Here is a 1,147,773-nt window from a genome sequence, read left to right as displayed (position 1 = left end):
TGCTATAGTGCTCTAATGCCAGTGAGCATCCCAAAAGGGATGACTTGTTTACCAGCTCCCTTGAAAACATGGAGCACATCTTTGGAAATGCAAACCCTTCCAAGCTGCAATGAATCACCAGCCACAGAAATTACGTACTCCTGGACTAAGCTCTCATGAAAACATGATAGTTTAACCTTCCCTCCACAACCTCCAGATAACCTTTTCTAGATGGATCACTTCAGCCACCATTCTTTCACACCTAATTATATCAGGCCCAATTATAACATGTGAACCAAAGTACTGAGCTCCCAGTGATGATGATGCTGAAAAGCTGCAGTCTCCTGAAAAAACAGATTGTTTGAGATTGTTGAGTAATTGTCTAAATCTTCTGTCATTGCTAAGGTAAACAGATGAAACCACAAAAATGTTCAAGCCTCCTGGCAAAGTTTTCAGCATGCTTTCACCTTCCCAACCTCAAAGTGTTGAGTGCTGCACTACTCCCCTGTACTTCCTTCAGCTCCTATTTGTTGTCAGTGGAAGGGAATCCCCCTTAAACACATGCAAATAAACTAGCCTGTGGAAAAAACAAATACTGTGTGATCTCTTCACCTTTAGTTGAGACAAAAAAACGTAATCCTTTCTGTTCTAGAAGCAAAAGCTCCCTATCTCCTTCCAAAAGAGTAGTTTTCTCTGGCTTGTGAAAAGCTACATGGCTCTGCACATTGTGCATTTCTTTTCCTCAGTAAACAACTTCAATTCCATCATTCAGTAGCCCTGTGTATTACACAAAGGAAAAACAAACACATGCAACCAATTTATTCCCATTTTCCCAGCTGTTGATCAGGCATTGTTTTCCCTACTGTACCAAAGTTTCAGTAAAGCAGCAAGAAATGGTGCTCTCATGCCAGATTAAAAACTGTTCTTCACTGTACAGGCAGGATGATAACATTTCATGGCCTTCTTACAGTTCTATAACATGATTACAAATCACCTGCAACACTCAATACCAAACTTCATTTGTCTTTGCTGACTCACAGGTTGGAGCTGATGGTTCTCTGCTATCTTTGCTGGAGCAGAGCATCTGTACTGTATTACTATGATTTTCAAATCAGCCCTTAAGATGTGATCAAGTGAATATCAAAAAGCTCTGTCAGCCAGCTAGAAAATGACTTAGGAAAGATAATTGCTATGTAGAGTACCACAAATGCTTTGTTTATTAGTTATACTGGTTACCTACCCAATGTCTCTTTTAGTATGCTTATAAAACAAAAAAACAAAACAGTAAAATGTATTTTAATGGCCTAGAGTTAATCCAAATGTTATCTGCAGACTCAAGTCATGCTTATTTATATATAGCCCAGTCTTAAAAACTGTCTGTTCTTCACTGTACAGGCAGGATGATAACATTTCATCGCCTTCCTACAGTTCTATAACATGATTACAAATCATCTGCAACACTCAATACCAAACTTCATTTGTCTTTGCTGACTCACAGGTTGGAGCTGATGGTTCTCTGCTTGCTGGAGCAGAGCATCCATAGTCCAATATTGTGATTTTCAAATCAGCCTTTTAAGATGTGATCAAATGAATATCAAAAAGCTCTGTCAGCCAGCTAGAAAATGACTTAGGAAAGATAATTGCTATGTAGAGTACCACAAATGCTTTGTTTATTAGTTATACTGATTACCTACTCAATGTCTCTTGTGGTATGCTTATAAAACAAAAAAACAAAACAGTAAAATGTATTTTAATGGCCCAGAGTTAATCCAAATGTTATCTGCAGACTCAAGCCATGCTTATTTATATACAGCACAGTCTTTCTGCATATTTGCTGTGCAAATTCTACAAGCTTAGGATCAGCTACTACTTGTTACCTCAGCTTACCATGGGATGCACATGTACATGTATGTGTGAGAGTGTGTTAAAGAGTGAGTAAAACACTGACAGCCCATGTTGATAAAAGGAGAAGAACAAGAAGAAAGGGTACGTGCTTCCCATGTGAAATGGTAATTGCAAGAGGCCCAGAGAATTGGAAAGAACATAAAAGGCACTATATTTGAACAAAAATTATTTAAGACAGCCGTTCCCAAACTGAGATCCAGGGACTAGCTCCCTCCTGGGGAGAGCAGCTGGCTGCTTGCCTCAGCATCTTCCACCAGCAAGAGGAGCCAGCAGTCAGCCATAACAGCAGCTTCCACTGGTTTAAACATGCTGCAGTCCTCCTCTTATGAATTTCAGGCCTTTGAAATCCTTATTCATTTCAGTGAGGCTTGAAAGGCATCAGAACTGAATGCTAGATAACTTGATTTGGTAAAGTTTACACTGCAGAAGTCTTTAGAGGAAAAAAAAACAAACAACAAAACCAAATTACTGTCTCTAGGGCAATAGCAGCAGGGAAGAATGCCCTTGGATTAAAAATAAATCTGTTGTCTGTAATGTTTGCAGCCTCAGTTAAACTACTCAGTCTACAACTGTGGCCAAACCAGCCTGGATTTAGGGTACATCCCAAGGCACCCCCCGTACACCCCGAGTGCCGTGACCGGACTCGCACAAAGAGCCCTTCACTCGCCAAAGGCTTCCAGGGACTGGGGCTTCAGACCCCACTTTTTTTGGGATCCTGTTATTGTTTTTCCAACCTTCAGCAGTATTTTATAGCATCTGCCCTCTGAACCACTAACTATATTTACAATATGGATTAATTCCTTTTCCAGTTTAAAGAAACAGCTGAGATAGCAAGCTTCAGCAATTTGGTGTTCTGAACTCTAATTAGTTTAATGTAATGTTATATGTTCAGAAGTTCTGGTCCTTTAGTCAAGTTTCAGTATAATCCCTCATTTTTTTTCCTCTTTTACATCTCATGCTTCTCTGAAATATTTTTAAATGTTCTGATCTACTAAACACTTACTGTGTGCCTTGTTTTGTTCTACAGTATTTACTTTGATCACTTCAATGAAACTCAATCCAACAGGTGTTATTTTAATTAAAAGCAAGTCTGTCATCATTCTTTATAATGTTAATCTCATTTCAATGATACAGGACATACTTTATTTGCTTCCTCTTGCAACTCCTTAATTTAGGACTCACATAGTAAGTATGATTGTTATATTTACTGTTTGTTATTTCTGCACCTAGAAATATCCTTATTCTTCCCATATCTCAGTGTTACTTGATATTAGTGGGATTTCCTCTTGGATTTAAACCCTTGAAAAGGGATGGGTTTTCTGAAGAGCATAAACTGACCAATTTAAAGCAGTAACAGCAGCAGTTCTTGAATGCAGCTGTGCCCACACATGGAATTAAATTCAGCCTCTTGCAGAATGACAGTGAAAGATCATGGGACTTGTCAAGACATCCAAATGAAGATGAAAGCAGCCACAGGAAGTTCTTGGAACAAAACTCTTTAAGCTACTTTACTTTTCTCCAGCAAACTGTACAACTACTACCTGGAAAAGAGACATTGTTGAAAGCACTGACAAATCCAATAGAGCCTGCATAGAAAAAGATCTTCCTTTAGACATTTTGCCTTTTCTAAATGTGTCAGGCTTGACTGAGCTGAAAAGAAGGAGTAAGAAAAAGCTGTACTCTACACCACTAACCCACCCACCACAGAGAAGTCCCATGCCAAGAAGCTGTTACATTCTCCCAGGGAAAAGGAATGGGCTTTGAAATTAGGTGTCCTTTTATTTGTGGGTACCCATTTTGCCAACCACAGGCCCAACCATTCACTGCATTTCTCCTATAGCCAAAGTGGAATATGTAAAAACACAAAAGACATTCTCTCATGAAAGGATCCTTTTCATTTTCTCACTGTTGTATGGTGTGGAAAGCAAAGAGAAACAAGCCATGGCAAACAAAAGAAAGCTGAAATATAGAACATTGCATGTCAGGGATAAAACACCACTGAGAGCCAGGGAATTGTCATCACACTGGAGTTACATCAGACTATAACCATCTCCAGCACTATTCCACTGGCTCTCCCCATACACATCACTGTTGCACAGTGATCTGTCAGTCAAACAACTCCAAAAATAACAGCCAAACACTCTTGCATTTATGGCACTGCTTCCTTCCTTGATCTGCTGTGCTTTCAAGATTTGCCATGTCACACAATCCATTGGACTGCTCCTCCCTTTTGCAGTGCAGAGACTTCCAGCAGTTTAGCATCCTGCCTTTCTCCTGGTAAGGCTCCAAAATGGTAGTCTTGAGGAATTAATAACAAAGCACTGCATCAGGTGAAACCCAACGGATGCAACTTCCAGAAAATAAGAAAGATTCTTTGTCTTATGATTATAAAAACCCAGAAATTGCTTGGCAAAAAAATATGTAAATTGGCTTCCATATCCAGCAGTCATCCACCACATCCTCTCTCCCACCACTGCCATGAATCCACACTACTCAGATTTTCACTATTTATCAGTGTATATTCCCCCTACAGACACTGGCTAGGGAATTAGCTGAGGATTGAAGCTTTGGAAAGCTCATCAGTGGGGTCAAACCTTGCTGTTACTGTTTCTCTGCTAAAATAAAGTGAAACATAAAAGAATAAAAGAACTTCATGTTCATAATGCTATTAAGGAAACTTTAAAACCAATTTTCAGTCATAAAAAATGGTAAGCAAACAACCTAGAGGTAAACACTATTAAAACAAACAAAAAAAAATCACCACTTACTGTAATCAGATATTGGAAATTACATGTAACAGATAAAAAAAAAAAAATCATCTTTTGCAAAGGGATCCTTTTCTCTCCAACTGAAGCCCTCAATCAGAAACCATCCTTCCTTTGCTGCCTCAGTTAATCCAACTATTCCATAAATAACAACAGAACTGTTTCAAGAATATCCAGGAAAATTTCCCTATCCTACCCCAGACTTCTCATGTAAGCATTTAAGTGGTATCCTTCAGTCACAGGAGAAAACACAGAGCAGAAACTGCTGCTAGTGAAATACAGCCATTCCTAAATTATAGCCATCCCTTTAAACATGTTTTTATTACTGTTGAAAAAACCCACAATAAAAAGCAGCAGCACAGGAGACACCATCCTTTTATTCCCATCCATCACAAAGATAAAATATGAGATCTCTATAATATTTTTATTTCCAGTTCCCAAGGTGAAAAAGCAATTATCCTGTATATCATTTCCAGTTCTGGAAAGTGTTTTACAATATAGGAATGCAACCTACAAACCCCTTTCCCCTCAGTCCTTTTTGGCCTATAAGCCAATGGCTCTGGTATGGTTCAGGTAAGCAGCAAGAGGTTGAGGACAGTGCCTGAGACCCACTTGGGATTCAGGGAAGGCACAAGTACACCTCCCACTGAGGTGGGAAATTTATACCAAGCTCCAAAAGCACTGATTACCAGAGGTAAAACTCAGCAGATATATGGGAAACAAAAATATTGTCCTGTTGACTAAGTCTTGTCCTTCACCAATCAACTTTCATTTTACTCCTGAAAAGGGATGTGGGACAAAAGTAAGATTTTGGAAGGTGCACTTTTCTTCTACCCTGCAACCCCAACCTTCATTTTTCTTTTACACAAACCAACATATCTTTGTTTTGCAGGTCTATTTGTTCAGTGTTTACCCTTCCAGGTTTTAGAAAACACAGATGTTGTAAATCCAGAGATAGCATATGCATAGTAGTAATTAAATTTACTTTTTAGAACCAGGGGGATAAACACTAAACCATTGTTTGAAATAAAAAAAAAAAGACCACAACCAAAATATTAATTTCAGTGGAAGTTTGGAAGTTGAAGAATTCTCCTATTACTAAAGCACCAGCATTTCTGCCATGCTTAGAACTATCATGACATAGAACACTACCACTCCTTTGAGGTGCCATTTAAAGGTAGAGGCACATTGCAAAGAAAGCATTTAAAAATATGGCCTTGTTTATCCAGAGCATATTTGGCTTTTTTTCTCTCCAGACTGGGGTAAGCTATGAGCATTCTGCAATTCAAAATTTTGTGAACAGTGTTCAGGAAAGGTGAGGTGCTGTAAAATTGGAACAATTAGACTTTTTCCTCTCTTGGCAATTGTTATTTTCTGAACACAGGTTTTCATTGAGCATCTGACTTTAGACATAATATTTAATCAAGTGTTTATCAAACACCTGGAAAATCATTCTCCAAAGCAATTGCCCTATAAGCCATGTTGCAAAGTCACTTCCCAAGAACCCACTGGAAGCAAACCTCAGCTTCCTCTCCTGCTTAACACCCACTATCACCCAGCAAGAACATAAACTATTGGTGATCCTATTCTTTTAGGCCCCAGTGACAAATGAGAGATAATGAGGGGGTTCCATGGGTATTATTAACTGAAACCCTTAAACACACAGGGATGAAGTTAGTTTCAAATATTTCTACTCCTTACTGATCTTTAAATTTATACAACTATGAGAGCCAAGTATGTCTTAAGCTTTTTCCATACACCAAAATCAAATACAAAATACGAGTCTAAGGCCTTGAGATTCCAGGTGAAAGAAAAAATAAATGTAAAAGGCTGTAAAATTTACAGCAAGGAAATTTTAAAACAAACAAACAAACCAAAAGACAAGGCAACAAGCAAGAAATAAGCCAACAACACATATCTGACAGCCTGTTCTCATCTGAATAGAGAAAGCTCCCAACCATAAAGATTTTGAAGGTCTGGTACACAGTAAGCAAAGATGCAGTAGCTTCACACAAAGGATTGCACAGGCACATCCAATGATGAGAATGACTTCATTTTACTCCATAAGCAACATGCAAAGGCCTCTACATCCATAACATAAACCACTGTCTTGGGGGCATTTTGAAACAGGGATCAAAGTTCAGTTTGACCAAAACCAGCAGACAGTCAAATCCTATTCCCCATTAGTATCCCAATTCACTCAAAAATATGTGAATAATGTCTGGTTTGTGCTAACTCATGATGCCATCGTATTTCTCACAAGGATTCCTATTAATCAGTACTCACCCACTCTCTGATCTGGGCACAGTTAAAAGCTGAGTCAGCCTCCCACATTGTGACCAAGACTGGAGGGAGCAGATTCTTCAGCCAGGCTTTCATTCTTCCACCCCAAATGAATGCTGTGAAAAGCAAACAGAAGGGACCACACTTCAGAATTACCTTATACATGCCATACACCAACACCTGAGACAAACTTTTATACAACCTTCTGAGTTTAAAAATGTGCATGTTATTTTGGAAAGGCCAGGTGGGGCTGGGCAGGTGTGCAAAAAGCCTCTTTGGAGCAGGAATTTCTTTACTTTTCATTATGCTCTGTCACATCCTTGCACCATCATGATAAAGGATGCTGAGCTGGGAGGCTGTAGGGCCAGGGAACAACAAGAGGTGCTGCTCAGTGAACAGAGGAGCCAAGGGGAACCACAGCACCATCCAAGCAATTCCATTCCATCACCACCACCACCCCAGTCCCCCACAGCACCTGAACACAACAAGGAGAGCAAGGTCCCTCGATGGCTCTAGACAAACCAAAGGGTAAGACAAGGGTGATAAAAGGCATGCCTACAGAAAAAAAGATGTTCAGACCTGGCCTTAAATACCCCTGGCCCCAGGGTAGGGGCTGGCTGAGGCCTCCCTGGACAATTAAGGTTCATTATCCTGCTCAGCTGTTGGTACTAAGGGGGAAACTCAGAAGATTATTGCAAGAGAAAAAGTCATTGCTCAATTTACTATTTTGCATGTGAAAGCTACCTTCCAGAAAGGCAAACAAGAAACAGCTGAGAGTCTCTCAAGTTCTCAGGTACAACCTATCTTACTTGATTTGCCCTGGCTGGGGAAGACTGAGAACACTTATTCTGCAGGCAGCTTCTCCAGCTGTAACTGGAGTATAAACACATAAAGACACTGTTAACTTCTTCTTTTCTTTTCAAGAAACTGTGTTTTAGTGTTCTGAAAATCACTGAGTTTAAAAGCAGCAGACACTTGTGCTGGGGCAGTGAAGAGAACAGACTGTGCTGTGTAAACTGGCATAAATAAGCTTGGGTGCCTCACAAAGGACATAAGACAATTTAATTTTTTTTTTAAGTTGAACTTCTCATCCACCATCACCCCCAGGTCCTTTTCCTCAGGGCTGCTCTCAAGCCAGTCCCTGCCCAGCCTATATCAGTGCTTGGGATTGCCCCATCCCAGATGCAGGACCCTGCACTTGATCCTGTTGAACCTCATGAAGCTGGCATGGCCCCACCTCTCCAGCCTGTCCAGGTCCCTCTGGATGCCATCCCTTCCCTCTGATGTGTCAGTCACACCACACAGTTTGGTGTCAGCAGGGAACTTGCTGAGGGTGCACTCGATGCCACCATCCATGTCACCAACAGAGATGTGGGACAGGACAGGTCCCAACACTGATCCTTGAGGGACTCCACTTGTCACTGGCCTCCATTTGGACACGGACCCACTGACAGCCACTCTTCTGCACAGACTTCTCTGTACACACAGGGTGCTACTCTCCATGAGATGTGGAATGTTGGATTCTCTGAGTTGAGCATCACAAAATTTTGCATGCTTCATCAGCAGTAATATCTAAAAAAAAAAAAATCCAGAAATACTACAGCCTTTCCACAGTGCTACCATTTAGAGAGAGTCCCTCATCCTGGACTAAGTTTTAAGCTATTTTGAGGAGGAAATTGGGTGTGTATTTCATTATAAATTATTTAAAGAAAAACCTCACATTTGCTTCTCTCAAGAAATCCCAGCATAAAGCTCAAATCATCCAGGCCCAAAGAAAGGACTTAATCTTTTCTTATGGAAGTAAAAAAAGGTCTTCAGCACAAAAGATGGAGACACCATTAGCACCAGTACAATCTGCTGCCTGCCTATCTGGTGGGGATTTTCATGCTCATCTATGTAAAGCCTGCACTTCCATCCAGTGGAATACATGCACACATGTACATTTGCTCTCAAATACACACTCTTTGTGCTCTATATTCCCAACATATTAAGATGCTTCCTGTCTAGAGCATTTCAGATTGTACTATCTTCTTTTATTAGGATCTGCACATGTCAGCAAATGACTTATCACCTCATCAATGGGCTCTGCCATGCTAGATTGTGCTTATAGGGTTTAGAAAATTTAAATCCTCTGGGGATAATTTTGCTTATCCCGAAGCATCAGCAACTTTCATTGTGTGGGATTATTCCCACAGCCCTGAAGAACAGTTTTTCTGAAGCCTTATAGCAAAAGCACCTGAGTGATCCTGAAAAATCATTAAGCATGAATCCATCCAAAATATTTCCTGTCATAATCACTTCTCAGCCAGACACTGCATATTCATCCACCCATGCCTGAGGCAGCTGACAGGGCAGCTCACCCATTTTCCCCAGCCCAGGAAACACTTTGCACCACACCCAGGGTTTCTTACAGGTCAAAATTTTTTCTTTCAATTATGAACCTTGGGGAGAATGTCAAAGAAAACAGTTATTCTCTTAGCTTGGGCTACCACCCTGCCTCTGAAGCTCTTTTCTTTCACTTTCTCTGTTCCAGAGACTGTTGCATGATGAAACTCCAATGGTTGCACCTGGGTCAGGTTTCAGACAGGTTTTATGGGCTGACTGGCCAGAGGTCTCTCCAGCCTGTATGAAAACCTGCATTTTGGGGTGAGAAAACTCTGTTTGGCTCAGAGTACTCATCTTTATGTGGACTGGACTCTCATAGATTCAGAGCTTTGTCTACTTGCTTGCAAAACTGGGGAAGAAATGTCCACACATGCATAGATGTCCAGACACCCTTCAAACCCTCCCATCTCTCCCAGAGACACCAAACCTAACACTGTACCAGCTGGAGTAATGACAGAGTCAGAAGCTATTCCTACACACCTGAGGAAGCCTCTATGGACAATTCTTTGACAGATTTGGGAGCAAGAACCAGGTGTGGATCATCTGGCCCAATACAGCTACCTTTATTTTCCCCTCTTGCTATTGTGTGGGCCATCACTGTTTGGGAAATGTTCTCATTTTATCTTATGCCATAAAGACTGTGACAGCACTTGTAGTGAAGATCAATAATTCCAGTGTGCCCAAGTGCTTTATTTGACTTACATGGATCTTCTTAGGGAGCAATGGGTAAGAAAACATTGATGAATAATATATAAAAGGTCAGACTGTGCAGTCTGCATTTTCAGATAAAAATTAGGAGGATGGATTTTAAAAAAAAAAATAAAAATCGATCACTGTCAGCATTTTCTTTTGTCCTGTTCTGGAAAAACCAAACCAAAACAAAAAAACAAAAAACTGAACAAAAAACCAAACCAAACCAAAAAACAAAACAAAAAAGAAACCCACAAAACAAACAAAAACCACCAAAAAACAAAACAAAAAAATAAACAAAAAAACCCCCAAACCCAAAAAAAACCCCCAAAGACCTGGTTTAATGTTTGGTGTCCCTGGAACCTTTTGGCTTTTTCCCTCATCCTAGCTACCAGAACCTGCTACAAGAACTGTCTGTGAAAGCAGGACACATCAGAAAGGCTTTCTGACCCTATTCTGCAGCCACATCACTCAATCTCTTAGCTACATAAAATAAAAGCTGCATACAAGGAAACCAACCTAAATAAATACTTCGCTTAAGTTAAAGGTGATGTCTTCAGGGGAAGGCCAGAAGCTTTGATTTTCCAAGTACTTTGCTTGTCCAAAGCACTTCCAGTATTGTGCCTCCATTTCCCCCTCTCATCCATCTCTCTTCTCTGTCCCATGTATAAATTTGCTGGGTAAGGAACTCTCTGCATGCCTTAGCACAGGACCCAGACAAAAAGAGCTCTGGTCTTTCCAAGAGAAACCAGGTAACAAATAAGAAATATTTGGCAAGAATCTTGCTTTGAATTCACTAGCATTTGGAAGTTTGTGTTACCATAACCTCAGCAACAGATGCATTGCTTTTATTTTCTTTTTATCTGTTAAAAATGAACACGGAACCATCAAGGGACCAGCTACTCTACTAAGACTGTAATATAGCAAGTTATCACAAACACCCTCTGCCCTCAAAATAAGCACTATTTTAGGTACATAAAATAGTTTTCATGAGATAAAAGTCAATTTTTCCTGGACTGTGAGACAGGACAATACTAGGATTGTCCACTTCTGGCTCACAAGTGACAAATACACAGTGTCTGGATGTGGTTTTTTCATAAGTATATTGAAATTCTGATTTATATTTTTGTCTCATGAATATGAGCATTGACAAAAAGCACCTTCATAGCTCTGTGCTTGCTCTGACTTTGCTCTTTATTCCTAAAGCTGCTTGTGACAGCTTATTCATTCCCAGAGATTGTTTATTCCTGCTAAAAAGAGCACACCCAACCCAGTGCAGATAAGTAATTCTCAACCTAAAAGGGTAGAGGATTACTTCTGGAGGACCACAAAGGGATAACAAAAAAAGCAGTTTCATATGCTCTGATCTAAAATGTGCATAAATTTCTGAAAAGATCCTCATTATGACTGGAGAAATCTAGGGGCTCAACAATATTCAAAATATTGCAAAGTTCTGACAAAGATCAAGCAGTGTTTTTGATGCACATGAAACACACCTTTGATAAGAACATCAGCTATATCTGCTAAACATAAAATCTGGGGCTACTGGCTTACCTAATGATGTTTCTTGAAGCCAAGGCCACCAGATAAAATACTCTAAGAGAATCTGGCCACATGGCAACTTCGACTTAATAGTTTGCTTTTGTACTGTTTGGGTGTATAGTTTGCAAACTCACACTTGTCCTCACAGTTTGACAACTGTCAAGGTGTTTAACCCAGCAAAGTCTGGAGTCCAGAGCCACTGAACTCAGAAGAAAAACCTTTCAAATCATCCAGATGATGGCATAAGACCCAGAACATCACGTGAAGAATGCCAGCCTGGTATTCTTGGTCCACCAAACTTGTATTCTTACCAGAAAACAAGAATTGCTACCAGTGAAACTTGAGTTTCTGACTGTAAATCCTTCTCCCCCTCCTCCTGTTCCAGAATCATAGAATGATTTTGGTTGGGAATAATGTTTAATATAACTGAGTTGAACCATTAATGAACTCTACTGAGTCTGGTGCTAAACCATGAAAAAAGAAGACCATCCATAGTATATAAAAGACCTTGTTTCTTGCTTTGCTCAAAGGAGGAGTCCCAGATAATATCCCATCAAGTCAGTAACTTGGCAGGAAGCAAAGAGAATAATTTGCCAGCTTTGGAAATTCAGTAAGAATTGTACCAGAAAAACTCAGTACACCCTGATGAGATCTTTTGCTCCTGTCTAGCTGTTAGTAATTGAATTTGTTGTTTTATTTTCCACAGTGGAAGAAGATAGATGAACTGAGAGAGTGTGTTCATGCAGCTGATCTTAAATTACTACAATGTGGATTCATTATCTGAATCAAAGGCTATACACAGCCTCTAGCTAAAACAAAACCTTCCAAGTGTTTGGGTAGCAGCAACAAAGTGTCCTCACTTTTGGGCTTGCAGAGCTACTTTAAGCAAAAAATTTTGTCTCAGTGTATGGCCAAACTGGGGGAAACTCCTTGCTGTGCTTTACATATGGGAAAGCACACAAGCTGGGCTATGGAAGTGTTGCTTTTTCTGCTCCATTTTATGACTCAACAATCTTTACCTGAAAATGAGATCTAAACAAATCAATTATTAATGAGTAATCTTAGCATACAGCCCTTAAAACAATTCAAAGCACTCTTTCCAACATGCCCTCTGTCTCCAAAAGTGATTCACTTCCAGCACAGAATTCAACATCCCAGTATCTCCTTCTGGCTTAGCACTTGTGACAAATTAGCTGGCTGCAGTTTATATCATTCCCAGTATTAATTCCCCAGTTTGTCCCTCCTGTCTGCCAGCCCAGGTTGGTTCAACTTACTCTTGATATGTGATAATTGGAGTCACCTGAAACAAAAACCCCAAATAACCAGAGTGGGAATCACCAGCTGAGCAGCCCTCTGCTAGTTGCTACATGCATATCCAGTCATCTAACACAACACATACCATTATCACATTTAGATCTCTCAATCCTCTCTTTTCCAACAGAAAACTTATGACAAACACACCAGGATCTTTTATATAGCAAGGACTATAACTAAATTTAATTACTTAATCTAATAGCTGAAAAAAACCTTGTTCTCCAAGTGGTTTCCTTGTGCTTTTCAGGTTATTAACCTCTTTAGCTGTGAAAGAAGTTGAAAAGCACAGTTCACTTAGGAAGGATCTCGTTTCACATCTGTGGAATGTGGAGAATTTCTGAAAGGAGGAAAAGTATTAAGCACAGATGTTCTTCCATTTATTATCCTCAAGACAATGCACACAGTATATTGGGCAGGTTTTGAAAACTTCTTGCCAGCTGTTGATCTCCAAGAGAAACCTGCAAATCATTTAGTAAGGACTTGGTATAGGACTGACTGTAGTCAATCTGTCACACACTAACATCTGCTTGAAGAACTCTGGCATGCAAATCTAAGGGTTAATTTGTGCCTGCCTCTGCAAAACATGGTGATGGACTAAGAAGGAAAACCCTTCCTTCCCACCATGGTTACACCCGGAGGGCATAAGGATCTCTGTCCCAGAGTACAATTCTGGGATAGGTCTCTACTAGCTGAGACAGATGAACGACTGTGGTCTGTAAAGCCTCATGGGACAATAAGCATCACCACTGATCACCAGCACCTCACCATGGAGTGAGTTTGGTTTATCCAACAGACAGAGGAAGCTCAGAGTGGTCTCATCCCACTCATAATTTACCTTTACTTGAAAGGTTGCCAGCTTAAGTAGGGTTCCTCACATTCAGCAGCAGAAGATGGCTTGGAGCAAGAAAAAAGAAAGTCTAGGCACACCTATACACACTAAAGAACTCAGCTATGCAACTATTCCAAGGACTGCTTGTTGTAAAATATGAAAATTATCTGGGATGATATAAGGATCTAAGACTTTTCACATGCTTGAAGCTCTGCTCTACAGGCTATAAAGACACACATCTCACCCAGGACAATGATTCTGGAATTATTTTTTTGTATTTTGCTCAGAAGCAAATTAAACCACAAGAAAACATAAAGACCTAGTTGTGACATTCTGGTCTTGGATTCCTATCAGTATAAGAAGAAAAAAAGGCATCCTCTCACTCTTTGAATAAACTGATCAGGATGTTGCCATGGAAATTAAGGCCTTTTTCTCTTCCTCCAGCTATGTTTTAAAAGGCAGTGGCAGCTGTGACTTCATTTTGTATGGAACCTAATCCATTCAGTATGTATGTAGCATTTTCTGGTAATTCCTACAACTGGGTAAAACCATTAGTGGGACTTTTTTGTTTATTTCTTTCTTTTTGTTTGTTTGTTTGAGGCTTGGGATTTTTGTTTAAGGGTTGAGGTTTTTTTTGAGAAAATCACTTTTTATGGGAGTAGGCATCTCCACTGCTGGCAAAACCTGCCACCTCCATTCAGACCTGTATAGCCCTTTGAACTGGCTTGCACAAACAACTGTTATGCTCTGTTTTGAGGACCTCAGTACTACCAGATGAACCATTCCTGAGGAAAACATGGGAAAAAAAAACCACTGAAAATCTTGATGTGTTTCCCTTCCATACCAGCAGCTGGGTTGCTCAGTCCTGTGAAGATTAGGGTGAAATGTACAGCCCTGGGCACCTGGAGGATGTAACACAAAGCAGGAAAGCTCCTAAAAGTTCAGGTAGCTCCAGAATCCAGCAAGCTTAGCTTGCTTTTTCAGAGCAGTTTTGAATGGAGGCTCCTAAGCTCTTTCATGGCTGTTGCCACTGCCCTGCTTGCTGGTAGCAGTAGCAGACAGCTGTCTTTTGTAGGTTATTTTATATAAAAAAGATGGAAAAAACATCATCCCAGTTTTTCTCATAAGTTCTTTCCAAGTTTCTGAAGTGTTCAGCAGTTGGCACCCTGATGAGCATTGCCACCTGTAACTTCTTTCTCATTTTGCCAGCAGTGGAAATGAAAACCCAGACTACAGTTTCAGAGCCCCTCATTCAAAAGCAGTGCTCATCCTGGGCTGATTAGCCACAAGAGCAGCAGCATTACCTGTTTCAGCAGCACAGCAGCCAGAGAGAGGCTGCTCACAGTGTGTAAATGGAGAAACTAGGTTAATATTGACAAGAGCTATGGCTGTCCTCAGGGAGGATAGTCCTGAGTTGTGCTTAGGCAGGAAAGGATTACCACGACAGTGTGTTAGTGCCAGGACAAATGCTTTCTCCATCATTCTTAAGGTTTGGGAGGCCAGTTCTGCATCACACCCCTTCAGAGTCCCTTACATCTGGTTTTGGTTGCCACCACAGCAGTCATAGAGTGGTGGCTATCAAGTCACCAATACTGTAGCAAGGAATCCTGTGTCACAGGAGATGCATCTGCAGCTCATTCCTAGGCAGTCATCTGATGCCATTAGATTACATAATGAATTTAAATCTGCCAAGAATGAATAAGAATCCTATAACAAAAGCAGAAACCTGTTTCACATACTAGATCAAAACAGGCACGAATGATGGAAAGAAACTGTTTCTAAATTGAACTTCACACATTCCAGTTGTGAAGCTTGGCAGACTGTCAAGAGACTGAGTGGAGACTCCAGTCTGGGAAAAGGGAGTACCCTGTCACAGCAAACTCCACAGCATCACAGCTGGTAGCCAATGGCACAGACCCCTAATTGAAATAAGGCTTTCAGTCATGCATTAAAAATGACAGTTTCTAAGATGGCAGATTCCAAATGTCAGCAGGAACCTGATGGTTTCTTTCATTTGCCCAGCCTCAGACTGACTCTTCATCAACAGCACATGACTTTTGGGCCCAGCAGTCAGCAAAAGTTGATACGCTGTGATTTATGAACCATTATATTCTACATGGCAGATCCCAAGCATGCAAAGACAGACAAGGATTATAGCTGTTCCTGAGGCAGGGAAGCCAGGGACAAACAGCTTCTGACCTGCTTCTTGGCTGTGCGCTGCCCCACAGCTTTATGGGGAAGGTAATTCTTAGGTGGAACAAGGCTTTGTGCCATTCCAGAGGGGAGGGTGTTTGACCAAAGCTGTAAAGAATAAATCCTTAGAAGGGAAAAAAATAGTTGATGCTGTAATTACTCATCTCCCACCAGTTTAGGATGTTATGTAGTGTGAGTAACACTGCAGCCTACTCATTTGCCACCAGTTTCTCCTAGAACAGATGCACAAGTGGTGCTTCATTCAGCAAACTGAGTAAGTGGCTTCCTATATATTTTGCTTCCACTCCTAACTTCTTGGATATCTATAAATGTATGCATTTATCTGTACATCTGTACACAAGTTCATAAATTTTATATATGCTACATGGATGTTAATGGCACACACTGCAAATTCCTGAATGATCTTTTGCATCATTAGAAGGTATCCAAAATATAATAGAGTTACCTTGGACATTTTGTTCAATTAGAGGGCAGCCATCCTCAGCAGGGGCAGAACAGTAGAAAATATATCTTTAATACTTGTCTCTTTCCAAGCACTGGAACTTTTTACTGGACTTTTCCCATATTTGGGAATAGGGCTGATTTTGAAATAGCTGGTGTGCTGGAGTAACTGGCTTTTGACTCTGCCTTGAACACTTGGGAGTCTTTGGACCATTTGGATACCAGTCCCCAAATACTGGTCCTGGTTATTGCTAATACTCTGGGCTCTGTAATACAGTTGCTGCATTTATCATTTTGGTGTAGGACTCAAGCACTGATCTTAACAGCATCTGTTTGAACCTCTGTGTTCTGTATATGATGAAAGAAGAGGTGAAAGAATCTCGGGTCAAGCTGCAGACCTGCTGGTTTTCTCCATCTACAGAGTTCCAGCTTCTCAGCACTATTTGGAGGAGGACTTGCAGACTACAGGATAACAGTGCTGCTGGCCTCTTGCTATGTCTTCTTTGCCAAAAACAGAAAAAAAACCCCAAAACCTTGCAAAATATACATAGCAGTGAAAAAAAAAATCCAAATGGTGAGGTGCTTGTTGCTCTAGCTGCCTCCTTGGCTACTGAAATGTAAAGCTCAGCAGAGTCAGAAATGAAATCTGAGTTGTTTTAACCATGAACCATTTCTTTCTATGGAGCTGTGCAATAGACTGGAACTCAAGCACTATAAAAATGTTTTGCCACCCATCAGATGTATAGAAGGTGGTCTACTAGGTACATACTCACTGAATTAAAAAGATATCTATACTTAGAAAACTCAGATGCTGATGTCTGACTTCTGCATACAAGCAACCAATACTTCAGTACAGCTGCTTCTTATGTTTTTTTAAATTACATAGAATCATAGAATCAGAGGGGTTGGAAGGGACCTCAGAGATCATCAAGTCCAACCCTTGATCCACTACTGCTGCAGTTCCCAGCCCATGGCACTGAGTGCCACATCCACTCACAACTCACCCACAGAATTCCAGCACGCTACAGATTTCAACAAGCCATCCCCTCCCTCCTTCTCTCAAACATACGACTGATGATTAAGTAGGATATGAAAAATCTCCAACCAATTTTTCTCTTTTTTCATCCCTCACCTCTCTCTTTCTACCTCTTTTCCCTTCAGACACGCTCTCTCCAAGAAAACTCTCCCTTTTCTTCCAACATTGCACGCTAGGTAGAAATCCATAGGGCTGGGAGGGGGTGTGTGTGTGGGGGTTTGTTTGTATTTAAAACAGTAACCATCTGTTACTTGCAGGAAGGCTGCCTCTCCTTCTCAGGTTTCTTCAGCTTGAGAGCTCTACCCTCACAGAAGAGCATGAGGTTAGCTCTAGGCTGGGAAAGCTCTCCATGAGGCACACGAGAAGAACAGGAAAACCAACAGCATCAGGAGAGACCACAGCCATTGGGCTGACTGTTCACAGACAATGCAAACAGAAAAAACCCAAACGTGCAGATTTCTAAGCAATCAGACAGCTACAGTGGCAAAGAGGGAGCTGGGTGAGGCAAGGATGCAATCAATACTCAGAGAGTATGAGTGGAAAAGCAGTTATCTCCATAGTAGGCACACTGGATTTCTCCTCACACTGAACTGTGGGGTCATGCTTACTGGCAACACTGAGATATTCCATTTTTTGTCATAAATAAACACATTCAGAAGAGAACAAACCTCTGGGTAAAGAGATCTCAACATGCTTAGCAGCAATGTTGCAAACAGGCCTGAAATCATAGAATCATAGAATTGGCTGGGTTGGAAGGGACCTCAGAGATCATCAAGTCCAACCCTTGATCCACTACCGCTGCAGCTCCCAGCCCATGGCACTGAGTGCCACATCCAGTCTCTTTTTAAATATCTCCAGGGATGGAGAATCCACTACTTCCCTGGGCAGCCCATTCCAATGTCTGATCACCCTCTCCATAAAGAAATTCTTTCTAATATCCAACCTAAACCTCCCCTGGCACAACTTGAGACCGTGCCCTCTTGTCTTGCTGAGAGTTGCCTGGAAAAAGAGACCAACCACCCCCTGGCTCCAACCTCCTTTCAGGGAGTTGTAGAGAATGATGAGGTCTCCCCTGAGCCTCCTCTTCTCCAGGCTGAACACCCCCAGCTCCCTCAGCCTCTCCTCATAGGGTCTGTGCTCGAGTCCCTTCACGAGCCTGGTTGCCCTCCTTTGGACCTGCTCCAGGACCTCAATCTCCTTCCTGAACTGAGGGGCCCAGAACTGGACACAGTACTCGAGGTGTGGCCTCACCAGCGCTGAGTACAGGGGCAGAATCCCTTCTTTGGACCTGCTGGCCACGCTGTTCCTGATACAGGCCAGGATGCCATTGGTCTTCTTGGCTACCTGGGCACACTGCTGGCTCATGTTCAGCTTCCTGTCAATCCAGACTCCCAGGTCCCTTTCTTCCACTCTGTCCCCAGCCTGTAGCTCCCCATGGGGTTGTTGTGGCCAAAGTGCAGGACCCGGCACTTGGCCGTGTTGAACCTCATCCCGTTGGAATCAGCCCAACTCTCCAGTCTGTCCAGGTCCCTCTGCAGAGCCCTCCTGCCTTCCAGCTGATCCACACTCCCCCCCAGCTTGGTGTCATCTGCAAATTTGCTGATGATGGACTCAATCCCCTCATCTAAATCCTCAGTGAAGATATTAAACAGAACTGGGCCCAGCACCGATCTCTGAGGGGACACCACAGGTGAGCGGCCGCCATTTTGAGGCAGCCGCCATTTTGAGGCAGCCCCGTTCAGCACCACTCTCTGGGGGCCTCCAGCAGTTCCTAACCCAGCACAGAGTGCTCCTGTCTGAGCCCTGGGCTGACAGATTTTCCACAAGAATGCTGTGGGAGACGGTGTCAAAGGCCTTGCTGAAGTCCAGGTAGACCACATCCACAGCCTTCCCCTCATCCCCCAGGCGGGTCACCCGATCGTAAAAGGAGATCAGGTTGGTCAGACAGGACCTGCCTTTCCTAACCCCGTGCTGGCTGGGTCTGATCCCTTGTCCATCCTGTAGGTGCTGTGTGATTGCCCCCGTGTTGAATCAAGTACAAATCATAATATTCAACTGGCAGAATACCTACACATTAAAACAGGAATTATCAGTGGTACAAAGAGAAACACGGGCAATGCACAGGATTTTAGAGACTAATATGTTGCCTTTATTTTAAGCTCAGAAATGTACTACTTCCCCCATTTGTAGTATATGAGAAAAATCCAGATTCTATGCACTTCAGTTTTCATCTGTTTCATATCAAATAACTGTTCCTTTATATTTGGTGTCCACTCCACTTGCATTTCTAACATAATGGTAAAAATAAGACTAAACTATTCAGTAACTGATGGCACTTCTGGAGCCTGAAATTTGAATCTTGTCTCAAACTATGTCTCATTACAACTAAGATAATTGTCTGAGAAGCAGTGGATCAATCCCTTAAGTATTCAAATCAAAGCTATACTTTTTCTATTGCACTTGTGAAAAACAAACAAACAAAAAATCTCAAAACCGATTTTGTGCTACTTAAAAGTTGCCAAACCAATTTCTTTTAAATTTAATTAAAGAAAATTATTTGCATTTTAGTGGGGCATTTCTATAGGGACGCCCACTGGGAATGAATACACGTCCAGAATACAAGCCCCTGTGGGTACATAATGAAGGATTGATACACCTTTAATGATGAGAGTGCCAAGGTAATAAAACCTAACATCATGATTTTACCTCTTTATACCAAAAATATACAGAAATAAACAAATAGAACATGTTGAGAAATTATACAGAAATTCTGTTAAACATTTTAAAGGGTAATAAAAATGCTTTTGGCTCATTAAATGTCCTCCACTGACTAAATGAACTAATGCCAAAGAAGTATCAAAGCTTTGACAAAGAGGAAGAAGTGAAAGAAAAGCCCAAAAACTTGGTAGTGCATGTCCTTGCTGAATACTTAAAGGAATGTGCTGGGCATAACCCAGGAAAAAGTATGTAGGCCACTTAATCTTACAGAAACCCATGTGCACACATACAGACATATACATGTTATCTATATGTATTTATACCCAACAAGCCCACTTGATATGGGAGTAAGAACCCATGTGATAATTTTGTAGGGACATGATACAGTCAGTAAACATTCTGCCCCTATCTATTCAAAACCATAATTCTTTTGACTTTTCTTAAAAACATGAAACTTTGGAGTACCTTCCAATGTTACTGTAAGAAAGGTGAATCACCTATAAAAAAAAATCTCCTTCTCCATTTCTTTCTCTTTCTTACTCCATCTGTATTAATATGTATTGGTCCAGCTCTTCTGCAGTGAATTCATAAGGCAAAACCTTAATCCCAGAATCATCTATTAAAATGACACCTATTGCAAATGCTTTCTCAAAATTAAATTTTATATCTAGTGCTCCCACCAATTGCAGATGCTGTTCTGTACCTAAGCCTAAATCACTACACTTTAGCTCTTTCCAAATCATTACACTTTTAACACTATACATAACCCTAGTTGCAGTAATGCACACTTCAAACCTTTTGAATCTCTTCCCTCTGCTCTCTTTTAAAGCGCCCAAGAGAGATAGGACAGGCCCTGAATGCTAAATAGTTGCAGGAAAAAAATAAAAAACCAAGTTAATCTTTCCTTCAAGCTTCTCTGCTTCACATTTTCCTCATAAAGATTGTCAATCTTATATCAAATTTTCATAAACACTATTAAATGTGAACATTTACAACAGCCCATGATACACCAACCATTCTGCCACATTTGGAATTGCAGTGCATCAGATTTAACCTCTCAGAGGCTAAGAAGGGGCAATTCTGTCATATAATTCTCAAGTCATCTTTTTAAGGACTCCAGCATCTCCTGGAGTCACTCTAAGTAAAGTTTTGATCCTTTTAATATGAGTATTATAAAATAGATTAGTAGTGGGAAGTAAGAGTATTTGTGTAGCTCTGTGCAGGTGAAGGGGAAATTGATGAATTGCTTGGAAAACCCAAAGGCAGGAGAAATGCATCTGAAGATTTTCAATCTTTGAAGCAACCCCAAAAGCTTGAGAAGTCAGCAGACTGGGATTACTCCAGCAACTGCATACACTCCTCTCTTTGTACAAGAATGTTCATTTAATCTGTTTGCAGAGACTTCTCCTGTGACCTCTGGAAGGCGTAACAATAAGCTGAGAATGGATCTATGAAAAACATGTTTGAAAAATTCATAGCTAGCCAGATGACAAAAAGTTTGGCTTCCTGTTTGAACCAGATGGAAGAGATTTCACATAAAGCCCACATAGTTTCATTTTCTTGTGTTAAACCCCAAACCAGCTGGGGTCTAAGTGACTTTGAATCACAAAATAGTTGGCTGATTTTTCCCTTTACCTAATTTCACTTTTCTCTTGCTGCTGAATCAACTAATCTTTGTAGAGTTTTCCATGAATATTACTATGTAGGGCTGCAGTCAGCTTAAAATAAGATGTATGGACAATTGGAGGCAGGAATGTAGAGCCTTTTCCCTCTGCTTATTCTAACAGCTTTGGCCAATTGAAATAATATTGTACTGAAGAGCTGAAAATACTGAGTGGCCCAAGAGTAAGATTTCAGATTCAATCTCCTGAACATCCATTTTTCTTAGGATTAATTAGTGGAAACGGGTAAGTAACAGTAACACAAACTGATTGACAGGAATATAATAAAGATTAGCAGCAAAGACATTTTCTTATCAGCTAAATTAAGAATAAGAATAAAGACATGAGTAAGAATTTCATATAGTACGTTAGGCAGCTGGCATTAATGGGATAAATGATGCGTCCTGGGATTATTCCAGATCAGCTCTTTTGCTTTAGCAATAACTGCAGAGCCCATAATGTTGATCCTGCATTGAGAATTATCAAAAATAGACGTGGCTCAGCCTACTAAACTAATACAGTTCACTCTATCCTGTTATTTCACTTGCCAATTAACTGCTTCATTTGCATTAACTGCTCTTGTGTATCCTCATTTATTTAACTTCCACATTTTGTAATATTTTCATTCACACCTATCATCATAGAAGGTTATTAATGAAATGGAATGGGGTTTGATGTGATATATTCAGTGGCATTTCATGGGAAGTAGAATTATATATTAATCCAGTTGAGTCCTAGCTTTCCATCAAGAAAAGTATTTCTCACACACAGATGCTCAAAATTTTGCCTAAAAGTGTGAAATAAAAATCATCCTTCTTTTTCTCCTTGATAGGATCACAGGATAATTCTGTTTGGAAAGGACTTTGGAGGCATCTAGCCTGATCTCCTGCTCCTAGTGGAGTCACACCAAGTTGCTCAGGGCTTTTTTCAGTATGGTCTGAAAAATCTTAAAAAATGAAGACTAGACAACCTCTCTGGGCAACCTAATATCACCCAAAAAAAAAAAAATTATTTAAATACTATGCCATAAATCTCATGGGGAAGCTCACAAATTGCAGTCTTATTAAGATGTATGTCCCCGTACTACACGACCTCAAAAGCCAAAGAATCAAAAAGAAATTAAAATGTTCCTATCTCAGGTCTTTTATTTCCATTTTTCATGAGTTGAACTCTTATTAAAATTATTAATTTCAGGGTTTTCTTACTTAAGAGCCAAAACATGCACGTTCAAAAACAAGTAAGTTGGGGTTTTTTTTTTTCAAATTCAAGATTTATCTCTCATCAGTTGGATATGAACTTACCTGAAACCCCTTAAGTTGCATACCCTGGTTCCAGATGTATCTCTAGATGTATCTATCATGTTGTATCCACAACATGTGTAATAGCAATAAAAACAGGAATATGGACATCAGCCTGGGGTGTGTGCTGAGATTGCTGCCCTTCCTGTAGCCAACTGTAAAAGAACATAAATGCTCAGATAAAGTTTCCAGCATTCTCACAAGCAAAGTCCAACTGGACCATTTGGTCAATCAAACAAGTTACCAGAAAACAAGAAGTTAATTTCAGCTCTTTCTGCTGTAGCAGACTTAGTCATCTATAGCACTTTTATACAGCACTTCTATTGTTAATGTGTGATTTGTTAATTATTAATTATTGTGTAATTAAGTGATTATTGTTAATGTGACAGGTTTTTCTGGTTTTCCCCAGTGGTGGTAAAAAAAGGACCTGATTAGGGCTGTGAAGCTTCTGTTGGGTTGCAGAAGAATTTGGAGGATAGGTCCTGCTATAGTTGGCTATTTTTATTTTTCTGGAATCATTAGATATATGGAAAAATGCCTTGAATAATTGAGTCCAGGCACATTGACTTTGGAAATTGTTATATATTAATCAGAAATTTCTTCTTTCCCCACCTACTTTTAAAATTTTTAACAGTGGAATATATTGAGACATGCAGAGAACTGTAAGACAGCCAAGTGGACTTAATAAAACTTACTGAAGTAATCCACTTCTGTAGGGGAATAAATCGGAGGAACTATCAGCTAGGAGAGCAGATATCCAAAGAAACTGACTGCAAACTGCTAGTTAAAGCTGAAGTGTGATCTCTTTAAATTCATATTTCTCTATTTTTGAATAGCACGACACTTCCTAAATAAAGATTTCTCTGCTAATTGATTTGCTTTCAGAAGAAGTCCTGTCAAATAAATTTTCTTTTCCATTCTCAAGAGGAAAAAAAACAAAAAAAAAAAAAAAAGAAAAGAAAAAGAAAAAAAGAAAAAACAACAAAAAAAGTCATTCTTCCTCTTGGACCAGCACAGAATGTTTGCAGGCTCATCACTTCAGGGGCACCTTTGTCCTTTGCTGTTGCATGCAAATGCAGTCACTTCAAGCTGGCAAACCAGCATCTCCTGGGAGATGTGGCAAGCACTGAAATGCATATGAGAAACCTCATTCTTGTGCCAGATCACTGCTCCCTGCATTTTATAGCCTGACATCTTTTTTGTTTTCTGTGAGAGGGAAGGAAGCAGAGTGCCTGAAAGAGGAAGGCAGGATTGGAAATTGAGATCAGAGCCCAAATGCACTGGCATCTGTTACAAGTGCCAGGGAGCTGCAGTGATATTTCTGAGAACTCCCATTATTGTTTATAACTACATATTCCAAGAAAACTCTCATTATAGAATCTTTGTGAACAAAGAGTGCAGGCTATAAGCAACAAATGAGCTAACCTAATAATGCCTTTTGGGGCATGTTCTCTTTGGAGTGGAGCTGCAGGCAGAGCCAGCACCCCTGGTGCAAGGTGCAGGAGGCAGCAGAAGATGCAGGGCGTGAAGGAAGGCTTCTTCCCTGCCTCAGCATCCCAGGATGCTGCTGAGAGAGAAGGACTGAAGTGTTCATTGATGAAATGGCAATCAGCATCAGGCTTCTCCCACCTGCCCCACTTCCACAGATTGTGGGACACACTGGTGATACCAGTCATGAGGTTTGGCCTTCAGCCTCTGCTGCCAAGGAATGCTGTGGTAAGGGGCAGTTTTAAGCTCTGCCAGGGAAGGTTTAGGTTGGATATTAGGAAAAAATTCTTCACAGAGAGGGTGATCAGGCATTGGAATGGGCTGCCCAGGGAGGGGGTGGATTCTCCATCCCTGGAGGTTTTTAAGAAGAGGCTGGATGTGGCGCTCAGTGCCATGGGCTGGGAACCACAGTGGTAGTGGATCAAGGGTTGGACTTGATGATCTCAGAGGTCCTTTCCCACCTAAATGATTTTATGATTCTATGACATGCTTCTTTTTGGCTCTGTTTATATCAAGGACAGGCAGAGATGGAGCCCCAGGAGTTGCTGTGCACATCCCAACCACCTCTCTTATTCCAGATTCTCAATTTTAGTGATAAAAAACCCCCAAACAAACAACAAAACCAAACCACCCTTACTGACAGTCTCAGTGCCCAGCAATCAAGCCATACAGTGATCACTTTAACTGCTTCCCACAAAACATCCTAAGAGCTTGAGTTTTGGCTTCACTGGCTCTTGAGTAATCATATCAAAGTCCTTACCTGCTCTTTCATGCCTATTTTTATTTCCCCCTGTAATATTAGCTTCAGATTTCAGTGGTTTGTTTGCTTTTCAATTAAAGACCTTGACATTTTGAAGCCATTTTATATTTCCTATTCTGGCAATATTCAAAGAAACACTACACAGATGGGCAAATAATCCTATCAAGATCTGAGGTAACGCTTCTCTTCATCTCAGACCACTTGGGTAAACTCACACCACATGCCAGCAGGAACTATTCTTGCAACAAGGGCTGTAAATCCCTCCTGAAACTTATTTAGGAAGGGTAATTTTGGCAGTGCTTAAGGGCCATATATTGAATAGGTGAAATCTGCTGGGAAGGGCTCTGACATTTATAAATTCTATAGATGGTGTATATTACAGAGGACCCAAATTCTGAGCAAATGTAATAGAATATAATTTTATATAGCAATTTTACCTGCAGCTTTTTAAAAAAGAATCATCAACCCCTCTCAACACTACAGTTTTTGTCTGTCTTGTTTTGTCTTGTTTTATTTTAAACATTTCTCCAGCCTCTACGATTCATTAATTTCACTTCAGTTCTTCCTAGCTAATCCCTGGGGAAACGCAGTGTAATGCAATCTCATTTCTGAAGAGGAGTTTGGGAAGGCCTGGACAGCACCTGTAACGTGAGCTATGTAATTATGCAAACATTTGCTGTCTCCTCTCCCTTTTCACAGGGCTCTGTGTGCGATTTCCTTACACTTTTCCCAGAGGACTGAAGCCAGGAGCCCCTTCAAAGGCAGCCTGAACCAGCCCTGGAATGAAAGCATACTGGAAGTGTGATGGGCCTAATCCTGCTTTGCTTGGACATGAATTCGGAACCACAGCTGCAGTTTGTTCCCAGGTATCCATCTCCTTTTTGCCTTATTGCAAAGGTTTTATGCTGAAGTTGGCAATTTATCCCAGCAAGACCTGGGATACTGGTTTTGATAGAGTTATTTGCCACTGAATTCAATTCCTCTGTAAACCTTTTAGTTCTTATTGTGCTTTGGTGCACTGGGAGCACTTGAGACTCACTTGTAAAACTGCAGGCAATGCATTTCTGACACACAGTGTAAATCTCACCTGGGGTTTTAAAGCTTAAAACCAGCCCTCCCACATGAAGGTGATCTATCAGTTGTAGCTACTGACAAATAAATTGCTGCCTGGCACTATCTGTGTACAACCTATTTTGACATTTTGTTGGACTCCTCTCCACAGCACTGCTTTTGTCTCCTCCCTGGCACTGGAGAATTGAAACCCCTCCTGCCACGGGCAGATGGATGAACAAAACCAAGGATGCGATGTGTGGAAAACATCCAATGGAGGGGGGAAACTGACAAAACACAAGGTGCTTGAAATATCCCTTAGAAAAAGAGCAACTGCTTTCTCATATGAAGGTGCAGCAGCTCCCAGTTGCACCCATGCAATTGCTGCTGAGCCCTGTGGAGCCCCACACTGCCAGGGCACAGTTCCCTTCTTGACTGCTCTATATGCACCAGAGTCCAACCTGATCAGCTTCAGAAAGAAATAGCACCAAAAAGGGACTCAGCTTGAATCAGGATAATTCCTGCTCCTGCAGTTGTTTTTCCATAACCCTTTAAAAGCCTAAAATACAGGGATCAAAATGGTGTGACACCGTTGGGACAGTGAAGAACACTAGTGCCATGCCACAGCTTTATATAGGTCAACCCATCTGTGGTGGGTTGACCATGGCTGGACACCAGATGCTCACCAAACCCCTCTATCACTCCCCTTTTCAGCAGCATGGTGGGTTACTTTCTTACAACACAGGTTGCAAGGCATGTAGGGATGGAGCTGGGCAGCAGGATAACACAGTCCCAACAACTGCATCTATATTTAGCTATGCAAATATCATAATATGTCAATGGTCCAGCATTAAAAATTGCCACTGCTGGCTTTTAGGCACTTGTAGCTTTGAGAAGCTTCATCCTGGAGCTAGACTCACATAAGTAATTGCACTGATTCAAGATCACTAAAAGTTGTTATGTTCCACAAATTCACCACGTTACTATTACTGGTGGTTGAATCTTTGTGATAAAATGCACCCTTTACATGAAGGAAAAAATTAAAGGAGCTTAGAAAGTATGCATCTGGTCTGAATCTGCAAGAAGCAGAAGTAGCCTGCTCAATTGCACAACAGTATTTTTTTTAAAAAAAGCTAGGAATATAAACATTGATAAACTTGCCTTACAAATATTATCTTGGAGGTGTCTGTCACAGACTGCTTGAAGTCAAAACCTAATAAAGCAGTTATCTTCAAGGAGACTTCTTACATGTTAAGTGGAGGCACGTGCCTCAGGGCTTTGCTGGGTTCCAGGCACTGAATATTGTGTTCTCAATATGTGTTGTGCTACCTCCAGTCTTGGGCTTATGCCAACAAGCATCTCCCTGCGTCCAGATCCCAGGTCCCAAGGCTGTACAGAGAGCTCTAAAGGAGCTCCTCTGTCCAGAGCCAATGACCAAGAAGGAGAGAAGGGCTGCAGGTTCCATTTTATGTTCAAGATCTCTGCGAGTGAGAGTGTGAGGTTTTGCACTCTTTGTATACATCTGCATAGTATTATCCATATGACAACCATAACAAAAGATAACTAATAGCAGACTGGTCAGAATTAACACAAAATAAATAGTTTGTGTAATATCTGGCTAATTTATTTTATGAGAAAAGTGAAGCAGATGCTTCCACCTAAGCTCTGGGGGGGTGGAAAATAGAACAAAGAATCAAAATATCTAGCTTACCTCACCTGAAAGCAATCTCCTCTCTGATCCTGTTTTTGATCCTCCAGTGTCATTAAAATTCTTTTTCCATCTCTTTGCTCTCTTCCATGCATCTCTTCTGGCCAGCTGTCAAGAGTCTTGTAATATCAGGATGATTTTTATTAAATTAATTTTAAAAAAGCAGTTAAGTCCTTACTTAAAATTGTCATTTGCAACAAAAAGCCCCAGGAGAAAGAAACCTGGATGAGGAGAGAAAAGCAGAAGCTCCTAGAGGCTTCCTCCTTCCATGGTCCAAGCCACCAGCCTGGCAGCTCTTCCCTCATCCTTGACCACACAACTGCAAATACTGCTGGAGCTGGTAGCAGGCAGGAGGTGAAGGGAGAAGGATGGAGAGGAACTCCAAACAAGGCAATGACACTGACAAAAATGACAAAGCAGGGTAACAGACTGTGGATTAGTTCTGCAGACCCTCACTCAGCATCTACATCAACTCTGTCTGATGTAGAGGAGGATATGAAGTCTAATGCTGGACAAACGAGGTAATCCATGGACCAGAAGAACCAATAGAGAACAGCAGCTCCAACCTTGCACACAGCAATAGGTAAAAACCTTAATTTTAATGATTAGATGAGATTTTCCAGTCCATTTCACCCCCTGCAAGGTGTGGTACTGCAGAGGGTTTCAGGAGTTCGGGTTGCTCTTCCCACTCACAGACCCAGGGAGCTACTCTGCAAATTCTCCACGTGGACATGAGCAGAGTTGGCCATGCCAGAAGCTGGAAGAATTTTAGAGAAGTAAAAGAACTTGAGATAGGACTGCTGCCTACAGAAAGTACAGGATGGGAACATGTAATCTGGGGCACTGGTCATGTTAGACAACACCAGCTTTAGCTTCTGGGTAGTCCAGGATCAGTCAATATCAAAAAAGGATTTGTTTGTGCTGCCAAGCATATAATGAAGATGAAAAAGCTATTTGACCTCAAAGAGAAAATCCAGCAGAAGAAAAATGTGCACAATTTCGTGATAAATAGAAAAATGTGCACAATTTGGTGATAAATATAAATGCAAACTAGAGAGGGGAGCAAAGTTCCCTCCCCTGAGTGACAAGGGACAACAGGGTGTGACTCCCACAAGCTCTTGCCTCTTCTCCTAAACACCCAAGCAATTCCTCCTGTCACTTCCCCTTTCCTCCTGTCACTGTGTCCTGTCCCCAGGTCTCTGCTGCATCTTGCTTTTCCCTTCTGTCTCTACAGTCACTGAAAGCACTACTTCAAATTGCTGCCCAGGAGTATGACAGGAGCTTACCATACATCATGGGGAGAAAGGACAGAATAACAAATACTGCTACTGTTCAGAGAAACTAATTTGGAGTGCCAATTTCCATCCTGGTTTTGTTGCAAACTCCATCCAGGAAGAAGTCAGAGTCTTCTCCCAGTATGGTCCCTGAAAAGAGAAATGATTTATTACTATAATTTAACTCATACTCACATTGACAGAGTAGGCTCACACTTGCAAGTCAATAGTGACTATTGCTGAACTTAATTAATATTTAAAAAATAACCAATACCTAAGCCTCCAAAGATGGATTTTTGGATCTCTGGATATGGGAGAGCAAAGCCTCAGTGCCATTAGGATGCTTCTGGGCAGAGGGATGGGACATGAACAGCAGAGATGCATTGTAGAGGGCACATCTGCTGGGATGAACTGGCCTAGCTGGCTGCTCCTGCCAAGATCTCTGCAGCAGCAGGACCTATCCAAGGAAAAAAGCTGGAGCCTGGATTCCAGAGGTGGCAATCCACATATAATATTGATTTTTATTTACCTCTTTGCACCCTTTGTGCAGTGCAGCTATGATTACCACATGTATCCCATCACATTCCAAATTACAGCTCTCATTTTCACCATAGAACCACAACATCATCTAACCAGCAATTGACTGCTCCCTCAATATACCCCTGTTCTTGAATGCTAATTGTCACTGAGCAGAAAAATAGAAGATGCTCCCATTTCAATCATGTAACTGCCTAGAAAATTAATATGGTATTAGGAAATCTATGTCAAAGTTCTACAGACTTTGTAAAAGATAATTTTTAAGCTAGAAAATATGTTATTGCTTTTTTTTTGGGGGGTGGCATCATAGACTTCATCAGAGCATCCTCAGAAAATTATCACCAAGACCTCAGAGACATCCAGTTGGGAAAAATGAGAATAGAAAAGCATTGAAAAAATAATAAGTCTCCAAATGTTTCAGAAGGAGCTTCTGGCCAACTGTGAGATGTGTTCTATTAAAAGTGGGGGAAAACACATCCAATTAGCCATATGCTTTGGAAAATATGTAAATAAATAAGGAAGGATATGCAAAATTTAAAGGCAAATTTGCAGCCTTATTGTAGTATGATTTTTCTTTCATTGGTATACTCTGAATTATTTCTGTTCAATATCTTCATTGATGATCTAGATGAGGGGATTGAGTCCATCATCAGCAAATTCACTAAGCTGGGGGGAAGTGTTGATCAACTGGAAGGCAGGAGGGCTCTGCAGAGGGACCTGGACAGACTGGAGAGTTGGGCTGATTCCAACGGGATGAGGTTCAACACGGCCAAGTGCCGGGTCCTGCACTTTGGCCACAACAACCCCATGGGGAGCTCCAGGCTGGGCACAGAGTGGCAGAAAGGGACCTGGGAGTCTGGATTGACAGGAAGCTGAACATGAGCCAGCAGTGTGCCCAGGTGGCCAAGAAGGCCAATGGCATCCTGGCCTGTATCAGGAACAGCGTGGCCAGCAGGTCCAGGGAAGGGATTCTGCCCCTGTACTCAGCCCTGGTGAGGCCATACCTCGAGTCCTGTGTCCAGTTCTGGGCCCCTCAGTTTAAGAAGGATGTAGAGGTCCTGGAGCAGGTCCAAAGGAGGGCAACCAGGCTCGTGAAGGGACTCGAGCACAGATCCTATGAGGAGAGGCTGAGGGAGCTGGGGGTGTTCAGCTTGGAGAAGAGGAGGCTCAGGGGAGACCTCATCACTCTCTACAACTCCCTGAAAGGAGGTTGGAGCCACAGGGGGGGTTGGTCTCTTTTGCCAGACGACTTTCAACAAGACAAGAGGGCATGGTCTCAAGTTGTGCCAGGGGAGGTTTAGGTTGGATATTAGAAAGAATTTCTTTACAGAGAGAGTGATCAGACATTGGAATGGGCTGCCCAGGGAAGTAGTGGATTCTCCATCCCTGGAGACATTTAAAAAAAGACTGGATGTGGCACTCAGTGCCATGGGCTGGGAACTGCAGCGGTGGTAAAAGGGTTGGACTTGATGATCTCTGAGGTCCCTTCCAACCCAGCCAATTCTATGATTCTATGATTTCAGAGAAAGCCCAATCTATTTGCTTCTCTAGATATTACTGGTCAGAATTTCCCAGTAATCCTCAACTGATTGCCAGTGGGTACCACATGGAGAAAAAAAAAATCACACAGCAGATTAACTTCACTGAGGTTGTTTAAAGCCAAATATAAGTTCAGTATTAGACCCTAGATAAATATTAAGCTGATGTATTTTTTAGCCTACATGCTTCTCACAGGCTCAGGTTGAAAACATTCAAAGACAATCAGGCCCTACAGAAAAATAAAAAATACAATAAAAATGTATAAAATTTAATTTATTCTTTGCACACAGCAGAACAGGGTGATTACTTTATGTGTCACTTTCAGCAATGGGAGGGAATTTAAAAATATATATACTACAGTCATTTTTAAGATATTTGAACTATTCTCAATTCACCTTCAGAGGATACTTTGAAGGGTTTCAGTAATTTGGGGAAATGCTTTTAGGACAACACAAATGGCAAGAAAAGCTGAGGAAATCTGATGTGGGTAAAACCTGCAGAGAAGACCTCAGTTTAGTGCAAGTACTTATAGATCATATTCCATGCAGAGCCAAATTACTTATAAATTGACCATAATTTTCCTTATCAGACGTCATTAAAAGCACAAAATGAGGATAAAAAACTTATGTTCTATTTGATCAGAAGTGTATAACAATTCAATTAAATTTCATTAAATCATCATCAAAGAAAGATTTTAACTTTCTTACCTAAATTGTTTTGGTTCATCCAGAGACACTGAACATCTGAGATTTGAGAGACAAAATACAGAGTTAGGAAGCAGGGTTATTTCTGGTAGTCATGTTCCTGACTCTGGGTAGCATGGTACTCAATTGCTTTGTCATCTATCAAACAAGAGCATCCTTCAAGCAGATTTGTGATAACACTTAATAGAAATCCTGCTACAATCAAGGGCCCAAATCTTTAATTTAATTCTGATCTCACTCACTGGGCAAATGTAAGCATAAAATTAATTTAGTTTTGATACTAGGAATTTCTAATTTGGAAGAGAATCAGTTGAAATCACCGAGGCTGCATCTACTTAGTTTATCAAGGATTTTGGCCTTAAACTTGTTTTCATGCATTTCCCTTTGCTTGATGAAATTCCTGGGAAAGAAAGAGTTGATGTGGGATACAATTACCCCTTTGGTCTAGTATCTTGAATTACTTTTCCAGCAGAAACTTCTGGGTGGGAAAACTTGACACTTCAGAAAGTGTGCCAAAATTTAGTGCGAGTTTATATTTACCAAAGGAACATTTGAGATTTCATTGATGCATCACAAAGGGAAATAAGGGACACACCTGACAGGATTACCTTATCCTAAAATACTTTAAAAACAACAGCACTGCCCAGTTAAAAAAAAAAAACAAAAAAAAAAGCAAAAGCACAAGTACTGAAAGGAAATAACTGTGATCCTATGGAAAGTGTGAATATTGCTTAGAGCACAATGACACAATCCTTAGTTTCAAAGTACAGGAGAACCACTTTAAACATTTTAAAATATTTTCAAATATACCCCAAACACTGGATATTTTAAAAGAGTTTAAAGGATTTCCATTGCAAATACAAAAGTGCTTTAGTACAACTTGCATACCTTACCATCTTCAATATTTTTGTAAACAACTTCTGGAAAATATTTTTCCAAACAGCCATGACTAAATTTTAGCCTGGTGATTTTAAATGTCTTTTGGGGACATTTTGGCTTCCATTACATCGTATTCTAAGGTGCCATTCTCACACAGGTAGAATTTTCCTGATACCCCTAACAACAGACAGTGATTTTCTACCCCCCAAAGTGTCCTAGGTGAACTTGATTTGAGCTTACCAGAGATGTGAATACCTTGCCATATTTTTGCTCTGTGTTAACCTCAACTTTCATGGCAAATGATAAAAAAAAAGACCTTTAGGGAAAGCAAGAAAGAGCAATGTAAAAGCTCACTATAAGCCCAATTCATAAAATTACAAGCTCGAGTGTGCAGTATGCACAAATCAAACAGAAAACAAAGTCCAAGCATACCAAATTAGATTATAAACTGGCTGTTGTTTTTCTGTCTATGAAAAGCAATTCTTTAATGAGCTTGGAAACACAGCTAAATATTTTCTTTCATAAATTCAAGAAAAAGGCACGCCACTTTTGAGACTTCTGCTGGGCAGCTTTTTCTCCTCTCTCTTTTCCTCTTTTAAATTTTAAATACTGCAGAGGAACCATTTGCTCTGTGAGGTTCCCATAGTTAGGACCAAACCCTTCTCTGAGGAATTTTGGCACCTTATTAATTAGTTGGTTATGAGAAGGAGCTGCACTCTTTCAGTGACTCCTATTTTGCCATCAGTAGAGTGTGATCCCATAATAAATTTCCATCAAGCAAACTATTTCTGGTAATTCCCTCTAATTAACACCAGACTGCTAATAATAAATTAGGCCCTATGTGTTTCTGATATAACCAAGATCTTGTCTGAGCACCAGATATTAAGCAATGTCCTGAGAAAGTAAAACGTGAACCTAAATTAAGCCTTTGCTGGTAAAAGGATTTATACGTAATTTTGTGAGAAACCCTTTGAAGATCTCATACAGGGCATTTTGACCAGCAAACATTTTGAGTGACAGAGAGATTTGTTCTGTGCTGAGCAGTGAAAGTGGATTTATTGTGAAAACACACCCTTGAGTTTTAAGCCTATAAATCTTACACTGGATTACAGTGTCTTAATGAATGAATGACCGATCTCTTTTTTGGGGATTTTTTTTTTTTTTTTTTTTGTCGGTGCATTTTAATGTTACATGACGTTGTGATTGATAGAAACCAAACCTTTGCCATTAAAATGTCAAATGCAGACTTAATGCCTTTAAAAATTTGGCTTCTGGAGTTTAATATACTGTTTGCAAATAGACTTGCATTTGTCTCATTCATAGCCTAAACACTGAAGGAGAGGCGAGTTTTTCTGTAAAGTTGCCTCTAAATTTTATAGAGCTATGTGCAGTGTTTCCCTTTGGTTGTGTAAATAAAGGTAGAAAACAACAGTGCATTTGCTTAGTTAAGAGATACTCAGCTAAAGAGAGACTTCCCAGGCTGGTATTATCATGAAATTGGCCAGGTTTTAGGAGATGGTTAAGTATCCCCTGGTGAAAGTGGAGACTGCTGCATGCCAAGGCTTAGCACACCACCAAATCCTGGTTGCCAGAGCAGGCAGCAATTCCTTGAGCTGTCTCAATTTAGGAAAAAGATGAAACACTTCTAAACAAGCACCACAAAGTCTTCTAGGTGGCCAGCAGAATGAAGTAAAGAGAGCAAATAAATAGTAATCGTCCGGTATTTAGTTTTACATCTTTATATATTCTACAGTGTTCAATTCCATATTTCCATCTTTCATTCCACCTTGAAAAAACTTGGAGAATCAGAGACTCACCGAGGCTGGAAGGGATTTGTGGAAATGGAGGAACCTTGTCAAGTCCAAGGGTTGTCTCCGGTTGAGTTCTGAATAGCTCCAAGGACAGAGACTCCACAACCTCTCTGAGCAACCTGTGCCTGTGTTTGATCATCCTCACAGCTGTCCTGTCACTATGTACCACTAAGCAGAGTCTGGCTCCTTCTTCTTTACTCTCCTCTTCTCTTCTTTACTCTACTTCACTCTACACATGCATGAAATCCCCCCAAAGTCATCTCCAGGCTGACCAGTACCCAGCTCTCTCTCTCTTCTTGTATGACAAATGCTCCAAGCCTTTAATCATCTTTAAAACTCTTCACTCCAGGATGTCCATGTCCTGAATGAGACCATCACAGGACCCTGCACTCCACATGTGTCTCACCAGTGCTGAACAGAGGGGAAGAATCCCCCTCCCTCAGCCCACTGGCAACACTCCATCTGATGCACCCTAGGAGACCTCTGGTCTTCTTCATCATAAAGGGGACATCACAGGCTCATGGTCAACTTGGTGTCCATCAGGACCCCCAGGTCCTTTTCTGTAAAGCAAACATCCATTCTACCCCCAAAAACTGAAGAACAAGCAGCTCAAGTGGTATCTATTAATGTGCAACAATCATGTCTCTCTTTTACTGTGATTCAGGAAAAGAAAACATCCAACAACCACAAAACAACCGAGGACAGAGAGTTCAAAGCTTTGTGTTAGGTTTGTTTTGTTTTGGTGGGTTTTTTTAAATTATGATTTAAATTAAATTTGCAAATGTGTATTGCTGAAATTCGATGCCAATTATTATTAAACACAAGCAAGGGAAATCACCAGGACTTAAGAGCTGGTTGTTTAGCATAAAACAGTGAAAAAAAGGAAATTCAAACAATCTGTAAAGTGACATAGTTCCCCTTCTTACACTTTGGCAAAGCCACTCATGATATGAGTAGCTCCAGGAAGAAACATGAACACACCAGACCAACACACACTGAGTGGCAGCTTTTGCTTTTACGTTTATTGCATTGTTATACTAAGCATTTCTATTTCCACATATTTCTGAATTTAGTTACAATATACTGAAACTGTCATCATGATTCAATTATCCACTTACAAAGACCTTCAGAGTTAACCCTGATTTTCTTAATCATGAATCTATGAATGAATGAATGAATGCATGCAAAAAAACTACAGTAGTAAGGTTACCAAGATGTCTCTCCTGCCTTTCTACCATTCCCTCAAAAACATGAATCTACACATATGTTGTATGAAAACCAGTCAGAAATCTCACAAAACCCCCAAATGATGATGATGGAAATGATGATTTTTGCTATGTCTTCAGTCCAATCTGTATCTGTGCATATATATTTATGTCTCTCAATGCATATGCATCTGTGTGCATGTATAGAGACCTAGATATCCAACACACACACAGTCACACACCAGAAGATTCTAGAGGTAAATATGCAGGCTTACAAATAAAACAAAATACAAAGATATCAGTATGAAATAGTTCTAGACAAAAAAAAAAAAGTAATAAATATTCAGTGAGATATATGGCATTATTATAAAGTGCTCTACTAAAATCTCACTTATTAAAATAACAATAAAAATTATGTTCCTTTTAGTTGATTTATATAATTTGGTAGATCCATTAAATATTCCTTATGTATCAGTGATTCTATGCTTCCTTTAAAATTTTAAACAAATAGATAAAAGGAGAGATTTAAAGGCAAAGCAGCTAAATGAAGCAGTACTAATGGAGCCTTTGAGGCTTTTGTCCTCAAATTCATTAACAACTGGAAAATTTCACACCCTAGACTACATGGATTAAGAAATACAGTTCCAATTAAAATTATCAAAGTAAACATAACATTTGATTTTAAGGACAAGGATAAACTGAAAACCTTCAATTCTACTTTTAAAATAGCAATATGTGAATTGCAGAAATTATTGAATCCTTATCCTCTGCATTTCCATCTTTCCTCACACATGTGCAACACAGCTCCATTGAAACCTAGTCTCTAGGTTTCATTTCTCCACATTCCACCCAATGTAAAAAGCAACCTGGCTTGTATATATATATATATATATATATGTATTGCTGTATCTTATATATATACCAGCTGCTTCCACCCTTCTGATTTTCAGGCAAATTCACAAAAGGCTACACCTATACTACAAGAGTGTAAACATTTTCAACAGATTTATGCAATTTCTTCCGTACCACCAGAAGTTAAAAAAGAAACGTGGCAGTATTGAAGAAAAACAGCTTCAGAAAATATTGTGAAATATAAGTAAAATAGCTTCATAACATGAACGAATATCTTTTCATATTTCAATATGGCACTTTTGGTATACGGCAGTTTTGGTTTTCTTTTCCTTCTCTTTTGTTGACATTCCTTTTTATAATTGCTTTACTTAACCATGGCAATTTTTTTTTGGTCACTTTCCTCCATGGTTTTATGGATAAACCTGTCCTTTGTATCAGTAAAAATGAACCCATAACAACAAACCCCATAAATGGTTACTTTTAATGTCTACAGGAAAGAGCACTGAAGACAAAGAATTCAGCTCATACATGGCAGATGAATCAAATAGCATTCAAATTCAGTTTCCTTCAGGCATCTAATCCAAGTCCTGTTGTGCAACTCATCCTGAGCAGAGTCACTACCACTTAATCCCTAATTTGAAGTTAAGTGGGATTTAGCTCAGGTCTTGCCCTGAATATCTATCTGCATGGAGGTGAAATTCTTATCAAGCCAAAGAACTGGCTCTGTCACAGTAAATGACAGCATTGTCTCTCTGCTCCTTTGCAAGAACTGAGTGATACTGAGCTGCCCAACTCAGTATTCTATCATTCAACAATATTTTCCTTACATCTGGAGGAAAAGAGAGAAATGAAACCTTACCTAGTAAAAACCATAACAGCTGAGAAAAAGAGTAAGTTTTTGATACACTACCTGGCACACCACCAATATACATATTCATGAGCTCATGGTAAAGAATGTACTGAGAGAAAAACAATGTCCTCAGCTGCACTTAAGCAATTTCCTCTCATTCAACACCAATCTCACGTTCTTTATATAAAACACTGTTACCTGCAGATTTAGTGCAACTTCCCCATTCCAAGGCACTTAAAATTATTTAATACCTGAACAGTGAACATGAGTGTAATTCCCTGCCCCCATATTTTTAAGGTCTGATCTGACATTTTCGTTTGTCAAATCCACCTTTCCTAGCAGGTTTTTAGGCAAGTGTTCAGGTAGTAAGGAAGAGTATCCCATTTCTGTTTTCTTCTTCTAAGTGGCATCTTCTAAACTATTCTTGTTCACCAGTGTAGCCACTGCCCCACTCAACTCCTTTGTAAAAAAACTCATCAGAGATTTAACTGCAAGGCACAGGTAAACATAATTTTGGCAAGAGGCTTAATGGATATGAGTGTCAGATAAAAATATCAGTTGTTGAACTACATATTCTGTGTAATCTCTCTGCTTTGAGTTTCTTTTAATGGACTTTCGCTGCAATACTTCTAGATATGCTTTAAAAAACATCAGCACAATAAGTTATTGGGATCGTTGAAGCTCATCTTTTATTTGTTGAGTAGCAGCAAACCCAAGACTTTTAGTATCAGCTATCTGTTTTTATATATGTTTCACTTCTTCTACTGGACCAGATATAAAAGTGGTCATAAAATCATGAACCAATATGGTAATGTGCCAAGGGCAGGGGTAAAGACATTCTAATCATTTGGCTTGGGTGCAGTTGAGGATTCCTACCCTTTTGTCAAGCAAAAATCTGATGACATCCTAAAAAATTAGTTTCCATTCCAATTTGTCTTACATTCTAGAAATTCACATATAAATAATTTTAACCAATTACTGAACATAAACATTTTAACCTTCTTTTCTGCTCAATAAATCTGTTACACAAAACAAGCTCCGAGCATCAGATGTTGATAGAGTGAGCATGTTTCTTGCACAGTGGCTTGTCCTTCTTGGAGAAGAAAGTCTGACCCTCCAGACTGTCACTACATACCTGAAATGGGAAAAGGGAATCCAATTCAGATGGATGAAGTACATCATACATTATTCAGAATGCTGAATCATGGCCTTGTTCTATGCACAAGTGTATTTAAAAAATAAGATCTATTATCTTTTTCTTAGGGATATTCTTTTTATATGGCACTGGTTGATGTAAGCATAACCTTTCTTTCTTTAAGTCAACAAATTCTTATGTGAAAGCAGAGTTAGGTTCAGCATTTTCAAAAAAAAATTAGGACTGGGGCTATTTTTTTTCCAGTCATACAATATTCTCAGGTGATATTTCAGTGTCTAGGTCAAAAGCACTCTCCCTACTGTAGAAATACAGCCACTTCTTGCCTTGAGGAAGCAAATATCAAGGGTTAAATACTAGAACACGTGGCTGCAATCCAGGCCAACTCCTCTGGCCCAGTGCCACGGGCTCACAATAGCAATACACCACCTTCCAAATAACTGGGAAAGTGCTTTTTGTTTGGGCTCAGAGGACTGAAAGAGGTTATAGTTGTTAAGTGCCACATCAGTCAGGTTAGCACAAGCACTGCTGCCATGGGTTTGTTGAAAATGTAGACTGGCTTTACTTACTGAGCATACAAAGCAAGTGTCATGCCAAGTGTGGCCCAAGGCTTCAAGAAACCTGTCTCCAGCTTCAATGGGAAATTCACAGCCATGGCACATAGTACCAAAGAGGGCATAGTAATCTGCAAACAAATACAGAGATTTTAAAGGTGAAGCATATGCAAAAAGGCAAGACTGACTCTTCGAAGCTTTTGTGCTTTTCTTTCAATGGCAGTGGGTTTGTACTTGTCAAGTTTTAGAATACTGAGCACACTGAATAAAGAGCTCCTAGATCAAAAGACTGGGGTGCTCTGCTTTCCTCACTAACTCAGTTCTCATCCCCTTCCTTATCCTATCAAGTGAGCAATGCTTCCATCTTCCTGGTGTTTCATTTCCTTAAGATCAATACTGGGGGGCTGGGATGGGGGAGGAAAAGCACTCTATGCAGAGCACCCATGCAGGCTTTACATGCTCCTTACCTTCTCCCCAGCTCTGCCTTGAAACCATCCTCTGCCTGTTCACATGCCAGAGCTTCTCAGCAAGTAATGAACCCCTGCCTACATTCTGCCACAACATTTGCTCCAGACTGCACTACATAAGATCAGGCAGTCATTAGGCTTCTAATGTTTCCTAAACAGTCCAGCAGTTGGGATCAAGTCAGAATAGTTTTCTACATGGCTTTAGTTTACTACATGGCTTTAAAACAAGCAAGCAAACAACAAACAAACAAAAAAAAACCAAAAAAACAAACCCTGCACGCCATAAAAGCCAAACCAAGCCCAAACCAACCAAACAAGCAAAGAAACCCAACCAAAACCAAAGCAGGAATCTTAGGCAGTATATTTACTTCATTCAACAAAAACCATCAGTAGGAACAGGATGGTTATTAGTAACTGGAATCACTGAAGGGTATTCACACCATTCAATTTTAGGCACTGGATTGATGTGGTGCCTCTGGAGGTTGCCCTGGAGTCAGCAGTGAGTTCATCTGACAGTGTCAGAAAACAGGGAACAAAATCAAGGGCACCAGGCCATTCACATTCCCCATCAACTGCAGAACTTGAAAAAGAGAGCAGGGCAGACTAGCAGGATAAAATACATGTATAACTTGGACGGGAGAAACTGACCCCTATACTTACCCCAGTGTTTGAAACATGTCCCTGTGTGCAGAGCCATAGGAGGGGCTACAAGTGACCACCAGACTCTGCTCCCCATTTGGGCAGACCTACATTTCACCCCACACTGTCTGGTCTTTTCCACTTATTTCAGCTCTCAAACACCCCACTCTAAGAAGGAATTTTTTTTTTCTTGCACAGAAAACAACAGCATAAGTGATATGACAGAATCTGGGATGAGCACACTACAGTGCCAAATACACAGTGTCATACAACATTACAACCTCATCTACAGAACTACACGGTGACAACTACAATGAGCCACTGGACTCATACTTTATATTATGAGTTGAGTTATTTATTTTATATTATATTTATCTTAATATTTAACATATATTATATTTATCTTAATACTTAACACTCTGGCTCAGAGAAGGAAATTAGATGTCAGGGGTTGCTTTCAAGCAGGGTATAAAATGATTGTTTCCTTAGAAGATTATAGAGAGATCTGCTGAAACTCTACTGCTTACTACAGCAAGCCAGGATTCAAACCCAAGAGAAAAGTCCTGTATTGATTTAATAAGACTTTTTTTTTTGTATGGTGACCTCAAAAAGCATCACCATAGGAGGCATTTCAGCAGGAAGGGGAACACAAATGCTCTAGAGAAGCACAGGCCTTTATTGCTGCCAGTGGCAAGAAATAGCCTCACCAATTGTCTTCATTAATCCATCCTTCTGGGATGAATTTATAAGTGTTTAAGCACAAGAAAGACAATAAAAATATCAAAAGCCTCTATCCAAACCCTTGAAGGACGTGGCCTCATGACCATACTATTTCAGCTCTTTGCCTTCATGTTCATACAGAACCTTTCACTGATATTTTCCTGGTGCCAGTAGTTAAAGCCTTTTGTAAGTTGGCCTGTCACTTGTGTTGATAAGTTTATTGGCTTTTCTTCTAAAGAAAGGGCAATAGATAAGGCAGAATGAAGGGCACCAGCATTCTTTTGCTTTTGTGCGCTTGAACTGTGATACCACAGCAGCCTTCCAAGGCAGCCTTCTCATACAATTGCATATCAAGGCTTCCTGCATACAAGATTTTCAAATCTAGGTTCCTAACAGCATTTTTTAAAAGTTCAAAGTTGGAGATATCTGCACTTTGAATTGAATATAATTTTAGAATCAACATCCAAAATCAAAACCATTTTGTAGATCAAACCCACTTAAGAATAATAGCTGATGCTGTTATAATTTCAAATACAGGTTTAAAATTAGAACCTGCCTTTGCACCAGGAAGAAGGAAAGTTGGCAGTGACATTTACTTCTTATTTCTTTAAAATTAGTCATAGACTCTTAACTCCAGCTGGACTGCAAGTCTTTGAAGAATGAATGTCTCTAATTAACATCTAGCTGGAGAGCCAGAGCCATTACAACATATCACTGCCAATAACACCTCCCAGAATGTGTCTACATTAACTTGTGCTATCTCAGAAATAAACATTATGAGGAGTGGAGTATTCTTGACACTTTTATACCAGTGTTTCCTGCTCACAGTATAGAAAAGTGCACATTTGTGCATGGGGGTTGTAACAGTAGCACAAATCAATGCTCTGCAAAACACATGGGTCATTTGGTGGCAGGAACAAGAATTCAGTATTAGCAAAACCAACCAAGTCATGAGCTTTTCCACACAAAGGGGAGGTATTGATTCCTCCAGTACTATTTTTGAATCATCAAATGGGCCCGAGATTAGGGGCTTCAGATTGCTTCAGGATGAAATTTCACCATGCTGTCACACTGGAGGAGGATGCTGATTTATCCATTTCCCTTGCTGCTCCACAAATTCCATAGGAGCAACACATTACTCTGCTTGTGTCACTGAGTTAGCAATAACCTATCCTGTCCTTTCATATCTGCCAACACCTCATTAAAGCCTCTCTGACAGAGAAAATTCAGATAAATTATTCCTGTTTTCCTCATCATTTAAGTATCTAGGACTCTCCAGAGCACCCACTGTGTTCAAGCCAGAAGGAAATCTTAGCTCCAAACAGGTCACTGGGGTTTCCTGCTAAATCTCTTCCTGGTCAGTCCACTTCCATCTCTACTTATACTATAATACTCCTTTTAGTAAAAAAAAAAAACAAACCACAGAACAGGTCTGAATGATGGTTCTAACATGGATGTAAACAGCATTCAGTGTGAAAATAAACAATTCTGATACAGTTTTGTGTTTTTTTTTTCTTTTCCATTTTGTGGGGATTGTTTTACAAATACTATCTATTTCTTTCCTAGTCCAGAAGGGTGCATGGAAAGTTTGCTTAAAACTACGAAACTGACATAAATAAACACTGTTCATATATTAATCAAAATGATACTAAAAGTAAAGTGCTAAAACCAAACCAGAATCCCTCTGAACCTCTAAGCTGCATCTTTCATGTTACATTGCTCATCAGGCTTCCAAGTGCTAAAATTGTATTGTTGCATTTTTCCCTTGACACTTTTTTTTTTTAAATCTCAAACTTATGTTCAACAGATGTTATCCTTGATACTGCAAAAAAATAAAAAACTTTCTAGGCAGACATCTTACACTTGGACATCCGTCCTGGCTGTGAATAAGGCTACTCAGAGTAAAACACACATTACTTCACTGGCATTTGTTTAGTAAATAAGTAATTTACATAAACTTCAGATTATTTTCAAGTCAAACAAAGTCAACCTAAAATTAACACTTTGCTGTATACTTACAACTGAGGGCTTAACAGGAACAAGAAGTAAAAACAGTGACAAGAAGACTGCTCTTGCCTAAACTGATGAAGAAATTCTCACCAACTTCTACCGCAAACTCAAACGCCTACAGCATTTCTTGCTCTGAATTGACATACCAAAGCTGCATGAATTTGCTGGGACACTTCCTCTGAAGTTAAGCTTGAGAAAAAGGAATTTTTAAATTGTTTTTTCCCCAACTTTATAAAGCTCTGCTTCCCTGAAGAGCTGCAGTAAACTTTGGTAATGTTGCTTCTTACCCGTCTCACAGTAGGGATCGCCGTCTTCTAAGTGGAAGACGTTATTGCGGATGGGGTTATGACAGGCCACACACACGAAGCAGGAAACATGCCAAGTTTGTTTCAAAGCATTTATTACTTCCTGTGGGGATTAGAACAAGTGTTTTAGCACACTATTTGGATGTGATGACGAGATTGTGGTGACTGTGCCTCCACACTTGTTTCAAGAAGAATCTGTTGGCTGCTGCTACTTTGAACACGGGGCGCGGATGCAATCGCTGCAATGTTAAACTTAACAAGGTACTTTATTTATGGTACAGCTCCTTCTTTGTCATAAACAACATTTCATATTTTGGAAGGTTCGACATAGAGTTGTACAGATTTGGATCTAATCCTGACTGGCCCCTGAAATAAGAAAAGCAGCATCTCTGACATCTCCTCAAGTCTCGGAACAGTTAATCAGAAAGCATCACACAGAAAATTATGACTGCTCTGTGTTGTTTTGGAAGATGCTATAGTGCCAAATATGACTTGAAAATCATGCTGTCAGAGCCCTGGGTGACCCCAGTTTCACAAGAGTCCAGAAACATTGCTGTCTGCAGTAAAGCTGGCAGGCTCAAATTAGCAATATTAGTGTTGAGAGGGATAATGTGTCTTTCTATCTACATTACCACTGGGAATATTTCAGTAGTTCAGATCTAGCCAATCAGCATTTTCTCCAACACTCACTTAAGGAGGATTATTTATTTTTCTTCCTGAAAACCTTCCAATTTTGTAAAAAAACCTGCCAATTAAGAGTCTTTTTGCTCAAGAAAATTTAGTAATCACAGCAGCTACGTAACAACTTCATGAAAGCAGGAGCTGAACTTGGAAGAGCCAAGGAGACTACAGCACCTTTTCTCAAAGGGACTGAAAAGACTCAATATTAGAAGAGCCAAAAACATACTCTGTATGTGATAGTAGCTGAAAAGTGTGTCAAGAGTACATCTGGAAGAATGTAAACTGGGCCACATAAAAGGGAATGTCATTACAGCAAAGTATTGAATACTGTGGTTATTGTTCCCACAGGAACAATAAAATAAAAAAATAAAAAAAACCCCAAACATCAAAACAAAAACAAACCAAACAAACCAAACAAAAAAAACCCCAGGCCACTTGCTGGTCACTTACCCCAAGGATCTTCCTCTGGCACTTTGAACACTCAGGGGCAAAGAACTTCTCATAGCAGACCTCGCAGTACAGGGCCCCTTTCTCTTCCACAAATCCAATGTAAGCCATGGAGGTTTTGCAATGAGCACAATTAAACTCCTCTGGATGCCATGACTTCCCCAAGGCTACCAAGAAGGGTCCTCTGAGTAGAAAGAAGATATATTGTCAGAAAATGCCCCTGGGTTGGCTCCTGCAAACACTGTTAACAGGTTTAACATTTGATACCTCTGTGCCCTTCTATACTGCTCCATCCCTCTTTCCTCCTGCAGAAGTTGTCAAGTATCAATTGCATATATTTTTATTGTAGTATCTCCCAGAAACACCTTACTACAATAAATACCAACTCTCTTACTGCATTTTGGAAATCTTATTTTAGAACTACATTAAGTGTAGTGTTGAAGTGGCTGCTCAGAAAGAGAAAAAGGATGTCTGCTATGTTCCAAATTATTTTCATCTATTCCAAAGAGATATTTACCTCAGTGATAGGATCAGCTTTCTCTCCATCCCTGGAGATATTTAAAAAGAGACTGGATGTGGCACTCAGTGCCATGGTCTGGGAACTGCAGCAGTAGTGGATCAAGGGTTGGACTTGATGATCTCAGAGGTCCCTTCCAACCCAGCCAATTCTATGATTCTATGATTTGTATTGAAGTCACAAATGTTCAAGTAGACTTTACTCCATTATGAGCCAAAAATGTCAGTTTCTTGTGAGACAAAAATTCAGTCACTGTTCTTGTCCAACAAGATTGCTACAGGATAACCCACCACAGCTGTAGAGGGATTTTCCTTTTATTTTTGTTTATTTTTGTTTTTGTTATATACTTAGTTTTATAAAGTACCTCAAGGTCCCACCAACACTCATTCTTCCAGAATTTAGGTTTTAGGTTAACTTTGTGGTTCAAGTTCATCTCCCTCATGTGCTTTTCTATTATTGCAAGACCAACAGAGAAGCTGTTCCTTCAGCAATGCATCACTGCTTCTGATCTAATAATTCAACACAAAGCATCATCTTTTAAAATCGAGTAAGTTGCAAGAACATTTTTGTGTAAAACTCTCATAGGAACAAAGAAACAGCAATAGAGGAGAAAAAAAGCCCTAAAGTTTGTTTCCAGGGTTAGATGGGAATATAAGCAGGTAGAGGACAGAGGGCACTTTCAGTGGGAGTAGGGAATAATCATTTTAATTTCTTTTAAATTCAAAGACAAGGGACTCAGAACAACTCACACAGCTTCTGGGATGACAAACCTATTTAACCTGAAACAGCTTCTTCTACTCACAGCTGATTATTGGAGAGAAAGCAGTAAAAAAGGGCTCCTGGAGAGCAGCTCGTAGCCCTTTAAGAAGGGAGCCAGGGTGGAGCACAGCAAATGTGCCTGAGCAGAGCAAACACTGACCTAACCTGATACCCTACAAGCACCTTTTTACATCAATGCCCTTTCAGTTATGTCCTGATCAAACAATACAAGCCCTTATGTACAACAAAGTGCTCTCAGTGCCCTGTGTCAGCACAGCCTAATTGAACAGCTTCATTAACACAGGGCTGACACCAAAGAGGCTCTCCCACCTCCAGGTAGGATTGGGTTTCCAGCCAGCTGCACTGAAATGATAGGCAGTGTAAGAAAGTGATGGGAGGGGAAGGTATTTTTACAACATCTGCTGCATTTAGCTCTCCAGAGTTAACAGCTCTGACACGTTGTGGTTTGCTGTTCAGGACAACAGGAACCCAGATGGATGGGGAGCAGCCCAAGAGTGCATCTAATGAGTTTTTTTTTCCCTGAAGCCCTCAGACAAGTGTGGCTGTGCCCTGCACAATGTCTCTGAGGTGTTCCATTAGCAGGCTGGCTCTCTGTGCACATGTGTGCAGGAGAACACTTTCTAAATACAGTTTTACATTTAATCAGGCTGTAGTATAAACATGTCAAGCTGATGCTGCAGCTTAATGATGCCAGTGACTTAAAAGTTGCCCAAAAGCATGTGGAAGAAGAAGAAAAAAATAAACACCTGTCATGTAAAATACACTAAAATACACTAAACCACGATACTCAGAACTTGGAGGTGTTCCTGGTCTCTGCATATTTTTGTGATCTAAATGATAGCTTCCCCTAATGAAAGGTATTTATTTGCTGTATTCATTTGAAAAGGCACTTAAAGCCCTGACTGGAGTAAGGAGGCTGCACCCCACACTCAGACAGCCTGATGGGAAGTAGCTATGGCATGAAATGTTTGGAAGATGGCTGGAGATGGCTTCACCCTTCCTTCACCACATGAACCAAACTCACAGACAGAGGCAAATAGTGGCACTTGCTTTTTGGTTTTTTTGGGTTTTGGTTTTTTTTGGTTGGTTGTTTTTTTTGGGTTTTGCTTTGTTTTTAAAGATTCTGATGTGTTTACAACAGTATTTATAGGATCTTATGCCCCAAAAGGTCACCAGGTACAATAAATTTTGTAGCCATGAAAATAGGGGCAAATTTGAAGTAGTAAATAATATACAGGGAATACAAGTGTGTTTTTACTATATTTACACTTGTAATTAAATATAACACTTCATAAGGATGGTCATGATGACTTAATATGCCAGTAATCTAGCTTCTCATGTGGCTTTTATTATGATAGCAAGCCAGAGCTGATGAGAGATCAGGGTAAGTACAGTAATCACTTTGCAGTAAACTGTACAGCAGGCTACTCTAGGAAGTTTCTTTTTTGCCCCTCACTTGAAAATGCTACAATTTAGAATTTGTGTACAGGAGAGGCAGAAGGGAAGCACATTTGTACTTCCTCTTTTGTGCCTTTAAGATAATGAGGCTGTATGAAAACTGACAAAGTCAAATCATCACTGACATGCAGACACAGCAAAGAGCATATTCTGACCAGAGATCTGGGCAAGCCACATCTGAACTTCAAAGTGAGAGCCAATTCTGCACCACAGCACCCAGTGAGCCCAAGAACCAGAACTCTACACCAGAAAATGTCAGGAGTTTGTCAGATCATTACACCAAGTAGACCAGAGGAAATAAAATTTGCCTCCACCTTTGATTCTTTTGGATGTGGGAAGAAAAGCTGGCATCTTCAGATGATCATGCTATGAATGATTAAATATAAATTAAGAAGTTATGTCTCTAAGAAATGGTTTTGGGTCAACCAGCCATGGTTATTCTATGCCTGAGTGTAAAGTAACCAACTCCACAAGGCATTTTGGCTTAAAAACAGATGTACAGTGCAATGCCACTTGATCCTCCTACCTTTTCATAGGTAACCCTAACCCTTGAAGGCATGAACTGTAATTATGCTAAAACTTGAACTCCAAATGCCATTGCCACCTTCCAAATCACTCTATGTTGTAAATAGGAGGCATAAATGTCACACATCAACTCATCCTCAAATGAAACAATACTTTTAGTAATCTGGGTGACATTTAACATATGAATGAATATAAGGGTTTAAACACTACTAACAAACTAGTAAAAAAGCTAGAGGTAGGTATCACTTACTTTTCAGGAAAAGGATTCACTTACAATGGCTTAAGTCACTGAATGGCCTAAATACTGTCAAGCAGGACTTCATGCAGCCACCAAAGAAAAAGGTTGCCCTATGGACAGTCCTCTACTTACAGGGCAGCAGTCACCTCCTTTCCAGGGGTGATCAAAGCAGGGAAAAGCAGCAAGTGATAGAAGGTGCTGAGAAAAGAGGTTGTCTGCTCAAGAATCATCTACAAACTCTGCTGTGAGATCCCACGGCACAGAGCACCAGTGAACTCTGCTAAAACACAAGTGGCTTAAAAGCTGCTGAAATTTCTTGCAGGGAAGATGCAGCATAGAGGGGATTTGCTATGTTCAGATCCATTTTTTAACTGAAATGATGCCAGCAAAATGAAGGTGCATGGTTGCCTGTGTAGTATTTATTAGACACAAATCCAAAGCTCCTCACTGCCCAGGGAACAGAAAAGCTAGAAAAGTAAAATAGATGCACTGACTATATGGGCCAAATTGTTCAATACACCACATGATTCTCATTCAGAAAGTGTGAAGACCATTTATATATTAATCTTCCATTTTGCCAGAATGCAAAAGACCTGGATTAGAAAGATGTACACTTTCCTTGTGTTGGGAAGTTGTGTAAGTTCTTTTATATTGCCTCAAGGGGATTCAGATCATATATTTTTATTTGACATATACAATGGAAATAAGAAAAACTACAAAATATCACAGGTCAGTTAGAAAAATTGTTCTAAAAAATTAACCCAATTTTAACTGAACTGACAGTGAACTATCAGCAAGGGAATCTAATGCAAGTAAGCAAGCCAGACTCAATTCATCCCAACAGATCAAGTGACTCGAATTAGCTGCATCTTCTGATGCATAATCCAAGCCAAGGCTCAAAGACTGTAAAATGCTAAAGCAGAAAACCTGATTTTGTTATTTTGTAAACTTACACAACTTATAGAGCTCACTTTTCTAATCAGACAGGTCTCTTTCTTTAACCATGGTGAAAATTGTTCACTGAAAACATAGGGCATAGATGAATAAAACCAAAATATTACAATGCATTCATTTCCCCTTGTAATTCAGCAACTAAACAAGCATGAAAATGCTTTAAAAGAATGAATTTCTTCCCATAATCCCATTCAATATCTCTTATGGGGAAGATATAAAATGCAAGGTAGATGAAAAATCAGGATTATTTAAATATTGACATAGAAAGTGCTTACAGTTCCCTGGATGAGACAGTAATGACTGTCAGAAATTACTGACTGAACAAAGCTACTCAGATTCAATTCTTCCTCCATCTGAAATTCTGGCTAACAACAGTATGTTTTAGGCATTCAGCATAATTTGTTTAACTTAATCTCATTTGGCAAAGTTGATTTGGTGTTGTTTAAACCTTTTACAGACATGCCATACAAGTCAAGGACATTGGCTACATAACACCCAAAGGCCAGAGAACCCACCAAAGAGCTTGAAATCTAACATCCCAGATAATTACTATTAATCCAGTCCTAGCACTTATTCCTTTCCTTTTTTATAGGGATGCAGCCTGCTACTTATCTTCTTCTCAATTAAAAATTCTGTTTATATCAACATTTGTGACAAGTTAAGTCTTTATGAGACTATACTCTTTCACTGGTTTCCAGTTTGCTATTCTCAGTTTTATTGGAATGGGTGTGTAAGTGAAAACCAAACTTGCTTACTTTGCTTTGCTTTTCCTTTTGCCCTGCTCCACCCAGCTTTCAGGTTTTCTGTAAAACAGCTTGTAAGGCTGACTCTTAGCAGTTCCCAGTGTTTTATTAGATAAACCATGCATGCAAACAGTGCTCTGTATTATTGAAATGGAGCCTGAAAACACTTGTGACTAAGGAAAGCCAAGAAAGCCAACAAAATCCTGCTGTCAGAAAGTCCCCAGGAGGAACAGATACAAACCTAATGACTTGGTTACAGTGTGCACACATAGGAGTCCTCTTTCCTGCAGGAATATGCTCTGCCCTCTGAACCAAGGTGTCTTGCTCATTTAGCTGAGGTGCTGGGGCAAACTTTTCACTTGGGTCACTTGTTCCAGGTGGTTTAACACTGTTGGATGTCCATCCACTGGCAGGAGCTGGAGAGAGAGGGCCCAAAACATTTAGAAGACAACCAGCAACATTTCCTTAACATCTCTATCCAGTGTATACCTGCTGACTTCAAAAAACAAACCAAAGAGCCTTCATTTTTCCCTCCTCCACCAATTAAGTCCTAAATACTTCATGAAACTTCTGAGAAATAACATGGAATGGTTTTGGCTATCTTCTAGAACTAGTGTACAGAGTTCACCATACTAAAGCAGTTAGGCAAAAGAACATAAAATCTGCAAAGGCATTATTCTGCTTCAGACAAAAGCTGAAGCCAAAAATATCAGTGTAGGAACAGAGACAGGAGTATCTGTCATACATACTGAAAACATTTTACAGCAAGTTCAATAGATGATACATCATTACTAGCAGATTAAAAAGGAGTATTCATTCAATACATGTAGAAGAACTTAAAATACAGTGCTGTATAAGGAAAACATATTTCTAATTCAAATTTAAACAGTAGTCTAGATCGTTACATACTGCCAACCCACATTCACATCCCCTTTATAAAAGTTCTGACACTGAAACAAAGACCTGACATTCTCAGAAATGTATACATGCACATATTCCCATTTGTGTGCAGGTTTTTGCAGTCCAAGAACAGACATAAGCTTTTATGGAGTATAAAAAATGCATTTACAAACATGAAAGGCACAGATGATACTGTTGCCATGGGTAATGAAGAAACAAGACTGCTTTTCTTTCTCCTCTATTGATGTGTGTACCTTGGTAATGTACAAGCTACAGCAACAGGAGTTTATGGGAGCAGTTTTTCCTCTCAAGTGGAGAATTCTTTTTCAAGTATTCTAAAACCCCCTGCATTTCCACAGGGGTTCTTCGTAACTACAGGAAAAAGACACCCTGAGTGTTCACTTGGTGTCCTGGCTGTAGTGCAGCCATCCTAAGCTTGGTAAATCCAAAAGTAAAATGAAGATCCAAGTGGAAGCTCAGAGAGAACCAAGCAAGCAATGACAGATTGACAGATGCCCGGCACTGCAGTATGATGCTTCTGTTGCAATGATGCAACACAAGGTCAGGACATCAGTATATATCTTTGCAAAAAAACCTAGTTCATGGAGCTGTTAATCTTTGTGCTAGTCTTCATAGAATCATAGAACTGTCTGGGTTGGAAGGGACCTCAGAGATCAAGTCCAACCCTTGATCCACTACTGCTGCAGTTCCCAGCCCATGGCACTGAGTGCCACATCCAGTCTCTTTTTAAATATCTCCAGGGACGGAGAATCCACTACTTCCCTGGGCAGCCCATTCCAATGTTTGATCACCCTCTCCATAAAGAAATTCTTTCTAATATCCAACCTAAACCTCCCCTGGCACAACTTGAGACCGTGCCCTCTTGTCTTGCTGAGAGTTGCCTGGGAAAAGAGACCAACCCCTCCCTGGCTCCAACCTCCTTTCAGGGAGTTGTAGAGAGTGATGAGGTCTCCCCTGAGCCTCCTCTTCTCCAGGCTGAACACCCCCAGCTCCCTCAGCGTCTCCTCATAGGGCCTGTGCTCGAGTCCCTTCACCAGCCCAGTTGCCCTCCTTTGGACCTGCTCCAGGACCTCGATATCCTTCCTGAACTCAGGGCCTAGAACTGGACACAGTACTCAAGGTGTGGTCTCACCAGGGCTCAGTACACCCATCTTCCTCACCCATCTTTCATATCATCTTGCATGAAAAAGATGAAAAATTGTGTTTTGTTATAATTGTTTTTTATTATTCTGCTCTACAGAAAAGTTGCAAACACTTTTCAGGTAAAACATTGCACTCCCTGCTCAAATGGAAGTGGCATAGTAATTCAGAGAGAAGATAAATCCAAGTGAATACACAAGAAATTCAACAGAAATACCAGTTCTTTGCTATTTGCAGAACTAAAATAGCCACACACTACACAATGTAATCAAAACAATCCAGTAAATATTAGGTAACAAAAGACACCTCTAGTCAGGCATATTTGTAGGCTAAGGCAACACAGCTGGAAAAGAAATACTTTTTGACACCAATACTTTTGTACTAAAATTATGTTTCCAACTAATCCACTGGGCTCAATAACAACTTTTGCTTATTCTTTCTCTGCATGAAGAAGCAATATAGTCATACATCTTTTTTTTGTCTAGGTGGCTGGTTCATCACATTTTCTCAAATAGGGGAATTTCAAATGACTGATAAACACTTGGATCCTTTTCAGTACATGAAGTAGCAAAACCACACCAGTTCTTCAGGGTTTGTTTGTTGGGTTTGGCATTTGTTTTGGATATTTTTTTTTTTTGGTTGCCTGCTTGTTTTCGTTTTATTTTGCTTTATACAAGACTATTGATTATATTTTATGTACAACTCATTAATTTGTAGTATCTTGGAAAAATAACATCTTCATTCTAGAAGCATTCATTATCCCTGAGTACAAAGCACTTAGGAATAAAAGCACTTGATCTTGAAGAAGTCACTCTGCTACTGTAGATTTTAGATTATAAATGCCTATTTAACTGAAAGCATAGGAACAGGTAAAAACAGAAAGGGTGGCAGAAAGGCTTTGAAGACATTAAGAAAAGTGGTCTTGATTAATAGCACTTTCTTCCTCCATCACCACACAGCCTTTTAATTTTCAGGTCCCTTTCCACAAGAAGACAAAAATACACACTAAAACCAAATCTCTTTGAAGATTGCTTTTGCCATAAATCAAATCACAGTGCAGCTTCTAGTGCATTGCTAATTTCTGTTTGAGATACCTGCTGAATCCCAAAGCCCATTCAGATACAGCAGCTTGCTCTTGTTTGCACTGTGTAGCTTAAAAAAGAATTCTGCTTGCTCAAAGGGGGAAAAAAACACTACCAACACAATTGTTTCCTTTTCTTTGGTCTCATTACAGCTTTCATTAATGCTGGTTTTATGAATAATGGTTTTCTGAACACTACCCAACTTTTAAATGACTACTGGACAGGAGGAGGATTCGTCTACATAAACTTTTTGTCAGAGTTATTAGACAAATCAGTCATTTCTGAGTTACTCAAAGCACTAAAAAAGGAGAGAAGGAGATAGTCCACCAGTTTGGCAAATAATTCTGGTCTATTAATGACCCCATGTTAAAACAAAAAAATCTATTTTAAGCAAACCATATTTTAAAGCCACATAAATTAGTATTGTGTTAAGCAAAAGGTGTGGCTTAGGCAAAACCAAAAGTTGGGCATATAATGTTGAGGACCAGTTAATAGTCCCATTCCACTTCCACTGAAATTGGAACTTAAGATCCTTAAAGGTTCAATGCCCAGACCTCCAGCAGATCAGAAATCCCATGAGATCACAGCCACAGTGCAAACAGAATAAAGGGAATAAAAAAAATAATCCCTAAACCTTCAAATACTTGTATATTTCCTGGAATATTTTTTGGATACTGGACAATAATTATGTTCTTAAAGGCCTTTCATCTCTCATTTGTAAACTTATGTCACTATTTCATCAGACCTCATCAGTCTTGCACAGGATTATTCCTCTCTAGTCCTGTTCTGAAATGAACTCAAGTTTCTTTCAGACCAGATTGTTCATCCTAAAGAACAGGACTCAGTCTGTTTTCATTGCCTTTAGCTCCATCCTCTTAAAGAAAACACACCAATAAAGTACAGTAATCACTACTTCATCCCCTTTATTATATCAGTTTCCCTGTAAACCTTTTATTAGATTTTTTTTTTTCACTGCAGATCATTCTCCCTTACTCACTGCTTGATTTCCTTCAGTCTTTTGTCTTCCTCATTCCCATCTGAACACCAGCCTGAAACATCTTTTATTTCCCACTGGTGTCTTTCTGTAGGCCAGAAACTTGCCTTTAACACACCAGTAATTTTAGAAAATGTTCATGACTCTCACTTCAACCCACGGAGCATTTATTTGTTGATTTTTAAAATTATTTTTAAATATAAAAAATTCCCACTATTATTTCCTGCTTAAAATCTATATGGATTCTCACTATTTTCTTCCAACAACATCCCACCTCTTGTAGCTACAGAATTTAAAGCACTAGGTGATTTTTTTCTTTTTTTAGAATGAACATTTCCATGTTTCCCAGCTATCCCTTGTACTTAAACAGCAAGTTAACTCCAGTGCTGGACAATATGCATTTTTTGCAGGCAGAGAGAAAGAGGACATTCTCAGAGTTTCTGGATTTTCCTCCTTTTCTTTCTCTTCCCTCTTCCCTTGGAAACCTTTCTGACTGAAACATAACCACATGATTTAAAACACCCCATGAAAATTTATGCAGGTGTTTTTCCTTGCAATGAGGAGCTTTTAGCAGGACACACCAGTAATAACACAGTAGGTAAAAAATTATTATACTCACTCTAAGGAAAGACCTCTCAACTTGGCAATCAGTTTGAGCCCTCCTGTCTTTTGTGCTCTATACCCTGCTTTTTACATTTTACAGAAACAATTTGGGATCCCATCAGCAGCTCTGTTCTCAGAATGCTGGAGAAATGCCCTGGTACCTGAGATCTGGTGAGGTGTATGCACAATTTCCATTGACTGATGGCTGAGTGGGGATGGAAAAGGAAATGACTCTAGCTGCATCACACCATAAGCTCACCACATATGTTCTAGGCACTGTTACATGAAATAGGACAGAGTGCACCAACTTGTATCAGTGTAAGATTTAAATATGATAAATAAAGAAATCAGTTCAAATGCAGATGCATTATACACTTAATCAGGAGCTATTCTACCCTGGATGCTGGAGACTTTCAGGTCCTTCGCAGGTCATGGAAAGATCTCTGTGGCCAAATTTAGGAGTTTTGCAGGCTTCACTTCACCTTCACTCTAATTAAACCTCCTAAAGCACAGTTGATTTGCACTTGTGTATTGTCATTGCTGGCTTTTCTAAAACAGAAAACACTCTGTACCTATTAACTTTCTACTTTATTAGGTTTAAGTTTAGCAAACCCGCAGTGTTTGCTTTCACAAAACCCCTTGGTATGGCCGGGTTAATATTTAACAAAGTTTTAGGCAAGGTAAAGAACTGGCTTTTTTTTTTTTTTCTTTTTTGCTTTTTTTCTTTTTTCTTTTTTCAAAAATCCCAGTGTGACTTTGCCCTCGTTAGACTAACAATAGGCTGTTCCATCGCTGAGCACATGGATAACTGCAAACACTGGTGAAAGCTTTGGAAGACAAAGGGAGAAAGGCGGATATGTGGTGGTGCCAAAGTCACTTTGACAGAGGTTCTCTGGTGCATAGCAACAATACAACAGCCTGAACTGTTTAACGCTCACTTAAACATAACATCAGACTTCATGTAATATCTATAAATAACAATGCTACTTCATGCGGGGGGGAGTGCCAGAACTTTAAGGTGTTCTAACTCAGTGATTTATATGCTGCTATCAAACTACCGTAGTAGAAATGGAAAATATAAAGCTTCATCCATCCAATTTTCTGTCTTTTCTTAATGTATCTGTACAGTAAGAAATCTTTCTGTTCCTTCTCTCCAAACCAAACAGATGGCCGGATGAAGCAACACGTCTGAAAAGCTAGGCTGTCAGCTCCTTAAATGACTTCTATACAAGCCCCATCCACTCTCAGACCTGCGTGGAATCACACAAGTTCAATAGAGAAAGCTACAGGACAGGCAAGAGGGGATAAAAAAAACCAACAAACCAACAAAAAACCAAAACCACAAAAAAAAAAACCCAGACAACCCAAACCTCTGTGTTCAGCAGTTCTCCTTTTGTTTCCTACGGAATCTCCGAAGCGCGGCCGGAGCTAAACCCCCGCCACTGATTAAAGGCAGAACAGGAAGGATTAAAACATTATCATGTCTTTAAATGGAGGCAAAGGCTGGTATGTGCCTCTTGGAAAATCACAACAGGTGCCACCCAGGCCCAATTTCAACAACCCTTGCAACTCGAGGGGCTGGTTCCTGCACTAGCAACCAGCCTTTCAACTGGAAAGGCTCCGGCTAAATTAGCTGTAAAGCCTCTTAATTAAAATGAGTGTGGTTTTGGCTCACTGAGCCTGTCTCCTTGTGATTTGTTACATCACATATCATCATAAATTTGGCACAACTGGCACTGCTTTTACCAAAAACTAGCCTCAAGGAGGAAGAGATAACAAAGACCTGTACAATAGTATTTAATTTCTCTGCAATGACTGTTTGGAAACTTCTTGAGTAGCTTTCTCCCAATGACATTTTGCCTCCCTTGTTCTTAAGCTCCTAGTTTGACCTCAAGAGCTTGACTATGCCTGCAGAAAATGTGACTGTCCAGTCTCACTCACACACAGATTGTCTGCCAGTTTCATGGAGCTGACGTTTAACACCAAATTCTGATAAGAATGCATCTACATCTACTATTGATTTTTCATTTGTTGAACAGATACTAGGCATATTTTTTAAATTTCCTACACCTGTACATTTGAACAGGACACATCACTGCTCTAAGCTGGTGCTAACAAAAGAAAGGGACCTGATCTGGCTTGCCAGTCTCTGACAACATGTTAGTTGCTTTTTAAGAAATCAAAGATGATGAGCATCTAATTTTGCAGGAATTTTCCCACTTGATGGCTGTGAAATAACCAGAGACAAATAAACTCTTCACCTCTGCTTAAACCACTAGAAAAAGAAACATGCATCTATCTGATTTATGCATGCAATTAATTGAAGTGCACAGCTTGGTGCAATAGCACATGAATTTAGCAACACCAAATCACACAAAAACTGTCAAAGGTCAGATTTGTAGCAGAGAGATGAGTTTCTGTTCCACAGATCCTTACTCAGGTGCACCAGGTCATTCTGCCTCCAACAGGTAGGTTGTACATTTCTGCATCATTTCTATGACCTGGCCCTTCTTAATTAGAAGCATTCACTTTTAACATTCACTTAATTATAAACATTAACTTTTTCACCATGTCTGCAGGAGTTAAAATTTCATACTACCATGAAATTAAGGTTGACATGTATAAATTACTCTGGTTTCACAATGGGTTTTGCTTGGCTAAGTGATTTCACATTATTTAACTGGTAAGAATGAATTCTTGTGGTTTGCTGTCACATGATGATATTATAACCATTTAGATTAGATGAAAAATTAATAAGAATAACAGCCCATACAGCAGGATCAGGAAGCTTTTGTGTTCTGACCTGTCAATGGTATGGATGAGGTTTTCTGGTTTTATGAATGGTGACTCCATGGTGGAGGAGCAATCTTTAACTTCTTCAGTGAAAAATACTGGAACTGTTTATGTTTTGGGAATGTTTCTAGCAGAGGCCAACATAAGGATTTCCCTTAACATATTGGCTTGCCTTTAATTTCCTGATCCACACAGGAAACAAACTGGGATGAGATGGCCCTAAAAACAAAAACAAAATTGTAGAACTTTATGAATGAGGTGATGCTGACAAAATATTTTGGGTGCCTTTTTCATGCAAAAGTAGCCCCCAAAACTGATGGGCCATCAACTTAACTTACCCAGTAAGTGTGGCCTACAAGGTCAAGAGAATTGAGATACAGGATGGGCTAACTACAAATGAAATACAGCAAAACAAAGGTGAAAAGGACAGAAGGTGCCACAACACATTCTTTAAAATTCTTAGTAGCACAACAAGCATTTTGTGATAGCAGAATAATTCTTGGTGTCTGCCTCCCTTCCTCTCCCCAGCTTCATACTGGTGATCTCATGACCAAACTCCCCAGTTTGATATGGTCTGGATTATTACCCCATTTTCCTTAGCAAACCTCTACAGAGTAAGTCACAAAGAAGAAGACAAAGACCCAGACTGTCAGTATAAGCAGAACAGGATGTCAAATCAGACCTGGAAATGAACTTGTATTTTCTTCTGCTTTTAAAGTCCTAATATTATCAAGGGAATAGGAAATATTAATAAAAAAAATGCACAAGACAGCACACTAAGGATAACTCCAGAGATGGTAAATGTAAGTCTACCAAACATATGAAAACAACTGCAAGGAAATAGTAGAATTTTTCAAACAAAGTTGCCTGGGGAGCAATTTTTCTGTGCTTACAGTCAGCTTCCAAGTGTGTTCTCTCTGCTGAAAGGAGCATGTGCTTAACACATGTGCTGGCTCAGGATTAGGCAACAGACAGTATTGCAGAATATGCTGACACTACTGAGCAGCTCTACTGAAAAGGGATCATATATCCATCCCAGTGGTGTCAGGCTGAGAGAGACCCTAGGAATAAGGAAACCAGCACGTGCAGGTAACTGGTCACTTAACAAGTAAGCTTTGGACACTTCCATTGCAAACCCTCCCCATCCTGTCCTTGTACTCAGCTGCCAAATGCGGGAGGAATGAAGTTCATCAGTGGCAGTGAAGCCCTTCTCTCCAAGCAGCAAACCAGATTTTCTGGCCACCAGCTGTACCAGCTCACCACAGCACCCCTGCTATCCCACCAGGCTCCTCTGAGTCAGGCAGGATGTTCCCTGGGTCCAGCTCCTGCATGGCAAACCAGGACATCATGCTGGGAACGCTGTGCGTGGCATCTGGCCTCTCCTGTCCCCACTTGTGGCAGCAGCTCTCCCTCCAGCAACAGTGTTCTGAAGGTGCCAGGAAAGAGGAGTCAATTTTGTGTGAAAAACATGAGATTGGAAGCCCAAACCACTTCTGACCAGCACAGATTTTGCTGCGTTTCCTACATGAGCAGTTCATCTCCTGGCCAAACTCCAGTTTGTGTAACTGCATTTATTTGGTAATTACACTTTCTTAAATTGTCCCAGCAGTTTCCATTTGCCACGGTGCTATTCAAATCCTTTCAAGATGCTGAGGAGGGTCAGAGTGTCACAGCTGTTATGCTTCACCCAAGAAGTGACTGCAAGGCAGTGGTGGGTGAAAGCCACCCCTGTGCATACACGTGTGGTACCAAGGACTGAAAAATGCTTTGGGGTTCCTTGGGGGTGAGCAATGCTCCATAAGCACAGGGTAATAGGCTATCAAATCTAAATTAACTCATTGTGATGTAGCTAGGATATTGTGGGCAAGCTTTTTAGAAATTTAATATAATCTTTTAAAAAGTAACTCCTTCTGGTGGGCGAACAGAAGTAAAGAAATAAAGACTATAAATTCTAGACTGTGCACTTACCACACAGTAACAGACACTATTTGACTTATTGCAACACCTGAAAAAATTAACAATACAGACAGGAGAGGCTGATAGCAAAACATATCTCATTTGGAAACCTCTGTCCAAGCAGACACCACCCTTGCACTCTATGCAAACCCTACCTGATCCCACACACCCTACCTGACCCCACCTTCAACTCCTTGTGCATTTCATGTGCCAAAGATCAGCCAGTTTTTTGGTGCACTTGACAAGTCAGGCTTTTATCCTGCTTATTCAGCTTCTTACCCAGCACTTTCCCATTTTAGGAAACTGAGTTTTCAATTTCTTTTTCTCCTACAGGTTTTTTTCTGGCTCTGCTAATATTTTTGGAGGAGGTGATGCTGCTTCTTTGGAAGTTAAGCACTATAGCTCAGGATGCTACAGCAAGGCAGCACAGAACTGGCATCCTCATGACCAGCTTCTCTATTTCATCATTTTTTTTGTAAGCTACTCTGGAACATAGCAAACAAAAATTACCTGGGTGGCTTTGCCCCTCACCAACCTCCATGGTACTTCTAATGTGGAAAAAGATTTTCATGTTATCTAAGAGTATAGGTATAGATTTTCAGAAAAATATGGAATCAAATATTTCTCCTACCTGTGTCCATCATTAAAAAAACCACTATATTTCAAACATTACTCTTGTGTTAATACCAATACAGGATTTAGCTGTGAAACACCAACCAACGCCCTGAAAATGGGAGTGTGATACAAGAGAAGCCCCAAGCTGAGAGGTGTTTTTTGTGCAAGTGAAATAACTTGATCACTTGGTGAGACAGAAAGAGTTACATCAAACATGGAACACAATCACTCAATTACAAAAATGCAGACTTACCATATTGCCACAAACATTTGCCACAGGGGCACATGCTTCCAAAAATAGAACTCATTTAAAAGGAAAATAAACCCAAACGTCTAATGATAGCTAAGTTAAAGAAGTAAATAAATTCTAGAATTAAATTGATCTAAATTTCACTAAGTCTTTACTTCGTCCTTAAGAATATACTCGATATTTGAGAGGGAAATATGACAGTATGTTGCCACCTCGAGGCTTACTAGAGAACTGCATGTGCAAAACAAAATCCATGTATTTGTTACCTGGCACAACAGTAATTTAGCCAGATGTACCAAAGCCATTTTAAAACATACAGCATTAACATGATATGCTTTATCTTCATTTTTATGCCAGGATCTCTTTCCTTGCTTTTCTGGACTGGGTATACTTTTAAGGAGAGAAAACTCTTAACAGAAGAACAAAAGAAAATTAAAAATGTTATTTAGCATCTTAGATCCTGCCAGAAAGAGAAGAATATTCATCTCATTCTTACAAGAAATACTTGCTATTAAAGCTCACTTATTTGTACCATCTCCCAGATCACTTAAAATTATTACTCCAGTTCAGCACCAAAGACTGATACACTTTAAGAAACAAATTAACAGTAGTCCAAACTACTGCATGTAATATTGCAAAAATAAAGGTAAACAGTAACACATATTTCATGTCTAAATATAGATATGGATATAACACAGGAGTGTTCATACAGAAAATGGCATGCTTTGCAGACATAAGATATGTTGTTGGGGGGTTTAAAAGGGTGAGAATCACCAAACTATATTCAGAGGCAGTAGCTATGTAAATTATCTTTTCAAGACCCCACTTTTGAACCAATCTCTTTATCACAAACCTATGCAATACTCTGGTGCTGTGTTAAAATAAAATCTACAAATATCAAATATGTTAAGAACACAAAACCAACCAAACAAAAAAAGACATAAGCGTGGTTATTGGGGTTTTTTAAAATTAACATCCACTTCAAAAAAGATCACTTAGAAAACACAACTGTTGATATTCCCAGCCCTGAAATAGCATGGACTCCAGTCTGCTGAATTTACAGTCTCATGAGAAGTGTCAAGTTGAAAGTGTGAGGTGTGTCTTTGATGGGTATATATGCTTTTAATAGAGGTAAGAGACAGCTGATTGCTTGTGCAACCTACTACATCTGAGGCTACTTCCAAAGGACTCGTGGGTCACTACACCAGCTAAATCTGTTTGCTTTCTCCCCGCTAAACAAACTGGCTTGTACTCAAAGCACACAAACAGCCATTTGAAGGCTGCTGTTTTATACACCCAAGGTGAAGTCTATTCACCCAAAAGTCTTGAAGTGAAGAAGAAAAAGCCTCACTCCGAGTTACCTGTTTGGTTTGCAGGCTGCCAGCCCGTGTGCTTGGCAGCACCTGGGGGTCCCGTTGGCTTCAGGGCTGCAGCCGAGGCGGTGCTGGAGGCAGCAGCTCTCACGTCGGCGTTTTCTTGGCGGGCTGGCATGCTCCTTGTCGAGGAGGCTGTAAAAGCAGCAGGCTGGGTGGCTTCCAGGGAATCACTGCTCAGAAACGAGGGAGGGAAAGATGAAATGCATTGCACTGCTTGCTAGGAGAGCATTTGTGCGAGGGAGATGCGGAACGACATCCCCGCAACACAACGCGGTACCCACGCATCTCTCATCACTGCTGCTTGGTTGAGCACCCCAGGACAATGCTGGGGATGCTGTGTTTTCAAGTTGTCCCTTTTAAGAAATGGACAATGGAGTAATTTCTCCCCGAAAGTCAATACAGACAACTAAATCCCTTCACAATTTCCACTTAAAACAACTAAGTGGTGGTGCGATAACAAGTTAAAGCAGAATCCTTACTGTAAACTTGGTACACTTCTAGACTTTTTCAATACTTTTTTTTTGTTGTTGTTGAGAAGCAGCAAATATTCATATAGTCAGAAAATACTTGCAGGTCTTAATAAAAATCCCATCAATACAAATGTGACCTAATTATATGCAATTTTCTTCTAAGGGACACTGCTCAAATGTTTGAGTTTGAGCTTTAAGTTTCTTTATTCATTAAACATGCACAATATTTTATCTTGCCTCTTTAGAGCAGTTTACAATTGCTTTTATATTTTAAGGTTTAAGAGAACTCTTCACTGTTTAGAAACGTGCATGATGCAAACTGCATTTAATAACAATTTACAGAGTGTAGGTACCTATGAGCTACATTAGCAACAAGAAATGTTTTCATTTTTCATTTCCAGAGCCTCCTCAAGAATGAGAAAATTATCATAACAAAAAAACCATGATGTAGTGTACCAGTATGTGTATAATGCATATTTGCCTTTGGGAAGCTGAAAACAAGTATTTTCATTAAGAATCTTCAGGGTAGAGGAGTAATTGCTGAGGAAGGTGATATGCAAAATAAAGGGGAAGACAAAGCCAGTAAGTAAACAATATTGCAAAACACAGCCAAATCAATTATATATATAAAAAAAACCAAAACCAAAACCAACCAACCAACCAACCAACCAAAAAAAAAACCAAAAAAAAAACCCAACCAAAAAAACCAAAACCAACAAAACCAAAACCATTTTGTGCCAACTGGAAACCCATCAGTTAACACAAGAAGCCCTCTGTTCTTTTCTCTGTTGAAGAAAACCAAATTTACAGCACATGTGCATCGTGCACATTTCACCAGACTCAGTCACGGATTTACAGATTCTGCCAAGTTTATAAAGTGAAAGTATTTGAGCTATTTTTACTTTTATGAGTACTACACACACACACACACACACACACACAATATTCCTCTGGCCATGTGACATGTAAGCTCTTGAACACACCATGAGGGCAAAATGCAAGGTTCATAACTTCGTTTTTTGCTCTCTGAATCTACAGGGTTAAAAATCAATATGTTTAGAATATTTTCCTGGGTAAGGAATAAAGAAGGATTTAGTTTGGAGAATATATCTGACTGCTCAGTGTAATGAGGAACAGCTTTGACCAGCAGTAACTGTGCTGAGCTGACTCTCCATGGATTTTCTATCCCCTTCCTGAACAAGCCCAGGGAAGCATAAAGTAAGACCTTGCATTCTGCTACTTTCAAATGTTAAAGATATTTAAAGAGATTTGTACAGGGCAAATGGAGGTATTTAAGGGAGATGTTAGACTCCTTTTCAACAGATTTTGAGGCAGCAGACACACACCACATAGCACACTGAATGAAAAAGGAAGGCATCCTCTGACATTGAAGTAGCAGGCTCAGTACTTGAAGACAAGGTAGTTTAGGACAAGCTTCTATTAAAAAAAAAGTCTGCAACTTCACTGTCACAGAAATCTCCTGTAGTGTTGAGTACATTTGACACATAACCCATCAAATCCACTCTAAGTCAGAGCCCTGTTACAATGTTAAGAACTCCTCAAAACACTGTTAGTCCTACAAAAAGTCCATCCAAAAGTCTCACCATTACTTTTCAAATCACTTTGCAAGCCTAGCACCTCTTTCCTGCCTTTGTCTGGAATACATAAATCCTAAATCATGTAAATCTTCTGTCCTAAATAAATAAATCCTGCTGAGCCAGCAGCTGTCTTTACACAGAACAGGGTACATAACAAACAAAAATGAATGCAAGGCAAGCCAGAAGAGTACCATTCAAGTAGAAAAAATGTAGAAAAATGTAGAAATGGCTGAGGTGCAGCCTTGGAGTAGGTGAAAGCAAGGAATTCCACTGGCACTAAGCACAAAGCTTGTTCTAATGCCAGTTTCCACCTCCACTATTGCCATCTTTGTGGTTTAATGCTGAGCCTTTGAACAACATGGCATTAGAGTTCCTGGAGCAAGAAATTACTGAAGACACTTAGGTTTTCATTTAGAAAACAAACAAAAAAAAAAAGACTGGAAAGGTGAATCCTAACGAGCTCCAATGTAAAACCCAGATATAATATTCCCTGGGACTTCTGAGCACCTCTGGTGGCTTATGTGCTGTAGAGAGAAGCTTCCCAAGGGAAAAGCTTGAAGCTGACAGTGACAGAGGGGACAGTGTTGGCCTCAGGGCAAAACTTCTGACAGGTCTTGGGCATCTTTGTGTGGTCTTTTCAAGCCTAGAGTGAATAAACTCAACTCAGCACCAGAGTTAACTTAACAGGCAGGCTGGTACTGCAGCTTGGCAAGTGTTTCCAATGGAATATTGCCCACCTACAATGGGCTGCAGGGAACTGCTCACATTATTTTTCCTGAAGTGAAGCCTCTAACCACACCATTGCCTGGGAGCCCAAATGAAGTGTTCTTTATGGAGAGAAAGCTAAATCCACCTTTGTCTCACTTGGAAAGAAGTGCTGGACTCTGGAGATGTGCAGCCTTTTAAGTCAGTCCTAGAAGCAGACACTGACTGAGAAACATGCCATGAATTTTCAGCAAGTGCAGCTACCTTGAAGAGATATAGATGAAAGTAAAATTACAAGAAAATCGGTTCTATTCTGGCCCAAACCAGGACAAACTGCTACAAGATACTTCTCCTAAGCTTTACAGCAAGGTATTAGCACAGCTGAGATAAAACTTGAATTCCAGATCTCAATTTCTTGTTTTAAGCTATGTTAAGTCAAACACATCACATGTTATATTTTGTCCATTGTCAAAATACTCATTAGCTAAAGATATATATATAGCAGACCAGAATAAGCCAGGTATGAGAACGATGATAAAACCCCATGAATGGGAAAAATACATACACCTTTTTGGAAGGGCTTTCTGCTGTAGCAATAGAGAAACAGCAAGACAAGAAATCCTGAGTGTGGACCTTGTTCTCACCTCTACTGCAAACCAGTCAAGTTTTTAAAACCTAGCAGCATTAGAAAGAAGAAAATGCAAAATAAAATAATAAAAAGCAAGATCAGAGGAAGTCGTGTGGGTGGCAATATTTCCATATATACATAAATAAATATACATATTTATAGGGAGGGTGAATGTAACCCTAAGCACTAAGCAGTGCTCTCACAGAAACAATTCCAAGCGTCTTTAAGAATAAGAATTATCTCAGAGTCAACATCAGTGTTTAACTTTAAAAAGCAGATTATTCTCTTTTAAAGCAGATTATTCTCTTTTAAAGTAACTGTACGTGGTGTAGTGTCAGGTAGATAAAACAAAAGCCATGCCAACACCCATTCTTTTTAGCATCTCCCAAAGTTCCATAGATTTTCTGCCATGTGATCTCATTTTCTAGCAGAGCTCCAGTCCTTGGAAATGCAAGGTCTTGAATACATCACTTGCTTTGCTGCATATAGGTATCGTATAGAACCCCAATGCCCCATAAGGCCATCACTGTTGCCATCAGGAGGCACACTAAGCTTAATGAAAACTGTATGGCTGTATAACAAGAAAAGTTCATTTCTGAGGAGTTTGGGAGGGGAAGAAAACATGTACATGTTCAGGACCACTTCAGGGTATTTCAAAACAGATATTAAGCCAGCAAAATGCCAAGTTCTCTGGCAGCTACCCAGTGCAGATAAAGCAGATAACATAAACCCCAGAGATGTTTCAGCTTATTTACTTGGCTTTCTTGGTTAAGCCAATTGTTTTTGGAGGAAGTTATCCTACTATACAATGTCACATACTCATCTCTAGTTATGGAACATAGTATTTCAGCTCTACTTATTAATAATTGTGTTGTGGGATGAAATAAGTTGCTACTTCAAGTAGCAATTCAGCAATGCATTCATGGACATATTGCAATATGTCATTAGATGGGCAGTATTATAATATCTACTTTCTCATAGTCATTTGATACATGTCTCTCAAACCTTTTTTTTTGGTTTGTTTATGGTCTGACAATTTATTTGTTTTGATTGATCTTTGTTGACTCTAAAGGAGAATATGTACTTACTGACAGTAAGCTGGAAACATAATTTTTCACCCTCTATCTTTCCTATATTATTCTTGATCCATATAATATGGCTGTGCTCCTTTTTTTACTAGGATGAGGCAGCACAAAACTTCCTTTCTATAGCTTCATTTACTGGCAACACCTTCCTCTGTACCAGTGCTGGCAGCTCAGGATTATAATAAGGAAAACATAAATCATTATCTGATATGATGTATGATAACTTAGACCAATACCACTTATTTTAGGGGGAAAAAAATCCTTCAGACCCACAATGAATGCATATATTCTCACACAAATGCTACTGCTATGTCAGGTTTTCCAAATTTTAGGTCATAACCTATTTGGGATCCCAAATAGCCTGAAAATAACAGGATTCCTGTATGGCCTTATGTCACCACCTGTACACATCAATCTGAACCATGATAACCTGGCTATTGCAATTGTTTAAGAGAAAATTTGTTTTTCACACGATTAGAAAGAACATTTTAAAAACCCTAATACTCTTTATTTCAAGCTCTTCAACCTAGGATCTGATATATCTAACACCATAAGGTCTTTTGGGACAACCTTATGTGGTCTCCCTGTATTCCTGCTGGCTCCTTGGCACAGTTCTTTCCAGTTCTACCAGCTCGAAGAGTAGAACCGTGGAAACTCTTCAGAACTGCACTTTGACTATTGACTACTGACTATTTGACTATTGCCTTTGACTATTGCAGATTATTTGGCATTAATTTTTTCCTTTTAAAGTGGACGTACTACAACATCAGCAAGTCTGATACTACTTAAGATTGTCTGTCCATGGGCACCTAATAACTACCATTTTCCTTCCCCAAAGTTAGGAATACCTTAGCCTTTTACAGTGACCACGGAAGCCATGAAACAGGAAGGAAAGATCTAATACTTACTTACTACATAGAAATGTTTCACAAGGAGAACCCAGCTCTACTTTTAATCGGGCCTTATCTCTTAAAAGTGTTTTACTCCTCTGAAAATGCAAATAAGTACACAAAGGCTTACAAATAATTTCTTCTTGAGGACAACTTAATACACACTGTCCTGTAAAGTAACCAAATAGATTTCTGCCCTTGAGGTTGAAGTCCCTTACATAAAAGCAGTTTTCACAGTGTTAACACAGCTGCGGTCAGGAAAAGAGAACAAAAAGTCCTGGGCACTGAACAGAATCCCTGCTGGAACAAAGAGCCTAGACAGCAAATAAGTCTTAAAATAGTTATTTCCTGCACCACACATCACTTATTTGATTTTATAGTCTAGAAGTGAGCTTGGAAAAATAACAGCTCTTTGTTCCCAGAGCACCCTTGCAGCCTAACATGCCGCTTGCTTGCTCAAGCAGCTGTTGCAAATAATTCACCTGGATGGAGGTTTCCAGCCAGAAAATCTTGTTTCTTCTCCAGCCAGCTACTTAAGAGTGATGGAGCCTTGCTTGGAGGTTTGTGACAATCAGAAGACCACCCGGTGCAAGTGAAGAACCCTTTGCTTAGTATGGTGAACTTGCACAAACAGCATCAGCAGGACCAGGCAGTGCAGATTAGTTCTGCAAAGAGGTGAAAACCACCAGGACTTGGGGTTGGAAACCTCATGCCAAGAACCACGGCAGGAAAACTGCTTCCAAAGTGTGCATACAACAGCCACAGAGGTTTGAAAGGAGCAGCCAGATTCTTGGGAGTGGTTGGTGCCAACCAGGTGCCAAACTCAGACAGTACCTTTTGATTTTTGGCAACTCCAGAGCACTTGGGGGCTTCCTGGAGAGGCCGGTGGCCTGCAGAGGAGGCTTGGTGACAGGGGTGATGAAGAGGGCATCCAGGAGGGAGTGGTAGGCACTAGGATCAAAGAGTCTAGCAAGCATTTAAAATGATGACAGTAAAGAAATGAGCGAAACACACAAAGTTCAAGGTGGCCAGAGCCACAGAAAACCCCAAAACCTTTACAAAAAGCCTGTACATTCTGTAGCAGTAGGAAAAAATTGAACCTAGAATAAACGATTTAGAAATTATGTCTAAATAAGTGGAGATCACATAGCACAGCAGGTAAGACAACCCACTGGGGTGTGGGAAGAAATTAATTTTATTTTCATCATTAGTAAAGTAAAATAGAAATATTTTTTAAATAGTGTTAATTTTATATCTTCCTCGTTCTTTTTTAATTTCTAGTTTTTCTAATTTCTAGTTTCTAATTTCTAAGTCTAATTTCTAGGTTTTTTTCTAATTTCTCCTCCTGCAGAGGAGGCTTGGTGACAGGGGTGATGAAGAGGGCATCCAGGAGGGAGTGGTAGGCACTAGGATCGAAGAGTCTAGCAAGCATTTAAAATGATGACAGCAAAGAAATGAGCGAAACACACAAAGTTCAAGGTGGCCAGAGCCACAGAAAACCCCAAAACCTTTACAAAAAGCCTGCACATTCTGTAGCAGTAGGAAAAAATTGAACCTAGAATAAACGATTTAGAAATTATGTCTAAATAAGTGGAGATCACATAGCACAGCAGGTAAGACAACCCACTGGGGTGTGGGAAGAAATTAATTTTATTTTCATCATTAATAAAGTAAAAGAGAAATATTTTAAAATAGTGTTTATTTTATATTTTCCTCATTCTTTTTTAATTTCTAGTTTTGTGTATGGTTTCTAATGTATGTAATATATTAGAACATGAATATAATTTAGATGTACCTAAATATACATATATTGGACATACAGGCTCAACATTTTTTCAGTGATCTAAGTGCACAACTGAAAAACTTGAGACCACTGGTCTAGGGAAGCCTCTATAAAAAGCAACACAATAAAGATTTAGATGCAATGCAGAGAGTTATTCCCTTCAAGCATCCAAAAGTTACTCAAAGATGTAGATTATCCTTTGTCACCCCTGCAACAATTATTTTTTACAGCTATTTTTCTGACTGAACCTTAATAGGGATCACGAGGATCAGAAAGGTAGAATTACTCACTAAGTTTCAGAGTTTGTAGCAAAGCTAAAAATATGGCTTGGGCACCTTGGGCACATTCCATGACTTTCCCACCATGCTACTGGGGAAGAGCTGATGGTTCCACAACCTCACCAGGAACTGATTATTCCTGTACAAGTTTAAACTGTCTTAAACTGAGCTAGAAAATGTTAATTTTAAAGCTGATGTCTACCTGGCCCGGACAGCAATGGCAGCAGACACTGCAGCAGCAGCCATGCTCTTGATTTTTGATCTCTGCTTGGATGGAGAGATAACAGGAAGAGGAGCAGGTCCAAACTGGGGCACACTTCCCAAAGGATTTTCCAGCAGTACTTTACTAGCACAGAAGCTTTGAGCCAACAGAGGAGAAAACAGAGAAAGATTGACAGAAACACAGGACAGTACCAACCACTGCAAATTATATGAATGCAGGTTTCCAGCTCACAAAAGCATCAGGTAATGTATTAGATAGCTGAATACTAATGTAAAAAAAAGCAATTTTAATTTCACCCACAAATAAAACTCTCCCCTCATCAAGTCAGGATTCAGCATCTGTAGTGTAACAAGGCAACCAGGTGCCACTAATTGCCAGGGAGTGAGCATGAGCTTCTGTCTCAGGACTCACCTTTTATTGGCCCCCTGGTCCTGCTCATGCGCAGTTGGGGCCCGCCCTAATCAGGCACAGGTGGGCTTGACACAAGCTCATGCCCACTGCCTGGTAATTAGTGGCACCTGGGTGCCTCGTTACACTACAAGCATCTATCAGCCTTCAAATTTCCCATCTCAGATTTTGCACCCTTGGATCATTCCCACTGAACTCCAGGACACTCCACATGGATCCATCTAAGTCTCCATGGTGCTGACAGGAAAAGGCCCTAAAGATCATTCAGTTGCTTCTCTTTTTCATAATAAATAATAAACGTGGAAATCTCTGAAATATTTGGTGACATAACTTCAGTAGGTCTACTGCCTTTATTTTCATTTTCCCTAATTATTAACTGGTTTGGGAGGAATGCAAACAGGGCAGGAAAAAAGTGAAAAAAACCATATTGGCTCCAAAATTGTTTCTAAAATGGTGAATCCACAATCCAGACTCTATTTTAAAATGTCAAGATTATCCACAGAATTGCTGTGCATTTAAGAAAAAAATCACTTCAGAGCAAAACACTCCAAGCACACAACTATAACTTTATGTTACTTTCAGGTTTAAATGCAAAAATTTTGTCTGAAATCCTTGCTTACACCTAGCAGTTGCTGTAGATATAGCTGGAAAGATTTACCTTGTCTGGCTTACAGATGTTTTAGACTGACAGCTTAAAGACCTTGTTTCACAAGGATGCAGAGATGCACCATGCCTGCCCAAAAGCAGCAAGAAAAGAAAAGTCATTAATCAAATACTTACTACACTTCCAGCAATGCTAACTAAAGCCCAAGAGTTGATGTAAAGATTTTTAAAGTCCTCTTTACATATAAAAAAGAAAAGAAAGGAAAAAAGGAAAGGAAAGGAAAGGAAAGGAAAGGAAAGGAAAGGAAAGGAAAGGAAAGGAAAGGAAAGGAAAGGAAAGGAAAGGAAAGGAAAGGAAAGGAAAGGAAAGGAAAGGAAAGGAAAGGAAAGGAAAGGAAAGGAAAGGAAAGGAAAGGAATGATTTAGTATCTGGATGTCCTGGCAGTACAGAAATTAGTGCTTGCATTTTCCTCCAGAAACTTTGGGTTACTGGACAATTAAAAAATGCACATTTTATAGCAAGGGTGACTAAACTTTGAATGCCAGGTGAATGAAATATATCATACATTATGTTCACTGTGCTGTCCCTTTCCCAAAAAACCTTCTTCCACACTTTGACACTGCATATTCACCCCACATCACCAGCTTTTGACATCAGTCACCTTCCAACTGCATCTCCTACCCATGACTGGTTTCTCCATCTCCATCTAAAGGTCCACTTTGATTTTTTTAATTATTTTTCTAACTTCTCTCTGACAGCTATTTCTGATTGCTATGCAAATTCCCAAAGCAGCATCGAGGGCTTGGAGCCTCCTGTAAGCTGCTCCCCTCTTGCTAGCATCATCATAAATAAAAAAAAAAGTCAGGTAAAAATGCATCTTAAATTGTATTTTCTGAAAAATAGTATTTTTCTAACCCAGCTGGCTTGGATGTACCTGGCAGGAACAGGAGGCAGCTTGAGGGCCATTTGCACAGGGGGAGCTGCAGAAGGTGGCCTCACAGTGACAGTGGTGAGCACGGGCATCTCTGAGGTCTGCGTGGCCACTGCACCCGTGGCAGGGAGAGGAGGGGATTTATCAGCTGTCAAAAAGTTTGCTGCATCTGGAGTTATTTTCCTAGTTGATAATTCCACATGTAATTTCAGACGTAATTACGAGACAACATATGAAGAAGAAATCTCTTATTAGATTAAAACCACCAAACAAACACCAAAACTCACAACTCTTTTTAGCTTCTTGCATCTTTCTCAAGAACAGGCAAGTAGCACACGATGAGGTTTATTTTTATTCCCTAGAAACCAAATACTCATTTCCTAGGACTAAGGCCATGCTGAAATGAGTTCTTTGTGGTATTTTTATAGCTGAAGTTTGTGAAATTAGAACCAGCCTTGTTTAACCACAAAACCAAACTAAATGAGTAGTTTAAAGTAATTACTCAAAAAATTTAAAACAAACTTGCACAAGAGCACAACCAATAATATTAGAAATTCTGCCCAGTATAACATCACTCTTTAGACACTGCAGCTACTTGGTTGCTGGTATTTAAAACCTGAACAACTGCAAGTTCATGAGGTGGACACTTGAATAAGGCTTCCAAAGGATTCTCTAACAGAAGCTCTTTGAAATAAAAAATAAAAAAAAGGATGATAAGTAGCATTCACCACAGGATAGCAGTATTTCTCTCCCATATTTTAATTCCTTCTGCTTGTAACCAAACCAAACAGCTGGTAAAAGATACAACAGTTTGAGGTCATTAAGTCCAAGACCTCCTCCTCTCCCAACCTGATGTTCATTTGCAACTCCTGACTTTGCAAATTCCCTTTTGCATGATGACTACATCCAAAGGAAGTTGTTTGGGAAAACTGATGCAGGAATGTCAAACCTGACAAAAAGGAGATTTGGCTGAGTTGAGGAGAGTACAGCAGCAGTTATAACAATTCACAGCAAAACACAGGATGCAGAGAATGTACCTCAAGTTCTTCATGACTTCATATTGCATCTTTATGAAGCATAAAAGGGGTCTTGAAGAAGGCAAGGAGATGGGGAATAAAGCACATTGTGTATATGTTCCAAAAACAGAGCAAGTGGAATCCATACCTTATTAATTCATATATATATATATATATACACACACACATATAAATATATATATATATATGCACATACTCAGTGTATTTTTCACTTGCTTGGAGAGTAGCTAGAAAACTGAGATTATAATTTCTGCAGAGAATGTTCTTGGCTGTACATGGAAAAGAAAGAACTGGGCAGGGACTGGCCTGAGAGCAGCCCTGAGGAAAAGGACCTGGGGGTGCTGGTGGATGAGAAGCTCAGCATGAGCCAGCAGTGCACACTTGCAGCCCAGAAAGCCAATGGGACCCTTGGCTGCATCCAGAGAAGCCCCATCCATCCCTGGAAGTTTTTAAGGCCAGGCTGGAGAGGGCTCTGAGCAACCTGATCTGGTGGGAGGTGTCCCTGCCCATGGCAGGGGGGTTGGAACTGGGTGATCTTAAAGGTCCCTTCCAACCCTGAAAATACCATGATTCTATGAAATTGAGTAGCATTACACAATTATAGTAGTTGGCTATATTGCCACAACTCTAGTTTGAGCTTTCAATAAGGAACTAAAGCTATAATAAAAAAGCATTACACTTTATGTTATGGAGTCTGCCTTACAACCAAACATAACTCTAATCCAGTAATGAAATCCAGATCCTTCACACATTTCATACACATTGCTCTTTCTCCTCCTTGGTGGTTCAGGAGTGGGTGGTACAAATCACAAAGTTTCAGCAAAGAAAAAATATTTGAAAAAATAAAGACCCATGCCAGTCATTGACTAAAATCTGGGGCTTTAGTGGCAAAAGCAAGTCTGCTGACCTTTGGATATCCCAGTTCTGCTATGCTCAAAGTCTGATATGGCACAGACCAGTTACTTCCTACAAATTTCTGATAGCTGCCATTTTATAAAAAGGGACTTTTAGGATCAGATTTGGATTTATTTCCCACTAAAAAGACTGTAATAAAAGTAGCAACATAACTAAGTAACAAAACAAACACCAAATATAGTTGCTACACTGATGACCTCTCATTTCAGGAGAGAATTGAGACTGTCTAGCTGTAGCTTTATGAAATAATTTATGTTTTCCTTTCTACACTCAATGCTAAGCTAATTCTTCCTTCTACAGACTTGCAGAAGTTGCTCAGATTTCTGCCCTTCATGAGCAGAAAATACTTATCATCTATTTTTTTACCTATTTGTATAAATATTCCAGGTTTCACAGCAAACCACCATAAATGTAGCTGCTCTTTCCAAGTTCCCATGGCCCATTTTAAAGCTGCTCTCTTCCTAGGTTAATTTTGCCAAATAACAATCTCAGAGCCATAGATCTTGATCGAGGGTAGATTTAAATTTCCTTGCCCTGGACACAGATCCAGAACTAGGATTTAGAAAAAACTCCTTGGTATGCAGAACAGAGTAGTTGTAGTAGTATCTGCAGCTCAGTAGGTGTAATCATAGTAGAGTTTCATTGGCAGACATGAAAAATCAACTATTAAAGTAGTACTTTTGCCCCTGGCTTTCTCATCCCGGGCTTTCTGCATTAAAAACCCCCAACATCATGAGTTTTACCATCCACGTTTTGTGTGTATTTTTCATGTTTGGTGATTCATAACTACTCAACATACCTGCTTCCTGGGATTTAAGAGAACATGATGCTGAAACCAACACAACCACATCTTCTTTTCTGTACTGACTCAAACCAAAGGTTACCTGGTACTGGCCTGCTGTCCAAGCAAACCTCTGTCATCTCCCACCATCCACTCCTCACTAATCTCATGTTAGCTTATAAAGGTACATTCTTCTCTCAGACATCAAAAAAAAAGCCCTCAAAAGATGTTGCAATGAAACAGATTTGATTTTTTGTTGTGAGGTTTCACCTCACCTTTCTCAGCTCATTGGGACTATTGCTTTAATTACAATAGTATCAGATTTCTAGTTGCAGAGCCCATACAGGTATCAGCAATAGTATATTCTTGAATGTTTTTTACATGACAAGTCTCTGCAAAGGGGCCAATTCATCAAATTCTCATTTTTAAAGAAGCTTTGTTTCATGTCATAACTTTGTGCTTTTGCACATGTGATGAACACTAGCTACCTGGAATTAAAAAAAACATCCCATGCTATGAAATACAAACCATCAGAAAATGTTATTTACTTTCAGTAATAGCATCATAACCTTCCAAATTACTGTCAATGGCTCTTACACCCAAAATTACTGTAAATGTTTAGCACTCAGAGATAACCTCGAAAGTACCACCAATCTGGCAAGTGCTGGTAAAGCTACCCAAGGCCACTACAGGATATTTAGTAGATAATCATCTACTTGCCTTTGATGGAATCATACAAGAGCAGTGTTACAAACAAAAGAATCCACTTTTTAAAAAAAGCTTTTTAAAATGGACCTTCCTGTTTGTTGAAAAAAAATCTGAGTACACTTTTGAGTTGTGGAGACTGCTGAACCTCCATTCAGGTGACAGGGTGGACACTCACTGACAAAGTACTGACACCCAGTATTTGGTGTCCTAAATACCAAAGTATTTTGTCTTATTTTAAGTGGTATTCACAAGCTCACTCATCAATCTGCCCAGCTTTATTTTATTTTTCTTCTCCTTCCCCCTCCTCTCATTTCCAGGAAAATCTCTAATCACAGCAGGTTGATAAAGTTTAAGCAAATGACAGACAATCCTCTCTCCCCTAAGACAGACAAATCTAGGCTAGAACAACACAGAGATAGATAATTTACTGAATTAAAAACCTCTCTGAATGATTTACCTCCCAGGAGCTGCTGTGGCAATGTGTTCAGAAAGCCTGGGTGAGGGGATGCTGCCAAGGGAGGACTCTGTTACCAGCGAAATAGCTTCTTCAGGTTCTGGTCTAGCCCCACTTTCACTCCATTCACAGTAAAAAAACCAAATAGAAATATACAGAGAAAGATATTTGTAATCCATAATGAAACTGTATGCTGAAGAGGAAACACTGTGCAGGAAAGTGTTAGTAAATTTGGGAAAAGAAAATAAAAATCCCAAACCTATAAACACTGCGTTTACAGCAAAATTCAAATAGGGGCAGACTTGCAGGAAGTGTCATGCTTTTAGTCAAGGTTGAAAAGTCTCCTACTGTTTAGAAACTCAGAAACCTAAGTAGCATTTCACAGCTACTAAGGAGAAACAAGTATTTAGTATTACAATATGTGACAAGATTTTTAGGAAATATCAGATAAAACACAAGTGTTTGTGGGCATCACTCCCGAAGCTTTAGATGCTTTCTGCTGCAACTTTTTTGGTGAAGGTTAGACTGTATTTTGAGTTGAGATGGGGAAAAAAAAATAAATCTAGAAAATGTCTTAAAGCCTTCTACTAGAAGAAAGGCACCAACCAAACATCTCATTGTAACACATAAAAAGAAAAGTTAATGTAGGAGGTAGAGAGGAATTACAACCACAACTTGTAATTAAATTAGCCACAGAAGTAGGCATTGCTGCCTTTTGTTGGTTTGGGTGTTATTTTGTTTGCTTTGTGTTTGTTTTTATTTATATTAGCATGCAGAATTAATTATTTTAATAAAGTAGGGAGGTGCTGATAACTATTAAACAGACTCAGGAATAACCATGGAGCAGACCTCATAGTTGGTAAAGTTGTGGGTGAAAACTGTGGTACAGGTGGCATCTCCAAAATCTGGGTAGCTACAGAGTTTTTATTCAGATTAATACAGGTATCGTGGGCTCCTGCTCCATTAGGTAGATCTGAAGTTATGCTTTACAAGTATTTATAACACAGAGGGGAAAAAAGAAACAAAACCAAAAACATTATTTATGACAGGTTGTATCAGGACTGACCAAGAGTAAAGGACAAATATTTTTGAGTGGCTACGGATTAACTGAAATATAAAACTGGAAAATCCAAACACATCTTTACTCAGGACAATGAACTGACTCTAAAGACCAAGACAAAACCTGTACCTGGCTGCTTAACAGGAGGTGGTTAAAACATCTAAGAGTACTGGAAATAGGAAATAGGGTACTGAAGAATTGGAACTAATCAGTTACTAAAGCACATAAATATGCTTAACATAACAGATAGACTTTGCCTTTCTAAGCTTTAAAGAAGTGCTTTAAGTACTGTGATTTACACATTTCAGTGTCCCCCTTTTTCCAGCTGGTCAAAAGAAAAATCTATTTTATCCAGAAAAATTCCTAGTGGGTTACAGTTTAGGGACAAACAATAATAAAAAATCCACCTGGGCATTTGTCATGGACAATGCCTACCTGAAAAGTTGAATATTATTAAACTGGGATATCCATATGTAGATTACTGGTGGAAGAATAGTTTCTACTTAATTGCTTGTCATATTCATCCTTCTGGGTGGCTTCTTAACTAAAAACTTATTCAATTATTTATAGAAAACCCACTCAGGATATATTTTCAAAGGTAAGATGTATGCTGAGAACTGGACGTGAGCTGGGGCATGCTATCCATAAATAGAAAAGCAGTTCATAGATTGCTTCAGAAACAGTTATGAATTCCAAATTTTATCAACAAGTGGTGTAAAATGGGGATATTGGGCAAAGAGATGACACTTAAAACAGGAAATGAAATTAATTTCACACTTATACAAAACAATTTTTGAACTAGTGATTTATTAATATGAATTTATAGAAAACTAAGGATCTTGGCAGCCTTTCTCAAACTATTCTCATATCCTCAATAGATAGACCCTATGACTGCTTAATTTTAGAAAAAACAGAGGCTTCTATACTTTGGATTATTAGAGATACTTTTAACGTCCATTTCTTACTAAAGCAACTTGTCCTTCAAAGGGTTAAGAGCTGGTAAGACAGAGAAACATAATGGTAAGTGAAATAATGACATGAAGATATTTTTATTACCTAGGGAAAGTTTCAAAACAGAAATACTTGAAGGTTAAGCCATTCTGCCCTTACAAAGACAACTTTAAAGTGTTTCCAAGTTATAAACTCTCCTGGTTTTCATTGCTCTTACGTCCTCTGAAACTCCCATCTTCCTTTCTACCCATAAAAATCCAGCAAAAACATTTTAATTCCCTACTTCCTATTTCTACTTTGATTTCTTTATTATGTAGAATTATTATATTGTGCACTCAGTAACACACTTGAGTTTAGTAATAGAACACTCACTACTGAGTTATGCAATGGAAATGCAGGGGGAAATTACTGACTGGCTTTTCTCACCTTAACAGTCTTAAGTGAAATTATTAGTCAATATTTTCCCCTACTGTCCATAGGAAGTTAACCCAAAAAGTGTGCAAGATGTGATATGCCCTGGTCCATCATTCCCAGTGCCACTCTACTTGTACTTTATGCTGTGCATTGTTAGGCATCCACATAAGTGACTGTTAGTGATGGATAACTTGGCTGTTACCTGAAGTCTCCATTTTCTGTTTGGCTTTTCCTAAAGATAAAATGACAAATACCATAAGCTACTGCTAAACTGTATGACAGTATAATCCATCTGAAAAAGAAACTCAAGCTTAAATTACTTTCAAAGGTCTATTCCTTTTTAGTTTCAAAGTTGTTGAACAAAATAAAAATAAAAATAACAGCCCCCTTCATCTGTAGAAGCATTTGCAGTGGACATTCACTTCTTTACAGGACCAGTTCCATCAGAAGAGTGTTCTGCCAATTGCAATGGTTCTCATTAAGCAATAATGAAAGATCAGGCTTTTATATGGGCTTTACAAAATTCACCTTTGAGCTCTGAAACTTCTCTGATTCAGTAAGTGTTGCAAAAGCTGTGAGCAAGTTTTCCTTGGTAAAATACAACCCCTCAACAGGTCACCCATTTTACTGATTGCTGCAAATCCTGTGTCCATCTTGAGAATACAAAACACATGCCCCATTTTTAACAAGATCAGGAACTCTCCCTAGCTCTGATACTTTTGTACCATTCAGATTCTTTCTTCTACAGAAGAGGGATTTAATTCTCTCACTATGATCTGTGAAGGTGCAATGCAAGTACAGCTGCATGCATGAGAAGACTGTTCAAGGAGTCAGAGGGACTCAAAAGAAAAAGAGACAGAGGTAAGATAAAAGCAACTTTTATTAAAATACTCTTCAAGCTTCAGAAAGCATAAATTAATGAATGTGTAGCTACTATAATACATTATTTTACAGGAGAACCATAGGGCCATGAAGCTTTTATAAACACAAGAAAGCCTAGAAGCTTCACTCTGCAATAAATAAATACTGCCATCTTATCTTGTTCTTGTTAGAGGATGTGCTGAAGCTCTTACAGGTCCACAGCAAAATTCTGCTCAATTTTTTCTACATTTTCCACAATATAAACATGTTACTAGCTTAAGCAGCAGAACCATTATAATGAACTTGCACTCCGATTCACAACATCAGATTATTATTTTTTTTTCATTTTGTGTTTTATTTGCTTAAAAGCAGTCTGTCTTCTTGCTTTACTTTGTAAAACATTTACAACCATTCTAAAACTGACCTGCTGAAAATCTAGTGAAATCCAGGATAATTATCCTGTTAAGTACAACAGTCTGAAATAAGTGCATACAGTCCCCTCTTTGTCTTCTTTGTCCCAAAAATCAAAGTAATACAATTTTTTATTCTTTTGTTCATAACTTTCTGCTTTCTAGCAGCCTACAGTAACTCAAACTCAGCAACGTAAATGGCTCCTTGGAGGCAAAAAAGAATTGCAACAGCCATCTCCTCCCCACGTTGGGAGATTCAGTCACCCAAGTTGTTCCGTTTTAAATAAATGTTTTTTGTCAACTAGAGATTAGCACAAAATCAATTTTTACACATCAGTAGGAAAGTGTTAGAAAAGTATAGAAAAGGCTAGAATTTCTCTTGCAGTAAGGCCAGTGAAATATGCTTTTTTTTTGCCTTTTTTTTGTTTTTTTTCTCAAAGCAGATGGAAAAGAAGAAAAGAAGAAAGTGTTTGTATTTTGCTTTTGCAACTTGGGTAAAATCACTGGACATTAAGAACACGTGCTGAGACTTCATGGTGCCAGTCACGTAATTTTGTATATTTGGGGCTAAGGACGTGGATGGGAACCTTTTCCCTGTGGAAAGAAGTGATAGAAGAAAAATAAGAAAGAAAGAAAGAAAGATAGATTGTGGTCAGCAGTTTCACAAGCGAGCATGCACTGTCCATGCACTATTCCTATCTGCATTACTGCCTTCCTCTCTTGTCAAAAATTTGGATCCAGTGTTAGGCAAATAAAAAAACTCCCACATAGTACAAAAACTATTGGGTTTAGCCTCTGGTTGGTCCTCATTTTGAACAAAGCTTATCCCAAAGCAAGGAGACAGCTGACCCTCGTTTGCAGTCCAGAACAGGAATACTTCCCAGCTCTGCCCTGCAATCTGATTCACACTCACAAATCAAAAACACCTGGGTAAATGCAGGTAAAGGGAAACACATCCACAAGCTGACCTCCTACACAAAAGCAAATCAGTCCAAGTTTAGGGAAAATCCCAAACCTCTGTGCAAAAGTTAGGACTGGAATGCATCGACACATTTATGCAGAAAAAGATCTGGATTTTTACGTGCTGAAGTAGCAACATTTTTAAAACAGCCATACATCACACAAACACACCAAAACTCATCAGTTAAGAACTGAGACATGCAAAGTATTAAAGTAAAAGAAAAACATTAAACATCAACTCACTTAGTCTTCTTCGGAGCTTCACTTTCTGATGCTTTCGCTGCAAGAAAAAAAGAAAAAAATTATTTTCTCTGGCACTAAAGACATTTTACCATTTTACCATGAGATTCTCCTCTGTACTAATGCATTCACCACTGCAGGAAATGACAAGAAGGCTTGAGAGGATTCTGCAGTTCTAAATATGCCCCTGTGGAAATGAGGTATGTCCATAAAGGGCACTGAAGGGCTCTTCGAAGGGCTCCTCTGTCAGCACGGTTGCTGAAAGACAGCTCTGCTGGTCCCTGCTCTTTCCCTGAGCCCACCCTCTACACTGGCATGGAGAATGTTGAGTTGACAAAGGGCAGATGAATGGAAGCTAGATGGAAGCTTGAAGGCATTTCTTTTGGACAAGCATCCAGTGTGTTTGCCTCAGATGATGCTCCAACCATGTTTCTGCAGCCAGTCTGCGACCCATCGAGGTGCCAGAGGACTGCACGTGGAATAAGGTAAATTCCCAGCCCTGATTTTATGTTTGGCAAATGTAGTTGCTGTCACTTTCTTACATTATTTCTCACCAGGATTAATTGATCAGGTCTCAGTCTGCTCTTACAAGTTTTAATGAGATAATTCAAAGATGCACAGTGATCCATTAATAGACTGGTGGAATGCAGGACAATAAAGCAATCACATAATTATACAAGTTCAGAACGTTTATCCTGCCTGGACAATAATCCTTATTTAGGGAAATGTTATAATTGGTTTCTAGACTAGATAAATGATAGCTACTTCAATGAAATAAGCCTCTGGGGAGGGTGGTCTGATTTCCTAGCTGCCTCCTTTATTGTAGCACGAGCTGTGCAAAGCAGAAGAATAAAATCATCACTTCTCAATTAACTACCTCAGTCTTAATGTGACTAAGCTTACATCTCCTGATGGCATCTATAATTGTTTTTACACAATATAAAAGATCTCAGGCCACTTATTATAAATGGCAGGATAATAGAAAATTGACATTTTACCATAAAATTGTCAGAGGGACATGACCTTCTCTTCATCACCTGTGCCAATCCACAGTGCATGCAATCACACCACAGCATAAGCAGAAGATGGAATTTTGTGCTAGGAATAAACTGTGGAACTATGGATTTCTGCTGCTGATTGGTTAATTCATTACAGATCACATACCTTTGTATGACTGTCAAAGATCTTCTACATGCCTAAAAACACCTTAATTTTGGGGGGGGATTATGTATGAACAGGAATATTGCCATTTTGGTGACAGAAGAGGGGAAAGAACAGATATATATCTGTCCATGTCTTTGGAAATAGAAATGGAAATTGTACAATTTAGCTAGAATGTATTAATACTCAACTCAACCAGGAATAATGCCCAGGAATGTAAATGTTCCGAGCTACTTAGGAACTGTAGGAGTTTTACAAAAATATTTTTCTATTCTGGTCCTCTTGAACTTTTTTCTTTTAAAGAGCTCAGCAAAACTCTGCCTACCGGATTTACTATGCAAGAGGGAAAATCCCAGAGATGTAGCTGAGTCCTTTTACTACCCCCAGCATTTAAAAACACCTATTTGTCCAAGGCCCTTCCTTTTATTTCATTTATACCAAGCTACTCACTGTGATCGGTGCCGGTGATTTGGGCAAGAATTCGGAAGGAGCGGGACTGGGTGGTTCCGGTCCGGGGGTGCCAGTCTTCAGTGTCTTCAATCAGTCTCTTCTTGCTGGCATCACTGTGGGTGGGGGTGTGGTAAAACTCTGTATAGGTGTCCACGATGTGCTTCCGTGGAGGGCTGCATCAAAAAGAGGTGAGCAAAAAGATTCAGGGACTGCCCGGGCTGAGGTAGCTACAAAGACCCAAGCAGAACTGCATCTTTTCATAGAATCATAGAATCATAGAATTAGCCGGGTTGGAAGGGACCTCAGAGATCATCTAGTCCAACCCCTGACCCACCGGAGCAGTTGCTAGACCATGGCACTGAGTGCCACATCCAGTCTTTTTTTAAATGTCTCCAGGGATGGAGAATCTACCACCTCACCAGGCAGTCCATTCCATAGCCTAATCACCCTCTCCGTGAAGAAATTCTTTCTAATATCTAACCTAAACCTCCCCTGGCACAACTTAAGACTGTGTCCTCTTGTCTTGTTGAAGGTCGTCTGTGAAAAGAGTCCAGTTCCCACCTCGCTACAGCCTCCTTTCAGGTAGTTGTAGACAGCAATGAGGTCTCCCCTGAGCCTCCTCTTCTTCAGGCTGAACAGCCCCAGCTCCCTCAGCCTCTCCTCATAGGGCCTGTGCTCGAGTCCCTTCACCAGCCTGGTTGCCCTCCTTTGGACCTGTTCCAGGACCTCTACATCCTTCTTAAACTGAGGGGCCCAGAACTGGACACAGTACTCGAGGTGTGGCCTCACCAGTGCTGAGTACAGGGGAAGAATCATGTCCCTGGACCTGCTGGCCACGCTGTTTTTGATACAGGCCAGGATGCCATTGGCCTTCTTGGCCACCTGGGCACACTGCTGGCTCATGTTCAGTTTCTTGTCGATGCAGACTCCCAGGTCCCTTTCTGCCTGGCTGCTCTCCAGCCACTCTGTCCCCAGCCTGTAGCACTGCATGGGGTTGTTGTGGCCAAAGTGCAGGACCCGGCACTTGGCTGTGTTGAACCTCATCCCGTTGGAATCGGCCCAGCTCTCTAGTCTGTCCAGCACAGCATTTAAAAGCAGCATCTGTGCTTGGATGCAGATGTGCAGCACTGAGCTCTACAGGCACCCCTACAGAATCATAGAAAGTTAGGGGTTGGAAGGGACCTCAAAGGGTCATCTGGTCCAACCCCCCTGTCAGAGCAGGGTCACCTACAGCAGGAACACATCCAGGCAGCTTTTGGATGTCTCCAGAGAAAGAGACTCCACAACCTTCCTGTGCCCCTGCTCTGGACCAGATTCAGTTCTCTGAGCCAAACACAGCTTTATAATTACTCTAACCTGACTGAAATAGTCTCCTTTGTTTCACTGCAGGAACATTAAGAAACAGTAAAAACCAATATTATCAAGATACATTCAAACCTTTACCGTTTGGGTGGGATTTTCCTTGGAGACGACAGAGTAAGACAGCAAGAGAAAGTTTCCCCAGCATGAACAGGAAAAGGAGAAAAAGGAAGCAAGAAATAAAGTCAGAAACTTGTAAAAAGAAGTGCAGCTAATTATTCTGTTGAATTATTTTTATGGGAAAGGGCATTGAAATCCAATTAATAGTGATACCCTCATTCTACTACCAAAACTGCAGCACAGAACTCTGCTCCTTTAAACTCTCAGTGATTCCCTTACAAGGATGAGAGGGGAATTTTATTTGGTAAAGCAGGGCAGTCTACTTCTTTGAGATAAGGTGCCCCTGAAGAAAATCTCCCCTTGGTTCACAGGAGGCAAAGCAGCAGCTCTGTAAAAGGGCCACTCAGTGCAGACCATAACGTTTGAGCTTGGAAAAGCCTCAATCAGAATCCAGCCATTTGAAAGCATAGGAAATCATGCTCTGAGCATCACCTGGAGATACTGATGCTTGATACCCTCTCAAAGTAAAAAAACGGGGCAATCATTTGGGACCAAAAGATTAATACTATATATATTGCACAAATTCTACATTTGTTATCCCAAAACATTCATCTTTCAGACCCTTTGTACACTTTTTTTACATAATTTACAAAATTATGCCCCAAAAGTACCTCCTAAGACATAAAAATTATAATAATGATTTCATTAAAAAACCACACACACAAAAAAAATCAAACCCCAAAACTTTAAAAGTCACTTTTGGTTTTGCCACTGCTTCCCCAGTGTACTTTTAATGCCCAAAATATTTCTGGTGAAAGGTGGAAAATATGAATAAAGTGATGTAAATCATTAATTGTCAGCAAATAAGGATTAGGCCCATGCCATAGAATGCATTAGTAAATACTTAAGCTCAAAAGAATGCTGGGCAGAATGATGTAAAAGGTATCACACAAAATTATATCAGAAGATGGGATTAATTGACACACAGCATTAGTGTAGTACACGTACACATATCAAAGTTAGTAGAAGAGGAAGAGGTATAAAAACAAACAGTGGTATTTCCAGGAGGAATACAACTAGTACAGAGAAAAATGAAGTAAAGCATCAAAGCAGTTAATAGGGAAAAAAAAGAAAGAAAATTAAAGCAGTAATGAAAGGCATAGGACTATATGGAAATGCAATTATATAAAGTGCAGTTGAGTTCATTGTGAAATAAAACATCTTTCACATTTGTTGAAAGTGGTATTAGAAACAACACAGCCCGCTGACTTCTCTTATGGATCCTAATGGCCCCTCTTTAAGGCTTGAGTCTTCTTGTAGTAACTTATTGAGGCTACAAGGTGGTGCCAGAGACAAAGAAAAAAATCAATGAAATTGTCTGGAAACTGGAAACTCTCTCTACCTTAACTCAGCCTTGAGGCAAGGAGAGAAAAACCAAGAGCTCAGATCGTATTTATCCTTCCTAACATGTACGAATCAAAGTATATTAATTGTTAATCTTATTTTTGTTGAATTAATTCAGTATTAGGCCTTTCATTCCATAGTCCTCAAACCATTTTTGCTTTTATATTTCAAGGTTTACTAGCTGTATTACCAACACCAATTAGCCAAAGGAATTTACCAATACACACAAACATGACTCAAATGTTTTGCAGAATAAAAATAAGCTGCAAACTGTAGCACAGTGAAAAGATCACATCACATCCAAGGCAGACAAAACCATTTAACTACTTTTAAAGGCACTAAGAAAAGCAGAAGCTGTTTTGCAAAATTTACATTTAAAACCTTAAGAGCTATGATTTTGCAAAACAAGAATACATGCTGCTTATTCCAACAGAAAAAATGACCAGAATTCAGTTCCAGTGCTGGTGATACTAACTTTGTCATTGTTGTTATCTGCAAGGGAAAAACAAAAACAAAAACAAAAAATATTTGACGTGTTAATACATTTCTTTGCTTCTTGAAATATTACAGGAGTTTCCGAAACCAAGCTCTGGCAAAGCCATATATCATGGAATTCAAACTTACAGTCATCAAGAGAACCTACAAAGGAAAAACTTAGCCCTGCTGAGCTTAAACTGGATGAAGTCTGTGGACATCTTACCTGTTTTAAGCAGCAGGCACTTTCTCATGCAAGAGTTGGCAAGAAGATCTTGATAAAAACAGAATTGCACACAGCCTAATGACAGCAAATCACTTCCTTTCGAAGCCAGGACTAAACTAGGGAAACAAAACTTCCTTCCTCATCATGAAGTGAAGGCAAAGAGTTTATATCCTGAATGTGGTTCAAGGGCAGCCAGGAAGAAGGGAAGAAATTCTGAGAATGACTATGTGCACGTCTGAAGAATTACATTTGGTCAACAGAGCCACCCATGAACAAGAATTCTATGTTTTTTTGTTTTGAGAAAATGAGTAATACAAAATGCAAAAGTAAAATGGAATTTTAGATCAATTATTTCTAATATTTCATAAATGTCATCGATTCCATTTTAGATGGGGAGACAGTTAATCCTCATTGCAGAAATAAAATTTTTCTAAGTAAAACCAAGTAGTGTAGAGGCAGCCCAGCATAATCATTTCAGGGAGTTTGTTTGCTTGGTTTTGGTTCCTGTCTTAGGACTGCAAGACAGGTAGCCCAAACACATGGCTCTAAGAAAGATGGCAAAATTAAGTAGGTTTTTACAGCTCTACATTTTCAAGACTTCTCAAAACCCATCTGCAAGGTTGGCACCCAGACCAGGATTTCTTCACCCATCTGCTGTGATACTCTTCAAGTTTTCAACCCCTCACAGAAAGGTAGGGCAGGTAACAGCCTTCACCCAGTCATCCCATCTTAATTGTCAAGTGCAGCATTTCCTCGCCCCTCAGTTCAAGAAGGAGAGGGAAGTGCTTGAAAGAGTCCAGCGCAGAGCTACTAAGATGATTAAGGGAGTGGAACATCTCCCTTATGAGGAAAGGCTGAGGGAGCTGGGTCTCTTTAGTTTGGAGAAAAGGAGACTGAGGGGTGACCTCATCAATGTTTTCAAATATGTAAGGGGTGAGTGTCAGGGAGATGGAGTTAGGCTCTTCTCAGTGGTGACCAGTGATAGGACAAGGGGTAATGGGTGTAAATTGGAGCACAGGAGGTTCAAGTTGAATATTCGAAAAAATTTTTTTACTGTAAGGGTGACAGAGCCCTGGAACAGGCTGCCCAGGGAGGTTGTGGAGTCTCCTTCACTGGAGACATTCAAAACCCATCTGGACACGTTCCTATGTGATGTACTCTAGGTGGCCCTGCTCTGGCAGGGGGGGTTGGACTAGATGTTCTTTCGAGGTCCCTTCCAACCCCTAGGATTCTGTGATTCTGTGTGATTCTGTGATTCCTTCTAGGACATTTAATTTTGTAGCTATTTTTCATCTTTTACAATATTAATTGATGGGTTTGAGTAGTCCTTACACTGTATTTGCTAAAACATCCCTGGAAAGACAGGGATGGTGTGCCACAGTCTTTCAAAAAGTCTACCAGCATGGAGCAAGTACTTGGGATCCCCAGATTCCATCCAGATTCCATGTGGTGTGGACTCCAGCCACCAGCTGTTTGAGAAAGGGCTGGAAGTCACTATGACAATGGTGTGATATAAAATGCATATGGACTATATTATATGAGCCCACATATGGAAAATATTCATACTGCAATATAAAGGGAATTGTTACCTAAAGAATTCCACACACACCCTCCCCTCCATGAGAAGCTCAACTGAAACTACAATTTGTTCTGCAATTTAGCTGATGTGGATATTTACCTTTCTGTAGGGTTTTTCATACACTGGGAGAATAACATAGGAGAGAGGCACTAGGCCTATTCCCCCAGCCCTTTCCTTTGAGGGATGGGCAATAGCAACCACAGCTTGTAGGTTTTAAGCAAGGTTTTATGTTTTAAGAATAAAGAGAACCCCACAGTTCCCTTCCTTTCCTTTTTGTTACTAATTCAAGCTGCTGGACACTGCTGCTGGACACAGAGGCCAACTGGCATGGGGCTGCTCATGACCAGTGTCCTCCTCTTCCTGCCACACAGCAGCAGCTGGGAACTGGTCCCTGCCCAGGAATTTCTGGGAGAGTCCTAGGCAGCCCTGGCCAAAAGTGTGCCACCAAAACAGGGCAGCAGTGCAGGTCCAATTGCTCAGGATTGCTGCTTGTGTCACTTTAATTTACTATTATCTATTGTTTAGTAGTCTAGGTGCTACAGCAGATACAGAATATGCCTTCCATGCAGCCTTGCAGTCCCTTAAAGGTTAGGTCTCCAATATCCATTGTAATGCAAACAAATACTTGAATACTGAAGTTATTCAAATTTTAAATCTGTGTTGGTTTTTTTTTTTTTTAGGGTGAGGGTAACAGTTATTGAGATATTTACATTGTAAAGCTGCAAAAAATCTGCTCAATCCCACCAGATGAATTCCCTGTGCTGTTGTGCAGAGAAGTAATGCAACATCTGTCCCTTTGCCTCCCCCTCTGGGACTTTGCTTCACTGGTCCTGCTAGGGCCATGGTCTTTCAGAACATCTCATTCCAGGCCACTACAATACCCCCTGACCCTTCCTGCCAGGACCATGGTCTTGCACAGCATCTCATTCCAAGCCACCAAAATACCTCCTGACCCTTCTTGACAGACTGCTCTGCATTTTCCAGTGCCTGCTGCTTTAAGTACCCATAGAGGGAATAAAAAATACAGTGAGACACAGACATTGAGATTAATACCAGGCTTGTTGTAAGGTCCAGAACACACCGTGATACAACCCATTACACAGAGCACTTTGTGGTTCTGATTCAACAGAGCTGTGACACTCTATAAACTGAGAAGTCACAGCTGCAAAAAAAATTATCACTGAAAATCTGGCTCAGCACTCTGGAGCATCCTTTTTAGGACGCCATCCTCGCTTTTGAGCTGTGTTTCACTCAGCCCTTAAACAAGCCCAGTTTTGGGTTTTTTTGTTTGGTTTTTTTTTTTTTTCTGCGAAGAAAGAGCCTCACAGAAAAAAAAAACAAAACCAACAAACCACCAAAAAAAAAACAACAAAAAAAAAACCACCACGCAACCCCCACCTACCCATTTTGCTGTTTACTCTCCCCCTGGTTTTCTCTCAATCCTCGTCGCGGCCCCTCGGCTCCGTCCTGGGTGCCGTCGCCGGCAGAGGCGCTGGGGGCGGCACTGTGCGGGCCGGGCTGCCGTGGGACATTAACTGCAGGTTTAGGAGCGCTCGGAGCTGGCGGCCCCTGCTCAGCGTTAGGCTTGGCGTTAACATGCAGTCCGGGAGCAGCGAACCGGGCCGGGTTGGCAGAGGCCAAGGATGGAGCCGCTGCTTGGGCCGGGGTGAAGGCGGAGGACGGTGATGGGATGGAGGTGATTTTGGGGAAGGTGACAGCTCCGAACGGCCTCGGGGTCTTATTGAAAGCCACGCTGGCCGCGGCAGTGGGTTTGGGTGCGGCAGCAGAGGCAATGGGCACAGGCTTAACTACTTCTGTAGGTTCCCCCTATGCGAGATGAGAAAACAACACACAAAAAAAAAAACCACACGCAAACCCCACACCAAACGCTCTGCGCATTCCGCGGCAGGGATTTTGGCTGCTCGCAAAAGGGGGTGGGGGGTATAACCTGCCTAGCGTGAAAGGAAGCACAAGAAGCAAGCGACACGAAGACTGCACCCGTGAAATGGATGGAAAAAAACCAAAAAAAAAACCCCAAGCCATGCGTTTTTAGGAAAGGGAAGGATCCAAGTGTGCACGATGGACGTGAAATCCCACGATGCTGACTCCTCTCAACACATCCAAACCAGACACCCCACAAATCAAATGCAAGACAAGCTGAAAAACCACTCTGTTGCAAAAAGCACTGCTTAAGCCAGGTGGAAAAAATTCGTGTTTTTCATTAAAATCCACATTCCACCTCTCAAACCCAATTTGAGATAATGCAGGTTCCCCATACACAAATTACACGTGTGTGTGTGTGTGTGTACAGACACACTGTGTAAGATACTCATCTGTTCCTGTGGCTCTGGAGAACAGCACCAGAGCCCTGGAGAACAGCACCAGAGCCCTGGAGCTTATTTATTAAGATGCCAGAGCTTCAGGAATCTGAGCTTTTCCCAGTCGCACTTCATCGATGTGCCCCAATGTGTTTATATACCCTTCTCAGATGAAAACAGGCAAAAAAAGAAAGGTGGCTTGGGTTTTTGTTTGTTTTTCTCGGGTTTTTGGGTTTTTTTCTCTCTGAGAGCTATGTATTAACATGTTAGTTCCAAAACTGTGGCCTTTCAAAATCATGGTCAGCAGAACAGTTATATACTATATATTTCTTTGTTCACTGGAGACCATTTTCAAGCACAGGCCATTCGTAAGAATTTTCAGGTTTGTAAATGGTAAAATGGAGATTTTGGAACTATTGCTTGAGAAGATAATATCAGAAGAACTCAGGAACAAATAATTCCCCAGGGCTCTAAGGAAAGCAAAGGGAATTGTTCTCTGTAACTCTAATATTAAGATAATCTCCTTTCAAATACAAAGAATGATTTTAGCAGTCATTAAAAAAATATCCCACCACCAAAATCCCTACTACTATTACTCTCTTAGAGATAGAAAAAAAATATTCAGCAATGTGTTTCTAAAAAATAATAAAAAAAAGAAAGGTCTTCTTAGAGTAGATTTTTATGGTTTTGGTTGGTTGGGGTTTTTTTGTTTGGTTTTTTTGGGAATGCTCATAATCTTAACATATGGAAACAGAGCATGTTATATTGAAAGGAAAGTTTGAATTACAAGGAAAGTTTGATTGATTGCTTATCAACAAGAGGGTTTGACAGCTGGGTAAGTTAGTGCCACATGCTACATTTCTTTGTTGTGATGATGAACATACCTTTGATACATGAATAAGATCGGGTTTTGATCTGGAAGAGGAAAAATATGCACATAATCATTAAAAAGTTCTTTAAGCATTTCCCCCTTTCAACTGGCCACCTCCACCCACACATGTATAAAACACACAATTTTGTTTCCTCTAAAGCAAACACCAAGTACTCAAGTCGAACCTATAACACTGTTGATAATACAAGGAAAAGGCATTAATTCATCCAGATATAACATTAGGAACTCTAGCATCCATCATCAGATGTTATTTGATTTATAAATTCATAACACCCCGTCATCACTTCGAAGATTTCAGCTTCAATTTTTTTGCTTTTCATCAAACACTCACACAACTCAATAATTCAGATAAATTGCATTTTAAACAGTGCATAACCTGCTCTTGGGCTTAAAACAGACAACCACCTTTTAGAACAACCACAGCCAAAATTCTTCTGAGGGACGAGTTAAATAACAAAGAAACTTTTTGCACAGTCTTTGGTCTTCAAAGATCATTTTTTAGGGAGAATGGGTGCACTGAAACTGCTGTAGGGTGGGGGGGAAGAAAGTAAGTATCTCAAACAGAAAGGATGAAGAAGATTAAGAATAAACGTATCTTGCTACACCTGAAGTGAACTGGCAACATATTACAGGTAAAGGCATCTCATTTGATTATTTTTGGGTTGGGTTTCTTTGTTTTGTTTGGATTTTTTTCCAGATTTGCACACACATATGTGCAAAAATACACACACACCCCCTAAAAAAAAAATCAAGGAAAAACCTGACACACTGACATTTTACCTGCAAGCATTGCTGACGATGTACTTGAGTATTTTCCCACTATTTTGGTAGGAAAGTGGCTTCTTGCCACATTTCTAGACAGATTTGGTAGCTGCTCAGAAAAGCTGGCACCAGTAATGCTCCAGGACCCAGCAATCATATCCTGCCAGAAATCACACAGCCCTGATTTCTGACAAATCTTCTAAATAGGGTTTTGAAGGACAGAAGCCAGCTTCTCATTTGCCAAGAGATAATTTGTTAGGGAGGGGAAAAGGGTTGTTTAGTTGGAGATCAGCTAACAGTGGCAGCAATTTAATTAAAACACCTCCATTGCAAAACTCAGCTTTTTTATTTTACGCCAGGAAAACACAGAAACAGACCTGAATTAGGCACACTTGGCCTATTTAACAGCAGCTGGTGGTTTTTTTACCCATTCAATTCAAAATGATAACTTCTTTCCTTCAACTGGCCCTCAGGACTCATCAGATTAAAGCAACATCATCAGTCCTGCTTCAGGTTGAGAAGCTGTCTTTAAGAGGGACACATAGAACCCACACACTTTGTTGGCAGAAAAAAAAAGCAGCAAAAAGCCCAAACGAAAAAAAAATTAAATAAAAAAAAACCAAAAAACCCCCAAAACAAAACAAAAAAACAACAACAAAACAAACCAAAAAACCAACCAAAAAACCCTAAAAAAACCCCAACCCAACAACCCAAAACCATCTCATGAGAAGATCATCTTCTGGACTTTGCCTTCACCATTTGTGCAGGGCTGCAGACACACATTATGTCCACATCAATGGTAATTCTCAAGAGAGAGAGGGTTTTGTCCACCCTGGAGAACTGGTCCATTCTCCCCTTTCCCACATTGTGTGCAGCCCAGGAGTAGCCCCGACCTCCAGCCCTCCAAAGCTCTGGGGTGCATCATTAATCACTCCTAATTGCAGAGCTGTCAATTTGCAACAACAAAAGCAACCAGAGGGGGAAGGGAGAGGGAAAAAAAAACACCAGTCTAACACGAGTTAGAGGAAAACATGCATCTTGCTCAATATCTTATGTATATGTTTTTACTGAATAACTTGGAATGTTGTATTCATTAGGCTGATTTAATAGTAAGATGTAGAAAGACACTAGGTATCCAAGTAAACAACCATATTTCATTCTAGAGAAATAAAAATTCTCATTGCTAATAGTGGACCTTGAAGTTGCAGTCTTGAAAAAGAAACATACTTAATGTGGGTTTTTTTGGTTTTCATAATATAACTGAATTTCAGTTTGCTATGGATATGATTGCTCTGCATTCATCAAGTTATTTCAAACCACTATTTCCAGGTGATCTCAAGATATACTGCTTAAAATTAACCTTCAAAACAATCATACAAAAAGAAGAAAAAAAGGGGTGGAAAATAGGCTTGAAAACCAAATGTTCCCAATGCTCTTTTAACACTGGAGTCAGACAGCATAACATTACTTTATTTCCCCAAAACATGCTTGAAACAAGGACATAAATTTGTGTGTTCCAGACATACTTCCAACAGTTTAACTTGGACTTCTTGACTTTAGACCATAATCAGAAAAAAATCTGTGATTGTATGAAGAAAATGTTCATCCAGCAAACTGAGCCACCAAGATCTGAACATAAGAAATGTGTGGTGCAAAAGGAATTGCACACTTAAAGTTGAAAACCAAAACATGTTCAACACAAAATTGCTCCTTCAGGGCTATTTCCAGTAGTTTTTTGATTGATACTATCAAATTATACAGAAAAAAAAATAAACTGCAGAATTTTGTACACTTTCTTAGCTGTTAGCTCTTTTCTTGCCACCTAGTAATTAAACACATCAGGATTTCATGCTGGTTTGGTCACATTGAATCTATGAATAATTAAAGATAAAGGCTTTCAAAATGACATAAGAGACTCTTGCCCTGTTACTACTTACTAGGAAAGTAGGGTGGCTTGAAGCAGGATATTTTCTGAATGATTTAAAACTAGCAGTTCAGTTTATTAGTTCACACAGTATTTTCAATAACAGACAAATAAAGCAAAGGCATAAAAGCTCCATTAAAATGCTTGGGATAAACAACACACACAAAAGGCCTTGGCAAATGGTTACAGTTTGGAGCTTCTGATGAATTATTCTAGACAATGAAAATAGAAGCAACAGCCATCACTTACTGACAGCCTCATACTGGAAATTAAAGTGCAGAAAGGTTCTGCACAGGCTTCTCCAACCAAGCCCTCTCAGAAAAAGCTGTATTTATCCTGTGTACACAGTTCATTTCCACCAAACATAATTAAATTTGCTTTCTAAACATACCACAAGTCATTCCTCTCCGATGAATACTTTTGTGACATTTAATGCAATTCAAAACATTCCAACTTCCAGTGCAGCCTTATTAGGAAAATGAATGAGGCTTCTCTTTGCTGTAAGCAACAGGCCCAGAAAAAACTATTCATTCTTCAAATTCTCCTTTATTCATTCCTTTTCCAAGAATTTCACCCATAAAAAAACCCCACAAGCAGCTCAACAGAATCTTTTTATAACTGCCAATAACTGGAAAAATCCATTATTAAAAGATAAAGCTACAGGACTGCATGTTTCTGCAATGAAAACAATTTGATACATCATCTCCAACGACAGATCAAAGAGAACACTTTAATCTCAATAAGCAGCATTATGAAAGGAAATTCAATGCAAAGCTTCATTTAATGGATAAGTCTCAGCTGTCCTGCATGTATAACCACACAACAGAGTTCTCTACCCTCAGTCAAGATATCCCTAAGGCTTCATTGAACCTAAAATCCAAAAGACATTTCAGACTCATCTCTTGCCTGAACACCCTTTAAAGTCCAACATCTACCCCTTAATAAATAAATATACTATATTGACAACTTAGAAAGCAGATGTCAAATGTACTGAAAAAAAAATAAATCACAAGAGAGTAACTGTGCTTTTGAGCCCCTTATAAGCAAGTAAAGCACACACCCCATTATTAACATAGGTCTTATGATTGGGGTTTTCAGATCTCTGTAACTTCTAGCATCATCAACTCTAGTGTGAGACACAACTAGAAGCTGCAAAACTTCCCTTGCCAAAGCAAAGTCAAGGCTGGAAGATTTTTCCATGAAATTGTACTCGTTGTTGTAAACTGAACCTTTCCAAGAGGAGGGAAGAAGAAAGGAAGGAATTTTTCCCAGCCCTCTCATGTTCAAAACTCCTTTCTCCTAGCTGATGGATCAGAATGCAAGTTTTATGAGCACATAGTACAGCCCTGAAAAGCCATTGAGCAGATCTTTCTTCTGAAAACCTAATTTTTGAGCAGTTTTGCCACTTCAGTCTGCAGTTCTGTAAGTTTGCTTCATTTTTTTTCTAGAGAGCAGTCAGTTGGCAGGGCAGAAAACTAAATGGATCTGTTTTTCATTGATCAGCCAGCTCATGAAACATATAACATATATAACAAGCCATGAGCTTCACTAGGGGTTATCTGAAGAAAAACAAATGCAGATGTAACTTAAAGCACAGAAAAAAGAACAACCCAAATATATTTTTCTTCCATAGACCCTTTCTTCCACAGATAATTTCTTACCAACCTGGCTATGGCTCACAAGAACACAAAAATATTCTGAAGCTTGCTTCTTGTTGCAGCTTTTCCACCATCAGAAATTGCTGCCTTACAGACACCAATATAACCTACAAGTATGTTTCCCAGTTCTATAGGAACATACACATGGCCCTAGGCAACAGCAGTCAGTAAAAATCAGCACTTCAGCAGTCAGACTGAAAACTTCCACACATTCCAACACATGGAAAAGCAGAGGTAGCAAAATCATCATTAAGTACTACTTAATGAGAACTGGAATTTGTTGCAGTCACTGCAAAAAGCAGATGACTTTTTTTTTTTTTCCACTTAAGCTTTCAGATCTATAGCTGAGTCATTTGAATTGCTCGCATGCTGACAGACAGCTGTCAGCAACAGTTATTTCTTAAGTAATTTTCTTAAGTTTATTATGATAGTTTTCATTTAGATTATCAAATTGTGGCAAACATGGAAATATTAATTACAACCACAATGCATATTTCAGCACTGATCTCCTGCTTAAGAGAGCAAATGACAACTTTAAACCAGAGAGAAGATGGGATGCATAATGGCATTTCAGTTACCATACATCTCCAGGAGCCTTACTACAAATACTTCATTCAGCAAACCAATTCTTACATTATTTCTGTCCTTTCCTAGTAATACAAGCTGTAAACTTGTGATAATTCACACACTACAATTCAGTGTGAGAAACAGTTCTCAATATTAGCAAAATATGGAAAAGAGTTTCTGAGGATGCTTAATTTTTATCTGAACCATCAGCAAAAGATCTCAGTCAAATGGGCTATTTTTAGGTAAGTTATATCTTTGAGGGCTTCATGCCTTTTGATGAGGTTAATGGAATATTCTAAACAGTATTTAATTCTTGACAAAGTAGTACTGAGCTAATACTCATCACTTTTCTTCATTATATTTAGCCTGGGAATATTAACTCAGGAGTCACTCTCAACAGATTCTACATTTTCAGTAAATTTAAAGAGGGAGAATCAATATAATGTGCATGCCAGCATTTTACACTTTGTATACACCACCTAATACCTTTACATCCTCACCCCGTGCTCTCCCCCAGCACACCAGATTATGATGAAGCCCTAGGTCAGATAAAAGCAAGAAAAATTATGTTCTTGCTTTAATATTTGAGAGCCTGCCAAACCAAACACAGGTCCCTCTCTCTTAAATTTAAATAAAAATTGGGATTTCATCATTATGTGTTAAAATAAACAGTGCTGACATTTGAGGAGGGAAACAAGCTGCCCTGTATTTTAGTGTTCCTACCCACAAAGGAGCAGCTGTTTTCAAGACCTCCCAAAGGCAGCCACTGCTCATAGTCTCATTCCTGTGGTCTGTGGCAACCCTGCTGAATGCATTTGTGAAGAGTTTAAGTGCAGGCAGATAATATTTTATTCTACTGAAGCAAAATGCACACACAAAAAGAGAGGAAAGAGGAAAAAGAAGGGAAAAAGGGGAAAGGAAGGGAAGGGAGAAGGAGAAAGGGAGAAAGGGGAAGGGGAAAGGGAAAGGGGAAAGGGGAAAGGGGAAAGGGGAAAGGGGAAAGGGGAAGGGGAAAGGGAAAGGGGAAAGGGGAAGGGGAAAGGGGAAAGGGAAAGGGGAAAGGGAAAGGGAAAGGGGAAAGGGGAAAGGGAAAAGGGGAAAGGGAAAGGGGAAAGGGGAAAGGGGAAAGGGGGGGAAAGGGGAAAGGGGAAAGGGGAAAGGGGAAAGTAAAGAGAAAGAAAAAAAGGGAAAGAAAAACTCAGGAAAAAATACTGTGGATGTGGAATTTCTCACCTTCTGACTAAGACTTTTAAAAACATACCCACGTTTAGAAACCTGGAGAGCCCACATGTGACCACATGGGAGGGCACATCTGTCCATATCCAGGACTCCCCTGCTCAGAGCCCAAACAGGTAAAGAGCCCCCAGTACCAAGCATGGTTTGAGCCTTACAAATCCTGTATGGCAAATCGCTGCCAGGTGTCCTAGAAATGTTACAGAGGAGCCTATATAAACAGTGGTAGCTCAGCATGTCTGAACAACCAAATTCTGTAGGTAGGAATCCCATCTTGCCACTGCTTGGCTGCTGACAAGCCATAGGAAAACTAAAATCTTATTAAAAAGTCCCTCTTATACATTACCTTTAATGATGGCAATGATTTCTATCAGTTATGCCTTGTTATTATCTGATTTTTTCTCTTTCCTTTAAGATTTCCTTAAGCTTTACAAAGCAACAGTATCCACGTAACATTTAAGTGCAACTAACAAGTTAGACCAACTATAGACAGGCTTTAATACAGTGGGATTTATACATTCTATTTTCCTTAGAAGTGCTTATTGGATACTAATTCTAACACAGCAAGCTACCTTTAGAAAACAGCCAGCTTAATAAAAAGCATAGGTCTAAATGATTTGCAGACCTAGTCTAGTTCCAAAGCCCTCAAAAAACCCATTCTGCTTCATTTTTACATCAGTCTGTCATCAAATCTAGGTTATAATTTAGGAGACTCAATGCTAAACACCAAATTATTTTTTCCAGTGCTTTATGCAAGATGGTGACTAATGCTGAAATTACCTCCTTTATCTAACACACAGCCCAAAGAAGCTAGCAAGTGCAGTCATATCTATTTTAACTGGAAATTCATGACAAACAGATCCCCAATCCTCCACATATCCTTATTTGGGATTTTTCATTTTTTTCCCCTTAAGAACATGCTTGAGAATGAGCTTTTATATTTTTTTTTTTCTTAAGTGAAGAATCTGGCAATGGAGAGAGGCATTAGATTATTATATTTTATTTCTTATGGGACCTAAGTACATCATCTGCAAAGCAGCTCACCCAGCCACGGCCTCAAGAAAAACTGAATGCAGCAGAAGCACAGTTAACAAAATGAGAGAAAAACTCTTTCCAAAGTGTCAGGCAGCAATGTCACACAAGAGCCATGTCCTTTACCAGGAGGTCAGCAGCACAGGCAGGGACATCACTCACCCAGAACCCAGAAGCAGTGCCCAGGCATCCTTGGCCAAATCCCAGCTGCTGCCTCGCAGCTCCTGGTTCTTAGCAACTCAGGATGATACAGGAACAATACAAGCACCCTAATATTACAACTTCTGAACTTTTATCTGTGATGTTTGAAGCTGTACATTGTCTCAACCATGTAGACATGAGGAGACTCTGCCCTAAGTGCATGGAAGTCAGGGAAAATGCTAAGCCTGGGGCTAGTCCAGAAAAGCCATGGCAGAAGTCACCAATAAAGAAATACAAAGCTAAACACATTCCAAAGTTTGAACCCTCTTTGTTTTTATAGGTATGTTATGGTTTTAATTCTTTCCAGTTAAGGTCAGGATAGCATTAAGCATTTGTCTGACTCCTGAGTGTGACCCACCAGCAAACCAGCAAACTTTCTTCCCTTCTCCTCCACTCAGACACCTTCCCCCTATGCCCCCCCACCCCAGCAATGGATAAACATCCACCTCTGTGCACCAGGGCTGCAAGGATGACCATGGACTTTTCCACCAGTGGGACACGGAAGGAAGCACATCCCTGTATCAGCCTTCACTGCAGAAGCTGTGATTAGAGAGGGGTCCCCAAAAAGCTGTCCCCAAAGCAGACACCAGAGCTAAAGGATTATAAACCACATTACAGGATTATTACATGAAGGATTTAATGAAAATGCACTTGCCAGAAGCAGTTAACTATTCCATTATAGGTCCTCACATTTGGTGCCCTTTGTCATTTCCATATATTGCTTATATATTTATATATTTATAGATTTAAGGTCACTGGCTTAGCAGCACATTTTGCAAGTCCAGCATGCAGAGAAAAGCAATTTGTCACAACATAGATATCTAAAGCTATAGCAGACAGCCAACAACTTCAGTTTGAAAGCTGTCTTATAAGGAAGGCTCCAAGTATTGCAAGGAGAAGATCTCAATTTAGCCTGGGCAGTAGATCTCACCCCACCTTTCAGGGAAAGGGAAGTCAAAGAATGACTGCCAGAGTACAAGCTGTAGCTGGAAATTATTTCATTTATTGCAAGAGCTAGGCAACAGAGATTAAAAAGCAGCAGTGATCTCAGAGAGTTAATTCCTCTAGACAATAAAGTGGACAAGGAACCAATTACCCTGGAAACTCTAACACTGATTAATTAAGGTGCACAAACCGAGAGTTTTCTGGGCTATAATTCTTCTGTTGTTTGCAACAACGAGAGAGAAGTCTTAACAATCCCATCCATCTGATTCTGACTGATCCTGCCAACCAGAGAGTTTTTTCCTTCCCACAGCCTAGCTTTAGAAAAGAAGCTTTTACCCTTCTCAGCTACAAATACTAAGGGAATAACATTCACAGCATGCTCACAGCATCTGAAGCAATTAACTGCTTTTGTGGGCAACTAATCACTGATGCAAAACAGATGCAAAACATCTCTCCTGGTCACAAAACCTGTTGAGATTTTTCACAATGCTGAAACCATTACTTGGGCTAGGAGGCAAGACAAAAAGTAAGTGAGCAATGTTTGACAGGCACAATATGTGTTTTTATTACCTCCTGGGGTTCTGTGGGTCTGTGCCAGAGACATGACTTTCTACTGACAATACCCTGGATTTTTTCATAGGCAGTAATTTAAAAAAAAAAGGGGGAAAAAAAAAAAAAAAAAGACACCAAAACAGTGCAGCTGTGGAATTCAGTTATTAACAGATACTTGACTCTCCAGCTACCACTTACCTTTCTATTAGGTGGTGTAATAAAATACCATATCTATGAAAACCTGCTTGGTTTTTCCTCCCATTACCAAAAATCCCATCTGTCTTATGCTGTTACTCTTTTATGATACTACTGCTATCTTTTCTAAGCAATCATTAATTTATTCTCATTCCATTCTACCAGAGCAATGTAGCAAAGCCCTGCTGATGAGTCAGGACACTGCAATTTTTATTCTCAACAGCTGAGAGATGATCTTGCATGGCAGAGGACAGGTTTTATTTAAACAGTGTCTCATTGGTTCCTCTTGCCTGATGCTTAGGAACAGTTTCTCTGACAACAATGGTCAGTTCACATATTTACTTTAGGGTTTTTTCCCTTCTATTCCTCACATTCCACATTCGCAGAGGTGCAAAAGTACCTGCATGAAATGTTGATACTGTAAACGGTTACCTGCAAAGCTATTAAATACACATTATTAAGTTTGTTCAAGCTAACTTGAACCATTTTCAGCATATAAAGGGCACAGCCCATCCTTAAACCATGTAAGCTTTTTTTAATCCATTTAGAGACAACTGTCCCTTGACAGATCATCACATGCCCTTTTATAATTAAAGAATGCCTGCAAGTTAGCATCATAAACTGTGCATATCAGAGATGAGTTTTCCAAAGGAAAACAACAGGTGTGGGCCATATTCTGTAGCTGCAAAATAAAAGTGTAAACAGAGACAAGCAGCATCACTTGCAGCACATAAACAATGAGATGAGTGTTTATGAAGGAAATAATGACATGGATTACACAGTGGACTGAGATAGGATGGACTTGAGTGTCACTGGATCAGGTAAGCTGCCTGTACAGCACCTGATTTGGAGCAATAGGAAACCCATAGTAGAGAGCACACCATGAAAATTATTCTTTTCCAAGACTTGATATTGGGATAACAGGAGAAAGACCAAGTCAGTTTTCAAATGATTTGATATAAATGCCATTAAGCATGTCATACAATCCAGATATATTAAACTTTAAAACACGTATTTTATGAAAAAGGGGACAAATGTTCTACTCTCAAATATATTCACATACTATTCAAATTCACAGGTAAGAAGAGTCGTATTCTAAGGAATGTTTCAGCTTTCCAAAAGGCAAGCTTTTCCATTTATCCAGACTTGGCCAGGAGTGCAGGAAGCACCACTGCTCATGCATGACTGCTGAGCAACAGCCAAGTCCCAAGGCTTCTTCAGGTTCTGGGAAGTAAACCAACTGCTTTAGAAAGACTTTTTGATTAGAAAACTTTTGGACAGGAGTCAAATGACTATTATTCAAGCTTGCTGTCTTTCTGGCAGTCTCATTAAACTATTTAATTCAATGGACATTTGACAATACTAACACTGGAGACTCAAAAGCAGCAACAAGAGAGTCATCGTTATCTTGACTTGATAGCATCTTCCTACTAACACTTTTATTTACATAACTGATATAGGAAAAAAATATATTGATCAGGGTCCCAAAGCAGTACAAACAGCACAGACCTGCCAGCCTCAAGCTTTTAATCAGGCTGTTTGTAAATTAGTAACCAAGTCAAAATGAGATCTGTGCTGTATTCTTTAGGAAATAACAGTGCAAATGAAGCACATCAGGTCTCCAATGTGAAGCTCCTCATGCAGCAGTGAAGGCTTCCCCTATATTTCCCAGTTTGAAACCTTCACAGCTTTGGTCTTGGTCTCCCTCTGTTTGACATAACTTTCTGCAGGTGAAACAGAGGCTGCTGAAGGCTCTCTCTAACAAAAAACCCAAGGGAAAAACACCACACAGCATGATGACAGTGACGATGACAACACTGGTTTTCATCTTGGTGAAAGGATTTCTTCAAGTTTATGTTCCAGTACTCAAACACTCACTGGCATAAACCATGCCTCAGCAACAGGCACAGAATAATATTAGCTGTTACTACCAATTATTTTTATAGCTATGCAGTAGGATGCTAGAAGAGGCTAAAGTACTCCCAGGATTCTTGTCTCCTTATTGCTACTGGTTTGTTATGGCATAATGATTAAGTCACCATCAGTTTTTTCATCTTTAATCATCTCACATTTAATACTTTTAATTTAAAATAAATGCAAAACAAATAACTGGCTATTTAAATGTAATATAAAGCAATTTGTGGGAAATTAAAGACACAAAATATCAATTAAACTACCTATGTAATTTCAGTCATGAGACAAATTCAGCATGCTTGATGCTGACAGCAACACTATGTATTTCTTAATAAAAGTATGCCATCCAGATAATTAAAAATATTTTGGCAATTAACAGCTAATGTTTCTCAAGCTAGGGTTGAGCACTTTATACCTTCATACCACAAAATCCTGTCCAGTTGCTGGATTAAGGTGCTGGTACATACAATTTAAAGGGTCTCAGTTTTTCAGTGAGTCAAATGTGACAGCCCTTCCAGACTGTCCATATAGGCCAGGCTTGCTCTAACCTAATAACTGTGGTTGGCATAAAAATAGTGGGCAAAATTAGAGAAGTAATTTATTACCCACTAAGACAGGAGCAATTCTTCTGAGGAAGAAAAAAAAAAACCAAAAAAACCCCCAAAACCAAACCAAAACAAATCTAAACCTATTCTTACCTCTTTTAACAATGCCTCATAGAGCCAAGATTACTGATTCCATTGAAAAGGGCCAGGAAATTTTCTTAACACACAGACAGCTTACCTTGACACATCCAAGTGTCTTCAATATTTTCCCTTGTAAACTGTTTCAAGATTTATCTAGGCATGATTTCCCCTTTAGAGAGTAGCAAGCAGCCAAACACAGCATACAAACAACAGTAATCAAAATGAAATTGAGGATTATTTTTTTATGCAGCAGAACTGTGTATTTTGCTGCTAGAGCTCCAAGGAGGTAGCACTGGTAGTTATTAGACACCATACAAAAAACATACTTTTTTAACAGCAGGGTTTTCAGACACCAAAGATCCTCAGGGCAAGACACTGTTCATTCGCTGTGGAACAGTGGGGTTGGATTATTTTTTCAGTGGGGTTGGATTGTTTTTGCAAATATCCATGAGTCTGCTTATACCTTCCACTCCCTTGATAGAAGATAATGGAGCATTGATTTCCTCAAATGATTCCCTGTATCCTCAAAAAAAAAAAAAAAAAAAAAAAGAAGCATACAGATATACCCATGAGTAATATTTGGACCGGACAAATCCATGTATTCTGGGGTGTGCAGCTTTAACAGCTGCATTGTTCTGATGCAGCTGTTCACAATTAGTGGCAAGCATTGAAAGGCACTTCTGATGACTGTTTTATCTATATAGAAATGTATTATCTTGCTACTCAAAAGTTTGGCAGTTAGATGGTATCTGCAAGGCTTCAAACCTGAAGTCTGCCTGGGATGCCCCAGCTGGCTATTTCAAAGTGTTCCAGCAGAATGAAAACGTTACTAAAGATGATGCCACTCTCTGAGTTATCTGGGTTATTTTAAGAAGTGAAGATAAACTCTGGCCAACTTAAATCTTGCCTTAAATCTTTCACTCTGTTATTTCAGACACAGCTTAAAATAAATGAGCAAGGTCGATGGCACCACAATTAATGTGACAGCTAAGAAGCACCTTTCAGAAAGGATGGGTTGCACAGGTCAAACAAGAAATACAGAAAAAAAAGTTTAACCTAAGACTATGAATGGCAAATTGCCACAGGTTATACAGGAGAACCCACACACTCTTCCCAAAGGCATTATTCAAGAGAACTTGCAATGTGAGAGTGGTGTTAGGGGATCTTTTAAATTATTTACCTGACACACAAGAAATCTGAAAGCATAGGACCACTAACTGCAGAAAATACTCCTTACAAACCATTACTTGTTAATGCAGTTCTGCAAATTATTGTTATATGGATGCTGCTTAAGAAAAAGATTCTGTCCGAGTAAGGTGTGGTGAGGAGTACAACCCCATAGCCTATTACTGAAGGCATTTTTTAATATTAAAATACAATATTTTAATTTAAAAATAGGTGCTTGGTTCTCAGCTGTTTCCTGCAACAGTTTTCAGGCATGTGTTTGACTTGGAGCTGTAAAAACATGCTGTGAAACATTGGCTTTTGCACCATAAATTGCACTATTTGAGCAATCTATTTGGGCAGAGATGAAAAGCTCAACTATCCAGACATCTTTTCTTAATAATGCATTCATGTCAAGTAGTCCAGGGACCCATATTATTTTTCTTGAGCCAACTGCTATCTCCAAAAGGAAACATTCGTAAGAAAAAAAAAAAAAAAACCCAACACTTTACTGACCTAGGAAAGGTTTAGGATTTCTACAGTCTCATGCAAAAATGAGATGTCTTCACAGTCCTGAAAAATTCTTTGTGTAGCTGAAAAAAGCTTGGGTCAGGTACCATGGCTTGGAAACCAAGAAACAAGTGCTAAACACCTTCTATTCTCTGGATATGACATCCCATGGTTGTCTTAGGCAGTATGAAGTTGCTTTAGCCACATACAAAAAGTCTGACTGTTGATAAGTTCTCAGAAGTGCTACTCCTTGCCTACCCAAGCCTTTCCTCCAGCCTTCCCCAACCCCAGAGGTGCAGAGAGTTTGAAATGATTGTGCTCACAAGTGCTCCCTAATCCCACACTGAAACACTTCCACATCTCCCATCACAGAAATCAAATAATCTTATAAATACTGCCCATTTCTGCCAGTTTTTCCTTTTGCCTCCCTATCTGACATACAGTGACCTAAAGCAAGGAATAGTATTAGACCATGAATGGCATATACTTTATCTTTCTTTCCACATTTTTACAGCTCTAGGTCTGACAGATCCTCCTTAGGAGGACTAAAAAAAAACAGAGCAAAACAAAAACCCACATTAAACACACTTGTGGGATCAACAGACAAGATATAAAAGGAAAAAATGCTGAAAATGTCAAGAGGTAACAATGATTTGGTGACTCATCCCAATAGAAGTCTTCCTGGGCGTTTAAAAACCCAAAAGCAAACATCAGAAGCATGGCACATCATGAGAAGGACCAGATAAATTCTTAGCATTTTTTAAAAATAAAATCATCTGGGCCAATTATAAAACAAATAGGGTAGTGAAGAGTAAATGTTTGCAGTTGCTCCAGCTCACCCCCACATTTCCTTTTGGCCTCATCCACAGTGTGCAGATATTCAGGATATCTCATCTTAACAAAGAGACATTCTCTAGTGCTAATGTATTGGGGAAAAAAAGGAAAAAAAAACCAAAACACATCATGATAAAAATTAAATGTGTATCTTTGAAATAAAAATTTGCCATGAAACTGCATTTTCAGACAGATACATAGCAATCATCTCCACCTCTCTTGTAAAAAAAGAAAAGCAAAAGGAATAGTTTCTCATTAAACAAAGAACCTTTTCAGAAACAAAACACTCTATAACTGTTTTATTCCAAAATGCATTTGTTAATATAGTATAAAAACAAATATAAGTTAGAAATCCATCCTCCCTACCAAGATCATACCCTACCAGATTATACCATGTCATGATTTCATGGGCTATAGTTCTGATTTCTTCAACCTCCCCCTTTCCCTCTTTGAATTGATCAGCAATAACACTGAACTGATATATTGCTACTTTTAGCACTTCTGTGCCTTTTACATAAGAGAAACTGTAAGCAGGATTTATTCTTTACTATTTGGGACAACTACATGGTGTGTCACTAAAATGCTCAAGCTAATGTAAGTAATGACCAATTGGTTTTGTTAAAACAAAACAAAAACAGTGACCCACAGATTTTACTCATTAGTTTAAAATATTAAATGGAAATTTATCTGGATCCTAAAAAAAATCCCAACCTTTTCACAAAGGTGAGGGAGGACGTGAAGTAAGCAATTTTCCCTTACATGAGACATCTAATTCAAGGTCAAAATACCTTCTGTATGATAACTGAGATTTAATATTGACTTTTCTCTGCTTTTTGGTTTTAACTACAGTATTGTTTACCTGATTTCATCCCAAACTTCCACATAAATCCAAGTCACCCATTCCCAGCACAGTGCCATGAGGGGAGGTTCAGTTTGCCCTTGCTCCAACTCACTCAATTTGCCCTAGAAGTTTTCAACTCCAGGAAAACTCCCTCCAGCCAAGTGCAAGACACAAAAAGCCCACAACCATCTCTTCATCATTTAGTTTTTCTTTTGTAGGTTGCTGCAGGAGATGCAGCACAAAAGCAGTCTCAGCATTTACCATCCCATTTATGGGGTGGTCTCTTACGGGTTAACAGGATTTTGTGGAAAATTACTTTCTGAACCACTGCTTTCCTTCCAAAACTTGGAAAGAAGGTAACTGGCAACTCTTTTGGCCAAGGGACTCCAAGATCACTACCGACAAGCAGGCACAATTATAATTTTCAGTACTTGAGAGGCCTTGTATGGAAAATATTACATATTTTTCTACTTGCAAAAACTGTTACACATTATACTTAGCACAGGACGTGTATTTTAGTGACTCCATGTGTCACTGAAACTTATAGTCTGGTCATGTGGAGAGGCTTTGTATGTAAAGGAAAAATAATCTGCTAGTAATCAAGAAGCATCAGCTACCTCTGAAGTCACTGTGCTCATTAAAACTTTGGCTTCCTAAACTCTGTAATGCATTTTAAGAATGTATTCTACATTCCATTTTTTCACATGGAAGCTAAATGGGGTACTGTATAATCAATAGACTATCTTGGGTTTGATCATTTTCCCTCCTCAAAACATTGAGTGTTAAAAGTGTCCTCTTCCAACGCTCACATTATTTCCATAATTTATTCCCCTGTGCCAAGATGTTCTTTATTGTTCAGCAGGAAAAAAAAAAAGGAAAGGAGAAAGGAGAAAGGAGAAAGGGAAGGAAAGGAGAAAGGAGAAAGGAGAAAGGAGAAGGAGAAAGGAGAAAGGAGAAAGGAGAAAGGAGAAAGGAGAAAGGAGAAAGGAGAAAGGAGAAAGGAGAAAGGAGAAAGGAGAAAGGAGAAAGGAGAAAGGAGAAAGGAGAAAGGAGAAAGGAGAAAGGAGAAAGGAGAAAGGAGAAAGGAGAAAGGAAGAGAGAAAAGAGGGAAAAGAGGGAAAAGAGGGAAAAGAGGGAAAAGAGGGAAAAGAGGGAAAAGAGGGAAAAGAGGGAAAAGAGGGAAAAGAGGGAAAAGAGGGAAAAGAGGGAAAAGAGGGAAAAGAGGAAAAGAGAGAAAAGAGAGAAAAGAGAGAAAAGAGAGAAAAGAGAGAAAAGAGAGAAAAGAGAGAAAAGAGAGAAAAGAGAGAAAAGAGAGAAAAGAGAGAAAAGAGAGAAAAGAGAGAAAAGAGAGAAAAGAGAAAAAAGAGAAAAAAGAGAAAAAAGAGAAAAAAGAAAAAAGAGTAGGCAAAAAACCCCAAGCCCTCTCAAACCACCTGGCTCAAAAAATTCATTTTATTGTCTAGTGAAGACTCCGTTCTAGACAGAAAGCATCACCAAACACTTTCATGCTCAGCCACACCCACATTAAATTGCACTTCTAAAACCTTTGGTGTTTTTGTTGGGGTTTTTTAAGTAATGTTTTAATTGTCTCTTGGTAGGAATTAGAAATGTTAGGAAATTAAAGCTCGCCAAAACCATGAAGAAAAATCCTCAGCAGACACCGTAAACTTGAAAGTTGTAAGGCATGAAGAGAAATATTGAAGATTCCAAAATATGAAGGCATATAAATCTGTTGTGAATTTAAGCATCAGAGAGATAGAAATCATTTGCAAATTTCATTTTAAGAGACAGAGTCTGCACAGCCCACGCAGCCCACAAGAATGCTTGAAAAAAGCACACACTTGAACTTGTGCCAGCGTTTTACAAAGTATGCACCAAACTCATCACGTCCAATTAAACCTAAACTGAGAAAACAAACAAGAGGAAGAATAATTTACTCCGTTTATAAAAGCAGTGGATATCATTAAGTAAAAAAATAAAAGAAATGCAGTTCAGTTCTGGTTCAAGCAGGCACAACCTTGCTGTAGATACACGGGTCCTCTTTTGAGCATCTAAGGCAAGTGAGTGGACTTACACGAATTTCAGTGAGCAAATTGTTATCCCAAGTGTTGCTGGAATATCTGCAATAACTTCGGTTTTTTCTTTCATCCCTATACATTTATTACCTTAAACTTCTGTGAGGCAGAAACAGAAGCAACTCCTTGTCCTCTTATATTTTGGCAGAAGACCACAGTCATGCAACGATACAAAACCCCAGCATCCCTGTGCTGAGGATGTGCCATGCCATCTCCAGCTTTTTCCCCCCATATTCACTATTTTGATCTTCCTTCTTCCTCCAAGAGTTACACACTCTTTCCTAAAAAAAATTCCTGATTCTTTGAAATCTAATATTCCTCCTGACAACTGTTTTCATCTTGCTCTGCACTCATCTTTATTATCTCTATTCCAATGCCCACATTCCCACTTCTCAGAGCTCTCTGAAATGCGCAGCATCAAGCACTTCCCCTGTATTGATGAGTTGCCCCAGGGTTGGGGAGAGCAAGGCTGTGGCATCTCCAGCAGCAGCCAGGAGTGTCAGGTCATGCCTAAAACAGAGGGGTATTGTGGAGCTAACACAAACCAGACCCTGCAGGTTAAAAGGGCAGTTCAAAACCTTTCTAAAGTTGAGGTAGAATCTCTCAGTCCTCCTTACCCATCACAGGAAGGAAGGCAAATTTTTTCATCCAAGCAATTTTTGGCCAAGCTCAAACAGAAGGGCTCCACTAGAAGTGCCCAGAGGTCAGGAGGGAAGGTGTCCTGGGGGTTTGCCTTAGGGGGCACCCAAAAACCTTTCTAGATCAGAAATTTGCCTCAGCTCCACGAGTGAAAGCATTTGCACATGAGCAACTGCTAAAACTGCTGGTTTTTTTCTTTTTTTTTCTCCTTTTTTTTTTTTTTCTGATGGGAATAAGGATTCAGCTGTGACTAATCTAAAGTACCAGTTAAATCCCTGATACTTCCTAGCCCAGACCTCAAAACACTCAGTTGACAAAGGCTCAGATCTGGTGCAGACCCTGCCAAAAATGGAAGAGTTGGGAGAGTGGGTAAAGAAAATACAAGGTTTTTTCCTTCATAACTCACCATGCATCCAGGTGAAAGTGGGGATACACTGTGCACAAAATAGGGAGGGGAAAAAAAAAGAAAAAAGCAATGTGAGAAAATACTTTCCATCTGCACACAGCACAAACACCTTGATGTTGTCAGCCTGTCTGGGATAAGAGTCATGTTGATAGATCTATGAAGCTACACCCACAAGACCCCGATGTAATTATTAGCTACAACTGTTCATGATAATCAAACCCACATCTCTTGTGCAAGCACCCAGGTTTTCACCACAGAGGGGTTCCAAAGCCATGATTTGCTTCTCACACCCCTCCTGTGCTGAATCATCACTTACGAGCCACAACGGGTCTGGATACCAGACTAACAGGTTCACTCATCCAATATGCTCTTCTAAGATAAAGCCATCCCTAGATGGCTTCCAATTCTCTTATTATTTTTCAGGCTTAATGTTGAGAGCAGAACACGTCCACTGAAACAGATCCTGTTCAAGTCTCAGGCCAAAACACATCCTGTCGGAAAATGTGAGGTGGTGGTGGGGATGTAAAAATTGATGTACACACAGGTTTTTGTTAATCAACCACCAGGCAAAGCTGGACTTGACTTTGAGTATTGAATTAACAGCAGCATTAGAAGATGAAGCTCTCAGAGATCTGTTTTACAGGGCAACGAAACTCTACTGTGTGTTTGGCACCAAAGCATGCAAGAAAACAGCTTCCTCATTTTATTTATTTATAAATATATATATATATAAATATATGTATTTTATATTATATTATAATTAAATTTAAAATATTTTATTATACTGTATATTTATATTCCTATTTATTTTATTTATTTATTTCCTTTATTGATTTTATTTCTTCGTAGGAAACTTCAGGAAGTGAAACTCCCAAAGCTAAATATTGTTTACCAGGTCAAAGCAGAATTGCCCCATCGTGGAAATGGAAAAGTAAGTGCAACAATCAATATTGCACAGTGGGGTTCTTAACAATATTTGGGATGAGAAAACAGACACTTTGGCTCACAAGGAATTAAACAAAAATGATTGATTGGTAGCAGTCAACCCTAACTGAATGGTCACCCTGATGTTTCCATTTTTTTAGTATCTTCTGTTGAAGTTCTCACGAGTCTCAACAGATATCAAACATCACAGATCATATCTGACTCTGTGAAGAGGGGATAAAAGTTATCTGTGTGAGAAAAGGAGGAAACTTCTAGTTTTAGGAAATAAAACATGAAATCCAACCACGTCTGCTGCAAATCCAGCAATGGAACCAGAAATCAGGAATGCAGACATTGCACTTAACCAGTAAATCAGTTCTGACAAATAAAATAACAGCTGAAATATCAAGATCACTCATGGAAAACATTTTGCAAGTAATACAACAACTTTAAAAAGCTCTAATTACCTGCCACACATCTTAGGTAATACTACTAGAGAAACAAAAAAAAAACTCAGCCCTGGTGAGGCCACACCTTGAGTCCTGTGTCCAGTTCTGGGCCCCTCAGTTCAGGAAGGAGATTGAGGTGCTGGAGCAGGTCCAAAGGAGGGCAACTGGGCTGGTGAAGGGACTTAAGCAAATATCCTATGAGGAGAGGCTGAGGGAGCTGGGGTTGTTCAGCCTGGAGAAGAGGAGGCTCAGGGGAGACCTCATCACTCTCTACAACTCCCTGAAAGGAGGTTGGAGCCAGGGGGGGGTTGGTCTCTTTTCCCAGGCAACTCTCAGCAAGACAAGAGGGCAGGGTCTCAAGTTGTGCCAGGGGAGGTTTAGGTTGGAGATTAGAAAGAATTTCTTTATGAAGAGAGTGATCAGACATTGGAATGGGCTGCCCAGGGAAGTAGTGGATTCTCCATCCCTGAAGATATTTAAAAAGAGACTGGATGTGGCACTCAGTGCCATGGTCTAGCAACTGCAACAGTGGTTCAAGGGTTGGACTCGATGATCTCTGAGGCCCCTTCCAACCCAGCCAATTCTATGATTCTATGATTCTATGAAAATAAATGGTTTTGCTGCATTATGCTGCAGTGCTTATGAAATATTGGTGACTCCCACCATGAACACTGTGGAAGTGCATTAGAAAATAAGGAAATGAAAGCCAGAATTGCACCAAAGGCCTCCTGGAGAATGGTACTCCATAAAGACCTCTTAAAATTAAACAAAATATAACAGAATCCTAAGAATATCACTTTTCAGATGGCTTGCTGTAGCTCATTAAAGACAAAACAAAAAAAAAACCAACCTACAGTTCCCTCTGAGGATTTTTTATAAATGGGAGGAAAAGAGTTACCAAAAGAGTTTCCTGAAACACAGCTATAAAACTTTCCCTGAGAAAAACTAAGTGAAACTTAAGCAGGAAATCACACGAAGAGCTTTGCCTATCAGCCATCAAAATCTTAAGAATTCAATGGCTTGATTTCTGCCTTTTCCTTGAAACAAACCCAAACCAAACCTGAAAACTAACTCCCCTCCTCCATGCCAAAAAACATACAAAAAGAGGAAAAAAAAACCCCAAAATTAGAAAGAAAACATAAAATACTTTCTCAGCATCATGTCTGTGAGAAGAAGAGATAATCAAAAACAAAAATTTTGGAGCAAATTATATGGCCACTAAAGGTCTTGAAAATCGTGGTGTAACCCAAAGAACGTGGGATATAATGACTACCAAAAGGCTTATTTGCTATTGTACTGTCAGCTAAAAATAAGCACTTTCTCCCCATTTAGGAATTTGGCACTTCTACATATTGAAAAGAAGAGGTTTTATTTTAGATCACATAGATCTCAAATGTCAGCAAAAATAACTCCTTTGCTTTTGAAGAAATTTTTATAGACTTTCATAATGAAAATTAGCTCGGTTTTGTTACTGCATTCCCAAAATACATATATTTAATGCTTTGGAAATTGATTCAATCTACTTCTATGCTAGTAAAGGTTGCTTAGGAAGAGTTGGAGCTCTTCAACATGGAGATGTCTGTCTGAGCATCTTCTGCTTCCATCCTTCAATAGCAGCAGAAGGTCTTTTCAACACCAGATATAGAAATCAACCTAGAAGACAAGCAAAACTAACTCTGCAACTTCCACATTACTGTTAGGAAATGCTCAGACTTCCAATAAGGGTAGTTACCCCTGCAATCACCTTAGACATATCTTGGCTGTTACATTTCAGCTTGCAAATGGTAGTTCTTGCTTATAGTAAGAATACATAAATGGAACCATGTGGAGTACATTAGGTGACACCCACAAAGTTGCTTTTCTCACCTTGGCTTTTTTGATTTCTGAAAGACAGGAGAAAACTACTGGCCTTGCAAAAAGTTATTTTCAATCACAAGCAATAGTTTATCACTACCTTATCTTCTACCCAGTAGATAGAGCACTGCAAACTGGTCCTCACCTTCTGTACTAGCATAATGGCCACCCAGCACACAAAAAGATAAAGCCAGTACCTAATTTCCAGATATTTCTGGCTTGAAATACAAATTAGATTGCTCCCTGGTTCAGCCCACCACGACACAGCATGCAGACAAAACCTCAAAAGCACACTGGTCAATCTGCTGCAATTCAAGGGGTGATATTTTGCATTTCCTTGGAAGCAAAAAACTGAGAATAACCACCATACCTTCCCCCACATTTTGTGTGTCTTGGCTTCATATTCTTTGCTTTTTTTTTTTTTTTTTCCCCCTCCTCTTTCTTTCCCCTGTGCTGCTCCTAATGATGGTGGGCAGAGGGGAATGCAAAATTAGGCTTAGAAATGCCTTTGAACTTAAAGCTGAAGAAAACATTTTGGTGTTCAGTAAATAGTGATCTATCTTTGGCATCTGGCATTGTCCATTGTCTATATTTACTGTATCAACCTCAAAAAAACTGAACACTCTTTAGAAATTCCCATCTTTTGCAGCACCAGAGATCCTTAGGGATCCAGCTGCCTGCCAGGCTGACCCCCCCATTACAGCCCAGCTGGCACAGCTCTCTCCATCCTTCCACCCCCTCCAGAGAAATTTCTGACAACACAGGAGCTGAGTGAGAATCTGGAGATCATGGGAGGGATTACAGAACATGTCACCAGATATTTTTAACCAGTAAAGTCCGAGGGCTGTACGAGATCCTTTCCCTTATTAGTTTTCTTGCCTGGTCATACAGGTCCTTTTCTGCAGGCCTGAATGCTACATTTTTGGTTTTAAGACTCTTTCATTACCACATTTCTGCATACCTGGATTTTGTTTCTTTGCAAACACTTTTCCATTTAATTCCCAAAAAATAATAATAAAAAAAAAAGAGACTCGGGAACTCTAATATGGTGGGCAAGGAAGATCTGAACCCGTATCACTAATCTGGTTAAATTCATTCCCCAAACTTCCACTGCTTTCAGCTTACAAGTTACTGAAAACTTTGACAGCTGATTCTTTTTTCTTGGGGAAGAAAGAAAGAAAAAAAAAATAAATAAAGTTCAACCAACAGCTTGAAGGCTTCAAGTTGCTGAAATGCTGGCATGTGGCAGGGGCAAGGCCATGACCATTTAGGATCAGCAACAGATAAGTAACAGGTTAAATGTTTTCTACTCTGCTCAGTAACAGAAAGTTCAACAAGAATGTGTAAAGTCTCACAGGGTTATATTCTGGCTCCACTGAGTGAACTACATCTGGAATAAGCACCAGCTCAAAGCTTAGTGACATAGATAAATAAGAGAAGTGAACCACTGTTTGGGAGGCACTATTTTGCAGTTTATTTTCAGGCATAATTACTAGAAACCAGAATTAAGACTGAGGGTAACAAGCTAAGATTGAGGAATGGGTTGCTTCAGGTTTTAACTAGCAGCTAAACCATATATATATATATATATATATATATACACACATATATACACTTTTACTTCATACTCTCTGCCATATGACCTCTGCTGAGCTTTGTAATTTTCCTGTGTCTCATCTCTGTCAATGAAAAGCAAATAATGGTGCTTATTGCCTCAAGCAGACAACACTCAGTTTTGGCATCCTTGAAAGAAGAGTTATATACAAACTAATATGACAGAAAAAAGATTAAATCAAAAATTGTTTTCAACTGATTTACTGCTGATGTTCAACTGGCACAGGACAGACAACTGCCTGCTATATGCTAAAAAACCAAATTGCTGAAGTACAAAACTAAGGGAAAAATGCCTCTAGTAAGGGAAATGATGATGACAAGTAAACCAAAGTTGGACAAAAATAAGACTTCCGAATGCATTCTTACCATAGCTTTCTTAAAGCTCATCCTTATAAGGTTTATGGAAACAAAATATCTGCCCCAAGGAACCCATGACTCATAAACCTGAAAGCATGAGTTTTAACCATCATCTCAAGTGAAGACTGTATTGTTAGTAGCTTGAAATCCTGTCTATACTTGTATTCTTCTACTTGCTCCTCCTCCACTTTTTCTTGTAATAGACTCTCCTGACATTTTGTTTAGTGGTTATACTATTTTCTCACATTTCTATGGAGACAAAATTTAAACTTCATATCACCCTTTAGCAGTCTGTCTCAGGCTGGCTCTTGGGGTTTATGATACCATTCCCTGCACCGCCAGGTTTGATTTTGGCAAAATTAAATAATTTACAACTAACCTATAGTAGGTGACTATTGCAACACCTAAGAAGCAAAGGGCTCCATTTTCTTAAAACATGAATTACATTGAAGCATCTCATTTCCCAGACTCCAGAATAGGATCAAGAGGATCCATTTGGTCCATTTACCTTGTACATGTACACAAAATCCTCACACAGCAAAATACTCTTCCTCCTGTGCATTTCCAAAGCAGAGCAGGGCTCTCAATGCAATAAATTCTAATATTCTGGGAACAATAAAAATAGTAAGTAAAAACCACACTGAGTTAGCAGACAATGCTTTCTGAAATGGATAACTTGAAGTTACCTTACAAAAGACAAATCAAATGATCCACAACATTTTTTCACCATTACCCAACCTCAAATCATGAGAATTTCAGCTGTTCTTAAGCTAAAAGTCCAGACTTCATATGTACTGAATGTAACTTTTAAAGATGAAGTAAAATGGTGTGATAAAAGATTCACACTCAGGCAGGCAGATAAAATAAGCATCAGTTTTAAAAACTTGAGGTTACAAACTGCAAAACCCAGTCTTAAGGCTCATCTGAATTTTGGCTCTGAGTCTTGTCAAGAAGGGCACTGAAAATACCCAGCAGGTGACATTTGGGCAACCCTGTGATTTTAAAGGTTTAAGGGGAAAAAAAAAACAAAGCCAAAAACTATATGCTGAAATTCATCTGTTGTTTTATAACAATATAAAACACTTGCATGTTCACTTGCAAAAATCCTTGGTCAGTCATTGAAGAGCTGGAAGTAGAACTGTGTTAACTCTTCATTGTTCAACTACAGCATTTAGAAAGATTTTTGAAGAATCCCTCCTTTTCCTTCTCAAGATAAGCAATCCCATCCTATAAATTAGACATTTATCTCTACCTTGACAGGGAGAGGTGAAAGAAAAAAAAGCACACTATCACTTTACAGGTTTATTTCACAAAATACTGATCTAAATAAGGTCTGTAATACAAACCACTCCTCCCAAAAAAAGATAAAAATCCAGAGTCTTCTGTATTTTTTCTTTTACCCCTGTATTCCTTACTGACACTTTTTTCAGAAGTTTCATGGATATCATGATCTCATATAACAGTAGAAATACACATTTCTTTATCTTTCTTTCTTCCAAAGAATCATTAAGGCAAGAGTCTGGAGAAACAGTCCCCAAAAACAATATTTAAAATAGGTGGTGGCTCTTAGCTGTTCAGCAACTTTCAGATTTATTTATGGAACCCATGCTAAGTTCCTGAACTTGAAAATATATCCAAAAATCAAGCATCTGGTTTTCATCTGTCCTCATGGGAACCAGCAAAGAGCTTTTACTGAAAATAAAATATTGGGGTGCAAAAGAGCAAGATCTCAGGATGGGAGGGACACATACAAAAAAATTCACTATGCAATACATTTTACATTTAAAAACACCCAAGCAACTAGGAACCTAAAATTGCATGTAGAAAAAACCCAAACAAACAAAACACAAACTCCCCCCCCAAAATTTTAAACCACAACTAATACTTAAAAAAGAAAAAATAGCACACAAAAATTGTATTTTTTTTTACAATTTGAAAACTATCATTTTCATAATAAATTTTCATAATAAATCATAATAAATAATTTCTCACAGCATCCTTGCAGATAAGTTGACCAAGTATGGGTTTGGTGATCAGGTAGTGAGGTGGATCAGGAACTGGTTGAAAGGAAGGAGTCAGAGAGTTGTAGTCAATGGGGCAGAATCTGGTTGGAGGTGTGTGACTAGTGGAGTCCCTCAGGGGTCGGTACTGGGACCGGTGTTGTTCAATATCTTCATCAACGACTTGGATGAGGGTATAGAATGTACCCTCAGCAAGTTTGCTGATGACACTAAGCTGGGAGGAGTGGCTGACACACCGGAAGGCCGTGCTGCCATTCAGAGAGACTTGGACAGGCTGGAGAGTTGGGCAGAGAGAAACATGATGAAATTCAACAAGGGGAAGTGTAGAGTTTTGCATTTGGGGAAGAACAACACAATGTCCCAGTATAGGCTGGGGGCTGACCTGCTGGAGAGCAGTGTAGGTGAAAGAGACCTGGGGGTCCTGGTAGACAAGAGGATGACCATGAGCCAGCAATGTGCCCTTGTGGCCAAGAAGGCCAATGGCATCCTGGGGTGCATTAGAAAGGGTGTGGTTAGTAGGTCAAGAGAGGTTCTCCTCCCCCTCTATTCTGCATTGGTGAGGCCGCACCTGGAGTATTGTGTCCAGTTCTGGGCCCCTCAGTTCAAGAAGGACAGGGAAGTGCTTGAAAGAGTCCAGCGCAGAGCTACTAAGATGATTAAGGGAGTGGAACATCTCCCTTATGAGGAAAGGCTGAGGGAGCTGGGTCTCTTTAGTTTGGAGAAAAGGAGACTGAGGGGTGACCTCATCAATGTTTTCAAATATGTAAGGAGTGAGTGTCAGGGAGATGGAGTTAGGCTTTTCTCAGTGGTGACCAGTGATAGGACAAGGGGTAATGGGTGTAAATTGGAGCACAGGAGGTTCAAGTTGAATATTCGAAAAAATTTTTTTCCTGTAAGGGTGACAGAGCCCTGGAACAGGCTGCCCAGGGGGGTCATGGAGTCTCCTTCACTGGAGACATTCAAAACCCGTCTGGACACGTTCCTATGCGAAGTGCTCTAGGTGGCCCTGCTCTGGCAGGGGGGGTTGGACTAGATGATCTTTCGAGGTCCCTTCCAACCCCTAGGATTCTGTGATTCTATGATTCTATGATTCTATGATAAACGAAGCAAGACTCGCTTACGGAACTATTTAATTTTAGAGACACAGACCTAAAAATTCTTGACAACATATGCAAATGTTAGTTACACAGTGTACATGGCTGGTAAGCACAGTTTTATATAATCCTACATAAGAACAGTGGTCTTGAAATTGTGACAGCTATTAGTCCAGTTCCTTTCAGAGGCAGAGAACAATTCCATATTTAAAAACCCATCATGCAGCATTGCCTTACAGGAAAAAAAGGGAGGTTTTATTCTCCCTTCAAATATTTTGCCAACATTCATTTACAAGTTACAAGACATCTAAACTGGTTTTCCACAAGAGGTTAGTGCATATCTGCCTCCATAAATATACTGCTTTTAACCTGGAAGTAAAGTTTGATTTAAATATCCATTCCAACCTCCTAGGCAAGCTACTTCTTGCCCCTTATTTTAATTCTTTTTTTTCCTTTGTACATAAGGAATAGAGCAACTTGATCAAAAGCTGATCAAGCCAAAATACATATAATAGTGATGCATGTTGCCACTGTTTTCACATTACACTTAAGTCTGCACCACTATACAAATGTTCATGTGTTCTACATGAATTTGTATCAAATTATCACTGATCAAGTGTAATCCAGGCATCCACAGATGAATGCACAGGACTCCTTCGAGTAAAGGTCACTTGGTGCTACCACCAAAAACATAGCAAACTGAACTTATAAAATACATCCTACAACTAATATATATATTATATATATATATATATATTTATATATATAATATATAAAATATATTTATATTCTACAACCAAGCACATAAACATAGTCACAGTGCAAAAGCCATTAGCTCAAGCTCATTCAATTATTTTAAACCTCAAAGTAACACTACTAACCAACCAACCATTGAGTTTCTTTAAAGCAGCAGCAATCTAGAGCAGTCTCAAAGAATTTATATGTGTTTTAAAACTACCCTCAACATTTCTGCACTTTAGCTCATGCTATTAGTTTTCTGTGCGGAAGTAGATAAAGTTCAGGAAAGTGTCAAGAAAACCAAAAACCCTGAAGATAAATAAAAGCAGTTAAAAAAAAAGTTAGATAAGTTTTAGGCTTTCCTAGTTATGGGAAGAATTCTTATTTTGAAGGCCAACACAGTTTCCCATTGACAGCATCTCTTCAACCTTGCTCATGGAGAGTAACAGCTTAAAATATTTCATTTAGTTTGCTTTTGTTTTTAGGAAAGATCATGAGAATTTAATTATGGAGATCCCTCAATATTCAAATAGCTTATCTTGCCAGCCTGTTTATAGTCTCAAGCCCTTCTTCCCAGGGGCAGCCAGCATCTGCAGTGAGTGTGAGCCAGCCTGACACCAAGGAACCTTTTCTCCCAGGCTAAAAAGAACAAATAAACAACTGCAGCAAACCTCCTGCATAAACAGCAATGAGAGCAGCAAGCAGAGGAGCTATGGAGAGCAGAGTCTATGCCTTTGGTTTCATAGGATCCAGGCAGAATTAGAAACAGCTGAGCCCATGAGCCAACAGACCAGCAGTGCCACCAGACAGGACATCTGTCCCACCCCCAGATGCCAGGACTGAGAATATTCCTTTGATTTCTGCTGCTCTGATCCTGGTGTAGCCTTCAGCTGTCATTTACCCCACGCCAGTGAGTCAGTGCAAGGAGGGTGAGAACAGGAGATCAGGCTAACTCATGATTAATACAATTTTCAAACCACTGAACCCAACCAGAAGCAGCCTCAGACAAGTTATTGCCTGACTGAGACACACCTGCTGTTTCCTTTGCTCTGTCTGGTATTAACCCTGCCCCTCAATGTATGGCAAGAGCAGAAAGTGGGCCAAACCCCTCCACTCCCAGCTGCCTAATGGAGTGACTCAGTGATGCACTGGGAAGTGCATTTCTAAACCACTGCCTGCCTCGCTGGGAGACAGAAAAGCAAGTGTCACATTAGATACAACACATTATTCCTCTGATGAGCTGGTATAATACCTCTGTTTCATCAAGGAACTTCTGATGCCAACTTCACGAGTTTCACTCGAGAAGATGCCCTAGGCATGAACCATACCACAAGTTACTCCTTTCCTCAGAGGCTGAGAAGAGGAAATCCCTTATTGAGGATACCTAAGGACCAAAGGACAGAAAGACAGCAGGAAAAACAAGAATCAACAAGCAAGGCTCAACTGTAGCCTCTGAGAAAAGGAAGCACTTAAGCAACCATTCAGCTCCATGTCGCATAGGGCTGGGAAGATGCATCACCACCCTGGGGAGCTGAATGGTTTTCAGAGCTACAACTGTGTCATCTTTTATTCTTACACTGATGAACTCTCAGAGAGAGGTTGTCCTTTTGGTAAGGACAAGACTGTTTTGCCAGTAAAGTTAATAACTGGTGAGGAGATACTCAACAACCACACACTGAGGAACTTCCATTGCTGCTCATGCCTGCCTTCAGCAGTGCACAGGGTGCAACTGCCTCTCCTTTCTTTGATAACAGGAAAAGATGGTTCTCCTTATGTGAAGTCTTCAGACAACAACCCTCCTCCAAGATGCTCACTCACATGTTTAAATAAAAACAGCAGTTTTCCAATAAACGCCATTATTTAGCTCAAGGAGACTTCTGAAAGCTCGAAGGAAATTTCTTGCTCTTCCTGCTTCAGATCCAATAATCTGCACATGCCCATCTTGCTCCCTTTTTCCAGCCCCTCCCAAAACAGGTAACAGAGAGATGCTGAGACTCAATATAGCTATCAGGAGTGGAGGGACTAGACAAAGCTGTAACTTCTATAGTAGAGAAGGGAGGCAGCTGCTCTGGGAAACAGTAGCATTGCTTTGGGAAACACCTCTCCATGGCTTTGAGCTGCAGAGTTTTCCTACATATAAATTGTGAGTTAACTGGTCAAATGCATCATTCTGTTTGCCAACAAAAATTATGATGTAGGACTTGACCTAAAAAAACAAGTGCCCCTAGTCAGTCAGCCAGGAGAGGGGGAGTAAAAGACAGCCTGGATAAGATCTGGTTTTAATTAAGCAAGTGCTAGCAAAATTCAGACTCAAAAGGAAGAGGAACTAAACCTCATTCAGTGACAGAAGGTTGGAAAAGGTCTTTGTCAACTCACATAATTAACATCTAATAAGTTTTCTAAAATGCTATAAATCAAGCCACATTTCAGACTACATCAGCGTATCTTTCAATTGTGACTACTGAACTCTTTGCCAAACCACTTACATGATTTTATCCTCCAAACAACTGTTAATCATCATAACTCTATAAAAAAAAAAAAAAAAAAAAAAAAAAAAAAAAAAGAGAAAAGGTATCTTACCTTTGCAGAGTCATATTCAAATTGCCTGTACATGCCTTGATCTTGTTTTGTGCTTCTAGATGAGTCATTCCATCTGTACTTATCCCATCGATGGTGAGAACAACATCACCTATCCCCACGTGTGCTTGGGCTGCTTTACCACCGTCATTGAGCTGAAATGTCACAAAAATGGCAAATTAAAAACTTGGGTGGCTTATATTCTCTGAACACAGGGCCACAGGATCTTATTCACAGTGTTTTTTCATAGTAAGAAAAAAGAAAGCACCATACCTTCTTCCCTGTGAATATCTCACTCTGTGAAAGTTACTACGCTATCTTACTGGTGAAGCAGCATTTATTGGTTCTGTTCTTATTTCACTTGAATGACAGGGAAAAGTATTACACAGTATTGCTTATTTTTCAAAATCAACCTCCACTTCTACTGTACTGGATGGAAGTTGTGCACGTTCACCAAGAAATACAAACAGGCACACACAGTTTACTGGATGCCAAGTTCCAGCCTCTTGTATTTTTTTCACAAGAGCTGCTTTTTCCATTTCAGCTGCTTTTTCCATTTTAGATTTTACATCTAAACAATCTCTTCAAAGTTTATCTACTTGTCAATGACTGGTTATGTGTGTGGAAGGCTTCATTTAAAGTGTAGCTGACTTTTCCCCATCTGCAACTACTAGAAAGTCAAAAGTTCAGCATTACAGACAGACCAGTTACACGACTTTGTTTTGCCTTTCTCTCAGGAGGTTTCTAGCCTGCAGCAACCCACAGTATATTCAGACCAGAGTAAGAAAGGCCTCTTGAGCATTCTGCCTTTTTGATGAAGATCACTGCCAAAGTTCAGCTCAACTGCTTTTGGTCCAACTGAACAAAAGTCTTGCAACAGAAACCTTTATGAAGCTCACATTATTGACCTCGATTGAACAATAAATTCATCTTTTCAGCTGATGTCTCTGAATTTCAAATAACTTCATTCCCAAGAAAAGAAATAAATAAAGCAACACATGGCAAGATCTATGCATGATACATACACCTGGTCCTCAACATGCTAATCATCTTCAAGCTGCCTGCAAAAAGTCTTTGATAGTGCAAATTCCCTTTGTTTCCTGATATATCTCCAAATCTTACTGCTGAGAAGTTGGAGATGCTTGTGCTATGCATACAAAACTCTACAAGCCCTTCCTTTGCTTGCAACCCTGATGCTGTTTCTTGAAGCAAGTTCTACATTGGAGGGAGGTGCTGCAAACAGCAGAATTACTTCATCTTTATTTCTAAAGGTGGAGTTCACCTTAAGCCACAGCCATGCTCTAGTAATCCACATCTCAAATGAAGGCTTTCATCTCTGTTGGTTTTTGACCACCTCTGTTTCAGCTCATTTGGTAGGGACCAAGCAGTTTTGGTTCCTTGTGGTTCCTTTTGACAATGAGCATCCATAAAGTACAGTCAGCAGTCTCCACAACATTCACCTGCCAGCAAAGAGGTGTATGAACAGTCACATGTTGGTAAACCTGTGGCAAATGTCCCATCAGTCTACCTGATATGGTTAAGGCTTTCCCAAAATCTCAAGAGACTGTAGTCCCTGACAGCTGTGACACTTATCAAACAGCATTCAAAGACAGAGACTTGAACAGAGGAAAAAGTATTGCCTGATGTGCAAGACCCATGCAAATGTAATACTTCAAAAATGTATAATTTGACACCATGTAGACTGAAAGCAGGAAATTTCCCATTCAGTGGATCATGGCTGGTATCTGTCAACATCAAATGATGCCCCACAAACAACCGCAGTATCAATCATTAATAACCAATTTAAAAAATGAGAAAAATCCTTCCATTTAGTGTTAATCCTATGCTAGCAAACACATCATTCTGGGGAAAGAGAAAACCTTAGACCTGTCATCTTTCAGATTCCAAATAGCAACCAATGCCTCAGCAGTATATAGGTCAACAGAGCGATTTTACCCAGTTGAAGCAAAAGGGTGCTAACAAGTGAGTTAGTAGAGAAAGTCCCATGCAAGGAAGAAAAGTAGAGGACAAAGAAACAGATACAGTGGTTTCAGAAAACCTTCTTGACTTGCTAAACTCATAATACAACTTGTTTGCTGCCTCCTTTTACAAAGAGCTTCAAAAACAAGGACAAAATTCCTCCAAAATTTGTCCTCCAGACAACTGAATTAAGAGACCTGGTTTACAATAAAAGACAGACCAGGGAACCCTACAAGCACATAGAAAGCTATGACCAGCATAGCTATTTATAGGAAAAGATCCTCAGTGCTTTGGGCAAGGAGTGGAACCTGTCATATAAACAGCTCCCTAGAGCAATACATTATGGCATGCTGACATTTGTCAGCAAGGTCTGAAAAAGGGAGAGGAATGGAGGGGTGTTAAACCTAAAGGTCAAACAGATCACTACTGTGCTTTGTGATTGGACTGCTGAAGTTAATAAAAATCTAGCTTTCTCTGAACACACACAGGTGTGCTTGATGGTCACACGTTGTCATTCAGGATAAAAAAGCAACCAGGACATTCAGCAGTAAGACTGCAGAGCAACTGTTTTCATGGGGATGAAGGGGGGAAGCCTCAGCATGCCAAGAAGTATAAAATAAAACAAATTATTAAGACAAAAAATAATGGTTTTGTTTGATTCTGATAGCCAAAACACAACAGCCCTCGACTAATCACCAAACTTTCTAAAGGTCACTCTTAAATTCTTGCCTGCTGGGGATGAAATCCTTTGCAAGCACACGTGGGAGACAGTGGTAAAATCATTTCAGCCAAACCCCAGGCTGGAAATAGCTGAAAAATATGGTTGGAAAATGCACCCTGATGGAGGGCAAAAAAACCAGGCAGGTACTGAGAAACACAATGAGCCCATGGCAATGTCCACAAGATCTGCTGTGGGGGCAGGGGACTGAATCTGCCTTATCCAGAGGAGGCTGTGACAGACAAACCAGAAGGAACAAATTACTGGACAAGAGTGTGAAGCACAGCATGTGCAGAGGGATGCCACAGAAGTAATCTCCTTATCTAGATACAGCAAATAAGACTTCCAAGTAACACCTACTGATGATGGATAAGAGATCTGACTAACCAAGAGATAAGAGGTTGGTGCTTCTAGGAAACCTCAGCTAGAGCACAAGTCCCTGAGTGGATCACTCAGCATCTGTAATTCCAGTGGGACTGAAGCTACAAGGGCAGCTTTTTACCATAGAAGTGAGAGGAATATAATCACAAGAACATGTATTTAAAATAAACAAATATCTACATTGAACACAGCAGGAGGACTAAGTGTTCTAATGAACACTTGAAATAATTAAGGATCTTTTCCATACTGCAGACATTACTTATACTCCAGGTGCCTTAGTTCTGGCAATTCTTAGATTCTCTAACTGTGCATTACCATTGCAAACAACAATTTCTTATACATACTTGGGATTCTGTATGCAAAGTTGTGTACATATCTGAACCAAAGCCATGTACATATTCAAATGAAAATGGAAAGAAAGTTTCCCCATATTCCTTATCATAATGGTAATTAATTCCATTTCTTTCTTTTATTTTTTTTAAACCTAGATTTTGAAAAATTCAGATGCAGAAGATATAAAAAATATAAGTGCTAATGTATAGTAAGTTTTGAAATGTTTTTTTATAAATCATTACTACCTTTATACCATAATTTTTTGTCTTTATAAGTCAGTCTTTATAAGTATACAGTTGCAAATTTAACCTTCACTTAATAAAATAATCTGCCACCAGTCACCAGGAAACCACAGCATTACCTATGCTTAAATACCAAAAGAACTGGAAACTGATGGACAAAACAAAAAAAGCACCTAATTTATAGTAGGAAAAAAGCATATGCTTTAAATATGCCTTTCTTTATTCAAGACACATAGGCAAACAAAGGGAATCAAAGCAACTAAATGTATGCAGAAAAGAGTACAGCATTAAAATGATAAAACTGGCTCCCTGTGAATCAATCATAGAATCATAGAATCATAGAATTAGCCGGGTTGGAAGGGACCTCAGAGATCATCTAGTCCAACCCTTGACCCACCGGAGCAGTTGCTAGACCATGGCACTGAGTGCCACATCCAGTCTCTTTTTAAATGTCTCCAGGGACGGAGAATCTACCACCTCACCGGGCAGTCCATTCCATAGCCTAATCACCCTCTCCGTGAAGAAATTCTTTCTAATATCTAACCTAAACCTCCCCTGGCACAACTTAAGACTGTGTCCTCTTGTCTTGTTGAAGGTCGTCTGTGAAAAGAGTCCAGTTCCCACCTCGCTACAGCCTCCTTTCAGGGAGTTGTAGAGAGCAATGAGGTCTCCCCTGAGCCTCCTCTTCTTCAGGCTGAACAGCCCCAGCTCTCTCAGCCTCTCCTCATAGGGCTTGTGCTCGAGTCCCTTCACCAGCCTGGTTGCCCTCCTTTGGACCTGCTCCAGGACCTCTACATCCTTCTTAAACTGAGGGGCCCAGAACTGGACACAGTACTCGAGGTGTGGCCTAACCAGTGCTGAGTACAGGGGCAGAATCACCTCCCTGGACCTGCTGGTGACGCTGTTTTTGATACAGGCCAGGATGCCATTGGCCTTCTTGGCCACCTGGGCACACTGCTGGCTCATGTTCAGTTTCTTGTCGATGCAGACTCCCAGGTCCCTTTCTGCCTGGCTGCTCTCAGCCACTCTGTCCCCAGCCTGTAGCGCTGCATGGGGTTGTTGTGGCCAAAGTGCAGGACCCGGCACTTGGCCGTGTTGAACCTCATCCCGTTGGAATCGGCCCAGCTCTCTAGTCTGTCCAGGTCCCTCTGCAGAGCCCTCCTGCCTTCCAGCTGATCCACACTCCTCCCAGCTTGGTGTCATCTGCAAATTTGCTGATGATGGACTCAATCCCCTCATCTAAATCATCAATAAAGATATTGAACAGAACTGGGCCCAATACTGATCCCTGGTGGACACCACTATTGACCGGCCGCCATTTTGATGCAGCCCCGTTCAGCACCACTCTCTGGGCCCGGCCCTCCAGCCAGTTCCTAACCCAGCACAGGGTGCTCCTGTCCAAGGTGTGGGCTGACAGCTTTTTCAGGAGAATGCTATGGGGGATGGTGTCAAAGGCCTTGCTGAAGTCCAGGTAGACCACATCCACAGCCTTCCCCTCATCCACCAGGCAGGTCACCTGATCATAAAAGGAGATCAGGTTGGTCAGGCAGGATCTGCCCTTCCTAAACCCGTGCTGGCTGGGTCTGATCCCTTGTCCATCCTGTAGGTGCTGTGTGATTGCACTGAGGATGATCTGTTCCATGACCCTGCCAGGCACTGAGGTCAGGCTGACAGGCCTGGAGTTTCCCGGGTCCTCCTTCCGGCCCTTTTTGTGGATTGGCGTGACATTCGCCAACTTCCAATCGTCTGGGATGTCCCCCGTGAGCCAGGACTGTTGGTAGATGATAGAGAGAGGCTTGGCGAGCTCTTCTGCCAGCTCCCTCATCACTCTTGGGTGGATCCCATCCAGTCCCATAGACTTGTGGGGGTCCAAGCAGCTCAAGAGGTCACTGACTGTGTCCTTCAATATTACAGGGGGGGCTGTTTAGATTTTTATCACCTTCTATAGGCTCCAGAAGCCTGCTGTCAACAGGATAACCTGTCTTTCTGTTGAAAACTGAGGTAAAGAAGGTGTTAAATACCTCAGCCTTTTCCTCATCTTTGATAACTATATTCCCACCCATGTCCAGTACAGAATGAATGTTTTCCTTGCCTCTTCTTTTGCTATTGATATATCTGTAGAAGCATTTCTTATTGTCCTTCACAGAGGTAGCAAGATTCAGTTCATGTTGTGCTTTTGTCTCTCTGATTTTCTTTCTACATGACCTGACTATATTCCTAAATTCCTCTTGAGAAGTTAGCCCTTTTTTCCATAATTGATAGGCCCTCTTCTTAATCCTAATTTCTTTCAGAGTCTCCCAGTTCAGCCAGACTGGTTGCCTTCCCCGCCGGCTCGCCTTCCGGGACTCTGGGACAGCCTGTTCCTGTGCTTTCAGAATATGCTCTTTGAAGTATGTCCATCCCTCCTGGACCCCTCTGTTTTCAAGGGCTGTTTCCCAGGGTATACTCTGAACTAGTCTTTTGAATAGTCCAAAATCTGCTCTCCGGAAGTCCAACACAGAGGTTTTACTGACAACCCTCCTTGTATCCCTTGTAGTTATCAAACTAACCTCTAAGCCAATTCTCCAAATCCTTGATGGATCTGTTTTAATGTGGTATGAGGAAAGTTTTAAAATCACCCAGGAATCATAGGTATAAAAAATGGGACTCTTTTTTCTGATATTACACAGCAGACTTGAAAGCAACAAAGATTTCAAAGCAGAGATTTCTTGTCTTACTGGAGTTCCATACTCTGGGAAGTTCATTTAGAAAGAGAGGAGGAGGCAAGGAGAGAGATTTCATTATCAAGCACCTGCTGAGGCCAATCACTCCCACAGCCCCCAGCAGCAAACATCTTTTTGGCCCTTCAGTAGCAATCATCTGCAAGGCCAAAAGCCAACCTATGCCATCCAGGCACTTTCTAATAAACATAAATAAAATCACCCATTTAATACTACATTTCAGTTTTGTTTGACAAAAAAACCCAAACCAAACAACTTTTTGTTCTTGTTGTTTTCAACCTCGTAATTCCAAACATGCAAATACTGTCCTAAAATACATTCCAAACAGAGATACACACCAGGGTGTACTCTGCTCTTACACCTGAACACCACTAATGTTATCTCCTGCCAGGAAGGAAGCAACACCCAGCTCACATTCTGGACTCCCAATGGGTTTGGGACACTTGGGATCTAGCTTATCACTTCTGCACGAAAAAAAAAAAAAAATTAAAAAAAAAAAATCCATGGAAGCACCTTCTCTTTGTGGCAAATACACTTCCTCTGTGCTCACTGGAAACTGAGAGCTGTATCATATTCCTCTCAGCCTTGACTACACACTATTATTTACATAGCCAACAGATCAGCCAGCCAGTCTTGATACTTGCTTCCAAATCAAGAACATACATACCAATTTTAAAGTCCAGATCAAGTTTATATAGCTGAGTTATGAGAACCCTAATGCAGGGTTTGCAGTGGAAACCTCTGACACAACCAGCTATAAAAGGGGTTATGAAGTAGTCCTGCAAATAAGCTGAAGGTTTTCCCAAACCAAGGAAGGATCCAAAACAGCTCAGGTCAAAAAGCCCTTTTGATTAATAAGATATCTTGCTACATATTACTGACAGAAAAACCTGCCCTCACCTTTCTCCATGTGGCTGTACTCCCATGTGTGCTCCTTTAAGTTTTCATTTCCCTCCTTTTTCTCCCTATAACTTTAAAGCTGTTTCCAGACTGATTTAAAAAGCTGTAACCTAAGGCACACAGGGCACACCAATAATCATTTAAAATAATGTGTAAGGAAATAAATGTATAAACAAAGTATCAGGCCACCATACTTCTCAGCTTGGCTGTGAATCCATCAGCAGATCCCATCCCAGCCTTGCCCAAAAGGCCACCTATGCCTGCAAACTTCTCCTCCCAGGTCCTCCAGTTCTGCTTCATCCCTTTCCCTCCAGGCACGGATGTATCTTGGCTGTAACAGCCAAAAAAGAGCTCTTCATCTCATCACAACCTGCAGGAAAAGGATGGGCAGAGCCCACAGGCATTCAGTCATTTTGCCAGCTAAGAACTCACAAAACCACCTCTTGCCTTTCATTCTTGGGTCTGCTATTTACCCTCATCAGTAACCCTGACAACACACATTTTAATGCAATTGTGCTGTGTATCCTGGTAGTCAAACATTCAGAAACTACGTCAAATAAAACGTAACACAAAGCTTGAGCTTTGCCTCTACACAAGCATGGCTGAACATGCCTGTGGATTCACCCATTCTAGACAAGACACACGTAGCTTCAGCCCTCTTCAAATTTTGTTCTTACTGTATTTCAGTCCTCAATACTTAGGCTAAACACCTCCAGAAAGAAAAAAAGATTAAGTTGCTTTCACAATTTAAATAAATTACATAGACACCCATCACTCACTGTCCATCCTTGCAGCCTCCACACCTACAGAGGAGCAAGAGGATGTCAGCTGCTAAGAACAGGAGAGGCACCATATAGTGTTAATTCCTCTTCCATGAGATTGTGCTGATGCAGAAAAGGATCCCAAATATAAATTAGGTTTAAAAAATAGAATAACTGCACAAAACATAGGCCTTTTGGACACACCTCTTTTTTGTTGTTGTTGTTTTTTTCTTACTCAGCTTGGGTACCAAGAAGGTAAAGCAGAAGCAGCAGCCCTCTGCTACCCTATCCTGCATCAGAACAGGTTGCTAATAAGCAGGAATGGTTTTCACCACACACCAGTGCCAGAAAGGTTATTAACTGGTGACTGCTCTCACTTGGCACAGCTTGACTGATCATTATTTCCTTGCATTTCTCTTCCATGAGTAGGTTTCATCTTTACTGCCTCTCCCTCCTCTTTGCTTGCCTTAAAACGGAACAACTGCTGCAGGATGTAAGGAAGCAGAAGCAAAAAAACTTCACCAAATGTGCCTTCAGTTTTAATTTTTGACATAACACCAATAACATCACTGCTGCAACTTCAGTAGCAATTATTAGAAAGGATGATCCCTGCTTTTGAACTTGCCCACATGATGTGGAAGCAGTAAACTCCACAACAAACACTCAGTTCTGATATGTGTTTAACATGTAGCTTAAGCTTCTTCATGTTCTGACATACAAGTTAAAATTGAAACTCAAAGGATTATTGAGCCAAAATTCACACTAATTTGCACAAGGAATAAAGTACTTTCTGTAATTGTGCCTCTAACAAGGCTAAACATCTGGTTAAAAAGATCTTTTCCAAGCCATATGAAGCACTGACAAGAACAAAGAGGTAAAAGATTCTCAGTGAGATGGGATGAGCATTATCTGTGGGTCCCCTGAATAACAGGAGCCAACTAAAGCTCTGATTTGGCGAAGAAATAATGTCACAAAAAACCAAACTGTCAAAAGGACTAAGGCAAAATAATTCAGACATTGTGGTTAAAATCGTATCTGCAAGAAGAACGTGGGCAATTCCAAAAATATATGTTTCCCAAATACTTAAGTGATGGAAAATGATTTACAGTCAAGTGCCAGAATGTCTGCAGATATTTAGGACCTGAAATTAGTAGCTCTCACCAAGCCTTCTCCCAAGGAGCTCGGTCATGTTCTCATGCTGCTGGTGTGCCTCAGAGCCCCATTTATTTTAACTGGCTGTCTTCTCCCTAAAGATAATTCTTCTGTTCAGAGAGTTTACAGAACTAATCCATGTTTCTCCCTGGGAGACTATATGCCAGTGGGTAAAAATTACTGCCTACTTAATATCTCCTAGAGACAGAAAGAGGAAATGGAACAAAAATGCAGCTAGAAAAGCAATGCAAACTTTGTGTGGCTGCTCCAGCATTTGAAGCTGCAAGTCTGGGGAGTCTCTCTTCTCAGTTATAAGGCCAGGGGTGTTTGGATGGCCCCCACAAATTAATCCCACTACCATAGCATGGGAATACGTGGGACTGTTGAGGAAGCATCACCTTGGGAGCAGTGTGATTTGTGTAAGAACAGAATTTTCAAGTCTCTTTCTCCGGAATAAACAGTTTGGAAAGTTACTGTGTCAGTTGTGCTGCTAGGGCATCCTGAACAAATCCAGACCAAAGAAGAATTATTATTCTTTAATGGAGTCTAAATGTGAAGCAGGAAAAAGGTCTAAGCTCAGCTACTTTCAAGGAAGAAATTAATTTCCATGCTGTTTAGGCCATATATATGAAGATGTCTGCAGTGAATGTAATAGCTTCCTTACCCCCTTCCTAGACAGGATTATTTTGATTCATTTACAGATGACAAAATTAGTTCAACTAACGGAACATCCATCTCCTTAATAACCTTAGTAGTGTCATCTGGTTTTCATAAGATTTTAATGGCCTATGATTTAGTACCTCTTCCTGGGATTTACTCTTCCCGTATCAAACGTGATGTAATCACCCTCTGCTTTCCAGAACATCCAGTTCAGGAATACAAATAAAATATTAGAAGTTACACTGTGTAATTTAAAGGTATCCTGTTTGTTTTGCCTTGGAGTCCCCCTGACAGGAAAAAGAAGAGCCTTGTACTTGGCAGCAGTGAGAAGGAAATGCAACTAATGAAGCAACACCACATGTGAAAGCAAAGCAGAGAGAGGCTATTGGGGAACCAAGGAATAAAAACTCACCTAAAAAAAACCAAAACTAACAGCCAGTGGCAAGAAAACACTACTACAAATTGAATCCCTCATGATATACCAGTTCTTTCACTTCCACCTATCCAGAAGCAAACCAGGCATGCATAAACATGTAAAAACTAACTGGCTTGCCTCAAAGAACTGACATAATTATAACCTACACCAGGGAGTAAAGAGGAAAACAGAGGCAAGCTCAGGCACCATGGGTATGACTTCTTGGCACAAATCAGCTGTCCAGGAGCACAGCTCACCTGAATGCCAGCCCAAACTCACTCTGCATAAACTGGGGAAGTCCTCTTTTAAGGTAAAACCTGAAGCACAGCAGTGAGAGCTGCCACACCTACTCCCCTCAGTGTTTGGCAATGTTTTAATGGTCACTAAGTGGAAAAAGAAAAGGTGGGGGCAAAGGAAAAAGGGGGGGAAAGGAAAAGGGGGGGGAAAAGAAAAGGCGGGGGAGAAAGAAAAGGCGGGGGAGAAAGAAAAGGCGGGGGAGAAAGAAAAGGCGGGGGAGAAAGAAAAGGCGGGGGAGAAAGAAAAGGGGGGGGGGAGAAAGAAAAGGCGGGGGAGAAAGAAAAGGCGGGGGAGAAAGAAAAGGGGGGAGAAAGAAAAGGGGGGAGAAAGAAAGGGGGGGGGAAAAGAAAAGGGGGGGGGAAAGAAAAGGGGGGGGAAGAAAGAAAAGGGGGGGAAGAAAGAAAAGGGGAGGAAGAAGAAAAGGGGGAGGAAGAAAGAAAAGGGGGAGGAAGAAAGAAAAGGGGGGGAAAGAAAAAGGGGGGAAAAGAAAAAGGGGGGAAAAGAAAAAGGGGGGAAAAGAAAAAAGGGGGGAAAAGAAAAAGGGGGGAAAAGAAAAAAGGGGGAAAAGAAAAAGGGGGAAAAGAAAAAGGGGGGAAAAGAAAAAGGGGGGAAAAGAAAAGGGGGGGAAAAGAAAAAGGGGGGAAGAAAAAAGGGGGGGAAGAAAAAAGGGGGGAAGAAAAAAGGGGGGGAAGAAAAAGGGGGGTGAAGAAAAAAGGGGGGTGAAGAAAAAGGGGGGGGAAGAAAAAAGGGGGGGAAGAAAAAGGGGGGGGAAGAAAAAGGGGGGGGAAGAAAAAAGGGGGGGTGAAAAAAAATTTAATAAATAACCATGCTCTGAAGTGCATGACAAGTAACAATTAAACCAATTCTGGCTCATGTGCTAATGGCACTGAGACCTTCTCCAGATGAAGGAAAGCACAGCCCTGGATGTCTTTACTGAAGGCAATAGAGAGGGAACTCCTCCAGGGTTAGGCCAACACAAACTTCTAGCACAAAGAAATAAAATAGAAATAGTAGATACTAGTAAATCCTGGTGGAAATCTTGCCTTTTATATGTCTAGGGTATGTTATAGTAGACTTTTATTTTAAGCCAGACACTTACCAAAGCTCCAAAGTACAGAATGGTGCCAAAAGAGGAAAAAAAAAAAAACGCCAATAAAAAAACCCTCAGAAAACAAGAAACACATTTTAAAGGAGTTGCACATTGTTTAATAAATTCATAACAGCTGTTTATAGTCAAGACACAAAAATCTTTACCACCACCTAATAAACCTCATGAGAATATAAACCAATTTCAAATTGAATTTTCCACTTCTAAATTATATATATATATATACACACACACACACACACCACTGTTTTAATTTACTTGACTTTAAATGGTCACTTTTACATTATTTGCTTATACAGTTCCAGGTGTGAGATTTCTTTTTACATATGTATTTAAAACTCTGGATGTATCATTAAAATGTAGATGTATAACACCATCTACAAAGTAAATATTTATGTATAAATGTTTAATTTATACACACACACATATCTATAGTAATAAAAAAGCATTTGTGCTCTGCTGGGGGGCCTGTATCAAAAGATCACACACAGATTAACAGCCTTCTTTTTTTATACAACACATGACCAGATAAAATATGAAGCTCTTCAGGACAAATACTCTGCAAAATGAAGACCCTCATTTTAAGTAAATAGCCAAATGCAGATATTTAAGCCCAGGCAAAACATCTTTCCTAAAGCTGTAGAAAAAACAGTGCTAGAGTAAGTGTTGCCACTATGACCTTAATCTGAATCTCATGCTGCTGTATTCTCACGATATTCTGATTTTGCTGCAATCACTAATCAAAATAACCTGAAATCTGAGTGATGCTGCAACATCTTTCTTCTTACCTGGACATCTGGAAATCTCAGTTACAATAAGGCTGATTATCAAATAGCTCTGAAAAAATAATGAAGAAAATGCAGCCCTACCAATTTACTCCCTGCCATTGCTCTCAGACAGACACTGTGCAGCAGAAAGTGTCCCGCAAGTCCAGGCTTTGAATGGCCAAGGAATCCTATAAAATTGAGCCTGTTAGTCATGTCAGCTCTCTGATGATTTCTTTTCTCATTTTATCTTTTTTTCTCTCCAATCCCCAACCCCAACCTCAGCCCCCCTTGGTTTCCATGTCATGATTCCTGACCTCTATTTTAACAGAACTAAAATCAGGACGTTTCAAAAGTAAGAGCTAAGAAATTCATCCTAATCAATCATTGTACTCTCTACTTCATCACCACACCTAAGGAAATAAAAAATTAGATAATTTACAGTTTTAAATTTTAGGACTAAACCCAAGGCTGCTCTAGCATTAGGGAAAAAAATCAGCATGTGCTGCTGGTTACAGACAAAGCTAGGAAACGATTCCAGGTTAAACAATGCAACACCAAAACCCAATTTCCATTCCACTCCAACTTGATCAGAGGCAGATGGTATGGAAAGTCTGGAGGCTGAGCTTGTTTATTTTTATAATTGTTGATACCAGCACAAAATATTGATCACTCACATAAGAGTCATTGGACTCTGAGTGATTTGCACTCTTATTGTAACCTCCATGACCTCCTGAATGCCTCCAAAGCTATTTAAGAATAAAAGCCTGACCACCACTCAAGGAGGATGCTTTTGATAAACATGATGATAGCATCTACCCTTCAGGTCTGCTAAATCCATGCAATTTCTTTTTGAGCATTTCACTTCAGATTTTCCAACTGAGTAGCCAACAATAACAGAAAAAACTACTCTAGGAAGACTTGTGCTAGATTTCAAATTATTTCTAGGAATACAAATATTATTTCTAGAACAGCTGGAAATAACAATTTGGAAACATTTTATAAATAAGTAAACAAATAAAAATCAGCATTAAAGCTGCTTTTTTCAGCTTGCTTTTGCTTGAATTCTGCATCAACTATACTAAATGAAGACTGAAATTCCTGGCCCTTATTATACTGCTATTTTGGAGACAGCAATGATGACTCTCACTGTACTGAACATTGCTGAATTTTTATATACTTCAGGTTTGTGTAGTATACTCGTGAGCAGGGCTCTGGTGAGAGGTGGAAGTGTGAATGAACCATAGAATCATGGAATTGGCTGGGTTGGAAGGGACCTCAGAGATCATCGAGTCCAACCCTTCAACCACCGTTGCGGTTGCTAGACTATGGCACTGAGTGCCATGCTTATGTCTCATTTGGCAGAAGTAAGATGGGAAATATATTTTCAAATCAAAAAGATATTTAGGATAAGCCAGAGATGTTCCCAGCTGAATGCTTAACCTCAAACGAGATTCTCCACAAGAGCCCATATGCAACAAAAATGATGCCACTAACAGCCTCTCAAAACCAATGAATATCTTTTCATCTGACTGGCATATCCAAGAAACACAGACATGGGGCAGGAGAAGTGTCTTGGCATGGTTATTCTGCCTTTCTCCTAGAAGGCTTCCCACAGCTGGGACTGCTGGCAAGGTCACTACCAGCATGCAGGGGATGCCAGCACCTATTGCCCAAGGAGGGGAGGATGGCAGAGAAGCATCTGCAGCATTTGCTCCATCCCTATAGCTAACAGCATGGTGCATCCATCAGCTGTGATTTGAAATAATCAGGACTTAACAAGACAGATAACTTCAGTGGGACAGAAAACTTTGTTGAGCAGTAGTGCACAGAGTGTTTGGAAAAGCTTTTTGAGACAGTATAAGCCAACTTCTGGCTGCAAAACTTAGGAGGGGGAGAGGAAGCCAACCAAGCAAAACAGATCCCATGAAATGAGGTGGGAGAGGGAATGCCATGTTCAAAAAAGCTGAGGCTCCACCTTTAGTTTATAGGAACATAAAAAAAGTTAGATATGTTTCAGTCCTGTCTGTTTAGCCAACCCCAAACATCACCATCCAGGGTAAGAAGTATTATTCAAATACCATTGCAGGACTGAGCCACCAGAAGAGGCTGATGGCTTCCTACCCAAGACCACTATTTAAGGCACATTTTATCATCACCAAATAGCAAAAGCATTCCCAGTTTTGCTTCTGCAGGTGGAATGCAGGAATAACCACATGCTTGAAAGCAGAAAGGGAAACCTAACATGTAGCCAGTGACCTTTGGCAAGCCATTTCTTCATGTCATATGAGCTGATGACATCAAGGGTCATGTTATTCCAAACCTAAAATGCACCGTTTGCATATTTACTGCCTGTTTAACAAACCAATTTTAGGGGAAGGCTTTTTCCTCATAAATACATCATTTTTACTCAACCCGATTCTAAAAGCCAAATGGGTTCAGTGGGACAGTGAAAAAGCTACAGAGGGATCAGAGCTCTTCACAAAGACATCCATCATGCTTTCCCTGAAATTAACACCTTCAGCCATTTCTCTCTGGCCACCTACTAGAAGGCATCAGGTATCTTAAATTTATGCAACCTACCAGGGGGAGGCCCTTGATTTACTGCATCTCTCTGAGCAGCTCTTCCAGAGACTGAACTGTCTGGAAACGTTTCATCCTCTCACCAGTGTTAAGTTACAGTCTGGCCACTAAAAGGTTTGCTTTTCCAGAGAGCAGAGGGATGTTTTTTCTACCTTTTAAGTTGCTAGATTTAAATAGCAACTTAGCACAATTATAGCACACCTCACCATATGTTTGATGGTGTTTTTCTACATTAATAAAAGCAAGAGCACATAAGCACTGCCATGAATAAAAATATTAAAATCTATCCCTACTGGATTTTGATACTGAGATTAATATGCATAAAGCCTCACTTTGAAGTTTCATTTCACTGACATAAAGTAATTCAAGCTAACCTGGAATGATCACATGCAAACTAAACTATTAATGTCAGCAAGAGTCTTGCAGTAAGTCACGAAGAACAAAAAATCCTCAACAAGAGAGGCCTCCAATATTGACAGAGATGCTTTTTCTTTGTCTTCCACCTTTACAATGAGATTGTCCTTAAACCTCTTCAGGCAGTAACTGGAGAAGGATGTGATACCTTTTTATGCACCAAAATACTCTAATCTCTGTAGCAACACAAACAAGAATCACTGAGGCATGAGAACTTAGAGACATATTCTGCAATCTCTTCTTGACTAAAATCAAACTACATACAAGCAGAACTGCTATTCAGCAGGGCTGAGATTTCACTTTAAAATACAGTTTTACCAGAAGTCTTCTTGCAGGCTACACTGTGCACTGCCTTTTAAGTGCAGGGATGAAAATTGGAAGCAAAATGCACAGGGCAAGAGGAGAGGACAAGCATGACTGAAGCAGAAAAATGAATAAAGCTGGAAACCTTTGAAATAAAACATCTTCTCAAACATTCCTTTATTCCCACTCAGAAACAAAGTGAGGGGACACTAGGTTAGCATGATTTTACAGGTTTTTCTCTTTTCCTATTCCTGTAAGGGAGCAATTAGGTCAAAGACACTGCAGTTCCTTCTAAGAGAATGTAGATGACTTGGAACAAGAGTTCAGCTTCTTACCACAAAAAAATCCTCTTGCAGTCTCTGTTGCAAGGGAAGGATTTGAGAGTAAAGTCATTACAGAAGTAGATTGCACAGGTCTGAGCACTTTCCATGGGATCATCACAAACTGCAGACTTCTAGAGAACACTGCTTGATGTTATGCACGTTCATTTTAAGCAATTAATTTTGTACAAAAGGCTCACTGTTCACACCTGTGAAGCAGAAGGCAACAACACAGGGCCACAGACAGACACGTGTGTTGCTGAACATATTCCTAAAGACTGGGAATAGTAGCATGTAAACTAGGATTTATGGAGAAGGGAAGGGGAGAACTTCAAGTCTTGCAAATGTTTAAGTAAATACATTAATAGAGTAAGCAGATATAGAGAGAGCATGACGGATATGGGTACTTCAGCATTCTCACTAGGATGCTTATTGACAGGAGAAGGAGTAACAGGGTCCATCCTACCTTCTGTGCATGTGTGATTGAGCTTCCACAATCATTACTAGTGTAAAAAGTCACTTATGCAGCAATGAATGGATATTTGTTGGCCCAATCAAAAGGTACTAGCTAAATGTAACCTTTTGTCAGTCACAAAAATAATTCCCATCACACACTCAGACCAGGCACCTGGTCAGTTCAAAGTCTCTGTCCCAGGTGTGTGCCTTGGCATCTCCCAGATGCAGACAGCATCCCCAGGAGACCTCCCTGAGAGCACAGAAACTCCTTTACCCACAGGAGACAACAGCCCAGCCACCCTGGAGCACCCAGAAGACTTCAGTCTCCCATTTATAGGAGCTAAGGGGTTTAATTATCTAGGAGATGCTCCTCTCATTCACTAAACAAGCTAAACATGCCAAGGGAAAGACTAGCACTGGCAGCACTATGTTTTGTGGCAATTACTCATATGGAAGAGCAGGATACCACTATATCAATTGCTGAAGAAAGTACATTTCAAGTCCTTCAGATGCACAAGCAAACCAAGTTCACCCCTTCAATCTGCAGCACTTGAGTGAGGAAGCCCAAACCTTTGAAAACTGAAAGCATACAAAACTAAAAGAAAAATTACAGCAGCACAAGATTCGAATTAGAAGAGATATTCTTCCACATTCCTATTAAATGGGGAAGAAATAATAATAATAATGATAATAATGATGCAAAATATTTCTGAATAAGCAAAGCTTAAAGAACATGATCCTTCTTCTTCCTTCCAGACCAGACCAAGATACTAATGCAAACAAAAACCAAGAGAAATACTAAGCAGACATATGAAAAATCCCCGTGCAGCTGAAAGTTTGCACTCAAATGTCAACATGTTCAGTGATTAACCTGCCTGAGGTTACACCAGACCTCCCTGCTTTGCTGTTACTGTCACACACACTTCCTAAACACTAACCACAGAGCCCACTGAACATAAAATAAATGTCATTCCTCCCCCTGTTACAGAGAAGACACAGGCAGGCTGGTTTTCATCATCCTGAGGAGTACAAAACTCATGGAGAAAGCTCAACAAGAGAAGGGGCACGTTGGAACAACAGTGATCAAGATGAATCTGATGGAAAACAGAATTACTTGTCACATCCATCATACCCTGCTAATTCCAGTTCAGGGAAGAGAGGGCAACACAAATAACTGCAAGTAAAAGGGTGCACAGGGAAATAAAGGAAGGTAACAGAGGAAGTATGTATTCTTTAAGTGAAGTTTTAGCAGTGCTGTGCAGCATCTCCCTTTATATCACTGAATTTAGCACAGGCCATACAAGTGGAAGTTAATTTTTCAGTATAGGTGGGAAAACCAATATCCCTGGGGTGGGATTAGGTAAACCTCTCCAAAACAAAACAAGAATGTGTTTTATCCTGCAGTTTATATAACTAAACCTGGCCCATTAACAACACAATGCCCTGTAGTTGCAGGTAATTCTCCTGGAAATAATTTTTTTTAGGATTCCCTAACACTAATTTAGCATAACCCTAACACTAATTGAAAAGCAGATGGTATTATCCAGCAAAAATAAAAGCAAAGTATATTTTTCTGCTCTTTTAGCCCATCATGTAAGCAGATGAGCAGTGGCAGCAGTATAGGGGTTGGGGGTTGTGTATGGGGTCAGTGGAATGGCAGAGTTGAGGGAGCACTGACTTAAATCTGTGTTTAGGACTCTATCTCCCTACTCAAGTTTATTGGAGATGGGGCTGAGGAATACTCTGAACCATAAATGCAAAACTTGCCATGCCAGAGGAAGTCTGGAAAAGAATTTTTAGTAACATTGTGAACCACATAAATACACACCATTACAAAGGCAACCCCAGACAAGTTCCTCTTTGTTTCTGGGACACACTGCCTGAAGAAACTGGTACTAGTCACAGATCACCAACACTGTTTCTCAGTGAAAAACCTTTCTATTTATTTTTCCAACTAAATTGATTCTTTCAGTTGATGAACTTTACTAGCATAGAAGTCTTCTGGTTAGTTCCGCATAACTAAATACTTTTAAATACTGTTTTCAGATTTTTAAATCATCCAGTTAAGACATTTTAGTATGCCCCAAAATCTAATTTTGGTCTAATGCTGTTTCCCTTCTATGAAACATATGAACCATCTGGAAGTGCAAACAAAATCTCTAACTAAGTTTTACCAAAGACAGAAGGGTGGTGAGGAGCAGGAATGAAAAGGCTCACAGCTGTTTGATACATCATAGGAAATAACAGCTTTGTCTCCAACAGAGTTGTCACTTGAATTTGGTTTTAAACAACAAATCCCAAGTCTGATTTAAAAAGAAATGGAAGAGCCAGAGGTAGGGGGAAGCCTCCAAAACAGACACATCTGCTCCAGAGCCTACGTGTTGAACAGCAAGCTCCAGCCATGGTGTGGGCTGCTCAGTGAGGGGCTAAACTTTCATCTGGTACTTGAAGGAGATGCATGCAAGTTATTTAAAACCACAGCACATCGAGCTGGCACGTCACTTGAGTGCAGTGCCTATAGATTATGTTACAGCTCTGCTTTATAACAAACCCTAAGCTTTATCTCCAGCTCCCCAGTGAAATGGAGTTGACAGAAGGCCACAGCTCTAAGGTTTGAAGAAGTACAGCTTTAGTTAATGGTTCTGCCAAATCCAGATGTGGCTCACAACAGTGAAAAATGACAGAGGTGCTTGACAAAGGGTCTAAGATTAAACAGAGATAAAATTTCCAGTGGATAAATGAACCAAACTGAGCTTGCAACTGATTTTAACTATTATTTACAGACTCTGCATCTGATTTACAGTTTCGGTCTTTACTGTTTTCTAACTGCAAATGGAAGCCCCATTTCAACGCAGAAATAAGTCAGGCATCCAGATAAATACACCTTGTACAAAAATAAAAAAAATTTTAAAAAAAGGGAAAAAAAATCAAGAGGACAGAAGAGGCAGGGCAGGGGGAGAGCCAGCAGGGTGCAAATAAACCCAGGATAGGCAGGACAGGAGTGACAGGTTATCCAATAGCAATGGCATTACCAGCACACAAATTTCACATTAAAGGGCAACACAAACCCAGAACAAAATACCAAAATGCTGCAGACAACCACTGCTTCGTGTGGCAGGTACCAAACACTGTGGTTCCACCAGGTATGTACAAAATACCTTTTTTCTTTACTCCCTCTGGTTGTTATCTTTGTCACTCATTTGCAAGTAGCATTTAATGTGACAACTCATCACTCCTTGTTCGAAACCCCAGTGAGGGGGCTTGAAACCATACAAACCAGGTTACTTCCTATTTTCCCCACAGTAAATTCAAGCACAATTCAGCAACCACCATTTTTTTGCAGTGTAGAAGGGTCAGGCCATAGCAAATGTCTGCAGGACACACAGCCTGAGTCCCACCCCCTCCCTCCAGAAAGTTCCCAGCATCAATAGTGTTTTTCTTGGGAACAAATTTTTGATCCTGGACCAAGGGTTGCAGTGGGTGCTTGCAGGAACTGAATCTGAGAAGCTCTGGCTTAACAAATATACTCCTATACACATCATCCCCAGCCTCCACTTCTTCAGGAACAGATTAGATTTAATACTGCTCCTTAAGATTTTGGTAATTTAAGATTTGGTAATTTTATTTCCAAGGTTTTATTTCCCCCTGCAGATGTTTGTTAGCACCTGCTTCAGGGCTGGTATGCAACAATAAAAATCTGTACTCAGGAAGCCACTACTGATTTCTCTTCAAGCTTTGCATGACAGCTTCCCAGTGCCTGCTGGCAGGAGGTCAGCTTGTACTTTGGATAAAAAATTTAGTGTTGCAACATCTCTCTCTTCATCATTCTGCAGCACTAAAACAAAACATGTGGAAAGACATGCACATACACATTTTTGATGTCTACATTCAAACATACGTAAAATCCTGCCTATATCAACATAAACCTGTTTCATCCTTGCAATCACTTACAAATTAGCTTTTGAAGAACTTCAAGAAAAAAATAACTTCTTGAGAAAAGAAAATCATGTCCTAAAGAAAGTTTCAAACTGCATTAAAACATTTGCTGTGGAAAATCAAAGTAAATTTTTCAAGGAACCACTGATGTGGAAGAGTTTGTTGAAAGACAACACCTCATCCCCTCCTCAAGGGTGTGGCTGCTTGTACTTTAGCCCTTACATATTTTTATTACAGTTTTGTAGCCTGGCTCAAACAATAGAAGATTTTCTTTATTTTTTTCCCCCAAAGTAAAAATATTTGAGGTCTGAGGAGAGCTCCAACTCTTAGAGAAACTGAAGAAGAGACAAGAACAGGAACAAATTACAGTTCGAGCCGTGAAATTAAAGGGCAAGGCATAGTTGAAAGAACCACCTTCTTATTTCAGCTTTGCTGTAAAGGGGAGAGCAGAAAAAAAGTAGCTTTTACAGCACGAAGGCAGAGTAAAGAAATATGTGGTTTTAGTAAAGAAAATCTTACTGTGCAAAAAATAGCAAAGCCTTAAAGTTCTGGGTTCAACGCTGCACGTTTTTAATAAATAACTTGCTCAAGTGTCTTAGCCAAGTAAAACTTTTAGACAAGACTGTCCACCTGCAGTCAGAGAAAAAGGTCTGCATACTTCTCCTCCCTGCACTGTAAGCACTGGAGTTCATCTGTGTGCTGAAGGTGGGGACCTCTTGAGTCCCATTTCTGTGCTCTCATTGCTTTGCCTCCAAAAAATCCCTTTGTACGGCAGCAAGCCTGCAAACTGCTGTGCTGAGAAAGCTGTCATTTGTTGGGCTGAACTATTTATGCTTGCAGTTAGTATTGAGTACAGTGGAGAAGAAGGTAAAAATCAGTTTTGGCATTGCTTACAGTCAGCAACTGCTCTGTGTTTATGGATCCCTACAGCTGCAGGGCTGAGAGCTCCAAGTACAGAACCTGCTCAGGTGGGCAGAGCTGGCTGGAACCTGGCAATTGCCCAACAACAACACAAGATTCTTCATGCAGCCTGAATAAACACAAAATATTCACTCGACAGCCAGATCAGCTCTATGCCATCTTCATTTGTCTGTAGGTTTCTGAAGCCAAAACATTTATACCAGCAAGGAAAATCCTCTGGAATACAAAGGTTCTATTCATCACTTATGAAAATATTAGTTTACTAGCATCAAAATACATTAGAATGTGGAGAGAAATAGGATTATCTAAGCTTTTCTTTTCTAAGCAGTAACTCTATGTAGACAGAGTTCTGTTTGACCAGGAAATCTATGAAACTCTGTGAAGATCTATAGGAAACATCACCAATGCAACAACTACACAAAGCGAAGCAGTTTTCCAAGTTTTGCTTCAGATTTTATTTCAAATTCAGGGAAAATTCCCCTTCCTGAGGTTGCACCCTCCCAACTACCTGCAGTATGCAGGTCTGGGTTGTCCTAGGGATGCCCCAAGAAGGTTGGGGATGAGGCAGTATATTGGTGGAGCTCTGAAACACAGTAGAGATAGAAAACACGAGCTCTGTACGAAGAGACAACACAGAGGAAATGCTCGAGTAAATTACTGTCTGGGTGAGCCAAAGGAGGAAAGTTCGGGGGTATTAACATTTTTCTATCTGATGAAAAACAGACTACAAAAAGTATGAGAAACAGATTTGTCACTATACAGCTTTCCCTATGTATCCAGCTGCCAGAAAGGCTAAATGGCACAATTCAAAAATGAGGCACCATGCCAGCTGTCATATTCCTGTATCTAGAGTGAACCAAATGAAGGCAGGAAAATATATTAAGGTTAGAGTTTCACTTGAGAGGAACGTATTAGTTCCATTTTCTTTCCACAATGTGTTACTTAAAATCTAAAAGCTAGTTTAATTTACTATGTAAAGTCCATTCTTACACTTAAATTCAGTTTTCAAAGTAAATGCACCAGACATGCAGATGGTCAATCAAAATCATGTCCCAGTGATAACTGTGGAGTACTGTGCTTACACATTTGTTACATGCTGCTCTCATTTTAAACAACAGTATATGGAGACATACAGTACATATTGTAAACATAATTCTTGCTCCTCTGCATAAAAAAAAAAAAAAATCATGACCTTATCTATATGCCAATAATATACAGTTTAAAATGACTGGGCCCAGCCCAGATATTTATGCAGTGATATAGACCTATTCTATACCTTATTTCAGCATCTTTATATTTTAGTGCCTTTTAAAAGTGTTGCAAATTTATAATCAAGCAACATTTCCTAGGCATCTACCAGAGAGGTTCAGGTTACCATTATTTTCATATCTTATTCTGACAGCTCTATCCTCTGCTTCCATGGAATTTCCACACATGACACATACTTGTTTAAACAACAGCAAACACAACAAGCAAAGCAGGGGGCCAGAGTACTTCCCTCTCATAGTTTTGAGTAGGAGAAACTAAAGCAGGAAGGCTTTCAGACTCCCAGAGGGGCAGAACACAGAGGGGTCAATACTCCCTCCCATTCCCTGCCCATGCCCTATGACCTTCCCTCCCATTCTAAAGCTCAGGCAGACCCCAGCCCCTCCTCTCTCTCACCTCTCCTCGCTTTGCTGCTGTTCCCCTGTCCTCCTTTTCCCCCAGCTCCCTCTCCAGAATTCCCAAATTCCCATCCATCAGGTGCTGGGAAGAGCCATGGAGCCTCCTCCTCAGTCAGCCCTGCTGCAAGGGGCCCTCAGGCACCTATCCCTGCCAGCATCAAGATGGGGTTGTATATTACATGTGTATACATTTGTATTTGTGTTCTTTATGCCATATGTTACTGCCTTTCCCCTGTTCTAGTAAATGTTTCCAACTGTTTCTTCTTTTTTTTGTTTTCCAACTTTAAGTCTCTCATCTTTATTCCCATTTTATCGTCCCTTTGGAAGGGTGGTGGAGGGGTAATAGAGAATATTTCTGTCCTCTGTTTTTTGGTCTGCACAAATTGCTAAGCCAGGACAGAATAGTTGGTGCCTCACCTGGCTCAAGACCAGTCCTCTCCAGAGCACAAGAAACCAGTGAAGCTGGTCTGGGAATTACTGAAGGACAAAGGAAGCCCAAAGCTTTGTTTATCAAAGGGCTTATTCCACATGGCACAGCACTTTGGATTCAGCACACTCATGATGGTCAAATTACAAATTTCAAATTACAAATACATTCCTGCTCCATCATATGGATATATTCCAAGCAGAAGAGACCCACCACCCACAGCTTGCCATCCAGAGCACTCAACCTCATTACTTTTACCACTGCACAGAACAGGGCACTGGGCAGCTTATTCACACCCACACATCCAGAAACTAGAGAAAACAAATTAGCACTTCAGTTCTCACTTTAAAGCATGGAGGGACCTTGTTTAGATTTTCTGGCAAGTCACATCTGAGAAATTCAGGAGACCAACACTCCCAGCTACCCTCTCCTCCCCATGCTGACCCATAGCAGGTGATGTGCTGGCTCCTGGTGCATCCCAGCATCCAAGGCAAGACTTTCCTGCACACTTCTGCTGAAAGCCCCCTCCTCCCTTTAATGCTCTGGACTTGTAGCAACTTGCAATGCCTCATGAAAACTAATAGAAAAATATTTCCCCCAGAGCACAATCTGTCAGAAGAGAATTAATTTACAGCTTGGCTGAACGAGTTTCAGGGCACTGAGGTCTTCCTGGCAGGCAGGAAGAATTATTCAAATCCCACTTGATTTCCTCCCCTCCCTCCTCCCCCGCCTGCCTTTTGCTTTCCCTATGCTGCCACCAGAAGCTGCAGCCACCTTTAATAACCACTCACTTTGCTTTACTTATTTTCCTAACAGAGTCCAATTCTACTACACATGCCCTGTGTTGCTCATTTCTGAAGGTTTCTAGCAAGCCAACTGCTCTGCAATTCAGTTTCCTCCACCTCATATACAAGAAACTACATACAACATCTCCCAGTAAAGCAGCTTCTAAAGTCAGCAACACTTTGGTCACGATGTAATTGATTTAAATACTCAGATTTGATGCACTGTTTTTTGAAAATCTGGAAATTTAACATGTTGTCTGCTTAACTACCATGCAACTGAGGTTATAAGAGATCTGCAAAAATTTGTTTCGGGAATTAAGGAAAAAACCCAAACACAAGAAGAGCATTTGGCACAGCTCTGTGCCCTGAAGTCCTGAAATATTTATAATGCTACTCGACCATAGAAGCTAGAGCTGCCACCCTCACACATTCAAAAACCATGAGTCAGGCCCTAGAATAAGAAGTGTTTTTTAATCTCGCAATTTTTAATGCCAAGATACACTTGGAGGTTTCACTGGGTTTTTTAACTTACTTTCCATTCAATCTCCAATGCAACACTGAGGGATTATTTCGGTGATTTAAAATTATTCCAGATTTTGATACAAGTGCACCACTGCAAAGTACTGGGAGCTTAATAACACACACATCCCACCACCCTCCCCATCACTCCCTTCCCCAAAGTTGAGGTACTGTGACACTTAAGAATGGCACCAGCAACTCCAGGTTCCACTATAATCTGAAGTGGAGCAATCTTCCAATGGACAACCCCCCTCCTGCCCTTGAAAGGGTTGACTTAGGAATATCTCTTCAACATGCAGGAAGACAGCAAAAGTAATGAAAAGAGAGCTATGTGTGGTCCCTAAGTAGCATCGCTGGGGTTACTGGTGAGTACTCAAAGCCCTTCCTCCTCCTTATGAGACAACTGGCAAAACAAACCTGGCTCTGTTGGACTGTAGTGTGGCCCCTCTGATGGATTAGGTTTTGGCTTTATTTTAGTTCAAGCCTTTCAACAACAACTCAATCTTTACTCTTCCAGTGAGACTAAAAGGGATGGGGATGGCCAAAGTGGTGGTCTTGGGTGGTTTTAAACCAACACAGTTAAGTTCAGTAGTAAGTGCTATTGAAAAGCAACCAACTTGAGGAAGTTGCTACTTCTTTACAAAGCAGTTTAGCCCTATCACTCATGGTCAAGTGACACTCCAACCCTCCATCCTCTCCTGAATCTGAAGGGCTGGACAAGGGAGAGAGGTGCTACTGTTGCCATGAAGGCAGGAAAGCAGCAGGGATCTTGTGGCAGGCTCCAAAACACAGCCCCCACAAACTGAATCAAGGCCAAGTGCAAGGTCTTGCACACGTGTCAGGGCAATCCCAAGCACAAATATAGGCTGGACTGACAGTGAATTGAGAGCAGCCCTGAGGAAGAAAGACTTGGGGTTGTCAACTGATGAGAAGCTTAACATGAGCCAGCCCAGAAAGCCAACTGGGCTCTGGGCTGCAGCAAAAGAAGTGTGGCCAGCAGGTCAAGGAAGCTGATGTTCCCTCTATTCTGCTCTCACCAGACCCTACCTGGAGTAATTATAATAATACTTATAATGCAGTACTTCTGCAATTCAAAACAGAGGCAAGATATCCCTATAAATACTTCTACCACCTGGTAGACAGAGTCCAACGTTTTCATAATTTGTCACTTGGAGCTACCTGACAAATATCCTATATATTTGATTGTATTCGTTTTCTGGGGCTTCATAGCTTGGATTTTGTTTTGTTTGTTGCTTGGCTTCTTTGGTTTTTTGCTTTGTTTTTAATATACCTAGCTCTTATTATTATCTTCATTCCTAAGCCATCATAAACTTTTCCATACCCTAAACCCTGTTAATGCCACAACTAATAACTGCTTCTGAACAGCATTTTCTTAAATGATAACTAACAGCAAAAACACCTAGTAGACTGATTTCAGCAGTAAGCCAGATGTCTTCAGGCTAAGGAAAGTAAAGGGCAAAAACCCCTGAAAGCAGCAGAAATAGTGTTGTTGCAAAACTGCCTTCCTCTTTTATCATGAATTAAAAATGGGCAACAAATCTGAAAGATTAAAACCTATTTGGCAGAAACTCAAAAAAATGGCCCTAGAAAACCATCTCTGACACAAAGTGAGTGGTTAGCACTCACGAGGAGGTCACCTCTCCCCCATATTCAGCCACATTCTCCTTCCCCAGTCCCCCAAGTCATGCAGGAGTTTCTTTCAAGGGAAGAGTCATGCTATAGGATAAAGGGTGACCTGTACCAGGTAACCATCATCAGGACAAAGCTGGACAGCAGAATCTTTGCAAGACCTTTTTTGGGACACTGGGGGTTTGCTCTTTGCTAAAGAGGACAATAAAAGTCAGAAAGGAGAAGTGGGGTAATTACTGAGGTTACCCAACAGGCTTATGTTAGGATATGCAATAAAACTGAGTGCAGAATTGCATTTGAGAGAGTGACAGAGGAGACCAGGAGGGCTGTTGATGAGATCAAGAACCAATTGACATTAAAGGCTACAGAGTCCAAAATCATCTACTTACATTCATCCCCATCACCATGACAAAATCATGCTGCACGTCAGTATGGAGGAAAAAAAAAAAAATAAATCCCAAAGTTCAGCTTTCTCCAGCAGCAGAAGGTTGCAAAGGAAAGCACTGACGTGGATTGCTTTGCTCTAAATCCTTACCTGACTGCTATAATCAGTTTCCTGTGAGCAATTTCCAGATATTTAATCCCACAGCAACCGGGACAAAGTTATAAACTGATCTGGGCTGTCAGCTGCAACAGCAGCAGTTTTCATCAGCTCAGGTATCAAAACAAATTAATGCCATTTGAAGTTTTAATAATCAGCAGTTTCTATGTTTTAAAGTTCAACTGTAGATGTGTCAATGGAAGAAAATACTCTCACAGAGAAGCTACTCAACCAGCCAGAGGGTATCATGTTCCCTCTGGCATAAAAGGGATAGTGATGGATTTATCCAAGAGAGATACTGAAAGAATTCAAGTCTCCAGAATTTAAGTGCACACATCAAGGAAACTATTTTAGGTTTTCACACTGAAAGTGAGCTACACTTCTAGATATAAACACAAAATGTATTCTTTCAGTCAAAAAAACTACTCATCTATCTTTTGTTCATAAGCTCAGTTACTTTAGTCAATAGTTCAAAAGAGTTTAACAAAATTACCCAAGGAAGGACCTAGTCTGAGGTATTAATCTTCATCATGAGAGCAAAAATTGCATACTGCAAGGAAAGAGAAGGGATCTCTACAGCATGATCAGATTAAGGAGTAGTAATATACAAGGACTCCTCTTCCCTGAATGCTCCTAAACCACTTAATTGAGCCCTACAATTAGCCCAATTTTAGTGATGCAGATTGACTGGCTAGTCAAAGGTCATACAAGCATTTCTACTAGGTGGTTCTGTTACAGCTAACAATCACTGGCTAATCCAACTTGGAGAGAAAGTAGAAAATTGGTTGGGAAAGATCAATTTTCTCCTCCAAACAAGTCAATTTTTCTTTCATTCTGGTAACAACAGTCTGAAGAGTCAACACTGCAGGGATTGGACCAGCATCCCACAATCAACATTGTCTGAGCCTTAAGCAAGAGGCACCTTGTGGAGACAACTTTTCCACCTAAAATTACACTTTTGCTCAAGTGTTTTTGCAGCATCAAGGCTTGGGTTCATAGCATTTACAGGATTATGCTCAGTCTGCACAACAGCAAAGTAATTAAATTTGCCAATTGAATATGGTCTCAAAGGAGATTCACAGAAGCCTTTGCTGCAATGACTTTTGCTTATAGACAGTTGCCAAAATATGACAGCTGGAAAGCAGAGAGAGTAGAGACTGCACCCATAGCTGACAAAAGCTGTAATTTAATAAGCATTCAGTGGCAGTATTCACAGCTTAATGTATGGACAGACATGCACTAACAAGTCTGGCTTTGGCACTTTTATGTGCAGGCAGGTATCTGCCCCCAGCATTGTGCCAGGTCCCACCTACTATCCCTGCTTAGGACACCAGTGAAGGAAGACTTTAATCCATGGAGGTGGCTTTTAGCTCCAGCATGGAGACACAAGCACAGGTTTTCTTCTCCAAGGGATTACCACTGACAGAGAGGTGGGGGCCAGTTCACATTAAAAAAAAAAACAAAAAAAACGTATAGGCATTGCACAAGCTTCTTTGAACTGCCAGGGCTTTGGGATTATTTCCCACTCATACGTCTGTGCATGAGGAAATGATTTAAAGACAACAGGAACTGAAGTTACCAGAGAGAATGCAATGCTGCCTGTTCCCCAACAACTACAGCTTTACTACTGCTTCCTCTGGGGGGCTGATTGTGTCCCCTGATCACTATCTACACATGATTAAGCCATGAATCCAGACAGCCAGTCTCTCACAAAGAGCTAGCACAGTTACCTGTCAGAATACATATTTTGGAGGATGCCTTCTCCCTCCCGAATAATTGCTAACAAGCCACATTATAAACAAGGCAGAGAATACTCAGTGTGGAATAGGAACATTGCAATTTGACAACAAGCTGCAGAAAACCAACAGGAAACAAGAGAATTTACTCCACCAAGATGTATTTGATGTTTAAAGCTTTACAAGCCTTCCATTTCCCCATCCATATAAGAAAAGCAAGGCAAACCCAACTTGCACAAGCTCTCTGACTTGTATATCTTGCACTGTTTTGTTGTCTGCTTTTACTTTTCTTCTTCATACCCACATTAATCCAGGATTAGCACCTAAATCACTATTCAAGCCTCCAGACGACCTATGAAATAACTGACACAAAATAAATGTTTCCACTGCCTTCCCAGGGTAAGTACTTCACATTGTTCCATCACTTGTTAGGCAAAGAACTAGATATCACATTAAGTCATCCCTTAGTATAGACCAGAGTAAGCCTAACTTCTTTCATATCCAGTTGACAGGCAAACCATTTGACCTTTCCAACAGGACTACTAAAGACCTGGCAAGATCCACTTTTAAGCCTATGGGGCTTCACACAGGGCATTACATTATACTTCAGGGCTTTGCTACAGGCACAGCTGACAGCAATTGCAAATACCTTCAACTATAAGATGCCATTTCCTTGCTTTTATTTTTATAAAGCTTAACTGTTTCAGCTGAAGTTTATAATGCAATAACTCAAAATGAGATACAAATCATAATAATCAGCAGCATCATCCATAATGAAAAAAATATTATCGACTATCTACTTGAAATTTTCTGGCCTATATTAAAGTTAAAAAAACCCCCCACACCATAAGGATGGCTTTCATTCCCCAAATGGAAGCCTTAGGTCTGTTCCATAGAAATATTTAGTGGCCATGGGCATATGCAGCTGGCTGGTGCTTGAGTAGCAGTCAGTGTCAGGGTAACACCTGCCCCATCCTCACAGCTGTACCAAACCTAACAGCTTTATCTCTCTTCCCCTGCTGTGTTTTCCTCCTCTTCCCAGGACATCATTTCCATATGTATCTAGCTTTAAGCAAGACATTAGAGAGGATACTCTTACAGCACAAGCTCCTAATGCCTTCTTTTTTTCCTCCTCTTAAGGAGACAGAACTGCCACAGCACAGGATTACCAGCATCACTATGCTGCTGAAGAAAACTCTCAAGAACAGTTCCTGGAAAAACATAATTACAAACTTTATCTCCCAGTACTAATGTACTTAAAAAAGCAGCTTTTCTGGATTTAAACCAGGCTAGCAGAGTTAGTGACACTCAACCCCTTACCTCTCAGCTCTGCCTTCAGCATCACACATCAGAGCAGCAGGAAAGTATAAATTCCTTAACACAAGCAAGGCTTTAACTCCACATGGTAATTGAAGGTACTTGAATAAAAAAGGACCCTGTGCCCAAACTTCATAGCCTTTTTATTCCACCCATGCCAACTCTTCTAAGGGAAGATAGTATCTCTGCAAGTTCAGCTTGAGGACCTCTTGTAGTAAGGTAACTTAAACATACTTTTACCATATTATCCCTACTTTTGCTGCCCTGAAAATGAGCCATTCAAAGACTTGTGCAATGCCAGCCTTAGCAGCAGCCTCCTTTCTTTCCATCTCTGTTCTTATAACAGCCATCTCTGGAAGCAAGCATACTTCCACTTCTCATATTTTTTTCAAGCAAACCTCAGCCTCCATCATTTTTCTTTCTGACCACTGGCAGGAGAAATATTACCTTTCCCATATTTTTAGGCAAAGGAGAGACAGCTTTCTCTCACACTTTCCCTTATATTTATAACATATGAAATCTATTCTTAAAAAGTCAAAACAAATGAAAAAGAAAACCCAACAATGTTATCTCCTGGCTCCATGCCCAAGCCAAACAAACAAACTTTTCAACACCACATCTCTTCTCACAATGCCTTTTGATAGCCATCGGCCAATGAATAATGAGAAAAACAGTTACCCTAAAAATAGCATCTCCAAGTGGTGGGGGAAGTCGACAGAAGTTGTCAGGCCTCCAGGGCCAGATACTTGCAAAGAAAACATGCCTAATATTTATGCTGTTACTATTCAATAAAGGGACCTACTTTTTGGTCTCTGGAAGGACTGCCTGTTTTGCATCTGCTCTGAATATCTAATCAGAGTTTGTTTTTTCACTACATCTGTCTTTGAGAAGCAGACACTGCAAACAAATACTTTAGTTTTTTCCAGCATAAAATATTTATCTTGTACTCTTCATACAGTAACTAAACTGTCACTTATAAGGGGAAAAAGACTTACCAGCATTTTTCAGTGTAGAAGGAGTATGTTCACACATCACATGAGATATCCCTCAGCTACAATCTCATTATTCTCTTTTTCCTTCTTCACTTTTGGGGGAATTACATCAGTAGAGGAAATATTTTAAAATAAGTAAGCTTCCTACTCAGTCTGAGGAAGCTGTCTGACAAATAAGGTCATGAACAGATGAGATGCAGACACTTTTCTACTGCCTCTTCTCCAACACACCCTCCTCCCTTCCTCCCAATCCCTCTCCAGTGATGCTCTTTCTTGCTTTAAATTGCATAGTAGAATAGACAAAAAAACCCAAATAATTGGGCTGCCAATTTCCAGCCCAAAGAGGTTAAAAAGGGGTGGGAAAAGAAGCAATCAATCAGAAAATCCCAGCTGTACCTACTGATCTCTTTTTCCATCTTCAAGTTAATACTGTGGAGTGCTCTATAGGAGAATGTTGCTTGCAAGCAAGTATGCAAACTCTGAAGCACTAACCAGGGCTCTTAGGACTTTTTAAAAATTCATCCATATTAAATCCATTATATTCATATCCATCCATATATTCATCCATTTGTGCAGCTGGGAGCTTTACAACTGTTCACATTCCACTATTCCCAAATAGTGAGCTCTGCTCCTTCAGGACTCAGTGTGGAAAAGACACAGACTTTGGCACTGGCAGCTCATTTGTCACTCACAGTATTTTTTTCAGTAAACCACAACGTGTAAACAGAATTAAACACAACAGAATAACACTTCTTGCTTTATGTCTTGGCTAATCCTACTGATTTCTTAAGCACTCATAGCTCCTGTAAAATACAGCATTTCTTGCCCTAGGAGTGGGATCAGCAGGTGGCTTCTGCAGGTACCCCTGACCCTATGCCAGGAAGCTGCAGTAGTGGAATTCATCTTTAGCTGCTTTTTGTGCAAACCTTCACAACTTAGTAGCAAATCAAACCAGCACAGCTTTGCCAGCAGCTGCCAGTTAGGGCTTAGTAGCTTTCTGTAGCTTCCAGGATGAAGCATAAAGTTACCAACACAATTATCACTGGCCAGGCCAGCAGTTGCTGTAGTGGTTCTCTTCTATTTCATGTTCCTGCTTGAAATATCATTTCCCCAGCCCCCCTGCAATAACTTATTTTGTATTTACACAAAGATTGATTTTACTTAAAGTGACACCTATGGCTTAATAAAATCATACAGACAAACTCAAGGGCAAGAGGCTCAGCCAACTCGAGTCAATCAAAGCTGACATGCTCGAGATCCATTCAAGACATATTTTTCCTTTATTCACTTCTCATTAACATTATTTTCACAGATGTTAATGACCTTAAAATAGCTTGCTTCCAAATATTAAGAAAGCCAAAAGCCAAACCCCTGAATAAGCAAACACTTTACCACACTAGTAACAGATGCTGCATCCGTGTGGGCAACATGTATGTACCCGAGGAGGAATGGAAGTGGATGAGCAGATGACAACCCCCCTGGTATAAAAAGTCTTCCATCAACTGCAAGCTTGCAGCAACAACAGCACAGGAAAACATACTTGAAACATGAAATAATGAAAAATTAAAAACTGCAAAAATAAGAGGCTATTTCTAAGGGTTTGGGGTTTTTTTATTTGTTTCCTTGTGGCAAAGCAACAAGTGAAGCTGAAGAAACCTGTTGGGGGCAGAGAGGGAAACACACTGAAAGAAGTTGCAGTAGAAAAACATAGGCAGGTCAAGCATTCCAAGAAGCCAAGCCCTTAGTCCATTTAATTCTTACAGGAAAAGAAAGACAAAAAACGAAACACCTCCTGCAGGAAGGTGGCTAGAGTCACTGCCAGGACTGAACAAAAGAAGTAACTTAAATACAAGAAATGTTGTCTATATTTCCATTAAGTTGAAGGGTATATATTGCACATCAACTACATTACTGTTCAAAATATAGTTTCATTTTAGCATTTCTTTACTTCTAGTGGCAAATGCTGTCATAAACCAGAGACAAGCACTGTTTAGAGACTGCACCTCAGAAACTCTGATAGGCTCCAAACATTTCAAGCCTACATTTAGAACAGATAACTAAACCTCTCACAGGTCACACAGCACAATGAATCCATCATCAATCCCAAATACTATTTCTTTTTTCTAACTGCAGGGAACAGCTTTGACAATTTTAATGCTTCAGCTGCACGTAGTGAGTTTATTTCTGGTTTAGTTAATAAAGCATTAGGACCTAAGCAACTCTCCAAAAAAGTAAAGCAAATACAATGTTAATTCCAGCTCTAAAGTGTGTGCTGTTTGGAGCTACTGTGTTGCATGCAAACATGTAGATGTCAAGGCAAAATTGTATAAATATAATATTTAGCATTCCCACTCCAGGAAGCCTACCTCACAGTGTGTTTGAATTACTTTATCTCTAAAGCAACATTCCTTTATTCTAGTTCAGAGGAAGAAAAACTCTTTGACAAACAAACCTATAAGACAAATTTCTATTGGGCATAGACCAATATTATTCTCAAATCGGATCTATCTCTGCATCAGCAGGGTTTATCCAGCATCACAGATCAACAAGGACATCAGCAATGGCTGATGTCCATCAACAGTGATCAAAATGAAAATATTTTAGCTGCAATCATTTTTGTCCAATTATTTATTTTTTTTCTTTAGCAGAAGATCCTTGGAAATAATTTTGCTTCAAAATAATTCAGAAACAAGGAGGACTCGTCATGTAATTCTTGTGGTGTAGCCCACAAAGTTAGTCTGATGCTTCCCAAATCTGCCAGGTAGAGATGAAGATGCCTATTAAGTAGCTGCCTTTTCAGTATCTTCTGTTCATTCAGAAGCAATCAAGACAATCACATCATGGCAAATGTCAGTTCACATGACTACAAATACTACAGATACACATTAAGCTTTTTCCTCTATAGGGAAAAAGTCTGAGTTTGAGTCATTTTCTACAGTAGCTACTTTACAACTACCAGAACTAAACTCATGTCTCAGTAATTTGTTCTTTCCTTGTCTTGCTTTCCATGTCTTCAGTTTTGCATCACAACACACATCTTGAGGGAATAAGGAGAACAGCTGCTTCTTTAATTCATGTACAAAGTCAGAACGGCAGATCAGAGTAATCTGATTTCTACCTTCACTGCAAGCTAACTGGTCACATTTTGCAATCTCTCATTATACAAGGACCACCAAAGAGTAAATGACCTCGAAGCCCTGTAGTACAGCTACCACAAAAGGTGTGCAGCTGTGTGTGTAGCAACTTTAAAGCAGTAAGAGAGCTGTATTAAGTGACTGACATACACATATCAGTCACTTCAATAACCATTACCATGGGGCTATGATGCTGCCACTAGTCTACAACATACTGGCTTATGAAAAACCAAGTCTTGTTGCTACCCCTACATTAATATTAACCTGTTACACCTAAGCTGACATTAAGAATTTCAACTGAAAAACACTAAATAGGCTTGTTTTACCTTATCATAGAATCATAGAATTGCTGGGTTGGAAGGGACCTCTGAGATCATCAAGTCCAACCCTTGATCCACTACCGCTGCAGTTCCCAGCCCATGGCACTGAGTGCCACATCCAGTCTCTTTTTAAATATCTCCAGACACGGAGAATCCACTACTTCCCAGGGCAGCCCATTCCAATGTCTGATCACTCTCTTCATAAAGAAATTCTTTCTAATATCCAACCTAAACCTCCCCTGGCACAACTTGAGACCGTGCCCTCTTGTCTTGCTGAGAGTTGCCTGGGAAAAGAGCCCAAACCCCCCCTGGCTCCAACCTCCTTTCAGGGAGTTGTAGAGAGTGATGAGGTCTCCTCTGAGCCTCCTCTTCTCCGGGCTGAACACCCCCAGCTCCCTCAGCCTCTCCTCATAGGATATTTGCTTAAGTCCCTTCACCAGCCCAGTTGCCCTCCTTTGGACCTGCTCCAGCACCTCAATCTCCTTCCTAAACAGAGGGGCCCAGAACTGGACACAGGAGTCGAGGTGTGGCCTCACCAGGGCTGAGTACAGGGGCAAACCTTACAGAGGCAACAGTGAATACACCCATCTCAACGCCACTCGGTACAACGCCGGCTGACTTACTAAAAAACTTTCTCTAAAGAACTACATGAGATCTTAATTTGTTTAAATCATTAGTACAAAGATATTAGCTTTTCAGATAAATAGCTCTAGAAGCTAGTATATTTTCTGTGCTTCATAAACAGCACTTTATTTTATTGAATTCCAAGGAGTTTAAACTCAGGCAGGAAATTAGCTCTCAGCAGTGCAGCCAGATTCACCCTCAGCCTCTAGAAAACAAATTAAAACACACAAAAAAAAGCCACCCAAAAAAGTCCTCCTTGCCAAAGAACATAATTCTGCTGTCTCATTACTGTTGTGCTAAAATAATGTAATTAGCAACCTTCATATACAGGAAGACATTTATGCTTCATCAAGAAAGGAAAGGCTGGGGGTGTGAATGGTACACACTGTTCTAGCATACCAGAAACATGGTGTTGAATTCTTCCAGCTATGGGGCCAAAGCTGGATTGGCATACCAGAACTAAGCATGTTTTTGACACAAAGGAAAAAAAAAAAAAAAAAAAAAGCACCAGGCAGTTTAATATTTGAATACTCTTAGCTGCAAATAAAAAGCAACAGTTGAGCAAAGGAGCAGCCCTGAGGTATAATAATGAATTGGTTACTGTGCACAAATTAAAAGTCCTAAAACCACCCTGTATCCCAACTTTCATTACATTCTGCTCCCACTGACATTTTTTTCATTAGGGAAATCCCTAACGAAATAAATAACAAATATTTAGGCCAGTTGCCCTAGGCTACTCATTGCAACAGCATATTTGACTCCTGCAATAAAACAGTAGAAGTTTGGGTTCATTTCAACATGCTTCCTCTTTAGAAACCTTTAGACAGAAAGCCTACTTACAGCAGGACTGCACTCTAAATCACTAAGACAGCAGAGGCCCCAGCAAAAAAAAAAAAAAAAAAACCCCAACAAAAAAAACCCTTTTCCTAAAACTGGTTGTTTATTATGGTTTACTGCCTGCAGCACATCATTGCTCAGTGGTACCACACACAAGTACCTTATCCAGGCACGAAGCTACACTGCTGCAAATCCTTGCCATGAGAGCACTTCTACTGTCAAATCAGAAGAGCACTACTTGCATTCCCAGTTCAACTTTCTCCTTAGCATAGGAGTAACCAGCTACTGGTTACTGAATTACAGTTTAGCTTGAAAATCCCTGGAATTTGGGAACAAACTGCTTCTCAAGCCCTTTTTAACACAGGTATCAGCTGTACTCATCTGTACATAGGCATTTCTACAGCTCTCCAGTCCCTTTTAGCTAGATAAATATAATTTTGTGGAGCCAAAATGTATTCAAAATTCACCACCATATTCCAAAGGTGGATAGGATAAGCCAAATCTAAATGAACTGGCAGAGCTTGAATAGCTAGTTGAGATTAGCTAAAAATACTGCCATGATGCATAAACCCAAATAGAAATCTGCTCTGTTTTCCAGGGCAGTATCAATTCTGCAGTCCCAACAGGTGTAAAAAATAATTCATCTTTGTCAGTAACCTACATGAATATGCAGGAGGGGAAGGAGAGCTGTTACAGAAGGGGTCATTTGCACATAAAATGCTTCTACCTTGGAAACCAGATTTATAGGTGCCAGGGTAAAGAACCACTAGAAGTCAGTTTCTTCACACAGAACTCCAATGATCCTATAAATTAAATACTGCAAAGTTTGTCCCTATATTTTATATGTGAAGTGCTTCAGCCATCTGAGGAAACCTTTTGAAACTCAGCCCAGGTTGGAAAGACAAGCCTTTCCTGAAAACGTAGTTTTAAAGTAGGAAACCAGTTAGATAGTGCCTGGGTACAAAGATCACATTTGTTTTGACCTCAGTTCCTTTGAACACCAGTTCAGAGCACATACTCTTTAAAACACTGGGGAGAAACTAGCACTGGCACGTTCACTCAGGCAGATATTGAGGAACCACTATTTACAAGTACTGTCATCTAAGTGCCTTTTTATTGTAAATAGTGGGATATGCAAGACCAGACACCATAAGATCTCCAAGCTGCCAAGAGCTGCTGAATAAACAATGGTAACAAGAGTGATTTTTTTTTTCCCCCAGCTGCCTACTGTTTGAACTGCACAGGCTCAGGTTTGTGCAGAAAATTGCTTGTTTCCTGCCAGCAATTCTGTATCTCTGTTTTCTGGGTAGGAGCAGGGAGGGGGGAATCAAAGGTAATTCCTTCTGTTTGTTGCATAAATAAATGCAGATAAAGCAACATTTCAAATGAAGAGCTCCTTCACAAGACGATTTTATTTAGACAATAAAGAGGATTTATTTTCCTAGGTTCACTCCAACCCTGCTCCCCCCAACAGCTCTCTATGCCACAGGGCAAGCTGAGCCCCAGCAACTGCAACTAATGGTTATGCATACTCAAATCTGAAGGTTTGGGTCGACCACAGGATAACAGATACCCATATGCAGGCAAAGAAACAAAGGCACTTACCCGAGAGATAGACAGAGGCATGTTGAAATCCTTCCCCCCTTGAAGCCTGAAACCCCAAGGAGCTGGGCCAACCAAAGACACGCTGTAGTTGCTCATGATGTTTAGTATTCAAGGATCAAATCCAAAGAACTGATGCCTGTGGAAGAGGATTAGAGTTCTGATTTAAAGATGGGGCAAAGAAAAGGTACTATCTATCATTTTGAAAGCCTTCTTTGTCTGTGTTCCCCTTCATAGTATAAGAAAAAAAGGCCAAAAACCCCACATCAGGTCTATCATTACTTGTGCTATTATTCCTCACATGTTGTTTTCATCCAGAAAAGAAACAGCTAAGGAACTGGTAATATGGACTCTAGGGCTTCAAGAACTGAAATGTTTGACATCTACTTCTCAGTAATAAAACACTATGTGGGGGGAAAAAAACCAATAAAACCAAAGACCCAAAATTAAAGTTCATCTTCAAAAGAAAATCAGTGTTAAGACAAGAATGAATTGATAGCATCCCTTAAATCCAAGTATGGAAGAAATTAGCACTACTTGTACATTAATTTCTAACAAAATGATTATCACATGCTGCTATGTCACCAGCTCAAAGCTTATTTCTAATCACATTAAGCCTTGACATTTTTAACCCCATGTCAAAACATCACAACTCTGAAGAATCAGAAGTGAATCATCACAAATCAGAAGAAGATCCCTGTGACTTTTGCATTTTTATGGCACAGCTTCATACTGGTAGAACAATGCTACAGACAACACAGATACTAAAACCAACCCTCTAATGAAAGCTGGGAACCCAAGTGGAACACCCACAGCCACAAGTTAACTCCGAGGCAGCGAAACCCAAGCGTTTCCCACCCCGCCCCACAAACGTGGGCAACAAATTACCTTTAAAAGGCAAGCCAGGCACTGAATTGCCATTCAACGTCAAAGATAAGGGCTTCAGTTTCACCTCAGATAAGTAACGTTACGATGACATCTTAGGTAGTGGATCCCATCTATTTTTATAGGGTCAAAGCCAGGCAGGATCACACCAGGGCAGGCTGGTGTAAGACTACACCGGGGCATAGCCAGATTCCACATTTGTATAGGGACATTTAAGGTGGACATTCAGTCAAGCAGAAGAAAGCAGGGCTGCAAAACCCACCGAGCTCTGCAAAGCCTGGTTTTACCTGCTCGTAACACTGCAGGAATGTGAGGGTGGCTTTTTTTTTTTTTTTTTTTTTTTTGGAGATGGTAGGTTTTCACAAGTGCAACCCAGCCTTGTGGACCTTCAGAGCAAGGCTGTCCCACAGTTCCCATGAGTGCAAGGGAGGACATTTAATGTCACTCCCTGAGAAAACTATCAGTAACCCATGTTTCTGGGTTCACCTCCCAGACTGGAAGAGATCTGCTACTTAGAACTGGTTTCAAATCAAACAGCAAACTCTGCTCACAGCAACTACCACTCAGGTAACCAGAATGAGGCTGCTGGCACTGGGCAGAACAAGATTTATATTAGGAAGCAGAATTTGGAGCTAGCAATAGAGGTGCCAGGGTACCTGGGTAGTTCCTGACATACCTCTGCCTGCTGTCCTCCAGCAAAGGGGCAGCTCTGACCCCAGGTACTGACTCACCAAACCCTTAAAAGTCTCAACAAGCATCAACATACCAAGGGGAAAAAGAACATCACTGAGCTTTCATTTGTCTGGAGAGAAGAGGGAAGGGAAAAAAAAAAAAGCCTCCAGCAAGTTTGATCTAGGACTCCGTCACCACTACAGCGAGTACAACCCATTTCATTGCTCTGTGCACTGAATTCCATATATTAAAAAAATAAAAAAAATTTAAAAGGATGATTTTAACTAGTCACAGATTTCTATCCATATAGAGATTATCATTGTCCCTAAATGAAATTCACCATAGTGACAGGTCACTATAAATTAAAGATTACAGAAAAAACACATCTAGTGACTAGCACATAGAGAGTTCATGGACACAGGCAGAAGGCTTTACCTAGTTAAAAAACTAAAGAGCTCGAGTAGCCATTTTTTTTTCTCCAATTTCACTGTGCAACAGCTGGTTACAGGAACAGATCTAGGAAAAGACTGTTATACTCGAAAAGGATAGTTTTTCATTTGTAGCATCTACAAATAGGAGGGAAGTGGCTGCATGCCATGCAGCTCTACCAGCATCACTCATCTTTCCTTTTTCACCCCCTCGATTCTGCCGTGCCTGCATCTCTAGGCACACAGAGGCATCAGGAAGGAACAGCAGACAAAGGAGATCTCTTCAAAGTTTAACACATTTCTTAAAACACGCTAGAGCAACACCTAAGAGAAAGTATTACAACCCACCGATCCCTTGTCATGCGGGGAACCTTGCTCAAGCAAGCCGGCTCCGGGTGAAATTGAGCAACTATCATTTAGATGATCCAACACACTCGGTGGACCTACTGCTGGAAGGGGGAATTTCAAAACTCGGGCAGAAACACTCCGCTTCCCCGCTGCCACCAGGACGCAGAGCCCCAGGGATGTCTTGTGGGGCTCTCCTGCCCCCTAGGAGTGCTGGCTGTGCCCGGAGGGGGAGGGAAGGCAGCACCAGCACCGGCCCCGGAATCCCTTTGTCCAAATCCCCCTCCGGAACCCTCTAACCTGCTCGGGACCAGGAGCCCCACGGCTACCGCAGGCTGGGGGACCCGACAACCCCACGGAGCTCTGGGTCTGGTGGGGGGGGGCAAGGCACCCCCACAGCCCCAGGAGCCTCACGGCTTCCACAAAGCCCCCCGGAACCCTTTGCCCGAGTTGGCCCACGGGCACCCCAGCACGCTGGGCCCAGGGCAAGGAGCCCCACAGGTGCCCCACAGCCGTGGGACGAGGCGCAGCCCTCCGGGCTCCCCGCCACACCCGACAGCCCCGACCCGGCTCCCCCCGAGCCCTCCACAAGCCGCATGCCACGCTTAAAGAAAAAAAAAATAATTAAAAAATAAAATAAAAAAAAAATCAGCACCGTGAAGCTTTAAAAACCCAGTCCAACCTGGTGACTTTCTGCTTTCCCTCTCTTCCTCCTTCTTTTCCTGTTTTGTGGTTTTTGTTTTTGTGGTTTTTTTGGTAATTATTTTGTTGTTGGGTTTTTAGATTGCCCCCCTCGCCCCCGGGCCGGGCCGCCACTCACCCCGTAGCGCGGCGCGGAGCGGCGAGGACACCCGCGGCGGTCTGTGAGGCAGCAGCCCCGGCCCCCCGGTCTTGTTTTCACTTCCGTCTGCAGCCGCTCCTCCCCCGGCCCGGCCCGGCCCTGCCCGACCCGGCCCAGCCCGGCAGCGGCGGGACTGAAAGCGCCCTTCCCGATTTATTCCTTTTTTTTTTTTTTTTTTAATACAGAGAAATGCGCGCATTTCCCCCTTTTGCTTGACGAATAATCAATGCGCACCTGCGAAAAGCAAAGGCGAGCGTCTGCCAGCTCTCCGTGTGCCTCTGCTCCTCCGGACGCGGAGGAACCGGGGTGGGAAGCAGAAGGGCTCGGTCCCCGAAGTGTCCCCCGGGAAGTTCCCCCCCCCTGTGTCACACGCACAATCTTTTCAGCACAGCCCCACGCACGCTGCTCCTGCGGCTGTAGGGGAAGCGTGGAGCAGAGCAGGAGATTTTTACGAGAAGGGAAGGAGTTGGGGTTGCTGAACGCGGGTTTAACGTGAGGATTGATAGGGATGCACTCACCGCCCCTCCCCGAAGTACATCAAAACGAGGAAGAGCAGTGTGGCAGAAGAGCTGTTCGGGCTAAACGGCGATGCTGGCAGAAGAACAAATGGCCGCAAAGCGGTCACGAATAAATTCCGAGCAGAAATCAGCACGGGGCTGCCAGTAAAGGAGAGGAGGGAGGTTTCTGGCACGGCCTCTCCGTAGGAGCCGGTGCAAGAAATCAAACTGGTTCTAAGGTGAGGCTTGATGAGATTAGGTTATACAATATGCTTGCCTGCGAGCAGAGTAATTATTTAACACGGAGGCTATCAGCTTGGCAACCCACAAGCTTGCCGAGTGTGAAGCAGGACAGACTGACAGAGCTGGGAGTGCTTTGCGGAGCCAGGAGCTGCTGCTGCCTCCCAGGAGAGAGGACCAGGGCGAAGATGAAGAGATAGCACTGCAGTTTCGTATGGAGCTGCAGTTAGGTGAGGCTTGGGGTTCCTGTCATTCTTCACATGTATTGGAATTCTTTACAAATAAAACCGGCTGTGAAAGAAAGGGACAGTACCTTTAGCACCACAAATAAAAGGATTTAAATTCCTACAAGCCTACACAACAGACAGTCCTTATCATGAATGGCCCTGCTTAGTCCCCCAGTAATCACTATTTAGGAGGAAGGCTGCACCCTCTCTGTTGCCACCTTCACAGGCCTGGAGCTGGGTTTGGCTCAGCTCTGCCTGTGGCCACACAGCTACCCCATGTATGAGCTGATGTATCATAGAATCATAGAATTGGCTGGGTTGGAAGGGACCTCAGAGATCATCAAGTCCAGCCCTTGATCCACTACTGCTGCAGTTCCCAGCCCATGGCACTGAGTGCCACATCCAGTCTCTTTTTAAATATCTCCAGACACGGAGAATCCACTACTTCCCTGGGCAGCCCATTCCAATGTCTGATCACCCTCTCCGTAAAGAAATTCTTTCTAATATCCAACCTAAACCTCCCCTGGCACAACTTGAGACCGTGCCCTCTTGTCTTGCTGAGAGCTGCCTGGGAAAAGAGACCAACCCCCCCCTGGCTCCAACCTCCTTTCAGGGAGTTGTAGAGAGGGGTAGGACACCCAAGCCACAGATGCATGAAACTGGGGCTGGCCCAGTCCTGTGCATACCAGTTGCATGCACTTTATTTTAACGTTTTCTTGCTGTGAGTTTTGCCAGCTGCCACGACCAAGCCAAATGCATCTCAAACCTCATCTCAGTAATAAAAACATCTATACCCCCTTATTAATATATCCAAACCACTCTTCGAGAAATCTTCCTTCTTTATTGTGCTCTTTTCTTATTAAGTCTCTTGAATCAGGCAAAACTGAAAACCCCCATTATACAGATTATACAGCCTCTCATGTGATTTTAATTCATGGAGGTAAAAATTCCCCAACAGAGGGATTTTTCATTGTGTCACAAGGCCCTGAGATCACTCCCATACTGTTTCATTTATTAGAGGAGAAAAAGCTCCAGGACTCCACTTCCCAACATGATTCACATGACATCTCCAAAGTCAGCATGTCCCTGTCCTGACTGCTTGAGGAGCAGCAGTGTGGTCTCACCTCATCAGAGTGCCCAGCCTGCAGCTAGCCTGGAATAGCAGCCAGCCAGGTTAGTGAGAAACATCCTGTTCCACTTTAGCTCTTCATAAGCTTTCATTTTTTCTTGATGGAAGAGTAGCTTACCCAAGCTACCTGGACACGCAGCATCTCAAGACCATGTTATGCACATTCATCAGGACTAAAGGAGACCTTGAAGGGAATTTTCTGGCAGGCACTGCAGTAAATTTCACCCTTGATACTACAGCATGCACTCTGCCCTGTACCTACCCATTGCACCCAGGCCAGTGCCACTCCCAGCTCATAGCTGGCAGGCTTGTCCTCAAGTCCATCATCACTTTCCTGCGGAGTGATGAGGTTTTTTGCCTGCAGAGACAGGGAACAGAAAGTATGAAGTAGCTCATTAGTTCAAGATCTCTCCGTTCATGGTCACTTTTCAAATAATCTGCCCTTTGAGAAAAAGCTTTTCATTAGAGCTGAAGAGGGAAGTAAGAGATAGCAAGTTGAACAAGAAACCTCAGGAGCAGCCAGAACTGTGGCCTGCCTGTTCTTCCTACCACCACCGTATTTCAGACAGAGCTTGCATTTTCCCCTCTGAACAAAGAAGGAAGGAGCCTGGAAATTAATTAAATGCAGCAGTCTGTGAGACTTGCACATACAATCTCAAAATTACTCAGGCACTTCAGTCTTGTTTAAATGCTAATGAAATGCCTTACGTGCCAGATAAGGAGCATTGCAAAACAGAGAATATCACCTGTGGTCCTGAAGTACAAAAAGGCAACTCCTAAATGGCAAAAGCAGCCCATAAATTTTGAAGTTATTAAGAATGCCTTGTAAAATTATTCTCAATTAAGCAGCTGTTAATTTAACATTAGCTTTTCCTGTGCTAAGGCACTGAACTACGTGCACTGTTACTTTCACTTTTGCTTTTCTTCCAGAGGTAAAGCTAATGCAAATATTTACAGTCCACCTATAGCTGAGAGTGCAGTGTAAAGTAAACCTCTCTTACAAGAGGGTAATATGAAGATACTCTGTAGCCTCACAGCTTATTTCCACTTCCGAGATAGCTCTCTGGCCAAACAGTGAAATAAATGAGGTGTGTTCTGAGTGTTTCTGAGAAGCAGGGGCTGCAGTCAGCTTTTGACAGCTCCAGAGAGGAAGCTGCGATCTTCCAGTCCTGGTGAAGCCCAAGCTGCCTCAAACTGGTATCACAGAGGTGCTTTGACTTTTCTCCTTGTCTAGTGTTTTGTGGTTGCTTTCATGGGTTTAGTTATTTCTTGGGTTTTTTTGTTTGGTTGCTTGGTTTTTGTCTTGGTTTGTTGTGGTTTTTTTTGTTGTCTTCATTTTGGTTTGGGGTTTTTTTGTGTGTTTTCTTTGTTTGTTTATGGGTTGTTTGTTTTGTTTTTCCTGTCCCTGGTTTGAAAAGATACCCAGTACTGAATTACATCCTCTTTCATCCATCCTGCCCACCACAACAACTCCTGTTAGCCCAAGGACTTCCTTGTGCAAAGTGTTGGGGCACAGAGGAGCCAGCCAGAGAGGGGGTCAGGATCTGACCATCTTCACCACCCCAAGTCTATTCAAGTCAGCTTTGCAAACCAAAAAAAAAACAAACCCAAAACCCACCTGTGCCTGATTAGGGTACCTTTTATTGACCCCTAATCCTGCTCATGCGCAGTTGGGGCCCACCCTAATCAGGCACAGGTGGGCTTAACACAAGCTCATGCCCACTGCCTGGTAATTAGTGGCACCTGGTTTCCTCATTTCACTACAAAACCCCCATGGACAAGTTTACTTTTACTTGTCACCTCTTCTTTTTTCCCCTCTTAAAACCCTGATTCTTCTTCCAGCTATGCCAACCATCTCCATCAGCCTGTTTTTGCATCAGGCACTTTGTCTCCTCCTTCCATACCTGTTGTCCTCTCTGTCTTCCATTCACTCATCATCTCAGTGCTCAGGTCAGAATTAAGCCTGTGGGTTTCATCAGATTGAAACATTAGCAGTGTTGGTCTCCCCCCTGTAGATAGCACACCACTAAATCTCTTAATGTTATAAATGGATTTATGGGGGGTTTTTTGTATACTTTCTTCTTTATTCCAGTTTATGAAGCCTTCTTTAACTTTTATTGGTGCTTTTCTTTTTATTGAAAAATGTATTATTTACTAATAAAATACTACTTATTTATAATATTCCCCAGAATTTTGGTAAATAGGGTAAACAAAGGGAATAAGTGTATGTTACTACTGGACTCCTTTGAGTGACTAAGCAGATGCATTCAGAGTCTGGTTATTAATTAAGGAGCTGTAATTTAGGCAAATCTGGTGTATTCCTTCCTTCTCAGGTAAAAATAGCACTGAATATAAGGAGGCCACAGGCTGTACTACAGATTAAACATGTCCTGCCCCCGAGTCCAAAGCAATGAAACAGCAAATAAACCTTTTAGTTCTGGGAAACTTGAGATGCCTTTTGAGGAACCACTTTAAACATGGCATCTTTTAAGGACTGAAACCAACTTGAATCTTCTCAGTAGATCACAGCCTGTATAGCTTTATCCTCAGGCCTGCTGTGAAGCATTAGCCTTATTTTACAGATGGTAACCAGAGTCAATAAACATTTACACATGTGAGAAATCAACTGTCAGATAAAGAATTGAAACCAGTTCTTCCAAATTCCTATGCAGCCTCTAACTACTGGATTACCCTGCCCTGAGGGCTGACATAGCCCTTTCTGCTTCTTCAACCACAGTGATGCATGGGAAGAAAAAGAAATATTCAAATTGAATATTGAGAAGAGACCAGAATATTACAGGAGTAACACCTTCAATCGTCCATGCTTTTACCTCCTGAAGCAAGCTGTATGCTTAAATTACATTTTCCTTCCTGGCAGGGAACAGTTAATGCAGAAAACTGTGGCTTGGTGTGGTTTAATTACAGTCCATCAGCTGTGTGGGAAGGGCTTGCTGAGGGATGTCTTTGAGCTACGTTTTACATACACCACAAACACCAAGTAAGTGGGATTTGGCAGGTAAAGAGCCATACTTTCAGAGTAATTATGTGATATTAATTAGTGATATGGGAGAAGAGATGCATCTTTGCCTATAATCACAGAATCATCAGGCTGGAAGGGACCCCTAGAGATCATCTGGTCCAACCCTTTCATAAAGCAGGATTGCTTAAAGCACATTGCACATTATTGCATCCATGCAGGTTTTGAACATCTTCAGAGAAGACTTCACAACTTCTCTGAGAAGCCTTGTTCCAGTGAACCCTCACAGAGAAGTTGTTTTTCCTCATGTTTAAGTTGAACTTCCTGTGTTTCATTTTGAGTCTGTTGCCCCTGTTGCTGGGCTCTACAGAGAGGAGTCTGGCTCCATCCCCCTTACACTTGCTCTTTAGATATTTATAGACACTAATACTGTCTCCTCTGTCTTCTCTCCAGGCTAAACAGTCCTAGCACTCAACCTTTGCTCCTGAGAGATATCTCAGTCCCCCAAGCCATCTTTGTTGCCCTCCACTGGACTCTCCCAGTAGATCCCTCCCTCAACCTACTGGTCATGCTCTTCCTACTGCATCCCAGGGTACCACTGGCCTTTGTGGTCCTAAGGACACAGGAGATGGCTCATGGTTAACTTACTGTCTAGCAGGGCTCCGGGATCCTTCTCCTCAGGGCTGCTTTCCAGCTGGTCTGCCCCTAACCCTAATGCATGGTCCCAGTTGCAGGACCTTGCATTTGCCATTGTTGGACCTCATTAGGTTCCTCTCTGCCCATCTCTCCAACCCATCCAGATCACTCTGGAGGGCAGCAAAGCCCTATGGCGTGTGTCTGCTGTTCCTCCCAGAGAACTTGTGGATATACTGTTACCTCACCTAGGTCACTGGTGAACATGTGGAACAAAACCAGACACATGTCTGAGCCCTGGGGAGCACCACTGACTCTTCCAACTCAACTCTGCACCACTGACCACGACCCTCTGAGCTCTCTCATTCAACCAGCTCTCAATCCACCTTGCTGTACACTTCTATCATCCACACTTCCTGAATTCCTTAATGAGGATGTTATGGGAAACAGTGTCAGAAGTCTTGCTGAAGTCAAGGTAGATTACGTCCACTGCTCTCCCCTCCTCTAAGCAGCAAGATGGGTCATCACAGGTTGGACATCATAGAAGGTTATCAGATTGGGTCAAGCAGGGTTTACCTTTGGTGAATCCAAGGTGTTTTGCCTTTGTTTTACCAAGCATGATTTCCCCTTGGTGACCACTCCTGATAACTTCTTTTCTTCCACACATTTGGAGCTGGTCTCCTCACTGAGTGACCATTTGCATCTCCACACCTTATAGAATCACAGAATCATAGAATTAGCCGGGTTGGAAGGGACCTCAGAGATCATCTAGTCCAACCCTTGACCCACCGGAGCAGTTGCTAGACCATGGCACTGAGTGCCACATCCAGTCTTTTTTTAAATGTCTCCAGGGATGGAGAATCTACCACCTCACCGGGCAGTCCATTCCATAGCCTAATCACCCTCTCCGTGAAGAAATTCTTTCTAATATCTAACCTAAACCTCCCCTGGCACAACTTAAGACTGTGTCCTCTTGTCTTGTTGAAGGTCGTCTGTGAAAAGAGTCCAGTTCCCACCTCGCTACAGCCTCCTTTCAGGTAGTTGTAGAGAGCAATGAGGTCTCCCCTGAGCCTCCTCTTCTTCAGGCCTCTCCTCATAGGGCCTGTGCTCGAGTCCCTTCACCAGCCTGGTTGCCCTCCTTTGGACCTGCTCCAGGACCTCTACATCCTTCTTAAACTGAGGGGCCCAGAACTGGACACAGTACTCGAGGTGTGGCCTAACCAGCGCTGAGTACAGGGGCAGAATCACCTCCCTGGACCTGCTGGTGACGCTGTTTTTGATACAGGCCAGGATGCCATTGGCCTTCTTGGCCACCTGGGCACACTGCTGGCTCATGTTCAGCTTCCTGTCAATCCAGACTCCCAGGTCCCTTTCTGCCACTCTGTGCCCAGCCTGGAGCTCCCCATGGGGTTGTTGTGGCCAAAGTGCAGGACCCAGCACTTGGCCTTGTTGAACCTCATCCCGTTGGAATCGGCCCAGCTCTCTAGTCTGTCCAGGTCCCTCTGCAGAGCCCTCCTGCCTTCGAGTTGGTCCACACTTCCTCCCAGCTTGGTGTCATCTGCGAATTTGCTGATGATGGACTCAATCCCTTCGTCTAAGTCATCGATAAAGATATTAAACAGAACTGGGCCCAATACTGATCCCTGGGGGACACCACTATTGACCGGCCGCCAACTGGATGCAGCCCCGTTCAGCACCACTCTCTGGGCCTGGCCCTCCAGCAGTTCCTAACCCAGCACAGAGTGCTCCTGTCTGAGCCCTGGGCTGACAGCTTTTTCAGGAGAATGCTATGGGGGACGGTGTCAAAGGCTTTGCTGAAATCCAGGTAGACCACATCCACAGCCTTCCCCTCATCCACCAGACGGGTCACCTGATCATAAAAGGAGATCAGGTTGGTCAGGCAGGACCTGCCCTTCAGGTCCTGCTGGCAGCACTGCCTGCCCACAGGCTGCTGTTGCCCCAGAAGAGGCTTGTCCCTTTCCCAGCTTCCAAAAGCCTCCAGAAGAACTTTTTGATGGCCCTTTTCTCCACATTCCCCTTCTCCAGTGAGGACTTCCTAACACTGGAGCTAGTCTCACCAAGTTAATAATCTTTTATGTAATAAATTGCCTTACTGAGGGAGGGAGAAGGAGCAAGCTGTGGCATGAAGAACACTTTTCCCAGCAGGTCAGGAGCAGCCCAGCACAGGAAAGATATCAGAGGAGGAGAGAAAGCAGAGTTATTCCTACCACTAAATCACAAAAGCATGGCACAGCCTTCTCACCAGACAGGTCTGCACTGGCACAGGTACTCAGGAGATGCCATTTGGGGTTCAGCCACTGTGACTCCACATCATCTTCACCAAGGCAAATCACTACAGTCAGTTCACATAACAAAAATCACTGCAGTCCAAACCAGTCTGATTCCAGTGCATCAACAGATCTAGCAACACATTTACAAATGTAAAAGAAAATAAAACATAGCTTCCCTGTTGCATTGATTTAACTGACCTGGATTTTGTAACTACTTAGGTAAACCATACAAAAAACTCTGCATGCAGAGAAACCTCTTTGGGCCTTTGTAACCACCTCTAAATTTATATTTCATTGGGAAAAAAAAATTAAACCAGCCATGAGAGCAGAAGGCTCTGAAAACACTTTAAGGAGATCCTATTTTAGCTGCTGCCTACAAAAAATAGTAGAGCAGCTAATAGTTATTCCCACAGTAAATAAAATACAGCTAAACTTAACTGACAGAGGGGAATGGGGAGAAAAAAGAAAGTGTATTTATACACTTTAAGAATTTGTAACAAATTTACATACACCAGCAGCATGTCTATGTGTGAATTATATTATAACTGATTTATATTCCTCTTGCTGTTTGGGATAACACCAGTTCCTTGATGGCTTAGCAAAGCTGGCTGCCACATAGATCTGGGTGTCACCAGCAAAAGAATAAAAACTGAGTCACAAGAATAAAAACTGGGTTTTGGGGTGGGGTTTTTTTAGTTTGTTTTTTTTTCAGAGACACCACACTGAAATCAGGAAGAACAGAAGGGAGGGAAGAGACCACTGGCACCTAAGCATCTTGTGTCTGTGGCTGGCAGTCAGAAACTGTCACCTCTCTACACACTCCCTGGGTGAATCCGGAGTCACACAAACATTAAGTGTCACTGAGCCTCCCTCCTGAGGTGCTACAGCATTTCTTCCCAATTCAATTTACATTTTAAAAGAGTTTGTGGTTTTCTGGTCACAGCTGTTCCCATTGCAGGGCTGTCCTGGCCTCTGCTTGGCTTAACGGCCTGCAACCTGCATCTTTTTTCCAGCCTAAGTTTAGCCACAGACAAGTTTAAATAGTTCTTCTTCCTCCCTGCTGTTTCTCTCCTGTGTATTTTTAGATGGAAACCATATCCTCCATCAACCTTCATTTTCTTGGGTTGAGCAAGTCAAGCTTGCCTTGCCTCCATTAGTAAGGAAAGATTGTGGCACTCCTGGTGACCTCAGTAGTTGTTCTTTACACCTGTACAGATTTGTATTCTTCTTGGACATCTGACATTAACATCATACAGAGCATCTTGAAGACATCTTACTGATGTCCACTGGAAACATATCATTTGACATGTCCCAGAATGACATTTCCTTCTCCTGCTTCTGGTGCTTCAGAGATACCAGAGAGTTACCCAGTTGATGTCTTTTTTCCTGCTTTTCTTGCATTTTCATCTTATTGCTAAGTATTCTCCATATGTGTGCTTTTGTTATGCATGCTTCTGACTTTACCTTCATTGTGGTTTTGTTCTTCCCCTAACATTTTTCAGACATTTCTCCCTTCTGATGGAGCTTCCTAACTTTCTATCAGCCACAAACGTCATCAGCAAACTTGTAGTTTTTGTGCCTAGCTCACTGATGGCAACATTAAGCAGGTATGATTGCATCACCTTTTAATTTCTATAACTATATATTTATAAAGCTCTTCACCCATATGCATATAAACTCCATTAACTCCCTTTCCTCCTGGTGCTTTCTCTTGCAGGATTACCTGCTGCAGTCTTCCTGCTTACCTTCTAAAAAATGATGGCTTTCAGCAGCAGAAGGATTAGAGCAGAGCATCAGCTGCTGTCCTAAAGACCAGACAAATGGGAACTGACACATTCCTTGTGTTTATAATCACAGTGAGGAAGAAAGCTGTGAGATCAGACCAATGGAGCTGCCCTTGCAAGCACTGTCTCCTGTAATGTTCAGACTGGAGTGAGAAGTCGAAGAGGCCTGAGTGAAGAAGGGAACAGAGTATTAAAATGCAGAGAAGTTTCATGTTGATCTTTGATTAAAAAAAAACATTATCACACCCACTCTGGCAAGGCAGCAGAAGCAGAGAACTGAGCAGTGTCAACAGCAGTTTGTTTCAAAACAGGGTGGGGAGCAAAAGAAAGGTGGGGAAAATGATGTTTGTGACAGCAAGGTTAAAAAATTCCTTTACACAGATAAAGGAAAGAAGAAGAGAAAGAAAGAGCTGCTGTTGAGGGGCAAATCTCTCTCACACACAGCTCCTGTCAGCAAGGGGATGGCTTAACATGGTAAAACAAAACCTGAGATATCTGAGTTATTCTTTAAGAGGTTAATGACTATATTCACCTATGGAAAAACATATAAGCCAGTTCCTATAGAGGACAGACAATACACAACAACTGCAAGTGATGCAGGACCTAATGAAATTTGCTTTATGAGTTGCCTTGTGCTGCCTGTAGCACCTGTGCAGCTCCAGGTGGGATATGGAGTCAGATGAATGAGTTCAGGGATAAACAGGAGCTGACAGTACTTTGGAGGAGTGTGAAGTGTCTGCAATGTATAAGTCAGGCACAGGCCTCTTCATATGAGGAGAACCCTCCAAAGCAGAGAGATACAATCCTCTCATTCTCTAAGCTAAAGAAAGTATGACAGTGGCAGGAGGGTGGCATCAATCACCTTTGGCATGGCACACACATCAAATCTGAGACCCAAGTTGCACAGCAGCAGCTGCAGTGTCTGTGCTACATGATAGAAACATGTATTAGAGACTAATTAAATCAATAGCTAGAGAGCTAGGGGAAAAAAAAAATAGTTAAAATAGGAGGGGGAAGAACACAATATTTTAGCCACTCCCCATTGCCTCTAAATTAGTATTATTTCTAAAAAATACAAAAGCAGAAAGCCAGTAGAAAATTTTGATGCTGGTAGAAAACTCCCAGCACACAAAGGTCCATCCCAGCACCCAGTGTAAAACTCCTGAGCCCCGGGATTGAATCAGCCAGCCTTGTCCTCATGCTGTCTCTCCACCATCAGCATGACTGAGACTTAAAAGCCTCTTAAAATCAAGTAGAATCTTTCTGCAGCTCCAGCTCCTCAATTTAAAATTGGCACTGGGCTTTGTCTCACATTTCACCTCTTCCCCAGCTCTGTAGCTTGATACCCCTTGTTAGCCCTCCCGGGATGGTTTCTGTGCAACTCTCTGGAGAACATTTGTCACCCAGGACTGCTCCAGCCCCTGCTCATTTAGTGGAGAAGGAATTTTGGCAGCAATTAGCTGAAGTGAGTTTCTGGATCTTCAGCCTGTTTGTTTGACCTTTGGGAAGTAGGTGGATAAGTCAAGGACAATGGGAGCTGTCGTGTTACCTGTTCCCAACATGAAATAAATCAGCAGAGAGCAGGACTGACTGAAGTCAGCCTTTCTGTTTTGATAAAAGGGTGGCCAAAGATTTCTGGAATGAGAGGCACTCCAGCAGCCACCCGGGCACAGGGACGCCTGCTATTTATACACCCGAGGGCAAGGCTGGGGAACAAAGTGGTTCTTCTACTCCCATTTTATTTTTATTTTCCTGAAACTGAAGAGGAAGGGGACAGCTTTTATCACCAAGAAACATGCACAGGCAATGTTATTTCCCTTTTCATATTGGTGAAAAAAAAAAAAAAAAAAAAAAAAAAAAGAGAGAGAGAGAGAGAGGAGCTGTCAGTTGTATACATACCAGATATACTATTATTATGTATACATTTAAATATTGTTTCACCTTTTAAAACCAGAATTACTCCAAAGGTAATTTAGGACTCTACAGGTAATCCTTTTCCTTTTTTTTAAATGAAATTAATTCTGTAACCCCTGTGTAATAGTGATGTAACTGATCTGTGCTCTGCAGCTCAGCAAATAGAAGGCTGCTTCAATCTGGAGCCAGTTGCCTGAATGACACAGAGGGAGGGCATTAGCAAAGCAGAACAGCTGATGGAGATGGGAGGCATGCACAAGTTGAGCTTTTATGTTATAAAAGTCAAATTAAGAGTGTTTTGTAAAGTCTAATTCATGGGCAGCACTATGTTTGAAACTCACTTGCACACATACTTTTGCCAAGCCTCATTGGAACCAGGTTCAAGTCATCTCAAGGGTTGGGATTTGTCAAATTAACCTGAGACATAACTTCCACTCCCTGCAGTGTTTTTTTGCCTTTGAGGAAGGGAGCAGTAGCACTTAATTTCATTCAGAAGTGCCCTTTTCCTGTTGACAGAGATAAGCCCCGAGGGAGTGACATCAAATTCTTCTGTGCTAAATATGACAGAAAAGAGTCTTTGGGAAAAGAACTCCCACACAAAACCCCAGGGAACACTAATTGTGAGCTTATTTTAAGCATCTTTCATGGTCTGAATAGTTTACAAGGCTGTTCCAGTTGCTAAGAAGTCAGAAGTCTTGATAATAAAGACCCTCGGGAAACTGATCCATCAGATTTACAAGTTTACAGCACTTCTGGAAAAGGGCCAGTAAACTGGTCCCTGAAAATGAACTAAATAATTCTGTATGACCTCATATAGCTTGCAACACCGTAGTAGCTGAATAACTTGCAAGCATTACTTCATTAATCACTGCAATATCTGAATAATCCAGGGAAGTACAAGCACCTATAAAAATAGTTTCACCTCTCTTTTGCAGGCAGGGTTTTCAGCACTCCTAGCCTAACAGGGAAAAAAATCTCCTCAAAAATCTCTGTGGGCCATCACCCAGACCCTAGCCATGGAACTTGGCCTTCTCCAGGGCACCTTGTTCTCCTGTTCCCACCCCAAGCTGCTACCAGACAGGGGTCTGGTAGCTCACCTAACCTAAATTCCTGGTTCTCAGTGGACTAGCCAGTGGATTAATGATAATATGAGAATTACCAGATTAGCCTCTACGGGCTGATTTCCCTTATCCCACATACCATATGGACTGAAAGAACATGAATCAAACATGTAGCAAAAGGCACTTAAAAGCCCTAGAAGCTTCCCACTTAATAAAGCTTACATGACCTATAACTTAGGCCTTCTCATAGATTATTCCCATTATGTTATTTTTAACATTAGCAGTCACTGGGTATATATCTAGGTTTTCAAACAAAAGCATGGCTCCAGCCCAGAGGCTTTTTGCAAAACAATTTGCTGCTCCTTCCCCTCCACCTCCTCTTTTCCTTCCCTCTCCACCCATAAACTTTACATCCAGATTCAGTTGTCTCTGTTTAGCTGATGGGAAGGGCAGAAGGAAAAAAAAAAAAATAATTGATGATAGTTTTAAGAAAGGAACACATCGTGTATGCTGTATACACATATCATAAAACACTTCAAAATGTGATAAGCCAAAATAAGTGCTAAGAGCAGGCTAATCAGACTGATTTCAAAATAGCTGCTCTTAAAACTAAAAAAAAAAAGATGAGATGAGCCAATTGCAAAAAAGGGAGAACAGAGCACATTTTCCATGCCTCACCAAAACTTCTGGAAAACAAATGCTTCCAGCCAGCTTTATTTATGAGAGGGAAAACAGCATGAGAAATTACTTTTTTCCTTCTCGCACAAATCAGAACTTGAAAGCTGAGAACAATATGCCCTGTCCCATGGTGTTAACCTTACAGCCTTGGGCACTCTGCTTGCAATGCCTGATAAAGCATTTTATCAAACAAAACCCTTCTGGAGTGAGCCACCTCCTTATCTGCTCAGGGAGAAAGGAAGAGGCAAAGGATGAGCATGGCAGGAAACCAGTTCCATCCCAGTGAGGAATTTCACCCAGCCTTTCATTCCTGTCCCTGGAGTTATGAGGACCACAAAGACAGGGATGAATGTACACAACTCCTTGTAAGGAGTGAAGCTCAGTTTTTTGGCAACTAGAAGTGTTTCTTCCGTTGTTCAGGATCACCAGACAGTGGGTGGGGGCTTAGGGTTCTTTGCTTTTTTTTTTTTTGGTCTGTCTAGCCAGACCTTTGCATAACTTCTCTCACCCTGCCTGGCTCATCTCTCTTCAATGGTCTGGGCAGTCCTCTGCACAATGTGAATGTTTTGGCTGACCTGAGGAGTTATTTCCTAGGAAATTGGCTGTGTCAGGAAAGCCTAAATCCCTGCTTAGGTGCCCATCCAAGGGCTGGGGCTGTTCCTTGCATTGCCAGGGACAGCTCTCATCGCCCATGGCAGGGGGGGTTGGAACCAGGTGATCTTTCAAGGTCCCTTCCAACCCAAACCATTCTATGGTTCTATGACCAGAGCAGCCTTCTCCCTCCCAGACAACATTCTTAAATGTTGTTTCTGAAACATCATCAGTTCAGTGGTACTATTGTACACATATTTTCCCTTTATATGCATTAATTGGTTTTGGAGGACAGCTATTTTCAAAGGGGAATTGTAACGGGAGGAGCCTTTCTTGCTCCTGAGGCTCGACGAGCTGCTGACCTCTCCATTGCCTCTCACAAGAGTGAGCTTCCTCCTTGTGGGTGTGTGTCCCACCTTTATTGGTCCCCTGGTAATAGGGGGCCTGTCCTAACCAGGCACAGGTGGACTCACACCCACTCTTTGGCAACTCGAGGCACCTGGTTTATCTTGTTTCTCTACAGGGAATGGCCTTGAATAATTTTGCATTTCCTCTTTGCCTTCAAAAATTCTGATATTGAACATACTCTTTAATCCTTGAAACTTTTAAAATGCCAGGAATACATTTTTAGTTTAAGTCTTTCCCCTCTTTCCCATATCTTTGGGAAGTATCAATTTCTCTAGCTAAGGACAAAATGCAGGGTGTATAATTCCTGTAGTAGTGCTCAGCTTTATTACAGGGGCTAGAAACCTGGCTTGACCCTATCTAAATTAAAAGGAGGAACTAAACCAAGCAGGAGTTTTAATAAAAGTAACACTACATCAGGTGCACAAACTTTCTGGAACAGCTAAAGTTTGCAAACAGAGTCATGGATTTTGGCAAGGCACTGGCATGCTTTGATGGGGTCACCGAAGGTGTAAAGTGACTGTAAGACATTGCATTTCATTATCTCTTAGATTTATGGAGGATTTGCTTGCTTGGAAAGAATTTTTAGAATGAGTGGCATACACAATTTGTGTAAGCTAACAGTGTTGGGATTTCATATGCAATTCTATTTATATACAAACAGGGGGTAGTTCTTCTGCTTGATCTCAGCTTGTGCATAGGCAGGGGTTGTGAGTCCCCATTTGCTGCTTGCACATTCATTTGTGAACATCCCCAGAGCAAGTGCAAAATGATCCCACAGCAGAAGGATAGCATTTTACCCACACTGCAGACTGGCAGAGACACAGAGACAGCCACCACACGGCAATAATGAAATTGCTCTACTGAGAAATGCCACTGGCCAGCAAGGAACAGAACAAAAGTTTTTAGTGACCTTTATGTAATGGAGGCAAAAGATTTTGTGTACCTTTATTCTGAGAATAGTCTATCCAAGTGATGAAAGGGATTTAACAGTTATCTCTATTTATTTATTTTTATCTATTATTTATATTTATTATCTATTTATGTGTCTATTTATTTAACAGATATCTCCAGGATCTCAGACTTTATCTCTTTTCTTGCTCTCACCTTTCAGTTCCACTCAAGGGCATGCTTAGGCCACGTATATTAATGCCCATAAATTCCCTGTGGCTTACAGTAAAAAGTAAGGAAAAGGGTATTTACTTTAAGATTTGAATGGGGACTGGGTGGAGTTGCTCAGCTAACATTTGGTTATGAGCCCTTCAGGGTCTCCTGGGGTGGATGAGGTGAAAACCAGGTTGATGTGAATTCTCCCTTTTCCCAAAGCGTTCCTCAAAAATGGATCTTGAGCACCTCTAAAAGTGGCTAAGTGCTTTCTTCTTTCTGCATATGAGTAAAGCTACATCTAAAGGATCAGAGAAACCCCAGCAGGATCAAAGAAACAATGGCAAAGGGCTGAACACAAATACTTCCTACTGTATAAGTGTGCAGGAGGGAAAGGGAAGCAGAGTGAAGATGGAGAAGCTGATGAGAATCAGAGAAGCAAAGCTTCTTACCTGTGCACTGAACTTGGCAGAGGCAGAGAAGAAATCTCAGGTTTGTAGTGAACTGGTTGGAATAATTACAGTACCTGTAGCTCTTCAGCTGGGACACCCAAGTGAGGGCCAACCCTGTAATTTCTGGAGATAGAAGAGTTCAGAGCAATAGAATTAAAAAATTTATTCCAGCTCAGTTTAAAGGAGAAAAAAACAGCTGACCTAATGCATACTGTGGGTCCACGAGAGGTTTTGTGCATCTCATGCTTTAACAGTGATTTTTAAGGTACTTCATTTGCTATGAACTATCTTGAGAGCTGAATCAGAGAAAAAGATATGGGCAAAGAACTGAAAAAATGGCCAGCTCGACAACCAAGGACAAAACATAAAGAGTGAAATATGATTTCTTTCTAATCCTGTGTCTCCAGAAGCACTGACCTTCTCCCAAAATTAACACAGGGTTTAGCTGCAGCCATCCTGAGGACCACATTACCCACCTTCCCTCTGGCTTTGGGAAGCAGAACCAGCACTCAGAATGACCACTGAAGGGAAGCATCCTATGGAGAAAAATCAGATGGAGGGAAGGGGGGTGGGTCAGGAAACTGGAAGGGACTGGATACTAACTGCAAGATGTGACCCACAGTCACATCAGCTGGCACTGTTCTGTGTGGTGGTCCCTTTCCTGACAGGGTCAACCCCAAACCTGCTTCAGTGCTCATAGCATAACAAAGCTATTTTAATATTTGCAGCCCTCTAGGTTTTATTTTGCTGATTTCTATTTATGGCAGCATTCTCTCCCACAGATGCTGCCATCTCCTGCTGACAGCTAATTCCTCATGCTCTGTATTTTCTTGAATGGCTTCTTGCTTTTTACATAAATTCAGTGTATTCTTACTGTCTAATCCACGATTTACACCAGTCAGCTTAGAGGAACTAGTCTAGGCTCTATAATTTATTTTCAGATTCTGTGAAGAGACTCTGCTTTAGTTTTATAGATGATAGAATAGATTTCATCTTAAATCAATATCTTAGTTTTGGAGATGCTACCTCCTTTTACAGAGGGAGTCTGAGGTATTGCAAAGCTGGTAGGGAAAAAAGCAAAAGGGTTTTCTTCTAGCCCAGTGTGCACACTGGCTTGCAAAATGTGATGATGGAGAGGTTTCTGAACCTAAATCATGGCTACACTGCATGGGTGCCAGGATTTGGAAGTCTCTAGTGCCACTACAGCTGACACCTGCCAGAAATTAATTTGGATAATAAAGATTTGGAGTGACTGCAGGGAGTTTAATCCCCCAAAACAAAGAGATGAGACTTTCTTATTCTTCAGAGACTTTCTTATTCAACTCAGAGAGGGTTTCTCCAAAAAGGAGAATAAAAATCTTAGCTACCTAGAGTGTACTGGAAAAGACTCTTCTATTTAGTATCAATAATTCACATGCATGTCTATGAAAATAAGTGGAAAATAGATAAAATTAATTTCCTCTTTTTGGAGTTTGTATCGTTCTGGCTGTCACCTCCATCCTTGTAATCTTAGCACTGGGGATGTCCAGTGAATGGAATGGAAAAAAGTCACCTCCTCCTCATGATCAATAAACCCCCCCTTTTTATCTCTTGGGACTGGAGGACTAAGCAGGAGACAGTGAAGTCAAAGCAGAGGCAAAAAGACTTTTTTTCCCCTTCTTGAGGAATTTTAACCTCTTGGAAAGTTTCTGGGACAGCTTTGGCTTCTTGCATTTGTTTCGGTTTTCCTTGTAATTCTTTTTTTTTCTGGTAATTTTTTCAGTGAGTTCTCAGCCCTCTGGGGGCACAAGGTTCTCCTTGGAGCAGAGCTGTGCAGGTACACTGCTCTTCATGTCTCTAAGATAGAAAACAGCCTATCTGAACCACCAGGGAATTGCCATTTTATTTTAGGGACACAGTACTGCAACAGGGGGTCCTGCAGAGAGGAGAAAGGGCAGAAAAGAGAAAAAAAAAATCCTTAGCAGGATCTAACTGATAGCTGAAAAACAAACAGAGGAAAAATGCTATTTCATTTGTTATTTTAATAATATTTCCATTCTTTATAGACATGGGCTTTAAAAAATAGCCTTCCAAATCACTTAATAATCAAACTTAATCCTGACATGGCTTTTGCTGGAGAACCTGAACTCTTGGCTAGACTTGTCTGGGACAGGGATTTCAGAGCCTCTTACTGAGGCTTTGCTAAAATGCATCATGACATTGGACAAATATTCCATCAACAACCTCCCTCTGGGCTTTCAAAACCAGATGTTGCTGCTGGAAAATGAAACCTCACTGATGACACCTAGTGTTTTCCCAAATCACAGGAGAGGAGACCTCTTCAAAGGGCACCCAAAAGTCCTCTCCTGCTGTGGGTGGCTCTGGGTGCTGTTGGGTGAAGCTGCAGTTGATGCCCAAGGGCAGAAGAAAAGCTACCAAAGCCACTTCTCTTCCATCATGTCAGCAGGCAGAGAGACCAAACCAGACTTGAAAGGTCCAACATCTATGTACAAAGCACAAAACCCTGCTGATTCCCAGCTTTGCCACTTTCCCAGCAAATTGGCAACAACTTTTCCTAGGAGATGTTCATGCAAACAAGTTCACTTCCATGAATAGCAAATCCCAGCCTTAGACACAGCATTTCATGCAACTTTCAAGGTGACCACATTTGATGTAAACCTGTAACAGCATCTGATAATAAAAAACCCCCTGGAGATTCAAGAGGTGGTTTCTACTGCTCTTCAGTAGAAGAAATGAACTTCCAGCTGGGGTTGTATAATGAGCTAAAGAATAGAAACTTCTCTCTTTACTCATTTGAAGGAGCAGCTGCAATGAATTTAACAGCAACCCCTTTTTGCAGCAGTTATACACCTGTGTTTCCTAACAGGACCTATTTAGCAGCTGTACAAGAGCATGGTAGAAAAAAAGTCAGATTTTTCAGCTGCTGTGAAATCCTCATTATCAATTCAAAGTTCAGAGTCACATCTAGGAAAAATTGTGAGGTGCAAGCCCATCATACAGGAGTCCTGCTGGTTCTTACCAAGGGACAAGTGGAAGGTTTTGCTGGTTGTGAGAAACCCAGTGTAAGGGTCACACATCTTTGTTTCCAACTCCCTGCTTTGTGCAGGTGGAAAAGAATCCAAAACAATTGAGAGGATCATGAAAGAGTGAATGAGTTTTCCTAAATCTCTTAATCCTCAGACAAAACTCCAAACAAACAGGACCAGTCATATCCCAAAAGGCCACTACCCAAACTAAGTCCTGTAGAATTACAGTGGATAAAGCTTTACTAACATAAAAAAAAACAAACAAAAACCTAAAGAAACCAAAAAAAAAACAAACCCAAAAAAACTAAGCAAAAGAAAACAACCAAACAGTGCTGCACACAGAATCCTGGAAAATTCAGCTCAGGTCTGAAGATCTTGAAGGCAAAGAACGAAAGACACAGAATTCCCATATAGGGACTCAAATGCTGAGAATAAATCAGCAGAGACATTTCAATAGAGGTCTAAGGCTCTCAGAGCTACATGTTGGCATGGCCTCTATTTAACAAATGAATCCTCAGGGCAACGTATTTCTTGGAAAGCTTTTGGTCATTCCTCTCTCATCACTTCTCTGCACCCCAAGGGATGTGATGACCGAGTATTTCCAGCCTGGCTGTGTCAAGGGGTTGACAGTCCTGCTGATTTAAAGCATGGTTCTACTAGGAAAAGTGACTCTGTGAATAATAACCTCATGGCTTTCTATTTATTGCATAGCACCAATTTCCAGATCAAGTAAAAAAAAAATAAATTCCATTTAACTGCCAGATTGAGTTCCTTCTTCTTTGCCTGTCAATGGCAATTAACAACCCGTGAGCCAAGCTTTGTCTAACAACCCAAATCTGAAAGGTTCAGTGTAGCTTTTATACATTTGACATTTAAATGAAAAAAATGCCTCCTTCCAGAGCTTCCTTGCCTGCCATGTACAGCTCCTCCTAGGTAGAGAGGTGCCTTAGAGCTTTTCTCTAATGAGAACCCCCAGCATCCCCCCTCCCAGCTGAGCAGAGGAGGGAAAAGAGGATTCTGTACCTTCTCATTTTTTTCCTGTTGCAGAGAGAAGTGAACTGCAAGCACAATTTAATGAATGTATTCCCCTCTACTACTTTTTAAGCTCTCATCTCTTCCCTGTCCTGTATATTTGAAATGCCCATTGTTCTTTTACTTTAATACTCTGCTAACTATACATGTTGCACAGCAACATAAATCATAATTCCATCAAGGTACATGGAACCAAGCCAGGAGAAGAAAAAAATAGTTCATTTCCCCTCCTATTAATCTGGCCCATGTATTCTTAATTTTCTTTTCCATTAGGCAAATAGTCATCAAGTGTTCAATGCTGTATATTAAAGATTGCAATAATGTAACCTTACTTCAGCTGCTCAAATTATGTGAGGCAATCAGCATTTTGAAACTGCCTCTCAGTTTGTTCTTGGTCAAACTGTAAGGGGCTGAGATTTCAAGGCCCAGAACCAAAGATGACCCCAGAATTTCAATTTTTTGGGGTTTCTTTTGTTCCATTTTTTTCATGAAAGAAATGAATGCCAAAAACTCTATTCTGAAGAGATCTTACAGCTTTGTTTTTTACTGAAAAATAATAGTCTGGATTTTCTTGTGTTTTCTAGCCTCCTGCTTGCCCCCCTTCATTCTGCCATTGGGCCCAGGGATCTTTTTCCATCAGTTTGTTTTGTTATGCTGCAACTTTTCAAAATTTGGCTGTGTTTTGGGAAGTGTTGAAAAGCAGCAAAAGGGAAAATAAAATATAAAAAAGGAGAACTGCCAAGTCATAGATGCAACTTACTCTGCTACCTTCAGTGAGGAAGCATAGAAAACAAATCTGAAAAGAATGCTTTCCTGATGGAAATACTTCTTTCAGAAATATGTCATGAGAACTGGGAAGCAAACACTCCATATAAAGCACAGCTTTAACATGTTTAAGGAATCTCAGCTCTGCTTTCTCACTAAACTCAAATTTTGACCTCCAGTTCCTCCCTCTAAGCTCTAAGTAAGAGATGGCATCCTGAGACACTCTGAGAGCAATGTTTCCATTCTCACCAGTTAAAAATTCAAAAGAAGGAGGCTGTGGTAATCCCCAAGGAGGGGATGCTTCTCTTATATGCTTGAATAATAGCTTATAAAGAAACAGAAGAAGAATCATCCTTTAAGAGCACAGAAAGAGCAATTTGACTTCAACTTTTCTTGTTTGTGCTCACTTTGTATTTAGGTTGCATGGTCACTACCAGTTCTTCTGCAGGTTAGAGCACATAAAACTAGGAATAAAATGACAAGCAGCACTTAAAGAATGTCTGGTTTTACAAGACTACTGGCTCTCCAGTTAGCACACAGCTCTGCTCTTGATGAGTACCCTTGCATTTCCAAACACAACTAATGATGAGCTGCAGTCTCTCCAAGAAAAGTCTTGGAAAACAGTGGGAAAATTATCTATACCTACTGCTTTTAGAGCAACTCCTTCTGCTATCTCATCCATTATATTCTAGCAACATGATGGGTGGCCACAGATACTGATCCAACTGGGATTTTTATACCACACTGATGAACCTGATCATGATATATGCAGAGTGGCAGAGGATCCTTTCTGTCTTTTATAAAATTTTGCCTATGTCTTTCATCTTCCTTTTGCCTCTTCCTAGACACTGTCAGCAGGCTTTCCATTGGTAAGACTGCAACCATGTGTTACTGCCAGTAATAATATAATAAGGGTATCAGAAGTGGCAAGACAGTGTTGGCAAAGCACATTAGATGCAACCAAGGAGTGGCTGGATTAAAAGCTTAGTATTCCTGTACCATCTCACAGTTACTGTGTTAATATTAGGATTTTGAATGCAACTTTTTAAAACCACAGCAGAAAAAAAAAAAAAGGTATTTTTCCTTGTTTATATGATTTAATAGTTTTTATGGTAATTTTTTTCCATAGTGCTTTCTAGTGACAAGGTTGTTAGAAGCCAGTTCTGTACTTCCTGCAGCAGAAGTTATCATCAGCAGTGAGTTTGCAGAAGAAATTTAACTCATCTATCATCTGCAGCTCTGACAGCTGAGGATATCTTATTCTCAACTGGTAGCAAACACCAAGCATTTTTGAATCTGGATGCAAATACATAATGTCCAGGTATAACAAAGTACCAAGGGCTACAGGGCAAACTGGAAAACAGTGCTAGAGCTATTTTCCAGGCCTCAGAGTTGTGTCCTATTAGTATCTGAGGTTGAAAAATACACTAGACCTCTTCAGTATCTTCTACACTAATAAAATCAACTGTGAAGTCCCACAGATGCCTCTTATACAACAGAAAATAGGCTCAGCTACAGCTCTCAACTGAGGATTTTCTCCCAAGAAAATAGAATCACAGAATTATAGAATAATTTGGGTTGTGAAGGGACCTCTAGAAGTCTCTAGTCCAGCTTCCCTGCAGTAAGCAGAGACATCCTCAACTCCATCAGGTTGCTCAGAGTCTTGTCAAGCCTCAGATTGAATATCTGCAGGGATGAAGCTTCAGCTACCTCCTTGGGCAACCTGTTCCATTTTTCCACCATGTTCATGGTAAATAATTTTTTCCTAACATCCAATCTATCCGTTTTTTGCTGGGCCTCTGGGACTTAAGTCTAGGCTAGGAAGAGGAAAGCATGAGGCACAGAGCCTGGTGAAACTGGGGGAACAGCAAGAGGCTCTGGTGCCCTCAGGTTCCCCTTGCTGCCTGCACTGGGCCAGAGCAGAGGGGATGCCAGGGCTGGGACAACCACCAGTCCACAGTAGAATGACCCAGAGCATGTTGCTTAGCCAGACAGAGCACCATGGGGAAATCAGTCCCTCCAATACATTGTCCCTCCTTGAATCCTTTGAGCACACATAAATATATAATATATACATAGGCAGAGCATTTAAAGGCCCTCACTGGCAGGCACATCCTTAAACTGCTGCCTACTGAGGGCTGCTGTCTGCAGTCACATCATCTGCCACTTCAGATTTGCCTGTTCTTTTGAATCTTTCCTTGCAGTATATTTGAAGGATTTCTCACTTGTCACACCTTGTTCTCTTCACTCTGAAATATTCCATTATTTCTTCCTTGAAGGATCTCAGAGAGTTAAAACAAGTGTTACCTGACTCAGAGCTGTTTCTACAAAGCTTTCATTTGCAGGAGGGCTCCTCCCAGTCCAATTTCTAAGTGGGATCAAAATCACTCTTGAGACATCTGCCATGGCATCAGAGATGCAGCAGGGAACAATCTGAAAGAAGGGATCAAGAGCTGAAACCAATTGTGAATTATATCCCAGGTAACCCTACTGTGCCAGTTTCAGGCAGGTTTCATCCTGCTTCCCTTTATTCTGCAATTGCTTTTTACCCACTTTTTTCCTGCTCACTGCTCTCTTCTCTGCAACATTTCCAAGTTTCACACCTCGAAAATTCTGTCTTTTATTTCTTGGTCCATACATTTCGTGCTTTCAGATGCCATTTTTTCTATTTTTCTATTTTCTATTATGCTATTTCTCTGTCCCTCCCCCAAGCCCCGTGTGCCTCTGCAAGACGATATCTTTAGTTCTGTTGCCTATTCACCTTAAAACTAAAAAATTTAGAAGGCAATGATCCTCGCTGCTTTTCCGCTGGGCCATTATGTCACTCAGATTCAATTTCACTTTCCTTGGGACTAAATATTGCTGCAGATGCCAAACACTTTCACTCTGCTGTATAAAAATAGCAAGACCTTTCCTCCGCTTTTGAAAAAAATTCTATTGCGGTTCCTGTGCAATTCCACAGAAACCTTTGCAGCGTTTCTGGTTTCTCCCCAAACTACCAACCAACTGCTTGCATTTGGATGGCTGGAGCCTAACCCTCCCTTATTCATGTGGCAAGAAGTGTTTCCATTCACCCGGGTTCCAGGGAGCTGGATATAGCCTCTGCGTCACCTGAAATCCAAGAGCACCCCTGTGGCATGTGGCACAGGACATTCCTGGGAGCTGCAGGCCTCTGCCTGGTTTTTAATGCTCTTGTTTTCCTCTCAGTGCTTTGGAGCAGCATGAGAATATAAGGTTATATTTTTAAAAGATGCCGCTGCTTCAGATTGCTGGAACATATGTGGCTTTTCCCTGGATAGTGCCACGAAAGGGCCTTGGAGCTTCCCTTGTCCTTTATCTATAAAACAGCCTCCTTGCTTTCACTGCTCCCTCTTTTGCTGCCAGTGGAACTGGGAAAAGGTGTTTCCACTAGCAAAAAATCCCATGACGTAGGTATGGAGATGAACTTTGTGTAGAGTGGGGCTCAGTCAGACATAACTAGGGGCTCAGGGATGATATAAATCAATCATGAGGAATTTTAAAAATATCCCAAATATCCTTGTTATGGATAAGGAAGCCCGTAGACCAGCCTGCCTGCTGGCCACAGGGGGTGCAGAGGTGGGTGAATCTGGTGCCATGGCAGCATGGAAACACCCCAGGATGTATGGGCCACAGCAACTGAAGTTATTGATGGAAAAAAGCTTTTAGGTAGATTTTCTGTTGAAAATACTTCCCCTTGGAAATGGTGGCAGCAATGGGATGGAGGCAATAGCCACAATATTTGGCAGTCTGCTCAAAAGCAATCCCTCTTCCCCAGTGCTGAATGACCTTCTTTTGCTCACCCTATGGTTTTGCTTATGGGGCAAAACCAAACCTGACAATACCAATAAGCCCACTGCAGCAGAACATATCTGTGAGCATTAGCCAGGAAAAACAAGGAGGCTGATGACTGACCTTATCACTCTGTACAACCACCTGAAAGGAGGGTGTGGAGAGGTGGGGGTCTCTCCTCTCCTCTCCTCTCCTCTCCTCTCCTCTCCTCTCCTCTCCTCTCCTCTCCTCTCCTCTCCTCTCCTCTCCTCTCCTCTCCTCTCCTCTCCTCTCCTCTCCTCTCCTCTCCTCTCCTCTCCTCTCCTCTCCTCTCCTCTCCTCTCCTCTCCTCTCCTCTCCTCTCCTCTCCTCTCCTCTCCTCTCCTCTCCTCTCCTCTCCTCTCCTCTCCTCTCCTCTCCTCTCCTCTCCTCTCCTCTCCTCTCCTCTCCTCTCCTCTCCTCTCCTCTCCTCTCCTCTCCTCTCCTCTTTCTAGAAACAAACAACAGGTTGAGAGGAAATGGCCTCAAGTTGTGCCTGGGGAGGTTTAGATTGGATATTAGAAGAAAATTCTTCACTGAAGAGGTTATTGAATGCTGGAATAGGCTGCCCAGGGCAGTGGTTGAATCAGCATCCCTGGAAGTGTTTAAAAGATGTGTAGGTTGTGGTGCTCAGGACTATGGTTTAGCACTGGGCCCAGTAGGGTTAGCTTGATGGTTGAAGTCAATAGTCTTAAAGATCTGTTCCAACCAGAATGAGTCTGTGTTTCTGTGTATGGAGAAGAACCACTCATTAATTAGGCTATTACTTCATGTAATGAATTCCAGGAAAACGCGTTATATTTTGATTACAGGCATTCAGAGCAGGAACTGCTAGTACAGCACTCGAGATAAGGAGGAGGCCAGATAGACTGAAATAGGAAATCTTAGTGTGACTTTTTATGTAATTATCTGCTCCTCATCACTGTGAGGTCTGAGTGCCTCAGGCAGCTAAAAATAGAGCAGCCTCCCCCCCATCTTTCCCTCCATCCAGGCTTTGGGAGGAAAGATTTGACTCATTTGTGTTTGGGGATGCCCTGCAACCTGCATCAGCAAAGGGAAGAGAGGGTCACGAGTGCTGGAGAAGTACTGGTCTCTCCCTGAGCTGCAGGAGGCAGACAGACAGAGCAAATACATTAAAAAATTACCAGTTAACCTGAATGGACTAGAGGCTGCCTCTGGGAAGTGTTGCCTTTTCCATGCCCCAGCTCTGGAGAGAGAGATACTTTCCTGCTGAGGAACCCCATGCCACTATGGGCTACAGAAAACCAGCCAGGGCTTATAAGCACTTACCTTTTGGATTTTGGGGGTTTGTTGCACCAAAACCAAGCCAATGCTTTTCCATATCCACCCATCTGTGAGCCTAAAGGGGATGATGCCTACCTGCAGGGGTGGCACTGGCAAGGCAAGCTGTGCTGGTGGAGGCAGAACAAGCACCATCAAAGGACAGCATAAAAGGCAGATGTGTGTCTTTATCCTTATGCCACTCTCAACTGTTTCATTTTAAAGATAAAAATATAAAGCATCAGAGTGATTTTCTCACAGGACATTCCATATAGCACTCTCACATGATGCTGGGACTTTCACAATCATTGCCAATGTTTTATAACACTGAGACTAGAAAATCCAGTTACTATGCAAAAAGGAGACCATCCTAGAGGCTGGAAGAGAAGCACAGGTAATCCTTTTTCCACATTGGTTACTGAAGTCATATTCTTTGGGAGAGAAAGCTTGGAGTCCCTGCATTTAGAAATACCATTTTAATGTTAAGGATTAATGTTAAGCAGTGAAGATATTCCAGCTGAGATTCAACATCTCAGTTGTTGCACTGTTCAACCTAGGGGTTGTTTTGTATTTTTCATGTAATACCTGCAGCTAAACCCCAAGTACTTTGGTGATTTGGGGTACATGAAGCAGTCAGGGAGGATGAAGGATCAGAGCTTTCATTATTTGGACACTTATGACATCCCAGCAGTGCACAACAAGGTTTTTATGAAACAGAAGCATATGAAGAAGAGAGATTAAGACCAACACACTTTATGGGGTGGCTAAAACCACCCCTCCAAATTTTTCATTTTCAGCCTCTTAAGCAAGTTTGGAAACAGCATCTCAATCAAAATGGAAACACACAGTGAGAGTTTCTCCTCTGGAAATCTCAGTTGCTAATTCCTGCTGGACAGGAAGAGCTTCACCCAAAAGCAAAAGTCTGGGTGAATAAGTGGCTGGACAACCCAACTGTGAAGGACCATCTGCCAGGCACCTTCATCAGTGCTCAGAAGCTGTGCCAGGAAAAATCATCACGTGGGGAAAATAAATCCAGCCCAGCACAAAAACAAAGGCTTTCTGAGGAAACATCCTATGCCAGCAGGGATACACGCCAAGGCATCCATGAGAAAAAAAATAAATCAAAAAAGAAAGAAGGAAAGAAAGAAAGAAATAAAGAAAAAACCCATCTGATCACTCTGAAAATAGGCAAGACTGTGAAACCAGGGAAAACCACAGAAGACTCCTTTTCACTTGCCCATTTCCCTTGGCCTTACAGACCAGCACATCTGGTAGACTTACGTCTGGGAAGATAAGGCGTGGAGTGAAGAGCCCCAGGGGCATGGCAGGGGGTTCAGCACTTACTGCTGGATGCTCTGATGCTGCAAAATAAGATGGCAAGCTACACTATGCCTGCCAACAGAATTTAGGACAAGGAGAAGACCAAACTAACTTAAGTCCCAGGCCCAGAACAGAGTGTGGCTTTTAGGCAGTGTCACAACAAGGAGGGAAGCATAACAAAGCACAGGCTCGGCCCTTCCAGGCAGCTGAAGCTGAAGTTATTTCCACATTACAAAATACCTTAGGGGATAGGCAGTTTTTCCACTCAAGTTTGCAAGAAGGATGACAGAGATCCTACTTGTTGCTTGGCAGATTTTGCCTTCAGCAAATGGGAAGCAGTTATTTGTCTGATGGCTGAACATTGTCAGTAAATTTGCTGCATTTCTCCAGGGAGACTCCTGTCTTTTTGCACTATTCTGACAGTCACTGAAATTCAAAACAACCTCAGCCTATTAAAAAAAAATAAATTATTATTCTATTAATGCAGCTAGCATCTGAGACTGGACATGGATGGACTAAGGCTGGCAGGCTGGTACTGCTTGCACAAGGCTTGAGCTCACCATAAATTGCAGTGGTTTTCTTTGTGTCCCCAGAAATTGCAGTAGTTTTCTTTGTGTCCCCATAACACCTATGCCCCAGGCTCAGAAAAACCCCCAACCCAGCAACACTTAAGCACACCATGTAATTTTCAGAATCCACTAATTCACAGTTTATGCTTATTCCTGTGCCAAAACTGACACTTTGAGCACACTGTTTTCCTCCCCAGACACAGGTGCAGTTACCAGTCATATTCCCCTCCCCTGTTTTTCTGCTGGCTTTAACAAGGCCAATAAGGTTTGCTCTTGTAAGAAAAACTTTTCATTCCCCTTTCCTCCACATGCAGGTGCCAGGATGGCTGAGTCTGGTAACAGTGAACCAAGCATGACAAAGTTGTCAGTAGCTCCAAGTTCACTTCTGTTGGGTTGTCTGTAGCTGGGGTTAGTCAAAAAGACCTGGGTGTATTAATTAGCTAAAAATTATTACATCTTTCGTGAAGATGGAGTTGGAAATTTTGCAACACTCTTGGTTGCTCAACAATTTCCACTATAAGGTGATGGTTTAGTTTGTTTTACGTTTACTGAACTCAGACGTGCTCAGTCTCACATTTTCCACACTTGTAATCTGCTCTGGGATGAATTTTTTCTTCTCCATCTCAGGAAATAAGGATCACTTGTTTCCAAGAGCACACCAGTGGAAAATTAGTTGTTAATGCTAAATACATCCATCTGTTCCTTTGAAGAGCTTTACCACCTGTTTACAGTGAAAGGAACATGAAATTTGGCAAGGAGAAACCCTAGGGAGGCATCTTCTGTTGTCCCCATGAAAATTTACCCTCACTTAATTCCCTAAAAAAATTGTGGAAAATACCTTTTTCATGTGTATCCACACACACATGTGTCTGGTTGTTCCAGGAGGTCAAACTTGCTCCTCAGCATGGAGGGAAAGGGCTGGGGCACATCAGCCTAAGGACCAGACAGCACTGGCAAGAGCAGCAGCACATCTCCTCACATCTGGTTGCCTACATCGGTGGTTCACTCAGTCCAACACAGGATCCTGAAGATGACAAAGGTCTTCTGAAGCTTGGCTTAAAGCTGAAGAGTGCATCTAACTTTTAAAATAAAAAAGTCTGCATGATACATAACCGAAGAGTAAAATGCTTCAGAATAGAAATATCAATATTTAGTAAAAGACAAGAAAAAATAATTAAAAAAAAACCCAAAACAAAATGACTTCCCTAAAGAAATTTTCTCTCAGAAAATTTTACCATGAAGTACTGGCACCAGGATTGCTGGCATGCAGATACATGCCTATGCTGGTACAGGAGAGAATTAGTAACAGTGGATTTACACTTGACTGAGATATTTTGCAGTTAGTTTTTCATGTCCTGCTATCCCCTGTAGCACTTAGGAGTGCAACCAGAGTCCAGAGAGGAGTACAATTCAGGCTCATCATAGAGCAAGGAAAATATATGGGCAGGCATCTGAAACTTTAGTAAGCCATAGGGTATATATGCTCAGGTAAATGTGAGAGGCATGGCCAAGGCACCTCAGCACCAAACTCACCATTAAATACTTGTCCTTTCAAGGTGCACAGACAGAACACTGATGCACAAACTGGTGCTATAGATGAGGTGAAAACCAAGAAAGAATCATCAGTTTTTGTTGAGGTGACTCAAAAGGAACAGTGATATCTCAGTTGCTTTCAATGAGTCCAACTTGATCCTGCAGTTACCTGGTGTGTGCACTTGCTGAGCCAAAACACTGTGGTGTAGTTTTGATTTACTCCTATGTTAGAAACACTGTGTTAAAACACTGTAAAGTATACGTCAAAGTTTCCAGCTCTCCATTAGCTTTCATGGCTTTCACATATTGGTGACAAAAGCAGGCAAAAAATATCAAGGGTAATATACAAAGGGACTCTGTTGAGAGCAGCTGTGGAAAAAAGAGGGGGTGGGAATTAAAAATGAGGAAATTATAGGAGATTTGCCTCCCAGTGTTTTCCAGTTTTTCACATCACAATTTAACCAGTTTTTAAGCAGCCATGTGGAAAGGTTTTCTTCTTCAGGAGTGTCTCCTGAAAGGAGGGAAAGGGGTGGATATCTGGGAACTGAGTGAGCTTTCTGGAAGAAAGTGGTATTAGGTTTATTTCCAACTAATTCAAAGCAACAGGATTCAGTAAGAGTCAAGTAATTTTTTTCTTCTTATTCAAAACCTTTATCTAACCACTGATTTTACTATAAAAGAGTAAATTCAGGGATATTTACCTTTGTGGTCAGAATCTTCTGTCACTCATGAAAACTGGAGCATTTCCTATAACTATGATACACAAAGATTTAACAGAAACAAACAACTGCTGCTTAAATGGCATTCACATTTAGGAATAAGATGAAAGGCTGCAGTCACAGTTCCAATGTACTGACTTTGGTTATTTTTTTTTTCCAGTTTTGTTTGCTTGAGTCCTGACATTCCTGTTGAAGGCATTCTAGTTCAAAAACAACTTCAGATTTTACCAAGTGAGTGAACCCCCAATTTTATCTGTTCTGCACCAAAATAGGCAAGTGGTTGGTTGATGTGAGCATCTAAATGACTTGAAAGGAGCTGCTCATGTAAATAAAGCTTTATTTGTTCCTTACTATTAACTGGATCAGAAAACTGAACCAGAAATCAAAAGCTTTGACTCAACTGTTTTCTTCCTCCCTCTGGCTGCTGAAACCAATGACTGAAGAAGAAAAATGAAAAACTGATAGTTTAGTTTAACTCCTAAGAATTTTTTATTCCATTTGAGTGAAGCAATACATTCTTTTGTGAAATGGGAAGCAACAGTTAATATTGTACATTTTTGATACCATCCATTCTAATGTAGCAACCATAGTATACCATAGTTTTCTGCATTATGGTACTTAAGACTGACTGCTTTTTCTGTAAAAATATCACAGTGAAAGTCATAACTCCATCTGATATTTCATACAACTTTTTTTTTTACCTCTCTACTGCTATCTCATTTGACATTCTAGCCTACATCACTTGAAGTAAACAGGAATCTTGACATTAGTTTCAGAAGCAATGGTACTAATAGTATATGACATTAACAGTGTAAAATTGAAACACTTCTTTGCACATACCTCAAGCCCACTAGAAACATCTTATTAGTACCAGCACATGCACAAGTGATCATTGGAAAGTTATTCTGTAGGCTAAGAAGCAGAATACAAAACTTTGTCTGGATACGGAGGAGTTTGTTGACTGCTCTTTAGGTCTTACTTTCTTCATTCCCTTGGAAACTACAGTAATATCCTGCCTACAGTCTTAGCAGTACAAGTCTGTCACCATCAGAGTGGAAAATCTGCTCCAGGGCCACATTTTTATATCTTGGAGCACCAAATACATTTTCTTGTTGTTATTCAGAGTAATTACAAGAGAAAAGTCAGGTATGAGACTTGGAAGCCTTCTAAGAACACTTGCTTCCTAACATCTGGCTCAAGAAGAACAGAGATAAAACAGCTGAGAAGATTAAATGCCAGAGGTAAGGTCAGTGACTACAGAGTTGATGTAGAGAAAAAAAAAAAAAATCAGAGAAGACAGGTTCAGAAAAAAAAAGAGAATGATAAAAAGTAAAATACTTCAAAACAACAAAAGAGAAATTACTTCTGAGACCAACCAGTGCATCCACAAAACTTGGATATGCTCTCAGTGGTATCTGCATAATCTTGGCCACAATCAAGGAATAAAATTTCCAAATGCTACAAGACTCACTGGACCAAATATTTGTGCCATTATATCCAGAGAAAGACCTCCTTTCTACTGAGAGACACTGATGTTCTCTGGAGAACAATCCAGCTCAACTTTTCTACATTTGAAAGTCAGGGGCTGAAAGGGAGGATTTGGAGAACATGTTATAAAAGAGGAAAATTATTAATGCAAGGAAGAATGCAGTTAGGAATAAAACTCCTGAAGGGTCTGGTGAGCCTGAGCCATAGTGTGGAGCACGGATGAAATAAACACAACCAGCAACCACAGAAAAGAATGGGACATCGAGTACTGCAGCAAACATCACTGTGGGCTTCTCTCCCTGAGGTGGTTTATCTGCTCTGTAGGCCTCTGGCAAGGGACCTGTAGGAGAAGACACCTGCTGGGGCATTTTAAAGGAGGAGAGAAGAATCTCCTCTGAAAGGAAGACCTAAGGTATAGCAGCCAAGGCTTTATTTTTAACAGTGACTTGTCAAGCCAGCTATGAATGTTCACCATCTTAATCACAAAGTCGTTAGGATCCATATGTATTTAATCAAGACTTTTAACTCTGAAGGTGGTCTAAATGCCTCTAGAGGTGGCAGTGTGTGTTTTAGCATTTAGCACCTTGCATTTCAACATTCAGGTGACCATGCTAATAGTGAGGTAAGATCCCAGGCTTCTAGTACTAAACTTTAAAAGCAAGCAGATACTTCCCAGTTATACCATCAGCTTGTTTAATTACATTTGGCAAGCTGCCTGTTGAAAATAAAACACACAAAACCAAAACCAACAAAAAAGCCCAACAAACAAACCAACCACAGAAATACCCAAGCCAAAACAGGGCTGAAAATACTTTGGTAAAAACATAGTTCAGATCATCTATCCATCCGTGTTACTCCTGGGGCTAGCAGAAGTTGTGTTCTCATGGTGCTTCCTATCACCATCCAGAAGTAGAGCTGCCAAACCAGGAATGATGTTTTATTCACAGGTAGCAAGAAATAGTCAGCAGCTGCCCTTGCTCACCCCCTCAGTCATTTTTCCTTCTGCTGGCACCTCCATCTGTGGTTACAAATCAGGGCCCCCCCAAAGCAGGTGGCTGACTCTCCCCATGCCACTCCGCCGTGCTGCCAGATCTTCCACTGCTCATTTCCTGCAGAACAATCTGCAAAAAAAGCCTTTTTCCATGCCTGAGCTGGTCTGCACAAAGATAAATCTGCAGGCTGCCTAGTGACTACTGTATAAACATAGAAAAAGTCTGATGATCTAACCTAAAAAAAGGCTTTGGTTATTTGGTATAATTAAGCGGAGAAGACGCCAAGAAAATAATTACCGGAAAGTTTTCTTTTGACAAAGTTATGATAGAAATTTCTCAACGGCTTCAAGGAACTCCCTGGATGAGCTCAGCCCTTCCAAGTCCAGCAAATTACCCTTTTTGTCATGAAAGGGGAATAATTCAGTCTCTTCTTCTTCCAGTTCCTCTTGAAATAGGTTGGACTCTGAGGTAGGAATGATGACAATGCGCGGGAGTGCGTTAGGAATGACAGAGCCCAGGACTCCTTTAATTTGACTTTCATGAGTTGCCATCTGTGGAATACCTGAGTCTCCTCCTCCTCCTGTGCTGACACTGCTGCTGTTCAAACCAACAGGCAGAGAAGCTGCTCGTAGCGAGCTGGCCACAAGGATTGCAGGGGGGCTGTGTAGGACTGGCCACCCCAGCACCTTTCCCAAACAGCTGGACGAGAGTGAAACCTGGAGCAGAGACATAAAGTTAAGTGTTGTTATAGAGAACATGGCTATAGAAACCAGTATTTGAAGTATTTGTTACCACTAGTCATTATTTAGGAGATGTTTCCTGACACTTGATTCACTAACAAGAGGGAAAATCATCATATGTTAAAATCTGCAGCTTTGGAAGGAGGATGTTAAATGAAGCAAAAGAGGACCAAGAAAAAAAAAAAAAAGAAAATCTCATCCCTATAGATGACTTATGTTTGAAAATATATTTCTTCATTGTTAATGCAACTCAAGGTCCTGGATAACTGTACTTCACTCTCTTTCATGGAAGAGCACATTGTACTATTCAGTTGCCAAAAGTTTCATAGGTGTGACAACATCTATGATGGCATCCCCAGTGGCTGCTGTCACTCCCTAGGGCAGGTCAGTGGCTTTGCATTCATATATTGGGCAGTATTTCCACCAAGGAAGAAGGGAAATACAATGGTTGTGATTTTGCTTGGTTAACCATTTCCCACCTGCATATTTGGAGAGAATTCTAATTTCTAACTTGGCCAGACTGCAGCTCCCCTGAGACCTTTCCATAACTTTATGCACAGTAGGCAAATCCAGCATAAACTAAGTAAGTTTTGAAAGTGTTAGTTGATATTTAAGTACACTGACAACAGAAGGTGTTCAATCTTGGCTTGCTTTAGAAAATGACAATAAGGTTATAAAATCACCATGCCAGAATTAGAGAGATGTTTCCTGAGGAAAATAAAGATTACAGCAAAATTCAGTTTTAATTTCATTATTATGTCAGTTCCCATGAAGCCCTATGGAATTCAGAGTACAACTAAGCTTTCATGAGATTCCTATAAAGCTTTTTTCAGAGTTATAGTCCTATTTATTTCTCTTGTAAAGCATATTAGTTAGCTACACCAAGTCCCTTCATAGCTTGAGCTTCCCATAACAGTTCTATAAAATTTTTTGCTCTACTGCAGATTTCCTCTTCTAATCATAAACATCATTGACAAACTTCAGTCTTCTTCAGTTATAGGGATTTAGTGCTGAAACATCTTTAAAAAAAATGTTAGATCAGTTTCTAGCATATAATCTTGGCCTCCTTTGTTTTCACCTGTTCCATGGTCTGTGACAATGCTTTTGTGCAGACAAATGCTTCCTTTTGTGTGGTTTTGTTTTTGTTTTAAGATTTAGGGGTCTATATCTTCCAAATCAATGATTACAATAGAAAGAATTCAGATGCACTTTGTTGTTTGGTTTTTGAGGTGGTTTTCTTAAAGAAAACAGGAAGTGAAAGATTTCTCTTCTGAAAAAATATGTGTATTTTGTTTTATCAAAAAGTTCAGTGGCCACTAAATTGATGCCTGTATTTCCATAATTTAGCATTTTTGGAAGTAGTGCAGTTGGGATTCAGTCACAGGCAATTCAGTAATGCTATTAAAACTTACAATTAATATCTAAAAATGCTTCCTTAGGCTTGGTTGGGATTTTTTTTTAAGGATAAATGGGTGGTCTCATATTGAAACACTCTGAGCTTGCCAAATAAAGATTTATCCTGCTAGGATGAATGCTGATGCTCTTAATTTATCCAGCACACAAAGGACCTTGACATCACACAGGTACCTTTGCTCAAAATATTATGGAAAGCAAATGAGGCTTTGAACATTCAAGGTAAATAAACTTCACACATTTTGGTGAACAGCACTGAAAGCCTCAGCATGAAGGTACTCTGTTTAAAGGTTATTAATCAAAAGAATCCCATAGACATCTTTCACAGGTTATCAAAACAACCCAAGAGACATCTGAGCCTTCTGATGCAGTTTTATGCAGACCACTTTGGGTTATTTTCCTTCTTCCTTGTGAGATGGTGGCTCTGTAGAGATTGGAGAGAATCCTTGTCACATGCCTATGGGCTTGGACACACTGCTGTGAAAAGCAGCAGAGGTGAAGAACAGATTTGAGCCCATGGTGCCTGCCACCCTATTTGAAGCCATTTTCCCATCAGTGCTCTTCACAATCCTTATAGGAAAAGACCAGGGTTCCTCAGGACTTGACCTCATGGGGACACACGACAGAAGACAGGGCAGATGCATGCAGGGACTTGGTCATCTCATGGCTGCAAATTTCCAGAATAGCTCTTGCTTTAAACTACCCTGTCTCTAGACATTTAGCCTCAGAGGGAGCACAGGGGACAGAAGCAGATGCTGTAAAGCTGCCCGAGGGGTGGGTATTCAGTTAGACACAACACCATGAGAGGTTGTCTCCACCAAAAAGTGGGTACCACTCCATCTAGTCACAAGGACTTGTAAGCCTAAATCTGTCTTTTCTTGAAAACGCAGCACTGGCACATCTTGACATTCTGCCACACACACAAATACCCATTTTGGAACTGGTACTATGTCAAAAGCTAACTTGCTGGTGACCTACTGTTCCTCAGGGCATAGGATGCTCCTCAACAGCATGATGCCAAACCTCAGCAGTTTGGGCACTGAGCGTGGTGCATCTCCAGAAGATGCACTGAGTACTCACCATCTCCTCTTCCACTGAGGGAAGGGTGGCACCTGCCAGACTCTCCCACCCTTAGGGAGAAATGCGAGTTTCTGTCTCATCTTCCCCCTCAACAAAAATAAAACATTTCAATGTACACAGAAAAGAAGGAAAAAAGGTGGCTTCTCTCATGTCAAGTTCTGGTTTGCAGCCCTGACTTCATAAGGAAAGGAAGCTGCAACAGTGTGGACACAGGGGTCAAGGACAGGAAACAGAAGAGCCAGAATGGAGAAACCAAGAGGCAAAAAGTCATCTCCTTACATTTGATGCTACTGACTGTGCCTTGGTGCAGTTTTGGAGGTTCAAACTCTTGCTGGCTTTCCAAAACCAGGCAACATGTTAGGGAAAAACATCAATAAGACATCATCCACGTTCTCATCAGTCACCAAAATACAGTAACAGCAAGGATGAAGAGAATAATGGAATCGGTACAAATAAAGCCTACAGATGAAACAGATGGGTAGGAAGCTCTTAATTATTACTCCAGAGATGATGTACCATAGCAAAAAAAAAAAAAAAAATTCTAAAATGCAGGCTTTGGGAGAGATTTTTTTTCTTTACCTTTTTTGCAGGTGCAGCATCACAGCTGCAGGTTTTTGGCAGCAGATCTCTCTTCTCCTGTCTCAGACTTGTAGAGAAGGAATGACTTCGGTGAGGTTGCAGTTTCTTGTGGGCTGGCTCTACAGGGTCAAGCTCTACATCACTCCAGGTCTTATTGCAAATGATGAAAGAATTCAGACAATTAATTTCTCAAATTCTAAAAGTTTTCAAAAGCCAGCAGAAACCAGACACACTTGCAGAAAACTAAAGCTGTTCTAAAACAGGTGTCACACTTTCAAGCCTTCTGGGGAAGGGCTTGATTTTTAATCTTGTAATTTAACTTGGCCTATTTTTCTGAACAACAACAAAAAAGTTTTTGAAATAATGAAAAATTATTTAATCTCTTTTCACCAGGATCTTTTTCCCCTGTTTTTATCTCATTGCTCGTGCTTCATCTATAGCTGCACACCACCTGATGTCTAAAGTTGGTTTTAAAATGGTTTATGGCATTTGACATGACCATCAGCTGGTACAAAACCATGGACATGTCCAAAACTACCTAAGTGTACATCCCAGCTGGATACCAGAACACCCAGGGCTCCCCAGGCCCTGTGAGCTTGCTTCTTCTCTGAACCATCATCAGTGGATGGGAGGCAACAGGTGGGCTCTGCACCAATTTTTTAAGAGCATGCCAGTAATGGAGCACAATCGTGACATTGCAACCATGCTGTTCCATTTACAGACTTGGGCAGAGACCATTCATCATCCCTAACTTTGTGGTGACTTCTTAATTGAGTACCAATGATGAGATCATTCCACTATTTTCCACACCAGCTTTCAGATATGAATAGTAGATAGGGCTCCACACAAGTGGGAAGCGAGCGTGTGATTCCATTGCATCACCTTGCTCAGACATCTATGTATGGCCACCAGTTTATTTCTCCTCCCCTCCAGAATCCAAGTGTAAAGAGAAATTTACGTGACTCAGGAACACGGAGTCTCCCTGGGCTAACACGTAGGGAACATGCAGGGGGAAAGTGTTGGTGGCAACAGCTGCAGCTTTTCTGGTGTCATTTCTTCCTGTCAAAACTTTATTGGGGCATACCAAGATTTCACTCATTGCTGCTGTCATCCAAGAGGGGCTGAGCTTAGCTTTGATTTCAGCAGCTGCTCTTTAGGCTAAAATCTCTGCAGCTGCACTGAGCTGTCACTTGCCCCCAGAACAATTACCTTTGGCTGCATCAGCCCAGCACAACAGGGGGCTGGGCATCCCTAACAGCAGGTCTTTGATTTGAGACTCCTATTATCCAAATTGTGCCAAATTCTGAAGCCTCTTACTCACATCATCCTCTCTTTTTAAACACCAGCCCCAGCCAAACACACACAATAACCTTCTCACCTTGATCAATCAAAACCAGGTAGTGACCAACAGTGAAGAACAATAATAAAAGAGCTTCTTGGAGAATCAGAAGGTAAAAGGAGGGAAAAAAGGTTGGAAGGCACTAAGTAGGAAGCCTTGATGTTTTAAACTATGCAAACACGTTCCTGTGTTGCTACACATGCCATCTACATCCTACAGCTACTGTAAGCAGACAAGTAGTTGCCATCACCTCAAGGGGGGGATACAGGCATGTGAGGGTTCTCTGTTTGCTCAAGAAATACCAACCCAAATATATTCATTTTAAAATGAAAGGATATTGGCATTTTGCATATACTAACCTCATGTTGCAAGGGTAATCTGGGTATTTTACAGTTCATGAAATCATCACAGTTGACATTTTCCTGCATCATTGTGTAATCAGTGGTCTGTGAATGGAATAAAATCATAGGATAAATGATCTCAGTTTCTTTTACATTGCAACAGTAATATTTATGCATTTATTTGTATCTTCAAGACCAACCTAGATTTCATAGCCTATACAAAGTGAGCTGCACCTTTATTCTACCTCATTAAGATATTTCTTTTTGTCCTAATTTAGCAACAACTAGAAAAACATGAAAGTATTCCCCATGCCTTGGAAACTGTGAGAGCTTAGGCAAGCAAATTTGGAGGTCATCATGTTGTGTGGTGTGGTACAATAATGTCACACTCTGCAAGAGTCCCATCACACACTTCAAACTCACTTGGGCTTAAATTTGAACCACAGTCTACTAGAAAAGGCTTTGCCAAGGCTGAAAGAAGCCCTTTCACTCTTCTACTTAATGTTTTAATTAAAAAAATTGAAATAAAAATTGTAGTAGACATATTTTACAAGGCACTATAGAAAAACTTGTCACTTCTAGTCCAGGTCCCTCCTGAGAAGCAGTCTGCACATTGCATGGTACTTAAACATCTAATTTTGCATTACAAAACACAACCCAATTAATAGATTTCATAATATTTAATTTCATCTGTAATAAAGTAGCCTGTAGGGTGTTTTTTAAGAGCTTGGAATGCTGCTGGGATACTGGGATACCTGGTACACAGTCACAGAGTGGAAGAAGAAACTTGTGCCCAGAGAGTTCACAGCTTCACAAGCTGTTTGGCTGAGGCCACCCAGTAAAGCCCAGTCAGTCATTTTAACTGGAAATGTACCTGATGCAGCTGTATGGCTGCTGGACAAGAGAGACAGCAGCATTAAACCTGTCTTTTGTAACAGGAATAATTTTATTTCATTAGGACTCAGGCTGTGAGCCTTCTCCTCAGGCAGCTCAAGTGTGTGTGGGGGTTTGTTCTGTTTTGTTTGGTTTTGGGTTTGTTTTTTTTTGGCTCAGGTGCTCTGCTTTACTGTCTGTCTGAGATGAAAAAGTCCAGAAATCTTCCTGGTGCTGCTACCTGAGAGAAACAATCTCCATTCTCCAGCAGAAAATTTGTGCAAAATTATCTTAAGAAGAGTGCGTTGTTCATGCTGGCTTAACAGATGGTCCTAGGTCTGTTTCCACATCAAAGACCCCAGTCTTGCCCAAAATACTCAATATAAGTGAAACAGCCCAATGGCACTCTGTAAAGCAGCGACCTGCGGGCTACAGCACACAGATACTTGAGCCCCATCCTTGCTTAGACCTCAGCCACTTGGCTCAAGAGGAGAGCTAGGAGGTTGCCAATCAGCCTGTCATGGTGATTTACACCTTCACGAGAGGTTACTGGCTGCAGCCAGTCCCCTGTAGGGATGTTTTGGTAGGTTTCTTATGCTCAAGTATCGTGAAGAGCTGCCAGATCCCCAGGAGGGTCAGCCCCAGCCACAGCTGCCATCCCTCCTCTGGGACCACCTTGCCAGGATCCCTGTGGGTAAGCCCAACTGCTTGTGACTTGAAGAGGTAGTGAAGGTCATGCCAAGAGGGGCCATGTAGAATCCCAAGGGATACTTTTATTTCTAACCCCTCAACCCCCAGCCCTACTGAGACTGGGGGTACTCTGCTTACAAAGCATCCCACCTCGCTCCAGGTGCAGGAGGTTCCCACTTCTCATGGGTAAAATCCAGGGAAAACAATCAAAATATTTCCTGTTCTATAGGAAATATACTTCCTTTAAAATAATAGGACAGCTTTTGGATAGGTTAGAAAACTTTGGATGGGCAACTGTTTCCCTGTGTTCCTGCCCCCTCACATAGGGGATTATAGGGAGCTGCAGGGGACATGGGCAGTGCCAAGCAATGGCTCTTTTTAATTCACATTAAAGACTTACATGGAACATCCAGGGTCCCAGTAAGCATCTGAGCCACACAGATATGTTGGCCTAGGCCCTTTTTCTGATCAGAAATCATCATACATCAGCTCCCAGAAAAGACTTTGCAGAAGTGACCTCACATGACCCAAGAAACCTAGCTACCTTGCTCTCTTTTCCATTCTGATTTTGAATTTTATTTATAGAGTCACTTCTTTTGAGAATCAGAGAAACATTATACTTGCTTTCCTTCACAAAAACAAGAAAAACTTACAGCTTCTCCAGTGGAAATTGATGAAACACAAGTGCCTTTGGTCCTGCCAGCAAGGGACTGATGGCTGGAGAGTGAGGTCCTGAATGATGATTCATTTATGGAGCTTCTCAGGACATCATTCTTTGATATTCGTATCAGGAACCTCAAGCAGGGAACAGAATTGTGGATGGTTTTTCTGAAGGGAAAGGGGAAAAGAGAAAAACAAACAAAAGGTGCATTGATGCTGCTTTGAAAATCATATAATAGAAGTAACATCTCTTTTCCTAATGTCAGGATGGATTCTGTTGTGCTTGAGGAGGTTGTAAAGACTACATGAAAACATCATGGTGTATCTAGTGGAAGCTGCTCAGGGGCTAAAAGGAAAATAGCAGGTGGCAAAAGACATATGGAAGAGCTGCTAAGTAGTAAGAATTGAAAAGCATAATTGCTTTTGATTTAATTAAAAGATTAACTGAGAACATTTTCAAGTTAGCTGGTATGAAGGTCTTCACTGTGCAAAGGCACAGGATGAGTGGAAAAAAGGAAGAGGAAAAGGCCATAAGAATCAGATGTTGGTATCTATTTGTAGGATGGCAGCTCCTGCAAACTCCTGCTGGGAATTACCACTTCATACAAGCACAGAGGAGAACATCTAGGCTCTAAAGAACTTAGAACTTGCCTTATTCATTAAATAACCTCAGTCCTGGTTCTATGAGTCTATTCTTCCTTGTCCTGGCCCTGCATGGAGCAGAAGAGAGAGCCCAGGAGCCTCCCTGGCACAATCACAGCTGCCCCTGAGGACTGGTGGGGCAATGCCAGAGCAATGGGTTTGGTGTAACACCTCACCAGTAGCTCCCAGTTCATTAGGGCAACTAATTCATTCCAGTTCATTTAGGGCAACTAAGCTGGTGAAGGGACTTAAGCACATATCCTATGAGGAGAGGCTGAGGGAGCTGGGGCTGTTCAGCCTGGAGAAGAGGAGGCTCAGGGGAGATCTCATCACTCTCTACAACTCCCTGAAAGGAGGTTGGAGCCAGGGGGGGGTTGGGCTCTTTTCCCAGGCAACTCTCAGCAAGACAAGAGGGCACGGTCTCAAGTTGTGCCAGGGCAGGTTTAGGTTGGAGATTAGAAAGAATTTCTTTATGGAGAGGGTGATCAGACATTGGAATGGGCTGCCCAGGGAAGTAGTGGATTCTCCATCCCTGGAGATCTTTAAAAAGAGACTGGATGTGGCACTCAGTGCCATGGGCTGGGAACTGCAGTGGTAGTGGATCAAGGGCTGGACTCGATGATCTCTGAGGTCCCTTCCAACCCAGTCGCTGCTATGATTCTATTCTATGATTATTTCAGCCCCACAGACAAAGCTAATCCTGGCAATGATGAATACTTCTTGAATAAGTCAAGAAGCAAGGCAGCAACAAGGCAAACGTAAATCAAAATTATTCATCCTTATACAGTTATTTAGGATGTAGCAGTTTTGAACAATTTGTTTTTCTATGATTGTGCTTCCCCTTGGGAGCAAGCTGGAAAAATGGAGATGCAGAATTTCCCTGCTTGCTGTGAACAAAGTATTACAAAACCTAAAGCTTCCAAAATCTGAGGAAGGAATCTGAGGAAGAACTCCAACATAATCAAGTGACATTTTCTCACTTACAGGTTATTAAAGGAGTTACCACTTTCTTCCCCCACAAATCTGCTTCTCATGAATTAAAACTTAGCATACATTTCAGTGCTTAGATTTGTCCCTTTCAGTGACACTTATCAGGGAGAGAAGTGTTTTTCTCCTTTATAGTGGTGAGGATTGGGTGAGCAGGGGGATACATATCACAACTAATCCCTCAAAGTGGTTCTTAAAAGCCAAGTGCTAGCACAAAGTTTGCCATTACATTTTCAATGACATTTGTTGCAATGTGTTGCTTTTTTAATTTTTAATTTTTTAAAAATTGCTTAAGGTAAGGAAACCCCACAAATAACTCACTTGATTTGTTGGGATGTTAAGACACAGTGACAAAAATTCTCTGTTCAAAAAGTATCTTCCTTTGGTAGTGGCACATTATTGGCCCTTAGATCCTTATTTCTAGATGTCTCCCTTCTAGAAAGATTTGGAAAATAGATTTAACTTGGTTCAGTAGTTCCAATACAAAATGGCAATTCATCCTCTCCCCATACCCTTAACTCTTTCTTGGCTCATTTTTCCATCATTAGAGAAATTACTTTACTAAGGTGAATTACTTGAAGAATTTTAAATTATTCCAAACCCCTAATCTTTACATATATATTCATTATTCACTGTTTAAGCAAAATTGGTCCTGCCAACATATTTTATCAGCTGACTTGGTGTTCTGTCACTGCTCTTCAGGTGTAAAACTGTGCTTGCTTCATCACAAGGAACCCAGCATTACTTCTTTTCCTGACTGGAAGACTCCTAAGTCTGTGAAATGTCTTCACAACAACTCCATAAAGACTTTTCTTAATGATATGTCTAGAAATACAGATTAAGAAAATAACAGGAAAAGGAAAAATATAAAACACTCCTTGAGAGAGTGGCTGAAATCCTGTTGAGGACTCCATTCTTACTGTTAAGCCTCAGATAGAAAAGCTGATGCTGGCAGGAGAAGGAATAATGGAAGCAATTCACTATAGAAATTCTGCTTTCAAAACACTCACTTGATCTTGGAAAAATAATACAAGAAATCACTGTACACAATAACTTTGGATCAGAAAAAATACTGTTTTCATAAATATCAGCCATGCCAAGCAGCATGAGTTCTGAGAGCAGACATTTTCACACAGAAGAGGTTTTCACCATTTCTGGGTCTATTTCCACCAACTTCTGAGAAACTTCAGCTGTTCTTCCAACCACGCTGTCATTTATCAGACATCCAAAAACAATGAACTCAATTTCTAGTTCCCAAATCTTAACTTTTCAGGCAATGGAACTTAGCAGCTGTTCCACCTCTGGGTGAGACCAACCTCATACTAACTAACCCTGCCATCTAGTGGCATTTTTATATTTATCATCAGGGCACCCCAGTGTTACCCTGTGAACCTTTGCCATATAATCCCTCAGTGAAAGATGTGCTCTGAGACTTGTAGAAAAGCCTAGAGAGATCCCGAGTCTCAGTTCTGCTACAAGCAAATATCCTTTTATATAATAAAGTATTTTCCACTGCCAGTGTCTGAAAAAAAACATTGCATAGGGCTACAGGAGAAAAATGCTTGCTTGGAGCTATATGTCCTGTAGTATAGGTATAGCTGATATTGAGTACACTGATAACAGTGAAAAATAGTACTTGGGAGCCCAGCTAATGATAGAAATAAGACTGAGAACACAAAAAAGTTGTTTCCTTTTCCTTACATTAAACAAATAAACAAAACACTCAAAAAAACCCCCACCCCTCCTCAACACTACTTGTGCTGCATTTTTGGAAATTGAGTATTTTAGAAGTTTTAACAGAAGCAACTTGCTTTGCTAGGACTTGAACATGTTTCTCAGCTGGAGCTGGGAGGACATTTCTAAATAAATGTTAATAACAAAGCAGCAGGAGAATGATAATGCTGTATCTTGGTGAGCAATTACAGGATACATAAAAAGGGCAGACCAGAAAGAAAAACCCACTGAAAAAACCTAATGAGTTGGCAAAGGAGGCATCCCAGGTCAGCTGAAAGGAAGAGTCAGTAACTCATTTTTTACCCTACCTTTAACTTGAGTGACTTCTGACACAGCACACAGAGCAGGATTTCCAGAAGTAAAAAAAAAAAACAAGTTTCATGTTGCCCAGTGTCTGGGAAGAGCAGGAAAAGTTTGTCCTTGTTGGAAACCACTCAGCATAGAACCACCCAGCTTATTCCCTTGCAGACATTCTTTGTAACTCCTTTTAGGTCCACAAATTGAGGACACAATCATTTTTTCTGTGTCCATATTATCAGATTACCTTTCTGAGGTGCAAAGTGATTTCTTCTCACGTTGTTCCTAAATGCTGAGGAAGGGTGAACTGGTCTCTGGAGACCAATACTCTAAAGAATTTATTAAAAGATATGATAATGGACTTTCTTCTGCAAAGGGAAAGGTTTCTGATTCTTTGAATGAATGTCTTTTATCATATTATTAAATTATAATTCTACTCACTTAATCTTGTAGGTTTCTGTTCAGAACCACACTATGGAAACTTTTTTACATTGCCATGTTATCTTTCTAATCATTTACCCCAGGGGAACTCTCTACCCCCTACATTTATCCAGTCATAGTGACTGGATAAAAAGCAGAATTTAAATTAAGTTCAGAAATTAAGAATTGAAGCTCAGAAATTTCTTCACTGCCTGTGGGAAGCATCAGAAGGAAATAAAAAGGTAAGAAAAGTTGGCTAAACATGTAGTTTACTGAGACTGAATAGTGCTTGAGTATTTGTGAAACTTTGCTGGGTTTGGCACAGTGCTCTGCATTAAAATATACAGGAATTGGTATCTGTAGTAATAAGTAGATGATTATAATTGGTCTATGAAGGAATAAGTTCAGAAGTATTTCATATCTTGAAAAAAAAAAGGAATGTGTTTCAGAGAAGGGAGCAGGGTTTCATTTTGCCTACTTAACCCCACTTTTAAAGCTTTCCTTTTTTTAAGTCAATGCTAATATTTTTGGAAAAGGTAAAGAATGGAAAGTTTTTTCTCTGAATCAACTAAATGAAATAATTATGAAAACAGCCTTCAGAAAAGCAGAATATTTCAGAAATGTCTGCTTTGTTTTTGCAGGTAAGTACCTTTTGACCAAAGGTAGCAAGCCTGCTAATGGCAAAGCAGTATTTTCAGTATATTTGGAAAAGTTTCTCATTTGCAAGGAGCTTTGTCTGGACTACTGGCTTCCTACTGCTCTTACTTCACACAGGACTTCTACTAAAAAAGTTGTTTGCTTCTTACAGATCTTCTCCCAAGGGTCAGAAAAATCTTCCATTAAGTGCTTGCTAAAACCAAACCTGAAGTATACACTTATATAGCTTCTTAAATTGGTGATGATGCCATTTTGGGAAACAAAATGCTCTTTAGTGGCCACCACTTATATGGCAAAATACAACCCCAGGGATCACCCCCTTCTGCCAGGCAGAATGTTGTACAATTCCACAGGACGCAGCAGGGTTGTGAGGGGGGAGAAAGATGAGGTGATGGACTGTTCTTTTCTGTTTAACACCCCAAAAGAGTTTTAGGAGCTCCAGATGCCTTCAGGACTGCCCTGGACCAGGTGGACAATGCAGAAGCATCACCTGGTGCCCATCATGGGGTTGTCAGGGCAGGATTACACAGTGCTTGTGGTAAGGCTGAAGAAAATGAAGGTTGTTCATTCATTGTAAAGAACACTTTTTGCACGTATGTTTTTACACATACCTATATGTTTACTGTACCTGTATCTTGGGTGAATTATGGCATATATGATGGGATTGTAGATTGCAGAAGCTTTGGCAATAATTGCTGGCACAGATTTGGAGTATGGTGTTAGGGTGCTGCCCCGACTAAAACAAAGCAGAAACATTACACACAGCTATACCATGGATTAATGCTAAGTTATGAAAACCCATTTTTCTTTTTTACTTGTCTTTATGTTGTGATTTCTTTATATTTCTACATATATATTTATATACCCCTGAAAAGTGAATTTATTCAAATGCATCATTTGCTCAGATGAAAGGTGTTTAATAATGAGCACTTGGAGTCATCCATTTGGAGAAGAGGAAAGGCATGCAAGTAATTAGTGACATATCTGAGGATGACCAGGAACACACTTTCCTTTTTTCTACACTAGGCAAAACCCCCCCTGAAAACACAACAAAAAAAATCACCAGAATAACCCCTACTGTAACAAGCTGGGAAAAAGGAATGGTGATAAAAAAGAAAACAGAATCAAACAGAAAAATCTTTCAGCAGCAAGATCCATGCTGCACAGTAATGGGTGTCAATGGCACGGCTGCAAACATTGAAGAAGGAAGAGAGTTGTGTGAAACAAATATTTCTCCCTTGAATTTTAGCTCCCACAATCAATCATGTAATCATAATAATCATAATTAGCATCATAGACTGAAAAAATGGTTTGGATTAGAAAGAATGATCTAAAAAAAAATCATCTAACCCAACCTCTCTTCCATGGGCAGGAACATCTTTCATTATATGAGGTTGCTCAAAGCCCCATCCAGCCTGGCCTTGGAATCAAGAACACGACAACAGGACACCTTGAAGCAGAGCTGTTGGAGGATGACAGGAGCTCAGGGGTGAAATCAGGGCAGGTAAACTCTTTTCTGCCCTCTGTCTAAGGTAGCAGTGTGTGAAGGAAGGTTCTTTAGAGAGCAGGTATTAGGAGAGAAAAAGTAAGCCCTCCAATTCATACATAGAAAGTATCATGGGACAGAGGAAAAATATTCAGCAGAAACACAGATAAAAAGTCATAATAGTTTTAAAATACATAGACAAATAGTCCCTTGTCTGACTTTACTCACAAGGATATAGTGAAGAATGCAGCATCATCCCTGATGTGGTAACTATTTAAAAGAGTTTCAAGAAAGTATTTTAAAACACTTATTTTTTGCTTGTTGTGGGTGACATTACTAATCTTACTTATCTTTCAAAATAACCCGTGCTCTTTGGATTATGTTTCCACTTACCCTGCCCAGGCAATCAAGGTGACACAAGCATATGGAGACCAGGACAAGACAAAGACAATGATGACCACAAAAGCAATTTTTGCCAGCTTCCATTCATTCCTTATGGACTGAGAGAGGCAGGATTTCCGGCTGCAGGATCCCAGCTTTTGAACATCTCTTTGAGGGGAAAAAATACAGGTATATTAGCAGGAGGGTGAAAAGGTGAGGTGCAGCATCTCCAATACATTCTCAACAATGTGCAAAAACTAAACTGATGTCATCTTTCCCTGCTCTAACTTTTGTTCTCTGATATTAAAAACTATAGGAGGTAATTAATAGAATGAAGTTATATCTGTATGTCTGAGATTTGTGTATATATCTCTATATCTTTATGTCTGGGATTTGCTTTTCTGTGGAACTGAGATAGAAGAAACCCTGGGGCTAAAGGACTGCTATGTGCTTATCCAAACAGAATTAGGGTTTTCATTTGGTAGGATGAATAAATTGGTACCCCTTGCCCTTCATTGCTCTCAGAGGTGAAGCAAACTAAGGCACATTTGGATGAAAACAGCAAACCTTATTCCTTTTCTTTTACAAGAGAGGAGCATCTCGCAGAAATTCCAGCTCATCAGGTTAACATGTGCTGGAATACCCTGACTGCTCTGAGGAACCTGGTCCCACACACTTACAGAGACATTTTTACTTCCCTGCAGAGCAGGGGTGAGGAAAAGACTCAATCCTAATATTTCTGCCACAAAAATGTCCCATCACATTCCCTTGTCACATCACAGAAACACCCCACACATTTATTTTTAAAAAATTATTTTATATGATTCAGAATTTTGCATAGTTTAGCACAGAAATCACAATTTTCATATATCAATAATTTTAAAAGATCTATTTCATGATGAGATGATGGTAATTACCAGCCAGCAGGGTAAGAAACTGCTTCCTAATACACTGTAAACATACTTGTAGGGTGATTTTACTATAGTAGTGAATAAAAGGCATAGAAAAAACTTGTGGACACTGCTTTGCAGGTGTACAAGACACCATTATTTTAGGGATGCATTCTCTGCTCCTTCACTTGGTATCAAATATGTATATACAAAGCATAGGAAATAAAACAAGACCAAGGCCAAAATACAGAGATCAGTACAAACTTCAGTCTAAGTGTACAGCTTGGAAAACTGCTTGGAAAATTGGAATTTAGCCTTGTGGAGGCAAATGAATTGAAAAAGTGCCTGCAGGTACATGCAGGGAAAAGCCACCAGAGCTGGTAACACTGTGAGCTGTGGGAAGAACCCAGGTCAGCAATAAATCATGTGCTCATCAGTGGAAAAATAACAGACAGAATGAAGTTACTTTACAGGTCTCAAACCCTGCTGACATTTATTTCAAGTAAAGACCAAGAATTTGGAAAAAACCCAAAACAAGTGGCCTAACAAGCATTGCCAGATACATGTGTGTGGTTGTGATGCTTGGGAGATCCAGAAGGATTTCTGGGATGCTTGCCTTAAATAAAACTGTCAGAAAATACGAGGACTGTTGTGTTTACAGAACACCCCAAAGGCAGATGATGCCCCCATTGCTACATGTGATTTATCATCCCTTGGGGCTGAGAACTAGTCCTGGAATGCAGAAGACCATGTTCCTAGTATTGTGTGGATTGAAATACCAATAGTCTAAACTATCAAATTATCTCATGTACTATCAATTACCACACTCTGGGATAAGATTAGAACCACCAGAGTCTTCTTTCCCTACTCCAAAATAGGTACATCTATTCCAGCTTTTACATTGGCAAAAGTATTTTTCCAATTACAGCTGTTAATGACCACTTTGTGGTCACTAATGACCACTGATTGCTGTTCAGATGAATTTTGGATTTAAATTTTGCTACAGCTAAAGAAATTGAGAAATATTAAAAAAAAAAAAAAAAAAAGAAAAAAGAAAAAAAAAAAAAAGAAAAAAGAAAAAAGAAAAGGGAAGATTTAAGCTACTTTTCTTACCTGCCAGCACGTCGTATGGCCAGGAACATAAATAAATAGCAGTGGAATATTATTATCAGGGGAATAAAAAACACACAGCAACATAAAATCATGGTGTAACTTCTGTTTGAAGGGGAGTAGGTTACATAGTCCCACGTACAGGATATCATCAAGCCCTCAGGCACATAGGAACCTGTAAAGTACACGGAACACATTAGTGACACATGCACCTGAAGTTTGCTGCAGATGCTGATCTGAGCACTTAAAATAACCCCCTTAATAGTCTTCAAGAGCTATGTCAGACATATTAAATGTATGGTGTGAGAATGGGGGTGCACAGGTGGAGGGGAGATCCTGACAGACTCTCAGATACACCTAATCCTCCTTTTGGAATTGTTCTTGAATGGGAGTGGCAGGGAGGAAGATGTGCAGGCAGTCGGTGCTGATATGTGGTATGACAACAAACCAGCAGCTGGGGGCTTATCTAAACCTCCCTTTTTTTTATACTCAGGGAACACCAGAAATAAAAAAGAGAGCAGGCAACATACTCCACCCAAGGAGAGGAGCCACGCTCCATGCCAGCGAGTACAGCCACACGATGGCGATGACCTGCAGGGTGTGCTTCTTCGAAGTCCACCGCAGGGATTGCAGGGGCTTGGTTATCACAAGGTACCGGTCGATAGAAATCGCCAGCAAAGTCATCATCGAGGTTATTCCAAAGAGTGCACCGCAGAAAGCATACAAGTTGCAGCCTGAAGCAGAAAATGGCAATATCAGGGTTTTTTTTAAAAAAAAACATGCCTGTGTTTTTTCTCAGATAAAGCTGGGAGCGTTTTTTTCTGGCTCAGGTGTTCTCTCCCATTAGAAGAATTTTCTTAGCCTCACAGTTTCATGATTATTCATTGTTTATTAAAAGAAAAAATATGAATAAGATATAAATATATGTCTTTAACAAGTCCTATTCAGTTTCATAGTTATTAACTGTTTATTAGAAAAAAATATGAATAAAATATAAATATATGTCTTTAACAAGTCCTATTCAGCTTCATAGTTATTAACTGTTTATTAGAAAAACAACAAATATGAATAAAATATAAATATATGTCTTTAACCAGTTTCATAGTTATTAACAGCTTATTAGAAAAACAGCAAATATTAATAAAAATATGTCTTTAACAAGTCCTATTCTCTGCTGTGGGCTGCGACTGGGAACATTTTGTCAATGGAAAACTGCCTCAAAGAAAATCCAATTTAATTAGAGTTACATTTTCCTGGACTGTTGCCTGATACATTGATCTTAACAGGCAGTAGCAGACATATGTCTGTTAATGACTGATGGGTACTTAAAAAAATGGCTTTGATTTATGTGGCTTCAAAATGTAAAAGTGGTTTAAATTTGATGGCTGAATGATCAGATGCAAAACATAGCTACAGATATTAAGTTTTGGAGCAGCACTGACAATTCTTACATAAACCAGGTTCCCCTCCTGTTGTTTGCATTCAGACGTTGGGCTAGCAGATGAAAACTTGTGGAGTTACACTGTCCTGAATTTGATTCAGAAATCCATGTCAAGTAATCATTAATTTTTTTGAGATCTTGCATCATCCCTTGTTGTTATAAACAGCCCGACAGGAATGGGAGGCAATTAAAGTACCAGACTCAACCTTAAACCAGATTTCTTCTCAAGTCTTTATAAGCAACCCACAATTAAGGACCAAATTGCACTCAACCCAAACCAATTGCTCCACTTGTGGCAGCATGACAGTTTGCACTGATTTTATCCAAGGGGATGAGCAAGTCTAAAAACCAAAGAAGAGCCCCTTCTGTGATGCTAAATAATAATCTGGGCTTGTTCCACCAATACACAAGTACTTGGTACAAATTTTCACCCAATGATGTGACAAGCAGTACCAAGCAGAAATTCTGAGGGACTTGTTATATTCACATTTCAGCTGTAATTTGAGCATGCATTACCTTTTCTTTCTTGCAGCTGGAAAGAGATTAATTCTGCAGTCCTTTAACTGCCTATTATTATTTATATCTCTTAAATAAATGTGTGATTCCTAGAAGGAAACTGATGTATATCAATCACATTTCAGCTGTAATTTGAGCATGCATTACCTTTTCTGTCTTGCAGCTGGAAAGAAAAGAGATTAATTTTGCAGTCCTTTAACTGCCTGTTATTATTTATACCTCTTAAATAAATGTGTGATTGCTAGAAGGAAACTAATGTATATCAACATACATTTCTAATAAAAACATTAAATCCCTCTTAAACCAACAAACCAGAAATATTTAAGACTTAATAAAACTTTTCTATCCATCTTCATCCGTAGTATCTGCCCTTACAAGGGTAAGGTGATCATATGTTGATGCTGTCTCCTTTCTTTCCAAAATATGTAAGGGGAGAGAATTAAAGCTGTAATACAAAACATGTGTCACCACAGAATCATGGAATGGTGTCAGTTGGAAGGGACCTTCAACGTCACCTAATCCCTACCCCCCTGCATGGGCAGAGACAACCTCCCACTAGACCAGGTTGCTCAAGGCCCCATCTATCCTGGCCTTGAACACTTCCAGGGAGAGGACATCCACAACTTCCCTGAGCAACCTTGTTCAGTGTCTTACCACTGAACCTCACAGAAAAGAATTTCTTCATAATATCTAATCTGAATCTAACTTTTTCCAGTTTAAAGTCATTACCCCTTGCTCTATCACTAGATACCCCTATGAAAATCAGGGCATGCTGACCCAACGATGCCATGAACCTAAAGTTTGTCACTTCAGAGTCTTGTGCTACTGTCTCCACAGCACAAGCCAAGACTGTCCTGGCTAAAATAGGCTGCAGACAGTGTAGAGCTGGACAAGTATGAATGAGTGTTGAAGAGTACCTATATTTCCAAGTATCCACTCTTTGTGCAGGCTGTTGACAAAGCACATGGGTGCCTGAGAAGCCGACATCAGGAAGTCGCTCACAGCCAAATTCATAATAAAGAAGTTCTGGGGTGTCCTCAGCTTCTTGTTGCTTAAAAACATGAGAAATATGTGGTTTTAAATGGAAAAAAAAATATATAAGTTAGCTTTAGAACTTTGCTTACTAGCATAAACAAGTCTTGTCCAGGTTGGAATCGGTGGTTACTTACAGTCAATCAATTGCAATCATCAGTCAATTACTGCAACAACAGATGTATTAATTTTAAAATTATGACTGGCAATAGCAGAGGGGATAAAAAGGACAGTTCTTCAAGCTGAGGAGAATTCCTGCTGTCTTGAAAAATATAGATTTGTTTGGATAAGAGAAGTTCCCTACAGGAGCTGTAACACCGAGTGTGCCCTGCACTGCGCAAGATTTCAAGCAAGTTACAGAGCCCAAGGACCTGATTTTTGGTGAATATTTCAAAGCTTCTGTCCTGAAAAGTCACCAGATTACCATTAACTAAATGACCCTTTGCAAAGTGCTATGGCACAAGCAGAGCATGCACAGAGATTTGAAAGCAATACTTTTGTTCACATATATCTCATAAGAGGGAACAGAAGCTCTCAGCTGCAGAACAGGCAACATTAAAAGGATGTGGAAGCAGCGGCCAGGCTGCAAGCAAAGTTTATCCAAAGAAAACAAACAATTTCCACTTTTCTCCCCACACCTCACCACCTCAGGTAGTCTCATTTCTTAGGGATATCTGGAGTTACAGCCTCCTTGGAAAACTTTCAGCTGGTGTTCAGCTTGGCTTTGGCTAAGAGGAGTAAAGATCCTGGTAACACAATAAAGAACCTCTCACTTTTACTTGTGGTTACCTGGTTGAACGTGCCCTTCCTTGTATCCTGATTATGTATTATGTGCCACTAGGAAAATTAACATAATTTGTGAGTTGAGCTCACCAATATTTACCTTAAACTGGCACTTTTGAGAGATATACTGAGGTGTAACACTGAACTCAATCTATGGTTGCATGGTGAAGAGTTTTGATACCCAGAGTTTGAATTCAGGACTTTTCAGTGTTAGGTCCATATAATACAAATAGAGGGGACTTGGCACATCTTGTGAGACAGAGTGGAAGCTCTGTTTTATAAATTATTCTTGCAACCTGCATGCAGTAATTCTCAAGAACTTGAAATAATTGTCTCTTTTCCTCAAACATCTCCTTCAGTGTAGGAAGTTGAACAACTAAGGCCTTCTGATATGCTTTAAAATATCAGTATTTGAAGCCAACATTGATTTCTTTCCTCATGTTGATAAAGAAATACTGGAAAAGAAACTGAGGAAGCCATCTCAATGCTGCTACAATTCTAACAAAATCTTGGGACTTGTAACTGCCTGCAACAAGTGGGTGAGAGCAGAGTTCACACCTTCACAGGTGCTCATCTACCTACAGAGATTTTCCTACCTGGACAATTAAATGCTTTTATTACATCAGCTAGAACAAACAAATTTTAAGAAAAACTGAGAGCTTACACTGCATTTCAAAAATCATAATGGTACCTGCAGTTGCAGGGAACCCAATTACTCTTCTATCTCATATTAAAAACTAGTTATTAAAAGACAACAAAAAACCAAACAAGAAACAACAAACACAGAAAGAAAAAAAGAGGAAAAAAGACCAAACAAAAGACTCCACTATATTAATTTAGTTATATTAAACATTTATAAATAGGGAACTAACACTTGGATTTTAGTCTTCTCAGTATTTCTAGCATCAACATGCCTGATCACCAGCAGTGAGCAAGAAGGATTTTGAAATCCATCATCACAGTGTGGGACAGAAGGCAGCTATTTATTTTTTCCATGATTTTTTGCATACTCTAGCTGCAGTAGCTTTGGCCACCCATTCTACTCTCAGCAGCCAGACAAGCACATGAACTGACAAAAATCCTATGATCTGCCTCAAGCAGGGAATACCCTGATGGCACTGATGAGCTCATTCCATGCAGTGCATTGCTTTCTTGGTTCTTCCAGAACATCTGAACTGCTGGGAAGATCACCAGGTTTTGTCAAATATTTCTGCAAATTGTACAGGGTGAGTGATGAAGTCTGCAACAGGTAGCACTTGGTTTCCACCTTTAAAAGTGTTCAGCTCTTCTTTAAACATTTAGTTGGCATTCTTCATAGAAAAAGATATTTATTTTTTCATTTTCTCTGATTCCTTTAAAGCTGAGAGATTCGCACTGAGGTTATCAGTGATGTGCAAGGATGGAGCAGCCTTTTCCCTGATGTTTTTTGCCATCTGCTTTTCCTTGTAAGTTTAATCCAAGAGTCAACTGATGCAGGACACCTGCACACAGGCACACGTGAGTCTCAAGACCCAACAAATGAACAGTAAAAGGGATTTTTGTACCTGCAAAATGCGTAGAGAACCAGGAGGTTTCCAATGATGCCAATGGAGCCAATAATGAGCACACAGGAGCCTACGGTGTAAAGAACGTAGTCGGGGATGTCTACCTTGGTCACAGTGTGTGCCTGGATGCCCATGTTCAAACCCTGGGTGGAAAGAGAAAAAGGAAAGCTTAGTCTCCTGAGGACACTTAGATAAGAAATGCAGACACTACAGCTCCCTCCTGGGACAAGAGTTCTGTCTCTTACCCTCTCAATTGCATGATCCCACTTGGGGTGCTCCCCAGGGCATTTGGTGAAGGGGAATGCCAGGTGAGATGCAGAGCACAGCCTGAGCATCTGCCAAACAGCAGTTCTGGAGCAGAAACACTGGCAGCAAAGCTCCTGGGACTGATAGAGTAAATGGTACAAAAGCTATGGCTTCAGAGCAGAAAGCTGCTTTCAAGCCTCAGCAGTCTGAAAGACTCTACCCATAAAACGATGGCTCCAGCCAATGTAAAAGTAAAAGGAAATCAAATGAATGGTGAATGAAATCAAATGAATGCTGGTGCTGCCCACACCAGGAGGCTGTCATTGCTTTTCCCAGCCATTAGGCAGCCAGAAAAAAACATCACCCAGTGTAGAATTTGCCCTTAAGAAGGTGTGAGAGGCAGTGTAAGAGGTAGCAGGGTTGCCTGGGTACACAAATTCACCACCTTAAACTCCTTTCCTCTTCCCTCAAACCTCAGCAGGGGTGTGCACTGAATTGGAACCTCACTCATTTCACAATTCACACTGAAGAGGCTAGACTGGGCAGAAAAGAAGAGGATTCTTTTTTTTTTCCTTACTTTCCAATTTCTCTCCTAAGCATGCTCAGGATTTATCTCTATATAGAGATTTAATATATAGAGGGTAGCATATAGTTGTAATTCAGAGCTAAAAGGACTTGCCTGCCACACACATTATGCCTTCTCTCACTATATGGAAACTCACTACTGCAAAAACTCATTTGAGAAATGGACTATGAATTTCACACCCAAAGGTGTCTTGCTTCATCTCTCTGCTGAAGTGAAGCCCAGTTTGGTGTTTTGGCCTCATTTATTCAGTTATGGGTGCAGAGCTCTGTCAGAAGTGAAAAACACCTCACGAGACACATTTGTAAACTCAGATTATAGCTTGCTGGCAACACTGGGTAAAATATAAACTATTGATACTTACAGATTGGAATCTGGAAGGCATTAAATACTAGAGATTACAAGGAGCATGCAATAACAGCAAGAAACTGAAGTGAGTGATGTTTGGATTAAACAGGTTTCGTGGAAGGGATTTTGCCTTCAAGGGAGTCCACAAAATACCACAGCCACTTTTGCTGCAATGTTAATAGCAGTAAGAACAACTTCTAAGATCTGAGGGAAAAGACAGCTTCTTAGTCACTGTGTCTGTGTTACCCTGAGGCAGCAGAATGTGGCAGGCATCCAGCTCTGTGCAATGTGGGAAGCTGATCAAGGCACAAACCAGTTAGAAACACTAATTTGGATCTAAAAAGATGAATGTGCATATCTATGTGTGTCTGAATGTATGCATTTCAACAGAAAACCTTATTTTGGAAAAAAAATAGTTTCATGGAAAATGTCTAAATAAACCAGAACAAATAGCTGCAAGCTAATAAAAGAGAATTTTTCAATCTACTTGATTGTACAAATCCTGTTTTTCTAATATAGGCCAAATCTTGGTAAAGAGACAACCCATAAGTATCAAGGCTTTAAAGTATGCTCCAAATTTAAGCTTTCTTCTTTTCCTACAGAATCACCTCTGAGAAGCTCACCTTTGGGGTAATTTCATTTAAACAGCTAAATACTCACTTATGTAAATATTGTACTGTATGAAGATGAGGACTAGAAATATGAAAAAGAATTCTAAGCTTGGTGACAAGCTCTAATGAGAAGCTGTTTCTTTCTGATAGTCTCAAAATTGGTGCCATTTTTTGCATTTCTTTGGTACTTTTAGTTTCTCTCAAGTAATAAGAAGAAAATAAACTCTAGGAGAATGTTCCATTTGGCTCTTTTCAATCAAAAAAAAAAGCCCCAAAACTATAACAAATCTTTCCAGATGATTTGGTAAGCAGGACAGCAGCTAAGTACAGCAGATTGCACTTGCTATAGTCACTGCTGTGGTCATTGACAGCTGGTATGAACCAGCAAAAATCACTTTATACTAGTGGAAGGATTCTGCCTTTTAGGCTTCCCAAAGCACAGATTAGGGATCCATCTCATGCCACTGCTAACACCCAGAGTACACTGTGCACTTATACTTCAGGCTATTAATTTTCATTTTATTAACAGAGACCTCACACCCCATCCCATTCCCCTCGAGAATGTGAGCAGAAAATTAAAAAAGACAAATGACATGTTTTGAGAGGAAACATGGCTGTTTCCTACTGTCATGGCAAGGCACAGCTGCCCTGGATTCAGGACACCTATCTCAACAAATTTGGTTTATGGGTGCTCAATAGCATCACAGCCACATAATGTAGAACCAAAAGTCTTTGCTGCCTAAGCTACTGCCTTGCACCTTCTCTGTTATGATGTGTTTAATATAAAGAATATAAATATAAAATACACGAATAATATGTATTAACATATTAAATAAAAAGGGCATTACATTTTATCCAACCAATATATTGAACCTTGAGTGGGTAAAGGAAGTTTTCAAGGGCTCATGTGAGATAAATTCACCTGTCCATTTTGCCTCCCTTCCTTTGTGGACCTGGGACAGAATCTCAAGCACTCTGCTGGGGACACATCCATTGCCTAAGTGAAGATTTTAAAGACACATCCAGAATGACCTGATTGTTTCACTCAAAAACTCAGATGTAAACAAGAAGCCCACGAAAATGCCAGTAATTGCAGCAGGGCCAGCTTCTGGCATACTTGCCTATCATAGAATCATAGAATCATAGAATTGGCTGGGTTGGAAGGGACCTCTGAGATCATCAAGTCCAACCCTTGATCCACTACTGCTGCAGTTCCCAGCCCATGGCACTGAGTGCCACATCCAGTCTCTTTTTAAATATCTCCAGGGATGGAGAATCCACTACTTCCCTGGGCAGCCCATTCCAATGCCTGATCACCCTCTCCGTAAAGAAATTCTTTCTAATGTCCAACCTAAACCTCCCCTGGCACAACTTAAGACCGTGCCCTCTTGTCTTGCTGAGAGTTGCCTGGGAAAAGAGACCAAACCCCCCCTGGCTCCAACCTCCTTTCAGGGAGTTGTAGAGAGTGATGAGGTCTCCTCTGAGCCTCCTCTTCTCCAGGCTGAACACCCCCAGCTCCCTCAGCCTCTCCTCATAGGATCTGTGCTCGAGTCCCTTCACCAGCCCAGTTGCCCTCCTTTGGACCTGCTCCAGGACCTCAATCTCCTTCCTGAACTGAGGGGCCCAGAACTGGACACAGGACTCGAGGTGTGGCCTCACCAGCACTGAGTACAGGGGCAGAATCCCTTCCCTGGACCTGCTGGCCACGCTGTTCCTGATCCAGGCCAGGATGCCACTGGCCTTCTTGGCCACCTGGGCACACTGCTGGCTCATGTTCAGCTTCCTGTCAATCCAGACTCCCAGGTCCCTTTCTGCCACTCTGTGCCCAGCCTGGAGCTCCCCATGGGGTTGTTGTGGCCAAAGTGCAGGACCCGGCACTTGGCCGTGTTGAACCTCATCCCGTTGGAATCAGCCCAACTCTCCAGTCTGTCCAGGTCCCTCTGCAGAGCCCTCCTGCCTTCCAGCTGATTCACACTCCCCCCCAGCTTCGTGTCATCTGCAAATTTGCTGATGATGGACTCAATCCCCTCATCTAAATCATCAATAAAGATATTGAACAGAACTTGGCCCAACACTGATCCCTGGGGGACACCACTGGTGACCGTCTGCCAACTGGATGCAGCCCTGTTCAGCACCACTCTCTGGGGGCCTCCAGCCAGTTCCTAACCCAGCACAGGGTGTTCCTGTCCAAGCTGCGGGCTGACAGCTTTTCCAGGAGGATGCCTATGTTGTGCTAGCTTTGTTTGACTCTAAATGAATGCTACCATCACTTGTATTTTGACTCTATGAGATGTTGGAGCTGACAACTCACATAAATCATGTGATGTGACTCCAGCATCAAAATGCTGTCACCTACGTGGCTGCTTGGAGGGTTTTCCTGGCAGGGGAACTGACAGATCTACAGGCAAATGGAGGAAAAACAATTAACAGCTGTCCCTCAAGTAGCTGGCAAAGGAAGGAGGACACAGATATAAAAATAAACTCAGTCTGTTTCTCCTAAAATAAAGATGGAAAATTTAACAGTTGAGGAAAGTTATTCCATGAAAGCTTTTGTAATTTGATTTTTAGTGAAAAAAACAAGTCCAAATGCTTAGTGACATCTGGTTTTGCTTTCTAGCTGGTAAGATTAAAAAAAAAAAGATTGCAATGCAGAAGAGAAAAAAATTGTTTAAAGAAGAAGGGCAAGGGCAAGTTCATTCAATGAGGATAGAAGATAATGGGTTGCATTAAGAAACAGTTATATGATTGCTATTAGCTGGATATAGGAGTATCTAAAGCTTAATTTGTGCTGATTTTGGTCATTGATGCAAGCTCATCTCATGGAAATGATTTACACTCAAATGAGCTTAAGTAAGGGATTGTTTACATGTGGGATTAATGTAGTTTAACAAGGGAGTGAATTAACAACATAGAAGCCTCCTTGTCCTGACATGATACAGAGATTTACAACGTAGAAGCTTGATTTAAATGCACAAAAAGCCCAAAACCAAACCAAAACAAAAAACCCCCTGTCTTCATACAGTTATGCTTGGAAATTTTAAAGCAAGATATTAAATAATACTTGGGTATGATGACATAGGATGCCAGCTACCAGGTGACACTTGCCAAGTTGCTTATAATGTGACTGATGGCCAGTGTAAGAGGCAACTTCAGTATAAAGCACCATCTGGTTTCAAATTATGGCAAAATCTGGGGCTTAATGAATATTTTGTACACAGGAATTCTTGAATCAGCAAACAGATCATCACTATGTGGGGACTATAGTTAGTGATGGTCATAGTTATAGTTATATATAACTATATAGTTATATATATAGTCATATAACTATAGTTATAGTTAGTGATGGTCAGATATTTTTCAAATAAAATTTAGTTAAATTAACACTTGTAGAAAATATTGCTAATTCCTCTGAGTATTAGGAAAAAAAAAAGGGGAGGAGGGGGGGAAAAAGAAAACCACAACAAAACCAAGCCAAGCTTTCCTTGTTCTAGTTATAACACCACCCAGTAAGAAGCATGGATTAATTTGGTCCCCTGAAAGTCAAGTCAAGCTGCCATCAGCCACAGGTGGAAGTTACTTTTGTTATCAGTCTCCAGGCAACCCTCTCCTTCCACAGCTCATTCCCATCAGTTCACATGCTGAAGCCAGGAGCCCTCAGACTTATCTTTATAGTGTGCATTTAATCAAGAAGACAATTCCTTCAGCAAACTGAACTTTGAATTTGATGCAGTTCATCTCAGTGGCAAACATGAACAGGAAAAGCCAGGGCTGCTTACAACAGGACAAATAGCAAAGGCAGCTGGGTACCAAAGCCAGGCATCTGCTCCAGACCTAGCAGGTGTTTATCCAGATGGAACTTGTAAGTTGGTGGAAAAATCTTAAGATTTTTTTCTATAACAAAGTACTTATCTAGTTCATTCCATTCCTGAAAATACTTCTGGGCCATTGCTCAACAGAAAAAAAATATTTAATATTTGACTTCAGGACTTATTTGGGGTATGTAGCCTTAAAATCTCACATTTAACACAGCCTCTGCTTTGACAAGATGCTTTCTTTTGGGTCCTTGATGTCTACACTTAAACTTCTCCTAATAGTTGCAAAAAATCCAGTGGCATTTGCTAGCTAGCTAGGTGTAAAAAAATATCAAGAAAAAAAAAAAAAAAGCCAAAGTCAGAATAGTCAAAACCTGCTCAAGTTCTCAATATCATGAGAATAAACCAATTAGATACTCAACAAGGTATGCACACTTAGATGTCTACATATCCATAATCAAGTGGTATTAATATCATGTTTTTTATAATTAATAGGACACGATACAAAAAGGAATCACACAAGACCAACACAGAAACCAGAAGTAAAAAATATAAGTGAAAATAAGTAAAGGGGGCAGGAACACTGTGTTACTGGCTCACCTGTTTCTGTAGGGAAGCACTGGCAAGTAACTAGCATATTTTTTTTTCCCCTGCCTTAGGCCAAGTTACTATAATTAAACACTGAGGCAATGGCTTTTTATTTCAAGACCTGGAAGTTTTAAAACAAAATACCAAACTCATTTTTTCACAGAATCACAGAATGTTGGGGGTCAGAAGTGATCTCAAAAGATCAACAAATAAAACGCCTCTGCCAGATCAGGAAAACATCAGCAGGGAAAATACAGCAGTTTGCAAACACTGCCTATGAGGACATTTCTGTTCCAGAAGTGATGGACTTGTATAACCAAGACAGGCAGCACTAACCAGGTCTTTACAACATTTTCCCTTAGAGAAATTTTATATTCTATTTAAATGCATCCAAGTCTAATGTGAGAGCTCAAAAAAACCCAAATAGAACCAAATTCAACCATGACTTCAGTGTTTTTGAAAAACGAGCAAGTAAATGCCAGCTCCCAGAAGCTGTTAACACACAATCAAGTTGAGGGCTCAGCCCATCTTCCCCTTCTCATCTCTCACAGGCTTGCATGCCAGCACAGCCAGTTCTTTAACATGACCCCTGAGACACTCACCATGTTGTTCCCTTGGACCCAAATGCCTTGTAAATTATCTGATGCTATGGCCAAGTGCATCTCAGGTTGCAACACAAGATGTGCATGCTTAGGCAAGCAGTATGCTGAATAAATATAATTCCTTCAATCACTGCATCAAAATTAGCTGGATTATTACAATTCAGTGCTTTCTTTTTTTGGCCTTGAGGGAATGGATAGCTGTTAGCACAGTACAACACAAAGCAGTAGGAAAAAAATCCCAGGATATGCTTTCAGAACATTAGAGAACATTAGAGAAAAATGTGGCATAGAAGCCTATCAGTTATTTCCTTCAATATAAGAAGTCTTGCAATCTTGAGGCAGAAATGATTGACAAGTTAAAGCAAATATTTAAGACTTTATCTTATTATGCATTGAACTTTCAGACCAGTTAAAAAAAATATCCCTTCATTCTGTGTTTGACACTCAGCAGAGAATGCTCTGAACTCCCTAGCCCTCTATGACCCTTTGCCATAACACAGGCTCTTCACCTGAGCAGCTCTTCATCTCTACCTCCTTTGAGCTCTTCTAACTTGTCCTGGTCCATTTTGCTTATCCCATAGGATGCCAGACAACTGCTGCTCCCATTTCACCAGGCGTGGATGCCTCTGACTGGGATGCTCCAGCTCCAGCCTGTCCACCACCCATCAAAAGTGGTTTAGTGGGCACCACTCTGGTGCCACAGCACCCATCACCTGCCTGGACCAAGCTTTTTCCTGCTCCTGCAGCCCCTGGCTTCAAGCCAAGCAGCAATGAGCCTGACTGATGAATTACACTCACATATTGCTGCTTTTAACACAAGCACACCAAAATGTGTCTGCCTTTCCACAAACTCTGGCACTGCATTTTGAAATTCTCATCTCTGCCAGTGCAAATAATATCCTGCCCTTCATTTTCAAAGAGCTTGAACACATATTTTGGCTTGTGGGCAGCTAGATTTCTATACTTTCTTTTTAAAAAAAGAATATTTCCTTTCTTAATGTTGATAACTCAGGGCAAATCCTTCATGAGCCACCTCTGGCTTTATGCATCCCATGTAGACATCAGCAGCCTTTTCATGGCACTCTTCTACTTCTCATGGAGTTGTACTCAGCTGCTGCCAAAAGACATGGATGCAAAAACTGCTCCAAGAAGCAGTCCATGCACTTTAAATAGTACCATGAAACTATATTCTTATTTTTAAGGATTGTGAAAAAAAAATATTGTCAGTTGACATCAGATTAAAAAATTAATACATCTTAATAAACCAGTTAAAGCAAGATGTTAATAACATACTAATTCCATATATTCTTTATAATGGTACTTTAAAAATATATATACAGCTTCTATTTTTCATCAGTGTGGTCATTTAATTCCTGGTGGACTCTCTGCTCTATATTTTTTCTATCCTGTCACCTATGATGAAGTGTGGTATCTGATGAAGAAAGCACTCTAAGAGAAATACATCCCTCTATTAATTACATTTCAGTGAAGTTTTATTCACACTTTTTACAAGTTGAATATAAATAACTGCAGTTTCACTAAAGAATCCATCTTGCTCTCTACATTTATTTAGAAACATTTTTTTCTTCTGCAGGAAATACTCTTAATTCAAGGGCTGAAACCAGAGACATTCTTAATCAACTTGGTTAATTTCCAGATATTAACAGGAAATTTTGGTCCTGGATATTAGGGCAGGGGTGGAGGACAATTTAAAGCAACCCTCAGCTTCCTGATGCCATTTTCATCATTTGTTCATGTACATTTAGGTACAAGAAAACTGCTAAAAGGAGTCATACCAGTGGTTCACGAGCTCCTGCTGATGGTCTGGCAACAGATGCTTTTAGGGGAAAACCATGGAATCCACCAACTGCACATCCTCAGTCTGTTAACTTTAAGCACATTTGCACTATTGGTATGCACATGGTAGCATTCAGTTTCTGATCTGATCACAGAAATGCCTCATCACTCTAAACTGAGAATTATTCCCATGGAATATCTGCTTTTTATTCTTTAACATTGCCCCATGTGTGGAAGGGGGGATGCAGAAGGAGCAGAACTCTTCCCAAATGTACACAGTGAGTGAACAAGAGACCACAGACCCAAAATACTGCAGCAGGCAATATTTTCAGTGCAATAAGTGAAACACAAAAAGGCTGCACAATCTTTATGGAGAATTTCCAAATGGTGATGTTAGCCCTGCTTGAAGCAGGAGGTGGGACTTGACAGCACCCTTCCACCCTAAAATAATCCAGGATGCTGAGAAGAGTTTAAACCCCCAGTAAAATGAAATATTATTTCAGTTACTTGAGGACAGGAAATTGGAAATCTTCTTACCCTACTTTCTTCTACTTTCACAACTGGGAATACCAGAAAGCAAATGAACCTACACACACTTTTTGCTCCTAGATGCTGTAGACCAGCTTTACTAGATATATAGATTGTACAGATTGTACAGGGATGACATTTTTTGAATAGGAAGGCTGCAGTAAGTGCTCCACTCCATTTGTAACAGTTTCTTCTACTGTGGCTTTAAGTCCCACATGGAAATACAGATTTCCAAAGGTTTTTATGCACTTCACACATATTGATTGTGCTGGTGGCAATATGCCTAACTCTTCTCCAGTGTTGTTGAAAATATTCTTTGGTGTTTATCTGCACTGTGAGATGCCCAAGTATCATGAAAAGCTGTCTGTGGAATATTTTATGATGAATTTTTGGGACTGAATTTTACTGGATTGCAGATACATTGTTCAGTCCAATGACCTGTGTATTTTAGTCTTACAGATTCCCACTAGCAACTTAAAATTCCATGTGCAGAACAAAGCAGCTAAAAGAGATAATGGAGGTGAATGAGAAGAGAAGGAAATTATCAGGTGAGATATATTCAAGATCCCTCATCTCAGCTGTGAGAGTCAAATCTTCATTGCCAAATAAAAACATTTGCAACCTCCCTTAAGTTTCCAGTACTAAAACAACCTCTAATCCATCTCATCTCATCATTGCTTTGCTAATTGCCTGGAGGATGAAGCCCTTACTAATTCCTTGTGAATTCAGAATTGCTAAATGAACACCAGCAATGAATTAGTGACCCTAGAACCTCCATTTATGATGAACAAGCTACTGGAAATTTGAGGAGAAGTGAAGCAGTGCTGGCTGACTGCTTAGGAACTACAACATGGGCGTAATGAACAATTACATCAATCAAAAGCCTTGGATTTATAAAATGCTAAACTAATGGAGCATGCTTTGACAAATAGTATATTAAAATAGTATATTGAAAGCAACTTCTGTATCACTCAGAAAACTTAATCATCTCATGGAAGTGCTGATCTTGGAGGGATAAAACATATCACATGAAACCAAGTACCTTTTCTTTGGTCTGGAGAATCATTAAGAGAACTTTGCTACAGCAGTGAAGAAGATTGATGTGTTTCTTCTCCACTGCCATGTGTAGCACACTGGAATTAGGGACATTGTTTAAATGTGGTCTCTTATTTTAATTCTCCAGAGACTCTCAAGAGTCTATGAAGGGTAACAAAAGTTTTAGCACATCTATATTAGGAAATGTCATCTCCTTACTCTTAGTCTCCAGATACTGGGTGTATTGGAAGCCACCCCTGCACTGCCTTTGCAACATCAGCAAAGTGCTCAACTACCAGAGAAGAAAATCTCAGCACAAGGCAGCTTCTTTCCCTAAGTTAAGGAGAAAGGAGCATTTCACAAAAAGTGAAGCCCACAAGCCACTTGGCTTGAAAGCTGTTTTTTTACTGTGCCAAGTTAGAAAACCTCAGAGAGTCCCCAGGAGGATTATCAACAGTGGTCTTCCTCTCACCTCAGCTCCTTCTGAGCCTTTATATTAAAAAAGCACATAGGTGAGCTAGAAAAGTAATATCACAGAATCACAGAATTGTGCACTGGAGAATCTTGCAAACCAAACAAAATTAATCTAACAAAGCATTGTGTGTGTCTCAAGTCATGTCCATGCTAGTTTTAAACCCTCACTGGGTCTTTCTCAGCCCACTCAATTCCATAAAAAATGATTGAAGGGGCAAATCTGCTCACAGAATCTTGGAGGTAAGATACACATTTAGGATCACAAGTAAAGGGCTCACTGGAAATAAATAGTTTCTATTAATTGCAAGCTTGTACTGAACTTTAAATGTAGCTTGTTGCTCTCAGATTTGTTCTGAGCAAATGGTACACATTGAGCTAGTAACAGAGTTGAAAAGCAAATTCATAGCCTTGAGCACTCATTACAGCTGAATACAAAATAATTCTATTGCAAATGGATTGCCTAAGGGTTTTGACCACCCAGAACACCATAAGGCAACTACCTCGTGGGATTTGGAGCCCATTATCATAGCATCAGTCATAGAATCGGCTGGGTTGGAAGGGACCTCTGAGATCATCAAGTCCAACCCTTATTATTGCAAATTACTGCAAATTTTGCAGACCCCCAGCATCTGAGCCAGCCTGCCTTCCTCTAGAGCTGTTTAAGAAGGAACTCAATGGCACTTACCTGCAGCAACACTGCAAGTTTTCCAAAGCATCAGCATTAATCCAGGGGCTCCCTAATGCTCTTGCTGTCACTTGTAACCTTCCTTTGCTAACACTCATCTTCTCTGCAATGCTCTGCTGCAATACCATAGAGGGAGGGGCCTTTTTTATCAGCAAGGGCATGGTGAAGCCACTACTGCATATTTCCTCGTTTGTTCTTTCTCTATCATGGAGAAAGTTCAGTCAGAAAGTCAATATTATTTGAATATTTCCACAGATTTCAGTATAGGAATTGTAGCAAAAGATATCAGGTGTGTCAGAAATTACACACGCTTTTCTTCCTAAAGAAAAAGGAAGTATTTTGCTGCTCAGGAGTGTTACTCTTTGTAGAACATTCAATAGAAGTGATTTGTCATTTTTATAATTAAGAAAAAACAAATAAACAAACAAACAACAACAAAAAAACCCCAAGACAACTCCACAACAACAAAAAACCAGCACAAAAATTTTCCTTCTCACTTGAGCACAAGTCCTTTTCCAGGCATTGCTAGCTTAACAGGGGACTAAGGAAGCACACTCCTTCCTGTTGCTATGTTACCTCTGACTATCTGTAGCTGTTTTTTATTAGGTTTTTATATTCAGCACCCTCATCCAAGCTGTGTGAAGGTGGTGGGCAGTCGTTTGGCTGGCAGCTGTGCTGATGGCAGTCAGTGTGGTGCCATTAAGCACATTTTATCACCTGGCATTCAGATCTTCTGGTCTGCATCCTCCATTCAAGTCAGCAGCTTCTCCTGGTGTTCTGGCTGCTTGCATGGCAAATATCAGAAAAAAAAAAAACAACCCTATATGCCTAGCTAGTGGGTTTTCTCCTAGAATGTGTTTTAACTTTGCAGATGTTGTCAAAAAAAGCAGCTGAAAGCATTCCCTGGGTCTGCTCTTAGCAGGAGAATCAGTGATTCCAAGCTCAGACTTCATTGCCAGGGGCTGTGATCCATCTGCACAGCAGCCCAAGTCCACATACCTGCCCCATATCATCAATTCTGCATTGATTTAATTTTGCATTGAACTATTGACTGCCATTTGGCATTTCAAACTGCTTGGGTATTTACTTGGTAAGCATGGGCTCGAGTTCCACTATCTAGTAAAGCTGCAAGTTCAGTTTGAACATCATTTTTTCATTTTTTGATGTTTCCCAAGGTGAAAGTCCTCATCAATGAATTTCTAGAAGGTTTTTTTGAGTGCTGTAGTAAAGTACAATTATTTTATTCAAGTCAGCCTGATGGCTTCTCAGCTGCATTATGAGTAACTCCTTCAGTTCACTTCTACACTAAAATTTCCTACTTTTCAGGGCTCAGAGAGCTTGGCTTGTATTGCACTTGTTATGCCTTGCAACTTGCTATTTTCTTGTTAAGTTTGCACAACTTTGAGAAACTCTTAGAATCATAGAATCATAGAATTGGCTGGGTTGGAAGGGACCTCAGAGATCATCGAGTCCAACCCTTGAACCACCGTTGCGGTTGCTAGACCATGGCACTGAGTGCCACATCCAGTCTCTTTTTAAAGATCTCCAGGGATGGAGAATCCACTACTTCCCTGGGCAGCCCATTCCAATGCTTGATCACCCTCTCTGTAAAGAAATTCTTTCTAATATCTAACCTAAATTTCCCCTGGCACAACTTAAGACCATGCCCTCTTGTCTTGTTGAAAGTCGTCTGGCAAAAGAGACCAACCCCCCCCTGGCTCCAACCTCCTTTCAGGGAGTTGTAGAGAGTGATGAGGTCTCCCCTGAGCCTCCTCTTCTCCAGGCTGAACACCCCCAGCTCTCTCAGCCTCTCCTCATAGGGTCTGTGCTCGAGTCCCTTCACCAGCCTGGTTGCCCTCCTTTGGACCTGCTCCAGGACAGGGTACATTGATACCAAACACTGAACCATCTCACCTGGTGACATTGCTTTGTCATGCTTTGGTGGGTCAGCCAAATTTATCAGCCTCTTTTTAATCACCTGCAGCAATATGCAGACACATGTTTCTAATCTGGCATGGGCAAAAAATTCCTTTTGAAACTCTGCTTGACCAAGGATTGCTGGAATTAAGCAGACCATCTTCAGGAGTCACACCCCCTTTGCTGGCAGCCCCCAAATGCATTGGAAATAGAGTACATTGTGGAGGGATTGATTTGCAACCTCTGAAGGCAGTCAATAAATATAAAAAAAATTCAACTTTAAATCCCTCAGCTTACTGAGACATATTGGGACAAATGCATGGTTTTATACAGCTAAGTTTGTGGCAAGAATAAGCAATAAATAATGTGAACTTTTTTAAGATTTGGTAAATATATAATGACTGGAAACACAATTTGGACTCTCTAGGAAACTTTAGATGAAATTTAACAGCAAAAATAACCCACTGATCTACCATGCAAAAGAAGTAATTAAAAAGACAAAATAAATCAGAAGTGAAGAACCTCAGCAGTGCCAAAGTCCACTCAGTGCATTTAAATGATATGGAGTTCTGAGCTGCATGCTCAAAATACTGCTCATTTGACACTTATCTAACTGAAGAAGACTCTACAAAAAAACTTGCCCAACATTTTTCTTTCTGATCTGTTCCAGGGCAGTGATCTGTTGTGAAGAGAGAACATTCACAGTTTCTCTCCCAAGCCAGAGTTTCTCCCAATACCACTCCCTCAACCCTTTCTCTTCTACTCTTATAGCTAGAAAAAGAAGCAAATATTCTAGGTAGACCTCTTGGAATACCAAGGCTGGGCTGGCTAATGAAGCTAAATACAAGCAAATTATCACAGATTTAGTAGGAAATCTTCTATCCTAAAATCTGTACAAAGTATTGTAATAGTCAGGGGTATACAGGGACAGGGGGGTATGAGGACAAGATTACACAGATTCTTCATATCTCAGTTTTCTGCCTCAAAATGCACAAGAAAATCCTCTTTTCCTTATGCAAGTTTTCAAATAATCCTATCTCAATATACAAACAAGTGACAAACCTTCCTACAGCATTTCATAGAGGTCACTTTGCTATATAATTATTGTATTATTGCATAATTATTGTATCATTGTACAATAATCTACAATAATTAGATCCACAAAAGGACAACAACTCTGAAATCTGCTCTAGGACTTCATTCATATTTAATTTTCATGGAAGTTTTTTTGCTAGGAATTATGAGATCACAGTAAGGTATAATCAAACAGATCTTGATGATGCAGCAAGTACAACCATAAGAAATTACCTGCTACATCCTCCCCTGCATACAGAGTTTTTCCATGAGACAAATCAGTCCTAAAAATCTAAAAACCAACCAAATAAACAGACAAACAACACAAAGAAAAAATACTTCCTTTTGGGGACAACTGGATCAGTTGCACAACAACAGCAATTAAACTTCATTACATCAAAAAGACTTCAATAAGAGATTTTTTTTCCTTTTAAAAGAGAAAGAATTAATTTAAACCATTCCCTACAAACCAAAGCAGAAGATAAACATTCCCTTTGCCTTCTCCCTGCCCAGCTCCCACTTTCCAAAGCCTTCCTCCTGGCACATACTTTTTGGGGTCAGGTGAAATCATCTCCCCTCCATCCCTCTGCCCATCCGCCGTGTGCGGGGCTGCCGAGCTGCGACTCATCCTGGGGAGCAGCTGAAAAATCCCGGGATTTAAAAAGCCACTCGGAAGCGAAGCCTCCTCAGCTCCCCGCCGGGCAGCTCCGGGAAACAACATCGAACCGCGGCACCAACCCCAGCAAAACCACCCAGCTTGTTATTATTCAGCCTGACTGGTTCCACCATGAGTGTTACAAGTGCAAAAAGATCACTTAAAAAAAAAAAAAAAAAATCGAAACCAACTGTAGGGTTTTTGTTTGTTTTTTGAGGTTTTTTTTTTTAAGGATGGGTTATCAGGAAGCTCCTTCCCAGCCCTGCCTCAGTGCATCCCAAACCCCTGAGGGTACCACCCCCAAGGCTGAGCATCCTCAGGCTTTCAGCACCCAGGGCTCTGCCTGCCCCATACCTGCTCCTGTGGGCAGCCAGGGATGGAAGCTGCTGTCTGGAATTCACCTCTCAACAACTGGCACCTGTGGCCTCTTATGTCAGGAGCCTGGGTCTGCCTCCCTTTGAGGTGTCTGAAAAAAAGCAGCCCCCTTCCCCCCCACCCTTCAGCCTCCTCCTGTCACTCCTGGCTGGTTAAACCCATTTCTGGCTTTCTCCTTGCATGCTCCATCCCCAGGGCCCATGAGATCCCATGCAGCCCTGCCCTGCTGCACAAATGAGCAGCCAGATGCTTAAACCCACAGCCGAGTTTCTTGCAGGGCTGTCAAGGAGTAGGGATTGGCTATGAAACAGGCACTTCCCAAAAACTCATCCTGGAGTGACCAAAATTTCATCTGCAGTGTGTGCCTCACCGCACAAGCATTGCCTGTCCCAGGGATGCTCCAATAACCACAGAAAATTAAGAGAATAGCACTGGAGAGGGTGTAGGAATCTCTTACCTCTCCAGCTTTTGGTGGGATCATGTTTGTAAAGCTGAGTTCTTCAGAGGTGCTGAAACATGAGAGTCTGCTGGCAGGGGTGGTCTTCAAAAGCCTCTTTTTTTCTCTTGCATTCTGGACAGAAATATATCCCCAAAATAGTTCCATTTCCATTAATTTTTTTCTTTCTTTTCTCCAATTAATTGACAATATGTTCAACTAAATTGCCTTCTGCATTCCCCTTTGAAAAGACAAGAATGAAGAGGATTTGTGGGAGCGAACTTTGTGAGGAGAAAAGAAGGCTCAAAGAAGTAGAGGGAAATGGAGAGCTAGCAATCTAAACATGTAATTTGAAGAACAAACATGTCCCCTGCCATTTGGGACATGATGGAAGACACAGTTTTGCAGGAAAACCTTGGAATTATTTGTGCCTACAAATTAGCTCTTTAACTGATGATTCTAAAGACATATAAGTTCCAAGTATGGCAAACCTTTGCCACATGTAAATGACAGAGGATACAGCAAAACTTCTTAAACTGCACGTCTGAGTTTCAAACCAGTTTGATTTTAACATCCCAAAGACATGATTCATATGTTACAAGATAATGAATAATGTGCCAAAACAGAAAAAAATATGTTTCAGTGCAAACATAAGATGCTGTTATGCATTGTATTTAAAAAGCTAAAATGATGCTATCATTGTCATGCATAAATGTTTAGATATTGGTATTGTATGTTGATCGTTATTACTTCATGTTTGCTTTTCATTCCTTGCTGAACCACCTGATTCAATGAAATTATTTGACTTGAGAAGTTCTACTTCCCTCCTCTGAAAACACCTCATAGATCAGAAGAGCAGCATTGGCTGTATTAGCTGCTGTCTCTTACAGTCAGCTGTTTTGTGGCTTCTTGATGCTTTATTTTTCAGGTCTGTTGACTTGATCATTGTAATCTGCTGGCTGGAGATAGGTTAGAGAGCAAATTATAGTTTTTTTCATTGCTTTATATGCTCTAAGCTCAAATCCACCAGTAACAGAGTTATTTCTTTGTTCATTGCATCTTTTCAGTACCTAAATTATGTGAACCATTAGATTAGCTTTAAATATTATGTTAAATATTTAACATAAAATTATGTTAATGTTCTAGATAAAAATATTATGCTAAAGTTATATCATGAGATATAATGATATGAGATCATGAGATATAATGATATATCACAGGGCACAAACTTTTTCCATAAAAATTATCTTTCAGAGGAACATTTGTATACACTTTGAGATGCACTATGTACTCTTTGCAGTTTCAGAATATGTAAATTCACAAAATTTCATCACTAATGTGCTCTAAATATTTTTAAAGGAAACAGAGGCTGCGTGAGAAATGATCAACATTCCAACATCCACAGGTGAGCTTCCTTTTTACATTTACTCAAAGAAATATGGAAAGGATGCTTTCTGAAACAATGAGACCCCTGACAAACTGTTCAGATGTCCTTTCTGAGGAACTGCTTGCTGTGCTAATGTTTTTATTCATTCCTGTATCTGCAAGCTGGAGCTGAAACCTCTCTGAGGTCAGGCCTCTACACATATCCCTCAGAGAGCTGAATGCTATTTTGTGTGAGATATTCTAATTTAAGTCAAGAACTGGATGCCACGGGGAAGTTAAATGCCAAATAAAGCAACTTTTTAAGCTTCAGACTTGTTTTGACTTTGCTTCAGACTGAGAGGGCTTTGATTGACAGCTTGAGTTGGCTCCATGAGTGAGAGCATTTAGGTGAAACATCCTCCAGCTAAAGGCCTACTGGACTTGTGTCTCACACATCTCCCTTCCCTGCACTCACTCCAAGATTAGTCCTTTATCAGGCCTTTCTGTTTCAGCTGTTTGTAATTAATCCTCAAGCATGGGAAAACACAATCCATCAAGTACAACCAGACAATATTTTGGACTCACTGAGAATTGTGAGTTGCATCAGCGTGCTTAAACTCATGATGTATTTGAGTAAAAAGCACTGAAAATCAGTGCCTAAAAATTAGTCACAGAAAACAGATTGCTCAAGAAAAAAGTAAAGTAATTAATTGCCTAAGAAAGGTCAGAGAGAAGTTCTTTCTGAGGATAGTTGAGATCCTAGCCTAAGGGATTAATGGTAGTAGTTCCATGTGAAGATGTAAAGAAACCAACCAAATGTTAAACAAAATCCAGGAAAGAAGTATAAATGATTTATTTATACATTTTAATAAACAGGACAGAGTCATTTAGGGTGAAAAATAGCACTTTACATTTCTATGACAATTTCCAATCCACAGGCAAATTTAACCAATTGAAGAACATATTCTACAGCACACCAAAATAGTTTTATCTGTCACTAAAGGCACAACAAAAAGCAGCATCTGTTCAACAGGTTAGGTTGCTGCACACTTCAACAGTCACCTTTTTTCTGAGCCTTCACCAAGTTCACCTTTCTCTCATTACAGCCTGACCATAGGCCCTCCAGAAAAGAAAAAACAACAAGAAAAAAGGCATTATTCTGGCAATGCAAGAAGACTAAGAAATTTTTCACAACCAACAGGTAATTCACAAGGGTCTGACAACAGCCTGACCAGCTCCTCAGGAATGCCTGAACACCAGCAAAACAGGGTAGGAAAGCAGGATAAATTCAGTGTACGTTGAGGATTAATATCTAGAATGGCAAAGGAAACAGAGTACGATCAAGAAGCTCCCCCAGGCTACAGATTCATTGGGATGGGAGTGAGTTTCCCACTTCCCCTCTCTAATAGTCATATTAGGGATCTCAGCCCTTTTAAGGATTTATGGCCATACTTATAGCCACCAATGCTCCAATCAATGAAGAGTGCAAAACAAGGAGAGCAGAGCGTGGTTATTAAAAGAAAAATAATGACAACCATAAAAAAACTGTCAGAAAGAAGACAGTGCAATGAAAGAGAAATACATGGCTTCTGAGCTGGTATGTGCTAGCATTAAAAGTAAAAGAAACAGCAGCACAAGACTTCCCCAGATTTGCTGTTGGACCAAAAGAAAGGTTAGGCTCTGCAAAGTCATATTTTATAAGGCAGCAGAGAGATTTTCATTGCAAAGGTAAGTGAAGTGTTAATGTGGTCCAGGCCAGCTTGTCTTGTGAATTAAAAAACTGCAGAAACTGGAAGGCTTGGGAAAACTCTCAAGAAGTCATCATGGCAAAAACCCAGTTTGCCAACTGCTGAACACCTGAAGTACAATCTAAGCCTTGGGATATGGATGAAACCAGTTAACACCAAGGTACTGGTTAGACTCAGTTGCAGGATTAGAATGTGTGTCTTGCTGTTACGGTTTCCTCAGGAGGGATAAAGTCATGGCACTGGTTATCTAGGATGATCTCAGGAATGATATTCTAATTTTTTACTAGCTCACAGTGCCATTCCACCACTAAGTTTTCTCCAAAAACTGATGGAAATACCCTAAAAGTCACAACTTTTGCTGTCAAAGTCATGGCAGTGCCATCCACACATTTTCATTATTTTATTTCACTGTTATCTTCTATACTGAAGTTTTCCATTTCTGGTGAAAGGTGACTTATTTCTATAAAAGGAAACATTTTCACACTTTAAATGCTTTAAACAAAATCCTTTTGTGTAAAAAGCCAGCCTGGAGAATGTAATCCTGGAAGGGGAATGCATCAGAGTCCTATCAATGCTTAAAAGGGCTCTTGGTAACAAGGTCAAAAAAAGAAAAAAACCAAAAGAAGCCAAACTTGGTATTGCCTCTCTAATTCAAACATTGTTTTAAGAAGCAGCAAGCAAGCCCTTAGGGGTCTCCAGCCTCTATAGACTCAAGAGGGGAAGGATACAGTTGGATGCAAAATAACTATGACCAGCGTGTCCTTGGAAAGCCTGAGGGACAGCTGTTAAAATCCAGAAGGAATGAATGTTAGGCAAGAGCTGTGCTGCTGCCCCCAACATCCCAGCCCCAAACACTTAGCAGAAAATGTTGTGTTCTGTTAAGTGTTGGCACCAGGGGACCCACCACAGTACCTAACACAGCTCCAACACCCCCTGATGATGCAGCAGCACTGGCTTTGAGTGCCCCAGACAGTGTCCTTGCAGGTGAAGGTCTGCCACCTTCCAACTATGGCACTGTGGTGATGGGACCACGTGTGATGTGACCTTCCTGAGCTTTGCTGTGACAGACAGCACCTCAGTGGTCAGATCTCAAGCTCCACAGGTCACTTCTTTGTGTCCTGTTCCCATCAGCCAACCCTCAAAACGAGGGAACCAAAATCCAGTCCCCATTGAAGCTGAGGTAGTAAATAAGTCTGGGAAGTTCTCAAGATGCACTGTGATGCTAAGACCAATACATAACAATTCCTTCTGCCATTTTAGGCCCACTAATCCTGTATTGCCTGTATTTTGAATTGTTCTTTTGAGAAAATTGTCCTAAAAAAAAAAAAAAAAAGGCTAGCCCCAAATAAAATAGAATTTAAACTACACATTTATTTATATTATTTTTGGAGCCTTGTCTGAAATATCTCCAAGACTCAATGGCACATACAAACCCCACTGCTGTTTCTTACCTCAGAACAGAGGAGCAATAGAGTACAGTGACTGAATTAGATGCATAATGATACATTTGCCCTGAGGTGAGAAGAAACTTTCATCTCCATTCTGAAAATAAGCCAACAGTCATGTCTCCTGGATGATAATGTGACACGTGAATCCGAGACTGGCCCTCAAGTGTAGGTGCTAAAATTAAAGAAAAATTAATTCAAATTGGCTAATCTTTCTTTCAGATGGGATCTCTAGTGGGTTTTATCTTCACAAATTTCAGCTCTGCTCCAGAACAAGAGGAACACACTTCAGAAGAAACACCTTAGAAAGAATTTGAATACCTAAATTTAGTTTTTTTTTTTTTCTTTTCCCTGTTTTTGCTTTTGACATACAATCTCCGGCCTCTAATCTCTTCTCTGTCACAGACTGAGCCCATTTCTGGGCTTTTTCTGGTCTAATGCCACACGAGTTTCCATAATCCCTCTCCCATCTGGTGCAAAAGCCATCAGGGTGCACTTACCTTCTTCAGCAAAATAGATATTACTGAAAATCCAGCACTTCACTAAAATGAAACATTTAGAATAAAACCCCTTTCCCTGAGAGCAAGGCATACCAATGAATGATAAATTCCAGGGAGAAAGATAGTATTGGATTCAGGTGTTTGGTTCTGCCACCAGCTGGTGTCCTCCTTCCCTTTGCAACCGGCAGAAGAAAGCTGCTTCCAGAGCTTCTTTCCTGCAATTCTCACAGAAACCCAACTTCAAATGTATATGTTCCCTGAGAAGCAAAATGAAGCTTTGCTTCCTCTAGAAATAACCCATGAGGAAAGCTTTGGTATGAGTTGGTTTTTGGGGTTTTTTTTCTCAATCACAGTGAATAAGGGATAGCCAGGAAGTAAAAGCAGCTATCAGCTTCAGGTGATTTCAGAGATAAAATTTGGAGCCTTTCCCCAAAGCTCTAAACTTCAGGATAGAGAGAAAAGCAGATGGAATAAGATATTAAAACAAGAGGCTAAAAGGAGATCTCTGTAAGGAGATGTGGAGAATCACATAGGGCTACTTTGAGGGCCATTTCAGGTATGCTTGAAACAGGGTTCATATTTATTTTAAGCTTTTCAAATGGGGTTTTAAAGACAATTTTATGCATAAGTATTATAGACAATTTTTATTAGAGCTACAATCAGGTCAGATTCTACAGACTAAACTTCTGGGGGTGCATGCATGCATGTGCATGTATATACACACTGATTAATTTCATTTAAAAAACCATTTCTTACTAGAGTGAATTTTTTTTTTTTTCTGAAATTATTTGTGCATTCCCTGATAATTTCTTCTGGCAATTGCAATTTTGACCTCTCCAGCTGACTGTTCAGCTGGCCTAGAGAAGAAAATATTTTTTTGCTCTTTCAGAAAGATAATGGGATATTAGACTCTAAAGTAAGCTTTGCTACAGTTCAATTCAAGAAATATAGAGGAACAGAGAAATTGTATTAAATACATTCTCCAGTTTTCTTATTCTTTTTAAGCTTTTCCCAATGCTACCAATCTTTTCCATTCTCCCTATCTTTTTTTCCAACTGATTTAAACAAAAGGAACTGTTTCTTTGTTAGTTGTACACTCTGGCAGCAAGGCAGAGTTTATGTCTTGGAGGTATAAACACTGCAGCAACAGCTCTACTTCTGTCCAAACTGAGTTCCAGATGAAAGGAGTAGAAAAGTGAGAAATCAAAACTTCAGAGGTGGAAAAGATTGAGCCAGATCACTCAAATGACACCAGCAGTCCAAAGAGGGTATTGCCATCAATTCAAGAAAGGAATGGAAACATTCGTTTTTGTAACTGAAATACAAGAAGAATTTACCAGATTTGCTTCATCCAGTGCTTAATATATCTTCTGGCAGGTAGCCATTCCAGGGTTTTGAGCTCTCAGGTATGTTTAGTGTATATTTGTCCAGCTATACCATTAATTCCAATGTTGCAGCTCTGTCAGAAACCAAGAGAAACAGATGAAGATGCCTCATGCAGCATCACAGCAATGGTGCTTCTTCAAAAGCCAAAGAAGAAAAAAAAATCAGTGCTCAACTGCTTTTCCCTGTTTTAAATTTTATTAATAAAATTAAAAATAAACTAAATTGTCACTCTATCCATCTCAAGTTAATAAAGCAAAATGATGACAAATGTGGATTTGGTATGACACACAGGAAAAATACTAAGCTGCTTTTCAGAGAAACCTCCTAATACAAATTAAATTTTGTCATTCCTCCTGTTGCTTTCTCTTTCAGCCATTGGGACCCGAGTTTCAAATCACTTTCCTTAAATCATGGAACCAAATGCTACTGCCATAACACAATCTTCCTTTGGGCTTATGTATTAGTGATAAAGTAGGGAGAAAAGAAGTTGGTTTACAGCACTGATTTTCACACATGCATTCAAAACACAGCCTTGTTCTCTTTTCATGTTGCTGAAGAGCTATTTCTGGGCACAGATCACTGACTGTTACCCTTTACTTTGAGAATATTTGCCCTCCTTTTTCTGCTTAATTTTTTCCCCTGCACAGTTTCTGAATTTAAAAGTCTGCTCAGCACAGAACTGTTCTCATCAAGCACCTGATAGAGCTCTCAGGGGTTGCAGCACCTGATAGTCCTGATAGAAAACTAGAATTTAACCTCCAGTTTGGGAGGAAACAAATTTCCCTGGAATCAACAGACCCCGAGAAGATACTGAAATGTTTTTAAATGTGACAATTTAGGCTAATACAGTTTATTGCCAAAAGGAATTAGAAGTTATTTCAGAGTAACACGCTGTGTTAGGAACAAAAAACAAAGGGTATTTGCTGGGGGCCTCTGAACTTTCAACACAAAGGTTAAATAAATCTTGGTCAGTCCTGCCTGCTCAAGATCCCTTAGGATGTCTAGAATGCTGCCCTAAATCTATATCAACTGACTGGAAAACAGTGCTTCCAGTAGAGGAAGCATTTATATAAAGGATACTTTTCCCCTCCATCACCCCTCCAAGGCACTTAATGTAGGAAAATCTGGTTAAGTACTGAAATAACAAAGTACTTTGGGAGAGTTCAGTAATTCAAGTCATGTGCAATTTACAGACTTTGAAGGATTAAAATATCCTGTTGAGATTGAAAGTATTCCTACATTTGAAAATCCTTTATTTTGAAGCACTTCAGCTTCTAGGAAAAAACTTTGAGCAGTGCATATCAGCAAAGCTCTGTATGTAAATTCCAGACTTTCTTCTCTTCCAAATCCTGCTTAGCTCTCATAACAGTCCCCTTCAGCCTGAGAAATATCTGTACCATGCATCAGGTAAGTATAATTATTGCTCTCCCAGAAATTCTTCTATTAACACTTTCTGCTTATTCTTCAAGATAAAAAACCATTTCTTCACCCAGGCTACTACTCCATGATGTAATTTCAAGTTCCTGGAGCTGAGGTGTCTGTGTATTACTCTATAAATCCAAGAAATCTTTTCAGGACATTTCTCAGCTACCTTCTGATTCTGCAAACACAAATCCATGGGGCACCAAGTGGCTGCAGAACATCTCCCGGGTAGAGAAGCCTTGCCCTCTCAAACTCAGCTTTTCTTTCTTGCCATTTGCATGGAAAACACTTGAGAGAAAACCAAAACCAAACCCCAGGGCAAAACCTGCTGGGCATTTTGATTTTCTTTGCATCTACTGTGCATCCAAATAATTTAAAATTAAAGAAATTCAAGAGTCTACTGTGTCTAATGTTTCTACAAAGTACTCTCATGGCACGATGTATTCCCCATTCCAGACTGGCAAAGAACTTTTTCTGTGATCAGAAGTTAAAGTATCCAGTGAAAATTTTTGCAGTCTCCTTTTTCTCCCCATGAAATCAATCTGGCCACATCAAAGCAACCACAGCACCCCAAATGCTGAGCTGTCACTTGTGTATCACTAAGTAAAACCTGTCAAACCATTCTCTGACTACTAAACTAAGACTAATGACTTCTTCACCAGCAGATATTGGGCTCTAATGAGCAGAAAATAACATTGATCTTAATCAGATCAGACAACAGCTTCTCTCAACTATATCTTAAAGTCTATTTGATTTCATTCTTCATTATAAAACCAATTAATTGTTTCATTGCCTGGTCATTTTATATGACTTATTATTTATAAAACATACTGTGTTTCAAAAGATAGGAGGCAGGCAGGATATTCTGGAGTAGCCTCAAAGAGTATGCATGGAAAACAGCATTATTTTTTTAAAGATGCAGCACATACAAACCAATGCTATGTACAAGTTCCCCTGATCATCCAAAGTGATTAATTGGACTAGCCAAGAGGCACCTTCTGAGCGCCTAAAAGCCCTGCTTTCACTGGGGCTTCACAGCTTTTGCCAAGGAGAGAAGTAACATCCACAAATCCATCCTCAGCAGCACCTTTTGCCAGTTGTCTTGGTTTAGGCCGGGATAAAGGTGATTTTCTGTCTTGTACTTTTGCTTTCAGCTAAGTCTCTTGTAAGTAGTTGCACTTGCTGAAATTCACAGCAAGTTTCTCAGACAGTGTGTGCTTCTGGGACTGATAACACTTGATGTTTATAGTTACTGCTAGAGACTGGTGTGCAGAGCCAAGGACACTGCTCAGCTCTGAGGAACATTTTACCCTCCAGGAGGATAAAGAGGTCCCACCTGCAGCCTCCTTTGGGGAGAAATGGACAAGACAGATGCCAGAATTGACCAAACAGAGGATTCCATCCCATATACGTCACACTCAGTATAAATTTGAGGGATCATGAGTGCCAAGCCAGATTTCCTGCTTCCCTTCCTTCACCCAGCATCCTGGAAGGATTCCATGCATTCCTCTGCCTGTGTTCCTGATCCATGCCAGCCCATATCTGTGTGTTCCTGCCTCCAGTTCCCGACTGCTGCCAACTCCAGGAGTCCAGCCTGGACTTTCCCAGGGCTGCCCTGCAGCCTCGGTGGTGACGTGAGAGTTATTGGGGGAAAAGGGGAGAAGGAACATGGGATCAATTTTCCTGTATATTTGTATATATTTGGTAATTTCCTATTTATCATCACTGTTTCATTAAAGCTGTGTAGTTTAGTTTCCAACCCATAAGTCTCTCTCCCTTATTCTCTCTCCTTTATCAAGGAGGAGAGAGAGATTAATAGAGAGCATCTGTCACTCGGTTTAATTGCTGGGCCAGCGTTAAACCGTGACACCAGTGCATTGGTGCTTCCCACAGAGAAGTTTTATCTCCTTAGAGCCAAAATATCTGCAGTGCAGTGAGGTATTTCACAAGCTGAAACCATGCATAGAACACCAAGCTGATGACTACAGACATTACAACATGCTGGACATGTGGGATATTTTAGCAACAATGATGTTCTTTTGTTGCTTTGCAACAACTATTTCATTTTCCAAGCAACTTGGAAATCTGAGTGAATGCTTATGGAAAATGGGATCTTACACTCAAGCATGAGCTTCCAAATTTTATTTTCCCAGTTTATTTTTTAAGGAAGTTATTTATAGTTTACGCTGTCAAGATTTTAATTTACAGCTAGATTCAGTAAAGAACTTGGCCATGATGTATTTGAGTTCAAGATGCACTTCCATGGATATATATAATTAGAAACATTAATTGCAGACAAACAGGATTCTAAAATTAGCAATATGAGAATTTGCTAAGCTTTGATCCCACAAAAATATACATGTATAAATATAAACATAGCTTTTCTACTGCAAATAGTCATTATGATGAGGGTATATCAACTTTTTTCCCACTTGTCATGCACATGCTCCAAAGAGCACTGTGCCTTAGTGAATAAATGCTTCTCTAACAAATATTTTAAGTTTTTACCCTGGTTTTAATTCTACAGTATTGTTTTGTCCACTTCTCCACAAGCGTTTTCACTGATAATCTGTTGTGTTCTCTTCTTCTATGATTTACCAATATTCTTCAGAAGTGGCACAGTGATTTTAACCCTGCCCTACTTTTGAAGTAGCAGTAATTTATATAACCCTTTCTTACAGCTATTCTGAAGTAATTTCTTATCCATATTGAAGCTATACAAGTCACAATCAGAGCTGAGTTTAACCCAGTTAAGAATCCCACTTTTGACACCAACCACCAGTGATTCTTTCAAAGGATGGGCATGAAGCACACAGGCAGATATGGAATAGCTTCCTGCCTATATAAAAGACTTTTTCCCTATTATTAGAAGCTGATTCAGGTCTCCTCCCACATTTATACTTCATTTATTCAACATCATGGCAGCTTTTGATGGCTGAATTATCTGTAAAAAACATTTCCCTTTTTTTTGAGCTCTAAAGCCCTGGGTGTGTAACAGGGTACCCCTGGGACACCCACAAAGTCAGGCAGCCCACTGCCCTTCTTAGTACATCTCCTGCCAGACAACACAATCAGCCCCATAGTCCTGACTTCAGTCTGGCAAATACCCTCCTGACAGTGCCTCATAATGGCAGGAATTACAAGTGACTGGATGGCTTTCAATAAGCTAAGTAATATTCACTCAGAATGCAGGTGTTGAAGGGGAAAAAAACAAACATTAAAACCAGCTTAAAGTACCTTAAGCTTCAAGTTTTCCTCTACCTTCTACACCGAGGCAGCTGACGTCCTGTGTTTCACATCCTCACCAGGTCTGGGTCTCATTTCTAACCCTTCCTGGAAAGTAATGACACAAACATTATTTCTTGAAGCTTCTTCACTACTCCTCTGTCCTCCTTTCCCAGCACAAACCTTAGTAACTGCAGTTACCTACATTGCTTAACTGCTGGGAAATTGCCTCAGTCAAATTTGTCCAACTAACAAAACCCCTAAGTGCCTAAGTTGGGGTCATATGTGTAAGACAAGACCACATCTTGTGTCAGAAATGCCCTGTGAATGGGATGAGCACACTGCAATGCTTGGGTGCTGACAGGGAATTTGCCTTCAAAGTTGATGTTCCCCCAGCTCAGATACAAAGATACAACCTCTGCTCTGACTCCCCAAGAAGCCTGAAACATTTGGGATGTTGAGTGGGGTCCCACCTATCCCATGGGCTCTCAAGCGTAAGGGTAGAAAAACTGCCAGCTGCAAAGGATTGGAAAATAAGGTTTAAAGGAACAAGTCTTACTCTGAACACCTGAGACTAGATAAGAAAATTTGACAAGTCCTTAGCTTCTGGAAAATGAAAAGTATGACTCTTCTGAATTGAAGATGTGCAAAATACAAAAAAACCCTTGGCCTCACCACATTACTGAGTGTTTCCATTGACTTAGTTTTAATAAAAAACTTACTATAATTCCTTACCATGTGCTACTAGGAGATATTTTTGTTTAAATACAATTTTGGTTTAAATACCCGTTTCCAGCATTTTCATAGAGGTCTAAAGCAACAGGATTACTGATTCATCAGTCTTTGTTCTGTTTCCTTAAGATACCTATCTCTGATATTTAGGTAAAATATTTCTTCTGGCAAATCTACTTACAACAGCACTTTCACAAGCTTCCCTAAGTTAGGGCAATTGTATACAGTACTCATAAGATGGAAATTACATTTCCTCATCTATGTCATCCATAAAAACCCAAAACTTTGCTTCCAGGCTTCTGCCTTCACTATTTTGGAATCAAATAGTGATTCAAGACTTGCTAAATAACCTTCCCATCTCCTGACTAGAAAGATAGTCACTGATTTTGAAATTCAGAGAAGATACCATTTTCATGACTGTGCCACAATATAGAAGAGGAGAAAACCAGCTATAGATCATAACACCAGCAGTTTTCTCATCCATGGTCTATCTTTTCTACTCAGTTTCTTGAAAATTAACATCACCATCTTTCCACTTAGGAATAAGCAGTATGAAGTCCAACTTTGGTAGCAAAATTTTTTCAGAGGATAGCACAAATCCACAAACAGTTTTAGGTTTTTGCCTCTGTTGAGGATACATTGAGGGTACCTTCACCATTTTTAGTCACAGTGTTGGCCTCCCCAGCAAAAGAAATTGACTTACTGGAGTGAGGAGAGCCCAGGACCACAAAGATGACTAAAGGACTGGAACATCTTTGGTACATGAAGAGGCTGAGGGAGCTGGAGTTGTTCAACCTGGAGAAGAGAAATATCAAGGGATATTTATCAATAAATACCTGGGGGTATTTATTTAAATCTAGGTTGAAGATCAGTGAGCCAGATTTTACTCATTAGATCCCAAGAAAAGAGCAAGGGGCAGTGGATATATATTAAAGTACATTAAATTCCATCCAAACACAATAATTCACTTTTTTTTTTGCTGTGAAAGTGGTCAAACACAGGAGCAAGTTGCCCAGAGAAGTTGTGAAGATATTAAAAACCCAGTGGGACATGATCCTGAGTAAGAGGGTATTGCTGCCCCTGACTGTGCAGGGGGGAAGATCTCAAGAGACTCCTTCCAACCTAACCAACTCTAATCTGCAGCAGCAGCAACAGTCAAAAATTATTCTACTACTGTTCTTGCACTTCTACCTTCAATTTTTGCATCATCTATAGTTTTCATTGGACTACAAGTAACTGCAAATAGTTCTTATTGATTAGCCTCTAGTTGTTGAGTAATGTGAGAAAATGAGGTCAAAGAGCTTCAGCAATGGAACACACACGTCATCTGCAGCATTAGTGGTTGGCTAAAACGTTTGCCACCAAAGTCATGGAAAGGGCAAATCCTCTTTGCAGCAACTCATTTTGCTAAAAAAGATAATCCTTGCATTATCTGTGATTGCTTTTTCTTCAGTTCTCTGCTTAGGAGTAGGAGGACATATGTAAAAGAAACCTTGTGAGAAAGTGTAAATTATTCTTAACTTAGATGCTGCTTGCCAACATTTTATACCTTATCTTTTTTCCCCCTGAAGAATGCAAATACATTCCTGACCCAATGAGTAACTAAATCAGCACATTTACTTCTGCAGGTGACAAAATCTTCCTTTCCTTTCAAACACTAACATCTATGTGTAGCTACTCCCAGGTAAACTCTTGCTGCATTTTCATTCCAGAGCACTGCACTGCATCTCTCACAGCCTCCTCACAGCTCTTACCCTTTCTGATTTCTATCAGAAGGTAACAGAGCCAGCTCAGACTGGAAAGAGAAATGTCAGTCTCCAGCTTCTGATGGGGGCTGGAATCTCCACAGACAAATCAGAGAAAAAGGAACTTTACCTCACTAGCCAGAGTCTGTTACCTGCAAACTCTTCTCATTTCCTTTCCGGCCATTGTAGGACATCAGAATTGCACAATGTGGACATATAATGCTGTTCCTTTTTTTTTTTTTTCTTTTTCATGTTGACTTCCTTAAATAAATGAACAACTTTAATTCAGTTATTTAAGTTAATCTTTCAATAGCTTGCAAAAACTTTCAAGAACACATAGCTACTTTCATTTCTTTCAATACTGTGGTAAAAAAGGTCAGAAGATCTCTCCATTGATCTTGCTGTACCTTCAGGGGAAAACCAGAAGTGTATTACTAAAAGCCTATGTAAGAAAAGAGTTTGGCTAGCAGAAAATCTAAAAGGAACTTTCAGCTTATGGGCATTCTGGCAAAAGTGCAAATTTCAAAGCAGAAAGTATTCAGTAGGGAATATTTTCGTTTGGAAGAAGAGCTGTAAGCAGTGTGGTGAACATACACTGCAATGTTTTCCTATTGCCTGAAGACAGGAAATCCATTTATCAGGATTATTTATGTATTTTGCAGTGAGAAGCAAACCATGTTCAGCACTTAAAAAGTCTGTGCTTTTCACACACGTAAATAGATTATATAGTATGGTTTTGTGCTGGGGAATGGGGCAATGGGAAAAAGAGAATAAGGGGAAAAGAGCATTTGGAAAGAGACATTGGTACCCACGGAGGTGCTCTCTGTCTCATGCCCTGATGGAGCTCCTGGCATTTGCTGCATGGTGGAAAAGAAGCAGCTCTTGCTATATGTAGATCAGGAGGGAAACTGAGCTAGAAATGAGAAAAGAATAGCCTGGATGACTTCTAAAAATCTCAGGAGACTACCTGGATGAGAAAAAATTCTCTCATCTGTCATTCAGACGAGTCAGGAGATGGGGAAAGAAGTGAGAAAGCTGCCTCCAGGCAAGCTGTAAGAGTGGCAGCAGAACATTTGGGGCTGGACAAACTCCTCTGCTTTATCTTTAGGCATGCAACTGGCCTGGTGCAACCCTACAGCTGATATTCAACCCCACCCTAACAACACATGCAAGCTCCAAGCCCCGTGTTGCAACCTGCTTTCCTCCCTCCCTTCCTCCTCCTCTCTGAATCAGGGGAAACAAAAGGGTGCATTGTGTGAGGGGGTGAGTGGTTTCATCACAACTTCCAGAAAAGCTGAGCATCCAAAAGGAAAACAGACAGATACATTGTCTGGTCTCAGTTTCACTCCCCTGCAGAAATGCAGTGGTTATTCAACATACAGAGGTCTTGAAGGAAGCTCCTGTCTCTTGCAGATAGCAATCTACTTGCAATTTTGATGCTTAGCCTAAAACCTTTTTGTCAAACCATATGCCATGCAATAAGACATTGCTGAAGAGCTGACAAAAAAGGTAAGAAATGATGTTAATTATCAAAATAATAACAACCCCTCTATCATGGAGACAACACCTTAGACAGATACCTAAGGCTCTTGGAAAAAATCTATTTTTGCTAAGAAAAATACACTTCCAGATAAAGAGAATATTGCAAAAGCCTTAAGATTACAGCAAATATTCTGGATAAGACATCAAAATAGTTGCAGCTCAAGCAATTTATGTTTTCCTATAATTTTATGAGGGTAGATGGAAGGGTCCAAAATATGTATGAGTAAATCAAATGTTTCACATCAACATCCAAATATTTTTCCTTCCCACAGTAGATGATGATAAACATATCAATGTCTACACCACTGCAGGACTTGGTGCACTTTTAACTCTTCTGTTGCTGCTGGTTTTTTGTTCCTTTTTTTTCAATAAAGGACTCTAAAATACCAGTTGCACCCAAACCCAGAAACATCTCTGGGCAAGTGCCAATTCTACTTAGTAGTCCTCTAAGTAGTGCAAGCACTTGCAGTACACACAGAAGATTGAGCTGCTCTGTCAATACTGCTGCAGTTTGCCACTAAAATTTTCTGTATTTCAAAATCAGCAATAAAAAGCTATCAATTTAACAGCAAAATAGATGTAGTCCCTTTGCAACCCTCCTAGTTAATATTTTCTGGATGCATGAAGTCAGTTATATGACAGCATTTGTCAAAAGCAGGAGGCTCTCTTCTGATCATCACCCCATAAAAAGTCTGTGGCATATGGAAAAAAAGGAGAGGAACAAACAACTGAAGGATGGTGGCCATTTCAAGGTGGCCATTTATATTTCTCAAAGACTGTTATGCTATCTGCATCTTCTGAGAAGAAAACTGGAAGGAGAAGGGAGGGGAGAACTAAACATTTTCACAACATACATGCTCATTCATTTCACATCATTCATGAATGATACAAGAACAAGCATGCAAAACCAGAAGCCTCTTAGGAACAACTCAATAAACAGGAATCTTGATCCTTCCAGGCTTCTGCCATGGCAGCAGATGGAAGATGTGCATATTCTGACTTTGGTGAGGCAGTAAAATACTGATACTGACCTTGAAAGGCTCATCTCTGGAAAGCTGGAAGCATTTCACATTATTTTCTGCTATGCTGAGGAGAAAAAAAGGACAAAACCAGGAATAATCCCAACAGAACAAGCTCCAGTCTACATATGAATTAAAGTTAATAATTTCATGCTAACACAAAACAATAATTTAAATATATATGGACTTCCTCTCCAGCTATGCCACTTTGCTCAGTGCCATCTCTGTCAATTTGGAACCTGTTTGGTTATGATCAAGTATCTGTGGTTGGTTGCAGATTATGGCCATCTTTTGTAAACCCAAATGTGTCTGAGGCACTTGATAATACCTCCAGATACCTCCCCAAATTTAAAATGAGCACCTTACCAGAAAACTTACCCTGCCACTTTCCCTGTGCAGGAGGAGTGTAAAGAGAAAGATTCTGCAGCTTGCTCTGCACTTTTATAGTGACCACAATGTCTGGCTATCTCAGTAGGACCACAGAGCAAAACTGCTCTTTGAAACTGCATTTTGCCTCAGATCATGCTCCATGCACCATGTTGGCACCTGCTCTCTAGGACCTGAAAGAAAAAAAAAAAAAAAAAAAAAACCAAAAAAAAAGGAAAGGGGCAGCCATCCCTGTGTTCTCTGGAGCTGTGAAAGGAGACTCTGATGCCAAAGGCAACCACTTGCTCTACCTGCAGTTTTGTCCCAGCTGATTCTCATTCTAATCATGCCTGTTACTTGTTAATTTTTAATTAACTTTGCACTTTGCACTTGTGTAACATCAAACAGTTACTAGCTTCCTTCCCCTCCTGCTCCACTTTAAGCCACAAAGCAGAGGATGCTGCCTTAATATATCCAGTCTCTGGACCTCAACAACTGCAGCCAGGCACAAGACAGAGATAGAATAGTGAAATACTTAGAGCTAGATTTAGAAATGGCCCCTAGGTCTATGCATCTAGCTTTGCTTCTTTGCTTTCCATGGGCAAATGAGGAAAGCAGCAGCCTACTACACATGGCTACCTGTGGTTTTCCAGCCAGAGCTTCAAAAGCAAGTGACCTTCCAGACATTCCCTCATATCTGAACACAGCATCAGCCCTAAAAAGAGGATGGGAAGAGCAGGCTGGGAGTCCCAGTGACTGTGCAGCACACAGGGGTTGAAATCTGTCTGCAGCTTCAGAAACCACCAGACAAATGAAGGGGGCAAGCAATAGAGGAGGATAGACCCTTTCCACCTGTCTGCCTTCTTTTTTTCCACACCCAGTATAAATTCAGACAAGAAACACCTGAGTAGCTTTAAGCACTTCAGAATATTGCTTGCTTCAGAGAGAAAGGAGAGCAGCTAGCAATTCAAATACAAGATTATTTTTATTTTGCCATGGTCTTTGAGCAGAACAACACAGGGAGTCCTATTCTTCTTAAGCACAAAAGAATAAATTGATTTTTTCCTTGACCTTGAATCCAAGGAAACTTTGTATTCACTCCTGTTAATTTTATATTGACTTCCACACTCAAAGCTTCCCTGTTTTTTGAGTTCATGCTTGTTTCTTGTGAACAGGGATTCACCATTTCTTCCTTTTGTCTCTGCATTTGGTTCCAACAATTGCCTCAGTTCCTTGGTGTCAATTCTTCCTCAGGATTAACTTTTAGTCAAAGACATCCAATGTTTGAGTTAAACAAGTCCATTCCTCACCTACTATTTTCAATAGGGTTTCTTATATGTTATACATATACTTCCTCTAACCTCCTTCAGTATGCCAAAACACTGGGGGCACAGTGAGCTTTAGATGTAGGTTACCTATGGAATGGGGTAAATTCTGTCATCTGGAGACAAATGCAAATATTTCCCTAGTGTGTTTGTTTCTACTGTGATCAGAGCAGTTGCTGCTGGAAAGTGATTACTGGAGTCATGGGGGGTGCCTGGGTTTTGGGCTGTATGAAGTATTTCACTTATATGCTTTGCTGAAACAGAAAGGATGGTGTGGAGATATTATTTGGGGGGGGGAATTCTCACATTTCTAAAGGTTGAAGGGAAGAATTTCTCCTCCTTCAGCCTTACAGTGCATACCTGTAAACAGAGATCGTGCCTGCCCAGGTTTCCCCAGGGTCTTCCCAGGGAGACCACCCAATATTGATCACAAGATGAAGTAGCTTAATGTTTTTAAGATAGCTTCTCTTTAAAAGCTCTTGATATTTGATTGTTAAGCAACACATTTTTGTAACGTTATCCCTGCTGGAACTGATGTGGAGGGAATCAGGCAGAGAGCACATGTTACATTACATTCCAAGGCTTAGAGTTTCACTAATTGCATTGGCCTATTTCTGTGAATCACAGATTATTCTCCTACCCATATAGCACATCTGACTCCTTTACGTAGCTGCTCATGGAATGTGATAGAATTGGAAGGTTCCTCAAGGGAACAAAACCTTGTGATTTATCTATCCAAACAGAAACAGGCAGCATCACCAACTTTCATCAATATTTTGACCACATGAGTGAAACGAAGAACAAAGCTCTCTTATCTTCTCTGACTTGTACATGGATACTTATTTCCTAACTCTTCTGTCTGACAGAGGATTAACAAAATATTAATTGAAATAAGAAAAGCAGCTGACTGGCCATGACTTGGCTATGGGTTTTTTTCAGCAGCATGAGGGAATTTCTGCAGGATGTAATGGCAAGCATCAGTATAGAGACCAGAAGTGGGTATGGGTCAGCTGTCAGCTGACATACCAAGGACCTCCATTTTGTGTCTTTATGCTGAACTGCATCTTCTGAATAGATGAATCCTCTTGGTATTCATCAAGAATTTGTGCCTAATTTCATGTATGCATGCAACTTGCTATGAGTTGTGAGTAGTGTTATTGTTTCTCTGCTTAGCTGGAGAAGCTATTAGGATAAATCCATTGGGGAGTGTAACTAAGTTTACCTCAGCTTGGCTAATTTCTCATAAATAGGAGTGCTAGGATAAAGAAAACAAATAGTCTGCCAACTAGCTCAGCATTAGGTACATGAAATGCTGAAGTAAATGCACAAAGTGATTTTAAATGCTGTAACTAAATGAGCTGTTGCAGCCCAGGTAATACTCTCAAGTGGAAGACCAGCACCAGAGAAAGGAGCCTGCTGAAGGTAGCAGGAGTTCTTAGAGCAGCTTCACTGGGCTTTGGATCAGGATCTTTCACATAGAATCACCTGTACTCAGTTGCTTTCCTACTTCTAATGACCGAAAGCAAGAGACCACTTCTGAAGAGGAAGAACTGTCTCTAACAGCTTCCTTTTTACTGATTTTGCTCTCCACGTAGCAATTTTAAGATTAATAATTCAGCTGATGCTTTTCACAAAAGCTCCCTGCTGCCAGGAGCAGAGGAAAAAAGTTATCAGTTGAACTCAAAAACCCCAAATTGCAGGCTTGCCTGGGGTTGATTACTTCTCTAATCTGCTCTGCTTCAAAAGCAAATCTCATTATTGCTTGTTTAATGATCTCATTGGTCATTAAATATTGCCTTTTACTAGAGCTACAGTAGCACTGGAAGGACATTTGAGTCAGAATGGAAAATTTCTTTCAAAAGCACTCATTTCTGTGGGACTTTACAACATATCATACTCAAATCAATGCATCCTGCATGAGCAAAGCAAGGTGCAAAAGTTAGAAAGTGTTTACACTCAAACAGATGGTGTTTTTATAGTACATTTGCCTCTTTTTATGGTTATATTTCAAATAAGGAAAAAAGCAATGAAAACATTAATTCACAATAGAAAATCTGTATGTGACAACTTAAAAAAAATAAAGAAAATAAATATCTGGTATTTTCAACAACCAAGCTCCCCCTGTGGCACTTCTTTGAACAAAACTGTTTGTAAACTTAAGCTGCATTTGCCAAACATTAGGTCTGTCCGAAGCTGAATTTCTTTGTCTGAAATTACTGCTTGCTAGAAAGGAAGGCAAATTGCCAAGCCCTATTAAATATAAACATAAAAGCTCAACTGCCTTTGCTGCACTTGCAAATTTCTAAATAGAGGCCTAATACCCCTCATTAAGGGGCTTACAAATTATGAAAATAGCATTAATCACTTTCCATATCTTATACTATTATGCTAAATGTTTGTTTGATCAATTCTAGAAGCATAACACTGTAACTAAAAAAAAAAAAATTGCTATTGAAGTGAACACAACGGATATATCTAAATTTATAGTAAAACTTCTGGTTCAAGTGTATTTATTCTTGTGGAAACACAAGTAGATCCCCTAACTGCAGGCTACCAGTCTCAAGAATATACTCATGTCATGGTTCACCAGGAAAACCTGGTTGGGATTTCCATCCCAGCAGGAAACCTCCTGCAGCATGGTCATGCACATACTCCCATTTCACCTCAGGGACATGTGGAGCCTTTGTGTTCCCAAAGCAAATTGCCAGAAGACCCTTCTGCTGCAGATGTTTTTACTGACACAAACAGCAAGCAAGCTTGTAGAGACTTGAAACAAAACACAGGCAAAAGCATGAGATGCTGGGTCTTGTTTCAGATCTTCTGCTTAACTACCAGCACTGGGGAGCAAGGTGGAGCTGTAAATGGTGAAGAGGAGATGGATAAGGACTGGCCAGAGTGATACCAACACACTCAGAGAATCATAGGGCAAGAGATCTGCCCTGTGCTGATACTGATTCTGTAATAGCCTGGGAATGCCCTGCAAGGGCCATCTGCTGAACTAAATCTTGAATTTCTTTTTAATCCACCTGCCTTCATCTGCATTTATCTAGGGCTTTCAAACTGAGAGGAGAACCTCCATATGCTGACCAAGTTATTTAGCGAGTGTCATTTAGTTCATGTCTTGAAGTCTCCATAAGACACACAAACCATCCTTTTGCTGACTTGTCACCAGGCACATACCTGGGCAGATGTCCAGGGGGCTCAGCCATCCACAATAAAACCAGATGTTGCTCTGTTCAAATTGTCAAAGTGCAAACTGCTGAGTCGTGTGTGTTCCACCACAAACCCTGCTTCCTCAGAAGGGAAGGTGCTGTCCTGAATGGATGTCCCTCCACACAGATTTTCCATGTGCTTCATTTAAGAGATGATGATCTTGAGCTATTTTTCCTCCAAGTCCTAAACCTTCCTGAAGTTGGAGAGAAGAGAAAGGTACTTTAGACAAAGAAGCTCCCTGCAAGAAACTGATTCACAGTCCTGGCCTGGCTGCATAAAACTGGTGGCTCAGAAAACTTTTGATGCCATCAACAGCTGGTGCAGGCTGAAAGGGCAACAGAAATGGAGAGCTTAATCAGTAAGAACTCATTAAGAGAAGGGCATAAGATTAATCAGTCCAGCACATTACTTAATTATTTTAAACTTCTGGGCACAAATCACTTCCCATTTTAGGAAGTACAGGAATTTATGATAGTTAACATGTGCATTAAGTAGAATCTAGCAGAGAATAATTCCTTTGCTCTTCAGGAAAAGAAACCTACCTCCTGATCCTGTGAAGAGCACCTGAGTAATAGGTGCTTTATAAATCCTACTGTTTGTATAACAGACCTGAAGGTGTTCAGAGCAGAGCTGAAGGGAAGGGATAATGCCTGCCCATGATGAATGGTCCAGGAAAGGCTTCCACTGGACAGAGACCAAGCCACCCTTTTCAAAATACCTGCATACACTTGGGTCCTCAGCACAGTTCTGCCACAGCTTGGAAAGCTAAAGCTTTTCTCCCTCATCCACAGTAAACATTTCTTGCAGGCAAAAAAAAAGAGGCTTTTTTATCACTTTGGCAGTCATTTGAGGGGTAATTGCAGTGCAAAGTACTTGTGCTTTCTGTCAGCTTGATGAGGGATACACTAGGAGAGAGGGCATGGTTTTAACTCATTAGATATCTCACACTGAAAGTAAAATATAGCTCACCAATGTTTTTGCTAATGTTTTACCAACTATTATCAGGAGCCACCCTGACAAGTTAGGAGCAAATTACTGTCTGTTGAAAGCAGCTCCCAGAGTTCTGTTTTCCCTTTGAGAACCAGAACCTGCAACCCACTGCTTTGGTTCAATACTCTGCTCCATCTTAAAATAAACTGAACTTCTCACAGGCTCAACACCCTGCATATATCTGTTTGTTTTATGTTACTTTCTTTTACAAGAGCAAAATATTTGAGAACCATGAATATTGCTTCAGGATTCTGCTAATGAAACAAGAGGGAAATCTCTTGATTCTCTGCAGCTGAAGGAGCTGTCATGCCCCATAGAGGCTGCTTTATGTACAATGAAAAATTTAAATTTTTTAAACAAAACAAAATTGTTTAAAAACAATCTTAGCATAAAAATTAAAAAAAATAGGGTTTCAGTCAAACCACTTGAAACTTCCCTTTTTGGGATGTACTCAAAACCACCCAAACCCCACTGACATGCTGGGAAAAAGGAATGTGAAAGCACAAACCTGAAAGTCCCAAAGCAATCAAGTGCCACCTTTTAGGCTGGCCTTGACAATTTGTCCCAAGACTCAGACTATAGCAGTCCCAATTATAAGACACCTGGAGTGGGTTGTGGCTTTTTTAAACTTTCTTAGTTGCAAAGGCTACTGGTAGCTGAAAAATTATCTGGGGGAAGGGAAGACATGTATGGCATGGAAATGAGTGGGCCTGCAGCAAAGGATTTGAGTTGCAAAGGAGTTGCCCTCCTTATCCCAGGGTAGAATACTTTGGAATATTCTGCTCTCTGCACCTGTGAGGAACACCCACAATGATTTGTTTGTGGAAAAGGCTTCAAAGCAGATTTCTGCAGTACACATCAGACCAGTCTTTTCAGTACTAGAAAGCTTTGCATTCTGGTTGTGCACAAAGAGAGGAAAAAAAAAAAAGCACAACAGCATTGAATGGACTTTGCTAAGGTCAAAATACAAATGAACTGGGAAAAGAAAAACAAACCAAAAAGCACAGCAATCCACAAGTGATAAGAAGTAGTAACATCACAGAACTCTAACTACTAATGCACATTACTCATGGACAGATATTGCTTGAATCCTCTTTCCCCTTCTTCACTGATAATGGAGAAAAAATTAAATCATTTTGTACTCTATGCAAAAGGTTTGGAAGATATTCATTCTCTTTTTCTCCTTTCTTTTATTTCTTGCTCCTCTTTTAATGAGGTTGCAGAAGGCATTAGTTAGAAATAATCTAAACCAGATGTTTCTTGGCTTGCTCCACACATTTTACATTTTAAAAAACCACCCATCATTTGACCCAGTTCCCCAGTGTCTATTTTTTCACTATTATTACCCTTTTAACATGACACTTTCAAGTATTTCTTGCCCTTGAGGACAAGCTGAAAAACTCCAGTGCTCCATTTGCTCTACTAGTCCAAAAAGCCACAAAGCTTGCTCCTTATCTGACAGAATGATGCATTTGCTCTGCGGGTGTTTGTATGTGTGTGTGTGTGAGGGGGGTGGGGACAGAGAGAGTCATGATGGCATATTTGTCACGGGGAGTGGTTTGCATATTAATAAACACTATATATCAGCCTTTTCCAGAGAGGCCAGTGCTCAGAGGGACTCCTGTGCACTGAGGAAGGGACCACGAATCACTGCGCCAGAGTGAGTTCTGTTGCGGCTTTGCTTACCCCCCACGTTCTGGCTTCTCTCTTTCTCTTTCCTTCCTCTAATCCCATTCTGCCCTCCCCAGGGCTGCTGTGTGACCAGCTGTGTGGGGTTTAGTCTCAACAAATGGTGTTACCTGTAAAGGAAGTACTGAGAGAGGTTTTTTTTTAGGGGTTTGGTTGGGTCTGTTCAACCCCTGTTTCTGCCCAAGGGATAACCATGAGCTCTACCCAGTGCCTGCAAATGGAACTCATCCATGTGCCTTCTCTGCTACTTCCAGGCATCTGTAAACTGCCTGCTGTGCTTAAGACATCCCTATGATCACACACACTGTGACAGTCAGACTTCAGAAATTATGAACTGCACTTTTCTAGAGGCAAATAAATCACTAGCCTGCTGCTAGAGCAAGCCCCTGTTCCTCACCAGTGTCTGATGCACCAGAGCTGCTTTGATAACCAAGAGTATGTGTCAGAGAGACATTTTCCAAAGAAAAGAATCTCATCAACACAGCAGGAAAAAAAAAAAAGGTGTGAGGAAGTGCCTGGCTTTCTGCAGGGAGTTTTCAGCAAGGGGAAAAAGCATTTCAAAGCATCTGCTTTACTTCTAATATTCTAACAGATGTAAAGGTTGCCTTACATGAATTCATCACATTACCAAGCCAAATCAAGGCTAATGTCAGAGGAATTAGATTAATATTAAGCAGCACCAACCAGTTCCTCCAGGTCATTTTGGTGCACTGCTCTGTTCATTCTCCAAATTTCTGTCTTCTGCTCCCCTGGTGGATTAACATACTTTCATCCTAATTCTCATGATTACTTTGAAAAGAAAAACCTCCTGCTTGCACTATCAACATTTCTCTCCTTATCAAAACTCACAGGGCTTATTTTGCTTTTTAGTCTTTGCTTCAAAATGATACTCTGCATATCAGAGTTCAGTTGCTGTGGGTTTTTTTCATTAAATTTCAACTGTCATCATCTGCCTGTGTGCATAATCCTGCGTAATCCACACATTTCCTCTTCTAAAAGCCATCCCTCATTCACTGCTTGTAGTGAACAAACCTTAGCTCTAAAGTATTTTTCCTGGGCTTCTACACTCCTTAGCATTGCTTGTAAACACTGGTACTTTCATACTCACAAGTTGTAACTTTTGTAAAGAAAAAAAAAAGAGACATCTTTTGTAAGTTTACTTTTGCTCATTCTTTTGTTTTCTTTAATCCAAAATAAAATCCACCTCTCCCTACTAATGCATACACAGTGTCAGTTACTCCCTGCTGCTGATGCACACACACCCAGACAAACAATCCAATCTGTTGGAATAGAAGACTGACACTCCAAATTTTAAACCAAAAATAAACACAGAGTAATTCTTAGAGTTCTGTTAGCCAATTTTCTTCAGTGCCACACACTCCTGTGCCACTGAAAAACACATCCTGTTGCTCTGAGGGTTTGCTCTGAAGATTTCTGGTTGCTATAAACAATCTTTTTCTAAGCAGTTAGAAGCAATTGAAGACAGCACAAAGTACCTTTGGTCAAAACCTGACCAGAAGTTAATTATGCTCTATAGGAGCCACGTGTTGGATTAACAAGTGCCATGCCATGCCACTAAAACAACTAAAATAATTATTCACATCAGCTTAAGACTTACCATATATGCTGCAAATCTCATGCAGGTGAATTTTTCACCATTTTGTCAATTAGTCCAAGAGGGGAAAAAAAAAAATCTGCCAAATCCCATGTATAGATTTTAAGGTACCACCATTTTCAAGAATATAATTGGTCTGGAGATAATCTGCTAGAGCTCCCATAAAATAAGCTACAGCAGGGGACTGAAAAAACCCAACTTGGTTAATTTTATACCTCTTTAGAAGTAGATAAAAATGATGCTGGAGTGATTCTGTGAAGAATCAGTATGAAATGGGATAGGAGAGAAAACAGAGATTTGGGTAGCACATGGCAAACAGAGAAGGAGAACACAAATACAGAAAAAACGTCTTGAACAGTTTCAAAAACTTACTGATGTTGTGACAAGAGGAAAGAGTTAAGTGTGTGCCTCAGGAAATGAGCAATGTTTTGTGCCAGGATACTCTGGGGCAGAGCAGGGAATGAGCAGCACTGGGCACTGCCCTGGAGCCAGACTCTGCCAGGTGTTTCTGGGAACAAAGGTGAAACTGGTTGCAAACTCTGCTTCTCAGAGAGTACTTTCTTCTTAAGTGGGCTGGGCTTTTACATACCAAGCAGTTTGTGACCACAACATTTTACTACTTACAGCCAAATCTAGGTGTTCCTGGCCCCCAGGCTTCAGGTGAGGTGTTGCTTAGGGCTGTAGGTCCACACTTGCCAGTGCTGGTTGTCTTAAGAAGACTGATATAATCTAAATATCCAAAGAGCTCTTTAACAAGGTCCTGGGTCTTCTCAGAGTCTCTCTGGCTGAGAAAATGATATAAAAATATTTGAAAAGACATGAGATCTATACCTAAGCCTCCTGGGCAGGACAATACATGCCAGGAACCCCAGGACAGAGCAGGACAACCAGGAATTTGTGACCATAAAACCTGTAAAGCTTTGCAAAGTGAATAAAACTTTGCTTGGTCTCACCTGTGCTGGCTACAGGGAACCTATGTGTTGCTGAAAATCCTACCTAATGCTTTTGCTTCCATGCCTGTCATTTTGTTTATTTTTGGCAAATTGTAAAGCAAATTAACAACAGTTCAAAATCAAAGTCATTTAGATGAGCAGGGGGAAGGTTTGGCATTTGTACTTCCCCTTGAACATATTCACACATTTACACGTGACTTGGACAGGGAAAAAAAGCTTCTTTTTTAACATCCAAGGAAAGATGCTAGGTGGCCAAGACAGCTGTTAGACAATTTACTGTGCTGGACAAGCTTGAGAGTTCAGGAAATGGACATGAAATCATCCTAGCAAAACCAGCAGCTGCCTTTGGAGAGCTGACTAAACCACTTAGCACACAGCAACATCACTGACGACTGCAGCCTTTACTTTGTAGGGATGTTGTCATGGGCTGTGCTGCTTTATCTTGTGACTACAGAGACAGATGGAAGACATGAATTTTACACAAGTGACTGGTATTGGCAAGAATAAAGATTATTTGGGCTTTTGTTCTACCACAAAATGCTTCAGGGAATTCTTAGAACAGCTGATGAGGAAATAGAAGATGCAAATAGTCTCTCCTGAGAAATTATCCTAATCACTCTTTAGTCTGTGTCTTTCCTGAGATCTCTCCTTTTGCAGTTTTAGTTGCCAGTATTTCAGTCTCAAGCATGCAATTTATTCATTCAAAGTTCATCATAGCCTGGGAGGCTGAGCAAAACGATTTTACAAGTTAATTACATAAAAGTGGAGCCAAGTAGCTGCAAATCAAAAGACTGAGGGTCAGACAGAAAGAAAGACCATCCCAGATGCTCAGGCCCAAAATGGAAGGGCCAGGCAGGAAGGGCAGAAGGGGGAGCATGATGCCCAGCAAAACCATGTCCATCACCCCCTTCTCTGCCTTCTTGTACCCCCTGTTGTCCTCTGGGACTGCAGTTAAAATGAACAGGGTGAACTTCAAATATCTGAATTCTTACTGTTTTGACCACAGTTGCCTGAGGGGCAGTCACATGAAGAGCAGCAGCTTTATAATCAGCTTGGAGGAACCCAGTGGACCCTGGTTTTCTGCCTTCAGTGATGGTCTTGACAGTCCAGTCACACTGGAAATGTCTTCAAAAAACTCTCAGAATAAATATTTTTCTAATCCTCCTCTTTCTCCCCTATATTCTTGAAGGATTTTTTTATATAGCTCTGGCTTCCCACATTAGCAAACCAAGTCTGGCATTTCCTTGGACCCATAATTGCTTCAAGCTTTCCTACAAACTCTTTTTTAAACCCACACACTGACAGCTCAGGCTTCCAAAAGCCTCTCTCACACAGCAGAGCTTTACTGATCAGGTCACCTAACATAGAATCATAGTCATAGACTGCTTAGGGTCGGAATGGACCCTAAAGATCATCAAGATCCAACCCCACTGCTTGAGCAGGGAAACCTCCCAGGCTGCACAAGGCTTCATCCAGCCTGGCCTTGAATACTTCCAGGGAGGGAGAATCCACAACTTCCCTGGGCAACCTGTGCCAGTACCTTATTACCTCATACTATTAGTGCTCCTCAGTAACCCCACAACAACAATTCTTCACTTGTTAGGAGGCTGATTTCCACCACCAGTTGCACACCAGGAAAAGATGGGCAAAAGTCCACCACCAAAACCAAACCAAACCAAAACTCAACCATACAGCAAATTCCATGAACATTTTATTCAGATGATTTCTGAATTAAACAGAAAAGAGTGTGATTTTTTTTAATCTTTACCTCCAAGGTCCAAATTGCTATCTGGCATTTAAAGAGAAGGTATCAAATTAAAATGTTTATTTTCTATAATTAGGGTGGAGCAGGAAAAGGGGCCATTAGTTTCCAGGAGGAGAGTTTATGTCAGGCTGAGAGATATTGGATAGAATTACTTAAATATTTTCACTTTATTCTCTCTTAAAACACAGTCTTTGCAATCTTCCATTAATCTACCAATATTCATAGAATAGAATTGGCTGGGTTGGAAGGGACCTCTGAGATCATCAAGTCCAGCCCTTGATCCACTACCACTGTGGTTTCCAGACCATGGCACTGAGTGCCACATCCAGTCTCTTTTTAAATATCTCCAGGGACAGAGAATCCACTACTTCCCTGGGCAGCCCATTCCAATGTCTGATCACCCTCTCCGTAAGGAAATTCTTTCTAATATCCAACCTAAACCTCCCCTGGCACAACTTGAGACCGTGCCCTCTTGTCTTGCTGAGAGTTGCCTGGGAAAAGAGCCCAACCCCCCCCTGGCTCCAACCTCCTTTCAGGGAGTTGTAGAGAGTGATGAGGTCTCCCCTGAGCCTCCTCTTCTCCAGGCTGAACACCCCCAGCTCCCTCAGCCTCACCTCATAGGATCTGTGCTCGAGTCCCTTCACCAGCCCAGTTGCCCTCCTTTGGACCTGCTCCAGCACCTCAATCTCCTTCCTGAACTGAGGGGCCCAGAACTGGACACAGGACTTGAGCTGTGGCCTCACAAGCGCTGAGTACAGGGGCAGAATCCCTTCCCTGGACCTGCTGGCCACGCTGTTCCTGCTACAGCCCAGGATGCCATTGGCCTTCTTGGCCACCTGGGCACACTGCTGGCTCATGTTTAGCTTCCTGTCAATCCAGACTCCCAGGTCCCTTTCTGCCACTCTGTGCCCAGCCTGGAGCTCCCCATGGGGTTGTTGTGGCCAAAGTGCAGGACCCGGCACTTGGCCGTGTTGAACCTCATCCCGTTGGAATCAGCCCAGCTCTCCAGTCTGTCCAGGTCCCTCTGCAGAGCCCTCCTGCCTTCCAGCTGATCCACACTCCCCCCCAGCTTCGTGTCATCTGCAAATTTGCTGATGATGGACTCAATCCCTTCATCTAAATCATCAATGAAGATATTACATAGAACTGGGCTCAACACTGATCCACCTGGTTTGCTCCAACTGCCTGATGGCAGGAGGGGCAGAGCTTCACCGCCTCCTTCTGGACTTCTTTTGGATTAGAAAGGGTGTGACTCCACCAGTCAATTTCCCTTTCACCATCCCTAATACTTCTTCTACATCTCTCTACCTCCTCCTTGAGCTCTGCCACCAGGCACAGCAAGTCATTCACCTGCTCGCATCCCACACAGACCCCACTCACACCGTCCTCTGGCGCCAACACGAGGCTCAGACACTCTACACAGCCAGAGGCCTGAACAGCTACGTCCCTCTTGCTGTCCCTCTTCAGGGGTTCCATCTGTGTGGACACACCCTGCATCTTAACAGCACCAGGTTTGGCTTTTTTGGAGACCATTGCTCCTTCAAGAGAGCTGGGAGGTGGCTGTACCCCTCCTGCTTGCCCTGCCTGAGCGAACTGCCACGCCACATTCCTGTTTACCTGCTCCTGTTTGCCGCCCTCCAGGTCGCTGTTGCTCTTCACGGCCCTTTTTATCCCTCTCAGCAGTGCCAGGTGCCACCCTCTTATGAGCTGATTCCCCTCACCTGAGAGCACCAGCAGGTGGGGCAGATCCTGGCAGCCCTTTATATCCCTCTCTACAGCACTGGGTGCCACCCCACTATCAGCTGATTCCCCTCACCTGAGGCCACCACCAGAAGGTGGGGCAGCTCCTCCTCACAGCCTTTTATATCCCTCTCCACAGTGCTGGGTGGGTGCCACCCCCTTATCAGATGATTGCCCTCACCTGGGACCACCAGGAGAAGGTGGGGCAGCTCCTGGCAGCCCTTTATATCCTTCTGGGCAGTGCTGGGTGTCACACCCTTATTAGCTGATTGTCCTCACCTGAGAGCACCAGCAGAAGGTGGGGCAGCCAATCTCCAATCCTTCAACCTCAAAAAGGGGGCAGAATTTTTCTTATTTTCTTTGCTAAAAAAATAATTAATAATAACAATTTTGGCAGGAAAAAAAAAATCACAAATCAACAAACGTTACTATTTTTAGTTTTCAAAGGTTGAAAATATCTCCTAAACCTCTAATATTTTTGACTCAGTATTAAAAGCAGAAGTTCATGCTCGAGAAAAGGAAAATAAGCATATTTCCTCTTTGCTGTGCAAGCAGAGAGGATGACCATGACTCTTCAATTCTGTTTCCTAATGGGTATCCCATTCAGCTTCCTCATTCAGGGAGTGCATCACCTACTGTACCCCTATTTTTTATTTTTTTTTTTTTTGAGGGAAAAGCAAAATTTATTTGCTTTAGTGTTACTGACATTTAGATAAACAGCTTGCATTGAGCCAGTTCCTTTGCCAGGCAGAGTCATTGACCTTTCTCACAAGAGAGGAGTCAGAAGGGATCAACAGCCACCCCATGGCTGGTTCTTCCTGGCATGGGCAGATTTCTTACCATTGAAATCTTTCCTCTCCAAAAAGGGCCAAGACATCACTATTTCCATTTGTAATTTCAACTCTTAGTTTCCACATAAAATGTAAACACTGAGAGTCTTTGGAGAAAATAATTTATCATCTCAAGGAAAAAATTTAAACCATTCCTGCAGCAACTGGAATCAGCAACCAGGAGAGCTGCACCATGCCCTGCAGACAAATCTTTCTTTGAATGTTTGGTTGGTTAAATAAAAAGGAAGAAATTAGACACAGACATTTTCTGTCTTTTCCACCTTGATAAAATTGCAATGTGTATTTTATAAAGTTATGGCTGTGGAAGCTTTCCTTTGTTTGCTTTCTGCAATACTCCTGTGTCTCTGGTTTCTTCCTCTGAAAACAGACAATTTTAAAAATCAAGGGAGGAAGACTCACCTGGGCAGAGAATTATTTTCTTTTAATTGAGGAAGGAGAAAGCTGCATTAATAGTCACCTCTCCAGTCACAGGGAGGAGGTGAGGAATTCACATATTTGAGATGCACAAGAAACAAGACAGGCAAAACTGAACTTAATATTCTTAATGTTCCTCAGGTGAAATAAGGCAGAGTAAGTCTCTTTCCTGGTTAAAAAAAAAATCTTTCTTTGTATTTCATAAAGTAACACAACTCTCCCCAATAACTAAGGATCAGGATGAAAAATCAATGATTCATACTTAGACAACTCCTGAGAAAACAGCCTAAGGAAAAACTCTCCTTTAACATATAGACTCTTTTGTCTGTATATACAAAGAAACAAAACAAAACAAAACACCATAGATCCAGCCAGCTTCTCTCCTTTCCCTTTCTAAACTGAGTTTGCTAACTGACACCAGTATGACTGGGCACCCTGACTGGGAGTAAGGAAGAGAAAGAATACTTTTCCCTCTGAAATCCCAATGATAGCATTCATGGAGAATGTCCAGCAGATCTGGGTTGTATATGGGGCTGGTACACATAGGACATCACAGGAATACAGGAGCAAATACATGAACTGTCTGAAATTGCCCCCTCCAGCCCAGTGCCATCCCCAGATCAAGCATCCATTTCAGGCCCACTCATCTATCTTCCAGGCCAACCTTACAGAACCACTTTGTAAAAGAAATAGCAGCTGGTTTAAAAGCAGCACTAAGGATGAAAACAAATAAAAATGTCAACCAAGCTTCTCAGTTGGAGTTAGATTATTGCTTAGAGAGAGGACAGACTGTTTCGTGCTCCATAAAACAAGATGCTGCTTGGCATCATCCCTGTAAGATGAGTGGAAGCTGAGTGGTTGTTACACTTCCATCCTATAAAACAATGAAAATGGGATATATATATATATATCAGCTCCACCAGCCCAAACACTCTGAATGGATGTAATAGAAGTATCTTAAAATACAATAAACAGAAGTATCCATTGACTGGGATGATCACTCAGAGGCACTCCATCACCTTGTCAGGCATGGCCATACCTTCCCTTCTCACTTCCTTCAGCAGGCACTGGCTTTCCTTTGGAAGGCCCTGAGGTCCAGGCTGCTCTCCTGGTGGGGGATGACACAAGGAAACCAAAGTAATAATTAGCACAGGAAAATTAAATGGTGCTTCCTCAAGGACCCCATTTTGGTCTGGCTGCAATTCCTGGGAGGCTGATGCCATCAGGTAGCCCAGACCTCCAGTTTCCCCCTTTTTGGCAGGCCCATGGCTGGGGAAGTGTTGTGTCAGGTGCTAGTTGGAGTGTTTTCCCAAAACGACTCCCAAATTAATGAAGAATCCTCATGTTAAATAAATATACACGCAGTGCATACATCATGTCTTCCAGGCAGACTGCTTGAGGCTCAGATTTTTAGAAATATCCAGGTGAACCTTAACCCAATCCTGCTGGTTTTGCTTGCTGGAAGGAACAGCTTTTAAAAATCTTCTCACAGAAATGAAACTTTGGTTTCTTACAGTGCCAAGTCCAATTAAAGGGAACTTTGCACCACGAGGTCCTTTGTCAGACTTTGGATGGATATGGTCAGCTCAGCTGGTTTCCCTCCCTCTGCCCCCAGCTTAGGGAAAAGCCCTCTGCTGCTTGTCACCTTAGATATTAATAACCTTATCAAATAAAATGAAATTTTCTCTTTTTTTTTTGTTGTTTTTTTTCCTCCTGACTTCATATACTGAGTATCTACATCCACATTTGGGTGTCTGTTGCTAGCCTGAGGAATATTTATTGTATTACCTTGTGGACTGAATTTGCAAAACACAGATGAAACCCTTTTTGTCTCCAAAGCCCAGCCAAGGTTTGGTTTTTTTTTTCCCAGGACAAAGGCTCAGACTAGGCAAGCAGGGCCTAGAGCCTGCAAAATGCAAGCAGATGAATTTGTGATTTACCCTTTAAAACAGAAAAGGGACATCTATACTAAATATATATATAAAAGCAAGAGTATTGCATACCTTGCAGACACTGGGACTGCTTGCTTCTGTTCCCTCCTGGTATGTTCATCCAGTTTCCAGTCTGCCACTGGAATGCCATTTTCATTTCTAGTGTTAACTGAAATTTAGCATTTTAGTTCTCAGCCAACAATGCTGATTCCTTCCTGGGTTCTGGTTTTTTTCATTCTAATATTGCTTCAAGTTTTTAAATTGATTTCTCAGTCCTGCTTCAGCTGGAATAAAAGCATCCCAAATTCATCAGGTAATACAGGATCTCCGTGAAGACATCAACAGTTTTAAATTATTATTATTAAGGCAACTTAATCTGACCTAAAATGTCTGAGCCATTTGTAACTTCAGCCCGAATTTTGGCTCATGAGTAATGTAGAGGTTGCTCCTTTTTACATGTATTTGACTTTCTCTCAGATTTTCTCTTTGACTTTGTCACTGAGTGGCTCCAAAAATGTAATTTAATCACGAGATCCACTAATCCTCTGTTTAAAGCTATGTTAAAGCCAGTTTAGCTGGCTTTAAGAAAGCTGCAGAGGAAAGCTAGAAAATCAGCTAAGCGGGTCAACAACTTGAAAGTATTAAAGCTAATTTAATAGGAAATTTAAACTAGTTGAGTTCACTGCTTTAAAAGTTGTATGCTATAAAAGCAGGCTTAAAGTTTCTGCAGGAGCTATCAAAGGAGGGCAGGGCAGGTGTACAGGGGGAATCTGGCCAGGTATTCATTGCTTTAGAAGTTAAAAAACAACTTCTTAGGCAGAAGATTTATTGGTGTAGGGTAAATCAGCCCTTTCCTGCACTATTACATACTTAGCTGTGCAACAAACTCACCTGTAGAGATTTAATAGCACTCAGGAGGTGGGTAAATGTTTGCAAGTCTGGGCATTAAGGTCCTCCCACTCATCAACATCTTCTAGTAATTTTAGGCCATGAATAAACCTAAAAAAAGAGAAATAATTTTAGAGTTTTAAAGATTTCCCTGCCCTTCCCCATTTAGAAAGGAAAAGAAAAGAGAACAAAATCAAAATGAACAAAAATAAATAAATCAAAACTAAAAAAAAAACAAAAGGAGGAAAAACCAGACCCCAAATAAGCTTTTTTTCCTGTAGAAGTGATATTTTTCAATAATAATTTTGGACATTTTAGATATTTTTTTATTCTGTTCCTCATGAACCATCCCTTTACAAACACACTGGGGAAATGCAGTAAAGGAGGATAAGTAAAAACCCAACAATTTTCTATGTTTGGCAAAAAACTATTGCAAACCCAACTATTTCTTTCATTGAAAAACCTATCTGTAACTGTTTAGGAAGCACTCCCCCTGACATTTTCCAAGGAATACAAATAAAACCTACAAACATTTACAAAACCATGTTTACAATAGAACTACACAGGCCTTTGAAATGTCAAGTATTTTTGGTAAGCTCCTTATAGGGCTGGGCCTTTTTGTTCAGAGGTGGAAAAACAATTCATAAAGCTTAAATATGCATCAGCACTGCAAATATTTGATCACTCCTGTTGCTGTATGCATTAGAAATATGTTTAGATTCACTATAGATGTTCGAAACAATAGTTTCCACTGCTTCCTTGTCAGACCCACATATTCCTCAGTCTACCACAGAAAGTCTTCCTGACCTACAGCCAAAATTCTCTTTTCTTTACATCACCTCAGTCCTCTTGATTATACGTGTCTTTGTGTATAAAGCTCCCCCACAGGGAGTATTAGACTTTTTCAAAATACCACCAGAAATCCAGCACTTTCCTCATCTCCAGCAAGCTCTCTATAGAGTCTACTCTCTTCCTCATGATTCTACCTTCAGAATTTCTATTCTTTGTTTTTAAATGCCTTCCAGCTGCCAAAAAGTTTCTGCTTACATTGGGATAGTGGAGATCCTGAAGCCACATGTGAGCAGTGCAGTCATTTCTGTGGCCATTTACACCCTTAAAGAAGGGAAGCAGTCACTGTGGGGTTTGCATGTTAGAGGTTGTATCCTCCCCAAACACATATTGACTCAGTAGTACTCACCCCTAAAAAAAAAAATAATCAGAAAGTAAGAATCAAGTGGGTTTTTTTTCCTCTATTATTGCTGAATTGTGGAACCATGGAATGATTTGGGTTGGGAGGGACCTTCAAGATCATCTAGGTCCTCTGCATGGGCAGGAACACCTCCCACTAGAATAAGTTGTCCAAAGCCCCATCCAGCTTGGCCTTGAACCCTTCCAGAGGCAGAGCATCCACAACTTCCCTGGGCAGCCAGTGCCACCTTCACAGGAAAGTATTTCTTCATAATATCAAACCTAAATCTACTCTCTTCCAGCTTAAACCCTTGAATTACCTCTCTTGGCCTGCAACCTCTAAGTCATATCCAACCTGAACATCAGGTAACACGTGCTCTTTTAAAAATACCATTCTTGCTCTTAAACAACCTCACAAAATCAGAAGCAGGAACAAAGAGAAGAAAAGAAATCTTATCCTCTCTTCTTATATTCACTTTGCAGACACATAATCCACTCATCCTGCATAAATAACTGCTGATAATAATATTATATAAGCATAAGAAAGCATAGTAAATAATAAATTGGGGCACACAATGTGAAAATAGAGTAGTGAAGATTTGCCAGTTGCCTCTCACATTCTTGAAACATTTAGAATTGTCAACATTTCTCTCTTTAGAGAAAGAAACAGCTACACCTGTAATCTGCAAGCTGCACTTGCCAAGCAGCAAGGAAATGTATTTGCTGATAATAAATTTGCTGATAATGCCTGAAGAAGAGGAGGCTCAGAGGAGACCTCATCACTCTCTACAACTCCCTGAAAGGAGGCTGTAGCGAGGTGGGAACTGGACTCTTTTCACAGACGACCTTCAACAAGACAAGAGGACACAGTCTTAAGTTGTGCCAGGGGAGGTTTAGGTTAGATATTAGAAAGAATTTCTTCACGGAGAGGGTGATCAGGCATTGGAATGGACTGCCTGGTGAGGTGGTAGATTCTCCATCCCTGGAGACATTTAAAAAAAGACTGGATGTGGCACTCAGTGCCATGGTCTAGCAACTGCTCCGGTGGGTCAAGGGTTGGACTAGATGATCTCTGAGGTCCCTTCCAACCCGGCTAATTCTATGATTCTAAACACATCCAGAAAACTAAACACATCCTAATGTAATGCATTTTGCCTACAGCTTCCCTCTTTTATACAGTGCAAAGCAACACACTTGCTCAACTTACAAAAAAATAATTGTAGGGGTGTTTTGGTTTTGAATCACTGACAGATATCTCCACCTGTAACTCTCCATCTCTGCTGCTGCTTCTCTGCTGGGCCATCAGCTGTGAAAATTATATAGGGGAATAGGTAACTTTCATGATAAATTAAGTAGCCTCCAAGGTACAATTCATTTTTTTTTAATGCCTTTGCTACTCTGAGGATGGAAAGTAGGTATTTTTATTTTTTAAAAGTGGCAAAGACAGTCTGCTCTTTCCAGCTTGAGTGAAATGTAAGCTTTCCAAGTTTCTGAACCAAGTCCTTCTCCCTCTGAAGTGAAAGCTCATGATTCATCTGCCCCCAAGCCTACATTTTCAGCTGCAAGGTGACTCAGTGGGGGCTGTCTCTATTGCAAGGCTAAGTAGTAGTACTTACTCATTAAAAAAAAAAAAAACAAAACCTGCCCTTCCTTTCCTAGTGTAGATGATATGTTACTACCACACCAAATCTGATGGATAAAAGAATAGTAAATGAGATGCAAAGTCTACTTTAAGACCAAAATAAAAAAGGGTTTTGCTTTGGGGAAGGATGTTGGTTTAGTTCTGTACATTTAATCACAGCAGAGGTCATAGAGGTGCTATGTACAGAGTTTAAAAGTCAATTTTTTACATAAAGAGGCCTTACCTTTTCATCTTTCCTCTGCCATCCTTGCAGTCCAACCAAACTTATGAGTATTTTCTTTCATGGCCTGTTACACCGAGAAGCAAATAGAGCCTTCCTGTTGCATGATGCTTAACTAGAACAGAAAGAAGAAACTCACATGAAAATCTGATAAAGTAATTTGAAGTTTTCTTTTTGAATCTGTACAAGAAACTGAGAATTTTGCTGTTAATTTTCTCAAGCCAACAGTGTAGACTCATTTCCTTAGCAAATCTTTGCTTCTAAAATAACTCAGGTCAGCTTCCTACACAACTGGGGTAATTGTTAATAGAGGAAAGAGAGGAAAAGAGTTAATAGAGGAAAATTACAATTTGGAAATTCTCATTATTTGGTCCTAGGTGAAGGCCTCTGTATGCAAGAGACTGAGCAGGGCAAGGACAGCTTGAGTAAAGCTTCTGCTCAAGACAGCAGCTATTTTATGATATCTGGTCTTAGGCTTGCAGTGTGACATTTTAGATATGGCCTGAGCCTGGAGCCACAGGAGACGTAAATGAAAGCTGAAAATCCTTAATATGTAAGAAGAAGAAGAGGAAAAAAAATCATTGTCTGACTGTTGTTGGTTGACAAATTCAGAGCAAAAAAGGGTGACTAATGAAATGATTGCAAAGTACCACACACCGTGGCTTGGTGTAATATGTCTTCTGCATTGTACAAGCAATGTGTTTCAAAACCCAGCATATGGGGTGCTTTTGTAAGAAGAAGTTGAGTCATATTTAAAGCAACATGGTGCCTTCACTTCCAGGGGTTCAGCATGCCAGAGTACAAGCTGACATACTTCAATCTGAGAGGACGAGCAGAAATCAGCCGCTACCTGTTTGCCTACTCGGGCAAGAAGTATGAAGACCACAGGATAGAAGCAGCAGACTGGCCCAAAATCAAACCTAGTAAGTTGTTGATAAAGGATTAAAAGAGGTGATGGAACACCTCTTCCTAAAAACAATCCTTCTGAGAGTACTCTGACGGCTATGCTACTCCATTGCATGATTTTAGTAAGAAGTAATTTCTTTCCAGCTCTTTATTATTCCTGTTCATTAAATTAACTTTAGTTTAAATGAAATAGATCTTGAGTTTGGAGCCTGGGGATATGAAACCAGAGCTATTATTAGGTTTGCAGTTGGGCTCTATGATCTTAAAGATCTTATCCAACCTTAACAATTCTGTGATTCTGTATGTGTCTTCATTTCATGGATTTGTCCTGTGCTTTGCTACACAGCTTATGACACTTTTTACATACAGAATGAAGAATAACACCTTAAATTGGGGGAAAATGCACAACTAATATACAATGTGATCTCCATTAATCAAGTTAAGTTTCTTGCTTCACCCCATTGAATAAACCCTGCCAGCTGGCTACCAAATTCTTTCAAGGAGCAGCTAAATTTGGTCTTTCCCATAATGTCCACGACAACTTGAATGGCAAATACTCACACAGTGCTGCTGTTCAAGTGGCAGCTGGAGCCCATCTGTGGTGCTCAAATCTAGAAAATGCTGGCTAACAACCTGCAGCCAGGATTGCAGAGGAAGCAGTGGAAACTGGATGTGTTCAGTTAGGGATGGCTGACTTTGTAAACTTTATTTTTTCAGGACCTTAAGCCTGTTGACCATGTGATATAGCTTATGTCTCTCCTACTGCAGTTCCGAGGGCAAAAGCTCAGTAGCTAAAGACAAGACTGAGAACTCAGAGGAATAGAGGAAAGCTCTGCATAGGCCTTTTTGATACTTAACTCTGCACATATTCCCACATACACATGCCCACCTCTGTCCTGAAACAAATTCAGAGTATTGCAGCAATGTAGAATTCTGTGAAGAGTTTTGAACACTGACATTTAAGTCAGACAAATGAAAAAGACAAAGCACAGTGACTTAAAGGCTGCAGAGCCATTCATATCCTAGGACAAAATATTCTAAAAGCAGATCTATTGATCCACATTGATGAGGTCCCCACCATCCAAGTGAGCACAAGAAACAATGCAGGAAAATCCCTCCTATGTTTTTCCTCAATGTTCCCATCTTGAACTCTCCAGTAAAGCTTTATATATAACAGTATGAGTTATATATAAGTGTTTGCCCAGCTACAGCACCAGTACCACCAGAACACTGTGAGGAGAGGTACCTGAGAAATCCTAAACCATACAGTTGGTAGCTCTACGTGCTGCATTAACAAAAATTTAACCTTGGGGCATCTTTGTTTGTCTTTCTGTGATGTGAAAAGTTTGTTAGCAGGTTTCCTGAAGATTAAGATTTTTCATTTGCTCTGCATAATGGCCTCTGCTATGACTGATCCCTTGATGAAATTCCAAAGCAATTAAGAAGTCTAGTAAAAGGTGGGAGCTGCTGCTCTCAGATTTGTGAAATCAGCTGTGCCAAATTTGTGCTGGCATGGGAGTTCTTTGAATTTTAGGCTGCTGTAGATCTATAACTTCAGTCAGTCATTGAAAGGGAACTGGAATGTATGGTGCTATTTGACCAGGAAATCTTGCACCTACAAAGAAATAGTTTGATGCATATCTAAAAGTGCTATTGCATCTCATACCAGGATGCTAAGCACTTGCTTCTGGAAGGCTCCCTGAATCCTAGCTCAAGCACTAATATAATGATGGCATTTGTCACCAAAACATTCCTTTTGCAGACAATATTTAAATTAAGAGGTTCAACAACAGTCAAGGTATCTTGTTTGTATGCATAACAGTGAAATGCTGCTAAGGAAATTGCCTGGACAACAAATAGCTGATGATTACCTCCTCCTCCTCCTATGTGAAGCAATCCTTACTCATGGCATTTCCAGACAAAGTAACCACCCACAGGCAAATCATTCAGCAAAACTCTAAATAAAAGGTAGCAAGAGGGCTTGGCAGTAAACAGCCTCACACTGCACTACAAACCAAACAACCACAGCCCCAAGGTACAGAAACACTGAATTTGGAGGCCAGGACTCAAGACAAGAAATGGTTGTCTGGTGGTCTCCTGGCTAAGGGTGAGGTGACAGAGGGTCACAGTGTTTTGACCTGCTGACTGTATTGCATGCTGTAAAATTCTTCATAAGGAAACCAAACCACTTTGACACATTGCCAGGAAGCTGAACATGAGCCAGCAGTGTGCCCAGGTAGCCAAGAAGGCCAATGGCATCCTGGCCTGGATCAGGAACAGCGTGGCCAGCAGGTCCAGGGAAGTGATTCTGCCCCTGTACTCAGCACTGGTGAGGCCACAGCTTGAGTCCTGTGTCCAGTTCTGGGCCCCTCAGCTCAGGAAGAAGATTGAGGTCCTGGAGCAGGTCCAGAGAAGAGCAAGGAGGCTGGGAAGGGATCCAGCACAAGTCCTGTGAGGAAGGGCTGAGGGAGCTGGGGGTGTTCAGCCTGGAGAAGAGGAGGCTCAGGGGAGACCTCATCATTCTCTACAACTCCCTGAAAGGAGGTTGGAGCCAGGGGGGGGTTGGTCTCTTTTCCTAGGCAACTCTCAGCAAGACAAGAGGGCAGGGTCTCAAGTTGTGCCAGGGAAGGTTTAGGTTGGATATTAGAAAGAATTTCCTTACGGAGAGGGTGATCAGGCATTGGAATGGGCTGCCCAGGGAAGTAGTGGATTCTCCATCCCTGGAGATCTTTAAAAAGAGACTGGATGTGGCACTCAGTGCCATGGGCTGGGAACTGCAGCAGTAGTGGATCAAGGGTTGGACTCGATGATCTCAGAGGTCCCTTCCAACCCAGCCAATTCTATGATTCTATGATTCACTTGCATTCTCTACTGTCCTGAAGTTTCAAAATGTGCCTCAGTTCCCCCCGTGGGGGATTTGAAGAGGGGAAAGCACTATGTCTTAGGAAAGCAGGTAACAGCATCCTTGCCAAAAAAGTTCTGTTGAGGGAAATACAAATTGAGGGAATCCATCTAAGACATTGTGATTAACTCCCAAAATTATCTCCCCTTAGAAATCTACACAACTAGCAGTCATATTCTGAATCCCAAGACTTTCCCCACCCCTGACCCAGCATTTTCCCTGAGTTGGCTCTACTTCAAAATTAAAAGATGTAAAGTAGGAGATTCCAGGCAGTTTCAAGCTGGTGAAAACCAAAGAGTGATAAGGGTTTAGCAGTGATAAAGGGAATTACAGCTGCATTTTTATTTAACAGCAGCTGGTGGAGTGGCAATTTGGTACATTGCTTATTCTGCAGCCCTCAAAAATCATTAAAATGGGTCCAGGTAATTGAATTAAATACATAATTACATATTGAAGTGACCTTAAGAAATACCCAAGTGTTATGTGCACTTGCATATGTCATTTTTACACTTAGCCACTTACCTATAAAAGATCTGAAACCAGTTTTGAATGCAGAGTCTGCAAGTACAACATGAGGTCTTTCTTTTGAAAAACTTTATGAAGCATTATGAAGATAAAGAAAAAAAACAGTTAAGGAAGAAGTTTGCACAAGTAGAGAACTACATGTTTCTTGAGCTACTAAGCAAACAAATCAAAGAACTGAAATCTGTCTAAGAACAGGGTCAGGTCTCTGCACAGAGGAGAGGTTCACTTTGTCAGTTTTCATGAAATTAAATAAGAATTTAAACCACAAACCAACCTCCCAGACAAACCATCACACTGCCTGGAAGCATTCCTGTGTGACCTCCTGTAGGTGACCCTGCTCTGGCAGGGGGGGTTGGACTGAGTGATCTTTCAAAGTGCCTTCCAACCCCTAAATTTCTGTGATTCTGTGATAGAAACCAGAAAATACTGTTATTATTCTAAAGAAAAGACTCCTTTCTTACTTCTCCTGTAAAATTGACAGGAGAACAGAAAATGTGTCATATCCAGAAAAGGCCATTTAGAAAGCTGACTTGCAGGTGTTTAATTTTAACCTTGGATGGGTTTCGTTGTTTGTTTTGGTGTTTCTCATGTGGCTGACCTCTTAATGGCAAATATGTAAGTCCTTGCTCTTAGATGTACTGTCTCATGTGATTTTGTTTATATTTAAGTGGTGCTTTTTTTCTCTTTTTATGAGACAGGCATATTATAATATAAAAACCTGTCATTTGGCTTATAGACTTTGAAAATAAAATGTGTGTTTCTCACTGTCACTGATCAGACCTTTTGTAAATATTCCAGTTGCTGATTTCAGGCAAGGATTGTAGTTTACAAGTCTATAATATAAATCATTAGCTTAATTTAATATAAATTTAAATTTAATATAAATATTAGCTTAGGCAAGCTAATATGTGAGTATCAGCACTATTAATCTTTAGCACAGAATTTTAGAAACAGAGGAGTATCAAGTAGAAACTTTACCTGACCCTTCACACTGTATCAAGAGTTGTTTAAATACATTGAAAAATTCATATTTTACGTTTCCTTTTTGAGCAGGCTTTGATTTGACCATGCCACCCCTGGAACTATAATCAAGATATGCATGCTATCAAAAAATAGACTAATTAAAAATCTGTATTGCCTCATATTAGGCTCCTCACCAAAAAACCATCATTGCACTGACATTAGTCATCACATAGCAGAAAATCTGCTGTAATGGTGCACAGAGTTCCCATCCCCTTGAGATACTGGGCTAGCTGGAAGTAACAGCTTTTGTTCTGTGGCTCGTTCAGGGAATTTACAGGAATGGCAATTACACAGATTTTATCATCAGAGCAAAACATGCTTTCATTGTCCTGACAGCTGTAAAGGTTCCATAAACTGTTTAGGAGGGGTGGAACGGTGCTTGAAAGGTCCTCAGGAAACCTGACAGACTAATTATTGCACTTAAAATACTTCCAGGATAGGAGATAAATCTTGAGAGGCTGCTGACAGCAGAGTCTGCTCAAGGGAGCAGCTGTCCTGTTTCCTGAGGGATTCCTTATTACATAGCTCTGGCTAAGATGCAGAAATGGCTATGGTTGGGTAAAAAGCTGGACTTAGCAAGCACTTCAAGGAGAATATAATATGTAATGGCTACAGCACTAAAGCTGGGCTGAGGTTGGATCCAAGCATCAGCCTTGTTCTCCCTTCCTAGAAGATAGGGATTCTGGATGCATCCAGCTCCAGGCCAATCACTTCCCAGGGGCCTTGCTCTTCTGCCAGCCTTATGAAAACTGCATCTTTCACATATTACTGGAAGATCCAAAGAGCCTCATATACTTGTTTCTCATAATCAAATGTAAAGATGAATGGAGAGGAAAAACAGTTATGGTTAGTTTTCAAGGCAGAGGAGGAGTTATTTTGACAGAGATATTGCAGTAAGAAGCATGATTGTGACACTTATTTTCCCCCATCTTTGACCAATCCATCTGCCTTACTATGGCATCAGTCTAGATTAGAAACATTAATTATTCTCAGGTATTGAGGAACAATCAAAGGATTAATCACAGGCTACTCAGTATTGATTTATTGGGTGATTTCAGCAGAGGCAGGAGGAAACATGGAGAATATCAGGTCAGCTCAGGGTAAAGACTCATGTCTGGGATAAAAGCTGGGATGAGTTAGGGTAAATGTAGGGAGGAAAGAGCAGAGATGAGGAGAAGAGCAATGACAAAAAAAGTTAAAATAAGTGGAAAAGGATGAAAGAGCTAATGGATAATTAAAAACTGCAATTAAGAGATAATTAAAACCTGTATCTGGATAGAGTCTGCTCACTGATGAGAGCACGGGTGAGATGCATAGCACAAGACCAAGCTCTGGTTTCTCTACCACAACCTAGCTGCCATGTTCAGACAAAGCCATGCTCAGCTCTAGGTTGTGTTTCCTCTCTCTGTCCCAGACACAGAAACAAACCCACATGAGCACAACCTGCTGGGTCGTGCCCAGGAGGATGATCAAAGAGGTCATGGTCAAAGGGAAGGCCTGAATACTAGTGACCTGTAGGCATGCCAGGATGGAAAAAGTTACCACAGCCCTTAGGGATTTCATGGGATGGAGACAATTTATACAGATGTCCTTTAACACACATCAGGTCTCATCTTCCCTGCTTATTATCCAGAAGAGATTACATAACATCACAGTTCTAGTCATAAAAGTCAACCAAAATCAAAATCTGTATAAAAAGAATTCAGCCACTATTAAACACTGTATGGATACTTCAGAGAGCCCTTCCTAAAATGAGTAGAGACTGCAGAGGAGTCTGGTGACTTCCACTCACTCCCTGGAAAGGTTTTCCTCAGGGGAAGTGTAAAGTCTGTGCAAATTTCATTCTAGCATGCAATACCAAAACCAATAACCAAGATAAGCAGAAAATCAAGAACTTCCTGACAGAAGTTTGGTTTGAAGAAGACTACAGGTTTAGCTATCCAAACAGCATGCCTTTTGAAAACCTTGTTGTGCTTTTCACTCAGTTTTTTATCTAAATCTGGAAATGAACAGAAGCATTCATAGTGCCTCCAACTTCAGGTGAGCAATAAAGCAAGCAGAAACTAAAAGGGAAAGGTCTTACATCTTGTGCATGCCTGAGAAATTATGCTGTTTGTATGATAAGGGCAACAGTCTTTTCTCATTTTTCTTCTTAAAATGTATTTGCTCAAGTAGGAGCTGGAAACTCTGCAAGAAAACCTTGTTTTGAAAGCCACAGAAAGGACATCCACAGGGGAACACAAGGGCATAAAGTGACAAAAATACAAAGCAGCCACCTAATAAATCAAGTTTAAAAAAACCTACCCAAGTGACACACTTCCAGTCTGGACTGCTTTGGTGAATTGTTCATTCAGGACTGTTCTCTGATGCAAGTTGTTTCATGCTTTGTTCCTAAAAACTTCATTCTACCCAAATGAGATCCCTCCCATATTCCAACTTTTTGTGCCAGCTCTTTCACTTGCTCACCCAGAGCAGGCACCTGGCAGGAAACAACCTCCATATTTTGTTCATCTCAAGCCACATGAACCATGGCTTTCACCAAAAATGTGTAAAATTTAGCAGTTTAAATACAATGCTTACACATATGGCACAACTGGACATCCCTGCAGGTTCTTTGAATCTATGGTGTTGATGAGCTGAACTGGGGTACCAGAGAAGGCTCCAAGAAAGCCACAGAAGCTCATATCCATGAGTAGAAGTGCAACACTGATTAAATTCATGCACAGAAAGATAGTTTTCTATTGCTGTTTGGAGCCCCTGAGTAGATGGCCCTATCCTGAGGGTTTTGCTGTGCTTAAGGGTTCAACATGGCCAAGTGCTGGGTCCTGCACTTTGGCCACAACAACCCCATGGGGAGCTCCTGGCTGGACACAGAGTGACCGAAAGGGACCTGGGAGTCTGGATTGACAGGAAGCTGAACATGAGCCAGCAGTGTGCCCAGGTGGCCAAGAAGGCCAATGGCATCCTGGCCTGGATCAGGAACAGCGTCACCAGCAGGTCCAGGGAAGGGATTCTGCCCCTGCACTCAGCCCTGGTGAGGCCACACCTCGAGTCCTGTGTCCAGTTCTGGGACCCTCAGTTCAGGAAGGAGATTGAGGTGCTGGAGCAGGTCCAGAGAAGAGCAAGGAGGCTGGGAAGGGATCCAACACAGATCCTATGAGGAGAGGCTGAGGGAGCTGGGGGTGTTCATCCTGGAGAAGAGGAGGCTCAGGGGAGACCTCATCACTCTCTACAACTCCCTGAAAGGAGGTTGGAGCCAGGGGGGGGTTGGGCTCTTTTCCCAGGCAACTCTCAGCAAGACAAGAGGGCATGGTCTCAAGTTGTGCCAGGGGAGGTTTAGGTTGGATATTAGAAAGAATTTCTTTACTGAGAGGGTGATCAGACATTGGAATGGGCTGCCCAGGGAAGTAGTGGATTCTCCATCCCTGGAGATCTTTAAAAAGAGACTGGATGTGGCACTCAGTGCCATGGGCTGGGAACTGCAGCAGTAGTTGGGGGGGTGGATCAAGGGTTGGACTTGATGATCTCAGAGGTCCCTTCCAACCCAGCCAATTCTATGATTCTAAAAAACTGGGCTAGGGGCAAGGTGTCTACAAGGCACTTGTCAAACCCTGACCTAGCCCCCAGCAATCCAACTGCTCCCATCCTGTGTGAAGTCTCTTTGCATTCTTCATTAAAGGAACTGGGTAACACAAACCCAATCCCCTTCTCTCCACTTGGAAATCTCCAGTTTTACAGACAACAACACACACTGCCCACAACACTAAAACTCAGAGATCCAACCCATCTCCTGCTATGAATTCATCAATAGAGAGAACTGTTCTTTTAAGTTAAAAAAAGAGCAAAAATTAACTTCACTACAGATTACTAAAAGTTTTGGTCTTGTTACATGAATTTTGCATAATATTTCAAATACAAAGAGATAGATATTTCTATTTTTTTCCAGACTGAAAATGCAACTTTAAAAGCCACTATAACTTCTCCTCCAATACTGAGATGTACTATAAAAATTTTCTGCCCCTTGACTGTTCTTTGCTATTTTCTACAGCTGTAAAGCAGCCTGGATTTCTGCCATATTTTCTGGTGTGCAAGAATAGGATGACTTGAAGCCAAGATGAAATGACAGATTATTTTGCTATGATCTGCACAGCAGAAGTGTGCTTTTTAAATATCTCTCAGAATTCTACTCTTTTAATGCTTATTAACTCAGTACTTGATAAAAGTTGGTCTGTAATCATATCCATACACTCTACCAGCAAGAAAAACCCCCAAAAATCTACATTTATATTCAAACCACGATTTTCTTTTTTCCTTTTATAAGAAACAATCAAATGGCATTTTGAACACATAGAAAAAAAGGATAATCTCCCATTTACCATCTGTTATGCTTTAAATAGTCCATTGTCCAGTAATGATGGCAATAGATATGCTGCCTTTAAAAAAAAAAACCCCAAACAAACAAAAAACCAAACCTGAGCCTCAATATAAATGTAAGCATAATGTCTTTTGGTCATTTAGTGCTCCTGGAATAATGTGCATTAAAATCTGCTTTCATTCATTAATTTTCTACTTGCATTAAAAATCAGGCAAGTGTGGGGGTATTTCTATTGCACACAAAACAAAGCTGCATTTGTATATTTTCCATGGTAAATTTAGTTTCTTTTCCAGGAAAGAATAACCAGACCCTAATGAAACTAGGCCACTTCTGAGGAGGAAGCACTTTGTGGGCATTAGGGATGCTTTCAAGAAAAGAACAGGAATTCTCTTGAATTATGGGCACTGCTAGGGAAAAAAAACCCTAAATAACCAAGTGAATCCAGAAAGAGTCAGACACCTGGGAAACAGATCCTGAGAGCTTCACCCAGCTGCCTTCCACACCTTAATCCATGTTCCTCACCTGCCAGCAAGATTGCTGGCCCCTCCTTTTGCTATAATCAAGTGTTTCTTAAAAAACTAGTATATTTATATAAACAAATCAGCTTCTATTTTCCTTGTAGTGACTGACAGAGCAAAATGCCAGTCCAAGCTGTGGCTTTTAGACTCTCCCCTGTATGTAGACATAGCAGGAAAAGGTCTTTTCTGTTTCTAGATGAACCAATCATAGTTTCCCAACCTGAGCATCCATCATCCTCTTCTGAGTTATTGCTCCAGAAGCTGCCTCAGTTACTCAGACTGAACCAAAACTGCATCAGCCCAGGGGCACAGCTCCTGTGGCCCCTGAGAAAACCCAGAAAACTTCTTCAGGGGCAGTGGGTCCTGCTCCTGAGCTGGCTGTACTTTTCCTGCTACCTGTTGTCAGGAGTGGGATCACCCACCCGCGTGGGCTGGGGGGGTCTGAAGGTGGCTGTGGGCTGACAACGTGGGCATCTCCAGCAGCTCTCATCCCCTCTGCTCACCCTTGTTTGAAAGATTTATATTCAAACCATGATTTTCTTTTTTCCTGTTATTTATAAGAAAAAAAAAAATCAAATGGCATTTTGAACATAGAGGAAAAAAAGATAATCCCCCATTTATCATCTGTTATGCTTTAAATAGTCCAGTGTCCAGTAATGATGGCAATAGATATTATAACTTTTAGAAAAAAACAAACCAAACCAAACAAAAACCCAAACCTGAGCCTCATTATAAATGAAAGCCTAATGCCTTTTGGTCATTTAGGGCTGGGATCCTGTAAAAACAAATGTAATTTCACAGCTCTGTGGCTTTTGAGGCAACTGCACAATTCTCATTGCAAAGCCACAGCTCTTCTTCTTTACACAAGCAGAGAGCTTTTTGGCTTAGCATTCAGGGATGTGTCTTTTTCTCACTGGACTCTCAATGAGGTGACACGTGGACCTTGCTGCTCTCTAGAAAATAAATGTATGAAGTGTTCTGCACATATTATTGTTCCAGTAACAGCAAGCAGTGCATGATTTCTCCCTTGGGTACAACAATTAATGCTCTTTGAGCTCTCCTGCTTCTGCTAGTCATCAGCATCAACATTTCTACTGGCCTCACAGCATGCTAAACTTGTGGGAAAAAAAAATTTAGGGTGGGAGGAGTATCATTACTGCTGTGTGGAGATGCAGAACAAAATGCTCAGAGGAGGCCTGGATGGCTTGTGCAGCTGCCAAATTAATTTTGCAGGTACAGATTTGACATCTAAGATCCTGCACCCAAGGTGATTCCCATGCTGAGTGCTAAACCACAGAGCCACACAGCAGTGCCCCTCTTCAATGAATTTTCCTTGATGAAGAGGTCATGAATGCCTGAGGTTTCAATATTTTTCTCTTCTCATTAAGAGCTATAAAACCTTACAGAATCCAGGTATTCCAGGACTCCCATACAGCCACTTCTACTGGATTTATCATAGAATCATAGAATTGGCTGGGTTGGAAGGGACCTCAGAGATCATCAAGTCCAACCCTTGGTCCACTACCATTGCAGTTCCCAGCCCATGGCACTGAGTGCCACATCCAGTCTCTTTTTAAATATCTCCAGGGATGGAGAATCCACTACTTCCCTGGGCAGCCCATTCCAATGCCTGATCACCCTCTCAGTAAAGAAATTCTTTATAATATCTAACCTAAACTTCCCCTGGCAAAAGAACCTTGAAAGCACCTTGCATGATTCCAATAGCAAATGCTCTCACTTCCCCATTACTGCCTTTTTAAATTACAAGGCATTCTTAAGATAGGAATGTATCTTACACACATAAAGTATAATCCAGATGAAAATCAGGAAAAAAGCACTTGGCTATCATCAGAACTTACAGCCACATACTTAGAATTTATGAAGTAGCATCCATTGAAACACAGAGATTCAAAGTTCCTCTGATGAGCAGCACCAGGTCCCCACCACCTGAGACATGCCAGCTTTTCCCACTTCAGCTTTGTTCTAAGGTTCGAGCTCCATTTGATGTCATACAGAAAAATCTCCAAAAATTGGCAAAAGAACAGATTTTCATATATATTATGCCACAAAATTAATGACTGAAAAAAACATTAATTTCTTATCTCAAACTCTCTTAGAGATATCCATGCTGCTTGCTTAGTTTGTCTTTATATGTCAAGTCTGGAGGCTTCTTCCCCATGACTGAATTTGGTTTAATTTTTCTAAAGTCTTTTTTTAGTGCTAAGTCAAGTAAATTTGAGTATATTCTTATAATTTGTAGTTCAGTGTGAAAGTTGTATTTTTTTCTTGGTGATGACCATCAAGTGAAACATCTTATCACAACATAAAGCTTTGAAATACGGATAATTTCTCTAAATCAGTTTCTGAATTTTAACAAGTGAAAATACCTTTGTAGTCTTTACCCAATCCTTTATTCCATACCCCAACTGGATCCTGCACTACAAAAATCCTCACTTACCTTGCCTACCCTTGGCAATCACTTTGCTGGTGAAGAGAAAGCAGGAAAGGAGAGGGAAAAAAAATCTGCTAAAAAGTTTCCCTGCATAAACAATTCAGCATATGGAGGAGCACATTGAGACTTTACAGCACAAGGCTAGGAAATAGGAAATGCAATACTTGGTTTCTATGCTACAGTTGGTTTATTGAAATGCAATCTGGTTAAGTCCCTTTACTTTCCCTTTCCCATTGCTTTATTTCCTTTTCCTTTTCTTTCCCTTCCCTTTCCTTTCCTTTTTATTTTTCCTTCCCTTCTTTTCCCTTCCTTTCCTTTCTTCTCCTTTCCTTTTTCCTTTTTCTTTTCCTTTCCTTTCTTTTCCTTTCCTTTCTTTTCCTTTCCTTTCTCCTTTTCCTTTCCTTTCTCCTTTTCCTGTCCTTTTTCTTTTCCTGTCCTTTTTCTTTTCCTGTCCTTTTTCTTTTCCTGTCCTTTTTCTTTTCCTGTCCTTTTTCTTTTCCTGTCCTTTTTCTTTTCCTGTCCTTTTTCTTTTCCTGTCCTTTTTCTTTTCCTGTCCTTTTCCCCTTCCTTTTTCCTTTCCTTTTCCTTCTTCCTTATATTTTCCTTTTCTTTTCCTTTCCTCTCCTCCACTTCCCTTCCTTTTTTCCTTTTCTTTTCCATGCATTTTTCATACAGAAATACTCTGAGACTGTTCAGTGTTATAACTGAGTAGTAAAAGTGCACTGTTAAGGGCCATAATTTAATTTTTCTGCTGTTGTTTTTTTTTCTCTTCTTCTTTCTCCTCCAAGCTATCCCATTTGGCAAACTCCCCATCCTGGAAGTAGATGGAGTTATCATTCACCAGAGCCTGGCAATAGCAAGATACCTTGCCAAAGAATCAGGTAACAGATGTTTGCCCATTTCCCTCCTCTGTTCTGCACCCACCTTTAGTGCTCAGGAAAAATCCTATAGCAAAAATAGAAACAAACAGCAAAAAACCAGAACCAAACCAATAGCTTGGGAAGCTTGGCATCCCTGGCACAAGGGGTTTTCCCAGGCACAAAGAGCTGAAAGTTATCAGCCTCTGGTTGCAGCTGGAAGTTCTTCTGCCAGCACCAAGTGGGGGGCACAGAAATAGCATATGGGGGGCAGAGAAACACAGCATCCCATATAGGAGGACATTAAATGTCCTGTTCACAGAGCAATAGTTTAAAACAACTATTGTGTGGTGGCATGCCCAAGTTTAGCAGCCTTCCTTACCATAATTTACATGCTGGGTTGGAGCTTCTTAGACAGTCCTGACAAGACCTCAGGCTACAAAGATCAGAAGGAAGAAACAGCAAGGAGGCACCTGCTAGGATGCTGTGTGACAGGGTTTAGAGTCATACAAATGCCACATAGGGAATAAAGAAAAAGACCAAAAAACCCCCCCAAAAAACAAAAAACCAAAAAAAAACCCCCCAAAAACCCCAAACCCCACAACCAAACAAAAAAACCCCACAAAAAACAACCAAACAAAAAAGAAACCAAAACCAAGCCTGTATGCTCAGAGCTGAAGCCACATAGCTGAGGTTCACAGCTGCACCATCAGTATGAATGCTGAAAGGGAAACTCAGAAATAATTCCACCTAACATCTGGTTGAGTTCCCCCTGTGCATACAATATCTGAGGTTTGGTGTGATTTCTCCAGCCAATAAACTTTATATTCACCTGTTGCTGGACAACAGAAAGAGTGCCCCTGTGGCTTCCCTAAGGCTCTCAGGGAAGTTTCTTTTTGGAGCTAAATTTTCAGCTGTAGAGCTAGCCAGGGGGAGGACCAGGAGGAGGAGGTTTTGGAAGCTTTATGGATTATCCCAGTCAGCAAGCAAAGCACTCTGAAGCAGATTTAAGCAACAGTTCTGAGCTGGCATAGAGATTAGATGAGATGGGGACATCACTTGCATCATTAAATACTTCCATGCTATGGAAGTACTCGACTGGTTAGGGACAGCAATATAAGACTTAGTAATGCTAGTAATCAAACAGAGTAGTCAGAGCTTACTTTAGGTCATTGAAAATGATCTGGAAAATTGTTGAGGTTGAAGGTGGCTGTGTTCATGTGTCCTGAATATCAGCAAATTGAAGAGGGGGGCTGGGAAGAGAGGAACTATCCTATTTTTTTACCCTCTGAGCAAAGAGGTGCAACCTGCCTGTCCAAATATCTCACATTTTCCAACTGAGGAAAGAGGCAGAAGTGCAGAGCATTATTCTTCAAGGCACTGGCACAATATATTTTCAAGAATTTCTGCTATACTCTGCTCCTGCCATTTTCCTCCCTCCTTGTCACAATCTAGCAGCAAGAGAAAACAATGTCAGCCACAAAGGCCAGGGTGCTGGCACATCCTAAGCACACCCAGACTGTGCCATTCTCCTTTTGGTGTTAATCATACTGGGAAAAAAAGGATACAGGGAAAGGAAAAAAAATTAAAAAGGAAAAAAAAATTAAAAAGAAAAAAAAATTAAATTCATAGTGAAAAGGTCTTACTGCTGTTGTTAAATCTGCATAAATGCCACTAAGGCTTTAAAACTAAGACACAGCATTTTTAGGTACCTGTCACAAGTCTTTACTGAAGGTTCACAGAACTTCATGCCCAAAAGTAGAGGCACAACCCTTGCCTACAAAATCATAGTTTTAGTAAGAGAGATGACTTGGCAGAGGAAGGGTTATGTTTTATGGGACCTACAGAGCTTCTAGCTGAGCCTTGAAGAACCAAGGGAGGAAGAGAAGGGTGACATAAACGTGCACAGAGGTGAAAGCATGAATGAAGTTCTACAGAAAAAGAATAAGGAGAAAAAAGTAGTAGCATTGAGAAGATTGCAGGCAAGCCAAAGGACTACTTGAGAGGAAAGCAGATTTATAAACAAGATTTACCATCTTTGGAGAAGATGCCTGATTACCATGAAGTAATCCAAAGCAAGCAGAATGTAATGAGAGGGTTCCAAAGGTTGCCAGCAGTGGGCCCAGGTGGCCAAGAAGGCCAAGAGCATCCTGGCTTGAACCAGGAGTCGCGTGGCCAGAATGGAAGTGATGGTGCCTTGGCATCAGACTTTTTGAGGCCAAATATTGTGTTCAGTTCTGGGCCCCTCGCTCCAAAACGGACATTGAGCTGCTGGAGAGAGTTCAGAGAAGGGGAAGCAAGCTGGTGAAGGGTCTGGAGAGTAAGTCCAATGAAGACAGGTTGAGAGAATTGTGGATTTTTAGTTTGGAGAAGAAAGGAGGCTGAGAGGAGAGCTTGTCATTCTCCTAAAACTGCCTGAAAGGAGGCAGCAGGGATGTGGATGCTGACCTCTCCTCTCAAGTAAATAAAGGTAGGAGTGGAGGAAATGGCCTGAAGTTGCAACAGGGGAGGTTTAGACTAGAAATTTCTTTACTGAAAATGTAGTTGGGCATTGGAATGGGCTGCCCAGGGAAGTGGTGGAATCACCATCCCTGGAAATAATTAAAAAACGTGTAGATAAGGCACTACAGGACATGCTTGAGTGGCATGGTGATGCAGATACTGATAAATATATTTTATTTATTTTAGGGGAGGGAGATGTTGACAATTGGATGAGGTTATCTTTGAGGTCTTTCCCAACTGTGACCATTCTGTGAAATGGGGCTGGACAGGCAGGGCAGAGGAAAAGCAAAGCAGACTTTCACAGCAGCAGTTATGAAAGTTGTGTTGAGAGATGGAAAGACCACAAGATGAAGCAGGACATTAAAAGCTGGAAGACTAAGAGAAAGGAATTAGTGCTAAATCTCACTGACTGTATAGGAATGGTGGGAAGGTAGTAGTCAGGTTATAGGCTCAGGTGATGGAAAGAATAACTCACCACCTTCAATGACTATATGAGGCTGAACAGGGTAAAAAAAGCAAAGGCAGATTAGGCTGCATCTGGATTCAAGGAGTCAAATGCATGCTGTTGGCATCAAAAAAGCTCTGGATAACATGTAGGTTTATTGAAGTGTTCACAAAGAATAGAGGGATGCATCAAAAATTCCTGCTGATGCTGTCACTAACCAGAACTCCTATGCTTGTTTCCCACAGGTTTGGCAGGTCAGACACCTGTGGAACAGGCACTGGCTGATGCCATTGTGGACACCATAGACGATTTCATGACACTGTTCCCTTGGGCAGAGAAAAACCAGGACGTGAGAGTAAGACAAACATTAATTAACTCTGTACCTGAGCATCACAGAATCATAGAATCATAGAATTGGCTGGGTTGGAAGGGACCTCAGAGATCATCGAGTCCAACCCTTGATGCACTCCCACTGCAGTTCCCAGCCCATGGCACTCAGTGCCACATCCAGTCTCTTTTTAAAGATCTCCAGGGATGGAGAATCCACTACTTCCCTGGGCAGCCCATTCCAATGTCTGATCACCCTCTCCATAAAGAAATTCTTTCTAATGTCCAACCTAAACCTCCCCTGGCACAACTTGAGACCGTGCCCTCTTGTCTTGCTGAGAGTTGCCTGGGAAAAGAGCCCAACCCCCCCCTGGCTCCAACCTCCTTTCAGGGAGTTGTAGAGAGTGATGAGGTCTCCCCTGAGCCTCCTCTTCTCCAGGCTGAACACCCCCAGCTCCCTCAGCCTCACCTCATAGGATCTGTGCTCGAGTCCCTTCACCAGCCTGGTTGCCCTCGTTTGGACCTGCTCCAGGACCTCAATATCCTTCCTAAACTGGGGAGCCCAGAAACTGTTGGGGGAAACTGTTTCTCCTTTGGGGAAACTGTTGTGTGACAGCCCTTGGGTTCATTCCCTCAGCTCAGCAAAGCTGAAGGTGCTCTGTGCTTCTTCCTTCAGGCTAAACCCATCCTTCTTGATCCCTCACACCTTCTTCCCAGATTTTTCTCACCCTCACTGGAAGCAGTGATGAGGCCCCTCCCTGGTTCATCTCGAATCAAGGATGTCCTATGTGCACACATCCAACTGCTCCCAAAGGATGAAAGGCAGGATACTCCATTCCCAGCCATCCCTCTGCAGCACCTGTAAACAGAATAAGTGGAAATCTTTGTCATCTTGCTAAGTAAACAGGATGAGCAGCTCCAGCCCATCTTCCTTTGCTCATTTGCATCTTGATCTCTACTTGCCTTTCGATGAGCATCCCCCTGCATAACATCAGCTGTCAGGGACAAATGCTCTTCAGTTACCAGAGTGGGATAGGACAGGGGGAGCTGATGAAGAAGGGAGGTGACACATCCCCCAGTGTCACTCTTATCAAGCTTCTACAGGGCCTTGGGGGGGCATCTCAGTCCTCTGCAAACACTGATGCCAGGCTAGCATGCTGCCATGGCTACGCTACATTGACACTCACAGTCATGGGCAAGACCTACAGCTATTTTATATTTTACATATTTTATATATATTATATATTTATTTTATATATGATATACTTTGTATATTATATATACATTATATTTATATATTTTATATATTTTTATATATTACATACTTTATATATATTATATATTTTATAATATATATATCATATATTATATTATATACAATATATTATATATATTTTATATATTATATATTTTATTTTTATGTTTTGTATTTTATATATTATATATTTTATCTTTTTAAACTTTTATATTTTTATATTTTATATTTCATATTTTTAATATTTTATGTTTTATATTTTTATATTTTATATTTTTTTTTATTTTATTTTTGCATCCATCTTGTCCCTCTCACCCAAGCCCCACACTGCAAGCATGCAAGTCAGCTGCTGGGGAATAAGGTGATGGATGAGTTAACTTCAGCATTTCAAAAGGCTCCTTGAAGCTCCAACCCAAGCAGATGACTTGACCCTTAGCCCGTGGTAGTGTAACAATAGGTTTCATCATTACAGTGCAACCACCTCCCATTTCTTCCAAAGAAACATATTAGAGAGGATACTTTAATAGAGGAACCACAGAGTTCACAGATCCTATGAGGAGAGGCTGAGGGAGCTGGGGGTGTTCAGCCTGGAGAAGAGGAGGCTCAGGGGAGACCTCATCACTCTCTACAACTCCCTGAAAGGAGGTTGGAGCCAGGGGGGGGTTGGGCTCTTTTGCCAGGCAACTCTCAGCAAGACAAGAGGGCAGGGTCTCAAGTTGTGCCAAGGGAGGTTTAGGTTGGATATTAGAAAGAATTTCTTTATGGAGAGGGTGATCAGACATTGGAATGGGCTGCCCAGGGAAGTAGTGGATTCTCCGTCCCTGGAGATATTTAAAAAGAGACTGGATGTGGCACTCAGTGCCATGGGCTGGGAACTGCAGCAGTAGTGGATCAAGGGTTGGACTTGATGATCTCTGAGGTCCCTTCCAACCCAGCCAATTCTATGATTCTAAAATATTGACCATACCCCACAAGAAATAATGAAATTGCTCTGAAAGCTGGGAAACATCTGGAAGTCTGCTTGGAGTTTCTATTATTAAATATGTGAATTACTCAATCTCCTGGTGATTTCCTGAGGTTTCCTCACTTGATGCCACTGACTCGTGGTTCTTACTCATTTGTGAACAGCCCCATTGCTGCTGATGTGCCAGCCCAAACCACTGCCCCTTCCAGGGAAAACTTCCCAAATTATCCCTCCCTTTACCCAGGCTCCTCCCCGAGCACCTCTCCAAAATAAGGACCCAGAACGTGTCACCAGTGATTTAAAAGGGAGGAGAATTCACAGGCAGCCCTGATATGCCTGGATGCACCTATACTTACCTGCAAGGGAGGGTTTTAGGGGCCAAGTAAAACCGAGAAACACTTTCTGGGAATCTTCTATATTTTCCACACCATTAGCGCTTCTCTTGAGTCCACTGCCACCACCTTGTGGTGGGAACTCTCATGGTCTCACAAGGCCAGGTGGAAGTAATCCCAAGCAGAACACATCCCCAGGCCTGGGAAAAGATTACAGGAACACACATCCCTCAGGAAAAGATGAAAGGATGTGTTACATGATGAAAAGAAAAAATGAAACCAAGGAAGGTGAAGGGAGCAGAGGTAGAAGTTGCCCATGGAAGCACCCTCTGTGCCAGGCACAGACTCCTTTCAGTTCACCCCCCACAAAAAAAAAAAAAAACCCAAACCCAAAAACCTGGTGTTACCACAGCTTTGCAGGCTGTCAAGGTTTAACACTGGCCCGGCAATTAAACCGAATAACAGACGCTCTCTTTAATCTCTCTCTCTCCTCGATGAAGAAAGGAGAGAGAATAAGGGAGAGAGACTTATGGGTTGGAAACTAAACTACACAACTTTAATGAAACAGTAATGGTAAATAGGGAAAAACCAAACCAGGACACAGGCATTGCTGGAGAGCCCCAGGGTTAAGACAAGAAGGCTGCAGAAATTGGATCCTGGTTGTGTCCCCACCAGCTTCATGGTTTGACTGTGATCTGTAGGTGAGGGATGTCACCACCCTCAGAAAAAAAAAAAAATCCCAAACTGTTGTGTGAATTTTTTATTTTTGTTTTTTTTTTGGTAAGGGGGGAGCAAGGAAACTTACCTAAAAAGGGAAATGCTACAGCACAGGGTCCAAATATGAAATTTCTGGCCTGCAAACTTGGTTGTTGCTTGCAGTGCCAGCTTAGAGTTACCATCACTTAACAGAAGAAAATTGTGTCAAACATGTCTGGAAAAATACTCATTTTATCTCAGCCTGCAATTTTTGGTACCATTTAGACTGCTGCCTCGTCTAAATTTTATTCTTCCATTCACTTAAAGTTCAAAGCTGTTGAAATAATTCTATTCTAGCAGTGCTTATTTAATAAACCCTGAGTCATCCAGCCCACTTTAGGAGTAATTAATTACCTCATATTCCCAACATTCTGTAGAGGAAAATGCATATATTCAAATGAGCACCCTTGCATTTCTTTACTTACCTTAAAGAACTGCTGCTTGCTGTATTAATCCTGACTTGGACATCAGCTTTCCTCCTTCCAAAGACATCTGAGAGAGAGGATGCTAAAAGTTGGGTCAGACCAAATTCACTGTCACCTTTTTCAGCTTTATTTTTCTCAAGAAACCCCTAGAAATGACATTTTCCTGAATGCTGTGCTTATGTAGTGGTGTCTGGTTTTTTTTTTTCTGTTCTTCCCCCAGAAACAAAAGTTTGATGACATCCTCACCAACAAAGCACCAGAGTTACTGAAAGACTTGGATGCTTTCTTAGGGGATAAAAACTGGCTGGTAGGGAAGTCTGTAAGTATCATTTTTGGTTTTCCTCTTCCAATAAGGTTGCCAGAAAAATAAAATCATAGCCTACTTCTGGATTTCATGTCAGCCTATGTAACAACTCACCCTATTCTTTTAACTTTATTTTTTTTTCCTTACCAGCACACAACTGGTGACTCAGTTGCAACGTGAAAACTGTTTTCTGCACTATTAGAAAAATGAGGCAAACTGCATTTTCTAACCCAGTTAAGATGTTGATACAAAACCTTAAAAATGCTATTTTAATAGTCAATACCAATGGAAGTTGTTTGCAGCTGTATTACAACTGGTAGGCAATATGAAAATACCCTCAATGAAAAAGCCATTCCCTTTTTTACCTGAAACTGCTTGGAAACTAAGCAGCAGTTTCAGCAGGAAAGATTAATATTACAATGCAAGTAATAATTGTGGCAAGTACTTTATTTAACCAATTTTTACTTAAAGCAAGCAACCAAATTACTAGTTCTGTAACTACAGGGTTTCTAATTAAAAAGAAACAAGCAAAAAACCAAGTCAAACCAACTTACACGAACCAGATCTATTGATGCTTCACTTCTGCACTTTACTGAAAACATCTGCACTCCCAGCTTTTGAGCTTACCAACTAAAATTTAATGCTTTCTCCCCCATTTCTGCCAGGTAACATGGGCTGATTTCTTCTGGGATGTGTGCAGTACAACACTCCTGGCCTGCAAACCTGACCTGGCAGACAACTTCCCCAGGCTTTTGGCTCTCAGAGACAGAGTGCAAGCACTTCCAGCTATTGCAGCCTGGATCCAGCAAAGACCAAAGTCTGTAATGTAGAGCAGCAGTTCAGACTGGCAAAAAAAAAAAAAGCATGTCTAGTTTTCAATATGACAAGTGTCCTAAGTTATTAATCATTTCAGATGGGTATGTTGCACCAAATCCGAATTAACCACTTGTATCCATTTATCCAGTCTAAAAAGCTGATTGAATAAAGCCTGAGGGAGAGGTGTAGTTTTCAGCTGTATTCCCCCTGCCACTAATAAAGTGCTTGATCAACCCAATTAATGTTCTGTGGGCTCTCAAAGAAAGATGAAGAAACTTCCCTTTAGACCCCTTGAGATCTTAATACTTTGTTTGTTGTAGAGAGATGAACAGAGAAGGCAAATGAGAGGCAGGACTAAGACCACTAAGCAATAAAGTAAAGAAAAAGACCCACTCAGTCACCAAGTGTTAAGCTCCTCACATACTTTCTTCAGCCTCTTGAAGTTTATTGCTGTGCCACTGCAAAAACACAAACCAAAAGGCACAAAAAAGGCACAAAAAAGGCACAAAAAAGGCACAAAAAAGGCACAAAAAAGGCACAAAAAAGGCACAAAAAAGGCACAAAAAAGGCACAAAAAGGGGCACAAAAAGGGCACAAAAAAGGCAGCACACAACAACAAAGAAAAAAGCACCACAAAAAATACCAAAAATACAAATAAACAGAAAAAAACCCCAAAAGACCACCAAAGCCTAACAACAAAACCCAAAGAAAACCAGAGATGCCCAGCTGAACTGGTACCCACAGCAGCACCAGTTCTCTGCAAGCATCCCAGCAACAAAACCATCCAGCAGCTCTTGCAGAATGTAGGAGGCACTAATTGGGGTGGTGGTTGGCATGGAAACCAGGTTTAGAAAAAATGAAATTTTTTTTTCCTGGCATTGGGGAAAACAGGCAGAGGGAAATCCTGGCAATGGAAATGGTTGCAGATGCAAGCAATTTACACAAGCTCAAGGGGAGAGGAGTGCTTGCAAGAGGACTCAGCTGCATGGAGTGAGCAAATAAACCACAACTAACTTGGGTAATCATAGAATCATAGAATTGGCTGGGTTGGAAGGAACCTCAGAGATCATCAAGTCCAACCCTTGATCCACTACCGCTGCAGTTCCCAGCCCATGGCACTGAGTGCCACATCCAGTCTCTTTTTAAAGATCTCCAGGGATGGAGAAGCCACTACTTCCCTGGGCAGCCCATTCCAATGTCTGATCACCCTCTCCGTAAGGAAATTCTTTCTAATATCCAACCTAAACCACCCCTGGCACAACTTGAGACCGTGCCCTCTTGTCTTGCTGAGAGTTGCCTGGGAAAAGAGCCCAACCCCCCCCTGGCTCCAACCTCCTTTCAGGGAGTTGTAGAGAGTGATGAGGTCTCCCCTGAGCCTCCTCTTCTCCAGGCTGAACACCCCCAGCTCCCTCAGCCTCACCTCATAGGACTTGTGCTGGATCCCTTCACCAGCCCAGTTGCCCTCCTTTGGACCTGCTTCAGGACCTCAATCTCCTTCCTGAACTGAGGGGCTCAGAACTGGACACAGGACTCAAACTGTGGCCTCACCAGGGCTGAGCACAGGGGCAGAATCCCTTCCCTGGACCTGCTGGCCACGCTGTTCCTGATCCAGGCCAGGATGCCATTGGCCTTCTTGGCCACCTGGGCACACTGCTGGCTCATGTTCAGCTTCCTGTCAATCCAGACTCCCAGGTCCCTTTCTGCCACTCTGTGCCCAGCCTGGAGCTCCCCATGGGGTTGTTGTGGCCAAAGTGCAGGACCCGGCACTTGGCCTTAATCCTGTGGGCTGAAAACAACCACTGGCAGGCAAGTATTTCTTGCTTTTGTCTCCCAGCAGTAAGTGTTACTCCACTGAATCATGAGTAACACCAGTCAGCCACTAACAGTTCAGAAACAACCAAGTATTGGCAGAAATAAATGCAAGGCACAGCCTTTTACTCATTCCAATATGGCATCTCCACTTGCTTTGCAACTCCTTGCATGATTTGTTCAAGCTCTGTACACGTTTTTCCTCCTTTTTTTTCTTTTCTCCCACTTCTTCAGCAAGACTTCAGATAACAGTAATTTTTCCCCTGTACATCCTTCCCAGTCAGAGACACAGAATCACAAATGGTTGAAGGGACCTCTGGAGCTCATCAGCTAGAATGCCCCTGCCCAAGCAGAGCCACCCTGCCCAAAAGGCTTTGGAATATCTCCAACATTGTGACTCTACATTCCCTTTAAGACCCCCAGTTCAAGAGGGTAGAAGGAGTTCCAGGAAACAAAATATGTCAGAAACACAGTTACACAGCACTTAAGCTCAGGTACTGACCCCAGGGATGTAAAATTGTTTCAGGAGTAACCCCACTGCTCAGCCAGACCACCTTCACTGGTTGCATACACAGAACAAATGGAAACACCCCACAAAACACCCCAAAACAGGGCAGGCATTTTGTTTCTTTGCACACTTGAAGCAAGCAGGTGAGAACATGCAAGTAAAACATGGTAAGAGTTGGAATAGGATCATGGTCAGCAAAAGCAGACAACCTAATCAACTGCAGCACAAAACACTTTTGGTTTTCTGTTCCATCCCATTATTTATTTTAACAAAAGAGATGGAATTAACATTGATTCTGTACTTGCAGAAATCATGCACACTTGAAAAAATACCCACAGTCATAAGAAACAAATAAAAAGAAACAAAAAAAAACAAAAAGGAAAAGCAACACATGCCCAACTTACTGATGACCAGCAGTACCTGAAGAAAGGCTGAAACACCAAGCAACACTGGACTCCATCTCCTCTTCCCTCCTCTTCACATAAACCTGTGTTAAGTTCATTCAAAAGGTGCAGAGAGTGTTTTCTGACTGTGATAACCACATACAGAAAATTGGTAGCTAATATTGCAAATTAAGAGTGATTTCTAGGACATAATCCTCCAAGAGATGCAGCCTGGTACAGATTTATTTGCTGCACAGTGTTCAGCAGCTGACACTTGAACAGAGAGCAGAGGCCATAAGGACTTTGCCAAAGGCCAAGCTTTGCCTTCCCCCACCTTCTAAAAAAGCACCATTATCAATCTTAACTTCTCTGAGTTAAAACACCAGATTACAACCTTTTCCTCTCTAGGGCAATGGCCACCCACCTCTCCCACCTCCTCAAATAACATCCTTGCTGGCAGATCATAAACATCAGGTGGGGGCAACCTCCTCCTTGATCCCACCTGAGCTCTTAATTTCACTGAAATGAATTCAAAATTCACTGAAACTTCAAGAATAGAGCAAGACAGAAGCTTTGTGTTCAGGGCATTTCATTAGCCGGGGTCTCAACAGTGAGGTCTGCCCAGAAAATTGAAACCTGGGTGGAAATTCCATCTGGCAAATATTCTGTTTTTATAATCAACATGTTAATAGAACTGTGATTAGAGTATAATGAAAAACTAGTAACTAACTACTACTGGATCAAGCCAAGTCAGTTCAAACTGAACACTGCTGCTACTTTAATAGCTGCCTGTTTCATTTATAACATTGCAGGCTACTCCCACACACCCAAATAACAACAAAATAAACAACATTTTGTCAATCTATGGAATTTTATTTGAACAAATTGATACAAAACTAGTACGGGACATCAAATGAACCAAAACAAGCAGAAACAGACTCAAGCATTGTCAAATAAGGCACATATAAAAAAATCTACACGCATAATCCAGTGAAACAGACAGTTTTCGTATCTATATATATATAGATATATATATATATTTGGAGGTAGAAATAATTACAAAAATACTGACAAATCTTAGGCAGTAGCAGATTTGTTAACAATTACTACTTAGGTCCCTGTTTTGAAAAATGATCTGAAAAATAATGTTTATTCACCATCTGATGTTGGCACATTTAGGCCCTTTCTATTTTTAAGCATCAGAAGAGTGCTGTCAGTGTTAAAAAAAATTCAATACCATGAGGAATACAATAAAGAAACTATAAAAAAGTTATAAATGTTCATAAAACTCATGGTCATCTGTAACATAAAAGTCCTTGGGGTAAAACATCACCTTTCTTCCTTTAAGTACACAACATATTTACATTTTAGAGACCTAAGGAAGCTTTTAATAGCGTGGCTATATCTGCTGGAATGGTTCCTTCTTCACCTGAGGAATAAAAACAAGCATTAGTACAGCTGAAAATATTTCACATAAACAGACACAAGTCTAAATTCCCAAAATTGTACAAAATCCTCTACTCATGGGACTCTCATTGATTTCTGGGGGTCAGACTCAGAGGATACTTCCTGTGAAACTGAACAATAATCAGCATAGTTTATTTAACATGAAAATAAAAACCCCAGAGTGTTGTGTGCATCAAGAACCTGATTATTCCAGATTATTATACTGCAGCAACTTTAATTCACTTAAGTGGACATCATTATGTGCAAGAGACTTACCAGAATCTGCTGCAGTCATATCTTGTTCTAACTTCAATTTCTGCTGGCTGATTTTGAGCATGGTTTCCTCAATAGTCCCCTTACTGATTAGCTTAATGACTTTTACTTCTCTGAAAACCAGAAAATAGGATAAACCCATTTTTATACTTTCTTTGGATTAACACGAAAGGGAAGGTTGCAATGCATTTGCTCAGCTGGCAGTGGTTTTAAAAAAGGAGGAAGAAATGAACAGAAGGGCACTAAAATGAGCTGCTAGATTTTCTGTTCTCAGTACTGCCAGAAGACTTGTCTTTTTCTGCACTCCAGCCACTGCAAAGTCTGGACAATCACAAAAACCTTCTGTAACAGAATAAACTCAACTTATCCTCATTCCATACTACAGTCAAAACACAAGTCTTCAAATATATTCTGTTGCTCATGGTAGAACATGCTGGTAGAGGACTCTAAAACACTCAACTGTTTCACTTTTTATGCTGAGGTGGCACTCAGAGCATAGAATTCTCCTGAAAAGAATAAAAAGTTTTGCCAAACAGTCCCAGAGACTTGAGATCTGGCTTGAAATAACTCCTAGCACCAGAAATTTGAAAGATGTAGAGAATTTAAGAGCTACAGAGAAAAGGAAAAAGGAGGAAAGTGTAAATAAGGTTTGTTGTCACAGTAACCTGCTCTCAAACAACTATAATTACTTAGTTCCCACACAATCCAGAAATGAAACTCTATTAAAAATTAATTTTTAATCATAAAATCATTCTATGCTCTTTTGAGACCTTGCCTCCAAGAAAAGCCAAGCATTATAACTAAAAAGTCTTACCTTGTCTGACCTACTCTATGGCACCTGTCTTCTGCTTGCTTGTCATTGTATGGGTTGCAATCAATGTCATGAAGAATAACAACATTTGCTGAGGTCAGATTGATTCCCAGGCCACCAGCTTTGGTTGACAGGAGAAATACAAATATACCCATATCTGTATTGAACTGATCTATTAGATGAATCCTGCAGAACAAAAGGAAAACACTCCTCAGGCTTTGGAAAAAACAAAACACTGCCTCCAGTGCTGAGAGTCAGGAAGACCATCTTTAGAAAGGGAGGACAGAGGCACTGCAAAGCAGCTCAAAAGTACTTAAAATTCTGCAGAAGGAAAAAAGGGACCAACAGCCCTCAGCAGTGACAAGAGAAATGTGCTCACAGTGATGGATGGATGGCAAAAAAACTAAAAGAGGCTTGGAAAAAGATTTTGGATGAACACAGAAAACAAAGAGCAATTTGGAGGGCAAGGGAAGACTGAAGTACTTGAAGAAAAAAGGGGGGAGAGGGAGGATTTAGCTTGATGGCTGTCTTCTGAACTAACTGCACATACAAAAGAAGTAACAGATTCCAGCTATAAGTAGGAAGTGATACCACAGCAGAAACAAGTTCTTTGAAATGAAGGAGTGAGCACATAAATTATATTTTCAAAAATCATGAAAGAGGAACCAGCAGAGTAACAGCACAGCTCAAATACTATGATGCTTTTAGCTGTGAAGGACAGAGTAGATGTTTGCCCAAGAGAAAGAGAGAGGCTTACCTGCCTCCTGTAACAAAGATGTACTACATTTTGAAGGAAAATCTACAGGTGAGCTTTAGCTATGGCATGCTGGGACACAAGCAAATCAGACACACCTTGAACTGCTGAAGACACAAGACTGTAGCCTGAACATCTAAAACTCAACTTTCAGCCTCATCCCTACCAGTGAGATGTAAAATTCAACATTAAACCCTTTCAGTAGCTCGTGACCACAGAATTCTGTAAGTTGAAAAACAAAGGAAAAAGGTTGTTCCCCCCTCCATGCACAAATCCATTTTTCTCTCATCTTCATCAAGAGAAACCACATACCTATCAGAAATTTGGGTTTTTCCATCCAACCTAAGATATCTATGCTGCCAGTGTTTTAGGAAAACTTCCAAGATATCCAGCATCATAGTGAACTGGCTAAACAACACAACTCTGTCACCCTGGAAATGACATAGAAAAACAAAGGTTTTAGAACATGTCAATTAAAGGTAATAAACTACACAGATACTTGATTGGTGCAAATATATGATTTTGATTGAATCCCTGTTTTCCAAACTAAAAGATTAAGCTGAAAATCATCAAGTCAGGACTGACTGTCAGTGAAGATACTTTATCCATTATTCCTGATGCATTCACCCATCTTTCATAAATGCAACACTCTTGTAGTTACTTTGTATTTAGGGGACTCAAGCAATCTATAAATCACATGTCAAATGTATAAAGGAGAGGATCTACTGCATCTATATGAACACTGACAAAATATTTTCATTTCAAACTGAAATTTAAGCTGTATTCCATGTGATACAGAACAGCAGCACTGCTGTCTGAAATAATCAAACAGATGCACAGCACACTCTTGTACAAATTCAGGATCCTCTGAAGAATTACAGTTATGTGGTTAGTTATAAAAAAAGCTGGCTTGAATTTATGACTCAAAGCAGTGACCTCTTCTTACCTTTACACTGGCTTAACACATGCATAAGCATTCTGATGTAGTACAGTCTTATTCAATTGCCAAAAGAAGATCTAAGTGCATGAGCTGTGAAAATGGTGCTAGCCCTCTGTGCACTGAGGAAGAAGTGTTATGAATATTCTGAATCTTGGGAATAGGAAAAAACAGGAAAGCTTATTTCAGCTGTTTCTAAAGTGATGTGCCTAGGTAGTCTGTACATGGAAAGCTGTGAGTATTGCTTTTCATTACTTTACATGCATGAAATGACACTGTAATACTCCAGTAAAAAGCAGTTGGGTTGCATATACAGCTAGGAGATGTTTTAACCAGTTATTTAGAGCCACCCTGGAGAGGAAAAGATGTTTCAGTCATCTGTAGTACCAACCTTCTCTTTAAGGTCAGAGAGAATATGTTCCAGTGCTCTGAATTTTCCAGAATCCAAGATCTGGTCCATGTCTAACTTGAAGTCACTGACACGAGAATATTGCTTGCAAAGCAAATGCAGCTCAAAATCTGTCATTACTGTCATATCTTCAAAGATAAGGTCAGGGTTTGCATCACAATGTGTGGGTTCCTGTTGGCAAAAATGAAGGAAAATAATGCAAGACACAATGTGGACAGAGAATAATAATAATAATAAAAAACCCAAACAAAAAACCAACCATCACACAATAACATCCAGAATTTCTGAAAGAACAAAGTAGCACAACTAGACATGGAAAAAAGCCAGAGAGGGGCTCATGCAAGCAAAAAAAAAACAACAAAACACAACAGATGAAGTCTGCAACCTCAGGCTTCTAGTTGAGGATCATTACTTCACAATTCAGCTTTTACAAGAACTTGCACTACCAAAAACTCAGAAGTTTTATGCTCAACCTCCATAGCAATTACCTAGTTCCCATCAAGCCCTATGACCTTTTACCCCTGTATCAGACCTCTTCCCCTGAAGACACATTCCCTAAAAAGGGGGTCCAATCCTTGGATAGATGGTAGAAGACATGGGAAGCCCAGCCCAAGATGTAGGGTGGGGTGGAGGGATGTCATGCCTGGAAGAAAGAGGAAAAGAAAAGCCACACCTGGAGACTACGATGGTATGAGGAGGAGTAAAAGGGGACAAAAATCTTCATAAACCAATGGGTCACTTCTTCCCTTCCCCCCAAACTTGGCTGCTTTTATTTTAAAAACAAAGCTGCAGATACTCAAAGCCAGCACTGCAACTTTCTTAGAGCACCCACTGCACCTTCAATTATTTTTTTTTTTTAATACTCAAAAAAAGTAACATTTTTTAATTTTTCCCAAACTCCACAGGCATTAACCCCAAATTAAAAAAAAAATAAAAAAATCCTCAATGGTTTACTACTTATGCCTTCCCTGTGTTAGTTCTATACAGCCTAGATTTCTTGCTGCTCTGAAAATGAGTAAACTCCAGTGCTCACCCAAGATTTTTTTAAAGACCTTTGGTTTTTAAAACCAAAGGAGTTGGAATGGAGGGAAGAGGTGTTAAGGGGAGCTAATGAAAAGGAGGTAACTGCAGTCCAACAACTTTTCTCTCTACTCTAGTATCTGATACAAAAAAATCAGTGTTAAACACACACAGAGATTGATTAGAATACTGGAAAGATGCACAGAAATAAAAAGCAGCAACAGTGAATTACATTTTGCAAAGACACACTTTTGACCAGAGGACTGACAATAAAAGAAATATCTTTAAGTTGCATTTAAAATTCTGATAAGTACAGGATTGCTTCTGAATCTCTGAACCTTACCTTGAGCATAAGCTTGGACATTGTCCTGAGCTTGTCATCTGTATAATACTGACGGTGCAAGAGTGGATGATTTGCCATTTTTCTGAGTTGCATCATCACATTTCCCATGTCAGAGTTTTTCTCTGTCAACAAAGAAATAAGGTATACTCAGAAGTAGAACACAGATCTGCCTGACACATCTTAGCCTCTCAGGAAAACTTTCTTTATAAGGATTGAACTTGGGCATTTCACCTATTACCTGAACTTAGGAAAAAAAAAAATCACAGAGGAAATACTTTTATGAGTGTTTCTCCATTTATGAGCATTTCTCCAAAGTAAGGGCTTTGTAGTCACATTCAAGGAATGTCTGGGCACAAAACCCCCCAAAAAATCCAGTAAAAGGAAGCAAGACTATCACATACCATTACTGCTAGTAGTTTTCTTGAACTTATTTAAGAGATCACAGTATAGTTGTTCCTGCTTCTCAGACATGGCACATAATTCAATTAGATCTTTTTTTGGAGGTAGTTGCTTAAGGACCTGACAAAATAAAAACATACAAGGTAAAAAGTATAATGTAGTGAACAGTCAGTAATTCCATACTATCTTATAGGCCTGCTTTTAAGCTGCTCTACTAATTCTCCTCATCTGAAGTGGCTGCAGTGTCAGCAGTATTGATTTAAAAAATCAGAGCTTGTTTTGGATTATACATCACTCTCATTATACATTACACATACACATATAACATGGTAACTGCACAGTAACATGGTCTGCACACTACAAAACTGCACAAAATAATAGTACATGCAACACATGGAACCTACACTCATCAGAGACAACCCCTTTCAAACCAATTACTTCAAGACTATGCAAATGCACAAAAACATGATTTGGATCACTATTAAGTTTTCCCTTTCTTTTACATAGAGAATTCTAAACAGAAAAAAAAATACACTAGGTTTTGGATTTTAGAATGAAAAAATAAACACTGTGATGCAAAGTAACTAAAACCACAGATTTCTAGTCATACCTGAACATTCACTGCCTTAATCCTTTCAGTTAAAATAAAATGTCATTGTTCTAAAGTCACAAATATTTTTGTGGTTAATGTATTTCTCACTTCTCCTCATTTAGTAGTGCACTGAATCATCTTTCTGGGATCTTTTTCTATCCTAATGAAAATTCTCAACTGGACACAGTCAGCAAATAATGAGCATGAAAACACATTGCTGCAGCAAGTCACATTTTAACTTGCAAAGTCCTGAAAGATAGCTTGTTTCTTGCTCTTCCTAGATAAACAGCTAAAACTAGCACAGACAGAACTGGATAATAAATTCTGAAGTTAGACTCACAAATTATCAGACTTTTTGATAATATGAAATAATTTTAAAGAGAAAGCATTACCTCATCTTTTACTCTTCTCAAGATGAATGGCTTTATTATCTGCTTTGCATGTGCAATCCTCTCTTTTTCATAGATGCTTTGCTCTTCAGCACTCTTCTAAGGAGAATATTGCAAGAATTCAATTACAGTGTGAAGTTTTCAGCTGTAACAGCTCTACTCTAACTACTCTAAGTTAATGAAAAACCCAGCCAGAACAGACAGATCCTATGTGTTCTGTATCAACCTGCTGCAACACATTTTTACTTTAAGTGGTTTATTTCACTATTTTCTAGACTTTCATAAATCTACTTCCGTAAGACAACATAAACCAGAAGTTTTTTATTATTAGCAACAGCAGTATTCTAGCAACAAATGTTACTTTCAAGAAGGGAATGTTTAGTACTTACTGTTTTTGAAGAGAACATCCTTCGGATTTCACTTGTGCTACTGCTGAACATTTGTGGCATGACAAAATTCAAGAGGGACATCAGTTCCAACAGATTGTTTTGAACTGGAGTCCCCGTAAGCAACAAGCGATTCTTTGCCTATTTGTTTGAAGAGGAAAAGAACAGAGAGAGAAAAAAAAACAACAGGTTAAAAATTAGTATTGGCAGAAAAAACACAGCTCTGGAGACCTGAGAAAATGAGCAAGGTTTAAATCATAATTATTTAAACGTACAATATATTTAGTTCTAAATAATTTAAGACAACAAAATGCTTTACACACCTGTGGGGAACTCAGAGTGCATCAATTTAAGACTCCTCAAGAAGCCTAAGCCAGATGTAAGAAAAGCCTTCCTGGCTCTGTTAGGGTATTTGTCTCTGATTGGATTTTTTTAAAATTAACATGGTAACTGTTGTGCCTATATTGTATCTTCCCCCATATAATACATAGGAACAAGTTCTGAATTCCTTAAAGATCACCTTCTTAAAAATGCTTTTGATGAAAACAGGATCTTGAAAAATAAGTTGTAATAAGAGCCCGTAAGTATGTTAATACTTTATCAGTACTACAGTGCTAAATCTCAATAGTAAAAGAACTGTACTCAATTTTTTTTTCAAAATGCTGCTGACTCAGAAGCTACAAAAAAAATATCTTAAAGATAGCTTTTCTTGCACAGTCCTATCAGAATAATGCTAGTGTTTCAGCACAAGCCACCAGAGCAGCACTTAAAAAAAAATCTTTACTACTGTAGGATAAAACTGCTTAATACTGAAACTAAACTACTGCCATCAATGTAATCACAGCATCAGCAAAATGATGCTATAGGAAATTTATTACATTTCTTTGGGAGCTTCTTTCCCTAAAAGAGTTCTCAATGCAGGATTCACTCTTAAGACCACATCAACACTAACCATAGAATCACAGAATCACTTGGGTTGGAAGGGACCTCAGAGATCATCAAGTCCAACCCTTGATCCACTACTGCTGCAGTTCCCAGCCCATGGCACTGAGTGCCACATCCAGTCTCTTTTTAAAGATCTCCAGGGATGGAGAATCCACTACTTCCCTGGGCAGCCCATTCCAATGTCTGATCACCCTCTCCGTAAGGAAATTCTTTCTAATATCCAACCTAAAACCTCCCCTGGCACAACTTGAGACCCTGCCCTCTTGTCTTGCTGAGAGTTGCCTGGGAAAAGGAGCCCAACCCCCCCCTGGCTCCAACCTCCTTTCAGGGAGTTGTAGAGAGTGATGAGGTCTCCCCTGAGCCTCCTCTTCTCCAGGCTGAACACCCCCAGCTCCCTCAGCCCTTCCTCACAGGACTTGTGCTGGATCCCTTCACAGCCTCCTTGCTCTTCTCTGGACCTGCTCCAGCACCTCTATCTCCTTCCTGAACTGAGGGGCCCAGAACTGGATACAATAGAATATCCACTCGCATGCTGTAGTTTTTGAAAGATTACATGTACGTGAACTTTACAGCTAATATTCCATTTTCCCTCAGCACATAAAAACAGGAAAAAACCTGTGCAAAACAGAAAAAAAATCCAACAATAACTCAACCTCTTACATTAATTGTCATAAGGTGCTGGTATCGTACAGAGCTCATATTCTTGAGCATGTGACCTTCATCAAAAATTGCATAGTTAAGCTTCAACTTGCGAAACAGTCCTCGATCATCTGAGCTGCTAATTGCACAGCTGTATCTGTTAGAGAAAGGTATCAGAAGAGACACTAAATACCAATTTATCATTAACATACTGCTATCACAATCATATCAAACTCTCTATCTGTTAAAGAGGTGTGGACAGCCCACATGAGGGGTGCTAAGTCAAAATGCCTAAAAGTACCCAATCACATCAGTTTGCTACTGGATAATAATTACAGTTCACTTGATGAGCCAGTGCTCTCCATCACACTTTCCAAAAACATGTGCAAATCTATTACAAAGTAATATATCCATTTGCATTTACTGCTTAGTACATAAATATTATCTAAAGCATCAGCTACACAGTAGCTACTAAAGCATTAATAAAATTTTTAGTAACCACCACCTCAAGCTAAAATGAAATTCCCTTTACACCTCACCAAAATCCAAACTTTTTATTTGTTGTACCAGTAGGGGTCAGTAGGACCCTACTGAATCTCCCTTGTTACTTAATTACCGTACTTACGTAGTTACTATCACATTGAAATCGACCACTTTATTAGTAATGTCCACTCTGAGATGTTTCCTATCTTCTTGGGATCCTATGAAAGGACAAAGCATATAATATATATATATATATAATTTCTGTGTCTATAAAAATGAATTCAGTACACAGAAACATAGTCAACAGTAAAGGTGTATTTAAACAACTCTCTTAAAATGCTTCGACAAGCAATTCACATTTCATTTGACTGACCAGGCAAGCAACAGTACTATTGGGTCAATTTCTAAACTACATTCCTCACCATAGTAGAAAAGGACATTCAGTTCAGGACACCATAGATGAACTTCTCTTATCCAGTTATCTGTAAGACATCAATAAAATAAAAAGCACATAAATGTAGTTTATAATTCATATGTCTTAAATAACTTCAGCACACTTCAATATTAAACCAAACATCTGATTTTAAAGCCTTTTAGATTCTCCTGAAGGTTAAGAAACTTACTGTCTAAATGCTGTAAAACTGGCAATATTTAAGGAAATTAAACAAATCACAAGTGGACTTTTACTAACTTTTCCTTAACCCAGCTTGCACGTAACCACCATGCAAAATAATACAACACTTTCAGCCTGATTCCTTCCCTAGACAGTTAATCCCTCGGAAAGCACATCACTTCATTTGTTGGTACTTGCATCCAGAAGTGTTTCATCAGGAGAGGCAGTGCCTCTGGGATTTGGCAAAGCATCCTGACAGCTCGACCTGGCTCCAGGTGTGCAGAGCGGAGCGGCCACCAGCAATGTCACCACTCCCAGGGGGAAGCTGCTTGGCAGCCAACAAAATGCTGACCCCAAACCACAGCAGCAGGGTGTCTCTGGGAACAGACACAGCACCCAGGCTGGAACCAGATCAGAGCTGAGGAGTCTTCTTCAGAAAAGTAGCAGGAAAGTTGCAGGTAGATGATATTTCCCAGGCACTGTCAGGTTGGACCAATCTGCCACTGCAATTTACTGCTCCCCATGATTCACTTCATAAAAGCACCTTCATTAACACCTTTATGTACATCTCTGTTTCCAAGTAACATGTACTTCTAAGAGTTATTTAAAAAAAAAAGTTTCTTGTGGATTTTAAAAGCACACTGAAAAAGGCAATTTCAAATGATGTTGGAACAACTCAACGCTTTTCTGATGTCTTAAAAAGAAATTTCTGAAGCCCAATTAAGTATATTAAAAGTAGCATTTTCTCTCTAAACCAAACTTGCTACTTCTTTTTAAAATACTTCAACGAAACCAAATAGAAGTGCACAGAGAATTAGTTTCTGCTCAAACTCATCAGCTCCATGGATGTATTTTTTCACCATAACCTTCCTGCTTTCGACTGAGATGATTAAACAATCAAAAGACACTGCTAAAAGACAGTCAGCCTCATCATTTTAGGATTTTGATCTGCTTTGACACATTCTGAGCAGCACAAAGGAAAAAAGACACTGAATGTCTCAAACGCACTGAAACCCAATCCTAAGAACAGCCTGAAGACTAGGAATGTCAGCCAATATTCACGACATAAAAAGTCTACTCTGCCAAACAAGTTCAAATTGTAATGAACACCTTTATTTCTTTGTGAGGCATATAGATCATATTAAAAAAATATCCATGTAAATTCTAATTATTTCAGAACCAGCATGCCTTCAGAATGGTTTGATTCCAGTTACCTAAGGAGTATAATATCATCATAGAAATCTGTTTTCTTTCACAAACTTATCTTTCTTTCATGGTCTGTCCATATTTTTTAAACAAAAAATTTTGAAGCTTGTAACTTACCTAATGTTGAAGCTGGCACAACTATCAAATGGGGACCCCTATTGCCTTCTTGGTAGAGATAAGCTAGAAATGCAATAGCTTGAATTGTTTTTCCTAAGCCCTGCGAGAAAACAAATCCATCTAAACAAAATTTGTAATTTTTAGAACATGATAATGCTTTGTATTCATAAGACAAGTACACTCCAGTCAATGTTAACTAAAGCTTACAAATCTGCATTAAAAATTGTTTTGAGTGTATTGTTTGAACTGCAGTCAAACTCAATTATCTCCTCAGCTCAATGTTTGAGCACCAGAAATTCATCTGTTGCATTTATGAAGTTTTTCTTTTTAGTTCAAGTTCATGCCTCATGTCTTCTTCAAAAAATTGCCTTCCTGAAACACTGCTGCAGACAAACAACTACCTGGAAAGTAACTATTTCTTCCCATTTGAGCCAGTTGCAAAAAGGATATTCCAGTTACCTCTGAAGTAAAATTTAATATGGAAATCAGTTTTCTTTAAATTATGCCAATGTTTCCACCCAGACTCACTTTTCTGTCTTCTGTATCACAGATGTAAACATTTATCTTACCTACCACAAATATGCAAGTTCTTACAAATAAAAACACATGGAAGTTGAGAAACATTGCCTAAGTATTAGTGAATCAAACCCACCCATTCACTCACAGAACATCACAAGATGAACAGCAGCCAGGATTAAAAGCCAATGAAATGCAGCTGCACCACTAAATTGGATCCATTGTACAATTACTGGTGGTGTCAGCACCATCCAAAACCTCAAACCCATAAGCTTTTCTCTCATTTTGATACTTTTGGGGAGCATAACAATAGGATACGGTCAAAATGCTAGAGAAGTAAAAACAGTTTTCACCCACGTAGGTTTTTCTATATTTTTAAGTAGTTATTTTGATACTGACAGAGAAATGTAGAAGACAAGGGCTCACTCTAACTAAATGCTGTATTTCTGGACAAGGAACTACTGAAATTAATAGTTTGAGGATAATCTGTTGTTGTATTAAGTGCTTCCACTGCATTGTAAAGCAACACTTGACTTGCCATTATCAGCACCCCCAAATCTTAGGCTTTCAAATAGAATCATAGAATCATAGAATCATAGAATTGGCTGGGTTGGAAGGGACCTCAGAGATCATCGAGTCCAACCCTTGAACCACCGTTGCGGTTGCTAGACCATGGCACTGAGTGCCACATCCAGTCTTTTTTTAAATATCTCCAGGGACGGAGAACTCAGAACCTCATACTTTGCAGAAGCTGTTTGCAATCTAAATTATATTAGACTAAATTACCTAAAATCTGCTCCAGGTTTCTAGGAAATGAAAGAGTTTAACAAGGTCTTTTTTGCAAAGCTTAAGGATTCTTAACCAGTTTCACACTTACCATTTCATCAGCCAATATGCCATTTAAGCTGTGTTTATGCAGCAGTGCTAACCAATTCAAACCAATCTTCTGATACGGCTTGAGTTCCAAACTGTTAAAAAAAATTAAAAAAATTAAAAAAAATAAAAAAATCAAGCTCAACATGTTACCATGTTTTATTTTTTTCTTCATGAAACTCAACTTTACAACTATGTTAAGCACAGCATAGTAAGTTAAATCTTGCCTATATTTCAACTTACTCTAGATCTCCTGTTTCACTGAAAAAACACCAAACTTTATTACTTTATTTAGTCAGCCACCTGAATCCCAAAGAGCATCTCTGAGCTAAATGGTTTATTTTAATTTTCATACACCTTCAGCAATAAAAATAAACATTACAATAAACACTTCTCTGGCCATTCCCTCTTCACTTCCTAACCCTTAAGATAATGCTCTTTATTATGCCTCCTTCCATTCCTCCCAAGCTCTCTATTCCCAACACCCATTTGGAGATCCTCATTAATTTATCTCCCTGAAAGGAATCCTCCCCTCAAACACATCATGGGTGCCTCTCCCACTAGATAAAGAGTTCCAGATAATTTTGTATGCCTAAAGATCCTGACTGAGGTCTTCAGTCCAGTTGATAAGCTTTAACAGCTTGCTCAGATTCATTTCAATTTTGTGTCTTTGAAAAAAAAAAAAGTTCCCCACTAAAGAAGCAGTTTTGTTTGGTCATCTGTTTGAAATAAATTTGACTACTCATGACCCCATCATTCAAGACTGGCTTCTACATTCATGAAACAGTGGTGAAAGTAAAACAAGGTATTGAGCACTGTTGCACCTTTCTGTTCCTCTGTTCTCATCCTCCTCACCAACTTCCCTGATTAACTTAAAATTATTAAAATTATATTTGTGGAATTCCTTCCGGCATTGCACATCACCATCTAGTTCACTGAGAGCTACCTAAATGTCAAACATTTCCAACTCTGCTTTCAGAGACTACATCTTTGAAGGTGCCATTATCCATTTATCCTTTATTATACAACACCTTACTAAGTATAGAAAAAGGAAAGATACCTCTGATTCAGAATGGAAGGCTGCTCTATGTTCCATCCACATTCTCCATCTTCAGTAATCCTGGTTACTTGTTTTGTCAGTTTTTTTGAAATTTCTTCACATTTATTCATAAGCTTTAGAACCACATCCCTCTCTTTCAGTAGTATCTTGCAGTTCCACACTATGTCTTCTGACAAACCAGCAGTCTTAGACATTTTTGTAAACTGCAAAATAGTAAAAGCAATTTCCTGTGAACACTGGTAATGGGAGCAAAGGTGCTATGGGGAAAATCCACAGCTGCTGCAGGCAGCAAGTAGCAGAGAGTAACAGCATCCCACTAGCCTCTCAAAACTTGAAATAATCCTTACACACTTGGCCCACTGCAGAACTGTGTGAAGACCACACTGGAGGTCAAAATCACAGCTCCTTGCATTGTAGAACCTATCTGTAATAAAAGAAAATTTCCCTGAAGAGCTCACGATATAAGAGCCAAGAGCTTGAAACTTAAAATCCTCACAGGGAGGCAATGCACAGCACAAAGCTGTACAGCAAGCTTTGGTTAGTTACCACTAACAGCCTTCAAGTATAATCCAAGCTGCTACTCTAACAGAAGAAAAGGAAGAAAAAAAATGTACTGATTATCATTACACCTCCTTTTAAGCAATATCTATCAGATACTAAAGATGTAAGCATAATGAAAGCATCAAGGCAAAGCAATCTATGGAGAAAGATAAAGATTTTGTAAAGAATCTGTTCAGAGTTCAGCATTATTCAGTGCCAGTCCTAACTCTACCACAAATAGCAAAACCTTCTAATACATTTATTTCTGCAGTAAACTGTGTCATATTCCTAACTGTACTTAACTTTCATGCTTATTTAGGCATAAGTAAAGGACAGACATATTGCTTTTTTATTAACAGATATAAAGAATTGAAGAATAAAACACCTTCTGGATTTGCTAGTCTTTCATTAAAACAGAATAATTTCCATACAGATTTTTCTAATTTTTAAATCAGGAATCTGTTAAAATTTAGCACAAAACTTAACAGGCACATATCCACTTAGAATTCCTTCCTTAAAAAAAGAAGGGGCCATTATGATCCAGCTACTTCATGTTAAGTAGCTGATCAACACTGCCACATAGCAGTGTAAAAGCAAACTTTGTTAAACTGAACTGTATAAGCAGGTTATGCTTTGACTAAGAAAAAACCCCACCAAACCCAACCAAACCATTAAAAAAATAACCCAAAACCTATGATGCCCTCTACTGACAGCATGCTGCTACAGTTTTGGGGAGGTTTTGGTTAGTCTGTGATTTTGCTCTGTCTTAAACTAAGCCCAGAAATGTTACCAACATTCACAGGTTAAAGCAGGGTACAGCACACTTGTCAACACTTGTGAAAATGTTTTCTACACAGACACCTCTATGTAGAAAGACAAAAAGAACTTTATTTTTTATAGGCCATTTAAAAATTTCAACATTTGTTTTGATGCCTCAAGCTCTGGTTGGCATGAATATAAATCCTGTAATCTATAAATGAAGGCGTGGAAAATTAAGCCATCTGCTACTAACAAAAATTCTTTTGTTTCTTGTCAACCTGTTAACATGCACCTCCAAGTTCCAACAAGAAAAACACAAGCCATAGGTTTGCATGTGAAATGCACCACGTTACCCTGCTGTGCAGAACATTTCCTCTGCTGGCCATCCTCTCAGCTTCAACAAGCTTCAAAAATGTGAGACCATCAAAGCCTGTAGAACCCACAAGCTTCCACAGCATAGAATCATAGAATCATAGAACTGGATGGGTTGGAAGGGACCTCTGAGATCATCAAGTCCAACCCTTGATCCACTACCACTGTGGTTCCCAGCCCATGGCACTGAGTGCCACATCCAGTCTCTTTTTAAGTATCTCCAGGGATGGAGAATCCACTACTTCCCTGGGCAGCCCATTCCAATGTCTGATCACCCTCTCCATAAAGAAATTCTTTCTAATATCTAACCTATAAAGAATGGTTCCCCAGAGCTGCAGGCTGCAGCAATGTCCCATGGTGCATAAATGCCAGGCTGGTGGACTCTACTCAGGCTTCCTTGATACCATACTTGAAGGCAATTTAGGATTTCACTTCACTGCTTAAGGGTGAAAGACTCAACCTCAATCGACAAACCTCAGCTCCAATTTAAGCAGGTTGCATTTCTAACCAGATGCATTTGTTGCTTGGGTCCAAGGTGCTTATGGATTTCCTGCCAGGCTGGTTTTCTTAGCAGTTTGTACATGTGCAGCCAAACAAAATGACAAAAAAGCCAAAGATGCCCTCCCTTGAGTTTATATCTCCTGTCTCATACAATTGCAGTACTCAGACTATGATGGACCAGCAAGTCCATCTTTGACTGCTCAGTTCTTCCATTCTCCTAGAAGCAATAAGCTAAATATATGTTGTGTCAATTGCTACATAGTACCTCATGTCAGTTTAGCTTAGAAATCTGGAATTTTTAAAAACAATAGACATTGTCTAATCTCCATGAAGTCTTTACATGTTAAAAGAGATGGCTTATTTGAAACAGAATAATACTGCAAATGAGATAAAGCAAATCTCAAATATGTTTCTGTGCTAAGATCAGGCAGTTAACAATTTATAAACCTTGAAAGTAAGAAAAGAGCCATCAACTCCCTCTAGTTTGTACCCCCTGCATTTACCAGAGGCAGTGTGAAATCACACTGGGCACACACAAGGGGCAAAGGAACAAACCCCACCCCCAGACCCCAGAAGCACAGCTGGGCTCCAGCATCTCCCACTTGGGCATCAAATCTTCTCTTCTGTCTTAATTCCATGCTTGGGCTTCTACAGCACAGGCACCTGGGACCCCTCTTCCAAACCTGCCCTCAGAAAGCAATGTGAAATTTTAAGCTGTGAATAGAAGGAGGACTCAGGAATGTGCTCTCTGTGTGTTGTTACCCACTGCTCTCCCTAAGCACACAACATACTCTGGAGAGGCCACAGGTCTTTGGCAAAGAAAAGCATCGTTTCTCCAAATGTGATAGATGCCTAAAGCCTCCAGAAATTGCCAATGGAATTAATTCTTATGAACAAGGATTTTTTCAGCTCTCTCAATTTATTTTTCAATAACCATGTTTGGTGTTTTTCTGTGTATTTTAAATGTTTGTAACTAGACCAAGTTAAACATCTGTCTTAAATAACCGCTCTAAAGAGTAAGTGCTTTCAGGCATTCTTAATGACTTCACAAGCTTGAAATGTGTTTAAATCCATCTGAAAATACCTTAGTCCAACTTAAAAAGCTTGTCTAGAATTAAAAAAGGCATTTTAATTTCAGTTTTCCTGGAATAAGACTTCCAGTTTCCAAGTAACTAGGTGTTAGTCTTAATCTCAGGCTGAGAGCCTTAAGATCTTCCTCAATACTTCTAATAATGAAAAAGCAATATCAACTTCTAATACTTTACATTGTGTTACAAAAGACATCACCAGTGTATAAAGAGACCTTAAAACCAAGCCAATTCCTTTAATCCTAAAACTGTTTCAGCTCACTCCATTATTCTACCTCTCTTATTAATTAGTAAGAGATCAGGTCACTGAGCTACTGGATCTATACAAACAATTAAAACCACATTGATACAAAACATCTGCTAAAGTCTGCTGCAAACTATTTCCACTCTGGGCAAGTATTCACAATGCTACATAAACATGTGGCTGTTGACAGCAGCAATCTATATGAAAGACAAATTTTGAACGCAAACAGGCCCATACAGCTTTTTTTCTCTTAAATATTTTACATGGAGAAGAACAGCCCTGTAGCAAATACTTCTGCAAAGAATTAAGCTCAGGCAAAATCCAACAAGTTGAGAAAGGAATAGCTGCATGGCAGATGTTTTGTGAGAAGCCAAAAGCTTGGGGCAAAACGGATTGCTTTTGCAGCATACCTGTACCTTATATTTTTTTTTCAATTATCCTCCTCCTTTCTCCCCCTCCTTGCAACAGGACATACGAAGATAATTTTGTTTTCCTTAAAAATCTGTTTAGTGTCTCTTACTGTTCTCTGGTCAAACATTTCACACACTGAATAATAATGTTATTGTTTACACACAGTGAAGAAGTTCTATTCTGCTCTGAAAAAATACAAGTGGACCTTGCACCCCTCAGTGGGGGAGGTTTCAGAATATACAATGATGAAAAAACATACCAAATAGTCTGTAAGAGGGCCTATGCATAGTTACTGCTTTAAATTCCAAAGCACCAGTAAATTAAACCAAGAAAATTTGCCGTAATGCACTTCAAATTTCTTTACCAGGACGTTGCTCTCATCCTTGTTCTGATGTCTTACAGTTAAGTGAAACTGCATGTAATGTGAAGGCAACAAATAAAACCATGGGAAACATTAGAAAGTAACAACCCAGTCATAGTAAATAATCTACTTACCAAGAGCTACTGTTCTGTTTTCCCTTCTGGTGTGCATTACGGTTTAGCATTCTGATGCTTTACTTTTTATTAATAAAAACACAGCAGCTCGCTCCAATAAAAAATGGCTGCAGTGCTCAGCAAGCAAAACCATGCTAGAAACTGAGCTGCAGTAGACTAAAGAAAAAAGCCAGGAAAAAAAAAAAAAAAAAAGAAAAAACAACGATGACTGTTGCTTGTATGAAACTGAAAATATCCATGCTGGCATCTTCAATCATGGAGTTACCCTGGAAGCTGCTGCTGCTGCTGTTATCCAAGCGTCTGCAGTAAAAGTCCTGCCACGTCCTTGCCTCCTGCATGGGTTTTCAGCTACAAGAGCTCAGAACAAGCTAGCAAATACCTCCTTCCCAAGTGAAAGCTCTAATTTCTTCTTCTGCAGTGAAATCAACCAAACTTTCTATGCTAGAGAGTGAGTGACAGTAATGTCAGCCAATCAGCTTGAGTTTTGCAGAAAAATCACCCCTTAATTCATTCAAAACCAGGTCATATGACACTATTTGAAATGCTATTGGCTTAGGAGGAACATAGCATTTTAGCCTGATCGGGATAAGGCCACCCATCTAAGCCTCCCTAGGCTGAAGCCACCTTGACTTTAGGCAGGCTGGGGGTAGGAAAAGAAGAATGCAGACCTACCAGAGCTTCCCAGCTGTTAAAGGGCCGGAGCGCTATTATCTTCTGAGCCTTTTTCTGAGAACACTGGGGAATCAAAGTCAGTTCGCTCGGAGAAGCATCCTGCAGGAAGCTGAGGATTTTGGCTCTGTAGCCATCCTCCATCACCTCATCCCCACTGCTGTAGTCCTCATCAAGGGAGCTGTCACCATCTTCGGAAGCTGACTTGTCCTCCGAGTCGTCTGTGTCTCTTTTAGTGCTCCAAATGCTCCTCTTGCCTTTGTCCTTTTTCTGAAAGCCATTCTGCTCCTTCCCAGAAGATTTCTCCTTCAGCTTCTCTGCACTCCCATCACTTCTGCTGTTGGCAGAGGCTTCACTCCAGCTGGAAGATTTACTTTTGGGATGATATTCCAAACCTGTGTGTGCAATATGGAAGAAAACAAGTCAACGCATACTGGCTAAAGGCAAAGATTAAAACCCTGCTGCTCTTCCAAAATAAAACCTGTGTAGATATAAAACACAACAGCAGGTGTTACTAAGAGAAAAGAAAGGGAAACACCACACAAGTCTGTTTCAAAACATGCAAATAGTACCAACATAAAATGAGCTATGCTGACTTGTATACTGCTCAAATAGTAGATGGTTTCAAGTATATCTTAACACAGAGTTACGAACATCATATAATGTGTGAGCACTGCAGAAACTCTTGAGGCAAGAGCAGGTATTTAGGAAGTCTGATATATCCCTGGGATGAGATTCCAGTCCCAATTCACATGACTGCAAAGATATGAATTCTATTGACTTCAGAAAACAAGCCTACTTTCACAAAGAAAATTATGCATTTCTTCCCTTTTAATGCATCTCAGTACAGCATTGGGGGTGGGACAACAGAACCATGCATTTCCTGAAGAAACCAAAATAACTCTACTGTCTTAAAGTTAAGATAGAGGTTACTTAACAGAATGTGAGCAAGTCACTTCCAGAAATTACTTGTATGGGGTTTTCTTCCTCCTTTGGAGGGAAGTGCTTACAATGCTTTCTTTTCTGCTAAGTCCCAGCTTGCTGCTGATTGACTCCAACCTTAATATCTTTTCAAAGGAGAAGCAGTAAGGACTCAAGCTCATGCACACTGACAGATCTCTCCTCTTGAAAAGAATCCATTTAAGAATACTGTCCAATCAGCTTAAAATAGCTGATACTGCAAAACATACACATATCTGACAGCTATGTAACATGTTCAGCAACCCAATAAATAGTATTTAGGGTATAACTCCCTGATTTATGTGGAATCATGGTTCTTGCTCCCCACCACATTTGATGCACTGGTATTTATAAATTGATCGCATAATATAAGCCCTCTTTCTAGAATTTTTCTCCCTTAGAATACATCTTAAAAGAATGAAATGGTCTATGTCAGTTGTCACCTATGCAGTAATAACTGACAATTTGCTCTATAAAACCCCAGACTTATTTTTAAACAAGCAGGAGGGAAGCAGGTGTCAGCTTTGACACGATTCAAATTATATTTTGTGATATATGCATACATAATTACAACTTCTTATGTAAATCTGTATTAGCAAGGCAAAGATATTTATCTCAACTTACAGAGCAAAACATAAATAATCATGACACTTAAAAATACAGCAAATCTGAAATTCCTTCTTTAATCTTTGCCATAATACTAGTTCCAAGTATCAGTGTGAGTCTCTAGGCATAGTGCTGCCAGGACTGCCATTGCTGGACATCAGAATATATTTTTATTGCAAGTCTGCTTTATCTTGGGGTAAAATGGATTATAAATTTATCTTTACTCTCACCATCTTCTGCAAATACTCTCAGGGTCTCCAGAGCTTCGTGAAACACCCAGTTATGATCCTGAAGAACCTCTCTCAGTTCCTAGTAAAAAGAAAAAAAAATTGTATTGTGGTAAGATAAGCAAAAACTATGTTTCTGTATATTATAATGTTATGGCACAGACATTTAATTTTCATTGCACAAGACAAAGAAAACTCCAATAAATCAACAACATAAAGGATCAAAAGGAGAAAATCCTTCAGCTTATGCTTATATACTCAGTTCAGGCAGAGCTGCACTCCACTTTTCAAAAGGGAGAAAGTGTGTTTCAAAAGAACACACATAAAGCAGCTTTGCTTTCAATAACTCAAAACCCAGTTGAAAAAGGCCCTGAACAGTTGCTGAGTATCATCAGGTACCAAACTAATGCAAAGCATACACTCTGAGTCTTCCAGGAAGGATGAGTGTGTGAGAGAGACAGGGATAATTTTCACGTGCATTTTTATAATAGGTCATAACTATGCCAGGCTCACCAAGGGACAAAAAAAGTAAGGTAAGAAGTTCCATACACTCCTGATTACATTCAGCTGCTCTTAATTTAGGGCAACCTTTCTAGCCTGGGCTCTCCCAGGCTGCTGATGGTGTAAGGAGTGTTATATTTGGACCAACAACAGCTGGAATTTTCTGAAGTCAAAACCTGATGTGCCATCAGGAAACATCAGCTCACCTCCTTATCCAGTCCAGGGAATGTATTCTGCAGCTTCTTCACAAGCATTTCTTGCCTTTCCCATTGTCTTTGGGGTTCTAGCTCCTCCAGCTACATTAAAAAGAAAGACATTTATTAGGTTTAATGAAAATTACAAGCATAGAAACAGAAAAAAACAACTAAAACAAATCAAACCTAATCAACATTGCTTACTTTCAAAAGAGCCACTCTAAATGACAAAAGCATTTAAGAAAAAGTTAAATGGCAGAAATGATTCCTCATACATAGCCAAAGCTCAAAATAAGACCAAAGCATTCATAAGCACAGAAAATGTCTTCAGTCATGAAAGACTAGCATTCTTTACTTGATAGACATACACAGTGCAAAGTTACCTGCCAAAATATAAATAATTTATAACTTTCTAGTTTGTATTTCCTTAAGATAAAAAGTTAGTAGTGATTCTGGTTGATATTTAGGACAGATGTCAGCTAGGTAAGATTACCAAGTATGCAGTATTTAACCCACCAGTCTATAAACCTGACAATTGTTGTGTTTTCACTCATAAATCCTCATATAAAAACAAAAAACAAAAAATCACCACAAATACTGGGTCACAGCACCATGGAATCACATCAAATTTTCTTCACCAACAGCTTCACTAAAAGCCCTGATCAGCCTTTAATCAGGGAGGTCTTTAATGGAGGAGTGCCAAAACCTCTACATGCCACAAGCTGCTCTCTTACGCATTCTCCACAAAATTATGCAAGTTTCTTCTCAGAGCTCTGAATGCAAAGTGGTTATAGATGTGCTTCTCTGCAACAGAGATGCCAACATGTTTGATTAATATTTACTTTGCTGAAAGAGGCCAAAACAGATCACCCAGAGGCACTCCAGCCAACAGAGGCCATGAGCCCATAGAATCATTAAGAGTACAGATACAGTACACTATAGGCTTAAAAATCAGCTTAGACACCAGAAGAAAGGCAAGAGCTAGAAAAAACTGTAAGTTTTCTCATCACTAACTTCTATTAAAAATTCTAAAAACCCTGTGTTTCAGCTTTATTTTCCCCAATCCTTCCCCCCTTAACTGCAATGGGGCTGTTATGCACAGAAATCAAACTGCTGGATGAAACCAGGTCCACTAAAGCAGTGTTTGCTATTTTTGGTTGGGTAATAATCCATCAGTTTCCTTTGTAAACTAACCCAGGGGTTTGCTGAGTAGGATAAACCCAAACCTCATCAAATCTTGCCTCACAAATTCACAGCTCTCCTCCAAGAAGTAGGGGAATATCTGAGTAATACTATTTTTGCTTTCAAGGAAAATTGCATTTTCTTCATTTTGTTCTGACCAAGGTCAGAATTTCAACACAAAGATAGCTACCACGCTCCATCCATCCTTCAGTATTTAGTCTGGAGTTCCCTTTACCTACCATAAATGGCTCTCATGGATGCCTACTGGGATTCCTGGGAGTTGGCCTCATGGCAGCATTGTAGTACTGTGTGTAAGATGTGCTAAATACCAACCTGAATGCAACCAGGATCATGACATGTTCCTATTTATCAGCAGCAAAGTCATCATTCCTTTAAACATAAACAATTCATTCCTTATAAAAATTCTCCTAAGTCACAGTTTCAAATGTGTCTGTAAACAACACAGCTTCTATACAGAACAATACCAACAGATGTTGAATTTCATCTGTTTGAGGAAAAATAAGGGATGAGGAAGAGGCAAGGTGATCCATAGCCTGTAACTCCCACTGATGTTCACAAGAACTTGATGGCACTCAGTGCCTCACATACTGCTACCTGCCATTAACCACTGCCACAAAAGCAGTGAACAGGCTACTGGGATACAAATCCACAAACACTCAAGAATGAAGCAGGTAATTCCATCCAGAATTGCCAAAGAGAAGAAGTCAGGAAAACCTCATTCAAATGAAAACATTTCAATTCCAAAGGATATTCTCATGAAACATGCTAAGTTCATCACATCATTGTCACTGACCAAGTTGATTAATTCCGCTTATTCTAAAATGCACACAGAGAAAAAACAATACTTACATAATTAGCTTTTGACTTTTTTGTGACTTGCTCATTTCTGGTTTTGCAATTTGTGGGAGAGCCTTCAAGTTTTCTTTTACGAGAGGAAACTTTAAAAAGAATTGAGGTAAAAGGAAGAAATTCATTACTTTCATTAAGTTCACCCCAAAACAGTACAATCATTTAACCAACCCCATGGTAGCTACTTATTAACTGCACAAGATTATTATCAGTCTCCACAACAGTTTCCTATTATAGCCCAGACACATTGAAACATGAAGCAAAGCAGCTGCTTTAAAATACATGTTTATTTAACTCTAGGTTTTCTGTAGTAATTTGGCAATTAATCAAGCAATCATCTCTCATAGAGAACAACTGTAATAGTTTTGTTTGATTGTTTTGTTTTTTATTATAATTGCCAAGTGTTTTACACACAAGTTGAATAAAGGGATAACCCTGTCTGTTTTTATTCAAGGTCACTGTTTTTGGAAAGCTGGTATTTAAGCAAGGCTGAACCCCAACTGTGAGCTGGAATATGTAAATCACTGTAAATCTGAGCGTGCTGATGACTGATTTCTGGCCCAGGTGCACTCCAGAGATGTTACCACAAAGCTGTTTTCAACATTAAAACCAAACGTCTGGAAGAAAAATATGCATATTAAGTTGGTGATTAAGTGTCAGTGGTAACCATATTGCTTATGAATACTTCATATGAGCCAGAACTTTCTGAACATCTTCAGGCCCTGGTGATTATCAAAAGATTATCATCATTATTATCACCAGATTATCATTAAGACCTGTCCAGTCAGGTGCATTTTCCAACTGCCTCCGTGCACAGCTCAAGAAGACAAGAGCACATTCCCAGTATTTCTGCACATTACCTTTGCTTGAAGAATTGTTAACAGACCAAATTATTATAAAAATTCCTATTCCATGATCTGAAATATTATTGCAAATTAAATCTTTTTTTAAATACTGCCTGCAGAGCTTTGATGTCTGATACCAGAAACTCTGTCCAGCCTCCTCCCAGAGGAGACTGATGAACAAGCACACACACCACACACAAAAAGCACACCAAAAAAAGACATTCTGTGTGGAAATGCTTCCAAATGAATAGTCTACTAGGCTTATTCACTTGCTCTGATGTAAAATGGAGAGGTGACAAAAATGTTACTTTAAAAATTAAAAAGAAAAAAAATCATGAAAGCATCCCAAAGGTAGAAAAGTAAATCATCAGCAATTCCTCCTTAAATTAAGGATCTAGCAAGAGATAACAGAAAACACTGACAAGATTTTTTCAAAATCTGTTTCTATGTTCAAGGATAAATTTATATACAAGAGACAGAGTTCAAAGCACTCAGGCTGTACTGATGGAGGGGAACCAGGTCTCCTTTAGAGCTTGACATTTCTGCCCAAGAACCTTTTTAAAACAATATTGCCAGGAAAAGCAGTGCTACTAGCTTAAGTCCAAGAAACATCCATTTGTCTTGGTATCAAAGCTAAGGGTTGTCAGGCTGCTGTTAAGTAAAGCACTAGGTAAAGTCACTGAGGCCCCATGCTATTAAGGCTTAAGGTCAATTAAAACTGCACTGAGGATGGATAATTCTGAATATGAACAGTGACACTCCAAACCTCTTTACCCTAAAAAACTACATGGGCTCCATAGAAGGGGATTTCAAAATCTCCCTGCTTTTTGAAGTCATGGGTTTGAGTACTCAATAGTCTGAAGAAAGTCCAGTTGTGAAAGTCCAATAGAGGCAATACAGTGGTAGTAAAGGATCCAGATAACCACAGTCTCTGGAAAATATCAACACAGAATGATTTAGAAATCAACCTGTGACCTGACATCCATCATATATGAAAATGACAAAACAAATTCCAACTTTCTGAAGACATTCAGCTTACAAGGAACACTTAATTATTCCTTCTTGTGCTAAGAGAGCATACAGGTGAGGGGATGAAGAAACTGCAGCACTGCTAGAAAGGGAACCATCCTTGGGGTGAAGGTAGGGCACACCAAGCCTTCCAGAGGAATCCTTGTTCTCACTCTAAGTTTTATGACTAGCAAGCAATGAGAAAAGCAGCTCGAGGGTTTCAAAATTAGGAGAGGCATCTGTAATTGGTGCCATAAAAAAAAAAAAAAAAAAAAAGAATTAAAAAGAATTACTGTAACTTCCCCCACCACTGCAAAAGAAACAGTCATTTCTGCCTGTTCAAAAAAGCAGGGAACATCAGACATGGTTACATGAAGCTTCAGGTCAGAAGCACCCTCACTGATTTCATTGTTTTCAAGATGTACAGAAAACACCAGAAACAAATCCCAGGCAGTAGGTACTACTATATATTTGTGACACAATGTTACATCTAATCTTCACACTTATAAGTAATTTGCCTTACTTGTTTTAGCTATACACCTCTACTGAATTCCAGCCTTAAATAACAAGTTTTCGTCATTCTGAAAGAACAGAAAATACTGACAATGACCTGGCCACACTTTTTTTTGCAAAGCCATGCTTCACAAAACTGTACCTTGTCCCTGACCTCTCACACATTCAACACTTCTCAACAAGAATATCATAAATTGACACCGATAAGCAGACATACAAGAATGTCTCAATTTTTAAAAAATGTGTCCAAAAAGGTGATTTATAACATCACTTTCAGGCATTCTAACAACTAACTAAATATTTCATACAACAGCTGTGATAAGTGAGAATTTTGCTGCCAAAAAGATTTTTCTGTGTGCTTGAACAGAAAGGATGTGAAGCAGCATTCATAGATCAACACAAAAATGGCCAAAAGGCAGGGCTACATACCAGAAATCAAAGTGGTTTAGTTCAAACACTGAAATGCAATGAACTTTAATAGTCTGTATCAGATTAAATTAGATTAATATTAATCAAATCCCTTGAAAAGTAACCACTGTCTTATAGGAAGAGACTTTCCAGGTGCAGCAGCACTTGTAAGCAGTGTGTCCCTCAAAAATATGTCAGCTTCAGTTTTCTACTGATAGCATCCAAGAATAAAATCTGTGATAACCTTAAAGTGTTGGTCTGGCTGGGTTAAAAGAAAAAAAAAAAAAAAAGGCAACAAAAAAAGCAACACAAAACCCCAAAAAACAAAACCACAAAAGTAATCACCTTCATTAAAATTAGCCCAATGTTTTAGAGCTTTCAAGTAACAGTTAAGATCTTTGAAGTTGTTTATATAAATCAGCAGATGAAAATATGGCAAGTCCAACAAAGGAAAGTGAAATAGAAAAAAATCTTCTATTTTAGAAAGAGAGTGATCACCAGTAGCTTTTTCCTTTGTATCTAAACCATGAAGATCTCTCAGAAAAACCATGGACAACTGAACTGAAAACAGATTAAGACTGCTGAAACAGATCAGCTTTTTATCATGATGTTAATATTCATACTAGCCTTCCACTCTTCCCCCATCAACCCCAGCAAACCAGTTGAAAAAAATTAATGCAAGAGAAGATATTTAAGCCTGGACTTAGGAAACTGCAAGAAACAAACCCAAAGCCCAGAAAGGATGATGCTTTTACATGCTTACCACTTGCTACACACTTCACACCATTTGTTGGGGTTTTGGGGGTTTTTTTGGTGATAGCATGAAACTGCAAAAATTCAGATGCAGACCAAAAAACTCTAAATAAGCTCACAGAGCTCAACAGCAAGGTTTGGAGGATGGTTTGTCTAACATTTAAGACTAACAGTTCTTATTCAGAGTCATGAGCAAGTCTTGAAGCCAATCAGAAGAAAAAAACCTGTGATGGTCCTTGCCAGAAACTTTGCCAGAAACAGTATCTAGTTATGAGTGGCTACATATTATTGGGTATTTTTCCCATACTCTAAGATTTCACACCCACAACATTTAGAACTACTATTGCTGACCCACTATTTGCCTCATCTTCCAGGCAAAGAAGGAACCAGGGAGAACAGAATTCACTCAAGGACCCACATGAAAAGCAACCCTGACCTTCACAGAAGAAATTCACCTTTTTTATTCTATCTCTGGATTTCAGCCTGCACCTTTTCATCTTTCCCCTTGCAAAGCCTCTAATATCAGTTTTGTGTTATTACAATAAGCAAAAAGTATTATAACTTCTAGCATATGCTTTAACACTTTCTAAATACCTCCCAACCAATCTTACTTCACTGAATTAACTACAGCTTCTAAGGTTTAGTTGTTGATTTTACTGTGAAACATACCTTCATCATTGAACTTCAAACCAGCATCTACTGCTTCTTCCACTGTGCTTGATGATTCTACCAACTGCAAAGAAAAAAGTCAACTGCTAAGTGGTGAGATTTCATCCAGTTGGACAGAGGAGCATAATGGCAGATCAGCATGACTGAAATATACTTCCAAAACCACCCAAAAACCCCATGTATTACGTGTATTATAAAATCCACATACATAATTAACAGGTACCAAATTAGCTCAGCTGAGCACATATATTAGGAAACACTTAAAAAACCTACTGGAAAACATTTTTAACACTATCTCTTACTATTGCTTTTTTCCTACTCCACAAACATACAGTGCAGTTTTATTTAAAAGTTTTTCTTCCAAAACTATTCAACATTGCTATTACAAAACCAGATGATCCAAGAAAATATTTTATCTTAAATAATGTCTGAATAATACTGTGTCACAATGCTCAATTTCCTGAAAGTATAGGCATGAAACTTCTAACATGCCTCTAAGCTTATCTATACTTCCTTGTAGTTCTGGATTCCTTTTCCATCCATGTCTAATCTCAACATAATTTTTTTAAAAATTAACTGGATGTAAAGATTTTTAGAATGCTTTTTGCAGGTGAGATAACTGCAATTGAATTAAATGGCCTAAAGGTTACAACTATAAAAAAAACCAAATACAACCCAAACCCAACCCACATAACAAAAAATATAGGTAATGAGGAATCCTGATTCCCAAGTATCTGTCCACATTTGTAAACAGCATCTTACAAGAATGCTATAAACAATTTCTTTTTCCAAAAGCTCAGGATTTTTCCCTAAAGCCTTTATCAGCTGCAAAGAGTTTGTTAGGACAAACTGTTCAGTTGCCTCATGAAGGAACAGTAGATTAGCCTATCATTCCTTTGTCTCCTTCAACACTGTTATGGAACCATAACTGTGGACAAAAATTTGCACAGCTTCTACATTCTAAAAATTCTGCTGATACAGAAGATCTTACCCTCTCTTGAGAATAAACACCATGAGCAGTACATGCCACCAAGTAGCTGAGAACACCAGTGAAGTCACAAAAGATCAATCACAATCACAGAATCACAATCACAGAATCCTAGGGGTTGGAAGGGACCTCGAAAGATCATCTAGTCCAACCCCCCCTGCCAGAGCAGGGCCACCTAGAGTACATCACATAGGAACGTGTCCAGACGGGTTTTGAATGTCTCCAGTGAAGGAGACTCTACGACCCCCCTGGGCAGCCTGTTCCAGGGCTCTCTCACCCTTACAGTAAAAAATTTTTTCGAATATTCAACTTGAACCTCCTATGCTCCAATTTACACCCATTACCCTTTGTCCTATCACTGGTCACTACTGAGAAGAGCCTAACTCCATCTCCCTGACACTCACCCCTTACATATTTGAAAACATTGATGAGGTCACCCCTCAGTCTCCTTTTCTCCAAACTAAAGAGACCCAGCTCCCTCAGCCTTTCCTCACAAGGGAGATGTTCCACTCCCTTAATCATCTTAGTAGCTCTGCGCTGGACTCTTTCAAGCACTTCCCTGTCCTTCTTGAACTGAGGGGCGCAGAACTGGACACAATACTCCAGGTGCAGCCTCACCAATGCAGAATAGAGGGGGAGGAGAACCTCTCTTGACCTACTAACCACACCCTTTCTAATGCACCCCAGGATGCCATTGGCCTTCTTGGCCACAAGGGCACATTGCTGGCTCATGGTCATCTTCTTGTCAACCAGGACCCCCAGGTCTCTTTCATCTACACTGCTCCCCAGCAGGTCAGCCCCCAACCTATACTGGGACATCTTGTTGTTCTTCCCCAAATGCAAGATCAATCAGACACACCATGTGTCATTTCTAGCTAGTTTCCAAACTAAGTTACTACTTTTTGGTTTAAATACACACTGTGTGGACAAAAATTAAAGTTTCATACATTCTGGACATATACAATGCAAATTTCATCACAACAGCCAGGAGAAGAACTCCAAATCTACTATCTGCAACTCCTTTCTTCCTGAAGCAGAAAGCCTAAAGATAAAGCTTGATCCACTAGGAAACCAACACCCAGCAAGGAGCCCCAGTAAGATTTCTGTATTTCTTAAATAACATTTCAACAACCATGAAAATTAATAAATTAAACACATTCAGCTTTGAAAACTAAAGCAAGTAAAAACCCAGGTATGTATCAGCAATGAAAATAAACCTTGCTAAAAATACTTTACTGAAGATGTTTTACTGCACTGAGTTACTGTAATGTTACTGTAGATTTGTACTGTACATTGGCCAAAGGCCAATACTATCTCAGGTTTCCGTGTCAGCATGATCAGAATAAATCATAGTAAGTTCAAACCTACTCTCTTTTTGCCTTGCTGAAAGTACTGAGGACTTTGAGTATTAAATTTCATAAATGCAAGCGTGCAACATTTCATCTACTGGAGAAGATGGCAATGATTTCATTCATTCTTCATTTAACCAGTTAGCTGCACTCCAACTACGGCAGTTATCAACCAGGACAGCTATAGCTACACTTCACAACAGAAAGAAATAATAAAGAAAGATTCTACACACTGGGATTCATTGTTGCTGAATTTATCTAAAGGGTTTCTGTATCCATATAGATAGACATAAATATCTATACCTGTATCTATAGATAGAAAAAGTGTGTATAAATGTTTTCACTTTTATAAATGCCTGTGCATTTATGTTCCATGTCTGTAGTTCCACTAGAATACATTATTTTGATATACCTATTCAATCATAAGAATTAAAGCTATTCCCTCTAATAAAGCTGAAGGCCTACAAATCAGTTGTCAAAGAAACAAAAATAAATTGTTACTTGTAGTAATTCTTGGTCACTTCTTTGAGGAAAAATATTCTTCAGTGTTTGCAGCTTTGTGTCTTTCATGTTTTCCTCAACACCCTTCACAGCTGGCAGCTGATCCCCACCATTTACATACGCCAGACGGGGTAGTTCATCTTCAGACTGTCCATCATCAGACTGTTCAGAGCTACAATATACAATTAAAATAATAATAAAATAATTTTTTTTTTATTATGAATGTTTTACTCTACCAGAATGTAATTGTAAATGAAAACTAATAGGACCAAAGTGCTGAGATGCATTCAGTAACACTGAATCCACTTGTACCCAAAGTGATGTCTCCTTTTCAGGACAAAATAAAGCATTTTTGATTACAATCTTCTGCTTGCAATAAACAGCTTTCAACTTAGCAACAGAAAGAAGAAAGGAGGAACAAACAAGTGAAACACCATGACATATGCTCATATTGTGCTACAGAAGGTTGCTTGTCAATCTACCAACAACCACATTAACACATTTGATCTGAATTTCAGCTACCTGAATTATATCAGACCATCTCAAGTTTTCCTTTAGCCTTGCTAATATTTATGTGTCCAACATATAAACAGATGTGGGTAAGTAATTTATAGAAACATTTCAGGTGTGGTAATAATTCTATCCTACTTCTCAGATGAGAAAGAAAATCCAGTATCCTTATGCAGCATCTTAAACAGATAAACATGGGAAGAAACATTATGGGAAAAAAAAGCAAAGTCCTTAATTTACAGGAAGATTTACTATTAGAGCTCATCTGCAGGAAATCAAGACTTGTATATTTTTCACTGTATTGAGGTATATAAAAAAACCCCAAAAAACCTGAGTGTAGGCATGTCTCCCATCCTATTGTCCTCCTTAAACAAAAAAATCTCCTTTCTTGAATAAAAATTAATTTAACTGTATAGACCTTTGTAATTTCCTCCATACTTCACCATCAGAAAGGCTTCTCCTTAAATGGATAGTTAGGAGAGTGGAAAAAAAAAACCAACTGTTTTTCCTCACCATATCTTTCTGGAGCACCTACAACAGGCAGAACAGATTACAGTTCTGAAAAAAAGGTAGTAACATGGCACTTATGTAGAAGATATACAGTATTTTCAGGCTACTGTTCATCAAATAATCCTTTTCTCCCTATCCCATTCAAAAGCCACACACTGCCTCATGGGTTTTCTGTTTGTGCCTCTCAGATTAAAGAAATTCTCAAAACAAAAAATAATCCAAATTTCTATTCAATTCACCAAGCCATCCAATTGCAACCTTCATAAGGCAATTCCATTACCCACTTGGAAAAATCACCTTAGTGAAGTGGCATATTAAGGTTCTATTAGCATATTTAAGACCTTTTTGACTTGATAAGGAAAAAATTTCCTTTATAAACTGTGTTTAAAAAAGAAAATCAATCCAAATGAAAATGTTCTCACTGTAATTACTGTATCCTTTCCCACTGGACATTAATATCTAGATATCTGTCAACAAAGCCAGAGTGGCACACATCATAAATCCTGTCCTCTCTGCATAATCACATTCTTACTTAGCAATCATGACAAAGCATTCATTTAGCTTCTGAACAAGCATGACTCCAACACACAAAACCTTGTGTTTGAGGTTCTACTTTTTTCCAGCAGATTCCAGGTACTGACTCTGGCTGTGAAGCTTATGGCACACCTGCTTGTAAGTTAGTCATGCTTTCTGCTCTGTCTCTTATTCAGGACAAAGAGGGATGGAATACCCTGCTAAAAAAATAATAAAATCACTAAACACCAAACACCATCTAAGCTGCACAGCACAAAGACACCAATTACCTGATCCTGTGCAAAGCCAGGCTCAATACAGCACAAGCCAGACAGAACTCATAAGCCTGGCCAGATCCAAGCTAACTCCTGCCACATTCCCAATTCCAGTTTATTAGCTGTGAAAACACCACTTGTGAGACAGCTGAGTACACATCAATTAACACTTGAGCCAATGCACCAAACACTGGGGTAAGTGGTGCACCAGAGACCAGTAGCTACAGAGGAATAATTAAGAGTACAACAGGATGTTCACATAACAGTTTATGTTCACTAGAACATGTTATGTTGCACTTAGAAGCCACTCTGCTGCCTGGCAATTGGAATACAGCATGGAAACAGCAAGCTGGGGCTCTGCAAGTTGGACCCTGCATAGTTTATTAGTGTCAGCTCCACATGGTAATGGTACAGAACTGCTGGTTCTCCTTCCAAATGGAGTTTGATTCCAGAAGCAGCACAATTACACAAACCAATTCAGTGCCTGCAACTAGCCTCTCACCTCTGTATCCTTGCATAATCTATAGCTTAAACCACAGAATCGGGAGCTCACCCTGCTAACTATTAAATTACTTTTTTCTCACCAAGTATCTACCTTAGTTTGTAACTTCATGGAATATGCATTCAAATAAATAAATCAATCAAAGAATCTCAGATAACAGCAGCCGGGAAAAGCATTATTCATTTCTGCTGACCAGCCCAAATAATTTCATGTTATGCATAAGGACTGAAAACCTGACAAGAGTCTGGGCCTGTTAAGGTTGCTATTGCTCTAAAAGTTTTCCACAGATTAGTTCAACCAGACTATCAAAGAAGCAGGTTAAGCCATCTTGTTTTTCTTAGCACAAGAATGTTTAAGGAGCACAGACAATCACATTTCAATCACAGACACATAACTACCAGGTAAAAAAAGGCAGAGGTTTCTTTAAACCATTCCAACTGGTTGTGCAAGATATCTGTCTACATCTTATCTCTCCTGCACTCGCAATGCTACCTTTTTGGCACCCATGCAGGTGACTCCTGAACTTTATTCTCTTCCCTCCTCTTCCCCCGCTTCCTGAAAAGTATAGATTTCCAAATCACTAAAAAAAGTTTTTATGAAACACAGCAAATGCATCAGGCAACTAATGTTTAATTTCAGCTCAGGAATTCTCATACCACACAATGAAGCTTTGCTTGCTTTCCTGTCCACTGTGGTTTCGTTAAAGAATGAAAAAAGTTATAACCAGCTCCCAATATAGTTTAATATTAATAAAGCAAATATTTCATGGTTATGCTTTTGGCATTGTTTGAATGGGAGGAACTAAAGAAGGAGGACTTTTGACTCTGAGAGGGGTGGAACACAACGGGAAGGGTCTATTCCCTCCCATTTCCTGCCATACTCTCTCAAGATTAGGAAAGACAGCAACTCCTTTTTCTTTCTGCTTGCTGCTGGCTGTGCTGCAGTTCCCCTGTGCTGCTTTACCACCAGCTCAGCACGTGCTCATCAGAGCCCATATCTATTGGGCTGTATATATCTATTTTTCTATATATTTGTATTCTTTGTTACTTTATCCCTTTTGTTACCACTCCCCTATGTTAGTAAATCTGAATTGATTGTTTTCAGTTTCCAACTCAAAGTCTTCATTCCCCTTTTATCTTCCCTTTGTTGGGGGCAGTGGGTAACAGTAATTCTGTCCTTGGGTTTGTGGTCCACCCAAACTGCTAAGCCATGACAGCTTTCAAGTGCCATTAAAAGGATTTCAAAGGGTCAAAGGCACAAACATGCACAATGAAGTCCACGGGTATCATTTAGGATCACAGAACTTCTCCCTTATCCCTTCTCTAGGAAAATGGCTTGAGTTGGACTCTCCTTCCCTGGAAATCTAGCAACGTTTAGTTAGGAGCAGGCAAACCACAAAACAATAAAGCAGAACCTACCCTCTTATTTTCAATTCAATGTTTCATGTTAGACCACATCAGTCTGCATAAACATTACAGAAAACTGGCTTCAAGCTTACATTGCAGTCACTTCTGTCCTTGGAGCTCTGTTTTCTTTCACAGCACCAAAGTTCCTTGGTCCTTCATCTTCACTGTCTGAAGACACATCAAGGAGCTGGAGCCCTCTTCGACGCCTGAGGTAAGATCGTTTCCTTGTTGTCTTGGCTTCAGGAGTTTCTGGAATGGTGGAGTACCCTGTGCAAGCCATTCCCACAGAAGAAAAGAAAGGAGACAACTTTAGCACTCTAAATATTTATCTGTACATATAGCAGTAGATACATATGGTTTCTGTCTCATACACAGCAGCCATTTAAACAGAATCCCCATCCTTATGTATGGACAGCTCCTGTAAGCTGTCTTCCTTAAAGTGAATTATCTGGCAAAAAAAAATCCATAACTCTTTTACAGCAAACAAGTATTTTTTACAACAAAACACTCAAGAGATCATGTATTTGAGGTTAATAACTACCGATAAATAACAATTAAAAAAAACCAAAAACAAACCAAACAGGTAATTAGGAAAATCCTCTGAACTGCTTCCAGACTGATCAGGACACGGATGGAAACATACTGGTGTATCTGATGGCTGACTTATGACCTGCTTATCTTGATAGCTTTTCAGAAATGCAACATCAGTGTTAATCTGCAGAATGTTAGGAAGCTATACCAAGGAACTTGACAGGTAAGTTGCAGCTTCTATAAAGATATAATGTGTTTAGCCTGTCTTTGTCACAGTATGCTCCAGAGATTCTTAACAAGGAAACTTAGCATACAGAAGGATGCTTTGGGTTACACAGGAAGCATCAGGATATGGCACTGTGAAGACATCTCACAAATCATACATTGCCTTCAATAACACCTGAAAAACTGACCCATTATGGAAACATTTAGCATGTATTAACCTTTCAGTTTTGAAGATGCCTGTAAGGCAACCAAGAGCATAAGCAGCCAGTTTATTCGTGTAATTCCTGAACTAGTTATGAATAATACATGACTAGATTCCAGGGGTAGCTGACACTGGGAGACTAACTCCACACACATACCTGGATGGGGGAAGCATTACCATATCAGGAACTCTACACAAAAACTGACATACAAAATAGGTCTTGATCCTGAAGTGGAGAGAGGATTAGAATACTGTAAAACAAAATCAAAAAGCCTATGGTTTATTATTTGCCTGTTGCTCTCTTTAAGCACAGTACCAAATGTAGCTAGGGCACAGGATTCTCTTGACTGCATATATCTGTATTTCCAGGTGGTTCTAAAATTCTGATGCTCCCATATAAGACTGGGCAAGATGAAAAATGGCTCAATCTGTTGCCTATGGAGGCTGTAACTATTCTACTACCATCTTTAGAAAACCCTGAGGGAAAAAACCTCCACTTTTTAGTTTGATACACGTGGACTTGAATGTGCAGCTTCTAGCTCTTCTGTCTTTAAGCCTGTGTTAAACAGATATAAACATCTGGACACAAGTGCCACCTATTAAGGATATTTCAGTAATTGGAGAAAAGCACTCAAGGCATTTAAAAAAAGCTGAGCCTTACTTAGGGCAGCAGTTCTATGCATGCAAGACTTCATTCCATCTACCACTGCACCATTTTAGAGCCAGTGTGGGAATGAACTGTTAAACACAGAACAGTTGGTAAACCAAGTCATTTTGTTTAAGGCCAGACAAACTATGGAAGCAGGAGTCATGGAGCTAAGAACATGACAGCCATGGAAAGCATTTGCTCTGTGAATGTAATCTTGCAGAAACAAACTTAAAATAACTCACTGTGGCAGCACATGATGGAAACAGAGATAAATTCTAAAAGCACAAGCAATGATGCAGCAAACTACCAGGTGATACCAGCTTTGAAGGAGAAAGGCACCAACTCAATTAAAAAAATATGGTACTGAACATGACATAGCACACTACCAAACAGGAAGAAAAGAACTTGAAAATGGAGCTTAATAGTGGTTAAAGGGATGGAAATGAGTGCAACTCCAACTTCTTTAATAACCATGAGGAAATGTAAATAGGGATTCGATGACAGTTCAAAAATGCAATCACTGAAGATTTAAGTCTTCAGATGACCTTAGCTATCAACCATTGAGTTGGAAGAGACCTCTAGAGATCACCCAGTCCAACCCCACAGCTAGAGCAGGATTGCCTGGAGTATATTGTACAGGATTGCAACCAGGTGGGTGCTGGACTTGTCCAGAGAAGGTGGCCCCACAACCTCTGTGGGCAGCTTGTTCCAGTGCTTTGTCACCCACACAGTAAAGAAGTTTCCCCTCATGTTTAAATTGAACTTCCCATGTTACAGTTTGTGCCCATTTGCTCTTTTACTATACACAGGAAAAATCCTATTGAAATAAGAAATACACTTCTAACCAGGCACTAGCTCACCAGTTTGGAAACAGGTAAGGGACAAGAAGGCAAAGCACATAATTAGTTATCCCAGCTTTTATTTCACAAAAGAGTATCAGTTTGTCAGAGTTATTTACAACACATAGGAACTGTCTTGTTCTGGCATCCTCTTTCAGCAGAACAACATACATTTTCATTTCCATCTAAAAACTTCTATCATCTCACATTTACTTCTTACTAGCCAGGTTTAAAAAGAAAACCTGTCTTTCTTCTGTCTTTCTTTTGTGCCTCCCAGGTGACTGGGAAATTTTACCTCACATCTGCTGCTCCTCCACCCATCCCACAACTGCTTCCCACACACATCAGTCTCCTAAGCTACAGCTACATCTTAGGAAGGCCTAAAAATTAGCATTCCTGCAGTAGTAACATACTGTCCCAACAACCTTCCAACAACCAACCAAGATCAACATGTTGGTAGGGGGACATTCCTCAGCAGTACTATCCATCTATCCATCCATCCATCCATCTATCCATCCATCCATCTATCCATCCATCCATCTATCCATCCATCCATATTCAGGAGATGTGTTGCCCTTAAGACAGTTGCTTTGCTTTATCTGAAAACCATTTAAGTTTTAAGAGGAACACAGGAGAAAAACAAGACAGATCTTTGGGAATGTATCACACATTTTTATCCGATTCAAACATAAATACACAGGCCAATTAATTTCAGCAATTCCTCTCTACCAAAGAAAAATAAAGCAGAAAAATTCTAAAGGTTATAAAGTTGGGCTAGCCAAGCAAAGGCTAGTACAATAGCACAGAAATCTAAGATGCATTAAAAAATGTAAATTAAAGTATCAAAACAGAAACATGAGATGCTGAGATCTTTACCGGATCAACAGACATGATCAAGTCAGTGTCTATGATCTTAGCCTTGTAGGTTAGACTATATTCCAAACAATTTTCCTGCAGGTGGGATTTCCTTTTTAAAAAATAAGGAAAGTTTATGAAAATAACAGAACATTAAAGATAATTTTATTCTTTACAATATAAACCTTGGAAGAGGTTTAGATTTGAATAAATGGAGTATTCACGGTTCCACTTGGTGAATTCTTATTTTACATTTAGCAATTACTGTCCAGTCATGAAGACAGCTCCACACTCCTGAACCTATGAAATGCTGAGCTGTCTGGATAGTGTTCTCCCTCTCAAAAAAGCAGTATTTCCTTCTCCTCCTCTACCTATTCCATCAAACTGCATCCCTTACTGAGGAAAGGGGGAAAGAGCACAAATTACATGTTGTCATGAAGACTGAACTGTTTCTGTAATTTTAGACTAAATATTTTGTTTATTAAATAAATGCATATTTGCAACTATTCTTGAAAAGACTTCACCTTGACTTTTTTGTTTTTAAATCACACTCACAAGTCATTTGGGAAGTGAGAGCCCTAATACACTGTCCTATAATTCTTAACATTCTAAATATTCCTACACAAACCATACCTCACACTCAAAAGAAAGCCAGCCTCTTCTCTGCCAAATAAAAGCAAGGCCAAGGCAATACTTGGAGGTTTACCACATTCATTAACACAGCACAACAAACATTGTCAAATGAAAACTAGTTTTTACCTTGTTTTGGAAAGCAGTAAAAAAAATACAGACTGCTTGAGTCTACAAGCTAATATTCCGTTTTCAAATTAAAGTCTCTCTCATTTGCTAAAACAACCCTACAGATCAGTATTACTATAAGATGTCTCAAAGGGACAGTTTTTAAATGCTGTTTACTTCAATGTATCTTCCCGTCAGTCCTCAAAAAAAGTTCACTAGGTACTAGACAGTATTTTTTTCCAGAAATGCTCTATTTATACTTTACCACGTATAACATACACGAAAAGATGTGACTTCCTTAAATCATAAAGAAAATTACAACAGATGAGAACACCAGAGAAGTAGTCCCAGTGCAAGTGAATTATGTGACACAGAACACCATAACCGAGCAGTGCAGACAGTGGAGTTGGAGACTTGAAATGTATGCAGAGGATACCAACAAAATCAGTCATCAAGAACAGGATTATATACAGTATCTTAATTTAATCTACAATTTCTATTTCAGTTCATTGTTGGAGCTTTGTAAGCATGTTCTTTGAATACAAATCTCATTTTGAAATTAATTATAGTAATTATTCTGATTTGTATAGTTCTAATAAAGTTCTGCTCCATTTCTATAATTGGAATAATCTCATTATCTTAGTATACCAGGCTATTCACACAACTAAAAGTATGCAACTGAAAATCAAGATAGCTTCATTTTTTCTTAACAGACTAGTGGAAACCAAATGTGTATATTATTTAGTAAATAATGATAATTTTTACAGAAAAATATATTAATCCATTCAACTGCATTTCTTCAACTTGTTAAGGAGGTCTTATTCAGATATTAAAATCAGTCCCACAGTCAGTTTCTACACCTCAGTTAAGTGATGTTCAGAATTACCACCCACAACTTGCCTGTCAAGTCACTGCAAACGTGTAATTTTGAATATAAAAGTGTGTAAGTCAACCAATCCTTCTGGTCACCATCCTGCAAGTTGCTTTTTAAAGCACAAGGCATGCATGTGTAATACAAAGCATTAAGAAGCATTACATACAAACATGCCCAGAGTGAAAAATAATCTACCAGTATTAGCTTGCTCTGGAACTTCAAAAATTGTGTCCTTTCTTTAGATGTGTATTTAGGGCACGTAGCAAAACAGAAATACCCAGGAATCCCTAGGAAATTATATCGAACCATTTGTTCAACATAAAGTCTAAAGAAAGCCTGATTTTAGAATTCTTTAATTACACAGTTAGACTGCAGGATACCAAATTAAACAGGCAATAAAAAACCATCACCAGCTATTAAAGAGTTTTGTGTATGGGAAATAAAGAACAGTCTCCTCATGTTTCCTTGGTTTCATTTACCAGTATTTTGTGAATCCACTCTGTCTTCAGAAGAAACACAGTAATTATTGTCCTTGCATGATTTATTGAGCATTAAGGCAAATTATTTTTAGTGAACTCTGTAAGCTGTGTCTTGTACAAAACATCTCAATGCTTCTGCTTAACTATTTAGCAGTAGAGAAAGCACACAGTGCCTTAAGATGCTCATCTCTCTACCTTCTCCAGAGTAAGAATTAAAAAAAAACAAACAAATAGGTTTATTTTTCATTTGACCCAAAGCAAGAACACTTCTGTCTTCCTGTTGCTAATTAAGAAACAAGGAGGACAGGAATCTGCTAAACAAATCTAGTTTTGCTCTTTTACATTTAAGTGCCTCATATTCTGCAGACAGAATGTCAGTGTTGTAATTCTGGTTAACTTCTACATACCCAGAGATGTTAATCACCAACTTAAAAAAAATCAAATAATTCCTTTAAAAGGGTTATATAACAATAATATGCAAATGAGTAAAAAAGTCACCAAGCCACTCCATCTTCTTTAATCACATACTATCTGTGAAAGATGAAGCATTACATAAATGCAGAGTACTAGCAATTACATCCCAATTTTAAATGTTAATCAGCACCTCAGTTCTACACCAGCACCTGTGTCCATGAACTCTTATATAAATCAACCATTTGCCGTAATTTTGGCTGCAGTTCTGTTCTAGTCTGGTTTACTGGTAGCTACCACCATCTCCCACCAGTTTTCCTCACAACTACCTAGCTTTTCCCTACAGTTCTAGACTTCACCTTTCCCTTTATTACCTCATATCTAAACTCACACTCACACCTATAATTTGGTTATTGCATTCCTTCCCTTTCTCAGTTCTACCCAGTAGAATAACCCAGGGGAGATCAGCATTTTGAACACCAACAGGCTCCAAAGTTTGTTGGCTTTGGTATTTATGATCTACCTACCTGTCTCCACTGACAAAAGTCAAGTCCATAGCCAGATTAAACAAAATAAAAAATAGAAATTAAACAAAACATGCATCACTTCACATTTATATTCACAGTTCAAAAAGAGTGCCTGCATTCATTAACTCCCACACTCAACAAAGATGAGGCTTACACAAACACGAAGATTACACCTGTTCCAAAGCTCACTTCTTCAGTGTCAATTTTCATTACAAAGTGCACACAAGCAGAAGCTGCAACTAAGAGCTACGTGTTTCCTAAGTCCTCCCTCCCACCGACACATCCTTTGCTAGTGGACAGGCTACTTCACTCCAGACTAGCAACTCTCAAGCCAGGATTTAGAGGGTTTGTAATGTTTCTTTTAAACATAAAGCACTGGTTAATATTTACCAATGTAAGCACAAGAGTCAACTGCAAGCAGTCAGCCTGCACAAAACCAAAATTCACAGAACAGTAATCATCAGTCTACTATGATATAAATGTGGCTCACCTTTAAATGAAGAACTCTGAGTTGTACATGTTTTTTATCACATAAGATACTAGAACTGCCTTCCACTAAGGCAAGGTTGTGTGCAAAATATAGGTCAACAACATAAACTGATACTATTGCTCCAGGACTAACTAAAAGCATAGACAAAGTCTGTCTGACCTCTCCAATAACAATGGTACCTTGATGTGCAAAGGAAGTGATATGAAATGTCCCAAATGTATCAAATAAACAGCAACAAATATTTTTTTGTTCTACCATTGACACCTTCAGTAATACACAAGCTACTGATGATTATGATTAAGCAGTTGACATTGATTACAGGAATTCATTAGCACTAACTGATCAATCCAAACAGAAACAACACACCCCTCCTGTATCAGCCAAGCCAGTGAATTACTGCACCACCAGGTTTTTCACATCTGCATGAAAACCACAAGCAACTGCCAGAAAAGGGAACAAACATTGCTACAACACTACTAACACTGATCAGCTCACAATAATCAGTGGCAGGCTTCTAAGCTCCTTACAAAACCAGGCCCAACTGAAAAGAAACTGTCTTCTTTTTTGGTTTTATCTGGGGTATTCCACATTTCCTTGGCCTAGAACACGACTGAAAAAAAATAAGTCTACCTAATGCTGCATTTAACAGACAAACCTTGCTTTTTTCTTTGAAAACTCTGGGATGCTGTAGTAGTGTAAAATACCAGTAAAAATAACAAACATGAAAGCTTAACATACTTCAAATGTTCAAACAGTAGCTTGCTCACACACCTGAAGAAAACCATTTCAGCTTTGGCTATCAGTTTTCCAATTTGACTGTAACTGGCACAGGCTGAATTCCAGCACACACTGCTAAAAATACAGACACTTTTGGGGAAATTGCTGTGAAATACGTGATGACAGGAAAGCACATTTGTCTATCATACGTAAAACAACAACAAAAAAACCCCCATGAAACCCAAAACCAACCAACCAAACGAAAAAACCAACAAGAATACACCAAAGCTGAAAGACAACAATTATTTATTTCCTGCAATGGAATAAATTACTGAAACTTAGCGCCTGCACTTCTTTATGCTAGATGCACAACACCTGACTCACCAGTTATCTCTGTCCCATCCGAAGCTGGGGTATCTGGCCTGCTGCTCTCATCTGTAGCTTCATCCTCATCCCCCACAGCAGCACCGCCACTCGCTGCCTGCACCTGGGCTGCCGAAGGAGCCGGAGTTTCCTGCTCCGCGTTTTGCCTCTTCCTCTCAAAGCGAAAGCGGTCCAAGTTGTAGAGACTCATCTTCCTCCCTCACCGACCCTGCCTGCGGGAGGGAAGGCGGACTCGGACGGGCAGATTCTGCGGGAAAAGCCAGGAAGATGCCGCAAGGCCCCTCAGATGCGCCTCACTCAAACACCGGAGCGCTGAGCGGCCTCCCCAGGGCCTTCCTCCCGCGGAAACGGGAGGCTGTCAAGCACCGGGAAGGCTCCTGCCTCCCGCTTCCCCCCCTCAGGACAGTCGGCACCCCCCGGATCCCGGCCACGGGGCCCCGCACGCACCTGCAGCGCAGCGGGGCTGACACCGGCGGGGCGCGGGGGCCGTGGGTAAAGGAACAAGGAGAGCGGCAGCGACCGTACCGTGTTGTACCGACCCTGAGACACCCGTCCGGAGGGAAGGCGAAGTCCGGGAGTGTGTGTGACGGAGGGCAGGGGGTACCGCAAGGCTCCGGGTGAGCGGCAATGGCCCCGCTCCCTCACGGAACCGATGCGCGGGGCCGGAGCTGTCTCGGCGCGCGGCTATGACGCGGCGCCCGAGCGCGTGCGCCTTCCCGCCTTTTCCTTCGAGCGGGGCGCATGCGGGCGGCGGGAAGGGAGGGAGAAGGGGAGCGGGGAGGGAGCGGGGTAGGGCGGGTTTGTGACGGAATAAATCAATAAATAAATAGATAAAGGGGATTTTGCGTCTTGAGATTTTCAGCTGAGTCCTTTGCAAGCGGCTGCGCTTGCTGAAGTTAACAGCAGCTTTCTCTGTCAGTGTCTGCTTCTGGGACTGATAGCGCACCATGTTTATAGAGTTATGGTTAGGACGCGGCTGAGTTCTGAGGAACATTTTGGGAAAAGAAAAGGAGTAAAGAAAAGGAGTAAAAAGGTCACACCTGCCACCCTCCTCTAAGGAGGAGCAGTCAAGATAAATGACCAAAATTGACCTAACAGTGTATTCCATCCATACACGTCATTCTCAGTATAAATTTGAGGCATACAAGAAGGTTAAGCCCCCTCTCTTCCTCCTTTCTCCTGTCCCTGTTTGCTTCAGCACCCTGTGAGGATTCCATCCTTCCCTCTGCCTGTGGTTCTGATCCATTCCAGCCTGAATCTGTGTGTTCCTGCTTCTAGCTCCTGATTTCTGAACCCAGGATTCCAGCCTGGACTTTCCCAGAGCTGCCCATCAGTGGTGATGGGAGAGCTACTGGGGGAAAGGAGGGAGGAACGTGGTATCAATTTCCCTGTCTATTTCTATATAATTAGTAAGTTTTTCCTTTTTATCATTACTGTTTCATTAAAGCTGTGTAGTTTAGTTTCCAACACCTAAGTCTCTCTCCCTTATTCTCTCTTCTTTCGTTATCAGGGAGGGGGAGAGCATCTGTCATTTGGTTTAATTCAATGCTGGGTTGGTACCAATGGTTCTGTACCCCTACAGCCCCCTCAGGGTGGAAACTTTGGCTGAGGGACTGCAGAAAGTCTTAGCGTAAAATCTCTGGAACTCTGAATTTAGAGCAGTTTTCAGCCAGTGTTCTTCATCACGCTTCCAGGGTAGTGTGCCTGTGGCAGGACAGATGGAAAAACACCTCCTGAAGTTTTGGGTGCTGCCTGACACTGGATGTCAGCAGATGCCATGTGGCAGTGGTACAAAATCAGCATGGTCTGTGCAGGCAAAGGGCATGGGGAGTTTGCTGGCATTGCAGTGAGAACATTGCCAGGGCTGAAATGAGGTGTCCTTAAATTTAACACTCACAGCAGAGAGGTACAGAAACCATCTTCGCATCTCCGTCCTGCAGACAGCAGCCACCTGTGACATAAAATGCTTCAAGGCCTGGCAGAGGTGAGCATCATGCTGGAGAGCCAGGTGCTGCAGCTATTAAAAACATCCAGAAGAGGTTGTGCTGGCTAACAGAAAAACCAGAAAAAAGCCACTTCCCCACCTGTCACAGCAGCACCAGCCCCTCAGAGAGCTCCTTCACCAGTGATGTTATTTGCCATTTAAACTGCAATAGCCCAAAGTAAGTGAGGATGTGGTTCTGCTGCACTGGGTTATGTCAGCATTGCTTGCTACCAGGCAGGGCTGGCTGTCTTGTCTGACAGACTTGCTACAGCCTGAAAACTGGAGGTGATCCAGGTGTTTCCAGAAATACCACCTTCGTGTAGATTTCCTTTGCCTGGAAATGTCTTTCTATCAAAACCAGTTTCTATCAACAATAGTCAGCAAATCTGGATCTCAACCACCTCACACTGAACCATAACCATCATCATGAAGTTGGGTTTTCTGCAGGGCACTCTCATCCAAGCTATTTGGTGCTCCCTTTGCCACTCAGCCTTTTACAACACATCATGGTGCTCAACAGATGCATTCACCCAGTATGAGCAGCTCATTTGTGTCTGGTTCCAGTTTTCCTGCCCTTTCCATGTAGCAAGTGGCAAGGAAAAGTGGTGCAGGCTTCAAAAGGTTTTTCTATCTCATGGAGCTAAGTGGCAAACACATCTCTTGTATTTGCCAAAATCTCTTGTATTTGTCAGTAGTGACTTCTGTTATTCCAGCCTCAGGGCTGTGGCAAAACAGTTTGTAGTTTTGATCTGCTATAGAGCAAAAACATAAAACTCAGAAGCTTTGAGGAGCAAGAGGATTTGGAGGAACCCCTTTCCAAATTAAGCTTCAGTGAAGACGTGTTGTTTCCAAATCAAACATTAACCTAATATTTGGATAACAGAATTGAAATGGTTGGAAGCTGCACTGTGTTAATCCCAAATTGAAATAATAAATTGCAGCTGGACATGTAAAATGAATGGAAGACAGGTTTCCCTCACAGAGGTGGATGCCAAGACAGGGGTGTTTTTTCAGGCATTGCTGGTGGTGGGACAGCAGATGCTGCAGGTTGTCCCCTGAGGGAGGCTACATTGTGCTTGAGAAGGATGTGTGGCTGGGCTAGAGACTCTTGACAGATAAAAAAGTAACTGGTCTAGGGCTTGCAGAGGAGATTTCTGCTTTGCAATTTCTATCTAATATATGCAATGCAAACAGCAGGTCAGTTTGAAAAGGGGAGAAGGATCTGCCTATATCAGCACAGGGTCAGGCTACTACCAACTCAGAATTCCATCCACTTGAAAGGCACGTTAGTTCCCAAAATGGGAATAACACAGTTTGCTGGTATATCAGAAGCTAAGCTGGTTGAGGATTAGGGAAGGAAAAAAGATGGGTCATGACACTGTCACTTGAGCATGTGTTTAGCTCCTTCCTAGGACCTCAGGACCATGACAAAGCTCATCAGCTCCTTTACAAACTGTGAGTGCTGGTGCTGAGCATCTCTGATGTGGGATTGCTTTACACAAACTTAGCAACACATATAGACATCTGCAGTTTAAGGATCCTCACAAGACTGAGTCCTCTTTCCATGAGGAGAGGGTAACAAAACACACGTGGGACGGATGTCAAGCCACACTGCTTCACTGACTTTGAGGACACAGTCTAACAGTGATGGCAAATGTACAGAGAAGAATACACTGTGAGGCTGAAAAGACATAAATTCCAGAACTTGGGAAAGAAAGTATTTACAAGGTAAGAACACAGAGAAAATGGAAGGGATTAAATACAACACTCCAGAACACGTCAGATTTTAACAGCATTGTGTTAACAGGAATTAGCATGAACCTGGAAAACACTGCAGCAGATCAGCTCAGGTTTTTACAGCACTTTGAACTTGAAAGGTCTAGGTAATTGGTAGGTATTAGTATTACTAAAAAGCTATCATGAATTCCTGGCAGGCAAGCCAGGCAAAACCTCTTTTTTGAGGAGGTAATGACACTGGTTAGACAGATTGAGCTTACTGGAGAAGTGACAGATTGCTGTCTGCTATCGTTTGAAGGTTGATTTGTGAGATTTTCAGAAGAATGGTAGCAGAAATTTGAAAATAATATATTTTGCTTTACTTGCAACATTAGAGCTGTTAAATTTGGCTTATTTGAACTTACAGTTTGCTTACTATGCCAGTGATAAAGACGACCACAGCAGATGGTGTGTAGGCCTTCTGACATAATTATGAAGGTTCATCAAGCAGTGATGTATAATGGTGGCCCAAACACTGAGAGGAGCAAAAGGAAACAAAAATACCAGGTTAAAATCACTCTATTTGAAATCAATGCAAATACAATCTGAATTCAACTTTAAATGTTGAAGTAAATTCAACTTTAAATGTTTGATAGTACAAGTTAAAATCTGTCCAGATATGAAGAGTTACATTTAACACTACATTTTACAATTTGATAAGGTATTAGTCAAATTTCTGCTTATTAGTAAACATTAAGTCAAGGCAAAATGTGTTTATAGCCATTCCAAGAAGTCCCTTCTGTTTCAACTATTGTTCTTTCATCTTTAATTCATGCCCTTTTTGTGTCCTGCCACTTCAAGGAATATTGGTAGGGATGCTCTCTGGTATTAGAAAAAAAGTGAGAGGGGAAAGTCTACATTAACTACACTGTGAAAGACACCAGAGTTGTACTGCTGTGTAAAAAAAGACAACAGCAAGGTCTGTGACACAGATAGATCCTGTTCACACATCTGCTGAGGCTTGCCCCCAAATATTGGACAGGATTGGTGGGAAGTGTTTCTGCTTTGTTAAAAAATTGTGAGCAGCAAGGCAAGCTGTTAAACGCTGATAGGTTTGTACTTGATCATGAACCAAAAAAAAAAAAGAAAAAAAAAAAAAAAAAAGAGGGGGAAAAAATTAATAAAACGTTGAAACTAGTTCAGCTGCAGCTGGAGCAGTGATGGAACTTGTACATAGTACATGGTGTTGCTGTAGCAACCTTACCATGCCTAAATATATGAAAATCCAAACTATTTTGATATGTGAGCTGCACAGTGATTACAGAGCAAGGCCTCAGGTCGGAACTGTCCCAGAGCTGTCTCTTTTCTCTCTTACCCAAGGGGGTGTTTCTCTTTATTGTGCACTGAATAGACAGCTTATTCTATTCAGCAGATAATAAAAAAGAACACCCTTTGGGGAAGAATAAGAGGATAAGACTGGTTTTGTATTGGTATTACTTTACGTGAGTCTCATTTTTTCTGTGTTTGAAGATACTTTAAAAGTGTTTTGTGTGTTTCATGTTTACTAGGAATGTGACAGTGTCTTTTTCTCACCTGAGGTTATTTGAGGTAGTTTACTTCAAACACTGTTATTTCCAGATCAGTCTCACAGATTTTTTGTTTGCTTTGTTGTTTACCTGTAAAAAAAAATAAACACATCTTAGCTATTTTTATTTCCTCCACTTCTCTGAAATAGTTAATTTCTCTTCTTGGTTTATATATTTGATGAAGAAACAGCAGGGAGAAAAACTGACTGTAGAATTTAGGACATTGTGCTTAGTAGCCATTTGGGCAAAAGCTAAAACCAACAAAGCTAAACATATTTTAAAAACTGGCATAGTTTAAAAACTCTCTCTTCTCAGAAACTATGCATTTATGACACCTCCACTGATTTTTTTTTCTTTTTTGGTAATCACAGAATAAGTGGATTCTCTACCAGTAAAGATGATGGCTATTTCTGCAGAGATCACAGAATTACAGAGTATTAGGGGAATGGCAGGTAGGTAGGAATAGCAGTGTGCTGAAGGATAATATGCCCACCTTTCAGCCTTTCCTTGCTGTGCTGCCCTCCCCCTGCACAGACTTCCATGCATTTAAATTAGTCCTGCTGCTTTTTATGTCACTGCAATGGCTCTGTGAGAAGGTAAACAACTTTATTTAGAAACAGTAGAGTTAATGAAGCTTGGATTCCTGTTAGTTTAGCTCTTTGTCCATCAGCTCCTCCTCTCTCTCTCTATGTAGTGTCCCAGACCCCTGGAGATAGCAAAGAGAGCTGTTTTTCCATAGTGGGTGCTGTATATGCTGAGCAGCTGACTGGGGAACAGAAAAGATCTGCTTTCTCCTCTCAGTTTCAGTTCCAAGAATATTCTTATTGTGAGGACTTCTGCTTCTCTTTTAAATTTGGTTGAAATTTGGATGCCTGTTTCAGTTTGCAAAGGGAGCAGGAAGGGAGAATTTGCCTGCTGAGGAAACTGAGCTGAATGTCACAGCAGACAAACAGTCCCCTGAAGTAAACTGCAGTCATTTGAAGATGCCACTTTGTCATTTGTGAATTCATGAACAGTAATAAATATAGAAAGAAGGTACTAATTTTTCTCTAAGCTCTTAAAATATTTTGATTCTTAGGCATTTCCATTCAAATGAATTTATATGTCATTTATGGATAAATGTCATTTTTATAAGAGAGGGTTGGATATGTATTTGGAAGGAGCAGAGCAATAAGGGGCTATTTTCAGAAGGCAATCTCAGAAAAAAGGCTGAGTGACATTTCTGGACTGTTTTGGTGCTGAGAAGTTGCAGCAGCACCTGATACCTTACAGGATTGTTGTAGTGCACATAACGTACCATGGTTAGGAATGCAAATTGGAATATTTGCACTCTCAGGCTCTCCTGGGACATCACCCTTGGCCTTTACATGCAAGGCCTTGGAAGTGACCCAGCAAGATCATGCCTACATCAGGGGAGTTCTTCAGCCAGGTATTACCCATTAATGCTCTGCTTGCTTGGGTAGGCTTTGCTCATCACTTTTGTATCTTACTCTTCTGATGTAATATGGTTTTTTTAAACTTTCCTACACAAGGTAGGAATTGCCTAACATTCTAAGTGGTACTGATCCAAAGAAGTAATACCCAATCTACTGGTGATTGCAAAAAGAGTAAAATTCTAGTCACTTCCGAGAAATACTTTCTATTTATGATAGAAGATTTTGAAAACATTTATTTTAGCTGAATATAGTGACACTTTTAAATAGTTTACTTTAAAAAATGTGACTATTACTTTTAACATGCTATTTCTTTTGTCTGGGTCCATTCATGGTCTTAAAGGAATTAAATTGTGAGCAATACCAGCACTGGAATAATTGTTTAAGTAGAGGATTCAGTTGGGGGGGGGGGGGGAACCAAACCAACAACAATGCCAAAATTTTACTGCTTTCCCTATCTCTTGGGGTGGCAATTTTATTGTGAGTGGCAGCTACAAAGATTGGTGCCACTTCCACTTTATGTACCTCTTCATGGTGGATGTTGTGAGATTACAGCTGACATTTCCTCTTCTAAGAAATGAAAACAGAGTAGTCTGAACGAGCCTTGTAGGTTGCCTGATGAAAACCTCAGTTTCATGAAGTACAATTAAATGTTTGGTTTATACCTGAGGACTTTCTTCTGCCCAGATGCGTTCCTTGCAAGCGTGTGCTGAGTTGTGGATAAATCTGTCTGAGGCTGGGATATCAGTTTCCTTGGAACAATCGAGGAGTTTCACATTTCATTCTCCTCCTTCTGGACTTGCATTTGGGCACAGCACAGCACTCGTGAAGAGTTTACCTCAGGACTGCAGGCTATCTTTAGAGCATATCAAACATTCTTAATAGGACATAGCCAAGGATGACCATCGACTGCATGAATTGCCTTCCCTCACCACCCCTGGATTTAGTGGCATCCTACGTATCCTAAGCACTGAGGATCAGATAGCCAAGAAGGCCCATGGCATCCTGGCCTCTATCAGGAACAGCATGGCCAGCAGGTCCAGGGAAGGGATTCTGCCCCTGTACTCAGCGCTGGTGAGGCCACACCTTGAGTCCTGTGTCCAGTTCTGGGCCCCTCAGTTCAAGAAGGAGATTGAGGTGCTGGAGCAGGTCCAAAGGAGGGCAACTGGGCTGGTGAAGGGACTCGAGCACAGATCCTATGAGGAGAGGCTGAGGGAGCTGGGGGTGTTCAGGCTGGAGAAGAGGAGGCTCAGGGGAGACCTCATCACTCTCTACAACTCCCTGAAAGGAGGTTGGAGCCAGGGGGGGGTTGGTCTCTTTTCCCAGGCAACTCTCAGCAAGACAAGAGGGCAGGGTCTCAAGTTGTGCCAGGGGAGGTTTAGGTTGGAGATTAGAAAGAATTTCTTTATGGAGAGGGTGATCAGACATTGGAATGGGCTGCCCAGGGAAGTAGTGGATTCTCCATCCCTGGAGATATTTAAAAAGAGACTGGATGTGGCACTCAGTGCCATGGGCTGGGAACTGCAGCGGGAGTGGATCAAGGGTTGGACTTGATGATCTCAGAGGTCCCTTCCAACCCAGCCAATTCTATGATTCTATGATCAATATTGGGTCAGAAGATTGCTGGAAAGCAAAGCACTAGTTGCTCTTTACTTAACGGGATACATTTGAAGAACATGCAGCTTTGTCAGGACCTTTGAAACAGTAAGAAGGGACAGATATATCTTATTCCTTGGTTGAATAATTCCTTATTTGTTAGTGATATTAAGTAGTGAAATGCACAGTATAATAGTAAGCCTTGCCATTCTTTTTTAAACAGCACTGAAGCCCATAGTATGAAGATTATTCTAAGTTTAAGATGTTATTTTTAAAACTGGGAATATTGCTGGCATTACAGATCTCTGTATGACAAAACCTCCTCTAAAAACCAAGTAAGTGTGAGGTTCCATTCAGCAGAATTATCTTTGCCTCAAATGACAATTGGCAGGTGGAATGTTGGACATTCCCTGGTGAGCACAGGGACTGAAAATGTCAGGTAGGGGGGGTGTGTCTCATCCAGATAAAGGTGGCAGTGAGCTGAGTCCCTGGGTAACAAGTGCCTGACAACCCTTGGGCTGGATAAGGGCCAGTCCAGACAATAGCTCTGGTCCTTACAGTGGGGGTGAAATAAGCAACATTCCCCAAGTTTGAATCAGCCATGAGAGTGATAAAACCTGCTGCAATGCTTCCTCAAGATACTTGACATATCTAAAAAACCAACCAGCCAGGTACTTAGGGTTTGGTTATACCAGATAACCACAGGATGCTCTGGCAGTGAGCTTCAGCTGCTCTCTCTAAAGCTCAGAATGGATCCAGAATGAAAGGCTTTGAAGATACTTTTCTACATGGCACCTTCATTTGCTAACTTAAATTGCAAAAAAAATGCCCACAGTTTATTAATTAGATACCACTTGACAGCAAGACTACTTCCACTGTTTATAAACACATTTTTTTTTTGTTTCTCTTTAAACTATGTTCAGATGTTGTACATTAAACATGTACAAAATGTACATAGCATCTCTGTCCATGGGCTCAAGGGTTTGCATAACTAAATACCAACATAAACAAAGACACATAAACAAACCCACTCTTGCACAAGCACACTTTTTTTTTGTTTGTTTTACAAATTCTATCTGTAAAACCTGATCCATCTATTTTTCCCCAGCTGCTTTTGAGAGATAGGAGGACTGGACTTCAGAAATTGTATTGTTCAAGGAAGAACTTGGCCCAAAGCCAATAAAATTTATTCACTGGCACATTGCTGATGCATGAGCAGGAACAGAGTTCTGTCATGTCCTGTTCCAAATCTCAAAGAAACTGTAGCAAGGCATATATAGTCTTTCATTTGATACAGTTATGTGTTACTTATGCCCTTTCTTGTGTTTTTAATTCATGTTTTTAAGTACTAAAAGCCCATTTTATGGTAGAGTGCTAAAAGAAGCCTTGCCTGAACTGTATAAAAAAATCAGCTAACTCTAAATATAGTTAGACTAGGTCTGTTCCTAAAAGAAAAACTTAAATAACTCTTTGCAGTGTTTTTATGCTTTCTTCAAGTTTCTTTATAACTTACTATATTTTTCCCTCAATTCTTGATATTTAAGAAATTGAGAAAAAGTTTGTGTAAATGCCTTATTTGGAAACAGAGATTAAATACAGGTGCACTTACACTCCTAGGATCAGTTTTGCTCCTTCATTTCTGTTTCTGTAAGTAGAGAAATGCATTTTATTTAATTTTATTTTGCTTTCCAGGAAAAATAAGCCTTAGTCATAAAACCAGGGGTAGGAACGTGGTATCAATATTCTGTATATTTGTATATATTTAGTAATTTTTCCTTTTTATCATTAGTGTTGCATTAAAGCTGTGTAGTTTAGATTCCAACCCATAAGTCTCTCTCCCTTTATCCCTCCTTTCTTTATCAGGGAAGGGGATTAATAGAGAGCATCTGTCATTCAGTTAATTGTGAGTCCACTGTTAAACCCTGACAAATGGAAACTCCAGTTCAGCTGCATGAAAATTAATACATCCCCAAGACTGTTCTTTGCTTGAGTAGAACTGTGATACCCAGTGCCCAGTAAGGCAAGAGCACTGTGTCCAGTTTGGGGCTTTTTTTATAGTGGGGGAACTGAAGATAACTTAGAAAAGACCTCTAGTCTCATTTCTGTAGGTCCTGGCCTTTAAAGAAAGATTAAATAAATGGGAGGTGCTGAATGTAAAGCAGAGAATACCAGGGAGAAATGTCTGCAAGTACACACTTTCCAGTATACTAAGAAACAAATATGTGCTAAAGAAACATCTGTCCCCTATTTCATAAAAAAAAAACAGAACAAGCAGTGATTGCATTAAGCTTAAGAAACATTTCCAAACCACAGAGATAATTAAACACTGGAGCATAACATCTGGTGAGGTTGTGAATTCGTTATCATTAGAAACTTCTAAGAACCAGGCAAAATCTGTCAAAGCTGACACAGGTATAGTTGATCCTGCCTTCAGGCAGGAAAAGGACTGTATGATCTCCTGCAGCCCATTCCAGCTACATTTTTATGATGATTCTTACTCTTCTTCTGTTTCATTAGTATGCTTTCCCCAGCTTCTTAATCTCCTTTCTTCCACTTGATTTTAACAAAAGCAACACTGGATAATTCAGAAAGTCATGTCAGACCCCATGGAGGCTTTTTTAGTTTAGCCTTTAATTGACTTTTTACCAAAGGTCAGATACTTGCTAGTCTGCAAAGGGCTGAGGCTGATGAGTTTTCTTACCCCTGCTGCTTGCCACACTTTGTTGTGAACATCAGAAACACAGGCAGACAACCATGGCCAGCACTGAACTGGTGACTTTCCTGTTCCTCCTGTGATCCCAGCAGCTACCAACTAATGGACATGACCCATACAAATGCAGTGTTCTCCCTGGTTTCTTCTCTGTTTTTGTATAACAGGTCACTTTTCTGACTGTGAGAAGCCCTACAAAAGGAGCTTGGTACCACAGGGAGTCAGTCTCCAGTGTTTGTTTCAATTTCTGGCATTTTACACTCACTTCTTGGAGGGCAGGGGAAGAGGAATATGTAATAAGTGTTTCTGAAGACATGCTTCACATTTAGGTCTTTGTTTTTCACCCAAACCTTTTGGGGTGAAAACAAATGGTGCCTTTGAATTGGCATGGCATATTAAACACAAATAAATACATCATATTGCAAAAGCCATGAATATATTTGCAAAGTATGACCTAGAAAATACTGTGGTGCCTTATTTTATTACTCTATGCTATGCCCAGCATTCAAATACTCATGGAGTGAGGGTCCTAATATTTCTGTCACTTGTAGCCTAATGAAGTTCAAGTACATTATCACCTTTAGAATCATAGAATAGGCTGGGTTGGAAGGGACCTCAGAAATCATCAAGTCCAACCCTTGATCCACTACCGATGCAGTTCCCAGCCCATGGCACTGAGTGCCACATCCAGTCTCTTTTTAAATATCTCCAGGGATGGAGAATCCACTACTTCCCTGGGCAGCCCATTCCAATGTCTGATCACCCTCTCCGTAAAGAAATTCTTTCTAATGTCCAACCTAAACCTCCCCTGGCACAACTTGAGACCGTGCCCTCTTGTCTTGCTGAGAGTTGCCTGGGAAAAGAGACCAACCCCCCCCCGGCTCCATCCTCCTTAAAAAAGACTAAGAATAATAAAATACACATTCTTAGGTCTTTTTTCTGTCACTATTTGGTCAAACAATCTAATCGTGGCAGAGTTTTCCACCCAAGCACATGAAGCTCCATTATCTGAATGTCAAGAATTTAATTACTGCTCTTTTATCTCGAGTGCCAGTCTGGAGAAATCTGTAGCCACTGCTTTCTGTAGCAAATAAAGACTTCTCTGCTAAATTTTGACCCAATAGCAATTTTAATTTCTGGCAGAAATCGGGTCTAAACTAGCAGAGCAGGGGCAGGGATGCTTCCGATTTTAGAAAGCCACACGAAATGATTCTCATGGCCACCAGAGGGAGAAAACTGCTGCTGGGATTTTGTGCTCAGCAAAATCAGTGTAAGGACTCACCTTCCTATACTGCTAAAAGTTTTCAGAGACTTAGATCTATCAATTGTAATAGCAGTCATACTGAGTACGTTTTGAGAAAATTATACAGTTAAGTTTTTCTTTTCTAAAGGGCTGTAAAACCTCAATGCAATAAATTTATACTTAATTCATAAATAAAACCCAATTTAATTAGGTGAACATGCCATCTCCTTCTGTTAATCATTCACATTAACTTCTTTAAAGATTATCCCTACTATTATTCCTACTGTGTGTCTGAGTGCACAGTAAGACATAATTTAGCATGACTAAGTACAGAAAATATTGCTCTAAGTGAAAGGAACAAATTTGTTGAAAGCAAGTATACAGCATAGCACATACACCTTGGCCTCCAGTAAACTCCAAATAAGAATATGAAAGAAAAAGAAATATAAATCATTTAAGAGTTGGCTTGATAATCAGAGGTATTCTATGAGCTCACATTAAATTCAGAACACAAGCAAAGAAGAAATTTACTGGGGTTTGCCATCTAGAAAGAGTAATAAAAATATAATTGACATTTAATGACAATAATGTGCTTTCTTCCCCTAGTACCTTTTATGGATATTGCATCTTGTATCTCTCATTCCAAGCAAGCATTCAGGATGATTTCCCCATGTTCTTACATTGTTTTTTCCACATTGTGAGGAAAAAACCCCAATAGAAACCAGGATATATGGCAGAAGAACAACTCCCACCCAGGACCTATTTAAAATACGGCTCAGCTGTAGCTTTTTAAGTTGCACTGCTCAACTATTAGAGGCAGAATGAATATTTACCCACAGTAGGGAGTGCAGCTCCCTATGCTGACATTCAGGGACAGGACCTTAGGGCCAAGATCAGTTTTGGGGTGGAATTTGGAAAAGCAGAAGAGCTGCAGCAGCTGAATGTCCACTAGATGCCAGGCTTCCTTTGCGGAGCGGAGCAGTCACATCAGCTTCCCCCAGGCTTTACACTGATACCCTCTGTGTTCACTCTCTCACTGCTGGGGTGGACACAGGCTCTAATGTTTAGCACCAAATCCTCATCCCATTCAGATTCCATGGCAAACCCTCTGGATTTATCCTTGGTATCTCCCAGAAATTTCTGAGAGAGGGGAAAATACTTTTTGGAAGGATTCGAGTTAGCAGTAAGAAGAACCAGGGGGGGGGGTTTCTGTGTCCCTCTTTTCTTTTTCAGCAGAAATCTCCCAGTGAAAAGAAGGGGATGAGTTCTGTGATTGACATAATCAGCAAACAACCCCAGTTGAACAGTGGCAAGGAAGATTGGTGACTCTGCCTCCTGTGCTCCTGGTGCTGTCATCGACAGGTAGGTGACCTCCAACCTCAAATAGGCCGGGCAGCAGCTCAAAATATTGACTTAACACTACATTGGGGCAATATTTGCTTTCTGATTATCTCACTTCTGTAGCTGAGAGAGGCTGCCAGAGTGCAGGCATCCATCTGCATGGGGTTAGCAGCAGCTATTTCACATGATGGGACACCCAGAGCACCAGCATGGGGCACCCAGGGCTCCAGCAGGACTGAGCACCTCTTCAGGAGCTCTCAGCCACTTGTGCTGCTACCCCCCTCACACTGGCACAAATTCAAGCTTTTCTCTTGGGATTTGTGTTACCTCTAAGAAACTGGCATAGTGATCAAAACCCACACTCTTTCAGGTTTCTGAAGAGACCAGAGTGTTTGTTGTCTTCTTAAGTGGAGGGTCTGGGGGTCTGATTCCCTCCCCACCAGTTCAGCACAGGAGTTGCTTGCTGTAAGTAATTAGTTCTTAACACCTTAATTTCAAAGGGTTACTTGCAGGAGAAGAAAATGTCTGATTTGAGCAAGGGCCTCTGGCAAGTTAAGTTAGGACAGTAGGTAAATTACCTAAGTAACCTAGAACACTAACTACTCAAAAATGCCCATTTATGTTTAACAGAGAGCCCTTTCTTGAATTAAGAATAAGGTAACATATATGAAATCTTTCTGGAAAAAAACCCAAACCCAAACAAAACGACAGCAAACGAATTAAATTGGGAAACATCACTACTGAAAAGGAAAACCTGAAAACACAACTGTTTTCTTCTGTCTAGGGTAAAATAATACAAATTGCTACTCTGCAATGACCACATTTTCTGAAGCTTAATTAAAAAAAAAAAAAATCAAACATTATTTTCATTCATTCATTAAAATGAACATTGGTGAGGATTTGGTATTCATATACACATTTCTCCTTTTGGCTCTCAGATTTTGGCTCTGCAGACCCCATCCTGCACATCTTCCAGGGATGCTGAGCGGAAATCCAGGCACTTGAGGGCAGTTCTCTGCTCACCTACCAGCTCTTCCTGATAATCCTACCATACACTCCATGCTGGAAACAATTAGGGGGGATAGAATAGGGCTCTCTGCCACTTTGCCTGTCATCAGCTTCCCTGTCGAGATCAAGTTGCATAAATGTTAATTGTCTGGCCCCTCTCCTGCTCCTCATCCTCGCATCCCTAAACCCAAGCAAAACTCTGCAGTCCTGAGTCTCAGTAATCAGCAGACATGAAAGAATTGCTGCAGTATTAAGCTGTGTCAGCACTGTAAGCTGGAGGTTTCTTTTAGAACTCTATTTTCCTTGTGATTAAAATGGAAAATTAAAAAAAAAATCAGCTACTACTGGCCCCATAGAGCAGAGAACGTCGTTCTCTAAACACATTAGAGGTAGCAGGCACTTTACAATGGGCAGATCCCAGTAGATAGAGACATTTCTTTATTCATGTATCTCAGTGAGTGGTAAATGAGGCATGCTCACAGAAGTTATTTGGGATGGAAATGAGTCTAATTAGTCTGTCCAACCTAGGAATAGCACTGTGAGGCAAGTCTGGGGAAGAAGGGAGCTGGAAACAGAAAGAGCAGTGGAGAAACAGAGTTATGCACTTGCTGCAGTTCAGCAGAATATTTGAGGTTTCACTTGACAGAATAAACAATAGATAAGAGAACAGTTCAAGCAGGCAAACGTTTCTAAGGAACTAGTTTAAAAACATTCTTTTCCTTTTTTTATTTTTTTATTACAGGGTCTATAAGTAGCCTCCTACGTATTAGCTGCTGGAATATGTACATGTATTTTATATACCGATGAATCTTTTAATCTTCAAGAATCACATCTAGTAATGAATCACATTCTTGGAGTGAATAATACAGCCCTTGACGCCAACCTCTGAGGGAGAATATTGTGGTCATGGTGTCTGAACAGTGTGGTAGCTATGGCTACCTATATAATTCTTAGCAATGGAAAAAAAAGTGACAATGACATTAAATTTAATCAGGTTCCCCTTTTCTGTGGTTCCCACTGGGATGAGCCACTAGTGTCTTGCCTTAAATATTCAAAGCCTTCAAAGTTTGCATGTGTTCATATACTGGGACAATATCCTGCTAATACAGAACAATGGATCTGTCATGTATTTCTCCTGTGAGTAGCCCTAAGTCTGAATTTAGTTAGTATAGGGTATTATGATTGCTGCTTCTTCAGTGATTGTCTTTACATTAGTCTTCACTTAGAAGGAAGAAGAGCAGTAATGAAATGTAGGCAAAAATACAATGAACTTGGCTATTTTGGTTTGGACTGTGTCTTCTTAAAAAGATCCAGCTTTATTTCCAGTCACACTTCATCTGATATGAATGAGCTGGTACTACATATCACATGGCTGAATACATTTGGGACATATATTTAGGAAAGAGAGCTTAGAATCCAACTGGAATATTTAAATGCGTGAAGTTCTTGAATTTTCATTTGATAATGTCCATAAATAATTTTTTTGTTTGGTTTACAGACCTGTGAAAATCTGACTTTCATTAATAGTTACTAGTGCAGGAACTTTCATTTGGATTTCCTTAATCTGCACTGAAAAAGGTTGAGACTGGCTCGAAATATTTGTCAGGGTTGATTTGAAGTAGATAGTTAAAATCATAATCCTCTAAATAAATTTAGTTTGTTTAATTTTAAGTGGTAAAGGAAAAAAGGAAGGGTATTTTTTGCTATGGATTTGGAGGTAAAAGTTTCACAGCAGGTAAATGTGCCACAGTGCAAAACTGGTGCCTGGATATTCACAGTTAACAGAAAACTGTTTCCTTGGTTTGTGATTAGAAAATTACTGGATCTGTGATGATTTTATGTTGTCTTTCTCACTTTTTTTGAAGCTTAATTATGCTTCTGTTTGTCTGGCAGAGAAAATGCCAGCCTGTTCTTAGTGCTTCCTCAGGTAACCACAGCCACAGTTTGGAAAGTGTCCCTGGTAAAGTGCAGCTTCTCACACACGCTGTGACAAAAGTGTTCTAGTAAGTAAGAAGGCACATAAGCACCTGCCACCAATTCCACAGGCAAACCAAGGCCTTTGAGATGAGGGGAATATCTCTCCATGCCACAGATCTTACAATAGTGTCATTTAATGCAGTGCAAATAGGATCCTATTTGTGCTACTGGAACTCAGACTAAAGAAAATGCCACTCTCCCCTGCAACACAGTATAGCATAAAAGAAACAGGATGTTATCGACCTTAATTTATTTTTCTGGTTTATTATATGGTTATATGATCTTGCTGCCTGAATGCTTCTCATATATGTTCATGTGAAAAAAAATAAATTTCTTTATCTTGCCTCTTCTTTCCTCCATTCAGAACTGAGCTTATTTTGCTTAGGTAATTTAAACATGTATTGATTGTGTAGCAAAGACTTGCCCTTCCCTTTATTTTTAAATCATAAAATCCATTCTCTAGGGAAAATAAGTTCCAAAAAGCTTTTTCAAGCCAATGCAGTTTGAGTCCTAGCTAGAAAACCAACCTTCATGGTATGACCATCAAACTCATCAGCTTCAGTCCCCAAAGCTGCAGCACCCTAAGCATAATCTAACAGCAGAAGTAGACTTTTAAATTTATTTGCAAATATCAGCATCTGTTTAGGCCTGTCCCTAAGGGGCCACAGGAATTTTTGCCCCAACAGTAGCAGGAGTAGGACTGTCTGTACTTCCCAGACACACTTGCTTTCTCCACATGGAGATTTTCTCCAGGTGGGATACAAAGACTTTGGCCTTTTTGTCTGGGTTTTTCCAGGTTTCCCCACTTTGTGCTAGCTTCTTGTTCTGAATGCAAATTTCACACCAGTGGCTTTTACACATGCCCAGACTGCTGCCACAGCATGTGTGCAGGAGTTACAGTTCTCCCTCAATTTAACACATGGAAGAAGGTCAGATAGCTCAGGCTCCCCATGGATGTGATAGGAGCACATGATTCTATCCAGGAGATGCCAAAATAAGATGGCAAATCTTACTGAGACTTCTGGTTGCCTTGAAGGATGAGGAGAGGAATGAATTCAGCCTGATCCTCTGTTCCTCCTTTTTTTGTTATCCAGAAGTGCTTGATGATGATTGCCCAGCCCTGCTGCATGCAACAGTGAGTTGGGCTTGACATCCATCTACCTTTTAATTCTGTGTTTAGTTCTGTTGTATGGACACCAATTTAGATTTTGAACAGGAGTAGCTGGATTTATCTTTACAAACATCTGTAGGACTAGTAATCCAGTTCTATTTTAACATCCATTTTACTTAAAATTTTCTTTTAACCAACCTACCCCTCTTACTGCTACTTGAAAAGCTTTGCTTTGCAGATGGTGTCCCTGATATGATCATATCAGAAAAAAAAAGCTTGGGAGTATAATTAACCCAAACCTATTGACATCACAAAGTGGTGTCTGTTCTAATTAAGACCTAATAATGAGCTACATGTAAAGATACAGAACAAGATGAATCAAGTCAAGAAAACTGAAGGAGTTTTACCTCCTGCTGTTAACCGACCACTCAACTGCAAGAGACAACATCTGCTTTGTCAAAACACCTTTTGTGCTTCCAAAAAAAGTGGTACCTGAATTTAATCTCTTTAAAGGAGTACCAGAACTTAAACAGAGCAGTAGGAAATACTGGACTACTAGTGACAAGTTAGATCAGAAACAAATAAAGAACTGGGCCAGTTGGTGAAAAATTACTGTGACCCCAAAACTCACTGCATGCTTCCTGGCCCAGGGTTTCTAAGGTGAGTCAGCTCAGTTTGCTGATCCTACCAAGAGCTAAAATGGATGGCAGGGGAAAAAAAATCCCATTTCAGATTGTAATACAAGATCTGGCATGGTAATACTATACAAGATGCAATTAAATGTGTTTTCTTCATCTGTATCTTTTTGGAAGTGTATCAGATAGTTTATGATGCTTTAAACTAATATTTTAGTTAGCATTTCCCCCAGGAATAAGGAAAAATAAAAGGCTATTAACAAGGCATTTCTGACCCAGCCACAAAGCAAATCTATACATTAGGACAGCTAGATCTGATAACTATTGCTTACCAGTATGTTCCTAGATGAATCCAAATAATAACAAGATGTTTCCCCACATAAATTGTGTAGATCAGGAGCAGATATTACAGAGGTTGAGAGGAACAAAAGTCTTGCAAGAAAGTGGTGTCAACAGGAGGGTTCACCAGCAGCAAGCAGGGTGTATGCAGCACACCTGAGCCTCAGAAATGTTAGGGGAAATGAGGCAAATCATTAAGATATTTAATCTGAAAAACACTATTCTCTCTTCCCTGGATGTAGCACATCCCTGACAGCCACACCTGGTCACCTGATGATCACTAATTGATATCTACTTGATACAGCTATACAACTATAATGAATTTATCATGAAGACTTTTTTTGTCTGTTGTTTTTTGGGGTTTTTTTGGTTTTTTTTTCTGCAGTAGTGTATATTAATGATATAATACATGCTGATAGGCTTAGTTCTCATTTGAAAGTGGAGGGTATACCACCAAGAAACAGCAAACTACAAAAAGAACAAATTTACTGTAGGAGAAAGTAGAGAAGTAAGTTGTGCCAATACATTGGCCTTGATACAGAGAGACATAAAGTCACATACTGGATATCAGTTTGAATTTTATCAGACATTCCTTCAGTGATGGCTACAAGAAAGCATAAATCACCATTATCAGTTTTTTCTAAAATTGGTAGAGGTCCAAAAGAGAAATGTCAGGGATTTATTTTTTTTCCCCTGTCCTCCTAAAAGTCAAGTCAGGATCTTAGCATTAATACAAAAATTACTCAGCTTCCTTTATATATCTAGAGAAACAATGCTGTTACCATTTATTTCCTTTCTGGTTGAGCAGTCAGAGCACAGTGTGGTGCTGTTAAAAAAAAAAAAAGTGTTTTTTTCAAGTAACTGCATACATTAAGGCATGGTTAAATGAAACTGTTAAAGTAAAACAGCTGTGAAAATGTTTAAATCATAATTGAAAAAGGATGGACACTGAGATTCATTATGCTGTAGCTAAACTTATGTTTGATGTATGTTTTATTTCCAGTGATGAACACAGAATACTGCACATGGTCCACTTACCCTCATTTGACTTTTAAAATTCCATCACTGTGTTTAATTATCATCAGATTTAACTTCAAAGTTATAATATGGGCCCATGATTGAAATGAACAGTGTACATATATTTATACTCTAGCATCTTTCTGTGTCTGCATAAGTTTTTTCTCCCAATAGATCAGCTTCACTCCTTGTATTTTCACAAGAGGCACAAAATGATAAAATACCCAAAGTGCTAAACCTGGTATATGTGATACCCTGAAGAGGTAAAGGGGAAGGAAATGCACCCACAGTGACCACTTTCAAGTCATAGTTACAATCTTCTTTAAAATAGTCACATCAAGCCTGACCAGCTCAAGATTGTGTTGCAAAAATAACATTACCAATGGAAAACCAAACCAAATCAGCAACAATAATATGACAAAGAGGAAGAGCCTTTCAAATCAAGGCATGTAACAAGAATCAAAGGATTTCATCTTGATTAAAAGATGTAGAGTCAGGCAGAAACAAGGGGCTGGATCTCCACCACCCTGCAGTAGCTGAGACACAGGATAATCCAAACTACAATACAGATTTCAGATTTAAGGCTTTATGGGCTACAGAGTAGCACTTTTGCCTTCAAGTGCTAGCTCCTCTTGTTGTAAATAGCACACATACCCCAGAAATCTTAGTGTATTTTAGATATATTCCCTTTTTCGTGCAATCTCAATCCATCATACAGTCTTACCCAGGTATGATTAAAATGGCATTTGGCCAAAACTGAAAGCTTTTCCTTTGACTTTCTGCATAACCATGGGGAAACCACCTGACTTACTTTCTGAGGTATAAAAATACTAACCCCAAAGGATGCTGCTCCAAACTGAGGCTATGCAGGCTCAGTGAAGGTGTGGGGGTTTTATTGCTCGATTCCCTGGATCCCTACAATAGCTCTCCAGAGAAGAGCAATATAATAAAAAGGGTAAGCTGAGAAGGCCCTTTAGAATAACAATCTTCTTAATTGCTTTATGCATCTCTGGCCTCAGGGGATCACACCCCATTGGCAAACAGCAGGTTCTGTGATGCAGGTATTAAAGGGTGATTCCAAAGTGCACCAACTTGCATGTGCCCAGCTGAGCTCAGTTGATGCTTTGTTGGCTCTACAGAGGAGTGATAAGGTTATTTATCATCCTGCTGCTCAGGAGGCTTAGTTGTAACTAAATCTAAAACACGTCCCTGCAAACCAGTGTAAGGTTTACTTTTGGGACCATGTTAAACCTGGGGTATGAGCTGGGCATCTGCAGCTCGGAATGTCCTGGTGAGCTAAAAAAAAGCTTCTGAGCTGATGCCAGGTGTGTCCCTGTTTAAAATCTTGAATCCCTTCAACATGGGGAATAGTTTTCCTGGGATGCTGGGGACCACAGGCATGCTATTGTTGTCCCAAACTGAAACGTACAATGTGATGTCTTGGGTGCCCTCTTTTTGGGGAGGATTTGGTGACAAGCAAATATTTTACCTTTGCCATATTGACAAAGACTCACTGTTCTTCACATTGCCCTAAAATAAACCAGCTAAGTCGGCACAGTTGGGTTTCAGATTCCAGGGGACAGGGAGTCTCACTTGGGAGAAAGTGTTTTTTATTTCACAGACTGACCGACACAAACAATATCAGCTGGGGACACACTGATTCTGTTTGGGGTTTTTTTTTTTTCTGATATTTGTGAAGCTGCTTGCTTCAGAAGCCAGGCACTCCTGAGCCTGTGAGATACATGGCTCCCTCAGTCTCATCAAGTATCACAGCCCTAAGCTTGCCACTATCAGGAACTTTTGCTGCAGTGTTTAAATTAAGAGTATCTGTGAGAAACCCAGGAACACACAAATCATTACTGAACAATTAACAACATCAGATTAATCAAGGGTCAAAGGGGAGAGGTAACTACAATCTGTAGTGATTCGAAGTGGTACTACAGGCTGAAATCCTGGTTTAAACAGTTTGCACAGATGCCACTAATACAACAAATAATTTACAAAACCCATCCTGTCAAAGCTGTTCTTCAGGAAAGTAACCACAAGAGTAAGGCTACTCCTCAAAAGACCCTTTTGAAAGGGGGACACTGGCTCTTGAGCACACTTCTTTCCAGTGGGATTTTAGGTTAAAATTAAGGAAGTAAAACTTAGAACTTCTCTTCTGGGCTTAGCATAATTACTGACTAGATGACTAATGGCTGGAATACATTTGCACTGCTCATGCCTCCCCATGACCCTGCAGGACTGAGGCAGCTCTGATGGGAGGAATGGATTCTTCCCTGTGCTAGTGGGCAGCTGGCTGTAATCTCCACTTCCTCAACCTCACACTAAATGTATTTTAAAGGAAAAAAGATCTTCATTTTCATGTTGGGTCCTTCTGACACTAAAGACAGCATTTCTTTTATTGGCTTTGAGGCAGTGAAATTATTTCATGGGTGCTTCTCTGGGAGAAAGTGACTCAGGATTGCAGTTTAAGATGTGATTGGGATCTGCTTCTGCATGGATGGCAGAAAAAGCTATGCCAGAAATAACCTTGTAAATGTTTTCACTTCCAGTGAAGTAAGAGGGCAATGGTATGGCTGAGTAATAAAAAGACTTTTCCTTAATTCTTTAGAAAGAAACATTTTATGTCCCAATGTGGACATCGGTTGAACTCTGAGAGATTTTTGCAGGTTTCATAATTTGCTGCCTTGCACCATAGTTGAGGATTAAATGTTAAGTTGTATGAATTTTGCTTCTGAAATTTTTTATTTTTCTTTTTCATGCCTCTTCATACCTGCAAGAGCAGATTTAGTTGAGGAACAGGGAAAAATTATCTTAGTAAGGATAAATAGAGAAAAAGAGGTTGCTAAAAACACAACAAGAGATCATCAAACAACACAAGGACACTTTTTCCTGATCTTGTAATAGCTTGATGATTTGCAAGTTTAAGAATCTGTGTTCCTTTACATCACTACACATTACCTAAAATATATATATATTTCCTATATTCAGAGTTAATATGAGCTAATAAAAATTTGTCTCATTAGGAATCTTTGATCTATTCCTCTATCATGTCGATGCTGTGACAGAGCAGACAACCACAGACAAATTGTGCCATTTCTCATATTGTGCCTTTGAACCTGAGACTTTGAAAAAGAGTGGCATGTGGCAACGTGGGAGGACAGTGAATCTTTGTCAAGCAAAATTCCTATTCCAAGGGGTTTTGTTGTTTGTTAAAGGCACCAACTTTCTCTCCAGCCCAGCTTAGTTCTGTTTGCTTTTGTGTGGTCGGGGAAATTCTTCCTGGTAAATAATAAATATTTAGTGAGCTTCCTATTTTAGGTAGATCAGCTTCTAGATGATTTTGCAAAGAATAGGAAAGAAGGTGCTCAGTTGTTCCCTCAGTAAAATTACATTTTAGAAGACAGCTTGGATCACTGAAAACAGCAGCAGAGCCTACAACTTTCCCCATGAGTTTTCTGGCGGCTTTCAACCTTTTTACCTCCGAAAGAGCCTCCCAAAGGGTGCAGATTAACGTGAGAAACCCTGCAGCCGAGTTGCCCTCTTTGCACAAACCCCAGAGAAGCAGGGGCACCTGCCTCCTGCCCCTTGCAGACATTGATGGATGTCCCCGAGCAGCTCCGGGTTCAAGTGCTGGGATTCCTGGCGCACGGAGCCCGCGCTGCTCCGCTCTCGGATGCCGTATCCAGAGCTAATGTGGCGACAAGGAGCCCCAATCCCCAAGGTTCAGTGTCTGGTAGTTAGACTCATTACAATTAGTCAACTTGATATATTGTTTACAATTTACGCCAAACAAGCTTGGGGCTAATTATGACTTTGCTAGTTTGTCTCTTTGATGTCAAGAGCCTCTGCAGGAGGCCCAGCCACTGAGCAGCATCCATGTTTAGGCTCAAGCTCAGGTACAGAGAATCAACATGGCCTTCAGATTCACTATGGCTATGCAAAGTCCTCACTCAGGCATTAAGAATTATATTCTTATGTATAAGATAAACTTACTTTGAATAGATTTATTCCTACAGTCTCTTAAAACACCTGCTCTCCAGTGGTGATTAAGAACAAAAAAGCCCACGGCTGGGAATTCCAGCCATTGCTCAGTGCATTCAAACACAGCAATGCTTCACCCACACAAAATGCAATGAAAGAGTCCCAAATATTATTTCAGTGCAGTGAAATTTACGGGTTGCATTCCCTGGTAAAACTACAGGTTTGTGAAAGCTGTATCATGAAAGATAGGTGGCTTGACCCTTTCACATGGAACTCTGGGCTTGCTCTACCTTTCTGTTGATAAAACAACATTCTGCCAAGGTGTTTATTCTGCAATTTCAAATGACTGAAAATATCAGTAAAGCTTTTTGAGGAAGAAACTAGATCTATTGAGAAGTGAAATAAGAAAGTAAAGTCTTTCCAATAGAGCACAGTACTCCTTCCCCTGATGAGAACCATGGGTCACAAACATCTCCTTTGCGTGGACACCACTGACCTTGACTCTCACTCTTGGCACTGGGTGCATAGAACCAATAGGCCCATCAGCATCCCCACAGTGGCAAGAAAAGTTATGGCAAGTCTAGTGAAATCTAGTGTCACATGAGCTCTCTGAACAACCCTTAGATCAAATTTGAATTTTATGTGGCTACATGGCTGTTTTACACTTCATTTTTGTAGTGCAGCAGAGGAAAAAAAAGGGTTCAGGTTTCTTTTGATTTCACAGCATTGCTAAAAAAACCTGCAGCTAGGTTTTAGCTGACAACTGTGGTGGTGAATCATGAGACAAAATAGTATTCCCTTTGTTCTTCTATACTTGAATAGAGTCTGCCCTGTTACTCACAGAAGTCAAAATGTATGTCTATTCCCACAGTTAAGGTGATGCACACGAGTGCAAGTTTATTAATTCATTTGTATTTTACACTTCTAATTGTCCTGGGGTGATAGACAACATTTAATAACTATAACCAGAATGAAAATGCTAATAACTAATCAAATTAATACCATTTGATCCCCTAAACCAAACCCAATGTGTTATAATAGTTTACTCAGCACATCTTTGATCGATTAGGTAAAATTTGCAAGTTACCAGAAATAAAATGAAGTCTGGTTCTCAGCAAGGCAGGTTTTAAGACCAATGGAAATTATGGGTTTCCTAGTCCCTTTGAAGGTTGGATTACTTATATTTCCATACCTCAATTTATGGAGTAATTATTGAACAAAATCAGAAAAATTCCCAGCCTGGACCTAAAAGACTGTTAATTTTGGGTGACAGCTCTCACCAGGTAGGGGGGTGAAGGAAGGGAATTCAGCTGAAAAAAGTCTAATCTTTCTCCCTGAATAGTTAAGGAAAAGCCATCAATAATAATTTAGGAGTCCCCAGTAAACTCAACCATGTTCCTGAATAGTAATGTCAATTAGTGTGTATTTTTAAAAATTGACAGATAGGTGAAAGCAGGTGTTTGGAACAAAACTCTGCATATTTTAAGTTTTCCAATAAATTCTCAGCCATTTTGTATTCTTTTAACTTTCTCAGTAGTTTTCTATAATGACAACATATGCCTAATTACCGATGCAAAATTGGATTAATGGACAGGATAAAAATTGTCATAATGAAAACATTAAAATAAGCTTGAGTAGTCAGAAAAGATATCCCTAAATGCCACTTTCTTTCCCTCAAAAAAAACCCCCAATCCTGTGTATATCACTGATGGGGGGAAATCACAGGTAAAGGCCCTAAAAAAATACCATGCCTAAAGTGAAATCAACTCCATTTTGCAGCCCTGGTCTTAAAAAGCCATTTTGGTTGTGGATTTAGCCCTTCAAGTATTAAAAGAAGATTTATACCCCGCACTTGCAGCCTGAAATTTGATGTGAATTTTTTCCAGCATTTTAGATAATCACTCAGCTTATCCACAGGGATGGGTATTAACCAGGGCTTTCTGAACCATGATTTTCATTAACCCATCCCAGCTACACAGAAAAACCTACAAACTGAAACACCAATATCAAAGTTCAAACCAGCTTCCTGATGAGACTTAAGTATAAAAAAACAGGAGCTTTCTACTGGATCCCTTTGGGGAACAGCCAAATTCTTCATAGGGACTGAACTGAAGTCCTCTTGAAGCCTCCTGTGCATACCTGAGAAGATAACTGCAGTCACAGGAGTCATTTTCAATATTCAGAGAAACGTAGTGTGGAAAGTTTACAAGTTACAGATGGGATTTTCTGTTTCTTTTGAAGCTGTGGGACCATTGTGTTGCAGCCATAGCTGCTGGTATCTGCTATGTTTATTCCAATTGAAAATCTCTGACCTCTGCCTTCCCTGTGTCAGAAAAAGATCAAAGCAATGAAAATTGATTAATAAAAGTCATTGACTCTACCAGCAAAGCAGTTAGGAGCCTGGGGAATTTATTGGAGTTGGACAATATGCTGTCTGAGACTAAACACCTCTTATTTCCAGTCTTTTGCCCCACAGAAACCTGCTCCTCTCTCCCTCCACTGAGTGAATTCACGGAGCGAATGCATCATTTTATCTCCATGCCTCCTGAGATGGAAGGATGAAGTTAAGGGAATGTGACAATGCCTCCATGACATGGAAACCATGGGTGAATCTGAACCACCTGAGTTCTGTCTCTGCAGGACAGTGATAAATGTCTGCTTGAAGTGCAAAGATCAAGTGCTGGGAGAGCAAGGTCAGATGCTTTACATGACATCTAATGTGACTGTCATTTCTCAGGCTCAGGAGCCGATGGAAATGTGGCGACAGGATGGACCAATCTCTAAGGTACCATGTCTGGCATTTAAATAGAGTGCAGTAATTCCAGCAGGGCCAAATGATTAGAGATCTAATTGCCATTGTCTAATGAATTCCTTTGTGGGGTGGCGTGTATGTTGAATAAAGTGGAAGAGTCTGGAAAGGTGATCTCACTAAAGCCTGGCTTTTAAAAGAGTAAATTCTGGTTTTGAACTCCTAAATAGTCTCATGAATTGATAAAAGGTTCCTCACAGACATACCTATAAATAATGGACAACTCTTTTGCTTTAGTATTGGAAATTACCTATCCATACATTACAAGATTTGGGTCTGGGGAATGCTGTTGTCTGTATTAAGTGCCCCTTGAAGATCAGGAGAATTATACAATTCAATTTTTTGTTTTCAAAATCATTATCAATTTCTTTTCTTTGAAGAGTACATCACCTTATGATTGCTTCAATATGCTGGTGACACATACGAGATACGAAGTATTGATTAAAGGAGTAGAAAATGGAATTTATTGGGCTACTGAAGACCTCTGTGTACGCCAGCTAAGGTGAACCTAAGGACTTGATCACACTCTGAGTACCTCTCAGTAAACAGAAATTTGGTAATAGACTTCAGCTGACTTAACTCAAGCCATTACACCACCAATGGTGTCCGATAAGAGGTGCAACTCATGTAAACTCACCCACAAAATTAGATGTCTCTTTTTAAAATGGGATAGTAGTTTCAGTCACACACTTCTCACAGCTTGTCATGACCTTTCTGTTCCTAGCAACGCCTAAATACAGAGGGATTTTCTTTTCCCTAGCAATTATGTTATGTTTCAAAGAAATATGAACAAAGTCAAGCAGCCTGTGTAACACCAAGAAATCCTACAGGCTGCTGTACTGCAGATCCCATCTTGTGTAATCTAAACATTTCCACTTGGATTCAGACTTTGACATTTGTCTGCACCAAAAAAAAAGAAAAAAAAATTTCCTCTAGAATCCTGAATTTTATTTGATCCTATTCCTGAAGCCTTTAAAAATCATGCAGATAAATAAAGATAAATAATTAAGTCTCATCAGCTGAACGTCCACTGATGGGGGGTTTTGTCTGCTACCCAAGTCCATCTCCTTCATAAATGGAGAGGTCCTCTAAATGCCTCTCCCCATCCCTTGCTGCTCTCCTCCTAAAGGTCAGATCAAAGTGAGCAAATGCAGGCAGATAAAGTTGAATGCAAAGTGGTCTGAGCTGTTTTTTTCAGCTCCTGTGACTGACAGCCAAGGCCTTGCACAGTGACAGTGTCACTTGAGAGACCCTACACTTTTTTTCCCAGGTTTTCTGCAGTCTCTGGTGTCACGAGGGGACAGCCCCCTGTGGTAATGCCAGGCTCCTCACTGTCAGGGGGCTAAGACCTGGACTAATTCATTGCAGTGCAGTTTAATTAAACTGCACCGGAGTTGTTTCCCTGGTAAAATAAGTGTGGGAAGAGAATGTGTGTCAAAAGAGACATGCCTCTTACTGTGTGTGCTTTATTGTTACACCACAGCTAATATATTGTGGGAATTCCCATGGAGTCAATGATAAACTATATTATCAAGCTCCATAAAATAGGCATTCTACTAGTGAGGGTTACTGTAGCCCACAATTCCATTAATCCTCCTAATTTATTATATTATAGCTGTATGTGAGGTCTCATAAACTTATTATACCCCTTTCATCCTGATAAAAATGCTTGTTTCTCCTCTCAAATAAAAATCCTTATTATTTGTTGTGTCTGTCTCTAAAATATAAATGTATCAGCCACTTGCAGGAAAATATGATTATTGGCTGAGAAATGTAAACTGCACTTGACATGTCTTCTGCCATAAAATTAAAGAATTTTATTAAACCTTGCTTTCTGAGTACAAACACCAGTATATGAAGGCCCATTGAATTTCTATTTGCTTTTGGGTTAGGGCATTGGATTATCTTTTATTTATATATATATATATCTTTTCAAGGTTTTTTGATTTAAAGGCACAAAACCTGTATCTGTCAGATTTGCCTTTTATGAAGAAGGCAATTTTGGAGACTCAACATTACAAGTCTCTTGGAAACTGATCTGGGGGGCAAATAAAATCATTTCCTCATTTAGGGCATTTCACAGACATGAAATATTTGTCAATAGGTTATGGTGCAGTAATCTATAGCAGAGTATTTGCTGTATACTAATATACATACTATGTTATGTAAGTCTATATGATGAAAATACCAAGCTTTTTCCATGGAGCTTGTATCCCTGGAAGGCATTCAAAGTGGCCTTCATCCTTCAACTCCAAATTAATGGGTGGGGTAGAAAGATTGCTTCAGACACAGTCTGAAGAGAGGAAAAAGTCTCCTATCAAGGTTCAAATCAAAATGTGAAGATATTCTTGATTTAGTGGAGTCATACAATGCAGGATGTTACGTGTGGTTGGGGAATGCAGGAAAGGCCATGCTGATTTAGCCCAAGGGCTCCTCTAGAGATGCTGGCCAGAAGTAGGGGACTGACAAAAGGGCAAAGCATATTACAAGTTCCCCAGCTATTATTTCATCCTCAGCCTGCTTTCAGCATGGGGGATTTCTTGAGAGTGGTGTGGTTTCTCTTACTTACTAATCCTCCATGTTTTTCAAGCATTTCTCCATTTTCCCTTTGAACCCAGGCAGATTTTTAAACCCACAACAACCTGGCAAGAAGTTCCATGCAGCTGTTTCATGTCCAGGTGATAAAACCATCTACTTGCATTCATTCTGGCCCTGGCTCCTCCCAACATCCTCTGACAGCCCTCAATTTTGTATTAGCTGAAAAAGGCAAGCTGAAGATTCCAAACCTGCTCAGTCATTCCTCATGCACTCTTTGCACACCTACATGTTATGAACAGGATTTCCTCACCCTCCTGTGTCTTTCTGCCTTTTTAGATTCTACTCCCAGACACATTATTTGATTTATTATGTGATGACCACCTGCCAACCCAGCTCTCCTTGTGAGCAGTGTGTAAGAAAAGTGCTTATCTGGAGCAGCCAAAACCTGTCAGCTTTCTGAGGACCCTGCAGGATCAATGCATTAAACCAGCTCAGACAACTCCAACAGGTCCCAGGCTTTAGTCAGGAGTAAACTGAAGCTCATTTCACCTGAAGCACAGGTAGCCAGTCCCTTTAATAGTTTTTAACACTGGAAATACATCCCACACAAGCTTATGGCCCGTGGCATTCACTACCCATAAACACAGTAAGAGGAAGTGATGCTGAAATCCTACTGATACTCAATGAACCAAATGTAGGTCTTCCCTAGGCCATACAAGGACAAATGTAGAAACAAGCATCTAACACAAATATGGAGATTTCAGAAAGTAGATAGTGCTAAAGATTACTTTTAAATCCAAACAAAATACTTATTCTGAGAGAAAAAGTTTGATATGGTCTTGAAAGAGGAGCAGGGATTTAGTGTAAGAAGGTTAAGTAGTGCAAGGCAGAAACTTGTATGTGAAAGAGGATTCAGTGTTACCTCCACTTTCCTCCATTTCAACACAGTTCCCTGTTCCAAGCTGGGAAAAGTCACTTTTTAGAAGACTATTATCCCAAGAAAAGAGAAGCTGTTAAAGTGTCAGATTTGATGTAATTAATGGCAAGTAATGAACAAGAAGCAAACTATTTCCTTGGAACCAAGAGGGGAAAAGAGCATTTTTTTCCCCAACCACACAGAAAAATAATTACTGGCAGGTATTTCCTCAACATGCCTTGGGTGAGATTCCTGGGAGAGAAAAAGATTGATTTAAAAATGCATTGAGACTGTGGCATCACCAGCCTGAGTAATTAATAAAACCAGAAACAATGCTAAGAGAACTCTCTATGCTAGCACATCCCTGGGCTTACCTTATCACAGGGTGTGGGGTGAAAAAAGCTCCCAGTCTCCAAAAGAGCAGATATGCTTTGTCACCAAGGGGGAAAATCTTTCCTCCTCATGCAGTTTAGAAAAAACTGATGAGATTTGCCCTGTATAAATCTTTATGAAAACCCTCAGCTTGAAGCATGTGAGCTGAGGAGCAGATTCACTCCCATCTGTGCTGATCTGCACTACAGGGCATCTCTGGAAAATGCTGCTAAAACTTCCAAGGTTGGAATTTTCTTGAGTTTTAGAGGTAAGAACCTGTTCCATGTTGTAAATTCTGCCTGTTTCCACTGCAGCCTGATAACTGGTCAATGATGGATTACTGGACTCTCAGCTATACTGAAATAACATTGGGATTGATAGGCAATGAGGTCCCACTTGGGTCATCTCTTGGTCTGGCCACTTTTAGACTCCCCTGTGTCTAAAAGCTTTTGATCTCATAAAGAAAGAACTTCTAGATATTAAACCAGGTAGTACATGCCTTGAAATCCAAGAATATGTTGTTACTGCAAAATTTAAACTCTTTGGCAACATTTCAGTTCTGAAAGCAAAGTGAAACACACTTTCCACAGCTGTATTAAGCACCACAAAATAGAGAAAGAGTTGTGTAAATGTGATGCAGGTCACAGAATTATAGGATTATTATGGTTGGAAAAAACCTTTACAGACCATAAAGCCCAACAATCAACCCAGGACTGCCAAGTCCACCATTAAGCCCTGAGCACCACATCTACACAATAGATAATAAAATGTGATGCTGCTTTGACTGCTTATCAACTCTGTTGTTGAAATATCATAAAAAATTGGAAATTTAAATAAGAGTGATGTCTTAACCAGAGTGCTGGGACATCCTAGGACACTGCTTCATGGGGACACTTGCTGTTGGGAAGGCAACGTTCTATACACTCTTCTCTGCCCTGCCCATCTCCTGTCTTTGTTCTTCAAATAAATACATTGCTTGGGATAATTTTATTGGGCAGCACAGCCCTGTGCTAAACTATTTTCTCAGTGCTGGACAAGATAGCTTCCTGCCTAAAGTTGCCTTTTGAAAAAATGCATTTATCTAAGAGCTGCCAGTGGGGGACAGTTCCTCATTCTGGATTGCAAAAAATGCTCCTGTGTCACAGAACAGTGTTCAATAGCTATTTTTTCAGCTGCAATTTAATATTTGCAATCCTAATTTCAATATTTCCCCTTGTTATATTTAGCAGCCAGGTGATGAAAACAATGGAAGCTTTGAAACCTCCATAATGTTCTCAAACGTGAGTGAATTTGTTCTATGGTATATTTAAAAAGATCAATTTTCACACAGAAAACAGATACATCAGAATTACCAACCTATCAAGAGGGTGTATCAAAAATTGGTTTTGTGTAACACTCACTAAATACAACCACAGCTTATGACTACCAACTGTTAGCACAGAAGAATTTCTAAGCTGTGGATATTCACCATGTTGGAGGGCATTTCACTGCTTTCACAGAGGAGTGTGAAAGTTTTTTGGTTTATCTTTTTTTAATTATTTTTTAGATTACATGAAATTTAATTCTAGATTTTAGCTAGTCAAAATCAGTATTAGAGACAGCAGAAATATCCAACCTGAATATGACATTTTATCACTTTTATCCTTTAGCATGATGCTAACAAAACTGAGTCAAATTCCCTTTTATTAATGGGCTTTGGCTGACTTGGGTGTAATTTGCACTGGTTAAATATTTTGGCATATTTGTATGACTATTTGAATATTTTGACTATTTGCCCAGGTGGCCAAGAAGGCCAGTGGCATCCTGGCCTCTATCAGGAACAGCGTGGCCAGCAGGTCCAGGGAAGGGATTCTGCCCCTGTACTCAGCCCTGGTGAGGCTACACCTCAAGTACTGTGTCCAGTTCTGGGCCCCTCAGTTTAGGAAGGAGATCAAGGTCCTGGAGCAGGTCCAAAGGAGGGCAACTGGGCTGGTGAAGGGACTCGAGCACAGATCCTATGAGGAGAGGCTGAGGGAGCTGGGGGTGTTCAGCCTGGAGAAGAGGAGGCTCAGGGGAGACCTCATCTCTCTCTACAACTCCCTGAAAGGAGGTTGGAGCCAGGGGGGGGTTGGGCTCTTTTCCCAGGCAACTCTCAGCAAGACAAGAGGGCACGGTCTCAAGTTGTGCCAGGGCAGGTTTAGGTTGGACATTAGAAAGAATTTCTTTACGGAGAGGGTGATCAGGCATTGGAATGGGCTGCCCAGGGAAGTAGTGGATTCTCCATCCCTGGAGATATTTAAAAAGAGACTGGATGTGGCACTCAGTGCCATGGGCTGGGAACTGCAGCAGTAGTGGATCAAGGGTTGGACTTGATGATCTCTGAGGTCCCTTCCAACCCAGCCAATTCTATGATTTTATGATTCTATTGCCATCACTGTCTAGGAGAAGCAGAAATGGTTTTCACAAAAATTTTAGAAAAAACTTGTCTTTTAAAGTAAAGCTACACATACTGAAGGAGAATTCAAGTACACTCACCAACAGGTTTCCAGAAACCTAACTTAGCTGTGTAGACTTGAGTGAGATTGGGACCAGGTGGAAATTCAAGCTTTAGCTTATCAAGAAGGAAAGAAAATTTAGTGGGATTTACTGTGCACAGCTATAAAAGCACAGTGAACTTCATGTAAGCCAGCAAGAGAAAGCAAACCCCCTATTTTCCACCAGTATTTAATTCAACTCACTGACACTTGTAATTTTTTTATCTATTGGAACAGATCCCACAATTAGTTCTTTAACTTAGGAAAATGAATGCTTAGGAAAAACAATGCCATATGTATTCCATAAGCACCTCTAAATCTGTAGGCTCACAAGACCCAAACCAAAACAGGGTAAAGAGATAAATAAGATGTTCAGAGAATTAATTCTATTTTATCTATAGGATGATTTGATGTCTTTTATTAAAATTAACCTGTCATACAAGATAATTTTCCCTACACAGCAGTGAACAAGTATGAATCCATTGTACATCCTGTGCCTTGCATCTTGTTGGCACGTAGAGAAACTACTGAAACTACTGAATCTGGATCTCAAAGCTCACCTCAGATACAAATATTCAGAAGGACTGATTTCAATCAGGCTTAGAACATGATTATATGAGAAAAAATGAACACTAATAAAGGACATTTCAAAGAAACAAACATGCCACAAGGTTCCTTGCTCTGGAAATCAAGAGATTTCTGCTTTGAGTCTATAACTTGGTTGAGTTTAGTTGTGACATGCTGGGGTGAGAAGGGGAGATGCAGGTTAATGGTACAACTTTTATGCTGCTTTAAACGTGGAGTTTAGAGATTTAATTGAGGAAAAAAGATCAGAGGCTTAAATAACTTGGCAAGGAAATAGAGATTTGGGGCAGAGAGGTGTGTAGGCAGGGAAAGGGCCCAAATGTGAATTGCTCTAATAAAGCTGAGAAACATACAGTTTGGACAAGGTTCTTCCATGGTTTTTGGTTGCACTGCTGAACTGAGAGCACATAGTGAAGCTTGAATTTGAATTGCCTCCAATGACATCTTAAAACAAAAGAAAAATAAAGCCATTACACTATTTGTTCATGGAAAAACAAGGGATGGGTAACCGTGCAGTTGGTCAAGGCTGGGAAGAAGATGTCATAGAAATATCTGACACAGTTTCTCAGCCTGAAGAAATTTCACTATGCTTCTGTGGGAATTTCACTGGACTTTGGTGGGTTTTTTTGTTTTGTTTTGTTTTGGGTTTTTTTGCAGAATTGCTCTAATTTGCAAGTGCTTATGTCCTGATTAATACCTAGTGAATAGATGAAGTGAATATAATTTTGCCCCTGCCTTCCAAATCTGTATTTTACTGTGGTGGGTTGGTCTCAGATGGCTGCCATCCACCCAACCTGTCTCTAACTCCCCCTCCTTAACAGAAAAGGGGGCAAAAATAAGATGGGAAAGCTCCTGTGTCAAGATAAAGGCAGAGAGATCAGTTACTGATGACCTCCATGGGCAAAACAGTCAGCTTGGGAAATATTAATTTAATTTACTGCCAAATAAAATAGACTTGAATGGTAAGAAACAAAGATGAAGTTAAAATAACACTTCTTCATTCCCACCCCCAGCTTTCCTCCTGAAGCAGCACAGAGGAGGGGATTTGGAGGATCATGGTTGGTTGATAGCAGTCCCTTCCATGTTGATCCTTCCTCTTCCCACTTTTCCCTTGCTCCAGCATGGGCCATCCACTGGCTGCAGTCCTGCAGGATAAACCTGCTCCACCATGGGCTCTCCATGGGCTGCAGGGGATACCAAACAGTTCCAGTGTCTGGAGCACCTCCTACCCCTCTTTCTGTCACATTGATACCTGCTGAACTGCTTCTTCCACATTTTTTTTTTTCAATCCTCACTGCTGGGCATCCTTTTGCTGTTCCTTAAATCCAATTTTTAGTAGCACAGCTGTACCCTGAGAAGTAGGTCCCTGGGAACCAGCTGGCACCACCCATGTCAAGGCATGGCTCATCCCCATGGGTCACTGCTGGAGCCTCCCAGCTCCTGGGCACCTGCACCCTATACTATTATTCATGCAATTTCAGTGGTAAGGCCAGAATCTGGCCTTTTCTTTAAAAAAAAAAAAAAAAAAAAAAAAAGAAGTAAATCCAACAGCTAGAAAGAGCCAAGGGACAGAAACTCAGATATGCAGGCAACCTCCTTGCAGTACCTCCTGCTTTTTGTGACCTTGGCTGCTAACACTTCAGATCCCTTTTAATAGGATCTTAATTTTATACCTGACTTTAATACATGACTAAGGATGTGTTAACACTTTTACCATTGATAACCAAAGCAATTACAGATTTAACAATGGGTGACAATCCTGCCTCTCAGCACTTAAAGAAACCTCTCCCAATGACAATTTAAACATCTCCTGGTGAACTCCAGGCTCCGTGGGAGAAGGCTGGACTCACCACTAGGAATTTCTCTGCTTGCTCTCAGGCAGGCTCCATTCCCATACTCAGAGCCTGTCTTGCAGCAACCCGAAATCTGACCATGCCTGATGCAACCCAAGTCCCAGTAGACATAAATTTTACTTTCCCATCTCCAGCCTGCCGCTGGGGCTGGTAGGAGCCTTGTGTCTCCACTGAAGAAGTGCTTCCAGGGGGTGGTGACAGCCCTCAGAAGAAAGCAGCAAGTGAAAGGGGAACATGACAGGGGGTTCTGTCTGACATGGACCTTCCCAGCATGGGAGGGTTTGCAGGGACGGCGGAGGGAGTCAGAGCAGCCTGGCAGGGGACAGGAGAGGCAGCATTAATTCTCACCCTCAGCCAGAGCCTGCTACCAGCAGCTCAATGAAAAGTAAAAAAAAGCAGAAGGGAAGTTTCAGAGTGTTTTTTAAAAAAAATAAAATAGTCCATCACATATAATGTAAATTACAATAAACCAAAATTTAAAATCGACTAAGAGTAGTCCAGAATTCTGATCAAAACAAAGGGCTGTTTACCTCAAGCTGCTCACACACAAACTGATAGTTTTTATGACTAGATCAACTCTTGCCTTGACAGTTTATGTCTTTTACTGATTTGTTTGGAACTCTTGTTGGGGACTTAAGAATTTGGAGTTAAACAGCATGTTGCAGGGAGCAGAAATACCATGTGTGTGAAGTAACCAAACGTGTCTTTTAAAACCTCAGGAAGAGCCTAAGAACTTGATGATCCTGATAGGTCCTTTCCAACTTTGCATATTCTACGATTCTATGACTACAGAATTTCTGTGTGTAGTGTCAGCAAGACCCCAATGACAAGAAGAGACCACAGTCCCTTTCCCAGAGAGATTTGCTCTGTCTGAATTAGTCTTGCAGGCACAATTTGTCAAACCCTGTGAGCACTTCCAAGTTGTCTAGCACATAAATTGCAATGTAACTGCAAAGCGATTATCACTAAAGGACAAATAATTACTTAGCAATGAGCTAAAGACAGAAGAAAAAATAACTGCTTTTTTTCTCCATAGATTAATTAGGCTGTAAAATAGAACCTTAGACAGAAAGTGTCATTCAGCATTAATTTCTAGCTCAGCAGATGCAAAGTATTTGTGATACGAAGTGAATGCCCTTTTAAAGCACATTATTTTCTCCTGTTTGTTTAACAAGATCAGCAAGGAAAGTGCAAAGTAGAAATGCCCCTAAGAAAAGCCACCTAAACTCCACACGTGATGAAAAGAGCCTGGGATATAATGTGATCCCAGTTCTCCCAACCAATCTTTGTGTGAGGAAGTAAATGCTAAGGCTTGAAATGGGAAACTGAAAGGAGGTCACTCTGCTTTTATTGAACTTTTTCCTTCTTGTCAAACCAGCAGGTTGTGTGCTATACCCCTTATGGGTCACTGATAACCTATCACAAAGCCCTCTCTGTTTGGATACCAGGCCCAAAACCCCACCAGCCAGCTGAGCAGAAACACTAAGGTGCAGGTACCATCCAAAAAGCTTCCCAGCACAATAGCTACTGCTGTCACGGGAGGACAATAAAGTGGGGTTTATGCTGGTATATTTTTCTCATCATATGCATGACAGAAAATCTAATGGGCCTTGCTAGTTTCTTAGTGGCTTTTAAAGCCCTATAAAATAGCCCACTATCAGTTCCATCTGTGTTCCCAAGATGTCTGCCTGAAGATCAGAGAGCTCCAGCAGGAGCTATGTTTTCATTCCCTCAACCTGCATGGAAGAGATAAGCTAATTATCTGAGAAATTAGAGAGGGAAACTATTAGCATCACAGAAGTGAAAATGAAAGAACTATAAGAATTTCTAGCTGTGGAGAACACCTACCCACCTACAGCTCTCTAAGGTCTGGAGGGGTTTTGTTAACATACGTTTTATTTTCCAGGGGAAAGCAGTTCCTGCCAACAGTCCTGATCAGCAAAGACTTGTTTGATGTTGATAAAGAAACACTTTATCCCTCAATACTCAACTTGCAGTCAAACCTCTGACTTTGCAGGCTTTCAAAAGGACCCCATTTCTAGAGGACAAAAAGTTTAGGCTTCAAAATTATTGATGACAGGAACTAGAGACAGATTGGGGTAAACAAGTAGGAGGGGTGATGCGTCTCTTCTGATCAATAAATCATGTTGAGCCACTGAAGTCACAGCATCCTCTTGCTCTTTGGCAGCCTGGGGGCCAATAAACACCACTCAAGCCTCACCTTTTACTGGCCCCCTAATCCTGCTCATGTGCAGTTGGGGTCCTGCCCTAATCAGGCACAGGTGGGCTTGACACAAGCTCATGCCCACTGCCTGGTAATTAGTGGCACCTGGTTGCCTCATTTCACTACACCCACTACTTCCCATCTTATTGTATACAAGCCCCCCTTGCAGCAGCTACCAGTGGCCTCTCATCAGTGGCAGGAAATAGGGAGCAGGCAGAGAAGCTCCCACCCATGGCAGAGGAGAGGTGTCTCAGTTTCCGCAGAGTACCTGATTCAGGAGGGATGAGTGTGCATCACAGCCTGGTGTGCCCTGGCCATTTTCAGGATAGAAAACACTTGTTGTGTTACCTAAACATATGTATTACAGTGGTACCTGGCTCTTTCAGAGATGTCTGGGAACAACTTGGCTTCTTGCACTTCCCACCCCTCTCCTATGCATCACAGTGTAAAGACACAGGATTAAGTGGCCCTATGCCCTACAATAGTCCCTTTGAAGAACATGGAAAAAAAAGTAGAAGTTAATAAATCTCTCACAATACCCTCTTTAAAAGGCAGAAAAGTTTTTCATCAGTTGTTCAGGGAATGTTTCTTCTGCTGACCAGTACCTGCACTAAACATATACATTTACATAAACATTTTGTATATTTACTGTTGGTTTGGAGAGACATGATACACGTGTCACGGAGGTCAATAACATTTTAATTGCTAAAGAAGGTTTTTTTCAAAGCCACCTGGGGATACTTAAAACAGGATATGGGGCTTTTATTCCTGCTTGCCTTCTCGAGGTGAGCTCTGTTCTCTGCTGTACACATGATAGTTGCTATGCATACAGATAGAGCCCTAACAATACTATTCTGACATCTAAGTATTTCACCCTCTGGGCAGGACAGCCTGTGTGTATTTTTAAGCTTGGTTCTTGGGCCAAATGCAAAGAGACCACTGTGTGACTCTGAGCTTATCTTCTGTACTCCCATCTGAAAAGTTAATGCTGGGGTGTGTCAGGTATCACCTAGGGATTTAAGCAAGAGGCTTTTTGCTGTTAACCCAATCCCAGGCCTGCTCTGAGTTACCTTTGATTTGAAGGCAGTTTAGTTAACCACCAAACTGCCTGTTCCATTACATGGAATCAAGTTCTCCTGAAATGTGGGTGTACAAGAATTCCTAATTTGCCACCTTAATGGCTCTATATACTCCTTATATACACCTTAGAGCAAAGGTACCTGTGAGGTACAGGTGGAAAAAAGTTATTTTGCTGTGCTCACCTTCTCAAATCCAGTTTGCTCTGCTGAATATTTTTGAAATATCAGCATCTAGTTATGCTGGCAGTTGTCTGTACAGAGGCTAGTGCCTCCCTGAATAAAGTTCTCATCTTCAAGAGATACAGCTTGTTCATCACTGGTTTCTATTTTACCTATCCTATCATCAAACTCAGTTTTGTTCATCTTCCAGCACCCAAAAAAGCAGGGTAATAACCATGAGTTCTGTCTCATTTCTTCTCATTACTGACTGCAAGGTTGGTCCAGCCTCTGTGAAAAGAGGTGGTCCTGGTCACTAGGCAGGCACTGTTCTTTTTTGTGGGCTAAATAAAACCTTATATATGTCCCTAGTCAGGGGCTACTGTAGGATTTTTTATTGACACCACAAGGAAACTGAGCAGGTAATATACTAATAGAAAATTGGACAAAATTCCATAGACAGCAGATGAGCTATCAGCTGGATTTTAGACTAAGAGCACCCTGGGGGATTTTTCCCAGTGTCCCTGTGAGCCAGGCTCATCACCCCACCCTGGGTCACACCAGACAGTCCACAGAACTTCATCCATATAAACATGACTCCTGCAGTTCCTAAGAGCCTCCGTGGGATCAGCTCTTCCACTCGAGCCAGGACCAGCTTCTCTTGCAAGTGGGAGTGCTCCATCATGTTACTGCAATACCTCAGTAGTTCTAGCCAAAACTATCATGTTGTACAGAGTGGGCAGCAAGGGTATTCTTAAAGAAGTTTTGTTTCAGGAAAGTGGGATGCTTGAATCATAGAATTGGCTGGGTTGGAAGGGACCTCAGAGATCATCAAGTCCAACCCTTGATCCACTCCCACTGCAGTTCCCAGCCCATGGCACTGAGTGCCACATCCAGTCTCTTTTGAAATATCTCCAGGGACGGAGAATCCACTACTTCCCTGGGCAGCCCATTCCAATGTCTGATCACCCTCCCCATAAAGAAATTCTAATATCCAACCCAAACCTCCCCTGGCACAACTTGAGACCGTGCTCTCTTGTCTTGCTGAGAGTTGCCTGGGAAAAGAGCCCAACCCCCCCCTGGCTCCAACCTCCTTTCAGGGAGTTGTAGAGAGTGATGAGGTCTCCCTTGAGCCTCCTCTTCTCCAGGCTTGATGTAACATTAGGACCAGTTGCTTTCAACATCTTGTGTTTTAGAAATCCTTCACTATATGTGCTGAATTTGCCAGACTATTGGAGACACATGGCATGTATCCTATCTCTTTCCTCTGCAGACTCACTTGCCCACTCAGGGGATGTTGTGTGTGATAAGAATTCTGTGTTTTACTTCCACAAGGGGTGCAAAGATCTGAGCACTACAAAATAATCACTTCTGTTGGCCTGAGGGACACGTGGACATACTTGTACACAGCAGCTGCTATCATTTTGTTACCTGAATAATTCCTTGAGCACTGATGCCTTTTTCCTACTGCCCTCAAGGTTTTCAGAAGAAGCAAGATTACTGGCTACACTTCAGGCATACATTAAATATAAATTTTGGTAAATGAACACCTCTTGAAAATCCTGCTAGGAGCTGTCCCCAGGGTATTTCCTATGGGAGAAAGTAACTCAATTTTGGTGATTTAAAGGTTCTGTCTAGTTCTTTTAAATATTCTTTTGACGTTGTATTGCTCTGCTTGTAATAGATTGTTATTGCCCTATATTGAGTTTTCAGAGTGAGGGTAAATCTTTTGTGATGTGATTGTGCTACCCCAAATTCAATATTGTTCAGAGGTCCTTTATAACTCTCAGGTTTCACCACAACAAGCGGGACAAATTTTCATTTTTACTCTTTTAGATTTTTATTCTCTCTTCTGAAACTCTAAGGGACTATATTTACAGTCCATGTCTAGTGGAGTTTTCATGAACTGAGAACTCAAATACCATGATGAAACCACTGCTATTCACTTTCCCTCAGCCCCTGATTTACTATATATATATATATATATAGGGAGAGAAAACACAATGCATGTCCTGGCATCCTATGGTAGTACTCCTGATGCTACAGAAACCAAACCCCACTTCCAGTTCTAATATCAAGTATATCACAGCTATTGTTGCTTTAGAAATATGTAGTGCATACATTTTCACCTAAAATTACCAGTCTAATGCCTTCTATGAGAACTACAGGTATGGTTTCTACATACACCCTACTAAAGACTTATCAACATAGGCAATGAGCAAACAGCAATGATTATACCATCCAAAATACTGTTATGCTTGTATCTATCTATCTATATAGATATAGATATAGATAGATATATCTACAATACATCTATATTGTATCTATCCATGCAAATGCATACAGAAACACACACACAGAGTGGAAGATTTGTCTGTTTTCACATCTGCCCAATTGGTTTTTTAAGAACTCCACCAAAACAGATGAGTTTGCAAGTGTGGTGTTAGGAAGAAGCACAAAATCCTAACGTCCACAGATCAGGAAACCTTTCATTTTTGGTGGTGTGGGCTCAAAATATTCATAACCTCCTTGTGGATGGGACTCTGGCACAGGTCTTGAGCTTCTTCCTAGGCTGCATGCACAGAGCCAGAGAGACCCCCCCAGTTGACTTCCCACTTCTTATCTTAGATTGCCAAGGACCCTCTGGGTCAGGGTGGACAGCCCTAAACCCATTTTTAAGTAGGTTTTGCATTTCAACCAGTGCACTCCCAGCTCCAGGGCACTACCCCTGTAATTCTTCCTCACACATCTTTTGTCCAAAAGGCTTCCCTCCCCACATGCCCAGTTTCCTAATAGGGGCTTAAATACAAGCAAGCAAAACTTTGGAAGCATTAAATGTGGTAAGGTACACATTAAATTTCCTCTCCCCTTCTTTTTATATTATTGGCAACAACAGTAAATGTAGGATAAGGCTTTAAAACTTTGTCAGAGAATTAGTGTATTTTTGTATGAGGCTATTTTCATATTGCATTCTGCCAAGAAGCTTACTGTACAGAAAAATAAATCAAATAAAACTCTCTGATTATGGAGAAATCTCTTTAAACATCAACTATTCCCAAAGTCTTTGTGTTGCCCTAAATACTTTGACCCCTTTAAATGTTCAAGTTTACTCTGGAAAGCCACACGTATGGCCAGGGCAGTGTTTCAGAAACTCTTTTCAGAGAAGAAGAGCATTCAGCATTCTTTTTTTTTTTCTCATCTTTGTATTAGCAAAAAATATCTGTACTGCCTAAGGCTATTTAGGAAAGAGACTCAACATTTATGCAGGTTAATAAAGCAAAGCAAGGAAATAGTTTGTCACTATTGTGCAACTCTTCTTGTTTCATTTCGGTTTTCAGCTGGGGGTCTCTTTTTTTGTGTGTGTGCACATACTTCTGGGGAGGTAGGATTTCATTAGAAATGCTAAAGAAAACCAACCTTAATTAGTCTGAAACACATCAGTAAACTCCAGCTAGCTGGCCCAGAGTCATGTAGTGTGAAAGGCAGATACACTGGGGTCAGTCATGGGGAGTAGGTGTGTTAGTAAGACTCCCATGACCCTACCTCTCAAAATGATGAGTGGTCAGCAAGACAAACCAGCCTTCATCAGCATTCAAAATCATCTATCTCTGGACAGGCTGGTTAGAGTTTTCTGCCAACTAATGCTGCAATTATTCCTGGTGCCCTTTTTATCCTGGCTCACTTAGAGCAAAAGGTTTTGCTCAAACCCTTTTCCCAGGTGAGTGTGCTCTGGCGTTCTCTAAGTTCAAGGTCCTTTGTGAGATGTGGCTTTGACTCAGAGAACATGATCTGCAAACATTTTCTAAGACATCTGGGGCTAAAATCTCCTCTGGCTTTCAGGCAGACACCCAACATAGTACGGGCTGTGCTGGCCAGGCCAACAGATGTATGTACCTGCAGTTTTCCAAAGACTTTGGGGTGAACTACTCTGAATCTCTTCAAAATATTTAGAACACAATAAGAATTTGAGGGTTTTGAGGTGTGATTTTTGTTTGGTTGGTTTTTAGTTTGTTCACCAGGAAATGAAGAAACCAGTGGGCAAGAAAATCCCAGGCTGGATGCAGTGAGGGTGTCTGTGTTTGGCATTGGGCCCCAGATGTTACCAAAGGGGATAACATCCTCACTCAGACCAGTGACTTGGCTAGATTCACTCCATTTCAAATACTGGGACTTCATTCCAAAAAGAAAAAGGAATTTGAAATAAAACTCTCTTGAGGATATAATTTCTTCTTTGGTGGCTTTTCTAAGACCAAGTGGTCTTGGGAGGGAGAACCAGAAGGTGTAGAGCAGATGATGCTGGGCATTCACACACATTTTGAAGAAGAGGCTTGGCAAAACAAATGGAAAAAAAAAAAAAGTTTCAATGGTACTCTCAGATTCTGAGTTTAGCAAGAATGTGAATCAACAGAAATACCTGATATTAGCTCAACAAGTGTCACCATTTTGAGACACAGAACAACTCTGCAAAGCATTGGCAGCTAATAAGCTAAACAGATCCAGGTAAAATCAGCATCCACAAAATCCCAAATGCATTCCAACATTACTTATCTATCTCCTGAACATAAAGCATCAGACTCACCAAAAAGCCCTGAAACATCTTTGCATCCTCAAGAGCCTTTCTTCCCCTAAGCAAGAAAAAGCATATTCTGGTGTTTCCACACTGACCTGAGTGAAGGAACCACAGAAATGACCCTGGAGAGACTTCAGGGGGAGGTTTATTGGATTACAAGAATCTGCCCAGATTATTCCAAGGAACATGGTAAAAGTGCAGGATGCTATTGGAGAAAACCCTTAGCATGCAGAGAGGAAAAGGGGCCCCAAAGCCAGTTTTGCCTATTTTGTTGGGGTTTTTTTTACCTCTTTATCTATGTGGAGATCTCTCTGGCTGATGTTTGGCTTTCTTTGTCACGATTTTATCGCTGCTACATAACACATCCCAATGCATTAACAAAAGAATAAAGCTGCTGGGACAACCTAGCTGATCCCCAGGCTCTGACACACTGAGCTGCCATCATCTGTCTTTTCACCGAGTGCCTTGACTGAAAGGGAGCTGGAAATAAGAGGCGAGAAGCCAGTGCTCAGTGACACTGCAGGGACCACAGGAGGAAGATCACCTAACACGTTCTGCTTTCTTATTGTCAGCCTTGTCTGATCCTGCAGTACAGGTGCTGGGAGGTGAGTTTTTCTGGGGTCACTCCCCTTCTTCACACTCTGCATTAACTCCTTCGCTGCCCCGTGGTGACAGTGGTCACGCACCCCACGTGTGGCCTTTTGGGACACTGTGCAAAGAGTTTCAGAAGGGTTTAGGAAAAGGTCTTCCAATAATAAAGGATTTGGGATAGCAGAAGTACGCTGGAAAGAAAATGTTTATACCTCCTGTGTTGCTGGAGTCTGCCTCCTTTGGGTCACAGAGGTGCAATGAGGCTTAATGGTTCTGTTTCTTAAGGAAAATTCTAGCATAATGAACACAAACTAGAATTTCTGAGCTGAGAAATGATTCTGTCTGCAATGAGCATAGCAGAGGACTAAAATAAAGCATCACCTTTCCCTCCTTTACATGTCCTTTCCCCCTCTTCCCTGGCCTTTGTGGGATCTGCTTTTCCAAAGAGTTAAACTGGGTGGTTCTCAGGGGTTTACAACAGGCAAAACTATTCCTGAAAACCAATCTGATACATTCAACTTAGCAAGGCCCTGCTCTCTCCCTCTAATCTTTCAGCAGGGCCCAAGGGAGGCTAAAATTGAGATCAGCCTATTCTCCCCTCCAACTTTGATTCGCTATTAAATTCCGCCTAATGACGATGACTTTGCCATCTCACGTTCATCAGCGAGCTACAGGCAGAACAATGTGGGTCCGGTGGTGTATAGAGGGACATTGTTCCTGCCTCCTGTTTGCTCTGTTTGAGCAGCATAATGTGAAAATCCTCATACATGAGGGACATGTAAAACCAGCAAGTGGTGTAAGTCTCTGGGGTGTGACCGTAACCCAAGTCATACCCGATGCATGGGCGTCTGTATTTGTGTGATCTCCTGTTGGGTTGGGAAAAACAACAACAAATCCTACAAGGGAATAATGGGGAAGGAAATACTGGAGAGCCTGAAGGAAAATGAAATGAAATGCAATGCAACGGCAGAGGAGTCTCATGCTGCTCAAGGGGCTTGATGCTCTGTGCTAAAAACCCTATACCACCAATTGTACATCTATGCGTGGCAGAAAAATCATTTTTGTATCCTTTTTGTAGTTCCTTACCAGTTTATCAATAGCACAGCAAGTTGGCATATACACAAAAATTCACATGCAGATTTCTATGCCATTTTTCTGAAGTGTCCTAGCCAGAAACAGCATTCATTACTCCAAAGAACAGCAGTTTTCTTTACTATCCTGAGAGTTTCTTGCTTTCTGTCTGAGATTTTCCAAGCAGACACATATGTATGTATATCTTAGGTGATACCCAGGGGGTGCTGCCACCCGCCCAAGCTGGTCAGATCATGCTAAGGGACACTGGAGGGACACTTGAGGTCTGCACACACAGCAGCACAACCCCTGGGTCTGTGGCACAGCCAGCAGGTCAGGCGGGTGACCCCAGTCATCTTCTCCACCAGGTACCAGCCCTACCATGCTGTAGACCACAGTTTACAGTATTTGTCAATCTTTTTTATTTGTTACATCCCTAATCTGCACTTCCAAGTTTCTGGAAGTCATCACAGCTGACTCTTACATCTTATTTTAGTAGGCAAGCCAGAAAACAACAAAAGCTTTGCATTTTCTAGGCTCATTTCCCACTTCACACACTATGTAACTCTTCCATTACCGTGCTCCTATGTGTAACATGCTCAGCACACGAGCATTGTAAACACTCTGGGAAAAACCAAAAAAGCCTGGGAAGCAACAGTTCTGACATGAAGACCTTTTTGATGCCAGCAATTGCTTGGAAACTACACGGAGTCTGTGTCTGCCCATCATTCCCTCCCTGTCTCTGAAGTACCCCTACACCTTCAATGGAAAATTAAATTCCATTATTTCAAATATTTTTCTAAACTACTTTTGCTGCTAAACTGACTGGTTTAGTTTTCTGTCCACTGATGAGGACACAGATACTTAAAGTAGGTGATATTTTTGAGCTGGAGCCTGAGTGTGTGTTTGCTCATCTTTTACCAATCCAGTTCAAAAAGTATCCTCTGCAAACAGGAGCTGCATTGCCCTTTATTTCTCTTTCTGCTTTTTTTTTTTATTTATTGAGGGGTGGTGGTGGTGGTGGAGTGCTTTATTGTTTGCTATTACAACAAGGAAGACAATTTAAAATATTTTGTATAAGATATTCAAACTAAAGTAGCAATTCATTACCCAGAGGCAGCAACAAACCAAACCAGAAGGAAAGTAAAAGAAAAATCCTAATGCCATGTATTGAAAAGTATCAGAGATTTTCAGGTTTCTCTGCATGCACACACATCACCTTGACTCAGGAACACAATGTCTAAAATCAGGCTTGCATCAACATTGCTTAGGGACAAAGAAATCCATTGCCCCAAGTGCAAAGCTTAATGTGATTTTGCTCACAAAGGCTGCTACAAGGTTTTCACTTGAGTCACTGGAACAAACTGATGTGGACATCAAATCAGGTACCAGAGACAAATTTATTGAAAATAAAATTTTCACAGGTTTGTGGAAATTTAATATGGTAATAATGTCCAAAACTGATGAGAAGTGGTGAAAAAAAACCTTAATCCATGAGAAAATCAACATCACTAAAATAACCAAGGTTGAAGCTGTCTGTTCATTTATGAAAGGAGCTAAACTTTGATCACATTTAGTGAGGGCACTGAAATGGGTGCACGTTAGATCACAAAATATATTGGTGATAATAATGCCCTCACAAGGAAAGAGATGCTGAACATCAGAAGCTGGCTCTGGTTTTATTTATTATTGGCTAAAGGTCTTTTAGTCCGTTTTCTGATCATACCAACAAAAGAAAAAAAAAAGACCTAAGTACATCGGAGAATGTTTTAATCCATGTTCCCATCAAAGGGAAACAAATTACTCTGCCTTTATCTCTGAAAGGAGATCCAGTCTCAGAGTAACTTGGCCTCAAGTGAGGATGTGCCCAGTACCAAAAAGGAGAGTTCCAGAGTGAAAAGGAAACTCTGGCTTCTTAATTTTTTATTTATTACCTGCTACATCCTTTTCCATATCAGGCACTCACATGTTAGGATTCATTTACCTAACTGGTTGCAATTCCTCTCCTTTTTCTAAGCCATCAGCAAGAAGATCTCAGCTCACTTTGTGTCTCAGCCATTTTGACAGATAAGGCAGAACCTTCCTTGTGGGATTAGCCTCAGGTGTTTATCAGCCAAACACCAGAAAAGAGGACACATGGACTAGAGAGTGTGAAGAGGAGGAGGAGGAGTGCCTGACCAAAACTTCCCTTTAGGAGGGAAGGGCAGAGCTCCCCTGAAACACTTGCTCCTGGGGTTGCCATTTCTTTCTGCTGTTTGGCTTATTTTGTCTGGTTTCTCAGGGGCTCACTCCACAACAAACCCCTGGTTTGGACTTTGGAAGGTGACTGCAGAACATCGTGCAACCTGTCAGGTCTGAGGTTTCCAATTTTAGCAATTTAAGCTGGATCCAGGCAGCACTGCTGAAGTGATGGATCTGCACATAGATGAGTCTCTGCTTGCAATGGCAGCAGCTTCTCACCCACCTTCCCTAGGGCTAACAACTCCCACCCTCAAAACACCCCAGGGTTCAGCCCCCCATGAATTACTCCCAGCAGCATCATTGGTGGCTACTCCATTGATGGTGGACCAAAAATTAACTTCCAGTTTGTCTTGCATTGATGCAGCACCCCTATTTTACCACTTCTGCTCAGCTCAAACCACCTCATAATTCTCCAATACCTTCATTTGTCATTGCAACAGAGTCAGAAAGTGGCCTTGGTTTACCTACATAGAAATATATAGGCAAAAGCCAGGTATAGTTACACAAAATAGTGATTCCTCAACATCAAAAGCCAACTCACTCTGTCACCCACCTTCCCTAGGGCTAACAACTCCCACCCTCAAAACACCCCAGGGTTTAGCCCCCCATGTATTACTCCCAGCAGCATCATTGGTGGCTACTCCATTGATGGTGGACCAAAAATTAACTTCCAGTTTGTCTTGCATTGATGCAGCACCCCTATTTTACCACTTCTGCTCAGCTCAAACCACCTCATAATTCTCCAATACCTTCACTTGTCATTGCAACAGAGTCAGAAAGTGGCCTTGGCTTACCTACATAGAAATATATAGGCAAAAGCCAGGTATGGTTACACAGAATAATGATTCCTCAACATCAAAAGCCACCTCACTCTGTCAGTTACATTCATACAATTAAACTGAAGCCAGAACAAGTAACAGAAATGTGAAACAACATCACCAACCTTTAAGAAATAACATAACTTTTAAATAAATACCTTTTTTTTTAAAATGGCCAGTGAACAAATTATAACTGCCTTGATCAAGAGTATGTCAACTTTTAAAAATTTATTTTTATTTTCCTTTTGCCACTTTGGTTTGGTTTTTTTTTTGGCAGAAGTGTTTTCAATCAATATTTATTTCATAAAGTAAATGTTATTTTGGATAGGAAGCAAATTTCAAGCCTCCAGCTGGCCCTGCTAATCATAAAAATCTAAAAATCTTAAACTTTGGGTCAATTGTTCCCTGTGCAGGAGAAGTAAAAAGATTGCTGTAATATCATGTTTTCTTCCATCTTTCACTCATCTTTCAAAACTCGGATGTGAATGGATTTTTCTCCTCTCAAAGCCTCTCCCCTTTAAATGCTGTTGTCTCTACCACTGATCAAGTTTCTGAGAAATGACTTTATGTAAAAGATGGAGCAAGATAAAGTTGCCACATTTCGTTTTATCTTTTTGGGTGAATTATTAGGACTTAAAGTTGTGGTGACAAGGCTGCTACCTTCTAATAGACCTTGTTGCCATGGGAGTGGGCTTTTTGAAAAGAACAGGGCCGACGGCCACCAAGACCTTTTTTTGCTATTATTTCCATCCTCAGCCAACACAGAAATCCTTGGTCACAGACAGGAAAATGCAGTGTAGTATACACAGTAACACTTGCTGACAGTGAAAAACAAAAGGAGTGAAAACCAATACTGCAGAAAGCCGAGTTTGCATCACAGCCTACAAGCAAAAGCATTTCTCTCCTGTAAAAGAAATGCTTTGTGCATCCAAACAATTCCCTCACTCTGGGTCTCTTCAGAGATAAAAAGCAAAGAGGGCTGTCATCCTACAAAGTAGGCATTTTGGAACCCAGAGGAATTTCTTTTCCTCTGGGAAAAGAAAACACCACGTGGCAAAACCAGGCAACCAAGCAAAAAAGCATCTGCCAGTGGTCCAGCACCTCCAGTGCTCGGCCACCACCTCCACCTGGAGCTGGGATAACCCCCCCAGAGAGCATCAGCAGGCAAGGACTGATGGTGGGAGAGCTGATTCTGCCACTTCCATACCAAGAAATTCCATCAGTCATGTAAAAAAGCATTTACAGCCCAGCTGGTGGACTCCATCCAGAATCACCCATGGGAATACAAAGATAGTGGGACAGGTTGGGGAAATCTTTCTCTAGGCAAAGGTTTTGTGGGTTTGATGTCTGCATCCAGTCAAATCTCTAATCAAAGAGGTCCATCGGATAAAACTCTGACTGCAAACTGAGTTTTGTAGTTAAGAACATTCTACATGGGTAAAGACTGAGATCTGACTGTGGTTCAGCAAAGCACATTGCAGACTTCGGGTGAGAGAGATGTAAATATAGTATGCTGGCTGCTGAAAACTAAACAGGTTACCTGTGTGACTGACATTCACTCTTATTTTCTACTTCTAGAAATTATAAAAAAACCCAACAACCCAGCTTTATTAATATCTAATCACTCTTCTTTTTGAGGAAGATAGGAAATTTGCTGCAGCCTGAGACATCAGGAAGCTAGAAAAGCTCCATGGATCCCGCTGCAGACAAGTAACTGTGCATTTCATCAAGTTTTTATAAATTCAACCAAAATTGTATTATGCTCCTCATGAATTTCCCATGTCAAAAATGGCTTTATAAAAGCACAGAAGTATTTTTTAGAGACTCCATCAGCAGTGAGCTTAGAGACTCCATCAGCAGTGAGCTTAGAGACTCCATCAGCAGTGAGCTTAGAGACTCCATCAGCAGTGAGCTGCAGCATACAGACTGACATAAATATGTATACTCTATCCAAAGGAAGTTATTTCTCCAGACAAAGGGTAAGAACAGAAATGCACAAATAAATTAGTTTGCAAGAGTATTATGGATATAAATAAATATGGATATATAAAATGTGTCTCATTTGGCAATGACAAACTGTTCTCAAGAAATATTCTATCCAAGTTTTATCAAGTTTTAAAAGGTGATGCACTTAACATTCCCTGCTCAGCCTCAGCATGGCTCAAATGGCACAGTTTGCTCTTATGGCATTTGTAAAAAAATGCAATAAGAAGAAAAACTCAAGCCAAATCACCAAGATCAGCATTGTATTGCACACCAAGATGCAACAGGAAAAAAAAAAGTCTATGACGCTGCTTTGTCTCCCTGCCTGTGTTTCTATCTAACTGATACATAAGTTACTGGGAATATAATTCCTAGTAAGAGCCATTCCTCCTTAGGCAACAATACTAAAAAATAACCAGAATATCAGGAAAACAAATCTTCCCAGTGCTGGCCCTTAGTCCCTACCTTTAAAGCAATAGCACCAAGAAAATAATCAAGAACCCTTACTTTGTTGTTACTCTTTGGAGGGTGAAAACTGTTTCACCTCTCTGGAATAATGTAAATGAAATTTTAAAACATCTTAACAAGCCAAGTTAAAGCCAGGTTTATCAAAAGAGAGAAATCTTGATTAATATAAAAGTAGACACTCATTGTATGCTATTTATTTATTGCAATGTGGCTCCTTAATGCTTAACTCTTCCCATTTTTGATGGCTGGCAGTGCTACTTCTTATCAACAGATGGGTTTTTTCCCTTCACATACCAGAAAATTTGCTACTGAGCCCTCTGAAATTAAATTGTGTACAGTGGTATTACTGCAGTTTGCACTAGAAGGAATTGTTTAGCATGTCATATAAAAGGAATCATCCTGGGAAAGAATTTAAACAGGCAAATTTACTGCTTACTCAGAGTTTGTAGTAAGTCCAAAGGAGGGCAACTAAGCTGGTGAAGGGACTTAAGCAAATATCCTATGAAGGGAGGCTGAGGGAATTGGGGGTGTTCAGCCTGGAGAAGAGGAGGCTCAGGGGAGACCTCATCACTCTCTACAACTCCCTGAAAGGAGGTTGGAGCCAGGGGGGGGGGTTGGTCTCTTTTCCCAGGCAACTCTCAGCAAGACAAGAGGGCACGGTCTCAAGTTGTGCCAGGGGAGGCTTAAATTGGATATTAGAAAGAATTTCTTTAGGGAGAGGGTGATCAGACATTGGAATGGGCTGCCCAGGGAAGTAGTGGATTCTCCATCCCTGGAGATATTTAAAAAGAGACTGGATGTGGCACTCAGTGCCATGGGCTGGGAACTGCAGTGGGAGTGGATCAAGGGTTGGACTTGATGATCTCTGAGGTCCCTTCCAACCCAGCCAATTCTATGATTCTATGAAGACCAAACAAGAATGTGTAAAGCTGTAAGTAAATTAAAATATTCCAATTTTTATTTCCTATGAGCAAACAAATAGTTGCATTGAAATAAGATACTCATTTTTAACTAGAGAAGCAAGTAGCTGATATTACAGACCAAGGTGGATGGATCAAGGCATCTCAGCAGCTCTGGAAAATGGGCCAGAGTTGGGATGGGAGGTGGATGTGGGTGCTCCAGGAAAGGATTCCTGGAATCATAAGGGTCTGTAGGCAATGCAGCTGCATTTTCTCCCTATCTCCCACTACTCATCTGCACTACTGCAACATCCTCCTCTTCCTCTTAACCCACTAGTTAATGCCTTTTGCTCAGAAAGGTGGCCACGTTTGCATTTCCACCCTTCCAAAATGCTCTCTTGATTCTCAGCCTCCAAGTGCATCCCCCAGTCACTTTCAGACATCTGCCAAGTTTTGGGGGGAAAAGATTATAAAAAGGATTTGGGCTAAGAGGAAAGGACCAGATATACTCTTAAGGGAAGGATCAGGACCACAGAACTCCCTTCTCTTGGCAGCCATGGGATATGGCAGCCAAGGGCTCATAGTACCTATCAATCTTTGGGATAAACTGTGAAATATTGGCTTTACTATCAGATGTTCTAGATGTGACTAATGGGAGCTTCAAGTGTAAATAAGTGCAAAAAAGCTGTCTCTGAACACTCGCATACTGTTAAATGAATGCAATGTTTAGTCAAAAAGTGGAAAAAGAAAGATGTTACAATGGGAAATAATTCTGATAGCTGGCATTATGTAATTTCAGAATGTTTTTTAAATGTTCATACAAAACAGTCTCTAAGTAATGGCAAAGCAAATCAAAAAAAGGGGGCTTATGACAGGTAAATCAATTAAAACATACTGAAATGGGATGTGTATTTTAAGGATTAAAGGACTGTATGGGGAATTGAAGACTACAAAGTACTGATAAGATATTCACTAGTTAAAGAACATCATGTTTCTCTACTTATGTTCCAACCACAAAGAAAAGTGTCAGCTCCTTTCCTGGAACATCTCTGAATACAATGTTATTCCTCGTATAGGCAGTGGTGTTCAACCTCCTAAATGACATATTTCATATTACAAATACTTGCTAATAGCAACAAAATGCCAGCAGTTTTCTTGAGAGGCCCTGGGAGGTGCCTCTAATTCTCTAATCCTAAATTACATAGACATCACATCAATTTAATTTATGTAGGAGAAATGTCAAGTGTCCATGAGAGGGGACCTCCTGGGAAGCATTCAGAAATGTAGATGGAAGGCCCATGCCTGTTCTTATTTAATCATATACAACCTCAGAAGCAGAGACTTGAAACTGAGTAGAGGTATTCTCTTGATCCTCACCATTTCCCAAGCATATATTTCAGAACTGCCTTCATTTTTAGTGCTCAGCTTACACTTTGCATCAATTTTCTAAGGTAGTTTCATCCGTGTCTGGATACAGCACTGCTTAAAGAAAATTGTGGGGCAGACATCTCTATAAATGTCACTGTAATAAGTCCCACAGATATTTCCAGCTGTGCTCAGGTGGCTAAACAATGATTCCAGACTCTTCCTCGTGAGTCCCAAGTAAACAGCTAAAGAGAGAGCCCCATTTCCATCTTACCTCCTGCCTCCACACCCCTCCAAGCACGTGTTTTAACCCTGACTTTCTTCTCTCCTCCGAGGGGATGGGGGTGCTGGGGGGAAGCACAAATAAAAAGCCATGGTCTTTAAATTTGATTTGAAGGTGGTGAGTTTTGTGGTTGGTTTTGATCTCCTCCAGGCATTCCATAATCGTGGGCCAAGTTGCCTAGAGATCTTTGTCTCCCACCCTTCCAAGTCTCTCTGTTGTGGCTGACAGATCCATTGTTTTGGAAGCATGTAGCTGTCATGGGAGGTCATGATCTCCCAGGCATGAGGCAGTCCCTTCCCTACTTTGGGTTGGGCTTTGAAGATAAAAATGGTAAATTTGAACTTGAGTGCCAGCATATTTGCTGGGAAGCCTTCCCTTTTGCTCCTTGAAAGCTTGTGCCAGCAGGCAGTGGGCATCACAGGTTACATTAACAATTATTAACATTACAATCCAACATTATAGTTATAATACAGTAAAAATTATTAACATTATGATTTAATAGCTGAAGTCAGCTGGGTCAGGCCCATAGTGCCTGTGACAGTACAAACATGTAGTAAGTGGCAAGCACTTAGCCAGACACTCACATTTGTCCTTTGTATTCTTTCTGTTGCATCCCCTAACTTGTCACCAAACACCTATAATGACATCAGTGTAATGTCAGTGTGATGCTGCCTTATAAATTTAATCTGTGGGTGAAAACTGCAAATTCCTAAAAGTGAATCCCACACAAATGCTTTTAGAAACACAGAGAAGAGGCTGATGCCTGATCCTATATGGTAAAAGTAAAGAAAACCTACAAGGAGAATGTTTATATGACACCACTGGTGTGGACTCTGTGTCTTCCTACATTTTATCTGTAATATCTGAAATATATCCAATTTATATATCCATTTCAGTGGATATTGCCTCTCTCTGCAAAGAGAAGGTGACATATAAATATGGGCAACATTTCTACCACTGGACTAATAGGCTGGAGCCCTTCCATATGGTTTTCCCAGGGACCTGCTGCTTGTGGTGCAACTTCAATTTTTATTTTTGTATTTATCTATCTATCTACTTTTAATTTTATTTTCCCTCCTACACCAATGCTCTGCCATCTATGGGTCCCAGCAGAGTGGATTAGAGCTGCCTGTCAGCTTTCTCTGCCTGTGTGAGCTCACAGAATAGCCTGGGCTCACAGCACGCTGGCCCTGCTCCTGCTCATCTTGGCAGAGAAATAAACTCAGCTTTCTGGCAGTGCATCCCCCCTGGCACATGACAGATGTGGGGCAGCTCTTGCCCTGGTGCAGCTGGGGAGCCTAACAATGGGACTAGCTGGGTGCTCCCCCATCTTTTTTCTGCTGTTGTACTGGTAGAGGAATAAAGCACATTTGTAGTGGGGTATCAGCATGCATAGGAAGGGCCTGGTGGAACCACACTGGAGTAAAGCAAAGTGAAACCAACATAAGTTCTACAAGGTCTAACAAACCCAAAAAACCCCAAACAAAGCCACATAAAACTCCCCAAACAAACAAAAAATAAAAACCAAAAAACTACAAACCCAAAAAACCACAAGCCCCCACCCCCAAACCAAGACAATAACAGAGAAAAACCAAACCAAAACCCAAAATAAACAAAACAACCCAAACCAAAAAAAACCCAAATAAAAAAAGAACAAAACTCAAACCACCTTTAAAGGCAACAAAATTGGGTTGTCTCAAAAACTGGTTGATGCTGCCTGCATCCAACATCACCTCCTCATCTGCTCCCCCATCCTGCACCTGCAGCTTGGGGTTCACTGAATGCTGACCCTTGGGGTCAGATTACTGACCCCAGGAGCCAGGATTGGGGCTGGCTATAGAAAAAGAAGGAAAAAAAGAAGCTATAGAAATAAGGATCTGTGATCCCTCCTGCTTTAAGTCACCTGAAAGAAACTTCAAGGCCACTTCCAGTTGAAGTGGCCTTCAGCTGGAACTTCCACTGGCCACTGTCACCCAGGAAAGCTGCTAGATCCCTGCTTTCCTAACAAGAGCCACATTAATCAACCAAACCTGCCTCAAATTGAGACTACTGCTGGAAAAGCAACCTGTAAGTGGCCTCTTACCCCAATGGGCAAACCCCAGGCTTCAGGCAGAGCCTCCCTGCACATGGCCCAGGGCAGTCGGGGTGCCTGGGACAGCCCTGCCCAGGAGGAGGCTGTGGGAAAGATCTGGCTCCTAAAAACCTTCTGTGTCCTCAACAGCACCCTGAACAGCAGCATAAAAAGGTTGAAATCTCCTTCAGCGAGTGCTGCTTTACAAAGCATTGAATAATAGCAGGTAAGCAACTAGGCTGGTGAAGGGACTCGAGCACAGACCCTATGAGGAGAGGCTGAGGGAGCTGGGGATGTTCAGCCTGGAGAAGAGGAGGCTCAGGGGAGACCTCATCACTCTCTACAACTCCCTGAAAGGAGGTTGGAGCCAGGGGGGGGTTGGGCTCTTTTCCCAGGCAACTCTCAGCAAGACAAGAGGGCACGGTCTCAAGTTGTGCCAGGGGAGGTTTAGGTTGGATATTAGAAAGAATTTCTTTACGGAGAGGGTGATCAGACATTGGAATGGGCTGCCCAGGGAAGTAGTGGATTCTCCATCCCTGGAGATATTTCAAAAGAGACTGGATGTGGCACTCAGTGCCATGGGCTGGGAACTGCATCGGTAGTGGATCAAGGGTTGGACTTGATGATCTCTGAGGTCCCTTCCAACCCTGCCAATTCTATGATTCTATGATAAGCAGAGTCATCTGGGGGAGCAGTTTGGATGAATCAGGAGGAAAAGAGCCCTATTGCCATCGTTCATCCTTTGTTCACCCATAAAAATCTATATTTAGCTAAGGTGACAGTCTTACTCACCTGGTTTTAAAAATGAAAAGTTGCCATTTAGAAATGCAAGTGGTAGTAATCTTATTAAAACCATAACAAACAAGGCACTGTGTAATTTCTCCTTGCCAAGTCCTACTTGGCAGATGCTGCAGGTAGAGGTAGTTCAAAGAGCTGAAGGAAGCCAAGTTGACTCAAGCCTACCAGGAGGAGCTCTTGCTAAACTTCTCTGGATGCAAACTGGTTCTTAAAGAGGGGGTAGGTTTTATGAGGCTTTGCCTTCCTCAAATGCATTTCTGCATGGATGGAGTTACTCTCACCAAAGCCCAGAGCATCCTTTTTCTCCCAACAGGCAGTGCTGGAAGCTCAGCATGCTTAGGATGAGGCTCTGCCCCACCACTGAAATATGACACAGGAACCCAAACTGAAATGCTCCAATCAGTAGGGTGCAGCCTGGGGAAAAACCCTGTCCCTCTATATTTTAATTTTGCCAAGATGTCAAAAAAATCACTGCAGAAGGTGTTAATGAAAATAGGAAATCCATATTGAAAAGAACCCAACAAAACACTGGCGTTTCTTGTCAGGTAAAGTAAAATAATGCATCTTCTGCCCAGCACTGGCACAGCTTTCTGCTTTATTCTTCTGATTTTTTCTGCTTGTACAGAACATCATCACTTGCAAGTACAGTAAGAAATAAAGAAACACTAGCAAAAAATTAATAGCTTAAAAAGTTGAATTAGTGCAAAAATTGTCATTCCTGCTGTCAGTTTTTATTTAAATTTGATTAAGTGATTTATTTCCTTTTTTTTAAATAAAACAAAGATTAGTAAAAAGGATTTTTTTAAAATAAGGATTTAGATTTTAAAGATAAAAATAAACTCATTGTTTAAATTATTAATGACTTGATGAGTAATACTCCTTGGAAGGTACTTCACTGCATTATCTCTGTGTCTACTTTGCATTCATGCCTTATCCTGCTTTTTTATGGTATGAGATCCTCTGAAAACGAGGGTCCAGAGTTTTCCAGGTGTGGGAGAAGACAGGAATTATCACTGAGAGTGTAAAGAAACCCTGAACACCAGGCAAAGAAGCCACATTTTAGTGGCTGAAGGGCAGAGATGATGCTTTTGTGATAATCTCCTGTGTGAACCAAGGGGCTGGGGCAGCCTGGAGAGCTCTCAGCTACATCTCCCAGTGACCCACTTGCTCTGCCAGGGCTTTAAGTTGTTGACCCTCAGCATCTAATTCAAATTTTACTAAACCCTTAGGTTTCATGCAAGGAGGACGTTTGGAAAGCTTTCCCCTTGGAATTTTTGTTTGGCCCACCTATTTGGTTCAGTCTCCTTGAGTTCAGAGTGTGGGGAGCTGTGAAGATGGGAACTGAGAAGCTGCAGTGTGAAAAGAGAAGAGGGAAAAAAAATAACTTCTTCAGACCAGAGTCTGGGAAAAGGGAGTCTTTCTTGAATACCATGGCACAGGAAAATGAAGAAAAAAAGTAGCTCAAATTCCAACTCAGTTTGTTTATAGCAATATATAAATGTCTTGGTCTCTGCTATAGTCTGATGTATGTTAAATGAAAAAATAATTTTCAAAACCACCAATTCTTTGAGAAATGCTCTTGGGTGAGAAGGAATCAGCTCACCTGACAACATACAACAGAGAGGTTCAAAAAAGAAGTGAAAGAGGGAAAAATCCCAGCAGAGAAGCAATCTACAGAGATCTTCCAGAAAGACTGATATTCTGATTATCTGGCTTTTAAATACCTTTTATCTACATTCCTTCTTTTTAAACTATTCTTTTAATAGCTAAAAATACTTCAGGAGTTTTTCATCCTTACCACTCTAGGCAGACAAAATGCTTTCTCCCCTTTAAATAGAGAGGAAAGTGATGCACAGGTGCAGTCATTTGTTCCAAGTCCCCCAAGGAAGTCACTGACAAAGTCAATTAATGTCTTAGCCACTCAAGCCCAGTGTCCTGCAGAGAAGGCACTTCTGTGTGACGTGGATCAAACTCATTGCCCAAGCCATACCCACAGACACTTTAAGTCTGTCCCTCAGGAAGATGGATGAAGCAAAGATAACTTTTTATTTTGGAGTATCCCCAAAACTTAATTCTGGATCAGAGTTTCGTCTCGTGCCAGAGTTTTATCACCCTATGTTATGTTTATGTAGATGTATGTATCTGGCTATAAAATATCCTGATGATGCAATATTTCCTTTGTTAAGCTGTCAACAAAACGTTGACCTTTGCTCCTTGGAAAACAAAACTTTCCTGTCAATCAAAACCTTGTTATACATGGATATGACATTAGAGCTACGAATAACAATCTTGTTGATGGACAGCTGGTCTGCAATGACTCTCTTTTTAAATTGCCCAGAGTTAAGAGGCTTGAACAACTAACTAATCATTCTCTCCTATAAACTGAGAACTCTACTTGAAAAAAATACAATATGTAGTCAGACAGACTCCAACTTCCCCAAAGCAAACAAGCTGAAGAGTTAGCAACTCGGGCTACACCTGGAGAGCAGAAAAAGCAAGAAAACAGCTGAAGGTTTGGAAGAGGTTTTTTTGGTTTTTTTTTTTCTTTTTCCCCATCCTAAAGGAGCTGAGATTTAAACTGGGAATTCTTCCTTCTAGTGACTACCAGCTTAGAAAAAGCAAAAGGTGAAAGAAATAGTAAAATTCAGATTTTAAAAAATTGCTGGTTTCAAAAGCAAGGTAGTGACAAAAATATCCTGGGACTACTACAGCATCCACGAGCTTGATGGAGTCACTTTCTAGGAGAGCTCAGACCTTCTCTATTACAGAGGTAGGAGGAAGGAGCTAGAACCATCATTTAACCTGTATTTGCCACTCCATTTCAGTGTGTGGTTACAGGCAGGTATCTTGTCTTCAGGTCACAGGGTAATTTGGTTTGGAATGCAAAGCAGAGGGGTCTAATCCAACCCCCTGCTCATATCAGGGTTGGCTAGAAGATCAGATCTGGTGAGCTGGGGCTTTTCCCAGCCAGGTCTTGAAAACCTGCTCATTTTAGTTAAAAATGATATAATGAATAGAGCACTCCCAGGGAGCACATCTTCCAAAGAACTCTGCCTCTTCTACATTTTATCAAACAAGGACACCTAAAATTACTGTGATAGAGAGGGAAGGGGGAAAAAAAAATCATTCATCAGGGTAAATTAGAAAAGAAATGCTTGTTTGAACCAATCCTTATAGCTTTCAAATAATTGTCTGATTGCATTTTGTTGTGTAGGATGCTGAATGATGCAGAATGCACCACATTTATCAAGCACCCTGTCAGACACTTACACCACCATCATTTACATCTGCCAAGACCATTTAACCCCACAGCTTCCTTTGGAGCACTGAGGGTTTCCTTTGGGTACATTGGGATTAGAAAGTGGATTATTTCCCACGGGTTCACAGTGTAGCTTTCCCTTCTCTGTTTTTTCCTTCTATTTTATACTGCCTTAGTTCTAACTGGAGTTCAAAGCTATGGGAAGGGAAAGCTTTAGAAAAGAGAACACAGGTTGCTAATCTGCTTTTCTCCCACTTCTGCTAAGAAACAGGATTTGGGGACAATCCTTGTGCAGGTTTTACTGTATAAAATGCTAAAAGTTGAAAACTACCTGGTGCTCTTTGACATTACCAGATCCTTCCCTGCTTGTGTGCAAGGCAACAAAAAACATGTTCCATCACCTACAACAGAAGCAGCCTCAGGTAGAGCCAGGTGGCTTGCAGGACAGATTTCCACACACCTACCCCAGGGCTATTCCATCCATTCACACTCTTTCCTTTCTGCAAACCTCTTCTCTAAAAAAAAAAAAAATAAAAAAGACCAAAAGAAACCCCAAACAAAACAATCTCCAAAGAACATAGAGTCTACATTATTTACCAGGGCCACATCATAGATCTGTATGATTTGTAGATCCTGTAATTAGGAAAAGGCAAGAGAGGGGGAATTTAAAATGGAATTAAGAAAGCATTATATATTCTACCTTTGGTAATCATAATGCTATAGAAATACTACTGTAAGGAGCAGTGTTTCCAAGTAACATCAGATGCACTATAGCTAAAAAGAAGTTTTAATTAATGGAAGTTTCTGGTGAAACTAAAGTTCTGCTGAACTATACCCCAACAAGGAACCCAAAACACCAAAAAAAAGTTGAAACCAGAGAACTCCAAGCCTGAAATATTAGAGTCAAAGTGTTGTTTTTATGGGTGTTACTTTCAGATTTGGGAAATTACAGGCACCGTGATAAATATTTCAGTCAGTTGATTACAATGAAAAGTAATTAACCCTGCTCCAACAACAGGTGTTGTATGGGGAGCTGCTGGCTTTTATCATGAAGTTGTGGGTGCACGTGCTAAGTGTGTTCCTCATTTTCTCCTCTCTTTTATTCAGAGAATGCCCTGGGGAAAGGATCCTAGTGCCAGCATTTATAGGATATAAAGAAACTCCATTAAATATGTATCTGCCTGCTAACAACTGTGTAGAGAAAGAATAACTATGGTTGTGTAAGGCTATCCATTCAGCCAGCTTTGGGAGTACTAGTAGTAGTAGTAGTAGTCCCATCTGATCTCAATTACTCTGTACTCAACTGCTGGTTCTGAGTAGGGGGTGAGAACTGGAGTTTTTATCTGGCACTTTGTTTTGTTTTCTAACTAACACATGCAAAAAATAATATTCTGCTTGCTTTAACAGAAAAAGTCCAAAATATCTGTAAGTATGAGCATGGCTATCTGTAAACAACCAGGGAAAAGATGTTCGAAGAGATACTCAGAGCAAAATAAGAGATGCCCAGAGCACACTGGGGTTTGAATGCATTCAATCTGCAGCACAGACTCAAGTACTTGCAAGGGGAGGATGTGCTAAAGTCAGAGTCAGAATCAGACTCAGGTTTTCTATTCTCTTTGCCCTCAGCAGGCATCCTCACATAGGAGGAAATACCCATGAACATACTGCAACCCTCTGCCACCCCCCAAAAATGCAAAATAAATGCAGTGGCTTCACTCTCCCCTTTCTATCTGCATTTGGGAGGAGACAGAGGAGCTGAGTGCCTGTTTTTCCTGTCTTCCTTTAGCCTTATATAATGTTCCCCAGGTTCTTAGGGTCTTGTACAGAAGATGAAATACTGGTGAAAAAACAAAGCAGCCAAGCCAGGTGAGCTTCTCCTGCTGAATGGCAGGGAGAAAAGTCCAGTGGCTTTACTGACCCGAGCTGGCTTCTCTTCCAGACAATGAAACCTCCCCCATCCTTTGATTTTTGTTAAGAGTTGTCTTGGGCTGCCTGGGCCACTGTGTGGGAAAGGGTCAGGGGCAGCAGTTTAGCCCAGGGCATCCTCTGAGCACATGGACTTCTCAGGCCACAGGGAGAGACAAGCTCCTGACTTGTAGGGAGGGAGAAACCTCTATGGTCAGCATTGGTGAGCAGCAAACTCTCTGAATTCAATATACTGCATTTCCTTTCCCTTTCGTGGGTTATTTCTCATTAAGACTATGCAGCAACATGGAAAAGAAAAACATTAGTATAGATTGCTATGGATTTCCTTGCCAATAATAAATGGAGCTGCGTGCATTCCCTAAGGAAAGGAGCGAAGAAAATAACATTTATGATGTTGCTTGTTATTTTTCTCCAGTAGGAATAGAGAGAGAGGGATGTGTTTGCAAGGCGGGTTTGTTTGTCTAAAGATAAACAGAATTGCCTCTCAAGCCAGTTGCATGATTTATGGGGGAAGACTTTTCAGCTTCTAAACAGCCTCTAAACATGCTCATAAAGTGTAATGTTCCTGCAGTCTGAGGCTGCGTGAGTTCAAAAGTCATCTCCTGCTTGTGCAGGGATCACCACTGCCCCATAAACTGAATTTACGGGGAGCAGGTTACATCCACTGACCCCCAGAGACAAAAGCCAAACCTGACATTGGTTATTTAATATCTTACTGACAAATGCAGCTTGGAACAAAAAAAAAAAAAAAAAAGAAAAAAAAAATTTTTTACTCCAAGCCTTTGTAAGGCTGAGCTTTCAGGTTTGGGTTGGACTTGAAAATCACAGGGGTTTGTGGTTTGGTTTTGGTTTTTTGTGGTGTTGTGGGGTTTTTTGTGGTGCCTGTATGTTACTTGCCATGATCCAATATGGACATGAGAATCTTACTGAAAAAACAAACCACTATTTCCTTATCACAGATAAGTTTCCAAAAAATCACAGTGTTTCAAAAAAAGCCATCTGAGAGTAATATGGCTGCTCACAGTGGGTCCAAGGGTACATTTTGGCAGGTTGAAAGGAAAGGGCAGACAACCTGAGCCAGGTAAAAAGGTATTTGAGGGTAAAAGGCCAATTGGCCACCAGAAGATTTGGATCTCAGTGTTAAGCACCTACCCTAAACCTGCTGCCTACATGGTGACAAGCAGCTTGCAATCCAAGTACAAACACATTTATCTATCAGAAAAGGCTTCCTGGGAAAACTGTGCCTTAGCACCTCCAGATTAACTGATAATTTTAATAAAGTCTGTTATCTGGCAGGGGGCTGTTTACCCCTGACACTCAGTATCACATGGCTGATACTGAGTACTGAGGACTTGCACACTCACCCTGCCTGTGTGCCAAAATTGTGGTGGTTTTCTGGCACCAGTGGCCTTTCCCTTGCTGCACTCAAAGATGTAGAAGGATCTTGCCCTGACAACTCTGCCCTTCTCATCCCACCAGCCCTAAGCTTGGAGCAAACCACGGTGCCATCACCTCCCTGGTATGTCTGGGGCTGTCAGGCTCCCCAGGAAAAGCTGCTCTCCCCTGGGGAAAAGTGAGAAACCCATCCTCAGGCAAGCAGCTCTCTTTATTTAACCTGAAATAAAATAACTTTTATTTATAACTTTTATTTAAACTGAAAGAGTCCCATTGGAAGAGGAAGGATGGATGCTTCCTAGGAAGGGTCCAGGTGCCCAGTGTCTCCTGCAACTGAGGCTGTTTTGGGACAGACCAAGTCAGGTTTATGCACATTTCTGCCTGGAGGTTTCTGCACATTCCCACATCATCCTGACAGCCAGAAGGGTAATGAATATACTTGCTATTCCTCTCAAAAATACACAAAATTAAACCCACCATCCCAAAAGCCAGTTTTACTATGAAAGCAACGTTGTTACAACAACTGGCAAATGTCAGGGTTTAAATAAATTCTATGATCTGCATCTAATAAACCCCAAGCATCTTTTCTCACACCTATAGAAGTCCACCTGACTTGACCAAATTATGAGCCACTGAAAAACTCTGCTTACAGAAATTAAAATTGTTGACAGACAGCCTGAGCTCCTGAGAGGAATACAGCATCCCACAGCTCTGGGGTCTGAGAAATCCTGAGGAGGAAAAATCCTGAAAAACCCTGCAGCTGAGCCCTGGGCAGGCTCTGGAAAAGCAGGGAGGGCTGAAATGAAGACAGCAGGCACAGCAATGTGATGGGAGAGGAGAGACAGGTCAAGGATGGGAAGAGCTGGGCAAGGGTGAGTGGTGGGCACTTGAAGTCCTGGCAGAGAGCTTCGGAGATGCAAACCTCAACACTCCCCTGGAGGCAGCACTGACTTCTGAATCCTGAGAAAATTGACCTTTAACCACCAGTAACAAGTTGCCTTCCAGCTTGAGAGCTAACTACTCTGCTGTAACCCATTAGCTCAAGCCACAGCTGCATCTAGTCCTCTTGATGGCCTAGATAAGGGGTCATTTGAAGACTCTTAAACTGGTTTAGATTACTAAAAAGTTCAAGGAATTAAACATAGAAATCACAATAAAGGCTTCTGAGGGTGCAGCATCACAGCCCAAAAATTCAAGGAGTCACTAGAATTGAAATTGCTCTTACAGACACACAGCAACAGCTCCTTCAGTTACTAGCAAGGACCATTTTCTATTTTTTTTCTAGGATAATTGCTTCATTTAGTGCATCTGGGGGGCAAATCAGGATTGTGTAGCAAGAAATGCTGTTGCCTGAAGAAAGGGTGGCAGAAATCACAACTTTCCACCTAGGAAGAGTTCTCTTCTGGTGCTTCCTCTAAATGCAAGGACACTCTGCCACCCCTTGACTGCTTCCTAGACCATACACACGGTGGGCAAGGAACACAGCCAGATTCCTCACAAGTGGAATGAGATTTCTATCCCTCTTGGAAAACTCTGCTTCTGAAAAGCTGAGTAGGAACAGCTGTACCTAAAGCTTTGATGATGCCTGCTGAGGGCCCATAAGCATCTTGGATTGACCCTCCCCAAGGTGCACACTGCAATTTCCTAAATCTTTGTCTGTCTGGCTTTTAAATTGTGTATAAAATACTTCATACTCCCCAAGTCAGTCCAGACTTTAGACACAGCCTCATTAATTCTCTTCCTGCCTCCAGCATCCCTAAAAAAACCCCCATAAACTGCCTTAGCCCAAAGATTAGTCTTGGATCTAAACTGGTATCTACTCAAGATGCTGAAAACAAAACTAACAAAAGCAAACAGCAACAACAAAACCCTGGAGAAAAAAAATAATTAAAAATTAGTTTTATATAGAGTAGGATAGAAACTACATACAGAAAGTAAGATAAAGGGTCAACTGAACCACATATTCAATAGGTCAGTACATACTCTCACACCAGCAGTTACCCAGCAAATTAACTAACTAACCAATATTGGCATCTTGTACAGAGGACTCTAGGATTACTCTAGGATCATGGAATTAAAAAAAAAAAAATTAAACTCTCATAAACATTTAGAAACACTATAACGAGCCTTAGAAAGTGAGTTTCCATGACAAAAATTAGGTTGGCACACTGCAGTTTCCTAAATCTTCGTCTGTCTGGCTTTTAAATTGTGTATAAAACACTTCAGAGGTGGTTACTACTTGTACCTAACATTGTGCAGAGTGACCTGCAGAGGATGCATCAGCTCAGCTCCCATGCACTGGGGGTCAGATTGCTTCTGGGAATCAACTGGTAGAAGACTGCAGAAGATACAGGTTTGTTTTCAGAGCATTTTAGGCACCAGTTTATATTTGAAGAGATCTTTCCTCATTTGTTTTTAATTATTCGAGTGGTAAAAAAAAAAAACAAACAAAAACCAGATCACTTCCTTTGGCCTAAGCTTTACATTTGTATTATTTAGGAAAAAAATAATTCAATAAACTGACAAGCACTTCTTTTGTGATACAGACTCTAATTTAAACCTCACTTTAAGCAGGCTGCAGGCACAGAATTTGTGGCACAAACTGCTGAGAGATGCTGAAAGTGCAGCTTTGGTGCACTAAAGGTTTGAGGGAGTCTATCTGCAGTATTATTTACAGCCAGGACAGCTCTGCTGGTGACTGAAGTAAAACACCCTGACTAAATATAATCTGAAGCCAGAGATAAGTAACTGTTTCAAAGCTATGTCCCTACAAGAGGCACATGTTTAGCTTTTCATGCATCACAATGGATGTCCCACATGAACTTTTTTCTTCTTCAGGTTTCCTTCAGCCCCCGACTGTCCCTGTCACCCTGTGCCAGATGGGAAGTGAGAGCTAAGCTGATCCACCTCTTTGTGGTAGAAACCCCCCGAGCTTCAGCTACAGGTTACTGAAGCCTTCATGAAAAATTCAGAGCTGGTCTAACAAGCTGCCTGAAAGTAAAATGCCTGTCACATTATCCACCCTCCCTTTTTTGCTAGCCCTGAGCTGCCAGCAGGGCGAGGTAGGAAACGTGCCTGGGACAAACTTGTGCAGGGAAATAGATGTAAAAATAAGCATGGCACTTAATGGTTTTCTTTTAAGGGTAAAATTAATCCGGTGTGAAAACTAAGGAGCTCTAAAAGAACACAAGAAATTGATTTATTGACCTGCAGAGGGAAAGGGGACACTGAAAACTGCTAGGCTGCTGCAAAGATTTGGATGTGGAAGTATCTTATGCCTCTCTCAGTAGCTAAATCTTTATTGCTGTTATGCATTAGATGTCATTTATGAGTGGTAATACACCAGCTAATTCCAAAAAGTTATTTCACATGCTAAACACTGTGTAATTTGCTAGAAGAGGACAAGATGGAGCACATAAAGGAAAGCAGAATTGCCTGAGTAGAAACTGGCTTTGTGATCTGGCCCAACCTTCCCATCTATGCTTCCATCCTGAGAGTGTGAGGGCTCACATACCCTTACTGCAGGCAAAGGTGCAAGCTCATCCTTGCTGTATCCCAGGCAAAATACTTGAGGTGGGCTGTGGAAGCAATATAAACCCAGCACCTGGCTCTAGTCATAGGAGGCTGCAGGCTCTCAGAGGGGGGAAGCAGCTTTCCTCTTTCAGCTGCCTGCTTGCCACCTCCGCCCCTTGAAGGGGTTGCTTCTTGTCTACACACTCTGTATTCAAGTATTTGTAGGGAAAAACATTATTAAGTAAGCCAGAAAATAGCTGTGTAGGGATATACCCTGCCTGGGATAAAGAAGTATTGTGTAGGACTTTCCTGATCAAGGCTCCAGCTTCCCTGACTTCACCCCGTATCCATTTGTCATTCAATGGTGTTTTAAAATTGGGTCAAGCACATCTCTAAGTGTCCCATCATAACATGAAAAAAGGCAAATGCAACAACTGACCTAGATGCCACCTCCAGCTCTGGGTGCCAATAACAGGGATGCAGCCACCTTGCCATGAGGCAAGCAGCAACATCTCAACTCTGGTCCCCTGAAGCAAACACAGCTCCTCAAAGATGCACCTTTTTCCTTCTCCTGTGAAAATCCCATGCAAATGAAATGTGGATTCATTATTCATTAAATGTTATTTCGTAACATTTGACAGAAATAAATGCTCCTCCAGCTCTGGTACCAACATGCAGGGTTCATTTGGGTCACACATGGCTATTTGTGGGGCTCAGGCACATCTCAGAGCCTTTGGAGTAATCACAGACTGTTGAGCTGTTTCAGAAATATTATCAAGCTACCCAGGTTACATGCAAAAAAACCCAAACCTAACAGCAACTCCATAACTTGAAAACTGATTCTCAGAAAGTAGCATTAGTAACAAGTGCTCATTCCAACAGAAATCACATTATTACAACAGAGAGAACAACCTCAGTGGGCCATTAACACCGGGCAGGACTTGGCCCAAGTAGGAGGGAGATACAGGGAGAACCAACACACAAAACATCAACACACAACCACTCTGCAACTTCCTTCAGCACCAGGAGTCTCTTCCCAAGTAAAGGGAAATGTGTGCTTCACCCACAGCTGCCTACAACACACGTGGGTGAGTGTTCTTCTTTTTGTCTGTGGTCATTTTAGCCCCTAAGGCTCCATCTTGTATCACTTGTATCACTACCTCTAGGTGTATTCAACCTCAAGAGTTGCAGCTCTAAGGAGAGAAGTTCTGAAACCACCTTTTTAAAATGGCAGAATTTAACAGTAAAATTACTTCCAGTGGGGTCAGCAAACCATGAAAAAATTTAAAAATTCTTGAGATGTTTAGATGTGCTACACAGACAAACTGTCTCTCTAAACATGCAGTAATCACCAAAAACTTTCCCTAACTAGAGAAACAAATACAAGGATACAAGGTTTAGGGATAAATATAAATATTCACACAAAAAGTAAATGGATATCATGGATCTCAGAGGATCTATTGATATATCAGTAAAAAGAAAAAAGAAAAAAAAGACCTATGCAGGGATCTTGTTACTTGCCACAGGACAGCTGTCTCTGGGATGAACCAGCAATTGTCAGTGCTGTATTGCAGCCTAACACAGCAGTTTGGGTCATGATTTACAGATGTCATATTGATCCAAAATGGCATAGATAACCAAATAGGTTAAAAAAAAAAAAAGAAAAAAAAGAAGCATAGATGCAATATAGCCATATAGCAAAATATAACAAGACCTTAATGTTGGTAATAATATGAGGACACCATTAAACACCTGAAAAAAAATGATCTCCAAGTCTAGTCATCACTTTATAAATCAGGTCCCAGACCAGGGTCCTCTCAGGACAGAAAGTACACAGTGAAGTTCAGGAACATGCTTCAACTCTCAGAGTCCTCATTTGCTATTTAGAACAGTAAGGAAAAAAAAAAAAAAAAAAGCAACAACCAAGCTCACCTGGAAAAACAGGAAAGCCTCCAAGGTATTTTTTGTGCTGTTCTCTGCTGTGCCAAAGCCTCACATCTCTTGGGGGGGTACAGATGTTGAGCAGAACCTTCTCACCATATGGGACAGGGAGACCAAGTATGGAAGGGCTTCTTTTTCCCCCTCCTTCCCCTTTATCTCCTTGCAGGGATGGGAGGAAATCCACAGCAGGTGGGAGGAAGGGAAGGACCCTCTCTGAAGAAGTGGTTTCAGCTGTACAATGCCCCAAGCTTTGCTGCCTGGGGAATTTAGTGGGAAAGGGTTGTAGGGCTGGTTGCCAGGGGTCAGGGCAGCAGAAGATGTTGCAGAACTTCTGTAGTGAAATGAGGCAGCCAGGTGCCACTAATTGCCAGGGAGTGAGCATGAGCTTGTGTCAAGCCCACCTGTGCCTGATTAGGGTTGGCCCCCTGGTCCTGCTCATGCGCAGTTGGGGCCCGCCCTAATCAGGCACAGGTGGGCTTAACACAAGCTCATGCCCACTGCCTGGCAATTAGTGGCACCTGGTTGCCTCATTTCACTACAAACTTCCCTTTCTCCTGGGCAAGCAGCATCACTGCCAGCCTGGGCAGCCCTTCACCTTGCCTTGGCCAAGCCAGAATCCCACGTACAACAGCCCTAATAGTTAAACTGTTCATTAAAAAACATTCCTGAAAGGCACCTCACTCCTTGTACATATGGGAAATAACATGACTTGTCCCATGTAATTTCTAGCAGTCATTTTCTCCTGGAAAAACAGACCTTTCCCTTTTTTTTTTTTTTTTAACAGCATTTGGATTAAAGCATAATTACCTGTAAAAATTATATGCTTGCTTGGAGAATTTAGAGAAGATGTTTCAGACTAAAGAGCACCTTGTGCAGATGATATGGTGTTTCTGCGTGTGTTTCTTGCTTTTCCAATTCCTTTTTGCTGGAGAGACTTCAGTGTAATAATTTTGGCATAAATACTCACTGATGGGAAGCCACGTAGGACTAGTATGTACACAGGTTACTGAGAGAAATTAGTAGTCTCAGACAAGCCCAGAAAGACCTAAAAATCTGCCTTTTTACTTGCTATTTCCTCCTCTTGCCAAATCCAGTATTTAGGAAAAAAAAAAAAAGGAGAAAAAATCCTAGGCATTTTTTGCTCCTATCAACTCTGAGATTTGTGACATGATTTTACTCAAATTTAAGGTAAAAAAAGCTTGCAACTCTTTTCACAGATGACATCTTTTCTATTGAAGTTTTGTAAGCTTTTTTCTGTCATATCCAACTCAGTTGTCAAACACTGGTACAATTACCTTAATGAAAATTATCAATATTTCACTGATATTTTCTTTTATGGTACAGGCAGCCTTATGACAGTTATGAATAACATTCAGTTTTATTTGCTAAACATTTTTTTCTTGTTTTCTCTATCTCTGCTATCTTACAACCTAATCCTCTGCCTACCTGCCCTGGCTGCTTTTACACTCCCTCATTGTTTACAAAATGAATAATTAAATGGTTGATAATCTGCAGCCAAATCCCTCCCACCCTATTTCTCCTGCCTGGTCTATGCCATTTTCTAGTTTATTCCAGCATCTTGGTTTACAGGCCTTGATATCACTTACATGTTTGGAGGAAAGAAATGGGAGCAAATAAAGGTGTAAAAAGGTGAGAGTTCATGTTAATGTAATCCATAATATTTATCTACTTGTAGGACATTTTTGCAACATTTGCTACATAGCAGAATTTGGTATATCTAGCCTCACCTTTAAAGAGTAATACAAAAAACACAAATAACATCTAGAGCAGCAAGAAACTCACTGAAAAGGCCTTTATCAGTTTCAAACATTTCCCTGTTTTCCAGCCTGTGTCATCCCTGTCCCTTTTGGGCATCTTCCCAGGATCCCCAAACGCTGCTTGAATTCTCATGGCTCAGCAAAACCCTGGAGTCCCCGTACCACTTGTATTACAGTATTTTGTCAGTCAGTGCACAAAGATCAAGAAAAACCCTGTCTCTTCCCCAAACAGCAAGTGACAGCTTCCAAAAATCCATGAAGCAGAGCCAGCCCAGGAGCACACACAGCCCTCCAGGCAGGACCAGCTTCCGCTTCCCTGCACAGCAACAAAGGCTGGGGTAGGGGATGCTCATTTTGTCTTTCCCTTTATGGCCCTGACTTCTGAAGACTCAGTTTTAATTTAATTTTCCAGCTCAGCATCTAAACTTAGGCCTGTCCTTCTTCTTGCTTCCCTTGCTTTGCACTAGGAGCAGTTTTGGTCAAGTCACTCGTGGGCATTGGAGCCCAGGTTCTGCTCACAGCTTGCCCTAGGTGGGTTCCTCAGCACCTGCACAAGGAAACTGAAGCTGTCCAAACAGCAGCAGGTAAATAATAATAATAATAATAATAATAATAATAATAATAATAATAAAAACAATAATAATAATAATAATAATAATAATAATAATAATAATAAATGTTTAAAGTACATCTAACCAAGACTAAGCATGCCATGAAAATGAAGCACTTTTTTTCTTTTTCTTTTTTTTTCCCCATCCATTTTTCTTTTAATTTTCTTTGGACAGCTGAAGCTGTCCAAACAACAGCAGATGGACAATAATAATAATTTAAAAGTAAATAATAATAATAATAAAAAAAAATAATAATTTTAAGTACATGGGACACAGACTAAGCATGCCATGAAACTGAACCACTGAGCATCCATTTTTCTTTTCATTTTCTTTAGACAGCTGAAGCTATCCAAACAGCAGCAGGTGGACAACAATAATAATTTAAAAATAATAAATAACAATAATAATAATAATTTTTTTTAAGTACACATGACCCAGACTAAGCATGCCATGAAACTGCAGCACTGAGCATCCATTTTTCCTTTCGTTTTCTTTGGACAGCTGAAGCTATCCAAACAGCAGCAGGTGGACAATAATAATAATTTTTAAATAGTGAATAACAATAACAATAATAACAATAATAGGTTTTGTTGTTTTAGGGTCTTTTTAAAAAAAATTATATGTGACCCAGACTAAGCATGCCATGAAACTGATGCACTGAGCATCCAATTTTCTCTTCATTTTCTTTGGACAGCTGAAGCCATCCAAACAGCAGCAGGTGGACAATAATAATAATTTTAAAATAATAAATAGTAAATAACAATAACAATAATAATAATAATAATAGTTTGTGTTGGGTTTTTTTTTTAGAAAAAGTACATGTGACCCAGACTAAGCATGCCATGAAACTGAAGTTCTGAGCATCCATTTTTCTTTTTTTTGAGCTAAAGTTTCATGAATTTCTTTCAGCACCAGAGGTGCCCAAACTTTGGCTACAGCTGTAACCAGGAGAGTTCAGATGGTGCATTAGCAGTTCTAACCAACTAAAGCAGCTTCTGAGTAGACAGAAGTGATGATGAGCTTCATGTCATTCACACAGTGCCCATTCAGTTGGGATTTTAGGAACCAAAACAATGAAGCTTGTGCTCTTGGTTATGTTGATGGTTCAAAAAGTTAGGGTGACACCTTTGCAGTTCTCCCACAGATACATATCACATAAAAAAAAAAACTAGAAATCCTTTTCATATTGTTAATATATGTATAAAGGCATCACACAGTGTTATCTTACCAACAAAGAGAAGAGAATGATAAAATGAAAGTGAAGCTAAGAATGTTTAAATGCATATAAACTGTGAAAACCTTTAACTTGGAGTTTACACTTTTCATCAGAAAGCCAAATTTATGCTCACTGACAAATGACCTAAAAAAAGGACTCTTATGATTAATCTTCTTATGATTAATTTGGCTCCTTATCCTCTGGGATGCCCTTGGCAGAGGGCAGAACCAGGTTTCTGTGTATTAGTGGCACTTTCACCATCACAGTTAGCTGGTGGTAAATCCTCTGTCTTTCAAGAGAAGGAAATTAGTCAAGCTGGCTGGAAGATCAATGCTTGGAGACTTGACTTTGTTCCAACACCCATTCACTGGAAATTCAGAAAGAGATGTGATTTCCAGCATGCCACCTCGGAGTGTCTGACATCAAATCTCTTTTGCCTGATGCCTGGGCAATGAGATGGCACTTTCTGCCCTGCAGAGTCCCAGGTTCTGGGCAGATCAGCCAAGGTCTAGACACTGCCACTGTTTCAAGTCACTTTTTTTTTTTCAGGCCCCCTCAAGATAATCCAAGAGACCCAAATCATCCCCGATGGTATTTCAGGTTTTTTCACTGCCCCAGGTTCACGATGGTTCTGACACTGGGGGCTTCTCCCAGGGCCAGGCACTAACATCTTAATTAATTTCATCTAACATCTTAACATCTTAACTTAATTTACTTAATAACTAACATCTTAATTTCATATAACATCTGAAAGGCAGAAGACTTTCAAGGCCCAGCCCCTCTGACAGCTCTACAGGTTCCTGGTAGCCTGCAAAACCTACCTACATCTCAGGAAATGCCACTAGAAACCCAGAGGTTCTCTGCAGAACAGTTTGCAAAGCACACTACTAAGCGATATTTTTTTCTCCACCAAGTTACTTAATTAGAAAAACCTGGCAAGTTTAATTGTTTGAAGTTAGGAATTAGAGAGATGCACTTAAAAAAGGTTCACAGAGCAAGAGGCATGAAGTTGCCAATGGGATGTGCAGGAAGATCTGGGGACTACCAGGCAACACAACCATCCCAGCCAAAATACCATTGCTGATGGTAGAAACTTCTGTTTCTATTTCCAGAGATGAGCTTGTAGCAGTAATGGAAGTCAGGAGGTGTTGTCTCATTCCTGACTCTAGGATAGAGCTAAGACAAGCAGCTGGGAACTGGGTGCTCCAAAAAGGAGATGTTAATTCCAAGCAGGATCCAGCATAGTAGTCAGGCTTACTTCAGCCATCTGCATTATAGGACTTGCAGTTATTGAATGGCAAGTGCTGTGAAACACAAAGACACACAAAAAACCCAAAAAAAACCTTAAGAAAATAGGGTGGCACTCTGCTGAGAGGAAAAGGAGAGAAAGAAGGTAGAAAGCATTCTGCCAATAGTGCATCCTGTGTATATGGCAGGTAAAGAGAGCCTGAATTTTTTTAAAAGGGAGATATCAGGAAACACATGAAAATTTGAGATGTGGGGAAATAAACAGATAATTGGCACCAGGTAACCATGATGCTGCTGGATAAATGAGAGAGGCAGAAAAGAAGCTGTTAAAGGGAGTCCAGAATAAGCAACACTATGACTAGGCTGAATCCCAGATGCTAAGGAAAAAATGGATAAGGGAACACCCTGAGGGAAGAGAAAGGAATAATGCTACCATGAGGGCAACATAATCAGTCAGAAATGTGTGTCTTTCTTATCCTAGCAAATAATCAAAACATCTCTGTAGGAAAATCTTGTGCTAAGAGAATACACAGTTACTTAATTGCCAATTAAATCATACAGCTAAACCTTTATCTTCATTGCATTAAAAAATTAAATACTGACAAAACAAGAACTGAAGAATTTAATACTCAAGGGACTTTTTATAAAAGGATTTTTAAAGACTCAACAGTTAAGCAATTTCCACTAATAAGTCCAGAAACATACAAACCAGAAACAGACAAAAGACATCTTGAAAAATTCCATATACCTGTGTGTCATATCCAGGGCTTGGGCCTTTTTTTATTATGATTATTTTTATTACCAGACTATCTGAGAAACAGAAGCAACCAATTAAGAAACATTTTTGGTTTTCTTTTCTTCGTGACGCAAGTTTTACACCAAGCTTCAAAAGGAAATTCTTTGTGTGTTTTATTTCAGCCATAAAATACACATTACAGCACCACTGAAATGCTGCAAGACATTTATCTTGGGCTCATGTGGCCTTATGCCACCTGGCCCAGGGACGTTGGTGCGACAGTCGAGCACACACCCTGTCGTGTGTGCTGAGCTTTTATTGCCCATTCAAAGCCAACATCATTTGGAAGAAAAGCAGCTGAGCTAATGGCAGGAAAACCCCAACCTGGATAAAATCAGAGTCAGCTACATTTACAGCCAAAATGTAAAGAATTCTAAATACCAGCCTTTGATGTAAAACTATCTAGCTGAATCCCGGAGTTTTCCATGGTCACACTGCACCTTCCTGTTTCAAATGGGATTAAAGCTTTCAGTGCAATTGGTTTCAAGTCAAGCTGTTCTTCAGTTACCCAGTTTATCACCTTTCCTCAGGAACAACTTACCACCTCTTTCCAGACTGAAGAAGAGCATGTAGCTCACGTGAATTTTCCTCATCACACACACATAGCTATGTGAATTTTCCAAAGAGGCTCAGCAAGAGGCGAGGCTCAGCACTTCATGCCAAGCTCTTGCCCACCCTCCTGAATCCCAGCCTGCCAACTGAATGGGTATTAATTTGTGCAAGGGGCTTTTGAAACACCTCTTGTGGCTGCATAGCAAAGGGCAGACACCCACTATAAGCACCATTGCTCTGGGGCCCTTCAGTAGAAGAGTCACACAGAGACGCAGTAGATGCTTATTTCAGTGGGTAGCTCCTGTGCCAGAAGAAATTGCTGTGCTGGCAAATGAAAAGGTGTGTCTGGTACAGAAATGGGAAGAAAGTAATTTATTTTTTTTTTCTTTTAAGAAGGAGATTGCCTTTCCCATTTTTCTGTCTTCTTTTTGTTAAGCAGGAACCTGCCCCACATGACCCAACCAGCAGAACTGAGCTTGGAAATAAGTACAATGATATTTAAATAAAAGCATGAATCTGATAAGGGATCTATTTCTTTTGTAAGGGGAGAGGTGTGGTTTATGACTTAGAAGATCATCCAGATTTCAGAAACCAAAATGGTTCTACAAGGTTCTCTCAAAATACACCACGAGTTGGCATTTGTGCAACGTGAAAGAGACCCTCAAGGCACTGCTCCTGTCACTGTTTTCAGGGACATTAAGTACAAAAATGATGACACCACATTCAGAGCCAGGATTTGCTACCCCTATCCAATTGACCACATAAGAGTCCTAAAGGAGACACCCATATGACTCCAGCTAAAACACACATCCATACATTTGTCTGAGCAAAGCCCTACAGTTGACCATGTAGAATTATCAAAGCTAGAAATATATAGAAATAGATATTTTTATTCAAGCACCAGCATCAACCTGAAACATGCCACGACTGTTTTAATAATGATTTATTACCTCGACAGCAAGGGCTCACCCTTCATGCACGGAGATCCTTGTTTTAATTGCACTGGAGAGTGTGGTTTGGTTTGGTTTATGGGCACATCCTGTGCACTCTTGCACAACTGAGCAATCCCATTCAATTCCAGAGGCTTATTTGTGAGCAGAAAGATGACTTACAGTAATAAAGAGCTACACCCTTGTCGTTCCAGCGCTCACCTGCTTGCCGAGAATGTTATCACAATACAAACAAAATAAAATTAAAAAAAAAAAATCAGATTCCATTTTCAGCCGTGCCTGAGCAAAGCACAACTACCCAGAGAAAGATAAACAAGCATCCTCTTACAGCCTCCAATTCCAGCACTGGTTCAAGGTGAAAGAAAGAGATTTGAACTACAGGTTTTAGAAGGAAGAAAAGTTCTTTTTTTCACTGGAAATCCAAGACATACAATTCTGCCTTTTTTTCTTCATAGGAATGAACCACCTGCTTTTGAATGGCATGCTGCTGTGTTGGTTTCTTTTGTTGTTGTTTGGTTGAGTTTCTTTTGGGGTTTTTTTTTCTGGGCAGGGGGAGGGGATGGTTAGTTTGTTTTATTTAATGCCACGAGCATTTCTTACTGATTGTACATTAAAACTATATTATGGAGGACACCTAATTTTATCAAGCATCCTGCTTTATAATATAACTGCAGGTTCTGACAGATTATAGTTGTGCAGGAACTGGGTTTCTTTAACACATGCTTTTGTTATATTTGTTTTGCCTTTTATACCTACTTATGTCATTGGTTTTGTTTCAACCCGCAATAAACCTCCAGGTCTCTGTTTCAATTTTTTTCATGGAAAATACCCAGTTTTTCATCTTGTTTGCTTCCCATCTCTTTCAGACAGAAGCCCTGCAGCAGCAGAGGGCACATTAACATCCTGGGGTAGAGTCATCTCAGAAGGAAATAGATCTTTTCCTGCCAGCCACAAACTCCTGGGATTCTCCCTACACAGAAGCAATTCAGGGAGATGCTTCTGCCAATATAAATCCACTTGGGCTGTGCAGACAGAGAGAAGGATCAGAGATTATGAGCTCTGAAAGGAGATTTCTTCCTTGTAACAAACTAAGCTAATAAGTAAGTCTTTAAAAGACCAAGACCTCAGAAGTTGAGAGCTTCAAGGAAGAATCAATTTAGACAAAAACTATGAACAAATTTCGGGGTGAAAACATTACTAGGCATCAACAAATTTCATCCTTTATTGGGGCCTCAGAGACTGATGAAAAGAGAAACCAGTTCCAGAAAGGATGAAGGGAGAAAAGCCCTTGCCTATAACTCCAGAGAATTCCCTGCAATGTGCTGCGCTGGCATGCCAGGGACAGACAGCAAGACACAGAAAGGGTCTGTCCTCTGATTTGTGCCACCAACAAATGTCTCCCAACTGATGTTAGCTCACAGCAGAAAGGGGCTCTCTCACATCTTCCAGCAGACTAAGGCAATGAGAAAAGCAAGGAGAGACTTCCTGAGATTCCAAATCCCTGTGCTCCTTTCTTCTGGGATGGGTGCAAGGTGATGAATTTTGTCTTGAAGCTTTAAATTTATCAGCTCTGTACTCTGAAAATTTTATCTATGCCACAGGCAAATAATTACTACTGTTACCAGTCCTGTCTAGTCTTTGTATGTCTCTCATGTCTGCTTCAAAACTCCCTCCCCCAGCTGCCCAAAGTGTTTTACTTTAACACAGTACCTTCTTTTTTCTTTTTTGTAGGAACAATATGAAAGCCAATGGCATCCTGGCCTGGATCAGGAACAGCGTGGCCAGCAGGTCCAGGGAAGGGATTCTGCCCCTGTACTCAGCCCTGGTGAGGCCACAGCTTGAGTCCTGTGTCCAGTTCTGGGCCCCTCAGTTCAGGAAGGAGATTGAGGTCCTGGAGCGGGTCCAAAGGAGGGCAACCGGGCTGGTGAAGGGACTTGAGCACAGGTCCTATGAGGAGAGGCTGAGGGAGCTGGGGGTGTTCAGCCTGGAGAAGAGGAGGCTCAGGGGAGACCTCATCACTCTCTACAACTCCCTGAAAGGAGGTTGGAGCCAGGGGGGGGTTGGTCTCTTTTCCCAGGCAACTCTCAGCAAGACAAGAGGGCAGGGTCTCAAGTTGTGCCAGGGGAGGTTTAGGTTGGATATTAGAAAGAATTTCTTTATGGAGAGGGTGATCAGACATTGGAATGGGCTGCCCAGGGAAGTAGTGGATTCTCCGTCCCTGGAGATATTTAAAAAGAGACTGGATGTGGCACTCAGTGCCATGGGCTGGGAACTGCAGTGGGAGTGGATCAAGGGTTGGACTTGATGATCTCAGAGGTCCCTTCTAACCCAGCCAATTCTATGATTCTATTCTATGATTATATGACTTGATGGGTGGATCATTTGGAACTGTTTGGATGGTTGTACTCACGAGTTGTGTTCAATGAATCAGTGTCCAAGTGGAGATCTGTGATGAGTGGCTTTCCTCAGGAGGCCGTGCTAGGACCTGTGGTTTGCTGGTGACCAAGCTGGGTGATGCAGGTGACACACTGGAGGGAAGGGATGCCATCCAGATGCATCTTGACAGGCTGGAGAGGTGGAGCCCTGCAAACTACATGGAGTTCAACAAGGCCAAGCACAAGGTCCTACACATGGGTTGGGGCAAACCCAAGCACAGATACAGGCTGGGTGGGAGAATGGATTGAGAACAGCCCTGAGAAACATGACTTGGGTAAGTAGGTTGATGGAAAATGTGCAGTTGCAGCCCAGAAAATCAACTGTATCCTGCACTGCATCAAAAGCAGCATGGCCAGCAGGTTAAGGGAGGTGATTCTACCCCCTCCTCTGCTCTTATGAGACCTTACCTGGAGAACTGTGTTCAGCTCCTGGGCCCCCAACACAGGAAGGACATGGAGCTGTTGGAGTGAGTCCAGAGGAGGGTTATGAATGCTACCAGAGGGATGGAGCACCTCTGATATGAAGGCAGACTGAAAGAGTTGGGGCTATTCACCCTGGAGAACAGAGGGCTCTGGGAAGACCTTCCCATAGCAGCCTTCCTGTACTTTTCTTGCAGAGGGACATTTTATAAGTGCATGTAGGAATAGGATGAGGGGTGACCATTTCAAGCTGAATGACTGTAGATTTCAGTAAGAACTTCATCACTGGATGAAGTGAGACACTGGACCAGATTGCCCAGAGAAGATAAGGCTGGCCTTATTCCTGGAAGGATTCAAGGCCAGGTTGGATGGGGCTTTGAGAAACTTGGTCCAGTGAGAAACTGGGTGGTGCTGGAACTAGATGACCTTTAAGATGCCTTCCAACCCCAAACATTCTATGACTCTATGAAAACTGTTGAATTAAATCCCTAAAACTCACAAGGCATCATTACTCTGTCAGGTGTGGAATGAACCAAGCCCCACTCCAGGGCTACCATGGACAGAGACTGGGAAGACCAGGAGGAGGAGCAGGACCGGTGATCCTGGAGAAAGGAAAGGAGGAAAGGGAAAGGTGCTGTCCCTGTTTGTATTGGCTCCCTTTCAAGCTTTTTCCTTTTCTTTTTTTATTTTTTATTTATTTTTTTTTATATAGGGTTGGCTCAGGGCATCCTTCAGAACACCTGGAGTGTTCTGAATTCTTACTGGGCAAGCACAAAAGCCCCGAAGTTCAGTTGCAATAAAATGTTAATAATTTTTTTTTTTTTTTTAAGTTTATTGCAGGCTGTGTAAACTTCAAATTTTAAATTAATTCAGAGAGCAGCTCACAAGCAACTTCAAAGGCTGTGTTCTTAAACACATCCTATTATTTGCAATACAAAAGCTTTGTTAAATACAGTTCAGTTTTGCCAAATTATTCTTCCTGCAGGTTGACCCTGTAGAAGGGTAAATCATGACCTCTCATGGATTTTCATTTTGGGTATATAATATACTCAACAGGAGAATTTCATATCACCATACCAACAATTACTTCTGAAGGATGGTTGCCATTAGCACCTGGCTTTCCTAGACAAAGTAATTCTAAAGAAGAATCTGAAAAGTGGAAAAGTTGAAATGGATCTCCTGACACTGCACTGCAATTATTCTTTGCAAAAACTCTAGAAACAAAGCTAATATCTTTAAACATCTTGGTATGAGCCAGATGCCAACACTGTTATTCAAACAAGTTAAATATCATCAAAACCTGAAAATGAAGTCAGAAGTAGAGATTAAAATATATAAAAATGAATAAAGTGCCTGATGCTGCCCATTACTAAAATAAAATGTATCATGAACCAACTAAAGATTTTTCCACAAGTATCAATTTTCTCTCCAAAAGATTAACACTCAAGTAACCTCAGCAAAAAACGTGATCTTAAAAACAAATTAACCAAAATGCAAAAATGCATTTAATTATCAGAACCAATTACCAGTTTGCTTCTTCTTACCATTAAGATTTGAAAGATTTGCAGGCAATACAGACTGAGATCAATATGTAACCAGGCCACAGATTTAGGTGGGGTATGACACTGCTAAGGATTGCCTCCAATTTTTTTTTTTCAGTCAAATAGATCTTTGATGTTTTGCATTCACATTTCTCAAAATTTAGTTTTTGTTAATCAAGAGGATCCATCAAAATTGATGGTTTTATGAAAAGAAAATATTCTCAACTTTGATAATTCCTTGGTGGTTTATTTGAATAACAAACCAAAGATCTGCCAAAGGAAGACAACAAGTTATTTGTTCCCAGTATTAGGTGCAGACTTCGAGGAGTCTTCCACACTCTCAGCTGCTGATTCTCTGGGTAAACTCTGACCCTGCAGCACCATCTAGGTCAGCAGGTCCCTACATCATCTCCACCAGTGGTGTTATGGTGGCAAAATGCTAGAGGCAGAGTCTTGCTGAAACGTTTTGTAAAATGAAAGCCTGAGTTTGGATGCTCAACATTCATTTTGCTTATTTCTATTTTGGGAAATGGCTTCTCTTGCTACTTGTTTTTGGAACGAGGAAATTGCAACCACAGAGTCTTTATGGTAAATGTTGACCCGTTGTTTTCTGTTGGGTCAGGACAATGCTCTTGTATTTGCTCTTGTTGATTACTTGGGAAAAAAGCAAACAACCCCCCCACCCAAAAAACCCACAACAAACAAACAAGCAAACAAAACCCACAACAAAAAAGCAAGCAACCAAAACCAAACAAACAAGCACAACACAAAACCACAAACCCAAACAACCAAGCAACATAAAAAACCAAAATGAAAAAGTCTTCTTTCCAGACATTACTTCCCCTGGGGGTGACATTACTAGTGAAAAAAAAACTATGAATCACTTTTTAAGCTGTTGTTTAATTAGGGATAGGCAAAGGTTAGTGCCCCATATGCACACCTCAACAGGTGAACAGCCACAAGCACAGCCAGAGACTGTTCAGCATTGGGGAGGTTGTGTTTCAGGTTGTGCCACCACCAGCTCCAGCTGTGGGAGTGCTGCAGGTGGATGCTTAGAGATATCTGCCATGGGGGGGATGTCACCCAAGTGCCACTGCCACTCCAGGCAGGTATGTGGCAGCCTTCACACCCCTAATGGAATTCAGCTGAGAAATGGGTTCCTTGCAATGGTAACAAGCAGCCTTTGCAAGATTTGGTGATGAAACCAATTAAAACTGCCTTTCCTTCTAAGCATGCAATATCTTTGAATATTACACATTACAATTCCCCTGCAGGATGATCAGGGATGGAGTCAGCAGCCACAGGCAACAACAGCATCCAAACAAAGTGATCCAATTATTTGCTAACTCCAGAGTTGCAACTAGAAATGTATATGAGCTTTCACCATCTTTCTCAACAGGCAAATCCTGGGACTCTAATGGCAGAGCCCTTCTATCCCAGTCTCCACCCTCACAGCACCACAATTCAGCTTTTCAAGCCTCTTAAAAAGTTTTCAGGATATTCCTCAATGCAGAAAAGGAGTCACCAAACTGTAGGGAGGGAAGAGGGTTATTTGGATGCAAACGAGTATACTATACCTTCCACAGTATGATTTATTTCATCCAGAAGCCTTTCGATGATCTGAGAAGAATCACATGAAAGTTTGCTATGAGAGTATTTTTGCAAGACAAAGTGGTCCTCATCAAATGTATGAGTCAGGAGAATGATTTTGCTCACAGAAACCTTCATCTAGTTGCCATCTACCCCCAGATGTTTCTCACCTTCACCCCACAAATGAAAATTACACCTCTTCCTCCTCCTCAAGCCACTCAACAGCCTACAGCTGGGCAAAGCACCTGCTCTGCATCCTGCTTCCCTAGGAACTGGAAAAGGATTGACCCTACGAAGAGGCATGGTGAATAACCTCTCTGCTGATGAAAAGCCAGTCTTAGGCTGAATACCTTTTGCTTTGAACAAAGTTTCTTTGCAACAGGAAATGCTCTGGAGTGGCTGGAAGAAAGCATGTGGCCCAAGCAGAAGGCAGCACACAGGCTGCACTCATGCCCTGCCTTTTACCCTCTGCTCCTGCTGTCCACAGAAAGTCACTTTGCCTTTCTGAGCCTCAGATCCTTCTCCACAGAGAGGATAATACATAATTTGCTGGGAAATAGAGCATTTGGGGGAAGCTTGCTATAAAGCTGCCCCTTGGTTAAGCATTAGTACTTGCATGAGAAAGAAACAAAATAAGAATAGTAAAAGAGTATGTGGGTAAACACAAAACAAATGCTTAAGGGAGGCTTTTGCCCACAGCAAATGAAATCCAAAGAAAACCAGCAGTAGAGAAGTTCTTAGCCCAGTTTCCATTGCTTTCTTAAAATGGAACACAGAAGAGCCCAGTACCTGCTCTGACAGAGGTCCCTGCTTCCCAGGGCTCCCAGTTTTTGTCTGTCCCACAGGCTGGTTCTGGCCCACTTCACTGGACACCAGCAGCAACCTTTCTCCTAGCCTCATCGCTGGCAGTGACACTCCCTGCAAAACGCCAAGATAACAGGAGCAGCCTTTCTGTGTTAAAAGAACTTTAAAAGTGCATCGACGCCATCCCTTTTTGAAAAGGGACTCTGGAGAAAAAAAGAAACTGCAGGAGGTATCATAGTGCACGACTCATTCAGAAGCTGGGCTGGGGGATTTAATAAATAAATAAGCAAAAATCTGGGCTCTTCACACCTCTCAAGGAGAGAAACGGGGGCTGCCCCGGACAGGGTTACCCGGAGCCCTTCCGATGCCGGGGGAGAGGCAGGAGGTCAGGGCGTAGCTGCTGGACGAGGATCCCACCCCGGAGCCGGGAGCGAGCAGGATCCCTCGTCGAGCAGGATAACAATATTAACTGTAGATAAGGGAGGTGCAGGTGGAGACTGAGGCCACGGTGACGGCTGCGGGCGGGTCTTAGCGGCTCTGACTCCTGCCCGGGCCCCTGGGGCTTGCTTCGGAGGTTTTTATGGGAAGCAGGTGATGTTGCTAAACGGTCTCGGGGTTATTGCAGAGCGTTCCCTGAACGAGAAAACTTTACGTCTGGGAAGGGGGAGCGAAGAAGACAACTTCGTCGGTTGTCCTGGCTCGGTAGAGCCCCGAAGGAAGGAAGCAGAGTAAATAAATAAAAGTTCATAAACTTGCAGAGCCAAACGCTTTCCCCGGCCCGGAGCTCCGGCAGCTCCAACTGGGTCGCTGCCGGGACGTAGCCCCGGACCCAGCAGCTGGGGGCAGGCCGGAGTCTGCCCCGTATCAGCCCCGGGAGCACCAGCCACGATGGGGGGGAGACCAAATACCCCCGGGCACCCCACCCCCCCGTCGTGTCCGTCCCCCCCCCCCCCCGGTGTCCTGCCAGCACAGCGGTCACCGAGAGCGGTACCCAGTCCCGCAGCCTGGGCATGCCCGGGGGCACCCTCCAGACACAAGGCACAGCAACTCTCTTAGGAAGAGGATTTTGCAGCGCGGTTTTTGCTGCTCGCTGCCCATGCTGTGCACCTCTTTCGCCTCTGGAAAAAAAATGGTTTGCTGAGCACTGGATGGGGAAAAAAAAAAAAAAAAAAAAAAAAAAAAGCAAAAAAACCCCCCCAAACAAACAACAACAAAAAAAAACCCAAACACAAACTACCAAAAAAACCAACCAGACAAAACAACCCAAACCCCAAGATCTTGGAGCATAAAAATATTATTGAGTGGGTGGAGGTGAAATGACATGCGCTGGCCCGGTGGATCGAGGGATTTGCTTGTCCCAAAGAGATCTTAAACACCGATCTGCCATGCAGAAGAGGGGTTTGCCGTGCCGGTGGGCTGGGTGTCTTATTTCAGCGAGTCACGTACCATTAAAGAGGCACTTTTACAAGTTTGCGGTGAGGCGACGAGGCATTAAAACCTGCTCTCTCGGTAGGAAAACCCGCGGTGGCAGCACTCGGGGAAAGGGTTAACCCGCTGCCCGCCTTGCCTGTGAAACGATGGTAAATTACCCGGTGAGTTCTCCCGGGGAAGAAATTAGACTTCAAAAGGGCTGGAGCCCTCCTGAATATATATCAAGCAGATGGGCTGATGCGCTGTCTCGCTGATGTGCAGTTGATTACCCGCCCCATAAAAGTGCATCAGCCCAGCTCACCCTCCGCGGGTGCGCGTCGCCTCCCGCAGATCTCCCGGGGACCCCGACAACAGCAGCAGCAACAGCGAGTCCCTTCCTCGGTAGAGAGGAAGGAAGGGGTGTCCGCCGGAAGGGACTGGGAAAAGAAGAGAAAGGAGCATAGGGGAAATAACGAGAGGAGGGAGCAAAGGGAAGGAGAAAACAAGAAAATAAAATTAGCGTGGAAACCAATTGGGATGAAATCCCAAAAAGAAATCCCTTAAACAGAGGGGATTTGCTCTCCCACTCCCAACCCTCGCTTTCCCTGGCAGCGCTACAGAGAATCCATCCCCTCCTCGGCTAAGTTCCCATTCCAAGTCCCGACTACCCGCCGTGCTAAAGTCTGTGGCGGGTCGCTACCCCCTCATACTGAGCATCCTCGGTTACACCGAGCTGGGGACGACAAGCTGCGGGGAAAGGCAGAGGAGCCGAACTCTTCCCCTCCTGGCCGCAGGACGGGCAAGGGACGGCCGCCCCACCGCTGGCTTCCCGCAGCCCACCCATTCCTGCGGCTTCGCACCCATCCCTGCGCCTGTTCCCTCCTCCCGGTCCTGAGCGAGGAGGCAGAAAAAAGGAGACTCCAGAAAGCCACCCATTGTAGCGTTTAAATGCCTCGCTGCTCAAACCGCCTTTGACACTCCTTGGCTGGGCTCCCGAAGGCATTCTGTGCCATTTGATAGCACTTCAGAAGAGGCCTCTCTCTGTCTCCCCCGCTCCGGGGCAGCCTGGAGGTGCCCAAGGCCGAAAGAGGACGCGCAATGCCCGCGCAAGGGCAGCGCAGTTAGCGGAGCCGCTCTCTCTCCTAACTGCCCGGGAACAGGCAAGATCAGCAGATCTTAAAAAAAAAAAAAAACCAACAAAAAAACACAAAACAAATAAGCAAATAAAAAACCCAAAACGAAACAAAACAAAATAAAAAAACCCCAAACAAAAAACCAAAACAAACGGGGGAGGTGGCGGCAGGGCAGCATATGGCTTGCCGCAGACAGACACCAGCTCAGGAAGGGCTGCTACCTGCGTGCCCCGGTCCCATCTCCGGTCCCGACCAACACTCAGCCCCGGGCAAAGACCATCGCAGCGTTGCAAGGACTATGCGAAGGCAAACAAACTTTCCCTCGTGTCCCCGGGGTGTGCCAGCGGGTCTTCTGCCCAGCCTGGACACTTGCAGGGCTGGCCTGACCGCGGGGTACATGGTCCCCACGCCGGGTCCCCTCCTCACCCACGTATAAGATGCTCCCCTCGCCCTTTTCCCCCTATTTTGTTTCTCTCCCTGCCTTCCCGGACAGGCACGACCCTAGCAGGTGCGACGGCAGGTAGCCGGACCCCAGGACGCCTTTTGCCGGGATTGGTGCCCGTGGGCGACAGTGCCAAAGGTGGAGCCACCTATGTCAGGGGGGCCCAGGACGGGAGATGTCCCAGAAGGGAACGGGACTGTGGGACGGAGAGGTGGGACCGGGGCGCTTTTCCTCGGTCCTGCAGGGTGGGAAGCGAGAAGTGACTGCGTGTCCCCATCCCTGCCGGCCTCGGCGTGGCTCGGCCGTCCCTCGGTGGGCGCCTGCCCCTCCGCGCTGTCGGAGCAGACACGCTGGGCCGTTCCTGCGTATCCTTTTCTCCTCCTTTGTCTCCCTTTCTTTGGCTTTGACTCTTTCAGGTGCCCCGGCGGTGCCCTCGCGTGCTGCCGGTTGCTGGGAGGTGGTGGGGCTGCCACTGCGCTGCTGTTGTGCGAGGGGAGGGAGGGAAGGGGGCTTGAATGCTGGCTGTTGTACTCGGCTGGGGTGGGGGGCCGCCGAGGAGGAGGAGGCCGGTGATGATGATGATGGAGGGGAGGGGGTGACGATGGAGCTCAACGCGGGCGCGCAGCTCCCTGGGGAGCCGCCTGAAAGGCCGCTGCGCTCACCAGCTGACAACGCGTGCTCTGCTCCAGACACGGCGCGCACCGCGGCCGGGACCGTGGCCAGACCCCCCCCGCCCCTCTCAGTCCCCCAGCCCCCTTGTCCCCCCCATTGTCCGCCCCATCGCATTGTCCGCCCTGCTCTAATTAAGAAGCACTGGCCCCACGACCAGCTCCCCCCTACCCCCCGGCCACCCGTGGTCCCAGCGCTTTTCTGGTCTCCCCTCGCCGGGTTTAACCCTTTTCCCCCCTTCCCTCCCTCCTCCCTCTCCGAGGCCAGAGGTTGAGCGAACATCAGCCAGAGTTCTGCAAGGCAGCGATGCGCTCCGACCGACGTTCTGCAACCACGTCCTAATCCCCCCCATCCCTTCTCCTGCCCCTCCACCGCCTCGCCTCGCCTGCACTCCGGACCCCCGAAATCCCTGCTCTAAACACATGATAACCTCCCGGCACCGGAGCCCACGGCTGGAGTTTACCCGGCCACCCTATCTCAAAAGGCGACGGAGCCTCCGTGCGCCTCGCACAAAGGCGACCACCCCCTCCAGACACCCCCACCCCCCCACCCCGCGCTCCTTTCGCACACCCCGGAGGATGTTCAGCGTTCAGCCAAAATTTAACGCTCTGATAGTGCGCTTCAGACTCGCTCTTTTCAAATAAAAACCCGTTTAAGATGATAAAACTCCACGAAGCAGCAAACCGCGCTAAACTGCTTCCAAGGGCTGGTGCGCGTCGCCGCTCTTGTTAAAAAACTTTGCTCTAGTCTATACAAAACAAACACTGTCGCAAGCTCAATAAAGCGATTTATCCATCTTCATTACTTAAATAAATGTTGTCTCTTTGTTTGTTTGGGAGATATTAAGCATGCTTAGCTTGCAACACATAGTTGATTCCTTTGCTAGTATCTTGGATACTTGGATCTGACTTTGGAAGGTAGGAGCTAATTGCTAATAATGGAGAGAAAGGAACCAGCCAGCATAGCGGGAGTGGCCTGGCATATGGGGAATGAGCAGCCTGAAATACTCAATATTCAAGTTTCCAAAATATTAATGAGATTATAGCAACCTGCAGCTATACGTTACAGCTTGTTAACGGAGTGTAAGAGAGGGGGGCTGCCAAGCAGTTGTTATGCAAACTCGAGAGCCGAACCTCAAAATGGAAATGCGGGGCTGGTATCTCTTTCAAGGAACTGTGGAAAAAAAAAAAAAAAAAGACCCTCGGACAGTGAGTGGTGACAGTGAGTCACCAACTGCACCATGCGGTGCTCTCATCCATCCGTCGGGGGAAGGGACCTCGTTCGAGGGAGCGGGTAGGATTTTGGTCTGCTCTCTTCAACCCCTTCGCACTTCCACAAACACAGAATCACCTCCCGGGACGGCGGAGACAAGGAGGGGTGCTCGCACCCCTGCAATTCCCTGGACCCTCTCAGTGGGGTGCTGCCCCGAGTCACGGCGGCAGCCGATTCACCCACTCGGGGCACAGACACGAAACAAATCAAATAAGGAAAACAAAACCCCCCATACCACCATCCCCCTGACCGAGGGCTCTGCTGCATCACTCCCGTGCAGAGGGCCCACGCGTGTTCCCAAAGCAGCGACACCGGCTCTCACAGCTCAGAAATAAGTGCCGTAAACAAAAGGCGACCAAAGAACCCACATCCAACCAACCGACCACAAAAAACTCCCACAACCAACCAACAAAAAAAACCCAAAAAACCAAAAAAACCCAAACCACCACCAACAAAAAAACCGCAATAAACCTCCACAAACAAACAAAAAAAGGTGGCCGTTTTTAGGAAGGAAAACTACCCATGTAGTTTTCACGCTGCCGGACCCTACACCGCCACTCTAAGGTATTGGGCGGGCGCGGGTGTTTGTAGGGCAGCCTGGGGTTACCGGGGGGGCAGGTGCCCTATTTCTGCAGGGGAACGTGACACGCTCATGGCTCCTGACTCCTGGCCGCTCCCGGTTAACTGATGGCCCCTTGGAATCCCCCCAAGTGTCACCTGCTGAAACTCGAGGGACGCCAGCACTGCCACTGCTCTGCTTTAGCCCCGGTTCTGGTGCCACGGGCAGGCTGGGCAAAGCATCAGAATCCTCTCCGGGGTTTAACCCGAGTCCAGGGGCCGCATCCTGCTCCCTCGGCCACCCCCCGGCTGTTCGCGTGTCCCCCAAACCCCACTGGCTTTCCCCACCTGCTCCCAGACCTCTCCGCAGGGCTCACACCGCTCCCCGAGAGACAGAGAGGGGGCTCCGTGGGGGGGATCCATTGGTTTCCCCGACCGGCGAGGGGGAGAAGGGAAGCGGCGATGCGGGAACCGGCGGCTACCGAGCTGCCCTTAGCCCCTTGCCCCCATACTTGTTGCAATTACCCCGTATCAGCTGTGAACGGCGGGACGGAGTTGGGAGGCAATCCCGGGCAGTCCTGGCAGCGGTGGAAGCCCTGCTCCCCGCAGGGTACAGACCCTCCCGGTCCCGAGTTCCGCACGCCTGCGGGGAGCCGCCCGCTCTCCTGGCGCAGTCTGCCGCTTCCAGGGCATAGCTTCCTGGGGTTGTCCCGCTCACCTTCCGCCGCCGGGTTTTGACCCCAGCTCGGAGCGTGTAAGGGGAAAAGCTAAACCCGACCACGACTTCAGGCTGGGGGTTGTTTTTTGGTTTTAGGGTTTTTTTTCCACGTTTATTTGATCTCTCTTTTTTTTTTTTTTTTTTTTTTTTTTTTTTTTAATTAAAATACATAAAACAATGGCAGCTTGCTTTGCTAAAATTAAAACGAACGATTCCCGCCGTAGAAAAGTTTGTTGGTTTTTTTTTTAAAAAAAAGAGAAGCAGAAATAGTAGCAAACACTCCATAATAAATACGTTTTCTATTATCACAAAAGCAAAATAAAACGGACATAAAAGTTTGACACGACAAAACGGTTTTCGTTTTTACGAGAGCATTGGGGTTAAGTGGCTTAATTAAATAATGGTCTCCAATTGGCAGTTAGCTGCGTTCCTCTTGAAACCGCATCTCCAGCCGCTGATAAAGTGCTTGCGCCAAGTTTCCCCCCAAAAGACGCCGACATGGTGCGCTAAGGAAAATCCACTTTTTTCCCACTATTTACAGGGCAAGACGGTTCGTTATTTATTGTGTATGTTTCCACAGCAGTTCGATCCAGGCAGGGCAGGATCAGTGTCCAGGAGGGCGCGGGTGACAGCGAGGGTGCACGATAGGGAGGTGGGGAGGGCACTGGGGAGGGAGCATCCCTGCCTGACCCCCGGACAGCAGCAGCAGCGGAGCCAGATTTCGGTTTTGTCAGTCATTTGCTCGCCGGGCTCCGCGCTGCAAGGTGGTGTATTGGCAGGAGGGAACGGCAACGACTTCTAGGCAAAATAAACTTTAAAAAGTGGAAACTAAAACTTAAAAGACGAAAAAAAAAAAAAAAAAAAAAAGCCAAGAAAAACAACCAACCCTTAGAGCGCGGATACAGTCACTCGCTAAACTGCCTGGAGAATCCCAGGAGCTGCCGGAGTGTGAGAAGAGGGGGCGGATATCAAAACGACAGAGGGGAGCCCCGTCCCATCCGAGAGGGCACCGCGGGCGGCTTGCGCACCCTACGGCGGAATCCGCGCTCCGAGGGAGCGGCCCGAGGGGTGCTGGGGACATTGCCCCCGCCCTAGCTGGCCTCGTCCGAGTCGCTGTAGTGGGAGCGGGGCGAGAACTCCCCGTCGCTCCTGTGGGACCGGGGAGACGTCTTGCTCCTCTCCTGCGGCTGCTGCCCGGGCTGCGGCATGAGCAGTGCGGGGGAAGGGGCTCTCTGTCCCATCAGGGCTCCGTCCGTAAAGGAGGGAAAGTGCAGCGGGTCGAGCTGCACCGAATAACCCCCCGCAGCCGGCGGCGGGGGGAAGCGAGTCCTGCCGTGCCCGGGGGGCGAGGCTCTCGGCGGCCCGGGCTGCGGCGCCGGCGGCCCCGGGGGCGGGCCGGCTCCAGCGGCGCAGGGAGACTCGAAGGGAGCCCCGCGGTGCTCGGCTTTGCCGGGGGTGTCTGGGGGGGCGGCGGGGCTGTGCAGCAGCTCAGCCAGGGCGCTGATGTAGATCTGCGCCATCTGCAGCGTCTCGTACTTGGAGAGCTTCTTGTCGTTGTTGAAGGAGGGGATGACATTGCGCAGCTGGTCGAAAGCGTGGTTCAGCCCGTGCATCCGCCGCCGCTCCCGCGCGTTGGCCGCCAGCCGCCTCTGCTTCTGCACGCCGCTCACCTGCGCCCGCAGGCCCGGCCCGCCGCCTCCCCGTGGCCTCCCGCCGCCCGCCGCCGTACCCCGCGTCCCGCCGGGGCTGCTCCCACCTCCCCGTACCGCGCTCCCCTCCGCCGCCGCCGCCTCCTCCTCCTCCTCCCCGGGCAGCAGGTAGCGAGGCGAGGCGGCGGGCAGGCGAGAGGGGCAGCACACGCCCAGCCAGCCCGAGGCGAAGCCGCAGCCGCCCCCTTCGGATCCCGTCGGTTCCGGTGCCACTCGTTCCACGCGGCCGCCCTCGGTCCACGCGCCCCGCGGCAGGCTCATGGCTCTAACGCGGGTGCCGTGAGCCCATGGGGGTGGGGGGGGCGGTGTGTGGAGGGGGGGAAGGGCAGGACCGGGCTAGCTCGCGCGTGGCGGCCCGACGGCTCCGGTGTCGGGGCGGGCGCCGCGCCCCCCTTTAAGGAGCGGCACGCGCCGGGGTCCCCCCCCTCTCCCTCCCTCCTCCTCCTCCTTCTCTCCCCCCTCCCTTTTCCCCTTTCCCCCCCCCTCCGCTCTCCCTTCTCCTCCTTCCCGCCCCACGCCTCCCGCAACCCCCCCCTTTTCCTCCCCCACACCCCCCCCCCCGCGTCCCTCCTCCACTCGCGCCGGTCGCGTGTCGCCGCGTCCAATGGCGCGCGCGCGCGGGGGGCCGGCGCGTGCGGGAAGCCAATGGCGCGCGGGGCGCGGCGCGGGTGGAGCGGAGGTTGGAGGGGTGCGGGAGGGGGGGGGGGGTGGGGAAGGTGCGGGGAGGAACGGAGGGAAAGGGAGGGGGGGGGATGGGGAGGGGTGGGTGTGGGGTGCGGATGGGGTGCGGGTGGTGAGCCGGCGGCACGCGCAATCCCGCCCCGCCCCCGCCCGGTGTGGGGCGGGCGCTTGGCGGGCGCTACCGCACGCGGCAGTGCGGGCCGGGAGGGAAAGCGGGAGGGGAGGGAGCGATGGGGGCAACGCGCTTGGCACACGCATCGCCCCGCACCGGGCGGCCCCGCCGACTAAAGCAGGAACCGGTCCCCGACGCCCAAGGAGTCTCCGTTGAACCCGACGCTCCCTTCCCCCGGGAGGCTCCGGTAAACGCACACCTGCCCTGCACTGCCTCCACGGGCGCCGGGCCGCCGTAGCCGTCGGTCCGCCCGGAGCTCGGTTCGGCTCAGCCAGCCCGGTGCCGAGCGCTGCCCGCCCCGCCACGTTGCGGTGGGGCGGCCCGGTCCCGGGAGGCGTCGGGGAACGGAGCGCCGCGTCGCTTTGCAGGGGGTTCGGCGGCCGTGTCCGCCCCTGGGTTCTAGCACCGTGATCGCCGGTTCAAGCCCGGTTGGGAGCCTCTAGGTGAGAAACGGCGGCGTTTTCCGCCGGGATAACACATCCCATCACATCTGCGTTGCACCCGGGGCTGCCACATGTCCGGCAGGGTCCCGGTCCCCCGCGAGCAAGGGCTTTTGTTGGGCCAACAATAGCTCCCCAAAGGTGGCGGAGAGGGAAATAACTCCGGGCACGCATCTTAACTTCCCTTCCGAGCAGCCTCCCCTCCTGCCACCGCCGCCCGCTTGCAGAGGAAAAGTGGAGTTTTACTCATCTGAATAGGCGTGTTGAGAACAAAGTGATGGGCACAGTATGAGGTAGATATGTTTTTTCAGACGTGAATAACTCGCAAGCCGAGGAGGGAGCGAGGGAGTGCAGCAGCTCAAAGCCGTGCTGCGGTGACATCAAGTGAGCAACCTTCTTCGTTTATGAGGCTGGCTGAGCAATTGCAGGCGCCTGGGGCCCACCTTCCACAAACAACTGGATGGTACTGAGAAAACGGGACCTTGATGGTTTGCTTCCTTCAAAAAAAAAAAAAAAAAAAACAGGCCAGCTTTCATTATTTTTGTTTTCTGTAATGATGTTCCAAAGGTGAAGTTGGATTTTTTTTTCCCCCTCCCTTAAACAAGTGGCAGATTTCTGAAAAATACAAAAATGCTCATTTTGTAAGAAAGATGAAGAGATGAAGAGGAGCAGAAGTTTCTGCCTCGTGTCTGTACATTATCCATGATGCTGGCAGGCCACCTGTTTGCAACTGGCAGACACTTTTATAAGCTCCTCTCATATTACCCCTCACACATAGATGCTTTTATAATGAAAAACCCCTCACTCCATCGTGCTGAACAGCACTGTTTGCCAGCCAATACCCCACCCTACGTTTTCTTTCCATCCCTTGGTACATCTTCCCTCCCCAGGTCCTGGTGGTACAAGCTCGCTTTGCCAGGAACCCCACTGCACTCCTTTCCCCTGGGTTAGGCCTGTGCACCCCCAGTTTGAGCACTGGGTGCTGTGCCTGAGAGCTGCTCCATGAGAGGACAGGAGGCCAAAGCTCAGAGATGAGTGGGAGCTTTGCCAAGCAGGAGGTGCTGACAGGTTTCCAGAAGCCCAGCAGGCTTGCAGGCATGGGGAGAACGATGACCATGAGTTGCTGAGGTCTTGAACATCTCTCTCCTGGACAGCAGGGCCTGGGGCTGTTGTTCCCTGACAGCAACCCCAGTCCTCCAGTCCACCAGCCAACTGCTTGCCAAGGCCACCAGGCCAAGACCCTAGGCATGGAGAGAAGAGACATCCCATTAGCATCCTCAGGTGGATGTGGGGCGAGTGGTACCCAGTAGGGCCCCTGGCCTCCAGGTACAGTGGCAGGGCCAGGGCTGGAAACAGGGTGCTGGGGGAGGCTTCCCTTATCAGGGGCACTGATTTTACAGAGCACAGGGGTGGTCATCCTAACACCCTGGGGCACCCCTCAGACAGTCAGCCCATCTGACAAACGCTGTCAGCTACATATTTTTTAAGCATGGGTGTTGGGAACGTGCTCTTTGAAACTGGAGGCATTTGCGACTCACTAAATAGTCTGCCTTTGGAAGGGCAGGCACAAAGAGCCATCTCCCCCACTGATACCACTGCTCAGGGGGGAAAAAACCCTTCCTTGAAACCCACTGCTCAGTGTGTGCCTGCACTGGAAGCGTGCACACATGAGCTCAGAGTCAAAGTCAAAGGCAAAGGGTGGTTTGTGTCCGCACCGGGTTTAGCTCTGCTCTCCCAGAATAAGATAAATGTAAGTGATGAAGAACTCCTGGGGCTGGCTGAACTAATTCTGTATTCAACACTGCCTGGCCCTTTTCTCTTCCCTTTCTTCCTCTCTTTGTATGTTCAAGCCTACTTGAGTTTCTTTTTTTCTTTTGTAGAAGTTGGTTCTTTTGAAGAGGTTCGAGGCACGCCTCGCCGCAAAGGGAACTTCCCGGGAGTCGGAAACACAGGCACACCGGTCTGAAATACTTACTGTACAATAGCAGGAATGTAGGAAGCCTTGAAAATGAAGCTGCTCTCTCTAAGAAAGTGTCAAAGCTTTCAGAGGAAAACAAACTGAACTTATCCCCCATATCTTTATGCAGATTTCCCCCCCACTCCTCCATTCCTGCCCCCCCCTCAGTCTGGTTAAGGGCCGAGGCAGCAACTCGGGGTCAGGCACGTATTAGTGTTACAGAAAAATGGGCTACAAAAGTGTGTGTGTGGGGAGAACAGGCTTGCAAAAAGCCTCCTTTTATCATTACAGCCGGAGACATTTTCAAAGCACACAAAGCACATTGGTCAGCCCTCAGTTTAATTGTACTCAATAGCCTAATTGCTCATTTAATCCCATTTCAAGATCAGTCAGCAGCTCTGCAGGCATCACCACGGGTTAGGAAGTATTTTAGTTCTTCTCTTCCTTCACCCCACTTTCTCCATATCTCCTCCTGTTTCCCCCCCTTTCTTTCAAAAAAATGGGGGAACCCTGTGTTTCTCCCCTGGCCCATGATCTGGCCTTCAGAGAGTGAAATGCAAGAGTGGACAAAGTTCTGAGTGCTGCGTGTCCAAGTCAGGTAATTCCCGCTGAATTCCTACCAGGACTGGCCCATACCTCCAGCAAGGGGAGGGAAGGGGAAATCCTGCCCACCTGGTGACCTACCCACACCTTGGAATGGCAAACCCTATCTAGAAGCTACTACACTGAGTTACAACCAACACATAAAGATGATGCTCAGCCTAATAATTTTCTGCCTCATCAACTGCATCATCAGAATATTCAGCCAAATAAAGAGTTGATATTTATGTATTCAGAGTGAATGAGCTTAAAGCAGAGGGTCCAGCAGCAAGTCTTGCTTTGGTAACTCCTATGCTCAGTGCCTGATGCTTTACTGTCAGATGTGTTTTATATATGCATTAGAGTTTTAAATATGCATTAGAAGTGATGACTGCAAGGAACACAGAAGCCCAGCTACCCGAGGCATAACTATTGACTCTCAGAAGGTTTGGGAAACCTACCCCTTTCTATTAGGGAAAGTCAGGACCACATTCTTGCTGAAGCAGAGGTGCCCTCATTTCTGCAATATTCCTGGGCAGATTTTTACAATGACTCAGTGTCATTTACTTCAGCTCTTTGAGGGTCTATTAAACTAACTCCCATTTCTTGGGGACATTTACCCCAGTAAAGATCTAGTGCAGACCTATGCTCTGAGCCCAATCTTGCAGACCCATTCTGCTGGTTACAGTTAATTTTAGTGCAAATACTCCCACTGCCTCCAAGAGAAATGCAAAGCATTGCTACAATACTTGCCTGCCTCCTGGGGTCATTGTAAGGCATAATGAATTCTGCTTTGTAATATATTTGGAAATCTTATCTATAGAATTTATACCTATATGCACTTTGCTCCTTTATTTACATGGCTGTAACTGCTACTGAGGATTTAATTTATGCTTTTAAAAAATCAACTTCATATTTAAGGAAGTACTAATAACAATTTTCCTTTGGGCACTTTGTTTTAAACACTTGGTTGTTTCTACACTCAGCTTGGCAAGGAGTTTTCTGTAAAAAACACTAAATGTCTCCAGTCCTACCAAAGTCTCCAAGAGCTGTGGCAGGTCTCAGTTATGGGACTGTTTCAACCACAGGCATCCAGGGGGAAAAAAAAAATTAAAAAATTACCAGGTATATGGTAGAAGTAAGATTTTGGAGGAAGAACAGGTAATGGCTTAAAAATAATTATATGCTGCATAGAGATGGATTTCTTTGCAGTACAAGGCTGCTTTAATGCAATGGAAATGGTAGAATCAGACCCAAGGGATTTCTTTGTGTCAGAGGCTTTCTACCTTCCCCATCCTTGACTTATTCATCTCTGTAATTCCAGGGGTAGTTTGTTTGTCCTTTGCATCAGGAACAGTCACTTGAAATGAGCAACATCAGAATGCTTGTAGCTGTCTCCTGCTTAACACATTGCATGTTAGGAAGTGCTGTAAAAGCAAGTGTTGTGTAGCATTCATTAGGCTGTTGTTATATTTTGCTGTTCTTATGTTTTACTCTTATAAATCCCTTAACCAAGAAAACAAGCAGTACCATCAACTGTTTCACAACATAAGAACTTCATCTGGTTTAAGACCGGGCAATTAACATCCATCCATCCTTCCATCCAAAATACTTCCTTCAAATCACTTCTGGTCACCACTATCCTCTGTGGCTCTTGCACAAGAGTATAAGTACTCCAGAGTTCTAGGCATGTAGCCTGGTATTAATTAATTAATTTAAAGTTATCACCACAGTATTCTCTTTTTTTTTTAACCTGTCACTTTAGCCATTGCACACACTATAGTTATAAAGGCTTGCTCCAGGAAATTCTAATTCTATTATATATATACATATATATATATACAAATATATATACATATTCTAATCATATACTTGATGTATAAACAAAAAATTTAGCTTGCAGACTTTCTGTGGCACATAAGTAACATATTCCAGTAGGAAAGTGAGAAAAAAATAATGATGTGTAAGCATGAGGAAAAAAAAAAAAAAAAAAGACATCTCTAACAGTCTGCATTGCCCCAGAACAACAACATTAATAGAGCAGTAACCTGGAAGCCTGGAGGGAGTTTCTTGAATCATACTGTGCCTTTGATATGGGGCACTTGCATCCAGCACCTGTAAAGCTCCTGGCAAGCAGGCAGCCTTGTGCCTGAAGGATGTTTCTGAGGAGTGGAAAAGCTAGCCTGGAATTTGAACCTCTGCAGATCTCCCAAAGAGAGGAGGTCTCTAAAATGCAAAGAGCAAATATTTAGAGTTACAGAAGCCAAAATAATGCAGAGAACGGAGGGAGAAAAGCGAGTCAATGGAACTAGGCTGGTCAGCACCTCACATCAATCCCCCACAACAGAATTTCCCCACGAAAGAAACACTTGTCCGACAAGAAAAAACCACCACATTGCTGCTGACAGGAAATCCTCCCATTGAATCCCTGATAGCAAAGAGCACAGAAGCTTCTGGGCAGAAGCAATTTCCAACACAACAGAGCGTGGCACCAACACAACTTCAGGAACTACCCTTGTGAAAGGTGGTGAGAACAAATCCCTCCCAAGACATCTTCATCTGGTCTGCTACCTCACAAATTAGGAGGTCTTAAGGATTTTTAAATACTTGTTAAAAAGTAACACCAGAATAATTATTTTTCTCTTTTTTCCTACCCCTTTCTACATGAGGGTCTAACACCATTCTGAGTGGGGTTGATACAGATACAACCCCCCCAGCACAGAAAGATTTTTAAATGCTCTCAAACAAATCCTGCCTATGACAAAAATAAAGCATCTCCAAACACTGGAAACTTTGCAGAAGACACTTTCCAGTATATGGGACAACAGAGAGCTTCAACAGAGTGTGTTGAGTGACAGTGGCACTGTGTTGCAGTGCTGTAGCTTTCAGCAAGCAGTTCTGAGGCAATAGGCTTACAAAATCCTGCCTCTACCTTTGGAATATCCCTGAGCTGCAGATCTGTTTGCTCCAGAGGTAGAGAAGGACTTGCTGTAGTTTGTAAGAATTGCTATTTCATCAGCAAGAAGGATGTTTTGAGCTCTGTAAAAGTTTTAGGAATCCCCATAGGCTATTATAGTTTCAGACAGTAACTAGACAGTGATAGATGCTTTCAGTTATTCCTCACTACCCTCCCAGGGGAAGATGAAGAAGGGACAAAGAGACTTAAAGGTTGGAAGAAAAAACTTGGGTAGGTTTAATGAAGTAGTAATAGCAACTTACAAATATGGAAACGTGAAGCTTGCTCTCCTCAGTTGGTCATTACTTCCCAGCTGGAAAAGTCCCACACTGGACCAGGCAGTAGATGGGGGTGCACAAGTCCAGAGTCTCAATGAGAAATTTGCAGCAGTCTTAGAGAAGCCAAGCTGGTCCTGCTTAGGAAGGCAGAAGGTGACTTGTCTTGATGAATGGCATCCTTCTCAGGTGAGGAGACAAGCAGCAGCAGGCAGACAAACCTTAACACAGCTACCATAGGATTCCTTGGAGGACTCTCTTGGGAGCAATTTTACACTGAGGACCACAGGAAGAAATACTGTGATGGGTCCATTTGGGTCACCTGAACCATCCTCTCCTCCCATAGCCTCAGCTGCTCCCTATTATCACTTCCACATCAAAACACTGGCAGCTGCTGGTGGGGTCCTAGGCAGGTGTTTTTTATTCAGGTCCTCTCAAACCAGGACATAGGCTGAAGCCTAACATCCATCTGCAATGTGGAAGAGCCATGCTGAGGCAAAAGTCAACCCCAGACACAGCTCATGGCCTGCTGAAGCCAGGCACTTGAGAACTTCCATCAGACACCCCCAGTTTTCCTTAGCCTGGATGTACAGCTCTGGCAGTCAATGTAACATCCCCTGGGTAGGTCACACAGGTGTTCAGCATGACGACCTGAGTGGCTTGGTTTTGGGGAGAGGGATGGCTGGAATAACCACCAGTCTACCCTGCATGGGTTATGTACAACCAATCACCTCTTGCTTCAGAGTGACTGCTGCATCCGTGCCATTAGAAATTATTTTTGCTGCAGACCTGTGTGCATTTGCATCCCAGTGGGAGCATGAGGTGAGAGCATCTCACCAGGTACACTTCAGGCAAACCACGTCCAGCAAGAGCTGCTTTGAACAAAAACTTGGTATCCCCGTATCCCCACAGGTCTCTCTGTGCCCTGCCGACAGACATGGTTTTTTTTTTTTTTCCTCTCCTACCAGCCAGCCGGGTGTCCCTAGCCCAGGGCACCCGCTTTGGTGGCCCTGTTGCTTGGCGAGTGCCATTTGCTCACTCAGGGAGCCCCTGGGACCCAAGATGCTCCCCCCGCCCCACCCCAGCGAGATGGCGTCGAAGGACACCGTCCCGTCCCCGTCCTCCCCCAGAGCCCCTCGGGTGGGGTGTGCGCCCCGGGGCTGCCCCGCTGCCGGCAACAGGTTGAATATTGTAGGTACGGGCGATTAAAGTGTCTCCGGCACAATGGCGGTCTGTGTCCCATTCGCCACGCCCGGGCTGCTCTTTGCAAAGCGCACACAAGAGGTGACACGGCGCTGGCCCCCGCCATTATCCCGGCGGCATAGCGGCGCTGCCCGCCCCGTTTCCCGGGAAATGGGGCTCCCCCGAACGCCGCGGGACTACCGCGGACGCGCACGGCTCCGCACGGCCCTCCCCAAAGGACCCACACGGGGAATTTGGAAGGGGGGGAACAGGACCAGACACCATCCCCGAAAAGCCACCGCTGGCGACCCGACGCGCTCGGCGGGGACAGCGCCCGCCCCCGCCACCAAACCCAGGCGAGACGGGGCGGACACCGCAGCCGCTCCGTGCGGTACCCGGAGGTGATGCCGCAGCGCCATCAGCCGGGCCCGGGCGGGAAGGACGGGAGAGAAAAGGCCGGGAAAGAGGGGTGGGGAGGCCAGGAAAGAGGGGTGGGAAGGGCTGACCGACACCGTGGAGAAAGTCACTCCTGTTCCCTCACCGCTGCTTCCCCCTCCGGGCTTCCCCGCCTTCCGTGATTCTGTGATAAGGGAAAATCCAGCGTTGTACACGGGAATCGGTTTGCTGGGTTTTGAGGGGCTTCTGACTCCAGTAGTAGAGTAACCGGGGCTAACAGGGGTTTTAATACCCACCCCCTCCGCACACCTATCCCCCTCGCCCATCTATCCCCCCTCCCAGTATTTTGGCCACGCAGGTGATGATCATTCACTGAGCAAGGTGAAATCTCAGCCATGAATGCAGATGTGCATTCATCTGCACTGCACCTGCACTGCACTGCACCTGCTGTCTCCTTACCTGGCTTCAACCTGTGAAATAAAAATTCACATCTGTACTCCAGGTTAAATTCTATTTATGCTCCAGCGAATGCTCATATATATCATTGATAATAACTGTCTGGCTGAAAGGTTTTAGAAGGGAAGTTGCTTGTATGTGTCAATATTTATGCAATAAATGTTTAGAAATATTTATGGGAATAAGTTGTCCCTTTCCAAATAACTAATTTAAAACATCACAGGGCTAATGTAGGTCTGAATAAGCCTACATTTGTCAGATAAAACAAACAAGCCTTTAAAACTGAAGATCACAGTGATGTTTATTGAAGATAAAATAGAAGTATCTTTCAAAAATCAGATTTCCAGGTATACCAGCTCTGTTTCTACCTAGCTTTCATCTTGATGTAGGAAAACTAAAGCTTCCTGTGTCCCTTACCAGGAACACCTTCTGTATTGTATGGATAGTCTAACAGGATTATTTTTTATCATATCAAGTGTTTTAGGGAATTTTTTCTCTGGGTGCGTGTGAGAAGAAAACTTGATCTGCACTCTTCTAAACTTGAAGAGATACCAAACTGATGCAAGGAACAGCAGGGATTATTCAGAAAGGTCAGTAAAAAAGTTAGAGCAAGCCAAACCATTCCTGTGTTGCCTGAGCCCAATTTCATAAAGCAGCTTTTCTGTTACACTACATCAACTTCTTGCTGTGTTCTCTGTCATGCCACAGAGACTATTTCTTAAAAATGTGGCAAGTAACCACTTTAGAGGTTTTTGCTTTCCTCCCTCCTGTTGCCTCACGTGTAAGCAGAAGAATTAATTAGCAGCAACGTGGGTCAGCTGTGATGACTTTTACTGTGGTCCACAGTGAATATTCATATACAGGGGAATATTCAAAACCAAACAAGACCTCCCCACTGTGTGTGTGAAGAAGCATGTCCTTGGACAGTGGAGGAGAAAGGAAAGCTCACCAGCAGTGGCAGGGCTACAAAGCACTCACACAGCCAGCTGCTCACCCCCACCCCCACCCTTTTTTTTCCTTTTTTTTTCCTTTTTTTTTTTTTTCCCTCTGGCACTTGACAGTGACACGAGCTAGACTGGCAGAGCATGGCAAATATAACATAGTCAGTAAAAAGGGGTTATTCTCCCAACTGTGCTTCTCAATTTCTAGCAGTCATAGAACATCTATCTACCACTTTCACACCAGGCTCCCGGGCAAGATGTTTGCCATGGCATCTTCTGGCTGTGCTGAGTGGGAAAGGAGTCTCTGCAGTTGAGTCTGGGCCTTTGAGTGGCAACAAAAGTTGGATTCAGATGGGACAATTTCCTAGATCTAGACGGAGGCTGTGGCATTTCCATTCAGGAGAAGGATGGCTCCCATGGATGTTTGCAGATGTATGGTACATCCCATAAATAGAGAGCTCCTGGGACAGCCTGTTTAGTTTGAAGGGGCTGCTGAGATGGTGGGAGCTGGTTTTCACCTCTCTGGCTTGCTAGCTTTTTCCAATGATGCCCCATCTATAGTCATGGACCAGCATGGAGGACTTGGATACTGCACTCTCCATAGCAATAATGCTGCCACAGCCCTGCAGGGAGGAAAGGGCAGGCAAAGCTTGGCTGTCCAGGTGTGAACCCTCAAATTAGGGATGGAAAGTAACTCTGCTCTAAAATAAACAGCCCTTTCCTTCCTCCTCCTGCTCTCCGTAGCCTCCCTGACTGTGGTTCTGGGTTTGAAAAAAAATAAAATAAAATTGCTGTTAATGTTTGTTTTGGCACTCCACAGGCAGTCCCAAATCCCATGTTGTGTTGGTGCATCACCCTCTTGGAGCAAGGAATGGTAAACAAGCATGCTTTTTTTCAGACAAGGGAAATCCTAGACTGAAAGAAAAGTTGGCTTTATTAGTGCTGGTAGGAATAATTACCTTAATGAGCTGTTGTGTCATGGTGGAGGGGTATCCTGTGCTTGCTGGGCTGCAGGGAGCTTTTGTTGTCCACTGGTATGGCCATGAATGATCCCAGGCACGGTGTTTGTGCCACAGTGCCCACGTTTGTACTTACATGGCTTATTTTGGGCAGCATGACCAGCACCTCTGGGAAAAACTCCCTCTTGTGGGATGCTAACCTGGTCCTCCAAAGGCCACCTGGTAGCTGCTCATATGGTGGGGCTTCTTCAGCCTGTTTTACCACTTTTTCAGGTGGCATTCCAAAGTGTGTGCCTTCTGGCCAGTCTGTTACCACTTCTACAATTCCTGGATGATTGAGTCTTTCTATTTTAGCTCTCTGTGAGAGTAAAGCAATCCATTTGCTCCAGGTAGCATCAGTAGCATGATGAAGGGAGGATTCTCTACCCAGGACAGGTAATCAGGGCATTAGGAGGAGCTGTGCTTCAGTGCCAATCACTTCTGAAACAGCTCTAACTCCTTCATATGAGGCCAATATCTCTTTTTCAGGGGCTGTGGAGTTGGCCTCGGAGCCTTTGTAGTTTTGACCCCAAAATCCTAGGGGTTGACCTGGAGTCTCTCCTGGAGCTTTCTGCCAGAGGCCCCACGTAGAACCATCACTCCTGGCTCGGGTGTAGAGCACATTTTTAACATCTGGCCCTGTTCAAATTGGTCCAAGGGCCATTGCCTGCACCATTTCCTGTTTAATACTTCACACCTCTCCAGCTGACCCTGTACTCATTGTCCCCCTTCTGGTGGGAGCTGGAGAGAAATGTGTGACCTCCATACATCCCTGCTTCTGTAGCCCTGCTCATGAGCCTCAGGAATGGGGGTAACAGCTCCTGCTGGTTTTAAGGACCCAGAAGGACCAGGGAAGAAACTGTGCCTCTGGTCTTTGACCAGCACAGACATTCCCTCTTCCCACTGCCGGCCCTCACAAGTGGTGCAACCCTCTCCTTGGCTCCCTGTTTGTCTCCCTCTCACTCCAGAACCCTCAGTAAATGTCTTTCTCTGAGCATTTGGAGAGGAAAGGTTTGGGTTTTTGCCTCACAGTAGTGAACTGGTGCTGAGACACTGAATTCTTGCTTCTGCCTCAAATTTACGGCGTGACCTGGAGTAGTTAATGACTTGCCAGTTCAGTTGCTTGGCTGTAATATTTTTCCTTCCTTCTGATTAATGCTAGAGAAATAAATTCCGTAGGACAGGCAAAGTGTCACGACATCGTGATGAATGGGGGGGAGGGCAGATTTTGTAATTCTTGACAGATAGCAGATTTATTTTTAGAACTGCACCTTTTGAAAGGCACTATTTTCATTAAAGTCATGGCTTCTGTAATTTGGGAACATTGCTACAGTTTTTTTGGTAATTTATTGGGCAGTGAATAATTTTACCCACATTGACCTTTCTTTGGAGGCTATTTCTGACCTCAGGAACAACATCTTGTGTGAGACATGACACATCATGATGTGTTCACAGTTGCCCACTGTGGATGACACGTGGATGCACGTGTTCATACCTCAGTATTTATTAAAAATAAACTTTGCCCATGACTCATTCTTAGGAGCAGATACTTGATTTTGTCATTGATTTCACAACAGCTCTGCAGAGTGAAGAAGAACCACAGATATCAGGAGGGAGAGAAAAAAGGGTAAAGCTGGGTTGTGTTGGGATGACCCCTTTATTGTTCTGGAGACTCTTTTTTTTTCATTAGCTACACTCACGAGCATGCACATGGGATGCTGACTTTCCATGTCATCAACATTGTGCAAATTAACCACCAGCAATGCCAGATTGACCCATCTACAAGAAGCACAGAACAACAGCTCTATGTTACCATCACTTTGCAGCATTCTACGTGAGTTGGAAAGAAAAAGATACTTCTAAAACATTGGATCTCTTTAGGGAAACAGTACTAGCACTTTGTTATATGAAGACAGGAGGGAAACCCAGGAGATTTTTGCTGTGGTCATGCTGCACCTGAGCCAGTGACAGCTGTAATCATTCACCAGTTTGGTCCAGCAGAACCATTTTTTATTTCCAGGTGTTTCACTGTTGCTCAATAGTAACATCTTACTAGGTGATTCCTTGAAACTGGATGTTTTTTCTTCCACTGCTTGCTTTTTTTTTATTTTATTTGTATCTGCTATGTCAGCATGGTTGTATGCCTGGATTACCATACAAACAACTCATCTTTATATAGAGCTAGCTCCTATTTCCAGTGGAACTCCTACAGCACAGACACTTGGCAGCCTTTCACACCATTACTTCAGTGGATTTTTTTTCCAGAGAAGGGGAGGAGAAGTGTCACAGAGGATCCACCTTAATGTAGCCTATTATGGAGAGTACAGAGTTAGTATCTGGAAAGCTACCCAGCTCTAGAGAGGTGTGGCTGTGAGTATAAGTAACAGGGACAATGCCTATGTTAAAGTGAATTACTGATGACACCAGCAGGACAACACTTTCCAAGAGGTCATGATTGCTTTACAGATCAGAAATAACCTAAAGCAAGGTCCTTGATCATGCAAGTGCCTTTGAGGCTAAGGGAACCCCTACTAGAAACACTGTAATGAGCTTGTAGGGTCAGACCCTCCATTTGACATATCAGAGAAAATGAGCAGAGCTTGTCTCCTGCATGGTTTTTATGAAATAATAAAAGTAGCCTGATGATAAAAGCTTCTACCATCCCATTGCTGGGCATTTAGTGGCCTTTGACATACAAACCTATTGGCATTAGTGTGTAGGGACCTGTAAATTTTAACCTCATCAGTTTCAATAATCTAATTTCCCTTGGATTTTCATGTTATCTGGATTAAGATTTTTTTTCTTAAATGTAGCAATGAATTGAAGGCTCCTTCCAAGGCATATTTTAAGCTATAAAATGAAATGCTCTGAATGCCTGCTAAGCTTAATAGAAAAATGTAAGAAGTGAAAAATATGAAGTGAATGAAAGATACTGAATATGAAAAGCCAGCAGACATGCTTCACACACTGCAAGCTGCATCATCTAACAAATCACATCCCATCTGTGTCAGTGCCAAGGAACTCTAAAATCACTCTAAAAAAAAGCTCTCCATGAATGGTTTCTGCAATCTAAGCCTGACACTGTTAAACATGGTAAATCTTGGGAATATCCATGGATGATCCACACTGAGCTGGCTCACAGCACCCTGGCAAGTCCATCCCATCTTCCTGGGCTAAATCCCCTACAATAAGTGTGTCAAAACCATTCCTAAGTGGAAACCTTACTAGGGACTGACAGTTCCAAGGAGCTCAGCAATTTAACAGGAGGAAACGCAAATTTAGAAAACAATTTTATTAGACAAATTATTTAGACAAATTATACACAGAAAGCTCTGCCACTTGTAACTGAGGCCTCCAAAAAGTGTTTTGTGTATCTGTATAATAGGCAACACATCAAAATAGGCCTATTTTAAATATCATACATGGTTAACATTTTTTTTTAATAGCTAAAATCACTGCAACATCTGTTATGTCCCTACATAGCTTGTTGGAAAGAAATGTTCTTTTTTTTTTTTTCTTTTCTTCTCCTTTTTTTTTATTTTTTTTTTTTTAATTTTTAAAATTTTACTCAGAAGTGTGGATGAGTTCATGAAAGTTACAAGGGGGAAGCAAGTTGTGCATGCTTTTAGACACTTGCAACCCTGGAAACAAAATGGCCTTTTGCACGATAAGAATTTGTTCTGCCTTACACAGTAGACAATATTTGAAGATTTAGTACAAAAAACAGTGACAGTACAAGATGCTCCCCCAGAACAGAATTAGCATCAAAATAGAGTAGATCTGAAGAATATACCTTTTAATTTATCCTAAAGCAAATCACATAGGCTGAGTCCTATTAATCCTAGCCAAAGAATGAGTTAGGTTAAAATAAGTGTATGGTTGCATTGAAAACAAAACCAAACCAAAAAAATCCACAGGATAAAATGCTTGAGTTCTACTTAACTGCATTTTTAGTTGTAAGGATTACAAATTGAAAGCTCTTCCTACATTTCTAACAGGTAACAGTGTTACTTAAAAAGCTGGTGCCAAAGTGGGCACTGGTTTTGCTCTCACTGCTGTTCTTTCTCTTGCTCTACATAGTTGGCATTAATGTAAAAAGTACACAGCTCCTCTAAACCTAACTTAACATATAAAGGGTTAAAATGAGTGCCTGTTCATATTTTTCTTCCCTTAGAACAAGGTGTGATTATAATTAAGGCCACATCTGTATTTCTCAAGGGCTTTTTTCTTTTCCTCCACTAACACCATTACTGTATTGATCAACTGGACCGATTTGGAAAAATAATTAATTAACCTTTGATCTATGTTTAAACTCCTCTAGAGCTCTATTAGTTGCTCATGAATGTGGTGTACCTACGAGAGAATTCCATTTCTCTTATTAATTAAAGGTAAAATTATCAAGGTTAGCCTTATAGAATAGCTCAATAGCCAATGCAAAACCTAACCAAAGGAGTTACATCGAGGTACAAATGTTAAATTGCCCCGGATGTTCTAATAAAAAAGTATAAAATATGCTCTGTTGGCAAACGATGCAAGCCAGAATAACATTAAAGCAACCTGTCTTTTCTAAATGAAAAGACCCCCTGCACTGTACATCTTCCCTGTACACAACACATTTTTACTAAAGCTTTATTAAATGAACTGCAATAGCAACGGCTGCCATTTTATAGCTATATATACATGTGTATATATATATATACATACCACCTGTATATATGTATATATATATATATGTATGAGATACTAACTTATTTAACACAACAGAGGCTTCTGCCATATGATACAGTTCACTGTACATAAGAAAAACTTTTAACACTGTACAATCACATAAAGGTCATATGCACTGGTGCAGTGCAAAAGTAGATTTAACTGTAGTCTTTACTGGCATAGTAATGGCTTTTTGTAATCCTACAAAATTGCATTCTCTTATGGTGGGGTCTGAACGGTCTTTTGATTTAATTTGCTTTGCCTTTTTTTTTTTTTTTTTTTTTTTTTTCCTTTTTGCCTTTTTTTAAATTTTTCTTTTTTTTTTAAACTGCAGGGTTTGCCTTTGGTCCACAGTTAAAAGGACACACAGCAGTGGAGCACTGACTGGATGCAGCAGAATCTATGAAAAGGACTTAAGTTATTGCAATTATAGTAAAAAAAGGCAGTGGGGGAGGAGAAGCGAATGCCCTTCTGTAAAGTAATCCTCAGGGTTTTTCTATGCATGAATTGCAGCACGTTTTCTATATTTAAGGTATATGAAAAGCTTGAAGTAACCAAAACCTAACGTGGTGATACTCTAAAGAATAAGTGATTCAAGTAGTAAAGAGAATAAGGGGAGACAGAGGAGACCAGGCTGAGAAAGGAGGAAGAGTTGTTACTAATAATCCTGATTCTTAAATAAAAATTAAAGAAAAAAAAACCACAGAAAAAAAAACCAAACCAAAATTGAAAATAACCCCGAAATTAAAAAAAAAAAAACCAACCAAAAGCAAACAAACCAGCCAGAACACACAAAAAAACCCCAACCCAACTCGGAAACAAAAAGTAAGAAAAATAAAAAAGGTTACATCCATGTTAGTCCCACAATATTACATCTGCTCCTTACAAGGGGAGTCCTAAAAAAGGAACAGTGAAGAAACTTGGTCTGATGCTCAGATGGAGGTGCCTCGGTCTGGGTCACTACCAATATTCAGCCCCAGAGTAGGAGTTGGTTGGTAAGGGATGGATGACATCGTTTTGATGGGGCTTCTGAAAAAACCCCCGTTGGGTGCCCTGTGCCTGAAAGGGCCAGTCCGGTGGTCGGGCACACTGCCAAAGGAGAAACCTGAAGCAGCTTTAGCAGACAGCGTGCGGCTCAGAGTCTGGATCTGTTCTGGTATGAAGGTGGTTGTGGTGATGTGAGTGTTTCTGAAGTCACTGATTTGTTCCAGCGCCTGACGCGTGGGCAAAGTGTCAATGTCCAGCGGGGTCAAGTCAATCGATGAGGTGGAGAACTGTTTATGGGGGCTGTCGTCGTCTGTGCAGAGGCTGTTCACACGCCTGTGGAGGTGCTCCAGGTCGATCTCCTTGTCATCCTGGGGGAATGAGAGAAAAACAAGAGGCTCTGCTCACCGCTTGCCACCCGCGCTGGCTCCGAGCTTCGCCGCGCGGTTCGAGCCGCTCGGGAAGCACAACGCGCGATGAACCACGGGTGGCTGTTGGCTGGCAGCATCTCTGGGTGCCACCAGCAAACACTTCCACCTCCTGGAGCTGGGGGGGCTCAGCCAAAATGAGGTGGACCCTTAGAGCACAGCTAGTTCAGACCCTGAGTCTGAAAAGAAATCTCCGAGCGCTACTGGTCAGTGTCCGTCAGGAAAAGCCAGGCTCGGAGTTAGATGGGTTGGAGTAAATAACAGCAAACTTTGTGCCATGAAAACAAAGTATCATCTCAGAAACCTGGGGACAATGCCAGGTCTTTAACTCCTCAATGAGGACTAAATTTGGATGTCAGGTAGGAGGCTCTGAGGGATCGGGCTGCTGTCTTTGTAACCCTCTCGGGGCTTAAAGAAGGGCTAAAACCACCTCAAATTGCTTTTTGCCTTGATAATACATATTGTGGTGGAGAAAAGCTGATCTTCCAGACCAAAAACCAAGTGCTCGTGACTCACTGACATCACACAGGAAGAAGTACACCAGGCAATTTTAAGTTCTGATGCCAACAGAGGGATTCATTCTCCCCTTACCTACAAAGAAGCCATTCCAGCAATTCTGGTGGAACGATGCTTTTGTGGGTGAGGAGAACGTGGCCTGGGGCATTTATTATAATGTATCATCCCTCCTCTTACCTCTGTCCCTTTTCCTTCTTAAATGTGTCCTCCCAGAGAACTCAATTAAACGAGTTTCTTTGTTATAACTGAGATTTTCAATGCAAAAAGAAAAAAGAAGAGAAAGTCCCAGGTGGCACAACAAATCACCTGCATTGCACATACATATTTCTGCTGAAATGCAAAGCTTAATTCAAAGCAGCATTAAACACATACAGGGCTGTTCCCTCAGCCTAGGTAGCGCAGCTCATTCAGAACAAAAATGAGTTTCAACTAACCTTAAAATTTACCTTAATCTCTGTGAAATCTACTGGCTCTTCCAGGCCACTAGAAATATCTCACACTCTAGGACCGCACAGAAGATAATTAGGCAGCTGATAGGTGTGCACTGATGACTTCCAGCCTTGATTACTGCAATTCAATGACTGGCTTGATCCAGAGCTCCCTGAATCAATGGGAAAACTCCTAGTATACCGAATGGGCTTGAGATCCCTCCTTTGTCTAGGAATGAAGTCAAGCACTCTGAAAAAGTCCACACCTAGAACAAACTGCAGGAGTTCATCTACTCAGCAAAATGGATCACCAAATATTTGCACTGGTATCACACCCAACACAAGAGCCCGACTGGAAGGAGACTGAGAGGCCAGATTCCCACTGGGATTTTACCCTCTGAGGCCAGGGACGGGGATGCAAACCAGGAGGAAAGGGGGTAGGGAATGGGATATCAGGGATCTCCCAGGGAATGGATGATCACTGACCCACAGAGGCATTGGTTTGGGCTCATCATGGGAGGGAAAAAATGCAGTGCTCATTTCTCAGACTGTAGTTTATTCACATGTGGACATAGACATGGATGCACATAACAACCACACAGGTGACACCAAAACCAAACGCATTCACCAAACGCTCTCTCCGAAAAACTTCGGAGCTGCATATGGATGCAGGAGAACTGGGGCCACATTGGAAGCTAAAGCAATATACAGAGGCTCTGTTAGCACGTGCAAGTCATGACTATGTCTCTGAGGGACAGTCCTAAATATTTTTCAATTTTTTTGTTAGCTTTTGGTTTTGTTTTTTTGAGGGTGTTGTGTTTTTTTTTTTTTTTTTTTCTTTTTAAATTTTGAAGAAACGAACAAGGACTTTGCAATTCACAGCACCAATCCTGAAACAATTGGAATTTCATCACTTCTGAGCCTCTATAAGTTACTCAAAATATTCCTCTTTCTTCTCTTTACAGAGATGCATTTGGGGCTAGGATCAGACCAGTGAAAGTTTAGAAGCGGTGATATTCTCCCATGCTTAGCCCACACCCCAATCTCCACCCAACTGAGACACCAAAACGAGACCCACTCACAGTAAGATTGTGCATATCTCCATATTATGATCTTTCCTCTTCTCTCTTGTGTGATCAGTAGTGAAACATTCAGCAGTTTTCACATTTAAATTATCATCAGGCTTCAGAGTCAACATCCCATTGAGATTACTGGGGCGGTTCATACTTCTCTCAGAGCTACTGTTTAAGGCTGTCTGCAGACTCAGGCAGACATCACTGAATGGGTTACTTCTGGCACGCAACTGAAAAGTTATCTTCACAACCATAAGACAATTTTTTTTCAGTGTAAATGCTTGCATTCTGGAGCACAAGGATGGCAGCCACCAGGAAAAAGGGTTGGCTTGCTGACCACAAACTGGCCCAATCTGACCCCCGACTCTGGACTAGTGGCCTGGAAGAGCCAATGGGTTTCATGGAAGCTAAAATGAATTTTAAGAAAGTTAGTTAAGAGGTATTTCTTTGCTGAATCACCCCCAGCATCCAGGAGAGTGGGGGCATTCAGCACAAACGTCCACGTTAAACTCAGTTTTGAGCCAAGCTTTTCAATTTGGTGCTGAGATTTGAAATGCTAAGCTAATGACCACATCACAAAGATCAAGGAGGCCAAATTATACCATTTGTGGCAAGTATAAATCAGAATTTCCCCATATTAGAAAACCAAAGTAGGGAATTTTATAGTTATATAAAATAACCAATTATTGTTTTCCTTTGTTAGATATTTTTGTGTTCTGCACCAGGTAAATATGAAGTTCTGAAAGTCTGGGTATATAGCAAACTAGTAAATTTTAGGTTTTTAAAATAATTTACCAGCTGAAACTATATGGTTTCCATTCCTGAGAAACCCAATTTTTTTATTTTTTAAATTTATTTTTATTTTCATTTTTTTTTTTTGTCTTTTAATAATGGTCTGGTCCAGATCTTGTACAAAAAAAAAAAGCTTGGGAATTAAAACAGGCAAGAAAAGTTTAAACGTATCGTAACATCAGTGCCAATGCTGTCTAATTAGGTAGGATAATTGTTCCTGCCTGATTCCACAGCATTAGATTAGCAGGAATAAACACAATGGAGAAACTGCAGAGAAGGTGAGACCACTCCACACAAATTAACAGCAATACCCCACAAGCTACACAGAGAGAAAAGCTGGAGTTGATAAAGCCACATTAAAGCTCATCTATAGGTTTAGCACTGGACATTGCTGCCAAGTATGTTTTAATAGTTTTGATTTTTTTTTCCCTGATGTCAGAATGTTTTGTAGAGCTAAAGACTGAATTGTAAAGGCAAGAAATCTGTTGTAAAACCTCGTAGGTTCAGATGGTTGGTAAAGGGATTTCCGCAGAAAGGAAATCATTACACCTTCAGGTCTACAACTCATCTTTGGTGTAAAATAAGGTTATCTCCCCATGGCTTCCATCCAAGACTTTCTGAAACAAGCCTGCTGTAGGTTTCAGAAGTAAGTCTGGCTTGAATCTGAATAATCTAAAGTACTCTTGCTTCCCTGGACTTCAGATTAAACAACAAGAACTAAAGTTCATGGAAGTCTGAAGAGATCAGCAGTTCTGAAAATGGGGACGAGATTATTTAAGAAGCTAACTGCTGATTAAAGGGCTGAACTTGGCAAATCTATTTTGAAAGACTCAGCCACTGAGCCTAGGGGACATTTTTTGCAAGAACCACCCAAGAAACTGTTGAATTTACTGATGAGAATTAGCTCTCACCAAAGGGAATAATGAACTAAATACTGATGTATTAATAATGTACTATTCTACATTTTGTGCTCTACTCAGACTAGCTGCATGTTTCTACATCATTAATATACTTTCCCCTCCCCCCCATTCAAGCTTTTCTGGAAAGAATAACTAATGAAAGAATAGCTCAAGAGATTTTGAGAAACATTTACCTTAAAAAAATCAGGAAGCTAAGTGAATTTTTTTTAAATTTATTTCCCCACCCTCTCTAATGCTAGAAATTCAAGGCAGCAACCTTTAGGCATGAAAATTCCCCAGGAGAAAGGGAGGGTCTAATACCTCTTTTGAAGGAACCCGGGAGCCTTTTCTTTTATTCCACCACGTTTCCAACATTGCAATGAAACAGGAGAGGACAATCCCAGCAGCGAGGATGCAGAAAACACCTGCAAAACTTTTGATGTCCAGGGCACCTCCTTTCTGTTTGGTATCCACAGATGAGTAAAGATCACACTGCCCATTCTTCGGCCACCACTTATGCTTCAGTATGTCCATGTCACCACTCTGCTGCAGCTCCAAAATCCTTGAGGAAAAAGCACAGAATCAGGGGTTACAGTGGGGCAGTGGAGGTGACACCTGAGAGTGTGAGGATGTAATCCCACTACTTGCAACCTTCCCATGTCTCTTGGAAAGCCAAGCAGCTGATGAATCCAGAGGGAGTGATTTGGGCAAAAAACCAAGCCAGAATATGGGGTTGTCTATAAGATTGAGCATATAGCTATCTATGCTCCAGTCCAGATCCTGGAAAATATGTAGAAGTTTCTCTTTTCTTCTTTTAAAACCCTTAATGAAAATGCTTTAGTTAATATACCTGATTTTTTTTTAGCTGGCTTTCACTACACAGTCTGCCCATTGACTTTTGTAGTGTATTAGACAATATATATTTGCATTTTAATTTCTGGAGAAGAGACACTTCAACTGGAAAAAAAAAAACCCAAACAAAAGGAAAATACAGTTTAGATGAACCACTGGATGCACTTTGTAAATATGTTGTAATGTAATATTGTAAAATGCTCTTTATAAGATTACCTACCTGCTGCTTTGGAGAGAGTGCAAAACTGTAAAGACCTAAACAGTCAGTAGAGACAGAGTGCAGCCAGTAAAGACTTAAATTAGTCTTGCTTAGGCAACCTACTAATAAGGATTTTTCTATAAGAAGGTGGTTTGCTGCAGAATCGCCTGGTCCTTGCACCTCTGTGCCCAGCTGATTGCCAAAGGTTTACTGGGCAGCTTGCCATGCCAACCTATCTAGCAAAACTTCAAGTGGAATGAGCAGTTTGAAAAATGAGAATTTAGCTTGGTAGATTTTCATATTTAGTTAATTTATTCCCAAGAAGAGTGTTTTCTAAAGAAACATTAGGAAGTGACTTGAGAAACAGCTGGATGCATCTGGTTACCCGAAATAAAAAAATTCAATGATTATACTTAATAAGACAGGGGGAATGTTTTCCTTCAGGTAATAAATTTGTTTTTCATTTCAGTGTTGAAAAGCAAACAATTCCTTGTGTAATCATTTGACACAGCAGGCAAGGAATCCAAGTGCACAGGAACCAGCAGAGCTCTGGAACGTTGCTACCAGAGCCTGCAGAGCATTGAAGGGAGGAGAAAAGCTGTCCCACTGACTTGGGACTACCACAACAGAGCAATGCAGTGTTCTACCTCAAGATCAGAAAAATACAGTGTTAGGAAAGGGTGTTTTAATGCATCCTGGAAGCACTGGATGACTGCTCTATATAGAGACCATTTAATCTGTAATACCACCTGAACAGTCACTGTTAATGAATCATAGAATCAGCTGGGTTGGAAGGGACCTCAGAGATCATCAAGTCCAACCCTTGATCCACTCCCGCTGCAGTTCCCAGCCCATGGCACTGAGTGCCACATCCAGTCTCTTTTTAAATATCTCCAGACACGGAGAATCCACTACTTCCTTGGGCAGCCCATTCCAATGTCTGATCACTCTTTCTGTAAAGAAATTCTTTCTAATATCCAACCTAAACCTCCCCTGGCACAACTTGAGACTGTGCCCTCTTGTCTTGCTGAGAGTTGCCTGGGAAAAGAGCCCAACTCTCCCCTGGCTCCAACCTCCTTTCAGGGAGTTGTAGAGAGTGATGAGGTCTCCCCTGAGCCTCCTCTTCTCCAGGCTGAACACCCCCAGCTCCCTCAGCCTCTCCTCATAGGACCTGTGCTTAAGTCCCTTCACCAGCCTGGTTGCCCTCCTTTGGACCTGCTCCAGCACCTCAATCTCCTTCCTGAACTGAGGGGCCCAGAACTGGACACAGGACTCAAGCTGTGGCCTCACCAGTGCTGAGCACAGGGGCAGAATCCCTTCCCTGGACCTGCTGGCCACACTGTTCCTGATACAAGCCATGATGCCATTGGCCTTCTTGGCTACTGCATTTTCCATGGCACATCTAAATGACCTTATACTTATTCTGTGGTCCTCCCAGGAATGGAAGCCTTCACACAGCCACAAAAAGGACCTTCTTGTCCATCTCTGTGCTGTCCCAAAGGGAACAGGGCCTTTGAGGTACAGGCTACAAGTGACATACGTGGCATTGGTGATGCCAGAATCACTTTAGTTGCATAGCTTTGTGTTTATAAGTAATGGAACAGATTCTGTGCAACACCTGCTGACAGTACATCCCTGAAAGTCCAGTCCTGGAGAATGGTGACCAAGGTCAGAGTTGCCTGGACTGTATTTTGAATTCTCCCATTCCCAATGCCAATTTACAGAAGCCCCATCCCAAATCTTCCTGAAATGGCAGGAATAAGGCAAGGATGGGACAACTCTCCAGAGTCTGTTGCAAGAGACAGAAAAAATATTCTGAGACATCTGCATTGTCTCAGAAGCTTTGGAGGCAGATCCTGTGACTGGAAGAGACACAACTGGGACAAACTGGGACTGTGTGCTGGAAACCTTTCCCACCATAATTTCTCCTCTGTGACTGCAAACACCACTCTCAACCATGGCATACAGTGCTTACAGACATAACTCACCATAATTCTGGTTCTTGCTGCTCTAGCATCCTGCATAAGGATTTAAATGAGGATTTTGGTCCAACTATTTTAGTAATTCAGGTTAGCAGGAGCAGCAGATAGTCAGCATAAACAGAACCCTTTCGTACAGCTTCTTCTGGAGTAACAGCAGATTAATTATTTATGCCAAATCCCAGCATTTGGCATATGTGCTTTTATATTTGGGAATTACTGTACTATCTACACAAGGCAGTAACAGAACAACATTGTGGGGCTTATTTCTCCCATCAGTAGCTTTAACCTCTGAGCAAGGCTATTTTCTATTCTGTTCCATCAGTAATAGAAGGAACCATCCAAATGACTGCTCTATTCTCATTAATTAAATGATTCTTCACTTGTCAGTATAATTCCTGATTACACAAGACATCTTTTCAGCAATAGGCATTTGCATAAAGACACTGAACTTCAGCTTGTTCCTTAACAGAGATTTATTCCTAATTGTACTCCTGGTAATTAGTTTCAATTTTCTTTATGGATGTAACATATAAGTTAAATTAGTTAAAGGAAAACACACACATATATATATATATAAAGCAGCAGAAACCAGGGATAGCAATTGTATTATTACACAGAAAAGCTTGAAAATAGAAAGCTTATAAGGTAGCCTTGTAAAACTGCAGCTGAAAAGAGATGTTGAGACATAGAAATTATATACATAGAAATATATACATAGAAATTATATACATAGAAATTATAAGAGCATGAATATCAAACTATATGAACTTCATACAGAAAAAAGGGAGACCCCACTTCTGTTCTTACTCAGTAGACACTGCTTCTGAATTCACCATCTCAGAGTAATAGCTGAGAAAGTTTAACCCTACTAAAATACTCCCAGTTATGAACATTCTTATTTTTGTAGCACCTTTTCAGAAAGGAAAACCATACTTTAGTTGAAATTCCACGGAAAACAAAAAGAGGAGGGCAGGGATACTGCAGGGATGCAGCACATGCGGGCAGTGCTCCCCTTGGATGGTGCAGGAGGTTCCCACACGATGGCACTCTTGCTATAAAAATATCTCCTTTTCCTGCAGCTCCTGCTGGGTGTCCTTAAACACCCCAACCAGACACCTGTTTGGGGAGCAGACACTGCTTGCAGTTTGATATTTGATTTCTAAATTAAAGAAGAGAAAAGAAAGGGAAAGGGAAAGGAAAGCGAAAGGAGGAGAGGAGAGGAGAGGAGAGGAGAGGAGAGGAGAGGAGAGGAGAGGGAAGAGGGAAGAGGGAAGAGGGAAGAGGGAAGAGGGAAGAGGGAAGAGGGAAGAGGGAAGAGGGAAGAGGGAAGAGGGAAGAGGGAAGAGGGAAGGAAAGGAAAGGAAAGGAAAGGAAAGGAAGGAAAGGAAAGGAAAGGAGAAGGAGAAGGAGAAGGAGAAGGAGAAGGAGAAGGAGAAGGAGAAGGAGAAGGAGAAGGAGAAGGAGAAGGAGAAGGAGAAGGAGAAGGAGAAGGAGAAGGAGAAGGAGAAGGAGAAGGAGAAGGAGAAGGAGAAGGAGAAGGAGAAGGAGAAGGAGAAGGAGAGAGAAGGAGAAAGGAGAAAGAGAAAGAGAAAGAGAAAGAGAAGAGAAAGAGAAAGAGAAAGAGAAAGAGAAAGAGAAAGAGAAAGAGAAAGAGAAAGAGAAAGAGAAAGAGAAAGAGAAAGAGAAGAGAAAGAGAAAGAGAAAGAGAAAGAGAAAGAGAAAGAGAAAGAGAAAGAGAAAGAGAAGAGAATGAAAGGGAAAGGGGAAGGGAAGGAATAGATAAAATAATAATGATTTAAATAACTGCTCTGATGTGCTAAATGCTATAATTCCATCAAATGCCTCTTCTCACAAGTCCATTTTTACAACTGAACTTTCCCTCAGTGGTCTCTGCATCTTTGAGCCTGCTGTATTGGGATGCAGTAGTAATGCAACACACAAGTCAGTAGTAAGAGTGGTGGAAAGTAATAAGTAGGGTGCATGAGTTCCTGCTGTTCTGACATACATGTCTTAAAAAGCTTACCAAAGCTTAGATATTGATATAATTTGAATTTATCAAAATAATCTGATCTGTCTGAAAACAGCAACCTTTAAAACTTGCTTATGTATTTTCTCTGGCAGGCAAACTTTTATAGTAACATTTTTAAAGTCAATGACATAGTTACTAAGCTGCACAAAAGAAAATATCTGCATGCACTGAAAATAATCTGGTCCTGAATTCAGTGCCAAGTGATGCCTTGTGGATAAACAGGGAAAACTAAACTGCCTGTGGTTTCCAAACCTGACAGTGATGTGAACAAATCCTGCTGAATCAATGGGAATTGGGCTGGAATCAGCTCAGTAACTACATACATTGCTGCTGGCAATGAAATGTAATTACTCCTGCAAAATATCCATAGATAACCCTCCCCCCCCCCACACACTTATTATGATAGCAAGGTGTCACAAAAGCTCCAAAATTGAGACATCTTGGACAACATTGTTTTTTCAAATCTTTCTGAGTTATCAGTGGCAAGCAAGGGATGTGACAGGCCATTTACAATGAGATCAAAAAAGGCAGTGCATGTTCTGACATGCTGAAGGGTACTGAATACAGGCTTGCTGCACCAGAAATGGGTTATCCAGAGGGATAACTTCACCATCAGCACTAAAAAAGAGGATGCAATGAGTTGCTAGCCAGACTCTAGGCTCCAGCATGGGTCTGCTGTGAAGAGGATGTGAGCAGAGACTTGACAGCTGCCCACTGTTAAAAGGAGAAGAAAATGCAAATATTTATTTATTTACTAATGAAGAAAATCTATTGGTGTGGTACAACCAACCCCTTAATGGACCATGCCTTGGGACCCAGCCCTTGTACCAGCTCCCAGGGACCTCCTGGGAGGGCTCAGTGACTGCTGCTGGGCTCAGGTTTATTTAAATTCACCAACAGGAGAGGAATATTCCCCCTGTGGTTTTGCCTCACCCAAATGCACAGAACAGAGAGATAAGGAACGGTCACAAATAAAACTTAGAAGTGTTTATAAAGCCAGTGGGAAGGTGTTCATCCAGACATGGCTGCTTGCCAAGCCCCAGCTGCCCTACTCAGTTAGCCAGCCCTAAACATGAAACTAGAATTAAAAAGGGCACTAGGATGATAAAAAAATATAACCCAGAGGCAAAGGAGGTGTGGGAAGGTGGAAGGCAGAAGTAGCTGTCCCAAGGGGAAAGAAGGGAGCAGTATCAGTGTCTGCTCCCCAACAGACTGAAGGATGGTAGGAAAGATTACAAGATGGGCAAAGCACCTGAAGGAGAGAAATCATTGGTAATCCAGTCCTCCCTTTGACCACACATCTTGATAGCTGTAAAAAAAAATGCTGTTTCCTAGAGACAGGATCCTGTGAGGCTTTTTTGTTGGTTTTTTTTTTTTTTTTTTTTTTTTTTGCCGTTGTTGCTTGTTTGTTTGGTTTTTTAGCTCATTTTGATGAGCTGCCAATCATGGGCTCCAGGAGAGGAAATTTTTCACACCAGTCAAATAGAGCTTGGGCTGCCAAGATTAAACAAAGTTCTGCTCCCTCCCCACCCATTCCCACCCCTCAACCCAGCAAAAGTGTCCCTGGGTACAGCTGCAAAAATCTGTTTTCTGGCAGGGACTCAAAGCAAATTTAAACCTGACTACTTTTGCCCCAAAAGGGTGAGCAAGTGGTTGCCATCAGATCTGCCCTTCAGCAGCACTTGGCATCACGTTGCTGGTGCTGGAAATTCAGTCCACAGAAATAAGAATAAAGCATCTCATCTCTGAGATAAGATAGAAGAATCAGACCTGCTCTTCAGCATTAAGGATTTTTATATCAAACAAAATTAAAAAGGAAAAAATAGATCTGGTTTGCTCTGGTATGAACCATTAGCTTCAGAAGGTCCAGCACTCACAACCTGGATCCCATAAATTAGTTATAACTTTGCTTAAATTAGTAAATGTTATGGGAAACACCAAATTAATTCATTATGGCAAGTCACAGTATGTTGTTAATAAATACATGTATTTCAAAGGTATATTTGTTCCCGTGCACTATGTGTACTACAGTCTTCTTCTAGAAAATTACTTGAAAAGTCACTGCCAGCTTTATAAAAAATTCAGTACTTCAAGCACATGAATGCCTGGGGTTTAATTTTCCTCTTTCTTTCACCATAAGAAACATCTTCTCTCACCATAAACCCAAAGCAAGTGAAGCCAGGATCAGTTAGTGGAACCTGCAGAAGAATGAAGGGAATTTCTCTGTGCTCCATGCAACCAGGACAGCTCTGTGCAATGTATGTTGATGAATCTGTATTCCTAACCAGTAAAATTCAGGAAAAGAATTAAACTGAATAAGAAGTGAATGTGGGGTAAGCAAAACAATTGAGACATGTAATTTTTCCAATGAAACAGTGTGAACAAAACAAGGCCCTAACGACACCAACTTCTGTCTCAAAGATAATTAAAAGTGTAGGTCCTCTTCTTAAAATAAGGCACTGCCAAGGCTAACTAGGCACCAAAGGAATGTGAACATCTGCACAAGAAGAACATAAAGATGTCAGAACCAGCAGATAAGAGGAAAATTATGGCTAGGGTCTGATATCCTGTTGTAACAATATAATGAAGCCAGTGAAATCAAGAAAGGTAAAAAAGTTCAAGCTTGAGGAAGACCTCTGGAGGAAGGGATTCTGCCCCTGTACTCAGCACTGGTGAGGCCACAGCTCGAGTCCTGTGTCCAGTTCTGGGCCCCTCAGTTCAGGAAGGAGATTGAGGTGCTGGAGCGGGTCCAAAGGAGGGCAACTGGGCTGGTGAAGGGACTCGAGCACAGACCCTGTGAGGAGAGGCTGAGGGAGCTGGGGGTGTTCAGCCTGGAGAAGAGGAGGCTCAGAGGAGACCTCATCACTCTCTACAACTCCCTGAAAGGAGGTTGGAGCCAGGGGGGGGTTGGGCTCTTTTCCCAGGCAACTCTCAGCAAGACAAGAGGGCACGGTCTCAAGTTGTGCCAGGGGAGGTTTAGGTTGGAAATTAGAAAGAATTTCTTTATGGAGAGGGTGATCAGACATTGGAATGGGCTGCCCAGGGAAGTAGTGGATTCTCCATCCCTGGAGATATTTAAAAAGAGACTGGATGTGGCACTCAGTGCCATGGGCTGGGAACTGCAGCAGTAGTGGATCAAGGGTTGGACTTGATGATCTCTGAGGTCCCTTCCAACCCAGCCAATTCTATGATTCTATGATTCTTACTTCATCCAAAGACCCCCTGACCACCCCCAAATATCTCCCCAAAAGAAGACTTCGCCCAGACTTCACCTATCATGAATATTATAATGACCTGATGTAATCCTATGAATATGTATGTAAACCCACCTCCTTTTGAATATTCATAGAATTGTAATCAATAAAAGGCAATTCCAGAGCCTTAAGTGTGCGTGTGCGAGTGTGGAGCGGAGACTCCCCACGCACCCAGCACTGTTTTGCTTCTTGCAATTTTATCAGTTAAATTAAACCATTAACAGAATATTGAGTCTCGATCATCTATAACATCTGCAATGCTTCTAACATCATCTCTGAGATCCAAAGATCATCTGTGCTGGAACAGAGATAGCATCTCTTCCTAAAAAAAAACCACTGCTTCTAACTATCGCCTCCCATGCTGCCACCAGAGGCAGGCAGGACTGACATGGGTGAGGAGACAGCATCATTACTTACATCCAGCTTAAGGACTTGACTTGCAGGTCCCAAGCTGCATGTAAACAAATCAGTAGCTCTTTTTACAGCTGAAATAATTGATGATTTCACCCCAAATCAGAAAGCCTCAATGCCTGGAGTCAGGGAGAGTTTCACTATGAACTTACAGAGAGCACACTTGGGAATGCAAACCTCCTGGCTAGGCTGTGACAGAAGTGGTGTTTTAATCCATCAGTACAGGATACCTGGGGTCACTAAAAATGGAAAGCACCCTTTCAGTCACCACTCACTTCTTGTGCATCTTCTCCCCAAAATCTCACCTGACAGAAGATTTCCTCCAGTGTCAGTTGTCAGCTGTCCCCTGCCTAAGAAGCCCTGTGGTTAACAAACCATGTAAAGAGCTGCTCCTCTGCTTAAGAGGAAAGAGCAAACAATTGAGAAAAAATACTTTATTTTTTTATTGCTTGGGGTTTTTTTTGTTCTGTTGTGTTTTTTCCCCCTCCCCAGGAATGAGATGCAAGCTGACACTTATTTGGGTCAATTAGTACTTAACCTATTTCATTCTGATCATTTTTTTTTTTTTTTTAAACACAAAGTGGGAAATTAAACACCAGAAGTTTTTAGTAAGAAAACACCCAAATTAAATATTAAAATAACATGAATATTAAACAACAGATTAAATATTGATATATAAATATCAAAATATTTGTCCTTAAAGGAATAGTTGTTTTTTTTTTACAAGTAGGTCATTAAGAATAACTTTAACTGAGCTGCTTAAACCATCTGCTGATGAAAAGGAGAAATGAATTCACTGAACCTGACCTAGCACTGAATGATTATGCAAGCCTCACCTTCAGCTAAGAAGCAATTACATGAGAAAACAAATTACTAACATGACTAATTTGAAGAGTTGGGGACCAGTGAACTTCATTTTTTATATATTGTATATGTTAATGCTACCTTTAAAAGTCAAGCACACATTACAGCTATGACGACGTGATAATTCCTAATATCAAAGTGGGGCTCCAATGGTTTGATAGCAGACAGAGGTAAAGCAAGCCCTAAAGACTCAAGATCTGCAAAGGAAAAGACTCAAAGTCCCAGAGAGACCCAGAGCAAATCTGCAGTCAGAAAGGAGCACCTGGGGTGGGCTTTGAAAATGTCAGCAGCATCCTTAAGCACACTGTGATATTTGGGTTACTGGGTGCAAGAAAAGATCTTCAATTTTAGTGTAAGAAACTGGAAATGATCCTCTTTGCTCAGTGTCATGCTTCAGGCAAAGCAAAGCCTCATCCTTATATACAAACTGCCTACCATCCACACTTTGAGAGGGAATAGACACATCACTCACACTAAGTCCTGGTAACTGACAGGCTGGAGCAGCTCATTTTTTAAAGAGATCTAGGTGGCACTTGTATTTCTGACATTTATTTGCTATTTACATAAGCAAGGATGACAAAATACAGGTGATGATTCTCTCAGGTTTTTAAACTGTTTATACAGTACTTTCCTAAGCCCTTAAAAATGAAACCCAAAGCCTTCAATTTTTTATTTCAGATAGTGTTCAAATGAATGATTTCTATAGTTTGATTAAAATATTACCATTTGGACTAGAAGGCACACAAATTAATAGTTTAAGGTGAACAGGGTTGTTGATAGAATAGGAAAAGCTAGACAGATAAATACAGTCTGAAGATCAAACCACAGCAACATGCTTTGTGTCTGAAATTTGACATTTAAAAATATCTCAAACGTTTTTATCTCCTAGATTCTTGGTTACATTAGTGAAACCTTTCCAAATCAGTTCCCATACAAGGTTTTTAAATGTACTGGGGTTTGAAATCAATACTTCTGACCATGAACACTGCCATGCCATAGAGCAGTGTTATACTGGGAAGAGCCCTCTCCAGACAGCCATTTGGATGCTGAGAGTGAAAATATTGAAGGTAACCCATATGATACATGAATACCTCAAAATTTAACTCATTCCTTTGATTCGTTCTCCCAAGCAAAAGCATTTGGTAAAAGAACCATTTCTAGAGACACCCACAATATACATTTTTTTTGCTTTCAAGCCTTTCTCAAGCAGCACTAATGGAGACTCTCCAAGAACACGGAGCAGTACAGTGGCTATCTGGGGAAGCCTAAGGAATTGCCACAATTCAGCCTCAAAAATTACAAGAGTCCCTGCCAAGTTCACAGGAGGCACTGAGAAGTGAATTCATCCTTTAAAAAAAATAAATTATACAAAATCTTGCCATTTGAGAAATAATATTCCTGCTGCACAGGCTAAACATGTGCCAAACCATCCTCTTGACAGAAGTCTGACCCAAGTTACAAACAGACCTGCTTGATGTGGGTGTCCCTGGAAACACTGCCTGGGCCATCTTGGGTGCTCTAGGGCTAGCTCTGCTTACTTTTCCTTCCAAGGTACATCAGGTAAATTTTCCTCAAAGACTCAAGATATTGTGAATTTCTCTACCTTGATGAGAACTAAGATTTTCTAACCACCCCTGGGGATAAAAGGAAATTAAAAAAAATATAGCAGTACAACTCTGCAAGCCAAGAAGGCGCCTGTAGTGTGCTACAGTCAACCTGTAGGCAGCCCTAACAAATGCAATTTCTGCTGCCTTTCATAACTGTGTTGCTCTTATCTATGGGGAAATATGGTAGGAAATCAATCTATTTGCTCTTCTTTACCAGTCTTGGCAATTACTTTCAATAATGCATCAGCGTGCCAGACTGCCAACCCTGTGCAGCTAAGTTTCTGCTGACAGATTTTTTCAAGACAGAGGACCTTTCAGTGCCCTGGCAGGACCCTCAGCAACACAAGGATGTGAAGAAACCTGGCACAAAAATCCTGTTAGCTATTGTGGGTTACACGAGTTAATAACTGATGGTTTATTGCCCACCTTCCAGTGTCCTGATGGGCTGCAGCCTCCTTTGCATGATAGGAATCAGGGCTTTAAGCAGCATGGTGTTTACTGGCAGGATCACACTACAGGAGATTTCCATGTTCCAGAGAAGTGCTTTGATAAGAACAGAGTGACATCCAACCTGGGGGAGGACCAAGGGCTTATTCTATTTATGAAGGCATCTCCCTGGAAATGCTGCAGGTTTTTTTCAGAGCTGCACCCAGCTAGGTTGGCTGATATTCTCCCAAACATTGCCTCAGCAGGTCCTCTGGTCCTTTCTGCAATAAGCAAGGGTAGAACATAAAGGGTGTAGGGGTATTTTGTTTGGCCTCCAAGTTTTAGTGCTTTGGAGCAAGGCAGGGCAACCCAGACCTACCATCACTCTGGCTGCTAGAGGAAGCAGAGCAGAAGGAATAGGGAGGAGGATTTGAAGCTTTGCATTTCAGCTTCTACTTTTTCCCTCAAATTTAGGCTGATGTTATTCACACAAACTTGAGGGATGGCTGTTCTGTGCAAAACAAGTTTGCTAGGCAAAGCACACACACATGAAAAAGCCACTAGCATACCCAAATCTTTCCTCAAAAATTTCAGCCCAGGCAGAAGTAGGAAGAAATAGGAAATCTGCTTTTCTTTGCAACTAATCCCTCCAGGACAGAACTGAGACTTTTCCACAGAGTAAGAAGAGTAAGTGAGTAAGTAGAGTAAGTTATTAATATAAGTAGAGCAAGTTATTACTACCCACAAGAACATACCCCTCTTTATACTCTGTATTTCATATTGGAGCATCCAATGATTACATTCAATAGCAAACATAGAGAAGCAGGAGTTAGATATATTGTAAAAAGGAGAAGTTTCAAGGAATGACCTCAAGCTTCTTAAATTTAATGCTAAAAGAGCAATTATTTTAAAGCATTTGACCTTGTGACAAAATGTAGTGATTTTCATGAGGAATTCTGCCTTCTTTCTCTGCATATCTTGATTATCAAAGTCCACATGATTAAACCAAGTAATTTTCTTATGATCTATTCCTAAAACCGAGCAAAACAATTTCAGTATTTAGTTTTTCAGTTTTAGAGCTCCTTATTGTTTCTCAGTGTTTGTGGGGTTTGTATGTTTCCAGAAGCACGTGGGGCTTTTTTTTCCCCTGTCACCAATCCATTGATAAGTGACCTGAAGATTACATTCCATTCAGCTCAGGGAAACCATGAGCTTGCATAGCAATGCCAGCACTTATCAGCACTCATCCTAAAAGTGTGTTACAGCTTGACCAACCAAATCTGATATAACAAGCAGTTCCTTGAAGCACAAATCTTTCACAGTCAGCCAGACCAGCTCATGGGCACACTTACCCTCTGTTATATTGCACCTGCTGTCACTTCTTTTATAAAATTATTAATCCCACTTGCAGTTATTCAATTTCTACCATCCAGATCTCAGAGGAGGAACCTCGGGAGCACTAAATGAACTTTTTTGTCCTCCCTCTCTACTAGACACAGCCCATGAAGCAGCTTCCCACAGGGGCTGCTGGGCTGGGCTTGCTCATGCTTTCATGACACTGTGCCACAGCAAGGACTATTATAGAAAGCAATGCCAGGGTTTGTTGTGTAATACTGCAAAATGTAGCCTATTATTTCCCTGGGCACAACTCACAAATAAACTGTGGCCCCCAAAAAATAACCCCACAAGGCATTCCCACGTGCTGTTCTACCAACCCCTCTCTGCAGAATGCCAATGGCTTTGTAGGGGATTTAACAATTTTATAGCTTAGGTCAAAACCAAGCCATTTGGTGCTGAGATTCAATTCGGATAAGCTGATGAGCCTGTTCAGGGGATCTGTCCATGTCTTCAAGATCAAGGGCATGAGGGCAAACTCTTTCTGATAGTCCAGAAAAGCAAACTCCTTTTTTCTGCTGGCAGAGGCTGATCCAAGAGCCAGATGAGGGCTCCTGCTGCTGCATCACTGCATCTTGTCCAGCACACAGCATGGGATAGGTTTGTTGATAACCAGGTCCTATCAGAGAGTGTCCTTAGCAATACCCACTGCAGTCAAAAGTAGAGTTTGGAGGAGAGATATAAGAAAAAGGGAGACGTAAAATAAAAAGTGAAGTCTCACAGGTTTAGAGGAAGAATCAAGACTGTTCAGACTTCTTGAAAATCTGTCTGGTGGGAGAGCTGGTATTATGAATGGTGGGATATTTCCAACCTGAATTTCCCAGTTCCAGAAACTGTAAGCCTATTTGTGGAAGAGCAAAGGAGGATATTAACAGGTTCTTATTTTCACCCAGCTTGTTTACCTTTCTCTGCCTCTGTGTCAGACTGAAAATTAGGATTCCAGTGATGGCCCTGTCACCAAACTGCAAATGCACAGCTGCAGGAGATGATGCACAGTAAATCACTGTCCTCTCACCAGGAGCTGCCATAAATAATGCCATAGGAGTTCTCCCCCTGCAACCAACATCTGGCTGCAGCTGCTGGGAGCAGAGCTGTAACGCAGCCCCCAGGTAGGCAACAGAGAGAAGGTAAAGGAGAACAGTCTGAAAAATAATATCCTGGCATTTATCATCACATTAGCTTGTAAGCCTTTCAAAATATTTGTCTCTTCTCTCCCAGAAGAGATTCTCTATAAGCAAGTTGTCATAACTCCAGACAAATTTCAGGAACTTGTTATGTTAATTTTTTTGAAGTACCTGATCTTAAAAGTATTTTCATTAACAGCAAGTATTATCACTCCACTTTTACAGAGGAGAAAGCTGAAGCAGAGACCACAAAACAGCCATGGCAAACCTCAGCTGAGTGGTGGAAGCAGTGGCTGAACTTTACTCTCTCTGTTCCCTTTTGCACTGGGTGTATTTATTTATTTTCCGGAGAGAAGGATGCAAAAAGAGAAGGCAAGGAGAAAGACCCATTTTGCAGCCCTGATGACAGCTGGAAAATCCAAAGGCATGAAAGCGCAGGTGACTTGCAGAGCAAGCAGTTAGCTCAGCCTCTCCATTAATGACAGCTTTTAAAAGCTTGTGCTGCACCACAGCTTCTCTACTGCTGGTCACAATTTCCCAAGCACAGGCACAGCCCCAGAATCATCCCAGAATTAGCCCCAGAATCCACCAGGGACGTGGCCCTTGTGACAGCCAGGCAATAGCCCTGACCCTCTCCAGATCTGCAGGGATTAAAGCAGCACCAGTGGCCAGGGACATGAGGAGGTGATGGAAGAAGGGGCTGAACTCCTCCTCTACCTTTCCAGCAAAGCTGTGACATTTTCCATCCTTTTCTAGTACCACTTAACACCTCGAAGCTCTGCACCATTCACCCCTTGTATAACTTGTTGACCTTAACTACAACTCTTCACCTAGGTCAGACCTTGCAAACACCTGGAGACAAACTGCAAGGGATCCTTCTCTCCCTGGCAACACTTGACTGAGGAGAGAGATCAAGAATAAGCTTTGTATTGCAGTGCATCTCCTGGGCACTGCTTGCAGCTGAGGGTAAATAGCTGAAAATCTAAGGTAATCTCATATTCATTCCTCTCATGCTAGGCAAAAAGTAGGAGCAGGGTTTTTTTGCACAGCACTCATGCTGGTGTAAGATTCACATAACTATGATCAACTATATAAAGCAGTTTTAATTAGGATTTCGATAATCACCAAACATCTGGTAAAGTTTCCCTTGAATATTTTTTCTAGCCAGCATGGAGGGAAAGTGGAATTACCAGAGTTCTGTAAATACTCTTTTTTTTGTTTGTTTGTTTTTTTAACAAGAATGTGCTCGGCCTCTGAGAATTGTTTAAAAAAAGCAATCAGACTACAAACATTCAGATATGGCTGTGACAGACTGTGGAGATAGAAGGAGTTTTTCATGGAGATTACTGTTCAGATATTTAGAGTTGAGCAGATTCCAATGAATCTTTTTCTGTTGTTTAGAGTAGTTTCTAATTCTGATTTAAATCATAAATTAAGACAATTTTTTTTCCTTCTGATTTTCCCTTTTGGGTTGGTCAAACTGGTTATTGTGGCCAAATTTCTCAGGCAGAAAGATACACGTGCAAAATGGAGGCAAACTGGGCTTCTACCCTGTTTGCCCAGTATAAAGCAAGGACTGGAAGCCAGATCTCCTTTATAATGGGGATTATCAGGTAGAGAGGAGCAGTCATGCCAGAGACCATGATAAGAGACTCCTACCCCTGCAAGAAAATCTCTAGGGTAGACAGGAGTGCAGGAAAATCAGATATAGGAACTTGTCTGCATTAAGGAGAGCCGTAAGCCTCTAAAAATCACCAAAGCTTGGGTTTCTCCTCATTTTCCCTCCCTCTGAATCAGAATTTTAATTTTCCAGCCAGCTCCTCCAAAAAACTAAATGAAATACCCAGCATAGCATTTCTCTGTTGGAGCAAACCACCTTCAGCTGTATTGGAAGAGAGCCTACCACTCATCCCCCTTTTTGGCAGAGGGAGGGAATGGATAGGAAAACACAAAGCTCACCCATGCTGTTAAAAATAAATTTAAAAAATCTTTGTGCTGGTTAGAAAGATGATGAAGGACTGGCAAACCTTCTATCTCCTGACACCTACTTTCCTTCCATTTCCACCTCTCTGAATAAGTGCTACAGCCAGAGAGATCCCAACCAGCAACACGTTGAGCATGAGGCCAGGCCTGCCCTGTGGGATGAACCAACAACTGGTGCCCAAGGAACCAGTAATCCCAGGTTGTGTATTTTACTTGTGTAATTTCAGCTACACACGAATGGGATCAAAAGAAAATGGAACCAGCTGCAGAATAAGGCAGCAGAGGTTCTCTCCTTGCTGCAAACAGAAGCCAGCACAGCAAGGAAGCAACCATCATACCAAAAATCTGATTTTGTTCTAATGCCATTGCTGGCAGAAGAGAAAGCCAGGTCTGGCATCCCAGCAGAAAAAGCTTTTGCAGACAGAAAGATACTTGTACTTGCTAATTTTCTTCTTGCACCCATTTTCCTTTAGAGCAGTGACACTGATAAAACAGTTGGTTCTTGTTGACATCTACAACAGAAGTCAAGTTTAACATATTTTCCTCATAGATGAGCTCCTTAAGACTGTGCACATATTTGCAAATTGATCAATCTTTAACAGGATACACTCTGAATTTTTTAAAATTATTTTTAGTGCAAAGTTTAAATAGGTTTCAAACGGAACCTTTAGAGCTATATGTTTTACTGCAGGAACATCTCAGTGGAGTGCCAGCAGGTTTGAGAAATACCATCAGAAGCTTTACATGTAGCTCACAAGGAGCACGTGTTGCACCATTTTCTCACGTGCAGATGCTGCTGTAAGATGGACATTCCTCTCAGGGGTGCTTTTTGCTTTTGTAGGATACAAGATCTCAGTGTGGGCATCAAAACCACCAGGCACACAGACAGGGAAGTGTTAGAGCATGGCAGCAGGGATATTCCATCATCTTTATGGAACATGCAGTACTGTGTAGGGCAGCCAAGCAGCCAAGCTATTTTTCCTCTTGTAATTACTTACAACAGCACTTCTGAACCTGGGCAGTACTGCCCCTTCCCATCCCACCTGCTGAATTGTTACCAAGAGCAAATGAGGTGTGAAGTCCTCACCTCACCTCAGGAGCCATCAAGTATGATAAGGTACAAAGAGCTTTTAATTAGGCTACCATGGTTTAGAGGAGTAATTTATATGGAAGCAGGCGTGAAGCTTTGGAGAGGTGCTGAGAGAGGTCCCTGTATCACATTGCTGGTACCACATTACTGACCTTGACAGAAAATCCCAAAACAGCTTCCCAGCTCCCTCTTGGGGCAGGAGGGAAGCGAAGCCATATGAAGCTGTACCTACAGAATTAGATTTTCCTCCAACATACAGTACCTACCATGCACAGGTAAGAGCAATGCAGCCATAGCCATCTCACTTCACTTGATGCCTTTATGGTTTGCATCTCATATAACTGCTGGTTCAGGAAAAGTCTCCAGTACAGCCACTTCTCATTAAGAATGGAGACCATGGCCTTTCTTATTCATTAGATTATTATCTGTTCCTGCTGGGCTAAGTTAAGCGAAAACACCCCTCAGATGATTCATTTTGCAGTGAGCAGTTTTTCTTATTAGCACCTTGTAAAATATTTCCCAACATGTTTTATTGCAAAAACAGTATTTGAAAAAAGCCAAACAACCCACAACAAACCAGTTAGAAAAATAACATAAAAGACAACTATGGAAAAAAATCATTATCTTAATTACAGAGCAGTTTTGTCCTCTAATGGGAAGGCAATTTCTTCTCAAGACAGCATTGCTCTATTAGAGGATGCACTTCAAACAGGACCCCAGCTTGCACACTGGGCTGAACTTCTAACCCCTCACAACTTGTGTTTACTCTATTTCAGAATTATACTAATGGATTAAAAAAATAATTTTTTTGTTTGTTTGTTTTAGGCTGAGATTGCAGATTCATTTTCTAGAGTTCCACTGATAAGGAGCTAAATATTCCATGAGATTGAAGAAAGTAAATAAATAGTAATGAACAATTTGCTCAGTGGGTTTTGGGTTGGTTGGTTTGGTTGTTTGGGGTTTTTTGCCACAGCACACATTTGAGTGTTTATGGATAAGGATGAGGAAGAAGGCAAATCAGGAGGATATCTTGTTGGCTGTCTGTTATAGACAATCCAAGCAGGATGAGGAGGCAGGCAAGGCAAGGCTCCAGAAGAGACCAATGAAAAGGAGTTACTGACAAATAACCTTTTTGTTCTGTGATGTTCTTCTGCCTTATTGCCTCCAGCAAAACAGAAAGAAAAAAACCCCACAAAACCAAAAACAGAAAAAGAAAGTAAAACCCCACAACACCCCTTGATATAGGTAAGTTTCCCTTTGCTCATACTGGGTCTTGCACTGCATTGTCCAGTAGGGAATTAACCTGATGTTAATTCTAAAAAATTACATCAGCTGAAGCCACAGAAGAAAAATTCTTGCTTTGTATGTTTGGAAATTCACTAACTCCATGGTACCCTGATGGATACTCAACTGGCTGTGGCCAAGGAGAGCTGCAACACTTTCCAAAGATATATCACTATTTTACACAGCTTGTATCCTAGCAGAATCATCATTAAAAGATGGCAGTCTACAAAAGCATAATCTTATCTAAAAACAGAAACGTACCACTATAACTTTGAGGAACTCACTGTCAATGGGATAAAAAAGCTCGTGTTCATGATTACAGGACAAAGAAGTGACTGAAAAACAGGAAAGATTCATAGCATGGTTTTGTTGCCACCACCTCACTCTGCTGAACAACATCACCACAAAGTTGCCTCCTTCCAGCAGACTCAGACATCCTTTAGCTGGCAGAAAACACATCCTGTCTACTTGCTGGTATATAAGTGGGACAGAAAAGCAGAGCTAAAGGGCAGAACCAAAACTTTCCAGTAGTATCTGTAACATCTGTAATAAGCCAAATGAGATGCAGTATGATGTTAATCCTCCTTGCAGCTGGGAAGTAGTATATTTGCCCCAATAGCTCTTGAAAAGTGTCTGTCAAAGCAGAGAAAGGACTGAAGCAGAAATCTGATAATCTGATATTCTGAGGGAGGATGCTGGATGAATGGTCCCAACACTGTCACCAGAGGTGCTCTTGAAGGTTTTAAAAGTGTCATTGTGGAGTGCCACAAGAGTCTGAAGAAGGCTATAGGTTTATTTCTTAGCAGGCTTGGGGTCAGGCTTAGTAATCCATCCTACTACACCTTTCTTAAATATGCAAAGAACCAGTGGAAGAAGAAAGGATCACTGGGTTTGGTCATGAGGGTGACCAAAACTATCACCAAAAAGACTTCCCAAGGAACAGCAGGACTCATGGAAACATAAAAAGCATGGAAGCACACTGACAGCTTTCAGACTTGTGGGAGCTCTGAAATAGGGTTGCCTAGATCACAAAAATGATCCCAGTGGCACAGCCATGGCACTGTCACAGGCAGAGATCCCAGACCAGAATCTTGGACATGACAGAGCCTCAGAGGTGACAGAAACAGCATCTCCACCTTCACCAGGGACAGACACAACTTCAGGTGTGGTTCTGTTTGGAGAAAGGACACCTCCTGAATTTAATGAGAAGAGTTAGGCCCAAGGGTGGTTTTCCCCTCAATTTCAAGGAATGAGGTTTTTCTCTCAGTGGTCTGCTTTGAGTTCACAAGATAAGTTATGACGAAGACATTTTCTTCTCTCTCAGTAATGTATCACTCACTGTGGACCCACTCTTGCTACAGACAAACCATAATAAGATTTATTTCTGCTCCTAAGCACTGCTTGGGAAAGTAGTTGCAATTCTCTTAATTTACCTGTGTAAAAAAAGAATTCATTTTTTAATTCAACATCTGTTTAAGATCCTTTTAGGTAAAACCTACATAGAGTGCAACATAAAGAGGAAATGTAAATGTTTTGTGCAAATGCCAAGACACTCTAAATATTATGATCCTACACAATGATCAGTGTCAAACGTGACAACGAAGGCAGATTTACTGCCCACAGTCCAAATACAGAAGTCCCCATTGGTTCAAGTGCTGCTAGGAGCTGATCTACTTTGTGCAGAAAAAATCCACTCAAATGTGTGTCCTGGTTTGGGCCAGGATAAAGGTGATTTTCTGTTTTGTACTTTTACTTTTAGCTAAGTCTCTTGTAAGTAGTTGCATTTGCTGAAATTAACAGCAAGTTTCTCAGACAGTGTGTGTGCTTCTAGGACTGATAACACTTGATGTTTTTAGTTACTGCTAGAGACTGGTGTGCAGAGCCAAGGACACTGCTCAGCTCTGAGGAAAACATTTTACCGTCCAGGAGGATAAAGAGGTCCCACCTGAGCCCTCCTTTGGGGAGGAACAGACAAGATAGATGCCAGAATTGACCAAACAGAGGATTCCATCCCATATACGTCACACTCAGTATAAATTTGAGGCATCACGAGGGCCGAGCCAGATCTTTTCTGGATTTCCTGATTTCCTGCTTCCCTTCCTTCTCGGCATCCTGGAAGGATCCCGTCCATTCGTTTGCCTGTGGTCCTGATCCGTGCCAGCCCATATCTGTGTGTTCCTGCCTCCAGTTCCGACTGCTGCCGACTCCAGGATTCCAGCCTGGACTTTCCCAGGGCTGCCCTGCAGCCTCGGTGGTGACATGAGAGTTATTGGGGGAGAGGGGGGAGGAACGTGGTATCCATTTTCCTGTATATTTGTATATATTTAGTAATTTTACTTATTTATTATTACTGTTTCATTAAAGTTGTGTAGTTTAGTTTCCAACCCATAAGTCTCTCTCCCTTATTCTCTCTCCTTTCTCTATCAAGGAGAGAGAGATTAATAGAGAGCGTCTGTTATTCGGTTTAATCGCCGGGCCAGTGTTAAACCGTGACAATGTGAATGAAAATTTGAGCCATGGAAGCTCAGCTTCCAAAAAAAATTGGAAAATATAGTGCTGAAATGGTAAAACAAACACTGTAAATTGTATTTTCAGCACCCAGCTTAGCATATATAATCACTCATTTCTGAGAAGGCAGTTTGGCTCCATTTGTTGATAATTTTAACTCAATATTTTATTCATCGTGGTGGCTGTGGAACATCAGTTAAAATGGGAATGCTCATACTTGCAGTTCTTTTGGTTCAAATAGAACTGCTTGTCCTTGCAATTCCCATTTTTGTTCATGTGCTCGCAGTCATAGCTTTTTTGCAACATTTTTCCTAGGAATAGGTGTAATATTTCTGAACATTAACATCCACAGAAGAAAAGTTGAGTCTGTGTTAAAGAATCAGAAGTAATAGCCAAGCAACACAGGTTCAGTTCTTTACCTGGGAGCAGCTTCCCTGTGCTCTCGTACAGAGGAGCCTGATTTACAACTTTGTTGAAGAGGAAGCAAAAAATGCAAAGTACAAATTGATCTTTTCTTCTGAGCTGCCACTGAAAAATGTATTTCCTCTACAAAAATATAATTCTTTTTCAGAGTTTCTTTGCCCTCATTCAAATACAATGAATAACCAACAGGCTAGATCTACTCTCCTGTCTCAATTCATAAATATCATTATGGAAAGTGGGTCAGCAAAAGAACTTTGTCTGAGGGATCCTGCAAAGCTTGACTCTCAATTCTAAAAATCTTGGTTCAAACCTTGGAAATTAAAATTTAGGCTGAATAATATTGACACAAATTACTTCCTTTCTGTACTAGCATAACTTAAAAACACATAGCCCCAAAATTGAGAAGACAGTCTCTTAAATCATGACTCAAGTCCAGATGTTCTTCATTTAGGCAAAAATCTAAGTTTTGACAAGAAGTAATGCTGATATAAGAAAGTAAAATACCCCTAAGAATCTAAGGCTACTGAGGCTGGAAAAGGTCAGCATCACAGCAGAGTCTCTTGCAGAACAGAGATATTCCACCCACAGCTCCCAGCACAAGCCCAGCTGGTGCCAGAGAACAGGTCCATCCTTCTGAAAAAATATGATTTCAAGTCTGTAACTAACAGAAAATCCTCCATGCCCCACATCCTCACCCATGGAACTGTTCCAAAAGTTTATTACCAGTGTTCAAAAGAAAAATATACACAAAAAACCCCCAATAACAAACTCCAAGCTTTAACTCCTAAATTAATCTGGATTCAGTTTCCAACTTTTAGACTTCTGTCTTTCAGATTAGAGTACTCTGTTATCACCATTTTCTTCCCATGTAATCACACTATAATCACACCACAACTGTTCACCTTTTCTCTCTCATTTTGATAAGCTGAATAACTTGAGCTCCTAACATCTTTCATGGTAATTCATGTTTCTCAGATTTCAGGCTGCTTTTATAGCTCTGAATTTACATCATGTGTCTGTACCAGAATGGAACTTAGTATTAACAACCAATAAAAATGTCACCATTGCTGCATACAGAAACAAGTCCTTTTTGCCTGCTCAGTAGCATCCAACTTGCATATTCAATTCCCATTATTTCTCCTTAGGACTCTAGAAATAATTTATTTTAGGGTCTGCTTGTTATAGGAACGATAATTTAATTTCTAACAAAATATTTCATCTGGACTGGAATAAAATGCTTTGTTTCTGACACCTAAGAACTTTCACTTTAAAAAAGTGAAATGAAAGACAACTAGAGATAAAATAAATTCTGAATAGAAAAACTGTTATTAAGATTTTCATGTCAATATTTAACATTCTTTTTTGGGGGCTCAGTCTCTGCAAGAGAAAGAAATTAATGTCCCCATTCCAACATACTTTGCTTGCTCTTTCCTTCTTTCCCCTCCTGAAATCATCTCAATAACTTCACAGTTTCTATGAAGGCTAATTTGGGTTCAGGTAAACTACAAAATCAAGACACAGTGACTTCAGAGGTCTCATTTCCATGCAGTTTGTTCCTTCAGAGGGAACCAAGTAAGCACAGGATACTCACCTTTCTGAGAAATAAACTTTATGTGCACAGTTATTTAGATGAAGATGGACTGCAAGAACCTGAATGCTGGGCCCCAGTAGATGGCAAAAGAAAAGGAGAGTCACTGAAAGCAAAATGCAGCTTGGAGAAACTTCATTAAGTGTAATGCTAAGTTAGCCCTGAATGGCACAGCTGGCAGCTAAGGAAGCAAAGAAATATTCCTGTTGGAAATGTGAATACCAGTGATTTGAAAAATTTTGAAACTATAAACACTGGAGCCAGAAATGTCATTTTAAAGTCAATTTTCAGAGAACTAATACAAGAGCAGTCAATGCTGGAATAAACCAACACACCTGACTGAGCTGCTTATTGTCAGAACAATAACTGTGATGCACACCACCACTATTCTGGAAAACAGCCTTAGTATTGCTTTTTAAAAGGGAAAAAAATGTAATAAAAGGTTCTCAGCCACTGCAAGAGCAATAACAATATTAATGTCATTTGAAAAGATGGTCAAAGCACTTTGCTAATACACAGGAATCCTCAGCTTCTTTTGTAGTGTATCTGCTGCATTTGGAAATTGCATTTCCATACTCATTCATATTATTCCAAGCATTCTCCCAATCTTCTTGGTTTTTAAAGAATCTCCACAACTCCAAGAAAAAAGTAAACATGAGCCTGGGATGTGTTTTTCTCCTGCTTTCATTAAAGAAAAGGAAAATTGGGTTGCAGGTGTCCCTCAGAGGAAGAAAAGCTGCCCTTCCTGACTAGCAGCTCTGCAATGTGCCCACAGGCTGCTGCAGGAGTTGCTATGGTTATAAAGAGGTCCATTAGGGGAGGCATCCTCACCCATGATTAGGTTTGGACAGAGGCAGAGGGGCACTTGATGTGGGATGGAAGAATGAAAAGCTCTTCAGACATTTTATCCAGCCATAAGTAGAGTTACAGTGCATCTGAAGTATTTTTGGAGAAAGCCCCCTTCCTTCTGGAGCAGTGCACCAGGACAAACCTTGTTTCTGACACAGAGGATTTCCACACGTGCCAGCAGTGATGACCAAACTCAAAAATAATACAAGCAGAAGATAGATAGATTTTCTTGCAATCTTATGGAAGAGATCATTATACTTTCTGAAGGGCAATAAGACTAGAAAAAAAGTGAATAAACAAGCACGGACCTGGATGAGGCAGGACTCTATAGTGAGGTTTTGTGCCCCTGTACCAGAAGCACTAAAGGAAAAGAGCATTTGGACTTTTCATCCTAGCTGCTCCTACCTTCACTCCTGAAACCATGAGCCTTCTTGCTAAAGAAGCCTTTTAATGAGGGGAAAGGCAGATGGGAGCTGGGGTGGGTAGCAATGGCCTGCCATGCTTAGGGTAGAATTTAAAGGAATAAAATGATCAGCATTGGACTAAAATACTTTCAGATCACAGAGTAGATTGCTTAAATCATCAAACATAATAAAAAAAGTCTTCTTACTTCATTTCCCCCCACCTCTTTTCCATCCTTAGGGATCCAGCCCTTTCCACTACAGTCCTCTGTCCTGCATGCTTCATCTGATCATCTGAGATAGGGCTGGAGGGGAAGAAATGTTCCAGTTTGCTCTTTATTACACTAATTGCCCCATAATATAAAATGTGTGAGGTTTGTAGGGCTGGAGGGGAAGCTATGTAGCAGTTTGCTCTTTATTACACTAATTGCCCCATAATATAAAATGTGTGGGGTTTGTTCCCTCTCCCCACACGCTCACCTTAGATCTAACACAGCAGCTTTTTCCATGGGAGAACGATGTGGGGAAGCTACATCTGCAGTTAAGAGAGATCCACCCTTGTAAAAAGTGGAAAAGGAAAAATCAACTGCTATTTATCTTTTATTTCAGAATGCCAGGAGAGCCAAAATGCCAATAGTGACAAGCAAAAATCTTTCCAAATGAAGTTTTAGTGAAATAGCAAAGGATGATGAGAATGCTTCAGAGTGTGAAATATTGTGAGTAATAAACAATATGAGTTCTGTTTTACTAGCAAATCTTGTCACATAAAAAAGTGAATCATCCTGGATGCTGGCTTGCAGTCTCTATGTTCACAGCATGATTCCTGTACTGTCTATAAATATTACCATGGCCAGTAAACTCAAGACAATGGCAAGGGGGCTGTAAAACCATCAAGGGTACCATACACTGCAGTGGCTGTAAAAAATGCTGTAAAAGAAAAATGATTTTTTTATTAAATCTTTTGTTTAGGACGAACTTTGCCTTTTAACAGGGCATTTAGCAATCAGAATAGCTATTCCAGAGCAGCAGTCTCTCTGCCCACAGATCAGATTTGGAGGCATGTGAAATCCCAAAAGGCTTTCAGCTGAGATGTGAGGGTCCATCCTTATCTGAAGAAGTAGGACATTCATTGCTATCACAAAGCTCAGTTTCCTATCCCCTCTTCTCTGGTCTTTTACAGCTTTTGTCACCCCTGATCTAACAGGGAAAGGAGAGATGCAGCCAAGTGCATAAAGCAGTTTCGCTGTTATAGTTTTGCTTTCAGCACATGAAAAACTCAGTGTGCAAACTCACTCTCTACCCACACGATGCCCAGAGGCAGAGGGAAGCTTCATGGGCAGGAGCTGGCCCCATGGCATGGTGCACAGTGTCTCTGTATGGCATGGCAGTCCATGTCTTTCCCTTGCAATGAAGAGTGTAGACTGGGAAGTCTACTTGTAGGTTTTTTTATATTGTCAGCGGAGACCAAACCTCTGTTACCTCGCTCAAATATTTTTTTTTAACTCAAATACGCACAAGTTCAGGAAAAAAAAAATTCCTCTAAAAGCTCAATACACAACTGTAAAAGCTCAGTATGGAACTGCAAGCCTGACATCTAAAAAGCTGCACACAAGCCAGCTAGAACTAAATCACACCCATTTTACTTTTACCACACACCTTAAGACAGTGGGAGTGTAAGTTATGAGGAGCCTGACAAGCCAGCTCTTGTGCTGTACCACAGCTGATAACCAAGCTTTTATTATTCTTTTGCAGCAATGGGATACATCTGAAAGCACTCTGGCATACCCCTAAAAATGTGAATAGTCGTGGTTTCTGAAGCTCAGCCATCTTACAAGATGAAAGGAAAATTTGGTCTTGACCTCGAGACTGCTCTCTGGTTTTGAAGCAAACACTGAAGGACTTTGGAGGCAGTGGCCAGGGTGGAGACAGCTCACATGAAGAGAGTTATTATAAAACTCAGTCAAACTGCCTTCAAATCAGGTGTCAGGACTCATGGGATCATGACTAAAGCTAGAGAACTTCAGTATTAGAAAGCCAAATTCAGAACCTTCTCAGACTAGATAAGAGGTGTTATTTCAATAGAATAAAAAAAGTATATTCCTTGCAAAATAAGTTAATATTTTAGAGTTCTGATAGCATTTGTCAACATGTACAATCATAACAGACTCTGCTACACCCTAAAGATTAAGTATGACTCCTGTGTAATGCCAAATGAGCACTCTGGGACTTGTTTTACATATCAGAGGCTTAGAATTCGTCCCTAAGGATATTAGGAGTTCCTTTAGGAAAAGCACATCGACAGCAAATCCAGCAAAATCCTTCAAGTGACACCATAAAACATGGCTAAAACAAATCCTACCTCACCCACAGAGAGGTTCAGTCTTTGGGTGATTCAACGCTTCTCATTCCTACAAAAAAAAAAAAAAAAATCCTACAGGCTGACACAAATTCAATCTGTATCATCTCTACTACAAGTCTCTCTATATCAGGACATGCACAGCCTAATCAAACACAAATATTTACTGAAACAAGTCAAGCTCTGTGTATTTTGTACTAAAGCCAGCATATGATATCCAATTAACTCTTCTGTTTCTGTCTGTGTTGCTTGGATTGTACCTACCTGGGTACTAAACCTGCTACACAGGAATTTGACTTAAGAGCTCAGGAGGGAAAATTTGGACTTGGTTCACCTTATCCTTTTGTGGCATCAGCTAGTAACATTTTTAATATCGCTTTAATTCCACCAAAATATACCCCACAAATACTCCTGCACCTGTGCAAAGGGGAGAGAAGGCAGCACTGCCACTACCCAAACAGGGCGTGCAGAATGTCCTGGTTTGGGCCAGGATAAAGGTGATTTTCTGTCTTGTACTTTTGCTTTCAGCTAAGTCTCTTGTAAGTAGTTGCACTTGCTGAAATTAACAGCAAGCTTCTCAAACAGTGTCTGCTTCTGGGACTGATAACACTCGATGTTTATAGTTACTGCTAGAGACTGGTGTGCAGAGCCAAGGACACTGCTCAGCTCTGAGGAACATTTTACCCTCCAGAAGGAACAAAGAGGTCCCACCTGCAGCCGTCCTTTGGGGAGGAATGGACAAGATAGATGCCAGAATTGACCAAACAGAGGATTCCATCCCATACACATCATACTCAGTATAATTTGATGGATCACGAGGGCCAAGCCAGATTTCCAGCTTTCAGCTGCCTGCCCTTCCTGATTTCCCTGCTTCCCTTCCTTCACCCAGCATCCTGGAAGGATCCCGTCCATTCCTCTGCCTGTGGTCCTGATCCGTGCCAGCCCATATCTGTGTGTTCCTGCCTCCAGTTCCCGACTGCTGCCGACTCCAGGAGTCCAGCCTGGACTTTCTCAGGGCTGCCCTGCAGCCTCGGTGGTGACGTGAGAGTTACTGGGGGAAAAGGGGGGAAGGAACGTGGTATCCATTTTCCTGTCTATTTCTATATATTTGATAATTTTCCCTATTTATCATTAGTGCTTCATTAAAGTTGCGTGGTTTAGTTTCCAACCCATCAGTCTCTCTCCCTTATTCTCTCTCCTTTCTTTATTAGGGAGGAGAGAGAGATTAATAGAGAGCATTTGTTACTCTGTTTAATTGCCAGGCCAGTGTTAACCCGTGACACAGAATCACACTCACTATATAGGACAGAAGAGCAATATTCTCTCCTGCAGGCAGTGTAACTGAATTTCCAGGCTATAACTGGATTATGCAGTTTGCAGCGTGTCCAGAACCCCCTTGATGGAATTACATCTGCCTGATAAATTATATAGTTTTCACAACTCTATTTAACACAGTACATGGAGCCCTGTGTCCTAAAGTCTTGATGGATATCATCATCCTTCTCCTGACATCCCATAAGAGGCTAAAAATACAATAAGCCACCCTTAGCTCAAACATGAGGCAGGAAGGGAATGCTCAGGAGCTGATGGGAGCCTTCTCCTTGCCAAAAAAATCCTTTCCTTTCCCAGGCTGCCATGAATTCTCCCTCTTAGGGATAATGAGAGAGATAGGAATTGACAGGGAAATGGGACCTCTTCTTCTGGCTGTAACTCCTTGTTTTCCCACAAAGCAGTACCAGGTTTTCATACTCTTGATAAAGTTCAAGATCAGGCTGTTGATTTTGGTTTGTCTCAGCATGTTTTATTAAAGAATCCCAACTTTTTTTTATAGCTGAAATTTCAATATACTGAAACAAAGTGGGAATGAAGCAGGATTAAATTTTGGGTTACTTTACACACCAAGTGAATGGATTTCCATCTGAGAATGTAGAAGGAACTGGGAAATAACCTATTTATACCCAAAGTAGTCCTAATGGCAGCCTAAACTCCTGAGAACCAACAAAAGAATAGGGTCTGCCTTCCTCTGTCTATCCCCTTAATAAAAGAGAATACACAACGAGGTTGGGCAGAGGATAAACGGATGAGCAAATAGTAATTTAGGATACTTATTTAATTAGTTCTTTCTGTTTCTACAGTAATGTGGCAGAACAGGGGACTCAACAGAACAAAAAGCTGCTGAAGACATAATTAGGTCTTTTAGGGAGGGAGCCTTAAGGCATCAGCCTGCACAGGATGGCAGAGAAGGGAACTTCAGTGAGCACCAAATTTCCATAGCTGGAAACATGCAACTTCTTTATTTAATGCATCTGATAAAGCATTTAGGTTTGGTTTGGTTTGCCTTAAGTGTTGAAATAAACCACAACCATTATCTGTCAGTTGAAAAGTACTTATTGGGTGTTCTTTAATGCTGATGGAGTTCCTAGACAAAAAGGTGCTCAATGGCCCTGAACGTGTAAAAGATAACCTTAAGTTTTAAATTACGAATGCTTTTGAAATAACAGAGTGAGTAGAGACACAAAGAATGGAGGTCACCAAAGGGAGGACTGCACTGAACTTCTCTTCCCCTTCAGAGCCAACAATCACTACTTTGGGTTTTGTCTGAGTGTTCTGGAGCTGGATGCTCTCCCTTTTCTAGCTGCACAGCAAGAAGCTCCTTAAAACAGCCACACACCTCACTGCCCCCCCACTGCCCCAAGGGATGCCTGGGGACAACAAGCACCTTTTGAGAGGTTATTCCTAACAGTACTGGAAACACTCAGATAATTTGGCTACCAGCAGCTTGCTAAAAAAAACTAAAAAAAAAAAGAAAAAGTAGAGTAGGATAAAAAGCTGACCTTGTATGAGAGCACGTTTGACACATACATAAATGTATCAGGAACAAACATGCAGTCAAAAACTCTAGTTACAATGAAGAAGCAGCCTTAAATAAAATTCTTTAATTAAAAACACAATTTTGGTCAAAACATAAATGTTTTCATTGTGCCAAAATGCACATTCATACTTACATATACCCATCTCCAGGTGAAGTGTAACTCTGGTATTATAACCCTGCATCTGTAGCACTAAAATCCAGAGCCCCACACAGATGGATTTTTTTTTTTTTAATGGAAATTTATCTCTTCAGAGAATACTGCCCCAAGTATCTTTCTCTGCTGAGATTTTTCTTCATATCAAGCCTCCAAACATGTATCACAGCTCGGCAGAACTCTCCCTTAAACTCAAAGTTTTTCTTTAACCTGCAGTTCTGTAATACACAGGACAAGCATTACCCTAAGTGCGATTGTACCTATTTTAGGGTACAATGAGTACAGACAAGCACAGATCAGGATTAAATCTGGTAAGAAGTGTTTCTTACTGAGGCTGATAAATACCTAGCAACCGATTTTAGTTGCAACTGATTGAACTACCCAGTAAAATTAGTATCTACCTTTAATTACTATAACCACGCCAAATTGTCTCAAAGAATTGCATAAAAAGAACACACAGGATCCAATGAGGAATTCATGCCAAGACAATGAAAACAGCTGAGAAAGTACTGTTAAAAAATGTGGATGGATATTGGCAAAAAAACTATTTAGTGTTCATGTTTTTCTTCATATTAATAAATCTACATTTCCTTACAACACAGAGACAGACACTTTAGAGGTATTTTGGTCTTATTTATCAGACAGAGGTCTAACCTTATTTATCAGGTAGATAAGCATTTCATCAACTCTTGTTTAGTCATGTTCTGCACACCATTGCCCTTTCATCTCTTTCAAGTGTCTAATCATGCAATTAGAGGCTTTTTTCCTTTCCTAATAATCAACTCCACCTTGTATTTCAGCACCTTATTTTTATCTGGGGAAAGGAGTAACATGTCTATTTAACTTTTATGGCTAAATTTACCAAGTCTGGTACTGATGGGGCTATTCCTGGCAGATGTTTGGTACTGGCTTGATCCTGTAGAGCTTGGACCTGGGTTTATCACCTGCCTCCTCAGCTGCTCATAAAGCTCTCTGTCAGGTATCTGAGAAAAAAAAATCCCTAGGAAACAAGCTGAGAAGTGACCAGGGACTGAGCTGATATCTATGAAACCCCTGGAATGGAATAACTGATTTTGGTGTGTTTTGGATCTCTCCCTCATTTTGCAGGATTCTTGTTTTATCTCATGCATGCAATGCTTTATATAAGCTTTGGGGCCACTTCTGCAAACACTCCATCCAATTTTGGAAAACCAGAGCAAAGCAGTATATCTTTGGAAAAGAGGGAGAGAGAATTTATAACAACACTACAAACCAACTGTGTATCTTGCAAAAAAAAACCCAAAAACAAGTATTTGAAGTCATTCCTCTAATCATACCAGTTAAGCTGGAATGGAGATTTTGTGATTTTCTGAGGGATATTTGCTCACTGCTGGGAGCAAAAAGTGAATAGGGTCAACATTAAACTGGGTACTGCACCTCCTGGGTATGTCTGTAAGCTTCCTACTGGAAGAAAATAGTCATATGCTTTTCCAGTCATGCTCCTTGAAGAAGGAGCAAGCTCTTCCCCCTTTCATATGGGTTTTATTTGCAATGACATATTTACTATTCCTAGAGGTAACAAAATAGTAAGTTTGTTTTGGTTTTTTTTTCCTGGTTGAAAACATCAATTTAAAACTGGTGCACCTAGTATGACTTTAAAACAACCCCACCATTTCACCATTGCATTAAAACTGAATTTGCAAGGTGACTTAGAATCATAGAATCATAGAATTGGCTGGGTTGGAAGGGACCTCTGAGATCATCAAGTCCAACCCTTGAACCACTCCCGCTGCAGTTCCCAGCCCATGGCACTGAGTGCCACATCCAGTCTCTTTTGAAATATCTCCAGGGATGGAGAATCCACTACTTCCCTGGGCAGCCCATTCCAATGTCTGATCACCCTCTCTGTAAAGAAATTCTTTCTAATATCCAACCTAAACCTCCCCTGGCACAACTTGAGACCGTGCCCTCTTGTCTTGCTGAGAGTTGCCTGGGAAAAGAGACCAACCCCCACCTGGCTCCAACCTCCTTTCAGGGAGTTGTAGAGAGTGATGAGGTCTCCCCTGAGCCTCCTCTTCTCCAGCCTGAACACCCCCAGCTCCCTCAGCCTCTCCTCATAGGGTCTGTGCTCGAGTCCCTTCACCAGTCCAGTTGCCCTCCTTTGGACCCACTCCAGGACCTCAATCTCCTTCCTGAACTGAGGGGCCCAGAACTGGACACAGGACTCAAGCTGTGGCCTCACCAGGGCTGAGTACAGGGGCAAATGGATTAATGGATTATTGGACTTAATGGATTAATGGACTTAATGGATTTTGTTTACAATCTCTATTCAATTTATTTATTCTAAATAAATACTTAGGTGAGAATGACCTAGTATCAGCAAATTGAAGTAATAAATTTTATAGTTAGTGGTCATAATGTTACTTCTCTCTTACTATTAATTCATCAAAATTATAACATGTACTATAAAAAATAATTTAAGTAGGTATCATGTGCATATTTTTAACACTTATAAAACAATTATAATTTATTACTGGCAGAAGTAGCTGCTACCAGGGTTGGTTTCATGAAGGTCACTGCAGAGCCTGGATCTAACCTGATTCAATCATAGAATCATAGAATCGACTGAGTTGGAAGGGACCTCAGAGATCATCAAGTCCAACCCTTGATCCACTACTGCTGCAGTTCCCAGCCCATGGCACTGAGTGCCACATCCAGTCTCTTTTGAAATATCTCCAGACACAGAGAATCCACTACTTCCCTGGGCAGCCCATTCCAATGTCTGATCACTCTCTCGGTAAAGAAATTCTTTCTAATATCCAACCTAAACCTCCCCTGGCACAACTTGAGACCGTGCCCTCTTGTCTTGCTGAGAGTTGCCTGGGAAAAGAGACCAACCCCCCCCTGGCTCCAACCTCCTTTCAGGGAGTTGTAGAGAGTGATGAGGTCTCCCCTGAGCCTCCTCTTCTCCAGCCTGAACACCCCCAGCTCTCTCAGCCTCTCCTCATAGGGTCTGTGCTTGAGTCCCTTCACCAGTCCAGTTGCCTCCTTTGGACCTGCTCCAGCACCTCAATCTCCTTCCTGAACTGAGGGGCCCAGAACTGGACACAGGACTTGAGGTGTGGCCTCACCAGTGCTGAGTTATCCAATAAGCCTGGCTAAGTGGCAGCAGCTTTCTGAAAAAGAAGCAACTGATGTCAACCCAGTGTGATGGTATAGGAACCCTATAACTGTTATCCTTTGAAAGGGATTTGTCCCACAGGTTTCCCATGAAGTGCCTTCATTTCTTCTGCCCTTCTTTCCATTGCTCTTGCTGCCTGCTGGAGCCTGGCAGTGCATGTGCTGTGGCTGTTCAATAGACCAAAGTATGAAAAATACTTCATAATGACATTTTCTCACCACAGTTAGCATGCCTGAAATGAATGAGGTTCCCTGCACAAGGTATAAATCTATAACTAAATGTCAAAAACTATAACACTCTCTGAAGGTAGCACATTAAGAATTTGCTATGGTTCATTTTACAGTGACACTTCCATATTCAGGAGTGTCAGAGTACAGAGAAGCAGCCTGGGATCAATGCTTTGTGACATGAAAAAAGGAGATTTAAAAAAAAAGACAAAAAAAAAAAGGGAAAGGAGAGAGAACAGAACTGATATCTAACAAAAGCATCTGGACTCATTCAAAGATAAAGCAGATTCAAGATTCATTATTGAGCCCCCCCAGTCCTGATCAGAGCAGCTCTGCAACACAGTCAGGGTGATTATAGCTCACCGGAGGAATGCATTGCAGGTCCAAAGCCCCATTTGCTTAACCAGCATGATGTAGTTCTTCCTCCCAAATCATGTATTAAAGCTTTATAGAGAAACAGCCTCAGAGTGTGCATACGTTGGAGGAGACCAACACTAAGGCTGTCAGGAGGAAAGTGATGACAGTAGTAAGCTCAGGTGTCTGACTGTTTTAAAAACAAGACTGGAAGCAGGGCAAGGTTTTCCTTACAAAATGCAGCCTTAATTCTTCAAACTGAGAGAAAGAGAGGAAGAACATAGGTTTGGAGTTAACAAACAAACAAAACGGGAAAAAAAAAAAAAAAAATTCTAGGGGCTGGCTAAAAAACTGCAAGAGAAAACTTCTCTAGAAAATAAGCTCTCTGTGGCAGTGTGCCAGACAGCCAGAACACTGATGGGGAAAGCTTCAATGCCACTGGAGAGGGAAATCTCTCACAATATTGCTTCCACCAACACATAAAAATGGATTACTGTTCATCACCATCTTTTAGCTGGAAAACAAGGAATGGGCACTTTCCACCTTTCAGACCTCTCTAAAACAGACAGATTGCAATGGGGGTGAGGTGCAGCTCCTGGGAGCAGTGCTCAGAGCTCATTTGCTGCTGCTGAACTGCACGGGAAAATGGTGAAAATGACAAGGAAAGGATGAAAAACCTCAGTGTGGTACTGCTGCCTCAGTGGGACCCCCCTGGCCACGTGTGTCACCAAATGCATCACCCTGAAGGTATTTATTTATGGATTTGCTCTCACAAAGCTGTCTGATAGCTGAGATGGGATAGTTACCAAACTACCTGGGTGCTTATTGCCTACGTACTCAATAAAATGCATTAAGACTTGCTCTAGCAAGTGATGTATGGGAGAAGCCCTGGGAGCCACCATCTCTGACTGCCAAAATTTTGAAGCCACCTTCTTCACATTCTTCCTGGAGCAAGCCTGAACCTGAGCTGTTTGCAATGTATTTTGGCTTAGTTCAGAGCTCAGGCTTCTCCAGTTCTGGGGCAAAGAGGTTCCCTGCTTCCATATATTATTTCCAAGTTTTTCCACTGAGCTACACTTGTGGGTGGTAGACATTCACACCTGCAAATGAACAAACTGAGAAGCTCTCTTCTCCTCTCACCTGACACCAATATCTTAGAATTTGTAAATTAAAACAATCAACCATCTTGTCATCCCTTTTTTCTTTTGGGTTTATTAGTGAGAAATTAAACCAATCCTCTAATCAGCTAAAAGCACCAGCACTTCCAGAACTGTGCATCTTTTACAGAGGTTTTTATGTAAGAGATTGTTTATGGGGAAAAAAATTACTGCCTGGCCCAGAGCTGGAACTTCTAGGTGCTGCCTGTCTATAAATTTGCAGACTGCATAAGAAAAAAGCATAGGGAGAAAAAAAATGTGATGCTCTTAAAGGGTCATAAGAGGAATGGTAACTGGGGCCTCCCATCCCATGTTGTCAGTGTCTCACCTCCAGAGCCCCAGCTTTGGTTATCAGCAAGGCTGGGCATGAGCTGGAAGGGACAGATGTGGCAGGGCTGGGGAAGGGGACTCTAAGAAAAAAAATCTGAGGAGAAAATTAACACTGGTGGTCTGTTCTCATTGCCTTTTATAAAGCTGTAAACAAATGGTAAAGCAAGGAAAGGCCTCTGACTTTCTGGAACATAAGATCTGGTCAAGGCTGTGAGAAATTATTTGTGATTTCTAGCAAGTGGCTTCTTTGATTTCTTTTATCTGAGAAGATGCCTCAAACTGATCACAGCAAAATTACATGGGCAAGAAGAGCTCATATGCTGCCTCTGCTGATTTTTTTCCTCCTTATGGAAATGAGCAAAACTTGAGGTAGGAGTCACCTGAGGTGCTGCTGCTGCATCCAGTGGCAGTTCCTCTGGTGCTTTACATTGTTCATGACCAGACAGAAGAAGTTCAACAAGTTTGAATGTTAAACGATGAACAAGCTAACAACTCACCATTGCAAGCAGCTCCATAAAGATCAAGTGAACACAGAAAGATTTTAAAAATCTTTAAAAAGGGATTTTAAAACATATTGCTAAGGAATCTCCTGATTCTTGGGCGACTCCCTGTGCTGCCATGGAGGATGCTGGCAGCTCCAGTGCTCAGGTACCTTGCTGCCTGGAGACTGTTGCTACATGGGCCATACTTAGATGCTCCCCATGTTTACTCTCCTGCGTGTCAGTCCATTAACCCTGGCCTCCCTTCTGGCAGCAAACTGCCCTGCTTGTTTGCTTGCTGCTCCTTGGTGGCAAGAGCTGACTGATGGGCCATGAAAAGCAACGTGAAGGTCAGCACTGGGCAGATTTGTCTACACTTTGCAAAACTCTTCCTGAGCAGCCACTGTGCCCATGCTTGGGTCCTGAGCCTGATGTAAGTGAAGTGAATGGAGAGGGAGATTAAACTGATAGGAGTGTGAGCACTTTTAATGCCCTAATACAGGCTAAGAGGCTTTTTCCCTCACTCCCAGGGAGTTAAATGAATGATTAAGCAACGTTAATTACATGAGCCCACGTTTCGGGACAAAGCTGAAAAAGATCAGATAAATACTTAATTTCAAACCTCTTTCCATTTCTATTTTTTCAGGTGGCTACTGCCTATTTTTACATTTTTAATCAGACCACTTATAAATGCAGAGAAGGAGGATAAGTAATATGTACTCTGTCTATATATTACATTTCATGTGAAAAATGCACCTCTGATGCACCCAATGTAGTAGGGGGTCTGTGCTCTCTCCAAGGGACAAGGTAAGAGATTTCTTCTGGAAACTTCTGGATGGGTGAGTAAACTGAGAAGCTCACTTATCCTCTTACCTGACACCATTTTCTGCCTGCTTTCTTCTGACTCTTTTAGAAGAGTTACTTTCTCTCTCACATAAAGAAGACATAATACCTACTATTATCCAGAAAAACACCCATTCTAATCACATTAGCATTAATTAGCAGGAAAAAAAAATTGTATTCTAATGATGATACTAATTGCTTGCAGAGATCTTAATACTTCCAAAGCATTGCATGAGAATGAGTAATGCAGAACTGTGCATGCCTTTTATCAGCTCCAATATTATATGATGTTCATTAAATATTTTCTGGAATTAAAAATGCACAGTACTTTGTAACTGAAAGCCTAATAGCTTCAGAGAAGAAGAAGCCACAGAAGCAGCTCTCTGTGATGGAAGCCAGTTCAATTTTCTCATCAGAGGAACAAAATATGTTTAGCTTAGCACATTTACTGTTTATTTCATTATATTAGCACTGTACATTGCAGTTGTGTGCCTGTTTTTCAGAGGGACTGTGGATAAGTACAGTTTATTAAACCCTGCTGAGACAATCTGTTGTGTCTGTCTGTTTTAATGTTGTTATAAGTCAGTTAAGCATGTACCATAGTTGTTAGCTGCATATATACTAATTTAATGTATTGATGGGCTGTCAGTACAAATAGCTAATGAATATTAAAATACAAACTCAGATACAGAAATGCAAAGCAGAGCCAGCATGTGGTCAGCATTTTGAGGGACAGGCAGAGAAAGGAAAAGACCAGAGTTCAGAGTAAATGACAGTAAACATTCATGAAATGATCCTGAAAACAAATTACTAGCAGCTTCTCAGAAAAGATGGAAGGAAATAGTAATTAAGGGTCTCAAAACCACGGGCTCTAAATGTATGCTGTGAACTTTGTCTTCTGCCAGCTGATTTCAATATAAATGAAACAAAGGATGGTTAGAAGACCAGTGTGCTGGTAAGACAAAGAGAACTAGAGAAATCAGAATAATGACACTGTACCAGGGGAGGGAGAGAGTTGGGGAGGGAGGGAGAGGAGGAGAAATCTCCCACTGTCTCGTCCCTGATGCTAATTTTCTGTTTAACAATAGCTCTAAAAACAGATAGAAGTTGCTACTTTGCATGCCCTGCATAATACAGTCTTTCAGCAAAAGCATGTATGTACAAATCTCTCCTGCTTCAAGTGAATGTGGCAGGAGTTTGCTGGGCATGTTTCTCCCTATTAGATCATATTGAGCACTGCAGCCAGCTGCTTGTTAGAGATTCAAAGCCCTGTGCACCATTCACTCTGAGCTCAGAGCCACCCTGTCTCTCCTTCACAAGGTTTGAAGTGAAAAGTGAATTACAAAGAGAAAGAAAGCCCTTGGGCCAGAGGAGAAAAGATCAAATTGCTGAGAGCTGGGAGGCAGCATAGTAGAGACATGTGAGCAGCCACAGGGATGGTGAAACCAGGAAAATCAGATCAAGTCATGCAGGAACTGCTTGCAGTTCAGTTGTCTTCCCCCTTTCCTACCTCTCTGAAACCATAAAAGTGTCTCAGTGCTGGGCAACTGGTCCATCTACCAGTGGCAGAAGAGTGAAAAAGAAAAGAGCACTTTAATAGGAAAGAACTCGTGGGCTCCCACCTGGAAACATCCTGCCAGCACAGAAAGGACCCCAGAAGAAGTCCAGTCTGAAAAGCTTCACCTGGAGCTATTAGCTTCTTCATGGGTGGAAAACCCATGTGGACCTTCTGCTCCCACCCTGCAGGGTGGTGGTGACCTCCCAGCACCCATCCCATCCATCAGGGACTGCAGGGATCTGCAGCATCCTGGGGATGAGGAGACTGCAATGCAGATGCTGTGTGCTCATCAGCCTGCGGGGACAGGCGGAGGCATCAGAAAATCTCTGCAGGTGACAAGGGAGATGCAAAGCTGAAGCAGGCTCCATCTGTGGTCATTAGGGAGAGTGGTCAGTGTTGATTTAGAGGTGAATGACACTTCTCAGTGGAGACCTTTGAGCAGGAGACAACAGGGGGAAAACCTGCAGATTTATCCACGGCAAGATCCTTCCTAGTTTGCAGCCAACAGCTGTGTTTGCTGATGGGGAAGAGGGGATGTCTTCACGGATTAAATGTGCAAGGGCTTGTCAAAATTTCAAGCACTACACAAACACTCAGTGGAAAGACATCAAGGTGTTGAAGGGAACAGGAAAATCAGTGAAATTGTGAAATTATGTTAGGCATCAGAATTCCACGTTACATTACATATACGCTTCCCTGGTGGCATCAGTCACAAAAATATTTAACAAATCTTCTGATTTAAATCTGATTTAAGGGACACGAAAATTATCAGAGGGCTGGGACACCTTTCTGACAAAGACAGGCTGAAGGAGCTGGGGTTGTTCAGCCTGGAGAAAAGAAAGCTCCAGGGACACCTAATAGAGACCTTCCAGTATCTGAAAGGGGCCTGGAGAGGAACTGTTTGCAAGGGCCTGGAGTGATAGGATGAGGGGCAATGGTTTTAAATTAGAGAAGAGTAGATTTAGATTGCATGTTAGGAAAAAATTCTTTATCAGGAAGGTAGTGGAAAAATGGAACAAGTTGCCCAGGGAGATATTTGAGGCCTCATCCCTGGAGATGTTCAAGGTGAGGCTTGATGAGGCTCTGAGCAACCTCATCTAGATGATGATGTCCCTGTTAACTGCAGGGGAGTTGGACTAGATGACCTTTAGAGGTCCCTTCTAACCCCAATTATTCTATGATTCTGTGATTCTAAATATAACCTCCTATGATTACTATCATTACTCACCTTTTTGTTTGAGCTAGAAGAGAAGGGTTAACACAGAGGTTTCTTTAACATCTCTCTGCCCCAACACTGCTTCTCTTCCTCTCTTCAAAGGACCTCAAATGTCTCTCTATAAAACTATGAGATGTGAAAAACTCTGTTTCTCTGATCTTTTGGACTCTGCCAGCTCTTTCACCCATCCAGGAGAGCAGATGCAACAGTGGCCATCAGAAATCTGCTTGAGAAAGCTGCCTGTCAGGATGGGATAGTAAAGCAGAGGAGCAAAGATTAATCATGTCTTGGCCAGAGGTATTTTCATCATTACCTTGACTGCACAGGTAAGCAACCTCTTCAGGTGAGCAGTACAGGCAGGGACATTCCTGGTAGAAAAGAACAACCTGCTGTGAAACTTCAGGCAGAAAGGACTTTTTGGTCCCGTGGATGATGTTGGGTAGATGATGGAAAACCCAGGTGAGGAGAATGAGCGTGTGTTTTGAATCCCAGGGGAACTACGATTTTGGGAAGGTGAAGAGCTGAAGTTTACAATCATTAGAGCTTCCACATCCAACCCAAAATGTGTGTTGTGGAGAGCCCAGTTCAAAGCCACCATCAGGCTTCTTCTGGTGAAGAAAAGTGAGCTCTGGACAAGCACTGCTACCTAGGTCCAACCAGTTTGTAAGTCACTATTTTCCTTCTATCCAGGTTTTTTTAAATTCACTTCCTGCCATCAGAAAAAGAGCTGGTACACAGAGGTAGATGTCAAGCAAACATTCAGTTCAGTTTAATATGATAGAGTGTAAATAACACATCTGATGCTCACTAAATAAGAATGCATTATTCCTGCTCTCTTGAGGCTTTTTTCATTGTTTCTGGCGAGAAAACACAGAAAGGCAGGAAATCACTTACTCTGAGGTAAAGACTTGGCTTCTGTGATAGCTCACTAAGGGCCTAATCCTGCTGGGCTTGAAACATTTTGGTGGGACAAAGATGTTTAAGTTAATCAAGTATTAAGGTCACACGCAAAACAAGAAATAAGGAAAATAAAGGAAACATAAAATGGAACCTGTCTGCCAAAAGGCTGCAGAGGAGAAAGAGAATTGTCTAAGTGATGGCTTCACAGATGGATGGCTAGAAATATTTGCTATGCCCAGGAAATAAGTGAAATATCTGAAACCAACCTTTAAAGCAGAAAAGAGCTCTTATTGCTGAAGATGGACGAGCCATAAAAGAGGATAAAAAAAAAATAAATAAATAAAATAAAAGAGGGAAGCTGCAGCCAGCCAGCACGTCTCCCAGAGAGAGAGGGGGTAGAGGGAGATGAGGCCAGGGCACAGTGAGGATGTGCTGAATGAGGCAGAATAAATCCTCACTCAGGCAAAGCTGACCTGGTGAGCACGGGGAGAGGTGTAAGTGTGCCCACTGGGGTGAAACATTGCTGTATTCGAGCAGCCATCCACACATCCATCATCCAGGCACCAGGGCAGGAAAAGTGACTGTGGAATGTCACCCGTTTCCCTTGCTCAGTCATCTTAACAGCAATAACAGTAGAAGAAACCACCTTGAAAGCTTGGCTGAGCTAATATATGCAACCTCAGGTTCCCATTAGTGTCACTGCTGTCTGCTGCCTCCTTCAGCCCTGCCATGTGCCACTTGTCTCACTTTGCTATTACCTGGATGCCAGGCATGCAGGTGAGGTTCTGTACAACCCTGCTGCTTCAGCTGCTGAGATTTTTTCAAAATACCTCTTTTTGCATTGCTCTGGTCTTGCAATTGACAAGGTTTTTAAAAGCCCAGAAAATAAAGTGGTGTCTGGCACTCTCTTTGGAGGAGTTGAGGGAATGGAAATGTAGCACAACTGAATTTCACATTTGAAGCTATGTAAACTTATTTCTAATTAAGCCATCACTTGTCAAAAATTAAGAGAAGGCCATTATTAGGCCTCATTTCAGCTGGTTTGAAATCAGTAATTAACTTCTCAGAGAAAACAGATATTTTGCATGGAAGCAGAGATGACATTTTTATGTGTGATGTACTTTTTGAGCCAAAGGAGGCTGCACACAGTAAACATTATGCCAACAAACCTCAGTAGGTTGAAACCATCTCCTTCTGCCCTAACTGGGGATGGTTTTCAACAGAGGGGAAATTAAAGCTGAAAGCAACACATTTAAACTGCAGTCAGAAAAGCATTAGCAATGTGAGGTGTTACCAGCAGAAATGACAGAGGAACACAGCCAGCAGCCCTGCCCTGTGCTGCACCTGGCTGAGGAGCCTTCATTTGGAAAGAAGGCAGGAAGGGAGGCAAAGCAACATCAGCTCATCAGAAACCCTAAATTATGGGGTTCATTGGTGCTTTGGTCTCGCTGGGATCTCCTGAGACCCAGTGCTCCCTGAGGAGCACTTTTAGGCTCCCAAGCAGATGCTGCACCAATTGGGCCTGGAAAAACCAGGTTTATCCATAGCCACAGCAGCCCATCACTTTTGCATTGCTTAGTTAGTTTTCCCTCATTTGCTTTTTTGAAAAAAGCTAGGAATTTGGGACATGATCCCAAGACCTATCTGACACTGGAAAATACTGATGCAGGCTACAATCAGCAAGCTCTGTAAAATGCCCTGATTCAGATAAAAAAAAAATCCCATCTGCACACACAAAGAGACCTCCTAAGAATACAGCTGACAGCCACGGATCATGTCAGCCCACTGTGCACAGACAGAGAAAAAGAAAGGTGCAGAAACCACAGTGATGGGCACCACACATGAACAGTGCTTATCCCATATAAATTAGACAGCAGACAGCTAAATGACTGCCATTGAGGAGCACAAAGCACTGAAACTTGGGGAAACCAATAATGTAACATTTTCTGAAGCGAGGAAGACAGGAGTGCCATGGGAGAGTGAATTTTTCCTTATTAATGATTAGATAAAACACTTGATTCATTCCACTTGGAAAAAACCAAGCCAGCAGAAGCTCAGGGAAATGCAGAAGGCAGATGAAGCACCAGGAAAGGCAGAGGACAGATTTACTGTGTCAGGGAAATTAACTGAGTTCTCTAACAAGCCCTTTCTATCTCCAGCTTGGTTTTCTTCAGTTTGCAAACCTGCTTCTGCCCCAGCCAAGGCAAGGGGGAAGAAAGGATTCAAGGGGGGGGGGGGGTTTCCTGGCCTCTTTCTTGCAGGGGAAAAAGCAGGGACAGATGGTAACCTGCACCCTTGCCTCATCTCAGAGGGTTTCAGCTGCCACAGCTCCATGCAAATACCAGAGCAGCCTCTGCAGCTCCAGCTAAGAACCAAACCAGTGGTTTTTATGTTGCAAAATAAATGTAATGCAACCAGGAAAATCAATTTTATTTTGTTTTGTTCTAAACTGGGTTCTACTTGCTGACATGGATCATTAAGTAAAGTAGAATGAAAAAGCCTGGGAGTGAATGAAAATGCATTTATCAGGGCAGCAGCACTACCTGAAAGGAATAAGAACAAAAAGAAGAATGCAGATTTTAAGGTGTTGGATGACATTTCATGTTCATCTCATCAGGCCAGCACAGCTCCTCTGAAATTTGTTTATATAATTCAAAAAGACAGACACAACATACTGTGGCAATATGCAATTTGATGAGAGAAAATTAAATTTCTCACAATAGCGACACCCAGCACCATTATGGATGGAAACCACAGGAATATTTTTTATTATAATATCTGTTATACAAGGCTGTGAAATGTGGCCATTAAAAAAACTGCTCCATAACAAGACTTGGCACACAGCATAAGAAGATCTTATCCTAGAAAAGAGTTGTTGATTTCCTTTCTTCTCCCTGCACAGACCAAATCCTAAATTCACTTACAAAATGAAAAGAAAGAAATACATTTCCATTAAAAATGAATTGAGCATGACAGTCTGGCAGGTCTTACATGTAAAAGAAAGAAAAGAAGGTTGTCCCTCCTTTAGAAATATTCTGCCTTCATGGGCCACAATAGCAGCTGGGACCTAAGCAATGAAATCTGGCAACTCTGTAGTCATTTAATTGCTCGGGGTATTTGAATAAATTCCATAGCATAGAGGACAGCTATCATTAAAAACAGAGTTTGCTTTCTCAAAGTTTTCTGCTATACTTAATCTAAATATGTAACTAGAACTGTCCTAGAGCCATTGAAATATATAAATCGATGAGTTTTGTGTTCCCTCTGAGCCAACCCAAAAAACAACCCCTCACAAAACCAAGGTGAGGGGAGGAATCCGAGATGCTGCTGAAACAGAGGAAGAGGTCCACTGTCCTGGTTTGGGCCAGGATAAAGGTGATTTTCTGTTTCTGTACTTTTGCTTTTAGCTAAGTCCCTTGTAAGTAGTTGCATTTGCTGAAATTAACAGCAAGTTTCTCATGCAGTGTGTGTGCTTCTAGGACTGATAACACTTGATGTTTATAGTTACTGCTAGAGACTGGTGTGCAGAGCCAAGGACACTGCTCAGCCCTGAGGGAAAACATTTTACCGTCCGGGGGAGGATACAGAGGTCCCACCTGAACCCTCCTTTAGGGAGGAACAGATAAGATAGATGCCAGAATTGACCAAACAGAGGATTCCATCCCATATACGTCACACTCAGTATAATTTGAGGCATCACGAGGGCCGAGCCAGATTTTTTCCTGATTTCCTGCTTCCCTTCCTTCACCCGGCATCCTGGAAGGATCCTGTCCGTTCATCTGCCTGTGGTCCTGATCCGTGCCAGCCCATATCTGTGTGTTTCTGCCTCCAGTTCCCAACTGCTGCCGACTCCAGGAGTCCAGCCTGGACTTTCCCAGGGCTGCCCTACAGCCTCGGTGGTGACGTGAGAGTTATTGGGGGAGAGGGGGGAGGAATGTGGTTTCCATTTTCCTGTATATTTGTATATATTTAGTAATTTTACCTATTTATCATTACTGTTTCATTAAAGTTGTGTAGTTTAGTTTCCAACCCATAAGTCTCTCTCCCTTATTCTCTCTCCTTTCTCTATCAAGGAGAGAGAGACATTAATAGAGAGCGTCTGTTATTCGGTTTAATTGCCGGGCCAGTGTTAAACCGTGACATCCACAGATCCACTGTAGTGTACAACAGCCCTTGCTTGGTTTATTTTCCCAACAGGGATTTTTTTGCAGAATTTGATTCTCTTCTCCCCACAGAAAGAATGTTCAGCACTTTGAAAGAGACCTGTGCCAAATGGCAAGAAATCTTGAAGGAAAAAACAAAGGAGGGAACAATGTTTTTTACAAATGTCCTCTGTGCAGGCTGTCAAATACTAAAGTTCTACTTTTAATATGATCAGGGCTTGCATACTGCTAACTAAAAATCACATTGGAGCACATTTATACTCACTAAAAACAAGGATGTCAAAGGCAAGTATTAACTTCAGCACATGGTTGCTTCAGTAACAAATTACACAAAGAACCCCTAAGTTTGCTGCAACAAGCCAATCCTCAGGGTTCTAGTAGATGACTGAGGAATAGCTGAGAAAAGACCTGCAAAATTCTGTTTTTTCCCTGCCTTTCATTCGGTCAGGCTGGAAGGTAATGCCCTAATGCACTCTGTTTTAAAAGGGACAAAAATTAAAGCTAAAAAGTTACTGCATACTGACACATGGAAAACATTTTCCATATTGACATAGGGAAAACTGTAAATGCTGAAGAAGAAAAATACAGCCCTCCTTTTTACCAATGTGCTAGTGCACAAAGTTAAATGCTTTCCATAGCTCCTCATGCTTGATTACAAAAGATTTAAATATCAGCTTTCTGAGTTTGAATGAAGGCAGAAGGTGTCCAACCTGTGAGACTGCTGGCTTAATCATAGAATCATAGAATTAGCCGGGTTGGAAGGGACGTCAGAGATCATCTAGTCCAACCCTTGACCCACCGGAGCAGTTGCTAGACCATGGCACTGAGTGCCACATCCAGTCTCTTTTTAAATGTCTCCAGGGACGGAGAATCTACCACCTCACCGGGCAGTCCATTCCATAGCCTAATCACCCTCTCCATGAAGAAATTCTTTCTAATATCCAACCTAAACCTCCCCTGGCACAACTTAAGACTGTGTCCTCTTGTCTTGTTGAAGGTCGTCTGTGAAAAGAGTCCAGTTCCCACCTCGCTACAGCCTCCTTTCAGGTAGTTGTAGACAGCAATGAGGTCTCCCCTGAGCCTCCTCTTCTTCAGGCTGAACAGCCCCAGCTCTCTCAGCCTCTCCTCATAGGGCCTGTACTCGAGTCCCTTCACCAGCCTGGTTGCCCTCCTTTGGACCTGTTCCAGGACCTCTACATCCTTCTTAAACTGAGGGGCCCAGAACTGGACACAGTACTCGAGGTGTGGCCTCACCAGCGCTGAGTACAGGGGAAGAATCACCTCCCTGGACCTGCTGGTGACGCTGGTTCTGATACAGGCCAGGATGCCATTGGCCTTCTTGGCTACCTGGGCACACTGCTGGCTCATGTATTAATAATTAATAATATTGGCAAGGCCTGTCCCAAAGCAAGCAGTTTCTAGCAGGACTGGGTTGCTTGGGATATCAGCTCAGACTTCTGAAAACCAAAACAAAAATCCCCTCTCCATTTGGTGAATTTGATTCCTGGCTATTGTCTCCTAACTTTGCCAATGGCCATTACATACAGGTATCCTTTATGTAACAGATACCTTTATTACATTTTATTTCCTTGGCTCACACCAACATTTTCTAGAACGAATGTGCTCTTCTTCACTTAAATTGGACAATTCAACAATAGTGGAGGGAATAATGAGAGGAACCACAATCCCTCAAAGTGATAATAACCTGCAGAGATATTTCTCTGCTCATTTTTTAACCAAAACCTGACATTTCTCATTATTTCAGAGTACAGATTGCCTAATCCAGAAGTATATCTATCACAAGTAATTCAAGTACAGAACTGACATTGCAATTATTTTTACTAGTACTAGCCAAAAATGAACAATGTCTCAATGGCCACAGATCAAATCTCTCCTACAGATATGGCACTATACCTGCACTGCAAACTTCCAGTTATTGGAAGGAAAACACGCAGTTGTGGATGCAAAGAAAGTGTTTAGGAAGGAAAGTCTCTCTGTTTGACTCCACTTATTACCTTCCAATAGCCCATTCCTGTCAAATAACAAGTATTTTATGTTATTTAACATGAAAAAATCCATCAGAAAGCATAATGAATTTACCATGCAGAGATAACAGTATTTCTAGTGCAAAATGCCTGCAATAAGATTTCAAGCCACAGGAAACACACTGGAGTCTGGCTTTTGCTGTAGACTCAAAAGCAAGTCTGGTTTTGCTAAAGAGTTCAGGATCTGGGTGAGGAGCACAGAGGCAATTTATGCTTTTCATCTCACAGCTCTTGCATGAAACCAGGCTCTTGGTGGCAATTACAAATACTACCTCTGACCACGAGAAAAAGAGAAAAATAGACTTGGTTCTACTTTCATCAAGGCTGTTCTACTTTTCCTTTTTTTTTATTTCTTAGTAAATCTCAATAGCACCATAGAAAAATCCAAGATTCCTGTAGTTGTCCTACTACAATGAATAATCAAAGTAAATGTTGTGTTATTATCATCAGCTACATCTCTTAAGCAATTTGCATTTATTATTCTCCAGGTTTGTAAAGGATAGAGACTTGCTTGGAAGAACTGGAATCTTTAGTTTACAACAATGGCATTTTCTTCTGTGCTCCCATTCTCTTTATGCTGAAGGAATGTGGGTGTGAGTAAAATGAATGTAATTGAGCTCTCTTCTAAAAAAATAATTGAGTAACCAAGTAAAGTTTGGTTTTTTCTGAACTATAGTAACACATTCACGTGATGCCCTTTCCTACACAGATGAAGAAACCAGTATTACTATATTGCTACTAAAAAAACCCCAAAATAATAAAAAAACCAAAGGTGTGTCATCTCAAAATATCTATCTGATCTGGCTGCAGCAATTACTTTAATGAATTTCACAGACACTGAAGGCAATTTGCCATGGAGTGACACCTCCACCTGGAAAATTACTTGGAATCACAGAAAGGTGTCACCATGGTGACACAGTATGGATACTCTTTCTAGTCACCCACCACAGAATGCTTTGGATTGGAAGGGACCTTCAAGATCACCCAGTTCCAACCCCCTGCCAAGGGAAAGGACACCTCCTAGGCCAGGTTGCTCAAAGCCCCATCCAGCCTGGATTCTTCCAAGCAGGGAGCATCCACAGCTTGGCAATAAAAGCAAACAGCTGCTGTCAAGAAATCCAGCCTGGGAATAACACCCTGGGAGCAACAGGAAGGAGGAAAAGCTTCCTAGCAGGAACAGCACCAGAAAGGCAACTGACCTCCCAGGATAAATACTCAAGTGAAGAAAAAAACCCCAGGTTTTTATTGAGGTGGTACTTGATGAAGTTACAAATGGACTCATAATGTATTTGATGACCTAGCAGATTCCTCCCCTCATTTAACAGCAATAAGGCAAATTGCCTGTGGCTTTGTCACTTGGGTATTCTCAGACAAATTAAGATCCTGAGCTGCAGATCTAAAACAAGCAGCCCACAGCAGCACAACAGCAATGGGTTTTGTGATGCCCCATTGATGCTTCCCCACTGGCAAGGGGGACATGTGGTGCAGGAAGGACACCAGAACCCTCATCTCACTGTTCCTTCCCTTCTCCACTCTGCTCTTCTTCTTCCAGTGCTCCTTGGAGCTCCCACTCCACAGCCTTTCCTGGGAAAACTGGAAAACCCATCTTGCCCTTCTTCAAACCCCAAGCCCTCTATAGACAAAATGAGAGAATTATCTCTGCTCAAAGACCACAGAACACCTAAGGTAAAGTAACCTTTTGGAGAGCCTTGTGTGGTGCACAGCAGCCAACAGCTGCCTTTTGAAGAGTTCAGCTTTCAATGGCCTTGAGTAAGCAGTCTTGCTAAATCAAAGTGGCTATATAATAGTAATGAAATATTAACCTTATTAATGCCAATGAAGCTTACTTAAAATCTTATTAGAAGTGAGTATATAAATAGCTAAGTAAATGTGAAATTATTTCAGAGCTCTGCAGGAGATATTGCTATTAATAACTTCACTCCAGTGAGATCATGAGCAGTCTATTCAAAACTTCTTCAGTCTACTCCAAAGCTTACTTAAGGCATCCTGGACCAGCAGAGATTTATTTACAGCAACTCATTTTTTTTACTAAGCTCTTATAATACTATTCCCCTGGCTTTATTATGAGTGGGTAAAACATGTATACTAGTGAGCTGAAGGTCAAATTTAAGTGTTTGATGGATGGGTCATTCAGGGACAGCTCCTCCTTTCTGTAAGGATTTCACACTCTGTACACTGTCCTAACACTGGGAAGCACTTACTTTTCACTCACTTGTTACATGTCCACAAAGGAGTCTAAGATTAACTCTTACTTCACTAGCCCTCTAAAAACCTGTTATCTGAAATCACTGCCCCTTAGTGTCTTGTGCTGATAATAATCCTTGATATACAATGTCAGCACAACTATGACATAAAGGATGTTATGGCAAAATGCAACCCAACACTGCTAAATGTTTTGGTCTCCCACAAGAAACGAATCATTCCAGTGTAAGTTTCCTTTTGGCTTTGCTGTCAAGTTCTCTGTAGCAAAAAAGTGCCAAGAGTTTTTATAATGGCTTCTGTCACCTTGTGTGCGACCACCTCAGAAACACAGAACATTGACTTCAGCCATTGCTTTATCCATAATTTCATTCTAAAGAACCCCAAGCCCATAAAAGCCACAGAAGAAAAATTCCCACTTTATTATCATATTGAACATGTCATGTTCTTGAAATAAACCAGCACTATGAGGCTTTAATCCTCTTTCAACTTCTCCTAAATACCATCAATCAGAAAACTGTCAGCTCAAGTGTGACAAGAAACCTGCTTCCATTCCCCTGAGACCCTGCTGAAATGATTATTATTAGCCCTTTTTTTTTTTTTTCCCCCCTTTAGAGGGGCTCATTACAATAGGGTGAAGCATCAAGAAATGCAGCCTGCAGCACAAGATCAATATTGATACAGCCCCTGTTGAGCAGTTCTAAACCACTACCCAACATGTGGCAAAAACCTTTGCTGTTTTCCAAGGCATGTAGTTAAAAAAGGTGCAAAGACTCCTTTTTTCCCTTCCATAATGACAGGCCAGAGCAGCAGACAACTTTTGCCCCAACTTTTGCCAATCAATAAGCTAAATGTCTTTCTCTTATTTGTCTGAACATAAAGTGACCATCAAGCAGCCTGGGATATTTCAAAACATCTCTTTCTGTGTCAAGTTGCTGAGCTAAATAACAAATTGATACCAAGATGTCCCAGAGACATTATTTCATCCTATTAGGTGTATCTAACTTAAAGGTTTGGGAAGCACTTTCTCCTATTTTTGACAGAAATTAATTTGATTCTGTCTACAGAGTTATGGAATGAACAATTTGATTCACACTTCTCCTTTTCAGACTAGTTTTTTTTTTAAGAAAATCCACAGAGAGCATATTCCAATAGATGTATATTGTAATAATGCTTCAAGGCCCCATACTACTAATTTTCCCTGTCACTGTTTTACTGAAAAGTACACTGACAAATTATTCTATGAACACCTGGTGTGGTCACATAGTTCTGTCACATAGTTCTCTTCAGCTTGTATTTTGTCTATCCATTTATTTGCAAGGATTTTTTTTTTTTTTTTTGGTGAAAAAAAGAGCCAAGTGGTTAAAATAAGTATATAAAGTCTCAGCTCAACAGGGTGCTGAGACATCTTACATACGCTATATTATTATCTAGAAGAATTGGACCAGATGATCTGGAGCAGGTCCTGGAGTGGGTCCAAAGGAGGGCAACGAGGCTGGTGAAGGGACTCGAGCACAGACCCTATGAGGAGAGGCTGAGGGAGCTGGGGGTGTTCAGCCTGGAGAAGAGGAGGCTCAGGGGAGATCTCATCACTCTCTACAACTCCCTGAAAGGAGGTTGGAGCCAGGGGGGGGTTGGTCTCTTTTCCCAGGCAACTCTCAGCAAGACAAGAGGGCACGGTCTTAAGTTGTGCCAGGGGAAGTTTAGATTGGATATTAGAAAGAATTTCTTTATGGAAAGGGTGATCAGGCATTGGAATGGGCTGCCCAGGGAAGTAGTGGATTCTCCATCCCTGGAGATATTTCAAAAGAGACTGGATGTGGCACTCAGTGCCGTGGGCTGGGAACTGCAGCAGTGGTAAAAGGGTTGGACTTGATGATCTCTGAGGTCCCTTCCAACCCAGCCAATTCTATGATTCTATGATCTGTGAGGTTCCTTCCAACCTGACATTCTATTATTTCAGCTTCTTCAGTCAATACAGACAAATTTCCAGTGGGGGAAGGTTAGTGGGTGGAGAGGTTTAGTAGGTGAGAGTATTAAGCCTTCTATTTTGTGTTTATCATACAGTAAAAATAATCCATAACTGAGTTAGTGGTAGTGGCATGCTGTTATCAAGCATGGCTCTTCTTCAAGCTTATGCAAAGAAGTTTTCAGACTTAGTTCTGCCTCCCTTTCATAAAAAAATAACCAAAGTAACCATGTTATAAATGTCAATAGGCAGGCCCAGTGTCCAAAAATACTGAGATGGAGACAGGCTGTCGGCCCTCAGAACCTGACACAGTCAGATGGATGAGATGTGCACAGTTGCCCCTTCTGTAGACTCTCTTACTACCTAGAGCATCAGGGAAGCTGGGGCTTTCACTGTGGAAAGATGAAAAGGCATTAATGAGAGCCCATGTTTTTTCAAGTATGCCTTTGGAACTAATTTGTAAATTATTTTCCACCAGAGAGTGGACAAATCGGATGCAGGATGAGCAGATGTATGGCTACTATAAGAACTCAAAGAATGACTTCATAGAGAATGACCCATTTCTTGTATCATTTTTTTCCAAATGTCATCTTGATTATTAAAAAACAATGATATTAATTAAGGAAGTCATTTGAAAGACACACAGGTTATTGATTCAAGTCAAACGATCGACCAACTATTACAGTCCCAAACATTTTGGTCACTAAGCAGTATTGGTAATCAATAATTTATGTTTCTTTGAACTGCTGCTGCTTCTTTTGGCCATCAGTTTTCCTACCCTCCTCCAAGCACACAACTTGCAATCATCTGGCAGCAATTGCCATGACAACTGATGCTGGTCCCAAGAGTAGGAAAGAAAATACTGCCAGCAAAATTCAATAAGCTGTGTAATAATGAAGTAGAAGAGATCATGGGGAGTTAGTTGTGGGTTCATGATATGGACAGTGAGCAACCTGGAGGACTCCCTGAAAGTTCAGGGGCTGGAGCATCCATATATGCTGCTAAGGATGACCTAAGTGCCCTGAACAGGACAGAGAGATGCTGCAAATGAGTGAATTGTAACCTTGGAGGAGAAAGGCAGGAGGCTGAGAGCAGAGGAAGAGCAGTTTAAAATGAAGTGAACAGGTTTGCAGACAATAGGTCCAGAAAGGCCATTACAACACGTAGTCCAGCATCCTCATCCACAAAGGATTTGACACTGATGTAGGAAAAGGTGAAGAAAGATTTTCAGAGCACAGATCAGGATGAGGCAGTCTTGTAGTGTAACAAGGCAACCAGGTGCCCCTAATGACTAGTGAGTGGGCATGAGCTTGTGTCAAGCCCACCTGTGCCTGACTAGGGCGGGCCCCCACTGCTAATGAGCAGGACCAGGGGGCCAGTAAAAGGTGATGCCTGAGACAGAAGCTCAGCTCAGTCCCAAGCTAGCCAGCAGAGAGGCCAATTGCTCTTGCAGCAACAGCACCAATCTGGGCTAGTCAGCCTGAGAGCAACTGGCCTCTCTGCAGATATGCTCAGGACTGACCTGAGCCTTGGGTGAGGCTTGAGTGGCGCAGCTGGCTAAGCCGCAGTACTGCAATGCCGAGGCCTCGGGCTGGAGACTCCTCAGAGCCTCACCCTGAGGGCGATGAGCGCTAGTGGCGCAATGAAGGTAATACAGTGCTCCAAGAGCAACTGACCTCTCTGCTGGCTTGCTCAGGACTGAGCTGAACCTGTGCTTCAGGCCTCACCTTTTATTGACCCCCTGGTCCTGCTCATGTGCAGTGGGGGCCCACCCTAATCAGGCACAGGTGGGCTTAACACAAGCTCATGCCCACTGCCTGGTAACTAGTGGCACCTGGTTGCCTTGTTACACTACACAGCCTCCTCTCATGAATTTTCAAGTCCCTAAGCTTTCATCTTACTGGTCTTCCCATCCATTCCACAAAGGCAAAAACCTAACATGCTCTTTAAAAATTGAAAAGAAAAGAAATAAGCACACTTGTTTTATCTACTCAAGCTCTAATAACTAAGGAAAAACCTTAATTAGAAGCATGGGTTAACTGCATGGCATTAATAGCACTGATTTGGAGTTGGCTGACTGAATTAATTGCATCCCTTACCTTCAGGTTTCTTTGATGTGGAACCTTAATTCAGACTTTCCTCATTTTATAATGATTAATTCTGGATTTATTATAAGCAATCTTTTCTATTTCTTTCTATCAAATAATGGGTTTCTACTTTCAACTTTAAGAAAGATTTCAGCTTAAGAGTTTCTAATGACATTTAAGTCTCTAACTAATACTAGCCAATTTAGCTAGCTACAGTGTTATTGTGGAGCAGACAGGGTAACACAGAGGAAATGGGTATGGTAAGCACAGTAGTTCTGACTGACAGACCTCCACCAATCACCTTATACTTTTGTAATTTGTTGCCTATTTTAAGTTAGAAAATAATCCCTGAGTATCTTACTGTTTCCACCTTCAACCCCAAATGACTCCATATCATTAAAAACCGAGTCAAAAATGTAGCTGCAATTTCTTTGAAAGAAAACCTTTCAGTGGCTCAAGTTCAGAGTGGATAATAAACCTCCAGCTAGGAAACAGTTCCATAGAAAAGCCAATGCTGTCAAGAAATCTTCCTGCAACCCTGCTGGCAAATCACTGTGACTCAAGGCAAGCACCACTAATGCCCCGAATGAAAGCAATGCAAATTCCCTAAAAGAACAGCAGACAGGAATGAGGAATATCTTGCCCAGATGCAATGTTAATATTAGTGCTGGTAGCATGGGAAGAGGCTCATCAAGTCCAGCATCAGGCCCCTGGAGAAAAAGATTTTGGTTTGTAGGCAGCACACCAGGTATATTGCCTTAGCCACAAAGAATAAATCATCAGTTTTAGCTGCAAGCAGCACAAGCTGAACTTCAAGAAGGAACTTCCAGATAGGAATAAACTGTCCTGTTTGTCCAGATCAATACATCAGTCAAGACCTGCAGTATTTCTCCTGCTGAATAAAGATGCTGTGCTATTTACACAGAGATAACACCACACCATTACTACTGAGGTTCAGCCCTGTGAATAATCCAGCTGTAAAGGATCAGCTATATATATATATATTAGCAATCTAAAGGACTGTAACATTAAAAAATTCTAGCAAGGAGCTTATCATTGCCTAGCTGAGATGAAGGGCTGGGATCTCTACTTTTTCCTTCATTTAAAAAAAAAAAAAAGATACAAGTGCCTGTGGGGGATGAAAAATCTTCTCTATGAACACAGAAATCTTCAGAATAGAACCTGAAATTTAGCACTGTGGGAATCATCTTGTATTGCAATAGGCTGAAAGGAGCACAGCATGGCCTGCTCCCAGTACTGCCAGCCTGGGACAGAAGTCTCCTGGGAAGAGTCCTTTTCTCAGGCTTTATTTCAAACACAAGCAAAAAGATGACGATGGTTCAGCCCAAGGAACAGAGAAACCACTCACAGTTCCTAGAAACCAAGAAAAAAAAAAAAAAGGAAATAAAAAAAATCCTCTCTCTTTTATAAGCAATGATGCCAACCACCAGGTGGTTTGGAGGCCAGCACCCCAAATGCTTATAGCCCCTTGGCCCAGGGCTTGCCCAGCACAACACTGAAGCAGCTGAGAGATCCATATTAAGTGAAGCAGCAGTAGGAAAGAGCTTTGGGCAGGGAAAAGGAAACAGCCAAAGCAGCAGGTAATTTGAAATAAAGCTGGCAGGAGGGAGAGGAAGGATGCTGGGTCTGTGCACAGCCCCTGGCTGTGCTGGCTCTGCAGCTGGTGGCTTCCCTCAATCTCACCTCTTGCAGTTCTCAGTGGAAGCAGAGAAGTTGCTTCTCCTAATCTCAGCCTTTAAAAAAAAAAACCCAATTCAAAACCACCCTGGGTTTCTTCTACAAAAAGAAAAAAAAAAAAAGGTCCTCAGAGGAGCAAGCAAACAGTTAAACCACGTGGGCTGTGCTAGGAATAAGGAAGAAAAAGCTGGGAAGATGGGCAGAAAAGGGGTGGTGGGAGGAGTGAGAGTTTTACTAGATGGCCAGGTGATTTGTGCAGGTATTTTGGATGAGCTTCCCAAGCTCAGTTCCCCAATAGCTTGGAGTGACAGCCCCTTTGCTAGTAAATGTTGCTACCTTTCTCCTCTGCTCCCTGCTGCCAGCCCATCTACACACACAAACATTTCATTTTGGGGTGAGAGGAAATATAAATGCTGCTGCCAGCACAGTCACCTGTTTATATATACAGCCATGGACACATTTTTCTTGGGTTAAACACCTGCCAATGGTTCTTTCTAAACCCCTTTATTTCCAAGAGGCCTTCTATACTCTGTGTTTAACTGAGAGCAAGATTGCTACTCTTAAAAATTAAAAATGGGTGTTGCAGTTGTATCTAATTTAAGAGGGACATAAAGAAGATCAACAAACCTTCACTTCCTCTGGGTTTAAACAATGCTTTGTTTTCAATTTCTTTTCTTCTATAGATTTTACACTTTTCTCCAGATTTATATAAAATCTTGGGGAATTTGATGCTGCAGGTGAACCCTTGTGGCTTTTTAAAGCCCTGCTCACTGCACAAGACTGGCTGTCAGAGCTGACACCTTTGATAGCAATGAACAGAAATTCTCTGTTTCATGGGGAGGTTAATCTTGAGCCTTACATCTATATTATGCCTTGAACATATTTATAGGATTAAATGCTCCCATCAGCTAAACCAGTATAAATCTGGCATAATTCCACGATCTGAGTTTCCACTGCTAATTAACTGAAGTCCCTCCAAACTCACAGAAATTGATACAACCATAAACTGCCCAAAACACTGTGCATATTTCTCAGCTAAGTCAAGGCTCAGTTCTCTTTGCTTCCTCCCATATGCTGCTCTAGGAATACCCCAAGCAAGGCCAAAGAAATTCAGTCCTGGGTCAGAAACTTCCAATCTCTGCTCTCAAGGTTGCAAATTTGTGCTTACTACTCTGCTACTTTTCTCTCAGAATATTACAGTCATGGAGGTTGAGTTTTTTTAATAAAAACCCATCAAAACAAAGCTTCTCTGTCTTATGGACTTTTTGTAGAAATCTGAGGGCTTTGGAAATACCAATGTGCTCTTTGGTTGTATGTTGGAAACCCACATATGGAATAAAATTATTTTGGCCTTTCATGCTTGTTACCAGTTGAAACCTTTCTGCTTTGGTAGGAGCAGCTGTGGTATTTAGTTATCCACAAAGTCAGGTAATTAAATGCCAGCTTTTCTCCACTGCTTTGGGAATTTGCCTATCGATCTACTTTTCTTACAGCTGAAGACAACAGTAGCAAATATAAGGGAAAAAAATGGTTTTTAATTACAATAAGAATAAAAGGATCATTAACTGTTGAAACGAGTGTTCAGTCCAAAATGTAAGGGCTTTTAGAGTGAAACAGCAAAGCTCCTGCATGCTATTAAGCACATGGAAGAGAGAGATGTGCTCATGTGCCATGATAAATTACTACCACTAGGACTTAATCAGAGTGTAAGCACCCTCTTGGGCTAGGCCAAGGCCCTCATTATATTGTGCTGTGACTCTAATGGACTGATTATTAAAATCCTTCTATTGAGAGTGATCATTTGAATAGGAGAAAGACATACTTTACTTCCTCACTACTATGCAGCAGAACAGAGCTATTTTCAATACGTTGCATATGAACTTAAAAAATTAGCTTTTCCCTGATTAATTTTGTTGTGTAGGATTATAAATTCTGTGTTGCCCTTCTCTCCTTTTTTATTTTTTTTCTGGTCATTTAAAACATCTATTTCTGTTCATTTAGCCTAATTTTATTGTGTTTGATCAATTGTTTTATTGAGCAGTTTCCATATTCTGGTTCTATACAAGACTTCCCTTAGTCAGGAACTGGTGCCTGTAATAACAGCAATCAAGGCAGTTCATTCTGACAAACGTATGTCAGAAAAAGACTGCTGTGGCTTTGAAATATTCAAAGTGACTGATAACATAATGTGTGAAGCAGAATAAATGCATACAAATGGAAGTTTTAGCTGAGCAATCAAAGTATGAACTAAATACGGTGTCAGAACTCTGCCCTGAAAGCTCGACGTGCAGGTGGTTGTAATGGCAAATTACTAAATGCACTTTGCAAAAGTGTTTTATGAATAAAGTGGCAAGTACAGCTTTTCCTTGGTCGTAGCATCCCTTTGTTCTGCTTGCACTTATAAAGAAGAACAAAACCATGTTTAAGTACAAAACCTGGGTCTAGGAAGCCACTTGTTTTTTATTCAAGTCCTCAGAGCTATCACAGCTGGGATTAGGGCCTTGCTGCATTTTGGAGTAACCTAAACCAATTGGCACTAAAGCAGCAAATAAAACACATTCTGCAAACAGAAGTCCCCAACATACTTGGCTGATTCATATCAGCAAATGTTTCTTTTTCTAGTGACCCCTCTGGAGAGCATCCTACCCCATAGGCTTGCTCTGAGATGCAACAGAAAGCTTCCCTGGGCAGTTTCCTTGGATTTCTCCTTTTGCTCATCTCCTCCCCACATGCAGCTAAGCAGTAAGGAACACTCCATTTATTCACCCCCATAATCATTCACAAGAACCCAGCTCCTGCCTGTCCTTGGTGCCTCTCCTCTCACCCCCTGTCCTTGCAACCAGTTTTCTTTTTCATTGCATCCTATCCAGCAAAGATTGGCACCTCTGCTACAAACCCTGCTACCATTCTTCCATGCCTGCATGCTCTTGAGACTTTCCACACACATTTCTTTTTGCTTTCCCTGCCTCTGAACTTGATTGAAATCATCAAACAAGGCTAACACCTTCCTTTGCCTAAAGACAATTCCAGGAATGGGTGACAAATAGCAGAGAGGTGCTTTGTGGCAGAAGAAATCTCTGCAGCCCCTGTTGCAGCTATCCCACACATGGAAGAAAAATTCTTAGCTTGGGTATGCAGAAATCTCCCCCCCAACCCAGCTGATGTACCACCAAGTTCACTATTTATTTCTGCTTTGAAAACAAGCTTTATTTTCAGGCAAGATTCTTCCATTTTTATCTGGTCCAACTGAACATTAACTCTATGGTCTAGCTAGAGGTTAATTACCTTTCAAGCCAATGAAATAGGTTAAGAAAGACCTATTATTCTCTCCTATTTTGCTACTCCTTCTCATTTTAACTCAAGTAGTGAGGTCCTGTAACTCATGTCAAGAGGCAGGAACCTTTGGCAGGTAGTGCTACTTTGGAGTAGATGAGCCTAAACCCTTTGAGGTTATTTTGGTTCTGTTATCAAGACAGTTGCATGGCTGGATCCTTCCCATTTGCAGAGAAAGCTTTGCACTCACTTTCCCCCCTGCTTTTAAGGCAATGCTGATACACAACTGAGTCAGAGCAAGTGGTTAAACTTGCTCCCCTTCAGACTGGTGCACACCAAGCTAATAAAACGTAGCCACAAACCCAAAGAAGTACTCCAAGGAAGTGTGTGTAAACTGTAAAGCTAATATTTCCTTTTTTTTCAGGAATTCAAAAGAAATCAAATTCTCAGAGAGGAGCCACTCACCGAGGCTTCTTTTAGCTTTACTTTCATATGATTTATAACCAAGTATTTTCAATTTCTGCAGCCATGCACTTACTCAGTCTGCAAACCTATAAAACACATGAACAGCTCAGCTCACAATAAATGTCACTTCCATATAGTTGGATGAGCAAAACTGCTTCCCCTGACTGTACTGCACACACACTGCTGGGTAATATCTGGTCATTTTACATGCCAAGTCTGAGGTGCCTAAGGTTATAGAAGTGGATAGAAAGCACTAAGAAATAGCTTGCAAAATGCTATCTACTGACAATTTAACACATTGCATTAGCCTGTTTTCTTTGGGTTGGTTCATGGGTAATGATGGGGAATAAATATGTATAAACAGCTTACTTGGCTTGCCTTTCTGCAACTTTGAATGCAGTGTCCTCTCTGAAAGTAAGCACTGATTAGGAAAAAGAGGGGGTATGGAGCTGTCTTTTTCATGGCACCTGTTTTCCAGCATGCAGCAACTCCTCTGCCATGGCATCATTTGGATGTGGAAATGCCTTTCCATGGTGAAGCCAGAGCAGGCAGTTCTCTGATTCTCAGCTCTATGCTGTATGAATGCAAGAAGACCTTGTGCCTTTCTCTTAGGACGTTTCTGTCTCATGTTTCATCTTGGTGCTGCTACTTCTGGAGCCTTACCCCATCAATTAATATTACAGTATATTTAAATATATTTAAAAAGCCCACTAATTTGCTCACTGCCTTCGTATGTCTCCACTAATTAATTTTCCATGTGCATGTTATAAACTTCAGATGCTGCAGCATTTTTTACAAGCACCTCATCAGTTAATATTACAGCATATTAAAAAGTTGCTAAACTCTGTGTTTCTGTAGGTGTCTCCATCTACTCCATCATCATAACCCTGCTGTGATACTGCAAGCACCAGATAGACACCATCAGAAATAAATAAAATCCTTTTTACTGCTCTCACAACCCAGTGTGTGGGAGTCAAGGTTCTCTGTAGTCTTTCAGCCAGCAGTGCCCACTAGCAAGTGAGATACAGAGGAATAATAAAGCCAGGAAACACTTCAGATAACTGCAGTAGTCTTTAAAACCTGCAGCTCTGCATTAGGCAGTTACTGGAGCAGGATGCAAAGGGACTTCAGATCATCTGCTCCTGGGGGAAAGCTGTTAGCAATGTGCTCCTGCAGGATAACACAAACCTGTTAGCTTGATCAGATGGTTGTGGGCTTGGTAGAAAAAAAGAGGAGAGAATAGTGGTGGGATAAAAGCTTTCTGCTAGGGTTTTATATGAAGTAAGAGATGCCTTTTTTAAAGTAAAAATGAAGCTACGTGTTTTCATAAAATCCATTTTGGTTACAGGTCTTCAGCCTGGATTAGGTTTTCTGGAGCTGTGCAGAATGTGACCACTCTGCAGCTCTGCAGGACAGGCTACCTAAATGAGAGCACTTCCACAAAGTGAGCATCCCAGCATGAAGCCCATTTGCAGTATATCTTGGAGGACTTGGGCCAGAGAAAAAGAATGTGGATGTGTTTAAGACCCAGGGCCTAATGCAGTTCCCAGTTTCACCCCCATGAGTCTGATACAGACAGCAAATAATGATAGACTGCTGTTTTGGATGATCAAGAAAATATTACATCAGTGTGTTACTACAGGGTTTTTTATCTACTATCCTGGTTACCTGGGAGTCTTGTCATTACAACTCTGAAATTAAGGCTTTTATTGACAGTGCCTATATTTCATAGAATCATAGAATTGGCTGGGTTGGAAGGGACCTCAGAGATCATCAAGTCCAACCCTTGATCCACTACTGCTGCAGTTCCCAGACCATGGCACTGAGTGCCACATCCAGTCTCTTTTTAAAGATCTCCAGGGATGGAGAATCCACTACTTCCCTGGGCAGCCCATTCCAATGTCTGATCACCCTCTCTGTAAAGAAATTCTTTCTAATATCCAACCTAAACCTCCCCTGGCACAACTTGAGACCGTGCCCTCTTGTCTTGCTGAGAGTTGCCTGGAAAAAGAGACCAACCCCCCCCCCCTGGCTCCAACCTCCTTTCAGGGAGTTGTAGAGAGTGATGAGGTCTCCCCTGAGCCTCCTCTTCTGCAGGCTGAACACCTCCAGCTCCCTCAGCTCTTCCTCACAGGACTTGTGCTGGATCCCTTCACCAGCCCAGTTGCCCTCCTTTGGACCTGCTCCAGCACCTCAATCTCCTTCCTGAACTGAGGGGCCCAGAATTGGACACAGGACTCAAGCTGTGGCCTCAACAGGGCTGAGTACAGGGGCAGAATCACTTCCCTGGACCTGCTGGCGATGCTGTTCCTGATCCAGGCCAGGATGCCATTGGCCTTCTTGGCTACCTGGGCACAATCATTTGAATCATTAAGACTGGATTCTGATTGATCAGAAATCTGAAATCAATTTGGATATTTTTTTCCTCTAACCTTATTTCAGTTATATGAACTTGTGACACTATCTAAGGGCAGGCTCTAAGAACTAAAGTTTTCTATTTAAACTGAGGAGTTTGCTTCAAGTCCAGTAATTGTCCCAATTTGCTGAGTTTTCTCATTTTCTGAAATAAGCAGAAAAACATTCTTTTGAGGGGGGACTTTACTAGTTTCTCTGCTGTATTTTTCGGAATGTTATATATAGAGCTCAGAATAGTATTTCAATTCTAAGCAACCAGGGCAGAGCAAAGCTGAGCTTTTACTAAGGCACCCAACACTCTGCAGATGATCACTGTATTTAATAATGAAAAATCCACTTAGATCATCATGGTCAGCCTTCTGACAGGTTGGGATGTAACCCAAATCTCAGTTTCCCCATTGCTGGTAAAAGTAAATCAGAGAGTAAGAGACACTCTCTTGGGTTTACACACACACACACACAAAAAAAAAAACCAACCAAAAAAAAGGATGGGGAGGATCTTGTCAAAGACAGGGGTGTATGGTTCCAAGGACTCAGAAAAAGAAATCAAGGTAGTTAGGAAGGAAGCAATTTTCCTTGTGTTGGAGTCCTTGCACATCAGTGACCTCCAAGACACAGAATGAAAATCTAAGGAGAGAGAATTAATAGTGAGGAGACAGGAAGAACACGTATTTATGACTCAGGGCAGGAACTTTCTAAAACTCAGGGTTTTGCTGATGAGATTAAAAAAAAAGGAGAAGAGAAAATCCATACCATTTATTTAAAGCATCTTGCTAATGATTTGCCAAGGGGAAGTCTGAAATGCTACATGTCAGCTCTTTTTTGCCTCCAAGGTTTTGAACATCTGAAAGCACACCACTTGCTGCTAGTAAGGTGTCCTTAGGCTTGCCAGGGGAAATCATTACAAGTCTCCATTTCTTTTTCTCCCCCAGGACAGAAAGAAGTGTCTGGTTTCTCTAAAAGCAAAGCAGTCTTTGTGACCTTTTGTGATTTAAGCCGAATTCCATTTGAGGTTTCTGCAGAAGCTATATTATAGTTGTCCCTCCCCTATGTTACACCATCACATACCCCACCTCTCACAGGTAACCAGAAGGATTTATGCAGCTCCTGCTTCTTTTGGCCCACAGACAACTTCAAGTGTCTGTCTGCTTGGGGAATCACAGCAGTTCATGAATAACAAGTAAGAATCCCATACTGTGGGCTCTGAGGGCAATCTTGCCTTTGGTGTTTTTTTTTTTTTTCCCTCTATTGTCTCTTTCTTTTATATTTAAAAGTGAAACCTTTGGGGCAGGATGCTCTTGGGATACGGTGAACACAAAACAACCATGGTTTGGCTTTTCAGTGGTACTGGATACTGACAGCTTGTAGTTAAGTGAAAAGCTCTCTGCTTGCCTCTGATGAGTAAGAAATTATTTTTCCTTCTCCCTCTAACATGCTGTGTGGCCACGACTGTAGTGGAGAAGAAGAGAGTCAGTCAGGGATGTGAGCAGGATCTGATCACTTTGCTGTCACCCCCTCCCTCACCCCCACCAGAAACCAGCACCTGAGCCATTGCTGCTGCACTGTAGGAGGCACTGACATCCTACAAAATACTCTGAGAACAGAGTTCACAATTATATTTATACCTCCCAGGGGTGCAGTGGAAGTTTTAAAGTTTAGGGCTGAAAAGACTTCTTAACAGGTGTCAGATTTAGTGTCAGCACACAGTTCTGCACGAACCAAGTGACACATCCTCTTCAAACTCTCCCAGGAAATTTGGCAGTTCCTATTATTAAAGCCCCTGTCATTATCTTGAAAGAAAAATATAGAGAGGGAAAACTGCCTGGGGGCTGCTGGTGCTCAGAAGGTTAAGTCTTAGCTGCAAAGAAACAAGGACAGCAATCTACCTGAGCACATCAACTGAGTGCCCAATGGCACAGCCAAACGTCTTGGTTGAGGTCTGCAAGACATGAATGAAGCCATCAGGACACTATGACAAGTCCATCAGTCAAATACTACCCAGATTATTTTCTGTCTTATTTATCCTAGGGCCACACACCTATTTTTAGGGTGGATTTGAAGCATGCATTTTCAGAGAGTGTGAGGAACAGAGTGGCCACAGGCACTATGTGGGACCCAGCTGGCCACTTTGTCATCCCAATTCAGCAAAGAGCCAATCTCATTTTCCAGCCAGAACATTGACTGCTGATCATGTCTTTGCTTTGACCTAGAAGAGACTTTCTGCATGGGAAAAGGAATGTTCTCTCAGAGACTAATTTCTTCACAGTGCTTTCAGTTGGCTACTTTTCTATTTCACCAAACTGTACCTGCATAGAATATTTTTTTGAAGGCATATTGATATGGCACTTTGAAAGGTATAACTTTTCCTATCAAACCCATTTTGCTCATCTCCACACGTTTAGATTTCATTTGAGTCTGGGAAGAATATTCCTGAGCAGGTTTTCACTTTCTGTGGTGTGGCTGGAAAGAATTTTTTAAAATCCCAGCTAATTTGCATGGAGTTTCTACATGATGTACATTTTGCCACACTCTCCACAATATTTCACTATACCCAAACTTCCATTTGTAGGAATAATTCTGATTTTAAATTGCATCAACTCAAATATGTGGTAGCACTCACTTCTCTCTAAAGGGTACAGGCATCGCTTTACAGTTGTAAAACAATAAACACGATTCAAGCAAGTACCTCAAAGGCAGCACATTCCAGTATGAGACTTGATTAATTTCATCAATTTAAAATGAAGTCTGTATAGAAACCTTTTTGTTAACTTAGCTGTAGCCTGATGTAAGCATTTTCACTCTCTTATTCCTTGAAAACTAGAGGCTCACTCCATACTGGTAGGACTGCATCCCACGCACATCCCCAGGCTGGTAGCACCAGTTTGAGGCTCAGGGTACCAGTGGGATGGGTACCAGGTAACCAGGTGGTCAGCAGCTGTAGCCCTGCATCCCAAACACACCCTTGGTCCATAACACAGCCCTAGTGGACCCCTGGGTCCACTAGTGGACAAATCCATCACTGCAAGCTTTGGTTTTCACAATGACCTCAAGTGTTTCAAGCTGCTTTTTTTTATCACCTCACAAACTGGATAAAGGGACAGGGGTTCATGAGAGGGAAATGGTAAATTATGGGAGGAAACGACAGCAGTGAGTTGAATTTTGCAAGGCTCTGCATGTGCTTTGATGGGCAGCTCAGCATTTCTTAAGCAGCTGAACTGATGGGTAGATTGCTGTAGAGACTGGAGTACATCACAGAGCAGATGAACATTGTTGCAGTCTCCAAAGGCTCACAGTGTTTTGCAGGTGTTAATCCCTTGGAAAACAACACATCAGACACCCTAAACACAGAATTATTGTGGAAACACCAAATGCCTAAACACTACCACTGAGTGCCCCTCATGCCCCTCTGCATAGGAGATAAGGGGTGGGTATTCACACCTCTGTATCTCTCTCCCTGGTTCTCTGGGAATGCCCTGGATGTTCAGAAAAAGTAGTGCAAAGCCTTAAGCTTGTGCTTGTGCTTCCTGCACAGAGACTAAAATCTCCTGTAAACTTGCCAGACCTTTTACAGCTGCACCCTAGGGATTTAATACTTATAGGTTTTTATGAAACTTCATAAAAGAGAAGCCCTGTGTTTTCACGTAAATATATTTATTTGGGGAAAGATCAAGAAATGCCAATATATTTCAAACCATTTCCTTACTGCATTACAGAATGTGAAATATTCATGTGAATATTTCCTAATCCTATATTGTGAGTTTTATTTCCCTCTCTATTTTGCATACAGGGTGCAGTAGCTGAAGGTCGTTCAGCCTTTCCATTAAGAAAAGTAAGGATGATTGGTGAAAACCACATGGAAGTAATCATAAGGAGCAGTACTGAAGGATTTTTTAGAACAAAACCTTGTAAGCACTCTTTCTCTTTCATGTGTTTGTTTCTTATATGGTGTTTGACAGCTTCAAACTGTAAATTTATATTTATGGGCATAATTAGAAGTGCAATATAATATGCTTTCACAATACAGAAATAAAAAATTAAAGGGCAGCACACACATATTTAGAAAATATATCCCAGGTACTCTAAGTTCTCCAGCACATAGCATTATTGCATGCAAATTCCAGTTTCTCTGCTCAACCATGGCTCCTGATAATGTAATGAGTTACTTTATCACCACTGCTAGGGTTTGTGTAGCCATCCAGACCCTCCTGTGGCCTCATATCACAAATAATCCCTTTCTTCACCCAACTGAATAACTATCATCCACTTTTGATAACTACAGCAGGAAAGGGAAAATGAGGAAATCTGAGTGCCTATTACACCTGATACCACCAGGGAAAACCATCTGACCTTGGGAATTCATTTATGTCTCCTTATGCTGCAGATTCCCTAAGCATTAAATGGAAATGACATTTACTTTCCACTGATGCTAATATTTAAATATTGCTTCAAAGATCCTCAGATAAAACGAGTTATATATGTGCAATTTTTATGTTTCTTTCTGCTTTCCTACACCTTCAAGATACAATAATACACTGAAATGCTGATTTTTTCCTCATGAAATAAACTTATACTTGGAAATGTCAGGTCTGCACAGCCCAATGATCCAGAAGTTGCTAAAGGCAATGCATCAGGAGAAGATGTAACCCAGCTTCCCCAGGAGCTGAATACTGGGATGAAGAAGATAATTGCTTACTAGAACCAGTTGTGAGTATCTGTCACACGTACCAAGAGCTGTAATAAGTATGCAAATGATGTCAGAAGCAGTCCCTGTGGGGCAATATGGACACATCCACACTGACTTGGGAGAGCAGGAGCAGCAGGGTGAAGAATGGTCCAATGTGCAGGCACTTGGCAGGTTATTTCCATTTAGTAACAAAGAGGCAGCCTGTGAAACTCCCCCATGTCTTCACAATGTTTTACTCAAGCTTACATGAGTGATGCTCTGAGGAGGATGATTTAACATCTTGAGTAGCACCTGAGATCCCTAACAGCTGGAAGCATTTCTTAGAAAGACTCCAGGAGGAAATTTGGACTCCTTTGTTTTGCATGCAGACCCCAAACACTGCAGAGCCAGAGATTTTTAGCAGAGCCAGCCTGGTCATGGTGGAAATATCAAAGTATTGAAGTGTTCAGTAAGTAACTGCCAATAGTTCTAATTGCAATATATAAAGCATGTATATGTTTCATCAAAATCAATTTTTTTCTTGATCCTGTGAATTTTTGTGTTATGTTACTATATGACAGCACAAAATTTAGCCAAACCACCCTTAACATAGAATTGATTCAAAGAATTCAAGCTTTCTCTTTTCATCCAGTATGTGAGCAGACAGACATTCCTTTGAAACTCCATATTGTTACTTACTGACTACTTTTTTTTCTTCCTGCCTCATTCTATAGACTGCAGGCAGAGGCAATAGCCTGAATAATGCATTTTGATGACACAAAGGTTCATATTCATTATGTCAACCACACAAAAGAAATTCTATCACAGCAACTTCAAAATTTTGTTATATGCAACTAACACAAACCACAAGAAACTGGGCTGAGAGAATAGATTCAGAATTAGAAAGGATCATGGGATTAACACAAGTATTCTTCTAAAAGCTAGACCCCAGATATTATGCTTTTAAAATATTTGGGGTTTGTTTTTTTTTTTTTTACATTTGACCAACATCCTAATCTAGGAATCAATACTAGTGTGAAGCACAAATACTACAAAGGCAAAATAAATAAAATTAATATAGAATTTCCAATCCTAATTGAAAGACAATACCAGAAGCATCTCTAGAGATCTCACTTTTGTAGCCCAAAAGATCGATTAGCACTGGGATAAGCATAAGTGTTTTTGGTATTAATTGGTGTTTTTTCACTGAAACATAAAATGGTCTTGTCCAAAAACCTTTTGGTTTTTCCATCAGTGTCCAAGCTTACTTTTTCCTCTTTAAAGAAGGCTTCTGTAACAGGAATGGCTGACTTATGCTGTCTCTCTCTAGCAAATGAATCAACTTTTCCTCATTTTCCTGCTAATGAAGTTCAGCCTCTCTCATTAGTGTTTTCCAAAAGGAAAAAGAACAATTCAAATAAAAGCAACGCAAAGTATTTCAAATTCATTTTCTAGGAAACTGAATGATCTCCTAGGAAATCAATGCCTCTGAGACAAAACGAAGTTGATTGCAAGCACAAGATGCTTTCCCTTCCCAGAAAGTAAAACTAAAAGAAAGGCCAAGACCTGAGAGAGACCTTTCAGTAGGGTCTACTCCTCCTTCTCCAAACCCTTACCTTTGGGAGAAAACATCTCTGTAGGGGCTGCCATGCTGCAGTGCAATCCCATATCCTCTGTCTGCAACAGTGTTCCCAACTGTGTAGAAGGAGCAGTCAGCATCGTTGATGGCCACGTACTCCAGCACTGCTGCATCCCACACAAAGGCATAGTTCCCATATTTCACCTGTGGGAAAGAGAGGGAGAGCTCAGAATGCAGATGGTCCAGTCCAAAAGGAGGTCAGTTTCAGCACGGTTTCTTGAAAGAAAGGGAAGTTTGGGTGCTCAACAGATGTCAGTGCACCCTGACCTGTGCCACGCAGTGGTTTTTGCTGAGCACCTCAGCAGAAATGGAAGAAATGTGATGTGAGAACAAGGTGACATCAGAGGAACAGCACTGTGCAGGAAATTTATACTGTCCTTCTTCAGGACACTCACTGAGTTTTTCCTTTGAGCCATAAAAATGACCATTTAGAGGGAAAGTGGGTGCTCAGAGTGAGAGAAGTGTGAGAGGATGAGCACATCTATCCATAAGTAAGGTCACTGCTCAAGAAGGTTCACATTTCATCATGCACCAGGGTGCCATAGACATCATGAACACCCACTTGTCTTTTGGGCTCTGGGTATGATGGTGTGAAAAACCACAGCAATTAGATTTTTGGGGGGTTGTTTTTCTCAGGATGAAGGGTTTTCACAGATCTTCAAAGACTTACAGTAATATCATGTAAGGCATTTTAACTGCTTGACTAAAATAAATCCAAACCAGCTCTATATACTGAAAAGCTTTAAAGTAGCATTTTACTATCCATTCACTTTTGAAACAAAGCCAGATTTTCCGTCCAGTTCAATATAGGGGGGTTATAGAAAATTCCAGCATTTATTCAGAAGCAAACTTTAAAGAAGAAAAAATCATTCTAAACAAACCCTCTACTTCACCAAGCTTCTACTTTCCAGTCAAATAATGTTTTTCTGAAAAAAAGTAATAACCTCTAGCAGATCTACCAGATCTTTTACCAGTTTTCTGTTTCATTGGTCTCTACGTCAGGCCTGAAGAAACACAAGGCTTTTTTCCCTGACCCTCTACTTGGCTCCACTCAGCACTTTTCCTATGCCATATTAGCCAACCAAGCTGTAAAACTAGGCTGAACCCATTGACTTTGTACATCTAATGGGAATAAGTATGTGACAGCTAAGTGAAAAGTAAACAAAACACAAAAAGGCCATCTGGGGCCAGGCAATCCAGAGAGAATTCAAAACCAAGCCAGCATATCCAAATAAGCAATGTCACTGCATCATTTAGATTAGGCTTTGACAATGTAGATTATGTTTTTAAAGACTGTTTACATATAAAAGTTACTGAAGCAAGGCACCCCGGCTGCTTGCTCACAAGATGTAGTGCACAAGGAACAATTGCATTTGGGACACATTCCTTTTCATGCATAATCAATCTGAATTAGACACTGCAGGACTGGAAAGAGAAGATTTCCTATTTCTATCCCTAGGCAGAGTTTGGGGAGGATTTGTGCAGATTTTTGAGCAGAAAGGGAGCCATATTATCTTCAACAGGATAGGGTCAGTTTTAATTTTTAGGCTCTGAACATGGTCAAGAATTTTGTGGTGGTTTTTTTTTTTTTTTTTTTTTTGCCTTCCAGGGGGAGTTTAGGCTGTCTAAGTGGCCAGGGAATAAGGGATTAAAGTGATTGTTAGCAAAAAATTCAACTTTTCTGCTTATCTTATAGACACTGCAACTCTAAGAGCTCTTTCTAGCTTGTCTTATTCTGATCTTCCTACAGGCAACAATTGGTTAAGAAATAGATAGCATGACTGAGAAAAAAACCCCTTCCTAGGAGCATTTAAAAGGGTAATGACTCAGCCTGAAAAAGAACCATGATGTGCAGACAGCAAGGAAGGGAAGTAGGAGACAAAACCAGAAAATCATAAGGGGAAATAATGAATCCTGAAAAGAATCAGATGAACTTTCCAAACAAAGGAATTAAGGAAAAGTGGAGTTCAAAAGACAAGCAACTTTACATGCAGGGAGATAACCTTTGAGCAGAGGGTTATGTTTTAACATTCTTTTTTGTCCTAACCCACCCTTCTAATATCTTATTGTACTGAATTCATCTAAGTGCTTGTAGAGAATCGTCAGCTGCTCAGGAAAAATTCTCTTGATTTGGCTGCCTTGCTGTAAAACAAGTCACAGTGAGAATATTTAAACAAGATCCTTAGAGCAGACCTGATCTTCCCTATGCCATTCCCAGTTTTTTGGTTTTTCTTTTTTTTCTTTTTGCATTTTCACTTTGGGGCTGACATCTTTCAAATATTGATGAGCTTGTTACTTAGCTGAGCTGGATACAGCTTTCTTTAATCTTACCTTGCAAATCTATAATTTTAGTCCTACCACTAGCAGTGACACTGCTTTTGAACTGTCTCCAGTTCTTAATTCTTATATATGAGGAAAACACCTGTCAGAGAGAACTGATTCTCTCACTAGGAGAGAATCAGTTATCTGGCAGCTCAGAAGGCATCTGATTCCTTTTTAAGCTGAGCCTTCTTCTAAGATTCACAGTCTAAGCTGTCTGCTCAGGGACCTTAAGACTGGTTTTAGCCTAGAGATCTAGGAAGAAAATTTTGCTGGAGTATTTATTGTGTATCTGAAACACTGATAATATTTCACAGAGTTGCAACTACAAATAACGGGGAGCTCTACTATGAAAAGGTGGAGTGAAGCTCTGTGTGAAAAGGAGTTTTAGAAAAAAAATGGCAACTAAAAATCTCTATCCTTCTCTCCCTCCTTTTTCTGAGCACCACATATTTTCTAGCTTTCCAACACCTGGGCTAAAGACTTTCACTTCAGGTTTCAAAATGAACAGCAAAAAATTCAGCTCTGCATTATGAGAAAGAGCTCAGGAGTAGTGAAATGAGGCAACCAGGTGCCACTAATTACCAGGCAGTGGGCATGAGCTTGTGTTAAGCCCACCTGTGCCCAATTAGGGTGGGCCCACACTGCACATGAGCAGGACCAGGGGGCCAATAAAAGGTGAGTCCTGAAGCAGAGGCTCAGCTCAGTCCTGAGCAAGCCAGCAGAGAGGTCAGTCACTCTTAAAGTAATGGCACTGATCCGGGCTAGTCAGCTCTGAGAGCCATGGGCTTAGAGCATTGCTCGTGAGTCTCTGCTGGAACACCTGGTTGGACCTTGAAGCGCTGTTCCCTAAGAGAGGTTCATCTTGCTACACTCAGGAGCTTACAGCCAGTCAATTATGAGGGCTAAATGAAAGCAAAGTCTCTTTGGACAAAAAAGGAGTTCTTGGTAATATCCAAAACTCACTCCTTCATCGTGGCAACCAGCCTGTCAGTACAGCACAGGCTAAAAAGATTTTTGGAGTATGTGATGACTCTTAACACAGAAAAAAATCATTAGAGGGAAAACTGAATCTGTTAGTTTGTCATCAGGGAAGTTTGAGCTCATGTACTATGCTGGTTGTTAAGTGAAACTGGGAGGTATGATACCAGACAAAAATGCTTGACTTTTTGTGAGCAATTCCAAAGAAGTTGCTGTAAAAGGGTTGTTACACAGCATAGAGGCCACCAGAACATAGATGGTAAAACTATCCTTGTGCAGCTGCTATATTTCTATTTTCTATCACTGCATGTTTTGCTTGCTGAAGCCCCACCTGTAGATACTATTTAAAACTTATCCTTGATGACTCCATTAAAAACCAGTTGAGTTACACAAGGAAAGCATTTAGAGACATTACATTATTGCACATATACATAATTTATCCACAGATGTGGATTGTATTTCTTCTTACAGCTAACCTGTTATGCTGAATAGGATGAAAACACTGTTTGTGTACTACCCAAGCATTCTAGAAACACATTTCTAGGTCTAGAAAATTATATATTTCATGAAAAAAATGTAAATAATTAACAACCAACTCCTGCAATATTTCATATTTGAATCCCTGGACAATCTCTTTTCTGTATTTTATATTAAAAAGAAATACAAAGAAACCTCATGAATGCAAAAACATACGGAGTAGTATGCAGGTTAAACCTAACTAATAGTTACTTTTCCTGCAGACTTCATTTAAATATTTCATCACATTTAAAATATGTTAACTGTTCTACAAACAACACAACCTTTAAGGCCAGGGAAACCTAAATTATGTTCCACCTGATTAAAATTTTAATTTTCTGGAAGAAAATATGAAAACCATTAGATAATGCTGTTGAAAGCACATTTTCTGAATATCCTTTTTCTTACACTGTGGTGATGCTTTTTCAAATCATTCCAAATATGAGACAGGCACCTTAGAATCTTATCATAGAATCATAAAATGGTTTAGGTTGGAAGGGACTTTCAAAAGAACCTAATTCCAAACCCTGCATGGGCAGGGACACCTCCCACTGGACCAGTTTGCTCAAAATCCCATCCAATCTGGCCTTGAACACATCCAGGGATGGGGCATTCACTATTTCCCTGAGCAACCTGTGCCAGTGTCTCACCACCCTCCACTAAAAAAATTCTTCCTAAAATCTAATTTAAATCTGCCCTGTTCCAGTTTGAAACACTTAAAGTCACCCTTCCCCTTCCCTGCCTACAGAGTTGTCATTTGTATGTCATCCAGGAAAGCTGTAAGAGACTTCCACAGCACAACAGCAGCATCTCCAGCTCTGACCTAAAATCAGTCAAAGACACTGCTCAGTGACTTCCTTCACACAGCACACTAAGGGTCATGTTCTCCTATATGGACCAACCTATTGCACTGACTACACAGGAGGAAACACCATCTGGTAGCTGGCCCTATGTCTGTCAGAGAAAATCTGAGATTTAAGAGTATTTAAGTACAGAAATTAATGTTTTGACATAATCTTTGACAATTTACTCAGCAATCAGGCAGTTGCTGCAAACTGCAAAGGGATGGACTCCATTTTACACAGCAGCTTCACCATGGCTGTTATTACATGAAGAATGAAGAAGAGGGGAAAAAAACCCCTAACTTCTGCAATATGTGAGTGAGAGCTAATATAAGCTATGTGGATATTGTGCTCCAAAATGGGAACAGGTAAAGATAAAATTGGCAAGTTTAAAGCTGGATTTTCATGTTGTCAGATGTTACCAAAAAGCTTGGTGGCATTCACAATGGAGTCATTTCCAGCAAAAGGGAATGGAGACATCCTGATCTCCATGATCTTCTTGCAACAGGCCAATGAAGTTGCTGTTTATTGGGCTGAACTAGTAGTCAGATTTTCTGCCTTCAGAAAAATTCCTCTTTGCTAATATGTTTTCCTCCAGGGACAAATGTTTCAAGTCTTGGTTTTGTTCACAAAAGTCACAATTCCAGTTAATTTCTCCAGGATCCCAGTGACATAAAATATAACATTTCAGCTATAAAACTAAGCCCCCTGATTTAGAGTTCTCTCAATACTAAACTTCCTGCAGTTCTGAAGTACAATTTTGGAGTTTCTTGCCCCATACTTTCCTATAGGCCAGAACGTGTGGCTGATCAGCATAATTTAAAAGGGAAATTAAATCATGCAGCAAGGAAGGCAGAATACAAATCTGTCTGACAGCTGTGGTGCATGACAGGAGCTGGATTCCCATGGTGGGATTAGAGCACAGAATAAAAACCCCTATATATGTAAAACTCTATTCAGGCATCAAGGCAAGAAGCTAATTAAAGAGTAATAATGGTAATAATAATGATAACACCAACAATTAAAGCAACAAATAAACACTAACCCTTTAGGATGTCATTTTGCAGGGTTTCTAGCAAGCTGTTTAAATTCAAGGGGCACTATTTGACAAACACTGAAACTTATTATTTGTCCTTATTCAAACAGAAATGTGCAGAATCATTTTTAGGAGTATTACTGAGTGAGTGCCCAGGAGCAAACAGCAGTAGGAAATGAAAGACAGGGGAGCTTAGGGGAAGAAAGGAGAGGTCAGAAATCCCGGTCTCATCTCCTCTTCAGTATAAAATTGATCTTTTGTTCCATTGTGATATGAACTTGTCTATTTGCCCCAGATAAATCTTCATCAGGAAAAGCATTAATTCCTCACATGCAACCTGCCATCAACTTCTTGAGGAAAGCCTCATGATCATATGTTATGCTGAATAATTTATCTGGAATTAGAAGAATTACTCAGGTATGAGAGCTTTGTATGAGGAGGGTGCCTTTCTATTAGGATTTTTCCACTGCTTTCACATTTTGCCACCATAATTAAAAGCATTCTATAAGTTACAAGAAAGAAAATAACAAGCAGATCAAAATAGAGCAGAGGCCAAATAAAGGTATAATTTCTGAGGGCAGTGGGAGAACAGAGGCTTCTTCAGGTAATCACAGCCAAGTACTCAGAAGGCAGCAGCTCAATCTGGTCACTGACATGGGACTGACCTGCAGGTTGATTACACCTAACATTAACTTCAGATGGAAGAGAAAATGGAGAAATAAACTCAAAATAAATAACTATAATTCTCACAAAGCAGACCTGTGAAAGATAAGGAACCACTTTTTTTTTTTTTTTTAATGCCTATTTCTCAGCTATTTTATTGCAACTTAGTGCTGCAGATACTAATGGAAACTGTTTTAAAGGTGTCATCAGTGAAGGTCATATACAGAAATTATATGAAAGCACTTTGAGTTTCTCAAAAACTTAGATCTCTGGTAGCCAAGTGGCATTCACAATAATGAGGAAAATTCACAACAAATGTCACTAAAGTGACTCCCTCCGTTCTGTTTTATTTGTATTTTTGTGAAAGCCATTTCTCAATAAAAGAGCATTTAAATGAGGAAATGTACACAGACCAAACATCTTATTTTGGGTGAAAAGGCAGCACTCTGAAGATTGATGTATCATGAAACAGGTGCATTAGAGAGAAAAAAAAGCATCCCTTTTCAAATTAAATAAATCCAGCTACTAACTGAAGGGATCTTGCTCCCATTCCTAAGAATAGAAGCAAAGTCAATCTGACTCCAATTCTTGGGCAGCATTCTTTATTCAAAGAAATGCTTATTGAACACCAACTGCAAGGACAGAAAAATCATCAAAAGTCAAAAGCTACTCATCAAACCCATTCATAATCTGAAAAAGGACTTCACCACAAGAAAATTCTTTGCAAAATTACCAACATGACTGAAAAAATCCTCCAGCAGAAGCTCATTTCAAACAATGAAGTTTCATTTCAGAAACTTATTTAAATAAAACTGAGGTAACTTTTAGTTTTTTTACATTCCTTGTACAAAAGCTCTGACCAGTTTCACAGTGCTAATAGGATTCAGGATGTCTCACTACTCACACAAAAGACTTTAACACTTCTTTTGAACCATTTTATCCCTTTCTTTTTGATAAGCACCTCCTGCCCAGGTTTGGATGGACCCAGATTGGCACTGCAAATCTAGACACAATGTCTTGAAGCTCCAAAAGAAATGTTTCCCAGCCCCCCCTTTTTTTTTTTCACCCTCTGAAATTATACTGCACAATAATTCAGGATGTTGCTCCTCATTTTGGTACCCTGCAGGAGAGAAGCAGCAATCTGTGCTGCACCTCAGAAGCCTGAGCTGGGATAGGAAAGAGCAGCTTCAGATCATAAAGTTCAGTTTTTCCACACCAGATTGCTTTCATAGAGACTTTGGTGATCTTCACAGCTACTTCTTCCTCTGAAAAACCTGCATAAAACCTTCTTCCTTAGCAGTGAATCACCCCTTTAAACACAGCAGTTGATGTGGCTGCAGCAAGATACAGACTGAGATTTGTCCCAGTCCCTTCAGAGTTCTCCTTTTCTGCAATCCCTTCCATCCCTCTTCCCTGGGAGTTCAGCAGTGGCTGCCACAGGAGGTCTTTAACTCAGGCTGTAATTTCAGCCTGCTGCACAAACTGGTACCGTGGATGCTTTCCAGTAAAGAACTCCAGAAAAGCTCCACAGAGAAATTTCTGCCCTGGGGCATTTATAGCTAAAGCAACTATTTTAAGCCCTACCAGGTCTCCTGCAGGTAGGTTGGTCCCTTCTGAACATGGGGTGCAAATGGCAACAAATATTCCTGTATCCCCAGATGCACTGCTAAGAGCTGTTATTCCTCTAACGTGTGGGTTCCTAATGCCACCAAAATGCCCCTGTCACTGGCTTGTCAGGTTTTTGGAGGTGCTGCTGCTGAATGCATCTTAACTCTTGCAAGAAGGTACCTTGAATTCACAGGAAAGGGAAACGTTACAAGTCTGAGCTAAGGAGTTTTTCTCTATCATTTTGCAGTTTAGGACCCATGTTTTCCATGGTTTTCCTCTTTGTGGGAGGAGGAAGACCAGTACAGATTTTTTTTTTGCTGTGTTCAGACTGCCCGCTTGCTATCAACACAAAAACAACGGAGACCATCACTCAACAAGTTGTCACAGATCTTCCCCATAGTCTACGAAGCACACTCTGTGATTCTGCTAGGAGCAGCTGGGTGCTGGGGTGGAAAATAGAGAGACAGAACATCCCCTGCAATCCCAAACATTTTGGAATCAGCAACTAGGAAGTCAAATCCTTCTTATAAAACAGCTATCAGAAAGAACATGGCATACAGTCACTCAAAACCTGTGAGGTGGACCAAGTCCAGGCAGAGCAGCAAGAGCCTCAGATCTTTATGGGCAAAGGTGCCCAGAAGAACACACTTAAGGTCTATCAGGTTGGCATAATCCTTGTTCCTTTAGGATGAATTTTTAAATGGAAAACAATGAACACAGTTCTCTTCTCCACTTGTTTAGGGAGGTATTAAAGGATGCTACACAGCTCCTCACAAATTGGTGATACCTGAGTAAGTTTTTAGGAAAAGCAGCTCCGTGCCTGCCTCTGCACACAAGCCACGTGAAGGGCTCAGCAGCTGTGCAGTGCCCTGTGTGTAGGTACAGCTCCTATCTGTGTTCACTTAAAACTGAATACTCTATAAAACATCATATAAAATGCAACTCCCCACACAAGGGTTCTTCTGAAAATATGATCCCTTCAGACACAAATGGAAAGCATAATTCCTGCTGATGGACACCTACATCAAATTCAGCGTGGTATCGTTTTGTTACACTATTCATGTTCAATTTTAGAAAAAAATTTAATTCACACAATGTAGAGTGGAAAGCCAAGGAAATAAAATATCAAGAAAATACATCCTTCTTTGTCTTATGTCTGAGGGATCTATGAAGTATATGAAATATACTTTATTATAGCTGAAGAAGATAAAAGCGCAACAATAAACTTTCTCTTGTCTCTTTTGACTTTTTAGCTGTGTTTATTCTGTCATATTTCAAATGATTTAGAGCCCAGTAAAGCAAATTCAATGGGAATCTAAGACCCAGTACAGGCATCTACATTTTGCAGATACTGGCTAAGTAGCAGTGTCATGGATGTCCTGCATACTTACACGTGCCATGCACTCAGAGCAGAACCTGGGCCTAGCAATGTTCAAGCTGAATGAACCAAGAGATAAAACATGGATCTACACAGGCATAAAATGCAGCAAAATTTACTTCTGGGTTTGTTTACTTTGATTCTTTGATTTAATTATTTTCAAAGTTGGATTTGTCATCTGACAACCTGTGGAGTGGGAAGCTTTCTCTGTGCAGGACATAGATTCTTTTTTTTCAGTGTCTCTGAGGTCAAATTCAGACTGTTTTGGACCCAGGTATGATCCAGGACATTGGATCAATCACAATAAAGATGTTCTTGCTATCCATCTCTGATGCAAAGGAATACTCAGGAACTGCAGCCTGTTCTGAGCAGAAGATTGGTGAGAAAGCTCTGAAGGTATTACAAGAAAATTCCATTCTGAGCTCAGAGCAATAAAACAACCAAAGCTTCTGTTCTTTGATTGATGTTATGATCAGAATCCCTTGGTAGTTACTTGTATAATGCAGTTGCTTATCTACTGCTTTGGTTTTTTTGGTTTTGTTTTTTTTTTTTTTATTACAGATGCATTGTATTTTCCACCCATCTTGATACAGTCTCTGGTATTTATATCCCTCCCTCTGTTATATTCAGCAGGGAATGGGGTCTGTTTTATTTCATGAACTATCCCGTCTGCCAACAACCACAAACACCAATCAATCCTGGTGCAGTGGGAAGGCTTTAGAGCTGGGAATGTTAAACAACCCTCTCCTGTCATTGCAGTCCTGGAGAGGGAGTTGTGCAGTCTATCTTGATCAGATATTTTATGCAAACTGATGGAAGAAAGAAATGTGATTACCACCTGGCTAAAATGCTACTTAGATACTCCACGGGGCACTTTAATTCCTCTCCACCCAAAGCTTGGCTATTACAAAGAAATTGATTTATTGTAGTCACACTTTTAAACTGGACAGCTCTGCCACCTAATTCAAATACAAAGAGACATTAATGGATTGCTGGAAATTTAGCTTAAGAGAACAAAATGGTGAAAAAAACACAGTTATAATTGCTTTTCAGCCTAAGGAAAGATTCTTCTTGTTTAACAGAACAATTGTAGCTTTATTTTTGGTTGACACACTTCAATAAAGTGAGCCTACCCACCTGGCATACCTTTTGCAGTGATATGCTATTACTTCTAATTTTACCTTGATGTCTGCAAAGTTCACTCCATCTACATTTCTTTCCAAGAAAAGCACTCAGAAAACATCTTCTCAGTCCGAAAAAAGAGGGATTGCAGTATGGGTTACAGAAAAACCACATTATTTTGTTTGGCTGTCTAAGAATTTTATTCCCTATGAAAGGAGACAGGCTAATGCCAGAGAACAAAAGGCCTCCTATCATTTTTGTTTCTTACTGCCTATTGCAAGCACACTTCTGGCACATGCCAGCCTTGCAGGTTTGGGGAACAAGAAAGAAAAACCTTTTTCTACACCCATCTGACCCTCAACTCAGGTGGGACACTGTGTGAGGTTGGTGAATCTAACTATGAGAGTTTAAAAAACTGTTCAGGTGTTGTTAAGAAAAGCTCTTCTGCACCCCCAGAAAGGAATCAGAGAGACAATGTCAGGAGGGAAAGCACAAATAATGCCCTGCTGGGTCCTCCCTAGTCCATCCACAGCCCATACTGACATCCATGGTGCACATGCATGTCCTGGTTTGGGCCAGGATAAAGGTGATTTTCTGTTTTGCACTTTTGCTTTCAGCTAAGTCTCTTGTAAGTAGTTGCACTTGCTGAAATTAACAGCAAGTTTCTCAGACAGTGTGTGCTTCTAGGACTGATAACACTCAATGTTTATAGTTACTGCTAGAGACTGGTGTGCAGAGCCAAGGGCACTGCTCAGCTCTGAGGAAAACTTTTACCCTCCAGAAGGAACAAAGAGGTCTCACCTGCAGCCCTCCTTTGGGGAGGAACAGACAAGATAGATGCCAGAATTGACCAAACAGAGGATTCCATCCCATATATGTCATACTCAGTATAAATTTGAGGCATCACGAGGGTCAAGTCAGATTTCCTGCTTCCCTTCCTTCACCCAGCATCCTGGAAGGATTCCACCCATTCCTCTGCCTGTGGTCCTGATCCGTGCCAGCCCATATCTGTGTGTTCCTGCCTCCAGTTCCCGACTGCTGCCGACTCCAGGAGTCCAGCCTGGACTTTCCCAGGGCTGCCCTGCAGCCTCGGTGGTGACGTGAGAGTTATTGGGGAAAAGGGGGGAGGAACGTGGTATCCATTTTCCTGTCTATTTGTATATATTTGATAATTTTCCCTATTTATCATTACTGTTTCATTAAAGTTGTGTAGTTTAGTTTCCAACCCATAAGTGTCTCTCTCTTATTCTCTCTCCTTTCTTTATCAAGGAGGAGAGAGAGAGATTAATAGAGAGCGTCTGTCACTCGGTTTCATTGCCGGGCCAGTGACAATGCAGAGTCCCATTTTAGCTGAGAACTCCTCCCCTGGATTTCAGAGCCTGGCACAAATGAAAGCTGTGTGAAACTTCAGCCTAAACTGGAACCTCCTAGAAATATTCAGGGGAATTAAAGAGGTGTGTTTTCATTTCACATGGCTCCACAGGAGGCAAGTGAATAAGGCTGAAGAGCAAAGCAACTGCAAGAACTGTTGATCATGTCCTACACCACATCTTTAGCACAACCTAAGAGCCTCCACATTATAGAATTTCTGCTTATAATAATTGTCCTTCAAAGAAATAGCCCCCTACATCCCAACCTCAGGATTTCATTGGCATGAATATGGTTTAAAGTGGAACACAAATTATTTTTGTTTAACAGCTTTTTAGTTTGAACCACCAGATTTGGTGCTTTGAACTGGTCTGCCTTCTCCTCTCTTCCTTCTTAAAAGCAACATAAACATAATTTTTTCCCCCCAGACACTTTGGATTCAATAAATTGATATATTTTAGCAGAACACAATTCTACTGGAATATTCCCCACTATCTATAATTAGATGAATAAGGACAATGCAAAAAAGCACCAAGAGCAAAAACCTACCCAGTCTCCAGTCTCCCAGACAAGATGTTTTAAGATTAGACCTGAGAGATTACTCTGGCTCTACAACTTGTACTTGCATTTAAATGTACACAGGTATTTTGAAGCACAGACCAGGCTTTGTAATCATCAACACCCTTTTGGGGATGCATTTTGATAAAATTATGGGTTCTTTTTTTTTTTTTAATTTGTGTTTGAAAAGTTTGCCTTTTATGTGCTTTATTTCTCTAGGTAACATCTTGACATCTTAAACCACAGTGCACTTTCTCCTCTCTCCTTGTTTTGAGACCAGGATGACTATAAATCCAACTGTCTTAATTAAACCTCCTACTTACAAATGCTAGAGGCTAGAAAGGTTGAATTTCCCAAGTATTTTGCTAGTGCTTTTTAGTTTATAATTTGATTTTCCTGCATTATCCTTATTACTTCACACCATTTTGTTGCTTACTTTTATGCTTAATAATGTGTTTAAGGGTGACAGTCTAAAATTTTTCTATCTGCAGGTTCTCCTTGAGCTATCCTCTCTTTCTTTCCTATGCTTACAGCTGTAAGAGTATTTGAACTAACATATTCTGACTGATTTAATGAGGGACTATTAAATGTCTTACCATGGAGACTTGCTACAGATCTCCTCACTTCAATTGCATTTGTTAGTCTCTGGAACAGACTTTGTTTGTTCAGTAACAAATTATGAAACAGCAATTATATAGATCTGTCAAACTGCTTTAGTCATATCAGCTGCAAAAATATGAAAAAAAGATTTCTCTGTTACTTCTTATACCTCTCACCATTTCAGATTTGCTGCCTCACAGTCCAAGCCATGCTTTAGGGTTGGAATATACAGCACATTTTATACATCCCTTTCTCATTACTTCTATTTATGTATTTTTTTTTTCTGTCATATATATCCTTCAAGCAACCTTACATTCAATCCCATCATTTGCATTTGTTAATGCACAGTGTATTTGGGTATTATTAAAATATGTTAATACCCAAAAATGATAGCTGGAAACACTTAAGTAGGAAAGTGAATAGATAACCAAGTTCTGTGCCTGATGCAAGTCTGCTCTCCTGTCTCCATCTATTGATCTGCATTTCCCCTGATCTGTGTGTGTTATGTCTCCAGTACAGCCCACCATGCTGTGAGCCTACAACTGGGCTTCAAAGGGACAGTCCAAGTTTGGGAAAGCTTCATCTGATTGAGAAGTGACAGGGGCAGAATTCATTGGGGTGCACCCTACTCTGGCAACAAATCCCAGAGTTGCACAAGGAGATGTAAGGGGGATAAACTAAGCCCTGCCAGCTACCAGCTCCTCATCCAGGGAGTCACAAGCAGTGACACTGCATCTTGTGATCCAGCTACAGTCCTTGTGAGAGCATGGTGTTATGATCCTACCTTCTCCACCTATCAGATATATCCAAAGTTCTCCATAAATAAATAAATTAAAAAAAAAAAGGGGGGGGAAACTCCCATTGTTATCTCTACAGGTAGAGACTGAGGGCTACTTAACACAAAATTACTTTCACTTTTTGTGTATGCATGAGGGTTCTTTTAGCCCAAATGCCTGGCAATGCACTGTATGCCTTATAGTACCATCTACCTGCACACTTCTACAGAGCTGGGCTCCTGCTGCCAGGACTTGGATGCCCCCCAGGTATTTCCCTCATTTTGTAATCCTAATCAGTCCACTTCCACACAAGAGATATCCCAAGTGAGAGCTCCACCAATATAGGAATAATTTTTCCTCTCTGGATTGTTTTACCATGTAAGAAGGTGGCTATAGGGTTAGAAACAGGCTAAGTCATGAAGTACTTTGTATTGAGGTGGGGACCCTTCCCATTCTGACCCTCCCTATTCCATGCTCATTCCTCAAATGACTGTCAGGCATCCTTTCTCCAGCTGAAAAGTCTGGACTCAGTTCCCTGCAGAATGCAATTCTATAGGATTCAAGCAAAATTAGTTCCTTGGGGTATATTTTGCTATTTTTAATTTTGACTGCCATTTCTAGTCATGGAATATGATCTTATTTTGATAAGTACTGCACAAAATAAGCTGTCAAGAAAAATAGATTTCCATCCTAGGCACACTCAACCTCCAGAGAAAGGTCTGTCTACAGTAGGTAGGAAAGAAAGGTGGGCACCTAGAGCTACACGTGATGGGTGTATACTTGTAGCCATGAAAATTTAAGGATCTAAGTGAAGCAAGGTTTTGAGACAGAATTACATTTAAGCAGAAGAAGGGGAGATCCTTAAATAACTATGTTTTCAGGCAAACAAACCTTATCTGAAAACAAGCTGTAAACCTCAAGATTGGGAAACTGTCTCTGAGATTAATGCAATCATGTTAATTGGTGAGACAACTCAAGAGAAATAGGTGGCTGGCACCATTGAAGCTGGAGAAAGTGAGAGATAAAAAGGAGTTACGGCTCAATAATTTCCCCCCCCCCTATATTTTTATATTGTATCACACTGGTATGCACTTTAGCTCCCATGCTCATCTTTTTTGAAGTTAGGTTGTAGTTCTCCTTTGAGGATGAAAGCTGAAAGGTCAGACAAAGAGAGGCTGCATTCTGAGAAACACCTTTCCTCTGATAATAGTTGTGTTCATCAATTTAGTTCATTCTGGGCTATTCTTTGGTTTCACCCCATCACATCTATGATGGTATTTACATGACTCTAAAGTGAGCTTTTCTCTCTTTTCTTATTTGGAAGTCATAAAACGAGCCAAATGAAGGTAAAGAGCATAAAGAAACAACAAAACAGGGCTGCAGAGTTGATGGGTAGTGATTGTAGTACACCAGAGACCAAGTTGTCAATGTTTTTGTTAGTGTAATATCAAAGGAGAGTGTTAAGGAGTGTGAAGACAAGACTACTGTCTTAAGGGAAAACTTACACCTTACAGAGGAGTCCTTGGAGAAGATATAAAAGTACTTGCTTGAAAAAGGAGCTGCACTGGAAGCTGACACAAATGATTTCCAATTCATAAATGAGGAAGCTATAGGGAGAGTCAGAATTGACCATGAAGGGTCTTGAAACTCAAGAAAACTGAGACAACATTTTTCTTTTGTTTTGGGTTTTTTGTTTGTTTGTTTTTTTTAAAGGAGCACTTCCAGCAGAACAAAAAGCAGAAAGAGTGCTAGTTAAAGACCAGATAAAATAATACTGGAAACTACTGAAGCAATGGACTGGAGGTTGTATGGGTCAATCATAGACATGTAATTGAAGGCAAATTGGCAAAACTTAAATAGACTCACTTTGAAGCAATAACTGAGCAATAGAAAGCCACAGGAAAGAAAATGAAGATGACAAGGTCAGCTACTGCAGGTTTTAATCTGAACTAAATTAGTCATCAGACATGAAAAGATTGTGGAAGAAAACACACAAGTTTTATTTGAGGTAAAAGGATATCAGTTTGGTGTGAGAGAAGCAAAACTGCAAGTTGTCTCCCTGGAACCACCAGACAAATTGTTTTGCACTTGGGAATACTCAGGGATGAGCTACAGATAGAAAAGCCTATGGTCTTGGAGAGCCCCCACAACTGCAGAACAATCTGGAAAATTCTCCAGAATAACAGAAAGGGCAAGAAAAGGCAGATATGGAAGGCTGAACGCCATGGTACCACAGCAGGACATCAGTCAGTGACATCTGAGGCTGTTTAAGTGACTGAGAGGCATATGCAGGCTAAACTTTGAACAATGAGCAACCTGGATGGCATTGCAGTAAGAGCAAAAGGTGGACAGGATGTTTGGGAGCATATTAGATGAAACAGGAGAAACTGAACTCAGATAAAATGTCCAGGAAATGTTGAAGATAAAAGGAATTTGGCACTAGTTGGCTGACTTAGTTGCTGCACTGAATACGTCTGTGTCGATCCATTTCTTCATCTGTAGGATGATTCAAATTTTGAGTTACATTTTCATGTGAATAAAGGCAAACCCTGCACAAAATCACTTTTACAGGTGTTCTACTCAAGTTAAAACCGTTGAAAACTCTCTAGAAAGTCAAAGTTAGATCTTAGGAGTGTTCCTGAGGGAGAGCAAAACTTTTGCTGCTTTGAATTCTGAGGAAATGAGGCAGCAGGAAAAGTTTTACATTTCATTTTCAAGCTATGCAGAGAATCTTCCTCAAGCTCTGTTAACTGTCACAGATCAGTTGCTAGATGTCCAAAACATGTTGACTCCCTAAGCTAATCCAGATAACTGTTACCCTTTTGATAATGCCTGAAAATAACTTCACACTGTGTTTGTAGTGCTTTCTGGTCAGGATCCTAAATCTTTGCACTGCTGCAAGTTTAAGCTGAAGATATGGAAATAAAGATACACAGGATTATAGGGGGACAAAAAGTCATAAATCTTTCTCCAGGCTGATTATTTCTGTGGCTCATGGAAACTGAAGCTGATTTGTGACAAGGCTGTGAGAAATATGCTTTGCAAGGTAATATACCCCACTCCTCCACCCCTGCAAAGTGACATGTTGACTACCTATAACTCATTAAACATTCTAGAGCCAGTGGATGAGGCTTTCCTCCTGTCATTATTAACAGCGCTTCACTGGTAAATGTGGTTCAGGTTTTATGTTGAGACTTGCTTTCCAGGGAAAGGACACTATATGATAAATAAAGATGCAGCCAGGCCACCCATGATAATACAAAGGGAGAAGACCTGGTGCATATGGCACCCTCAGGCACCTGTTGGCTCCAAATTGTGGACTATGCTTATTACAAAATAGTTAAATTGCACCTTTAGCTGTGGGGCTGAACCCATCGAGGTCTTAAGGGGACTCCTGAGCCTTATTACTTGTAGAGTAATAACACAACAGCTCATCTGCCCAAGCAGCATCACCTCTGGAGGCAGAAGGGAAGCAGTGTCTGGGTTGATCATTAGTTTGCTAACCAGCAGTTGCATAGTGTAGCTGATCCCTTGTAGAGAATTAAAATATAGGTAGGATGGGATCACGGTCTCAGCATTTTTACACACTCTTGCCTTTTTTGCTTCCCATCCCTTTCCTAGCCACTGTAGAATCTCTGAATCCTAGTACAGATCCAATATTCAAAAAGTCTCTTTTGGTTATCTCTTGTTTTCCTTGTCTTTTTCTTGGCCAGCTCCATGGTCAGAAATGTTCACAATGAAGTTTTCTAGACTTGCACATATGAGCTAGATCTTGCTGTGGTGTGGTCAGGGTATCTGCTATCAGAATTGCAATTCCAACTTCAAATTTGTGAGGAAATCATGATAATTAGTTAATTCAGGATTTTTTTTTTCAGTAGAAATCTTCATGCTGCTGCTACTGCTGAAAACAACTTAAGAATAACCATGTCCATTTATTAATAATTTGTTCTATTACAGAATAGCAAATCATTATTATCCCTTTCTTCCCCAGACAAATCACCTCAGCAAAGCTTTTTTATGGCCTATTCACAGGTAGTTTAAACAATATTATTACTATTACAGTACCCTCAGAAAGGTAAAAGTGCCATCCACAGTGTCCACAGAAAACAATTGGGCTCAGCATGTTTGCACTGGCAATGCAAGCAAGACCACAAGAAAATCAAAATCTCAAGGCAAAATTCCTTTTGATACTCTCTAGAAGTTGAAGGGGAAATATTATGAGAGCCTAAGAGGAGTTTCTTTTAATGCACCATCCAGAAGCATTACTTCACCTGACAGTCTCTCACAAGTTTCCCACCAGCTAAATATTTTGCAGCCAGAGTTAAATAGACAGAGGCTTCAAATGCATTTGGATTCTGCCCATGAAGCCTGGAATAGGAAATGTCCACTTTGTACTGTGAGAAAAATGTAGATGCTGTAGGCTATGGTATCATGTTCAGAGGAACAAGGTGGGGAGGATAGGGCATTAGGCACTATTATACATTAGGGAAGAAAGAGCAAACAGGGGCACAAAGGAAGTGCTTCATTATATTTTAAATGGGAATAGTTCCAAGGACAGGAAAGCCTGTGGTGCTTGTAAAGGATTAAGCAGGGTAATGTGCTTTTTAAGAAGACATAAAGAGGTATGTAATGTGATATGTTTAAGCCTAAATGATTTTTCTTGGATTTCTCAATGAATGTTTAAGCAGGCATGACTTAGGTCTCTGTAAATCCTCTCTGAATAAATAACTTCTGTGAAAATAGAGATTCCTTTGACAGAATGAGATGCATATTTCATAACCTATGCGAAAAAACAGAAAATCAATTTGAAATACATGAAACACTTATGAATAATAAAGAAAAAAAAATAAGAAAAAAGTGAATATTCTCCAGAATAATCCAAGCATGTATAGGAATATGGCTACCTCCCCATCCACGCTGATTTAACAGATCAGGAACACAAACAACTGCATGCTTTCCTCCCTTCAAATGCTTTTTGTTGTCTTTTGAGAAAGGAAGAGACAGTGAGTGGCAGAAAACATCTAAAGTGTCTGCTGTCTCCTGTTTGAGGTACTTAAAGCTCTGCTCTCTCTTTGGGGTAAATAAACCTAACCAGCTGCTCTCTAAGCAGACTTGATGGTGGATATTCACTACAGATGGAAAGGATCACATACAGTGATAAACATGTACCTGATTTATGAGAAGAAAAGAACCAAGAAATATCAACACCTGAAAACTTATAACATCATGATGACTCTACCTTATTTCTCTTGCCTCACCTGCTCTCTTACCAGGAAAAAAAGCAGGTCCAAAGGATAGATTGCCTGATGCAAACTGGGGCTACACAATCATTGTCACTTGGCTGTGTTTTATTTTCATTCAAACAGGTGCCATTCACATCAAGTCACTGGTGCAGTAAGCACTTAGTCTGGATGAATGACTGGGATCATGCAAGGAGTAAATGAGTGATGATGCCCCTGCTCTTACCCCTGTTTATATATACTTTGGTATTAAAATGCTATTTTATTCAAAATATCCACTGTAATGTGCAGAACAAAAGCAAGACAAAAGATTTTTAACATATAAAAAAAATGTTTGGCAAAGCCTCTTCTGGCTACTTGCAAGCCTACATTTAACCTTGGAAAGCACATCCACTGCATCCATAACATCCTTCCTGCACACCTCTCCCCCATCATAGAATCATAGAATTGGTTGGGTTGGAAGGGACCTCTGAAATCATCAAGTCCAACCCGTGATCCACTGCCACTGTGGTTACCAGACCATGGCACTGAGTGCCACATCCAGTCTCTTTTTAAAGATCTCCAGGGACGGAGAATCCACTACTTCCCTGGGCAGCCCATTCCAATGTCTGATCACCCTCTCTGTAAAGAAATTCTTTCTAATATCCAACCTAAACCTCCCCTGGCACAATTTGAGACCCTGCCCTCTTGTCTTGCTGAGAGTTGCCTGGGAAAAGAGACCAACCCCCCCCTGGCTCCAACCTCCTTTCAGGGAGTTGTAGAGAGTGATGAGATCTCCCCTGAGCCTCCTCTTCTCCAGGCTGAACACCCCCAGCTCCCTCAGCCTCTCCTCACAGGACTTGTGCTGGATCCCTTCACAGCCTCCTTGCTCTTCTCTGGACCTGCTCCAGGACCTCAATCTCCTTCCTAAACTGAGGGGCCCAGAACTGGACACAGGACTCAAGCTGTGGCCTCACCAGGGCTGAGTACAGGGGCAGAATCCCTTCCCTGGACCTGCTGGCCACGCTGTTCCTGATACAGGCCAGGATGCCATTGGCCTTCTTGGCTACCTGGGCACACTGCTGGCTCATGTTCAGCTTCCTGTCAATCCAGACTCCCAGGTCCCTTTCTGCCACTCTGTGCCCAGCCTGGAGCTCCCCATGGGGTTGTTGTGGCCAAAGTGCAGGACCCGGCACTTGGCCATGTTGAACCTCATCCCGCTGGAATCAGCCCAACTCTCCAGTCTGTCCAGGTCCCTCTGCAGAGCCCTCCTGCCTTCCGGCTGATCCACACTCCCCCCCAGCTTAGTGTCATCTGCAAATTTGCTGATGATGGACTCAATCCCCTAATCCAAATCATCAATAAAGATATGAAACAGAACTGGGCCCAGCACCGATCTCTGAGGGGACACCACAGGTGAGCGGCCGCCATTTTGAGGCAGCCGCCATTTTGAGGCAGCCCCGTTCAGCACCACTCTCTGGGGGCCTCCAGCAGTTCCTAACCCAGCACAGGGTGCTCCTGTCTGAGCCCTGGGCTGAGAGCTTTTCCAGGAGGATGCTGTGGGAGACGGTGTCAAAGCCCTTGCTGAAGTCCAGGGAGACTCCATCCACAGCCTTCCCCTTATCCACCAGGTGGGTTACCTGCTGATAAAAGGAGATCAGGTTGGTCAGACAGGACCTGCCCTTCCTAACCCCATGCTGTCTGGGTCTGATCCCTTGTCCATCCTGTAGGTGCTGTGTGATTGCCCCCAGGATGATCTGCTCCATGGTCCCTCCTTCTAAAGTTCCTTCCTGGTCATTAGGGAGCTCAGTGGAAATCCCTTTCTCTGTATCCATTGGGAAGCACTCAAGTTGCAGCCCTCAGCTGACACTCCAGGAATGTGTGCTGAGGTAGCAGCCTCTAAAAGCTTCAACAAACTGCGGTTCAGTCATGCTTAGCTGCTGATTAATGGTAGAAACAAAATGAAGCACAGAGGGACACCTCTTGGCTTAGCTTGTCCAGGGTTATAATCTGGCTAACAGCTCTGATGTGGCCAGTTAAATTTGTTCAAGACCCTGATGAACATTTCAAAGTCTATAAACAGGCCAAGGGGGACCCATGAATTCTTCTCCCTGAAATGTTTCCATTTTTTTGAAGTATCTTACAGAGATTACAATCTCTGCCTCTTATCAGCTACCTTTTAAAATATTAATTTTCCTTGCCTAAGATTAGCGGTTAGCAACTCATTCTTCATCCAGCTTTCTTCCTAGGCAGGACAAATACAATCTCCCAAGAGCTTCTGTGTGAACAGGGACTGGCAAATGATCTTTTTCTGTGTTATCTCTTCCTGTAAGGTGAAAGAAAGAGAGCAACTACACTCACACAGATGAATGTGCACGTTCATTACAATGGAGCCTAAGTCCTCTGATGTTTTAAAACAGGAGGGAGGTTGGCTGGATCACATGCTACAACTTGGTTTTTCATTTGTAAGTGCTTATTCCTGGGAAGCAGAGGCATGGGAAATTAAAGAACTCAGATATTGCTGGGTTTGTGGCTTTGTGAAAACAGCCATATTTCCAGGAACAAGAAATCAAAGACTCTAATCTGGAATTACCTGCCAGCATCATCCACTGGTTGGTTTTTTCAGCTGAAAGCCTAATGGCTGTGCTCTGTTTTTTGATTCTTCTGAAACCCTTAGTATAACTTGGGAAGGCAAACAAGAAGGAAGGACAAAAGGCAAAATCCAGCTTTATCACCCCCTTACAAACAGGGCTAAAATATATTTTCTCAAAAAACGTAATTTCCTCTAGCCAATAAATCTTCAGGCTGTCTTTTTTTTTCCTTGCTTCTTCAGATTATGCCTTATCTACAGGAGTTTCTAAAGTGCAGTTCCCTAGGGCCTCTCCTGCCTCTTCTTTCATACTCTTTAAGTCCTTCAGAGAAAATATGATCTCAGTTATACAGAGGGTGGATTAGTGATTTTTAAAACTCCAAAGAATGTTTGTTATTTTGTAGTTCTTTTAGTATCAAGAGGTCACCAGAGATTTCGTTGTTCTTTTTAACATACTCTCTTCTATGTTTCTATCCAGTGTTAAAATGACAGAAATTACATGTTTTCCTGGCAACAGATTTTGATGGAGACAAAAGGCAGAGTTTGTCTAGATTTTTAGAAGTCTCTAAAGCAAGCTTAAAGCAAGGCAACATACAATTTCATGGATATTTGCTCTAATCAATCTTCACATCTTGAAGTTTAAAATGAAATGTAGAAAATATGGTATTTCTCAGGTTTGATTTAAAAATCTGAATATGAAGACACAGTGTTAGGGAAAAAGTTTGTATAGTCACTCATTAACCCACAGTCACTCCCACAGAATTTTGTTCTTATAAAAGCTGTAGCTGTCAACCAAAGACATTGGAGGGAACTGCTGCATTCACAGATGTACCTATAAAAACTGACTCTTGCTCTCAAAGTATTTTCCTGCTGCTTAAGATGCTACAGAAAGTGGTTGCAAGACAGACTCTTCTTTAAAGCCAGACCATCTTTTTCTGCTTGCAATTCTCTAAAAATACATACATCAGAGCTACCACTGAAAGCCAAGATTTTCAGTGTCAGAAGTCTACAAAAATAAATTAATCAATGTCTTGTACTAAAAGTGCTTTAACCACTAGGTAGAGTACATAGCCATGTCTTCTGGGGTTAGAAGTCTGCTGTTCTTATTCCCATTTTGCATCCTGACAAATGCATTCATCTGTCACCCCTGTAAGTACTTTCCAGAGTAAAACTCTAGGCACTTACATTTTAAAATGTCATGGAAAACAAGCTGTATAGTCATAGAATCATAGAATTGGCTGGGTTGGAAGGAACCTCTGAGATCATCAAGTCCAACCTTGATTCACTACCACTGTGGTTCCCAGACTATGGCACTGAGTGCCACATCCAGTCTCTTTTTAAATATCTCCAGGGATGGAGAATCCACTACTTCCCTGGGCAGCCCATTCCAATGTCTGATCACCCTCTCTGTAAAGAAATTCTTTCTAATATCCAACCTAAACCTCCCCTGGCACAACTTGAGACCGTGCCCTCTTGTCTTGAGTGTCCCAACTCTCTGTACCAATGCAACGAGCTTGCAGAAATTCTAATCAGGCACAATCACCACTTGGTTGCAAATACATCACTTGTAGTTAAAAAGCAATGACTGAGTAAATGTGGTGTTAGAGCAGAGAGTTTCCAATGGGAAGCAAGAAGTAAGGCATGCCACTACCTTTTGAATTCCGGCGGTCGACTCCACAACGTTGTTCTCCGAGCTGTTGCTCCTGTTAATCATCCTCCACATCTGGGAATACATGCTGTCCCTCTCAAAAGGATTCATTCCTTTCACTCGGACGTGCTCGTAGACCGCGGAGTCCAAGACGGTCCCATAAGGAATATCTGTCTGCCTTGAGAGATCCTGGAAAGACCTGGATTGTTGGGGAAGAAAAGAGACACGAGAGACTTGAAGCCTCGTTTTCAAAAGGGAGAAGCTGCAGGCAAGCAAAAGGTAACACTTATGAAGATGGCTGTCAAGGCAGTTTTTTTTATTCCTTGGGTTTTTTTTTTTCCTTTTTTTCATAAAAGACAAAGTGAGACTGAAAAATTGGTTTTATTCTTTAAGGCACAAGGAGGAAGACAGAGTGAAAAGAAGAGGGGGAAAAAATGGATGAAACGGGAACAGAAGGAGTAGAGGATGCCTTTTAGCAGGGGGAAAGGAGAGGCAAGAGCATTACAGGACTTCCAGCCATACACAGCAAGCTCAATGAGAGCTGGTAACTGCTTACAAGGCTATGGTGCCACCACACACCCCACTGCTGGGAAGTGAGCACCAGGATTCATCAAATCTAACCCAAAAAGCATTTGGGCTGAGTACTTCTATGTGCTTCTGGGTTACACAGTGAAGAGCAGCTTTTTGGTGGTATTCCTGCACTGAACTATGCACAAGTCACACAGGTCACATCCTACATTATTTTTAGCAAAAGGAAGTTTTTGTTGTGATTTTACGAACAGCCTTTTCCTCACTGCCTGTTCATGTTACTTAGTCCAGTGAATTTGTTCTCCTTTTCTAGTCTTATCCATTCCCAACAAGAAAAATACACCAGTTTACAAATTTCTGAAGCATCCCAGATAATGGTATTGTCAACCTTGCTTGGAACTTAAAAAAAATTATAACAGAACCCTTTAAAGTCTTCTTACCTTCTAGCCTTTATTTTTCTGTCCTATAGAATAGGTCTGTACCTTTGGTTCTTTAATGGCATTCATTAAAGTTTCAAAATAACTACTGCAATCTGTCTACTCCCTAAAAGCCATTACAGCTTTCCCAGCACAAATTAACTTTCTATAAACTGTACAAATCTAGTGGTTGACACCTAAGAACAAAACAAGGGGCTAAATGCTGTCCTAAAGTAGGCAATACCAAATTATGATAGTCACAAAAAATGCAACCATAAATGTAGGAAACTCATCAAACTCTAAGTTGTGTTTCTGAAACATGTAAATATAGAAGCTGGTGAAAAAGACTATGAAGAGGGGAAAAAAAAAAGATTCTTAGGTGTTCTAGGGATGGCACTGAAGAAAAGAGGCATCAGATCTCAAAGGATATGTATGCCTCTGAACACAAGAGAAAGCAGGAAAAGAAGAAATCAATAGAGCTCAATGGCAAGAGGTTAGATGAGTCAAAAAGAAATCCTTTGAAATTCAGACACCCAGGCTTAGAAAAATATTGAACAGCTAAATTCTAAGCAGATAACATACAGCAAATATAAGAAAGGGATAACTTTAATTTTGAAGAGCAAATAACTAATGGTATTAAAACCTCCACAACCCTCTCCTCTTTCGCCAGCAAGATGGAATTCTTCTTCAAGATAATAAGCAGCAAATGAACCTGCAAAGGATCTGTACCCATCCGGGATTGTCAAAGGTGAGCTGCTAGATTAAGCTTTTCCTGAAATCAAGTATATTTGTCTTCTACCAGAGGACTGAGACATGCCCTTTTCCAGGAAGAAAAATGTGAGACTGCAGTAGACTGAGGTATCAGGAGCTCCAGCTAATTTCTAATTGAAAAAAAAACCAAAAAACCCACCCTAAAAATAAAAATTATCAAGTTCAGATAAACATATGAAATTGCTGAGCAGTAAGCAAAAATGTGGAACCTCATTAAAGCCACTGCATGACAGAGAAGCAGCCAATATTTTTTTAAGACTTTAGTGTAATCAGAGGAATTACAAAAGCAAACTGTTAAGAAGTAATACATAGAGGTTTGATAAACTGACAAGAGGATTTATAGAATATCAAAGATCAGTCATGAAGATTAGACATAGCCACCAGGTAAATTTCTCTAGGGAAAGCGGTTCAATCATCTGTTACAATCTGAAAGTTCTAAAATATCCCCCAAAATTCAAAAAGGCTTTAATCTCATCAAACAATGTAAAGAAGACAAAGTATGGAAAGGCTACAAAGTAGGAATTTAGAAGAAAATTCCTGGCAACCCAGGACAGCATCAGGAAAGCCAGTACTCAGTTTGAGTGGATGTTCTTGAGGGGCTTCAAAAGTAACAAGAAGAGATATTGTAGAAATAAGGGCTGAAAAAGGAAAGCATGGATGGTGAGGGAGACAGCAGACAGAGCTAAGGCTGGGGTACCCAATGTCTTCTTTGCACCACTCTTCCCCAACAAGGTCTCCCATATTTCTGTGACTAGAGGCAGGGTTCAAGGAGGCAACCAGCAATAGGTGGTCAGGTAAATCCCAACCAGACAAGGAAGGGTCTGATGGAGAGCACTAGACCCATGGAATTCCGTGGCACCTGGCAGGCTGCATCAAAGTAAGCTGAGAGACATGATCTTACAAGGCTGCTTGCCTTAATTTTTGAAAGGTGAAGGAGATTGGAGAAGACCCCTGACCACCAGAGAAAGTAAATGCACAGATTATATTGAAAAGAAAAGATAAAGAAGATGATTTATGGCATTAAGGCTGGTCAACTTACATCATGGAGTGAGTCCCCTCAGAGCACATTTCTGAGCACATGAAGGAGAAGAAGCTGAGTGGGAGCAGTCAATATTGATTTCTCAAAGGTAAATTCAGTAAGTCATGCCTGACCAATTTGATTGTCTTCTCCAGTACAATGACTTCTGTTGTGGACCAGAACAGAGAAATGGATGTAGTTTACCTTAATTTTAGCAAGGCTTTCAGTATTGTCTCCTGCAATATTCTTGTATCCAAATAAGGTAATTAGGTCTGGCTGGGTGGGAAATCAAATGGATAAATTCTTGGTTGGATAATCAGGCTCACAGGGTACCTAACCTGGAGGCTGGTATCAGGTTTAACACAAAGATCTAGCTTGGCAAATGTCTTTACACCTGGAGGAGGTAAGCACCCTCTTGTCCAGGTTGCAGACCAGGTGATGTTAGGCACAAGCCTATTGCTCAAGGACAGGCTGCCATCCAGGTGGACCCAGGAAGGTTGGAGGAATAGGCTGAGTGATGTGAAATTCATCAAAGAGAACAGCAAAGCCCTTCACTTAGGAGGAATTATTCCCCCTTGCAAGAAGCCAGGGTGGAGAGCACCTCTGCAGACAGGCATCCTGAGTCTTAGTGAGAATTTCTCCCTGCTTCCCCATTAGGCAAAGGCTGGCATAGAAGTAAGTGTGTTACTGCTGCATTGACAGTCTGTCTGTCATCAACATCACTGATGAAAGGCACTAATAATTAAATGCACCATACCAGAGTCATGCACTCTGTGTTACTGCTGCTGCCACCAAGACACTTCTGGATCTGCTGGCAGCGCTCACAAGTTCAGCAAACTGTCAGGGGATGCATCTTGTAATGTCCTGTAATTGCTGTGTTGTCAAATAGATTGCTAAAAAAGCCTATAAAATATTTACTGAGTCTCCAATTTCTAGTGACAATGCCTAGCAAAATTGCAATCCTTATTTTATAAGACTCTGAATAGACACATGATTTCTAATATAACAAGCGACAAAGCATTTTTCTGAAATACTATTGCTGCCTGGTATATACACGATACATATAGCTACTGCCACAAAACAGAACAGTTAGAAACAGAACAGAAGAGAGTTCCTCTGTGTATCCTGTGATTATAAAAGCAGCTTTGATGTTCTCAGAAAGGTAAAACCAACACAAGACACGATCTGTTATTTCAGAAGGGTACTATGTTTAGATATGAGAAGTGAACTATGAGCAGCCTGAGAAGAAAGCAGGAGTGCCATCACACACAAAAGCATCACCAGCAGGGAAATAACAACAAGGAGAATTATGTCAGTGCCTTCAGGAAGGCACGTTGAAGCTGCCAGGTTTGGCATTAACTGCAGTCTGCCCTTCTTTACTATCCTAAAACACAGGATGCCTCTCAGCTACCTTGCTCTGCCTCTTTTCACAGCTGCAGGTGCTGCTCTGTGCTGAGAAGGAAGGTGATGGCAAGAGGACAAGAGCAGGAGTGTAAGCTCTACAGATGCACTAAACACTGTTGGCAGCAGTAAACCCCAAGTTTTAGTTCACCTGACCCTCTGCTGAGGAGTGAGAAAAATTTTGCAGCCTCTGAAGGGTACATGTGTGTATGTTGCTGAGTAGGCAAGCTGCTAAAATGGAAAAATCCTATCACATCAGTGACTTCATCCCCTCACATGAACATGTGAAATGGGAGCATAATATATATATGACCTCCTTCAGAAATTGTTTTTTATAACCTGTAATTCTGCAGATTACTGGTATGACATTCACACCCTAGCAGATAAGATACAAGAAAACAAAGAGAAATGACCAACCTTGACACAACTAATAAAATTATTAAGCCATTGGGGTTCCTTTCCAGAAGAAAAGATGTTTATAAGTACTTTGCCTCCAGTATGGTTTGTAGGTTACACATTGCTTGATCTACATTTATTTTGGATTAAAACAGTCTCATATCAAGTACATCTAATGGAGGTATGAAACTCCATGCTCACTATGGCACCCTGTCTCACCACATAGCTGCCATGCCAGATCTCAAAATAAGGATAAAGTATTTGTTGAGTTGATTAATTCCTACAGGGTATCCTTTGATGCCCAGATTCTGATACTGTTATCCACACTGGATAGGAATTCAGTTTTGCAATGGACTCTAATTCTGTCCTAAAGGAATCAGAAAACACACTCATGGGAATACTGGATCAGTGATGAAATTCACAGCATCAGCATTTATGAGAAGTATCTTGAGACATCCCAATTTATTTGGCATTTGCCAAGACAAGTCATTCTTACTATTTATTCTTGTTGCATTTGAGACAATGATTTAAAGATTTAAGGAACAGAAATTATGCTTTGCTTTGCTGCCACAATGTTTTGCATTTGAAATGCTGACAGTTTTGATTTAAATGTCACCTACAATGTGGGTCAAGTGTGAACAAGAGCTGCAAGAAGGAACTGCTTCATGATTTGCCTGCCTCTACTCCTCATGCTGCCTGATGGCATAAGATGAAAAGCTGAGCTCCCAAAGATATTAAGAGTAGCCATTTGTATGGAAAAGGATCCCCCTTCATTCTGTTCCTCTAAGGTTGTTTTTAAATTGTACCAATTTGATCCATTTGAATCAATTAAGAAGAGGAAAATGTCACCAACTTTAAGTGAGGTTATACAGCAAAGATCTACTCCAATTTCTTTCCCTTTTTCTGACTTCTCTGAAGCTGGCTGAATAGCACTATGAGCAGAATCTGTTTTTTTTTTTTCTTTAAATACTTAAACTCATTTCCATTCTGGCCTTCAAAGCTCCCCAGGGTACAATTCGATTTGTTAAAAGAAATAATAAAGGGCATCAGCTTTTTTCTTTATTGCTTACTCATGTTTCCCACTTTGCAGTAATTCAGCATAGTAAACAAACAGCCCCTCTCTTTTGTGCTGGGTTGAATTCCAATTCTGGCAGTTTTGTAAACTAAAGTTTTACACTCCCACCATAGTTAGGATAACTTCATTCCCTAATGGATACTTAACAGATCTTATTATTGTATTTTTTGAGCTGCAAGAGCTGTTGAAAAATGTCTCCATTCTTTCATTCCAGGAGCTTTCCAGCTGCAACATTTTCTACTGAATAAAACATTTTCAGTGGCTTTGCCCATAAATAATGCAGCACGAAGACCAATGTAGTCCCAAATGTACATAATAAACTCAGAACTCTACTGAGGGTTTTCTAATGACATCGTAATAAAGTGCAAGAAAAAACTGAAGATGAATAAAATATACTCAAGCTATAATTTAATACTTTTTTTACACATAAGAAAACTCAGACATTTATCACAGTAATTTGGACATTTTTTTCTGGACTACTTCAAAGCTGGAAGTGATATAATTTCAAAGAAGGAGGCAGAGGTATATTTCATATTTGTAAGGGCAAACTGAACTACTGAATATATCATTATTATTTCTTTTGCATGTACAAAATCCCATGCTTTTTCTTGATGCTTGTTAATCAAATATAAAGCCTTTTAAACTTAAAAAATCAACCACACTCAAGCCTCAAGATCAGTGATGACAAACATTGATGCAGAACATAATTTGTAAAGGAAACAGAAGAATATAAATTGTAAAAGAATTATAATTGGGACTACACCAAGTCAAACAGTTAGGTTGAGTCAAAATACCTCTGCAGAACAACACAATCTCAAAGTTTGTTCTTCAAAGTCATGATCTCAAAAGAAGAGGGTCCTTGATTTAACTGGTAATGCAGCAGTATCAGGGGAATGATTTGCTTGCGCAATTTTCATCTGGTTTACATGGTTTTGTCTTAGTGCTCTAATAGATGGAAGTATTGAGATTGTTAGCCCAAAAAGGAAAGATAACAACCACAGACACCTATTTTTCAACTGGAAATGCATAAGGACTGGCAATGCCTGGGAAATCTGGGCTATGGGACTCCAGCTTCCCTCTCTCTACACCCCCCCCCAGCCTGAAGAGCAAGCAGAAAGAGATGGAGTTTATGCAGTGAAAGAGGATGCTCCTAACGATGCACTCAGAGCTGCTTCTGCTCATGGATCTGAGCTTCGGCTTTCAATCCCAAATATAACTTGGCTGGTATAGCAGATGTGTACTGGCCTTTGTGCTGGTAAAGCCTGGATTGGTTTTAGTATGTAAAAAACCCTGAACTAGAGGAAAAATGCCTCTGTGAGACCCTGGGGACTGGCTGGCAATGATTGAACTTAAACTATGAACCTAGAGGAGGCCAAGGCTCCCCTTGCCCATTCTACACGAGGGACTCAAGGTCTCAAGAGGCACTTCAAAGAGATTAGGAAAGCAGCTGAACTAGAGGTAGCAAGACTTTGAGTGATGATACACAGAAGACAGGGACTTGAATCAACTAATGAAGAGAGAAATCAGACTTTCCTTAAGGTCATCATTGAGCCTGACTTGAAGATCAAGTTTTTAACTTTCTCTAGGAAATAATACAACAGAACATGCTCTTTTCTTGAAGGTAATGCTGTCATTTTTGCAAAGAATGCTTTATGGAAAAGGCTAACTTTGTAACTTTCACATACTGTCATGGATTTATAGGCTCAAGATTAAAAGGAAAGGAAAAATGGCCAGCTGCCCCTTGGCATGCTTGGCTATCTGATGTTTCCCTGTATTTTCTGGTCTCTGCTCTGATCCAAGGATTCTGGGGTGAGGGAAGTCTCTGGAAGAGTGGGAGCAAGGATAACTCAGCATGCAGCTTGCTGAAGGAGAGGAGACTGGAGAAGACAAGGGCAGAGAAAGAGGGTACAAGACCTAGAAAGTTTCCTGTGGAATGGAGAGATAAAATGGTCTGGAAAAAATGACTGAAATGTGTGACAGAAAAACAGGTCACCATAAAAGGAATAGGAGAAGACAAGGAAATTCCTGTCAGGGAGGCATGAAACAAAATAAATGACAGACAGAAAAAAGAGAACATTATGAGCTGTAAATGTAGTAAGACAGCAAGCTGGGAGCAGAAGGAGCAAAAATTACTAGTAAGTGAATTTTTGTTTCTTATTAATAAACCTCTGCCTTGGCAATATTCAGTGTTTAGTTCCCCATAGACTTCTGTGCTCCTCCTGATCAAAGTGTCAGAGCACAAGTATTGTGGGATGCATTGGAATGGAAAGCATAGCCTGAAAACACATGGTAAAAATTATACCTTCCCATTTCAAATACTGATGCACTGCTTATCTCAAACTCAGTTACTGCTTTCAAATCCTGTCTGTGTGTATACGTGCCACAGAATTTAGCAGAGGCCAACAATTCTGATCCTAAAGAGAAAGTGTCCCCAGGGGACACTGGCAACATATGGTACATTGTTATTTTTTAGCTTTCAAACTACTTCTCAGGATCATAAGAATTTCTCTCTTTTCTCACATTTAAGTAGAACATTTGCATTCCTTTACGTGTGTGTGTGTCTGTGTGTTCACCCTCCTCTCCTTGAATTAAATCTTCATCAACTTACTGGATGGAGTTCTCAATGCGTGTGATGGTGAGGAAGGCTGCTAGGTTGGCCGTGTAGGAGGAGATGACAATCAAAGCAAAAAGCCACCAAGCTCCCATCATCAGTCGGGTTGCCAGGGTTGTGTAAGGAACCTCTCCTCCTGTGAGGAAGAAGGAAAAGTAAGAGTTTTCATTTGGAGAAGGAAACCCAGGTCCCCATTGCTCATGCATGGTGCAGGAGAACAAGCCCCCCAAGGTCAACTGAGTCAAGCAGTTTACTAAAGCTGTCCAAAGGAAAGCACTAAAGGAAGCCCACACTGTCAGTCACCATTCTTGGATTTAATCTCTTTTCCTATTGTGCCTTAAATTGCAATTCAGCTGCTAGTACTGTCCAGAAATGGAAATAGACTTCAGGATTTCAGAACAAAACAGCAGAAGTAAATCCTTACAATGTTCTTTCCTTAAAGATCTTATCTACAAACTTCAGGTTCTCAAGAAATCAAAAATTACTTAAATAAAGTTTAAAAAAAAACCCATAAAAACATAATTACTTTTCACAGTTCTGTAACCAAGCAGATGCTCATGGGAACCATATGTATGTATTCAACTTGCTGCAAGTGAACTTGGGCATGCAAAAAAAGCCCCCAGAACATGTTTTGAAGAACACAAAATTGTTTTCTGTATTCCCATAGTTACTTAATTTTAAACCCCAGCAAAACCTTAGCAACAATTAAACCTATCAGAATGAGCTGCATAACACTGCTTGTGTGACCAGAGCCCAGTTCAGAAAGTCATGAGAAGCATTACTTTTTATTTACATGTCCACCCCCAAAATCAGTGGTTCAAAGTCTTTGAAAGAACTCTTGCAGTTAAAAACATACAAATAACAGACATTTAGATGAAAGGAAATTCATCATTTTAAAAATACCCATTTTGTCTGCAACATAAATTTGACACAGCCACCAGTAACTAGTGGGAGCAGGTGAAGAGAAGAAAAACTCAGTCAGCTTCTCAAGAAATTCACCCTTTTCCTTTCCCCCTTATGCTCAGCAATTTGAAAAGTTATCATTATTTTGGAGACAGCTTTCTCAGATGCAAACTCTTATGATGCAAACAATGCCTTGGATTTGTAAAAGCAGCTTGCTACAGATGCAGCCATCTAAAAGTATTTTGTGCTGTCTCCCTACTTACCTAAAAACATAAAACCTACACATTTTCCCAGCAAGTTGATATAAAGGGAACAAAAATTAAAAGTATTCCTATTCTGCATACAAAAAATTATCAGTTATTTATACAAACTATATATTTAACCAATGCTTTGAATATGAAGGATCACCTTACTGTTTTGTTCAAAGTTCATCCTACCTGTACAAAGCACTGGGAACCTGCATCACCATACAGTAAACAAATTTGAAGCTTTTTTCCCTACTTCAGTGTTGTGGAGTTGCACCATATGTGAAATAATAACTGTTCCCATTAATTTATATTTTTGGTATATAATTATTGAGATTCCTTGCCTTTTAAGAATTTCAGTATTTCAGAGGGACCTGGACAGACTGGAGAGTTGGGCTGATTCCAATGGGATGAGGTTCAACACGGCCAAGTGCCGGGTCCTGCACTTTGGCCGCAACAACCCCATGGGGAGCTCCAGGCTGGGCACAGAGTGGCAGAAAGGGACCTGGGAGTCTGGATTGACAGGAAGCCGAACATGAGCCAGCAGTGTGCCCAGGTGGCCAAGAAGGCCAATGGCATCCTGGCCTGTATCAGGAACAGTGTCGCCAGCAGGTCCAGGGAAGGGATTCTGCCCCTGTACTCAGCGCTGGTGAGGCCACAGCTTGAGTCCTGTGTCCACTTCTGGGCCCCTCAGTTCAGGAAGGAGATTGAGATGCTTGAACAGGTCCAAAGGAGGGCAACTGGGCTGGTGAAGGGACTCGAGCACAAGTCCTGTGAGGTAAGGCTGAGGGAGCTGGGGGTGTTCAGCCTGGAGAAGAGGAGGCTCAGGGGAGACCTCATTGCTCTCTACAACTCCCTGAAAGGAGGTTGGAGCCAGGGGGGAGTTGGTCTCTTTTCCCAGGCAACTCTCATCAAGACAAGAGGGCACGGTCTCAAGTTGTGCCAGGGGAGGTTTAGGTTGGATATTAGAAAGAATTTCTTTATGGAGTGATCAAGCATTGGAATGGGCTGCCCAGGGAAGTAGTGGATTCTCCATCCCTGGAGATATTTAAAAAGAGACTGGATGTGGCACTCAGTGCCATAGTCTAGCAACCTCAATGGTGGTTCAAGGGTTGGACTCGATGATCTCTGAAGTCCCTTCCAACCCAGCCAATTCTATGATTCTATGACATTATCTATCTCTCTATGACCCTTTTATATATATGACTGTATGACTTTTTGCAGGATCATGTACTGATAGGATGGGGGGGGACAGCTTTACACTGCAAGAGGGTAGATTTAGGTTAGACATCAGAAAGAAATTCTTCACTGTGAGGATGGTGAGGCACAAGTTGCCCAGAGAAATTGTGGGAGCATCCTCCCTGGAAAGTTTAAGCTCGATGGAGCTTTGAGCAACCTGGTCTAGTGGGAGGTGTCCCTGCCCATGCAGGGGGGTTGGAACTGGGTGATCTTTAAGGTCCCTTTCAAATCAAACTATCTTATGATTCTATATTAGATCTGTGCAGTCAGAAATAAAGTTCCATTTCTTTCCAAGATGCCCTGTAATTAACTGAAATATGAATGTATCAATCAGATAAGGAGGAATTATTCCAATATAAGGGCCTTCAAAGCTAAACATCAATATCTGAAAATTTGGGTTTTCTCTCCCACATAAATTTTAAAGTATCTCAGTACAATATCTCTAATTTACAGAAGTTTCTAACAATGCCTTTGGAATACTTTATTTTAAAATTCTTCTTAATAAGAAGGAAAGATCAGGAAGCTCTATCAATTGGAAAAGGCTGTCTATCCTCTTAACTTTCAGGTGTCAGTCCCTGCAGGTAATCTTCATACTGAATTGAAATGGGTAGAGTGACAGAGAAGCAGGCAATGATCCTGGACATTTTTGCATTTTCCATTTTCAGCTTAAATAAGTAAAACTTCACGTTCTCACAATTTTTATTTAAACTGAATGCCCTAAAAAAGAGGACCACTAAAAGTCACACACCTGCCTCCTGTTTGTTAGGGGAGGATGCTGTGCAACAAGTGAGCACAAAAGCCATCACAGACCCCTCAGCCACAGAATTCCCCTGCAGTTCATACAGTGCAGTTTTCCCATACTTCAGCAAGGTTGCCCCCAGTATTCACTGTTGTCTTTCCTTTTTTAACACAAATAAACCAGTATCAAAACAATACACCTCTCCTGCCCCTACTCTGAAGTCTTCAACCATCTAAACTTCAGTCTAAAACAAGACTGACACCACACAGGTGTGTGATATTTAAGCAATACAGGCAGAGCAGTCCACTTTTCCCAAAGAAAGAAAGAAACAAAAATCAAGGGACATCTTTTCATGCCACAGTATCATTTCTTTGGCATCTATTCGGAGCCTCAATGAGATACAGTCTTGTTCTATTGTACTGATTGCTAAAATGCTTCCTGCACCCTGACAACTTACCCTAAGAGACCTCTTCAGTCCCTTCCCCCAGTTTTGGTTCCGGGGCTAAAAATTTTCCAGATCTTTCTTTCAGTCCAAAGGGACATGTTTTTTCAGGGGAGAGGAGCACCCAGTCATTCAGGAGAGCAAGAATCATTGGTTTTCTATCAACATTTCCATGAAAAAGAGCTACAGGCTTAACAGTGGCTGTTGTTGATGGTAAATCAGTATGCAGAAGGGACCTGCACGTGAACCTCCCTGGGCCCTGCTTCCTAATACCTACTATGAGTTTAAAGTGCACAGAAATCTTTATGGATAATCTACATGGAGCTATGCACAGGACATAAAGTGCAAGAGCAGAGGAAGCCAAGAAGATGAAACAAGTCTTTCCATGCTATTATTTTTTTAATCCCACCAACAAAGCTTAATAAGCCCTAAAAGGCAAAGGGTGACACACACACTGGTGACCAGAGTAAAATCTGTCCTGCCACACCTCAATCCTACAGCAAAATTCATCAGTAGGACCTCACGTGCTGGTTGTGGTCACACTGGAAGCACTCGTGTGCTGAGCAACACTTGAAAGTACTGAGCTTAACCATGAAACAAATGGAAAGCAGGCACTCAGCAGCCCTGGATTTGTGTTGTCACATTAAGAGTCAGACCTCAGATGAATACAGAGGCTGAATTATTCTTTAGGCTTAGAATCATGGAAATGCTGAGACTTGGACCATCCCATACACTGGCAACAGGGTATGATGAGGCACAAACACAACCATCTGTAGATCACCAATGTTGTGACTACAGCTCCTGATTTTATTCAGCTGAAGCTTTTGATGAGCACTAAAAACCATTTAAAAATCTAACCTGCCCTTAAAAATTTCAGATTGCATGTGCAGGAAAGGAAAAGGTATTTTCCAGAGTAAACAGAACTAGCAAAAAGCAATCTTACTGGGAGTTTTCTGAAAGAGCTGAATTACTGTAGAAGTGACAGTGAAAGAAATGACTTTTAGTCTCCCACTCTCATCTAATGCAGCTCTCCTTCATCAGTCCTAGATTGCTTTAATTCTGGCCTGCTTCAGATGACAGGGATGGACTAAAAGTCATGAACTTTTGTTTATCCTCATTTCTTTCTGAGTGATTCAAGCTAAATATCAGTCGGCGAGAAAAACAATGCATCTTGACAATGCAAACAAGATAATATTTAATTATGACAGACCTAAATACCAGAAAAACACCTTAGGAGATGAAATGTGAATCAGTACAAATCTCATACAGTTTTTCAATTCCTTTAAAGTTATTCTCCCTTGTTAGCAGTAAGTTTAAAGGTTTCTTCAAGTCAAAAATTGAGAGTGAGATATTGGTATTCTGCAATTCTGGACTAAATTTGAATAATTCAGAATGGATAGGCTGTTTCTCCCAATTTCTTGTTCTGAGGGGATTTGTCAGCTGCTTGCCTGAAGAAAAATCTGTGTTCATCTGCATAGTCTAGAACTATGAAAAAGTTTCAGAATTAAATGGAAAAAGCTATTTTTTGTGGACAAAAAGAAATGGTGAGACATTTCTTGGAGAAGTTTTAAGCACAGATGTCATTTCTGAGATCAAGTCTGGTAGTAGCCATCTTGCTGAAAAATGATACAACTTCTGTCATCCAGGCAGTCTAAATGTGCAAGAGTGTGTCTCTCTCTAATTAAATATCCATTTAACAGCTTCACTGGGAATGCACAATATTTACAAATCATTTGCTAAACAGCTCAAAAATATTTCTTTTGTAACAACTAAAGTAAACTTTAGTAATAACTAAAGGAAATAGCTTGGCATCATAGAGACCACAATGCAGAGAAAACTTGGAATTGATTACTGAGTGATGAAATGGCAGTAATGATGGAATGGGAGGGGTTGGAGGAGACCTCTGGAGATCATCAAGTCCAAAGCAGGATCACCTAGGGCAGGTCACACAGAAACACATCCAAATGGGTATTTAAAGTCTCTAGAGAAGGAGACTCCACAACCTCTCTGGGCAGCCTGTTCCAAGTGCTCCACTACCCTTATACTAAGGAAGTTTTTCCTCATATTGAGGTGGAGCTTCTGGTGTCCAGTTCATGTCCATTGCCCCTCATCTTATCAGAGGGCACCACTGAAAAGAGACTGGCACCTTCTTGAGAGCCACCATTCAGATATTTGTAAATATTAATAAGATCCCCTCTCAGCCTTCCCTTCTCCAGACTAAAGAGCCCCAGGTCTCTCAGGCTTTCCTCAGCAGATGGATAATGCCTTTTGAAGATTAATTCTTGAAATATAATTTTGAAGCAACTACACACACAGCAAATATGTGACGAGAAACTTGGATGAGAGGGCTGGAGAAAGGACACTGTAAGAATCATGGCTTGCAACTTCAATTTGTGATAATCACAGCTGCCACAGACATCCCAAACACTGGGTTCTTATTACAGACAAAACTCAGTTTGTCACTGATGCTTACCAGCAAGGCTACCCTACCATTCTCACTTTAGGAATATATCTCAGCTTCATAAAACTTCATAAAACCTCAGTCATTTAATCTGCAATAGTCTGTTAGAGGTCTGCAAAGAGAGGAATTTCTATGCAAGTATTTTTGGCCAGAATTTTTTCAGATAATTGTGAGAACTATGAAAAAAAATGTTAATTGTGACTGTTTTGCTGAGGCATTCTAATACTACCAAACTTGAAAGCAAGGATCTGGATTGCTCTTGGAAAAGGAAGGTGAAAAAATACTAGGGTGGGTTATCTGGGGACAGATTTTAGTTTTGCTTTTCCTTGCAAAAATTCTGTCCACATTCAGTGAATTGTTGGCCTTAAAAAAGAAGCACAAAGGACTGGGAGTTGGCTGCAGTTTAGCCTTTAGCTTGTTAGAACAGCCATATCAATTATCTTGTGCATCTGTAATTTCCACTTGCAAAATATAAAAAAGTGTAGAGTTCTGTTTCAAGCAGTTCAGATAAATGTACTACTTATGTTTTCTTTGTAAAAGGGACATTTAGTAGAGAGTGGGTGTAAGAGAAGTAGTTTGTATTATCAAAAAAAGCAAGGGCATTTTATATTTCAGCTATTTTTGCCACGAGAAACTAAACCTAAAGTTTGACTGAGCTCTGTTATCTTCACAAAACTCTGCAAAGCACAGCTCTTCAAAGGCAGAATCTTTTAGGGCATTAGCTGTTGCTATTGTTCTGTTAAAAACTTCCTTGATAATATAAAATCTCTCCTGTTTTCAATTGGAAATATTCAATTCAGCATAGGACAAAAAAAAAAAAATACTTTAGAGTCAATGAAGCCTGTACCTCTTTCTACCAGCTGTGAAATAAATACAGGTTGGAAGATGTTGCAAAATCTCTCTTCATGAATTTTTCTTCCTTTCTTTTCATTTTTCTCCCATTCTTCCTTGAACTGTGAAGGATGCATTCATTTCCTTAGTGTACAAGCTGGCATGTCATAACCTGAGTTTGTAATCTTACATTGTGTGCTGAAGTTAACACCCAGTGACCACAGCAGGCATGACATATTTTTCAGCAGGAGAATACAACCCCTTGAGTCAGTAATGCCTTCCTAACAGGCTTGTAAATCAGTGGCTGAATTCCCTACCCTTGCAAATACTGGCAGATTGCAGGGGATTGAGAGTAGGGAAGGAACTGAGCATGAGGCTGGCAGCCAGATTCTACAAGGTCTGGATAAGTTCAAGAGCCAGCTATTGCTTTTACTCACTACACCCCCTATTCCCCCCCTGGCATTTTGGTTTTATTAAAATGCAATTATCTGATTTAAAATATTATTTTATATATATGAAAAGAAAAAATCAGGTATTTCATTTTTCAAGAAACATTTCTTCAGGTCTTACTTCCTAAGGAGAGAGCACTACAACTAGATATTATTACTACCATTACTATTAACAGTCACAATACTACAAATATATGTAGTAGTAGGTAATATGTACTGGGGTTTTTTTTTGCTTCACTGGAAGTAATAGGATTGGAAAGGAACTTTTTTTTTTTTACTAAAGTGACTATAAAAGCATCCATCAAATCCAAAGGATCAATAAGTTTGGTTTTTTTTTAATAAAACCATAGAAGAACCAAATAAATAAAAATAAAATTTAAATAAATAAAATGGTTTTAAATAAAACCATGGGGATTTTCATTGTCAAGATACTCTCACATATTAGTTTTCTAAAAGTAAACATGAAGTCAGTGAGAAAGAAACCAAACACTTTGAGAGATACAACATTTGCAAATGTTCAAATATTTAGAAATTTTCATATTTCCTTCTATTTACCATAAAAATAATTTAGTGGAGCCACTGTCATTTCATGGAAATGTTGGTGTTCATTAAACCTAAAATACCAAATAAATTTTTGATGTTTTACCTTCCTAGTATACTACTGACAGTGATGACATTTTCATATGCATCCACCAATAGCAGTAGAACTCCCATGAGTTTATAGCTCTCTTATCATTTTTGCTGAATATGAATTCTTTATATATCAAACACTCTGAGCTTAAGGGACAAACCAAACATCTTATCTCTGTCTAGACTTAACATTTCCTTGTGTATCCTCTGTTATCAGCCTCCAGCAGCATCCTTTCTGCTCAGGTTGTGTTCACTGTCTGGCTCTGGTAAGGCTCCCAACAAGACATGAAAAAAAAAAGCATTTTTCTGTATGCCACTGGTGTACTAAACATGGACATGTACTAAACATTTCTAAACTAAAACTAAACATGTACTAAACATTTCTTATTATTTCCATAGCTTTCTTCCTTCTACTCTGGATGATTTTGAGAAGGATTCTCACTGTACTCTTCAAGAAACCCTAAGGACTTGTATAAATACCTATCTTCAATACCAGACTACTAAAAAGGGATATCTTTTGGAATTCTGAAGTGCCTGTCTTTATTTTTGAAATCTTTTGAGTTGTTGCATCCATATATTAAGATGGAAAAAACACTTGAGTTGAAGGTTCAGTTTGGTACTTAGGTTTTACATCAGGGTTTTTTTTTTGCCAAGTCTCCAGGACTCAGATCAACAAGCAGTGGTCCTGGAAGCTCCTTATCAAGGTCATTTAAAATGTATGGATTTTAAAATGTTTGGATTTACTGCTCTGTCAGAAAACACCTGACATTAGTAGCTGCCAGCTAAAATCCTCTTGACTTGCTCTTGACATACAAAGTATTTAGCTTGCTTTTTCACAAACACAGAAAAGATATTTATTGCCTTCCTGGCATAATTCTTTTGATAGACCCTCACCTAATGCAAGATTTTCATTAAGGTTTCCTTAGCTCCTAATAAAGTTTTCAAAGCCTTCCATTCCTTTTTTATTCAATTCTGGCTCACCTCTGTGTACACTCCATGTCATCTTTCCTGAAGTTCGTAACTTCTCTTTACTGTAATGTTCCTTTTTCTTTCCACCTCCTCTATATGTGCATTCAAGATGCTTCAGGATCACCAGTCTGAGACTTGAAACAGACATCATTCAGGTGGAATGACCCTATTATATCTCACATTTCCCCTTAGGAATCACAGATGCACTTGAGAAGCCAACACCATCCTCTGCTTCAGTGTGAGCTGGTGGTCTACAGAAGAGATTGATTCCCATTGCATTTTGTGACACTCTTTTTCCTTTTTTGCCCACCTTGTACATTTGTCTATCTGTACTTCAGTGTCATAATTCCTACTAGTTTTTAGTAACACCATGAAGACCAAATTTTGACTTGATTAATTCCAACTGTTCTTTTTTATTACTGGATTTCTTGCACCGGTCTATGGACAATTAAATAATGTATTCATTTGGTACCCTCATTTTTTCCCCTGATATCTTCTGACTAAACAATCACTTGCTCTGTCCCATTTGTTGTTGCTGGTGTCATGACCCTCCTACTAATCTCATTGCACTTGCTCCCTAGAAGACTGATTCCTTTCAGCTGGGTGTGAAAACACTGCCCTCATTACACTCCCAGAAGAGAAGCAATGATTCACAAACCAAAGTCCTCCTCATTTATTTCTCCCCATCACATGACAGGAAGAATATCTGAGACATTCCAGCTTCTCCTTCACGCTTATTTCAAATCATTCCTAGTCATGGGAAATCTGTAAAAGGGTTTGAGAAGCAGCATTTCACAGATGCTTTTAGATCCTTATCAACAACTCTGGAGGCAGTAAACCTGAGGGTCTATGCATGCTTTGGGCAAGTGGATGTAGACTCTCTCTAGCCACCTACCAAGGAGGCCAAACCTCTAGTGTGAGAGATTTACCTGGTAGCCCTTGGTTACTGCTGGCCAATAATCACCTCCAAGCTGCATTTCATACCTTGCAAAACACCTCTTGAAAATCCTCTGTTTCCTACTGCTGTGTGTCTCTTTGGATATGCTTTTGGCATTTGATTTGCACACCATGGCTCACTGCTCAGCTTTGTTTCCTCATTAATATGAAGAGATCACCCATGCTGAGATTTCAAATCCTGGGGTACATCAAGGAGCAGTGGCACTGCCACTAAACCTTCATCAAGTTGCTGCCCAGTGTACCCAGCATAAATCTGGTCAGAGGGCCTCAACACATAACCTGATGAACAAAAACAAATATCCAAAAGATGTCAACCTACTCAGAAGCCACACAGGACCTTCAGTCGTGTACTTTGAAACCTTCTTATCTGAAGCTAGGAAAAGCTCTAGCAGAGAAAAGAGCTAATGCTACCCAGTGCAAAGCATTTCAGCCCACTGCTTGGCTCTCCACTGGGTTAGTAACCTATGGAGTGTTTATAAGCTTGAATCTCTGTTACTTATATTCTCAAATTATTTTTCTACTTGTTTTCTAGTACCAAGCCTGCCTAGCTTGCTGTCTCCACTGTAACAGCTTCATTCTAGTGACAGAGGGCTAACCATTTGGCCACCAGACTTCCCTGTAAAACTCTGCCAAGATGCAGCAGGAGCTGTCATAGACACCCTGGATTAAAATTTTGTTTGGAAATTGATTTATCTGAAAAAGTCTGTGAGATACAGCTACTCACTACATGCTTCCTATCACTTGCTTAGGCAGAGATCCCATTTTCTCCCTGGATATAAGTAATACACAACAGTAGGCAGAGGATCTATAAAGCCAGAAAATAATTTCTGACAACAGCACTAAGGGCAAATGAAGGAGGGCAGTCTAATATCACATTCCTTTAGATACATGGGAGTTGTACCAATAAAGGTCAGCTTTAACACTGTCTGAATCCTCAGTTACTGAATATAAGCTTTCTATAATGTTCACCACTTCCATTATAAGAACAAATGTGTCAGTCTCTTTTAAAATCACTCCTAAACTGTGACTGGACTGTATAGGATTCAGCCTCAGAATAATCTAGACAGAACTAGGCTCTGTCACTACTTTTTAAAGATGCTGCATCTTATAACTTATTTACAGTTTATATTCCATAAACCAAACCTCTATTTGTCCTAAACACAGCCATCAGGTTTGTAGAGAAGAAAGCAGAGTCAAAACCAAAATCTAATGGACTTTAAAGTTATATTAAACAGAAATTCAAGCCTGTTTAAAAGTGAGTATAGTACAATGATGAATATTTTTAATTACTTTTTATGCTCAGAAACTCTTAGATAAAACCCAAACATTTAAATATACACTGAAAATATAAAAAAGGGTCTAATAACTGCATTCCAGAAGAAAGGAATTTAATGTGATAATGGAAAGTCTAAGCTCTTTTCAGCTGAGCTGAGATTCTAATTTTCTGCATCACTAGCAATGATAATGTTACACAAACACTGTTCAATCATTAAATTAATTCCCATTAAATCAATGTCCTTAAAGGCCGAACAGTCCTTTAATAATTACCTGATTAAAATGATGTTAGCATAACATATTAGTTATAGTATATTTATAATTCCCTTCTCAACAGTGAATTGTTTGTTTCCAGCCATCTTGCTGAAATGGTGACAATGAGGCAAAAGTTGGGTAGGGAAGCACATCATAGCACCACTCAGCAAAAGGCTGTAGTCCAGCCTCTCCTGGTACTGGTGATCCTTCAACAACATAAATGAATCAGATGTACATTGCTGTTATGCAGGATTTACAGCATGAGTCTTGAAGAGCTATAGGAATTAATTCCTGGCTTTTAAGTCGAGGCTCACAAAATAAATTACTTCTTTCAGATATCTGCAACTTTGCAGTTGTCAAATTCCATTTTTCCGTGGAATTAGCAAAATCATAGCATCAGCAGAGAATCACAGAAAGTCAGGGGTTGGAAGGCACCTCAAAAGATCATTGAGTCCAACTCCCCCTGCCAGAGCAGGGTCACCTACAGGAGGTCACACAGGAACGTGTCCAGGTGGGCTTTGAATGTTTTCAGGGAAGGAGACTCCACACCCACCCTGGGCAGCCTGTGCCAGTGCTCTGTTACCCTCACAGTGAAAAATTCTTCCTAATATTAATATGGAACCACCTGTGCTCCAGTTTATAACCATTGCCCCTTGTCCTATTGTTAGTCACCCCTAAAAAAAGCTTGGCTCCATCCTCCTGGCACTCACCCCTTAAATATTTATAAACATTAATGAGCTCACCCCTCATTCTCTTCTTCTCCAAGCTGCAGAGCCCCAGCTCCCTCAGCCTTTCCTCACCAGGAGATGTTCCACTCCCTTCAGCATCTTGCTCGCTCTGCCCTGGACTCTCTCAAGCAGTTTCCTGTCCTTCTGGAACTGAGGGGCCCAGAACTGGACACAATATTCCAGATGTGGCCTCACCAGGGCAGAGCAGAAGGGGAGGAGAACCTCTCTCCACCTACTGACCACCCCCTTCTAATGCACCCCAGGTGCCATTGGCCTTCTTGGCCACAAGGACACATTGCTGGCTCATGGGCATCCTTCCAGCCACCAGCACCCCCAGGTCCCTTTCACCTGTGCTGCTCTCCAACAGCTCAGTCCCCAGCCTGTGCTGGAACCTGGGGTTGTTCTTTACCAGATGTAGGGCTTTACACTTGGCCTTATTGTAATACATTATATTTTTTCCTGCCCAACTCTCCACCCTGTCCAGATCCCTCTGAATGGCAGCACAGACTTCTAGGGTGTCAGCCACTCCTCCCTGTTTTGTGTTATCAGCAAACTTGCTGATACTACACTCTACTCCCTCATCCAGGTCATCAATAAATATATTGAATAGTACTGGTCCCAGTTACTGACCCTTGAGAGACTCCACTAGAAACAGACTTCCAACTGACTCCATCCCATTGACTACAACTATTTGGCTTCTATCCTTCAGCCAGCTTCTGATCGACCTCACTACCCAATCATCCAGGCCACACTTCTTCAGTTTAGCTCCAAGGATGCTGTGGGAGATGGAGTCAAATGCCTTCCTGAAATCAAGATAAACTACATCTACTGCTCTGCCATCATCCATCCACCTGGTTATATCCCCATAGAAGGCTCTCAGGTTGGTCAGACATGACTTCCCCTTGGTAAAGCCATGGTGACAGCTCCTGACAAGCCTCTTGTCCTTGATGTGTCTAGAGATAGCACCAAGAATGAGTTGTTCCATCACCTTTCCAGGGATGGAAGTGAGGCTGACCAGTCTGTAGTTACCCAGGTCCTCTTTCTTGCCTTTCTTGAAGACTGGAGCAACATTTGTTTTCCTCCAGTCCTCAGGCACCTCTCCTGTTCCCAACACCCTACCAAAGATGATGGAGAATGGCCTAGCAATGACATCCACCACTTCACTCAGCACCCATGGGTGCATCCCATGATGTTTTCAATTGAAAATCAAAGTTTATAATAGATAAAACAAAATGTAACAAATAATAGTGTACAGTAACAAACTAATACACTGAAGTGACTTTAGCACCATAACTATACAGAGACAGGGAATGGATAGGTTACAGCCCTTCTTAAAATTCTGGAAAATACTTTGAAGTGACTTAAGCACCATAATTACACAGAGACAAGGAATGGATAGGTTATAGCTCTTCTAAAAATTCTGGAAAACACACCATAAAAGTTTATTTTGTTTCTCTCTTGTGCTGTCATTACAAAAGAAGAGGAACGACTGCAGCTAAAGTTTGGAAACTGAGGCCTCTACTTGCCTTTGCTGAAGTTACTGGGAAGTCTTAGATGTAGCACTACTAGACTTATACTACAAATATCCAGATGATGAAATATAATGAAGTTCTTGACATTTGAAAGCAAATCTTTTTACTGCTATAACTGTGAGGCTTGCTGCCTACCACTAATGAACAACGAATGGCAAAAATCTCTATTAATGCTACTGAAATGCATTGTTTTATCAGAACACTTAGCAGCACTGCAAATTAAACTTTGGGGCTACCAACTTTCAATCACAGTACCTTTCAATCACATAATCATAAATGACTGTGCAATAAGCCAGCTGCAAGACGAACCTCTCTTAGGGCAGGGCGCTCTGAGGTCCAACAGGGGTTCCAGCAGAAATGCACAAACAGTGCTCTGAATCTGTTGCCCTCAGGACTGCTCAGCCTGGCTTGATGCTACTGATCCAGATTCAACTGACCTCTCTGCTGGCTTGCTCAGGACTGAGCTGAGCCTGTGCTTCAGCCTCACCTTTTATTGGCCCCCTAATCCTGCTCATGCGCAGTTGGGGCCCACCCTAATCAGGCACAGGTGGGCTTAACACAAGCTCATGCCCACTGCCTGGTAATTAGTGGCACCTGGGTGCATCATTGCCTCATTGCACTACACCCAGCAACAGCTGTTCCCTCAAAAGCTCTGAGCAGGCAAGTCCTCATTGCCACTTTTACAATATAAGACAATAACTTCACATGATATAATTATAAGCAGACACCCATGGAGGCAAACGTAGAGCTCAACGTGCATAGGTAACAAACACAAGGAGCTCCTGGGCATCCCCTTCTATAGGGCTTTTCAGAATGCACCTGACTGCATTCCCATACAAAGGCATCACTTGCAGCCACTGTGAATACATCAAAATTACCACAGAATCATAGAATCACAGAATCATAGTATTGGCTGGGTTGAAAGGGACCTCTGAAATCATCAAGTCCAACCCTTGATCCACTACCACTGCAGTTCCCAGCCCATGGCACTGAGTGCCACATCCAGTCTCTTTTTAAATATCTCCAGGGACGGAGAATCCACTACTTCCCTGGGCAGCCCATTCCAATGCCTGATCACCCTCTCGGTAAAGAAATTCTTTCTAATATCCAACCTAAACCTCCCCTGGCACAACTTAAGACTGTGCCCTCTTGCCTGGGAAAAGAGACCAACCCCCCCCCTGGCTCCAACCTCCTTTCAGGGAGTTGTAGAGAGCGATGAGGTCTCCCCTGAGCCTCCTCTTCTCCAGGCTGAACACCCCCAGCTCCCTCAGCCTCACCTCACAGGACTTGTGCTGGATCCCTTCACAGCCTCCTTGATCTTCTCTGGACCTGCTCCAGCACCTCAATCTCCTTCCTGAACTGAGGGGCCCAGAACTGGACACAGGACTCGAGCTGTGGCCTCACAAGCGCTGAGTACAGGGACAGAATCCCTTCCCTGGACCTGCTGGCCACACTGTTCCTGATACAGGCCAGGATGCCATTGGCCTTCTTGGCTACCTGGGCACACTGCTGGCTCATGTTCAGCTTCCTGTCAATCCAGACTCCCAGGTCCCTTTCTGACACTCTGTGCCCAGCCTGGAGCTCCCCATGGGGTTGTTGTGGCCAAAGTGCAGGACCCGGCACTTGGCCGTGTTGAACCTCATCCCGCTGGAATCAGCCCAACTCTCCAGTCTGTCCAGGTCCCTCTGCAGAGCCCTCCTGCCTTCCAGCTGATCCACACTCCCCCCCAGCTTAGTGTCATCTGCAAATTTGCTGATGATGGACTCAATCCCCTCATCTAAATCATCAATGAAGATATTAAACAGAACTGGGCCCAGCACCGATCTCTGAGGGGACACCACAGGTGAGTGGCCGCCATTTTGAGGCAGCTCCATTCAGCACCACTCTCTGGGGGCCTCCAGCAGTTCCTAACCCAGCACAGAGTGCTCCTGTCCAAGCTGTGATATATGCTTGCTATTATTTTAGGGTATATTGGCACCCCATCTTAACAAATAACCTTGCACACTGGCAACCTTCTGATTAGATTTCTAGAGATGCTGAGACCCAATCTCCCTACTACTAATGGCTGGATTGAAAAGCTCCAAAGCCTCAAAAAATCAGCTACAATTATCATCTGTGGTGTATATTCATAAATGGTTAAGAATCTAACTGTCACATGTAGTTTGCATAGTGGTGGCCTTTCCATAGACAATGTAGTACCTTGCAGGATGGCAAAAAAACCTCAAACTGTGCACAATGAACTGAAAACAGGCCATCTGTACATACAATTAACATTAAACTGAATAGTGTCATTAATGAAGTATTAAAGTGCTGCTTTAGCTAAGAGCCTGTCAGGGAGGACATTATGAACATGAGAGAGAGAGAGTCCCCTCTGGCTGAAACTGAGCAACTATGGACTGAACAAAACAAGACAATTCAGTGATACCATAAGGACAAACAAGAACTGCAGTGTCTTTTGACAGGTGCTTTTTCCATAATCTTTTTTTTTTTTTTACCTCTACACTGTTCTATGACTCCAGATTTTGTGTGTGAAGGGAATTTTTAAAGAGACCACATACTGTAAGATAGTTTTTTGCTTGAAATTCCCAAGAATTATGAAATGTTTTCTAGTTCTTGCAAGATTTCCAAGTATCCATAATCACAGAGTGGCACCTGACTACTTCAGAGGCAAGTGGATTGCAAACAAGTCAGATGTTTAGGTTTCATGTTAGTAATTCTAGTTATCCTTTTAATTTTTAGAGAGTTTCTGTGCAATGAACTCCTAACCTTAAGGAACTCCCTCATCTCTGATGCAAGAGCTCTAATTATCTTCCTAAATAACACAATTTAAAATTTAGGCTCAAATTTCACTTCAGTTACATCCTGTAATATTGTTGTTAAAGTGATCTCTCAATCTCAGATGAACTATAGTACTATGACAGTTCTTAGTGAGCAGAAGAAAGAAGAAAACTCTTACCCTCTCAAGTTTCACTGAGAATAATGCTAGAATGTCATTTACTGGTGAAAATCACTAATAAAAATGCTTATGTTTGAAAGTTGAGTAACCTGGCTTTTTCTGCAAATCAGCTATCACCTTGCTTAATATCATGAGTCAAATGTGTTAGAAGTTAAAAGCTACTTCAAAGATGCCTTTACTGGGTAGCAAGGATTTTCCTCTTTGGGAACAGATACAGAAATGAAAGCAGATATTGTAAGGGCAGAATATGTGCTTATATTTAAAAATTTTCTATTAGCAAGTATATCTGAGCATGAACAACGAACACTCCCACTCAATAGATTTGTTACCACTGTTCCTTAACAGTGGCTTTGCAGAGGATTTTATCTTTCCCCTTCCCTGTTATCTTTATCCTAGGATGTGGGAAGCTGACTCTTCAGCCAAAACCTTCTCAGCTTTCGTTTGGTAGAGGAGGTATCACACATTTTTAGCCCAACACCATTTCACTAGCTTCAAAAGCACTGAAAAGGTAAAGTCTTCTTTATGATCTCTCCCTCCCCTATTGACAGTGGAAGAATAAAAATTAAGCAGCAGGAGGTTTCTACACCAGTGTGCTGCTGTAATGAAGGCAATTCCCTTAACTTGTATGCTGGGAAGCTGACCAAATATAAAATACAAATAAAGAAACCAACAGCTCTAATTTTCTCATATTTCCTGAGAGTGGACTTTCATCTCAGCCATCAGGGAAAATAACAGGTTGGTTAACTTAATCAACAGACTAATTTGGTACCTTATTTGCTTCCTTTCAATGTTAATTTTGGCCTATTATTCCTTTTGTACACAATTCAATATTACAAGAGGTCTGAGGAAAAAGAAGCCTCAACAGCTGAAGAAGGAAGACTTTCCTGTCAGCAGCTTCCAAACCTCTCATGTTCCTGCCTTTACAGTTTGCTGGCAATTTTCCTGGCACCTGTCCACCAGCTGGTATGATGAAGAAGAGCTGCAGGGGTGGATACAGCCATGGTACAGCTCTTGCAGAGGAGGGACTCCCCACAGACCAGAAAAGCAATGGAAAAATACCCCGGGTTCCCCTTCTAAACCCACACTCATCTGGTGTGTTGGATATCCTCTGCTGAAATAGGGTAATCACTTTGTAGAAGAAATTGCTCTCATCCAAGCAGAGGAGTGTTCTTAATAAAGCTAAAACTCATTTCTTACTTCTTCCCTACCTTAAACAGCCACAAGTGGTGACTTCAGTGTAAGCTTCTGCGCAGGGAAATCAAACAGCAAGTAGAGCTTCCCCCTTGAGCTTCTAAATGTCTTTGCACATAAAAAGGTGGGTTGCAGCTCTTGTTCATGCAAGAAACACTTTGTTCCTGGATAAATTGTTTTTCCTCATTCCTTCAGTTTAAATATATTATACACAGGTGAACTCTCAAAAGCCAAAACCCATTACTCAATCTGAATATAACTTATCCATTCTTTACAAAAGTTGTATTAGAAATATAACAATTAAAGAAGCAGTTGTGAGTAAAATATTCACCATAGGATGGTTTTGAAAGAACAGAGTAAATTTGATGGATGCCACAGACATCCAGTTCTGCTTTCCCTATTACCTCATTTGGTCTTGATCAGCATTTATACTATAGTCACTCAGACATTGCCTTCTCACAGTCAATTAATCAACCTTGGAGCTAGTCCTAGGAGAATGAAGGGGTTTTTTTGGGCTTTCACACTGCCATTCATCCTCCACATCCTCTCAGAAGGTGTGTCAGGAATAATATCTCTAAATATACTGCCTCATGTACCCAGTGCTATTACTCAAGGAAGCAGGTGCACACAAGATAGAGAAATCCATTATTTTAGATGCCTCTGAGAAGTGCCTGAGTCTTAACTTCAATTTACTGGAAAATCCAAGCATATCCCCTGGCAGTTAAGTGCTACTGATATCACATTGCTGCAGAGAAATGCCCAGGCTACTAAACATTTTACTTGGAGCATGATTACTCCTTGGAATTACATTTTCAAAAGGAGGCAATCAAATAAGCCATTGAAAGGGCTATACACATGAAGCTATATCCAACGTTTGCAAATGTGTACATGATAATAATTCTCAGCATACGTTGTCAGCTCCAGTGATCATCTGCAGCTTCCAAACACATTTGAGACATAGGACACACCTGTCAAAATTTACTTATTTTTTAATGCTGTTAGAGGGCTGGCCAAGCCATTGAAACATGAGGAAAAGGAGCATGGGTACCAAGGGCTGCAGTGGCTTTTTCACAGAGTTTTTATAAATATGACTTTATACAGTCATATAATATATGACTTTATATGTAGTTTCTATACAAACTATCTGTATATAAATAATACTTAATACACATTATTATATATAGTTTATATGTGACTTTATATAGTTATATAATATATGACTTTATAAAGGAACGTCTGCATGCTAATATGTAAGCCTAGACTTTACATAATAAAATGAGAATTTGGGAATTTGGTGTTTAAAGATGGAAATACAATGTCACAAACAGAAAAATATGGATACTGCTTTGTTTCCTCGTGTTTGGTATCTGCCTTTCATTTTCCTATCTTGGTGTGGGGGTTTTTTTTATTATTTTAGACTCAGCAAGCTTGTTCATCTTGATATAGGAATATGTCAGGAGCTGCCATTAATTTGAAGAGCAACTAAGGTTTTTAATTAATGAGACTGGCATTTCAGTTTTGTTTTCAATCAAAAGACACAAACCATGTTTTTATGAAATAAGATAGGTGATATTTCCATTTTGCAAATGAGAAGTGATACACAAGATATTAAATAAAGTTTTTGTAGTCAGCCAGCAGATCAGATGCACAGTCCAAATCAGGAACTAAATCTTAAAGCTTTTCTACTGGACTTCTGATTATACAAAAAACCTAGAAATCAGCTTTATCTTCACATGTGATATTTAGTAGTATAACATAATTTTATTTTATCATATTTTCCAAAATGCTTTTAGAATTTCCCCCAAATATGACAGACTTGTGTGTGGTCAATTAAGAGAAAATGTCAGTAGGAAAATACATTGAGCATAATGGTTTCCTGCTGATAGGGATATGCCAAGAGTGAGATAAGCAAGATGGAGTAATTTATTAAGCAACAGAACACTCCAGGCAGTGCATTTCAGGAGGATTATATCATACCTTGGGTTTTAATACAAAGAACAAGACTAAGAAGTCTAAGTGGCTTTAACCATCCGAGAAATATTATGATGACTTAGAAGTGCCAAGGCTTGGAGCCTATTTTATTACCCTTATGAAATCTAATTTAGACAAGGCAAACAGTAAGCTCATTTGCTGGGCACTATGAACATAATTGGCCATTACTGACACCACTGATGACCAACAAAAACCTCCAGTTGTAAACAGCATTTTAAACAAACCAAACCATATGGGGCTAAAATAATTGCCCACCAGTGATGCTTTCACATCATTCATTTCATAATTTTGCTAGGTCAAGCATGAGGATTATGATCTATGAAGAAAAGAATACTTTTGTGGGTAATACTTTCAGCATCCATTATTCTATGGTCAAATCCTGTTTATAAAACTATAATTAATGTTCATTTTGCTACAGTGATTGAGAATTGATTAAATCTTGAATGATTCAGACATTTAAAAAATACTTTCTGCTATAGCAACACAAATAAAAATAATTTTTAGAAAATCTACCTGGTTCTGTTCCTCAAGAAAAATCCTTGCATCTTCACCTGCATACTCTAAAACCCTGCCAGCCCAGTTCAGAAATCCTTTCTTTTACAGAGAAATAAAAAGCAAAATGAACAGAGTGGCATGAGAGACAAAGTGTTTCTATTTTGTATGTTATACTAAATACAAAATATTCTAATTTTGCATATAACTTCATTATTTTGTCTGCATTTAGTTGAAATGTATCAAAGCAATTTTTAACTGCATTCTGAAGCAAAATATGAGGGTCTACTCTCAAAATAAACTCCTACAGAGCATTAAGTAAGCTGGTAAAGGGTCTGTAGAACAAGTCCTGTGAAGAGAGGCTGAGGGAATTGCAAATGTTTAGTTTGGAGGAGGCTGAGAAGATCCTTATCATCCTCTACAACTACCTGGAAGGAGGTTGTAGGGAGGTAGGTGTTGGCCTCTTCTTTCAAGTAAATACTGACAAGACTAGAAGAAATGGCCTCAAGTTCCACCAGGGGAGGTTTAGACCAAGTATTTTCAGTAGATATATTCAGATAAATCATCTAATTTACATTTAATTTAAATTATCTAATTTCACTAGATAAATTCAGGGAATAATTTCTTTACTGAGAGAATAGTTAGGCATTGGAATGGGCTGCCCAGCGAGGTGGAAGAATAACCAACCTTGGAAATATTTAAAAAACATGTAGATGAGGCACTTCAGGATATGCTCTAGTGGGGAGTGTAATACAGATATGGATATATGGATTTTATTTATTTTACTGGGGTGGTGGAGATGCTAACAGTTGGATGCAATGATCTTAGGGGTCTTTCCCAACTGTGACCATTCTGTGATTCCTCTGGAAGTTCTGCATAGAAATTATGCAGCTTTTCACTTTCCCCAAAGAGCAACCTATTATACAAAAGGGTTTGGAATAACCCTAAATCCTGAAGTTCAATTTTTTAAATCATAGGTTTTCTCCAGTAATGGTAAGAGCAAAATGCTCTCTAGACCATTTCATAACAAGAGCCCATAAAGTTGTAGGAAGTTAATAGAAAACCTCCAGGAGACTAAACTAGGTTCTCAGCAAGTATAAATAGAAGTTGTGCCATTGCAGTGGGCTGATTCAGTTAATCTCAATGAAGTTTTAAGTCAAGTTTTTAGTAAACACAATTTCCTCTCTCAGGCAGTTCTTTTGTACCAGTTCACATGGCAGGTTTCCCACATTGCTATGTTCTATTTCCTATGTTCGAATTTTGGGAGCAAAATTTGAGGGAATACCAGGGCTGAAGAGATAGCAAAAAATGTATAGAATAGCACAAAAGTTGAGTGAAGTCTACATACTATAGCATTAAAATATCTCACACTGGTTGAGGTAGGAAGGGACCTCTGAAGGCCATCTTTAAACACATCCTGCCCAGGCAGGGCCAACAAGAGCCAGTTGCCTAGGGCCGAGTCAACATGGCATTTTTTTATTATCTCCCAGGACAGAGATTCCACAATCTCCTGTGCCAGTGCTCAGTTAGCTGAGTGGCCCACAGCATGCACTGGTGAATTGAGTTGTTCATCCCTTAGGGGCAGGACTTTGCACTTCTCTTTGTTGGGCTTTGCAGAATATATAATAAGAGAGGCCTGGGATAAAGCCAAGTCTATGGGAAAGAGCAGGAGCAGCAGGACATGATACTAGTGATTTATATATTATATATATCATATATATTATACATTATATTATTATCTATATTATTAGATATAAGTGACATGATATTCAAGAAGAAAGCTGCAGCAATGGGAAGCACCAGTTTTGGTGTGAGGAATAGATTTGAGAAGCCAAAGGGAAATACTGAAGGAGAGAAAGAGAGAGAGAAAGGAAACCCAATGAAAAGAAAACCTTAACAATATCTCGTGTCCAGCTGGCAAAAGCTGATTTTGAAAAGAAGCAAAATGCAGACCTTTTGGCAGTGTATGAGCAAGTGCAAAAGAAGAAATTCAGAAGATGCAACACTAAATTTCAACATAGCTGAAGCCCTCTGAATCTACAAGTTTTCTTCATTTTCAACAGAAATACAGAACTCAGAGATAAGAGATGTAACAGTCTCATGATGAGCAGTTCAGAGCCAGAAGCATTTGATTTTAATATAGTCCACAGAATGGCACGGCCAAGGCAACAATCACTGAAAAGCCTCTGCCTTCTTAGTGGTCACTGAATATTGCAGATTCAGTGGCTGTATTGCATAGTAAGACAAAGCATTTCAATGCACATAGCTTTTTGTTTAAATGAAGGGCTTGTGGACAGAAGGAAAAAAAAATATTAACAGCTCAAGCAATTATTGTCAATTGAGCCTCCCCAGTCACATTGCAGCCCTATCCTCAAACTCTCTTCCTATCAAAAATTACATGTATCTTAAAGTTAGAAAAATAATGAGTATAAACATATACACACTGATGGCTGTTATGAATTGATGTAAAATTAGAAGGACAACTGAGAGAAATTATACCTCTGTATTACAAGTCTCAAAATGATACTCAGACTGATCTTTCCTACATGAGGCAAAAAGAACCTGCACTCCAAGTTCAAGACCTAAGTTTTAATTATATAATAAACAGTGGTAGTCTACCTAAGGAAAGAACTAAAAATAAACTTTGCTACCACGTATGACAGTAACCATAAACCTGCCTTAAAAACTTACTGAACTGGAATGTGCTGACTCTATCCTACAGACAATGATACAATGCTTTTCTCTGATGTTTCAAACATTGCAAAAGGTTAAAACTTGTTACCACATTTTGATCCGAATGTCAGAGTCAAGGCTGAAAAAGAGATACAATGACAGGATGGACCAAAGCCATCTGCTAAAATTTCCACAGTTTTGGACCATTTCAGAAGAAACAAGCAAAAGAAATCATTTCTGTTTCAATCAAAAATAGGTCATGAGTTTCCTTTAAGACTGACTTGTAATTTTCCATCAAAGGTCTCCTTTGTCTACAGAGCCCTGGCAGGGCTGGAGCCAGCCTTTGTGGTTAGAGATCTATCCTCTAGCTGGAGGACAGGGAAAGAAGATGACACCAGAATGCAGTTGCTGATCCCTGACACAGAATTCAGTGCTATCAAAGCACCAGCAATCCTTGGTTCAGGCTGCTTTGTTTCTCCCAGTGCAGGACATAAAAGCATCTTTGGCTCTATGTTTTGATAACAAAAAATGAGTACTTTGTCATTTTTTAAATCAGCAGTTGCAAGACTTCTTAAGAGAACAAGACAGCATTTGAAATGTCCCATGCTGTCACACTTAAAATATGCCAATCACAATTACTAGCAACAGATTTGCTGCTCCAAACCGAATAAAACCTGCAGAGTTTTCAGCTGGATGATGAGCTGATGAATAAAAACAGAATCAAAATTACCACACTAGCCAGTTAGCCTGTCAATAGAAATTACTTTCAGGTGTCTGTACTCACAAGGAGTAGTAAATGGCAATGCTTCAGCTACTGTAGTTTTTGTTTTATTCCAGTTCAATGTGAAACACATTATAAATGGATCTGACTCTTTTTCATTGGATTTCTGAGGTCTTCTGAGCCTTTATGTTTAATTTGGTCTATAAGTTTTGCATATTTTGGTATAAACCCTACTGGATTTGTGTCATTTTTCCTTCTAGCAAATTAAGGACCGTACTCTTTATTGAAGGAGAGATGTATCAATAGCTTCCTAGCACTCAGTAGGAATCAAGTGAAAACTCCAATTGGCAGGGTGGTAAAGATCTCTCTCTGCAAATAAATGTGTCTAATCTTCAAAGTTCCATGAATTTCTTTTTCTGAAGTCCCCCAACAGTTCTGGTGCTGCCAGCAGCCATGTCCCACCAGCAGTTGCACCTCAGGACCCTATTCTCATGTGAAGTTGGTGCAGATCATCTTAAACAATTTCATTTCTTTTCCTTTTCCCATTAAATTATGGGGTTTTTTTGTCATTTGGTCTTACTTCTTTTCATCTGATTTTTTCACCTTCATGCTTAATTCAAGGCTTCCCTCTCAGGCTTGCTCTAGCACTCATTTTTCCTGACTGGTCAGAAAAAAACCTTCTTTGGAAGCTAACTGACCATCTATTGAAAGTCTCCCTTGCTGGCTACTGGACCTATGACTTTAGAAACTTCGGGACAGTGGGTGACACAGGCTTGGATGAACATCAAGCAAAGAATTCAGATAATAATTCCTGTGACTGAAGGGTGTGATTAAGCCAGCTTTGCCTCCTTTAGGCCTTTGCTGGGCAGTTTCCTATAAAGCTTTTAGGGACTAATGATGTTGAGAGCAAATCAGGGATGCTAAGGTTAGTACCAGGCAATAAATGTATGTAAAATTACTCACAGGCATGCCATAAGAAACTAATTCACAAGTTTTAACCTAACAGGCAGACAGATGTGATGAGTCTAGCTCTGCAATGGACCAAATGCTCTCTCACAGTTGGATTCCCCAAACAGTTACACTGGGAATATTTTGGATAGAAAGCAGACTTTATAAACCCACCCACATACATTAAAAAAAAAAAACAAACTTTTGTAGCTCTCAGCTGGCCCTGAAGTATTTATTTGCTTTAAAAAAAAATAAATCACTAGCAACATGAAGCAATCTCTTCAGCTTTCCTCAGCTGGCCATCATTGCTCAACACAAATGGTAATTTTAAAAGCTGATGAGTTCAAAAGCATACCCCTCGTGGAAACTGTCAACTTCAGCTTTTCTTCCTGTTTTGGACAGTGGTGTTAATTTAGCTTCTTTCCCTCCTAGGATTTTCATACTTAATTTTCATGCATACCTTTAGCTACTATGGATGTCATTTCATTGCTTCTAACAGGGAATAGTGTAATTTCTAAATTACACGTTGTCAGTGCTACATAAATACGATGCTTTTACCTACAGTGTTCCATCCAAACTCATGTTATAATCTATAAAACTATCTGGGAGTTCTGAGGCTGCAGAGGCCACGGCTCTGTATAGAGCAAATGCTCTGTGCAGTAACAAATGGGAGTGCCTGCAATGCCAGTAGTGACTGATGAGCAATTACATCTACATGCCAGAGAATTTCAGTTCTGTTTTGGTTTTAAGTATTACCTAAATCTTCTTTACTCTCATTTGAAGCTGTGTTTTGTTACTGTGTTTTCTTACTACACTTTGCACTGCAACTCTTATTTGTAGATCAGACTTTTTAGTCTATACCAGCTCAAGGTCTTTAGTCCCTGATGTATTTTGGATGCACGGCTAAAGCTCTGCCAGAAGAGGTAACTTGGGAATACAAACAACATTGGGAGTAGCCTGGGATACACCAGATGGGAGTGAGAATGCATCCAGGAAAGCCAAAGAAGATTGAATGTAAACATTATATAAGAAAATCGAGATAAATCAGAAGAGGGATGAAATAATATCAGATAAAATAGGACAATTTAGTACTGATGACTAGTCTAAATTTAGCTCAAATCCCAACATTTTCTGTCTGACTGCATAAGAACATAGGGCTCACATTAAATATGAACAATTATGCAGCAGATGATGAGTAATACGTTTTATTTCCAGAGAAAAATAATCTTTCTGTAATTAGACAACTACAAATCAAAACAAGCTCGCATGCAGTGCTCTGAACTTCTCACAATTCCCACCCTGGGCAGCAAAATGTCTTAGAAACCTTCTAGTACAGGGCTTTCTCATGCTCCCAGTCCCCTGTGGGCTGTGGAGGGGAGGCAGGAAAGAAGAAAGTCTCTATAGCAACAGGAAAGACAGATTTTTCTCTCAGAGGCAGTTTCCCTGTCTCTTACCTTGCTGCACAAAGGATCCGTACACGAACCACATGGAGTTGTAGAGGGTTGTGGAGGTCATGGATCCCATTTGAAGACGTGGGGGGTTGAGCCAGTTCAAGAGGTAGACCAGGAGCCCTACTAAGAGCACAGTGCCAGCTATGCATGCCCAGAGGGAGAGGTCAAAAGGAGCCAAGCAGGCAAACATGTCCACTGTCTTCTCTGCCTTCCGAAGCAGCACGCCCACCGAGTAGTCCATGTAACGCGTTGTGAAGTCCACCACGTTCTCCCTGTCAGGGGTGATGGTCAGGGCAGAGATCCCTATATCAGCTCTCTGAGGAAAGAGAGGGAAAGAAAAACATGCATAAGGAGGAGATACAGAAAAAAAAAGATCTTAGTTCCTCGTGATTATGGCAGCTAACTCTACGGAGAAGCAGGTGTCAAGGCCAATATCACAGAAATATGACTGAGGCTTGTGCAGAATAGCTGTACCACACATCTTAGTTTCTGTAGACACTTGGTGGACTCAGGCACAGTTTCCATATTGTTATTTTCCATGAAACAAAATACTTCAGATAAGGGTAACAGCGGGAGGAACTACACTTCTGGTAATTTTTCTCACTGAAGCCATCCTTGTCATTGTGGCAAGAGGCAAACCTTGTGTATAGCATTTCCAATCAGAGGAAATTAGTTGCCTGACAGCTGCATGATATCTAACATTTTGATGACATGATGATGATGACAAAGCACCACTTCATGATAAAGGGCATGTCATATATCTTGGGACTTTTGGGTCACTTAAAATTCTGAAAAAACATCAATTATGGATGCAGAGTCTGAAGTGCAGAAGATATTTCACGCAGTTCCTTTATTATTTATTCCTCTGTATCCTCCTGATAAGCAACTCCTCTGTATGCCAACTTGGCCTGCAGCTACCTTGGACTTGTTTTGTGCCATTTACATTTTTAGTAATTTAAAAAATACATTTCAGGCGAGAGGAAGATGAATAACATTTCTGGATGTAATCATTGTACTTCACAACGTGTCTGGGTTTTAGGTCTCCAGAGATACCAGGCACAACTACAGCAGGTGCTATTTTACTTATCACAACTACAATTAGAACTGTAGTGAAAACAAGAAAGGGTATTTAAAGCAGATACGTTAACACCACTTTAAAAAGCCCAAATACTGCACAAAAAGACTATATATTATAGATATTTTAATATGAAAAATATTATTTAAAATACTTTAGCTACTACTAGTTTGACTGAATCCATTTCTGCTCTGTCTAAAGTGGTGTGTGGTCCTTTAAAAGGGGGGGAGCAGAGCACAGAAGTTCCTAAGTCTCAGTTCTGTGTAAAATTGCATTAAAAATTTCATTCTTCTTGCCCAAAGAAGACAGAGATTGAATGCTTCTTAGAAATGTGATGTGAAATATTAAGTGAGAAGGTATGGCAGCTGAAACTGATTAGAATCAAATTTGCAAATCATCTGGACTCTTAATACCACCTGCAAAACACTGCAGCCTATGGTATGAACACACTTTTAGGCACAGTGCATTGAAGACTTCAGTTTAAATGATGTTACTTGAACTTTATATTAATTGTCCACTGTCTTGAGAAAGTGGTAGAAGATAGCTGGAGGCTAATGACTTGGACAAAAAGAATGTTTGAAAATATTGATCTGCTTAAAAGTCATTAATTGGAGCTTCAGCTTTCATTTGTGGATTGAATTCTCTGGTGTCCTAAGTGAAAATGTGCTGATGTGCACTACTCAAAGCACGGAACCTTGAATTCACATCATGTCCCTTCCTAACAATTTTTTGTGAGTGATGATTTAACTGCCCTTTGCCCAAGGAGAGGAGCAAATCAGTCAGGAAACCAAGTAAACATTTAATCAGAATTGTCCATGGAAACATTCAGACTCAGTCTCTATCCTCTGCTTATAAAACTTCAGTCAGGCAGTGACTCCAGTGATTCACAACATCTGCTAATGGTAAAGTCCTAGTTCCACTGAGCAAGCTGCAAAGCAGCCATAAGTTGTTTTCCACAGTGATGAAATGTTTATTAAAAATAATTTCCAAATATATAAATCTAAATGTTTCGAGGGTTTTTTTCCTCCATGTATATCAACAGTAAAGTAAGTAAAATAGGAATTCAGGATAAAAGGAGGACGCATGGAAACAAAAAGTCCTAGACTGTTTAACTTCAGCTGTGTTATTAATTATCAGCATGTTACTAAAATCCTTGCTTACCACATTATATCATTGTGAGGTGTCAGTTCAAGTTGTACTTGTAAGATGTTTAAGTCTCCACTGATAAGCAGCTTACATAAGAGACTTCTACCAAACAGCAGATTACTGTAGGACTGGGTGACTAATAGAACTTTTACTGCTTTTTATCATTTTCTTTTTAAGAGATATATTTTTCCATGAAATATATTGAAAGGCATTGCATGAAAACACTCAGCATGTGGTACTTGTGGAAATGCTGCTTCTATTTTACATCTCTGGGGAGCAGTCTCTCCAAATTCCCCAGCATTATGGTTCCACTCTGGTTAGCAGCCATCTATGAAGAGGAATAATGTTGTCTTAGTGGAAATATTGTATTTTCTTTGTCACCCTGCAGCAATCATCCTGATGTCACTATGTCTTATGATTAAACAGTGGTAGTAAAGTAAAAATATAGGAAGAAGAGAGGTAAGTCCTGACTTTTCAGTACTCTGAAGTCACACTGGAATATGACAATAATAATAATTTAATAATAACAATAATCTTAACCTACTGTACTCAGTCATAAAACCAGTCAGCCAAAGAGCCATATGTTTAGCACAAAACTAAGCTTAAGCTTAATGGTTGATGTACTGATGGTGAACATTCTTAATTATGTATAGATTCTGTCAACTTGGATCAAAATTGGGAGACAAAACAATTTAAATGCTTGTCATTAACATGTCAAATTGGATCAGAGAAGATGTCAGGATGAAGTCAAGGTTTACTTAGTGCTTCTGAGACAGAATGAAAAATGCTTGCAATTATGTCAATATTTAGATGTAAAGCTGCCAATCTAAATTATAATAATGTAAAACTCTTCACTCATTAAGTTTTCGCAGTGCCAAAGCCAACCAGCTCTCAGCATCTTACATGTCTAACACATTTCTGATGAATGAAAGTGTGATGCCTGAAACTGACTGACTGAAATAAAAAAACAGCAGAGGGCATTATTTTTCTTTATGTGTCCTGCTTAGGAATTTATATTCCATGACAGCAGCTCTCCTGTGTTCGTTGTAGAACACCATTACCAGGATCATAAAATCCAAATTAAATTACTAACAGGTACTGATAGCATTGTTACTGGTGTCACAGAACCAGCTCACCTGTAAAGCCTAGAAATCTCTGAAACACCTCTATGCTATTGTTTAAGAAAACACATCTTGTACATGTAGAAAGCAATCTTATTAATTTGTTTTGTGATGAAGAACAGGGAAAATAAATTAATCTTTTAAAATTGCTCCTGCAAGGCCCTTCATTTTATCCATTTTCAATAAAGTTTCAATAAATGCTGGAAGCAAGAAACCACAGTCCTAAATGTTTCACAGTTATTGATGTGGACATGAAAAATTAATCATAAAAACATTTTTGCTTTAAGTTAATACATATCCACCCAAATGATTCTCCTTTTACTCTGCTATTATTTTCTTGCTCTCATTTTGTCCTCCTTGTATACCTTCCTCCTTCCTATGCTACTCCCTTTAGCAACATGCCTTGGAAAACGTTTTTATTAAGAGGCTTCTACTTGGCTTGCAGTTCCTCTGAGAAATGTTTTGGTATTTACTTAGTTTTCCTTTTCTTGTGGCCCTAAGAGGAACCAGACAGTGATCCCTATGTTATTTGCTTCATAGAATCATAGAATTGGCTGGGTTGGAAGGGACCTCTGAGATCATCAAGTCCAACCCTTGATCCACTACTGCTGCAGTTCCCAGCCCATGGCACTGAGTGCCACATCCAGTCTCTTTTTAAAGATCTCCAGGGATGGAGAATCCACTACTTCCCTGGGCAGCCCATTCCAATGCCTGATCACCCTCTCCATAAAGAAATTCTTTCTAATATCCAACCTAAACCTGCCCTGGCACAACTTGAGACCGTGCCCTCTTGTCTTGCTGAGAGTTGCCTGGGAAAAGAGACCAACCCCACCCTGGCTCCAACCTCCTTTCAGGGAGTTGTAGAGAGTGATGAGGTCTCCCCTGAGCCTCCTCTTCTCCAGGCTGAACACCCCCAGCTCCCTCAGCCTCTCCTCATAGGGTCTGTGCTCGAGTCCCTTCACCAGCCTGGTTGCCATCCTTTGGACCTGCTCCAGGACCTCAATCTCCTTCCTAAACTGAGGGGCCCAGAACTGGACACAGGACTCAAGGTGTGGCCTCACCAGGGCTGAGTACAGGGCAAGAATCCCTTCCCTGGACCTGCTGGCCACGCTGTTCCTTCCTGATGGCTCATCATGGGTAAAAGATCCTCTCCATCAAGTTAGCATGATGAAATCTGGGAAACAATAGTTGACGGATGTGAATATTTTGGGAAGTTCAGAGATGTGCTAGAAAGCCTACTGTGCTCTCCCAAAAGAGGCATTAGCCACTCCTCTTGCCTGTCACACAGCTTTATTCCTCTGGTAATGTGGACTTGAGGGCAAATAAAGTCAGTACAGTGAAAAGACACAGGTAACTAACAGCAAGAGAAAGATTTGTGGCAAAGCACTGTCCTGCTGAGATGGATTTAGCCTCTACACAGAAAGCTGCTGCTCTCTCAACTAATCCTGTTTGTGAGCTGGAGCTCTACAGGATTCACTGAAAGCCCTGGTCATTTGATGGGAGGGGGGCAAGAGCACCACAGGACTCTCTTAAAGAGCACATATCCTCTGTAGAACTTCTGCTTCAGGTGCTTAGCAAACAGAGGGCTTCCCACAGCATGGTTACACTCAGTTTGACAGGATAACAGGGATGGAGCAAGGGTTTCCCTAATGCAGATCCTGAAAACCAAAGGAGAGGAGGTTTGAATCAGTTTTCAAATTCAAATCCAAGACCAGTTGCTTTCTTCCCAACTCATTCCTGGCTCAATGCACAAACAGGACAAGAGCCTTCCCTCTGTTTCTGGATTTCCTCCATATGTTGGCCAGACTATCATGTATGAACTGGTTAAAAAACAAGGAAATGCTCTGTTTTAAACAGGTTAGACCTTTAATTTAAACCCACTCTCTGCTCCTTTGCTTCCCCTTACGAAGCTGCCAAGCCAAATATCTATCCAAGGAGATAGATATTGAGTTCTGGAAGCAGAACTCAGTTCACAGTAAATAAGAAAGCAACCTTTCAAGAACAGCTTGCACTTGGTAAGGGGTAGATATACACTGGCTGCTTGCCCAGAAGTTCTCTTTTTCCTAAAGAGGGACAGAGAATGGGAGAGAAGAACACAGTGAAACTTTACTGTTAATTATATAAGGGGGAAGGAAAATAAAAAATTATACAATGCCATAGTATCATGAAAATGTGTTTTTTTTAATTCCAAATTAAGTTCCATTAACTCTTCAGAGTTTCTAATTATTCAGGTCCAAAGGAGGGCAACCAGGCTGGTGAAGGGACTCGAGCACAGATCCTATGAGGAGAGGCTGAGAGAGCTGGGGGTGTTCAGCCTGGAGAAGAGGAGGCTCAGGGGAGACCTCATCACTCTCTACAACTCCCTGAAAGGAGGTTGTAACCGGGTGGACGTTGGGCTCTTTTCCCAGGCAACTTTCAGCAAGACAAGAGGACACGGTCTTAAGTTGTGCCAGGGGAAATTTAGGTTAGATATTAGAAAGAATTTCTTTACCGAGAGAGTGATCAAGCATTGGAATGGGCTGCCCAGGGAAGTAGTGGATTCTCCGTCCCTGGAGATCTTTAAAAAGAGACTGGATGTGGCACTCAGTGCCATGGTCTAGCAACCGCAATGGTGGTAAAAGGGTTGGACTCAATGATCTCTGAGGTCCCTTCCAACCCAGCCATTTCTATGATTCTATGATAAAGATTTCATACCCACTAAGATTAATTTACAGCAAAATTGGAGCAGACTTTTAAATCTGTTCCACTCATGACCTCTATTCACAGAACTAGGTGGTAAAGTGTACTATAGGAGACAGAGAATACCTACTTTCTGTCTACTAAGGAGATAAGAGTGCCATAGATATTTTGCAGTGAGACATTTGATTTCAGTTCTTTCAAGTTCTGCCTTATGACTCGTTCACAGCAAATGAATAAAAAAATGTTCCAGATCCACTTGCATTTCCAGACTCATTTAGGATTAAGACTCCTTTAGCCTGGGTTTTGCAGTGGTCTCCTGAGTCTTTTGCTGATTATCACAGAGAGCAAGGTACAGTATAACATCAAATCTAAGGAGCAGGAAAAATTATTTAAAAAAATCAATGGCCTTTGTGGTGTTGTATCTCAAAATTAGACAAAGGATTTTTCATTGAAGTTTAGAAGATATAGGAAAATATAGGAAAACATTGTTCTATTGTATGGCTCCATCTTACCATTATAGCCACAGAATTCCATCTTTCAGCTTTGTAAAGGCACAGATGGCAAATGAAGTTTATTACTACAGTGCCAAAGCATGAAGTGTTCCATGGGTATGGCACATGTGACTGTTTTCTGACAGGCTTTCTGCAGGATAGGTTAAACCTATCACAATTTTTTTTTTTTCCCATTTTTTCCCTTTTTTGATATTTTTTCCCTTTCTTTCTTTACTGCAAGACTTATTTTCCATAATTTTACTAACTCCAGCTGATTTTTTTTCATTAATAGGCCTTGTATTTGACCACATTGCTCCTTAATTTTTGCTGTTATTATTGCTCAAATGCGACCTGCAGATTTGGAAAAGAACTTCCATAAACAACAAGTGAAGTTATACTGCAAATATTTAAGGAAAAACTACAAATGCAGGTCTCTGCTGCTTTTAAAAGTTGCCTCTACAGGTTATCTAAGTGCAAATAAAATATATACGTTCACAGTACAAATGAGACATCAGCAGAACAGAGGCTGAATAGCTCTTTGTCTCTTAATGGGAGAAATTGCAAACAGCCAAAATGTAAAGAGTGGAAAGAAATAGAGAAAGATGGCATGTTTATTTGGTTGATTCTACTTATGATACAATATTGAACACTTAATGTAAAATTAAGTAGGCTAAATGCTTTATTAATTACAGAATAGAGAACATACTACTCTTGATTCATGCATCTATGTAATATAAGAGTTGTTAGATGCCAATAAAACATTTTATGTTGATTATATACTTCGTGTATTCATCACACCAACAGTTTTCTCAGTGCTATACATTATTTATGTAATGTATCACTAATTACCGCAACACCAATTTTTCATCTTTCGAACAGCCTCTTCAGCTCATTTGTGTCAGGTCTTGCCAAATTAATTAGGACGTTGTGCATCCCATTATTTGACTGTAGTAGTCAGATTTCATACTGCAATACTGTGAGTGGAAAAATGAAATTGCCTTGCTTCCCAACAGTTACCAGTAAGCATCTTTTCCATCTTGTTTTAGCACCCAATGCACTCAGGCATCCATCCTACCAAACACTGGTGACACAGGCAACAAAGTGCTTGTGAAAAAGTTACTGGTGCAAACATAACACACTGCACACTACTTAGCTTTTCATAACCTTACCTTAAATACCAGTTCTCCTATCAGTCCATTCCATGACCCATCATCCTGTGGACTTCCATACTTGTGATCCGGGGCCACATAAATCTCATATTTAAATCCAAGGTAAGTGGCCAAGGCATCCAAGACATCTATTGAGAAGCCTTGATACTTTTTTGGTTTTCCCAGCACATTTTCAGACACCATGACAAAGGGCTCTTCCTAGAGAGAAAAACCAGGAGGCAACTGTTAGTAAAGAAATAATAAGCCACATCTGGGGCTCTACTACATAGTTCAGGAGTAAATCTTAGGCTGTAACACTGCAACTGGAATGCTTTTCTCTCTTCATTTCATAGAGTCATAGAATCATAGAATCCTTGGGGTTGGAAGGGACCTCGAAAAATCATCTAGTCCAACTCCCCCTGCCAGAGCAGGGCCACCTAGAGCACTTCGCATAGGAACGTGTCCAGGCGGGTTTTGAATATCTCCAGTGAAGGAGACTCCACAACCTCCCTGGGCAGCCTGTTCCAGGGCTCTGTCACCCTTACAGTAAAAAAATTTATACATTTATACTCAGCAGGACAGACAGGCACTCGTGTCTGTCCATAAATACAGAAAATACAGAAAATTCAACAGTGGTGCCAAGTTCCACTGGCTGGGCACTGTATCTGACAAACACAACTATTAATTCATGCTGTAAGGAATGAAAAACGTGGCAATATTTGTTATGCTGCAGAAGCATCAATTTCTCTTGTCCTCTACTGTAATCTGAATCAGACTCCATCTGATTTTAAATTTTCTGTCCAAAAAGCATCCATTTGATGAGTTTAGGGAGAATCAATTCTGGGGCTTAATTTTGTCTAGAAGAATAATTGGTGAATATTCATGAAAAAGATGACAACAATAATGGATGCAAATAGATACTGGAAGTGGGAATTGCTTGGCAAGTTTTCCAAACAATATGCCTTTCTTTCCCTTTTCCCCAAGATCTGGAATTCTTTTCTCCATTTTTAAATTAATATTTCTGGTAACATTATCAGAAAGAGATTTTTTTTTTTTTGCTAACTTTAATTTTTTCCCCCTTTTATTCTTCCTGTTGAGTATTTAATTTCTGGACACTCTCCTTCACATCTTTCTGAAACGAAACATGAAAACAAATCGTATTTCTGGGCACAGCAAAAATGTGTATATCACAGATGAATAATGATGGAGAATCCTTGTCTGATCTACCTAAGTAGAGCTAAAGTATCAAATCCCTCAAAAAGCATGAAGGCACTGTTGCACTTAGGTATTTGTTTCAAAATATTCTACATCTTCCTTTTAATTATTTACATAGTGCTGTAATTTAATACAGATTCATCAGAAAAAACTATTCTGAGGTGCAAGAACTTTCTTCTGGTCAAGCCATGACAAGCACATGAAACTACTTCCTGACCACCTCCTCCTAATTCACATAACCCACAAGCATACAGAAGAAAACAGATTTTATTTTCCATAGTATTTGTACCCCAAGCTTTAATTGTATCTCCAGAGGCATTTTTGGTTTTGTTTAAATGAATTTTTTTCTTTATTATTCAACTGCCCATCTCTATCAGTCACTTTCAGCTTAAAATACCTTTCAGAAATGATTCACTAATACTTCAGTAAATATTTTTAATTTCTTACTATGTCACTTGATATTAAAAGGTACCACTGAATAGCAGGCATGATGTTCTTAGAATAAGAAAGCATAATTTGTAAATGTTTCAGTTAACATTCACAAGGATGCTGAGGATGCTGCCCAAGAAGCAAGGATGCAACCAGGCTGCACTGGCAGGTTTTTCTTGGCTGACTACAAGAAATTCAGAGAGCCAAAAGAAAACCCCAAACCAGTCAACCCTCCAAACATAGAAACAAAAAAAAACCACCTGGAAAAACAAACAAAAAATTAACAAAAAAAATGCCAGGAAAAACAAACAAACAACAAAACCCAAAGCACCAGGATTTTGGATTTTTCATGTTATTATTTCCCAGTTATCAGACAGAATTTCTTTCTTCCAAGTTTTCCAAGATCAGTCAAATGGAGTAAAAATGGAGGAGAGCAAGTGAATTTTTAAGATTCTCAAGTACCTGGGTTCCAAGAAGCTGGGTACCAAGAATTCCAAGGAATTGAGTATTAAGTTGATGAAAGCCACTCCAAAATAAAAAGACAGAGTCAATTTAGCTTTTTGGATTGTTGTGATGATGATTATTCCCTCCACATAGACTCAAAACTGCTGTAAAAAATTACTTCCACACAAAAAAAACCCAAAAAACCACACTGTAATTTGTGAAACTAAGTACATTATGCATTAAAGATTTGTGTGTACAAAGGGTGTTTTAGAAGTTGATAATTTTCGTATTAGAAAGGATTCATTCTGTAACTTCAAAGTTGCTTATACTCTGAAATTTTATTCTTAGTTAAAAAGCAATTGCTAATTGTACTGATTTAAATCACTGTTGTGTTTTGTGGCTGATTTCAGTCTTTTATTAAGCTACCTAATCTTGCTTGCTGCTGAGATCTTTTATAAAAAACCCCAGTGTCCAGTGTGATATAAATTTAATTAAATACAATGAAACAGATTAATGCAAAGCAAGTAACACTTCCCAGTTTCTACTGAAGTCTGGATAAGGGAAATATTTAATCATATTCCAAACAAAACTTATCTATTTCTCTGTTTTTTGTAATTGTTTACATTTATCATACGACATTGAATGAGGACAAAAATATTTGTCTTCATTATTTTCCCTCAGAAATGCTGCAAGCTGAAAATACACCAGTTGTGTTTTTCTACACTAGGAGGTTGTAATGGGATCTCCAGTGGAAAGAGAGATATACCCTTATAATATTGGTGTTAAAATGACTGTCTCCATCTTTCAGAAAGCAGATGTTGCATGAAGAAAAAAATATCCCCAAACCAGGCAATGTATTTCTCAACTACTGAACAGAAAGAATAATGAGAACAAAAAATAAAGGTCAGAAACTCACAAGTTAACTAATGAGTTGGCAAAATTCACCTGGATAAAGAAGCTTCCATTTGACCCCAATAAATTAAAGAAAATTTTGATATATTTCCTCTCCAAAGCAAGCCTTAATTGACTATATATGACTGTATATATATATATATTTATATATATCTATAGCATGTCTTTGTCAGAGAAGCCACACAGCTGCCATCCTTTGAGGTACTCAAAACTCACCTGGCCACAGTCCTCAGCCACCTGCTCTAACATTAATCTTCACAAAGATGCCATCCAAAGGTCCCCTTCTAACCTAAACTCTTATGGGATGCAGTGAAGTGATGAAAGAAAGGCCACTGCTTCCTTCTTCTCCTTTTTTTTCCACTTTTGGAGACACCTTTCCAGGGGACTGATGAGCCTCTATGGGGCAAAGGCAGACTTCACAACCAGGGAAGTGTGGAAAAGCAAAAAAAATCAGTGTGTGTGACCAAAAAACGTTTTGCTAGAAGGATGATCTGCTTCACTGGAATCCATGGCCATCAGATATATTTAGGGAATGGTTTTGCAGTCAACCACAATGGAGATTAATTCAAGAGAGGAGCTACTTTCCTTCTACTTTACCCCCAAAGTGCCTCCTTGTCAACTGAATGCAGCATTAGGAGGGTTCTTCCTTAAAACAGCTCCATGATTCTCACTGTTTTCTTCTTGGCATCTAAGCAATGCTGCCCTGATAGAGATGAGGATGTGTTTAAGACTCCGTGTCTTAATGGTCAGAGGATTTTTACTCAGTGTTGTGGTTTAACCCTGGTAGAAAGCTAAGCACCACATAGCCAATACTACCTGCAGCAAAATGAAAGTCAGAAGCAAGAGTTCATATTGGATGAAGCTGTGCATATTGCTTTTTACAGCTCTAGGAAGGCAAAATTGAGTTCCAGAGAGGATAAGACCCTGAGCAAGAGAAGCTGCAAAATGTTAGCAGACTAGAACATCCTAGGAAGGCTAAAGGCAGACCCAAGATTAAGGCAACATGGCATAAAGAAAGGAAAGTGATGGGAAAGATGGCGTAATAGGACAAGTATATTGGAGAAGCAGCTCACAAAAACCATTCATTTAGCTATTATCACTAGATGTATAAAAGTTTTTAAGGAAAAAGTGAAACATGAAGACTGATATGAGTTAGTAGCATGCTACGTATTAAGATAGACATAATTTAATAACCTGCTCCCATCAGGGCATGTAGTTACCTCCTCATAGAACAGCTTGGGTGGTGCTTGCTTCCCTCATTAAAGTAATTCTACAACTCAGCCATCACAAATCCACTCAATTTAATTTTTTTTTTTTTTTTTTTTTTTTTTGAGGTGAGTTGATCTGATTGCCAGTTGTCCAGACAAATTCCACAGCCAGGAGAAGCAATTGAGTAAGGCTATACAATCAGAAGTGAGAAAGTACCAAAAATGTGCCCTTTTTGGTATCAGGGGATGGTTAAGCATCTCAGACATATTACCCAAAACTATCTTCAGATGTGCAACACAACATTATTTGAGTACATTTCAAAAATTAGGGTTTATCACTGAAATATTCAGTTGAGTAAGGAGTGTTATGAATATTTTCCGCATGCAGAAGTGAAGTGCACAGGTTTTATGACTGTTCTGTGTTGTCCTGGTTTGGGCCAGGATAAAGGTGATTTTCTGTCTTGTACTTTTGCTTTCAGCTAAGTCTCCTGTAAGTAGCTGCACTTGCTGAAATTCACAGCAAGCTTCTCAGACAGTGTCTGCTTCTAGGACTGATAACACTCGATGTTTATAGTTACTGCTAGAGACTGGTGTGCAGAGCCAAGGGCACTGCTCAGCTCTGAGGAAAACTTTTACCCTCCAGAAGGAACAAAGAGGTCCCACCTGCAGCCCTGCTTTGGGGAGGAACGGACAAGATAGATGCCAGAATTGACCAAACAGAGGATTCCATCCCATGCACATCATACTCACTATAAATTTGAGGGATCACGAGGGCCAAGCCAGATTTCCTGCTTCCAGCTTCTAGCTGCCTGCCCTTCCTGCCTTTCCTGCTTCCCTTCCTTCACCCGGCATCCTGGGAGGATTCTATCTGTTCCTCTGCCTGTACTCCTGATCCGTGCCAGCCCATATCTGTGTGTTCCTGCCTCCAGTTCCCGACTGCTGCTGACTCCAGGAGTCCAGCCTGGACTTTCCCAGGGCTGCCCTGCAGCCTCGGTGGTGACGTGAGAGTTACTGGGGGAAAAGGGGGGAAGGAACGTGGGATCAATTTCCCTGTCTATTTGTATATATTTAGTACTTTTTCCTATTTATCATCACTGTTTCATTAAAGCTGTGTAGTTTAGTTTCCAACTCATAAGTCTCTCTCCCTTATTCTCTCTCCTTTCTTTATCAGAGAGTAGAGAGAGATTAATAGAGAGCATCTGTCACTCAGTTTCATTGCCGGGCCAGTGTTAACCCGTGTGAATTCAAGTGTGCTGGGTCAGGGACAAATGCCTTAACCACAGACTGCTTTCCCTCTATCTTGTTTTAAAACCTGAACACTTTTGTACTTACACACGAATCTGTTCTAACAAACTATGAGAGTAAAAGCAGGAAAACCAATAGAAGAAAGCAAGCATTAGATAAGGACAAAGTTGAGATCCAAAAATGAGATGTTTAGACTCAGGAAAAAGCAAAGCCTTACTCTTGAAAGGACTCCTTGCCCGGGTAAAACCATGAGTGGACAACAGAGATTGTAATGTGCCCCAGTCCAGGTAGAATTGATAGCAGGGCAATACAGACACAAAAAGAAATGTCACATCCAAAACCCATCCCTCAGCCCCTGCCCTGAATTTTACATAGTGGAAAATAGTAGACAGATAACTCGTTTCATTTTATTTTAAACATATCTGTGGAAATCAGAGGTTGACAGTATAGCTTGGAGCAGGCTAGATTCAAGATTAGTGGGAAAAAAAATGCTACACTTCACTGCTTTTTTCAACAAGATAAAGGGTAACAGTTTTGACTATTCAGGCCTTAGGTTGTGGTTCACATGAAAATGAAGTAACTCAAGGCTTTGTAAGTGCCTTAGGAGTTGAAGATTAAAAGAATGAAGTATAATTATTTACTCTGATGCAATCCTCAGACATTGGCCAATAATTTGGATGTAGTTGAACTGTCATAATTTTTTATATAATTTACTAGACCACTTAATAAAGTTAAAAGGGAAGCTAAAAGTTTGAAAAAAGAAGGAGCAATACTCAAGCTAAATAGTGGAAAAGAAGAATTAGTCAGAGTTGAACTTGGTTTTGTTAATTAGTTAGACAATCAAAGAGAAACATTGGTTTGTAACTGTGCTACAGAGGTGGGTGATAAAATCAAGAATAAATCCAGGCCCTAGAGGAGGCAGGGAGGGAGAGCAAGGGATTTTCTACACTGAAAATCAATAGGCTTTGGGAATTTCTGGCAATTTTGAGTAGATTTCCTCTTTTGGGGCAAGCAATGGAAATGTCTCCTGAAACAACAGAAAAAACCATTCAAATCTTCAATACAACAGCCTAAAAGAGAGCAAGAAAATGTTGCATTCAGTGGTGTGTTTGCAATGAGGTGGTGGTCCCAGCACAGCATTTAATGACCCTAAGTGCACAGTGCATCATCAGGAGCCCATGGAATGGATAACAAGCCAGATTTCTCTGTAACTACAACTGCGGATCCTGTGGCTTGAAACTGAGATTCCTATCCCGAAATAGGATAGAAGCTATATGGAACCCCAGTATATTTATGAGAGTTTCATGCTCACTCTGAAGATAAGAAAGCTAAGAAAATGTGAGGATGTACTTTACACACGGAAAAAGCAAAACCAAATCAAAATGCTTGGGATTATTCTCCTGCTCAGCTGAATCCTCTTTTACCCTTAACACTGACAGGAAAACTTCCTGCCCAGGAAGCCATGCAGAAATTATTAAATAAACAAAAAGTTACTGGCTTGTGAGATCAGAGAAACTGATCACTGCTGGGAATTAAAACACATCTTAGGCCTTGACTCTAAAACTGCAGATGGATGGCCTTACGTGCTTCTCCTGTGTTTGGAAGAGAGTTGTGAAATTAGGTAATTATATGGATGGTTAGAATTCATAAAGCATATGAAAATGACCTCTGTGTCTACTCATTAGAAATTTCTGAACACACTGGGATATAGTACTTAATTTTGACACTCTGCATTCTTTCCTTATTCTTTGCTGAAAGTAGAAAGAGAAAAAAAAAAAAAAAAAAAAGAAATGAGGCTCAGGTGTGGGCAAGAGTGTTGATCTATGCTCAGCACTGGCTCTAGAAACAGTGGAAAGGCACACTGAATGATCACATAGCCATGCAGAGCCTTGGCAACCACATAAAGGAAATATTTACTGTCACACTTTAAAAATTTCATCATTGGCAAATGCTGAGAAACTACTCCCAAAAGTTAAATTCACTCTCATTTCTGGATCTCTCAGCTCCCTTCCAGTGGCTGCTGGATGACCAAGCACAGCAATTAGGATGCACAAGAAGCACTAAGTCTCAGAAAACACCACCAAAACATTTTCAACCACAGGATGCTATAGTACTGTCAATAGGCATAATTAGGTTTTTTTGTTGGCTCATAAAATAATTAAGCCCCACTTTCAAATGTCATCCATTTTGCATTTCTTTCCTTAAAAGATTTCAGTGAAATAAGCAGCCCCAAATACTTAATTTTCCCAAGTGCTTTATTGACCACTGTTTTGGGGATTTCATTTGGCTCAGAACAGCAGAGCAGCTTGTTATTTTTAATTGAACAGCAATGTACATTCCTTCATGATAGAATCAATGACCAAAGTTTAATCGAAACATTTCACTCTCCCAATACAGAAATTCTCCTGCCAGCAACAGTTATAAAAGTTGCTGCAAAATATAACAGAATCTCCACTCATTAATAACACTAAAACAAAGAAATAAGTTTCAAACCTATGAAATCTTGCATATCTAAGATGTTATACCCTCAATATCCTAATGTGTGTAACTGTATTGGCATCAAAACCCACTGTGCTTGGATTCTGCACCTTACAAAAGACTGATTAGAAAGTCACTTGTACTAAAAGTTGCCTTGCCTGCAGGATGAAGCTGGTTCATGTCCCAGAAGCTGAATACAATATTAAAGGGGTTTTAAATTTTGGCCTTTAATTACCACTGCCCTTATGCATGTGCTTGGTCTTCTCACTTTTTAAATGAAGGGTTTATCATCATCTATGAGAAATGGGTTTGTGCTTTCAGTTACAGTCTCAGAAAACACTTTTTTTTTTTTTCCCTGAACCAAACTGGATTTATTACACTATTTAGTTTAGTGATATTTAAAAGAAAGAGAAAGAAAACCCTGTTATCCACCCTTCCCCTATCTCTATCTCTTATTGCAGAGCAATGACACCAAGGCTGCTTTCAAAGCAATGTATGGCAATGGTTTGCTAGGATTCAGCCAAGCTTTGTGCATTGATTTTAATTCACAATAACTTAATGCACCTAATAGTTCTTTCTAAGCCATTATAGCTATATGAAAGGAATATGGATTAAGACTGGAATCAACTGGAGTGTTGTACAGTATGTTAGCTAGCACAATTCTAGCTTTAATGTAGCCAGCTCAGCTACTGGAATTTGCAAAAGTTTAGTCCAGGTACACTAACCTGCTGGGAGCTGCATTATACTTCTTCCAGCAGATATGCAAGAGCTCCTATTCATAATAAATTCACACAATAGTTCATGACATTGCAGTATCATGCAGCTCACCTCCCTTTTTATGTCACATAGTATGGAGGAATAATTACAATCAGAGTAAGAGCCTCTTTCTGTTTAAAAGCCAAATTTCCTGTGTGCTCTGTGAGCTGTATGAATCACTCTGGCATGCAGATATGCCCACAGAGCAGAAGGGGAAGGGGCAGTGAGAAGAAAAGAACTCAGGAGTCTGGAGAGGTAATCCCTGACATACAGATGAGTGAGTGTCCTGGTCTGGGCCAGGATTAAGGTGATTTTCTGTCTTCTTCTTTTGCTTTCAGCTAAGTCTCTTGTAAGTAGTTGCACTTGCTGAAATTCACAGCAAGTTTCTCAAACAGTGTCTGCTTCTGGGACTGATAACACTCGATGTTTATAGTTACTGCTAGAGACTGGTGAGCAGAGCCAAGGACACTGCTCAGCTCTGATGAGAACATCTGACCCTCCAGGAGGATAAAGAGGTCCCACCTGAGCCCTCCTCTGGGCTTTGAACAAGATAGATGCCAGAACTGACCAAACAGAGGATTCCATCCCATACACATCATACTCAGTATAAATTCAAGGGATCACAAGGGTCAAGCTGAGTTTCCAGCTTCCTGCCTTTCCTGCTTCCCTTTCTTCGCCCGTTCCCTGTTTCCTTGGGCATCCTGGAAGGATTCCATCCGTTCCTCTGCCTGTGCTCCTGATCCGTGCCAGCCCATATCTGTGTGTTCCTGCCTCCAGTTCCTGACTCCTGCCGACTCCAGGATTCCAGCCTCGACTTTCCCAGGGCTGCCCTGCAGCCTCGGTGGTGATGTGAGAGTTATTGGGGGAAAAGGGGGGAAGGAACGTGGGATCAATTTCCCTGTATCTTTGTATATATTTAGTAATTTTTCCTATTTATCACTACTGGTTTTTTAAAGTTGTGTAGTTTAGTTTCCAACCCATCAGTCTCTCTCCCTTATTCTCTCTCCTTTCTTTATCAGGGAGGAGAGAGAGATTAATAGAGAGCATCTCTTTCTTGGTTTCATTGCCGGGCCAGTGTTAAACAGTGACAGTGAGGTTGGCCCTACCAGGGTCTGCATTGCACCTCCCTTGCTGTCAAACTGTGGCCCCAGCCAGGTCCCCAAACGTTTTAATTCCTTGATATTTACCTCATCTAGTATACAGCACTTACTACTTTAAAGAAAATGAATTGGAAATATTAATTGAAAACAAAATGGGCTGGGTTTCCCAGCAGACTCTGAGATTAAAGGTTGTAAAACAAATGATCACAGCAGGCATGTGCAGGATGAACAAGTGTAAGGTTTATGACCTTCCTGTTCTCATACAAGCTAAGTGGATCAAAGAGATGTAAAACAGCTATTAAACATAACCTGTGCCCTGACAGCAGCAATTTCAATTTGGCCCTTGTACAGGTGTGGTGGGGAGAAAAGGAATGGACATAGAGGCTCTGAGTCTCTCAAGGGTTATTAGCTTCTGTTATTATAATAATAATTTAAATTATTAATATTTTGAGGAAATATCACCCTGGTACACTGCCACTTGAGAGAAACCCTAAGTATTTCCTACAGAAAATGAAATACATATGCGAATGTTTGCAGACAGAAGAAAATGGATTGGCAGCATTAGGGGGAGCATTACACAAACCCTAAATCTCTGGCAAAGTGAGAAATACAAAATAAAGGCACACTGTGCCCCAGTGGATGTTTTTGCTCAGTTACCAGCACAGATCAGCTGCGAGGGAACAGCTGAAATGGCTCCTGTTCCCATTTTCTGCTTAGTCAAGTAACCCTAAGCAGGGCTGGCAACCCTTGGAAGACAAAAGGGGCAGATGGCTGAGGGCTGGAGGCTCTTCAGGAACCTTATTTATGAGCCATATATAGTGATTTCCATCATTCTTAGTCCCCAAGAAAGAAATGCAGGAATCCCCCTCTTTACCTCATAGCTTTGATATTGCCACTTTCTCCGCAATGATGTTAGATTCAATTTAATTAAACATATTTTGCAAAATTAAACACATTGATGTAATCATGGCATGCTGTCTGCATATAGAGAAGGATGAGTAGTGTAGAAATATTGCTGATATAGCAGCAAAGATCAGGCTGCAGAGGTCTGTAAGGGATTAGCACCACAGCTGACTAGCAGAGTGGAGAAATTTGGGGCTTAATTCAGTGGATGGCACTAAAATGTATTCTGGAAATTTGTGTCTATGCTGCAAGCTAGGATGTGTACAGTCAGCTCCAGAAGGCATGAGAACTTAAGGAGCAACTTTTATATGCTAATTGCTTCTGAAATGCTGGGCAGCAACACAAGCTAAAAAAAATAGTGCTATTTAGTGTGCTGGATCAGTAAGGTAAAAAGGTGAACAGGAAGAAAGACACTTATCAGGTCTTCCCTTTAATGTTCATAATAATTATAAGTGCTGCATAATGCAATTGTTACCAACTCTCAGCCTTAAAGTTCCTATCTGCTTCAGGGTATAAGCTAAAGATTAGGGAACCTAAGGAAAAAGCTGTCTTACTGTGGAGCTGGTGTCCCCCAGTATTACCTTGCTTTGTAACAATACCTGGCTCAAATGAAGTGTAGATGTCTTTCCATATTTCCAGAAATAAAAGTCTCTGTGTAGAGCATGAGATCATACAATCAGTCTTAGAACTACAATAAAAGTGCTATTTTTTTACAATTAGTTTCTAACCAGTACCTTCATCAGATGACATCTTTAGTTAAGAAGCAGGATAAACACGTTACACTGAGTCTGGGGATAAAACCACTATTACTTTTCCTGCATACTTGATATTTTAAAATGCTGAAAGCAAAAATAATTTTGAGTAAAGTTTCTGAGCAGAGTTTGACATACCAAGGAGCAACTAGGTTCCATTTTTAATTTTAAAGAGATGATAATAACGTTTTTAGGAGAATAGAAAGTGATTCATATGGTCAGCATACATCTCAAGCCATTTAAAAATATCTTCCTTACACTAGGAATGAGCCTCCTATTATTAAAACCTGTGAAAATGAATGATTTTTCCTTAAAGTCACCATTTTAGTTCAAGAAATGCTTGTCGAGCTTCATGATCTGAAGTCTGAATTCAAGTTTTCAAATTGAGAAATCTGCTTCATGAAAAGATATTCCAATACCAACTGACTTCTCTACAGGTTAAAGCTGCTCTCATATGAAATGACAGCTTTTATGCCAGCAACCAGGGTAACTACAAAAACATGTAAATTTTGTGCCTAATCCTATGATGCATCATTACCCCTGCTGATTTCATTCATTTGCCAATGAAATGAACACCTCTAGCACTCTTGCTATAATTTACCACCATTTCACTGAAAGTTTTTCTTGATGTGTTTGTCTATAATAGATGCATTCTTTCCAACTTTCCTTCCAAGACAGATATGGGCAGACAAAAAGAAGAGAAATCAAGACAGAGGGACTTGTTGTTGGTTAGGAAATTATACGTTGTTTACAACTGGCTATGGAGTCTCCTAAAATTTCCAGTTAATTTTGAATTATTTGAACTACAAGACATCTGGCATCTACTGAATACATTGCTACATTTTAGAATAAAGAGATTTTATGACAGCTCATTTTATAATAAACCACATCACTCACAGCTTTTCTGCCATTCAAACTGAGAGCAAAAAGGCCATCAAAGAAGGTTTTATCCCTTATAGGAGAAGAAGTAAAAACACAAATAACTACAACTGGTGAAGATAACCAAGTTATATCTCTTTAACTTGCCACCCCATAAGGCACTTCTGCTGCTACAAGAATTCACTATGGTGCACTATAATCCAATATATCAAGAATGTTGACACAAAGAGCAACATACAATTTAATACAATAAGTCTTAATTAAAATTAGGTTTAAGATAGAATAGGCTGCATAGGAACAGAACCTGAGAGAATGAAGGACCCACAGGAGTGGGCGCCGTTCAATTGTGAAAGTGGGCAAAGGGATCAGGACTACGTGACAGAAGTGAACACCAAAAAAAAAGGGAGAAAATAGGCATTATCTATGAGGCTATTATGAATGTTCACTATCATGAAACATTTATTCAGTATTTCCTGAGGCACCCACATATAGCATTTGCTGCAGTTTATCTTAAAGTCATTCACTGATGGTTTTGTCCTGCCACTTTTTTATCCTTTATCACTTCTGTTCGTTTCCTTGTGTATGCTTAAACACCATCTTATTTCATCTTTCTAACACTTTTCCTTTTTCCTAAGGCTCTGAAAGCTACTCCATCTTCTGGGAAAGGGCTTCTGTTACTTTGTTTAACCAGTGCTGGAAGCCAAATCCTAAAGACACTCTCAGCTTTTACAGCCAGAATTTAGCTTCAACTGGAGATGCAGACCTCCTGCTACTTCATGTCCCTACAGATACTGCATTTTTTAAGGTTTGTTTCTTTCCTAATCTGCTCAAAAAGTGCTCATGCATTTAATACCAACCACTCAGAGTTAGTCTACATATGATAAATTTTTCCATGGTGCAAATGATGTTGGATTTTTTATTTTTTTTTAATATGGGTGTCCAGCCTTCCACCAGCCCTCTCTGTACACCATGTCCCACAGTGCCCACCTGGAGTCAGTGGTCATCAAACTTCCTCTGGCTCACCTAATTCTAGGTGAAGTAACTCTCAAGAAGCAGTACATAGGGCTAGATGACAAAGTATAATTAAGTTTCACTTGCTATTATTTTTCTTTCCTTCATCCTGCCTGAACTTTTGGAAACATCCAGATATGAAAATAGATGCCTCCTGCTCAGAACTGTATCAAATTCATATAAAGTCACAAATACATTTTGCAGCATGAGGAAGTTTTCTCTTACACACTTCCAGGAAAGGCTCTGTACTTTTTCATGGTGGTATCAGTTCTTTAAAATGGGGTAATTCAAATTTTTCCTTTTTCAAACAACAGGGGATTTTTAGAAACACAATTTTCTGAATCCATGCTGGCCTATTCATTACTGAACAGGCCAATTCCATTTCCAATGGCTAAACATTCATATGAGTAATCCACTGATTACCACTACTACTGAAATAATATTATGAGAGTGTGGCTTATATCCTGGCTCCTTTCAATAAAACTGAGCAGCTGAAAAAAAAGCAGTAAAAATAGTAATTAAAAAAAAGAATATCTGGCTGTCCTATCAAGGCATTCTGAATTTTTTTGGAGCTATTATGCTGACCTTTGCTGGAGCTACAGCTCAGAAACTAAGAATACATTTCAGAAATTTACCAGTAAGTCACTTGAACTTGAAAGTAACTTGTCAAACACAAAGTTCAAACTTCAACTGCATATTGGGAAGCAGTCCAAGACAGAGACGTTTGATATTTAAGTAAGATAAAATAAACCTTTTTCTAAAATTGGGGAAAAATGGGGTACTAATCCAAGTCAGAATATGCTGAATCATATACATACTGCATGACTATAGTTTCCCTCAGAATAAAACACAAAGGATTTTTTCTTATTGCTACTTATGCAAAGAAAAGAACTCCCATTATTTTCAGACAAGCCAGGTCTCACTGCTAAATGAATCCAGAGATCTCCATTTTGGGGACATGCTGCATTCTTTCATACTCACAGTGATTTTGGTTTGGAACTGCAGACACATAGCCCACAATTATTAAATTTATCTAAAAGAAGGAATTAGTAGATGGATGCAGATAATGGGAATTGTTTGGCGGTTGCTTTTTGAAGGATTGCTTTGGGGAAATTAGTCAAGATCATTTATCATTTTCACACTGCAGAATGTTTCATTTCATAATAAGGATAATGCAGTATAACCCAGGTATTGCAATTTACTATCCTCTCAGATTCTATTAAAAATTTTAGATTCAGTCCTTTTCAACCCAAAGGCATAACAAAATGAAATAGAATGGTCCCTATCTAGAAAGATTTGAGGGATTCAGAGCATTAACAGAACAAATTAACAAACTAATGTCAACTTCCCAAATCTTGATGACTAAGAAACCCATTCATATTCAAAGGTATTATTTAATTTAGCATAAATCTTCTTGTTTATCCTGATCATGACCATAGTCTTAAAGACTTGCAGAATTAATAGCAATAACTGATAATCAGCAAATAATACACTCTTTACTTTTAACAAAAAGGTATTAACTTAATTGAACTCAGAGACAGATGGAAAAGTATGCTGAAGTAAAGTTGATGCTTGAGATCACTCCTGCACTCACATCAAAGGCAATAATTGCACATTTTCAACATACAGGTTAAATCTGAATTTCTCTCTAAACTAAGTCTTTTCTTATCCAGCAGAAAGAAAACCAGATGAACGCTGCACTTCTACACATTACTATGGCATTGATATAACAGAGAGAACTCTGTTGCTTTGTCTAAACTATAATTTATTTTTATTCTCTGTGACAAAATTATGGCCCTAAGAGTAAATAGCCCTGGATAATAGGGATAATAAGGATAGGGTTTAATAAACTTATAGTCAGTGTCTTTGTTGACCATGTTTTTCTAAGAACAAGTTTTTCTAAATTGAATAACAGCAAATAGAGGGACTAAAAGTCTAATTTTAAAATAAGAAATATCAAGTATTACTACGTTTTTTATAGTTGTCTTTCATTTACAGTGGTATAGCATCCCAGCTAAGTCTCTGCTCAAATTCAAATGCTTTATCTATTTATTCTATTCCAGTAAAAATTATATAATTGCACCATTGTAACAAGCTATGTGAATAAAGACAGGAATAAGAAACAAGTTAAGGTCTATAAATTTATCCTATAGCAAGATATATGTTTGAAGTAAAGATATGCTAATGACAAGTATATTTTAAGGATTAGAACTAAGGATTAGAAGCCAGTATATCCCCATGAGTAACCTTTACTTATATATAGTGAAAGAAATTGCTAGAGATAAGCACCCTAAACAATGCTCTGTCACCCGCAGGGTAGCAGCAATAACTGCAGATATCAAAAGATGAGAAGACATTAGAAATAATTAGCAATTCTGACATCTGCACTGGCTTTTGGTTAGTAGTTTATCTTCTGTTTCAGTCTCCTGCCTCTCTCTAAGGCATTTGCTTTTGTGGATGAGGGAGAAATGGTTTTTCATCTTCCTGATTTCTGGTATTTTGGGGAAAGTGCCAACGCTCAAGGGAAATGCTACTGAAAAATACCATTTCTGGCTCATGATTTTAAATAAGTATTTGCTTCTTCCCTTTGTTCACTCAGCGTAGAAAAATCCCTGCCTCTCACCTTTGCTGAGTAAAATCAAATCAACCTTGATTTGCAGTGTGGTTCACAGTTGGTTTTGTCTAGATTGCTCTGACCAGCCATGCAAAGTTCTACAATTTTAAGAGAATAAAGGAAGTTTTATGTTACGAGACCAATATGAATCAAGTCCATCTCCCCATATCTTGCCTTCCGTGCACATTCTACATAAAATGAGTGAGTTAGCAAAACCATAAGGTAGCAAATTCTCACAAAGCACCATTCAGACTGTTCTGCACTAGCAGTGCACGGCTGTTGTCACCATTGTCACCGGTTGTTCTTTACAATGGGATTTTGTGCACTGCAGTGAGGTGACTGAACTGCCAAGTGCTGTGCACTGAACTCGAGATGTCTGCCTTCTGTTTTTATTATGAATACAGAACCCTATCAGCATAACTAATTACATCTTTGTAATTTTGCAAGTTGCTAAATATTCATGCTGTAACGACGTGAGGGAAGAATGCTCTCTGGCAAGCTAACTAAAACAACTGGGGATGAAAGCAGAATAGAGTGGGGAGAGAGGGAAGAAGAAAATAAAAATAACCTAAGACTTTAATTTGAATTTATTTTGCTAGACAACATCCACGGTTCATATTTGTCAACAGAAAATTATATTGAATCAATTTACATGAGTACCAGGCAAAACACAAAGATCAGCCACTTACTTCCACTATGATGCTATTTTGTTGAAAATGAAATTAAAGTGCAAAAGAACCCTACTTCACTGCTTTGTCTTTTTCTGTGCATCCATCGTTCCTATTTTTTTTTTTTTTTAATTTTCTTTTTGTAGATATTATCACAGGAAGTTCTCCAATAAAGTAAGAGCTGGAACAGACCAGAAACCCTGACAGATAACAGCTTCTAAAGACTCATAAAACAATTGGAGGGGTACAAAACTGCCTTGTCAGGGGCACTGCCATGCTCCAGTGATTTCACTTGCTACCCTTGACTGAGCTTTTCCCTTCATGAGGCAATGTCAGCAATACAAATCGTGGAAACTACTCTTGCCTTGTTCTTTACAAGCAAGTGGTCAGGCCCTCAACCACCAGACTGGGACTGAAAAACATGAGTGGAGAGCAGGAAATGGGAAGTAGATCAATATAATCTTTACAGTTCTGCAGACTTGGATCAACTTTGTGTTTGGGCATCAGTCCAAAGAGACCTCTACATCTCATATTTGTATCTTTTTCTTTATTTCTTTCTGGGTCTTTGTTTTATTTTGTTAAGGTTTTTTTTACCCATTTGAACAATTTCTGCTCAAAGTTATGGCACTGGCATTATATCACAGGATACGTTCCTATTCTAATAGATATTTTCTGTTCACCTTAAAACCAAAAGCTTTGCTGCAGCTGCTTAATGCAAGATGTCCACACAGGGGACAACCTGGCTGAAGAAGAGGAGGGGACAGTGGATGTTTCACTGAACTAATGCTACTCACTCTAGGCTGATCTTGAATATTTTTCTGAGTGTGGCAATACATGTCAGACTGCACTCAGTTTGGCAAGGTAATTGGAGGGCAGGTACATCTTATGAATCATTTAGAGTTTCAGCTCAGAGGGCACTCAAGGTTGCCCTTCATGAGTTCATATGGTTCTGTTATATAATTGAGTGTGTGCCTGTGGAAGGATCAGCTTTTTCATGTGTTTGATTCACTCTCAGAAATGAACTGCAATGATAAATAATTTGATTTTATGGGTATTACTCCTTTGCTCTGGAATCGGGCACTCAAACAACAACGTAGTTCTTGGTAAAATGTACTTCATAAAAAGGATGAGGCAGGGGAAAAAAATACATCCCCCTGATGCAAAAGGATGAAGATCTGCTTACCAGCACAGTCACCACACGCAGAACCACCCCTCGCATGTTGTTTTCCAACTTTCTGTCTGTTAGTGATCCATTAAGACCAGTGATGGGGTTCCAGCAGCCAAGCTGAAAGAGAAAAGAGAAATAATTTCACTGTTGTCCATAAGAGTTTTCCAACCATTTATCTGATGCAGATTTAAGCAGGAAGTCAAACAAAACTAACAGAACACCTGGAATGAACTGGATGGAAAGTCAGGAAAGGGCTTGCAGACAGATTCATCTTTAAATTGCAAATGAAACAATTAGGGGTATCAGGTTGTACTTTAAATACCAGTGTGCAAAGGAGGACAGCATCCAGGGAGGGGCTGTGTATATATTGCTTTAGAAGAGCTAGGGGAAAACTTCCATATTAATGAAAAGCACTTAAAAAGCAGTATGGCTGTAACAATTCTTCTACCTTACTTCCAGTGATACACTAATTGGAAAAAAAATAGCTCCCATAATTTAAGCACCCTGTCTGCTCCAGCCCATCTTTCCTTGCAGAACTCTGGTGAAAGGAATCACACTAATTTTAATTAAAGCTTCCACTACTCATTGATAATGAAACAGCAGTGATTTTTAGCCTACTTAAAAATCACATTTCAAGAGGACTGGAAAAAAAGACCACTGGATATCCAGGCAGATCACAGTACTGAGAAAGGACTGCAACACATAATATAGACAAAAGAATTCAGTTATGAGATGCTTTGCATTGGTGCTTTTGCATTTCTTGTGCTTCTTTGGACAGAATGTTTTTCTCAGGGATGTCTCTAGGACTGCTTTTCAATATGAATTTAGCAGACACTGACCTGCAATTTAGTTTCTCTGAAAATATAACTTGCCTACATTGCTATAGATATTGAGAAATATATTTTATTTTACTAAGGGGGATGTTGATGATTGGATGCTGGGATCTTGGAGGTCTTGTCCAACCATGACTATTCTGTGATGATATTAGATGTTCATGTTCAAACAGAGCAGCTGACAACTCAGCCCTACAAACTTTACTGATTTTCTTTTTGGAATCATCACCACATTCACCTGGCCTGTGCAAATCTAAAACCCAAACAGAACAGCAACTTTCTGAAGCAGAGACTCAATTACTGCATGCAAACTAATTGCCCATGTCAAGTTATTACACAGTTAAAGAAGTGGGCATCTGCAGGTAGCACTTCTTGCTCTGAACTGCCTGCTCCATGGACTGTGCATGGAGCCTATGGAGGGATGCTCAGATCTTCTGACATAGGTATAGAATTTAAGACTCTAACCCTAGGTGTTTTTTGTACCCTTTATAATGGCACAAAAGGTCTTGCTCTACCAAAAAAACATCAGTAGGTTACTACTGGACCAGATGACCACTACTAAGACTTGTCTCTCAGAGAACTGAACCATATAATCTGGAGAAATATCAACAATATAATATCCAAAACACTACTGTACTTGAATGCACAACCACCAAAATGGCAACGTGCCAGTGCCAGCTAAAGGGGTTTATGAAAGGATGAATGTGACTTAGCACAAATTGACAAAGCATTCTTTTCAGTCCTTTGTGGGAAAAGCCTTTGTATATATGTTTCAGAGATCTTTCAAAGTAGGACAGAAATCCAGGAGCAAATTCTGAGTACATACATTTAACATTTTTAAGAAGTGGGCCATGGGAAATATTTGTTTTCTTCATTACATTCATTGGCTGTTTTAGAGCAATTTTAAATTATTTTATTTTATTTATATATAATATTACATATTATATATATTATATATATTTATATATTTTTTATACAAACAATATATATACATATTTATATTTTTATATATATATACATAAATCTTTGAAGACTGTTCCTTAAGAAATAGGTCCCTCAAAAAGTAAAAAACCCAAACCTTTCTGCTGTGATGTAGAGGTCAGGTGTGACTCAATGATTTTAAAGGCTTTTTCTAACCTAAATGATTGTATGATTCTATGTTTCCCAAAAGAAGATGTCCTTAAAACAATGTAGTAATTTCTCTGCCATTTCAGAAGTGGCCAGAGCTGTCCTAATCCTTCCCATTTTGAAGTTAAGGTTATACTTCTTTTTCAGGGAATGAGTAAAGGTAATGCTGAGAATACTTTTAATCTCTAGTAATAACTAAACCAAGGATCTGCTGCTTCTCCTACACCCCCACAGCATGTCTAGATTTTCACAGCTCCATGGATGGGCTGCTGAAACATTCCAGGTCCTCATCACTCCTCTTGCAAAATCCTCCAGTGCTCTGAGCTGAAGAACCTAAATCCTGAGGTGTGGTATCTATAATAACACAGTGAAATATAGTGAATGTATTTGAAGTGTGTGCTAAACCACTGCCAACCTATAAACCAAAACTTTGAGAGTCTGCATTTTCTGTAAAAAAAAGCATTGAGAGCAGCACTAAGTTCAGAACAAAAGAGCATTAAATTAATTTGAGTATTGTAATTTTTAGTCACATAAAGGAACTAATTAGAACTTAGATCTAACTAGCATAGCCAAATGTGTTGGAAGTATAATTACTGCAGGAACTGTACTGCTTTTGCCAGATTTAAAACCCCAGGAAGTTACTAAAGAGCCTTTGTATTCTTTTGAGGTCAAAGCCCATTTTTAATTATGTATATTAATGTGTACATTTTTATATAATTAACATTTTAGCTCAACCCATTCTACCTTTTCAGAAGAAAACCTCCAACGGAACGAATTCTTGGTAATCTTGTGCAGCACTAATTTTCCTTTAAAAAGGCACATTTTATTTTCAATTATTGTTCATTTAATTATCAGCTCAATTCTTCCTTTATGCAGCACAGGCATGGGGAAGACAAATGTGCAGCACCTTGCCAATGAAGTTGAAATTGATTTTGAGTGGGAGCTGCTTACTGTTATTAGGCAAAAAACCAATCAGCATTTATTGATGACAATTTGAGCTTGTCACTGCAGCAAGGAGCAAATGTAACTACTGCTGAAGCAGCAAGGAGGGGGTAGGATGAAACCACTCCTTGCTCTTATCTTTTGCTTAACTGCTTCTGCAAAATATTTGTTGCCTCTGCATTTAATTCCTTTTTTCTTTTGTTCTGTCCCTAAGAGTTGAAACGAGAGAATAAATCAGACAATAGCAGAACCTCACACAATAATTCTGGTTGGTTTGTGTAGAACAATATGGGTGATAGGAACTCCCTGTTTAGCATATGAATTTTTTAATTTATAGTGCTTTGTTAATTTAAGTGCAGTTTCTTTTATTTGTTCTAATGACAGCATTCATTCTGGTACATTCAGATATAAAATGATGAAGATGGAAAAGTTGTCAATGTTCTTTTTCCTTTGATATCTGATTTACAATCTATTTCTGATCCCCCAACCTCCCAGCTTGTTATAGCCTCACCATTATTAGAATGGGTTTTGCTTTCATGTTTTGCTGGCAGAGCCAAAAATTCAATTCCCTTTGCAGAAGTGCTTCTTTAGAAATGTTTGTCTACATGAACTACACATTATGGAAGATCTGTGCTTTGTGTATCGATATTAAACTAGACAAAATCTTGAAATCTATTTCATGTGTATCTGCAATTTCCAGACACTGATTTATAAGGAACTCAGAACAATAAAATCTATAATGCCTTTACAACAGAGCTTTAAAAAATCTTCTCCCTTCTTCCTATGAAATCAGTGAATTCTGCTAAATATCTGAGAGCTTTCACCCTTTTTTTTTTTTTTTTTTTTTACCCCTGGCAGAATAAAATGCAGATTAAAACCATAACAATTAACTGAGCAAAACACATTGGCCTGGTGAGATCACAGTTCAGGATAATCACTGGAAATGAGTAAAACCTGAATATTGATACAAATACATTACTTAAGTGCTTGTGACTATAGAAGGGTGTGGGGCTTTCTATTCCTTGGATTAATACCAGTTCATTCAGCACTGCAATGCAACCACCTCTGAGCTCAGGCTGCATCCCAGGAACATTACAAAAGAGTCAAGAGCAGAAAACACTACAGAGAAGCTGCAGGTAAATCTGCAAGATAAAACAGCATTACATCTGCAAGTGGAATTGATCAAGACAGCAGAATTACTATCACTCCTCTTTCCTTTATTTCCCTGGCATTTAAAAGGGAAAAAAGAAAAAAAAATCTCACTTTACTACAGCCAGCCTGACAAAACATTCCCAGTGGAAATACCCTTTGGAGAGCACTGTTAAGGAACTGCTCTATTAGCAGCTCATAAGAGAGCTGGTGACCTGCAGCATCCTCACCTGCAGTACCAGGATGTTCTTTAGAAACTTCGTACTCATTTTTCCCTCTGGTCCAACCTGCTTTAAGTACTGACTTTATACCAAGATGACTTCAACAGAAGAAATGAGTGTAATAATGCTCTTTTTAACTCCAAAGCATAATAAGTTAACATGACTGGAAAAGATATCAAAAGAACCAAATAAAGTACTCACCTAGGAGATTCTAACTCCTAGGTGTGCTGGGAAGACTCAATGAAAAATAATGAAGAAAAGCAATTGAGGGGTTTTTGTGATGTGTGGATTTAGCATTTACATACTTGCTGGGACACCAGTTTAGGCAAAAATCCAAGCAGAACACCATAGATTTGCACAGGGTAATCTTGATGCCTCTTGCCAGCTATTTTTTAATATGTCCAACAGTGAATGGCAAATCAGACATTAGATCTTGTAGATGAAAGACTGTGTCTTACAGAAGAAAAGCCAGAAAATAAATGCTTTCCTTGTCATTCTGATACTACCAGTTATGAAAAAATTCAGTTAGATGCTGTGACCTGGTTAAAGAGCCCTTTCATAGAATCATAGAATCATAGAATTAGCCGGGTTGGAAGGGACCTCAGAGATCATCTAGTCCAACCCTTGACCCACCGGAGCAGTTGCTAGACCATGGCACTGAGTGCCACATCCAGTCTCTTTTTAAATGTCTCCAGGGACGGAGAATCTACCACCTCACCGGGCAGTCCATTCCATAGCCTAATCACCCTCTCCGTGAAGAAATTCTTTCTAATATCTAACCTAAACCTCCCCTGGTACAACTTAAGACTGTGTCCTCTTGTCTTGTTGAAGGTCGTCTGTGAAAAGAGTCCAGTTCCCACCTCGCTACAGCCTCCTTTCAGGTAGTTGTAGACAGCAATGAGGTCTCCCCTGAGCCTCCTCTTCTTCAGGCTGAACAGCCCCAGCTCTCTCAGCCTCTCCTCATAGGGCCTGTGCTCAAGTCCCTTCACCAGCCTGGTTGCCCTCCTTTGGACCTGTACCAGGACCTCTACATCCTTCTTAAACTGAGGGGCCCAGAACTGGACACAGTACTCGAGGTGTGGCCTAACCAGCGCCGAGTACAGGGGAAGAATCACCTCCCTGGACCTGCTGGTGACGCTGTTTCTGATACAGGCCAGGATGCCATTGGCCTTCTTGGCCACCTGGGCACACTGCTGGCTCATGTTCAGTTTCTTGTCAATGCAGACTCCCAGGTCCCTTTCTGCCTGGCTGCTAGCTCCCTAGCCAGTAACCAACAGCTGGTCAACCAAAACTGAAAAACTGATGGCCAAGGGTTGAGTGAGAGCCACTGATCCTAGAAACAAGGATTGGGTTTGTTCTTTATAACATTTTCCCAATAGGACTGGTTAGCAGGAAAGCTTCCTTCTACCTTTACTGGTGCTTAGGTAATAGTCAGCAAATAAGTTGTTAAAATCAATAGAAAATACTGTGTTCAACAAATTGGATAATGTATAGCAACACTTGATCTCCTGTATTCTCTGTGATTAAACCTATATAGTTTTGTGCATTTAGCTAATTATTTTGCACAGTATGTTTTATTGCTTTAATTTGTCTTTGGACTAGAAGGAATGACCTGCCCATGGATTTACTCTGTTGTTTTCAAGCTATGTTAAGAGAATGTGGATATCTAAGTTTAGCTTTATATACAGTGGTTTAAGGATTATAATAGCAGCAGTCAAAGGGGCCTATTTATTTTATTAACCAATCACAGACACAAGTGAAAGTGACCTAACTAAGATTTCATTTACTCGGAGCCAAAGCACATGGCAAAATAATTCTGCACACAGTTAATAAAATGTTGTGCTTGGGGGACTGCCCAAATTTCTTTTTCTCATTGAACTGAAATAAGGAAGTTGATGGAAACTTACTTGCTGGTAACCTGCTGTTTGTTTGCCTACCAGCTCTTGAATCAAGTATTTTCACAAGGACTCATGCATCCAGATTGGTGCCAAAAGTCATAATTGGATGTTTCAGACCACTGACAAATGTTGAATGTTTGGGGAAAAAAACACAGCTGTTCTTACACTGTGTGGATCTATTCACCAAGCTCATGCTTAGTGCTCAGGCCAAGCTTCCAGAGGAACACTCATGGTATGATTTTTGGCAAGTCCAGTAAATCACCACATCTTTTAGGTAATCTCCCCATGTCACTGGTGTCATTCTAATAGTCTCTCACTTTCCCCCCCTTCATCCCTAGCTTTCTCTGTTACTACTTTCTCTTTCATCTGAAATCTGGTGGTATTAATCTATCACTTCCCTTTTCTCTGTGTTTTCTCTTTTATCTTTGGAAAACACCTTTCTTTCCTTCTCCAGTCTACTCTGTGAATGCAGTGGTTCCAGGTGTTCCCTACCCTGTGGTTATCTTGTTCTTTCCTCTACATATTGCCTCTTGTCATTTCTCTCTACTTTCAGCACACTTTCTTTCCTCTCTTTCTTGTCCTTCATCTTCTCTGCTGTGCCTTTTTCCTGTCTTGTTTTTCCTTTCCTTTCCTTTCCTTTCCTTTCCTTTCCTTTCCTTTCCTTTCCTTTCCTTTCCTTTCCTTTCCTTTCCTTTCCTTTCCTTTCCTTTCCTTTCCTTTCCTTTCCTTTCCTTTCCTTTCCTTTCCTTTCCTTTCCTTTCCCTTGTTTTTTTCTTTGTTTAGGGCTAGGGTTGATAAAGGGACCTCACTTTTCACTTCACCCAGCTTTGACTCATCTTTCAAATTACTTTGGGTCCCTTTTCCTTTAGCTCTTGGATCTCCTGTCATCTCAAGCAGTCCTCTCCCTCAGGAAACTTCCCCTCAACTCCTCCCTTCTCCCCTTGTGTTATGAGGGACATGGGACTTAACAAATAAATCACTGTATGACTCTGCTTCTCTTTCAACCTTTCCTTTTTTTTTCACTCCTGTCCCCTGAAATCCTTACATAGCTCAGAGAAAAGACCCAGCAAGTCAATCAAAACTGTAATAGCATAGAAAGAAACCAGCACAGTTTCACTTGGAGAGAAGTGGTTTTAGAGAGCAGGATTCTGAGCAAATTCAGTCCCAATAAACCAAATAAGTGGATCCTTCATGGAAGGCCTATGCTGGCCTGGGCTTCTGCAGCTGAGTACCTTGAGGTTTTTTCTACAGTGAAAATCCCCCCTGAATATAATCACAAAACAAGTCTGGGAGTAAATCCACACAGAGAATTTTGTATTAGCTTCTTCACTCTCCAAGTTAGGAAGAAATCCAAAGGCTGCTATCTAGCTCCAGCCCAGGAGCTGCAGTGGTAGAGAAGCAGTGTTTCTATAGCACCTGTAGTAGAAGAATTTCTATAGAAATAATAGAATAGTAGAAGTATTTCTATAGTCCCTGTTCTATAGAAATCTGAGCTTATTTTAAAAGCAGCTGAGAAGGAATGTTGTGTTCACCTACAAATAGGACCAAGTGAGGCTACAGACCACTTGGACTAATCTCAGTGGCACCTTTTTAGCCCTATTTTTGAAGTGTAAGCAGAATTATCACACCACTTGCAGATTGCAGAGAAATCCATCAACAGTTTTTTTTAATTTTCTAATTTTATTTTTTTAACATGAAGCTCAATGTTATGAAGTATTTTTTTTTTTCAGGCATGAGAAAGGATTTTAAATGAAGTAATACTCTGCCATCACTTACTCAAAAGTAGATGTATTTAGTTAGTTAGCTACCCAGTGCTCAGCTGTATTGCTGATGTGGTTTTCCTGACACAAGAGTTGTATTCACAGGACTTCAATTAAGGGTGGGAAATGTTCTTAAGATGCACAAAAAAATACATGTTCTGAAAACTTCTGAAAGAAGATGCTCGTATTGTAAAATACAGACTTAGATTTAGCATGGTTGGCATTGCTACACAATTCTGAATGTCAGCACAAAAACCAGAATAAGGAAGAGACACAGAAAACTCATTCTTGCCTTTCTCAAGGCGCTGATGTACTGGCATGCAAACACTCCTTTCAAATCCCAGATACAAAGCTAGAGAGAGGAACATGTGAGAAGACACTATTTTTATCCTACAGACTGTGGGTCCCTGTCTCCCCAGACACATTCACCCTCTCATCACCAACATGAGAGGCAAAGGAATTACTGTGGAGGTAGTGCAAGAACATGAACCCCCATTCAGTACAGACAATATAGGTATCTTAAAGCATATTTGTACCTCTCTAGAAGCTGTCCAAACTTACACCACATCAAAGTGGCTTACATTCTCTGTTGTTCAGCACAGAAGGATTTGCAAGCTCCTTCTTAAATGTAGTATGAAGACTGAAAGGTCTGACAAGAGCGTCTCCTATTCATCCATGCTGGTGCAACGTGCTTCCCAGACACAGGGACTATGAAATGCCTGCTCATAAAGTATCCACACCACCAGAAAGGAAAAAAAATAATAAATAAGCTGATGAAGCCATGAGAAATTTACATAAAAGGCTCATTCAACTGATTTCCAATTTATATTTGCATATGTTAAGACACTCCTAAGAGTGCCTAAATAATGGAGACCTTTGGTAAAATGAGGCAAACGAAAAACAAGTTGTTACTCAATTATTGCCTTCAATTTTCTCACTACAGAGAAGCTAAAATAACAAAGCAGTAAGCATAGCACTAGATGATAAACTGCTTTCTGTTGACTGTCCAGAGTCCTGTGATGCTTCAATGGGAAATGCAGAGACTGAAACAATCTTTGCTTACAGATAAATCAATACTTGCTTCCTAAATCAAGGATTTCTTTTCAGCGTTGGCAGGAAAAAAAGAGGCTTGCTAAGCTGGATATATCACAAACTTACCAGCTTGATGCTGGCTAGTAAATTAAAGCAACATTTTGTCACTGATATGTTATAAAACATTATTCTCCTATAAGCCAAGCTCCCAGGGTATATGGCAAGAGTGCCACCAGTTTCCACTGCATTGTGGACTGGATCTTACAAGTGATTTACTGTATCATATATTTTTGTAACTTTGGTGGCAAAGCAAATAAGGTTGTGGGGTGTTTTTTTGTTCTCTCAGCACAGAGGAGCTTTTTTAGGAATCAGAGATGGCAGTGATGAAATAAAAAATCTTAGCAGAGCAGTGACCAGAGTACCAGTACAAGGAAACAGCCAAGAAATAACAGCTTCTTCTGAAGGATGCTTTTTGACCATGAGGCTTGGAGCAGGGGAGAACAGAAAGGTCAAGAATGAACTTGAGGAGATGGGTGGTCGTGACAAAAAACTTGCATTAGGAGAGGAAGCTTCTTCCCACTACATGCAACTGTAATGAGAGCAAATGTGTTCACCTTGAGTCCTAAAGATAAGACAGCAGCACTGAGCACTGGGAAATCTTTGAGGAACTGGGTCATGGTCTGTTTCATACCAGAGGTCCTTCTTCTTCCAGATAATCCTTTCTAAGACTTTTTGCTACCAGATGATCTAGCCTTAGTTCCAAAGGCACTGACCTTTTTAGCATCAGCAATCTGTTCTTGAAATTATTTCTGTGCTCCAGACCCTGACAGAACTGCTACACTGATCACCAAATGTTACACTGATAATGATCAAAAGCAATTTTGTCTCTGACTACCAATGCCATAAATTCAACCTCAGCAGAGGATACATACAGCTTCATTCCTTTCAAAACACCACAAGATGTGTGTTACATCCATGTGGAGCAGAGAGGCTGTTTGTAGGACAGACCTATACTCCTATGGCCTTCTGATGATGCTACAGCTCAGAGGCACCATCATCTGACTGACAGGAAAAGTGTAACTAATTACACAGTGAGTTTTGTTGGTGGTGATGCTGTTCAGCAATCACAGCTGAGAATTAGACTGCCTATAACTGTATGAAATGTTGGTGTTACACTTGTGTGCATTACATCAAATATATGGCTTAAGACAAGTTTGGTGCCCACTGTATTGACTACTGATCAGTGCAGGAGAATCTCAACCCTAGCAGTTCTCCTAGCAACAAGTTCAAGGGAGATGCATAGAGGAACAGAGGCACCAGTAAGCATTAAAAAGTCCCACTGATGTATGGGTGGGGAAAAAAGATTGCCTGCTACAGAAGGGCTCAGATGAGTAGCATAACAGTTTGTTAAAAAGTGATACATTTCCATATGCCTATTTTTGCTGTTGAATATGTAAAAATCCACAATAGAAGAGAATTACAGAGTTGTTATGACTTTTTGATGCATAAAAAACTTTTCTTGACAATTATACATGAAGTTTGGAAGAAGTCTTTAAGAAGTGTTAACAAAAACTAATAAAAAAAATCTGGTTTACTATCAGCTGGACAAAACTGGAGGGTTAAAGAATTTTGAAAAGGAAAAAACTGAATTTTGCCTACCCAGACAAAACCTTTTTGCAAAGCTGACAGTGTGAAAGATTTTTTAATATTGGTTGCTCAATACAGTACAGGTATTTTCTCCTATTATGGTAAATAAGCCTGACAGAACAATCTATGTATCATAACCCTTTAAATGGAAAACTATATGTAGTAGAATACCTAAAGGCTTAAATGATCCCTCTGGAAAAGGATCCTTCTGGAAAATTGTAAATCATTATTTTAAAAGATTGCCACTTCTAGGAAGCCCTATCTAGAATAGCTGAATCATTAAAATATGTTTTAATTACAAAGGAAAGTCACTGCTTTAACTAGAATAGGGATTTTCCACAAAAATAAATCAGCAATATATCTCAGTAATGAAAACTAGAGAAACATATCATAAATTTCTCTTGCAAAGGATGGGAACTATATTTGCCAATACACTGTATTTCCACAATAGATTCTGTTCAGCAGAAACAGCACAAAAATGTTTAAAGACACAAAGAACTTTAAACCACTGGGATTCTTTCTAGTTAGTTTAATATGGCAAAGCTCCTTCTAAAAAGAGACTGAGGCATATATTATGTCACGGGCTATTTAACCAGCTATAAGTAGTTACACCATGCTCATCACTACAGAGCTTTTACAATTTAATTTTAAGGGATAACATCAATATAAAAATCATCTTTCCATTTGAAAATACCTACTACTTTTAACAAGGAAGAAATGTCTACCTTAACATTATGTGAACAAATCAGCAATTGGGTTCAAATTACCTTCCTGAGCACATCCCTGCTTCTATACTTGCCCTGATTGCTTGTTGCTTCCCATTTGCAACAGCACCCACTTGATGGGACTGTAAACCACCTGAGGTAGGAATTACATTACTGTATGCATTAGTAACCTCTGTAAAGGAGATTTTTACAATAATCATAATTATAATTAGAGATAAAGCTGAAATCAAGTATTCTGTCCTCATTTTCCCTAAGTTTCAGCTACAGCTTGTTTACATTGTCTGACAGCTCCCAGGTTGTTTCTCTTGTATAACCAATTCCTGAAGGAGTGGAAATGTCCAAGAATTCTCTCTCTGTATGAACTACCTTTGAAAATGCCAGAATCACAGCATTTATGCTATGTTGATGAAAACAAGCCTATTAAACTCCTTTCCAAGAGAAGAGTGAAATTTCTTCAGTTGAAAAGGTGAATTAATAAAAATTAATAATAATAATAATAAATGGTAATTACATAATATATAATATATAGTAATGATGATGATAATAATAATAATAATATCCCTCCAAATGTCATTCGCAGGCTGGAAGCAGAATGCTGGAGTCCTATTTCTTGACAGCCTGTGGGAATCACTGCTTTAATCCCCAGTGCACACTGGAAACTTTTCACTAAGGATATTATATTTCAATCAGAAGGCCCTGAGGTTACCAGCCACACTAGAGAAGGTGTCCATATCTTTAGGGCTGAGACTGCTTGCTTGAAAGCTGACTCTTCTCTGTTCTTATGTCTAGAGTGTTCACCCCCACTATATTTATAAAGAATTTTACTCATCTACATAAACTTAGAAAGAAAACACTATTACTGTAGTTTCAGAATTTACACAAACTTTTCCTTCTTATTATCTTTTTCTTTCTCTTTTTTTTTTTTTTTTTAATAATATGGTCTTTTAAAATCCCACTGGCAGACTAGCCTGCACCTATGCAACCTTAGGTAACATGTTGTAAGTCCACTCCATCAGGCTGAAGAGAAAAAAAAGTCAAAAGACCCTGTTTCCCTGGTGTGACATCTATCCATTCTCTAAAGTGGAGCTTTTAGCCCATCAGCATTAGTGATGATTTAAACATTTTGCTCTCCACACTTTCATTATCCATGTTGACCCAGCCATGTATTATTCATTCAACCTGTACCTCTTAGGCAATCTTGTTTTGTGAGGGTGAATCTAAATATGAGGCATTCAAACCTAAAGTCTTGGTAGGTGTAACTCAGATTATTTCAGCAAAAATAGGTGAGGATACGGCCCTATCTCTACACCTGCAAATGCAGCTATATTTCTCCCTAGAATAAGCCCAGAATATGTCTCCATTTTTAGTACAACACCTGGGATTTATACTCAGATCACTTTTCATTGCATTAGAACACTCATTAAGATGAGAATTTTTACTGTTACAGGAAAGGCAAAATGCTTCTGTGCAAGATGCACTGAAACTAAGTGAATAATTCATCTATTTTTCATATCCAAATTTATTCATGGAATAATATTCTCTAATAGCTCCTGTTATGGAGATTACAGGCAGGTTCTCCGGAGCATTTAATCATCAGAAAGCTGTGCTGGTTTATTTGGCTAAACACATTATTCTCACAGAAAATCTTTGTCTCATGACTGGACTATCAGGTTTCTGGCATGAACATCTGCATTTATCAGCTAAACTCTTACCAGCTTTAGAAATGTGAAAATACAGACCAAATACTTTCTAAAGTAAGCATGAACAGTAAGGATTACACAGCACCTGACAGCCCTGATCTCAGAATTGTGATTCTTAGTTTTTAGCAAATTTTAAATCCTTAATCAATCAAAATAAAGTCAAATCAAATCAAAATAAAATCAAAATCAAAAAAATAAAAATCAAATAAAATCAAAATCAATCAAAATAAAGTCATTAGGCAAGCAAGCAGTGGCAAGTCCAAGCCCCTAGCACTAAAACAAACCCAAATCAGTTTTTCTAGTTGTTTTGTGGGTTTTTTTGAAAGAAAGATTTGAAAACTCAGAGTTCTATTAACAATGTATGAAACCATAATATATTCACTAATGCACTTCTTCTCCAGCTAATGGGATACATAACTATCCTACTTCAGCAGCTAAGAGAATTTCCTAAATATTTCTTTGCAGTTACTTCCTATATGCTGTTTCCCTGATGAAAACAAGTTTTAAGCCACTCCAACAGGTCTATTCTTACCTTTAATGCACTGGCATCTTCTATTCCCATCTCCAGATAACTATTAAGGCTATATCTCTTTTGAAAAAAAAAATATATCTCTAATCAGCCCAGTCTATTTCTGTGCTAATGATCACTATACCGAACAGATAACCTTAATGTATGCACATTATTTTGAATTGTGTAGGTTTCTGTCTCCCTGCTCATACAGAAGTGTAGCTCTGCTGGTGTAATGCTATGAATAGGATAGGTTTGTAGAGAAAAGTAACATCTTTTATTAGACTAAGAGATATAGTCAGGGGAAAGAACAAGCTTTGGGCTCAGAGAACTACTGAAAGTCTTTGGAGTTAAAAAAAACCCCTTCTTGTCTTTCCTCCATCTTTGTTATTTGGTCTTAGAAAATAAATGACCTTTTCCCTGTAGGCTGGACTGTCCTTGGTCATAATAGATTAGTCATGATTGAGCTAGGTCAAAAAGGAGTTGTAGATAAAATAAAGTAAACCAGAAAGCCAGAAACACAGTTATGGAAGGTAAAATCACAGCCAAGATAAATAGCAACTTCTCACATGAAATGTGAGACTGCCTGACAGTCCTGAAGATGGCATCTTCAACCTCGACACCATGCTAATTGTTTGTGAAGACTACCAACTTCTAGATCAAAAAACAATGATTATTTTTTGGGAGAAAGTGCACAGGCAAGACACTGTTATCTGTCTGCAGGAAGCATGTGGGCCATGGGATGGAACCCAGGTGAATTTATGTGCATATAAAAAATTTGAAAATATGAAGGAACCCAAAGAAGGTTTCACCATGTGTATCTGTAGCCAAGAGAAGGCTGCAGAAAATACAGACTTGCTGCTCAATAAGCAGGTGACCTAGAGACAACAAAGACAGCAAACAACTGAAGAAAATGTTCTCTTGGCCTGAATTTTTACTGGCAAGGTCTGTTCCTGGGTTTTCTAGCTCCTGTGCCTAGTGTCAAAGCTTGGCAGAAGGAAGAACTACCCACAACACAGGGATACTGATGCTTAACCAAGCAAATGAGTCCATGGGTCTGCACAGGATCCATCCATTAGGGCTGAGAGAGGGCTGGTGGACAGCACTACAAAAAAGCTGATGTTTGGAAAGGTCCTAATGACTGGACACAGGAACCATCACACCTGTCTTCAAAAGGACCACAAGAGGACCTAGTAACACAAAGACTGGAACCTAACCTCAGCTCTTTCAGAGACTACAGAGCCAACCCCTCTGGGAGGCTTTTCCAAAGAGAGAAAGAAGAGGCACATGCTGCAGGACAGCTGGCAGAGATTTTCCAGCCAAATAATTCATGATCTGCTGATTGCTTTCTGCATTGATGGATGAGGAGATGGCAGCTTGACTTCAGCAAGCCTGTTGACAGGGTCTGTATTCCGGGATTATCAGCCCTGTAGCCAGCAGAGAGCAAGATCTGTTCAGCCAGAAGAGGGGGATATTAAGAGGAATCTTACACCTGCCTAGAACTGATGGAGGGGAGGGCTACAGAGAGGATGGAACGAGACTGCTTGGGAGTGGTAAACAATGAAAGGCAGCAGAAAAAGGAATTATTTGCTGTTAGAGCAATGAAACCCAGGGAACAGAGGACCAAAGAGGTTTTGTTTAGCAGAAACATAGCAAACCATGATTTTCTCAAGAAAGGAAAATCATTGCTGTTGTCATTACTCAAAGGCCATATGGTTAACAAAAATAAGGATAGGGTGAAGAGGGGAAGGACATGACCCAGGTTTCCAGACAGTAGTGAGATGCCAGGCATAATTTAAAGAGAAGTGATTTAATAATTTAATAATTGAAAGAGAAGCCCTTTCCATCTGCAGGTGGTGGTCTCCAGGGATTAAGGCAAGACATCCAGTTTCTATGTTTCACAAGAAGTTGATACTTTTGAAATGGGAAAGGAAACTTCTGCAAGTAGAGTGAAGAAAAATGTTGGAGATTTTAAAGCATCTTTGTCATCCAAGCAATTTCTATACATATCTTTCATCCAGAAAATCCTCCTTTTCTATAAAACTGATTCTTTTAATCCCAATTTATCAGTCCAGGTTGTTTTTTACAGTAGACAACTGCTACTTATCTGCAAATTTTACCAGTGATGGTTGTCTGGTTTGATAAAATATTAAAAAGAAAAACAAGCCTTATTATCTGTAATAGAAACAGACCTCAAACCTAACAGCAGCTGAAATACATAATCATGGAATAAATTGTTGCATTACCAGATAGGTATAATGGATGGAGGTTCAATCAGTAATTATTCAGGTCACCCTACAATTTGTGTTACAAAGCACACTTTTTCCATTTGTTTGATATTGACAATTTGAATGACATAGGTTGAAGTTTTCTATAGCAGATGTCAGTTCAGGGCAAAATAAACTGATATAACTCATAGATACATACAATTTGAATTAGAAAAGCTAGTGTTCAAATAATTTGGTCATTTTCTAATTTGAGTAGCATTCAACTTTGGAAATTATTTATATCCCTTTTTAAGAAGTGATAATACAGTAGGTAGTGTTTTAACATAACTTCTACCAAGCTCCCCTCCTGCTATTTTTCTACTTGTTTAACACTTTCTAGCTGGAAATGCTCCAGGTTTTCTCTTTGACTGACATTTATGTTATTTTTCTTAAAATGAGGCCAGAATTTTTCCAACTCTTTGCAAAAGGATGATTGCAGGAAAAAATAGTATTATCAAAATAATGAAAAAAACCCCCAAACAAACAACAAAAACTTAGAGGTGTCACGACCTACTTTTAATGGGCTTTTAATGGGCTGCCCACTGAAGTGGTGGATTCTCCATCCCTGGAGATATTTAAAAAGAGACTGGATGTGGCACTCAGTGCCATGGGCTGGGAACTGCAGCGGTAGTGGATCAAGGGTTGGACTCGATGATCTCTGAGGTCCCTTCCAACCCAGCCAATTCTATGATTCTATGATTCTAATGCTTCTGGGGACAGGAAGCTCAGGTCAGAAAGGAAATAGTATGTGAAAAGTCAACATATGCCAGCTGAAGCATTTCTGAGATAGACAAACACCTCTGTTTGCTGTCTCTACTTTTAAACTGACCTCCAAATTCAGGTGTTAGGTCATCTTGGTAAAATATGCTTTACACAAACGTTTAAATCCTGCTAATATGCCTTTCCTTAACAGAATGGGACAGAAATCTTAATTAATAGCTCAGAACACTAGAGTCAGAACGTTAGATTTTAGGTGGCTTTTAAAACATTATTTTTAATCACAACACAAAAGGCACTTTTAGGAGTCTGTATTACTAGCACTGAAAACCTGAAATTTCCTGTGGGTTTCATAACCCTGTTTCTGACAGATAATGGCTTGCTTCTATTCAGTCATAAGAAAACAAGCAATATTATTTCCTTGGCTTGGTTCTGCTATTCTTTCTTTGATGAAACAATTCTTTGAGCATCAGGAATGACCCTTTGTTCCTTAAAGGAAAGAAATTTTTTATTTTTGTTTAGTAGAGCACAGGTTTTTCATATAAAGTACCTATGGAAAAATATCTGTTTGACTAGGATAAATTTGTTTTTTCTGAGGTAGACTTCACTCAGTGATTTGAAATGTCTCAATGCATCAGGCTGGCTCTTTTATTCTAATTTATACTCCCCTGCTTCGAAATCAATCAGGCACATTTATTAATTTGAATACCTTAAAAAACAACACATTCTTCCCTAAAAATACATCCTTCCTTAAATGGAGAAGAACAAAAGATAAAATAACTTCTGACATCCAAAAAATAGCATCTTTTCTATTCTTTAGCTAGCACAGATATCACATTGAAAAAGAATCTTACAAATATCTAGGAGTCTTTAACCCAGGTACTAAATCAAAGACCCAAGAAACTGATGAAAGTTTACTGACTTCAGGCATCTCTGGATCAGAGTGCTTCAGCTTACATGCCCAGCCCCATTTTGATTTTGCTCATCACAGATTTCTTAAGAAATGTGGCTAAAAATTTTTCTGTGAATAAATTTCTCAGAGAAGGAACTGCCCCAGTTCCCAGTGATTCATTCGTAGCTTTTAGGTATTGACAGAATTAATAAAAAACAGAGTATGCCAAAGGCTTAGACTGTCACTTCAACATGTCAATTTTTGGTATCTGAAAGGGTATCTGAAACCCTTCAACAGATCATCTAATGAGAAAGGACTCTGGGATGCATCCTTGGCACAAGTATTTAGGCAATAAATACCCAGAAAGGGAAAATGAGCTACAATGGATGACTTCAAGTCATCCCCACAGACCCTCAGATCTGGGCTCTGCCATGGTTTGGGCACCAGCATCAGCGTTTCTAGCAGCCTTGTGTGGGCTACAAAACCACAAGAAATCAAACTAATATCTTGAAATATTAATTTTGAATTTATATAGAATTTTTGAGTCACACGCATCTCTTAGTCCTGAAGTTCCTAGGCAAAACAAGTAGGCAAAACCTTAAGCATACTGCTAGAATTTAGGAAATGAATTAATAATTAAAAAGAATGAAATTTCACAGAAAATAGCAGGTGTGCAATGGGACCACCAAAGGATGGGATTAGTTGGAATACAGAAACGTTCTCTCCTGAATCTTTTATGTTACCAGTTTCATAAACCCTCTTATTATTACAGAACAAGACCTGCAATTCCAAAATCCAGAGTTTAATATTAGGCTTTTCAGATTTGCTTTTGTTCTTCTGCCAAACTGATGCATTTGCCATGTATCTGCTGTTTACTTTCTCTGCAACAGTGAAAGCAGCACAAAGAAAAAATATCAAAAAACCCCAGAATATGACAGAAAAGAGACTGTGTGTCACTAGAATAATTCAAGGCAGCTGCAGAAATCTGTATAATCCAAGCTAATCTATAAATGTAGAGAATATATGGGGAAAAGAAACACAACAAAACCAACTCAAACCCAGCCAGGACTCAAAACATGTAAATGACCTTGTTTTCACAGACCTATTCCTAAAGCTTACTGCAGCCATACCAGGTAGCTCCTTAATATTTTTGGATAATGGACATGATTTAATGCAATTTAGAAGTTTTTCTTGCCTCATTCAAATTATGGGAATCCAGCAGAGCCTAAGGGATCTGGACTAAATTAAAAGTGGAGTTGGGATTTTCTTGTAATAAAGCCACTGTCATGTTCCTCCAAAACACAGCTAAGATGAAAATGAAGGCACTTCCATAGCACAGAAGATTCTGCACTTGAAATGATTACGGTCCCAAGTGGGCTATGTGAGAGAAACTTAGGGTGATGAAGACCTCCCCACTGCCCCATATCCAATGTCTTGTCCAAATTAGCAGAATCAGACATAAAGGTGTGTTCCTGTAAAAGAGTAAAACACAAAAAAATCCCAAGAGAAGACAACAAATTAATGTTCTATCCAAGTAGTTCTGGAACCAATTAACTCAATGAAAATTCAGTATCTTTTCATAAGACTTCATCTTCTCCTTTGATCATAATTTCCCTTTTTATGATCTGTTCTACACCTTAAAGGGTAGGTTATCACCATTAAAGAATCACTGTTCCCTTTCCATCTCACAATCCTACTTTGGAAACCATAGGAATATAATAAACCTTCTAAAAATGTATGTAGTCAAAGGTAAAATGTTGCCAGCTGTGATGAGAAGAATCAATTTCCCTTTTTCTGAAAGTCTGGCTTTTTAAGCCATGTGCTGAATTTCTTCCTTGATGCAGTGTTCATATAGGAGCAGAAATTCCAAAAGCCATGGTCAACACTTGTCAGAACTGTAGTACAACACAGAAAAACTTCCAACAATTCTTCTACAGGACTTTTCTCACTCCAAATAATTTTAAAATCCAATAAACATAATAGGGGATTACAATAATTTGAATGGTCATTAAGGTGAGTGCTTGAATTTCCATTCTCTAAATTAGGATTAATTAGCTATCTTACTTCCTGAGGATGCCAAGAATACAATTTCATAAATGCCTAACAGGACTTAAAAAGAACTTTTATGAATACCAAACTAACAAAAATATTTCATTTGGATAACTACAGGTTTAGTGGAAGTAAAGTTTAAGTTTAAACTGGAAAAGTTCAGAATAAGACTCTAGAATTCACTTTCCAATAAAAATTTTCCATCTTTTTAGAGGCTGTGACATTCCAGTACTTTATTTGCCCCAAAGTCACCATGCTTTTTGCCAAGAAAATTTGAACCAGGTGATTTTAGAAGTCCTTTCCAACCTGGAATTCCCTGCTTCTGAATCATGACTAACAATAAGCCCTAAGATGACTGCCTACAACCTAAGCACTGCTTTGCTTCCCATCCACATTGCCAATCATAGAATCATAAAATTGGCTGGGTTGGAAGGGACCTCTGAGATCATCAAGTCCAACCCTTGAACCACCGTTGCGGTTCCCAGCCCATGGCACTGAGTGCCACATCCAGTCTCTTTTTCAATATCTCCAGACATGGAGAATCCACTACTTCCCTGGGCAGCCCATTCCAATGTCTGAACACTCTCTCCGTAAGGAAATTCTTTCTAATATCCAACCTAAACCTCCCCTGGCACAACTTGAGACCGTGCCCTCTTGTCTTGCTGAGAGTTGCCTGGGAAAAGAGACCAACCCCCCCCTGGCTCCAACCTCCTTTCAGGGAGTTGTAGAGAGTGATGAGGTCTCCCCTGAGCCTCCTCTTCTCCAGGCTGAACAGCCCCAGCTGCCTCAGCCTCTCCTAATAGGGTCTGTGCTCGCGTCCCTTCACCAGCCTGGTTGCCCACCTTTGGACCCGCTCCAAGACCTCAATCTCCTTCCTGAACTGAGGGGCCCAGAACTGGACACAGGACTCGAGGTGTGGCCTCACCAGGGCTGAGTACAGGGGCAAATGGGACCACTGACCTGGCTGCCTTCCATTACAGTGTCCTCTGAAGATGACTCCAGCAAACATTCACAGAAATTCTGATATAGCACTCTCAACAACACCAAATATCCCATTCTATATTTTGGTTTCAACCCTGTAGCTCTCTGTAGCAAGACAAACCACTTTTAGGGCACGGCGCTTCAAGGTCCAACCAGGTATTCCAGCAGAGACTCACGAATAGTGCTCTGAGCCTGTAGCCCTCAGGGTTGACTAGCCTGGATCGGTGCTGTTGCTGCAAGAGAGACTGACCTCTCCGCTGGCTTGCTCAGGACTGAGCTGAGCCTGTGCTTCAGCCTCACCTTTTATTGGCCCCCTGATCCTGCTCATGTGCAATTGGGGCCCGCCCTAATCAGGCACAGGTGGGCTTAACACAAGCTCATGCCCACTGCCTGGTAATTAGTGGCACCTGGGTGCCTCATTTCACTACAGCTCTCAACATTGTCATTTATTTCGTGCTGGCAGGCAGCTGACTCTATGGAAAATACAAGTCAAACACCAGGTTACTTTTAAGCAAGTCTGAAAACTGGAAAATAAATTTTTCCTCTCTTGTTGAAAATTCATCTCCCATTGCTATTAATGAGAACAGGGAACTTGATTTCTCTGCATGGTATCAACAATTTGATATCCCAAATATAACCCTGTTAAAAACTTCCTGCCCTGGATGCTGATTTATCAAATACACAAAACCATACCTGTGAGACTAAGTTGAGAGCTGTGTTAAAGAGTGCAGTATTTTAAAAGGCTAAATCCAAGAGGAATTGTGTAAGAAATTTCAGTTCAGTTTCACATGCTGAAATATGATGTTGATACAAATTCCTAATCTACACAAGTTGATATATATCTTATTTATATACATATTAAAATAAATGTCATAAATTGCTGTGGAGGCCAAGGAGATTTCTGAAAGTTTCCAGAGACAGTTCTAATTTTGTCAAGAGGTGAGATACATTTCTTTTGCAAGATTATGATCCATCATCATAAAAAGAAATCCTAAATGGTATGCATTCTTAGAAATAATGATCCAGTCTTAAATATTTCATTTACATACTCTATTACCTGGGAGAATTCTATGTAATGATTGAAGATTATCAATCATATCAAGTTGGTTAATTTTAATGGGGTACTAAATAAATCTTAAGAATTTTGGACAGTGCTTCTATTTTGATACAGTGATATTGACTAAACTCTCATCTCCACACCCTAAAATTAATAATATTGATGAAGAAAAAATCAGGGATCAATAAGACTGGAGAAGTTAATGACCCAGCACAAAACGTGCAGTCATGCAAGAAATGTCATAGCACAAATACCAAGGAAGTGGTATTATATATGTAAAATCATACATGTGAAACCAGAGTAAAGCACAACAGAGCTTACTTGCCTGGAAGAAAAAGTATTTTGGACACACTGAATCATTCAAGCAAGGCCTCAAAATCTATCCTGAATATATGTTTGAGACATAACTGATTTGTGTGATTAGACTAGATAGTCTTACTTCAAAGCTTGATGTAAAAAGCAATTAGGATTCACTGTGATTATCTCTCCCTTTTTGGAGATTCTAAAAGTGAGTGAAGAGGATTATTGGCATGGCTGTTGAGGCATTCCTCCATTTCTCTTTATTAGAAGTAATTGGTAATATCACCTTTGCTATTTATTATGTGGTGGCATTATTATGATTATTGCTGTAGTGTTTAGATACCTAATAAGTACTAATATTTTCATTATAATGGTGACTGGTTCCTCAATCATTTTGAGATGTCACTGTCAACCAAGCGATGCCTTACAGTTCAGCATCTGCTGGGAATATTTTTCCACTCAAGCTCAGCTCTACTACACCATATGTGACTCTTTTCCTCGTTCACATTCAAGAAATATTTCACTTCTAAAATGATTAAGACTCCAGTTTTCATAAGAATTACTTAGGGATGAGTCAGCCACTACTGGCTTGGACTTGATTCGAAGCAGTCATCTAAATAAGGGACATTCTGTAATTTGTCATCATCATTTCCTGAGCCAAGCACAAGGATGTTGTGCATGTTCACATCAAGGAAAAGCATGTAATTTGATCAAGCTGCAAGTGCAAACTTCTTGGCAGAGCCTGAGGGAAAGCAATGACAATAATAAAATGGATAGGCAGGTTGTCAAGAGAAATGAAAGTATTTCCAACTGCAGACTTTTAAAGAAAACCCTGCAGAGCAGGGGCTGAAAATGTCTACAACAGTGCACATGGCTATCCTGGAGCTGAACAATTAGTTTATGACATGATATTATTAAATGAACTTAGATAAGAATTACATTGATTCCTTTCCTTAACACTGTTGTTGGCAGTGGAGCAAATCCCCAGCGATGTAAATTGGAATTGAAGCCATGACAATTTCTGGAATGGGAGCATCTGACCCTAGAAGTATTTATTTTGCTTAAAAAAAGTAAAGACAGTTTGTATGTAAATGAGATACAGCTTTCCAGCTCTGTATAATTTGTCAATATGGATGTTAATTTCACAAAGACTGAGCAATCTCTGTTCTGGAATAATAATAGGACTTTATCCCACCAAACCCTACTTGTAGCTGTAATCTTATTAAGGTGGTGGATCAGAGGAACAAAATAAAGGCTCCTGAATGAACATTTGCAGGTAAATGCATATCAAATGGTACTTTCTTTTATATAATTTCTTTGATGTGTTTCCTGGTCTCTTTCAACAAACAGAGAGAGATGCTACAAGATAAAATGAAATACCAGGGCATCTATGAGACAGCATCTATCAGAAGTTGGATTCCTGATGGGTTTTCTAGAACTTGTATTTACAGCAACTTGATCAGGATGGTAAAAATATTATTTTGTAGGGGAAATCTAATCTCAAAACTAGATACTCTTTATTGTAGAGAGACAAGATAAACCAGGTGCCTTGAATTGCCAGTGAGTGGGTGTGAGTCCACCTGTGCCTGATTAGGACAGGCCCCTATTGGGCATGAGCAAGGCCAGGGGGCCAATAAAGGTGGGACACACACCCACAGAGGGAGCTCAGCTCACTCTGGTGTGAGGCATGGAGAGGCCAGCAGCTCGTCGAGCCTCTGGAGCAAGAAAGGCTCTTCCTGCTACACTTCTACCCTGGAAGTGCTGTGTGGTGGCTGGAGTCCTGGAAGAGACCAGCAGCTCGTCGAGCTTCAGGAGCAAGAATGGCTCCTCCCGCTATACTTTATTATAAAAGAATATATACCTGAATGCAGAAAACATTATGGAGCTTAAGCCTGTCACATGAAGTGTTTCTTGGGAAAGTCTACACTCCTGGGAGTTTCAGGTATAAATCCAGATTCTCTGATTAATTCCCACTTTACAGCACTGGCCTCAATCTGCAGCCTCTGCTTTTAAGAATTTGAAAGGAGCCTTAAAGCATCTTTAAAGGCGAGAGTGCTAAATCCATCTCCAAGTGTGTCATAAGATGATAATACAGGCTACAGGCGTAACATTTTTCAACAATGACACACTAAAAGTGTGTTCTCAGACACAAAACCGAATTAAATCACTTCACCTGAGAATTACCAAGACAAAAGTGACTGCTGCATAAGATTAATTACAGCATATTTCATTTCCATTTCTACCTTCTCCTTACGTTTGAGTTTATTTTTTCCTTTTCTTCTGACCTAATTAGCATTGAATTAATGATTCTTAGTTCTCTAAGTTGAGAACAAATCCATCCTAAATGCAACATATATGTTTTGAGACTTTTTGATCACATTGGCTAATAATACTTCTCCAAAGCATTGTTTGTAATAAAGTCTCAAATAAAAACAATCCCACAAATTTTGTCATACATGCAACCTGTGATTATACTTTAAATTACCAAGAACTCATCTGAAAATAAACTTTAGAAACAACTGCTCTGTTTCAATAATTATCCTTACCCCTGTGTTTGATGTATCAATTCAAATTGGTAAGCTAGTTACCTTAGTTAAGCAAAAAACACAGTTTGATTTTTATTTCTTTTAATTATTATTTTTTATTCCAAGTTCTTCCCTAATATGCCAGTGTTATTTCTGTCCTCTTTGGGTCTACTACTCTTTCTTTTATTCATTCTTCATATCCATTCCTCTTTTCTTCCTTATTCCCTGCTTTCTGGTAGACACAATCTCTCAGCAATATTATTCAGCAATAATAATAAAAGCACCAAAATGCCTACCAAATGCCACAGATATCACTGAATTTTAGCCTGTGCTTAAAAATAAGACAGTGTCAAAAGACCTGAGCGCTTTCCAGACTGGGATGCTTGGAAAATGGTAACCTAGGAATCACAGCACTAATAATATTTATCTGGACTAAAATGTAAATGTTTATAATCAAAAGGAGAATGGTCAACTTGTACCATACTGACAATATTTCACATGTATGTTCCAGAAAAATTTTGCATATTCTTATTGTCATTCCTCATCACTCTCTACAACTCCCTGAAAGGAGGGTAGAGCCAGGTGGAGGTTGGGCTCTTTTGCCAGACGACTTTCAACAAGACAAGAGGGCACGGTCTCAAGTTGTGCCAGGGGAGGTTTAGGTTGGATATTAGAAAGAATTTCTTTACGGAGAGGGTGATCAGACATTGGAATGGGCTGCCCAGGGAAGTAGTGGATTCTCCATCCCTGGAGATATTTAAAAAGAGACTGGATGTGGCACTCAGTGCCATGGGCTGGGAACTGCAGCAGTAGTGGATCAAGGGTTGGACTTGATGATCTGTGAGGTCCCTTCCAACCCAGCCAATTCTATGATTCTATGATTGAAGTATATGTAAGGTCATTTACCAACACTAAGAAAGATAAAGAAGTATTTGTGAGCCCCATACGGTTGCTTGAAAAATCTACAGAGCACAAAGCCAGAATTCTGGAAGACTTATCAATTATTTTCTACTAATTTTTCCTTCACAGCAACTACAGCCACTATCAGATTATAGGGTTAGGTGGATTTTTAGTCTATCTTTGTACAGCAGTTCTTGTCCTAAAAAAGCAAGAGACCTCTATGACAAATCACAAAGCATTGCCAAAAGAACATCAAACCTCATCTATCAGCCTTATTTAGGAAACATACTTTATACAGGAGAGCAAATACTACATAAGCTTGCTTAGTCTTGCTGGCACTTGAGCACATTTTAAACAGCTAAATACATGCTTCATTGCTCTATTAATATTTTAGTAATGATAAACCTAAGCATGACCTCAGTGATTTGCCTGAGTCTCCCCTTGTACATATTTACTTTTAACATCCTCACTTGAAACTTAAACCCCCCATAAACAGACTGATGCCTTCAAAAACTATGAAACATGAAGCATATAATCCAATGTTAGTTGCTTTCTTCCCTAGGACAAACAATGTTAAATTATGCTCAAAAGCCTGAAAGCACTTTTAATTAAATTAAAAAAAAAAAACAAAACACAAACCAAATAAAACCAAAACAGCTGTGTTTCTTTTCACTGAAAAGGGTGAGTAGAGCAAGGAAAATCTCCTTTCCTTTTCAGCCTCCTCTCCCATTGCTTTCCCTTCACGAATAAATTAGCAGCACTTATTTTCTCCAGTTTGCTGCACACCTCCAGGGGATTCATTTTACACAAGCAGCAACAGGGTCACAAAATCTGGAACCAGGATTTATGAGCCATGTTCTCCACAACTGGGAAAATGTTAATAGCTTCTAAAAAAATCAGGGAACATCAGCATCTTATCAAAGAGTATGTAGCTAGAACTTCCATGAGCCATGCCTGTAAAAAAATATTGCAAGAGTATAAAACCAGAAATCTGGGGATCACTATGAAATGCTATTTTTTTCCTGATTTTATTGTTCATTAAGTGCATTTTTAATGATAGATCTTGTCTTAGCAGGCAGCACAAACCAATTTTGTGGGGTTTTATGCAGACGTAGAACATTTGCCCACATTTTATTTTGCAGCCACACTTCAAATGTGCATGTTGTCAGACCTCTGTATCATTTGTTGTTCCTGCTGTCATCTCAGAATGTAACCAAGACAATTTTTTTTTAATCATCAGGAAAAAGAGCAAGAAAATACACCAAAAGGAACATTCAGATTTTCTGAAGTTTCACAAAACACAGGAAAAGGTGTCCTTGGTGTTTCTGAAATGCATGTGTTCTCTTGATACTCAAGTTTCAGTATCAACTGACTGGGAAATAAAAATGAAAAATCCAATGCTTCTAAAAAGACCTTTAGAAAATATATTTGTTGGCCAAAGATACACTTTAGGAAAAAATCTATCTTAACAAGTTTTCAAGTGACTAAAAAGGATTATATATCATGTTGATCCTGCCAGGTTATCACTCACTTCAGTTATTCCATTTGATCTAAGTGAAACTTACTCAGAAGAAACATAATGAAGAAAAAAAATTCTTGGCTTATATCATACATTTCACCAACATAAAGCTATTTGATCATCATGTAAGGAAGTGGAGAACAAAACGATGACACACAGAAACAGATGAAAATAATATAAAAAAATTACAGAGATGTGATTTAATTGACAGTTCTGAGGTTTATACTTCTGTTAGATAAGTTACAAGAAAGTGACTGACATCTGGTTTTGGGAGATGGTTATGGACTTGGCTAATAGGATCTAAGCATTTCTACTTTTATACAGATGTCTCATCTTTTTTCCAAAAAAATAACATCAAGTCAAATGTTGCCAAATTTGATTGCAGATGGTACAATGTAGTTAGCTCCATCTTTCATTTGATTTCTGACAAGAGCCCAAAGTAGATATTGTATAAGATATATAAAAGACTGGATGTCAGCACTGCAATCCACTTTTCTGCCTCCTCTCAGAGTCAGTTTGCCCACATTTCTTTAAGTGCAAGATTTTTCAGTTGACTCCACTGATTCATTTTTTTTCTGAAGGAAACTCTGCCCTTTCATTCTAACCCCCATCTTTTCTCTCAGGGTGTTTTAACATAGCCCTGTCCTTGAAAAAGTAAACCTCTTCATTTTAGCTCAGATGCCAGATAACCTGGCATTCCAAAATTAAGTATCTAATCAAACTGGGCTATAATCCCTTAACAGGGATGACAGGTAGCTTGGTCATTAGTTTGAATTTTGCTTACATTTCTTCTGGCAGGCATTTCAGATCTAGTTAAGGGGTATGTAGCTCTCTAGTCTAAGAAGTACCACTAAGTTCTGTGCTTGGGTGGGGAATATATGAGGAAAATGCCAACTGCATTGGGAGATGGGAGGCTGGTCTTCAAATGTTTTGCAGAGTTAAAAAGTATAATTTTCAGCACTAAGTTTGCATGGACATACTTTAAACTGCACTCTTTTGAGCTACCTTTCTACTGATGTTTGCAACTTGCTTTTGAACACAAGCCCCTTCAGTGTATCAATGAGGAATTTTTTTATTTTTATTTTTTTTTGCAAGTGGGAGAATGCTGCATTTCTAACACGATGTAGAATAATGACCTAAGCACAGCAGGAGGTTTACAGATAGGAGTAAAAATCTCCTCTCCATAACTCTGGTATAGCTGTGCATCAGGCTCCTTGACATAAGGAGAGAGCTCCTGTGTCTAACACCATTCCTTAAAATTGGCTGTCCAATAAAAGATAAGACAGTAATTTCTGATGAGAAAAAGATGGGATTTTTTTTCTATTTCAAGTGGGTGGAGAGTATCAACCTCCTTTGCACAGACTGCTAGAGGCCCATCAAATTATTTTAATTTCTGCAGCACAGTCTAAGCCAAGATTTAACTGTAGGCTAAAAGAAAAGCTCCTGTTGACATTCCATCTCTAATATAAAATCCCAATGCATAATGAAAATGTTTACATTTATTTCTTGGATACAGATTGCCTCTTAATCAGTGTAAAATTTCATTATGTCTCAAGGAGAAAATATTCCAAGTACTGTAAAAGGACAGATTTTACATTTATAGTACCAATAAACTTAAGGGAAGTTTACACAATTGCAGTTCTGTCTTACAATGAAGTGTCTTCAGCCAAAACTATTTAAGAAGAATATATACAATTCTTCATCTACAGTCAGACAAATAAAATTGCTTTTACAGTAAATAGGCAGCATAAGATATTTAACAGCAACTCAAAGAGAGGCTATAAAACCACCAATTCCAACTTTAATGGAGAAAGAAATACTGTGTTTTCATGATTATTCATAAATGTCATGCAGTGTGGAGGGCTTCTTTTACAAAAAAAGGATGACTCAAAATGAAACATAAAATCTTTCAGAACACAGCTAAGACAGGGAAAGATAGCACATGAGGAAAATGAAAGAAGAATCAAATATACAGTAAACAAACAAAAAAAAGATAAAAAAAAATTTAAAAAGGCCATTTAGAAAAAACTATGACTTTGCACATCAGAATGCCTTAGGACAAGGAAGAAATCACAGCAAGAGTTGCAACAGAACAGGCAGGGCAGGCTGCTCCACTCCACCTTGCCAAAAGCTGATGGGAACCATCAAAAATAGTGCAAAAAGTACGGGGCCACCTCACTTTTCCACAATAAACTGAAGAGCCAGCAAGCATAGAATCATAGAATTGGCTGGGTTGGAAGGGACCTCAGAGATCATCAAGTCCAACCCTTGATCCACCGTTGCGGTTCCCAGCCCATGGCACTGAGTGCCACATCCAGTCTCTTGTTAAATATCTCCAGGGATGGAGAATCCACTACTTCCCTGGGCAGCCCATTCCAATGCCTGATCACCCTCTCCGTAAAGAAATTCTTTCTAATATTCAACCTAAACCTCCCCTGGCACAACTTGAGACCATGCCCTCTTGTCTTGATGAGAGTTGCCTGGGAAAAGAGACCAACCCCCCCCTGGCTCCAACCTCCTTTCAGGGAGTTGTAGAGAGTGATGAGGTCTCCCCTGAGCCTCCTCTTCTCCAGGCTGAACACCCACAGCTCCCTCAGCCTCACCTCACAGGACTCCTGCTGGATCCCTTCACAGCCTCCTTGCTCTTCTCTGGACCTGCTCCAGGATCTCAATCTCCTTCCTGAACTGAGGGGCCCAGAACTGGACACAGGACTCAAGCTGTGGCCTCACCAGGGCTGAGTACAGGGGCACAATCCCTTCCCTGGACCTGCTGGCCACGCTGTTCCTGATACAGGCCAGGATGCCATTGGCCTTCTTGGCCACCTGGGCACACTGCTGGCTCATGTTCAGCTTCCTGGCAATCCAGACTCCCAGGTCCCTTTCTGCCACTCTGTGCCCAGCCTGGAGCTCCCCATGGGGTTGTTGTGGCCAAAGTGCAGGACCCGGCACTTGGCTGTGTTGAACCTCATCCCGTTGGAATCAGCCCAACTCTCCAGTCTGTCCAGGTCCCTCTGCAGAGCTCTCCTGCCTTCCAGTTGATCCACACTTCCCCCCAGCTTGGTGTCATCTGCAAATTTGCTGATGATGGACTCAATCCCCTCATCTAAATCATCAATAAAGATATTAAACAGAACTGGGCTCAACACTGATCCCTGGGGGACACCACTGGTGAGCGGCCGCCATTTTGAGGCAGCCCCATTCAGCACCACTCTCTGGGCCCGGCCCTCCAGCCAGTTCCTAACCCAGCACAGGGTACAAGCAGCCTCTGGCTTCAGCCTTCTAAAGAAAGGATTGCCATGCTTGTCCTGTGGTGAGCTGTAACATTCCTCTCTTGCCAAGTAGGATCTTGCCTAACCCTGTTCTAGAGTAGCTGTTGGTTTTGGGGTTTTTTATCTTTTATATGTATTTTTGGATGTTAGTTCAATGGTTATGGACACAGCTATAGTCACACCCAAGTGTACACCATTGCTGTACACAAACCAGCACAGTACGTAGACTGTTTTCTGACCATTTTACCAGTGAAAACAGTATTACAAACTAATTATACTTTTTCACAGAGTTCACAAGTGATTATCAGTTCTTATTTTAGTGCTAGAACAATGACTGCTGACCAAAAACATGTGGTGAATTTGTGTGGAGCAATGAGAAAGAATAAGCAACGATAAAGCCAGGAAGAAATCAGGCAATTTTTGCAGCCTATCAGATACAATTACAGAAGAATGAAGAACACTGGAAAAGCAAAGCAAGTGTAGTTGATCACTATATTCCCTCTTGCAGCAAATATCAAGTGTTGAAGATTGAGATTTAACTGTTGACTCCAGTCATTTGTAGACCCAGTGCTAAAAGCCTGAAGCCAAATATTGCATTTATCACTTATGTGAGTAGTTTCATTGATTTCAGCCACTGGAATAAATGAAGATAAATGACTGAAGATGTGTAAAATGCATTACACATCTACTTCTCATCATACTTTAGCATTTCTGATAGCCCACGTTACAATTCAGTCTAAAAACTAAAAGTCAGGGGCAAAACCCCAAATTGAGCTTTCAAAATCATGAACACACATGTCCATGCACATACACATACAGATAGATTAATACAGATTTGATGATCACAAGGAAGTCAAAGACCTATGCTTACAAACATGACCACATATTTAGGGTGAGTACACTTCCTAATACTGAAATTTCTGTAATCTAGACCTGATTATTATAGAAAACCCATGAAGAAACAACTGAAATCAATGCCTCATGAGATCAATCCTCACTGGGTAGAACAATTACATTACTTTAAAAACAGAGGACAAAACACATAGCTTTTTGACCTGTAAAAAAAACCCTGAAAATCTCCAGTGATGTCCACAGATTTGTAGTTCTAATTTGATGTAAAAGAAGCATGGAACAAGCATGACACAGAGCATAGGTCAAGTGAACTTGGGGAGATGGTATCCACAGAGACAAATTTCTCCTACCTTTCTTCTACCCATGTCAAATAGGCGGAACTCACATCCAGGAAAGAGGGGAAAGGAAGAGGCCAGGTTGTCAGTAAACCAGAAGAAAAAGAAAGAGATAGAAAGATTACTCCCTGGCTAAGCAATGAGGGAGCTAAAGAAGAAATAAATGAAGAAGAAAGTGGAAGACACCTTTCAAGGTCCCCTAACTTACCAGTTTCCACAAGGCAAAAGTAATTGTGCCTATCCAGACTTTACAGACAGACCTTAGCTCATAGGAGTGTATCAGCTCATCACCTTCCTGGGTAATGTTTGCTCAGGAAACTGCAGCTCACCAGGGTACAACATGAAGCATTTTATTTTGAAGCTCTGTGTAACCTTACTGAATGGAGGGGTTGGCTTCTAGTTGTTGAAAGCTGAAACACTTACTTTAAATATAAGTCAAGGGAGTTTAGAGCAGTCTGTGACTGGGTGCACTGAGCAGTAAGAAAAAAATTTCCTTTTCTTTTTTTCTACCTGGCTGCTTCTCCCCAGGGATTTTACACACTAAGTGTCATGTCTGAAATCACTGTATTCTTGGCTTCCTATGAATTAATCCGTTGGAAAACTCACTATCAGAATCATATTGGGCAGAGTTCCTTGTTATATGGTACAATATTCCCATCAGATGAATAGAAATGTCTACCTGAATCAGGCTTGCTTGTTAAAATACTTCATTCAGTTAACAGGAACACATTACTTGATTTATTACAGTCCCATGGCACATTAGTGGCCCCCAAGTGCCATGTTACAATATTTAACAATAGACATACTATTAAATAAGCTCTTTGTGAATAAATCAGCAGCTATTTCTTTGCAGTGTCTAAATATGAGCAAAGTGGCTGATGACTTTTTTCCTATTGCTACAGAGTGAAACTGCAAAATACATTTTAAAATCTTCAATTACATTGCAAGTTGCAGAGTTTGTCACCGGCATCATTAGTCTGACATTTATCCTTTTCTTCAAATAGCTCTGCCTAATAAAATGTCCATATCTTTTTTTTAACTACATAGCTTTCCTATACACTTGAGGCTTTAAATGCATTTTAAATATTAACAAAGCTTTCATTAAAATGCAGAAACAGGGATGGGAGAGCTACTAGGAATGGCTTTAGTCTGTCTGCTTTAGTTTTATGTGGAAGTATTAATCAAAACCTTCATTAATATTGTATGAATTCAGAGCGTTTGCACAATTAGTATGCACATTACTCCTTATTTACACTGCTTTTATTTTAGGGTACTCCATTTAACAAAAGATTTAGGAGTCTGAGAATATTTATGCATGTAGAGAAAACACTGCACTGGAGAAGTCCTCTCCCAGGCGAACTTTTGTATTGAAGAAATGGAAAATTGAAATTCAGTAGAAATCTCAAGCAACATTCCCAAAACTATGCATTTGACATGAGAACTCCAGCTCTGGGAAGGACATTACTGAGTGTTCAAGATTTATGGTTAAGGCGTCCTTTTCTTCCAAGACCAGGGGTGAAAAAAAGTTAACTGTTCACAGATAGAAGTATCCAGAGCCTTCAGGAAACAGGGAAAGGCTAAACAGAATTATAACTGCTAAGAACAGAAGTATGAGGGGAAACAACACAGGTATTAGAAAGTCACAAATAGCAGAACCTTTCATGGTGCATGAAAGAATGGATGAATGTATGATGCACCATCCATGCTCTAAGAACCAATGCATGGTTCTTAAATAATCTGTTGAAGGACAAAAAATTATAAGAAGAAACTATTTCATCGTAGTTGGATATTGCTAATATCCTGGTATCTGTAGGAATCTCTTGGGATCTGTGCTGTTTGACTTTTTATACATGCTCCAGAGAAGTTGATGAACAGCAGAATGCCAACGTTTGCATATTGTGCTAAATTGTTGGGGAAACAGTTCAGAAATACACAGGTTGTGAGCAATCCTGACTTACTTCAATTTAGGCCACATTGGGTTAATGGTTATTGAGGCCTAGTTAGAGGCTTTCTGAGAATGAGCTAATGAGAAAGAGATAACTTAATTGGCAACAGAAGAAGAAAATAATTATGTGAGAAGAAGGTTCCATGAGAATGTTATGTGTAATTGGAATACAAAGCCACCTGCATGATAAGATGGTGTAAACAAGGCTTCTCTATATAAAGTGAGTGCAAGTTGCTAATAAACGATTTCATACAATCATATTGGTGTGCACATGGAATCCTTAAGCCTCCGCAGACTGTTTTCCCACACTAAATAATTCAAAGGAATAAACAGCAAAATAGAGGACAAACAATTCAGATAGACCTCATGGTACTAAGTGACCAGGATGCAACAACAGATGACAGTCAATGTTGATACATGTGAGGTAAATATGTTGAAAAAAACTACTTTAACTATAAAAGGACAAAGCAAAGAGGGATGTGTATCCCAGATTTGCATAGGTACCACAACCTTAGAAGGCTTAAAAAAGCATAAAGAAAAATCCATTAATTCATTAAATACAAAAGCACTACTTTATTCTAAGAAGTCTTTAAAACTTGCACTGCTGGAAAGCATGATGGTTTATGGAGGGACTGCAATGTTTTCCTATTCTTCCTTAAGCATTCTCCATCAGTCTTCCACAAAGTGAATTGGACTAGAGGACCTTCCCAAGCCCTTCTTTTATTTCAAATTAATTTCTTCCATCCAAAATCAGACTTCTGTTGTTATTAAATGCTATTATCTTTTTTGTGATAATAATTTTATATTGCAGAACACTGCAACAATATGTGCAAATACTCACACTCATCCCTCCTCTATTCAGCTCTATTCATTCCTTATAGCACTGCCTCCTACTCTTCCATGCCTACAACCCCTGCATGCACAGACAGATCCACCAATTGACAATTTTTTTGGTTTTTGACAGTGGTTCTACTGGATTAGTCCATCTCTATTTATGAAGATCAGAAATTACTAGTTTTGAAAATATAAAACTGTAGAATTTTGTGGGAATCCCATTATTGAACTTCACTGAGATAAAAGTTTTACTTGTGAATTCTAATACATAGTCATGAATTTCACTAAACCCCTTTTTTTTTTTTTTTTTTTTAATCAAAGAAGAGGACTTAGGATCAGGGTTTTAATTGGGGAAAAAAGATTACACAACAAACAGTTTCCAAGAGATAAGCAGAATGCAGCTAAACTTACTGAAAATAAAATAAAAATCTATGCAGCTTCAAGTAAGACTTATTCACATCTTCTGGGTATGATATTTTTAATTCCACCCAGCATCACAAAAATAAATAAATAGCTATGAAACCCAGAACTAATCTGTGAGCTCCAGTCAATATTATGACTATACTGAGTGAGCTGAATGACATAAGTATATTAAATTTATATTAATGGTTCACCTGTATGTTGCAGACTTATTATTCAGTACGTGAATTTTATATACATTATGACCTGCTATTCACCTCTTCTAGAAACCCACTTGAACATTTCCATTACACCCTATGGTATGAAAGAATTTTTAAATTTATATCATCACATAAGGTACAGAACTTTTAATTTTCAGTATTATTTGTGTTTGTCAATTCTCTGAAAACATTAAGTACAAAGCTGACCTGTATTTACACTGAATGATGTAAGGGAGCTGCCTTGCTCATGCTCTAAGATGAAAAAAATGGAAAAAAAATTGCTTGTGTCCAGGAATTTTGCTAAAAATCAAGTTTACTCAGTTTGGGTTTGACTGCACTCATGCACAGCATGGATATTTTTCAGTTCAAAATGAGTTTCTATTTGCCACTCTAAACATAATAATAAAATCTCCATTCCAGAAAGCAAAAAGGAAACTGACTTATTAGTGGTTCCTCTTGAAAAACAGCTATTATGTTAGTGTGAATAAGATGATTAGGGAAAGACTAGAACATAATAAAATGATTCATTTTTCTGCAATTTTCCTTATTTTACAACAAATAAATGAAACTTTCCTACTCAAAATCAGCATGACACTCTGTAATACTTGAAATACATTAAATCTACTTTATAATTTCTGGGTTATAGCTGTCTGTCTTCTAATGCTGATGACCAAGGTGGTAAATCTGCAGGTGGAAACTTTAAATTGCAATGTACTAATAGACCCAAACACCATGTGTGTTGAAAATGGAATTGAAAATATCTTATAAGGCATGTTGGAGTGTGTAAAATATGTAGAATTGGTCATATAAGGTTGTTTTTTTTTTATAATATTCAAACCAGAGGTTACTTGAATTCAAGACATACCCAACTGCTGATGTTTGTGGATGTATTTCAAGAAGGGGCAAGACAGAAAAGCACCTTAAATTTAATCTAATTAAACAACTCATGATGTATATACACAAATCAGAGTAAGTCTGAGGGGGTTGACTTTTGAAGAAGATACAAACCTTATAGGAAACAGTGTCATGGTTTAGTTCAAGCTTCTTCCTTTGCTTTGTTATTCCTATCTATTTAGAGTTAAATTTGGGAACCCATTTCCTGGGGTCTTTTAATTACACATCAGACCCCCACAGTACCATGCATTCAAACTGTGCATTTAAAAGCACTTCTGCATTTAGTAACAGACCAGCAGGCAGAAAAATGAAGTAAAAAAAAAGAGAAACATGAAAAAGAGAAATGCAGTGTTACCACTTAAGAAATAGGTTTTACACTAAAACAGAGGCAATTTCTTTCTCCAGTCAGAATAAGAATATATAAAAGTACATGGTAAATCATGTACTTACCATCACATCACATCATGCATGTACCATCACATGGTAAATAAACATCTAGTATGACAAACATTAAAATGAACAGAGAAACTCATCTATTTGTGTGAACTTATATATGCATCTATATAAAACTGGATTCAGAGACCAGTGAAAGGCTATGATATACATGGGTCTGGTGTTCTGAAGTTGATATTGTGAATTTTGGGAAGTATGAAGTTTAATGCTACCTAAGGAATCACCAAGCTGCCATTTCTGTGAATCAAATACAAAAAGGAAACATCTCCATCCCAGGTTAGGGAACTACTGCAACCTGAGGATGTCTATTACAATATTTGATACCTCCTTGCCCCCATACTGCTGTGTAGATACTAACACCATACTCTAGACTTAAAATTTCCTCTGTAATGAAGAAAAGGAAGTTTTTTCCTCCATATAATGAAGTAGCTATCTTGCCCTGTCTTTATACCCCATGGAATAGCACAGTTGTATAGGTGGCCTTTGCCATTTATCCAAGGTTTTGCTGTATGTCACAACAGATTTAACATCTAATTATCAGGCAGGATAATTGAGGCAATCAGCTCAGTTCCTTAAAAAGAATGTTAATAATAAAAAAAAAAGATGATTTCCTTTTAGGTGTTAAGCTGCACACAAATTGTAGTGCAAGAGGACAAGAATGGGATTGATTAGAAGCTATGATATGTTCATAGATCATGCTGAGAATCTCTGGTAAGCACAATGCATCTTTAATGCAAATCAATATAGACAGTCTGCTGATGGCCCTTGAAAAGGGAAGTGCAATCAAGCTGCTGCTCCAAAAGACAGAGCCAGTCCAGCAGAAAGCACACAGGTTCCCTCTTCCCAGCATCAATGGGAGGGAAGAATTCATCTGATAATTACGACGCCTCAAATGATTTTTGCTGTTAAGTAGCCTGTGAAATTGGGGAAGATATTCTGGGGTTTGCCTCCTAATGGCACAATTACTCATGGAGAGAGCACAGTGGCACCATTGTGGGGAGCTGCCAGCAAATATCAGGCTCACAAGCTGCAGATGATGTGTAATTGGAACAGAAGTTGTGAAGTTTTCTCCATATTATCTTGGGAGGTTCAAAAAACCCCCTTCCAAACACATAGAGCTTTGCAGGAGCTTTTTTTAAGGAGAGAAGTTACAAGATGAGGGCAGGAATACATCTCCAAACTCCCCAGTCTCATTTTCAAATGCCCAGCTGTAATCACATTCACCAAAGAACAGTGGGTGGGAAGTAATTTGTTCATTTATTCATTTATTTCAACACAATACCTGGAGTTATACTTCTTTTTATGAAAAAGTATTCACCAGTCTTACTAACTCTCTCTAAAACATATGGCTCTAACCCCACTGTTTTAAATAACAAAATAGGAGGAAGCAGTGACACTCAGCAAGGAAAAATAAAACAAAACCAAAACACTTAAGAAGTCAGTAAACTTCTTAAATGTATTTTATAATCCAGATTCATTCAGGATCAATGAATGAATGACCTTGAGTGAAATGTAGACTTCAAAAATCTGCTGAACTAATTCCCCCTGTTCTCTGTAACCTAGTACAGACCTGAACTTGCAGGACTTTGAAATAAAAACTGGAAGAAGAAAGAAAAAAAAAAGCATATTGGTCCCCTAACAACCACATACCTGTCTGAAAACATTGATTTCTTAAAGGTGTTTCACTGACATTTTGAATGCCACAAACTATACACAGGCAGAGTGTTTGCAGCAAGCTCTGACCCTGCAGACCAAAAATGAACCCCCCCAAAAAACCCAAAACCAAAAACCACAACAACACCAGGTAAGTAATCAACAAATTACAAATGAGTATGTGGCTATTAATATTCACATGTATACATCATTCCTGGAGCTTAGATGACCATATGGTTCTGAACATTTTGTTAAATGGATTAAATCATCATAAAGTTGTAAAAGTTTAAATTCAGGCACTTAAATCTAATTTGCCATATAAATACAAGTGTTTTATTTAACTTTGTAAATTTAGGTCTCTCAACCACTGATAGTTTCCAACTAGAATTCTAGTATAGGGTGATATGGGATGGTATTTCCCTCTTCTATGAAAAACTATGCAAATAAAATGAACATATACATATTTATTTACATTGCAAACACAAAATTGCTTTTACAGTCTTTTGCTTTAAATTACTGATTAATTAACTATATAAATATCCTACCACAAAAAAATTAAAAAAAAAAAAAAAAGAAAAGAAAAGGAAAAAAACCACCAACAACTTTGGTTCTGGGCTCCGTGGGCTATTTTTTTTAGTGTACAATAAAATACGTATCTAAGGGTTTTCAAACAGCTTTTCTGAATTTTCTGGATAGAATTTAGTCTTGTTGGAAGAAAAAAAAAATATTAAAAGAAGCATTCCAGCAAACATTATATATATGTATCCACTTATTTGTGTGTATGAAGAAGAATTTCATCTAGCCTAGAGGAAGATTAGAAGAGCTTCCAGCAAAGATGTTCTATCACCAAGAATAATTCAAACCAATAGAAAAATCAATCCAATATGCCACAAACAGAGCACACAGTATAACAAATCCAGTAATGCTCAAATATCAGGAACAAAATTTCAAAAATGAACATTAAAGAGTACCACATGGAAAAAAAACCAACAAAAAACTAAAACAGGACAAAGATGACCATCATAAGAGATACCCAATCATGACCAGAGACCATAGAATGACATATGATAAAAGCATAAAATGAAATTGTCATGAATCTGCTGTCAGGACTCAAGGTATCTCTAATGAACTGCTCCATCAAAGCCTTAAACCAAACCTAAATGGCAAGTGGCTGTCTTCTAATTTCCCTGCAAGTCACTTGGCTCATTACACACTTATATTAGAGTGATAAAAGTCTGGTGAGTGAATCATTTGGCAGAGTAGGAAGAAAATAGTTTGATAGCTTCCCCAAGTCTGTCTGTCTATCATCATGTTGGAAGAGTGCAAACAAGGGGGAAAAAAATGATGAAAAACCATGAAAAGCTAAGAAGGTAAGGACAAAAGTGCTGGAGGCTAAGAAGAAATGGAAACCAAGAAGTAAATCAGCTCCCTGCAAAGCTATTGAAGAAGTTAAGCCCCAGATACAATTTCCTAGGACTGTCTAGGGCATAATAATCCATTATTGCTCTAAAGAATACTGTGATGGTGATGCTCTGTATTTACCACTGGCATTTGGGAATAGAGGAAATGGGGTGATTTCCCACTCTAAGAGAGTTCAAAGGAAAGAACAGGATATGCCAATAATATGTGTTATTATTGACAAGCAACCAGTGAGTCTTTTGCAGACTTCTAGCGAGAGATCCTTCCCAGAACCTTAGGCACCCTCTGAAACAGATCTCCAAAAGCTGTACAATTGCCAGGAGGGAAAAGCCTCAGGGCTTTAGAATCAGATAGAAAAACCTGGAGTCAGAAGTCAGTCTCACCTTTGGGGCATTCAGGTTTTCAAAACATCCTCTATTTGAGGCTGGGCAATCTATTTTTTTTTTTTACAGTGGCCTAGGGGTTTATAGAAAAGCTGAAGAGCATCAGGTTTTGTGTGCATAAACCTCTCTGTATATGCACACATATTAATGAGCTTCTCTATGACCTTAAAATGAAACTTAGCTCAACCATTTATTTTCCTCAACTACCCCAGCTCTTCTTAGTACATTGAGTTTTAAGAGAGGGATGCAACTTAAAGGCATTATAATTATTACTACATAAGTAAGATACACAAATAATAAATTATTCAAGTCTTAAAATTACAAGCAGGCACCCCACTGGGAATTCTTTTCATTTGCTGAATTACAGGGAAGAAGTTTGAGGGCAGTGGCAAAAAGAGAAATAAACTTTTATTCCTGGTAAGTTTTTCAATTCATTAGGAAATCAGTAGTAAAAGTCAGACAGTGATCTTCTTCTAACTGTAAAGGAAAGAAAAATCTATATACAGTTTTTGGCATTTCACACTAACCACGTGCACTTGGAAACTTTGGACAGCTAAGACAAAGCAAAAGAAACATGGAAAGCCAGCATGGGAAGCAGGTGTATTTATTCTCTGCCACACTTGTCCCAAAAGAGTGTTTCTCCCAAAACTCTTTGGTTCCCACACTGACAGATACAAAGGGAAATATTCTTGCTGTTGAACCACCCATAATCAGAAACTAAATTTTTAAAAAAATTAAAAATAAATAAAAAATAAAGAGGAAAAGAGGTGTCTTGCCATTCCACCAAATTATTGAATGGCTTCTTCCTACCACCCTCTTTGATCTTCCATGTGCTTGCCCCATACTCCTGTCTCTATTTTCCACAAGTTCTCTGCCTAAAGCTCACCTTCAAGTGCTGTGATCAAATCAGTCAAATCCCATACCCTGGCTATGTAGAGAAATGCACCATCCAGCCAGGTTTGTATTTCCAAATTAAAACTTTGCCCTTCTTATTAATACAGAAAGAGTCAGTAGAGAATACCAGCTAATTATGAATGTCTCCTACAAAAATGGAGTAGGGGATGGAACACATCCCACAAGACTGACTTGAAATAAGAAGAAAGAAGGCAGGGAACTGGGTGGCAGCCCCAGGGTACTTCACAACACTGTGTAGCAAAAGTGCTGCATCAAATACATTGCATTTTTAAAACGTTTCATGATTCCTCTTGTTCTCCTGTGTTGAAAGAGATAGGATTGTTTCCCCTCTCAGTAAAGACAAAGACCAAAAAATTAATAAACATCACTCAACCTGGTTCTTGATTTTTTTCCTCCTTCTAATTTCCTGCCAAAGCTTGTAGTCGCTTTGCAAGGTGACATTTGCAGAAGCTCCTTACAGATTGATTGGCTAAACTCCTGAGGAGCTGAGAGAATTTATATAAAGAATGACCTTCATTTATTAGAAAGTCAGACCTGCTGATATTGCCACATGCCAGAAAAGCCCACCCTCTCCTCACTCGATGCCCAGTGAGGGCCACTGCTGGATGCAGATCATAAGCAGGACAGAACCCAATGGGCTGAAAGATCTGCAGAGTTCCTGATAACCCTCTGGTGAAAAGTCAGCTCGTGGTGCTGCCTACTGAATATTACACAGGAAAAGAAAAAGCAAACTTTTCTTGGAAAAAATCCTGCATAAGAACAAAGAATTAGTTGGAGGGGAATTGCAGCTCCAGGCTCTGTTGGTCTTGCCACGACCATTTGTCTCCCTTTTCAGCTTTTCCTTGAAAGTCACTGCACTCTTGGGATAGCTGAAACTTTCTACCACTGACATGTCTATTCTCAGTCCTTCCAGACCAAGCAGCTCAGGAAAGGGACACTTGCCAAATTTGTATTTGGTACAGCAGAAGCCATTGCTCTGCATAAAAACATCCAACACAGATCAGTAATTTTGCTATGGTACCAACAACAGCAAATTGTGTTTTAAATATTTCTCAGTACAAAGTAGCATGGCTGGGCTTCAGGAAAGACTCTGAACTGCTTATGTACCAAATTTCTCTTTTCTTCTACTTCATTGGCTTGAAGAAACACAAATGGCAAGTGACAAGACACTTGTTGGCTGATTTTTTGCCATTCACCTCTTCATAAATATTGCCATGACACAGACCCCCTGAAGTATATGAGAAAACACAACTTCCACCACAAGTGATCCCTTTGGAAGTTGCAAGCTACATATAAAAAAATTTCTAAACATTTCTAAATTATAGTGACTCCTGCAGTATAAACCCACATCCTTTTTTAACCACAAATGCTATCATTGAAGAATTTGCTTGATTACTTTGAAGTAAAACACAGAATTGAATGAAGTTCAACCACAGTGCTTGATTTAATTTAATCAGATTTAATCATGGCACAGAAATCAAAGCTCATGTTTTGGTCATGTGTTTAACAAAACCTTTCATAATAGCATGTGGTTAGGAAATCAGTCATGGTTTAAGGCTCCATGTATGACTTCTCAATGCTCTCAAATACCAGGCAAGAAGGATAAGTTCAGGGGTAAGTCAAGAGGCTTGCAAAATATCTTCTTTTCACAGAGATTTGGAGGTGGAAAGATACTTACAGGCTTTGGAACTAAACTGAAATTAGCTTGCTGATATCTGCAGGTACCTTTCACAGTTTTTGACTGCCTTCTAAGGCAGCACTTCATTCTACATGTTTTAGAGGGAGATTACCAGTTAACACATGCACATGAATTAGCTGTCTAAATTTGATATATTCTAATAAAATACTGACTATCTCTATTACTACAGCAAGAAATTAAAATGTCATTAGCTGTTCCACTGGTCATGAGATGTATCATTTTTAAAGTGTTTTTAAAATATTTCTATATAATTATCATTGTCATGATGTTTGTGTAAGGTTGTGTAAGGCTGAATACATAGATATCCCTATATACATATGTTCACATATCATAGATCAAGCCAGCAAGTGAGCTCACAATCTTCAAGCTGACATACACAGTCCAACCATCACAACTTGTGGACAATTTTTAACCCATAATGATTGCTATCATTTTCCTAGCACCAAATTTCCTAGCAAATAACACTTGCACCAAAGAATTTTTTTTATTATTCTTTCTGTTCTTGATTTCAGGTCTGTAAAGAGACTGGTTTTAATTCTTACCAAGAGAGGGCAGTGAAATATCTGAAATTTTTAGAAGATCCCACAGAAGAGACAGACACCTTTATAGCAAGCACGACAGAAAACAATCTCTGCAGACATTTAAATTCTGGGGATCATTCAACTGATGCTGTATTATTTTTAACTAACATCATCCCACCCTTGAGTAAGTGTAATGTTGTGTTTGGAACTGAAGAAAGCAGAAAGATATTATGGACCCTATTGGTCCTCGTGAAGTAAGATTTTACTTTTTCTTGCATTTCAAACAGGTTTTTCAAAGCAAAATATTAAGAAACACATTCCTTCTACAGCCAGTTTCATAGCAGTGCGCAAGGTTTCTTTTCAAGTTTACCTGACTTCTCCAGAATTTGGGGACTTCTCTGCTTAACTGTGTCCCATACTTTCTCTTCTTTGAAAACCCAAAATAGCAAGTTAGAGGTCTGCTTATTTTCCCACCTCTTAATGATCTTGAAATAGGTTAGCAGCTGTGTTATACAGTTTGGGATGATTCATTTTTTTTGCCTAAGGTTATCTCAAGACTTTTAGGTTGAGAAATTGAAATTATCCTAGTCCAAAATCTTTCATTAAAACATCCGTCATAAAGCTGCTATTTGTGGTCTCCAAAGGACTAGAACATCTTCAAGTCACTGGCCTCTTGTAATTCTGAGTGTACTGCTATCCTCACAGTTTGAAAAATATAGCTGGAGAAAAGTTCATTATCTTCCACAGAAAATTTTTGGGTTTTATGTCCAAAAGGATTTAAGAGAGACCTCCCTAATCATAGAACCCAGGCAATCTGGCACAGGACTATGTATGATTCTATTTGCACCTGCCAAAGCACCTTTTAAAAGATATGGTAAAAGTGTTTAAAAAGAAAAAGACAGAGGGAGAACTTCACTTCCACTTCATTTTATCAGTGGTCTTTGGTGGTTGAAAGTGAGTTTAAGTCCTTTTTAAAAAAATTATTCAACTAGACCAGACACTTATATACAGGCTTTCCCTTTCTTTCTAAGGTAAATAGAATGAATATGAAAATAAAAGTAAAATAATGATGAGGACACACATTTTCAATGAGGTATTCTAATATTCTGTGTTTTATGTTTTCATTTCCTCCTGCAGAAATAATATGCTAAAGAGGCACAAGAAACTAGAAAACAGCCTCTAATTACTAATGGATTGGTTGACAATTCAGATGTTACAAAACTGTTAGGAAAGAGCCCAATAAACTTCAGAAGGAATATACAATCAGAAAAAAAAAATTGAAGAGCTCAATCTTTAATAAATGTGGGGTTTGATGTTATATACTGCACATATTAAGCAAATGGGAATGTGGTACACTACCAGGAGAAGATTGGAATTTCTTATTAAAGTTTCCTATTTGTTATATAAACAATAAATATATTTCTTATATAAAGTTTCCATTTGTTCTCATCTCTCCCCCACCCCAAACTGTAAAAGCAGCATAAAAATCTTTGCCATGAAATCAGCTGGATGTGAAATTCATTGCCCATTGGACTGAACAGAACTGCTTCAATATGTAAGGATGCTAAAAGCATTTGTATTCAGTGCATCAATCCCTGTTTAATGCAATCTGCTGGTGGCCCACAGTCACAAAATGACAAAGATTGTATTCTCATGTGGGAAGATATCCATCACTTCTTTGGTCTTGTCATGTTTGCTTTCCTGCAGACACAGTAAGTGGCAAAGGTAAAAGCAAGCAGTGTGTGAGGTCTTTAGCAGTAAATGTGGTAGTGAGAGAGGACAATAACTTCCACAGCCTCTTCAGCATACAGTGACCCCCAGGGCAAACAGAGAACTCAATTTAACTATCCGGAATTAAGCACCCCAATGAGAATCACTATCATGTTACTGTAGACCAAACCAGGTGTGAGTTACTCTAGTCTTTCAAGTATGTTTGAAAAGGTAAAAAAACAAGTCACAAGATGTTGGGGAAATAAAATTTACCTTAGTCTGCACTGACAAAAAAGGCTGTATGTACTTTAAAGCCTTTCTGCTAGCAACCAGACATACTGTCTATCCATCTACTGGACTTCCAGATAAAACATTTCCTATGATCACCACTGTAGAACAGAAAGCCTGCGTTGTCTGTGCCTTCCTCTACAACAATCTGCTACAGTGATAACAAAAATCAATCCATGTTGGAGCTCATTTTCCAGGTTGCAGCTCCACTCTGGAATAAACTCTCTGGAATTACACTCACCAACCCCCATCACTACATAAAATCCACTGTGTGAACAAAACTGCTCTGACAGTGAATGGGATTCCCTCTCTAATTCAAAGATCAGGCTACACCTTCCTGCAACCTTTTCTGAAGAGGTTGTTCCAGAATGCAAGAACCTTTCACACATTTTATGCCATTGGCTACATCCCTGCAGCAATAAATGGAAATTCTCAGATGTTATTCTTTGTTATTCTTTCATTTTCTTCAATACTACTGATGACTGATTTTGCAAGACAAAGGAGGCTCAAGCAGTCTCCAACCTCAAAAGCAGAGCTTGTGATTTGAAGAAAAAAAAATGAAATTCATGAAGCAGCAAGAAACAGACACTTAGCAGCAGGTTTGGATGGCTGGTCCAGTGATTACAAGGAAAGATAGGAACTGCACAGCAAAGATGAGTAGGAAGATAAAGGTAACTCTTAATGAAGACAGGAAAGGATACAAGGATAAAAGGAGTTTATAAAACTGTTTAATTGCTGTAGCATGAGTAGAATTGATACCCCCTTTAAGTAGTTAACAATTATTTTAACATAATTGCATGAATTGACACCAGTCCAGTGAGTGGATAATTAATTATGGAATTACACTATTTAACTACATCCTAACTAAAATATTTATTTTCTTACTTGGCATGTTTATGTCAAACATTTCCCTGAGGTAATATAATACACAGATTAAAATAAAATAATGACATCTCAGAAAATGCACATGCAATGGGGAAATCACACTTTTTATCAGTAGGTAACAAATTTAGAGAGCTAAGAGTACCTGAGTACTAATTCAGAATACTAATGAGCTTAGAGTACTGAAACATTGTTGAGCCAAATTGATGCAAAACACCAGTATCAAGGCTTTAAAACATAATCCTATTTATTTAAACAACATACCAATTTATAATGCAGAATCAGAAGAGGTTTATACAAAGTGGAAGTTGCATGAAAATAGTCACATAAAACACTAATGGCTTATAAAGGCATGCAACTAGAATGGATGCTTTAAATCAGATTTTTATGAACTACACAATAATTATTATAAAAGTGTTAAAAAATGTTAAAAAGCACCAAAATAAAACAATTCCAGCATTTTAGACTAATTGAGCATTATGACAAGATGAGGTATAGATGCAGCCTGGTTCAGCATGCATCAGAAAAATGCTACAAAGAGGTATCTGAGCTTCAAGGCAAAGCAAAGATGAGATGGAGGAAAAACAGAGGCAAAGAAGCAGGTAAATGAACTGAAAGCACACAATATTGTTAAAAATAATATACATAAAGAGTAGCATGATTAGCACAGGAGAGGAAGGTGTGGCAGTAACAGAAAAGAGAGAATTTTGGCAATATCTGCAACTAGTCTGTGATTGCTCATGAAACAGTGGACAGCCCAGCCATGGCAAAACAACCCTTAGTTCTTGCTCTAGCTACGTCTTGGCTCCTACTCTTTGGTTTTGCTTTGGCTTCTTTATCCATCTCTGCCAGATTAAAATATCAGGTAAGTCCATGAAAAAAAAAAAAGGAGCTTTATTTCCAGGGGTTTAAGGGACATGCCATTTCTTGTAGCATAGCATGCACTTTACTCTCAAAATATGTTTTTTCCAGAAAAAAATAATCAGAGGGCTGGACCAGTTCTCCTGTGAGGATGGACTGAGAGGTTTGGGTTACTCAGCCTGAAGAAAAGAAGCATCCAAGGAGAGCTTATTGCCACCTCCCAGTACCTGAAGGGGGCCTGCTAGAAACCTGGGGAGGGACTTTTTATTAAGGTGTGTAGTGATAGGACAAGGGGGAATGATTTTAAGCTGGAAGAGGGCAGATTTAGGTTAGACATTAGGAGGAAATTTTTCACTCTGAGGGTGGTGAGACACTGGAACATATTGCCCAGGAACACTGTGGATGCTCCCTCCTCAGAAGTGTTCAAGGAGAGGCTCGATGGGGCTCTGAGCAATCTGGTCTAGTGGGAGGTAGATAATCTTGAAGGCACCTTCCAACTGAAACCATTCTGTGATTCTATGAAATTGAAAAATAGCACTTTCTATCCATTATGCCACATTTTTCTAAATGAAGTCATAAACTGCTTTCCATACATGACAAAAATAACTTGAGCTCACATTTCAATAGAAGCCCATCTGCAATTTATCCCATCCTACCCTTTTCTGTTTACACATGAAAATTTCTATCCACTGCTATACTTGAAATAAAAGTGTTCATAAAAAGCTTCAGAGGTTTTGAGAAATAGAGAGAAGTAGAACTGGAATTAAGGAATAGACTACTTTCTAACAGATATCTTCCACAGGTGCCAGACAAACCTTGCCAAATTCCTTAAAATATTCCACCACCCTCATTTACTTCTAGCCTGAAGAGTTTCAAAGCTCATGATATCCTGAAAAGCATTATTTTTCAGAAAAAGTTCTCTCAAATTAAATTCATTCCCTTTACAGAGATGAAAATGTAAAATAGTTGACTCTTAATACGTATCACTTTTTCTACTGCTTCTGCTGTGCATTTTAAAGCAGGAATACACCATGCCAACATTGGATCACAATTTTAAAACAGCCAAAATCTGAGCACTGTAATTTTAAGGCTGAATCATAAAAATCTTTTCAACACTCTGAAAGAGCTATAGATATTATTAAGCCATCAAAAGTTCTATCATCCTTGTCTTTATCACTTGTAATGAACTCAAGAAGTACAAGGAGGTGGGGTCCTTACCAATTACACAGAATTTTTTACTTCTGGGAATCACTTTTCAGTGTCTTTTAACTGCAGGATATAGCTAGAACCTCTTCATGGGAAACATATCTCAGCATTGCCAAAAATGGGATATTGAAACCAAATGAAATGCCACTTCTACTTCAGAAGCTCTTTGGGGAGATAAGAAAAAATTAAAAAAAAACCTTTTACATTGTAAATGATAACATGCATAGTAAACTCTGCCATATTTTGAAATACATAAGCTGAGTAATTTAGCTAGAAACTACATTATAAATTATGATACAGCATCCAAGTTGAAATCACAGGGATGCTTCACAGATATCACTATTAGTTTCTTATCTGTCTTGAAACCACCACAGCAAAGATTCACTCTACTTCCATCTGTGTTGTCCTAAGAGCAGCAGAAAGCAATTTCTGCTGTTTGACACATCATTTCTCCTCTTTCTCTTTAGCCAACCACTTTACCCACATGCATTTTGTGCTCCAGCCCCAATGTCAGGCTCCCCACTGTCTCAAGCAGTTCTCCCTGGTGGGCACCACTCTCCTCTCACCAGGGGATATTGGCCCTTGACTCTTTGCTAACAGAACTCTTTCTGACACTTGCTTTTAGATGCCTAAATCCTCCTGATGAATCTGGGGGCCTTTAGCAGCTTCATGGATGTTTTCACCTTTCTGCCCACTGGAAATCTCATGGCTGTGGAGGCTGAGGTTGATAGATGAGAAAGAGAGACAGAGAGAGATACAGAGGATGCTTCTCCATAGGCTCTGAATTTTCATTTCAATTCCCTGTTTCCAAATCACCTTATGACTTGGCTACCTCCTCCAGATCCCACAGCCTAAGGAAGGAGGACTAAAGGGATTAAATTTTGGGGACTGGCATCTCTCTGTTCTAATAAAAAGTGAGACTGAATACACTATGGACACAGAGGCAAAAGTCATTTGGCTTATCAGGGCTGCTTACCCCACTTGTAGGAAAATATTGCTAACTGTTGTCAACAGAATATCATTCAGCATCATGCTTAATGACACAGTCTTTCCAAACAATTAAACAAACAAAATAAATAAAAGTTTAAAAAACACATACACACAGCCACACTAAACAAAAAACAACCCAGCTTGCTTTCATATCTGCTGTAAATGAATATTCAGTGTCTAATAAGACACATTTTCATATTTTCCTGCTAGTAGGCTGGCTTGGAACAAAGGAATCTTACTTTAAAAGAAGATAGTTCTGCCTCCTGTAAAACTTGTACCAGTAAAGTTTTCTTCAACGTGAGCCTTCTGGACCTTTCAGCTGTACCACAGGGGCTCATCAGCCTACAAGACAACACAGCCTTCAAGGAAAAGTCCCTCACAAACTGCAAATTAGGAACAATTTATTGAAAGGTTGGACCAGATGGTCCTGGGTGTGTAATCTGAGCTGTTCTACTATTCTGATTCCTTATAGTTGGGAGATGTGGTTGACAGGACATAGCAGGCCATCAAGGCACAGTCTTGCCTTGTGGTTCTTGAAGAAAAAAGCAGATTCTCAAATCCTCAAAAGCTAAAGAGAAATGACCCTCCTTCCTACTACCATCTCTTCGTGTCTCCTGTTAAAATTAGCAGCTCCAGTTTTCATCATCTCTTTCTCTTGTCTAGATGGTTTTCCAATTACTATTAATTTTTACATCCAAATTTGGATGGAAATAGGTAACTTCATGAAAATATGAGTATTATCTCTATCATCACATGACAAATTAGCCACAGCACTCCCTTCTTTTGGATTAATGGAGGGTTATTACTCCTTCCTACTTATTACTTCCTCCTCCAACTGGAAAATTTATCTTTGTTCCCATTACAAGTATTCATGAAATGAAGCAATTTTCATCAGAGATAGTTTTGGTCAAAAGCAAACTGAATCTAAACAGCAAAACAGACACACTGAAAACTTGAAGTCTACAAGGCACCTATGATCCACTGAGATTCCTCACCTTAAAAGAAGCAAATTCAAGTTGAGCTAAGTGTTTCATCCTATTAATTTCAAGGACGATGAACCACGTTTTTGAAGAAGCACCCACAGAGTGCTCCTTTAAAGATGAAGAGAACTCCCTAATGGGATTTCCAAAATCACACAGAAGCATTACTGCTGGAGAGACCAATGAAGCATTGAGTCCATTCTTAAAGGATACCCAGTTCCTTCTGACATTATTCAAAATGTCAGTTTTGAGGCACTTCAAAGTTCCCACGCACTTCAGATCTCTGAAGTGAGTACAAAGCTAATTTAGTCCATTGAAGTATTTGAGGATAAAACATCACAACTTGCCAGCCAGTTCTGCAAACCCATATTCACCAGGTGGCTTTCACAGCTACTCAAGCAGAAGCAGCCAAAGAACTAGAGTAGTATTACCCAGTGCCCTGACCTGGAAAGGCAGTGATGGGGAGCTGACTGAAGCCCCCATAATCCAAGAGGAGATGGTTAGTGACCTCCCTGCACCATTTAAGACATACAAAAGTCTACAGGGATACACCCAAGGGTATTGGGGCATAGTATTTGGACAAAAATGAGTATAGGTTTATTTATCCATTAACGAATTTGAAGGAGCTTGCATAATGTGAACAAAATGTGTATTAGTGACCTTGGATATTTGGACTGTGCTGATTCAATTGATCTATGAATGTTTGATTTTTGAATGAAAAACCCTGAACTTTTATTGTCTTTTCCCTAGGATTTTAAGGCAGGATTTGGTATTACTTTAATCCCTATGAGTGTGGCAAATGTGAAACAAGTGGATCGGACTGCAAAACAATCTTTTGAAATAATTACACCTTATAAAAGCTTTAGGTAAGAAATGTTATATTTACATTCAAAATATGCAAATAACTAATGCACTGGAGAAATACTTGCTTCATACTACAGTGACCTATCTGGTTTGGATGAATGGTAATTCTTTTATGGAGATAGCTTAGCTTTTTTATATATAAAAAAAAAAGAATAGGATTTTCTTGGAGCTGGCAGAAGTACTCCTCAAGCCAGTTTCCATCAGTCCTGGCTAACCTGGAGCTCTGAGTTGACTGGAGACTGACAGATGTGACCCCCACCTACAAGAATGGAGAGAAGGATGACTACAAAGGAACTGTCAGTATAACCTCAGTGCCAGGCAAAGTTATAGAGCAGACCATCTTGGATGCCATTATGCAGAACATGTAGGATGAGGCGATGAGGCCCAGTCAGCATGGGTTCATGAGAGGCTTGATGAACCTTATTTCCTTCTATAACAAGGCAGACGAGGGAAAGGCTGTGGATGTTGTTTACCTGGACCTTAGTAAAGCCTTGACACTGTTTCCCACTGCATTCTCCTGGCGAAACCAGCTACAAATGGCTTAGTCTGGTGGACTCCTTGCTGGGTAAAAAACTGGCTGGATGTCAAGGCCCAACGAGTGTTGGCAGAAGGGGTCAAAACCAGCTGGTGGGAAGTCACAAGTGGTGTTCCCCAGGATTCAGTATTGGGGCCAGTTCTATTGATCTTTACCAGTGATATGGATGAGTGCACCCTCAGCAAGTTTAGAGGTGACAAAAGTTGGGTGAGAGTGTTGATCTGCCTGAGGGTAGGAAGGCTCTACAGATGGACCTAGACTGGCTGGATCAATGGGCCATGGCCAAATTTGCATGAGGTTGAACAAGGCCAAGTGTCAGGTTCTGCACTTGGGTCACAACAGCCCCATGCAATGCTACAGACTTGGGGAAGTGTGGCTGGGAATCTGCCCAGAGGAAAGGGAGCTGGGGGTGTTGGCTGACAGCTGAGTGTGAGCCAGCAGTGTGGCCAGGTTGGCAAAGAAGGTCCACAGCATCCTGGCTTGTATCAGAAATAGAGTGGCCATCAGGGCTAGGAAAGTGATTGTCCCCCCTGTACTCAGCATTAATGAGGCTGAATCTCAATACTGTGTTCAGTTTTGGGGCAGAAAAGGTGCTGAAGAATGTCCAGAGAAGGGCAAAAAGGCTGGTGAAGAGTGTAGAGCACAAGTCCTCTGAGGCTTGTGGTTGTTTAGTCTGGAGAAAAGGAGGCTGAGGGGAGACCTAATCGCTTCCTATGGCTGCCTGGAAGGAGGCTGAAGAGAAGTGGTGTCAGTCTGAAAGGACAGGATGAAAGGAAATAGCCCCAGCTTGCACCAGGGAAGGTTTATATTAGGTATTAGGAGAAACTTCAGTGGAAGGGTTATCAAACACTAGAACAAGCTGCCCAGAGAGGTGGTTGAATCACCATCCTTGGAGGTGTTTACAAATATGTAGATGTGTTGCTCAGGGGCAGGGTTTAGCAATGGACTCAGAAGAGTTAAGTTCATGGTTTGACTCAATGATGTTAAAGGTTTTTTCCAACCAGAGCTATTCTATGGTTCTCTGATAGTAGTGGTCTTTCAAAAGTAGCCCAACAAATCATACTAGAAACAGGAAAATGTAACTAATTGCACATATTGACTTTGGAAAGACAAAAGTCATATAAATACCTGGCCTTCTTTACCTGTGCCCAACTGTTGGTAGTTCAAGAGGAAGAGAGGAACCAGAAAAATGAAGGAAAAATGTCTAAAGGATGTGAATCACAGGCTCTATTAACCTGACCAACACTGAAATCCAAATTCTCTTTTCCACTGCAGTTATTAAAAAAAAAAACACCCTATTTCTGCCATTCAAAATTTTTCAAGACATAAAAAATCTGTGCTGTGAAAAAAAAATGAATGAAGTTATGTATCATTCTTTGCTCTTATGCCCATTTTGAAGAAAAAAAAATCACATAGGAGCCTTTGTGGTTAATCACTTGCCTAGCAGCATCAACAGAAAACAAGAGTTGCTGATACAATTCCTAGCTTTTTTATTATTATTTTTTGACTGATTGTTCTCAAGTTTCCATTGCCATAACAAGATGTTAAAGGAAATTAAAAATGTAGCTTTGAAAGTGAAAATATTTCTCATGTTCTTTCCTGTCAAGACAAAAGCATTTCAACAGGAGATGGGTAAAATGTAAGCTCTTATCCCAATGAAGAAAAAAATAAAAGACATGAAAGTACAATTTCAAGTGCATAAAAAAGATTTGCCTGTTTCTGATGAAAGCAATAGTCAGTTCCCAGTCCACTAAAACTACTTTTTTGAGGAATTCATATCAGTTTTGAGGATTCATATCAGTTTTGACAAGAATGGAATTCTGAGCAAAAGAGAGATGGACTCATCTCTGCCAAAACTGCCAAGAGAAACACTACAGAGCAACAGGGTCCCAAGGGAAATTTCTGCTTTACAGAATTTCTGGTTCTTCCTGGGGTCCTATCACATTCAACCCTTCTGCCACCCTGAATTTTCCCTTTTCCCAGTGCAGGAGCAAATCCCTCTTCAGTCCAGAGTGTTGCAGAAGCCTGAAAAAAATATTCTGGAGGGTTCAAATCCCACTCCTCTAGCCCTGTAAATGTCACTGCTAAAATCTTAATTATTGGAGTTGAATTTTCAGCCAGGCACTTAACCTTATCATTTGAGACTGGGAAATCTGAACATCCACTTGTTTTGCAGCTTAAAATCACCTTTCTGTTTTACAAGTTTTGCTCTGTTCAAATGCCTGAGCAGACTGGAGCTGAGCTGACATAACTGCTGCTTCCAAGCTGAAAAAGCTGGGATAATGTGCATTTATTGCACTACAGTTGCTTTGGCTTTGTGGGCATCAGTCTGCAGGTTGAGAGTTTTGTGTTCTGGGTGACTTTGCTGATAAACCTGATGCTGGCTCTTATGTATACCTGCTGTATGTCCTGTATGTCCTGCTCTGCAGAGGGATAACTCCTGGGGAACAGTTTGCTCGTAGCACTGCCTGTAGTAGCACCTCTGCTCTGCATTTGTTCATCATTAGCACAAGGACTTGAACCTTAGGTCAAGTTCAAACTTCCATCTTCCTGTGGCAGCATCTACTGAATCCATTTCTGGCTTCTTTACTTTGCACTTGTTGGAAACACCAAAATGCTCACTCATCCAAACAGCCTGGGGTCAGGGCAGCCATCTGGACAGTCCAGCACCAAGATTAAGATTCCCTATTCCCACGTTTAATTCAGGGAGACCAAAACCTGACAAATTTGCCAAAGGGTACAGTATTGATTACTTTGAGTCTGTCTCTCTTTCTGCAGAACCAGATTTTCAAAGAAAGTGCTATAATCAAAAGCAAAGGAAGGGAATTTTTTTAAAGCTTTAAAATTATTTAAAATTCAGGGTTATAAATATGGATAGAGGTATATTTTTTATTCTATTACACTCAAACATGAATTTATATTTACTTTTAAGCTAAACAGAAGTGCACCTTCAAGTAAATCAGAGTACTCTAGTAACATCAGTTTCATTGTCATAACATTCAAATTCCCATCACTTTCCAGACAAATTAAATGTAGCTCAAAATTTCACTTGCAGAAACTAGCAGAAAGTATGTACTTACTCATTGTATCTTCATGCATTGCCATAGCACTAAATAAAGGAAGGGAATGGCAACCTGCACCAGGTTTACAACAGATTTAAGTACTGTGCTGAACTGTAACAGCAGGTCCTAGTTCACCAAGGCATTTAATTATCTCTTTACCACCAGTACCAAGGTAATTTATTTCATTTCTAGCAGGCTGCTTATGTATTTAAAGCCACTTTAGAGAGATTATCATGTTAATACTGTGCTAGGTCTATCTTTTCTATCAACACTAGAGACAAAGCATTCAGATAAAGAAACATTTCAACTCACTAGAAAATACACCATCAATAGAATGTCTCTAAATTATAAGTTTGTCTTTCAGTCACACCATAAACTTGCATGTAAGCCTTTAGAAACACCTGAAATGTATCACAGCTTAAAGTACAGGGTACTTGAATACACTTTACAAATCACATTACAAAACTCTGCCTTTGGTCAAAATTACAAAGGGAATGGATGAACCCATCATTTACCTCAAGCAGCTAACCAAGAAGAAAATATTATGTCTGCTCTTGGTTACTAAATAGTGTTAGCTAATGTGTCAGCTAACGTGTCAGCAGGGGTGTATAACTTCTCTTTTTACCTAATGAAGTAAAACAGGATGAAAAGATGCAAAAAATCTTTTAACTTTATAAGAGGAGACAGCAACTTCCCCAAGATCAAAACGTGCAATTAGAATATACGTTGCCTTGGGATGCAAATGCACGAAAAAATTATATACCAGAAAACAAAGCAATGCCACTGTTGTAATCAACAAATGTTTTCAGATGAAGTGGAAGTAGCAATTATTTTACTAAAATGAAAACAAAAAATGCAATTTTTTGCATCTCTGCACAAATAAAACAACTATAGAATGTTGCAGATAACCCATAATAATCTGTCAAATAAAAATCCATGTGCACTGATTCAATACGTTCAGTCCTGACAGCCTCATGGGCAGAAGGAGTGAGGAACAACACATCTTGGAGGCATTATGACCAAAAGACCTTCAGTCACATTCATATGAAATGCCTCGTGCTACAGAGATCCATCAGACTAAATTAGGTAACATTTCCTCATTAAGATCACCAAATTAAGATCATAGAATCATAGAATTGGCTGGGTTGGAAGGGACCTCAGAGATCATCAAGTCCAACCCTTGATCCACTACTGCTGCAGTTCCCAGCCCATGGCACTGAGTGCCACATCCAGTCTCTTTTTAAATATCTCCAGGGATGGAGAATCCACTACTTCCCTGGGCAGCCCATTCCAATGTCTGATCACCCTCTCCCTAAAGAAATTCTTTCCAATATCTAACCTAAACCTCCCCTGGCACAACTTGAGACCGTGCCCTCTTGTCTTGCTGAGAGTTGCTTGGGAAAAGAGCCCAACCCCCCCTGGCTCCAACCTCCTTTCAGGGAGTTGTAGAGAGCGATGAGGTCTCCCCTGAGCCTCCTCTTCTCCAGGCTGAACACCCCCAGCTCCCTCAGCCTCTCCTCATAGGATCTGTGCTCGAGTCCCTTCACCAGCCTGGTTGCCCTCCTTTGGACCTGCTCCAGGACCTCGATATCCTTTCCTAAACTGAGGGGCCCAGAACTGGACACAGAGCCATACGATCCTACTGGATAATATGGAGGGCTCAAAGCTCCCTGAGTTACCCAGATCCCTCACCCAGGGTATTTTCCCACATTCCTACAGCTGTGTCCTTGTTCAGAGGGATTCCTAGGGTGTCCTAAACTCAAAGGAAATATTCACACAGACATCCTAGGACCAAGAGGAAGAGATTCAAGAGCATGGCAGATCCTTTCATTCCCCTGCTTGGAGCTAATGATAGAAACCATCTTCACAAGAGATGAGAAACACACAGGAGGTGAATGTGGGCTAATAGGGATATGGAGGCATATCCCAGAGTCTTCAAATGTCCACACTCGGAAAACCCATGTAGGAACAGAGAGAAGCCCTCTAAACTTCAAATGTTGTAGCACAGAGCCTTTGAGCACAGCCCCACACTGAATGACAAGGAGCACTGGAAGAAAAGTGAAAGCCACTTGATTTCTGCAGTGCTGTTTTCTACCCCACTGAGCTACGAGACAGGAACCCTCTAAGTCACCAGCTCCCTTTTGTTCATTTGTTTGTTGGATGGTTATTCACAGGAATAGGCAGCTTTTATTTTAACAGTATAGATAAAAGTATTACAGGGAAATTTAAATGTCAAAGAATACACACTCAAATGCCAAATACCTACAGAAGAATGCCAACAGAGAGATGTCAGAAATACCCCCCTGGATCCCACTGAACATAATTATATCTGCACAAACACAAGCTACAGCACGATGTGAAAAAGCAAGAGTTTTTCTGCAGTCCCTTTGAGATGGGAACATGACTTCTGTAAATAAAACCAGTATCTGGCAGCAATCTGACTGTATTTCCCCAAGTACCTGACTCTGGCAACACATACAACCAAAGTGATCCATGGTCTACAAGGTGATGGATGACATTTACAGACCTTAAGGTACAAAATTGGTATTTCAGGCAAATCTGACTCCTGAATTTGCCAGCTCATCACTAGGTGAAGGACTCCAATAAAACGAACTTTCCCATCAATGCTTCCACCACTTTCCAGGTATTACAGTCATCAAAGTTCAAAGAGGAGATTTGCAGCGAGTTTCTGCTAGATACATGGTTTAATTTGGTCAGTAAAACCAAACACAAAAAAAAATTGTTGTTTGGTTTCCTTGGTTTGTTTTTTTTGGTTTGTTTTGGTTTTGGGGGGTGTTGTTTGTTTTGCTGTTTGTTTTTTGGTTGGTTGGGTGGGTGGGTGGCTTTGAGTCCTAGAAATACCTGTGAACTTTTCATAAGGAAAGAAATAAATCCAGAACTCAAACAAAACTGACTTCAAGCAGAATTTGCACTCTTGAAAAGGTACTCAAATTTCTACAATTTTACTTACTTCAATTAAAATCAATTGATTGTTCCTAAGGAAAAAGAAAAACATAATTCTTTATAGACTTAACAGTGTGAACTTCTTGTCCCAATGACTTCAATGGTCCTTTTGTCATGATTTCACCCTTCATTATCTCACATAAAAGTACTTGGAAACATGTTAATTAGGGAAGATGCATTCGTTTAGAAATTTCAGTCAGTCTGTTGACTGCAGCTGCTTCCACTAGAGTTAAGAAATAAAACTGGTTAGGTAGTTCTGTAGTTAGACTACTAAATACATGAAAATCTGAAGTGCACTTTAATTAGTGCAGCTAACAAAAATGTATCTGACTCCTGTAATTATTGCAAAGTGCTTCCAACACTAGTGGATCCTACACTGTAAAGTAATATATAATCAAAGATAAAATATCTGAAATTCTGTCAAGAGTAGAACCAACACGTAGCATTTTCGCCTTAAAAAATTTCTCTGTGTCTTAAAAAAAAATCTGTGATGTTTTAGGATCCCCAGCTTGTTTTTTGTTAACTTTGTGAAATTTACTACAAACACCATATTTTAAAAAAATTCTTTTACTATTCAACCTAATGTAAAAAACATACAATATTTAGTTGGAATTATTTTTCTTTTTTTGGAAAGATGTCCCCAGAAACAGCTATCACAGCCTCACATTGTTACCAGAAATCTCTTTCTAAAGAAAATTCCTTTCCCTTCAGCAGGACTCATCCCAAAGCTTTTTCTGGATCACTGAATGCTGTTTGGGAAAAAAAATTGGAACAAAGTGAATCTGTTCTGCTTTGGACACCTTCTTTTTAAGCAGCTGCAGCTCAACACAAAACTCTAAGGATAGTTATTTACATTGCAGCCTTCAATGGGAAAGATCTCATATAATCTCTATACTTAATTTTAAGAACACATCTTGGCAAACATTAAAAAAATAGATTATTTCAATATCTTACTTTTCAACTTTTGTCCTTGTAGGGTCTTGTGACACTGAGTTTCATGGTCTAGTTATATGCTGTGCAAAATTCTATTCTTTTTGACCAACTCTGACCAGGGACATAAAGGGCAACAAGAAAAACTATAGCTATGTCAGTGATAAAGGAAGACCAGGGACAACATACACCCTCTTCAGAAGGAAAAAAGGAGAACTGGTCATGAGGGATATGGAGAAGGCTTTTCATTATTTTATTTTAATTACTTTATTGCCCAGTCTTCAACAGCAAGGGCTCTAGCCACACAACCCAAGTTGCAGAAAGCAAAGGCAGAGGGAATAAGGGGGGAATAAGGACTGGTCCAACATTGTGGTAGTCTAAAGACTTTGCTAAATGCACCTCCAAATCTCAACAAGATCCAACTCCATTTAGTTTCTGAAGCATCTGTCAGGATTTCTGCTCAAGGTGACATAGCCATAGGCATGTGTACATTAAGGTACTGACAAGAGATGAAACAGCAAGAGCAGAATAACAACTCCAATGAAAAGCCAAGAAATTTCAGGAGTTCAGAGACAATTCTAACTTATTAGCTCTCTCCCTTCTCTCAAAGTACTTATCTGTTACTGCAGAAGGTATACAGACAAATGATGCAGTTCATCATATGGTGTCACCGACACACAGAACCAGTTCACAACTATTTAAAAAGCTCTCTCTGTAATTTACTTTCAGACAGTCACTTCAGGTTCCTCACATATCAAAATCAGTGTGATATGATACACTAAATGAAGAGATCTCATTAGTATCTTCAAAGATGAATGATACTCCTCTTTGAAGGAGAGTTACTCCTGGAAAATCCTATTAGTCTTTTCCTAAGAGGTACCATAAGATTTTTGATTCTTTTGCCATCCCAGATGGGCATTTGTCCAAAGTTTAGGGGATGCACTGGAAATAGAGACCTGCTTCCACCAGTCCTTACACAGGACACAAATGTATTTTTACATACTAACAAAACTGAAAAACCAAGAAAAAATAACTTTGAAAGAGATGTACACCATTTCCTCGAGCAGTATAGGTCCTAGTATTTGGGTTATGTATGGCAGCTGAGTATACAACATTACACTTATCCTGTAAAAGTTAATTTCTACTAAAAATAATGTAATTTCTTCATGAAGAGATAATAGACATTTTAGCTATGTAACATCAGATTTCCTCTTTCCATTACTATGAATTTTAATCATCTAATGGTTGCAGCATCCTACTTGCAGCGTAAGTATCAACCTGGGTGCTCTAAACATAATTCAATGTAAAATCTGCTGGTTTTGCAAGGGTTACAAACCAAAATCTTTCATTGGTCTTGTGGGACTGTCAGCCAGCAGCTTAATACACTATATATTACAAACAACATCATGATCAAGACAACAACCTACAAGGCCTCTTTACAATATTAAAAGAGACAGGTGTCTTGAAGTTCAAGAATTTTCTCCCATTTCTTCCTCCTCTTAGCAATACACAACAACACATTATCTGCTATCACATTTTCTGTTACCCTGGAACAAAACCCATTTAAAAAAAAAAAATCAATAAAAATAGTATCTTGTTTGAATATATGTAGCCTCACCTTGCGGATGCCTCTGCCAAGATCTTCTCCGTAATTTGTCCCCAAAATTTCAAAATGCACATTGGGATTCCCCCCATTTTCTGCAAACTCCAGTTCTCCAGTCAAGCCATTCACTCCACCCTATTGCAATAAAAAAAAAAAAAAAAAAAAGAATTGAGTGAAGTCAGAAGTTGCCACTTATACTAATCTGTTATTTCTCCAAGGGATTTGTGCAGTAACTATGCAGAATACATACAAAACTACCAAAGTTTTCTAAAGGCCACATTTTCCTAAAAATTCTGATGTAGTGGAACAAAGCAACCAGCTGCCTCTGATTACCAAGAAGTGGGTGTGAGCCGGTATCAAATCCACCTGTGCCCAGTTAGGGCAGGCCCCCTCTTGAGCATGTGCAAGACCAGGGGGCCAATAAAAGATGAGGCTCACACCCACCGAGTAGCTCACTCTTGGGCTAGTCACAAGAGAGGCTGGTAGCTCATCGAGCCACGGTCTGATCTTGCTAGTTCTGCTACGTGAGTGATAGACTTAGAGCACAACTCTCAAGTCTATACTGCTACACCTACTCAGACCTTGAGGCACCGATCCCTGAAGAAAGATTCGTCCTGCTACATTCTGAAATCTAAATTCTTCCTGCAGCATGTAAGTTCTTCACAGAAGAATCGAACTCAGTAATGCTAAGCAGATATAACACAATTGTCTTGATCTTAACTAACAGTGTATTTGCAGTCCACTTTTTGTTATTTGACTCCTCACTGTATACATAGATATTCTAACACAGACATTCTAGCCTCATGAAAAAAAAAAATTTTTTTGCCACTAATTTTATCTGAAGCAAAGCCAAAAACAAATCCATAAAACAAATTCCACAAAAATAAGGTTTATGTTTGCTCACTCCCCCTTCCCCCCAAAAAAAACCCCCAGCTTTCAGTTTCTTGCCCAAAAGAGATTTCCACATAAGGTCAGGTTGAGTTTTGAATCTTTAAGTATTTTGTATGTTACACCCAAGAGAAATTACCACAACTGAAGAGGGGTTTGTTTAGCTGAATACAGTGATTTTTCTGCTTTCCTCCACAACTATTCTACACTATTAAAACTACACAAGACGAGCATCAGTGCAGCATATTTTGCTTTTACTTTTTATATTTTAGTCAGAACATTAACTGATGAAACTGAACATTTACTATGCAGATCAGAGTTGAAAGGGTTATGTATGCCATAAAAATACTCAAAAGAGGATTAATCCAACATGACAGACATTTTATCTTTGTATAAGAATTGTGATGACCTGAATTGTAAAAATCAACAGAGACAGGTGAAATGTCTACTATGAAAACCTTTCACCTTAAAACATTTCTTCAGTTTTCAGATTCAGGGAAAACTAGATGTTTAACCCACTTCCTTCAAGAAATATATTTTAAGTATGTACAAGAAAAAAAATCTGCCTCTGGTCTAAAACCATACAAAATGTATAACTTCAAAACATAAGGCAAGAGTTCTGCAACTATGATTGTTCTTTCAGTTAAGAGATTCATTATTTAAACTAAAAAAAAATAAAAAAAAAAACAACCCTGCAAAGTAATCTCTTGCAATATAAGCTTCCCAAGTAGGCACATGTGCCTTGCTGAATCATTATTTTCAAAGTTCTATTCTTACACGTTCAGCTTGAAGAAAACCCAAGAAAGAGTACAAAATTTGCATCTCCACTGCAGATTAGAATGCACTAACAACATTTGGTCATCCATTTCTAAAACGTTAATAGTATTATGATAAAAATAAGGAAGCTGATTGTTGATACAATACTTTTAAAATTTAGTAGAGACTATCAGAAACTGGTGTTGTCAGGGATAATACATTATTATTTCCTTAAGTTCCATTGTCAGTTAAAAACAAAATAACATACTGTGTGTATAAACAAATATTAACATTTTAAAAATCTTGTATATAATATTTTCTTTTTGGATTAGATACCAGAATTAAAAGAAAGGAAAAAAAAAAATTTAAATTGCCTCGGGCTGGTGGAGTGGGGTAGTCTATTGCTTAAGAAGAGATTCAGGAAACTGTTCCAGTTTTTCTTCATAGTCTTTCACAGTGTGGATCCCTCTAAAAAACTTAATATGTGACACATTTTATTCCTCTACTAATGCATAGTGGAAGGAGATCACAGAGGAAATGGCCACAACAGCTCATGATCAGTATGACAGCTACTGATCCAGTCACGTCCTGATGAGATTTTTCCAAGTTATTTTAGCATTAATTATGACAATGGGGTAAGAGTCAAGGAAATCTTCCATTCCACTTAGCATGCAGAATCAACTCTATTTGGGGAAAAACAAAGACAGGTGAATTATTTCCTGGAGCAGGTCCAAAGGAGGGCAACCAGGCTGGTGAAGGGACTCGAGCACAGACCCTATGAGGAGAGGCTGAGGGAGCTTGGGGTGTTCAGGCTGGAGAAGAGGAGGCTCAGGGGAGACCTCATCACTCTCTACAACTCCCTGAAAGGAGGTTGGAGCCAGGGGGGGGTTGGTCTCTTTTCCCAGGCAACTCTCAGCAAGACAAGAGGGCACGGTCTCAAGTTGTGCCAGGGGAGGTTTAGGTTGGATATTAGAAAGAATTTCTTTACGGAGAGGGTGATCAGACATTGGAATGGGCTGCCCAGGGAAGTAGTGGATTCTCCATCCCTGGAGATATTTAAAAAGAGACTGGATGTGGCACTCAGTGCCATGGGCTGGGAACTGCAGCGGTAGTGGATCAAGGGTTGGATTTGATGATCTCTGAGGTCCCTTCCAACCCAGCCAATTCTATGATTCTATGATTCTATCTACTATCTCAAATTCCTCTAAGGTTGAGTTGCAACAATGCAATTTCCTGACACATGTAACAATGACGAGTGAAATTTCAGTTCTTAGGACAAAAATGTTTTACTTAAGTTTCTGATCACTGCTCTGGGCATTGCAGAGCTGATATAAAGCTTGGCAATATAGTTAAAGCCTACTGGAGTCCTATTTAGACCAGCAAGATAACCCACAGTTTATATAAGGTTAGGGACTACTATACTGCAAGTCCCTGATGAAGGCACTTTCTGAATAGGAACCTTTTCTTTCTGAAAAGAGTAATTTTTTTCCAAAATACTGTTATGCTCAGACACCAGTGAGTTTGCAATTAAGGCTGAAAAAAACCTGCTATAAGTATTAAATACAAATTTCACATTTTATTTTGGAAAAAACTCATACGGAAAACTTAACACACCACTTTTAGCTGACAGCAAAAAGAAGTAGTTGGCAATTTCACCCAGAATACATGATAAAGCATGAGGCACAGCTCATTTCCTTTAAGGGAATGGGCTCTGTGCTGCTGCTGCTAGCACTAGAAATTTGCTGTTTGCCAGTCAGCTAAACAAATGTGACAGTGAGAAGATCAGGTAAGTGTGAGAGAAGATTCATGCAAGAACTTGCTGTCATTTTTCTGAGTTGATCCTCCATATAATCCCTACTTACATTTATTCTCAGGCTATTGGGGAAGATTAATTTTTCCTACAGAATCATTTTCGAGTAATGCTTCGTTCTCTCACTGTGAAATAGCTTTGCTGAGAAATAAACAAGTTAGCATGTGGTTGGGGTTTGTTCCTATTAAATAAGTGAATATACAACTACTTGCCAGAGCTGGCCAAAATCTTTAGGAGTACTACATTTCCTGGTGAATTTAACAAATTAAATTCAGTTCCAGAACGTGTAGAAACAGCTACTAGATTTTAATAATTGTAGTGGGCTTAAAATGTTTTGGGGTTTTGTTTGGTTGGTTGGTTTGGGGTTTTTTTTTTTGGCTTTGAGTAATCATCTGAATTGACACAGAAAAAACAGCATTTCTTTGTAGTTATTGTGACACAGGAATCAACTTGCAATACTGAAAAGCAACAAATTACAACAGGGAATGACTCAGATGGCTATTTTGCCATTTCGAATAATGTTTAAAACATTAATGCCTCCTTATTCTTTATTCTTTCCTATTAGCTCATTAATTATGAAGAAATTACTATTTAACACCAGAGTGCTCCTATTTTTAACAAGTGCTGCTTCAGGTAGAGCATCAGCATCCCTTTCTTGCAGCCTGCAGCTTACAGAGATTTCCCATCTCTTATTTTCCCCTCGAGCAATCAAAGAGATTCCTTCTGCAGCTAAAACACTGTCTGGATCTGTGATTCTGGAAGATAGATGTTACTCTAGAAAGCCTTCCTCTAGAACTAGTTTTTCCTGCTTTTTTTACCAGCAAGAGCTCTTTTGGCAGCAATAGATGGCAACACCACCTCCACTTGGCTGCTGCCAGGAGAGCAGCTGCTTCAGTATTCCTTTTGTAAGGCAGGTGGGCTGGAATCAGCCAGCTCTTCCTGAACTCCTTCCTCCATCATTAGGAAGGTTGTTGTCCTGGTTCGGGCCAGGATAAAGGTAATTCTCTGTCTTCTGCTTTTGCTTTCAGCTAAGTCTCTTATAAGTAGCTGCACTTGCTGAAAGCAAAAGCAGAAGACAGAAAATTACCTTTATCCTGGCCCAAACCAGGACAGTAGTGTTAAAAGTCATGCAGGGGATGGAATTTCTTTTTCCAGGAGCATTTAAGAAATCTCATTGTATTTTCACCCTGAACTATAAGAATATCTACTTAATATTCTATTATATACTACATCTTCAAAGTAGTGCTGATTTCAAAATGAAAATTCAGAACCTTTTATTTAGGAAGCATTTAAATGAGGTATGTTAACTTTTTCCTGTTTACTTTCAAAATTAAGAAAAACTGGTGTGGTTTTGAGAAAAAAAAGTATTTCCCTTGGTTTTAAAGGACGTTCCAAGACAATGGGAGAGAAAACATATTCACAGGAGAAACAAAATTTTCCCTTTCATTACTTTTCAGTTTTATTGTTTTTCTGATATCTCATCAGATATTCATCATTGTCAACAGTCTCAAAAGCACACAGCTGAGATCCTGATGTTCTTCTACATAAACACATCAGTGAAACAACAGGGAAGGCAGCCCACAAAACTGCCTCTTCCTTGTGCAATTCCAGCTCTCAGCTGCAATTATAGCTTTTCTCTTCCCAGGGATTGAAATGGTACAGCCATACAGAGAGGAAATGTCTGTATTTCATTTTTGGTTACGTTTTGCATTATGCAGGAGGAAAAGATTGGTCTCACATCCACAAACAACACAAGCAAGGAAATAACTGTAATGAAAACAGTCAGTAGCCCTTTCCATGGTGGAGTACTTCTAAATTTATAGATGCTAGGAGGGCTACAAGACTTTTCCAGAAACTCGAGCTCCTACAGTAGTCTAATTCTTAAGTGGAAGTGACTTTGTTGCCTTTCTGGCCCGGGCATCCTATTTGGATTTGAGTAAGTAGAAAGAGCTTTTAGTTTAATAATGAAAAAGGTGTGCAATAGTATTTACAAAATGCAAGTTGAGAAGAAAAGTTCCAGAACCAGCCTTGCTTTAAACAGAGCTTAAAAACACGGGGCTGCCAGATGGGAATTTAAATGGGTCTGGTAGCTTAAGAGCAATATAGTTTAGAGTCCCTCAGAGACTGAACCTGAAATAAGAAATTTGTCCTGGATTATCCTTGCAGTCTCATGACACCAAACCATTAGACTGGAAACTGGGGACAGCCTTGAACTGTTATGTTGGAGCTAATGCAGATTGACCTGGGAGTAGGGAAAAAATGAACAGTTTTCAAAGAAGCCTTATATTTTGCCTGCATCATCATGATTTCTGGTGTATGCTGAATGGAATGTAATGCAGAGCAGCCATTTCTTGAAATACTGTATTTTATTTTTATGTCCTTTTAATGAAAGCCATAAGTAAACTTTTAAATATGTTTTTCTTTTTCTTTTTTTTTACTATCCTGGGCTTTTTTAAAATTTACATGGTAGGCACTGCCAGCACTTAGATTTAAAATATATGCTACCAGAAGCACATGCAGATAAAGGAAAAGGCAATTTTATGAAAGACATCAATAACATAAGGAGACTGAACTGAATTACAGGTAAGGGCATACTATCAACCTATCCATATTTTGGCTGAACACTGACCCAGAAGGCTGTGCTATTTGTCTCTTTAGTATGTGGGTGCTGTAAGTATATAATGAGAATATAGAGAATAACTAAGAGAATAACTAAGAAAAAATACCTTTAAAGACTGAAGAAAGGGACAAGCACCTTGGACATGAGCATGAATAAGGTGTGAAATAAAAATCACAGGGAAATAGTGAGAGCTTAACATTGGATAAAGCACTGTGGAAGAGTTACAGAGAACAGTCCTTTAATAGGATGCAGGCTACATGAGTTAGGGTTTTCCTCACTCTCACTACTTCACTAAATTAATGTCAACAGCAGAGCAACAGCAGACTCCACAGAACATTGCTCAAGAGTAATGCCAAATGCTTTTTTCTTTTACAAATAAAATAATGAATTTACCTGTTTTACCTCCTAACCTGTGACACTTTTTCAATAGGGTATTATTAGCACTTGGAAATCCCACTAGTTAGGCAGTTTTTGTAAACAAATTAATTAACTTCTATTCAAATATGCTCATTATGACATGGAAAACCCCAAAAAGACCATTTTCATTCATCACCTGTAAATACACCATAACTATTGCTTTGAAAAGAGACTGCTGGCACATCAGGAATAGTGTGCATCTCAGAAGGGAATGCTGCCCCATGCAAGTGATTTAGCAAAGACAGGAAAACACATGGAAAAGGTACCTTCTTGATGGTTTCCAACATGGATCGTCCTCCTTGCCAGGGTTTGGAGTTTTTCCTGATGCAGGTGAGGCTGGCCATGCTGTGCCACTTCCTATCCTCCAGCTTCTTATGAAAAGCATTTGCCAGCAGGAGGACAGTGTCATATATATACAGGTTTGAAATCTGCAAAGACAGTAAAAGGGGAATATGAGAATTTGTGGTCTGCCAGCAGCCAGAATTTATCAGTTGTTTTAGCTCACCCACAATCCTTTGGTAATTAAATTACTTATTTGGTATTAAGAGGCAACTGTGAGAGTAAAAAAGTTTTATCTTTGCTTCTGATGCAGCTTGGAGCTGTCACATTACAAGTAATTTGCAGCAACAGACTCCACACGTGTGAAATACAGGCAGCCCAATCACTGGCACAGATCCACTTGCAGGATTTGAAGCCCTGCTCCTGGGTGTAAACAGATTCCTTTTGGAAAACTCTGTTTTTTCAGTTACTGTGTATTTGAACACTATCAAATTGTCATCAAGGCTGTTTTGTTCTTTTGCAAAACAGAAACTCTGAAATTTTAAAATAATTTTATTGTGGGTTTTGTTTTTCTTGATTTGTGCATCCAGTTCTGACCGAGGTAATTTCTGGAATTAAATAAGAACCTGATTAAATCTTCCTCAGTGTGCAGTTGCATCTTGATTCTACAGTTTATAGTGTTTAATGGCAGAGTATTTGGCAATGTCTGTTAAATCCTTTTACCAAGCAAATGTGTGTATGTGCCACAGTAAGCACAGTTACACACCTACAGTGTGAGGAAGTTACCAACTGGCATCAAAGAGAGAACAGTTCAACTCATGGAATTACTTGTGTTGCAGCTCCACTTACCGATGCACTGTTTCTATATATGTATATATTACTATATATATATATACTTTTAAATGCTCACAGTTCAAAGTACACAGTGAAAGATCCAATGGAAAAGAGCAGAAGCTCAGAATTCATAAACATTCCTGAAAAAACTCACAGTGTAGTTTTATTTCAGACATTTCTGTCCTCAAATGGCAGGAAAAGTAAAGTTACTAACAGTGTTACAAAGGGAAACCATAGCTCTCCTGAACAGGGGCTTTTAGGAAGAGAAATTATGTTCAGAAATGAGAAGGACCTTTGGGATTCTTCTTTTCAGACAACCTATTGGCCACATGAAGCCAAGGGGCCTGAAATTACTAGGGAAATTGAGTTTCCTCAGCTGAACCATGAAGCCATGGGGCCTGAAATTACTAAGGAAATTCAGCTTCCTCAGCTGAACTATGAAGGGGACTGTAGAGCCTTCCTAGAGACCTAAACCAAATTATCCAGCACCAATTTTCTAAATCTGGCAAGGTTGCTGGGTTTTTTTCTCTCTCAGAAGATATTTCCCAGATTTCTGGAATATGTTGATTGCTATGTGTAAGGCTTTTCTCAACACAGATGATCTTTTAAAACCTTAAAAAAAAAAATAAAAAATCTTAAAATAGGAAATTTATGCCAACTTTGTGGAGAAGGCTCCTATTCTGCCCCTTAAGAATATCCAAAGACTGGGAAAATCCTGCAGCTATTAGGAGAGGGTATATGCAGGGATGCACAATAATGCTGAAGATGTGAGACACTGATTGGCAAATCCACATGCCATCTTAATTAAAAAAAAGAAAAAAAGAAAAGGAAAAAAGAATAGCCTCTCTTCCTGCCTAGTTAGTCCTTTCCACCTATTTTTTTAGGCTTTTATTTTCTTAGTAATCTTCATGCTGGCTTTGCCCATGTCATACTCAATCTGCTCTGAAGAGTTGTCACAGGAAGGTTTGTGACAGACTCCTTCCCTGCCTGGCATTCAGGAAAGAGGTCATCTTTCTTACCTTGCCAGAATTTCCTGGGGCACTCTGCCTTCCACATTTTATTGAAGGAGATCTAATAGTTTGCTGCTCCTGATAAACTCCTGGAATACTCTGTTGCCTTTACAACTCTGCACTGGTCATTGTTAGAACTACAAACACAGAGAAGTTCTGACCCTTATTTCCCTTTTTCTTTAAATTATAATTTTTTTTAATTACTACCTCTTTCTGGAAAACACTTCTTTGTTCTTACTGTGACTCCAGTGGTTGTGACTATTCCCATTTCAGTATTTGCCCTGGAACTAATTTACTTTCCACAGATGCACACACCAGGCATCACTGTGCATTACAGCATAAAAGGCATGGATTGAGGATTTGGGTTCAGATTAATCAAGCATTTTTAAAACACCCTGGATGATTTGTCTACCTATTGTAAACCTACAAAGAATTCAAAGCATTTCAGCTAAAACCATATTTCCCCAAAGAAGTCAGCACCACAGGGACATTTCTTTGAGGGGGAGACAAGGAATTATCCCTGTGCTGTGAGACAAGTTTATTTTACATAAGCCTCTGCCAAAGGGAAAAAATCCCTCAAGAGAGGAGAGACAATAAGGTCACTAATGAGACTAAATCAGTATATGAAGGGCTACAGGTGCCAAGTCATCATTTCCTAATAAAATGACATTGCTTTCAAGGTAGCTCCCATCCCTAATATCATGGGAATAGATACAGCTCATGAGGAAGGTGGCACTCAGTAATCTAAGAGCAATACATCTGGGCCTCCATCAAGTATTAACAAGGCTCAGGAGTACAGAGTTCAGCAATTATTAAGCATTGTTATTCCTTCACTAATAGTTCAGCACTTCCAGCAATCAATCCCTGATAATGCAATGATAAAGACACTACAATTAATTTCTGCTTCTCAAAATGACCCTTCCCTGTCACTCCCAGAAGCAAGCTTCATTAGTAGCTGTCCCAACTCACAAACTGGGGCTGTGATTTAAAGTCACTTTACACTTTTACTCATCTACCACATAATTTACTGGGACATTTAATGCATTTTCTGATATTCATTACTGATCTTTTATTTATTCTGTCTCTTAGACAAATGGCTGCTTGCATTACCAAGCAAAACCTCCTGTTGATGCAATTCAAAATTAAGAAATAATTTTTTTATTCCAAAGTGTACTAGAAAGGTATTTAGCAGACTATGATTGACTAATCTGGATCAATGGTGCTGGTTAATAAATAGCTAGACAATTCCAAGTAGTTTTTGGACAAGTGTTATGGTGGTAAATACTTCCATGAATTCCTTTTAAACTTCTTGCCCCCAAAATGACACACATTTATAGAAGCTGTTGTTCAGACTAGGCCAACCCCAGAAAAACAATGAAAGATCATCACCAAAATATTTTTCAGTGTTTTAATAAAGATGCTGAAAAAAAAAATTGCTCAGAAGGATTTTGGGGGGCAGCAATTCAGAAAACAAATAAATCAAGAAGAAATCCACCCTTATAATTTCCATAGAATATTTCTGATAAGCCACACTTCCCTGGTGTAAAGAAAAAGCATTAGAAATTTCAATTTATAAACTGAAGTGTGGAGCTCCAACTCCCCGCTTGAATAGAAGTTCATTCATAATATTGTTAGGGAGAACAAAGAAAAAGTGAACAGACCCCACAGATACTAAAAGGTCTCTGCTTCATACAGAGACACAGGGGAAACTGTGTCAGAGGTTTTATTCCTTTTATTCTTTACTATTGTCTCAGCTGCTAATGAAGTGCAGCCATTTTGGGGAAAGCATGAAAACAGCAACTCAGCTGTGCAGAACAGTTAAATCAGTCAAACTTCCATCATTCTTTTGAGCCAAAATGATATGAAAGCTTTCAATAGGAATACTCCAGCTCTGAAAGGTAGAGACTGATGAAGAAGCACAGGTTAACGTATAAGGTCGAATCTAACCCATAGAATGCATTTTGCCCATTTATAGAGTTAACTTTGATTCCTGGAACTTTCCTAGAGTCAGTCCACTGTTGAAGTGAAAATGAAATAACAGTGAAGAGGAAAATAAATCAAAATGAGAAGCCTCCCATCAATACATGAGTCTTTGTTTTCCACCTTACTGTAGTTTCTAATTTTGTTCATGAGAATTGGTCTTTTTGCCACCTCTGGAGGCTGCACATAATTACACCCCCAGTTCTTACCCATTATCCACAGACTACCAAGATCCCCCTTAGAACCATGCTGCCATAATAGAATAACACAACCTAAAGATTTTTCACAGTTCCTAAATAGCCTCTAGAGATATCCTATGCATGAGGAGGAAACTCTGAGATGACAAAAAGTAAAATTTATCAGTCCCACTGCTTGGAGATCATGTGGCTTTTTTGGACTTTTTTCTCAATAGCTGTGGAGCAGGCATGTTGTTCTTGTCCATTCCCTCCCCACCCAAGTTGTTCCCTGTCATCCCATGAGCCATTAGACTACATGTCAGAGAGGATATGAAAAATAAACATCAAAGTACACCAATCCTCTAGGGAAAAACCTTGAAAGTGTGCAGGAAGACAAGCCCCTGGTAAGAACAGACTGGTATATACCTCCATGCTTTGGGAGAAAGGGTCCTTTGGATCACACAGTGATGAAGATATTCTGTGATTGCCACGGAAGCAGCGCTGACTTATGTTCTGGGGGACTGGAAACGTCTGCCGAATAATGGTTAACCTTCCAATTGACCTTCTCACCAGCTCCTGCACATCCATGTCATTTATTTCCTGGAAGGTAAGAGCATATGCGTGAAAGTTAAAATGCACAGATGTTACCAGCAGATTAGAAGTAAAAAATAATAAAGGAGAGGACCACGAGATTGCCACACAATCGAGCTTTGCCATAACCTCATACAGAACGTGTGCATGCTCAGTAAAACAACAGACATACAACCCATATGATAATTGTAAAAATGTAAGATTTCCTATCTTTGTAGATGTAACTGGGTTTACTTATTTAATTTTGGGACATACAACCCATATGGTAATTGCAAAACTGTAAAATGTTCTATCTTTGTTGATGTAACTGGACTTAGTTATTTAATGTTGGGTTTTCTCTTCCTCTCCTTTTACATTTGATCTTTTACTTAAAAGTGTTTCACAGCAATCTTGGGAGGTAATGTGTAAATCAGTATGAAGTCAAAGCATGATGCAGTCTGTGTGTATCATGACTTCGGGGCCTTTTTCAGGACTTCTGTGTTCATTTGCTAGAAACAACATCAAGAACTGGCAAACAATGTGCAAGTTACCAAGAATCATTTACCAAAATAGCAAAGAATGAGCATTAGATCATTCTAGGTGTTTATGTACCTGTTTACAGCAAGACCCAATTTAAAAGTAACATTTTACTCCATGGGGCCTCTATTAAAGCTTGCAGATGAGTACCCAGCTCTATGGACACATGCTTTAAAGATAATTTTTCTAAGATCAATACATGAAATATTAAGCTTAAAATACTAACTCCAGGTTAGGAAAACCAGAAAAAAAGCAGTTCCTTACGTAGTATAAGTTCTGGCAATTTGGGAAAAACTGTTTTACATCATGGAACCTGAGGCCCTTAGGGAACAGGGAGCGAGAGGAGCGTGGGCTCAGGGGCAAAAGCAACTGACTACAAACTCCACAGAAGAACGTGAGCTTTACTTAAACCTTTTTAGGTTTTTTTAACCTTTTTAAACCTTTTTCAAGCTACTCAGAAAAGGTTCAGCTGGTCGCTTTCAAGGCAATTCAGTGTCTATATTTTTCTGTAAAGCAGGATATACAAAATTTCTCAGTCTTTTTACTAGAATCCTGTTTTCACCACGGTGAACGGCTTGTCCATAACTACAGATATTGATGTCCCAAACTTTCTAGCCAGCTAAATTTTTGGGCACCCTTCTGGGAGAGGACAAGCTTGAGGAGCTCCTCATTTGCAGCCTGCATGTAAGATACCTTTGCATACATACTGAATATTCCTGATTCTCACTTGTAGATTAAATACCTTTTCATTTTTCAAGGGCACAGGACATCTGCACTGCTACAATAAATAATCTTTTATTTATTGTATAAATAAATGAAATAATCTTTTTTTTTTTTTTTTTTTGCTCCTAGATTTTTGATCCATATTCATAGGATCATCAGGATTTGAACTCATATTACAGAGTCTTTCTCCTGAGAAGGAAGCAAAGCATTTTGAAAAAGCATCCCTTTAAATGTTAAGACAACTATCCTGGCAAACTTTGGTGCTTTTTTGAGCAAAGAAACTTCTTTGGATATACTGGTATTTGTTTATTTCTTTTAAGTTTTGGAAGAAAAATACATGAGATGTAAATATTAATTTCTACTCTTGACTACAATAAAGTAATTTATTATTTTTTCACAGATTGTCATAGTTTCCGAATTCATCTGTTATTAATGTTCTTTATGAAATATAGATTTTTCAGCAAACAAAAATAACACAAGGCATCAGCTGTGTCCAGTATAATATTTTGCATTTCTGGTCGATTAATTCCTAATGTACCATAGATAATGGTTTCTCTCAGCTTAAGACTCCGTCTTTTCATTTATTCTGTATCATTTCACTAGCTTCAAGTTATAAAAAATATGCTGTTTTAGCAAAATGAATATATTTTTTTCTATAATGCTTTGAGTATAATCACAAGGAAATGCTAAAGAAACTTTTTATCTTGGTTTTAAACTATATCCTGTCTCAGAGGATTTTAAAAAAGTTTGCCTGTTTTCATTATGCACTGTGCCCAAACTGTAACAGCAAGACTATTAGACTTGTTCTAATAATGAAAAAACTGATATCTGCATGGCCACATTATATTGCTAATACTTTTAAAGAGATTTTGACTTTCAGGTGCTCGAACATTTATCTTTTCTGCCTCAAAAGTGATTATTTTTTTTCCTTACTCAGCATTTTTTTCTGCGTCTCAAATACAGTGTTTGCATTCTAATCTTTAAGTTACTACTTCATATTTTCCTACACTACCTGGGAACTAATCACAGAATCCAAACACCAAAGAACACAACCTGATAGAATCATAGAACAGCTTGGGTTGGGAGGGACGCTAAGGATCACCTGGTTCCAACCCCTCTGCCATGGGGTCACTTTCATGGTCACTTTCTGCCATGGGACACCTTCCACTGGACCATTTTTGTACAACAATAGATCACTTGAAAGCTATCACTTTAAATGCTCTCAATTCAATTGATTATATAATAAATTCAGATTTTTAGGTTAACAGCATAGTAATGCCATGCAAACCCATATCGAACTTATTTGCTATACATTTCTTTGTAATTTTTTTTTTAATACTTGGCATTGACTGAGTGATGAGCCTTTTATATAATGACTCTCCAGTATCATCCCTCATTCTTGAATTTTGGATCTGACTTAAGAAAACTATATAAAGCAACTATTGTATGAAAGGAAACAATTTTCATTTGCACTTCAAAGGCGGATACAGTATAATGATATAAGGATGGCAGATGATCTGTTATACAAGCACCAAATGTCAAAAAAAATTGGAAAGTTGGCCAAGTTGAACTGAGTTGACACCTGTATAAATTTAGATTATCTTATGTTGGCTGTGGTTTTTTGTTTTGTTTTTTAAATCAGAAGTTCAATACATAGTTCCAAAGTTTGAGCCAAAGTTGCTGGTCTGAACTTGGAATAAATGGGAAGCTGCCCTATTTTTTATGGAACAAAGATAAAATTAGATGTGCATTTCATCTGAGTAAATGCTATTTTAAATTAATAGCTCAGATGAATTAGGAGAAGGGAACTGAAGAGGATCTTCTCAACATTAGGCAGAGACTCCAGTGGGAAGCAAGACTATATAACTGATTACCCAATATACATTGTTATTCAGCTTTGTCTCCATACATCTTCATGCCATCTCTCTGTCACAACCTTCATGACACTGAGGAAGGAGAGGATTTCTTCCTTCTCCAAAAGCCAGGAGCAATGAGCAAGGGGCAAAACAGAAAAGGGGGGCCACAACCCCTTGAGGCCTCTTGGCTTCCACTGTCCACGCAATATCATATTTGTGCTTTGCCCTTCCTGAATTTCTCAGCACTTTTCCAAGACCAGTAGTTGAGGTAAAGTTATAACTTGATGAAGCTCCAGGATAAGTAAAGGGAGATCTTGAACTGCTATAATTTGCTCCACTTTATCTCCCTTAAGTTTTTTAGGCTCTGAGGAGCATGATGAAAAAGAGAAAAAGGATACAAGAAGAAATCAGTTTTTAACTTTCACAGAGAAAAAAAATTCAAGAGTTTGGAGAAAGCAGGGCAAGTCAGTCAGTCTGTTGCCTGTCACCTGCAGCTTGGTTGCTGCCCTGTACCAAAGACAGAAGTATTTAATACCTGACCTCCTGTGCCCAATGGAAAATGCAAAGATTCAACTGAACCTCTACTACTACTATTAATCAGTTATCCATATTAAAATGTAGAATTATGTAAGCTCCTAGACCTAAGCTCTGATGTTAGGACTTGATCTAGCTGCTGGATCTTTAAATATAATTATCCTCTACAATCTTTTTCATGGCAGAGTGCATTGGGCTGAAACACAATGGAAACAAGCAGAACATATCAGCCAAGGACCCACCCTCTGCTTCAAAAAACCATCTCTAGATCTGAAAGCTGCCTTTGAATCCAACCTTGTGGATCCCCCAATTCACTCTTGAGCTATGATGAGCAAACCCCTTGGACTTTTTTCCATGAACTCTTCATTAAAAGAATTGGGTTGATTTGTTTTTCATTGTTTCCTCAAAGGAGTTTTTCCAGACTCTGATGTCTCTAGTCTTTAGAATCCTCCTAATAACTTTAGCCCTGAATTTATTCATGGTAATTTGAACTCATTTGTTCTTGTGCCAACCTTTTCCTCTAGCCCTTGACAACGATGCATTTATTCACACTCTGTATGGTTACAAACAGAGGCCATATCCTCTTTCAGGCTTTGTCTCCATAAGCTAATAAAGCCAGGCTTTTCAGTCTCTTCTCACACAAAACAGCTTTTCTGCACATCCATTCCCTTCTCATTTTAATAAAGTTGGTCATAATTGCTCACATTATTGCAGATGAAACTCAACCAAACCTTTGTACAGTAGCAATAATATTTTCACCTCCTGTATGGTAACTGTAGGCAGCAGAAAGTGGTTTGGGCTGTCCTTGAGTAAACAGCAGTAATAGGGAACTGGTGATAGCCTTGGGCATAGTAAGATGACCCTGAATGTTTTAACAAAGGAAACCACTTCAGAGAGACATGGATTTACAATAAAAAAGCACATTTCTTTAATTTAGAAAACAAGAATACTGATTAAAATCATACCAATGCCCCTTCTTCAGTTCTACTAAATAAAATCTAAGCTTACTGATTTAAGGACCATAGAAGAAATATAATTTTTCTATCCTGGGCTACTGTGCAGAGGGAAGAAGCAAGTGGAGACAGACAGACAGGAAGAGAGAGTGTGAGAAAACCATTCTCACATTTTGTTAAGGCATATTTGATCATGACTGCATTCAAATCTATGATTCCTGCAAAATTTAAATAAAGAATTGCACCATCTGCTTTAAGGCCCTGAAGAAATAGGTACATTTATTTGAAGAGTGCTTTCTCAATTGACTGCACTGATCTGCATGAAGATTTGTATTATTTGCAAATGACTACATGTTATTATGTTTGAGCAAATTATGAATCCTTTCATTTTATGGGAACAACCTCCCTCCTCCTACACATGCATTTCCATTATGATACAAAGTCTTCAAGCAAATTTGCTGCATTACATTAAATTGCACCTAATCGGACAATAAAAATTAAGGAACTTTTCCCAGACATTATAGCATTTAAAGTGAGCAATTAAATAGCAGATGTTACCTCACAAAGTCTAAACAGATTCCTGATCACAAAGCTGAAGGTGGTACTTGCTTTTGTATTGCTATACTGGGTGTGTTGTATACCCTCAACACAGGGATGGAAAGGGAAAGAGAATTCCAGTTTACTTGGGTATCAGAAGTGGATTTTGCAAAACAATGCATTATCACTGTAATAGATCATAGAATTTTGGATTAGGAGGCCAGAAAAGCAGTCTTACAGTTACATAGCTGACAGTCTGATTTAGCCAATACAGGCATACAAACACAGATGTCTGTGTTGTCACAAAATATTCATGTAAAAACCAAAACAGGCAGAACTCTAAGATCCTTTCAGAGTCATACAGAAGTACTGAGGTCATCAACAGCCATACCTGCTGGACTTGGATGTGAACATAACTATTTTATACACCACAGAGTAAGGGGACCATAAATCACTGCATTTCCACATCTTGCATTGCCAAAGTGCAAGCATTGCCTTAATACTAAACAGGCAAAATGTCACAATAAGCAAATGATGTTATGCAAGATACATCACTCAGGAAATATTTAAATTTCTTTTGTAATTTGAACGTAGTGATAAGAAAAACATGGGAAAACGAGATGCCTTCCATATGATTATCTACAAATTTTAAGTCCTGCTAATCTGATTTTTCTGTCGACAAAGTATTGAGATTATTCCCATTTGAAACAAGCAGAGCTTGAAAGTTACTGAAGTGGGAATATAGGTTTTGGTCCAGAAGCAGAAAATGTTGAGGCAGCATTAAATATATCCACTTTTTTCTTTTTTTTTTTTTTTTTTAAAAAAAAACAGCAACTGGAATGACTGAAAGACATGACTATGGTTTACAGCACCATTTGTCAGAATGAACTTAACTGCAGCTTTCACCTATTTTACAGGACACTAAAACTAAGAAGGGCCAATGTATGTTCATCTGCTTACATCACTCAGCTCTCCTACCTGTTGGGACCACAGCCCTGAAAAAGTTTTGAAGCAGAGGAGGCTGATGAGTGGCAGCCAATTCAATTGCTCTGCCATTTAATTTCCTGCATGTGCAAATAATGCTCTGAATGCAAATGCTTCTGAATAACAGCAAAGAGAAAGCCTGTACACTAGAAATGGATCCTCAGTTTTGTTTTGCTTTCTGAGGGTGGAGGAGCTGGACACAGCTCAAAGTAGGCAGCTTTTGAGCTTTCTGATTCAAATAACATTTAAAATGAAAAAAACCAGTGATAGTGCCTTCAACTTGGAATAGCAAACCAGTATGTGGGATCTGCATAATAAATTGTTGTCTAATCTACTGATATAAGGTTAATGGTGGCTTTAAAATAGTAATGTTAACATTGCAGAGTACAGATGAACACTCAGCTTCAGGATTCCACTAACTGCAAATTAATTCCAGTTTAATCTGGCAGGAAAAATAAAGCATGTATCCACATGACCCTCTGTAGCTTAATTCTGGTTCTTAACCAGCAAGGCCCCATCCAGAGGTAGAAAATACACACGTTATTGGCTATAAGTAATGCAGGGCCCAAACCAGTAAATCCTGCTGTATCCAAGTTGTCTTCACAACTAATTCTATCCAGTGAAAACTGGATAAAAATTCATTGCTTTAAATGGGTAGGCCAAAGTACAATTACACCATGGCACATTATGTCTTGCTATAACCATGAAAAAAATGCTTTGGATTAAATTACCTCACAGCTTTGAATGTTGTCAAATCTAAGAAAAATTGCATTGTTCCATGGTTTATATGCAAAGTTACTTCACATGTTAACTTGTCATATTTTAGCTGAAATAGGATCTCTATTTAACTTAGTTTGGTATACACAGACCTATTAGGAAAAGGTCTTTTGGTGGCCTTCTGGCTCAGGTGATATATGAATGTTCATTAAGGGAAAAAACCCCTGAGTTCTAAGGGAATTCTGAAAGGAAAGGGAAATACTGGATTTTGTTATTATTATTTTTATTATCTAAAAATAATTCAAATATAAACAAAACATGAGAAATCTACAAGGAAATATTACATTAGAGAAAAAAAGATTTAAAACAGTCAACTCAAGTAGAATCTAGATACTCTGAATGAAAGTTGTCTTTTTTTTTTCATTCACGGACTTCTATTTAAAATAGACAGGACAAAACAGCAAAGTCCAAGAACTTGTCATCCTACTTTTATTAAGGAAAATCTACTCTCTCAGCATGCCTGAACTTTGTCATAGCTACTGCTTCCTGTTGGCAAACTCAAGATCAGCATGAATATTGTCAGTAAGACTGAAAACAGGATTCATGGTTCACAACAGTGTTTACTTGACAGTTACCTCATTTATAATGATCCAGTGACAGTCAAAAGCAACCAGATTAGTCTCCACGACCTGAAATAGAGAACAAACCAGCTATCAGTCAGCTTGCTTGTGAAATCAAGAAAACAAAAAATTTCAATGGATGCTCTCTGCAAGTGACAAAAACCAAAGAACATGAGCTCAGAGACCTCTGTTATTCAACTGAGGACAGAGAACTTTTAGCAGATTTCTACAGAAGCATTTGTGTTATTGTTTGACTCGCTAATTAAACTTGGAAAATCCATTTCTTTGCTGGCATCCCAGAAGAGAAGAGGTTTTGGTTGACTGAGAAGAAAATGAAATCCTTTTTGCCTTAATGTTGTGTGTTGAGAGAGAGCAACAGAGAGGAAGTCAGAAAATGAATACCAAGTGACTCTGGTCAGATTTCTATAGCTCCTGCCTCTTAGGCTTTTCCAGGGCACATTCACCCTGGAAGCCTCTGAGTTAAAAAAAGGAAAACAAATCCAAACCAAAAAAAAACCCACCCCAGAAATGTTGGGGCTCACAGAAATTCAAGAAGCGGGGAAGGAAAGGGTTCTCTTGAGCAAGAGGGCTGCCACAGGGATGATGAATGCTAACCTGTCCCAGGGTCTCTCCTCTAATCCTCCTCCCACACATTTTGATGCTACTGAAAGTTTTTTTCAGGAGCTCCCTGTGTGCTGGACTGAAAATGTGCTTCCTACCTCTTCTTTCACTTAGCCCTGTTCTTTACCTCCTTTAATCTACTACACTTTTGTGATGAGTCACGTTGTCAACAGAGTAAAAAGAGGATATTCAGTCTGCTTTCATTAGATAGGAAAGAAATTATCAACATGAGAGGCCAGAAACAAACTATAAAAAGGCTGCACGACCTTATATGCTGCTTCTAAATTCAACTGAATTAACATTAACACTGAAATAGTTTTAAAACCAAATTAAATCAGTTTCATTTGTACAATCACCATGCTAATCTTGATTCACAATTCAAAACTGCTGGATACTTAAACACACATTGAAACCCAGAAAAAAACCCAAAACAACAAAAAATAAAGAAACCAACCTGCCCCTCCTCCCACAGAAACCCCCTTCCAAAATCAAACAAAAAACAAAACAAAGAAAAATTGAAACAAGGCTTGGAATTTCAGTGGATGACTGGTGTTGGGCTGGTATTACGTGGATCATTGCAGAACAGCCCTGCTTGGCTTTTATCAGCGACCAACACCACGAGCTGCTGCCAAGGATGGCTGCAAACTATACTGTGCCACGTCCAAACAAGAGCAATTAACTGGTCACAAAAATTAAGAGCAGCAAAAGACCCCCTCCTGATAACCTTCAGTATTAATTCAGACCATTGGAATTGGGCTGAGTCCTCCTACAATGAGAGGAAAGATAGGAAATTCTGATCTGGAGATACTGGGAGAGGAAAGTAAGTATATGAACTGGCTTCTTATTTGATACTCCAACAGCACCAATAAGAAATGAGGGGAAATGAAATCCATGGTTGCCAATGTGCACCTGGAAAATAAAATATTATTAGCAGTAGGAATCAGGGGGCCTCACTGAATGTGGAATTGAGACTCACTACACTTTTTTTGTGGTGACAGTAGTGTATTTTGTTGTGTTGCTTTGACATTTTCTTGCATTCTCCACAGTAGGCATCCCCATAGCACATATAAAGGAATGGGATAGAAACTCAATAACTGGGGGATGGGAAACATCACAACAGTCCCAGACAGGATGCTTTTATGGAGCATGGATGTTTTGATCAGATCTCTCACACAAAACTGGGTGGAAGACAAACACATCCAGGAACAGACAGAGGTTAGAAATGGACAGAAGTATAACAAAGTTCTCAAGGGACTATTTGCTCCTTAACCAAGAAAGGAAGAAAGTTTATGCCATTTACAACATAATGCCATTTAAATTTTTCATCAGACAAATCAACACATTAGTGAAGCAGAAACGATTTTGCTAATCACTCTACATACATTTCTGCTGAAGGCAAAGAGAACTAAAAAGAAAAAAAAGAAAAAAAGAAAAAAAAAGAAGGGAAAAAAAGAAAAAAAAAGGAAAAAAGAAAAGATAAAAAGAAAGGAAAAGAGAAAAGAAAAAGAGAAAAGGAAAGAGAAAAGGAAAGAGAAAAGGAAAGAGAAAAGGAAAGAGAAAAGGAAAGAGAAAAGGAAAGAGAAAAGGAAAGAGAAAAGGAAAGAGAAAAGGAAAGAGAAAAGGAAAGAGAAAAGGAAAGAGAAAAGGAAAGAGAAAAGGAAAGAGAAAAGGAAGAGAAAAGGAAAGAGAAAAGGAAAGAGAAAAGGAAAGAGAAAAGGAAAGAGAAAAGGAAAGAGAAAAGGAAAGAGAAAAGGAAGAGAAAAGGAAGAGAAAAGGAAAGAGAAAAGGAAGAGAAAGGAAGAGAAAAGGAAAGAGAAAAGGAAAGAGAAAAGGAAGAGAAAAGGAAAGAGAAAAGGAAAGAGAAAAGGAAAGAGAAAAGGAAAGAGAAAAGGAAAGAGAAAAGGAAAGAGAAAAGGAAAGAGAAAAGGAAAGAGAAAAGGAAAGAGAAAAGGAAAGAGAAAAGGAAAGAGAAAGGAAAGAGAAAAGGAAAGAGAAAAGGAAAGAGAAAAGGAAAGAGAAAAGGAAAGAGAAAAGGAAAGAGAAAAGGAAAGAGAAAAGGAAAGAGAAAAGGAAAGAGAAAAGGAAAGAGAAAAGGAAAGAGAAAAGGAAAGAGAAAAGGAAAGAGAAAAGGAAAGAGAAAAGGAAAGAGAAAAGGAAAGAGAAAGGAAGAGAAAGGAAAGAGAAAAGGAAAGAGAAAAGGAAAGAGAAAAGGAAAGAGAAAAGGAAAGAGAAAGGAAAGAGAAAAGGAAAGAGAAAAGGAAAGAGAAAAGGAAAGAGAAAAGGAAAGAGAAAGAGGAGAGAAAAGAGGAGAGAAAAGAGGAGAGAAAAGAGGAGAGAAAAGAGGAGAGAAAAGAGGAGAGAAAAGAGGAGAGAAAAGAGGAGAGAAAAGAGGAGAGAAAAAGAGGAGAGAAAAGAGGAGAGAAAAGAGGAGAGAAAAGAGGAGAGAAAAGAGGAGAGAAAAGAGGAGAGAAAAGAGGAGAGAAAAGAGGAGAGAAAAGAGGAGAGAAAAGAGGAGAGAAAAGAGGAGAGAAAAGAGGAGAGAAAAGAGGAGAGAAAAGAGGAGAGAAAGAGGAGAGAAAAGAGGAGAGAAAAGAGGAGAGAAAAGAGGAGAGAAAAGAGGAGAGAAAAGAGGAGAGAAAAGAGGAGAGAAAAGAGGAGAGAAAAGAGGAGAGAAAAGAGGAGAGAAAAGAGGAGAGAAAAGAGGAGAGAAAAGAGGAGAGAAAAGAGGAAAAGAGGAGAGAAAAGAGGAGAGAAAAGAGGAGAGAAAAGAGGAGAGAAAAGAGGAGAGAAAAGAGGAGAGAAAAGAGGAGAGAAAAGAGGAGAGAAAAGAGGAGAGAAAAGAGGAGAGAAAAGAGGAGAGAAAAGAGGAGAGAAAGAGGAGAGAAAAGAGGAGAGAAAAGAGGAGAGAAAGAGGAGAGAAAAGAGGAGAGAAAAGAGGAGAGAAAAGAGGAGAGAAAAGAGGAGAGAAAAGAGGAGAGAAAGAGGAGAGAAAAGAGGAGAGAAAGAGGAGAGAAAAGAGGAGAGAAAAGAGGAGAGAAAAGAGGAGAGAAAAGAGGAGAGAAAAGAGGAGAGAAAAGAGGAGAGAAAAGAGGAGAGAAAAGAGAAGAAAAGAGAAAAGAAAGAGAAAGAAAAGAGAAAAGAAAAGAGAAAAGAAAAGAGAAAAGAAAAGAGAAAAGAAAAAAGAAAAAGAAAAAGAGAAAAGAAAAAGAGAAAAAAAGAGAAAAGAAAAGAGAAGAGAAAAGAGAAGAGAAAAGAGAAGAGAAAAGAGAAACGAAAAGAGAAACGAAAAGAGAAACGAAAAGAGAAACGAAAAGAGAAACGAAAAGAGAAACGAAAAGAGAAACGAAAAGAGAAAAGAAAAAGAGAAAAGAAAAAGAGAAAAGAAAAAGAGAAAAGAAAAAGAAAAGAAAAAAAAGAAAAAGGAAAGAAAAGGGAAAAAAAAGGAAAAAAAAAAAAAAGAAAATTACATATTTTCTGGTTTCTTGACAAGTTTCTGTCACTAATGTCATTCCTAACTTCTGGCTCCAGCACGTCCTGCTGGGAATGTCTGCTCTGCCCTAGATGAGGTCTCTTGAGGTTCCTGTGGCTCGGAGGCAGCTTGCCAGAGGGATGCCCTTGGAGTCAGGGCTGGAAGTGGTGTTAGGGGAATGACCATGGTAATTATATTCCACAAAGAGCTTCCAAGCTCTTTCTCTGCTTCAAAATGGCAGTCAGCTGAAACTGCAGAATGAAGGAACTCACAAAATGAAAACCACATTTTCTGTTCAGTTTTTAATAACAGTAAAAGCAGGGTCGACCACTTTGCACTTGAAGCTTCAGCTGATCAGATTTTTATTCACTTTATCTTCCATTAACATTTTGGTTTCAGTTCATTTAGGTTTTTTATAAATACTTGTTTCTGTATATCTATTTTGCCCAAACTCTTGGATTTTTATTAGATAAGGCCTTTTCAAAAGGGTATGGTTCTAAGGGTCACTGTTTTTATTAGGTACAGCTCATAGACCACTTAAGCCAGACTCTGGGAGATGCTTACTGGTCTCACATTATTTCAAACATTATTTCAGGCTGCCTGGCACAGATTTATTCACAACTTGCAAATAATAAGATGAAATGCATCCATTTTTTAGTTACAGTTGAAACTCCTCGGCAGAAAGATCATGCTTTATCCATTACAGTTTATGCTATGCATCCATGAATCTACATAATACTAAAGGTATTTTCAAAAGCTTATGTCAAATTGAGATGAACTGGGAACATACACATAGATGCTCAAACTTATATATTCTAAATTAAGATGGGCTATGAATAGCCCCTGATTTAAGAATTCATTTTCTCTTCCAGTCTGCCAGAAGCTGCTTTTCCTTAGCCCATCCACTCAAACCATGTTCTACTATTGACAGTGGTTATGTAAAAAGATGACTGATGATGCCTGAGAAAGTTGCTAGATTATTTTAATTTATTTCATGAAATATAGATGATTCACATCTAAACTAGGACTCGACATTACACATGGATTTGAAGGCCATCTTTTCATCCTTGGATCATTCTGCTTTACCTGATGAATTCTGAGTCCCACTGATACAACAAAAAAAGAGCTGCTCATACCAGCTGAATCAGGATGCTGCACCTCAGTCCCTCACCTCTCAACATCTCTTCTCCCATTATGGTCCTATTGTCCACTTACAACATTAAAGTTGGGCAGTACATATTCTGACTCTGTCTGAGTATGTATTGAAAAGCACTGCATTATCATGATCCTCATTAATAACCTTCTGATATTTTCCAGTAATTGTGTTTCTTTCAATTTTCAATATAGAAAAATACACGGGCACTTCCACAGTTTTACAGAAAACAAATACAATACTATATAAAGTGTCAGGTTTGATGCTTGAAGGAAAAGGTTGTTCAAGGCTGAAGTTTTTCTCAAACACTATGAGTAATTGCATACATAATCTCAGAAGATTCTCACAATCAGCAGTTATTAAGCACAAATTTACAAGTTTGAGACTATATTAAATCAGTTAAAAAGAAAAATAAAAATCTAAAGCCAGCAGCAACACAACCTATATCCAGTTATCCATCAATAAAACAGTCATTACTTGGATACAGAAAGAATTTATAGTCATGACACAATGACCCACAATACTCTTTTCTCTCTGCTGAGTTTGCTGTTTGGTTTACCTCCAGAAGCCACTGCATTTTCACTTGGGAGGAATGATAACAAATAAGATTAAAGCAAAAAACCCAAAGAGCATGGCTGGTGCTGCTTAAAATTGATCAAAACCTAAAAGCTGATATAACTAAGCTTCAACAGAAGGATATCATAGAATCCTAGAATGACAGATTGGGAGGGAACTCAAGGATCATCTGGTCCAACCTTTCTAAGTAGGAACACAGTTTAGGTGGGATGGCCCAGCACCTTGCCCAGCTGAGACTGAAATATGTCATGTTGGGGATACCACCACTTTCCTGGGAAGATTATTCCAGCATCTGACAGTTATCATAGTGAAAAATATTCTTCTGATGTCCAGTCAGGATCTCCCCATGAATAACTTGCACCCACAATGCAGTTGTGTAGAAGGTTTCTATGACTAATGTGTACAGAGAGTTAAAACATTATTTGAGCTATGATCTTTTTCTGGTTGAAATCCATATCTGCATGAATATCAAGTGAGTTGGCATGAACTCATGTTGTGTGCCAGGGAATAATGAATGTACAAAATAACGTTTGCAGAGGCATAAGGAAAATAATGAAAAAAACCCCTGAAATTCTGTGTATTAGAAGCAATAAAACAATTTGTTGGGGGCATCTTGGAGGTAAGGGCTTCAAAACCCCAGAGCTTTTTAATGCAATGCAAGTTTAAGATTCAGTCACCAGTTCTGCTGACTCTGAGGGGAAGCAGTGCTGTGCACTCCTGAAAGGCAAGGGACAGCTTGGAAATTTCCATGCAAGACAGAAGGCAGGTGAAGGTTTCTTTATGCAGCTCACCTCTTCAGCTAAAACTGAGAAAAACTGGAGTGTGCATTCATAATGAGGGCTGAACACCAAAAGCCTGCGTGGAGATTAAATGGAGGAGAGGTGATGCCTTCCAAAAGGAGGAAAACTATGCACCTGACAAACTCTCTTTCTGCACTTCCTCTAGGGGAAATTGTACAAGGATTCACCTCTGAATTCACAGAGCTATACTCAGTGCAGGAAGCTCCCTAAAGCTAAACATGGTTGCTAGCTGGGACAGCATCCTATATGCCTACCCTGTTCTTACTGCTCCCTCAGGCATTGCCTTACAGCCCCCTTCGGAGATAAGGCACTGAAATGGTCTTTGGTTTGACTCAAGATGGTTGTTTTTCTGCTTCCAAACACATTTTGCTTTTTTATATATAACGAACCACACTAGCAGTAGCTAAAAGAAGAAGCGTATTAATTCTGTATTAGCTGTTGTGCAGTTCAGAGTGGTTTTATTTACTGAAGAGGTAAATATTTGAAGCAATACTAAAAAAAGGCTGTGGAGATGGCATTTCTGCTGGGCCATCCCCTGCTCTTGCCTCTACTAGGCAGGAACACACATAACCAAATGGACACCAATATGAACCATGGAGCAGAGTCCTTGAATTCTAACGCCCAGAGCAACTCCCACATTCCCATCTCATCCAACTAAACCACAGAATCACAGAATTGGCTGGGTTGGAAGGGACCTCAGAGATCATCAAGTCCAAACCTTGAACCACCGCTGCGGTTGCTAGACCATGGCACTGAGTGCCACATCCAGTCTCTTTTTAAATATCTCCAGGGATGGAGAATCCACTACTTCCCTGGGCAGCCCATTCCAATGCCTGATCACCCTCTCCATAAAGAAATTCTTTCTAATATCTAACCTAAACTTCCCCTGGCACAACTTAAGATCATGCCCTCTTGTCTTGTTGAAAGCCCACTGGCAAAAGAGACCAACCCCCGCCTGGCTCCAACCTCCTTTCAGGGAGTTGTAGAGAGTGATGAGGTCTCCCCTGAGCCTCCTCTTCTCCAGCCTGAACACCCCCAGCTCCCTCAGCCTCTCCTCATAGGGTCTGTGCTCAAGTCCTTTCACCAGACTGGTTGCCCTCCTTTGGACCTGCTCCAGGACCTCAATATCTTTCCTAAACTGAGGGGCCCAGAACTGGACACAGGACTCAAGCTGTGGCCTCACCAGCACTGAGTACAGGGGCAGAATCCCTTCCCTGGACCTGCTGGCCACGCTGTTCCTGATACAGGCCAGGATGCCATTGGTCTTCTTGGCCACCTGGGCACACTGCTGGCTCATGTTCAGCTTCCTGGCAATCCAGACTCTCAGGTCCCTTTCTGCCACTCTGTGCCCAGCCTGGAGCTCCCCATGGGGTTGTTGTGGCCAAAGTGCAGGACCTGGCACTTGGCCGTGTTGAACCTCATCCCGTTGGAATCAGCCCAACTCTCCAGTCTGTCCAGGTCCCTCTGCAGAGCCCCCCTGCCTTCCAGCTGATCCACACTCCCCCCAGCTTAGTGTCATCTGTGAATTTGCTGATGATAGACTCAATCCCCTCATCTAAATCATCAATAAAGATATGAAACAGAACTGGGCCCAGCACTGATCCTGGGGGACACCACAGGTGAGCGGCCGCCATTTTGATGCAGCCCCGTTCAGCACCACTCTCTGGGCCCGGCCCTCCAGCCAGTTCCTAACCCAGCACAGAGTGCTCCTGTCCAAGCTGTGGGCTGACAGCTTTTCCAGGCGAATGCTGTGGGAGACAGTGTCAAAGGCCTTGCTGAAGTCCAGACCAAATGCACAGCCCTCCCTCCCCTCATCCACCAATGTCAACCAGTGTCAGAGAAGAAGCAGAGGACAGCCAATACAGCAAACAACTTCAAAGTACACTTTTTCTGAATTCAGCAATTTTTCATCCATTGGCTGTGAGTATTCAGTTATTTTTAATGCCACATCACATAATTCTCCAGTACTAAGAATGATAGCAACAAGCTAGCAGGTTGGTTCTGAAATAGGCTTCATGAAATTGTGGAAAACTGAAAAAGAAATTCATTCTCTACCCACTCAAGCTCTGCTCAGACTAAGAGTTCACACCAGAGTATTTGAAAACATTGTGTCATTAGTTGCATAAATCCCGCAGCAAACGATGGAGTCTGACAAGCACATGGTGCCATTCACACAGAGTCAGAGAAACCCACAGCAATAGATATAAAATATCATTTTTAACATCTTGGTAACTTCAGAAATGTGTTCATGTCAAGCTCCAGCAGTTCTCCTAAGACTCCATTTAAATAAATGTAACTTCTCCTTCAGAGGGAAGGTGTTCCACCTAATCCAACACCGATGCTGTTGAATCAATGAGCAAGAACATGGATGAAGCAGAAAATAATTTCATTTTTCTTAAGAATTCAGCTACACACCAAGGGTTATTTTTTCAGAGAGCAGAAAAATGCTGTCAAATAGACAAGCGATGAGCAAGGACAAACCATCTGTCACTGGCAGTAAGTCCAGAATTTCTGAATCTTTCTAAGAGCCTGACAACTTATCTCAACTATTTCTATTGTTCGTGCTCAGACCTTCAAATGGGCACAATGCAAGACAATCTAAATCAAATACAATAAGTAATAGTGGCAACTTACAAGCTTTTCACCTGTGCAATAACAAGCAAGAAAGCAAAATAGCTTCTGAACTATAGGGGCACATAACTTAATGGAAAATGACATAAAAAGCTCTCTGCATCTCTTTTTCTTTGTTGCTATGGGTGCAGAGGTGTGGCACAAAACTAAAAGATAAAAATCAGCACTCCCTTTATAAAGGAAACCCTAGGAAACTCTTATGGATCATCAAAATTCACCTCCTCACATATGCAACAAGTCAGACAAGTCTTGCAAAAATTTAATGAGCTGTAATGTTACGTGTATGAAGGGATCTTCATACAGAATCTGGCAATCTCAAGTATCTCCTGTTTCAGACATATGAGAGAGTTCCTGGACTCCAGTTTTACCTTTCCCATAGCTGGGACTATTTTACAAGCTTCTTCTATGCTAATTTCTGAAAATGTTGATGAAAAGTCTCTCCAACTAGAGCCGGCCTTCCTGTTAATTTTCTGCTCCACCAGAAGCTATAGTAGTGACAATGAATCTCTTGTTGCTGGACCACCACCAAGAAAACCACATTTTCAATTTGATTTTTCACAAAAGCCAACAGATGGCATTGCATAATCCCTTGTTTTGGAAATGGTTGCTATTGAAATAAGTTAGAAAGTGATTTACAAAGTTCCTTTTCCCAAGAGTTCAGCTGGGATGCAACCTCTTCCAAGCATCCTGTCTACAATATGTCCCATTTATGTGATCTTGTAATCTGAACTGCACTTTTCCAGCTGGAAGACTGGTAAATTGTTTTTATCCAATACCACTACCTTTGCCACCAATGCCTTTTCACAAGCCAACCTCTTGGAGTCACCACTGCTCTTTTATAGATATTTACATAGACCTAATCTGCTCTCCCAGGGACACACCAATTTGCTGATCACTAAGATATGAGTAAATCAGGCTTCCCATAAACATATATGAGACAAGATGATCCATAGAATCAGAGAATTGGCTGGGTTGGAAGGGACCTCAGAGATCATCGAGTCCAACCCTTGAACCACCGTTGCGGTTCCCAGCCCATGGCACTGAGTGCCACATCCAGTCTCTTTTCAAATATCTCCAGGGATGGAGAATCCACTACTTCCCTGGGCAGCCCATTCCAATGCCAGATCACTCTTTCCGTAAAGAAATTCTTTCTAATCTCCAACCTAAACCTCCCCTGGCACAACTTAAGACCATGCCTTCTTGTCTTGTTGAAAGTCGTCTGGCAAAAGAAACCAACCCCCCCCTGGCTCCAACCTCCTTTCAGGGAGTTGTAGAGAGGGATGAGGTCTCCCCTGAGCCTCCTCTTCTCCAGGCTGAACACCCCCAGCTCCCTCAGCCTCTCCTCATAGGGTCTGTGCTCAAGTCCCTTCACCAGCCTGGTTGCCCTCCTTTGGACCTGCTCCAGGACCATCCACCAAAAAAACCCCCAATACAACAAACAAACAAAAAACTCCCACCAAACTTATCATTTATTGACATTTCCTTTAACATGAAAGAACTGATTTGACTGGTTTGGGTACCCAGAGCAGTCTCCCAGAATATAGATAGTTCCTCAAGTAGTGGTATAACAAAGCAAAATCTGAAAGATAAAGACTTTTAAATAGCTCATGTACATGTAGTGCTAAAGAAGGCAGGTGATTGATAAGCTGAAGACAACCTTATTATGCTGTACTATTTAAGCTCTGAAGGACTTGTGAATGTAAACCCTGAGTTTGTTTCAAGTTTGTTGGTTTTTTTTTTCCCCTACTAGCTGCTAGTTCATTAAACTACCACCATTTCAGCAGACTATCTGTACAATTTCTTCCTGCTGGTACCAGAGCAAGACCTTTCCTCTGTCTCTGCTCTTTGCCTCTGAGCTTCTCACTAAGGAAATCAATTGCTGATTTATAGAGCTCATTCTTGCACACTAGAAACAAAAGCTCATAAAACTTTCACTTCCCCGAAGGCAATATTTTTGGAATATAATTTTAATCTCTACCCATTTCCACTCCTGAGAGGAGAAAAAAAACCCCACACATAGCAATAGTTTTTTTTTTATTCTTATGGAATAAAGAATTTTTCTTTTTTATTCTTATGCTTATCTTTTTCTGAGGTTCCAAAAAAAAAAAATACACTTGGTGTATTACCTGACAGAGAAATCCCTAGGTGTCTAGTCATCTAGTTGCTAAGGATTAAAAAACCAAGCTTCTACATCACTTGGAGTAGTAGCACTTGACACCTTCTAGTCTCTTCCTAAGGAGAGGTGAGACAACTGACATGGTTTCATTAGTTTGTCTCATAAGGGAACATTTCTTCAAAAAAAGGAAGAAGTAGCTGAAGTGCTGGATCAGTTTTACCCTTTTTCAATTTAATTTCAAAATATTATACTCTTAAACTAAGAATGGGTTTATTCCACTAAATAATAAGTTTTATAATGACTTGGCTTGCCATCTTAATTATATTTACAACATGTCAAGCTTCAAGAAAATTTCATCTTCCTTGCCCAAAGATTTTAAGAGATGAAGGCAGTTCAAGTAGAGAAATCAGTCCAATGCAAAAGAAAACAAGTCAACGGTTAAATATTAAATAAACATAAAGAAATACAGCATTAATACTTCAATGAGTATGACCATAGGTGTGTATCAAGAAGATGAAATAGAAATGCATTCTGCATGGTAGAAATTGAGATTTTAAATTTTTAATTTCCTTCATCACTCCTAAAGCTAATAATGTATTTATTTTATAGGAATCCAAAGCCATGCATCCTCCTCTGAGGTCAGCCTGGAACTAGAGGTTAAAACCAATACTTACAAGTAATTTAAGCATCTTTCACTGTAAGAATTCTTTTGTTGTTGCAGTTGGTTTTGCTGTTCCCAAATGTATGAATTTGTGTTTTGATTTATATTCTGATTACTCTTATGAAAAAATACTTGCAATATGCACACTCGAACAACAAACAAACAAAAACCTAAATCAAAAACCAACTCCAGGTCAACAAAAGCACCACAGATCTGTTCTGAAACTACTTGGCTTTAACTCAGAACCCTGAGCACGTTATGCTACCTGCATGGGAAGACAGCAGCTATAAAGTAGAACAGTAATCTCAATGAACAACAATGCACTTCCCATCTAGAAAGTCCTTATTTCAAAGTAAGAAAGTGATTCAAACCTTCATGTAAATTCAAATATTCAGATTCATTGCTACTGTACAATTGCCTGTGCCTTCCTTTCTAAGTATTTCTTACAGTCTCTTTTATACATAACTAGATTTAATTCATACTGACAGCAATACACTAATGCTTGAAGATCTCTTCTTATCTGTTTCATTTTAATTAAAACAAAAACAACAAACAATTGAATTACATTTGGAAGTCTGAAGACACAGAACCTGAATATTTGGGTTGAAGGCAGGCTTTTAATCAAACTGGTTGTCATCACCTTTGAAGAGGAAGAACCAAACATAAGAAACCTACATCTATGCTGAAGTCTCAACATTTTCTCCTCTGTATGGCTTGAGAGGTGGAATTAGAGCTTGCTCCCAACTGTGTTGTTTGTTTCCAACACTTCACCATCTCCCACATGGGAACAAATTCAGGAGCTAACCTCTGAGTGAACTTGCTGGAGATTGAAGACTGTTGACAAGTCCTCCTGGAGAGGAAAAAATCATTGCCTTGCTGATTTCGACACCTTTGTAACCAACTTCACCAAAGACAGAATTCCTCCAAAAGAGAGAAACCTGGGGATTTATGGAGTTTTTTCGCAGATTTAAATTAATTCTATGTGTATACAGAAGTTCTTCTCCTAGCAAAATAAGTTCAGTTCCTACCTGTAACCCTTTTCAGGCTTTACAGGTAGCAGCAGGTTTATGCCAAGCCTTAATGATATGAAGAAACCTTTCAACTTGTCAACGTGACATGAAAGGCTCAGGCAAACAATGATTAATTCTAGGCTTTAACTTGTAGAGGAAAAAGAAATCAGTTAGATAATGGATCATTCTTAATGTATGCTTTAGATAATAAGGTTGCAAGTGAAGACAGCTTTAGGTGCTGAAGGAAAAAAATACCGATGATAACATGATATCTGTCAGAGTTTCAACACACGCACTTATAGCTCATATAAAAATTGGCAAATTCATATTTACTATCTCTTTAAACTTATTGCCAGTATGGAGAGATACACATAATGTTTCTAAGTGGGAAATATGGCTAAGCAGATAAAGTTATCATTTTAGTAAGGCATTGAACAGTTAAGACTGAAAAGAAACACACTTCTGAGGCACAAGATTCCTTCCCAGTGTGGGTTGACAGCACACAGCAAAAGGACCCTGACTCAAATACAGCTTGTAAAGGAATTTTGGAAGGGCAGTATTTGAAATAATCTTGCCCTTCTGTTGCAAGACGAACCTCTCTTAGGGCACAGTGCTCCAAGGTCCAACAGGGGTTCCAGCAGAAATGCACAGACAGTGCTCTGAGTCTGTTGCCCTCAGGACTGCTCAGCCTGGCTTGGTGCTGGTGCTCCAAATCCGACTGACCTCTCTGCTGGCTTGCTCAGGACTGAGCTGAGCCTGTGCTTCAAGCCTCACCTTTTATTGGCTCCCTAATCCTGCTCATGTGCAGTTGGGGCCCGCCCTAATCAGGCACAGGTGGGCTTAACACAAGCTCATGCCCACTGCCTGGTAATTACTGGCACCTGGGTGCCTCATTTCACTACACCCTTCTCATCCATATCTGATTTATACCCGAGTTCTACAGATTGTGGTGCAGTTACTCTTGCATTACACCAGTTTAAATGAGAGGAAGAATGGTTAATTAGAATGAAAATCACAGTCAGAAAGATGGTGAAAAACAAGGGGTTTGAGAAGAACTGGAAGGAAGGACTTGGAGAACAGCAATACACCTGGGTGACTGACTCACAAAGCTATCTGAACAAGTAATTTTAGATTGCCACTGTTTAAAAGCAAGCAAACAAAAACCCAAAACATCAGTTTTCTTGACAGCAGCCAACTTCAAAAAAACTTGCTGTCCACCCTTGGTACCACAAATCCAGATAAATTAAAATAAAACACCAAAATAAAATTGATTAAATTTAAAATAGTCATTGTGGCCTATGTTTTTGTTGATAGTTTTCTGATACAAGGTGTGGGTGCTGTTGTTTTAAAGGTTTGAAAGCATTTTAAGGAGGAGAATGATTGAATGTATAGATTGAATTTATACCTTTAAACTGAAAATGCAAGGCTTAGTTCATTTCCTTTTTCCAAGAGTACCAATGGAATATTTTATGGCTAGGTTTATTTAATTGCTCAGCATGGGTAACTTGGCCAGATTTTTCCTCAACAGGTTCTGCAGGATACAAAGTGCTGTTGAAAACTTGCCCATTCCGTTCAGACTTTTAAATATAAATTCAGTACCTTGAAAAAACATCCCTGATTATGCTGGCAGCATACTGTGTATTTTATTAGTGATAAGGAAATGTGTTTTCACCTCCTTTTGCATCTGTTAGCAAACTCAAGATGTAGTCTCACTGCATAGCAGGGAGAATATTAAACATCATTCACTACAGATCACAACAGTGCTGCTCTGGTTTTCTTCTTCAGTGTCCCCCTTAAAAGCTTTTGTGGCCAAGCAGAAGATTGACATTACTCAAACAGAAATTATTTCATTTTCCTATCATGGGCATTATTAATGAAGGTCACTGTTCAAGTGCTAAAATCACAGAATATCAGTAAAGCCATCAGCTCCCTTTGCTCTTCAGCTTTCTGGTGATGCCTCTCCTGTCATTTCACACATCTCTAGATAACAGAGGCAGAGGTTCAAGTGCAATAACTGCAACCCTGACTTGCACATGAAGTTACCATTGAGCTCCTCCTCTCCAAGTACACAGCCTGAAAACATTTTTCCTTCTAATAAGTGTTAGAGAAACAAAAGCAACTTACCAGAGTTCTAACTGGCTGCAGGCTTGAAACTCCCTATGCAAAAAGTCCTCTCAAAAGCCTGTGTACCAAAGCAAAATCTATTCTGAACATGCTGAAAATATTCTGACCAACAAATTGCAAGATCAGATGTGAACCCCATCAACCATTTTGTTTTCTGTGCTTCACAACAGATCAATAGAATGGATCACTCTGACTTAAGACCCTTAGGCACTGCAAGCCCAGAACATCTGCACAAAGATTCAAGTCTTAGGCCACGAATCAAAGCAGCATCTTTTTCAAATAACAGTTCTAAATTTTCCTAATGAAGTATCTCTAAACTTTGGGAAATTATGCTTTTACTCTACTTTCAGCCAGTCAACTACATGAACCTAAGCCATAATTAAAAACTTACTACTATCATAACAGATTTATGACAAGCAATGTCTGCCCTAACATCAATCATGCAACACAGTTCAAATTCAGCTTCTCCCAAAAAAACCTGCTGTCCAGAAATCTGTTTGCATACCATAAATTTGAAATCCTTCATTGAAAGTTATTTAGAAAAGAAGTTTCAGGATGAATACAAAATATTCTGTGCAATACCATAGCTGCTGATGGTTAAGACAATGAAAGACAACTCAGCAGAAATGTACAGGTTAAATTATATTTCAACCCTAAAAGGAAAGTGTGTACATTTTTTCCATCATTGTTTGATGTTAATTTAAAATGTGGTTCCATATTGTGATTGCACCTGGATTCAAGGTGTCCAAGAAGCATTTACTGTGTTGAGGGGCAGACACTTGGGATACAAACGAGCCAGAACTGCAGGCTCAGGAACACTTGAAATCAAGATGTGGCAGGGACATGAGCTCAGCTCTAATATGGAACAGATCTTAGCAGATTGGAAATGACAGAATCAAAGAACAGCACAATTGACCAATGTGTGCCATTTACAGAAGAAGGTGAAACTGTCTAGCTACTAGCCATAGGTAGATATTCTAAACCACTTTTGGTTTAAGGTATTAAAAACAAAAACGCAGAGCAATTATAGGAGAGGCAAAGACTTCGATCATAAGAGAAAGAGAAAGCTATTACCTTTTAAGATATAGAGATTAACTTGAGCCATTCTGTACAGTTCTTAAATAATTTATAGGGATTAAGTTTCTAAGAGTCATTTCTTCAATTTTTTGTTGTGGAACAGTTGCCTGTTTCTTTTGGTTTACTGAAAAAAGAGGCTTACATTAGATCCTTGCTATCATGTTTTAAAAATAAATTGGAATGCCTTAATGGAGAAAAATGAAAAAAGTGAGAAAACTTAAAGAGGATTTGAGCCTTCGAGAAAAGGAAAAACAGGTGGCACTTGGTTAGAAATGCAATTAGTTCTGCAGTTTAGGTTTGTGGCAGTGATGATAGCCTTACCAAAATGAGCTATAAAGAAAAGTGCAGAGCTTCTTAACTTTTGCCAAAAGAAGTAGTGAAGACCATTCTGGTCTAAGCCCACATCCCAAGTGGATGGAATAGAAGCTAAAAAAAATAGTTTTTAATTGCTTTTTTTGACTTCATACTGATCAACATCAGTAACCTGACTGTAACAGTGACTCTGAAGTCAGTGTAATTACTCATTTGATGAAATCACTCCTGTAAGGAAAATAATTCATATGTGTAAGAGCAGGTATCTTGAGGTACCAGCACAGGTATCTTGAGGTAAATTTTGAAAGACACATTACAGAATGTCATAATTTTTCTAGAATCATATTTCTTTTCCCCCAGAGGTGATGTCAAACATCTTTTTACCTTTAAGCACTGCCTTTTTGTAGTGTTCTTTGAATCATCCTTTTTGACTAACCTGAGCCAGAGCAGTCATATATCTCTCATATTTCAGCTATTAATATTATGGGCACATGGTCTTTGCCTTTGGACAGTGATAGAAGCAAACTGACAGAACCAATAGCCAGGCAATCCTTGAAGTGATACATGAGCTTTACACAAGAATGATCAACAAGATAGAGCACTATTTTCTCCAGAATGATTGATAGGGAAAACAAGTTGGCTATTAAGTGGTACTTTCAGCTGGGAGCAAGTACATAAGAAGTCCTCTGTGGCCTCCAAGTACATGAACCTGAAAGCTGAGCCAATCAGAAGAATAAAGAAAAAAAAAAAGGAGAAAAAAAAAATTAGTTATCTTGGAAAGTCACTATTTGCTCTGTTATGCTGGAAGTTGGAGAAATACACATCTGTCATGAGGAAATAAATTACAGTGAAGTTTACTGTTTGCCTAAGCAGAATTCTGAAAGCATGAGCATAATTATGGCCCATGTCAGGTCCAATTAAACCTCTTCCATTAGTTGTAAATCCAGCCCCTAAATTTATTTCCCAAACATTTTCCAGGATCCTGTAACAGAGAAAAATCTCCTCACAAACATCACAGAAAACTTCTACTGAAGAAAATACAAATTCTGCTCCAGAACCCCCTGCACACCATAACAGGGCTCCAAGTGGAAGAGAGGCTACCAAAATTGCTTATTGTGTATCTATTCTGCTGTCCCCTGGGCAAAAGAAAATAAAAGCAGAGCAGTACCATATTTCTGTTAAAATACAAATCTGCCTGAACCACTTAATGACTTCAAAAAGAAAAAAAATTATGAAAATAAAATATTTTTTTTCACTACTGTTTGTTCTTGTCTGATCCTGGCACATGACTAACGACTAAAACAAATTAGATACCTTCTCTAGCAACAAGTTATCACTGCTCTTATTGCTATACTTTGACATTTTAAAGAAAGGATTATATTTGTTGCTTTTACACTTTGAGAACAAATGAAACAAAAAACTTGGAATGAAATCTGCAGTGCCAGATCTCCCAAGCCTAAAATCAGATTTGATTTAATAGCTAGGATTAGCAGTACCATGACAAGAACTCCTTTGGTTTAGTATGAGGAGGTATACATGGAAATGAATGAAATGTCATACTGCTGCATCTAATGCATCTAAAATAAGGGTTGACATCTTGGAATATTTCATATTGTAAGCAAAAAACCTCTTTTCATTATATTCCAGAACCCAATCCATTTGTAGTATAACCTTATCCATACACCAAGGCTCTCCACAACCACTCACTCTGTTTCACTTATTTAAAGGACATTTAAAGTACAGATGTACTTCACAATACCCAGTTTAAAAGAAAAAAAAAAGTGAATGGGACTCTCCTTTGGGACTCTCTGAGGCTTTCTTCAGTCTGTGGCTGTATCCTTCTTGATATCCTATGGTGTTTTTTGCAAGCACATACATATTTAGGGAGGGGGAAGCACTGAAAACATTATGCTAGGGAAATCAGGCCTCTAAGTTCAGTTGTCTAGGCATAAAAATAGTGACTGACATGGTTTTTTCCTGCTCTTCCTCTGGTCTTAGAGTCACGTGGAGACAGATGGTGGTACAACACTCCACCCCATCATGTAAATCATGGAAACTTATTACTGCATTTAAAGTAGATAATCTCCAAGTGCTACTTAGAGATGAAAATGCTATGAAAAAAGCAACATTCTTACAATGAAAACAATCAGCCTGAAGTTAACCCCCCAGATAAAATATGATGCTCCCAGTGAATCACTTCTCAATAAGAATTGAAGCTTAATGTGAACTTGAAATTCAATAAACAAATTCTTTAGTTCATTGTATTGCAGGAAGCTGCACATCACAGGCCAGAGCAGTATCAATACACTAGTTTATATCTTACAAAATAAATCCATAGCACACCTGCTGCTTTTGAGGACATTAATTAGTGATGCACCATGGCAATACTTGGAAGACATGGAAAAAAAAAAGTTTGGGCACAAAGTGTTTAAAACCTGTTGATTTCCTTGCAGCTATTCGGTCCTCTCTATTCAGTCTCTGTGCAAAACAAAGTCCTTGGGGTGAAGTATTTGTTACAAGCTTTACCTGCCTAATTACAGAGCTAAATACCCTTCAAGAAATTGGCAAAGATTGAATGGGCCCATGCTTGACGTGCAACAAGCTGCCATCATTATTCCTGAGACAGGGAAGAGGACAGGGAAATGCTTTGCAAGTAGAGAGGCCCTGTGAATATGTGCTGGATCTCCTGTGTATTAGCTGTGGGTGCTCAGTGGGGCTTGGAGTCTGGACTTTACACCATTTACTGCCCTCCCAGTTCATTACTGACACTGGAAAAGGCTTTAAGGAGGAGTGCAAGCTCCTGTCTGCTCCCATGAGGTTGTCACATTATCAGGGCACATATGAATAGGAAAGGGGAAGGGGAAGGGGAAGGGGAAGGGGAAGGGGAAGGGGAAGGGGAAGGGGAAGGGGAAGGGGAAGGGGAAGGGGAAGGGGAAGGGGAAGGGGAAGGGGAAGGGGAAGGGGAAGGGAGGATGTGTGGCCCCCTGTCCAGGGGCAGATAATAGTGACAGCAACAATTGTGAGATCTGCTACAACACTTCCATGGATACTTAACATAACAGGGAATGCTTTTTATTAATTTTTAATGCAGTTTTGTCCTCAATGGCATTCTAGGCCTAGACTCAGCTGGAAAACACGTTATTACAAATAAATTATAATAACGGTGGGGTTAAAAAAAGATTGAATGTTATGAAAACCCACCTCCAGATTTGAAAAGAGAAAAAGAGAAGGTATTGCCTACCAGCTACATAAGCAGAGCAGGAGCATTCTCAGCTATCCTCACACTAGCAGAGGTAATATTCAGTTTCCAAGCACTGTTACAGCGGAGATGGGGGTGAAAGTGAGCACTTAAGCAGTGTTCAAACCTTATTCATGCTGACTGAACAATGTCTCTGGCCTTATTATGTTAGTTAGAGCATGTGTTGGTGATAGTATGAAGGCATCTACAGAAATCCTAAATCAGGAAACAGTAACCAACACCGATGCAATCATAACACATTTTTTCTATATTTTGGTCTGGAAAGCTCCTTTTGTCATCTCAAGCACATAAATTAACCGGAATTTTACTCTCTTTGCTGTGTATCCATGTAGGCAGCCTGAAGGAAGCCATAAGAAAAGGACAAGGATGAAAAAGTGATGAAAAAGACCCTATGAGGAGAGGCTGAGAGAGCTGGGGTTGTTCAGCCTAAAGAAGAGGCGGCTCAGGGGAGACCTCATCACTCTCTACAACTCCCTGAAAGGAGGTTGGAGCCAGGGGGGGGTTGGTCTCTTTTCCCAGGCAACTCTCAGCAAGACAAGAGGGCACGGTCTTAAGTTGTGCCAGGGGAGGTTTAGGTTGGATATTAGAAAGAATTTCTTTACGGAGAGGGTGATCAGACATTGGAATGGGCTGCCCAGGGAAGTAGTGGATTCTCCATGTCTGGAGATATTTAAAAAGAGACTGGATGTGGCACTCAGTGCCATGGGCTGGGAACCGCAACGGTGGTTCAAGGGTTGGACTTGATGATCTCTGAGGTCCCTTCCAACCCAGCCAATTCTATGATTCTATGAAGTCATCATACTGCCTCTGGATTAAATGCACACACTAATGAACCTCTGGTAGCTGCTCTGTAAAAACACTATTGATATATTATTGCTAAGTATCTATAGCAAGTGCCAGGAATCACAAATATGAAAGAACACATCCAAAAAATTGCATTTGATTAAAAAAAAAAAAAGCGACCTATAAAATAAAGCAAAAATGACACCCTTCTAAAGGGAATAAACAACAGGGAAAATCTGTGGATATCTGTGAAAATTAGCATTTCAAGAACCTTCTTTTTTGCACTAAAACACATTATGTTGTTTCCATGACAGCTTTGGAAAACCTAGTGAAAGGAGCTTATTTTATGTGAATTATTTATGACAATGTCCAAAACTTAGAAGTGAAGAATCTATGTGGGCTAGTGAGATAACAAAGCCAATATAAATTGATTAAGCTTTTGCCCTTACAGAAGCTGGAAAACTGCTGTGCAATGTTCATTTGAGCAAGTGACTTCTCTTTGCCCCAGCACTGTAAAAAAGGTCCAATAAGCTGATGTTTTCCCATCTGAGTTTCTCTTCCCCAAAAAGAGAGATAAATCAGCAGACCTCTGTCAGCTTATACTTGCTGAGCTTAGAGATCTATAATAAAAACAGATAAGATTTATATATATACACGTATATGTGTGTGTGTGATTCTGTGGAAAGCAGGCACTAGGAAATGCTTTCCCTAAAGGCTTTCCTCAAACTTGGCTGTAGAAACAAAACTTCAGCTTACAGACTCAGGACTTTTGTCCTGGCTTCATGCAGTGGAAGCTGTTTTCAGCCATTTGCTGCTATTTGCCAGAGCTATTACTTTATTTCCAGAATAACAGAATTTAGGATTTACTAGGGCAGAAGCACAACTTACTCATGGGAATGAAAATAATCATATGGAGATACTTTAAAAGACTTACAAATAATTTTGAAAAAAACCCAAAACCACAGTTTTGGTATGAAGGGTTCCTCTCTGCTTTTGTGACAAATATTTTCCCTAGCTGAGATTCAGAGAAATTTACCATCCTTGTCTTACTGTGGCTTCTCTTCATAGATGAATACTAATGCAAATTAATAAGGACAGAGCAGACTACAACAAATTAATTTCTTGAAGAGTATCTAGCTCTGTAATTAGGAAGGCAAAGCTTGTAACAAATACTGACAAAGAAAAGTTAGCTTCTATCATGCTTTTTTTAAATAGATAAATACAAATTCCAGTACCAGGAATTCAGATCCCCATGTGGCCATGTCTCATTTTATTAGGTTTGTGCTTTTTCATGGTTTATCCAGTTTCTTCTTGAAGGCACTAAATTCTTGTAGTGGATTGCAGCGAGACAGATGGTGGTACAGCACTCCACCCCATGGAAACTTATTACTTTATTTAAACTAGATAATCTGTAAGTGCTACTTAGAGATGAAAATGCTATGAAAAAAGCAACATTCTTACAGTGAAAACAATCAGCCTGAAGTTAACCCCCCAGATAAAATATGATGCTCCCAGTGAATCACTTCTCAATAAGAACTTAAGCTTAATGTGAACTTGAAATTCAATAAACAAATTCTTTAGCTCATTGTATTGCAGGAAGCTGCACATCACAGGCCAGAGCAGTATCAATATAGTAGTTTATATCTTACAAAATAAATCCATAGCACACCTGCTGCTTTTGAGGACATTAATTACTGGTGTACCATGGCAATCCTTAAAAGACATCGGAAAAAAAGAAGTTTGGCCCAAGGTGTTTAAAAGCTGTTGATTTCCTTGCAGTTATTCCGTTCTCTCTATTCAGTCTCTGTGCAAAACAAAGTCCTTGGGGTGAAGCATTTACAGTTAATTATGGAACTGGGATAATCTCTCTTGCTTCCAAATTAACAGTTTATCATAGTAACAAATTAATTCACTGGCTTTTTTTCTTTTTTCTTTTCTTTTTTTTTTTTTTAACAGTATATTAGCATATCAACCAGAGTGGTTAGCCTCATTTTACTTCCACTATTAAGACAGTTTTTCATTTTAATTTAGAGAAAGCATGACATTTTGCCATCATATCTACTATGTAGCTAAGAATAACTTGAGAAACTTTTAATTTCAAATACAAAATGAGTTACAGACATAAATCTGACCAAGACTCAGCCACTGTACTTAGTCCTGGTGATGAAACCATTATCTTTTTGGAAAACAGAACATGTGTTCTGCATATTTGTTTATATTTAATAATTTTTCCTTTTTCATTGTCACTTGTTCATTCAGGCTGTGTTGTTTAGTTTCCAACCCATAAGTCTCTTTCCCTTATTCTCTCTCCTTTCTTTATTAAGAAGAGGAGGGGAATTAATAGAGAGCATCTGTCATTCAGTTAATGGCTGGCCCAGTGTTAAACCCTGACACAGCCAGAGAGGAGAAGAGCAGCCCTGCATATGTTTATATGTAAATGAGTTCATGCTACACAATCTATTTTCTGGAGTATACTTGTAGCAGAAATGGGGAAAAGTCAGAAGAGTGAAAAAAGAAAATGAATGAAGAGCTACTTGAACGAAGGGCAAAAAGGCAAAAGTGTAGCATCCCTATATCCTGCTATTCAGGAGTCTCTCTGGTGCCTTGAGGTAAAATGAGTTACACAGAGTCCTGTACCAACTCCATAGCTCCAAATTCTCATGGCAATTTGTTAATCCATGCATAAGAATGTGTTATCTCGGGAGTTCACTTTAACCTTTCTGATAATTTAAAACAAAAAGAGCAGACAGACACACCTTTTGGCCCAAAGCCTGGAACCAAACACTATTAATTTCATATAATGACTGTGGCCTTTGCCCATTTGCTCTTTTCTAATCACCAGGCTACCTGTTGGTAAGCCCCTCTCTTATGTGCTCCAACCAGCACGCTGCACTTTCATGTCAAATCCTATATATCCAAAATGGAAGCTCTGTAACACCTTAGGGAATGCTTCCCCACAGCTTGACTCAATGGTAGCAACAGGCTGAGGTGTTCACCTGTATCCTTTAAAGAGCATCTTAAATAAAAACTACCTTCAAAATGAGAAATGAACTAGTATGAAACACAAACTTGGATGCTTCCACAACTGCATGCAAGATTATCTGCATCTGCCTTTACATGCCATACAAAACATCTTAACTTTCAGTAATAAAACAGATGGAAAATACTTGTTGTTGTCCTGGTTTGGGCCAGGAAAAAGGTAATTTTCTGTCTTGTAATTTTGCCACAGTTGTCTAGGGTCACCAAAGCTGCCGGGAAGGCCTGGGTTGGTTGGGAGGAATGTGGTATCCTGTATATTTGTATATATTTAGTAATTTTTCCTTTTTATCATAACTGTTTCATTAAAGCTGTGTAGTTTAGTTTCCAACCCAGAAGTCTCTCTCCCTTATTCTCTCTCCTTTCTTTATCAGGGAGGGGGATTAATAAAGAGCATCTGGCATTTGGTTTAATTGCTGGCCCAGTGTTAAACCCTGGCAGCTGTATGGCCAGTGTATCCTCAAAATGACCAAGTTCCCCACCCTCTCAGATAGCCTGAACAAAACCAAATATTGAAACACAAGAAAGAACAAAGGAAGCAATGACTGATAAGAAAGCAAGATATAGGGCACCTGTTACACTGATCATGTAAGGATGAGGACTGGAGAACCTTTACCTACTATTATCTATTATCTACTCCATTATTAACTATTATCTACTCCATTGTAATGATTCCCATAGGTTTATTATTAAAAAAATATGCTGCTAGATAATCCACATCAACACACATGAAAATGCAGATTTCTGTATTTATGGTGAGGCTTACTAACTGCTAGATTCCTTTAGCCACTACAGTGATGCTTTCCACCCCTCTCAGAGTTGATGGTGTCAGAAACAGAGAGGCTCAACAGATGAGATGAGCACAATTGTGTGGCACCTCAGGGTTCCCCCTTGTACCTCCCAACCTTTGCTCTTTTCCACCACATTTTCTATTAGTTTCCTTGCAGTGCTCTTCCTGAACTCCAGCTCAGCATAAAATCCCATTGCCAAAATGTCAAGGCAATAACTTTCTCTCTCTCTCTCTCCCTTTTTTTTTTTTTCCCTGCAAAATATACACACAGTGAGGGTGTTATCATGGCTCTATTATTTTAGGTAATTAGTAGGTCCAGTTCAAGGGAGGAATCGATTATGCTCCATATTCTGTAGTGCATTCTGGAGGGCTCACAGTCGATGTTAATATACAGTGCACATTAACAATTCTATGCAAAATACACAGTTGGTATTCAGTGGTGAAATGTGGAAATAAGAGTATGGCAGCTATAAGGTTACTTAAGAATCCTAAATCTTGTATAAATATTAGCATGTACAATTCAAATGCTTGAGTATCTCTAAGTTTATTTGCTAGGATAGATGGAGTTTTGAAAACTGATTTCTTGTGCTTTGCCTCAAACACTCAACACAGCTTTATCACTGTCTCAATCACTCCTTGCACAACAACAACCTACTGAATGCAGTTCTTTAAACCTCTAAATGCAGCTTCAGTCTCCTGCTGATACTGGTAACTCACAATTACAAACTGGGGAGGATCCCATCAGGCTCCTCTGTTGCATTAACAACATTTGTCTGTGATCTGTCCTGTTCACCTGTGAGAAAGCCCCCCCTCCCATAGTGCTTCCTCTCCCATCCTACTTTGGTGAACAAACAGAAGAACTTTCTCAGGTTTAAAATGATCACAGAACTCTTTGCATGCAATGCCTAAGCAAAGATTCCCGTTGTGGTTGGTTTTTAAAGCTTTTTCCCACACAACAGATGCTTGCAGGTCAACAGGAATGCATTGGTCAACAGTAAATGGAGGAGCAGATGAGGCCAGTTAAATATATATAGATCTATGTTGCATTTAAAAAGTCCCAATAACTTTTATCCTATCAGGAATGCAAAGCACCATTAAAAGTGGACTATGTAAAAAGCAGAAACCCAGCAACAGATTTTTCTGTCCACCTGAAATGAGGGAAAGCCTCTTCAAGTATTTATACTGCAGCTTTCAGAGCTGAAACAAGAGAGAAAATACAGCCAATTTTCTTGATAATTTGCCAGCTGTCCAGACACTGATAATGAAGATATTTCAGGTATAGGTTTTGGCATGTTTGTTTTTTTAAAGGAATGGATATGTCCCTGACTCACCCCCAGAACAGGTTGCTTCACTCAGTGCCAGGAACCTGTACACAATTCTACTTGAAAAGCCATGAACCCATCATTGTCAGCGAAGCATCCCTGCTGCCTCATGTGAACAAAGATTTTTTTTTCTGTCTTCCTTAACAAATTATAGGCAGAGGGCAAGTCCCTTCAGCCTTTAAAAATGAGTTCTACCTGGCAGAGCAGGGCAAAGGGACAGAATACCAGATCTGTAATTCTGCATTAAGAATTAATAAATAAATACATACATACATCAGGATTAATCCCCATGCCTGAAGAATTTAATTGTTCATTTTAAGACAGGCTTGCAGTTCAGCGATTGATACACTGTTCTGTGCCAGGCCACCTATAGACCCACCCCTCCCATTTCACTGCCAAGTACCAAGAAATGCTGCTTTTGAAGGTCTAACCAGCTGCACTGAAACATGGAAAAAAACCCCAAAAATCACTGGTGACCCACCTCTTCTTTCAAACTCATGGTTTTGTTTGCTTTGCCTGGAAAACAGGAACCATTGCTGGTTCTACAATGCAAAATTCATGGTGTGTGACTCTTGATCCACAGGTCCCACCATCTCTCTGACACCCACTTGGAAACACAGCCTTCCCTTGGGAGGGTGAGAGGGAGAGAGGATTCCCAGGACAGAGAAAGCCAGCAGACTTGACTGCCTTCCATCAGGACTGTTTGCATTTTCTAAGAATCAAAGGCTGCATGGAATTTGCTGTGCAAAATGACAGCTGAGCAGCTCCTTTCTCTCCCCTGAGTTAACAGCATCAGACACTTACGCCACTGCAGAGTGCAGCTTGCTTGGTGACTGATTTAAGTCTCTTGCTTTACACATTACCTGGATTTTTAAGGTTAAAAGGCTGTCACACTGCAGGGACTATGTAATTTTTTTGGATCTTGTATAGAAGCTCAAGTTGGCAGTATATTAAGCACAAGACAAGGACTGGAGCAGAACGCTGATAACTACCTGTTGTTAAAAACCTCACCTCAGTAAACACCTTTTCCAGTAAAAACAAACAAACAAACAAAAAAACCAACAAAAAGCCCAATAACAAACAACCCTGAACATTTGTTTTAAAACACTTCTTTTCCATTTTCTATTATGGTCTTTAGAGGCCATATACATCTTGGAGCCTCATTCTCTCAGCAGGCATGTGCCTAATAAGGCTGGCAATGCAATCCATATTAAACCTCCATTGTTTTAGCATACCAGGAAAAACAAACAGAACTTCATGCTGGGGATAAAAATAGGCCAACTTCAAGAGACTGGCAACATTTCTGTCTCTAATGTATGTTTATGAAAATTCACCTCAATTCTCATTCTCTCCCATCTCTTTCATAGCACACTGTTTGAATCATAAATGCCAGCAAGCACCTGAGAAATAAAGAGAAATCCTCTGTAACAGCAGTGATTTCTATCACTTCCCTGGCTCATTAATTAGCTAAAACTTTTTTTCTGAACGCCCATAGACTATGTCCAGGAGGGTGTCTTAGAGGAGCAAGTTTAATACAAGCAATGGCAGAGCTGCTGTAACAGCAGCTAATGAGCTGCTGTGAAACCCATAGGCAAACAATTCCCACTGTCTGCAGTTTGAATTGAAAATGATTTGCAGGATCAGAGCTTTTATTATTAGAAGCTATGAGCTATTAGCATTTTTGGGGAAAGTCATGGCAAACAAAATCTTTTGAAAGGTTTATTCTCCCACTTCATCGAGTGCTGCCTTGCTTAAACTTTGTTTTAAGGACAAATCATCTCAGAAGACCTGCCATCTGGCTATGTGAAAGTCTGTGCCCATATTCCCAAGAACTTGAGTTCACTAATTCCTGGGTATTGGAGTAAAAGCAAGCTGGGAAACACTTTTCTAAAGTTCCTAGAAAACTGAGTGCAAAGAGCTACTGGATTTCAGAATGGAGATCAGTACTGACCTCTATAATCCTCTGTATTAGTATCAAAATCACAGTAGTTTCACAGCACAAGTATTTGATCATAAAGCTAAAAAGAAGACAAAAGCTATTTAGAAAAGCAATATTAAGGAAATTATTAAAAAAGCTTGGAATTAACATCAAATTTTTATGTGGGATGAGAGAACTTTGTGTGCTCTTACACTGATGAAGTTGTATCATGTACAAACCTTAGTCTTTCATGTTGTAAGACTCTAATTATGTTTCCACAGATAAAGTCCTGAACTAACCCAAAATTAGAGCTCCTTTCATTTTAAGCTAACTTGATGCCATTCAGTGCAATAAAGCAGCCGATCACGAACCAAAGTAAGGTCCAGGAAAATAAAACTCTGTGTATTTATACCTGAAATTCAATATTGGGTTGTTTTTCAAAAACCATGGTACTATGCCTCAAGCATGGCTCTATAAGTTAAGTCCAAGATCTGTGTGTCTTTGCCTCTAGTTTCACCAGAAACTGAACGTGGCTGTGAAAACCACGTGAAGTTCAACAAGGCCAAGTACAAGATCTTGCACATGGGTTGGGAAAATCCCAAACACAATTAATGTGGGTGGGAGAATGGTTTGAAAGTAGACCCTGAGGAGAAGAATTTGGGGGTGCTGGCTGATGAAAAGCTCAACATGAACCAGCAATATGTGCATTCAGCCCAGAAGGTCAACCTGGGCTACAACAAAGGAAGTGTGGCCAGCAGGTCAAGGGAGAGAATTCTCCCTTTCTTCTCTGTCCTTGTGAGACCCCATCTGGAGTACTGGGTCCAGTTCTGGAGCTTCCAATACAGAAGGAAATGGAGCTCTTGCAGCAAATCCAGAAGCTGATCAAAGGGCTGGAACATCTCTCCAATGAAAAAGGGCTGAAAGAGTTGGGGTTGTTGAGCCTGGAGAAGAGAAGGCTCCAGGGACACCTTAGGGATGCTTTCAAATACCTGAAGGAGGAGGAGGGCATGAAAGCTGGGAAGGGACATTTTAAAAGGACATGCAGAAATAGGACAAGGGGTAATCATTTCAAACTGGAAGAGGGTAGATTTAGGTAAGACATTTACAAGAAATTCTTTACTGTAAGGGTAGTGAGATGCACAAGCAGGATGCCCAGCGAAGTTATGGCTGGAAACTCCCTGGAAGTGTTTAAGGGAGGTTCAAGGTTGGATGGGGCTTTGAGCAATTTGGTCTGGTCAGTGGAGTTGGAACAGGATGATCTTGAAGGTCCCTTCCAACCCAATCCATTCTATGATTCTATGATCAGAAACCTTTGTTTCAGATAGAATAAATTTGTAATAGAAGATGACATTCTATTCCAAGTGATAAAACAGACTGCAGAGAAATCAGTCTGGAATAACTTTTCTGGAACAACTATATAGAGTGAAAAATCCTTACTCTTCTCTTTTGCAAATTGCTCTACCAGCTTCTTCTCATACATTTTCAGTCACAACTGAGTGAGCAAAATGGAATATGAAAGTAAAACTAAGCAGAGTGTCTTAAGATGCAATTAAAAGGTGGTAAAAAACCAAAACTTGCCTCCTTATTTTGCAGCTTTAACTAGAGCTATACATATCATTAGCTAAGAAGACTGGCAGGGAAGGGGGAGAGCAGACAAGAAAGATGTCTATTTTCTGAAGGTGCTTGATGAATCCTGGCAAATTCCTTTGTTAATCAGACAGAAACCAAGGATGATGAAAAGGGCACTTCAGTTAACAAGAGAAGGCTCTTCCATTGCCTTTACTAAATCAATATCCCAGGAGAGAGGGAGTAGGACAGGAGTGTGAAAAACAGGAAATCCCAGGACAATATCTCAGTTCAGTCAGGTACAATATCATATCATAGCTCAGAGATGCTTGACTACCTCTAGGGTAGATCTCCTGCTTGTGGACTTCTTTTATCACAGCTGTAACCCAAAAAAAACTTTAAAAATCAACCAAAATAAAACCAAAAAACCCAGCCACAAAAACATCCCACCCCCTAAAGAAATAACAAACACTGTTCAGTAAAAACCCTGACAGTAAAAAATAGACCATGCCCAACTAGGACAGCAGCATGAGGAGGATGAAAAAATCAGTGTTCATTTTCTAAAAGTAATAATAATTTGAATCAGTATGTAAGAAGGTGGCTACATTTTTTCACTGGGTTGTAGATGTTTTGGCTACAATAATTTCAAATGGTTTCAGCCTACTCATAGTGCAGTCCAGGTACTTTTCACAGAATGATTCCACTGATATGATATTTCCAAGTGATTCACTCCTACTCTTTCATGAAGTTTTTATTATACATCTTTTAAATATTGCTGATATTTTCTTGTAAAATTTTTCCAATTTCAGAAAGTAATTTTAGCCATAACTTAGCTGGGATGCTACAAGTGAAGCCAGGAGATCTCAGAGGAAGACACATTCATTTTGGCTTTCTCTCCTGAGAATCTGGCAACTACTTTTCAAATCTTCAGAAACATTTGGTAGGGAAATGTTTGGTAAATCCAGCAAGCTGTTTGCATCTCCTGAACTGACCCTTCCTGAAATAAGGAAATCTCATGAAAAGCTGTTCACCAACTCCTACAGCCCTTGGATTTACACCATAATAATACAATCATTCCCAATTTACTGACAGCTAAAAAAGAAAACTATATGAACCTGATGTTCTGATCTGTGTAAAAATCCATTATGTCCAAATCTATGCACAAGATTATTTTTCCCCCATCACATGTGAAACAATTCTGCAGATAAAAATCTTCTTTAAATGCCTAAGGACATGATTACTTCAAAGAACAACAGAAATGTCAACTTTTTGAATAGGAATCTGCACCTACATTGCTATCTTTATGTCTTAAGTCTCCAAAGTTTCTTGAGTGAAATATCCAAAAGTAAGAAGTAGGGTCAGTCTCGTCAGGATGCCTGATACCTGGTTCAGTTCTTCCCTCTCTACTGCCCAGTGCCACCAATAAAACAACAAGCTTAAATAGTAAATCATAATAAAGCCAAGCTGAAAATCCTTCCCAGGGGCAGAACATGATGGCTCTGTATTTTTCCCAGATTTATTTCAGTGTTTTCTGTAATTGAAATATATGGTTGACTGGTATTCTCCAGAGAGCAAGTCAGTTATATATCTGACTTCTCCTAAATTCAGCTGTTGTATCTGTGAGGGAAAATAGGAACAGATACTTCATTACTCCATGCAAAGCTACTGCTTTAGCTGGCAATATTTTGACATTTTAATACTATAGATACTATATGGCATAGTACCTTTTTTTTAAGAATACTTACAATAGGATGATTTCTGTGGGAAGATACAAACTATACTATAAAAAAATATGTATTAAGAATAATACCTCTGTAGTTTTCAGCTTGCACAAGCTTCTTTACTAGTGGCAAGTGGATTCATTTGTTGCTCTGGATTTGCATGTTTGTGTTCTGTTTTCTGCAAGGTACCATTAATGAAAGCTTCTTTACATGACATTGCCAGTTTACAGGATTTGCTCAGGGTATTTAGTGTGCATGTAGTATCAGTATTCACAAACATTTAGATTATAGGCAGAACTAAAACTGCATAACTACTCAGCATTTTTCTTTTGTGCAACTATGCTTGCTAGAAGGAACTAAAATGTACAGTCAACAACTGCTTGAGCTGATGAGAAAAATATTTTTATTACCTAACATCAACAGCCATGTTAGGTAATCCACTGATGTAGAGGGTAGAAAATGGATAGAAAATGAGGATAGAAGGATAGAGGGTAGAAAATGGAAGGTATATAAAAGGGAGAGCAGCAAAGGCTTCATTCTGAAGGGACCATTTCAGTTCATGGCCCTCTGCTCTCAAACACAGCCAGGATAAAATAAAACAAGAAAGGAGGACCCCTGCACTGCTGCTTTCTTCTCTACCTTTAGTAAGCACATGACCTTTCCTTCAATAGTATAAAAGACAGGTGGAAATAAATTCTAATAGTCTATAAGCAGTACTTTATATCAGTAAGAAACAAGTGTTGTTCTAATTTCTGGTCCAACTTCCTCCCTTCCCCCAAAAAACCACAAGACAATAAACAACAACCTTTTGAGTGGTTATAACTTGCTAAAACTGTCTGAGTAGGTTTTTTAGGCAAGGACAGCAGGGATTCCTCTCCCCATCATAGTGATCACACTTGTGTCTCTTCTCCCACAGTGTCTGAGCATGTCATGACCACTTGATGTACACTTGACGTAGCTCACTGGGCCAGCTACAATCAAGTTAAAAGAGAGGGAAGACCCAGAAGACCTTTACACCCTTCTTGCTTGGCTTTGCCCTCTCCTGTAAGCAGTCACCTTTCTGATAAAGGCACAGCAGGGCTTTCCTTCACCTGGACCTTCTGTTATTGCAACTCGGCATTTTTTTTAGGGTAGAAAGAGCTTTCATAGAAACACAGTTAAGCTGCCAGCACTGTCTCTATCAGAAACTCACATTTCAACTCCAAATATGCATTTCCTCTAAAATGCTAAGCCCCTACCCAAAATGCAACTATCAGTCTTGTACTTATAAGTGTTTCTGAGAGGATCCTTCAGTTGCTTACCAAAAGCATTCTTGCTCTACAAATCCATAAAGAGAAATACAACAGAAATGCCAGAACTGGGTCTAAGAATTCCTTCTTTTATCCAACTTTTTGCTTGCACTATAATGTTTAAGCCATGTGACTTAAAAGGAGAGGAATGGCCAATGATTCCTCTGGGAGTTTGTTAAGATGTAGGAAAAGTTCCTGAATTACAGTGTTGACTTAAGATTTTTAAAGCAGCTATTCAGTAACTTTCCAAATAACAAATGGTTGTGCTTAGTCTTCCAGCTAGACAAATGCTCAGTACTACGTTTGAACTAAACACACAGTTCTGCTTACAAATTTTCAACAGTTTTTTTCCTGTTTCAAATACTGTTTAAGAATCCAGAGTGATAAAGATCATATGTCACTAAAGTGCCTCATTTGATGCACAGATCTTGCAAACTTTGAGAGAAAAAGCTGTCAGATAAGTTATCACAAGATGAATTATATTTCATGTTTGTATTATTTGAACACCTGAAGGTGGAATGTAAGACAAGGACATTTTGCTAGCAAACATTTTTTGTATTAATCTTAGTCTGGCTTCTTCTGCATGACAAAAAAATTGGGACTGATATTTGTAAATCGTAGAATCATAGAATCATAGAATTGGCTGGGTTGGAAGGGACCTCTGAGATCAAGTCCAACCCTTGATCCACTACTGCTGCAGTTCCCAGCCCATGGCACTGAGTGCCACATCCAGTCTCTTTTTAAATATCTCCAGGGATGGAGAATCCACTACTTCCCTGGGCAGCCCATTCCAATGTCTGATCACCCTCTCCCTAAAGAAATTCTTTCTAATGTCCAACCTAAACCTCCCCTGGCACAACTTGAGACCGTGCCCTCTTGTCTTGCTGAGAGTTGCCTGGGAAAAGAGACCAACCCCCCCCTGGCTCCAACCTCCTTTCAGGGAGTTGTAGAGAGTGATGAGGTCTCTCCTGAGCCTCCTCTTCTCCAGGCTGAACAGCCCCAGCTCCCTCAGCCTCACCTCACAGGACTTCTGCTGGATCCCTTCCCAGCCTCCTTGCTCTTCGCTGGACCTGCTCCAGCACCTCAATCTCCTTCCTGAACTGAGGGGCCCAGAACTGGACACAGTACTCGAGGTGTGGCCTCACCAGGGCTGAGTACAGGGGCAGAATCCCTTCCCTGGACCTGCTGGCCACGCTCTTCCTGATACAGGCCAGGATGCCATTGGCCTTCTTGGCCACCTGGGCACACTGCTGGCTCATGTTCAGCTTCCTGTCAATCCAGACTCCCAGGTCCCTTTCTGCCTGGCTGCTCTCCAACCACTCTGTCCCCAGCCTGTAGCGCTGCATGGGGTTGTTGTGGCCAAAGTGCAGGACCTGGCACTTGGCCGTGTTAAACCTCATCCCGTTGGAATCAGCCCAACTCTCCAGTCTGTCCAGGTCCCTCTGCAGAGCCCTCCTGCCTTCCAGCTGATCCACACTTCCCCCCAGCTTAGTGTCATCTGCAAATTTGCTGATGATGGATTCAATCCCCTCATCTAAATCATCTATAGAGATATTAAACAGAACTGGGCCCAACACTGATCCCTGGGGGACACCACTAGTGACCAGCCACCATTTTGATGCAGCCCCGTTCACCACCACTCTCTGGGCCCGGCCCTCCAGCCAGTTCCTAACCCAGCGCAGAGTGCCCCTGTCCAAGCTGTGGGCTGACAGCTTTTTCAGGAGAATGCTGGGGGAGACGGTGTCAAAGGCTTTGCTGAAATCCAGGTAGACCACATCCACAGCCTTCCCCTCATCCACCAGGCAGTCACCTGATCATAAAAGGAGATCAGGTTGGTCAGACAGGACCTGCCCTTCCTAACCCCATGCTGGCTGGGTCTAATCCCCTGTCCATCCTGCAGGTGTTGTGTGATTGCACTGAGGATGATCTGTTCCATGACCCTGCCAGGCACTGAGGTCAGGCTGACGGGCCTGGAGTTTCCCGGGTCCTCCTTCCGTCCCTTTTTGTGGATTGGCATGACATTTGCCAACTTCCAATCGTCTGGGATGTCCCCCGTGAGCCAGGACTTTTGGTAGATGATAGAGAGAGGCTTGGCAAGCTCTTCTGCCAGCTCCCTCATCACCCTTGGGTGAATCCCATCCGGTCCCATAGACTTGTGGGGATCACAATAGGTTCAATAGGTCACTGACTGTGTCCTTCTGTATTACAGGGGGGCTGTTTAGATTCTTGTCACCTTCTATAAGCTCCAGAAGACATCTGTCCTCAGGGTAACCTGTCTTTGTGTTGAAAACTGACGCAAAGAAGGTGTTAAATACCTCAGCCTTTTCTTCATCTTTGACAACTATATTCCCACCCATGTCCAGTAAAGAATGGATGTTTTCCTTGCCCCTCCTTTTGCCACTGATGTATCTGTAGAAGGACTTTTTGTTATCCTTAACAGAGGTGGCGAGAATCAGTTCACCTATGCCCATGTAGCTTATTCAGTGGGAAATTCAGATGAGTGTTTGGCCTTTCATAGGGCTGGAATCAGACCCAAGCAAATGTAATTTAAGCTCAACCTACATTCCATATCTTCAATAACCTTGAAAAACAGAAACAGGCTTTTGCATTTAACATCACTGACCAGCTTTGTTATTAGATCATTTTACCTGGGCTAAGCTAAACCAAGATATTAGCATACCCATAGCAAAAGGATCCTTTCCCAAGTACTTGGAATTTCAATAAGATGTAGGTGTGGCAGCCACCAAGAAGTGAAGGGACTTGCCAGCTTTTTGTAATCCAAGTCATTAGCAGGCATAGGAATTTAGATTACTGAACCCTACAATTAATTCAAGAGCTCATCATGTATCTTCAAGGTTTCTTTTCTCTATGTTACAAAACACCCCTCTTCCCTGAAAGTCAAAACTTGTGAATGAAAACAGCAGCAGACCTTGAAATGCAGCAAAGCTATAAAGCTTCTCTAATGACTTCATCTTGGCTACTGCCAGTCATCAGAGGGTAAAAATTCATTTTGTTATTTATGCTACATGAATAAAAAAAGTAAATTAGCTTTTTGCTCAATGGCATTAAAATGAATGTGCTGAATTTTTTAAGTCTACAAATCTCCCATGGGTTTCACCTCAGTTCAGATATTAAACTGGTCTTTGGAAATAGAAGCCTTTCTGTGAAATTTCCATAGAAATCCAATTTACCTACTTTATAATTTTAAAGGCTTAAAATACTTGGTTTGTGTTCTCTGTAGCCTTGAAACTGATTTGGTGTCTTCCTAAACTTTGTTGAATAGTTTGTGACCTTCCTCCTCTCTCCCAAATGCCTATCTTTAAAATATTAATACCCAGAAATGTCAAGGAAAAAACCCACATGTATGTCTGACAAAGAATTGAGGACAGTAGACCATGGGTCCTAAGATGAGAAAAAAAGACACCTGGGAACACCATTAAAACATCCTTAAAATTTAAAAAAGCTACCTAATGAGTAAATGTACTCAAAAAGAGGATTCCAATTTGTCTCTCTGCATTATGCAGTTACCAAGACTGGATTCAGAGCAACACTTTGAAATAGAAAAGTGATCTGGGGAGTAGGAGCAAATAACAGAATTTATTAGGCAGCTGAAAATAAATAGATTTAATGAAATTGTGGTACAGTCCATTAAGTATAAAACCTTTTAATTGAATTGATTCAATTTTAATTGAATTTCCAACCTCTCCTTTCTATTATAACACATAACTTCCTAAGACTGTAACCATTTCTGTAGATATGGAATTATATATTATTATTATTATTATTATATATTATTATTATTATTATTATTATTATAAATAAACTGGGTGTAACTTAGAGATTCTAAAACCTGAAGAACTTGTGATCAAATTTTAGCTGTCTCTAAAATTAAAAGACTACTTGAAAGATCCATTTAATCTGATCATAACCTCAGTAACCCAAAGCCACCTCTACTCTAGCAGTTTTTCCGAGTAATATTTTGATTAATTTCAGGTTTTGTATCTGCACAATATATTAAGAACAAATACAAGCTTGCTTCATCCACACTCTGACCTGAATGCAAGCCAGGATTTTGGGCACAACCCATTGGAAATTCATCACCAATCTACCACTCCAAAAGCACAGGCAGTTACCTACGTTACAAGAAGCCCAACATGTGTGTGAACTCACAGGTTTATGACATAGTGCTACTTTTATTATGGTCCCTCTAGTGAAATAGATGAACAATTTAATTTGACTTTCCCCTTTCATCCAAATCTAGACATCTTGATACTGTTGCTATGGATTTATGCTTTTATGCTTAAATATTTATCTTTAGTATTATTAATACGATACTGTATTTATAGCTTCAGTTATATTTTATTATAATGAAAGAAAATGCTACAGAACAGTTTCTTTTTCTAACTTTACATCTAAAATAAACTTTTAAAATATTTTTTCATTGCAGCTCATTAAAGTAGAGAGGTCACTAAAGTTATCTCTTCTGATCAGGTCCCTTCATAGCTAAAGTTGAAAACACTCTTTTCTTTATGTACACTTAAATACTTTATCATAGAATCATGGAATGGTTTGGGTTGGAAGAGACCTTCAAGATCATCAAGTTCCAATCCCTTTGCATTAGCAGGGACACCTCCTACTAGACCAGGGTGCTCAAAGCCCCATCCAGCCTGGCCTTGGACTCTTCCAGGGATGCAGCAGCCACAACTTTCCTCACCAATTTGTTCCAGTGTCTCTCTACCCTCGTAGTGAAGAATTTCATGTCTAACATAAATTCACCCTCTTCCAGTTTAAAGCTGTTACCCCTTGTCCTATCTCTACATGCTCTTGTAGAAAGCCCCTTCCCAGCTTTCCTGTAAGCCCTCTACTGGAATTCTCTTTAAGATATTCCAAATAGGTAATTTATAAAGTAGACAGTTGAATTTGCCTACTGTTATGTGAGGAGTATCTGTTGTCTCTCCAATCTCTGTCATCTCCCCACCAATGCTATTGCTTGATCAGGATGCCAACAAAACAGCAAAAGTTTGAGCCTTATGGCTTGAGGTTTGTAACCCCATGGATTTCACACCTACATTACAGGAATTGTCAGTAGCAATTTTGTTATAAATAAAACACGTATCTATTACATATAAAAATGAGGTACAGCAAATAAAACTCAGTAGTATGTTTAAGTCTAAGTGGTAACTAAGGCATTTGTGATATTTTGTATCATCTAAATTTTATATTATATTTATATCCTCAAAATACTATACCATAAAGCAAATACTTTTAAAAGAGTGCAGCCAAAGCAATACCTGAGTGCACACTTGCACATTAACCCACCTGCAGGGATTCAAAAAGGTCTACATCATATAGATTTCCACTGAGGAAAACTGTGGGCAAAATCAAAGGGAATTATAAATGTTTAATGCCCCTACATGTCAGCGATTGATTTTCAGGTACCAATATAAATTTAAAGGCAACATCTTAAATGTTTGGTATATTCAGAATTTCAACTAAATGTTGGCATGCATCTTAAGTAACTTTGCCTTCAGATTTTGAAACTAGATAATTTAGTCCAATCTGTAGGAACAGCTTGATGGAATATTGCCATTTCATAACATCAAGAGCCTACTGTGGGTATAGAAATTCAGATTCAAAGCTTACTTTCTTGCCTGCCTTGTAAAGCAGCAGTTACCTTATATATAATAATACAATTACTGGAAACCTCACTGCTCTGTGAGTCCAATGCAGGAACATATCTTGTCTCTTTCTGGTTCTGAAATTAGAAGCAGAACCTGTCTTGATTTCCTATCCTAATGTGAAGGTTGTGGAATTAATTGTGTCTGACACTTTTAAGTGAGTCTTTGCTCCCAGCCCTCAGTCTTTTCTAAACTAATTTCATATAATGTACATAAACTCATAGGGATGGGATATGTAACAGAGGTCCTCATCACTGTCAAATATGAAGGACAGATTCTTCCAGGAACCCCAAGTCCAGACTGGTAAACTGCCAGTTTTTTATCTCAGGGATATAAAATTCAGTAAATCTTTGAAGTCTCATGATGACACTGACAAAGTTTGAATTATTGTTGAGGTTCAGCCATATGAAGGGTGAAGCACAATTATTAAAATTACAACAAATGAGTTTAGGACAGTAGTTATCAATAGTAATGTATATGTATGTATGTTATGTATACAATGTTATATGTCAATATATGTCAACATATGTGAATATATATGCCAATATATATATTAATATTATGTATGAATATAATATTTTTGTCCTGGCTTGGGCCAGGATAAAGGTGATTTTCTGTCTTGTACTTTTGCTTTCAGCTGAGTCTCTTTAAGTAGTTGCACTTGCTGACATTAACAGCAAGTTTCTCAGACAGTGTGTGCTTCTAGGACTGATAACACTCAATGTTTATAGTTACTGCTAGAGACTGGTGTGCAGAGCCAAGGACACTGCTCAGCTCTGAGGAAAACATTTTACTGTCCAGGAGGATAAAGAGGTCCCACCTGAGCCCTCCTTTGGGGAGGAACAGACAAGATAGATGCCAGAATTGACCAAACAGAGGATTCCATCCCATACACGTCATACTCAGTATAAATTTGAGGCATCACGAGGGCCAAGCCATGATTTCCAGATTTCCTGATTTCCTGCTTCCCTTCCTTCACCCGGATTCCTGGAAGGATCCCGTCCATTCATCTGCCTGTAGTCCTGATCCGTGCCAGCCCATATCTGTGTGTTCCTGCCTCCAGTTCCCGACTGCTGCCAACTCCAGGAGTCCAGCCTGGACTTTCCCAGGGCTGCCCTGCAGCCTCGGTGGTGATGTGAGAGTTACTGGGGGAAAACGGGGAAGGAACGTGGTATCCATTTTCCTGTATATTTGTATATATTTAGTAATTTTTCCTATTTATCATTACTGTTTCATCAAAGTTGTGTAGTTTAGTTTCCAACCCATAAGTCTCTCTCCCTTATTCTCTCTCCTTTCTTTATCAAGGAGGAGAGAGAGATTAATAGAGAGCGTCTTTTATTCAGTTTAATTGCCGGGCCAGTGTTAAACCATGACAATATTATATATATTTATGCTAATATTATATATTTATTATAATTTATATATGTGTATTATATATTATGTATGTGTATATATATATACATATATATGTTATAATGTTACATATCAATATATGTGAAATGGGAGACCCAACAACTTAGTGACAAGGAATGAGCTTCTTCAAAGAGGCAAAGTAAATACAAAATGTCACCTGCAGTCTGAGGGCTATCATCAGAGTAACTGGCTCCATAACTATTTCAGACTTATGAACAGTTTTTGATATTATTCCACATTAATTAAAAACCAACCAAACAAACAAAAACTCTGAAAAACTGAAATGAATTTTTCATGTAGTAGTTCTCTAAATCCACTCTGCAATCTACACAGATTTTTTTTAAAGTCCCAGCTCCAGCCCACAGATTATATGCATCTAACACAAGATGATGAGCAGAACTGGGAGGTCTTTTACTAGCTGAATGACTGACACATGATAATTTGATAGAATTCTGAGCTACCAGATCTGAAACCATTGGGATCTCACGTTGGCTGCTTTTATAATGAACTTTACATTTTTCCAAGTACCTGCATCACTCATTCTTGCCCCCATTTTAATCTCTTTTTCCTAAGGCCTCCAAAATCAGTTTCTCTTATACAGCAGAAAGCTGTTGCAACCTCAATGCAAAACACTGAACTTCTTAGTTATACTGCTAGCCCTTGTGAAATATTTTAGGAGCATAAAAAGCCACAGATATAGCAAGTACTAAAAATACTAAAAGGGCATATAAACACTAAAATTATTTACTAAAATAATAAAAGGGCAATGGATATTGGCACTCTTATTAACAGTGATAATTGAATTACTGTATGTCTAATTATTTCAGGAAACAAAGACAGAATTGTGAAATCACTTTGTAAAATGAAAACCTTTATCAAGCCTCTGCCTTTCTTAGCCAACTGCATGGGTAAGAAAACTAATTCCAGTGTCACAGGACACCATAAACTAAATGTTCTCTCTGAAAAAGATGGACATTGTGTGAATAACTTCCTTAGCACGAGGGCTCCCTATATCAGACATTACCTGTTTTAGGTCATCTTCCCCTGTGGACTTAACGAACTTAGAGGTTTTTTTTGGTTTTTCCAACCAAAACGATCCTAAGATTCTATAAAATTATTTGTTCATGCAAATGAAAGTTACTCCACTGCAAAAGTGGAAACTGCAGATTGACAGAAGATGGTCCTCTCCTTTGCCATGTCACAAAGTTTCAGGTAGTCTGTGATCCTCACTTCCACCTCTGATTAACCTCTCCCTTTTGAGATGGAAAGTTTAACAAAGATGAAATAACTGTGTGCCTCAAAAGAGTTTGATTTAAAGACTGTAATTAAATGATGCTCCACTATTCTACAGGACCAGGAACATTTGTTGTTGGTTAACCAAGGGAAAATATTTACCCATCTGTTAAATAAAACAATGTTCCTGACATTCTGTGAGGAGCTAATTGCTACAGATATTTTGATCCTTAAAAATTAAAGATTTGTTGTTGCACAATTACCAAAACTGGAAACAGCAATTAATTTGGGGTGCAAATCAGAAGGAAACTGGCAAAACTTAGAGCCAGAGACATATTGTTGTCTGTTTATAGGAATATACAAATACTGAAGAACATACTTCTTTCTGGAAGATGTTAAAACTGAGAGCACAAAGAAACCCACATGTAACCAATATGTTCAGACTGCAGAATATTGAATGTTGTTATTTTACCAAAATTTCAGAAGTTCTCTATGATAACTTAGTTTATGAAAAACGCCAAGGATTTAATCTGAACAGATGTTTGTGATGTGTGGGGTTTTTTTCATTTGTTTGGTTTCTTCTTTTCTTTTTTTCTTTTCTTTTAGTAATCACAATAGATAGAAGGAAGATATAGGCAATGTTTTTGCACATTAGTGGCTATTGCTGTAAAACAGCACAAGAAAATAAATTAGGATGTGCACACCACAGAACAATTTATATCCAGATATAATGTTCGGATGTGTACAAATAAGACAAATCATGATTTAGATTGAAATATTGAACTAGGTCTTAGAGCAGGGGTATTTTATCCCTCTTATGCTTTTACGAGTGCAAGCAGGCACCCAGCAGGACTAGTCCACAAATACTGCATATGGAATTATAACATGTAGTGCCTTCTGTAGCTGAAATTCCATCCAGAAGAACTGGAATATGAGGAGTTATGAGCAGGTCAGGTGCCAGAGAGGTAACTGTCAGTGAACAAAACTTTAATAAATTAGAAAAGGTGCAAGTTGCATGGTGCAGTCATTACATCTAAACATACTTTTGCATTCAGTATTATTCAGCTCTTTTAAATATCATCCTTTATGTTACAAGATATTTGAATGCATTAACAGCAGGAACCAAAACCTCATTCTTCCTCCACAACGGCACAAGAATTTAATCTGCTAGTTTTATTAGAATTTCCTTTCACTTATATGTGTTACTGTCAGATTTTGTTTTATCTGAGATGTTTTTGGTAACCTATTTTTTCAAGGTTTTTCAGTAATAATTTAGCTTGTGAGTCCTACACCCATTTTAATAGCTCTCTGCACCAACCATTTCATACTAGAGCTACATTGAATATTCTTATTATTTCATGGCTTTATGCCAACATCAAGAAACACGCTTCACATTTCAAGTTTTAACTAGTCATACCGAAGCAGTAGAAAAAGGCATTTAATCTATTTGAAGACTGCTAACAGAAAATAACATTGTAGCCATCTTATACATTTAAAAAAAAAATTAAAAATTGGGTTAGAATGATAGAATCATAGCACTTTGGTACTGCTATGCAAATTGTTTAAGTGTGAGTTGACACACAAGAGCTGGAACGTGCAATTAAGGACAGAGAGGTGGGCAGGACCACCACAGTCTGGAAATCAGGCTGGTATGGATCTAAGCCCAAGTGAATTCTCACCATAATTGTGTGTTGCATGAGGAAGTCCTGTAGGTTCATACATAAAGATGAAAGAGAGAACCTGCCTTCTGACAGCATCATCTGAAGTGTAAAAAGAAGATAGATGGTTTCTGTAGGTAGACAGACAGGTAGACAGGTGGATGAGGAGCACAAAGAAGCAAAGGAATATTAGTCACCACAGTAGGCAGTTGTCTGAGCATAACAGCTGCCTGTACAATGTCAAGTTAATCTTAAGCAAGGTGACAAAAAAGTTCTGAGGAAAGGTTTGAAGCAGGATAATGAATTATTTTAGTGTGAATGAGTAGCGTGCTCTTTCCACGTGCAAGGGAAAGTCGTGGCAGAAGCAAGTCCACTGAGAAAGAAAGCAAGGAACAATAATAGATGGGCAAGACAAATAAGAGCTGACATTTGAACACCATTTAAAATATAAAAGGCAACACTCAATACTTCAAGAAAGGCTCTGAGAAAAAGTAAAAGCTCTGTGTTCTGCGCCGCTAAGAAGGCAGACCCAAGAACAGGTAGATGATTAGAGCAACAAGCTAGAAAAATAATCTTTCATCAGTATTCTGAATAGCTTCAAGCTGGGTGAGATTGTATTTATCAAGAGGAGAGATTTTGCAATTGCAGGGAACACACTGTAGCTGTGCACCTTTTATTGAGAAAGTTTGAACCTCGAAGTTACTTTCTAGACAGAATTAGTTCTATTTAAACACTGGGTAGATGTGGAGATCCTGAGAAAAGTCAAAATTGAGCAGTAAAGGGTGGATGAGAATGCAGTGGTTTGCCCAGAATTATTTGAGTAAACAAAGTTTAAAACTTGGTTAAGTTTAGGAGATTGGACATTGAAAAGATGTCTGAAAGAGGAAAAATACTCAAACTGGACAGAGAGAGAGGGTCAGTCTGTGAGTCACCAGTACAGGTCAGATCCTGAATTTATGTTCACAAACATAATTTTCCAGACATTACATACACAGAGAAGGCAGCAGGAAATAATTATGCTCAATTGCAAATCACCAGCATCCATACTGTGAGAGTCATCCATACAATAAAGGCTGAGTTATTAAGAGATATTCCACTGATAAAACTCAATATAGTAACCTTGGAGAGACAAGGACTCACTGATGATGATAAATTTTGTTGACTAATAACTATTAAATCAAAATCTTAATGAGAAAAGATCTTCCCTTTCAATTCTAAATTTTGTTCATATTTTAGAATTAATCATAGTGGTGTTGTGAATATATATTTATACCTTTGTGACTCTGAGTACAAAGGTAACTTCAGTTCATAGGGAAACCACCATTATGGAAAAACATCAGATATATCACTAATGTAGAGAAAAATGACATATCTTTGTGCAGCACATGCAGAAATGTGACAGAATTAATAAATCCATCCATTGATCAAAAGATATTAACAGCAAGGGGTTGAGTCAAACATATCCATCCTACAGCTATCATATGAGATATGAGCTCCTTGAAAAAAGCAACACCAGAAAAACCAGTGAAGTCATACAAAAGGAAACATGCAGGACTTTTTAAGAAACACATTAATTGTGGAAAAAGAGAAAAATGCTCCAGTTATTCAGTCTGTCTCAATCGCCCTTACTAAGCTAAACAGGCCTAAAATATGAGAGGATGCATTCGTGGGCTTGGGGATTCTCTCTCTCTCATGCCCCACTTCTTCTTCTGTCTCTGAATTGAATGGGATACCTTCATACTCCTGCTGATAACAGCTCTCCTCTTGGGGAGGAAAGATGGAAAAATGAGTTTTTCCTCTCCTTGGGCCAACAAAGGAGCAGTGAATCATTTGCCTGGAAGAGCAGGAATTTAGGGGTGTTTAAGCAACACGGAGCTTCCCATTTTGTAGTCTTCCTCCACTTATTCACTACCCTGCATCAGGCCCTGTACAACTCTGGACCCCTGCTGGTGACTTTCTCAAAGTCCCTCATTCTTTTCTTTCTTTCTCACTTTCATGCTTTTTTCTCTCACGTATCTTTCTCTCCCTCTCTCTTTTCCTTGTATCTTCTCCTTTTCTCTCTCTCTCTTTTGCCTCACAACATATTTGCCATACCTTCACAGGGTTATATCATTTATATTTCTTGTGCTGTCAAATAAAACTTTATGCTTGCATCCAACCCTTGGTGGTTGGGCTTTGTTCTCACAAATACAAAAATTTTAAGTTTATTTGAACTGTAACAGGCAGAATAAACTTTTATCACTAAGTGCTGCATTTTCTGACAAAAGTAATGATATTTTCCTTGCTGAAAATCTAGTAATTTTGTAAATCAAATTACGTAAATCAAATCAAAATACCAAAAATCAGGACAAGAATTAAAGCAAGTAAAGGTGCAGGACTAAGCAAACTGCAGAATGAACTCAGGTTAACATGGCAAAGGAGAAGCAGGATACAATGGAAGCTGTGAGGAGGTCATAGGGTTCTTCACCCTGACTCTCAAGGAATATGAAAACATGGATCAAAGGTGAATCAAACAGAAAACCAAAAACCCTCAAAGAACCATAAGCTAAAAGACACAGTTTAGTTTGACTGCAGTAAGTGTCATCACTTTGGGCAAGCAAGAAACGTGCACACAAGACAGAGAGCTGATCATCTTTAAACCCCAAATCTGTCTTGAGGTCAGATTCCCTGAACTCCTTGATACTCAAAAAGACATTTCTGAAGTTTGCAAGGACATCATAAAGCTGTCATATCTCCACCCTAGCAGGCTGTGTGCTACTAAGGAGAAAGGTCACCTCAAGTCATCAGGGCATTAATTCCTGGCAGAAAAAAGAAATGAAAAAAACCCTACCAAACACCAAGCGAGACTTTGTGTGAACACCACCAGATAAAACCCACAGAATATGGAAAATTTTACTGTCAGATGCAAAATCGGGGGCAGTTGCATGCTGGTTTTCCCTCTGATAATATGTGGTAGGCCCCACAAAGACAGCAAACTATAGGCTCCAGTCCATATGAGCAGGGCACCAATGTGCAGAAAGGGATCTATCCAGAGCTACATGGAACCAAGCAGTAAACACTTAAGACTGAGAAGCTTCAAATAATAACAGAGCTAGAGATGAAGGCAAACTACATATTCTTAAGAGAAGGAGGTATAGCAAAATCATCTTAAAAAATTGGCATACAAAAGGAACAAGACCACAGCCATATTACACATTTGTTTGCAAGCAAATCTGAGCAAGTCAGTAAGGCAAGAAGACACCCGATTTTAAGTAAGAACTGGTGTACAGGGCACCTCACAAATGTTGCTCAGTAAAAGATTTACCAGGTTACACATTAAAGAAATTTCATAATGTGCTGCAGTAAACAGAATATTTCCTATTATTAAGACTTACCATGAAAACAGAAGAAGATATACAAAAGAGCAGTCAAAAGAATAAAATGCTCTTAAATAGAAACGGAGTTGCATTGAAGTATAAACTATATCAAGTGCAAGCAAACTACAGAAATTCATTTATTTTGAATCTATTAACTTAAATTGATCCTCAACAAGCATTAATTTTCCTTGCCCTTCATTGACTTTTTCCACTTTCTCAAGTCTTTCTGCAACAGAGTAACCTAATCACAAAAGCAGCTTTCTGCATCAAGCAATATTACTTCCCAGCCTTGTGAAAAGATACACGTTTGCATCAGGCTTAAAATTCTATTACACACTCTTGCTACGTGTGGGTTTTTTTAACTCAATAAATCTACCCAAATTTATTTAAAAATTAAAAAAAAAAAAAAAGTATTTGTCAAAACTTAAAGTAGCATCAACAATTTTCCCCAGGGGAATTCTATACCTCTGTTTTTCTTCTCCCAAGGGAAAGCATTATTCAATTGAGGAATCCTCTTTTTCCTCTTTCTAACATATGTTAAAAGTGTCAAAAGCCTCACATCTATGTATCTTTTTAGTATTGTACAAACTTAAAAAAAAATAAATCCCTGAACAGTAACAGTTATTCCTCAGGGAACTTCACAACACAAAGAGACAGACAATATATTATAAAACCTCTTATTTGGCTGTTTAATGTAACAAGAACAGTAAAAAGGTAAATCAATGTGAGATTTCTAATTTTGGATTCAAATAAAAGTGCAGTTATACTCTTCTATCCTTAATACTGTTTTCTGAAAATAAAAAAAAATCAGTTATATTCTTATATCCTTAATACTGTTTTCTGAAAATAAATCTCAACTCATGCCTTTCAAATCTCCAATCTAGAAAAAAAATGTTTAAAAACCAGCACAAATGAAAGCAACTAAAAAAGCTGACCCATTATTTTATGTTTCACTGGGGGAACTACAGGCTTGATACCCTGACCCTGATGTCAGAGAAGGTTGTGACAATCTTGTGTGCCATCACATGGCATCTGTAGAACAACAAGGCCACCAAGCCCAGGCAGCATGGCTTTATGAAAGGTGGTCCTGCTTAACTAACCTGATCACCTATCACATGGTGACCAGCTTAGAGGATGAGGGAAAGGCAGCTGATGTTGTCTCCTAGATTAATAAAGCCTTTGACACCATTTCCCACAGCATTCTCCATGAGGAGCTGGCTGCTCATGGCTTGGACTGGGGTGCACTTTGCTGGGCAAAAAGCTGGTCAGGTGTTCAGGCCCAAAGAGTGCTGGGAAATGGGGTTAAATCCAGCTGGTGGGAAGCCACAAGTGGTGTGACTTCTCTTTAATATCTTTATTTCTCTTTAATATCTTTATCAATGATCTGGATGAGGGCATAGAGTGTACCATCAATAAGGCTGCAGATGACACCAAGTTGGGTGGGTGTGTTTTATCTGCCTGAGGGTAGGAAGGTTCTACAGAAGGACCTGGACTGGCTGGATTGATGGGCTGAGGCCAAATGCATGAGGTTCAGCAAGTTCAAGTGCCAGGTCCTACACTTGGGTCACAAGAACCCCATGCAATGCTAGAGGCTTGGGGAAGAGTGGCTGGAAAGTTGCCCAGAGGAAATGAACCTGGGGGTGTTGAACATGAGCCAGCAGTGTGCTCAGGTGGCCAAGAAGGCCAAGAGCATCCTGGCTTCTATCAGAAATAGTGTGGCCAGCAGGAGCAGAGAGGTGACCATCCCCTTGTACTTGGCACTTGTGAGGTTACTCCTTGAACACCGTGTTCATTTTCAGGCCCCACACTACAAGAAGGACATGGAGTTGCTGGACTGTGAGGTGAAGGGGATTGGTGTTTTTCAGCTTGGAGAAAGGAGGCTCAGGAGAGACCATATCAAGCTCTACAACTACCTGAAAGGAGGCTGTAATAAGGTGGGATCAGTCTTCTCTTAGATAACAAATGACAGCACAAGAAAAAATGGCTTCAGGTTATGCCAGGGGAGGTTTAAATTAGGTATTAGAAGATATTTCTTCAAGGAGAAGTTTATCAAACACTGAACCAGACTGACCAGGGAACTGGTTGAGTCCCTGTCCCTGTGGGTATTCAAAAGACAGGTGGATGTGGTGCTTAGGGACATGGTTTAGTGATTGACTTGGCACTGTTATGTAGACAGTTGGCCTTCAAGTTCTTTTCCAACCAAAATTAGTCTGTAATTTCATTACTAGTTCTTCCACTGAACTTCTGTATTATTAGTACATAAAGCTGTATACATTATATTTAAGTTCATTGTGGCAAAACAGCTGTAAGAAATCAGCTATTATTGGCCTTCCTTCTACCTATCAGTTTAGCTTTATACCCCCAGGAACTTTCACATTTCTTTCTTCAGTCTCCTCCTATAATGGGCAAAAGTCAGAAGACAACAGTGGTTTTTGCATCTTTGAGCACTCTTGGCTGTGATTCACCAAGCTCCTCATGGCTCAGCTACATAGGCAATGGCAAGGGTAGAGAGGGTAGTCTGAGGGCTTCATCTTTTCCCACACTTGAGGTGTGATCAGAAAGCTGGGATGTGCAGTATATTATGGGATCTCTCACCCCTTTCTGTCTCCTCTCTCATTCAATAGCAGATTCAGCCTGCCTAAGTCTGTCAGCTGGTTTGAAGTCAGCATTTAGCTTTCTCCATCCTCTCTGAACACTGGTTTGACAGTCTGCTGGGATTCACTGTTGCAACTCTAATTAGGATTCTCAGAAATGGCAGGCAGGCAGCCACCCCCTAAACAAGATTAAAATGAAGATTGATGAAAGGGACAATGAGAAAGTGCTCTCAGCCCAAACAGAGCAGTTGGCAATCTGGATAACTTAAATGCCCTCATCTGGATGCCTCAACAGGAAAGGCAGTAATGTTCCCTCTGTAATGAAAGAACCATGACCATAATACACCATGCTAAAATGTAAAGCACTTGGCTTGGAAGTGAATTTAAAAGCTAGCCAGGAGAAGAGCAGCAGGAAAAAAAAGGTCACATAACTCTGCAGAGGGTGTAGATATTTGAAAATCTGGTTTTATTCCAGCTTGGAATGAAATCCAAGAGTTTTGAAATTCTATGAAAGAGATTTGAGAGCCCAGGCTCTCAGGTAGTCTGTCCAACCATCTTGGAACCACTGAAAACTTGAAATTACTTGAAAAAAAAACCAAACCTCTTAGCTGGCTTCAGTCAGGATCTGAGCTGTTAAAGTCAATGAAGTTTTTTCAATATTTAACTAATTTACTGAATGGAACCCAACAGGCTTCATTCCTTAAATACTGATTCCAAGAGCTGGCATAATTTCTGCACTACAAGCACACTTTTTGGCTTATGTATGTGTTAGACAAATATATGTGAAACAATATATAAATAAAATATGTTTTTATCTCGTTATTATTACTTTCCACTTCCTGAAATAAAGGCAAACTGCTTAAGAAAAAAAAAAAAATCAGATCCATATTTATATAGCTACCATGAATGTGCCAGAGAAGTAACAGGGGGAATGAAGAAATGAAAAGTGGTGTAATTTACACATTTTAAGTGTACATTTTAATCAGTTGGTGCATTTATTTTGCAGGGTGTTCTCTGCAGAACACAGACAGGTTCTGAGGCTCAGCTTTTCCAACACCAGCTAATGCTCTTAGTCCTAAGGTGCACATTTCAAACCTGGAGGATGGTTCTTCACACTGGTTCTTTAAAGTTTCCCAATCTGGATTCTGACAGACAACCATAGTGCCAAAGAGCTAAGCACACACCACCTATCCTCCAGACTGCCATCTAATTTAACCTGAAACCAAACCACCAGATCACTCAGAGAAACAGATCTTCATTGAGAAGACAAAAATGATTCAAATATTTTATGAACCACAGAAATGGTTGATGCCAGACTGACACACTGAAAGCCACTCTGAAGCTAATGTACAGCTCAGGTTTGAAGTGCTCACAATTTGAACAGCTAGAGAAACAAGAATTAATATTTTTCCCTTGACAGAATATCAAAGCAGCTGGAAAAGTTCCTACTCAAAGTATTCTGAGGCATCTGTAAGGTGTGTCCCTACATATGCCATGGACCTCAGTGCAGGATTTGCCATGACCCAGAATTTCTGTAGATCCAAGAGCCCCTCTTCTCTGGAAAGAAAAATGCCAGCACTACTGTCTTCATTTAAGAAAAATATACCTATCTCTGAAAGCTCTCAGGATACATTATCTCTCTTTGTTCATACATATCTAGGAAATTCAAACATGAGCTCTGTTTTAAGGAGATCACACATGAAAAGCTTTCATTCCTCAGAACATCTCAAAATGCCAAATATGTTATTTTTGAAAGGCTCTGTTTACATTAGAGCTTGTGGGAAGCTGCTTTCATCACTGGTTCATTGAAACCAGAGCAAACTTGAATCCATCCACGTCCTTTTCACTTTCCCTGCCTCCCCTTGAGCACATCTCACTTCTTACTCAGTACAAATATGGCCAGGAACATATAGAATCATAGAATTGGCTGAGTTGGAAGGGGCCTCAGAGATCATCGAGTCCAACCCTTGACCCACCGTTGCGGTTCCCAGCCCATGGCACTGAGTGCCACATCCAGTCTCTTTTTAAATATCTCCAGACATGGAGAATCCACCAATTCCCTGGGCAGCCCATTCCAGTGCCTGATCACTCTCTCCGTAAAGAAATTCTAATATCTAACCTAAATTTCCCCTGGCACAACTTGAGACCGTGCCCTCTTGTCTTGTTGAAAGTCGTCTGGGAAAAGAGCCCGACCCCCCCCTGGCTCCAACCTCCTTTCAGGGAGTTGTAGAGAGTGATGAGGTCTCCCCTGAGCCTCCTCTTCTCCAGGCTGAACACCCCCAGCTCTCTCAGCCTCTCCTCATAGGGTCTGTAATAACCTGTGGGATTCTTTTTTCCCACTAAAATCCCACAGAGAAATGCCCAGTCACACAAAGAGAATCCACCTATTTCCCAAAACTATGGCAAGCAGGCACTGCCTGGAGGCCTTCTTGTTGTTTGTCCACAACTCCTCCAACTCTGAGGAGGTTTTAAAAAGGAGACACTGCTGTTGTGCCCTATAAATAAACAAATGTTGTGTGTGAACTACTCATTAAGGCTACTTCATTTACCAAATTCCTAAAGAAAGGTGAGAAAAATCTTTCTTTTGAATCTCTATCTTCTCAGCAGTGCTGGTTTAGAAGTCAAATAAGGAGCAAAAGACCAAAAAATCCAGACTCTTTAACACAGCATCATCTTGCTGTATGACATCCTTGTATTTCTGCTTGTGTTTTCTCCTTTAACCACTGCTTCTTAAATTACTTTGACAACATAAACTCTTACTGTTTTCTCACTCTTTGCTTGCTCAGAAATCCAGGAACTTCCATAAGATAAAAATGTTCATTTATCCGAAGATAAACACTGATTCCCCTCCCAGCAAATTGCACTCACCAGTGAGTAAACCAGAAGTGAAAATATGCAGTATAAATACTAAAAAAGAGCATTCAGTAACCTGAAAAAAAAAGTTCTGTCCTAGAGGATCCTGAAGAGGATGTGATGCCCTTGCTACTTTTTCATCTTACCATGGGTTTTCTGCATTCATCTGAGAACAATTTTTCTGGCAGCCTACAACAGAGAATGTGGTCTCAGAAGGCTTGATGACACCAAGGTCCAAGATATAGGTTACACACACATGTGAGTAATTGTGTAATTAGCTTCTTCATGAGCAATAATTACAGAAGTCTGGGTTTTTTTCATTGAGAATTTGGGTTTATTGACAGCTTTAGTAGCACTTATCTCCTAGGCACTTTTAAGTAGAGATAAAATGAGGAAACTTTCCAAGGAATCTCTTCCCAAGAGATAGGGCCTTTGGTGTGAACAACATAGGAAACCAATAGATAACCTATTTTTACAAAATCCAAGTGATACTTTTTACATCTGTTTTCACAATCAGCAGAAGCAGCTGTTATTTTAATGTATGGCAACTCTGAGATGAATACATCCAGGATAATAAATCAAATATTTTTAAACCATTTAAAAATAAGCTAGATAATATAAGGCTTAACTAGGGAAAAATTATGTGGAGAGGTGAGAAAATAATTTTGCCTAAAACTAAAACAGCTCTTGATATCAGCAGCCCACAGCTCCTTATACCCTGTGGAGACCACAAAGTCAGCTACTTTCTCCTGAGTACTTGGAAAATAGAATGAATTAGCTTACAACAATCTTCAAAAAAGTCACAGCTGATTATACAGCTGTCCTGGTTTGGGCCAGGATAAAGGTGATTTTCTGTCTTGTACTTTTGCTTTCAGCTAAGTCTCTTGTAAGTAGCTGCACTTGCTGAAATTCACAGCAAGTTTCTCAGACAGTGTGAGCTTCTAGGATTGATAACACTCGATGTTTATAGTTACTGCTAGAGACTGGTGTGCAGAGCCAAGGACACTGCTCAGCTCTGAGGAAAACATTTTACTGTCCAGGAGGATAAAGAGGTCCCACCTGAGCCCTCCTTTGGGGAGGAACAGACAAGATAGATGCCAGAATTGACCAAACAGAGGATTCCATCCCATACACGTCATATTCAGTATAAATTTGAGGCATCACAAGGACCAAGCCAGATTTCCAGACTTCTGGATTTCCTGATTTCCCTGCTTTCCTTCCTTCACCTGGCATCCTGGAAGGACCCCGTCCATTCATCTGCCTGTGGTCCTGATCTGTGCCAACCCTTATCTGTGTGTTCCTGCCTCCAGTTCCCGACTGCTGCCGACTCCAGGAGTCCAGCCTGGACTTTCCCAGGGCTGCCCTGCAGCCTTGGTGGTGACGTGAGAGTTATTGGGGGAAAGGGGGAGGAATGTGGTTTCCATTTTCCTGTATATTTGTATATATTTAGTAATTTTTCCTATTTATCATTACTGTTTCATTAAAGTTGTGTAGTTTAGTTTCCAACCCATAAGTCTCTCTCCCTTATTCTCTCTCCTTTCTTTATCAAGGAGGAGAGAGAGATTAATAGAGAGCGTCTGTTATTCAGTTTAATCGCCGGGCCAGTGTTAAACCATGACAACAGCATTCACAAAAGTAACCTGAATCTTGAGGTACCCACCAATATAGCAATTGTTTCTAATGTTGTGTTCCATATTTAGAATATTTATATTTATAATAATTCAGTATCTCTGCAGATAATTATTCAATTTGGTTGACCAAATTTTAAAAGAAAATTTAAATTGACACAAAGATTACTGAAGCATAGGTGGCAAAAGCATTACAGGAAGATCAAAACTACAACACAAACACTGAAAAAGGAAGAAAAACAGGGGAGACTTTCCTTAGCTAAGTTTCATAAGCAAATTCCCAGCAAATACTGTGAAAGAGGTGATAGGACATAAAGTTCTATCTTTACCTTAGAGCAAACTAATGAGACAGCGTAATCAGTGCCACAGGGAACATTTTTAAAATAGAAGAAATAATGAATATTACCTCTCATTTCAGTCTAATGAATGGGGAAAATTTTTTAAATATTAATTGATGATGAGTCAATTAATTGGGTGGCAGGGTTAGAAACATTCAACACTGAATTTCCATGGTAAGTAGGAAGTCAGTAGAAATTAGGGAAGCCTAGGGAAGCTAACAGACTTAGATATAGCTAACAGAGAAGCTATATCTCAGTTTTTTTGGTGTGAAGGAAGGAGGCAGAACAGTTCTGCCAATCAGGCAATGTGACTTTGTAGGAAGAAATGGATTAGAAATAGTTTTGTCAGATCTTATCTCCATTTGAAGTTAATCCTCTCTAGCTGTCATTTTATTTCAAAAAGACACTCAACCTGTAACAGGCAACTGCATATTAGTTTTGCAGATGTTCAGAGTGGGCTTTTTTATAACACCTACATGAATCAGCCACCCTCAGTTCTGTAGAAGATACATACTTCAATTGACTGTTTCTACCAACGCATATGTAATAGCTTTGTTTCATTATTGTGCTTTATATCTTCATAGAATCATAGAATCATAGAATCCTTGGGGTTGGAAGGGACCTCGAAAGATCATCTGGTCCAACCCCCCCTGCCAGAGCAGGGCCACCTAGAGTACATCACATAGGAACATGTCCAGACGGGTTTTGAATGTCTCCAGTGAAGGAGACTCCACAACCCCCCTGGGCAGCCTGTTCCAGGGCTCTGTCACCCTTACAGTAAAAAATTTTTTCCGGATATTCAACTTGAACCTCCTGTGCTCCAATTTACACCCATTACCCCTTGTCCTATCACTGGTCACTACTGAGAAAAGCCTAACTCCATCTCCCTGACACTCACCTCTTACATATTTGAAAACATTGATGAGGTCACCCCTCAGTCTCCTTTTCTCCAAACTAAAGAGACCCAGCTCCCTCAGCCTTTCCTCATAAGGGAGATGTTCCACTCCCTTAATCATCTTAGTAGCTCTGCTTCTTTCTTTTACTTTATTTTTATTTATTTATGCTGTTTGGCTGGTTGAAGCAATTTGCTCTCTATGGGAAGGTTTTGTCTCTCAAGAACACAACAGAGAGGTTATAAAGCTATAAAAGCAGAGAGGAAGGATAAGCAGTAACCAAGACTATCTGATCCAACTAAAATTGCTGAGAATGAGAACAGACTTAACTGCTACAGCAATTTAAGAAAGCAGGACAAAAAATACTGAACCCAAACAGAAGAAGAAAAGAATTAGTACATCTTTAAATACCATGGGAGAACAGACCCTCAATTATTTGTTTTAGTACAGAAAACAGCATAGCCAGCACGATCCCAAAGAGAATGTCAATGTCATTAAAAGACATGTAGAGGAACAGAAAGCAAGAAAATTAGAGGAAAGCATGACCAGTTGTCTGCACAACAGCAAATAGAGTGAGATTCTTATAAACTACATAATACATCTTCTGCTCACTAAAGCTCCTCCCTTTCCTCTCAAATAAACATTCTAGCAATTTATCTAAGTTTTTGTAAATATTTGTAATAAATGACTTATAAATCTTTATAAGTACTGTATAAGTTGTACTTGGACTCATGAATCTGCATTATAAGTTGCAGATTGCAACAGAAAATTAAGGATAGAAAGGATTTAAAACCTCATTAGTTAGCTCCAAAATTCAAATAATAGCTTCAAACCCTGAATACTGGCCAAAGCTTACATATAGCAGGGTATTTTTCTTGTTGTATTGCACTCCAGAATGAAGCATTTGATTGTATAACTGCAAAAAGTCTGACAGTGTAAATGTATGTACTGGCAACAAGACACAGAGCAATTATAGTCATGAATATATTGTAATGCATATTACAATCATCTTTTTAATGAATTTATGAGCATTTCTTATTAATGAAATGAGTTTTATTTTTAAAACACAATAATACACTATAGCTTTTGCTGTTGACACCAAAAAGGCAGACCTCGTTCACATGTCCCTACAGTGCTATGCTCTGCCATGGGCTAGAAACCAGCATCATGTGAATATCCATCTATAATACATGTCACATCACTGAACACCATAAAGCAAATCTTTAAAAAACTCAGAAAAAAAGGAAAAATTCAGAGATATGCTGTGACCTGATGTTGTAAAACATAGAAACACTCGTTCATATTGGCTTCAGACACAAATTTCAGCAACAATCTCCTTTTACCACCAACACCACAGTTAAGAACGTAAAAGTGAAGACAACCATGGCATAATCCACAGGGTGTATGGGATCCACACGGTGTATGGGATCCACAGGGTGTGTAGGATCCACAGGGTGTATGGGTACCACCAGATTTGTAACATCAGGAAGGCTTTTGTCTGACTTTTCCCATCACAAACATATGAGGTGTGGCTGATTGCAAGAGGAGCATGCCCATATCCTGCTTTTCCTTGGCTGCTCTTATTAGCAAAGCTTAATTAAAAAAAATACCACAAAAAACCCCAAAAAAACCCAACAACAAAACAAAACAGAAAACCAAACACCAAGCAGCCAGCACAAATGTGCCAGATGAGCTCCAGCCTACTAATATGGAACCTGAATTTTTAGAAATAGTTCTAAAATCATTCTAAAATTCCTATCAGTGCAAAGGACTTGCAGCTGGCTGCCACCTCTTGTTCTTCTAGATCTAGACACTCTGCATTGGGACAGATTTTCATGATGTTCCCTCTACATTTTAGGTACAAAGATAAAGCATCTTAGCTACAACAAGCACAATATTCTGCCCCAAGAGCTCCAAACACTTAATTGCTAACCTGATTTGCACTCCCCTGACATTTCACTGAAAATACAGAAATGATTTCTTTAGGTTACAGGCACAGCTCACTTACTTCACCAGTGAGACTTAGTTTCCTCTTTCACTTCTCTGTAACTAAAACATTTTACCTTTGAGCTTGTACCCTATGGTAAGGAAGTGGATGTAAAATCTACAGCAACATTGAAATCATCATTCTGTTGATGAAAAATAGGAAAATAACAGGATCAAATCATTCAGCTGTATGGACTACAGTCAAGGCCGCAAGAGCATAAAAAGCCAGGGGATTGTACTTAACATGAAATCCAAGAAATTTGTCACATTTTTACTGAAAGGTAAAATCTAGAATCCTCCAAGACCCCTGCACCTCCCTTCTTTCAGGTTAAAAAAAAAAAAAAGAAAAAAAATAGAAAGAGAAAAAAGAGAAAAGAAACTCTTTCTTCTGCTACATTTAAAGGATGGAAGTTTCCACTTCTTCAGCATTATGAACAAGTTTTTTGAGCATTGCTTCACTAAAGATTTAGAAGATCCTAAGAAGTTAAAAATTCTTGAAGCCTCTAGCTCAGTCTGCTCAGTCTGCAGCTATAAATTCTGTGTTTAATGCTGAAAAGAAAAAACTAAGAAAAATATATATTGCATTATGTTGTCATTACCAACAACAATTTACAGTGGAGCATGATGAATGGGATTTATTCTACCACAAGCTATGGTATAGAAGATGAACTCAAAAAAGTCAAATATGGTCTAAAGGAGTTTGCAGGTCTAAAAAGCTTCACTATTCTTCAAAAATACTTGGTGAGGAAAATAACCTTAAAAATGAGAAAATTTGGCTTGCTAAGAAGAAAAACAGGAACACACAGGGTCATGGATGGTGCTTTATTTATAAGAACAGAGAAAGAGAGAAAGAGAGAGAGAAAGAGAGAGAGAAAGAGAGAGAGAAAGAGAGAGAGAAAGAGAGAGAGAAAGAGAGAGAGAAAGAGAGAGAGAAAGAGAGAGAGAAAGAGAGAGAGAAAGAGAGAGAGAAGAGAAGAGAGAGAGAAAGAGAGAGAGAAAGAGAGAGAGAAGAGAGAGAGAAAGAGAGAGAGAAAGAGAGAAAGAGAGAGAGAAAAGAGAGAGGAGAAAGAGAGAGAGAAAGAGAGAGAGAAAGAGAGAGAGAAAGAGAGAGAGAAAGAGAGAGAGAAAAGAGAGAGAGAAAGAGAGAGAGAAAGAGAGAGAAGAAGAGAGAGAGAAAGAGAGAGAGAGAAGAGAGAGAGAAAGAGAGAGAGAGAAAGAGAGAGAGAAGAGAGAGAGAAAGAAGAGAGAGAAAGAGAGAGAGAAAGAGAGAGAGAAAGAGAAAAGGAAGAAAAGAACGAAAGAAAAGAACAAAACAGCTAAATGCTTTCATAACAATCCTTAGAACAAATGTAAAACCCAATGAGTACAGCATCACAAAAAAAGGTTAAAGAAATAAAAAAAAGACTGAGCTTCCATGAACTTAGGAAACAAAAAGGGCGAAAAAACTTGTGGAGAAGTTGGTGGTAGACTCTCCTAATTCACAGAAAATAAAGTACTTTAAGAAATAAACCTCTTTACAGTGCTATATAACACTAAAACAAATCCTTGTCTTTAGACTTGAATGATCTGTGATTTGCTGCATGATCAAATCTAAAGCTGAAACATGGTAAACCAATGTCACTATGGAAAATATTGTATTTTTTTCCAAATACTAAGCAAATACTTAGGTTTTAAATAATCTAGTATTTTCATGAGAGAAATAATAATCAAATAGAATAAAAGCCAAGACACTTTTCACCAAGAATAGTATCATTTCACAGAAGAAAGGTTACTTCTCATTCTATTCACAGTAACCATTAGGAAAAACACGGTGAGAGTTCAATATCATCAGGCATTTTAAAATTACATTTACTCCTTAAACATTCACTTTTCTCTTTTTCACGTGCCCCCTACATGCCAAGAACCCTTCAGTACTTTATCTGATGGCTTATTCTATTTTCCCTGTCTATTTTAACATTTCATTTACCAAGAGTTCCTTTATTCATGAAAGTAGTAGTGTACCTTCTCTTCTTCCGAGGTAATCTTATTTTAGTACTGTCCCATATCAGCCCAGAGTAGGAAAAACCCAACATTCAAATTGAAAAAATAAAGTATAGTAGATCATAGTAATGCCTGTAAGCCAAGCACTTTTAGTATTCTTTGGAAATTAATATAGAAAAATAAAAAGGTACCTATAGAGGTTGGGTTGGTATGATAAGCATGTCTGAAGGTCAACATACAGAGCTCACTTCCTACAACTCTCAGATTTGGCAGCTGCTAGGTTTTTTTAAAATATATTTTAAATAACAATAACCCAGTTCTGTGATGCATGTGAGCTTAAATTTAAACAGATGTTTAGCAGTAAACATTTCCAATATCTGCAGCACAAACACTTCCATGCTTGAAATGTTGACACCATGGGGCTCAGCAGTTTCAAGTTCATTGCAGAACAGAGTCTTTGGAATAATATTTTTTTTAATTCTACAAAATATATAGTATACACTGAGATGAAGATCAGTACTCTCTCTAATCTGGGATCTGACAATTGAAATTGCCAAGGGCACACAACAGCTTCGTTGGCTCATAAAAGATGCCAATGCTCTGAAATTTTTGCTAGATAAACTGCTGAATCTCACTGCTGTGGTTAAAAAGTCTTCTTACCTATTTCTTTAAGGGGTCACTACCCCTGCAAAAGAACCAGGAGAAGAGAGGCTGGCAAGGGGTAGCAAGGTATCCTGTCACACCTGCAGAATTTGCAGTAATCCTTCTGTCAAGGGGAAGAACTGACAGCTGAATGTGGCAGAGTCTTCAGCTCCTAGACTAAGACCTTCCAGAGCCTGCCTATCAAAACTCCAGCAAAATCCCCAGCTTATACCAGGGCTTTTTCACCCATGGCTTAGTGGATTTTCAACGTGTAAAGTCTCCTTGCTAGTCGAAATAATTTACCTCTATATCTAAAATACTGAATCAGCTGCATCATCCCTCCCTTGTAGCCTTGCTATCAGCTCCCAGAGCCTTTGCACAGAAGAACACATTCATATGCCTGCACACAGTTGATAAGGTGGTTTTCTTGGCTGAACAGAAATGAAGTTGTAAGATGAGATGTACTGACAGCATATTGGCTCCATGGAGGACTCCCAGCTTGCTTCCCAAAGTTGCTTTGTTATCATCAGAACCTCACTCACAACCTGAGTTTCATGGTCTGTTGTTCCACCTACCCAGCTTTCTATCACTTGCCTTTAGAAGTCCTCTCTTTGCAAGGTGGGCTCAACATAGGGGTGGTCTCTCTCCTCCCTTTTTTACTGCTGTTCTGAGACACCTTCCTCTGAAAGCTGACAGAGTAATAGAGACTTTCTTGGCCAAAATTGTCCCTGTCCTTTTGCTAAAGCTATCGGTGATTTTTTTTCTACTTTTGTTTTCTGCCACTTTAGGCTGGATTTTTGCTCTCATGCTGAGCTGGCAAGGACATCTTTTTTCTACAAGTTCAGATTACTTGTTCTGCAAGTTTGTCACAGACCAGAAGAACACGTGCAAAAAAACCCCATCCTAAAATAAAAAGTAAACAAGTGGCACACAGTTCACATCAGTCACCAGTGCTGTCAGACAGCAGAGCAATTTTTGTGCAAGATGGACATTTCTGAGGTGCTTTTCAGTAAGCACAGACTTGTCTGTAGGAATATTTTCCTTCACCTGTGGGACCTAGATGATTATTTGAGGGTACAGAAGGACCTCATCCCACTGAAAAAAAAAAAAAAAAATCCATACATCCACAATCTTTAGCCCCACTGTATGTCACTATTTCAGCAGCATTTTGTCTCTTCTGCCCCTTCAGCTCAAAGCAATGAAGGGCACCAGTGAATTTGGCTGGGCCATCTCTCTTGCTTTACATTAATCTTTATCCAGTAAGGTGAGAAGCTGTGATACCTGCTCCCAAGACTTCTGCCTTTCCATGCCCTACAGAGGGCAACTTAATCCATAAGGATTAAAGAAAGTGGGGTTTTATCTCCATAGCCAGAAAAGTGTATTGACACAAGTCAGTTTTCTTGAGTATACAAGTATAGATCTTTGCAAGCTCCAGTGATACAAATGCTTGAGATAAGGAAGGGATCTAACACACACAAAAATCCATGCTTTTTAAAAAAGCCCACAAAACCCCAAAAACTAAAGCCCAGAATGTTCTTGCTTAAAAGTAAGAATTTGAAAGAGTCAGAACAAAGAGAAATGCTACCACAGGGAATCTCCAAGTCACAGACTGCCTATTTACACAGGCCAGTGTCCGACTGTTTACCCTGGAAAAGTTGTTACTTGCATAGTAATCAAGGCCAGGCTCACTACAGCTGTTGCAGAGTGAATGAAGCCTCTTCTCAGCTACACAATGAGAGGGCTCAGCCAAATCATTCATCTCAGAAGGGATCAAGAAGCAGAGATTATGGGAAGTCTGGGGAGTGAGGCTGACAGCTGAATCCAACTAGGCAGCCAAAAGTATCTTCTGGGTGGAAAAGCCACAAAAAAACCAAGGACTTGTCTGCATATGCTGTTGTTTCTTACTAGTTCTGTTAGATTTACACTCTAAACACACCAGGTGAAACTGAATTTCCAAGCTGATCGTGTTTAAGGCACAGTCTTTGGAATAAGCATATCCAGACTTGAATTGCTTAGGAATATCTTGGGAATATCTTAGACCTCACAACTTTTTTGCCCAATAAAGTACTGGTTGAACTGCAAAATAGGAGTTTTCATCAGCCACTGGCAAAGCTATCCCAGCCTGTTTCTCCTTGCACAGACACAGTGTTGGAGCACAGTCCATCCACTGCCTCCAGAAGAAATAAATACAGCAGTAATCACACTTGTGGTTGAGTAATCACACTTCTGGTTGAGTAACTCTTCCTATTGAGAGGTTCCTGCTGTCAGTTTTACTGGGCACACATCACACTCCAAATAAATCCCATTATGCTGACTGCTGACAAGATCTTTAAGGTGGCACCCATTGTGGGACTCTCTCTTTGAACCTCACTCACAAGAGAAGATAATGAATGAAGATAACCTCTCCCAGTATTTTTACAGTCTCCAGAAAAGGAGAATCATCGGTAGTTTTTTTGTTGTTGGGTTTGTGTATTTAGTTTTGGAGAGGAGGGGAATTGTGGCTTTGTTGAGTTTGGCTTTTGTCTGTTGGTTTTTTTAGGTTTGAGTGGCCAACAGCAAGGTGAGAACTTTGAAGTTATCACCTACGAGTTTTCAAGAAAGCACACAATTTATTTTCAAGTTGACAATGACTTTGTTACTATGCACAATTGTGTAAAAACCAATTATGAAGCATGTGTATATTCTTTTAATGAAGTATTTCTCTTTAGGAACATAGAGAAGTTTTGTTTCACTGAGTTACTGTAATTAGAGCCCCAAGCCCCTCTGCTTTCAGGTTGAAATGTGAAATATCTTACAGTGCCACTTACTGAAAAATAAAACATTTGTAACTTTGGTGATGAAAGCAGTGCAGAACTATCTAAAACATACAGACAAATTGTTTACAACCTATAAAGAACTACAGACAGCTGGAAAGAGAAGCAAATCCTCATTACTTAGAATTAGTAGGCTTCAGTGTGTAGTGAGGGAAGCAGAATGCCTGGCTCAATAAGAGCAAACAAAAAAATTCAAAAAAGAAACAAACAAAAAATCCTCTTTTCTAACTAAGATTCCTATAAGGCATTCACTGCAGAATGAATACGCAGTTAGTTTTTAAGCCTCAGTTTCTGAAGGGATAGGCAATAAATTCAAAGAGAAACTGTTAGAAAGAAGGTATTTATATGGAACAGAAAACACATTTTTAACCATTGGTTGATGAGTATACACAGATTTAAAACACCACACAGTACAGTGCTGTGTAAAAAGAACCAAAGAATCATGCCACTCACTTTAAAAAAAAAAAAAAATGTTGAACAGAATATGCCAGTCTTTGGTCTCTCAATCCTGTCAAGCTTTCTGAAAATTCTGACCATACTGCTTGGAGTTTTTGTTTAAATACATACTTGTAACTTTAGCCTATCATCCTACACTCTTCATTCAGATCTAACTCTTCATAAATTCAATTTCCTTACTTCTATTCCGTGGTACGGAACAGATAATTATTGAATATTATTTTATATTAAAATGAAATGCCAAGCACCTAAAGAGATATTTAACCACAAATTAATTATATATCTATGTATATATATATAATAATAAGAAGAAACTGTCAATTGGAAAGATTTTTTTAGTGAGGGACACAATGAGCAAGGAAACAGCAACGCAGCAGCAACCAGCTTTGAACAGAAGTCTGAGGGCTAATTCTTCTGCATACTTCCTAAATGTTTTGCCCATGCAGAATATAGCGAGACTGCTCTGTGTGCACATTTATAAACATGTACAAACACCCTGGCATGGTGATCTTTGGAGAGAAGACATTTAAATTCTTCATTGGAGGTTTTTGGGCGTTGGTTGGTTGGTTTGTTTTTACCAAGTCAATTAAACTGAATTTTTTGGGAAACAGATGGACTCTGGGTCAAGAGATCAAGAAGTTAGCAGTGATAAACACTTACCTCTGTTATGAATGATTTGGCTGTCGAGGGGTTCATGATCAGAATTGCCCTCCTCAGAGTGTCCCGGTAGCGGTTCAGTTCTTCTATCCGCATGCTGGCAAAGAGCCCCGTGATCATTTTATTGATGTTGTTTTCCACTTTCTGCAATGCTACATCCATTCCCTGTTGAGATACTTTGTCCAAAAACTCTTGTATTCCACGGATATCTAGGAAAAACAAAAGCCAAACAAGGAGTTAATTGGTAAGTAGAAAAAAAAGACACAAATCAGTTCTGCTCACAGAAGCATTTTGTTCAGTCAGGTAGACAACATGTGGCCTTTCACTTAATATTAATTGGAGCACTTCCTGAACTATGCTCATGACATTTCCTAAAGTAATAAAACAGGAGAAAGAATCACCATACATCAGCTCCTGTCCAAAAGAATCACTAAAAAACAAACCAACAAATCTTTCAAGCAACTTTCCTAATTTTGTCATTCCATCATTACATGTGTTCCTTATTTTTCTCAAAGGATTTTCAGGCTAAAATCTTTAAAGAACAGTGAAGCTATGAAGACTCTTAACACACTTCCTTCAAATGAAGGTTGTGGGAGGGCAGCCAGGGGGGAGAATGACAAGAAGATTGTTTTCTTTTGTGGGATTTAAAATTATGTTACCCACTGCAATGCTGTGTAGCTTAATGTATATAAATGAAAATATAATCAGAAAATTTCAGTGTTGTTCCAAATTGCATAGCTATTTATTTTCTTCAAAAACAAACCAGACCTATTTCCTTCAAAATAACAACCAGACATGCAGTTGCAATGGTACTGCCTGCTCTTGTCTGGTACCTCCAGTGCCTGCTGAATTTAACAAGTTCTTTCATAACAAATTTCTCTAGCAGGGCTTCTGGGTTCATTCTACACAAATCCTTTTTTTTTTTTTTTTTTTTTTTAATTATTTGGAAAGGAAAAATTGAACAGCAAAATTCTAACTGTGTTTACCACCTAGCTATTAATACCTTTAATATCTCCCACACTGAATGTCTGGGTATTCTCACATTGTGGTGCTACCTCAAGCTGGCCCAAGGCTTTGAAAGCTTTTTTCAGTAGTGGATTCTGCAAAATCAAGCAAAACACTTGTTTGCTTCTTTTTCTCTTCTTTGGAATGGCTTTCTCTAACACATAAACAGTAAGCTTAAAATTTAAAATAATTGAATGACTTCATAAGCCAGAGAAGCGTCTCCAGGACCTCAAGAAAATCCCTACAGCATCACTGAATCAATGGAGTTTCCTAATGTGACTTATCTCCTGGCAGTCACTCAGACCTGCTCTCCCAGGGGATATTCATCAGGACATCCTTTCCTGCTAGATACAGACACTAACACAAACACTATGTTAAAAAAAAAAATAAAAAATGGGGCCAAAGGAAGAAAGGAAATCTGTAACCCAACCTAAAAAATTAACTGCTGATGAAACATTATTTTGAAAATAAAGGATCCTCAGGTTTAGGCAGGCATTTGTGGTTAAAACCTACAAAAAATCATTTCTCTTCCCATTAGGATACCAAAGCTGATCTCTCTTAGGTACATGGTTCTCATTCCCATTGCTGAGGAATTGCAGTTCTTGCTCTGTTTCCCTCCTACATCCCTGGTGCTCTGAGCTCCTTGTCTTGATAGCTTGTTTTCCAGGGGAATGGTCAGACCTGAGGCCAAAAACTGATCTCGTGTGAGACATCACGAATTGTCTTATATTTGAGAAAACTTCTGATTAGATTTTTTTTTCACAACTACCTCCCTGCTTTGAGAACTTTCATCCTACCATCCTCCCCTACTCCCTGCCCTAAAAAGGGATGAGTAAATATGGGATGAAGAATTTCAAAAGTGTTCATAGTACTGGAAGCACCTTAGATGAAGTTCACAGGTGATGAGAGAGGACAGCAAAAGTCTGGAAAATCAGACTAAAAAGAGACTGGAGGGATGCCTAGGCTGGAGGCATGATTGACTACAAGCATGGGATAAGATGTTGCACAGGCATTTACTCCACCAGGAAAGGGCCCTTAGGGTGGTTTATTTTGCAGATGGTACAAGTGGCACCATGCTGGCACACAGTGATAACAGCTCAGGGTAAACCCAAGACAAACCACAGAGAAGAGCAGAGCATGTAGCTGCTGCTTATCAGGACTGCAGTAGCTACACTCTCATAGGAGTACACTGACAGGTGACAGCTTACAGAGATACTGAAATTCATTTTAAGACCGGGGGAAATAATGAAAATAATTTCTTTTGAGGAAGATATTGTGAGAAAGTCTTCTAAAATTTCCTCCAAAAGCAGCCTAGACCCTGGCACTTTCCTCTGACTGTGAAGAGCCCTGTGCTACCAGCACTCAGTTACAGTCAGACCCACAAAGCAAAGCATCAACAACATAACAGAGACACCTGGATGATTCACCCTTGAGAACACATGTACCTATCATAGAATCATAGAGTTGTCTGGGTTGGAAGGGACCTCAGAGATCATCAAGTCCAACCCTTGATCCACTATCGCTGCAGTTCCCAGCCCATGGCACTGGGCTCTTTTGAAATATCCAGTCTCTTTTGAAATATCTCCAGGGATGGAGAATCCACTACTTCCCTGGGCAGCCCATTCCAATGTCTGATCACCCTCTCCGTAAAGAAATTCTTTCTAATATCCAACCTAAACCTCTCCTGGCACAACTTGAGACCGTGCCCTCTTGTCTTGCTGAGAGTTGCCTGGGAAAAGAGACCAACCCCCCCCTGGCTCCAACCTCCTTTCAGGGAGTTGTAGAGAGTGATGAGGTCTCCCCTGAACCTCCTCTTCTCCAGGCTGAACACCCCCAGCTCCCTCAGCCTCTCCTCATACGATCTGTGCTCGAGTCCCTTCACCAGCCCAGTTGCCCTCCTTTGGACCTGCTCCAGGACCTCAATCTCCTTCCTGAACTGAGGGGCCCAGAACTGGACACAGGACTCAAGATGTGGCCTCACCAGGGCTGAGTACAGGGGCAGAATCCCTTCCCTGGACCTGCTGGCCACACTGTTCCCGATACAGGCCAGGATGCCATTGGCCTTCTTGGCCACCTGGGCACACTGCTGGCTCATGTTCAGCTTCTGTCAATCCAGACTCCCAGGTCCCTTTCTGCCACTCTGTGCCGAGCCTGGAGCTCCCCATGGGGTTGTTGTGGCCAAAGTGCAGGACCCGGCACTTGGCCGTGTTGAACCTCATCCCGTTGGAATCAGCCCAACTCTCCAGTCTGTCCAGGTCCCTCTGCAGAGCCCTCCTGTCTTCCAGCTGATCCACATTCCCCACCAGCTTAGTGTCATCTGTGAATTTGCTGATGATGGAACTCTGTCCCCTCATCTAAATCATCAATAAAGATACTAAACAGAACTGGGCCCAGCACCGACCTCTGAGGGGACACCACAGGTGAGCGGCCGCCATTTTGAGGCAGCCGCCATTTTGAGGCAGCCCCGTTCAGCACCACTCTCTGGGGGCCTCCAGCAGTTCCTAACCCAGCACAGAGTGCTCCTGTCTGAGCCCTGGGCTGACAGCTTTTCCAGGAGAATGCTGTGGGACATGGTGTCAAAGGCCTTGCTGAAGTCCAGGTAGACCACATCCACGTGAGAAATATGATGGTGAAAGTATAGATGAATGCAACTGGGTTTAGCTAGTAACCATGGTAGATGAAGACTACCCAGTCCTAAGAGGGCTTAGCAGGAATAATTCAGCATCTAAACCTCATGGACCTTCAGAGAAAAGCTGGAAAAACCTGCACTAGAACTCTTCATGCTGACTTCGCTGGCAAAACTGTACCAAAACTAAATTTGAGCTTTCCCCTTTCTACTGAACTACAGAATTGAGGATTTGAGGGCACCCAGCGTACACCTAAGTTTAAAGATAAATCCCTCTGGTAGAGAAAATACTTCATCCATTGCCTCAGTAGAGATGCAGAAACTAGAGTGTTAGAGATAGCACGAGTTTACCAAGATACTTCAAATTTACAGGCTTGTAATAGCTTATAATCAAAGAGTCCACAACAATTATTCAACAGGGTTAGTCTGGGAAGTTAGATGGTCACCAGCAAGTTGAGTTTCTTGTCTAGAGCTTTAAAATACCACGAACTGGCAAGGAAAGGTATTTTAGGCATTGAGGCTATTTTAGGCATTTCAGCACTGCAAACCTATTCTTCACACACTGTTGAAATACCAGTATTACTGAACACTTGAAGAATAATTTAAACATGAATAAAATACATGCTTACCCTAAAAATAAATCTCCATAAGAGAATCAGATACTAATTACAGCTTCTATTTAATATCTAAATCAGGAAAATTAAATTCAATCTAATCAGAGATGTTAGAATGTTTTTTTAGATGTTTTTGGCACTTTAAATACCAATTTAAAAAGCAACAAGACTATTTGAACTGCTACAAATATGCCTAGTTTTATGCAAATGATCAAATAACTTCTTTCCACTTTAACCCCTTCATTCTAAAGTTCCTGAGGATCACTCAGTCTTAGAGTTGATCAGCATCCAGGCAAATGGAATAAAAACTGGATAAAACTGACCAGTTGGAGTCAAAATTGCTGAAGTACATGGAATGCATGACAGGAAATACATACAGGCTGCTTATGCCTCATCTTACCCAGCAGAAGAATGGAGGTATTGGTGGTGCTATGAAAAAACATATAGCACATAAAACCACCCTGCTATTTAAATGCTATTTAAACCATGATGGTGCTTCCAATATTTCAGCAGCAAGTCACCAGTGATGATCATATTCAATCTGTATGCCAAAGAACAGATGCTGCCTCTGAATGGGCAGCATTATCTTCCCTGCCTGGATTGTCTGAAAGTGGCACATATCCACCCTGCACTATGGAATCATCTTTCTAATAGATAAACTCCTTCTGCAGAGAAATCTGGCAAGCAACCTGTGGCACAGATGGCTCTGCCACAGAGACACAGGACTGTTCATGTCTGGAACACAGGTGTTTCTTGCCCTGAATTTCCTAGCCAACCTGTTGCCCAGCCAGAAGATACATTTCTATTTGCTATTTAAATTAGATGAGTCACTGTTATTTTTGGAAATGCAGAAGAGCAACCCATAATCACAAGTATTAATTATCCTCCTGAATGAAAAAAAGCCAAAGTTACCACATAGAGATAGACCAAAGCCAGAGCCCAAGTTGCTGTCTCCTCTCCAAACTCCCTGTCACTATAAGTTAGCCTTATCTTTTATGGTTTCCCACTATACAACCATCAGTTCTGCCCTATGTGTGTGCACAAGAACATAGCCCCACTCTGCAGTCAGATCCTCAGCATCAGGGTCTAATTTTAAGAGAAATGTTAGCAAACATCCTCTTTTTAACCAAAATTGCGAATGATTTAAGAGACTGGGAAGTTGGCTTACATAGTCTAATAAACAAAAAGCAAGGTAAGGAAAACTCAAAGACTGTAGGAAATCACCTTCCCTGGCTACCCATTCACAACCATGGCACTACAAGGCAGAGGGCTATAGGAAGGTCTATAGTGCTCTGCACCACTGGACACAGCAGAGCTACAGCTGAGATGCATCTGCAGAGCATCCCTGTGTGAGTGAGCACCAGACCCATAGCCTCCTAATCTCTGAAGACCTGACTGATGTATTCAAGATCAAGCTGAGATCTGAATTCAGATGCCAGCTCTACCACAGACTTCCAATCACTGTATCAGTTTCTGTGGACCTGACCAAAAAGAGGAACCTAGCAAATGAAGCACAAGTCAAACTGACTGCAAGCATCTAAACTTACACTGCTTTTTCACTGAATATTTTCAATACTGAAGGAAACACAAGAAGCAGGTATTTTACCTGTTCAGAAACAGGTATTTTACCATGCCCAGAGCATGCTCAGGGCAGAGAGAATTATTCTTTACAGACTATGGGTCCTACACCTAAACATCCTTATATGACAAGCTTGGTAGGAACAGACAAACCTCACCCAATATAAACAGCATAATTTAATGAAAAGTCCAGCAGTTGCATTGGAAAAAATATGCATAGCCAGGTGATAGGAAAAAGAAGCCTGTATTTTCAGAAGCTCAGGAGGATTTAAAATCCAAAGCTTTCCATGACACCATATTGGAAGAGAAATAGGATCTCTGCTCCCTTTTCATTGAAATTTCTACACTTTATTTGTAAGAAATGTGGAAGAAGAAGACTCCTGACTCCCATGACCAGATCTTTATATAAAAAAAAAAAAAAGAATAAAATTTCAACAGGGCCCATTTAAAAAAAAAAAATCACTGGATCAGATGTTCCTCTTACTTCTTTGCTCTCCTTGGCCCTACATAACTTCCTTTGCTATCTCTATTTCCATAGAGAGAAATTTCAGCTGGCAGAGGTCCCCTAATCCAATTTGAGGAAAGTCTAATGGTCAGGACAGCCTAGAACAAAACATACCTGGGTGCAGGCATCTCATATAGGAAAATATATGAGTAAAGATTTTCTAAGCGGTACAAAATGAACAGCAAACATTAAATAAACAGCTTGCACGATAAGTACCTCTTACACCCTTACTAAAACTGAGAATTTTACAGGTTAGAAGTGGATGCAAAGTTTTTTTAAAAAATTTCAGATCACACTATGACCAGGAGAAGAAAAAGCACTATTCACCAACTGTAATAAATTAACCCATCCACTTCAGAGATTCACAGAATTATTGAGGCTGGAAAAGACCTCTGAGACCATCAAGTGACCTGACACTACCACACTGGCCAGACCATGGCACTGAGTGCTACATCCAGCCTTTCCTTAAACACCTCCAGGATTCTCCAATCCTCCACTTCCCTGATCAGCCCATTCCGATGCTGATCAGCCTTTCCATGAGGAAGTGCTTCCTGATATATCCAACCTAAACCTTCCCTGGTGCAGCTTCAGGCCGTGCCCTCTCATCCTGTCACTTGCTGCATGGGAGAAGAGCCCAACCCCAACCTGACTACACCCTCCCTTCAACTAATTGTAGATGGTCATGAGGTCTCCCATAGCCTCCTCTTCTCCAGGCATAACCCCAGCTCCTTATAAGATTTTCCCTGTAGTCCCTCCATAGCCTCATTGCTCTCCTCTGGACCCACTCCAGCACCTCCCAAATGTTTCTTAAAGTAAGGGGCTCATAACTCTACACAGCCCTGGAGCTGTGGCCTCACCAGAACTGAGTAGAAGGGCAGGATTACATCCACACTATTTCTGACACAAGCCAGGATGCCATTGGCCTTCCTTCCAAGCACTTCTGTCATTGCATTCCACTAAAAATACAAGATGCTCTCTCAGCCCTTTGGCTGTCTCCGACCAGGTTTATAGTCATGAGGCTCACCCTCCCTCTGATACAATTCTAGATCTGAGAACATTTTACTCACAAAGATCAGGTAATAAATACCAACTAATTCAGCTGTGGCAGCAAAGGGGAATTCACCTGTCATAAATATTCACTGGCTGATTTACACAAAAGACCCCTTTATTTCTTCACTTGATGAGAAAAGCTGTGGTGTAACAAATTACACTGTTCAGTTCTTCTCAAGAAAGCTTTCTAAGCCTACCACAGTGATTCTTCCTTACACAATGATGCCTAATGTGACAGCAACTATTAATTATGGAAATGCACTGTACCCAAGGGAGATAAGCAGCTCCAGCCAGACTCTGGGAGTGCCACTGCTCTGCTTAAAGCCTTGAGCAAAGTGTTCACGTTCCTGTGCACATCCTGATATTTATTAACATAGTTAAGATCTAGACTGAGGAAAATAACAATTTAGCACGATGATTCAATAACAGTCCTTCATCCTACTTGCACAACAGTGGGATTTTCTCTCATTAGCCAGCTTATATGTTATTCAGTGAGCCTCCAAAGTAAAACAAATTAAAAAAAACAATCTCCACAGCTCTTTCACATTAGCATTTGGGAACTGAGAGGGAGCAACTACCTAAAGTGTCTCAGTTGGATGATCTAGCTTCAGAGAATATAGCAGTAGTTCAAATTTATTACAAGTAAATTCAAGCTCAGATATTGAAATGCACATGAATCCTCATTTATATTATCAAAATTGCTGGAACCTGACAAGAGGGGATGATATTTCTTGGGGGAAACTGAAAATCTCTAAGTGGTAAGAGTGACTCTTTTTCCTCCCTTGCTTGAAATTCTCTGAAATTTCACACTTCCAAAAACAACGATTTTTCTCAAATGTCTTAATGTCATCCTGCTGAGGAAAAGGAATGAAAATGTACTTATTTTTTTTTTCTTTTTTGAAGATGTTTCTATTTCAAACCACAATAAACCCAAGTAACTTCAGTCTTCTTGTTTGCCACGAACTATTGTGGCATTACTGAAATGTCTATGTCATCCTTATTTTAAAGGATGATCCAAATGTTAATTACATTAGTTACTTTTTGTTTCATGCCATATCTCAACTACTTGAGATTATCCTTCAAATATTAAAAAGCAATACAGAGTCTCCAGTAGCTGAATCAATGTTGGGGCAGAGATATTAACTTTTGCAGTTTGCAAATCCTGCCAGACCTAATTTTCCAACCTTAGTGATGATTGACACAATATTTTCCCTTGGAGTTGCTCAGCGTCTTAAGTGGAAAGAAAGAGGAAAAAAAAAAAAAAAAAAAAAATAAAAAAAAAAAATAAAATTGAAGCTAGAGCTAATCCTTAAGAGTACAGCTGCTACCTTAGCCTCTCAAAAATAGAAAACAAGTCATATTGTGATCACCCCACACTTGTGGAGGCTCACAAGACAATATATTCTATAATCAGGTACTTCTGACTGTGTAACTTGCTTTCTACCTCTTCATTCAATTTCATTTTGACTCCAGCTTGAACCAGAGATTTCCAAAAGGCTTCTAGGAGTTGTCTTTGAGTAAAAAAAAAACAAACCACCAAACCTTGAAAAGAACTAAATGTTCACTGCTTAGTGCCCCCAAAGATGATAATGGCTTAGAGGCAAGTGCTGTGTAACCCACTGTAAATGCTTAAGATAAAAATCATGCTAAACTTGAAAAATTATACTTAAATCCTATACAACTGTAAAACAGAGCTCTGTACCTCTCTGCCTAGGTATATACCTTTATTTAATAGCAAGTAATCTATTCTGCCTTTATGATACACCAACTCTCCCTGTGGGTTACTACATGCTCCTCTATAATTTTTTCAGTTGATTACAAGTTTACCCTACAGAAACAGGAATCTTTGAAGAGTGGAACTGCTGCTGTGAAGAACATAAGCTACAAAAGTGATGCTGATAAACTAACATTAAGAAATACTGTAATATTTTCTTGCCTTTTCCTGTCTCTCTCTGCTTCCTCTTTTTCCTAATTGGTAAAAAACCTTAGAGATGAGTTTTCTTTTCAAGTTATGATACTATCTGATATTGCCAACGTGATTATACTTAACACATGCTTTTTCTTCCAAAGATGGTATAATATCTCCCATTCAATATGCATAGTATGTTGTTCAGCAGTTTTCTTATTCGATAACTGTTCATTCAGTTTACAAACTCAATTTTGTGTTTCTGAGACTATAGTAAAACAATGAAAATGTGTTTGTATACTAAAACAATTGAAAATACTTAGCAAGCAGTAAGGTATCAGTACAAGGTAATAAAATATTCTTCAAATAAGTCACTTTTCTGATGTTTACAGAGTCTGCATATACTAAAGAAATCTCACAAATCTGTAAAACCTTGAGATAGCACCTCTGTTACAGCCCTTACCCATTACACAGATGCTAAGAGAACATCTCAGTTGTATTTTGACCTCAGCACTGAAAATCTAGATGCAATAGAAAAATTGATCTATCTTCTTTACTTCCTCATGCAACACAGAAAAAAGACAAAGACACCAAAATGAGCAAATGACAACCCCTCTCACCTAAGCTATATATTAACTTATAACTCATGAAATGCATGTCCCCAGCTATCATATGTTTAAAAAGAAGAGGTGTGGCCATTCCACTTGGTAAGTTTTATAGTTCAGTTATCTCAGAACTTGAATAGTTTTAGGGTCACCCAAAATAGATAATCAAATTCCAGTAGTAATGTCAACCAGAAAAAGCAATTTGTTTCATAAGGTCTCTCAAACAGCTGCTAACTTGCAATAGAATCAAGTAACATATCAAAACCACAGAGATGAAAAATAAATGTTCCTTTCCTTATCTGAATGACATAACAAATATTAATGGGGAAAAAAACGTTCAATAATAAGCTTGAATTATTTTATGTTTATTGAAGCAGAGTCAAATAAATGAGCACAAGAAGTTGGCAAGGAGCCAGATGAGCCATAAAGAGTTTTAAGACTATCTGGAGACAGAGTTGAGAATATTACAGTCATCAGGCAGCTGAAACAGCTTCAGGGCAATTATAAACATTTGCAATCGATTAAGGGGAGCATGATTCTTATGTGAATCTTTATTAAACTTGCATTAAAACTTTAAATTATTTGAAAATATTATTGTTTCAAGCACATCTTTGGCAGTCATCAAGATATATTTACTTCTGAAAAACGTGTGCAGGAAAGTGTCAATGGAATGACTTCCTCTACATGGTTTTTAAAGGAGATCTTAGGAATCCAGGGCCCATATGTAGAGACTGGCAGAATCTCAGCGTGTCAACCCCCTTGCAATACAGGAGGCAGCCTCTGCAAACTGCTCAGCCCTCCAAGTTCTAAAGGGTTCTAAAATCCTAGTGTCATCACTTCAAAAGAGAATTGGAAATAAACCAGAATTCATTCTCCAGAAACAATCTTCTTCCCCCAACCTTTTTAGATAAGGTGCAGAATCTTTCTATCTGCCTTGGCACCAACAAAACATCAAACACAAATGTTTTTAAACAGCTGGACTTTCTGCCTTTCTTATTAAAAATGTAGAGATATCTGCACTGTAAGCTGCACAAAATTCACAACTGTATTCTTGCAGTGACTCATAGGTTTCTTCATACAGAATTTCCTACTACAGAAAAGTATCTACAAATTCCTGGAAAACACTGTAAGCTGCCTGAGAAGTAAGACAGGAATTGCAAAAACCTTGCTCTTTGTTGATATACCACAGAGATAAAAAACCCCACAGTGTGCTGGATTCTAGGTCATTTACTCAGCTTACACTTAGCCTGGGCTTGCACGTTCAGATCTCAAATAACTTATCTGTTTTCCTCTCTGATTAAATGTGCAATGCTCTTTTTCATATTACTATTTGAGGACTGGCAATTGCCAGATGCCAGGCTGTGGGTAAGGCAGGATTGCTGCTTCAAACCCCATTTTGTTTGCCTTGAACTTGAAATCATGAAGTGAAGATGCAACAACTTGGCAAAGCTGGCTCAAATGGCTACAGATATAAGTGGCTCTTTTTAAAAACTGAAACTTTGCAGTTTTCAGAGGTGGAAGTTATATATTTAGAGTGTCCAGTGCAAAAATGCCTTCACTGAAAAGGATGCTGATGGCCCTTAAAAATTGTTCAGAGACTTAGTGATACTGATACTTTGCAGCACAGTGATCCCACTGTTTGAGCTGAACACTCAAAATGAAGAGAGTAGGAGATTATTTGGCTGCTTAATTCAAGCAATACGCACACATATATATGTATTAATATATTATATATATTACAATTATAAATCATATTACATTATAATTATAAATATAAATAAAATTATATATAATTGTATATATATTTCAATAGCAGGTTGAGAAAGGCATCCATCTAATACATAATTTTGCTGCATTTCATAGCAACTACTCTTTAACTCTCTACAGGTGACTGTCCTTAATGGCATTTGAAGAAGCACAGAATTGTCCTTCAACACTTTTAATATGCCCATATGAAATTTTCTTAAATAAACTCAGATTTCATGTCCTGGATAGGCCTTGGTCTTGTTTTATCTCAAGGAACAAAGCACACTGAATACAAGCAAACAGACTACACTACTACACCAGTCTGATCAAGTTAAAGCACCATCTTTTATTTTATTATCTTTCTAATTATCCTCTAATTTTTTTTTTTAATTTATAAAAAAATTTAAATTTTTAAAATTTAAATTTTTGTCTTTTAAAAATTTTACTTATATTTTTATAATTATCTTTTCTTATCTTTTTATTATCTTTATACTCACACATTAACTGCTACTCTGTGTTAGCTTCACATTTGTTACAAGCAAGGCTCCACTAGTGACAAAAGATTGTGGTTTTACCAGTATCTCTCATTAGCTTAACTAAGTCAACAGAAGGAAAAGACTTCTTGATGATTATCAAAGTGTCATTTGTTTTGTTTTATGTTAGAATAGCCTGCCTACCTACAATTTTACTTGGAAAAAAAGCCCCATCAATTAAAAACTTCAGTGTCAGTTATTTCAGAACTGCATTGCTACATCACTTCTTCAGCACCCAGATGGTTATGACTTCATGAAAGAACTGCTTGCTTCAGAGACTCAATTCCTTTGTTGGTGGAGAACCTTTTAAGTAGACTTTAATCTTCCAGCAGCTAGACAACTTTAAAATGGAACATACTCATCTACTCATATTTTAAAAAAAGTTAACTTCTTTAAAAAAATAACATTGGAGAAATAACACTTGGCCCTGCAGAAAGACACTTTCCAATTATAAAAAGTTTTCTAACTCACTGACAATGAAAAAGAATCTATGATAAGATAAAACCCAAAAGCAATTAAATTCATAGGATTATAAAAACAGGAGATTTATAAATTGACACATAAATGGATGCAACTTCTTTTGAAGGTGCAAGGGATCTGGTTTAGCACAGCATTTACTCTGGATGAAAGCCCAGTTTTCCTGTAGAAAAAAATATTTTAAATATGAAAGGCATGTTTTCTTAGAGGGCAATTATTATTGGAAATAGTTTCAGTAACAGAACTAAAGTGTTTTGTTGTAAATCTCTAAATTAAATCACTACACAAAACACTTTCTGAGAAAGGGAAGTGGAATTCTTCTCATTGCTGAAACCAATCAGTCTAACGGTGTTCTCATATTTTCTGACTTACAAAAAGATGGCAACAATGGGAAAAAACAAAGAATTAACACAAACCAGAATCTATATTCCCATTACTTCTCAAGCATCATTTACTGCTATAGAGGCATCAGTTAATGTTATGATACACACATTGAAAAGGAAACATCATCACATACCAAAAATGCCCACCAGGGTAATTGCTCTGTTTGCACAATGTCAGTTCTGCAGATGACTCTGAAGAAATTAACAATAATCTCTTCCTAATATGAATTTAATTCCAATGCCAGTGTTGATCTCCCACTTACTTTAATGTTTAAAACCTAAATGTTACATTAAAATGTCTAATATTAAGTGCTGCAAGCAGTTAAACTGAGCAAAGCTTCCAACTAGAATTTGATTTTAGGTCTCTATGAGGTGAGAAAAGAAATAAACCTCACACTGTGAAAAATCCTCAAACTGAGGAATGGGACCACAGTCTTCCAGAGGGAACTGCAACCACCCTTAGCTACACTGACTGATGAGATGGCTCTCCCCTGGACTTACACCCCATAAGTGCATGCTTAGTATTGATTTCTTTCTAAAGAAATAGCACAGAAGCTAGAGGCAATGTTCCCTTCCTGCTCTGGGGTTCTTGGGCCAGCTTTCCTTTATAAAACCTAAACTGATGGTCGAACCTTTTGATTGTTTTGTTTGTTTGGGTAGGGGGTTGGTGGTTGTTTTTTTTTTCATTTTTAAAAGTATTTCACATCTGTAGATACCCCCAAGTGAATGGTTCTTTCAAACACAGAGTCATAGAATAATTAGTGTTGGATGGGACTTCTGCTCAAGGCACAGTGAATACTGAATTCAGCCTTCTCCACTCATCAAAACACTCAGCTGGAAACAAAACAAATAAAAGATGCTCTCTGTTAACCCCTCCCTCCTCCAAAAAAGGGAAAGGAAAGGGAATAAGGGAGAGAGACTTACAGGTTGAGCTACAGAGCTCAACTAAAGGGCTTTAATGAAACAGTAATGATGAAAAAGAACACAGTGAAATGTTTGTATGTACATAGAAAACAAATATTGTGGTCCCCCCAAACTACCACATCACCACCACTGCTGGGCATAATACCAGATAATGCTGGGATAATACCAGACTCTTGGACACAGCAGCAAATGGGAACTGGATTCAGGGAACACAAAGCGGGATCAAAGGCAGAAGATGGAGTCCTCTAAGACACCAGCCATGGATGAAGAGAGGCCTCAGGTGGGACCGCTTTTCCTGCCCCTCATTTTCAGCACAAAAGAAGCTTCAGAAGCTTAGCAGAACCAAGCAGCAACCTTGGTTTCTGTCAGAATAAGAATAAGCAAGAGCCCTTCTGCACACCATAACTATAAACATCGAGCTTTATCAGTCCCAGAAGCAGACACTGACTAAATAAGATGCTGTTAACTCCAGAGGGTGCAGTTATTCAGAAGAGACCTAATGGAAAACTAAATTTTTTGTTCTATCCTTGCTCCAACCCACTCTATAATCACAGAATGGTTTGGGTTGGAAGGGACAGTAAAGATCACGCAGTTCCAACCTCCCTGCCATGGGCAGGGGCACCTACAACTAGACCAGGGTGCTCAGAGCCCCATCCAACCTGGCCTTGAACACTTCCAGGGAGGGGGCAGCCACAAGTTCAACTCACCAACCTCACAGGAATAAATTTCTTCCTAATATCTAACCTAAATCTCTCATTTTAAAAATTTAAGCTATTGAAAAGTAATTTCATCTCCTCTTTTCGTGCCCTGTCCCTTCCTCTGTGCAAGAACCTCTTTGGTCAATACAGAAACTGGGAAGAGAAAATGTGCCCTGCTAACATCCTAGAAATGCTTCAAATCTATCAATAAAATAGCAGGAAAGGGGGAGAAAGTGAGAGAAAGTGACATAATGTGCTATGATTCATAATAAGCTGCTGGCAACATTGCTCTCTAGGGACTGCTAAGAAAATAATGTCATCATGGGGATGAGGAAAACTACTGCCATATTTAAAAACCTAAGAGAATTAAGAACAGGCAAAATACTGTGTCAAGCTTAATGATTTCACCCAAAATAGGGTAATGGGGAACTAGGGAGGTATTTTGATATAAGCAAGAAGAGGGATTAGAGAGACCAAGGACAACTCTCACAATAATGGAAATAACAAGAGAGGCCCTGGGTTAGAGATGGTGATCTGAAACTTCTCCTCTCTTTTTCTTTATTAAACGCAGAGGAGACAGCCCATGAAGTCTGCAACATAACATTTTATAAAGAAACTGTAGGAAGCAAAATGAGAATCTAGAAACTGCTTGCTGCCCTGGGAAGGCTGTTGAAATCAAGGATTTAGGATAATTCAAAGCAGCATTCTTTCTTTGCATTCACCCTTTCCAGAGTTGCAGGTTAACTTAAAATTCAGGTCGTGTTTAAAACATTTCTATTCATGGGATATTCTCAAACTATGCACACACACACAAACAAAAGACAACACAAGCCCCCAGAAAACCTACAAAAACCCACCCAAAATACCCAAATCACGCAAATCATTAGAAAGGGAACAGAGTGTTCAGTATGTAATAAATGCAGAATTTTGTGGGTTTTTTTGCACCTTTTTCTGATGTAGGTGATAGTGATCTCTGATCAGAGTCTTCACCAGTATGGCATTACTTGTGGACTACTGAAGTCAGAATGTCACAGAAAGACTTAATATCTGCCACATGTCATGTCTGGGGAATGTGTCACTGAATGAGCTCCTGGTCTGAAACTTATTCCTTGCAGGCAGGCATCTGTGTTACATAAATCACACCACAGCAAGATTCTTACCCAGAAATCAAGGACAAAATTGAGCAGCATTCTCATATTAAATAATTAATTTTGTATTCTTTTCAACTAGCTTCTTCAAATAAAATTATAAAAAAAATTAATTTTTTTGAGGTTTTTCACTCAAAAATACATTTTTAAAAGATATCTTTTATCTGGTAAGATTATGGTCTTCTTCAGAGGTTCACTGGCATTTAAATGCACAAACTCATCTAGCACAAATAAAAATACTATTTGCTACAAGCTTTTTGGATGGATTTTTTTGGTGTGTGTGTTCGTTATCCTATGGCTGGTGCTTTTAGGTGCTGCTTTGTTGTAAACAGGAATTCTCCTATTCATCATTTTCCATCTTTCTAATTTAAGAATTTATTATGCAGCCAGGGAACAAAAATCAATAACACCCGACCTGCATGAACCAGATATTATGCACAGCAAATTGCTGAACTGAGCATTTCCCCATAACTTAAGGATGTAACTTTGAAAAGAAGTTTTAAAGTGTTCATCCAAACCAGTCATGATTACCTATGAATAATGGATGCATCTGAACAAAACAAGTCTGATTTTAAAGCAGTTTTCCACAGAAAGAAGAAAAATATAAAATTAGATATTGCACCTATACTAAAGAAATCTGTCCAGCTTTCTTCTCAACAGGAGTAAATATCTGTACCAAACTCAGCTAAGTCACTGAGCTGGGAGGTGCAGTCTTGTGATGCTGCCATCTGTGTCACAACTCCTCTATCACACAGAAACCATCAGTTCAGCAACACTGAATTAACTCAAAAAAGAAGAAACCTTGTTTTCTCCAGGTCTGCCTCCCTCAAGTTCGTCACTCTGTGAGTTTTGAGCTTAGGAATAGCAGCTTCCACTTGCCAAGGACTCTGACGTGTTCACCACTGCTACAGCTTCTGGCCATCAAACACATGCTAACAGGATAATTTTACCACACAATAAACAATTCTACAATGTTAAAAACTTATTTGTTGAATCTTGAGTTATCACCTTATAATTCTACACTCCAAAAAACAAGAGAGCTCGCTAATAATTTTTACGCTTCATAAACACCGGCAGAATAGAAGGCCAGGTAAGTTCTCCATTTATCAGCTAACTCTTAACAGGGAAATTATCAAATAAACCTGCAAATGTTGATGGATTTTAGAAATAGATTTCTCTGAGGTGCTGTGAAATGCTGCCAGAACCATAAACGTTCCTGAACAAAACATAATCTGTCAGAAGACTACCAAGATGTAACATGGCTGCTTTCAACAGAGTGATGGATTTGACAAAAATGCTCAAGAAATACTCACCATAGTCATTATCATAAAAAATAATGAACTTCTGCCAGGCATATTCCGTGACCACCCTCAGGATGACATCATTTAAGTAGACAGGGGGTCGGACAGAGAGGGTGTAGTCATCGTTGCGGTTGCTCCTGGTGAGCCCACAACCGCTCCTGGGTGTTCCTGCCGCCGAGCGCTGGATGAAGAGGTGAGGGATGTGCATGGCATCTGCCAGGGATTGCAGGGATCCTGCTGATGTGCAGCCAATGGAGCTGACAAGGGCCAAGATGCCTTGGTTCATCAGGTCACAGGCTGTAAGAAAACACATGGAGAGCCGAGGTGAGAGGGGTTGGGTGTGCGGCCCATTCGGCTGTTGAAATGTAGGTACTGGGAAGGGAAACAAAACAGGTCCTCTCAAGGGAGATGTAGACAAAATTTCAGACCTAAAAGTCATTCAAATCATGAGGCTGCTCTATTTACTGTCTTGTGGTGAAAGGTGGAAGGCTGCCCTGTCCACTTTGCCTAGAAATTAATTATCTCTTGAAAATGAGTCCCATTCCCAGGCCTTCTGAGGAACATTAAGGATGGGTTTCAGCTCATGCTTGCTGTCAGCTTTTGAAGAGAACTGAATATTATTTTGTACATTAATGTCTCCAAGAAAAATCTTAATTGCTTCTGAGTTTCAAGAGATATATTCAATATTCTAATGCAAATTATTTTATTAAACAACAAAACCACCACATTTATTCTCCTCACTTCCATAAGAAAGGCATGGAGTTGTTTATGAAAAACTAAAACCTTGTAACTAACAGTTCTGTTAATAAGGGCTGAGTTACAGCAGTTTCAAGTACAATACCAATGGCATCCACATTAATACCAAGGGTGTTTATCATGATTAATGTTAATGTAGTCAATAAAGATCAAAGGAATTAATAATGATTAGGTCTGTAATTTTTTAAATGGTTACCCTGTGCAATAAAGCAGAGTCAAATGTTTATATTTGGTTTCTAATACACTAGAGATCTTGGACGAAGAAAAAACACAGTCCTGTAAAGCATAATTCCCCAGAGCACACCCAAGGCTAGATTTTGAAATACTCATTTTACCACTGAGAAAGCTGCACCTGTATTTGCACATGTGAATTAGGTAAATAGACAGCAGAGAGTAATATGTATTTACATATGACTACCCAATACTAAACACTGCAATTACTTATTCTGCAGGAATATTCTGTACACACAACAGGTGCAGGCAAAACCAAGAAACCCACATCTTGTCCCTTAAAAAGATGAAAACATATTTCAGCACCAGACCTGTTGTCTCATATCATATGGTTCTTATTCGAAGCGAGTAATGTTTTGCTTCACCAAACACTTATTGATCTCTGTTGGATTTTTTACAGTGTGAGGAATGGAATTCTACATTCAGACCCTGGTGGAGATTTATTTTGTAGCCAGAGGACAGCACCAGAGGTCATGAATTCAGAGAACCAACTTCTCATAAAACCAGGGGTTATTCTTGTTAAGATACAGAGATCTGGAAGATGCCACTTGTGGTGGATTCCCAGGGCATGCTGATGCTGCTGAAGCTCTGTCCAGTGGGAACACTTCTGAATTCCTTCATGCAGATAAATATGGAAAACCACAGAGAGAGGTTGCAAAGTGTTTTGGTTTAGGACAAAGTTTTCCATCTGTATATGCTCTAAATATTCATTGGCTTATAGCCCTGATTCTGTGCTTCAGGTTAAAGGTTATACACTTTCAATAAGCACAAGTATCCTTTTTTAGAAAAGTACCAAGTATCACTTAATTGGAAAAATAAAATTATCTGCATCTCACAAGTTTCTAACGTTCAGAAGATTTCAAAACAATCTTGTTAGCTACTCGTCTTTTATGCTGCTTCTTACATTCTTCATCATGGCTTTCAACAAAGATAAAAGGCTTGTCAAGTTATCTTTTTAGGGAGGTGCAGAATCTCTTTCTGATAAAGTTCTCCTGCATTAAGTACTGCATTATCTAGGCTGTATAATCCAGTGAGAATGCTACTGTTTGAGAAACAAACTATTTTTACTGATATATTGATCTATCCATCAATAACTGCAGCTGTTTATATATTAATAAACATCTTTATAGCTAGATATCAATAGATGTTTGAAATTGCTGTTACATTTTGCAAAAGTCTCCTCTTAATTCAATGAAAATTCAATGAAAGTTGAATTAGGTCTACATGGTCTCCTAAGTCTACATGGTCCTGATGCCACCTCTTCAAATGAAATGCACAGTGTGACCCCTCCAGTCTCTCAAACACGACTTGAAAAAATATGGCAGAGTCAAACTGCATTACAAAAACTGCTTGAAAAATCTCTAAATTTCCAGGCACACTTTCAAACAGCACACTCCCTGTAATGCTATGAAGTGGGAAACATGCTTTTTTGTGAAAATTGATATTGAAACATGAAGGGGAAGAAAACAGCACGGAACATTTAGCTCCACAGGGCTGAATGCTAATACTGGCAAACAAACTCAATAAAGGATTAAAATCTTCTCTCTTGACACTGCACCACATTTGTTACAATAGCCTCAGGACTGAAGTTGCCCTGTGTGACTCTTTCTTCCATGATATGCTTATGAGAACCATATATGCTGGGTTGGGGAAATATGCACTTAATTACACTCTCAAATGGACCTTATTTCTCTGCACTTAGAGACTATTTAATACACTGAGAGTTATCTTCTGGAGAAAGGGCTGTTATCTCAGAGGCAGATTTCTCTAGGAAAGGATTCTAAGAGTTGCAGAGTTTGCCTCTGAATCAGTCTGCTTGGATTATTCTTTGAAAAGAAATGTAACTTCTACAATATATATGCATGTGAAGTAAAGTCTATGCCATATGTCAAACTATCATGTACAATATTCATATGTTCCTCAGCCAAGCAGAACTTCTATTGGCTCCAGTGGAAGAGTGGATTGGTAAAACACAGAAGACTGAATTCTACATGTTTTCTTAACCCTTTTTTCCCTTCACAAACAAAAGCTCTATTAAATCCTGTTCTTAGTGATCCAAATATTTCAATTTATCTTATCAACTGACTAAAAGCTGCAGTTCAAACATATTGAAATCCTGGCTTCATTCCCTACTTGAGCCTGAAATACTCAAGATACATTTGGTCCCATCTGCATTAAAAATCCCCCACACTCACATATGTGTATGTAGACTTAAATACTATGTTGTCATTCAAAGCAATTTCATTTACTATCATCTCCTTAGAGATTGTATTTCTAATATGGTACTTAGTCTATTGGTATCTAGGTATATGTACTATATATATATATGTACACACACACACACATATATATATATAGATTGTATTTCTAATATGGTATTTAGTCTACTGGAATCTAGGTATATGTACTCTCTCTATATATATATATACACATATATATATGCTGGTATATATATATACTGGTATATAAATACTGGTAATCAAGATATATTATTTTGCCATCAACTAAAGAATGAAAAATATTAAGTTTTCAGTGATGACAGTAGAAATGTCAAATTCAAAAGGATTTTCACACAGCTCCATTGCAAATTTAACAAAGAAGGAAGAGAAAATCAGTAAGTGTTTATAAAACACAACTGTTCTGTAACATAAGTTATGTTTAAACATGAGCTATCCAGATATTAATGAGCCCTCATAACTACCAAATAGCAAATCCTAATAAAAACTGGATCTTCACCAGCTAAAGTGATCACAAAATTTTACACATTATGTAGGGAGAATGTCAAGAATAGGATAATTTAAAATGTTTCTCCCTTATTAATATACATAGCACGTATAGTATGTAGCACACACTGGCATTTACCCACCACTACAGTTAACTCTCCAGTTTATTTTGTATACCACAAAATGCTGGTATTGAATTTCCAACACGGGTTAGCCAATCACCAGTAACATCTTTTTGAGATAAATCTTTTCTTAGTTTGGCAGCACATGTGAAAAAACCAACCAACCAACCAACCCAACAAAAAAAGCAACCTATTTTTTGTTCAGTATGCTGTTTCTTAAAATAAAGAGCATAGCCAATGCAATTTGAAATAAATAATTTACATCCAGGCTACCAGATTCTATAAGCACTTCCAGCAAAGCAGAATTTAAATGGCTGTGGTTATGAATGCATCTTTAAAATGTGTTCTCTGAAATGGAAACAATGGCAGGTCCTTAAATAACTACTACTTGCTGTAATTTAGGAAAAAAAACCCAACAACCTATAAATAAGAGCAGGTTTAAAAACAGATGCAGGAATAAAGAAGAAGCACACACACAGAAAAAGGACTACAGAGATTCAACTACTGCTACAAATCTGAGCATTTTCTTACTTGTTTCTCCCTTTTTCTTTCTGAAAATAAATCATAACTCACTCTCATACACCACAAACTGAAAAGCCAAATTGGAAAAAAAAAAAAAAAAAAAATACAAGAACTCTGTAAACTTGAGCAACAGCCTAATTTTACCTCCGTATAAATTGCTGGTTGAATAAAGTCAGACCAACACTTGATATTATTCTTTATAAAAAGCCAACTATTGTGCATAGAGAGCTGGTAGTATCCCTTTAAATAATCAGAGATGTACTCAAGGGTTCTTTTCATCTCCTGTAATTCAGAAACTACCAGGGCCCTTACAGAACAGTAGTGTTGTTTGAGGATATGCTGAGTGAAAATAAATGACATCTAACCTCCTCTTCACAGAGCCCTGGTGCCATTGGCCTGACTTGGACACCCCAATGTCATTCCCTGGGATGTCATTTTCAAAGCTGGCATCATTTCAGTCCCACTGCTGCTGGATATTTTCCACATATTACCCACAGAGCAGGGCCTCAAAGCTATTTAGCTGAATGTGAAGCTGGGGGAAAAAGCCTCTATTCACAGATATCTCTGAGGGTAGAGACTGAGGAGCTTTAAACAGGTTTTTTCCCTGTGCATCTGCTCTTTCAGAAGTGCTCCAGGGACTCTGAAACCAGGAGAGCTCTACACCATTGGGCCAAATTATCTTTTTCCTGGTTTCTGTAGAAGATGAGCAGAACCTTCCCACAGAAACATTTTTTTTTCATTTGTTTATTCTTTTAGGGGGCCTGTGCAATTCACCCCTGAGGTGGATCACAGGGTCTATAGCAGGATAATCAGGTTTCTTCCCCCTCCCAAGGTAACTCTCAGGGGTCTACAATGCAGTGAGAGCTCAGGGAGAAAAATTTAGTCCACAAGAACCTCAGGTTTTCCCCACATATTTACCATGAAGAAAGTATTTACAAACTTATTAATACATTCTGGAAATTCATCATCCCTTTCATCACCCTGTTCGTAACAATCTACATCCAAAGCAGAATAAACAGATGAATCAAGGGCCAAATACAAAATCAGGCAACTTGATCAGCTATAAATAGGTATTAGCCAATTAGAAAATCTACCTAGCTTTAAAAATATAACCTATTATTTCTTTTTACTTTGAGTATAACATGCTGCTGGCTGCTCCTCAAATCCTTAGTTTCAGGTTGCTGATGGAGACTGAGGGACCACAGCATGCAAATTCTCTGTACCAAAGGGTAAAGAATCCAAAGGTTTAAGTCGGGATTTCTTTCACTGAGATGTTCTGCTCCCTCTTCATCAAGTGGCCATGCTAACCCCAATGCAACTTTTTTAGTCTTTATCACCTTTAAACAATAGTCCCAAAACACCAATAAATTTGTTAAAGAAAGACAATGTATTCTCATGAAAAAAGCAGTGAGAACTTAAAAGAAGTTTTCTTGTAAGGAAACTACAGGTATTTTTGCTTGGTGTGCATATTTTCAGATGCTAGAAGTAAGGATTAAATGTGATTATGAGACCCATGATCCAGTGAGCCTGGCCTTAAATTTTTGATAAAGCTTTTTAGTCACATTTGGAGAGCAATTCTGCTCTTGCAAATTATTTTTCCTTCATAACACAATGGTTCATCCCAGGCTTAGAACTGAATTCTTTTGAGATGAGTGACAGGACATTTTTAATATTTCCTGAAAACCATTCAGAAGAAAATAAGGGTAAAAGGGGGGAGGGGGAGGAGGGAAATGTTACTGACTGGGTTTTAAAGAATATTCTCCTCTGCAGTGCAGAGTCTATCCTATTCCTTTTCTTGGTAAGGTTACAGAAAGCCACTTCATTTACATCTTCTCTGTAAACATTAGTGAACCTTCCCCTCCCCTCTACTACATTATACACAGCTCAGACTGCTAACAGTATTTTAAATTCACTTGTAATTGACCTTAAGGGGATTTTAGTTTGTCCTGACTGCAACACAAACTTGTGTATGAGTCTTAAGAGCTGTGCAGCCTGAGCCTTGGGATTTCTTAGTTTGGGAAAAATAATCCAAATTTCTGATTTCTTAAAGTAAAAAAGTATTAGTAGAGTGGATTTCCATCTTTGTCACACAAAATGCCACAATCACTTTTGGATATTTTTGTTGAAAAGCATTTTGTGACAATCTTTTCTGGGTCGGATTTCTTCCTGTTTGCCAATTTTGGTAATGTTCAATCCATCACATTAAAATTTAAGAATTCATCTGACCCTTGAAAAAAAAAAACCCACAACAAACGAAAACAAACCCTAGAAATTTCACAAGTTTGTAGTGAGGTAAGATTTATGCACAGATATTCTGAGACCATCTCTTGAAGGATGCACTGGGAGAGCTTGGAAGCAGCACAGCTTGCAACAGCTAACAAATGGAAGGTTCTGCAAGTTCTCTTTTTGGACAAAGGTCCAAATTCATTTATTTTTTTCCTGAAAGCCAACATGCAGCTCTTCTGCTCAATTCTAGAGAGGCCCAGAAAGGGCAAGTGTCTTGCCAGATTAGCACACAAGGCAAAGAAACAGTGGTAAAACTCATTTTTTTCAAATCTGTTTTCAGCTGGTATCCAACATGTCATGCACTCAGAATTTGTCTCAGACAGGTGATTATGGCTCATAGCCTCTCAAGAAGCCTGAACTGCTTTGAAAACCATTTAAAAAAACCACAGCATTTAAAATAAGCTACACAAACACAAATTTTCAGCTGAATAGCTTGAGCTTCCATCTCCTCTAGGACTTGAACATAGTCCCAAAAAATGTGCCAGAGCTTTTTAGGGTACCTATGGTTTAGAAGTAACAAGAGTATGTAGTGCTGACAGGTCTGGAAAGGGGACACTGTGTCAGCCAGCACTGTCACAGATAAAACCAATATGTTTGCTAAAGGGTGAAGAGGGGAAGAGAAAAAATGAGGTAAAATCAATTTAAGGCAGGCATTGGAGAAAGGGTTAGAGATGCATTACAAAATTGACCTTGAGGATCCTTCCATCCCAGCAGGGATGTCTATCTGCAGAGTTAAGGTACCCATTGGAAATCCAGGCCTAGACTTCCAGAATTATTCCAAAATCCTCCCTTTTATACTGATGCCTTGCTGACACAAGCCAAATCTCACCTACTGCCAGCATCTTTTCTCCAAGTGTTACATGAGCAATTTCCATTCATTCAGCAAAATGAAAACTTTTGACTCCATGTATAACCACTGATAGATTACACTTGATAACCTATTTAATGATGAAGCATCTATTTCTTTAGTGTACTGTGCAGCTTCCTCCATCCCTTACTTTGTTCATATTTGCCCTTGCACTGTTGTGAATCTTTTCATTTCCCAGCACTGCCTGGGAAGTTACTGAGCAGCACATGGTATCTGACACCCTTTTTAATAGCTAACTTGCCTCCTGCATAACAGCAATTACACAGAAACAAAAGGGCTGAGTTTTAAAGAAGATTAATATAAAATTAAAGACAATACCAAAAGATAACATCCTGATAAAATCATGGGGATTTACTCTAGTTCTGTATTCTCTAAGCGTCTGTATAAAAGCATTAGGGAAAAGACATCAACAACAAAGCCTGTTTAAACCTTGAGTATTGACAATTCTCATTTTATAGACTTGATTAAAAGAAGCCAGGGCAGCATTCTTGGTAAGAGAATAAAACACTCAACTTGATGCCATTTGTCCAAAATTGCACTTTCCTTGCCAACTATTGGTCAGATTATCAGGCAATTTTCCTTTACAGCCTTTCTATCTCAGACCTAACATTACCTTTCCTCCTTGTTTTTATCCACCCTGAACACTGCAGAATGCCTTTCATCCTCCCATTGTCTCTTCTCCCTCTGCTCTTAGGATCTGCTCCAGCCAGGCAAAAAAATTTGCTTTCCCTTCTCATGGTTCCTCCCCCATCTCTTCTTTTTACATTTTTTTTTTTCCTCACCTACTTCACCCCATGTCCTCTTATGTCAAGAAACAGCAAGGTCTAGAGGACTTGGCAGTGGACTGAGAAACTGAAGGCTCATATCCTGGTCACACCTCTGCCATTACATTGTTGCATGACTAATTTTGGGTGAGTAATCTGATTTCTCTGATGCTTTGCCTATTATACTTGACACCTTTGTAAAGCACTTTTGTGTGATCTAAATGCAAAGGATTCACTTCTTTGTTCCCCCCAACCATTTTTTATAAGGTCAGAAGGCCCTTTTCTTAGCATAATCCACATTCCCAGAAAGTTCCTTTATATCCCCTCTCTTTTCCAAATGTTTTCTCATGTTTCATAGCTCCACTTTCTTGCCCAACTGATTAGTATGAAGACAACAGGCTCTGCTAGAGAGATGCAAAGCAAGAGTACCACAACCTAGTCCAGGGCAGACAAAAGAACACACAGCTGGTAGCATCAGTTTAATTGAAACCCCTACAATGGAAAAAGCTGCCTGTGCTGCCCTGGACAAGCTTGGCATTCTCCCAATCCCAGATATTATGGAACAATACTGCTCAGAATAAGATTGCTCCATAAAGAAAAGAAATCTGTAAACAGCAATCTGGGGATAGCTTTCCCTCTTACAGTGCAAATAGCACTCAGGGCATGTTCTGCTAAGGGGACAGCAGAGAAATTTTTATTTTTTTATTAAATGTGGCATTGTAGAGAGAGAGAAAAAGTATATTCATAAGCCAAAAAAGGCACTTATTTCACTTTAAAAAAAAAAAAACAATTAAAAAGAGGCAATCGAACAGACAAATTTGAAGAGAAAACAATACTAAGCCCATATCTGAGGAAAACAGACTACATCAGGGTAAAAGAGCTTTGTATGAGAATAAAAAGAAAGTGAGGAAGACAGTTCATCAGTTGCAAAAAATACACAGGTGTGAAAAAAATGAGAAGTATGTAGGAGTTCAGAACATCAGTTCCATTAGTAACTTAGCCACTCAGAAAAACAACCACCACTATTGCCATTTACCAAGAATATACATTGTGCTTATTTCACTGACTGACACCCAGAATAACAATCACAGCAAAAATAGAAATATCAACTACCTTTTATAGAACACTTTTTTATTTGTAGCTCTGAAAATGCTTTGCAAAGGATCTCAGCACCTCGATCTCTGTTTCATAGGAGAAAAAACCCAGAGGTGCCGAGGGGCACTCGTCCAAGGTCAGAAAGGAAAGTAAGGAAGTTGTTTTCTACACCAAGCTAAAACATGCACAAAGACTGAAAATAGGCTTTTGTTGCAGCTTTTCATTGTTTCTTTTGCACATTGGTGTGCTCAATGTTCTGAGCCCAATAGAATTAAGCTTTACGAAGAGGAAAGATTTGAAAGACAAGGTGATGAGACCCACAACAAAAGGATTAAGTGAGAAAGAGCTCCAGGTGCCCAGTGACCCCAGAGTGAGAACGTTGCTGATTATGAGAGATGGGGCACGTGTGCCACAATATTGACCCTAAAGCAAGTAAATTAGGGGGGCAGAATGAAGTACATAAAAGCAGAGCTGCAAAGTCTTGGCAGATAATACAAGATGCCATCGGATAGGGGGAATGTATTATAGAAGTATTCAATAAAGGAGTAACCATTCCACAAGGAAAATTACAAATAGAGTGTTGAGCTGAAGGGTAAGGTACTGAGAGAGTAGGAATCCACGTGTGGAAAATTTAACCCCTAGGAAATAAAGATTCATGATCAGGTATTCTGGGGAAGGGCATATGCTTGCATAAGACTTAGTGTCTGATACCAGCAACAGAGCAATCCAGCACCTCACCTTGTATTACTTAAAAACATCCTCAACATTATTTAATATCTGATATGCAGCACGATTGGTCCTAATAACCTTTATAATTACTAACAAAGATAGTGAAGCCCTGAAGAACACATTTAAAAAGGGTTGTAGGTGCAATGCTTATATAGTGAATATCTGAATTAATACATGTTAAAACAGTACTAATGAAAGACATGAGGATAGCTAAAAAGACAACCCACTGGTACATCAAAGAGCAGCCATTAAGGAATATGAAGTGTAAAGGGATGTAATCACAGCTTTGAGGTCACAGAGAAGGATGTTATCCAGTAAGTGATGAGGCAAGTGAGATTTGCTGTTGGGAAGTAATAAGTCCATTTAGACATTAAGGAGGGGGCTGTGGGTTCCTGCAATATGGGAGTAATGGAAGAGAGCAGAAGAAATAGCAAGGAGGCAATGACAGTGCCACTGTACCAGCTGAAGTGGTAGATGGCCAATCCATTGACAAATGTGTCACTTAAAAGGGCACTGAGGAAAAATCAAGTTGGTGCATGCTCTAGACAAAGCAGGGCTTGGCAGCAGCACCAGTGTGTGAAGAGAGGGAGAGAGAAGACAAAAGGTGCCTTAGTCTGAGAGGCTATTTTTGCTCTCTTACTCCAGGAATAATAATGGTGCAGTGTTCCTTTGGTGCCAGTTGCAACCTTTTACTGAGATTACTTTGACTTTAATGGTTGCAAGAGATGCCAGGAAAAGAAGGTAATGCAGCTTTCCTATTCTATTGACTTTTGCAATGTCAAAGAAAAAGAAATTTGCATAATTCCAACCTGGGAATTGCACATTTTCAAAGAGGAGCATTTGGGTAATGCTGAACATTCAACCTTAACTGGAAGCAGCAGTTGTTCTAAACCATGCACACCATGGTAAAACAGGGTTGAGGAAACTTAAAACCCATCTCTGACAATGGAAAGCCATGTCCAACAAAAGACATACCAAATAAACTACCAGAAATGAACACATATCCTATTTGGAATATGAGGCAAAGCTTCCCTCTGCCTGTAAATACTATTTTAGAACTCTATCTCTGGCAAGCACCAAATCATGTGGGGAGGGAAAAACAAGTGGTCTCAGCTTCCATAGCTGGAGCTGAAGTAGTTTTCCATAGCCTGTATAGCATGAGGTAGCAATGCCACGTGTGGGAACACAACGTGGAGTGATGCAGCTGAATTTCTGAGCCTCCTTGCTTGCTTTTCCTTCAAATGAAATGTACAATTCTCTTCCTACCTCTCTGAAAAACTTTTCATTTATTTGGCTCTAAACCCTAGCAATCACTGCATTATTTCAGACACCAGCAACTCTATTCCTTCCTTGGCATTTTCAGTCCTGTGGGTGCAGTGTCTCATGGAGTGACTGGTATGATTTTCCTCCCCTTTCTCCATCGCTTCTATGAAACATACAGCCATAGTAACTCCTTACAACAAGAGCACTGACTCCTCTACATAATTCTGCCTTTTTGACACATTTACTCATTTTGTATTGCTATCACCTCCTGGGTTTCAAGTGATGTGGTCTGTCAGTACCAAATGTGAATGAGAGGGAACCAAGCTTATTGTGTATATTGAGAGCTCCTGGCTGTGGTTTGCACAGTGTCATTCCCTTCAGCCTGGGGTTTTTATACAATGTCATAGGAGAGGCACAAAACTCAGGGATGTTTGCTTCAGATGTCAGATGCCCCTGAGACATTTGACACGTGTGTTTAGCTGCAGCACTGAGTTCTGCACCCACATGGAAAAAAAAGGCTCATCATCATTTAGCTTGCATAGCTTGCAGGGATGCCCTGAAGCTGACACTAAACCAGAGTACTCTGTACTACTGTCTGACCTGCCATTCTGCAGACACCATGCTTTAGGAGAGCAAAAAGATAAAAGAACTGACATAAACAGAATTCTTTTCATTCAGGCACGTTCAATCCTTTATGAAAGCATGGAGGTACCATTATTCCCATTTTACCACAATAATTGAAGTATATAACAGACTAAACAGAATATCTGAAAAGCTGCAGTTTTTATGCTTTTATGCCTTTACTGAAGGAGTAAAAGGCTGGTCTGTATATATGTAAGTGGCACTCTAAATGCCTAGGTCTGCTGTTTGAATCCTGCACGCATGATAGAAAAAATGCTGAAGTTTCAAAACTGTTTCTTTGGGATTGAGTAAAGCTCAGACTTCTGAGTAATGTGAGCCCTGCCAAAGGTGCTGTAGTCATGTCTGGATGGTCTTTCTCCCACTGGGCTCATCTGATCAAAAAACAGACACTGTCTGCTTTCCCATGGCATCTCATTAGTGTGCTGCAAGAGGTGTCCATAGACAAAAAAAAAAAAGTAAAAAAGGAAGGTCAGTTTTCAGAAATGTAATTATAGGTGGCTACCTGCCAAGAGTAAATAACCTCAGAATGCATTGTAAAGTGTGACTTTGCATAATTCCAGCACATTACCCCATTGCCTCTAACTCTGTTCCTGCGGGACCTGTATAAAACAGGAGGCTTAAGCTTAGCAAATAGCCCTGGAGCACCATTTCCAAAAGGTGTGAAGTTTTCTGGTTTTTCCAAGAGTTATGCCTGATCTTTGCCCATGAATTTGTGAGGAGAAAGTCAAGCACACTTTGCCATTCTTCTAGTTCCCTACAATCAATTCTTCTCCTTTGTTACCAGGGGAATTTCAGACTGTTGTATACTAAGGGATTGTCAGCTAGACAGTGTAGTCAATATGCCAGAAATCTGTTTCAAGGATTAGATTTGAGCATTTTCTTACTTGGTATGTCTGCAGCATCCATATACACAAATATGGATGTAAACCCAAAAGGAAAAAAAAAAAAAAAATAAAAAATCACATGACTGTCTCCAACAACAAGCTGCATGGACCAAAAGCAAAATCTGAAGAAAATTATAGGCTTCAACTTTAAGAATTTAGTCTCTCTCTTTTATCGAAGCTGCTTGCATTTCTAAACCTTTAAGTCATCCAACCACAGAAAAAAATCTGAGGTCAGTGCTTTGTAAAGCTTCAATTAACACAGGTGCATACTTAGTGCAAGAGATGACTCCAAACCCAGTGATTTCTTCTTCACAGTAGAATATGAAAGCCCTTCCTAGCCTGAAATCGACATCTGAATTAATGCAGCTTTCATTCTTTGTTATTTTATATGAAAGCAATGCCAAATAGCATGGAATAAGATGATTCACACAGAAGTTTGAAACACATATAAGGACTGTCACATTATTCCACTTCCTAAAGTAAAATAAAAGCAGAGAGAGTAGGGAGGGGGAAAAAAAAACCCAAAACAAATCTAATTCTCAGTATCACTAAAATTTCAAGATCCAAAACTCTGAACGATGTTAAACCCCGGGAATGTTAAATGAAAAATGGCCAAAAGTAAGCTTAGTATCTTCATGCATCTCTAAACTTTGCAAACAGTAACTGGCAGAGTATTTAAAACACAAGAAAAAACCCCCAAACAACCAGAAAACCATTTTCCTACTAATTTAACATCTTCAGTTTCTTCCAGTGAGAAATTTCCTATCACCCTGTGTTTTTTGGGCTGCTTGGTTCCAGTTGGCACTTAAAGCATCCCCAGATCCTGAGGTTTTGGTGGCAGTCTAAAATTGTGATTACAGCTCCATTAAATGCCTTGGGACTGCCTCTCAGGTCTGGCATCACCAACATGCCTTAAGCCAACTCCATTTGAAAGCCATGTTTGCCCAAGACTTCCCTTCAAAGAGGATGCAGGGGTAGAAGAGACCTATATGAAGTGCTAACACCCATTTTTGACAAAATAGGTTCCTACCCTCCCCAGTGGAATGAGCTGCAGCCCCAGTTTCACCAGGGAACCTGGGTGTTAATCTCACTTCTAATGTTTGCCATAGAGACATGGAGATATGGAGATATCCCTCTATCTGCACTCTGATTTACAGCCAAGTTCTGCATGTGAACTTCCACAGAAAAGCCTGGAAGCTCAGCTCCTCTCTATTTCCATGTGCAGCTTCTTGGAAAGGTCTCCAAGTCTACCACCAAAAACCAGATTTGCAGATTTCATTGGAGAACAACAAAATGGACCATAAACGCTCTTAAGAGGTAGAAGAACATTTCAGAGGGCTGTAAACCTCAAGCCCTCCTCATACATCACCTCTTCTAGGATCTTTTTCTCAAAAACAACCAATACATTGTTCAGGCCATGGTTAGCTCTGAAATACTCCCCAGCGGATCATATCCCACTGCCTTGTAATCACACCCGTACTGAGATGTCATCACATCACAGGTTTCTATCAGCTAAAAGAGAGCTCTTTTCACATAAATTTTTTTTTTACTTGGGAGTATAACAGGAATAGAAACTCCTCTGGCTGCAGAATATGTGAACTGGCCTTTGGTTAATGTCTTTTTGCTGCTAATAGGAGCTGGCACAGGCTCAGGGATACACACGAGCACATTCTGCTGCAGTGCTAGGAACTGCTGTTATTTGTTAGGTGTCTTCTCCTTTCAGGAAGGAAGACAATGTTGTTCCAGTGGACTGATACCATTGTTTTATTTTTAATAGATACAACTGCAAAGGGAATTGTTAACAGCACTGTTGTTATGAAAAATAGATTAGACAAGACAATACACTTTCTAGAGCGTTTGGCTCACGTGAATGATAAAATCAGTGGGACAACTTTTTTAAAGTCCAGGCTACGGCCACTTTCCTGCAGCTGAAATAAAGGTGACTGGCAATTCTGTGAATAAAAAACCTGGCAACTTCAAGTGAGGGCTTTTTAAATAACATGACCTTCTGATGTTAAACTAGACTAGGGAAACTTTTACATAAAGACAAACAGCCTGGAGCTGGAGAGGCAGACATCTGCAAGAGAGAAGGAGAAACTGCTGGCTGGCAAAGATGACTTTTTTTTTTGACTCTGACATTGGTTGCAGATGGTCATGTTTCTCTCCACATTAATTTAAAACACCAACCAAGGAGAACTCCACCTTTCTAGATTTTTTTTTTTTCTCTCTGCAACTTCTACCTACAACTTTCCAAGCTGGTATAAGCAGGAAGGGGTCCCTGTCAAACATACTGTAAATTATGGCAATTTAAATGAAGTAAAGACCAGGTCCTACGAATAGAACTAAGCTAGCACATGCCCAAAGCAATCTGAATTACAGAGGAAAAAAATTCCAACCAGTCCAATGCACACATAATATAGTGTTATCACTTTGTATGCCATGCATCTGCTCTGTAATATAATATTGAAAGAAGTGCTATTATAGTTCATAACAATTGCATTATGAATTTTACCAATCTGGGTCAATCAGCACAGATGTAATTAAGGCTGGATGACACAAAGTGTAATTGAAAGTACAGCCTTGACTTCATCTTCTTGGGCAATGTATTACTACCATCAGCAATGTCTCTGGTACTATGGGTGAAACTTCCCAGTTCAGAGAGGCTGCTTCAGGATTTTAACTATAATGTTACAGACAGCGTTTTATAGAAGACTTAAGAAAGGGCCTCTGATGAACTCTTACCAGGAGTTGTCTCTACAAGCAAAGGTCACCAATTTTTCATTGAGAAGGCCATTAATGCCTCCAAGTCCCAGAATTAAATTGGTTCACCTGAATCTGGGCTCATAAACTTGTCTCTTTACCCAATTGCTCTGCAAAGTGCTAAATTACTTCTTTATGTGATTCAGCACTTGCAATTCAAATGCAGATATTCGTAGAGGACCTGAAGCATTGGGGAAAAAAACCACATTAATTATAAGCTTGCTGGAAAATATATTGCTGCTTACTTGAAGAGATTACTTTTGAGTAATGCCTACACACACAATCAAGACTATGAAAGTGAGCACTCAGGATGTAGAGGATTTGGACCCAGTTTATTTCTTAACAGCAACCTCATGTGCCCCAGGAAGCATAAATCTAGGGAGCATATGTCTAGGGAGCAATCTCCCCCCACAAGGAGTCTGTGACTACTTGGAGAGGAATACACTGGGTATGGTGAAGCCCCAGGCTGCCTCTCTCTGACCATTTTTTTGTGTAGCCTGTCAAACATGTAATGGAACAAGGACCAGGAGTGGTCCAGAAGCCTGCTGTTTTCCAGTGATTTCCTTATAGTGCAGTGATTATGACAGATTTAAGTTGAAATCTTTCATGTCAGAAAAGAACTTGCACCTTCTATACCCTAACTGCATGCAGAAATCACTCAGCTCTCATATAAAAGATAATATTCTCCCTTAGGAATTCTGCAAATCTAGACTCAAACCTGCCTTGCTACTTCTTACAAAAACTTCAGGCAAACCAGTTTGCTTCAGGTAGCGCAGATATTTCTCCTCTACTGGAATAATGTTGCTTTTCTTATTCTGTTCTTTTAATCTCTTGAGCAGCCAAGCCAAGAAGTCACAGGCATGAAATCCCACATCATCCAAGCTTTCTTTAGTAGACTTCTGAGAAGGCACATGGAACACATATCCAATTGGAATCTTAAACCAAAGGAACTGCAGTTTGCTCACTCCTCTTGAGGACAAATACAGCATTCAAAGGAGACAGGGTAAATGCCCATCACTACCATTGTAATTCATGCATTTAATTTTACCCTGTTGTGACCTCTGAGAGCACCAAGCTGACTTATTCCCTTTGCTACAGATGGTTACAGGACACTGGAAAAGTTTTACACTCTATTCTGGAGCCAGAATCCTGTAATCTTCTTTTCAAATGGAAATGAGATGTCCCTCTGAAATCTAGGCATAAAAACTCTGATACAGAACCCTCAGATCCAGCAATATAAAGAATCCTGTGGTGATACTTTGCAAACATTATTTATTTGCATATTATTTAATTTCATTTAGGGTAGATTATAGTATGAAAGCATATTAATTATTGTGTATTATTTAATTTAATTTAAGATAGATTATATTAAGAAATCAGTGAAAGCACATACCAGGATGTGATGTTTTACCAGTATTTTACCATTTTTCAGATTGCCAGAGGAACCCTGACAAGAATTTCTCTAAGAGGTCTCATTTCTTTGTGTTACTGAAATTTAAAATGAAGATCAAAACCAAAAGCCCCCAGAAACCCAACCTAACTAAAAATCTGCTTGGCAAACAGCAAATGCCAACAAGATAGTAAGAAGTTCAAACACAGAAAAAGAAACTGAAAATACACAAAGCTTCAAGGACTGTAAATCCTTCAGACCTTATGTTCCCACCCCAAATCTGCTTTTACAGAAACAAGGGACACTTCTCACTATACTTAAACCAAAAATTTAAATATGAAAACCCTAATTTTGGGAACATACACGAATCTCCCCTGTAAATCTCCAATTTGCTTTTATTCTTTGCCAAATTGAAATTTCTTGGCTCTTCTGGAGTTTGCAAGACAGACAGATGCTGTTAGGTGGGGATGACAAAGAAACACACACAACTTTACTCATGAGACAGGGGTAACAGATACTGAACTTAGTTACATGGAGACAATTTACTTCACCCACATCATTTGAGGTTTCAGAAATCTCTTCTGCTTTGTAGCTGAACAAAACCAATACATTTTGCTATCAAAATCATTAAAACCACTAAAATGACAAGGATAACCTTTAAACCTTGTCTATATTTAGTCAAAGAGAGCAGGTGAAAATGAGAACAGTTAAAATTATGGGAAAATACTTATTTCTCTAGAATAAAAAGGTTGAAACAGTGAACCACAGTTGTTCCAAATTAAGTCAGAAATAATGCTCGTGGCACTCATGAGGTATAAGAGGGAAACCAGAAGTTTGATATGTTAATCCAAAAATCACTAAAAATAGAAATAGCAAGGCAAATATTCTACATCCCATCACCACATTAACCTGTCTGGTTACTTTGAGACAAAAAACCCACAAAAAACAAAAAGCAAAATCCATTGTGGACCTGCATAAATATTTGAAAACCAAGTTCTGCTGGAGCATGTTCAGTAGCTCCATTTTTACATATAATGTAAAAAGGTGTCAGTGTAATTCCCATAAGAAATAATTATTTTTTTTTTTAGTGGAAAAACTGGGTCAAATTCAAAGCTAGTATGAACAAATGACTCCATGTTACAGAACTGTTAAAAAAAATGAAAATCCACTATATTTTAATTTCCCCTCTATTTCTTCAGTACCCTTTTTCCTAGAGGAAAGTTGCCTTTTCCCATAAAATACTAGAAAGATAAGAGAACTGCTAAACCTACCCAATACTACTGCTCTGTATTAACTGGGATGTACAGTTCAGTACTCTGAGGTTAAGAAAAAGACTGTGTAACATCAGGAGAATCACATCAAATTGCTGGGGGTGGCACCACTTCTAATCCTGACAGAGAGGCTTAATCACTCCTGGTTATCCCTCAGGAATCAGGGGATAACAACATCAAAGATGTTTTTCTCCATACTTGCTACACACAGGGCTTTTCAAGTTGCTGATTCATTGGATAGAATCTAAGCCATCAGATCATCCTTAAAACACCACATTTAATGTAAACTTTCTTGCCCCCTTACTTTTTTTTGTCATCCTTCTTTCATCACAGAAATCACAGAATGTTCGGTGTTAGAAGGGACCTCAAGAGATCATTGAGTCCAACCCCCTTACAGGATCACCCAGTGTAGGTCACACAGGAACGTGTCCAGGTGGGATTTGAATGTCTCCAGGGAAGGAGACTCCACAACATCTCTGGGCAGCCCTTTCCAGTGCTCTGTCACAGTGAAAAAGTTTTTTTTTATGCTTACAGGGAGCCTCCTATGCTCCAACTTGCATTCATTACCCCTGGTCCTATCATTGGTCATCACTGAGAAGAGCCTGGCTCCATCCTCCTGACATTCACCCTTTATGTATTTCTAAGCATTAATGAGGTTTTCCCTCAGTCCCTTTGTCACCAAGCTGCAGAGCCCCAGCTCCCTCAGCCTTTCCTCACAAGGAGATGTTCTACTCGCTCTGCCCTGGACTCTCTCAAGCACTTCCCTGTCCTTCTGGAACTGAGGGGCCCAGAACTGGACACAATATTCCAGATGTGGCCTCACCAGGGCAGAGCAGAGGGGGAGGAGAACCTCTCTCAACCTACCAACCACCCCCTTCTAATGCACCCCAGGTGCCATTGGCCTTCTTGGCCACAAGGACACATTGCTGGCTCATGGGCATCCTTCCATCCACCAACACCCCAGGTCCCTTTCACCTGTGCTGCTCTCCAACAGCTCAGTCCCCAATCTGTGCTGGTACCTGGGGTTGTTCCTACCCAGACTCTACACTTGCCCTTGTTGTAATTCATTAAATTTCACCCTGTCCAACTCTTCAGCCTGTCCAGGTCCCTCTGAATGGCAGCACAGCCTTCTGGGGTGTCAGCCACTCCTCCCAGATTTGTGTTATCAGCAAACCTGCTGAGCAGACATCCTGTCCCATCATCAAGGCCACTGATAAAGACGTTGAACAGGACCGGACCCAGCACAGCTCCCTGGGGGATGCCACAAGTCACAGGTCTCCAGCTGGACTCTGCACCACTGATCATCACTCTTTGGGCTCTACTGTGTAGCCAGTTCTTAATCTTTCTTCTATTGCACATTTCCTGAGTTTACTCAAGAGAATTGTATGGGAGACTGTGTCAAAAGCCTTGGTAAGGTCAAGGTAGATTATACCAGATGCAAGGCTGGATATTGAACCTTAAAATGGCATCTTTCTTTGCTGCTGACAAAATTAACCCTTGTACAAAGAATATTTATCCACATCTTATTGCTTTGCATCATCTCTCTCAAGGACTTGTAAAGCGAATGCTCTTAAAGCCCCTCTTAAATAAAGAACTTCAGTAGGTTGAAAGAAACACAGACACTAAAAAATGGAGCTGAGAAGAAAATGTTTTGTTTTTTTTTTCCACTCCCTTTGGCATTTGTAGACACTCTGTGGAGGAATCAATATTCTCAGACTGATAAGAAAAGCAAGCAGGGGGGCCCAAATTTCATGGCCTTTACAGAAGCAGACTTTCTGTTAAGCTCCACCAAGGAAATGTCAGATGACAATGACAGCCCCTATCAGCAGGTGCTGGGAGAGCCATCACACTGACTAAATAGCCTGGAAATGGGGAGCTGGGGGAGTCACCAGGTGGAAAGTGCTAAGAAGTGGAAAAAAAAAACAAAACAAAACAAAAAAATGAAACAAACAAACAAACAAAATCCCCCAAATAAATCCTAAATCCAAACACATACAAGATACTGTGGGGGTGGCTTTTTTGGGGTTTTTGTCTTTTTCTTTTTTTCTGTTTTGTCAGAAGAAGACAGAAATAGGTCTAGTTGTAAGTTATTTTTGGTGCTACAGAGAAGTGATGTGGAAAGCTGATCTCACTAGAAAACAGCCCCCTGCAGAGCAGAGGCAATGACTACTCCTGCTGGCTCAGTGGCTGTGGGGTGACTGGCCACAAGATGCCAAGTCCCCCTTCAGGAGCCAAATCCTCTCCCTGGGAAACAGTGACTGATGTTTGAACCACAAGCACTGCAGTAGCATTACCATAGAGAAAGCAAAGAGCAGGGATACTGCATCCCCTCATAATAAACTCAGGAAGCTGTGCTGATTTTTAACCTATCTAAAAGAAAGGGAGGAAAAAAGAAATTGAGGGGGAGAAAACAAAAAAAAACCCAACAGGCCATGTAAATGAGGATTAGTCATGAATGCTCTATTGGCTCATCTGGGCAAAAACTGTGAAAATAGCAGCTTGTGGGAATGGTTGTTGGCATGAGTGTGGGCCAATTAATCCATTGTAGTTTAAGTGCAAGCTGCCCTGATGGAGGCATTTAAGTTCCTTAGTATTTGCATTTAAGGGGAGGAAAATAATAAATAATAATAATATAAAAATAAAATATGTTGGAGCTAGAGACCTCTAGGACTGAGGCTTGCCAGTGACTTGCAGGTGTCAGAGAAACCTTGCTCGTCAGATGCAATGATTTGTCAGAATGTTCCATATTTATACCAAATGAGAAATGTTGGCTTTCCCAAATAAGTGATTTCCTAGGAGTAGGGGCTTCTAGATTATATCGACATCCTAGATTCCTAACATCTAGAATGGAAGAAATCAAACTAAAAAACCAGTTGCCAAGCCAACATGTACTAACTCTCATCTGAATGCACTTTTCAGACAGCACACCACACCCACCGTAATGTCAAATATGTAATAGAAATCATAGAATCATAGAATTGGCTGGGTTGGAAGGGACCTCAGAGGTCATCAAGTCCAACCCTTGAACCACCGTTGCGGTTGCTAGACCATGGCACTGAGTGCCACATCCAGTCTCTTTTTAAATATCTCCAGGGATGGAGAATCCACTACTTCCCTGGGCAGCCCATTCCAATGCCTGATCACCCTCTCCGTAAAGAAATTCCTTCTAATATCCAACCTAAACTTCCCCTGGCACAACTTGAGACCCTGCCCTCTTGTCTTGCTGAGAGTTGCCTGGGAAAAGAGACCAACCCCCCCCTGGCTCCAACCTCCTTTCAGGGAGTTGTAGAGAGTGATGAGGTCTCCCCTGAGCCTCCTCTTCTCCAGGCTGAACAGCCCCAGCTCTCTCAGCCTCTCCTCATAGGGTCTGTGCTCGAGTCCCTTCACCAGCCTGGACTCCTTGCCAGAATGACAGACAAATATTTTTCCTTTAAAAAAGAGAAACTGAGGGCAAGGTAAGGGATTTGAGAAGAATACAACCAAATAAACATATATATTATCCAAAGACTTCACTAAAATCAAAGTACAGGAAGAAACATCCACTCACCCAGAAGAAGATGGCAGCATATCCTGCCTTCATTAGCAGCCAGGTTATGGCTTTGCCAGCTACCTGAATTTTTTCCAAGTGCTTCATCTAGCTCAGATTTGACTGCAATCCATTTTGGCCACAAATTTCAAAATATGTCCTTCCGTTCATGTATCTTGCAATCATTTTCTGAGTGCTAAAGCCAGGCATTACAATTACAACATACATTACCCAAGCATTTATGTGCTCTGTTTACTTATTTTTATCACATTCATGCATGCAGATGTACAGCTCAAATCATACTGACCACATCAATTTCAATTAATTTAAAGCATTGAAAACCTCTCTGATAATTTCAGATATTAATACATCTAAGATATTCCTTATTCAGGAATGGGAAACATTTCTTTAAATGCCTTTTTTTAAGGTAATCTGTGTTTATTCTTTTGTTTAACTGGCTGTCACTTTTGTTTAGTGTGTGAAAGTTGTTTTCTACAAATAAACCACTTCAATGACATTACCAATCTAGGGTCTTTTTCCTACACAACCTTGATTTTTGGAGGCATATATAGATTATTTTAATGAAAGTATGAGTTTATATTGCCAGGATCTATCAGCCTGAATGATTTGTGTGGCACAGGGAAGAGAAACTGATATAAAAAGACCTAGTCCCAGTGTTTACTTTAGCAACCAAAATGCAGAAAACACACTTGCCTGCATGTCAGTATCCTCTTGATGAACATGAAGAAGAAATAATGCTTTGTTTATAAGTGCAAAAAGCAGTATTTTCAGTGTGGCATCCAACAGCCATCTCCTTTAACAATACCAATGTTGCATCTTGAATTTTTGTGTCTGTGGGTACAGAATACATGAAGCTACCTCCCTCATCTTTAGTCAAACCTGTGATTCTCCTGAGAAATTATTTTTATTACCACTTTAAAATAGCAAGGCTCTATTGGAACAGTTTCCCAATCATGTAGCTACTTGAGTTTTCTTGGCATGTTCTTTAAAACAAAGGAACCTCATAGAAAATTACATTTTCTAATGGGTTCCAGGCAATTCCAACTATCCCAGTGCAGGGCACAGCTGAGCCCCTCAGCCAAGGTGGTGATGCCTCAGGGAAAGTGTATTTAGGAAAGTGCAGAAAACACAGGAGTGAGCATGGAGGAAAATGATGAAAATATGAAGAAAATTATGAGAATAGTAGAGAAACTGAAGGGAGGAGAAGGTGGACCACGGCCAAGCAGACATTTCTGAGGGCCTATGTCTCAGGCAAGGCTAATACCTGATACCTGAAGGGATGAGACAAGGGTCTGATGGTCACTGCTCTGGGTATATCTGTAGCCTGCTTCCTTGTAGCATCAGATTGATCAAAGCACAGTAGCTGTGAGCATTCATTTTCATCACATGTATCATTACAAAACTCATTAAAACATGATTCTGACATTTTCTAGTAGAAATGCTCAGGTCTTCACAGATCTCTTCCACATCAGTAATGAGCTTCAGCAGTGACAAATGATACCCTCTGCCTTTTTTTTTTTCCTCACTCATCTTCTCAATACCTGTTTTCTTCTGTTTGCCCTGCTGACTACCCTTTAAAGGCCTGAATCATCTTTTGACATAATAGACAGGGGAGTCATTAAATAAAACAATACTAAATCTTGTAAGATCAAAACTCCAAATACTACTGGAGAAGGGAAGGTGGCATTTCATGGGAGGGATGACTACACTAAATCGAGTTATCTTGGGTGAGAAGCTCAGACAATTAGTTTGTTGTTGAAAATTTAAACATTAAACAGTTTTTGTGAACCATTGTACTTCAGAACTGTTTAAAGGCATAAGCATCTCCCAGTCAGTCCTTATATGTAATTCTTTTAAGGTATGGAAATTTCATATTAGAAACCTGTTTTTCACATTTATATACCTCTCATAGTAATAGTGAAACACATAAATTTTAATTTAAAAAAATTATAGAAATGTCAGCACTTCCAATAACTCTGTAGACCTAATTTTGTTTATTTTTACTAGCAGGTTAGATATTTGCATATGTTTATTTCTGTTAGCATATGTCTCCTTTGCCATACATCATTCCAAAGAGTATTTCCTCCAGTTGGTAAAATAAACCTAAAAATTTGCTGCCATGTACTGGACATGATGATTATCTGTTAACAATAATCACTTAAACAAAAAGCCAAAACTCTCTTAAGCCTGATGAAACCCAGATCCTTTTAACAAACAGTGCTTACCAAATACAGAACAGGCTAGAAATACAGATATGCCTAAACTTCTCTCAACATGGGGCAAAACATGGGTACAAAGGCCCCAGTTTCCCTTCTTCTTTATGAATATTTCTAAGCTGCCTTTCTGCTTGACCACCATATGTACAATTCTCCATATGTATTTCACTCCCAAAGAGAAGTGTCCTACTTCCCTAGTGTCACTTCAGTTTGGTCTATGTCATACACAGCCATGACAGTAACCAGAAAGTATTTTGCTCTTAGAGAGACAAAAGGAGATAGAAACAGAAATCAGATAACAGAGCTGTTTAGAGCCAGGTTTCTGTATTTTGAACACAACAAATACAGTAGCAGTTTAGTAATAATACAGGTATTAACTAACTGTATTGCTATATGCAATGTTTTACAATACTTTAACTTGGTGTTATTAATTATATCATGCAAACATATGAACTGTCTTGAAAAAATTACCCATTTCACTGGGCTGCAGCATTTGAAAGAAGACAAAGATTCAGACAGAAAAATGAGTTCCACAGAAGGCCATGGCTAAACTCTCTGCCTTCCTAAATCCTACTCCTACCAACATTCTCATTTTTCTTGGAAAGCAAAGGGCTGTTTGCTTACTGTCAGACTCCTGTAAAGTTTTATTTAAATTAAAAAAAAAAAAAAAAAAAAAAAAAGGTTTACAATCACCTACTCCCAAGGGGTACAGCTACTATGCCAAACTCTACTTTTTCTTTCAATGACACCAGAACTTTGGTTGAGTTGCACCTCAGTTATTATGGGTACAAAAGGAGACTTTTGTAATCTGCCATTCCTTCTGAACTGCAGTGGTAATTCCTCTCTCTTTACATGGTTGTAATAACAGCCAAACATACACTTGACATGTATTATGGAGAAGTTTCTGATGATTCAGAAGAACAATGCAAAACAATTAAACAGACCCAAAACCCAGGGTGATTGCATTCCGAGAGCATCCTTATAAAAAGTAGAGTCAGGTCTGAGAAATCCAATATCTCTTAACAAAAAGATCTGTCACTGAAATAGTGTTACAGTAGCCCTCCCTGTAATGAAGAAATCTTTCACTATTTACATGGTACAAAGCTATGAACTAGGAGTTCATAGTAATGCTAGCATTCCTTTCTATACCTCAGGAAAAAAGTAATTCATCTATTAAATAAAATTTATCCAATTTTACCAGCATTTTCTATCTCTGTTTCCCTTCCTCCCCCTTCTACTTTTTTTAATTAAAGCTTCTGAGGAACACTGATTGAAAGGTCTTTTATCCTCTTATTGCTTTTTAAATTCTTTACCTCAGTTCTTTTATACTCCTCCTTAATCATGAATGCAAATAAAATTCAAAGTGTAATCAGCAGCTGCCTAAGGAGAGCACTGAGCTCTGTTTCCATGGGAACACTCAAGTCAGTCCTTGACCAGAGGAAGCATCACACCTACCTTGCTGCCTTATTTCCTTCCCCATCCACTGCTCCCTTCAGCTTCAAACCACACATGCTTCTCTGAAACATGACATGTCTGACAACAAATACTTGCCACTGATCTAGGGACAAATGATCACTATCCTGAAGGTCCTTAACATACAAAATCCACCACCACTAGCAGTGCCTCATGTACCAGTCCTCCAAATTAAGCATCACCCTAGGGCTCAAGGGTACAGGGTAGTGGTCCTGAGTGCCAGAGATAACCACTCACCCAGATTTCAGAAGCAGTAAATCTTTTTCACTTCAACATCTAAAGAAATTACATTGCTGCCTTCCTACTTGAAAGTCTCTAGAAAGGTCTGGTCTGCTGTTAAAACAGACTTCAAGTCCCAAAACAGAGGAATTTTCAGATATGAATAGGAAAACTCACATAAACTCGTGACTCCTAATCTGAGTTTGTCAAAGTTTATCATTCATTACATCAACAGCAGCCATAACACCTTTGGTGCAGCTACCAACCAGCAATGTCACTGAAGTAACAGAGCACTAGATTTTAGTCCAGATATTAAGAGGAGAGGAAATCAGACAGGTCCTCCCGACAACTGCCTCTACCTTGGTGCTACTCTAAGAGGAGCCAGGTGTTGTGGGAGTAGCCATTCTTGCTCCTGAAGCTCGACGAGCTGCTGGTCTCTTCCAGGACTCCAGCCACCACACAGCGCTTCCAGGGTAGAAGTGTAGCGGGAAGAGCCTTTCTTGCTCCAGAGGCTCGACGAGCTGCTGGCCTCTCCATGCCTCACACCAGAGTGAGCTGAGCTTCCCTCTGTGGGTGTGTGTCCCACCTTTATTGGCCCCCTGGCCTTGCTCATGCCCAATAGGGGCCTGTCCTAATCAGGCACAGGTGGACTCACACCCACTCACTGGCAATTCGAGGCACCTGGTTTATCTTATTTCTCTACAGCCAGGTATAACAAAACTGCTCAGAAAGAGGAAAAGAAATCTTAAAACATCTTCCCCCCACCAGCCACTCCTTTCTTGGGCTCAGTTTCTCTCATTGGCATCAGTGCAGAGGGACAGGGAATAGGATTTACAGTCAGTTCATCATGGGTCTCTGCTGCTCCTTTCTCCTCAGGCAGAGGGCTCCTCACACTCTTCCTCTGCTTCAGTGTGGGGTCCCTCTCACAGGAGACAGTTTTCCATTAAATCTTCCAATGTAAGCTCTTCCTGCTGCAGTTTTTCATTAACTGCTTTGGTGTCAGATGCTCCAAGATCCCCAGATGGATATCTCTTCCACCTCCATGGGATGCAGGGAAACCCCCTGCCTCACCATGCTCTTAACCACAGGCTGCAGAGGAACCTGGAGCACCTCCTCTTCATTCCTTCTTCACTGCCCTTGGTGCCTGCACAGTTATTTCTCACATGTTCTCTCTCTTCTCTTCCAACTGCAGCTGCTGTCACACAGCAACTTTTCCCCCTACCTCAATATTTTATCACAGAGGCATTACCACTGCTTCTTGTGGGCTCAGCCTTGCCCAGCAGCAGGTCCAGCTTGGAGCCAGATGGAATTGGCTCAGTTGGACATGGTGGAAGCTTTTACCACCTTCCTACAGAAGCCTCCATAGCCCCACAGCTACTAAAACCTTGCCATGCAAATCCAGTGTGCATCCACACCTACACCTTGTGTGTACTCTTGGCTTTTTCCCGCCAAAGAGCACCAGGACCCTCAGCAGTGCTGCTAAAGTATGGGAAAAGTCATATATTTAAATAAACATGCATTATATTACTTATTTAATGTACAGGATAATAGTTTTAACAACCTGCATCTCCACCTGCTCACTGCTGAAGGTCCTGCCCTACTTTGATATTTAGCATCCTTTGTCATTGTGTACAGCTTAACCCAATGTTTCCAAGAAAGGAGAAAAAAATTAGAATGGATTGTTTCTGAAAATCCCCAAACAGGGCTGGTTAAGATCCACTTTAAATAAATTACAAAAGATTTGAACAAGTGGAAGGATTTGATAATGATGGACAGTTTTTTCTTATTTCTATACACTTTACCACTGCTGGAGCATTTGCCCAGCATTTGATAAATGACTGACTCTTCTGTTGCTTTTTGGGAAGTGCACTGGGACTCAGCAAACTGTAAATATGCTTAAGTCATTCAGCACTAATTAAACTTCTCAAAAAATAAATAAGAAACCCTGTAATCTCATAAACTCAGCCAAAATCCTCAGGGCACAGCCATTGTCCTGACTGAAGCAACTGGATATTTAAAGCACTTACATACATATATATGTACATACACACACACATTGAAGACAGTAAATGCAATTGATAAATATAAAAATAATAATTTATTTCCTTTAGCCTTCATCTGGATGCTACTAGAGTTTCATGCTTCTTTAAGACTTGGTTAATCATACTTTTACCCATATGCCATGTTTAATGCATCTTCATTAAGTGGAATTCTACCTTAAAGTGTCCCATTTAGGTGACAGCAATCTCCACTTAATTTCATTATGCCAGATCAGTCTCAGAGATGTCCCCACTGATGTCCCAACTCTAGCAAGTCTGTTCTAATGAAACAAAAGCAAATCACAGAGGATGCCACTGCACACATTTGGGAGAAGGCAAAACTGAACCACACCACGTTCCCCTGCTGACTGAATTTCATTCTGAGACATTCCCAATTATATCTCTGGGAACAGAGAGCAGCAGTTTGCTCCTTCTTTTTAAACCAAGATCTGACAATTAACTGCACATCACTACTTTCCTAGATCTTTATTTCTCTCTCAGTCATTTGAGAGCTGAACACAGCACACAGAACAGCTGCAAGAAAAAGGTAACTTCTTGAACAGAACCCTGTTCTTCCTAACATTTCATATAATTACCTGTGTCATATAAAGAACCAAGGAAGCCCTTAGGTATAAGGAAAGCTCAACATTAAAAATGCTTGTTAAACATGGACTACATGAAGCTTATGAAGCATAGAACAAGGTCTATGTTGTTCTTACAGAGTATTTTTTTGCTGGCAACTGAAAACTCAGTTTCCTTTTTGGAACACCCAGTATGGTAAGAAGTCTTCAAAAGTATACTTTGAATGTTTATCCTATTTTCAGCAAAGAATGTAGTGAAGAAACCATGCTATAAGAACGGGATCATAATGGGAGATAAATGGAAGATAAAAGCCAAGAAAAAGAAAAGCAGCCCAAGAAGAACTTGCTGATACCCTGTTAGAATGTCACTTGTTTTGGTACCTTGTCTTCCTGCCTTTATGCCAGATGCTTACTCAAAATATTGCTATGACTTGATGTAAATAGTAGCAACAAATCATAGAATCTCTTGTGGATGACCAGTGTCTTAATTAAGACAGATACTGAAAAAAGAAAATATTAAAGGGAATGACTATAAATGGTAATGAGGGGAAAAGGAGTAGATGGAAAGAATCTATAGAGTGTATAGCTTCATTTAAATGTCTGTGAGTGAGTGTGATTTCCCAATGAAGGAAGCACAGAATACCATTAGTATAAAGGATTCCTTGATGTGGTCAGTTTCTGTGTCTTCTAGCAGAGTGCTGAAGATGGAGAAAAGGGTGAAATAGGTTGAAAGTACATTTTATCTTCCAAGTTTTATTAAAAAAAGAAGACAACAGTAATGCACCAACCTCTCTGTACATACTTGGTTTGTTGAGGCAGGGGTAAATTGGGAAGTCAAACCTCTATTAATAGTAGTGAAAAAAAGTTTAATAAATCTTCACCTAGTAACAAAGTAAATGGGGGCACTCTGCCCTTCTCTTATAGTCTGAGATTCTTTTTTATTTAGGACATAAACCATGATAAAACATGATGTCTGTACCTACAATTATGCCAAAGCTGCCCCTGGAGGGACCATGAATTAATTTTCTCCTGTACTATTTACCATGTTGTATATTTATAAATCATGTCCTTTAATTATCCTAATATATTTTATCCAAAGCTCGCTATGGGGCTTGGTTTTTTTAACTCTCAGTCCTTCTTAATACATAATTCTACAAGCAAACCCAGATGCTCATGTCTCTTTTCTAGGCATCAAATTTTGAAGCAGGTTTGTTTGCAGTTAGTTGCACGGGGCTGTTATTACCCTCCATTTCACACTCTTGTGAACATCACATGTAGCACACACTCAGTTCTTACCATGTTTTTTACCATTCTGGTGCTGTACATTCTCTAAAACCAGCTGGTAGGAGCACAGAGAAGTTGCCTATACTGTAGAGAATCACATCACACAACTGCTGAAGCTTCAACTGGGTGCTAATGACTTGCAATTTACTTACAATTTACTTATTTGTACACAAAATCTAGAAACTGAAGCCCTTACATCACTTTCATCCCCAACCCCACTGGCCTGAGGCACAGAGAAGCTCCTGGGGGGTTTCATGATCTGAGGAAAGGAGAAGCAAACACTATTTTCATTACGAGCAATGAAGTTCTGAGCCTTCATTTGGTCCTCTTCAAGAAGACTGACTCACAATTTAGCTACTGATGTAGGAGCTACATTTTTAAGAATTCAAGTTTTTTAAGAATTCCAGAATAATTTCCTTTCGTGCTTTTTATTTACTTGCCTAAGACAGGTGTGAAAGGTGCTTTATCACATCTATGGAATATTTTAGTGCTTTCTGAAAACTTAAAATCAATATGTGGGGCTGCTTTTAGAACAAATCTCTGTCTCCAATATCTACAACTTTTTCCCTAGAAATGTTTCAATACTACTTAATATTTCTGAAAGTATTGCACACATACAAAACTCATATTCATGAGTTGCTTTCTGTGCATTGGGATGGTTGGGAGGAGAAGAGGGAAACATTATTATAACTTAAAAAAATTGTTTTAGGCTTAACTGTACTGTGCCCTTTTTAGGTAGCTTCACCTCATTTAAATCTCACATAAATGTTTCTTTATACCTATTTAGTTTTCTCTGAAAGAACCCTTTATACTTTCCTGTAAAATCTGATCATAAAAATTCTCCATCTTGCAGCAGAATGTGAGGTAGGCTGTGAAGAAAAAGCATCCCTCTAAATGAAATTAGAATGTAATAATAATTACAATAAGTGCATTTTAGTATGTATTTGACTGAATAAGATGTCAAAAATCACCACACGATTAATCTTCAATTTTAACTTCTGAAACAGTTTTGCTTTCCTTGCCAGTACCCAAATAAGCCAGTTATTTTTCTAGCCTAATAGCCTTCAATTTTTCCCTTGAAAGAAAATGTCACTTTAAAAGCAAAGGCTACTTTGATAACAAATTATTTTGTTCTATTTTTCCTTCCTGATCAAGCATGTCTCTGCAATTCCAACATGAAATTATCTTCATCGTCCAGGAGCAATCTGCATTAAATGGATTGTTTTTAAAATAATGTTTCTTTTGTTCTTACTGTGAAATGTAAAGGAGGATGGCACAGCAGTCAGATGCCCAGTGCAGAAGAACAGTTTGTAAGGCACTGAAAAATGCTTTAGTTAACAAATAAATTGTACTACTTTAAATAGCACAAACCTGATTGTAAGGTCAAAATAAAAAAAATAAAAAAAGAAAAACAACACAAAACCAACAAAAACAAACAATAAAAGACTCACATTCCAAACACTCAGCTTCAAATCTGCATTTGACAACTCCTTATCTGGCTGCCTCACAAAAACTTCCTCCTTTCATTTCTCTCTTACAAAAGCTGCTTCTGTATCAGACATCATTGCCCTTTTCTCCCACCCCAGAATTAAATGGGAAGAAAATATACTGCACTGTTGGTACCAAGGAAAGCTGATAATTAACACAAGCCATAATAATGTTACAAGTCCTAGTAAAGCAGTATGGGGTTTCAGTGCCATTTCTGGGAGTTCAAAGCTACAATAAGTACAGTCAATTGCAATGTGAATAGCTTAAGTAATTCTGGCTTAACAAGTCTAGTTCATTTAAATAAGATTTTTTTTCTAGTTACTTTTCTAAGTCAGAGCTGGGTGGAATTATTTGAGATAAAAGTAGAGTTTAGGGAGATGTCAGTATCGTAAGACAAGTTTGGGGCATTTAAATGGCTTTTATGTACTTCACAATTATTGCTAGCTTGCTTCATCTGGTGTTTGCATGCCCTCAGAAGAGAAAGCTCTCATCTACGTGTGGGGAAAACCAAGCAATTTATTTGCATCTTGTTTAATGTGACTACAGAAACTGCTAATATTTTTCCATTGTAGCTGCCTTTCTAGTTCTTTTATTCACAGGCTTCAGCTGTCCTCTTTAATAACAAAGTTAGGCTTTTATTTGGGAAGTAATGCCTGTACAGGAAATACTATGGATCAGATTTTTTTCCATGTAGGTAAAAGCATGACACAGTAAAATAAAAGTGGTAGTGTCCCCAAGAAAAGGAACTTATAACTCAAAATAATTCTTTGTAGTTAATGCCTCATTACAGCTATACTCATTTTTTTAAAGCAGAAATTAAAGCAGTATTTGAGCAGTTAAAACAAAACCTCCATTACAAGCTAAAGAAGTTAGTAAAGAATAAGGACTCTAATGACAAATCTAAACCACACAGAAAAATTACTCTCCACCACTGGAGGAGATATTTTAGATTTCATCCCATTAGTAAGTTTTCCTTTGCTTGCAAAATTCCTTGATATTACTCCATTCCTAAAAGCCACCTTCCAGCATATATGACTTTGCAAACAGCAAACTGATGTTTGAGGTTATTTCTGCAGAAGAGCAGAATTTTGCATCCATCTCTACCTAACCTGGAAGCCCAGGAGGAAGCCACCAGGCATGAACATAACTGAATGATATCTAAATTAATTAAGGTACATCAAAACAATCAAAAAACTGTGAATGAGAGGCCACAGGATCACGGCCACTAACCAGACTGCAAAGAGCAAACACAATTGTTTCACACCATAATGTAAAAAGGAAATACTTTCTGTTTCCAGGGACAGAACTGGCTCAGATCAGGCATTGACTTCAAATAATAATTTTTGAACTATTTCAACTAAACAGAATTGCTGTTTTTATGCAATATTCCTGACCTAAATCTCACATGTACCTGTCAGGATATACTGCTGAATCAGGCCCTTTCAGCACTTAGTCACTTAGAGCACTGATCTATAAAAGGAAAACAAGTATTTGAAACTATAAGAAGACCTAAATGTTTCTTGGTATATTAAGAAAAAAAACTACACAAACCCAAACAACCAACGATAAATCTTTAAAAGCACTTGAAAGATAATTTTCTCCCCATCAAAACTCATAACTGCTGCTGGAAGTTATGCAAGTATTTAAGCATAATATATTATCTGCCATGAGGTTCTAAGCTGTAAACAGCGAAATGCTTTCCAACACTTCAAATACACCACTTCACATTTATTTCATACCAGACACCTTATCTGGAAATGTATCTGTGCTCTTCTGCTATGGCATAATATGGTGAAGATCCCAGCTCATAGAAATAGATAGATAGTTTTTAAAGGACTGAAATGTCTGTATGCTTTGGTCTATTCAGCCTTCCCCCTTGTTGTCATTAAGTGTACAGAGACTTAATACACTGATTTCACTTTTAACTACTAGTCAAATGGCATCTTAAGTTCAGACATTTAACCAACCATCTCAGATGGTTCCCCTTCCAGCATTTCCCATGCTGACTCTTGGCTCAGCATCCAAACTAGCACTTCCCAGACAAAATGGCCATGCCAATACAGAGCATTGGGGTTTGGGTTTGTTGGTTTGGTTTTTTTCTTTTCCTTTTTCTTTTCCTAAGTGGGTGGGCAAAAAATACTAAGATAGAACTATCATGGTCCATAACTGTTGATATTTTATATTTTGTTTGTGAGGAAATCTGAGCCACTGAGCCTATACATCCCACAAACTAAGTAACGGGGTTTATGGTTTAACACACTACAAGGGTTTATTTCAAGGAAAATGACACCACCCTGAAAGGAGTTTGAGGATGGAGTTAAGAGTGGGAGAGAAAACAGGGTCTTAAAACAAATTCTTCACCCCAGGGAAAGGACTATTAAGAAAAAAAAGAGAAATCATTGTTCTTTTCCCCCTCTCAGAAGTGTCACCTCCTCACCACCAGGATCGCTGCCTCTCTTAAGTCACTGGTTGAGGTGTTGCCTGATGCTCCTTGGTTTTGTTTCCTTTGTTGGCTTCTGATCACTTCTGATTTTCGCCTATTTCCTCTTAATTTTTATAGTAAAAAGTTCCTTCTTCTCATCAATTATTGCCGGAGGTTGTAAATTGGTAAATGCAGGTCTGCTCTTTGTATTCAGGGTTTCCTGGAATTCTTTAATTCTTACATTTGCTACCAATTTGCATTAGCTGTCTGGCGGCTTATCAGGAGTCATTCTAATTAGCATTTTGATGAGATTAGTCTTGATACATTTAAAGAGTGTAAACAGGGAAAAGGCGTTGCCAATGTGGAAGGGGTTTTGCTAATGGAAATAAATTTGATATATTTTAAATGGAGCAAATTAACCAGCACAGCCTCATGCTATCTTGGATGTAATTTTGCTAATTTCAAGAGGATTTTTTTTTTAATTTTCAATGTATCCACATTAAAGATAGGTATTATGGTCTTATATAATCCATTTTACAATGGAGTGATTTTCAGGTTTTATTTATTAGGTTAGTTAGTTAAAGCAAAATATGGCATTTCTAACTTCACCTTTCATTTTACAAATGCTTAAGCTGTGACTCTTCCTCAAGGGTCTGAACTAAAAGAAAAAAAGAAGAAAAGGTTTTCCTCTCAAACAACCAAATGAGCAGCAAATCTGCTTGACAGGTTTGACAACTTTTCTGAGACAGAAATGCATCCTCCGAAAGTTGACATGAGGGTTTCTTTTAGTACCTGTTGCTCATCCTAGATCAACATCTTAGGCAAAAGAAAGACAACATAACTTCAAGTCAACGTGATAGTCACATTCATAATCTGTCAGAGAAAATTTAAACCTGCACAAGCCCAGAGAAACATCTGTCTGGTATCAACAGAGAGTGAAGTGCTTTAAGTAGGAATGAATACCTTGGAAAATACAGGTTGGATATTTTGTAGAAGACAGCCTAAAAGCAGAAATTATTTCCCTTATGCACAGCGTGGAGAAACAAAAACCCTTTGTAAGCATTGATGCTATTATATATTAGAGTACTTAATGTTTGCCTAGTTTATATTTGATTTACAGATAAAAATGTTCTGCAGATTTCTCCAGCTGTGCTCCCTTAGCAGATTGGGAGCTGCAGCAATCTGTTTGAGAGCAGCTGTTAGCTCACATGTATTTTTATTTGCATCAGTGTAATATAGCAGCTTGCAACATGAATAAAATATGCTCTCTCTTTGCCCTGTTCTGGAAGAAGGATTTATCTATTTAATTCAGTTTTGCATGGAGCAGAGGCTTATTTTTAAATAAGATTATTTAATTTCTGAAAATTAAAAGTAATTTTCAATAATTTCTTTTCAAACTCTGAAATGTAGGCTTTTTGGAATGTGTGGGATTTCATTTTTGTCTGAACAGAATTTTAAGCAAAATCAGTAAGAGGAATCAGAAGCACAACATTTCTTCTCACTGATCTATGAGATACTTTTCCAAATTGATTTAAAAGATGTTCAGACTCAGGTTTTAAAATGTTTAAAAGCCCACCTAAATTGGATTTATGCCCATCACTTTCCAGTGATTCTGACCAACGTTTTCAGGCATTCCCACCATAATCTGTAACCAGGCTCCAGCCAGGAAGCTTGGAGAAACTCTCCAAACAGATATTGAGAGCTATGAGCCATTTTCAGTGTTACCCCTGAATGCTTTCAAAACATCTCCCTTTTGTAGAGACCACCTACCATAGTGCCTTAATTTCTGCCTTATTTCTGTCTTAGGTTTGTTTATTAACTTTGCCTTTCTACGGTTTAGGTAGAACCATTTCCATGTGTGGCTCCAGAGTTTCTTCCTCAGTTGAGGAAATGTTTCTGGCAAAAACTGCTGGGATTTTTTCTTGTGCTGGAGGGGAGTTGCTGTTGTGGGGTTTGGGGATTTTGTTTGGTTGGTTTTTTAATGTCCTTTTAGTGCTAAAGATTGGTTAAATATAACTTAAGACCTCTCCCTCTCACTGCTGTTTCATGCTCAAAGTAGGTGAACCCAGGCCACCTCCTTTGTTTTTCAAATTCAAGGACTGAATTTCTCATAAAGCATTTTTAAACACAGAACACTACCTATTTGTAGAGAAGTTATTTTTCAAGAGATGGAGAACTGAGAATGAAATTAAAACGTGACCTTCACTGCACTAGCATTTACCTTTCCTCTGGATGTTGTAAGAGGGCAATAAGAAGGAATGATAAAAATATATGGAATAGCAGACAAACCTGTTGAGAAACACCAGGCCACAAGGGAAAAAAATAAAATCAGTATTTTGAAACTCTTAAGAAAACCAGCAAACATAAAGGTCAGCATCTTTTTCTCTTCCATATGAAATCACAGCTTTATCTGATTTCATGAGGCATTCTCCAATGTTTCTTTTATTTTTTAAGATTTCCATTCTTCCTCTTCCTCTTGAATTGCAATTGCTCTTACATTCATGAGATTATATCTTCACCATCTACAGCCTCCCCAGCCTTTACAAAGGCTGCCAGATAGTTTCCACAGATACAGAGCACCAACCATTTGTCACTTTTCTGCAACAGCTGAACTTTCAGATCGATTACAAAAGGAAGCAGTGATAAAGTAAACAAGATATGTCACCAGTTTGGATTTGAGAAACTAGATTTTGCCACTCTGACAAACAGCATTACACTCTCCCCTGGGGAAATAACCAGGCTATAACCATAAAGCAAGACACCTTCTATGCTGAACAAGGGGTACAGATCAGCTCTACATCACACATCCATGTTCCATGACACACTGAGAGACCCCTCCAATTATTCACTTCTCATTCTTGCTCTTCTTTCAAATTAATACAAACCATGCAATATCTATTCAGCATACTAGCTGGCTGCAAAGCTTGCCATCTTTTCATATGCCTCATTTGTCTCTAACTAGATTTTTGAATGGATTTTAAACAGGCATTAGCACACTACTCTGAAAAATACGCTAGACATTTTGGATCTGGTTATGGCATACAAATTGGATAAAAGCATTCACTTACTTCCCATGTCACTACCTAATAGGCAGATTTACCTCCTTTCTCCCCAGGCTTCTCTCCTCCCAGGCAGCAGGGTGTGTATCAAGATGAGTAAGCCCTACTTTAACTCACCTGAACTTGTTGCTTACCAAAATTTCTGGAGTAGAGAGTCTATACTGTCTATAGACTGTTTTGGGTTGTTTTTTTCCTTTAGAAAATCTCTGAGATTATTTCATGAACTTTTGCCCAGCATGAAACCTCCATTCAAGTACTGTGAGAAACAGTAAGTGAATAAATTATGATCTTTATTCATCTTGTTTATGCCTCATTATTTCTGGCAGCATGATTGTATTCTTCTGAAGAATCTTATTCAAACTCTGTGTCTAAAAATTGCAGAGTTCAGCTACTCTGAATTTCAGCTGACCATCTTTTTAACACTGCTGTGTTTCCAAAGCAAGTCACAAAGCCTCAGCTGAACCCAATTGCATTTGTACACTGCTGCTGTGGGTTTTACAGCCCCTTGAAATTTCTAAAAAAAGGCTTTTCCCATTTAATCACAGTGAACCTTAGGCTAGTAGCAAGAAGTTTCTTATAGTCAGTCTTCTGTCCTTTCATAGTTTCACAAAGGAAATACTCCTAAAAATAAGTGTGTAAAGTAGAACAGTAAACAGGATAGCAACAGCCTATTAACATCACTAAGTGATGGGAATAAAATGTATTGGTAACTTCATTCAAATAGTGAAGTAGCAGGAGTTACTCTAATTGAAGTGGTAATAAATCAGAATAATACATGGCTAAATATGAGTATTAATGAGTAATACAGAGAAAAAAAAAACTGTAAAGCAGACAGAAAAAAAAATATCTGAGACCTAAGGTTTACGTTGCTGAGGACAAAGAAAAGTCAAATCTTTTTACCAAAACCCTCTCTCCTACTTACTGCTGATTCTTTTTGCTGTATTTCTCTACCTGCAGCATTCAGCAGGCAGAAGCTGTAGAAGGGAATCTAGAGTTCACTGAAGCAAACTAAACGCCCAAAGCTGTTGTTTTAACTTTTCACAGCAATATTCAAGCCAATTCCTTATGGGTAATAAAGATACAGCTGCTAAAAGTGACTGAAAATGAGTTTAAAAAAATAACCCTGCTTCAAAGTGCTCAGGAAACAAAACATCCTTAGGACACACACTAAAAAAATAGTTATCACACTTTGTCCTGCCCCGTTTTTCAAAGAGAAAGCATTGAATTTTAGTTCCTTCCTCCAAAATACATCATCTGGTCTGGATCTCATGAAGCCTTAAGAGAAAGGAATAACAAGGTTTGAAATTGGATAGAACTCAAAGTAACAGAAATCTCGTGGGACAACCTCACTGGATAGACTGACTGGGATTCGACCTGAAAGCCACCAGAATCACTCAAGAGATTTTTTTGCCCTCCAGTTCAGACTAGACCACTTTCAAACCAGTTGAAGTATGACTATTCATTTCTCATCTGCTCTCACTTTTCCCCTAGCTTGTATTATCAGCTGGTTCTGCTCTTGAAGCCTGATAGCTGCTAGAGAGCAGTGTCACTCCCCAAACTGTGAAGAACAGACTTGCCCACTTAGTAAAATGGTGTATTAAAAATATTCAAATTATCATAAAAAACCCAAAACCAAACAACAAACAACCCTCCGTATCAGCCACGTGGCAATGTGTCCTGAAACAACCCAGACCATTGGAATTATGGTGTTTTCCCCAGCCTTGTTTGCTCTTAATAAAGGTTCTTTTCAAATCTCCATCTCCTTTCTCCTGAAACAGCCTCTATGCCACTGACATCCTCTCCATCATGCTCCCCAGATCTTGCAGGAGTTCAACTGTGCAATGCATGGTTGTGGAAAGAATAATACAGAGGTAAGATAAAGACCAGGAAAACATGATGCTAAAGCTAACTTTTGCTGGTTTCTGCCTTCAGAAATGATGTAAAACTCTTTCATCTTATGCACTCTACTGAAATTCAAACCAAGCTATGATGATACTACGGCAGCTTGGTTTGGTCAGACATCTGGCTATTGAGGCTGTGAGACTGGAGGTGGAGTGGCTGGTGTTGACAGCAGGAAAGTAAAAGCTCTGCCAAATTATTTCTTTTCAGTCTTCCTATAACCACCAGGCAATCTGAAAGACATCGACAGACTCCCACAAATAATTTTAACCAGACAGAGAACCAGCCCTATGTTTTACATGACACTGGGCACAAGAAAACACACAACTTCATTTGACTCAGCACTGGTAGAGCCACTGCTGCCTCTCCCTTCCCTAAACATTTCAGGAGAATGTATCCAGCTCAAAAAAGCACCCAGCTACCCTACTCTTAGGGATGTGCAAAGCAGAGCACCTCAGTTCTGAACACAAACCCATGCTTCTCCAGATTTGCTCCTCAGCAGCCGAGGGGTGATTCCCCCTGCTGTGACTTTTGCCATTTTTCTGCTGCACCTTAAGTGTAAAGATCAATGTCAAAGGGAATAGCTCAACAAGCAAAGAGGAGATGATAGTACTTTCATTTCTAGTGGCAAGATTCTGCCAGTCTGCATCAGAAAGAAATGTGCCTTTTTACTGTAGAAGACCATGAAGCCATACACAAGCTCAGGCATAGCTCGTGGCAGACCTCTGCTTTTTGGGAAGGTCAGTGAGAGATACATTACTGTAGCCCCACGGAGATACAAAGGCTCACAAAATATCCATTTGCATTTTTGTTAAAAGATTTCTTACAGCTATGCTCCAAATACACCTTTTTAAAATTTATTTGTTTAGTAGTAATGCTGTAAAGCTATACACACCACAGAGTAAAAATGGTTAGAGCTTGCAAACTATCCTAACATACACATTCTCCAAAAAAATCCATACATAAAAGTTTCCACAAATGTTCCTGTTCTATAATTACATGGAGTATAAAATAAAAAAAAAAACCTATCACAACTCCAGTGCTAAAATAATCCTACATCTGCACAGTGAACTGCTTGGCAATCAGCCAGATGTTACATTTTATTTAAGTGCTTGTGTAACAACACTGACAAAATCCCCCTATACCTTCTCTTTTCTTTTCTTCTCTTTCTCCAGTAGCACCAAAACTCTCAGAATACCTCCTGTGATTGATCCCAAGAGTTCAACAGCAGCTTCACAGTGGTGATGACTACATATTAGGCCTGGATCTCAGCCAAATTGGAATTATGTACAAAAAGTGCTGTACATAGCAACAGGAAAATGAAACAAGCACATGCTCTTCTCTTTAGGGTATAAGATTACATATGCACCTCTACATCTTATTACAGCATGAGTGACTTTTTCAGTCTCCTTCCATTAAAGGAATATAAAGAAATAATTAGAAGGTATCAATAAATGGCTCCCAATATTGCAATTAATACATTTTAAGTGCATAATTTAATAAAGCATCTAGAAAAATAAAAGAAGTATTTGTAACTGAGTAGAATCCATACACTAACCTGCTAGCAAATGTGTACCGAGATCTCATTTCATATCATTCAACAAAAAAGTCTTCCCTCTGTTTTTTTATAACCACACTATCACTGTACTTCTATTTCAATATTTATTTGAATTAACATTATCTTTTATGGTTTTCAAATGGGGGGAAAAAAGAAACAAAAACAAGCCTGAAAAGCACTATCTACCTTGTCAAGTGACCTTGTCATTTTCACGTACAACACGTAAATGTTATTCCAGAAATTTCTTAAATAAAAACTGTTGGAATCTGTGATTTGGAAAGCTACCTGTAATTAAATTATCTCAATTGGCACAATGATGTGTTCATAACCCAGTGAAAACCCCAAAAGGTGTTAAAATCACCCCAACCCTTTGGCTAAGATCAAATAGAGCAACAGTTGCATGTAAAATATACCATCTGAGACATGGCAGAAAACCAGCTTTTATAAATCTAATTATTTTTTTCTCTTACTCCAAATATTTTATAATTCTAAAGGTTCTGATTTTATGAGATTTTTACCAAGGTCAAGTATCTAAACTGAACCATTATGAAGGCCCATAAGAAGAAAAGGCTGAGACCTTCTCTTAACACCTTCTTTGCCTCAGTTTTTAACAGTAAAACGGGCTATCCTGAGGACAACTGGCTTCTGGAGCCTATAGGAGACAAGAATCTAAACACCCCCCCTGCAATCCAGAAGGAAACTGTCAGTGATCTACTGAGCTGCTTGGATCCCCACAAGTCTATGGGACCAGATGAACTCCATCCAAGGGTGATGAGAGAGTTGGCAGAAGAGCTCGCCAAGCCTCTCTCTATCATCTACCAGAAGTCCTGGCTCACTGGGGACATCCCTGATGACTGGAAGTTGGCGAATGTCACGCCAATCCACAAGAAGGGCCGGAAGGAAGACTGAGGAAACTACAGGCCCGTCAGCCTGACCTCAGTGCCTGGCAGGGTTATGGAGCAGATCATCCTCAGTGCAATCACACAGCACCTGCAGGATGGACAGGGGATCAGACCCAGCCAGCATGGGTTTAGGAAGGGCAGGTCCTGTCTGACCAACCTGATCTCCTTTTATGATCAGGTGACCCGTCTGGTGGATGAGGGGAAGGCTGTGGATGTGGTCTACCTGGACTTCAGCAAAGCCTTTGACACCGTCTCGCACAGCATCCTCCTGAGAAAGCTGTCAGCTTGGACAGGAGCACCCTGTGCTGGGTTAGGAACTGGCTGGAGGGCTGGGCCCAGAGAGTGGTGGTGAACGGGGCTGCTTCCAATTGGCGGCCGGTCACTAGTGGTGTCCCCAGGGATCAGTGCTGGGCCCAGTCCTGTTCAATATCTTCATTGATGACTTGGATGAGGGGATTGAGTCCATCATCAGCAAGTTTGCTGATGACACCAAGCTGGGGAGAAGTGTTGATCAGCTGGAAGGCAGGAGGGCTCTGCAGAGGGACCTGGACAGACTGGAGAGTTGGGCTGACTCCAACAGGATGAGGTTCAACACGGCCAAGTGCCGGGTCCTGCACTTTGGCCACAACAACCCCATGGGGAGCTCCAGGCTGGGCACAGAGTGGCAGAAAGGGACCTGGGAGTCTGGATTGACAGGAAGCTGAACATGAGCCAGCAGTGTGCCCAGGTGGCCAAGAAGGCCAATGGCATCCTGGCATGTATCAGAAACAACGTCACCAGCAGGTCCAAGGAGGTGATTCTGCCCCTATATTCAGCCCTGGTAAGGCCACACCTTGAGTACTGTGTTCAGTTCTGGGCCCCTCAGTTCAAGAAGGATATTGAGGTCCTCGAACAGGTCCAAAGGAGGGCAACCAGTCTGGTGAAGGGACTCGAACACAGATCCTATGAGGAGAGGCTGAGGGAGCTGGGGCTGTTCAGCCTGAAGAAGAGGAGGCTCAGGGGAGACCTCATTGCTCTCTTCAACTACCTGAAAGGAGGTTGGAGCCAGGGGGGGGTTGGTCTCTTTTCCCAGGCAACTCTCAGCAAGACAAGAGGGCATGGTCTTAAATTGTGCCGGGGGAAGTTCAGATTGGATATTAGAAAGAATTTTTTCACGGAAAGGGTGATCAGACATTGGAACGGGCTGCCTGGGGAGGTGGTGGACTCTTCGTCCCTGGAGACATTTAAAAAGCGACTCGATATGGCACTCAGTGCCATTGTCTAGTGACTGTGGCGGTAGTTGATCAAGGGTTGGACTCTATGATCTCTGAGGTCCCTTCCAACCCAGCCTATTCTATGATTCTATGATTCTATGAAGCATTTCAGATGAGTCAGTTTTCCTTACCAAATCAACAAACTGTGTATTAAAAAGAATTTATATCAAACAACACTTGCAGACTAGATAGTCAAATCCTCATTTTGCATGCAAAAAAGCCTCAAAATGCTGTCAAACCATAGTTGTGAACATTGCTGGCCCTAAAACTATTAGAAAATATATATACATTCTGGAAGTTCTATTTGTACTTGTTAACAAAAGGAAGAAGCTGTATTAACCAAGTTATATATATTTCTCAAAAATCAATTGAAGCTGCTCTTTGCCTTCTCCTGACTATAGAATATTTTTATCACATGTATTGAGATTCCATAAGGAAGCTGTGCCTTCAGAAAGTGTTAGGCATTTCATTTCTAAAAACGCAGCTCTCTGGAGTTTGCTGCCTGCTCCGAGTGAGAAACATCACTTGATTTTTGGGTTTTGGTTCCGTTTTTCTTTTGTTTGTTTGTTAAAAAAAACCCAAACAAACCCAAACCCCACTACCTCTTCACCACTTGGTGAGCCTCACTCCTGTGCCACCACTAAAGCCTGGGCTTTTACAGGTCTTGTTATTATCTGGGACTACCCTAGGTATTTCATTATAAAGCCAATAGAAATGAGTGCATTGTTCATTTTGCCCTCAAACTGAGATCCTAACTATAAGAAACATTGAACAGAGCAAACCTTTAACACTAAAAGCAAGCAAAACATTTCCTCTTTCCCCTCCGAGTTATTCTCCTCGTTACACTCAGTTTGAAACGTCACAACTTAGAAAAGATAAAGTACACAGCTCCTTGTATATTTACACTCTGTTATCAGCTTCTGCTCTCTTTCCTCCTTAATACCTACAGTACTATTAAATAATGCCCTCTCACTCAGCAGCTGATTTAAACTCTGTGAGGAAATCCTTGCATCTGCACTATCCTGTGCCATAGCTTAGCAGTTGTGAGAGAGATGTCCAGCTGAGGCATTACAACTTGACAGGACTTTTTTAAAAAGCCCAAACACACAAATAAACCCCATCCCAAATGGCAGAGACAAGTGCTGCAGCTCCACACATACTGCCAGCATCAAAAGAAAAATTTAGCAAAACATGTGCCTTTGCACTTTATCCAGTCACACATGAATAATGTGGTTTAAATGTTTGAATTCATAGTGCCTGGTACTTAGGTAATGCCTTTACCTATTTTCACTGTTTTATTTTTAAACAAACAAAAAAAAAGTTCCATATTTTGACATATCAATAATGTTGTGATATGTCAAAGGCCACTGTTGTATTGAGGGCTTTGATTTATGTCATGAAGAAACACACAAATAAAAAAATAAACCTTGGAACCTAAACTCTGCTTAACTAAAATGCCCTCATTTACCCATTAGAGTTCCTTAAGGAAACTGTACTCAAAGTCCATAGAGGGAGTTACACAGATTTTTCTGTACATTTTCCCACTGAAAACTTTTTTCAACAAAAGCACTGCACTCCTTCCTATTTTTGGGACACACTACATCATATTTTTCTTACATCAAACTCCTTTACAATCAGTAGTTAGCAATACTTAGTGTTAGCTGTCCAATGCCAAACATAACAGACATAACATGACCTAACATTATATATAATCCACTGTATTTTTTTTTATTTTGACAACAAAGATACAATAGGATATTTTTTCACCAAGATTCTTGAGAAATCCACACAATTTATATTCTTTACAAATAATGGGGAAAAGAGAGCTGGAATGGATCTTAAGAGGTCATTTAAGTACCCTCAGCAGGACTAACAATATATAAAGTATTCTGCCTTCAAAAGGTAGAGACACTCCAGCCCCAAGCCAATATATTTCAATGCTTCACAGTCTTTACAGTTCAGAGGTGTTTCTTAATATCTAATCTCAGACTCCCTTGTTGCAATCTACTTCCATTATTTCTTGCCCTAAGTACACTTGGTGACACCTTTGTTCCTGCACTTTTCCAGTCATTTTTGACATCACTGAACAGCATTACTGTCTTCAGTTTTTAAGTTAAATCAACCCAATTCCTTCACTTTGCCAAACATATTCATATTTCTAATACAGAAAATCCTTTTTGTTACTCTCTTCTTCATCCCCTCTCTAATAGTTCAGCTTGTGAAAGAACACAACAAAGGAACCTCTAAGCTTATGCAAAAGCATTCAGGGATACAATTTACTAGACCTCTCTCTGAACTACATTTCTGCAAAAGGACCATAAATCCAGGGACAACCTACTCAAGTGAGTCTTGTTACTAGTTCATGCCCTCTTTTCACTTCTACTAAAAACTTGTGAAGGAATTGCACCAAAGATTGAAAGAAAACTGTGCCAAGGGATACCCTCATGCCTCACTAAATGTGGTTCTTTTCCTATAAACCACAGTTCCTGAGGTTTCTGTGAAACACAAGCTCTCTGCAAATGAAAGATGAGCAGTGGCAATAATGTCTGGCATAATTCACTTCATGCTTCAAAGCTTGGAGGTGTAACTTAGAAGTGTGAATACCACAGACTCCTACAATCAGGAATCTCCCTAACTGCTTAGAAATACTACCCTCACAAAAGGCCCTCAAAAGCAACCTTTTCTATATTACTGATCTCTTAAATGCCCTTTCCACTAATTCGTAACAAGCTATGGAGCATTTTGATGTTGATTAAAGGAAGAGAGTTGTGCATGGTGTATTGATACCTCTGTGCAACAGTAGATATTCTTGCAGGTTAGCTAAATTCATTTACTCTACACCTCTTTTGTCAGTCATCAGAACTACCAAGTCAGATCCTTGAGACAGCTCTAAAAAACTGCAACACAACATCCTCAACCTCTTTGTAAACCACCTATTGAAGGCATGATGAAGGGTAGTTCATTTACTTAGACAGGGTAATTAATTTACTGTTCTTTAAGCAGTTTGATAAACAGTTATTTGAAAGCTCTTAATTATAGGAATGCTGTATACTTGCCCATTAGAAGCAAACAGAAAACATATTAACATATATAAGAGTTGTAAACAAAATCAACTAAACAGTTGTCATTTTTCCAGATTTATCTTGATTGGCAAAAAGGAAACAAATGATCCATGGCAGACATTACAGTCACTAGAGACATCTCCTCCTCCTCCTTCATAACCTATAGGAATGTTGGCATAGCCCTAAACCATCCCAGCCCTCTATCTGTAAGTCTAATTCCTTGGTTATGTGTTTAATAATGGTAATAAAAACTTGTTCTCAGAATTAATTGTATGCTCCCACCACTCTTATGCCAAAGCAGATCAGGGCTATGTAATATCACCTTTATAATTAAGCTGGAAAAGTGAAGTTCATTTCTAATAAGCACAGAAAAATAAATGTTAGAAGTGTATGCTTCAGGTCACCAAGGTGAAACCCCTGCTCAAGGCAGGGCTACTTTCAAAATTAGATACAGTTGTTCAGGGCATCATCCTGCTGACACTGGAAAACTTCCAGGGATTGAAATTCCATAATCTGGACATTGCTTCTAGGGTCTGACCTTCCTCAGAAGGAGGATATAAGGAAAGATGTTCCTCGGTGTAAAACCAGGATATAATGTGGGAAATAAAACAGAACTCCAGCTCTTATAAACCATCTAAGTTACACAAGGCAAAAGGAGAAAAATTTTCCCATCAGAAAATGGTCCCAGCAGCAAAAGAAAAACATAATACATAAATATTCCCATGTAAACAGTTTCCTTCCCTGTACCAGCCTGCAGAGGATTGCAATGCCATTCATTTTATAGTGCCCTAACATCATGTTTGAATTGTTTCTTTTCTATGGCAAATGGTTCTTAGAGAACATTTATCATACTCTGAAACAAGATCTCCTTCCCTGTTAGACATGTACTCCATTTTACACTAAATGGGATTTGGACAAGCTGGAGATGCTGGGTGAAGGAGCTGCCCTTGCTGTTAGGTCTAAGAAATACCTGAGAAGCTTCCCCATGACTGTGCCTTTGGTAGTGTGCTATATAGCACATATATATGCTATAGCAACATATATATGTTATAGCATTACCCAATAAATCGCTGACTCCACAAGAAGCATAAGCTGACAAGTCAAGAGTCTGCTTTTACTTCTCTTTCTAGAGCCTCATTTTATGTAGGAAAAAAAGAAGAAAGAAAAAGAAAAAAAGAAAAGGAAAGGAAAACAAAGTCAAAAAAGGAAAAAAAAAAGCAAAGGAAAAAAAGAAAAAAGAACAGACAAAAGAGAAAAAGAAAAAAGAAGAAAAATAAAGAAAAAAGAAAAAAAAGGAAAAAAAAAAGTGAAGCTTCATTGCTTTCTTCTTTCAGAAGAAAAACATAAAACAATCTCTAAGCATGACAGTTAGTATCATGATGCAGAGCAGCTGAACTGTACAAACATCATAATAGGAAGATAGTTTAGATAGTTTCCTGAATTGAGTTGAAAATTATTCCAGCCTTATCTATAGAAATTATAATACACACAGACTTAGCTATGGAAATTATAATACACATAATCTAATTCTTTTTAATTCTCAAAGGGATTCAAGCTACTGAAATTTATGTAATTCACCCAACTATTTTATTGAACAAGTTCCTGCCTTTGTCTGCCTTGCACATAACAAAGAGGACAATAGTTTTCATTTCTACTTTAAAAATTAAAATGAAGGTAAGAACGAGTTGTAGTTCTCCCAGCTATTATTGCCTCCCCAGCCCTCAGTGTGGAAGAACAAAGAGCTCAAATCTGCTCACACACCCCCAGCTTATTCAGCTTCAACTTTGTGAAGCAAGCAGGCACTGGCAGCACACAGAAGGAAAGCAGGCAATGCAGGTATTCAAAAGCTGTGCTATCTTTTCACTGAGAGAACTGAAAGTATTTCATTTAAACAGAAGATGAAACCGTTCCAAATATTGTGCAGAAAATTAATACTGACAGGAGAAAAGTGATTGCATTTACTTAGCCCCATTTGCTGATTTCTTCTAAACTGCAAGCTCAAATGCAATTTTTACAGAAACTCTCTTTGAAATGTGATCCTTGAAATGTTGCACATGTCAGAGGCACATTAACCAGCAGCCTCAGAGGACTCGTCTGCATTTAAAGCTACTCAGTTCTACTAAAAAGTACAACAGCTCAGGATGTATCTAAACACATCTCCAAACTGGACAGTTCAACAGATACCTGGGTGGTTTAAGTATGGAAAGAAATGGTTAAGAGGAACATACACATACTTTGAAAAGCAAGTAAGAGGAGACAATATCACAAAGCAATGAAGAGAAAATACATAGGGTATAGATTGAAGAGGAGTAGATCACGTGAGATAATGGCAACTGAAAACGTAGCAGCCAAAGCAACATCAGAATAAAAATAGAATAAGAAAAAAAGTTGGCATTACAACCAGAAAAAATTAAAAAGAAACAGAGGCTGCTAATACTGAAAACAAAAGAGAATGAAGCTACTGAAAAGTGCTGGGAGAGGGGAAGAAGTAGCGTGGGAGAATTGAAGAGACAGTGTAGAGACAATCTAGACTTTCATATTTAAAGTGGTTCAATTACTTTATCAAAAGAAAGACATAGGTTTATTACTTTCGGTAAGTGGAGGAGGAGTAGGGAGGGGAAGGTCTTCAGAGCAAGATCAGCTCTGAGCCTAAAGAACACCAGCTCTGATATTCTAGGAACAATTATTACATTAATCATTTACTGCAGCACCCAAGAAGTAAAAGCAGACAATCTTGCAAAGTGAGGAATCCTACTGAAGAAACCAGAGAATCTAAGAATTTAATGTAACACATTCAACATCAATTCATCAGGCACAATGGCTGTTTGTTTATGTAAAATAATGTATCAAAATCTTTATGAATTTTGGCTCAGGGATGTGGAATTTTTGATGCTTGGAACTTTTAATAGGTTTGAGAGAACAAAGCACTCCAATGAGTAACGCTGTTTTATCTCACTGGTATCTCATAAATTGTTAAATTGAATTTAAAATATATTAGCTATCAGAACCAAAACTACTTTAGAAGTGGACCTATGATGAGTTTACTGGTTATTTCCCCACATGAAGCTCAAATACATCACAAAAGTATTCTATACGGTATATATCAGCTTCTCTTGTAGCTTTTACTAATCTATTTCTTAACCTTCAGAGACCTTTGGTCCTGAAGCACACACTCCACCTTTCCTCTAATGCCATCTTAGGATGCCAAGCATTTTTAGTGTGGGAGGAAGTGGTGATGCATGTGGCATTATTATTTGGCTCAATGAGCTGTGACACAATGTACAGCAGTAATACACTCAGAGCAGAGCAGTGAAATTCAAGGCAAAACCCAGACTTGAGGGCAGTTAAAAGCCCTTTCATCACTTCAAGGAGAGCTCAGAGTAAAGGTGGTTGAAAGGAAAAGTGGGATGCACTGTTTAGAGGTCAGGCCTTGGCCCCTGGCAGGGGGTGACCAGAAGTGATGCTCACCAAGTCAGACCTTTTGCTGCCAGGATGATGCATCCTGCTTCTGAGCTTGAAACAGCAGCAATATCACTTCTTCAGGATGGGAGGAAGTGGACTGCATCTGGCTGGGATGGAATTATCCTATTTTGCAGCAGCCTGAATGGTGCTGTGCTTTGGATTTGTGGCCAAACCAGCATTGAAAACCCACCACTCTTTGGTGTACTGCTGAGAAATGCCTGCACGGTTTTGAGTCTCTCTCTTTTTCCTACTCTGCCCCCTTGGCTAAAAGGCTGGGAATGGGCAAGAAGTTGGGAGAGGATTCAGTTGACCCAAGCTGACCAAAGGAATCTTCTATATTGTATGAAGTGGTCAGCAATAAAAGCTCAAGTAAAGGTAGAGGAATTCAGGATGCTTTGGTCCTGCTCTCCTGTCCAGCCAGAAAGTGGCTGGGCATCTACCTGCCCATGGGGAGGAGTGAATAAATCCCTTGTTTTTCTCAGCTTTCACACACACCTTTAGTTTTATTTACTAAACCATTTCTATCTTGATCCCTCAGTCTTCTTGCCTTCCTTCTATTTTCTCTTTATCCTGTGGGAAGGGGCTGTAAATTAGCAGCTGAGTGGGTGCTTGGCTGCTGGCTGGGGCCAACCTATCAGAGGAACAACTTGTTAATTCTCCCAATTTAGCTTGAAATTACAATCAGGAACAACTTATTCCCCTCAGTCCACCATGAGAAATGAAGGAGCCTCTCTTATATCCAGATGCTGCAGCACAAAATATTGTAGCAGGTTGAAAATAGTCATATGAAAGCTCTTCCCTGTTCCAAAATTATGTACCACAAGGTGCATGGTTCTACTTGGGAAAACAGCTTTGGGCTTTATATATATATTTAACTTTTCTGATTTAACTTTATATATATATTTAACTATTCTATTAAATATATTAAATATATTTAATATTTCTGTAAATTAGCAGCTGAGTGGGTGCTTGGCTGCTGGCTGGGGCTGACCTATCTGAGGAACAACTTGTTAATTCTCCCAATTTAGCTTGAAATTACAATCAGGAACAACTTATTCCCCCCAGTCCACCATGAGAAATAAAGGAGCCTCTCATATCCAGATGCTGCAGCACAAAAATATTGTAGCAGGTTGAAGATAGTCATATGAAAGCTCTTCCCTGTTCCAAAATTATGTACCACACGTGCATGGTTCTACTTGGGAAAACAGCTTTGGGCTTTATATATATATTTAACTTTTCTGATGGACACATATATTTAACTTTTCTGATGGACTTGTTTGACAGATATTTGACTTCCAGAGCCAGGGGTAGAGAAAACCACGATAGAAATTTTACTGTGCTTACACAGCTCTGAAATATGATCCTGTGCTGGGGCAACCTAAGGGCTCAGGCTCCAGTAATCTATCAGGAACACTAATTAATGCTGAAAACACATGAAGCCAGTTTAACATTCCCCCTGGGTGGGCTTCCTCAGAGAGAAGGATTCAATCTGATATATTTGTATTGTATTTCTCGAATATATGGCATCTTCTCAAAACTAAGTATCAGCTTGCTGGGCTTCTGTGAACCAGGGCAGTTTTGCCTGCTATTTTCCTAGGACAGGAACATGATGAAACACTGATTTCTATGAGAGATCAATGTAGTACTCAGATAAAACCCAGTTGAAAACAACAGTTTCTTGCCTCCACACTATCTCTGCATTGATCTTAAAATTTTAGATCCTGGATTCAAATCTGGAAAGCACTTTAATTTCTAAATACAGCTGCCAGCAGACATCTGCCTGCCTTTGTATTGATGACAGCTGGTGTGGGAGAACTAATAACAAGGAAAAAATATAAAAGGAACCAAGTCCTCCATCATGGTTGAGAGTAAAATAATAATATTTCAGCTACAGACAAACCCAAAAAACTATAATTTTATTGATCAACACAGTCTTAATCCTAGGTGTGAAACTATGATATAAGAGACAGGGAGGGCCACGATGCTATACATTCAGCATGAACCTATGGAAAGAGATGAAACATATAAATTAAATGGCTATTTTCATCAGATCTTTCCTGGTTCCTTCAGTAAATATAAGGCACAGAAGTGAGGAACTTCAAAAGAATTGATACCATCTAAAGAATGGACAAACTGACAAAAGAGATTAGTGATGGGGTGTGAGAAATCAGCCTGGCCAGACAATATGAAGGAGAATATGAAGGTTATGTACAGGATTACTTTTACAAGCAAGAAGTGTCTGAAGGAGAACAAAAAAAAAAGATAGCACTGGAGACAGTTACTATGAAAAGGTTACCATTAAATGTCAAACAGCAGTCACTACTGCTTTATAAAGTGGGAGCCACATGCTACATGAACAGGACTTGAGACATATGAGGCAAGAGGTCTATTCCAGTATAAAAAATTCCACAAAGAAGAGGAAAAAAAAAAGTAAATTACAGGAGGTTGCTCGTTTTCATTGTCCCTTAATATTAGGAATCCTTCCCATCCACCAAGTCTTAACTCTATTTAATAGACTGTCCTGGTTTCGGCCAGGATAAAGGTGATTTTCTGTCTTGTACTTTTGCTTTTAGCTGAGTCTCTTTAAGTAGTTTCAATTGCTGAAATTCACAGCAAGTTTCTCAGACAGTGTGTGCTTCTAGGACTGATAACACTCGATGTTTTTAGTTACTGCTAGAGACTGGTGTGCAGAGCCAAGGACACTGCTCAGCTCTGAGGAGAACATTTTACCATCCAGGAGGACAAAGAGGTCCCACCTGAGCCCTCCTTTGGGGAGGAACAGACAAGATAGATGCCAGAATTGACCAAACAGAGGATTCCATCCCATATACATCACACTCAGTATAAATTTGATGGATCACGAGGGCCAAGCCAGACTTCTGGACTTCTGGATTTCTGGATTTCCTGCTTCCCTTCCTTCACCCAGCATCCTGGAAGGATCCCGTCCATTCACCTGCCTGTGCTCCTGATCCGTGCCAGCCCATATCTGTGTGTTCCTGCCTCCAGTTCCCGACTGCTGCCAACTCCAGGAGTCCAGCCTGGACTTTCCCAGTGCTGCCCTGCAGCCTCGGTGGTGACGTGAGAGTTACTCAGGAGGAAGGAAGGATGGATGTGGGATCCATTTTCCTGTCTATTTGTATATATTTAGTAATTTTTTCCTATTTATCATTACTGTTTCATTAAAGTTGTGTGGTTTAGTTTCCAACCCATAAGTCTCTCTCCCTTATTCTCTCTTCTTTCTTTATCAAGGAGGAGAGAGAGATTAATAGAGAGCGTCTGTTACTCGGTTTAATTGCCGGGTCAGTGTTAAACCCTGACATAGACTTTTCCCATTTTTTTTTTTCTTGCATGATTTTCTCAGTATGCTGTGATGCTGGTGCTGACTTCTCAAAACAACACTTTAATACTACATAAGGGAAAACTTTATAGTTCTCATAATTACCATTTTGTGTTGTCTGCAGGCTTGCCCAAACATCTTCAGTTAGGGCATAGTCCTTTTGATTTAGTGGCTATTGTGTGAGATACACAGTCCTATTAGAAATTCATAGTTTCTGCTGCTACAATACAGCAGCTGCACAAAAATTGATCCCCAATTTCTTAAGCTACATTAACACACCAGGAAAGGAACAGCAATTGTCCATTTTGCCACCACCATGTATCACAGTCTGACAGGTTGTATGTATTAACCAGAGGAAGTTAATAGAGCTACACAAAGACAGGCATTTGGGAAAGGAAATCTTGTGATATTGCACGTGCTTAGCACTTTGATGTGCATCACCAATTTGGGGCAGGTCTTGCAAATGAATTTGTGAATCAGTTCAAGATTTACTCTTTAGAAATCACATCAAACTCTAATGTCTTTCAGATTTTACCATGAATAGCAAAACATTGATCTTAATGACGTTGTACAGGAACCATTTACAGCTCAGAGCAGAGATTCTCATCAGTCTCAATACAGAGCCCACAGTGCTGCACGTGCCTTGCTCAGAACCCTGGGTCATTTCATGTCACTAACCCAGAAATGATGATGCCTGTCTGCCTAGCAGGTTTTTCCATGACTTAATGCACCAGTGTTCCTCGCATCTGTGGAAGCTCCTCAGGTACCTTGGTGAATGCTGCATTTTCCAAACCTGAACAGATAAGCAGATTGGTTATTAAGGATTGATTATTTAGCACTACATCTCAGCTAATAGCCAAGTGCTTTTGAGTTTCAGGGAAAGTTTGCATGTGAAGTAACCTGTATGAGCATTAGATATAGTGCATAACTTGAAAAATTACTTCTGGAAGAGGTTTGTTCTGTGGCAGGAATCAGATGCTGTGCTATCATCTTATAGCTATCATCTTTTACTTAATTGTTGTAGAAACAAGCTCATCAGACCATCAAAAAAAATTCTTTGAGAAGAACTGATATAAATCAGTGTAGCTTTACTGAATTCAATAGAACCACACCAATTTATGCTAGTTCAAAGCAAGGCATTTGGCCTTTTGTTATTGATGCAACTCATACTTGAAAAATAAATTATTTTACATGTAAGCTGTAACCAACAAGGACTAGAATCATACCACATCTGGCAGACAGAACTGGGTTATAGCCAGGCCTCAGAAAATCCCTAGTAAATCCCACAATGCTACAAAGCATCTCAGAGTATGACCCACTACTGGTGGGTTTTTTGTGTTGTTTTCAAATATATATGAAATGTTTGAGTATACCACTAGGTTTTCTTTCTATGGGAGCCAACCCAGAATGCAGAATTCCCCTGGCATGAAGTAATTTCTAGTGGTACATTACCCCCCTTTTAGTGAGGTTCCTTACATTCCTATACTAGGTCAGTTACAGGCAACTTCGACTGTTGATTTTTTTTTTCCCTGTGTCTGTGCTAATTCTTGAAACATAACTACAGATTCTCACTATACAGAAATATATTTGCAATCTTTTCCTCATTGGTTGGAGATCCCTTGCTTTTATCAGCCTTACCCAGCAACATTTTCCAGCTCTTTCAGTGTCTGATTACTGTTTTACAAAGGAAAGGGAATGAAGGAAATCTAGGATTTAGGAAAGTGTGAACCCTCTTGGACAACTAAAATATTTTTAAATGAATGTCTGAAAGAAATGTCAGTGATGCAAAAGCATTAAGATGAAATACAGTGTCATCTGGAGTGTCCACTGACCATACTTGGAAGCAGTTACAAGGATTTTCCTCTCTGGATGAACAATCCCTGGCAGAAGAATCCTTCACAGGAGGAACTGACAGTAATACAGATCATCTGCTTTTTTTTGAGGTCTAAAACTTGTGCCTTGCATACTGTCAACCAAAAAGCAGTATTAGTTTCCCTAAAGGCTCTCATGTGCCACAATAGGTAGGTGTATGCATAACCTGGATTCAAGTCCTTCTATTGCTCTATTCCTTTATTTTAGATTTCTGAAAATATGAAGATGAAACATTACCCAGTAATACAGTGTGTTGGAGGAGCTATCTGTGCCTGGAACAGATTGAAGATTTGTTAGCAATGGCTTCCAAATATGTAAGCAAGGCAAGAAAGCTCAGATTTTTTTTTAAAGATGATTCCTCAGTCCACTACATCAACACATTCTCATAAAAGTTTGCTATATAATTGCTTTCACTCCAAGCTTTAATTCACAAAGGAAAGCCTCTGTGCTTTCTACATGCTAATCATGAATGTCTTTATATATAAAATCATCAGAAAAAATAAAAAGGTCTGTGTATAAGAGAATTGACCAGAAAAAAGAAAGTTACTTTTGAAAGCAATAGCTTTGTCCCTGAACCCCTGGGACAAACGATTTCTGTGATTTTCATTTCTATCCAACTTTTCTAAAAATTTGGATTGCCTTCTTCAGAGAACTAGAATATTTTTTCACAACCTCAGTGTTCTTCATTGCTATTTCCAAGAATAACTTTCTTTTAAAAGTTTATAATCCTTATTTTTAAAAAGTTTTTTTCTCTCCAAAATTCCCTCCAATGCTAACACATTTTTAACATTAGTGTTTCAAGGTAAACAATTTATCATCAAAAAAGAAAAAAAGGGAAAATAATTAGAAAAGTATTAGAGAGGGAAATTTCATTGTATTGTACACTTATTGTACACTTATTGTATTTAGAAGAACATAAGGATATCAGAGAGAGAGCATGAAAGTCTTTAGATCTGTCAGTCTCACTGTGCTTGTCGAGCTCTACCAGTGTCATGACCTCAATTCCCCCATGATATTTCCATCAAGAATACTAAGGATGTGGGCAGAGTTTTCAACCTTGTCAGCTTTTTCTTCTAATTTGTCACTCTCCCAAGCCCTGCAGTTAAGATACTCCCAGGTTTTTTATCCTCTATTCACATTTATAACAAAGTTAATTACTTTTAAAACTTAGAAGTCAAAAAGCTTAATGAAGCTCAGCTGATTTCAATGCAAGGAGAATGAAAAATAATTATCTAATCTACAGCAAATTCAGTGGCATGGTCAGAAAAAAGATATAAATATATAATTGAAAGCATTTGGTGGCCAAATAAGACTGCCTGAAAATGTTTATCCAATGCAAATTAACTACCCAGCCTATACAGTTTCAGTACTTGGAATATACATCTAAAATGAAGTAAAAAAACATTTTAAAGCACCAAAACCTCACCACCCTCTTTACAAATATGTAAGCATATACCATCATTGCATCCTTTTTTTTCCTTTTTTTTTCCCCAGATATTCAGAGACATCTTTTCTGCTTTCTGTCATCTACTATATTGAGGAAACAGAGGGCTCTACATTTTTAATAATCTTTCTAGATGGAACTTCAGATCTTCAAAGGTGTTTAGATACCTAATTCCCTTTGATTTAAGTGAGAACTAAGCAGTCAAACAATAAAATGTGACTGAAGATGAAATAAGAAATAGTCATTTTTTCAGGGAAATTTCATGTAAATGTTTAAGACCTACCTTACATAACTACAATCAAGCAAACAAAATGTTATCACAACTGCACAGGAGGAAATTTTCAGCTGCTCAGGATGTTCTCTTTATTCAGTGTATTATTCAAATGGTCAATGAGAACATGGGGTCCATTCTGGGGGTCAGATTTCCTGGAGGCTGTTTAAGGGAAGGCCTGGATAATGAAAAATGGCATTATCCCATTACCTGAGAAAGTCTTCTTCCCTTCTAATCTCTTCTCACCTGGGATGCCTTCCCTTTGCTCTCTTTCCCAGTCAACTTTGTGTTACCCTTTCTCCCCTAGGTTACTCCCACAGCAGCTGGAAGTGATGCCCAGTCACTGCGCAGAGGATGAGAACTTCCAGGGGCATTCCTAACAGGTACTTTTATTCAGTGCCTTGCCTCTTGGAGTCAAGGAAACCTCATTCTTAGCACTTGACTCAATTTCTGGGCACACAGTGTCAGTGGCCTTTACATCTTCGGCTATGCTGACTCTGCCTGCCTGCCCTGCTCCTCAGTACTTCCACTCTCAGCTTTTACACATCCATATCCTTCTAGCACAGGAAAAGGAAAAAAAAAGGTGAGGGTCTTCTCCTGGGATTCAATAGGATAAGAAGGACAGGTAAATTGAAAAAGAGGAGGGCTGAGAAGTAGAAGAGATGAGATGATGAGGGCTTTCTCATCCTGCTGACACTGGAAAAGGGATAGCTATGGTGACCTCAGTGAAGATGCCACCCACTGCCACACAGGACATTGGCAAGTGCAAAGGGTTAAAATAAAAACAACTTTGCCACATTTGGCTTCAGCAACACAGTCATTCTGCTGCTTTTTTTCAGTACTACTGCCTATTTTGTCTCCAGTTTGAAGTAACCTTTCATAAGTAAAGAAATCAATGACAACAAAGATCTGAGAGCCGCAGGAAGGCTCAAATGTCAACTTAAGATAAATAATTTTGGGGGGTTTTTTTGTTGGGTATTCTTTGTTTATCTGTTTGTGTTTGGTTTCTTTGTTTGTTGTTTAGGTTTTTTTGGTTGTTTTTTTTCCCCAGAAATGAGTAACTGCCAATAAAATCTTGATTAGTCTCAAAAAGAAAGTGTCAGCATCTGAATGATAGATACAATGAATAATCTCATACAAGAAAATTCAAAATGTACATTTGACACATCTTTCTAGTATGTAAAAATTATATCAGTTGAATATGGATGGTTTAATGAATGAATAGGGGAAAACCATCACTTGAAGTGCTCCAAAATAGGTTTTAGCACTAATTAGTCTTCTGTAGTAAGATTAAAGATCCAGAGTTAAGGACAATTTAAGCTTACTTCACAATGATTTATTCTTAGATGGCATTGCTCCAAAGTCCCATTTCACCATCAACCTCTCAAGTTCAGTCAAACCAACCCAAAGTAAATCTCTACTAAACAACAGAAGTTCAGTTTCTTTCTTCTTGGTCTATTAGCTATATGCCTTAAGAAACAAACTAACCAAACCAGCACTATCCAAATTTGCATAGGTGTAGAAACGTATGGGTAAGAAAGCACTTTAGTAATGTATAGATTCCACTGGTTTAGATTAAACTTGAAGAAAGCCTAAGATTACAAAAGCCACTCATCTTATAAAGCAGGACTAACACTTCTTCATGGAACAATATTCAGAAATAGATCTAAGCAAGCCTAAGTCCACAAAAATAATTTCCTTTCAGGTTCTTTATGTGTGTCCAGCCCTCAGTTGCACAGGAACCCAACTTTGGCTTCAAGTACACATTCACTTGGTTGTGATGCAGCTCATCTGACCCCCTTGTCTGGACTGGGGTACAGTATGGGAAGTAATACAGGGTGGACCAGAGAAGGAATTATAGGCAAAAGCCAGCAGAAATTACTAAAACAGGCAGATAAAGCCCACAAAAAGAGCAGACTTCTACCATATCTTTAGGGTTTCTTTTTTTTAGGGCTTGAGGGCTTATAATTGACATTTCGATAAGCGGAAATCATTATAACATTGGAGTCCAAGTCTTGAACTGTATCACTTACATATCAAGTCTAAATTCATCTCTAATGATTAATATATTATCATAGTCTTCTATATAAAATACAGCCACTTTCAGAAAAAGAAAACAAACCAACAAACAAAAACCCACCAACACATAGAAAGAAACAAAAAAACCCTGTCTTATTTCCTCAAAGTTTACATACTGTTAGGGTTTTCCACAAAAAAAAAAAAAGAAAAAAAAAAGAAAAAAAAAAAAAAAGTAACAAGGCTGAGGCACAAAACAAAACATTCTCTTTTAAATCTCAACATATTCCGACAGCTTTGCCTGTTTTTTTCAAAAGCAAAGCTGGTAAGTCATGTGTCCAAGACATATAAAACCTTCTAAGACTTTGAACCACTAAACTTCTAGAATAGTATATCACAACAAGTATTGCTTTTAGGGTTTTTGTTGTTGTTGTTGTTGTTGTTTGGTTGGTTTTTTTTTGTTTTTTTAAGATTCAGGGAACACCTACTTAGCTCTTCTGGTTAATTACATTAAACCCACAAAAATACATCAATCTTTGAGGCAGCAATATACAAATCCCTTCTATATGCATGTAAAGTACCAGGGTTTGGATGTGAAGAAGAGAGTGGATCAGGCCAAACTGTTTATGTGAATTCCTTAATGAAAAATTAAGACTTGTAATATATGCTAATGAATTTGTGTTCATAACTACTAATAATTCAGGGTTAAACTGAGAAAGAAGCTAACAAAGCAGCCGAGACATTTCACTTTCCCATACAAAGCAGCTGAGACATGTCATTTTTCTACTAGAACAATGTAACCAATACAAGGTCCTAACGGGATTAATTTCTAGCTAGCAAATAATTAAAGTGTAAGTCTTTTCTTCTGTAACTCTTTTCTTAAAACAAGTTTTGTTCTAAAAGCAAGGTACTGCCAAGGCCAGCTGGACACTAAAGGATGTGAACATCCGCACAAGAAGACTATAAAGATATCATCACCAACGGATAAGAAGAAATTATGGCTGGGGTCTTGTAACAATATTGCTTTGTAACAACCTAATGAAGTCAGCAAGAACTGAGAATGTAGTAATGTTGTAACCTCCCCCTTTTACTGTATAAATACCCTAACCCCTTTTCCCTTAACCCTTCGGAACTCTTTGTCCGGCGCAAGCTGGGGGTTCCCCGGATCCGAAAATAAATACCTTTGCTGTTTAAAGACTCAAACTCTGTCTCTAAACAGTTTTGTTTGGCCTTTTTCGGCTGCAGATGTGCAAAATATCTTTAAAAAACAGAAAATACTGCTTGTTATATTGTAAGTAGCCATTACATTTTCTGACACAGAAAGCATGATGCTCTCATGTCTAGCAATATTCCAGTGCATCACTGCATCCTACCTGCATAAATTGCATTGGTAGTTTCCATTAGGCATCATGTTGCCCTATTCCCAGCCTCACACTGTTGCTTTATACCATTAACACACAGCTTTTTATGCTTCAGCTAAGAAGTGGCTGCATGTCTGTGAGGAAAATCCCTCATAGTGAGGGGAAAAAAAATAAATAATCCCTCATGAGAGGAGAATCCCTCAGAGACATTGTTTTTTTACTCATCCATTCCCCACTGTTCCCCCCAAAACCAATATTCCAGCTAAAACTGAAAAGCAGCTGTGAAATCAATGATATATTGCATTAAGTCTGTAATTTTACATCCACACACACACACAAACTTAAGCCTTAAGATAATTCAGCCTAAATCCTGAACCAGAACCCAAGCAACTCATCACCTTTGTTGATGAACTGAAAACAAGAGCAGTGATGCTGTGTATCCAATGCACAATCTGTCCCAAGAGATCATTCTGCTCATTTTGAAATGTCTCTGCAGATTTATGTCCATTTGACAAACTCTGCACCAAGCTACACTCTTTCTTTACAGTTATAATACTGTTACTTCTGCCCATAGATTGCAAGTGGTTATGAATGAATGCTTTTCAACTTTTCAGAGTCAATTAATTAAATGAATAATTAATAAGATAAGCATTAGACTCTCTTCTGATATATTTGTTGAGAATAAAGACTGAGCAGGTTTTCTTCAGAAAAATTGTCATCTCTCAAAGTTTTTGTTTCTATCTCTATGGCCCTTGCAATGGAAGCAAAGGATGAAGGCAGCATCAGCCCCATTCTGCAGCATCAGCAGCACAAATAAAAAGCCAACACAAGGCTGGTGCTCAGCTGTGGAGTCTTCACCACCCTTGTTCTGCCTGAAGTAGGAGTCAGATAAGGTAGTTTCATCTTCATTTATCCAAAGATTCTGTTAACATTCCATAACTAGACTCTTAGAAGACAATTTTTTATGATGAGCTGAAGACAGGAAAAAATGCTGCAGAGAGTTTTTCAGACCATCTACTACAATTCCATCAAAAATGATAACTAGGAGGAGGTTATTATTCTCTCTCCCTTCAAAAGTGTGATTAGCCAAGAAAATACTTTCTTGTATTAATGTACAAAACCAGTGCTGGATTTGGGGGAGAAGAAGGTCTGCAAAGCATAGATAATCTAATAATCAAGGCTTTAAGTACAGAATAAATAAATAAACAAACCCAAAACACACTACATGGAATTCCACCAGGCCTTGAATTAATTTTTTTGTCTTTTAGTATTTATTTCAGCAACTCTGTAGGATCTAACAGAATGACTTAATACCTCTTAGAAGATGTGCTACTGAGACATGAGCTCCATAATGAGGTGACAGCAATAAGTTAATTCCCAGGGCTGGAACTCAGAGCAAGAACACAAGATGGATTTGCACCAGCAAGAGTGAAGTTGCCCATTGATTCCTTGATGGAAAAATGAAGAAATATATTTTCTCTTAGTGGCATGAGATTACTGACACCACAAGAATGCCAAGGGCATTCTCTCATAGGTCCACTTTGCTATTTCATTATGTCTGACAACCAAGGCACAGAAGCTGTAAATATTTCCAGCAAATTTTTATCTTTGCCAATAACTTCTGAAGATTTCTATGAGATGGAGATGTCAGTGAAGAATGGCCATCACCATACTTAAGAATTGTGAAAGGCCTTTCTGGAGACATTCAAATAATTCCTCAGAGTGAAGAACCTAGAGAATTTAATTGTATGGCCTAATAAAGACCAGATAACATATTTAAAGGCAAGTGGGGAGGTTGGGTGTTACTGTGAAGGCTCCATCCACTGTTCTAAAACCAGGTCAATGACAACAATCAAAGTCAAAAGCAGAAATCAGTTCCACTGATACTTGATTTGGCTTAGAACACAGATGTGATTAAAACTAAAGAAAAAGTTAGAAAATGTGCTTACCAAGAAATGCTATTTCATAGCTAGCAGGTCAGGTGAGCTCTAAAAGTTATGGTGGTACAAAAAGAAAGGTAACTGATGGCCTGAAAATCTCAATGGCTTGGTTAGCAGTCAGCTGTAGTGCCACTGGATCTGCAAATCACTTTTGCCCATCAGTTACAAGAAGGTGATCTTTCCCTTTGGACTTTGCCTCAAGGGTGGGAATGAAAGAGGTCACATCTCATATTCTAGAAGTTGGAAAACACTTCAATGGTGTCCAGTGTCTGCAGTTTTATCTCTTTCTTTTAAATTAATTTTAAAGATTTTTTTTAAATTAATTTAAACTACAATTGTCTATCAGCAGAGATCTAACATTCATAATTATAGAATTCCACTAAGTAACCAAAGAGCTGTTCTTTTTAGCAATGGAAATGCATTTTGTGGTTCTCTAAATCTTAAAATCAAATATAATGACCATATTCTACATACAGGCTCATGTTTTCTTGAATTTTTACTTGAAAGAAAGCAAAGCTTTAAATCTTGTATTTATGCTGCCAGGGCAAGTCTCCAGAACTTCTGCAGATCAGAGAAATCAGTATGGTCAGTTAACCCATCCAGGGTACTGCTGAAACCTCTGTTTGAAATGTTTATCTTATTTTTTTCTGATAGAGTAGGATAAATACTTGTAATTCTACTCACTCCTGATAAAGTGAGAAGAATTACAGATGTTACTCATCATCTTACACAGGTGACTCCACAACTCTCAGCTGCCTCCCTGACTCAGGAAGGATGTGCATTTCCAACATCGCTCCAGTGGATGTCAGTGGAACCTACTATTTGTTTTATTGTGTTTGTTCAATTAAACAGTCTCAGTTTTATTGTGATTTCCAAGCTATGATCTTGTGAGGTTATAGGAAATGACAGAACCATTGAAATCTTTTCTAACACATCTTTGATAATGGCTCACAGTGGTTTGAATAGGTTTGAAAACCAATCGTAGTCCAGTCATTTGTAAAGTCAGGAAAAACAATTCTGAACAGATAATGCTTTTACCATAGACACACATATTATTTCTAGGACTACATGAATTCTTTGCTGGTAACAAAAATTAATGCTAGTGACTTATGGAGTGCATAAAAGATGAATTACTATCAGCAGACAGTATCTCTACATCAGTGAGAAGGAGCAATATTGAAAAAAGAAAAAAATTTAGGAAATATTTCAGTAGCAAAACTTGAAACAAAATCCCTCCCTACCAAATTTTAGTGCACTGAGCATGCAAATTAAATTTCAAAATAAAACAATTATAATAAAAGCTTTGTACTGTGCATCTGAACTTCTAAAGCAAACACAGTGTTTCAATGTGATGCCTTTGTTTTCTCAGTGTTTACTTCACAACACTGCCATAAAAATAAAACCATTTCCCTGTAAGTCAGTTTGCTCAGTTAGTAGCACACTAGGCTAAGAGCAGCTTCTTCCAAACTGGGAATTTTTACAAACTGGGAGTAATGCACTCATATCTTTTACTACAAATTCTTTCCATCCCATTTGTGCTTTATTTCCACTGAAACCTCTAAGGCCTCCTGTCTGCACTTCCAGCCCACATTCTAGATTTGATACTTGAGCTGAGGTGAAATTAGAAAAATTCACAAATACATCCCTAAATTCTGAAATGTGATTAGGCTGATACAAATCCCCCTCTCTGTCTTCCAACATGATCTGAATTACTGCTCTTGAGGTTACCTGATTTTTAAAAATCAGATATTCAACCATTTCAAAGCAGGTTTTTTGCCACTTTTGGGTGACTTTAGATAGAATATCCATCCAAAATCAGTATCGCTTTTGGGCTCTGGCCAAATACCAGAGCATTCATTATCTCCCACAGCTTGCAATTAGAGCATCTCTGCTCTCTTGGGGAAACTCAGCCCTTGGCAATGGATAGAACCAGAGCTCTTCCACAGCTTCCTGAAGGTGACTAAATGATCGGTCAACCCATGGCTTCCTGAAGTATCTTACATCTCCAGAAGACTGCTGCTTTTAGGACGTTTTCTTCACCAATTGTTTCATTTGTCTTCAATGAAATTCAGTTATATTAATTCTAAGCAGAGAGCAAACAAAGTTTCTTTGCTTTTGTAAAAGTTCACCAAATTTTTGCACAATAGCGTTGTTTGAATCCTTGACATTTATTAATGCAATGTGATTTTAATATCTGACTGATTGAAAATGCTTTTTCCAATACTTTTTTTTGAGACAACTTGCAGGCAACAGAAGAGCTTCAGATCTGCTTGGGCTTTCTAAGGCCACATGTATCAGCTACTGCTTTCCTGCCAGTTGTCTTTGTCATTGTCCTCAGAAAAAGGAGAAAATGGCCACATGCCTGTGCTGACAGCATACTGAGCCCAGCTCAGTGCTGCCCTAGGACTGAACAGGAGACATTGGGATTTGACTGTAGTTATGCATGCATGTAGGAGAGATGCTCCTCATGGATGCAGTTCTTACCAATTTAGAATATTGAGTAGCACTGCCTCACTAAAGTGTTCTGGCTATCTCCCTAATCCACCTTAAAGATGACATTATCTGGAAGGCTGCCATAACAACACTGCTCTCCCTGAATGCTCTGGAATAATGGAAGAAATCTCAACCCAGATAAGGGATAGCTCTTACATAGTCAAGCACCACGTCTTTGGTTATGTAGCAGTATGAAGGTGCTCACTCTTCCTATTTTTCAAGTACCACACTGTATCTGCTAGAAACTGAATTTTTTTGGCAAGAACAATTAATCAGAGGAATATTGGAAGGATAAACACAAAAACCCCTCACATTTTGTCTCACACCTGCTGCCATCACTGGATAAATAATGTTTACTAACCATATTGTTGGGTATACATTTACTACCTTCCACCATATAAGCTAAGAAGTACAGACCAACATATGCAAGCAGCCATACAAGCAATGGCAAGGATAGGCTACAATATTTTTCAGCATAAAATAGGAGGAAAGCTTTAAGCATTCAACATACTACAGTTCTATTTAATTTCAAGAGTTCTATTAAGCATTGCCCTAATTGTACATCACTTATAGTTCTTGATCTGTGGAGGGGGATAATAGATGTCAAGTCATTGTGGTAGTAGCCATGCATTCATTTTATATTTTCAAAATAAAAATCATACATGACTCAAAAATTCTTATGAGCACACTAAAAGCATCATCACAAAGCCATCTGTTTTAGGCCATGTAGAGCTCAGTAACAAATGTTGCATTTCATTTTCAGATCCAGGCATATTGATTATTTTATCTCCTGTGCTGCAGAGTATGCCAGAAGGCTCTGCTTTGGAGGCAAGTTGCAATGAAAAGAGACAAGAATTTTATTAGTGCTAGAAGACACAGAGCTCTGCTTTGGGAAAAATTACATAGCTTTCCAATGGAAAAAAAACAAAAAAACAAAAAACAAACAAAAAAACCCACAACAAATGAATGAGGCCTGACAAAAAATAGGAAAAAAGCCTGCAGCTTCCATAAAATTGATAAACGCTGAAAGGGATCTCAAAGGGAAGTTTAATGATGCTTAAGCTAATAACATTTCATTATTATCTCTCTGTAGCTGTCTAGGAGAGCAGGTAAGTCCTTCCTGTGCTCTCTACCATGCTGATCACCAGTTTGGCAACTAAATTAGAGATGAATCACTCACAGGACCTGCAAAACAGTCTAAATACAGCTCCTTTTGAGAGAACAACTCCTTTTGACCAAGCAACACCCCCAGTAACAGCCATTTTTTTATGTATTAGCAGCACCTAGAGAATTCATTGCCTTTATAAATCTGTTTTTTTAACAGGGAATGGCACAGGGAAGTGTTCAGTACTCTTTGGAGTGAGTGCAGTTTATGTCACTGGGATCTTTAAGAAGATGTGGCAGAGCTGAGTGGTTGTTCTGACCAACTGGTTTTTTTTTTTCAATGACAGAAAGAAGTCTTCAACAGACAGAGCTGGGAACAGCAAACAGAATAATGTCCTCTGCAACCCATCCAGGCATGCAGGCACTCCCCTTCCATCCCCATTTGTGACAGGGCAAAAATCAGTGTTGTCCCAGCAGGGAAAAAAGGGGTATTTAGATGAATGGTTACATGCCCCACGTTCCCAAGTAAGAGTAAAGAAAAGTTGCTGTTCCTGTCAGTTGCCTGGACATCAGCTCTAGTTTTAAGAAACCTTGGTAAGTAGCAAACACAGCTGTAAAAAACCCAAACTTGTCCATAAACTAATTTTTTTCAAAATCTTGCTTGGCTCCCTTCTGGACCAATTTACTGAATGCTGACTCAGAACACTGGGGCTGTTTTTCACCTACTCTTTGCATAGATAAAGTGATTCAATTTATGAATTAATTTCTTCTCCACAAATTCTTAGAAATCTTGATGGTTACTTATCCTCAATGATAGCATATTAGCATCAGCCCTGTCCACTCTCTCCCAGGGTTTTATTTACCTTGTTAATATCCCCCATATTCTAGTCCCCCTAGAGATTAACAGATCAAATTTGGCTAATCTTTCACATCTTGCAGACTGTAAATTAGAGGTCTCTGCTGCAACCTAATCTCAGCAACATCCTTCTTATCAGAAAGTCACTGAAAGTGCATAAATTACTCCAAATACAATTTTATTATTTCTTCATTTGGTGCCAAAATAATGCTAAATTAATTATAAGCATGAATGTGCATTTATGAGCCCTGATCAAGACTTGCCTCTTTTTTCTGCTGCCATGTAGCATTCTATTAAGTCTGTATTACCTACTGATAATATTTTAAAAGAAAAGTTTGCACTGCTCTCCCTTCTCCTATTGTAGCCTGTGTGTTACTACTTCTAGGTTTTGGTTGAATTGCCCTTTCAACTTCTTTAACCCATTAAAGCAATCCATTATGCCAGCAGCAAGCAGTTCTGGATTATTTTAACTGACTGTAGACAAAAGGACACAAAAGCCTTAATCATCATCATCATTCATAGTTTGGTTTTGGAGGTGGCACAACTTTTTTATCATATGCTCCTCTCCAGGGTCATTCACTTATGAGTTAAACAGAGTTTCCTCTAAAAATTACTGATGCTGCCCAGAAAGCCTGGCAAAATTTACTTGCATTTACCCATTAAAAGAAACAACAACCAAATCTCACTTTTAAAGAACTTGGAATCTTGCTATTTGTATAGCTTAATATAACTTTTATATAGTACTCCCCATTGCAATATAGTTAATAACATTTACTTAAATTTAGCTTATGAATACAAGATTAGATAGTCCTATAAAATAACAGTTCTGAGTATAGGCAAAAAAAAAAAAAAAAAAGGTTTTACTGACACCATAACTGAATGATTAAATTGTGATAAATTTTCTACAGATTCTTTCTACAATTTTCTAGAATATGACAAGAAGGATTTGATTCCCTATTAAATGCTACATAACGGTTAAAATATTCAGGCTGATGTACAAAGCATATCTAGAATTATAAGTGAAATTTCTTGCCATTCATGAGCAATTATGCCCTTAATAAATTCTGACTATTGTCAAAGCTTTCTACCTGTCAGGGAAGGTGTACAAGAGCTGATCTCTAAAGAAATATATATGAATTCAAAAAACTCTCCAGAAGGCTCTCAGTAAAATCCACCTTTATAATCTACCAATATTTTTTATGCACAGGTTTGTGACTATCACACAGTCTAGGGTCAGTGTGACTAATTTAAAGCAAACACATATTATTCATCTCTTTAGGAAAATATTTGTTAAGCATATCAGTTTCTCAGTGTATTTATTACCACACAGAACTGCAGTAAGCACAAACCCATCTATTCATTTTAGAGGGCTCTGGATTAGATGCTATTTTAATTTCCCCTAAATGCATTTAAAGTAGGATTTTACTTGCTTAGTAAAAAACTTTATAGAAACTGGATAGAGCTCATTTACAGAGCACTATTTGCTGCTTGGTTTATTTGGATATCATGTTGTCACTCATGTCAACATGAATGCCATGGCACCATTCTTTCCCATGAATGACTGTAATCCTAATGAAAAGGAGCATGTAAAAGTAATGGGAGATTGTAATCTCTCTAGAGACACCAGGGGATGAACTGGCTTAGGGTGTTACACAAAATTCCTACACCAAGCCAACGCTGCTTATCTCCAGAAAAACTACTGAAGTTGTACTCACAGCAATCACTATGTTATACTGACAGTGCACAATCTTTATTTTGAATTTATTCTATCCTTAGAATCATAGAATCATAGAATTGGCTGGGTTGGAAGGGACCTCAGAGATCATCAAGTCCAACCCTTGAACCACCGTTGCGGTTGCTAGACCATGGCACTGAGTGCCACATCCAGTCTCTTTTTAAAGATCTCCAGACACGGAGAATCCACTACTTCCCTGGGCAGCCCATTCCAATGCTTGATCACTCTCTCCATAAAGAAATTCTTCCTAATATCTAACCTAAATTTCCCCTGGCACAACTTAAGACCGTGCCCTCTTGTCTTGTTGAAAGTCGTCTGGGAAAAGAGACCAACCCCCCCCTGGCTCCATCCTCCTTTCAGGGAGTTGTAGAGAGTGATGAGGTCTCCCCTGAGCCTCCTCTTCTCCAGGCTGAACACCCCCAGCTCCCTCAGCCTCTCCTCATAGGGTCTGTGCTCGAGTCCCTTCACCAGCCTGGTTGCCCTCCTTTGGACCTGCTCCAGGACCCCTTGATGGGGGTTTGGCAGTCAGAGACAAAACCCATAAAGCAATGGTGAGGTGAGAGCATGTCACTTCTGAGGTGACAGCATTAGATTTTACAGGCAGAAATTTGGGGTCCTGCTTCTTACACAATATCCCACATGGAAAAACCCCATACACTTAGTGATTTATGTATTTTTCTCTACTGTGAGCCTGATAGTTTCTTACACAGATTATCAGCATGCTTAAGGTATACTGGATAGAGTGGACAGAGGAATACCAATACCATACTCATTTATGAACTCGGTGATGCTTTCAGGTTTCTGCAAAATCTTTGGGTGTGCCTACAGGACACAAAATGTACCTCAGCCTTGTATAACCTTTGAAGGAAGAAGTTTATCATTCTAGTCTACAAGAACAGCAGTCTATGCTATCACCCTAGGAAGACATACACAGTATTCTCCCACAGTCACATAAATTCTATAAAATACTGCAGTACTTTACTATATAAATTACTACATAAAACACATACTATAAAACTTGCATTTAACTTACATTAGTTCTGAATCAGAAAACTTCAGATAGCAAGTACTTAAATCAACAATTCTGTAAAACAGCTCCTCTCTCTATGCCCTCTTGTCAAATGGACAGAGATAGGATTAAAGGCATCACCAAGGTATATACAAAGAAAGCAGCCTTGGCTCTCCAATGCAAAGCTGTAAACTGGCCATTTATCCACTACATAATTTGTAAGATCACATATCACACCTACATTGTGTTTCTTAAAGATTCAAGAAATCTTCCTTTAATTTAGCTTTTAAGCTATTTGCTTCTTTTTTTGTTATGCTCTTGTATATGTAATTCCTCTTGATCTCAGCATTACCAACAGGTGTAGATGTTGATTTTATCTCATTTGTTCCTGTGTCACATTTCTTCTGGTAGCAGGATATTTCATGATCCTTTCATCCTAAACTTCTTCCCCCCTCACCAGTAATGATTTTGGATATACACATGACACAAAATCAATGCTCCACAAGCACTGGTCAATGAAAACTAAACTGCATAATGCTTCTTCAGTCACCTTCCCCCAAATCTCTAAGCACCTACAAAGAATCCAATTTTTTTTATCATATTTTCTTATCTACCAAAGCTGTGCATTTAGTCCATTTGAACTTTCCTGCAGAGTTGAAGGGAAACTGTGCAGAGACTTAGTTAACCAAAGCCCACTAATTGCACTGTGTATCCAGGATGTGATTACTGAGGTTGAGTACAGAAGTAAAGTATCTTTTGTTAGTTTTCTTTCCATCATCACATCACAAGAGAACCATAGCTAAGGTCCACTTGCATTTGTAACCAAAGACTACATTTCATATTGGAAATCATTGACAGCAATAATAAAGGAAAGCATCATTAAGTGGGTGTGGTTTGGTTTTTCTCCAAAGCTCCAGACCAGGCTTATTTCAGAGCTAGACACAACCTGTTGCAGCCCTCCGGGTCAGCAGCAGGAAGCACTTAAGTTTATAATTTATCTGGAACAATTACCCAGATTTTACCACAAAATTATGGAGTATTTCAGAACTGCATGAGATAGAAATACAATTATATGCATTACATATGCCTTAATGTCATAGGACTAAAACTGGGTAAGCACACACAGGAGGGGAAGTGACAGAGTGAATGAGGCTCTCTGCAGATTTTCCTCCTACTGTATGTATGAGAAGAGAGCAGATGCTAAAAGTGATAATGGCAAAAGAAAAACATGAGACAGGAAAGCAGCCCAAACAAATCATGTTTCAAATTCAGAAACTCCTACAACACTGGGGGAATATTTTTTTTAAATGAAGATTTTCTTAAGAATGTCAGACACATTGCACTGGGCCTGCTTGTTTGATCAGTGATCTCTCTAGCCCACAGAAAACTGGGTACACTGCTCTACCCTGTCCCTCACATTGCTTTCTGGGAGCAGGAACTGTAGTCTATCCATTCCCATTTCCCTTTCCCAGGCAACTCCAGTCACTCACCCAGGGATATTGGATGGAAAAGGCTTCTCTCCCCCTTCCCCAAGATGTCTACCCATAGATTTGATTTATCCACTGCAAACCTCCCACTCTTGTCTGTCTGCATTTGCTGCTCTGGCAACAAATTCCAGAAGTTCAGTACCATGGTTTTAAAAAATACAAAAAACCCACCAAAACAAAAAACAACAACAAAACCCTCTTCTCCTGGGTTTTCCAGAGATTTGGCACGTTCAGCCCTCCTCCACTTTCTGATTCTGTACATCTCAGTCACATCTCCATCACAGTATTTTCTTCTCCAAACCAGAGCTCCAGCCTTTTAAGTCTCCCTTTGATAGTTCATTTCTTATTCCAAGACAATTGTTACTTCTAAAGTTACTGACATCCTACATTCTGCCTAGCCTTGGGAAGGGTATTTATCAGCAAAGTAGAAAATACCATGGTCTGAGACTTCTACTGGAAAGAAGGATATTTGCTAAGTCTGGTATTATTTAAGTACAGAACAGCTATGAAATATCAGGACTTTTTCTAATACCTTGGAAGACAGGACAGCTTCATGGAACAAATCAGAGCAATAATTTGATCAGTCACAAAATGAGACATTCACAAGTTCAATAAACCGAATCACATTTTCAAGAAATAATTTTTATCCCTGGAGTAAATTCATATCCTCAAGAGCTTTACACATTTCTCATGGAGGGCAAAATAAGAAAAGAGTAATCCTGGTGAAACTGAGGGCTACAGAGAATTTGGTAAATTGCATTATCAGTGTCAATGTTGATAAACACATTAAAATATTCTCATTTTTTGCTGCCACTGTTGATTTTACCCTGATATAGTAGAAAGCTAAGCAGGCACTGTAGCTGTAGGAAACAAAGATTATGAAAGACACCCACAGTGGAGCAGTATAATGTAAGAACTGTGGGTCCTCCAGGTCAAGGATACATTACTGTGATAATAACTAAAATCCTAACACTTAGAGGTTCATTTGATATTCATGGAATACAACACGATACCTGATCTCAGGAGACCATTTCAAGACCTCAGCATTTTGACACTACTTGTTTAATAAAATAAGAAATTAAAATCAATGCAAATTCTATACAGCTTTCAAAGCAAAGAACTATGGGACAGAACTATGGGCTTACTCTGTCAAAATCAATGGATGCAAGTAAATCTTGGCCTGAGTGTTATGATTGGTTGGTTTATCAAATAGATCTGTTTTAGTGTAAAGTTAAAGGTAGCATCTGATTGGCTTCCAACATCAGTGCAAAGTATTTCTGTAGTCAATTTGCCAGTTTGTGACTTAAAATAAAGAAACTAAAAAATGATAATTTGGGAGAACTGTGTTTTGCAGGTTGCCAAAACTGGATAGTTCTTCTCTTAATTAAATGAGGCTATTAAATTATGCACTTTAAATTAGTTACGTACTTAATCTGATCTTTCTCACCGGTGTTGAAAGTACCCAGACCATGTAACTTATACATCCATTTCTTAGTACTAAATTGATGGGTTACAGTAACATGAAAGATGTTCTTTGCACCTATCTCAAAAAAAAAAAAAAAAAAAAAAAATTTCTCTTCCCAGTTTAATATGGTGACTCCTGAAACCATCCAATTGATCGACTGCCCTGCTTTGAGAGGATCAGGATGAAAACCTCCTACAGTAGGACTAACCTCAGACCTTCTGAGATGTCAGCAACAACTTCTTGATGTGGCAGCAATAATGGGGGGAGCAGCTGTGCCTATCAGGAGGAGGAGATGGGTCAGGTTACTCCCATGGACCAATCTCATCATGGTGCTCAGCATAAAATGGCTCCTCAGAAAACCATCTCCTGGCACCTCTGGCTGGTGCTGGCTCGATTGGGATTGGTTTGTTTGGTTTCTCATCTCTCCTTCTGCTGGTGTTCCTACATTCTGCTTTCTCACCAGAGAAGACCCTGCCCAGGGGACAGGTTGCCTCCCCCAGTAGGACCAGTGTGGCTACTCCAAGGCTTTTGTTGAGTCTCACTGGGGCCCTGGGCTCCCATCTACTGCTCCTGAGGAGCACAGGTTCCATTTTTTCATATTTTTAATTCATTATTATTATTATGCTATTACACCTACTGTACTTTTTCCCCACTTTATTCCATTTATCTTCACCTGGGAACGTGGTGGGGGACAGCAGGCTAAAACTGTGCCACTCACACTACAATACAGACAAGTTCATGGTTTTTTTTTTCCTTCATCATCCACACAGACTCTTGAGCTTTACTTAATGAAATGTCCACTGTTAGCCAAGTGTGATCCTGAGTAAATTAATGACAGACACTTTCCAGAAGTAAATAAATGAAACTACTGAAGTCTCCAGTACAAGATCTAATTATATACTTATCCAAGAAAAAATGGTTTGCTCCATGCCAAGATTTAAAAAAAAAAGAGTTCAGAAAGAGAACAATTTTAAACTAGAGTGAAAAAAAGAAAAAAAAAAAAAAGAAAAGAAAAAAAAAAGAGACAAAAGACAAACTTTGAAAAAAAAGCTTCATTTCAGATTTTCCTCATAAGGATGGATTTTAGTTGTGCATCTTGCCACCCATAAAAAAGTCACTGGTTCTAAACATATAGGATTGTTTTTGTTATGGACTTAAATTCTTTCATTATGCCCATGAAGTAAACTGGTGACAAAGAAACACCAATCCATACACTATTTTTAGTATTTGAAAAGAGACATACAGGAATACCATAAGGACTAAGGTAAATTCCTTTGTTAAATTCAGAGTGAATTTAAAGAAATGTGACCAATTTACTAGACTGGAGCATCACAGCAAGATGAATGATTGGACCATCAAAAAGCCAGAGAGACCTCATCCAAAATGAAGACCAGGAAGCTGCTGTATTTTTATAATACCTTTAACAAAAGTGCACTGTTTTCTGTCCTTATTCCACCTCTCCACCACTGGGCTCAGCTGGGACCCAATTAAAGCTGAGTATATGCTTTCTGAATACCCACAAGTTTGACCCCAGGCACACATTTCAAAGCATTTATTTTCATGTTTTATGTATTTCTAATTCATTTTCATGTTTCAAAATAACATAAATAATATTCTCTCTTTTAAAGCTGTTTTTGTTTTTCAAATGAATTTGTTCCTACTAGCAAAACTGGTAATCCAGAAAAGGGGAAGGGACACTGTGGCCTTGATGACTTATATTTAAGAAAGAAAAGGCTGTGAGCAAGAACTGTGCCACCGTAGTCTGCTTTCCTGAATTATCACTTCAAGAATTATGTTTGGTTGGGAACCTATATCTGTTGTAGAGCTGCTATTGTATGCTTTTCGGTGTATGACATTCTAACTTGATCAATGTACAATATGAGGATGAGATTTCAGCCAGAAAGACAAACCCATAGTAACTTTTGTTTAGGTAGTACAACGACAACAGCAAAGGTGTGGCCTTCATTGCATCCATCAACCTACCAGGTACTTCAGGCTGCAGACTACTGAAATCAGGGCTCTTTCAGTGGTCCAGCTCCCCTGTCAGGCTAGAAAAATGACTGCATAGTCCCAGATGGGATAATCACATGTGCATTTACTAGCTAGATACACCCAAACTGCTAAATCTGCTGGACAAACAGACATCTTTACTTCAAACATGCAAGGTCTTTGAAAATGTTGAGAAGTGAGCTAAATGTGCCCAGAGCTAGCAACAAATGGCTGATCCTTCAGATAAAAAGTCTGAAGTTAGGTAATTGTGTATTGTAAAAAAGGAAACCACTTTTGAAATGTTTTCTACATGATGCATAGCCTTTCCTTTCTTCTTGAAGAATTGACATCTTTGATTTTTACAATTCAAGCTAGCCACTACATTCACCAGTTTGGAGTACTCTGCCTTTGAGATCTCTGTATCTACATTTAAGTAAAACCTCAATAAATCCATGCAGACCAGGTAGTCAGAAGCTACTTATAATACCTACTTAAAATAATAGCAAGTGAGTTTTCTTCATATAAAGCTATAATTTAGCAATGAACTGTCTAAGTCTGGGGTTATTATCCCACTGTGCTGGTGCAGCTCCACTGTCTCCCTAGCAAGCATTAAAGCTATTGCCAGAGTTTTGTTGGAGATGAATGATACTGTACAATACTATTTGTATAAAACATCTTTCAGAGCACATGTTCTGAGTACAGGTCCTTGTCGTGATGGACAGAAGGTCACTAGGTCATTTTTTTGGCAATTAAAGTGTCTATCAAGTACAAAAGCTTGTTGATCAAACAAATCCTTTGATACTATAGCAGATTGCCCTAAGAGTAAATAATGGGAAACTGTACACTGCTGTTCTGTATCTAAACAAGATACTTGACACATGAACATCATGATAGTGGAGGGCTAATGCTGTTTTAATATAAACAGACTTAGCTACAGGTATACATTAAAATGTTTCCTGCATGTCAGCACCTCTGCCCACAGAAATGGGGATCAATTTGCCATTGTCTCATAATTAATAGAAAGGAGGGTGGGAGGTAGAATTGCAGGGAAATAGATACATTTAGCACTGAACTGTTTCATACAAAGCAGGAAACAGTCTCTTGCTGGAAGAAATACTTTTGTGAAACACAGATGCCATGCTGTTCATCTAATGACAAAGCAGTTGAACCAGAAAGATGGATGGATTCTCACTGGCATTTCCTGCTGACCACATTAAGTACCATAGCTGAGATTTTTAGACTTTCCTGGAATTACTTTCATAGGACTTGATGGAACTAAATATTCTCTATGCAAATCTCTGAGTATAATGAAAAATGGAAATGGCATAAAAAGATTTTCCTTGCACTCACTCAAACCACAGCAAGCACAGCTATGTAGCTGAAAATGCAGAAATAGTGCTTGCACAAAGACTTTGTGGCTGACAATAACCTTTCAGTGCATCATCAGGGATTCTGGTAGTTTTAGATTTTGCTCTGAATTACAGAGGAAATGAGGTTGAGTTACCACATTACTCAATCAATTACAATACTTTGAATTGAAGTAACTATCACTATGCTCATCACTACCCTGCAACATGAACTAGACATGCTAATTCCATTAGGGCATTTTGAAGCCTTAGTTACACATCTCTCATTGAAGTCCTCCAGATGAGCTAATCATACTTGCCTAAATTTGCTGAGAGAACAGTCAAAAAAATAGGATCAGAAGACAAACTGAGACCAACACACTGCTAAGGTCTTCAGCAAGGCAGCAATCCTGCCCCATCCCCATCCCAACAAAAAAAACCCAAAACAGTTTAACATGACAAAAGCCACTTTGTGGCTAGCTCATTGGCTAAAGCAACAATGCAGAATATTATTTCAAAGGCCTTTCAGAGCACAAATAGGATCACTATCACTGTTAAGACTATTGAGACTCTTGTTCTCAGCATACTGCAGCCTCACCCAGATCCACCTTTCTCTGTTAGTTTTTAAGTTCTTTTTCTGCTCTTTTAGAGCTGTAAATCAATTTGCACAAGCCTGCATAACCCTTCTCAAAGCACTGAAGCTTTGTAGATGAGATGCACTGATTTACATCCTTGCAGAATTGGACTTCAAGACTGTAAGTAGCATGCTGAGATCGGATATGTAACATCTATACCAGAGCATCTAGAATTTGATTGCAATATAATGAAGAGTCATTTAAGTAATTACTTTTGCATAAATTACTCTATGCTGGTATGTTCCAAACTATAATTGCTGCACATTACAAGCACCATGGTTACTAATCAAGGGGAGAAAGGAATCCGAGACCTGGAAAGAGCAAGAGAAATTAGGTAGGCAAATACACCCTTAGACTAAAGGACTCATTATTCATCTGCCATCTTGACACGTAGTATGTGCATAAACAGCAAAGTAAGAAACAGGACCCAAAAGTGACACATCTACCTACCCCAGCCCAGATACCACATGTCACAGAAAATATAAGCAAACTGACTAGATTTGACCAATATAATAAATATTCTCATCATGGTTTGAATTAAAAAAAAAAATCAAGATGCCACAGTTGACATGTTCCGTAATTCACAAAATCCAACAACCTTAAGATAAATTGTTCCATTCATTAGAAAATAAAGGTTGAATCCTAGATCTAGCATCCTCCCAGCCTTCCACTGTTTTAGGAAAGAAGTCTGTGCCCATAGCAGAAGTCCTTATGCTAACTTCCAACAGCAGAGGGAATCACCATGCAGGGCCCTTGGGCAAATGAAAGGAGAATAACATGAACTAGGGCACTGGTAACTTGAAAGAAAGCCCATCCTTTTCCCAGACAGCATGGGAGAAATAGTGGCTGCTGGCTTCTGCTCCACATTTGCAAGCTTTTTGTGATCCTGGCCCAAACTGCAGGTTTTGCAGTCAAAGCCAAAGAAGTTTTGGACTGGTACTCATTTTTTATTAGGAATACTTGGCACAGCTGCTCTCTTATGAAACTAAATGTCTTGTGACAGTAAGTGTAGCATGATGGAGGGGTCTGGCAAAGATTCTGAATGATCTTTGGCTTTTATTTATATGTGACATTTCCAGAAAAACATTGTATTAGATAAGTCACTACGGAGCAATCTTTCAATAGATGGCTATGGCTGTGTTCTTCAGGCAGAGATGAGCTTATGAGAATACAGACTGTGGATTAGGAGGGTACATTTTGCCAAGAAAAGTAAAACTGGAAGAATAGGAAGAGAGAACCCTCAAAGGGGAGTCATATTTTGCCTGAATGACTCCTAAGGCATCAGTACATTAAGATCTGACCACAGTCCCTATATTGGTACAGCACTGGTGTGAGCCACCAAGCTCAGCTGTCCAACAGTTCATTGACTGATGGTAAATTATTCTTCCGTATGTCCCCATTTTAACAAATAATGATTAAATACTCTCTGACAGTATCAAAAGTAGAGTGGAGCTTGATGGAAATACAGGTAAATAGAGAATAAAAGATGATGAACATAAAACACTGAATTTTCCACAACACCACAATTCAAGATTGTGAGTCAGAACAATCCTCACTATCAATACAGGCTGTGGGTAAGGTGACACAAAGCAGCCTTGCAGAAAAGGACTCAGGGGTGGAAGTGGCCAAGATCTGGACATGAGCCAACAGTGCACACTTGCAGTCCAGAAAGTCAATTGCATCCTGAGCTGCATCAAAAGAAGTGTCGCCAGCAGATGGAGAGAGGTGATTCCGCCACTTTGCTCTGGTAACACCTCACCTGGCTGGAGTAATGCATCTGGAGCTTCAACACAGGAAGGACATGGATCTGATGGAGATCCAGAGCATGGCCATGAAAATGATCAGGGGGCTGGAACACCTCTCCTAGGAAGACAGGCTGAGGGAGCAGGGGTTGTGCAGCCTGGAGAAGGCTCCAGGGAAAGCTGATAGTGACCTTCTAGTGCTAGAGAGATCCTGTTTAAAAGATATCTGTAGCAGCAGGATGAGGGGCAATGGTTTTAAATTAAAGAAGAGTAGATTTAGATTGGATGTTAGGAAGATGTTCTTTACCATAAAGGTAGTGGAACAATGGAAGAGGTTGCCCAGGGAAGTAGTTGAGGCCCCATCCTTGGAAATATTCAAAGAGAGGCTTGACAAGGCTCTGAGCAACCTGACCCACCTGAGGATGTCCCTGCTGAGGATGTCCCTCCTTACTGCAAGGGGGTTGGACTAAATAACCTTTAGAGGTCCCTTGCAATCCAAGCCACTCTATGATGCTATGAAGATGGTTTTCTTTCACAAAGCCCATCTCCAGTCCTGCCTCACATAAAAGAATGCAAGCTACACAGTCCATAAGTTTACAAACTATGAAAAAAAACATATGGGAGAACATATCCTGGCATTGATAACAGCTTCAGCTATCAGAAGAAATAACAACCATACATTCAGAAAACTGGGTCCAAGTCTGAATTGCTTCCCTATCATCTGGAAGGAAGAGAGATTCAAAGTTTCTGATTAAGGAATGGAGAGACTGATGAACACAAAGACAATGAATACAGCATTGAGGAATCCAGGAAAAAACAGTTTGGTTTTGGTTGTTGGTGGTTTTATTTTTTCTCCTTACAGGTTATGTTAGTGGGCTATGCTGTCTAGGAATCTGAAATGAAGTCTTCTGTGTGGGAATAGATTTATACACACATATCACACAGACAGCTACATAAACACATATGCCCAAACACAAGCTAATCCATTTAATGAATCCAGCCCACAACAGTCTAATAATTACACGTTCTCTTTATAACCAGCTATGTTCAGACATATAAGCACAATGTAATCTCTCTTGTAAAGTACTACAAGCTTTATTCTTTCAAAACCTTAAAATAAGGCCTGGTTATTGTTTCTCTGCAACTTTCAGGTCTCCTTGGGCCCAGATTTTAAATCTTCCTGATGTTAATTTCTGAGCCTTAATTATGCTACCATGATTCTTCTTCCTCACAAGATATATATGGTACAAATCTACAGAGAAGTCACCAGTTCCTGGGAAGAGATCTTGGCAAAATAGTGATCATTCTCCTTTTCAGAACCATTTTTAATATAAATATTATTCACAGAAATAGTAAAATTTGTCATGAGATGTTTAGGATTTGTTGAAGCCCCCTTTGATGCCCTATTAAAATACAAGTGAGGTTTTGAGCTTTGCTTTTTCCTTGAGATTAACAGAAGCGCAACAGAAAGATGCAGATGGAACAAAAGAAAATTACAGAAATGGAAAAATATCCTAGCAGACTAATCCTTCCAAATCTCTACCCTTCCAAAACTATTTTGAACAGCTGGATGAAGGTGAATCAAGTCAAAGCTGCTACTTTTAATGAAACCTGCATTAGTTTTAGAAGTTTCTGCTGCTTAGTAGTACTACAAATTGCACAAAGAAACAGCTTCCAAAATACTTATATGTCTGAACACTTCTGGCTAACATTGGGTATAGCCAGCTATTACAAGTTTCCACTTTTAATTAGACTAAATGATATGAAGGAACCTTGTCCCAAAATGTAAATAGGTAAACAGACTAATTAAGATGGTTGCAAAAGCAAGACTTCATTAAGCAAGTTTTGGTTATACAGTCATTATTCCATCTTGTAAAATTATTTTTTGATAAATACACATTTCTGAAAATGAAGAAATCAGTTAAATGGACAGTCACAAAACTTTAGCTCTTCCCTCTACCCTCCAAAATTAGTGATAAGCAGTGAGATTTTCTTGTTGTTGTTGCAAGTCTCCGAGCTGCATCCACCATTACACTTATTTATGTATTGAGCAATGATTAATCAATTATAATCAGCTTAAAAAAACCCAAACCAAGCAACCTAGAAAAGAGGTTATCAGGCTAGTCATGATCAGTAAAAATTATCACCAAGATCAGTATTTCTTTCCCAATACCTCTTTTGAAGGTATGGAAAATTCCTGAGAAATTATGCACTGCATGTGTAGATGATTTCAGTTGCCAGGCAGAGGAGGTTGTCAGCAGTTAAGAGGAAAAAAAAAAACCCCAAGGATTCCAGCTTTTACTAAGAGAAAATTCTTTGCTTTCATTCTTCTTCCCATCAAAAATACTGCATGACAATTCAACACTAAAAACATCTTTCAAAAGTACCAAATTCACTTATTAGAATAGAGGCATTTAGATAGTCAAATCAGGGTACAACAAATCATGGAAACTGTTAATTTTCCAAAAGGACAGAGCCCTTGTAATACGTTCTTCATCCTGAAATATGGTATGATCTGTAGACAAATAAATCAGACGTTATGGGGACTAGATACACTGCACTTGCAGGGAGAACAATATTTGCCTTATAAATTCTTGCATCATTCTTTTCTTCATCCCCACTAGCTAAGCACAGGCTAAATAAGATGAAATAAATACTGATATTGTTTGGCTGACTTTGTGTTATTAAGGCATTAAAAACCTTGTTATTACTAAGATGTCAAAAGCAAGACAAAATTATTTTCAGTTGCCATTTATCTTTCAGTGGTGGCAGTAAAAGCTGCTGAATTTTCTCTCAGTAACCATTTCAGCTTTCAGAGTATGCCACTGCATATTGTCATCTATTGTTTTCAATACCCACAACGAGCCACAAATGCTTTTTTAGCCCCAGAAGTTAAGGGTATCTAAAAATTCATTTTAGAAGAGCACAGAAAATAAGCTAAAGGTTTTTCACCTCCTTTTCCCTAGAGAACAACCAGCCTGCATGTCATCTCTACTTAATACCATTGCAAGCAGATTTTAATACACCATCCATGTTACACCTGGGACACAGATTTAGTGGCCACACAGAATAAGTTTCTAGGCCCTTCTGGTTTATATTGCATTTTTATATTAACTTTATATGCTCCATTACTAACACAGCAGTTTGGTCTGACCTACACAAGGCCACATGAAGTGTCAATGTCAGGTGAGCAAAGCAGATCTGGAACTGGAGGCAACCCCCCCATCTTGTCTGCATTACTCACATGAATTCAAATCTGACTTCCAGAATAAATCATTACTTCCAGTTTATGCTAGATACTTATTTTTCCAGATCTGCTTATTAGCAATTATGGCTATTTTATTTAAAAGAAACTTATTTAATATAAACTCATGGAGTATTCAGGCAGGAAACCATGAATTATATCCAAAGTGCTTCATTTAGATATTAGAAAGAATTTCTTTACGGAGAGAGTGATCAGACATTGGAATGGGCTGCCCAGGGAAGTAGTGGATTCTCCGTGTCTGGAGATATTTAAAAAGAGACTGGATGTGGCACTCAGTGCCATGGTCTAGCAACCGCAACGGTGGTTCAAGGGTTGGACTTGATGATCTCTGAGGTCCCTTCCAACCCAGCCAATTCTATGATTCTATGATTTCTCACTGGAACAGAGATTTGAATTTTTATTAACAAGCAGAAAGAGCTATCACCTAACTCCAAGAAGGAGGACTGAAATTTTGCTTCCACACTGAGACACAGTCAGACCCCAGAGCTATCACATGGATATTTCAGAATGTACCACTGCTAGAAATTATATCATAGTAAGTTAGTATAAAGCATATTCTTTAGAAATCTCAGCCTGGAAATAACTCATTTCCTCAGGCTCTAGAAACGGAGCTGGCTGGAGATTACCATACAGCAAAAAAGATCTCATTGGAGATTTTATCAGAGGACTGCCAGCTTACATTCTGGTGCAACAAAAGGTATTTTTTTGTTATAGGAAGGAGACAAGGACAAGATGTAGCCCCTGATGTGATCGTTAGCTGCCTACCTGTGTGCTTGCATTCCCCAGCTACATGCCAGGCTTGGGCATAGGGAAGGATTTAATACAAAATGCAAGCTCCAGTCCCTGTGGAAGCAATGGGCTTGTCAAAAGATGAAACATGGCTGCAGAAAACCTGAGGTATCTGTGCAGCCTCACTCCAACTAGAAAAAAACAGCTCTGTGAAAATGACACAGCAGCAAGGAAGGAAAGAGAAAGAAAACCAAGGAAAAAAAGAGTAAAAACGTGAAGAGTGTGACAAAGATCACAAAAAAGGACATCTTTCAATTACTTAACTAACCAGATGTCTAGAATTGCCCAGCTAGGACCCTTATATGATCTGTATTTTTAAAATCCATCTAAAATTTATTGTGGCTTTCTGTCTCTGTGGAGCACTAATAGACCAGAGAAGTGTTGCTCATGCTACTTTTTCTGACTTCTGTACATGGAGCAGCTGAGTGCAAACATCTCACTGAGGGATCAGGTTTTGCACAGGCAAACACTTGCTGAAGATGCAAGGAAAAAGATGAGGACTTAAAAACTCCCAAGAAAACAACCCAAGACAAAATAGCCAGCCCCAGATCAAAACCAAGACATCACAGTCAACGTATCCATCAGGATTTAATGTGTCAAAATAATAGTAATATCTCTATTAACCACTCTAATAACATTCAATTTATTTTCTTCCTTTTTTCCTAAAAAATATTGTCCAGTGCTAAGGCAAGTTTCCTATTCAAAACTGTAAGGACTTAACACCAAACAAAGAGAGCCTATGTTGCAAATAGAGTAGAACTATCAATCTGGAAAATATTTACAACTCCCAGCTGAAGATGATGCTTAATGAAGCCTGCAAAAATGCAAAACTGTCTTCTGATTGCAAACTCGCCAAAACATTTCAATGAATTTATGTCAAGAACAGCCTGCTTGCAACAGTTACTGATATAAACCATTTCACTGCAGGCTTGGAAACAGGCATTTCAGATTTTTACGGCCATATTTTCCAACTCAAGGACACTTTATGCTACAAACACATCTGGTTTAAATCAACTCATGAATATGATTATTTATTGTTCTCAATAAAGTCAAAGGGTCTAGCTGGCCATATGCTAACAACTGAACTGTACACCTGCCCTCAGCTCCACTAGAAATGAGTTTATGCATCAAACTACAAAAGCCTGGGATTTTGGGTTTGTTTTTTTTCTAGTTTTCTTTTTCCCTCTGTACACCACTGACTTACAAAATATAGCTAACTCTGAGCCTTAGAAAAATGTTTTCTTACATGGTCTTTAACACTTAGAGAAAACAATCAAGCAGGGCTGGCTTTTCAAACAACTCTGACAAATAATTGCCATCATGCACTTAAATGTAGTGTCAATCACCAAAAATCTCAGAGCCCATAAATATGAAGGAAAAAATAATAGTGTAATTTCATGTGAGACTACTCCAAATTCATAATCCAGAAAAAAAAACCAAATGGTGCCAGAGAAGCTATATTCTGTAATGATCTGCTTACAATGAATCAAATGCAACTATGAAGTTGTATGCTATCAAACATTAATGCTGATGTTTCGTGTCTTTCTGCAGCTCTTAACTAATTTATCAGCAATATTGTTTAGAAATGCCAGCACTACACTCATGAGCTTTGTTCACCTCTCACTGCTGAACTCTATGTTCCTAGAAGCAGTCACAAGTAACACCTTGATGTCTGATACCATATGAAAAGCCACTTTTTAAAAGATTTGCTATCCCACGGATACTTGTGAAGGTTAGGAATGAATAGCAGAATATTTGAGGTTTTACTTTAAAAAAAAAGAAAAAATGAAAGCATCACAGGGGTTACTTAGTATTTACATTAAATTTATCATCTGAATCTGAGATGATTTTTTTTCTTCCTTCAAAGTGAAAATGTGATCTTATCATTTCACTAACACACAAGGTAACCATATCCAAGTGTTTGGTATTTAGATAATTCATGATAGCATATGGAAACAGATTTTCTACATGTATTTTCTACATGTATTTTCTACATGTAATTCAGTATGGACTGAATTGCCCCTTGTCTAACTTCAAAAATCACTCTATCATTTGGATATGAGATCCAGACAAAGCCCAGGACACAGGATAACTAGAAAGTAAACACCCTGCTGGCAGATTTACCCAACCTTCAACTAATGTTAGCTAAAATTGGAGTTCATGTGCCATGGTTAATGCTCTTCCAGCAATTGTTTTGTCCTTGAATTTGTATAACTGCTTTGAAATTAAGAAAAACTAACCCAAACCTTATAAGCTTTAAGTATCTACATCAGTTGGCAAGAAGATACACAATATGAATACTCTTTTTTGCAAAGAAGTCACTACATTTTATCCTTGTGTGCAAGTTCAGCAAGTTCTTGGCTATTATTTAGAAGATCCTGAACATTCAACTGGGTGAAATAACAGATAATTGAAATAATTTGGGTTAATTCCATTCTGGACAATATCTTCTTAACTTCTAAACTCTAACTACTGGGACACTATAGTTAAAATCTGGCCCTGAACTGTGTGATAACAGTAAATTTTCTTTTCAAAACTCAGACTGAGGAGGATCTGTTGTTTGGAATGATGGCTATTCTCTGTGAAAGAAAATATTATAACATTTCGTTTACATGAAAGTAAATCTAGAAAAATCAATATATAGAAGTGATAATTCACATGTACTGGAGGACCTGACCCTTTCATATTAGAAGAAACAACAGATGTACAAAGCCAGTGCTTCATGGATTATAGCTACATGTTCTTAGGTGTTATGCTGTAATGAGGACAAAGTTGTTTAATATTCATTACTCCTTTTCTTGTTTGCTCAGTAGAGATGGTGTTTGAACTCTACAGTGTTCAAATGGACTTTACAGACTAATTTCCCTTGGGTAGTCTTTTTGTTGAAATTCCTATAAATTGATACCTAATCAAGGGAATAAAAGGGGATGAGGAGAAGTAAACAATTGCAAAGCTTGCTAGAGTCCATGAACTGAGAATTATTTTCTTCTCTGAGAGAATGAAGCTTCAGACATCATCAGAAGATTATTTGAAATTTCACTCTAAATTAAATCTGTCAGATGGTGTTTTCTTCTTCTATTTGCACAGGTGAGGAATAGACTAATTTTTAAATTATGAGTGTACTTACCATGAATAAAATACACGTTTATCAATGAGTCATTCTGTCAAGGAACATGAAAATCTCAGAGACAGAAGGCAGTCCTGCCATTCTACTGGTCTCAAAGAAAAAGAGGAGTCAAGACAAAAGATTACTGGATGAAGCACTGCCTCTGGCAGTAACCAATAGCTCAGGCTTTGAAACCCAATAAATAAACACAGAATGCATATAGCCACCCATGTAGGGTAGTACCATAGAGGAGGTTTGGAAGGTTTTTAACCTCTTCTTACATCAGTCAGCTCATATTGTCTAATGTGTGATTTGTTTGGTTTTGCTTTCACCCAAAACCCCCTCATAGTCCTATTGGATGTGCTAAAACACACAAGATGCATTCTTCTATAACACAGGAGCAAACCGAGGCAGGAAAAAAGTCAAATAATAAACCATCATTAATAAGGCTACAAACAAACATAGCAAAACAGCAAAAAGAATAATATTTTCTTAATTTCCTGGATGGAGAGGACCAGGATAAAAATTGCTAATGGCTCTACTGACCTGGGACCTCCTCATACCTCAGCAGCAGCCTCTTGATGGTGCACCTACAATAGGGGAGAGCAGCTGTGCTTATCAGGAGATGTGCCAGGTGCCCCAAATCAGTGTTCCCATGGTGCTCAGCATCAAATGGCTCCTTGGAGAGCCCTCTTGGCATCTCTGGCTTGATTGGGCTTTATCTGTTTGTTTTCTCTCTCTCTGCTGGTGTTCCTGTGTTCTGTTTTCTCACCAGTGGAGAACACCACTGATGGGGACAGGTTGCCTTCTCCTGCCTGCCTGAGTAGAATCATAGAATTAGCCGGGTTGGAAGGGACCTCAGAGATCATCTAGTCCAACCCTTGACCCACCGGAGCAGTTGCTAGACCATGGCACTGAGTGCCACATCCAGTCTTTTTTTAAATGTCTCCAGGGACAGAGAATCTACCACCTCTCCGGGCAGTCCATTCCATAGCCTAATCACCCTCTCCGTGAAGAAATTCTTTCTAATATCTAACCTAAACCTCCCCTGGCACAACTTAAGACTGTGTCCTCTTGTCTTGTTGAAGGTCGTCTGTGAAAAGAGTCCAGTTCCCACCTCGCTACAGCCTCCTTTCAGGTAGTTGTAGACAGCAATGAGGTCTCCCCTGAGCCTCCTCTTCTTCAGGCTGAACAGCCCCAGCTCTCTCAGCCTCTCCTCATAGGGCCTGTGCTCGAGTCCCTTCACCAGACTGGTTGCCCTCCTTTGGACCTGTTCCAGGACCTCTACATCCTTCTTAAACTGAGGGGCCCAGAACTGGACACAGTACTCGAGGTGTGGCCTCACCAGCGCTGAGTACAGGGGAAGAATCACCTCCCTGGACCTGCTGGTGACGCTGTTTTTGATACAGGCCAGGATGCCATTGGCCTTCTTGGCTACCTGGGCACACTGCTGGCTCATGTTCAGCTTCCTGTCAATCCAGACTCCCAGGTCCCTTTCTGCCTGGCTGCTCTCAGCCACTCTGTGCCCAGCCTGTAGCGCTGCATGGGGTTGTTGTGGCCAAAGTGCAGGACCCGGCACTTGGCCTTGTTGAACCTCATCCCGTTGGAATCGGCCCAGCTCTCCAGTCTGTCCAGGTCCCTCTGCAGAGCCCTCCTGCCTTCGAGTTGGTCCACACTTCCTCCCAGCTTGGTATCATCTGCGAATTTGCTGATGATGGACTCAATCCCTTCGTCTAAGTCGTCGATAAAGATATTGAACAGAACTGGGCCCAATACTGGTCCCTGGGGGACACCACTAGTGACCGGCCGCCAACTGGATGCAGCCCCGTTCACCACCACTCTCTGGGGGCCTCCAGCCAGTTCCTAACCCAGCACAGAGTGCTCCTGTCCAAGCTGTGGGCTGACAGCTTTTTCAGGAGAATGCTATGGGGGACGGTGTCAAAGGCCTTGCTGAAATCCAGGTAGACCACATCCACCGCCTTCCCCTCATCCACCAAATGGGTCACCTGATCATAAAAGGAGATCAGGTTGGTCAGACAGGACCTGCCCTTCCTAAACCCGTGCTGGCTGGGTCTGATCCCTTGCCCATCCTGTAGGTGCTGTGTGATTGCACTGAGGATGATCTGCTCCATAACCCTGCCAGGCACTGAGGTCAGGCTGACGGGCCTGTAGTTTCCCGGGTCCTCCTTCCGTCCCTTTTTGTGGATTGGTGTGACATTCGCCAACTTCCAATCGTCTGGGATGTCCCCAGTGAGCCAGGACTCTTGGTAGATGATAGAGAGAGGCTTGGCGAGCTCTTCTGCCAGCTCCCTCATCACTCTTGGGTGGATCCCATCCGGTCCCAGTAGGACCAGTGTGGCTGGGCTTTTGTTGGCCATCACTGGGACCCTGGGCTCAGGCGACCCCAGCTGCTACCAAGTTCAGTTTGGGACTTTCCTGGTTGAGAAGTGTTTACCAACTGAGTACTGTGAGTTCCATATTTACATTTTCGTATATATTTGCAATCCACCAGCATCATTATGATTCCTGGTCTAGCATCTTATACTATACTATATATACTGTACTAATTCTAGGTTTTTTCCCAACCTTAGTCTCTCTCCCTTATTCCCCTGTTTCTCTTCCCCTTGGGAGAGCAGTGAGAAGATAACAGAGAGAATCTGTCACCTGCTTATTGACCAAAACAGAGACAGTCAGTTATTTTGGACTGATGGTATTGTGATTTTTCTCATCTTCAACTTTTTCTTCCATTATTTCATAATTCATCATTTGCCTTGAAAAGTAATTTTTCAGCATTTGTAATGCTCCTGCAAGTAGAATGTTTGTCTTTGCAGTCTAAGATTAATTTTTCTACCCTACCAAAATAATCAGTTTGAATGAAGCAAATATTCTCTGAACAGCCATAGGGAGCAAAAATGTCATAAAACTGAAGGCAGGACTGAGGCCACCTGGTGAATGAACTACATGCATTCAGTTGGCAGAATTCCAAGGTAACTTACTGGAGAGACCTAACAAAATTATTAGATTTTCAACCATTATTATAAATTAATACTGAAACACTGAAAAGATTAACACAGAAGCTTCTGCAGTGACTTGCAGACTGTTTCACATCCCTAGATCTCCAAATGAGATTATGGATGATATTGGACCATACAGAAGAGTGCAGCACCAAAACCCCTGCAGTCATTTACATCCAGTTCTTTTCTCTCTTTTACCATTCAGAACTTGCACTAAGAGACATTCAGAGCATACAAATAGAATTTAGCAGCAGGTAAGCAAAAAGGCCAAGTGGCTGGAGCTGGAGCACTCAAGTGAAGAGATGAGAAGGTGCTTCTAGTACCACCTAGAGCCCTGCTACTTCCATCATCCCTTTCCTTATTCATCATGGTTTGGTAGTGACTCCGAAGTTTGGCTGGGATTAGTAATAGGGAAATATCAACAGCCTGGGAACTGAGCTTTAATTTAATATATTAAAAAAACCCACAACTTATTTATCATGCTGCACTAACCTGAAAAAGCCCTTTCTATTAGGCCCTCTTTTTGTGCTGCAGTCAGAACTCAGAAACAGATCCATGCTGTTGTCAACTCACACGAGTTTTTTACACTAAATTCTTCACTTTTCTAGAAGGACCATGACATTTCTGTTTGGGTTTAACTCTTATTACTATGATGAAGTTGGGAAAATAGTTCTGATCCTGGGCTGTTAATCTTTAATAAAAAGGCTGCGAAATGGATCTCAGAGCTGTGTCAAACATGACATGAAGGCTCACAGAGTTTAGGAATTTAAACCAGTCACTGAGCATGAGATTACAAGTACTTTTGCCTTCCACAAATCTGCATCGAGTGTCTTACATAAAGTTGTCTGGTAGGTCTCTTTTTATTTATCAACATCTCTATTGCTCTAACGTCTCATTTTCTAAAGAGAACTCAAGATAAATTCTGAGTATATCATAGAAGAATTTTGTCCCAAACCACTGCTGTATTTAAATCTGAACTGGCTACTGACTGTCTTTGAAGCTGGTGAGAAATCTGCATTAAACATTTAGAAATCTACCAGTTCTACATAGTCATAGCTGAAACTCACTTGAAATAAGTCTAGTTAGGGTGCTCCAAGTCTACTCCAGGAGGTGGGTGATGATGATTAGATGAGATTTGAAAGCAAAATCTGAATCCAAATAGAAAACTCAACAGTCTGTGGCAGCCCGCTCTGTCTTCCACTGCACAATGCAACCATGCCTCTCCCTTTCAAAAAAAAAAACAAACAAACCAAACCCCTAACAAACTTTAGTTTTCCCTATTGTACAGTGGATTTCAATACATAGTGATCCTGGGAAATACAACAAATTACCAAACAAGCCCAAGTCTACCTACATAAGTTTTGTTGCTGCATTATGTATCCTCTTAAGATCATGGTGGGATCATAGGCACTTCCTAAAAAATGTTGCAACTTGAACATAAATAAGAACTTGAAGATGGAAGGACCACTAAAACAACCCTATGTTAATCACTTTGTTGTCTGCAGAACCAAGGATGGAGATTCAATTTTCCAGTAAAGTTTTCCTATTTGATCCAGGTTCAACCTGGGGCACAATGCTGCAAAAGCCTCCATGGGATGAAGTGCTCTGATGAGAAAAGTTGTGCTGTTGGAAAGCACTCATGAGACAGGGCTATGAGAACCATGACCCATAAATTAGATGTCAGAGTGTATCCAGAAGACATCTTTCACCATAGGAGTGTATCACTGCTGAAGCAATTACACTTCAATGGGTTGTTGGGGAGGGTTTTTTTCTCTTTTAAAATAATTTCATAACCCAGCAGGGTCACATTAACTCTGAGTGCTGGTTCTGTTGGAATTTGTCCAGTTGGAAACTAAAATTCCATGACCTCTGAGGCTCAGAGCAGACCTGTTAACATCATCTACACTGATCACTTTTCCTAATTTAGACTGGTGGGGATTTTTTTCTTCGTTTTCTGAAAAATGACCATAGTTTGTGTAACAGACACTTTTGGACTTGATAAATTAACCTGGATTGACCTCCAGAAGAGAAAAACGTTTTAAAAGGGAGAAGGAGTAATTATTAAGCTTTTTGTTTGTGCTGCTTGCCAATTTGCATAGTGTTCTCTCTCATGCTTTGCAAAGCTTTTTTTGGAGGTCATCTAATCTTGTTTAATCTGTCACAGGGCTGCTGCTGCATCACATTTAAATGACACAGTTGCATGACACAAGAGGACCCTGGCAATGGTGATAAATGTGTTTGTTCCAGGCAGTCCTACCATGCAGATGCTTATTATGTATGTATGCATGCATTTGGATTATTTAATCAGCTTCAGAATGGAGAAAAAGGTCTCAGGCACCCAAGATATTTTCTATGCACTTGAAGCATGTTCATGGTATTTGTAAGCAAGCTTTATTTGCTGGCCAAACAAGAAAAATGATGAATTTCTTAAGGATTCCACGCAGTTACTGCTGTTACTGTTTATTTCCATAGATCTGACAATGCAGATGGAATAATAACCAAGAGTATCTCTAATCTGTGGAAAACACATCAACTGGAAAGTACCACATAATAAGCACCATCTAGGTCAGTGGAAGACACAAGTTGCTAGCTAGACTATTGGTATCAGAAATCTCCTGTGGCTAGCAAAACTGATGAAACTAGCAAGAGGACCATACACAACAAAAATGCTTTTACAAAGGATGAAGAACTCAATTTTCACTTAAGGAATTCAGCCCAAAGGAATGTCAAAGGAAAAAGAGTTGAGGGCAAAATCCACAGGCATGGGTCAGTCCTGTGAACGCACGCACACAGAGAGGAAAGAAAAAAGGTTTCAGGGACATGTAAGACTAATAAAGACAATTTTTTAAAAAAGGACACTATTCCTAAGTTGGCAATTAAAAGGTAAACTGCAAGCAAGCCATTTATTCTTTTTAATATGAGAAAAAGCAGCACGTCTGGGTGTCAACATTTCATAAATCCAAAAGCTAATATCAAACAACCTGTCTAAATATCAGAGTAAGTCCATAAACCGCTACCAATTGAGACAGAAAATTGCAGCTTAATAACTGTCCTGAACCAGCATTTCTCACTGCTAAATTTTAAGTGCTTGACCATGTTGATTAATACTGAACATGGTAGCTTTTATTTGGTCAATCTTACAAAACCAGTGAATGATTGTAATATATGGCAAATTAGGTTCAGCATCCCCATGCCATGATGCATTTACAGGTGCACAGTCTCTGAAAACTCATTACTGCTTGGAAATAAAACTTAATATATCAAATGGCTTCAATTTCAGCTCAAATTGATACACTAGCTGGAAAAATGGAACAATACTAGATTCTGTATAGGGAAAATATCACATCTGTATAATGTTGCCAGCAGTGAAAAATGTTTTAATGGCCAACTAATCAATTTGTTAGGATTTACAGTCATGATAAACAGAGGGGGACAACTTTTCACTGAATTAATGTCATTACCTGAAGTAGTATCTTAACCTAGTCTTGGACCTCACAATTTGAAAAATAGTTTATTTTTGTCATTTAGTGACAGAATATAAACAACTGAAAAAGAAAATCTTAGGGAGTGTGAATATTGTCTCCTGCTCCTTCATCTCCTGTGAGGAACTTGAGTGAATATATTATAGGACAAGACAGAGATACATTCTGGTTATGTTTATTCAGGTTAAATAATCAATACATATGGAGTGAAATCAATCAGTTTTCCTCTGACACAGAATATTCTGTTTCTACTTGTACTGCACAAAGAGGTGGTTTTTGAAAGAAACTGAGATATACAGATCATCAACAAATTCTGTTAAATGGTAAGATATGACATTACTCTCAGCACTTTGAAAATTGCCTACATGAAGTATTTCTACTTCTAAAATAAGAAGTGAAAATTAGAGTGTTTCCAGAGTAGCCTTTAATCTTTCTCTCTTGGTTATGATTACAAATGGATAAAATCTCTGGATATATTTTCTCAACTGAGAAAAAAAATATTAATTTGACTGAATGTACTTGGTCAAGGGACACATACATAATTTATCATTTGCCAAGGAAAACACTTTACTATATAAAAATGTGTTTGCAAAACTATATCAGATGGTGAACTATACAGCTTATTGTTTATATTATTGCTTTTCTGTTTAATTAATAAACCAATGTATTCAGTACTAAGCCATACAGTCCAAGTCTTCCTTGACAATCTTGATGGTTATTACTCTAATACTGACCTAGAATATCTCTTAACAGAGCTTTTCAATCATTGTAATACTCTAGAAAGAAAACATCACAAGAAAAAAAAGTTCTTGCTCAAGACACAGTCTTTATTCTTTGGAGTCATTAAAGCCCAAAGTGCTGAGGAAAGGAATGGAGACAATTACCCAAGTCTGACTGCTGTTTAGGAAAGAGAAACTTTTGTCCCATCTCCTTACAAAAAGGCTGGTGTGTCACCTTCTTCGAAGAAAGGAAGGAATGAAATCTTAGCAGTAATAACTATATAATGATGTTAAATAAAATTGAAAAGAAAATCTCAACTAAGGAAAATTATCAGAACTTTACTATCACTATTGAAGTGTGGGGGGGGAAATCTCCTAAATCTTCCATCTGTCAGACTACTACAGAACTGATTTTTAGACCAGGGTTATGAGCCATCAGCAGAGCAGGCAGAGATTTATATTTTTTTAACTTTGCCAATGTCACAGGTTAAAGTATAAACCATCTCAATTTTGAAGTCTCCAAGAAGACAGGAGAAAACACATTTCATTTTCAATACCACCGTTATATTTTTGAAAGGGCAAACTCCAAGAAAACTTCAAGAAGGTAATCTTTGGGAGATGATCTGAAAATTATTTTGAGAGATTTCCCAATTTTCTAAGCTGCTGAACTGGGGGTGATATCAGTTGATGAAGTATGTTCTTTGGTGATTTTGACAACATTGGGTCTTCCTAAAAAGGTCACTAAGCACAAAAGAAATGACAGACTCTGTTATTGATCAGCTCAGTGAAGATGCTACCAAAGTGAAATAGAAACTGAAAGATTCAAGAACAATTTCCAACAACTATTCTACTACAGAGATGCTCCATGGGATTCACCCTACACAGCCTCACATAGACAAAGCTACTTAGTCATTCCAGAAATATAGCACAATATGTACATAAATCTGTAAGAGAATCACATAAAATAAGTGAATAATTGAATGAAAAGTCAATTTTACCAGATGGCTTCACAGTGACAAAACCAGAGACTGTAAGAGAGAAGCAAGAAGCCATACAAACATTTAGTATTAAAAGAATCAACCCAAACTTTAATTCAAATTCCTCTGAGATTAAAGGAGTCTAATTAAGTCAGCAAATAATTGTGCTGAATCAGGTTAGCTGTGATGCTTGGGGGGAGGACAGGCTGATGAGTCTGTTATTATCCAGGCCCATGTGTGCTCAGTGAGGAGTGAAAGGTTATATTTTCAGGAGAAGGGCACAGCTCTGGCAGGGAGAAGGGTGAAGTTGATGCCTAAGTGTATTGTACTAAGTGTGATAGAGCAGGGGCTTTGAAGCTGAGAAATGTCCAAACCAGACTCTACGGAGCTGAAGAATACCTCTATTTATATGCCTTATTTATTCAGTTTAACTATGGATGGAGTCAGTGATCTGAAAGGACTTTTCCAATCTAAATGACTCTATAACTTTATATGTACTGTGCAGCATCAAGTGCCCACATCTCAGTTGCCTTTGAACTCAGCCACTTTGCCACTTCCGAGTGCTTGAGACAATTAGTTTCTGGGTGCTAGGAAAAAGCCATGATGCTGTACACTCATGTATAATATAATTTGTTTACACCTACCCAGTGCATATTTTTCCTTCCTATGTATAAAAGTCCCATTATCCTAAGAGACTACCTCACTCTGTACTCCTTCGCATTTTCTGTTTACATCCGAAGCTCAAATATGTGGGAGTGGTGGTGGAGATGGAAATCTAGTCCGGGGTATTTCTATTCTAGAAAAAGAAAAAAAAACAGCAGCAGCAGCAGTATACTTTGCAAAACAAGCTGTCCTTGTGAAATTCCTGCCTACTGCAGATTCAGCTGGCAGCTTTCAATAAAGCTTCTCAATTTTTAACATGCTTCTTCGGAAAGCTGCTGCACATCAGAGTTTCCAAACCTGTGCCAGACATACAAATTGTATTATTATTTTTCATGTCAGGATTATTCAGTTATTGAAATCTGGAAATAGATACTAGGAAAATATGTTTGTCTGTTTGCTTTGCTGTTTAGTCATTTAAAAAAAAACAACCAACATTTGATGCTGGAAGTTAATGACACCACCAACTAAATGGTCATACAATATATATAACATATAACATAACATATCTTAAATTACTTAGCCCTTAGCCATTGTCTGAATTCCACCTTCCAGAAAAGTCCTTCTGAGAGCCTGACTGCTTCTGTTCCAGAGACTTTTAGAACCCACTCCCAGAGTCAAGACACTAAGAGATACCAAACACATGATAAGAGACCTGGGTCACTGATAAGTATTTCTCTTGAAATTTGTCAAAGATTTTGATCAACAAAGGGCAAAACAGTATTCTAGAGCTCTTTAAAGGTTTCATAGAATCATAGAATAGGCTGGGTTGGAAGGGACCTCAGAGATCATCGAGTCCAACCCTTGATCAACTACCGCCACAGTCACTAGACTATGGCACTGAGTGCCATATCGAGTCGCTTTTTAAATGTCTCCAGGGACGAAGAGTCCTCTGCCTTCTCCATATTCTCAACTGTCCTGAAGAAACCGAAGTCTTTCTTCACTATTGCTACACAGGGCTCCAAACCACTCAACATGACTCTTTCCTCATAGCACTCTTAATTCTTTTCTTTCTAGATGAGGTGTCATTTACATTTTTATTTAAACAGGCAAAATTGAGAGCTAATAATGATGTAAGGGTCAGCATTCAACACTTCTTCCACCTTATTCTAGAGTCAATTATACAACTTCTTTGAATGAATGGCAGCTCTTGAGGAAGACTCCCACTTCATGTTAGGCTAAACAAATCTTTACATACCTTCATATGTAAAGATAACTAAAATTCACTGAAAATTATTTCCAGTTCACAAAACCACAGATGTCTGGCTTTGAGACTGGATAGAGGCAAAATACTCACAAACAGAAAACACAGATTTCCACAGCATAACATCGGCATCCAAATAAAACTGATGGTGGTGGTTTCAGCAAAGCACTGCAGGGCAGAGCGTCTTCTGCAGCCCCTGACCTTAAGGAGACAGTCCTTATGAGGATTTTTGTCTAATGTCCATCCATAACTGCTACAATACTTCTTCTAGAGTGTATATGCAGCATAGAGTTGCATCTTGTCAAATATTTGGAGATGCTTGACTGTTAGCTTGTAGAAAGTCCTGCCATGGCTAGAATGCCAATAATCCATATTACTCAGAGTGGAGCATCAAGGGATTAAAACATCCTCCAATTAGGCCACACAGCACAAAAGACTGTAACAGCTGTGAATGAGCCATTGTGTCACTATTAAGTGTTTTGTCATGGTGTGTCAGAGAATACTAAGGAAAATTCAGTTTGTAGATTGCTGGTAAGATTAAATGCAAGATCTCATTCAAATATATATCAAAACTCCTTGTGAGAGATTTACACGCAGAATTCCTCTCAGTGTCATGGGGATTAGCTCCATGAATTCCCCACACACTTATGGCAGCAGGACAGACCCTTGTGACAGTGGGCAACAAAGGATTGGGAAATTTGTTACTGAAAAGGCATTGAGAATTTACTGGTAGGTATGCTTGTCTGCCATTTGTTCTTTTCTTTGAATGAAATAAGTTGGTTTTAATCCTTTTGTACTTAAACACCCAAAAGGCACTGGTATTGAAAAACTTCAACTAAGTCCTTTCCCCCCCCTCAAGAAGTCCTTTGAAAACCATCTCTGCTTCTAAATCTCTCTTTCTCCCTCCTCCTGAGTACAAAAGGAAATATTAGTAAATGGGTATACACAAACTTATTTGTGCCATTTGTGTCTCAGGGCTTCCAACAGTGATAGAGAGGAAGGATTTCCTGACATTTATCAGAAAACAGAGCTGGTGGAGACCCCCTCCATCAGCAAAGCATGATTGTGACAGTAGTGCAAGCAACTCCATCAGCACCACCTTTACAGAAGGTCCAGGCTGACTATGCTGACAGCAGGTTGGGCTCCTGAGCCTTTAACTGGTCCCACTAAAGTCCCAGTAAAGGAAGATATTAAATTTTAAAGTGCATGAAACATGCCAAAGCAGAACCCAAAGTTGTTCCTAAATGCCTGTGAATGCTCTAAGACTATGACTGCTATAGGGTACAACAACCGCTATTATCACAGGCAAATAACATTCCAGGGAAGGATTCAGAGATATTCAGAGATTTGTGTCTTTTTGTATTCTCTTTCCTATTTTCAGTTACCAAAAAAGCAGCTATGTAAACAACTCTTTTCTATGAGAAAATATTGGGTTAGTCCTTGAGGGCCTCGTTCCCTTTCTCTCCCTTCCAGTTTATTCCTTCATATACTAATCTAATACGTCATTTCACATGATCAGAGGCTTCCAATAAGACTTAAAATATATATGACACCTCTAATAGAATTTTCCATCTTCCTTTAGACAGATGGTCACACATTACAGCCCACTCAGTTTAGATTCACACAAAACCTAAATAAATCCTGAGCATTGTACTTACTTTAAATAGTACCCAATCTTAAGACTGAGCTGAGGTAATACATATACAGGGTGATATTTTACACCAGATACAACATGACAGAGCACAGGCAACATTTCAAATGAGTCTGTAACTCATATCGGGTTAGAATTAAAACTGGGTGGTTTGCTTTGGGCACCCATTATTACAGTCTTGAATTTCCTTCTAAAAAAAAAGTTTGTTCCAAGCCTTTCCATCCAATTTTATGCAAACCAGAAACAAATATGTCATCTCATTTTAACTTGCAGATTTTTGATTCCTAAGAACAATGGAAAAAAGAAAGTTAGTTGCCACGAGCAGTCTGACAACACTAGACTGTCAGAAAACACATTAAATTAGAAGTTTGTATAGTTTCTGGCCTCACATAACGACGCAGAGAACAGCTTTGGCTGCAGGGCCATTCTAATACAGAAAGATGTGTTTTAATAATGGATGCAAAATATTTTATCAGCACAGCGAGGAGGGATGAGGGTAGGGAGATGATGAATGACTTAAAATTCTTCAGGGGGTTTGTACTGATGTAGCTGTTTAGAAAGATGCCATGCTCTGTCACACTGCTTTCCCTTTCTCCAGGCTATAATGAAATGAGTGCAGCTAGGGAATCATAACCTCATGCAAGAGCACAGCATGGCCTTATCTATCTTTAAGATCTAGTACTTTATTATCTGCAGTCACGTGCCATCAGCTCAGAAGACAAATTTCTTCAAAAGAACCAAATCAGTCTAGACCCTTTGCCTACAAGAAATGCAGTTTGGATTAGCAATCAAATCACCACCTTCTCACTTCACTGAGACAGGCAGTCTTATTAGGATACATCTTTGTTTCAGACCCTTTACTACCACTGCAAAACCCTAGGATCTTTTTGTTAACTACCTCAATACTAAATATTCAAGGGACTAATTATTTATAATTATCATTCATGTTCTCTATCAACAACACTAACCTTACATGCCTTATACCAAACAAAACACTGAGGTGTACTCAATCTCTTTCACAATTTATTCCATGGTACTCTTTGCTCTGCCTAGTGCCTAACCTAAATATTAACTTTAATACCAGCATAAAAAGCAGTTGAGCCAATATGTACATACATATTCTGTTCAGGACCAATACATATTGCTCCCAGTGATCCCAGAAACACACACTTTGATTTTAAAATGAAATGAACAAATTAAGATCTAAAACTTCAGACAGAAATACCTACAAGCTGGATGTGGAAATCTGAGCACCACAATTTTAAAAGTAGCCTGCTTCTAGAAAGAACATGTATTGATGAAATATAGAGATGTTTATACCATGTCAGCATCAATTTTTTATTTATTGTACAACAGATGTTGTAAGGAGTTGATTTTTTTCTCCTTTTTCCTCTGCTATAAGCTGAAGAAATGCACAACTGAATGATGTGTTTCAGTAATACAAATTCCTGTTCCAAATCACAGGCAGGAAGAGACTGGACTTTCACACTGATTTCAAAAGAACTGTAAGGTTTTTACAGCTTATTTTTGCTCATAATTTCTGAAGGATAATAGTCTTTCAGAAAGACTATACCACAGGTGTTCCAAGTAAACAACCAAAAAGAAACAAGACTAATTAACTTTGGAACGTGTAAGCAGTGAGACAGCTTCACATCCAGTACCATGGAGCAATGTCACTGTATTGCATGATACATCCAACACCCCTAAAATAACAAGCTGCAAATCACAGAATCATAGAATTGGCTGGGTTGGAAGGGACCTCAGAGATCATCAAGTCCAACCCTTGATCCACAACCGATGCAGTTCCCAGCCCATGGCACTGAGTGCCACATCCAGTCTCTTTTTAAATATCTCCAGGGATGGAGAATCCACTACTTCCCTGGGCAGCCCATTCCAATGTCTGATCACCCTCTCCATAAAGAAATTCTTTCTAATATCCAACCTAAACCTCCCCTGGCACAACTTGAGACCGTGCCCTCTTGTCTTGCTGAGAGTTGCCTGGGAAAAGAGACCAACCCCCCCCTGGCTCCAACCTCCTTTCAGGGAGTTGTAGAGAGTGATGAGGTCTCCCCTGAGCCTCCTCTTCTCCAGGCTGAACACCCCCAACTCCCTCAGCCTCTCCTCATAGGATCTGTGGCTGATGCACACAGACATCAGACAACAAACTAAATCAAAGAGGGAGAAGTGCTACTTGCTCTTTAGCAGGGAGTGAACCAGAGGAGCACCAAGTGTTGCATACAACAGAGCTCAGCTGTCAGGGATTTCACACTGCACACACTGAATGCAGATACTGGTGTCATTACATGGTGTCCCATTTATCCCTCTGCAAATCAGAGCCAGCAAGCAGATCCTGAGTCACAAACCACAACCTCCCTAGCAAACTAAGCATGGAATATCCAGGGGAACACCACCCTAGAGGATGATTCAGCAATATAGGAGATACAAATATTTAAAATTAAGCGAGATTTTGAGTGTAAAACCTGGAAAGCACAGTGAAAGCTGCATTACAAACATGTCAGAGACAGGAAGAAACTAACACAGAGAGCTGGAGGCAGCTCCCTTGCTTGTGCATCTGAGTGCCCTGCTCAACGTTTCACCCCAGCTGGGACTCTTGAATTCAGCAGATCCAGCCCATTATTTGCTTTATAAGTTTATCTCACAGAAAGAGCATGAACACAGCATCTCTAGTGAGAGGTTATGTTTTTGAGGGTCTAAATGGCCGTGCAGCAGGTCTTTTCCTGACTGAATGCATTGCGTTTAACTGGCTTTGAGCACAGCAGAAGAGGCAGCATTATTTGATCTATTGAACTCTTAAAGGTCGTTTATTACAAATTTTAGGAAAATACATGCTTAGATTAGATTCCAGAGAGTAAAAGGATGCATTGACAAAGGGCACATTTATTAGAGAAGACCTAATTCCATACTTAACCTTAGGTACACATTGCCTTAATGTCAAATGAAGATATGTCAAGCATGTTACATTTTTCAGAACAAGGACAAAAGGCAACAGAAGAATCAAACTTAGAACATAGAGACCTTTTCTTTTCTTTTTCCCATTTCATCACAGCTAAAGCAAGCTCTGGATGCCCTCAGATTAAAATACCTGCATATTCATAAATAAGATTCTTCACAGGAGAGAATCTCTGTTCTTTGCATCCCAGGTTGTCCCACCCACCACACTGCATACGTACTTCATTCTTATGCATCTCAGTGACAAAATAATTTTACTATGAACCAGGGGACAAGATTTGGTAAAAACAGTGTTGCATCTAACCTGTTTACACCCATTTTGTTGGGTGTAAACATCTGTTGGGCTCCATTTCGTTGACATTCCTATCAAACCTTGCCTTTCTTATGAGAGCACAGCAAAGGAAAACATCACACTGAGGGGAATTGTCTCAAATAATCTCCCATTAACCACTGTGCCTTCCAGCAGCTGCTAAAAACAGAGAGGCTACAGGGACCCAAATCATCCTCCAAGGTTTTGGAAGGAGGTGATGCATGATTATATACTGGGAGATCCTTTTTGAGAGTTAAAGGAAATGAAACAAAACAACACCCACATGCACCCACGCTGATGTCTCCTCTGCTTGAAGCTGCTCACCATGATCATGGACCATGGAAGCAACTCCTTGATCCCAGAGTCCTTCTGCTGGTTTAAGTCTTTCAAGAATCAGTCCCTGGGGAAGGGAAGGGAACAGAAACTCAGCCCACACTCATCTCAGTTTCCACTCAACAGCACGAGCCAGGAGTGGGTATTAAGAGGAAACCTGCTTGGAAGGTGCATGGGCAGCCAGAATTTTCCTCCCTGGGTGAAAGGGGAGGAAGTGAACTCCTTATTTACAGAAAAGACCTCATGTACTCATTGTTCTTGCTTGTGAACAAGGGTCATGTCAGTGATCACAACCTGTAGAAGCAAACACAAAAATTCCGTGGAAAACCTGTGTGACCCAAGACAAAACAGAGAAAACCCACATGGAGAAGAAACCAGATCTCCTTGTTTTTTCACATTACCAAAGTAAGGGCTCTTGTGTAAGACTTGTTACATTGGCCCACTGTAGCTCCTGACAACCTGGGTGTGAAAGAAATCCAAATATAGTTGAAAGCAAACCAGAACTGGCAAACTGGCAAACACAGATTTGGATCTTCACCCCAGTACATTAATATTTAGTATTGTCCCAGTCTTCTTCCCACATTCCTATTTACTCCTAACCTATAGGTAAGTCCCAGGAAATATTCAAATGGCTGAAGATTTCAGGAAGGAAGGAAAACTAACAAAATAATAAAACTTTTTACTGTATTCTCTCCAACCACTCGCCAGCTGTGCATGGGTTGTAGGGGCTCAAAAGTAAGAGACGCTGAAAATCTGTGCTTATAAATCCTCCTCCTGCTAAGCAGGCAGGTGCTGTGCATGCATCCTCCTCTGGTAACACAAAGAAATTCTCAGCATGGCAACATATTTGCCATAGTCCAACAGTAGAATATAAAGCAAACATCTGAATACTAGGAATAACCATGATAATTTACCCAATTGAATGTTACAGATGCTTCTTCCTGTGACAATAGAATCTTAAAAATGTTTTTCTTCCTCTTGAAATGATGTGAGTAGATACATAGACAGAAATTTCAGTATGTGGCAGAAATTGCATTTTTGTATTCTCAGAGGTGTGAAAGTGTAGAAAATACAAACAACCACAAGCGAATATGAAAAAACAATAATATTTGAGCCTAAAATAATGTTTTGAATTGTGAAAATACTACACAACTATTACCTAATTCTAGGAGCACTGTAATAAGCAAGCATGTACTTTCCTTCACAATTTCAGACAAGAAATGGAGGAAGAGAATTAGAGAATTGTGCTTCTGAAGTTGGACAGAGCCACCCATGATCCCAACTCATGTCTTAAGTCTCCTGGTCAGGTGTGTATTAACCAGTTCCAGGTATTTATTTGTTTTATTATCTCGTATTTTGAGGTTTCAAGCAAAGCAAAATCTTGCGTTGCTTTTTTTTTTTTTTTTTTTTTTTTTTAATACAGTTGGTTGGGCTTGTTTTTTTTTTTTAAAGGATTATCTGTCATTTGCATTATTTTTCTAGATTTGATCAGGCCTTTCACTCAGCTCTCTCATTCCACATTTACCCACGAATGAATGGGCAAATCATTTAAGAAAAAGTATGGATCATTCCCAAGATGGGAAGGGAGGGAAAGACTGAAAAGCCCTTTATTAATGATCCATGCAGTATTTATCACTTTTATGAAATCAGTCCAAACTATTCATTAAGATCCAATGAAATTTTCAAGTATTCTGAGAAAGATGAAAAACAGACTATGCAGAGGAAAAAAATGGTAAGGTTTCTACAACCATGAAAGAATACATGAAGAATACAGAACTGCACAAGGGGATTAAGAAAGTATTTATTTAAGGGAAGAATAATTAAAAAACTGACATGTGTCAAGGCTGGAACTGCAGCTTATCCGAACAGTCTTAAGCTCCTATAAATAAACAACCAGGCAAACAAACAAAATCTACTTGGAGAGAGTTTCTAATCCCCTAATTACCTGAAAGAAATGTGTTCACTCCATGAAAGTTCATTTAATAGCAGAATGTGTGCTTTGTGGTATAAAAATGTATTTCAACAAATCTTGGAGTTCTGAGAGTACCACTGAACACAATGTGCAATATATTGTCTGCAGGTAAAAGATTACTGTAAGAACTCATTTCAGATACTGAAGGGCTGGCTGAATAAAGGGAAGTTTGGCATTTCCAAGAAGGTCAAAAGTCCCCCAAAAGTTGGTCTCCCACGGGAGAAAAGCTTAATTTCTTTGGTTCTTTTTCTCTTCTTTAAAGTTTCATTTAAAACATAACTCAAAGCTAAATCAAGCCCTCAGTGTTTAACCCCTCAGGTTAAAAAATATCATTATCTCATCAGTCAAAATGGCTGGCAGAGCTCTTAGCCCAACTCAGCAAACTGAGATCATGATTTGAATCCTCTGTGGGTAGCTAAACCATATGGAGATCTTACCTGAGCTGAAGCTTAATTTAATAGATAATTAGCTTTCTTGCTAGGGGTCAATCTGAACTATGGATCTGATTTTGAGGAACTGCAGTATTTCATATTCAACTGAGTGCAAGCAATATTGTGAGATTTCAAATTCTCACTCCAAGGAAAAAAAAAAGCAAATTAAAACACCTTACCACCTGTGAAATACTTGGGTATACCCTATCTGCACTTTTCTTGCTACTCAAGAAGTGCTGTCCACTTATCCTTCCACTTAGTGTTATTTTGTAAATAATTTCCATTCATTTGGTCCAGATTCTGCTTTTAATACATACAGATTTTGTCATATTGTAAGGTACAAACATCAAAAGAAACATGGTAACTGAACTGTTCTTGCAATGAATGCTTTGCAGGATTAGATTTTAAAAACCCTTACCAAATTTTAAAATACACTTTAAAGGACTTCTATTTTCATTACAGAGTTTTCTTCCATGATGTATGAAGTCAGGCTAGTTAAAGAGGCTCCAAAAAAAAAATATTCTTCCATACATAAAACAAGTAGGTACAGAAAAGCTCCAGAAGAAACCTTTTTCTCAGCTACTATTACAGAATTCAATAAATCACACGAGTTTTTTCAAAGCCATAAAAACAAACCTGTAACCTCATTTTTCCTATGGAAAACTTTTATTTAAGTATAAATCAGAGACTTCCTGGAATATTATCATTAAAGCCTACTCTTTGTTACAAGTATTCTGAACGCATGGATTCAAGGATAACAGCTGAAAGTAGGAAAAAAAGATGTAGAATACCTTTATGCTTAAACAGTCAATAAGGGTACAAGCCTTTTAAAGTTATTTAATTGCAAATTGAAAAGAATTGCTTAATATAATCACTATAATTGTCTTATGCATAAATATGTCAAGGTCATGTGGTGTTATTCCCTATATAAGAAGCCATTTCAATATAAATATTGTTAATTGGGGGATTAGTCAGTCATACAGCAATGCTTAAGAAACTCCTCCACAAAGCTCATAGATTCAAGGGTCACCTCTCCAAATATTTTAAGAGGACAACTGCTTCTTTCCCTAGTTTATAAATCCCTTAAGGACACTTAGTTGGCCCCAGCTATCAGCCTTATGAGGAATTTCTGCCTCTACAGAGGAAAACACCTCATACTTTCTTAGCAACAAAAAATCCCAGTAGCTGTTACTACTTCTCTCTGTCCTCAATAGTTTCTCTTTTGCATGTCATTAATCAGAAGCCCTTCCCATGGTTTCATAAAATCAAGTACATTCAGCATCACCCACTTTAGCCAAGCGCCTTTAAACAGTGTACCATTTCCAGATGAACATTCTATAAAATAAAAAAAATAAGTAAGTAACAGCAAAACTCACTATAGCAAAAGCTTATCTTAGTTTAACTACCCTAGAGCATTGGCACAATGACAGACAGTCCTGTCTGCAATCATGGTGACAAAAAAACCCCACTGTGACCAAAATAATGAAAGATGCATTACTGAGAGATTTAAGGTATTACTGAAACTTGATATAACCTTTATGTTTTCCTAGTATTTAACAACTTTTAAAAAAAACCTCCAAGAGCATGATGTGGACAGAATTTTCTAGAAATTAATGAGAACCTTAGGACTTACAAATATTTTATTCCTATTTCTAACAGAATTCATCCTCTTGTTTCTTTCCAAAGGCTACTAAAATTGGAACAAGAAAACCAGCACAGATTTTAATGACTGGTGTTAATTACTAAATGCTATGTACTGAGCTAACACACTCCAGAAGATATTAGTTTAAATGTAATCTAAAAGAAAATACTATTCTGATTACAGGGGGTTGTGTGCATCTTTTGTTAAAACTTGATGAAGTTTTTCAGATTGTTCTAATGCATTTTTAAAAGGCAGTAAGAGAATTTTTAAGATATTTGACAAGTACTTTTTCAAAACCATGGTCACCAATGACTTGAAATTTACTACACTGAATTTGAATTAACACCTAAAATGAGTGATTATACTATAATCAAGGTAGAATGCGACAAGAGACTTATTGTGGAAGTTTGGAAACTGATCAAAAAAGCTTAATGTGTTCCTAGATTCTTACTGTGTTTGCTGCTAATACAAAATGGAGATGAAGAAAACATTATTAGGTCAAATAAAAAGAAGAACAACACTAGTTTTTGAAGCAGAAAAATTAGTAGATATTAGAAATCAGTTATTTAAAGTTAACTATTCTATTGTGGATACCATTCATTGAAACACCATTCATCTATTTTCTTTTCCCTTCACTAGCTAGAAAGCACAGAACCAATTTGTTTAGAGATTGAGAAGAAATTCATCTAAATTCATGTTTCTCATGATGCCAACAAGCCTTCATGCCTTGCTTTGGTTCCTCTGGAAATGTTAAATCATAGGATTTCACCTCACTCAGAAATGACTTTTTGGATAATACACACAGTTCCCAAACATTGGCAGCACCTACTCACAAGGAATATTAAACACCTTAAGAAATCAGATAGGTGTAATAAAGCAGTGATGCTTTATATAAAATGGATATGACAGTTTATATAGTCACGTGTATGTAAATAAAAAAAATTATATAGACACACTATATGTATTATTACCTACTTACAGTTTCCTACAGTTTATATAGTCACATATATGTATATATAAAAATGTATACAGATACAGTATATGTATTATCATCTACTTAGAGTTCCCTAAGAAGACTGGGCAACTGGAATATTATTTGATTTGAACTTGGCTGCCAAGTTACCTCTGTCAAACTGTTGCTCTCCAGCTATTTTTCTCTTGCCTGTCCCCACACACATGTTCCCAAAGACTGAAGCAGCAAATGCAACCCCATGATTCTTTTAGAGGTGGCTTTAAATAACTTCCCCCCTTTCCCTTCACCCAGCTGAGAGAAGGCAAAGGGTTGGAAAGCAAGGCATCAGCTCCTGGCCCCAGATACAGCTGTGAGTTCATCTCTCCATGTTAAGGCTCTATGTAAAATGAGACAACAGTCCCAGACTTGTGCTGTGATGTTTTCTAGGCAGGAAGATGCAGCACACGTGGAAACTATTACCTTTATAGGGCAAATCCTCTGAAAGCTGGCTGAGTGGGTTTATGGCTGCAATCCTTTTTCAGGATCCACACCTGAACTCAGCGTGGTGATTCATCTGCTGTTTCAGACAGAACTTCACCACATACAGCTTTACCTAGAAGATAAGCAATCCTGGCAGCATGAGACTGCTCTTCTTGGTCTGCTTTAATATATGACACAAAGTGGCTTTTTACTCTGAGGTGTGTTTGTTGAGGTGTTTTGGTGTTTTTTGTTTTTTTTTCCCCTGCCCATTTCACATCTACTTTTTAGAGTACTTGATGAGTCACAGCAAGAGAGACAGCTTAGATAAATTGGATCATAGCCAGTAAAACCCATCTCACAGCTGCTCTCTACCTCTGCAACAGAAACATCCTTCATCATAAGATCTCTTAAAATAAGCTGTCAATAAAAATTCCCCACATTTATCTGGAAAACAGCTCCTGGCAGAAAAGGCCAGTAGCAATAAAGTCAAAGATTAGGCAGTGCAGCATCAGTCAGGGTTCTGTGAGGAAACAGAATCAAACAACTGCATTACATTTCATTACAATCAGGCAGAGGAAAATCTGGGGCCAAATATTCAGCGTTTGTAAATCACCTGAGCTCCACTGAGAGTTACTTATTGACATCCACTAAAAACACAAAGCTCATTCTTTGGAAATGAAATGCCACATGCACTTATCTTGAAGAGATAGGAAGGTGTTTATATGCTTTTTAATATCCTATATATCCCCTCCAACGTCTCCCTCTCAGTGCAGTGCCACAAAGACATGTACCAGCCTATACTAAGCACATCAATAATTTCTACACAGAAAATACTCTGGTCCTGGATGTGGTTTGTAGCTTCATTGAAAGCAAGAAGCTGTATTGCCTGGGCTGCTCTAATGCTGAGTGGGAAACAATACACTATTTGTCTAAGCACTGCAGAGCCATGGGAATAACCTTAATGGTAATTCTTGTTGCAAAAGGACTAATATAGTCATTTTACATGTGATGGAAGTAAGGCAGTGTAAGTAAATTGTTCAGCCACAAGCAGAGCTAGAAGTAGAAAAAAGGTTTTAAAGTCCAAGTCCATTTCTGCCACTTCTACACCGTATTTTTTGTAGTCTTAATGGTCCACTATTGATCCCTATATAGAGTTCCTTTCAGACTCCATATGTCTTAAGCAGAAAAGACAAAACCAGATGATCTCTATTGCATGAAGACACTCCTCTGTCTCAAACTGATCTACTGAGAACAAAACCACAATGTTCAAAACAATGCAGCACAGGGCACTACAGCTGACAAAAAACAATTAATTTTCTATTCTTCCAAGGCTTCACAATACTTCTTTTTGCTTACAGAAAAATACTTACACAGCAAGTCTAGAGAAGCATCACTACTCTTTAGCTGAGAGCTAGGAAGAAGCAAAAAAAATTACCCTCAGAATTCCAGTTACACAAAGAGACTGTTTCAGACCTTTGAAGTACCTTGATGCTCTTACATGAGCTTCTGATGTCTCAACATTCTAGTAACTTATCCACTCTATACAAATTCTGTCAAATTGTGTGCGCAGAAGAGCTCTGCTTCTTTAAAAGAAGCGGAGCTGCAACCCTTTGTGCATAATGTAAGTTCCAGTGAAGTCCTCAAAACTGAATTTCAAGAATTTACTGCTCCTGCCTCCACAGGGGAGGGCTTCTCACACTCTTTCCCAGCTCCAGAGTGGGGTCCCTCTCACAGGAGACAGTTCTCCACAAACTTTTCAAACTTTAGCCTTCCCACAGGCTTCCCACATGAACTGCTCCAGCATGGGTCCCTCCTATGGGATGGAGCCCCTCAAGAACAGACATGTTCCAGCATGGGTCTCCCACTGGGTCCTAAGTCCTGCCAGCAAAACGTCATTAGCATGGGCTCCTCTCTCTACAGGAGCCTTCTTGGGGTCACAGACTCCTCTGGGCATCCATCTGCTCCACTGCTCCAGCATGGGGTCCTCCATGAGCTGAAGGGGCACAGCCTTCCTCACCATGGTCTTCACCATGGGCTGCAGGGGAATCTCTGCTCCAGTGCCTGAAGCATCTCCTCCCCCTTTCATTCTTCACTGTTCTTGGTGTCTGCACTTATTCACATTCTTTTCTCTGGCTGCAACTGCACAAATTTTTTTTTTTTTGCCCTGTCCTAAATATCTGATCACAAAGGCAAGTGATGATGGGTTTGGCCTTGGCCAGCAGAGGGTTCATCTTGGAGCCTGCTGACATTGGCTCTGTTGGACATGTGGGAAGCTTCTAGCAGCCTCTCACAGAAGCCACCCCTGTTGACCTCCACTATCAAAACCTTGGTATGCAAATCCAGCACAACTCTGTGCATAATCCTTACTCAAAGAGAGGAAAAAAAAAATATATCAGTGCTTTCTTATAATGCATTTTATTCTCGTACTGTGAATCAATTCTTTTTGCTTTAAGGCATTTTCCTTCACATTCTTCTAGCCAGCAATGAGTTGAATGTTCATTAGTAGCTGCCAGCAGACAAAGCAGGGAGGTGCACTGCTTCCTTAAGAATAAGGAATCAAACCAAACAAAGGATTTACACAATTTTAACTTTCCAATGACTGTGCCACATAGCACAAACAGCATTCAGGGTACCCTACACCCTGGAAATCAGCAGATTTCACGATTCCACTGACTACAAACTGAGCAAGAAATATCCTGATATTTGCAGATTCATCATACAACTGCCAGGAGTTCACCAGTGTGTCAATCCTTGTGATGCTGAGGCTTCCATAACGTGAGGCACCTTTGAAATGACATAGTCTTCCAGCTGCCTCCTTGCAAGGCACCAACCCATTCCCTGTGTGCCCAAGACTATATAATGTTCACTCTTCTAGATAAATAGTGAAACACAGCAAAGAGTGGAAGATGTAGCAGTGGTGCTGTTCCTACCCCCACTACATAAGCAATAACATAATGCTGTCAATTCACAGGTAGGAAAAGAAAGCTCTTGGCTCTTTGTCACTCCTGTGCTAGAAAAGGACTTAACTGTATCCCTACCAAGGGAAATATGCCCCATGCAGCATGCTCAATAAGGATCTAGGAGGTGCAGCACAGTGAAAATAAATCAAGGTTTACAAAGCAGAGGAAGAAGTGCTGCTTCACACTTGAGAACTCACAAGAAAGAAGTCGCTCTAATCCCTTTTTCTTAAGCTGTCCACATGCATCATCCAACAGCTGATTACCTGGGAAGTCTAAAGCAAAGCCAGAATAGCAGTCAGACCTCCTGAGTGCTAAAAATCAAACCCTATTCAGTGTGCCAGTGCTCTTTTATCTGCAGAACTGTTCCACCCCATAGTACCACTAAATCCCTTCTAGCCTCTTCTGTGATCTGAGTGAGGTCAATTCCTCTCATACCTTCCAGGATCCTCTTAATAATGACATTACTCAATATCCATTTTTCCCAGTAGAAATCTGATGGACTTAATTAAATAAATTTACAAATAGCTTACTGGAGAAAAATGTTGTGCCTTTGAAGTCTACAGCATTTCCAGTGAATTCCTATCATAATGCAGTATGTTTTCTACTTCATAATTAACAGAACTGTAAAAGTAATCTCCTGGTTTTATATTCAAGCTTTCTTAACTCTTATCTTTCATTATAACTAATAAGAGCCTTTCATTTACATAGCATTATTATATGAGAATTTTCACCGTGTTAAAATAAAAAATAAAAAGAAGAAGAAAAGAACTTTATGCAAATGCACAGGCATTTCTGGGGTCAATATATCACAGACAAGAAATATATTATATTTTCTTATTGTACCAAAAATCCTCTTGAGGATAATTATTATAAAAGGGTGCTAGGAAGTTTTACTTCAGACAGAATTAGTCTCTTGAATCACTCTGCTTCAGGAGGCTTCTTGTGTCCTGGACCCCTGTGAATAATGTGTCCAGAAATACATTTCCTATGGACATTATGGTAAAACTTCACTGAAGTTATGATTACATACACACGTGTCTGTGTGTGTATTACTAGAGACAATAACATAACATTTTGTATGTCCTAGTATATGACAAAGAAGAAAGAAATGGCAAGAGGTTTTATGCAAGGCCTCTGTCACTCTGAGCTACACCAAGAGTAGCAGACTTAGACACAGATGCAATGAATAACTGGGGACTGTTGCTACACATTTTGAAATGGCATCTAGTCCTGAGCAAAGACACTGGGTATTTCCCTTTTTGTCTAGTGGCTTATGGCAGCACCAACTTCACACATCATTATCATTGAATCTTTTTGAATTTACCTGCCTTGAGTTTTATATCCTTAATTTTTATGCTTTCCTTTTCTGATTACAAAAGAATATCCTGTATGTTACTTCTTGAGAAGGTGTTTTGTACTTCTGTATTTACCTCTCTATTTTCTTGGGAAAAAAATCCAGAAAAAAAGCCACCAAAACAAAACAAAAAACCCAACCCAAACCAAAAAAAAAACCCCAAAAACGACAACTCTGGTGGTTTTTCTTTTCTCAGTAAAATGATTTCTCTCATTTTTTCAACCTTTTTTTTAAATTTCATTTTTGGACTAAAAATTTAAGTCGTCAGTAGACTAGAAAACAAAAGTTGCAAAGGATTCAATGCAATGATTCAAAGTACGGGTCAGGAAATGCTCCACCTGGTAGAGAAGAAATATGAGTATTTGCTGCTTCAAGGGGCTAATTTCACATAGCTATTCAGTACTACTTTGAAGAGCTCTGAACAGAAGGAAAACTGTAGGAAACTCTGACTTCTTTAGGTTGGTTTTAGAAGACACCCTAAATTTTCTGCTTACTTTCAAATGGCTCCATAATACCATGTTGATGCAAAACCTCCCAGGCAGAAAGAAACATGGCCCCTGTATTTCTGACAGTGATTTTGTCAAACTACTCATGAATCCTTGCATCTTTTCATTTACTGTCTCCATCCTTTTACTGGAAAGCCCTTCTTTTCCTTGTTTCCCTGGGGAATCCATGCTAGTGAGAGATCAAAATACACATCAGAGGTTTTTGAGTCTTTCCAGAAGAGGTGGAGTGTAGTTGAACCCTGTCCCTCCAGCCTTGCTCTCCTCTAGAAGTCACACAAGAAAGGTCTTTGGTGGTGGGGGGGTCTGGAAGTAGAGCCCAGGAACTTCACCAGCAGGTTAAGCTGCTCATCACATTCTGATCACAAAGAAGGAGAGAAAGATGTGAAGAAAAGCACCTGGAATCAAGATATTTGCAAAGCCTTTGTCCAAGAGTAATGCTACTATGAAGTGGATCAGTAAAATCAGGAAATCTCACATTCCACCAGTAGCTTATGGCTGTAACAAGTTTTTATGATCACCCTGTGCCCTTACCTTCTGTAACACTATATATAAGTAGTGAGACACAACACAAAATTCAACAATATTCAGTATAAGCCTACTCTTTGCTATAATTTTTCACTACTAAGAACAGTACTTTGATCTAAATTGAGAGCAGAAGTTGGCATGAACTACCTGGACTACTTCAGAGTGTTTCTTTTTTTAACCTGAGCTCTGAAAATGCTGCTCTGTATTTTCACAGGAAGGCATCTGAGCAGCACCTGCCCAGCCAACTGCACTCCCAAGAGTGCTGAGATAGCCTTCAAAACAGCTTTTTGGCCAAGAATTCTCAGGGTTTTACCCACTGATTTCTCTTGAAAATAGATTATATATCTCAAAAGTTTGTCTTAACTTCCTCTGATCAAAATGTAGTCTGCAAATATACACACTATGAGTATATAAATTAATTTCCATATTGTCCTGGTTTGGGCCAGGATAAGGGTGGTTTTCTGTTTCTGTACTTTTGCTTTTAGCTAAGTCCCTTGTAAGTAGTCTCTCTGAAATTAACAGCAAGTTTCTCCTGCAGTGTGTGTGCTTTTAGGATTGATAACACTTGATGTTTATAGTTACTGCTAGAGACTGGTGTGCAGAGCCAAGGACACTGCTCAGCTCTGCATGAAAACATTTTACCGTCCAGGAGGATACAGAGGTCCCACCAGAGCCCTCCTTTAGGGAGGATCAGACAAGATAGATGCCAGAATTGACCAAACAGAGTATTCCATCCCATATACGTCACACTCAGTATAAATTTGAGGCATCACGAGGGCCGAGCCAGATCTTTTCCTGATTTCCTGCTTCCCTTCCTTCACCCGGCATCCTGGAAGGATCCTGTCTGTTCATCTGCCTGTGGTCCTGATCCGTGCCAGCCCATATCTGTGTGTTCCTGCCTCCAGTTCCCGACTGCTGCCGACTCCAGGAGTCCAGCCTGGACTTTCCCAGGGCTGCCCTGCAGCCTCGGTGGTGACGTGAGAGTTATTGGGGGAAAGGAGGGAGGAATGTGGTTTCCATTTTCCTGTATATTTGTATATATTTAGTAATTTTTCCCTATTTACCATTACTGTTTCATTAAAGTTGTGTAGTTTAGTTTCCAACCCATAAGTCTCTCTCCCTTATTCTCTCTCCTTTCTCTATCAAGGATAGAGAGACATTAATAGAGAGCGTCTGTTATTCGGTTTAATCGCCGGGCCAGTGTTAAACCGTGACACATATATTGTGCAATACCCAATTATTAACTTTGCAAAACTGGTAAACTCTGTTTCGTAAAATCTGCCCAAAAAGCAGCATTCAAATTACAAGCAGTAGAGCCCACGATGAATAAATTACATGAAACACCTTCTAGTTAGGCACATTAAAGTAAAAACCAGCCATAAAGGGCTTCCTGTAATTGTTTCACTGCTAAAAAAGGTTCCAGTCATAAAATGAGAAGTGTAATCTGAGAACATATCTTTAAAATTCAAATAAATAATTATTTGCAAGAGAGATTCCATACCAACAAGCCATCATCTGTTATTTGTGGTATGATAAAATGGTGATAATTTCCAATAGATCCATTTACCAACTTGAAGCTAAACCTTCTACACTCTTGAAGTCAGAAACTCATTTTTAAATGAACTGTTTTGTATGTTTCTCTATAAAGCCTATTCCAAAACAGAGGAGGGGATAAACGAATAATTAATGATATATAAATCATGATGAAAATAACAGTAATAAAAATATATAAATGATATATAAATGGATAAATGAATGTCATTACCCACAACCAAATACAATACAAAACTACTTACATTACCTTGCTTACAGAGCACAGTATAACATTTTTCTTCTATACATAATAGCATATTCTGCATTTACAGAAGATATTATGTGCTTTGAGAGAACTGTTTTATCCTGTTCAGAAAATTACACACATCAATGGGAATATATCAAAAGAACATAAGGAGGAAATTTTTTTTTTTTACTATTATAGACTTAATAGCACATCCTAAATTATCAAGGCCAATATCAGCCAGATCACCAATATATGCTCCCTGACAGGAGCTCATTTTGGAAGTTGTGACATCCTGATTCATGCTATATACTAGCAGTGCACTTTACATATTATATATGAATAGAATAGACAGGATTTCAGCCTAGTTCTTGTCAGCTGACATTCAGGAGCTTAGTATATACCTCAGTTAAATTTTGATAGTGACTACTAATTATCACTCAGATTAAGCAAGGAGCTAGAAGTCTAGTAACTGCTTTTTGGAAGAGTTTCTCATTTTTATATGATGGAAAAAATTGCACTAACCACATCTGTTGGCGAAACAGTTCAGAGATATACAGATTGTGAGCAATCCTGACTTACTTCAGCTTAGGCTACATTGGGTTGATGGTTATTGAGGCCTAGTTGCAGGTTTCTAAAAAAGAGCTAATGGGAGAGAGATAACTAATTGGCAACAGAAGAGGAAAATAATTATGTGAGAAGAGTGGTTCCATGAGAGTGGAATGTGTAATTGGAATACAAAGCCACCTGCATGATATGATTGTGTAAACAAGGCTTCTCTATATAAGTGAGTGCAAATTATTAATAAATTATTTCATACAATCATATTGATGTGCACATGGAATCCTTAAGTCTCCGCAGATTTTTTCCCACACACACCCAGTGATCTTAAGGAACTATTAAGTTTTCAGAACTGAAAACAACTGAGTTGCTTAAACACTGCTTGTGCCTGTAAGGTTTCTTAGATGCTGTTTGCTGGCAACTTGTTTCATAGGTTACCTATTTCTATAGCAGCTTCATTGTTTCATCTTTTATAAAAATGCAATACAGGGCTTTATGAGACAAGCTGCATCAGAGGTCTGAGACATTATACCCCTGGGTTGGAAACACACCATGTTTGGTAGTGCCTGCATTAAATTTGGAATTATTATTCTGCTCTACAAACATGACTGAGCTTGAGCTGCAGAGATAATGGTAACAAATCAGTAGAAAACAAGACTATAGAAAGAGATATTTTTAAAGATATTTCCTATTTACCTGCCACACCTCCCAGCAAGGGCTTCCTGCCATACCCATGCCCAGATTAGAATAACTAACAAGGAATGAGATACCATGTGCTCAATGCCACACACAAATCGTAGATTAACAAATGTAGTCAGAAATATAATTCCTGATTTAGCTGCCTCCAACTTCCCAAAACCATGGCCCTGATCCTCCCCTCATAGCAACAGCCTCATCTTGACAGCTGTCCTTTCCACCTCTCAGTCCGGATGCTAGAAAGGCAAGATCAAAAACATCCAAGTGTAGTCTGCCCAAATTCTGGAGAAAAATCTAATTTATTTTGCAGGAAACAAGAATGGAGAATTATATCTTTTAAAATAACATGGCTCTCAGATCCCTTCTACCTGCAGCCAGAGTAAGACTGGGTTGGACTAGATGACCATTAGAGGTCTCTTCCAACCCAAGTTATTCTATGATTCTACAACACTCACAAGCAGCTGAAACACTTCTGGGGTTGTCAAATGAAGACAAACCAGAGAGACACATCAGTGTACCTTAGGTGCAACTGCAAGCAGACCTGCATGATTTTCTTTTCAGTTCTGTACAGCAAATTCAAAACGAAATTTTAAGCTAATTGGGTTCATCAATTTTGAGAGACAAATTGTCTTTACATAGAGTAATTTATTTAACTGGAAAGCATAGAGCTCCAGTTGGTTTTGACTCAGGCACAGTGTAGGTTATATCCACAGATGGCAAGCAGGGTATATTGTGGTATGTAAACCTTGGAAATTCATGTTGCAGTGAAACCACCTGAAAACAGAAGCAATAATCAATTCAAAAGCAATTCCCAACCACAGTGTAGATGGCTGTGGATCTCACACAGTGTGTGCTATTTCCCTTACTCAAGAAAGAAAGTAGACATGAAAAAATTAATTTCAGTCAATCTGGAAAGTCTGATTTAGAAATACATAGCCATGCATCATCATGGTGTTTCTTTTAACTGCAGTTTTGTTTGAAATGCATTTGTTACTTCTTTGTGGGATCTCAAAGTCGGTGGCTCAAGACCTCAATTGCTTCACAGCTGATCTTGCCCTTGGACACACAGACAACGAGGGAGTTCTGCCTTCTAACTTGTGCAGGTAGGTCAAATTCCTAATGTTAGGTCAGCCCTGTGTACTTTTCTTTTTCCTGGGTGGATAGTGTCAGATGATGGGAGACAAATGTATTATCACACAGCTTTTGATTTTAAATTATCCTACCTATTGAATCTCTATCAAGTGGCCTTTTGGAAAAGGATAATATATTCCAGCCACCGAGCAAGACTTCTCCTCTGGCATGGACTGACATAAAAGAGCAGTTTTGCTTGAAGAGGATTCCCTTTCTGACCCCTCTTTCACTTTAGACTTTTTGCCTGCAATTTCAGTAACCTGGAGCAAATCTCTAGCATATAGTCATTAACTTCATGAATCAAAGAAGCCTGACACTGGGCAAAAGGCATATCTGTTCCCACACTTTCCTTCCAGTGGCATATCTCCCATTTGGCTCCATTTTTCATTGCTGTTAATTTATGCCCTACCAGCTAATCTCTCCACAAAAGAAATAATTAAATGATTTCATTCATGTACAAAGTGATTGTATAGTGTTCAAATTGATTGCAAGTGAAAGTCAGTTTTACTTTGACATAATTATTAAATGAGCACTAGAAAGAGGAGATTAGATAGGAGAAGACCACAGGTTTCCCTATGTAAGCATGTTGGCTTAACCCAGCTGGATTTGCTTTCTGCTTTGACACACCCATACAGAGAACTGAGAATTATTTTACAATGGAAAATCTTCATCAACCCCATTACAATTTACACTGCCTGACCATGTAGCCAAGAATACTATATACTAGAAATGCAGACTTTTCAATCTGAAGTTAATCTAACACACCAGAACAGCTCAGTAATTACTGCATGGATTCATTTCAAAACTCTCACTGATCATCCATACCCATGATTGAATAAAAAAAAAAAGAGAGAGAGAGAAAATTACATCGGATCCTATGCTTTTGATATACAGCATTTGTTGATAATTTTAGAGATGCAGGTTTCCTACTGCAATTGATTTAGGGCCAGAATTAACACTAGGTGTGCTAAAGACATTGAATGAAAATAAGGTTTTTTAAATGCCTTAAAAAAAAAAAAAAAAAAAGTGGGATGATGGACCCTGAACAGCAGAAAACTGTGAGGTACAGCATTTTTAAGATGCTATTGAAACTTTCTTCAGACTTTAGTTAGTGTTCAAGAAGAAGTACATTTACCACACCTCCAGTTGCCAGCATTATTGTCGATGTTTCTCATTTCTCATTGGGGCTACAGAAATCAGAAAGTGCATTGTTAGGTGATAGCAGCAGGAAACTTCAGTCCCATGGTGAAAATCCTCTATTTCCTTTGATAGACTAAGATTCAGAAACAAGAAAGCATGCCACTGATGACTCTTCAAAAGCACAGCTCAAGTGAAGGTGTTCCCCTTAAAAAGTGATGCCCTGCACCACTCTTCTCCAAGTAGACTGAGGATGCACCAAATGCTTAAATACACTGTGAAACATTCATGCTTGCTTCAGTCACAGCAAGCTAGTGAGATTCAAGGGCCTTCAGGTCTTAAAAGACCATCAGAAGTACTGGCTAGGAAAGGATTTTATTACTTGAAAAACAGACCTCCCAGATTCACAAGCTGCCCAGAGTAAGACAGCATAAAAATCTGCCCCCACCTCCACAATATCTGCCATGTTTCTTCAGCAGATAAAACTGGTTTTGCTTCCAGCATATATACTACTAATGAGTTTGAAGTTTGAGATGTTTTATCTCATGGTATTAGGTAGGCTTTAGCATTTTTAATGGAATAGTTGATTTCAAATGGTACAGAGTATTTCCATTTTATCATATCCTGTAAGTTACAGGAAGCTCCTCTTTAATTTTAATACTTGGTTTACTGTGATTTCCCAATTACGTTGTTTTTTTTTTAATCTTTCATTTCCAGCATTTTTACAATTATGTGTTTTAAGATTAATGTGAATTACCATGTGGTTGAAAATGCAACAGACTTCAGTGAAAATCTGCCTGAAGAACACCTGGCTAAGTTTGGATAATGGCATTTTTGTCTTTACCATATTCACTGCTTCGCTCGCAATCAAAGCCTGGTACAGATCACATAAAACTTGTGATGAGCTGTAAAATCAGCCTCCATCAATCCAAAACCCTAAAAGCAAATCCCACCGTGCTGTTTCAGCTTTGTAGGTCACTGATTGACCCCGTGACAATCAGGTTCTTTATACTGACTGCCTTGGAGACTCAGGAGTTGACTGTAGGAGCCAGAATGGTGGGGGTTATGTGCAAAGTGTATGTGATACAGCTCTCCCAGTCTGCACTCACATTTTGTATGAACATATAGAAATAATATTTCCTCATGCAGACTGACTAGAGACCTGTGCACAGAAGATCCACTCAGACTTTAGTGGTCTTAGTAAGTCTTACACACCAGGTTAAGAAACATCCTGCCCAGGAGGATATATGTCAAAGCATCAAAAATTGCCCAAAACTAATATGAAAATGCTGCTGCTTTCCAAGACAATTTGTAATTCCACATGACTGCAGGCACTGCAAGATGAGCCAACCTGTGTAAGACCAGCTGGGATTCATAAACTATGTGCCACTGCAGTAGTATCCTGTGAGTAGCTCAGCATATACCTGACAAGCTCTCAACACCCCATTAAGTGCAAAGTAGAGCAGCAGAAACACTGTAGGATCAAAATATGCATCTTTGAAATAACAACCTGGTGGCAGGTGAAGGACTGCAGGCTAAACTTCTCCCTTCCAGAAGCAGATCCAACTTTATTTATTCACTCGTAGTTGACACAAGTCTAAACTGAGTCCCTCCCTGGCACCAAGTGCCTGAGAAACCCTGCAAAATTCAAAGGGACAGAAAGAAAGAAGCCACTTGGTACATGAAGAAAAGGAAGAAATCTAGGTGCATGCCATTCATCCCATCTCTGTGAAGGGCAGAAGCAGTAAGAGACCTGCTGAACTCTTCCTTGGTACAAGACTTTATTTAATGGGCTACACGCATGCATTTTTATAGATATTCATGTATTTACAGGAAGGCATGCTATTCATCCCTCCTAAATATAGATGAAATTAAGTCAAAGCACTGCTTTGCAGCAAAAACTCTATCAATCCTAAGGATAGATAGATGTATAAAGATGAAATTAGGTAAATATAGATGACATTAAGTAAAAACACTGCTTTGCAGCAAGACTCTATCTAAGGACCTAATTACAGATGACCGAGTAAAGCTATATTTCAAATTCTACATTATGCCAAAATAATCATTATATGTTCCAAGATCACTTTTTAAGTGAATATAAAATTATGTAGACTTACCCAACAATTTTTTTTCAGGTCATCTATTTCCCTACCAACTATTTCTTTAAACTGGAAGAATAAAAGTAAAACTAAAATTAGAAGCCTCAACCTGTTTGTCTGTACACCACTTGGAGACTCTGCCAAACTGATGTGTTGACCTTTGAAATGCAAAATAGAAAGGGGTAAATACATGAGAAATCATGGGAATTTGCAACATTTTTAGGCTGTCTCTATTGTATGTGAAGTAGCACCTGAGTTCCCTGCCATACACTATCCCACCCAAGTCAGGTAACTGTTTCACCAGAATAAATGTAATGAGAAAATGATTTTCAGGACTGAAGGTGCTCCCGTGCAAACACTTCAGTAAGGAAGATCTCTGCAGGGAAAGTTCCTCTATTTATAGGTAAAAGAGCTAAACTTTAGTGCTGATCTCATATTTTAATTGCTATCAATAAAAAACACTTTGCATTTTTATAACACCTCATTTATAGGAATTTCCAAAAATTCCTCTGACATGAATAAATTCTGTTTCTTACTTCCTATCAAGTGTGAGAACATTATCCCCATTTTAACAAACAGAAGCTTAAGGTGTTGAAATTAAAGGAAGTCTAAGGAGGAGAGAGAAAAAGTGCTGCAACCTTCTAAGTTTCTCTTGCCCCCTGCTCTACACAATTGCAGCTTTGAAGTGTAATTTTAAAATATATCTATATTAAAAAAAAAATAAAGTGAACTCTATATTTGCTCTCAACAGTAAAAGAAGTATCTCTCTGCCATAAAGGGGAATACACAGCCTTAGCAAGAGAAAGGGATGTATCAGTATCTCAAGGTGTTCCTTTCATTACTCTTCTCCCAGCTGCAGAGTTCATGTCTTCAAAACATTCTTCCAGCACAACTAACTCCAAACCACCCCCATCTGCTGAACAAGAAACTCTTGTGTTCCTTTTCAGTGAGAAGACTGAAGCATAAAAGTCAAAGGTTATGCAAAAGTACCCAAGGACTCATTCTGAATCTTGGGATTACTCAGAACTGAGCAAATGTAATTTTTTTGTTCTGATGGTATAAGTAAAAAGTATTTTTAAAAATGTGTGCAATTTTAGTTACCTTTTTCTATATTATTGTAGTAGGAGAAGGAAGAAAAAAAAAAGGCAACAATAAATAGTTCCTCTCACCTGAAATTAAATACTACCACCTTTCAGTTACCTGAACTTCTTCCAAATTTTACTTTTTTCAAAACAAAAAATAATTAAAGATGTAATGTTTTGGGTTGGTTTTTTGGTCTGTTTTTCTTTTTACAAAATACACTAAAAACTATGCTCTAAGCAAGCAATACATTTGACACATTTCTGCCACCTTCACTCTAATTTGCAGTTTGTCCTCAAACATCCAACTTCCAGACACCACCTTCAAGGGATTTGGTAAGGGGGTTGCTGACTGAAGCAGCTGCTATCACAGCTCAAAAGGCACCTGTGCTTACCCTACAATCTCCTTCTTAGAGCAGTTTCTGTCATGTGCTGTGATAACCTTTGCTATGCTCTTGTGACAGCTTTCTGCACCAGGGAACCAGGGCAGCCCCAGTAAAAACCTGCATAAAACCTGCCTGTTGTATCTGGCCAGCTGTGAAAACAGAATTGGTACCATCTGGGCCTTCAGATCCAGGGTTGTAGATGTTAAAGTGTGGGCTAAAACTAATCTGGAAATCACCCCCGCACACACACACACTTGACTTGGATCCTTTTCATTTCTTCTGAAAATAGTACATTTATGGATAAGCAAAAGGAGCTGAAGGCAAGCCAAAGGGGTCACCTCCTTACTATATCAATTTTCTTTTGGATGGAATTTCATGAAGTACAGATTTCCAAGCGTGAATCAAAAAAGGCAGAAATACAGCTGAGATGTGCAATAGCCACATGAGCCAGAGAAGTCAGGTTATTTAGTTAAAAAAACAGTAAAGCCAAATTGAAGGGTTTTATTGGTATAGAATTCAGCCTAGTCACAGGCTGCAAAGATGCTTCCCAAAAATGTTTTACTGGCCACTTCCCTTATACCCAAACTAAGGGCATGTAGTCTGTGTGTCTCTTTATAACTTGATGAATCTGCTTCAAAAATTTCAGCTCAATTCCACCCTGAGTTTATGCCCAATAATAATACTAAAAATCTCTCTTCTGAAGCAACACATTCATTTGGAACCTCTTTAAGAAGGCCAGACCAAGGTTGAAAAGTCAACTTTCAGCTGCATTAATCAAATACAAAGATTACAGAGAGTAACAGAGAATAGTGAGTTTTGCTACTAAATATAATCAAATTCCAATTATTTTCTTTGAATTAGATAAACCACTGGGTTTCATTCTGTCAGAGGTAAGATTCAATTGTTGTGGACTGGGCTGAGAAGTGAGATGCTTAGCATTCGACAATTTTTAAAATTCCAAAACCATAGGAAGAATATATATATACAGGGAATTATTTCCATGCATTTAGGATAGCACCTCTAATCATCAACAGTTTTTCACAATGTAAATTTACTCAGGTCAAAATGATCTGTGCTCAGTTTATGAGGCTGGGCAGATGAAACTGTGAAGCTCAGTTTACCTTTCTCATACTGGAGCTTGCTTTCCACTAGTCTGGAGTTTTGCACTGTCCAATGTGATGGATTGCTCTGCATCCCCTGCTATCCATGTATCTCCCCTGCCCAGGAACAGGAGGCAGACAGAATTAAGGCTTGGGGAAGGATTTCCTGCATGAAACACCCTGTGCTATGCAAGCTTTGTGCTCCCATTGGGATGCTTTAGAATCACACCAATATCTGAGAGATGCAGGTCAGCTCCTGGGCATAACCCAGAGCTGCTGCAGCAATCCTGCAGCCTCCTGGGAGTGTGGCCTGCCTGAGTTCAAGCCCAGATGGTTCTGAGGGGGCTGTGATCTACACCCACCCCTGCAAAGGCTCCAACCATGCAAGTAAAGTGTGAAACACAAGCTGAAACTCAGCTTGTCGATTCTCTGCCCTGATCTCCTTCCCCTTCTGCCTACAGAGGACACGAAGAATTCTGGGAGGTAATCCTGGGAAAATCATGGATTTACAGAGAACACAGTCCCACAGAACCTGACCATTTTGCAAGACTTAAAGGAATATTTCTGATTTCTGCTAGACAGTCTTAGCAGCAGATGAATGCAGCTACTGCCCATCTAACAAGTGTCTCCCTCTTATTTATTGCTTGTAAACCAGACGACCCTTTGAGGCCAAAAGCAGTTGAAAAAAACCCTTTATTGCCCAGTCTGTATCATCACTAAAGGCCCCCAAAACACAGTGAGTTCCACCCCTGAGGTAAGTCCTACAGTGAATAACTGAACTGTATTGTCTAAAAAACCAACTGGACACTCTGCATCGTGAGCTTACTAGAGAAAACCTTTAAAATACTCATACTGCTGTTGTTTGAAATGAAGAACTTTTAAAAACTCAGTGAACTATTGGTCAGTTTTGCTCTCAGTCCACTTGGCTTCAAGCCCACTTGAATAGTTAAGCTAACTCCTTGTCATTCCTAGATACATACAATTTGCATGAATAAGCCAGTGTTACGCTGAAGATGATACCAACACGTGGCTGTTTTTATTTTTTTTAATTCTGTTCCTTAAAAATAAATCAGCATTTTTATATTCTTTTTGAACACTATTAAAAAGAATTTTGATATATAATTTATTTAAAGAAACATTTTCAAACTTGGTTTCATGTTTTAACACAATTTACATCCAAAGACTTTGATAATGCACTAAAAAGGAATGGACTGAAACAGCCCAACTCTAAAAAACATGCTTGGCAAGCACCTTCTACAATTACACTGGCAACCATGTAATATCCATAACTTCCCAGAGGTTAAACTTAGATGGAAAACTATGTTTTTTCAAAGCTAGATTAGTTCACTTTATACTGGAAGTATTCTGGTATTCTGGGAAGTTGTATAGCCAGTATTGTAAAGAATGAATCGTTCCTTTTTTTTTTTTTCCTTTTATTTTCTTGGGGTTTTTTCTTTTATTTATTTATTTGTTTTACCCTCAGTGCAAAGGAAAAGCAGTCATTTAAGTGTTCCCTGATGCAGGATCTCTTTTACTAATGCAAGACAAAGAGTCCCTCAGAAAACCAAAGCATGATACATGTGGATTCACTGTTTTAAAATGGTCTCTACTTCAAGAGACACTGTGTCTAATGTATTTCCAGTGTACCAAATTAGGGTACCTCAGTTTCTCAAAACACAGCAGGGGGGTTCTTGACTGTTTAAATATGTTTAAGGTCATTCTAAGTATTTGATGACAGCATAATGGGAAAAAGGAAAAGCTTTATAAATATTTTTATACAGTACCAGCTTTATGCATGTCTGTTTTAAAACTGCTTTGTCAGCAGGTGGTAGGACCTACCTTCTGCCTCCTTCCCCCACCACCACCCCTTTTCCCTCCTCATCATTTTAAGGCTAAAATACAATTAAATCTGTCATGTACACCTGAGAGTAGACCAAGGATATCTGCATAGGGAAGATACTGTTCTGAAAAGTAGGTGTTCCTTAAAACATCTTACTGGTTTTCACTCCCATAACTTAAAGCCTACAAAACAGAAACAGGAGGAAAGAAATATGGCATTGCTATAATTAGTGAGAAAGGATTTCATCCTTCCTGCACCTTAGACCTATCCTGCAGGAGATGACTTCAAGTGTCTCTTAATAACTGCACCGTGCCAGAAATCATCACCAATGTCAGTGCTGGTGTTGCTACTACTCCCCATCACTCAGGATGCATCAGCACCTTTCAGGAGTGGGATCTTCGTGCAAGTGGGAAAAAGATGATATTCTGTGTAGCACCCACTTTCCAGGGGCAGTGGAAAGGGTGGAGAAGGAAAGCAACATTACTACTACATTCTGGCCTTCAGATGGTTTATGCAAAGAGCAATGTTTCCAAAATGGATACAGCCAGTCCATTGCAGGAAAGTAATTAAGCCTCATGTAACTGCAAACCACGTTCTCTCTGACCAAACATTTCAGTTCAGTCATGTTTTGTAAATGAGAATTGGGTTTGGGGAGGATTTTTTTTTTCTTGTAGCCCCCCACAATTTCTATTTAAAGTCAGCTACAGAACTCTGCAACAGGGTTCCTAATACATGCTACCAAAATCACAAATGCAGTAAAGAAAATAAAGTTCTTTTGCCTGATCCCAGTTTGTGAGATGAAGCTACCTGGATGAGGAAAAGGGCTGATGAATGGGTTAAGAAAGTAGCTAAGAACAATCTTTGCTCATCATTCTGACTTGTCATAATATGTCATTGTTTTAGGAGGAGGCAGACAAAACAAATCATGTCCAGTTGTGTTGTTGATATGATTTTAACCTCAGGATAAACATCTGGACCATCTCTCACTACATCACTATTATTTGTTGCCACTTTTATCTCAGAATCTGCAGCTCTGGAGCAAGACCACAGCAATGCTAAACCAGTGGTTGGTGGGAAAATAAAGACTGCCTCTTTCCCTCAAACAAACACAGATACATAGCAAGACGACAGACATTATAAATAATAATAATAAAAAACCCTAAAGAAGACAAAAAACCCACAAAAAATCCCAATAATGACATCATGCAGGTGAAAATGGTAAATCTGCACCCTTTCTACTGTCTCCTCTTTTCATGCCTCTTCCTAATACACAGGAAGGCATTTGCAGTTGAGGGTCTTCAAGAAGAATTCTGCAATAGCACAAATTATATAAATCTATTCCATCCCACAGACAAACTCCATTAAGCACATTTGTAGGCAAAAACTCTTAAGAAACATCTGAATTGTGATTTGACTAAAACACCAACATGGGAATGTATCCAATTTCCCCTCCCAGAAACTGAGACAAAATTATAAACCCAAATTAAACACTCCAATCCCAGAATCATAACAATGCAGATACATTGGAGTCCTTAAGTCAACTGGACTTTAACTGAATTTCATATAACTTGGGAATCCATGTACAAGTATAAAGTCCTTTCTTTATTATGAAATCTCTACAGCATCACTTACTGAATTTGTTTATTACAGAAAACAAACAAACAAACTAAAAAACCACATTCCTTTCTTCCCTGTCCCTCATTTCACCTCCATAGCATCTTTACTCTGGCACAACAGGGGGGGGACACAGCAACTCAGTTTTGTCAAGTTTTTCTGTGGAAAAGGGATACTGTCATCATTAATTGCAGGACCAGATCTTGTCTCTGAAAGAATGGTGGTGTGTCTCCATCAACACTCACCAGAGTACTGAGAAAAGTGAAGGAAAGTATTTAGATGACTATTTGGTTTAGATGTTTGCTCTTTTCATGCTGTTAAAAATGAAGAAGAATTGATAAAGAACTTTCATAAAATTTGCAGTTGGGATATAATGGGAAGGAGAGAGAAAGACTGATCTTTGAGACCTAGGCAAGTAGGATCCATACCACTAAAGGAAGACTTGAGAGTCACAAAATGCCTGAGAAAAGAGCAATGTCTGCAGCCTTGCCTGGTGCAGCACTGTGGTAACCATAGAGGCCCTGCAATGTGACATCCAACACAAGAACATGGTGAGCAGGTAGTGACAGATTTGGAAGTGGATTTATGACAGATGATCTGTTACCTAAACTGTATATCCCATGCTCAAGAAAGGCTTTATTTCTTATATATATAGGAGCTCTAAAATTATGTTCTTGGAATTGACTTCTATTTCTTTAAGAAGTTTTCTGTCTGTTCCTTTTTTAATGTTCTTGTGCCACTGTTTTTGTGCTGATTCCCTAAGTTTTAGCAGCAGGACCACCTGTGTGACAGATTCCAGAATGTTTGTCTTGAAGCAAGCCAAGTTGCCCCCATACTCTGCACCTCCTGAGTGGTCTTTCCCCATCTATTCTGTGCATGCCAACCACACTGCAGATGCTGCTTGCCAAGACACTGTGATCCCAGGGAGATGTGTTATGGATGCAAATCTGCAGTAGCAAACAAAAAGGTCAGGATGAAGCTCCTTTGCTGCTTAATCTTGTTGACATTTGAATTATTACTATTGCTGATTCTTGTGTAGGTGACTGTGACTGCCACCTAACTCACTGAAACAGCTCTCAGGTGATTAGCTCAGGCCACCACTGTGAAAGGATTTTCAATCTAAGCCATGGTTAACACTTCACAGAAATCTGGCCTGGAATAAGCTTCCCTAGTTACCTGAGAGGGAGCACGTAGGGTGACATTGATATTTGCCTCCTCTGTCCTGGATGGAAAAGACCTCCACCAGTAGTGCTGAAATGAGGTGACTATTATCACCACATCACACATCCCCATCTCATTTCAAACCACATTATTTCTCCTGTTCAACAGCAAAGTCTAAAAGGGAAAATGGGACAGCATGAACTAAGTAGAACTCACAGGTTCAATTTAATAACCAAAGGTTTTGTTAAGTATTGTAAATCAGAGTGAGTCAGTCTTGGAGGACTTCTGACAAAAATTTCAGCCCTCCAAAAAGCACACTTGAAGAGATCAGTGAGATGAAACATTTTTGTGAGTACTTGTGAATACAAATTGATCACTATATACAGGGCAGGAGGTGTCCTCCTATGTCCATAAACACACATTTCCAACTATACTAATGGAAAGAACAGTCTCATTAGTGTTGTACATTTATCTGTTTATTTTTTTTAGTCTGGGGATTTCTTGGAAAAATCTAATTAAACTGTGCCTTTGCTTTCATGCTTTGAGAGCTTGGCATGGGCAATTGAAATATCTGTGCTTACTCCATAGTCTTCTACTTGCTTAACAGATTTGGAGGGAGGGGGAGGGAAGAGAGAAGAAAGCACGTCCTCCAAGTCACTTTGACTAAAACCTTAATTTCTTCTTCACTCAAGATTTACATAAAATCATTAAACTTGCTTGTCTGATTATAAAAGGACAGAAACTGCTTTTAATTCCAATAGCCTGGTCACTCCACTTTAGCACTATAGAGAGAGGACATGATGGCACCATTTTCCCTTTTATTTTGCATTTTGCAATGTAAAGTTGGTTACATACCATTTCATGGGTCTGTAACATAGCAGTACAAGCCAAGAAACTGAAAGCATGATCTTGGCCAGCAGGTAAGAATACACACTACAGATTTTTAATTTGTGGTTATCTAATTGCTGACTTTTTCTGGAACACCCATTATTTCCCTGTTTGTCAGGCTTTTTCCCTGTGAACTCCTAAGTGGGTAATCTCACATCTGAAGTGCTTATTTATGCTTAAAAAACTGAGGATGAAATTTAGGTCTTACTCTAGTTGAAGGGAGTTTTGTCACTGACTTCAAAAGTGTTATAATTTCAACCTTGTGAATTTTAAAATCCTTGCCTGGTGAATCTTGCATATGTATTCCATGAATACCCAATTCTGTCAGCTCTGAAATACTAAGTGTGAGTATAAGGGGATGCTGCAGGAAAAGTATAGGAGAGAAATGAAGAACTCAGTTTTGGAAGAACTAAATGTGTGTGGAGGACCTGCAGGAGAGGCCAGATTTTGGGATACTAGAAAAGAAATAAGGGAGAAAATAAAAAAGGTTGTAACATTAGCATTTACTCAACTATCAACTTCATGCACATATTATAAGCACACTGCATGGGAAGAGCTATACCCATTCCAGAGCTGGCAAATTCCTCTACAAAACTCTTTAAAGTTTTGGTTTTGATTAAGGATTTGATTAAGATCCTTTTCATCACTGAGAGACACACATAACACTCCTCCTTGCTGCTCATCCTATAACTGCAGCTAAAACAGAACTGCAATAATATATTGTGACCTTTTACTTCACTGAATTTGATGAGCAAATCTTTTCAATGCCTAATCAGTCTGCTGTACATTTGCAACCAGAATGAAGCTCTGGGGGAAAATAAACAAACAAAAAACAACACGTGAGCAAAATTTCACTACAAGAAAAACAACACTACTTTCATCCAAGAAACAAAAGACATGCAACCCTGGAATGTAAGCCCTTGTTTCACCAAATAGCATTTGAACCAGACTCTCCAATCTAATCTAGTTTGCCTGCAGTAAAAACAAAACAATATTCTTGTAGCCCTATTCATGCAGACTACAGATTCATAAAGAGGGGACACAAGGATACAAAGCAAGTTAACATGACATGTAGTTGCACAAATTAGTTGCATACACTTACATTTAGGTGGACTGTAAAATGAGTTATCTCTGAGTTTATCCCTGATTTCAGTTATGTCATCTGGTCTTGCACCTTTAGCACAAGGTCAAGTTTTGTATCCCAGTATGTATAAGGGGCTTATTTCATAGAATCATAGAATTGGCTGGGTTGGAAGGGACCTCAGAGATCATCAAGTCCAACCCTTGATCCACTACTGCTGCAGTTCCCAGCCCATGGCACTGAGTGCCACATCCAGTCTCTTTTGAAATATCTCCAGGGATGGAGAATCCACTACTTCCCTGGGCAGCCCATTCCAATGTCTGATCACCCTCTCCGTAAAGAAATTCTTTCTAATATCCAACCTAAACCTCCCCTGGAACAACTTGAGACCGTGCCCTCTTGTCTTGCTGAGAGTTGCCTGGGAAAAGAGCCCAACCCCCCCCTGGCTCCAACCTCCTTTCAGGGAGTTGTAGAGAGTGATGAGGTCTCCCCTGAGCCTCCTCTTCTCCAGGCTGAACTCAGCCTCACCTCATAGGGACTCACCTCGAGTCCCTTGTCCTGAAATTCAACCCAACTATTATATCCACATCCCAACAAGAACTTAGGTGAACCAGCACACACTTCTGCCCCTATAGGTAACCCAACACAATGTATGAGCACAATACAGAAGTGTGCAAGCAAACATTTGCATTGCATTCCCACAGATGCAAATTATCTTGACCTCCTCTTTCAACTTGTGTCAAGGAACAAGGACACCCCAGTGGGGCCTGCTCCTTTCTGGAATTACAAACAATCCTGATCTCCAGGCACTAGGATTGCACAGATTAGTTTTCTCTGGGTATGCTCTTATCAAACTCACATTTCTCTGTTATTCCTGAAACTTAACCCACACTACCCCCCCAGAACCATTTTCCCTGCAGAAAGGTGCTGCACCCAATATCCATCCATCTCTGCACTGCTGTAATTAATGCTAAGCCCCAAATTGGATTAGTCATGTAAGGCAGCTCTGTAAACAAGTTAATAGGATCTCCCTGCTAATAACCCTGTTACCAATATCCAATTACTGTAACCAGGTATTAATCTAATGCTGTTAATCTGTCAAATTCTAAAACTTAGAGCACACTACTGGAAGAGTTTAATACAATTTAAAAAGTGATTTTTTCCCTGTGACAAAAATATGTGTGTTAATTAATATTTTATTTTGATGTCACATCAGTGGATATGTAGAAAACAAATAAACAAAAAGTTCAGATCTGCTTAGGGCCTGGGACTTCCATTACTGCATCAATCAAATAGTGATTTTCACCTTTTTTTTTCCTTTTCCTGCTAGGTAAAATAATACCAGTGTGTCCAACCCACTTTGTTGGATAAATGGCAAGAGGCTTCTAGCAAGCCTTCTACATGCCCTTAAAAACAATTAATAAAAATAATACTGATTACTATCAGAATCCACTGTGGAATAATAAGGAAAAAAATTGCTCATTATTTAAAACTGTTCCCTCCTAGCTTCTTTTACCCAAATGTTTAATACAGTCTATCAAAGAAGAAATAGCAAGTTACTAAAAAGAGAGCCAACAGCTCATTTAGAATAGACTGTAAATTGTATCAGCCAACAGATTGGTTTTGATGTTCTGTATAAGAAAGGAACCAACCCAATAATTACAATTTGTGTCTGTAGATTCACTTACACCATGTTGGGTAAAGGAAGCTATTGGAGAACACCAAGATACAGCGAGATAAAAACAGAAGGAAAAAGCAAACCAAATAAAGAAAATAAAAACCCAGTTGAGTGTTAGTGCTGCCACTGAGAGGAGCAGTAGCTGTGGGCTCATTTCAAATCTCCTCTGGGGTCCATACTCAGAACTTTCTGGGGGCAATCATCCATCTCTTCCTACTGCAGTGAGGAGCTATCTCTGTACTTGTGTCCTCAAGGCTGATGAGGATGGTCAGGACCCTGCTGCACCCAGGGCTGTGATATTGCTGCTGATGACTGGGGATGAGGATGCTGGAGAGGCCAATGCAGAAAAATTGGTCACATCTTTCAGAAAACCAGATCATAGTGTGAGGTTTACACAACACAGTGTGGTTAAGGGATCCAGAAGGAGAACGAGCTTTTAACTTAGCATGGGATCAAAAGATTGATCTTCAAAATAGTCCAAGGGATAAAGGAGACATTAATTAGGGGTACAGCAATAGATGCACTCCTAGGTCCATTGTGAATTTTCTCTTTAATCAAAAAGATTAGTGTTTTTCTTTAATCAAAAAGTTCAGCCTAAAGAAGAGGAGGCTCAGGGGAGACCTCATCGCTCCCTACAACTCCCTGAAAGGAGGTTGGAGCCAGGGGGGGGTTGGTCTCTTTTGCCAGACAACTTTCAACAAGACAAGAGGGCACGGTCTCAAGTTGTGTCAGGGGATGTTTAGGTTGGATATTAGAAATAATTTCTTTACAGAGAGAGTGATCAAGCATTGGAATGGGCTGCCCAGGGAAGTAGTGGATTCTCCATCCCTGGAGATATTTAACAAGAGACTGGATGTGGCACTCAGTGCCATGGGCTGGTAACCACAATGGTGGTTCAAGGGTTGGACTCGGTGATCTCTGAGGTCCCTTCCAACCCAGCCAATTCTATGAAAAGAGAAAGCAAAAACTAGATGGCAATTACTAAACCATAAAACACTAGCATGATCCTGGTGCAGAAGTCAGAAATCTGACACACAAAATGAGATGCAAGTAGAGATATCAAGGGTAAAAGCAAACAAGTAGAAGGAACTAAGTAACATCAGCTTCAAGCATGTAAAACAGAGAAGGATAAGAGCACCTTAGGAGAGACATAGAAAACTTTTCAGTCCATCTGATCCAGCTACCCTAAAGACATCCTTGCTAGACAATGAAAGAAGTGATGGACACACTCTCATGAAGAAACATGGAATTGGTGAAAAATAAAGAATTATCTTTACAAGCCAGGGACTTACAGACCAGCAGGATATTTGCATGGCAAATGTATCTAAGCCAACACAAAATCCAAACCTGCAGAGTTACATTATCAGTGTTGTGAGACACAAATAATATTTCCTGTCTGCCAATTTGCTTACTTAATGTGGCTTTAGCACTTCTCAGTCTAAGTAGGTGTATTCAGTTTAGCACTTATTCTTCTGCTACAGACTTCCTGACACTAAGGTCTCTGCTTGATCTGAACTGTTATGCCCTACAACTCTTTATATGGAAAACAGCTCTATCCATTTTGACGTTCTATTTCCCTTATGACAAATCAATAATTTGAGAAAGACTTCAATACTAGTAATATAAAGAGAATAGACATATCATTCATCAGCTTAAGTGCTAATAAAATTATAGATAATAGTATACACTGGTAAATTCCCAAACAAGTAGTTCCAGGTTTCTCTTTTATGGGAGAAACAGCTAAGATTTTTAAAAAATTGTAAATAAAGTGAAATCACATCATTATAAGTCTGAGGTACAAATTATCAGAAGTCCATCAGCTTCTCATAGTTGCAAGACTGTGACTTGTTGGTCAGTCTTTTCTGTCACCCTGTATGGACTCATTTGACAGTAATATGAAAAACTCCTCAACTAACAGAACCACACATCTCTCAGTGGTCTACTAATAAGACTCAATTAATCTTCCTGAGAGCTTCTACATGTTTTTCTTCATATGCTAAAGCTCATACTGCTTTTATATACATATAAATATATATACATACACACACTATAATAAAAAGTGCAGTTCTATATTTTTAAATGCCTGATTAATTCCATTTCTTAGAAATACAGCCCAGACTTTGTTTCATTTTATACTTCCTTAGCTAGCACAGCTGATTGAAAGTGCACTGTATTTTAAAACTATCAATATATAAGCTCCATATTTCATAAATAATACTGGTGAATTGTAAATGAAATACAATTACTACTTATTTGGGATCAAGAGGAAGACTGTAGTAAGTACACTCAAAAAGAATGTGAAGGATGTGCAAGAACAGAAACAGAACTAACATGTCAAAAGAGAGATACCACAGGTAAATGGCCACATTTGGCCATCAAGCATAGATCTCACACAGAAAAAAGATTTCATAAAACTTCTTCTCCAACACACCATTCTTCAATGGACAGTTTTTGCCTTTATCTCCATCACTCAGTAATGGGAGGGCCTATATTTTATTTCAAACAGTTGCTACAAAGCAGAGCCACTGAGACACCCACATTCAATGTATCCACACACACAGATATACAAAGCACTGATTCTTCCAGGATGAATGAGTAAACTGTATAGGTGGCACAAGTTCTCTGGATTTGAGATGTCTTGCTGCCTGCAAGAGAACAGGTCAGTGGTTCAGAAATCTTTTCCTAACCCTTCTACAGTCCCAAAGCTCCCTACCTAAGAACTCAGAGGGCAAGCTGCAACATTTGCCAGGGCTTGAAGCTTTTATTTTAATTTTTTTTCCTTCTCCAGGCTGAAAAGCAAGCAATGGGAGGGGAGTTCACTAAACACCTAATGATTCTGCAAACTTAAAAAATGAGACTTACAAATGCAGTACGAAGTTACCCTTTCTGAACAAATCTGTATTATTTCCCCATCTATTGCAGTAAGTCTGTTGGCATGAGAAGTTACACAAGAAGTTATACAAGCACTGGCAGCCAGACTCAGGGCATTATATACCAGTGCTATCCCTCCAGAAAGGCACCACAGTCTTGTTGGTCCTGTTTTATTGCCTGCACTCATCCTGTGGATAGCCTGAGACATTCCCCGAAGCATTTATAACCTGAGATATAGCTCTCCAGGTCCTATTTCCAGATTAAAGTCCAACCTGATTGACAACAATCAAGGAGAGCACAGTAGACACCACTACTTCTGCAGTCTCATCCTGCACTAAAGTGAAAAAGAGATTACAAGGTCAGCACAAACCCTTGTTCTTGACATGCAGTCTTTTGGAAAGCAAAAAAGGCTGTCACTGCCTAAAGAGGTCACTAGAATGCCTCAGCATTTTTATTTTTATCTTTTTTAAACCATGCCAGTCTGGAAGACAAGAATGTGTAGATGAAGTTTGGGTCTGAGCACACCCCTTGCACAGTCATTGCCTCCTAACTCTGCAGCCCTTTTACACTCCTTTTACAGAATCCCTCACCCAGTTCCAGCACATTCATAATATAAGGTGATCCAGAAGTGGATTCACTGACATGCTGCTTCTACTCCTTAAGGGGTTGGTGTGGGTTCCCTAACAGAGATTATTGGGCGGGCTTTCCCTTTTTATGAAGGGTGAAAAAAAGGTTTGATCAGATGAACCCTTGTGGATTCCTCCTGGCTGCCCTGCAGCTGAAGGGAAGAGCTGGTGGAGGGAGATACCATGGCAGCTGCCTCTTTCTGGAAAGAGGCTTTCCACCAGTCATACAACATTTCTACGGCTGCCTGAGGACCTTTTTAAGAGAAGCTGGCAATTATGTAAATGTGCAGGATGTTTGACAACTTTTCTTACAAGGTTCTACTCTGTTCCTGATGTCTGGTGTGTTTCTTTTTCCTCTCTTCTCCTCCTAAAGATTCACTTATTCAGCCACTTGCTCAAGGCCCTCTCCAAGAGGAGTAGCTCCATGAAGAGCTGCCATTACTTCAGAATAGACCTCCTTGGCATTCCAAGTGACTTTGTGAATAGCTCTTCTAAAAGTGGTTTTTGGGTATACTCTCTGTGTTGAAAGTAAGGCATAGATCTCCCTGAGCTTTGGGCAGAGCAGCACTCCAAAGAAATACACCATGGATGGAAGCATCACAGCAGCAGTAGGAGATGGATAGTGTGAGCCATGCCATATGTCCTTTGGAGAGATGTGTTGGCAGAACCAGATCATTCCAAGTAGGTCCCTAGGAGGTGCGAGTCATTGAAATGGCCTGAATGCACTGACTGCACTTGGGAGGGGGGATGCTCCTGAGGTTTCCCCCCCAGGCACCAGATGGGGCAGCCAACCAACACTGCCAGGCACTTGTCAGGGCAACTGGATCCCTGTGGAAGTCTAGAATCACAGTACAGACATGTCCAGGAACACCTTAAGTCACAGTAGAGGCATTTTCAAGACTGGTGGATGGTGATGACCGACAAGAAATTATGGCTGATTTTACAGCATTTCATATTATGGTCACTGGTCAGCAAAAACAGCCAAAGGGACTTTTCTTTGGGCATTTTCCCAAGGTGGTGATTATGAGCACGGGATAAACTGTCATGTCCATTAATAAATATTCATCAGCTACATATTCTATTTTTAAAAATGCTTCTTCAGTATCCAAAAGCCTTAGTCAATAAATGTTCAGAGCTGACACTGTAGCAGGTAAGATTGAAAAGGGACATTTCTAATGCTTCCTATAAGCCCTTAAAATTTTCAGTTAATTTAGATATCTTTAAGAGCAAATATAGCAAAACCACAATACACTCTGAATCTGCAGATAGCAAATATGTAACTCTGTTGTACAGTGCTTAACATATAGGGAAAAAAAAAATCAGTTTTCTAGTGGCTTGCTAACACAATGAATTAATAACTTCTGGGATAAATAATGGAAGATTCTTTCAATAACAAAACACTTTTCATACAGCATGGTATGTAATGGGAACTACAGAAGAAACTGATCTATTCAAGCACTGCATGTATTTTGGTGACTGATTTATCAGTTTTAATTCATCTGAGTTCAAAAACATGCAAAAAACACTTCTATTTGGGTCTACAACAAAACATTAATTCAGGCTTGTTTTTCTTGAGATTTATCAAAATAGTTTTATGACCTCATCAAGATGCTTATATTAATTTAAAATTAGGTTGAAAAGAAATCCCTGACCAAAGGTGCACTGTACACTTCATACCAGAATTTCAGGAAAATCGATAGTTTAAACTATCAGTTTAAACTGTCTATACTGGAATTTGTCAAAGACATTAAATTTAACATACGTTTTACTGCAAAAGTACCACAGGTTTTAAAATTATCTGTTCAAATCTTTAGCTTGACCTCTCACTGGAAGCACAGCAGCACAAATAGCATAGCACTTTTAAGCCCCATTACCTTATAAAACACAAAAGAAGAGGACATCTCACATTATTTCCAGCAGATACCAGAAGTCATGGCTAAACCTTGTTAAGCTTATGAAATCCCACAGAAGCACTACACAAAGCCTCAGCAGTAAATGACAGTTATCCTGTATACCAAAACTACCCAGAAGTACTTTGATTTTGTTAGATTAATTCAGGTTTAATAACATCAGGACTTCAGGTCATTTTGCTAGTTATACATTGTTCCTGCCTAAGGCTTAAACTGGTATTAAAGATTTAACATACAAGCTGCAGTTCTGCTGGTTTTACTCCCAGGTACCAGCTCCGGGGTTACCAACAACCCCATGTCCAGATATGTTCACAGAATTTAATGCATTATTTACAGACTTTAACAGAAAATATCCTGGACTGTGATCTGCTGCCTTGGCTCTGGATAACTAAAAATAACAAAAAACGAGTATCACGATGTCATTAGTGCAGCAACGAGTACATGGAGGGGTCTCAGCAGATGACAGGGTGGTCACAGGACTTTGGTTTGGAGCATGGGTTTACTTGGAACATGGTATTTAACAAACCAAAAGTGTAGTGACCCATGGGGGACCAGCAAGTGACAAGTTGGAGGACATCAAGTGCTGGTTTTGACTGGTTTCAGTGAGAGAAAACCCTGAGTGCAGAAGAGCCCTAAAGGCAGAAAGCAGTCTGCTGAGTACAAGACTTGAGAGATATTTTTTGTATATTGAGACACTGATGGCTGCAATCCAGATCTCATCTCCTTGATTCACCCATCCCTGACTTGGTCTGGACTCCCCATGTTTCAACTCAGCTGTAACCACTGCACCTGACCTCTGCTTGATGCTGCCCTAAAAGCCTCCTCAGAAGAGGTTACTTAGCACCAGATACTTGGGGTTTTAGCACACAAACAGTTAAATTTGGGGGTTTTTTGTGGTTTATCTAAACAGTGAACTCCTCTGAAATTCTTAAGTGATATCCAGTCTAATAGATCTGAACATCCTATTGACTGAAAAATCTACAGGGTTGTTTTCAAGTCTAAATCTTGATAGAAATGCATTTGGTAAACTGATTTAGATTAAGCAGAGATCTGAGTGTCTGAGATTCAAGCTGTTTTCCTGAAATTTTCATGACACAGAATCTATTGTTATCGGGTCCTCAGGGAAACCTGAAGGAGATAAAAAATCTCACTTCTTTGCCTCATCTCCAGGCCTTAATGCTTCTTGATGGGCACTGGAAGAAAGCAAATAGTCTCAATGTAGGAAAGCAAATCTGTGAAACCAAGGCGTGTTTCATATAATTTAAGAAAAAAAAAAAAATCCCTCAAAACCCCTACTGAATTTCCACATCTAAGTTACCTTCGAGGGATTTAGTATAAGAATTCAATATTCTTGAAATATTTTTTCCTTGGTACTATAATTTTAACATTTTGTTTTGAATCACTGTCACAGAGTACTGATTCCTTTTCTCTTTTCCATCTGCATTTTCCAGATTAGGAACTGTTCATTTCTACTCTCACATGGAAGCTTAAAATACTGTTACTACTACTAATAATAATGCCAACTTCTTCCCAAACTCCCTAACCATAAACCTTGTACTACATATTTACAACATATGTCTAGACTGCATATAATTTTAGAAACACTTGCCATTATTGCAGAAATTATTTCAATACAGAAGCAAACAAATGCACACACACATATATATATGTATATAAATATTTCAGACTCAACAGACCTGCACTAAAAGAACATTAAGGATGTTGTGCCAAGTACTCCAAACAGAGGCATAATGCCTGTGTTCAGTTCTCTATGCTCTGCCCATTTTTAATTTCACAAAAGTACTTTTTATTCCCCTCTTGCAGGATAAGTGCTTCATCCAGTGTGTAGCATGGGACCATACACTAAGAACAAATCAGGGCTGTGGAGTGAAGGTTTTTTCACCATGCCTCGTTCATTGCCAATACTGCAAGGAGTTAATAAATGGAGCTGGAGACAGAGAGAAGAGAAATTAGTGTTTGATGGTGAAGACAGTTGAATGCTACTCTGGAGAATTGGATTCCAGCCCCATCTGCCATTGAGCTGCAGTGTGATGGTGGGCAAACATTTCACAGATGGCCACTAATTGTGTCTTTCTCATTTCCTGCATGCACAGTGGGCAGCACCTGAGGCTACATTTACAGAAGTGCTAAGCACTCAGACTGCAACTGTATTTGGCTGAAGCAGTTTCCTGAATGGAACACTGCTGCATAAACTTGATGCTTCTGAAATTTCCTACCATGCCTCTTCAAACAAGACTTGACAGTTTTGGTTATAAATGCCTGAAGAGTCAAGTGTGTATTTGCAGAATAGAGAGAGGTAAAGCAGTGACTTCTCTTTGGGTTTGGTTAGGATAATTTCATTAAAGTTTATGCAGCACTTTAAGACCATGGCCCTCTAATACAAAATTCCCACTTTTATTTAGTGAGAAGCTGCAACAAAGTGCACTAAATATAACATTCATATATATATCAGAGTAGATTAAAAGTACCAGTCCCTGCAGCCAGTCTCCTCACCGTGTAAGACTTCTCAGAAACTAATGCATGACCCCACAGGAAAAAATGTTTAACAATATAACTATACACAAAAAGGTAAAGGATTACTGATAGAAAGCTATTTTATTTCTGGTATCTCCTGTCATTCAAATATTCAATTTTTTGCAATCCTAGCATTCATGCTTTTTAACACAATTTGTACTTCTATGAATGCAGATAAAACACAGACAGATTTCTGTTGAATTTCCTACCAGCCTGCAATTGTTGTCTCAGCAACTATATTTAAACAACTGGCGACAATCTTGACCCTTTCTTTCTGAAGCTGTGTTGAAATTTAGTTTTTCAACACTTCCCCTTCGCTTTGAAAATGAAAATATACCACAGACTGCAGCAATAGGTTTCCTATGAGATTATGGGTAGTTCCTGTCCATTGTTGTTGTACACTTCAAGCATCAGGCTGGTTGATAATAGAAGTCACACAGGGCTCCTGTTCCCATCTAGTCCACTTGAAGAATTATTTCTGAAGGGAGCCATTCCTCCTTATTCACACTGATGAACAGGTATGGAAGTTTTCTCTTTCATTTCAAAGCTTTGTTAACTGAACTGTATTTACACCTTCACAGTTTGTACATGCTGGCTTTCTACATCAATCTTCAATAAATTTAAGATGAATGCTTCACAGTAAGGCTTGTTCTGATCCTGTTGAGACATGGGCAGCTATATCTTGGCCATCCCCTTTACTTTTTCTTATCAGCTCTCAAACTGGAGCCACCTCAAGGCTGCTCTAAACTGTGGTCAAGTGCAATAGCATAAACAAAGTCTGGGATAAGTCTGGGATTTACTCCAACCATTTTTTCTTTCCATCCCACCTCTATCCAAGGTGTCCTCTGACATACACTTCATACTGCAGGCTGCAGAGAGGAGTGGAAAAAAAAAGACATCCCTGCTGGCACGATGCCTCCTAGAGATTTTCTTTCCTCCGGCACGCTCCCTGGGCACTAAGCTGTGCCAGCTGCCCTGCTGCTCTTATCTGCCAGAACAGCACAAAACAGTGTGAAAGAAGACTGGAGATCTAGGCCATGATATCTTTTTAAAGAAAGCCAAAATTCCCATTCTGTGTTTGGTATTCAGGATGTTTGAGATGAATGTTTTTAAAACCATAGCGGCTCAGGCGGAGAAAAGAGTTTTGTGTTTGCCTCCCCTCTCTGACTGCCACAGGCTGAAGTTTAGGGACTAAAAGCACACAAGTCAATGGGTAATTTGGGGCAGATAATGAACACAGATTTGCAAGAATTGCTTAAGCAGTTGTCAATCTGACACCAGCAGCAAAAAAAAAAAAAAAACAAAAAAAAAAACCAAAAAAACAAACAACCATCAGCAGTTCCTACAATCTGAAGTATTTCTGAATATTCTCTAATAGTCAATATTCCTGTAGGAAGGCAACCATGGTTATTTGCATGTCTTTTATGTCTAAACAATTACGTCTGCAGCCTATTTTAAATAACATCAGGAAAATTCCAGGAGAAAACTCAACAATCTAAGTTTCTGCTGATAATAGTGTTCACCGAGTGACAGTTTCTGAAGAAGCACTGTATGAAGAGCTGTCAGTTTTCATTTGAGTTTTGCATCAAAAGGATACATTTTGAATGATAAATTGTAAATTACAGCAAACTGGAACAGAATTTCATAAATATTAGTTATATTAACCAAAGCATGATTCCGACACACTTAATACAAGACAATCAATCAGGCTCAGTTGCAGTAAAACTCAGCTACTAACCAAAAGCTGCCATTGTCAGAAAATGTGATGGCTTTTGAAGTTCCGAGTTAGAAGTGGAAAAGAAAGTTAAAGCATGTGAATGCCATGTGGAAAGGGAAATCCTTGTGACTGGGATACACTGTGAAATGGAAACCCATGTGCCTGGGAAACACTGACAAGTTTTGTTAATGTGCAGTTTACACATATTTAAACTTCAAACCAAATCACTTTTATGTGATTTCCATGGTTTGATGTACTTATTACACTCTTCCACCCTTTTGACCAAGCTGGCTTTGGATATAGCCTTTTTTTATTAAAGGGCAGGACCCACATACTTTAATATCTTATTTGTTTGAAGTTGGTAGTAATAATCATCCTCCTCCTCCTTCAGGACTGTACTGTAGTATTAACTATTTTAAGACAATTATCTATGGAAGAAAAGGGAATGATGGGTGTAATGGCAGAAACTCCACCCCTGATTTACAACACCACTTAGCAGCAAAAGTGGCAACAGATCCTCAGCTTCATAATTCCATCTGCAGCATTTCAAATTCTTAGGTATGTTCCTTACAGACACATGGAAGTATGGTGCTCATCTATCAACCCTACTAGCCTGTACCATAAGGTTTCATAATACAGTGCCTGATCTCCTTTCTGACAATTTTTTTCTGGGGTAAATTTAATTAAAAAAATAAATGTTAAATGTGTTTTAGCTTAATGTTCACATTTATGACAGTAGATTTTGATCTACTTCATGCATGTTGCATCAATGAGAACAGAGCAAAACTGCCTTGGTCAGTACATCCACATTCATTAGCTTTAGCATAATTAAATGTTGCTACATTTGTACCTCCTCTAGTGCTACTTGGTCTTCATTTACTCAGAATTTCAAATTTTATTCAAACCCTACATTTTAAATAAGAGCCTGAATTTCCCTCACAGCATTCCCCATTTAGAAATGTAGTTCTGTAGCACCTTTAAGTATTTCTTTCTGGCTACATCAAGGATTTATCTAAATTCCCTCGGGTTGTCAATATCTTAGAGCAGCAACATCTCATCATATGATTTCATTTTACCCTGAGCTTTCATCCGATAGAGATAAATGGGGAATACAAAAATTGAGGCCAGACATACAATGAAATTGTCTTCTTTACTTCTATAATTGTCTACTACAGCCCTACTTTGTGTCATGGTTCTTTGCCATATGCAAACCACACTTCTCAGGGAAGGGTTTATTCCCTGAGATTCACACCACAGTAGCACAGTCCTGTATCTTTTTTCTTTTTCTCCAGACACTGGAAAACATAGCTGCTGGGCAAAACAAGTTGAAGCAAGTAGAGTACTTGGCATTTGAGCAGAGTTTGTAGCCACCTACGTCCCCTAAATTCTGTAGCACTTCATATGATTTCCCCCTCTGACACGTTTTGCTTTCTTACCAGAAGACTCTGCAATTCAACCTTGGAGTTTCTTGCTCAAGTGAAAAAGACCACACTTATTTCCTATCATTTCTGTGATAGAACAAGAGGAAATGGCCTCAAGTTGGCCCAGGGGGGATTCAGATTGTATATTAGGAAAAATTTCTTTACTGAAAGGGTTGACAGGCACTGGAACAGGCTGCCCAAGGAATTGCTTGAGTCACCTTCCCTGGAAGTATTCCAAAGACATCTAGATGTGGTGGTTAGATACATAGTTTGATGGTAGACTTGGCAGTATTAAATTGTTAGGTTTAGATTTGGACTCAGTGATTATAAAGGTCTTTTCCAACCTATATGATGCTATGATTTTACCCATAAAACTGTGTGCTTTGCTCTCTAAGCTCCTACGTTTGCACACAGAAACTGCTCAACACTGGAATATAAGTTCTGTCAACAAGAAGATCTCATCACACTGAAATAAACAGAATTTCCAAAGCAGATAGCAACAATAAAGCTTGAGTTGAATCCTCAGGAACGAAGCATTGCAGTATTTATCCTATTTCATATTCTATCTTCAGTCAGATTCAAGAAACCAGGTTTCCCTGGCAACCTCCATTTCTTTGCCTCTCTAGGTTGCTTTGGTCTCCTATCACCTTGGCACCTGCAACACTGTGCAACTAGTCCTGCTCAGATGAAACTCTGCTTTCTTGTGCCACCACCCCACAACAGCCACTGACCTTCTGCTGCCTGCAGAGCCCATCACCAAAGGACCAGGGCTCTGAAGCCTGACCTTGCTGGTTTGGTGGAAGCCCAATTAATTTCCACAGCTCTTTCCCCCCACAGATTCAGGTTATCAAGCCACAGAGCACCAGGCTGGGTTAAACTGCCTCCAAAAAGGCAGCAGATAAAGCTACAGTCCAGCTCTCTCATAGAGCTGACAGTCTATTTAAATTAATTAATATGCAAGAGCTGAAGGGAGGAGGGATGAGAGAGTGAGAGACAGACACAGGGTGAAGCCTTGGCTTCCAGAGGAGTTGCTATAAGGTATCTGAGCATGTGGTAACAATAAGAAGGAAATCCTGCAAGATTAATATGCACTTAATTTCTATGACTAGCTGCTAATAGAAGCTGAGGCACAAGCCCTTTCAGAACTGAAGTGACATTTGGCTTGATCAGTATTGACAGCTTGTTTACTGGGGGATCTCAAGAACTACAACTTCTCACCAAGGAGCTTAAGCTTCTTCCTTCCAATACATGGAAAATACAGCAAGAGGGAGGCAAGCTCCTTACACTGCTGCTGTAAGAGAAAAGGAAACCTTTTGCTTTCTGGTTTTGCATTTTATTTAGGAAATTTGACTTGCTAATCTTTTATACATTGGCATTCTTTCATCTTCTTGAGAGATAAATATTGCCACTGCATTCAAATAGGCAATTCCCTTCAGGATAACAATGATTCAAATTATACTGATGAGTGATATCAATCAGTTATTAGACATGAAAAATGTGTATATCAAGCCTAACAGTGTTTATACTAACAAAAGTGTAAACCTTTTTTACCAATTCTTAAAAAATAAAACCCAACAAAATGAGAACAAAAAAACCTAAATCAAAAGTCTAATTGCTTTCTTACACACTCATGAGGGGGTTTTTTTCTTCAAATGGTAGAATAAATCCAGCAGTTAACTGGTGAGCCCTGTTTGCTGCAGAACATTATTAAATGGGGAATTAATCAAATTAATGGGCAATACTATGTCGTGTCCCTGCAGATATATAAAAGATGATGTTTTCAAAGGCTGATTTTTAAAACTGAAAATTCACATTAAGATGGCATTGTTGCCTTTAAAGCCCTAGACAGGGCTGTCTCTACTACCCCATTATTTTGCCAGATATCCACCTTGACTCAGACAGCACCTGACTTTTAAGGATTTTAAATGATCAGCACATCAGGCCTTCTCTCCAGGGAGCTCAGGCACAGAACTCTTCTCCTCTCTATCCTTCATCCTAGGAGTCAGACTATGATCCTTGTCAGAGAGAAGGGGACTTCAATAAAATAGGCTGTCTATCAAAGCTGCATATAATTTTGCTTCTTGTTGCAAGGGGAAAACACCTGGACCATAATACAAGGTTTTTGTTGGCAAACACCATTCCACACAAATGGCTGCTCCAGGGCACCCTGGGAATACCTGGCCTCACAAACCAGCTAGGAATTTACAGGAGGTCACTGCTGCTGATGTTGTCATGAGGAGATGGTGATTTCTGACAGAACCTAGGGAAACAACAGCCGTAAGCTTTGTTGTAGAGACTCATATGTTAGCATGAGTAACCACTATATAACCTGTGCATATACCATGATTGCCTTGAAGTTGCTCCTATGGAGTCATGTGGGAGATGTGCTGCTCTCAGCAGACCTTGCAGGACAAACTTAGCTGATAAATTTGTAAGGGAGGAAGCTATATGTGGTTCCAATCTAGTCCATGTGCATGACACAATCCACATACCTTGTCTCACCTTTAGATTAAGCAGCAGATCTATAGATAACATTTCTTCACCTGACAGCAGAAACTATGAATGTATTTGTTTACTTTTAAGAAAATCCTATGAGACCTCTAAAGACCACAGCACCACCAAACCTCATCATGGATGGGATCTGTGTAGTGTGATCATCTTGCAGGTGTTTGTGAGATATTGTCATAGCCAAGGTTGCCAGCTTCAGAAGGAACCTCAGCTTGCTATCATTTTTCCCACAGACTCTCTTGACATCAGAAGGGATCAGATAGACATCAGATAGGATTGCTATCATCTTTCCTACCCATTCTTTATACAGTAGACTTATTAATCAACCTTGAGTGTCTGTGCTTTTCTTATTGAGATTCCAGTAGAACCTGCACAGCCTCAAAAAAAAATCCATGATATGCATCAAGCTATTGACATGCTTCATCAGGTACTGTATCTCCTTACATTTGGAGGAGAAAAAAACAGCAGCAAAAGAAAAAAGCCCAAAAAAAACCAAACCCAAAAACCAACCCAACTGTCATCAACCAAACCATTTATTCTAAGGATTACATGACTAAGAACTGTAACACAGAGATGGAAAAGATACACTACAAAATTAAGTACCAGACCTGTTCCTTCCAGCTGTACTTCAGCATGGGACCAACATTAAGAATCTGATCTAAGAGGCCACTTGTGCTTCACCTGCTCCTCACAGTCCTTTACCCTCTCCTAGTCACCAGTAGGAGTAAAGTGGTCCATGAAAACCAGCCTCCCTATTGCCATTATTTAAGCTCTCTCTCAAGAGAAACGAAACTGCATGTTAGATCTCTGGCATTCATTTTGGTAAGTGTTTACAAAAGGAACTCAGCAGATTAAAACAGAACCTACAAAAAAACCCCAACACATTGCAATCTGAAACTAAGGCAGGAAGCACAATTCAATATCCAAACAACTCCAAACAGAATGGTGGTAGAAGACAAGTAATTCTCACCTAGATTAAGTTATAGTAAAATTAATTCATTTTTTAAACAGAAAATTCAGATTAATAATGAGCTGTACAAGCACCTAAAGCAAAGCAAGATGCATCTGAAAATCGTGGCATAAAGTCTTCTTTACAGCTACTTCCTTTGTCATTATGGAACTAAGCATATTGTTTAGTTGTTGGTTGCCAAAATCATTTTTACAACAGCACTGGTTTATGCACAATGCATCTGGTGGTGAAGATAAAAACTGAATATACAAGACACAGACATGATGATATTTTGCTTAAGTGTTTTGAAACCTTCTGCTTCCATAAAGAAAACCAAGTTTAATTCTCTATGCAAAAGATATGTTCACAGGGATTTCTCACAACCCCAGATCAGAAGTGTTGTTCAAAGGAAGGTATTTGGGATGGAGAAGTAGTGAAGGCACCTACTAAAAATTCTTGCTCAGAAACATTTTAACCTAGGACTGCAGAAATACAGAAAATACAATTCTGTGCACAAATTTTATTTCCCAGCAGTGGGTAAATGCCTAATTCAAATTGATTCTTGACACTATTTCATGCTTTAATCAACAAATATATGTTTCAGAAAGCTATCTGGGGGGAATTAAAAAAAAAGAAAACATAACAAAACATGGGTCCTGATCTGATGCCATGAAGGATATTCATTAATGCAGCAACAGATGGTTAATCTGCAGACTTAAAATATGTCAACTTCATTTAATTAAAAGTCAACATTATTATAATATTGCCATCATAAAATCAGATTCTGACAGCAAGCCAAATGATATTGCTGCTTTACTTTTAAACAGAAACTTTTTGATGAGGAGCAGCACGCTCACCACGTCTGTGAACATTCCCAGCTCTCAATAAACACACAGCAACTTCTCCTGTGGCTTCCCTCCTGCAGTGCCTTCTCCCACACACAGCAGGCTTTTGATACCTCAACTCCTACACTTGGTACAGAGAGCTAAATACCTGACAGGGACCCAGCAGCCACCTAACCCTTCAGCAGCCCCTGTGACACTTTCACAGCTCCTCCAGCTCTGAGCAACCCAGCTGGACAAGAGGTCAGAGAGGAGGAAAGAGCCAATCACCCCCATGCCATGGTTGGAGAGAAGAAGCCAAAGCCTGAGTTTTGCAGCTCCTCCTATCTGAATGCAGTGTCAATCAGCACAGCAGGCAAATCCATGTGGACAAATTAATCAGGGCTCCAGTAGGAAGGTTTACAATGATAATGAATAAAACAGTGTTTACACATGCCTCAAAGTGCTAAAGGATGCTAAGGAGAGCTTGGTAGGTGAGAGCAAAACTTGGTAGATACCAACTTTTTGTTTATATTTTAATAACTGGGTCTTTTCCTCCAGAGTTTTTGAAGCGTAATCCTTGGATGCATAGAACAGCGACTGGTGCACTCTTATTAAAAACATCAAGCCATAAACTATGCTGAATTCTTCAAAGCTGAAGGAAGAAATGGGGTGCTACTTCCTTAGTAGTTTGCATTGGTCCTTATTTTAATGAGACCAGGCAAGCCACTCTAGGTGCTAATCCCACAACTGAATGTCTCAAGAGGAAAGTCTGGGAGTTACATACACAGCTGATAAGAGGACAGGCACCAGCAAATGCTGGTGTTGCAGATCAAATAGGAAGGGAGAAGCTGCAGGGAGCTGGTACATGCCTAGCTCTCCATTCTCATGGACAAAACTCACCTTGGGTGAATTTGCTGTTAGAGACATGGCCATGTGAAAGAAGCCAGCTCTTAGGTAATCACATCCTAATCCACTCCAAGCTGCAGTATCATGAAGAAATTTTCTATTTTTGTCAGTGGACACATCAGAAAGCCAATATACAGAAGCAAACAAACACATAATGTAAGTCTACAGCAACCATGATTCTTACAACCACACCTAGAGCTCCCTGAAGTTCTACAAAGAGCAGAACTCAACTGAGTCCAACTGTGAGAGAAATAAACCTTCTGGTGAAAAATATGCCATAAACCAACAACTGTAGGTTACTCATGTTGTAGGTTATGTGCTAAATAGCACAGAACTTCAGTAAGCATAATGCCTTGCTGGGTACAGAGATGTACTCAGCTTTTCCTGGTACTCAAAGTAGTAAACCTGGAATGAACACTAATTTTAAGTAGTACTGATGCTTGCACAAAGAAAGCATCTGGGGAAACAGGAATTTACTCCTTCTTTGTAAATGAACACTGATTTATTTCAGTGGAAGAAATCTTCAGCCAGTTTTAATGGCTTAAAATATTTTTTTTTCTTTTTGGTCAACATAATGAGAAAATGCTTGTTTCCATATAGATAACAAATGCTTACACTGAAAACCTCACTGATCAACCACCTAAATATCTCAAGTCTGTTGGAGCTGGGTAATGCCCTCATGCTTTAATACTTTTTCAAAGCAAAGAATGAGAGTCCGAGGACATCTCCAATAAAGATTAATTTTTCAGAAGCAAAATGATTCAGTTCCCAGAGTACTTCAGGATACATCCTAAGTATGTCACTATGTCAGAGAAAGAAGAGAGAAATTACAGGAAAACATGGAATGCTTACAACCTGATCCAAAGGTCACAGACATCAAAGGAGACACTCATAATGACTTTGGCAAACCTTGGGACTTGGTCACAGTCACTCAGAAAATAAAATTTAATAAATTTTACTAGTTTCCTATGTTATTGCCCATCTAAAATCAATATCTGGTTTCAAGAACTAATAATAAATGGATACAAATATTTGAAACAGTGCTGCTCAGTGGTATTACACTATCATTCTCAAAGCATCACTCATTAAGATCCTGTGATTATTAAACTCCTCCAACTCCCATGCATTCCAAGTATGATAAAAAGAGATCACGTTCTAAGATAAAACATATGCTGATTACCTGATATTTTTGGATATCACAAACTACACTTTCTAGTTCAAGTCACTTACTTTAATCCTAACTAAAAATAGTTTCTAGTTCCTGTGCTAGCCTGACAAGTAGTCTAGACATGGTTAGGTAATAGCATTCACCTTTGGCAGCCCCCTCTGAGGTATTAAGCATTTGTTAATAGCTTAATAAATTCCAGTCAAATAGTTCTTTCTGACAGTCACATCACTTATTAAATTACAAGATGTTTGTAACTACAAAGATCAGCTTTGTCCTGAGACACATGAATTGGCATAAATTATGAGGATACAGATGTTATTGACATATGGAACATAACTGATAAAAACTATATTGCAAATATAGGTAAGTAACAGCTGCATTTGTTATGACAAATACTCTAATGGAGTAAACACCAAGATAGTTTGTGCCATTCCAGAAATCTTTGGTTTTGCAAGAATCTATTTATATTTCCCTAATATTATTCATCATTCTGTATTTCTCATTTGTGAGCAGCTTTCATGAAAAGCAATTTTCAGTAGCACTTACAGCCATTAGTCCACTGCATGTTCCTCTACATCTTGAAGTATTTCCTTAAACAGTGTCTCCCCAAAATCCATATATCCTTGATATTCTAAAACTATATGGACCCTCAAACTACACCCAGTATCTCTGAATAACATGCAGCATTTTACAAAGTGAAGATATATTTTCTTACAAGTACACCAACTGACACAGTAAAGAATTTTTTTGCATTATTAAAAATATTTGAAACATCCATGTTAATCCTAGGATATGTCCTTACCTAAGCCTTGTCCTTCAGCTTCCATATATAATTTCAAGCCATCACTGCCTACAAGTTTTCACAAGGAAGGAAATAATTTCTCTGTGTGACTCAGCAGTGTCCTAATACAACAATATCTAAATATCTGCTGACCCTAAAGCTGTAAAGAGCATCTGTATTAACTGATAAGAGATCTATACAAACATTAGGTCACAGATCATTCTACTTGAATGTTTCAGTTTGTTGCAATAAATTCTGACAGCTTCAGCAATCACAAATGCTTCCCTGCTACTCCAATAAAAGGTTTAATATTGCCAAATCCATTTATTCTCTCCAGCCTTCTCCATACGTAGTGCATAAAACCCAGCAGCCTGTACAGTATGGCTGCAAACAATGAGTCTCCATTTAAGGATAAATTTGTTCTCTGCTGATTACTGAAAGAAAAATAATAGAGTAGCTTCTGCAGCTAACACAGAACATCTGTGTTTCCCCTACCTTTCTTTTCCATAGACAAGAGAAGGATGAAAATTCTCTTTCTGTGCAATGACTCTGCAGAAATAGCATTGCTGCTGTGGTTAGGGTTGTTCCCATGTATTCTAGAAAAGCAAGGCAAGGAAATTAACTGGCTGGCAGTTCAGCTGAGAAAAGCAGCATGGTAAGTGATTTCCTACATAATATTGTGTTAATTTTTGTATCCAGGTACAAATAAAGTGATCTGACCACTGAGCTTTCTACTGATCCTGAGAGTCAAGGTCAGCTGAACTAGTATAGCACTTGGCCTTCAATGTGATAAAAGCTCACTTGTCCAAGACAGACAGGGCTGAGCAGTTTTTATCCTATTCAGAAAAGGTCTTTCAAATTGTCTGCAAGTGCCTCAGGATGTAAAACACTGACTTACAAACTGGTCTAGCAATGACAAGGCTCACAGTTAAAAAGATCTAGATGCCCACCCCTATGGGCATTATATTTCTCAAGCTATCATTATTACTATTACTCTCCTTTTTCCACTTCTCATTAATTCTTTGTCCAAGAGTACCAACATTAGTCAAAGTATCCAAGGAGGATTCCTTGCAGGAATTCTGGAACGTGGTAATTCAGTATGAAGAGGAATAACATGCTGGTTTATGGAGCCTGGCACATGCAGCCACACACAGCTCCTACAGGACTTGACTCTTGTCAAGGCCAGAAGAAAAGGCTGACCTGTGGGTTGGTGTCAAGCCAGCTGCAACTTCTACAGAACTTCAGTGATGAAGAGAACAGTCCAGAATTGTATCCAAAACACTGCACTGCAATTCATTGCCAACAATCACAAAGATCTATATACCTGAAACAATGATGAGTCTATAATTCTGGAGGTAATCTAAGATGGCTCCATACATCCGAATTTTTCTAAGCAGACCATCTGACACCAAGAATAGAGAATTTGTAGCCTCTGGATGCTAGCATGCAGAAAAAGACTGAGCCTCTGGGACATGACCAAAGTTGACAGATAAAGACTGTACGCATTGGATAGCTGCTAGCTTAGGTTACATTGTGAGGAGATGGGGGCAGGCAGGAGTGCTGCAAGCCTGGAGATATGTCTGAATGTGAGATACACACCATCAGAGTAGAATAATTCAGAGCATTCTGCTCCAACCATAATATGAAGAAGGCACTGACATGCCTGCCCTGCTGTGATCAAGCCTGCTTAGAGCCCTGTCCAGACACCAGACCAGCAGAGCAGGTTTTGCCCTTTCTCTGAAGGGCAAGTGATGCTGTATGGATAATGCTCCCTTGGGCAAATCCTCTTTGTGGAAGTGAAAATACATTTTGCCCCTTTACACAGTGCCTGCTGGGTCATGGTACCCTGAGGTGGATCTGTCAGACACACTCTGGATCTGAATGGCCTGATTTTTCTTGCCATCTCCTCCCCCCTCACTTCAGAAGTCTCAATAGTAACACCACCACTAAAAGAGAAAGCATAATATCCCCCCAAATATGGTTTAGACACATTTTAAATCATTTTAAGTATGACTGGCAAGAGAACCTGAGAGGAGCCTCTACAGCTCTCTAAAACTACCTGAAAGGAAGGTGATATGGGTGTCGGTCTCTTTTCCCAAGTCACAAGTGATAGAACAAGAAGTGGCCTCAAGTTGTGCTAGGGGAGGTTTAGATTGCATATTGGGAGCAATTTCTTCACCTGAAAGAGTTAGCACACACTGGAACAGACTGCCCAGGCTGAGTCACCATCCCTGGAGGTTTTTAAGACATGCAGATGTGGTGCTTTGAGACATGGTTTAGTGGTGGACTTGGCAGTGTCGTTACCAGTTGGACTCAATGATCTTAGAGGTCTTTTCAAACCTCCATGATTCCATGATTAACATCCTAAATTATCCCCTGTGGCTTCCAGTTTCCTACCTCCCCATCAACGTTCTCCTCTTTCTCTTCCTACCAACCACCACTGCTTAATAACCAACCCTACAAGGCCAGGTTTTCCTTTCCCATCAGGCCCCTACCCTTTCACTCCTACCTTGGCTTGATCATAGAATCATAGAATGGTTTGGGTTGGAAGGGACCTTAAAAGATCATCTAGTTCCAACCCCCCCTGCCATGGGCAGGGACACCTCCCACTAGATCAGACTGCTCAGAACCCCATCCAACTTGCCCTTGAACACTTCCAGGGAAGGGAAATCCACAACCTCCTTGGGAAACCTGGTCCAGCAACTCACTACCCTCACACTAAAGAATTTGTCCCCAACATCTAACCTAAATCTTTCCTTTCCTAGTTTAAAGGCATTGCCCCTTTTCCTAACAGTATATGCTTTTGTAAACAGGCCCTCCCCAGCTTTCCTGTAGGCCCCTTCAGCTACTAGGAGGACACCATAAGATTTCCCTGGAGCCTTCTCTTCTCCAGGCTGAACAACCCAATTCCTTCATCCTGTCTTCAAAGGAGATATGCTCCATCCCTCTGATGATCTTGATGGCCCTCCTTTGGACTTGTTCCAACAACTCCATGTTTTTGTAGTGTTGAGGGCTCCAGAACTGGATGCTCCTCTCACCTCAGACCTTCACCTCCTTCACCTCCCCACACTCTTGCTTTCTCCCTGCTCTTCTCCAGAGCTGCCTCACCACTGCCCTTCTTATGGAACTCCATAGTAACTGCACTGATAAAACATAAGCAAAATATTATTCTCTCTTGAATCTGTGATGTAGCCAGGTTTGCAACATCTCCCAGGTGGTTTGCTGATGCCTAACTCTTTATATTTTTTTTTCCTTCAGTAGCTCCTGTGCTATAAAATGCACAATTTACTGGTGTGCATCTTTGTTCTTGCTTGCAAGTTAGCTATATGCAAATTTGAACTCATAGACACTGGTGCAGGTTGCTGAAATTTTTCTTGGAACATATTTCTCTGGATGAACAAAACATTCAAAACAACCCCCTTCAGAGTATTTATAGTTGAATAAATTGTACACTGCATGAGCAGCTGCTCCCTATAGCATTTGGTTAATATAAGCTAAGCAGATTTATTTGCTTTACTGCAAGACTGTCTTGTTTGCCCTTTAATGGATTTTTGCGTGTGGCTTGTTTTGTCCACCATCAGTCAACAAATAATTTTAAGACAGGAAACAAAACTGACAACTCCTAGATGTTCCTGCTCCCAAATGGGAGCTTCTCTTGCTGTCACAAACACTTAAGTGGCTCAAAAGGACAAGGCATTCTTTTTCTTTTGTTTATTAGAAAAACATTAAATACATGATGAGGTTTAAAAAAAAATAAAAATTGAAAAGGTAATTAAAAGTATCAAGACCCTGTTCTCAGGAGAAGAAACAATTCCACTTTGGTGCATGTTTTGGGAACAATCATGGGGAGCTAACCTAACAAATTTAGAAGCAAGATATTTTTACAGGTGCATAACAGATGATTTCAGACAGACACTGAATGAACAGCAATTTTCCAGGCATTATGCACCTGAGTTCCCAGCTAGAACTGGCAATTGCATGCTTAACTGGGAACACACACACTTAATGTCTTTCTAACACAGAGCACAAAACATTTCCCTTGCCTTAAAGCAATCACTGCTAACCATAAAATGGGTCTGAGAACACATACAAGCACAGAGCTAACCAAGCAGAAGTTCTATATTTTATTTAGGCACTAGGAGATTGATTTTAAATTCCTAGTGAATGTTACCTCAGTAGAGGAAACTACTGAGGGTCAGACCCTACCATTATCAGTTAATTCCTCTGGTTCAATGTATAAGTGAACCCATCACAAAGTTGCAGATGCTGAGCACTTTTGGAAAAGGGGTGGGGTGGGCAGAAGGCTTCCATAAGCACAGTAATTATTAATGAAGGCAGTTAGTTATTTCCTTATATTCTGGAATGATTTTTAGCTCTCCCAATCCACTACCTCTGAAGGTAAAAATTCATTATTAAGCAGATGACATCAACCTCATATTCCCTCTCAACAATTTCCTCAGAGCAGCAAAACAAGTTTAAGAATGAAGCAAAGAGACAAAACTAATGCAGGAACACTAAGACAGAACTGGACAAAGCACTGCTAAAACAACTTGTTAGTTATTTGATTGGCATGTATTACTCCTCTGGTAAAAGCCTATGAATATATAATGTAGGTAATACTTATGGGATTTCTTTACATAGGATAAGTTTGCATATAGACTGTCAAGGACATCTGTGCATATCACACTATGTCCTCATAAGTGCTTTTTTTATTTTGAGGATTCTTACCACAATTAGAAAGTATCTTTCTGCAATGAAGTGAAGAACTGAGAGTATCTACACTGAGCACAGCCACTAGAAATTTACCCCTAGTTAGTCTGATTGTGAATTCTTCCCCATCTAGAGAGAAAGAGAAAAAAAGAAGCAAAACTTATCCAAATCCCACCTTGCCACAAAAGACCGAAAAGCTACCACTCTTCCTTTTCCAAAAGGAAAAGTTTCACAGGGTTCAAAACAAAGAAATAAATTGTTTCTATCAATCTCTCAGGCTATGGTAGTTTTAAAACCACAGTGGATATTTAGCAGACATTCTGTGTGATTTTGAAGAAAGCTGATTAATATTTTCATGCTGTCACTCAGAATTATTTCTGTAATGAGAGTTGGTATTTTCTGTTCATACAGTATTTGGATGAAATATTTGGATGAGATGTTGAAAATAGGAGAAGAAACGAGGCCACATTGAAAGCACAAATACTCATATTCAGAACGTGTTGGGTACCATATTTTTGGAACCAAATTGCCTCGAGGGGAACTAAATCACAGCTCAGTTTTCTTATCCAGTTCTCAGATTACTCCTTAAGTACACCTATTCACATGTAAAGACCAAGCTTGGGGCTTCACTACATGATGCCAAGTTCCCAATAGCCATTATCTGAGACATTACACCACTTCAGTTACTTTTTCCAGGAGAAAACAGTCCCCTATAAACAATCTCTGAACAAATCCAGTGATGTTAACATGATGGTTTTTGACTTGCACTGCAGTACCTAATTCTGACAAGTAGCCCTTGTTGCCACTGGTGTGTTTGACAGAGTTTTAAAAATTCTGACTGGAGATCTAATGCAAAGTAGAGTGAGAAGGTAAGGATGACACACAAAGTCTTCCTAAGACATTCACCTAAGAACTACTGATGAAAGACAGTTAGGTTTTCTTTATTTTGTCCATGCCTTCAAGCTCAATTCCAAGCCCTTTACTTACGAATAAGAAGGAAAAAACCAAACCAAAACAAAGAAAGCATCAGGGGCAAGACCTCTCCTTAAGGTACTATCTGAAAAGTAGTATTATTTAATTCATTGCACTAACTGAGCATTAAATCCCAGTGTTTAATAAAGTGCTGGGTCATTCTCATGTAAAACAAAAAACCATTTTCCTATACTAAATCTATCATTTCCAGTGCATCTGAATGGAGTCAGATATCTTTAAACAAAATTTAGCATGTCAAATGGTAGGATGCAGCTTCAGCTTTTGTTCTTAGTTTGTTCTTTGTCTGCCAGTACACTAGCAAAATAAAACCCCCAAAGTGAGACTCTTTCTTCTTTTGCAGCATGAAACATTTCCATAAGATGTATTATGAAACATACCTGGAGTCTTTACAATAACATCAAGCTTCATGTTATGCTTCTGAATCAAACTAAGGAAACTCATTAGAGCCATTCAAAGAGTGCAAGAACAGTTCTTCAAAGAAGCATCAGTAAATTCTAAATATACACATGCTTACTTCAAAAGCTCTCAGTTTAACAAGAACTGCATATTCAAAAATACTTCAGGATCTAAGCAATGTCAAGGAAAGATGAGAAGGAAGAGAAAAGCATAGAGGAGCTTTTTCTAAGAAGTGATAGGGAATCAGACTGTGCAATGTAAAATTTTCAGAATGAGGCCAAACACTTAGGGAGGGAGAGGCTGCTCTCCCAGATGTGAGAAAAAAGGCTAAGATTGCCTCCTAGGACCTAAGAATCCTAAACCCAGATGTTCAGTTTTCATTACACCCTACTGATGTTAAGACAATAGAGGCCTCCCCCCATTGATTTGCAACTCTCCCGTCAAGTTCAGCAGTACCAGTCCATGCAGTCCTGATGTGAAACCACACCTTCAGTGCTTCATCAGTGTAATGAGCCTTAAAATACCTAAACTGACAACCTAAGGCATTAGGCTTTTTCTGGGGGGTTCAGTTTTTTTGGGTAGAGTGTCTTGGATTGTAGCATTTTTTTTTATTTTTTTTTATAGACTGATTTCATTTAGTTGTACTCAGTCAATTTGCAAATTAAACTAACACTGCCTCTGCAACATCCTCCCTTTGTAACAGCTTGTGCACTGCAACAGGAGCCATTCACAGCCTCTGGCTCTTTCCAGGCTTAGATTTCCAAACCATTACACATCGTAGTGTTCCTCACGAAAACCTGAAGAGGAGCTCTATCTCCTAACAGAGAGGCAATCCGTGTTAGAACATCTTAACAATATTCACCTCCTTGAGAAAAAAATTAAAAAAAAAAAAAGTGTTTGCACTATTGCAGAGCAAATAAAGATATTCCCATGCAGTTTTGAGTTGAATTTCCAGATGTGCAATTCTGCCCTCCTCCCACTTGTCACAGACAACTTGAAAAATAAAATGGTTACTGGGATAAAGAAACCGTATCACATATTCACATTACAAGTGGATGCATGCAAACACAGCAGTGACCAACCTGAAACTGGGATCTATTTCCAGGATGTTGGTTAAATCCTGATGGGAAGAAAAATACCAGTAAAACTGGTTCTGTTCTGGCTTACAAACGTGAAAGTAGTCAAATTTCCTCATACAGCAAAGTACAAGAAGAAAGACACAAAAAGTTGCAATGCTGCTTTTATCACCGTAAGAAAGTGGGCAAGTTTCAAAATGTCCATGTATCCAAATCAGAAAATTATATCAGGATCTAAAGCTGAATTTGAGCAGACAATTAATCACCTGTTATTCCCTATTAGCCTTTCATCCTGTCCTTTGCAAATAGCTCACTGAATCATATTATCCTGCTGCACTAAATAACATACTCACCACGAATCCTCACATGCAATATACTGAAAATTGAAGGTCTTCCCATACAGGAAAGAAGGAACATGCATGAACACTGATGCAAGCACTTATTTAACTTCAAACAATTTATAATTTCTGTAATTTTCTTCCTCCCATATTCATTAGCACTGGTTCCTTTCCTTCATCTTTATTCTGTCTGTTTTTACATCCAGTACCTCTAACAATCCCTGTAGAGACTATAGCATATATTGAAAACCAATCTGGACTCTGCAGCAGGTCACACAATTCCTTTTATCTTAAAAACATTAGGGGTGGAGAATAACATACCACAGCAAATGAAACCTCAGTAATGGATAAATAAGCACAGATATCCCTGCCAAAGATCTACTGACCCACTAGAAGGCACTCCAAATACAAGTGATAGCTATGAAAATGGAGAACTGGGTCTTCCACATGTAGCCCAGCTTTCAAGTTCTCCAGATTTGCACACAGGTTCTGTTAGGGAGAAATTTCAGGGACGTGAACCTAGACCTCAAATCCATCTTGTACCCAACTTTATAGATGTTCCCCTTTTTGTGACCCCCAGTTGCTGGGATGAACAAATAGTTTCAAAGCTGGGAAATTGTCCAAGCCCAAATCAAGTCAGAACATCTTTCTAGGCCCAATGCAAGTACCATCTGTTATGCCCAGGAAGCAGCAAGCTGTAAAGACTAACAGGGGAGCCTCCAAAATCAACCAACAGCAGCTTTGCTGGTCATTTCAGAGGTACATGATAACATTTCACAGGTGGTATTTCTATCTCCAAAAATTAAAGGGCATAATCTCTTCGGGTTTTATTATTACTATTATTAATGACTGATTATCCCAAGCACATTGCAGTGACTAGATACTCACTTTAGCAGGTTTTCATACATATGTATTTCCATATTTTTAATTTCTACAGAGCTACCGGTGTCAAATTATATTATGTTATAATCCAAACTCAAATAATTTCAATTACTGGCACTTGGGAAGCAGTTAAGCATTCCATTAGAAATCTATTCTTGATAGTGAATATAAGGCTTCCTACTGAAGCTTATTTTACCTTTTAATATGAAATATGGACTCAGCTACTACATAGTTAAGAATCAAGATTGTATTCCTAGCTACAACAAACGGATTCATGCAACGAATTTATATATACACAAAAAGCAAAGACACAAATCTTGATATTTTTGCTTAAAATGATTGGTCTGGTAATTCCATTTTTTTACTACTCCTAGATGGGAAGTGATTTCCATCCAGACTCTGCTGCTGCTAATGATCACTCAGTGGCAATGACATTTTCAGTGATCGTCTCAGAAGTTATGTCTCTGGTCTCAAATAGCTGGACCTGCCCAGAATCTACCTGGAAACTTTTACTCCTTATGAAGATTTCCTATTAGTGAAAAATTTGTCCAGGCAGGAAGACAAATCACTAATGGCCACCCTCACCAGAGCTCCAATAAGAAGGAGGATTACATGCTAGGCACACAAGAAGACTTAAACCTGAACTCACCTGAAGTAACAAATTCCCAAAAAGTAAATAGCAGCTGCTTTGTTCAACTTGAGCAGGGTATAACAGGAGCAGAGTGATGGGTGTTACAAACACGTGGTCCTGTTACACATCAGACACCAGCAAGGCTCTTCTTTCCTGCTGGAGAAGGACTAACTATAGGCTTGTCTGCAGCCTTGGGAGAAACCAGAAGTTGCCCAGAGGACGTGTTGCTCTGCTGTGTCAAAAAGTCAGCAAACTACCAAAAGACCTAGCAGGCAAGCTTCATTTATTAGCTCCAGTAAAAACCTGATGTCTTTGACCTATGACTAAGAAAACCTATTAGAGAACCCAAGCTGGCAGATCATGAACTTGGAAAGAAGGAGAAAAACTTTGAATTCACACTCACCATCTTGGGTGGTCACCTTATATCCATATACTAAATGCACCTTATGCTCAGTTACACTTACATCAACTACATTGTAAAAATAAAGCTACATACTTAACACCTGTGTCATCCTATTCTGTGTGTCTAAACACATGAAGCCACAGTTGTTGCAACCAGGATTTCTCCATGATGTTTTTTCCCCTATATTAGAATCGGGATTCTCATCACTGAGAAGCTTTCATTTGCACACACACTTAACTTGGCATTGTAAAACCCTCTGAAATGTTGGAGGAACTCTCTGCTTGTATACCTACAGGAAATCAGCAAGATAATTTCCTAGGAAGACCTACTACCAACTCACTCCCAAGTCTGGATGGCTGTAAGCAACCAGATATACACCTAAACACATCAACACCCATGGATAAACTACAGTAGTCTGGAAAAAATCACATTAACAACTTCCCCTTTGAAAATCACTTTATTTCTTCTGGTGAAGGAGATTGTATGAGTCACTGTTGTGAACCCACTGACAGAATGTTTGACTGACTCTTGCTCAATTAAATAAAAATGTAGAGAACAATAGAAGGTGAAAGCAGAACAATCCAGAACATAATTATTTAAGGCCCTTTATTTCTTAGTCCTCCTAAATCACATCAGTGCACAGGTATTGCTCCAATTTGTCTATCAAACTACCAGATCTGTCTTTAAGCTGTGCATTGTTCTTGTTACTAATACTTCATGGACAGCTAAAAACTGCTTGTGAGTGGCAAACAGTCGTACAGCTTTATACAAATTGCTTGCAGACATTTTATTTCAAGTTGCTTGAAGATTTCAAGAAGGATGTTATGTGAAAGAAGAAAGAGGCAGAAGGAAATATATAGACTGGAGTCTACCTGACCACTTCTAAATGATCATGTTCTAAAAAGAGAAGCAGAAGGCTTTGCTATATAGATATTGCTCCTGGCAATAATGTTGCATTAAATATAATACATAAAATTGAAATAGGATAGGCTTTACTCATTAACTCTTCGGGCACCCTGCTGAAAGCATCACCTTTAAAACTTCTACACTGTATGTAAACAAAGCTTGACTTCTGACAGAAGTATAAACAAGATAGGGATATTTGAAACTCCAACCCTCCCAACAGGGCTGGTTTGTTTTGTTGTTGTGTAACCTTATTTCTATCAGGTTGCTAACTTCTTGTCAGCATTCTACATACATTTCCTCTTTGTTAGATTCCACCTTTAGCTTAACTCAAGGAAGAGCCTTTCATCTTTCATTTTCTCCTTTATCTTTCCGTGTGATGCTTTGCATTGTTCATTTTTTCTAGATTTATATATTCCTTGCCTCCTTCAACAAGCTGCATTTTTAAAAGTCCAGAGTAAAACAGATTTGCATCCAGCCACTCTGTCAGTTCTGCTAACACAGGCATAAATTCAGCTTTAGGGATGCCCTACACCCACAACAAACACAGCACTAAACATTATAAAAATCCAAGTAGCTTTCAGATAGGACTTGAGAAAGACCACTGCAACCCTACAGCAAATATCACACTTGTTCAGTACCCTGTTCTCCATCCACAGCTCTGTCACAACCACCTGCCAAAGATGCAGCTTTACAACTACATCTATATGAAACCTTTATCCTACGTTTTTATTTCTTCACTTTCTCCTCTTACCCTGTCCCTTCCCCCCTTCTTTGGCTTCAGTCTTCTAAATCCCACTCTAATAAGGCTTCCTCATTCTTTTATGGCCAACAGTGCCACTGTTTCATCATTAATCTGTTTTAAAAACACAGCTGTGAGAGGGAACTTGAAAATTTATCTTCCAATTCCTTAATTTAAAAAAACAAAACCAAAACAAATCCAACAGCAAATCACAAACACTTCTGCTCTTGTAGCTGGTGTATTTACCAGGAACGTCCAGCAATATGTCTCCATTTTGTTCCTTCTTCTCTGCTTTTGCTTCCAGCTCTACACAGATGTCAGGTGTAGTTGCCAAGTTTCTACAACTGCACCAGGTAGAAGTATTTTTAAGACAATCTTGAAATTATGAACCAAACCTTTGCTAGTGCCTGAGAAATCCAGCCATCTGCCCATTTCCTACAGCACCATTCTTTATATTAGTTAAAAGAATGTGGTAAACTAATATCATCCTTTTAAAATAACCATCAAGTCCAGAGCATTCACCTTGTGCTGCTCACTGAATATTTTAGCATAACACCCTGTAAATAAAATACTGGTTTCCGTATAAATTGACTATTGTCTTTAAAAAGATGTCATTACCTCCCTGTTATGACTAGATTAATTATTCTCAATAAATCTGGTGTTTTAAAATGTCATGTGCATTTTAGAAATGATGACTTGAAAAGGATTATTACTGCATGGGTTTTAATTTCAAGGAGGACATTATATTAGAGAGAGAAAAAAAGCAAAAAGGGGCTGGGTGAAGAAGGACATGAAAGAATCTATTATCTGAAAGACATAATGAGCGTGGATTGAACTCACACACTAGGAATATGAATTGCAAAGCACAGAATATTATTTCCAGTGATGCATACTTTATAAGTTTCTTCTTAGCTAAGCTGAATTTTTAGAAAAAAAAAATCAAAATGCAAAACAAAATTAAATGAGAAAGGAAATAAACCAATGTCAACTACTCCCCTTAGCAGCTGCTGAAACAGTGGATTTTAGGTTTTCATATTGAAGGCTAGGGTACAAATCAACTTGGATCAACAGATATTAAAACTTGAAATAATTTTAAAATGAGAAATTACACAAGACACGTATCATCTGAATTATAAAAACACATCTCCCACACACTTGATTTCAACCCTGAATTGCTGGGGAAATACTGATTCATTGTGCTTTATCTACAATTGCTGTTAGAACTACAGCACAATAAATAGAAACAAACACAAAATAATTTGAGAATCATCAGTAATGGTATGCTTGGAACTTGGAATCACATCCTTAATATCAATTAATAAATAAGAAGTGAGAATGCAACTGGATTTCAACAGCTCTCAATCATTTTCTTCCCCTTTTCTTCCCCTTCTGTACAGCACTGAGGAACGATGCTAAAGAAGAATGTGGTATGTTGTGCAAAAAAGTGTTTTGGATTTTTTGCTTTGCTTTTGTGTATTGTGGTGGGTGTTTTCTTCCTTTGAATATCTAGATAATTTGTTGGAATCACCTTGTTGGCTGGTTCAGAGGGTGTGTTGCCAACCCTTCTTTGTATCAGTTGTGCAAAGAGACTGTGCCAGCAGTAAATACACAACTTAAAAGTATAGAATAATTATAAATTGAAGAGTAGACACACAACACAGCAAGTTTAGGAACTGCTGGCCTACTCACTACCTTGATAAAAGACTCAAAGGGGGTTTGATGGCCAGACAGAGGTCTAGAGGAGAGGGGTTGCCTCTGGAGCCTCCTGAGACAGATTTCTCATGGTGCTGAGCTGCCACCCTTCACCACCTCTGCTGGCACCGAGTGCTTGACTGTTTCACAGCTAAACCTGCTGACCTCTAGCAAGCCTCTAAATTCTCTTCACTTTTTAAAATTTCTTTACTCTAGTTTTTCTACTTTTCCACATTAGCTCTTTTCCTCTTGATTCTTTGAGGTACTAACAATCCTTGTCTCCACAATTCTCTCTCTCTCTGTAATGTTATCTTTTAAATAGTATGATTTCTCATCAAAGTTTTCTGACTGCTCATTCTCATGCCTTTGAAAATTTCTCAGACATCTGAGGCCAGGCTATGTGGCTGGAGTTTTGGAGCTGGAGCAAGACTTTGGATCCCTTGAGGAAACCCAAATGAACTGGGGAGTTCACAAAGAAGTTACAGAGCAGATGCAGGCAGAAGTGAGAGTGTACAGAGAAATCAATACTACAGGAGTGAAATTCTTGTCTTAACATAATTGTCTCAACCCAGCCTAAACCAGAAATAAAAGTACTTTGAGTGTTGGCCTAGGGAAGAAAGAAAAACAAACAAACAACCCCCCCCAATACTTAAAACATCTAAACATGGCATAGCCTCACTGGTGTTACAAGACTTGATCTTCAAGCTTCAGCACTTACTAAGTTATACAACTTTCTTGCTAAAATAATTTGCCACAAAGGACTGAGCCTCTCCTCAGTAGAAGGAAGTAGGCTTTTGCCCCTCAGCAATTATCACTAAAATTTCACAGCTTATAGTTTTGTTTGTCACCTTGCCCTGAATGCTTATCTCTGAAAAAGTTACTTCAGAAACATTTTCTAGAAGTTAACTTACTAAACCCAGATATTAGTGAAAGAGTTAAACTTAAGAGCTTTAGAAGAGCATTTTGTGCATTTTCTCATGATCCCATCCTCTGTTGAAACTTAGTTCAACCTTTACAGCATCTGCTCGGATTTCTTTGAAATCATATTTCTCTTTTGTGATTTAATCTTTACTTGCATCTTCAGTACCCATTGACCTTCTGCCCTCTAAACCCAGTTACCAGTGCCCACCAAAGCTCATGGGATATCCTCACGTGCTGTGTCACAAATCCCATTTCTTGATACACACACAGGGTGCTTTGGGTTGCCCTTATTGAAAGAATAAGTTAAATTCTGTGCATTAAATAACCTTCTATTTGGAGAGTTATTTTTTAAGCATTTCAAGTACAAGTACGTCATTTCTTTATTTCCTGGAATCAAAGTCTAAATGATCTGAAGACTGAAATGCACAAAACAAGTCCAAAGCTAGGAAACAAATCTAAACAAAAAAAACCCAGGCCTCATCTGAATAAATAGAGAACTACATTTTCTTCTTGAACTAGCATGTCTCAGCTCTTTATCAGCTTCTTGGAATTTTTTTTAAAAAGTAGGAATAACCTTTTGCATTTTTAGAACAACTCTTAAGTTTCTTAAGTTTCCTAATTGCATGCACACTCTGATGCAAAGTGTAACGAGTTTACCCACTTAAAATACATCAGTTGAGATGTGTAATAGTTTCAAAGGGAGGCAAACTGAAATCCAGGTACATGTGTGCTTCTGACAGCCCTAAGACATGACAGAGACCATATCTGAGATTTCAAGCTATCATGTTTCCTCATATCAACATCCAGATGGATACTGCTTTTTTCCCTGAAAAGGAGTCCCTTTAAGTGACAAGGACAGGTAGGAGATTTGTCTACAAGTCATAATGTGTCTGGCTTTCAAAAGAAGAGAAAGTTGACACGGTGATGAGCTGAAAGAAAACTTTATAAAAAATGATGCTTCAACTCAGCCCCAAGCATTTTTGGAGTTTAAACATTAAGATACAGCTGGGGATTCCTACAAAATGAATAATCAGTTAAGAAAAGGTATAAATTTAACAAATTTTTAAAAATCTGCTTTCCAGTCAGAAATTAACACCTCTTTTTTTTTTTTTTTTTTTTTTTTTTTGACTTGAACTTCAAGTTTTAAGAGCCTTTAAGCAGGGAGAAACATTTACTCTGTAAGACTGACAGATGAGTTACAGAAACACTCCAGTGACTCAGAACAGCAACACAGCTTTTTAAAAGGTTCCTTGTTTGTGAACTTTTATATATAAACAGTGAGACTGATACTTTTATGTTCAACAAATGCTTGTGAATTTTACTAAATCTCAGCAGCGATTTCTTTATTTTAAATTCTATTACTTCTTCAACAGCATGAGGAATCTCATTTTTATATTATCAGCAGCCCTTTCAGAAAGAATGATCAAAAATAACTATGTAATTATGACCCAAAATGCCTACCTTATTGTTTTGTTTCTCTTTCTGGCCACTGCATGAGTGAATTAAAATCAGGTATCACAGCTATAGTTGTAAACCAGCAATTAGTATTTCAGATGTTAAGGTAGTTTAGAGAGGATACTCAGAACCCAGATTTATTATCATAGCTACAGAAAGATGGATATTTCCAGGAGAAGCATATGTTCTACTTTTTAGTTGCCCTTAATTTTTAGTTCAGAAACACTGAGCATGACATTGTATGAGCTGATGGGAAAGTTATCACCTAAAACCTCCTAAGCAGCAGAACCTGCCAGTTAACCTCAGCAGCAGGGCTTTCTATTGCTATGATCCTACACATTTTGAGGTGGGAAAGTCAGGCTGTGTGATTCCTCTAAGCCAGAATCTAATGTATTTTAAAATTGGGCTTATTAGGTAATTTCTTTTGTATGAGGGTCTGTAGCACTACCGGCAAGTAATAGTTGTTTGACTGCTCTTTCATCCAAAAAGTGCTATTGCTGAAAAGGTTAACAATTAATTCTAATTTACAAGAATATAAAAACAACTGCAAAACAAGTGTACAGAGTTTCACATTTCACATGCACACATTTACATGGTAACTTTCACACCTGAGACTTTAATAAACTGCTTGACCTAAGAGGTCTTGCCACAAAGCAGCTGAAGTTTCTCTAAGAATGATGTGATGACCACCAAAATGCATTTTTGACAAACTCTTACATTTCTTAACCCAACATTATCACTAGCAGATGATACAATGGAGCAGAAAATTCACCTGCAAGCAGTCTCTGCTATCTCATTACACATTTAACCACACACTGGTTTAAAACAAAAAGTTTGCATATTGTACCATGGTCACTTTTACTGGAATAAAACCAGGTAGAGTTGTGGAGAAATCTGATCCTGGTTTTTAACAAAGTGCACTAATTCACAACCACTAGCAAGGACAGGAAAAGCTAAGGGATATAACCTAAGTCTTCCATTGCAAAGAGATGTATCTCTTTAGTTTTGCAACTTGCATCACATATTTTAGCTTGCCATTATCACCTGTTTTGGTTTTAGAACACAACTTTTTTAAGTTCTATTGTTGTTTTCCCCCTCTTGTTAACCTCTAACTTTTCCCACAATCACCATTTCATATTTGGAGGAAGGAGAAGTTAAAGAATTCCCCTCCCTCACTAACTGGCCTATCTGAAGAAACACTAAACTCTCCACTTCTATAAATTTCCCAGGCTCACACAGCTGATGCTGAGGACTGAGAATTGAGAGCTAGACTCATGAAAGGAATTTTTGAGGTTGTGTGTGTAAATATCATCCATGTTTATCTCCTACCTAGGCTTTGGGAAAACTTACATGTCTCCAAAATGGCATTAGCAACAGCCAATGTGCAATCAGGGCACTGCCTATGACAGGCATAAATACACTGAGGAAAATAAAAATTCCTTCAGGGCCATGTTCCCCAAAATGTAGAGATTTAAACATTATTTCCATTTATTAATCTCAAGACAAGTTAAATAATCAGTAGATTCTGAGCTCAAATGCCAGGATGGTGAGAGATGTAAAAAATGTCAGGTTGAGAAAGCCCATAGCTTTCTTCCAGAGTCAAGTACTTGAACTACATTCTAACTAGAAAAGTCAAGGATGTCACTCTTCTTCCTTTAAAATATCTAATAACTCAGTAGGATGACTCCATTTCAGCCTCAAGCTTTCAGTCTTCTCCCATCAGTAATACATCATTCTACACTTAAACTTTTAAAAATTACTTATTATTCAAAAAAGAACTGCAGAGTTCATAGGTTCTTTGAAGTGGCCATGATTACCTAGACTTTGTCATTGTCTTCTCTTATATAAAATATGCTGTGGTATGCATCCCATGCTGCTTTTTTTTTAAATTTATTTTATTTTAAAGAAGTGACAGCCAATATAGAGGTAGAGATTGAAACAGATGCACAGAAAATGGCTCAGTGTCTGTGGATATAGATTCATGTGTAATGGCTGTATTTGTTTTTACTTATCTAAAAAGACTGCTTCCTTCATGAAGACATTTTTCCATGGAGATGACATTGTCAACATACCAGACTTCTGGGGACTAGGATTTGATTTTTTTTCTGTTTTCTGCTGATAAAAAAACTGAAAAGAAAATAATTTAACCTTTCAATTTTAGTCACTGAAACTTAAAGTTCCTCCTTGGTTTCTGGGATGAGAACAATGTGCTTCATTTTTACACAATTCCCAACTCAATCTTATGACAAAGCCCTTCATACTGTTAATTTTCCTCAAATTTCATATAAAACAGTGCTCATCAGTTATGAAACATTCAGTACAGCATTATAATGACATTTTCATGTCATAAATAGCAGCTAATCACACAAATGACATGGAAAACTGAGGAATTCTTGTCTTCCAGCTCTAGTTTTGGCCATATCACCAGAAGCTATGGGATATAACTTCAGTCTTCCATTGCGAAGAGATGGAAGTCTTGAGTTTTGCTACTTGCATCACATATTTTAGATTGCCAGAAAAAAAAGGAAAATAATTCACATGGAAGCTTTCTTCATAGTGAGCACATTATGTATCTCTACTCTTTAAAAAAGCCAACCAACAAACAACAACTTTAATTTAAGTTCACCCTCTAAATGCAAAATCTAAATATGAAAATAGGTTCAGCTGCATCACTACTGTCAATAGGCTTTGGAATTTAATCAATGCTGTCTTCCATGAGTGGTGAAGTGAATAATTGCAGGTGCCCTACTGTAGGCAAAAACATGATTCACAAATTCATTTTAGCCATCTCTGGAATAACACATCAAGTAAATCTCCATTCAGTCACCCAGCAATACTTTCCAACTTCTTTTAGCCCTTGCAGTCCTAGATGAAAGAATTAATTTAACAGCAAAGCACTCCATCTGACTGCAAAATCATTGCCTCATTGATTTTTTTTATCACTTGGTAATATCACACCAGCATTTCTTTAAAAAAATCTACCAGGCCTTGGAATGGCAAAGTGCATTGGGCTCAGCCAGGTGTGCAATCCTATTGGCATCCTGTGTGTTTGAGGTTCAGATTAGAGAGATTTATTTTCCTCAATAACATAACCTCTCACAGAAAATAATTATCTCATTTTGCTAGTCTCCCATCTTACATGTGTCATTTTAGTTTGTGATCCCTATGGCCTCAATACTTTTAATCACTGTCCAGCAGAATTTCCACTGATAATACTTTCCTATGCCTTTCACACCTAAAGCTTAAACAAATACCCAAAAAGGACACCAGCTTTTCTTTGAAAAGCAAACCACAGCATCCTCTCACACCTTTATCTTTCTTCTCTTTGGGCAGTCCAGCTCAGGACTCCCTCCTCTAGGGGACTTCTCTGTAAAAGCACAAAATATTTCTTGTAGTAATGCCACCAAGATCTCCTAATGGAAAACTTGATGGGGAAGACACTGAAAAATCATCAGAGAGCAAAGGAGGAAGTCCAGATAAATAGGATCTAGATCTATCATAATAAACTTCAGGATAGCCAAATCTCTTGCTTTCTCATTATCAGAAAGGAAACAACACCTTACTTCCCATTTATTTAATTATTAGAAGGCATTCAGGCACAGCTCTAACTTGACTCTCTCCTCTGCTGTCAAAGAAACTATCAAAAGTCTGCTTTCCAAGAAGCCCAAGTGACTCTCATTTATCTCAACTCTTTTAACAGATTCATTAAGTGCTCATTAGTTTTATTACTTTGTTCTCACTTAACAGGGTCTGTGCTTTAACCAAGCTATTGCAGGAGGTTTGGATGTACAGCTGAACCATCTCACTGCTGGAAAACATCACATTCTGAGGAATTAATTGCCTTCAGTCCTGCCATTAGGAATTTATTTCTTTGAGTGTCTGTTTAGGAATTTATTTCTCTGAGAAAGAAAGAAAATCCAAAAGAAAGTATTGCATGAAGAAAATGTCAGGAAACTGTACTACAGAAGATCCCAAAAAGGTCCTTACGTAGCCATGAAGAAATACTAATAAAAACCCACAGTGTATTTCAAATTTTACTAAGAAGCACACACATATGGCTGTCTCTCTATACAAAATTAAACAGTCCAGACCTACAACTTGAATGTCAGCTAACAGGCTTGAAGCGTTTTCACTCAACATTAACTTAAAATACACAAACACATAAGATAGTTATGAATTTGCACCTTTGAGAAGGCAGAGGGACGGTTCTCATTATTGAGCAACAATAAGAACTTTACTAAAAACTTGATCATATCAATATATATAATACATTATGACCACAATAATTAATTTTTTGAGAGCTCCTAGTTAAACAAATTACATTTTGAACACTTACCAGATCAGTTTCTACTAAATATTAGTGTCCCTTGAGAATACCCATTCATAATTGTCATTTTCAACTCACTAATACAAAACAATCTCTTGACCATTGGCCTTTTAAGATCCAATGTTTTCCTGAAAAGTCAGCATTATAATCCATTTACTTAAAATGGATTTTTCTGTTTAACATCTGTCCAAAAACTTGTTGAAATAAGATTGGAAAAATAAACAGGATCTAAGCTCTCTTAAAAAAAAAATCATACTTCCATTTGTTCTCATGATAGCATGCAGAAGCATTGTATTAAAACTTAACCTATGACGTTTCCAGTAAGGTTTAGAAAAATAAATAGACATTATCTTCATGTGTTAACTGCAAACTACTCTTCCCTTCTTGTAAAATTAATGAGACAAAGGCTCAGTGGTTTTCCTCTCTCCCCTCACCTTGACAGCGAGCAATTTTCTTTGTGTTTGTGGATCTGATAAACATCAAATAATGAAAACAGTCATTCATTCTGAGCTGCTTTATAGCTGGGCAGGAATATTCACAACCAGCCCAATTACAATAAAAAAATCCTGTGTTAAAATCTCTGTATGAGTGCAACACCAAGAATAATCTCACAAAACACAGAGCAGTTCCCATGGCAATCCGAAGTTTCACTGCACATTTATTAAAGGTCTTTTTTCAGATAAGTGCCAAAAGCACAGATAACTTGGCAACAATTTGTTTGTTCTGTATTTACATGGGTGTATATGCATCCTTTATGAATCTTACCAACTATAATTAATCCCACAGTTGTTCTCTCCTCTACGATTGCTGAAAAAAAGCCAGTATGGAAAACTGTTCACCATGTTATACACCATTTCTCAAATATTTTGACACATCTGTCATGTCTGTGACCTTCAAACTACAGACACACTTTAAACATCCCCTGGGGCTGCTAAAAGGGTCAGAGTCAAGATTTCAGAGTAGCTGCTAATACCACATGCCCTGTCCTCTTTGCACATACAACTACATGGTTCACACTCCACTAATATTATTTTTGGTGCTTAAGAACCTTCCTGATTTTTCCTGTCAACTTATTTTCTCTTTCACAAAACAGTACTTCAATTAGTATTTAAACAAAAAATATGTCTCTCAACTCTCTCTCCATCACTCTGACAGCCCAAACCTCAGTCTTGAAGCAAGAACTTTGGTTTTGCTCTTCTACCCTCATTTCCCTGTTAAAATGTTTCTTTATTGCTGTTCACACACAACCCCTCAGTCTGACACAAAAAAGCAAAAGAAATCATCATACTACTATCTGAAATATACTTTGCAACCTCTGTCATCCAGAAGAAAATGCTGGAAAAAGCTTCTAGAGCAAATGACACACATCTCAGACAGCTTCAAAACCCAAAGAATAGGTCTGGAATAACTGTTTCAAATACTTTCCCACTCCTGACTAAATATCTTTCTTATCAGCCTCCTAATTCACCCAAAACAGAAATCTGTAAATGAGATTATCAAGATCAGTTATATGATGTTATAATCATCCCACTGCTCTCATCTATACTGTAGAAGATCCCATCTTCTACAAATAATGATGTTCCAGGGAAACCTGGAGTTACATACTGTATGAGCAAATTGTAGTATGCACTTATATTTCATGGTTTTTCCAAAGTCTATACAGAAAGATGGGCCTTGCCTTGCTCTTTGAAATCTTAGAACTCCTTTCTTGAAATCAGAAGTGAACCCAAGAACACTGCTCTGTAGGACACCTAGAAAGTCTCAGCACTGGATTAATTTAAACACTTATGATGCACATACTGGAAAAATCACCCTTTTAAGTTTGTTCTCAAATAAAAGCCCTCCCTTCTGAATGAGATACAGACCAAATCTGATCCACTGGAAATTTTTAATTGCTTAAAGACTCAACATGTAATTCTGATTTCTAAAACATGCTGGGATGTATGCTGGAAGTCTGACCCTGAAGTTCATCATCTGATCACCTGATAAGATCAGATCAGATCACCATCTGATCTTATCATTATGTAAGTCACACTTTTAAAAAACTTGTGGTGTACATATTTCACCAGCTATGACATAAACTAAGAGTAAATAACTTGATGCTCACAGTACCTAATCATTGCAACCACTGCTGAAACAGAGTTCACTGAAACTTTAAACTAGTAAACATTGTTAATTTCAGATAGCCATATGAAAAATGCTCTTCAAAATAACTTTCATTCCTATCTTGAAGTTTATAACAACAGACATTCAATATTTAATAGAAATAATCCAGAAACTCTAAGCAGTTGAAAACAGTTGAGGCTTAATAGGCAGGCCCTATGCTACAGTAATAGGACACTAAAAGGGAAATAACAAGATTTGCTCTTTTTCACTTCTCTGAGTCCTCTTTTTCCCCAACACTGATTTCAAAACTGTAGATGAAATTGTCCATGAGAGGACTTTTGATCTTCATGTGTCCTGTCACTGTGAGACTTACTAACATGCAACTCCTCACCATCACCTGCCCAGTGCTCCCCATTTACCAGTTCAGTAGGCTCTTTCTTCACTGCTAAACCTCTTACTGTGTAATATTTCTGATCTCATCTTCACAGCTTGCTTTCTGTCTACTTCCTTGTAAAGCTCTGCAGACCTCCACAGATCATCTTCTCAACTTACAGAAAAATGCTAACAGAACTAACATCTTTGATACCTAATTTATTTCAGTCAATACTAGCATTCATTTTCAGTTTCCACCTAACTCTGGGGTATTTTTTTTAGCAAAAGCAAACAAGAATACATGCATATTATCTTCAGCAAATACTATAACATTTTGACAACTAGAAAGAGCTTTGGAAACATGTTTAAAAGTCTGAAGTATCCCTATTGATCCAGTCTGCACTGATAACCACAAAGACTCGAGTAGTGCAGATCCAAAGGACTGCAGGACTTTATGGCTAAATGTTCACTCAGAAACTCATACTTTCTTGACATTTATTATAAACTCTCTTGTCTACAAGACAAACCTAGAATTGAAAAGCAAAGCACTGTAGACCTGTCAAGAATAGAAAATAAAGGATCATCAGAAAATGAAAGCTGCAGAAACAGTTTAGCATTTGCCTCCCTAAGTATAAAGTCAAACAAGTTTGGTCCCATGGGCAAACCTCAAACTTATTCCATCCACTAGCCTGGAAAATAAACAGAAATCACACCAGCACTTAGGATAACATCACACTGTGAATCTTCACACCTCTGCATATTCATTAATGCACTCTCAAAAAGCATTCAGCTACAAAAGTCTGACTTTGAACTGGATTAGGAAACAAGTATGTGTTGAATTTATGACTTTCCAAACTCCTCATTGTGAGAACCACAGCCTTAGTCAAGAGAGGTGGAAGGAATTTTTTTTGAGACATTAGAAGACAAATTTGTAATAAAAATTATTCAAGTCATCACTCCTTACATGTCTGCAAAATAACAATTTATAAAGCACTCCATATCATAAAAAGCATATTAAAAAAGTAAGAAAAATTGTCAGGGAGTGAGCTTCACTGAAAGAATTTCAAGCATGAGTGGAGCAAGTTATCAACATAAAACACAAAGGATGACAAAAATGTTAGTGGGTTCCTGAAATGAGTAACAAAGGAAGTGACTCTAAAAATAAGGAGTAAAAAAAAATAGGAAAGTAAACCATGAGGAAAATAAAAATAAATTCAATTTATTATTCTGTTACCAAGCTTCAGATAAAACAGATAAGAGATAATGTACACATCATACAGTTGTGCCCATAGTTAATCTGTACTTCTAATTTAGTAGTACACGTATCCTAGGTGTATATTAAGAGATAGTGCCAAGCAAAGTTCATATCCTACATAAAAGAACATGCAGACATAGATGGTCTACCCATCATCTTTCTTTTTTGTAAGCCATTCTCCAGATTTTCATTTTTTTCCCCTCATTTACTTCTTACCATTCTTTTCTGTGTAATTTCCCCCATCTAGTGACCATCTCTTCTTTTTATCTCTGTACATGTTATTTGTTTACTGTCTCCCTCATTAACCAGGTAAAAACATTTGGAAAATAACTAAAGATACAACATGTTCCTGTAGTGAACGTCATAGGAGGATTACAAAACTGTTCATTAAATTGAGTTAAATGTAACGTTCTTCTGCCTGCTGCAAAGGATTACAATAATAACTTTAAAGATGGGAAAAATGAAACCCAGAGAGGGTAGGTTCTATCCATAGCTCCTGAAAGAGGAAAAACCACACATTTAGTGTGTCAGTTTGAGTTGCTGATGCCTCAGATTTTCCATTATTCACTGCTTGCTTCCCTCCTACATATTGAATCATTTTCATTGGAAAAGACCTTTAAGGTCATCGGGTCCAACCATAAACCTAACACTACCAAGTCCACAACTAAACCACATCCCTGAGTGCTGTATCTTTTACATCACCCCAGGGATGGTGAGGCAACCACTTCCCTGGGCAGTCTGTTCCAGTGCCTAACAACACTTTTGGTAAAGAAATGTTTTCCCAATGTCCAATCTAAATCTCCCCTGGCTCAACTTATGGGTGTTTCCTCTACATTTGTTCCTTGACTTGGGATAAGAGACAAAACCCCACCTCAATACACCCTCCTTTCAGGTAGTCACAGAGTGTACATGACAGTGTCTCCCTTCAGTCTCCTCCACGTTAAACAAACCCAATTCCCTCAGCCTCTCATAAGACTGGTGACCCAGGTACTTCAGATTTGTTGACCTTCTCTGGACTCACTCCAGAACCTCAATGTCTGTCCTGTAGTGAAGGGCCAAAAACTGAACACAGTGTTCAAGGAGCAGCCTCACCAGTGCCAAGTACAGAACAGTCACTTCTCTGGTCCTGTTGACCACACTATTTCTCTAACAAATCAGGATGCTGTTGGCTTTCTTGGCCATCTGGGCACACTGCTGGGTCACGTTCAGCTGGCTGTCATTCAACACCCCCAGGTCCTTTTCCTCTGGACAACTTTCCAGCCACTCTTCCCTGACCCTGGCATTTGGCCTTCTTGAATCTCATGCAACTGGTCTTGGGCCACTGATCCAGCCCATCCAGATCCCTCTCCATAGCCTTCCTACCCTCATGCAGATTAATCTCTCCCAGCTTAGCGCCAGCTGCAATTTTACTGAGGGTGCAATCAATCCCCTCATCCAGATCATTGGTCAAGATATTAAACACAACTGGACCCAACACCAAGCCCTGGGGGACACCACTTGTGACCATCTGCCAACTGGATTTTACTCCACTCACCACAACTCTTTGGGCTTAGCCATCCAGCCATTTTTTTTACCCAGTGAAACGTACACCATTTCAAGCCATGAGCAGCCAGCTTCTCAAGGAGAATGCTGTGGGAAATGTTGTCAAGCTTTTTAATTGCCTAGGTAGACGACACTCACAGCCTTTCCCTCATCCATTAAGCTGCTCACGTTGTGATAGGAGGCCAGGTTAGTCAAGCAGGACCACCTTTCATAAAGCCATTAAGCCTCATGGCCTTGTCCTGTGTGTGCCACATGATGGTACACAAGATGATCTGCTCTATAACCTCCCCTGGCACCAGGCTGAGAGGCCTGAAGTTCCCTGGGTATTCCCTCTGGCCATTCTTGTAGATGGGGGTCCCATTTCATAGAATCATAGAATTGGCTGGGTTGGAAGGGACCTCAGAGATCAAGTCCAACCCTTGATCCACTACTGCTGTGGTTCCCAGCCCATGGCACTGAGTGCCACATCCAGTCTCTTTTTAAATATCTCCAGGGATGGAGAATCCATTACTTCCCTGGGCAGCCCATTCCAATGTCTAATCATCCTCTTGGTAAATAAATTCTTTCTAATATCCAACCTAAACCTATCCTGCTGTCAATTCCATGAGCACAAGTATTCTTGGAATGGAATGGGCATGCAGGAGATTATGCAAGACCAGACTACAGACCAAAGGAACATGCTGCCAGAGCTAAGTCTGAGTTAGAGGGTTCCAATTCACTAACAGAATGTCCACAGGCATAGCATACATCATTAATTAATGATATGTTCTCTGATTAAGAGAGTTGCAGAACATCATAACCTGAGGGCTGCCAATCAAGCTTTGCAGGGGTGGAGTAGATGGGGCCAGAATTCCATATGGAAACCTTTGCTACCTAATTCACAGATGCATAGTCAGAAAGACCCGAAGAGCAGTTTGGCTGGCACATAATACTCTAGCAAGCTGAGAACCTACCATTACAGATAAAATTAGAAGACAAAGTAAGATGCTTCTAAAGGTTCAAATATGTTTGAACCAAGCATTTAATCTCAGAATTCCTCCATGTTCTATTTTATTTCCTTTTATTTCACATTAGCTAAAAAATAATCCTTAAAAACTCAAGCTGCAGCAATTCAGCATACAATTTTTGTATTAACTGAGTGGCAAGTTTTCAAATAGGAAAGTGAAGAGCTGTTGAAACCAGGAAAGCTTGTGAAGAGCTATGTAAATTATTATGAGCTGTACTGTAGAACTTCAAATAATAACATGTTTCATACTCAGTGTCAAGTAGATCTTACTAAAAGGGAGGCAATTTTCACTTTATACATAATCAGTATCAACATCTGGTCAGAAGAAACTCACAGCAACTGAAGACTTTATCCAAAGAAAAACTACAATCAGATAGACATTTCTTCTAAAATTAACTCAACAGTCAAAAAGGAAGAATCCATACTTTTCTTATGGTTTTACAAGAGGGAAAAAAAAACCAAAACAGTTTTCTACACTATGGCACAAAAGGTTATTTACCTCTTCCAATATTTTATTATTTTCCTGTAAAATTAGTGATTAGTTTTGACTCATCTAGAAAACACAAAGGATTCAAATAAGAACCACAACTGAAACCATGGCTGATTTCAAAATCAAAATTGCCTTTTTCCCCTGACCTTTATATTCTGTTGCCATGTCTTACAGTCTCTTCATTAATGTCATTCATAAATGAAGGAAGAAACAAGGTCTGTAAGCAACATTTCCATCTTGTAAGGGCACTATGTTTGACTTTGAAGCAAAAGTGAAGTGGAGCTTTGCTTTTTCTGTATAATTAGCCCATTGATTTTCCAGGAAATATCATTCATCTAGTTCCATCCTGTCCGTGTCGTCTTCGCCAGAAGTGTAATTAAAAAGCCAGTTCCCTAAGGTACTGGTAAAATTAAATGGAATGTGGGATCTCACAACACAGCCCATTTCCCAGAGCTAGTAGATAGCAAAGAGAGGTTAAATCTTTTTTATGCTCTGAATATTACAGTCCAAATTAATTCCTAAGGTAGCTGTGTGGAAGTCATGGTAATTTGCCCCAAGGGTAAGTTTACAGAAGATATAGCACTGTCTTAGTGTTTATAATTTCCTGAACTGCAAAATAATGGCTGACATCCTGCAGGTTGGCAATTCTGAAACTTTTGATAGGAGTTAAGTGTTGCCTTGGAAGAAGAAAACAGCACTTGTTACTCCAAGAAGTACGTCATTGCTATGGCCTCTAATAATATTAATCTCTAAATTAATTAATTGTTTAGCTAGAACAATGTACAGACTGAAATACACTGGCTTAGTCCTCAGTGTGATGCTTAACATTTCCTAACAGAAATGAGGACAGACAAAGGTACAAACAAAAAACCAGAATTGATATTATTAAAATTACAGAAGACTACCTGGGGCCAAGAGGGCAAAAAGCTGCCTGAATTTACATCTTAAGTGGTCACTCAGCTTGATAATGATGTGCTACCTGAAGTGAATTACGCCAAGTTATAGTGAGAGTTTATGTAGCTCATGTTCAGCAATGACTGTGTTTTAAAAGGTCCATGTTTTCTAGAATACACCTGATATTTTATTGCAAGGCTTTCTACTTGGAAACTGGAAAATGCTAAATATTAATGCATTCAGACTCTCTCAAGTTTGCAGTCAAGGGCAGAAGGCCTTACTGATCTCTTTTAATAAGCTGTGATGCCTTCTAAGAAACATTAAAAGCCTACAGTAGATGCCCACCACTTATTATCCATGTACCTTACATGCTTTGCCTACCTGTTATGAGTTTGTCTGAAACGGAGTGGAAAATGTGAACACTGTGTTCCACAAAATACTGCACCAGTGATAAGCAGCAGCTTTATAATATTTTTAGCATTTAACTCTATTCCATTCTTAATTCAGCCTAATGTTTTCATGGTTCCTGAACAGGAAGAAGATTTTTTTACTGCAGTGGGGACAATGATATCTAACTTTGGGGGAATGCAGGAAGGTCTCTAACCAGTTACCTCTGACTAGAGCTTAACACGTCATAGTTCTTGAGTTATTATTTTGGAGCCATTTAAAATAAATCAGCAAAACAAATTAGTTTTGCAATACTATAGCTCTTTCCCCAAATTTTTGTCCATTTCCCAGCATTCAAGATACATCCTGAGTGAAAAGGGCTGCTTCAAGAACATATATCCAGACATATATTCCATATCTATCAACAAATTTTGATAGCTATTTAAAATTTCTTTTTCAGCTTTCAGAAACTGAGTAAGTGTACAACCATTCAGTTATGAAGAGACAATTTTTTTCAATTAAATAACATTCCAAAAGCTTTCCATGTTCATTATAATGTCTCATTTTGACTGCATACCGTTTTATGGTCACTGGATGCCTCTTCCTGTAGTTTATTTTTAGTAATACGGTATGTACTGCAATTACATGGCTGAGTCTGCATGTTCACCTGTTTTCTGGTGCTCTGCCTTCCACGTCACACAATTCCTTCTCTCCACTGGTACAAGCTGGCTGCTTATCTAGAGACTACAGATATTTAATGGAACATCCTTCCCACTTTGTACCAAAATTTCTGAAAGCATGTTTTGGTATTATCAGGTTGCATTTCTGCCAAAACCCAACTACCTACACATTACAAAGCACTTCAAGTAGATGCTTCTGGCTGCTTCCTTCAGTGTTTCACCACCAAAATTTCTGTTACTGTAAATCAGAGTAAGCACACAGAAACATGGTACTATACCACATTTAGGCTGCTTCAGGCATTCTTATATAAGAATGTGCAGATTGACTGATCTTTACCAATTACAAGGCACTCTGGCAAGCTGGTGTCAACGGTCTAAGATAATCACATCCAAGTTTCAGATGTACAATGTCACTGGGTAAGACTAATAATATGAATGAAAGCAGATCAGGTAAGTATCCTCTTGTTAGCTGCAGGATATTTGTGCAGAATCTGTACTAGTTTACACAACACTTTAATAATTTGTATAGAGGGCATACACAAAATTTGTTACAGAAGTTGATAGAGGCTTTTACAAGTCTACAAGAGTTAGAACTGGTAATCTGTGTTGTTCATAAAATGAGCTAAAAGTATCTGCTCTAAAATCCAATGCCAAATGAGAAAAACAAACAAGTAATACTACAGGCACTGGCTAACTGGTGTTTATGGTATAAAATGAACTATAAAATAAATTTAAAAACCTGTACAGAATCTACCTCCTTTATTTACATTGCTTTCACTAAGATAATTATTTGCCCTTCATTATCTAATTAAGGAGAAATTTCTGTTTTAAAAGAGGGTTTATATGTGACACAAACTGTGTGAATAAGGGACAGGAATCCTTGGACTTCATCCAGAGGCAGCAGGTGCATCTGGGAAAGTGGAAGTCAAAGAGTATTAGTTATATTAGAGGATTTTTAAAATAAACCATCTTAAAAAAAAATCTAAGTGGATTTTTATTTCAGCTTGCTGTAACAGAAAGCAGGACAGACTGTCAAAACTGTGCAATTCAAGTCAAGCTCTATCTAGCTGAGATACATTAATCAGGTATTAGGCAATTGAGGAGTACATAACAGTTTAACCTAGGGTCAGTAGTAGTTAGAGTTCCTATGCTTTGCCACTGGAAGTGTCTGCTAAAAAATAATTGCAAAGAACAGTTATAATCTATGAACACCCTTCTTTTCTATTATGTATACAAGTGTCACATACCTTAAGGAAGCTAGCACGGAACAGAGTAAAACCTTGGCAGGATGAAAGGGCAGAGAAGAATACAGGTCCAGGGAAATAACATCTAAGTAAAATTCTGGTCCCAGTGGTGTTAATCTAAATGCTTTTTCTGTCTCTAATAAGATCAATTCATTTCACTCTAGTAAGTTTGCAAGAGTGAAAGAGACATCAATTTCTCCCTTACTAGCTGCTCAGTCTGTTATATACACATTTATATATCTCTCTTCAATGATTTTCAGTAACACTTTGCTCTTTGTCCTCTGAAACATTTTTTTCTAATATCTGATGTATAACACGCAGCTTGCACATAAATATTTTTCTGTAATATGATTTGCTAAACCAGTCTTTTCCACAAAGCTTTTTCACTGCTGTTCCTTAAGGGGAAACATTTTGCCTCACAAATGTCCCTGTTTTTTCCAGTCTGTTGGACTGAGCACCACCTAAAGTGCACTGAGTTTGCAAGGTCAGATTTTGGAAGCAGGGGGGCTACAGAGGTGGCTTCTGTAAGAAGATACTAGAAGCTTCTCTCATTTCTGACACAGCCAATGCCAGATGGCTCTAAGACAAGACCCACCATTGGCCAAGCCCATCAGTGACAGTGACAGAGGTAGCACCTCTGTGATAACAGATTTATGAAGGGGGAAAAAAAGATCTGCACAGTGGCAGGTGGAGAAAGGAGTGAGAACATGTGAGACCACCAACTTTGTAAACACCAAGGTCAGTGAAGAAGGAGGGGGAGGAGATGCTCCAGGCACTGGAACAGATTGCCCTGCAGCCCATGGTGAGGCAAGCTGTAGCCCTGCAGATGTCCAGGAGCAGATGCCCACATACTGCCCATGGAGGTCCCCATACTGGAGCATGTGGATGCCTGAAGGAGGCTGTGAGGCCATGGAAAGCCTGAGCTGGAGCAGGTTCCTGATAGGACCTGTGGAAGGGAAGGACCAGGTTTGCTGGCAGGACTTGTGAGTCCATGGGGGGACCTGTACTGGAGAAGTCTGATCCTGAAGGGCTGCACCCTGTGGAACAGACCCACGCCAGAGCTCCCAGTCCTGGAGCCTGCAGGAAGGACTCATGTTGGAGGAGTTTAGTGGAGGACTCTCTCTTGTGGGAGACACCCCATACTGGAGCAGGGGAAGAATGTGAGGAGCTTCCCCCTTGAGGAAAAAGGATCAGAAAAGACAACCTGTGATGGACTGACTGTAAATCCCATTCCCCACCCCCCTCTGCTGACAAGTAAGAGGGAGAGAATTCAGGAATGAAGCTGAGCCGAGGAAGAAGGGAGAGGTGCTTTAAGATTTTTATTGTATTTTATATTGTTTCTCACTCTCCTACTCTGGATTGATTGGTAATGAATTAAATTTCCTCAAGTCAAGCCTCTTGCCTGGGATGGTAATTGGTGAGTGGTCCCTCCCCATCCTCATCTCAACCCAGGAGCCTTCCATGGTATTTTCTTTTGCCTGTACAGCTGAGAAGGGAAGTGAGGGAGTGGTTCTGGTGGGTACATGGCCTCCAGCCAGGGTCAGCCCACTGCAAAAAGAAATCTGAAACTGATGAGGCTGGAATGCTTCCAACACAAAGAATATTAAGAAATAGAGTTGAATATTTGGATATTCTGTGAGACAGCACATCTTAATGTCAGATTTACATAATCTGTCTGAAAATAAAGGTAAGTAAAAGTCATCTTTTAGTGGATCTTTTTATTGACCTTCAAGAAGTGATGTAAAAACAGTAAAAACTTGATGGCAAAATTTAAGTGAAGGTGAGCTGAATGCATAAAACTTTGTGATAAACAGTTATTGCAAAAAAATGCAACCTCAGGCTTCCTGGCTGTGTTTACCTCAACTTTTTCCCTTACTACATCAAAATTTTGGGGACTAGTTTGCTGATGGCTCAATGCTCTTCTGAATAGAACCAAGTTCCTTGCTTGGTCCTTAAGCTATTTAAGAACTGAGGTAAAGAATTATTCTTGAAGAAACTCAATGAGTATGTCTGATTTGAAGTATTTTTGACATCCGTGAGTTTCACTGTCTGATTATCATGGATCACTACAGCCTAGGGGTAGAGTATTTTGTCACTGAATATTTATACAAAAAAGCTGAACCTGGGAAAGTGAGATACCCTGATTGCAAAGTCTCTCTATCAATATTCTGTACCACCCTTAAAAGCACACATCAGTCCATAGGATGTATGGACATATTATATGTGTGCATAAATCTTATCTGTTCCAAGAGAAGTTAAGGGAAAGACAAATCTGTCTGTCAAATGGAATATAGTTTTCTAGTGCAAACTTCATTTTATTTATATGTCTACAAAACCTGTCCTACAGGGAAATCCACACAGCATTAGACTATAACTCTCATGAAAAATAACTGTCATAAAACATGCAAGAGTTTGAGAAGCATCAGCTCTGAGATATTATTAGTACTACTCTCAGAGCTAGGAATTATTTTACTATATTCAAATAATACTAGACAAATGACAGCATCAGTGGAATATTATTTTGTTGGGCTAAACACTGAAAGACTGAGGCTTTGGCCTCATTTGAAGTAAATTAGTGCACCAAACATGTACTTTTGTTAAACGTATCTTGATAGGCAAGATCTTTCCTCTTAGTAAGAAAAAATACCACCAAAAACTTATTCATGTTGTGCTTATAGAATAATATATTTGAACAGCCTTACCATACTTTTGCCAGTGAAACATCTGCTAAACCTGCAGCATGAACTCTGTCTATTGATGATGCCTTACTGAGCTTATAAATTCTTATTAATTAAAATTAAATTGCTTATAAATTGTCTAAAACAGTTCAAGCCATTAACTGATCACCAGTGAGCAGTGTCTGCAAAGCTAACGTGGCTCTTCCTGATCAATACATGGTCACAGTGGAAATATTTGCTCTTGAAAGGATGCTCTAATCTAAGTGTTATCACCTAATTCAGAAACCAGAGGAGAATGTTCTCTGCTGCTGCTGGTGATAATATCTATAGAGTCTCTTGGCTTGCTTTTGTATTCCTGAAGTATAATATGGAGCTCTAGTCACCTGGGACAGCATCCATGCAAAGTGATGCTTGGGCCACAACTTCAGGTTTTCTGCTAAAAGCAACCAAGGTGAAACAGCAACAGGGTCAGGAAAGGAGTGATCATTCACATCACAGCATCAGGACACTGCTGGACTCAGATCAGTGTGAACTAATGTGTGAAATGTTCTGAAATATGTAGTATGAAAAGTTTTCCAACTTCTCCTTGTTTCAAATAAGTATCCCAGAAACATCTATTCACTTAACAACAAAAATAACCTGACAACTACATTATATACCAAACCAATTCATAGATTCTTGAGAAGACCACACATATATGCAAGGAATTAAAGGTATAAAAATAAGTGGAGTAACTTTGCTATCCCATTATCACTACATTTTATAGATATTTGAGATATAAAAATCAATAGAACTGTGTTGTTTCTTTAACTAAACAACAATTTCTCTTGGCTTTATTGTCAGGCATTTGGACTGACCAACAGTAATACAGTCCAAATAGAAAAATAACATCCATGTTTACTTTCTGATACCCATGGAGGTAAAACGTAGAGCCAGATGAGAACAACCCCAGTAACTGGATTGATCAAGGTCCTAAACTGCTAGGGTTTTAAAGAAGTCCTACTTCAAGAACTAAAAGGTCTGTACACTAAGGGTAATGGTCACCTGGTCTTGAATTAAACAGTATTTACATTCAGTAAGTGAGCTGATCAGAGATGATGTTAAAAAAGAAAGGTAACTACCTTCTAGCTCCAAAATAGTGCACAAAGAAAGAAGAAAATGCAGTAATGGTTTTTAATGAACCTGTAGAAAAAGTTGAAAATGCAAATGTTCCAAGTGTAGTTGTACACAAGACATGGAGAGACCATTCCAGCTAAATAAGGAACATCACACACCATAAATTAGCAATTTTTCTGAAATAAAAATTCAGCTTTAGAGAGGTTGGTTTTCTGTTTTCTGATTTTCTTAATAATTGAAAAACTCAGCATTTTTCTGTTCTATTTGTGATTCTAAGGAGCTATGAGAAAGCTTTTTCCCAAGAGATTTCTGATCATTTTTCAAAGAATCAAAAGTCTCAAAAGGATAACATTTGAGATTTAAAAAATTCTCAAAGCATATTATCAAGTAATTATATGCACACATTTTAAACAAATTTAATTTACTTAGATGCCTAGGAGTTAGTTGTTGTTAGTTAGTTGTTAGATCTAAGCCACACTTTTTTAGACAGTGAAGAGAAAGGGAGAGATCCAAAAGGCTCTTTGGTTCATCTGTCTTAAAATGGGATAAATTACTCTTGGAAAGGATCTACATTTCCATTTACTTTAGAAGGGCTTAGATAACTATCTTACATGCTGAATTTAACATAAAACCCTTCTTATCAGCTAGTGAATGGAAACCATCCTCCCACAGCTGCTGTTACTTCATGTAAAGGTAAATCTGCAAAATTATCAACATCTGCTTTGTACCACATCCCCTCCATAAGCCACCCGTAGGCCAGTGAAGTTCCCCTTACACTGTAAAATGGCAGGAAGCCTTTTTGTCTGCTCCTCTTTATGACAAAAGAGAGTGAAAAAAGTCCACCAAGGAATGCTAGAGTTTGGAATTGCAAATCTCTTGGCCTGGAGCCATGAAACCTATAGTGTCAGTCTGGGCAGATCAAAACCAGAAACTGAAAACATTCAAACTGTGTTGACACTTTAAATTTGATCTGGTGCTGAGAATAGGCTGCTTTTGAAGGGGCTGTGTAATTTGCCATATAAAAGGATAGAGAATGAGCAAAATTGGAAGCACACAGTCTGTAATATGTTTTTCCTGCCCAGCTTTTAAGATGTTGTAGCCCTTGCAGACATTTGGAAATACCCTGCTTTAAATTAAAGCAGTAAACAAAACTGATCTCTACCAACTTAACCACAGCAAGAAAGAAATGAAGAAGCCAACTCCAAAATGCACAGGGAAAATAAGGCTGAAAGGGTCATTGTGAACCAGACTGTGGGCTATAAACTTATCTCTGAAGATTAAAAAGCATCCTAAAGAATGCATAGACTATCATTACCTACTCTAAAGATTTGCTTCTTGTTGAGGAGCCCCATTCCTTGCAGCTTATTACTTAATCTTTTCCAGCAATGTCCCTTCATGCTTTCATTGGCTTTAGTGAGAGCCAGTGTGCATTATGCATGGCTTATATGGGAAAACCCCAGCACTAAAATTCTCAAGGCTACAATCTTTATGGAATGCTGCCAGCATTTTCTTTTGCTTGTTTGTATTGGGTCTCAGATTAACTCACCACATTCTAGCTGAACAACTGCATGTGACCCTCTGGCCACCAAAAAGGGGAAAACAGCCTGATTTTTGATGACTATATTGTGTTTTGTTAAGCACATTGAAGTGCAGAAGTTTCTTAAGGTGAATTTTTGATAAAAGCTGACAGAGGGCACTTTGTGTTTAGGTTGTTGAGTGATGCTACTTCAGCAGTGACCTCACAAATCCACTTTACCCACGATGTTAGCCTTGAAAGAACATGCTTGGCTAGTTTTTCTTATTTGATTTCTATCATGTTTCTTTTAAACCTAAATAAGCCATGTGCTGCAGCATACATTATTCCCATTTCCCTGGGATCATCATTTCAGGCAATGCCACTTATTTCAAAGGCAGAGCTTCTATTTGCTGTGTGGGCAAGCAGTAAGCAGGATTCCTCATCACTCCTGCAGCCCAGGCACTGGATGCTCTGAGATTCCAGGTAAATCACAAGCAATCCCCATGCCTCACAGCCTCACAATGGTGTTAATTCTCCATTCTTGTTCCAAGTACTGCAGAGATTAAGTATAGAGATTTTTGGGGGGATGGCCTTTTGCTTCTCAGGACAAAATTATTTCTGCATCTTAGACTAACATTCTGGTTAATCAGGGGGCTTTGTTGTACTGCTGTGAGCTCATATTAAGTAATGTTTTACTATGATTCTTACATCAAGTGTACCAAATTTGCTGTCATTTCATCAGCAAGAAGCAAGCAAAGGCTTCAGCCACTGCCATTTTCCAGCTTCCAGGAGCAATTTGTGTAGCAGCCATCCATGGGAAAACAGGGATAACTTCTGCAAGCATGTTGGAAACAGCTGCCTTTTTTGATACCTTCCCTGAGGGGGGGAAGCATACACATGCTCCATTGGCTCAACCAACAGCACAGCAAAGTTATTTCTAAATTTAACTTTTGTTTAAAATGGTAATTCTATGGTTTTATATGATGTGTAAGAATAATCACATCTTTTAGAAGAACCTTAAGCACGGTTTTATTTTTTTCCTGAGCATAAAAAACTTAAAAATGGCTCTGCCAAAGAATAGTGGTGACACAAAAAAAAAAAGCACAACATAAGCAGATATAGAAAAAAATAAAAAGAGGGTAAAAAAGGAAAGGAATAAAGATCAGATAAACAGCACCACAAAAAATGTATCATAAATGCTTTGTTTCCTGAGCAGGGAGAGAGAAGAACAAGCCAAAATGAGAGAAATTCTGGCTTTTCTTGAAAATAAATGCATGATGTTTGAGTTCTTTACCTGTAGAAATAAAATTCAGGTGGACTCTACTGATTTTTTACATTAATTCAGAGCATACAGGAGACAAATGGATTGTATCCAAAATAAAGCAAAATAGTACTTGGCAAAACAGTCACAACATAGAAAAAAAAAAATCATCATGGTAATTCATTCTCAGAATGATATGCCAGATTAAAATAGTTACTTTCTGGTATCATTATGGTGAGACAGGAATCTAGTGTCTCCATCATGCTATAGAAGAGTGATAAGGTTTATTGGCAAAGCTTTCACTTTATTTACTGTAAAACTGTCAGTTTGCTCTTTTCTGGAGATAGCAAGGATGATTTGTGTATGACTCAAAGGCAGACAACCTTTGCCTGATAATTTATTGTACTTGGTTTCAGGGAGTTTTTCTCTAAGGAACAGAAAGTCCTGTGCATTATCAAGCTTTTCTCTCTCCCCTGCAAGACAATCAAAATGGTTTTCAATGTGCAAACACAGCTGATAAAGTCAAAACATCCTTTTGAGCTGTGTTACCCAGTTCCAGATACATGTGGTGAAGGGTATCAAATGCCCCATAATTTACAATTGCATTGATCAAGTGTAAATTGCTGAAATGATTCTGCAGAAAGCTACACCAGCTTACATCATGATCCTTAAAATGACTTAAAACAGGAAAAAAAAAAGTTTCAAGGTAAGTATTGTGTGGAGAAATTAACTGTATTATATACATTTTCCACTTTCTTTGCATGACTGGCTTTATAAAGTTTTGTTAATACACTTGGAGCTGTATTTCTTGAGTTAGTTCTTAATTGCCAAAGAGACCTCCTGCCACTCTGTTGCCAAGATTTAGTACAGCTACTAAATAAGATCCTTGGAGGAAAAATCACCTTATTATTTGCCTAAAACCCAAGCACAGTGATGACACTACAGTAAGAAACCAATACTCTCTATTAATCAAAGTCTTTTCCAATGAGCCAGACAGGACTCTGGGCTTGTGCAGTTTTATTTGCAAAGTTTCAAGTATTCCAAGGATTCAGCGTGTATTAAAAAATACAACTGGAGCTGTCTGATAGAAGATGTTGGCTGCAAAACCAACACAATGTGCAAATTTCTCATCAGAGAACAGGTCTGAGTTTCAGAAGTAGAACAGAGAAATGATGAAGAGTTCTGAAGAATTGTTTACTACAATTTTAGGTAACTTTTAATGCTTACTAATAACCACCAAAGTCATACATTACCACTGAGCAGTTTAATATACCTAGGTTCTGCTTGACAGTTATTTCAATACATATTTTTAAAAAATATTGTGTGAATTTAAAAAAATTCTATCCTTAAACAGTGAGATGAATTTTCTGATACGAAAATCCTACAGACAGCCATAACATTACTAGATGCTCTCAAGCACCTTTCCTTTTTTAATCCCAAAATGCATTAAAAACAACAGTAAGTTTTGAATGTCATCATTATTCTTTTTAGGAGCTTTTAGCACAATTTCCAGTCAGAATCTATGAATCAGCATTGGTTTATGTAAAGATGATAGCTATATGTGGAATATGCCTGAAAATAACCCTTCACCATAAGGAATCCACTAACATACACATACATACATAGGAAGGGGATCCAAGGAAATCCTGGCATTCCCCTTTCCAGCTTTAAACAACTTAGAGAACCCCTCGTAATGTAAGGACAGTGCAAGACATCACCAGGTGACACCAGTGTTTAATTGTGGCATGCACTAAGGAGGTATGGAGGCAATGTATGCAATACCCCCTGCCTCACCTCTGCTGGAAAAAAACTCTTCCTGTGCTCCCTCAAGCTCTGCCAAAAAGGAAGAGAGGAAAAAAAGAGCGGGAAAAAAAGAGGGAAAGAGAAGGAAGGGAAAGAGAAGGAAGGGAAAGAGAAGGAAGGGAAAGAGAAGGCAGGGAAAGAGAAGGCAGGGAAAGAGAAGGCAGGCAAAGAGAAGGCAGGCAAAGAGAAGGCAGGCAAAGAGAAGGCAGGCAAAGAGAAGGCAGGCAAAGAGAAGGCAGGCAAAGAGAAGGCAGGCAAAGAGAAGGCAGGCAAAGAGAAGGCAGGCAAAGAGAAGGCAGGCAAAGAGAAGGCAGGCAAAGAGAAGGCAGGCAAAGAGAAGGCAGGCAAAGAGAAGGCAGGCAAAGAGAAGGCAGGCAAAGAGAAGGCAGGCAAAGAGAAGGCAGGCAAAGAGAAGGCAGGCAAAGAGAAGGCAGGCAAAGAGAAGGCAGGCAAAGAGAAGGCAGGCAAAGAGAAGGCAGGCAAAGAGAAGGCAGGCAAAGAGAAGGCAAAAAGAAGGAAAAAAGAAGGAAAAAAGAAGGAAAAAAGGAAAGCAGCCCTGACCCTGGTTTGGGGTGAAAACAAGGCAAATCAGGGCTCCCTGTGCTTGGATGATTCCACATGAAAGGGAGCAAAGAGGGCACAGTGCATTCACCCTCCTGAAGGAGGTTTCCTCTGCACATGTGTTTCTAGAGGAGTTTTGCAGTGAGCTCAAGGTATTCTAAGATGGAAGCACTAAAAAGCACCTGGATAACACGATTTACAGATCTGTTTATTTCAAAGCTGCTGAAGCTGAGTGCTTCAAAGCCATGTCATGGAGCTGAGCATCACCACTGGACCCCCACAACTTCTAATGCCAGTACCAGAAGGAAGTGGAGAAGCCTTGGTCCCACCAGTGGGAGGTTTGCCAAGCTCCACCACCAGTGGATCAGTTCAGTTCTCTTTTCCCAGCAGAATGGCATTACAGTATTGCTCCCCAACCATTAAACTTGAACATTATTAATAATTCCTTGAGCTACAAACATTTTTTTTTCCTAAGTCATTTCAGTGATTAAGGGACAGAATGCACATCCCCACAGGTTTGCCATTCAATCCTTTATTTGTCAGGTATGATGTTGTTTTGAAGGGAGATAACTCAGATTTTTAGGTGACAGCTGAGCAAACAGAAGATTAACATCATGTGCCAGTGTTTAGAGCAACAAGACAAATAGGACACAATTAATTTTTCCTTTTTTTTCAAAGTAAAATCATTAGAAGGACTCATACCTGTCTGTACAATTTACAAAAGTATTAATTATTTGATTGTGGGTTTTTTTAAACATAATGAGAAGAGATGCAATGTCAGTTAAGACTTGGAGATCCTCTGCAACTGGAAGACAAGTCTTTAATTTTCAAATTATTGGCACTTGTTTTTGAAAGATTTAACAATGTTTTAATATCTAAAAGGTCTTTTTTCAAACACAGTCATATTGTTGAATTTTTAACTCCCTTTTCCAGTTCTCTTCTTCCCCTCTCTCATCAGTTCTATTTTCCTCTGTTTTTCTGCTTCACGGAGGAAACTACTTTGAGGCCACTTCTGCAGCTGGACTGCAAGGAACTGCTCAGAGCTCCTGCTGCAAGGATATTTGAATGAAGATTCAGCTTCATCTGTGCATATAGAACAGACCAGTGCTATTTAAAGTGACAAATATAGGCCCTGATTCTGTAAAAAGAATTATGCAAGTGCCTAACTTGACACAGATGAATAGTCCCTTTCCTTGAGTTTATTGTAAGGTTAAGAACAGTTTCAATAGCTTAGGGGTTTAAATTCCATTTTCTAGTTTGTCTGACACACCTCTAGGACTTCATGGTTTTGAAAATTAAATTCAGCCTTAGTTGTCATTTCGGTGGTTAATTTTTTATAGCAACTGAATATAGATTGTACAGTATTTTCCACTCATTTTTCTTATTTAGCAATGTAAAGGAGTGATTCCTTAATCCAGCACCTCTTTGGAAAGAGACTGCCCATTGCACTAAATAACACCTAAAATCAGTGTCAGTTGTGCATTGCTTAAAAACCACTTTTGCTTTTTTGTCAGCACTGTTCTACATTTTCAGGCTTTGGATGTTCAGTTAGGAAAAACTTGGAGGTTGTCAGAGTAGGCTGGGTTCTCAAGATTAATGACTAATATTAATGCTAAATTAAACACACTGTACAAGTCCTAGAAGTTAGTAGTCAAGAAGGAGGAGTTACATCAGGTGAGTGGGAAATAGAAATGTATATAAAAACTTCAACTTTTAAAAACATCATATTGGCAAAGAGAGGAAGTTTCAGACACTCCTGTGCCCAAGAAAGAGGTTTAAATATTACATCCTCAACAAATACATACTTTAATGCCATTTCAGTTCTCTAGGATACTTCTCCAGCAGATGTTTATAGATGAAACATAGAAGATAATGCAAAAATTTAGGAATACTCAGAAAGGCTTGGGCCAAAAACCTCATTTATGCCATGTGCAGCCTGGGATGTGCAAAGATGCAAGATACCAGATGAGTGATAGTCTTCAATCCACCCCTTTGATTTTGGAAGTTAAAGATTTAGAAATATTAAGAGCAAGCATCATGAAAATAATCTCCAACACTTGGAGAGTTACAACATTTTGCCAGAATTGTCACAACACAGGCCAGATTCTGCAGCATTTATTTGAATATTTCTTTACCTCAGTGAGTTCTTGTGATGCCATACACCTCATTCAGTATATGCAGCCCATATGTGGGCAGTAGCTCATTTAACTTGATTACAGCTTGTAGAATTGATTGCTTTTACACAAATAATGCCATTAAAAATGGTTAATACTCTGAGAAAATCACACTCATAGATTCTAGTAACCTCTTGAATTTTCATCTAACAAAACAGGTTTTTTTCTCCTTTGCAAAGCACTTGACCTGAGCCTCCCAGAATCACTGTGATGAAAATTATAATGAGCTTATTCAGCAAGTGGAGCACTGCTTAACCATGGCCACAAGATGCTCCAACAGGCATGAAATGCCTGTGCAGAGCAGATGGAGAGTCCTGTACTCCCCACCCCTTCCTCATGCTATCAGTGATAAGCTGCTGAGCCCCCAAATACAAGGTAGAAAATTCTTACTTTTCTTATTTTTGGCAATTATTTATGTGTTTTCTTACCCTAATGTCTATGCCCATCAGGGCCTGAGAGTATCCCACTTCTCACACCCTCTCCTGTGAGGGGAAAAAAAAAAAGGGGCTACCAAGCTGGCCACCAAGCCAATCTTCTGCTAATTTTGCAATGTAAACAGTTGGGTAAATAACTACAGGTTTTTGTCCTTTAGACACATTCCATGGACTTGACCATTTACGGTGGATTTCTGAATTTCAGAAATCATGGAAATGGAATTTTCTTGAATTCAATTAAATTATTCAAATCTTGATAAACTTCCAGAAACTTGATAAACCTGAACTACCAGCTTCCAGACTGCACATGCATTTTGCCACCCTCCTCATTCTAGAAGAAGTAATTTTTAAAAATTAGTAGGTACTTATACTATGAAGAAAGAGATGGTACAATTTTTTTACACGCAAGATTAGCAATGACGTTTCCTCCTAATATCTCATTTTCACATAACAGGAATTAAACCCAGTTTAAAAATGAATTAAACCCAGTTTAAAACAAATTCTCGATACTAGCAATGCTGCCACAGTTACTCAAATTTTGCTTTTACTGGAAATTGTTGTCAACTTCCAGTTGTTTTACTGCATTATGAAGGTCGAAGCATCTTCAAAGCTGCAGAAACCACACTGCAAAAATTACAATGTGAAGGCAAAAACGTAGCAAGCATTTGCCATGTCAACGTGTCTGCAGTGAAAATCCCTTCCACTTTGTGAACTGGACACACAGTATGCTTCATTAAGTCACAGACAGCACACTCATTAAAGATCAATGGCATCTTCCAAATGCATTTTGTTTTTCTTTAGTCCTAACATATGGTCATAATAATGCATCTAACAGTAGGCTTAGGCACTGATTTTTGATGAAAAATAATGTTCAGGCTGGCCCATGTAATTTGCTTTAATGTTTCTGACCTTGTTCTCAAATGAATCCTCATAGTTCCAAAACATTCTCAGTCCAGATCCTCAGTTCTCTTGCCAAGAAAGGCAGATGTCATGTTTGTAACTTGCAACATCCCTATTTAAAACATAGCCCTTTGTGTGATGCTACTATTTGTTTTCCCTCCCTATGAGCACACCAGCACTCAGAGAAATAAAAAAAAGAGGTCTCAAGTATTACCTGCAAACTAACACTAGCAAGCAGAATGCAGAAATCCTTCACAGAGGTGTGCCAGGCTTCTTTCTAGCATGAGAAATGCTGTCAGTTCAGAGACACACTACATCAGCCTGGTTTACCATCTGTGTAGGAGCTCTGCGAGCCCAGAAATGATCAGAGTGAGGAGTGATCAAAGGTCTGGCAACCAGAGCCACATATTTCAGTTCTGAATGGGGTAAAAAAAATTCCCACCACGTTCACTGCTCGGAACAATTTCATACGTTGAGGTTGTCTTCCAAGCATCCTGGCCTTAAAACACAAACTATCAGCTTACCCTTTCACTTCTGTTTCTGTCACCATTCCTAATTAGATGTACAGGCAGTTTCAATCCCTTCTCCACCCTTTTTTGGCATCCACTTCATGGTAAATGCTAACATGGATACAGAGGGATAGAGCCCCAAGACTGAGCACCTTGGTTTAAGGTGTATCTGGAGTCTGAGCACAATATTATTGTCCATGGAGGAGATGAAACAGTCGCTTGTCTCTGGGCTGTAACCAGGTGTTAGGCTGCTATTTCTTTTAGGGTAGAACCACACACGTTTTCAATCCAACCACCAGACTACACTGCCTGCTCACTTATCTAGATTGTTGTCTGTCTTTAGGCAGTCGTTAACCTTACATTGAATAATCAGTAGAATTTAAAGACTCATTCTTCCAGTGTGAGGATTCTGACACTTCAGGAAGAAAATATAAAGAGGAAAAACTCCCTATTAATCCTAATAGGTTTGCAAGACTTCAATAAATGGGCCTGCTCATCATTTGAATTCTTGTATTCAGATTCTAATCCTCGACTTAAGCAAATTTTAATGACCCATAATTTCACTAGCAGAAGCATTAAAAAAACCTAAACCAAAAAACAGCCCTCTGCAGAACAAAACTCTGTCCTGTTGACTTCTTCAGAGTATCAATGACAGATGCTATGTGCAAAAAGCTGGGAGAGTTGGCTCCATCATTTTCCCTCCAAAGACATTTCTGAGTCCTTTCTCATAAGGTTGTTACTAAGAGAAGTGTTCAAATGAAAGTATAAAACTCAGATTAAACCTGCTCAGAATTTCTACATATAATTTTGATTAGTTAAATGCCTTTTCTTTTGTTCCTGACTTTTCTCCTACGAGGTACATTCCTGTATTTAACTTTTTTATTATACGCCATTAACATTCAGAAGTAGAAATGAAGTTTGAATCAAAGTCAAACAAATTAACACTAATTCAAGGAAGGAAAATGTTCAGTTAAATTCCAGTACTTCATTTTATATAGTTTGATTTCAAGCTTACATGTCACAATACTACAAAACAGACAGAATATATTCAGTCATCTTCATGATGAAGACATATTTGAGTGGAAAAATCCTTCAGCATTATGTTTATCTCCAAACTCAGACTGGATTGTCTAGAGTTCACATATGGCAAAGGGCCCAGAGATTTTGCTCTATTTTCAATTTTTTTTTTTTAAACTATTTGCCTCTTCTGTCTATCTGAGTCTTAGAAAGCTGCCACTTCTGTATGGATGTCTTTTTAGCAGAATCACCATCAGTTTGCAATACACTTGACTACTGGGGGGCTAGAAGGCACTATGCATATTAAAGTCATTATTACATTTTGTAAAATTTATCCTTGAGAAGGGTTCTTTTGTGGTTTTAGTATTTTCCTTTGCCATTTTCTGGCACTTTGTACTTGCTCCCCTAATCCTCCAGCTGCCTAGCAGGTTTCCTCAGAGGCTGCAGCAACTGAGTATTGTGACATTGTTTTCCTACAGCCAACACTCAGCTTCACTCACTTGGTTGCTCTTAGAATTCTTTTTTAGCCTTATTTAAACATACCCTTGGCTCAGACCCTAAAGTGGTCTACCTGCTGAGTTAACAGTTATTATTACCTATAAGGGGAAAATTTATTTTGAAAGAAAGAAAAAACATGCATTAGTGAAGAAGCTTTTATATCAGAAATTAAATAATTTATCTGAACTACAGTGACAGGTTTGCAACTCCACTAAAATATCACTTAAAAATGATACTTATGAGAGCATCAACGTGGCACAATTACTTCACTTGCTGTAAAGGAAAGCAATTCCTTTAGGAATGAACAATACTATAGCAACCAAAAAAAGTCCACACACTGCATTACCTTAGTAGAGATGAAAAGACACCTTTTCCCCTCACTTGTTCATATTCATTTAAGAAAATAAACACTTAGTAAACGTGTTTCTTTATTAACTGTTTAATAAGACCTTGGTGCAGCCTTCCATTCAGCCAGTCCTTAGGTTTACCAAAAGGAAACACAAAAAAAGACAACTACTGCAGAAAGGGCCTCAATCTTTGAACCTTTAAGTTTTGAAACATAAGCTTTTAGGGAGAGAATCTTCAAGTAGTCTCCAAAGAACCAGAAGTTCTAGGACATAAAAGTGTCCTGATGGCAGCTGGGTGACAGTGACACTACTGAAACAAACAAGATACCCAGCCCTGGCTGCACATTTTGTATATACCAAAATCCAGTGCAATTTTTCAGTTGTATTCTTAAAATACAAAATAACTACTCAAGTCCTTCAAGCTAAACATGCATTTAATTGCTGTTGCTATAATACAGTCATAATTTGTGAACTGTTCTGTACCCTTCTAGGATCAAGGATACAGCCTAATTGCAAAATACACTAATACCAGTGGTAAAATGTATTTTTATATTACTCACATTTTGCATAAAGAGCATATGTATAATTTCACTGCAATCAATGGAAATCACAGATTTCCATATCACTGCTAAACGCTGAGGTTGATTACCATTATATTTCATTTATACTAATCAGTGTGAGCCAAGTGAAGCTTTAATATCACATGGTGATTTACAGCAATTATCTTTTTTTCCTTAAGAGGAAAAAGCAAACATACCTGAGCCCAGAAATTAGTATTCATACTTTACACACACACTAGGTGCTTAGAAAAAGACAATATGTACTATAAAACCATCTGAAGGTTGCTTTTTGAAAATATATCAATAGAAGATTTTCCTCTTGCAGATTTATCCTGAGTACTGACAAAAGAATTTAGTAACCCTTTTTACCCCATTTATTTGTAAAGGTCTCTAAAAATAGTTTCTCATTCTTGGAATTCACAAAAAAAAAAAAAAAAAAAAAAAAAAAAAAAAAAAAAGCAAAAAGCAACAGGTTTTTTTGTTGGAGAAAAACAGAGATTAAAATCAGACCATATCATAGGAAGTTGAACATGAGCCAGCAGTGTGCCCAGGTGGCCAAGAAGGCCAATGGCATCCTGGCCTGCATCAGGAACAGCGTGGCCAGCAGGTCCAGGGAAGGGATTCTGCCCCTGTACTCAGCGCTGGTGAGGCCACAGCTTGAGTCCTGTGTCCAGTTCTGGGCCCCTCAGTTCAGGAAGGAGATCGAGGTCCTGGAGCGGGTCCAAAGGAGGGCAACCAGGCTGGTGAAGGGACTTGAGCACAAATCCTGTGAGAAAGAGCTGAGGGAGCTGGGGGTGTTCAGCCTGGAGAAGAGGAGGCTCAGGGGAGACCTCATCACTCTCTACAACTCCCTGAAAGGAGGTTGGAGCCAGGGGGGGTTGGTCTCTTTTCCCAGGCAACTCTCAGCAAGACAAGAGGGCACGGTCTCAAGTTGTGCCAGGGGAGGTTTAGGTTGGACATTAGAAAGAATTTCTTTACAGAGAGGGTGATCAGACATTGGAATGGGCTGCCCAAGGAAGTAGTGGATTCTCCATCCCTGGAGATATTTAAAAAGAGCCTGGATGTGGCACTCAGTGCCATGGGCTGGGAACTGCAGCGGTAGTGGATCAAGGGTTGGACTTGATGATCTCAGAGGTCCCTTCCAACCCAGCCAATTCTATGATTCTATGTTAATCATACATGTTAAGGATGCACACTATCTCAGTACAGACTGCTTTGTATTATATACTGATTATATACTGACAGTCCTAGGGCTACATGCATGTCTCATTACATGGACACAGGAGGTAAAAAAAAAAAAAAAGAAAAAAAGAGTGGAATAAAATTACTACCACCCTATTTCAAGAGTCCTGATCTTTCAAGTGGTGCAGCTGAAAAAAAAAGGAAATTTCAATTGCCACAGCAATGCCAAATCTCTGCTTCTCAAAGCAGTGTCAAACAACTGACATCTTTCCCACAACTAAGGTGAAGCCTGGAAATAATTAATGAGAATACAGAATAATAAGTCAGCACTGGGTTTTTATATCTATATTGTTTGGTTGTTGGGTTTTTTTGGGTTGGTTTGTTTTGTTTTAGAGGAGGAGGGAGAGCATGTGGTTGCAGTAGCTGGTTTGTCCATCCTGCCATGCTACCTGCACTACAGGAACTAAAGGCTAATTTTCCTTTGCCTTCTTTGTTTTAAAAAGAAGTGTTAGCCATGTCATTAAAGGAAAAGTAATATCATGCAACTCCTTCATTTTCTCTTTTATTGGACCTATTTCTAGTTATAACACTAGTATTACAGAAAATAAAAATCAAGTGCTGTTGGGTTTTTTTTTCATACAAGCTTAAAATCTGCTCCCATCCAAACTAAGGTGAAGCCAACTGAATTAAATCAATTATGAGGTTGTAGCTATTAAACATTCATGCTGAAACCTCAGTGGTTTAAGCAGCTAGAGGGTAGTAGCAGGGTAAAGCACCGAACAGAGCTGGAAGGCCAATGAAAAATAATAAGATTGTAAAATGGATTTCAAGTCAATCAAGCTCATATGACACCTAAGATGATATAGTCCATTTCAGGCTGATGAGGCAACATGAAAAACAAGATAATGGGTAACCTGTGGTGAAAGCAAACCAAGGCCTTTGAGACACTGTCTGCAGTTGACATTATAAAATGCATTTGATGCATGGGAAAAATAAAAAGCTTGCTCACTCGAGAAAGAAAGGATAAGGATGACAACTCTGAACTGAAGCCTGGGGAAGGAAATCAAAGGAAAAATATGGTCTTTTCTCACTGTGAGAGCCTGATAACCTAAACTGGGATCATGAGAAATTGTCTACATTTGTCTCTTTCTACTGAAGCAAAAATGACCATTTACTTTTTCACGCTCTGACTTGTGGAAAATGTTAGATTAAAGACACGTGAGATAAGTATAACCTAATTACCTCTTCAAAATTGAAACTATCATCAAAGTCGGAATTTATATCCAGAGCTCTGAATTAATTCTAGGTTTCAAGCTATTACTACTTCAGATACACATCTAATTTAATATTGGTAACAGATGAATCAAAAAAAATAGCAGAGCATGTTAGTAGAAAAGACTATCTATCCACTTTATGTTAGAAGCAGTTTTCTTGGGGAAAAGGTAAAAAAAATTCCCATGAATAAACTACTTGAACATTTCAACTGTTTAAATTGCAACAGCAAATGAGCACAATATTAAAAAACAGGCAACCTCTCTTTGGAACTTTTTTTTTAGAAAAAACCTAAGGCTTGAAAGCTAACTTTATGATTATGCCACTCTGATTTAGTGAGGGAGAGACTCAAAGGAAAGGACAGCTGGCAGAAGAACAGGAAAACTGAGCAATCCACACATTTCCTTCAAGAGGAAACTCCGAAGGCAAAAGCAGAAATAGAAGGCAACGCATGAGGAAAATCAGAAACATCTTTTGAAAAAAAGATTTGCTTCATTGAACAACATGATGCTCAAACTCATCCATTTCAATCTGAAATGCCAAACCACTCCAGTTCATCACAGCTTCCCCACTCTGTAACATCAGATTTGAAAGGGATTTCCAGACCTAATAGGCTGCAGAATGCATTTCAGAAGCAAAATGTTTTCCATGAGGAAACAACTTATCATACTAAAAAAAGAGCAAAGAATTGCCAGATACTCCCCCATTCCTCATCACTGTACACAACTCAAGGTGGGGAAAGTAATACAGGAGTTGGGGATGAAAGGCTCAATTTGACCCTGTAGAAGAGAGGGCAGTGTTTTAATTTTGGGGTTTGGTTATCTAGCCAGAACTATTTTAATAGATCTAGCCAGATCTAATTTAATTGGCAAGAAGTTGAACCAATTTACACCAAGTTTAGTCTGTTTTCCCCTGACAGTAACCGGTAAGCAATTTCTTTGTCTTAGCTCACAATGATTTTCATCTCATTTTCTTTTCCTAGCCCAGTGAGAGAACAGCTGGGTGGGTGTCTGCTAAGCCAAGGTCAAGCCATGACAACTCCAGAGACTGAAGTAACAGAGACAAGAGAAGTGCAGCCAGCAACAAAACACTCAGTACGTACCTTAATGTGCTATTTAAAATCACATCCTGCAGGAATGCAAACTATGATTAAAGGTGCTTACATATTTAATGTCTTCCCTTATGCAGGTTACCTGGAAACTGAAGTGACTCAGTGTCCAAAGGCAACACATCAGTGCCTGTGGGTAGTGCTAAAGGATTGGTGTGAGATCAATTCCTGCTCAACATTAACAGCTGTGTGGGTACAGAGAAGTTAGTTCAAGTTTACAGCTCCACTTTACCTACACTAGAACCCAATGTTCTGAGAGCTCTTAGGTGAAATCTTTGTTGCTCACAAAGACATTGATTTCCTTATGGTGATTCAGTGTCTATTGTGAGAGTACGAGTGGAAAACCACAAAGCAGGATCAATATGTAAGGCAGGTCATTCTCTAGAGGTTTCAAATTATATTCGGGATTGCAGAACAGCTGTACTCTGTTTTAAGGACAATACAACATATGCACCTATATCTCACTATCAAAACAGATTTATGAGTCTGTAAAATTGTTAGGAAGGGTGCATTTTATATAATCCCTTTTTACATTTACCAATGGCTAAAATAAATGCTTAACATTCATTGGACTTTGCAATACTAAGCACAAATGCTAATTAGCTCTTTCATCAGCATATTGTCACACTGTACTGCAATAAAAGATGTGTTCCTACAATATGTCTTTTGTTCTTAATTACTGTTTAAAATTGAAGATAAAATTACCTTTCTGAAACCTCTTACAAGAGACTGAATCCAATTATGGCTCAGCCAGTGAAGTCTGAAACAGACTCATGTAGAGAAAACAGCAGTTTGGAGTTCTGGTGCTCAGAATGCTCTTTATTTTGAGCTCCTCAGTACACTGTAGATAAGACTCTAACTTCATTTTCACTGAAATATTTTTCAAAGATCAAGAAGAAAGAGGGTAGGGAAGACAAGGTGTTTTGCCTGAGTAGTATATAGGAAAAGTCCAGCCATTCTTCCTTTTAGGACGGGTAACATATTAATGACATCAGAAGTTAAGCATCCAGCTCTTCCTCCCACTGGAACTAGACACAGAACCTGAGGATCTTGGCTCAGATTCTCTCCAATGGAAATGATGCATATTAAGAAGAAACACAAGGATGTCTTCTAAATGATGGGAAAAAAAACAAGTAGTTTTACTGCTAAAAATAAGTCCCAACAGAAACCAGCATCAGTATTGCTGGGTCCTATTTCTGTCTGGTGGAATTGTTTGTTGATTTTGAAAGCAAATGTAAAAGAAAGACAGTAATACAGGTTTATAACATCAGCCTTTGTTGCTCTATACACTCGGATATTACTCTTTCTGCTTACTTATTTTGATTTATTTCAATCTTTAAGAATACTAATGAACACAACAACTAACGTACAAGCAATGAAAAGCTACAAGTAAGATCTAGAAGTATGAAGTCAAAATCTTACACTCAATATTACCTCAGATACCAGTCTCAGTCTTTAGTAATTCCAGGCATGAAGTTCTAATTGAGACCAGAATTCATCCAAATGCTTTGAAAATTCATTCACAGATATAAAACCCTACTAGCAGTTCCACACAAGACTAGATTTATTTCCCTTTCCTAATTTATTCTTACATTATTTTCTTCCTTAAGATGTTTCATAGTTGTATTTAATCAACAGAAATTCAGTTTGTGGTACTGATACTGAATATGAACACTGAATTGTCATTATTGCACTGCCTAGTTGTATAATCACAGGAGTTTTCATAGTGAGTTACAATATTTACAAACTCAATTTTCATTATGAAATTTATCATCCAAATTACAGCAAAAATGAGTCACCCACAGGAGAAGCAGATAGAAAAAAAGTAGACTATAATTATTATTATAATTACACAAACACGGCAGAGGTTGGGCAAAACCTGTCCAAAGCTTTCATGTGATTCTGAGACACTGAACCTCTCACAGAAAGCAGAGATGTAGGAAGGGCACTAGTGAAACGCTTTGACACTATCAGAGAATTAGAGGGTATAAAATTCTTCCACATTTCACGAGGAATGTCAGAACTATGGAATCTTGAGAAGAAATGCTTCTTCCTGGTTATTCAGACATGTTATTTGAGATAACTGGGCTTGTGATCAAACATTTTAAATCACACAGTCCAGCAACCAAGCACGGACTCGGTAGGAGATCAGCCACAAGAAAATCTCACGTTCCTTGTCCAGATGATAGGAAAAGCAGGGCAAAATTCCCACTGAATCTGGCTCTGGGCATGTAACTGAAGGACATCAGGGAGAATGCAGCAGATACTGCCTGTTCCAAACCACCAAGAAATGCAGTTTAATTGTTGTTAGCCACCCAAACCTTCCCAAGAAAACTCAGAAATTTATTTAGCACATGGATAGCTAATGATCTACTCAATGGTAGCCTGCTGAGTTAAACATTTTCATGTTTCCTGTGGTACTGCAACACTGTAAAAAATCTAATAATCTTGGCACAGTCTTACTGCTTTAAACACTACAGGAGGGGGGGGGGGAAGAAAAAAAAACCCACAAGAAACCCAACCCACAACAAACTGGTTTCCGGCCAAATCCTATTAGCTGGAAATGTAAATTTACATGCTAAGCATGTTTTTTTCTTTCTTATCTCCATTTTTTCATTTTGCAGCACTAGAAGTAGCTTCAGGGTGCTTTAATATTTAATTCCATTGAGAACCTTCAATACTTGTATCTAGCTCCGAAAACTTAAAAAAAGTTAAACAGAAATACTTAAAATACTATTGGTAGTACTTTAACATCTATGAAGATCAAAAGAGAGAACATCAGATCACCCATTATGCTTTTTGAAGCTAATATTTATCAAAAAAATGATTGCCACCCACAGTATTTTGGTTATTTATCTTACATTTAACTTCAACACAAGACAAAACATCTGCATGAATGAGAATCAGGTCATACATCAGAGCAATTAGGATGCAATTAATACTTTTTTTTTATTATTATTTTTTAAAATACCAAATTTTGAAGAACCCAAATGTAGAGTATGCAACTGTCTTTTCTGAAGTCTATACATGGTGGGGGGTTTGAAGTGTATCACACAACTGTACTTCAAAATGTGAAATTAGTTGTTAAATGGAAATTGTGTAAGGTGCTACTTTATCAACAACCTTTATGGGTCTGAATGTCTTTCAGTCTATGAGCCTTTTATTTTTTTCCTTTTCATTCCAAACTTAATAAAAGCATTCATACTTTCCATTAGAAAAACAGGCAGAAACTTGTCCAAAAATCCACAAACAAAAAAGAAATCTACCTTATTTTGAGAGGTACCAGCTGAGAAAACTAATACATCTATTAAAAAATCAATTGCATCATTATGCACCCTACTTCTTTGCTGTGCTGTTAAAGAATTGTGCTGATGTTCATCACTTGGCACCTCTAAGTTTTACTCAGCCCATGAAGACACTGAATGAAGAAACTTCCCAATAAGTCAGATTTAAAACACCAAAAGCCATATTGGTTGAAGTCAACAAATACCACACAGAACCAAAATGCTTCTGAAGTCAACAGGAAGGCTAAGGTTTTGTATTTTGTTTTGGCCTTAAAGGTAATTCTTTTTCTTTCCTCGATTCTTCCCAACCAATCAAACCTACCAAAACTAAGACAAGACAACTGTACTCATATTCCAAGAATTAAATCAGTATAACTGGTTTCAATCCTGGCAGCATTAGAAGGGAGCTTGCTAGTCAGGCCTGGTTTGAAGAGACTGGAACCAAAGGAAATTTATTGAGGTGAGGGTGGAAGGGTTCATTTTCTTAAACATAATCATGAAAATGGGATGTATTTCTGTTAAAGAAAAAAAAAAATCACTTTTCAGCACGTCATTACAAGTCTTGAATTTGTAAATAGTATTTCAGTCCACAGACAAAAAAAACCAAAAGAGATAAGTAAACTTTTATTTGGTGCCTAGATTGAATGCTTTCTCTACTTTTTAAAATAATTGTGATCTTTCATTGTCTCAGTTTTGAAAACATATTAGATCATTTTTCCTATGATTGAAGGTGCAACAGTCAGCTGAGAAAACAGGTCAAACAACATATCCAGCAGCCTGCAGGCAAAACATGTTGAATAAAACAAAAATAAAGTTTGATAATATACAGACAAGCACTATACATGGTCCCCTATGAGCCTTCTTCCAGCATTTTTCATGGCAACAGAGAGCTGAAATTACATTTGAAATGCTAAGGCATATTTACGCTCAAACAATTTCCCTAACTTCTAATTAATTTCAATTTACTGCAACAAATTTCTATCTTGCAATGTAAGAGAACCTCACTGAGGGCAATGCTAATGCACATCAGGAATGCTTTCCATTTAAATCAGAGCAAAGACATAAAGCCTGGTAAAGATATACATGGCACAGAAAAAAGTTGTAAACTTGGAATGGCAAGAAAGGTTCACCTAAGAAAGAACTAAGAATTTAAACATCATCAATTTCATGTTTTCATCACAGACTTCAAACTCTTCTCTAAATTAGAAATCTAAAGGTGGTAGACAATATAACTGGTATGAAATAACATTTGTCTTAAATGCCAAATTATGTAAAATTTTCTAGTTTTACATGGGGTTTGGTTTTCCAATGTGAATGTCAAAGCAAGGCTAAGTTGGTTTGAAAGAATTAATTCAATACGTGAATACAACTTAAACATTAACATTAAGGATTAAACTTGAGCAACATTCAGAAGAGTATATACAATTTTATTAACTGATATAATTTATGTATTTGTTCTTTTCTCCAACTCCACAGCAGAGCAGTGGTAAGATAAAAGCAAGTGCGCCTACACAGGTACTAAAAGTACCAGGATAAAAATTATCTTGCAGTGGCACTTACCTATCTCAAACTGTTTCCTCAGATGTGTGTATATATATATGTATATATATATATATACATAGATGTATATAAAGATGTATATATAGATGTATGTAAAGAGAAATCTTTACATGTGACAGCACAGTGAAGCTGTTAACATAAAAATTGTTAATAATTAGAACATTTCAGTCCCCATTATAGATTACTTCAGGCATGGGCAGATATTTGGAGATATGGCTCTGAAATACATCCAGTTTTGTATCTCTTAGTAAACTTAAAAACACTTTCAAAAAATCTTACCCATAAGTCTATCAGGGAAATAACAAGGCTTCTTGACTCCTGAGTGTCATACAGATAGGGAAAAAAAATCCCAATGAAAAGTACCTGGAACTATTTATCCTGTCAAGCACATGTTTTTTCTTTACCAGGAAGGAAATAAAAAAGCAAGAAAAAAAGAAAAATAAATAATTTAATTGAATTTTACGAGATTTATGTTTGCTTAAGTGTTAACATTGCCATCTGAGGATTCCAGTGTTGCAAGAAAACCTCCACCTGCATTACTGAGAACTCTCACAAGTGCAGAGTCTGAGGTAGCACCAGGAGGTCTAACTATGAAGAACACAGGAATCTGAAAGCTATGGAAGACAAATGATCAGAAAGCCCCCAGACTATCAAGATCTCCTGAGTGGCTCTTGACTCCTGGAATAATCAAAAGCAGAGGAGCAAGATGCTCCTTCTGTAGCCGAGCTTCCTGTCTGGACTATCACATTGCATTGAGCACAGAGGAAAAAAAACCAAAACAAAAAACTACTGAGCTTTCCATTCCATGTGCAGGGTTCCAGGGGACTTGGGGCCTCTAACCAAGCTGTACCCAGAAGAAAATACTCTATTAGCACTCTCTTAAGGAAAAGGGATTTGTCTTCCTTGAGCACACCCAGAGCGAGGTGGCTGCTCCTTCTGAGATGCATTTTAACAGTGCCTTGAGGACTCCTGCTATTACGGTGCTGGGATTCCTACAGCACCCTGCTGTTTGAAAACATCCCCAAAATTGACAAGGAGAGATACAAGAAAGCATAAGCAAAGACATTAAGTATGTGAAATACTTCCTCCCTTAACCAGTTCTCTAAGTGTGACTTGACTCCTGCTGTTACTCTCTCTTCCCTTACCTTACATTTTATAAAGCAACTTTCCTGTTTCAAGTCTTGAAGATAATAACAGACTGAGAGCACATAATGGAATGAAGATCAGTATTTCAGCTTTCTTGGGAATCTCATACTCTGACTTCCTGAAATGAGAAACCCCATAGCTGAGCTTCTCAATACATAACTAGCTGCCAAAAGAGTAGGTCTGACTTTCAAGTACAGAGTGACTTAACCTATGAGCTGTTGAATGTTCAGCTCTTTTGCACATCAGTCTATTAACTTAATTTTTTTAATCCCAGTCTATGTGTTTACCATCATTCTTCACAAATACCTGCAGGACAGAGACCTCTGTACCTGCTTATTGGCCAAAACCCAACAGGTTCACATCAGGTTTCCTGATTCTCACTCACCCAAGGAGCCCATACAGGAGGAAAATGAAAAATTATGACCACAGCTCAGATTTCTTTCACAGACAGAGGCAGTTAGAGGAGGCTTGGGGATGGATTTTATCTTGAAATGAGGAAGGAACACATCTGAAGCCTAGAAAACCCTCTTGGGTTAAAAATTACAGGCCCAGATGGAAAGAAAGGATACACTTCAAAGCTAATTGAAGTCATTAGTGGTACTTTGAAGACAATAAACTGCATCTTGCAAGACTAAAAAATATTATTAATGAGTCCTCAATACACTGACTTCCTTGGTTGCTCAGCGTTTGTTTATTAAACAGGAAGTGATGAAATGGAAAATGAAACTTTTCATGGAAAAGTTCATGGAAAATGCACTTTTCCAGCATAGCACACTTTACCTGACAGTTGTTTGGTTTTTTTTTTTAACATCGTTTACTGCATCTACAGTTTATGGCATGCTTTCAGTAGTAAACTCCTAATTGTAGCAATTACATTACAGGTTATACAGATTTGAGATGGAATTAGATAAGTTAATACAGCTTCACTGCCAAGTACACCTGTGCCAAGTAAGATTCCTAATATCTCCTTCTGTGAGCTAAAAATACAAATCACTGAAGCATTCATTGTCTTCTTTTTTGTTTTTGTTTTTTTTTTAAATAGATTCCACACATAGGTAGCAGAAAAAAAGATGAAGTATTAGAAGCCACTGTTCCAAAAGCTGTACTGAGTGTCTTTAGCTACTCTCTGAATCTTTTGTAAATATTTTCATACAAAGAATTTGAACTGGCTGTAAATGTAATGGATTAATTTCCTTCAGCAACTGCATGATTCCAGACACAATCCATCTAAACCATAATTAAAATACATTTGGTAGATTTGAGGCTAAGCTTTTTGAGAACAACAGATTACATTAGAAAGATTTTAATGAGGACAGGCCTGATTAAATCCTCACTTCCTCTTTTGGATAGAAACGGGGGAATCCTTAGAATGAGGTTAACATACCATTTACCAACTAGAAATACATGGGAAAGCAGAAGAAAGGAAGGACTGAATTAATCATGGGGTCTTTTGAATTTTTAGTAGCATAAAATGGATGTGTCTAGCTTGTACTCACTTCTCTAGAAGAAAAACAAGTGGCTGTTATGTATCACTGTCACCAGAGCACTATTATCTTCATATCATTACTGTATCACTTCCACAAAATCCTGCTCTTCTCATATTGTGTCAGGCATGTTTTAGCATGCATCATCCCCCACAGCCGAATGAAATGCTAAGTACTCAGTGAAACAAAAACTGTTTGGGTAGAAATGTGCCACAGTTGTGAAGCAATTTACATGAATTAGAATTCACATTAGCAATGTTAAATACCTTCTGATACCTCTACATGAAGAGTGCTGAGTCTTCTATGGAATGACAGAATGTTTGATAAATTTTATAAACCTACTGGAGAAGACAGAGCTAAGGCACTCCCCAGAACCCAAATGCTGTGGGTTCAGTTCCCTGCCTTCTGACATATTTTATATTTCTTTCACTTTTGGCAAATCACACAATTTCTCTACTGTCTGGCAGATCTGGAAATGTAGCAATATTGAGTATTTGTTTTCTGTCTGCAAATTGGAGATTTAAAAAAAAAATTTTATTTATTTTTTCACTTCTATGCTGCATGAATGCATTCATTAGCATATGGGAGACATCCAGATGTGAGGGTGGCAGAGATCACAGTAGTAATCTCAGTGTTAATTAACTGACACTTATAAACTTCAAAACAATCACCTGAATAATTGTCCAGATGTCCCAAAGAATTTACATCAGGGTTCCTGTTATAAACATCTTGCTGGCCTCTCTATCCATGTCCCACATTGGACATTGATTTTGTCCTCTCTGAATTCAAGCCACCATTTATTTTTTTTTTAAGATCCTATCCTAAGACATCTACACTTCCTAGAAAGAATAAGGGAAATAGAGTACCTGGAATAAAAGATTTCCTTCTGTATTCTACTTTTAAATCCACACTAAAAAGTGTAGGCAATCTAAAGCAGTGATCCAGGAGTCCATCTTCAAAGATTTCAAGGTGTTTTAACAGTCTTCAGGTTATCAGACAACAAATCTTCACTACAATAGTTTGATTCCCTATTAAGATACTCACACAACATGATGAAAATTGCCCAGTGTTCACCTGTTAAAACTTCCCCACTGTCACACACAACTCTTGGAAACCTGTAGCTTCCACAGCTTCTTCAGTATTTGAGCACAGATTTGTAAGATACTACAGAATTCCTAGTTTGCAATGTCACACCTAGTTGCTATTTTATTTCAACACTTTACTGCAAAAACACCATTTGTAGATCACTCAGGTAAATTGTGTAATGCTATGTACAAAAACTTTATTACTGTCTTGGATCTTAAAAACTTACACCATGGCTGTTGTAAATCACCACAATGATATGCTCACTTTGCATTTTAAAATTAAAACAACCTTCCCAACAGTAAGATGCAGATGAATGTGCAGACAATAGCTCTTATGGCTGAATAAAAGATGAAATGTTATTATGGTGTGTTAAAAACTAATGCTACAAAGGACTACTGAGCATATCTTCAAGCAGATGGAGGAAATTTATTTCCTATGTGGAAATGTATTCCTCAGTGTTAATTTGTGAGATCACTGAAACACCAGACACATCATGCACTACAGAAGAAAGACTAAACTTATTCATAGACACCAGTCAGAACCAAGGTCTCTTAACAGTGTTTTTCAGACTACAGCTAAAACACCTGGGAATGTATTCTGCTGTTATGAAAACTAAACTTTTGACAACACTTAGAATTGTGTCTTTAAAAATAGGATGATTTTTCAACCGTGAAAGAAACATTGATGAAAGAAACATTAAGAACCCAACACTTTACAAGGCTTAGGATTAGCAAAGTCTCCGAATATATATTCTAAAAACCACACAAGCATAGTTACTACCAGTTGCCCAAAAAAGAGTTTCTGGTACAGTCAGAATCTCAACATCAGTGAACCCAGAGTCATTCAGTATAAAACTAAAGACAAGGAAGCAAATTCAAAGTGACCCAGCATGTGACACAATTACACAAAAAAACCCAGATGGTGTTTTTCAGATAGGAACATGCTTGCCTTTCAGGTAGAATCATGCTTATGAACAGTTGACCAATAAGACTCCTGCTCCAAAGCCTGAGCCCAAGGAAATGATGTGATCATTTGGGGTATTCTAGCCCAGGTTCAGGACTGAACACACTGACACAGCCTGCAGGCAGCTCAGAGCACAAGCTGAGGGAATTTGCATCTCTCTGAACAAAACTGTGCTAGCAGAGGTGGCATGGAAAGAACTGAGGGTGAGAGATGCAAGGCCTACAGGAGAAGAGTTGATTCCCTAGGACTCCCTCAGCAAACCATCATGCATGTTCTTGGGTTTTCTACCATTAGCTTCTAAATTTCTCAATTCAACAAACTAGGGCCTAAAACATGCCTTGGATTATCCCTATTGTAAAAACTGTAATACAAACTACAACGAGATTTTTCTCATTAAATATTAAACATTTTCTTAACTCTAAATATTTTATATTTTAAAATGTTACATAATACTTTTAGTACTGAAATTCTATAATCACCACAATTCCACAATGACTTTAAGTTATATCGTATACCTAGAGGGATCTTGCAATGCAAGTTGCTCAAAGAAATTCCACATATCCTCTTCCATTTCACTAGTGACTCAAATACTAAACTCATTTATTTTACTTTTGGGGAATCTCATGTGCAACGGGTTTCTAATGACATAGAAGTGTATTAAAATATAATAATGACAGGCAGGTTCTTTTTAACTGGGACTACTACATCTTCAAGCAAAGCTAAGCCAGTCAAATGCGTATGATTTAAAAGCTTAACGTGGTACATAAAGGATAATCCTCAAAATTTTAGGTTTTACTGATTCAAAGCCATGCATCCCCCAGTTATCACTTCATTAGGCTATTTACATTTCATAATTCCTTTCCTTTTTATATTTTAATTAACTGACATCCAAACTTGCCTTGATTTCTGATAGCTCTTTCTGAATAGCAGGATTTAGGCTTTGACTTATTTAATCTCTCCTGCAAGAGTGAAACATGAAAACACCTGCCCTTTGAGCCCACTGATCAATTGTGTCTTCCTGCAAACCAAATCAAACCCCACTGGCCTCAATTTTCAGTCTCTTGTAGCTTTTCAAGCTTTGTCAGCAGTCAACCACCAGATCTCACTAGTATTGACCTGGTATCTAATAGAAAGTAAAATTTGACAACAAAATGACATGTGCATTTCACACTGGGTTACTCCAAGAGTCTCGTCTGCAGTATGACAAGCGTGCAAAATTTTTAATGTGGAAGATTAAAATAACATTAAAATAAAGCAATATAGAGTAATATGACATGAAAAGAGAAATGCCATGGCAAATCTGTCATGTATGTGTAGTCCAGTGACATTAAAAAAACAGTACTCACTTCCACTTCACTTTCTTAGCCTATTTTCCACCTTGGGTCGGTTTGTTTTGTCTGCACGTTTATTCTATGACATATATTTCCTTTCCTTCATTTCCAAGCTCTCTAACCAGTTTGAGCTACCTACTTGTTCTTCAGCAAGACATTCAAGGAGAGAACATTCCAGTAGAACTTCCAAAGACCTATTGTTTTAGTATAGAAAGAGCAAAATACAAACGTGCTTACTGACAGGTGGGCAGATTTCTGACATCCCAGACAATATAAAGCAGCAGTTGCTTACTTACATTTCACCTCAAGTACACTTTCACATGACACATTCTGTGCAATTTATGCAAGGAAGAAAACCCAGCCAACACAAAGGAAAAAAAGAAAAAAGAAACAAACAACAGATAAAACCCATGCAACAGAAATTGGCTAAATTATTTCAGTGACTACCAAGCACTATTACTAACACTTTTAGTAGCAGTCCTGCTCAAGTGACGTGATGTGACATTCAGGATATTTCTGACTCTGGCCAGCTAAACTAATGCTCCCAGAGATACTAGCATTATTTAGCTAAAACCCAAGGGATTCCTGGTTTTTTAAATCGTATTTCTACCAAGGCATATACACAGTTCAAATGAGAAAGAGGCTAAGATGGACTCCCGTCCTTTAAGCAAATTTTATTTCTACAAAAGGAAGGGTCTTTGCAAGCTTTGTCTTTGTAGAAATTGGACATCATGTTTCAAGACTATTTCCTGTAAAAGTAGAGAATTATGCTTTGCAATTTCTGCTAATAATAGACCTAGACAGAGCAGAGCTACAAGAAACTGCTCACATAATTAAAGATTTTCATAAATAATCCCTCATCTTGCTATGCAGCTGAACTTTCCTACAAAGTATGAAAAGGAATTATATCCCTTCTACCAAACAATATGGGAAGGTTCAAGAAAGCCACATTCTGTATTCAGAATACATTCTGAAAGCCACATTCTGTATTCAGCTTCAGTGGTGTTCTGAATTGTTTTTTAGATCTCTGTTATTTATCTATATATAAAATAATCTATGTATCTAATATATCATATATGCTTTTTTGTTCCTTGAAATCATTTGATGGAAATTATTAGTCTTTGAGATTATTTCTATTTGCATGGAGTTACTTTGGCACTAGTGTAAGGCTGATAAATGCTGATAAATATGCTTTGAAAATCTCCACTGCTCAGCACAAAACCTGAAGGGCTATACAAGTTCCCATGAGTGCATGAACTTGTGTTTATCTTGAATAACACAAAAAGAGCAAAGCCACACCACTAAACAGAACTGCCAATCATCCCATGCTCACCTGGGAGATCCCAAAACAAAGTCCTGAACAGACCTATTTAGGCTGCACTTGAACCTGGGTCTCCTTTGTCAGAAGACAGTGTCCTGGCTGCTGCATTGCTGCTGGGATAGATTTATTTTTTTTTTTTCTGTCTAGTATTATTACAAATAATTAAACATTATTTAATGTCAATCATCTATAGCACAAGAGAGCAAGGCTCAGACTCTGGATCTAATTAGTTAATTACTAATACAACGTGGCACACTTACTATGAGAGGATTTCAAATAACATGATGGAGGAATGTGGCATATTCAGCACCAGGGTTTGAATCAGTCAGGGTGGGAATTTAAATCCTGGCTTGCTGTATCCACACTTTCAGGCCTTTAATTTTGATGAGAAGTCTCAGCATTGCCAAAACATCCCTGAAGAAAATTTTGCTTTGACAACCTGCCTGATCTTAGAAATGGAATAAATTTCCTTCCCCCTCAACTTGTGCCAAACATTGCTGGGAATTTGAACTGCAAGAATTAGATGCTTTTGCACAAAAAAGCAATACACACTTCAGGCTGACTCAAACAACTTCCAGTGCACCTAAGTAATTTAAAACAGAAAAAAAAATGAACTGGGAAGACTCTCTAATCTCAAGTGAACATGAAGCAAGTCCCATGTCCAGATTACACTACCAATAAAACAGAGATCAGAGGAAAAGCATGTTTCTGGGGAATGCAAAATACTTGAGAAGTTTAAAAGCAAGAGGAGGAGGTGTTCCTGGCTGACAGAAACAGAAGCTTTGTCAGCAACCAGATCTCCCTACTATCTCACGATATCTAATAGAAATTAAAATTTACAACAAAATGACACATTGTGCCAAAACAAGGTTTTATATTTACAGTTTTGGAAAAAACATCAAGCCTAGAAGGCCACTAGTATGGCTCCTGTGCTGGTGGCACAAGACAGGACATTTCTGTGATTTTTTTTTATTCATGCTTTTCACTATTTTTGGAAAGACCAGATTGAAATTACACATTCTCATATAATAAATACAGCCTGGGTAATTTCCTCCCCACTTTGCAAGCCATTCTTCATTACAATGGATACAATGCAGATTTTCAATAGTAACTGAGAAGGAAAAGAACTGATAACTGTTGCTTTTGCTGATAAATACACATCTCATCTTAGAAAACACTGCTTGTCCTCCCTTCTTATACGTGTTAGCCTCCCTGTGCAGAGCAAGTATTTAACTTTAATAGTATAGTGTATATAACCGATACCTCAATAACTGATTTTTAATTAAAAATAGATGCTTAGAGCATCCAGCAGTTTTTAGAGGAGCGTCTGCTTTATTTCCTTTCATAATCTCTGTGCACACATGTTAAGCTCTTTATCATATGAAAGGACTAAGTTCTGTCACTTTAAAAACCAATCCATGAAAAATGGGTGAAGTAGAAACGCAGGCAAGCGGCGCAGTGCCATGGAATAAGCAGAGAATGTGCTACCCTGAATTCCATGGCACTTTGCTAGCATCAACTCCCAAGAGCTTATCTGTTTTAATCAAGGCCACTAACACTGCAGAGCATACTGATGATGATGATGATGATGATAATAATAATAATAATAAAAGTCTCAGTGCTTGGTGCCATGTTTGCTGTTATGCAGGTGCATGCCTGCTGTTATGTGTGACAGGTATGACACACTCTACTTCCCATGGTTGGGAACATCATAGCCAACAAGGGGTGCAACTTCCAGTGCAAAGCTGGAACTGTTCAACTATAAAATAAACACTGCTTAGCATGTTTTAAATAAATACTAAAGAATTAGAGAGCACATGGTAGAAACATTAATCTCATAATCCTCCTAGCATGTCTGCTGTGCATGTGAGCACTGACAGGTGGTTCGGGTTGGGGCTCTTGGCTGGCATCAACTCCAGCCTGGAAACACACACAGTTCCTAAATTTAAAAAACAGTAAATGATCACATTCTGCCTGAAGCTGTTAGGTCTGGCCTGGTTATTCAGGATAGTCTGCTGACTGATGAAGGTGAGATGTGTGTAAGCCCAACCTGGATATGGAACAAAGAGAAGATGCAGTCCTTGTGCCCAGAGCCCTTTATAAAGAGTGCAAGCATCTTCCTGGCTTCCATTTGGAAAAGATGCAAAATCCACAGCTGACTGCTATATCCAGATTTCAGCTTGTAAGACGTATCACACAGTAGGGCTTCAATAATCATGATTTTTTGCAATCCCCTAGAAGAGGTTTTGCACCTCTTTCTTAAGAGCATAAGCAGCTACTTGGTGTGACACACTTCAACCACACCACACATGTCCCTAAAACTTGATACACAGCAGCTAAAGAAAACTGTTTTTTCCAAAACCAGCATGTCACAAATCAAACGTAGGTATTGGTATTTATTTTGAATATGATGTTCATGACACAGTCTAATTTTACTTAATTCAAAATAATGATAAACTATTCTGAGAAATACTATGTTTTTCAGCTTAAATAAATGTAACTAGAATAAGTTATTTAAGAGTTAAAATCATGTGATTTCGAATGCTGTTTGCCCAGCTTTACTTAAAATGAGCAGCTAGATTTGCTAAAGTCTTAGGCCATAATAAGAGTTAATTTTCTCAGTAATTTTCCTAGTAGCTGTTACAGTGCTGTGTTTTATATTTTTAGTGTAAGAAAAATTATGATAAAACTTGAATGTTTTGGCTGTTGTTAAGAAATGCTTTTCTTCCTAACTCTGGGGCTTTTCAATTCCCCATGTTCTGCTAAGGAGTGCAGGTGCAAAAGAAGCCTAAACCAGAAGAAAATGAGGCTGAAAGCATCAGTAGAAACTACAAATCAAACAGATAAGAGCAGTCGGTGGCAGAAGCAGATTAACTGATAATAATGGGAGCAGAATTGGTCCTACAAGAAAAGTCTTTGTCACTGTCAAATCAAGGATGAAATTTAAAATTGAAGCCTTAGAATTTTTAATGTTTAATAAAGGAAAAAAATATTTCCTTACTTTTACATAATTCCACTTAGATTACTCATTATCAGGGCTTCACTTAATTTGTTTCTGACTTCATGATTCATCCCTCTAGTCCAACTGCTTTGTTTTGTTTCTTTTTTAATCTAATGGCAGAGGAAGAAAATAGGAAAGAAGGAAAAGAAACAGAGGACTTTATACAGAGTCCTCCTTTATACTGAGCTTCAAGATTTGGAGAGGAAGCATAGAGAGCAGTGAGAGCCAGGAAAGTGGCAGGAATTGAGGAATCTATCAGCATAAGACTTGGCTTTTAAGTGGTGAAATCCACAATCTTCTCTCCTCTCTACTGAATCTAGCAATGCTTGCTCTTTCCATAAAACCTCTTCTTTCAAATCTGCACTGTCTGATCTGCACCTCCCTCAACATGATTTCCCTCAAACTTTCCAGTGTCTGGAAAATTTGGGTCAAGCTCTGCATTTCATTGCCATTTTTAAAAATCATGCAGCTTTCTCCATCCCTTGCCGACTCTTCAAAAGAAGAGGAAATAAAGGAAATAATATGAAACTGTATGTTGGCTTGCAGAGGCAGTGAGCCCCATTTTCAATTACAAAGAAAATAAGTACTGATGCATTTAGAGTAACATTTTAAAGCACTTTAAAATCTTTCATTCCTTTTTATTCATCCTTATTGTTGTACCTTGCCCAGAAAGTTCCTTTTATGATCTTTCCAATGGACTTTCCAGTGTTAGTGAGGTAAGATTTTAATATAGTTCTCCTAATAGATTGCTTTCTACTCAGCGACACAGCAGAAAATTGAAACATGAACCAAGTATTATGGACTCAAGAATATTCTGTGCTTAGCATCCCTTTATTTTGATAAAGCTCACCACTGCAGCATGTATTACAGATTGAAACAGTGCATGAGCTCAGCAGCAGGTGAATTAAGTCAAACAAGTATATTGGAGGTAATTGGTTGCATGCAGCAAAAAGGAAAATACACATTCCAAGAGAGTGTCCTCTTTTTCCACCTTCCTTAAGATTCATTAAGTGACTCTGAAACTGTTTTCTTTTCACAAAGCCTTTAATGTTTCACTGGGATTTTCAAAACTACCTACATGACATGGGAACACAATTCCCATTGATTTTTCTAAGAAATTGTTTTCAGATTATTTGTATGCTTCTTAAAATCCAGTGTCCCATGCTTAACCCTCCATGCTGTTCCAGTCAGACATATGAAAGGTTTTGAGCTGCAAACACAGTAAGTGCTGCCAAGGTCAAGAAGAGAAGAGGGGAATGAACCACAAGAGGAGCACTTGCAGAATGGAGAATCTGAAAAGTGCTTTTCACAGCTGAAGGACACCAGTATTTGCAAACACAAAATTTTGCTAGTTTTACTGCAAAGACCACCAGCACAGTTCCTGCACTCTTTTCTAAATGCCTATTTTGGGACAGCAGATACATAAGAAACTCAACTAAAGCTTCCTCAAACATCATATACCTGTGAATCCTGTCCTAGTCTTTCCCAGGATCCGTTTGGCCAAAGTGACTGACTTTTCCAGAAATACTTGGAACAGTACTTCGGCTGGCAAAAAAAAGGCTGAAATTTTATTGATGTGGCAAATTAGTAAATACACAAGTGCATTTTGTTTCTAGTTCGGGATCTCTGTACTGCTTCACATGAAAGCTTAATTTCTGCAATCTGAAACTGCCTGGAAAGGTCTTACTAATGTCCTATTTCTCAAATGCATCCCAAAGATCTCTGAAACAACATGAACCAAGTTTGCTGTTTCAAATTTAGATAGTAAACACTATATAGAAATATAAGCTAAAGAAATACATAGATCACTGTCTAGAAATACTATATAAATACTATATAAAACTATATAGATTCACTATATAGAAATATAAATACTAATATAGAAATATTCAAAAGAAAATTAACTGCATGCACATATACAGTATATATATATACAGTATATACAGTGTATATATATAGTGCAGTAGTCTTGGAATATGTCATAAATTATGAGCTTTATCTTTTTTCCCATTCAAGATTTAAAGCATTTCAGGAAGATGGGAGGAAGCCAGGAAAAAGGGAAATTGGTGATGTGGCAGCACTGGGTCTCACCAGCACAGCTGATTTAGTGAAATCCATCCTGTCACTGAGCCTGGAATCACAGATCATTTCAGGCTCAGAGTTTAGGGAAAAGAGAAACCTGCAGGCCACCTGCCTCTGCACTGCACAAGGTGAGCAGTTTGGCTCTCAGAAGGCAGCAGTGCCTCACTCCCCAGCTAAAGCATGGCTATGAAAGAGTAGATGCCAGCAATTAGAACAAATGAGTCGTATTAATTAAACTAATTTTAAAACTATTATCAGTATCACTATAATGGGATGAATGAACGAATGAGGGTAAAAATGCTTAGTAATTTAGATAGTGCACTAGAATAAATATTTTCCCATGTTTTTACCAGACATATTACTTATCTATTGGATTAAATATCTATTTGAATGCTCTTTGCTATATGTCTGGAAAAGAAGCCTAAGTACTACACGTGGGCATCATGACAAATTCATACTTGTTTACTTCAATAATGACAAATATAACAGCTGTTTTCATATGAACAGCTGCTACAACTAGTCCTGACCTAGAACAGCAACTTCATACTACCAAATAAGCATAGTAGCACAATAATTTTAATAAAATAAAGCTGTTTCTTTCGCTGGGATGGGAAATGTAAAGATACATTATTAGTCTGTTCTCCTACTCCATTTACATCTGACATATCAAACACTGGTGCAAGCTGGATCAGAGCCTCAACAGGACAGTTGCTTTATCTTGTAGCAAAGAACAAGAAAATAGATTTAAAAAAAGGAAACAAAACCCAGCTGGAGAAACCCAAAAAGTGATATAATATTTTGATAGGTTGGAGATGTCAGTATAGTTCTGCTCTCTTTTCTTCCTGGGAACAGCAATGCTGCAGCAGATTACTGGAACTTGAAAAAGTGGATGAATAACAAAAAGTTGGCAACACAGAAGAGATTCCAACACAGAAGAGATTCAGGGAGATAAGAAAATAGTCTTGGAATTTAGCTCCAAAATGATGCTAATCAAGAAACCCCACAAGCTGGATAACTGTATTATCAGTGCCTGCCCTCCTAAGGCTCCCCCCAAAAAGATGTTTCAAATGGGAAGTTCAAAAAGAAAAGAAGATGAAAAAGCAGTTGTGTTGAAATTTACATTTGGAAGACAAATTTAATTTGCCTGAATTATAGCCTGTTTTCTTCTGTTCTAAGTGGATATTACTACAAGTGAAACATATTTTCAGATTAGTCAGAACACTGAGCTTCAAACAAATGTTTTCCAGGTGTGCAATCAAACAAGTGTTCAACAGACACCTGGTTCTTTATTCCATGCAAAGCTCTACATGTGATACAGATTTTTTATAGCTCAAGGCAAAATTATGTAGAACTTCCTTTATAGCCATTTCTAAGCTTTGCAAGTTTTATTTCTTGACTTTCAAAATTCACTTCCTTGTGCTCACCTCAAATATTAGAAATGTATATAACAGGGTTTCTTTAATTATTTTTGCCCTTTCCTTTAGCAATGCTCAGCCTGCAGATATATATTTAAATAAGATAAATCACCCAGCCTCTTAGGAGACATAGATAACAAAATTTCAAAGCAATGGTAGGCTGTGATAAAGGGAAAAGACAAAGAGGAAAATTATCAATTCCTCAAAAGAAACAGACTTTAGAGGAATGGCTCTTCAATTAAGAGCAGCTGCAAAAACTACCAACTTTTATACTGGCCATTTCTAAGACAATTCCTGTAGTTTTTTCAGGTTTTTTCTCATCTAACTCCTTTCCTGAGTCCCTGTCAGGCGTTAAACACAGAAGGAAAAGAAGGAAAAGGACAGTCTCTGCCCTGAAGACTTTCCAGTCCAAGGCATGAGACAACTTAAAGGGAGAAGTCAGGGAGGATAAAAATGAGCTACTGACAGGCACACAAGTTGCCTGACTTTTGTCAAGCTTTTAGAGGCAAAAGGTGTATTAAGAAAAGACAGAATGGAGAAATAGGGTGGTGAATGCTTTTGTGTGTCAATTTGGGTGCTTCCCAAGCTAAAAGGAAGAAGCATACAACCATGATAGCAAGAAGTTGACAAAATCCATACATAATAGGCTCCCTAAAACAGGATGCAAGAGTGTGACATCACACAAAAATTACATGGGCTGGGAAAGGCGCTCAGCATCAGTAACAGAAAAAAACCAAGCATCTTATTCTGACATGATGGAGAAAGGGGAAGCCATGCAAGAGGTTGGCTGAGAGCAGGCAAAATGTTCCAAGTGAAAGGTTAAGAAAAATACTTTAGTTCCAACTAGATGTGAATCAGAAAATATGGCATCTATTAGGACCAGAAAACAGACTATAGCATTACTGGGATATGGAGTGTTATGACAAAATTGTGCATGGCTAACAAAAGCTGTAGATTAGAGCTGTCATGTAAGAAGGAAATCACGGAAGAAGAAAGCAGATGCCAGAACATAAAAGGTAATAAAAACTGAGAATGAGATCAAAGTTATAGGCCAAACAACAGAAAAGAGATGATACTGCCCACAGAAACTAGGAAGGAGGTACCCTGTGCTTGTGGAGAGGAGATAAAGAGCCCTGCTTTAACCTCTTTGAAATGGCAGCCAGTGCCAGGTGAAAATTAAACATTTCCTCAAGACACCACCAGTGTTTAAAAGGACATGAAGAAACAACACTGCTATCAATGTGTTAATTATTTCTTACAGAAATATCTTTCAAGGAAGGAAGCTGCTATAGATGCTGCTGATACCACAGCCACTATCTGGACCACTACTGAAAAAAGAGGCTGAGCTTCCTCCTGCAATATGTTTTCTGGGGACGTGAAAAGAAATTCCTGCTCACCTCGTTTAGCACAGATACTACCCTGCCTTCATGGTTTTCAATATGATACAGTATCTCCAAGCTCACTCTTTCTCAGGCTGAAAAAGGCAGGGTGTAGCATCCTTAGAGTTGTCTGAAAAGACTCAAGAGCACTGACTACTTCTGTGTGATGTGGAGTTATTCTCAGGGACTCCGATCACAACCTCCAGAAGTACGGCCCCACACAGCTCCTCAGGAAAAGACAGCTTTAATTCTGGAAGAACAAGTAAACCTGAGAACACCATCAATGAAATCTGTCAAACAAATACAGATTTTGAGCTGAATAAATTAAACAAATGGCATCACCAGATTGTTCTCCTTACACTTTTTAAGTACTTAGATTTCCTTTCTACAAAACACTAAGGATAAGGGAAAAAAAGAAGAGAAAAGAGACACTTTCTAAGATGCCTTTCAGTTCAGTAAAGCAAGTATTAGCTTAAGCAAACTCTCCTTTTGGGTAATATGTGGAGATTGTACTAAGAATGGACTGAAAAGGGAGAAGGACAAATGACAAACAGGTGGGATTAACACTTTCACAAGGAGAAGTGAGGAAACACTGGTCTCATCTTACCTATCTCCAGTTCAGATGTCTAATTCCCCTTCATGAGTTTAAAACAAACTTGTGTTCACAAACCATAAAAAAATCAAATCATTCTACCAAAACTGCTCCTATTGCCTAATAAAAAAAACATTAAGAGCTTGGGAATTAAACATTAATTTTCAAACATCAAAAGAACAAATCTTCATGCGTTTAAACCCACACGATTCTGTGCATCTGTAAACACACACCCACACCATTCTGTACATATAGCAAATTCTTATTAAGTTAAATCTGAGCCCATTTGCAGAGCTTTACAATGTCACCACAAACAAAGTAAAAGATATTATGGAAAGTTCATGAATAATTTAGGAACAGAACGAGCTGCCTTAAGTGTTGCCAAAATGTGATAATGTTAATTTTGAAAAAGGAAGAAATATTTAAAAGAGTGCTCTTAACAAACCACACTGACATCCTGACACCAGACTGGTAGGTGTTTCATCTGCAGACAAGTACAACAACGTGTTCTAAAGACTTGAATTTAGGCATTTGTCTTATCATCAGAGGAAATTATAGATAAACTTGCTACAGCACTTTTGAAGGATCCTCCTGTTTCCCATCGTAATAGCAAGACATTTTCAAAGGAATCTTTTTACACCACAGAGCTAAAGAAGTGACTTTTGCAATATGCTCGGTTCATCACAAGTAGAAAATTATTAAAAAATATTTTTAAATATTTAAGATAATATTTCCTCAGAATAGTAGTAGGAAGAAAATTTCAAATATTCAATTTCAAATATTCTCTCCCCAGGAAGAGATTCAGTGTTAACAGTAAGCACCACATGAGAACTGCTTTATTTCCTCCATGTCTATACTTGTGCTACCAGTTACTATGTTTCCTCATTTTCGATTCATGAATCATTCAACATTTTCCTATTTCTTATGTCATATTTGCTCCCTCCTAGCAAAGACCTCTCATAACCAAGTAATCCAATCTACTTGTTCAGTTGATGTGGCTAAAAATTCTTTGTGGTTACCACTGCCTACTACATGAGTGCCCATCCTCTCTTGCATATTCACTAAGCACATGACCACCCTCCAATACAGCCAGCTATGTACAGAAAAAAAATCCCATCATCTTTATTCCAGGCAGAATGTGTGATTATTTACAGCCTTCTATTTCAACACAATTATATTGTTGGGGCTGCTATGACTTCCATTGCTAGGCCAGTTATCTCTATCTTCCAAGTTTTATTTGCTCTAATGTCTGGTAGGATATTATGCTGAAATAAAAAAGATATTTAGCAGCCACTCAATGAATGGCAGAGGATTTAGATGCAAGATAACCAAATAATAGGACAACTGTAAAGGTGACCAATAAATTTCCTAAGTGAAAGTCACTTAGTAACATCAATTCTCATAAATAAAACCCCAGAAGCTATTACTATTGTAACTGGCATTTAATACTTGCGAAAGAATAAACCTTGTTTCAGCTTGGAAAATTAATGACAAATAGATCAACTCTCTAATTTGAAAATTACAGACAGTTCTCAGTTGCAATGAAAAGTGTAAGAGTCCCAAATTATATACAAGTGAAGAAGTCTCAAGCTCCATACTCCTGAACCTTCCAAAATGTAAGTCTTTGGGACTAAGCAGATAGGTTCTTAATTCTTTCAGCTATAAGACATAAATCTCAGAGATTCACTGAAAAGAAGGGATCAAAGACACCATCAATTGGCCTGAGACTACAATTTTAAATTCAAGCTAAAAATCCAAAAGCAGTAATTTTTCTGTTCCTTTGTATCCCTAAATTGAACTAATGTTAAAAGTAAGTTTTTCCAGGGTGTGGGGGAGTGCTGTTTGTCTTTTCATCCATAAAATACTGTGGCAAGTGTAATGCTCAGCTCGACAGCAACAAAACTGCTCTGCCAGGATGCACAACCCAAGGCTATAGTTTGCAGGACAACAAAAGCAAAGTAGTGATTTTAGCTGTGCTCCTGTGTACTAAATCAGCAGTTCCAAACAGTTACAACTACTCATATTGACTGAAAATAACAGGGCTGCACAGGTGTAAGTGGAGGGCAATTATACAATGAAAAATATCATTTAAGCACAGCAACATCATTAAAGTTGCAGCACAGCCTGATTTACAGCTCCCAGAAGTATTATGTAGGGCTTGCAGTTTAGAAAACACATATTGTTACTTGTAAATGGAAACGACTTTATATGAAAATTGCTTGAAATGCAGAAATGAAGCTCTAAAATGGCAGGGGTACAGATCCACTTGTCACTCTTTGGACCCTCACCTTTTGAATAAAGGGTCCTTTGAATTTTCCCTCGAAGGAAGGGCTTGCAAGAGGAGAACAGAAAGGTTCCTAATGCAGAAATGGTGCTTGGACTTTGACCAGACTTGAGAGGCTTAAAGCTAATTTAACATTTCTTCCCAGGTGTCTTCCAAATGCAGAAATGCACTGGTGAACCAAGTGTGCCTTCCTCATACATCTTCAAAGCCAATACAGGCTTTATTAAAACTTGTTTCATTTGTACCAAGAAGCAACAGCACTGGATCATAAAACACTTTGAGATAAATTAAGCATCATCAATATAACAGGTTTTGTCATTCTTTAATATCTCTCCAAAGACTGCAGAAGAAGACAAAGCTTCCAGCAAGCAAAATCAAAAACAATACCAAGGATAAATTGAATTCTAAATGTATTGCAAGGAATAACCGTGAAGCATTAATAATGTACAAAATTCATTTAAACTTATGAAGAACATGACCAATCTCCAATGTTTTTTAAAGAAATTAAGCAATAACTGTATTCTAAGTGAATGTTCTAGAGGGTAAATGACTTATGCAGTGCAATAAATGGTACAGCAAATTGAGGAGTATATTTTAAATGTAGGAGCAATTTTCTTTCCATAACCTTCACTTGAAAGAACATTATTGCTATTTTATTAAATGGTCTAAATGAAAAATAAATTAGAAGGCATTTTATGGGGTTTAAATACACTTAATAGCACAGTAAGATGTGTGGCTTTAAATGGCAACTTTCTAAATTATACTGCATTGGCAGCAGAGAATATACAGAACATTTCAAAGAAATAATCATGAGGAAACATTCAGTATTGTTTCCTCCAGGACTGCTGAATGGTATCAAAGATCTATTTCATCTCTGCTTATGCAACTCATTATTCAAGTTTTTGCTTCATATAAATCTAGGATTCTGGCAGGTTATTGGTCCCCTGATGAAAAAAAAAAAAAAAAAAAAAGAGGCAAACTCTAGTATCTTCAAGACATACACCCTATACCAGGTACAGATGGAGGAAAACTTAGATGAATCTTGCATGGCAATCTGATGCATTTCCCAATCAAGATAAAGAACATACCACCGATGTGCCAAAAAGTTTCTGATCAAGGTAATTTTCTTCATACTAGGACAGAGATTCAGTCGTAGGAAAATAGACAAGGAGTTTTTGATATTACAAGATGTCCTACAACATAGCAAAAAATAATGTGGAAAATAGGTCTTCCATTGAAGCTGGACAACACAACAATAATGTGGGGGTTTTTTGCCTGCTCTGAAAAGATTTCTTTCTTCATTCCAAGAACAATATCTGACATGTTTACCTATCTTGTAGGCAACCAGAGTATTCATGTTTCCATTCATTAATACATTTAAGTTTATTTTTATAATGTAGTTAATAAACTTACACACAATAGCCAAGAGAAAGTATGAATGCCCCCTAACTGTAAGAGGAAGTTGTTACCTTACTCAAAAAAGAAAAAAGCCAATGAAAAAAAAATCCATTGCCATTGTAGAGCATTATTTTTCACTCGACTGTAGTTGAGTCCCTAACAATTTTCCAAGGTTTTACAGAGCTGTAAGTGGACTCTCAAACAGCTGCTGAGGTTGATGGCAAAGGCAGGAGGCCCTGGGGTGAAGAACTTGCATGGTCAGGCACAATGTGGCTTTAGCACGTGTAAATACAGAGTACAGTGTCATGGTCTTTTACTTTCTCACACAATAGTCAGTGTATTTCTTTATAAACCTACACTAAAATGTATTCTGCTCCTTTGTTGTGTGCTGCAGGTTTGAGACTGCCTCTTTGCCCCAGTTTTCTCTATTATCTTGGCTACAAGTTTTCATATGATGCTTCAGGAAGTTGCATAAATATGAAAATTTATTATTTGAGCTGCAAAAAGTGAAAAGGCATAGGCAGTACCATGTGCTGAAATACTCATTGCTGAGTAGAAGTGAAACTGACTACTCGTAGCAGTTTTCTGTGATGGTGCTACTAGTTTCTTCTTAACTCCCATCAGGATATTCAGCCGACTTGAAGCACAGCCCCAATCTTGCAAGAAGGTGCAGAGCTTCACCATTTTATGCAGACTGAAGGCCTGAGGGGCAGCCTTTTTGACATACAGAAATATTTGCTCAGTGTACCAAAGAAAAATGTTCAGAGATTAAAAAAATAAAAAAAACCTCACTCCAAACCCAAAACAACACAGCTCAAGATACTTAGCCTGATCTTTAAGGGAAAAGTATGGCTCTACTACCTCTCTTTCAACTTTTCCCTATTATTTTGAATTCACTGGATGATGTATTCTTAAAACCAGTGTTCAACACCTCATGGGAGGTATAGAAGGATCACCACCAAGAAGGCACTGTGAGAAGGTTTTTTTAGCCATTTGGCACCTGGGTATCACTCTTTGGCACTGATAATAAAAAGTTAACAAAACTATTAACACTTCTTTCAACTGATAATAAAAAATTAACAAAGCTTTATTAACACTTCTTTCAACCTAAAACCTCTTGAGATATTATGATAGTTAAGAAAGCTTCAATTGAGTCCAACAGGAAACTTTTCATAACTCCTGGGTCTATCCCAGGCCTTTTGTGCTAATACACAAAGATTTTCCTGTGGTATAAAACCAAGTAATATCTAGAAACATTGAGACTTTCTCAGACCCCCAGTTCAGGCAAGTGAATTAACCACTCAGAGTTTCAAAGCTCAAACTCACTTGAGTCTAAATATAAATTGGGTTACTTGAAACATTTTGCAATTCATCTAGTAGAGCCTTCTTATAACTCTTCCTTGCAAACCAAAAATGGCTCAAAAGCATTCAAAGCTCAGACGTGACCTGTGCTCCACAAACGTATCTTAAACATGCTTTCCAGTCTGTCACAACACCTTCCAAGCGACCAACAAAAATCATACACATACCAGGCTTAATTCTGTGCACCAGCTAGATTTGTAAAAGTATGAAGACAGAGCTTTCTGAAGATATTTTGAAGATTTCTGACAATATGTGCATTTTAAAAACCTGACATTTACAGCTTTAGCAAATATTTGCTTTGTAAAATTGCAAGAGAGAAGTCTGGGAGTAAAAAAAGGAGCCTGAATATAGATAGTGCTTTGTACATGAATTCAACAAGCTGTCCCCTGTCCTGCAGAACCCCTGTGCCAAGGGCAGCTTGCCCTATACTGAGAAAGAGTTTACAGTGGCAGATGTCTCACCCTTGTAGTCCAAATCAACCTGGCATAGTGAATAAAGGATGCAGTCTGGGAGGAAAAAAACCCAACAGTTGTTTCTAAGGCAGTTTTGTAATACACAAGTTGTGTTGGGTTTTGTTTTGTTTTGTTTTCATTTGGGTTCCTTGCTTTGCTGTGCACTCTGCCTTCTTCTCCAGCAATCTCTCTTTAGGATTAATTCCTGTCTGTGGTTCATAAAAGATGTTAGCTGAAAAATTATGGCTAAACTGAGTAGTACTTGCAGAAAAGTGGTATAGTTTATTTATTAAAACATGTAAATCAGTACTTTGAAACCATAAAACAATCTTAAATCATGGTCATAAATCGTTATGCTGAGCATTGTCATCCTCCTTTTTTGTTTCAGTCTTAATAACTGGATTTCCTTCTAATTGGACTCAAACATTAGGGAGTGGATTCATAGGTAAAGACAGCTAAGCACAGAACAGAAAATGAGAGCTCATATCTGTCTGAAAACCTTTGGTGCTGTCACAAGCAAACCCATGAATCACTATCCAGCATAAAAGAAAATAAATTATAAAAAAACTGGCTATTTCCAGATCAAAATACTTACAGAAAACCTAGAAGCTGCTAGATTTTTATAAATATTGCAGCTGGTATATTTCCTCCAAACACATAGATCAATGTAGGTAATAAAATTATTTAATTTTTAAAATGCTTTCTTATTTTCAGCCTCCTGAAGCAAAAAATGGTGCATTTCCATTCCAAACAGCAATCATTATATATCCCACCAACAAAGGTACCTCTGTCTTTTTGCTCTTTGATCCAAACTGAAGAAATGCAGTAGAAAAGGCCTTAATGACAAAAATTTTCACCTGAAAAGTATATCCATGAGAATTGGTACATTAAAATTTAAAAGGTTCTCCAGAAAAGAGAACCTGGTTGATCAGGTATTTATTAAAGTAATTTAGAGACACAAAAGCAGTAAAAAATACAGCTCTGTGCAGTAGCAAATGGACTGAGATGCAAAAAGGTGCAACTTCATATTTCCAGTAGAAAGGAAATTTCTAAAAATGGACAATAACCAAGATGTTACATGGACAAATCATTTGCTTTGTCAACAATAGTTACATATTTTGAAAACAAAACTATATTAGCACCCCAGTTTGACTGGTGATTCATCACTTCAGCTGCCTTTTTACTTAGCAGCAGACCAATAAATAGTGACTTTGAGTGACAGCAAACCCAGAATTTCAAGTATATTACAAAGAACTTAATCTATACTGCTAAGAGTCAAAACAAATACCGAAGTCTGACTTTCTTCTCTTCTCACACAAAACTGGGACATGATTTGATTTTGTAATGACAGCTTTGAACTAAACCATCTGCTTCTCCCTCCACCCACCCCTCATTTTTCTTACATTTCCATTTAAGACTATTACAGTCTCATGTTTCTAGAGTCAGCAGCAAAGACTAAATTTACTGAGTGGCAACAATCTTCCAGGGAACAGTATCTGAAAATGAAGATTTACAGGTTGCAGCATCTAGTCAGATGAACCTGAGCAGTTCTCTGCTCTTAGGGTCAAAAAGTGAGCTTGGATGTATTTGGTTAAGGGAATACTGAGTGGGCTCAGGAGGGTCCTCACACCTCTGCATCTATCACCGAATGATTGGGTCATGCCTGACTGCAGAAAAATTGTTGCAGGTGGGAGAAGATTCAAAAGGCAACCTCAAGCCCCAAGCCTAAATAATCAGAAGTATGCTGTAAAAAGGACCCAGTAATTTGTCTGACTGACCTAGAGGAACATGAAGGAGTGACTTGATTACAGTCTTTAAGTACTACATGAAGCAGAAAGATTTGATAATGGAAGAATCACAAATGAATGGCCAAAACCTGAAGATTAATTCAGTCTAAAAATAAGGATATTTTTATCACTAGAGGCAATGAAGCACTGAAGCACCTTATCATGGGCTGACATCAGCTCTGCAGCATTAGAAACATTAAGGTCAGAGCTTCCCAGAAAGCAGTGTTCTGTAGTTTAACCATGGCTTCTGGAAGAAAGGTCTCTGGCTGAACAGCAAGAATCCCTTGCAGTCTCCAACACTGAACCTAGAGAAATGCCAGGGAATTGAGGGGGCAGAAACAACTGCACTGAATGGGTCTCAACTCAAGTGACTCCTTGCTGAAACCTTACAGCTGAGCAGCTGTTGAGAAGTAGAGATATGCTCAAGTTTTCAGCAGATAATGTAAACAAATTGTTATAGCATCCACTACTTGTTTTATTTCAATGTATGTCAAATTTAGTGGCATCCCTGAATGACTTCGATTCAGGAAAAGAAAAAAAAAAGGCAGCTTAATTAAATTTTATGAACTCTAGAATTCAAATTGACAAAGAAGGCCAAACTCAAGATGTGTTGTCAAGGCAACATGGGCCAAGAACTGCTTTTGATAACTGTTAGACCTGACAGATGATAATATTAGGCATCATTTTTACAGCATACTGATGCATCTAGCTGTAATTTTAATTTCTAATGAGAGGTGAAAGCAATGCCTATAAGCAAAGAGAAAATCTCATGTTTTAGAAATGTGATGTAATTTTTAGTTTGATTTTTGCTTATGCCAATCAAGAAATACCAAATATAACCCCTGGATGTTGGTGTCAGATTCAAAACAATATGGGTAACAAAGTGTTAGCTCTAAGGGCCCAATTTAATTTTTAGCAGATTAGGGTTTGATAAATGTTGGAAGTTCAGCAAAAATGGAATTCTCTCCAGCTAACTCAGATAGTTTATTACAGCACTAATGAACTCCATCTTTGTTGCATAATTAGAAAGTAAAATGCAGAAAGGTATTTTAAAAACTTACCCTCCTGGGCAAGCCAGTTTTTTTTTTAAAAAAAGGAGAATAAAAGCTAATACAGGAAAAGGAAGAGGTGTATTATTCTGATTTGTGGTAAGCACTTTAGCAAACCAGAAATAAAATCCAAGACACTCAAGATAAAGAACTATAACCATTGTAAGCATGACTTTATAGGCTGAAAGACAAGATATAATCCCAGACTGGTTTGGCCAGAAAAAAAAATAAATTAACAGGCAAAACTAGTGTTCAGGGCAGAGTCTGAACATTGGCAACAGATTCCTGCAGCAGTCTCCAGCTCTATTTTTCTTGCTTCATGGGGCAGATCAGTGATGCTGGACAGCAAACGTTTCTACTTTTACTAATTTTTCATTACTAAAAATCTAATAGGAATAATCACAAACATGGAGCTACACAGCTGTCAGGGAACTTCTGGTTTTCCTCTGTCTCCCCTCTCCACTTCAGAAGAAAAGCATGACTGGAAAAAAAACCTGATATTAATATCTCTGTAGCATTGCTCTGTTCAGGTTGGTTTGGAAAACTCAAAAATCTTGTACAAACTCATGGTAAGATTAATAGAATAATTCCCAATATTACTATACAGATACATCTGTATCCAGTTGTTCTTGAGCAGGACAGGGAGAAAATGAGATGAAAAACTTGCAGGTTGAGTGAAAGCCAAGGAGATCTCTTACCAGTTACCATTACAGATAAGAGACTTGATGTACAGAAGATTAATTTAATTTGCTGTCCATTAAAAATAGACTAGGATAATGCAAAACAAAGAAAAACAAACCTGCAAGATAACTACACCCAGTACATATCCTGAAGGAAAACCACTGAAGAAAGCAGTGTCTGCAGGTCACACATAAAGGTAGGTCCATGATTATTAGTCAGTTGTCCCAGTGTCACATTCACAGTGTCCCATCTCAGCTAAATGATAAAATCCAGAAAATATTTGCTGCAATTGCAATTCAATGGGTCAGCTTTTGTAAAATGGTTGCCTATATCTTGCAAACAATAAGCAGCAAAACAAAATTTCTCTCCCGATTAAACTAGTGATGAGACAAAGCCCTGGAAACTGGAGTCTCCTGACGTGGCAAAAAGGAAAGGTTCCACTCTGATGGTCGACTGGGTGGTAACAATGAGTGGAAAGTTATGTCCATACAGCTCAAGGCTTGATGTCCAAGTATACATACAGGGGTTTGGAAACAATTACACAGAAAACGTGGATATCAGCTGTGCATATACAGGACTGTGTGAAAAAAAGTGTGGAAAACAAGACTGGATTATGGAGCATAAGTAAGATACAACCCATTAGAGGAGAAAAAAAACCTATGAAATGAACCTTAGAGAGATGATTCATCTCTACAGAGTAAATCGAACTTTTGGAAATTTATACATTTATAATTAAAAGTCCAGAGGAAAGAATCAATTATGTTTCTAGTCTGGACATTAGTTCTCCTCTATGATTTTCTTATTGGATTTGATAGTCAGTGCTATCCGTTTAAGAAGCTTCATTATTTCATTGTTTTAATAAAATAGTGGGAAGATGAATGGCCCTTCCCATGCTGAAAGAAGATTAAATGATCAAAACAAACCTGCAGTTTCAAGTCAAAAGCATGTAAATTTGTGACAGATTAAATTAAGGATTATCATAGTACATGAAAGATAATTATTTTCATGAACTATGCTTTTCTTAAAGCCAGGCAGCACCCTAAAATTGCATTTAATTAACTGAAAATGAGCACAGTTATCTCCAATATCATTAACACTACTTTTGTAACTATTTTAATATGTAATGCCCATTGAAAGTGAGGAAAAATGAAAACAAAACTGTCTATCCAAGAGCAAAGATTTGCTTGGTACATTCATGTCTTTGGCCCAACACTGATCTGTTTAGCCTGTAATAAGAACACACCTCTGTAATAAGAACACACCTAACACCTCACTTTCAATTACAATATATATGCATGCAGATTTTCAGCTTGAACCCTTAAGAACTTACAGATGAACTTCTGATCCTTCTTGCTTTTTGTAACTATGAAATGCATTCACTTTTTTTTTTTCAGATGTTATTTTCTGAAGAGAGAGTTTCTTTAGTACTTCCATCTAACACACAGTCTTAAAAACTCATGGCAGAGAAATTGATATGAGAAAGGAATTAGTAGAAATCAAATATGTAGTAAAAATGTAACTTTGGTCTTTTATTTTGGGATTTTTTTTTTAATTAACAATCTTCATGGAAGCCCACCCAGGCCTGCAAAACACAACGATGCAGCTGTAGCAGAGAAGGGAGAGGATGAACCAAGCCAAGTACTTGTCTGTTCCTTTCCTAAAGACCTGCCACTACCAGCAAATAACACCATGTTATAATAAGTCATGTTGTTGTATTTAACTAATTATCTAAATTGTTTTGGCTTATTTTTGAATTTCTGAATTGTCATCCTGTTCCTGTTTTTTTAAAGGGGGAACACATGGGAACCCTGAAATACCAGGTCTGAAACCTCATCATACACTTAAGAGCACTAAGACAAACTTCATTCATGTAAAAGAACAGCTCTGATATAAAGAGGAAGATAGGCAACATACAGCAGAAAGAAGAGAGAATACATTTATTTGTATTTTTTTAATCAAGAATACAGGGTAAGACATAATTTTTCTAAAAAATAATTGTCATATGTGAATGCCTGAGCTATATATGGCAAACTGTTCTGCAGTTTAAGACACATAAGAATAGGAAACCCACCATATACCTAGTACAAACTTCAACTGCCTCCCACTGGGACTATGAATTACAATTACAGATCTTCCCTGTGAGTAAAACAGAGCAAGTCATATTTCATGTTCTTTTACAGTATATGATACTTAATGTGTGTAGAGAAAACAAAAATAGTAATCTCTCAGTCTCTTTTTGCACATTTTTTTCATAAAAATAAATTTCTGTTACCTGCATTGACTCGACCACTGCTAATATATGGTCTTGCTTTTCTATTTGCCAATATAAGTTGTTATGTTAGACAACCAAAGACATACATTGTGTTTCACGACTGAGATCAACAAGACCAGACATCACAATGCTAAATATATTTTCACTTTATTGATATTTTCTCCTTTGTTCCCAGCTGCTCTATCATTTTCACTGCAACTCTGAGCATTCTTTTTATTTTTCAGGGGAGACGAGGAGGGAGAGGAGGGAGAGGAGGGAGAGGAGGGAGAGGAGGGAGAGGAGGGAGAGGAGGGAGAGGAGGGAGAGGAGGGAGAGGAGGGAGAGGAGGGAGAGGAGGGAGAGGAGGGAGAGGAGGGAGAGGAGGGAGAGGAGGGAGAGGAGGGAGAGGAGGGAGAGGAGGGAGAGGAGGGAGAGGAGGGAGAGGAGGGAGAGGAGGGAGAGGAGGGAGAGGAGGGAGAGGAGGGAGAGGAGGGAGAGGAGGGAGAGGAGGGAGAGGAGGAGAGAGGGAGAGGGAGAGGAGGGAGAGGAGGGAGAGGAGGGCTGTGAATGGGATCTTACCTAAGAGATGGGAACCTGAACAGCAGAAATGGCCAAGAGAAATGTGAAGCAGACACACAGTCAGGCCCCAGAGGTGACAGATAAGAGCCTTTATCTGGAGACCCAGAGATGACCACATAACCATTGCTCTCTGGCCTCAGAACTGCTGGGGTGAAACCATGACTGCAAAAAAGGCTATAGTGGTACCAGAGAAGGAATGAGAAGACTTCAAGTGGAGAGGAGTTGGTTAGAGTAACATTTTTTAATTTTTAACATAAGTTTACATGACTACTTTGAGGGGGTTTTTTCCTGCTTAAAAATAATAATTGCATTCATTTATACTCAAGGTGAGTCTGGCTTTTAGATTTAAAACTATTCCTGGTCTTTTGAGGACACTTGCAACAGAGAAAAGCCTAGGCAAATCTGTATAGAATATGAAGCTAACTCCATCTCATCATACCTGCAAAATGCCAAATATTTGTGAGACTTTCTATCATGCCACATATGAACTCCTGAGCTTTCATCTGACTGAAGTCTGAGCTTTATTACCCACACATAAAATTATGCTTCTGCTTGCCCTTTCTAGACACCACAACTCTGCCAGAAAGCCTCCTAAACTCATGACTCTTGCATGTAGAAACTGCAGTCATGCTTTTAAAACATATAAAGTATGCTCATTGGAGAGTTAGCTTCCTAAAAATAGATTTTTGTGCAGTAAGTTTTAATTTCCAAGACACTGCCTCTTCTGCTCAGTGCCAGTCTCCTGGATGACTTATTAAGTAGAACTCCCTAGATCCTTCCTGCAGATAATGCTCGATATCTCTCATAATTTCAGCAGTAATAATGGCTTATTTTGCATAAGAATCTGATCTGGTTTATCACACATCTTGGTGAAATTCCCTTTCCTATGCATTTACAGTGTTCTTTACAAATTTATTTGCACTTCAAGAAACTTTGTCAGAAACATTATCTCCTTTGTATTTGGAAAAAATTCTTCACTATTTGGCAAGTACACCAATATACAAGAGAGTTGTTTAGTAAGTACAGTTAAGCTTTATCTGCTAAATGACTGAAGTGGTTTTTAATAAAAGGAGAGAAGGTAAGATGTGCATACAAGTGTGGGACTACCCTATACATGATCTATTTTATAATCTTCCAGAAAGATAAGTGTTTTATCTAAATGTCACCCAAACCCATTCATTTTCCAGACAGAATCATGGCAGGTTTTGAGAGCTCTTTGGCCCTCTACCTTTCTGCACCTTCCAGGAGGCTTACAGACTTGAGCATGAAAACTTTCCAAATTTAAGGCTATTTCCTGTCATTTAAAAGTCCTGATGGAAGCTTCTCTGACAGTTTCCTGCAAAACTAAAAAAAAGGCACTTTTATTTTTCCAGGTTTTGTAAAAATTAACCAAGGATTTGAAGCAATCTTCTCAGTGTTTTGAGAGATGGAGATACAGTAATTAACATTTTGAGATTCTGCCTCATTGAAGAAAATTTGGATGAAACATGAATCAGAAAGAATATTTTAAGCAGTGCACAGACTATAAAAGATGTTCAGGACAGCTACTGCTACATGGAGAACTCCATGAGTATATCAGAGGTGCTGCTTTACTTTCAAATTCAACCTCTGACACAGTGGGTTATGCACCAATACCAAAACCCAGCCCAGATATCACTTCCCATCTACTCCTGTTTTCATCAGCCTTCCAAAAAGTTTAAATTTCCTGCTTAAAAAGGAATCAAATACAGAAATCAGTCTGTGAAAAGAGTAGGCAGGTAAAACACCTTGGCAGCAGTGACTGGTCAATATATTTAGTCTGTAAGAAAAGATGAGGAAAACCATTAGAAGAATTAAGATCTTGACTTAGATGTCAAGATGGGACAATCCTCTGTATTCTCTGCCAACTAAATACTCCCAAATGGCAATGCCACTTGCATGTACAACTTTTACAGATGGAATTTATTTAAACCATCATAATTCTAACATTAATCTAATTGAAAATTCCATTAACAAAGAATATTGGATCGGTGGTGTATTACAGATTCATCAGAATTCATTACAACTCTCTCTTGTGGTGCTAATGATTCACTGGTCTTTCAGCAGATTACTGAGGGACAACTCCAGCAGCTTGCAGGATTTGTCTAGGAAAAAATGTCCTACCACTAACTTATCCTAAGAAAATGCCAGCAAAGTATTCCATCTTACAAGGGAAATACCATACTGAAAAATAAGCATTTGGGTAGACCATCCCAGTGCAACCATAAACAAAAAGAAAAGCAGGTGCTTTAAACACCCAAATTTGTCAAAAATTAAGAAGTTGCTCAATTCCCTCAGTAGTCTCAATACAGTTACAAAAATCACAGTTGTATTAGAAATCAAATAAAGAATGGGGGCAGCCGGAAAGTTGATACATGCAAGTTCAGTTTTCATGTCCCAGTGTTTACTTGAATTCTGGAGGGAAGCAACAGTGAGCATGTGTGTTCTGTATCTGAGGGCTTGCTGGTTTTATTTCTTTTTCTCTGAGGCACTGCACATTTGATTGGAGTGGTCTGCCTTTTAATAATTGAAGCTATTTAACCTGAGTTGCAACCCAAAAGACTTTCCACAATCTGATTTACAACTGTTCAAGGCACAGCTTCTTTCAAGAAAAATAAGCAAGAGGTGTACTGTGGGCTGCCATGATCTTGCCTTTTTTTTCAATTTTTTTCTTATTCAGAAAGAATCAACTATGCAGTGAAACTAGACAATGCTTTGTGGCAGATTATACAGTCTGTCTCAGAGTTGAAAGTGACATAAATAAAGGCAAGTTGATCTTCCCTGGAACGCATTACACCAAAAATGGGATGATAACATGAATCAACACTATGTTCCATTTTCAACACCAAGGATACAGACAACTGTATTTGTTACCTTTCCTTTTTCTTTCTCCAACCACAAATATTTACAGTTTTAAATGCTACCTTCTGCTACATGCAAAAATAGTAAATAAATAGCACATCAGACATGAGAAAATGCACATTCTGTAGGCTGTACCAAAAGGCAATACAAAACCCAAGTAAGCACCTAAATTACTCTTCTACAAAGGACACAACAAGATACCAGTTTTTCATTTCCATCAAAATATATTTGCCAGTTGCATAGGGTGATATGGAAAATACATTTTTATAGGCCATGCTCTGCTGCTACTATATCAAAGTTGAGGCAGTGCTGAAAATGTCAGTGAATGAGAAAAGGCCAGATTTTATGTTCAGATTCCATGTAACACACAGAATGCCCTGCCACATGTAATTCTTTTTTGCTCTCATAAACAGTGTCCTTATTGTGACATCAATTACCATGCATGCTGAAGAATGAGAGAGTGAATAGATGCTAATGAGGCCTAGCAGAAGAACAGACTTAGCTGGCCTGGTATGTCTCTCCCAATTCTGAATTCTCTAAATCTCTGAACCATTTCACTGTGCTTCCACTTGTGTGTCAAGAAAAGACCAAACGTGGGATATCTTAAGCAGACTTGAGTCTAACCTTAAGCAAAGAAGCAGCTGGATATAACCGCCATAAATCTTATACTTAAGAGACAGAATCATATGCAATTTATTTTAATTAAGTTAGCACTCATTTTGTTTGGTACTGCAGCACATGACCTCCTCTACGCTTCAGGTTAACACCAAGGCAAGGCTTCAATCATAACAAACTACCTCACTTAGACCTCAATACATTGTTGCACTAATGGAGCGGAAAGGATAAAAAGAGCATCTTACACTACTTTTTTTTGCCATTACCTCTGCCCTCAGAGAGGTATTGTGCTATTTCACAAACTCACATATGCACTAGAAAGATGCTATTGCCTCCTACAATAACTTCAACATAAACCTCTCTCTGTCACAACGTGGCAACCAGAGGCATAAGTTACCTTATTACCTTTTTCTTCCATTTCACCTGCTTATTCCAACTCCTCATAGCAATTTTGATTCGTCTGCCACACCCTGTGCCTCTGCTTCCTGCCCCACACCTCCTCCTGCTCTTGTCTGGACTACAAAATTTAAAAAGCTTTAGAAGTTAGAACTTAGGGGAACACAAACACACACCCCTTCTGATGTCACCATGCAACACATCCCTTGAACTGAAGAGAGTTGACTTCATGCTGTCCCCCACAAGCAAAAGAATCACACATTTTCAGGGAAAAAAGTGCATTTCTACCACAAATTTCTATATTCAGTTGAGTGACATCAGGGATGATAACAATGAGGTATTCAGAGAAAAGAAAATAGGTTCATTTTTCTTGCATGTATATTTATTCTGAGCACTGGCAGCTAAAAGGGTCCATAGATTTTAACATCTCTTGGATGTCGATAGTGCTTTCTGAAACCTAGTTATAAAAATAACAATTTATATCTCAGTCTAAATCTAGCTGAAGTATATCCCAAGAGATTGCTCAAGACCACTGTGGACTCCAGAGACGATTTCACTTGTTCATTTGAATACGAGGCTTGAAATAGTAAAGAATGCAATTTTGAAAAGATTGCATTCTTAAAAACAGTACCCAAAAGTGAAATAATAGGCAGAACTAAAGATTAAAGCTCTGGAGACTCTTTAGAGCCATTTTTCCTAAGAAATGAGCCAAAACCTCTTGAATATCAGAGGTGTCAAATCTGCTTTCAGTAGAACTCTCCACAGATCATTTCATTAAATCATTTGATCACTGGCTATTAAATAAAAAAGGAAGCAATTTTGCAGGAGAGCAGAGAGGAAAAAATAGCTGTAATTAAGTATTGCAATTTAAAGTTGCATTCTTCACACATCATTACTATCATTAGAAATATACCAATAATGCTAGCAAAGCTGCCTGCTAGAATTAGTGAATAATGAAAAGAGGATACAGAGTTTGCTTGGAGAAGTTCAGCTAAGTTCATTTATCCCCACAAATATCTGAACTTCTTGCTGACCTTCCTATGTGGAAATACTGAAAACAAAACCTGTTAATTAGGTGGTACTTGAGGCTAACTTTCTGAGATCTCTATCCTTATTTAATATGGGATTACTGAAAAAATTGCAAAAATATTTGAATCCACCTTCTGCTTAGTACATATTGCATTCTACTCTCCTTTTTAAGAGCTCGATCTAATTGCAAATAATTCATGTTATTTGTACATATATTAACAAATTGAAATTGAGTTAATATATTTGTGGCATGACCTTGTTCTCCACTATATATCTCTGAGGCAGTGATAAAGCACCAATATTCCTGTTACATTTTCAGTAATGAAGAGATGAGGGAGAAAAAAAGGACAATTCAGCTTTCTGTGTGAAGTGAAAAGAAAGGTGCCTGTCATGCAGAGAAAAGGAGATAACAATTTCATTAAAATGAATCCTTGAGAATTACACAAGAATTCATTAAAAGGTTTCTTCCTAAGTGAATCTTAAAAACATACAGAAATTACATTGGTGAAGTCTTTTAGCAACAGAGGGTTTGCCAGACAGCATTAGGCTCTTAGTCTCTCAAACCAGTAAGACAGTGAGAGAGACTTCAGGGAGTTGGACCACGCAGCATCTGCCCAATTGCTTTGGACACTCCATGTTTTCTTCCGATATTTATTCATGCTGAAACCCAGGCTTTGCTTTTTTCTTAGTATGCAGAACTATAAATGTTACTGAACAGAAAAAGTTCTTGTATTACCAACTGATTCTGTTCTCCCTTTCTTCATTGTGGCAAGGAACAAAGAAGATTGCACTATATGGATAAGGATAACTCATCTTCACCAGATCTTTCACAAACGCTTCTCAAGAGAGCAAAAACTCCAACATTCCTCCTACTACACACCATTATATCATCACAGAAAAATGTCTTCATGTAGGTTGAGGCTGTTAATACTTTAAAGTACAAAGACTGAAAGCCCAAAGAAGTTTTAAGGATCAGCAGTGCTACAAATATTCCCTAAGAATATGTGATATTCCCTAATGACATATTAGGAAAAACCTCTTACCTTCCTATTCCAAGAAACATGGACCCCATACCAACTGAATTAATGTACATGATACCCTGTATGAAAAACACTTTTTCATAGGGCTGCACTCATACCCAGAGCTTAGTAACTGTCATTATGATCTGGAGATTTTCTGAAATTATTTTTTAAACCTTAAGAGCTAAAACCTGACTGCACTCCACTCCTTGGATAAAGTCCTCTGCTGAACACTGAAGCCAGGGAAGTGCTGAGGCTGTGATTTCTGAAATTCCACTGAGCATGAAGTCTCACAAGAGAGCTGATCTAACAAACTGCTGGTTATGAAAAGAGGGAGTTCTCAAATGCCAATCTCCTGCTCATAACAATATTCCCACTGAATAGGAGACTTGCTTCTTTTTGGCTGGGTTTGTTTCTCCTAGACTGGTGAACTGAATTGACTTGCCAAGGGAAAAAGATACCAAATGGAGAATGTTCTGCGGAAGAGAAAAAGCCAGGAAGAGAGCGAGGGAGGAATTTGTTAGATCATGTAACATCACTTGTGCATTAAATCTCATAATTTAAGTCCCAGCCCTCCCAGGGCACACTGAGGTAACACAGAATTACCTTCTCAGCTAATAACCACCTCCTCAAAAACATCTGAGGAATGAAGACAGTGAGACCTGCTTATTTATTTCCTAGAAGTCTCTATGTTCATTTACACTTTGCATGAAGGGTTGCCACCAAGTTTAGGGGTATTTTAGATCTCTTCTTCACAATTTTTATGATGGTACAAGCATGTAATGCACTGCTCTGGTAGGTGTTCTAGTAAGGAATATTAAATATATATATTTTTAACAAGTCAACTGAGGGGTTGTATGACAAAGCTGCAGAGCTTCAATACTGGAAATATGGAACTCTGAGATCCTGACCTAGGTTCCTGGCTGACAACCAAGTTGTCACTGATTCCTTCTTAGGCATTGGAGGGGGACAAAAAAACCCAACAATCAACAAATTTAAGCATTCTGCTTGTATCAGATTGAGTTTATATTTTTAAAATCTTGCCTATGAGTTAATAAACAATCACCCTCATGATTCAAGTTTAAAGAATCCATCTTGAGTCTTGGCAAAAAAGGTTTTCTGTGGGAGTTTACCCAATGCTGCTACTTCCTATCACCAAAAGTTCTGGGAGGGTGCCCTTAGAGCATCAGACTACAACACAGACTCAGTTTCCCAGCTGCTGGCCTAAGGCATAGGGCTGTAATCTCTGCTTTACAATTTTTTTATGGTTTTTATGTTTCAAAGACTTCTTGGTCTCTGCCACCATCAAACCTATGCAAGATAATGCAAACACCTGGATAGTCTAGAGGCTCTTAATCTTAGTCCTTATCTGTTTTACATCCAACAGAGAAAAGGGGCTGTACTTGTAGTGACCTGGCCTTATTTTCACACATTTAGTTCAGAGTTTGGATTTAGCTGTTGAGACAACCAGGTGACAGGCAAAAGAGACAGATATTTTAGTGCTCTCACCACAGCATCTAATCATAGATCTAAATAGTGTTTTGGGCAGGAAAATGAAATGAAGGTTGAGGTGCGAGAAGGATGAGATTGAAACTTCTTGACCTCTGATCTTTTAAGCTGACAAGTGATGTGTCCTTTAAATTTCAAGCCAAGGAACATAAAAGGAAAAAAATGTGTGCTGCCACTGTGGTCTAATCATGCATAGTTAGGTGTTCCTAGCCATCAGCACTTTGGCATACTTGACTAGTGATGTATGAAGTAGGCCAGCCCTGGAAATTGGTTTTCTTGCCCTGTGTCCGGTACCAGTGTAACCAGAGGCCATAAATACTTAGGGTGTTCAATATTCTCTTACTTTTATTTTTTTTAGAATGATTTATTCACGTAACCAGGTTAAAATTGCAGCAGTAATTCAGATGGGGGATTGAAAAGCTGTCTGACTTCAAGGCACTTGGGAGTTATTACCCATTTAGACTCCAGGCAGAACAAGCCCTGTAGCCTGATTTGCTGACACTTGTCCAAAAAGGTTTCAGCACTGCTGTGTTAATCGACTGGCCTTGATTTGGGAAAGGGACAGAACACAGATTTACTCTTCTCTTTAACCATAATCTCAACTCCTACTGCCATCTTCATTTGGCTTTCTTAAAATCCATCAACAGAAATAGTAAGTGATACTGAAATTAAACGTTCCTGTTAATCCTGCTACCAAAATTGAAATTAGTCATTAGTTCACTGAAATCAGGAATTTGCTACAAAGTAAAATCAAGTTTCTGAGCTAGGAATGCTGTTTTACCAAGTGCCACCTATTGGATTCAAGTTGACCCTAGAAGAAGTAACTGTATTAAGACATAATTGCATATTTACAGGTATCCCAAGGTTACCTGCTTAAGTGCCAGTCTATAGATCTTCCCAAAATTTACCTTTTTCTCCTTTCATTCTGAACTACCTGATCAAAGACGCTACTATGTTTTTTTTAAAAAACTCTTGTTTGACAGCTTTGTTAAGGATCTTGCTGAGGGGATTGAATGCACCCTCAGTAAGTTCACAGACACCAAGTTGGGAGGGAATGTCAATCTGCTGGATGGCAGAAAGGCTTTACAGAGAGACCTGGACACACTGGATCATTGGGCTGAGACCAATTGTATGAAACTCAACAAGACCAAGTGTTGGGTCCTGCATTTTGGCCTCAACAACCCCAGGCAATGCTACAGGCTTGGAGAAGAGTGGCTGGAAAGCTGCCTGGCAGAAAAGGACCTTGGTGTATTGATTGACAGTCAGCTGAACATGAGCCAGCAGTGTGCCCAGGTGGCCAAGAAGGCCAACAGCATCCTGGCTTGTATTAGAAACTGTGTGACCAGCAGGACCAGGGAAGTGATCCTGACCCTGTACTCAGCACTAGTGAGGCCCCACCTCGAGTACTGTGTTCAGTTTTGGGCACCTCAATACAAAAAGGGCATTGAGGTGTTGGAGCAAGTCCAAAGGAGGTCAGCAAAGCCAGTGAAAGGTTTGGAAAACATCCCTTACAACTGAGGGTGTTGGGGCTGTACAGTCTGGGGAAATGAAGGCTGAGGGGAGACCTTATCACTCTTCACAAATACCGGAAAGGAGGTTGTAGTGAGAGTGGGGTTGGTCTCTTCTCACTGGTGACAGATGACAGGACAAAGGGAAATGGCTTTAAGTTGTGTCAGGGAAGGTTTGGGTTGGATATCAGGAGAAACTTCTTTACAGAAAGGGTTGCTAAGCACTGGAACAGGCTCCCCAGGGAGGTGGTTCAGTCTCCACCTCTGAATGTGTTTGAAAATTGTCTGGATGTGGTGCCTGGGGACATGGTTTAGTGATGGGCCATCAGCAATAGGGTAATAGGGTTAGGAGGAGGCAGGACTCTATGATCTTGAAGGTCTTTTCCAGCCTGAGCAGTTCTATGTTTCTATGAAAGGATAAAACCACAACAGCTCCTATTACCTGAAGGATGCAATGCATATGGAATTTGATGGCAGGATAAAACACATCTTGCTGTGCCAGGGCAGCAGGAAAAAAAAACCCAGACCCTGCCCTCTGGAAAGGGTATGTGTGCATGCACAAAACTGCAACTGGGGCAAAGCACCAAGAGAAACACAGGGTGTACCAGAGCTATATTGTACCCTGTCCAAAACCCTGGCTGAACTTCTCAATACCCACAAGTGTTAAAATACCATCTCTGAGCTGCCTGCCTGCTCCTCATGCCAGAAGTAGCAAATACTAACTTTACTTACAAATCTCCTGCAAAAATACAGGCATTTGTTCTGGATTTAATGATGACACAATTAATGCTGTGAGGAACACTTGGCTGGGCAGTGGGAGAAAAGCTATAAAGTCTGAAGGCTGTGTATGTGGAGATAAACACAAAATTAAACACCACAGTAAAACACAAATATTTTCAGCGCTTTGTCAAATGTTATGGGGTCACTGGAATATCAAATCAATTCAAACCCAAAAACTAATCTAAAGCCTTCATGTACATTGCCAAATGGGATGGCTGTTGAGAATTGACACGAGACAGAGCAGAAAAAGACAGTGCTTTACCTTGCTGGCTGTCATACAAGATGCCTTGTTTACATTTTGAAGAAATTGAGATCTTTTTGAATGAGAAGGAAGGATGCAAACTTTTAATGAGCCTTTATTTTCCCCATACAGTGATTTCTTCTACTGTGGATAACTTGGTCAGCAATATATCTTACAGTCTACACAATATTTGTGCTGCTCTAAACACAACTTCCTTGGCTGGAATCTCTCATTTTCCCAGCATAAGCAGCTTATTAAGAAATATAACAAAAATAAGGGATATGGACACCACAGGAAAAAAAATAAATTGTGAAATAGTTCACTTTTTTTGAATGGTATATGAACTGTATCTTCTTGACCTGCCTGTATATCACATTTTAAAGATTCTGCTCAGTATATCATAGGCAAAATTTTTGCATAACCAGCTCATAAGAAGCTCTTCCACTGATTTTCAAAGGCCAATATCACATTCTAATATCCTCAAAGAATATGAGGACATGTTAGAAACCTAAATAGCTTACAGTATCTGAGCCTTTATCATTATGCTGGGCAAATATATAACACTCATGTTACAGCACAATAGATATAATCTACAATACAACAGAAGTCTTAGTTGTGATGCAAAGATTTTACAGATTTTATTTTTCTTAATGTGGCTGAGATCTGTTAAAGCTGCTTCTGTTTGTAATAATAAAGGCATATTTTTCCTTTAGAATTCATATTTCTTAAGGAAAATGCATAAAAAAAGAAAGAATACGCAGTGAAGATGATGTTAAAAAAACAAAACACTCAAAAGTACCCTCTTCACAGTTTCATTTTTTTCATTACATTCCAAAGGAGAGAATTGAGTACTAATTGGGAGCAGTATTACTGCAGTAATTCCAAGAATAAATTACAGATCTCTGGTTCAAAACTCAGAGAAACTCACTGAATAATACACCCCATGCAGATTAGATATTCTCTAAAAAAAGAGAAAATATCTTTTAATCTCAGACCCTAATGGTTCAGGTTCCCATCTATCTCTGATATCCAATGTCTTCATTCCTCTTGTCATTTTATTGTTAGATATAATTTCTGTTTTGTCTTTACTCTAACTGCACTTAACAAGTTTATTGCAAGTATTAGCAAAGGTAAACTAAATTTAATGAATGATGTTGTCCCAGCCTCAGTAATGCTCATCCTATGTTTCTTGAGGCATATCAGGGTTCATAGCAATATAATTTCTCTCCTTTTGGAAGTCAGATAGAAATGGCATCAGATAAAAATTAAATCCTACTTGGCAGATATACCAAACATTTTTCCAAAGGATGTGATGCTCATCTTTCATATCTCCACCTTGGCTGATAGGCCCTGATATTCCCCTAATTAGCACCTGTGTATGGTCCTTCACAAATTAAGCCAACTGGATAAAAAAACACTAATTTTCATCTAGTAATGGTTTCCATCCAGATTTTGCAAATAATTAATTTTGAAAGGTCTTAGAGAGGCACTGATTTCTTTTTTTACCTGAAATATCTCATCTCTCATATATAATTCTAGCATTCTCTTGTATTATTACATGGAGACACTGTCATAGTCATGCAGATTTTAGGGGTATAAACGGCTACATAAGCCACAGACATCATATTTCTTTTCAGTCAACGAGCAATAATCAACTACATTAAGTTGCATTTACAAGATTTTTTGTTGTGGTTTGGGTTACATAGCTCAGCTATACAAATCTTAACTTCCAAACTCACACAGTACTCAGAAGAACTAAATCTCTTATCTTGAAACAGAGCCATTTCTGGCTGGGATGCAGACAGTGCTGCTATTTACATAATATTTGGTCAGATTTTTTATAATGAACAAACTCCTATATTGGTATGAATGGTCCATATGGAATGACTAGAAATTATTGTTTTTAAACAAGAAACATCCAAGCTACTGAAAAAGAACATGGAAATATAGCAACTGTTGCACTGCTTTTTGGGAAAAGAGGAAAATATATTAAAAAATAAGAATCTCTCACAACACTCGCATGGAAGGGACATTATGTGATCAAATTTGAAGCTTACGTTGGAAATAAGAGTGAATTTGCTCATTAGTTTAATTTCTATCAAGTCCATATTCACATAAAAGCATCTTAATAAGTAGTGGTTTGGCTAAGTTCTATTGATAGATCTGGTCACTGTGTAACTACAGAGGAAAAGAAACTTCTGATTCATAACAGCATCATATTCAGCCATTACCAACAGCTTGTAAAACCTAAGGAACTCTTCCCAGTGGCACCATTTTACTCTGTCTCAAGGAAATTGTATTTCAGTCACTTGACCAAGGTCACACAAGGAATAAAAGTGGACTATGTCCTCCCTGTTTTGGCTGTATCTCACTTGAAGTGGGAAAAGTAAAACAGAAAGCAGCCCATAATGAACCCTGACTTTGTGAGCATGTCTAACTTTGTCCTAGCAAAATATTAAACTGATAGCAAAATACTACAACACTTCTTGAAGCCCAATTTTGCAATTCAATGCATTGCATTTTATAATTTCCTGAATTTGATGGACATCTGTAAATAAGGATGTTTTCTTAGCAATGAAGCTGGATATGGAACTTATCAAGCAAAAGAAGAGAAGAAAGGAAACGCTAATTCTTAGCATCTTTTCACATAGGTCAAGAAATCATAATGAAAATTTACACTGGTCTCCTCTCTTTCTCTGAAAATAAATAAATCAATCCAGCAAATCCTAAATCCAGCATCAGCCTTTCAGTACCAGAAGGAGAAAGGGAGAAACAGGGATGCTAAGTGAGGAAATAGTGCAGGTCTGTAGAAGAAACTTCTGCTTAGGGAGCCACTCACAAAGGGACAAATGACTTCCAGAAGCAACCTTCTGCTCTTGTATTTCCCTTTGTACCAGAAGCTCCCACAGCAGGACAGAGGTGGAACTCATTTTGCTTTCTCTTCATGGCTCACTGACCACTTCACACTGGTGGAAGATTCCTCATACAGATTGGGTCCCAGTTACTCCTGAGATGCACCAACCTACACTACAAGTAGCGTCTCCCTTGCAAGAATAACACAAGGTTTTGTACAAAATCAGAAACTTGCTTCTAGTTGTAGAGAAGGGGAGAAATCAAGGCTTTATCTCTTTGGACATGGGACTCAGCCAAGGCACACTCAGCTGCCAGAATTCTCATTATCCAGTGATGAAAAGAAGCACCACAGAAACAAAGGTGTTTTTTCAATACCTCACTTCGAAATCTGGCACGAGCCTCAGCAAAACTGAAATTGCCACCAAAAAAACCCCAAAATTAAGTATAAATCCTTCAGCTAAACAGGTGTGAAACTGCTATTCATTACACACTCCAAAAAATCCTTTTTTACCATAAAAACACAAAAGCAATAAACTGACATTAAGGAAAAAAATCAGCTTTATAACCATTTTGGAGTGTCATAAATTTGCTTGTACACTGGATTGATGAGCAGAAGTTGAGCTTCTTACTAAACTCAAAGCTGCCCCATTAACATACCAATGCATGACATCTGTAAAAGTTAAGAGGTATAATGCTAAAAGCTGCCAAGTAGCAAAGCAGAAAATAAAAGCTCTTGCCTTCAGAATCCCCATAACTGTGAAACCCATACCCATCACAGCACTGTGCCCTAGGTTCTTCTGCACGGCCAGACTGCTATTTAAGCAATGCTGTGAGAGCTCATTACACTTGAGAAACACAGCCAGTCTGAAAATAATGAACTACAAAACAGAAAAAACTAAACCAAATAAAAAACCAACAAAAAACCAAAGGAAAAAACAAACAAACAAAAACCCAAAACAAACAAACAAATCAAAACAAAAAAAAACCCAAACCAAAAAACGTATTTCACAGATTTCAAGTCACATCCCAAACTGGGAGTGACTGAGTCTTTGCTCTCCATTTCAAGTACTCCTGTTAACTTGTTTAAATGAAGATACCATGCATTATCTGTAGAAATGCTTCCAGACCAATGGCAATCCCAAATAAACAACAAATGCAGAAAGCCCATTAATGAAGGTGGTTTTATTGCCATTCCAAAGGGTGGGATGGTTGACGCCTGCACTCTACCAGCACCACCAGTAAAATCTGATGCTTCAGAAGGTTTGAACTGCTCTCCAAGTGACCTACTTATCTGTACATAGGCATAAATTATCTCACTGAAATACATGGAAGAACAATAACAATATAAATTCAATTTCATGCATGTTTATCTCATTCTGCAAATAAGTCTCAATTGTTCTACATGCCTATAACAGTACTTGATGCTGTCTCTAACAAGAAATATAAAACATAAGCTCAAGCCTGGGTTTAATTAGAAATCCCTACACTCCAAAACTGCTGGTTTCTTATATTACTTTTTAAATCACCATGAAAACTTCTCAGTGCAGATGCAGACTCATTTTTCCTACTTCTAATGATTATGAGTAAAGAAGATGATAAATTTAACAACAAAGCAGACAATGAGAATAAGCACATGCTCATTAACATCACATCAAACAAGTAAGCTGGGATAGACTGGCTGAGCAGAATTCTCCTAATACAGTATTTGTTGAATTCCCTAATAGGTATTAATGGAACAGACATACAAGGATGAAAGCTGGCCTTTTGGTCAGGCAAAAAATGTTTTCCATTTCACATTCCTGTTATGAACCTAAAATATCATTCTCCTGGAGCCATTTACTGATTCCCCTCTGACTATCATACTGTGTGCAGCAAAGGAAGAAACCTGGTTTTACACATCAGTAAAGCTCACATGATCTGCTTCTCTCTGCATGGCTTGTCTCATCAAATAGGATCTCAAATACAACCTAAACCTCATATGGTACAAAAAAAATTACTGTTCAGGGATCAGTTTGTCTAACTCAATATCCATCCACCTGTGGATGAAAAAAAAGAACACTATTTGGTAATATGCAGTAATGCTTTACAGACTCCAAGAGACATTTTTCTTCTTCTAGCTAATCACATATAGAGATAATCTCAGTTTATTCCTTCCACTGATTTGGCTTTTGCTTTTTAATTCCAGAGAGGGAGTGATAGGTAGATGGATGTGGACAAATAGAGTTAACTGAGTCAACAAAAATGGAAAGCCCAAAGCAGGCATGAAGAGAGAGGGTTTGGAGAAGACAGACATGGGACATGGGATGGGTCAGCAGCTGGTGGGGACTTGGCATTGCAAGCTCTGCTCTGTAGCCTCACAGAGAAGCTGAGGCAGCAAGCACAGGAAGCCACATGCAGCAAATACCAGTATTGTCCAGCACTTCTCCTGCATGCACACCTGCTACTGCACAGCCAAGGCACCTATCTCTACACTGCTTGGGAAGGAGTTCTTGATTTAGCATCATGTTGGTTGGATGGCATGAAAAACTGACCTCCTTCCCAGTAATGCCAGTTTGAGTAGCATGGCATGTACCTGTTTCAGGACATTAGACATTTGTACTTTAGTGGAAGGGAGACATTCCTCATAGATTTGGAAAGTGGAAATGGAATAATTATTCTTAACAGATTCTCATCACCTCCTCTTCTTTCTACTGCTGGAATCAAGACATTCGATTGCCAGTACCTGGTACCCAATTCCTTCCATTTGTCTGCAAAAATGCATACATCATAGCTCTTTTCTCCCTTTGTCTCTCCCTGGAGGGACACTATTAAAGGACCAACCAGCTATTCAGTTTGCAGCAGCTCTTTGTATCTTTAGATGCTTGCTCTATGCTGTCGGGTATAAACACCAAGTTGGATGTAAAGTCTTCCTACAAGCACATCCAGCAATGAATGAAGTGATGAGATGAAACAGCAGCTCCTTCAGTGTAGGAGTATCAAGAGGTGGGAAGCTGTCACAGAACATGTTCCTCTAGTCTAAAACTGTTGCACTAGAAGAGTGAGATAACAGAAAGTTGCCTGCAGTTACATTTAATGATATCCTGAATGTCAGTCATTCACGGAAAGTTGTTACACATCTCAAGATTTGGGTTCAGCTTTTTCCCAGAGGTGTGGGGCTCTCTCTTGGTATGAGGAACTACAGTGAAAGCACAGGCAGAACTCTTCCTTGGTAAGTTGTCACCACTTGTCCTCATGGAAATAAATTTCTCTTGCTCTGGGTTGAATTCACACAAATTACTTTCAAAGGCATCTAGGTGAATAATGGTGTTGGGCACTTCTGTAACTTTCCAAGTACAAAACCCCAGTCTGCTGAATCCCACTGCAAGCATCAGCAGGGAGAAACTTCCTGCCAGGGGAAGAAAAGACTGAACTGTCATTGCCCCTCTTGTAACCAACAAACCACATGCCAGGTTCTCTCCTCCTTATTCCATTAGATTTCTCATTTGCTGATCTGGCCTATTAACATAGTGAAAGCAAATCTCTTCACTGGAGGAGTGGTTTAAAGCACTACTGATGGGCAGATAGAGACAGATGACAGAGAGAAGCCAAGTCTTAATACACATACAAGCATTACCAAATGTTTCTATGTTTCCTGTGTGCTGCAATCTTGCATTTTATTGATAGAAACCATGGTGTATAAACACATGCTCATATGTAAAAAATAAAAAACAAAAGAGCTTCTGCTTGAGGTTTTACAAGACTTTCTTATAAAAATGTTTCAAAATGATAAAATCTTCTGTAAGGCCACATTTGCACCTAGATAATTTCTCAGTTCTTTGGTTGTGACTGAGGTAACCTTAGGGGGAAAATTGTATATCATGAATGAAAGAGCCTAACCCTGGCTGCCTTTAGACAGAACACTGTGTAGGATCCTGCTGGTTGTTTTAACCACACCTGTGACATTCACTAATGCCATTTTTTAAACCATTGCTTCAGACCAAGAATGACTTCTTCACTTTAAATACAGAAACCCCCTTGCATAGGTGTTTAACCATCTCTGCCTTATGGCCTTGAGAACTCTAGCTGTACAGTTAAATGAAAAAAGAAAAGAAAGGCAGATTTAAAGCAACACAATCCTGCCAATCCTGGAGTCAAATTCCCACAGTTGCTTGCTTGGGGATTATTTTGGGAGTTACTTGGTGAAGAGCTTTGTCTTCACAACCCCACACTGCAGCACTCACACATGAATTACACACTCTCTGACTGCTTTTCATCTGCAAGCACGAGTTCATCACATAAAAAATTACAAGTGTCAAATGGCATAAGAGTAATGAAAATAAATTCACTCTCCCTTGATTATCTCTTCATATTTTTGGAATAGATTATTGCAGTGTATATGCTGCAATAATGCAGTTTCCAGTGGGTTTTGACAAAGTGCTAGAAGACAAGAATATATTACACTGTGTGGTAATGTCTTGCAAAAACAAAAAATTCTTGGGGGAAAGGAAACAGAGATGGCTAGAAGAAATTATAACTGAATATGCAATAAAAAATAAGTGACTTTCAAAACATATCAATGATCAGGAAAACAGCTACAATTGGAGACAGCTTTGACTGAAGTTTATTACTAATGTACCTGTAATCATCATTTTAATAAATGCTAGTAGGTGGGATGAAACAACAGTATTAACACAATTCCCAATCAGTTTTCTCTCTGCCCCTTCTACCTACATCAGGACATTAAAAATTATGCTGCAGATCTGCATTTTATTAATAGAAACAATAACTGAAAGAATTTAAAAGACTGTCAGACAAATGTCTTTGCAGTTTTCTGTTACACTCCAACTCACTACACTGGATAGATGGGTGAAAATGGAGGCCTCTGAGTGCTCTCTTGGCACGTTGCCATTCAATGAAAAGCAGCTGATAATTAATAACCTTTACCTAAATAATAATAATTCATACAGGATTAGTCTGTCTTAAAAATACAATGGCTTGGGCTTGATGCTGCTGAAATCACTGTGATCTAATTTTAAATCAGTGTTTTCAATGAAATCATCCCCTGGCCCATGCTACATGTGTATTTTGATTGAGGGAGGCAGAAGAGGGCAGATATTTGATCAGGGGAGTCACAACTCGCTCACCTTTTGGGGGGCAATTCTTATGCCAAATACATCTCGGAGCTAAGCAGGATAAATATCTACTTAGCAAAGAGAAAGTTAATGAACAAAATGCCTACCTCCTGTACGTTGTTCATTGACTCCTTCACCAACTTCAGCTAAGTAATAATGAGTATATTCATAATTCTGACTCCCAAAAGGCAAAAAGTACACCAGAAGGGCAAAAATAATAAAGATACATCACTGCAGAAAAGGCAGAAAAGGAATCTCGGGCAGATTCACCCACTCCAGGGCAAACATTTGTTTCAGACACTTTAGCTACTTTCATATCCTTTTTCTAACTACCAACTTCACACAAAAAATCCTGACTTTCAGGAACACTTCAAAAGAAGTTTTAGAGGAAAGAAGAAAACAGTATATTGTGTGTATTATGCACTAGTCTACAGAGCTATCAATTGGAGGGACAATGCAGAAGCATGCTTAGAAGAGGAAAGAAAATTTTGCCTTACATATGCTTTACATATATTGCTTTACCTATGTAGTTCAGCACTAAGATACCAGCTCTGCTGACAGAATCACAGAAATCACAGAAAGTTAGAGGTTGGAAAGGACCTCACAAGATCAAGTCCAACCCCCCTGCTAGAGCAGGGTCACCCAGGAAGGTTTTGAATGTCTGCAGAGAAGGAGACTCCACAACCTCCCTGGGCAGCCTGTGCCAAAGCTCTGTCAGAGAAAAAAAATTTCTCTGTGCATTTTTTTATATGAAACCTCTTATGCTCAAGTTTACATCCTGTACAATCAAACAGAGGCTTACATCTACCACCAATGTCATATGTAGTAAAAAAAAAAAAAGCAGGCACTGAGTCATATTGAAGAAACAATGCAAAAAGAGTTGCTAAATCTGGTTTTCTTAATCGATCTCCATTATGGTAATCACAGCTTGATAAAATATGAGCAGTAAAACCACACACTATTGATAAATAACCTCCTTGGACCAACTTTAATTACTTTGATTAAGCAGATTTTTCAATATAAGTTCACACTTCAGAAGGTTTATTAGCTGTTTGAAAATATTATCACCTCAGCTTGTAACGTGGAGAAGCACATCCTTTTGCTTGATAGAAATGTGCCCATTCCTTTAAGCTGGGAATAACATCACAAAAGACAAGATATATACAAACTGTCAGAAGTCCTGGGTTGTATTTGTCTTATCTTAATTGTAGTGTCTTTCATAATTCACAATCCACACAGGTAAAAATGCTGTGTTAGAAAACCCAAATCCTGTAAGCAGACACTAAATTAGGAGACCTAAATCTATCACAGATTTTATAGATTCCCTTTTAATACAGGTCATTTTTTTCTGTACTTCCATTTCTCAGGTACACAAGAACTTCAAAATTAGAATCTCAAAAATTTCCAGTGATGGAGAAATTAAGAGAAGCATTCAGAAGCATTCAGCTATGATATCTCTATCGATAGTCTCTCTAGTGCCCTTTATTATTGATAGCAGATTGATAGTCTCTATTCACCCCTTCACATTTTGTTTCTCCTCTTGCAAACATTGAAATGAGATGAAATGAGATGAACAGGCAGCACTGAGACAACAGCAGTGCAGTTGTAAGTCCCTGCTACTTCACAGGGTGAGGGTGACAGGAGAGATTGTGCCTGCTACAGTTCCTTAAGGCTCTGCAAAATTTCCCACTGAAGCAACTTCTGAGCATGGCCCAACAACCAATTAAATTACCATGTTCAGTGCTGCTGATGTTGTTATCCTTCACTTTTGAAAGCATTAAAAATGCAAATTAAACGTACCTTATATTAACTGAATAAAGCACAAAGCTCTCTTGCCTTCTTACAGTGATGCAGAGCAAGGAACAAAAAGTGAATCAGGCAATAAACCTGGGCTTGTATATTCCGCACTCAGAGTTTTAGTAGGAATAAACAGATTTAATTTGTTTGTACAGCTATTTAAAACCACCAGAATGTGAGGAAGTGGCAAGTGGGTGCAGGGAAAGGAACAGATTCAAAGTGCTCAGGGATGTCAAGTTCTTGCTGCTCAGGTACTTGATTCAAGTGACAGCAATTATCTCCTGAAACAACTCCTCTGCCCCATCTCTGGATTTCTAACTGGCTCTTTTGGAAGCCTCCAAGCCTTACAAGTGGCAAGTGGTTTTGACTCAGTCTGGGGAATGTTTCTTTCTTCTGCCTGGACGTTTGCACTGCACTATGATAGCCTTGCTGCTTCTGATGGACCAGCATCCCACAGTGCAGACAGCCCAAATAAATACCAGTGCTGCAAACAGACTGGGTGGCTGAGTTTGCTGCTGCAAAGGGAGACAGTGGGGAAAAACAGCACTGCCCTTCACAGAAAGGATGCATTTTCAGTGTCTGTTTACATAATTTCCTGGAAACAATTGCATTTCATTAGGAGAAATGCTTTCAAATCAGTAACGATAAATGCCTTTGATCCCAAAGTCCTAGCTGAGGAAATAATTGCTAATATGCTGGTAGTAAATTTTCAACTAGAATTTGAAATATTGAATTTTCTGCCACACGGCAAATATCACTTTCAGTACTGAAGGAGAACAATTCCATAACTATAGGCCTGTCTCTGGTATCAATCATCATAATCAGAACGATGAAAAATTATAGGGGTAAAAAAGAATGAGAGGACAGGTTATAATTGGTGGCCCTCAGTCTGATAACAGTATAAGGTTAAGATAAAATGTAGATCACTTCTGGGAAAATAAATCTTTTATAATATAGTTTAGAAAATTCCAAAATTAGGCTATTTATAAAGTGCTATTTATCTAGAGAGACAGAACTGCATGAAATGACAGCAGTCCCTAGAGCAGTTCCTACTAAGATCACAAGGGTGTTTGCAATGGAAACTTATAAAAGTACTGATTCTGGAGAAAACAAAAGAAGATCCAAAATCTTCTGTTGTTTAGGTAGAGAGCCAAATAAAACTCTAAACACAAGATAGGAAAATTCCACCTCCAGGACCACTAAGTTTTCTTCTGCTCCCTCCTAACTCTCTTTTTCCATGTTCTCCAAACCAGGTAAGTTACTTACATTCATGAGACTGTTAAGCAGTAAGAAAACAAAAGCAAAGTGAACTAAGTGGTGAGAGGGTTTTTTTCTTTGGTTTGTTTTCACTGTACATTGTGGTGAGAGACTCTTTTGTCTCAGGTAGCCTGAAATTTTAATACCTTGGATTCTACCTGCATGGATGTTTTATCCAAACTACCTGTTCTTAAGTAAATATCTCGTGGACATGCATAGCCAGTAGTCTCTGAAAACTGAAAAAACACAAAAAGACCCTATCAGAATTAGTTATTCCCCCTTTAATTTATATCCTAGTTTATGACAAATAAACTTGCCTAGGTACAAAGTAACCTTCATCTCACTGTGGGTGTCTTGTTAGGAGACCATCTGACCACAGGCCTGCAGATCTGTACGGAGGAGATCTGCCATGGGGAACCCAGCCAAGGAGCAAGCACTCCTTCCAGATGTGGTGAGGTCAGAGCACAGTATAGAGAAGGACAAAACTCAGTTCAACTGTTTCAACAGGCAGCCTGGAAACAGCAAAGGAAAGCCTTGTAAAATGGAGCATTTAAATTTATATACTTACGTTCTATATAATTCTCTAGTGACAGTCAAGATAGGAAAACTTATTATTCAAATTAACTTACATGAATCCATACATAAACAATTTAAGAAATAAAGAGACTGAAGACTTTGAGTGACCTCTAGAAGAGCTGACAGCTAAAAGCAGGTAAACATTTCAGAGTTCACTTTCATCCAGGTGCAACATAAAACCTGGGAATCATCTTCTAGTTTTCAAAAAGTCTGATATTTCCAAAACTGCAACCTATTTTATCTGGATATATAATCTAGCTGCCAGATGTAATGACTCTGCATGACAGATACTTCTGCCAAGTAATATTTATGCCAGGTAAAGCTTTAGGAAATGTCTATTTCAAATGCTCAAGTTGCTGCTACGATGATAGGTTTAATGGAAAATATTATTAATGTATTTTACAATAACATCATGTATGGTCTTGTAGCCTTGGAAACTATAAGAATTACATCACTAATATCCTGTCTGTACCCAGACACATCTCTACCCAAAAATATTATTTTGTTGTGTGGTTTTTTTTTTTAATTGCAGTACCTGATTTTTCATTAATGCATTGCTAAGTATAAATCCAAGAATTTACACAGATTACCCCTTTCAAGAAGTATGCCCAGTTTCCTCTCACCTTTCAGGTGAAAAATGCAAACCCATTCCTTTCTTGCAAGCCACTGTACAGGCTTTCTGCTAAGTCCAAAAAGGCTACAGGCATGGGTTTCTGCTGAATTCCTATTTTAAAAGTAGAACTAAATAGTGAGGTTTACATCTTTCATATCCTTTCCTGTGATCTAGGCACCAATTATAAAGATATAACTCCCCAGATGGGACATAGCTTTTCAACTCTATTAACAGAATTTGAGAGTTCTTAGTAAAAATTGAGAGATTAAAAAAAAAAGAAAGATCTTAGGTTAGTCAGCCACAAGACTTAAATTATTCAGGTCATGACAAGTAGGTGCATTTTATAGTTTTCTAAAGGTTCTTCAATTTCCCATTCCAAAAAAAACCAGACACATAAATGTATTTTAGATCTTGGGATGATGTAGTTTACTCTTGCTAAATAAATATTTTAGAGTAAAATAACTTTGGTTAATTTTGCTTAAGTTCTTCTGTACATCACAACTGAGGGCCTCAAAGGCTGCAAATCCTTTCTTTTTCAGGGTCCATAAAGAAACTGAAAGAAACATCACATATTTATTTGAATACACAATTATTTCTACAGCTTTTCTGCCCTCTGTATAGAACACAGCTTTCTTCAGAAGCGATAACTACCTAGTACTAAACTGTTCTGACTAACTGAAAAGTCTGTAAACCCTTTCAGTAGGGTTCACACACACCTCAATACTTTTAAAGCTCTCAAATTCTGCAAAGTCTGAATAGCAGTATGTATGCAAAGATTTACAGATATCTTTTGAAATGAAAAAGACCAGCCTAGTTCACCAGAAGAAACAGAGCAATTTAAAAAGGGGGAGGAAGTGATAATTTCCTAGATAAGAGAACTTTCATCCACTCCATGCTTGTGTAGGTGAATGGCAAGTAGAAATCTCCTGTGACGCAGAGATCTTACCCATACCTGCACCAAAGATTTCTTGCTTCCAGCTGGAATGTTTGTTTCTCAAAAATGCACAATTAATGTAAGCAATTCGCACCTTGGAAAGAATCCTGCACTCAAGTGGCTCTGTACCACCAGTACTGTTCAAAATATGGGGAGGTTGCAGAGAAGGAAAACTTCAAGCCGTTTTTATTGTGCTACAGTCAATAAGCATCTACATATTGTGTCCACTTCCACAGCTTCTAGAAAGTACTAAAAAAGCCAACAGGAACTTTTTGGATTTGGATCGTGGATAGTTTATCAACACCTCTAGAATTAACACTCCTGCAGTCTAACAGGCATTTTTGGAAAGGCACTTAACAAGCACTTCTGGACAGGCACTACAAAATATTTAAACATTACTTTCACGTTTTTCAGTTCATAACATCCCTCACAATTTTCCTACATACCTGTGACATAGTTCAGCTTGTCAATTTATAGAATCATAGAATTGTTTGAAGGCCTTTTTGCAGGCTTTCAAGATTTTCAAGTCCAACCATTAACTTAGCACACTGCCATGTCCACCACTAAACCAAGTCCCTGAGCACCACATCTACAGGTCTTGTAAAGACCTTCAGGGATGGTGACACTTCTTGTGTGTTAACAGCACAGGAGAGGCTCTGCAAGGCTTCCATGTCTATTCTGGATTCAGAATAAATGGTGCACAGGGATGTTTTCTAATTACCATCAGCACCACCTGTTCCATCTCCCTCTGTGAATGCTCTACTTAATGGCTGCATCCTTCAGAGGGACTTGGCTAACCTCAATATTCTTTCAGACTACACAGTGAAGAGCTGCAAAAGATTGGATTTTAAAAAGGAAAAAATAAGTTTCAGAAGGACCAGTAATCACAGAAGCTAAAGGCACACAGACAGTTGAATAGAAAGAGCATTATAATCCCACATCAGACATCCTCTCAAAAAGAGAACGTGAAAGGTTAAGGCTTTCCTGATATGATTAGTTGTTTTAATAAAAGATTGCCTGGTTACAAAAAGCTGTCCTTGTGTATAGGGTTTCTGTGGCAAGGTTTTGGCAACAGGGGGACTACAGAAGTGGCTTCTGTGAGAGGCTGCTAGAAGCTTCCCACAGACCCAACAGAGCCAATGCCAGTCAGCTCCAAGATGAACCTTGGAGTTCATCTCCATTACAGCCCCAGTGATGGCAGCAGTGCCTCTATGGTAATATATATTAAAAAATAAAAAAAAAAAGGAAGATTTGTTGTTCAAAAGCAACTGCAGCTGGAGAGATAAGCAGCAAGATGTGAGCAATAACCATGCAGAGACCCAGGTCAGTGAGGAAGGAGCAGAAGGAGATGCTCCAGGCACTGGAGCTGAGATTACCCTACAGCCTACAGTGAAGACCATGGTGAGGAAGGCTGTGCCCCTGCAGGACCCCATACTGGAGCAGATGGATGCTCCCAGAGGAGGCTGTGACCTTGTGGGAAGCTCATGCTGGAGCAGTCTTGGCACAACCTGTGTATCCATGAAGAACTCACACAGGAGCAGGTGTGATCCTGCCTGTGTGCTGGCAGGACTTGTGACCCCATTGGGTGCCCACCCTGGAGCAGTTCATGAAGAACTGAAGCCTGTGGGAAGGACTCACACTGGAGAAGTTCATGGGCAGCTGTCTCCTTAAGGAGGGCAAGAACATGAGGAGAAAATGTGTGATGAACTGATGGCAAACCCCATTCCCAGTCCCACTGCAGTGCTGGGCAAATCTGGAGTCAAGTTAAACCCAGGAAGCAAGGATGGATGGGGGGAAAAGTGTTTTTGTTTCTCATTGTCCTTCCCTGTTTTATATGGCAATAAATTGATTTCCCCAAATTGAGTTTGTTTTGCCCATGATGGTAGTTGGTGATTAATCTCTTTCTGTCCTTATATTAACCAACAAGCCTTTCATTGTATTTTCTCTCTCCTGTCCAGTTGAGGAGGGGGAGTGGTATTAGTGGCTTGTTGGGTACCTGGCATCCAGCTGGAGTCAACTCACCACACACCTTGTAATTGCTCCCTTTTGCTCTGATAATTTTTCATAAATGATATTAAGTCAAAATGATGTGACAGTGTACAATATAGAGGGTCTAAGTAAGAGGGAACCATGTGAAAATATAATTAATTTCCCCATCTAAGAGAATGACATTCATAATCACTCCAGGCTTCACCTCCAGAGTGTCACGGCTCATTTCCTCATTATCAGAATTACATTTTAAAACACAATTGCCCTCCATAAAGTACTCTTTGTCTCCGATTATAAACACACAGACAGAGGACTATATTTGAAAATATTTGCATCACATAAATAACCAGTTGCCTCAAACACAGGCCCATATACTTACTACAAACACAGCCAAAGAGAGAGAGCAATTACCATAACAACAAAAAAACTTGGAAATAAAAGATATTGAGAAGGGAAAGAAGAAGAGCAAGAAAGGCTCAAAGGGGAGAATAAAATTCATTAAGCAATTAACTGATTAAAACAATTAAAATTAATTACATTGACTTCAGACAAACACAGATATAGATGCATGAACCAAAGACTATCTGTATGAGTTGGACACATTCTGCTACTAAACTATCAGGTGAGACAAAGACTTAGCAACTTCCTCTGAAACCAGAGATTTTAGTCAGCCAAATTATAAGAAAAAACCCAAATTAATACTATTCAGGAAGACTCCATATAGCAGAAAACAAATAAATGCCCCAATTTATTGGTTGGTAGATGTCTCAACCCACTGCAAGGCTGTGAGGCCTGTCTAGGAATACCCATTTCTGGTTGGGCAGTGATGATTGAGTGCTGCAGTGATTTTGGTGGACATTGCTTCACAAAATGACAGTGAAGAAATTTGGATAGGGTGTCCACTACTTGTTTAAGGAGATTACTTGAGGGAACTGATAGCTTAGGGTGGTAGCTAAATAATTGGCATCTAGGAAGATAAAGCATCTCTCATTTGCTTTTTCTCTATACTTCTGTTTGTTAGAATAGCCCAAAAGTCTTCAGGCACAGAGGTTTTCAATATCTAAGTGGACTACAGATATTATTTAAGCACATCACAATTAGCATAGCTCTCTAAAAAGTAAACTGCTAGCAGTGTGTCAGAGGACATTAACACAGCAGACTGAAGCACTTAGTTTAATGTATGAAAACCTATATTGGGCACTTGTGGCTTTTAAGTGGATATTTGCATATTGAAAAATCAGAATTGATCCAATCAGGATTTTAAGTGAGTGTCACAGTTATATTCTAATTCTAATATCCAGCTCCTCCTGTAGTAATGTAATAAATTTCTCTGTGCAACCCATCCTCAAAGGGCATCACACTTGTTCAGTTATTTATTAATTTATTTGATTCACTTTTCAAAAAAGGCAAAGAGGTTAATAGCCTGCCTCACAGTCACATGCTTTTAAGCAAAAGCCTGGGAAGGACATTCTTTCAAGCCTATTAAAATTCTTGTCTGTCATTTCAGAGTGGAAGCTCTGATAGAAAACTCAAAATCTGCCATAAAATTCATGTTAAGACAAACTTGGGCAATGGCAAATGGCATCAGTGATAGGTAAATCACCCTTGCTGTTCTCAAGTCATGAGAAAGCAGAAGGAAAAAAAAAAGACTGGAAAATCATAGTGGGGAAGTTAATGAAAACTGAAATACCAGTCCTGGGTTTGATGGGTAGTCCCACATAAATGCCTCCAGCTCTATCATTTCACCTGCTTACTGTGATGTAGCTGAGTATAACAGGGAGTTCTACTGGGCACCTGGTCACCTAAAGAAAAGTGGTTTCCATGGAAACACTAATATTCTTTCCTTAAACCACAACAAAGCCATGCAGCAGTCCAAAAGTGTGTGTTTCATGGGCTTGAGGGACTCTGTGAGACACCACAGATAACAGTAAGCAGAAGATGTTAAGATCTTGCCCTAAACTGCATTTTAGAAAACCTCTTTTCTCCCTTCTTTGGGTCAGCAATTTCAAAAGCTTACTTCTGAACAGGCTCTCCAACTGAACTGGTATATGTAAATTTTTTTAGATTTGCCATCTGTGAGTACTAAGAACTGCTGAGGTTGCACCTCTTTTCCTCAAACCATGCTTTCACATTACTTAAACTGCCCTGGGGAAATCCATTCTTGATGGTCTGATTATTTTGTATTTAATTCATTTGGATTTGGAGGGATTTTTTTGAGCTGAAGATAAAGGACTGGTTTTTATCTGCCAGCTATTCAAAGTCTAGTGCAACTCACAGATTGCCCAATTTGCTTTCCAAGTGGAAACAAAAATCACAGAAGCTGTCTTGCAATTGGAGAAAACATCACTACAGAAGGAATTAGGAACTACAAAATCAGAGAACCCAAAATTCCAAACAGAGAGTGGTGGAAGTCTTGAAATTACTGTAGAAGTTGAAACAGTATGAGGTCTTACTCAATAAATCTGATTCTTTTCTGCTCTTTGCTCTGGGTAAATTACTTCCAAGCAAAGGAAGGTCCCAATAGCTTCAAAATTGTTGCTGAAAATGGGTTAAATATGCGTCCTGTTCCTCCTGAACTCAGTCTCTATTACATGTCCCTTTTCTAGTTCAGACAATGCTTACTCTTCCTTTCTCCCTGATCTTCTCACCATGCAACCACTGTCTTACCCCAACTGTCATAATGTTATCACCAACGCTGAAAAATGAGGTTTTTCTCTTAGGCTGCCAACACTTGGATTCCCATGGTGAATTTACGCAAATTGGAGGTCTGATTTTTTTGGGGTTAGCAGGACTAAAACGAGAACAAAGCCTGCTTGAAAGTACCAGGCTGCTTATCAAGCACTTTAGAAACAGGGCACAGTGCCACTGCTGCTGGGACATGATGTGTATGCACAGAGGATTGGTAAAATTCAAAAGATTTTTTTGCCATATCTCCTGAAGTACTGATGATACAAGAAATTTGCAATTGTTAACACTTCCAACAGTTTCTGATTTTACAATGGAGTTTTATATCACTACTGAACTACTTCTCCTCTTCTCTCTTAACTTTTTATAGTTCAAGTCCCAGTTGAAAATTATTTTTTCCTCCTCAGTATTAGTAATAACATTTCACATCAAAACCCATTTTCTTGGGAAATAAGAATGCAAACCTGAAATGAACTGGAAGAGCAGCAAAGAAGTACAAGCCTGTAAAGGTTTAATCTCAAACCAACCATGTACTGGTTAATAAACAGCACAATGAAGGCTGAAAAAATTTATCTAATTTAGGTGACACAAAGTGAAAGAAAGTTTAGCAGTCCATGAAATCTGTGGATTTAAAGTCTTCTACAGCAATCAGAGAAATGGGAAAGGACAATCTTATTACTTTCATCTAGTCCCAAAGATCAAAGCAGATGTGTTCATCAGGCCATAATTTCTGACCATAACTCTGCTTGAATAAAATCCTGAATATGACCTTCATATATATTGCTGCCCTACAAACCTCTGTTGCTCTCCAGCTGAATCCCATTTAGTTATGACTCACTGCCTTATTTACTTCACTGATCACAATAAGCTTTCAAAAGCCATTACCAAGGCTTGAGTTGGTGTCTGTAAGCATACCCTGGTGACCAACCTGAATGACAAAAAGGTTGATTAAAAAAAAATAAAAAATAAAGCCCACACAGATCTATGATTGCATAGGAAAACTTGTCAAACCAAGAAGATTTCAAACAGCATCAGTCAAGTCTATCAGACATGTGTTACAGGGAGCCTATAGAAGAGAACGTTGGATTACTATAGAGATAGATAAAACATGACATTGTCCAAAAAAAAGGAACGGAGCAGGGTAAAAAAATATTAGCACCATATAAAACCCAAAGAATTTGACATGAAGTTGAAAATATTGGCAATGGATCTCCAAGGACCCTGCAAATCTTTGGACATGGTTCCTGCCAACAGCCCTCCAGATGCTGCTGATACCTCAAGGGCTGTAAACACCTGCAGAGGTTGCTCCATAACTCCTGAGTGCACAAGTGGAAATGGCAGCACGGGGGCTGTAGAAACTCTTCTGCTTATGATGAGCATGAGCCAAAAGGTTACCTCTGGCTCAGGTCACCAAAGCCCCCTCTCTCTCCACCTACTTGGGGATGAGAATTACACTGAACAATAATACTTGCACCAATCAAAGAAGCCTTTCCACAAATATAAGTAAAACAGTATTGCAAGAACACAGCTCTATAGAAAATATCTAGAAAGGAAAATACAAGGAAAATAACAAGGAAAATATTTAGAAGACAAGGAAAATATCTAGGAGACAAGTCATGAGTGGTGGATTGAAACAGATATTTAGTCATCTGTTAAGGTAACTCAGCAAAGGATCCTACAAATATGCACAGGCTATTGTATATTTCACATTAGCTGCTCAGCAACTGCATGGTTGTATTATTAATGAGAAATTAAGGATTGGAGGAAATAGAAAGCTTTCAACCATAAAATTTAGACTTTAATTATTAGTGTATTGGAGTAAGAACAAAAATAATAGAAGAGGAAGATAAGAGAACACAATAATTTTCTGACAAATGAGAGATACTCTGTATTTATTTCAACCCAATTTCCCACTGAAAAGAAAAAATCCAGTCCATTAAAAAGAAATATAGAAACATGACTCTATTCAAAATAATTACAATTTAAATATATTGTAGAACTCAAAACCTTTCGAAGGCCTATCCTATCCCTCTTTAAATTGCTGTAAATTGAACTCTCACTAGAAAGGAAGTAAAATTTATGCTATTATTGTTGCCACTCATACGGGTCTGGCATTATAATTCCTTGTTTTGTAATGCTAAAATACCAACTTGCTAGGATGCAAAAGCTGATTATCCCAACCTTCCTTCATTGTCTATGCAAAGAAAACTTAAATTCCTGCTGTCCCTGTGCACCCAATGTGAGCCTGGCAAAACCTCCCTCCTCACTCACACAACCACACAAGTATTTTGATATATGACCTAACAGAGCATTATAGATACTGTGAGGTATTCTGTACTGAAGAAAGGAAGGTGTTGGGAGGTGACACAGGTGAATACTTTAAAGGAGAGGAAAAACTCCCTCATTTAAAGAAACTCAATTTCACCTCCTACTTGCATGGATTATTACATGCCTATAAATTGGCCCTGAGGACACTTCCAGAGGGATTATGGAGCATGTCATTCACAGCTCTTCTAGAATAAAACCACTCAGCTTTGCAATACAAATACATTCCTCCAATCAGAACTATTAATGAAATACTCTAAGGTACAAATGGAAGATGTTTCAGGGCATTATAATTTATAAAAACAGATTCTGAGGGAAGAACTTCAAGTAGTGTACAGCCATCAAACCTCTTAAATTAATTATCTTGACATCCCCAAATCAATATTAAGTGTGAGAATTCCCATTTACATTGTTTGGGACTTAATTCATAATTTTGCTAATAAAATGAAGTAAAAAGTAGAAACAATACATGCTGTTTAGCATGTATTACACCAAATAAATTTGTAACTATCTCCTCTGTACAGAACATCTTGCTCTACTCACTCTTTTTAAACTCAAAATTTCAGAGTTTTCCTTTCCTTTCCTGCTACCAACTCTTGTAAGGAGTTTAATTAAGAACAGGAGACAAACGTGGAGAAAAGGAGAAAGGGAAAAAAATATTGCAAAGTAATTGAAATATTGCAGTGCAGCTTACACCTATCCTCAGTTAATACAAATTAAAAGAAAACACATGAACTGTGCTAAAACACTGCAACAAGCAACATTTCACAAGTATATGCATGCAAAAGAGACAATCCTTCATATTCATATATTATACCAAGCAAAACACAGCACACCTAACAGATAATGAATATGGAGCTTCACTTGCCATGGAGTTTTATTTGACCCTGCATTTAGAAAAAACAACTTTTACTGGCAAATACTTTCTGAAACTTATCAATACCACAACAGACTTGCTTCTGCCTCTACATATGGTAAAAAAGAATTATTTCAGTTCTACTCCAATCCCATTTTAACTATTGACTATACTGAGATATTGAAAAAAATAAAAAATAACTTGTACAAAAACTAAGTAACAATATTGGCATATTGGGTCACTATCTCCTTTGGGATGTGACTCCACTATCCACTATTTTCTTCAAGTTACAAATAAATAGCTAAGTTGCTTAAAACATTATTCTGTTAAATAATTGGCAGCTGCTCAAAAAACAATGATAAAGGAAATTATTGCTAAGTGTCAGTGTTAATCGATATTACTCACAGAACTTCACTTAACATCCATCCTGGATGAATCAGAAAAAAGCTTAAATACTAAAAGTGCATCAAGTATCTAAAAAAGATGGACCTCATTTACCCATCCTCTCCCCCTGCATTCTAAAGGTACCTGACAGTCTTTATCTTGGTCTTTGTGGATTGCAATACACTGAAATGATCATGATTAAAATACTTTTAAAATCCCCAATTTTTCTGCCTCAACCTTACCAAGCCCTGACTAATTACACAGGTCTATTCACTTGTAAAATTCAACAAAAAGATCCTAAATTCTCAAAAACGAAGAACATCCCTGAAAAAAATTGGCTTACAAGCATTAAAGACCTTTTCATTAACAGTATTTTGTCAATAAACCAAACATGTACTGATCTTTGACTTCACAAATATCAGAGCAGATATTTGCAAGTCTACTGCTTAAATTTTAAGTCCTACCTTAAGTGTCAATGGAAAGCCAATAAGGATACAAAAAGTCATCAAAATTCCATTTTCTTGTTATGAGAATCTTAATAAAACCCCTACAGTAAATATTATTTGCATTCCAGACAGAAGTTGGGGTGCTAGGACAGCAAAGAAATAACGAATGCTTAGGAAACAAACGTGAATATGCATTACCCAAGACTTCACACTGATGGCTTTCCAGACAAGAGCTCAGTCACACCACCACTTTACTAATCCAGCTCAGAGGGATTCCAAATACTCGGTCCTCTTCTCATCCTACCACTATCACAGGAGCCCAAAGCAGCATCCTCACCTCCTGCCCAATAACCAGGGAATGGCAAAGGATGGATTGCATAAAATCCCATTGGACACAGCTGTCTTTGATTCATCAACTGCTAATCCCTGCTATAAGCCAGGTAACTTTTCCAGGTGTGTGGGCTGAAAAGGTTATCCACAGACCAACCTATGTGTTCCAGCAAAGTGCTGTTAGCTACTTGAAATGAAACAGAAAAGCCTTAATAAGAGGTCTTAATGTAAGGACAACAAGTTTGACAAGAATGTCAGAAAACAGCCTATGAAAGAGGGAAGTTGTTGGCAAACTCTGTCAGACTCTTCTATCATTTTTAAGAGCCTGTACTTGCAAGATGAACAAAAGCTAAGTTTACAGCTCACCATCACTAGACCAACAAAAACCAGAGCAGCTCAACCTGAAATGAAATTCAGTATTTGATACTCTTTGTGAAAAGAAGCCCACAAAAACTGCAAAATTCTCATAAATCCAGGCAGTTATCAGGGTATTTTGCACATTGCTGCAGAAACAAGAATAAGAACTTAGTTTCCATGTCCTACCTTCTTGAACCGCCTGAAAGGGATTGTTGCCATCCACAAAGGTCACTGAACATGTGATTTTCTCTGTTTGTAAGATTTCATCATTTTGGTTGAGATCAGCAACTGCCATTCGAAAAACTTCCTCATCTTTTTTGGCAGATTCATCAAAAATTGCCCCTGTGAAAAAAAAAGAACAACAATATTGCATCTTTCACCTGCAGTATAGCAAAGCATTAATCATAAGCACTTAAGACATTTTCTGCTAGAATGTCAGCCCTTCACTCACTCCTGAGGCTCTTCACTCTTCATTCTGACATAATTTAAGACACAAATTGAGGAGAAGCATTGATTCCAGCTAGAAATATTAGGAAGATCTAGCTAAGCTCAAAACAAATTATCTGTATAGAAACATGGACAAGAAATGAGAACTGATTACCTTTCCAAAAATGTCATGATACACTGAATGACCACAATGGATTAGGAGAAAAGTTTAACATCATGTTTAGTGACAATTAAAACCCAGAAAATTCTAGTGAGGTGAGAATAAACTTAAAATGGTGGTAGCACTAGGAAAAATGACTCAGAAGTGACAACCACAATCAATAGACAGGTCAACAGCTGATGCAAACTATTTCAGGTCTAACTCCAATTGGATTTGTAAAATAATCACTCCAGCTCACTCTCTGACTCTTGAAGTCAGTAAATCAAGTTCAAGCGGTTAATTAAAATTATTTCTTCCTTTACAAATCTGACAGAAAGTAACTGTTCTGTCTTTTTCCCTAAAATATCCAATCAGGGCACTATAAACAGGAAACCATTAAACCCAGGAGGAGATGGCAGAGAACACTGAACCTTTGCACAGCCAACAATTCAAGTATATTGGAAAAGAACTTCAAGGCTAATCCAGGGAGTTCAGCTTTTTCTAAACTTTTTAAACTACAGTGTGACTTTTAGCATCATTAATTTCCTATTATTTAAATTTGCTTCTTGTATGAAGAAGAAAGTATCTTCTATATGGGAGATTTTAATCACCCCTATATTTGTTGGAAAGGCAACAAAGCCAGGCAAACACAGTCCAGGAGGTTCCTGCAGAGAGTTGATGACTTTTTGATGCAAATGGTTGAGGAACCTTCAAGGGGAGGCGTGCTGCTGGTTCTGGTATTAATAAACAGGGTCTTTTAGGGGACTTGAAGGTTGGGGACAACAGTTCTAAATAGAAGTATATGGGGGTCCTAACAGACAGTAAATCATATATGAGCCAGCAGTGTGCCCTTGTTGCCAGGAAGGCCAACAGAATCCTAGGTTGCATAAAGAACAATGTGACCAATAGGTCGAGGGAGCTCATTCTCCTCCACTACTCTGCCCTGGTGGGGCCACAGCTGGAATACTGCATCCAAATCTGGGCTCTCCAGTTCAAGAGAGACAGGGAACCACTGGAGAGAGTCCAGTGGAGGGCAACAAAAATGACAGTGGGACTGGAGCATTTGTCTCATGAGGAAAGGCTGAAGGAGCTGAGAAGAGAAGGATGAAGGGAGACCTTGCTAATGTCTACAAGTATCCAAAGTGTGGGTGCAAGGAAGATGGAGCCAGACTCCTCCCAGTAGTTCCCAGTGACAGGATGAGGGGCAATGGGCACAAGCTGGAACACAGGAAGTTCCATTTAAACATAAGAAAAAACTTCTTTACTATGAGGGTGACAAGGCACTGGAACAGGCTGCCCAGGGAGGTTTTGGAGTCCTCTCCTCTGGAGATTTTCAACTCCCACCCGGATGCAGCCCTGTGTAATGTGCTTCAGGTGATCCTGCTGTAGTGAGAGGGTTGGACTACATGATCCCTAGAGCTCCCTTCCAACTGCTATAATTCTGTAATTCTGTGGTTTAAGCAAAGAGGGCTCACTGCTGCTATAGTCCTATGAAGACTGCTATATGGTTTAAAACCTTCAGCTTAGATATCGAGCACCTTTAAAGCTTTCAGTTCCAGGCAGTAGATTAAAGAGATGGCTACACAGAAAAGAACGCTCCAAAAACAGTATTAAAAACTGTATTTACTCATTATGAAATTTCTTGTATATTCTTGAATGCCTGTTGTCAGTACAAAACTTAACTAAGGCAGCATACTAGGCAAGGCATCCAAAAATGAGTAAACGCTGATCAGTCATGATTCTGGGGAAATACCTGTAAAGAGACCTGAAAAGAACCAAAAAACTCTTCATTTATGGGAAATGGCTGCTTTAAGAGAAATAAACTTCCAAGTGTTTATTGCATTTTTCCCACTGACCTCCAATGCTCATCTCCCTGCCAGCACCACTCATTTTACACGAGTGTCATCTCTTCCTACAGCCTGACCGCTTTGACTCCAGCATTTTCCCTCCTGAAGCTGCCTCCATCTGGAACAGCTGTTCTTTACCTCTCCACTTCATTCACCTGTCAGCTCTGTGCAAATCTCAGCTGCAAATATTCGTTTTCATTTTCTCCCTTGTCCCCATTTCTATTTCACTTGTTTTATTTAGCTCTGTAAAGTAGAGCTGAACAGGGATGAGAACAGGACTGATACGCAAGATGCTGCAAACTGAGTCTTCCCCAAAAAGATGACTATTTGTGTATTCAGGTAGCATTTAAGCCTACAAAAGATATTGTTCATTAATATACCTTAAAATATCTTTGCTTCTAACCTTGTGGAATAGTTCAGTCCAAAACCACAGATGTTTCATTTTGGGGATAGACCTATACTTATGATGATATAGTCCAGTGGAAGGAACAATTCTACATGGTTAGTAAGTGAGAAAATTAGAACTAAGAAGGAAAAACAAGATGGAAAATAATGACAGAACAGCTATAGATTGTGTTACCTAACAGCATGGCAAACCAAAGACCTTCCAAGCCCATGCTGTGGAGTGCAGCCTCTTTTTCGAGAGCTGAGAAGTGTCATCTTAAGCATGACTTTGTCTCCAAAATCACCCAGGTCATTAATTGAGCAGATGATACAGAAAAGCCTAAGTTATCCAGTGTTTCCTTTTGCATGTGCCATCACAAAATACCCTTCAGCCCCATAGCTCTTCCACTGTGAGAGCAGAGAACTGCTCCCAAGACAGTGTATTCCCCAGTCCAGCATCAATTTTCTCAACAGCTGAACCTTTCTGAGAACCTTCCTTCCTTCTTTCACACACAGATATCCCTAATATACTCTTATGCTTTTTTCTCCCATTTCACAGGTTGACATAAATCCTATCTCTGATGGTATCTGGATGGATAAGGAACCAAACGAAATAAAACTCCACGTAGCCTTTACAACTCTTTCTCACTGTAGTACAACTGCTCCAGTTTTGCTCTGACCACAGCTTATTTCATTTCTGGCTCTATGCATCAGGCTCAAACTTCAATATTTCTCCTGGAACCAATATTACATCTGATATTTTAAACAACCTACCTCACAGAAGTAAGACATTACCCATGCTCTAGTTTAGGAGTATCTCCATAGGTAAAACAAGTAAATATAAAGGTGAATTGCAAAAAAACCCCACTGACATTGGAACCATGGTTCCCACCCAAGCATCCTAGCAGGAATTAGAATGTACTCATCACTGTATCTAACTTAGCTGCACAAAAAGCCTTTGAAGATTTAATAAAGATGATACTATTCCTTTCAGGAGACAGCAGTGCACAGCAACATGTGTATTACACTCCACACTCTGACATAAGAAATTTTATTTCAGAATTGACTCTCAAAGTTTAATTTCGATTTTTAAATAAAACTGGAAAAATAAAAAAATAAAAAGAACCAAAGTCAAAACAAAACAAAGAAACAAAAAAAGAAACCACACAACAAAAACCCTGAATAATATTTAAACTGATCCTATTCTCCAATATGTTTTGAGGCCCATGTGTTTTATCTCAACTATATTCCATGTGTGTGTGTGTTATCTCTCTGCATTACACAGATAGGGGGAGAATTTTTCTTTTATTTTCTCTTAAAGGAAAGCCATTTCAATAAAAACCTAAAGACTGTTTGGCATGTGCTAACATTGCTGGAATATTTTCCTTTTCAGGAATCACCCTTCGCCTGATGAGTGAATTTTCTGATATGAAACAGGTCTATCAAATGTTTACATATAGCTCAAAATGCAGCCATTAAACACTTTTATATCATCTATCATTTTCTTTCCTTGCTGAGGCTCAAAATCACACTGCAGTTTTGATGCTTATTCTTCCACATACAGTCTAATAAAGTCAAACAACCCAAATGAACAAATAGAAGGCATTACAACTTAAAATTACTTCCACAGAGAGAGCTCCAAACCCTCTCATTTCCTCATGGTACAACTGAGAAATGAAACAACTGGAATGTCCACCAAGTTATTTGGAGTACATGTCCAAAATGAAACCTTTTGGCTATAAGAAAAATTGTTACAGAAAGTAATGAACAGCTGAAGAGAAAAATCCAATCGTTCCCACTGCAAGACACTCACTCTCTAGAAAAGGATGCAACAAAACTGTAATGGGAAATAGTCTTCAAAATTATACAGAAGGTAAGTTTCTCATCCAGGCTCACTGTTCACTTCAGATGAAATCAAAGCCCCACACTCCAGATGTCATTTCTAACTCTCTCTGATTGCATCAGGAGCTGAGATGCTGACACAGCAACTCCTTTGCACAGTTTCCCTCTCTTGTTTTGCATGTCATTACTTCCAGCTTTATTTCAGAATCTGGATGAGGACAGCACAAATGTAATTCTCTGCTGGCTTTTTAAAACCTTTAGCCCATCAATAATGTCCTAGAGCTTAGCAGATGATTCTTTGTGCTTAAGTATCTCATTTGCACTTGACTGTGTCACCTGAAATCTGTCAATTTAGATGAATACTGACCAAATCACTGCTCAACAAGTTCACCAAGTACTAATGACATCATTAGAAAGGCTTTTCAAAGATCACTTTTCCTACTGACAATATATATTCTATACTTATACAATTACACATAACTGTATATATATACGATTCAGACTATACTTTATATTCTAAAATATAATCCAAAGTAGATGTTAGCAGCTATTTCTAGAGTAATCTGTGCAGTCTGCTGGTATCAAACCAGAAAATCGAAAACTGGGAGAAAATCATGACTGCAAGGATGAACAGTGAAAAGTTTTAAACCAATGTTCATCTTTTTGTTGACTAAGAAAGAACTAAATCCACGGCTTGCAGGATTTTCAAGTATTATAATTTTATTACCTACAAAAGTATGACATTTCTGAACCTCAGTGCCCTATATTAGTCTCAGGAAATGAAGTACCTTGTTTCAAAGAGGAGGGGGAGTTCACGGATTAAATACCATTGTGAATTGAGGCCACAGTTCAATTTTGGCACATAAATTTGATTTTTACTTTGTAACGTTGCATGCACATACCTCACCAACAGAAGCAATAAACACATTGCTCAATAATTTACTCACTCAGAAATTCAGGAACATTTGGAGAAAAAGGAAGGAAAAGGGGAAATGTAAAGTGCAAACTTTTTGAGCAACAATTTGATATTCTCATCAGCTTCTGATTCCATGAAATTTTTTTTTCCCCACCAATATTTCCAGCCTGTTCCAGTGTCCAAATCCCACTGTATTTTTTGCAACTGCTGCTATTATTGTTCTGAATGAGAAACTTAACACAGCTGCTGGGAGAGGGATGGCCATGCTGCTAACACTCAGAACTGGAAGCTGGGGCTTTGAGTCCTTGTGGTAAACCTCGTACGGAGATACACTACAGGGTTATAAACATTTCACTACAGGTCTTGCTCCCTTATAAGAAAACAGGTTAGGAAGAGTCATTAATTTCTTAAAGTAATGAAATCTGATATTTGAGAACCTGAGATAAACTGTAGAATAAAATCTCATGTTATTTTCAGGCCATATGAGTGTCTGGTTGGGAAAAATTTTATAGAATCCATTCATTTTTAACTATAATGGCAAATGCCAGGCTATAATGCATGCTGTTCTGTCTGATAGAGCAAACAAACACATCCAGCTTTAGAAGACCAATTATCATAGAATCATAGAATTGGCTGGGTTGGAAGGGACCTCTGAGATCATCAAGTCCAACCCTTGATCCACTACCGCTGCAGTTCCCAGCCCATGGCACTGAGTGCCACATCCAGTCTCTTTTTAAATATCTCCAGGGATGGAGAATCCACTACTTCCCTGGGCAGCCCATTCCAGTGCCTGATCACCCTCTACGTAAAGAAAAATTATATTATAATGGAATTATTGTAAAGCAGAACAAGAGGGCCTTGAGTTTTAGAGTGTGGATGTGCTTACGTAGGAATTTAGAAGGTGTTCACATCCAGAGACCTTCACTTGACTATGCAGCTCCCATAATCGTAGTATTCAGCATGCTCAAGTACAGCTGGAACCTAAATTTCACTTGTGACACATTTAAAGCTGCTGCTAATCTCTCTGTTGACATAGGCAGACAAGTACATGCAATCACATCTTGATTTTGTCAATAGAGGGAAAACATTGCCATGCTTCGCTTTTCCCTTTCAAGCTGAGTAAGTTTTAGAAGCTCCTTGAAAGGGTTCTTCATCTTGCTGCCACCTCCAAAACACATTTTTAACCAGCCCTGACTGCATTCATTTTTAATATAATAAAAAAGTAGCAAAAAGTAATAAACAGTCAACATCTAATCAGAACACACACGAAAAACAAGATCAAAAAACCACCAAACAACACACCCGAAAGCCAAACTCACACACAAAAAAACCCCTCAATTTTCAACACAAGCCACTCTCTCTGCAAATGTTGCAATTTTTTTCTGCAGTCTAGTAGACATGAACAAGCAAATCGTACATAAGTGGGAGTTAAGGAATTACAGAAGCTATCTGTTTAGTTGGACACAACAACTAAACCACAGAATAAAACACTGGATTGGAGAAGGAAGGAGTTTCTCACCATATTTCCCCAGCTGGAGCCAAATTTAGCATCACTGTGTATTCACAATTTCTAACATAAGAAATATGAATAATCTCTCTCAAGTCACACCTTAAAATGATATTCTCTGATGAGACTGATATGAGATGGCCAGCTTACTATGGCACCTTTTAGCCTAACCACTGCAGAAATCTTTTGTCCATTTCTGTTCCTTTTTCAAGTCATTAACCACCTCTATGGTCATAACATCCTGTAAATGATACAGCAATCTCTTCTCATTGTTGCTTTTTGTTTTCTGACTTTAATAATTTGAAACAAAGAGGTGAAGGAGGAATTTTACAGGTTCTTCAGGCTGGCAAACTGCTAGAGGCAAAGTCTGTTACAAATGCAGTGAAAGTAAAAGAAGTGCAGTTATCATCTGAACACAGAAAAGTTGTTCCTTTCTTCTGTGAAGCAGTGTTGGGTTTTTTATGTCTCAGTTTTACAGTAAAACAACCAATATGGCTCTGCTTGTTTCTGAGGCAGTTATTTGTTTTAAGCAATCTGTCTACAGGAGTGTATGCCACTGCATTACACCATTATTTTTTTTTATTGTTGTTTTTTTGTCTCTTCAAAGTATACTTCTTGTAAGCCAAAAAGTTGGCCAGACAAGTCAACAAAGAAAATACTCAGCTTTTTCTCAATAGATTTACATATACTCTGAGACGATGGTAGGTGTTATTGAATGTCAAACCTAACAACTTTCAAGTAATACAGAATTTCTAGGAAAGCTGAAACACAAGTTTGCAAGTATTAAATCAATTGTCTTTGCCATTGCTTTTACAATTCTTAAAAAAATAAATTTAGAGGTAGTCTGAGGTCAATTTATTTAGCCACCAAAGCTGGAGATGTGTTTGTATTGCAACACTGTGGATGCACATCAGGGAATGATGTTCACATTCAGAAAGAACAGAGTCTGTAAGATTTTATCCTTCTTATTTACACTGTCAATTGGGCACATATGCCCAAGCATGAACACTTCTCCATAGCTCTTGATTTATTTTAAGCTCATGCTGCAAGATATTTCTAATGTTCTCAAGTTCTAATCCACCATTTTACGCTTATGTTTACTACAGGTAATAACACAACTTGTCAAAATCATCTGCTGAGTCTCATTAAAAATACAGCTGTCATTTGCCAGTCCTTCTTTGAGAAGAGTTATTGTTTGCTGGAGAGTATGAAGAGAAGGGCAAAGCAAGAGGAAGACAAAACACTGGAGGCCCCACTAAAAATGCCTTTCTTCAGGTGTATTTTTTCTATAAAACAGATACTCGGGGGCATCTTAAAAATGGAATCTTGTAAAATCTCCTAGTAAATAACAAAGTCCCTTCTCAATTCCCTTGCCTTAACATTAAAGGGATGTTTCAGTAGAAATGAGTGTAAAAAACCACTGTATCAAAGGACTAACAATTGACAAACATCTTGCATTTTTCATAGCTAATTGATTGCACAAATTGCAGAGCCACAAAGAATTTGTCTCTGCAAATTGCACAATATCTGCACAAATTCCTGTTGTGGCACTGGAGACTGCTGTCTACTTTGGTAGCTGCAGCAGGGTACAATACTAGCATCATATAAACACAATGTTTTATACACAATGTACCTTCCACAGGATAAGAATTAAGATATCTCCTGTGCACTGTTCCACTATAAACTTGATGTGGTGATTAACTACAGTGATAATATCTTTGCATTCATTATACAACAAATGAGCTGATAATAATGAGAAGCTTTTCATGTTTTCTACGATATCCATAACTATCAAGTTGAGCTCTAGCTGTGAAAAGCATCTGGTTTGGTAGATATTATTGCCACATTATTAATATCCCATACAGAAAGTTAGTGTGATGATAGTAAATTTGCTGAATAGTATCTGCATACCTGGAGGAAAAGAAGGAGGAGGAAAAGAAGGAGGAGGAAAAGAAGGAGGAGGAAAAGAAGGAGGAGGAAAAGAAGGAGGAGGAAAAGAAGGAGGAGGAAAAGAAGGAGGAGGAAAAGAAGGAGGAGGAAAAGAAGGAGGAGGAAAAGAAGGAGGAGGAAAAGAAGGAGGAGGAAAAGAAGGAGGAGGAAAAGAAGGAGGAGGAAAAGAAGGAGGAGGAAAAGAAGGAAGAAAAGAAGGAAACCTTTTCATGTACATTCAGAGCTTGTTTATATGTTGTTTTAGAACAAGAGCTAACACTGATTCTATACAGTATTTGGTCATTTCATTGGTCCCTAGTTGTGAACTACGAGAATGTGACAGAGTAAAACGCAGAAAATGCATCCTGAAGAATTCCTAGATTTTTGTTAAGCATTCATCACTGCCTCATTTTTTCAGCTCTCATACTCATTTCTCTCCCTCTCTGTAAAATGCTGCTTTGCAGTTTTCAGAAGACAAACTAATGCTTTAGTTAATCAAATGATGTGACTGCAAGGTAGAGATGGAGAGAAGACTGCTGCCAAACCATTTCTTTATGACAGGGAGCAGCTGCAGCACCTTATACCATGAGCAGCTGAACTTTGTGGAAAATGAGATTATCAATATGTTAGAGATGTTAACACACAAACATATGCCTAGACAGACACAGATGTAAGAACGCAAAGATTACACAGTGAGATTTTTCTGGAGGGCATTTTTCTGCTTTTTCCTTCCTATTTCCATTCCAATTTACACAAGCTTTCTGCTCCAAACACATTTATCATTTCTTATAGTGAAGCAGCCCAGCTTACGACACTAAAGATGGCCATTAAGGTTATCACAAGAATAAGAGGTTATTTCTTGGGCACTACAGCATATAAAACTAGCCACCTAGTAAAAAAACAAAACATAAAGTAAAAAGTGCTGGGTCATCATATCACAGACTCACAGAACAGTTTGGGATGAAAGGGGCCTTTACAGCTCATCTGACACCCCTGGGCCATGGGCAGAGCCATCTTTCACTAAATCACCCTGACCCTGAACACTTCCAATGATAGGGGATGAACAGCTTCTCTGGATATCATTGAGAAACACAGACAGACAGATGGTAAATATTTTGCTTTTTAACAAACCTATCTTATCTCACTGCAAGCATAATGAATGCCAGGGTCAAGAATTAAATAACAACAGAGAAGAAAGTAGCTGTTAAAAAACGTTTTATGTGCTTGTCTAAAAACATAAAGGCTGACTCCAAAATTAATCCTTTTTTTGAAACCACTTCTTTTCAATTCTTTAGACCAGGTTTTTCTTCTGCTGGAGGAGAGGCATTCAGCAAATCTACACACAAACAGCCTCTTTGAATGGTAATAGGAGAAACCAAACAAATTAGTTTCATATTCATCTAGCCTATTTTTTGCCAAGACAGGATTGTCCTGTAGAGTGTAATTTACATTCCAATTGAAAATTAACATATGTAACCTCTTTCACTCTGATGTCATGCAGAGGGTAACAAATCTGGCAGCAATTGGTTTTCAATTTTAACACAAAAACTACATATAGAAAATGCCCTAAGAAACTGCCACTTTCCAAAAAGGGTCCATGCTTCTTATTCACAGAAATGTACAGAACTAGGGTTACTGTCCTTAATTGTAAACTCCATATTTTATTGTTTTGGGAAAATGTCAACCCATGCTGCTCAAATTTCCTCTCCAAACATTCAGGTCTGTGGACTCAAAGTGACTTAATGATCATGGATGTTAATTACTTAAATACCTTGCCTTTTATATATATATATATATATAAAATATGTTGACATATCTTTGTAGTTCCTCCTCATGGTAGAGGTATAATTTCTACTTTCACAACTCACTCACAAGTTACATACTACAACAGACTCTTAGAATATGTGGAATTAGACTTTTTATTTCAAAAATTTCACCCAATAAATTCTGTTAATGAGGCTTCTATTTTCAAATAAGCAAGAAAAGAAATGAAGAAGGAAAGCTTAATTTCATTCTACAGGAGACCCATCAAATATGACCAAAAAAGCCTGCTTTAAATTCTTTCAAGTCTCTGCTGTAATTTGACTTCACACTTTGTTTTCAACAACTCTAAAGTAATTCAGCAATATAAAGCTCTTTGGAAATTATAACACTGGCATATGAAATACCAGGGAATTTGCATTTCCCAAAGCCCCACTGCAAGTCAACTAAAAGTAGTCAAATTCTGCTGAAGAGGAGTTTCCTCCAGAGTACAATATGTGTCCATAATTTTTCTTTTTTTTTTTTGGTAAAATTAAATCACAATTTCTGATTTTAAGACAAACTCTGTAAGGAACAAAGAATGGTTGTTTCTTCCAGTGGCTTGAATTATTTTTGTGCTCTTAGAAGGCAAACTTAAGAGTGAGGCAGCAGCTGAGCTATTTACATAAACTGTGGATGTGTCAGACACCAATCCAAATATTCCCTTCTTTCCTATATTTTAGATTTCTTCAGACAGTGTTATAAAATAGGCTACTTAAAAACCTGAGACTGGTAATAAATTGCTCTACCATTGAAAGAAATTTCCATAGAAAAAAATACATAGAGCAAGATGTCAACCTCCAGCAATGGGTCCAGAGTTGCTATAAACTCAAATCATCCCAAATTCATATACATAGTTTTCAGAAACTAGCTTGACTTTTGATTTATTTTTTAATGAAGCCTGGAACTACACTTTACAGTTATGTCCTCTTAAGAGCCACTTAACAAAAGCCATATGAATATGAGTAGATACATTGCTCTTTTAGAGATTATGGAATATTAAGTAGGTAACAGTGACTTATTCAGCCACCGAGTAATTATCCACATGTCAAAACTGGAAGAGTTTAATAAAATGACCCCAATTATTCAGAGTATCTGACTATATTTCTATCTTTTAATACATATAATCTTGGAACACTGATATGAAAATGAAAGTATTTCCATTATTATACATCCCACATCATCTGAAAAATTCATAAGTGTTGAGGTTGTTCTTATTTGGAGAGTTTTAGGAGAGGATGCTAAAGGTGTGATTTAAGTTTTGGCTTGTTTTCTTTGGTATTTTAGGATTTTGTTTTTAAATGAAATGGCTGTTAGCTGAAGGTAGGAAAATCTTGTGTGTAATGTCTTGAAAATCATTCTAACTTGAATACACTTGATATCCAGTAACTTAGGCTTTTTTTATTTTAACATCTCACTGAAATTGGAAAATAAATTTGTAAGCTATATAGTAGCTTAAGAAAATAAAAGTTTAAATTATACAGGGAAAAGGAGAAAAAAATAGTGTCATTAATTTAAAATAATGTCAATGTGGAAATTGGAAAATTAGTTTAAAAAATAAAACCAGACGTGATACATGTGGAGGGATAAAAATTATTATTATTGCATGATCTCTACTGATCAATTGAAGTCTGTGAGGAAGAAGCACTTTGGCAGCAGCTGGTTGTAGTCAGATCATTTGGAGAAAATGTTCCTAGTAATTTACAAAAGTGATAAAAAAAGAAAAAGAAACCTCCCCCACTATCGTATATTTTTTTTTTCTTTTTAGCAAAACATGAAATAACCTAAAGTAGTTTCTGTTACCAACATTCTGGGATCAGATCAAGGTTTTGTTTTGAGTCAGCAGAACAGCACCTTTAAACAATGTTCATTTTATTTTCTATCACATTTTTTATAAGTACCCAAGTGCTGAATGCACAAGGAAAACCATGTAAGAAGTATTACCTTCATATTATTCTTGTAGATACTTCTAGTTTTAGCAGCTCTCCCAGCTCAGTATTTTAAGAAAAGACATTTCTTATAAACTACTTCTGCAGCTTTTGAGAAAACAGCTCCTGTAAGTGCTGTACATATAAAAAAAGAAACTGGGAAATTGTTCTACAAAGCAGAACATGTTATGTTCTACCCCAGAATCCAAATACTGACCCTCCTTTGCATTTACATACTTCAGCAGATGAATTCAGCTTCATTTTCCAGCTACTTCTGTCTTAATTAAGTCATTTTTATTGTTTGGTAAAAGATATGCAAGTATAGTTCACACTGGCTTTTCCTGCATGCCTGTCACATCATCAGTCATAAAGCTTTAAAAGTTTTCCACACTCATAATCTCATAATTATTCTGAACTTAATTACGACTGGATCATTATTAATTATTACTGTATTATTACCAACTAATGCAAAATACCTTGGGTATATTGTGGTGCATTTTTATCTGGACAAATGCTGAAATTAATTTGCCAAAATAAATTAAAGGACTCCACAAGACCACACCAGAATTCAACTTGATATAAATGTTTCTAGCACTCAGCTCCTGGTACTTGATTTCCTTACTAGAAATTAGTAAAAACTTTGCAAAATTATGCACAGCTACAGGGATTCCCAAGCAGACTGTTCATTATAATCATGTTTTTAAAGAGGATTATATAAGTATATATATATCATTTGCTTCTTTTCAAACAAAAAGGTATCCAAATATCATACACTTAGCTGAAACAGAAAAAGTATTCATAGGAATTAGCTGCTGCAATTTGTGACTCCAAATCCCTCGTTTTTAAAAATATTCTTTTCATAGAATCACAGAATTGGCTGGGTTGGAAGGGACCTCAGAGATCATCACGTCCAACCCTTGAACCACTACAGCTGCAGTTCCCAGCCCATGGCACTGAGTGCCACATCCAGTCTTTTTTTAAATATCTCCAGGGATGGAGAATCCACTACTTCCCTGGGCGAAAAAAAATTTTTTTTCTTCACTGAAGTACTGATTTAATTGCTAGACCACCACTGTACAAGTGTTTATACTTAAAAAAGTAACATTTATTATACTATTAAATTTCTGAGGGAGAAGACAACTATACTGCTCAGGACCTGAGAGCCACATCCATGCTGCATACCAATACAGCGTGTGTACTACCCCTGCACTTCACGAAGCATTTACTGAAGAAATGGGACTGCAGCAGCAACCCACATCCAGCTTTCCTCTTCCACATCCTATGTTCAGGTACAACACCATGTCTGCACTCAGTCACACAGCTCTAAAATAAATTTGCAAATTGTAGATTGCAATTCATAGTGCAAACTTAAATTCCTTCCTCTTGAAAAGAAAAAAAAAAAATTAAAACCTATCAAAATTCAAAAATACCAAGCAGTATACAGAACAACAAACAGAACACATTCACTGGATTGACAGGGCAGGAAAACAGTATTTATCTGGTTCTTGAACCACACAGCATTTTCTTTCAGTGTTACTGAGCAAGCCTCTTGTCCTCCCAGGGAAGCATCTCCTGGTGTTTCCTTTTCCAGGTTGAAGAAAAATAAGCCTCACATAACATTGCACAACATTCCAAAATTCCATTGCACACGAATTCCAAGAGCATTTTCACTTTTTTTGTTCCTTCTCTTCCCCCCACCCCCTAATAACATTCTCCTCTTTGGTATTAGAAAAAGAATGCCAAGACAGAAGTGGCTGAGGAGGAAGATAAAATCTACACCAGGCACTGAAGAAAGGACAAGAACATAAAGCCCTGCCAGATGAGTCACTACCTACAGAATCTTCCCACATTTCTCTTCCCATGCCTTCTTCACTTTCACAAGCTTTGCACCAGTAAACTTTCAGTTATTTTGTGGACAGTAGAACACCTTCAACACTGCTGAAAATATGTCTGCTGCAGATTACCAGGATGCTCTAATGGTGGCCAGGATATTTTCATAGGTACTTGTTTAAACCCCTAAAAATGGAAAAATACTGAGCAGAGATTGAGTGCTTTTGACAAGTTCTTTGATACAAGGAAATTGCAGGACTCCACACATTGCACTCTTTAAAGGTAACAGAGATCATGCATCAAACTCCTGTATAAGATTCAAGGCTGTAAATCCTAAAAGCACTTTCATACTACTCTGCTCCTCACAAGACAGCAAAAAAATCAGCTTTGAAGGAACACTTTTGTCATCAGCTACTCTTACAAAAAGCAAGATATAGTCTGGCTTTCCTCATTAGTTACCTCAGACCAAACATAACCACAAGAACACATGCAGACCATGAGTGTTTCTGATCTAAGCCCCAGTGGCTGATATGTACTTGATGCCTGGATAACTTTTTACCCCATTAAATACATAAAGGTGGGTATTCCACCTGATCTGAATTGGCTTGGGAATAATTACTCTTCCACAGAAGCTTTTAGTGTCTATTTCTGCTTATTTCTGTGCATGAATACATGTGCTGAAAAATGGAAAGAAAACTATTAATTGGGCTGGAAGATTAATGACTTAGATATTTTGGTTTTCCAGTTAGTTTAGAAAATGCCTCAATATTTTGTTATGTAAGGTGGCAGGGAAATTCCCTCTCCTGTCTCTGCAGGGTGTTTAAAAAGGCATCACCCTAAAAAGTCATATTATGTTATATTTACAGTCTGCATTAAGCCAGCCTGGAATATGAAATTCATGGAAACTTTGACTAAAAATTAAAATGCATATACAAGTTCACAGAAGGGCAACACCATATAGAATTATCATTTGTGCATACTCATGCATGCACAGTCTCTAAAAAACAGCAAAGCAACACCTTTCCTCAAAGAGAAATACTACATCATGTTTTCAAACTGAAGCCAGAGATTTCTAAAAGTAAAATCAAAACTGGTCAGGTAGAGATAATTTGGGTTTTTACAAACTCTATAGCTCTATCCCAGAACATCCAAGAAAAACAAAGCTAACCAAGACTATTCCTTTACAATTCCTCAGTGTTGGCATACACAGAACGTTTTATACGAGTTCACATCTCAAGTTTTGTTTTCCAGAGATCTTAATAAGCCCAAAGAATAAGGACTCAAAAGTAAAAAAATCTTAAGAATAACGGAAAAAAATGTAAAAACCCCCAAAACAGCTTGTGGGGTCAGTTCTGCTTCCTTTAAGTAAATAATCTATGCTGAGTCTCTATAAAACCTTGTAATGTTTGCCTAAATTTCCATAAATAAAATCTTCCAACTTCTAATGACTGTTTACAGTACTACAAATATAGATTTACATATTACCTGCCTTTTTTTGGCACTTGGTCTTTTTATATTTGGTTGCTTTATGCTCAGAAATGTGCAGAAGAGTTAGAGAGAATTCCAGGAACAAAGACAACTATTGTATGTATATTGAGATGGGAAAAATTATGTACAATAAAATAATCAAAGAATGCTTAAGACTGACGGACCACCCATAACCACTTCTTAAATGTAAAATATTTTCTAGTAAGCTCCCATAACAAGATTGTTTTTTCTAAGAACCCAGTAGTAAACAGCTACCCATGCACCTTTCATTAGCAGTATTTTTATTTCATATCTTGTGTCTTCAAAAACATGTGCAGGATCAACTGCAATTTGCAAATCTACTCTTGTTTAAGTAATAAACAACTAGACTTCAGAAAATATCTTCCACCATCTCCTGGGCTGTTTTCTGCAGCCATATTCACTATTGAAGATTATATCCAGTTTCTATCAACCATATCAAAATCTCGGTACCATCTTCTATAAGTAATGAGGTGCAGAAACAAAGACTTTTTGGTAGCATGCAAGCACCAGGTTAATCTAAGATACTAGAAATAGTATCTTGTGTTTAAGAAAAAAAAAAAAATTACTATTCCAATAGAAGGTAGTCTGTGTGTTTCTTTAAACAGCAACCAGGAAAGCAATCATGATTACCACTGCAGAGGGGCCAACCCCACTTTCACCTACTTAAACCGTTCATTTTCTGAAACAGCCTTGGTAGGGATATAATCAAGTGCTTCTTTGAGAAACTAGAACTAATTTTCTGAAAGATTATTTGTGCCTCATTTCCTGTGAAACCTGAAAAACAATGTGGGTTCCAGGAAGACCTTGACACTTGGCCCACATTCATCAACAGCTTATCAAGACACAGAGAACTGCTTGATATCTCCACACAGCTCAAGCACATATCACACATATCATCATATTTAAAACTAAACCATTCAAAACCTGATTTCTCATCAGGCACTGGAAACTCAGTGCTGGTAGGGAATGGAAATTGAACAAAGGTTTCTACTAACCCCAGGAAACCAATGCTAAGTGCTGCACTCTTACTCTAGGGAGAAACAGCAAACCACCAGAAAATGTAGACTGAACCCCTTCATATCAGGGATCCTCATAAATCCATCAATTTAAGTTACATTACAAATGAATTAAGCCTATTTGACTACATATTTAGATATATATGAGTGTATATTGAATATATTTGCTTTTTTAATTGTCAGTCCTACAAACAAGAGTGTGAAAAGAGCAGCTCTCGAAGTTCCAGATGAGGCTGAAAGGGAGAGGCATAAATGGAAATTAAGTAATTAAAAAAGTTTCTAGCTTTTTATTACTTCCCAGGGATTTGCAGTGGGATTGGAGGCATTATCCAGGCAACCTGGAGTGGCTACAGTTCTTTTGCAACAGAATGCTACTGTGCAAGTGAAGTACTGTGCTGAAGGTACTGCAAATATAGAGTAATTGGAGGTTCACTTTTTACATGTCATTTGTAAGCATCTCTCCTGCCAAATTAAAGGGCTTGACAGGTGATTAAACAGTGGCCTGAGGTTCTACTTCAAGAAAAAATATGGCACAGGCTGCATGTCATCTGAAAGGTAAACACATTCCTGAAGAGCAGCCAAGGATGTGCCACCCTAGGACTCAGTGTTGTTGAGGTAATCCAAACTAGAAGAAGAGCACTTACAGTATAAAGACAGTGGTTTTTCTACCCATTTCAGCAAGGCTCAAATACTGTGCTTTGTAGCACAAGAGAAAAGCTTCCTCAGTCAACATTCATGGGCTGATTTATAATAAGCTTTTCTGATGCATGCACATTATTCTTTACCATCATTACTATTAAGCTAGCAGACCTTTTAAAGCTGCTCTCTAATCCAAAATACACCAGGCCCATCCTTTTGCAGCTGAAGAATACAGTGTTAAGGAAATCTCTCTATATATTGTGTGAGGAAGAGACACTTCCTGCCGCTTTGCTGTCTTGGAGAGGAAGGGATGCCAAGTGCTGACAGGAGAATGAATAGAGCCAGTCATGCTAAACATGCATCCTATTGTTTTGAGCTGTGTCGGTCAGATCCACTGTCAACACATTTTCTGTTTCTCCCTCTGCCTCCCCCCACCACCATCTTTTGTTGCTGTTGTTGGCAACTTACACTCATCCCCTTGGATTCAAGAAGAATATGCTGTGAACCATGCTGCATCTGCCGGAGCTGCTCTTTTAAAGAAACACATGCACGTTTATTTTTTTTTTTATCAAAAGGACTCCAAAAATAACCCCTCGAGAAGCAGAAAGTGGGTTTCCCCTTTTGAAATTCAACCAATCTTTTGGGGAAATTCGCAGTGTTTCCTCCTCACTAAAAGAGGGAGCTTCAAAAGGAGGTGCTGGCTGCATGAACCACACACCTCTCTAATTCATGAGTTTGTGCTGCCATACACACACACATACAGATGTATACACGTAGGTGTGCATCTGTTAGAATTGCTTTACAAAGACTAGGTTCTGAAGAGAACATTCTCCCAAAATTTCTTGATAATCTTTTTAAAGATAGGCACCCTGACCAGTGATCTGATCAATAATGCAGCCCAAGGCAGGTCTGTGGGCAGAAAAGAGCTCAAGTTAGAACCATCAGCATGAGACATGCAAGTTGGGATGCAAATTTGGGCAAAGTCTAAATGCACTACAAGCATTTGCAACAATTCCTACCACTTCTGATGAAAACCTGAAGCTTTTCTACATTTTTTCCCATTCAGCCAACATAAGATATAAAAACAATAAACTTAGTAAATGCTAATGAAAAGTGGTTTATCTTGTAAAGACATTTATAAATTATGAGGTAAAAGCAAATTTTTACTTGCAGTGTCACAAACACTTATTTCCTGAAAGCAACTCTGCTCAAGAGTTCAGTAAGATCTGAACTTTATTCAGGTGTTTTATTCTGCTGGTAAATAGGCACATGAGCCATACCTAAACAAAAAGTATCAAGCCTAATGCAGTTTCAAGCTCAGAACTTCAGGAGTAAGGGCAGTGCCTACCAAGGCCATAAAAGTCCATGACAAGCCAGAAGGCAGCTTTGATTTTTTTTTTTTTTTTTTTTTATTTTCAAAACAGATTAAAGTGGCAACTAGCCCTGAGCTTAAAGAACAACAGGATGTACACTCATAGCAAACTGGGTCCTTGCAGGTTTCCCTAAGGGGAAATAAACACGTTTTTCAGTGCCATCTATTGCCTTCCCTCTGGCCAAGTCAAGGAACTGCCTAAAGAGATGCTTATACTGCAGCCACTATGAATGAAATCAAAAGATGATAAAAAGATAAATTGCCAAGGTTCTGGCCGACACACAACTGAAAGAAGACTGAAATTCCAATTTACAGGGAGAGGCTGTCAAAGTGACAGATGGCAGAAAGTCATCCTGCTGGACAAAATAGGAAAGACTGCAATATCCATTCTTTATCAATCACACAGACTGCATCACATCACTCTAACTCTCAAGATTCCATAGGGACAATAACTTTCTAAGTACCCCCAGATTCTTGCAATCACAGAGAATTAAACAAAAAAATATATTATGGAAAGTGGGATTAAAAAAAACCAAACAAACCCAAAAAGCCAACCAAGAGAGCAATTTGTTTCAAGAAAGTAAAATTTCTAATGTTTTCTGCACTGTAAAATATCCTCCTAAAAGTGAAATACAGAAGTTGAAGAAATAACATAGCTCCTCCTAGGAGGAGAGAGGGAAAGAGATGTTCACTGAAGGTTACAGACTTAACAGGTTACTCCTTATTGACAGGTTATTCATCAAAAGATTTTTAAACTTTACTACTGCTTCCCAGTGTTGTGCTGCTTCTGATGCCACCACTGAAGTGAAAAAGGCTTGACAGGCTTAGTAGTTCCATCCTGAAAATCTAGAAATTTCTGAAGAAATAAGGAAGAACAATTTGGTTTGTCAAGTCTGAGTTCCCTGATAAAGGTTTTGAGTGGTATTAAAAGGCTGGACAGTGTGTTCTGCACTGATCACAACCCAATGAAAGTCATTTAAGAAACGAAAAATTACAGAAAAGAAAAAACAAACCCAGAGAAAAAAACTCTCAGTTTTTAAAGTGGTTATTTAGCAAGATAATCCTGAATTTTCTGGGATGCAACATATGCAGAGTTTGGTAATAAAAGAACAAATTCCCCTTGGCAATTTTTCACACCCATGTGCTTCAGCTTTAACTTGCTAATTGAGTAATCGGATTGATTACCAAATAAAACCATTTTAATTCTGTGGTAAATGTCCCCAAAGAAACTTTTTCTGTGACCTCACCCGACAACACAATCAAGCATGGGTTCTCAAAAAGCCCCATTCATTTCTTCTTTAGTCTTGGTTTGCAGTGTTCTGCTCACTAATGCCCAATTCCTTTTTTCCTCTTCTCACCTCCTCTCTTTTCCTTTCAGCTTTAGTTCCATTTTTCCCCCCTCTGCTCCATTTACCACTCTATCTACTCCTAACTTCCTCCACTAAGCTTTTCCATTCCCTCACAGTCTCTCTCAGGAACATGTTTTTCAGTCAGACCTATAAATCCTACTCTGCCTTTAGAATACAAATAACAATGCCTAAAAATAAACCAGGAAAAGGTAACAAAATTAGTCTAATAACTTCTGTATGTTTTCTATTTCCCATTTCAAGCTTTTAGTCTAATCTACACAAAGTGACTAACTCAAAACAAAGCTACTTAAAAGAAATTGTGACATCAGTTTCCCTGGTTTCCAGGTGTAGTATTATTAGTGTTGCATACCTATTTATTTTACAAGACACTCTAGTTGCTCTGCTCCTTTTCCACTTGCTTACAACCTAAACACAAATAAGTAGGTTGAGAACTAAATGGAGGTTACAAGAATGGTGCACAAGTAGTAAGAGAAAGATGCATTTTTATAAATTAACCCAATTCAGAAGCCCACATCAGATTTAAACCAACATAATGAAATTATCATTGGCTACTTGTAAATGGAAAGTAGAGCAGTATAGCTCATTTACATTTTGGTCCTATTTCTCTGAAGAAGAAATAACATTTTTTCAAAGGCTTCTGATAAGAGTCACTTTCCAATCTCACAGAAATTGTGTAAATATAAGTCCATGAAGAACAGTGCATTCTTTTAATACTACAGTGGTCTAAACTAAGTATCATCCACAGCACCACTAGAGTGCTGAGGTAGAACTTTTCTTAAACTCAGATTTGTCTAGCGACTCCAAGAAAACCAGTAAGTGTTCATACTCTGGGGGAGTGCAAATTCATCTATCCAAGTGAGAATTCAAGTCAGGAAGCCTTAGCCTGGATTTCTCTCTGGAGCATTTGCTTGCTGTTATCATCCACAAACTAGAATCAGAAGAGCTTGAACTTTGCTTTATTTTTTAAAAAGTGAATTTCTAGTGATCGTATTCTTGCCATATTACCAGGAGAGATTTTTACCTGTGTTTACTACTTGAAATAAGTTGTAAGGATTTTTCTATAAAGACTTAGTAATGTGGAGTATATTTTTATTTATTCTAGAAGACTTCAAAATAAGATTTGATATCATTAGACTTTGTCTGGATTTATTTAAATAGAAATACTGCATTAAGACTGAAATCAATCAGGCCCTACACAACAGCAAAATCTCTCTCGTTTTGCAGATATGCCATTTCCAATTTCAGACATGTCATTTCTCTTTTCTGAGAACAATGGTGCTAATTATAATATGCAGTGAAGAGCATCTGGAATCTAAAAATCAACTTATGCCTCTGTAAAGACATCCATTAGCTTCCCTGGGCATTGAACCAGGCTCTTCCTGCAGATGGGTCAATGTAATTCTCCTCAACGTGTCAGACATTAATGAAGTTAACATGGGAAAGAACAGCACACAGCAAACAGCTGATGACAAAATTACCCAAAGTGCTCACTTACCAGTGAAGCCTGCCCATTAGCCACCATTTCATAACATTCTAAAAAGCTTTTGGGCTCCTGAAAATATTCTCTTGCTGTCATTAGAAGCATACTCCGTGATTTTTCTTATCTTCTGAAGATTAGGATCCATTATTTCTGGTTAGCAAGAGGCAGCATTCCAGCACTACTTTAACAAACACTGAATCCAAGTGGGAAATTTTCAGCCTGAGTTTTCAAAAAGTTGCATTCCCTGCTGTTTATTATATCAAAGTAATAACAGGAGGGATCTTTACCACTTACCCCTCCAGCAGACAGAAAAGATTAAAAATTCACAGCTTTCTTCCTGTGGGCATGCTACCCTAACTGCATATATTTCATCAGCTTGGACACCCTGCATTGCATGTGTTTCACCTCCAGTCATTTGGGAACTGATGATTTTGTTGAAAAAGTCACATATATCTATATTTATCTATACAAAATCCAGTTACCATTAACCTTAGTAAAGGGAACTTGCTTCTGAAAACAAGATTGCTCTCTAACTCAATAGTAATCAACTTTATTGAAAGCCTCCTAACAGTAACTTTTCCAATCAATAACTTACTGTCTCCTTGTCTACTAGTAACTTACTAACACATGGAAATTAACTGCAAGTGAATAGCCCCAGCACAGAGTTCTAACTCAGAGTATACACTTCCCCATCCAGGTTAACCCAAATGAAATATTAAAACAGGTGTAAAGCTTCTAGTGTTCAAATTACCTCTTGTAGATACACGATAATCTGTGGAGCACTGCACCATGCTGTCTGGACATTCTCTTTTTTTTTCTTTATACAGCATGTTCATCTGCAAACATTTTTGTCACTGAACCTCACATTTAGAACCTGAAACACTTCCCTTGCTCTGCCCCCACATCTGATAGGTGTGAACACAGACTCAGCATTCTAATTCTTATTTTCCTTATTTTATTTAGGTAAGGCAACAGTCTTTGGAGAGTCAGTATTGCTCTGATTTCTGAAGTGAGGCACATGATTGTTTTTAAGAAGGTATCCGAGATGTGCTCCATTCACACTAGATTTACTTATGTTGATCTTAATTTTGAGTGTGCTGGCACAGGGAATTCTTTGACAAAGAAATTGTTTAGAAGGCAGTACTGATCTGATGGTTACAGGAGCTGAGTACCCAAATCTCACACAGAGAAGGCGAAAGACTTCATGCAGAGTATACTTTTTAGAAACTTTCTTCTACACAGCTTTCTTCCAGTCAGGATTGAATTACAGCAATTTTGTGTCCTTCATTTGATTTAGGCTCATTTTTCACTCTTCTCTTGCTTTGATTCACCTTAAATCTGTTTTCAGCCAAGTCTGAGTAGCTGCAACAGATTTGTTTCTGTTCCAAAGCAGAACTAGCTCACTGCTGCTTTGGTTCCCTACATCAACTCTTCAAAGGCAGATCCTGGACTCTTTTGGGGTTTTGTTTTTATCTTTCTTTCATCACTGTCCAGAGTAGGTGTGGCAGCACAACAAGCACCTTGTGCACTTCTTGATTAAAAATTTACTCTGTTTTACAGGGGAAACAAAATATGTGTGAAACAAACTGGTAGGGCTTCAGATGGGAAGACCTTGAGTAAAAATGTTACCATAAAAACTAGAGCGCTCTGGCACTCTTAGGGAACGTTTTTTTTCTTGTCTGAAACTCTAATCTGTGTGCTCTGCATAAGAGAAAATGAAAGCACAAGGAGTTCAGAATAATGAGAGGTCAAGGCAACAAAAAGCAGACATCCACAAGTTCTAGAAAAGGGTTCATGGAGTAGAGAAACTTATGGATGCAGGAGACCAGCCAAGACAGATTTGGATGGTGACAAAGAATAAACTACAGTAATTCAGGCCAGTAGCCAAGCATGCAGTAAAAGAATTGGCAAGAAACTAAACAAGTTTCTGATGGTACCTCCTCTCCAATAGGAACATTTCTGTTGAAACCCCGACGGGCTTCTGGGCTGTTTTAATCACCATCAGTTTCTTATCAAAACTAAAACATCTTGCAGCTGGCTTGGTTTCTGTAGAAAATTCTGATATTTTACATTTATTTTCTGTACTGTAAAAGAAAGCCAACCTGATGCTGACTGTAGTTTACCAAGCCCCAAATGACTCAGACTGAATTGCTCTGGGTTAGAAATACCTTTCTGCCCTGACTGCAAGACTATTTTCCCTTTGTACAGAACACAATCAGATTGCAACTTGCAAGGCTTCTGCATTAAGGTGAACAAGAACAACTTCAGCTGACACAACATGTTACTACTCAGTAAATCCCAAACACGTTTTATGATTCTGAAACTGCAGAGTCTAAATTACCAGGCTTGCTTTCCAGCTCAAGAAATAGAGGTTCACGTTTCCAGACAAAGGGGCTAACAGTCCTATTCAGGTAGCCAGTCCAAGGAACTGGATATAGTTTAAAGATGTATTAACCTTTAAGTCAGCTACTCATTTACAAAAACACTGTACTGAATGGATTTTCTTCAGCTAAGAAAGGTGGATTTTCAGTTGAAGAGGTGAGTTCAATTTTATCAGTGTTAGAAAAGATGCTATATTAATTGCATCTAAAAATACTGATTGGGAAAATAAAACAATCAAGTGTTTTTCTATTCCTTATATTGACTTTATAAACTAGACTTATAGTTCCTTACAGAATACTGTCACACTACTTCTTATGGTCAGAAAGTCAGCTTTGATTTTCATTAGTATATGACTATTCTAAACAACTCAGCAAGAGACAAAGCACATGAAATTGCATTCATAAGAACACAACAGAATTGAGAGAATCAGATGCAGTTTTTGAAACCACTGTGAAATAGATCTTTCTGAAAATGCCAGGATTTTGAACTCCCAGTATTCCTTTAAACTATCAGTGCTCACAAACACCTTTTAGAAAAGTACAAAAAAAGAATTACGTTGTAAATGAATGTCTCCATAAGGATAAGAAATGGATTAGAGTTAAAAAAAAAGAACAAAACAATTATTCAGACATTCAGCATTAGACAGCCAAAAGAAAAAAAAAGGTGAATGTTTTCATATACCTATTTTCTTTAGACCAGCAAACTGCATAATTTATGCCCCCAAAAGGACAAGCTTTGCTCTATAATAGAAAGTGTTTTTTCACACACTTCTGAGAAAGTAATATGAACAGATATTATCATTGGTTGCTGTTGTAACAGTACAAAAATTAAAATACAGTCAGACATAACTCATCTACTGTTGAGCTATCTAGATGTCTGTATACTTGACAGTCGTACATGATAATTTGTGTGATTACCTGCGATATACTCTTGATGGTTTATTTTAATACAAATAAAAATGAAATACACAAATCAATGTCATTTATTCAGGCCTGATTGTGGTCAAATTTTGATGAAATCAATGCAATCTATGGAGCCCTGGTGACTTCTTTTTCATTATTACAAGGAGGGATGAGTAGCTGAAGATCTGTCCCTTGATTTCAGTTGCTTATAGTAATTCTATATAATACACTGAAAATAATACAAAATTGAAATTTCTGTCTCTCACCCAAACAAAACTTATATCTATGTTCTCCTGCAAAATATTTCTAATATATTATCTTCATTCATTTACAAGAAACTGAGCATTCAATTTCTGGTACCTAATCACATAGGCTAAAAAAAAAGGAAAAGTGCAGCTAGAAGACCTGCACTTCTAATTCAGATGCTAACCAACTCGCAGCATTTCAAGGCCATTCACCCACTGATTAAGCTTTGTCAATAGATTATAGCATGAAAATATTCAGAGCACTTCAGTTTTCTCTCATACACTTTATTAATGAAGTAAAAAGACCTTTATTTTCACCTAACTGTACTGTAGCAGCATATGTCTTTCCCATTAAAATATAATTCAGGCAAGAATAAAGCAAACACCTGCTACCTGCCAAATGCAAAATAACCAACATAAAACTCTGCTAATGCCTCTTTCAGCAGAGCAGGATGTGTGCAAATCTTGCCAGGGGAAAATTGCAGGATTCACTCAGACATACATTCTTCAAAGTCTGCATATTAATTAAAATAAAAAGCGTTTTGTAGAAAAGCCTTATAATAAAGTTTATTTAATTCAGTTCAAAATGTCAAGAGGATGTATTTTGTCTCACCTTACAGACTAGATGAATGTGTAAATCTTCACCATAACATATAAAACTAGTTTAAGGATGTCTATGCTTAGGTTATCCAGATCATTAGTAGCCTTCCCCCTAGAAATATTCTTACATTGCTTCATTAGCAAGCCCATGTCAAAATTCTGGTGTCTTCTAATATTTAAACAAAACTGTAAACCAAAAAGAATGTGGGTACTCATCTTACCTAAGCACTGCCATGACTGCTAATGATCTGAGAAAATATTTCCTCTTCGTGCTATGTCTCATTAATGCTTTTGTCACTCAGCTGATCCAGTAAGGGATGAAGAATGCAACACTGCATGGGAACTGCTTTAAATATTACAGCTTGTAGCCAGCAATGCAGACCTCTAGAGATGGGCCTGGAGGGTGTGTGTGCCTTTTTTAGAAAAAAAAACCCAGAACTATTTCACTGCATAGGTAAGCAGTCCTGCTATCAGCTTTCTCTTCTAATTGCCTGACATAGTGTTAGAACCAGAGCCCTTACAACTGCACTGAATACAAAACCACTGATGTCTGGGCCATGCACAAGTTCAGGTAATGCACAGCCATGGTCAGCTTGACCCTAAGCCACCTACCTACCCATCTGATTCTTTTTCTCTGCATTTTTCCAACTAACAAAAGACAAGTGGCATTGAGAGAAGACCACCTGTATTATATGTTAGTACATACATTCTTAAAGTTAAGGCTACTTGTCTCTCAAAGCTGCCTCCAGATACGAACAGAAAACTCATTTTAGTAAACCCAAATTTTCAGCTGGCAGTACCAGCTTGTTAAGCTATTGCACTATCACTGGGATCAGATAATATGCTCTGAACAAACAACTCAAAAGGTAGAAAATTCTAGCAATAATCATCATCTTAGAGGTCAGCCTAACAAGCAGCAGACAAATCTCTTTTCTCTCTCCCTCAACAAAAATGGTTCACGATCAACACCAATGGTTTGTAATCAAGTGAAGGTGTCTGCTTTAATAGGTAACATTTTGGACATCTGTTTAGGCTAACAAACAGGTGCACTGGATGGCTCACAAAGAAATTTGTTGAAAGGCTGGTTTGCATACATCAATGAGAGAAAAACTGAAGCAATTTGGTTTGAAAATTAGCTAATTAATTTTTGTCTGAATTGTAGATAAATAAGAAAAAGACCAATATAGACTTCAAATGACAGGAGATTTTCTAACATTAAACACAAACACTTAACAACATAGAAACAGCAAGCCACGTGTCTTTCATTTCTATCTTATTATTGTATTACCTTAATTCAAAGAAAACTTCCTTGGTGTGGGGATGTGCATCATGAAGCAGACATGCCTAAATCCTATCTAACCTTACATGTTTTTGTAATTAACATGGCTAACTGGTAGTACACACGGCTATAATGAATTCTCACTTGCTAAGCTCAAAGCTATAGCCTACAGTTTAAGGTAGCAAGACAAATGACTGACACCTAAACACTGCACAACATTTAATCTTGATGTATACACATTACATTCTAACCAGAAATAAATTACAACCCCCCCAGAAAAAGTACATTTTCTATTTAGCTGGCTTTCTGATGTCAACAGTATTTTGTAGGGATAAAGAAGATGGGAAAAAAAAATAAATCCTGTAATACTGTGCACGGGACTTTTCCAGTGAGGTGATTCCTGTTTTTTCTGAAGAATCATTTGCATGAGAATCAGTGCATTATAACAACAACAAAAAAAATTCTCATGCAAACTTTCAAGCAAGAAAAAAAGTCCTGCTTATGGCAGCTGGAAACCTTAAATACCAGAGACCTTGCAGACCATGCTTCTACTACGATAGAAGAAAATAAAAGTCGAGTTATAATAGATATATTATAATAGTTATAATAGATATATTAGTTATAATAGAAATATTTTCTGAGCTCCTCCAGCAAAATTTCAAACTGACTCCTATGACAGTGGCAGCTGCTAAACCTTTCTTTAAGGAGCAGTTCAAAGTGCCAGTGTGAAACAAACAGGACGTCCATATTTCCTATACTGATGCTCATTGCCTTTCTATTGTACACGTTTTTAGTTGTCTTATGTTTTGGCTTTTGTTGTCTTTTTTCCATTCATTTTCAGTACTGCCACACTTATGGAGAGCTTTCAAAAGCCCCACCAGAATAAATAAAGCAGTGTCTTCCTAAAGCTGGGTCTTCAAGCTCATTTCCCACCAGTCCCAGCACAGCTGGAAGATGATCTGCTATTCACTTGAAAGAATGGACAGGGAAACACAAAATTTTATGAAAGACCATAACAAAAAAACAAAAAAACCAAAAAACATATCTGAAACCTCCACAAAGCTAATGTTCAGCTTATTTTTGAGCATCAGACAAGAAAGCATCTACCTATCCCTGGGCTAATGTGTAGCTCAGGCTGCTGGCAGAGCCCTGCAGAAAGGAGGAATACAAGGCAACTGGCACCTGCAGATTTCACACCCAGGAGACAAATTTCATTTGGATGGTATTAACACCTCCTCCTCCAGCAGTCCTAGAGATACTATTGAGGGGAGCTTGGCCTCTTCCAAAATTTTCTGCCAGAAATGTGCCCACCTCAACACCCCAGATGCTCACTTTTCATGGCAAGGGGCCAGCAGGCAGCTGGCATAATGTGCAGAGCAAACCATCAAGGCACTCACAGCCTTCCTGCAAGCCAAGATACAAGTGGCTTGAGGATTTTTAATGACCCAGGCTGCACTCTAACTTGGAAATCCAACAAATGCATTGGAACACCAACAAGATTTAATCTGCTAAGTGTACCTGAAAGCAATATTTTTCTGGATCAATACTTGACACAAGAAACAGTGACATACAAGCACTATAACGTGCTCTGATTAGCTTAGTCATATCTATTGCCCTCTCCTGCTGTGACTCAAAGTTTTTCAAGAATGTGCTTTCCACAAAGAGTGCCAGTTCTTCAGATTTAATGCATTTGCCTGGGCAACAATCAGCCAAGAAAGCTTCTGAAGCCCAGGATGAAAATTCTGGTTGAGACAGAGCTAAAGACTCAGCCCTGATCTGGAACTAGGTGGTATCATACCTTAAGTGAGCACAATTTTCCCTACTGGCTACCTCAAAATGCTCTTCCCTTTCATTTAGGGAATCAATCAATATATAATCAATATAGATTGATTATACATATTATTACTTAAATCATGAAAGTTCATAATGCTTCCTGCCTGCTTCTTGTCAACACTTTAAGAATTCTGAGGGCCAAGTCTGATTGGGGCAAGCTTAACCTTGAAGGTACTTCCAGTCTGAGAAAATCCCTTGGCAAAGATATCCCCCTTATTTTACATGGCTATCTGAGTAATATGCAGAAGTAGGAAGTAGTAAATTATTTATAGCTTTCTGCATTTTAAATTAAGTCAATAATGAGCATCTCTGGATAGAAAGGCCTCTGAAAAATAAAATTCTGTAGAAGATTTTTTTCCTCAGATGAATATGCATTGGAAATCTTATAAGAATTATGACTTCAGAACAATGAAGTAGTAATATTTGACTTAATACACAAGAAAGTTTTTTTTTTTCATCTTTCTTAAATATTTTGTTTTAGTGGACACATATTTACTTTAGGTATCTAGCTATGCTGTTAAAAGGAAATCCTTGTGATTAATAGTCAAAGGAGCTATGAGCATTAGGAGGACCTCCAGCAAGCGTACTGTTAGAAAGGAAAAAAAAATTAAAATTATATACAACTTCTAGAAAGAATACAGCATAGAAACATTACATTTCCTTCCTTTTGTTTCAAGTTACTTTCAGCTATTTTTCTTAGTCTGACCACCTATTTTTCATTTAGTTTTTTAATAATTTTTATCCCTGGGCCTTGGATTCAGATCTGGTTTAGTGCTATCTCAGAAGAGTGCAGCCCTAAGGACACAGAAGTACATGGTAACACACTTTTCATTTCCCTTCAAGTGGATGGCAGGAAACAAAACTCCCTCAGCCTTTCAGTGTTTTTCTACATGCATCACTCAAGGGCTGCGTGCCTCATAGGAAGAGCTCTATTAAAAGCAAGTAGTCTCTGCTTTTATGTCTGTATTCCATTAAGACATTTGGGACTGACAGAAATTAAATTCAGTGCCAACAGTCAAACAACACTGTATGTAAATGTGAACCTGAATTCTTCAAATGAGCTGTATTTCAGACCTAGAAGAGGATGATGCAACAACTTAGCTGAACTACACTTAGCAAAACTGCATTACTATATCTCATTCAATTTAATTCTTAGTTACAATAATAAAAAATAATAAAACCAAGACCAAATAGCTGTTATAAAGCAGTACAGAACTGCTTTTAACTGTTCATTCCCCCAGTATTTCACCTTCTAGCACTTTCTTTAAAACTGTTAGACAGCTGAGAGGTATTCAACTCATCCCCAAGATTTCAAACTGCTCATTGAAACCTGATGGCTGTAGGCAACAACAAAACTGAAAGAGCACTGCAAGACTTCTGCTGGAGGGAAACCAAAAGATCTGAGAAACTCAAATCAGCTAATACTTGAGAAAGAAAACAGTTCTTTCTGGACAGACTTTGGAAGTTCAAGTTCATCGTATTCTTTAACAACTGTTTTCCTCCAGCCTATGCTTCTCACTTTATTTTCTTACTATAATTTCTTCTTTCTTGTACTTAACAGGAAAACATCTCAGACCAGTAACTACTTAGAATCATAGAATTAGCCGGGTTGGAAGGGACCTCAGAGATCATCTAGTCCAACCCTTGACCCACTGGAGCAGTTGCTAGACCATGGCACTGAGTGCCACATCCAGTCTCTTTTTAAATGTCTCCAGGGACGGAGAATCTACCACCTCACCGGGCAGTCCATTCCATAGCCTAATCACCCTCTCCATGAAGAAATTCTTTCTAATATCTAACCTAAACCTCCCCTGGCACAACTTAAGACTGTGTCCTCTTGTCTTGTTGAAGGTCGTCTGTGAAAAGAGTCCAGTTCCCACCTCGCTACAGCCTCCTTTCAGGTAGTTGTAGACAGCAATGAGGTCTCCTCTGAGCCTCCTCTTCTTCAGGCTAAAAGAAGCTAAAAGAAACTTACAGCTAAAAGAAACTGTGACCAGTGTGTATTTCATAAGGGGGCACTGGAAATATATTCCAGATGTCACGTTGCCTGTATCACTGTGTTGAAAAAAAAAAAGCTCATCTTTGACTTGGGCTGCTTCTCTGTTCTGAAGAAATAATGGCACAATGTAAAAGCAGACAGGAACATTTTATGCATTTGTCTGGAATTTTTTTCTTACTAGCTTAATGCCCCATGTTCATCTAGAACATGAACCCTCATGTTGGTTTTTAAATTTAAAGAACTTCTTCCTGTAAAGAGTAACTACTACAAGATACATACATACAGATATACATAGATATACGTATAAGTTGATGCAATTATAAGTAAAATCTGTATCTGAATGCAGAGACAGAAGCTGGTTATGTGAGAGAGGAAAGAAAGAGCCAAGCAACGTTATCAGTCAGCTATTCCAACAGACTTTACCTATGGAGTGGACTTGACTGAGAAGTTTTGAATGCAATGTAACATCCATAAATCACAGGATCAAGAAAACACAGCACTTGTTTTGAAATGTCAGGTCTGGATATGCCTGAAGCAAGATTTTCTTTGCTCTACACTTTCAGCTCAACATCTCTCTAGTGTCTCAAGACCCATCCCAAAGGATTTATGAATGAAAATGACATTAAACTGGCTTGTCAGCTACTTTGTAGCAAATTATACAGTGATGTATAAACTGAGATGCTTGAGCTCCTGGTGGTCACCTTATGAAAAATTGATAGCCTATTAATTAGTTCAGTCCCTGGTTATTTGAAGGGACTGCAGCAACTCCAGAGAACTAGACTGGAGGCAGAGAAAGAACAGAAAACACATTCCAAACTACAAATGAGAACCCAATCAACCCTAACACCTCATCACTGAGGACTGAAAGTTGAGGAGTTGAGATTTTGATCAGTTGAAGAGGAAAAAAAAAAAATCTGAGGCAAGAAACGGACACAACTGTACCTGAGAACCAAGAAGGGTCTGTGAACCAACACCTCATCCATTTAGACAACAGTTTCTCAACAGTTCCTCAAATTCACAATAAGTTATACAAACTTCTTCTCTTAAAAGCTTATTAGAGATTGTTAGAGATACTTTCATACAAAAATGCAGGGAATATGTCTGAGGAGACTCAACAAAATTTAATATTACTAAGTTCAACATTAATAAACAGTATAGCAATAAACATTGACCATTAGCTTAGCTGTAATTATTTCCTCTGTAGTTTTAAGAGGTACATTTTATTCCATATTTTAAAAGTATGATAAAACACTAGCTGTGAGCTATCCTAGGCATGAATCATTTGCTTCAGTGCATTTCACCCAAATGGAATGAGCCCCCTTGGAGCTCCAAAGGTTTAGTAGAGGATTGAATGAAAGGGCCTGTTCTAATCTCCAGTTTCTCTCTCAGATGACCTTACAAAAGAGACATATTTACCAGTTTATTTCACTTTCAGATTTTTAACTGTAGTTTCTGCCAGTTTTAGGAAATTAGCACATAATTTTTAAAGAACTCAGACCATATTTCAACTTCAGTTCAAAACATAGTATTTCTCAGTCAAGTTCTTCAGAACACCTTTGAGAGCAATCAGTAACTTATCTAAAGAAAACTTACAAAAGTGGAAAAAAGGATCAGAATACCTGTCATATATTGTTGCTAGTTTAAAAAACCTCATCCAATTTTTTATCATTACATTTGCATTAAAAAACACCTTCTGCAGAGAATGTATTACTAGGAAATGCAACTTAAAGGGTACCATTAAAATATAAATAAAACAAGAGAACTGGATTTGCCTGCGGATTGAAAATAGCTCCCAATTTTAAGCCAAGATTCTTTGCCTATAAAGTTGTATCTTAATTCTGACATTTTCTCTATTAGTTGGTTCCCTAACAGTTTTGTAATGCCTGTTGATAGAACAGTTTGCAAATGTTTCTGTTTCCATTCTCTCTCTCTACAAGGTTCCCTTCCTTTTGCAATTGGCTGACCACAGGGCCAGAATAAAATGTACCAGAAAATCTTAATTAAAGCCTCTAAGCTGTGTAGCCCAGATAATTCACCAGCCAAACAAAAAAGACACCGACAAAAAAACAAAGAAACCAAAAAAACACCAGGAAACATCAACATTCTTTAACATGCTGGCGAGTTCTTTGTGCCCAGAAGTTTTTTGGGATGTTAATGAGGAAAAAGCAAAGACCAGTATCAGGAAGTAAACCATTTTCTGTACAATTAATACCAAATGGAAATCACCCACTAAGTCTTGTTTGCTCTGGGGAGACTGCAGTATTGAGAAGAATGGGGAAAACACTATGGTGAACTGTAAACCATTTATTTTTTTATAGTACTTATATTTTTCTTGTTTTGCCCTGATACCTGTGACCCAATTTAACTCAGTTGACATCTTGTATGGCTCAGCTAAATCAGATTTTGGGCAAAAAATTTGACTTGCTTCCTCTTTTCAGAGTGGTCTGTGCTGGGAAATGAAATAATTTTGTGCAGAAAATCATGAAGATGTTTACATTCACAAATCCTCAAATCTCCCAGTGTTGAAAATCTGAAGCTGCAGAGCAGGAGGTAAACACATAGCTGAGTGTACAGTGCTTAAGCAATGAGAGAGATGTTGTCATGCAACATTGCTAGAGCTCTCCCCACAAAACAGCAGCCAACATGACAAATATTAGGCTACCCAAGCCTCAAAGCACAAATCCGAAGTCCTGGCAATTAGAAATATTGGAGTAGCACTTGCTCAGGATTTTAATACCACTGCAAAAAAGGTTGCTTCAATCATTACCAGATTTTAAGTTTCTGGATACTTTTACACCTCGAGTTGGTCGATATAGAAATTTGTAACCTTGGGCATACAAAATTGAAGATATACTCCACTTATGTTTTCATCACAACACTAAGAAGCTCCACTGTTGTTTAGATTTTTAATTGCATAAACATCCCAACATGTAATTAGACATAAAATATTAAGAGAACACAAACTAACATTTGCATAAATGCAGCCATGGCAGATGAACTGAGTGGTAACTCAGGGCTATCACCTGTGTGCATAGGTAGAACAACTGGACATAATTACTGTACGTATAAATTCTTTAGTTATCAAATAGATAAGGAGAGAAACAGAAGCATGAACAGCATATGTGACGTTTCAAAGAAAATACATTAGATTCTTGACATAAATTTATCAAGATGCTTAATGCTATGCAAAAATTTAGTGAATGTCATGAAAACAAATAAATAAAACTGAGAATAAACAGTAAAGACCTAATGCAAAACAATAACATCTCACAATATTGTAAGGGTGACTGACTTTGCAGACACTGTCCTATTCGGTTCATAAACTCTTCCTATGAGAGTTACAATGACTGTTAACCTGTCACTTTGCTGTTTCTAGAAGCTTCCACAATCCCAGCAAGATCATAAATTTAACCATAGATATTACATACTTGCATGATTCAGAGCTACTGGTTAGTAACCTAGAGCATCTGATTCATGATAAAATGTAAGCCTCTTACTCATTAGCAGAGTGAACTTTAGGTCAATTCCCTTGACTTAAAAACCTTTTTTTCCTTTGTCCTGAGTAGAGGAAGGTCCATGGCAATATCAAAACAATCTCTACACATTGTCTCTTCTGAGTCACAACCATTTTATCTGCAGAAAAAAAACCCCACCATGCTCTGCTCAAAACTTGCTGGCAAACACAGCTACGCACCTACAGAGTTCCCCTATCATACCTGAATCCTTAAGTTGGCATTCAAACTCCAGCTTGCCTGTTAACTGCATCCAACAGGTAGATTTCTCTCTCTCTCTCTCTCTCCCCCTCTTTTCTGAGATCTGAAAGTTGCCCTGCATGTTGAATTGTGCATACTAAACCTCGAAAGCTTATTTTATTTGTAAAGGTCACACAAGTATTCAAGTTGGTATGAAAATTTAAACCACTACATTAGTGCATTTCATTTTCACAATTTATAATCTTCATGACTGATTTAGTACTGTTTAAGAGCTACTAAGAATATATTCATGAGACTGAAAAAATCCATTAGGTCTGGATGACAGACTATGGATCAGCAGTCATTATTAGATTCCCCACCCCCTTTTTATGTTGGCTTTCTGTCAGGCTTCTAAGTTTGCAATCTCCAAAATGCAGCTTTAGCCCTAAGCAGCACAGAACAGGGTTGAGTACCCTGTCCATGATGGATTAAAATTAAAAATCAGTTAATCTAATGGTACATAGTTTTGACTTAAAGAATCAGAAAGAAAACAAAAAGAAATAGATTAGCTGCAACGCTGGCTTCAGAAAAAATCAGATGGTACAATCCTCAGGTTGAAGTATATAACACTTGCCTGGATATCCTTGCCAAACCCCTCTTTGCATCACAGGAAATAAAAGAAATAAAAAGAAGAAACAGAGAAAAATTATATGATTTGCCAAAGGTCATAAAGTACATTAGTGGCTCAGTGGGGAACTGATTTAAGGAGCTCCAATGTCATTCTGAAACTCTGAGTCAACAGTACCTTCTGGGTATGTGTTCACAAGGGAGTGTGTAGTGCACAAAAAAAGGAAATATACATAACTGCAGCACTTGTTTACTTGCTTTCTTCAAAAGCCAGCACAGTTTGCTCCCCAAACTGAGAGAACACTACACAGGTATATGTGGTTCACTTTCTTAGCTAGAAAAAGATAAACACACCACCATCTGATACAGCTTTAAGTCAAATGACCCACAGTGGAGGATGATCATTCACTGAGGTAAGATCAATTCCTTAAAGCACTTCCATTATATTACAGGAACAAAGTTTTCTGGTCCAGGTTTTTTGTAACAGAAATGTCAGAATGCTGCAAACTTGACCGAGCAGCTAAAAATACAGAATTGCGCTGGCACAAAATGGTATGAAAGGTGCCACCCAACTTGAAGCTGGAAGCATCCTATTACCAAGGAAACTTAAAATGCAAAGAATATGAGCTCCCTGAAGGAGAACAAAAGTAAATTAAGTAAAGCCTGGCAGCTTGTATCTTACTGAAGCATGCTAAATTTATACAGTAGGTGGAGACAGCTCTTCCACACAGCGAAGCAGTACTCAAGTAGCATCAAAACCAGCAGCATCAGTGTCACTTTGAATTCAGGGGCCAAGGTAACCAAAAGCTATGAATGAAATAATAGTTCTAATTCAGGCTGTGATCTATTTTACTTCAGTCTTAATTCTTTTAATATTTTATTGCTCTTGGTGCCTTGTCTTTCAAGTCAGTTTCTACTTTTGAATCCCTCTAGATAGCTCAATAAGAGCACCAGGCTCTGTAAAGAAATTATGCATCCCTGTATGTATCTCTATTTTATGTAGATACCTTTTACTTGATGGTAGGATAGTTATAAACAGAATTTATTTTACTTCAAGCTGGTATAAGAGGCTACTGCAGATCATAACTTACAATAAAAAATATTAGACAGCAGTGTCAATCTTAGATGTCTTTTAACAACCAACCCCTCAGAAATTATGTAAAAATTTCATGTCTGTACAAATATGTCCTCCTGGAATGAAATGATAGCTGAAGATTTGTCATTATTAATTTGTTTTTAAAGCTGAGCATACGAACCCAAAATCCAGGGAAAAATGCTTTACAGTATCTGAAGGTCACCTATCAGAGGATACAGAGGCAAACGTTATAACCATGACACCGGGAGCTGAACTATAGTCCCTGAAGATGCAATGGGGGTTCTTCAGTGGTGGAAGACAATTGGGAAAACATGGAAACAAAATATACTTGGAGATGGGTGCCAGTAATCTAAGAAAGGGTTATCCTGCAGCATTGGCTCTTAGCCATTCACAAGTCTTTGTATTCTTATCACTTAAAGTTCAGTGTAACAAAACCACGTAGCTGGGCTATGCTTGTTGAACAGGCAAACAACTAAAGCCTCAGACAGCTGTTGGAATATATGCAGACCTCATGCAACAGCTATGACCATAGTTTTCACTGAGCCAAAGAGACTTTTATATGCAAATATAGAACCAAGAGAAATCAAGTATGATCAGCTCAAAAAAACCCCAAAAAACTGTCCAACATTTCCAGTATTTAAAAGTCCTTAAAAGCCTGGACAAGATTTTACTCTACTTTTAATTTTCCCTGCTCCAGTTGACACAAATAATGCTTTCAGAAGACCAGTATTACTTCTTAGAAGGCAAACAATGATTCATGGCTTTCTTCACAAATGAAATTTTGTCCCCTCCTAATCCATATCAATGGAACCAGGATCTGAAATCAAATCACACCTTTCTTGTTTACCATCTATCAACTGAGTTAGTGATGCTATGGGAGAGAGGAAGGAAAACAGTGGATTTTGCACTTTTTTTCCTTTTAATTATGTTTGAGTTACCTAGTAAATCTTTTAAAGTAAAAACCAGCCAGTGACACATGCAAAATACTGACTAATAATCCAAATCCCCACTCATTTACACAATAGCTCTTCTGGCACTATCTTGGCTGACATCAAAAGCATAGGAAGAGGAAATTCCCTGTGGTCATTTAAGTTGTAAGAGCCTTATTTTGACTTTTCAAATGAAAAATTCTAATCTTCAAAATGGATTTGCCAGCAAAAACTATCTTGAATTCTGTCTTCCAAAGGAGAAAGCTCTCTCAGTCAACTGAAAGCTTTAAAGGTTTATATCCTGCTACAAAATCCATTTAAACAAACATTCAGGCAGACTTTTCCTTACTGCAAAAGGAGCTTCTGAAAACTTTTTAAATAGCTACAGGCTTTTTAGCCTCCTGAGGTCAGTTTTCCTTGCACAGTGACTGCCAATCTCAGTACCAATTTTCTCTATAACTGTCAAACCTATAGCACTATTTGAGAAATGCTCTGCCAAGTGGAAAATATTTCTCTGGCAACACTGATAAACATAAGTACGAAATAAAAAAAGTTATCTTTACTCCTACAAATATAAACAACTTGCCAAAGAAAGACAGACATTCACTATAGGAATGGTATCACAACCATGCAGCATTGGTCTAGGATTTCAGCAACGTGTTACCACAGCCTTAAACACAGCCAAAACTTCTTAGAAGAACTGAAGTAGCCAGGAGATGGAGAATCAAACTGCAGGAGAAAATTTAAGTTCTCAAGGGAGGAGAGGAGAAAAGGGGAACTTGAATGTTTGTGCTTGTTCCTAAAGCAAAGTTTGCTATGTGTCAAGTAACCCTTTCAGAAAGGGATTACTGGGATGAGTGATGCATAAATTAATTTACTGATGGATATGTTATTTCTGTAGTATAAATCATACTTAAGTGCTGCAGTGTCACAAAGTGACAACTTCCTTGTTCTTCATAACTTCTCCAAAAAGCCTCCATAGTAGCTGTAATTTATACAGATTCTTAGAAACTACTGAACTGACATTTTAAAACAAAATAACCTGTACAAATTTTTCTTTTTATAAATGTTCATGTAAAGCTATCCAGATTACTATCCAGATCTGCTAGTAGGACATTGATCTCAACGAAATCAGAAAAAGGTAAAAATAATAAGCACTTTCTTTCCACTTTTCCACAATTGCAATGTTTTAGGTTAAATTTGTGCTTTTTTAGCAGTGTCAGAGCATGTGCATTCCCCTGGGCCTTTATAAAAATTGGTTATTCCTTAATTTTTGTTTTCCTCCTGAGCCAATCATATAGACCAGCATAATAGTAAAGGATAATTCCTCCTTCTTTATTGCTCTACCTCCACAATTGTTACTTAGAGAACATAGTCCTAAATACCTCTCCAAATGTTCTTCAAAAGAATAGAATTATTCTCCTGTTTTGCTTTTGGGGACATACTAAAGACTGTTCTGTAATTTATAGTATTCTTGCTTAGCTGCTTTGTGACCTCCAACTTTTCAACTCTGAGTGTGGAGTTTAGGAAACCATAAATATTCCTGTCACACTTTGCTCATTGAAACTAATAACACTTATGATATTTTTTGGAAATTATTCTGTCATTTCTTGAACTTAATTTTGTATAACATTTTCTACCTCTCTAATACAGTCCTTTTCTGAAGTTTTAGACTCTTTCTGAATGCTTTATTTTTACCTGAAGGTAACAGCTCTGAAAGCACTGTTAATACATATTTGCTTTTCTTTTTCTCTCTCTCTCTCACACTCTATGTTTATGCAATTATAGATACATAAACACACATGTACATGTAAATATACACACACCTGTGGGCATATATATATAAACAAATCTCTGTAGTGTGGAAAAACACTCAAGTAATTTCCATGTTTTGTGTTTCCTAATTTAACTCTTTAAAACTGATACATTTGACAGCTTATGAAGATATGCTGGCAGTTTCCCATTATCTAGCACAGCTCCTTGTACTGAAGCTTCTTTAAAAAAAACCAAACTTCCACTTTTATCAAGGCTTTATACACATAAGAATCACATCTCATCCTGGTATTTTTATGCTAAACTCTTCAACTGCAGATATTTCAACAATTAAAAAAAAAAAAAGTTTTGTAACATTCCTACATTTGCCAACCTCTTACAGGTTGTCCAACTTAAATTGTCCTTTTGTCCAACTTAAGTCCAGAGGTCTGTACTCCACAAGAGGTTTTCCACTTCTGAAGAGAATCAAGTAAATTTTTGGAGCCCTTATTAAATTTTTTGGTTTGTTTGCTTTGGAGGTGGTATTTTTTATTATTAACCTCTTAATCTGTCATGCAGTTTCTGCTCCATAATTTCCTTCTCAACACTTGGTCCGAGATGATTTTCTATTATATAGTTTTGAACTCAGCTACTCCGTTTTTCACTCTTAAATCCAGAGGTTTTTTCCTAAGAAAGAATATAAAGGAACCTTTTATATTTGCTCTTATTCAGTTGCATCTAATTGATCTCAGATCATCTCTGAAAATTTAGAAGTATAATTTTACATCCTTTGGAACTGCAATTCATGTTTTTTTATGAAAAGACAGATTGAGTGATGATTACTGTAAATCTGGTTTAGAATCATCTTGCACTGGTATTATTTACAATCTTCTTTTTTTGAAAATTATGTGCAAGACAGAAACAAGCCACATTTCTTTGATATTTTTTCTTTGTAAAATAATTTTGGCTTACTCTTATTCTCTGTGTTCTTAAGAACCAGCTGTTTTTCTTCATTTGCTGTAGACTCTTTTCAACTCTTAAAAGTCAGGAAAGAAAAACTGTTAGATCAGTCACGCTTGCTTTTCCTCTTTTGAAAGATTAATTACTATGTTTGCCCTTCTTCAGCCCTGTGGGGCCTACCCATCCTCTATGAGCTCTCAAAGATAAACAGCACTGGTTTCTGAGCCATTGATTCCTTTGGTTCCTGAGGGATTGCAGGTAAACCTCACCAGACCTATCTGACTTAAATACACTAAGCTGGGATAAATATTATGTGACTTGTGCTCTTCCTGTTCTGGTCTATGTTCTCATCCTACTGTTGATTTTAATTATAATAAGCTGTTGTAAGTAACTTTTTTTTAATGCCTGAAATACAGAAGAAAAGGGAACATTTTCACTGCATTTGAGTTATCCATTATTTTCTCTTCTTCTCACTTAAGCCGTGGGCTAATGGCTTTACTTTGTTTTCCTTTAGCACCTAATGTGCCAAACTTAAGACCTTCATGGCCTTTTAACATCTTTTAGTCACTGGAACTTTCTACATCTTTCCACATATACTCCCCACTCAGCTGTGTCACCCTTTTACATGTGCCATTGCCAAGATGTTACCATTTACAACCCATATCTCTCTGATTTTAGGAAGTTTTGATTAAACTCTCTTTTTCTCTTAATGTACTTGCTGTGTGTTTCACATCAAAGTAATTTTGTGCTGTGCTTTCAATACTGTCTCTCCCAAGACCTCTATCCCTTACGTGACAACTTCAATCTAATTATTTTATAAAGTTGACTCAAGTCTTCCTTTCAATTCTCATTGCAGAATTTTTTCTGTAATTCTCTTTAGTCAGAGATGGGACTCGGTGGTCCAAGTAGTCTTTTGAAGTATCATCTTTCTAAGCTGTTTTCAGAACCCTTGCATCCTTGTGTCCTTCTGCTTCCAGAGTCTGAGTTTTATCCTATTTCTTAGAACCAAGGCTGAAGTAAGTTGTTCCCCTGGCTACTTTCTCCACCCTAGCAGATCTCCAGGAAATATGGAGAAAATGAAATGGATTTGCAAGTATTTTATCAAACTATTCCTTTAGCATATCAGGTATTTTGATCTCAACTGCATGTATCAACTATCATCCCATGTAGATTTGTTACAGTGAGTTTCCATTTACTATTTCTATAAATGTTCCTTTTCTTAAATCAGTCCCTCAAACTGCTTGGGTGTGGAAACAGCTGCAGAGTGAAACTTTGCCTTCACAGCTTTTAGTACAATTCTGCAAATATGTTTACAGAGTAAATATATTTTTTCAGCTCCTGCCTTTCAGGTAGGAATTGACAAAATAAGTTCCACACATATAAAGAACTAATCTAAAATGTTTGGGGAAAAGTTATGCAACTTCCTACTAAAAGCTGTTTGAAAGGTCCCAGAACACACTACTTTAGCAAGATCCTTGAGTACATCAGTTCAGTAAATTCTTCAGATAAGAAGAGAGACTGAAAAAAATTATTTTCCTAATTTGCAAATCCTTGATGTAGCTACTTAAATACTGCATGCATCCGTGGTAACAGCATCTCAAAAAGTCTATCCTAGAACTTACAAGACATTCTTAGATCCTGAGGAGTTCATTGGAGGAGAGGCAGTAAAAACAAGTGGCAGATTAAGTGACATGGTCATTGAAATAAAAATACATATCCAACAACTTGATAACTACTGCACACAACTACATGAAATTTCACAGGTGTCTGTTTAGTTGTCTGGGGTTTTTTTTAATGGAAATGATGCATATGTGGATAAGTGTTAAAGACAAACAGAAAAAAATCTGTAATGAAGTCTCTGATCTAACTTTCCCTTCAGTGTTTTTTTTTTAAATCACAAATTTCTGGATATATTAGAAAAAAAATGATATTTTTTAAGTATAGCATTTTAAAATATTGCAGAATCCTGGAAAAACAGCAGTGTTCAACTAGGAAATATCTTTATTGTTACAATTTGCATCATCCTTAAGGAGGAAATGGGAACTCTTCAGTCAGCATACAAAAATGGTATTACTGCTCTTATATTTTTTGTATTAGTTGAAAAAACGTTGTAAGGCTCCAGTTGCAAGTGCACAAAGTAACCCACTTTGCTCTACCTTGTGTCAACAGTATTACATTGATGGCTGGTTAAAGGGGGTGACTCCTGAAATTTGGAAATTCTTTTGACAACTTTCTAAAGAATTCCCAGGGAAAGAAAATTTCTGATACTTGGTATATGGGATTTCATACTGGTTTCCTGTTTGAGTTATTTTTTCACAGCACGTCGTATATGGAAAAGGCAATTATCTAAAAACAAATGTTTTTTTTCTCCCTATTACACCATAGCATCTTTCAGAATTAATCTGTGCATTATCAGCTGCAAGTAAAAGTGCATTATGAAGGTTCAATGCATAACATTCATATTTTCAAATGTTCCTCAGCATTTCACTACTCAAGTGATAACATTTGAGCAAACAACAGATTAGCCCCCTTTGCAACTGGATAATAATGAGCAACTATGAGAATTAATTCATTGTACTCATGGACTGAGGCACCAGAGAACAATATATTCTTTCCAGCCAAGTACTGAGTGGGTTTTTTTCTCAGTGTGCCTAGACTGTAAATGGAGCCCTGGGCAGCATCCTCACCACCTTCTTGAACAGGGTTTAGTGTAATAAAAATCAATCTATGTGCAGGATTTATACCACAAAACAATAGCAAAAATAAATATTCAACATTAGCCAATATTAAGGCCTAAATTACATTACATATAAAAAACTGAAAAAGTGGAAGTATGGCTCATGGGAAAACTTGATTAGAAATAAGGAGTTGCAGTCTGAACTGGCATGCTTATGCTACAACTTTTATTTTCCTGGATTTATACAACCAGAGCTTTCATTTTAAGAAGTGTTTAAATCATTCGTTTTATGTCAGTGCCACAGCTTTCTAAACTAGAGAAAAGACCAGGATCAGAGTGCCATACATCTGAGCATGAAAAAACTCTGGTACATTCTGGGTCAAATCTTACTGAAATGTAATTTATTGTGTCAATTTAATGTTCCTGTTACATTGAAAAGAAAATGGCTTTGAAGGAATGCAGTGATGACTCCTAAAGGGACATCAAGAAGACTTCACTCTTGGTTCTCAACTGATTACAGAAGAATCCACCACTACACCTCTGCAACAAGTCAAGCCTTTTGCATCTTCTTTGGCTAGAAGTAATGCACCATGCCAACAAAAAAGTAAAACTTCACACAGGCTCATTATTTATTGCCTTTGCACTACTCCAGTAGCAACATCTGTCATTTGCAAGGAAAGCCTGATGACAAATACCTGGTAAGGACATCACAGACACACCATACATTCCAGAAGATTTTTGAGGTGAAGGGAGAGATTATAAATAAGGGTGAAAAAACACAGCAAGAAATTCTGTATTTCTGACAGAGTAGTATTTTGCTTTCCTAGATGAATCTTAGGTAACTTATTTGGCACATTAGATGTGACATGATGGTGGCCCTTCATGCTTTGAAATAAATAAACCTTTGGGAAAAAAAAACAACAACAAACCAAAAAAACCTCTAACAATCAATAAAACACAACAGCAATAAAAACCCTTCCACACTTTCAGGAAAAAAATATTCAAGTGAGGTTTTTAATTTGTCAATCCTGTATTTTCTTTGCTGATGAAAGATATTCAGAAGGTGGATTCTGAAAACTGCTGACTGACATGATTAACAACAGCACTGAGATGATAACCACACAAGCCTCTGTAGTTGAATTTCAACTGCTAGACAAGCCCTTACTGAGGTACCATCCTTTGAGATAAGAGAGATTGGTTTCTAGAGCTAATCTCATTAGCTTCACTGGGAATAAAAATTACGCTAATCTTTATAGATCACTGACTAATGTTAGACAAAATATGGGAAATTGTTTGATCCGTTTGCACTCAAAATAAAGAAACCATTTCCCCTCAGGGCCCAGCATCAAATTCAGTGCTAAGGTTTCCTGGCTGGCACTTATAAAATGTATCAAGGGCTGTAATGGGAGCCACTACAGAAGCACAGCATCATTTCCTATGATAAAAGGAGAGCGAAATGAACAGAAAGTGAACCTCTAATCTTGAAAGGAAAAATGTCATAGGAGTTAATTGTTTAGCATAATTATGAACATATGAATTTTTAAGACTATTGCCCCATTGGGTGCAGCATATTTTCCATAACAGGAGATGAAAAATGACAAGTTAGGTAATATTTTTACACTACAAAATTGAGATACTATAAAGCATCACCAACTCAAGATAACTAAACGCTTATGTTTTTACTACGACACACATCACACTAAGATGTACAAAGTAGTGTTCAGCCTATAAAATACACCAGTACTTTCACTCTCTGCAGGTCTCTCAAGGAAACTGCTGGAGTGCGTTTCACTTTGCATACCTCACTTAAAGAAAAGCCCAGTGATAGACAAAAAAATGGTCATCTGGGAAACAAAAAAACAATAAAACCCCAAAATAACCAAAAATTGACACAAAACCAGGACATCTGTGAGGACAAGACCAAGAAAACCTGATCTGTGAAGAAAGATTGAAGAAAAGACACTGTGATTTAAAATTATTATTTGTTCATATTTGGGAGGTCTGTCACTAAGTTAACTTTACCAGAATAACATAGTTTGGGCTCAGAATTTGCAGTGCATGACTGCTACCAGCTGTGCCACTCCTATGTGCTCCATCAAGAGCCATCTCCCCACATTGTCACACTACTTATTCTTTGAATTGTGGCCATTAGAAAGCTCCTTGAGTCTCTCCCTCCCAGGGATGGCTACCTGGCTTCTCTAAGATTGAAATGATTGTTTTCCCTCACATCTTTTTTTCCCTGAAACAGTCCATAAATTGGGATCTCTGCAACCACTTGGCAAAGGACATGGGCAGAGAGGGGTAAAAGATGTCCCAGTGCTCTTTTGCTGTGACTATGATTATTAAACCTCCTGTCTGACCTGTTCTTATTTGTACCTGTCTGCAAACACAGCCACTTGAAGTACTCAGATTCTCCAACAGTATTAATTCTAGAGAAGGAAAAATTGCCACTATCTGAAGGAAAACAATTCTGGCTCCCCTGACTTCTGAAGACAGAACAGTAAGAGGTTATCACTGGATTTTAAGAAAATTCATATGGAATCCCCCTCAGTCTAATTGTTTTATTTAGTTATTTTCAACTTGCTTTATCTAACTAATATAAAAATGTAACAACTTTATGAGGTTTCAGGAGGGATGAGCGACTGACCTCTTCAAGTCCTTCCAAGTTCGATTAATTATGATTTTATAAAATGAAATGTGCTTAAAGGAAAGGATACAGAGAAATCACAATACACTTGTTTGCTGAGCACTGGCAAAAAACAATCCTAAAAAATCCTAAAGCATGAACTGATTTTAAAAGGTTACCCAATGACACTGAAATAAGTAGCCTCACCTCGAATTTCTGTTAGACTACACTGAACTATTGGAGTTTTAGTCACTAAAATCTTTCTGAACTAACCAGTTTCTTCTGCTAACAGATTCAACTGTGGTGTAGAATTCCTGCTTTCTGAGCTGAGTTACATTTTGGAGGAGTCACAGAGCAGTTCTGCTTCTTTAGCTTCGGTGTACAAATCACACTGGAGTAGTGTGCTAATTAGTGAGGAGATGACTTATATTGACAGGCAAATATCATTCTAATTACTAATGATGAGAAAAAAACTATGGAAAATACCCTTGTGGTTTAGCTGTAACACCATCATTGATGAATACTATAAATTCTATTTAACTACATCAAAGTTGTGAATGCAGTACTCTCCAGCTCCTCTTTTAATCAAAGCAATTGCTACAACCTCTTCTACAGACCAGGCTCTGCTATAATTTCCTCTTGTCTTCAAAACTGAAGAAAAGCCTGTGTTCACCCTGCCATCCCTTTCAGTAACTGAATCTTCTATAATGGCTTCAATAAATATGACTAAAACCATGCCTTTGAACACATCCATGGTTAATAATCTTAGCTGGGGTTTTTTTTGTTTTTTTAGATCTTGGTATTTTTTCTCCCTCTGGTTCTAAGAACTGAGAAAACTACTGATAGCCACACTAGGGATCATTCACATGGAAATGACACAATCACCACTAAAAAAAAAATAAATCTAAAAACACTGAGTCAAGTACAATGTTGAAGTCTAAGAACCTTTAAACTGTTCTTCCTACAGAAGGAGCTTTCCAGCTCGAGTGTTCTCTCAGTGCCAAGATGTCTTTGCTGCTGTTCCTTTTCTAGATCATTAACAAAAAGACTGAGATGTAAGTTCCCTCAGGCTTAGACACACAAGTTGCTCTTCCCCCAGAACTCTACTGCTGACCCACATTTAGAATGTATGTTCCTCTTTCAGGTGGGTGATACAAAGGAAATTCAGTCAGAGCTTCCTACTCTGAATTACCATTACAAAACATCTTACACCAAAAGGCACACCACTACCTGTCTGAGATTCAAAACAACTCAAAGGAGAGCTAAGTAATCTAACTTTCCACTATTTGCCAGGTCCTTTGTGCTCACATGGAATGATCTGAATTTCCTTTGCACACATGTCATGCTAGAAAACCAGCTCCTGAGTCCTTCATGAACAGTGACTTTGTCCCTACCCACATCTCAAAGGCTGAGCTGCTTCTAGGTTTCTCCCTACAAAGGGCTTTTAAATTTTTCTCTAGATCTCAGCTTCCACTGCAACACACTTCTATTAGCCCTGCCCAGCATCCCTAAGTCATTAAGCATAACAATAACAATGAATGATACACGAACTCTTCCAACAAAGGAGAGAAACATTAACATAAAATAATATGGACCAATCTTTTCAATTCTTTACACTTGACTTAAGTTGAAGGCAAGAATTAAAATTAAGCTTCTCATCAGTACGTACATGTGTCTTTTGTGCTACATGGCTACTATTACTTAAGAGCCCATCAACATAAAGATAAGCCTAGTAAATTGTATTATTGTAATTGTCAAGGGACAGGATGCTAGCAAGTTCTTTTCCCAGTTGGATCATGGTTCCTGCCAGTTGATAACAGTGATCAAGTACAAAGTATTGGAGGAATTACCTTGACTTCAAAAATGCTTTGAGTTCTTTGTGCTTGAATGAAAGATAACCAAGAGGAGACAGTAGGTAAATAAGGCAAAGATTTCAAAATTGTACTTATTGTTTTCTTGTCAATAATTTTGTCTGGATTCATCTGGAAAAAAAGCTTTTAGAATAATTTAACTCCTTTTGAATGGGTTTTACAAAATAGTACAGCAGGACCAAATTCAGGAGCAGCAAGACAGATGAAGTCACATTACAACTCATTTACTTTATCAAAGCAAAGTGATTTTAAGTGGCCTTTAGCACATACAAGTTTATATCAAGAAAAAATTTTCAGAAAATCCATACACGAGAATCCTATCAGGCCTCAGAAATTATAGTCTATAAATGACAATAAAATAATTCTAGCCACTTTAGGATGAAAAAAGAGCTGATTTCCTGCCAGAGAACAAAAACACTCACTTATTTTTGATTATTTTTTCCCATATGAAAATGCTACTTATTATTACAAAGTTTACCATCATCTTTGTACTAATTGACATAACACATACTCACATGAAGGGTTCTTAGAATCAGTTGTTTATTTTGGGGAGAGTCTTGCACTAATAGAGATCTGACTGCACAGTGCCCAGACCATGAAAAGGTGAACAAGAAGCACATGAAAACGGAATGCAAGGAATTTTCCCAGTAATATGAAAACCTGTTTCGAGGTACTCCCATAACGGGCTGCAACTCCTACCCATTCCTTTTTATTTATTTATTTCTGTGGCACAGACCAGCTGCAAAATAATGAAGATTACTAAAACAGGCTTCAACATAATAACTGCTCTTCTGTTTTCGTAATTGTTTCTTAAAACCTGTATCATCAGATATTCTCAGATTCTATTCTGTAAATATCCTGTCAAAGATTTGTAAGAACACTAAAGAAAATCAGTGTGCCCTCCCATAGGATTGTTCTGTGGCTATCCTTATAAAAAAAAATTGGTAAGCACAGATTCTTAAATTGATAGGCTGATGATGCTGTGGTCAATGGAGTGATGTGCTGTGATGCTGGGGTTAACAGAGTTAAATCCAGTTGGTGGCCATTCATGAGTGGTGTCCCCCAGGGCTCAGGGATGGGGCCACTCCTGTTTGACATCTCTAAATGATCTTGCTGAGGGGATTGAATGCACCCTCATTAAATTTGCAGATGACACTAAGTTGGGAGGGAATGTCAATCTGCTGGATGGCAGAAAGGCTTTACAGAGCAACCTGGACACACTGGATCATTGGCCTGAGACCAATTGTATGAAACTCAACAAGACCAAGTGTTGGGTCCTGCATTTTGGCCACAACAACCCCAGGCAATGCTACAGGCTTGGAGAAGAGTGGCTGGAAAGCTGCCTGGCAGAAGAGGACCTTGGTGTTAAGAGGACCTTGGTGTTTTGATTGACAGTCAGCTGAACATGAGCCAGAAGTGTGCCCAGGTGGCCAAGAAGGCCAATTGCATCCTGGCTTGTATCAGAAACTGTGTGACCAGCAGGACCAGGGAAGTGATCCTGACCCTGTACTCAGCACTGGTGAGGCCCCACCTTGAGTACTGTATTCAGTTTTGGGCACCTCAAAGCAAAAAGGACATTGAGGTGTTGGAGCAAGTCCAAAGGTGGTCAGCAAAGCCAGTAAAAGGTTTGGAAAACATCCCTTACAACTGAGGGTGTTGGGGCTGTACAGTCTGGGGAAATGAAGGCTGAGGGGAGACCTTATCACTCTTAACAAATACCGGAAAGGAGGTTGTAGTGAGAGTGGGGTTGGTCTCTTCTCACTGGTGACAGATGACAGGACAAAGGGAAATGGCTTCAAGTTGAGTCAGGGAAGGTTTGGGTTGGATATCAGGAGAAACTTCTTTACAGAAAGGGTTGTTAAGCACCGGAACAGGCTCCCCAGGGAGGTGGTTCAGTCTCCATCCCTGAATGTGTTTGAAAATCGTCTGGATGTGGTGCCTGGGGACATGGTTTAGTGATGGGTGATCAGGAATAAGGTAATAGGGTTAGGATGAGGTTGGACTTGGTGATCCTGAAGGTCTTTTCCAGACTAAGCAACTCTATAATTCTATATTCTAGAAGATAGGTATGTAAAGAACAACAAAAAAAAAAAAATCACAGGTCAGAATTCAAACCCACACTTTGCAAAAGAAATGGCTAGCTGCTTAGGAGTGGAATAAATCAGAATTCTCACTTTATATATATTATTTTCTAGTGTTATTCTGACTAAGCTAGCATCAAGCATGATTTGTACTACTCTAAGCATAACAGTTCTGCTACACACTGGCATCAAAAAGCAGGATAACAAAACCATAATCAAACTTAGAAAAAGATGAAAAGTTTAAAATCCCAATCCATTTCCACTCTTTGCTAGCTTTTCTGACAAAAAAAGAAAAAAATGGAAGTCATAAACAGTAATTGTTTCTGCAGCAAAATCAACACACAGAATAGGAATAGCCAGGTGGGGAGGAGGAAGACAAAATTATTCACATGCTGCTTTTATTTATTCCTCAGAGAGCACTGCAGCTGCAGGGAATCCTGAGTAAACGTTCACTTCCAGAATTAATGTTATGCAGAAATAACAAACATGAATCTCTTCAGTTTGTTTTGCTGCTTTTGCTGCTAACATGCATCCTTTACATACCTCACTGCATGTGGCCATCACTCCTGTAAGTACCTGACAAACTCCTAAGCACAATACCTTATCCTTCACTAAAAACAGCTCAATAAAAAACTGACAATGGTTGTTTTGTAAGTATAATCAAATTAAAAACATAGCTTTTTGTTCAGGAACTCCATCATTTAATGGGAGGCAAGCAGGCAAGCATAACCATAAACAGACATTTAATAGGGAGAATCACATTTGGATTTGTGACTCATTTCTATTCATACTCAAGTGCACATTCTACAGATGGAGTAATCCATTGATGCTCAAGGTTTGTGTGCTAACATCATGCATCCTCTGCAGCTAGAAAAGAACTGAAGTCAGTGAATCATAAGTGATGAAGGTAACTTGTAAGAAATGCGGCTGGTTATAAGGACTCCCTGTCCTTCACAGAAAGATTTCCTTCAACAGCTAACTTCATCACAACAACCAGTCTACCTCCAAAAAACCAAAAAAAAAAAAACCAACGCAACCCATTCAATTAAAATAAGAATGCAAGGGGGTAGCATTGTGAAACACGTGGGAGTAAAACCTTTGTAATCTTACCTTTGTAATTTCACTATCAGAGCAACATGCATCCTTAAAGCCTTTTATTTATTTGTGTTGCAAGACGAACCTCTCTTAGGGTACAGCACTCTGAGGTCCAACAGGGGTTCCAGCAGAAGTGCACAAACAGTGCTCTGAGTCTGTTGCCCTCAGGACTGCTCAGCCTGGCTCGGTGCTACTGCTCCGGATTCCACTGACCTCTCTGCTGGCTTGCTCAGGACTGAGCTGAGCCTGTGCTTCAGCCTCACCTTTTATTGGCCCCCTAATCCTGCTCATGTGCAGTTGGGGCCCACCCTAATCAGGCACAGGTGGGCTTAACACAAGCTCATGCCCACTGCCTGGTAATTAGTGGCACCTGGATGCATCATTGCCTCATTTGACTACATATTTGTTTGTTCCCCTCCTTTAGGATCTGAATTGTTCCTGCTATAGACCATTCTGTTTTGTGTAAGCACATATGAACCTAAGCACAATTTATGCACTATTAGAAACAAGAAAATGATGATGTGTTTGTAAAACTCAAGAATACTATTGTTTTAAATAGTGTATTTGTATAAGAAATGATGTTTGTCTCATTTTATTTCTGAGAAGTGCTACTACATTAGTAGTTCAATATATGCCTATGAGATCATTCCATAGGTGACAGATGCTAGCTAGTATCAAGCCAAATATTCTTACTCTGAGATCTGTTTCTGTCCAAAACTGTCATTTTGAATGAGATTATTAGCACTGATCCTATTTACACATGGGGACCTGGATAAATTATTATTTTCTGCTGAGGTCTTATCAACCCCAAAAGTCTGCAAAGGTAGATGGATATTAGATAATATATGAGACAAACCAGAATAAATCAATTCTTTACAAATATTGTTCTTCCTTATATTGCTAAAATCTAATTCCTCGTCACTTCATAACCCACTTAGATCTCTCATATGTCACAGGCATCTTGATGGAATCCAAGTATAGACCAGCATTTTGACAAACCACCAGATAGACTTCTATCACAGTGTTGCTGTTGTCTTCTAAACTTCTACTGAAAAGAAGGACTAGAACTCATCACTGAACCTTACTAAATATATAGTTTCCCTTTAGCAGTGATAGTAAAAACCATGTAACTCCTAGGTACTTCAGCCATTTTTAAGATGTAGATTCTATGCAACACTTCAACTGTCTCTTAATGATGCTGCAAGTAGAGTGATAAATAGGGCTGATATCCTCAGACAAATGGCAGTAAACTCACACACATGTACAAGCCAGTATCTTGAAATAATAGCTGGGAAAATGCATTTACAAAATTGCCATCATATGTAGAGCTTTACATGCATTCATAGTTAGCTCAAGTACCAGAAACTTATCACTGGAAGGCTTCTCTGCAGCTTCCACTGACTAAATTAGTAGTGAAGCAGAGTAAGAAGCTCCATTTCATCACAAGAGAATGTGGTATTGCAAACTCTTGCTAAAAACAATGCAAAAATCAGCAGGCAGACTACAAACATTTGTATGGAACTTCCCACTGGCTTGCAACATTGCCCTGAATGTTATCTTATTCTGTGATGAAGCAAATAACAGTGTACAAATCCAAGATGCCAGCACTCTAAGTCTTCACACAGTATTTCACCAGCTGCTTTTTCAATTATTTTTTTTTTCCTAGCAACACCTTCAAAAGTGGTTGAACATACCACAGCTTGGGGTCATCAACTTTAATATGGAGAATTTTAGATAACTCAAGTTCTCACCAGAAAATAAGTGTGATAAAGAATTTTATGTCATTTAACTAGTTATAAAATTGTCATGTGAGGAAGTGCACATCAAACACTTCTGTAAAAAATTTTATCAAGGATTTTGTTGTCAAAAATGGAGAAGCAGAGAGACTTCTGCATCTCAGTATTCTCACACTCAGATCAGTAATTCAAAACCAATCCAGCGATTCACTATCACATATGCATAGAATTCAAATGATTTTAATAAGAAATAAAATAGGAGCCTATGCTTCCCCCAGTGAGACTGAGAAGTTCATCATTAGAAGATGAAAATAATCTCATGTTTTTGTAAATCACTGCAGTGATATATCAGCTTTATACACCACTTCATTTAGCAATATGTCACAATAAACTCATCACACCAGTATGCTGGATGTCTCAATGTAGCCCCAGAATACTAAGCAGTAAGTAACAATCAAACCTTACTGAAATTATTTTTTTATTGATACTAAAAAACCAAAAGCCACATCAAAATCTGAAGGCCCAGATTTTTCCTTTTTAAAAATATCATTCATAATTATCCTGACTCTCTTCCATTACCCTGCTTCAACCTGCAGTCCAGACACAATGTCAAAGCCTTCAATAAATGAAAATTATAGCCAAGAAGAATAATTTTAAATATTGTGTTGATCCTGTTTTTCTGGAATGAGACACAGTCCTAACGTTTCAATAATATGACTCTGTGGTCATAGAATCATAGAATTGGCTGGGTTGGGAGGGACCTCAGAGATCAAGTCCAACCCTTGATCCACTACCGCTGCAGTTCCCAGCCCATGGCACTGAGTGCCACATCCAGTCTCTTTTTAAATATCTCCAGGGATGGAGAATCCACTACTTCCCTGGGCAGCCCATTCCAATGTCTGATCACCCTCTCCGTAAAGAAATTCTTTCTAATCTCCAACCTAAACTTCCCCCGGCACAACGTGAGACTCTGCCCTCTTGTCTTGCTGAGAGTTGCCTGGGAAAAGAGACCAACCCCCCCCTGGCTCCAACCTCCTTTCAGGGAGTTGTAGAGTGATGAGGTCTCCCCTGAGCCTCCTCTTCTCCAGGCTGAACACCCCCAGCTCTCTCAGCCTCTCCTCATAGGATAAAGAATGAAGGACAAAACCTTCCTCTGCCATGTATTTGTTCCAGTCAGTCAAAACAGCACAGAAACTTAGATAATCTGGAAGAACTTCTGATGGTTTAATCCTTCTGTTTTAATGAAGCTCTACCCTTGAGATGTTACTTAAAATCTGATTTGGCATGGGACCAAAATGTTCTCCACTAACACAGAATAAGAAGTCCCATATGCTGTAGTAACAATTTCCTTGATGTATTTTCCTCACATAAAATCTTGACACAGACTTGAAGTGCTGACACACTCCAATAAATAAAAGTAAATGCATTTTTCATTTTTAAAAGGAATGAATCATCCCATTTCCAGAGGATGCAAAGAAGGAATGGGTAAACAGGTCATGCCATTAAAAAGTCATAAAGAGGTACTTTGTGTGGTATATAACCACTAATTTAAGGCCACTTAAAAAAAAAAAATTAAAAAAAAGGAAGACTGTTTTCTAGATTTGCTAAGAGGGCCAGCTTTCTTTAAGAGTTGTGAGAATATATGTGAGAATTAATAGGTCTTCTCTCTTGTGGGAGGTTTATATAGCAGAACTTGGATATTGCATTTGTATTTTCAGTTTGCCAATAGCAGATTATTCTATTTCTTGTAGATGGTGCTTGATATTTTTTAGCCCCAAAGTTGGGGACTTCTTACATGATCTCTTTTGGAAAGGCTTTTAATGGATTTTGGAAAGGGGTGTAATGGAAGACTTGCAAGTTGGACTTCTAAACTGAAAGGAGAACATGTTTTTAAGCTGTCTCAGCAATATAATATTTTTGCACTACTGGGAGAGACCATCTTTGCCTCTATACAGGATGTACTAATTTGCAAATCCCAACGACAGAATAATGAGGTGGCAGAACAGAAGCAGCAGCAAAGAATGGTAAACTCCAGTCTCCGCCTACACACAGATTAAGTGAAAGGAGACCTGTGTTGTTCCCTTCTAGTTAATTCCATCAGCTTCCTTTAAAGATTAGTTTTTTTTACTTTTCACAGCTGCAAAAGTTGAAGTATCCTAAAAGCAAGAGAATGTGAGGTTACCTGGAAGTTTTTTAATGGAATTTTGGGATGAGCCCTACCCAAAAAAATTCCAGTGCACCACCCTAAAGGTGATCAACCAAAGCAAAAAGATGGAATAGAGATGTAGGCTAAAAGAGAAGCCCAATTATCTGATATACTGAAAATATTCACTTGTAGTCATTTCCTATTAGTGTCACTTAGCTTAAAGGGAGCTAAAAAGAAAATATATTTTCAAATAGGATGGCAAGATATAAATTTAAATAATATATTTTCAGTTATTTATTATTAAAAAAATACTCAGAGGGAGAAGAGGAAATAGAGATTCTCAGTCACAACTTGAAAGTCAGCCAATCTTTATGAAATTGCCCATGAAAATTTTTTAATAATTTTCATTTGCCCTATTTCACCCCATGTCTTGGAGAATAAGCTGAAAACTATTCCAAGCTACTGTCTCTAGATATACTTTAAGTAACAGAAAAATGTTACTTTTACATAAGCATCACTAATACTGAGGTCTGCTCTATGAATTAAGTGTTTTGAGCTAATCTAGATTAAGCAATGAATCCAGTAACTTCCTTTGGTTATCCACTGCCAGAATGGGAAAAGCAGTCACCCAAAAATAACCACAAAATGTTTGTTCCTGACCAAGTGCTTTTTTAATAATTATTAAAATAAAATTTAAAAAACAAAAGAAAAAAAACCACACCACAGCAAAAAAACAAACCCCCAAAACCAAACCATACACACACAAAAAAACCCCAACCAAACAAAAAAATCCAAACCAAACTGAACACTGACAAATCCCCACCATGGGGTCAACTACAGCATCTCAAGCTGTTTGCTGAGCTCCAAAGACAGATGGCTGAAAAGGTTCTAAGAACGACTTCAGGGATACTCACCACTAGGAGATTCTCTCTTTTAGGGAAGATGGCCGTGACTGTGCCACTAACATTTATATTACAAAAAACACCACCAACAAACCAACATGAAGAAGAGCAAGGTCACTCCACTGAAACACTAAACTCCTAAATAACTCCTACATAATTTTCATGACTGAATGACTACAATTACTTGATTGCTGTTGCACAGGCATGTGCAAAGTGACAATAAGGATGAACAGATACGAGTTTTGCTAATGAAACATCGCACCAGGCACCACCATGATGGGTCCAGTTCTGCAGTCCCCAACATAAAAAGGACATAGAGTTCCTTGAGCATCTTCAGAGAGCCACAAAAATGATCACTGGGCTGGAGGAGCCTGTGAAGAAGAGGAAGCCTGAGGAAGTTGGGGTTGTTCAGCCCAGAGAAGAGGAGGCTAAAAGGTGACCCTATCGCAGTGTTCCAGTTTCAGAAGGGGTCCTTCAAGAAAGCTGTGGCTTTTTGCACGAGGGTGTAGCAGGAGGATAAGGTTTAATAGTTTAAAACTTGAAGAGTCAGATCCTCTTTTCTCACTCCTCAAATACTTTCAGTATGTAATAAAATGCCTTCGAAAGGGCTCAAAGTGGAAAGAATTGGGTAAATTAGAGGAGAAGTATGAATAACAAAATAAATCAAGTATTCCTAACTATGAATATGAAGAGCTACACCTAAGACCCACTGGCACCTCCAGCCGGAAACCCTACCCAAACGTCATGAGTTTCCTAAGCTGCCTGTGCACACCCAGATGTTCATTCCTCAGCAGCAGAAAGAGTTGTTCCAGAGTAAGTCTGCAAGCCAGAAATCTCTTCCATGCTCAACTGGGAATAAACCATTTCAAAAGCCTTGTGACAATATATACAGCTCCACTGTGATTCAGATTTTAAGGTCTAAGTCAAGTCCTTAGAGATCAAACTCAACACCCTTCTATACACAATCCTATTGACACACTGCTACACTAGGAAGTAATGCTTCTAATTTGGCAAACCACAATTTCTGTACAGGTAAAATTCCAGCCTAATAGAAGGAATAATTGGGAAATAGACCACTCAAATTCAAGAAAGAAGAAATGACAAATCTGTGCCTTCTAGTCTAATAAAAATATAGTGCTTTGGTACATAACACCTTGTTGCTTTCCCTGTACATCTTCCTTTTCCTCTCATGATGAGTTTCAGTGAACCATTTGGAAAATAATGTTACTTTGAAATATCTATAGCTTTCAAATTGTAATTTCATTGGGGAAAAGATTCAATTTTACAGAATATCCCAGTTAAAACAAAAAACAAACAAAAACCACACACCTAAAACCAACCCACCCCACACACACCCCTCAGGAACCCCCACAACCAAGCCTAGTAAATTGTAGAAGGAGGCAAAAAATACCAAGTTGTATTATGCTGACACTGACCATCACTTTTCCTGATGAAAAATGAAAACTACAAGTTTTTTAAGTGCCCCTGAGGAAACTTCTTTCACAGCTACCATAATTTGCCATCTGTAGTTTCCTTCTTTAATGAAGTCTTTAGAATAGACTTCACTGAAGATGAGTAGGAACTCTTCCGTGTGGGGGTTTTGACAACTTGTGCAAGCTCTTCTAAATTACAACTTTTTTGCCTATTAAAATATAGGTTTATCCTTTCCTATATGAATCATTACACTGTTTGCTAGCCTGTTAATCAGGAAGAACATATCAGTTGCACTTCAGAAGCTGTAGATTTTATTATTGTCCAATGATACATCCATACAATCTGCTACAACTGAGTATCCAGACTTCCCACTCGGGTATGCTATCATAATATAGATATGATGGATGCTTTATATATTCTATTGTTCACAGTATTAGATGAGACAAATTTAAACAGATATGGAAAAGATTCTCTTAAAATGATTATAGCTTGCTTCTGTACTTTGGCAGCCAAGATTAAGATCATCACCTTATGCTTTACTGAAACACAGAAGAAAATATATTATCAAAATACTATGTTTACTATGTAGTATCAAAACGAGCTGAGATCTACAGTCATTGGGTTTTTGTCACCTCAACCTTTCATCCTCCATCTGTGTCGTTCATCTCTGTCTGTCTGTCACAACCTATAAAAGGAATTCTTTGAGGAATATCCTGTAGTTAGTACAGCAAACTAAAATGTAATAATTAATACAAGCAAAATATGAACAGATGTCATTCAACTGTTCAAGTCATGGTCACTTCTCTTTATTTTCACAACTACAATCACTGGCACATTTGTGAAAACCTTCCTTTGGACCTGTGCCTCTTTTACCTGCAGTGTCTTCCTTAACACCAGACTTAACAGTCTGTTAAATACATGGGCTATACAAAATTATACAATTAGATGTGACAGAAAATGAGCTTCCTACACAAAAGTACTGAATTACTATGTAGTTAGCACACCTCCAATGTATCAATTAAAGAAAAAAATAGATTAACAGCAAAATCATTGAATACTTCCCACCCTTCTGTTAAACTTTCCAGTCTCATCTCTACCATTTTCACTCCCTCACCACTATCTTTGTATGTCAGCTCTTAAAACATGATCACCTCTGCAGGAGGTGTTATGAAAGCTTAGACTAAAATCTGCATATTTAGGTACCAAGTAAAGCTACTTACTGGCTGTTTAGGAGGAAGGGTGGTTCTCTTGGTATAATGGAGGTTGAGAATAAGAACAGCAATGTGTAGTAACATGGGAAATTAAAAAAATCATCAAGCTGCACCATCTCAGTGCTTAAGATATTCTGTTACAGCCATACAGCTAATACTAAATAATAATTTAAAAATAAATAAAAACAGGAAAAAAGGAAGAGAGTTTTCTCCAGTGTTGTAACAATGTTCCAACAGTAAAGCAAACCAACAAAATAGCACATTTTCTTTCAGTATACATGTACTTCCATGGTAAAATAAAACGCAGTGGAAAATATTAGGCTTTTTATGACAGGAAGTTCTATAATTATTCCTTCATTTTTATGTTAATTGATTTTCTTGTTCTAGAGTATTTTGGTTTCCCACAGAGTCTTCTTTCACAAGCCCTCCCAATTCACAATTCATGTTGAGCAATAAAATTCCTTGTTTTGTGGAGCAAATTGTAAGTAGAACTGTAAATCAAGACCTATGCAAATAATATGAGAGCTTTTAACAGTGGTATAAAATGGTAGTAAATTGGGCAAACCACTTTATTAGCTTCTTCCAGGCTCATTATTTGTAAGAAAAGTAACCAATTTAGAACCACAACAAAGTGGAAGGACATGTCAAATCCAAGTACAATGTTCTGTGAATTACATATAGGTATTTGACAGGAATATTTTGAAGATTTTTAAAAGATTCAATTAGCCTAAAGCTGATTATCTCCTAGCTCAAAAAGAATGAAGAAGTACTTTCACATTTTGGGCTAAGTAAAAAGGACAACTTGAATACCTAGAGCCTGAAAAAAAAACAGGAATTCATTAAGGCATTCCTGTTAAAAAAGCTTCTTCTCTATTATTTTTCTGTTGAAGTCTACTTGAAAAAAAGTTGCCAGTCTGCCCTTAACCTCTCTATCACCATAAGAGCAACATATAGCATACCTTAAGCACAATTTTCTCAGTGAAGAGTAGAGAGCAGAGTGTAAGAAAAAAAAGCAGACAGCAACTGCTAAGAGTATGTTATTGAGGCATTTTTGTTTGGCATGCCAGCCCTTTCCTAAGGACCCAATCATGCTAATTGTCAAGTACATCCTGCAGGGCTGAGTGTCCCCAGCTCCTGTTTGGATTGGGGGCTTTCTGCTTGACTCAGAAATATGTAGCTTTGCAGGACCAGTGTACAGGAATAGCATATATGGAGCACATGAGAATGTAAGGAGAATCCAAGACTGGTGGACAAGAACACAAGTCCACAACGCACCCTTGCAGCAAAGAATCCTGCGTTGGGCAGGACATGGCCAGCAGGTTGAGGGAGGTAAAATCCTTCCTCTCTACTCAGCATTGGTGCAACCACACCTGGTAGACTTGATCCAGTACAGCACATCCCTTTACAACACTGAAATGGGGATACCAGAAAGAACAAAGAACCTCACAAGAAGGCTCAGAAGGATGTTTTGGATGCGTATAAACACCTGATGTTAGGCAGTAAAAGAGCCAGACTCTTCCCAGTGGTATCCGGAGAAAGGACTGGAGGTGATGGGCACAAATTGAAATACAGGAAATCTCATCTGAACATAAGAAAACACCAATTCACTGTGAGGGTGGTTGAAATTTCTGGGCACAGGTTGTCTATCCTTGGCTATATTGAAAACCCAACTGGACATGGTCTTGGGCAAGCAGCTCTAGCTGACCCTCCTCTGAGCAAGACTAAATGACCTCCAGATGCACCTTTAAAGTCCAGTCATTCTTTGACTCTGTGTGTGATACTTTGAAATCAATAAATAAATTTTAAGGACTTCAGATGCTATTATTACAACCTTCTATTTCCACGTTTCTGGACTAGGCCTTAAAGTGTAATTTTACAAATAAAACCTACAGGATTATTAATCTATAGACATTGCCTGTACATTTTTGAATACTCTCAATTTTCTTATCTACCTTGTAAAATCCCTCATACTTTTACATGTATCAATAGTACTAAACACCATCATTGTATGGTCTCAATGTCTGAAGAACTAAGTTGTCACTCTTCTTGCCTCAAAAAGAAAACACATTATGTTAAATAATCACTTCTATTTCCATTAAAAAAGAAACAGCAAATACCAACAGAAGAGAGTGAATCAGCTGGTTTTACCTTTGACACAAAGCACTGTCTTGGACTTGAAAAGGCAAGCCTGGCTTTTAGTCATTTGGCTGCTCTTGGCCTCTTTTACTGTCAACAGTGACACTGTTTGACAGTTTTGCCTCAGAAAGCAGCTGAACTGTTTCCAAACCAGAAACTGGTTCAAAGCACAATGTTAGTTAAATACAACATGCATACAGGGATATAAACCATTATTTACACGTCCCATAACTGAGTGCAACACCTGGAATATGAGAGGAGGGAGAAAAGTATGGGATATGGGAAATAGCATACACAGAATTGGTAATTTTAGCCTTACACTCCCAGGAATGGATTTCCTATCTATTGGAATGGAAGAGAGAGCATTTCTTCTTTTGAAAGCCACCCCCATACCAAAATTTATTATATTTCAGTTTAGTGATCAATTTCTGTGGTGCATATTGCTATTTATTTCCCTTTTCAACACAATGGAGAGGACTACTTGCTTTAAAAAAAATAAAGAAATCTGCAAAGTGCTAGGAAACTACACACATTTTTCCAATATGTAAAAGACCTTTTAATTTGTAAATGCCAAGATGTACCAAAATACCTGACTAGGCAAAAGAGAATAAACAGAAGCTTGTTATGAATAATGAACTTAGATTGCCCACTGTGTAAATAGGGCAATACTGCTTGGTCAATACAGCCTTGGTAGAGTGAATAATACATCCTCCTCCCTTACACAACATTTTAAAGCTCTCAGAAAAAGACCACCCTGTAAATAAAAAAGTCATTCAGGCATACTGGCTTCCAGGTGATAGCTATTGTGAGCTCTTTTTAAGGCTTCAGAATTAACTCCTGACCTCAAAACTGATTCCAGCCATAATTCTTTATGAGTCCATTGGAAGGGACCTCCACTCCTTCCAAGTTTAAAAGAGCTTTATGAAATGATAAATAAAAGCAAACTATTTTAAATTACATAGGAGTAAATAATCAGAAACTGGGATATATTAGCAAGCCAAGCCCTGCAGCAACTACAGGTAGAATTTTCTCTTTCAGACAGAGTAGCACTCATTTTCTGATTAAGTGACTTTTTCATCTTCAGAGTCCTACATGTTAGCAGCAAGAGTTCTGTGAATATCAGTGCCTCCAGGATGATGTGCATCTTTATGCAGACGACTGAAATCAGTTTGTCTACCAAAGATCCACTCAGTTCAGTTTTCCTCACTTACTCCCACTCTTTTTTTTTTTTCCTCCCTTTCATTTTCACTGACAGTAAACACATGCAGTTGAACATCTCCCTTTCAAAACATCCTCCTCCTCCTCCTCCTCCCCATCAGAGGGACTCATGGTTGAATAGGTCACACCTGGATTTAAAGCAAGGCTAATAGTTGGACTTGGTTCTGCATGAACTAAACTATTCCTGAAGGGGTATTCTTATAACCTTTGCTTCCTCTAGAAACTGAAAGGAGACTCAACTGAGACTGAGCATGTTTTGCAAGGCAGTTATGAATACAGCCTCTACTAGTCTTACAAGAGGGCAGTATCTGTGCCACGTACATGGTACCAATAAAGATGGAAGACACAGAAGGAAAACAAGAGAACAAGAGTAGTTACACATAGTAGTACTAAGACAGGAAAGGAAACATTTCCACATCTCTCTCAGAAAATCCACAATGTGGATTTTTTTTTTTAACCAACTGTGATTTATAGAACCCAATTAAAAATGCTACTTGGTATGACTGACCTAAAAGCACAGGTGTTACAAAAAATGAAAGATTTTTTTCACAGTAGTAGCCACCTTTTCCAAATGTTGCCTAAGAGAATGTCTCTCAGTGCCAAGCAGAAAAAATAATTGCTAATTTTTCTGGTGTCTTTCTAAATTTCAATATAACCATGACCTGCTTTAAAGGTGTGTTCTTTCATCTTATTTAAAGCCCCAGTTTGTGAACCAACAGAGAACAGAAACATTACACTGAGAATCAAGGTTCAATACTCTACTGATTTTAAAAGCAAAAATGTCAAAGTTCTATTTGTTCACTACAGGTGGTAGGAGGAATGTCATGCTCTGACAACATGACAGAGAAAAAGCAAGAAATGCAAGTAGAATCTTAGTTAAATATAGGTAATAGGTCCCTGACAATGTACAAGTATCTTCATTTGCAAGTCAGTGTCTTACCTACTACATTTTTTCTCTGCCTTCAAAGTAGTAATGCTTTACATTCTGTATTATAAAAAATAAACATACTGTGAAAGCATTTATACTACTATATTAAACAATAATAATTAAAAAAACCAACAAAACAGATCCGTGGTACATCTCAGGAACATAATTCCACCCCAAGCAAATAGAATGAATTGGATAACTTTTTTTTCTGATATACTTTTCTATGGTTTTACATGAAAACAAATTGTAAAATACACTGTTACAGCAAAATACAAATTAAAAATTACACTATTGCTTGATAAATATTGTATGAAGAAACCCATGAAGTTCAACAAGGGCAAAGGAAAGCCCTACACCTGGGATGGATTAACCCCTTCCTCTGGTACTTCTGGGCCTGAGTGCCTGATCAGGAGATCTGCTGGGAAAGATGCAAGGTTTTTGTGGATGTTTTATTGAAGATCAGTCAGGAGCTCACTCTGGATCAACAAAGGCTAATAGGCTACTGGGCAAGAAAGATTATAGCAAACGTGAGCCAATTCACTGGAGGTTCACCCAACTGGCCAGTGGCTAGAGAAAACAGGATTTGTTTATACTTGAAGTCAGCTTAACAGCAGACCCGCAATACCTAAAGGGCAGCTATTGAGAAAACAGAGACAAGTTATTCATTTTGTGCAGTGGAAGATTGGAAGACAAAAGTCATAAACTGGGGGCTCCTACTGTATAAAGCATGGGAAAAGAAGAGTTTCACCATGAAGATAATGAAGAATCAGAATCCAGAGAGGTTGTAGAAGCTTTGTCCTCAGAGACTTTAAAGCCCTGGACAACATGAATTAAATGCTGACTCTGCTTTGAACAGGACCTTGGACTAGGGCCCTCCTGAGAATTCTTCTGACCCAACTGGTTCTGCTGTTCCACATCACACAACTAATGAGATACAGAAACTCCTTAGAAAGCACAGCAAGAAAATCCTTTCTGCATTATTATTTTTTAATAACCTTTGTACAGATAATGAAGCTGTCTGTTTAACTGTCTGAAGGACTGATTTAAGGACTAACTGATTTAAGGACTATGCTACCATCAAAACAAAAAAAATTGCTAATTTCTCTAGCATTATTTAGTTTGGAGAAGCAATTTAGCAAAAAGCATCATTAATGTTGTATGAAGAGCAGACACATCTGAATTGGCAGCAAATACAAGCAGCAGGTTAAATTTCCTGTTATCTTTCACATGCTACTTAGCTTGGTCACCCTCAGGACACAAACAGCCTAAGAAACAAATACATTTCCTTACTTAAAAGGCCAGCAAAACAGCAAGTACACTGGAAAAAAACCACAACAAACAAACAAACAAAAAAAAAACCCAAAGAAAATCCCCACACTCTTATTTCACCCCAAACTATGACTTCAGTTAATTAGGCTCACTTATTTTGTAGGTGAGGGTTCTACTCAGCAAAAAGTTTCCCCAGAGAGATCTTGCAGTGACTACAAGAGCCAACCTCTCTCTCCCCACAGATTTTGCACCCTTCTGCTTGGTAAGTAATGAAGAAAACTTATTTTTAATAAGCTTTATCAAAAGGCTATCCAAAACCCAGCACTGCTTCCAAGAACAAAATTGTATTGATTGAACAGGAAAATCATTTTAATAATAACATGATACATGCTTAGTTCTGACTTCTTTCTTCTGGACAGAGCAGCGGGGGATGGGGGTGAGTAGTGCAGAAAGACAACGACAACATCTAATAAGAAGAGAAAAACAAGTGATTGGAGCAAACATAGGCAGAACTACAGTTTAGTTCTGAAGGTGGCATTTGAAAGCCCCAGTCAGATCAGAACACATTTTTCCTTCTCAGAAGACAGGAGTTGTTATGTTCAAGGAACCACCAAGCAAAACTAACCTCACTGTATTAATATCAGCAATGAGAGTATAGAAAATCTCATTTCATTTAGCTTAACTCTGTCCTTAATCCAACTGGAACTCTGCTGGAAAATTATTTTGCAAAAATGCTAAACTGAAAACAGAGTTTGAGCGAAACATTGTCTGAGGGCAGGTCGTAGCAGACTATAATCACAACACTTAAATATAAAATATAACACTATTTAAACATAACATTGGAAGAGGACAAGGTTTTCTCTTCTATGTCTTCAGGAAAGTGCGGTCACTGTGTGAAGAATCAGCAGTGAAAAAGGATGCAGGTTTGAACTGTGAAGCTCATTCCTAATTTTGCTCTATCAGCCCATGCAAGACATAAAACCAGGTCCAGATAATACAAGTTACTCAGAAACCTGAAACATTGCCCCAGGGATAAAAAGCAGACTGACCTGCTTGGGTGACTGTGGCTTATATAAATGAACAAAGAACTCATACTTGCCTTGAGAAAAAAGAAATGGAGAAAAAGAAAAGCAGTTGAAGTACGTAGACTCAGTTTGAATGTCTGGACCAAAACAGGAGAGATCCTTTTGAGGTCATTTAAAGAAAAAGAGCCAAACTGAGTCAAAATAACCTTAAGTAATTCAGGGGCCTGCAAAAACTTATTTCAGCTGTAATCTAGGTAATGATGTTAATGACACTGCTGAGGCAAAGAACTCAGAGGATAGGCACAAATGGCAAATCTGGCACCTAAGCAACATTTCTGGAACAAGCAGGGAAGGCAAGGGGAAGTTGCAGCAAGAAAAAGCACACGAGCTTGGCTTATATACCATTCCAATATGGCAAAGCCAAATACACCTTTTGTGAAAATATCTCCTTATTCCCATTAATTCAAACAACAGTTGTACCATTTACCAAAGAATTCAAGTTCAATCATTATGGTGTATGTGTATATATATATAGAGAGAGAGAGAGAGAAGGAGAATGGAACACTTTCCATGCCCTTGGTGTAAAATTCAAAAGCCACTGTCCCACCAAGTCTTAGTTTGCCTTCACAAATAATGATAAACCTAGAAATAAAATTATATAGTAACTCCATTAGCAGTCTGCAGCTGAGAGGTCAGTAAGCCAGATCTCAATAAACTCATTTCAAGAAACAATTTGGACTCAGAGCTTAACACCTCTAAAAGTGCACAACAGAGTCTAGCACCTGCTTGATAAATGCTAACATCAGATTTAGAACTTTAGATAAAGCTAACTTTCATTTTTAATCATAAGTTTACCAAACATAAAATATAAGTTCTTTAGCTCTTTTAGGTTAAAAAAGAGAAAAAAAAAGGAGGCAGGAAGGGAGGAGGGTTTTGATAAACTTTATCTAAAGTTAACTTTCATTTTTAATCATAGGTTTACTAAATATGTAGTATAGATTCCTTATCTCTTTTAGCTTAAAAAAGAAAAAAAAAAGATGCAGGAAGGGAGAAGAATTTTGATAAACTTTTGATAAAGCTAACTTTTATTTTTAATCATAAGTTTCCAAAATATGTAGCATAGGTTCTTTAGCTCTTTTTGGTTCAAAAAGAAAAAAAAAAGGAGGCAGGTAGGGAGTTTCACATACTCAATTGAGGGTCAGAGATACCTGATCTCCCCCTCCAGGACTTGTCTCCCTTTACCAGAAGAGTTCTCTCACACAGCAAAATAAATAATCTGTGGCAATAAAACTCACCATAAATAAGTCTGACAACACTCACAAAAATGAGCTGACTCAGAGATGTACTCACCTTACACCTTCCTTCCTTCCTTCTCTCCCAGCAGAAACTGTGTCCTCACACAGCAGTCAGCACACACACACAAAAAAACCCCCAAACCTCTAAGCCTTATTCACCTCAGCTGATCTTCCTCCACTACTTCTAGGAAGCACGAAGGGTTTTATAAGGACTTGATGAGAAACAAGTGTGTCTCATTTGTCCAGCCTCTTTCCATCACATTCCCTCTGCATGCAGCCAACACCCACTTTGTAGATGACCTCTGACTTTCTAAATTGGAGTTGGGAATAAGTTATAGGAATCAGGTGCCCTCAGAGAGGCCTTGCGACCAGGTGACATCCATTAGGAAGATGAAGCTCAGCTGCTGCGATTTTAACAGTTATGGAAAAATTGCATATTATTACAAATATTGTTCTGTTTTGCAAGAAGTAAGACATGCTTACTTTCTTTGCTTGTAAAGAGGATAAATTCTTGTAGCAGCAATGAGGCTAGGAATGCTGCAAGGTGCTTTTGCACTAAGTAACATCCATCATAAAACTGTTAACAGAGATGATAGTATTCAAGTCTCTTGGTAATTACTTGACTGTAAAATTTAAAGAGTTTAAAGTTAATGAGTGTTCTCAAAGGAACAGACATAATGAATTCCCTTGGAAGGAAAAATAAACAACATTTTAAAAAAATGTGTACTTCAGTGAAACAGTGCAAATGATTTTCAAATTCCTACCTCTTAGAACAATTATCCCCTCATAGACAGGAAGCATCTGTGAGTTTTATAACAACATTTTACAGTGGGAATAAACGTGAAAGGTAACTTCTGAGACTTTAACAACAGCAAATATCAGCAACATAATCTTAGAACTAAAAAAAAAATTGTGTTATTTGGAAGAGTTTGTAACTATTGTTTAAATAAAGAGTATATTTCATTGTGAGACTAACTTCTATAAATACTGAACAGTTAGTCTTCACCAGCTACCAAAAGTCAGAGAAAAAACTAGAAAAGGAAAACCAAGAAAAAAGGATCTTCAAGGTATGTCATACATTCTCAGATGGCTTTTAGCTTTAGTAATCAAGAGGTGAGGAAAACACTAAAATCCATTATTTTTACTATTTTATTTGTTTTTCCAAGATTACTAAGTGACACAACCTAACAACATACTATAAAGAAGTTAGGAGAAATGGAATTAACTAAAGCAGTGGTATTTTTAGAGATCTTGTGTGAAAAAAAGAAGGTAGCACTTACTGTTAGCAACACAATGACATAGGGTTTTCTTTTAAATAACAACTTAAATGGATATTTGAAGAATAACAGAATGTTTTAAGGAAACTTTTAAGGGTCAGGTTTCCCACGACAGAAGAAAATCTCATTGTTTGCAGTGTGTATTTTTTAGGACAAATCAGAAAAAAGGTCACAGTTTTAATTCTCATACAATAGGAGTAACAGAAGATTATCCACACTTTATATAGGAAGAAAAACATACTGTCAGGTTTCTCCTCTTTTTCCTATTTTTTTCTCCTACTCTATAATATACAATATTGGCAAATGGGGTTTAGAAAAGCTCCTATTCTTTTCTCTAATGTCTTCAGAAAAGAGCTTGATTTTTTAGGATCCTCATCACATTGCATAGAAGAGACCAAGTATTTCTATCCTACACTTTTATCCCATTTAAATTTTAAAGACATACTCAACAGAGCTTGGAAAACTTACTATTTTTTTCAGTCCATTATGAAGCTTGAATTATCAATCATGATTATGTTATCATGGAACTGAGCTCCTGACTCCTGGTCCTCTAATTTTCCACACGCACAAATTGTCTTTACAAGCAAGTCAGCCATCTTGCACTGAGAGTTTTGCTCCAGGTATTATTTCCCATGTGCAGGATGGACCAGGTTACACTTCATTTGATCCCCCCATGCACACCTGCAACATTTTTCCAACACTTTCCCAGTGAGCTCTCTACCTTCCAACACTCTCACACATCCTTATACCAAATCCCATGGCACCAACCCCTGCTCTCTTGCTTCAAAAATAGAGTTTTGCTGACTGAAACACTGGCTTCACATATTGTCTGTTAGTCTGTACTAAAACATATAAATGCACCCAAAAAAGACCAGAAATCATCATTATGATAAACGTGTATGGGCAATCACTCTGGAGTGTTTATGTTGCTATAGGAAGGATAAAGACACAGATACAGGCAACTTTGGTTTGGGAGTCAGCCAAGCGTGTATCACCACACTAGAACCACAAGTAATAAAGTACTAGCAAACAGAAAATCCCTGCTCCATTTCCCATGGTCAGTAAAATTAGTACTCTTGCAGTTTCATAGAGGAAAAAATTAAAGCTGAACTGTGAGTAGCTACAAGGTGACATAAAAGCACTCTGCACCACTCAGCTGTTCCTAGGAAAGTATTCCAGTTAATGGGTTACCTAAAACTCCTGGTAATTTGCAGCAGGTGGTAATGGTTTTGGGATGATTTCTGGGCTCACAAAAGCTTTGCTTAATCTTGATGATTTTTTATCCATAACTTTAGCTGGTAGATGAAACAACACAAAGATAATTGCAAAGGGTAGAGAATGATCCTTCTTCATTTGCCTCTGCAACTCCTCCCTGGGGCTGTTCTTGTGACACACTGTGTGTTTTAAACATCAGAGGTTCTTTCTAGGCCTGCAGTGACAATGTTGAAAATACAACAGAAAATACAAAACTAATACAAGCAGAATCTAAGTACTTTGTCTTTGCCCTTCTGCATATTTTTCCCAGAGCTTCCATGTATGCCAGTGTTGCATGTCATGAAGTACTATACTGAATGTCATCATGCATGACAGACTTATATAATTTTCACACTTAGAAAAGTTGCTGGGCCTATGGTATGGAGTCACATGTTTCTTTTATTTGGTATACATCTAATACAGACTTTGAATAAAGATGGTTATTTACACAGAATGCTGTGAGCAGCATCCATATCCTGGTGTGTAGCAAATCAGCATGATGGTTCATGTTGAGAAAGTGTAGTCAACTGATTACAGCTGAAAATTAAGGTTTAGGATTCCTGAATTCTTTTCCTAGCTGTGCCCCTGATTGGCAGGGTCAGCTATTCTTTAATTCTTCATAAAGGGCCATTTATCATTCCCTCAGAGTTATCAAGAGCATCATGAATCATTTAGTAACCTGATTACAATGGTGAATTAATCAAGTCTGAATTTTTCTAATCCAATTACAGTGCCCTCAAAGAACCCAATGCATATTTGGATGCACACTACAGTTACTAGTCATACAGGGCAATTCATAACATTTTGAAGATAAAGACTGTGGTTTATTTAGCACTGGTGCTGCTAAGACAGTGGAGACATAGGCATTCTCTGTTAAGGAGCCAAAGGGTTTAATGCTGTGTGTTAAGTATATATAATAGGAGAGAATGCTTACAAGGGGTCTTCTATGGATGGGGAGCCAGAGCTCAAGCAGTGGATAGGAAAGGAGAACATTCCTACAGGTCTGAGAGCAAGACTGCACTTCACTAGCAGTAGCTCCTGATTTATGCACACAAGTTACAAACAGCACAACTGCCCACATCTGCCTTTTAATACAGAACTGGTAGAGAGCAGCTTTGCCCTGAAGAATCTGTGAATAACTTGGAATACAACCCCTCTGTGCACTTCAGAAATAGTCATAGTGTGAGTAACTCCTTTGAGCTAATGCTTGTATTTTGCAGTAGAAAGACAGGAGGAAGAAAACTCAAACTTGTCTGATAGATCACAGAGAACAATCCATGCAAATCTTCTTCTTTACCCCAAGATGTCCTACATCCCATCCAACCAGTGGTATTCTGGAGTTTCAGGAAGACAATATTATTAGCAGAGGGAAGATATAAAGACAGAGCTTCTGTAAAGACTTTTTGTATCAACTTGCAAGCTAGCACAGGTTATGTCTCTGCCTGATCAGATTACCCTGACAGCATTCTTCAGCTGGCCTACATTGTCACTGCCCTAATTGCCGATTATCTGTATTTTAAATCATTTGGTCCACCAGAATCCAAGTCATAAGGTCACCAATTTTTAATGGGCTGTTGATAAAAAAATTGCTTCCCAAGGTAAGAGAAAGCTGACACACATAAACTAATAGATTAACTACAACTGCTTATTTGAATTGGCATTTAAATTTACTCTCTAATCCTGCAGCTGCTGGGGATTTAAACAATTGTGACATGGACACAAAAAGCAGCCACAAATACATGGATCTCACTCTGACAGGAATACACCTAGCTGATGTACACTTATTAACCATGCATGTTTCAAAAGCAACTGGTTTTTGTACTGAGACATTAGTAACATTTTAGTTACCAAAAACGTGAGTGAAAAATACCCACACTTTAATATAAAGTTACAAGGCTTGATTTAATCTCCCTTTACGTATAGGTGGAGAGTTTAATGTCTATTAGACAAGATACAGAACAGGTGACAGAGAAGCAAGCTAAAAAATTAACTTGCTACTTGTGGATTCAAGATAGAGATCTGTGTGTGTTAGCAGAAAAATACATAATCTGACTTGAGGTACAAACAGAAAGGCAGAAAAGAAAGATTACCTGACATTTAGCAGGTTCAGCCTGAGAATTCCCCCCAAAATCATTCAGAAGGTCTTCAGCACATCTCAACAAAGATTACTTTTAAAATTGTCAGAATAGATATTTCTGGAGAACTATTTTTTTATTGTTACATCTGTTTGTTTTTCTCTCTCTTTCTCACTACCTACTGTAACTGTCCTCCACTTCTGAGTCTGTGACTGTACTGCAGGTAGCCTCTCTGGGTATCCTGACTCCAGTGACAACACACTGAATCTAAAGCATCTTTATTTAAATGATGTTTTAAATTACACTGTACTTCATAATAAACCCACAGCAACCTGGGTTTTTTGGTGCTGATCCTGAGATGCTTATGATTAACCAGAGAATAATACTATAGTATCATCCCACTCCTAAATTCAAGGGGAAAAAAGCAGAGAGGAATACACACTAAACTCCAATACATCTATTATGTGCTCCCTAACCCCCAAGTCTAATAAAGCCACTTTTAATGCCCTCTGTAATACTAGCATGATTAAAAGGCTGTGTTTAAAGGCTGTAAGTTTATAAGCTGTACTCAAATCATTTGGGTAGAAATTATTTCTTCTTTTCCCAGTCACAAAACTTACCATACTCTTATCAAGAAAAGCAGCATTTTTTTCATTTTTTATAAAAAGGAAGCAATCTTAATGATCTGCACAGGTAAGTGCTATATATTTCATGCATTGTTTGTGTACAGTTGAAGAGTGTGGACATGGCACTTTCTGGGTTTGCAGAATTCCACTAAGCAAACAATTAAGCACTGCTTTGACTGACTGAGGCAGATTGACCAAAATTTGCTCTTTCCAATCTAACACAATAAATCAAAGGATATTTGAGGTCATGCCCAACTCCATTAATTTAAGTAGACTTGCAGCGTTATACACCATACATAAAAAACTCCCATAAAGCCAGCAACAGCAGCAGCAGTACTATGCTCCTTTGCATAGTCATTCTGCCCTTGCAGATTTGGTCTTGTACAGTCATAATTAAATTCAATCAGCACTAATTTATCTTGTATTTTAGCCAAAATCATTATATAGAGAAGGGCTGAAAGTAGCTGAAGGGCTTCCTTGATTCATTTATTACAAGAATCACATCTGCTTCCAACAACTAATAAATGGTAGCCCATGCATCTAGAGGACAATGTGGTGGCAATGATGCCAAGATATGTGGGTTAAAACAAAACATTTCCAGATACAAGTAAGAGTAGGAATTAAGAGGGGCAGAAATACAAGCTTCCAGTTTAACTGTACCATGAACAAATTCAACCTTTCATTAACTATGGCCAAACCAAAGCCTTCGGAGTGCTCTTGTGATACCAGAAAAGACAAGATTGCTCAGTACAATAGGTAAGGGTGACACTGTGTAAGCTTTACAGTGTCAGTCAGTCAGTCAAGAATCTAAAAGGGAATAAATAAGCAAAAACAAGCCAGTATCAAATGCCAAACAACTCCTTCGAAGTAGCAAATAGTCTTTTATACAGCAAATATAGCAAACAGTCTAGTCAGAATTAACTTCCCTGGCTCTCCTTTCCACCCATGCCAGAAGAAATTACTAAAAAGTAATGACAATTCCACAACAAATAATAAAAACAGATTAGATACTAAATAGTAGAAACTAGTACAGAACTAGATATTTCAGGATTTCATTATATACAAATAATTCTGCTTGTATTAAATAGTGTTATTGATTACTTAATGCTATAGCTATTCTGCAACTCCTCCACAGATACAGAATTATTACTGCTACAGTAATTATTACAGAACTATATTGCTGTTCCCCATGAAGCTATATGGATTTACAGTAGGTGAGGATCTGACCCTGTTTTCTTTCCTTAAACAAATCCAACATTTCACATGAAATCCATCTTGCAGAACATCTGTTTACTCTTCATTATTAATGTATGATCATCACAGATCTCCTTCTGTTATTTTCTGTGTAAAACTCAAATCATGAAAGTAGCAGCTTATTTATGAGAATTACAAAATCTTAAGTACATTCTGTCCTTCACAAGTCATAACATTTTTTTCTAACCAGATGACCAGTTCCCTGAATCAAACTATATTGAAGTAAGAGTCAGTTTTCCCTCTAGAATTGATGTTAAGGCAATTTAAGGCATGATTAGATCACAGTGAGAGTCTATCTTGGTTCAGGTGAAGAACAAAAAAAAAGAAACTTTGCCTGAAACTGCTACTAGAGGAAAAAAAAAAATTCCAAGAATGCTCTACCACCAATACATAACATTTATGTCATTATTCTAACAATGCCTTTTAAAAGAGTTCATAAACAAGGCGTATACACACAGATCAATGAGAGGAAGCTAAGGGCAAGAAGCTCTAGAGAAGCATTTCCTATTCTATATTAAAACCACACCAAAAAAATATTACAATAAGATTACAATAAGGGAGCCCTACATAGCATCATGGATATTACATGTGTTCAGTGGGTGTATCCAAGTGATGCAAATGATAAGCTACAGCTGAATGCCGGTAAAGAGAAACTGTCTTTGGGCTATGTTCACACTTTTCTGAGGTTCTTCCTGATACAGATGATCCTATAGGCAAAGACATCCCAGAGCCTCAGTCATTTAAGTAGACCCTATACTTAGCATTTAATCCTACTTGGCAGTAGTGTTACAAGTGCTAAAAATTCTGGCTGAACAGATGAAATACCTTTCACATATTATTTTTGTTTCCAGATTGTGGAGAAGGACTTCCAGTTCAAAAAGGAAAGAGTAGAAAGCCACGACTAATGGAAATAATTTCAGTCACAATTTTATATCTTCATTAAAATTGGAAAAAAAAAATTAATTCTAACACAGCCTCCAATATATTGCATAAAGTCACAACCATGAAAGCAGTCCCACATCATGGACATATCACCAAGTGCTTTTAAGTTATTTATCCATAAAATTTTTAAACTATCTTGTTTTATTAGTTTTGAAATCTGTTTACTGAACTATTTTTCCTTTTAATAAGGGAAACATAAATACCATTGCTTTATGGTAATTACACAGTTTGATAACAGTAAACAAATAACCAGACTTCTCGGTATCTTTTTCCTCTCAAAAGTGGCAACCCCCCTACTAATGTTATAAATAACTTACATGAAACTACATCTAGAAATGCATGACTAAAGAGCATTTAATGTATATATTAATTTGAAACATTTAATGCAGATGATTTCTGATCAGCATAAAGATTAATATATAAAATACACATAAAATTATGGATATAAAATTTATGTTGTTTATACTCTGGTTTATATCAGAGAACAAAATTATCCCTGATAGACTGGTTTGTTATATAGGATTACTTTTTCATATTAATACTGATTTTTTAATATCCCAGTATATAAAATGGAGGCATTAATCTACCGAACAATTTCACAAACAAATTAATATGGTTGGGGCTCAGTTCTAAGTTTGTGCTTTCAGACATAAAGTGGAAGTATCATATCTTTCAGGATTAAAATAGAAGCATTCTATCTTCTGTCTAGAAATAAACATGCTAAGAGCTGTCTGATGGTGATGGGAGAATGTTAACAACTTTACACGTTTTTGCACGGGCTTTTCCATTGCACCCTGCACATCTGGCCAAAAGTACCACCTTCTTTTCTCTTACCCTTTAGTCCTTCCTACCTCAGACCTGGATTTCAGTCAGTATTTGGCCCATACCTTGCTGCACTCTGTGTACAGACACTTCTGTCCAATCCAGGTCCAGCTGTCCAAAGCTCGGGAGAGAAATCTCACTGCCTCCTATAATAAACCTACATTAAGGACTACTCAAAGAAGAAATGACAGACTATAACTCTTAATTTTGCACAGCATTTAGATACTGAAAATATTGTTAGTATTTTGATTACTGCAGTTATTTTAAGGTAAAACCTTTTGAATCTTTCTGGTCTTCAGCCAGTGCTTTCGGTGGAAGCAAAAAAGTCCATTTCTAGGGATAACAATAATTCACTTATTGCCAATTACTTAGGAATTAGGTTAGTTCAGGAAACAATGATTTTGCTGCATTCATAAATGTAAGTTGTTAATGCCTGCAAACCATGGAATCTTTTTTGCTTGCACATAAAATCCTCAATAACCTTTTCCTCTTGAGCAATAGTCAACAGCCAGGCCCTAGCTGTGACCTGGCAGCGGCGCAGCAGCAGCAGGATCTCTGGCATTTAGGCATCCAGCTTCAAAGTTTGACTCTGTCCTATCCACAACATCTATCTACAACTATTAATCTGTTAGTCATAAAGCAGTTGTAATGATGGTCCTGATCTTTTCTCTAAATAAATGTCAAGATAATATCTCATCTCAGTCTTTCCTGGGCAAAGCGCCGAGCATGCAAGAGGACCTGAGAAAATCCTCATAGAATCATAGAATTGGCTGGGTTGGAAGGGACCTCAGAGATCATCCAGTCCAACCATTTTTTTGCATTACCCTAAGATAAAAGTAGATCTTTACAACAGTATTTTGTTTGTTGAATATGGAAATGTTAATAGTTACCTCAAATACACACGTGATGACTGCTGCTTTGGTCAGTCCACTGGTGATGCCTTCTTTCCTGCTGCAGCTTCCATACACTTTGGCAAGCCAGTGACCTCCAAGGGACACAAGTTACCATTCTTTCCCTTCCAAAACTGAGGAAAACTTTTCCACCCTCTTTCAAAAATATTCTCTGGTTGCCTTCTTGATGTCCAAAACACCTCAAAAATGCTTTTTTTCAGTATGTGATTATGCAAAAACAAATAAATACAGAGTGTATTTATCCTTTATACATTATTGGTGCGCTTTCGCTGCTGCCATATCGTTCTCTGAAAAAAAGATTTTTGGTTTGCTCTCCACCTTCCTCAAATGCTTAAAAATCAGGAACAAATCATGAAAAACTATGAAAAATTAAAACCTACCAAAGAAAATGACCTAGCAGATGGTAGAGGGGTTGGAACCCAGTGTTGGTGCCCGGGCACCAGCGAGGGGGTCTGTCTGTGAGGGCTTCTGTGAGGAGCGACCAAGACTGGACACAGCTGGTTCTAACCAGTTTGAACTGGTCCAGTGCAGGGCATGGCTGAGCTCCTCAGCCAAGATGGTGTTGTGTCAGGGAAAATGTATCCAAAAAAGGGAAAGAAAGAAAAAGAAAAGAAAAAAAAGAAAAAATAATAAAAAAAAAAAAAGGTGTTAAAAACCAGCCCTGCAAACACCAAGGTCAGTGAGGAAAGAGCAAATGGCGGTGTCGCAGTCACCCCAGGAGATAATCCATGCTGAGAACCCACACTGGAGCAGGTTTCTCCTTTTATCCTGAAGGACTGCAGCCTACGGAGAAGCCAGGCTGCCAGCAGGGCAACAGTGTGAGGTGAGGTGAGGAAGGAGCAGAAGAAGACAGGGAACTCCTAAGGACTGACTGCAAACGCCACTTGCCATCCCACTGCACCACTCAGGGGGAGCAGACAGAGGAGCTGGGAATAAAGGAACTAAGTCAAGCTGAAGTAGAATATGGAGTGGTGGTGGTGATGGATTCTGTTTTCATTTTTGGTGTTCACCATCCTACTCTATTTTTATTTTGCAGAAAAATATATAAATTTTCCCCGAGTCATCTCGGTTTTGCTGATGACAGAACAGATAAGTGATCTCCCTGTCTTTATCTTGACCCAAAAGCTTTCTCACCTTGCTTTCTCCCCCATGTCCTGTTGAGGAGAGGGAGTGACACAGCAGCTGGGTGGACATCTGACAGACACTCAAGGTCAACTCATCACAGACAGAGTAGTGACAAGAAGGTTTTGTGTTGCAGAGGCAAAAAGACAAATTCTCATTGACTGCAATACTCTGAATTAGGAGAATATTTTTCCTCCTAGAACTGCCGATACCTTTTTCTCCTCATATGTGAGTACCACACACACACAAATTGACTATCAGACTACAATTTCCAGAGTAAATTTGAAAATGTTACCCAACATTGCAGCTGTGGTAACTTTTTTCATATTTTAACAGACATAGGTAATGGCTATGAACTTCACCTTTACAAATCAGAAGATTTCAGTGTTATTGCAAATGAAGATCACTCCATTACAAATATATAAACAAATGATTAATTTTAAGCACATAATCCCACTTCACTCAAAGAACAACTGCATGATTCAAGCCTGGTCCTTAATAGTAAAATAAATTATAGAACTTAAGTATTTTAATCAGGTATTTTAAAGCAGGTATTTTATTCTAGTTTTAGGTCTGTCTTCTTTGTTGACTATGGAAAGTAAATTTCTTCCACCACAACAGAATGATTCTACATGTGTCTTACCAACTGTCCTTGGATTTTAGTTTTTCCACAGGCTCCACTAACCTGCCTATTAGGTAGAAAAAAATTTACAGAAGTGTCAAATATGACTTGAAACCGAGTTTTACCAACTCTCTGCAAAATATAAATTCCCAACTGCAAGAGAAACTAAGTGTACTTATTCCAGGAAATGAACTTTGGTTGTAACTTTTATGCCCTCGGAGAAGTTTCATTTACAATCTTTCACTTAAAAAGGCCACTGCAAAAAGTGTCACCTTCATAAAAGCTGTTTCAATAAAACTTTACTTCCATGCTATATTTAAAAAATATTTGACCTTGAATTCTAAATTTCAGAAAGGTGAGTATGGAAGTAACACTTCTTTCTGGATGCCCATTCTAAAAAAATTATCACGACCTGACAGTATTTTTTTTAGACTACAAATTAAGGCACTTGGCAAAGAAAGGTCCCTTCCAACCCTGGGCACTATGATTTTAAGTACTAGCCTAATTAAAAACAAAACCAAACCAACCAAACAAAAAGAGGAAACAATAGAGACAACAGCAAAACAAGACACAAAAAAAAAAAAGAAAAAGAAAGAAAAAGAAAAAGAGAAAGAAAAAGAAAAAGAGAAAGAAAAAGAGAAGAGAAAGAGAAAGAAAAAGAAAAGAAAAGAAAAAGAAAAAGTAAAAGAAAAAGAAAAAGGAAAAAAAAGGAAAGAGAAAGAAAAAGAAAAAGAGGAAAAGAAAAAGAAAAAGGAAAAGGAAAAGGAAAGAAAAGGAAAGGAAAAAGAAAAGAAAAGAAAAAGAAAAAGAAAAAGAAAAAGAAAAAGAAAAGAAAAAGAAAAAGAAAAAAAGAAAAAGAAAAGAAAAAGAAAAAGAAAAAGAAAAAAAGAAAAGAAAAAGAAAGAGAAAAAGAAAAGAAAAAGAAAAAGAAAAAGAAAAAGAAAAAGAAAAAGAAAAAGAAAAAGAAAAAGAAAAAGAAAAAGAAAAAGAAAAAGAAAAAGAAAAAGAAAAAGAAAAAGAAAAACCAAACAAGCAAAAAGTAAAAAAAAACCCCAAACAAAAACCCTCCAAAAAATCTCCACAACATAAAAAAGCCTTAGCTTCTTGTATTCCTTACATGACACCTCTCTTGAAACAGAGATGCAGAGATCAACCAGCAGCTCTAAGTGACCATCTTCAAAATGCCACATTTCTTATTACCTCTAAATGTTCAATGTAAAACACAATACCTCTTTCTAAGATGTAACTTACCACAAGACATTATTTTGATGTATAGCTTGCCTTCTGTGGCAGTGCAATAGTGTTCATTTCTTAATTGTACTCCCATTATGGGACAACATCTTTTCTTCAAGGATCACTGGATTTGCACTCTGGGGTGTTTTTCTTGGACATTACACAGTTAGCAGCTATCAGCTCCATCACCTAATTTCCTTTTGTACATTTCAGTACAGAAATGATATATAATGTACCACAAGTACTTCCATACCCTTTTCTCCTTGAAACAGTCTTACAAATAACTAAGTCATCCTTCACAGCTAATCTGTTCTCTCCCTGCCCACTAAACCTGACATTTATACCCTTAGTTTAGTAATTGTGCTGATGGTTTTGTTCTCAGCCAAACATATTCTCAGTAAGTTTTTAACATTTCAGTTTTCTCAGACTTTTCATAGAACATGACACTATTTGTGAGAACCAGTGCTTGCAAAATGACTTCAGTGATTTTAGAGCTTCAATTTCTACAGCTGACTTCTAGGATATATCTGACAATATAACTCTCTTGGGAAGGGGAAGAGAAGCACTCTCCTTAAGATTTAGGATTTTATCTGCTGACAAAACAACTGCATTTTGTCCTATGGCTACAAGAAAAGAACGAATAGGAAAAATGGTCAATATCTACAGGCAACTGGTGAAAAATACATGCCAGATGAACTCCTGTTTTTTAATTCATGTTACAGGTGGGTTGGGACTATATGGTCATTAAGCTCCCTTCCAACCCAAACCATTCTATGATCTGTGAAGACAGGAAGGTTTTTTTGTTGAGTGTAATGCCTGTTTGCCAACTTAACAGCCTTCTTATCAGCAGCTGCCTTTGCAGATTGAATGTATGTATGCTATACTTGATATTTTCATAAATTACTCATATAAATGGCACATGTGAAAAGCATGGGAGATATTCCTGAGGCTTAAAAAAACCCAGTTACATAAGTATGTTCTAACATACACATGATTTTTCTTAAATTATTTGCTCTCAGGGTTATCTGTTTGCACTTTATGTGCAGGAGTATATAAGTTCACTATAAACCTCTACAAGAAATATTGTATAAGAGTCCTTTCAAATGGAGGGCAGATTCTAAAATATACAAAGGGCTTTACATTGATGATATCAATTCAGGAAATAACTGATGGAGTATTTTATTTTTATCTTCTTTTGTCCGCATAATGGTGCATTTACTACATCTGTTGTAAACTCTGTTCAAATGGTGAGAAAAAAAAAAACAAACCAACTTTTGGAGCAGTACCAGCATACTTTCTCAGATATACAGAAAGAAGTGAAAAGCCAAGATCAGCACATGGACTCTGTCAAGAACACTTAGGTGTCCTGGTTTCACAGTCTGTGAAGATTTAGGTGTGTGCATCATTTTCTGCACGTGCAGATTTCCCTGTAGATATCTAAGTTTCTTATATACTTGACCATAAGGGTAATATGTGAGCCTCTGCAGGACTGGGATCTTTTCCAGCTCCTTCTGATTTCAATGGGACTTAATTTACCCTTCAGTACATATTGTCTAACAAAAAGCATGTTTATGTAATTACACTAAAGATAAGAATATATCAGCTAGAAGTATCAACAATAATATAGGCTATTTCAAATGCCACACTACCTATATTTTCTTACAAATCATTAAACTGATTATTCCCTAGCTTTCCATATTGGCTTTTCTGCCTGTTGTTCATGTTTGCAAATGCAGAAAGATTTAACTTCTCCATTTTGAAGTAATGCATTTTGCACATCAATACAAATAAAATACCAAGATGATAAACATCACCACTTAAAAAAAAAGGATATGCCAGCAGCTCATTTTGCTCTGTGCTCTGAATTACCCAGGACATTACAGAAATAGGCTTCTCTTCTCTTACTGGAAAAGAAGATTATGGTACACATTTGAGCTGGGAGGATGGTCTCAAATTGAGGGAAAATAATTTTAAGATTATTGCTAATGAATCATAAAGAGAGCTCAGTATTATTTTTTATTTCTGAGTGAAAGAGTTCAATAGTGTTTATATGTTAGAATAAAGACAACTTTGTTAACAAAACAATACTTCTTAAACACCATGCTTAAAGGCAATGAGCTGAGACTTTCAACCCTTTCTTCGTATCAGCAAAGAAACTCACTGTCATCACTAAGCCCATGTAGAAACAAAGCCCAAAGTCTGGACCAGGGATGATATTATTTCTTGCTGAGTGAGTAGGTACTTAACAGATATGGCCCTCAGATTTACCATGTGAGTGTCTAGAAAAAGTGAGGAGAAAATTGAGGTTAGGAGATGAAGAATTTTCAAAAACTTCTTCTCTAAAATGATGGAAGCTAATATAATAATCCTAAATAATTCCTGAACAAACTAAACAAAAGATTTATTGAGTTGGGTCATAATGCAAGTTTGATTTTATTACCTCTATATTGCTATAAACTGCTCATTACTCAGCCCTAGCTGAGAAGTGGGAGGTAAGATCAATTGCAATGTGATTTTCAAAGCATTTGAGACTAGAAATTTCCTATAAATAACAGTCACCCCTACACATTCCTCTAGAATAAAGCCATAGACTTGTTCTTCAGTGAGATCCCATCTGGACAAACACCTTTCCTCACAGAGCAACAATCCAAAATTCCTGAACCACCTTGTTTCCCTGCTGCAGTCCTTGAAATACAGCCAGAGCCTGATCCACTGGACTAGGCAGCAAACAGGCAGGATCAATACGGAACCACAACCTGTAAAGTGTCCACCCCAGTACACAAGTGATTGTAGCAGGTTTGGTACTTTGATAGCTGCATGAAAAGGTCCAGCTTTTCTGTAAGATCTTAGATTTTAAGCCAGGACTTTGTCTGTATTACAAAATGCCACCCCTTTCCCACAGATTGCTTTCCATCCCACCATGCATGTACACACACACACAATTTAATACACTCTATTTACAGGTGGAGGAAGAGATAACTGGTTTTCTGACAATGTTACTAGAAGAAGAATATAGTTAAAATCTAAAAAAAATATATTTTAAAAAGTTAAAACTCAAGACCAAAAAAGCAAGTAGAATGGTTCTGCTGTTGTGGTAGAGAGAAATCCTTTTCTGAACTGGACAAACTCCAAATCTTTGCTGAGTTTAGCACCACTGGTCTCTTTCCAGTTAATATGCTTAAAATCAGAATCTCAATATCAAACTGATTTGTTCAGAATTACTGATAAAAGTTCTTCATTCGTTGCACTCAACCTTTTCTCTGACAAAAACTGGACAATAACAACTCTAAAAAAAATTAGTAATCACACTTTCATGTATTTCGTGCCTTATTTACAAGAAAAAACATAAACCAGATGCTAGATGAGATTCAAATATTTTCCTTACCCTCCAAGGAATTGATATTCTTTTGCATGATTAGAAAACTTTCTTTTAAGAGCTGAAAAAGGTTGGAAATTTTAGATATTTTCTTTTGTTCTCTTTCAATTGTAGTGCATGGTCTTACACAGAATTGGCAGGACTATTACATGAGTATTTTCAAAATGGCTTCTCTATACCAAGCATCCTAATGATCAAGAAACATAAATTATTTGGAAGAAAACAGAAAAACAGTGATAAGTTTTTTCTGCAATCAATGTCTCTAATCCGTTTGAGAATGGGACATAATTTCACCAAAACAATCCATCTGTGAAGTATGCTAAGGGATGACTGCGTTTGGATACAGCAATTAATCACCACATTATTTATAGCACTCCAGAAGCAGCTTACAGTACATTAATCAGGGATAACTTCTGCTTAATTAACAGAGCTGCCAAAAATGTCAAACAAGACCATAAAAAAAGGTGGAACTGAGTAAGAAAGAACTAGCAAGGGACTTGTAATGAGGAAATATTCAAAGTTCCTCTTCAGCAAAGGTCTTCTTCCCACTTTCTTCCCAACAGCAATGATAAGCAACAAATTCCATCTATCAATACTACACTGGGTGACTGTATTTGCAGTACTAAATATCAAAGGCTAAAAAGAAAAGAAGCAGCTGACTGGATCAGCCACTTGGCTGTGAAAGACACTGGAGGTGAAGAAGCAATTTTATTTATTTTTTTTTTTTAATTCACCTTCCTTTGTGTAATTAAGGGGACCACTGACATGAGGTGTGTGGATTATGTCTAAGTTGTCTCCACTACTACATGGATTCTCTGTTGTCAGGAGAGAGGAGGAGCAGCATGGAGTTTGCTGTCCTACCTGCTTTTCAAATCATGATCCAATGGAAGTCCCTTTATTATGTAGAGGCCCATAAAATGAAATCCTATTTACCAGAAGTGTGACAGACAGTGTAACTCTCCCATTTACAGCACTTGAAAAGAAGTTTAGCAATTAAAACTAAGTAAAACATTAGTGAGATAGGGGGAATGCAACTAATGTGCATATTAGGCATATGAGAATTAGAAAACAAGATCTGGTTATACGAATAAAGAACTTCATAAAATTACATGCCTATTAGAAGTAGCTTATATGCTAAGAAGTATTCTGATTTACATAAGCAAATTTATTTCAATTACTACATGCAAATGGTAATCATATCAAGTAAAAACAAATTTTTATTGAAAGCACATATAATTATAAGAAAACATTAATGATTTTCAAGTTTAGGTCTTCAGTAAGAAGGGGCAATTAATAACATATAGAAAAAAAAATGCTTTCATTATTCAGTGCACAGCTGAAAATCTAACTATGAAGCAACTGCAATTAGGTCTCATCAGTCTTTTTTAGCATGGTGTCTATAGATCCCTAAAGGAATTAAGTTTTCCTCTGGAAATATCAGTGAAGTGTTTCTTGCTACTTGCCATACTTGAACATCCTATAATAAAAATCCTCTTTCTCTGTTGGCACTCTGTCTATCATTTTGTAAATAAAGACATCTAGATGTATGATTAGTCTAACGCTTTAACTATATAAAGATAGGTACATTTAGGAACTTACTTTTAGTCTAATAGCATCCACAGAAGTGTTCATGAAATTGTCACTTGACAGCAGAATATACACGCAGAAAGTCCTCTTTAATGTGTATGTGTTGTGTTTATGAAATGGAAAAAAAAATTAAATGGACAGAAATGAAAAGTTGAACACTCTACATTTCAGAAGTGGTTGAAGATACATCAATTGATGTGAAAGAAATTATTTTTGTGTCACAGATGGAGGAAAAAGAATCCCATGATCTATAATGACAAAAAACCCCAGCAAATTTATTTGGAAAATACAGATCCACAGACATAGCACACCAAGCTCTCAATGTGTCCCTCTGGCCCCTGATTAGAGGTTGCTTGACTGGTAGGAGAATTTGGGGCACTTAAAAAGAGCACTGCCAGAGCTTTTGGTACAGTCATTTCGTGTAGTATCATTCACATGGTGATCATTTGTCCTAATGGGTCTTGAAGTGCATTTGGTGTGTCCGAGTGGGAACAAACACTGCCATCAGGTCACTCAAAGCACATTTAAAGAGTTCATATTAAATATTCAGGTTACCTGGTAACAGTAACATCTCCAGACACATTATCCCATATTATTTTGGAAAATAACATTTGACACCTAATCCTTGTGTTTTGATAACCTCACTGAGCTTTCTCCTGATAACTCAAGTGCACTGGAGACCAATGGGGTCTGGAGATGACAGGAGGGAACCCTACATATTTCCATACAGAAAGAATGATGGTTTCCACTGTTTCAGTTTGCTGCATCCTCACAAACCATTTATGCCTAAAACCAAACACTATCCATCTGAAGCCATTATTTTCAATAAAAATGGCATGAAACCCCAGAATCACAAATACCACACATACTCCTTTGTCTCTCCACAACTCGTTGTAAAATACCCCTTACCTTTCCTTTCTGCAGAAGCCCTTTTATGAATGATAACTGTTCTTAGACAGGTAATGTTCTTTTAGCACTGATAAGTACTCCTAGATGGACAGATTATACCAGACAGATAAAACTGAGAGAGAGAAGCAGTTTAGGCATTTCATAGAACTACAAATAAAAGGGTTTGTAGAGATTAATAACATTAATAACAACAGAAGTAACAGTGAAAGCCCAATGCAAAACCTTGAAGCAACAATGAAGGGTAGAGGAATTGCCTTCACTTTGCACAGAAAATGTGAACAATATAAATAAATAGGACAGGCAGAAAAGGCTCCATCTGTAGAAAACCAGCATTCTGCTTCGACTCAGAATGCATTTTAAAAACGCAACATAAGAAAACTCAGTCAGGTCAAGTCCTAAGCTCTCTGTAAGTGTACCAGAGTCAAATCAACTAACACATAAAATTTGGCTGTAAATCAGAACTAAAAACTGGGACGATTATGAAGGCTTGTCTGAGGAAGTAACACTCACAAGATGGTCTTGTGAAAGGTTTTGGATAACTATGAAAATAGATAGCTGCAAACCAAATCATCACATCATCTTTCACTGGTAACCTCAGAGATACTTCACATTAAACAGGGGAATTCTCCTATCCTCCCCCCCCAAAAAAAAAAAACAAAACTAAAGCAGACAGATTCTCTCCCTATCACGTGCCAGCTCTGAAATAAGAAATAATCCTCAGACAACCAGTGAAAGAAAAGAAGAGAGATGTTTTTTCAAGAAGAACTCAAACTCACTGAAGCTCCCCAGGTCCTAGAATAGCTGCTGGCATTTATATAGCCAGACAACTACCATCACCAGGCAGCTTTGACAGGTTGGCCCCAAATCAGGATCACACTCCATCTGAATGACAGCTAAGACCTAAGCCTCAGGGGGAACTCCCAAGTGTGAAAAACTAAGCCTTGAAAACCCAGGGTTACTTGCATTTTCACAGGTAACCCAAGTGGTAACATCAAGACTAAGCTAATTGCATTAAAAACCAATCATCAGATAAACCTTGTGGTTTCTGTGGTTTCAAAATTTGCCTTTTATATGACTTACACAGAATACAGGATTTTCCTTCCGAACCAACTCTCACTGCAGTAGAACAAATAAATAACAGACTCATGTACAATGCATTCTGTACAGAATATGAGGTTGGAAATAAAACCATGCATGCTAGTAATCAAAGGAAGCAGCTTTAAAAAGGAAGCCAATCTTTTTTTAAATCTAAAGGAGAGAAATAAATATACCAAAACTGTACTCCACAAAATCTTTGTCTTTCACCAGCAGATGTTGAAGAGCAATCAACATGATTTAGCAGTGTTTCTGGAACTGTTCTACTGGGTGATTTCTGTTTTGTATGAAATATGTAATGGGGTTCTCACAAAACTTTGCATGTCTGAACTAATTAGACTAACTATACAAAGAGTCAACCAGTGATTTGGGAAAAAAAGTTGCTCAGCAAGCAAAATGTCCTCTACCTGGCTTCTTTTATTAGCTATGACTTTGAGCTCATCTTTAGCATGCCTTTGAAAGCACTGTGGTTATTAGCCTTAATTTTATGTCTCAGCTTAATGTAAAACATAGCCACTTACCTCACACTCAGTGGCCTTTCCTGAGCTTCTCTGTAATCAACTCTTTGGAAAGCTTGTAATATCATTTTATTCACTGGGGATTTTTATTTATTTATTTATTTATTTATTTTTAAAGAAAATGCAGCACAGTGGAGTTCATAGAAATTCATTTCTATTTTTTTTGGCTTGGATACCTGGAGATTTTGATGCTCCTGCTGACAGTCACCATGATAACTAGGTGAATCAAATGTAGTCTGACAAAATAACTAGCTAATGAATAAGGGAACAAAACAGCATAAAAACAAAATAATATACACACTACTAATGCAAGAGAGGCCTATGACAAGACCAGGAATGAAATTACAGTATCTGCTTCTCATATCTACTAAGGTAGATGATGAGCCCTATTTATTTATTATATATATGAGAAAACACATGCCTAAGAAACATTCATTGTATTTGATTTTTTTATCTAAACACAGTTCTAATTCTCAAACTTTCTTATTTTATTACCTTCTTTAAACACAATAGCCTTCAAATATATCTTTAATATAACTCTTATAGTACAAAAATATCAAATGGACTTAGCATTTCAAATCAACTAACCTACAGTCTACTACTAGATCAGGATTGATAAGCTTTCTAACAGTCAATCCAAGAACAAAATTTTGCTTATGCACAGGAAATATATGCATTTTTCAACCCTCTTCTTTTGCCATTCTCTTGTGGTTTTCATGCCACTTGTTTTCTGAATTACATCAGTGCTGCTCAGCGCTGGTGCCAAAGTCCCATTCTTGATACTTTCAGCCACCTGCCATTTCTACCAACTCTGCTCACTCCACTGCCTCTCTGTGGCCACCCTTTCTCATATAGTACATTCACACCTTCCCATTCCTCACCACTGTTATTATTTGCTTCCTCTTATCAGAAACGTACACGCTGTCTTTCCTTTCCCACACATGTGCCATCATTGGAAAGGTCCTTGCCTCCAACAATTTGCTGCTTAGGAACTTTTTCAGTTGGTGGTAGTGTATTTATATTTAACAGCCTGATAGAGATCAATATATTTATATTTAACAGCCCTCTGAAATCTTGAGTTGCTCTTGCACACTTGCTTTTTTAGGTCCATAAAAACCCCTCAGCATTCCTGACACCCAACACACTTCTGCACATCTAATTATGTCTTCTGCAGAGCATCTTCTCTTGCTCGTTTTGAGACTGCCTTCTGCTAGCTTCATTTGATGCCCTTTTGTTCTTGTGGAGAGAGAAACTGTGAATAATAAAACTCCATCAGCCTAATAAAATCTTCCCTCAGCCTAGGAATCATTTCTGACTTCTCATCATATACCTTTTACTCAAAGCTTTTCCTAATCTGAAGAGTCTTTGATTATTCAATTAGGAGAAAGCAATTCTTTACTGAATTCTGTCATTATTCTTCTTACTTTTACAAGTTCTAACATATCCTTCTAAGATAGTCTTTGAGACATGGGCATACTGTAAATGTATACAAAGCCACAAAAAAAAAAACCCAAAAACAAATTCCCAATCACTTCTAATGTCATCCTTCTTTGTTTGTCAATTGCCACAGAGAGCTGATACAACATCTGCCTGGAATTATTCATTGCAGCACCTACATCTCATTCTTTAAAAGCAGTAATTAATTGGTTACTCATCAGTGTGTATTATTACAATTGTTTTTTGGGTTTTTTTCTTGCTCCTTCTCTTCATTAATCCTGACTATGCTGGCAATCTTACAAAAATTTAATCACTAGTCACTATAAATCCACTTGTCTAGAATATTTAGATCCCTGTGCAAAATCCTATGATATCTTATCCATCAACAAAACTGAACACTAATTCCCAACCCATAATTTTGGAGGGTTTTTACATATTTATCCATGCTGAGTACTTCCTTTCACTTCTTTCATGCCTAGTTATGTTTTTCAGTGGTCTTTTTGGTAAGAAATCTTTTCACATACTTTCTGAAAACCTGAGCAGATCATATCAACAGAGCTACTCTTGCCCCAAAGTGAATTCTAATAGTGACAAATGACTAAATAAGCCACGTTGAGTCCTCCTCAGCATATCATATTCAATTGTATGCCCAATAACTATTCCTTCTTGTAGTTTATAGCAACTTGCTGAACGTGGGCCTATTGGTTAGTAGGTCCCTGGATACTCTCAAGAAGCCATTTTATAGCTTGACATCATATTAGTCTTATTCCAACTTTTTTGGTATTAAGGAAGTGTGAGGCAACACAGAAAGTTGAGTTTAACTATTTCAGCCTTAAAGGTCGTACAGCCCTCTTGGCAAATGTAACCAGTTTCAGATTATTTTAACCAGTATTTTCTCCTTATTTTATCAGTTTGCTCTGCTGCTGCTTCTACTGAATCACATTCTCTAATCAACTCCTCAAAAAAAAAAAAAAAAAAAAAAAAAAGAAAGGTTTCACCATGTGGGAATCTGCCCAATTTATTTTGCATTTACTGTTACTGCAAGCAATCCTCTTTGTGTGTGTGTCTGCAGTCCTTCAACTTCCTATACTCTCATCATCCACAGACCATCTGACAGGCATTTGACACTTGATGTGTTAGAAAGTCTTTGGAAGTTCTTCCTCAATCTTGTTTGATGCCTTACTGTATCTTCTACATTTAACCTAATGTATTTTATATTCTTTTTAATTTTATATTTGAACGGGGATTTAATTTTGTGAAGAACATTTGTGTATTTAGTAACCTCTATAATCTTGGTGTTTAGCAAAGAGCTTTTTTAATTTGGTCTTTCTGGTCTTTCTTTTGGTCTTTCGCTCTCTACAACTCCCTGAAAGGAGGGTGTAGCCAGGTGGGGGTTGGGCTCTTTTACCAAACGACTTTCAACAAGACAAGAGGGCATGGACTTAAGTTGTGCCAGGGGAAGTTTAGGTTAGATATTAGAAAGAATTTCTTTACGGAAAGAGTGATCCGTCATTGGAATGGGCTGCCCAGGGAAGTAGTGGATTCTCCGTCCCTGGAGATATTTAAAAAGAGACTGGATGTGGCACTCAGTGCCATGGTCTAGCAACCGCAACGGTGGTTCAAGGGTTGGACTCGATGATCTCTGAGGTCCCTTCCAACCCAGCCAATTCTATGATTCTATGATTCTATAAATGCCTAATACATTTATTTGGTTTTTTACCTTCTGATTCCCTGGCCTGAAACAATATCTATGTCATCTGTAAAGATTTATCTCAATTTCTTTTTTACAAACATGTGGAATTAGATACTGCTCTCCTGCTTCTTCTGACTTCTCTTGGTCCTGAAAGGATGTTGCATTTATGCAAGTAAAGTTACAAAACATACTTTGGTGATAACATTGTGTCAATAACCTGTGCCTCTATTGATTCTTTGATTAGCTTCCTCACTGAAAAATCATTTCTGGTGTCTAAAAGTTTAAACTAAAATGATTTGAGAGCTACTATCCAGTTGGCATGGGGAGGAAGCAACCATGGTGAGCAGAAATAACACATTTCTCTTGTGTTTCCTGACAAATTTCCCTGACCTCTCCTGGTACTCCATATACATGGTGGCCCTCCACTGATCAAATGCTTATCAACACAGTCTTATTAATTACACTAAATTTAGGCCTGGAAACTAAACAGAGTTCTTAATTACTCCCTTACATAATTAATTTGTTTATCTGATATAACCTTGCATTACACATACTACTATTTCTCCATGTGCATGACCTATTCCTTCATCTATCACTGTGTTATTTTCCCAGTACTTGTTTGCCTCCCAGAAAATTCCTGGTGTGCTTTTCACATCAATAGACTAAACTAAAGCTAGGCAGCCTATAAAATGAAGCTATCAGAAATTACACACCATCCCCTCTCCACCCCTGTACCCCAAAACTCTTAGCATTTGAAGAATACAGCAGGGGCTACTCAATACCTCAGACACTGGAAGATTCCAGAAATAGGGCTGTCTAAGCAACCTCTCCCTTACATCACTGGATGCATATGACATATTTTCCATTTACATCCAAGTACTATCTTTCCACAGGACACCTGTTTTGGTCAAAACAGGGTATAGGTAAAACTTAGTTGATAGTTATTCATCTTTCCACATTCACTACCTAGAGCATAATCCCACAGTATATTTACTGCACAAGAACCAAACCTTGCATACAGAATTTTAACTTTCCTCATGGGCTTTCTATGGTTCTCTTTTTGTATTATCTTTGTGTCCTCCCCTTTTAAACAACATAATTAATCTAGCATCATAACTCTCTTGCAAAACCAGGTGGTCCATATTATACACAAGGAATACAGTGGCAGCAATTAAAGGTAAAATTGTCCGTAGGTCAATTAATTGCAGTTGGCTAATTGGAAATCAGTTACCTTAGAAACCACTATATATCTCCATGGAACCCTTTTTCAACTATATAGTTAACATATAACCACTGAAAACTTCAAGTGAAACCTCATGTGTATTGAGTGAGGGAACCAGAAAAGAACAAGCATGGAAGTTTAAGTTGCTGTGACTTACTGCATATTCATCACTTGCTGGTTCTCTATAGCAAAGTTCTCCAGACTATTTTGCTTTCTGTTCTACTGTGTCTTTTTACCATGTGCCTTGCTTCAAATAAAGAAAAAAAATGGGCAATTTATGTAACTTTGCTTCATTCCCATAGGACAGATTGTCATGTATACAGCCTCAAAGCAAAGCAAATGAAACAAAAAACCACCTCTTCATATAATTAGATTAATAAAATAAATTTATGAAGCAACAAGCACATTGTGATCCTCTGTGTAGACAATCTGTAGAAGAACATGAGATGTCCACCCTACCATCAGGTCTCACTAATCCTCACTGTCAACTGTGAATGAGTTTAAGCCAAGGCTCTGATGAATAATATCCACAAAGTAACTCTTCTTCCATTGTGCCCCAAGTGTCCTACATAGGGACTTAACGACTTAAGGTCCCTGTCCTGCATAAACCTACTTACACCCCTGTTCATTCTGTCTTCCCTATGCTTCACCATGGCAGTGAAGTCCAAGGCTGCCAAATACTGAAAACCAAGAGAAAGAACTTGAGAAAATGAACGTGAGGAAGAAATAAATCAATCTGAACAATCTTCTTGCTATGCAAATAGGGCAACAAAAAGCTGGTATCAGCTCACAGGTTGAAGAGCACTGAAAACAAACATAGCAGGTCCCTGCTGCTGGGCCAAGCTACTGAACAGACAGGTTAAAATTTAACTGTTCTTAGAGTTTCCTCACATTGCTCAGAAACATAAAGCAGCTAAACAGGTGGTATCTTCTGTGGTTTGCTTGTCAAACCATAAAAAGTTGTCTAAATTTCACACCAATTAACAGCCATTTTCTTAACAATTGCTTTTTTGTTTTGTTTTCCCATAAGGTGTAGAACTGTTTTGCCTAAACAAAAGTTTTTTCATTCAGTATATCCAGTTACATATAAAATGCATTGAACTCATCATTATCCAGTTCCAGAAGAAGGAACACCTTGACAATTTGAATTTAAGGCAGACAAAAAGTCACTGAAAAATCCACAACCCTGTGGAAAAAAGTCTGTCAGGAACAACAAATCTGGTACAAAAATAGTCCAGAGAGATTTGAAAGAAATGTAGTAGAGAAATTTTCTTCCAGGTAAACAAGCAAGTCCTTTAGCCACATGTCTGACTAAATGTAGTATCTGCCTTTTCACTATTTCAGATAAGCTCCAACAAACAGTTGGAGCTTAAAGAAGCTTGAATAAAATCCTCTCACCAGAGATCTCAGTGAAGAGCTACATAACATAGAGTAGCATTGAGGACTGGCTATAAACAGAGTAGATGCAGGATGGTAACAAAAGGCTGCTGAAAAGATGATGAGAATAGCCCGTTTTCCATGTTCATTAAAGGATTCAACTTGCAGCAAGAACAATGCATATTAAACACAATGAAACCTGTAGCAGACTGTGACAAATTGCCTGGTGAGGATATGGAAAGTCTGTAATTAGAACAGGTAAGACACATATCTGCTAGGAATGACACATATAAAATTACTTGGGGAAAGAAGGCTCACTCCAGTCCTACTTTTCTACTTCCCTCTATACTCTGCAACAACATAACAAAATTAAAAATATTTCCCTAAAATTCTTTCTTTAAGGAATATATATGTAAAAGAACTCACTTCTCCCAGTAGCCAACAGAAAACAGCTGTTACTATTCAACAGAAAATAAATAAAAAAAATTAATGTTTCCTTCCTAGTCTGTATCAACTGAAATACTGAGAATCTAGGAAAAGCTTCCAGTTTTACGTGTACCAACAAATGGAATGGTTGTGCACACAGAAGTCAGGTAGCTGCCTGTGTGCAAAATGATGACATGCTAGGTTAAAGTGCAGTGACACAACAGGATTCATCTAAAAGATGATTACCTGATGCAAATATGCCTCATCTACCTTATGCTATTTAAAAAAAAAAAAAAAAAGGGGGGGGGGCAAGGAAGAATGTGTAGGTAATAGTGTCAATTTTTCACTTAGACAAATGTATTGTGATATGAAAATTATAAATTCCTTACTATTGTTATAACCACCTAAGCACTTTTTTCCCCCAGTGAGTATCTGTCTGAGTCTGATTTATCTTTTTTTAAACAAAGGCAATTAAACTTTGTGCTGTAGAAGAGGCAGTGCTCCTCATGTTGCTGTCTCAGCATCCTTCCCCAGGTTTCATTTCAAAGGTATGCTGCAGCCACCCTCACAGACCTCTGACACAAGAGGGTTCAAATGTACACTGACATCTGAGTCATGAGGTCTCTTCTGATCTGAATTCATCACCTGCTCTAGCCCAAGACTGAAAGTGTCCCTGAAGCTGCAGCTCTAGCAGACTGCAGGCAAATCAGGCCCAGGAACTAGAGCAGAGAATCAGCAGCTCATTTCTCCAGTTCTTTTCCAAAATTTATTGAAAGAAGAGAACGGATCTCGGAGAATGAACCTGAGTGACAAGATTACAAAAAGGGGTATTAAGGAACAAGGAAGACATTATCAGGGCTATGGGCAAATAAGAGAAAAATGGAAAAAACCCCAAGTTGTGAGTGAGAGTCATAGGCTGGTAAGAAAAGTGTCTAAAGAAGGAAACTGCCAGTGGGAAGCTGAAGGGAAATGCTGCTGAGAGTCTAAAATAAAAGGAGATGCTACTTGAGAAAAGCATCCAGAATGGCCCTGGGGGAACACTGGACCACCACTAGGAGAGAAGGCAGAAGTGTTATAATGCTTTGGATGATGAGAGGGGCAAACAGAAGCAAGAGTGGTGGGATATGAGAAAACACAGATGATCTAAAGAGTGGTCACCTGGGTTTGCTTTTCAAGTGTAGTGAAATGAGGCAACCAGGTGCCACTAATTGCCAGGTAGTGGGCATGAGCTTGTGTTAAGCCCACCCGTGCCTGATTAGGGCAGGCCCCAACTGCGCATGAGCAGGATTAGGGGGTCAATAAACGCAGTTGGGGCCCGCCCTAATCAGGCACAGGTGGGCTTAACACAAGCTCAAGCCCACTGCCTGGTAATTAGTGGCACCTGGTTGCCTCATTTCTCTACATCCAAGAAACCTCAGAAGGAAGAGCTGTGGGTAAGAAACGGAAGTGATATTAAGTGGAAAAAACAAACAACTGAATTAAATCTAGGACTGTCAGAAAGCCAGTGTGGTGGTGGGATGGGACAATGGAACATGAAAGAGACAATGAAATCTGGATACAAATCCAAAGGGCAGGGAGAATGTAACAGGAATCTCATTATGAGATTTGAAAAAAGATGAGGGAAACAAAAAAAGAATAAAAATATTGACTCATACAAGGGCAGGAGGGGCAGAGAGGGACTTGCTGGCAACAAGCCTCAGTGGAGAAAACCAAGTCTCAGTAAGTAAAGAGAAAGAGCCTAGAACGAGGAAAGAAAAGTGGAATCAAACATGGGATAATTTGAAGTAAATGGAGTATACTCCACACCAGAGCCTGGAATGCAATCAGAGAATCCCCAGTCTCACCAACACTCTGCTGTCAGTATGCATCTACGAATCCCATCTGAGTAAAACCCCCATGTAGGAGGCTTTTACAGACCGTCAGCAATTGCGTGCTCTTATTTTCTGGTTGCCTGCCTGGAGACCCTTGGGTCTGATTTGCAGAAGTGCTGAGCACTCACAACAGTGACTGGAGTCAACAGAAGTCACTGTTGTGAAAATAAATTCATTAATGCTTGTGATACGCTCAGATACTATGGGGAATGAGTGCCATGGAAAAGTTTATGAGAAAACAGTAATTCTGACTTCAGAAAGAATTTAAATAGAGCGCAGTAAATAAGATGCAGGGATACACGTTGACCATCAAGGTAAAAGCAAAATATCAAGGTTGCTCACAGAGGGAATCCATTCAGTGAACTCTGAGGCAGTAGCTGTGTAGAGCAAAAAACAGAATATCATAATAAAGATTATTAATATACCAGGAGAATATTTGTCTAGCATCAGGAATGCATCATAGAATGCATTGGGTCAGAAGGGACCTTTAAGGGACATTTAGTCAAACCCTCCAACTTCTGAAGCTCTCTTAACTGTTGGTGTTATTTGTGTGAATGCTACCTACACAAACCACTTGCATAAATAAATAAATAACCACTATGACCCCAACATACAAGCAACACGTAAAATGCAGTTCCCATCATGCTGACTGATTAGTATGGATCACACACACTGAAGTCAATGGGTGGTTTGGTGATGATTTCCATCAACATGACTTTAGTTCCATCATTAGTTCCACTTGAAGTGGTAACACAAAATGCTATTCTCAAATTTGTAAATACCTCAGAAAAGGATAGTACTTATTGGCCCATGAAAACCTAACACAAAATAAAAGAAATGAATAAACAATTATTATAGCATTCTAAAATAATGAAGTGATAGTTTTAACAGTGTTGGAGAGGGTTTATTTTATTTAGTACTGATTCCTCTTTCCACTGTTCACTGTTGGCTAGCTAACAAAGACAGCATCATGCCCACGCTTCCTGAGGCTACTCAAATTCATAGTTTCTCCCATATTTGTTTTGCCTGAGGCTCAAGGCAGCTTAAATTTTTACCTTCTCTGCTGCTAAATTTATTTTCTTTTTTGTATTGCAGTCAGTTTACCACTCTGGTTTTCAAATTCTGGTACAGTAACTGTTACATGATAGTTCTCTGGTAAAGAGATAAAAATTTAGCTGGCTTAAGAACTAAATAAAAGATTAAAGTCAAGATTTCTGGAAGGAATTAATGCTTCTGCCAAGCCTAGAAGACAGATGGCTAACGCTCCCAAATAGCAGGACACATTCAGTTGGGCAACCCAAACATTTACCAGCTTAAGAAAAATTTCCATCTGATTGCTCAAATACAAAATCAACTCAAAGGTAAGTAACACGTAAATCCAATTCCTCTGCTTTCAAAAATTCAACCCTTTGATTTGGAATGGAGCCAAAGATGCACAAAATCGCTCACTGCTCACCCAACTGATTCATGAACAATTTAGATCCTTATCAGGATCAGCATTTTTTCAAGCTACAGTCAAGGCCTATTAGTTTTTCACATTATTGAATAATTTTTTATCTGTTTGACAAGACTGCTTACATCAAGTATTCCTGTAAAAGAAGTAAGTCTTGTGCTATTTTTATAGCACTAGAATTTTGTGCTTAGACATTGGGGACACCTCAGAAAAGAATTTGTGCTCTTGTGATTATCAGTGACACTGAACAAATGCAGCTTTCCTAAAGGCTTATGTAGCATCTGCAAATAGGCAAACACAGCCCCACATGAGAAGTTCTTTCTGCTATTTGCACGAAGCAAATTTTCCTGCTACTAGAGGAGACCTTTTGTTCAGAACTTTAAACTGTGGTTCGCTAAAAAAGAAGTTGTTTGATCCATACTTTATGGGTTTTTTCTTTAAGTATGAGAAAGATGAAGTGGAAACATCCTACACAATAATTTTCACTCTGAATGTGTAAGCAAGTTCATGTTAGATATGAAAGGAATTCCAGCTGAAAGCTGCTAGAAATTCCATTTTTTTTCAGTGCTATTTGGTTGTCCCCACCAATGCTCTTACAAGTATTGCAGCAGATCCCACTGACTCCTGATGTGGACCAAGACCCAAATTAAGATCAATATTAATTCAGAACTTCTACATTTCAATTAATAACATATATACTAACTTAGGTGTATACCACAGGTGTCATCTAAATGCACACGTACCAGAGAAATCAGAGGCTTTGGCATCTGTGAGCAACACCCTTGATCAACCATTTTCTCTCATTTTTGACATGCATACCTCATAGATGTTCTAATTTTTGAGACTTTAGTCCAAGTCTCCAAGGTGTTGGTGGTTTTCTCCTTGCTTAGCTCAGAGATAAGAACCTTAGAGTTCAAGGAAACAGGATGCAGAGCTGAAGGGCCACTGTTCTGAAGATAATTAGCAGATTTAAGCAGCAATATCACATTATTTTTATCTGTTCTGAAACACAAAATAGTTTTGTTTTGTTTTTTTTTATTATGGCTAATTACATCCCCCCAAAGACTTTGTTAAATTCACACAAGAAATTCAAAATGGGAGCGAGAAATAAAGAAATGCTTGAAAAGAAAAGGATGGCCCCTCAAACCAGAAAAGGAATATGATGGAATGGAAAGCATTTGTTAAATTAAAAATAAATAAATATTTTTTCACTCATGGTAGAGGAAGGAGGCCCTGACTAAAAAGCCATTTAAAGTTTACAACAAGGAGATTTGCCACCATTTGTTTGCTTCAGATTTTAATCTGCTGCATTGAAAGGGATCAGGATTCAGAATTTCACACTTATTTATCACCTGGTTAAACAACATTTAGTAGTACAACACCAGGGAGCTGCTGTGCCACTGAGCAGAACATAAGACTAATTCTACCTTGATCAAGCAGCAGTCATTGCTTCTCCATATCATTAGGTTACCCTTAGAGAGATATCTCAGTACTCTGGCTATTCTAATTAGGTTTATTATGAGCACATGAAGTATGATGCACACCAATGCAAACATTTCTATGGCAAAACTATTGAGCATTTCAACAGGCATGAGAAGAAAAAAAAAAAAAATCACATGCAAACTCACTATAGCTCTGGTTTGCAGCCATGAGAAGGAGAAAGAGTCCAGATCTCCATCTTGAAATCTGCCTTCAGAAAGCCAGGACTGAAGAGCTGATAAAATTTAAGGCTTAATTGAAAGGGAAGCCTGTCAGTAGCTTTCAGTCTCATTTTGCTTCTGGGTAACGGACTCAGTTTTAATTTGTTGTGCAAGATGAGCATGAAAAGGTAAGACTAGGTCACCTAGTGAGTCACCACACAAAATAAATGACTAATGGGTCTATTTGCATCTGACAGACAGAGGTTCAAATCCTGCTCCTTCAGGAAAGGAAGATCTACTGCTGCGAGGAAAAGGGGTTCATGGCACAGGTTGTGCAGAGATGTTTTAAAAAAAAATATTATAAAAGCCGTCCACTTTCTACATTCTGCTCTCAGCAAGTTCCTGTTAACTTTGTATACTGAGAAAACAGGATTATTGTGTGTGTAATCATTTGCCTCCACACAAATTCTTGCACTGACAGATCCCACCTTCTTAACTCTACTGCTGTGACCCATGGCTCTTACCTGCTCCCTCCACTGATTGTTCTTTGCAAAGAAGAAATTGTCTCTCTATGTTTCCCCACTTGCCCATAAAACTTTGTTTTCCTGTTTGGTTTTGCCCCATGCTTCCAGTCTGATGAGTCTTTCTATCTTCATCTCACTTCTTTCTCTGAATCTTTGAACTCATCCCTACAGAGGTTTACCAAGCTCTCCTGAAAATCCCCTCAGAAAATTTTGCTTATCACTGATACTTGCTAATACCACAGTTTTTTCAGTTTTTTTGAGGTTATCTACTCACAGTTTCCTTCCAGTACTGAATTTTTACCCTCAAGTTAGTTACAAACAGAACAAAATAGAAGAAAAAGGAAAAAGCAGAACAACCACAAAAATAAGAAAACATAAAAGAAAAAGGATGTTTTAGATGACCTGCAGTACCCCAGGGAACCAGTAATCATACACAGATTGGTACCAGCTACCCTGTTTTCCAAACCTTGTGGTCACACGACTTCATCTTTTTTTTTTTATTATTTTTCTCTAGAATGGAAGCATTTTGTGTGCATACACATCAATCACTCCTAAACCCCCTCACAATTACCACAGTTATTTTCTGTTGATCTACAGAAAGAAAACATCCCAGACATCACTCCTTTGAAAAAGTTGCTTGTTTTTAATAGAAGCAACTTGACTATACAGGTTAACCAAGATCAGAGAGAGACTGAGGTTGGCAGGTACCTCTGGAGATCATTTGGTCCACCCTCCTGCTCAAGCAGAGCCACCTAAAGCTGGCTGCCCAGGACCATGTCCCTAGCTTGAGGAAATCTTTAGCAGGTTGATCACCCTGCTGGTTGGTCAAAGGTGACTTTTCCCAGCTTTGTAAGGTTGCTTCTATCTCTCCAACATAGGCCTTAGAAAGGGTCCCACAGTCATAAAACCCGAACCTCATCCATTAGTATTTTTCTTCTGAGTGAAGGAGAGAAGACAGATGGAAAAAATCTCATTTCCAGGTCTAGTCATGCTGTTCAGATGGGCAGCTTACTCAGACTCCTACAAGAAAAGTTTCAGTTCAATAAAATAGATCAGCACAGAGCCTAGAAAACTCCCAGAACATCATGTTCTTTCTTCCAGTGAGGGACCAACATGAAATTCTTGATATTTTGGTGTTCAAGGCAGAACCCTCTACTGTCACTGTCTACCTCTTACATCAGCTCTGCTTGAAAGTACTTTTGTATCATTTGTTTTAAAGATGGTAATATTTCCTTTTAGATGGCAACCTCATTGCAGCAGTTGAGGCCACTGCTACAGCAGAATCACAGTTAAACATTTGAGATAAGCTTCTCATTTGTTCCAAGAAGCAGCAGACAAGTGCTGAATAATTTTTCTAATAGAACTCCTCACTCCACTGCACCTGTATTAGCAGCTTGTGGGGACAAGACAACCGGAATGAAGGAAGGAAAATCACAGCTAATAACAAAAAGTAAGAAACCAATTGTGACATATGTTTTTATTTCACTGCTCAAAAAGGCAGCCTGAGATACTGGCAGAAAGTGTGGTTGTTAAACTGGAGACTTAGACTTTCCTGATTAGACAAATTTTTATGAATTCTGGTTTTTTTTTAATAAACTGAATATTTCAGAGATGTCACCAAAATGCTGTTTCATTCCTCCAAATGGAGACAAAGAAGTGAATTCACAGAGACAGCTTCTTTCTTTTTTCCCAACCCTAGCTCTCTAATTAAACAATAAGAAAGATTTCAAAAGATTAAAATTTTATTCCTTTCACAGTTATTCCAGCGTTACTTGAATAACATCTTTATGTCAGTGCTTTGTTAGCCAATTGTACTACTCACAGTGCAAATGTGTAACAAAGACCTTTACTCCAAAGAAGCTTAGGAAGGATAAAACTACAGATAACTGCTGTGTATAATTAAAATCCAAAAACAAAGCTAGTATCTCAAGAGTTCCACAGTCAATCAGTTCCACAGTACATCAAGGTCTGCATTTTTAATTAAAAAAAAAAAAAAAAAAAAAAAGAGAGAGAGACAGAGAGAAAGGATTAAAAACATTAAAAAGAAATCAGACCTTTCTTGCATATTACAGATCCAAATAGTGCAGAAATTCATTGGTGGTGAGAAAAAATTGATTCTGCAATGCCAGAACATACATAAAACTTATATACAGGAATACACCTAAACTAAGAATGTGAATTGCTACCTGCCAAGTCCACTGAGCTGAGCAGACAAGGAACCCTAATCCAGACTTTTAAAACAGGTATTACTACAATTGTGCTCATCTGTGTTGGGGAAACAGTTCAGACATATACAGATTGTGAACAATCCTGACGTACTTCAGCTAAGGCTACAGTGGGTTAATGGCTATTGGGGCCTAGTTACAGGTTTCTAAAAATGAGCTAATGGGGAAGAGATAACTAATTGGCAACAGAAGAGAGAAAATAATGATGTGAGAAGAGTGGTTCCGTGAGAGTGGAATGTGTAAATGGAATACAAAGCCACCTGCATGATATGATGGTGTAAACAAGGCTTCTCTATATAAGTGAGTGCAAATTATTAATAGATGATTTCATACAATCATATTGATGTGTACATGGAATCCTTAAGCCTCTGCAGACTTTTCTCCCACACATCTGTAGACTTCTGAACTCTTTCAAGGCCAGTAACTTCATCCTCCTTTATACAGCAAATTTAGTTTACTGTTTGATAACAAGGAAAAGCCAATATAGTACTGGATGCCACTGGAAAGGAGGATGCAGTTTGAGGACCCAACTTTACAGACTTGGAGGTCTCAGTCTGGGTCCATCTGAAAGGCTCATCAGCCTCAGGGGACTGGCCAAGCCAAGGCAGATTTGCCAGGGACAAATGGTAAAAAATCTGGCACTGCAGAGAACAAGATGCCTGTGGAAATGTCACCATTATCAAATTAAGACAAGGTGTTTCAGCCTGCTGACATAAGCAATCGTGATCCAAGATACTTCTGTAGAGGATTTTGTTTTGCTTGGGACTTGTAGTCAACTTTGGTGAACGAAAGTATGACAAAGTATCTAAATAAATGCTTCAGTGCTACCTCTTGACAGACTTCATGAGGACTATTGAACTACAGAACAACAAAGAAAATACACTACTCCATTGTCTGAAGTTCCTGTGCTTGTCCCTTCCTTCTTTCTGTGTGAAAAAAAATCATCATGCAGTTTTCAAGCCATTCTCCAATCTCCCTCTTGTTTCATTTGAACTCAGTAGCTGTTTCAAAAGGCAAAGTACTGACACAGACTGCAGTAGTAGCATCCCCTTTTTGAGAGTGATGCAGTAAAGTAACAGACTCACTGAAGCTTAAAGAATCACTTGAAATCAGTGACTCCAGCCAACCCAGTTTTATCAAATTAAACCAAAAACCACAGCCACTGTTAACAGTAATTATTTCCCAGCTCTTCACTAGCAAATGGTTTAGAAACTAAAATAGCAAAGTCACATTATAAAAAAAAAAATCACATGTAGATAGTCACACAATCTTTGTTTCCTAAATCCTTCCTTCCTCAGTATTATATTCCTTTGTCACACTGGCTTGCAAAGCACTGCACTCTTCTTGGCCTGCCTCCAGGAGAACATCAGTTTGAAGGTAAAGTTTCCCTGATTTGACTGTGAAGGACATGCCCCTTCCAGTCACAGCATCCCCAAGCTTCTGTCAAAATAATATCTTTATTATTTGACACTGACATTCTGGAAAACATTAAGAAAAAAAAGGCAAACACACACACATGTACACACACTTGGGAGATGGACTGGGGTGGGTGGGTACATCTGATAAATCCAAAGTAGCACAATAACCTCCCACAGCAGCAAATTTGAGAAGTCTGAGGCTCAGCACCACTATAAAACTGTTTCAATTTCAGCTGGGGAGCAATGATGATTTAAAATTGCTTTTGACATTTTTAATGGATCAAATGAGTTGCTGAGGAAACAGAATCTCTCATAGAGCAAGCGTCCAGTCCTCTGTGTGTGAACATCTCTCTTCACACCAATGACAATTCAGGGTACACTGCAACCTTGCCTTCCTTTCACCTCTGACAGCTCAGAGAACATCAGGAAAACACAATGCCCACAACTCTAGTGCTCACTAGGTATTGAGTCACTGATCCTAAAGGGTCATAAGGTCATTAAGATGAAACACATACCTCTATTTTCTCTGTAATATTAGAAGATTAGAAGACAGCACATCCTTCCCAATCATCATTTCCCTTTGTTACTAATAATCCAAGCAATATTGGCAACCAATTCGAATTCTGAGGCTTCTCTGATGCTCAGCTAATTAAAAAAACTACTCCATTTCCCTTCTAAACAGCAGTGTTTCTGGGACTGCCTACAAATGCTGACTAATCCAGTCCCACTGTCAGGATGGCACTGCCTACATCCAGCTGTTGTCTCATCTTGTAATCACACTGCAGGAGCTTTAGAATTCAAAGCTTTGTTCTCTACTAGTTTAGTAGTAACACAGTATATAATCCCTGGTCAAGACCAGTCTCCAAGTGCTACAGTACTACTACTACAATTCCAGTGCTTACAACTGGTTCACTGGTTTAATGGCATTCAACAGAGTTAGTCCAGATTTCTAGCACCAAAAGAGCAAACATACTCAGGTATACCCTGTATAAATACAATAGGTAAATCCCACTGTCTGGGCTTCTCTGCATGCACTATCCAATGGGTTCATAATTTAGAAAAACATGTCATTTGTGGATTAACTTTTAGCCAGATCTACCTCAAATGAGTGAGCAGCAATGATTTTTTGAAATTATACATTTCAATTTTAATTTTTGAAATTTATAAATTCTCCTGTTTCTGCCAAACCATATAATCACCTCACAGAGACTTTGACAGGTGACAGGAAAGGGAAAAACCTTCTGAAGTTCTATCCTATAGAATATATTAATCCTTACTTGTAATATGCAACTAAGAATGACAAAGCAGAACATTTAAAAAAAAAAAACAGAAACACCCAAAGAGCATTTGGAATCTAATATGAAAATGTATATCTTTTAGCTCTCTTCCCACTCTACATTATAGCTGAAGGAGAGTTTAATTACTGATTTTAGTCAGAGAGAAATTAGACCCTTGAAGCCTGAGCACATATAAAGCACTATTAGTGCTGGGAATATAACTCTCCAGATTGCAAACCAGAACAAGCCCAATTCCATTATTGACAGCACCGTAAATGTTCCTGTAATTCCACATCTTAAACTAAGTCCAAGGCAAGGGTGAGCCCTTTGATCCCCTATAGTACTCCCTGATGATTTGGGTCAGAAAGAGAGCAGGCAGCAGAGCTCTGAATGCCTAAGGGCATCCCTGAACATCCCCAACTGTGCATAAGGCAGACTTGGGTTTCTAAAGTCCTACCATACCTAGCCTTGTTCTTCCTTTTTAGGAACCAGGTTACAATCTGAGCTGACATCTGAAAAGCTCAGTATCTGTATTTTCAGACCAAGTACATACTCAGCTATGGTTTAGGCTCCACAGTTTCCAAGTCATTATCCTGATTTAAGAGTAGATTGTTGTAGTGTAGCTACAGAAAGCAACTTGAGCTCACACCACATCTGTCAGAACCATGTGAAAAACATGAGGAGACCCTGGTAAGTGGCTGAAAACTCTCAAATGTCCTAAGTTTCAGTGACTCCAGGTTGTACTAATCAGTTAAAAGTATTTCCTTGAATACCTCTAATAGCTAACCACTGCTGCAGGGTAATGCTGCATGGACTGAACAACCAGAACACCTCACTAGGACAGGCTAAAGGCATCACACTCTCTTAACTCAGAACCCCAGAACCATTCTGGATATGATGTCATAAAGTGTGAGGATACAGAATGCTGATTTTGTTTCCTAGTAACTTCTGCTGGAGTATTTCATAAGGCATACAGACTCTTGGAAGCAAAAAACTTTTAGTATTAAGAATACTAAAAAAAGACTGCCTGCCCAGATATTTGTTTGAGGCAAAATGATAACAAAATCTAAGATTATGCTGTCATATTAAAGGCAGCCACACTTTTTGAAGTCCCTGGAAATGTCAATAGTCATTACCTCAGTTTTCAATGAAGAGGTAAGATCTTACAGGACAGGACATGTCTATTGATTAAGATTATTACTGAAGAAAGGCTTTGAAACTGATGAATACAGTGCACTTGGTTTCCTCCTTAAATCTCTAAATAGAGGTCCTTGCTTACACCAGACCCAGAATCTTTCTTATCATGGAGTCTGTAACATATGACTTGAATTCCTTGATTTTCTTCTTGATTTGTAGATACCTTCCCATATTACTGCCTTTCTTTTCTGTCCAAAAATCAAGACAGTGAAGAAGTTTTGCTGTATGGATGATAAGCTCAAAGGCTTTTTCAAAGACCAGCTTTGACTCTCCATAAAATTATCTCAACATACAAGTCAAAATACCTCTGTCAAGACAGAAATAGGTCTGACTTTTCACACAAATATTTACATGTAATACTAAAAAAACCCACACTCAATCTGTTTCTTTTAAAGATCCACCTCTGTAGTATTTCTCCTCTTTATAGCTGTCTGAAAAGTTCTATCATACATATGATCCATCATGTTTCTTACTTGTAATTAATTTATCTGAAAGCTAAAATTTTCCCTACTTTTAAACAAAAATAAGATAGACTGATGGCAAATACATTGCAGGCTTTCCTGAATTATTCACTCTTGTGTTGCAAATATAAGCTTCTAAAAATATGTTTAGATAAGCAGTGACTCTAATGTTTTTTAACCAGTGAGCATCTCAGAAAAAAGAGTATTGGTATCATTCAGCTTCATCATAAAAAGGAGAGCTGAAATACATGCTTGGATAATAAATCATCACCACTCACCCCAGAAATGAAACCACAGAGCAGACAAGCTGCTGGGGCTTGTAACATGCCCCTGTGCATCACATCATCTGCTCAGGTTCAATCGTGGCATGCCAAGACTTTTCCGAGACTGTAGGAAAAACCAGGGAAAGCCTCACTGATGGCTGCTGATGGTCTGAGGTTCCAGATTTAGTGCTAGCATATGCACCATTCACAGGTAACAAAGGAGAGAAATAAGGCTCAGAAAAACTGTAAAGGGTTATAAAACTCTGGTGGTAGCCTCCCTGGTATCCATTCAGCCCCATAAACTTGTCTTCTCCTTTAAGTTCAAAAAAGGTGTTGGGATTGCATCCTATCCCCAGGTTCTGACCCACAGCCACTGTTTTGAATATGTTCCTTGAAATGGTTGGAAAAGTTTCTTCCTTCATGAGATCATCTATTTCATTAAGCAGATCTCAGTGGTTTAGCACTTATTCTTTTAATGTAATACACTGTAACCTCCTGAGCTGTAGGATTATAAATTACCCAGTCCCTGATCTCATTAAGAAATTATTCTGTAGAAGAAGTCAGTGAAACAAAGGGAGAGATACCAGTTTTCTGAGATGTGTTACAAAAGGCAGGCAGGCAGTGTTTGTCCCAAAGGGGGTCAAACAAACTTAAGAAGGACAAACTGATTTAATCTGGGCAGCATACACTTAATGATCAGAGAAGAGGAAGTAGAAAGAAGTTAGTTTCCATTGCAGCATGAATGAGCAAGTATGATAGAAAAAGGGAACGGAAGCTACGACTTGTGTTGTGTGCATCTCTCTTTAAAACAACAGTATAAAGGTCTCAGGTGTGGTATTCAGAAGGAGAGAATTTTGGTATAGGGAAGATAAACACATCATTAGATGAAAAGAACACAACACTGTGCATGTAAGTTTTATAAGTGAAAAGGTTTGTTAAGACCAAAGAAAATGCCTGGTTCTCATAAATACCTTTTGTGTATCTATTTCCTTGTCCAATGGCATGCAAGTTGTTCTAATTAAAACAAAATTTAGAGCTCTAAAATAAAGCTGGAAGATTTTTTTTTAAAGCAGATGCTATAAAAGTACCCAACAGAAAGCAGAAGCTTCTGACTCTCATAACATTTAACTTATTTCTGTACCAGCACATATGGCTCCTGATTTTGAAGTTCAAACAGAGACTATTCCACTTCTCTCAGCACTGGTGAGGCCACACCTTGAGTCCTGTGTCCAGTTCTGGGCCCCTCAGTTCAGGAAGGAGATTGAGGTGCTGGAGCAGGTCCAAAGGAGGGCAACTGGGCTGGTGAAAGGACTTGAGCACAGATCCTATGAGGAGAGGCTGAGGGAGCTGGGGCTGTTCAGCCTGGAGAAGAGGAGGCTCAGGAGAGACCTCATCACTCTCTACAACTCCCTGAAAGGAGGTTGGAGCCAGGGGGGGTTGGTCTCTTTTCCCAGGCAACTCTCAGCAAGACAAGAGGGCACGGTCTCAAGTTGTGCCAGGGGAGGTTTAAGTTGGATATTAGAAAGAATTTCTTTAGGGAGAGGGTGATCAGACATTGGAATGGGCTGCCCAGGGAAGTAGTGGATTCTCCATCCCTGGAGATATTTAAAAAGAGACTGGATGTGGCACTCAGTGCCATGGGCTGGGAACTGCAGCAGTAGTGGATCAAGAGTTGGACTTGATGATCTCTGAGGTCCCTTCCAACCCAGCCAGTTCTATGATTCTATTCAACAGAAACAGTAAACCTGCACATTTATATGAGCACTTCTCAATATTCCTCATACTTACAGTTCTAATGCTGGTAACATCTGCAGCTATGTGCTTACACTAATAGTTTCTCTCCAGCTCAGAGGACAAAACATAACATAGTAAAACACCATTACCCTGTTGTTTTACAAACTGCCCTATAGCCAAGTCTTGGAGCACGCTGCCAGGCTTTGGAGACCTCTTAAAATGGATTTACTGTGGGCCATTTAGTATCATTACAAGAAAATGCAGCCAAAGCTGGAGATGCTGTTGGAGGGACTGTCACACGCCAGCTGAATTGCATAAATGAATCAATATGCATTACTTGGGTTTGATATAAATCAATATGGCATGCAGGAAAGTTATATGCTTTGATCTTCCTAATCTATGGAGGCCCTTGTTTTAAGCAGCATCAAGTAAATGTTATAATAGCATTTGATTTCCTTAGCTAGCAATTGATTACACGTAACCAGCCCTCCACCAACATTTCATTCATGCAGAGAATTTTAAGCAGCACTTCACTGTGGTCTTTGTGGGGACAAGAAAACCCTGAATAAAGAGACAGGATGCTTAGTCAAGTATATAAGGTTTAATCACACTTGCTTCTAGCTTTCATACAGAAAAGTACACGCAATACATAAAAATAACAAGGCAAAATTGTCCAAGTGTGACCATGCATCCATCCCTAGCCCTGAAACTTGTCAAAGCTCGACCGGGCACCTCGGCCTTGAATGCTGCCCAAATTCAGCAACCCTGAAAGCTCCTCTCCTTGAACAGGACAAGCTGAAACACTGAATCCCATAAGAACCTGCCAGTTGCTAGAGAAAGAACACTGGCTCATGGTCTGACCTGCACTGCCTGCCAGCAATCCAGCTATAAATACAGGGCTGCTTTGCTAACCCTTCAGCCTGGGGAGATGCTGCTGATGGCTGTGCTGGAGGGGTTCCCATCATCCCAACAGGAAGATCAGCTCCTGTTGCTGGAAACACCTACTTCTTTCTGCAGCACTGAGAGGGCAGTCATCAAGCCTGAAGGCTCAGGTACTTGTTACAACTTGGTAGGAAATTTCTTACTCGCTGATTAGAGGTTATTATAAAAACCAAGTGTGGATGTCTGTGAGTGACGTGGTCCTTTCACCAGGTGATCCCTGAACCCGAGTCACAAATCATTAGAGGTGGTGTGATGAGTCCCTTGGAGCCTTGTCATTCTCACACTAAATAGCACTGGTGAGATTTAGCATATTTTCTAAGTTCCAAGTCTCTGGAGAGAGCTTGTTTCACCCCCAGCTCTGGAAAGTGGCCATGTTTCTGGGGAAGCTTCCAGTATGACAATTACAAACGTTACTGTCTCTGTGCCTCGGAAACTTCATTTACATCAGCTGCTTGCTGAAATCCATAGCCTCTGGTTTATCCACTTCAGACGTGTGAGAAGTTCTTCAGATAAATTCTGAAAAGCAATTTAAAGTTTTCTGTCTTCTTCCATGCCGTTTCCCCACACCTAGCACTTTCCTCTGCCAGGAGTTTTAGCTTGCTGGGATTATTTTGTTTTTACTGTATGTCAGCAAATATGGCACAAAAAGATAAAACAGCTACGTGCTACTTTTCCTCCTCTCATCCTCTCAGGTGGGGAGAATTTCCCACCTGGAAACAAACAGCACTGCACAGAAACAAAGCAAAACACAGCCTAGCTGACTAAAAAATCCACTGTCATCATATACTTTATGCCTTTTAGATATAGTAAATCTAATTTCCTGTTTAATTCAGCAGAATGTTTGCTTTCTTCTCAACCAGTCTGTCATTCCTGATGCTTGCAATGCACCTGGAGTCTGCAGCTTAAAGACAAAAGTAACATGAAGCACATAAAGCTTTTTTTTACAAAATATACTCACTTATAAAAAAAGTTACTTTTTTGTGCAATAACCACATTAAAAGCAATTTGCATGCCAGCAAACTGAAAATCTTTGAAGTTCTCTGAAAACTGTTCTGCCTAGCTAAGCATGCCTCAGTCTGTTCCAAAATCAATAGAGGCAGACATTAAGCTGAGAGACAAAAGAGATCGTATTTCTTCAACTGATGAAAATTATACAGAAAGGGACTGTTCAAGAAGAGACAATTCACAGCTTTTAAAGACACTCTGGTAAAACTTGGTGCCTAAAGTCAAATAAAGGATGATGTGCATATTTCCAATGCTGCAGTAACTCCTGTTGTTTAACTTAGCAGCATTAGTTTAGGAAACCTTTCTGAAGAACATCAGTAATGAGACAGAATACCATTAGGAGAGGTTTGAGGAAGTGAATTAAAGACTTTGGGTTTCCCCCAGGATGGAAGCATATTATATTTGTATTTAAAGACTGCTAGGAGTAAAACTTTTACTTGCAATTAGAATTACAGCACAACAGAACAAACCCCCCAAAACTTCTGACAACTGAAAGTATATAGTCATTCTCTTTTAATTAACCCAAATGATCTTTATGTAAGTAATGAATGTTTCTTACAGTTTAATGGTATTTGAACCACAGGAAAATATCTCACATACAGATTCTTTTCCATGAGTATTGTGAAATATATAGCTTGAATAATCCTTTCAAAGGCCAGGAATTATGGCAAAGAATCAGCTCCAACCTCCTCACTCCAAACTAAACTTAGTTCCCAGGCCACTGGATCAACACCAGCTCAGTCAATAAGACACAAGTGGAAAAGGAACTACCTAAGAATGTTCATCACCATTGGGTAATTCAAGTATAGTCCTTTCCTATTTTCTGTGCATTCCCTTGTGCTTCTTGGGTTAGCAAATATAATGGATCATTGAAGTTATTGTTACTTTTTAACAATGAAGTTAATAATATTATTTATTCTTCAACTGACTCCTTGCCACTTCATTTTATTAGAGCTGTACTCACATCTGCCTCTGCTAAACTGAGAGACTGGACTAGCTGGTCACCTAAATTAATTCAGCACATTAATTCTTCCCTATGTGCCAGTGATACCTCCACAACTTCTTACATAAAGGCCAACAATTAACAGCAGCAACTGAAATTAAGATTATAGGGGACCCAGATTCATCTCAGGCACTTGGAGACTGACAGAACTCTGCTGAGCAGCTGAGCCAGGTGTACTCAGCCTAGAACACTGGAACTGTTCTCCTAAAGCACTCAGGCAAATCTGGTTACTATTCAGATGTACTTTGTACACATACATAAAGAAACCCACTTTGTAACTTGGCACATACTATGGACACCAAAGCTGTTTCTTTACAGAAGCTTTTATGAAATATGCATGGAGAGTTTAATTTGATTTTCAGAAAGTCCGAGATACCACTGATTTTCCAGCAAGTTACCTCAAAGCCATTACCCTCAGAGAAACTAATTGAGCCAAGAAATTATTCTGAAGAAACTGAAGGCTTTGTTTTGTCCAAGAACACATTGAGATAACCTGCTCCCTCTCTGCTCAGCTGCCATTCACTCCAACAGCCAACAACTCACCCTGGAAAACATTACAATATAGTGAAAAGGCAGCAGTGACCTGGCACCTGTCATTAAAGAGAGGGCTGTACATATGAGAGAGAGGAAACTAGATACCCTATGGCTTTTCTTTGTTTATGATGCAGAGTAGTTTTTTTAAGTGTTTCACTTGCTAAAGAGAAAAAAATAATAATTTCCCACTAGAAATCAAAAAACCCTGAGTTATTTCAGGCAAAAGCTGCTCAAGCCAGCAGCTGGAAGTCAAGAGGCCATGGATATCAGAAGCTGTGAAAGCCAGACTGCCCACAATGGACTACAAGCAGCCCAGAAGCTATCACAGGCAGCAAAGATTGCTGCAAACAAGTACTAGAATGCAAGTATATCCTTATTTTGCAAGTCCAGATCGAATAAATGTGTTACCTGTCCATTAATTCATCAGGTTTTTTCCACATCAATCTCATCTATGGTAAAACACAGAAAACAAGCAAACAATTCAGCAAATTGTATTTGTCTTTTCCCTCTTCATCACCTTAAACTCTTCTGCATTTTGCAGACAGCTGCACAATAGAGTGGGGATTAGGAAGCCTCAGAGTAGTTCTCTGTAGCACTTTAAGAAATGTTTGTAAGCACAGCAGCTAGCACAAAAACAAATGTCTTACTGAAGGCAAGTGCCTGAATCATAATCTGAAGTTTCCAACTCCTTAAGTGTTTTTCAATTGCTGCAGACATACATGTTGATGGCAATGTATCACCTAATGACTTTCCAGCTACTTTGACTGGCCCATCAGCCCCGTTAATAGAAGTGTGTTTCTTTCTCTTTTTCACATTGCTAACGTGCTAATGGCTAAAATTTATCATCCTCCAGCACAATTCTGACCAGCTAATCTAATAGCTCACAGTACCATTGCAGAATGGCTTAAAATGTTCAAATATCTAAGCTAATTTCATCAAGGATGTTCATTTGCTTCCTCTTCAGGGTTCAGGCAATGGATTTCTCCTATCTTTTCAAATAGCAAAAACTCATCTTATTTTTTTCATTTTGAGCAAAGTCCGTGGGCAAAGATGACACAAAGTCTTTAGGAAGTTTTGAGAAGTGCTGTGGTCCAGCAACCAACTACTTGCTTCCAAAAGAGCTCGATCTTGCTTAGGTTCATTTAGAGAATATCAGCAAAAGAGTACCAAAGGCAGTATGGTACTACAAAAATAACAGTATTTACATTTATAAGGCCAAAGTTCCTGCTAATGCTACCACCTCTCTGCTACTATTACATACACAGACATCCCTCCAAAAATAAACACTATGTTTAACTGATAAACAGGGCTCAGAACTGACCAACCTTCTAATAAACAGCTGGGGATTTAAAGAACAATCACCAGACTACATTTCTTCCCTTGCCTTAATTATTGTTCTGCAAAGTTACAAATGATGAATGACGAAAAGGAAAATCAGAAGACAAATTAATTCCTTAATCTATCAGAAAACACTGTAGGATTATACAGACACATACAGAACCACCCATAGAAGATGAACTACACATGCATATTGACACAGGAGGAAGAATACGTGGTATGCAGGAAAAATAAACAATATTAACAAGTAACACTCTCTACAATAACAACAGCCTTAACCTTACCAGCTTGGATAGCAGACACCCATATAGCCAAGGACCTCAAGTCTGGGTTGAGGCATCACTTTTACACCCCACAGATTGAAAAAAAAAAAAAATAGCACCATACAAGGATGTTTTCATTAAGCTATAAAAATAACCCATATTTTATAAAAACAAAAATACAATGCCCATCAATTTAATTAGTTTGTTCTCAATAAAAAGAGTAAGGTATGGTATGTTTTATTTTCCATACATCTCCCCTCACTTTTGGTATTAATATGTGGGTCAGCCATGGCTCTGTACCAAACCTTCAATCACAGTTGGGGAAATTCTTCAAGTATTTTCAATCAATTGCAGAAACAGAAGCTAAATTCCATTTTCAGTAATGGCACAAGTAAATGATCTTGCTGAATATTTTGTTACGGGAACAAAAGAGTAAAAGCATGCAGTTGCATGTGACTGTGTAAGTCAGTATGTGTATGAACAGTTTAGGAGATATTCCCACTGCCATACTAAAACATTTTATATATGTGCTGTCATCACCTTGTCAAGATCTGGCAATACCACATTAGTTACATATTACAGATCACATCACTCAGAGGGAACAGAACATTCTGAGTGTGCCTCAAAGTGACATGGAAAACCTCAAGGCAGGGACTTTTGTATGTTTGTTTTGAAATTCTGGATATTGCTTATATGTACAGGATGCCCCAATTTATCCATGTTTCCTTATAAAACCTAATAAATGCAAGCTAATATTCTGAAGATAGTGACAGGGCCAGGGCTACTCACTGTTAATCACAGAATACAACAAGAATAACTTGTCCAATATCACCCAAGAATTTGTGGAAATTAAAAAAAAAAAACATCCAGGCATCTCCCAAGTGCAAGTCAAGTACTTTAACCACAGCGTTATTCTTGCTTCCAAAGTGCACTACTAATCTGACCTTGTTTGCTCAGAAGATATTCCTAAAGCTAAAGGTCTACATTGAATGCTGACTTTTCTTCCTGAGTATTTAAAAAAATGATTTGACTAATCCAGTCAGCATAATAAGCAATCCAAATCTTCCTAAAATCTGAATTCAAGCCTAACACATTTAAGACTTACACTTGCTGGGTAACAACAAAAAAATCCTACTTTTACACTGCTTGGCTTGACATGAAATACCATTAAAATAGCCATTATTTAATGAGATTTCCAGATGTTGACACTGAACTACTTTAAAATAAGCTGTGAGGTACATAAACTTTTGAAAGCTTATTCAAACTTAATCCCTTCAAATATTTTACATATACAATACTGCAAACCCCATGGACTTCAAGGCACAGTATCACAGAGTCACAGCAAGTTAGGGGCTGGAGGGGACCTCTAAAGATCATCTATTCAACCCCCCTGCCAGAGCAGGGTCACCCACAGGAGGTCACTCAGGAACGTGTCCATGTGGGATTTAATGTCCCCAGAGGAAACTCCACAACCTCCCTGGGCAGCCCTTTCCAGTGCTCTGTCACCCTCACAGTGAAAAAATTCTTCCTAATGTTTATACAGAACTGCCTGTGCTCCGGTTTATAACCATTGCTCCTTGTCCTGTTATTAGCCACCCCTGAGAAAAGCTTAACTCCATCCTCCTGACTCTCTCCCTTTACATATTTATAAACATTAATGAGCTCACCCCTCATTCTCCTCTTCTCCAAGCTGCAGAGCCCCAGCTCCTCAGCCTTTCCTCACCAGGAGATGTTCCACTCCCTTCAGCATCTTGCTTGCTCTGCCCTGGACTCTCTCAAGCAGTTTCCTGTCCTTCTGGAACTGAGGGGCCCAGAACTGGACACAATATTCCAGATGTGGCCTCACCAGGGCAGAGCAGAGGGGGAGGAGAACCTCTCTCCACCTACTGACCACCCCCTTCTAATGCACCCCAGGATGCCATTGACCTTCTTGGCCACAAAGACGCATTGCTGGCTCATGGGCATCCTTCCATCCATCAGCACCCCAGGTCCCTTTCACCTGTGCTGCTCACCTGTGCTGCTTTCCAACAGCTCAGTCCCCAACCTGTACTGGTACCTGGGGTTTTTCTTTCCCAGATGTAGGGCTTTACATTTGGCCTTGTTGTAATACATTAAATTTCACCCAACTCTCTCTGCCCAACTCTCCAGTCTGCCTGGGTCCCTCTGAATGGCAGCACAGCCTTCTGGGGTGTCAGCCACTCCTCCTAGTTTTATGTCATCAGCAAACTTGCTGATAGAATCATAAAATCATAGAATTTTCAGGGTTGGAAGGGACCTTTAGGATCACCCAGTTCCAACCACCCTGCCATAGGACACCTCCCACTAGATCAGGTTGCTCAGAGCCCTGTCCACCCCAGCCTTAAAAACTTCCAGGGATGGGGCTTCCACCACCTCTCTGGGCAACCTGTGCCAGTATTTCAATTGGCAGTTCTTCCTTCCAACCCTTGCCACTGACTTCAGGAGTGTGGCTGGAGCCCTTTACAGTGAAAACTGAGCTAAAGAAGTCACTGATAACCTCAGCCTTTTCCGTATCACTTGTAACTTGTTCATCTGTTTCCTTTCTGAGGGGCCCACACCTTCCCTCATCTTCCTTTTGTTGTTCATATACCTATAGAATAAGCAATGACCCTACAGACAGCTTTTATGGCCTACTTATCTATCACACGTTACTCTGAAAGTCAGCTGATTGCTAAGTAATGTGGAATTTATAGGAATAAATGACAAAATTTTAACTATCCCACTCTTCGGTAGATTTACAATGCAGGAGTGCTGTATAACAGCAAAACCACAACAAGTTCAGGAAAACATTTATAGTTTGTAGGTTTCCAACCCGTATATTCTAGATTCTAGTTAAAAATACTGCAGCACATGCAAAATAGAACAATTCCTTCACATAACACAAGTTCCTCTGCAACAGCAGACAAGAGTTTGTATAGTTTCACATAACTGAGGAAGTGCATTTATGGTGCAATTTTGAACAGTCTTACCTATCTTTACACAAACTAGAGCTTGACTGCTTTCATATATACATATATACATAATACATATATATTGGAAACTTGACTCTAAAGCCCCAGGTTCTACCCGTAACAGCAGCAATCCCCATTAGCACTTTACAGGATAACTGAGCAAAGAGTCCTGCTCCGTCACTCACAAACAACCATCTTGGAAGCACATCACTGTTTGCATCAGAACTTTGCATTCCTGAATCAGAATAGCTTGTTCTAGTCACTGATGCAAAAAATACATTTTTACAACTAACAGTTGTAACCCTCAGAGCTCTCGTCTGTAATGGTGTCACTCTGGTTGGCCATGCAGATACAACATGGCATGTGACAGAGCTCTACCTGGAGTGTGCAAACTTAGCAAACAAGACAGAAGGTGTTCAGTAAGAGGATATAACTATCCACGTGTGTCCTGGTTTGGGCCAGGATAAAGGTGATTTTCTGTCTTGTACTTTTGCTCTTAGCTAAGTCTCTTGTAAGTAGCTGCACTTGCTGAAATTAACAGCAAGTTTCTCAAACAGTGTCTGCTTCTGGGACTGATAACACTCGATGTTTACAGTTACTGCTAGAGACTGGTGTGCAGAGCCAAGGACACTGCTCAGCTCTGAGGAACATTTTACCCTCCAGAAGGAACAAAGAGGTCCCACCTGCAGCCCTTCTTTGGGGAGGAATGGACAAGATAGATGCCAGAATTGACCAAACTGAGGATTCCATCCCATGCATGTCATACTCAGTATAAATTTGAGGGATCACGAGGGCCAAGTCAGATTTCCTGCTTCCAGCTTCCAGCTGCCTGCCCTTCCTGCTTCCCTTCCTTCACCCAGCATCCTGGAAGGATTGCTTCCATTCCTCTGCCTGTGCTCCTGATCCGTGCCAGCCCATATCTGTGTGTTCCTGCCTCCAGTTCCCGACTGCTGCCGACTCCAGGATTCCAGCCTGGACTTTCCCAGGGCTGCCCTGCAGCCTCGGTGGTGATGTGAGAGTTACTGGGGGAAAAGGGGGGAGGAATGTGGTTTCCATTTTCCTGTATATTTGTATATATTCGGTAATTTTTCCTATTTATCATCACTGTTTAATTAAAGTTGTGTAGTTTAGTTTCCAACCCATAAGTCTCTCTCCCTTATTCTCTCTCCTTTCTTTATCAGGGAGGAGAGAGAGATTAATAGAGAGCAGCTGTCACTCAGTTTAATTGCTGGGCCAGTGTTAAACTGTGACAACATGGAAAATGGGTTCAACAAGTCAAGACAACAGCTGAAGGTAGTACAATCCAGCCTATGCAAATCTATCTCATCAGGAGCCCTGATGGCTTCATTTTCATTTTACAGAATCACAGAACCTCCACAGTTGGAAAAACATTCAAGATCTACATTTGGCCTCCCTGTACCCAACAGGAGGAGAAAAACTACTCAGCTGTTTCTTAAACATCTGATGTTCTTGGAAGACTCACCAATAACCTGGATACTTTTCTCTTTGTTCCTGCCTGACAATTAACATCTCATGGAGCTTCTCAAAGGACCAACAAGCTGCTCTAAATGGGTGCCATCCACCCTGGCTTTGGAGAGGATTCTGGCAGAATACTGGGTTCCAGGTCACCAGGAAATTCTGAGGGGATTCTCTGGGTTTTTAAGTTCCTCTGAGGAGAAGTTGCTTGTCCTGTTTATAGCTCTCAAGTGAGGAAAAATCTGCCAAAAAAATTTTTTTTTTTTTTTTTTGTGCCATGGTTGGAAAAGACCTCAAAGATCACCAAGTCCAACCATCAGCCCAGAAAAAGCCACCATGCCCACTAGAGCTTGTCCTCAAGTGTCACATATACATGTTTTCTGAATACCTCCAGGGATGGTGACTCCACCACTTCCCTGGGCAGCCCATTCCAGTGACTGACTACTCTCTCAGTAAAGAAATTCTTCCTAATATTTAACCTAAACCTCCCCTGGTGCAACTTCAGGCTGTTTCCTCTAGTCTTGTTGTTATTTATGTGGGAGAAGAGGCCAACACCCTCCTTCTGGCCTTTCTCAGGTGACAGACCGGCAAGCCTCCAGTCATCTGGGACCTCTCTTGTTAACCAGAATTCTTGGTGAAGGAGAGCAGCTTGGTGAGCTCCTCTGCCAGCTCCATCAATACTCCTGGGTGAATTCCATCCAGCCCCATAGACTTGTGAGTGTCCAGGTGCTTCCTCCTGGATTATGGGGGGGTTGTGCTGCTCTCCTTTATCTTCCAGCTCAGGGGGCTGAATACCCTGGGGGTGGCTGTCTGACTATTATAAACAGAGGCAAAAAAAAGGCTTTAAATATCTGTCTTTTCCACATCCTTGGTTGCAATGTTCCTCATCTACTAAAGGATGGAGATTTCATATGCTTCAATCACTGTATGTTTTCCTCAAGGTCATAAAAGATTCCAATCCACTATTCACAGATTTTAGTCTTATACACAGGCCTTGCCCTGGACAGACATCAGTGCAGGCCAGTGGTCCAGCTTGTCTTTAGGAGCTGACAGTGACTGATGCTTCAGGAAGGCATTAAGCTCACTGAAAATTAACTGGCTTCTGAATAAAGTTTTTGCATCTTGAAACAAAACCAGTTAAATCAATACAAATAATTATAATGATAACAGGAATAATGTACCAGTGGGATTTCCATCTATGTTTAAATCAGGAAACGTGAAGATTTCCCTAATCAGTCTCCCCTCCCTGTCACACACCCCCATTACTGAGAGGCTGCTTAGGAGTATTGGCAGCTGGTAATGACTTTGAATTTAGAAAGGCAAGGAAGTTGCTGATGGAAGGGAGAGGAGAAGGATAAAAGGACAAGAAGGAATCAGATAAACTTAGATGTGATCCAAAGTCCAATAAAGCCAATGGAATGATTCATACTGACTTCAGACATCATGCAAGACAGGGTATAAGAAGGCAGAGGAAAGATTTCAAGCCAAATAGTAGATACCTTATTTCTCTATATGTTTCTAAATTATTTCTCTAAATGTTGCACAGCAGAGGACACAATGTTTACTCTAAAATAATCCTTTGTAAAAAGAGCCCATTTTATTTCCTTTTAAATGGCTAAGGCAGCTTTTTTCTAACATGTGATAGGGAAAATATTTTCTGTTTTTCCCCAATATATGTTCTAAAAATGGTACTGTCCAGACACACTCATGTCTATATGACTGTGTTAGTGGCCACACAACCACAACCCCTAGGGATTAGGAAAATAATGCAAGCTATAAATTACATGCCTTGCTTGAAAAGGGGCAAACAGTGACTGCTTCAAAAACACTGTTAGCCCATTGCCACATTCCAGTCAGAATGAGAAAAAGAAGCATGGCCATCAGCCTTTATCCTGATGACCATTCCAGTAGGAGCTATTACATAAAAAAGAAATAACAGAGAAATAAAGTTCCATCTGGGTCCAGCAGCACATTCAGATGCACACTGTGCTCTGGGTTGCCCAGCAGGCGAGATGAGAGGATGACAAGTTCTTTCCGATCTTTACAGAACAGGATAAAACTTAGAAGTCTGAGAATATTTCAAGGCTGTATTCAGTCAGCAGCCTCAGTGGGCAGCAGCTGAAAGCAAAAATATTGTTTTGCATGACACAAAAATAAATGCATGCAAAGTCAGTTGTTGTGCCACTGCATGAGCTTTTCGGCTGCACAAATAATTATTATTGCTTAGAAAAAAAAGATAGAGATAAAAAAAAATAAATTTCTCTATCTGATCTTCACTTTTAATTGTGCATAAAAGCAGCTGAATACAGACTGAATACTCACAGAAGACTGATAAAAAGTAAGTTTGGTGCTACAGCCAAGCAAGTTGCCCTTAGGATCCAAACCAACGCTATTTAAAGGCATTGTAGTATACTATGGAAATGACACCAGCAAGAACCCCAAAATGCTATTTAACAAGGAATAGACCTATAAACAAGCAATTTAAAGAGGATTTTAATAAGTATTTTGGCTCCAAAAATTATATTGTGCTAATAAATATAAACTGTCAGCACAGATGGTGAAAAGTAAGATGTAATAGAAGTAGAAACATTTCCCACACAGTTTCAGGGTAATACTATTATTGAAACTTCCCTTTGCCTTTCTGGTAATATGAAAACAAGAGCATTGTCCTGGGGCAGGAGACGGAGTAAATGAAGCTGACAAGAAAAAACAAGACAGCAAGATCATGGAAACTTTACCACGGATTTTTTTTGACTACATACACACAGACACCAAGTAAAACAGGGCCTCTTAAGAGATGCTATTAGATGAATAGCACCAGGGAACACACAGTATATGTTTCTTGCCATTTCACTATGAATTTCAGTAGCAGCTGTTGCCTGAAAATCTATAGCCCCAGAAACTTCTTCATTTTCCTTCCTATTATTATGCCAGATCCCAACATAATATTTATATGCTAATCAGCAAACATACAGTCCCATTATCTCAAGGGTCTGGATCTCCAGCCAGCCAAGGGTATTGTTTGCAACACAGGTATTTCAATGACAAATGTCACTGCAGGCATCAAATTCAGCAGAGACTGGCCCAAGACAAGGTGACAGACAGAGACAACTGCTTGCTGTCAGTACCTGCCAAGTGGCAGCAAACTCTCCACTTGCTTGGCTTCACACCTTGGCACTTCAAAAGCCCAAGGAACTGCCAGCGTGCAGGTGAAAGCCTTAGGTCTCCCCTGGCAATGGCTTCTGTGGTAGGATGATAGGGTAAACTTGGGATGGGATGGAATAAATAAAGCCCACTGGAAAAGAACTAGTTAGGTGGTGGTACAGAAATAAAGCAGAAAGGTCAGGGTAGCCAGGAGCATGTCCAAGTTTTATTTGGTGAGCAGGTAAGGAAGGGAGGGAAAATTACACCTGCCCTGTACTGCATGCAGCTTGATAGACAGATCTGGCTTAGCTACAATGTGTGGCTCCTCAGCAAACTACAGTGGGATATTCCTGGGCAACTCACTATCAAGTTTGTCTCATTTAGGGCCCTGATATTACTCACTTCCATCCAGGCTGCTCTACATGCTTTTTTTTAACACATTAGCTTACCTGTAAGTAAAAGATGGCACTGAGGAGGAGTTCCCATAGGGAGTGTATTTCTGAGCACTTCTAAAGTTTTGGGGTTTTTTTAATCAAGCATGAAGCACCTTTCAGCACAGTTTTAAAAATGTTTAGACTCCATGATTCCAAAGTAAGAAAAAGATAACGAACACATGTACTGTACAGCATTTCATCATTTTTATACTGGAAGCAGGAATTCCATGATGACCTTCAGTTAAACCACCTTCTCCTTTCCCTGCCCCTGGCTCTTCAGTGCTACTAAAACAAGTGCTTCCTTTCCTTGCTTCTGGTGAAATCCATCCCCTACTTTGTCAAGGTCCCTTTTGTCAAGGGAATGAGAAGGATCATTAAAAGGCAGCTGCTAGAAATAGCTGTGAATCCTTCCAAAAAAATAACGTATTCATAAAATGGAAATTGCCCTCCCCAGCCCTGTCACAAGCTTCCTCTTAATAAAAAGTTCAATTCCTGCTCATATGTGGTTTGAATCTGTCAGTTCTAAAACAGTTTTCAAAAGGGAAGGCAAACATTTAAGTCTGAGGAGACAAGCAATGTGGGAATATGTCTGACTTTGCTCTCATGCAGGGTCACCTTGTGGAAGACCAGGTAGAGATTGCTCAGCACCCAGTAATGATGAACAGAGATCTCTCTAAGGGGCAGGTTTACTGACCAATGACTGTGGACCAGCCAATTCTATTTATCAGTCTATTATTCACTGTAAACATGTGGCAAATCCATCTGTTCTTACTTCTCCGTATAGGAAAGGGCACAGAAGCCTGTTTGAACAAAAAATTATGAGCATGACAAGAAAACCCTAAAGATAAGACCTTATTACCAGAGTACAAACTGCCTCCACCCTCTACCTCAGGTAGACATTTGCTAACACACTGGCAGGTGGCTCTCTGTGCTCCCTTTTCTCACATCAGCCAAACCCAAGTACCTCTCAGTGACAATATGAGGCAACACAGCTGCTTGGATTGAGCAAAAGAAAGCCAAAAAATCCCTTGTTTACCCTGGCTCTCCAGTGTCTCCTCTCAAGCAAGTAACTTTATGGGTGATCAGCCTATCTCCATGAAAAACAAGGAAAGCAGCATGAGCTCCTGAGGAGCACTGTGGAAAAGGTGAAGATTTTTGTACCTAAATTAATGTGTGAAAGGGACCAGATTCTTTAAATAAGTAATCAGGTCCAGTTGTACTTCCAGCAGGGCAAAATAATCATAGAATCATAGAATGCTTTGGGTTGGAAGGGAACTTCAAGATCATCTCATTCTAAACCCCCTGCCATGGCAGGGACACTTTCCACCAACCAGGTTGCTCCAAGTCCCATCCAGCATGGCCTTGAACACTTTGAAATGGAGCATCCACAACCTCCCTGGGCAACCTGTTCCAGTGTCTCACCACCCTCACAGGGAAAAATTTCTTACTCATGTCAAACCTAAATCCACCCTCTGACAGTTCAAAGACATTGCCCTTTGTCCTATCACTACCAGCCCTTATGAAAATTCCTTCAGGCATCCTTCAGGTAGGGGAAAGCCACTATAGGGTTCTCCCAGATTCTTCTATTCTCCAGGCTAGTCCCAACTTGCTCAGTCCCTCTTCCAGAAGAAGAAAAGGTAGAACTAGGAGAGTGTCCAGGAAAGAATTGGTCTTAGTATCTCTTAGCTACATGGACCACATAGACATTGTATGAGCAACTGTATTTACAGAGACTGCTCACCCCAGCAAGTAATATTGAAAAAAATTGTTTCAACTCAAGAGATATGAAAGATAACGTCCACTTCTCCACAGAGCTAGTTGAGAGCATTATTTATAGTTCGTGTAAGTCTGAATAAATCAAACTGAGCAAATCCCCTCCTTTTTTAAGAGAGGGAAGAGAAAGACACCAAAAATACATCTGGGTGTCCACATTTGCACTTTTCTTCTCAACTGGAAATTTTATAGAGTGAAACTTTTAATATGGATCTCCAAAATGCTTCCTAAACTAGGTGATAAACAGCTACATGTAGTCTGTAACTACTAGATCTATTTGCTCCCTTTGCTCTTTGTGTTAATATGAGTATGTTAATATAAGCAGCCTTAATACTGTCACAGAAAGCATTCCCTAACAGACAGCAGTAAGTTACACTAGCTTTTGGAATAGGTTCAAAAACTGGTCTGACCCTCTTTTTACTAGACACTGATTTATTTCTGCATGTGTAGTTGAGAGAGGTGTGGGGATGGAGATTTTCTGGTACTGAGAACACTTCTAGCAGATCATCCTCTAAGTATAAACAGAGTTCCACACATGCAGGAAGGGTCAAGTTCAAGGTGGTGTTCAAAACCCCACAGGAACACTAAGGAAAGAAATATTTCTCAGTCCATGACAGCTAAATGATCAGGAAAGGCTCATCAATGAAGTTTTCTAAATACCCCTGGTGAGCACAGCCCCTTGTTAGTTTTGCCATACAAACTGTATTTGTAGTTACCACTGAATTGCTACTAAGATGTGTGAATGAGAAGCAGTTGCAAATAGAAAGGATTCTGCTGCAAAACTGGGGGCTAAGCTGGAAACTGTTAGAAACAGGCATCACTGTAGTCATAACCACAAATATTTACTCCTTTATCTGAGCTGAGAGTGTGACACAAAAATCTCTAGTAGGCAGTGGTCCCCAAAAAGAGTTTGCAACTCCTTGAATTAAAATACTAATTTAGAGTTAGACTTCTCTTCACGCCATGACTCCTCTGCTCTTTCTGGGAATTATGGAGATTTTTAAATAGTACTAATCCTCTCTAGCAGATGGTAGTAGCACTTTGTCAAAGCATTATTACATTTAAGTTAACACTTTGGAATTTTAATGCAACAGCTCCAAGACATACTCCTCAAACCCCTCCATAAAAGTCATCTCAAATCTCACATCTACATCTGCTGCTGTCCACTGACTTCTTAAAATTATGAGAAGTGGCCTTGGAAACAGCAGTATTAAAAATGATAAAATACCTCAGAACCCAAAATGGTCAGGGGGAATTTGAAAAACAAACCACAACTGGCAAGCTCTGTTGTACTGCTAAGGCAATGCTGATGTAAACACTTTGAATTGAAAAAACAAAATACATCTCTTAAATCAATTTTTTTTTTCCTTCTTCCTGTAGCAACAAAATACCTCTCTGTGGCACTTCCACCTGAACCTCCCTCAAAACCCAAACTCTGGTTATTCCTAAGTAGCAGATACCTGATTATTCACTGGGGATGCCTGGAGGTAAGAGCACACACTTGTCCTACAGGGGGAACTGGGCAGGATGAAAGGATGGATTTTACATGGATGTCTTAACAGCTTCTGAAGCACTGACAGTTTCAGTATTCTGTTTGCTACTCCAAGCAAGGATGTAAGGACTTTGTTTATATAAAGTTAGCCTCTCTCCCTCTCATCTTCTGGATGGGAGTCTGTAAACCTAGTATTTTCTGAAAACAGTAGTACTCCTTACTTGACACAACACAAAGACCCAATTAATTCTAGCCTCAGGGACATTTGGCAGTCCTACAAAAATGGGGAAAAAATGCATCCTATGTAAAAAGATGCTAAAAAAAAAAAAAAAAAAAAAGCCACAGTACTGTAAGGAACAGCTTTTTTTTTTCCTTCCCCTTTTTACTCCTAAATTGTGCAGATGATTATCAGTAATACCAGTTTCCAAAATCTACCATTATCTACCTTCCCTCCTACCATACATCTTTCAGCTTTGTAACTACAGATTATTGGTCTCAAAGAGAAAAAAATATTTAAAAACCTATTATCCCCAACTCTTAGTGTGTCTCCTTTGGAGGAAATACAAGTCAGTTGCTTTCTTGTTGCTGCTTTGAATGGGGGGCTGGACAAGGCTGATGGTGACAGAAAACCAGACTTTGGCCTCAGCAGTCCAAATGAGAATGTAAGTGTGAAAGCAGATCCTCTCTCAACTCCAGAGCTTCACTGAAGAGCAATCTTACTTTTAACACAAGCTGTGCAGATATTCAAGAGAAGAGGAGAAAGCCAGAGCTCTCACTCCACAGAAGATACAGCAGGCTTTGGATCCAGAGGCATGCTGCATTATTTTCCCTTTCCTTCCTAAATTAGGTCAAAAGTCAATGGAGCAGAAGCTGTGGCTGTCTGCAACCCTCCCACTTCCCAGCCACAGAAGCTTCCAGGGAGGCAAGGTACAGACCAGCAATCAACTGCTGCAAAGAATAAGCAGAGAAAGAATATTTAATCAGAGGAATAAGGCTAAACCACAGCAAGATACAACAATCTTGGAGTTATCCTGGGAGCAGAGGGGTGAAAGACAACACTTCAGAACTCATTGTTTGTATCTGTGTCCAATGGTACCAGGCAATGCAAAGGTAGAACAGACCTGACTTTTCTGCAAAGCAACCAGGTACAGTCATCAGCTGCAGAAAAAAAAAAGAATTTATATCTACTACACAAATCAAATGCTTTATAGAATAAAACTATAGAGTCTGGACAAAGAGAAACAATACCATTTTCTAATCTATAATTTAGTTTCTGTAAAACTTAGCATTATCTTCTAGGTATTTTGCTCTCAAAGCACTGTTTTCATTATATTCTAATTCTTTTCAGTAATATTTTGGCCATTCCAGTGCCTCACTCCTTAGGATTTCCCAACCTTCCTCATATGCATATATATATATACTTAAGTCCTCTATACAGTCTAAATGTTTAAAGCCCAGTCTTCAGCCCATATAAGTGTAACATCACCTGCTATTCCCTAAAAGCATCCTGTGCTCTTACCAAGACAGCCTGGCCCATCACTCATGTTACCCCCTCCAAAAGTATCCAGCATCCCTTCACCACCCATCCAACTCCCACTAACCACAGCCCTCCACTCCCTCCCAAAACTCTGGCACAGAAGGCATGACAGGAATCTTCCCATCACTCCCAGAGCCTCTCTGCTGCAAAGAAACCCTGGGTGACAGTTTCCTGCTGACTCATGTCATTTGCTTTAATTCACCTGCAAACTTCTCCTCTCCTTGCATCTAGACACAGCATCAGTCCCCAAGACATCACTCCCCATGATGGTGACATCAAGCACTGCTGAGCACTCCCTCTCTAGCATGTAAATTATATATATTCTTTTCTCCTGCCCACTCCCCTCAGACATTTCATTTGGCACAGTCCCTACCCTCTTTGCAACACTGGGAAAAGGAGAAAAATTTTTCAAGTAGACATGTATTTCTCATGTATCCCCCCCAGATTCAATCAATTCCATAACAGGAGAGCTACTGCAAGAAGCTGGAAAAGCATTTCTCTAGATTGTTTCAACAATATTTCAGCAACATTCCAGAAACTCTAGGCTAGCTAACAAGGCTGCAAATACTTTCAGAATCACTGATTATATTTAAATAGCTCTTTTAAATCAAGGAGGGCACTGTGCAATACTATTACTCAAAATGGGGTATTTTCTTTTCACCTACAAGTTTTCCAAAACTGTACTATGTAATATTTGTCCAGCCTGGAGAGACAGAGCACACACATGCATAACTCTGCCTTAGTTCCTGTGCTATGTAAAGCCAGAAAATAATATATCAGTAGCTGATGAGATAATGACTGTTTTTATTTTGCCAATTTAACTCATGTTATTGGCAATAAAGCATTGTAGGTACTGACTATACCTGCACTGCTGGCACCTATTTCCCATCAACTTCCTCACCTCCCAGCACTATAACTTTTGTCACCGAGTGCCCCAAACCAGGCAGCAGTGACATCAGCCACCTGTGCCTGCCCTGTCACTACTTCCCTGTAGACAGACAGCTCTGTGCCTTCAGTCCTTCATACCCAGAGTGATCATTCATGAACAGGAGGGAATGAATGTCTCACAAAAGATGCCAAAAGATTTGCAACTTTGTGTCCTGGGGTACAAATTGTCTGAGTAACAGAGAGATCCAAGCCCTCTGTTCATCCTCAAATCTGACAGCCAACTTTTTGTTCCCTATCTCCACAGACTCTAGCACAGCAGGGCACCATTTCACAGTTTGTAGTCACATTAAGACTTCCTGCCTGTAAGGAAAAAGCCTCCCAGATCTCTGTGTTGTTAAGGTGGAAAATGACAAATTAAAGAAAAACACAAATGTTTCCAAAAAAGAATAATCCCTCTGATAACTAAAAAAGTGTGGGTTTACACACTGAGTATGCATACATCAATACACACCCCACTGCTTGTTCTTAAACTGCAACGTGGAGCTGGAAGTTTAAGTAGTACCTCAGTAGTACATTTTAAAATATATTTATAGCAAATATGTTAGTGATTATACTGAAATTCTCCTTGAGTCTATATAATCACAAAGGGAAGAGTTGAAGCTAGACTAGCCTTAATCATGACAACCACCTTTTGGAGGTATATTTATCTCAAATAAGTGGAAATACAGAGAGAGAAAAAGCAGCTTTATCTAAATAACCAAGATCTGTGGTTTGGTATGCTTAACTTTATTCCTCCTGGACAGAAAAAAACACATACATTTAAGAGTATAGAGCCTAGTGGCCATCACAACTGCTTGCTATGAACTTGGAACAGGAGAGAGAAAGAAAGGAGTAAAAATTGTGAAAGGGAGAAGTATCTGTACTTTAAGACAGCTGATAATATCTACCACCTTTCACTTGCTATGTAAAACACAGTGTACAATGTGCACTGCCAGTGGCTTTGTTGAGCAAGAACGGGATCTCTTCTACTCTCTTTTTCCCTTCAGCACTCTCCACTCCATGAAATTGGTTAAAAACATTCTCAAATGTTTAAGCTGAACACTATAAAGATTGCAAGAAGGGAAAGGGTATACAACAACAAATATTCTTGTTTAATACTGTTGGGTTTAGAGATATCCTTGCCGTGTGCTTTCAGCCCATGGTATACTGTCAGAAAACTTTTAATACTGGTTGCAATCAGTGAGGTAACTCTGCAACAGCCTCTTGCCACCTCAGAAAGACAAGTGACATCTTCAAAACATCTCAGTGGCTCAGGAGCCTAAACTCGACTGGCAGTCAGTCAGACTTGAGCTCCTGGGTGCTTTAAAACTGTATCAAGCTACAGTCTGTCATTAGGTCTGGGTCCTGAACACAGGTTTTGAGTCAGAGTCCTGAGGCAGGGAAGCCTGCCCAGTGCACATTTTCAGTTCTCCATTTAACACAACCCTTTTTATATCTATATACATTAAAATAAGGCACAGAAAACCCTGGCCTGACATTCAGGTCTGCTGCCATGCCACCCTCTGCTCTCTGGAGCTCTCATCTGGAGCTCCTTTCCCCAGCACCACTGCAGTGCTCTTTGATTTTGATTTATCACAAGTGAATTCTTACAACGAAATCACCACCTCTACCTAAGCCTCTGGAAAGATATGGTTGGATTAACAAAAAACTGTTCTGCAAAACAAGCAGTTATTGTTAGGTTCACTGGCTATTGGCCTTAGCAATCCAACTGATTATGGAAAGTTAATGATTTAAAAAGCAATGAAGAAATGAGAAATTAAATCCTCTAAAATCTGCATGAAAGACTCCAAGAGGCATTTTACAGTTATTTTCGCTGCATATTTTATTAGCTACGTGATATTTTATTCATGGGTAAAACAAATATAACAATTAGGAATAATTAGCATCTCAGCACAGAGCGTTATCTAATAGATTAAACACATATATAATTCTTCATTTAAATTCTATATCTTCACATTTTCCCCTGTCTAGTTCAGAATTTTTCCATTTAGCACAGCACTTACAGGAACATTACACAGCTCTCAAAGAAAGAAACAGAGAGCACTGGCGGCTTTCGCCTTTGATATCTTATTTTCCTTCCCTCCTTGCATTTTCACTCATTTTCTTTTTCAATTTCCTCTTGAGCACAGCTCTTCAGATAAACTCAGCATAACTTTCAGGAAATTTTTTCCCTTTCATCTTCTTTTTTTTTTCACCCTGTTCACCCATCTTTCCAGACCTAATGTGTGCAATGGAAATCTACTTTAAGTCTTGCTTTGCACTCAGAAATCTCGAAGTTTACAGTTGACTAAAACTACAGTATTTGTCTCTACCACTTCTTCCCCTATAACTTTAATGCTACACAGAAACATTGTAATTACTATTCTACCCTTTCTCATTAAATAAATGTCAATTTCATGTGGTCTCTTTTGGTTTTTATGCAACACTTCGAGCTCACAGAAAATCCCTTCCTTAGCTGGTGCAGTAGCCCCAGACCAAAGCAGGAACCAGACTCTGCAGCTGAAGTGCACTCTGTGGTACAATACAGGCTACAAAATCCCTCCTTCTCTGAATTAAGTGTATTACCACTGCAACTCAGATATAAATTTTGAACCTTACAGAATTACAGCACTGCACAATTTCAAGCCTTTTCCCTTGCCAAGTTTCATAACTGTCATCCAAACACCAGTACATTTCATCTACTAACCTTCAGTTTCAGCCTGTGTCCTCCCTGCTATACAGATCAGTTATAACTCTCCCAGTCACATAAACCATTATTAATTATAGTGGTTGCAGGCATAAGGGAATCTTCCCCTCACTCCATCATCTTGCACAACTCCTGGACCAACAATAACCAGAAACCAAAGCCTGACTCTTATGATGAAGAATAGCAGAGGAAATTGCCCTGCTGGTGCTCATTGGAAAAATTTGATGTACAGAAAGATGTGTCAAGAAATAGAAATTTTTTCTCACCAGTTTTCCTTTAAGTGCTTCCAGATAAGTGTCTGTCTTAAATCACTACATCAAGAACACACAATTAACTTCTGCTTTGTAGTGGGAGACAACAGCACTTCCTCTTCTCCACATGACACATCAAATGTGTGAGCCAGCTAAGAACTGTGCCCAGAAGGTTTTGCCCAAGACTTCCTTACCTGGTGTTTAGGATGATTTAGCTATAGCACAGCATCTCAATTACTTAATACCTACTTAGCACATTTCTGTGTCAAGTATCACAATGTACCAGCTCAGTATTGCACCTTCTTCAAGTCTATCTGCCTAGTCTGGCAACATAGCCATGGTCAACATTACTCTAAAAAAGGTCAATTTGGTGACTACTCATTTCATAAAGATCATTTTGGTAATTACTGCAAGGAACAGGTCAGCTCCTACTTGCTAATGGACATAGTGGATGGTGCAGGAAGATAAAATAGCATCACAGAGTGAAAGGAATTGCATTTGTTTCCAAGAAGCCCAGCATGAAGCCAGCTGTTTGGCCATCAGTCTAGGGTACAAATTGCCCCAGAGAAACATGAGCTTTCATGCCCAGTTCCCCACCACTGGCAGTCTGCTGGCAAACTATTTTATGCTTTACTGTTGGGACTGTCTGACTTTTCTCTTCACACTCCTAGACAGCATAAATTAATATACCTGGGGCTCTCAGAGATGGGTGGCAACCATCAACTGGACTGTAATGCCTATAGCCCACGTGCAGAGCCTTCCAAGTACTGACAGACATGCCAAGCCTGCCTCTGAAATCAAAGTTTTCTTCCCAATTCAACTGTTTAAATAATAACATATTCCTTCTGGAATTCAAATCCCATGAAAGAAAAAACAGAATGAAACAAAATTTTAAGAATTATATGAGTTTGCAGATGCAGAAAGGCATCCTAGTTTGCCTCACTACCAGTGTCTCCCATGTACTCAAGATTCTGCACATACCAAGCTATCATGTATCATGATGTACTTACACAACATGTTTTCAGAGTTTGATTATTTTCTCATATTTACTTAGAACATTTTATGAACACAGTAACCTTTTGCTATTGGTCACTCATAAGTCCAAGCAGCAACAGTCTTTGCCTAATAATTTTTAACACTCAAGATGTAAAACACAAACTGCAGGATGTGTAGATGAAGGGAGTTTTACTATGCTGTCATATATAATTCAGGTAAGTAGCCCATAGCCCATAGCTAAACAGAGCTATTCTTTCACACAAACTATTTTTAAAACCATTGTCAGCATGCTGAAAAAAAAATCATCAAGCAATAGAGTAACGGTGACAAAGAGTAAAAATACAAACCTCCAAAAGCAAAAGGCTGCTATAAATTTCAGAAAAAACCCCAGACTGTCATGGCAGATTATAGATAGCTATATATCAAATGGAAGAAAATGATGTAAGTTAAAGTCTATATCTAGGGAGTAACCTAATGGCTTACAAAAGTCATCTCCTGCCAATACCACTTGCTTTACAGGGCCAGGGAGTGGAAGAGAACCATACTTAATGCCTTTGTTCATTAAGTTAAATGAACCTTAGTTGGTAGGTTTATGTAGTCACAGTCTTAAAAGATTTTTCTCCAGTGTGTTTTTTCAAAGATGGCATTGTGAGAATAAAGACTCCATAAGTAGTCATCTGAAAGCACCCAGCAGCAGCCGTGACTGCCAAGCCTGGCATTTGTTAGGACAGCACTTGAAAACGGATGGTTGGGTTCTTTGTCTTTATCAAGGACAAAGAACTTGAAATAACACTACCAATTATTTAAGAACATGAAAAGCAGCTGCCTGCTGTAGTCAGCAATCCACAGGTTCAGCTTAAAATTTTCTGAAGTCAACTAAACCACTCACCTGGATTATGACAGGCTCTGGATCAGGCCCTGGTGATTACTAAGCAACACTCCAGAAAGCAGTGACACCTAATGGCAAACATGCCTTGGGAGGATAGCAAGCCAAAATCCATGGCATGGAAAATTATCCCTCTTTAGCTGCAGAATAAGGGGCACTAAAACATTACAGAGACTGAACTACTGTCACAAATCTAAGTACCTGCGAGACAGCATAAAGCAATAGTGCACAGAGAAACACAGACTATGTCACCCATGCTGGGCATTTAAGTAGAACACAGTAATAAAACCTATTGGCTGCTAAACTACAGTGTTCTGTATTCCAGGACTTCATTTGTGTGCATGTTTAAATTAAGCATGTAACCTTGACACATTCTGAAGCAGGGAAAAGAGACACTACAGGCACACAGAGATTAATTTGTTTTTTTATAAGTCTGTCTTGCTTGCTTGTCCTGAGCTTTACAAAATATAAGTGAGAGCACTGTAATGAACAGTTAGTGACACACTTTCTAATGAGGCTTTACCAATAACACAGCAAATTAAATTCCTATTAGCAATGCACAACACAACACAAGCCAAGCTGCTTGTAACATACCAGCTTACAAGAAGAAACGTGGACATGCATGCCACCAAGCTGGAAGACACCCTCTCTCTTAGAAATTCTACATTTTAAGGGCACTACTGGTATCAAGAGAAGTAAGCAACAGACTTAGGGCAATAGAATTGCCCTGATATTTCTATCTGTGGTACAGAAAAACTCAGGGTCCAGAAATGCTGAGAACTTGTCTAACACAAGGAATGCAGCATCTCTGGTCTGCAAAGTCTAAAAGCTGAGATGAATAAGGGAAAAGCAGATCTAATTATTGCAGAAAAAAGCAGAGTGTATTTATATAAAAACATATATTACAAGCATATGTATGAATACATGTAAAAGCAAACCTAATATACAAATCTACATATTATGTCTATTTTTGAATATGACATTGAGCAGAAAGGTAACAGCAGTAGGCAACTGACTGCATTTGACTGAAGCCACTGATAAACATAAAACACCAACTTGAAGTAATCAGGGTGCCTGCACTACTGCTGCACACTGCCATGATGAATTAGCCTTTAAAAAAGCTTTAGTGTGCTTTTTTAGCAAAAACTCTCGTACCACACTATGTGACAGTTGCTCTAGGTGATTTTGCTGCACCTAACCACACATATTTGCAGATATTTTTCTATAGGCACAATAGGAAATGCACATGCACATACAGATGTATTACTGTGTGCACGTCAAGAGAAAAAGATGAGCAGAAAGTACAAAATATAAAATCATGAGGCCATCAGCTGTAGAAGATACAAAGCATACTCAAATTGTACAGTTGACAAGGAATGCCACCTAATCCCTTCTTAATTAAAGCCCTGTTCTAAACTCCTGTTTGGGGAGTGAGGAGAGTGGGACGACTGATGTATGAAGAAAATATCAGGCAGCGTGGCTAATCTCAAAGACTTGGGAGCTTTCGAGCTACATAAATCAGAGCGACTTTTTGAATAGCCTCATAAAACACAAAATCATTGCCATTCCACTCACGAATTCCAGATTCTTCCTACAGCATACAGATCATTAGGAAACTTCTAAGCAATCAAGTAATGTGGGGCTGATGAAATTACTCAATCAATGCATGGGCTGAGAGAAGCAGCATAATACAGGATTGCACAGTTTTGACATGGTAATCCTGCCCTTTTCTTTTTTATATAGGGATAAGGAAAATAACAGTGGAGTCGATTCATTTCAACATTTTTAAGAGTGTGCTTAATGTAGTCTTTCTGAACTGCCAGTTCCTATCTATAATGGCAGGGCAGCAGAAACATACAGACTCTAAGCAGCCCTACCAAGGTTTAAACTATGATATAGGAAAATGTTTAGTTTTCAATGTGTGCATTTGCATCCACACAGACCTGCTCTGTGCTCAAAAGCAGCAGCTACAGTGATTCAAAAGACAGAAATATAAAAAAGTGTATCACAGATAAATACCAGGCACTATTCCCCTCCCACTGCCATCACCAAGTCATTAATCTCTAATCACTAAACTGTAACATTTTCTGTCATTGTCTAAGAGATGACTGATAACCAAATTCAATACAGAAAACATCCCTTTACAGGAAACACATCAAATAATACCTAGGCAAGCAAGACAGTAGATTATACTGAGAAATAAGTGCTATCAGAGAAACTGTATGCCCAGGTTATTAATAATGTGTTATTTCTTATGACCATCTGCCCCTCCCCTACATGGGAAAACATCTTCCACTTGAATATCCTAACACTGTAAAAGGAGAAAAAGATAATGCATCTATCTTGTGTGCTGCTTAAAGCATTGGTGCTACCTCTGGTAATATTTCTTTTCCCCTGAACTAAGTATTTTTTCTCTTCTTCAGCTTTATGAATTCTTCTTTAATGAATTTGTTCATAGAGCACCCTGCTACTGCCTTTTGTAACTCATACATAAATACATTTCACTATTTATTTCTAAATATTTTGTACACAAGTTTACTCTGCACAAGTAGAAGAAAACAAAAGGGGCTGAGAACATCCAGGTCACAAAATAGAGTGCTGTTACTAGGGGCCAAATTTCATTTGTGTGCTGTAGAAGTTGAAATATTTAGCTGACCACCCCTTTAGTGCTTAAGTAGTTCTAATTTCAGGTCATTTATTTTCTGTAGAGCCATTTGAGTAGATTTAAAGCTGTGTGACAATTATCAGTTTGCCATTTTCATGGCAACATAAACCAGTTTATAAAAAGAGGCAATCCCCTTGTCAACTGTACTAATTACCTCCCGAGGCAAATTAATAGTGTAAGAAGCAACACCTTTTTTGCTTTCTGTGAGGATTTACTGTATTGATACATGTTAGTAACCACATGACAAAAAAAAAAAAAAAAACAAAACCAAACCCCAAACCATCCCTCAGTGGTAAAATGTGTTGCATTCATCACATACAAATAAGTGAAACAAACAAAACTGTCACTAGCACGAAGAGAGAAAGAAGCTGTCGTCTCCCTTAATGCTAGTGCATCCCAGCAATGCTCCGTTATCCAGGAGGATGGGAAACAGGGGACTGCAAAGAAACTCCTCATCTCCTACACAATCGAGATTTTCCCTCAAAATCCTGAGATTTGGTTGGCTTCCTACAAGCTAATAAGAAAGAAACCGTAAGATGTAACTGTCTCCTCCTGTCACCTGAATAGTCTACAACTGGGAAGAATTTAAAAAAAGAAAAAAAAAGTCATTCTCCCTTTAAAAGGAGGGAATAAAGCACTACCTCCAGTGCAATATTCGATGTTCCAGTCGCACACAGCTATAAGGGGCTGACCCCTATAAAGTTGCGGTACCCAAAGGAACAGACAGCCCGTAGGCTCTTGGGGGGTGGGTCGGGATGGGGTGTGTGTTACACGAAGGGCTGGCGCATCGCTGCCCTACAAGAAAGCTCTTGACGGCCGGGCTTTCCAAACGCTCTTCCCTCTCCCCCTTTCACAGAAATCCTGCACGGAGCCCCACGACAGGCACGGGCAGACATGTTTATAAAGCCAACCCCGGAGAGAGAGGCGCTTGCCCCATCACCCCGCAGACCTCTCCAAGCGGGACCCTGCCCTCAAATCCACCTTCCCTGGGGCAGAGCGGAACCGGCCGCCCGCCCAGCCCAGCCCAGTCCACCCCCTCCTTTCCAGCCTCCCTCTCCGCCTGCGTGCGGTGCCTGCAGATGGGCGAGCGGCCGCGGGGGAAGCTCCCTCCTCTCCCTTCCCCTCCCCGCAGCTCCGGGCGGCTCAGGGGGGCGACCCGCTCCCGGCAGCCGCGGGAAGGAAAACGCCGCTCGGTATCGGGGCTCGGCGCTTCTCAGGGATGCGCCGATGGAGAGAGGGAGGGCTGCCGGACCGGGCATGGCTCCGGATAAGAGAAGGGGGAAGGGGGGAGAGGGGTGGGGACGGGCGGCAAAGGGGCGGGAGGGGAAAGCCTGGTTCCTTCTCCGCGGTTGGAAGTGCGGGCAGCGCCGTGCATGGGCATCACCCGAGCTGCCCCGGTGCGGCCGGGAGAGGGGGCCCGACGCCGCTGCCAGCTGCCCCCCCCTGCACCAGCCGCCGGCGGGGGAGGCCGCTACCTTCCCCGGTACCTTTCCCCGGTACCGTGGCCACCTGGCCGGTGGGATGGAGGCCCGGAAAATGGGTGCAGGGCAGTCGGAGCACCCCCGCCTGCCCGCCCGCGGGAGGGGAAAGCGCTCACGTTGCTAAACCACCTGTTCCGCCGCGGGAGAGGAAGGCGGGATGAGGGGGGAGATTGAAGACTGGAAATGGGGGGCATTGCTTGGCTGTCGGGGGGGAGGAGGAGGCCTGGGATCCCCCCGCTGCCCGAGGGCGAGCTGGATTAGGAGGAAGGCAAACTGGAGCTGAGGGGCTGCGAGGAGGGACTGGGCAAGTACCCGAGCCCTACACATTCCCCTCCGCCTCCCCCTTCCCCCGCCCCGATGATCAGGCTCTCTAAACCTCAAGGTCTAAAAGCACGCACATACCCCGGCGACAAAAAACCTTTGCACAGTGCCGTAGGGGGAAAAGAGGACGCCTAAGATCCGGGTGGAAAGCAATTGTAAGAGGAGAACAAACAAAAAAAGCAAGCGAGCGAGAGCTAAAAGAGCGGGGCTGCGGGGAGAGGGAAGCCTGCCAAGAGAGGGAAGGTTGCAAATGAGCGCTGGAAAAGTGTCCAGAAGCACCAGCAGACGCAGCACCCCCACCACCACCACCACCCTTACCGATATGAATGATTGAATCTGCAATCGCCGCTTTCCAGGTTCGAGTCCAACAGACGGACACGACCAGGATGAGGGAGAAAACTTCCATCCTCTTCGGAGGTCCAGGCTTTGTAACAACAGATCTCTTCGCCAAACGGTGCCACCGCGGAGGATAGATAGCTCGGCGCAGGAAGCCCAAGAGTTTGAGGTGCCGCCGGCGGAGCGTGTAAATCCCGGTGGCTGGCGCACGGCCGCGGCTGAGCTGGGAGCGGACGCGGGGCTCCGAGCGCCTCTCCCCTCGGCCAGACCCCGCGTCACTTCGGGGGGCTCCTGGGCAGCACCAGAGTTGCTGGGATCGCCGGCAGCAAATCCATCCAGCCCGGGCAGCCGCCGCGGGCAGCAGACGCCTCCGCTGGTCAGACAATCCCCATCCTTCCGCCGGGTGCAGGGATCCGCTCGGTCCCGGCTGCTGTACGGCAACTTCCAACCCACCCCACGCACACGGACACACACACACAGACACACACAAGCACGCAAACACAAGCACACACAAAAAAACCCTCTTGGCCAGAGAAGCCCCAGGAGCCCGCAGCAAATCGCTCGCCTACAGCGAGGGAGGAGGAGCGGGCAACCGGGAGAGCAGGCGATCCTACTTCCAGCAACCAAGATTCCTGCAGGAAAAGCCCCCCCGGAGGCCAAAAAACAAAGTGAACTTCAAGGTAATGCAGATAGTAATGCAGAGATTTCTCCCCCCCACCCTTCGGTTAAAAAAAAAAAAAAAAAAATTGCTTCCCACAACTGGAAGAAAAATAAAAAAATAAAAAAATCTGCAAATCAAGCCCAGCGTGCTGCTGTCTCTGTCGCGCAAGGTAGTGGTTGGACAGGGCAGGAGCTAGAGGAGGAGTGCCCGAAGCAAGGCAGAAGAGAAAGCAGATGATGATGATGATGATGGTCTGCAGGTTGCTTTTGGAGCTTGCTTGTCTGGTGGGATGCAGGAAGAGCTGGCAGCTCCAGTAGCAGCCAGCACGTTGCCTAGAAATGGATCACCTAGGAGAAGGAGAGAGAGCGAGAGATAAGTGGTATCAGCCAGAGAGGGAGAAACAGAGAGAGCGAGAGAGAGCGCTTCTCTCTAATAACCATCTCCTCCCCCTATCTGCAATACAAGGGAGAAACAAAATAGAGCTCTCATCTCCCTTGAAATCTTCAGCTGGGACTAAGGAAGAGACACAGACAGGAGTACATGCAGCCTAAAAATACATTAGGGGGAGGGAAAGGCGGAGGGGGAGATCTTGTGGAAGTGTTATACTCAGCGTAAGAAAAACCAAAATAAAACAAAACAAAACAAAAAAAAGCCCGAAAAACAAAAAACCCACCCCATTTATTTAACCTTGCAACTCCACCGCAGGTATCAAATTCAAAGCTAGATGGGCACTTTTGCTTCTCGGTCTTTGACAACTGAGTCAGGGACATTGCCTGAAGGGGAAAAAAAAAAAAAAAGAAAAAAAAAAAAAAAAAGAAAGGAAAAGAGAAGAATAAAAAATCAGGGACACCTGGCCTCAAGGGGAAAATGAAGACCTAAAATCTATTAATATGACTTTAATTATCTATGTTCTTGATGGAATTCTCACAGTTTTT

General features: G+C 39.7%; 6 protein-coding genes across 7 annotated transcripts; 1 reads left to right on the top strand and 5 right to left on the bottom strand.

The window, feature by feature from the left end:
• Positions 1-37,207: 37,207 nt before the first annotated feature.
• On the bottom strand, positions 37,208-160,470 carry PDLIM5 (PDZ and LIM domain 5). Its single transcript, XM_030449502.1, has 22 exons — positions 160,384-160,470; positions 157,237-157,372; positions 119,725-119,876; positions 114,272-114,283; positions 89,948-89,978; positions 88,148-88,572; positions 83,087-83,104; positions 81,644-81,816; positions 80,036-80,072; positions 77,764-77,793; positions 75,986-76,120; positions 75,140-75,256; positions 71,245-71,424; positions 70,365-70,439; positions 69,278-69,433; positions 67,849-67,980; positions 61,624-61,808; positions 50,150-50,324; positions 44,697-44,877; positions 43,548-43,668; positions 39,440-39,555; positions 37,208-38,852 (listed from the first exon to the last, which is right to left on the bottom strand). Exons 2-22 carry the CDS (start codon positions 157,330-157,332, stop codon positions 38,763-38,765), a joined length of 2,637 nt encoding a protein of 878 aa, XP_030305362.1. The 5' UTR covers positions 157,333-157,372; positions 160,384-160,470; the 3' UTR covers positions 37,208-38,762.
• A 32,790-nt stretch (positions 160,471-193,260) lies between these two features.
• LOC103533710 (melanopsin) lies at positions 193,261-236,793 on the bottom strand. The gene is made up of 12 exons (XM_008499605.2): positions 236,737-236,793; positions 234,906-235,074; positions 230,363-230,476; positions 214,576-214,718; positions 212,134-212,267; positions 209,790-209,993; positions 209,263-209,434; positions 207,272-207,427; positions 206,021-206,128; positions 200,649-200,823; positions 196,753-196,902; positions 193,261-193,656 (listed from the first exon to the last, which is right to left on the bottom strand). Exons 3-12 carry the CDS (start codon positions 230,384-230,386, stop codon positions 193,261-193,263), a joined length of 1,662 nt encoding a protein of 553 aa, XP_008497827.2. The 5' UTR covers positions 230,387-230,476; positions 234,906-235,074; positions 236,737-236,793.
• Positions 236,794-253,956: 17,163 nt separating this feature from the next.
• On the top strand, positions 253,957-289,336 carry HPGDS (hematopoietic prostaglandin D synthase). The gene is made up of 6 exons (XM_008499606.2): positions 253,957-254,024; positions 268,042-268,183; positions 280,750-280,842; positions 284,011-284,120; positions 288,045-288,143; positions 288,794-289,336. Exons 2-6 carry the CDS (start codon positions 268,051-268,053, stop codon positions 288,956-288,958), a joined length of 600 nt encoding a protein of 199 aa, XP_008497828.1. The 5' UTR covers positions 253,957-254,024; positions 268,042-268,050; the 3' UTR covers positions 288,959-289,336.
• Positions 289,337-292,670: 3,334 nt separating this feature from the next.
• SMARCAD1 (SWI/SNF-related, matrix-associated actin-dependent regulator of chromatin, subfamily a, containing DEAD/H box 1) lies at positions 292,671-334,678 on the bottom strand. The gene is made up of 24 exons (XM_030450220.1): positions 334,593-334,678; positions 334,146-334,392; positions 326,317-326,491; positions 322,509-322,680; positions 319,671-319,734; positions 315,475-315,563; positions 313,435-313,524; positions 312,731-312,809; positions 310,938-311,329; positions 305,856-306,058; positions 304,800-304,890; positions 303,407-303,506; positions 301,893-301,952; positions 301,613-301,688; positions 301,009-301,144; positions 299,407-299,544; positions 299,021-299,116; positions 298,039-298,156; positions 297,638-297,759; positions 296,257-296,445; positions 295,241-295,359; positions 294,178-294,360; positions 293,367-293,476; positions 292,671-293,073 (listed from the first exon to the last, which is right to left on the bottom strand). The coding sequence occupies exons 2-24, from the start codon at positions 334,333-334,335 to the stop codon at positions 293,012-293,014; spliced, it is 3,054 nt and encodes a 1,017-aa protein (XP_030306080.1). The 5' UTR covers positions 334,336-334,392; positions 334,593-334,678; the 3' UTR covers positions 292,671-293,011.
• Positions 334,679-423,299: 88,621 nt separating this feature from the next.
• ATOH1 (atonal bHLH transcription factor 1) lies at positions 423,300-424,178 on the bottom strand. Its single transcript, XM_030450102.1, has one exon. It carries the CDS (start codon positions 424,176-424,178, stop codon positions 423,300-423,302), a length of 879 nt encoding a protein of 292 aa, XP_030305962.1.
• Positions 424,179-440,589: 16,411 nt separating this feature from the next.
• On the bottom strand, positions 440,590-1,146,247 carry GRID2 (glutamate ionotropic receptor delta type subunit 2). Of its 2 annotated transcripts, XM_030449840.1 has the most exons (16): positions 1,146,160-1,146,247; positions 1,012,142-1,012,297; positions 751,992-752,276; positions 734,884-735,089; positions 672,484-672,537; positions 664,864-665,037; positions 660,425-660,586; positions 653,683-653,802; positions 594,266-594,367; positions 576,490-576,687; positions 568,812-569,124; positions 542,727-542,865; positions 534,517-534,712; positions 511,267-511,433; positions 445,099-445,339; positions 440,590-441,012 (listed from the first exon to the last, which is right to left on the bottom strand). In XM_030449840.1, exons 1-16 carry the CDS (start codon positions 1,146,245-1,146,247, stop codon positions 440,590-440,592), a joined length of 3,024 nt encoding a protein of 1,007 aa, XP_030305700.1. The 2 variants fall into 2 exon arrangements, with proteins under 2 accessions (XP_030305700.1, XP_030305701.1); XM_030449841.1 differs by lacking the exon at positions 751,992-752,276.
• Positions 1,146,248-1,147,773: the final 1,526 nt, after the last annotated feature.

Source organism: Calypte anna, chromosome 4A (genome assembly GCF_003957555.1).
Source record: "Calypte anna isolate BGI_N300 chromosome 4A, bCalAnn1_v1.p, whole genome shotgun sequence".
Taxonomy (NCBI): domain Eukaryota; kingdom Metazoa; phylum Chordata; class Aves; order Apodiformes; family Trochilidae; genus Calypte; species Calypte anna.
Note: the sequence above shows the minus strand (reverse complement) of the source record. Positions and strands in the feature narration are given on the sequence as shown.

What these genes read in the sequence shown, in the direction of transcription:
- HPGDS (XM_008499606.2), top strand. Translation starts at nt 268,051, where the DNA reads ATGCCAGAGTACAAGCTGACATACTTCAATCTGAGAGGACGAGCAGAA. An exon ending in CTGGCCCAAAATCAAACCTA is followed by an intron (nt 268,184 to 280,749) that starts GTAAGTTGTTGA and finishes TTCTCCTCCAAG; the next exon opens with CTATCCCATTTGGCAAACTC. An exon ending in ATACCTTGCCAAAGAATCAG is followed by an intron (nt 280,843 to 284,010) that starts GTAACAGATGTT and finishes TGTTTCCCACAG; the next exon opens with GTTTGGCAGGTCAGACACCT.
- LOC103533710 (XM_008499605.2), bottom strand. Translation starts at nt 230,386, where the DNA reads ATGATCCCACCAAAAGCTGGAGAG. An exon ending in GTTCTCTACGCATTTTGCAG is followed by an intron (nt 212,268 to 214,575) that starts GTACAAAAATCC and finishes CATGTTTTTAAG; the next exon opens with CAACAAGAAGCTGAGGACAC. An exon ending in GCCATACGACGTGCTGGCAG is followed by an intron (nt 207,428 to 209,262) that starts GTAAGAAAAGTA and finishes TTCCCCTCAAAG; the next exon opens with AGATGTTCAAAAGCTGGGAT.
- ATOH1 (XM_030450102.1), bottom strand. Translation starts at nt 424,178, where the DNA reads ATGAGCCTGCCGCGGGGCGCGTGGACCGAGGGCGGCCGCGTGGAACGA.
- GRID2 (XM_030449840.1), bottom strand. Translation starts at nt 1,146,247, where the DNA reads ATGGAAGTTTTCTCCCTCATCCTGGTCGTGTCCGTCTGTTGGACTCGA. An exon ending in TGTTGGAAACCATCAAGAAG is followed by an intron (nt 653,803 to 660,424) that starts GTACCTTTTCCA and finishes TTATTGCAATAG; the next exon opens with GGTGGAGTGAATGGCTTGAC. An exon ending in AGAGATGTTTTCTCCCAAAG is followed by an intron (nt 445,340 to 511,266) that starts GTAAGGGTTTGG and finishes TTTTTCCTCAAG; the next exon opens with GATTTTGGAGCTGCAGCAGA.
- PDLIM5 (XM_030449502.1), bottom strand. Translation starts at nt 157,332, where the DNA reads ATGAGCAACTACAGCGTGTCTTTGGTTGGCCCAGCTCCTTGGGGTTTC. An exon ending in ACATCTGTAAGCCAGACAAG is followed by an intron (nt 69,434 to 70,364) that starts GTAAATCTTTCC and finishes GTTGGCTCAAAG; the next exon opens with CTTCTGTGCTAGTAAAGTAC. An exon ending in ACACTTGCTTTGTATGCTCA is followed by an intron (nt 38,853 to 39,439) that starts GTAAGTAAAGCC and finishes TTCCCATTTCAG; the next exon opens with GTATGTAGTGACAGTCTGGA.
- SMARCAD1 (XM_030450220.1), bottom strand. Translation starts at nt 334,335, where the DNA reads ATGAGTCTCTACAACTTGGACCGCTTTCGCTTTGAGAGGAAGAGGCAA. An exon ending in AGGACAGAAGTGACTGCAAT is followed by an intron (nt 322,681 to 326,316) that starts GTAAGCTTGAAG and finishes TGTATATTGTAG; the next exon opens with CTCTGAACAGTCTGATGATG. An exon ending in AAAACCCAAATTTCTGATAG is followed by an intron (nt 294,361 to 295,240) that starts GTATGTGGTTTC and finishes TTTGTTCTGCAG; the next exon opens with GATTCATCTAATAGATCAGT.